Source organism: Homo sapiens, chromosome 4, assembly GCF_000001405.40.
Source record: "Homo sapiens chromosome 4, GRCh38.p14 Primary Assembly".
Classification (NCBI taxonomy): Eukaryota; Metazoa; Chordata; class Mammalia; order Primates; family Hominidae; genus Homo; species Homo sapiens.
The window spans coordinates 46,665,472-47,480,129 of record NC_000004.12 but is presented as its reverse complement, the minus strand read 5'-3'; the positions used below and the strand labels follow the sequence as shown (position 1 = coordinate 47,480,129).

At 36.6% G+C, this 814,658-nt stretch overlaps 4 protein-coding genes, 1 long non-coding RNA gene, 1 other non-coding gene and 1 pseudogene across 27 annotated transcripts, besides 13 other annotated features; 5 read left to right on the top strand and 2 right to left on the bottom strand.

The window, feature by feature from the left end:
* Window positions 1-9,650: 9,650 nt before the first annotated feature.
* LOC107986277 (uncharacterized) lies at window positions 9,651-16,247 on the bottom strand. Of its 5 annotated transcripts, XR_001741681.3 has the most exons (4): window positions 16,179-16,247; window positions 12,507-12,641; window positions 10,802-10,960; window positions 9,651-10,057 (listed from the first exon to the last, which is right to left on the bottom strand). It is a non-coding gene; the product is annotated as an uncharacterized LOC107986277 (long non-coding RNA). The 5 variants fall into 5 exon arrangements; XR_001741680.3 differs by lacking the exon at window positions 10,802-10,960 and having other exon boundaries at window positions 16,095-16,247; XR_001741682.3 differs by lacking the exon at window positions 10,802-10,960 and having other exon boundaries at window positions 12,507-12,614; window positions 16,095-16,247.
* Window positions 14,740-14,789: an enhancer, noted in NCBI's record as "active region_21530". NCBI's record gives its function as "activates an Ori minimal core promoter by ATAC-STARR-seq in GM12878 lymphoblastoid cells {active_cell/tissue: GM12878}" and the evidence as "EXISTENCE:reporter gene assay evidence [ECO:0000049][PMID:35858748]".
* On the top strand, window positions 16,428-29,343 carry COMMD8 (COMM domain containing 8). Of its 2 annotated transcripts, none has more exons than NM_001329668.2 (5): window positions 16,428-16,544; window positions 19,831-19,986; window positions 23,401-23,547; window positions 26,916-27,071; window positions 28,465-29,343. In NM_001329668.2, the coding sequence occupies exons 1-5, from the start codon at window positions 16,479-16,481 to the stop codon at window positions 28,483-28,485; spliced, it is 546 nt and encodes a 181-aa protein (NP_001316597.1). In that variant the 5' UTR covers window positions 16,428-16,478; the 3' UTR covers window positions 28,486-29,343. The 2 variants fall into 2 exon arrangements, with proteins under 2 accessions (NP_001316597.1, NP_060315.1); NM_017845.5 differs by having other exon boundaries at window positions 23,401-23,553.
* Window positions 16,438-16,697: a silencer, noted in NCBI's record as "silent region_15399". NCBI's record gives its function as "represses an Ori minimal core promoter by ATAC-STARR-seq in GM12878 lymphoblastoid cells {active_cell/tissue: GM12878}" and the evidence as "EXISTENCE:reporter gene assay evidence [ECO:0000049][PMID:35858748]".
* Window positions 49,814-50,023: a silencer, noted in NCBI's record as "fragment chr4:47432124-47432333 (GRCh37/hg19 assembly coordinates)". NCBI's record gives its function as "represses an EF-1alpha promoter that drives an FKBP-Casp9 reporter gene in an ReSE screen in K562 erythroleukemia cells {active_cell/tissue: K562}" and the evidence as "EXISTENCE:reporter gene assay evidence [ECO:0000049][PMID:32094911]".
* GABRB1 (gamma-aminobutyric acid type A receptor subunit beta1) lies at window positions 53,683-486,483 on the bottom strand. 5 transcript variants are annotated; one of them, XM_024453977.2, is made up of 10 exons: window positions 486,170-486,483; window positions 485,716-485,753; window positions 448,125-448,216; window positions 447,646-447,713; window positions 318,661-318,881; window positions 159,921-160,003; window positions 76,675-76,812; window positions 76,419-76,571; window positions 73,204-73,448; window positions 53,683-54,456 (listed from the first exon to the last, which is right to left on the bottom strand). In XM_024453977.2, the coding sequence occupies exons 3-10, from the start codon at window positions 448,195-448,197 to the stop codon at window positions 54,112-54,114; spliced, it is 1,326 nt and encodes a 441-aa protein (XP_024309745.1). In that variant the 5' UTR covers window positions 448,198-448,216; window positions 485,716-485,753; window positions 486,170-486,483; the 3' UTR covers window positions 53,683-54,111. The 5 variants fall into 5 exon arrangements, with proteins under 5 accessions (XP_024309745.1, XP_024309744.1, NP_000803.2 ...); XM_024453976.2 differs by lacking the exon at window positions 485,716-485,753; NM_000812.4 differs by lacking the exons at window positions 485,716-485,753; window positions 486,170-486,483 and adding an exon at window positions 448,399-448,563.
* Window positions 65,402-65,982: an enhancer, noted in NCBI's record as "OCT4-NANOG hESC enhancer chr4:47416165-47416745 (GRCh37/hg19 assembly coordinates)". NCBI's record gives its function as "activates a minimal SCP1, AML or CMV promoter by ChIP-STARR-seq in primed H9 embryonic stem cells {active_cell/tissue: H9 hESC(primed)}" and the evidence as "EXISTENCE:reporter gene assay evidence [ECO:0000049][PMID:30033119]".
* Window positions 88,580-88,639: a silencer, noted in NCBI's record as "silent region_15398". NCBI's record gives its function as "represses an Ori minimal core promoter by ATAC-STARR-seq in GM12878 lymphoblastoid cells {active_cell/tissue: GM12878}" and the evidence as "EXISTENCE:reporter gene assay evidence [ECO:0000049][PMID:35858748]".
* Window positions 101,703-102,210: an enhancer, noted in NCBI's record as "H3K27ac-H3K4me1 hESC enhancer chr4:47379937-47380444 (GRCh37/hg19 assembly coordinates)". NCBI's record gives its function as "activates a minimal SCP1, AML or CMV promoter by ChIP-STARR-seq in primed H9 embryonic stem cells {active_cell/tissue: H9 hESC(primed)}" and the evidence as "EXISTENCE:reporter gene assay evidence [ECO:0000049][PMID:30033119]".
* On the top strand, window positions 174,093-174,196 carry LOC124900908 (small nucleolar RNA U13). The gene has a single exon (XR_007058550.1). It is a non-coding gene; the product is annotated as a small nucleolar RNA U13 (small nucleolar RNA).
* Window positions 486,093-486,162: an enhancer, noted in NCBI's record as "active region_21529". NCBI's record gives its function as "activates an Ori minimal core promoter by ATAC-STARR-seq in GM12878 lymphoblastoid cells {active_cell/tissue: GM12878}" and the evidence as "EXISTENCE:reporter gene assay evidence [ECO:0000049][PMID:35858748]".
* Window positions 486,324-486,618: a silencer, noted in NCBI's record as "tiled region #8016; K562 Repressive non-DNase unmatched - State 24:Quies". NCBI's record gives its function as "represses a minimal TATA promoter and a strong SV40 promoter by Sharpr-MPRA in K562 cells {active_cell/tissue: K562}" and the evidence as "EXISTENCE:reporter gene assay evidence [ECO:0000049][PMID:27701403]".
* GABRA4 (gamma-aminobutyric acid type A receptor subunit alpha4) lies at window positions 486,549-561,230 on the top strand. Of its 3 annotated transcripts, none has more exons than NM_001204266.2 (9): window positions 486,549-486,723; window positions 487,184-487,302; window positions 501,032-501,099; window positions 502,500-502,720; window positions 502,987-503,069; window positions 505,755-505,898; window positions 508,895-509,047; window positions 514,901-515,160; window positions 551,375-561,230. In NM_001204266.2, the coding sequence occupies exons 1-9, from the start codon at window positions 486,695-486,697 to the stop codon at window positions 551,903-551,905; spliced, it is 1,608 nt and encodes a 535-aa protein (NP_001191195.1). In that variant the 5' UTR covers window positions 486,549-486,694; the 3' UTR covers window positions 551,906-561,230. The 3 variants fall into 3 exon arrangements, with proteins under 3 accessions (NP_001191195.1, NP_000800.2, NP_001191196.1); NM_000809.4 differs by having other exon boundaries at window positions 486,549-486,791; NM_001204267.2 differs by lacking the exon at window positions 508,895-509,047.
* COX7B2 (cytochrome c oxidase subunit 7B2) lies at window positions 570,885-745,303 on the top strand. Of its 11 annotated transcripts, none has more exons than XM_047449720.1 (6): window positions 570,885-570,970; window positions 575,759-575,834; window positions 576,147-576,254; window positions 587,905-588,023; window positions 635,116-635,170; window positions 744,889-745,303. In XM_047449720.1, exon 6 carries the CDS (start codon window positions 744,938-744,940, stop codon window positions 745,181-745,183), a length of 246 nt encoding a protein of 81 aa, XP_047305676.1. In that variant the 5' UTR covers window positions 570,885-570,970; window positions 575,759-575,834; window positions 576,147-576,254; window positions 587,905-588,023; window positions 635,116-635,170; window positions 744,889-744,937; the 3' UTR covers window positions 745,184-745,303. The 11 variants fall into 11 exon arrangements, with proteins under 11 accessions (XP_047305676.1, XP_011511932.1, XP_011511933.1 ...); XM_011513630.3 differs by having other exon boundaries at window positions 576,116-576,254; XM_011513631.3 differs by having other exon boundaries at window positions 576,116-576,254; window positions 587,905-588,047.
* Window positions 590,344-590,638: a silencer, noted in NCBI's record as "tiled region #10756; K562 Repressive non-DNase unmatched - State 24:Quies". NCBI's record gives its function as "represses a minimal TATA promoter and a strong SV40 promoter by Sharpr-MPRA in K562 cells {active_cell/tissue: K562}" and the evidence as "EXISTENCE:reporter gene assay evidence [ECO:0000049][PMID:27701403]".
* Window positions 592,539-592,726: a silencer, noted in NCBI's record as "fragment chr4:46889421-46889608 (GRCh37/hg19 assembly coordinates)". NCBI's record gives its function as "represses an EF-1alpha promoter that drives an FKBP-Casp9 reporter gene in an ReSE screen in K562 erythroleukemia cells {active_cell/tissue: K562}" and the evidence as "EXISTENCE:reporter gene assay evidence [ECO:0000049][PMID:32094911]".
* Window positions 755,157-755,656: an enhancer, noted in NCBI's record as "H3K27ac hESC enhancer chr4:46726491-46726990 (GRCh37/hg19 assembly coordinates)". NCBI's record gives its function as "activates a minimal SCP1, AML or CMV promoter by ChIP-STARR-seq in naive H9 embryonic stem cells {active_cell/tissue: H9 hESC(naive)}" and the evidence as "EXISTENCE:reporter gene assay evidence [ECO:0000049][PMID:30033119]".
* On the top strand, window positions 755,523-756,460 carry RAC1P2 (Rac family small GTPase 1 pseudogene 2; annotated as a pseudogene).
* Window positions 755,657-756,158: an enhancer, noted in NCBI's record as "H3K27ac hESC enhancer chr4:46725989-46726490 (GRCh37/hg19 assembly coordinates)". NCBI's record gives its function as "activates a minimal SCP1, AML or CMV promoter by ChIP-STARR-seq in naive H9 embryonic stem cells {active_cell/tissue: H9 hESC(naive)}" and the evidence as "EXISTENCE:reporter gene assay evidence [ECO:0000049][PMID:30033119]".
* Window positions 794,332-794,546: a silencer, noted in NCBI's record as "fragment chr4:46687601-46687815 (GRCh37/hg19 assembly coordinates)". NCBI's record gives its function as "represses an EF-1alpha promoter that drives an FKBP-Casp9 reporter gene in an ReSE screen in K562 erythroleukemia cells {active_cell/tissue: K562}" and the evidence as "EXISTENCE:reporter gene assay evidence [ECO:0000049][PMID:32094911]".

The window sequence follows — 814,658 nt, the reverse complement described above, 5'->3', positions numbered from 1 at the left end:
AAGTACTAAAATCTCTCTGCTGTATTATCCTCCAACCTGTAACGAAGTCTGCTCTGACCACTGCCCCTATCAATTGGGTCGGGAAAGTTGGGAAGGAATGTCTGCCTGAGAGGAAGAGGCCAGAGAAAAGATGGCAAACTTGGAGGCTATATGACCAGTTAGGATTAAAAATTCATGGGAAGGTCGGGCGCAGTAGTTCACACCTGTAATCCTAGCACTTTGAGAGGCTGAGGCGAGCAGATCACTTGAGGTCAGGAGTTCGAAACCAGCCTGGCCAACATGGCGAAACCCTGTCTCTACTAAAAATACAAAAAAATTAGCCATATATGGTGGTGGGCACCTGTAATCCCAGCTACTTGGGAGGCTGAGGCAGGATAATTGCTTGAATCCGGGAGGCGGAGGTTGCGATGAGCCGAGATTGCGACACTCCAGCCTGGGCGACAGAGCAAGACTCCGTCTCAAAAAACAAAACAAAACAACAACAACAACAACAACAACAAAAATTCACAGGAAGCACAAATTCTGGCTAGGAAATGATTAACCCCTCCTTTCTCTGTGAATCTTGTAATCAGGAGGAAGTTCTAGCTATTTTATTTGAATTTTGAGGGATAAAGCAACCTTAGAAGGCAGAAAGAATTTGAAATATGTGGATTAAAAATCAATTCTACAATCACTAGAAAAAGTTGGACCAAAGTGAATTAAGTCTTCAGTTTCAACCCCTCTGTACCCAGAACTTTGTATATTTTGTTCATTCACTTATTCATTGAACAAATATTAATAGAGCACTGAATATGTGGCAGGCACCATTTCGGGCGCAGGGAATATACAAAACAAACAAAAAGCCTTGCTCCTTATTGGATGGATGTAAAATATTTAATATAACAAATGGCAATGTGTGCTATGAAGAGCACTGCAAGGTGAGGAGGAGAGAGAGTGCCAGAGTAGGGGAGAGGGATAGCTTTTGATTTGGGGAAGGTCTTACCAAGAATGTGACATTTAAGCAAAGATCTGAAGTAGGTGAGCGAGAGAGCCATAAGGGTGTCTGGGGATGGAGCATTTCAGGGAAAGAGAACATGCAGTGCCTCGAGGCAAGGGTGTGCCAGCTATGCTGGAGAGGCAGTAAAGCACTGGCGTGCCCAGGGCACTGTGATGGGGGAACAATGTGGAGGTGTCAGTGGGAAGTAGTAAAAGTGACATCAGAGCCATAAAGTCATGGAAGACTTTGGATGTTACCCTGTGTATACTGCAAATATGTAGATAGGTTTTGAGTAGAGGACTGATACCGTCTGGCCTGTGTTCCAACAGGATCCCTCTAGCTTTTTTTGTTGCCAATAAACTGTAGGGAGCATGGTTGATGCTGGGAGACTAGTCAAGAGGTGATTTTAACAATCCTGGGGAGAGGTGATTTTGGCCTAGGTTAGAATTGTAACTGTGAGGGTGGTGGTCAGCTTCTGGATATATTTTGAAGGTAGAGCTAATAGGATTGTTTGTAAATTGTGTGTGAGTTACAAGAGAAAGAAAGGAATCAGGGATAATTCCAAGGTTTGGGGTGGAACAACTGGAAGACAGAAGTTTTTAAATTGTCCTGATTATTGCTTACCTGCAGAATAATTTATTGCTAACAGTCCCTGGATCTGACCCTGATGGGGATGGTAAAGAGTATGTGTGTGTCGGGGTGGTAAGGTTTTTATTTTGTTTTCATAAGTGCCTCAGTATCTGATAATTGGCCACTTGGAATCAACAGTTATGAAGCATGTATTCCTTTAAGGATAAGTCTAGCCGGGCACTTTGATCCCCTGATAGTATTACTGCTAAAAGCCAATTATATAGCAATACATTTTTTCTTTACTTATTTGTTTCCCATTTAGATACATTTTTTGAAATATTTCACTCTTCAGTTCAGTATCTTTAACAGAATCTTGCAAAAATTTCAAAAGAGAAACTAATGATTTCAAAGTTCAAAGTGAAGTTTCAGAGGGGCTAGCAGAAGTTTTATATAGGATTTGTCATTTCAATGGGCCTTAAAATGTGAGCAAGAATATCCTGATGGAGAAAACGAGGAAAAGCTTCTGGCTAAAAACAAGAAACAAGAAGAAAAACACAAAGATGTTAGAGTATATGGCATATCTGGGAATTTTAAAAATATTTATGTGGTCAGAATATTGTAGAGAAGGAAAGAACAAAAATTAAGGCTCCACTGTGAAGGTTTTCAAGAAGGAGAGTTGTGGTCCGACCAGGGCTGTAATAAAGTAACCTAAAATAATGGGTAGTGTGGCACTGCAGTGTGAGTGAAATGAAACGAAGGCCTGAAACAAGAAACTGGCAGTGAGTGTGGAAAGGATGGTATATATTCAAGAGTTTGTGCAAGGCCAAGTCTTCCCTGTTATGACAAGAAAAATGAGAAGGAACAGAGCTCCATCCAACAATTTAGGTTGTATGCTGGCAGGAATGTTACTGCTCTGCAGGAATGGGGTCAGTCAGCGGGTCCTGAGCTCTTCAGAAGATCCCTGACCTGGATAGGCTATACTACCTGATGTATTTTTGGTCTGACAGATGAAACAGCACTTAAATTGCAATAGGAAGTGATATTACTCCGTTCATTTAGTTGCCTTATAAAAAGTCTAGTGCAAGTTTCCATGCTGAATGTAGTGATATCCCTGCCATCTACTAGGTGAAGTGTCAAATCTCCTTTTTGAGTGATTTTGCTGATCAAGTTCCATTATCAGGATGTTCATTCATGGAAATATAACAATAGAAAGTCACTAGGGCCATGGAATTCATACTGATCTCCTGTGTGCCATGGAGGGGCACACAGTGAACTTCAAAGGTGCTGGTCATGTTCTACCATTTCTTTTTTTTTTTCTTTTTTTTTTATTATACTTTATGTTTTAGGGTACATGTGCACATTGTGCAGGTTAGTTACATATGTATACATGTGCCATGCTGGTGCGCTGCACCCACTAACTCGTCATCTTTTTTTTTTCTTTTGAGACGGAGTCTTGCTCTGTTGCCAGGCTGGAGTGCAGTGGTGTGATCTTGGCTCATTGCAACCTCCGCCTCCTGTGTTCAAGTGGTTCTCCTGCCTTAGCCTCCTGAGTAGCTGGGACTACAGGTACGCGCCACCACACCCAGCTAATTTTTGTATTTTTCACAGAGACGGGGTTTCACCATATTGGCCAGGATTGTCTCTATCTCTTGACCTTGTGATCCGCCTGCCTCGGTCTCCCAAAGTGCTGGGATTACAGGCATAAGCCACCATGCCTGGCCAATGTTCTACCATTTCTTAAACTCAGTGGTGGTGTATTAGGGTTCTCCAGAGAAACAGAAGGAACAGGATGTGTGTGAATGTGTGCGTGTGTGTATGTGTCAGTATAGGAAAAGAAAGAGAGAAATATTTATTTTTAGGTTAGCTCACAACACTGTGGGGCTATTAAATCTAAAGTCTGCAGAGCAGGCCAGCAGGCTGGAGACCCAGGGAAGAGTTGATGTGGCAGTTCCAATTAGAAGGCAGTCAGCCAGCAGGATTCTCCCTTTTGCGGGTGGGGCCGGGGGGCGGATAGGAGGAGGGGAAGATCAGCCTTTGCTTATTAAGGTCTTTAGCTGGTTGGATGAGGCCCACCCACATTATAGAGGATAATCTACTTTCTAAAAGTCTTCTGATGTAAATGTTAATCTCATCTAAAAAATACCTTCACAGACATATCTAGAATAATGTTTGACCAAATATCTGGTACTGTGGCCCAGCCAAGTTGATACATAAAATTAACCATGACAAGCGTGTACATGAGTCTTCCTTTAAACTATAACTACACATTAAAAATAAAAACAGGCCAGGTGTGGTGGCTCATGCCTATAATCTTAGTACTTTGGGAAGCTGAGGCAGGAGGATTGCTTGAGCCTAGGAGTCTGAGACCAGCCTGAGCAACATTGTGAGACTCCGTCTGTACAAAAAAATTAAAAATTAGCAAGGTGTGGTGGCACTTGCCTATAGTCTCAGCTACTGGGAAGGCTGAGGCTGGAGGATCACTTGAGCCCAGGGAGTTTGAGGCTGAAGTGAGCAGTGATCACAACACTGCATTCCAGCCTGGCTGACAGAGCTAGACCCTGGGTCAAAAAAACAAAACCAAACCAAAAACAAAGTAAAGGGAAGAATCTAGAAAACATCCTAACTATTGCCTTTGTCGGCCAGGCAGGCAGAGTTGAGAGGCAGAAAGGAGGGCTGCCCAGACCCCCACAAGAGGCTGACTCCCTTGCTGTATCTGAAACTGCTTCTGCTGGCACCTGCTGGCATTGACTATTGCTATTATTTAAATCCACCCAGGCTATCATGTTTCATGTTCAGACTAATTTGAATCATTTGTCATGTAGAAGACACAATTCCTGAACTCACAGTAAGCGCAGAGCAAGGCAAATATGTATTATTCTGTTCACCAAAATGATGTTTCTTAAAAATGATGTGTTTATTGAAGTTCCATAAATCAAAGTTTATTTCAAATGCCTTAGAGAAGCTTATTGTTAAAGAAGGCTGGTGATGAATTCCTTTACAATTTCAAATTTTGCTATGTTCCTTTTCTTATAAAAGGGCAATTATTATGTGCAGTGTACTCTACTAGCCTGCTAGATTCTGAGTGGTTCTTTACATTGTCCCTTGATAGGCTATTATTTTGTACAAAATCCATTTGCCATCATTAGCATATGCCCTTTGTAAGAATTCTTGACAATGTTTTCATGTGTGTGTACCTTTTATTAAACCAGCTTTTACAAATGCTAACAGAGACAGCTTATATTATCCTTTTAAATGCTCTTGATTTACATAGTTTAATCTGTGCTAAAATTCATTTGATATTTTGGAAAATATTTCTCTGCATAAAAACAGGTTAAAATAAAATGAGTTTAACAAAAATGAATTTACACAAGTGTCTGTGTTCTTTTTGTGTTAATTTTTAAGATGTACTATCTCCAGCATATACTTTTTACTCCCCATTCTCCCTACGTTCCAGCATGTCAAGTGGACACTCTGTTTTACTATCAAAGAAAGTCAACACTTGATTAGCTCTATTGAATTGTGTTCTGATGATGTCGATGCGGTAGCCAGTGCTTGAGTCTGGATTGGACTTGACCACTGGTGACTTCAAATTCTGAGGACCTCTGTTTCCTCTTCTGTAATAGGAAGTCTGATTAGATGCCTTTTGAGGTTAGGTTGGCTTCTAAGATGGTAATTATCTGTCCAAGTTTTTGTTTCCTATAATTTAGCAACAATATCAACAGAAAGGCTATATTAGAAAATTCTACCTGCATCCCCCTGGATCTGAACGTTCTTCATGATACTATAAATAGAAATCTCTTTATTCTTGGCATCAAATTTTGATTTACAAATTTACTCATTTTTGGATACATACTGACATTGGGTTTTATTATCTGTCTTTTTGATTTGGGTGATTCCTTCCAACTAAATTGCCGTGCTTATCCATTTCTGCCTATGGATATTGAACCCATCTCCCAAATCCTGCTTCTTCCTTTACCTGAAGGTCTTTGATCACCCTGACAGTGAGTTCTCCTTCTTTTAAACTCCTGGCTTAGACCCACCATGTGACATTTGTCTTTATTTTTATTTTGTTTTTGGAATTTAACTAATCTAGAAAAATACAAAGTCCATAAAACAAATTCATATTATCTTACCGTTCAGAAATTCAGAATGAATTACAGTTACCATTTTGGATTTTATGCCTCTAATCTCTTGTTTCTTGTTTTTTTTTTGTTTTGTTTTGTTTTGAGACTGGGTCTCGCTCTGTCACCCAGGCTGGAGTGCAGTGGCGAGATTTTGGCTCACTGCAACTTCCTCCTCCTGGGCTCAAGCTGCCCTCCCACCTCAGCCTCCCCAGTAGTTGGGACTACAGGTGCACACCACCATGCCCGGCTAATTTTTTTTTTTTTTTTTTTTTGGTATTTTTTGTACAGATAGGTTTTGCCATGTTGCCCAGACTGGGCCTTAACTCCTGAACTCAAGCAATCTGCCCACCTCAGCCTCCCAAAGTGCTGGGATTACAGGTGTGAGCCACCATTCCCGGCCTCTCTTGTTTCTTTGATGAAATACTATAGATATCACTAAAGTCCTCTTCAACACCAGTCCAAGTCTCATTGCCAGAAGCTACATGTACATATGTAAACTTCCAGATTATTTAAAAAATACACATATATATGCTTGTAATTTTTTTGCATTTTAACTTATGTGCATGGTTGTTATATGGTATGACAATATATAGTTCCACATCTTACGTAGGAATGTGGATCTGAGAGTTCCTTTAGGAGGAAGAAAGTACAGAAAGAAATGTTTCCTTTTTAATTTCCTGATATAAACCAGACTATGCAAGGAAAATCTGCAAAATACTTTAATTATCTCCAGGCCTTTTCTAACTTTCCTCTTCGGTTCTCTCAAGGATTGAATACGCTCATGCTAAGCTTTGCTGCTCCAAGCTCATTGTTGAGGAATTTCTCTGATAGCCCTTCTGGCCCATCTACATTCTTCAAAATTACCTATTTATTTGACTTTGACCAAGGCTGCCTTAACATTCCCCAGCTTGACTAAACTTTAGATCAGCTTCTTCCCTGACACTAGACCCCTGACCTCCATTTTTGTACAGCATATTTAGAAAACCTGTAACATATTTTCCTGCCCCTTTGAAATATAAATCTTTCAATCAGTCTCTTGTCAGTTTTAAAACTTACGAATGTATTTCTCAAGAACCTTTGAGCCATGTCTTTGAAATGTAATCAGCAAATCAGATAGTCACTCTATCTTTCATAACTTTGGTGGGTACCTTCCTCCAAGTTGTGAAACTGCATCCTGTCACAAAGATATGGGAAAATTTACTTTTCTTTTGAGTAAAACCAATTAGTAAACACATATAACTTATACACTCCCTCTCACTTCCAACACTTAGAAATCCTACTGTCCTTTGTTTCAGTGGTGTTGAGTTTGGATTGAGTTCTGGCCCCTCTCCGCTATTGGAATAATGTTGAATAGAGTCTTCCTTGCCTGTTTAACATTGTCCAATACAATTTCTGTTTTGACACTTTCAATGTTCTACCCAAATCAAGATTCCTATTTCATAATGGTTCTTCAAACAAAATGTCAAAAGGAAAGTAATCATAATCAAAACTTCAGTGACTTACATGAATGGCCAGTTCTTTCTTGAGTATCATAGGGGCTTTCATATATTTTAAAAACAGCTATCTGTTAATTCACATATATTTCTGAGCTCCTTCCAAGCAATGTAACAGCAAATAATTTAAATATTTTAGGCAATAGAGCCAGGATATTTTGGTCAAGGATAAAATTTTGGACCATCCTTTGTGGCTTTATGCCCTTGATTTTCAATTTCAGCTGCACATTAGAATTAGATGTAAAGAACATATGCTGCTGGGTCCAACCCCTGGAGATTCTGATTTCATTGGTTGTAGGTGTGAGCTGGTCATAGGGATTTTGAAAAGCTCCTCAGTGGATTCTAATTTCCAGTCAAGGTTGGAAATCACTGCCTACCCTTTACATCGTTGTTTTTTTGTATTTTCCCAAGTCGGAGTCTTGCTCTGTTCACCCAGGCTGGAATGCCGTCGTGCAATCTCAGCTCATTGCGACCTCCACCTCCTGGTTTCAAGTGATTCTACTGTCTCAGCCTCCCGAGTAGCTGGGATTATACGAGCTTGCCACCACGCCCAACTAAATTTTGTATTTTTAGAAGAGATGGGATTTCACCATGTTGGCCAGGCTGGTCTTGAACTCTTGACCTTGTGATCTGCCTGCCTCGGCCTCCCAAAGTTCTGGAATTACAGGCGTGAGTCACTGAGCCCGGCCTTCATAGTTTATTAAAGCACCTCTTCTATTTCCGAATTCAACAAACACTTTTTGGGAGTCAGCTTTGTGCCAGACACTGTCTAGATACTCAAATGAATGTGGCATGGCCTCTGCATTTCAAGGAGCTCTCAGAAAAATGGGAAAGTCAGAATATGAAGAAACAGCACAATGCAATAAGGACTATAATAGATGTTTATTCAAAGAGTTATGAAAACACAGGTGAGACAGCAATTAAAGTTCTCTGGGGGTTGTGTCTGAATTCATTAGGCGAACTAGGTGTGCATGGAGAGAGTGGCAGGAAGAAGGAGGGGAGATTCTAGGCAAAGGAAACAGTAGGAACAAAAGTCCAGGATCAGAAAACCACCATTCTCTAAATGTTCTAAAGGCCTCCTTTGTTATTGCTGCTGCTGCTGTTGTGACAACATTTGGTCTAAGCCAGGTGATCTCTTGGTTAGTAAAAGGTTACATTTGCATTTTCCAGATCTTCATCTTTTCTATGAAGTTTTGTCCACATCACTGTATCTCAACACTGACCTATGTCAAAATTATCTGGGGAGTTTTGTAACAGCAATGACGGAAGATTGGTGTTAGTAGTCAAAGAGACTCCGACAATATTTGTCTGCAGGGTATGACCTTTTCTTTCTTTCTTTTTTTTTTAAAGCTCCCCATGTGTCCACTACAAACAGGCATTAAGGATCATTTTGGGAGACATAGTGATAATTGCATTCCTATACAAATTTAGAAAACCTCGCTTGAGTAAACTTAGCCAACCTGTATTTTAAATGGGTAGACTTTATGGTATGTGAATTATAAAGCTATTTTAAAAGTACAAAACAAAAGTGTGACACATTTAAAGTTAAAAATCAATACTCAAAAATTCCCTGGGTTGACGAATGTGCTTCTTTGATTAAGAACCACTGGCTGAAATCCTAACAGCTTACGGATGTGGTGGTTGTAAATACAGGGCTTAAAAGGGGTAGCAATTGGGAGGCAGGAGGTTTTACACGCACAGAACCTTCACCAGAAAGATTAATTGAAAACCTGGTGTGCCATTAAAGAATGCCAGCCCCTGAGGATATAGCATGTATTACATCTTAGGTCCAAAATTGCAGCTTATTAAGTATTTCACTTTAACAGAGCGATTTCAGCTTTTAATGTATTGTTTTCTTTAGTGCTACACTGAAATAAATGTTATGGGCTCCCTCTATTGCTCTTCTTAAATCAAAGTATCTGTTTATTTTAAAGATCTCTTTAATGGAGATCTTAAGTGGCTCAAGCTACAAGATTATTTTTATCTACAAAAATATAATGAAATAAAGAGGTGTTAACATTTCTGAGTTACATATGATGCCCTAAAAGAAAGACAAAGGCCTTCAGTTTATTAAGTTCATTGACCAGAATGAAATGAGACACTTATCAAACTGATTTCTAAGAACCAGTTTTTATAGGCAAACAAATCTGTCTAGGTTTATACAGACAAGATTAAACTCATCACCTTGCAAATCTTTGCCAATTCGTCATTCATAACTTCTTTTAATGCAATAGAGCCAATGCCAATGTAACATTCAAATATTTTCTATATGGTTACAAGACCATAATTAAACTCCTTTGAACTTTAAGCCCCTTTCCTCTCAGTAGTTTATGAACAGGAATAATTTTGTGCAGGTTGCAATGCAAATAGCTAATTACATATATATTGCAACACAACTAATTAAGGTGAACAAATTAGTCAACTTCAAGTCATAGGATAACCTGAAAAGCAGGTTTGAACTGAGGAAATAAATGTGAAAAGAAGAAATACAGACCATTTCTTTTTATTAAAGGAATAAACATAAACTCTGAATAATGAACTAACATCTTTTCTTTATTCCTATAACATTTTGTTGGAAATTGTAATTACTGAAGATACAGTTGTCAGTTCATAGGTAGTAAAAGTACGTAACCCCAGAATTTGGGGAAAAACAAATATTTTTCGTCTGAAATTAACTAGTAAAACTCAACTCATAATGATGGGGACTAGTAATGCCCAGAGTAACCTTCTGGGACTGAAAGTTCTAGTATTTCCTGAATCTTGGTCAAGACTCCACATGAAGTAATTGCAAAGGTATGGCATCTAGTAAAATGGAGAATCAAAGAAACATAGTTTTTTTTTCTGCACAGTCAAGAGAAAAGCATGCTTTCTTCTTTCTTTCACTGGAAATATCCCTGGAATGAAAGAGGGTCATTAGGTCATGACAATTTAAAGAAAAAAATTAATTTAGGTCTATTCCATTTTCTTTCATTCAGTCTTACATTCACGGAGCCTCCTTATGATCTATAATTTGGTTGACTAAAAGAACTTGTGGATCAAAATACAGCATCCTACAGAAAAACAATTTCTACTCTGTGACATTCTGGTTTATCAATCAGTCTCTTGAGAGTTTGGTTACAATGAGTCAGTCTCTTTTGGATGAAATGATAAGCTCAAGTTTGGGGACCTAAAAAGCTGAAAAACAGACTCTTAATTCTGAATTAGTATATTCCAGAGGCTTACCTAAACAGCCAGCCAAGTTCACCTCCTTGACTTCTCTCAGATATAACTGGTATAATTACAAATTTTAATCTAAGCTGATTGTGGCAATAAAATGAAAAGGGATTGATTGGATTACTAGGCTCTCAGATTTTCCTCTTAATATAAATCTGAATCGATACATTTTTGAGGCAGATGCAAGACATTAGTTGGAGCCCAGTTTTATATTTTGCTAGTGGTAAGTGCAAGCCATGAAGGATTATGGCTCCTCATGAAAATGTGAAAGACAATTGTTTACAGTGTTTATATGAGGATTTCTTCTATGAGAAATTCTCTTTTATTTTTTAAAAGGCATGATTGTGGTAGAAACAACTATACATTTATTAAATTTCATTTCTTTCTCCACACACAGCTAAGTTATATTTCCAAAATTTCCTTACAATTGCATGCTGCCATGAAATTGGTTTCCAGGTGATGAAATGCAGGTAGGAATGATACACATTATATCTAGGTCTGGCACGTAAAAACTCCCTCCGTGATCCTTCATATTCTTCCTCTTTCATATGCAACCAATTCCAGAATAAAGAGAATTCTGAGGTCTTAGAGAATAGAAGAGCCACCTAAATGCCTGCACCGATATGCATCAGACTGTTAGGTAAGCGCACACACACACACACACACACTCACACACACACAAAGACGAAGAAGATTATGTTAAACTTCTAAAATTCTGCAGTTTTATTTAACTAATTAACCATTAAACTAATTAACCAGCTGCCTAATACAGACATTGGAATAAGGAGTGAGAGGCTGCTGTAATATAACTAAAATATGTGGTTGCTTAGCGATTATCAGTAGGCTAGAATTCTAGGGATTCATATTATGCAGTGCCTAAGACAACTCAACAATTAGGAAAGCAAATCCCATTCCAATGGAGGCTGCAGCTGTAGAGAATGGGGTAAAAAACAGATTATCATCAGTGTAATTTGATGTTGTTGGTGATGTTTAGCAAGATACTGGAGGAAGGGGCTGAGTTCAGGTAAGACCTGGGTTTGAAAGCAAAATGAAAGTGAATCATTAGAGTCAAAATTTATTATAGCTATCTTAAAATATTTAAGATTTTTAAATAAAAATTTGACTTAAAAATGCAGAAAAACTAAAAGAAGAAAATCAAAATCATCTATAATCTCCCAAATTAAAGAAAACCATTGCTAAAATTTTGTATATTCCTGTGTCTAGGAAATTGCACACTACACATGCACACACCTACACACACAGACACCCAGCACACCATGGATCACACAGAACAAATAGATTTGAAACATAACTCTTTTCCCAATAGTTATTGTGAGCAAGTTTATATTCTATTAAATATTCTTATATAAAATCACTTTTTTGTGGCTTCATTTTATGTTATAATATCATTTATTAAGCCAATAACTTATTCCTAGTTATTTGCTATTGTAAACAATGTATAAATGAATATTCTTGGAGCCAAATTTTTTTTTTCCTATATATTTCTGGAACTGGAATTTCTTTTTTTTTTTTTGAGATGAAGTTTCGCTCTTGTTGCCCAGGCTGGAGTGCAATGGTGCAATCTTGGCTCACCGCAACCACTGCCCCCCGGGTTCAAGGGATTCTCCTGCCTCAGCCTCCCAAGTAGCTGGGATTACACACATGTGCCACCACGCCCAGCTAATTTTGTATTTTTAGTAGAGACGGGGTTTCTCCATGTTGGTCAGGCTGGTCTCGAACTCCTGACCTCAGGTGATCCGCCCACCTCAGCCTCCCAAAGTGCTGGGATTACAGGCGTGAGCCACCGCACCCGGCCTGGAACTGGAATTTCTAAGTCAAAGAGTAGGTACATGTAGAAAATTTTATAAATGCAATCAAAACCCTCTAGAAAAATTGCCAATGGCAATGTATAGGAATGCCTATTTTTAAAATGTATATTATTATTTTATAATTTTGTCTTTTAATTTTTACCATTGAGATCATAACCCAAGACTACAGGCCCGTGGATGCAAATTAGGAGTCATTTACTATAATGCTTATATTAGTTGGGATCAGACTGAGGGATATTGACATGAAGCCCGCCATAAAAAAGGCTTAAATAAGGGGGAAGTAGGGTAGTATTTCACGTACATGTCCATGTAGGTAGTCCTGAGCTAATGTGGCATCAGGCATGGGTTCAACAATGTCAGGTACCTTAATTCCATCCTTTTGCCGCTTTGTACTTGGTCCATGACCTCCCTGTCCAAAAACAGCATCATTTGAGTTCTAGAAAGCAAGATGGAAGCAGAAACAAAGAAGAAAAAGGCAAATGGTACATTTGGGTTCTCCTTAAATAAAAGGTACCGAGAAGTGCTATATAATACTTCCATTTTCGTCCTATTGGCCAGCACTTGGACACCACCCACCCCAGATGAAAGGGAGGCTGGGATATGTACATTATTTTATTTGAGCTTCAGGACAACTTTATTAAATATGTGGTAGTTTTATCCCTATATTCAGTAGAGGGAACTTAGGTATGAGAGTTTATCCAACTTGTCCAAGGTTATATGGTTAGTAAGTGGTGGAGACATAACTGGAATCCAGGTCTGTCTGACTCTAGACCCTGTACACTTAATCACCACACCATTGCACCTCAAAAAGACTTTCACCAACAAAGAAGCTATAGTCTATGGCTCTGTCTCTTGTTCAGGGCATAAAACTTCATGCTGGCTTGGATGACAGATGCTTTACTATCTCTTTTAGTCTGCATTTCACTTCCACAAGCATCTCTTTCTCTTCCACAAGCATCCAATCCACCATCAACTTCTATAGGTCTTAGTTCCAAAATATATTTTGATTCTTTCCATTTGTATCTAGTTCCTGCTACCACCATCTATCACTAAGCCCCTGGAATTCTACAGTCTGGGGGTGGAAACTAGGCCATATTAACTCTAATCTCTATATTAGTTAGAATAAGTCTGGAGTAGCCTCCAAATTGGTTCCCCTTCTTTTGCTCTTGCACTCTAAGATCTGTTTTGCATAGCATAACTATTTTCCAGTTTCCATGGTATAAGCATTTAAAAATGTAAACCACATTATGTCAATTCACTGGTCCAAATCCATGCCCACATCTCTGGTATCTTCTTTACCAAATCCATGCCCACATCTCTGGCATCTTCAAGGCCTGTCCAGCCACACAGGCCTTGGGTAATTATGCTGAATAAGGCAGGCTTTCTCTTGCCTCAGAGCCTCTGCATTCTGCTCACAACTATTTTTCCCCAGATGTTGCCTTCATGTCTTTTCAGCCTTTATGCCTTAGTATAAATGCCATTTGTTAGCTAGGTGCTTTTTGACCAATCTAAGGTATATTTCTACCATCCCTTTCTATTACATGACTGTTTTATTTTCCTGAAGATACTTCTCAGTATATTTCATCATCTTAATTGTCTATTTGTTCATTATCTAAGCACTCCTTCTCCTCTGAAACCAGAAGGTAAATTATTGTCCACTGCTTGCATTCCCAGAGTCATTAGAGCATCTAATCAATGGTAGATGTTTAATCAACAATTGTTAAAGAATGAGTGAATGAGTGAATTTCCCAAAGCATGGCGCGCAAAACTCTTTCCTCCTTCCACCTCAAAACAAAAAATCTCAAGGAAACTAACTTCAGAAAAAGAGCACCAAATTATTTCACAAATAGCAAGCTTGAATTCCAGTTTAAGCTCAGCAAGGGCACACACTGTGGTTTACCTAAGATCTTTGTACACCTCTCCCAGCTGTTAGCAATGACCTACATCACCTATACAGCACTATATAGCTGGCTAGTTGGGTTTCAGATGCAGATCACATCTCTAAGGCAGTGACAGTTCACTAGGAGGGTAACTTTCTGGAACCCACTAGACTTTGGCTAGATAACAGTAGAGCAAAGAAGTCCACATAGAAGGGAATATAATACAATTTTCTATGTGCCAGGCCAGACTTCATTGCAAGAACTTCACATATATCAACTTACAACCACCCTGTAAATCCTAGGCTGTCATTATAACCAATTATACAATTTACAGGGTTGTTGTAAGGAATGAGAAACACAGAGAAGTGAAAATAGCTTGCCCAGAGTACATAGTCATTTGCAGAGCCAGGGTTTGAACTTATGAAGTTTAGCTCCAGAGTTCATGCATTTAAAGATTGCTATAGTACAAATAAGATTTGGGAGATGGAGACCAGAATATACCTCATAGAGATGGAACTACAAGAGACAGACATATGTTTTGAAAACCTCTTGGATTACACACATAAGAACATCCTCTTACTAATCAAAGGGCAAATATTAAGCGCTGTCTCTCTTGCAAGTTGTTAACTATTTTGGAAACCATATTTGTTGCAGGCTAAATTTTGTCCCATCCAAATTCAAGAGTAAAGATCAAATTCTTCTTAGTACTCAGTGTTGCTTGAAAGATGAGTTAGGACCTAATTCTCTGTCCTCTGACTAAACCTTGGGCCCTGTTAGGTGTGTCATTTTACCTTATTTAGTCATGTTACGTGGCCTTAGGTAAGCCATATCATTTCAGTTCCTCAGCAGGGGTAGTCAAGCATGCAAACTGAGATCACCGTTTCTGGCCTCAGACCAGTGATTTTGTAACTACTATCTATGTGACCTTACAAAATATATTACTTCAAGTTCATTTCCTCATCTGTAATACCCACTGTACAAGGCTGTAGCAGGAATTAGTAAGATAAAAATATATGAAGGGTTTGACATATAGTAGATGCTTGAAAGTACTTTTCTCCCAATTATTATAATACATAAAATTTAAGTTTTTTTCTCAAAATAGACCTTACCCATCATTAGATTTACAGAAAGACTCAGGTGAAGTAGTTTTCCAGACTTCTCATTTTAACTATTACTAGGGGAGCTCCTATTCACAAAGTATCTTAAGACAATTACATTTAAGATAGGGCAATGAGTGTTGTGCATCTATCTGCATTAAGAACTAGAAAGTGGTAAATAAGTGAGGGACAGCTAAAATATCATGAAAACTCACGGGAGAAAGAAATTGACTTCACCTTTTAGAGTTGAGGCACACAGAGAAAGGACGTAGGAGGTAAACCTAGAATGCTGCTAATGAGTAGTTTTTCTCTGCGTAGCCCATAGATTGAATACTTTCTCTTCTGCTTCACCATTTTGCACCACTTTTATTATTAAATTTATAAATTAGATTGTAATTCCTGTTTCTGGTCTACTAGTTATTATTATCCGCTTTTGCAGGACATGCTCATTTTACCACCACTGAATTCTTCAGCACCTGATTAAAGTAACAGCTGTAATAAGAAATAACAGAAAGGATATTTGGACTTTGAGCTTAGTCCAACATTAATAGCATGGCTCTTGAGTCTGATTGATTTTGTTTAACTTCAGACTGGGCCTCTTACTTAGGTCAGTGATTTTTAGCGTTGCCAGATAAAATACAGGACACCAGTTAAATTTGAATTTCAGATGGACAAATAATTTTCAGTATAAATATATCCCATACAATATTTAGGGGATACTTACAACAAAATATTATTGTTTATCTGAAATTTCACATTTAACTGGACGCTTGGTATTTTCATTTGCTAAATCTGACAACCTTAGTGACTTCTCTAATCATGTTTGCTTTCTGCAAATAGGGCTGAAAATAGTACCTTCTCCCTAGGATGATCTATATACAGAACGTTGCTCATGGCAAAACCTTAATTTACCTTGCAAATCAGGATACTTTAGTAGAGACTTCTGTTAAAACTCTGGGACAATGACCATGCCCAGGCACCCAAAAAGATGGTTACCTTTATTCGACGGTTTTCTAAAGAGCACAGAGAAAGTTCAATAGAACCCTAAACAAAGGTACAAACTGCGTTGAAAGATACGTAAATGTGCCTTTAATAGCACAAGGGTATCTTAGCCACATCACTGCAAACTGCAGTCTCCCTGGTTACGGGGAAAGCGGTAGTTCGGTCTCTGCGCAAGCGCACAGGGACTTCTTGGGTCCACGCCCCTCCCCGCCGGCGAGAGTCACGTGGGCGAGTCGTAGCTTTAGACAAGCGGCCAGCCTTGACACGTGACCCAAGCCCCAGCTTCGCGCAGGGATGGAGCCGGAAGAGGGGACGCCCTTGTGGCGGCTGCAGAAGCTGCCGGCCGAGCTGGGCCCGCAGGTGAGGGCGGGTACCGGGGGAAGCGGCGCGGGGCCTGGGATTCGCGACAGCCCGGCGTGCGGATCAGGCCGGGTGCGACCCGGACGCCTTCGCAAGCTCCCTAGGGAAGGGAGGAGGAAGGGGCGTGATTTCGGGTGGTTGGTCCCCGCCTTCCCTGGGGAGCCTAGGAGGACAGCTTGGGGCGCCACCCCCAGCCTAGAGGTGCAGCTCCAGGGGCTTTGCGCGCAGAAGCGCCCACACCAGACTGGGCTTTGAAAGCTTAAGTCGGTGTTTGCTGCCTCTTAGTATACGTTTTCTTAATTCATTCAACACATAACCTCCCAAAGGCTCCCTACCTACCGGACAGCAGGTACAGAGCTAGGTGCTGGAATACAATGTGACAAAGACCGAAGCGGACCCTGCCTCCCCCCTTGAGGGTGGTTGGTAGGAAGAGAAATAACTGGGCGAGTTACTTTAGTTAGGATCGTCCCAAGAGGTGATGTACCCATTGACTTCCAGTCTGTAAAAGAACCTGGCTTGTAAGAATCTGGAAAAAGCAACCACATTCATTTGTTCAGCCAGTTTTTCATTGAAGTCTACCATAGATTGAGCGCCCCGATGGGATGAGGTAAATGGTGAGTGAGACACAGCCTGTGCCCTGGTGGAGCATCTTTTTTATAAGTCTCAATTTTGGCTTCCTGTTTCCTCTATTCCATTTATACTGGAGAAAGTGTGGAGGAGACAGAAAGGAATGAACTTACCTCCTGCCAGGGTCAAGAAAAAAAAACACCTAATTCTTTTCTTTGTTTTTGCAAGTGAGGAACCTGAAATGTCAGCAGAAATTTTGGCTAACTTGCCCAGGATTGCCCATCCAGTTAGTGGCAGAGCTGGAACTTATGCTCAGATCTGTTGATTCTGAGTGTTTTATTGGCTTTTGGCTCTCCTTGTCTTCACTCTACCCATTTAGATAAGGCCCATAACCTTTATTACCATATATGTCGATGACTTCTAAATCTTTAGGTCCAGCCAAAAATTTCTTCCTCTATGGTTCAAGAATGCCAGGTAAAAAACAAAACAAAACCCCAAAAACCCCAAACCAAAATCTCTTCCCTGAGTGTCAGGCTTCTGCCACAGGTACCTCAAATTCAGTATGCCCTTGCCTCAGCTCTTCTTTCCCCCTGGACCTACTCCTCCCGTAGCCTCATTTTCGGTTTGTGGCACCACCACTTTCACCCAGCCCCTCTCAACCTGACGTTCTAGGTTTCATCCATGGCCCCCCCTTTTCACATCTCTTCTACCTCTTTACTGCCTCCATTTTGAGTGTCCTCAACAATTTAAGCCCCTTAATCTTTAACTCCTTAACTGAAAATTGAGGCATCTGGGCTCACCCTCTCTCTTACATCTTCCAACCTGTTAGCAAATATATGGAAAAATAATGCAAATGTGTGAATAGGTTGCTTCCCGGTTGAGCACAGATTGAAGTCTAGGCTCTTTTACTTTGTACACAAGGCCCTTTTTGATTTGGCTCCACCCACCTCTCCAGCCTTGTCTCCTGTCACCCCCTAGGCACCCCCCAAAATAACTTGCTTGTGTCTAGAAATGCACTTCTTCTCTCCTGTTTTGCTTGGCCAACTACTCATCCTTTTAAGATGGACTTTTCCTTGCTTCCTCTCTGTGCTCCTTCGTACCTTGTATATATTTTTATTATGGCCCCATCATTCTAAATTACATGTATTTGTATGTTTGCCTTTTTCGAATGGACTAAAGCTCTGTTATGGTAGGGCCTTATTTATTCTCAGTTTCCTCATTTGTAAAATAGAAATAATAACAATGGTTACTTCAGAGTTGTAGTGAGGATCAGTCCAGAGTGTGGTACCTAGTTAGGGATCCATAACGGTAGCTATTATAGTTTCTTTGCCATTAAATAAAGTCATTTCCATGACCTTTGTCATTAAATAAGGTCATTTCCATGACTTTATTTAATAACTGGGATGAAGTGTTCATTACATATTTGTGAATGAATAACAAACATATTCCAAAAAAGATAATGCTTTTATTTTTCAGTTTGAGTTCTGGGTTTTTTTTTTAGCATGGGGACAGTATAGGATAAGGTGTAGAGAATTTTGAATGGATTCAAAATTGAGTATGTTGATTTATGGTAAATAAAAATTCAGTTTGTATAGTATATTAGCCACCATTTGGAAGCAGTTGCTTGTGTTCTGGCATGTGTGGTGTTAGAGGGAAGGAGTTATTAGTTAAAATGGGGTGGAATATGATTATTTCCAAGTTATTTGGTTCAAATACTCCTCTTGTAAGATACAAATAACTTCAAGAAAGATAACCTTATTAAATGTTAAGTGCTTAGAATAGTACTGGCATTGTGTTATCTCAGTTAATAGATGCTGAAGGCATGAATTGGAGGAGGAGGACTAGTGATAATAATTAGAATGGTAACGAGGGCTAGCAATGTCTACATGTCTTTGTACATGCCAGGAAGATGCCAAGTGATTTGCACGTATTCTTATTCCATCCTTACAGCAAGATTAAGAGAATAGATGATATCCTCATTTAACACTTGAGGAAGCAGACTCAGAACATTTAAATAAAACTTGAAAATACTGAAACTGGGATTGGAACTGGATAGTTTTATTCCAAAATCCGTAGTCTTAATCACTATGCTCAGTTATACATGTGTTAGGCTTTCTGTTGCTGATATTAAGATACTAATAGGATAGAAAGGAAAGTAAAAAAAGGAAAAAAGTACTGGAGACTTTCTGGGAATACAGCAAAAGTAACTGCTGAGCTGGGTGCGGTGGTGCTCGTCTGCAGTCCTAACTACTTGGGAGGCTGAGATGGGAAAATTGCTTGAGTTCAGGAGTTCAAGGCCAGCCTGGGCAACATAGTGAGACCCTCAAAAGAAAAAAAAGTATGTTGTGAAAATGGAGGCAAAGCAAAATGAAGCTTATAGGCCTACAGTAAGAGACTTTGATATAAGTCCTATCCTTTTGTTTGGTCGTTGCTATAAATATGGAATCTTTTATATGTATCTTCCTTTTAGTTTTTTCATTATGTAATTTTTATAACAAAATTATTTTAGCTTCTGAAGGTCAACATAATAATAGAAAGTCTAGGATTTTTATGAGTTCTAATTTTTAATTAGAATAATCTTAAAAGTGGTTTATACATTTTAACTTAAGCTGGTCTTGCAGATAACATGAACATCTCCCAACATTTGTTTGTTAAGAGGAAGATAAATTTGTTTCATCATTTTACTTATAAGTACATTTATTTCCTTTTTTCTTGCTAGCTTCTTCACAAAATAATTGATGGCATTTGTGGTCGAGCTTATCCTGTGTACCAAGATTATCACACTGTTTGGGAATCAGAAGAATGGATGCACGTTTTAGAAGATATTGCCAAATTTTTCAAAGCCATAGTTGGTAAAAACTTACCTGATGAAGAGGTAACTTCTCTGCACATTTCTATAACTTACAATAAATAATGCTCAGGTTTCTCTCTGAGTTTTTTAGAGCAATGTATAATACAAGGGCTATCATCAGTAACAACAAATACCTTATAATTGTGAATGGAAAAATCTGTGGAAGTCCTAGGTTTTTGCAGTTTTGTTTTTGGTTGTTTTTACTCTTTTGTGAAACATTTAAAACATACAGAAGAAAACAAGAAATTATATAACTGACACCTACATTCACATTACCAGTTAAACAGGTGTTAACATTTTGCAATGTGTGTGTTTGTTTCAGAAATAAAGCATTACAAAGATAACCTAAATTCCCTTATCCCCCTCCTGGATATCCCACTCTTACCTAGAGATCACCACTCTTGAAGGTGGTGTTCATGTTTTGTATTATATATTGTGTGTATGTTTGAATCTTTTAGTGTATTGAAATTATTTGGGGTGTGTCAGTGTATAACTTGTAATAAAATGTAACATTTGTCTGCACTTGTAAATTGTTTTAAATGCAGCATTGTGTTTTACATTGATAAACATGGATCTAGTTAGTGTATTTTAACTCCTTGTAGTATTTGATGATAGGAATTAAATAGGATTTATTTATCTCCCTACTGACTAATGAATAGTCATTGCTTCTTTCATTATTACAAGTAGTGCTGCTATAAATGTTCTTTACATGTCTCCTTGTTCACACTCACACCAGCTTTTCTGGGGTAGATATCTTGAAGTGAAATTGCATGGTCATAGGATATCCTTCTTCCACTGAATTGCTTTTGCATCTTTGTCAAAAATCATTTGAGCTTGTGTAGGTTGCTCACTTTTCTAAAAATCAAGTTATGTATGTTTGTCATTGATTTGGTTGATATTCTGGATATAAGCTCATTGTTAGAAATATGTATTTTAAATATCTTCTATTATGTGCTTGCCTTTTTACTCTCTTAATGGTATCTTTTGGTGAAACAAGTTATGAAATTTAACAGATCTACTTTGTCAATATTTCTTTTGCTGGCTAATACTATTAATGTTTTGTTTCAGAAATATTTGTGCTGAAGACATGAAGATTCTTGGATGTATTCTTGTAGAAGCTTGATTGTTTTAGCTTTCACATTATGTTACTGATGCATTTTGAATTAATATTTGTGTATGGAGTGGAGGTCAAGTTCACAATTTTCTACATTAATATCTAGTTGACCATTTATTGAAATGACCATCCTTGCCCCACAATATTGCTGTGCTGCCTTTATTGTAAATCAAGTGGCCCTATATTTGTGCCTCTGTATCTCAACTCTTCAATGTATTCCATTAGTCTACTTTTGTATATTTGCCAATGCTATACTGCTTTAATTACTGTAGAATTAAAGCTAAATTAAATTATGTCTTCATATCTGGTAATAGAAGACCTTCATTCTCATGCTTCTTCAGGAGTGCCTTGGCTATTATATTTTCGGATAACCCTCTAGAATCAACTTTTCAGTTTTAACCTACAAACCTGCTGGAATTTTGATAGAGATCATTTATGGGGAGAATTGACATCTTAACAACATTTAGCTTTCCAAAGTTAAGAACATGGGATAGCCCTCTATTTATTTAGATTAGCTTTAGTTTGTCTCTCTCGTATTTTGTAGTTTTCAGTGTTGAGCTCTTGCAAATATTTTTATTTCTGAGTAAATGATGTTTTTGATCTTTAATTTTTCAGTAGTTTTTTGCTAGTATGTACAGTTGATTTTTATATACCTTGTGTCCCACAGCCTTTCTAAATTTGTTTACTGTGTCTAATTGTATACAGATTTTTTGGGGGGAGATTGTATATAATAATTTTCTTTTTCAACTTTAACATCTTTCATTTATTTTTCTTACCTTAGCGCATTGGCTAACACCAGTAGTCAGTGTTTCTTTTAAAAAAGCAGTCATAGTAGATATATATCTATTCCTAACCTTAGGGAGAAAGTGTTTACTATTTCACCATTTAGTATGTTAGCTCTGTAATTTTATAGATATCCATTATCAGACTAAAGAAGCATCCTACAATTCTAACTTTGCTGAGAATTTTTACCATGAATGGATATTGAATTTTATGAAATGCTTTTCCCTGAATTTATTATTGTTTCTTCTCTATTTTGTTCATGTGATTTTTGAATGTTAAACTAAGGCTGCACTGCCAAAATAAACCCCACTTGATCGTGATGTATTATCTTTTTTTTTATATATCTCTTGATTTGGATTGCCAATATTTTGTTTAGGATTTTTACATCTATATTTGAGTGATCTTGGCCTAGGTGTTTTTTTTTTTTCTTTTCCTCCCTATAATACTATTGTCAAGGTGTTAAGTTTTATTCTGGCCTCATGGAATGAATTGGGAAGGATTTTTTTCCTGTTCTCAGGAAGAATAAGTGAGATTGACTTTATTTATTTAGTGTTGTGCTACTTAATTTTCACACATTCAGAAATTTTTTGGTTACCTTTTCTCATTAGTCATAACTTCATTACCCAGTAATAAAAATATAAACAGTATTATTTAGTTCTTTGAGATCTGTCGTGGTTTGCCAAATGGCTCAGAATATGGTACGTTATGGTGAATGTTCCATATACATTTGAAAATAATGTGTACAGTTGTCAGGTGTAGTATTCTATATATTGCTAAGGTTAGGTAGAATGCATTTTTTCAATTCTTCTATATCCTCATTGATTTTTTTTCGTTTCTTTGTGTCAGCTATTGAGAGTTGTATTAATACCTCTAACTGTGAATGTGGATTTATTCATTTCTTTTAGTATTGCCAAATTTTGCTGCTTTATATATTTTGAAGCTATGGTGTTAGGTGCAGAGGGATTTATGATTGTTGTGTCTTTCTGTTGAATTGCCCTTTTACTGTCGTTCTCTATTTCTTGTAATGCTTCTTGCCTAAGGGCTACATTGTCTGATATATTAATACAAGTTGAGTATCCCTTATTTGAAATGCATGGAACCAGAAGTGTTTTGGATTTCGGATTTTTTTGACTTTGCAATGTTTGCATTATACTCACCAGTGCAGCATCCCTACTCAAAAAATCTGAAATCTCAACTATTCAAATGAGCACTTCCTTTGAGCATCCTATCAGTGAGCAGAACTTTTCCTGTTTTGGGATTTGAGATACTCACCCTGCGTGGTGGTATCAGCTTTGGTGTTTTCCAGGTGTATTCATTTCCATGCTGCTGCTTCCATCAGTCCTTTTTCTTTACTGTATATTTTGCAGAAATTTGTTAAAACCTATTTTCTGGTTATTCATTCTCATCTTACTCTTTTTTATAGTTACAGAAGTATTTCTCTTTTTCTTTTACTGTTGCTTTAAAAGTGTGCAAAAGGAGAGTGGAATTGTGTTTTTACATTTTAAACAGAAAGCCCCTTTTGCCTGTTTTTATTTTTATAGATATTTCAGCAGTTGAATCAGTTGAATTCACTTCATCAAGAAACTATCATGAAATGCGTGAAAAGTAGGAAAGATGAAATCAAACAGGCTCTGTCAAGAGAAATAGTTGCTATTTCCTCTGCACAGCTACAGGATTTTGATTGGCAGGTAAAGGTAAGAGTCTATGAGTATGTGTATTTTTTATTTCATTTTTTGGATATAGAGAAATATCTTTATAATATCATATATATAAAATTTGTTATTTTGGGAATGTATTATCCCAAAGAAATATCAAAGATAGTTTAAATTACATCTTGAATTAACTTGGGCATAAGTACACTACAAACATCTAAGCCATGTATAATAACATTACATTGATAATAAATATAATTAGATCTGTAAATTATTAAATGACATAAGTGATGGGGCAGCATATAGTCAACATATACATATATATATATATATATATATATATATATATATGTATAATTTATTTATTTTTTGAGACAAGAGTCGTGCTCTGTCATCTAGGCTGGAGTGCAATGGTGCGATCTCAGCTTACTGCAACTTCTGCCTCCCGGGTTCAAGCAATTCTTCTGCCTCAGCCCCCTGAGTAGCTGGGACTACAGGCATGTGCCCCCATGCCCGGCTAATTTTTGTATCTTTGGTGGAGATTTGGGGTTTTGCCATTTTGGCTAGGCTGGTCTCAAATCCTGGCCTCAAGTGATCTGCCTGCCTCCACCCACCAGAGTGCTGGGATTACAGGCGTGAGCCATCCCACTTGGTCAATATATATTTTTGACCACAACTTTCTAGACTTTATAGCTTTCTTAAGACTGGTAAATGTGATTCTACCTCTAGGAGGAAAATCTATAAGATATTATTAAAACATTAGTTTTTAATACATTTTGAGAGTCACTATCAGTAGAGTTCATAAAGAAGAATTTCAGACCAACTTTTTGTCCTTATAAGATACCTAGACCAGTAGATGAAGAGGAAATAAATACATTGTGTTTCTTGATGTTAGCATGACCCTGGATAAAGTGCCTTACATTGTGTATGTGGATTAAGTAGAGAAAAATGTGGGAAGATAACAGGTGGGTTCATAATTGGATAAATAACCAAGCAAAGACAGATGAATTTATATTAGTTAAAAAGTCTCTGTGGCTCTGGTCTTGGCCCAGTCATTTTCAACATTTTTATGAATATTATGCTTATCAGATCTGAAGGTGATACAAAACTAGAGCTATAACAAGTGTATAATGTGACACAAAGTTCAAAATTATGTCACAGCCAATTACAATCAGTGACCAAATGAAGCAAAATAAATTAATCAGGCAACCTAAACAGAGGATTTTTAATTTAAATATTTAAATTTTATAAATTTAATTTCAATTTCAGAGTTTATATTTTTATAAATATAAAAGATAAAGGAGACCAGGCACGGTGGCTCACACCTGTAATCCCAGCACTTTGGGAAGCCAAGGCGGGTGGATCACTTGAGGCCAGGAGTTTGAGACTGGCCTGGCCAACATGGCAAAACTGCAACTCTACTGAAAAAATATGAATATTAGCTGGGTGTTGTGGTGTGTGCCTGTAGTCCCAGCTACTTGGGAGGCTGAGGCACGAGAATTGCTTGAACCCAGGAGGTGGAGCTTGCAGTGAACCAAGATCATCGTGCCACTTCACTCCAGCCTGGGCACCAGAGCACAACTCTGTCTCAGAAAAAAATAAATAAATAAAGGATAAGAGAGATGTTAATAGTAGCATATATGAGAAATGTTTAGTTATTTTGGTTTATCAAAGTATAGCTTCATTCGTGTTGATTCAGGCCCGTATTTTGTTGGTAGAAACGTAGTTCTGTTTTTTTTTTTTTTTTTTTTTTTGAGATGGAGTTTCGCTCTTGGTGCCCAGGCTGGAGTGCAATGGCACGATCTCTGCTCACCGCAACCCCACCTCCCGGGTTCAAGTGATTCTCCTGCCTCAGCCTCCTGAGTAGCTGGGATTACAGGCATGTGCCACCACGCCTGGCTAATTTTGTATTTTTAATAGAGATGGGGTTTTGCCATGTCGGTCATGCTGGTCTAGAACTCCCGACCTCAGGTGATCTGCCCACCTCAGCCTCCCAAAGTGCTGGGATTACAGGCGTGAGCCACTGTGCCTGACAGAATTGCAGTTCTTCAAGCAAGAGATGGTGCTAGTACATTCTGTTTCCAGTGATAATATCTTCTTAGTGTATTATCTGTTTAGTTTTGGCTGCCAAACTTAAGAGATATTTAAGCAAATTGGACTCCAACTAGAAAAGAATGACCAGGAACTTAAAATCGTGGTGTGTGAAATTGCTTTGAAACACTGAGACCATGTACCTGGAAAAGATTAAACCTAGTAGAAACATGACACTTACCTTTAAAAGGCTAAAATTCATAGATGGGGAAATATATAAATGCTTTGTGGCTCCAGAGACTAGGTGAAGGACTAACGTATATTATTTGCAATAAGATACGTTTCAATTCAACCTGGGGAAGAACTTTTTAACAAGTATGAGTATCTGGAAATGATTGTAACCGCTTCTCAAGGTAGCACATGCATCATCATTGGTGGTATTCAAGCATAGGGTGAAAAACTATTTATTGGAAATATTGAGGAGGAGAATTATGCATAAGATAGTTAACCTGAAGCTGATACTTCCAGATCTGAGATATTATGGGTCCTGTTTTTGGGTGAGAGAATAGAGGAGCTATGTCAAGATTTGATTCTATAGTGTATGTACCACAAGGGAGATCCTTTGAGGTCATTAGGGAAGATGTCCCTTATCATTGCATAAGTAATTTTTTTGCAAGTGGCAGCATTCTAAACAAAGATTCAGTTTTTGTGGATTTTTCTGGCTCAGATTCTAGAAAAATTGAGTTTCCCTATGCTGTCTGCCAAGGAAGCTACAGTGCTCATTTCAAGAAGTATTAGTATTATAAATATTTGGTTCTTCCAATTCCCCTAGGATATATTCCAGAGAAAGAAATTAAGAAGTGAGGTAAATGTACAGAGTGTTTCTGTTGAGTGGCTCTAATTGAAGATGGTATCTTGATAACATATTTATCAATATTGTGATAGATAGCTGACCATGAATTAAGCATCTTAATTTCTGAGAGTTTACCACTATTTTTGGTCTCACTTATCTTTGTACATGAACTTTCATCTTCTTGGTGCCTTCAGTCTTCTTTAAGAATTCTCTGTTTCTTGTACATTAGACCCATTCAGTACTTCCCAGGCATGACTCTGATCTAGACACCTGCTTCTGCCACAAGATTGCTGACTGGTTGTCTTACTTTCCTACCGATTTCCTCTCCTTTATTCACTCTCCTTTCTCTTTCTGTTCTTCAAATATGCTTTAGCATGGACTTAATTTATTTCTTTCACCTTTCTCTATACTCAACAGCAAACAGTACTTTTAAAAAATGTACTGCTAACTAACCTCTGATGTATACTCAATATAGTTCTTTTTACTATTTATTAATTGCTATTTTTCTGATTTTAAACAGCTTGCACTTTCCAGTGACAAGATTGCTGCATTACGAATGCCACTTTTAAGCCTGCATCTAGATGTAAAAGAAAATGGTGAAGTAAAACCTTATTCTATTGAAATGAGTAGAGAGGAGCTGCAGAATCTAATACAGTCCTTGGAAGCAGCGAATAAGGTATTTGCTATAATTTTGTCATATGATTTGAATGTTTAAGGTTTTGGGGTTTTTTTTTGTTTGCGTTGGAGTCTCACTCTGTCACCCAGGCTGGAGGGGCAACGGCGCGAACTCGGCTCACTGCAACCTCCGCCTCCCGAGTTCAAGCGATTCTCGTGCCTGAGCCTCCAGACTAGCTGAGATTACAGATGCCTGCCACCAGGCCTGGCTAATTTTTGTATTTTTAGTAGAGATGGGGTTTTACCATGTTGGCCAGGCTGGTCTCAAACTCTTGACCTCAAGTGATCTACTCGCCTTGGCCTCCCAAAGTGCTGGGATTACAGGCATGGGCCACTGCACCCAGCCAAATGTTTTAAGTTTTGATTGATACTCCTAGACTCATAGTTCACTTTTAGTGTTTTTTCTCCAGATGTTTTATGTTAATTAAGCACAGAAAATACTTTGTTAATATGTTCTGAGCTCTAGTTTTAGATATTAATTATAACTTGTAATGTTCAATTAGTTTTGAACATAATGTACTAAGTAATTTTTGAAAGAATAATAGTGCTATTCTAACAGCTGAATTTCTTTTGCTGCAATGCTCGTTAATGATAAAAATAACATTTTTACCTTAGAATAATAAAATTGATTCTGAAGAGTTTTTATGATTAAAAAAATTACGATCCTAAAAAAAGTGGCTTTATTAACTGGACTAATAATAGAAAATTGCTTTTATGATCCTCTAACTATGGAAGACAGAATCTGACTTGTAGTTATTATGACAAAATCAGGTTGAGGCAAGACAGAACTAATGAATGTCCAAAAACTTCACATTTACAATGGAGTGGCTAAATAACAATAACTGCTCCTAATGTTTAATAAATGAGAAAAATAATACTTAAACAGTGGAAACTGTTGTGAGGAGGAATAAAAATAATTGTCTTTGTATATGTATGTTTCTTCGTTATTGCTCAGCATTTTCTCTAGTGATCTCATCTCAGTGATTAAGTCTCAGTGATTCTTACAACCTCTATTGCCCTACTATTTAATCTTCTTGATCCTCCTTTTTAAAAACTCTGATAAACTTCAGCTTCTCTCCACACTCTGCATTTGCTCAAACATTGTAGTGCTTTGATTACCGGTCCACATGCCTATTAACCAAACGAGCAGCTCAGGCTTGGCTGGATGGCTGGGGCTACATGTGTGAAGGGTGCATGTGATAGAGCCCGATATAAATGGTAACAGATTCTGAACCGTAGATTCCAGCAGGCATATGTCATCAGTTACTGTGCATTGTACTTGCTTGTTATGAGTTCTCCATGCCCTTTTTCAGAGACTTCAAAGCATTTAATATGGAATATATCAGCATCAGTCTTGTATAACCTGATATTTTCTCTTCAATTTGTGTTTTAAGGTGGTCCTGCAGTTGAAATAACTGGAAATGATGAATACCAGTCCTATCAGATTTTATTGCTCCAACTTATATGGCAGAGTGAATACTGCGTGTTCAGAAACCTTGTGATGTCTTGACTGTTGCACCAGGCTGAGAAAGCAGCAATATTGATATTATAAAGATAAAAATTTATCAACATTCCTTAACAGGAAATTACATGGTTGAGAGGAAATGCATAAAATGAAAGATGAAAAATCTATAGTAGCAGTTTATATTTTCATGATTGTTTTGCCTCATTTATTAAATATTTGAGAAATCTTTGGAGATACATAGTTTTATTGAAAGCTAAAAATAGGTTCTAAAGTAATGTAAAAATATAAAGCACAAATATACTTGAATATTGCTTAAAGAATTGTGTGAATAGCAACATATATTATGGATATATACTTTGTGATATTTTTAAAAAATAATTTTTTCAAAGAATGTATAAGCTGCATATATAACTCAGGAGATTCCATGTCTTTCTCATATTTCAGAGGAAAGATTATAAAATATAAAATTTCTTAGAGAACACCTCTTTGTCAGAGATAAACAAGAACAAATACTCTAAACTTATGTGAACAGTTTTGAGTTTATGAATTCTAGAAACTAAAATCAAGAATACAGAAAAATGAAAATAACATTTTACTTCTGCGCTTCTATGTTTGGGAAACATTGCTCTGATAAAAAATAGCTGTCATTATGCAGTGTGTATATTCAAATATGAGATAAGACTATGTACACATCCACTTTTGTTAATAAACTCAATATTGAATACTTTGGGATGTTAAATTCATTGGAAAAACAAACCATTTGTAACCTCAGTTAACTTTAACAACAAGCATTCTGAGCAAATGAAAAGTGTCTTGTTTTATTTTTATATATTGCTTTATTTTAAATGACTCCAAATAACTCAGTAGTTATACGTAATTATACGTAACTCAATAATACATAATTAATAGGTGCTTGCTATTTGCAAGCCATATGGCTTATTAGAGCATCAGACTATTCTTTGAGGCATCCGGAGCAATTATTACTATTCTCATCATACAGATGAGGATAGGCTTAGAGTGTTTTCTGAGTGTGATCTAAACAGTGCTACTCAAAATGTGTCTGCAGAGAAGTGCTTGTCTGTGAACTGTTTGTTACAGGTCAGTGATTCAATAAGGAGCTTGGGCCAGAAAGTGTATCAGTATACTGCTGTCTTCATCGAGAAATTTTGGTTTTAAAAAAATTATCAGCTGAAGGAAATAGTGTGCTTAGTGTGGTAGTTAATTTATCTTCTTGTGCAAGTTATTTGTTATGATGGGCCAGTGATGGTTTGTAGAACAGCACTTCGAGTAGCACTCATTGTGAAGTCTCTTCTAAATTTCAGCTTTCCATGCAGTATCTCCTTTACAAGAAAAACGTCTTGCTATAGTTAGTCTCTCTCTCACCACTTGGTAACACTCCATTAGCACATTCAGCAGCTTTATCGAAATTGAATCAGTATACTAAATACTGTGCATACTAAAGTGTGCAATGTGATATTTTGACATATACATATTTACATCCATGAAAGCATCACCACAAATTAGGATAATGAACATTTGATCACTCCTGAAGCTTTCCTCTTGGTCCTCTATAGTCCCTGTCCCTTCCATTTCCCACAAGTAACCACTGATCTGCTTCCTGTCACTATAGATGGTTGCATTTTTGGAAGTTTAGTATAAAGGAATCATATAGTGTGTAATTTTTTTTTAATCTGGCTTCTTTCAGCATTATTTTGCGTTTCATCCATGTTGCATGTATCCGTAGTTCATTTCTTTTTATTGTTCAGAAGTATTATGTTGTAGAGTTCTGCCACAATTTATTCACCTATTGATGGATATTTTGGTTGGTTCAAGTTTTAGGCATTAGAATACACAGAATGCTGCGAACTTTCTTGCATACATCTTTGAACGAACATATGCTTTTTTTTGAGCAAGTACTTTAGAATGAAATGGCTGGATGATATGGTAGGTTTATTTTTTCAAGATACTACCGAAATTAAAAAAAAATTTTATTTGAATAATTTTTGAGGGTACAGGTGGTTTTTGGTTGCACGGAGAAGTTATTTAGCGGTGATTTCTGAGATTTTAGTGCACCCATCACCCGAGCAGTATACTGTACCCTAAATGTAATCTTTTATCCTTCATGCCCCTCCCAGCCTTCCTCCCCAAGTCCACCATGTCCATTATATTACTCTTACGCCTTTGTATCCTCATAGCTTAGGTTTTCCATTCCCGAGTTACTTCGCTTAGAATAATGACTGTCAAGCTTTTTCAAAGTGATTTTAACATTTTGCATTTCCATTGCAGTCTATGAGAGTTCCAGCTCCATCTTGCCAACACTTGGCATTGCCAGTCTTTTTAATTTCAGTTATTTTAATATGTATTGTCTCACAGTGGTTTTAGCAATATTTAACAAATTTCCCTAATGACCAATGATGTTAAGCATCTTTTCATGTGCATATTTGCCATGTATACATCTTCAGTGAAGTGTCTGCTCAGATCTGTTGCCCATTTTTCAATTGGATTTTTTGTTTTCCTAGTATTGAGGTTTGAGAGCTCTTTTGACTTATTCTGAATACAAATCCTTTATTAGATAGATACTTTGCAGATACTTTCTTCTAATCTGTGGCTTATCTTTTTTCCCCCATGTAAATTGACCCTATATTGTTTTAGAACAGTTTTAGATAAACCAAACTTTAAGAGATAGTACAGAGTTTCTATATTATTAACATTTTACATTAGTACAGTGCATTTGTTATAATTAGTGAACTAATATTGACACAATGTTAAGTAAATTCTAGAGTCTATTCAAACAGAAAATTTCTAAGTTTTTCCCTAGTGTCCTTTTCCTGCCCCAGGATTCTATCCTAGATGCCGTATTACATTTAGTTGGCATGTTTTTGATGACCTTGACAGTGTTGAAGAGTGTGGGCGAAATACTTTGTGGGATGTCTCTCTCTGTTGGAATTTGTCTGATGTTTTCTTCATGATTAGACTTGGGTTATGGGTGTTGGGAAGGAAGATCACAGAGATAAAATGCCATTTTCATCACATCAAATCAAGGGTACATACTACTAACGTGATTTATGGCTTGATATTAATCTTGATACCTGGCTGAGGTACAGGTTTCTTCACTGTGAACTGACTCTTCATTTTCTCCTTTTCTTACTGTACTTAAGGAAATCACCATAGTTCAGCCCATACTTAAGGAGTGGGAAGGTGTGCTCTCCTTTTTGAGGCTGGAATATCTACATAAGTCGTGGAATTTTGTACCCATTTGTTTCTTTTCCACTATTGAGATTTCTACTTATTATCAGTATGGACTCATTTTATACTTTGGGTTATAATTCAGTACTGCTTTGTTACTCAAACTGTTCTAATGGCTTGGCCATTAGGAGCTCTTTCACTTGGCTCCTGTGTCCCTTTGACATATCCCCATCAATGAGGTTGGACTTTTTATTTTTTTCAGGGCGGGGGGTGCATCTTCTTTTTCTTTTTCATCTTGGAAAGTATTTTCTTACTCTCTGGCAGTGCAAAATGCCCCAGGCTCATCTTGTGTATTTCCTGTCCAATCCTAGAATCAGTTATTTCTCCAAGGAACTCTTGGTTCCTTTTATTGAAGAATGGTGTTAGAAACAGAGCTAGGTATACTCATTGCTACTGAGGTGTTATTTCTTTTAGGCCCTTTTGGTGCTGACAGAACTAAGAAATATGTATGTGTATACCAACCTGGGTATATACTCATATCTATATTTATATTATCATACATATCTATATTAAGCTAAACAAGCTCATATTGATGTCTCCAACTCTAATCCATTACATGGATTATTCTAGCCTCCTATCCTTCCCTATCTACAAATTTCAGTTCCAACAATGAGAAAGGAGTTAATCCATTTTGAGCAGGTTTCTGTGTGTGATGTCAGATAAGGGTTAGGTTCATTATTTTATGTGTGGACACTCAGTTTTCACAACCCTGCCTGTTGAAACTATCCTTTCCCCAGTGTGTATTCTTGGCACCCTTGTTGAAGATCAGTTGACTATATTCATGTGGATGTACTTCTGGGTGCTCTATTGTATTTCATTAGTCTACATGCCTGTTTTTATGTTACTGCTTTGCTGTTTTTGATTTTTGTAGCTTTTTTCATACATTTGTAGGCCCCTGTCAGAAAGTACGAGGCCTCCAGCTTTGTTCATTCTCAGGATTTTGTGTGTGTGTGTGTGTGTGTGTGTGTGTGTGTGTCTACTAGGGGTCTTTGTGGTTCCTTTGAATTTTGGGGTTTGGGGATTGCTTTTTCCTATTTCTGTAAAAAATGCCATTGGGATTTTATAGGGATTGCATTGAATCTGTAGATTGCTTTGAGTCATGTGGATATTTCAAAAATATTGAATCTTTAATTCATGACCAGTGCTGTCTTTTATTTGTGTCTTCTTTAATTTCTTTTAGCAATGTTTTGTAGTTTTCAGTGTACAAGTTTTCTGCCTCCTTGGTTAAGTTTATTTCTAAATATTTCATTCTTTTTGATGCTATTGTAAATGGGATTTTCTTAATTTCTTTTTTGCCTTGTTCATTTTTAGTATATAGAAATGCAACTGATTTATGTATGCTGAATCTGTATTCTGCATCTTTACTGAATTCTTTTATTGGTTCTGACAGCTTTTTTAAATAAGGTTTTCTACACATAAGATTGCATCGTTAATGAACAAAGATAATTTTAGTTCTTTCTTTCTGATTTGGATGCCTTTGACTTCTTTTTATTGCCTAATTGCTCTAGCTAGGTCTTTCAGTACTGTATCGCATAGAAGTGGCAAGGGTAGACATCTTTGTCTTCCTGGTGTTAGAGAAAAAGCTTTCAGTTTTTCACTAAGTATGATGTTAGCTGTGGGCTTTCATATGTGGCCTTTATTATATTTATATAATTTTCTCTATTTCTAATGGTTGAAAGTGTTTTTTATCATGAAAAGGTGTTAATTTTTGTCAAATGCTTTTTCTGCATCTATTGAATTCATTATGTGATTTTTATCCTTTCTGTTTATGTGATTGATTGATTTTCATATGTTGAACCATCTTTGCATCCCAGGGATAAATTTCACTTGATCATCGCGTATGATTTTTTTTAATGTGTTGTTGAATTTGGCTTGCTATTGTTTTGTTGAGGATATTTGTACCTATGTTTGTTAGAGATATCGGCGTGTGGTCTTTTTTGTTAATATCTTTGTCTGGATTTAGCATCAGGATCATGGTGACCTCATACAATGAATTTGAAAGTGTTCCCTCTTCAGTTTTTTGGAAGAGTTTGAGGAGGATTGATTTTAATTCTTCTTTAAATGTTTGGTAGAATTTTTCAGTGGAACCCTCTGGTCCTTGACTTTTCTGTGTTGGGAGATTTTTGATTACTGATTCAATCTCCTTGCTAGTTGTAAGTCTTCATATATTCTATTTTCTCATGATTCAGTCATCGTAGGTTGTGTGTTTCTAGGAATTTATCTATTTCTCTTAGGTTATCTAAGTTGTTAGCCTATAATGGTTCATAGCAGTCTCTTGTAATCCTTCTTATTTCTGTGGCATCAGAAGTAGTATCCTCTGTTTCATTTCTGATTTTTTAATTGTGAATTTTCTTTTGTTCTTAGTCTAGCTAAAGATTTGTCAATTTTTCTATTTTCAAATAACCAACTCAGTTTCATTGGTTTTTATTTTGTTTTTATATTCTATATTTCATTTATTTATGCTTCAATCTTTATTATTTCCTTCCCGCTGCTAAGTTTGGGTATAATTTTTTCTCATTTTTCTAGTGGTTGAAGAGTATCTTGTTTAATTTTCACATATTTGTCAATTTTCTAGTTTTCTTATTGCACTGATTTCTAGTTTTATTCCACCGTGGTCTGAAGAGATACTAGGTCTGATTTCAATCATCTTAAATTTGTTAAGACTTGTTTTGTAACCTAACATGGGCAATTCTGGATAATGTTTCATGTGCTTTTGGGAAGAATGTGCATGCTGTTGCTGTTGGATGGAATGTTCTGTATATGTCTGTTAGGTCTATGTGATCTATAGTGTTGTTCAAGCCCTTTCGTCCACTATTGATATGTCTGGATGCCCTATTATTGAAAGTGGGGATACTGAAACCTACTATTATTGTGTTGCTGTTTGTTTCTCCTTTCATTTCCCTCAATGTTTGATTCATATATTTGGATGCTTTAATGTTGGGTACTATGTATTTATCGTTGTTAGATCTTCCTGGTGATTGACCATTTTATCATTATATAATATCCTTTATCTATTTCTGTGTCTGTGTTGTCCCGCGCAGATTCCCAATTAATGATTTGTGGGTTCCTCAGATGTCCATAATCTCTCCTTCCTTCTGGTGTCAGTCTGTGGTACTGCAGGTTTTCTGGACTGTCACAAACAGCCCCACTCTTTTGTTCTCAGATGCCCAAGGCTTCTAGAGTTTTCTAGGTCCTGTTAGTACTCCGAGTCAGGCAAGAGAGAAATCAGTCCCTTGGGAAGCCCTAAAACATCAGAACATTGGATACATGCTCCGCAATTCTCTCCTCCACCCCCAGTTCCCAGGGAAAGGCTACCAAGTTGTATCAGCCTCCACTGTACTGCAGGTCTTCTGGAATGACAGGAAGCAGCCAAGCCCTCTTCTGTCCTCAGCGGCCTCTAGGCATCTAGGGTATTCCAAGTCCTGTCCATAATCCCAGACAGAAAACAGTCACTTGGGCAGCCCCCTGTAAAGACAGAACGCTGAAGTCATGCTCCAACTCCTTTCCCTGGGAGAAACCAGGAGTTGGGAGTTTTCTGCTGGTTCCATGCTGAGCTTTGGAGGTGGACTGTGGTGAATGAATGCCACAAATGTTCTTATTGGAGATGCAGCTGGTTTTGTGTTCTCTTAAGTTACAGATGCATTTTAACTAGTCTCTGGATTACTCACAAAAGAAATTGGTCTGTATGTTGTTGACTTCAGATCTCAGGTAGTCAGGGGCTTTCTATTCTGCTGTCTTGCTGATGTTACTCCACTTTGCAGTTCTACGAACAATGAGAGTTGTTGCTTTGAATTCTCAGCAGCATTAGGTATTATCGGTATTTTGAGTTGTAGCTATTCTAATAGAGATGTAGTGGTATCTCATTGTTATTTTAATTTGCAGTTCCCTAGTGACCAAGGGTGTTGAGAATCTGTTCTTATGCATGTTTTCTATCTGTACATATTCTTCGGCGAGGTGTCTGTTCAGATGTCTTTGCTTATTTTTAATTAGGTTGTCTTAATGTTGATTTTTAAAAGTTCTTTGTATATTTTGGATAGATGTTCTTTATTAGACATGTGTTTTGCAAACATCTTCTTCCAGTCTGTGGCTTGTTGTTTCATTCTCCCAACTGTCTTCAAGGGCTGTGGTTTTAAATTTTGAAGAAGTTCAGTTGACCAGTTCTTTTTTGGATCATGCTTTTGGCATCATATCTAAGAAATCATTGTCTAACCCAGATTAACAAATATGATCTCCTAAATTGTCTTTTAGAAATGTGATAGTTTCAGTTTTACCTTTAGGTCTATGTTCTATTTTGTGTTAATTTTTGAATATGGCACACGGTGTGGCTCAAAGTTCACTTTTTGCATGTGAATATTCAATTATTTCAGCACCATTTGCTGAAAAGGCTATGCTTTCTCTACTGAACTGCCTCTGTGCCTTTGTCAAAAATTAATTGTTCAGGCCTGGCGTGGTGGCTCACGCCTGTAATCCCAGCACTTTGGGAGGCCAAGATGGGTGGATCACTTGATGTCAGGAGTTCGAGACCAGTCTTAATTTTAACACCAGTGTTAGTGTTGATTGACTAGTCTTCTCATTATGGATCTCGTTTTCCTTTTTCTTTGAATGCCTGGTAATTTCTGATTGGGTGCCAGACGTGATGAATTTAACCTTATTGGCTGTTGGCAATTTTTATATTTCTGTAAATAATCCTTGAGCTTTGTTTTGAATTGAATGCAATTAAGTTACTCGGAAACAGTGATCTATTAAGATCTTGCTTTTCTGATTTGTGAGGCAGATCCAGAGCAGTGCTCAGTAATGGGCTAATTATTCCCTATCACTGAGACAAGACTGTCTTGAGTACTTTACCTACTGCCTTGTGAATTAAGAGATTTTCCAATTTAGTTGTTGGGAACAGGCACTATTCCTGGCAATGCGTGAGTACCAGACCTGTTCCCTCTAATTTCTTCAAGTAGCTCTTTTTCCAGCCTTGGGTTGTTTCTTCACATGTACGTACTGATCGATACTCTCCTGAATACTCAAAGGGCAATCTGCTCTAGATTTCTGGGGTTGTTTTTTTCTGCAACTTCCTCCTCTTTGGTTTTCTCTCTTGTGAATTCTAGCTGCCTTGGTCTTCCCGGATTCTCAGTTGTACTTCCTCAATTCAGGGAGCCCTCCAGGCTCCCCACGGGTTCCTGTCTCTGAACTGTGGTCTGATAACTCTGTCAAGTAAGCTGGAGCAGTCGTAGGCTGCACCTGCTTTGTTTCCTGTCACTCAGGTATCATTATCCTGTGTTCCCTGATACTTGGTGTCTTGAATACCAGTGGTTTGTGTGTGTCAAGGAGTCAGGAGTGGGGGTGGGTGGCTGTTTTTGTTTTTGATTGTTTCAAGTCATAGTGTAAATCCTGTACCTGTTTTTAAAAGTAATTTTTATTTCAATAGCTTTTGGAGTACAAGTGTTTTTGCTTTTGGAGTCTTAGTCATGAATTCTTTGCCTAGGCTCGTGTCTAGAAGAGTTTTTCTAATGTTGTCTTCTAGAATTTTTATAGTTTTAGGTCTTAGATTTAAGTCCAACTCAAGATGCATCTTGAGTTAATTTTTGTATAGGTGAGCGATAATGATTTGTTTCATTCTTCTACATGTGGCTTGCCAGTTTTCCCAGCACCATTTATTAAATAGGGTATCTCTTCCTCAATTTATGTTTTGGTGTGCTTTGTTCAAGATCAGTTGACTGTACATATTTGGCTTTACTTCTAGGTTCTCTATTCTGTTCAATTGGTCTATGTGCCTACTTTTATACCAGCACCATGCTGTTTTGGTAGCTATCACCTTGTAGTATAATTTGTTCTTTTTGCTTAGGATTGCTTTGGCTATTCAGGCTCTTTTTGGGTTCCATGTGAATTTTAGGATTGTTTTTTCTAATTCTATGAAAAATGATGTTGGTATTTTGATGGGAATTACATTGAATCTGTAGATTGCTTTGGGCACCATGGTCATTTGCACAATATTGATTCTTCTAATCCATGAGCATGGGGTATGTTTTCATTTGTTTATATCGTCTATGATTTTTTTCAGCAGTGTTTTTGTAGTTCTCCTTGTAGAAATCTTTCACCTCATTGGTTAAATATACTCCTAGGTATTTTATTTTATTTTTGGCAGCTGTTGTAAAGGGGAAAATTCTGTACCTGTTAATCCATCTTGATTGGAAGTGTAAGCCCATGTCATTAAAATTTTAGGTTAAGAAAAAAATTATTTTTTGTTCTTAGTCTAATGTGAACTGAATGCCTGAGAGATGTTGTGGGCAGTTAATTATAAAGTAGTGTAGTTATGTTAATTCTGAAGTCATTAGAGAAGATGAGAAGATAGGATGCAATGTTTATTTTATCCCTGTAACTATAGCTTGATAAGATTGAATCTTAGAATTAGGGTCAAAAGCTGAGCTATATCATGTAGCGTTTTATTTTCTGCTTAGGGTTATTTAAGAAAAAGCATCCTGGAAATAGTTAAGACCCTTTTAAAGGAGAGCAGATTCAAATAAACTCCTTTGAGAGGATTATCTCTCCTTGCACATACAGAGTACGTAACTGGTAGGCTGTACCGCACAGACAGACTGATCTACAGCTTGTCTAGCAAAAGTGATTCAATCTTGTGATGACCTGCCTTGCAAACCCAAACATAATTCATTGATAATAATGTCACATATTCCTGTGATAATTGAAATAGTTAAGGTTATATTTGTTTAACATTGGGACATAATTATCTTCTAATAAAGCTAAAGTTTCTGTTAAGAATGCTATTTTCTTTGAAAAGGGAGTTACTTCTGTAGCTAATACCTATGTTGAGAATGTGATATGATGATATTCATAGACTCAACGTCCAGCCAAGATTGACATCTCCTGCTACTGATATTTTCTGTTTAGGATATATGATGAATATTTTATTTTTCTTTTAAGAAAACCCCGAGTTTAGGTGAAATATTGTCTTTTATTTATATGCTACCAGACGCCAAAGTTAACGGATTTAAAAGTTGATTTACTTTTTATTAATTTCTCCAGAGCGGAACATTAGTTGTATGTGGATTTTTTTTTTTTTTTTTTTTTTTTTTTTTTTTTTTTTTTTTTTTTTTTTTTTTTAGTTTAGGGTCTCTTTGTTTTTTCCAACATAATGTTTCTGCATTCATCTATTCTTAAAATGAAAACCACATAATTTACTTCTTATAAAGTCTTAAATGGGAAACCAAGAAATTTAATCGAGCAGTAAAAACATTCTCAAAATGTAGACCATGATCTCAGTTTCTTCCATTTTTCTCCCGAGTAGAAAATAGACTTCTGCATAAGAAAGCTAAAATGTGTTAATATTTTTAAGTTAAAGGTTTAATATTATCAGAATACAATCCAAAGAGTAAATCAAATTACATAATTACATTTTTATTTATTAAATATGGAATCATCTACTGAATTGCAATACATTAAATATACTGTTTCCTCTTAAATAAAACTGCTTGACAGTTAAAAAATTATGGGCTTGCCATACTTGCAGGTCTCTTATGTTTTTAGATCTTATTTACTTATTTATATTTTTACAGTGAAATAGTAATTTAAAAAGAGGATGGGAAAATTCTGTAGTCACTTGAGTTTCCTCTAGCCACATTTTATTGCAAACCAGTTCCTCCTTTGAACATCTTTATAATTTAAGTCTTTAAAAATGCTTTCATTTCAAACACTAAATATTTCTATATTAGAAAAGTTTTTACAGTATATTAAATTATTTTTTCCACATGCCCCACCCCTTTACAGTATATTTTAAATACTATCTTTGGATTTCATTTCTTTCTGTTTTGTAAGATGGATACTATAATTCACCCTGGTAAACTCAGTTTTTCTTTCAGTATTATGTGTACAATATACATTGTACTGTACAATGTACATTAATGAAAAACACATAATACACATTCAGTGTACATTTTCTTTCAGTACTATGTGTTTTTCATTAATGTACACTTCATAATGTATATTGAAACTGAACATGTTGAAGCTCAACAAGAGTTTTCGATTAATTCTGTTTATATTCTGAACGATTAGAATGTCTAAGTGTAAGGCAGAGTACGAGCTTTGGAGTTGGGCATCTGGCTTGGTCACTTACTTGGCAAACTCTTTTTGTCTTGATGAACTTCCATATCTCTGTGCACAAAATGGGAAAAACAAAAATCTCATAAATTTTGGATTAATTTAATTCTCACAAAATGTCTATGAAGCAAATTCTAATGTTATCTTCAGAGAAAAAAATGGCCAAGCTGAATAGCACCATGTGTAAGCACGTTCTGCAGAACTGGCAGAGCTTCCAGCATAAAAGAAAGGGAGAGAGGAAATGTTCTAGAGTCAAAGAGACTTAAGAGACCTCACTTGGATCCTCACTTGAAAAAACAACTGTAAAAAGGTATTTTGGAGACAATTGGGGAAATGTGAATAAAATTCATTAAATGTCAAGGAGCTATTATTTTTGTTTGGTATGATAATGGTTATTATGGTTAGATTTTCTTAATCCCCATAATTTACAGATATATGTATAAGTGAAATCACATAAGGGATAAGATTTACCTTGACATACTTTAGAAGAAAACCCCACAACTGATTAAATGAAGCAAGTGCAGCTTAATTGTTGCAGACTTTTGGATAGTTGTGGAATCTGGGTGATGGTTATGTTTGAAATGTTTCAGAATTAAAAAAAGAGAAAAATTATGCAGTGGACTCAGATATGAAATAACTGGGATACTAGTGACACAGATACAGAGACTATGCAAACATATGTTCCCAGGTGCCTGGAGAACTCTCTTGCATGCCAGTGTATGACAAAAATACTTTCATCCAAGCACTTTCATATTCACTTTGTAATTATTGTGAATGTGTAGATATGCTAGTTTGCCCTAATATGGTTTATTAAGTTGGCCTCCCCATCTAAACTGTAATTTTCTCTGAGACTGAGAAGATCGGTTTGATATCTTTATCCTTTTCCCATTGCCCTTGCATGATTACTATTCAATCATTGCTGAATTAAACAACACTTTCCTTTGTTTAGGAAGATGCTGGATGCTAAACACCTGTCTTACTCAGGCTTCTTATTGACATAGCAAATTCTAAACGTGTTACATATACATGTGTTCCTTTTCTGCTTTAAATAAAACTGATGGGTATTTATTTCTCCCATTGTGTAATGTAGTCTGTGGAAATAGTAGCCAGTGTAGGATGCCTCAGATATATCCAGCTCTGCAGGCCAAAGCTCAGCTTTTAAAGTGGCGATTCCCAGTTATTTTGTTAAATGGATGTTAAAGTCATCCCTGGGTTGGAGTTTAGACTTTTATTGAAAAGCTTTTCTACTAATCACCAGTTAATGGATGAATAAAATTCACACTTTTGGTCTCTTCATTGTTTTATTGTCAACACATTCTTTCTCAAGGGAGAGAATTAATTTGGAAGTTGGAGGTCTTCAAATTAGGAAAGTCTGACAAATAGGCCAACTCTAATATTCATATTTACAGTGGAGATTTTCAAAGAAGTTTGACATAATACACCTCACAAAGGGATGCCAATAAGTCAGTTTTAGGCATTATTTTTGAATACAAGGAGACTGTTCATTTCTTCTTTTCTAGTATAAACACACCATATGTTTAAGTGTTTGTAAGGCATGTTGTCATCTTAAATAATATTTAAAAAAATCAAAGTGGTACAGACACAAGCTCCTGGAAATGTGCTGGTATCTTTTTTTTTTTTTTTGATTGTTGAGTAATCCTGAAATGAATTTCTTCCAAATAAAGGGATGTAGCTTTGTATTAAATTTTGTAATAAAAGTTCTCAAATGATAGATTCAAAATTCTAAACATTTTTAAGGATTATAAAAAGATATGCCTGAAATCTTGCATGTTTTAAAACGTAGTACAAAGTAAGCTTTTTATATGTAGGCATTTGTAATTTAAAAAAAAGTTTTATTTGTGTTTTCAGAATAAACGAGCTAACATAAATTGTACATATTTACAGCAATAAACTACATTTCAGAAGCTGCACAACAACTTTTATAAGTACAGCTGATGATTTTTGACACCAGCTTTCAAATGTGTTTTCATTCTTTCATTTGCTGCAACATTTAAAATCTTGTAGTACCAAAGCAAAGGAAACACCAAGTTATTTTATAGCAAAGCCACATTATTAACAAAAAATACTGAGTGAACTACAGTCCCGTGACTGTTATGGTATCTGTGAGTCCTGAAATCGAGAGCACAAGCATTTCTTGTGTCCATACCTGATTGCATGTAAATTGATTTTGCATTTTACAAGAACACACAATTACTCAAGGAATAATTAAGAATAGAAAAAAGGCCATGAAGGGTAAAAGGGTCAGGAATCAGAGGCCACTGAACAGTTTCTTATTCACTGATTCACTGCTTAGGAGGAAATTGGTTTTTTTCTTTCACGTGTATAAATCACAGTCAACAGGCTTCATGGATTTTGTCCACAGATAGCTTTTGAGATAACAAAGCCATAAATGTCACATACATTAAGCACATAAAAAGGAATTAATGAAACGGTTAGAGTATTTTAATCAAATCCCTAACAGAAGGGGTACAGTTAAGCACACACAGTATGAAAGTTTGCTTTCAAATGTAAAAAGCAACTACAGAAAATCACAAGTTTCATTAGACAGAACAGCAATTTCAATCAGAAAATGCAGCATATATTGATACAAAATAGAAAACTTGAAATATAAAAGTAAGGAGTCCACCTTTTCCTTTCTTGGCATTTTTTTAAACCTGTCCCATTTCATTAAAATTTCTACAGGTTTTACTGAAATACTCACTCTTGACATTTAGCTTCTTTAGTGTCTGGTAGGTATACAAAAGTATTACCTGCTTAGGTAAGAAAGCAAATGCTTATGTCAAAGAGCCTTAAAATATTGTAATTTATGTTTATTTGCAATGAAAGAAGTCTACTTGGTAAAAATAAAGAGGGAGAAAAGGATTCTTTTATTTACAAGAATTGTAATACCAATCAGGATATGAGTTGGTTAAATAATGTTTGGTAGGAGGATAGATAGCAAATTGGTAACTGGAGATCTAAAAACACAAGGAATGAAACATTTAACATGTAACGTATTTGGTGAGTTTAGCATAACGGATTTTGAGAGGCAACAGAAGGTATGTATTTCTTTCTGTATATACGTAGCACCTGCTTTTGAAAGCCCCAGCTATTTAGTACAGGATGCTATGAATTAAAATTGCAGGAGACTGGTGTGGAAAGTTCAGCTAATTTTCTGATTCAATGAAGTTTTAGGTGAGGTGGTAGCCAAAGAGGTGTCCCATTGCTGGCAGGATAGTAGTTTCCTAATTTTTAGTCTCATGAGTCCTGCTTTCTCAAACCTCCTGAATCACTGTAGGATTAGGCCCCTTGAGTAAAGTCAAGAGGAGCAAAATAATGTTCAGAGATGATAGACAGGAGAAGTTTTCAAGCAAGCCACGCTCAACACAGATGCCTTTCTTTCAAAAACAATTTTATTTGTATTAAACAATATTAAACTTCCCAATTTTCATGTCTGTTAACCTTTTAAATGACATGCCAACATTATTTCACATTAGCCATCAGGCTTCCATCATGATGGCACAGCATGCTGCATGGTGGTTAAAAAGGATAAAGCTTATTTTAAAATATCAAAAAGTTTTTGGTCCTTGTAAACATGTAAGTCATTTGGAATTTTCAAAAATGTTGTGAAATCTTGGCTTTGTATAATGCCACGTGGTAGTTTTTTTTTTTTTTTTTTTTTTCCTTTATTTAGGCAGTGTCTCACTCTGTCACCCAGGCTGGAGTACAGTGGCACGATCTCAGCTCACTGCAGCCTCAGCCACCCGGGCTCAAGTGATCCTCCCACCTCAGCCCTCCGAGTAGCTGAGACTACAGGCACGCGCCACCATGCCTGGCTAATTTTTGTATTTTAAGTAGAAACGGGGCTTCACCACGTTGTCCTGGCTGGTCTTGAGCTCATGGGCTCAAGAAATCAGCCCACCTCAGCCTCCCAAAGTGCTGGGATTACAGGTGTGAACCACCGTGCTTGGCTGACATGGTAGTTTTTATCAAGAAAAAGAGTTACTGACTCTCCTTGAGATAAGAAGCTGAGCAACACAGTCAATAAATATATGTGTATATAATCATGAACATTCCCTTCTTGGAAGAGTACTGGATGTTCTGAATATGAAAGAACACTTGGATATATAATTCTGTTTTCCATGACACTGAAGTTAAGTTAGAATAATCAAAGGACTTCCCTAAAATTGTCTCAGGGGCATTGTTGTAAAATTTCAAGCTTTATCCAGTGAGTATTTTAAAAAGATCTAACAAACAGATCAACAATGAATTAATTAGCTTAAAAAAAGAAAAAGCAGATACACTGCAATTCAATTTATTTGAGGAGTATCAGGTAGAAAAATACGTTATCTAGTAAACTGGGATGGCTGGTTGCCACTCTGAGGTAAGGCTTGCAAATTATATATTTCTTTTATGCAAATTAGTAAATTATTTAACAGGACAACTGGAAAGTTAATAATTGAAAAAAGGGGGTGGAGGCAGAAAATGCATTTCCTTGTACATCTATTATATTTTATGCACTCTTGAGAAGCAGTGGTGAATGTCAAGAACTGTCCATCCCTCTTATATAGTTCTAAATCTTCTATTTATATCTTGGCAGAAATAGGATTTGTTGTGCAGTACCTTCTGGGAGTATTAGAATTCACATGGGAATGTTCCATCAATAATACAGTGTAGCCCCAGCTTCAAGAATAAATACCCTGTAGAACCTAGATTTAAAAGGCCATTAATAAGGCAAACAATGATAAACAGGGGAAAAAACTATAAAAGAAAACTTTCCTTTTTCCATAAAGGAAAAGCAGCGGTAATTAGCAAGGAATATTCAATTCTTCTAGAACTGGTAGAATCTAGATTGGTGGTATTATCAGGATTCAGTCTGCTTGGAAAATCCCAGTAGAAAAAAATCTTAATGACCACTTTGCAAGACACAAACCTGGATTCAACTGTACCTTTGACTGCATTTTTTATTCTTTGAGAGGTTGTAGATAGAGGCTCTATGGGACTAAAATAATTTGAGAGAGGAGGTCATCTGTCCCACAAGGTATTATCTATAATCCTGAAATATTGCCTGTTATGAAAAAGTGTTTGTCTTTTGCTGCCTTTCCCACTGTAGGTGATCTAATCAGCATTTATAGACCCTGCCATGGGCAGAACAATAGTTGCTTTGGACAATACAAAAGAATTAGAAAATGGGGTGTTTGCTTTTAAGGACCTCACAAAGGGAGGCAGAATATCTCTTTGCAAAACTAGAAATGTGCAAATAAACTGTCTATTATTATTGAATAAAGTGACCACAAGAATTGAGGGAGTGTTAACAGGAGAGTGAACAGAATGAGGCAGGGTGCTCATGGACAGCATTTTTGAGGATGTTGGCCTGATTCATAAACCACGATTGAGATGGGGCTAGGAAGAAAAATATCTAATCAGTGGAAATAAAATGTAAAACTTCAAGCACAGCAGTGAGGACATTTTGGGATGATGTGTGGATGTTGGAGTGGAAGGATAAGGAAGACCTGAGGATGAGCTTGCTTGCAGCTAATTAAGGAACTCATGGAGAAATAAGGTGAGTATGAACGAGTGGTGGAGAAGACTGGGCCAGACTTAAATGATTTGTAGGGAGCCAAGACATGTTTTCTGTAGTGTGTTAATGTTACATTTATTAATATTTCCCCACCCTTCAGGTGGCTGAGATCCCATAATTATGGTGGTCGTATCATTTATTATTCACATGGACAATTTTGAGAGTGAAAAGGAGTTTTATTAATAATTACACACTGAGACTGTCTGAGGCAAATTGGGTCATATGGTCTAAACAATAATGTTAACCAAAAAGAACTGGAGCACATTTCAGGCTATTTTGCTGCTGTGCAAACTTTCCTTCTATATATTTTCTCAAGAGACTAAGGAAAGGCTTTTATGTATGGGTAAGCAAGTGGGTGGAACAGATGGAAAAAGCAGAAAACAAAACTGGACACAGAGTGTCTACTGAGCATGATATTTATCTGTTGGGAGTGGGAATAGTTCTCTTCCCCCTTACTCTCTACTCATTTTTGAACTGCCCAAAATCTGGATCATCAAGGTAAAATGGATAAAATCTAGACAGCTTAGTAGAGTGGAAAAAGCTTGAATGGCCAGGAAATACTCAGGAAAATCATGAAAGTTTAGAGTTGGAAGGTATCTTTCAACAAAGAAGAAAAAGTTAAGAACATCTGTTTACAGAAGTTGTATTGAGGACAATGTTCAGAGACCGGAATTCTTCATGCATGCTTGAAGAACATGAATAGCTAGAATGCTAATCACAAATTAATAAACTGTCAGTTTTGTCATGGCTGTGCCTAACACCAGTGGATTTAACTAGGTAAGTAGTTAACTAGGTAAGTAGTTAACTAGGTAAGCCGGGGTGGAAGGACTTGAGCAAGGAGAGTGGATAACAGATGTTCTAAAGACCTTGGATCTTTCCAACTATTATAGATGGAAAGCTGCTTCTTGCCTGAGAGCTCAAAAATATCTGCTACTCTACTTTCAGGAAACAAGACAGTGTGGGGTCCAAGACTGAGGAGGGCACTGCAACAACATTTGGGCTTAGATGCTGCCTAGAGATTGGCTTTTCTACCCATGATGGGGTGTTGCATGGCTGTTCCTTAATTGAATTACAGAGAATGGTTTAAGAACATCTTTATCTTCCAGGGATCTAAAAATAAAGGATTTGTATTATCTGAGACTCTCTCTTAAAGGGAAATATTGTAGTTATAGAAAATTACAAAAATAGTAACATTTTTCCACTTGGCTTGCAAATGTAACTGTATGTCCTATATATTTTTAAAGGAACATGAATAGGTATTGAATTCAATTCACTTGATACCAGATGGCTTACTCTCAAAGACATGATATCAAGAATTATTACCAAATTAGTTGGGTTATGTTAGCAGAGGCCATGGTCCTCCTGTATCTTTCTGCTAACCTCCCATACAAATGAACTTCTCTAAAATTACCTTTGAAATTTAGTTTTGGAAGAGAACTTGGAGGTCATCTGGTGGCATGTTCAAAGTCATGCTCCTAGGCAGTGGCAGAGACAGCACCAAGACCAGGTCCCCAATCATATTAATAATTCCAAGGTGTCTTCCATCCACTGTGAATTCCCTCTCTCCATCATGATGCTCACTTATTGTTAACTTTTCGAGGTTAGGCTGCATACTCTTTGGTATATGTTTAGAGAACTCTCTTCCAAATCTATATAAATGCTGTCTAGAGGAAACAGATGTTCTACATATTTTTATGGGAGAAATTTAGACAGTTTGCAGGCTGTCTGCAAGGCTGAGGGGAAGTGGGTAGGGTGTTATATAGAAGTAGAAATTTGTAATGGGGGTAATATACAAAAAAGATGAAATGGATCAAGGATAGTCTGTAACTAGTGGTGTGCTATTTGAATGATAAGCCCTTCTAGGAGGAATAATAATAAATTGTAAAATGGGCCTACTGGAGACTGAAAAAGCTAATGAATAAACAAGTTTGATAAAGGATTGATACACTTTAAGTTCACTATATTACAATTATAGTGTAAGGAGATGGCCTTATCTTCAAACTCTGGGGTAGATAATATAAATTTCTGTAAGATTGAGCTAAAGATTTTTATTTCCACTTTATTTTGAAATAGGCCGGGACAGAGAAGGTTTATGTAAATACATGTACTCTTTACATAAGTGACAGAAAAGCAGAAAAGAAAAACAACTCAAGGCAGTTCAGAGGAGGCTATTATGATTATACAACCTGCCTCTAAAGGACTTTTAAAGGCAATGGGAATAAGAATTTGGAAAAAAATTATTAAAATTCATTGTTTTAGTGAATTCAATTGAGTCCAAAGAAGTCAAAACTTTCAACTGTTCATAGGCAAGATAGCCTATGAGGTTTGGAAATAAGAAAGAGGAAAAATAATGGAATCAATTTCATTGGGTTGACATGAGGCAGGATGGTATACAGTGTGGGAAGGAAAGAAGACAGGAGAGGTAATCTATTTTACACAAGTCAAACTTGCAAAATGCACACACATCATATTTTAACAATTTGTCCCTATAAACAATTATATTAGAAAATGTCCTCCCTTCCCTGTTTCTCTGAAAAACAAAACAAACCCAGGAAGAAGAAGCAAGAGCCAGGTAGCAATACTGATTGCTCTTGCTCATTCTTTGGCATCCAAATGAGGTTGTAATTAAGCTAATGAATCTGTGACCCTGTAAACCTAAGGCAAATGAATAATGCTATTTGGCCTTTCTTTCACTTACTTATTTTTATTGGTTTGTTTTTTGATTGTCTGCAGAAACAGAAATGCAGGTAGTGTTGTTCAGAAAAATGATTTTCCTTCCCAAATGGTTCAGAAATACACCTACTTTTCCCACCTTGAATTCTGACTGGACTGAATGCTTTCTGATCAGTGCTGGTTGTTTCAGGATATGCAAAGTATCCAGGGGCCAATAGGGAATGGTTATGAGTCCCTTGATGTAACAAGGACTTTTTAATTAGAAAAAAACAAAACAAAACCAACTAACCAAACAAAACACCCAAACAAACAACTGTTAGACCGTTTCAATTTGAATAAGAATTTCTTGCTATAGGAGAAGTAATAACAAACACAAAACTCTTTACCCTTATCCTTCCAGGAGCTTATTATTCTCTGGTTTGCAATTCCTCTATTAAAAATGATTTCCTTTCAAATGCTTTTAAATTGCAGTCTCCAAAAATTATGTTTTCTATTTAGTTGATTTCAGTTATCTTAAAAAAAGAAAGCGTGGTTACAGTAAAAGCACAGTGTGTTCTGGAACTAGTAACTGACTGACCTGATCAGTTCAAACAAAACATTTTTCTTTCTCAATTGATGGTGGACCCTAGTTGGCAAATTTTAGAACCAATATATCTCAAAGTCATGGCTTACTGAACTCTCCTGGCACTTAAAATGTTGGCATAAAAAGTCCTATCTTGCAAAGTTCTTACCTCCAAGAAAGATGTTGTCCATTCTAAAACATTACTAAGAAACAAGCTGGTTTAGATATTCTGAATTTCTATAGACACCATTGCTCTCCCTGGGACTGCCAGTTTGCATGGAAACACATCTTGTGGCATAATATTCCACCATTCTGAAGACTTTTTCAGGAATACCAATACTTGGGAGAAATGTATTTGAGAACATTTAATTACCAGACTCTTTTAAGCTTAATTAGCACATATCACACATATCCCAAATACTTGTGTGTTTTTTTTCTTTCTCTCTCTCTCTCTCTCTTTTTTTTTTTTTTTAAAGAGACAGAGTCTCATTCTGTTGCCCAGGTTAGAGTGCAGTGGCACGATCATAGCTCACTTGAACTCCTGGGCTCAAGTGATCCTCCCACCTCAGCCTCCCAAGTAGCTAGGATTACAGGTGCATGCCAACACGCCCAGCTATTTTTTTTTTTTTTTTTTTTTTTAACAGAGACAGGCTTTGCTATGTTGTCCAGGCTGGTCTCAAACTCCTGGCCTCAAGTGATTCTCCCACCTTGGCCTTCCAAAGTACTGGAAATACAGGCATGAATTACCATGTCTGGCCAAAAATACTAGTTTCAAGTCCCAGTGTATAACAATATTTCTCTTTGCCTTTAAAAAATAATGACATGGTTACCTCTGGATCTTTCAGGAATGAATCAGCCTGTTGGTGTTACCAATCATTTACTGTCCTTCCTTTGTTCCTTCCCATCATTTGGACATTTGACTCTTTACCCTGATCAAACCCATCCATTCACTTCTATTCTTAATAGAAGTTCCGGGAAACTGGAAGAGAACAAGTTAGAAGCTAAAGCTGTTGGTGCAAATAAAGCTTTGGATTGCCTGTGGATTTTGAATATCTTTTCCATTCCTGACCCCCTCAACGGCATGGATAATTCAGTATCTGAATATATGAATAGCCACGAATGACTGATAAAGACAAATCTCTTTATGACGCAGTTCAAGGAGCAGCTTGCTACAGTTTCCGTTTCTGCTGGTGCGCTGTTCCTGAGCCCCACAGGCTTGCCGCCTTCTCATCAGCTGCTGTTCCTTTCAGTGGGGTAGGGGGATGAGGCAGTGATCACAGACACCTGGCTATGGCTTGCAGCAGAGTTACACAACTGCACACACAAAATGGCAGAGAAAGAGCAAGAGCTAAAAAGATTCTGGTTTGGGCCCAAATCACTAGTCATTTCACTTCATGAAGAAAAGCAAATACCTTATAAGCTTACATTATTTACAATGCTCAGATTTTTTGAACATCCACCCAAAGCTGAGGACCACCACACAACAGGGTCAATGAACTATGTACAGAATTTACAAGGAAGTTTATGTAATAGTCTACATTCCATTAACAAATTTACCTTTATGTTCACTGCTTGCTTTCAGGAAACAGACATATTTGTTTGTTTTTCTGTCCCCCTCATCCCAGTAATGCTGATTGAACCACCATGAACAAATGCTTGTACATTCCTTTTTTCTCCCTCCTGGGATATATGATTTACTTTGTTTAGGAAAGAAAATGGTGACACATCACCCTTTGGTAATATACTATTCAAAATTGTCCATATAAGAAATCTTGGAGATTATTTCCTTCTAGAAGTATTATAAATATATCTTTTTTTGTTTAACTTGGCAAATTATAATTGAATTCTTTCTTAATATTTATAAAATAGTCATTGATTTTAGAAAGATGGAATTTAGTCAACATTTTTATGTATTGTACATAATGCTTTTTAAGGAATGCCTATCCTTGGACCCTTAAACCAAAGTTTATTCTCTGCACCACATTTTTTTCTCTTTGCATTTTCAAGATCCTTTGTTGATTGTAATGTACAATAAAGATGGCATGTATGAAAACACATATCATTCAGTTGGCAGAATTACCAACCAATCTGCTGTTTCTATTTGGCAATGTAGAAAACAGAGGCAATAATCCTGGATAATTCAAGCCGAAAATATATCTTGACCTGGATCTTTGCCTCACAAAGCTGGTAATTGTAATGCACATGTCATCCCTAATATTTTAAGCCAAGGAACATGATTGGAAGGAATGAGTATGCAGTCATCACTGTCCAGTGAAAGCTGGAATTTCCAATGGGCTTACACAGGTGAAGTCTATGACACAGTTTATGTCACAGTTTCTGAACTGTAGATATGGGGTTACTTGGACATGACTTGGACATCAGAGAGTGAGTCTGTGTAACTTTCAGCCTCTTCCTCAACTTAACTAATGCAGGGGATTATGGCTATTTTCATGGCAAAAAGAAAACAACCCAATAATGATTGAATAATAATCCCTCTATCATGTAATAATCTGAATCTTCCAAGAATGGGGCCAGTTTTGAGGGCACTTAAGAATGTCCAACAACATTTATATTTTATGTACATGATTTTGGGCAAGACAAGGGAGACAGCCAGAGAAGGAAGTTTTTTTTTTTTTCTATTCACTGTTCAGCCTGAAAGGGGAGGACTTGGCTAGGAGTGGGGCCAAGGAGGGAAGAATTTGGCCCACAGGTGTCCAGAAAGAAGTGGGGATAGAGGTCTTTAACCATAAATATTGCAGCTTCTCCATTCTTCTGGCTGCCACTGCCTCTAAAATCAGCTATTTACCAGGATTTTTATAATGCTGGCTGTGGCCCCTCTACTGCCCAGGAGGGCATATGGTGACACCATTTTGTGCCTGATGGGTAGATTCAGGCTTAATAAGTTTACATTTTACAAAGGTTAAGATATGAATTCAAAATGTTCTCTTTTTTTCTCAGAAGATGCTTTACATCTAAAACTACAGCATCAAAATCGTTAGATTTTTTAAAGACAAGATAAAAATATAATAATAAAAATACAAATATTCTCAATCTTTCCCAAGAATAATAATCTAAATAGATAAATAAAAATAAATTGTTTGTTAAGGAACATAGATTACAGATACTTCCTTTCTGATTTAGCATTTCATTCTTAAAAGCTTTTAAAAGAGCTTTGACACCCAGAATGATTCATTTTTATTAGGCATCAGCCAACAATTTTCCTTCCTGTGTTTAAGATAAATGGCTGCACAGTGGTTCCTTTGCGGTCATTACGGAATATTAACCTTACAATCACTGACATGGCCACATGCCACTCTATATGGCCATTTTATGATGGCAAAGCATCTCACCCTGCCAAGGGACTGAAGAGTTTCAAAATGGATGACTTCATACCCTAAGGCTGGAGATTTCCTTGACCAGGAAAGTGTGATAATACAACTAAAAATCTAAATAAAAATGTGGTCCCTATCATGAAACCACTGAGATCATTTTTTCCAGTTAAAGCAGAGTTTTTGTATATATATTATCTTCAGCCTTAACTATTCATTTATTTTAAGGTTCCCTTTTCCTCTTGCTTTCTAAAAGAATATCTTGTACCTTTCTCCCCTTCAGCTCATCAGTAAAAATTCAGCATCATCTGTCCGGTGAAGACTGTAATTTCCAGAAGCTGATGCTATTGTAAACATGGACCCCATCACAGTCTTAGGGAAAAAGCTAGATCATTAAGCCAGGCAATCGTCCCTATTATTACCTCAACCCTTATTTCACATTCATGGGTCAGGTCCCAAACCTCCTGCATCAGTGTTTGGTTAGCTTACAGTTTCATTCAGTCTTGCAAATGAACATACAGAATTCTTAGATACTGAGGTTGAAAAATAAAATGACAAGGTTTCAGTGATATAACATGGGAAGAATCTCAACTGTAGCTGGTTGGACATGTTTAGAATTGTGTTGGGCTACTGAAGGATGCCCCTTCTATGAGAACCATGACCAAGAGTAATCCACAAGCGGAGATAAAGCAGAGGAGCAATGACAGTGATTAATGAGTGTAGACAGGGTCTATTCTTTAGGGACTGGTGCATGTGTTGGAAGCTCCACTGCTTTTCTCATCGCTCTTGTTTTTATCTGTAGTTCTGCAATTTTCAAGATTTTCTTTAAAATGGAATTCTGGTCCTGAAGGGGAATGACATCAACATGGGTATTTGTGCATTTTCCAAAGCATTCATTCCAGTCTGGAATGCAGAGCTCAGAGAGCAGAGCCATGAAGTGCCAGTTGAGGCCTGTGTGACTAGCCTGTCACCATTAGATACTGCTCTCTAGAAGGCAAAGAAATATATACTATTTGATTTAAGATTTGGCAGTTCAGATAACTGCCCAGGCACCCTTTTCACAGCACATAAATCTTGCCTTCCTAATGGCAAGGGCAATATTTTTCTCAAGCAAAAATTGCTCACCATCCCCTTCCTCCCACACTCTCTGGAGCAGGAACTATGGAACTGGGGTGGCATGGCTTCCTGGCACAGCATCAGGGGGTTCCAGGCTGATGAGATGAATTCAGGGCTGCATGTTTGAAATGGCCAGTTAGAAAAATGGTCATTGCCTTCCAAGCTCCTTATTCTCAAGAAAAAAAGAAAAATGTTCTCAATGGCTACCAGGTCGACCAGGTTGGATTCTAATGTTAATTTAAAATTTGCCGGAAAGTCGAGAAAGAAGCATATTTCAGAATATCCAGCTTAATGGTGCAGTGAAGATGGCAGGTTGGGATTGCATAACCTTGACCAGCGCTTGTCCTTCCTTCCCTCTTCTTCTGTGGAGCTGTGGAGCCCTTTTACAACGGACATGGGAGAACTTAAGGATAGAGGGGACTCTTCCTTCCCTGTCTAAGCTCCTTTTTCTTTTGCCTTCTTCCTGGAAATCTGTAACTTGTCAATGGCTTTGTTTTTTTCTTCTGAGATCCTGGAAATTGTGTGTTTTTTTTTATGTTTTTTTTTTTTTTTTTTTGGCAGCATAAGTTTGTTATAGTTTACCAGGAAGCAGTGCAGGCGGACAGCAAGGTCCTCTTTTCATTTTCCCTAAAAAATAAATCAGTGAAATCCAGGGAAACTAGAAAAGACTGCTAAAGATCTACCTGTCTAACTTCTCTCTTTGTGTTTGTTTGTAAACATGGCAATTAATAGAGCTCTTAAAGAGCTGATAACCTGGACCACGGTAGACTGGAAAAATAATTTTTTTTTTGTTTTGTCTTTTTGAAGTAAACATGGTGCAGTAATAAAACTGATATGCAAGACCTAAAACCAATTGGATGGCTGAATCTCTTACCTCGAGAAACAGCAGTATCGCTGTTGGGGACCTGTAAGGTTAAAAAACAATAGAAGAGGAAAGTAGTCTAAATGGAACCATTAGAACAGACCTCAGTGTACATAGTAAAGCCAATAGACGACATTAAAAAGAGAAAAGGTGATGGGGAAAAACATTCGGGACCACTTGTCTATGGAATTCACATCAGTCAAGTCGGGGATCTTGACTTTGAGCTGGGAGGCACGCCTGCGGATGCGCCCCTTGCTGGGTACCCCGTGCCGGTCCAGGGCGCGCCCGTAGGCCTCGCGGCTGCTCAGGGGCTTGCGGTACTGGATGCTGGCGCTGTCATAGGAGTACATGGTGGCCTTGGGGTCGCTCACGCTCGTGAGCACTTCCGAGCCACTCGTCTCATTCCGGATTTCCAGGGTGCTGAGGAGAATGTTACCGTGGGCGTCGACCTGATGGCAAAAAGAACAGGCTCGGACACAAGTTGCAGGACCTTTGCCTGTTTTCATTAACCTGTTACTAATGATACCCCATAAGGCTCATTAAACACTGTGTTCCTAAACATCTGGCTTGATGTGCCTCCCTGATGTGGAGATAGATCGATCGATCTATCTATCTATCTATCTATCTATCTATCTATCTATCATCATCATCCATCCACCTTGCTAGCTTTCTAGCTATCATCTGTCTCCACTCACAGAACACTTGTGTGTGTGTGTGTGTGTGTGTGTGTGTGTGTGTGTGTGTGGTATTTCTTCTTGTTATAAAAGTGGTACATGGAAACAAAGCTAGAAACACAAAATAAAAAGTAAAAATTCATAATCTCACCTTCAGAGTCAATCATTAACATCTCGCTTGGCTTCCAGTCTTTTCTCTATTCATATATACTTGCAAACACAGGTTCATTCATATATTTTGCCTTGCAACCTGCTTTTCTCAGTTAATAATACAGCCTGGGCATCTTTCCTTGTTAATAAATATTCCTCTGTGACACGCTTTATTAATAGCTTACATGAATAAAACATAATTGAATTAATCTGTTGTTAGATGTTAAGGTTTGTTTTACTTTGTAGTATTATAGACAAGTCTGGAAGGAATATTTTGTAGTTAAATCTTTGTGCATATCCATAATTATTTCCTTAGGCAAAATTGACAGATATGATTAATGGGTCAAAGGATTCGCCTGGCTATCCTTTGACTTTTGTTCCTCTACTGTTGTTCACTGATGCTTCCTGTAGTTCCAGTGATACCTATCCCAGGTTTCCTGGTTCTTCTCTATGCTATGCCCACACAGTCTTTTGGAACTACAGAAAATGTGAGCACAGTTTGGCTCAGAATGTGGCCTTGTTTAACTTCAAGCTGATATACTTTGCAAACTGATTTACCTGGAAGGGACATGGCTCATATGTGAAAATGAGCTTGAAGTACTTCCAGGGCCAGTACAGGGAGAGGGAGCTGTGCTAACATGTGTATTAGCATAATGCCTGACTTACAGTAAGGAGTCTATAAATGCTTTTGAATGAGATTAATCTTAGTAAACACTTAACACACTAGGTATAGATAAGGAGGCAAAAGAGCCTAGTGAAGAAGAGATAGAGAAAAACATAGGCGGCAAATACAAACAAGAGAGAAAGAAAAGAAAGGGACAGAGGATAGATAGCACATGATGGTGCAACCGTGGTACAGTTTAAAGAACTAAGATTTATTGTGTTCCCATCATGAGTAGCATTTATATTACTGTTTAATACAGCAACCCTATTTTAAAAGGCCATCCCATCCCCATTTTATAGATAAGGCAAATGAGATTTAGAACGGTTAACAATCTGGCTCGTTTACACAGCTAGTAAGTGCCAGCCCTGATATTAGAACCCATGTGTATCTGATTCAAAGCTCAAGCTCTTTCTACTTGGAGGACCACATCACAGTCCCTGGCCTTTGTTACACTTTGTTTCCACAGGAAACTCAGTAATGCATTTGTTAGCTTTAGGATTTGAGTTGGTTGGAGAGAGAAATGGCGACTGACTCTGGTTTCTGTCATCTCTCTCTCCTTTTTTACCTATCATTGTTTCCCTCTGTGAAGCATTTTGCTTCAGTCTAATTGGGCTACCCACATGCCCTGACTGTATACATCTATTGGTGACTTTATTCAGGGAGTTATTATTATTATCTTGTTGTTGTTGTTAATAACTACAATTTATTGAATTCTACTATGTAATTTATCTCAGTAATTTCAGTATTTCAGTAATTGAATCTTACTAATTTACCTTAGTTATAATAACACTAAGACATATATGTTATCCTAATTCAGCAGACAGGAAAACCAAGGCTCAAAGAAGTTAAGTAAATTAAACAATAAGATTAAACAACAAGTACCAAATTTGGGATTAAAACAGAATATTCTTTGTCTCAAATATTATTTTCTCTCCTCTTTGTATGTTAATCAAATCCACCTGTTTTGGCCAAGGCTCAATTTAAATCCTGCTTTCTTTGTGTACCTTTGTACTTTGCCTGCCCATAGGCACCTCCAAAACTTTCTCCCAACATTTATTGAGTGCTTACTGTGTGAGAGATGAAGTGTTAGGTGTCAAGGATATATGCAGCACAACTAGCATCCTTACCAACAAAAACCCTTAGCACTGACTTTTACAACAGAATTTACAAACTCAGCCACCTACGGGGACCAAGAAGCATGGCTGAGTAGAGCCAGGTGAAAGTAAGTAATTGAGTGAAGCTAGGGAATGGTGATGCCTATGGGGCCTCAGAGAGCAGATGTCTAAGGAGGGGACTGCAGCTCAGCTCCAGTTGACAACTACACTGAATGGACTAGACTCTAGTGTTGCCAGATCACCCCCTTTACCAGAAAACCTGAACATATAGATTTTTATTTTGTCTTTCCTTAAAGTTGACTCAATAGTGTAAAAATGATCTTCAGGTCAGATGAAACATATCTGTGTCCAGATCTGACTTTTGCATAGCCAGTTAGGGACCTCTTTTTTTTTTTCCATTCACATATCCTTTAGCATATATTACTTTGTGTTGATGTTGATTTTTAGGTTTCAGTCCTATTTTCCCAACCAGAGCTATTGGGGTGCTCAGGGGATAGATAATGAGGGCCTGGACTAGGACAATGTAGCAGAAAGAAAAGGAAAACTACACTAAAGAGGAACTTTTGAAAAATGTTTAAAATAGAAATGAAATTGATTTGGCAACTGATTAGATTTGTAGCACAAGGAAGTGAAGGTGACCTGGAAACTGTCAGCCTGTTAGGCTGAAAGATTATATTGTCATCGGCGAAATGGGGTGTCTGGTGTGTGTTGCATGTATAGGGTGGAAAAAAAGAGTTTGTTATTTTGGTTGAATTTGTGATATACATTAGGCATCCTTGTGGTGGTGTCCAGCAAATAATGTATATGTGGTGATGACTGGGATAATGTTGGGGCTGAGATTATTTTAGGAGTGGGAGGCAGCTATGGAGTCAGTGAAAGAGACACAGAGAAACTATAGAGGTAGAGAACAAATAACATCTTGCTATGAAGAGAAACTCAAGGAGGGAGAAGGGTGTCCAGAAGGACAGAATGGTCAATAGTGTTTCAGAGAGAACAGGGGGAATGAAGAAGGCTCATAGATTTATCAATAAGGCCATTTGCGGTCTTAGAATAAGAGCTGAAGCAGAACCTGGATTGCAAGGGGTTAAAGACTGAATTGGTAGCAAGGAGGAGAAGGGAGTTTGTATGGACTCCCCTTTTCAAAAGTTTGCAGGTCAAAGGAAGAAAAGAAATAAAAGCATTAGCTCACACATATCGGGATAGGGTGTCAAGTGAAGCTGGAAGAGACACAGTAGACAGGAAAAGAAGGATTGAGAAAGGCAAATTCTAAGGGAGTGAGTGAGGAAGTCAAAGATATGGAAGGATAACAGGCTACCTTCAGAAATGGGAATTTTACACATGGAGATATGGGAGGTAGAATGTTTCTGAGCAATGGGAACATGTGCTAATGTTTGCTGGGGATTTGAGATCAGGTGATGGTGAAGGTCATTGAGAATAATGAGCCAGATGCAGTCTCTGTCCTCTACTGTATGTCTATAATTGAAAAAGTCATGTGCATGAAATTTGACATTACTAAGGATGGTAGGGTTGAAGTGATGAGGACCAAAATGCTTGAATTCCTTAAAGGAGGGAGAATTACATTAGAAGATAAGGACTGGAACACATGATTTTGTTAGGTACTTTGGAATAGCCAAGATAATCACAAAATATGAATTTTGTCCATAAGAGATCATTACCTCCTTAGAGATATAGAGTGAAGCATAATATTGGGAGGGACAAGTTTTCAATCAAACTGTACATGGCATAATATAGATCACGATTAGGGATTCATCAAAGTGAGAAATCATTGGGGGTCACAGAAGCCTTCTTGTAACAGTGGGCCTTGCATTGAGTTTTAAAGGATGGGTAGAGGACAGAACAAAAATTGAGAGTTGAAAGCTATGTTATTATTCTAGTTTTATTATCTACTCAGAAATGGACTTGGATAAGTCTGGGTCTCAGATCCCTTATCTATAAATGGAAGGTTTTCATTAGGTAATCTCAAGAGTTGGCTTCCAATCTTTGACAGTTTTTGATTATGAAGAACATTCCAGGTGGAGGACATAGCATTCTGAAAAAATGCTTGTAAAATGGAATCACCTGATCTGCACTCTATGCATCATTAAGTTACATTATTATGAATCTCTCTAAGTAAAAAAAAGTTGCTAGAGTTTAGAATCGGCTAGTGAAGCATACAGATGCTCCTAATTAAACAGAAGTCAGGGTTAACAAGGTACATTTTATTAAGCTATTTTGGTTAACCTTGGTGCAGATTTAAATGTGCCTAAAACTTGCATGAGATTTACCAGTTTGTGCAAATCCCTCAGTATTCTCCGTCACTGAGCTAGAAATCATAGCATTAAGTGGTTTGACATTTAAGATAATGGATCTAGTTCTGCAACTATCCATGAAAGCTGATTTCATTACTATAGAGTTATGTCAACATTACCATGTTCTTTTTCAGGGAAATTTTTAAAGTAGCTATATAACAATTCTTGCCCACTTCCATTTTCTTTCTTACCCAGTGTAGGACTTGTCCTAAAGGCTGATGTTAACAGACTCTGTGTGTGTGTGTGTGTGTGTGTGTGTGTGTGTGTTTGTGTGTGTATGTACATGCTCATGCATTTCTTCTACAGTGTGATATTTCACCCTCACCCTCCAGCTTTCTGCTGTCAGGTAAGGTATACATGTGGTAGCCATACCACTGCTGACATCCACAAGTTTCTTGTTGGCTCTGCTGTAACCCATTCCCCTTGGAGAAGAGTGGCTTTCCCTTTGCCTCAACCATATCAGGGCATCTAAGGTATTCTTATATCTGAAGCTGACACAGCTTTCCAAAAATAATATCCATGGAGAAAGGGCTATTATTTTTTCATATCATCAGAGGGAGCAAGAAGTCATGTTGTACATTGCCTCAACATCTGCAGTGGCCAAATGCTGCCTAATTAATAAAGAAATATCAAAATATCAATATTTGAGTTGAGCACAATCCAGATTGAAGATTTTTAAACCTTGAGGCAGAAGGAAGTGAGGCAAATTAAAATTGTTAACATACTGGATTTCTAAGGCAGGTATAGACCAGCAGATTTTTTTTCAAAAGTTGCTGATGTTGAAAGAACTCTTCTGTGGGATAATTATTCCCCACTCCTCACAGTGCCCTCAAGTATGAGAATTCCCACTCCAAGTCCCAGAAGACAATCTAAGGGAGGAACATGTACAACTTCTTTTCTCCTTCTCCCCTCTCACTGCTCCCCACTGACCTATGTGGTAGGTATATTTAGAAGAAGGAAGCAGGCATTCTAGGCTCCGTGCCTTCTGGAGTTTTCTGTCTCTGATCTGCTTCCTAAGAGGGTGCAGTGCAGATAGGAATCTGCATGTTGAACCCTCCTGTGCTTTTGGGTAAAGTCTGCAGTTGTTCATCAGTTCCAGTGACCGGGGAGGTAAGTCTGTTTCTGATTAGAAGGAATGACTGCAGTATATTAATCATATATTCCTCAAACCAACATAATGGATTCTCTTTTTTAAAGTTTAGAGTGTCATTGAACCTAAATTGAGAGAAAATGAATGTAATTATTAATAAGGCTTCAGGAGGGCCAATCGAGAAACGCTTCCTCTTCCACTTCAGATAGATGACCAGTAAAGGGGAGTGGAGAATACAGCTTAGTTCTGCAGCCCCAAGGGCTTGGCAATATTTCACTCTCACCCCACTCCTTATTAGACAGGCATATTTCCTGGCTGCAAAAGGTAATTTTAGGTGGATCATGGATAATCATTTAAAATGTTAATAGTAGTTCATGCATTCACTCACTCATTTATTCAATGTTTACTGAGTGCCTACTATGCCTCAGGCACTGTTCCAGACACTGATGAAGACATCAGCCCCTCCATAAGCAATAGAACATCATGGCCCTCATTTTATAAATTCAGAGATCTCAACAAATAAAGCCTCTTGATGTTACAGTCTCCTGTACAAACACTGGAACCCTGACCCCCTATTGATTCTAAATGTTTTACTGGACAAATACTTTGACCTCTTTCAAATGCAGGTTATCAGTGCCCTTTCCAACAGCTTCTTTGAAGTTTGCTCTCTTGCAACCACGATGTCCACCTTCTTCTTGCCTGCCGAGTCTTTCTTTCATCTCCTTCCTGAAGGTCATGACACCCAGCCTTAAGGCCTGCTGATCACAGACAAGTCTTAGAGGGGCTCACATATAAAGAAAGGTCCTGGAATTCTACTTCATAAAGACCTGAGATGGAAGGGACAATCCAGCTTCTGGCTGGCGCACACTTTCCTTCCTTCCTCCAGTGCACTGCTTATAAACCATGTTATCTTGTTTTTAAATTCTAATTCTGATGACACAACAGTCCTGGGAAGATGGTGGTGAGCAAAACAGACAAAGTTCTTGAAATACTGGTGTTTACGTTGTTATGGAGGAAAATGGTCAATACCATCCCTCCTTCTAAAATTAGTTTTTAAAAAAATCAGGTAACATTATGAAGAAAAAAGAGAGCTGTATATATCTTTTAATGTATTTAGGAAAATATGACCAGTTTGTGATTTTGTGCATATTTTTCTTAACATTATATTCATGCTCACATTTCATTATGACAAGGGAAAAATCTAAAGTAATTCACGTTTCCTTATTTTCTTCTGGACCTTACTACAGAAGAACCTAAAGGATAGTGCTGCATGGATGTTTAGAGGCATCTACATCTCAAAATTGCCAGAGCAGAACTCTTGATCCTCTCTCTTCCCATCCAACTTGTTCCTTCCACTGAGTGTCCCATCTAGAATGTTACTCCAAGGGGGCAGGGATTTTGTATTATTCACAACCGTTTCCCCGAAGCCAAGAAAAGTACTTGGCATATAGAAGCATTCAATAAATATCTTTGAAATGAATGAATGGGGATAAATACATTGGGTATAGTGGTTAATTTTGTTTGTCAACTTGGTCGGCTGTGGTTTCCAGTTGCTAGGTCAAACACTAGTTTAGATGTTGCTGAGAAGGTATTTTGTAGATGTGATTGGCATTTACAGTTACTGTAAGTAAAGGAGATTACCCTCGATAATGTGGGTGGGCCTCATGCTATTGATTGAAAGCATTGAGAGCAAAAACTGAGGTTTCCAGGAAAAGAAATTCTGTCTCCACACTGCACTGTAGAAACGTTGGCCAAGTTTCCAGCAAGCCCTGCAGATTTCAGGCTAAAGATTGCAAAATCAACTCTCATCTGAGTTTCCAGCTTCAACCTGCCTGACAGATTTTGGACTTGCCAGCTTCCACAATTGCAAGAAATGATTCCTTAAAATAAATCTCTTATTATATGTATGTTGGTTCTGTTTCTATTGGTTCTGTTTCTCTGAAGAGCCCTGACTGATACAAAAGCCATGCCAAAAATCACAGGGTGATTCTCAAATGACTAAAGTCCAGAGAACATAATGTGATGGCTGTACTGTTTCTTTCCTTAACAGAAATCTGAAGTGAATTTACAGATTTATTTTCTGGATTGGGTTTAGCCTTTCTTCCACCCCTTCCATCTCACTCACTATCTCCTCTCTGCCCCAACATTCTCAATGAGTGCCTTAGGCTGTGAAAAATGTTGCCACTCACTGAATTGAACTGCTCTGGATATTTTCAATATATAAGTATAGCTGAACTCATTTTAGTGTAATTGGAATAAAATATAATCTTGTTTTCAGTGGCGGTTTTAAAGCCCTGTCGAGGAACACCTCTGGGCTCAATCTACTTTGCAAACAGTGAGTTATTTCCTTCTTGCTAGCCAATTCAATTAGATTCATATTTACTGAGTGGTTCTGAAGCACAGAGCAGGAAACCAAGTGAAGTGGAGCTGGCTACAGAATGAGCTAATTCACTGTCCTCAAGAAGCCTACACTCTACTTAATGAAGCCAACTAGTGCGAATGGCTGCCTTCCCTTGTAGAGAACACACAGTTGCAACAGCCCAGCCTTCATCTTCCCATTTCTCTCATAGAATGTACTGTATTTGCTGTTGCTGTCAGTCATTTGCGCTCACCAGGGCTGCCAAACCCTGATCTCTTAGGCTGGAATTCCTGAAACCTTTTCTCGGGGGGAGGAGATGGGAGGTTCTGCTGATGCTTTGCATGTCTCTTTGCATGTCCTGAAAGCTTGCGGCAGAAGTGGAAACTTTATTATCATTTTGAGAAGGAACAGAAGATTAAGTGCAAATGTACATAAATCTAAGACAAATAAATTATATTATTCAGGAAATAGAAAAGGAAAAAAACAAAAAACAAAAATAAGGCTGTGGCTTCCAGTTGCTAGGTCAAACACTAGTTTAGATGTTGCTGAGAAGGTATTTTGTAGATGTGATTGGCATTTACAGTTACTGTAAGTAAAGGAGATTACACTCGATAATGTAGGTGGGCCTCATGCTACTGATTGAAAGCATTGAGAGCAAAAACTGGCAATTTTCCAGAACAGTACTCAGGTAGATACATTTATCCTGGATTCGTTTCTTTTCCTTATTTCTCCCATTCTATGTTTTAGTAGGTCCAAATTGCTCTACTTTTAAATAGATCCTGATTCTATTGACTTTTTTCTTTTTTAAAAAATTTTTATGAGCACATAGCAGGTATATTCCATGCCTTGTTCTTTCCACCATCACCTCTTGCATCTTAAGTGATCTTCCTCTTTCCAGAAATGTTGCCCTGTGGTCCTTTCTCTACATAGAAGCTGGAATGATCCTTTAACAATGTAAAACAGGGTGACAGAGTGAGACTCCATCTCAAAGAAAAAAAAAGTGCAAAACAGGCTGGGTGCAGTGGCTCATGCACGTAATCCCAGCAATTTGGGAGGCTGAGGTGGCCTGATCACCTGTGGTCAGGAGTTCTAAACCAGCCTGGCCAACATGGCGAAACCCCATCTCTACTAAAAATACAAAAATTAGCCGGGTGTGGTGGCGGGCGCCTGTAGTCCCAGCTACTCAGGGAGGCTGAGGCATGAGAATTGTTTGAACCCGGGAGGCAGAGGTTGCAGTGAGCCACGATTGCGCCACTGCACTCCAACCTAGGCGACAGAGGGAGACTCTGTCTCAAAAAAAAAAAAAAAGTAAAACAAATGATGTCTATTTATATCTTCTGTTTACTCTGTTTATATCTTCTAGTTACTTTTCAAGACATAGAATGAATTCCAAATTTCTTATTCTAGTCCAAAAAGCACCATGTGGTTTGCTTCCTGTGGGTACCTCAGCCCTCATTTCCTACCAGGCTGCTCTTCAAGCACTGCTCCAGCCACACAGGCCTTATTTTGGCTGTCTCTTGATGCTCCTAAGTCTGCAGGGCATTTTCACCTGCTATGTTTCTCTTGCACAATGCTGTTTCTTGCCCACATTGTTACCTGGCTAGCTTCTCATCATTTTCTTTACTATAATTATCGTCATCTGCCATTATATCATGTGTTTATTCACATATTTGTCAATTACCTCAACTGGAATATAAGCTCCAGGAGGGCAGGTGCTTTTTTTGTTGTTCATCACTACTCAGTATGTCCTCCTTGCTTTTCCAGAACTGAGCCTAAGATAGATTTTGCTGAGTAAATGTCTGCAGAATGGGGAAATCTGAAACTTATACTTTGAGTCATCTCTCTGAGCTCTGAGTTTCAATGGCCAAGGACACCTGCAGAGGTGGCTAGAATGTCTAGGATCTCCAGGGTTGTGGTTCTCAGACATTGAGGTGTATCTGAATGAATTGGGAAGCTTGCTAAAAACACCAGTTTGAGTTCATCTCATTTTAGGTTAAGATCCTCTTAGTCTGTATTCCACCCAAACATCCCAAGGGTCATAGTAGGTTGTGGTGGATGCCTATTCGTTTGACCTGTCTGATTCCATTCTACCTTCCTCTGATGATAATGCCCTGATATTCTTTTGGTGCACGTGGTTGAAGTATGCCTAATTGCATCTTCTAGGTTCCAGGGACATGCATGTGATCCAGACCTAGGCATTTAGCATTTTCCATCTTCCTGGTGAGAAGAATTGACTTCTGCGTGAAAATATGACAAGTTTATCCAAAAAGACTCAATCCTAGGCCTTTTTTAAATTATAACTATGGGGTATAAGAAATAATTTTGTGCTAGGGTCAAAGAGCTTTGACACTATAAACTTGGAACTTTGGGACCACCATGAGGGAAGGGTCAAAACAAAGTCAATATAAAAGAAAGCAGAATTAAGAGATGAAGAGAGATACTTCTGACAAATTGTTTGGACACCTGGAACAGCACATGTGAAACTAGGACTGTGCTTCCACCTTTCAGTTGTGTGGGCCAATAAATCCCTCTCCCTCCTCTTTTATTCTTAAACCAGTTAAGTAAAGTAGACTTCTTTCTTGTTCACCAAAGGAGTTCTAGATATCTGGGTAGTGAAAAAAATAGAAAATAAGAGACAGAGATTCCTGAAAAGGAAAATTAGACTTCTGAAGACTGGAGATAGGATAGGATTAAATCAAGGCTAGAGAACAAAAAGCGAACGAAGCCAGATTAGGACAGGGGTTTGAGGAATAAAGAAATTCATGAACTATCAACACAGGCTGTCAGTAGAAATTCTGGATGCTAGGTATAGATGGTGAAAGTTTCATCAAAGGCAGGGTGAGTTTTCCAGTTGGTCTGAAGGCCCAGGCTCAAAGGCTGACAGATAGGGAGCTGTTTCAAGCTGGACCTAAAGACAGAGCTGTATACCTTTACAATGCCCACCTCCACCTGCACATTGCATCCTGGAATTAACCACAATACAGAGCTGATTTACATTTAGAAAGTTGTCTGAAAGTGTTTGGGTGACTTACCATGGAGAACAGGAATGGGAGAGAAGAGGCCAGATCACAATACTAATATCTGATTTTAAGAGGGAAAAAAATCTATTTCTTGACTATTGGGGATACAACTGCATATTTGGTATTGTGAAAGGAAAATAAATCTTGGGGCCCCCAAATCACTAAGCTAAAGGGAAAAGTCAAACTGGGAACTGTTAGGGTACACCTGCCTCCCATTCTATTCAAAGTCACCCCTCTGCTTACTGAGATAAATGCATATCTGATTGCCTCCTTTGGAGATGCTAATCAGAAACTCAAAAGAATGCAACCATTTGTCTTTTATCTACCTATGACCTGGAAGACCTTTCCCTGCTTCAAGTTGTCCCTCCTTTCCAGACCGAACCAATGTTCATCTTACATATGTTGATTGATGTCTCATGTCTCCCTAAAATGTATAAAGCAAAACTGTGCTCTGACCACCTTGGGCACATGTCGACGGGACCTCCTGAGGCTGTGTCATAGGCACTCATCCTCAACCTTGGCAAAATAAACTTTCTAGATTAACTAAGACATGTCTCAGATTCTCAGAGTTCACAGAATGAATCTTTGGCAGATTCCTCTGGTGTCCCCTGTGACACGGAATGACTGAATCAGTCTCTGCTCACAGACCACCCAAGCTACCATTTCAGCCATTTCATTTATTTGCAAATGGAAAGGGATTGTGGCCAGAATATATAACTGAAAAAGTTCCAGATGCGTATAAAAGTGGCCCAGAGGTAGCTTACTTAAAGCCTCGTTGTACTGTGAAATCTATCTTTCAAAACTCTAAATACCATCTCTATTTTCAAATGATGCCTGAGGGGCTTATGAATCTACAGTCTTTATCACCTTAGAGGTTGAAACTCTCCGAATGTCTGGATCTAGCATCTGCACTGAAATAAAAAGATGCTTCAGAGCAGCTGGAGGAAATATAAATCAAGACAAAGCAAGCACTCCTGAAGCTTCAGTACAAATACCCCTTGACCTGACTGCCCAGCCAGAGCGATCAAAAGTAATGTGTAACAACTGAACAAGGCCACTCTATGCTCCAGTGAACCAAGGCAAATACTGAGGAAATCCCTCAAATGAAAATTGTCTGGGACCAGGGCACAGATGTCATTTAAATTTAACTGTTTACAAGCATCTAAAAGTAGAGGATCATCCAACCATTATATTTAAAAAAATTAATAGTCTTTTTTATATTTTTGAGTTTAACTAGCAGGTAGCAATTTAAAATACCACACAGTTTGCATTATTAATGTAACTGCTGAAATGACACACTGAATAGATGAAGTAAATACTTGCTTTGTTATTGACATATTATCTGTCTGGACTTTTGGTTTTAGAAGAGGATAAGAAAGTTAGGAACTACCAAACCTAAGCAGGTGCAGGGATGATTATAACTTGCATGAGATGGTAATGCTGTATTATTATCCCACCTAAATATGAAGAAGTTTATAAAATTGATACAGGAGATAGAAATAAATTATTTAGACAGATAGTAAGGGCAACAGAGACCTCGGCGGAATTTCTGTTTTAACAAAAAGCAGCCCCCAAATCATTTCTTTTCTAACAAAGAGCAGTCTGAAAAATCAAGCTGTAGACATAGATAAGCAAGTTGGAAGCTTTCACGGTGAATGCTGGCAGCTGTGCCAGTAGAAAAGGGCTACCTGGAAGCCAGGTATGTTCAACATGAAGGCTCCATCTTCCCTTTCCTTTTTCACCCGAGTACAGTACAGAGAAGCAGGCAACATGGCGCCAGCCAGGTAGAGAACCAACTTGCATAATAAAAAATTAGAGTGGGGTGGCCAGCTTTTTCACATGCTATGCAAATGGCACATCTAGCCTTAACCAGTTTTTTGAGCCTTATGCAAATGGAAGACCTGGTCTGACCAATCTTTCATGCCCTATGTAAATTAGACACTACCTCCTCTTATTCAGCTGTAAAACCCATTGCATTTCACCACAGACCAGAAGACCTGCTTGGGACCCCTCTCTCTGCAGGAGAGAGCATTTCTCTTTCTTTCTCCTATTAAACCTCTGCTCTTAACCTCACTCCTTATGTGACCGCATCCTTGATTTCCTTGGCGTTGAGACAATGAACCTTGGGCGTTACTCCCAGACGAACAGTGCCATTTCAAAATCTTAGCCATAATGCTCCTTTAAAGATTACATGTAATGCTATATGGCACAGTGATTCAAAAAGAATACCAGAGGTTGATATAAAGCATGTTTAAATTTTTTTTTGAAAATAAAAATGATAGGAACAGTAAGACAGTCTGGAGCAGAAGCTGAAGTGGAGTATAGTCTCTTTTTCTTACTTATTATGAATATGTACGAGTTTTATAAAACATAGTGTAACACTGAATGCGTGATTTCTAAAAACATCTAAAATGGAGAACAACTCTCCAGTATTAATTAATTAATTCATTCATTCAACAAGTACTTATTTGTTATCTACATTTTAGCTACTGAGGAAAGAACAATGAATGTAAAAGACAAGGGCTCTGGGGTGTATAATTGGGAAGCTGTAGCTTAAAAGGAGAAACAGATGTTAAAAGATAATTATACAAATAAACATATACTCACTATCATGGAAGTCTTATTGTGGAAAAGCACAGGATCCCATAAGAACAATTAACAGCGATACCAAATAATAAATCAAGAGTGAGAGTGTCTATTAAGGCAACCCCAAAGTAGTAGCATTTATGGTAAGAACTGCTACAATTGAGAAATTGAGAGAAGCCCAATATGACCTTCAATTTCGCTAATCATTTTTTTCTGTTGTATACAATGTGATGTTAATTCATCTAATAAAAATTTTAATTCTATGATTTCCATTGTTCCACTTTTATAGTTTCAACTATCTTCTGAAACTCCCCATTTCTTTATACACTATATCAATTTTTCCTACTGACTTTCTCTTAAACTTTTTATTTGGAAACTATTACAGATTCCCAGAAAGTTGTGAAGATAGCACAGAGGGGCCCCATGTACCCCTCACCCAGGTTCTCCAACTGATTACATCTTACATAACTATGATATAATATCAAAGTCAGGAAAGTGACATTGACATAAAGTGTGTATAGTTCTGTGTAATTTTATTGCATATGTAGATTCATGTAACAAGCATTCCAATTAAGTTACAGAACTATTCCATTACTGCAATGATCTCCCTCACACTAGTTCTTTATAATCAGTCATACCCATCCCACATCCTTCCTCACTATCACTGACTCCCGGCAACCACTAATCTGTTCTCCATCTCTATAATTTTGTTATTTCAAGAGTATTATATCAATGGAATAATACAGTATTATAACCTTTTAATACTGTTTTTTTTCACTCAACCTAATGCCCTTGAGAGACATCCAAGTTTTTGCATGTATCAACAGTTCATTTCTTTTTTACTGGAATAGTACTCCATAGTGTGTATATACCACAGTTTGTTTAACCATTCATCTATTGTAGGATATTTTGGCTGTTTCCAGTTTTGGGCTATTTCTTATGAACTTTAAAATACACTAATTATAGTTATTTATACTAATTATCTTTTAGGCCAATATTTGAGACTTTTACTGCTCTGTTTCTGTTGACAAATGTTTTTCTCTTGATGATGGTCACATCTTCCTGTTTCTTCTTATGTCTAGTAATTTTTTACTATATATTGGATATTTTGAATGATGCACCATAGAGACTCTAAATTCTGCTATCTTCCCCAAAGAATGTTGAGTTTGGTTTGGTAGGCAGTTATATGACTAACATATCATCCAGAATATGTGGAGACTTGGTTTTATGTGTCATTAGGGTGAGCCTATTTTAGATTTTCCCTTAACCCAAGGGGAATCCCTTATTCTTGTGACTTATCTTTACCCTTAAGGTATAAGCCTCTTGAGATTTTTATGGAAAACCTAATGTGCTTACCACCCCCACACTCCCCAACAGGCTGGATTCAAACTCCAAACTCTGACTTTTATATAGTGGACAGTAACTAAAATCTCTGTTCATTTTTCTTTCCCCCAGCTTCTAGCTATTTTTTCTTTCTGTGCTCCTTGGTATTTGTACATTTGTACATTTGTAGCTCAGGGATCAAGCTGGGGAAGTTTACACTCAGGTGTCGAGTTTCTGTTGTGGCTCACTTCTAAAATTTCCAGGAACTCTGGAACAATCAAACTCCATGATCTGACTCTTCAGGTCAATACAACTTCAGTTTCTGCTGAAGTTTTGCTGCCCCACATCCCTCAGTCTGGGACATGGCTTCAGGGGAAAAGCTGCATAAACATGGATTTCACACAGTGTGGTTCCTTCCTTTTGAAAGTTGATTCTCTTTTAGTTTTTGCTTGTTTTGTTACTCTCCCATGTCTTAAAGCAGATTTCTAAAAATGTGCTCACAGTTTATTATTTCTATCAATAGGAGGATTACTCTGATACAAAGTACTCTGCCCTGTTTTAATATGATTTGTTTTTGAATTTTGTCAGAATTATGTCTATTTTTCTGTGGAAATCATTTGTGGAGTTCGTAGTCTAACTTTCCATGGATAAAAACATATTTTAAAAAAATCTCCTTTAAGCATTGTCTTCTGACAGTTGAGGAATTTCTTTATTCGTTCTCCTTTAATTCAAAATTTAAAAAGTCAATTTACCAGGAATAAAAGTTTACTGATTCGAGAGACAATGAATTCTTACCACATTTAAGCCCAATGTTACTCAAACAGCCTGTTTATGAAATAAAGGTCAGTCAAATGGGAACATTTTACTTATTTATTAGCCAGTCATGAAGTCCTCTGCAGGACTTATACATCTAGATCTGACATGACATAGGCTTTCCTCCTGCCTTTATTCAATCTTTATCATCTTAAAAAATTTCTCTGATATCCTAGTGTGGAATCAAAAGCTGAAAGTGTTTGCTTAAAGTTTGTTTTGTAGTCTTTTTATTTTATCTGAATAAATTGATTCCAGTTTGCCTGATGTTTCATTTTGATATGGACAGGAGACAGGAAAATACTGGAAAGAAGGGGGTAGTTCCCCGGCAAAGGCCCCACCCTCAAGCATGGAACCCCACAGCTCTAAATGGGAACAGGCATTTCTGTTTTAGTGTCAAATATTGCCTTTTGGCCCACCATGCCCCCCATACTGTACCCATATAAACCCCGAATCCTGGGCTCCATGAGCAGAAGAGCAGAGGAGCAGAGGAGCAGAAGAGTGGCATAATAGAGAAGGAGAGAAGAGAAGGAGTGTCTGAATGTCGAGAGAAGTTTGGCTGGAGATGGTCGGAGAGATGGCCGCGGGATGGCCAAACTCCTGGGGAAGATTATCTTCCCACTCCAGCCTCTTTCCAGCTCCCCATTCATCTCACTGAGAGCCACCTCCATCCAGCAATAAGATCCTCCACATTTACCATCCTTCAACTTGTCCATGTGACCTGATTCTTCCTGGACTCCAGACAAGAACCTGGGTACCAAAAAGGCACTGAGCTGGTTAACACTTAAGCTGTCTGCAGATGGCAGAGCTAAAGGAGCACTGTAACACACCTACTGGGGCTTCGGGAGTCGCAGGCACCCAACTCTAGATGCTACCATGGGGCCAGAGCCCAAAAGTGCTTGCCCCGGCTCCCACACCTGCCCGTCTGCATGCTCCCCCTCCCATAAGGTTTGAGTGCATGGCAGCCCAACAGATGAGCGTATCAGGGAACTCTCCTGTTTCAATTTAATTACTCTCCCTAGAGAACATTGTTTTTTAGCAACTGAAGGGCCCTGCTTTCTTCATTATTCTTTCCTAAATTGTACTTATCTTTGAGTATCCATCCAGTTCATGTCTTCTGCATTTTCCCACCACTGAACCTATTCCACCTTTTTTGGGTAGGGTTTTCCCTCGTGACTTATCAATTAACAAACATTCCAAGCTGTGCAGAGGATGAATTAGTATGTTTGAAGGCAACTGAGATGAGGATGGGAATAGAAAAGAGGTGGCCTCCCAAAGTACTTTTAAAGCTGGTATGGTTACAATCAGACATTGGGAAGTTGCTTCTTTTCAGGTATACACCTCAAACTAACTGTGTCCTGTCTCATTTTATAATCACCTCATATGAGTATAATATTCTTTCACAATAAGATCAGAAGATTCTTGAGGGCAAATATCTTGTCTACTTCTCTCCCCATAGCGCTGAACATAGTGCCTCACACAAAGGTAGAAGTTTATTTGATGTGTTCCTTTGAATTTTAACCACTTGGCTGAATCCCTAAGTTTTCTTTGCTAATTTTTCAAACAGTGTTTATCCAAACTTTCGTCCTACTAAAGAGCATGAAGATACACCCTGAAAATTTATAATTTGGCCTAAGTATCCAGCCACATTTCACACTACTCTGCTTTCTTCCTCACTAACTATGCTCTTGCTCTACCGGTCTTCTCTCAGTATTTAAACACACAGGAATTCCTGCCTCAGAGCCTATGCACTTGCTATTTCCTTTGCCTAGAATGGACATGGCATGGTTAGCTCTTTCTCATTACATAGGTATCAGATCAAATGGTCATTCCACAGAGAGGTCTTACCAAAGTGTCCTGCTCCCTTAAATCTGACCCAAATACTCTTTTGTTCAGTACTCTGTTTTCCTTTTTAAAATTATTATTATTTTAAGACAGGGTCTCACTCTGTCACCCAGACTGGGGTGCAGTGGCGCAATCTCTGCTCACTGCAACCTTTGCCTTCTGGGTTTAAGCCATCCTCCCATCTCAGCCTCCCAAGTAGCTGGGACTACAGGCAAACACCACAATGCCCGGCTAATTTTTATATTTTTTGTAGAGATGAGGTTTTGCCATGTTGCCCAGGCTGGTCTCAAACTCCTAGGCTCCAGTGAGCCTCAGCCTCCCAAAGTGCTGGGATTACGGACATGAGTCACTGTTTTACTTTCTTTTTAGCACTTACTAGTAACTAAAATTATCCTTTTGATATTTGTTTGTGTTTATTGCTTATCTTCTCATGTTAGAACCTAAGCTCCATGAGGGTGAGGAATTTTGTCTCATTCACATCAGTATCCCAAATGCCTAGAACAGTGCCTAAATGAACAGTTGTCACCCTCTGTGCTATCTTGAAAACAATTTGTGGTAGATACACATTTGAATGTACTTAATAATGGTAAATTGATTTCAGTGAAAAATGGCTCAGAGGTAGAGGCTACAGAGATGTTTTTAAAGAATAAACAGATCATTCATTTAAATTTAATTCCATCCAATGAGACCACAGGTTATAAGATGTACCAATGAGAAAAACAGAGTTCTTAAAACAACTCTGTGAGATAGACATACTATAATAATCTCCATTTTATGGATGAGGACACTGAGAGAAAAGGTTAGATAAAGACTGAAATAGGTTGATTTGGCTGAAGTTGTAAAGCCATTAGGTGACTAAACTGGGAATGAAAACCAGGCAGTTTGATTTCAGTCTATGGTTATAACCACTGTGCCTCATCTCCATTTAGGAATGCAATGTATATTCACTTTAGTTCTCTCATTTATTTACCATGCAAATCTAGCATTATTACTTTACATATGCTTTTACAAATAGTTTAGAATAAATAATAATGGACTTGGGGTTGAGTTCCAGGGTATATTACTAATCAGTATAACCCTCAATCTAACTTCTTCATTCCTCAGTCCCTGAATATGTAAAATGAAGGCTTGGTTGAGTCTTATTAAATATCAACTATTTTTTTATTAATCGTTTTTAAGTTATGAGAGCCCGAGGCATCATGATGCTGATAAATTTAACAAGAATATTGTTAGGAATATTTAATATCTTACCTGGACTTTATTCATCTCCAGTTTATTCTTCTCATTGGCACTCTGGTCTTGTTTGCTAGCTCCCTTTTTCTGAGGGCCTTTCCCAAAGAAGATGTAATTTACAAAGGCATACTCCAGCAGAGCCAGGAACACAAACACAAAGCAACCCATCAGATAAATATCAATCGCTTTGACATAAGGGATCTTTGGCAGGGTCTCCCTGAGGTGGGTGCTGATGGTTGTCATTGTAAGCACTGTCGTGATTCCTGTGAAAGAGAAAGACAACACTTAGCTGAAGGTGCCACTATTAAGTTCCTTTTTCAAGATTGAGAGGACAGATGCCATTTGCCACTTCCTTATTGGTGCCCCTGAGTGATCACAGTAGCATGATAAACCATTGGGCAAAAAGGGCAGATATTTTGAAAGACAAGGCATTAGCCTCCCTACATAGTCCATTAATGAATCATAAAATAGAATGTGTAGTTAATGAAGGGTTGAAACCATTTTTTTAATTGCACAAAATAAAAACAAAAGCAGATGGAAAAGCAGATCAAAATCCCATTGAAATCCTGCTATTGAATGTCGCTCACTTTGTTACATGACCACATCTTTCTTCCTTTTCTCAGCATCTCATTCACTGTGCTCCTAAATCTGTCTTTGTGATACTAATCCCTATAGCAGCCTCTACCAAACTGAAAGCTGGTGACTAGTTTGAGATCTACTTCATCCCATGAATCTACAGGACACCCAAGTTACAAGGTCAGTATTGCATTTTAAAATGATTGTGTGTCATTCTTAGCAAAACATCACCAAAAGAGGAAACATGAGAAATGTCATAATTTGTATCAAGTGCTTGATTTATGTATATTTTACATTTACTATAATCTTGTTGCTTTGATATTTCAAATATTCTCTATTTTCTTGGTTCCAGAACCTAGAATGAATTAGTTCCCTGATGTCAGAAAACAACTTCTTAAAAATTTGAACTTGGATTTGTTGAAGAAGTTTAAGTCTGTAAACTCATAAAAGACAGATTTTGTTTTATTTACTTTGTTATATATAGCATTCTTAATAGTATAATGTTTGTTTAGCTGTATAACAAATATTTTGTGTTGATGATGGTGGTGATGAAGTGATAATTGTGAAAAGCAAGAAGTGAAAAAGAAGTTGGAATCTAGTGTAGATATTTGTTCTGCAATACTAATATTATACATTTGTATAGTGTTGTACAGTTTTAAACACTTACAGTTATAAATTATCTTACATGGCTGTCATAACAGCCTGAAAATGATAGGGAGTGTATATTATTCTCATTTTATAACTGATAGGGACTGTATGTTATTCTCATTTTATAACTGGGTAAACAGAAAATCTGAGATTAATTATTTTGTTTTAGGCCACCCAGCTAGGGTCAAAAGAGCATAGAAATGTTACACAATAGCATTTAAAATAAGCAATGAGATGAAAAGGTAAAATCTAAAATTTGATAGAGGCTCTTAAAAATAAAGTCAGAAAGTATAAAATAGATAGTAAAGACAAAGGAGAACTTCCAAAGGGAATGGAAGGTAGCAAAATGAAATGAAGGGAAAAATAGTTTCGCATTCATTTTCCAATCAGATTATTCTAGATGTATATTCCCGGATTTGACTATTCAACTTTTAGAAGAACAGATAAAGTAGGAGGTCAGGGCTACCATACAAAAAATTAAAGTGGTTCAGATCAGTAATAAATTCTAATGTGCTGGACTGATACAAAATGTCATAATGAGTGGTCTTTCTTATTTCTTTGAAAAAACCTTTAAATTTCACCTGATACAATTCTAGCTAATGTGCTTCACAGAAATGAATGAGTCACTTATAAATTCACCAATTGCATTTCTGCTTCTACTCTTTGTTTTACATTTTTAAGCAAAAGTGTTAGTAAATGAATGCCATTTTAAATTACATATGTTTTAAAATATCTCAAGTTTTACCATCCAAAGAATAGCTTAAACAAGCACCTTTATATACTGACATCTCTAATATCTCCAATTAAAATAGTATTAGCTTTGAGGATAGAAGAGTAAGGAAAACCACAATTCATAAACTTACTAGTTATTATTCTCTGCTGTGGACATCATCCACTGTTTTTTTCTTAAGTGTAGCATATAGACCTAACAATACTCATGTTCAAGTAATATGTGCAGATGCATATGTGTGATAGATACTATTATTTGTTTGCTTTCTTTAATCTTAGGCTGTTCAAAGATTGATAAGGGGCTGCAAACACTTGACTTTGTGAGCTTTATGTATTCAGCCATTACAAATAAGCTGTAGTGATGACAATTAGTATAGCTGTGAACGGGTATGCTGATCATCTAGTCCAGCTTAACAGTCTCCGAAGTGAAGAGATGAAATATGTTAGTTTAGCCAGAAATGATGTGTGTGTGTGTGTGTGTGTGTGTGTGTGTGTGTGTGTGCATGCGTGTGTGAGAATTAGCCCCAGAAAGAGATAACTGAAATGGCTGTAGGATCAAATAATGACACAGACTTGCACATCCCCAGATTCACCAGACAGACCTTACACATTCTAACCTTCCAAGGAATCCTTTAAAGTCTCAAATATAGCCTGTCAGCTTTCAGCAATTAATTAACCATGACAGGATTAGTTCTAAATTTTGTTCCCCCAAGAAGGAAATCATTTTTATTCTGTCTTGACCACAGATTATTAATATAGCTGATGAATTGTCTGTGCCTTATTCAAGTGTAATAAACTCCATTTAAAGGAGACGTGGCTTGATACGATTTAATTTTAGTTAGTATTCAAAGGATAGTATTTCTCAGCAATTGACAGCTTGTTATTAGTCACAAGGTTTAGCTTTCTCCAAATTCATTTGAAAATAGTGCATTGTATATGTTCTTCACTGTTAAAAGCAGGCATTAAAGGGGAAGTCATCCCAAAGTTAGTAAAAACTAGTGTAATGAGAATTTAAAAATATATTCCATGAGACACTTAAGTAGTGCTAGATATATTCCAAGATTTTTGTTTGTTTGTTTTGGTAAAATGCTAAAAAGACAGTACATTGTAGAATATTCGTTGTGGACATTCTTACATTTAGATGTTTTATATTCAGGGACTTGTAAGATGATCTAATTCTTTGGCTTGCTATAAGAGAGCCCTTGCCTATAATTCCTGATATTGGTTATTTGTTTGAAAGTAAAATCTGTTAGCTCTCTGCAGTGCTGAGAATGTATTACCTAGTGCGACTCTGGCTGCAGATGCATCATAGTTGATCCAAAAAGACACCCAGGACAGAATTGTAATCAGTGTAGAAGGCATGTAGGTTTGCAAAATGAAGTAACCAATGTTTCTCTTTAGACGAAAACTTAGTGACAGTCGTGGATACGCTCCTGAGTTGAGAAACAAAAGACAAGTAATCAGACCATTATTTGGTTGGAACCATCTTCTTCCTTTCACAGCACCCCTAGTACATTTTGGGGGAAACAACCTCACCTGTTGTGAACTCCACCTTCTTAGACACCATCTTGTAGTCAACAATTGAAAATTGAGGAAGTTCGATTTTATTAACACCAGTGACTGCCCCTTCTCCTCCATTCCAGTAAAATTCAATGTCATCAGTGGTATAGCCATCTGAAACCAATAAAAACAGCACGGTTAAACAAAGTTTAGGAAATCATTTTGAATACCATCTGGGAGCTAGAGGAAAAATTCCCAGCACAAAAGTGGTAAGGTGGCATTGCTTTAAACTAGGGTGGTATGCAGGTCTCATGTGGAGTGCTATTTCTGATGGTTTGTTAGTAGCTTCATTGAAAGAATGGGTGCATCTGGCTTTACTGGACTTAAGCTCTGGATCGTTTAGTGATATCTGATGTCATTGCTGCAAATTTATTCTTATTGTATCTACTAATTTGCATTCCTTGATTAAATTGGGGGATGGCTGAATTCTAGGTACCTGGACATGGCTTTGGCTATGTGCTACTTAACAACAACAATAGCACAACAAGTAATAATAATTGAGCACATATTTGTTAAATGGATAACAGATAGTGTAAAGAGATGAAGTGTAATGAAAGACCAAGTTTATATATAGCCATTACATGATTAAGACATTAAAAACTACATATTTCTTTTAGAAAATTTGGCAAGCTTTTATTAATATCCTTTGATTATAGCTAATATTATTATAGCTAATATGTGGGTGAAAGTCTTAGGACTACATAAATTTTTGATAATGCTTTTATATCTTTATACTTATGAGAGTGAACTTTAGTTAATTTAAGGGGAATGTGTAGGGAACTGTAGATTGTAATAGAAGGGCTTGTCCTCAGGTCTTCAGCATGAAGGCCCTTTGCTGATGGCCTAATCTCTTCCTCTTCTCACTCTACTCCCACCTGGCAGTGGTCTAGCTGGGTTATCATTATGTATAAGAGTAACTTGCATAAGAAGAATGTACAGATACATTTTAAAAATCTAAAAATAATTTTAGGAATATTTTAAGACTATATTTTTCTCTACCAGCTAGAGACAAAGAAGCTCTTTCTAAATTCATTTTCTATTTAGGTTCACCTCAAATAAAAAAGCAAAAAATCTTTTTTTCCATTAGAATTGCAGGGGCTAGTGTTTCAAAGGTAACCACATAAGCTTTTTGTAGTGGACACCATGCTGATCTACTTTTGATTAAAGCCAGTAATACCTTTTCAAGAGATAAAAAATGATGTATTTGATATTTAGAAGTTGAATGCCAGGTGCCAAAGGGTCACCATCAACTTGTCCTTGCAGAATGTAAGAAATTTTAAGCTATTTTTCCCCACTCCCTTCCCCGCTTTTAAAAAGGAAAACAAAACTGTCTTAACTTTACTGCTTTAAACTGGCTTCCAGATATAATCACCAGTGTCTGAAAGACTAAGACCCTCTTTACTATTGGACTTAGAATAATCTACATGGGACTAATTGGCATATTGGGGACTTTACCAAGTTTGGGTATGATTCTGTAAGACTGATTCTAAATGTCTCCTTGAGAATTTGATAAAAACCTGCCAATAAAATCCATAGAAAAATATACACAGATAGATAGATAGATGATAGATAGATAGATAGATAGATAGATGATAGATAGATAGATAGCTAGATAGATAGATAGATAGATGGAATTTGATGGCAATTTCAGGAGATCATGGATCCCATTCATGGATTTTAGAATACAAAACTCCTTTCTTAGTTGAAATGGTTAGTGGCAATATGACAGCTTATATTCAACCCAGATTCCTTCCTTTCCAATTCCAATTCAACCATGAGTTACCTCTCCTAAGCCCAGCAGGAAGTAGTATCTGGGGAATGTGAGTTCTCAGCCCTGTCTGGATCCAGTGGACAATGGCATCATGGGATTTTCTTTCCCCCCTCAGCCACTAGAGAGAACCTAGGGACTGGTGGCATGGAGTCCTTGGGTGGGGATTAGAACAGTGAGATCAAAGAAGATAGCTGGGTGAAGGGGCTGTTGGGCCTACTAAAGAAGGAAGGGTATTACCACCTGTATGACTGTCTGGAGGAACTTCTGTCATCTCAGTCCTTTAAGGGGATGTGGGAAAGTTAAAAAAGTGGGCTGAGAAATCGCCATACTGTTTTCCATAGATATTGTGCCAATTTACATTCCTACCAACAGAGCATAAACGTTTCCATTTCACAACATCTATTGTTTTTTGACTTTTTAAAAATACAATTCGATTTAGCAATCCCACTACTGGGTATCTACTCAAAGGAAAAGAAGTCATTATATATAAAAGACTGCATTCGTACATTTATCACAACACAGTTTACAATTGCAAAGATATGGAGTCAACCTAAGTGCCCACCAACTGATGAAGGCAAAAGAAAAACGTGGCATATATATACACCATGGAGTACTACTCAACCATAATGGCCTGAACCCCGGAGGCGGAGCTTGCAGTGAGCGGAGATCGTGCCATTGCACTCCAGCCTGGGTGACACAGCGAGACTCCGTCTCAAAAAAAAAAAAAAAAAAAAAAAAAGAGAAGAACAAAAGAACAAAATAATGTATCTTGCAGCAACTTGGATGGAGTTGGAGGCCATTATCCTATATGAAGTAACTCAGGAACAGAAAATCAAATATTGCATGTTCTTATTTATAAGTGAGAGCTAAGCTATGGGTAGGCAAAGGCATACACAGTGGTATAAGGAATGTTGGAGACTCAGAAGTGGGGAGGCTGGGAGGAGGGTAAGGGATAAAAAAATCACATATTAGGTACAATGTACACTATTTGGGTAATGGATACATCAATAACCCAGACTTCACCACTATATAATTCATCCATGTAAGTAAAAACCCCTAAAGCTATTGAAAAAAAAGAGAGAGAAGAAAAGGCAGGTTGGGTCACTGAGAGAGAGAGAGAGAGAGAGAGAGAGACTACCTCCTGGTGCATCAACAGGCTGGAGCTCACTATGCTTTCCATCTACAACTTTGTTCCTTTTAAGGTGACCTGGCAGCTGGGCCCAAACCCCAAAGAATATGCAAGAAAAAATAACAATGCATATAAGGAACCCAGTAGCCCTAGAGAAGGAAAACAAGTGGAACAACTAGATTTAGGTATCATCTAGTGAAAAGAACTGAGGAGGAAGCAAATAATAGCTTGAACTCTTCATTCCTCACTCTTGGTAAAAATATAGGAACACTTACAGATATCTGATTACAGCACAGGCAACTTTTTATTCTAAAACTCAATGGTTTTTTTTTAAATATATGAAATGTCTTAGATAAATTGAAGAGAAGATGGCCACTGATGAGGCCACAATCTGTGGCTTGGAAGACAATTTTATAGATATTTGGAAAGCATGAAGAAACTATAAAAGCTTTGAAGGACTCATCTAGGAGATCTAATATATGAATAGTGGGCATTCCTGAAAGAAGGGAGTTATATAGACGAGGAGCCATAATAAACAAAAAGAAAATACAAATTCCCCAGAGCTTACTAAATAAATTATTTTGCAGATTGGCAAGCTGAATATACCAGGTCATGCCAGTATCATTCCTAAACTCCAAGGGTGTAATAATAGTCTTACAATCTTCCAGACAGAAAGTGCAAGGTGTTTTCAACGGAAAAAGTATTGAACTTCTTATACACAATGCTGGAAAGAAAAGATTATGGAATGACACCCACAGAACATCTAGAATATAGGCATAAAGGACAGCAACTATGAGACCCAAAAGTACTACTCCCTGCCAAAATACCACTTCTTTCCAGAGAAGATATATAAAGATTCAGAGGACATATCATCTAGGTACCTGCATGAGGAAACTCTTCTACAGAAGACTCTAATCAAACAGATCAATCAGGACAGATAAGGGACTCCACCTTAGAAAGAGAGGAACGGTAAAGAATCATGACTAATCAATTTCATACAAATTAATTTGAAAATGTGGATGAAATGGGTAATTTTCTCAGAAGAAAGCATTTTTTAAAGCTCAAATAAGGAGGCACAGAAAATCAAAACAGCTTGATTTCATCCCTACAAACAGACATTTAAGAACTGATAATTCTATTGCTACTTAAACAGTTCCAAAACATAGGCTAAGAATGAAAATTTCTAAATTATTTTCATAAAGTAAGCAGAACATATTAGCAAACAAAATCCAGCAGTATTTTAAATAATAAAGCATAATCAATATGGTTTATTCTAAGTTTAACATTAGAAAATCTAGTAATATACTTCATTATAATAACAAATCTAAGGAGAATAAAACCCATATGATTATTTATACAGACACTAAAATGGCATTTGATAACTTTCAACACTAGTTCTCTTTTAACAAAGCAAAAAACATTATTCAATAAATATGAGAAAGGGCCAGGTGCCGTGGCTCACGCCTGTAATCCCAGCACTTCGAGAGGCCAAGGTGGGCGGATCACGAGGTCAGGAGATTGAGACCATCCTGGCTAACATGGTGAAACCCCGTCTCCACTAAAAATACAGAAAATTAGCCGGACGTGGTGGCGGGCCCCTATAGTCCCAGCTACTCAGGAGGCTGAGGCGGGAGAATGGCGTGAACCCGGGAGGCGGAGCTTGCAGTGAGCCGAGATAGCGCCACTGCACTCCAGCTGCGGTGACAGAGCGAGACTCCGTCTCAAAAACAAAACAAAACAAAACAAACAAACAAAAAACAAAAAAACCTCACACAAAAATTTAGCCGGGCGTGGTGGCGGGCGCTTGCAGTCCCAGCTACTCGCGAGGCTGAGGCAGGAGAATGGCGTGAACCTGGGAGGCGGAGATTGCGGTGAGCAGAGATGGCGCCACTGCACTCCATCCTGGGCGACAGTGCGAGACACCGTCTCTCTCTGTCTCTGTCTCTCTCTCTGTCTCTCTCTCTCTCTCTCTCTATATATATGAGAAGATATTTCCTTAACATGGGAAGATATATCTTTCCTGGTCCCAAACCAGCATCATGTTTAGTGTGGAAACAGAAAACATTCCCATGAAAGTTAAGGAGAAGATGAGAGTGTCTACTACCATTGTTCATATTTAACATTGTTCTGGAAATACTAACCAAGACATTGGACAACAGAAAGAAAGTTGAGGTACAGAGTTGGAAAGCTGCTGGTTAAACTATCAGGATTTGCAAAGTATGCAATTGTATATTCAGTAAACTCCAAAGAATTAACTGAAGAGCTATTACAAACAATAAGAATTTGGTAGGGTAATGGGGTATAAAATTACTATACAGAAATTGATAACTTTAATATATAAAACAATAACTTATAACATATAATAGATGAAAAGGACCAGTTAAAAATAGAGACAAAATTATCCAGTAATAAATTTGGCCAGAAATATGCAAAACACATATGAAGCAACATTTAAAATAAATTTGAAGGGCACAAAAGAAGCCTTGAACAAATAAAAGGCATAGCATATTTTTGAAAGGAAAACTCAACATCGTAAGTTTCACAATTTAATATGATTGCCTCATAATGCCAACAGGATTTTTGTTCTGGGAACTAGACTAGATGAATTGAAAGTTAAAATAAAGAAACCCAAGAAAACTCTGAAAAAATAGTAGAAATAGGCTGGGTGTGGTGGCTCACACCTGTAATCCTAGCACTTTGGGAGGCCGAGATGGGTAGATCACTTGGGATCAGGAGTTCGAAACCAGCCTGGCCAACATGGTGAAACCCTGTCTCTACTAAAAATACAAAAAAAAAAATTAGCTGAGCATGGTGGCAGGCACCTGTAATCTCAGTTACTCAGGAGGCTGAAGGAGGAGAATTGCTTGAACCTGGGAGGTGGAGGTTGCAGTGAGTCGAGATTTCACCACTGCACTCCAGCCTGGGCAACAGAGCAAGACTCCATCTCAAAAAAGAAAAAAAAAAGTAGAAATAAGAAGCAACTAGCCCTACCAGGTAGTAAAACATTATACAATCTCAATACTTACAACAGTGTGATCCCAGTGCTGGAACTGAAAGAAAGATCAATGGGTAACAATAAAAAATTCAGAACTAGTGCCAAATACATAGGAAAATTTAGAATATGATAAAAGTGGTGCCTCAAATTATTGGGGAAAAGATAGCTTAAGAAATCATGCTGGCTGAGAAATTACTTGAAACAGCAGTTTGGACCCCTATTTCATGTCATAAACTATTGTAAATCTCAAATAAATTGTAGATCTATCTAGAAAATATGACCATGCTTATACTGCAAGAAAACATGGGAGAATTATTTTATACTACTGGCATGGATGAGGCCTTTCTAACTCTAACAAATAATTCATAAGTCATAAAAAATTAACACATTCAGCTACATTAAAAAAGTGTGGCAACAAAAATCTATAAACAGAATCAAAAGTAAATAAGAGACAAAAAATAATTGCAGTTCATATTTAAGACAAGGGTTAATGTTCTTAATATATAAAAAACTTCTACAAACAACAAAAAAGACAAAGACAAAAACCTTAATGAGAATATAGTAAAAGGATATGAACAGAGAGTTCATTGAAAAATAAAAATGCCTAAACTCAATTATAATCAGAGAAACTCAAATTAAAATTAAAACTGTATCAAGATACTCCTTTTTGCCTTATAACTTGGAAAAAATCCACAAAGTGATAACATATTTTGCTGAGCACGTGGGGATGCAGCTACTCTCATGTTGCTGATGAGGATATAATTTGTTATAACCCAAATGGAATGCAGTTTGCTTCAGCTATCGAAAGTATTAATGTATATACCCTTTCACCAAGCAACTCCTATTTTAAGAAATCATTGCTTAGGAATTACTGGAAAAAGTAGTTTGGACCACTCTTTCATGCCATGAACTATTGTAAATCTTAAATAAACTGTAGATCTGTCTAGAGAATATAACTATAAAAATTTCTAGAAATTAATCATTAAAGAAATTTCTAGAAATTTCCTTCTAGAAATTTGTGTGAATTGCACAATTGTGAAGAATGTGCATACAGGATTATTCATTAAAATACTGTTGTAATAGCAAAATATTTGAAACAAATAAATGTCCCCTGATATGGTTTGGCTCTGTGTTCCCACCCAAATCTCATCTTGATTTGTACTCCCATAATTGCTTCATGTTGTGGGAGGGACCTGGTGGGAGATAATTGAATAATGGGGGTAGTTTCCCCCATACTGTTCTCCTGATAGTGAGTAAGTCTCACGAGATCTGATGGTTTGATAAGGGGAAACTCATTTCCCTTGGCTCTCATTCTCTCTCTCTTCACCTGCTGCCATCCATGTAAGATATGACTTGCTCCTCCTTGCCTTCTGCCATGGTTGTGAGGCTTTCCTGGCCAGGTGGAACTGTAAGTCCAGTTAAACATCTTTCTTTTGTAAATTGCCCAGTCTCGGGTGTGTATCAGCAGCGTGAAAACAGACTAATACATCCTCCGACAGAAGAGTGGTTAACTAAATTATAAATTATAGCACATTAATGCACTATTATAAAGCCATAAAGAAGAACAAGGAATTTCTTATATATAATATTAAAAATCTCAAAAATCCACTTTCAATTAAAAAAATCAAAGTTCAGAACAATAATGTTGCAACATGCTAATATATGAGGGAAAAATCTGGGAAAAACAGAAACATATTTGCATATACTTGTAGGTGTATGAAAAAACTCTGGAGGGACAGATAACAAGGTAATAACAATTTCTTTTGGGGGGACTAGGAAGATGGATGATAAGGATGAAAGGGAAATTTTCACTCTAAACTTTTAATGTATTTTGAGTTTTGAATCATGTGAGTAAATTAACAGTCAAAAAATTAAATTACAAAGAAGGAAATCTTGGCATCCTATGTATTTTCTACATGTGGGCAATGAGATTTCAAATACACACCTCCAGAAGATCTAGAATGGGGTTTATTAAGAAAGAATTTTATGAGCAGGGAGTGATATGGTTTGGCTCTGTGTCTCCACCCAAATCTCATCTCGAATTGTAATCACCACGTGTGGGAGGAGGGGCCTGGTGAGAGGTGATTGGATTATGGGTGTGGATTTTCCCCTTGCTGTTCTCGTGTTAGCGAATGAGTTCGAATGTGATCTGATGGTTTAAAAATGTGTGTGTGGCACTTCCCCCTTTGCTCTCTCTCGCTTTCTTCTGCTGCACCATGGTAAGACATGCTTGCTACCCCTTCACCTTCTGCCATGATTGTAAGTTTCCTGAGGCCTCCAAGCCTTTGTATAGCCTGTGGAACTGTGAGTCAATTAAACCTCTTTTCTTCATAAATTACCTACTCTCAGGTAGTTCTTTATAGCAGTGTGAGAACAAACTAATACAGGGAGGTAGTGGATCACCAGTTGTTTCCCAAATTCTCATTATCCCATGGTTTAGGCTCATCAGGTAGCCTGGGTGCACTGAACCTTGCCTTGCAATGCTGTACATTTCACATTTTTATAGGATTGCAGGGGGTAGCCTTAGGAACTCAGCAGCTGAGACCAGCTTCTATGTCTGTCTACTTAACTCAGATCTGCTGAGTCTGCTCACTTCCAGGGAGGAGGAAATGAACTGCCAGCACCACCCGGACCTGCCTCTTCTCAGAGACAAAAAAATTGCTTTTCTATCAAGTAACACAAAAATCAGATAAGTTAAAGAATTCACCATGCCCATGAGATAAAAACAAACCAATTGGCTTGGAAGAAGGGGAAGTGCTGATGCCAAGCCTGAGAGAAATTTCTCCCATGGACTTTTTTTTTTTAATGTGATGAAAAATGCCTCAGCAAAATCCATTCAGGAAGATGGTGTGAAAGGCGAACTTTTTCATAAAGATAGATGGAATCAAAATAAGTACAATTTAGTTTTTAAAAATCCTTTAAGGAGACAAGGCAATACAGTCCAAATTTAAAGCTGTCTTCTTGTCTGACTTATCTAGGCATGGATTTTAGTAGCATATCTAAATATCCTTTGCTAACCTTTATATGGGGCTGGGGTGGCCTTTCATTCAGTCAGGTTCTCGTGCCTCACACTTCACAAATGAATGACTATCCTCTTCTGAGCTAGACTGCACATGGTTTTGCTTTTAGTTAGAAACATAGAATAATTACAATGGGTATTTGTTAAGGAGGGAGTTGTAAACCAGTATCTAGAGACTCTGTGGAGAGAAATACTATTTATAGATCAAAGCCTGAATAGGAACCTTTGCTCTTGTCCCAATTGAAGTCTGGATTTGCCTATAGCTTTTGACTTCATTATGCCTGTCATTAGTTTGTGATCCTGGGTGGCCCATTTTCAAGTAGGCAGTAAAAACAGGGCTGACAGAACACAGCTTCCATGTTAGCTTTAGAGTCACCCATCAGTGATGCTGGCGTGCTTACTTTCCCCTCCTGAGCACTCTAACATGAGGTCTTTGCTGACTCTTCTCTGCCACAGACAACTTCTCTGGATTCAGTCTCTTATCTTTCTAGATATCCATCAGGATCCCTGATGAAGCACAGAACAATACCTAGTTCTTAGGGATGGCATCAAACATACCTAATTCTCTAAACTGGCAAGCAAATCAATGGAAAATATACTTGACGTTGCAATACACCTACTTGTAGTGCCTGCTATGCATCAAACACTATCCTAGGCATGAAGGATATGCAGTGGGTTAGGTGTGGCCTTACTTTTCAGGATCTCATGGTCTAATAGCAGTCTAAGCAAACTATTGACCCAAGGGAGTTAAACTTCTTAGAGGATTTGGCCAGATGGGTAGAGCAGGCCTGCCTGGCAGAAGAAGTAACATATAGGATGAATACTGTATACAGGGAATAATATAAAGGTTGGATGATGTCAATGGAATATTGTGATTTACTTCATGAAATTTACTCAATAAGCAACTCAATTTTAGCAAGAAAACTGAACTTTGGCAAAGTTGAATCCATATGAACACCACAAAATCCTCAACAATTTCAGTATGCAAAGAAAAAACTGGGCCAAGAAGAGTAAGGTAATTAGGTAGCCAGGATTGAGTGTAGGGAGAGCTGTAGGTAGACTCCTATGGCCACTGGTCACAGTCCTTTCTGCTCCTAATTGACTTTTATAAACTCCACTATACACACGCCTCGAAAAAAGCACAGAACCATGTTGAATTTTACCTGGCTTATCTGTCTTTCCCCCACTAGGCTCTGAGCTTCTTGAGGTCAAGGACTGATTCTCATCATTTTTGCTTGCAGTCAAAACACTGAAGTAGTAGATTCCAGGCTGAGCCACTAGCAATGACTCCCAGAACCACAGTGCAGATTGGCCTTTCAAAGGGACCGATTGCCACAATCAGAAAGCTGTTAATCAAGTAGCTACAGCAACCACATTGATTCCAGGATCACAGAAAGCTAAAACCAGAATTCTTGGTTCCAGAGCCATCCATGAGTTATGATCTGCACCAGCAAAACGGATGCTTCAAACACTACCTCTGACATGACTTGACTCCATCTAATCCAGAAAACTAAATTATAGCCACAACCTCAGTTTCAAGAGAATCTGGGAGATGTAGTTAGCTTTCTCAAAGGAGGTTAGCATACATACTAAACTAGCTAGATGGACTTCTGCTGTCTGCAACAGACACTGGATTGACATACCTTCTTTCTCTTCTAGGGAAGAACTATTTGCTCCAGCATTGTGATTACCAGAGCTTTTCATTAAAACCTCTGTTGTAACCCATGCCAGTCATTCACTTGATATTTCTATGCTGCATACTCCACTTTCTGTGCTCTACTCTGTACTGCTGGGGCTGGGCTTCCTGCCTCTCTGGCTTCATGTTAGATACTTCCCCTAGGAAGAGCTAGCTGAAGATTAGAAGGTGGAAGGGAGAGGCTGGGCACGGTGGCTCACGCCTGTAATCCCAACACTTTGGGAGGCCAAGGCGGGCAGATCTATGAGGTCAACAGATGAAGACCATCCTGGCCAACATGGTGAAACCCTGTCTCTACTAAAAATACAAAAATTAGCTGGGCGTGGTGGTGCACACCTGTAGTCCCAGCTACTCAGGAGGCTGAGGCAGGAGAATTGCTTAAACCTGGGAGGCAGAGGTTGCAGTGAGCCGAGATTGTGTCATTGCACTTCATTCAGCCTGGTGACTGAGCGAGACTCCATCTCAAAAAAAAAAAAAAAAAAAGGTGGAAGGGAGAAAGAAGCTTCCTGTTCCTGGCTCTTGCAGCATGGTAGTGCCTCAGTTTCTGGCGACTGCTGCCAGGGCAATTGAAGAAGTCACCTCTCTTTTGGCAATTCCATAAACAACTAGGACAGTGCCTCTCACAGGATCACATCAGATTCAAACTTGTGCTCTACTGCAAGCATGTTAGCAGCCTCTGACATCTGCCCGTTTAGCACTCTTCTCCTTCTCCTTTCTGCGTTTTTTTTTTTTAGCCCTTCCAATCTTTGTAACAAAGTCTCTATTAAATATTAAATTCCCTTTTTGAAAAATCTTGAGTGGTTTCTGCCTCCCAGATAGGATCCTGTCAGTTACGTAGTACTGAACATACCATGCAGAATATTTCAACTGTTTCTATAGCTTTGTGTTTATCTCTACCCTTTGTCTTCTCTATTCCTCATTATATTATAAGCTCTTTGAAGAAAAGGGCCTTCTTTCATTCATTTAAAAAATTCCCGATGCCTAGAACAGATTCTGTCTATAGTAAAGTTTCAATACATATTTTTGAATAAATAAGTTAATATTGTTTGCTGCTTAGAGTTTTGAGTTTATGGTCCCAAACTGGTAATCTGATAGAGGGACCTATTTGGTATATTCTTGAGCCTAATTTACTCCCTGATGAAGGACACCTTCACAGAGGCCTTACAGGTAAGTCTGGGCACCAAGGAAATGCAAAAATCTGTGTATTAATTTTAGGCTTACTGAGTTAACTAAGTGACAGAAGTGATGGACTACAACCTCAAGCTGGTCTTTGAATTATAAGATCCTAGGTGAGAAACATATAAGCACCAGTTAGCTGAGAGTCAGTGATGGTTTGCCGCTTGCAGTTGAGGTGGGGAGAAGGGTGAGTCAAAACAGCACCTCACATTATCTCCCGCTTCTGAAGAGCAGCAGAGCATGTCAATACTACACAAAATAAAAAAGCTGGACTATGACTACTGATCAATAGAGATTTTAATAATATTCAACAATTTATCCAGTCAGTGGTCTGGGTCTTTATTTCCAAGCTCACACGCACTTTGTTTAACTAAAACCCATTAGGCTTAGTGTTCAAGGCAGAGGTAATTACAGATGATTTGGGGAAAAAAAGAAGGCTTACTCCTTTTCTTTCTTTTGTTTTTTTCTTTGAGACGGAGTCTTGCTCTTTTGCCCAGGCTGGAGTGCAGTGGGGTGATCCTGGCTCACTGCAATCTCCACCTCCCATGTTCAAGCAATTCTCCTGCCTCAGCCTCCTGAGTAGCTGGGATTACAGGCACGTGCCACCACACCCTGCTAATTTTTGTATTCTTAGTGGAGACAGGGTTTCACCATGTTGGCCAGGCTGGTCTCTAACTCTTGACCTCATGACCCGTCCCCCTCGGCCTCCCAAAGTGCTGTCATTAGAGGCATGACCCACCGTGCCCGGCCAGCTTACTCCTCTCCAAGTAGAAGCTTGAGTTTTCATGGGAGCAATAATGGCAGTTAGATCCAAAGGAAAGAATACTGGCTTTGAAATACACTATTATTTCAAAGGTTACACAAGAACATTTTGCCACAGAGTGAGAACATCAATTTACTCACACCTAAACAACCTATTTTACCAAAGGTTTTCTTTTATGAACCAGTGACTTCACACAGTATCTCAGAGCTGAACACTTGGATACCAAGGATGTTGTTTCCTAGCAACAATAACTATACAGGAACTCTTGAAATTTCCTTTCAGCCCCTGGGGATTTCTTAGTGGTGAAGAAAGTACAGATAAAATTAAGTTGATGTCAATGGATAAAGATGCATGGAGTTAGTACAATTGTAGAAGTATCTGGGATGTTAGTATTCTTTTGGTACTTGAAACACTCTATTTTGGATGCATTTTCTAATTTGAAAATAAAAATTACTCCCCACTGTGCTTAATAGAGCTAGGGGGATGGTCTAGTCTTGTACGTAAATGTGTTTCAGATAATGCAGACATTTAAGCTTCTAATCCATGGGTGGGCAGAAATAAGTTTATGTCCTGTTGTGGAGCAGTTGTAACCCAATCTCAAATTTCATGGTGTGGATCTTGATTGGCTTAGGCCAATCATTAAAATATGGTGAATGGCTCAGGGTTAGGCAACAATCCAGGTCTAAAACAATTATCTCATAGCAGTCCCCTGGCCAAATTAGTTGCTTGGCAATAGGCATGTGATCCAAGTTGATCCAGTCCCAAAGAAACCTAGAACTTTTCTTCAATAGTCGGAGGAAAGGTAAATTTCTTTTTCTCTTTTAGCTGTTTGCAAACATGAATGTTGAGTGGAGAGTACCTGGTCCTTACAGGAGCCAGTATGTTTCCTTCCTGTTTACATCAGTTGCACCTAATTAAAGTATCCTAAATGACACTCAAAATCAGCATTTCAACTATTGTTAGAAAATAACCTACTGAAATAAGCATAGTGGTCTACCACTCCCTAATTCCTCTTACTCTTCCCACATGAGAGGAGACATATTAGGAATTTATCAAGAGCTCTGCTGTTGTAGCAATGTAGATTGCTTTACACTACAGAGTTATTGGATATTTGGAATTGTGCATCTTAGCTTCAGATAAGAGAGTCAACTGGGTTTAATTTTTCCAGTGGCTCCAGATGTGCATAACAATTATTCAAAAGGCTACTTTGGGTTCCTTTCTCATGGAACTTTGTATCTCCATGACACCCCAAGAAGCAGCAAATAAACTATGGAAGCCAGATTTTTAAAACATTCTCACAGTTAAAGGCAAAATGCAACAACCCATTTAATGTTTGATTCCTGATAACCCACTGTTTGAATGGTCATCCACTGCTTACAGATAGCCATATTACTACTTTCTGAGTCTGCTCGGTAGTTAATTAGGTTTTTAGATAATTGTGAGAGAACATTTTCAACGGTCCATTTTCAAGGCATGATAAATCTAAGCACTGGCAGCCCGCTTGCAAATGAAACAAACCTTACAGCTCATGCACCTAGAAGGTCACAATAAGAGAACAGAATGCAGAGGAAGGGTCAGCCCATAAAAGGGAAGACAGTTTTGTTATTGAGAAATCAAATCTTAAGCAGGGAAGGGGATGGGGATAACCTTATAAGGGGATAATGAAACTTAGGTGATGTCCAGGAAAATTGTAACCCCACAGTACTCAACCAATGAGGAACTGGGGGAGGAACTTTGTGTAAGAGATAAATTACTTGATGTGACTTCCCCAAGTGTGCCTGCCCACCAAACACCCAATCTTGCAAAGCCATTATTAAAAAGTCTCACTTTCACTGTTCTTCATACCTCTAAGTCCATTCTTTGGGTTTGGATGGGTGAGTGTGTTTCTGATAATAATCATTAGAAAACATGTTCTATCATAAGTAAAAATTCATCTTCTTGGAGAGTATCCACCATGACATCCTTGCCCACCTCTGTGTTAACAGAAAACAAACCCAATCCTTTTTTTCTTTTTTTAACATAATAACACCTCCCATCTTTGAGAACACTTTTCATGCTCCCTTTCTTTTATTCTCCAGGCTCTGGTCCTTCCCAGGGTATGCTCAGTCTTAGGAACTTTTTTCTGCTCACAGTTTCCAGTTTGCTTACATGTCCCATGAAGTATGCAGCCCTAAACTTAGGGGTAGTCATGTCTACCTTGTTTCTTTTACCACTTTTTGGGTTATCTGTCTTCTTTCTCTATTGCACAGACCTGTCCCCAAGGTTAATTCTGCCCTTGTTATGGAGCCACTCTTGATTGACATAAGAATTAAGCAGCAGCAGATTTGGACGTATCCCCAGATTTGCGATCATAGAATCCAACCATGTTTTCTGATTTCTTTAGCATCCTCTGGAAAGCCCCATTACTTCCAACCAGATCTAGGACCTAACACACCTAAAGCAAGGTCAGGATACTCAGGCTTCTCCCTACTCCATTTCGACCCTGGCATTTTCTATGTTTGGACAATATGTAAATTCCCAGAGTGACTTTTCTAGAGCCCGGTTTCTTCATATCTGACTGTTTACACTGCCTAGTCTATTAATCCTTGTCTACACTAGACCATACCCATTTAAAGGCATTTAGACTCCAGGCATTATATCAAATACATTAAAATGTATTCACATTCCATGTTAAACATAATTTACATATCACTATAAAACATTTAATTGCAGCTTATTTGTTAACATGTTATACTAATTTTAATATTGTAATATTCTTTATGTATTTTGGAGCCAATAATCCGTTTAAGACCCTTGATTAATTTGTAGATGTAGACACTTTGCCTATAATGCGTGTTGGCTATATGGCTGAACCTTTGACACCAATGGGACTCTAGTGCAACGGCCAAGATCTCCTTCCGAGCTTTATTTATTTGGAATATGTCCAACTCCTCTTAAATTTCCCACTGATAGAAATTCTGCTGCCACCATTAGATCTCCTGACCCTGATTGTGGCCCTTCCTGACTTTTAAATTGGCTGTCTACCTGTAATTTCTCAAGATGAAATTGCCTGCCAGGTTGAACTGCATGTGATAGGCATCCATCTGGGCTATTCAGCTGGGGTTAAGCCTCTATACAACCCTGTTCTGACCTCCTCTACCATTTTTCTGGTCCCATGTGGATGAGATCCCCCCATGCCTGCCCAAGTCATGACATTCTTGGAGTGACTGGCTAGCAAAGTCTAGTCACTGGTCTTCCATTAAAGCAGCACAAGTTCAAATTCGCTTTTTCCACAATCAAATGGTTTTTACTTTCTTTTGGACTCACACATAAGAACTAATATTGTTCCCATTTAATTGTATCGAGCCAGTTTGATAATTTTATCTAATTCAATTTGACTTACTATTTTAGCCTATTGAGTTTTTGCTTTTTGAGATGGAGTCTCACTCTGTGGCCCAGGCTGGAGTGCAGTGGCACAATCTTGGCTTATTGCAACCTCTACCTCCCAGGTTCAAGTGATTCTCCTGCCTCAGCCTCCAGAGTAGCTGGGATTACAAGTGCATAACACCATAAAAAAAATTAGGCCATCTAATTTTTATATTTTTAGCAGAGATGGGGTTTCTTCATGTTGACCAGGCTGGTCTTGAATTCTGACCTCAGGTGATCCACCCGTCTTGGCCTCCCAAAGTGGGATTACAGTCATGAGTCACTGTGCCTGGGCTATTTTTGTTTCTGGATGCTGATTTGCTCAACCTCTTAGTTTCATGTTATCTGCAAATTTGAAAAACATGCCTTTTATCATTATTCCCTTGATTGAGACAAATGTGGACTGGCAGAGACAAAGACAGAGCCCTGTAAGATTTCCCTGGTAATATTCCTGTAGGATGAATCAGGTCTTTAATCAGCACTTTGTGGGGTGACACCATCATTTATCCATTTAATATTTTCCTAATTGTTTAGCCTTTCGTCTATATCTCTATGTTTCTCATATTTTTCTTGATTGATTTTGCAGCCTATCAGATAAGAAAGTAAGGTCTGTTAGACTTATTTTTAGAAACATCAAGCTGCTTCCATAGATTACTGATTCTCCTTTTACAGAATGTGGGGTTACTATATTGCCCAGAATGCTTCAATTTCATCAGCTTAAGTGTCTGTTGAATTTTTTTTTCCTTCCTTCTTGGACAATGGAATGATGTATTTCATTCTATAAACACAAATAGCCATGTGGTGTACTAATGTCTGTAGGCTCATGATAATATCCTCCCACTCACAAGGTCTGCTTTCCTTTATACATGCTAATGGAGCTATATTGCATTAATTTATGTAGGTACATATGTTTTAGGTACATTGCTAGCCAAAGATCACAGTGACGGTTACTCAATGGCCCCAATACACAGTGAAGTAAAGGATAATCACACCTGCAAATGCTAAAAATCTTATTGTCTGTATTGATGTGCTTGTTATCAATAAAATCTCAAAACAAACAGCTTGTAGCCTCTACATTTTATTTGTCTTCATAGTCAAAGGGGAGAATATTTTATGTCTCAGAAAAAAATCCTTAGTCATCTATTTCTGTGGCATAATAAATATATATGTGATTTTGTCCCTCATTCCTGACACAGAGCTCTTAAATATCTTGGAATTTCTTGGGTGACAGCAGCATCTCTCATTTTAATGCAGTGATTCTGGTGAGCATCTAGATGGCTTCAGGATGGGGGCTGGTTGTCAAAAAGACCATACCCAGATTAGAAGCCTGAAACTTTCACAGTCCCCACCTCAACCTCCAGAGAGCAGAGAAAAGCTGTAGATTGAGTTAATAATCCATCATGCCTATGTGATGAAACTTCCATAAAACCCACTAATGTTCAAAGACCTTCCAGGCTGGTGAACACATCAAGGTGCTGGGAGGGTGGCATGCCTGGAGAGGGCATGAAAGCTTTGCACCCCCACAACTCCCTGCCATTCTTTGCCCTATGTGTCTCTTTCATCTGGCTGCTCCTGAGTTGTATAAACCAGTAGTAGTAAGTAGACTGTTTTCCTGAGTTCTGTGAGACATTCCGGCAAATTGTCAAACCTAGAGGGAGGTTTGTGGGAGCCCCTGATTTGAAGCTAAGTAGGACAGAGTTGTGGGTAACCCGGGAACCCAATGCTTGTGAATGGCATCAGAAGTGAATGCAGTCTTCTGGGACCGAGGCATTAAACCTGTGGAGTCTGACTCTGGAGTCTAACTCTTGAGTGTTAGAATCAGAATTGAATTGTAAGAGATCCACTTGGTGTCCAGAGAGTAGGAGAATTGGTTGGTGTGAGGCAAACCCAAACATTTGGTGTCAGAAATGTTGTGAGTAAAAGCAGTTCAGAGTTTTCAATTTATTTTAATAATCACAGAGTAGATTTCTCTTAGATACCTGTGGTCAAATCTTTTACAGTCTTGAAATCCTGTTGCATCGTCTATACATGTAATAAACATCTCAATTCTCGGCACCTCCCTTCTTAAAATAATCTCAGGTGAGAAATGAAAATAAATTGTGACTGTTTACTCTTGTTCTTAATTTCCACTGAGATCTGGGTACAACCTTCTCAAAAAGATGAGTTTCACAGTACTGTAACCAAATAAAACATGTACTCCTTGCAAAGTTTGTGAGAAATCTCTTTCAAAATTCAGACAACCTTGACTTATTATTGTTATCATGGAATAGAGAGGATCTTGCTGTTCAACTAGTCTCAGATGAGGTCATGGCATTATTATGATAGGATGTTGCCTCTGCCAGTAATTTCTGCTCTGGTTAAAAAGGAAGATTGAAACCTCTTTCCACTTTGAAACATTTGTTTGGTTGTAGGCAAAGTCTTTCGTGTTAATATTCTCCGGAAAGTGTAATGACAGCGTTCACTAGGACAAATGAAAAGGAATTAACCCCATGTGCAAAGAAGCTAAACTAGTGTGTCAGTATCATAATGTTTTTAAAGATTGTTTTCAAATTGAGTGTTAAGAATGCCTAATCTATTTGGCATCCTTAAAGATGTGCATCATTGCTTTATTTTAAAAAATAAAAAACAAAATCAGGCCTAGTGTAGAAAAGGGAGTCACCTCTGATTTTGACAGGCACTTAGTGTGTCAAATATGCCTTTATTTTCTGAAGTGTAAACTACCTTTAAGGATAATAAGATCATGGACAAGTAAAATAGAAACAGAGGCACTTATCTAGCTAACTTAAATGTACTACTACTTTAACCTTACTGCACTAACAGTGTTATTCTTGGCCTGAAACCCCAGATTTGATAGTTTGGATAACAGTCTTATTTACCTAATTTAATTTCTAAGACCACCTTATATCCTCAATGTGGGAAACTATTCAGAATATCTCTATGGTATTTTTGGTTTGAAGAGTCATGTGTATCCTGATTTTATTGGTTATGAACCCACCCTTGAGTGGTTACTGAGTTTTGTTTTGTTTTATTTAAATTCACCTTCTTTCCTTTTTTTTTTTTTATTTTGGTGTGGGGGTCACTTTTCACTGAGAAATTCTGATGAGAAATAGTGATTTGTCAATAAAGCACATTTTTGGAAAATCCATTAAAATCTAAAAAAAATCCTCAACCTGCCAAAATCAGTGATGGCAAAATGTTTATGGTATGTTGTTAAGAGAAAAATATAATAAAAATGTATGTGTGTGTGTACATATAACAAAGATTATATATGGAAAGAGTTAATAGTGGTTATCTATGAATGATAATATTATGGATGATTTTTTCTTTCAAAAATTTTACGTGGTGAATATGTAATCATTTAAAAAATAAAACCTGATACGTTATTTTTACGTTCTAGAAATTGCCTGTTTGGGAAAAATAAACATCAAAGTTATTTAAATATCCTGTAGAGGGCACTCAAGATCTTCCAGATTCATAGGCAGCGACATGATACTGTGAAGATTTTATTCCTTTAGTTACAGGAGTTTTAGGTTTTCATGATGATTTTAGTTTTGGATCACTGATTCTCACAAGGTTTTATTTTAAAATTCATTTATGTTAAGTGACACTAGAACAATTATGATTAATAGACCTTGTCACATATTCAGATCTTTAGCTAGAAATATATCTGAATATATGCAACTCTAGTTGATTACTAAAGTAACTATAAAAAATGACCTGTTTGGTATATTTAATGCTTAAGTTATAATACTTTCACTAACATTTTGAGGAGTATGGTAGCTCATATGCCCGCTATTTTAGCTATGCATATTAATGAACAAAAATCTATGTGCCATAAATGATATGAACCCATTCTTCACATCTCTCAGTTATGATTTTACAACTGGAAGCAATAAGATGCATTGAATTAAAAATTACTAATATATCAGATCAGAATTTAATTTTCATTTTTATTAACTTATTTGCCTAGTCCCTGATTTTTTTTTTAGGTATAATCTATCATTTTAGTCTCATATCCCTTATTCACTCACTCTCAGATGATACTTATTGAGAGCTGCTACCCAATTCAATTTTTAAATTGGATGCCTTTCTCATCTGTGGATGCAAAGTTGTGGTCCCTGACCTGAGTTTTCACAGAGGTATTGCACACAACCTCCAATAATCATATTCTACCAAGCTCTTGTGTCTATAGAAAATAGTGGATTTTCTTTCCTAGAAAAATAGCTTTTCTCTGGCAATTCTCAGCTGTCTTCAAATATGGCATGGTTTTTGGATCCTCTCTAGAATCAGGTTGGATAGCCTTAGCAACTAGGAGGCTATGTGCTTTTGAGATTCACAAACTGTCATGCTTTCTTGTATAATTTCTTGGCTTTTGAAATCCATGTGAATAGAATGTTGTAAAGCTGACAGTTCACAGTTGTTTGTATCTATAGCTTATCTGCACTCATTCCCAAGTGCTAGATTGGTGTCACAGAGGTTATTGTAGTAGGCATGTTGGGCACATTAATGTCTGTGTTTTAAAAATTGCATTGTGTCTGGGCATGAAGGAAAAGAACTGATTCGATTATTATTGGTTTTGCTAGAATTGATTTTTTACTCCATGTAATTTGGCAGTTACATTGATGAAATACGTGGCTAGCTGCCAATTTTGTTTATGTTGAAGGCTTTATTTCTGATGTCCATGAAATAGGAAGTCCTGCAAATATGAATTGGTCTTTAGAGCTGCCTGGGATGGAACAGTTTGGGAATAGCAGTTAGGAAAGGGCAATGCTCTGTACTTATTGCTCAATCTCAGGCTTGGGAAGAAAAGCAGTGATGATACTTTTCACTTTTTCAGATGGAGAAAATGGAAGTACAGAGTTCCATGACCTGATTGGGAAGGCTGAATGCTTCCAAGTTTCTCTCTGTGGAAATGGGGCCAATAATCTGTGCTACCTGACTTACAGGAAAGATAAAAGAGGTTATTTTGCAAAGTGATAGCTACAGAGTGCTTCTTAGAAGCAATCCATCATCAAAACGCTTAGAAGAATGCTTCCAAGTACATAGGCATCACATGTTGTGTCAGGGTGGGTCTACAACAGTGATTCTCAACCTCAGGTGATTTCCCCTGCCAGAGACATTTGGCAATGTCTATTTTTGGTTGTGAAAGGAGTGCTACTGGTACTTAGTAGGTAGAGGCCTGGGATGCTGCTAAACTTCCCACAAAGAACAGTACAGTGGCCTAGAAAAAAGAATTATTCCACCCAACATGTCAATATTGCTGATGTTGAAAAACCCTGGCCTATAGCTATGAGATGCTGTGTTTGGTAGAATGGCTCATGTTAAAACCATTTGTTTTGGTGATGTAACATGTGGTGCATAATTATACCTAGATTCTATTCTATTAGGATAGAAGATTTAAGAAGGGAAGATGCAAAATCGTTTTGTAATTCAGTCACAATAGAATTTCTTCACTATAATCCAAGCACCTTATCCCTACCCCCAGCCTAGACAATAAAAATGTGGTCACACACTACTTGGAGGGGGGAGGATACAGGGGAAATTCGCATCTGACAATCTTTGTAATTTTTTGCAAATTCTTTGCTCTTTGGTTTAGAAACTGTTGGCGAGAAAGTAAGATAGAAGCATGTTTACACATACAAACTTCCTAAATAATTCTCTTCACCCATAAGTTCCCCAGCACATACACTAGTTAAAGGCACTTCAGGGCAGGGAAGGGGGGAAAGAGAAATAGACAGGAAAGAAAAAGTCAGATGTGAATTTAGGAAGGCCTGTGTCTGTCTCTGACCCTTCAAGCTGGGTTCTAGGGTAGGAATATGAGGTTAGACAGCCTCTTCCAAGTTCTGAGACATGAGTAGAAGCAAGCCTTGTAGGGAAGGCTGTTCATTCCACTGTTTGGGAGAATGGACAGGATGCTCTGTTAAGCCTGTGGAGTGTAAGAGATAATTTTGTCTGAGTTTATTAAACTAAGGGAGGCTTTCCGAGGAATCCTGATTATGAACACGCACGGGGAGAGAACCAGTGTTCCTGAAAGAGATCTCAGAGTCATCCCATTGGAAGATGCAGCATGGATGGTTCCTGCCAGGGATCAGACAAAGACCAGTTAAGTCTTGAGCACATCACTGGTGCAGAGAGTTGAGTGGGAGCTGAGTTGACACCCACAAAATGCCCAGTCACCAGTGGAGTGAGGACCTGATCCTGCTTGTGGTGAGCCCCAGACAGAAGTTACAGCTGAAGTTAGAGGCTGGCCCAGGACTCAGGAGACTCAGCATGATAGGTAGAAACTCTCTTCCTTAGCTCCCAAGGGTGAGGCTTCTGTAGTCACCTCCAGAGCTTACAATAGACTTCAGGGGTAGGTGTGGCACAACGGGGAGACAGTGCACAAGGACTAGGGCACATTTCCCTGCTCTCCTGGTGGCAATTACCCCTGTGCTATCTGAGCCCTCTATCAATGCCATGGGAAAGAACAGGAGGAAACATAAACCATCCTGGTGTTACTGTATTTACAATCTGAAGTGTCTGAAAAATTGCTGAATCGAGGAAGTATATGGCCATTATCAGACTGAACCATAGAGTCTAAAATAAAATCATAAAAACCAAAGAATGAATTTTCATATATCTTAGTTTGTAGACTTTGAAATTCTTACCCATTTTATCTTTATCTATAGAAAAAAGTACAGAGATTATGAAGTCCAGTGCCTCATTCCCAATCTTCATTGAATAACTAGTGTGCCTATATAAGCAAAAACCATAATAGAATTCTATCAAGGAGATGTACAGTTAAATTCCCATGAAACAATATATCTAGGGTTTTAAGAGGATGCTGAAGTACTCTTTTTCTTCAAAGAATTTCCATTTTTATCTTTTCAGTTGAATAGACGGATGATCAATTTCCAGAAGTTCATGTTAGTAAAACATGGATTTTTTAATAAAATTGTACTAGAAAAATTCTTTATCACCCACATCCCATAGTGCTAATTAAAGGACTCTGAGCATGAAGATGGGGCTTATCCCTTATCTAGATTGCTTTTGGACTAGCCACTTCTGGCTACTGATTTTCATTTCAAAAGGAAGACGTTGGCTAAGTTTCTTTTCTACAGCTTAGAGCAGTCAGTGCTCCTGGGAATTCTTTGATAAATTTCATATAAATATTTATCACTGAAAGTCCGCTGTGTGTCTACTTCTTCCCTGTCGAAGATTATCTTTTACTAAAGTTATTACTTGGCAGGCAACTGTTTGTTGATACTTGGTTATATGCTCCATAAAATAAACCTTTAATTCTGAGGCAAGTAATATGCATTATAACAAGCAATTCCAGAGAAATTATTATATTAAGAATATATACAACAAATTATAATTCTGCTCCGGAATAAAACCTGGAAATAAATACTAGTGATTAAATAACACCCTATATCAAAAGCATCCATGTTCCCTTGTGATCATAATTATAGTTGCCATTGATTTAGTGTCTTTAATGGGTCAGGTATAGAACTGGGCCTTTTACGTACATGACCATATCATTCAAACCTTACAGCAAACATTAGGGAAGAAATTATTATCTCCATTCTAGTGATTAGGGAACTGAGGCTTAGGAATTTTAAATGACATGGTCACAAGCCTTGTTAGGGCAGTATTAGTCTGTTTCCAAAATCTTTCTTCTTCACTCCACTGCCTAGTTTCATACTAATTATTTCATATTACTAATTCATACTTTTAGTTTCAGACTATAGAAAAAAATTACCCTATACCATATTAGGTTGAATCATATGAAAGTGCTGATATATTTGACCCTTCCTGGATGTAAAAGAACAACCTCATATGGTTAAACATACTACAGTACAGCATGTTTAGCTATAGTATAGTACACAGATGGTTTTCAATTTATAATGAGTTTGTGTCCCAATAAACCAATCATAAATTGAAAATATCATAGTAAAAAATGCACTTAATACACCTAACCTACCAAACAGCATAGCTTAGTTTAGCCTACTTTAAATGTGTTCAAAAACCTTACATTAGTTCACAGTTAGGCCAACTCATTTAACAAAAAGCCTATTTTATAATGAAGTGTTGAATATCCTAGGTAATTTACTGAATACTGAACTGAAAATGAAAAACTGAATGGCTGTATTGGTACTCAAAGTATGGTTTCTACTAGATGAGTATCCCTTTTGCACTACTGTAAAGTTGAAAAATTGTATACGTCAAACTATCACCAATCAGGGACCATCTGTGGTATAGTATGTTCAGCTATAGTATAGCATAGTTGTATAGTAGAGTATAGTACAGTATAGTATAGTATACTTAGTAATATACTATGTACTATAGTATGTTCAGTATTAGGCTCAGCTCAGTCAAGATTATGAATTCAGGCACTATGGGAATTGGCAGAATAGTTTTGATCTATTGACCTATCCACATCTCACATTGCATTGTTAATCTGTTATCTTGAATATAATGAGGGATTTGAAAAGCAACACATAAGTCATTTTGAATCTATCACGCCAGAAAAAGCAGTTCTGGTGTGACGGAGAGAAAAAGACGTTGAATCAGAAATTGGATTCTGGTCTCAGCTCTACCACTTGCCATTTCTAACCCCTGAGCCTCAGCTACCTCCTCTGTGAAATTAAATCAATTATATTTCCTTCACAGAGCTGTGAAGATTAAATAATTTAATTAAAAAAAAAACTCCGGCCGGGAGCAGTGGCTCACGCCTGTAATCCTAGCACTTTGGGGAGCTGAGGTGGGTGGATCACCTGAGGTCAGGAGTTTGAGACCAGCCTGGCCAACATGGTGAAACCCCGTCTCTACTGAAAATACAAAAAATTAGCTGGGCGTGGTGGTGCATGCCTGTAGTCCTGAGAGGTGACAGCATGCCGGCAGTCCTCACAGCCCTCGCTGGCTCTCGGCGCCTCCTCTGCCTGGGCTCCCACTTTGGCAGCACTTGAGGAGCCCTTCAGCCCACCGCTGCACTGTGGGAGCCCCTTCCTGGGCTGGCTGAGGCTGGAGCCGGCTCTCTCAGCTTGCAGGGAGGTGTGGAGGGAGAGGTGTGGGCGGGAACCCGGGCTGCGCGCGGTGCTTGCGGGCCAGCACGAGTTCCGGGTGGGTGTGGGCTTGGCAAGCCCCGCACTTGGAGCGGCCGGCCGGCCCTGCCGGCGCGCCAGGCAATGAGGGGCTTAGCACCTAGGCCAGCGGCTGCGGAGGGTGTGCTGGGTCCCCCCATCAGTGCTGGCCCACTGGCGCTGCGCTCGATTTCTCGCCAGGCCTTAGCTGCCTTCCCGCGGGGCAGGGTTCGGGACCTGCAGCCCGCCATGCCTGAGCCTCCCCACGACTCCCCGCCTCTGTGGGCTCCTGTGCAGCCCAAGCCTCCCTGACAAGCGCCACCCCCTGCTCTACGGCGCCCAGTCCCATCGACCACCCAAGGGCTGAGGAGCGTGGGCGCACGGTGCCGGACTGGCAGGCAGCTCCACCTGCAGCCCCAGTGCGAGATCCACTGGATGAAGCCAGCTGGGCTCCTGAGTCTGGTGGGGACGTGGAGAACCTTTATGTCTAGCTCAGGGATTGTAAATACACCAATCGGCACTCTGTATCTAGCTCAAGGTTTGTAAACATACCAATCAGCACCCTGTGTCTACCTCAGGGTTTGTGAATGCACCAATGGACACTCTGTATCTAGCTACTCTGGTGGGGACTTGGAGAACCTTTGTGTAGACACTCTGTATCTAGCTAATCTGGTGGGGACTTGGAGAACTTTGTGTCTAGCTCAGGGATTGTAAAGGCACCAATCAGCGCCCTGTCAAAACAGACCACTAGGCTCTACCAATCAGCAGGATGTGGGTGGGGCCAGATAAGAGAATAAAAGCAGGCTGCCTGAGCCAACAGTGGCAACCCGCTTGGGTCCCCTTCCAGACTATGGAAGCTTTGTTCTTTTGCTCTTTGCAATAAATCTTGCTGCTGCTCATTCTTTGGGTCCACATTGGATTTATGAGCTGTAACACTCACATCCAAGGTCTGCAGCTTCACTCCTGAGCCACCGAGACCACGAACCCCACCAGAAGGAAGAAACTTCGAACACTTCCGAACATAAGGAACAAACTCCGGACACGACGCCTTTAAGAACTGTAACACTCACGGCGAGGGTCCACGGCTTCATTCTTGAAGTCAGTGAGACCAAGAACCCACCAATTCCGGACACAATCCCAGCTACTCAGGAGGCTGAGGCAGGAGAATCACTTGAACCCAGGAGGTGGAGGTTGCAGTGAGCGGATATTGTGCCACTGCACTCCAGCCTGGGCAACAAGAGCAAAACTCCGTCTCAAAACAAAACAAAAAAACGCACAACTCCAAACACATTCACTGCGTATCTACTATGTTCAAGCACTGTAATGAACTTTTGTTATAAACAAATCAATGAACTCTCTACCCTTTTTTTTTATCCTGAAAGAATTCATTGCTAGAGGGAGATGGATAAATAAATACAATGTGATGTGAAAAGTATTAAAATAAAGGGCTATACAAAATGTTATAGGAAGACTGAGGAGAAAAGAAACATTCATCTACTTAAGAGCAAAATCTCAAGATTGCAAAGCTCATCTGTCTTGTTTGTATTCTAATAAATCCTTACTATTAATAAATATTGGTTGAATAAATACATGACTCACTGGGGTTGAGGAAGAAGGCTGGAAGTAGAACATTACTGTCACTGCCTCTTCCATTTCCTTCCATTTCCTTTCACTGCTCAAATCCTGTCAGCCTAGCTTGTGCCTCTACTCCTCCCAAGAACTTCTTCCTGCTGAGATCATCTATGGCTTCTTTTTTGTTTTTTGTTTTTAAGACGGAGTCTCGCTCAGTCGCCCAGGCTGGAGTGCAGTGGTGCGGTCTCGGCTCACTGCAAGCTCCGCCTCCCGGGTTCACGCCATTCTCCTGCCTCAGCCCCCCAAGTAGCTGGGACTACAGGCGGCCGCCACTAGGCCCGGCTAATTTTTTTGTATTTTTAGTAGAGACGGGGTTTCACCGTGTTAGCCAGGATGGTCTCGATCTCCTGATCTCGTGATCCGCCCGTCTCGACCTCCCAAAGTGCTGGGATTACAGGCGTGAGCCACTGCGCCCGGCCCATCTATGGCTTCTTAACCGCCAGATCCTCTGGGCCCTTTTTGGCCTTTATCTCACAGGATCTCTTATTTGTGTTTGTTGTTGCTGATCATATTCTCTCAGAAAGGCTCACCTCCTTTCACTGTTTTTGAAATAAAATTTCTGGGTTCTATCCTTATCTTTCTCTGACAGTCTCCTGTCCTCTTCTTGGGGTTTTCAATCAAACCCAAAACTCCAATGTTCCTTTGGGAACATTTTAGTCTTCTTGGATAGTATTTCCACTCTTGGTTTAATGACTGAGGATGATTCCTAAGTTTTGGTTCCAGGACAGAATTTCTGCTTTGAGATTCAAACTTAACATGTTCAACAATCTACCTGTTATCTTCAAATGAAAATTCCTTTGGCACATAAAAAATACAAATGTTCAGAATGGAAGTCATCATCTTCTCCTCCAAACATTCTGTGCCTCTTCTGGTACCCTCCTGCTCCCAGCTCATGGATCTATCATCCGCCCAGTCACCTTTGGGAGTTATCCTTGATTCTTTCTTCTGCACATACTGCCGAAATATTATCAATATTTGCTTTTCCTCCCCTTCCTAGACACATAGAGGATAATGGGAGACCCTTTGCAATTAGGCAGGTTATGTGACTCATTCTGGTCAGTAGGCTGTAACCAAAAGTAACAAGTGTTATTTCAGACCAAAGCCAGGATCTGAATCTCCATGCTCTTTTCCCTTGTAATGACTCAAGAAGCTCAATTTGCCAGATGGTGCTGCTATAAGATGATAGAATCTCCATCATCTGGATCGTTGAGTGATTCTGTGGAGCAGAACGCATCTCCCCACCAACAAATGATAGACATTTAGTGTAAACAGGACTGGAGCTTTTATTGGGGTAAGTCATTAAAGTTAGGGTATGTGTTTGTGACTGCAGCATGACCTAGCTCTCCCACTGATAACACTGACCTCATCTAACACATAAAAACATCTTTCAAATTTCCCTGTTTTCTGTCTCTATTACTTCATTTTTATTCATGATTGTTTTCCTGGATTGCTTCCACAACTTCGTAACTGGATTCGCTAACTACTCAAATTTTGGTTCTTTCAAATCTGTCTTCTTCACATCTATTAGAGTGTTTAATTTAAAATACAAATATGACAATGTCACTCCCAGCTTGAAATCTTTTAATGATCCTTCTTTACCTATAACAGTAATTTTTAAACTTTGTTCTCTGGAACAGTTCATTGATATTCTGGAAAAAGAAATCCCTAAAAGACTAATAATGCCCCTAGGTTCAAGAGGATTATGCAATAATGCACACCATTGTGGAGGTCTATAAATGCACATCGCTAAAATATTAAAATATCCATGTGGTAAAAATTAGTATGACTTGCTTTAAATTTTTCTTTCCCCAATTTTTTGGATCCTTAACCATTTTTGGAAGAATGCTTCTTAGTATTGGATATCAGAATAGTGTCTAAGCTCTTTTCCTGGACTGCAAGGCCCTTTATGATCACCCTCTGTCTATCCATCCCTTTGGCTTCTTTTCCTACCATGGTTTACTTAACAATTTATGTTTCAACACATTAAATGTGTACAGATCTTGCATACACTCTGTGGGGAAAAAAAAACTTGCCTTCAGCAGTGCTATTTACTCCAACTGGAATGCCATGACACCAATCCTGTGCCAATCACTTTTATTACTCTTAGTCAGTGTTATTTAGGAGTTCAGATGATGTTTGCTGCAGGAGGCTATGACTCAAGGGCTAAAATTCAGGCTCAATACTATGTGCTGTCTTGACATATGGTGAAATCAGGAGGGCTTCAAATGGTCCAACTGCAAGTTCCCCTCGCTACTCTACTCCTTTGGATAAGGTCTCCTAAACAAATAATTCTGTTCATCATGGGCCCAAGAACAGTTTTCCCTTATCCCTGAGTAGTGGGTTTCAGTTTCCTGTCAGCTTGCAGAATTATTTATTTGTTATTTTTTAGTTTTCTGAGGCAGGGTCTCTCTCTGTTGCCCAGGCTGGAGTGCAGTGTTACGATCACGACTCACTGCAGCCTCAACTACCTGTGCTTAAGTGATTGTTGCACCCCAGCGTCCTGAGTAGGTGGGACCACAGGTGCACACCACCATGCCCAGCTAATTTTCTTTTATTATTTGTAGAGACCAGGTTTCACCATGTTGCCCAGGCTGGCCTGCAGAATTATGTAAACAATTCAATCACATATACCTTGCGGGAACCAGAGAGTCTTACATCCTCTTGATATTACAAAGCTTCTGATTGTTCACTCATTTTCTGGGTGCAATTCTCAAGGGCTTTGCATGGTGTATGGTGTCTTTCCCTCACTCCCGACACTGAGCTGTGAGTATTTGTGATTAATAAACTGCTGATTTCTCTGTCCACTGTCAGGTTGTTCAACCATCCCAATACCTTAGGGCAGAAATACTCTTCTCACATGCAGAATGACTCAGAGGCAATAAAAACAGAGACCTTCCTTGACACCTTACCTCACAGCTCCCCTTGTTCATCCTGAGCTGATACGCACTCTATATGTATCTTTCTTTGCACTTACCAAATTTTATGTATCTGTGTCTATATTAGATTGTGAAATTCTTGACGTCAGAGCCCAGGCCTTACCTTCCCACATAGTTGCCACAATGCTGTTTGTGAGTCTGATGATAACATTAAATTTACAAATTTAATGTGCATTTACAAATCACAGCTCAAGACTCCACAAAGTTGGTATTGTCCTTATTCTAGAGATGACAAATGGAACCCTAATCAAGGGTTTTCTTTAAGACCACACAACACATTAAGAAGCAGAGCTGGATCTTGAACCCCAGTCTGGGTCTCACATATAAAGATGACATATTATAGGTATACAGATGTATTGCTCTTCTGAGTCCTTGAGGCTAGGATATGCCAAATTACTTGGTGATGTGACAGTGAAACTCATGTTTTGTCCCCAAAACTGGAACAAAAGAGGAACTAAGTATTTTACATTCTGGAGAGAACTACAAACATGTGTGATGACACATCTTTTCCTGAGTGTACTTAGGGGTAGCAGACACTGTCATTTCAACCACCATTCTCACCCCAACTCAAATAAAAAGAATGGAAGAAGCAGAAAGAAAAAGGGTTATGGATAGAGGAGGTATAAAGACAATAGAGAAAATAGTCAGGGTATAGGTTGTCAAAATGGAAAATGTTGTGGTTTTCCCTTCACCTCCTTGAGGAGAGATAAGGACACACTACTTCACTGGGAACAGCTGCAAGGAAGGGACACTTAGCACCTCATTCCCACAGGGATGATTTACTCAGGCAAAGACTTACTGACAAGTCTCTGTGTCTGTAGGGAGAAGGACATGTGGACCCTCTAAGAGGGCTGGCTACCTGCAGGGCATGTGGGTCCAGCAGAAAGAGGTTTGGTGACTCCCAAGGTCAGGGCATGTAGTGTGTGAGTATGGGGAGGGAGTGAGGAGGGAGAAGAGGAAGGTAGTAGTTGGTGATGATAGCTGTTTGTCTTCACATCAGGGAACTGTGTAGTGAGGAAGCCCCACACCTCCCCAGAACTCACTCATATACCCAAAGAGAGGCAGTCTTTGGATGCCTGCCATACAGAGAACATCTTTGGCCAGACTGTTAGCTGGGGAAGCATCGACATCTGGCACTGGATTATAATCACTCATCCACTAAGCAAAGACATTTCTCCTCTCAATGTCTAGTCCAGAAAGAAAAGCAGGGTGACAGAGCCGACTTGACTCTTTTCCTCCTGTTGCAATTCTTTCAGCTATAAGGTGAGGAGGAGTGGTGGATGGGAAGAGATTGAAATTTTAAATTGGACCAAGATTTCTATTTTTGTAAATAACCGAAAATGGCCAAAAAGTTATGGAGCTGGTTTGAGGGGTTCTCTAAGATCAGAAAGGGAGATTTAACAGCACAGTGGGGGCCAAAATTGGAGAAAAAACAAAGCTCTCTGCATCTGATGAGTTCTGACTGTTCAGTAAACCACTCATCTAAGTTGCTTGTGAAAATGGTAGCCTATACAATAATCAAAACAGTGTGGTACTGGTACAAGAACTGACACATAGACCAATGGAACAGAATAGAGAATTCAGAAATAAGACTGCACACTACAACTATCGGATCTTCGACAAACCTGACAAAAACAAGCAATGGGGAAAGGATTCCATATTTAATAAATGGTGCTGGGAGAACTGGCTAGCCATATGCAGAAAATTCAAACTGGATCCCTTTGTTACACCTTATGCAAAAATGAACTCAAGATGGATTAAAGACTTGAAGTAAAACCCAAAACTATAAAAACCCTAGAAGAAGATCTTGGCAATACCATTCAGGACATAAGCACAGGCAAAGATTTCACAATAAAAACACCAAAAGCAATTGCAACGAAAACAAAAATTGACAAATGGATCTAATTAAACTAAGGAGCTTCTGTATAGCAAAATAAATAATCAACAGAATAAACAGACAACCTACAGAATGGGAGAAAATTTTTGCCATCTATCCGTCTGACAAAGGTCTAATATCCAGAGTCTACAAGGAACTTAAACAAATTTACAAGAAAAAACCAAACAACTCCATTAAAAAGTGGGCAAAGGACATGAACAGGCATTTCTCAAAACAAGGCATTCATGCAGCCAACAAACAAATGAAAAAAAGCTCAACATCACGGATCATTAGAGAAACGCCCATCAAAACCACAACGAGATACCATCTTACACTAGTCAGAATGGCAATTATTAAAAAGTCAAGAAACAACAGATGCTCGTGAGGTTGTGGAGAAAAAGGAACACTTTTACACTGTTGGTGGGAATGTAAATTAATTCAACCATTGTGGAAGACAGCGTGATGATTTCTGCAAGATCTAGAGGCAGAAATACCACTTGAACCAGCAATCCCATTACTGGGTATATACTCAAAAGAATGTAAGTCATTCCATTATAAATGTACATGCACGTGTATGTTGATTGCAGCACTATTCATAATGGCAAAGACATGGAATCAATGCAAATGTTCATCAGTGATAGACTGGGTAAAGAAAATGTGGTACATATACACCATGGAATACTATGCAGCCATAAAAAGGAATGATATCATGTTCTTTCCAGGGCCATGGATGAGACTGGAAGCCGTTATCCTCAGCTAACTAACACAGGAACAGAAAACCAAACACCACATATTCTCACTTATAAGTGGGAGCTGAACGATGAGAACACATGGACATATGGTGGGGAACAATACACACTGGAGCCTGTCAGGGTGGGGGTGGGGGAGGGAGAGCATTAGGAAGAACAGCTAACGGAAGCTGGGCTTACTACCTGGGTCATGGGTTGATCTGTTCAGCAAACCACCCTGGCATATATTTACCTATGTAACAAACCTGCACATCCTGAACATGTACCCCAGAACTTAAAATAAAAGTTGAAGAAAAAAAAAATAAAGTGGTAGCCTGAATTGCTTCACACAGAGTGGCAATTGGAAGAAATTTTGTCTACTCATTAGGTGAATACCTGAGACCTCATTCCCGCCCACTAATGATCCACTTGTAAGCAGCATGGCAGTGTCCTTGGGATGTCAAGTCCAAGAATTTAGAGGCAACTACTTACTGTAAACCCTGAAAAGACAAGCACCTGGTTGGTCAATATTGTCTGTCTCTAGTGTTCAGATGGTTACTCACATTGAGCACAGAATATACCTGCATATCATTTGGTGCTCATAGCAATTACACAGAAACCCTAAGGCCAGAAGTATTGTAAAGTTTTTTCATCATAAACCCTAACTTCAGCTAATTTAAACTTAATTGATCATTATTCTGCGTGTTGCCTAAAGCCTCCCACGACTTTTCTTTTTCTTTCTTTCTTTTTTTTTTTTGAGATGGAGTCTCGTCCTGTCGCCCAGGCTGGAATGCAGTGGCGCGATCTCAGCTTACTATGACTTCCGCTTTCCAGGCTCAAGCGATTCTCCTGCTTCAGCCTCCCGAGTAGCTGGGACTACAGGTGCCTGGCACCATGCCCAGCTAATTTTTGTATTTTTAGTAGAGATGGGGTTTCACCATGTTGTCCAGGCTGGTCTCGAACTCCTGACTTTGTGATCCACTCGCCTCGGCCACCCAACGTGCTGAGATTACAGGCATAAGCCAGACTTTTCTTAAACTAAAAATGCCTTACTAAGATGCAGAAAGATTTTTTTAAACCAAATTATAAACAGCCGTTTTTGTAAACCTTGATGAGAAAAATAAAATTATTTTTGAGTGTGTGTGTGTTTGTGTGTGTCTCTTTCTGTTTCTTATAGTATAGGAAATCAGGTTTGGGACAGTTCTTTAGGAAATTGAAGAGAAGCATCTTTATATGTTTATATAAAATTTAATTTATCACTCTTTGTTTCTTTGAGTTTGACTACAAAATACAGTAAAAAGGAAGACAAATATTACAAAGATAAAAATAATAAAATAGCTACCCTTTTTTGCATGTTCATTGTCAGTAACTATTCTTGAAATTATGAAAAGTATGCATTTTTTTCTACTGCCATTTTATGAATGGTGATGTCTTGTGTGTTCATTATATTTTCATGGTACCAATTATTACTAGCTTAGAAGGGGACAAGATTAGGCCTGAAGAGGTTCTGAGTAAGAAAAGTATATCAGAATTGCAAGGAAATTTGGAAATTGGCTTCCTTAGTTTGCCAAGTGAAAACTAAGGCCCAAAGAGATTAAAAAACTTGGCTGAGTTCATACAATTAAGTTGAGCAATAACAAGTTTGGAATTAGAAAAAAGGATTAGATGAGGATATGGATAGATTTGCCCGTTGGCTTAATAACTGTTGTCACAAACTGCTACTGGTTTAATTCTAAGGAATATAAATTTGACGGAGGAAATTACCTATTTTGTAGAAATGAGTGTGTGTGTGTGTGTGTGTGTGTGTGTAAATAGAAAGAAAAGAAAAGTGAAGAGGTAATTATTGCAACAGGAGATTAGACACAAGAATAATAATTTCATGACTAAATAAGTCCAACTCTTCATTTTACTGAAAGGGAAGCCTGAAGCTCGGGACTGTGATTTGCTCAAGATCACACAACTAGTCAGTGGCAGAACAGGATTAAAAACCTCATCCCCAGTCCTATCCTCTGTCCACTAAGCTAAGTTCCTATATTTGTTGTTTGTTAGTATTGGGAACAAATTTAATATTTCTTAAGAGTTAGTCAATTTTGTTTTAATACAAAGAGCAACTTTAAAAAAAAATTTTTTTAAATTGAGACGGAGTCTCTCTCTGTTACCCAGGCTGGAGTGCAGTGATGTGATCTCGGCTCACTGCAACTTCTGCCTCCTGGGTTCACGCAATTCTCCTGCCTCAGCATGCCAAGTAGCTGGGATTACAGATGCCTGCCACCATGCTCAGCTAATTTTTGTATGTTTAGTAGAGACGGTGTTTCACCATGTTGGCCAGTCTGGTCTCAAACTCCTGACCTCAAGAGATCCACCTGCCTTGGTCTCCCAAAGTGTTGCGATTACAGGCATGAGCCACCATGCCTGGCCAAGAGCAACTTTTTATGAAAGTTTCAGTAGTGTATGACCACTAACATTATTTAAGTTTAAATAATGTTAGTGGTCATACACTGCTGAGACTATTAACATTCATAAAAACCTAGACTAAGGGTCTTAAGCAATGTGTGGTGAGAAAATCAGGTTAAAGTATGAGGGAAAAAACAACACTGGCTATCAGAATCCACGGTGCTGGGAGCTTGGGCCTGGCTCCCTGTAAGATTTCTGGGAATAATTAGAATTGTCCTAGAGCAAGATTTCTTAGTGTTATCACCATTAGATTTTGTACTAGATAATTATTTGCCCTGAGGAGCTATCCTGTGCATGGTATGATGTTGAGCAGTATCCCTGGCCTTTACCCACTCAATGCCAGTAGCACCTCCCCTCCCCTGTTATGACAACCACAAGTGCCTCCAGACATTGCCAAATGTCACCAGGTGGTGATGGGGAGGGATTGCTGCAGTTGAAAAACCACAGGCTTAAACTGATAGGCCTGAGCCCATGGGTGTTGGGGAGTAGATAATACCAACTAGGGACGTGGCCAGGAGACTGGAGGAAGTAGGCATGGTAGTTCTTGACACCCTTCAATTTGAGGATATTTATATGTTGACTCCTAGTTAGGCTGCATATACACATAAGCAGGGGTGGAGATTCCAATTATGGGAAATGCCTTTGGACATCTTCAAACAAGGGCTTCATGTCTCTGGATGGTAGTAGAGATATAATATTGGGCTTGGAGTTCCCACTCCCAGAGCTTTCTGCTGCCTATAACCATGGGTAGCAACATGATTCATCTTTAGGGTTCTAGTTATGGAAAGTCCGTTACTGTTGCGATAGATACTTAGGCAGATATTGGCTGCCCTCCACTTCCTTTTCCTTTGTTTCATGTGAGCTAGAATGTGGTTATAATCAGTCAGCCTTTACTGCAAGGACAAGGGCAACTTGTGGGGCATGGCACAGCCAAAACTGGCTGGGGTTTCTGTACATCCTTTTGGAGCAGAGCCATTTACTTACCTTGGCTCTGTTCTACAAGAGAAGAACAAGTGCTTCATTCCTGCTAGTGAATTGTGGGGTTTATTTGTTCTAGCAATCTGGTCTGTGTCCCACCTAATATACAGGGCAATGTGATAAGATGAACATTGAGGAGATAAAGGTTGGAGACTGGCAAGAAACTACAAAGAGCTGCCACACGGGACAGCAAAGGAGTTCTAGGGAAAGCAAAACATTTACTTGATTAGACTTTTCTGCATCTGTCATTTGTTGGTTCCTTTTGGGTAGAAGATCAATTACCAGCATTTTTCTTTTTGGGGTAGTCGAAGATCTCTACAAGCAGATAAGAGAAGTGCAGTGAAGTCATCTCTTTTCTGTCAGGTTGACTCCGTAGAGCCGCCTTTGGAGGATAGAATAAGCTTTGACTTTAGCCATAAATTACTTATTGAATTTCTATTTTCTGCCAATGGAGATGTGAGACTGACAGAGATACTAGACATGGTAGCTTTCTAAAGTTGCTTACAGTCTAAGCAGGGACTTCTAAGCTATTGGGAGACACATACCTTAAAATAGTATATGATAAATTAATCAGTAAGCAGTAAGATCTCTAGAGATAGTAGTGCTTGGAATGAGCTGTGAGTGGTGGATATAATAATGGTAATGCCTACTAATTATTTAGCACATGACATGTGCCAGCAGTGCTCAGATAAGCAGAGAGGAGGATAAAGGCCATTTCAGGCAGGTAATAGTGAGGTGTGGAAGGAGGGAAGTCAGAATGCATATGGTGGTAGCTATGTCCAGGTATGGCAGAAGCAACACCTTGTGTAGCTTTGGAATTGGGAGATGTCACACTACTTTGGTACCCTAGGTTATAATCCACTTACACAACCTAATATGCCACACATAATGTCACAAAATCTCAGAAAAAAATTTAATAGTCTAAAAAGTAGTATAAATTAAAATTTAATAGCACATGAAATCAGGTAAGTTGTGAAGCTTAAGTCACAGTTTTAATTCTTCCATGACAGTGAAAACCTTGCAACTTTTCATCATAATGGAAACTAAACTTGGAGGAAAATTACGAATGTCATCTCATGAAAAAGTCTACCTCTGCCACATGACATTATTCTTCAGTTACTGAAGAAGGCAAGAAGAAAATATGTTTCAAAAGGGGGGATAATGTTGAGATTTTTTTTTTTATTTTCCCATCTTATGCTATGCTCCTAATACAAGGTCTGTCTGTAGCAGTGGATAAAATAGGAGACTCAGTTTGGAGCCAGATTGTGGATCTCAAATGGTTGAATTTATCCTATGGACAATGAGTAGCAACTGAGGCTTTTAAAAACCAGTGGGTAGCATAATGAGAATGTCTTTACAGAGAAATGTATCTGGCTGCAGTGCTTAGAATAGGTAGGTGGAGAACAAAACTGGAGGAAGAGATGCTAGCTAAGAATTGTGTTTGGAATAATTCATGCTTATGTTGTAATTTGAGGGCCATTAGGAGACACTCTGCTACCTGAGTGAGAGACAATACATTTTCCGGCAGAGATTAGCTTATGGAGACTCACCTGCATGCACACTGAAGAGATCTGTGTCTTGGGAAAATGGTTCAATATACAGATAAATTTGGACAAGAAAGGAAGTCAGACACATTCCAGATGGCACAATAGCTTTATGAGACCTGGAATTGTTCAAAATGGGAACCTATGTTGAGTCTATGGGTAGTATGAGGGCACTGAATGTTGGGGTGAAGAATGCTAAAATTAAATTTGCCTATGACATACTTTTACCTACTGTGTCAATCAGGGTCCCAGCAGGAAACAGATGGCACACTCAATGTGAATAAATTGAGGAATTAATCAAAGGGCTATTTACAACTCTCAGGACTGGGCTAAGAGAAAGCAACAAGGTAAGAACTGGACAACAAAGCATCCTGAGGCAGGCAACAGCTAGGGAGCCAGTCACCACCACCTCTGGGCCTGAAGAGTCAAGGGAGAGAGCAGGTTAGCTGTGCTCAGAATCCAGAGGGTGTAGCTCAGGAGAAGGCCCTCAGGTAGGAGCCGTGGTCTTGGCAGAGGGATGGAGTCAATCCATGGCGATGAGCGAAATACAGGAATAAATACCTTGATCTCACTTTCCTCTTATCCTTTAATCTCCTGCCCATGCCTTTCATTGGTAAAATCAACCAGAAGACACGGAGTAAACAAGCCCATGACTGCAATCCAGATAGGTCACCCTCCCAGGACACAAAGCAGGCAGAGAAGGGAGGCAAGAGAAGGGGTATAGCGGGGGTGGAGCAAGGAAGACATCTGACATCAATCTTCCTGGTGTTGCTAATCGCTGGGTGGGAAGAAACAATCCTTACCCCAAATCCCTCTCCAATGGGCCTTCTTGTAAAATGAAAATTATCCTGAAAAAGGGTGAATTAAACTAACTCAAACTAAGTGGTAATTAACTAATAAATGAATGAGTGATAGATTAAAGGGCAGGAGGATATTGAAAGGACAAACAAACAAAAAAGTGAAACAGACTATCATTTGGAATTTTGCCTAGGGTTCACTGTATCTAAACTGCTGAAGCTTCTGTCTGTGTCTCTTAATTGTAGCAGTCATGCAAGCTGAGCTGAGGATTAGAGAGAAATTGTATTTTGTTTTCTATTCTTGGTCAGAGGGACCTCCATACAGGGACCGGAGAGGTGGAAGGATGTACAGGAACTGAGGATAGGTTTTCAGAGTGCAGTCAGCTAGGTGCTCACTGCTTTCCTCTCTTTGTCCTATTCCTTTTGTTTCCCTGTTATACCAAGAACATATTCTGTGGTGCAAATCAGCATCCTGATATTATTTTAGAATTTCTTGTTGCCATGGTGTATGTTGATTATTTAATTTTTTCCTTATTTCTATTTTAGTTTGTTCTGCTTCATTCTTTAGGGTTCTTATTTTTCCTTGTCTGTACTTTCTATCTCAAATTCTTTTTTTTCTATTCCATTTTAAGAAGGAAACAAATTTTAAGCAGTCTTTAAAAGAATTTTATGCGCATCTTCTAAGTATTGCTTTTAACTTGAATTTTCTTGTTTTAGCTTTTATCTTTCATTCCTTTAACTTTCATGTTTCCAGCTTTTTATCTCTCTGGTTCTAGCCCTTTATGTTTTTTATTTATGCTGGTTTTATCTTTAATCTTTCATCCTTCTTTCATGTTTAAATTTTTTTTAGTCTCACTGGTTTTAGTTTTTCTTTTCTTTTTTTTATTCTTTAAGTTTTATCTTTGTTGAACCTTCCATTTTCAGCCTGAAATTTTGCTTTATTTTCTTATCTTTTCCTTTTCTTTTTATTCTCAACTTTATTCTTTCATTTGCCTCAACTCCCTTCTCTGTCTTTATCATTTTAATAGCTTTTTTGCTCTTCCTCTTCTTGTTCTCCATCCCTTTCTTTTACTCCAACTTCTACTTTGTCTGATCTTTTTTTCTTTATTTTGTAATTTGCTTTTGTGCTACAAAAAGGCAAGAAGCTTGGCAACATGAAGAATACTCATAAAGTAAATTGGACAGTTTGGAGGCCTTTGTCCTTCCACTTTTTAATTATTCCCCTAATGGCCTCTCAGTTAACTGAGAGAGAATCTCCCCAAAATCCTCACTCTGGAAATCTCAAAAAATCCAAGGCAATGCCAGCCTCTTCTAGTGTCTTCTCTGTTGGTCTAAGTCCTAAATGTAAGGCTGCTGTTATATTGTGTCTCTGATGCATGCAGTTTTTATTGTGTGAATTTAGACCATTTCTATCTCCAGCGATCAGATAAATGTGTTATTGCATGAGAAGTAGATTAGTTTCTTTCCTCCCTTGATCTTAGAACTGTTGTTGAGATCTCCAGCTCATAAAAGAATATTCTCTGTCCTGATTAAGTGTTCTGGGAAGCTAGGGATGATTAACCTTAATATCTTCCTGACCCTGTCCAGGTGAACACTGTTTCTCTTTTATGATCTTCTGTTTATTCAGTACATCCCAGGGTGGTATTAATCACCTCTTATGCTCTAAGTACCATGACTGCCAGATGGTCTGATGGAGCTTAACTTGGAAACATTAAGAAAGGAGCAGGATTCCTTCCTTATTAGCCCTTTTGTTCCCAAGAGGAACTTATTAACCTAAATACAAAAGTATCCTCTAGTCTATTCATAGCAAACTTTACTTTAAAATGGACGAAACCTGTAATCCATTCTGTTTCTATTCTCTAATGGTAACCAGGGGACCAGATCATAGATTATTTTATAATAAGCCTCTTTCTGCTTACTGGTATTATAAATATGACCTGGGAGAGTGGTCATGTCTCCCTCTTTTTAACCCTGGGATAGCTGTTTCAGGATCCTGCAATCAGAGTGGGATGAGAAAACCCAAAAGTAAGAGAGACTGATTTTCGGGCCTGAGATGTGCCTTTTCCTCCCCCATAACCGACACATACAAAATTTGGCTAATCTCTAATTTTAAGTCATGGTCCATGGTATATGGTATGTAGCATGGTAGTCTAGAAGATGGGCTCTGAAGGAAGACTGGGTTAAAATTCCAACTCTGACACTCAGTAGTTTGTGTCACTATGGACAAGTTACTTCAACTCTATTTGCCTCAATTTCTTTATCTCTAAAGTGAGTATAATAAATTTGTTAAGGTGTAAAGTGCTTACCACTCTACCTGGCACATTGTAATCTCTCAATAAATGTAAACTAATAGTTTTTAAGACTCAATTCGGAAGTCTTCATCTCCATAAAATATTCCACAACTGAGCCCCTTGGACACACACACAAACACACACACACACACACACACACGCTTAGACACTCATTCTCATTTATCAGTCTGGTGCTTCAGGTACCTTTCTTCGTGTAGCATCTTGCACATATCTCTTCATGGCATGTTCACAGTGTACTAGCAGTATCTGTTTACACATATTCATTTCTTGTTATTTGATGAGCATCTTGAGGTTAGGAATTGTGTCTTATTCACCTTTGTATTCTCAAAATCTAACACAATAGCTGATATGCAGTGTGTGCTTAATAAATATTTAATTAAAAACAGTGATGAACAGTTGACGCCTGAGGACTTTTTAAGTATCTATGTCTTAGGTAACTTAAAAGATTGTTCCTTTTACTTCCTCAGCAACAGAAGGACAATAATTTAAACCTCTATAGGCACCCTAGTCTGTCCTCTGAGTGCATACATGAATTGGGCTTCTATGTGCCACAATCATAACCAGGTTAATGGATCACTATATGAAAGAAAAAAGAAGTCTCCTAGAACCACGTAAAATTTATGATGGATTACAAACTACTCAAACCTTCGAAAATGCTCGAATTTTATAACTTGATGTGAGAATCACATCAATAGCCTAGAAATGTGGGCGAATTCTGAGATACTCTCATTACAGATATAAATTTTATGGCTGAGGTCACTCCACCTATCCCATTTTTCTCTCTTGCTGCCACTCTACTCACTCTCCCTCATCCATAGCCAAATTTCTAGAGTTATCCATAATTCCTGTGTCCATTTACCTTACTCCACTCTGACTTCTAGTTCCATCAATCCCAAACAGTTTGTACTACTACGGCTCTGACCCTCATTTTGCTATATTCAGTTTTTGGTTCTCATTTTCTTTGACCAGTCAGCAGCATTTGACCTGATTATCCTTGCCATCCTTCTTGTAACTTTCCTCCAGTGGCTTCTCTGATATTGTTTTCTCCTAGTCATCCTGCTATTTATACGGAAGCTCCTTGTCACAATTCTTTGCAGACTTATGCTCTTCTCTCAAGGTTGGGTTCTAGGTCTTCCTCTCTTCTCATTCATTTTCCATTTTCTCACTAGGCAAATTATCCATGTCATTGGCTTTAACAACTCTCTCTGCCTTGATAACTTCCAAATGTACATGTCCAGCCTAGATTTCTCCTCTGAGATCCAGGTCCATAGCCTCACTGCCCACTTGACAACCCCAGTTGATGACTTAAAGCCACCTCAAGTTCAATATCTTCAGCATGACTTTTTGATTTCCCCATCAAAACCTATCATCAACAAAGTTGCACCATTCAGAAACTTGGAAGTAATCTTTGATGTCTTCCTCCTTTTCTCCAGTATCTAATTTGTAATTTCCTATTTTAACACTGGAATTTCTCTTAAATCAGTCCAGTTTTTTTCCATCACCACTGCCATAACCATTTTTGTCATATTTGGCAGATGCTACTGAACTGGTCTAGTCACTTCCACTCTGTACTTCTCCAAACTGTTCACTATTGTGGCAGCCAGGTGACAGATTTCAAAGTACACATCTGTTCACTTTACCTCTTGCCTAAGTTCCTTCAGTGGTTTCTCATTTTGCTCCGTCTCTTCTACAACCTCAACTCCTGCAGGCTCCCCTCACTCTGACTTTAGCTACCCTGGCTTCAGCTTTAGTTTCTCAAATACCCATGTTCCTCTTGCCACAAAGCTTTTGCATATGTTGCCATTTCTGACTAAATCCAGAATATGTTTTACCCTTTGCCTTTTGGCTTGTTTACTATTAGTCCATGAGATATTTTGTTGGCACGCTTTCCTTAAGTCCCCAGAAGAAATTTTTTGTTGTTACGGCCAGGAACATCATTGCGGTTTCCTTGACCTCCTTTTTTAGTTGTTTTGTTTTAATCTTATAGACACAAAGAACCATGCGATGCACCACTATTTTTTTCTTGTCACTAGCTTCTGAAGAGTCTTCATTATATGGTGGTTACCTGGAGCCAAATTAACTAGGTTTAAATTCTGGCCGCAGTATCCAGTAGCAGTTTGATCTTTATCAAGTTATGCAAAATTTCTGTGATTTCAATTTCTCATTTATGTAATGGAAATATTAATAGTATTTATTCTCATTGGGTTGTTGTGAGAGGTAAATAAATTAACATGCATAAGGCATTTAGAATGTGTTTGATGTATAGTAAGTGTTCAACAAAAATTGGGATTATTATTATTTCTGACCACAACTTGAATTACCAGAGTAAGTCATGTGAAAGTGACTTATGGGTCTTAATTATGTGGATTCTTGACCCAATGCTCCACTTTACTCTCTATATAATAACACATATGGTAATCGAAGAGTAGTTTTGAGTATCCAAATTCAGATTCTAAAGAAATACAGTAGACTCCTCATTGTAATAATAGAGATTTTACATTAAAATAGTAGTCATGCTATTTGTAGGACTAACTGTAAAGGCATTATGATTTGCTCCATAGAACTGTATAATCAAATCCATAGCAGAAAATACCTTTGAAACAAGGTTTTATCTGCACTTTTACTCCAACAGATACATTACTGCACACCATAATTAGAACTCAGGATTAGAGCCATGTTATATTATTAACACAGGCAGCTATTCAAACTTGTTGTAGGAAATTGGCTATTTCCCTACATATGAAAAGAGGCTGGATTCCATTTTTATTTTCTAACACCAAAAAATGAGAGAAAAAAAAAACTCTGAGTTGCAGCACTCTTGTCATCAATTGTTTAAAAAAATAGGCAAAAATACAGTTATTTCTTAGGTTTTCAATCCTAAAAATGATGTTTCCTACTCTCTGTATTCTTCAAATTTTCTGGAAAAAAAAATCTTCCTTATCCCATATCACAGATGTCTCCGTAGCTACAGACTCCACCAGCAGAATAATAAACGGATTCTCGAGATTATGCTGGGTCTGTTTATCTTTTTTTTTTTTAAAGCTTTCCTGCAGAGAGTAGAAACAGCCAGTGCCTTTGTTGTACATCTTGTAATTATATTTGGCCATATTAGGTGATCCTCCCCGCTCTCATGTTGGTTAATGTAACAGGCTCCCAGAGTGAAACAAAATAGAAATTCATTTTTACTTCAAGTCTGATGCAGAAAGCACACAGGCAGAAACACAGATCATTTTTTGCTTAAAAAAGAAATCACCATCTGCTTTGTATAGGGATTAATATTCAGGCACCATCTCATTGAGGTGTTTCATGTTAGAGTCTTTTGACCACAAATTACCCTCAGTTTTTCTTTAAATGGAATGTGTAGGTTTGGCTATTAACAGAAAGGCAGAATGAAAATAAAGGCAGGGTTTTGTCTGAAATTTTTAATACAGTGAAATTGGACTTGAGAGCTAGGCTTACAGAAAATAGTGTTAAAAACAAAGTAAACAGTAAAGGATTGAAAATCTTCATATAATCCCCAGAATTGTCTTATGGGTTTAACTCAGCTTCACTATTTATGAATTTGTGTAATAATGGTGCTGTGATTTTACAGAATGCTTTCAGAGCAATTTCCTCACTTTGGGTCATTTTTTTCTTCAGCTCCAAAAGTACTCTCTATGATTATTAGGCACGTTGGGAAGCTGATTTAACTTTTAGGTCAATCAAGGGCCATTTAGATTAAATGAACTGATGTATGTATAAGCACTTTGAAAAGTACAAAGTTCTCTACAAATTCAAGATGATTTCACTGCTATTAAATAAATGATACAAGAGTTAAGGCAGCTTTTCTAAACACTGAATAACAAATCTTCAGATGAAAAAATGATAAATGTTTCCATCATGATGTTCACTGCTAAGGGGTATACTTCAGATCTCATAATACTGTCTGGCCCCCTTGAGATTTGAAATCTTTGCAAGAGCTGTGAGATTACAGCCAAAAGCCATCAGTACTTGCACATGAAGAATATTTTGAGAAGCCATTTCACTTTCTGTGCCATAATGCAGTTTATTTTATTTGATTCTCCCAAAGGGTTTAAGTACCGAGAAATTGTAGTCCAACTTGTTCTTGTCCTATTGCTTGTGGGACAAAACCTAAAATTTCTATGTAGTTGGGCATCATCATCCCTAAGCTATTTTAATCAGGATACAGGAGACCTTGGCTTCCAATAGTGTTATGGTTACCATTTTAATGGTGGTTATGAACAGGGCTGGTATTTGAAAAACACCGGGGGTCCCCACACAAACTATAGATATATCACCCAAACTCAGAAAAATTCCTAAGATTACTTTAGAATTCTATCAAGTTACATTTACATTACAGTTACATTCGGGTTCATTGAAATTACTACTGTTATGGGCTGAATTGTGTTTTCTCTACCGCTAAATTCATATGTTGGAGTTCTAACTTCAGATTCTGACTGTGTTTGGAGATAGGGTCTTTGCAGAGGTAATTAAGTTAAAATGAGGTCACTTAGTGTGGATCCTAATCAAATATGACTGGTATCCCTAAAAGAAGAGGAAATTTGGGCACAGACATGTACAGAAGTAATTTGGCATTCAGACTGCCTTTGAACTTGAGCTGTAACAGCAACTCTTCCCTGGGTCTCTGGCCTGGTAGCCTACGCTATTGATATTAGACTTACCAGCCCCTACAGTTACATGAGTGATTTCCTTAAAATAAATCTCTCTCTCTCTCTCTCACTCTCTCTCTCTCTATATATATATATATACATATATACACACACACATATATATACACACACACATATATAATATGCATATATATAGCATGTATATATATACACACACATATATTTATATACATATACACACATACATCCTACTGGTTCTGTTCCTATGGAGAACTCTACAACTAATATAACTACCTATAGACATTTACATCCTAAAACGTGAATGCAAGCTACCAATACATTATATATTCTAGTTTACTGGCTAAGTGAACGGCCTTTAGAGTCACACTGCTGAGTTCAATGTTAGCTCTGCCATTTTCTAGGAATGTGTCTTTAAGCAAGCCATTTAACCTGTCTGTACTTTAGTGTCCATATCTGCAAAATGGAAATAAGGGGGTGTGATGAGGTTTTAAGGAGAAAAGTGTTTCTGAAGCATTTAGCATAGCACCTTGTCACATCATAAGCTCTCAACATATGCTAGTTATTAGTATCATATTGTGATTATTTACATATTGTTTTAGTTAAGACTTTTATTTGGGTTAGTGAGAAGTGAATAAGGCTAGTTTGAGTAGAAAGGAGTTGATTAAAAGATGTTGTGCAGCCCACAGAATCACTGAGAACATCAGAGAACCAGGCTCTGAGGCCACAAAGCCAAGAACCATTGCCAAAATAAATGCTGTAGAACTGGTCTCAGGAATACCTCACTGCAGCTCTCTGAACATTACTTGTACCATCAACACTGTTGAGTCTGGGTACCAGAGGAGGACCCCAGAACCACTTTAGAAGCTGCTGTTATGGGGCTTCTCTTGTACCAGCACATTCTCTGTACTCCCTTCCTCTTTACATCACTAACTTCCAATTTGACATTTGCAATGAGTGTGAGTGATTCGTGGAACCTGGCTTCATGCTCAGCTGCAAGGGGTGCTGGAAAAGCAAGGCATTTTCAGTTTTGATGATGGGAGATGGGCTCTGCCTTACAAGGTGGGAGACAGATAAGACACAGGAATGCTGGGAGTTCCAAAAATGACCAACATTCACCACATATGTAGATGGATGTTGACATCAGCTGACTACTGGCCATAGAAACTCTTCTCTTCACTTCTGGTTTTTACAATCTTTTTCCAGTCTTCTCTCTGTGTCACTTTTAACCACTGCTGCCTATAACAACTCCCCAGATCTTACTCCTAATCGCCCTAACTTTTTTGTATGTGTTGAATTGGTTTAAGTGCTTTGGTGTGATAGTGTCAGGTGAAGGATACAACATTATTTTACTGCCTATGAAAATATTTAATTATGACTGCTAGGGAAAACATCTTATTACAAGAAAGAAAGGTATTGAAAAACATGAACTTTGAAATTAGAAAAAATGAGGTTTGTATCTTGGCTTTCTGCTTAGCATCAAAGTGACCACTGGCACATTTCTTACATTAGGTCTCAGCCTCTCCATTTGAAAAGCAAATAGCATTAAATGACTGACCCTGAAAGATGTTTGTGAGAATTGGACAAAACATATGTCTTGTAATATGAGACTGACATATAGGACCTACTGTAATCATTTCTTAGCCTTCAGGGGCATCAAAAATATCAATCAAATAATATTTTTAAAATCTGATTTTATCAGATTTTTATACACAGAGCAACAACAAATAAATGTCAATTCTGGGTGGCATTATCAATGAACATTACGGGATGGAAGCTTTCTGAATAAAAGGACCGTTTGAAAATAACCAAAACTAGATCAACATCTTCCAAGCCATTTCTATTAAGGTTTATGACCCACTTTTCTCTGCCATGTCAAACTAGCATCTCCATCACACAGGCAGCAGAAGGGCCATTTTACCTACGGTACATACTTTCCAAACCCTAAACTCAGGATTTCCCTGTTTCTTATTTTGTCCTTAGTATAAATGTAGCTAGAGATGGCACAGCAGACAAGATTGACTGAGTACTTCATTGGACATGATCAGAAAATAAATCTTTGCCTAAAATTTGCTCTCTGGAAGTGTTTGGAAATCAAATTTTGAGGAACAGAGAATGCTTTTGTAATAGCAAACTGACATCCCTAAATACATGTACTTGAAAGTTTTCGGGAAGAAAAATTTTGTATCATGAAAATTAATGAACAATATATGTCTATTTGCTCAACGCTTTATGGTAAACTTATTTAAGGAGTAGCTGTCAGTTTCTGCTTTGTATGAAGCACTGTGCTTGGCTCCAAGGATATAACGATGAGAAATACAAACACGATGTCTTTAGTCTTAGGGTTTACAAACCCTTTGGGGAGCCAGATCTTAATCAAACTCTTTGTTCATTCATCCATCCAATTAATTCATTCAACAATAATCTATTGAATGCCTACTAGGTGTCAAGCAGTGTGCTATGTGCTGTTAATGATTGCCATATTCATTGCATGCTTATTATGCATTAAGCCTGGTTGCTTTACATACCTTTAATCCTTGCAACAAACCTGTAAGGTACACATTATTTTATAGAGCAAACACAGACTTAGAAGGGTTAAATAATTGGCTTAAGATGATATATCTAGAAAGTTGTAGAGCTGTGGGGCCCAAACTCACCCCTGTTCTACAGCCTCTCAGGAAAAGTCCATCTTGTGACTCACACAGTTGATGAACCAAATGACTAGATCAATTTAAGTGTATAGCAGAATTATTGTTCCCTCAGGGCCCTTGATATATCTGCGCTAATGGTGCTAACAATTTCTATAAATTAGGAAAACAGTAATTAGGCCTACCAAATTGAAACCCAGGGAAGAAATGTTACTGTAATAGTTATAGCCAAAGACAGGGAGGCAAAAGCCATAAAAAGCAATGTATTGCCTTGTTGAATGACCTCAGAAACCCTTTAGACCACAGTGTTTCTCTGTTTTTTGTCACTGCAAAATCAAACAATTCTCTACCCCCACCTTCACATTCTTTCTAAGGTTATTTTCATTTGTGAAAACTGAGTCCCTTCATTCTGAAAGGATATGATCAAGGTCTGGAAAGGCACAGTGGAAGCATAGAAGATGAGAGCGAATGAATTCACGGACATCTAGACACTACCTGCACATTGTGCACATGTACCCTAGAACTTAAAGTATAATTAAAAAAAAAAGAAGTTTTCCTTGAGTTTCAAGATGATATGACTAGGCCATGTGTGGTGGCTCACGCCAGTAATCCCAAACTTTGAGAAGCCAAGGCAGGCAAATCACCTGAGATCATAAGTTTGAGACCAGCCTGGTCAACATGGTGAAACCCCATCTCTACTAAAAAATACAAAAATTAGCTGGGCGTGTGGTCCCTGTAGCCCCAGCTACTTGGGAGGCTGAGGCAGGAGGATCACTTGAACCCGGGAGGCGGAGGTTGCAGTGAGCCAAGATCGCGCCACTGCACTCCATCCTGGGTGACAGAGAGAGATTCTGTCAAAAAAAAAAAAAAAAAAAAAAAAACAAAGGAAGAAAGAAAGAAAGGAAGGAGAGAGAAAGGAAGGCAGGCAGGCAGGCAGGCAGGCAGGCAGGCAGGCAGGTAGGAAGGCCTTCAAAAGCAGGGGGTCAGGGTATAAAAAAAAAAGCCTGCCACAGAAAAGCTTTATAAGAGGCTAATATCTTTTGATGAAGGAACTATACATCTAGAAATTAGGCCCCAAATTTGCAGTTTAAAAAAAAAGTGAGGTAAATTGCTTTCTAACACAAAATCATTGCCAGATATACAAAACCTTAAAGAGTTTATCTTCTCTGCAGCCACTTTCAGGAAGCTACGGGGGAAGGATCCACCTTAATAACAAATATCAAGAAAGATGACATGGAATTCAGGACACAGAGACTGCAATACAAAACACAGACAAAAATTCCTAAGATGAAAGGAAAAGAGAACCTAACATAATGATGGTACAGGAAGGCCTGGAGAGCACCCGGTTTAGATTACAGCATGAGAACACAGAGTTCTGGGAAAGATGTCCCTAAGAAGATGAATTTGACAGAGTGTGTGTTTAAGAAGAGATGTGCATCAAGAAGAAAGAGTTTGTGAATAATTTAATAATGGGAAACAAGCCAAGTTGTGCAGGAAAGGGAATTTACACAGCACACTAGCTCAGTTGTGAACAATGTTCATACAGTTATAAAAACGTGAACAGTAAATATAAGTATAATAAAAAATTGTGATCTATTACACATTAATATTAAGCATATTAAATACTCACCAACTGGTCATGAATGGACCATTAAACCAGTCAATGCTGGACAATAGGTCATGTTGAGGGCTGCCCCCTGTGCTACGTATTTCTCCCCTAATTGCTGGATTATGAGAGAAGACCTGAGGGTTCTAGGGGTGGGACTAGGCTAAAAGAGAGAAGATGGGTTGCTTGGGAACTTCAGAGCAGTAACTATTTCCCAACCTATAAAGGAGTACTTCAATATTTTAATACTGGTGGATGCTGATTGATCATTAGTCATCAATATTTGGGAGATAAATGTGTGTGTGTGTGTTTGTGTGTGTGTGTATGTTGGCAGGGAAATGTGGGAGAGTATAAAAAAATAGTATAATGCATAAACCTGAAAAACCAAGAAGTAACAGTACAATGGTGATGTCACTTGGAAATGTGAAGGTAAATAATAAACTAAAAGAGTTGTGAACTCGGTTACTACTGGTTATGGGAATGGAAGGAGATGGGAATGTCGAAGGTGATAAGGGACTGCTGTTTTTATAATAGGCTTTGGAAAATATTGAATTCTTAAACCATGTATGTGTATGCCTGATGAAAAATAAAATTGGAAATGAATGTCTACTGTGTACTAGAGTCAATGATATTTCAAGATAGGTATTCATTCCCATTTTACTATTAAGAAAGGAAGAGTAATTGGTGGAGCTGGTGTCCTTTCTATTATATCACTTCGCCTATAAAGGTGGGAAGAGGCAGTATTTCTTTATAGGTTAGAAGACCAACTCAAGGCATTTATACCAAGATTTGCAAAAGCATTTATTAAAGATTGATCCTTGATTTACCTTAACAATAAGTTAGCAATAATCAAGTTATGAACTTATTTGTAAGGGAAACATCAAGGGAGTCACTTATCATGAGCTTCCCTAAAATGTATCTTGACTTCACTGATGGAGAAAACACTGAAATGGAAGGAACTTTGATGAAATTCATTACACTTTGTAGCAGTTTGATATGGTTTGGCTGTGTCTCCACCCAAATCTCATCTTGAATTTTACTTCCATAATTCCCATGTGTTGTGGGAGGGATCCAGTGGGAGATAATTTGAATCATGGGGGTGGTTTCCCCCATACTGTTCTCATAGTAGTGAATAAGTCTCATGAGATCTGATGGTTTTATCAGAGGTTTCTGCTTTTGCATCTTCCTTATTTTCTCTTGCTGCCATCATGTAAGAAGTGCCTTTTGCCTCCTGCCACGATTCTGAGGTCTCCCCAACCATGTGGAACTGTAAGTTCAATTAAACCTCTTTGTCTTCCCAGTCTTGGGTATGTCTTTATCAGCAGCATGAAAACAGACTAATACATAGTTTTTGCTTAACTAAAAAACACTGGAAAGAAAATGGATCTAGAAACATGCTGGGAAAGATCTCTGAACATCCTATACTCTCTTCTCACCAAACCCTCACTACTATGAAGAAATAAACAAAGTATCTCAAATAAGCAAACCCAAATGTGCAAACCAAAATAATGTGAGTGTTGAAATGCCAATCAGGCAATAGGTAAATTAGAATGTAACAATGTACTGAGAATCTAGAATAAAACAGTATCCTAAAGAAACCAAAATTCTGTTTATATGCTGGATTACATTTATTGATTTGCGTATATTGAACCAGCCTTGCATCCCAGGGATGAAGCCCACTTGATCATGGTGGATAAGCTTTTTGATGTGCTGCTGGATTCGGTTTGCCAGTATTTTATTGAGGATTTTTGCATCAATGATCATCAAGGATATTGGTCTAAAATTCTCTTTTTTGGTTGTGTCTCTGCCCGGCTTTGGTATCAGGATGATGCTGGCCTCATAAAATGAGTTCGGGAGGATTCTCTCTTTTTCTATTGATTGGAATAGTTTCAGAAGGAATGGTACCAGTTCCTCCTTGTACCTCTGGTAGAATTCGGCTGTGAATCCATCTGGTCCTGGACTCTTTTTAGTTGGTAAGCTATTGATTATTGCCACAATTTCAGATCCTGTTATTGGTTTATTCAGAGATTCAACTTCTTCCTGGAAAGAAGACATTTATGCAGCCAACAGACACATGAAAAAATGCTCGTCATCACTGGCCATCAGAGAAATGCAAATCAAAACCACGATGAGATACCATCTCACACCAGTTAGAATGGCAATCATTAAAAAGTCAGGAAACAACAGGTGCTGGAGAGGATGTGGAGAAATAGGAACACTTTTACACTGTTGGTGGGACTGTAAACTAGTTCAACCATTGTGGAAGTTAGTGTGGCGATTCCTCAGGGATCTAGAACTAGAAATACCATTTGACCCAGCCATCCCATTACTGGGTATATACCCAAAGGACTATAAATCATGCTGTTATAAAGACACATGCACACGTATGTTTATTGCGGCACTATTCACAATAGCAAAGACTTGGAACCAACCCAAATGTCCAACAATGATAGAGTGGATTAAGAAAATGTGGCACATATACACCATGGAATACTATGCAGCCATAAAAAATGATGAGTTCATGTCCTTTGTAGGGACATGGATGAAATTGGAAATCATCATTCTCAGTAAACTATCGCAAGGACAAAAAACCAAACACCACATGTTCTCACTCATAGATGGGAATTGAACAATGAGAACACATGGACACAGGAAGGGGAACATCACACTCCGGGGACTGTTGTGGGGTGGGGGGAGGGGGGAGGGATAGCATTAGGAGATATACCTAATGCTAAATGACAAGTTAATGGGTGCAGCACACTAGCATGGCACATGTACACATATGTAACTAACTTGCACATCGTGCACATGTACCCTAAAACTTAAAGTATAATAATAATAAAAAGAAACCAAAATTCTATGGTGAAATTAAAAACAATGGAATGAACAATTTGTCTTGGCTTTTAATTTGGTTGGATTGGATATTTTTTGGGGGGAATTATTATAGACACACTTGGCCTAATGTGGATGGATTATATGAGGATTAGATGAAGGAGGCTACATTTTTTTGGCTAGCTTTTGAAATAATCTTGTGATTATGTCACAGTTTTCCAATATGGTGCCATGGCAGAGACCTATAGATGTGATTCTTTTTCACCCTAATCGTGTCTAATCTGGTAGCCTTGTGGTAGGACACAGTATTTGTTGATTGAATAAATGGCTGCAGAGCCCAGTGTAAGTTTGCTTTCCCACAGAGCTGTGAAGCTTGCAAAATCAGCACAATCTTTAATTTTTATACATTTTCTAAAATGTGGAAGAAACTTTTATCTCATCCAACATCACTTTGTTCATCCACTCAACAAACCATTATTGAGGAAATTATCTGTGAAAGCCTCTCAGTTGGGCATCCTTCACTGAAATCTAGTGTAGGAGAAATCATCATTTTCTTCTTTCAAATCATGTGAAAGTTAAGTGTTCACGTTGATCAGGGTCATGAAATATTTCAGTTCACAGGTTATGAGATGACCATAAATCCAGAGTTGATTTGTTTGCATCGTGTCATCAGGGTTTATAGCACTCTACATATATTTTAAAAAGGGATTATTTTTCTGGGTGGTATATGTGCTAATTCAATAGCTTGCAATACAGTCACATTCTGTTACCATTTCAAGTGTCAATTTTTGTTTTTTTTCTATCTTGATATAATATTATATAATTATGTAAGTAAGGCATTAATATTCATTGAGTGTTTTGATGTGATACACATTTTTTAAAAGAAACTCCATGAAGTAAACATTATTGTCCCTATTTTATAGATGAAGCAATTGAGGCATAGGGTAATGTAATGACCCGCATAAGTGGCAAAGCTAGGATCAAGCTCAGAAATGTTTGATTTCTACTGCATTATAGGGGAGTTTGTTAGTAGTGCTTGCTAGCTTTATGATAAATTAATATATATTAAAATTGTACACATAAATTTAAGTTACTTGCAGAAACATATATTGAAAAGCCAGCTCTCTCTCTCTCTCTATATATATATATATATACACACATTAATGAATGCCTTAAAACCTCTCTCTCTCTCTCTCTCTCTCTCTATATATATATATATATATATATATATATATATATAATCTGAGCCCAAGAGGAAATATTTTAAATAATCAGAAAATAAGAACTAATGTAAAGTAATAAATACAATATATTTTTTCAAATATTAATTTATCTGAGACCAATAAAGCATATTGCAGTCACTTTGCTAAAGGTTTTTTATATTGTGAAAGTATAGATTATTGTATTCTCTCTCCTTAGCATTTTCATGGAAATAAAGTCAGAAAATGTTTCTACAATCTGTAAATAACAACAGAAGCAAAGACCACTATATGTAAGAGGGCTATAAAGTGTGTGTATATTCTGACATAGTTTTCATAATTTCAATGAGGGAAATAAATCAGACTGCCTAGGGTCTAAGAATTAATATCAGAGCTGGGAATCAAAATCTATGCTCTTTCCTCTATTCCATTTTGAACTTGACTAGAAGGCCATGTAAATCTTATTAATGAGACAAATCCGCATGGGCGTACATGTGTATTTTTTTCAGATCAGAGCTTGTTGAACCTAACCTTATACATACTATGTTTTGTTTATCTGATAACTGAGATGACTACTAAGTAACTAGTGGATGGGTGGCAGTGTATACGGCGTGGATCCACCGGACAAAGGGATGATTCACGTCTCAGGCTGATGGAGCAGGATGGCATGATACTTCATCAGGCTACTCAGAATGCTGGGACATTAAAAACTGATGAATTGTTTACTTTTGGAATTTTTCATTTATGATTTTCAGACCACAGTTGACCCTGGGTAACTGAAATTGCAGAAAGAGAAACCATGGGTAAGGGAGGTACTACTGTCCTTTCTTTCCTTGGCCTCTGTGACTCAACACTCCATGGTTTTCCTCCCATTTCTCTGGCTGTTCCTTCTTTCTTTCCTTTCCAGTCTTGCTTTATTCTATCCAGTTATTAAATACTGAAATTCCCCAGACCTCCCAAGCCATCTTCCTTACCCTGTGTCACCTCCTTAGTAGAACTCACCCATGCTGATAGCTATAATTATCATCAAAATATGCAAATAATTCACAAATTTATATCTTCAAGGCAGACCTCCCTCCCTCTGTGCTCCAGACCTGTATCATACATCAAAATGTCCAAAATTGAACTTATGACCTCTTCTTCACCTTCCACTCAGAATCTAAAACATTCCCGGTATTCTCCTTTTTGGTAGATGGCATCCGTGTTTATCCATTAATTCAAGCAAAAACCCAGGAAATCAAGTGAGCAATTCTTTATTTCTCTCTTGCTTATTCATATTGTATACTTTACCAAGTCTCATCTAGTTCACCTTTTACCTCTCCCTGGAATTCATCTACTTCTTTCCATTTCCACCTGGTCCAAGCTAGCATTATTTCTTCCTGGTCCATTCTGACAGTCTTCACAATGGTTTTCTTTAATTTATCGGAGTCAATCCATTTTCCATACCACAGCTAGAGTGATTTCTGAAAACACAAATCTTATCATATTAACTATCCTTCCCCTAGTTCAAAATCTTCAATGCTCCACTATTCTAGGATAAAGACAAAACTTCTACAAAATCTGGAGGGTCAGTCCTCTACAAGTTGAGTATCCCTTATTTGAATTGTTTGGAACCAGAAGTGTTTCAGATTTTGGAATTTTTCAGATTTTGGAATATTTTCATACATAATGAAATATCTAGGGGAGGGAACCCAAGCCTAAACACAAAATCCATTTGTGTTTCATATATACCATATACATACATGCTGGAGGTAATTTTATGCAATATTTTAAATCATTTTGTGCATAAAACAAAGTTGATATACATTGAACCATCAGAAAGCAAAGGTGTCACTATCTTAGCCACCAATGTGGGCAATTCGTGGTTTTTTGGCATCACCATCATTCCTGACTCTGAGTTTATATGCTGCAACAAGCAATCATTTTCTTATATTTATTCACACCTAAGTACTTAGTAGAAAATGGTGTACCATTAATACAATTAAAAATAATGTGTTCAGGGTAACTGAACAGCATGATAACATCACCAGAATACCTGCATCAGTTGATGAACAACAGCAACAAACAGGACAGCCTCCACCTACAATACCGTGTTTTGATTAAAAGGTTACTGTGTTTTTCTGTCAGGTGAGGAGAAATACAAGAAGAAAGCTAGGGACCAGGAAGTAGGTCTTTTAAGAAGGAGGAGGCATTCTGTTGGATGGCTTTTTAAAACGTTTTCTCCAGAGTCATTTGCCTCATTAACAATGATTTTTATGTTAGAAGTCTTTCTTTGATTTTTATAACTGATATGATTTCTTGTTCTATTATGAATGCATGCTAATCTAGTCCTTCAATAAGCCCATCACACATTTTTACCCTGTTGTCTGTAACACTTTTTCTGTAGTGTTAACATCATCTTCATTGTCATTATTATCACAGTCACCTTGATTTAGAACCATTTTGGCTATTTCACCATTGGTCAATGAATGAACAACTGAAGCCTCATAATTACGTTAAAAACTTCAATATCCACATTTTTCAGCTTATAATGGACTCTAAAAATATATATATTTGCAAATGTAAGCAAGTCAGACATCATTTTTTTTTCACTTGACATATGGGATCTTTCAAACTTAACACTTTGTTCATCAGCATTACTTAACATAATCATAGGCCAGAGATTGTGCCACGAAGGCAGAACTGTGTCTTTAGTTACTATGTTCCAAGGGTTGGCAACAGCATATACGGCATTCTTCATGCTACGTTGCTTTGAAAACCTTCTATACTCACACTTCTGTTCACTGCTGCAAGCATGCTGTTCAAGAAAGTGTTTTTATATTTGCTCTTCAATATAAAATAAGGATACCCTGGTCATGTGGCTGAATTAATGAAGTCACATTTGGGGGAAATACATGGCATAAACATTATTATTATTATTAATTATTATTATTATTATTATCTGTGAGATGGAGTTTTGCTGTCACCCAGGCAGCAGTGCAGTGGCGTGATCTCGACTCATTGCAATCTCTACCTCCTGGGTTGGAGCAAGTCTCATGCCTCAGGTTCCCAAGTAGCTGGGATTACAGTCGAGCTCCACCACACCTGGCTAATTTTTTTATGTTTAGTAGAGACAGGATTTTGCCATGTTGGCCAGGCTGGTCACGAACTCCTGACCTCGAGTGATCCACCCGCCTCAGCCTCCCAGAGTACTGGGATTACAGGAGTGAGTCACCGGCGCCCTGCCATAAACGTTATTTTTGATGAGAATTTCAGCTGGAGGTTGAGCAGAACAGTTGTCAAAGAATAACAAGATGTTACACTCATCCTCCAGTCCAGCTTCCCTGCAGTGAGCATGAGGCTGCTGGTACAAAATGTTTACAAAACCAATCAGAGAAGATGCCCCTGGTCATCCATGCCTTTTTGTAAAATAATGGACTAGTAAGAAATTCACTGTTTGAAAACAGCAAGGATGCAAACTTTCCAATCACAGCAAGTTTACACTTATACCTGCCTATAGCATTGGCACGGGCCAGCACAGTTATTTTGTCTTTGATTCTAAATTCCTGTAGGGACTTTCTTATCAGCTGAAGTCAGTGTCTTTCTGGGGCAATAATGCTGAAATAGTAATGTTTCATCAGCATTATAGACTTGTTCTGGCATCAGATTTTCATCAGCAATGATGTTGGCACATTCATCAATGAATTTCTCCACTGCTTCATGATTACCAGATGCCTTATTACCACAAATCTTGAAAATTAATGCCATGTCTTTTCTTAAATTTCTGCAATCAGCCTGTTGAATAGTCACAGTTTCTTTCAATCCAGGTTCATCATAATAGATACTTGATTGTTTCATGATCAGTATCCCATTAATTGGCATATGTTCACCTTCCATGCTGACAAATCGACTTTTTCAATACACAGTCAAGATCTTCATTTTTAGTTTTATGTAGAGTTTTCTATTTTTCATTAACTCCTATTCATCTCTTTTATCATAGAACTTCAACAGTTTCTTCTGTGTCTTCAGGTCATATGTGGTGGTCCTTCCAATGCCTTACTCTCCTGAAGGATGTTTCACACTTACAGTGCTGCCCAGTTTCTCCAACAGCTTGGCTTTCTGTGCTATAAACAAACAAATTCTTTCTCTTTTTCTTCTCACTGTTATTGATAGGGGTATCTGCAGGCCTTTTTTTTTTGCCATTTTCAACAATATCTTTATACCACAGAACAAAGAATAAGCAAAAAATACACAGTGAGTAATACATGTAGGTTTGTGGCCTCATGTGGGGCATTGTGGGAAAACTGCTGTTGGCATGTCTGGTCTGCACACATGCCATTTTATTATGCATTGTGGGTGTGCTTGTTTGGGGGAATCTGGGCATGTGCAGAAAAAATAAATCACAGCAGAAGGAGCTGGAAGGGTCTTTTTTTCCCTTTGGGATGCTGAATAAACTATTGTGTTCCTGTATTTCGACTATAACCAGTGACATGAGGTCCGGAGTAACATTTTCTACTTGTGGCATCATGTTGGTGCTTAAAAAGTTTCAGATTTTAGAGCATTTTGGATTTTGAATTTTTGGATTAGGAATGCTCAACTTATACCTACATTTCCAATTTCAACTCACACCATGGTCTTTTGTATCTTATTACTACAACCACATTAGATTTATTTTCATCCCTTATGCTTACCAAGATCCTTCCTACCACAGGGTCTTCAACTTGATGTTTTCCTTACCTGGAAGGCACTTTCAACTCCTCTTTGCCTAGTTAACTCTGTACTCATCCTTTAGATTTCTAAGCAATAGACACAATCTCAAAAAAACTCTCTTTACCTCCTTAGTCCAATTCTGCCAATTCACTATTTCATAGCAATTTTACCTTTATTGGTGTAAGTCTTTGACAAGTGCCTATCTCCTTTACTGCTTGAAAACTCCATTAGGGAGGATAGGGGCCCTCTTAACTTTTGCTCTCTGTTGTCATCTTAGCATAGTGCCAAGGGCCCACCCAGCCTATAAGTACTTGTTGAATGGATTAATGAAATAATTAACCTAACATTTCTGATTATTTGATGCCAATTCTAAAAACTATGTCTTCAAGAGAGAATATTCAATTGTTCAGGAAAGAGGGAAGACACATTAGACATAGATTTTAATAGTGTAGATAAATGCTTCGCCAGGCACTGAAAAACATTTTACAGACTGAGAGTTACGTAAAAGAATGCTGCCAGGCATAGTGGCTCACGGCTGTAATCCCAGCACTTTGGGAGGCTGAGGCAGGCGGATCACCTGAAGTCAGGAGTTTGAGACCAGCCTAGCCAACATGGTGAAACTCCGTCTCTACTAAAAATACAAAAATTAGCTGGGCGTGGTGGTGCACACCTGTAGTCCCAGCTACTTGGGAGGCTGAGGCATGAGAATCGCTTGAACCTGGGAGGCAGGGGTTAGAGTGAGCTGAGACTGTGCCACAGCACTCCAGCCTGGGGGATAGAGCAAGACTCTGTCAAAAACAAAAAACAAAAAACAAAAAAACACACACACAAAACAAAACAAAAAAATGTGCCAGTAACAGATTGGTTGGAGACACCCCACTGACACTTAAGATTTTTTTTAAAAAAATGTAAATCCAAGCATGAGTTATAGCGCTTGTGTTGATATTCATTGCTGAATGCAATAGGTGGTCATGTAAAAAAGATTCAGTAAGTTTGATTTTGTAACCTAGTTATACATGACTTTCTATATGTTTTGGTATTGTTTCCTCCAAACTAAAAACAATAACCTTTGAATATTCAGGTCATCAGGACATTTTCATTACAAAAGCAGAAACCCAGCTTCCAGTACTCTAACCATATAATATCATGATGGCACATGACAATATATGGTAAACCTGTTTAGGAATCTTTTTATACCCGAACACAGTTCCTTTCTCATATTCTACAACTAATTGTTGACTTGCCCCAGAGAAGACAGCAGGGAAGAATTTTGAAGTACACAGTATTGTGAACCCAACCATCAATTTCTCCATTAGCCAGGTCTAGCAGTATTCTGAGTTGCTCACCTTTGCTACCACTCTTTGACATATCATATCCAGAATTAGAAGACAGGGTTAATGATCCCTCAGTGAGCCTTCAAATTTCAGGTTCTCAGCCTTCAAATTCCATGATTATTCTCTGAGAAATTGCTTTCCTTTATTATGCTCTATACTATCAACCAAAGCACTTTAGTAATATAATCTAAAGCAACAGCCCCTAAGAAGCTGACAGTCTATGTTGTACAGAGATTAAAAAGCTAGCTTTTAAGTCAGAAAGGCATGAGTTCAAGGTCTTTGACATTAACTAGATGTGTAACTCTGAGCAAGTTACTAAAAGTTTCTGAGTTTCTGCTACCACTTGTAGAAGCCAGTGATACTTCTTACTTCATAGAGAGGTTGTGAGGATAATATGAATACGTGGTACAGGTTTAGATTTCAATTAAGTATAAATGTAACTACAATTCTTTTGGTCCTCTGACCCTACACATGCTCTCTAGTGAGCACAGGCCTAATTTTCTGGTATATACATGCCAGGCTGCAAATTTCTAAGTCTCATTTTGCAACCAGGGTCCATCAGTCATTCTCAGCCATTCTCTCAATCAGGACAGCTGACAGAATCCTCAGTGAGGTCATTATTTTTAGCTTTGGAACTGTTAGAAAGTCTGCAGGGGATTTTCACAGCATTCAACAAATTTGGAAAGGTCATCAAAACAAATTCACTTACTGAATTCATTGGCTTGAAACCCTATCAAACCAGTGCAGTCATATTAAATTAAAGAAATTTCTACTGGCAATATTTCCATAAAAAGGGTCAAGCTGAATTGTGTTTAGAGTTGGTCCATTGTTGCTGCATTTTGAAGTCACAAACATTGATCCCAAACTGACTTGTCTCCTACCTGTACCTCCCCCAACCAAAGTGGTGTGTGATTTTATCCTCGTTTAAAAATTCCTCACTTCTCCTTGTCTGTCCAAGTTCAAGTCCCATTTCCTCCAAATAGCCATTCCTAAATTCTCTAACCCTGTCTCGGGTCTGTTTTCTGCTTGACCCAGAACAGACATTTTTTTTTTTTTAAGTTGAGTGAGGGTGACTTTAACCATACTATTTAGCCGTGCACAAGCATATTAAACAGGATTCAGTTAGGTCCTGGCATTTTCTCAGATGCCCTTAATGACACTCGCCTCTACTTGGCTGATTATCCAAGCTTGTGGAGCATCCATCAGCCAGCGTGATGGAATCTTCACACCACACATCTTGCCAAATATGACAGCATTGAGGTCTGTTTCCTTGCTTTCCATAGTGCCATAAATAATGTTTTGGAAGAAATACTTAAGGGTCAGGTAATTGATCCATTTCTCTACATACCCTGAATGGTGCCTTTCAAACAAGCCAGACCACAAGGTTGTTGGACCCCTTAGTGACATCATTTTGGATCTAATATGCTGCTTTATGAATTGTACTTTGGTGTCATGCTAATGGACCACATTGATGGATTCTGTAAGAAAGAACTGGATGAAATTCAGGGCCCTCTTTCTGAATACCTACAGGAGAACTATTCCTCACACCTCATTAGGAAAAGCTGTACATCTTCTGAAAAGTAAACTAGGTTTTTATTTTATGGAAAATTTGAATCATAAGTTGTATTTTATTTACTTCAGCCATTAGAAAACTAAGTGATAAAGCTGAGGTCTGTTTCTTTCAACTGTATGGTCTTTCAACTGTAATGACAGGTCTGGCTTTATTATTTTTCTATCCATAGTTTTCCTTTGTTTTTGTCACCATAATTGCTAATTTTAATCCTTTTGCATTGAAAGTATTTTTTTGTGGGGTGCCTCATGTCTTTTGTAGAATAAGACAAGTATTAAAAATAAATCCCTGATCTATTCCTTCAGTGAATTACAGAAATTCCAGTTTATGGACCATTATTTAGCAATTATTTATTTCTTGCCTTTTGTTTTTTAAGTAGTTTTAAGTTTCCAAAACTAGATTTTAAGCAAAAAGATGTGTTTAAAACTTTCCTTTCTAAAGACTGATTCAGATAGAGAAAAAAAGAAAAAGTAAATGAAAAAATAACAAAAAAACTTTTCTGCACCCCTCACATACTGACAGCATAGGATATGCTCACTGAATCTTTAAATCAGACTTCTGCACACTAGTCCACTTCTAAGTAACTAACTGTGTGAGTTTGACCTCAATGCTATTGAGCTTCACAGGATTTCACTCTCTTCATCTATATATAAGGGAGTTGACCTAAATAATCTTCAGTGTCCTCTCTGGTTCTAAAATTCTGTTATAAGTGCTTGTGTTCCCTAAAAGGATTTTTGCCAGGCATAGATCTTTTAGGGCAGATGTGACTTAATAAACTACTCATAGATATGAATGTGACCAGGTGACCTATTTATTGCAGGGGATGTTCACGAAAGGAAGGGCTCTGTCCAAAGAAGATTTGTTCATTTGTTCATTAAACAAAGAAAGGAATATTTCCAGACACTTTGGTTCAGAATTTAAGCCAGAAAAACAATTACAAGTGCGAAAAAAAATGATTAGAAGGTCAGAGTTTTAAAAATTCTATAATTTCTCATATATCAAGTGCTAATTCTAGTTCTTTTAGTACGAAACAGGCAGTGTGATACTGTAGAAGAACACTAATTTGAGTGAAGACCTAGCTTGCAGACCACCATTGTTCATTAACTAACTAGACAATTTATTGCTCTTTGTTGTGTCCCAGATTTTTCAGTAATGAAAAGAGAAAAATTACCCACCTTTACTTGCTAGATGTTTATGAGGGTCAGACAAGACAATGCTAGAAAATACATTTCCATAAGTGCAAAAGGTTATATAAACGTTGTGGATTATTGTGATTAATTTCCAGAGAGCATGGCCACTGGTGTTGTGGGATCGAAACAATGAATCAAGAAATGACATCTTATGACTTGGTGGGTATTTCGGATTGCTTTTATAACTGAACTGAATGATTTTGCAGTTGGTTATTAAAATGGCTGAAGTAATCTTAAACTCTTGATGCTCCCCAAGTCCGTGAATGACTCAACAGCTTGTAAATTCCCCAAAATGCAAATTTCATGGAGTTGAGAATAAAGCCCTATCAATATGCAGGTGCCACAAGGGCTGGGTCCTTCTCTGTTTTGTTCACTGCACATAAAAAGATCTTATCAAATATTTACTGACTACATGGTTTGAAAGTTGAGTGATTGATTTAAGTTATCCTCCCTGGCTGTGTGGCTTGCTCCTGTGCTATGCCAGTCAGAGCATAAGATCCCAGGTTATGCTTCAGCAAACTTACAAATAATGTAACATGAAATTCTGAGGTAACTCTGACATGCTTGTCTTAGATTGCTTATGTCAACTTGGCATCGCTACCACAGCTATCATAGAAAAGATGGTGAAAATTTTTTTTCAGAATCTCCTTTCCCAGGTTTGAGTTTGCCAAAGAGATGTATTGTTACCTGCTATGGCCTGAGTGTTTGTGTTTACAGAACATTTTTATGTTGAAATCCTATGCCCTGAGGTGATGACATTAAGAGGTTGGGCCTTTGGGAGGTGATTAAATCATGAGGGCTCTTCCCTAGTGAATAGAATAATGCCCTATAGAAGAGACCCCAGAGATCCAGCTAATCCCTTCTGCCATGTGAGAGAGTACAGTGAAAAGATGCCTGTCTGTGCAGGAAGTGGGCCCTCACCAGGAGCTGAATCTACTGGTGCTTTGATCTTGGACTGTAGAACTGTAAGAAATAAATTTCTGCTGTGTATAACCTACCCCCTCGAAGGTATCATATTATACCAGCGCAAATGGACTAAGACAGCACCAGATTTGGAACATGGTGGAGGAAAGGCCATTATTTTGGAGGCAACTGCTGCCAGATGAATGGGCTGATGTGAGATTCACAAAGACTTACTGGGGAGCATTTGAGTACCTCCAACTTGTTATAGAGACTAAGATAGTTGGTAGGAGCTTCCCCGAGATCCTTGAGTATTACAACACCTTCCTTGCTTGGGTGCTGCAGGCTGAAATTACCAAGGCTGGTTTCTCTGACCTCTCCTCACCAGATTTTCCAAGCTTTGTGTAAGCTCTTAGTTCCCTATATTAAAACTTGTAACACCTTGAATATATTGAGTGACTCTTCTGTTTTCTTGACAAGACCTTAACTGGCAACAGAATGTCAAATGTTAAATTTTGGAATGTTAAGTTTCAACTAAATGCATTTATATGCACAAAGTTATAGTTAGCACTTTGGAGGAAACTAGAATTCTTCTTAGTCACTTATTACTTAGTGGACTATGGCTTTTCAGCATTCAGAAATACCCTTGAGACCTAAGAAAGTTAATTAAGTTTCCCAAAGTGGGGTGTGTGTGTGTGTGTGTGTGTGTGTGTGTGTGCATTTATTTATTTTTGCTCTATGAAAACAACCTGTTCAACAGGGTAAAGTTTCCTACAGTGGAAAGAACAGATTTTTAACTCATATAGCCCATAATGTAGTCTGGGCTTCGCCACTTTCTAACTGTATGTATTTGGTGAATTCATTTAACTTCTCCTGGGCTTGGTGACTCCATCAGCATGATAGAACTAATGACAACTCTCTTACTTTTCCTATAGGTTGTTGTGGGACTAAAAAATATGTATAAAAGCATTACACACACACACACACACACACACACACATATGCACACATACACACATAAATATGTCATTACTTTCTAGGTACTTGTTCATAATTGGTTGAATGCAATAATTAGTGGAGATTGATAAAGATTCAATAAAAGTAACTTCCAGGGCACTGAAGCATGTTCTGCTCTCCCTAAGCCACAGTTCAGAATTGTTGAGTTTCTTGCTGGCACTGAACAGAGCTTTCAACAGCTCAATGCCTGGTTTTCATGTCTATGAAATGTACACAGATGCTGTGGCTTACTTTCCTCGAGTAGTGTTATTGGCTTTTCATAACTTCCCTATCCAAAACAGAATGTCTGTGTACAGCACATACTCACAGACCACATACCTCTCAATTCTTCCACCTGGATTTTCTTTTCTTTATCACTCCTGCATTACATTTCCTACTGTTTTGATTATTTTATACTTCCCTATAATAGATAATAAGGTACATTAGAGCTGGGGCTTGTTTTGCCTAGAATAGTTCATGACACATGGTAAGGAGTCTAGAAACTTTGTGGGTGAATAAATAGATTTATGGGTATCTGAATTATTAACCAAGTTTTTTTAGCATTCTGTTTGATTCCCCAAAGTATTAGTTAGGAACTGAACTGCTAAATCTACAAATGGATATTTTTGGAAAATGTACCAGCACATCTGCCCCCAACTCCCATTTTTCTTCCTTAAAAAAATGGAAGATTTATCTAGAATTGTGTATGAGGTAGAGTTGTTCAGTGCAACAAATAGTGGATATTTCTTTCCTGGGAATTAGGAAGAGGAACTGTGAGCTAAATTCCTTATCACATCACCTCCTTTTCTACCAAGCGGGCTGAGCAATCATCTGCATGGTGCTTCGTAGAACACACAAAAGAATGCTGAAAAGTTGTCTGCTTAGCAATGAGGTACACAGGGATAAGCTGAAACTAGTAGCTGTATTAATATTTGACCTGCCAATAATAGGGAGAAATACGTGTCTTCAGAGTCTTTTCAAGTGATCACAAGCCTAAAAGGAATTGAGTCGCTAGCCTGTGGACTTGACAAAAAAAGCACATTGGAATTTAATGCTTAGTTAAAATATCAACGAAAGGTTTCTCTAGTTACTGGTCAATGATCTAATTTCTAATAGTCTAAAACGCTTGAGAATGGCGTGGTGCATCTGTAAAAATGCTACTTTGGGAATGTAAGCTTTTGACGGACTAGGATGTAGTCATCTTGTCATCCTAAAAGTACTGATGGTGTCAGAAAAGGCATGTGCACAATGAACACTTGCAAGATGAAAGAATCAGAAACATCTGGGAACTTAGATAAATACAGCCAGGAAGAGTGAGACAAATAGCACTTTGTCATCAGTCAGCTCCAGAGCAAAGGAGAAGAGAGCTTTGATTTGATTGGTGATGTATAGAAAGATCAGCTTTTTAGGTGGAAGCCAAGAGATATGGAAGAAAATGGCTAGAATTGAAGAGGGGAAAGTGATGACGACATTGACAGCAGCAGTGACAATAATCACAGTGATGACAAATGTGAGAAAACTGAAGAGCAGGAGCATTCACAACTGTTACAGAAAGAAGTTGAAGCCGCTCAGAATTCTGGGGGAAGCAAATAGCTGATTGCCCTGTACTTTCATGACAGTTGTTACCCCCATTTATTGAGTAGTTAAAATGCAGTAAGGACTGTACTGGGCACTTTACATGATATTTTAATGACATCCCACAAGGATCTATCTTTTTTTTTTTTTTTTTTTTTTTTTAGACAGAGTCTGGCTCTGTCGCCCAGGCTGGAGTGCAGTGGCATGATGTCGGCTCACTGAAACCTTTGCTGCCCAGATTCAAGCAATTCTCCTGCTTCAGCCTCCCAAGTAGCTGGGATTACAGGTGTGTGCCACCAAACCTAGCTGATTTTTGTATTTTTAGTAGAGGCGGGGTTTCTACTAAACCTGCTTGCCAGGTTGGTCTCGAACTCCTGACCTCAAGTGATCCACCTGCCTCGGCCTCCCAAAGCGCAGGAATTATAGGTGTGAGCCACTGTGTCCGGCCAGATCTATGCATTCCTTATTCTGTCTTCAGTTCTTAGCCCTCCATGATTCCAAAACCCTCCTTTATGCCCACTGAGGCACACAGTCCATCAAAAGTAAAATCCCCATATCCTCAATGCTCTCATCCTCACCACCTCCTCTTATCAAAACCTTGCTCTCCCTTACAAACATAGCTTATCCACCAGCTCTCTGAAGTCCTAGCTGCTTTTTCTCCTACATCCCTGGTATTAGGCCTTGGAGTTATATGAAGTGACTCTTTGTCACTTCTTTCGGGGGATGGGGGGATGGAGTCTTGTTCTGCCACCTAGGCTGGAGTGCAGTGGAGCTATTTCAGCTCATGGCAACCTCTGCCTCCCAGGTTCAAGTGACTCTGTTTCTTATTGTCCCTTCCAGACTATTCTCCCTTACTCCTTCCTAAATTTGAATCTTATGTCATCTTACTGCTGTTGTCATCTGCCAATCCAAGGTTAATTATTCTCCTTTTTCTATGTTTGGCTTCTATTTCAACTTCAAACTCCTGTCTTAGTTCTTTGTGAATCCAATATACATGCGGATTATTTTTCTATACACCAGACTTTAAATTCCTTGGTCTCTGCAATGATCATTTCCTGCATTTCACCTCACCACTCACTCCCATCTCTAGACCTTGTTATGACCAATAACTGCATCACATCCAACTGGCTTATTAATTGGCCACTTTTTGACTGTGTCTTATCCCCCTCATAACTGTAATTATCTCCTGGTCTAGCTTCCATCCACTCCATTTAGACTTTCACTCCAGCACTCTGTGTTGCTAAATCCAATTGTCAGTTATCAGTTGTCATCCAACTTGCACTATCAGGGACATTTGTCCTAGGTGATCACTTCTTTTTCTAGAACATTTTTTTTTTACCTTGATTTCAAGCATACCCTTCTCTCCTAGGTTTTCTCCTATCTCACTGTCATCTCTTTTAGTTTGCAGATTTGGCTCTGCCACTTACTAGGTATGAACAAAGGCAAGTTAGCTATTGCCACTGTGTCTTGGCTTCTTCATTGGTAAATGGTAACAACACTTCCTCCTTGGAAAAATGGGAACGGTGGCACCTACTGATAGAGTTATGGTTGAGATTAAATGGGATATTATTTACAATGTGCTTGCACATAATCATTGCCATGCTTGTGTTTTCTATTATCTCCCCAACCTCTAGCACCGATTTGACCAAGACTAAGCACTTGGACCTCTTCTTGAGGTATACTAATTACCTTGGAAATGCCGTTCAGATTCATGGGTTTAAATATATCTACAAGATCATGACTTGTAAATTTATATTTCCAGATAGAATCTCTCCTCTGAACTCTAAACTTAGACTTTCACTTGATATCTCCACTTAAATGTCTAATTGATGATATAAATTTAAAATGTTAAACACTGATCTGGGCTCTACTTGCAGCTTTCTTCCACTTGGTCGATGGCATTTTCTCAGGGCTTTGATTTAGAAAGACCAGTTTACTTCTAAGTGTAGATCTTGAATGTCTAAAACAGAACTTATGACAAAAAGATGCTTCCCATGTGAATTCAGTCAGAGTAATGCATAAGTCTCAGAGCTGGTGTCCAGTGTCATCTTTGCCAGGTTTAAATCTTCTGTATTCATGCCTCCAAATACATTCAACATACATCTCACCTTGACCTACTCTTGGATTGCCCTTCTCATGGTCTTCGTGGCATGTGAACATGGTATCTGAGATTCAATCTAAGCATGCTTTTGCTTTAGTTTTTGCTACTTCTAGTCATGCTATCATCATAGCATTATTATTCATCTTCAAATGGAAAAAAAGAGAATTTTCAATGTTTGTTATGCATGAAATTCTCTGCAAAGTAAAACTTTAAGAAGAGTAACATTATAACCTGGTATCAACGTAGCAGAAGAATACTTCTTAAACTTCATTAAACTAGGAAGAAAATTTAGTTTTATTGTAACTGTACATACTGGTCAAGAAGCTGTGAAAATGTAGCAGAATCAGGCTTGTTCCTTTTATTATGCAACTAGATGAACAGTTGGAAGGAAATAATCAGATGGACAACAGGGAGAGTATCATCTTGCATTTGTTGGGGCAAATGGGAGGACACTTCCGAATATTTCCAATCTAAAATCAGATGACAATTATGTAACATACCTTCCCTCTACATATAACATGTACAAATTCAAAGAGGAAGATATAAAATAATGGCAACAACAACAAGAATAGGGGAGTTCATGTAGAAAACACTTATATATATATATAACTGGATACTGAGTGAATGCAGGTGACCCGTGAGAACCTATCGTTACTGCAGACAGGATGGAGGAAGGTAAAGAGGAGGTAGACATTCAGGATCTGGACCATGGCTGAGACCCTGAAGCTCACAATTCATGCTAAAACGATTACTGATTCCTAGTAAAGGGACTAGGTTACTTAAAATGAGAACTATGCCAGAAAAACACCTATGTCCTAAGTTGTAAAAATATGCCTAATGACTAAGATGGACTTTTCTACTGTTGACACATTAATTACATAGAGAGGTGATTCATCACTCTGCCCAGGAAGATATTACAAAAAGATAGGTTTTCAGGTCACTAAGAAGATCAGAGAACAAGTCCTTTACATCTGCCTTTAATTCATGTGAAGCTAGAGCTTTAACACATCATGAGAAACGCCCACAATTATGACCTTGAATCATCAAAAAAGGATAAATGCTTTTCAGAATTCTGTGTTGAGAAAGATTTACATCAAGAATAGTTTAAATAAAGTCGGGAAAACTTGTGCTCTCCAGAATGACTCATTAAATTGCAGACCTCTAGATAGCGGAGGTGTAAACTATGTGCTCCTTCTACTAAAAAATCTCTAGTTTCTGGACACAGAGTCAAATAAAATCAAATAGAGTGTTTAAAATTTTTTCTTTGTTAAAATAAGTCCTTTCTACATAGAAAATATTTGCCCAAATATTATTTTTAATGCGGGTTTAGGAGTATTAATGATACTATATTTCTGGAAGTCCTCCACACATAAGAAATGCCAGGAATGTTACTTAACAAAATTTGCTGTTCAGGTGTATGTATTTCAGGTAATTTGAAAAAGACTTTTCTGCCTCAGTTTATTTAAAACTCAAACTCTCTGATTCAAGGGCTGAGCAAACAGTGTGAAAAAAGCCTTTTAGCTAACCATTTAAATCACATTAGGAAGCAAACAGGCTGGGAAAATAGATTGAGGAGGACAGGTGAGACAGGCTTTTTAAAAAATTTTCTTAAAATTATTATTTATTTATTTACTTATTTATTTATGCTGACTCCAGATTTTGACTACTCAAAGTTGAGTCCATCAACCAACAGCATTAGTATCATCTGGGAAATGTTTGAAATACAGACTCTCAGGCCCCAGCTCAGGCTCACTAACTCAGAATCTGATTTTAGCAAGACCCTGAATGTTCGACAAGCACTGCAAGGTGCATCTCACACATGTTGTGTGATTCTGCTCTGATAGTGTCTAAGATGAGGGCAGGCAAGCCCTTGGCTCTATTCAGTGAAATTTTTTTGTCTACATTGTAGGTACACATAATCTAAATCCTGGGAATACAATTGATTTGGAATCAATGCAATAACGTACTAGGAGTTTTCTGAGAAATCTACCTTTTTACACAATCAAATGAGTACAGCCAGTACCTATAGGGCACAGTGTGGTGGGATGAAGATTAACACACAGAAATTATTCTTATATAATTTTTTATGTTTGAAAGAAATAGACTGTGCTTCATTTCTGTTTGACAAGCTATTCTTTTTTTTGGGGGGGTGGGGTGATGATGTTTCACACTGGTTGCCCAGGCTAGAGTGCAATGGCACGATTTTGGCTCACTGCAACCTCCATTTCCTGGGTTCAAGTGATTCTCCTGCCTCAGCCTTCTGAGTGGCTGGGATTACAGGTGTATGCCACCATGCCCAGCTAATTTTTGTATTTTTAGTAGAAATGGGGTTTCGCCAGGTTGGCCAGGCTGGTTTTGAACTTCTGACCTCAGGTGATCCACCTGCCTCAGCCTCCCAAAATGCTGGGATTACAGGCATGAGCCACTGTGCCCGGCCTGAGAAGCTATTGTAAAAACCGTTGTCTATTCATTCAAACATACATTTTAACTTGCTTTATTTCTTTTACATGGCAGAGAATGTTGCTAAAGTGGCTGATGACCATGTCTCTCCCAAGTATAGATAACTCCCCTTTCCATAGCATCATTATTCAAATTAATGTTTATTGGTCACATTCATATTAATACGTGGTGTGTATATATATATATATATATATATATATATATATATATATATAAATAAAATGGGTTTTAAATATATATGTATATATTTTTAAATATATAAATATAATATATATTATATAAATATATTTATAAATATATGAATATAAAAATATGTATATATTTTATATATATGAATTTTAAAAATAGATTAACATCTTGTAACAACTTGACTTCTTATTACATAGATTTGAATATTAAGCTGGAGCACTTAATTCTAATGTAAGGCAGGGTCCATTGGTCCACCTATTTCAAGGCATGCACTTTAGAGAGAAAAAATGGAGCCTTCTGCCAGAGGAAATAAAAGAAAGAATAGTTTACAATTTTTCCTTTGATCATTTCAGTGATTTCTTCCTTTGAAAATCATGTCATTTTCTGTTCTTTGCTGTACTTTATTTCATTTCTATGTTTCTATTCTGCTTTTTATTTAGAGAACTGGGTCTATTAAAAGAGGAGGTTAAAGTAAAAGAGAAGAGGAAAAAAAAACAATGCATGGCAACCTTAGAGCAGTGGCTGTCAAATGTGGCTGCATATTGGAATCAACTTGGAAGCTTAAAAAATTCTTGTGCTAGGACCCACCTTCCACAAATTCTGATGCTATTGGCCTGGGGTGGGGCATAGTATCAATAGTTTTTAAAAGCTCCCTTTAAAAGTCTTTCATCTTAAAGATAAGAATAATGTAACTTAAATGTGGAAATTGACACCTATATGGGAACTAAATTATATACTTGTTTCATTATTCGTATGTGGATGTTGTTCATAGAAAATCCAAGACCCCTCATAAGAATATGTCCATTTCCAAGGTTGTAGATGTTAATGCATATATATGAATAATAAATTGACTTTGAATATAGTGCCTGTTGCACTATAATTATGGATAATAAATGGACTTTGAAACTGTAGCACCATTGTTGTCAGGCCCAGCACCACACTGATGTGATTTGGGGGAATAGTATTGGTAGCCATTTAGAAGAGAAAGGGTTTCTGACCATTGTGTGATCTATTGCATTTATAGAAGTGATTTGGCAAAATAATTGTTATTCTAAAAGTATATGAATATTTGGTTTAACTGGCAAGAATGTCAAAAATAAAGCCTACTTAAGAACTGAATTGGGACAGATTCGGTGAGAGAGAAGGACCAATTAAAATGTGCTTTCTTCTCAGGTGTTTGCTTCCTGTCCAGATAGAGTACACCTAAAACCACCCAACTCACACCTAGTGGGGAAGCCAGAGAAAAAGGTTTTGTGAAGACAGTATTAAGAAGCAAGTTTTCTCAAGAGACTATAAGGGCTAAATCGTAGACTTGCCAGTCAGATTGACTGAGTTCAAATCTCATTCAAACCTCTACAGATTTTTGTCTTGAAGCTAGTTACTACCTTGATGGTTCGATTTTCTTCTTGTGAGAGAAATCAGTGGGGAATCTTTATAAAGTGCCTGGCCCATTAATAAATATTAGATATTGTTATTATCAAGTTTGGATCTCAAGTGAATCAAAAAGTTCCTTAGTTCAGCAAGGGTGTCCAGTATTAGAAGATCAAAGTTCCTGTATAAAATGTGTCTTTAAGTGTTTGGTTGTTTCCTAAAAGCTTTAGATTTTAAAAAATGAGCTTTATTTTACACTTCCTCTTTGGAATCTAGTTGCAAAATGGTCATCCATCATGACACCAATGGAAGAACAAACTTCCAGAATCTAAATCTGTAAATCTGAGATATTCTCATCAATCTACACAGCCGCTTGCCCATGGATGGAAAATAAACTGTCTGTAGTATAGAAGTGAACAACTATGAGGCTAACTTTATAGTCAAGTTGATTGCAAAACTAATTTTCATAAAAGGAACTCCATTCCCCCACTGGCTTTTATTTTATAACTTTGAAAGATCAGATACTTTTCAGAGAGAGTACTTTTTCACAGTTTCAAAGAAGCAGGCTGGAAAAAGGAATAAATTAATTCTGAAAAAATATTCCCTTCCTCTCTCCACCCACCCCTCTTCTCATCAAAAAAGCTACAGGCACTAAAATTCATTAACATTTCTATGAACATAAATGTGAAATATTCATTTTCATTAAGTAGTCTACTGAATATGGCAAAATCAGATTTATCTAAGGAGATATCCAATGCTGCTAATTTCCTTGACAATGGGGACATAAAGCAAAGGAAGTCATGAATCATTCATGAAGTTCAATTTACTTCTGTTATTTTTGGTGTTTTGCATCCATGAATAGAAAGTGTGCAGCATGTTGTAGATGCTGGTTTTACATTATTTCAGATCAGAACTAATGATTTGGCAGGCAGCAATAAAAGTAAGAATGGTTTAAAGGCTTTTGCTTGTAATTGTCCTATATTTCATGTTTTCCTTGTGAGTATTTACATGTTTATATATTCATATTTTTTTCTATATTCTAATTTCCTTTATAAATCAGGATCACTTTAGAATTAATATTTGAGATAGGCACAGAAAGCAATGTATTAGTGATGTAACTAAATTTAATAAACTCCCAGCAGTCTAGATTTTGAGGCTAAAAGAGACCTTGAAGTTTATAAAATTAAACTGGCCTCTCAATGAGGAATGTCTTCTATATTATTTCTGGTATGTGGCCATTTCTTATTAGTTGAAGTGTCTCTGTGGTAGGGGAAGTTCCTTCTTAAGCAGGGATCTATTTCATGAATGAACACTGCTGCTCATTGGAGAGTCTCTTAACTTCTAAATCTACCTTCTTGCAGCTTCTGACTATTGTCTACTTGTTGCTGCTATATCACCAGCACTTAGTAGTACAAAGAGCCACATATCGCTACTTAAGAAGTGCTAGTTGAATTAAATGGAATTGAATGGGTTCAAATCTAGCATTTCTAGATGTGCTGGTTAACTTTATGTGTCAACTTGGCTGGATCACGAGGTGTCCAGTAGTCAAATATTATTCTGGGTGTTCCTGTGAGGGTGTTTTTGGAGGAGATTAACATTTAAATCAGTAGACTGAATAAAGCAGCTTGCCCCCCACAACGTGGGTGAGCGTCATCCAACCAGTTGAAGGCCTGAGTTGAACAAATAAACTGACTCTCCCCTGAGTAAGAGACAATTCCTCCTGTCTGACTACCCTGAAACTGACACATCAGGTTTTTTCCTGCTTTTGAACTCAAATGGAAACATCAGTACTTCCTAGGTCTTGAGTCTGTTAGGTCTTCAGACTAGAGTTACGCTATCAATTCTGGTTCTCAAGCCTTTGGACTGGGACTGGAATTACACCATTGGCTCTCTAGTTGGCTGACTCACTCTGTAGATCTTGAGATCGTCAGCCTCCATAATTGCGTGAGCCAATTCCTTATAATAAATCTGTCTTTCTCTCTCTTTCTTATTTCTCACTCGCTCTCTATATATAGATATATATCTTATCTGTACTTTACCTATCTTTCTCTCTCTCTCTGTATATATATCTATATACATGTATTGGTATATAATATATACTATTATATATGTAGTGGTATTGATAGCTATGTATCATATATATGATATCTATATATAGAGATAAGATACATATATATTTTATATATATCATATACCAATATTTATATGTATATATGTGGGATATATAGACAGACAGAGAGCAAGAGAGAGAGAGGGAATAGTATTGGTAACCATTTAGAATGGAAAGGCTTCTATTCTAAATATATATATATTTCTAAATGTATACATTTCTAAAAATATGTAAATATATATTCTCTATATTCTTTATATATGCTATATATTCCATATATATGTATGTGCTATATATGTCCTATTGGCTTGATTGGCTGTATTTTACATTAAATTATATATTTTATATTATACATTATATATTTTATTCTGTATAAAATACAGCCAATAGGATATGTTTAGCCTACTGGCTCTATTTCTCTGAAGAACTATGAATAACACACTGGGCAACTCTGATCATAGTTTCATCTGCTATATGATAGCACGTTAAAACATTCAGAATGTCTGCTATGCCTTCTTATATTTTTCTTACAGATATCTTGGTCTCCTCTTTCTGAATGAAATTACCTTAAAATGGCATTAAAAACTGGACTTAATTCTCCAGATGTGACCATTCAAGGGCAGACTTTTATAGAACTACTCATGTCTTATGTCTGAAAACTATACTTTAAAAATTTTATTTCCAGTTGTTAATGTAGTGCTTTACTTGAATAAAACTTAATATTTCAATTCTGCAAACCTCCCATTTTCTCAGAACAATTTCCATATCTAAGCTAGGCCATTTTATAACACTAGGTGGACAGATATTTCTTTTTTTTTTTTTATTATACTTTAAGTTTTAGGGTACGTGTGCAAAACGTGCAGTTTAGTTACATATGTATACATGTGCCATGTTGGTGTGCTGCACCTGGTAACTCGTCATTTAACATTAGGTATATCTCCAAAGGCTATCCCTCCCCGCTCCCCCCTCCCCACAACAGGCCCCAGTGTATGATGTTCCCCTTCCTGTGTCCATGTGTTCTCATTGTTCCATTCCCACCTATGAGTGAGAACATGCGGTGTTTGGTTTTTCGTCCTTGTGATAGTTTGCTGAGAATGATGGTTTCCAGCTTCATCCATGTCCCTACAAAGGATATGAACTCATCATTTTTTATGGCTGCATAGTATTCCATTGTGAATACGTGCCACATTTTCTTAATGCAGTCTATCATTGTTGGACATTTGGGTTGGTTCCAAGTCTTTGCTATTATGAATAGTGCCGCAATAAACATGCGTGTGCATGTGTCTTTATAGCAGCATGATTTATAAAACCCTAGAAGAAAACCTAGGCAAGACCATTCAGGACATAGGCATGGGCAAGGACTTCATGTCTAAAACACCAAAAGCAATGGCAACAAAAGACAAAATTGACAAATGGGATCTCATTAAACTAAAGAGCTTCTGCACAGCAAAAGAAACTACCATCAGAGTGAACAGGCAACCTACAGAATGGGAGAAAATTTTTGAAATCTACTCATCTGACAAAGGGCTAATATCCAGAATCTACAATGAACTCAAACAAATTTACAAGAAAAAAAACAAACAACCCCATCAAAAAGTGGGCAAAGGATATGAACAGACACTTCGCAAAAGAAGACATTTATGCAGCCAAAAGACACATGAAAAAATGCTCATCATCACTGGCCATCAGAAGAATGCAAATCAAAACCACAATGAGACACCATCTCACACCAGTTAGAATGGCGATCATTAAAAAGGCAGGAAACAACAGGTGCTGGAGAGGAAGTGGAGAAATAGGAACACTTTGACACTGTTGGTGGGACTGTAAACTAGTTCAACCATTGTGGAAGTCAGTGTGGCGATTCCTCAGGGATCTAGAACTAGAAATACCATTTGACCCAGATATTTCTTATCACATGCTATTTTTGTAGACAAGAAAATAATTTTATTTTGGAAATAATTAAATATGACTATTGCTTTACATTCTGTGTACATGTTGTTACTATCAAGATATTTATATAAAGACAATGACAATCTTCTGAGAGTTAAACAGATGGATTAAGTGGATAGTTCATTAAATTAAATACATACGACAAGGACTAGGTTAAAAGTTATCAAACCATTTTTTAAAACAAGAAACCAGTGTAAAAGTAACCAGGTGTCACTAAGTGTTACCTTTGTCTGAAAACTTGGTCATAGTGTAAGTAGGAAGAACATAGTTAATGCCTTATGATAAAACAACAACAAAAAAATTCATAGTTTCATTACACTTACCACCCTTCAAAATTCCTAAAGTAATATAAATGTTAGATCTTTCCTTACCTGGCTGTTGGTTAACACTTTTATAATTTTTGAAATAGTTTTTTTTTTCTTTTTTTCTTTTAAGAGATCCTACTCTTTTTTTTTTTTCTTTTAAGCGATACGGTTTCACTATGTTGCCCAGGCTGGACTCAAACTCCTGGAGTCAAGTGATCCTCCCAGCTCAACCTCCCAGATAGTTGGGACTACAGGCCCATGCCATCGTGCCCAGCTGAGATGGTCTTAAAACATGAATATAAAATTATACAAATGAAAGACTGTATAAAGTATATAAATGAATGTATAAATGAAATGATATTTTATTGCAAGTAAAAATATCCTTCTTAAATCTCATCTGAAAAAATTAAACTAGACTTATATTCTAAAAGTCAAATGACTTGAAAAGTTTGAAGCCAAGAAATTTAGCATACATTCACTACACAAATATTTATTTTCAGGTACTAGACTAGGTTTAGTGATTGAATGGTGAGCAAAACAATGATCCCTTCCCTCACAGGAAGTTTATAATCTATGGGGGAAAGAAACAACAAGCATGGAAACAAATACTACTATGATATAGATGTCTCAGTTCATTTGGATTGCTATGACAAAATGCCGTAAACTGGGTAATTTATGAATAACAGCCATTTATTTCTCATAGTTATATAGGCTGGGAAGTCTAAGATCAATGTACTGGCAGATTTTAGTGTCTGGTGAGGGCTCACTTTCTGGTTCATAAAAGGTAACTTCTAGCTGTGTCCTTATATGGTGGAAGGGGCAAGGTAGATCTCAGGGCTTCTTTTATAAGAGCACTGTAGTAGTTTTTCCTTACGTTCAGGAGATATATTCCAAGACCCTCAGTAGATATATGAAATTGCAAATAGTACCAAACCCTACATATACTATGTTTTTTCTATATGTACATATTTATGATAAAGTTTAATTTGTAAATTAGGCACAGTATGAGATTAACAATAATTAATAATGAAATAGAATAGTTATAAAAATATAATGTAATAAAAGTTACATGAATGTGATCTCTCTCACTCAAAATATCTTATTGTACTGTCCTCACCCTTCTTCTTGTAATGTGAGATGATACAATGCCTGCATGATGAGATAAAATGAGGTGAATGACGTAGGCACTGTGACATAGCTTTTGGTTACTATTGATCTTCTGAAGATATATCAAAGGGAGCATCATCTGCTTTGGGTGATCCTGGATCATCAAGCCATGATGATGTCAGGAGCAGATGGTGTCAATGATTAATAGGTAGGAAGTATAGACAGCATATACATGTGGATACACTGGATAAAGGGATGATTTATGCCCCAGTCAGGACAGAGCAGGATCGTAGGCGATTTCATCATGCTCCAATCAAGGGTATAATTTAAAACTGATGAAAGTTTATTTCTGGAATTTTCCATTTAATATTTTCAGACAAAAAGCAAAACTGTAAATAAGTGGGGACTACTGTTTTCCCATTCATGAGGACTCTGCCCTTGTGATCTAATCACCTCCAAAAGCTACATTTCTTAATATCATTATATTGGGGGCTAGGTTTCAACATATGAATTTTTGAGGGATACAAACTTTCAGACAATAGCAATGGGAAACTAAAAAAGAATTTTGAAAGAGAATAACTACTGGTTCCTAACTTAGATTGGAGGAGTCTCAAGAAAGCCTCCTATCGAAGGTGGCATGTGAGGTGAGGACTGAAGGATGAGAAGAGGAAGCCAAAAGAACTATGGTGGGGAAAAGCATTTCAGCCAGAAGAAACGAGAAAGTTATGATGATGGGATATGAGAAAATATGGTCTGCCAGAAACAAAGTCTATTGTGCTGGAGTAATGTATACAGTAAGCAAGAGGAAAATGATGACAGATGGGATTCAAGATAATGAGGAAGATAATGAGGAAGGTCAAGTCACACAAGAGCTTGAAGATCAAGTTAAGAAGTGGACAGTTTTACCAGTGTAGTGGGAAGTCTTTGATTTTTTTTTTTTTTTGAGATGGAGTCTGAGGCTATCCCTCAGGCTGGAGTGCAATGGTGCCATCTCAGCTCACTGCAACCTCTGCCTCCCAAGTTCAAATGATTCCCCTGCCTCAGCCTCCCAAGTAGCTGGGATTACAGGCATGTGCCACCATGCCCTGCTAATTTTTGTATCTTTAGTAGAAACGGGGTTTCACCATGTTGGCCAGGCTGGTCTTGAACTCCTGACCTTGTGATCTGCCTGCCTCGGCCTCCCAAAGTGTTGGGGTTACAGGCGTGAGCCACTGCAACTGGCCTGAATATTTTAAAGCAGAGAAATAATATGACCCAATTTACATCTTGCAAAGATCACTGTGGCTGCTGGGCAGAAATTGGGTTAGAGGGAGTCAAAAGTGAAAGCAAGAAGACTGTAAAAGGCAGCTACAATGGTCCAGGTAAAAAGTAATGATAGTTTGGAAAAGACTGGTGGCAATAGAGCGGGGGAGAAATGGACGGGCCTGATAAATATTTTGCAAGTAGAATAGATGATACTTGCAATAGAACGGATCAGCGGAGTTTGAGAGAAATGGAGCTGTTAACAATTAATCCCAGGATTATGGTCGGATAGTGAGATTAAAGTGACTGAGGAAGAAATTCATTTGAAAGGGAAAAATCAAGAATAAAGTTTTGAGCAAATTAAACTCAAGATGCCTTTGAAACATCAAAACAGACATGCCAAGAAGAGTGCTAGTACATCAATCTGGGGCTCAGAAGAGATCTCAGTTGGAGATATAAATCTGAGAGCCACAGCATAAGATTGAATGTAAAGAGGTCCTTTGTGACCTTTCTGAGAACAGTTTTAGCAGAGGCGGGAGGTGGGTAGGCAGGTGCCAGATTGCAGTGGGTTGAAAGGAAGTTGAGGCAATAGACAACAGATATAGATTATCCTTTCAAGTACTTTGGAGAAAAAGAAAGAGAGATTAGGAAAAAACCTTCAGGGAAATGTGGGGATAGAGTGGAGGTGTTTTAAGATGAGAAGAGTTTTCAGCTTGTTTACAGGCTGTGAGAAAAGAGGTAGACAGGGCAGGATTGAGGATCTGAGAGCTCAGGGGTGAGGTATGTGTGTGGACTAGAGATAATCAATTTCCAGAGGAGGAAGAAAGAGATGGAATTCTAAGCACAGCGGGCAGGGCCAGCCTAAGAAAGGAATAGAAACACATCTTCCTGTGAAATACAGAGAACTAACTCGGAATGGTGGTGAAGAATAAGAAAGTTTAAAGAAGATAAGTGAAAATGAGAGATTTCAGGCCTGAAATGGCTTTTTCTTTTATTATTATTATTTTGGTGTGGTGAGGTGACAACATCTACTGTAAATGAGTGGATGAGATTAAGGTCCGGATCTTTTTTAATCTGCACTACCTGATTCCTTCATCATTATTACTCCAAGCTCTTTCCACATCCATGATGCTTGTGGCTATCAAACCCTCACATGATACTGCTATTGATTTCAAATTCCAAATACGCTTTAGACTAAATTCCTTGATTGATTTTTGTATATGCCATTAACTCCTTTTATAGCATCCCAGGGCTACAGAGCTATTAATCTGCTCCAAGTTCAAGCAAACTTTCAATTTAACAAGCCTTTATGGCTTTTTCAATTTTACTTGATTAGATGACATCAAGTTAAACAAAACATCTTTAATTTGTCTCAAAGGACCCAACCAAGGAAAACATTTTGCCAGCCTTGAGATTGTGATGGGAGAGCATACGAACTAGTGGATTTTGTGATGCAGGCAAAGTTTCCACTCTGTTGGTCACAAACGTACGATTGGTTCAATCTTACATCAGTGGGATGTCTACCTTATCATTCTTATTTCCCGACTGACACTAGAGCCTCTCATTTGTAATCACTTTAAGGCTCAGTATAGTCTTGATACACTGTCAAGTCAGAAAGAGCTGTTTCAGAAAATAACACGTTTCTTTGTGAAAAGTTAAAAAAATACATGAATAATCTATTCAGTATTTATTAAAACCTAGCAACATATTGATTATGTACTTAGGTAGAAACAAGCAAAGCTCATTGAAACTCCACATTGGCATATGCTAATTCACTTTTTAAAATTATTATTCTTAACATTTAGGAACTCTACATTGGTTTATCTATTGTTAATAAGGGATTCATTTTAAGTAAAATGTTGAAGTTAAATTATGCTGTCATCAGAAGCTTCTCTTTTTAAGGGTAACATCAATAGAATCAAGGCCTGCCTGGTTTTCTGCATCCACAAGCTACCTTCTCTCTGTAGCTGCAATTGTTTGACCCTTGATCTAAAAGCAACATTCAGCTTCTGGGATCTATACTGAACTTTATCAGGGATAGTTTAGGAAATACAGACCAGTCTTTGGTTGAGTCAGCATTTCCAACCTAGCCAAGAGTGTTTCCAGTTAACACTATACTTCTAATTATTATTATTATTGTTGTTGTTGTTGTTGTTGTTGTTGTTTTGAAATGGAGTCTCACTCTGTCACACAGGCTGGAGTGCGGTGGCGTGATCTCAGCTCACTGCAACCTCTGCCTCCCAGGTTCAAGCAATTCTCCTGTCTCAGCCTCCTGAGTAGCTGGTACTACAGGTGCATGCCAGCACCCAGCTAATTTTTGTATTTTTAGTAGAGATGGGGTTTCACCATATTTGTCAGGCTGGTCTCGAACTCCTGACCTCAGGCGATCCACCCTTCTTGGCCTTCCAAAGTGCTGGAATTACAGGTGTGAGCCGCCGTGACAAACCTATACTTCTAATTATTGATGCCATGGTCCCTTACGCACCTGTTGATTCAGGATTCCATGATGAAGAGAAGAACACTTGGGCTTGAATTCTTACTCCATTACTTTTTTTGCCCTGTGACTCTGGGTAAGTCATTTTACTTCTTTGAGCCTCAAGTATATCATCTCTCAAGTGTTGTTACAAATACTTATGTCACAAAGGTGTTATATAATACCCAGCTTTAGTCATGCAAATCTTTCTCCTAAGTTCCTGCCTCTGTAGACTCCTCATTATCCAAATTCTTACAGTCAAGAGTTTTTGCTTTGTTTTAGGTAAGTATCTAGGAATTGTAGTTCTGTGACCAGCTGCTGGATCACTTTGATGATAATTACCATCTTTTCAAATTTGTACATATTAGCTTATTTTAGTGTCTCAGTTACTGTGTTCATCTATATGTCTAGACAACTAGTTGCATCTTGCTAAACTGCCTCAATGATTGTCATATGCCTGGGTCACCACCTATTATCTGACATCATATTTGATGATTACTTTGGGCTATCTGGGTGCCTGGGCTTCCCTCATCCCTTCCCCACAAAAGTTACATTTAATTTCTGCTTCATTTATAGTTTTGATCATTATATGTTATATTAAATGGACTTAAAGTCATCTTTTAAAAATATGATTAAAGAAATCTTCAAACTTAAAGAAAAATATCAACCTATAATAGAAAAACTCAGTATCCATCATAAATAAAATATGCATTTTGGGAGAAAGTGTTGATAATTTTAGAACTTACAATTTACAACACAGAATCAATTTCAAGTATTTGTCAAAATTCACTGCTCCTTTAAGCAAATGATACAATTCATAAGGTCTTGGAATTTCAAGAGGTTGCTGTATGTCAATATTCTCCAGCAGAAGCCAAGGTAAAAAAATCACAAAGTCAATGGAAGAGTGCTCAAGGGTAACAAACAACTAATATGTATGGGAAATCCATGAGTTATCCTTCTCTTTCTATATCAGTTCCAAAAGTAATGATTTACTTGTCGAACTAATGTTCTGCCTTATTTATAAAATGTTATTAGCTACTAGTATATGATTGGGTTTACATAGTTCATTCCTATGATTTGAATGTGGTCATTTTTGATATCTGAACCAAAAGTTACCATCAATACTTTATATATAAACACCTTTCAATACTTAATAACTTCTTTATATGATGAGATTTAAAATTAGAATATTGATTAGAGAATATTTCATGAATTTTCTTGTTCATTCTAGGTTTTAGTGGTAGTAGGTCAATGTCTATGTGTAAACTTGTAATTATATCTACATTAACACCTTCATCTATTTCCATATATACAGTGGAACTAGAAAGTTAATGTAATTGCTCAGTAATGAGACACTACTCTTCAACAATACTATAGAATCACCTGGAATTTTTCCATTTTCCTTTACTTTCTTAATGTTTAGATCTAGAAAGTATTTTAGACTATCTAAATAAACATCTGTCAATTTCTAACATTACATTAAGTGGTACTATAGTAATGTTCTGATTAGCTACTGCATTTTTTTGCACCTCTGAAAACCAAGAAATGGCTTAGCTTTGGTATTCACAATTAATGGTCTCAAATACCTATAGGCTGATGGCTGAGAAATAATCACAAAAAGATAGTCAATCAGACTAAATCTTCATGACTAAAATATTTGAATTGTTAAGAAAGCGCCATCCTGGCTAACAAGATGAAACCTCGTCTCTACTAAAAATACAAAAAATTAGCTGGGCGTGGTGGCGGGCGCCTATAGTCCCAGCCAGTCTGGAGGCTGAGGCAGGAGAATGGCGTGAACCCGGGAGGCGGAGATTGCGGTGAGCGGAGATGGCGCCACTACACTCCAGCCTGGGCGACAGAGTGGGACTCCGTCTCAAAAAAAAAAAAAAAAAGAAAAAAGAAAAGAAAACAATCAGTGAAAAAGCAGCCCAAGAGGACAAACGAAAATTAGTCACTAGACTTAAAAACCATTAAGTCTTTGGCACAAAGCATAAGCCCCATGAGTGCAATTTATCATCTTTTTCTTTTCATGAGGAAAGACACATTATTCACACAAGACACCAACATAATGTTTTTCTAAAAGACAATTTACAATAGTTTAGGTCAACAGATGATAGAACCCAAAACAATCTCACAAACTCTTTTCATATTAAAATGTCTTTCCTTTCTTTTTAATGCAGCTTGGATATTGGAAGGCTTTGGGAGAAACTACGTTCTGAGAAGGAGAAAGTATGAGTTTATAAATTGTTGAGCTAAAATAAGTGAACTTTCCCTAATTGTTCAAAATGATAACTTCATTGAAATGACCCTTGAGCTACCAATATAAACCCTTTGAAAACTTATCAGGCAAGCGCAGCTAGAAAATCCTGGTGCTAATTAACTCAGTGAGAAGTTGAATTCAACTGGGTCAAGGAAGAATCCCTCTTTTTCATTCCCCTGTCCAAGTAACTCACAACTTTCGATCTCCAGGGTGCAGTTCTGCTCATCCAATGGATATCTTCGAAGATCCATCATACATGCAGCTGTGGTTGTGATTCTGATAGAGAGGAGAGAGAAAAAAGAAAACATTACAAAAGTGATGACATTTCATTTCCAGGCTTCCTAGCCCCAAATCATGTTTACCAGTTGGCAGAAACAAGGCATCAAAATTTTGTGAGATTTTAAGAAACTATTATGAATAATTATACGTCAACAAATTGGATAATCTAGATGGACAGGTGGAAATGGATAAATTTCTAAAAACATACAACCTACCCAAACTGTGTCAATAATAAATAGAAATCTGAACAAACCAATAACGAACAAGGAGAGTGAATCAGTGATTAAAAACTTTCCAACAAAGAAAAGCCCAGGGCCAGATGGTTTCATGGATGAGGTCTACCAAACATTCAGAGAAGAACTAATATTAACCTTTCTTAAACTGTACCACAAAATAGAATAGGGAAAACTGCCAAATTCATTTCATGAGGCCAGCTTCACTCTAATTCCAAAGCCAGACACACAATACAAGAAATGAATAGTACAGGCCAATATCCCTGATGGAATTAGATGCAAACATTCTCAATAAAATACTAGCAAATGAAATTCAACAGCATGTCAAAACAATATACACCATGACCCAGTGGGATTTATTACTGGGATGCTAGGATGGATATGCAACAATCAACAACACATACAAATCAATCAATGTGATACAACATATTAATAAAATAAAGACCACACTATCATCTCAATAAATACAGAAAAATTAAAGCTTTTCCTCTAAGATCTGGAAGAAGGCAAGAGTGCTCACTCTTGGCCCTGCTAGTCAACATGGTACTGAACTCCCAGAGAGAGGGAGAGAGATTATGCATATATATACAAGTAAATGTATATGTAAATATATCAGTGTGTGTATGTATATACACACTTATACAGTATACTGTAGTACAGTACATATGCTGTGTACATAAAGTACTACAGTATATTCAGAGCCCTTTCATTTGAAAAAATAAAATGGAAAACAACACAAATGCCCACAAAAGGATGATTAGAAAATGAATTATGGCATTTCCACACAATTGTAGTACATTTTTAAGGATAGCTTATTATTTATTAATACAGAAGCAAATTCATGATGCATCGTTAAATAAAATAAGCAAGGTGCAGAGTAGTGTGTGTGGTAGGCTACTATCTTGAGAGGTTTTCTCCCTAAGAAGACACAGCTGTGCTTCTATTTGCATAGAGTATTTTTAGAAAATTTCAAATTGTAGCTCCTGGAGATTAAGATAAAAAAGAAACCATTTAATTTGAATTTTTGTGTTGTTTAACTTATGATTACACTTTATGGGGAGGACCGTTACATTTTTAAAAGTTCTTTGTCAATTCAAAAGTGAATCAAAAACTTGTAAATGTGGACTCACCATCTGAATTTTAGTTACTCTCACACTTCACTGACCAGAAAAACATCCCAGGCAAGAGAAAATGGAGAGATAATGAAGTCCAGATAGGATATGTAGAGTTAGGGTCCTTGAGTTTGAATAAACACAAAAGCTCAACTGGGAGTGGTGAATATGGTATGAACTCTCATCCTAGGATAGTGTTTCTTCCCTGCTTATATGCTACCTGCTGAATGTAAGTGGACCAGAGTTTCAGAGATAAATCTTACAAATCTCTCTAATAGTGGGAAGTGTGAGGCACCATCAGTCACAGAAGGCTGGTTTTGTTGTTGTTGTTGATGATGATGATGATGATGTTGTATTTTGCTGCAGCAAGAGAGGAAGATATGCTTTTATGTATAACGTAGATTCCTCCCATTCACAAATTCTGCAGATAGTAGCACAGACATTGCTAAGGTGATAATAAAAATGGAAAGGGTCATGAGATAATAACAGCTATAATAGTGATCATCATTTGGGGAGCACTTCTTAAGTATGGGGCACTGGGCTAAAAGCTTTGCATACATTATCTCTTTTAATTCTCACAGCAATGCTGTGTAGTAGGTGCTTTGATTAATGAGAGGACTGAGCTGCAAAAAGATAATTTAATTAATGCAAACTCACACCACTTATGGGCAACAAAGTTAAGACTCAAACTCAATCTGCCTATCTTTAAAATTTTTAGTCACAAAATATTTTAATAGCTTTACTGGGATATCATTAAAATATGGCTATTGCAAATGATAAATTTGTTACGTAAGTTATGAAAGTAATGTAATCCTCAACAAATATTAGCAAACTAAATTCAATAGCACATTAAAAGGATTATGTACAATGACCAAGAGGGATTTGTTACTGGGATACAAGGATGATTCACCGTATGTGAATATATATATATATCAGAGTATTTTTGAGGCTTCCAAGGTGAGTTATTGCTTTGGTCATTTGCGCTAAACTATCAGCAATAAAGGCTTCTTTTTCCTAAAGGAAAAAGAAAAACCCTACCTCTTTCCAATTTTCCTTTGGCTTTCATTATGAAAGATGAAAGCTCACAGATATGAACATTTTCACATACCTTTTGAAGCCTTTCTTAGGACATTGGTTAATTTACTTGAATTTATTTAAGCATTACATCAGAGCAAAAGGAATTTTCAAGTTTAATTAAATTTTTTTTCAAAATGTTTTACAAAACACTATGCTTTCTGTTCCTATGATCATATGGGTTAATTTATTCACTTTATTAAGTGTATCTTTTGTTGTCTAAAAATACAGTTCTGCAACATTCTTTTTTTTAGTCTCATAGTGATTCAAACACCCTAAATAAAACACCCACAATAAATATTAAAAATTCATTTGTCTGCTATACTCTTTTACCATATTCTTTGTTTAACAGCTTCTTATGAATTAAAAAATTGTCAAGAGGGGAATATTCTCTGGGAATTACTAAAATGTGGCAAGTCCTGTGATTCTACAATTTAGCTGATGCTTTTCAGTCAGAGATGATTTTGCCTCACTGGGGACATTTGGAAATATATCTGGACCTAAAAGTTTGAAACTGGAATCTAGTAGATGGAGCCCAGAGATGCTGTTAAACATCCTACCATGCACAGGACAGTCCCCAACAACAAAGACTTAGCTTTTCCAAAATGTCAATGGTGCCAAGGTTAAGACATCCTGCTACAATGATGGTTTACAAATTTGATAAGGGACCTCAGTATGTAAAGTACAAATGAAATAAATAAAAGCCATATTTTGTTAATATAAAATCACCTTGTAAGTTCTAATGTTGATCCATTTTAATGGGCACATACATATAAAAGCAGGGATTATGATGAGAATTATGGTTTTAAGCCTCTGTCATTACCAATTTATTTTTTATTGCATTTTATTTATACAGCATTGAGAAAATCCTTATAAATAGTGAAGTACTTGCTTCTAAATTCTTAAATAACCAAGCAAAGGCTACCCTGAATTGGGAAAACAGGAACAACAACAGCCCCAACCCCTGTGCCAAGAAATCACCTTTATAGTCAATGATACCACTGCAAATGGTTTAGGAACACCCATAAATTGTTGGTCTCTAGAAGTACTTAATGATGGATTAAAGGCAAGCTTTACTTGGTGCTCAATGCTCTGCATAATTTAACCTGGCAGCACAAGTTAATATAGTGATCTTGAATGTGTTAACATGGGGCATAGGACATTCTCATATTTATTGCAACATATTCACAATAGCCAAATATGGAATCAACCTAAGTGCCTATTAACAGATGAATGGAGAAAGAAAATGTGGTAGATATGGACAATGGGATATTAGTCAGCCATAAAAATGAAATCCCGTCATATGCTGCAACATGGATGGAACTGGAGGCCATTATGTTAATTGAAATAAGCCAAGCACAGAAATACTAATATTGCATGTTCTAATGCACATGTGAGAGCTAAAAAAATGGATCTCAAGATAGAGTGTAAAGTGGTAGTTACCAAAGACCTAAAAAAGGGAGTGATGAAAGGAAAAATAAGCATATAGTATATTAATTACCACCAAACTATACATTTAAATGTAGTAAAGATGGTAAATTATATATGTATATTTTACCTCAATAGAAAAAGCACCTAAGACATTTAAGAAAGTAACATAGGACAGGTGATAGTGTAATGCTTCTTATTATAGTTTAAAATATTTATTATATAATTTTTAAGTTTTATTTTAGGTTCTTGGGTACATATGCAGGTTTGTTATACAGGTAAATTGCATGTTACAGGGATTTGGTGTACAGACTATTTCACCACCCAGGTAATAGTCATAGTATCCAATAGGTAGTTTTTCGATCCTCACCTTCCTCCTTCCCTCCACCTTCAAGTATGCCTCAGTGACTGTTTTTCCTTCTTTGTGTCCATATATATTAATATTTAATGTTTAGCTCCCACTTATAAGTGAGAACATGTGGTGTTTGGTTTTCTGTTCCTGTGTTAGTTCACTTAGGCTAACGGCTGCCACCTCCATCCATGTTGCTGCAAAGGACATGATCTCATTCTTTTTTAAGGTTGTGTAGTATTCCATGGTGTATATGTATCACATTTTCTTTATCCAGTCTACTGTTAATGGGCACTTAGGTTGACTCCATGCCCTTGCTATTGTGAATAATACTAAGATGAACATATGTGTGTATGTATCTTTAAGGTACAATGACTCATATTCCTTTTGGCATATACTCAACAAGGGAATTGCTGAGTCAAATGGTAATTTTGCTTTGAGTTCTTTGAGAAATCACCAAACTGCTTTCCACAATGGCTGAACTAATTTACATTTCCACCAGCAGTGTATAAATTTTCCTTTTTCTCTGCAACCTTACCAGCATCTCATATTTTTTTACTTTCTAATAATAGCCATTCTGACTGGTGTGAGATGGTATCACATTGTGGTTTTATATGCATTTTTAATGATTAGTGAAGTTGAGCATTTTTTATATGCTTGTTGGATGCGTGTATGTCTTCTTTTGAAAGGTGTTCATGTTCTTTGCCTACTTTTAATGGGTTTGTTCATTTTTTGCTTGTTGATTTCTTTAAGTTCTTTATATATTCTGGATATTAAACCTTTGTCAGATGTGTAGTTTGCAAAATTTTTCTCCCATTCTATAGGTTGTCTGTTTGTTCTGTTGATGAACAACATTCTAATGATGTTTTGCTGTGCAGAAGCTCTTTAGTTTAATTAGGTCCCATTTGTCAATTTTTGTTTTTATTGCAATTGCTTTTGCTGTCTTCATCACGAAATCTTTGCCAGATCCTCTGTCCAGAATGGTATTTCTGAGGTTGTCTTCCAAAGTTTTTCTTTTACATTTAAGTCTTTAATCCATCTTGAGTTGGATGGCCCCACACATGATTTTCTAAAGCATGATTCTAGAAAAGATGTGATTATAAGGGCATCCTGATTTTCTGTTTAAATGTGGATGAAAAATAGGAACTATGGTGTAAGAAAGGAGTGTAATTTCAATCTTCTGGATATGGCTAGCCAGTCATCTCAGAATCATTTATTGTATAGAGAGTCCTTTCCCCATTGCTTGTTTTTGTCAACTTTGTCAAGCATCAGATGGTTGTAGGTGTGCAGCAAAAAGTAACAATAGTTTTAAATAAAATTAGAATCCAATATTTGTGGCACCATTAAAGAAAAAGCCTTAGGGATACTTGAGAGTGTTATTTGAGCACCACTGGTCAGCACATCTCACTTTATTTAGTCCATTTTCAGAAAAAATGTCATCTGGTTAGTTAACCACTCCATTATTAAATCAGGACATGCATTGAAATATAATATTGAACCATTGATTCAGAATTGTGAATTACAATAGCTTTTACAAAGTAGTTTACATAGCCAATTTAGCATTGTCTACAAAATAACTAGTTAATGTCTCATGTGTATGGGTACTTAGAGTTGTGAGTAATTTTTAAAAAACCCAACTTTTAGGAAGCATAACTGAATTTACTGTTGCTAGCCATTATGACCAATCTATTCAACAATCAATAGTTATAAGGAATATAAATGATATCACCTAGGGAAACTATATGTCACACCAAGACTTTACCATAACTCATTGTTTTTTAAACTACGATCACCTCGGCCAATTTACTTTTATTCCTCCCAAATCCCAATATAATATTAAAGAGAATTGAGTAATCATCACAACTTAGCAAGAGAAGAAATCAATAGCTCTAAGAACTTACTCTTAAAAAGTCATCTGATTTCCTTTGGAAAGTACTGAAACAACTTCCGTCTTGGAATATATATGTTCCACATTTCAGACTCACAGGAGGATTTCACTGGTCTAACTTGAATTAGGTACCAACTCTCCCACAACTATTTAGTAAGGGTTGGAGGACAGCACTAATACACAAATACAAATATGGTCACCAAAGACCCACAGGACTCTCTGAGAAGGGAGGAATTATTGAGACTCAGACAGGGCCTCCCACACAAGCACATATTCATGAATCTATGTTAGGCTATAGAAATCTGTGTAATACAGTGTTGAACTCTGCTGATTTAGGAGTTTGGCATTTCTAGATTCTGTAATGCTTATGGTTAAGTGAGCTGAGTGTATGAGCTCTTTGTGAGAAAAAATTGTTCAGCAAGAATTCCCCAGATCATCAACAAAAAGAGAGATGTCCCTGGGCAGAGTTCTGTTCAGCTCTCTTGTCTTCTGGGTGAGAAGCAACAATGAGTATCTCTAAGAATGATTGCTCTTGTATTTCCATTTGTTCTCCTTGCCTAATATGACTGCTTCACAGTTGTTAGTCACTTCTACCATTAATTAACACATCCACATGGAAATGTACTCACACTGTGGCTGAAACTGGCTGATTATAAATTGAAAAGATTGAATTGTTAATTCTGTCTTTAGTTTTTTAAACTCAAGATTTTCATTCTGGTGTGTGAAAATATTTTTGTTGGTGGATAGCAAATGAAAGTATAGGATGGTAAAACCAGCTAAAGGCAAAAGCATTAACTGACTGTTCTTCTGCAGAGAGATTTCCCAGAGGTAGACTCATGACAGCATAACATTCATCTGTCTTCTTTCAAAGACATTTAGAATGGATTACATTATAATCCCAATTTATTGACATTTTGAAAGTTAGGTCAGAACACTATAATGGGCTATTAGTTAGAAACTATGGTCTCATGATACTTTGGAATGAACAGAAATCATGTCACTGTAGTATTCATTTATTAAGGTTAATGATGCATGGTCATTGGCCTTAGGAGTCATTGTAATAGCAAATCATGTATATTTAATGTCTGAAGGTGGCATGATTCTAATTGCTGACAAAACATAATCCAAAAGCCCTGGCCCATAAGTATCTTGAAACCTAGGTTTTTACACACACACACAAATACACACGTGTGCACACATATACACATGGAGAGGGTACATTTGCAAATAGCAATGTGAACTTAAATTAACAAATTATGTATGCTCAGTTGAGGTTTTCCTATAATCATGAATTTTATCAGGAAGAACTCCCAAGTTTTAAACCCCATCTCTGTATAACATAATTGTACAGTTTAATAGAATCTGTATGAAAGAAAAATGTGAAAGAAAATCCCCTAAAAATGCTGAACCCTATTTATACTCCTAATATTGGTGAAATTGAGAGTGAGTAGCTGTTACAAGATTGATATCAGTATCACTCAATAGAGTGTTTGAAGAATGGCTTGTTTAGCCTCTTGGATACACCTTTAATTCATGTTAGTTACATTACACAAAGAAACTGATGAGAGAAGATGGATGGGTTAGTCTAAGTTATGACTAAAGAGTACATAGATTTTTTGCAGCTAATACTCATTAACTGCTCAGTGCAATAGGGTGAAAAGAATTTGCATTATCTTCATAGTTGTGACAGGATTTTGGCTAGTCTGTTTAGAAAAATACATTGGTATTTGAAGGTGAAATCCTGGGAGCGTGAGACATAAATGATAAGGAAACCAAAGGAGATAAACTGTTTTGTGAGATTTAAGAGGAATTTAGGTGTGAGGAAGCAAAATGTTGGAGTAGTAAAAAACTTTAAAGAACGGTCATATTGATATTTAATTTTAAAATTTTTGCGGTGCAATCATAATACATTTTCTGTATTTACTCAAACAAAGCCTGATACACACCAAGCATGCCTGTATGCACGCGCACACACACACACACACACACACACACACACACAAGCCTTGGGTAAATGTTTTATTTTTATACTTGGAATACTGGGAAGGGGCTGAACTTCTTATCCTGACAGCATTATTGGAACAGTAGTCTATAAACTGAAGCAATTCAAAGCCAGAGATTACATAAGCCCTTTGGAAAGCCTCAGCAATCTCGGGGAGGGCATTGGACTCCCACAAATAATGGATTGCGGGTTCAAGCTACTCTTACCTAGATCTAAAGAGGCAGAGTTACTTTGGCTAGTAGTATGTTAGAATCCTAGATGACAGGCACTGTACTAAGCACCTCACATACAGTATTAGTTTCCTCTTGCTACTGTAACAAGGTACCACAAGCTTAGTGGCTTAAAACAACACAAATTTATTCGCTTACAGTTCTGTAGATCAGAAGTCCTAAAATCAAGGTGTTAGCAGGGCTGTGTTCCTCCTGGAGGCTCTAAGGGAGAACTTATTTATCTGCCTTTTTCAGCTTCTAGGGGGCATTTGCATTCCTTGGCTTATGGACCCTTCCTCCATCTTCAAAGCACATCTCACTCTCCTGCTTTCCTTTCATAAGAACCCTTGTGATTACATTGGGCCCACTAAGATATTCCAAGATAATCGACTATCTTTTTTTTTTTTTTTTTTTTTTGAGACAGAGTCTCGCTCCGTTATCCAGGCTGGAGTGCAGTGGCACGATCTCAGCTCACTGCATCCTCCATCTCCCAGCTTCAAGAGATTCTCCTGCCTCAGCCTCCCCAGTAGCTGGGATTACAAGCATGAAACACCACGCTTGGTATTTTGTTGTTGTTGTTGTTGTTGTTGTATTTTTAGTAGAGACGGGTTTTTACCATGTTGGCCAGGCTGGTCTCGAACTCCTGACCTCAAATGATCCACCCGCCTTGGCCTCCCAGAGTGCTGGGATTACAGGCGTGAGCCACCGCGTCCTCCAGCGGACTTCATCTTTTTTTCTTTTCATGTTTTTTTTTTTTTTTTTTTTTTTGAGACAGAGTTGCTCTCTGTTACCCAGGTTGGAGTGCAGTGGTGCGATCTTGGCTCACTGCAACCTCTGCCTCCCAGGTTCAAGCTATTCTCCTGCCTCAGCCTCCTGGTCTCAAGTGATCCGCCCACCTCAGCCTCCCAAAGTGTTGGGATTACAGGCGTGAGCCACTGTGCTTGGCCACAGACCTTATCTTAGTTACATCTGCAAAGCCCCTTTTGCCATGAGAAGTAGAATATTTACAGGTCCAGAGAATTTAGGACATGGACATCTTTGGAGGAGAAAGCATTATTTTACCACACGTGCATTATTTATTATTTATAATAGCCTTATTATGTTGAAGCCTTTTCCACTCCAATATCAAAGATAAGAAAATTAACATCTCACTGTATTAATAAATTTTTCCAAGTTTACATAGTCTATGGTAATGCTGAGATTCAAACCCAGATAGACTAGATTCAAGGGTTAAGTTCTCCCCAGTTATTGTAGTTAGGCCAGATGAATCTAAGCAGAGAAGATTTGCTTCAGTAACATTTCTTCCATGAGCAGTTAAACAAAGCACAAATATTAAAAGTTTACCTTACCATATTTTTAGTATTAATTTAGTTATCAGTAATTTATGACATTCATTACCAAATACATAGTGAGTATAAAATGATATATGACTAACCAGGAATCAGGCAATTCTGTAAGCATTGGCTACAGCAATTAAAAACATCCAGCTACATATTCATGCTGTCATATATATGTATATATTTTAATACTGTAAGGTCTCAAGAGAGAAGATGGAGCCACTGTCTACTTGTTTTATAAAATAGGTAAGGTGTGCTTATTTCTCATTTAGAACTATTACCTTTGCCATTTTTTTAGAAATCCAGAGCTCTTACATCAGATAAATATTTACATTATTAAGAAAGCCTAAATATCACTCAGGATTGCAATGCAAGACAGTTTAGTTCTATACTTATTTGGGTGGTGGCAACTTGGACAAAATGTGCCTCAACCTAGGTTTATGATAATTCATGAATGCAGGTATGATGCAGGTGGAATGTGGTATGGAACAGGAAAGAAAAGAGAGTTATTATATGCATGTACAAGTTCAATGCTTGATACACAGTAGGCACTCAATTAACAGTAGCTGCTATCACTTTCAGTCAATATGCTTCCAAAGAAATAAAAAATGCATATAACACTACTATTACAAATACATTATCAGAGTAACATGTGGCCATATTAAAACATCTGGAAAATACAGAAAATTATAGATGAGAGAAAAAATGACCCATAATGACATTATCACAGTTTTATTATTAATTTCTTTTCTTCTTAAAATTGAGATTATATTGTATGTAGCAATTTCATTTGCTACTTTGGTCAACCTATAGGTAAGAACTTTCTTAAGTCTTAGGTATGCTCCATGGACATAATTTTAATGGATACTATACCCTGTGACTTACTTAACAATTCAGCTATTGGGAGATATCATTAAATGTTCTTTAGGATGCTTTAAAAAAATCACACTGAGTAAATAGCATTCTCACTGCTATTCTTATTTTTTGATTCCATATTTCTGCTTTCTTTCCCTCCTCTCTTTTGTAGACTTAGTGCTGAATGCTAATGACACTCTTCTCAGTGCAATCCCAGGCAGTCATTTTCAGCTAATTAGCTACACAGCAAAGGTTGCATAAATGGGCCCATTATTATTCACTTCTGTTGGGGCAGGGTGATTCATGAACCACTTTATAAATATGAAAAGCAGTCCATAAATCAGAGTAGGGGATTGAGGGTGGGCAAAAAAAAACTTTAAAGGATTAATAGGGAATAGAACAATAGTAATTAACAGGCTCATGTCAAAGTTCCAGTGTCAGGGTGAGTCATATTTTACCATGAATGTCTGGCTGAGTTCAAGACATACTATTTTTCCTAAATTGTATCATTATACACATATGTCTATGAAGTGTAAGAGTATGCATTTAATTTATACCATATTTAATACTTCCTATTAACCAATAAGCTGAAATATGTATTAGACTGCAGAAATAAAATGAGGTTGCCCTCTCAAATTAAAGCATCTTTATTCTTATCGTCTTGATTATTAGGAATTTCTGTAGTGGACAAATTGCCAGGACTTGAAACGATAGCAATAGTTTCTTGGTCTTTTGGCTAAGAACAAGTGTGGTATCTTTTCTTAACAATTTAAAACAATAGCAAGCCCTAAGCATTCAGAAACGACCTAGATATTGAAATAAACATAGAAGCCAAAGAAAATGTTTACCTGGAATGGAATGCTCTGACTTGGAATCAGTAAGTACAGGATAACTAAACAAGACTCAGACAGAAGGAAGAGCTAGAGCAAATACATGAATCTCCTTCACAGTTACTACCTTTTTGGTTTATTTGCAAACCAATTCTATTGCTTTGCCACATGATTCTCTTTCCTAGAACAAAGAGCAGACACATTTACTGAAAGGTAATCAGTCATCTTGAAGTGGTATTCCTCAAGGAGTAAAGTAAAATTCAAGAGTGATGGAGTATTAAGATACTGTGTTGTTTGAGAACAATAGCTTTATGCTGAGAAAAAACAAACAAAACCAAAACCAAATAGGACAGAAGAATAAATTGTGCAAAATTCCCAGCTCCCTAAGGGGATAAAAGCAGGCCCAAGACATTTACTTTCTATTCAAATAAGCAATAAAGAAAACAAATATCCTGAAATTAGTGGAGAAATGCTACTTCTAGAGCAATGATTAGCATTGTAGTATGTCTTTTCATTTTTCCCCTATGTGGACTTTTTGCATATTTGTAATCATACTTAGGATTCTGTTTCCTTCGCATTGAATCTTAATATCAGATGCCTTTTCCTCATCGGCATCAGGATTGTAATTTTTTCAATGGGAAACAGTATACTTTAAATTGAACATTTAGGTGGCTTTCAATTTTGTCAGTTTAAAACGAAGCTAAAACATTTTCATGAATATATTATTTTTCCACATTTTGTATTATTTCTCTAGCTAGAATCTAATAAATAAGATTATTATATCCAAAGATACAAAAATGTGTATGTCAAAAATGCTTTCTTCAAGGATTGTGCTAAATTATAATGCAAAATATTATTAATTTTCTTCACTGGTTCTCAGTTGGATATTGTAATATTTTTGTTCATTAAATAGATGAAAAATGGTACTTTTGTGATTTAAATTTTTTAATTACTAACAGAATGAAGTGTTTCTCATGTAATTGTTTACAAGCTGAATTTGAAACTATTCGTTCTCTAGATACCAAAATTATTAGTGATATATCAATATATCAACTTATGACTAAAAGAATATATCAATAATAATATTTTATTAAATATCAGGCAGGAATGAAAAGTATCGCAGTATAGATTAACTTTGCTGTTGTCTTATTCAGTTACTTAGATGAATAAATTTGTGTTGTTGAATTTAATATCTTTGTTGACATATATTTTTATGGTTTATTGTTAAACTTTTTTGGAAGGAGGTATAAGTTATAGAAATAAAAAATTAAAATAAGGCCTGTGTTGCTTTTCAGAGTTCACAATGAACACCATCAAAATCAAGTGAATTGAGAGGTGATCACATATTCTAAAAGACAAAAATAGGAAGGGGATTTTGTATATTTTCAAGTTAATAATTGAGCACTCCAGATATCATACTAACAATAAAACATGATTTCTGTCTCTGCTTTTGTGAGCATAAATCCCTAAAAATGACCACATTTAAAAGCTACAAAACAAAATTAGTTTTATTTTCTATTCATTTTTATAGGTCCAGTGTTAAATAGGTAAATTCTGGAGGGGTCAATATATCAACAAAACACTAGTTTTTTAAAAATAAGAAATACTATTTATTTCTATAACAAAGAAATTATAAACTAATATAATAAGAGATCATTTTCTAGCTGTCTGAGATTGGCCAAGATTGTCTGGTGACATTGGATTTTTTTGTCCCTTTGGGAAAATTAGGAGTCATACTTCTGGTGAGAAAATAAATGGATACATCCACCATGGTAAACATTTTGACAACATATTGATTCAGTGATTACCTCTTGACTCAGCCACTATACTTCTAGTTCCCTACTTGCTACACACAAGGAAACGTAAGTAGAGATGTTCCTCAAGCACTCCTTGTAAAAGCAAAATGAGTAAACACCAAAATGGTCCAGCAAAGCTAAATGGATACACACCTCTAGTGCATATACACTGGATTACTTTACAGCATTTAAAATGAATGAAATAGGTCTACATGTATGAACATGGGTATGTCTTACATAGTGTTGTGTGGAAAACAAACAAACAAAAAAAAGAAGAGATGCTTACAAAAACTACATTTATTTAAAATTTTATAAGAATGAAACATTAGCATATATGTCTTAGGGAATCACATATGTGTAGCAAATTTTTAAAAATGTACACATTGAAAGGATACACAGTAATTTTAGAATAGTGGTTATCTCTGGGGAGGGAGAGGTAGGGGAAGGAAAAAAGAGGATGGGATGAAGGTGGTATTGGATTAATCTATAATTCCTCCTCCCATCCTTGGTTCCTTTCTTCCTTTTTCTCTCCCTCCTTTCCTTCCTCTTTTCCTCCCTCCCTTCTCCTCTCCCTTCCTCCTATCTCTACCCTGCACCTCCCATCTCTACTTCGCACCTTCTATCTCTACCCCGCACCTTCTTCTCACTGTTCCCCTCCCTCCCACCTTAAATCCTCCCCTTCCTCCTACCCCACCCCTCCTCTTCCCATCCCTCTTTTCTTTTTCCTCCCCTTCCCTTCTTTTTTTTTTTTTCTTGTCAATTGTGTTATTTATTTTATTTTATTTTACTTTAAGTTCTGGGATACATGTGCAGAATGTGCAGGTTTGTTACATTCCATCTTTTGTCTATCTTTCCATTGTTCTTTCTTTAAAGGAAGCTGAAGCAAATAGGGCAACATGTTGTTATATTTTTAACCTCTCTGTTACTTTCCAGTTTGATATCCTTAGACAAACAGATAAATTCTCAAATGAAGTTCCTTTTGTAGTACATGAGCATGATGATTTAATTTTCACACACATGTGTAAGACATGCCTCTCTCAAACTTTGTTATGAGGTCAGCACATTACCTTTCTGATATTTAAAAAAAGAAAAATATCCCAAAATATCCCAAAATATCTCCACTTACACTCTTATTTTAAATGTTGCTTTGAACTGGGCATAGCCACCTTCCTGTCCCCAGTTTGAGTTACAACAGGAAAGGTAAAGGAACACAAAGATTATCTCTCCATCACATTGACTCTATACCTAATTGGTATTTAATACTGGGTGATAATTATGATCTTTCAAAATGAGTTCCTTCAATGAAGAAATTCATCAACTTACACGGATCTTGGTGTTTGAAACTGACACATATTTCTCCACATTTCTCATTATTGCAATTACACATTCATTTATTTGATTACTTGCTTCTTGTGTGACTTCCACCTGAACAGATGGTAAGTACCCCATAGGAAATGATCTCATAATGAACCATTTACTAGGGCCCAGCTCAGTGTCTGACACAGAATTGATGTGTAAGGTAATGAAATTAATATGGAAACTAAGGAAACACTGAAATCATTACTTTTCTAAAGAAGAAAGAAGACAACCAGTGTGATATCTTCATTAAAAAATTATGCCACTGTTGCTTGAAAAATATATTCATGGTAAAGATCCATTTTCTTTCTCCTGACTAAATTCTCATTAAAAATCATTTTTAGTCCATTGGTTAAATAAACAACTACAGATCATTGTCAGTTGGACAATTTCCAGGGCCATGAAACTACTAAAAGTATGCTCAAATTAAGCTAGATATTTTAGGAACTCTCAATTGTTAAATTTTAGACACCCTGTGGCTTGAGAGAGAGGCGGCTAAAACACTGGTATACACATCGAATAGTCTAAGCATAAACATGGGTTAAGGTCCTACTTCTCTTGCTATTAAGAATACAAACAGATTAGGGCCTCGAAGTACAAAATGTTGGTTTCTTTTCAAGAAACAAAATGACTGTCCTTGCCAAAAGAATAAATGAATGAGGCCTTCAGTGATTAATCTATGTCTGAGTTTCCTCCCATGTTAAGTGAGTGGACCAGTGGCTGGACTTTTCTATGAGAAAAGGAAGTATTCACATGGTACAAGAGGATTTCTGTTTTTAACCATTAAAACATCATTTTGATTAGTGTCATTAGAATGCTAACTTCATGAACAATTAAAAATTAATATTTTCTGGCAGATTTTAGTAGCTCCATACATAAAATCCAGGGGAAGATAAATGAAGTCATATGGTTCTGATTCACTGCTAGTGTTACAACCCATTGTGAATTTGATCACAATCCAATTTGTACTTCAAATATCATCTAAATTTGCTTAATTTCCATTTGTAACATTGTAAACTGGAAAAATTATGTCAAAAGCAATTTGTTTAGAAAACAATCAACAGAGATAATAGACAGCCTATGAAATGAAAGAATTTGCAAACCAAACATCTGACAAGGGGTTAATATCCAAAATATCTAAGAAACTCATACAAATCAATAGCAAGAAAACAAGTAACCCAATTAAAAGATGGGCAAAGGATTTGAATGGATACTTCTCAAAAGCAGACATACAAATAACCAACATGTATATGAAAAAATTGTTCAATATCACTAATCATTAGAGGTGCAAATTAAAATCAAAATATTACCTCATATCCATTAGAATGGTTATTATCAAAAAGATGAAAGATAAATGTTGGTGAGTTGTGGGGAAAAGAGAAGCCTAGCACACTGTTGGTGAGAATGTAAATTAGTACAACCATTATGGAACCAGGATGGAAGTTCCTCAAAACATTAAAAATAGAACTACCATATGATCCTGCAATCCGTCTACTGGGTAAATAGTCAAAGGAAACAAAATCAGTCTGTTGAAGAGATATCTGCATTCCCATGTTCATTGCAAGGATATGGAATCAACTAAGTGTCCATTAACAGTTGAATGGATAAAGAAAGCATGGTGTACAGATACACAGTGAAATACTATTCAGTCTTAAAGAAGGAAGTCTTGTCATTTACAATAGCATGGATAAACCTAGAGGACATCATGTTAAGTGAAATAAGCCCAGCACAGAACGACAAATGCCACATGATTTCACTCATATGTGGAATCTAACAAGTTAAAGTCATAGAAGTAGAGAATAGAATGCTGGTTACCAGGGACTGGGTGGGGAAAGGGTATTAGAGAGATAATCAGTCACTCTAGTTAATAATAATGTATTCTTGAAAATTGCTAAAAGAGTAGATTTTTAAAAAACGATATGTGGGGTAATGCATATGTGAATTAGAACAATTTAGCCATTCTACAATGTATAGATATTTCAAAATAGCATGTTGTACATAATAAATATAAACAATTTTTGTCAGTTAAAAATAAATGATAAAAAGGTAACTTTAAATAAATCTGATCTTATATTTGTACTTTCAAGACAGAGTAAAAAAATGAAGAAAATAAAGCAATGTTTAGAGAAGCATTAAAACTGAAACATACATGGACATATAGAAAGATATTTCAAAAATAGTTTGTCACAAGAAGTAACTTGATATTATTTCCTATGTAAGTTTTATATATTTTTGATTGGCATTATTAGAATGATATATATATATATAGAGAGAGAGAGAGAGAGAGCACACCTTCAACATTCACCTTAAACATTTAAAGTGTAATTTAAACTATCAACATTGTTCTTTATTAAAGATTAATAATGCAAATTTATTCATGTTTATTTCCATTTGTGTAGAAATACATCATTTACACTGCAAGAAGGCTGTGATTTCTAGAAATCAATTTCAAATAAATTACAAAATGCACAGAGGTTCTGTGCTTTCTTTATAGTAGTCAAACTTTTTAAAATAAAGTTTTAGTAACTAGAAATTCAGAGTAAATAAATGTGCATTTCTTCTCATCTTCCCTTTCCTACCACCACCTCTCAAACTAAAAACAACAAAACAAACCCCTAAATACACTGTATTCATAAAGAACATGTGAGCACATAGCACATACATTGTTAAAGTTAAAAAATGTACTTCTTAACAAGGGAAATGATACATAGAACTTTGCCTAGGTTACATTAAACATAGTTAATTTCTGTGACCATTACACTTCAGAATAATAAAAGTCATGATAAACATTTTCAGGTTTATGGTAACCTGAAATTGGAACCTGAATGTTCCAATTAACTCCAGTAATTAATTAATCTGAATGAAAGGCTCTTTTGGTACCTTGCCTATTTAAATGAATAAACAAATTGTGAAGTCCTATTACACAAGAACTGCGTAAATTAGAGCTACATTTTAGTAGAGATCATTATTATACTGAGTACATTCAAGATCTTGTACCCTGAAAATCTTATTTTTAGACCTAATTGTTAATTAAGAAAATATTGTACAATAAACACATAAAGCCTAATTTTGAATATTCCTTATGCATCATAATTTGGGTTTAAAAACATGAGTCACAGCAAAGGATTCTTGAATTTTGTATATTTTAAAATATTTAAATGCAGTTTATTAAGTTAATATTTGTGAATCTTATATAAATTATTAGTAGTCTTACAGTAAATGATATATTCAGAAATATGCCGAACTTATAATATCACTTATGAAAATAGAAGGTTTTTCTAATAAAAATAAGTAAAAATAACATTCCTCTCTTGAGTCATTTCCTAAAATTTTACATTCAAATTTTCTATAAATAAGTTGCTCCATTTTATAGATAAATGCTACATTTAATACAGCAACTAGAAATAGGAAAATGGAAGAAACGGTACTAAGCACTTTACATATATTATCTTTTTAAATCCTCACAGTATCTCCCCTGTACATTGGGAATTGTTGGATCAAAAGAGAAATCTTAGTATATCAGAGGAGGGAAACATATGACCATGAATCTTGTGCTATGTTTAATCTTGATCTGTGGCAAAGTACATATCCGAATTTATAAACACTCTACATTTCTTTATATTTGTAACTTAGAAAGGGCTTTACCTTTCATTCTGTAGGAAAAAAAATTGTGAAAGATTTTGAAATGAACCAAAAAGATGACCAGATGTCTAGTAGTCAAAATTATCTCACCTTCACTGTCTATGAATTATTTTGGAACTCTCTACATTATTTAAAAATGATAGAAAAGCAACAAATTTCTACCTGTAGAATTGCAGTTGTAATTGATTATTGCCCTGTGGATACTGGCCAATTTTGCCAATTTGCATATATTTGTAAGTGCTTTTCAGTATGCTATGTTTTTTCAGTATACTATGTCTTTTCAGCATGCTTAGTCCTTGGATTCTCCTTTGAATGAGCTGTAGCATCTTAATAAATCTCTCATTAATTAATGGGTTAATTGAAATGTTTTTTTTTTTTTGAGACAGAGTCTAGCTCAGTTGCCCAGGCTGGAGTGCAATGGTGTGATCATGACTCACTGTAGCCTCAACTTCCTGGGCTCAAGCGATCCCCTGACCTTAGTCTCCCAAGTAGCTGGGACTACAGGCACGCACCACCATGCCTGGCTAAATTTTTTATTGTAGAGATGGGGATCTCACTATGTTGTCCAGGCTGGTCTTGAACTCCTGGGTTCAAGCAATCTTCCTGCCTTGAACTACCAAAGTGTTGGAATTACAGGTGTGAGCCACCATGTCCAGTCTTATTAAAATCTTTAATCCATTTTGTTTTATACTTTTACATGAATTTATCTTTTTAAACTGATTGCCCATGAACCATTTTGGAGGTAATCTACTATAATATCCAATGGATTTATTTAACAGAGCCAGGTAAAATATGTTGCCAGAGTAGTGTATCTCATTAGGATACTTAAGGTTGGTGTGTCTTTTTGGTTCCTAGAAATGAAACCTAAGAGTCAACATAACCTAAGTTTGCTGACTGAATTTCTCTATTTTCCTTCCCTCTACTGATTTTTGTTTCTTTTTTTGTTTCTGGTTTGCTTATAGCCACTAATTTATTCTACATTGGTGACAGCAATGACTGGGAATTTGGTTTCATGATCTGATCATCTGGTGATTTATACAAATGGCTAACAGGTTATAGAGATAAGATTTCCATACTCTTTGGGTGACAGATAACAGAGAGACTGGTTTGTTTACATATACATATATACATATGTATGTATCTGTATAGCCTCTTTGTCCATTTTGAGCTTAAATCAATTAAGAATCTTGTATTCAGTGGAATGGAAAGCTGTTTGATATTTGGACTATGAGTTTTTGGGTTTCAATGTTTACTATTAACCTGTGGCAAAAGTGTTGATCTGGATTTATAAGCACACTAAGTGTCTTTGTGCCTGTATCAAAATATCTCATGTACCCCATAAATATATACACCTACAATGTACCCACAAATATTAAAAATAAAAAATTTAAAAAGGTCTTTACCTCTCATTGTATGAGAGCATTGACAAATTACATTATAAAGACTCAATATAAAGGGGCTGTGTCTTGATTGATTTAGATAAATAAGTGCTAATATAAATAAAATATGCTAACATTAATACTACATAATATTTAAGATTATGAAAAATATAAATTTGTGTTTAAATAAACTGGATCATTATTCTGACAAACTTTATGTCAATAGTAATTACGTTTTGTGATATGTCAGCTTGAAGATAATTTTTACAATGTCCCTCTTAAAGCCTAGGACTGATATTGAACTTAATTAATGAATAATCACTGGCTATTTAGATAATTTCTTTGTTTTTTTACTATTAACACTTTTTTAATTTTAATTTTAATTTCATTATTATTATACTTTAGGTCTTAGGATACATGTGCACAATGTGCAGGTTAGTTACATATGTATACATGTGCTGTGCTAGTGTGCCGCACCCATTAACTTGTCATTTAGCCTTAGGTATATCTCCTAATGCTATCCCTCCCCCCTCCCCCCACCCCACAACAGTCCCCAGAATGTGATGTTCCCCTTCCTGTGTCCATGTGTTCTCATTGTTCAATTCCCACCTATGAGTGAGAACATGTGGTGTTTGGATTTTTGTCCTTGCGATAGTTTACTGAGAATGATGAGTTCCAGTTTCATCCATGTCCCTACAAAGGACATGAACTCATCATTTTTTATGGCTGCATAGTATTCCGTGGTGTATATGTGCCACATTTTCTTAATCCAGTCTATCATTGTTGGACATTTGGGTTGGTTCCAAGTCTTTGCTATTGTGAATAGTGCTGCAATAAACATACGTGTGCATGTGTCTTTATAACAGCATGATTTATAGTCCTTTGGGTATATACCCAGTAATGGGATGGCTGGGTCAAATGGTATTTCTAGTTCTAGATTCCTGAGGAATCGCCACACTGACTTCCACAATGGTTGAACTAGTTTACAGTCCCACCAACAGTGTAAAAGTGTTCCTATTTCTCCACATCCTCTCCAGCACCTGTTGTTTCCTGACTTTTGAATGATGGTCATTCTAACTGGTGTGAGATGGTATCTCATTGTGGTTTTGATTTGCATTTCTCTGATGGCCAGTGATGATGAGCATTTTTTCATGTGTTTTTTGGCTGCATAAATGTCTTCTTTTGAGAAGTGTCTGTTCATGTCCTTCGCCCACTTTTTGATGGGGTTATTTGTTTTTTTCTTGTAAATTTGTTTGAGTTCATCGTAGATTCTGGAGATTAGCCCTTTGTCAGATGAGTAGGTTGCGAAAATTTTCTCCCATTTTGTAGGTTGCCTGTTCACTCTGATGGTAGTTTCTTTTGCTGTGCAGAAGCTCTTTAGTTTAATGAGATCCCATTTGTCAATTTTGTCTTTTGCTGCCATTGCTTTTGGTGTTTTAGACATGAAGTCCTTGCCCATGTCTATGTCCTGAATGGTAATACCTAGGTTTTCTTCTAGGGTTTTTATGGTTTTAGGTCTAACATTTAAATCTTTAATCCATCTTGAATTAATTTTTGTATAAGGTGTAAGGAAGGGATCCAGTTTCAGCTTTCTACATATGGCTAGCCAGTTTTCCCAGCACCATTTATTAAATAGGGAATCCTTTCCCCATTGCTTGTTTTTCTCAGCTTTGTCAAAGATCAGATAGTTGTAGATATGCGGCGTTATTTCTGAGGGCTCTGTTCTGTTCCATTGGTCTATATCTCTGTTTTGGTACCAGTACCATGCTGTTTTGGTTACTGTAGCCTTGTAGTATAGTTTGAAGTCAGGTAGCGTGATGCCTCCAGCTTTGTTCTTTTGGCTTAGGATTGACTTGGCAATGCAGGTTCTTTTTTGTTTCCATATGAACTTTAAAGTAGTTTTTTCCAATTCTGTGAAGAAAGTCATTGGTAGCTTAATGGGGATGGCATTGAACCTATAAATTACCTTGGGCAGCATGGCCATTTTTACGATATTGATTCTTCCTACCCATGAGCATGGAATGTTCTTCCATTTCTTTGTATCCTCTTTTATTTCATTGAGCAGTGGTTTGTAGTTCTCCTTGAAGAGGTGCTTCACATCCCTTGTAAGTTGGATTCCTAGGTATTTTATTCTCTTTGAAGCAATTGTGAATGGGAGTTCACTTATGATTTGGCTCTCTGTTTGTCTGTTATTGGTGTATAAGAATGCTTGTGATTTTTGCACATTGATTTTGTATCCTGAGACTTTGCTGAAGTTGCTTATCAGCTTAAGGAGATTTTGGGCTGAGATGATGGGGTTTTCTAGATACACAATCATGTCATCTGCAAACAGGGACAATTTGACTTCCTCTTTTCCTAATTGAATACCCTTTATTTCCTTCTGCCTAATTGCCCTGGCCAGAACTTCCAACTCTATGTTGAATAGGAGTGGTGAGAGAGGGCATCCCTGTCTTGTGCCAGTTTTCAAAGGGAATGCTTCCAGTTTTTGCCCATTCAGTATGATATTGGCTGTGGGTTTGTCATAGATAGCTCTTATTATTTTGAGATACGTCCCATCAATACCTAATTTCTTGAGAGTTTTTAGCATGAAGCGTTGTTGAATTTTGTCAAAGGCCTTTTCTGCATCTATTGAGATAATCATGTAGTTTTTGTCTTTGATTCTGTTTATATGCTGCATTACATTAATTGATTTGCGTATATTGAACCAGCCTTGCATCCCAGGGATGAAGCCCACTTGATCATGGTGGATAAGCTTTTTGATGTGCTGCTGGATTTGGTTAATTTTTGCATCAATATTCATCAAGGATATTGGTCTAAAATTCTCTTTTTTGGTTGTGTCTCTGCCCGGCTTTGATATCAGGATGATGCTGGCCTCATAAAATGAGTTAGGGAGGATTCCCTCTTTTTCTATTGATTGGAATAGTTTCAGAAGGAATGGTACCAGTTCCTCCTTGTACCTTTGGCAGAATTTGGCTGTGAATCCATCTGGTCCTGGACTCTTTTTGGTTGGTAAGCTATTGATTATTACCACAATTTCAGAGCCTGTTATTGGTCTATTCAGAGATTCAACCTCTTCCTGGTTTAGTCTTGGGAGGGTGTATGTGTCGAGGAATTTATCTATTTCTTCTAGATTCTCTAGTTTATTTGTGTAGAGGTGTTTGTAGTATTCTCTGATGGTAGTTTGTATTTCTGTGGGATTGGTGGTGATATCCCCTTTATCATTTTTTTTGTGTCTATTTGATTCTTCTCTCTTTTCTTCTTTATTAGTCTTGCTAGCGGTCTATCAATTTTGTTGATCCTTTCAAAAAACCAGCTCCTGGATTCATTAATTTTTTGAAGGGTTTTTGTGTCTCTATTTCCTTCAGTTCTGCTCTGATTTTAGTTATTTCTTGCCTTCTGCTAGCTTTTGAATGTGTTTGCTCTTGCTTTTCTAGTTCTTTTAATTGTGATGTTAGGGTGTCAATTTTGGATCTTTCCTGCTTTCTCTTATGTGCATTTAGTGCTATAAATTTCCCTCTACACACTGCTTTGAATGTGTCCCAGAGATTCTGGTATGTTGTGTCTTTGTTCTTGTTGGTTTCAAAGAACATCTTTATTTCTGCCTTCATTTCATTATGTACCCAGTAGTCATTCAGGAGCAGGTTGTTCAGTTTCCATGTAGCTGAGTGGTTTTGAGTGAGTTTCTTAATTCTGAGTTCTAGTTTGATTGCACTGTGCTCTGAGAGACAGTTTGTTATAATTTCCGTTCTTTTACGTTTGCTGAGGAGAGCTTTACTTCCAACTGTGTGGTCAGTTTTGGAATAGGTGTGGTGTGGTGCTGAAAAAAATGTATATTCTGTTGATTTGGGGTGGAGAATTTTGTAGATGTCTATTAGGTCCACTTAGTGCAGAGCTGAGTTCAATTCCTGGGTATCCTTGTTAACTTTCTGTCTCGTTGATCTGTCTAATGTTGACAGTGGGGTGTTAAAGTCTCCCATTATTATTGTGTGGGAGTCTAAGTCTCTTTGTACATCTCTAAGGACTTGCTTTATGAATCTGGGTGCTCCTGAATTGGGTGCATATATATTTAGGATAGTTAGCTCTTCTTGTTGAATTGATCCCTTTACCATTATGTAATGGCCTTCTTTGTCTCTTTTGATCTTTGTTGGTTTAAAGTCTGTTTTATCAGAGACTAGGATTGCAACCCCTGCCTTTTTTCGTTTTCCATTTGCTTGGTAGATCTTCCTCCATCCTTGTATTTTGAGCCTATGTGTGTCTCTGCATGTGAGATGGGTTTCCTGAATACAGCACACTGATGGGTCTTGACTCTTTATCCAATTTGCCAGTCTGTGTCTTCTAATTGGAGCATTTAGCTCATTTACATTTAAGGTTAATATTGTTATGTGTGAATTTGATCCTGTCATTATGATGTTAGCTGGTTATTTTGCTCATTAGTTTATGCAGTTTCTTCCTAGCCTCGATGGTCTTTACAATTTGGCATGATTTTGCAGTGGCCGGTACTGGTTTTTCCTTTCCATGTTTAGTGCTTCCTTCAGGAGCTCTTTTAGGGCAGGCCTGGTGGTGACAAAATCTCTCAGCATTTGCTTGTCTGTAAAGTATTTTATTTCTCCTTCACTTATGAAGCTTAGTTTGGCTGGATATGAAATTCTGGGTTGAAAATTCTTTTCTTTAAGAATGTTGAATATTGGCCCCCACTCTCTTCTGGCTTGTAGAGTTTCTGCCAAGAGATCCGCTGTTAGTCTGCTGGGCTTCCCATTGTGGTTAACCCGACCTTTCTCTCTGGCTACCCTTAACATTTTTTCCTTCATTTCAACTTTGGTGAATCTGACAATTATGTGTCTTGGAGTTGCTCTTCTCGAGGAGTATCTTTGTGGCATTCTCTGTATGTCCTGAATCTGAATGTTGGCCTGCCTTGCTAGATTGAGGACTTTCTCCTGGATAATATCCTGCAAAGTGTTTTCTAACTTGGTTCCATTCTCCCCGTCACTTTCAGGTACACCAGTCAGACGTAGATTTGGTCTTTTCTCATAGTCCCATATTTCTTGGAGGCTTTGTTCGTTTCTTTTTATTCTTTTTTCTCTAAACTTCCCTTCTCGCTTCATTTCATTCATTTCATCTTCCATCACTGATACCCTTTCTTCCAGTTGATCACATCGGCTCCTGAGGCTTCTGCATTCTTCATGTAGTTCTCGAGCCTTGGCTTTCAGCTCCATCAGCTCCTTTAAGCACTTCTCTGTATTGGTTATTCTAGTTATTCATTCGTCTAAATTTTTTTCAAAGTTTTTAACTTCTTTGCCTTTTGTTTGAATTTCCTCCTGTAGCTCGGAGTAGTTTGATCGTCTGAAGCCTTCTCCTCTCAACTCGTCAAAGTCATTCTCCATCCAGCTTTGTTCCGTTGCTGGTGAGGAACTGCATTCCTTTGGAGGAGGAGAGGCACTCTGCTTTTTAGAGTTTCCAGTTTTTCTGCTCCGTTTTTTCCCCATCTTTGTGGTTTTATCTACTTTTGGTCTTTGACGATGGTGATGTACAGATGGGTTTTTGTTGTGTATGTCCTTTCTGTTTGTTAGTTTTCCTTCTAACAGACAAGACCCTCAGCTGCAGGTCTGTTGGAGTTTGCTAGAGGTCCACTCCAGACCCTGTTTGCCTGGGTATCAGCAGTGGTGGCTGCAGAACAGCGGATTTTCGTGAACCACGAATGCTGCTGTCTGATCATTCCTCTGGAAGTTTTGTCTCAGAGGAGTACCCGGCCGTGTGAGGTGTCAGTCTGCCCCTACTGTGGGGTGCCTCCCAGTTAGGCTGCTCGGGGGTCAGGGGTCAGGGACCCACTTGAGGAGGCAGTCTGCCCGTTCTCAGATCTGCAGCTGCGTGCTGGGAGAACCACTGCTCCCTTCAAAGCTGTCAGACAGGGACATTTAAGTCTGCAGAGGTTACTGCTGTCTTTTTGTTTGTCTGTTTCCTGCCCCCAGAGGTGGAGCCTACAAAGGCAGACAGGCCTCCTTGAGCTGTGGTGGGCTCCACCCAATTCGAGCTTCCCGGCTGCTTTGTTTACCTAAGCAAGCCTGGGCAATGGCGGGCGCCCCTCCCCCAGCCTCGCTGCCACCTTGCAGTTTGATCTCAGACTGCTGTGCTAGCAATGAGCGAGACTGTGGGCGTAGGACCCTCCGAGCCACGTGCGGGTTATAATCTTCTGGTGCGCCGTTTTTTAAGCCTGTCGGCAAAAGCACAGTATTAGGGTGGGAGTGACCCGATTTTCCAGGTGCCATCTGTCACCCCTTTCTTTGACTAGGAAAGGGAACTCCCTGACCCCTTGTGCTTTCCGAGTGAGGCAATGCCTCGCCCTGCTTCAGCTCGGGCACAGTGCACTGCACCCACTGTCCTGCACCCATTGTCTGGCACTCCCTAGTGAGATGAACCCAGTACCTCAGATGGAAATGCAGAAATCATCTGTCTTCTGCGTTGCTCATGCTGGGAGCTGTAGAACGGAGCTGTTCCTATTTGGCCATCTTGGCTGCCCCCCACCTAGATAATTTCTAAGTAAGGTAGAATACTTAAACATTGATTACTAAGCATGCTTTTATATTTATGTACATTTGCTTCCTTTTTATGCTGTGGAGGGGTTGTAGCTTTGGGGCATGTTAATGAATGTGTTTATTTTAGTCACTTTAAAAAGATGTTAAAAGAATATATAAGGTCATATAAATTTGTGTTATATGTTTTCATAAGTTCTGCTAGTCAGCTGAAATGCTTATGTATAATGGACAATTTTCAATATTACACTCCCTAGTTTTCTTTGTGAAATACAAGTTCATTACTTTGCTTACAAGCTATAATTAATAGGACTGAGACTATTTTAGGAGCAATAGAAACAAAGAAATATAACTGTATGTGTGTGTCTTTATTATTCAAGAAATAAAAAAGGTTTATCCTAAAGCCATAGTTCTTAAAATTTTGATCTTGGATTCATTTACACTGTTACATGACTATGAAACTGGCATCCATGACCTTATCTTAATTAAATGTTCAAATCTTTCATAATTTTTTGATTTTTCCATTTCTAAATCAGTTTATATCTATATCTATAGATATCTTTTGCATTTAAAACTATTTTTTATTTTCCCAGAGTGCTCCTGAAAATCCTCAAGTACTTTTGTAAGGATTGCACATGAGAAGTTGTTAAGTAAGAAAATGTGCTTAGGGCCAGGCACGGTGGCTCATGCCTGTAATCCCAGCACTTTGGGAGGCCGAGGTGGGTGGATCACCAGTGGTCAGGAGTTTGAGACCAGCCTGACAACATGGAGAAACCCCATCTCTACAAAAGTACAAAATTAGCCAAGCATTATGGCACATGCCTGTAATCCCAGCTACTTGGGAGGCTGAGGCAGGAGAATCACTTGAACCCGGGAGGCGGAGGTTGTGGTGAGATGAGATTGCACCACTGCACTCCAGCATGGGCGACAAGAGCAAAACTCCATCTCAAAAACAAACAAACCAAGAAAAACAACAACAACAACAACAACAAAACTATGTGCTTACTCTGCCCCCAAATTTGTATAGGTAAAATGTTATTGATATAAATTGTTATTGATATAAATTGTTATTGATAAAATGTTATTGATATAAATATTGCAGAGTGTTTGTGCTATGATTTAAATGTTGAAATTTAATTGCCATTGTAACAATATTAAAAGGTTGGACTATTAAGAGGTGACTTGGCCATGAGTGCTCCACCCTCATGAATTGATGAACAACATTATCATGAGAGTGGGCTCATTATAAAAGAGGGATTTCAGCCCCCTCCCTCCCTCTCTCACTTCCTCTGTCTCTTACCCTTTCTTGTCCTTTCACCTTTACCTGTGGGATGACACAGCAAGAAGGCCCTTGCCAGATGCCAGGCCCTCCTCAATCTTGGATTTCGCAGCCTCCAGTGCCATCAGTCAATAAATTTCTGTTCACAATAAATTACCCAGTCTGCAATAGTCTCTTACCACAGCCCCAAAGCAAACTCAGAGAGTAGGCTTTATGGGAAGTCCCTGGAAATTTCTCAATGCCTTTGCTTTCCATAAATTGTTTTAAGCTCAGGGGATGTACTGTTTAAAACTCTTTTCAAAATAGCTTTTCTAGGTTTTCCATTTATTAGAGCCCTCAAGGGGCTTGCCTAAAGATATTAAGTAACAACAGTAAAGTATTTTCAATTATAATTTGTTATTATTTTTAGAAGTAAATTTTTTAAAGTAAACTTTTTAAAGGGTATACTTGTCCATGTATTATTTCATTTTCACACTGCTGATAAAGACATACCCAAGACTGGGCAATTTACAAAAGAAAGAGGTTTATTGGACTTACAGTTCCACATGCTGGGGATGCCTCACAATCATGGTGGAAGGTGAAAGGCAAGTCTCATATGGTGGCAGACAAGAGAAGATAGCTTGTGCAGGAAAACTCCCTCTTGTAATGACCATCAGATCTCATAAGGCTTACTCACTACCACAAGAACAGCATGGAAAAGACCTGCCCCCATGATTCAATTACCTCCCACTGGGTCCCACCCATAACACTTGGGAATTCAAGATGAGATTTGGCTGGGGACAAAACCAAACCTTATCATTCCACCCCTGGCCTCTCCCAAATCTCATGTCCTCACAATTCAAAACCAATCATGCCTTCCCAACAGTCCCTCAAAGTCTTAACTCATTTCAGCATTAACTCAAAAGTCCACAGTCTAAAGTCTCATCTGAGACAAGGCAAGTCCCTTCCACCTATGAGCCTGTAAAATCAAAAGCAGGTTAGTTATTTCCTAGATACAGTGGGGGGTACAGGCATTGGATAAATACACCCATTCCAAATGGGAGATACTGGCCAAAACAAAGGGGTTACAGGGTCCATGCAAGTCTGAAATCCAGCAAGGCACTCAAGTCTTACAGCTCCAAAAAGATCTCCTTTGACTTCATGTCTCACTCACATCCAGGTCACGCTGATGAAAGAGGTAGCTTCCCATAGTCTTCGGTGGCTCTTCCTCTGTGGCTTTGCTGGGTATAGCCCCCCTCCTAGTTGCTTTCATGGGCTGGCATTGAGTGTCTTCAGCTTTTCCAGGCACATGGTGCAAGCTGTTGGTGAATCTACTTTTCTGGGACCTGGAGGACAGTGGCCCTCTTCTCACAGCTTCACTAGGCAGTGCCCCATATGGACTCTGTGTGGGTCGGGGGGCTCCGACACCACATTTCCCTTCTGCACTGCCCTAGCAGAGGTTCTCCATGAAGGCCTCAACCCTGCAGCAAACTTCTGCCTGGGCATCCAGGCATTTCCATACATCTTCTGAAATCTAGGCAGAGGTTCCCATACCTCAATTCTTGACCTCTGTGCACCCGCCGGCTCAACACCACATGGAAGCTGCCAAGGCCTGGGGCTTCCGTCCTCTGGAGCAACAGCCTGAGCTGTACCTTGCCCCATTTTAGTCATGGCTGGAGTGGCTGGGACACAGGGCACCAAGTCCCTAGACTACACACAGTGGGGGACCCTGGGCCCGTCCCAGGAAACCATTTTCTCCTAGGCCTCCTAGCCCTTGATGGGAGGGGCTGCCATGAAGACCTCTGAAATGCCCTGGAGACATTTTCCCCATTGTCTTGGGAATTAACATTGGGCTCCTCCTTACTTATGCAAATTTCTGCAGCCAGCTTGAATTTCTCCTCAGAAAATGGGTTTTTCTTTTCCATCACATTGTCAGGCTGCAAATTTTCTAAACTTTTATGCTCTGCTTCCCTTATGAAACTGAATGCCTTTACCAGAACCCAAGTCACCTTTTGAATGCTTTGCTGCTTGGAGATTTCTTCCACCAGATACCCTAAATCATTTTGCTGGAGTTCACAGTTCCACCGATCTCTAGGGCAGGGGCAAAATGCCGCCAGTATCTTTGCTAAAACATAACAAGAGTCACCTTTTATCCAGTTCCCAAAAAGTACCTCATCTCCTTCTGACATCACCTCAGTCTGCACCTTATTGTCCATATCGCTATCAGGCTTTTGGTCAAAGCTATTCAACAAGTCTCTAGGAAATTCCAAACTTTCCCACATTTTTCTGTCTTCTTCTGAGCCCTCCAAACTGTCCCAATCCCTGCCTGTTACCCAGTTCCAAAGTCAGTTCCACATTTTCGAGTGTATTTTCTAGGAATGCCCCACTCTACTGGTACCAATTACTGTATTAGTCTGTTTTTATGCTGCTGATAAAGGCATACTAATGTTGGACTTACATTTCCATGTGGTGGAGGAGGCCTCACAATCATGGTGGAAAGTGAAAGTCATGCCTCATGTGGTGGCACACAAGAGAAGAGAGCTTGTGCAGGAAAACTCCCTCTTACAATAACCATCAGATCTCAGGAGACTTACTATCATGAGAACAGCAATGGAAAGACCTGCCCCCATGATTCAATTACCTCCCACTGGGTGCCTTCCACAACACTTGGGAATTCAAGTTGAGATCTGGGTGGAGACATAGCCAAACTGTATCAGTCCACAACTGCATTTCATTAATTTGAATCTAACTAATCTAGACAGTAAGTTTCCATCCTATCCCCACATATGCTATAGAAATCTACTTCTAGGCAAAATTGTGAAGTAGCATTTGTTGTGAATTGTGAAGAGTCAGCATTTCTCACTGCTTTTGCAGATCCTGTACCTCATTTATTAGCTTTTCTTACTCTTGGCACAACTTAGAAGTGTCCTGAATCACATTCTCCAAAAGTTCCCAATATTCTTTGCCATGTTATTTCTACTTATGGGTAATGAAATGCCATAACATAGTTTAATGTAATGGTTATAAAAGTCCAAGGCTAAAAATGGTTAAGACATTAATGAAGTTAGGTTTTCAGGTAGTTTATATCTTGTTATGATTTAATTTATCATCCCAGGCTATACATACAGGGAGGTAAGGCCAATAAAGCATCTTATGTCATGCATGGGTTTCCATCACTCATCCAGTACACCAGTATAATTTTGGCAGTTAAATCAGCTAATTGGAAGACCATGCTCCTTCCAATACTATTTTAGTGTGTGACCAATTTGCCATGGTGAGCAGAAATCAAATCAAATACCAAATAGAAAAAGAAATTCTGTTTGGTGGAGTTAGACTAATTTTCCCAGAATCCAGGCTGAAGGTTGAGGACAAATGGGTGTAGGTTCACATCATTTGGTTTGTTATAATCTATGAAAAATCTTCCCCACCCCTAATAACAATTTCAATTTGTAATTACTACTATTTCAGGTTTGACTACAACTATGATGTAATGAGATTACTGTGTCAGTTGGATCTGATTTCAAAGAGATAATGCACTTTTTCCTTTCTGAGTGAGTTCATTTAAAATAATAGGTTCAAAACGGAAACAAAAACTGGCACAAATAAAGGCTTTTGAAAATGTGGCATTCCTTTAGTTTTCACTCAGACAGCATGGGGAATTGAAAGGGTCTCTGTGGACTGATGGTCTCTGTTTCACATCATCACAGATAATAATGGATCCTCAGGGAAGAGTCAAAAAATTCCTCTGTTGCTGATACGCATGTCTCCCTGGCTCAGAAGCAAAAAACAAACTCAGGCCAAAAAAAAAAGAGGCTTGTGCTGATTTCTTCACTTGTTCACTCATCTATATTGATCATCTTTACAATAAGGTGCCATGCTAGTAAATATATTTTAAAAATATAAGATGTACATAAGATGTATATACTATTAGAAGTATAGGATATGGATGTAATCTTTGTGGTTAAGAATGTGAACTCTGGGTAGACCGCTTGTCTCCATAGCCAGGCTCCATCAGCTGTTGACGTTGGGCAAGTTACCTGACTTCTCTGGACTCAGTTTCCTCTTTTCTCAGTTGTGATAATTTTAGTAATTAAGTAAAATAACACCTATAAAGCATTTGAAAATTGCCTTGAAAGACTAGGATTCAATAAACATTTGCTATGATGATGATGATGATTAAATGACTTACCACAAGGTGCCTCCAAATCACTAAACATCCCAGTCATAGACTTAATTCATTACAGGAGCTGCTAGACCTTAGGAAAACATTATTAAGATAGAAGCCCTGGCTGGGCATGGTGGCTCACACCTGTAATCCCAGCATTTTGGGAGGCTGAGGCGGGCGGATCATGAGGTCAGGAAATCAAGACCATCCTGGCTAATGTGGTGAAACCCAGTCTCTACTAAAAATACAAAAAATTAGCTAGGTGTGGTGGCAGGTACCTGTAGTCCCAGCTACTTGGGAGGCTGAGGCAGGAGAATCACTTGAACCCAGGAGGCAGAGGTTGCAGTGAGCCGAGATCGCGCCACTGCACTCCAGCCTGGGCGACAGAGTGAGACTCCATCTTAATAATAACAATAATAATAATAATAATAATAATAATAGTAATAAGCCCTGTTCTCAAGGTTCAAGGTGCTAACAATCTTGTGGGTGGTGCAGACATACTACACCAGTGTTCTGTGATTAGTGCGACACTAGATGAGTATATGCTGATTTATTGCCTATCTACTGCTGCATAACAAATTACTCCAAAAATTAGTGCTTAAAACAACAAATGCGTTATTTCACAGATTTTGCGAGCCAACAAACTGGGCTTGATGTAGTTTAGTGCCTCTGCCTCAAGCCCTTTCACAAGGTTGCAATCAAGTTGCTGGCTGGGACTGTGGTCATATCTGAAAGCTCCACTGAGTGATGAGTCATACTCAAGCTCATTTACAAGGTTGTTGGTAGGGTTAAGTTCCTCACATGCTGTTGAGCTGAGAATCTCAGTATCTTGCTGGCAGTTGGAGACCTCTCTCAGTTTCTTGTCATATAGGCATGTCCATAGGGAAACTCTCAACTGGCTTCCATCAGAGCAAGTGAAAAATAGCAAGAAAGGGCCAGCTGGCTAGAAGTCAGGCTTTTTAAAACCTGATCGAGACATGACATTGTATCACTTGTGCTATATGCTATCCATATGAAGTAAGTCCAAACAAACTCAAAGGAAGGGAATTACACATTGATGTGAATATCAGAAAGTGAGGATCATTGAAATCCATTTTAGATGCTGTCTAACACAAAGTACAGTGGTGAAACAAACAGCAGAGATAAAGACTTTAAAAGTAGACCAGCATGATCTGGGTTTTAAAGGATAAATAATTATTCACTGGAAAGGTATGGGGGAATGGCATTCTAGGTAGAGAGAAGAAAACATTTGCAGAAATATGTGAAAAAAACCCTGATAGGATCAGGTGTCATAGAAGAAGTTATATTGATGCCTTAATAGCTTCTAGGCGTACTAACATGCAAACTTCCCATAGCACCATAGAACAGAAAGGCTCATGGACAAAATTAAAATACTTGAATCATGTGATATAGTAAATCAAATTAAAACACAGAACCAAAGGGAAAGATACGGGGAAAGCTACATTTATGATAGGGTGCAACCTGGTATAAGAACCTCAGCACCTGAATTCTGGGGTATGCAATGTTCATACATCTCTCTCTCTCTCTCTTTCTCTCACCTCAGACTTTCCCAATGATAGTGTGATTATGAGGACCAGAGTTGAGGTTCAAGAAACATAGCTCACAGAACATACTCTGGGCCAATGCGGTGTAGGGAAAGATGTAGTTTAAACCCAGCTGTGTCTTGGCAACAAATCCCCCAGCCATGAGTTTTACTTGTATTTATTGGGAAGAGCACATGCGGGGTCAGAATTGGTCCTTTAGGGTGTTGCTAATGGGTGGCCATGTTTGGGGGCATCATAGTTATCAATTGATGATTAAGACTTTGATCTTTCTATCTGTAAGTAACATTCTTGTTTGTGCAATCATATTTTTCTATTTAATTTTTTCTTTGGCATGTCACATGTTATTAATTTATTGTCTACATTGAACACATCATATGAATTCTGCCTTTGTTTCACAAGGTACTTGCTTACTCATTATCCATGCTTAATTATCCTATGAATTTTACCTATACCTCATAAGCTACAGGTTTACTTACTATCTAAGCTCAATATTTCTTATAGGTTTTATACAGTTTTTTATTTTTTTCTTGTCTTTTTAGCACAGTTGAATACAACATACACACATTACATTAGGGGACTTGAAGTGTTCTGGCGTAGCAGGAGCACAGGGGGCTTGTCAAGGAAGGGCAGGAAATAAATGTAGAAAGGTAGAGAAGGCTTTATATGGAAACATGGACTCTATCCTGCAGACAATGGAGAGTCACTGAAGGGTGCAAGCAGAAATAGAACTGTATTAGAAATATCACAATATACTTATATAAAATATTAAAATAAAAATCATGTATGATAAACTCCCAATGAATCATTCAAATAAGACAATGCATGCACTTCAACCTACTCAAAGTGATGTCCCTGGTGTCATTTATATAGGCTTCAGGGAAGTTGTAACATGTTTATTAGTCTGTGGAGGAAGGAAATGTCTTTGGCTGAGAGTAGAAACCATTAAAGCAGAAAGACATTAATACATGAATCTCTTACTCAGCTCCTACTGGTATATCCAGTAAGTCAAAGAACAAGATTACCCATTTGCATACCATAGAAAAAGTTTTCATGGATTTAGTAATTTGGATTTTTGTCTCTCTTCCAGTAATGAGAAAAGTTTAATGTTAGTTTTTAATTTGCAATTTAGCTCAGGCACATATTTAAATCATATGTATTGCAAATTAATTAGTGATTAAAACTAGTTAACTTACTTCCTCCCTTTTCCCTAGCAGTTGAACCTCATTGCAAAGTGCTGTTTCATTCATACATAAAAAACAATTTGGGTGGTGCATGGGTGAAAAATGGGTCTTCAAAAAGTCAAACAATTATTAACTATGTACCAGGCCTTTTATGATGTCATTCATCTCATTTAATACTTACAATCAAGCTAAAATGTAGATGCTATTTCAGAGAGGAAGAAACTGAGGATGAAAATGATCTATCAAACTGGCCAATGTCACATAGTTAGGAAATGCTAGAGTAGGGATTTGAATGTATGCCATTTAATACTAGAGCCTGGCTCTTAACCACTCTAGGAACCAACTCCTGCTGTTGGTGCTGGCCCTGGAAGTAAAGAACAAGTGGGGAAGTCTAAAAAAGTAGTGGCTCATAGTTAGGAATGCTTTGGATAAACTAAAAGAGAAAAGTAGAATTTACCGGATACTATAAATAAGTTGTGAAACAATTCATTGTACGTTCTATATAAAAATGTAACAATTGACTTTAAAACCATTTAGTGAATGTCAGGTCAGTAAAAAAGTGCTGTTTAAAAAGAAATAAAACTTTAGTTATAATTACATTGGGAAGCTATGCATAGTAAACATGAGGCTTTCATGAGAGCATGATCTAGAGGAAAACAAGCTTGTTTCCTATCCAAGAACTAACTGGGTACCATATGTCCTTTGTGAAAATCAAGGGTCTCCTACAGTAGTGAGCACAACACACCAGTCAGCTACAACTCTTGTGCTGTACACATTTTCAATTTGTGCTCTACGTCATTCATTTCTGCAATTTCAATTTTTTATCACTAGGCTTCCTTTATTTCAGAATCTAGGCTGAAATCTTCTCTGCAAATACTCTCATTGTATTGCAAACTATAAGAAGACATTCTTAGAAGAGCATACCTACTCAAACACGATGACGTTAGAAATCCTTATTTCATGGGGTACGATCCTCCAAACTCTGTTGTTCACTCTAATGTGTTACTATCTGAGACGTCTTATGAAATGCTATTGTTTTTTATTTTTTAGTTATGCATTTTTAAAACTATCTCTTTTCTTCATTATAGGATTTAAGTTTTATTTTGCTTCTGAGAGCTGTCTGGTTTGAGAATACCTTTGTTTAATTATGAAACTGTTTGTTTTGTGCTTGCACAGTCCACTCTTTAGGGCTTTTATATTCAAAGAACTAATAAGAATCAAGAGAACATACCAATCATGGTTGCCCTTTAGCTTTGGTTGTAGGATCCTGTCAAGAGAACACAGCTAAAAAGCCACTTTAGGATTACTTACGAAAAGCGATATAACACTACTTGAAAAATTAACATAAATAACTCAGAATTATATGTTGTGAACCCTCTTGAGAGAAAAGAAAAAGTTTTCCTCTTGGAAGTAGGGAAATAAAATGGACATATTCTTGTCTACATAGTAGAGTGTTGAGAATAAGTATGAATTTCGGGGTTGAGTATTGTTGGAAATGACTAAGTGTGCAGACGAAAACATCACTAAATTGAAGTTTATAAAGAGATGCATTGAGAATAGCAGAGCTTTTCTTGGTTTATTCCTGCTTGGTGGAACTCAATGTTTCTCTCATGATGGGCAATAGGGCCATCTTTACATGCTTGTCTTACTTGTAATAGAAGTGTGGCTGGCAGAGCATTGCTGGTGAGGGTTCATGAGCTGTAAGTCTAACATGCAGACCTCAGCCAAAAGCCTGTCAATCTCGAGGGACAGAAAAAAGACAACCCCAGTCTCCTTGCTCTGAGCTGCCCTGATGGAAAATGGAAAATGGGACTTCCTTTTTTTTTTTTTTTTTTTTTTTGAGACTGAGTCTCGCTCTGTCGCTCAGGCTGGAGTGCAGTGGCGCTGACCCGGCTCACTGCAAGCTCCGCCTCCCGGGTTCACGCCATTCTCCTGCCTCAGCCTCCAGAGTAGCTGGGACTACAGACACCTGCCACCGCGTCCGGCCCCCGGGACTTGCCTTTGATTGGCTCAGTACTGTGAGAAGCTTGACAATCCGTCTTTTGCATTTTGATCAAATACTGAAGGACAGTATGGTACAACAGTCTAAGAGAGTTTCACCACAAATTCATGGTCATCGACCTTATTCAGGTTCTGAACCCAATTCTACATTTGTTTCAATTATCTTTGGTGAATTCTTTCTCCATCTGAACTCAAGCAGCTATTCCAAATCTTTATTTTTCTTAAGTCCCCTAAAAAGTAGCCCCCAGAGGCCGGGTGCGGTGGCTCAAGCCTGTAATCCCAGCACTTTGGGAGGCCTAGGCAGGTGGATCACGAGGTCAGGAGATGGAGACCATCCTGGCTAACACAGTGAAACCCCGTCTCTACCAAAAATACAAAAATTTAGCCGGGCGTGGTGGCGGCAGGCTCCTGTAGTCCCAGCTACTCGGGAGGCTGAGGCAGGAGAATGGGGTGAACCTGGGAGGCGGAGCTTGCAGTGAGCCGAGATCGTGTGGCTGCATTCCAGCTTCGGTGACAGACTGAGACTCTGTCTCAAAAAAAAAAAAAAAAAAAAAAAAAAAAAAAAAAAAAAAAAAAAAAAGGGGCCACCAGGTATGGAACATTGCCTAGAAGGTAACCTCAAGAAGAACGAATCCTCTTTCCCTCATCTACAAATGCTTTTATACCCAAACTTAGTGTCTTGTTTGAAACAGAATCCTCAATTGTTTTAATAATCCTATCCAGCTCACCAATGCCAAGACCTTATCAACCAATTATCTATGCCATCTCTCACATCTACCTGTCCTTTTCTCATAGTTTCTCCACTTTTGCCTCTAAACATGTTCAGGGTGTTACAATACAGACAGACATGTAAACAAATGAAAAACTCAAACCAAACAGTGATTACAAAACTCTTTCCTTAACCATACCTCCTGTTCTAGCTACTGCCTTCCCTCTCTCTCTTCCCTTCTTGAAAGAGTGATATGGTCCTCCCACAGCACATAGTTCAGCCCAATTACTGCACACAGCCTTCTATAATCAGAGGTCTCCACTGAGTGTCATATTGTCAAGTACCATGGCCACCTTTCTATTCTTATCTTACTGAACATCTCTGAACCTTCCTTTGTTCTGTTTGCAACACCTTACTAGTTCCAACATTAATTAATGAATTAAGTAAAATCTTTCTTATGTGCTTATTTTATACTGGCATAAGAGTTATGATTTTAATTTTAGAAATTTGATTCAATACACTGAAAAGATTTTTCTTTCTTTTGTAATCAGAAGTATGGTTAAGATTTGTAAAGAAAATAATTTCCTCACCATGTAATTTAATACCAGCATTAATAAGTATCTCACCATTTGACAATACTGAACTAGATTACTGTTTTTTTTTTATGCTTAGTTGCTATTCCCAGTTACTTGTGGAAGTTAAGAGCTGGGGCTACTACAACTAGTTATGTGCTACTACAACTAGTTATGTATGGTTGTGATCTTCAAGAGCAGATATCTGAAAAAAATGAAAAACAGGAAAACATCAGTTAAAAAGTATATATGTGCTAGCATGCATGTGGGGCTTATAAGCCCACCCAGGTTGGTAGGGGTGGGAGAGGATTCTCAGAGAAGACTACAGGTATAACAGAGAGAGCTGTGTTTCAGGCATTGGTAGATGGGCTGTGAGAGAATTTATAAATGTGTTGTGCAAGGCTCTAAGAGCCACAAAAGAACATGTGTTTTAGAGAACTGGAATAGTGAAGTATGATTAAATATAGTTTTTAAAAATTTTTAACTGACAAATAATTGTGTATATTTGTAGGGTACAAGGCGATGTTTTGATTTATGCTTCTATTATAGAAAGAGTCAATCAATTAATTAGCATATCAATCATTTTAACAATTCATCTTTTTTTAATGATGAGAACATTAAATATTCTAGCAATAGCACATATTAAGTACTAATACATAATACATCATACTAACCGTGATCACTATGCATTACAATCACTGAAACTTATTCTCCCAGTTTAACTGAAACTTTGTATCCTTTGATCAACATTTTGTCTTTCTCCATCCCTTTGTCTTTCTCCCCACTCAGCCACCTTTTTACTCTCTTTCTCTATGAGATTGATTTTTTAAAATCCACATATAAATGACATCACATAGTATTTGTCTTTCTGTGTTTGGATTATTTCACTTAACATAGACTTCTAGTTCCATCCATTTGTTACAAATAACAGAATTTTTTAAAAGCTAAATAATATTCCATTGTGTATATATACCACCTTTTGTTTATCCATTCATACATTGATAAACACTTAGATTGCTTCCATATCTTGGCTATTGTGAATAATGTTAAAATAAACATAGAAGTGCAGATATCTCTTCAACATACTGATTTAAAGTCCTTTGGATATATATCCAGAAATGAGGTTACTAGATTATATGATAATTTTATTTATAATTTTTTAAGGAGCCCCCATACATTTTCCAAAATGATTGTACTAATTTACATTCATACCAACAGTGTACAAAGGTTTCCTTTTCTCCACATCCTTGCCAAAACATATTATCATTTGTCTTTTTTATAACAGCCATTCTAATAAGCATGAGGTCATATCTCATCGAAGTTTTAATTTGTATTTCCCTTATGACTAGGAATGTTGAGCATTTTTTAACATTTCTCTTGGCCAGTTGAATCTCTTCTTTTGAGAAATGTCTGTTCCCATCTTTTGTTCATTTTTTAATCAGATTATTTGTTTCCTCGCTACTGTGCTATTTGAGTTCTTTATATATTTTGGACATTAGCCCTTTGTCAGATAAATGGTTTGTAAATATTGTTTTCCCAGTCAATAGGTTGTCTCTTCACTCTGTTAATTGTTTACTTTGCTGTGCAGAAGCTGTTCAGCCCAGAAAGAAATGGAATGAAAATTCAAAAAGCTGAAAGAAAAAAGAATACCTGTCAACCAAAATACAATAACCAGTAATTCTGTTCTTCAAAAATAAAGGGAAGGCTGGGCACAGTGGCTCATGCCTGTAATCCAGCACTTCGGGAGGCTAAGGCAGAAGAATTTCTTGATCCCAGAAGTGTGAGACCAGCCTGGCAATTTAGCAAGACTCATTTCTAAAAAAAAAAAAAAAAAAAAAAAATTAGCCAGACATGGTGGCACACACCTGTAGTTTTAGCTTCTTTGGAGGCAGAGGTGGGAGGATCTCTTAAGCCCAAATGTTAGAGGTAACAGTGAACTGTGATTTTGGCACTGCACTCTAGCCTCAGTGACAGGGCAAGGCCCCGTCTCAAAAAATTAAAATAAAAAAAAATAAAATAGTGTTGGGGGATGGTGAGATAAAAACTTTCTCAGACAAAAATAGCTGAAATAATGTGTCAAAATTGCACCTACCTTATAAGAAATGCAGAAAGGAACCCTTGAAGGTGAAAGAAAAGATTGCTAAGTAACAACATGAATATATATATATAAATATATATATAAAATCACTGGTAATAGTAAGTATATAGAGCATTCTTATAATGTAATAGTGGTGTGAAAATCAATTATATCTCTAGTATAAAGGGCAAAAGACAAAAATATTACAAATAACTATAGCTGCAGTAATGTGTTTAAGGGACACAAATTATAAAAATTATGAAATGTGTCAATAAAACAAAAGTGGGGGGGAAGAGAGTAAAAGTGTAGAGTTTGTGCAAGTGACCAAAGTTAAGCTGTTATCAGCTTAAAATAGCCTGCTATTAGTATAAGATGTTTTATGTAATTTTTATAATAACCACAAAAGAAAAATCCTCTGTAGCTACACAAAAGATAAAGATTTCAAAGCATACCTCTACAGAAGGTCATACACCACAAAGGAAGACATCAAGAAAGAAAGAAAAAAAAGCAACAATAAAGAATCTACAAATTAACCAGAAACAATTAACAAAATGCCAATAGTAAGTCCTAAAATGTTAATTGTTACTTTCAATGTAAATAGATGGAATTCTCCAACCCAAAGACATCAAGTGACTGAATGGCTAAAAAAAAAACCAAGACCCAAATATACGCTGCCTACAGAAACTCATTTCACCTCTAAGGAGTGACTGAATGAATTTAAAAAAAAAAAAAGACCAAACTATATTCAGCATTCAGGAAACTCACTTCATCTCTAAGGACACACAGAAATTGAAAATTAAGGGATAGAAAAAGATATTCAAAGCCAATGAGAACCAAAATTGGGGGAGGAGGGAAACTATAATTATATAAGCAAAATAGATTTATTTAAGACAAAAAACTGTAAAAAAAATACAAAGAAGGCCATTATATAATCAGGGGTTACTTCATCAAGAAGATATAGCAATTATAAATATATATGCACCCCCATTACAGCACCTAAATATATAAAGCAAACATTAATAGATGTAAGAAATGGGGATGGAAGGTGGATCAAAGGGCCTTCCCTATTAATGGTTTTCAAACTTTTCCTTACTTTCCAACAAGAAATGCATTTACCTTGTAACTCAGTACAACACACTAAAAATTTAAGCAAAATTTTCATGAAGCAATATTTATCCTGAATACTTACAATGCACTTTGCTCTATTCAGTCTTATTTTATTCTATTCGCTTGTAAAAATGCTTGTCACCACCTGCTAAATTGATTTCACTCACTAATGAATGGCTGCAGTTTGAAAATCATTCAGATTTTGTTTGTTTGTTTATTTGCTAAACTATGGAACTTGGACCATATCCCAAAAAGTGAAAGGTTTAAGAGAAGTGACTTGATGTTGAAATATTCCATCTATGTTTGTTGACTGACTGGATGAATTCATCCATCCATCTATCCATCCATCCATCCATCCATCCATCCATCCATCCATCCATCCATCCATTCCTAAGAAAGAGTGGGAAACAAGGGCTTATCTATGCTTAGATCACACTTCTATTTAGTTCCCCAAGTGCCTCACAAGGGAAGATGCAAATAAGAGTAACAAAAATGAGCAATATAGCACCTAGCACTCTGGCTACAAGAAAACAAGTACAGCTTGTGCACTGACCCTCAGAAGCCATCTTTAATGAGCAGTGAGACAGTTCATCTAAGTCACGAATTGTCACCCTAGCTTCTGTTTCCATAGAAACAGGGCAACTGGTGAAGCACTTGGCTCTAAAAACTATGATGAAATATCCAGTAGCCAGATGGTCTGGCAACTGAAATTGTCATGCTTTTGTGAGCATTTATCATGAATTGGCATCACATGAGAAAAGAAATATTTTCCAGTGAGAATGGAGCAGAAATGGAAACGTATGATCAGCAGGTGTCTGTTGGTAATTGACATTGAGGGCCAGGCAAAAGGCAAAAACCTAGGGCTTGGAGCTCCACCCAGTTCAACAATTCCCAGTTTACTTCTGCTGTCATTGTTCCTATTGGCTTTGCATGCACTATGAAATAAATATTGCTTCCATCCTCACAGTGTCTAGGAACAAGTGGAGTTCTGAACATTTTCAAATCCCTCTTGAAGAAGATGAATTTCTTATACACCTCCTGCAAATTAAAAATGCCAACCAGCACTAGGCAGGAGAGAGACTAATGTAAGCATTTTATGTTCTTTGGCATGCATTTCAAAGATTTCTGTGTTTGGTCAATACCATTGTAACGTAATTGGCAAAATAGTTACTTGACAATTATATATAAACAATAAGACATTAAAGGAGTAATAAAAATAACTTGTAGTAATTATGTGCTCACTACGTGCCAGTCATTGTGCTAAACACTTAACATTATGAGAGCTAGTAAAAGATATGTGCTACTATTATTCTCATTTTATAGACAAAGAACAGCTAGTAATTTGATTACAGGTGCAATACAGTGTGCACTCTTAGCCCATAAAAAAGTTTGTCTCTCCAAATATAAAACTTGTCTCTCCAAATATAAGGTGGTAAAAGCAGGGGCTTCAGGGCAGGGCTATGAAAACTTTCTGTGTCATAGATCCCTTTTGCAGTCAAGTAAAACCTATGGACACCCTCTTAGAAAATGTGTTGGTACAAAAAAATCAAAGAAAGGATTACAAAGGAAAACAATTGTATTAAAATATAGTTAACAAAATTTTAAACATATAATGTAGTTATATATACTTTTAAAGTAATGTATCAAATAAGATTAGACAGTAGGCCTAATATCTATCATAATTTTGAAGTAGGAAATACAAAATAAAATTTTGAAATACCTGCAATAAATTGTAATTAGATGTGAAGTTTGGTTTATTCATGTTTTTTCTTCTCCTTTTTGTCAACTTTTTATATTTAAAATTTTTATTAAAAAATTTTTTTTGTGGGCACATAGTAGGCATATACATTTATGGGATACATGAGATGTTTTGATATAGGCATGCAATGTGAAATAAACACATCATGGAGACTGGGGTATTCAACCCCTCAACCATTTATCCTTTGAATTACAAATTCAATTACACCTTTTATTTTAAAAGGTACAATTAAGTTATTATTGACTATAGTCACCCTATTGTGCTATCAAATAGTAGGTCTTATTCATTCTTTCTATTTTGTTGGTACCCATTAAGCATACCCGCCTCCCCCAGCCCCTCACTATCCTTCCGAGCCTCTGCTAACCATCCTTTCACTCTCTATGTCCATGAGTTCAAATGTTTTGATTTATGATTCCACAAATAAGTGAGAACATGTGATGTTTGTCTTCCTTATGCCTGGCTTATTTAACTTAACATAATAATCTCCAGTTCCATCCACATTGTTGCAAATGGTTGGATCTCACTCTTTTTTATGGCTGAATAGTACTCCATTGATGTTTTATTGGTTACAAGTCTCAAGTGTAATTCGTGGTAATAATACCACTAAGTCCTGTTGCCTACATTAATTATGGAAAGAAATGTTAAATTTCTATTAAATATTAGTGTAAAGATGTAAAATTTTCCCATCTAAGTTCAAGGACCCCTAGAATCCTACCTATGTTTTATTTTGGGGATCCTAGATACCAGGTTAGGAGCCCTGGCTTTAGAGGCATGGTTCTCAGTCTGGGGCCATTTTATTTCCCTTACCTCCACCCCACTCCACAGGACCCTTGGTAATATCTGTAGACACTTTTGATTGTCATGACTAGGGTGGTACGCTACTGGCTTCGAGTGGGTAGAGGTTAAGGAGGCTGTTACACATCCTATGATGTACAGGTAGTCGTATAGAACAAATAATTATCTGGCTGAAAATATCAATAGTGCCAAAGTTAAGAAATTCTGCATTAGCGTAATAAGATTTAGGTTTGAGTCCAAAAGCTGGTACTTAAAAATGGAGTACTTGGAAAATATTTCCATTCTGAATTTTGGTTTTTTGATCTGTAAAATGAGGGCAAGATCTATATCATTAGGCTTTTGTGAGGATAAAATAAAGTGAAAGTGTATAAAAAGGAATAATGCATTATACAAATTATTTTCTTTTGAGTCCTTGGAGTATACAGGGTCATTTCAGGAACTATTTCTCGGGACAGATGGAGAGGCTTCAAGGTTAGAATATTCAGGTATCTAAGCCACTCTTTAACCAGGTATTTTCTGCTTTTTATCTATTTTATATATTGAGCTTCCCTGAAAGATTATTGAAAAACATAAAATTCTTTGCAGCTCAATATAATGCTAGACATAATTATTGTAAATATATTATGACAACCAAATATAAGCAAAAATTCTGAGCTCTTTATTCCTTAACATTTAATGACTTGCATGTTCATATTATTGCAGAGGTTACGTTAGCTAGCATTACTTTGGGACAAAGTTTGAACACAGCAACTTGAGAAGAAAAACATACATTTAATATGCTTCCATGTGATACATTTTGATGAATATTTTCTCTGTACGAGTATTGAAAACTCATCAAATAAAGGGACTGAGATAACTCATATTTCAAAACCACCTTTTCTTCTACTGCTGAAACAGAATGGAACTTTCTGTTTTTCAGTTTCATGCATATGGTAATCAGTTTGCTTTGCTTTGAACTACATAATTGTAAGAATCACAGGATATCCAAAGCCTGTCCATGTATATTTATGTTCACTAACACAGTTACATGAGGGATCAGCAGAAATACTACTGGTTCTGTTGGTTTAAATTAAATTCCTTAATCAATCCCTTGAGAAGTGTTATCCAGGAGGTAACTGCCAAATGTGCATGAATCTTTTATGCGCTTCATTCTATAGCAGATTCTGGGAGGCTGGCAAATGTGAATTTTGCACAACAAAAATGAATGGCTGACATCAGACAAGGCGTCTGGTGGTTTCCTGATCTTGGAAACCTAATAACACAGGCTTGGCAAAGCAGAACACAAATATGATAAAGTTTTCTTGTCTTAGACCTCCCCCCATCCACCTCCCTTAAAATAGCAGAAGATAAGATATACTCTTTGATTCCTTATGCTGAGACTTTATCATTATTTAGTCCCTCAAAAGACTATGTAAACACAGAACCATCCTTATCATCCACTTTATCAATCGAGAAAGCCATGGCTCAGAGAGGTTGTGTAATTTGCCCAAAGTCACTCAGCTTGTAAGTAGCTGAATGAGGACAGGAACGCAGGGCTTTTTATTTCAAGAGCACATGGTCTTAGCCTCTACTAGAGACTGCCTCTCCTAATTTAACCCTTCCTCTCCTCCCTGCCCCCAGAATGAAGTGATTATTTAAGCCCCACATTTGCCCTAGCGGTAGGATGAGTTACAAAGTGATAAGCCACTCTGGACTTGCTTCTTTGTCATTTTCTTATCAAGGCTAACTTGAAGTAAACATACAGAGTAAATACATTTTGGTTGTGGCCTTTGTGGTTTTCCTCTTTCCATGCTTCACTGAATTGTACCCTGTTCCAGGAAGCTGACTGGGAACTACCCATTGGCTTAATTGGAAGTTGCCAAAATCCAGAGAAAAAAGCTGTCAAAGTTTTGGCTCTTGAACTTTGCAAAGGCTTTATTTCAAGGAAAACACGAATACAATTTGAAAACAGATTTAATCTACTTGTTGACCTCCTTTCCTAGACTGAAAAAATAATTTCTTCTAGCTGAATAGGAATGGCCATTTGGACAGGAGCTAAGTCCACAAGGAAAGACCCCTAAGCTCCACACAGCAAGTACAGTTGGCCAGCAGCACTGGGGCTGAGACACCAGGGCCCTTGAGAGTTAGCCTGAATGAAGCTCATCCTTCCAGTTCTATGGGTCAGAACTCCCCATCAAAAGTAACCAGTGGAGTGCAGCTTTTGAGATGTCCTTCAGAAGTGACACTTGCCTGTATGCCTGACATTGTTCAGTCTTCCATTTGGCTTACTTTTGGGGGTAACAACCTTCTCTAAATATTGAAATTGAGTACTGGGGTCATGTGACACTTATGGGTTGGTGTGCAAGTGGGGAGAGAAGAGACCCCTATCTAGGCAACATGGAATATCTGGAACAGTCTTCTATGTCCAATAGCTCATAGATAGTCATAGAAAAGAACCCTTTCTACATATAGATAATTTTATCTTTCCTATGTGCTCAGTAAAAGGTCTAAAATAATTGTGAGATTCCAGAGGGAGGATAATAATAACGGGCCTCAAGTCTATGGATAATTCTTATATTGACTGAAGTAATTTAATTACTAATTGTAAATGCAGCTAACATTCATTGTCTTTTTAAATGTGTGCCAGGCACTATGTCAAACATTTTATGTACATTATTGCTTATAATCTGCATAAAATCCCTATTAGATGATATTGTTTTTATTATTACAGATATAGAAACTGAGTCTTAATAAGGTTAAGTGTATGTAGCAAGAAGTAAAATTTGGATTTGAGCCAGGAATTTGGGTTTTTCTTGCTTTAAGAGTTGAGAAAAAATGAAGAAGAGGGCCAAATAGTAAAAGAGGATGGAAGCATTATCCAATCATTTTGCCTGGAAGAAAAATACGTATTCATGTATGTATATAAATACTTGCATGAGTGTAAATGTATACATGTATGTGTATGCATGCATAATCTTTCAATGTATGTGTGTGTACATATACACACATAGGAAGAGAGAAAAAAATCTACCTTCAATGTGTGTGTGTGTGTGTGTGTGTGTGTGTGTGTGTGTATGTATATATGGTTTACTTTCAAACAGATTGTGTCTTCTATAGAACAAAACCTCAATCTCAATAATAAAATAATAACTGACAGATATCCTGAGTCTGGGTGGGATGCCCTCATCTGTGTTCTCCTGTGTAATAATTTTTTCAATTGTGTGACTCTCTTTTCTTTCTCTGTCAACTAAGTTTCCAGCAGGGCAGGGACTACAACTTGTTTATTGTTATTATTATTTAATCCCACAGCCTAGTACAGCCCATGACCAGCCTAAGTTTGCCTAGCTAGCAAGTGGGATTCGAACTCAGGTAGTCTGGCACTAGAGCCAAACTTTTAGCCACCAATTTGTCCTACTGTGCCCAGAACAATCCTCTCCCAGAAGCACCGCCTTGTGACTTTGGGGCATGGCTTCTTCCTTGGTGTGGGGGTAAATCAGATTTTCCTTGTATTTACTTTCCTTATGTGTTGCACACAAGATTGGCAGGAAATAAACTACCCAGAGAAATGTCTGACTCCAAGCTTAAGAACAAATCTGAGTATCCATAGTCCCTTCCATCATATCACCAATTTCTTATTTAGCATGTGCATTGAAATGTGAATAAATATAGCATATTAGGATGCTCCAGATGACTGGTAGCTGCCTGGGAGGATTTTATTCTGCAAAGCTCCTGTATAACATGATAGATGGAAATGTTCAAGAATACAGCACAGAAATTATAGAGGCATATATTAAACAGGGAGGTTCTTAAGGCTTTTTAAAGCCAACGCACCATAAGGATTTTTTGTCTTTTGGCTTTTTTCCTTAGGATGCTGTAGGTAGGTAATCTAAATTATGGATACTTGGTTTATGGATAATTAACTACTGAATAAACGAGAGTTCACTACAGTGAACTCATCATTACAGTAACGGTTCACATCATCTAGTCTGTGAATAATTGATTATGGTACTCCTGCCCTGCTTCTTGGCCCTGTTTATTGCTTATAAGCAGTCCCATAAAGTTAAACTCAGGTTTCGTCAGAAAGCAGGAATAAAATGTATACAGAGATATTCATTATAGCACTATTTATAACAGCAAAATCTGGAAACAACCTACTTGTTCAATAATAGATTAGTAGTTAAATAAATTTTGGCTTCTCTGGGTAAAGGAATATTTTGGATGTAGTGGGATAGTGTTTGTAAGGAAAACTTCATTATAATTACATGCTTAAAACATAAGAGACAGAGGAATACCTAAAGTATTTGACATCTAGGGTGAATTATTTTTAATTTTTTCCCTCCTTTCTATAGATCAAAATTATTTTCACTGATTAATTTCTGTAATTACCAGTTATAATTTTTAAAATTTATTTAGTTAATATAGAACCATAAAGTATAACAAATAATAATGTTAAAAAAGAAGCATGAATTATAGAATTCTTATCTTGAACTTTTTCATATGTAATCATGCCAGTAAAGAAAACGGAATAAAATAAAATGTAAAAATGAATAACACAGTACTAAGAATGAAAATAAACAAATTAGTATTTTTAGACTACATTTTTTTAAAGAAGGGGAGGGGAAGCCACAATACTTCCAAACATTGGATTCCCAGTGTTTCAGAGAATGATCTGCACATACAAAGACATAGTTGAAGTAACTCAACTTCTGTTTATCTTTACAACCATTATGTTGCCACTTTTTATTAAAATCTACTAGTTAAGTGCAGGAATATACAGCACAGGAGTTGAATACATGAACTGCATCCAAAGTGAGCTTGAATGATTCTAAATCCTATAGAACTAACTTTCCAAAAGAGAGGAACACGGGTAGTTAATTATGTGTGTCATGGACCATACATGGAGTCGTTTGGATTAATTCTCATGTACATAACAAAGTTATTAATGTGTAACTAATGAAAATGTGCTCATTTGAAGCTTAAATATATACTAGTAAAACTCACCCATGTCTTCATTAATTGTTTAGAACCTAGATCAACAAAAAGGATTTGAAGAAAAAGAATATTTTCTCCCTGATATTTAGGATCACTGGAACATTGTGAGACTATGAGGCAGGCTGAATTTTACTTGATTTTATTTATTAATCGTTGCTTTTAATTTCTCTATATGTTCCTTCCCCCTTATTGCTTGCATCTGAGGTGAACCACTTCCACTGTCCCACTCCTGAAACGTTACTGATGATATATCTCTGAAAGAAAGAAAATAATATAAAATTGTGTATAGGGTAAACTGGAAAGGAGCCTCTGAAGCTGCCTTCTGCACAAAGAAGGCTGAAATGGCCCAGTGAGATTTCTGGGGTTTATAGCATTTGTGATACCTGAAATAAGTGTGCCACCTGGGCCAGGACTGATTAAGCCAGGGAAAGAGATGCCCCATATTGGATGGTGGCCAACAGACAAATCAGTGCCTCTTTCTGGAGAAGTAGGAATGCCAAATGCGCAGATGAGGTAGGTTAATTACATTTGAGTATTCATTAAACTGTTGTTTTGGTTCTCATGATGTCAGTCTTGGAAACACTGCCACCCACATGATTATCTACTATATTTTGAGGTTTTATTTTAGGCAATAAACCTTTTATTATCCAAGCTTATCTCTGTGGCCAAACTTAAATAATGGTTTAGTTTATAAATATGAACAAATAAAATAGGGCTATACTATAAATACTAGCAGGGAATATATAAACATGTTAATAATGGGTAGGCTCTCAGGGCTGTGAGATAATAAATGCACTTTTCCCCTAACATTTTCCTGCATTTTCTATATTATTTATCATGAACGTGTGTTGATGACATGTCAGAAAAATATTATCAGAGATAACTTTATTTTATATTTTCAACTTGATTGCCTTTAAAAGGAGAGAAGAAACAACCTTTATAAATTCTTTGCATAGAAGTAAGTTCTTTGCTTTGGTAAAACTAGTACATTTTATACTAATAGCACAAACTAAAAGTGCTATAACCTGCTGAGACTAAATACAGTTTAACCTGGGCTGGTTATCTTAATTTGTGTTCGTATGCTATAGGATAAACAAACCATTTGAAGTTCTTCCAGGGAAGTAAGAGACCAAGATAATGGTCAGGTAGTTACCTTGGACAGCAAAGGTGAAGTTGGGTTAGTGCTTTTGACAATCTCTTGCCTATACTGAAAGGTTATTTTTGAAGACAAGAGTACCGAATGTTCCAAGCTCCCACTGTTGTCATGGAAACATTTCAGCTAGCTGAATAGGTTAGGAGGATTTTATGTTCCCCACTCTGACAAATACAAGAAGGCATGATCCTAGCTTTGCATTTCTAATCAGAAAACTTCAGTTTTCAATTCTTCTAGCACTTGATTAGTCAAATTTTCTTAATGTTTCCCTCCCCACTCCACAACAGAAAGCAACAGGCAATTCTCTTTTAAAAATTATTCCCACTTTAGAAGCAGAGCCAAAATTGTGACTGGGCTGACCTTGCTGTGCTTGGGAGTAATATTGCTTGCAGCTCTGAAAGGCTCCTGCAGGTTAATTTAGGCTCCTGCAGAAACTCTTCTGATTTGTACTCACTTTCAGTGGTTTCCTGGAGGTAAACTCACTTACTAATAGGCAGGAATTATTCCTCATTTTAGCAGCAACAGACTGCCAACAGTAGCTTATAATGCACAGGTAAGCTTTTGGAAAATGGCATCCTAAGGCTAAAACCAAAACAGCCATGTCATGTGCATACATTCAGAGCCAGCCAATCAGACTTTTTCCTATTATTTATCTGTAACAGCCCTCAACACTGTTTTGGAAGATAGAAATAGTCTAAGAATCCAAAGGCGAACTGGACAACTAACAACTGCATTGCAGGCAAAAGACTGACCAATTAGGTTGAGCTAGTTGAAGCTGGAATTTGTTGGACTTCTTTAAGAGTCATCAGACTCAGCCTGTGTGTGTGTGTGTGTGTGTGTGTGTGTGTGTGTGTGTGTAGGGAGAGTTGACAAGGACACCTTAGAGCATCAGGTTTGTTAAGTAGTGAATAATGTAAAAATTAAGTTTGATGTAACAATTAAGAATGTGGGCTCTTCTAGCTATGTGAATTTGAGGAGTTCCTCTTGCATCTCAGCTTCTTTATCAGTATAACGGAAATGCTTGTGGTGAGAATTAAAGAGTTAATACATGTACATAGTGTATCATCCCCGACACATAATACATGTTAAGTAGCTATATTTGGCATGACAAAGACACGGGGAAGAAAGAAAACAAAAGAGCATAAAAACATAGAATAGAGAAAAAGAATATAAGAGAAAAGGACCAGGAAAGAATGAGGTGCATCTGGCTATAAGGTAATCTCTTTTCTAGTTGCCTCAATTGTTGGATGTTGACAAAAACCTACCCCCTCCCCCACACCTCACACTAAACCCCACTGGAGCCATCTATCACTGGATGCAACTAAGTGAAATGATTTTACAGAATTAATTTGACTAATATAATGGTTCTCATTATTTAATTAGCTCCAATGAAATTCTGTTTTCTGTTTTGTTAAACGTCCCAATGTCTGTTCTGCACTAATGCAATGATGCTTGCCTAAGAAACCTTAAGTTAATAAAGAAGTGCATAATGAAAAGTGCTGTTTCAATGGGGCAGAAAGGGTTTGTGATTAGAGGGTTTCAGCCTTGCCATAGCAGAATTATATTTCTTCTGAGAATTAAATAGTGTATTTAAAATACATCTGTATATTCTTCTTGCAAGCTAAAAGTAACAAATTGACTGATGCAAATGAATAAAAAAGAAATCAACCTGAACATCATTAAGTAAATCTCAAACAGTGCTTAAATTCAGACCAAAATAAATGATTTTGGAGACCATCAAAATAAGTTGTAGCACATGTTTCAACTCCAACATTAAACTAAAACATGGTTGCCAAATGAGAAACCAAAAATGAAAATAAAACAGCTTGGGTTTTCATTTTGCATGAAACACAGTTTTCCTATACTCACAAAATGGATTTTTGTATAAATGCTTTGTTTTTGAAGAGTTTTGTATAATAATAAATGATAACATGTACAGTGCAAAGTGTATCCTCCCTTTAGTCAATCACATTATGTCCAATATGTTATAAAATTTGCCCAGTAGAAAAAAGTTCTACTTCAGCTAGCTGATAGTAATAAGCATTTTAATGCTATCAGTACATATTGCTTTGTATTTATTCTCTTGCTTTTTCCATGTGGCTTTTCTCATTGAAATTACACATTTCAAAAATCTTTTTATTCAAACTAAGCACTTTTAGTGGATACTTACAAATGAATGGATGCATTAATGACTAAGTAATGGGGATTATGATTTGGGGAGCTTAGCGAATAGTAAAATTAAATGATACTCTTACCTTCTACAAATGAATTATTATTTAAATCAAATTTCATTTTAATGATGTAATACATGCACATAGGAAAAAAACTAAAAGATTTTAAGGAAATAAAGCATCCCCTACCCTTCTCTTTTCCACTCCTTAGGCTTTCTGAAGGAAATCATTTGAACCATTTTAGCTTTTTCTTCTGACGTTTTATATTTTGAAACATTCTTCTTTTGCAATGTATCCTAACAGCCAATTTTCTGACATCAACAGGGTGTCTAACAATTCAATTAAATCCAGAGTGAGTTTACTATTTCATTTTGTTGTAGCACATTTTACAGCAACTTTGTAAGAAAGTATATAAATGGAGGTAAATTTTTTTTAGTTTTGAAGTATCAGGTCATATTTTTACTCTTATATTAATAGATGATTTATTACACATGGAATTTTTGGGTTGAGTCATTTTATCTCAGGATTTTGAAAGTGCTTCTTCACTTTCTGTAGATTCCAGTTCTGCTGATGACAAGTCAAGTGCCATTCTTTTCCCTCCTCTTTGAATATGATTTAAGTTTTCTTCCTGGAACCTCTCTGAAATTTTTTTATCTTCAGGAGGTGCTAATTTCATAGTGATGGGCCTTCAAGTGCATCTTTTTAATTTATTGATCTGGGAATTTTGGCGAGTCTTTCAACATGACAACTTACTTTTTTTTTCCAATCTATTAAAGTCATCTCCATTTATTTAACAATTTTCCTTTCTCTCTCTTTTTATTTTTTTTGAGATGGAATTTCACTCTTGTCACCCAGGCTGGAGTGCAATGGTGCAATCTCAGCTCACTGCAACCTCCGCCTCCCGGGTTCAAGCAATTCTCCTGCCTCAGCCTTCTGAGTAGCTGAGATTACAGCCGCCTGCCACCATGCCTGGCTAATTTTTATATTTTCAGTAGAGATGGGGTTTTGCATTGTTGGCCAGGCTTGTCTCGAACTCCTGACCGCAGGTGATCCGCCTGCCTCGGCCTCACAAGGTGCTGAGATTACAGGCGTGAGCCACCGCAACTGGCCTTCATTTTTTTTTTTCTTATTCTCTATGAAACTGTCATTTCGATGACTGAATCTTTAGTTGATATTTAAATTTTTTAGTTTTTTATCTTTCATTATTCATCTCTTTTCTTTTTTTCTACTTTCTATGAGGCTTGCTTGGTTTTTATTCCTACTCTTTCACTGATATTTTTTCCTTAAGAGCTATAATATTTTTAATTTCCAAGAACTCTTTTTTGTTGTTCTTTTAAAAACAACATACCATTTGTGTTTTATGTATAAAGTCTCATCTCTCTTTCTATGAAGGCACTTTTTAAAAATGCCTTTATTCTTGAAATAATTTTGTCTTGTTTGCTGTCTCTGTTTCTTTTAAATTCTATTTACCCCCTCTGTCTCTTAAGGAGAAAGATTTTTTTTCAAATTGCTAACACTCACTGTTTGCTGTTTGTTCATTTTAATAGTAAGGCATTTAAAAAGCAGGACAGGTATATTTAGAATTGTCGTATCTTCTTGTTGAATTGATCACTTTACCATTATATATTAATCTTCTTTGTTCTTTTTTACTGTTATCCACCAGAGCAACTAGATTCATAAAATAAACACTACTAGACCTGTGAAAAGAGATATACAGCAATACAGTAAGAGTGGGGGACTTCAACACTCCACAGAAAGCATTAAGCAGATCATCAAGACAGAAAATCAGCAAAGAAACACTGAACATAAACTGGACCCTCAACCAAATGGACCCAACAGACATTCACAGAATATTCTGTCCAGCAGTTGAAGAATATATATATTCTTCTTCTCTGTGCATGGAACATTCTCTAAATTAGATCATATATTAAGCCACAAAACAAGTTTCAATAAATTTCAACAAATTGAAATCATATTGAATATCTTTTCAGACCACAGTGAAATAAAGTAGAAATTAATTCCACGAGGAACTCTCAAAACTATACCAATATATGAAATTAAACAACCTGCTCCTGACCGATCTTTGGGTCAATGATGAAATTAAGACAGAAACTAAATTGTAATTAATTAATTGCAATTCCTTTCAAAATACCGATGCCATTTCTCACAGAATTAGAAAAAACAATCCTAAAATGTATATGGAACCAAAAAAAGAGCCCAAATGGCCAAAACAATCCTAAGCAAAAAGAACAAAGCTGGAGGCATCACATTACTTGACTTCAAAATATATTACTAGGCAACAGTAACCAAAACAACATGGTACTGCTATAAAATTATAGAACAGAATAGAGAACCCAGAAGTAATGCTACAGAGCTACAACCAACCAGTCTTTGATAAAGTGGACAAAAACAAACTGGGGAAAGGATACCCTATTTAATAAATGGTGCTAGGAAATTAGATAGTCATATGCAGAGAAATGAAACTGCTCTCATATCTCTCAGTATATACAAAAATAATTCAAGATAAATTCAAGGTTAAATGTAAGACCTGAAACTATAAAAATTGTAGAAGAAAATCTTGGAAATACACTTCTGGACATTGGCCTAAGTAAAGAATTCATAACTAAGACCTCAAAAGCAAATGCAACAAAAACAAAGTAGACAAATGTGACTTAAACTAAAAAGCTTCTGCACAGCAAAAGAAACAATCAACAGAGTGAACAGACAACATGTAAATTAGAGAGAATGTTTTGCAAACTATACATCTGGCAAAGAACTAATATCTAGAACTAGAAGAAATTCAAACAAGTCAACAACAACAACAAAAAACAAATGACCCCCGTAGGCAGTGAGCAAAGGACATGAGCAGACATTTCTCAAAAGAAGGCATATAAATGGCCAACAAGCATATGAAAAAATGCTCAACATCACTAATCCTCAGAGAAATGCAAATTAATTCCACAATGAGATACCATCTTACACCAGTCAGAACACCTATTATTAAAAAGTCAAAAATCATAGATGTTGGCAAGAATGTGGAGAAATGAGAGCACTTATATACTGTTGGTGGGCATATAAACTAGTACAACCTCTATGGAAAACAGCATGGAGATTTCTCAAAGAAATAAAAATAGAACTACTATTTGATCCAGCAATCCCACACCCAAAGGAAAATAAATTATTATGTCAAAAGATATCTGCGCTCATATGTTTATTGCAGCACTATTCACAATGGCAAATATATTGAATCAACCTAAGTGTACATCAATGAATGACTGGATGAATAAAATGTGGTATGTATATATATATATCATGGAATACTTTTCAGCCATAAAAAACAATGAAATATGTCTTTCAGCAATATGGCTGGAACTGGAGGCTATAATCTTTAGGGAAATAACTCAGACACAGAAAGTCAAATATTGCACATTCTCACCTATAAGTGGGAGCTAAATAATGTGTACACATGTACACAGAGTGGAATAATAGATATTGGTTACTCAGAAAATTGAGAGGGGAGTGATGGTTACACTAAAAGGCCAGACTTTACCACTATGAAATATATCCATGTAACAAAACTGTGCTAAATCTATTAAAAAAAGATGACCTGACTAAGTAGGACTTATTTTAGGCATTTTAGAATTAGCAAAATTTATCAGCATCATTCTTTACGTTATTGTGTCTAAGGAGAAACAATCACAGAAAGCACATAGTGCATGATTCCCTGTATATAAAATTCTAGAAAATGCAAACTCATTTATAGTGACAAAAAGCAGATCAGTGGTTGCTTGAAGGTCCTGGGCAAAGAGAAAGATTGATTGCAGAAGCGTAAAAGGAAACTTTGGGGGTGATGGAAAAGTTCTGTATCTTGATTGTGTTGGTAATTCCCCCAGGTGTATACAGTGTATTTGTGAAAATTCATGTAATTCTACACTTTAAATGTATCACTTATTAAATGGAAATTATACCTCAATAACAAATTATTTTTCTAAAAGAGAAAAAAGCAAGGCAGAGGTTTTCATCTCATGGTTTGCATTTGAGACTTGACCTTTGAGTTATATGCTATTAACTGTGAAGCGTTTCAGTTTCTTTAAAGACAAATCCCCAAAGAGTAGGCATACCCTGGGGTGCCCCTGGGATGCCAGTGGTCTGTGAACAGAGGGATGTTAATGGATACTGGATGTTCCAGTATGAGACTATGTAGGCTTACATTTAATTCCTTGCTTTCTCTTTGGTGCTTCACCATTGCCCCATAACATAGGGCCATGAGTCCAAATTCTCTGGTTTATTTTTTCAGCATATAAAACTCTTCTAGCCTTTGAATGCTTGGCGGGGTGGGGGAAGGATAGTTGCTGGGTTGCAAACATTGTAGGAAAAAATACGGGTTTAAGTCTTTCCTATGAAGTCTTTCTATCTACTCTGTTTTCAGCTCCAAGCTCTACCTTGATTTGCTTGTTTTTTTGTTTGTTTCTTTTGTTTTTGAGATAGAGTCTTGCACTTTTGCCCAGGCTGGAGCGAAGTGGGGTGAACTCGGCTCACTACAGCCTCCCTCTTCTGGGCTCAAGTGATCCTCCCAGCTCTGCCTCCTGAGTAGCTGGGACTACAGGTGTGTATCACTACACCTGGCTGATTTTTTTTTTTTTATTTTTTTTGTAGAAGTGAACTTTCGTCATGTTTTGAATTCCTGGGCTCAAATAATCCACTGGCCTTGGCCTCCCAAAGTGCTGGGATTACAAGTGTGAACACTGATGTTTAATAGAACATTTTGTTTCCATTCTCAAGCTTATCTTCAGTTCTAAGGAATGTTATCATTTGCTTTACCACTATCTATTTGTATAGATACATAAGAATTTAGCTTTTCCTTCTCAGCAAACTCAGTGTCCTTTCATTTATAGACTTCTAACCTACAAAGTATTTATTGATATTCCCTCCCTGCTGTTGTTTCCCTCTAGTTCTTTTTGTTTGTTTTGTCATTGAGGGTTTACTTTGTTTTTATTTCTCCTCTATCATTTTGGTGTTTAAAGAGTGGGCAGAGATTGACTCATGTATTCACTCCTCTGTGTTTAACCAGCATTCTCTAAAAATCCCAGTATTTTAGAAATGATTTAGTGGTTTGATATTTAGGAAGCCTTCACAGTGAAGTCCTGGAGTCAAACATGCATCACTTGGTCTCTGCACTTTCCATGAGACTGTTGTTTTTCTCTTCTTCCCGGTGACTTCTTACTTCTCCCCTAGTCATATTTACTGCTTGTGTGTTACAGAAAAGGTGGCTATCCGATGGGTTATTTTAAGAGTTCAAGGTAATCCTCCTTGCATCCACTAAATCTATCTATATTTCATGCAATATTTAATTTTGCCTTAAAATTTTAATTCTTGTTAATGTTAAGCTCTTTTCCATTATTTATTTATTTATTTATTTATTTATTATTATTATACTTTAAGTTTTAGGGTACATGTGCACAATGTGCAGGTTAGTTACATATGTATACATGTGCCCTGCTAGTGTGCTGCACCCATTAACTCATCATTTAGCATTAGGTATTTCTCCTAAAGCTATCCCTCCCCCCTCCCCCCACCCCACAACAGTCCCCAGTGTGTGATGTTCCCCTTCCTGTGTCTATGTGTTCTCACTGTTCAATTCCCACCTATGAGTGAGAACATGCGGTGTTTGGTTTTTTGTCCTTGCAATAGTTTGCTGAGAATGATGGTTTCCAGCTTCATCCATGTCCCTACAAAGGACATGAACTCATCATTTTTTATGGCTGCATAGTATTCCATGGTGCATATGTGCCACATTTTCTTAATCCAGTCTATCATTGTTGGAATTTGGGTTGGTTCCAAGTCTTTGCTATTGTGAATAGTGCTGCAATAAACATATGTGTGCATGTGTCTTTATAGCAGCATGATTTATAGTCCCTTGGGTATATACCCAGTAATGGGAAGGCTGTGTCAAATGGTATTTTTAGTTCCAGATCCCTGAAGAATCGCCACACTGACTTCCACAAGGGTTGAACTAGTTTACACTCCCACCAACAGTGTAAAAGTGTTCCTATTTCTCCACATCCTCTCCAGCACCTGTTGTTTCCTGACTTTTTAATGATCGCCATTCTAACTGGTGTGAGATGGTGTCTCATTGTGGTTTTGATTTGCATTTCTCTGATGGCCAGTGATGATGAGCATTTTTTCATGTGTCTGTTGGCTGCATAAATGTCTTCTTTTGAGAAGTGTCTGTTCATATCCTTTGCCCACTTTTTGATGGGGTTGTTTGTTTTTTTCTTGTAAATTTGTTTGAGTTCATCGTAGATTCTGGATATTAGCCCTTTGCCAGATGTGTAGTTTGCGAAAATTTTCTCCCATTTTATAGGTTGCCTGTTCACTCTGAAGGTAGTTTCTTTTGCTGTGCGGAAGCTCTTTAGTTTAATGAGATCCCATTTGTCAATTTTGGCTTTTGTTGCCATTGCTTTTGGTGTTTTAGACATGAAGTCCTTGCCCATGCCTATGTCCTGAATGGTAATGCCTAGGTTTTCTTCTAGGGTTTTTATGGTTTTAGGTCTAACATTTAAGTCTTTAATCCATCTTGAATTGATTTTTGTATAAGGTGTAAGGAAGGGATCCAGTTTCAGCTTTCTACATATGGCTAGCCAGTTTTCCCAGCACCATTTATTAAATAGGGAATCCTTTCCCCATTGCTTGTTTTTCTCAGCTTTGTCAAAGATCAGATAGTTGTAGATATGCGGCGTTATTTCTGAGGGCTCTGTTCTCTTCCATTGATCTATATCTCTGTTTTGGTAAAAGTACCATGCTGTTTTGGTTACTGTAGGCTTGTAGTATAGTTTGAAGTCAGGTAGCGTGATGCCTCCAGCTTTGTTCTTTTGTCTTAGGATTGACTTGGTGATGCGGGCTCTTTTTTGGTTCCATATGAACTTTAAAGTAGTTTTTTCCAATTCTGTGAAGAAAGTCATTGGTAGCTTGATGGGGATGGCATTGAATCTATAAATTACCTTGGGCAGTATGGCCATTTTCACGATATTGATTCTTCCTACCCATGAGCATGGAATGTTCTTCCATTTCTTTGTATCCTCTTTTATTTCATTGAGCAGTGGTTTGTAGTTCTCCTTGAAGAGGTCCTTCCTGTCCCTTGTAAGTTGGATTCCTAGGTATTTTATTCTCTTTGAAGCAATTGTGAATGGGAGTTCACTCATGATTTGGCTCTCTGTTTGTCTGTTATTGGTGTATAAGAATGCTTGTGATTTTTGTACATTGATATCCTGAGACTTTGCTGGAGTTGCTTATCAGGTTAAGGAGATTTTGGGCTGAGACAGTGGGGTTTTCTAGATATACAATCATGTCATCTGCAAACAGGGACAATTTGACTTCCTCTTTTCCTAATTGAATACCCTTTATTTCCTTCTGCCTAATTGCCCTGGCCAGAACTTCCAACTCTATGTGGAATAGGAGTGGTGAGAGAGGGCATCCCTGTCTTGTGCCAGTTTTCAAAGGGAATGCGTCCAGTTTTTGCCCATTCAGTATGATATTGGCTGTGGGTTCGTCATAGATAGGTCTTATTATTTTGAGATTTGTCCCATCAATACCTAATTTCTTGAGAGTTTTTAGCATGAAGTGTTGTTGAATTTTGTCAAAGGCCTGTTCTGCCTCTATTGAGATAATCATGTGGTTTTTGTCTTTGGTTCTGTTTATATGCTGGATTACATTTATTGATTTGCATATATTGAACCAGTCTTGCATCCCAGGGATGAAGCCCACTTGATCATGGTGGATAAGCTTTTTGATGTGCTGCTGGATTCGGTTTGCCAGTATTTCATTGAGGATTTTTGCATCAATGTTCATCAAGGATATTGGTCTAAAATTCTCTTTTTTGGTTGTGTCTCTGCCCGGCTTTGGTATCGAAGCCCATCAGACTAACAGCGGATCTCTTGGCAGAAACTCTACAAGCCAGAAGAGAGTGGGGGCCAATATTCAACATTTTTAAAGAAAAGAATTTTCAACCCAGAATTTCATATCCAGCCAAACTAAGCTTCACAAGTGAAGGAGAAATAAAATACTTTACAGACAATCAAATGCTGAGAGATTTTGTCACCACCAGGCCTGCCCTAAAAGAGCTCCTGAAGGAAGCACTAAACATGGAAAGGAACAACTGGTACCAGCCACTGCAAAATCATGCCAAAATGTAAAGACCATCGAGGCTAGGAAGAAACTGCATAAACTAATGAGCAAAATAACCAGCTAACATCATAATGACAGGATCAAATTCACACACAACAATATTAACTTTAAATGTAAATGGACTAAATGCTCCAATTAAAAGACACAGACTGGCAAATTGGATAAAGAGTCAAGACCCATCAGTGTGCTGTATTCAGGAAACCCATCTCACATGCAGAGACACACATAGGCTCAAAATAAAAGGATGGAGGAAGATCTACCAAGGAAATGGAAAACAAAAAAAAGGTAGGGGTTGCAATCCTAGCCTCTGATAAAACAGACTTTAAACCAACAAAGATCAAAAGAGACAAAGAAGGCCATTGCATAATGGTAAAGGGATCAATTCAACAAGAAGAGCTAACTATCCTAAATATGTATGCACCCAATACAGGAGCATCAGATTCATAAAGCAAGTCCTTAGTGACCTACAAAGAGACTTAGACTCCCATATAATAATAATGGGAGACTTTAACACCCCACTGTCAACATCAGACAGATCAACGAGACAGAAAGCTCTTTTCCATTATTTATAATTTGGAATACATTTTAGCTTCTTCATGAGGTTTGGTAAAAGCTAGGGTTGAGAATACTAGAGAAATGAGCCACAAAATGTGATGTATATATCACCACCAAAGAAAGTACTCATGTCCTTGGCTCAGATATGAAGTTTATAGTATTAAAACCCAAGGTTATTCTGGAACCTATAAAATCTGGGTCTGATTCCTGCCTCAGCCGCTTGTCATATAACCTTGAGCTAATGATTTAATCTTCCTCATTAACCTTACTCATTCCTCATTACAAATTGTTGTTAATAATGCCTATTTTGTATGATGTTGAGCAGACTGAATGAGATAATTAACAAAAAAACTAAGGTGATTGAGAGACGTGAATGAGATAATAAATGAAGAAATTTAGAACACTGAACACTGTCTTGCCTGCAAAAGTATACTATAAACATTATTGACTTTTAACATACAAACAGAGCTTATAGATACTACAGAAAACACTTACTTGATTTAGAGACAAGGTTTGGTTTTGCTCAGTATTTTTATTATTTTTTATTTTCTTTTCTCCCTCATTTGCCAAGTTTATGATTACAAACATGGTGGATCACCCAAATCATTAAACTTAGAATTTTGGGGTAGCTGTGCGTTATTCTCACTAGTGTGGGAAAACCTTCTGCACAATGTGAAGGCTGGATTTGTTTGTGGCTGAAAGTGAATTCATAGAGGCATGCTGGGATTGTTAAATGGGGCTCTCTCAAAGATGGATGTCAGTTGCTGCATGATCAATTTGGCTGTGGGGACTAGAATTGATCACATCAATGGTGGCAATGAAAGTTCCATTCAAGGCTGCAGTTTACTTAAGACAACTGCATATGGATGGACATGACCTGGAATAGATTCACTTGATTAAAGCTCCAAGGCAGCAAGCAGAAATTTGGGTAGGGATATGAGAACTAGGAAATTTTATCAATAGTTTCTGTGTAATTTGTTAGAATAGAAATTTACTAGAGTGAAAATAACCCTAGGCTTAAAGATAAGAGTTCTAAATTTTACACTATGCTATTGCATCATTCATTTCCAACTTAATGAGACACTTTTTAGGAAAATAAATTTAACAGCTTTTGGCCATGTATATATTGATTGCAATTATCACAGTGATTTCATAGAAAATTTTGTTATTTTGTGCCCATAAACAAAATATACTGAATATTGTAATTCGGTAGGAAATTGAGTCTTGACTAATACATTGTCATTCTTTTGAATTCTGAATTTGAATATTTCCCTTTTCTTTTGCATATATTTGTGGTCACTTTACAATTTTCCTACAAAAACTGTTTTCTACATCTATTAACTTATGTTTGTTCTCATATCCTCAAGTCTTTATTATTAGGAATTGATGGTGGCCACATTGCCAGATTTATTTTTAATGTCTGATAATTTATAGCAACAACTCCATAGAATTTGATGGGAACTAATATATTTAAATGTTAAATGGTAGGAACATAATCTAAACTTATCTCTGATAAGCTCAGGGATTTGTGGTTTGTTATATTGTTGGGAAAACTCCTAAGAGTATATGTAACCATTATCTTGGCTATGATAGTACCCTTTTCTGAACTCTGATTAAAAATTCTAATCAGTTCTGGAAAGTTGAACATCCATCTGTTTTCTGATGATTTTATGTACTTTAACTTTAGTTACATATAACTGTATATGTCACTATATATGACACTCTATAATAAAAATATGATACACTGCAAGAAAATGAGTTATTTTAACTGAAGAGGAGGTGAACATGACAGAATTAATAGATACACTCTAGAATGCTGCTTCTCAACCTGAACTCTATTTTTACACATTAAAAATATTACTCTACATCATGTACAAGTTTGTTAGTTTAAACAGCCTCAAGAATCTCACAGAAACTTTGCTCCATTTGGTCTCATTTTTTCCCCATACTCTTTTAATTGGTTGTCTTGCTGATGAAAGGGGGAGGCAGTGGAGTGAAGTGTAAGACTGAGAAAATCAAGGGTTGCCATCTAGTATCTTTATAATGGTAGGACTGTAGACTGTTTTTATACAGACTCTCAGTGTCATATATGGTCACTTAGAACAAAGTAAAGTCTTTTTTTCTTTCCTAATTAGGGTGAACTGGTAAAGAGGCCAAAGAATGGATTTTTCACTAGTTTTTTTTTTTTCCTGACTCTTAGCTTTCCTTGATTTGTAAAAATTTATTTAGCTAGATAGTCACTTTGCCCTTCTCTAAACTCAGTTCCAAAATAAAGTAGAGAAGACACTTCTCACCAATCAACTTCTCACCAATCCACCCTCCCTCCCTACACCCACCCCACACACAGCAGGCTCTAGGAGCTTGTGCCTTGTGTCAAACTGTGAGATTTCAAGATCCTGCCTCCCCTAACTTTTAGCTGTAATCTTTGAGTAATTATATCAGTTAGGATTCCAGTGGAAAAGAGATGGTACACTCAAAGCTCAAAGTAGAATAATCTGATGAGAGTTTCACAAAGCAACTAATTTTCAAGTGTAAGCAATTTTGTAAGGAGCCTATGAGGGAGAGTGCAGCACTCCAGTTCTAGGAACAGAAGGGCTGTTACTATCACTAAACCTGAAGGGAAAAGGAAAAATATGGTCCCTGGAACCAGGAAGGAAAACGTTGTATAGATAGGTCCTATTCTACTTTGTTGAGTGACATAAACAGTGTAAGACAACAAACAGGGAGGGGGCTGAGGGAATAAAACATGGCCTCACTCTCTTTCCTATGTCTGATCTTCTACCAGGTTCTTCCATTGACTAAACCCAGATGGAAGCCTTCCACACAGCTCAGCTTGCTTGGGTAGAAAGCAGGTGGAAAAAAATGGAGAGTGGATATGAAGTGGCAAGTGGAAGATAACTGAAACAGTAAATGATATAACCTGTGAGCCATAGTTTCCTCATCTGTAAAGTAGGGCCAACATAGTACCTACTTTATAGAATGTGGTGAGAATTAAGTAAAATACCTGATATGGTTTGGATTTGTGTCCACGTCCAAATCTAATGTTGAATTGTAATCCTCAGTGTTGGAGGAGGGGTCTGGTGGGAGGTGATAAGATCATGGGTATGGACTTCCCTCTTGCTGTTCTTCTGACAGTGAGTGAGTTGTCACAAGATCTCATTGTTTATAGTGTGTAGCACCTCACTCTTCTCCCTCTCTCTCCTGCTCCACCATGTGAAAATATGCCTGCTTCTCCTTTGCCTTCTACCATGATTGAAAGTTTCCTGAGGCCTCCCTAGCCATGCTACCTGTACAGCCTACAGAACCAGGAACCAATTAAACCTTTTTTCTTTATAGATTATCCAGTCTCAGGTAGTTCTTCATAGCAATGCGAGAACAGACTAATACAATATTAGATGCAGAGCGTGTAGTGCAGTTCCTTGTACAAAACAGGGATTAAATGCAAAATAGCAAACATTAATTATTCTTACACACATGGGGGATTTTTTATCAAATGGAAAAAGAGTACCAAAATGGTCAGTAGCTGGGTGAAACCCATTAAATTCTTTCAAACCTTTTCTATTTTAGCATGTATGTAAACATATGAAATAATTCAAAACTATTTTTAACACAAAATTAGAACCATTCTAGTTCATATAGTTTATTACAGACCATGAGTCCTTAAAGAACATCTTCAAACTGGGCTTTTTCTATCCCTTCACTAAATACATCAGCAAGTCCTGTGTATTTGTCTTCATCCCCACACTTACTTAGCTCAAGCCCCTATCATCTCTGCTCTGAATTATTATACCAGCCTCTCAGATGGTCAACCAGGCTTCAGATTTCCCACTCCCTAATTCATTAGTGTGGCACTGATCCTTCTAAACTGGGCCTCGGACTAAATTTGTACTCTTCTTGAAGAAGACTTTTATCAGTAGATATCCAGGTTATTCCATGATCTGTGTCCTTTCTTCCTTTTCTGGCCCATCTCTGGCCATTTCCTTATTGCCTGCTTCATCAGTAACAAGCCACAGTCCCTGTAGTCCCCCAGTGCATCACCCCTATTCCAATGGTTCTCAAAGTGTGGTCCCAGGCCAGAAGCACCCAAATCAACTATGAAATGTTTGTTGGAAAGGTAAATCCTCAGGCTTTATATGAAACATTGTTAATCAGAATCTCCCTGAAAGAGGCCCAGCAATCTGTGTTTTAACAAGCCTTCCAGGCAAGTCTGGTGCACACTCAAGTTTAGAAGCCCTTGGCATGCCTCTTTGTCTTAGGTCACGATCATCACCCTTCTGGCATGTCAATTCTACTTATTTAATCTTCAAGACTCATTTCAGGCATCAAAGACTCCAGTATTGACTTCCTTACTTATTCTTCTTCTAGGAAGAGGACAATAAATGCTTGTAGATTTATTGATAACAAATTAACTTTAGTTTCCCTGAATCTCATTATTTGTTCAGATAACTCACTTATTTGAAAAGAATCAACCTAACTCTTGTGATAACTTTATGGGGGAAATTGTATTGTACAAGTATTTATTCAGAAAGGCTAATGTATTTGTTTGGAGAAAAGAGGGAGCTTTTATGTAATCAGATTTCTCGTGAAAATTTGCCAGACAATGATGAATAACTACATCTACTAGTAATAACAGTTAATGATGTGAACTCTATTTAAATGGGCTCACTTTATAGGTGAAGAAGAGGGATTATGTAACTCATTCAGGATTACGAATCTAGCAAATAGCAGAGTCAGGACTGGAACTCAGGTCTGGCTCACCTCAAAGATCAGGTACTCAAACATGATATTATCTTTGAAATACAGAGAAAGCAATTACCTGAATTCTTTTTCTCAAGGATTCTTCTTTCAATTCAATCAAAGGAAAGAGAGAAAAGAACTTTTATAGGCAATGTAGTATGGTTCTAGTTGGTTACTGAGCAAATAGGCAGAATTGTATGAGATGGTCTAGCCTCAGTTCTCTCCTGCAGTGTCATGACCAACTAGTTCATTAAAACTGACTACATGTGAAGTTTGCTACAAATAATTTTTAAAGTAACATATTTTATTTATAATTTATTTTTGCATGCATGATAAAGATTCAAGGTTAACTATATAATAATGTCTCTCCCAAATACTTGTATTGCCAGAAAAGAGGCTGACAATATAGCTATTGGTAAAGTAATTGCACAAAGAATACAGCCTATTTTATGGGAGTTGAAACATCATCCACCTTGGCTGGGCATGGTGGCTCACCCTGGTAATCCCAGCACTTTGAGAGGCCAAGGCAAACGGATCACAAAGTCAGGAGATCGAGACCATCCTGGCTAACACGGTGAAACCCCGTCTCTACTAAAAACACACACACACACAAATCAGCCGGGCATGGTGGCGGGCACCTGTAGTCCCAGCTACTCCGGAGGCTGAGGCAGGAGAACTGCGTGAACTCGGGAGGCGGAGCTTGCAGTGAGCGCCACTGCACTCGAGCCTGGGCAACAGAGTGAGACTCTGCCTCAAAAAAAAAAAAAAAAAAAAAAAAAAAAAAACAAAGAAAAGAAACATCATCCACCATGTATATTCCAGGAAGAGAAAAATACCATGTTCTAAGACTTTATAGAACCGTTGAGTATTTAATGGGGTGGGGACAGGGGTATCAGGGTTACTGGAAAACCTCTTTCAACTTATTTTCTCAATAAATTTAGGGAGATTTTCTGATAGCATATTCTTTGGTGCAGAAACGGTAGGACTCAACCTTCTTGATTGTGTGTAGTGGGCATAATTAGACAAGAAAGTGAACTATCACATTTCCAAAACAACACTTTAAAGTTTCAATATTTCTTTTGTTTTAAAATAAGATGCCCCTATTGTCAGTACAATGCCCATATTGTCAGTACAATCTTTTTATTTTTAAGCATTGTTAGCTCATTTTCTACTCCAATCTCAATAAAGAGATGTTATCCATTTTATGGAATCACGTTAATGATAAGTACCAGCACATTCAATAAAGTATACAATTACCATTCCATTAACTATTTTACTAAAGCAATTTCATTATGAAACATTTCTTTGGAAAACATGACTATTATGGCCTTTTCTTTATGTTCTGGAAAATTGTGCCCTAAAAAGTGAGCTTCAAAAGTCCCTTTATTAGTTTTTCTGCATGTACTTCACATAGGTAACTTTAATGAATCATTTGTATATGTTTTATTTAATTATCTTAATTTCATTCGTGGACAAAAAGCAAGAGTAATGGAGCCAATCAAATGAAATTGTTACTGTAATAAAAGAAAGTGGGTGGTGTTTGGGGTATAATTCAAAAAATTTGAATATATTAGACCATTGGAAAGGAACAATTTGTAAATAAAACTAAGGAGATGGAATCAGAGGAAGAGAGAAATTGCATTACAAAGAAGACATCATGGCAAACATAAAGATGGAAAGTTTAATTACCATAGTTACTCTGCAGTGATATTTTTAATAAAAAAGGACTATGTTTTCCAAGTTGCCGTCCTAGTTTGTCATTTCAGGGTTTCTTCAACTGACAAAGTCTTCCTTACATAAAACTATATTTCTTTCTGTTTTAATTAGAGCTCACGGACTCACACAAATGGGATTCCCCTTTGACATAAACAACTAACAACCTCTCTTCCTTTTTAAATTCTTCAAATGCCTAACGGTAAAAAATCACATTATCTTTCAGTCTTCTTGCATTATCTCAATTCCTTTATAGTATATCTGTTCAAGAGCCAAAAGGCCAGGCACACTGCCTTGCTTCAAATCATGGGTTTCTACTTCCCAGAGGTGTGACATTGGGCAGGCTATTTAGCCTCTTTGTACCTCACTTTGCTCTTTGTAAAATGGGGTTAATGATCATTTCTTCTTCCTAAGGTTGTTATGAGGATTCAATAGTCAATGTATATAAAGTGCTTAGAACAGTGTCTTGTATGTGGTAAGTACTATAAAAAGTTTTCTATTATTGTTATCACATAGATTTTGTGTTTTGGTAAGTAATTTTTCAAAAAGTCTCATTTTTATCTTAATAGAATATTTAGGTATGATAAGGGATTTTAACAATAAAGAAATGTGTACAGGCTGGACATGGTGGCTCATGCCTGTAATCCCAGCACTTTAGGAGGCTGAGATCCTCCACTTTGGGTGGATCACTTGAGATCTGGAGTTTGAGACCAGCCTGGCCAATATGGTGAAAGCCCGTCTCTACTAAAAATACAAAAATTAGCCAGGCATGGTGGTGGGTGCCTGTAACCCCAGCTACTTGGGAGGCTGAGGCAGAAGAATCACTTGAACCAGGCAAGCAGAGGTTGCAGTGAGCCAAGATCACATCACTACACTCCAGCCTGGGTGACAGAGTGAGACTCCATCTCAAAAAAAAAAAAAAAAAAGGCAATTGCTATTAATGGTTTCTTAGATAGTCAATTGTGAACTTTAGCTCCAGATTGACTGCAAGAACAATCCAGCAATCCTGAGGACCCACAGACCCTCTGAAGGAAGCAGACTGGTTCTGCAGGACCCTGGAGACACCCCAAATACTGTGAGTGCCCCAACTGTGGAAGTGGGTAAGGGAAAGCCTCCTCTCCTGAACAAACACCCCCCACTGGAGAAACTGAAAGTCTGTTTGTGGGAGAAGTTTCTGACCTTACTTGGAGTTGAGTCAATTTAGAGACCCAAGAGAAATACAGGGGTAGAGGAAGCAGCAGAAAGGCCTTGGGAGCTCACTGGGTCTCCAGGCAGGCCATTCCTGCCTGGCACCACAGGGATCCATCTGGAGGGCATCCAGAGGAGTAGGAGGGGGGGCAGCGGGGTGGGGGGCGGTGGCGGGAACACCACAGCCAGAAGGATATCTCCAGCTGAACTTTGTAACAATTTGAAAGGGGCAAGAAGCCTCCCAGCCAGAACTCAAGGGAGGGCGTGAATCCAGCATGCAGACTCCACAGGCAGGGGAAGAAACAAGCCCTTTTTCCCTCTGCAGTTGGGAGGCGGATAGCCTGGGGCAAGTTCTCAAGTCTGGCTCGCCCACTGCCTGAAAATAGACTCAGGGCTGTTAGGTGGGGCACAGCAGGAGTGAGACATGCCCTTCAGTTTGCATGGGAGCTGGATGTCTGTGATTGCCAGCTTTCCCCCACTTCCCCGACAACCTGCAAGACTCAGCAGAGGCAGCCATAATCCTCGTAGGTACACAACTCCATTGACCTGGCCTTTCTGTTGCTTCCTGTACCCCTGTATTTCTCTTGGCTCTCTAAATTGACACCCACATCCTCCGCAGCAGCCACAGCAAGACCCACCCAAGGAGAGCCTGAGCTCAGACATGCCTAGCTCTGACCACACCTGATGGTCCTTCCCTACCCACCCTGTTAGGTGAAGACAAAGGGCATATAATCTTGGCAGTTCTAGGGCCCCACCCACCTCCAGTTCCTCTCCATAATACCCCAGCTGATGCTTTTGGGAAAGCACCACCTCCTGGCAGGAGGCCAACCAGCACAAAAATAGAGCATTAAACCACCAAAGCTAAGAACCCTCACAGAATCCAATGCATCCCCCTGCCACCTCCACTGGAACAGTTGCTGGTATCTATGACTGAAAGACCCATAGACGGTTCACATCATAAGACTCTGTGCAGATAACTCCAGTACCAGCCCGGAGCCTGGTAGACTTGCTGTGTGGCTAGACCCAGAAGAGCACAATAATCACTGCAGTTGAGCCCACAAGAAACCACATCCATAGGAAAAGGGGGAGAGTGCTGCATCAAGGGAACACCCTATGGGACAAAGGAATCTGAATAACGGCCTTCAGCCCTAGACCTTCCCTCTCACACAGCCTACCCAAATGAGAAGGAACCAGAAAACCAGCTCTGGTAATATGACAAAACAAAACTCTTTAACACCCCCCCAAGAAATAATACTAGTTCACCAGCAATGGATCCAAACCAAGAAATACCTGATTTACCTGAAAAAGAATGAGGAGGTTAGTTACTAAGCTAATTAGGGAGGCACCAGAGAAATGTGAAGCGCAATGCAAGGGGAAATACACAAAATGATACAAGAAGTGAAGGGAGAACCATTCAAGGAAATAGATAGCTTAAAAAAGATTCAAAAATTCAGGAAACATTGGACACACAGAAATGCAAAATGCTCTGGAAATTCTCAGCAATAGATTTAAACAAGTAGAATGAAGAAATTCAGAGCTCTAAGACGAGGTTTTAAAGTTAATCCAATCCAACAAAGATAAAGAGAAAAGAATAAGAAAATATGAACAAAGCCTCCAAGAAGTCTGGGATTATGTTAAATGACCAAACCTAACACTAACCAGTGTTCCAGAGGAAGAAGAGAATTCTAAAATCTTGGAAAATATTTTTGGGAGAATAATTGAGGAAAACTTCCCTGGCCTTGCTAGAGACCTAGACATTTAAATACAAGAAGCACAAAGAACACCTGGGAAATTCATCACAAAAAGATCTTTGCCTAGGCACATTGTCATCAGGTTATCCAAAGTTAAGATGAAGGAAAGACTCTTAAGAGCTGTGAGACAGAAGCTCCAGGTAACCTATAAAGGAAAATCTATCAGATTAACAGCAGATTTCTCAGCAGAAACCCTACAAGCTAAAAGGGATTGGGGGTCTATCTTCAGCCTCCTCAAACAAAACAATTATCAGCCAAAAATTTTGTATCCAGCAAAACTAAGCATCATATATGAAGGAAAGATACAATCTTTTTCAGACAAACAAATGCTGAGAGAATTCACCACAAACAAGCCACCACTATAAGAACTGTTAAAAGGAGCTCTAAATCTTGAAACAAATCCTGGAAACACATCAAAACAGAACCTCTTTAAAGCATAAATCACACAAGACCTATAAAACAAAAATACAAGTTAAAAATCAAAAACAAAAAACAAAAATACCAAAGTACACAGGCAAGAAATAACACGATGAATGCAACCGTACCTCACATCTCAATACTAACATTGAATGTAAATGGCCTAAATGCTCCACATAAAAAATACAGAACCACAGAATGGATAAGAACTCACCAATCTACTATCTGCTGCCTTCAGGAGACTCACCTAACACATAAGGGATCACATAAACTTAAAGTAAAAGGGTGGAAAAAGGCATTTCATGCAAATGGACACCGAAAGCAAGCAGGGGTAGCTATTCTTGTATCAGACAAAACAAACTTTTAAGCAACAGTAGTTAGAAGAGACAAAGAGGGACATTTTATAATGGTAAAATTCCTTGTCCAACAGGAAAATATCACAATCCTAAACATATATGCACCTAACACTGGAGCTCCCAAACTTATAAAACAATTACTAATAGACCTAAGAAATGAGATAGACAGCAACACAATAATAGTGATTTAAACAAATGTAATTAACAGGCATATACAGAACATTTCACCCAACAACTGCAGAATACACATTCTGTTCAACAGTGCATGGAACTTTTTCCAAGATAGACCACATGATAGGTCATAAAATGAGCCTCGATAAATTTAAGAAAATTGAAATTATATCAAGCACTCTCTCAGGTCACAGTGGAATAAAACTGGAAATCAACTCCAAAAGGAACCTTCAAAACCATGCAAATACATGGAAATTAAATAACCTGCTTCTGAATGATCACTGGATCAAAAATGAAATCAAGATGGAAATTTAAAAATTCTTTGAATTGAACGACAATAATGACACAATCTATCAAACCTCTAGAATACAGCAAAGGTGGTACTAAGAGGAAAGTTCATATCCCTAAATGCCTACATCAAAAAGACTGAAAGAGTACAAATGGACATTCTAAATTCACACCTCAAGGAATGAGAGAGACAAGAGCAAACCAAACCCAAACCCAGCAGAAGAAAGGAAATAACCAAGAATAAAGCAGAATTAAATGAAATTGAAACAAACAAACAAAATACAAAAGATGAATGAAACGAAAAGCTGGTTCTTTCAAAATAGAAATAAAATTGATAGACCATTAGCAATATTAACCAAGAAAGGAAGAGAGAAAATCCAAATAACCTCATTAAGAAAAGTAACAGGAGATATTACAACTGACACCACTGCAATACGAAAGACCAATCAAGGCTACTATGAACACCTTTGTGTACATAAACTAGAAAACTTAGAAGAGATGGATAACTTCCTGGAAAAATAGAACCATCCTAGCTCAAATCAGGGAAAATTAGACACCCTGAACAGACCAATAACAAGCAGTGAGATTCAAATAGTAATTTAAAAATAGCCAACAAAAAAAAAGTCTAGGACCAGATGGATTCACAGCAGAATTCTACTAGACATTCAAAGAAGAATTGGTACCAATCCTTTTGACACTATTCCACAAGATAGAGAAAGAAAGAACCCTCTCTAATTCATTCTATGAAGCCAGCATCACCCTAATACCAAAACCAGGAAAGGACATAACCAAAAATAATATCCTTGATGAACATAGATGCTAAAATCCTTAACAAAATACTATCTAACTGAATCCAATAACATATCAAAAAGATAATCCACCATGATCAAGTGAGTTTCATACCAGGGATCCAGGAATGGTTTAACAAATGCAAGTCAATAAATGTGATACACCACATTGACAGAATTAAAAACAAAAATCACATGATCATCTCAATAGATGCAGCAGAAAAAGCATTCTACAAAATCCAGCATCCCTTTATGATTAAAACTATCAGCAAAATTGGCATACAAGGGACATATCTCAATACAATAAAAGCCATCCCTGACAAACCCACAGACCCACAACATAATACTGATTGGGGAAAAATTGAAAGTATTCCCTCTAAGAACTGGAATAAGACAAGGATGTTCACTCTCACCACTCCTCTTTAACACAGCACTGGAAGTCCTAGCCAGAGCAATCAGAGAAGAGAAAGAAACAAAGGGCATCCAAATCAGTAAAGAGGAATTTAAACTGTCACTGTTTGATGCTGATATGATTGCTTACCTTGAAAACCCTAAAGACTCCTCCAGAAAGCTCCAAGAACTGATAAAAGAATTCAGCAAAGATAAAAGATTAATGTACACAAATCAGTAGCTCTTCTATACACCAACAACGACCAAGCAGAGAATCAAATCAAGATCTCAACTCCTTTTCCAACAGCTGCAAAAAAATATATAATACTTAGGAATATACCTAACCAAGGAGTCAAAAGTCGTCTACAAGGAAAACTACAAAACACTGCTGAAGGAAATCATAGATGACACGAACGGAAACACATCCCATGCTCATGGTTGGGTAGAATCAATATTGTGAAAATGACCATACTGCCAAAAAAAAATCTACAAATTCAATGCAATCCCCATCAAAATACCACCATCATTCTTCATAGAATTAGAAAAAACAATTCTAAAACTCATATGGAACCAAAAAAGAGCTTGCATAGCCAAAGCAAGACTAAGCAAAAATAACAAATCTGGAGGCATCACACTACCTGATTTCAAACTATACTGTAAGGCTATAGTCACCAAAACAGCATGGTACTGGTATAAAAATAGGCACACAGACCAATGGAACAGAATAGAGAACCCAGAAATAAACCCAAATACTTACAGCCAACTGATCTTTGACAAAGCAAACCAAAACATAAAGTGGGGAAAAAGACACCCTTTTCAACAAATGGTGCTGGGATGATTGGCTAGTCACATGTAGGAGAATGTAACTGGATCCTCGTCTCTCAAGTTAAAAACCAACTCAAGATGGATTAAGGACTTAAATCTAAGATCTGAAACTATAAAAATTCTAGAAGATAACATGGAAAAACCATTCCAGATGCTGGCTCAGGCAAGGATTTCATGACCAAGAACCCAAAAGTAAATGCAATAAAAACTAAGATAAATGGTTGGGACTTAATTAAACTAAAGAGCTTTTGCTCAGCAAATAGAATAGTCAGCAGAGTAAACAGACAGCCTACAGAGTGGGAGAAAATCTTCACAATCTGTACATCTGATAAAGGACTAATATCCAGAATCTACAACAAACTCAAACAAATCAGCAAGAAAAAAAAATCCCATCAAAAAGTGGGCTAAGGACATGAATAGACAATTCCCAAAGATGATATACTAATGGCCAACAAACATATGAAAAAATGCTCAATGTCACTAATGATCAGAGAAATGCAAATCAAAACCACAACGTGATACCACCTTACTCCTTTGAGAATGATCATAATCAAACAATCAAAAAACAGTACATGTTGGTGTGGATGCAGTGATCAGGGAACACTTCTACATTGCTGGTGGGAATGTAAACTAGTACAACCACTGTGGAAAACAGTGTGAAGATTCCTCAAAGAACTAAAAGTAGAACTACCATTTGACCCAGTAGTTCTACTACTGGGTATTTACCCAGAGACAAAGAAGTCAATATATGAAAAAGATACTTGTATATGCATGTTTATAGTAGCACAATTCACAATTGCAAAATAGTGGAACCAACCCAAATTCCCATCAATCAACAAGTGGATAAAGAAACTGTGGTATTTTATATATATATATATATATATATATATATATATATATATATATATATATATATATATATGTACATATGTGTGTGTGTGTGTGTGTGTGTGTGTGTGTATATATATATATATATATATATGATGGAATACTACTCAGCCCTGAGAAGGAATGAATTAAAGCCATTCACAGCAACCTGGATGAGATTGGAGAGTATTATTCTAACTGAAGTAACTCAGGAATGGAAAACTAAACATTGTGTGTTCTCACTGATATGTAGGAGCTAAGTTATGAGGATGCAAAGGCATAAGAATGATACAATGGACTGTGGGGACTTGGGGGGGGAGAATGAGAGAGGGTAAGGGATAAAAGACTACAAATATGGTGCAGTGTATACTGCTTGGATGATGGGTGCACCGAAATCTCACAAATCACCACTAAAGAACTTACTTATGTAATCAGATACCACCTGTTCCCCAATAAGTTATGGAAAACAAGAAAAAAGAAAAAAAGACAGAAAAGGGAAAAAATAGTTTCCCAGGTAGACCTCTACAATGTTTCTATGCAGCTTTTTATTAAAAAAAAAAAAAAAGAAAGAAAGAAAAGAAAAACGAAAAGACCACAGTATGCACAATGCTCCTCATTCTCTCAAATGTAAAAATATGGTGGTTTAAACTGAACACAGTACTCTGGTAAGATGGTCTAACTCTTTAGGAATAATGGAATAATGTATCATCAATTTTAGACTTTACAGACCCTATGGTTTACTTTTCTTCAAGCACACTGTAGCTTCCTATTGGGTTTCATGGAGCAGTGCCATATTGTTGACTACTGTGTTTGTGGATTGTCCCCTGGAGAAGCAGGCACTCACCTTCTCCACTTTTGTGGAGATGCACACATCTGGCTCCCTTCTTCTCCCCAATCCCTTACTAACATCAAGAGTCCCTAAAATCTTTTCCAGGGAGCAAGGAAAACTCAGTTCCTTGTGTGACTATTTTACGTGATGAATAATTGAACATTGGTATCCCCTACTCTTTCTCTGAGGGAATAACTGAGAACTTAGAATTTACAAAGCAAAACTGTTAGGCTATCTGAACAAAATTAATATTGGTCACTTGATATTTTTTATTGCAAGTTATATTAGGAAATAGTGTGTTTTACATTTTAGCTTATTGGATGCAGGAAAAAAACCTTAAGTGAATCTGTTTATAGTATTCTCTGATGGTAGTTTGTATTTCTGTGGAATCAGTGGTGATATCCCCTTTATCATTTTTTATTGCATCTGTTTGATTCTTCTCTCTTTTCTTCTTTATTAGTCTTGCTAGCGGTCTATCAATTTTGTTGATCTTTTCAAAAAACCAGCTCCTGGATTCACGGATTTTTTGAATGGTTTTTTTGTATCTCTACCTCCTTCAGTTCTGCTCTGATCTTAGTTATTTCTTGCCTTCTGCTAGCTTTTGAATGCGTTTGCTCTTGCTTCTCTAGTTGTTTTAATTGTAATGTTAGGGTGTCAATTTTAGATCTTTCGTGCTTTCTCTTGTGGGCATTTAGTGCTATATATTTCCCTGTACACACTGCTTTAAATGTGTCCCAGAGATTCTGGTATGTTGTGTCCTTGTTCTCATTGGTTTCAAAGAACATCTTTATTTCTGCCTTCATTTCGTCATTTACCCAGTAGTCATTCAGGAGCAAGTTGTTCAGTTTCCATGTAGTTGAGTGGTTTTGAGTGAGTTTCTTAATTCTGAGTCCTAGTTTGATTGCACTGTGGTCTAGAAGAAATGGATAAATTTCTGGACACATACACCCTCCCAAGACTAAACCAGGAAGAAGTTGAATCCCTGAATACACCAATAGCAGGCTCTGAAATTGAGGCAATAATTAATAGCCTACCAACCAAAAAAAGTCCAGGACCAGATGGATTCACAGCTGAATTCTACCAGAGGTACAAAGAGGAGCTGGTACCATTCTGTCTGAAACTCTTCCTATCAATAGAAAAAGAGGGAATCCTCTCTAACTCATTGTATGAGGCCAGCATCATCCTGATACCAAAGCCTGGCAGAGGCACGACAAAAAAAGAGAATTTTAGACCAATATCCCTGATGAACATCGATGCAAAAATCCTCAGTAAAATACTGGCAAACCGAATACAGCAGCACGTCAAAAAGCTTATGCACCACGATCAAGTTGGCTTCATCCTGGGATGCAAGGCTGGTTCAACATATGCAAATCAATAAAAGTAATCCATCATATAAACAGAACCAAAGACAAAAACCACATAATTATCTCAATAGATGCAGAAAAGGCCTTCGACAAAATTCAACAGCCCTTCATGCTAAAAACTCTCAATAAACTAGGTATTGATGGGACATATCTCAAAATAATAAGAGCTATTTATGACAAACCCACAGCCAATATCATAGTGAATGGGCAAAAACTGGAAGCATTCCCTTTGAAAACTGGCACAAGACAGGGATGCCCTCTCTCACTAATCCTATTCAACATAGAGTTGGAAGTTCTGGCCAGGGCAATCAGGCAGGAGAAGGAAATAAAGGGCATTCAATTAGGAAAAGAGGAAGTCAAATTGTCCCTGTTTGCAGATGACATGATTATAGATTTAGAAAACCCCATTGTCTCAGCCCAAAATCTCCTTAAGCTGATAAGCAACTTCAGCAAAGTCTCAGGATACAAAATCAATGTGCAAAAATCACAAGCATTCATCTACACCAATAACAGATAGAGAGCCAAATCATGAGTGAACTCCCATTCACAACTGCTTCAAAGAGAATAAAATACCTAGGAATCCAACTTACAAGGGATGTGAAGGACCTCTCCAAGGAGAACTACCAACCATGGCTCAACGAAATAAAAGAGGACACAAACAAATGGAAGAACATTCCATGCTCATGGGTAGGAAGAATCAATATTGTGAAAATGGCCATACTGCCCAAGGTAATTTATAGATTCAATGCCATTCCCATCAAGCTACCAATGACTTTCTTCACAGAATTGGAAAAAACTACTTTAAAGTTCATATGGAACCAAAAAAGAGCCCGCATCACCAAGTCAATCCTAAGACAAAAGAACAAAGCTGGAGGCATCACGCTACCTGACTTCAAACTATACTACAAGCCTACAGTAACCAAAACAGCATGGTACTTTTTACCAAAACAGAGATATAGACCAATGGAACAGAGCAGAGCCCTCAGAAATAATACCACACATCTACAACCATCTGATCTTTGACAAACCTGGCAAAAACAAGCAATGGGGAAAGGATTCCCTATTTAATAAATGGTGCTGGGAAAACTGGCTAGCCATATGTAGAAAGCTGAAACTGGATCCCTTCCTTACACCTGATACAAAAATTAATTCAAGATGGATTAAAGACTTAAATGTCAGACCTAAAACCATAAAAACCCTACAAGAAAACTAGGCAATACCATTCAGGACATAGGCAAGGGCAAAGACTTCATGTCTAAAACACGAAAAGCAATGGCAACGAAAGCCGAAATTGACAAATGGGATCTAATTAAACTAAAGAGCTTCTGCACAGCAAAAGAAACTACCTTCAGAGTGAACAGACAACCTACAGAATGGGAGAAAAGTTTTACAATCTACCCATCTGACAATGGGCTAATATCCAGAATCTACAAAGAACTTAAACAAATTTACAAGAAAAAATCAAACAACCCCATCAAAAAGTGGGCAAAGGATATGAACAGACACTTCTCAAAAGAAGACATTATTCAGCCAACAGACATATGAGAAAATGCTCATCATCACTGGCCATCAGAGAAATGTAAATCAAAACCACAATGAGATACCATCTCATACCAGTTAGAATAGCGATTATTAAAAAGTCAGGAAACAACAGGTGCTGGAGAGGATGCGGAGAAATAGGAACACTTTTACACTGTTGCTGGGACTGTAAGCTAGTTCAACCATTGTGGAAGACAGTGTGGTGATTCCTCAAGGATCTGGAACTAGAAATACCATTTGACCCAGCCATCCCATTACTGGGTATATACTCAAAGGATTATAAATCATGCTGCTATAAAGACACATGCACACGTATGTTTATTGCGGCACTATACACAATAGCAAAGACTTGGAACCAACCCAAATGTCCAACAATGATAGACTGGATTAAGAAAATGTGGCACATATACACCATGGAATACTATGCAGCCATAAGAAAGGATGAGTTCATGTCCTTTGTAGGGACATGGATGAAGCTGGAAACCATCATTCTCAGCAAACTATTGCAAGGACAGATAACCAAACACCGCATGTTCTCACTCATAGGTGGGAACGGAACAATGAGAACACATGGACACAGGGTGGGGAACATCACACACCGGGGCCTGTCGTGGGGTGGGTGGAGGGGGAAGGGATAGCATCAGGAGATATACCTAATGTAAATGACCAGTTAACGGGTACAGCACACCAACATGGCACATGTATACATATGTAACAAACCTGCATATTGTGCACATGTATCCTAGAACTTAAAGTATAATAAAAAATAAAAATAAAAAATAAAAAGAAATGATAAAAAAAACCTTTAATGAATTTGCCTATGAAATTTCTCAAGTAGAATATTAGATTTAAAATTCTTAAGGAACCAGACCTATAATTTATGTCCCCTGCATAATCAAAGAAAACAAGACCTTTGTTAAACATTAACAAATGTCTTCATGATTCACATTCCATAGGCTGAAAAGGTGAGAGTTGGAGGTAAGGTTCAGGAATCCCTGAGCATTACCTCTGCTTTCCCTATGGGGATGGTTATATGCCCTTTATGAAGGAGAAGTTTGTTCCAGCATGTATCAGAAGATAAGCCAACCCTTGTCAGCATTTTAGTAAGGAGACAAAGATTGTTGGTGAAATTCTTCTGAAAAAAAAATGATGTCGCCTGAAGCATACAGAGGATCAAGGTGAGAACATGTCTATGGTGTGCCAGGCTGCTAATCTCACAGTGGGAAAAGCACATTTGTGGTCTTCCTCAGTCATATGACAAGGGCCTCTTGTTAGTCAGTGCTAACACACAATAATGACTTAAATTGGGTAACATACTGTAAGGGGGTAGGGGGAAAAGAAGGAATGAAATTACCAGTCTCATCCTACAACATTTTAGCACCTTTCCTCCAAGCCCAAATTACTTTCGGAAAAAAAAGAAAATTGTAATTTTCAGCATGAAAGCTCTATTGTTGCCACCTACCACAAGAAATCATTGTAGACAGATTTTCAGGTTTTATTTTTTTTACTGGAAAAATAACCTGTAAAACTATAAATGATGCTGTAGAATTAAAACACAGAAAGAAAAGTACCAGATTTCTGAATTGGAAACTTCTGAAACTGATCTGGAAAGGAAATGAGGAATGCTGATTCATTATTTTTTTAAAAAAGATTCTATATTTTGGATTTTCTGTGGCTTTTTCTGGTCACATAGGCCATTTTAATGAGTATGTACAATTTTCATTTCCATTATATAGGGATTGGAGGCTGAAAGAGGAAAAATGGGGAAGAAGGTGAAGGAGAAAGAGAATGGGATGAGAAAAATAACAGTTAAAATAATAAAGGCAGGTAATATTGAATGCCTCTAACTACCGGGTGCTGTGCTATGTCCTTGAAGGGCCAGATCCTATCAATCCTCACCAAAGTTCTGTTAGGTTGATAGCATTTTTATTCACACTTTACATATCAGAGTACTGAGGTACTGAAAATTTAAATTACTTGCCTAGACTTTCCGTATATTCTTATGCCATGAAAGGAAAGGCAATTAGTTCTTTGTGGTTCTGGATTCAGCTCCTTTCACTGCTGAGCTATAGAAATATCTTCGTGTATTAAAAGGAAGAGGGTAATTATGTACCATCACCTTTTCCTTTCTGTCTAGCTCTCACTTGGTATAGACCTCCAGAGAAACTGCCCCTTTTCTGGCATTGGATCAATGCAATTTTCACATTCTCCACTCTTGAAAAATGGAATTTCCCATTTATTCATTATGCATGCACAGTGTATAGATACAGCCTATTTGGAAACACAGCTCTTGTTTCTCAGAGAAGTATGCTGATAATAACTTTGGCAAAAATAGGGACTTTGATCGGCATTTTGTGATCAGCCAAGATTTTGACGTATTAGCTCACTTTTACAAAGTTGTACCTTTTATTCCCTTGCTCCTTCTTCCTCTCAAAAAACTAGCTCAGAAAAATTTAGCATCTGAAAATGGTCTACAAGTAGCTGTCTGCAAAAATGGGAAAAGTCATCCCAAATAATAAATAATCATAAGCATGCTATTCAGACTGAGCTGCAGGGTCAGATGGTAACTCCTAACAAGGCCAGCAACTGAGTAAATTGCCTCTTGATCTCCCCACTGAGAATAAATTCATGTAAATCCAAGGAAACTGAGCTGCTGCTGCTAATCCACCATGTGTGGTGACTAATTTTACTAAGTGAAACACAAGAAAAAGAAGGGTCCTTGGAGTAGAAATGTACATGAAGTTGATTGCCTTGGTCCAGCACTGAGCCCCGTGGCAGCAGTGAGAAAGGCCGGATAGGGTGATTGTCAGCCATGCCAGAACACAGCCAGCCAGGACTGGAACCAAGCTGCCAGCCCACGACTGCATCCATCCACTCTGCAGATCGCTAGGAAAGTGAAAAACAGCTACAGTATTGCTCTTGACTTTGAGGTAACCTTGCTTCTGAGGAGAGGGTTGACTGTACTTGGAAAAGTTTACTTTTGTTTAATCTAAATACTTAAAAGCCATTAACACTGAAAATTTGAAGTTACAATTTCAGATGAATCAGTTTACTAAGTTCTGTTTCTCGTAGCAGTTGCAAACTTGCCATTTCTAGACCAAGCCAGTTAAATGAGGCTATATAGAAATGATGGGGCCCGTTGCCAACTGGACAAGCCCATTGCTAATACATTTTTTTCTCTAAAAACAACATGCCAGTATCCACTAAAGCTAAATATACACCTACCAGAAGACATTCACAAGCAAATTTATTTATAATTACCAAAACCTGGAAATAACCCAAAGAAGTTCACTAATAGGAAAATAGATAATTAAAATGTGATATATTCACACAATGGATAGAATATTACACAGAAATTATAAATGAACAACTGATTCAGTCAACAATATGAATGACTCTCACAGATGTTGGGGTAAAGCATTGTCTGGGAAGAGTTTACAAGGAATCTTCTGCTTACTAAAAATATTCAGTATCTTGATTGAGATAGTTACATGGGTGTACACATTTGTAAAACTGCATCAAGCTGAACATTTAATATCAGTTTTACTGTATATAAGCATTTCATTGTAAGTATAACTCAATTAAAAAGTTAAAAAAATACATCATAAAAGAACAAAACAAAAAACACAAAATAAAATAAAGCCTGTACCAGGCAAATGAAAATTTTGTGAGCCATAAATTTAGTCATTGACCATGAATGTCTGTCCTCAACTAACATTTTCAAAGCTCCTCCTACAATAGCTGAAGCATTAATGTTTCATCCTTTAGCTCATGTTTCTAGCTTTGGGAAAAGAATTATGACAGCAAGACTTAGTATTTATTTAATATGTATATTCAGCCTTTTGTACTTCATATAAATGTTGCATAAGAATTTCTAGCATGGTCATAATTCACATAGTTGTTTTATACTTTGGAATTCTATTAATTTTTTTTACTTAAGTATTCCAAAACTTTTCGACACTTAGGATATTTCAAATTTTTCATACAGAATAAATATGTCCTTTTGGTTTTCCACTTGAAGTTAGCTTATTTCTTGAAGTATGCTCCCTGCAGTGGAGCTATTCACATGAAGAGCAGAACTGGATTTTCCGAGCATGTTTGAATGCCAATTACTTGTAGAAAGCTGGCATTATTTGTGGTGTCATACACAATTTGTAAGATTACCTATTTGTTGCATAGTTTCCAACACAAGTTACTTAAAAAGCATCTTTAAAAATACCAAAGTATAATGATTCTCTGAAGTGATTTAAAAGAGCTTTACTTTTGACTAGATTGAAGGTTGATTTTCTAAAAAATAGTTAATTTTGTGTTCCTCCATTTGTGTACTATTTTTGATAATTTAAAAAAAGGATATTAAGCAGAATCGGTATAATGATCATACATGTTAATCACAGTTTTCTCTGTATTTTGAATACTGACAGCTTATTAATTATGTTTATATGTTATGTTTTCCTCATTCTTTTATTTTTATTTTACTGCAATGTGCCTTACAAAAAGTTTCTTTACATGTTCAGGCATATCCATTTGCCTGTAATATCCTTCATTTCTTGAATGGTCTTGATTTCCTTCTCTTCTGCATCATTTAAATATGCTATTGTATATTCTTCTATATTAAAAACATAAATTACATGTTTTTTGATTGAGTTATTTATTGCAATGCAAAATATGAAATATAAATTCAAATTAATTACTGTTTATATAAATATTTAATTACAACAAAAATTATGAAATTTTACCCACTGTATGCTATTTTTGCTGAAATGCTCATAAAAAGAATCAATGTATTTTTAAAATCTCAATTATTACTTCATTAATCTTCTTCTCCTGTTTTTTTGAGGTCAAACACCAAGTAGAGTTCTATTATGATAGTAAAGCATTTTGTAAAATTAATAAGCAAGTCCTTCATCAATCATTTATGTGTGGCTGTGCCTATCTCTATCATCTATCTATCTTCTTTGTTCTTCATACCTGCTCATGCATTCATATACTAATATATTGGAGGTAAAGGTAAAGGTGTTTAGATTTTAAATTTCTTAGAACATTCAGTGGAATCTGGAATTGGTATTTTTTTGCAATTATTAACTAATTTAAAGTACAGCAGCTTAATTATATTAAATCTTCACAATTAGAATGTGCTCATCTTTCCATTTTCCTCAGTCAGAATGAATTATTCCTTTTCTCTGTTTTCAAAGACCTTATCCATAGTTCTGTCATGGCATTTATTTCATTTTTCATTGTGGTAGTCAATACTTTGCATGTTTCTCTCCTTCAGTGAAGGGTTATTTCCTAGAGAATATGAAACATAGTTTATTTCTCTGGTTTTTCTCAATCTCTTGTATAGTCCCTGGTGCAAAGTATGTGAACAATAAATGTTAAGTCATATTTACTGAAATTAATGATTTCTTCCATTATCCCTTCCACCAAGGTTTTATTTGTTTCAAAAACTAGATCTGATGTACTCCAAGTTAAACTCATAGCAAATATATAATATACATTTTTGATGTTTAAAAATTATAACCTTTTTCATTTTATTTTCTTGTTATGGCTATGTATTGCTATTATATAAAAATTCAAATATTTTTATGCTATTTATTATTGTTGAAATTATAATTTTGAGAAATTTTTGGTTGATTTCTTAAATTTTTAGTATGCTATTACCCAATTTGCCAAATACGTTCATTTCAATACTTGTACCTTTTATATGTTTTGTTTTCTGAAATTTCTTACGTCCGCTTTTATAGTGATGCATTAAAATCCAGTGTTTACAAAGAACAACTTTACCTTTTTCTTTTTCAGTTACTGAAATAAGTTATTTCAGTGTAGCTTTGGATATCGTGGTAGAGAAACAATATAAAATTAAATGGAGAGCTTAAGAACATTCAAGAAAGCAAACAGTGATCACTTGGAGCCAGCATGGGCTCACCAGGATTGAACATTGCCCAAATAAACTTACTCCCTTTCTGCCTTTGTTTTACCTGGTTGGCTTGTAAGAACAAATACAGAGACAAAATCTCTCACAATAAACGTATAGATAAATGGATCAAAAAGAACTATGTTCAAATTCTGGCTTAGTACTCTAAAAATTTGGGCAAATTTACTAAAATTCTTTAAGTGCCAGCTTTTGCATTAGTAAAGCAGGGATAATACTTTCTTCACCAGTATTATCTGAGCACTAGTAGTTACTAAATAAATGTTAACTTTGTTTCCTTTATTAATACACTGAGATACATAAGAAGCATGTTGGCTCTACTTTTCAATATAGAATTAATTAAATGAGTTAATTACATAAATTATAGATGTATGTAATTCATTGCTAAAATGACTTTTTTTTTTACAAGACTGTAAACTTTTTGTTGGCAGGGCAAGTGTCCACTCTGTTTACTGCTGTGTCTTTAATGTATAGCAAAGTGTCTTAGAATAAATGATGTTAAAGCTTGAATTAACAAAGCTTTCGGATTTCAAAAGGATAAACTGAAATGAATAATATAAAATTTAATTGAATAAAATTTATGTTTTAATACAGTATGGTGTTCAGAAGAAGGAAGCTAAAAGATATACTGTCATCTGTGCTTGTCAGACTACATCTGAAACATATTGTCCAATTTCTGGCACCATATTTTAAGAAGGCCATGAAGTTTAAAAAAAGCATTATAAGAAAAAAAACCTAGGATGGTTCACTTCAATCCATTTTAAATGAGAAATTTTGGAGGAATGGGGACGTTTGTGCTATAAAGATAAGACATTGTGAAACAGCTCAAGGGAACTCTCATTATATCTGGAGATTTGTGAGTCATGAGATGAATTTAATAAATTGCAATTGTGTTGAGACTATTGTAAACCAATTTAACATCTTAATCGTTTAAAAATTTTTAAATAAAATTAAAGAAAATTTAAAAAGCTAGACTAGAATATTCAAATATTTTAGGGTGATATGTGGTATACTAAGGAGTTTGAATTTTATTTGGGGGAACTAAAAAAATTATAAAAGGAGAAAGTTCTCTTATCTTCAGGTTTCTGATATATAAATTTAGGGAGTTAGTCTTCTATCTTCCCAAAGAGTTTTTCTAGATATAAAATGCTATGAACCTAGTTTTTTTTTTTTGGTTTTTTTTTTAGATGCAGTCTCACTCTGTCACCAGGCTGGAGTGCAATGGCAGGATCTCGGCTCACTGCAACGTCTGACTCCCTGGTTCAAGCGATTCTTCTGCCTCACCCTCCTGAGTAGCTGGAATTACAGGCATGTGCCACCACGCCCAGCTAATTTTTGTATTTTTAGTAGAGACGGGTTTCACCGTGTTAGCCCGGATGGTCTTCAACTTCTGACCTCGTGATCTGCCCGCCTTAGTCTCCCAAAGTGCTGGGATTATAGGCGTGATCCACCGCGCCTGGGAACCTAGATTTTTATAGTCACTAAGGCACAATGGAGGGTTTTGCACATGGAAATTTTAACTGCTAAATTTCTTCCTTATGAAGATTAATGACTCTGAAGGGTGGATGAGATGGAAATGAACCAGAAACAAAGGACTGGTTAGTATGTTATGGAAAAAGCTGGATATGATCTAGATAAAGTTGTGGTAGGAGAAATAAGGAAGGGTATAAGTGGGGAGCATTTTAAAGGCCGAAATATTGAGTATTCCACTGATTGAATACAAAGGATACAAGATAGAACAATGTAAAAGATGATCTCAAACCTCGTTAGGAACCTGTAAGTCCCTGAAGGATAAAGGCTATGTCTTGTCTCCATCTTATTTTTGGCAGCAAATAGAACAGTGTGAGGCACATTTGCAGGTGCTCAATGATTGTTTTCTGCTAAAGGGTGAATTGAGAAGAAGAGATGTGGCAATGTCCAAATGGATGGCCAGATCTAGGAATGTTCATAAAGAAAAAGGAGAATTTACATTTTGCATATCAAAACATACACTCAGATCTAAGTCATTGATAGAGTGAAGGGAGAATTTTTTCTTCCTTTTCAAACGCCCTAAATTAGGGTAACTTAAATTTAAGATGGCAGTTTTACCATCAATAAAATCTTACAAAGCAGGAAAAGTGATGGAAAATTTTCTAAACGAAGTAGAAAATGGGGTATTTTTTAAAAATGAAGCGATGGTAAAGGAATACAGCATTTATTTTAACTTGGGGAAGCTGAGGGAAGTGTAGCAATTTTTTTTTTTTTGAGACGGAGTTTTGCTCTTGTTGCCCAGGCTGGAGAGCAATGGTGCAATCTCCACTCACTGCAACATCAGCCTCCCGGGTTCAAGCGATTCTCCTGCCTCAGCCTCCTGAGTAGCTGGGATTACAGGCATGCACCACCATGCCCGGCTAATTTTGTATTTTTAGTAGAGATGGTGTTTCTTCATGTTAGTCAGACTGGTCTCGAACTCCTGACCTCAGGTGATCCACCCGCCTTGGCCTTCCAAAGTGCTGGGATTACAGGTGTGAGCCACTGCACCCAGCCTGCAATCTTTAAATGATGGGGTTGCTGTCATATTTTAGAGTGAGGAAACATTACCTTATGCTTTGGAAACTAAGTCTTATTAAGTTCTTATAAACAACTTCATGGTTTTCATTTAAAATAATTCATCACCCTCAAGGAAATATTCTGGTAAAAACAGTGAAGAAGAAATTCTGTGGTTAAATTTTTCTTATGATTCTGTCACACATCAAGCAATATTTCATGGCAATCATTAGGTTTCATGAAGTGACTGTTTCAGGGAAAAACAAGATAGAAGAGTTTATTTTTCATAAGTAGGTTAATGATGTTTATTGTAATTTCCTTGATTTGCTAGCAAATACTTTTATCTAAAGTCTATATGCTATCAATATGTAATAAAATACACTATTTGTGTAATTTAAAATCATAGCTTTTAATCACCACAAAATATAACTAATATGTAATTTCTAAAATGTACTACATTTCAAATTGAATTTTTTAGATTTTGCAACAATTTTGTATGTAGAAATTGATAAATTATACAGTCTAGTGATATGAACTGACATAAATGGAGAAATTGCAGTACAGTTTGGTCAGTTGACACTTACATATATAAGGACAAAAAGCTCCAAAAGCTTGAATTAGGAGCAACTAACCATTCTTCAAATAATAACAAAATACTTTATTGAGAATCATATATGTAATGAGAAAAAACTTTGTTAAAAATGTAGAATCCCAAAAAGGCTTGGATATGAGAGAAGTTATAAAAGTTCAATATTAATAATATTAAATGCGTGGCAAGCAGTGGCAAAGGATAAACCTAGAAAGAGCTTGGACCCTCATTAACCTCTTTATATGTTAAATGCAGAAGTTAGAATTTTATTCCAAAATTAATGAAAGTGTATGAGGTTCAGGGAGGTTTTTGAGTAAGCGAGTGATGCAATTAGCTTCATTTTATAGAAAAGTAACTCTTTTAGCAGTGTAGAGAATTGTCTAGATAAGAGAAAGACAATAAGAAGACCAAGGTTATGAAAACATAGACAAAAGATTATCAGGTGGGATGTGGTGGATCACGCCTGTAATCCCAGCACTTTGGAAGGCCAAGGCAGGCGGACTGCCTGAGCTCAGGAGTTTAAGACCAGCCTGGGCAACATGGTGAAATCCTGTCTCTACCAAAATACAAAAAAATTAGCTGGGCATGGCAGTGTGCACCTGTAGTCCCAGCTACTCCGGAGGCTGAGGCAGAAGAATTGCTTGAACCCAGGAGGCGGAGGTTGCAGTGAGCTGAGATCAAACCACTGCACTCCAGCCTGGGTGACAGAGTGAGACTACGCCTCAAAAAAAAAAAAAAAATGATGATCATAATCTGGGTGTGGCAGAGGGAGTAGGAATGGAGACAAAAAAAAATAAGAAATTTGAGAATCATTTTTGAAGTAGACTCTGAAGAATTTGATGACCTTTTGGATAAACTATGTGAGGCAGAATAAGGATTTGAGTTTGCCTGATGAAGAGATCTGAAAGGCAGAATTGATGTGGATACTAACAGCATGCACAGAAATGGATAAGCAGGCAAGGAGAAGGAGATGATGTTTCATATTAGAACTTAGAATGTGTGTTATATGCTGAGTCTGAAATGCATGCAGGACATCCAGATGGAGATACTGTAATCAAGTTTGAGATTCAGATGATAGATTAGAGTTCTCATCAAAAGATACTTTTAAAAGTCACAAAAGTGCGTGATCATGGATGAACCAAATAAGAAGAAGGTTGTATGGAAAACAGGAAAAGATTAACATTTGAAGGATTGTCAGAGGATGAGGAACAGGCAAATAAAATTAAAAGAAGAAATAGGAATGTTCTACCTCAAAAGCCAAAAAATGGTAAAAAATACATAAATATGTAAGTATCTTAAATATGTTTAGTAGGGTAAGAATTAAAATTAGTTTTCTGGATTTGGCAATTAGGAATCACTGATGATCTCAGTGAAAGAAAGATCAGAAGGCAGTTTTATTACCCTTGAGGATCAACCAGAAGGATAGGGAAAAGCGGCTCTGGTTTTGGGGATTTTAGAATTGGAAACTTATTAAAAGCACCAGGCAAGTGCTTGACCCTGATGCTATTTTGACAGGTGGGAGAGGAGTTAACTTTAATATATTGGATACATCACAAATTTGAAGTCATATTTACAGCTTGCTCCCTTCATTTGTAGACTACAAAAATAATACCTACTACTTCATGGGCAATTTTGGAAAGAATAAGATGCTCTACAAAAGGGCTTAACGCTACTTGGATACAATATTTTAAAAATACAACAAGCTAATGATAATGATCAGCATCACCAATTTGTTGCCATGGACAATTTTTATTGGAACTCCAACAGAGTTGAACATGGATAAAATACCAAAATATTTTAAGTAATTGTAATTTTCCTCACCACGCCTGTGTCGGGAAATAAATTCTAACAATAGGCTTTCACAGTGGGCATGAGTACCCACTATAGTGTTCCAGGCATGGTGTAAGCACAGTTCATGTACTCAAAGAGCTTGCAATGATTTTTTGGTCAATATGAAAAGGTAATCTAGTTCCCCAAATCATTGTCTGTCTCCAGGGTTTACATTATCCAGAAAAAATGTTATGTTACTTTTTATTGTCCAATAATAAAAAGCACCATATAATAATTCCTACTGTGATCCAGTAAATTTTTATTTCCTTCTAAGTACATTTACAGCCACAAGGAAGTGATTTATCTCTATAGAACCAGAACATTTCCAGCTTTTAGTGATTGAGCCATGGATTTCAGGATCATTGGAAACTATAACATGGTTGATAATTATTTTTTCACCCTCCTCATTTTACAGATGAAAGAATAAAGGCTCAAAGAAATCAATTGACTAACACAGAATATTACTGTGATTTGAGTTAAGCACAACATTTCTATTTGCTGACAACCATGATTCTCTTGAAATAGCTAATTTATTTTAAACTTCTTTTATGGAAAAATCAATTTTACTAAACATCATACATTGTCTTAATATGAAAGTGCTTGATTATTAGTAAGTTGATATGAATCTTCCAATAGCTTCTGAAGCCTCAGCTGTGCCAATGTGGCTTTAGGAGGGACAAAGGTTGGGACTCAGGAATTTTTGCTTCAGAATCAGCATTTTGACTCTTATCCCTAGCCCCAGGATTTCTGTTTTCTTACTGAACTAGTAGGTGTAGAAGACCTTAAAACCTTTTTACCTTATAAATCCAGCCCATATTGAGTACTGAACTGCAAGACCCTCAAATGAGGGCCTGTTACATGGAATTAGGCAGTCATTTGACTACCTTTCTCTGGGTGTGCAGAAGGTGTTTCTAAGCCAATGAAGGCCAAATTCCACAAAATGGACACCTATTTGAGGGTCTTATCAAATCCTCATAACCCAAATCCTCAAGATGGGTTCCATGGGAAGTTTATTCTTTTAACAAGCAATTGGTGATAACTGAAAGTGTTTGAGCCACTGTTTTTAGACACTAGTACTCCCAATCAGTTGAACAGAACACTATTCTCACATGGTTATGGGAAGATAGAGATCCATAAGAGAAAATACTTAGCAAGCTCAATGTTAGGCATTGGTATTCATATCTTAATTGACTTGTCCCACAGCACTGCACAGCTTTTTCCAAATGAGATACTCTGCTTAGATCAGAACTGAAACTGTGTTATCAAAGTTACTGAATTTTTAGCCCTTCCAAGGGGGCCACTGGGTGTCCTCTCTCTTCCTGCTGCTCTAGCTCCCCAAATCTCTCTCTGACTGACATGCTTGGAGGTTTTTCTTACTACTGTGCATGAATTTGGATGGTCTTTTTCAAATCACTTTCCAGAAATACGTGGGACCTTGTAATCTCAGCTCTGGTTTATGGGAAGAATCAGTGAGCATCCCTCCTAGATGCCTTTGGCTCCTTACTGAGTGCTTCTTATGTCAAGACTCAGCTTTCTTCCTTCCTGTCATGCAACATTCTCCCACACCACATGCTCATATAATTCCTTAGCAATACTCTTCCTTTTACCTAGCCTCAAAGCTTTGGGAAAATGGAAAATATTTTTTCTTCACCAAAATGTTAAAGTTTATTTTTATAGCAATCAGAAGTATATTTTCTATAGAATTCAGTCTTTATTATATTGACTATTTTGTAAAGTGTTATCTTTAATAGCTAGCACAACCCAATAAAGTACCCCTTATTAAGATATTTTGCAAATTTCCTATTTGCTATTGCAACAAATTACCACAAATCTGGTGGCTTAAAACAACATTTTCTTATCATTTGGGAGGCTAGAATCCTGAAATCAAGATTTTGAAAAGCATGCAGTCCCTCAGTAGAGCTAGGGCTCTAGTGAAAAAATCCATTTCTTGTCTCTTATAGCTCTGGTAGCCCCCAAAGTTAAACATCCCTTAACTTGTGCCTTCATCACCCTAAAATGTGCCCCTTTCTTTATATTGCCATCTTCTCTGTGTGTCTCTTTCTCCAGCCCCTTCTTGTAAAGATACATATGGTTGCATTTTGGACCCATCTTGAAAATCCAGGATAAACTCGAAGAATCATTAATTTAGTCACAGTATCTGCAATACATGGTAATATTCACCCTTTTGGTGTATAAAGTAATATAATAAGTTAATATTCACAGATTCTGGAGATTAAGAAGTGACTATATCTTAAAGGGAACATTATATTCAGGTGACCATAGACGCCATGGTTACCAAATTCAATTTTTGTTTGGATACACTCGTTTTCTTACTAGGAATAATTACAGAATTATCCTACACTTGAGTGTCACACAAACCATTCAATAAACTGTGTGTGGTAATGCATGTGTGCCAAATAAATATCACTTATCTCTATATTATCTTTCGTTGTCATACATTTGGCCCCTCTTATTTTTAAATAAACCATAAAAATACTGAACTGAAGTTTAACAATACTGAATGGAAGTTCAACATTCATTCAGTTTCTTTCAGCAAACATGTATTGAACATCATAAGTATGCAAGGTTTCAATCAGTCACTTCAAATAATTTAGCTCACTTAAGTCTCCAAAAAGCCATTTGAATTAGAGCTCAGCATAGTGATTAGGATCCTGGGTTTTGAAGTCAGGCAGACCATTTACTAGCCATGGGAAAATTATTTCACATAAGTGTTAGTTTCCATGTCTATAGAATGGACATACAGAATACCCAATGCCCCAGCACAGTGCCTGGCAATAGTAGACACTCTCTACATGGTGGCTGTTTGTATTATACCCATGAAGGAATTAATATATGCTGTAGTAGTTACTGTGGTATATTGCACAAATCATCCTTTAGGACCAAAATACTCATCTGCAAAGTCCCTTTCCATTAATTGCTCTTCAGTTAAGTGAAGCCAGGCCCAAGGTTTTGCTCCATCACAAGGGAATCTAATTATGGCTCCACACCACGGGAGGATACAAACAACTCTGAGAGCTCGAGATCATCCTGCAGAATTAGCTGAGGCCCCTGTTGCCACTGTCTCACAGTTCAACTTCTCCCTGTGCCCAGTCCTACTTTCGGTGTCATGTTAATTAGTAACAAGTAGCAACTATGTTGGAGACTTTGGTAAGACACATATCCTCCAGAAGATGAGTGATAGACATACAAAGATCCAGAGTGCTACCATATCAACCATATGTTAAGTATCTATTAATCTAGAATGCAAAGACATAATGTCCAAAATTAAAGAGATTATTACATCTTGCATTTCTCACCAACGAGAAACAGAAGAAAGTACCTGGTAAGCATTTTTTTTTCTTTCAATTCTGGAGGTAGCATATTTGACACACTTGGGACCCAAGACCTCTTTCTTCTTTCTGATTTCTCCATTTGGAATAAGAATGTCTATCTTATGCCTGACCCACCCTGATGTTATTTTAGAATGTCATAATTCATCTGGTTTCACAGATTCATAGCTGGAGAAGAATTTTGCCTCAGGATAAATCATATCATTTCTCACTCATACTATGATATTGAGATGAGATTCTGGACTTAGAATTGATGCTGGAATGGGTTGATTCCAACGGCTGCTGAGATGGAGGTTGATGTAATTTGCACATTAGAAGGACATGAATTTTGAGAGTTCACAGGGTAGAGTGTTATGGACTAAACTGTGTTCCTTCCAAATTCACGTGTTGTACACCTAACCCTCAGTACTTCAGTATGTGACTGTATTTGAAGCTAGGGCCTTTAAAGAGATAATTACGTTAAAATGAGGCTATTAGATGGGTGCTAATCCAATCAGGTATCCTTAGAAGAGAAGGAGATTAGGACATAGGGAAAGATTCCAGGGATGCATGTGAACAGAAGGATGACTACGTGAAGAAACAACAAGAAGGCAGCCATCTGCAAGGCAAAGAGAGTGTCCTCAGGAGAAACCAAACCTGCTGACACCTTAATGTTGAGATTCTAGCCTCCAGAACTGTGTGAAGCTACACTGTGGTTATTTAAGACACCTAGTCTATCGCTTTGTTATGGCAGCCCTACCAAACTAAGACAGCCCCTCATGTAACTATTGGTCTCCATGGGTGTACCATTGGTCTACATGGGTGTACAAAAGTCCTACTCTGTTGGTTTGACTTAAGATGAATCTAAACTCAGGGCCATCTCAGCTCTAGTGCTCTATGTAGGATCAGCTAATTCCTTGGTTATAACTTCACCGCAGTTCAGATTCTCTATCTAATTCTTCCTCCTTCACTCTGTCACAGGTGTTTCTGATAGCACCTCAATAAACTTCCTGCATGCAAATCTCCATCTTAGAGTCTGTTTCTTGAAGCCCACACTTAAGAGACATGTAAACTGTATAGAACATGGTTAACTATATGAAACAGAATAAACATTTAATAAATGTAAGCAATTGCTTTCAATGTTATTGGTATCCTTACCAGCTTAGGATTTTACACATATGAGTTATTTATTATCTATTTGTTTGGGGAAGCAATACAATTTTGCACGAAAAAATGAATGAATATTGCAGCAACTTTGCCTTCCCTAAATGACACATAATGAGTGAAGCTGCAGAGCCAGATTTAACTGGATCGAGAAATTACAGAGAGGAGCAGAGAAGGGAAAAGGCACCTGCGGCATTCCTCTCAGGCACTTGATGTTGAATAATAAACACTGCAATGCTGCATTCACTTGCATAGTCTCTCCTTTCTCTCATATTTATTTCAATTTCAAAATAAAGTGAACTGAAATAAATATGGGAGCAATGCCTCAATATTTTTATGACAACAGTGGTTATTATTCACTCCATATCACTTTATTGTTTCCATTGTCTCTGCTCCTTTCCCTCCTAGTTACATGTTTTAGCTATTAGTATTGAACAGAACCACTGAAATAATATTAAGGACATTTGAAGAGGTATAAACATTGCTTACAGCTACAATTTTCACCAAATTTTATTTAGCTCACATCTATGTAGTACAACTGCTGGCACTCAGAAAAAAATGTGGTGAGCTTATTTATTGAGATATTTATAGGTTTTCTTTTGCCCTATCTCTGTTCTAAGAAGAAAGGTAGTCCTCAAGGGATACTTGGATGAAGATTTCTTGGTGATAATCCCTCTTTCTGTGTTTTATATAAAAAAAGGATTTTATTGAAGAGATTTGGCTAGGTATAAACTAGGTGGAAAGAAAAGGGAGCAGGACTCTGAAGTAAGAATAAAACAGGGATGATTTCTTGAGAGGAGAGGATGCTCTTTTCACAATCCTTTTAGTAGTAGGGAGCTGTGTTCTGCTTCTTGGCGATGTTCCTAGTGCCCACCCCAGAACTTTGCATTTGCTCCTCCTTTACCTGTAATATTCTTTCGTCTGGTATTGTCATGGGTAGCTAAAACTAGGTTTTCAAATGTTTCATTCATAGGCATTCCTTGATACCTTATTTTAAATTATAGCCCTCACCATCTTGCACTTCATATTTACTAATCCAGCACTTCATATTTACTAATTAATTTGTCTCCACAGTGTTCATTTCAATTTGACAGTATCACATCTATTTCACTTATTGTTGATGACCTATTTCCCCACTCAGAAATATAAGTTCTTGAGAACAGAGATTTTTCTGGCTTTGCTACTCACTGTATTCACAATACCTAGAACTATGTTTAATAGCAAGGGTTTAATAAATAGTTGATGAATGAATGGATATAATCCTTGCATTGTTGTACATCCCTGGATAGTGGGAGTAGATCTGGTCATGATAAAGTGGAATTCACAGCCAGTACACTGGTGGGGGGTTGAAGTTAGATTTAACCCTATTTAAAGAAAATAAAATGCTTGATATTTTTGGATGATCAATATTCATGGTTGCATATTCCTCATCCACTACGCATGCATTTACTGGAAGAAATTTCTGTGGAAGGGTAAAACAAAGTTGGCATGAACTATTAATTTGTGCTGAAATATTTCATGGTGATTAACAGATCTAATCAGAATTTAAAAAGGCAATGATAGCCATATAAATGGAGTTATATTCTATTTTCTACCATCTCAAAGAGAGGCACTTTTGCCTTCACTTCACTTATACTGTGTTTTATTGAGATTATTCAACCTCCTAGAATAAGCATAGAATGATCAGTTCTGTGATTGAGATAGCTAGCTGGAATTTCCACAATTTACTTACCTTCCTAGCCATTCTGCAATCTCGTCTCAATAAAAAAAGAGATATCTGTGAATTTGAACCTTGCCAAGAAAAATAGGAGAAAACAGCTCTTCCATTCTTAGTTAATAAATCACACAAAATTAATTCCACCCCACCCTCAAAACATGAAAAACATCTAACAGTGCTTCTTAAATTTTTATAGGTGCACAAATTTATGGGAAAATCTGATGAATGTTATAAATGAAATCTTTACACTCCCTGCCCCCTCCACCAAATGCATATCCTCACAAAGTTCTGTCTATAATTCCGCGGCATGGACTCCTGAAACCTCTCTATGGTTCCATCTGAGCACCTCTGCTCCAGGACAACACTAATACCTCAACACTCCAACATTATGCAGTGGCTCATGCCTGTAATCCCAGCACTTTGGGAGGCCAAAGTGTGCGGATCACCTGAGGTCAGGAATTCGAGACCAGCCTGACCAACATGGAGAAATCCCATCTCTACTAAAAATTCCAAAATTAGCCCGGTATGGTGGTGCATGCCTGTAATCCCAGCTACTCGGGAGGCTGAGGCAGGAGAATTGCTTGAATCCGAGAGGTGGAGGTTGCTGTGAGCTGAGATTGCACCATTGCACTCCAGCCTGAGCAACAAGAATGAAACTCTGTCTCAAAAACAAAAAACAAAAACAACAGCAACAGCAACAAAAGACAAAATGCATGAGAAAGCCAAGAAGATTATTTTAGTTAGGTCATTACAAGAGGAAGAACATTTATTAAAGAGAAATGTCTCAAAGAAAAGGAAGGGGACATGGGGGCTTATATATTGGCAAAGACTCTCTTTTTAACCAAACTTTAGTTAGCCTCCTCTGAGCTGTCTTTTAAATGGCTTTGGCTTTGGCCTTCCATGTCTGTCCTGGCAGATTCCACTTTAACAAGAACCCCACTAAGTCAGTTTAGCAAGAGTACCCTCCACCCTTGCTATCTGATCAAATTCTTCATCCTTACCTTTGATGTATAAGTTCTTGACCTGTTTTAAAGGGAGAATCATGTTAGGCCAGTTTAGCAAGAATCCTTCTACCTGTGATTTCTCCTTTTAAATATTTTACATTCATTAACCTCCTCACTCTGCTCTTTGGTTGCAAATCCTCACTTTTTCTTGTATTTGGGCTTGAGCCTCATCTCTCTCCTCTATTGCAGTGAAGTTAACCCCTACTGCAATAGTCGTGAATAAAGTCTTCTTTACTGTTTTAAAAAATGCCAGATTTTATATATATATATATTTTAATAAGCAGGTAAACATAGGAGTCACCTGTAGCCTTTTGAGAGTCATGAGGAAGAATGGACATTTGAGTCTTATTTGAGTCAAATGTGGAAGGGTTCTTTGCAGTTGGAACACACAGCTTGAGAGGGAGCTTGAGAAACAAAATAGTGGTGAGAGGGCTTTTCATTCTTTTCTATTTTCTGGGAGCACAGAGCTCAGGTAAAGTTCAATGTTTTCAGTTCATAAAGTCTTTAAACTCTTGCCACAATAATTCAGCTGTCAGTAGTACTGAGTTTCAGAGATTTATACAATAATAACTTATTTGTGGAGCAATTGTATGGAAAATAAAAAATAAGTCATATTTTCCACTCAAAAGTAGAGGGTAGTGATTGGAAAGGAGAGATTTATGAGAAACTTCTCATGGTTGAGATGTTACTTCTAGCTTTAGTGGAAGAGAGAGTCTTCAACTGAAGACAGATTTCTCAATTTTTTCTTGTCTAGAATTTTTATCTTCTTCATTTCTCTGCAAGGACTTATTTTCTAATGTCATAGTCTAAACATATGGAACATATATTTTTAAACAGGAAAATCATCATCTTGTGGGTCTAGAACCCCAGCATCTCAGACCATGGGAATATTCTCATAAACAGCCCTGATTTCCAAAGCCTACATGCCTCTTCTTGAATGTTCCAAAAGCCATATCCTTAACATTTTCTTAATTATCTTAATAACACTTTCTTTATACAAAATAAGCACAAAAGTACAACAATCTTGTAATGATTTATAATTGTCAGGCTTACTATAAAAGAATTTAAAAAGCCCAAATAAAGAAAAATTTACTAAATATTGCATTAAGACCTTAAAATGTCAGTTCATTTCTATAGCTGCATTACATTTATGTATATATTTTATTTTACTATATCTCTTACCTACCTAGGTTCTATTTTCCATTTCTGAGAAAGAAATATTAGGTCTTTTACTGCCACATCTTTCATCGCACATACACACTCCCATAACAAATGAAAAATACTAGCGTAGATGCCACTGGATATCTTTTAGTAAAATAATATACTTTCGATTCTAATGACTCACATCTAAGTAGATTGGTAAAAAATACATTAAAAAACTTTTTTACAAGTCAGAGAGGTTTGGGGCACTGTTTCTCATGAAAAAAGAAGAAAAAACATTCAAGATAATAGAAAAAATGTGTTATCTTTGCTACAGAAATGTTCCCGGTAGGTGGTATTATTGCCTTAGGGATATTGCTCCTCCTTTGCTGGACTATGAAGAACCTGGGGTACTACAATGCTTAAAAGGAGCTTAGATGGCAAGGTGTCATTTAATATTTTTCTTAAGTACTCATGCTACTAAAAATCTAGAAGAAACAATTATAATACAAAACCTAAGAGAGAAATGAATTTTTTAGATAAGAAGAATGTTTGCTTGCAAAGAAACTGCAGAGTTCTTTGAAGTACAGATTTTTTTTAAAGAGATAAAATTATAGATGAGGAATATGGAGGTTGTATATAAAGTATTTATTACTTTGTAACAAATTACTCCAATGTGTAGTGGCTTAAGACAACTGTTTTGTTTGTTCACAATCTGTGGCTCAGCAATTTGGGATGCTCTGAGCTCAGTAGTTTTCTAGTTGAGTGGCTTAGAATCACTTATGTGGATGCAGTCAACTTGTGCCTTGGCTATGGCTAGGTGGTCTAAGATGGCTTCACTCACATGTCTTGTGAATGCTAGCTGTCTGCTGGACTGTGCCTCTTTAACCCTATATTCCTGGCTTCTTCACATGGTGGCAGCATTCCAAGACTTCAAGGCCTAATGCAGAGATGCATTTCAAACCCCTGATTGCTTCATATTTACTAAAGGCTTATTGACCAAAGCAAGTCACATGGCCAAAGTCAGTATCTATGTGGGAGGGGATTACACAAGGATAGGAATACAGGCAAGCAGGACATTTTGGGGAACCATTACTGTAGCAACGTGCCACAGAGGCACATACAGTTGATACTCATTATTTGTTGATTCCATATTTACTAATTTGCCTACTTGCTAAAGTCTATTTGTAACCCCAAAATAAAAATTCACAGTGCTTTTGTGGTCAGTCACTGACATGTGCAGAGCAGAGAGAAATGTGAGTAGCCTGGCACACACATTTCCAGCTGAAGTTGATGGAGATGATGCTTTGCTTTCTTGTTTCAGCTCATACCGTAAACAGATGTACATTTGCAGTAATGTATATTTAGTGCTATGTTTTTCACATTTTTGCATTATCATTCGTAATTTTGATTTTTAAAATGTCTCCCTAGCATAGTGCTAAAGTGGTTTCTGGTGTTCTTAAGCACCAGAAAGCTGTGGTGTGCCTCATGGAGAAAATATGTGTTCTAGATAAGCTTCCTTCAGGCATGAGTTATAGTGCTGTTGGCCAGGAGTTCTATGTTAATGAATCAACAATAGATATTAAGTCAGGCATCTTTAAGTAGAACCACATATAAAACAAGAAAATGTATTGGTCTGTTGATGAAAATGTTGTGACCAGATACTCACAGGAAGAGAGATACTCACAAGAAGAGAGATGGAGATATTCACCCTGCAGATTCTCACAAGAGGAGAGAGGCAGATACTCACCCTGCATTTTTTCTAAGAGCAATAGTTCAGTATTTGCTAATTCAGTGGTTGTGGCACCTTTATACGGCATAACTACCATGAATAATGAGAATTAGTTATATATCAATTCCCATCTAGTATAGTTTTAGAGCAGTATGCCTATATTATTTCAATGAGAAGTTAGAGAAAATCATAAGCCACTTCTGATAAATGAAGCAATAAAGGAAAGGATCATGTGGCAAGCCCCAGGTGAACTGAATTAGTTCAGTAACAATTCCATTTGATAAATATTGATTAAGTTTCTATATAATTGGGCAAAGCAATGTCACTTGTAGGTGCTTAGAATGGGGATAAAAATTTGAACACTTAACTTGGTTGTATCCTAAAAGTGCTCAGAATCTAGTCAAGGAAACAAAGCAATGGAAGATGTGATTTGTGCTAGAGGAGAGATGTTCCTAAAGTATTAAGGAAGCCCAGCAGTAAGAAATACATTTGGCTGGTGAAATCAGTGCAGTCTTCATGGAAAAGATGACTTTGAAATGTAGATGGTATTTATTTACATTTAGAAATGTAAATAGCTATGAGGTAAAATAAAATTTCTTTTGTAAGAATCATGAGCAAAAGTTGGGTTGGAGAAAGGATGGAGGAAGTTTGGGACATTTAGGAGGGGAATTTATTGTGAACGCCTAGTGCAATTGTTACATCAAAGGTGGTAACGTCTGGCATTTACAGAGCACTTAATACTATTTTTTAAAGTGTGATACGTAGACAACTGATGATTTGAGATCTAAGCTAATTAGAGCGATGCTTTGATCAAAAGTTCTCTTTGACAACAGTCTGTTAGATTCAATTGGAGAGAAGCCACAAGAGGGGCTGGGAGAGGAGTTAACACATTATGAGAGCAAGATAATAGATGAAAGGGGGGGCACTGAAACCCAAAAGGAGGGTGATGATCACACAGATACTGGAGAGTTCTAATTCACAGAACTGTGGAGTGAGAGATAGAAGTGTGCAGAAATCAAAGATCAGCATGAGGTTCTGAGCTTTTCTGGATAGCAGGCTGGTGATGCCACTAACTGAAAATAGAAAGAAGGTTTTCGGAGGGATTCAGGATCTGAGTTTATGTATGCTCATTTTCATTACCGGTAAAGCCCCTAGAAAAGATAGGCATTAGAAATTGGGAAATTCAAGAGAGGCTAAGCCAGGGATATATATTTGGGAACCATTTGTAGAGAGACAGTTATGAAGCTATGATTATAGATGAGATTAACAAACCGGAGTGATTGCAGAAGAGGATAAGGAATATAGGTACAAAAACTGCCTTCATGGAACAGGGAGAAGGAAGCAGGAGAATGCAGAATAGAGACATCAAAGTAGAAGAGAGCAAAGAATTATTCAGAAAGTGCCAACTTATGATAATATACAAAGGAAAGGCAGTTTGGGTGATAAGAAGGTCCTTAAACACCTTAAAGGAGCTGGTTTAAGAATGTTGAAATAAGAAGTCAGTCTGGAAGCGGTTGGGAAATATTTATTATCTAAAGAAAAAAGATGGGATGATGCAGCTGAAGAAGGTAACCAGTTGAAGTTTCTTTAGAATAGGGACTCTTTTAAAGCATGGTTTAAATATATATTGTGGTTTGAGGATAGAGGTGGTTAAATAACATAATGGGTTTAATCAGTGTTGGGTAGTGTAAAGTTGAAATGGCAGAAATTTAAGAATATAAAACATTCTAAACTTCTGATGAGTTCAATACTAAAATGGCTGAATGTGAGATCTAGGTTTAGGAAGGAAGACAAGTAATTCTTGGGTAGATGTGGTAATCTGAAAGAACTGAAAAAAATCCAGTCTCATTGTTGATGAGAAGTAGATTCAGTAGGATCAGGAAGTAAAGAAATAAACAACGTAGTCTGTGAGTTGAATCAGAGAGGAGGAGATTTAGATAGCTTTTGAATTTGGAAATAAGGTAATTCCACATATGTTGGTGTGTGTTTAGAATAAAATGGAGATGACACACGGGATTGAAGAGTTTGAGGAATAGGATTGTGGGAAGTTTACAACATGAATGTTGACATTTTTAAAAGGACTATTACCAAAGAACAGTGACTGAAAAGGGATTGAAGGGAATAACACAAGCCAAATGTGAACAACACTGAGTCCAAAAGATTCTACAATGGCCCAAATGTAATAAATAAGTTTAGCTGTGGTTGCTTAAGAGAATTACAAGACAACAAATAGAAGCAGGTTAGAAGAATACAAAATAATAACACAATTATTTTATTTTAGTGCTTTATATTTAACATACACTTGTGGAGTACCTAGATCAGGCTAGTTACTTTAGTATCTAATTTCTGCAAGCAGTGTCAGACTCTCACATCTGATGTAGCAAAACTCTGAAAGGCTTATGCGACTATCTCATATTAACTCAGCCAATTCCTTATAGAATTACGTTTAGTAATTGAACTTTAATATATCATCAGATTTGAACATGATCATTACAGTTACATAATATGACATACAACATTTTAATGTACATTTTATTAACATTTCCATATTTGATTTCACTTGATTCTCATAAGAATCCCACAAATACTACTCTTCTTTTCAAAATGAAGAAGTGAGGAATAGGAGGGAGGTTGTTAAAAGCTTTCCAGAGACCATACATCTCATTAATAATAACATCAAGTTTTAAAACAAGGTCAGTTGACCATAGACCACACTTTCTACATTAAATTTTAGAATGAAGAGAATGCACACTACTAGAGGTTTCTCTATGAACAAATATTTTGGGTCTATTTGCCTATGTATTCTTAGATGTAGAAACCACATATTATTTCAGGAATACTTGGCTCTAGACTAGTAGGCTTTTGGCATCTGCATTAGATGGTGGAGCACTGTTTCATTGTTTATCACTCATGAACTTTGAAATAAAAAGCACACTTAACACAATAAGCCTTGGAATGCGGAGAAAAGAGAGATTCAAAAATGAATAAGGAATAGCCACTCCTTCCTTTCAAAGCACTGGAAGCAGACATGAAAACAAGTGAGCCATCTGAATAGACATTTCTCAAATAATACATACGAATGGCCAACAGGTATATTAAAAAATGCTCAGCATTAATAATCATCAGAGAAATGTAAATTAAATCCACAATGAGATATCATCTCACCCCAGTGAGAATGGCTATAATCAAAAAGACAAAAAAGTAACAAATGTTGGCAAGGGGGCAGGGAAAAGGGAACTCATGTACCAGGTGAAAATGTAAGTTAGTGTAGCCATTATGCAAAAAACTATGGAGGTTTCTCAAAAAACTAAAAATAGAACAACTATACAATGCAGCAATCCCATTATTGGGTGTTTTTTCAAAGGAAATAAAATCAATATATCAAAGGGATAGCTGCACCCTCATGTTCATTGCAGTTCTGTTCACAATAACCAAGTTATGGAATCAACTTAAATGTTCAGTGATAGATGAATGGATAAAGAACACATGGTATATATACACAATGGAGTACTATTTGGTTATAAAAATAAATGAAATCCTGTCATTTGCAGCAACATGGATGGAACTGGAGATCATTACATTAAGTGAAATAAACCAGGCACAGAAAGACAAATACCATATGTTCTCACTCATATGTGAGAGCTAAAAAAGTTGCTGTCATGGAAGTAGAGAGTAGAATGATGGTTACCAGGGGCTGGGAAGGGATGAGCGGGGAGGGAGGATGAAGAAAGATTGGTTAATGGGTAGAAACATACAGTTAGATAGAAGGAATAAGTTCTAGTGTTCAATAGCACAGTGGAGTGACTACAGTTAAGAATAATTTGTTGTGCATTTCAAAATAGCTAGAAGAGAAGATTGTGTTTCCAGCAAAAAGAAATGATAAATGTTTGAAGTGTTGGATATCCTTAATACTAAAATGTGATCATTTCACATTGTGTGCTTGTATCTAAATGTCACATGGAACCCCATAAATATGTACAATTATGTATTAATAAAAAAGAGAGAAAGAAAAAATAAAAAACATTTAAAAAATCTAAAAAGGAAATAAATAAGCTGGGGAGGGAAATAAAGAGAGTATGAGAGAATCTATTTCTATAATCCTATGATTTGATGACAGGAGCAATGCTGAACTTCAGGGAATTTGTGGTGTTCATGAGTTGCTCTAAATTGTGTTTCTGGGTGTATACTAGAGACAAGCATGAACAGGTAGATACGTTCATGGGTGAATCTTTTTCTTTCCTCTTGAGAGTTTTTAATCTCTCAGGTGATGTCATCACTTAAAAGCTCAGGTATAAATAGAGTACAGGGTTCTGTTGTGAATACTATTTATTGCTATGTTGGGATATGAAAAATAATATGGATTATTATTGTTACATGTATCAGACATGAAAAAGTACAGAGAATAATATAACAAGCATGTAGTCATTTTCTACTTAGGTATTTAATACTATAGATACAGTTGAAAGTCCCTGCCTACCTAGATCACATTGCTATTCTTCCATTTCTGGAACTGGTGGCTTTCATTTTCAAAAATGTCTTAATTCTTTAAGTATACAATAAACAAGGGTGTTATTATCCAATGTTTTAAAGTTTATATGAATTGTACTATGTCTTGCCTATTTATTATAATGAGTTTAAAAATATTTTTCCATGTTGATGCACATAGATCTAGCTTATTTAATCAGTAGTATAGTGTATTGTTGTATGAGTATATCACATCTTATTTTTCCATTCTCTTGCTGATAAATATTTAGGTTATTTGCAAATTTTCTTCACTGTTAAAACAATGTGGCAATAAGCATTTATTTATAATTCTTTTCAAACACATGTGTGAGAGTGCAAACTTAGGGCTGGACTTCCTGGATTGAAGCATGCATAAATTCAAGTTTATTAGCTATAACTTAGCTTTTTATCAAAATGGCTGTACCACTTCGCTATGCATGCAAGATCTTATTGCAAACATATTATTGTCAAACTTTATTCTTAAGTTTGTCAATCAGATGGATATGAAATAGAGCTCCCCCATTACTAGCAAAGTTGTTGACCTTATCATACGACTATTTGCCATTGGATTATTCCAATTCCCATCAGAAATCTCTGGGTGATTTTTGACTCTTGACCTATATACTAATCTGAACCATAGTTTTTATTATAAGAAATATTTATATGAATTAAAATAACAACAGATGATATCACATTACAAAGAGCCCTGATGCTAAATGGGGTTCAAAGTGGTTCCCTTGCAGCTCAGAAATATCGCTAAGGTTAATTCTGAGACAACTGCTTAATATCAGTGATAACTATTTTCTCATCACATGTTTTCTACAATCACCATGACTATTTTCCTAATGGGGTAGAAAACTGTATGTCACTTTATGATTGGTCTCAGACACAGGGTAAAGGATACCCTCCCTCTTCTCTACAACATCTATCAAATATAGAAAAAATATACAGTATTATCAGTATTTTGATATAATAAACTGAATGCACTGAAGGGGAAAATGAATCACTTACTCTAAAAAGGCTAGCTCTGAACTGCTAAAGTTTCTCATGAAATCTGACACGTTGTAAGTTCTCTTCTTAAAACTTAATATCTATTTATAATCTGTTTTTCCTATTTATTACTCATTTTTAAACTTGGAGATCCTATTATTCTTTGTAATTAATGTATTCCAATCCCATCTGTCACTAACAGGCCCACTAGCCATTCATTTAAGGTAAAAGGTAACATAAAATGTGATATCATCCACTTAAAATAATTTATGCTATTTTGAAGCTCCTGTGTGAATAATTTCAGAGGAGCTGTGTCATCCAATATGAATGAAGAATTTGACTGAGCTGGCTTCTAAAGAGGCAGTATTCATTCCTATTCCAAGACCATTCTAGGGTGTTTGAGCATCTATACATTGTGAATAAATTTTCTAAAATGGGTTTATTTCTTGTAAATAAGTTACTACATTGACCTAAATGAATTCCAACAATTAAGTTTGTCAGTTTATTAAAAGCCCTGGGGAATAAAAATAAAATTTAACAATTATTCTAAAATATGATTGATCCTTCTTATTCTTATCCTCATTCATAAAAAACAGAGAAACTCAATATCTTATAGTACATTGAAGTACATTAATTTTTTTTTACTGACTGAGGGTATACCTTATTTATTTATCCATCTTTTGATTTTTCCCCCTTCTCTACCTAGCATAGTCTTTTGGTCTGGTTGTTGCTCAGTAAATAACATAACTTAGTTATGTTTCCTGAACGCTTTAAACACAGAATTGAATTATCTACATATAAACTTTGAGAATTACTGTTTTATAAGGTTGCTGGATACAGAATCAACTTATACAAAGCAACAGCAATACTGAATACAACTCATTGTAATATAGTAGAGGGAAGAAGAAGACTTCATTTTCAATAGCAATATAAACCATAAAACATCTAGGACTCAAGCTTATAAAACATGCACTTCACCTTCATCAGAGACTGGACTATTTTTATTTTGTAATAAATAGCACCCATTATTGTGGGTGTCCCATCCAGCAGCCATGAAGAAGAGTCAATAACAGTGTCCCCCTTCCTTTTAGGGATCCTTATACAAGTCCCACCATGACACTTTTGGTTAAATACCATTGAGCAGTACATATCCCATGGCCATACCGACACTACTGGACTGAAGGTGGGGTTACATCCCAACAAACCTATTATAAAATTGAAAAATATAAGTTGAACCATCAGGGACCAAAAGCACTTTACTCTAAGGGAAGCTGAGAAATATGGTCTTTACTTAGGGCTGTCATATACCTAGCTAGAACTTTGGATTCTATTCCTGAAGAAGAAGAAATGAAGACAGATATTTGGAGATTTCTACCAATATCTGCCACAACATTCGTTAGCCTTGTACTCTCATGGAGAAATTCTGTTGGCTTATGGCTTTAGAAACAAAAGTGGGAGATGGGAGGATACTATGGTTGATGTGGCTGAACTTGAAGTTGATATCAATTTGGGGAGAAGCATTTTTCGATTGATAATAAAAAGATGAGTTTATTTAATATAATATACTTGAACACTTTTATAACCATATTTTGCATATGAGAAATTATTGGTATTTATTTGTTGAAAATACAATTGAAGTTCACATTTCCCATAGGGTATTTTTCTAAATCTGAGTTTCTCCACACATTCTCTCATAAGCCCTACAAAGTCACAAGGAGAGTGGAGAAGACCACTCAATACCCATGCCTATATCATGACTAGGATACAGAGAACACCACAACTGTAATTTGCATGTAAGTAGGGAAATATTTCCAAACCAGCAGATCCAGCTACAAAGCCCACTCTGGAGCTGAGAGGTAGAGACTGCAAGGAAATGAGAAGAGGGTTCAGAGGGCTGAGGAATGATTGAGCACAAATCATGTTCACTGTAAACAAAGGGAGTCCCACCACCCGTGGTAAACATTGAGGACTGGCCCAAGACCTGATGAATCAGAGCTTTGAAAAGACATTGAAAGTTCACAGGACCAGAGGCTGGAGTCCTGTTAAGACACTATTCCCACAGATGGAGAACAACCATCTATTATTCTTTATGACTAATGCATTCTACTCTCATCTGTCAGTAACAGGCACACTAGCGTTTCATCCATTTAAAGTGAAAGAGATTATAGAATGTGACATCATCCACCAGGAGTAATTTATGCTGTTTGGGGTGCGGGGATGAACAGAGAGAAGGAAAAAAGCAGAGAAAATTAAGAGTCTTACTTAATGAAAAGAATCACAAAATAATAAGATATGCCAACATCTACCCTAAAGCGCATAATATAGAACTATTGATTTTAGGAGCTGTACTTCCTGAACAGAAAAAAAAAAAAACTGTTTCAGAAAAGAAATTTTGTTAAACCACACAAATCACTACATACATCTGTTATTACTGGCCCCCCAAAACAGAAGACATTTTACAATGAACAGAAGATGGCAATCAAAGCTAATATAAGAAAACAGAAATGAGAATCAGGATGTCAGCTGATAAATGTTCTCCTCCAAAACCTACCATGAAGCAAAAGAAAAAAGAAAGAAAACCCCCCAGCTGGAGTTAAATACTACTAAAGATTTCCAGGCATCAAAACACAGTTAGAATTACAAATTAAAAGTTGAGAACATAAATTGAGAGAGAGAAAAAAATGAGAGGGAAACGAGGAGGGGGAGATGAAGAGAAAGCGAGAGTGTGAGAGGCATACAGAGAGAGAGAGAGAGTGAGAGAGAGAGAGAGTGAGAGAGAGAGAGAGCGAATGTGAAAATATTAATTAATTTTCTCACACTGAACTTTGAACTTTTTCTGTGGATTTGAAATTTGTCAGAAAAGTTACAGTACACAGACACATAAAGCATTTAACTCATGCTTTGTGTCAACTACTGTCCACTGGGCTGGAGCAATAGCAGCTTGTCTGGCTTCCTAGAGCTAAATAAACCAATGAGGAGATAAGCATATAAACAATCAATTAAGCATACAAAATTATCTTTACTGATTATGGAGAGGCTATGCAGGAAAATGTAAGATTTGAAGAAAGAGTATAAGGACCATGGGGGTGGGTTTCTAATTTATATTGGGAAGTGATATATTCCAGAAGTAATATTTGAGATAAGACCTGTAAGGTGAGTGAAAGCAGCAAATAATGAAGAGAAAACAATTCCAGGCAGAAGGAATGGCATCCATGTATGTCGTGCATTAGCAAAATGGCTGAAGCAGAGTTTATCCATGTCATCAGGTTTTGTTTTGTTTTGTTTTATCCTTGACCTCTGCTACTTCCACCTATGCTTACACTTAAGTCTTTTGCCACTGCAGGTTCAGACTAGGGAGGGATTGTTGGGGGATATTGGGGACAGGATTGGGGATAGACTTTCAGTTATATTTTTATACTTCCTTATTCTTAGATTTTAAAGAATTTATTTTTTATAGGAATAATTAAAAGTTAAATGTAGTCTTATGAAAAGAAGGGGGTTGGCTGTCTTCTTTTTTGTTTTTGTTTTTGAGACAGTGTCTCACTCTGTCACTCAGGCTGGAGTGCAGCAACACGATCTCGGCTCACTGCAACCTCCACCTACCAGGCCCAAGCAATTCCCAAGCCTTAGCCTTCCTAGTAGCTGGGACTACAGGCACATGCCACCATGCCTGCAAACTTTTAATTTGTATTTTTAGTAGATACAGGTTTTCACCATGTTGGCCAGGCTGGTATCACTCCTGACCGCAGGTGATCCAAAGGCCTCAGCCTCCCAAAGTGCTGGGATTACAGGCGTGAGCCACCACACCCAGCCCTGGGGCTGGCTGTCTTCTGTGCCTCACAGACTGTCTCTTACCATTCTCCTCCCTTGCTCGGCACCTGGAAGACTGAAGTGCATGGATGTTGTTAGTGGCCTCCCGCTGTGGCTACTGGTTGGGTTTGGCCAATGGGAGACCCAGGCAGGAGATCAGAGGTGGAAGAGCATGAGGACAGAGTACTTATTTTTCCAGATCTCTCCTTGGAGGATCTGCGTAGCTGGCTGTGTTGCTTTATATTAAAAGTCCACATTTCACGCCAGGTACCTTTTCTATACAGCTCTTTTCGGGTTCTGATAACTGTTCCATTCCCTTTGCCACTCAGGCTGTGGTAGGCTGAATAGTAGTCCCTAAAGATATCCTTGTCCTAATCCTCAGAACCTGTGAATGTTACCTTATATGAAAAAAGGAACTTTGTAGATGAGTTTAAGTTAAAGATGTTGGGATGAGATTATCCTGGATTATTTGCCTGGGTGCTAAATATAATCACAAGAGTCTTTCTAAGAGGGAGAAAAGACAGTCAAAAACAGACTGGAATCAGGTGAGAAAAAGTGATATGATGTGAAGACATGAAGTGAGGAATGAGGACAGCCTCCGGAAGCCAGAAAAGGAAAGGGCACAGCTTCTCCCACTAGAGCTTCCAGAAGGAACTCCATCCTGTGGATACCTTGACTTTAGCACAGTGAAACTGGTTTCAGACTTCTGACTTCCAGAGCTGTTTGATGAGAAATGTGTGTTATTTAAGCCACAAAGTTTGGGGTAATTTGTTACAGAGGCAATAGGACACTAATATACAAGCCTAGAGCGGTAACGGTTCTCTGCTCAAGGTAGCACACCATCCCCTTTCAGTCATTCTAAACCTTGTCCACACTGTATAAGTAGTTGTTATATTAAACTGTCCTCAATTACCTAGTTTGAGTATGTCATCTGTCTCCTGACAGAAACATCTATGAGTTTCTGTTTGATCATTTTTAAAGTGAGTATTATAACTAATAATACCTAATACACAAGATACCTAATAATACCTAATACAAAGCAAATGAATTATTGGAGTAAGCACACTTTTCTTAAGTTGTAAAGATCTCTTAGTTGAAAATGTTTTTCTTGCTTCAAACTATTGGGCTCCACTCACTAGGAGACCCTCCTGGAATGAACAGCTAAGCTACAGTGAGTAGATAAGGATGTCATAAACTCATATTAGGCTCAGATTCATGTCACCAAAACCGATTATGATTAAGAATCTCATAAAAAATATAAAAAGGCAAGTGGGTTCTGGTAACGTGGGAAAGAAGTAGTGCCCAAGCACAGACATGTCAGCTGGTTAATCAATGCTTTAAAGATAAGGGCCTCTTATGTGTCAAAGAAGCTAAGCACTCTGCCTCTAGGGAATAGAACTCTTAGCTCTTTGCTGCATGTCTCTGGGCTTTTCTCAGAATGTCTTTGTTTTCTTCTCTGTTACTAATTTCTACTTGTCACCTCCTCCCAGAAGTCATCTATGATCTACAGGCTGAGTTAGGTATATCCCTAAGAGTTACTATAGCCCCCGTGGCTGTCTCTTTGCTAATCAAATATATTTACTTGTCTGTCTCCCACCAGAGTTCTCTTAGGACAAAACTATGTTCATTTTCTCTATGTCTTTAACAACTGACACAGTGTCTGGTTCATAGGAAAGTCTCCACAAATATTTAATAAAGGCATTTTGATTGAATGAATGAATACTATACAGCCATCTAAAGTTAAATCTACACAATTATTATATGAAGATATCAATATTCCAAGTATTATATTTTATTTATTCAGAAATTGTTAAAATTAATAGTCTCTAATAGTGCTTAGTATCCCTATTCAAGATTTTAGAACAAAAATAATGCAGGGGAAATGCCACGATGTAAAAATAGTTACCTTAAATGGAACAGCCAGACTTCAGAATCAAACACAAATGCTTATATGAAATTGAAAATCTGTAGATCCCTGAGAGACTTCCCTTCCGCTGCCTAAATTTAATGTGGATAATTTATCATTCTATAAATACATTTCAGCTACAGTTCATTCATATGCTTTGCAGTCTCTGTGTGCATTTCAGCTCTTGGCATTAGTGAGTGTATAAGCTATAAGATTAAAAAACTTATACATATTTTCTATTGGAATTGAGTGGGTCAAAAACCTGGAGCACATAATGTTTAATATATATTATTTCTCAGAAAAGAGTTGCTGTGTCCTACCATTAATAGGTATTCTTTTATAAGCTCTGCATTCCTCTCTTCCTGATGGTTTCTTAATGACACATCATTTGAGTCATGGTTCAAGTGGGTAAGGAAAACAGAGAGCACTTTGGAACTGGAATAAGCAGTGAACCAGGCCTTCAATATATTTCTGTCATCCTGACGGCAGGAAATTATGCTTATTTTGAAATACAATGCCTATCTCATCTTTAATAAGGCTAAAACTTTTGGAGAGTGATTACACAACCAGGAGGGAAGGGGCACAACAGAAGCTACAAAGGGTATAGGGAAAACATATATACCCATCTCTACACAGGCAGACTGACCCACTGAATATCTTACTAGTCACAAACTGTACATTTTTTTTTTTTTACTAAAGTACCCTGTTATAATCAGTAAATAATTTATTTATTTACTGGTTTCTTTCTATGCCATTCATACATTGATGTATTTTTTTGATTCACTGATTCAATTAGCAAGCTTTTTTTGTACATCTATGATAGAACAGGCACTCTGGTCGAAGTGAGAAGGTAAATGGCACATGGTCTCTGCCACTTTGAAGTTCATAGCTTATTAGGGGAGACTGATAAATACACTAAAAATTGCACAATGCAATGAACACCAAGAGAGTGTTATTGTAGTTACATGGTATAGAAGTAGTATAACAAAAGGGAATGTCAGAGGATATGATTTACTTAGAAACAACAATGGATTACTGAATAATTTGGAATATAGAATCAAATTTGAGTCTAAACTTATAAAATATGAAATTAGATTTAATAGATCTGGAATTTTTCTTTGTTTAGTGAAAAGAAAATAGCTGAAGCTATGAGATTCTAAGGTATCCAGGAACATTTCAGTTAAGGGGGAAATGGAAAGGCTTGAAAACAATCTAATAATGAATGCTGTCAAGGCTCAGTGACGGTGGTCAGCCCTGTCTGTGATCTGAAGTGACGTTTGAGTAGCTAAAGGGAAAGGCAGGCAAATTTGAGCATTGCTATCTTTAGGTGAGTGCAGTCACATCCACAGAGAAATTAGGTTTTAATACCCAGTCAATTCCTAAGCTTTTGGTACTATGTGGATAATTTATTATTCTATAAATACATTTCAGCTACAGTTCATCATGTTATACTTTATAACACTGATAGTACCAAAAGCTTAGGAATATATAGCTTTTAACACTGATAGTACCAAGTCCATTTTAATATCAAGTCAATTCCTGTTATAAAGTATAACACGGATAGTACCAAAAGCTAAGGAATATTTAGCTTTTAACACTGATAGTACCAAAAGCTGAGCAATGTAGTTGGTCTTAGGCCCTTAGGTCATGTCTGTCTTCTCAGATGGACCCAACTATAGGGTAGAAATGAAAATACCATAAGAATATAAATCATGCCCAGCAGGAAAAGAGTCAGTCAGAAGCAAACCAAAGTAATCCTAGGACTACGATAGTGTCAGCAATCACTTGGATATCACATCAACCTCTCCATGAAGAGCCTTTCACAACTATTGATGTCCAACTGAACCTAAGAAAAATCCATTGTTTTGGTTTGTTTTTGACAGCTTTTATAAAATATAATTCACATACCATGCAACTCACCCATTTAAAGTATACAATTCAATGTTTTTTGGTATATTATATTACTTTTTTAAAAATTGTGGTTAAATATGTGTAACTTTAAATTTGACATTTGAGGCATTTTAAAGAATAAAATTCAGTGACATTATTTACATCCACAATGTTATACAACTATCACTATTATCTATTTCCAAAAGTTTTTAACCATCCCAAACAAAATCTTTGTACCTATTAAGCATTAATTCCCCATTCCCCATCTCTTCAGCCTCTGGTAACCTCAAATCTACTTCCTGTCTCAATGAATTTGCTTAATCCAAATATATAATATAATTGGAATTATACATTACTTATCCTTTTGTATCTGGTTTATTTTTCTTAGCATTATGTTTTCAAGGTTCATCCATGCTGTTGCATATATAAGAACTTCATTCCTTCTTATGGATGAATAATATGTCATTGTACACACACAAACACCCTTATTGTGTATCCACTTATCTGTCAATAGATACTTGGGTTGTTTCCACCTTTTGGCTGTTGAATAATGCTGCTATGAGCACTGATGTATAGTCAGAAAAATCATTTTTTTTTGTCATTAGTCAATTACTTTAAGTGTATCCGTGGATTTACATGCCAGGAGTTAGGTAATTTTTCCCAAGGCCACTGAAGAAGTTATAGGCAGTAATAACATCTAAAGACTACATCCCACCTGCACTCTATTTTCTAAAACTTACTGGCTTTTCTAGATCAAATATATGCTATGCCTTTACATAGGTTACCTTTGTACTGAAATTAGTTCCAAGCCATGCTACAGAAGTGGAAAAGAATGGAAATCTGCATAAATGCAATTGAATAGCTAGCTCTGTAGGTGAAGAGAAGGCACTTCTAAACAAGGGTGAATATGGCTCCTGTGACTCCTTTCATAATAATCTGTAAAAACACTGCACATTTGACATCACAAGATCAAAACATCAGCATAATACTTTTAATACCTGCAATATCTAGATTTTATAAAACAAAGGGTTACCGTTGGTCAATATCTAGTTAGTTGCATACAGAGCCTAAAAGGGTTAAGAGTACGAGAACTGTGGAAGTTAAATCTCATTGTATAATACGTTCCTGAAAACTAATTTTAATGGAGAAGTCAGTTCTGATTCACTCACTTTTTCTGACTGGTGTAAAATGCAGAACATTATGACAAAAGTAAACAACAGGGACCAGCTTTGGAAACACCATTATCTCTGTGTAGTTTTCTGATCACCTAAGCAGAGTTCACATACTAGTAGGTAAACAAGGACAGAAGTTGGCATTTTAGAGAAAAGAGAAACAGAGAGTAGCTCAAGTTAAATGTAATGTTACATTAACATCAAGTTAATGGATTGACTATGGAGATAAATGAGCTAACCTTATATGAGATTTGTGCAAATTGTGCTGTGATACTACAAGTTAAATGTCCTGTTAAATAATTGAACACACTAATAAATTCTAATAGTCTCTTCATAAAAACCTTATTCTTTCCTTCCCTGTCAAGAAAGACTTAGGTTCGAAGCCATCTCCAAGTACTACAGATTGCTAGAAAGATGAAAAGTCAATTAACAGAAGATAAAATGTCATGATCACTTAAGTCTTTCAGGTTTCTGAATAGAATTTTAAATTCAGAAAACTCTTTTTCTGGTGTAGCCTGATAAACACACACACATATACATATATATATACATACACACACACATATATATACATATATATTATAATTCAATAAACTTTTAATATATTGTATTTATTAGAGAACAAATTATATTCTCTAGCTGTACAAAAATGTGGACCATTTGATTCTGTGTTTATATGTTTGGCTATGCTTTTGATTTGGAGTTAGACTGTGTGGATCATATCCTTGACTTCTCCTAAGTTCTGTGACATTGGATAAGTTATCTCCATCCTTTGAGTTACTTAGAAAGATGAGAAAAATAATAAAATCTAGATCTTTAGTGTTCTGAAGATTAAATGAAATAATGAAATACATGCTTCACACATAGTAAGCAACAAAACAATGTTGGCTATTTTATTTATTTTTCAATGATAATATTCATTATGCTTCAAAATAAGAATTAAATGAATGCATCTCTAGATATTTTACTGGCCATTTTCCGGAGACACAGTTACAAAAGATGTACAGAATTAGATATACCTTTGAAAGAGGTGTGAGATCATTGTATATTTAAAGAGATCAAATGCCATCCAGCTTCCATGTAGAGAAATCCATTTCTACCCTTGGCATTCCTTCCTAGGATTATTTATAGACTGTGAGAGGATTTAGAGCTTCCATGAATTTTAAAACAAACAAAGAATAAAAACGTAGCAACAAGCATTTTAACCTCCATTCTCTTGCCCCCAACTGGTAAACTAATCATTCTTTCATAACTATGTTTTTCCACCAGAGTGTCTGAATAAAAAAGATTAAAAAGTCCCATCATGGAAAATGGAAGCTCAAAGCCTTAAGGTCAATTCATGGTTTTAAGATATTCAGTGCTATTTTTTTTTTAATCCTGTGAACCTATGGCTCAAACGGGAAGTGTTTTATTAAGAAAATCTCCATGGTTCTTTTGTAGTTAAACCTGTAAGGTCTTAGCTAACTGTGGAACTATATTTTGTACTAGTCTTTTTAAGCATTCACGGGTAAGGAGAACAAAAATATTTGAGAATGGGAAAGGTAGCTCTGAACAAATAGTAAAACCACTCATCTCCCCAAAATACCGTATTTAGCAAAATTTTCTTAAAATGGGTTCTGTTCAGTGCTACACAAAGATATTTCCTTCCCTTCCTTACTCTTTCCTGACTCAGTAAGTGCAGAAGCTCTTTCTTGACTCAGTAAGTGCAGAAGCTCAAAAAGAAATGAAGAGATTGGTGATAATTAACAAAGCAAAATATTACCCTTTGTAACAGATTATAGCTGTTGAACTAAACTTCAACACGGCAATGCAATACCAAAATCTGAGAGCATGACCTACAGAACTATCCCTACAAGGCATTTTATAGAATTTCAGAACATACAGTCACATAAACCTTAAACTGAATTGCTTTTACAATGTTAGTAAAATCAAAATATATTCAAGTGTTTGCTTTGGACAAAATTAATTTGAAGGACATAAAGTCAATAAAGAATGAATACTTAGACATCAAAGATGTCCCATAATCCTCACAAGCAGCATATTTTATTAATTGACATAAACCAAATCTAAATATGTGACTTAATCATAATTCCTTTGAGCTGAATATATCCTACAAAACTAAGAAAGAGGCAACTTTTGTCTTCTCTGTTACATTTTCTCTTTATTCCATAATTATATTAGTGCCTTCTTTCTATAAAAACCATTCTTGTGAAAGAGTCTTGAATCAGTCCATGTAAATTTGCCTTTCTCAGGAGTATTTGGAGGTTAAGCCTTAGAATTAGAAGTAGAGTCTATTACTGTTGCCACATGGATTTCATATGCCAACAACCTAGTAAAACTGCCTCTGTGTGACTCTATACATGTACACATGTGTATCTGTGTGTATGTGAAATGGTGATTGGAGGGAATGCACAGAAGCTGCCTCTGAAGCCCCAACAGGTAGTCATTTACTTATGTTTCATTTATCAACAAATCAAAGCCCAAGATAGGCCAAGAGAGTTGTGTTTGATTAGATGAATAGTTTTCTTGATGGGTATTTTATTAGTTTGTTTTCACACTGCTGATAAAGATAAACCTGAGACTGGGCAATTTACAAAGGAAAAAGGTTTAATGGAGAACTCACAGTTCCACGTGGCTGGGGAAGCCTCACAATCATGGCAGAAGGCAAGGAGGAACAAGTCACATCTTACTTGGATGGTGGCAGGCAAAGAGAGAGCTTGTGCAGGCAAACTCCCATTTTGTAAGACCATCAGATCACATGATACCCATTCACTATGAGAATAGGACGGGAAAGACCCACCCCCATAATTCAATCACCTCCCACTGGGTTCCTCCAAGACACGTGGGGATTGTGGGAATTACAATTCAAGATGAGATTTGGGTGGGGACACAGAGCCAAATCATATCAAGTATGTTTGGGTTAGGGTTAGTGTTAGGGTTAGGGGGAGCAGAGTGAGAAGAAGAATTAGGTGGCCTCTCAAGATCCCTTCTAATCAGGGTAAAACTACCCAAACCTACTTTTGGGATATTTGACCAATAGTCTAAAGTGCAAGCACCATTGTGACTTTGTGGCCCTGCATATGTTAAAACATTTGTCCAATTAGTGCTGTTTGTCACCATATTCCCTGACTGTGCTTCTGATTTCGATCTTCAAATACAGACAGAGAAATTGCAGTTTGTGGCCAGCTGTGAACAGAAATGCCAGAGCACACATGCACCATGCATGTAACCAGAGAACCCAGACTCGATGTGATAGAACACGAATCATGTAAGCAGTTCCAGATAATTTAATCACCTCATCAAAAATATAGTGATTTACTACTTAAATTCAGATACATCCACCTCCTTTAAACATCAAGGCCAAATTCAGTTTTTTATTTCTCAGCCTTTATCTTCTGCAACTGTAATTTCAGAGGGAGAGAGTGCAAAGCACGGAGAAATTATTGAGCTGGTTTTAGCCCAGCTGTTTTATTTTTTATTCTTCAGACCTATCTAAGGTCCTCTGAGGATTTTGCTTTCATTTTCTCAACCCCAGAATGAGCAAATGGAAAAGGCTCAGAGCAGCATGGGAGTTGTTCCAAGAGTAGGGCTGTGAACATACATTTGTCCTGCCCAGGAGTGAGGTTTTGCCTCCACCTACGCTCTGAGGGGGCAGCTGTGATGTCTCGATGGGATGAGAGAAAAATCAATATGCATGGCAATCTGGTGTTGTGCCCATGGGACCATTGAGGGAAGATATGCTGTGTGCCATCCCTGTGTCACAAATGAGGGTTGCCACCAGCAAGCAGGACACCTCTGTGTTAAAACAATTACTGAAAGGAAGGAGTGGAGTGATGGTTGTAACAGCAGAAAGAGGTATTTCTATCCTCTTTATGTCTCCCTCTCTTCACTTGCCTCGGAAATTCCTACTCATCCTACTACCCCTACTCTATCATTCTTTGTATGATATATCCGGGTATTCAGCAAAGAAGTGAATTTTGGGGTGGAGAAGCTCATTTTCTGCCTGACATAAGGGAAATAATGGACTCTCCTCTGATAAGTCATATTTAGGTAGCAGCAGTTAATGGCATTTGACCGATGAATGTGAAACATCACAATGGCTTTACACGTTGAACGACTCCTTACAAGATGGAATCACAGAAATTGTTTATTGAAGTGAAAGGGCAACAGATGGACATTTATAGTCATTGAATGCCCTAAAGTGGAAGAGCAGGGAAATAATTTCTCCCTATGTAGAAGTGCCTGGTGTTGTTTATCCCAAGCAAAGTGGCTGACTTGTCTTTGACACTTTCTTAAGTTACATCAACCACAGAGGAGTGACTGTGTGCTGACATACTTAAATGCCTACAGGGCCAGCACTTTTCCTCAGAAAAGCCTACTTGGAAGGTATCTGTATGGGAGGTGGAGGCAGTAGAGTCTTCATTTCTTTTCCGTTCCAAGCCTTGCTGTTCCAACCCTTGCCAACTTCATAGACTAATGGCTTTGTGTCCTTGTTAGGGCATGAATGAGCACAACAGCTGTCCTCTGGGGCCTTTATTTTATATTAGGGGCTGACTGTGACACCTGAACAGGAAGCCACTGTCTGTTTCTTGGGTGGTCAACTCAAAAGAAGTGGCATTGATAGAGTACTGAGGCCTTCTGAGAGATGTGGATTTTTCCATTACTGGGAAAGAATTATTATTTACATTGATCAAGAAGAATGTGCAATGTGTAGACCATTCTTTAGAAATTAAGTGTTTGCCCCACAAAGGAAATGACTTATTTGAGACAGTCTTGTCAACTCTGTTCTTGTTTCTTTTCATTAGCTATTCTCAGGATGTATTTCAATTGTTCTCTTGCTCTGTGGGAACCAGTTGACTACTAAAAGAGATTATATACTGTAAAACTCAAAGTGGATTATTTACATACAAGTGATCTCAAAACTTATAGTTTCCTACCAATAGAAGGTATTCAACAAATGCTTATTATATGAATGAAGGCTGTGTCAAATTCTTCACTACTGTATTAGTCCATTTTCACACTGCTGTAAAGAACTACCTGAGACTGGGTAATTTATAAAGGAAAGAGGTCGGTCTGAAGAAAACAGATCAGCATGGCTGGGGAGGCCTCAGGAAACTTACAATCATGGCAGAAGGTGAAGGGGAAGCAAGGCACCTTCTTCACAAGGTGGCAGGATGGAGAAGCGCTGAGCAGAGGGCGAAGAGCTCCTTATAATACCATCAGATCTTGTGAGAGCTCACTCACTATCATGAGAACAGCCTGGGGGAAACTGCCCCCGATGATTCAATTACTTCCACCTGGTCTCTTTCTTAACAAATGGGGATTATGGAAATTATAGGGATTATGGATGAGATTTGGGTGGGGACACAAGGCCTAACCACATCAACAACCTAGTTTTAAGTTAGGGTGATGAGGATGGAGAGACTAGACAGAGCATTTCGTGTGGAAGGAGGACAGTTTATACTTGGCTGGGGTTGGGGGATCCACGTCCATTCCTGAAGGCTACAAGAGTACTTTTTTATATCAATTAATTTAAAAGCAAAGCAGCATGTGCTTATATTTGTCTGAAATATTGGAACAGACGGGACAGACATCTTATTACATGCTAGTAAAAATAAGCACTTGTGCTATTTTGGTTGACATTTTTCCTCTTCGATCTATGATAAATAGGGTTATATCTAGACTATCTTCGCTTTTCACAACTTTTTATTATTAAACATTTCATATATTTAAAAATATTGGTAATGAATAATACATTTTTAGGCATAATAATAAAACATATATATACCCACCACCCAGATTAAGAAATAGCACCTTTCCAATACTGCTGTATCTAGCTGTGTGAAAACACTGGCATTTCCACTGTCTTTTCATAAAAGGTAACCACAAGCATGGGTATGTTCTATATAATTTTCCTTATTATTCCATTATCTAGCAAAGAATGAGAAAGAATAAATAGCCTTTCACTGGTTATAGAATAAAAAGTGGTAATTTTTTCAATTTGGAAAGACAGTTGGTCAAGGTGGACATGCCATGAAATATAGACATGTAATAGAAGTGAGTGCCTGCCCCAAAACAGTCTTAGCTTTAATTCTTTTTTTAGATAAAGTATAGCTGTAACTTTTTTCTTTTGTAGATAGTTTCTCTTTGAACTTTGGTTTCTTATTCAAAATTTTTGGAAATGCTGTTGGGTATATTCCATTCGAAAATATAGAATGATATGATATAAAAGATGGTCTCCCTTGTTCCTCAATATTTTTTTTGTATCCTTACACAAGTTTGGATATTTTCATTTTCACAAGATTTAACATATTTTTAAAATATTGCACAGTTCAGGGAGGTTACATTCAGATATATTTTATGAAGCATGGATGTATAGTCATCAAATTTATTTAAGGTAAGAAAAATATTTCTCCAATTAAATATTAGTGAACTATGTTTGTTAAAATATGGCATGTCTAAATTTGTGATCTTTTACCTCATAAGACTGGCTAATGGCTACTCTAGCTGGATAATATATTATTAACCACTATGGCTGCTTGAAATACAAGTAACAGGGAGGTATTAAATATGTACACTATATTATGCAAATGAGTGATGTTAAATCAAGGTCCTAGAGCTGACTTTCTTAGGATGTAGTTAACATTAGACAACATGAGCTAAAGTTGTGGCTTTCAATGTCATATACAGCTATTTTAAGGCAGCACATATTCGAACAACTATTTGTTTCCTGGCCTTGTGCGCAAAGCTCTGGGGATTTAAGTATCTAGAAAGAGGTTATAAATTCAAGGGTGGTGCCTTTATTATTAATGGTATCATCCAGCAGTCACTTCCACAATATAAGGTACATAAATTCAAAACTGTCTTTTGGTTTTGGGGCTTTAGTAGTTATAAATGGAAAGTGTGAAAGATAAGTCAGTCACACTTTGCCATACAGTGTTCGATGCCTTTATTAAAAAACAAAAACTATATATTTATTGATAAACCCTTCCTTAATCAGACTCCAAACTCTTCTTTAAATCCATGTAGATGATCCTTCCAATGTCCTGGTGTCTCAGCAGCTGGACTTCTGCAATGACCTTGTCAACTGCCCTACCTCAGCCACTCACAGCTAGGGTCATGCTCTTGACTTTGTGATTATCAACAAGTGCATTTCAAATGCAAGCATACCACTCCCCATGTACCTTATCCTGTTTCAGTTTGTTCCTTCTGGTACTTCAATTCCAACAACGTTTTGACCCCTGCAGGACCAACAATCGATTGGTCCTACCAGCTTCTCATTGTGTCTTATCTCATACATGTTCTCACTTCCCTCTATGCCCAGCTTCAATTCTATGCTCAGACATTATGATCACTCCTTTATATACATTGACAGCTCTCTTACCAGTCTCTCTCTTTTTTGAATTACTTCGGCTAGAGTATAACCCTGGTTAATCAATATATCTGCCTATCCCATATGTACATCCAGGTGGCCAAAAGTAGCTGGAGAAAAACAATAACAATGTGGATTGATTCACTTGAAATTCATGACTACAAAATGGGCTTGATTATATTGACTGACAACATTTTTTTTCTCTGTCTAGACTAAGCACCGTCCCTGTCTTCTGGATGACTCTTTTGTATCATTCTTCCAACATTGAACATTTCCTTCCAATTTTAACTCTCAGCTGATGATTTAGCAAACTGTTCACCTAGGAAATAGAATACATTAAAAGAGAACTTGCACATGCTCGCAGACCACATACACCTACCCATCTGCTTCTGTCCCATGTCCTTCACCTTGTGTCCTAACTCCATCCTCTATGCCCAAGGCTCCCCGCTCAGAGTCACCCTTCCCTTCTTTCATTTTGTCCTCTGTCTGTCTCTTCCAGTGCAAGCCAACAACGTTGCTGCTGGTATAAAATTCTTAAAAACTATGTAGGTCTCTTGCATATTTTGTGAGAGTTACTCTGTTAGACAAGAGGCTCCTACACAGGGATTTTTCCTGAAAAATCCCATCTTTATTCCTGACTTCTGCTAAGATAGCTAAGGGGATCCATGAGTCGTACATTTCATATATTCAAAAAGGCCTCTGTGTGAATAAATAATCTGACCTTTTGGTTGTCAGAGGCACTAGCAAAAGGTTGTCCAGCCACACCCTTGTCTGTCCCACTTTTCTGAGAGTTAATCTCCTAATTTAACTTATTTTGCAATTTGAGTAAGTTAAGAATTTTTCAACTCATCAAGTCCTGTTTCCTTTTTGCTGAACAGTTTCTCCTCCAATTATCTCTATCTTCTCACATTTTACTATAAACAGCAAGGAGAAACCAGGCCCCGCCTCCAACACGTTGCTTCGAAATTGATATGGTTTGGCTCTGTGCCCCCACCTAAATCTCATCTTGAATTGTAATCCCCACAAGTCCAGGAAAGGGCCTGGTGGGAGGTAATTGGATCATGGGGGTGGTTTCCTCCATGCTGTTCTCATGATAGTGCGTGAATTCTCACAAGATCTGATGGTTTTACAAGTGTTTAGCAGTTCCTCCTTCTCTTTCTCTGCTCACCTGCCACCATGTAAGATCTGCCTTTCTTTCCCTTTGCCTCCTGCCATGATCATAAGTTTCCTGAGGCCTCCCCAGCCATGCTGAACCGTGAGTCAATCAAGCCTCTTTCTTTTATAAACTACCAAGTCTCAGGCAGTTCTTTGTAGCAGCAGGAGAATGTACTAAAACAGAAATCTTCTCAGCTAAATATCCAAGTTCATTGCTTGCATATTTTACTTTCCTCCTAACTGTAGAATACAATTCAGGTAAGTTTTCTGCCACTATATAACAACAATTGCCTTTCATGATCCTCATGTCCTTCTGGGCCCTCACACTAGCACTTTTAACATCCATATTTCTACCAACAGTTTGTTTGTGATCATTTAGGTATTCTACAAGATGATACAGGTTTTCACTACCATGCCCCTAGCATCCTTCTGAGCCCTCATCAGCAGTCTGTAACATCTGTATTTCTCCCAACAGTTCCTTCAAGACAATCTACGCCTTTTCTGTCATGTTTCTCAAAATTATTCTACCCTTTATTCATTATCCATTTACAAAGCCACATTTCCTCCCCCATCTTTGGGTGTTAGCACAGTATCCCACTAAGAGGTACTGAAACATGTACCATACTACCTTCTGTCTCCAGATCCTCAGTCCCTCTGAGTTTATCCCATGTTTCACAAAATTCTTCTTCAGCTCACCAAAACATTGTCCCCAATATAGAGATTCACATCCTGCCACTATGCCTTAGTGGAGTTTTCCTATGCTCTGAAACCTGCAGTTTATTAGTAGAGATATCGGTTTATGGAGCACTTCCTTGAACATGCTGCTGCCAGGCAATATACCTGACCCCAAGGCAATCTCTTTCCGCTGCCCTCTCGTGATATTCAGATTCATCCTTGATGGGGAGGTTGGCAGGGGAAAAAAGGGAGACTTGAGATGTGCTGTAATTAAGAAGTATTTATAGTGGCATTTTATACTGGGAAGAATATGCTTTAATAAATTAAAAGGCTTGAAGTTATAGACAGGCACATTGTCACACTCAGCATAGAAAATGTCACAGGTGTTCTTACAAAATTATTCATAAGATTATGAGAGGCTTAAATATTGAATGACAGAGTATGAATGAACAAAAGAGTAACATTCATTTTCTCAACAAACATGTATGGCATATATAGTATAGGTATGGCACTAAGCTAGCGCTTAGAAACAATGAAGTAAATAGGATATGACTCCTTACTTCAAGATGCCTATGTTCCAGTGGGAGAATCATAACTTTTATATTAACGTATGTTATAATATGACTTGGAAAGCACTATGATAGAATTATGAATCCAGAAGCTGCTTATATTGTAGCAGCACTATTGTTTCAGCCCGAGGAAATGAACAATTTTGTATTATTTTCCTCCATCAGATTCAGTTGTGAATAGTAAGGAAACACCAACACTTCTAATGAGCCACTCCATCAGGTCAACAAAAATGGGCCATCACATGGGGCTTATGTGTTGTACCACATTGCCATTAATAACTGGGGGCAGAGTGGGAGGGATCAGAGACTAGAATACATAGTTAATAAAAAGGGGTAATCCAGAAAAATAAAATCCCATGAACAAATAGACTTAAATGGCACAAAACCAACTGTAGATCAAACATATATCCAGGAAGTTCTAGGCTTTGCAATCAGACCAAGCTATGTAGAAGATAGGACACAATCTTCTCACATTTGGTAATGCTAGATGCCCGAGGGAACTCTAGCCATTCTCAGTGGTGTCTAACCATTGCCAGAGGAAATCTGGTTGTTACTGCAGGTTCTAAGAGGAATCCTGGCCAGGAGGCCATGGGCCTGGCTCTAATTCTGCTTCTGCTACTGATTTACTACCCAACACAAGTTACTTACTCCTCTTGTGTGTAACTCAACAAGTATACACTAAGTGAATCTTGTGCATAGAGGGGCTGTAAGTAAGAAGGAATTTTGAGCACTGCCTTCAAGGAGCTGACATTCTAGTGAATGCGACAGACAAGAAAGTAAAGGACTGCTCTACAGAGTGCTCAATGTAAAATGTGTTCATGAGGCACAGAAATACTACTGAAAGCATATTTCTTCTAACTATACCATAATCTGATAGAAAACACTTGAATTTTTATTTTAATAAAACATTGTGCTGATGAATGTTTTAAAAATACCAATACCCAGACTTTGATTTGTTTGGGCATGCATTTTCTTAGAACTCTAACAACATGTCTAAACGTATTCTAGTCCTTATACACCATCACACCTTTTCTTCCCAGGGCACTTCTGTCCTTTGGTGAGCCATAACTCCAGAAGGTCTTCGAAGAGTTCCTATGCTTGTTCAGGGAGGGAAAAATCTTTTCCACTCTTCTTTTCTTGGCCATCTGCTCCCTTGCTTGCATATGCTCCATGTTCTACAAGGGCCGTCCATGCTGTACCTGATCTGCCCTGTGGCAGCATTGAAGATTCCAGATTGGATCTATCCAGTGCTGGATCTCCCTGGTGCCCCTAGTAACAGCAAGACAACTAGAGTCTGAACCCTGTGAAGACCTATACCCAAGTGCTTGGGCCTAGATGGATTCTGAACACTTCTGAAAATGCTTGAAAATGGATTTCTAGAGAAGCTGACCGTATATCCCAGCCTACAAGAATTCTCTTACATTCATGTTCAGTTTGACAGATAATCTACTTTCTTCCCAAGGATTAGCTCTCAAGGGTATATTTGAGGATTCACCATCTCACTTATCTAGATGCATATTCCTTGCTTTTCACAGTGAATTCTCAGTTGGTGGAGTTCCTTTTAGGATACACTATTTGGTGAATGTATAGGCATTAATGCCATGGATTTTGTTCTAAAAGTCTTAAGATGTTCAGTACTACTACATATGGTTTGAGCTACCACACAAGCAGGAATGTCTAGCAAGTTCTGCTCTGACTTTTCTTATTCACTCTATATCACAGAAACAGTGTTGCATTTTGAGCCAGAGAAGGGATGACATCAGACTGGCAGAATTTGGCACTGAATCACTGGTGACCTTAGACAAAGTATCTAAAGTGTTTAAGACTCAATTTCTCAACAATAAAGTAGAAAAATCAAGAGAATTACATGGAATAATTCAGTGGAGTCTTCAAGACAGTGTCTGGAACCTAATAAGTGTTTAATATTACCATTTGGGTATAAATAAATAAATATACAAATAAATAGAGAATAAATCAATACATTATTGTTCTGCATCTGGAGGTTGGAGTCCTTATGGACATACAGTTCTATGAAAATATTATAGTCTGAAATTTTAATGCTTACCAACATTTATACAGTTTTAATTTTGGAGTATGAGGTGGTAGAAATATTTGAAAACCAGAAATCAGAATTTGGGATATTTATTTTATTCTATCTATCTATCTATCTATCTATCTATCTATCTATCTATCTATCATCTAATCTATCTATCATCTATCTATCTATCTATCTATCTATCTATCTATCTATCTATCTATCTATCATCTATCTATCTATCTATTTATTTATTTTGAGACGGAGTCTCCCTCTGTGCCCAGGCTGGAGTGCAGTGGCATGATCTTGGCTCACTGCAAGCTCCACCTCCCGGGTTCACGCCATTCTCCTGCCTCACTCTCCCAAGTAGCTGGGACTACAGGCGCCCGCCACAATGCCCGGCTAATTTTTTCGTATTTTTAGTAGAGACGGGGTTTCACTGTGTTAGCCAGGATGGTCTCGATTTCATGACCTCGTGATCCGCCTGCCTCGGCCTCCCAAAGTGCTGGGGTTACAGGCATGAGCCACCGGGCCCGGCCCAGGATATTGATTTATATAGCAGAACACCTTACCCACCTCTGCTTACCCATGGTGAGGAAGTAGAATCACTGTGAAACTAATGAATCCTCCACTTCAGGACCTGTAACTTTTATTGGACTGTTTCAAGACCTTAGGAGGAGCCTAGCAATTATGTATTAAATTGTAAAACCTTTGGACTCCTAAAGCCTAGATAAGCCTCTGCCTGGGTCTCATGACACTTCTCCGTAGTCTCTGACTGTGGCTATTTAAGGAACTTAATATCCTTTAGACGCTAAGTACACTATGTTTTTTTAAGAAACATGGCTCAAGTTTTAACTGACAACAAATCTTCTCCCACTGGAGTATATCCATTGAGTTCTGCAGTGACATTTGGAAATTTCCTCATTGAAGAGATCTTCAATAAAATACTTCATCAAATGTTTAAGAATATGCATCTCTTTGGTAACTTTTGTGCAGCACTGATGTGCTAGTTTGAATGACACCCACCTGATGATTCATCATGGGAAAAATAGTATTTGCCATAACAACAGAGAGCATTCATGGTTTTATTAGAATTCAGTGAGCAAAAAGAAGACTAAAAATTTAATAACTTTTTTTTCTGGAATGAGAAAAGATAATATAACCCCCAAAGACAGCTGTATGTGTCTTCCCTCATTTTCATAAGAGAAATGGCAGTTGGGAAAGGCAAAACAAGAGGATTGGCAGAAACAACTATTCATTCTAAATAGAGTGTAGCCAATGAAAAAATGTAAGCTTGTTAAAAAGAGTATGTATATTATTGTGTAGTTCTTAAGCTCACTAAAGAAACACGTTCCAAATTTGGAATATGTGTCTCAGGCTGTTTTCTGATTCCAGGCAATGAGACCATCTGACAAAATGACGTCAATTCTATTCCATACCGTTGAACTTATGTCCTACTTTAATCAGCTTGATATGAGTTTTGCAGGAAATAAAAGCAGTATGTTAATGAACTCGAGATGAGAGTGCTACAGTCAAAACATAAACCATTTTACAGTTAATGAAACTGGAGAAAATTTAAAGAGAAGCAGGGTATAGTTTAATACTGTCATTTTCAAAGTAAACATGTACTGTATCTTATTTTTGAGAATTGTGTCTGAAATAATGCATTTTGCATGGAACTTAAGAGGTAAAAAGAAGCTGCTGCCCTTTTCTCGGTCATAAAAATTGCATTTAGATAACAAACACATTTTGCATAATCTTATCTATCATTGTCAGATGATGAAGATTCTAACTATCCAGTGAAGAATCATGGAATGGAGGGTTAATTTACCTTTAAATCCATTACACAAATATTTGTATACATTTTCTCCATTTTTAGCATCCTCTTTGCACAAAGTTATTATATTGATAAAGTAGGTTTAGACTAAATGCTTTCAGTGTAGACTCTTAGGGTAAACACTTGGATTTAGATAATACCTTCAGCAAAAGGCCATTTATGGAGGACCTATTACTTGCCAAACACTTTAGGTATACATTTTCTTTTAATTCTCCCCAAAACTCTGTGAGATATTTGGTGTTATTCCATTTTACAAATGAGGAAATTGAGACTTAGATTAAATAAATTATCAATGCTTACAGACTGCATGAAGACTGGCTATAAATTCCAGTTTCTTCCATTGTAAAATGGGATAATACCACATATGGGCCGGGTGCAGTGGCTCACGCCTGTAATTCCACTTTAGGAGGCCCAGGCAGGCGGATTCACCTGAGTTCGGGAGTTCCAGATCAGCCTGACCAATGTGGAGAAATCCTGTCTCTACTAAAAATGCAAAATTAGCTGGGTGTGGTGGCGCATGCCTGTAATCCCAGCTACTCAGGAGGCTGAGGCAGGAGAATTTCTTGAACCCGGGAGGCAGAGGTTCACAGCCTGAGCAACAAGAGTGAAACTCCGTCTTAATAACAGAACAAAATAGAAACAACAACAACAACAACAACAAAAAACACATATCTCATAAAACTGTGGGGATAATTACAAGCTCATATTTATTTCTATAGTGCTAGCTTCATGTGGATTAAAAGCTTCCTCAATACATGGTTAGGCATGCAGGCTCTGAAGCCTGAGTACCTCAGTTTGAATTCTTAGCTTTATTTCTTAACCAAGTGAACTTGAGGTTATTCAGGTCTTTATATGTCAGTTTTCTCATCTGTAAAATGGGGATAAAATAGTACTCACAAACATATTATTGTTATGAAGATTAAATGAGTTATAACATGTAAATAATTTTAAAAAGTGCCTTAGAACTTCATTCTTAATGTTTAGCTATAATTAATATTCACACAGTCACTTGATTATTGGATCTATCATTAATTTTGTGTTCCTCAATTTTTATTTTTAAGAAAATTTACAATAAAGTAAATGGATTACAGATCTATTCTGTTTGTGGGACTGCAATGCATAGTTGGAGAGCAAAATCTCACATTCCAAAGTATCTACCATTTATGTGGAGGTAGAGACTTAACACATTTATTTATAAATGAATAATTTAAAACTACTATATATTTTTTGATAGTATGGACATCTTAAACAATTAATGATATAACAATTAATGATATAACAGCAAAAATGTTATGATGGCTAGAAATTAAATGACAGACCCAAATGTATTTTTTACTTTTTTCATTCTGTTCAAATTTGAATGGGATTAAATTACATTTTCCTTTTTTCACAAAAATATATATTCACCATGCTTTAAAATCAGGTGATTCAAAAGCCTTTAGGAATGATTGCAGTGGATTTCAATGAGGGAAAACACATAAAGCTATCATTTGGGATAATCATCAGCATTGGTGCTGACACTGGTTAGGTAGTGCCAACATATTTGGGTTTCCACACCATTTCCCACTAGGCTGATAGTAAAGTAAGCGTTAAAGACATAGGGATCTAGTATCTCTCTTTTGAAAACTTTCCCCAAATGTACGATTCCATCTTATGTGGATTCTAGCATGGTAAGGCTTGAGGGTTTTTTGTTTTGTTTTGTTTTGTTTTGTTTTTCCAAGGATGGTAAAAAAAGAAAATGTGAATTATAGCTTGGTAATTGTACGAGTCTATTTAATTATGTTTTAAAATGCTTTAAAGTCTTTAAATGGCCAGTCAAAATTTGTGATTTTCCCATTTGTGAATCAGTATTCTATGTGTCTGCAGAGGGCGGGAGATAATTTTGCATTGTTTGTTTGGGTTTTCCAATTACAAGAGTTTAGTTTTTCTACTAATTTGATTTAATTTTTTTTCATCTGTTGTATTTTCAGTTTAGCTAATGTTGCTGGTCCCTTCCTCTCTTCTACACAGAAATGCTAAAATATATAAGACCCTGAAACTAAGCCAGTCACTTCCTGCTTCCTAGTTCTTTCCTAATTTTTTTTTCCTGTGCTGATGAATATTCTGGAAAGGTAGACTAAATTAATTTCTTTCAAAGTTTTCTTTCATTTCCATCATCTGAGTGAAAACACTGTTATCTAAGGGCACTAACAATTTATTAATGAACAAACCCACAGACATTTTCTTAGTCTCATTCTACTCAGCTTTCATGTATACCTTTAATAAATATTTGTAATCTCTGTACCATAATCCATGTATTTCACTAGTCACTGGAAGTGACTGAAATTGGTGAATAAGGTAGAATTGAGTCTGTTCATTTATGGAGTTTTGGAACAGTTAGGGGGTGAAGTAAATGTTGGAGATCTATCTTAGGTAAGATGGTCATTTCTGAGGGGATTGTATTTGAGCTGAAAACTGAAAAATAAGAAATAAACTGCCATGTGATTTTTGAAAACTGCATCCCTGAAAAGGAACAGAAAAAAAGGATCTTGAGGCACAAAGGAGTTACACATGTTGCAATAACTGCAAGAAGAAAACTTAGGGAGACATTTGTCTTCCTTGGCCTTGTTAAAACTTAACATTGGTTTAGTGACTCAATACTCTGCTGATTCTCTGATCTGCTGATCATCTTTTCTTTAGTTATTGTCTTCTGTGTAGGTATATTCTTTCCAGGCAAGAGAAAGAATAAATAGACCATAAATGCTTTGCTGGGAGCTTAATGACCCGAAAAGACCTGATTTTTAAAAATTTGACAATTCAAGAAATAAAATGTGCAATGTGAGTATGAGGAAAAATTACATGTACAAGTTAGATCTGGCTCCAGCAGTTGCAGACCTAACAGTAAAACATCTGCCACAGTCATTGGCATAGACTAAGTTTTCCATGCTCACAGTTCAGTGTGCTGGTTGAAAGCCTGAATACTCAACTGTGCTCCCTACGATCTCAGGCCCCACCCAAATCTACTGAATCAAAATATATGTTTTCACAAGATCACCAGGTGATTCAAATATACATTAAAATTTTAGAACCAGGAGGGCTTGGAGTCAAATTGGCTGAGGTTTAAAGCCTGGTCCTCCTTCTTATTACCTATGTGGCCTTGCCCAACTCAACCTCTTAGAATTTTAATCTATATCCCTTTGCTTTTGTTACCAAAAGCATATATTTACTATGCTTTGAAGTCAGGGATTTAAAAGCCTTTGAAAATGATTGTGATGGCTTTCAAAAGCACAGATAAAGGATATGTGTAGGTGCTGACAATGATCAGGTTTGTTGGAAGGATCAATAAAATAATGTGCATAAAGCCGTTAGCACATAGTTTACAGTGGTTTCCAGTATGTGCACAATACATGATAGTGAAGCTTCTCTTGTTCACCAAACCAATTACAAATTAACCAACAATTTAATGACTTTAGATAGAGTTGGGTATGGTTAGCAGAGAACAGGTGGCAGTACTTATTATCTCCACTGTTGAGTAACCTGCTGGGATACACATCTTATGACACATAACAATTATTTTCTTAATTCATTTTCCTAATGATGGCTTTAGCTGCATTTTCAGGGAAACCTTGTCAGGTATGTTCACATTGTTCTATTCACCAAACCTGGTAAAGCTAGAAGATTAAGGGAGTCAGATAAAATAGGAATTCAAAGTTCCTTCTAATTAAATTATTCTGGTTTTTAACCTGCTAGAGAATGAGAACAAGACCAAGATTGCTTGAAATTGTTTCTCTGCAGTTTCCAAATCTTTCTGGAATCATGAATGCCAGCAGAGCCACATCATAAAAAGATGGGCCACTGGACACTAGTGAGAGCCTTCAAAGATGTCTCCATCTTTGCATAATAGTATGTTGTACAACAGAGCCTGGGAGCTCACTGCATTAAAACACAAACAAAAAAACATAATAGTCTGATTCAATCCACAAAGTATTGAATACCCACAGTTTTAGGAACTCTGTTAGTTTCTGGGGAAAGAAAGGTGAATAAAAACAGGTACTCTACCTTGAAGAATTAATATTCCAATGTGGCAGTAAAGGCAGACTCTGAACATGTCGATAAAAATGTTTAGCTCTTCAACAAAACCTCTGTTTAGGAATGCGAATCAACTATTAAAAATACAGCATGGCAGATCCATAAATGCAGGGACTCAATCCTGCCCTCAATAAGGATAGAATATAAGAAACTATCCGATACCCTCCATAAATGCAGAGACACAATTCTACTTAGAATTCTACTTAGAATTGAGTCTCTTCATTTATAGAGGTTATTGGATAGTTTCTTATATTCTATCATCTCATATTCTATATATCATCTTATATCCTATCATGTTTCTTACATTCTTATATTCTATCCTCCATATCAATCCCAGAAAGAGGTTTGTTATACAGTTCTGAAACAGTTATTCACCTGCTTCCTTGGACTGTTCATCACTGCCATAATATTATGTATAAGGAACCCACTTATCTTGGCTTGACTCCAGTGCTTAACCCATGCATGGTACTCTCCATTCACTCCAAAACTTTCCAAGTATGTCCATTGCCCTGGTAGCTGTTTCCTTACCCTGACCTCTTCTATTTTTGGTAACTTTTTAGACGTCACTCATAACTCAGCTCAAATGTCACCTTCTTCAAAAATCTCTATTTCTTAATCTTCCTTGGAAGACCTAGGCTCCTATTGCTTTGTGGCCCTTTCCACGCTCAGGACTCATTATCCATTAAACTGCAGTTATTTCTTTCCCAGACTCTATCTCCTTCTAAAAATATAATATTTCTTGCTCAACTTTGTATCTCCAGCAGCTGGTAATGCATCTACTGTTTCATAAAAGTTTGTTTAATGGATAAGCAGAGATTAACTACATGAGTTATTTGTCAGATATTGATGCACATTTATTGTAATGCCCAAACCAAAAGCAGATTGAACTTACATAAGCCAGGAAGTCACATACTGACTTCAGCACAAAGGAAGTTTGAATATTTTCTTTGGATACTATCAGTGATCTTTAAACATGTTAGTTGATTAAATGTTATTATTTAATGAAGTCAATCTTGATTCCATAATATACTTATTTTATGCCCTTCATAGCCTCTTTTAGACTCATCATCAATGTCACTTATCATAGAAGGAATAGAAAGAATGTTTTTTTTTAAATTTTTATTCTAAAGTACATCGGATTTCTGACAAACCAATGAACTTGAAGAGTAACAATGTGTTTTTATATATAAGAATTTCCAGAGGGGACTATTGATTGCAGTCTAACAAACACAACATTATTTACCTTGGCATCCAAAATACAATATTCCCTTTTGAAGGTCAATTAGATTTGGGAAGAAAAATCAACCCAAAACATATATGGGTGAATAAAATGGTTATCAATCTAGACAGTCACATCTTGCATTAAAAAACGTCCAAAGTGACTATAAAATAATGAAGCTAACTTCACTGAGTAGCTTGTGAACTAATTCTGAAACAGCTTTGAAGACAAATAAATATAACTGGCTTTTTAAAAAGATGTTAATTTGACTGTGAAGGTACTCAGTTTTATATTTTGTACCATACGTATTTATTAAGTCCTTTATCTAATTCATTCTTTCATCCAAACCCACTGTGTGGCAATCATGATCTAGTCTTTGGGATTACAGCAGCACACACAACAAATTTTATGTACTCATAAAACTGAGCACATCTGGTGTTTGGAGATAGGTATCCAACAAATACGTGATTTGAAAAATGGTTATAATTGCTAAGATGAAAAACAAATCAGGGTAAGAGGACAGAGGGTGATGCAGGACCTCTGTGATTAGATGGCATGGTGGAAGTGAATGAAGTAAAGTAGCTGGCTTTGTGGATATCTGGAGAAAGAGCCTTCCGGGTAAAGGGGATGGTAAGAACAAGGACCCTAGGCAGAAGTCCACTTGGCATGTATGAACAACAAAGTCTTTATGACTGGATTGAAGTGATAAAAGGGAAGTTATAAAGCTATAAGGAAATGAGGTTTGGGAGCTACCCTGGGGTTAGACAATGTGGTGTCTCATTTTGGATTCTTTTCTGAGTGAAGTGAGAAATTACTGGAGGGATTTTAGAAGAGGAGTGACACGGTTTAACTTCTCTATATCTAACAGACTGTGGAGCAGTTATTCAAAACTCGGAGGGAGTCGGCATGGGAGGATCCATATAATTTCACGCTAAATTGTGCACGTCTGTTTGTGAAATGTGAAGGTGCACATTTGTTTTCCTGGAAGGCAAATTTCATTTCTTATACCACCTTGTCAGAAAGATCTGTGATCCCAAGGAACTGCTGTTGTAAAGAAACAAGGACAAGCAATTTGAGGCAAGAAATGATGGTTCCAACGAGGGAGGGAGTAACCATGGATATGCTGAAATGCAGTTGGTTCCAGGATTTATTAGGACATGATTAGTTTGTAATCATCCCTAAGGTATGTATGCATCTATTTCCAATGTGGGTTTAAGTCCTTAATAATATTGAGTGACTTGAAGCAAAAGTTGGACTCATGTCCCATCTTTGTAAGCTGTGTGATCTTAGCATCTCTCAGTATAAACTTGCTTAGGTACAAACTGTATTTTTAAGGGGATCATAGGTAAGCTGTAGCTAAGTATGCTTCGTTGATAAAAGAAGTTTTGAGTACAGTGCCTAAATGTAAAAGCACTGGAATCACAATCCTGAGAGCTTCATCATACTGCTTCCAATATTTACTAGGCGTGCAACATTTAGCAAGTCACTTAACCACTCTCTGGCCTTTATTTCTTCATTTAAAATAGGAACACTAGTTTACCTCATAGGGATTTCTGGAGGAATGTAACAAAATAATTAATGCAAACTGTTTTTCACAGTGTGTGCCATATAGTAAGCACTGAATAAAGTCTAGCACTTTATTCAATTGTTACCTATTATGATTTCATAATTTGGATAAAGCACCTCTAAGAGCTAACCAACAACAATGCCAAAGGAGTCTCTCTAATAAGAGGAGCCTACTATCATGAAATTAATACTGCCCTCTTTAGTTGAAGATGCTATTGCTTTTAGTAGAATATTCCTTTTGAGTTATTTGTTCAAGACAGAGAATTTCTGAGTTCCATTGTCATTGTCTGTGCAAAATCATCAGCTTAGGATAGGTGGGGACACTTAAAGGTATAGAAAAATAAATTGGTTAGAAACATGAACAATTTCATTATACCTGGAAAGTGCATGGGCCATTTTCATGTATGTCTCTTGTTACTAGACATTAGATACCCTGAATTACTAGAGATATTTTTCAAGGACATTTGAGACTACCCTAATGTTTTCAGACAAATTTCTTCCATAAATCAATGTTTACACCAATCTTCCTAATTTTAGCCAAACTAAAAATTACAAATAGGGATGTTATTGTGATTTTAGGTCCATGTTCTGATACTTAATATGCATGATAGTGTTCTCTGTATATACTTACTGATTTTCTGACAGACAACTGAATCTTTTGTTAATAAAAGCACAATGATTACAAGAGAGAGATCAGGACTTACCCCCCGCCCCCCCACCAATTCATGCCTTGACTTTATGAAACTGAAGGTATATTTAGGAAATGTTCATCGAAATTCTATTTGTTAAAACACTTTGAGAGACATGCTCAGTGTCAGCGCAATATTATGGATGTATGCAGTATTTGAGAAGACGTTCAATTAAGAACTTTGGGGACCTTCTGGCAAAAGCTATATATAGGCCAGTTATGACCAGTTTTGAACATCACTTTATGTTTTCACTTGGTTAAGTATAGCATAGCCACGCATGGTACTCCTCCATGAGACAGATGAACAGAAGGACCATGTTCCAAAGAGAGCAGCAATCTGTTGCTGTTAGCTTTAAAGGATTCTTCCCCAGCACTTGAGAGCTGGGATTTGCAGGCCAACTTTTGATTACTTTTTCCATCCCTTGAAGTTAAATTTTTTTAAAAAAGGTTGATTACTGCCATTTATTGAACTCTTACTATTTTCTAGATGCTTTACATACAATTACATATAATATGAAAATCTTGTGAGGTAGTTTGTGTTATTAGCATCTTCAGATGAGGAAACTGAAGCACTAGGAGATTGAATATTTAAAGTTTCACAGGTAATAGGAAAAACTAGAGTTCAAGTATAGTTTTGAATGATTCCATCGCTCTGCTTGATAATACACCATACCATTTTTTTTACAACAAGGTGGGTGAGCAGTGGATGGCTCTATATATCATATGTCAGGAAGTTTGGATGTTGACCTTTGGATTTGAGACTAAAACTAAATTCATTACTGCATGTGACTGATTTCATGTTAGCTGTGATCTTTAACTCCATGGTAGGGTTGTGGTGCAAACAATCTTACAAGAAGCAGTAGTCTTGGGTCCTATCAGAAATTTACTTGGAAGGAAGGAAAAGGACTAAGAGAAGGAAGGTCACCTTTTTCTGGGAGAGCCAGAAGAATTTTCCAGTGGCCTTTTTGCCTGTGAATAATATTGTGAGGTGTATCCAGCAGCAACATTGAAGGATTTCAGTTAACTTTTGTGTTTGAAAGACTGTCCATTTTCATAAAAATACAGAGAAGAGCATTGAGAAAATAACTACTTGGCAAAGGAAAACCAAAATAATATTTTTCTGAATGTCAGATGCAAGCAGAACATTCTTTGAGGCACAATAGAAGTAAATAAAATTAAAGATACATTTATTGCCTATTTTAGAGGAGTGAAATCCGATATATGTGGCTGTGGGAAGGCCTGTTGCACTTAGGAGGTAATAAAAAGTGAAACACATAACCATGGTATAGCAAAGTAATCGTTTTGTAGATAAAAAAGGGGACCCCTGAGTCCTGACCTGTTTTGCAGCTACTCTGCCTAAAAGATATAATATTCAAAAACCTTATGTATGTGGCAGTCTCTGATCTCATTAACCCCTCCTTGAATGTGGACTCCTGAGGCTATAAAATTCAGGCGTATTTCCGTGAAGGTTGAGGTGGACAGCCTGGGAGCCATGCCATCTGTATCACCAAGTTTTTCAGGTTGAGAAGCAAAGCTAAGGTAATGTAATCTCAGCTCAATACGATGTATCATTTTTCTCTGACTCTTGATCCTGGATTGGCTTCTGTAGTCTAACCCAGCTCATGGGGGTACAACCACAGGTGTTAACAGGAAATCAATTAACTTGCAAAAAGGACTGAGCTGAGCAGGGCTTGACATTAGTTCAGTGTAGTGCTAAAAGAAGTGCTATCACTTGAGTGCATCTTTTAGAGTGAGGCAAAACAAGGTGAGATGGAGCAGCAAAGTTTTATTGTTTTTTGGGAGAATCCAATCATTTCCCCGTCCTTCCATTTATTCATTCGTTCATTTCAACACAATATTACATGTTAGAAACATACCAGTTCTTAAGGGAATGGAGAAATGTATCAAATAGAGCCTTTGTCCTCGGTAATCTGGTAATATAGTTGAGACATAACACATACAAGAAAGTTCAAAGGTCATTGGGTGTTACGGTTATGAGATAACTAATGAATAAAACGTTGGCTGTTTTGGCAGACTGGCAGAGTTATAGACAGAAAGAATGATTTCCTTCAATGTTGTTCTGATGTCCAGAAATGGAAACAAAAGAAGCAGATTATTAGAGTGACCAGGTGTGGTCACTAGCCTTTAGAGGTGGTAAAAGATTTTAATTTACAGTGGGAATCACTTTATAATAGCCAATCATGACATTCTGAGTGAACAGGACTCAAATGTAGATGAATTAGGAAGAGATCAAGAACTGGAGTAACAAAGTGAAGAACTTCCAGTTGAGGGCTTATGGGAGACTAACTGAGTGAAGAGATTAAAGTAATAAAGCAAGTAGTCCAAGTATGGACTTTCCAGCATGTTTTTGACATGAAAGAAGCTGGAGGTCAATGAAATTAAGTGGTCTATGGTATTATCTATTTGAATGTAGAAGCCACTGACCTCAAAGTGGAATAGAACCGAAAAGCAAAACTGAGTTATGTGAGTTGTATAGGAAGGTAGCCATGAGTTCATGTGGATGTAAGGCAACACTAGCAGGGATTGAGAGGTGATATTGACAGATGTAGAAAGAGGGGAGTAATTTAATATCTTGGAATTAACAATTGGGAAGGAAAAGAAGGTATTTATATGACATTCCATGTCAAGAGTTTGGTAGAATGTGGAAAGGTGGGAACTCCATGGAAGAAATGAATAAATAGGTCATGCTTTTAAAGGAGTAGCAGGTCACAGGTCCAGAAGACAGAAGGGTGCTGGCTATCTTAAATTAAGTGTGGAAGTACCAAATATGAATCAAGAAAGGAGAACTAAGTTTAAAAATAAATGTGCTAAACCAGTAAATATGTATTTATATGAGTGGTGGAATATATATATATATATATATATATATATATATATATGCACACACACATACAGATAAGATGTTATATAATCAGTTCATATATATGTGGTGGAAGAGCTGATAATATATCATCTTATCTATCTATACCACTCTCTTAAATATTAGCAGTTCTCTCACCACCTCAGATACCCCTGAAATGCTTGTGGGTCACAGAGATGTCAGTGAAACATGACATTGCTATTACCTCACTCTTTAATATCTCATCATGTGTTTTTCTCCTTAAACGAAACACCCTACTGAATGAACTACAATCATCAATGTAACCTGAACTTTGACAAATAAGTTAATATACCTACCAGTAACAGTAACATTGGTCTACTTGCAAGAATAATAAATACACAAGAAATCTGTAATTTTTATAGCTGAAGAAAGAGCCTGAATAAATGAATAAATAAACAATTGGCATATGGGAATCTTCAAATGTGGCTAAAAATTCTAGTTTCTTTGGAATTTATGTGTCTGGCTTGCTTTGTGTGTTGAGGTTTAGCTTGTAAAAGCACTATATAAAAATCTCTGAACTGTTAGAGTTTTCTCTGTTATAACACTGACAAAAAGGCTCATTCTTAGGTATGTAATTAAATTTTTTTAACTATTAAAGCAACTTATTACCTTGCTTTAATTGCCATTATTTAGTCACCCTTTTTTTGTCTGATTTGAACTTTGTCAGCAGAGAGATTTTGGATGAGAAGAAGTAAGTTAACATTTTGCATCAACCTTGGTATTATGTGCAAAGGGTAACAGAAAAACTCTGAGAGAAGGACCAGAATAATTATAACAAAATTCCACAATAAATCTATTCACTATGCTGTGGAATAAGATTTTATCTTCTGAGTCAAATAATATTCCCTATGCACATAAAAAGCAAAATCTCTTCTGTTCTAAATATCAAGGAAGATCTACCACTTGGTAAACATGAGATTCTCATGGATCATTTGCTCATCAATTAAAAAATAAAATATTTTTTACTCTTTGGTTGAAAATCTGAATGTCATACCTTTTTTCTGCAGTGTGAAACCATGAATCTCTACTGCATCATATTATCCTGAATTTAAAAGGCATCACATTAGTAGTAATCAATAGTATACCAGGTTTTCACTTCCCCCAAAATACCCAGAAATTTCTCTCATGCTTTTCTGAGCGATCCCAGGAAATGGCTCTCATGCTGTCAAGAACAAATCCTTTTAACCTCAACAAGACAAGGTCACCCACTTTTGGGTACAAAGTTATCAGTGCCTCTAGTCATAGAATCTAAGCAAAAACAGGGGATCAGATTATGCCTTCTGCATTTCCAAGATCTGTGTCTGTGTTAAGTTGCTGCTCTGGCTGGGGCCACAACACTACACCATACTGCAGGAAAAGACTAGAACATTGGCCATCCAAACACAGTTGGATCCCTTAACTAAGTATCTTTGAGCAAGACATGAATATAGCCACTCCCCGCTAGAAGTTTGGGGCTGAATCTTCCAAACACCTGCTGCATTATGAGGTGATTACAACCCATGATGCTTGCAGGAAAATTCTCCCGGGGAAGATGATTTAATGAGCAAAATTTAGCAAACACACAGATAAAACAAATGTCATTAAATCTTGCCTTTGAGGAAATAGTAATCAGAATGCTAATCATTACAACAATAGCAGCTATTTATGAGCACAAATTATGCACCAGGTATGGTACTAAATGCTTTGCAATTATTTCTCATTATTGCCCTTACAACCCTATGCGATAGGCACTACTATTTTTGCCCTCTTATGGATGAGAAAAGTGAAAGAAGATTAAATAATTACATGAGCAAAGAGGTACTAAATGATGGAACGAGAATTAGAACTCAGGCATCCAACTCCAGTGTCTACATTCTTTGTCACTTCGCTCTATTGCCATCTGAAAGGACTTTGGTTTACATATAATTAACATTTCCAAACAGATTAAAGAGTAAAAAGCATAAATAGAGTAATTAAAACTATTTAGGTGGTTGTAAAAACCCATTAAAGCATGTAAATTAAAAATATGGCAATTAAAATAAAAGTTCAAATGATGAGCCAACTGGAATAACGGATATAACTGAAGCCTGAACTAAAACAAACATTAAGTTGAAGAAATGCCTAGGATTCCGTTCAAAAAAGGAAAAGATATTATTAGAAATATTAAGAAACATAAATGAACTCATCCAGAAGCTCCAACATAAGACTAGTAGGAGCTATAAAAGGAAAGTATAGAGAAAATGGTGATAAGCCAATCTTTGGAGATATGATAGCTGAGATCTTACCAGAATTAATAAAGTATCTGAGTCTTTAATTTGAATACAGTATCCCAGAGTGCTGACCAGGCTTTTAAAAAAATCACCCAAAGCCCCATACCAAGGCACATTATAATGAAATCAAGTACAGGATCAATAATAGAGAGAACATTCTAAAATACAATAGAAAGAATGCATTTTTTATTAGTGTTAATCTTAATTCAAAAGATAGTGAAAATGAACTGCCAAAGTTATCTGTAAAAATATCTTAGAAAGTAGAATTCTACCACCTGTCAAAGCTTCATTCATTAATCCAAATCAAGTAAAGACATTTTCTGATGTATTAAATGAAATTATAACTGTGCTTGGCAATAAATATCTTTGAAAACTCTTGGCTATTATTGCAACAGCTATTAACTCCCGTTCAAAACTGTACAGGACTTAGTACTACATTTAGAAAGACCTTAGACAGTACAAAATGAGATAAATATTTTAAAATGTAAAGAAATTTGGTAACAAATTTATAAATGTTAAGTTGATCCAAAGTTAATTTAAAAAGCATCCAAATAACTAAGTCTTTGGAGGTTTTCCTTCTCTTCAGCAGGAACAGTATCAGCAAATTATTACTTTCCGTTTCACAGGAAACTCAGTATTATTTTTGTCTTGTGATGTGAATGCCTTGTGATATTTTTATTTTTAACATTAATGTTTTTTATCAGAAATATTTTTCTCATTGAAGCATATAACATTTTAATGTGTTGCCTCTGTCTTAATATGACTCATTACATTGAAGAATAAATATTTCCACCAAAGTAAGTCAATGGGAAACAGAGTGTGCACTGTAGAAATTTACTTTGGAATAGATTTTTCTGGAATGATTCTCTTCCACTATGTGAATGGGATCTGTGATTATAAAAATATTTGAGCATCCTCTGTATCAGGGTGTTTCTTGTTGCAAAAGAAGTTTTAGATAGAAAAAAAAAAGATTGTGACTAGTGCCTGTGCTGCTGTGCTACTATTTTGTGTATCTGTTCAAAGAGATTGACATCCTCTTAATTTTTTTCTTTTTTGAGACTGGGTTTGGCTATGCTGCCCAGGCTAGTCTGGAACTCATGTGCTCAAGCAATTCTACTGCCTCAGCCTCCTAAATAGCATAATCTTATCTTAATGGATGAATATTAAAGTTCTAGCAATAGTAATTTGGAGTCAAGGCTTACTTGATTTCAATGCTAATTTTAATTTCACTAATAGAGTTAAGAAAGGGAAGAAAACCAGAAAATAGAGTCAAGGCACAGGTTAGTGAGCATTTGAGCATCTCTTCCCAAATTTGTTCTTACAGATGCTGAAGGTCAGGAGAGGAAGGTTTCTCCAGCACTATTTCAGATCCTGAAGTAATTGAGATATGGTCCTATTTACCACCATGCCTATCTAACTGAGCACTGTTGTCTACTTTCCTTAAAACATACTATATAGGAAAGTTATTTTGCTATTTTTTTATTTTGTGTCTTCAAAGACATTGAAAGCAAGTAAAACATATATGTTGGTAAAAGTAAATGACTTAAAAGTATGGCCCATTTGGGTTGGTTCCAAGTCTTTGCTATTGTGAAAAGTGCTGCAATAAACATACGTGTGCACGTGTCTTCACAGTAGAATGATTTATAATCCTTTGGGTATATAACCAGTAATGGGATTGCTGGTTCAAATGGTTATTTCTGGTTCTAGATCCTTGAGGAATCGCCACACTGTCTTCCACAATGTTTGAACTATGCCCTTCAATGATAGACTGGATAAAGAAAATGTGATATAAAAAGGATAGTTCATGTCCTTTGCAGGGACATGGATGAAGCTGGAAATCATCATTCTCAGCAAACTAACACAAGAACAGAAAACCAAGCATCACATATTATCACTCATAAGTGGGAGGTGAACAATGAGAGCACATGGGCACAGGGTGGGGAACATCACACACTGGGGCCTGTCAGGGGGTGAGGGGCTAGGGGAGAGATAACATTAGGAGAAATACCTAATACAGATGATGGGTTGATGGGTGCAGCAAACCACCATGGCACATGTATACCTATGTAACAAACCTGCATGTTCTGCACATGTATCCCAGAACTTAAAGTATGTATAAAAAAAGTATGGCCCATTATTTTTATAGCCATGCTGTACTAACATGTTACATTTCTTGCCAATAAGGATGGAGATAAAAACAGAACATGAAATTGGAACCTGGAACAAAGCGACTCATTATACTGTATTTTCTCTACATTCAACCATAAATGCTACATTCAACCATCGTTCCTAATTTTCTTAAGCTTCTTAGCAGGAAATAAAGTTCTTGGCATCTCATTTGGCATGTGTATTTCTAGATAAAAGAAAGAAAGAAGGCTGATCTTCAAAGACTCTTTATCTTTTCTAAAAATGGCATTCATCGTTGCCCTTTTTATATGGGGTGAATAAAAATGACTCTTTATATTTTCAGCACATACAGCTTCTTTGGTACAGAATTATCCTGTGACACAAAAGACCAAAGTACATAATACTTGAAAATAATGAGCAATAACAGTTTCCTCCACCAAGATAATGGCTTTATTCTTCTTTAGCTCCACTAATCCAATGACAAAAGTCTCAGCACGTACAAAAGAATGAAATTCCTCTTCATTGTCCCATTTGAACAAACCTGGAGAGATTCTAAAGGACAGGAGCGGATATCATCAAAGGTAATGCAAAGGATTCTATAAGGACCATGAGAGAGCCTTCCATTTAATCTTGAAAGTAGCAGAACCTCCTCAGGAAGTGGAACAACACATTAAAGAGATAGACTCTTAACCCAGAGAGCAATTTCTAAGAATAGACATAGTTCCCATTCATTGAGTGTTTATTAGATGACAGGCACTTTGCTACTCATTCCGAATGCATTTTCTCATTTAATGATCTCAATGAGTATGCCCCTTTGGTACTATGATGATCATATTGAAGAAACTGTGGCATACACAGGTGATTGTGCCCAAGGTCATATAACTGACATATTGGAAACTTAGGTAATCATATCCAAAGACTGGCTTCCACCAACATCCATCCTTTTAATCTTAGTTCTATAGCAACATGGAGTTATAATATACATCCTAATCCATTTAATCAGCCTCACACTCGGAACCCAAATCCCTTTTTGCAGCATTCCAGACATGTGCCTGTACTAGCCTAAACAGAGTTTAACAAACATTCCTAGTGATGGAGAGGTTGGAATGAGAGAAAAAACAAACAGAAACATGAAAAAAAAAAAAAAAAAACCACTGTTCTTATTTCACACATAATAGTTCTCATAGGAATTTGAAAGATGGATATCATTACAGCCACTTTATAAGTGAGGAAACTGAGGCTCAGAGAAGTTGAGGAGTCAGTTTTAGGTCATTCTACCAAAAATAATGGAACTGGTTCTCATTTGATTCCAAATCTGAAGTTCTTTCTTTTTTACCAGGTTACCTACCTCTGAAGAGACACTAGTAACAAGTCATTGGTTCCATTTTTGAATAGTTATGCAGCAAAATTTCTTTAGAGTGAACATTTTTCACATTAGGGTCACTAAGGTAAGCAAGTAGAACTAACATATTCTTTGAAGCTTCCACAAGTTCGTCATTGATCTTCTGCTGGAAGCAACACAGTGTAAGTCTAAGCTTTCTTTGAAATGATAGACTTTCAAATCTTTCAGGTGAGTTATATTTCTGTAGTAGCTAGGCTCTTTTTCAGGCCCCTCTTCTCTAGTTCTGCCCACATTTACCCCCAGGTTTCTCAAATATTACTTAAAACTATAGTTATTTTATTCTTACATTATTTAACACAAGCAACTATATTCCATCTGATCTGTGGCTTTGAAGATAAAAAGGTCTAAGAGAGACAATCTTCAGTGCTTCGTTATCTATGCTGCATATGGACAGAGTTCCAAGTCCTTTGCCATTTCAGTTGTGTTCTCAGTGGCCTCTGGATTGTCAATGATGTTCTTAAAATGTGTTATCCAGGACTGAGAAAACAGTACATGAGACCTGACCTTGTGCTCAACTTATATTTCTATTAAAATAGTGGTTGAGCCTGTAGGCCATGAAATCAGATGACTGGTTTCAAATTCAGGCTCAGTTATTTTCCAGCTATCTGATCTTAAGCAAGTTACTTGTTACTGCCTCAGTTTCTTCATTTTAGAAGGAATGAAATGTGACTGTCTATCTTAAGAAATCATTGTGATGATTATATGTTACCACCACATGGACCCATCTGTTCCAGTTTGTACTTGGAGCCTTTCCTTCTCTGCCATTATGAAGAATGAATGGTCCAAGGCTAAGCTTCCATTTTTGGCTCCTTTTGTTAATTCTGCCTTTTCTTCCTAACTCTAAATGTTGAAATACTTCTCCTTTTTCTTGACATTGGACCTCATCTCCATTTTATCTATGCTCTCTTCCTTGGTGAAATAATACAGTCACCAAGGCCATTATATACTAATTACTCCAAATCTAGGTCTCCCTCTTAGACCTCAAACTTCTGCAACTGCCAATCAACCTCTCCACTTACACGTCTACAGGCATTTCAAAAATAACATTTCCAAAACAGAGATCTTTAGTTTATCTCCAGAAGTATTTTGTCTACAGTTTTCCTCAAGTCTGTTCTTTCAGTTCCTTGGGTCAAAAACCTTATAAACATACTGACTACTCTATTTTTTTCACAACCCACATCTAAACTATGAGCAAATCAATCAGTGCACTAATTTCTACCTCTCTCAATAACTGTGTCCTTCTATAATGTGTTAATTATCTTTGTTTTAATAAATTCTAAATCATGCTTGCCTTAACCATTCTAGATGAAATGCAATTTTCATTACCTATCATATAGAAGTTGAATAGTTCTGTTTTCTGACTCTGCTCGTTCATAATACACCACCTGAACTAAGTAATGGGTATAATATACCCAAATACATTTGGACTCTTCAATATGGTCCTATTGAAGAGGCACAAAAGAATTCATTTGTGTGCTCCCTTTGCTAATGGTATTTTCAACGTTCATTTAGAAATGCATTTATAGTTATTTTATGAACAATATAAGAAAAATTAGTTGTGTACAAGTTATGCACCTAATTTTTGACTAAAAATGTTATCCATTAATTTATTTTTCTACTCTTACTTATTTCCAATAATCACCTTCAGTGTAACAATTTGCTACCACCTTGAATATTTAAACAAGTGGCCAAGAGTTCAAAGGGAATTTCTACAGCAGGGTTGTGAACATATTTTAAGTGCAGCAGTACTGACAGACTAAGCATATAGCTTTCTGAGGGAAATATTGTGAAGAGACAACATTCATGTGTGTATCTGTAGGTTGGCCCACAGTGAAAAAGTATTATCCATAATACTGCACACATATTTCTCATATCTCAATGCACTTTATACTCTTAGGAGGAAATCCCCTACTCATGGGCTGTTGAAGAACCTTAATCATTAGAATTAATAATTTTCGTGCAAGTAGTTTTATTTTCATATAAGGTTCCAGTTTCATATAAGGGGTTAACTTTCTCCTTAAAATCTAGTAAACCTGACTACATAAAAGCCAAAGCCATCAGGGAGATAGTGTTAAGAGTAGACACTTTCTAAGTTGAGATTTAAAAATAAGTAAATAACCACTTACCATTTGCTTAATATGTGCTAACTATAGTGTGCATTGTAGGAAAAAGAAATACAAGGAACAGACTCTTTTAAAAAAGATTACAGGGCTGGGGGTGATGATTCATGCTTGTAATCCCAGCATCTGGGGAGGCCAAGGCAGAGGATTGCTTGAGGCCAGGAGTTTGAGACAAGCCTGAGCAACATAGGAAGACCTCATTTCTATTAGAAAGAAGAAAGAGAAGAAAGAGAGAAAGAAAGAAAGAAAGAGAGAGAGAGAAAGAAAAGAAAGAAAGATAAAGAAAGAAGAAAAGAGAGAGGAAAGAAGAAAGGAAGGAAAGAAGGGGAAGGAAGAGGAAGGAAGGAAGGAAACAAACAAGGGAGGGAGGAAAGGAGGAAGGAAAGAAGGGAGGGAGGGAAGGAGGGAGGGAGGAAGGAAGGAAGAAAGAAGGAAGAGAGAGGAAGGAAGGGAGGAAGGAAGGAATGATGAAAGGAAGGAAGAAAAGAAGGAAGGAAGGAGGAGGGAAGGAAGGAAAGAAGGAAGGAAGGAAGGAAAGAAGGAAGGAAGGAAGGAAAGAAGGAAGGGAGGGAGGGAAGGGAGGGAAGGAGGGAGGGAGGAAGCCTATAGTGCAGGGCACTGACAACTGACAACTGAATATGTCAAACAGGAGCCTTTGAAATACCCTACCCAGCAAAAATCCTAAGAATGACACAAGAAGATTACAGATGCTCTGCAACTTGTGATGGCAATATGTCTCAATAAACCCATAGTAAGCGAAAAATACCTTGAGTTAAAAATGCATTTAGAATCCCCAATAAACCTATCATCAAGTAAAAAAAAAATCATCTAAGTCAAATGATTATAAGTTGGGGACCATCTTTAAACTATTTTTGAAGAGATCAGACTAATACCTGTGAAACAATATCTAATTAAACATTTTATAATTATATGCTATATGGTAAGATTTCCAATTTCTATAGAACTGTGAGGAGGGGTATCTACAAGAGTTGAAGTAGTTATAGAAGTTGGAAGATGAGCAGTGTACAGTTAAAAGGAAAATGAAAAATATTTATTGTTGAGTTAAAAAGAAACAAAGCAAAGCTGGGTGTGGTGGGTCACACCTGTAATCCCAACACTGCAAGGCCCAGGAGGGAGGGTTGCTTGAGGCCAGGCATTTAAGCCACCTTGGGCAATATAGGAAGAACACATATCAACAAAAAATAAATGATGACACAAAAAATTAGCTGGGCGTGTGCCTGTGGTGCCAGCTACTTGGAAGGCTGAGGCAGGCATATTGCTTAAGCCTGGGAGGTTGAGGTTGCAGTGAGCCATGATTGCACCACTGAACTCCAGCTGGGCAACAGAGTGAAATACTGTTTCACTCTTTCAAGAAGCCAGAAAAGGGAACAAAAAAAACAAAAAAGGGAACAATTGAACAGAGACTTGGAATTAAAATTCTGATTAGTAATTAAGGAAAATGAAGGAAAAACAATAGTTGTGATATAAAGTTTCATGGTTAGGCAAAATCAGAGACTATGTTTGAGACTATGTAACAAGGGTAGATTTAATTGAGAAGTGTCAAGTCTGGAGAGGAATTTCAACTTGATGTGGTGGATAATGGAGAATCAATCTGTTTCTGAGCAGGGCAGCAGTGTGATGAAATTGCACTTTAGAAAAGCAAATCAGCTAACGATATGTAGGATACAACAGGAAGAAGAGAGAACAGGGGCACAAGAACAGGTAGAAAACTCAAATAAACGAAGCATGAGTGAGGTCTTTGGGAACAATTTTTGGGCCTGAGGCACTTCTGAACAAATGCAGCAGACATCACTTTTAAAATAACTTAGAATTTTGAGTTTTGTGATTTTTTAAAATCTGGAAGTGACTTGTAGATATCATGTCACATTTGGAGGCATTTAATGAATAATTTTAATTTTGATATCAGTTTTCCATTTTTGTGCCATTAAGCCTTGTGTTTCATGTCTTAAATATTTTCAGAAAATGTTGAATAGTTGTCAGGCCCTATGTCTGTTGTGCTGGAAAATAAGATATTCTTGAACCAAAAGAGATGAAATTCCTTTGTCCTAGTGTTGTCCATACTTTAGTTGAAAAGGCAGAGACATGTAAATAACATATATACGGTGATAACACCTTAAGGGGCTCATTAATCCTCAGATTCCACTTAGTTACTGAAGTTTAATCATCTAAATATTCAAAGCAGATGTTTGTATTGTAGAACAAAAAATTTCTCTCTTCAATAATCCTTTGGTGTTTAAAACGAACAAACAACTAACTCAGCTTTAAGCAACTTTATACAACTTTATTTAAAAAGGGGTAAGAATTTGGGAATTTAATTAAAAAATAGAATTTACATGAATTTTTGTTATTGTTACTATCTTGAAATGGTTACCACTACTTTGCAAATAGAAGAAAATGGACCAGGCAGCTCTCTCAGCTCCAGTTCTTTGTGGTTTTGTTACAGGTGGGCTCTACCCTAATAGCTCTATCCCTGTCTTTATTAAAAAGAAGAAAAAAGATTTAGAAAAGATAAACCTGCACTTTGGGTGGCCGAGGCAGGTGGATCATCTGAGGTCAGGAGCTCAAGGCCAGCCTGGCCAACATGGTGAAACTCCGTCTCTACTAAAAACACAAAAATTAGCTGAGCATGGTGGCGCATGCCTGTAATCCCAGCTACATGGGAGGCTGAGGTAGGATACTCGTTTGAACCTGGGAGGTGGAGGTTGCTTCGAGTTGAGACCGTGCCACTGCACTTCAGCCTGGGCGACATAGGAAGACTCCATCTCAAAAAAAAAAAAAAAAAAAAAAAAAAAAGTTAAATCTAAACTTGTCCTAGAAGATATAGAAATGCAAGGCCTACTTCATTAAACATAAAGCTGCTTATTTAGTAGAACTGCATGTGCTGGAAAGGCCAAAGCATGCTCTACTTAGTGAGCAACACTCACAGTTTACAAGCAGGGGTAAGGAAAACAAGAGTTATTTAGGCAAAGCCTATTTTCTTCTCAAAATGTGTTTTGTGAGTTGAACCACTCAGGAGGATGAGGCACTACTTCCTGTAAATATGGTACTTGTTGTTCGATTACTTTTTTAGGTGTAACAAAGCAATATTAAGCTTACTGCAAATATATCCTATTAACTTCAATCAGATTACTTAGATTGATATACAAAAATAAGCCAATATTTTTCTAAATGCTCTAGCCTTAAAAATATGTTTATTGTATTTTAATGGTACTTATCATTCCAGAAATCCTCTGTGACATTCTGTTTTAGTGTAAAGTAAAGTACTGTTTCCAAAATGATGATGGGATGCTGCGTAATCCATAAACAGCATGTTACATGGATACAAAATAGGACACCTCTATATCTAGAGTGTTATAGTGCCATAACACTTGAAAATAAGAAATGACATACCAGGCTTATTATTATATTTGATATACAAACGACAGTGGAATTTTAGGCTTAAGAAACACTCTTTGATACATAAAATATACATAAAATAGAAGTTGAATTGCAACCCAGCCAAATGGTGGCTTCTGGATGACTATTTCACAATCTGGGATACATACTATTGATTGAAGCAAACCTAGCTTTAATATCGTGCTCAAAAAGTTTATAAGGAAAACTTAGGCTTTTATTTTGATAATGATGATGTAAGCAACATGTGTTACATAGGCGATAGTATTATCTCAATTCTATAAATGAGGAACTATCATTGTAAATGGAACATGAATACAAATTTTTTAATTTTAATAAAATGCGTTGCTTAGATGTATATTTAAACATAATGATTTCCCATATAAAGAGCTAATGAAAGTTTTCTTTAAAAATATGTATGAATTTATACATGTATACACATCAATACATACATAAATAATAAACAAGTCAATATTTTTTAATGATGTGCAGTTGTGGCAAAAATCATGGAAGTGGTACTAAAATACTAAATTTGAAATGACGGTTTAATGAAATAAGATGAGAGTCCTGCAGAAGACTACTTGAAAAATTTCATAAATGGTTTTCAGAATCTGATACATCTTCTCAAGAAGTGGTGTCATTTCTAATAATATAACTAAGATGTAAAATTCATAACATTTCTGAGATATTTGTTTTTTCTTTTCTTTTCCTTCCTTCCTTTTTTTCTTACATTCTTTATCTAAGTCTTTTCTTTTTTTTTTGAGAACTGACATTTGATATTCTTCCACGAGACATACAATCAAGGTCAGGAATTTGGGGAGATGTAGCTCTTATTTTTTTGGTTACTGTTTGTATTTAATCTTCTGCATTAATTTAATTAGGAAGGTTTAATCACAATGATACATCCACAAATAACATACTCACACAATAGCTGTAATAACTGCATAATTATTTCAGTTGCTCATTTAATGTTTTACTTGGTTACAATGCCATATATACCAAAAAAGATATCGTAATATCATTTAATTATAAAGTTTTCCATATACATAAATGAATAAAGAACATCAAAATAAAAACTTTGAGAGGCAAAAATTGCAGTTCTTTCACTGGAGAACATTTTGAATAGCTTTCTCTCTACTCCAGTGATGAAACTCTAAAATACAAGCCAACTAAACTGTGAGGGGAATATCAACACTGTGTCCTTTAGTGGGAATTGTAAAGTCTCCAGGCATTCTTTCTAATAAACTGAGTTACCTATTCTTTATGTACGGTCTGCTGTTTCTCTCTTCCATTTGAAATAGCAGGTTTCTTTCTCTTAACAAGATGCATTTGTCAATAACAGCCAAGCTTCCTCTGCAAATACTACATCAACTCTCATATTTATTTCCTGCAATCAACCGCACAGTATTTTTACCTAGCATATCTCACAGTAAGCCTTGTGAGATCTGCCCAGGACTTTTGAATGTAATCATAATTTCTTCTCTACAGGGAAAGTCTGTAGAAGAGAGAAACAATTTCTTTCACTGTGGATAATCAATACAGAGAGCTAATGTTAGACATTTAGGACCCCAAACTGCTTTAAAAATCAATAATGTGTGTGTGTGCGTGTGTGCGTGTGTGTGTGTGTGCGTGTGTGTGTGTGTGTGTGTGTAGTGGATCTGTATTATCAAGATAATTGCCCATATTTTTTACTTTGCTTTATCATGAAGACTAAGGCAAGATGAGATGATTCTCCAAGGAATAGTGAAAAACTCGTCTTTCTTTTACATTCAGTAAGTGTAGCCATTGATTTTATTCTCACACACAATCCGTGGTCAGACACTGCCAAGAATATAAAAAAATTGATTCGAAATAGAGCCAGGTAAACAAATATGGTAGAGGAGTTATCAAAATCCTCATCAGGTCACAGGTTTTTAGTTAACATTAGACTCATTTCCAAAATCTGAAGCAGAATGGCTTCTCTTTGTAATTTAGAATCATTAGTATGAATTAGAAAAGCCAAAAAAATTGTATACATTTTTTTAAAAGCTCACACACTTGGCAGAGCTACTCCCATTTAGGCTGTCTACCTTCTGCAGTTAGTTTCATTTCTATAATGGTGAGCAGTGAAATCACCATACATAGACAACTGTCTTCCTAGAAATGATGTGCAGGGACAGTAAGATGCCTTATGCCAGGGCTGAGAGTGTAGACTCTGGAGTGAGAAGACTTGGGCTAAAAATGCTTTCAAGGCCGGGCACGGTGGCTCATGCCTGTAATCCCAGCACTTTGGGAGGTCAAGGCGGGGGGATCACCTGAGATTAAGAGTTCGAGACCAGCCTGGCTAACATGATGAAACCCCGTTTCTACAAAAATACAAAAAATTAGCTGGGTGCGGTGGCACGTGCCTGTAATCCCAGCTACTCGGGAGGCTGAGGCAGGAGAATCGCTTGAACCTGGGAGGCAGAGGTTTCAGTGAGCCAAGATTGTGCCATTGCACTCCAGCTTGGGCAACAAGAGCAAAACTCAGTCTCAAAAAAAAAAAAAAGTGCCTTCCACATTTATGGTGGCTTTGCAAAATCACTTTGTAAGGTACAGAGTGGTTGGCATAGTGTGCTACCTTTTAAACAAAGGAAGGTATAAGAATATGAGACAACAAAATACTAACCCTTGGTGGTCACATTTGGAAGATTTTATGGAAAATAACTTGTTTAGAAAACTGCTAAATAAGAGGAAGCAGTCAAGCATTTATCCTGCTTTCACTGTACAAACTCTACCTCAAGATAATCAAATAGTCAGTGAGTTCAGTCCTTTTTTAGAGAGTAGTATAGTTCATAAATAAAGAAGAGATGATAGAATATCTCCATTTTGCAAATGCTAAATAGGTTTAGAAAATTATTATCAGTTGCTATTATGGGTTGAATTGTGTCTCGTCAAATTCATATGTGGAAGTCCTAAACCTCCGTGACTTAGAATATGACCTTATTTGAAAATAGAGTCTTTAGAGGGGTAATCAAGTTGAAGTGAGATCATTAGGGTGGGTCCTAATCCAATATGACTGGTGATGGCTGGTGTCCTTACAAAAGGGGGACATTTAAGTACAAATACACATAGAGGGAAGATTATGTGGAGACACAGGGGGAAGATGGCTATTTATGCACCAAAAAGAGAGGTCTGAAACAGACCTTCTCCTCAGAGCCCTCAAAATGAACCAATTCTGCCAACACCTTGATTTTTTATTTCTAGCTTCCAGAACTGTGAGACTATAAATTTCTACTGTTTAAGTTATCCAGTTTGTGGTACTTTGCTACAGCAGCCCCAGCGAAGTAATACAATTACATTAAAATTAATATAAGTGGATAGATCACGCTGTCAATATATCTGAATCTGCTCATCAATCTTCGTATCATCAAAGAAGACAGTCAGGCATTTTGGGTCCCTTCATAGAAGTATACTATACTGCCTATGAAGCAGTCTTGCCAAAACACAACCCTAAAAGCAGGTAATCTAAATCTGATCAAGTCTTAATATAGGAGATGGAGATAGAGAAAGACATTTACAATAAGGGAATATAATCACAAACATGACATCATTTCTTCAAAAAATAATTTACAAGGGGGGCTAAAAAGGGAAGAGAAGAAACTGTAGAGTAAAAGAGATGTGAATGTTAACGATTTAGCAGCCAAATGCAATGTGTGTACTCTTTGGGACCTACTTTTAAAAAGTAAAGAAGTAACAAATTATGAGACAGTAAAATTTACTTTTGATCTCCCAGTGTTGGAATCTTTAGTATTAGCTTAATAGTAGTACATAGCTCATAGTGTTGCAGTAAAGATGACATACGACAATATAGGTGAGCATTAAGCATTGTGTCTGTTATATAATATATTTTCAATTACTTATTTACATGGGTTTTGGTTAAATTTCATGATACAATTGCCACTAATATTAGTTAAAATGATACTGTATGTACATCTCACTCTGTATATACTTACAATGTATGCATAACAGACCTACATACACACTCAACAACACAAGTACAGAGACCTGATGTGGAGCAGTATTGGAATGGAAGGCTTTTCACTTCCCATCTTAGTCCATTTTGTGTTGCTATAACAGAATACCATGAACTGGGTAATTTATAATAAACAGAAATTTACTGGCTCCCAGTTCTGGAGGCTGAGCAATCCAAGATTCCCTAGGGAGCTGCATCTGGTAGGGCCTTCTTGCTGAATCATAGGATGGCAGAAGGGGAAATTGAGAGAGCAAGAAAGAGAGAAAGTGGGCACGGGAGACAAAACACATATGCTAGAGGGGGCACACCAACTCCCATGAAAAGCTTTAGTCCATTTGCAAGGATGGAGCCCTTATGACCTAGTCACCCCTTAAATATCTCTGCTCTCCAAACTGTCACAATGGCAATTACATTTCCATATGAGTTTTGGAGGAAACAAACATTCAAACCACAGCATTCCTCATTCCACTAGCTGTTTGCACACATTCATTTTTAATTCCTCAAAACCACCTGGCCCTGGGCTCACGTCTGGTAAAAGAAGAAGGAAGGATCACTGTGGAACTTTGAAAGAAAAGCAATTGTAGGGGCTAGGAGGAGAAGGCAAAAAATTTAAAAAGGCATTTTTTTTTTCAAGGAGGTTAAATGCTCCACTAAATGTCTTCTCAGAATTAAATTCCTCCGTGCCTGCCATTTTCAGGGAAAGATAAACACAGTGTTTCAGCGCGCACATGGCTGGGGCTTGGAGAGAATAAGTGTATGCAACCATCTGGACCATGTTTGGAGAAGAGGCAGAATACATCTGGTCATTAATAGTGATAATTGCTCTTTGGTTACAAGCCATCATGTAGATATAGAAAATGTTGCAGCTGACAACTATTGTGAATCAGGTGACTGCATCCTACAATTTTTAATTTCATTTCTACAAACATTTATTGGGCATCTATTTGGTTTGAGAGAGAGGATACAAAGTTTAAGGAAATACAATTCACATTTTCAACAAATACACAATCCTGTACATCAGTGGAAAATGACTACAGAAAGATAAAACATTGTAAGAGAGTTATGAATTTCAATTTGTAAGATTAAATTGCAGTAGGGCATCAAATGAGAGAGAGTTTTCATCTGGTTAGGAAAACTGTGAAAGTTCTCATGGAGAAAGTGGAATTTGAGGGAGACTTTGAAGCAACAGTAAGATGGGAAAAGGTGGTGGAGTGGGGGCAGAGAAGGGAGGGCATCGGTAGGGCTGTAGGGTTACCAGGTAAAATACTGGTTTCCCAGTTATATTTGAATTTTAGAGAAATGACAAATAATTTTTGTAGTATAATTACCATTGAACAATGTAGGGATTAAGGGCTCTTACACCCCTCATGCAATCAAAAATCCATGTATAACTATGGACTCTCTCACAATGTAACTATTAATAACATACTGATAACACCTTACTAATAAAAAGACTTACTAATAATGTAAACAGCAACAAACACATAATTTACATTATAGGTCTTTATTTTTACAATAAAGTAATCTAGAGAAAATAAAATGTCATTAAGAAAATCATAAGGAAGGGAAAATATATTTGCTATTTATTGAGTGAAAATGGATCATCATTAAGGTCTTCATCCTCATAGTCTTCACACTGAGTAGGCTGAGGAAGAGGAGGAAGAAGAAGGGTCCTTCTTGCTGTCTCAGGGGTGGCAGAAGTGGATGACAGGGAAGAGGTGGAAAGGGAGGCGGGAGAGGCAGGCACATTCAGTGTAACTTTTATTGAAAAAAAATCCTCCAATAAATGGACTTACGCAGTTCATCCCATGTTATTCCTGAGTCAACTGTATATTCCATGAAATGTTTATGGGATAAAATATTTAAAACATACTTAAGCTTGAAATGCCTCAGATATGTTTACAGAAATAAGCAGAGGGTCTTAGATTTCTGAAAGAGGAACCATTTTTTTTTCTAGGCGAAATAAGATGGCAATAATGAGAAAAATTGAGATAGGAAATGGGCCAGGAAGTGACAGATAGTGAGGATGTTAATTTAGATGGTAGAAGTGATTTGGAAATAGAGAAGATTGAGATAGAGTGGAATTGAAGCAACAGATTAAGTCTCAGTGACAAAAGAGACGTGGAATTACAGTTGCCTTCAAGTTTATGTCTATTGAATGGGATAATGGTAATTTCATTAGCACTTGGGAAAGGAGGACGGCCCAGTTTTGAGAAAATCAAATGATATGAACTAGAGGTCATGTGAGGAGGAGCTGGCAGGCAATCCAAATACAGGTGCTCAGTGAGCAATTGGAAATTTTGGAAACTCAGTGGTTTGGGAGGTTAGATATTTAAAGCTGTTAAACTCAATAAACTGATCAAATCGTGAAGAATCCTTACAGTTCCCAATTAGTGGCAAAAGAGGAGTCAATAATGAAATAACAAAAAGACAGAAGAACAAGAATAATTTAAAAATTGGGCTGGGTCTTGGAAGTCCTGAAGTCAGAGTCAGTCATTACTCTTAAAGCATTCGGAGAAGTCAAGAGTAGAGATTGAGAACCAGTGATTGTTTTGGTAATTTTTGGCAGAGTTGTTATAGGAAAGTAGCATGGATGGGAACCATGTTGTTGGAGATAGAGGAGTAATGTGTAGTGAGGCAGTAGAAGAAACCAAAGCTGTGAGAAAACTGGTGCTCAAAGCAGAAACTGAAGAGAGGGAGTCAACAGAGAGGAAGGGCTGGAGAGGTAGATAAAATGGGGGAGCAAAGTCTGTAAAGAGTGTGTACCAAGAAGATTACATGCAGACATGGAGAGATTAGCCTTAGAAAAAAGAGAAAAATCCTCCTCCAAGTTAAGTGGAAGTAAGGGAGGAAAAACAGAAGAATTTTAAGTGACATAGACGGAGGTGATATTGTATAGTCTCCGCTTTTAAGTAAGAAAGGAAATGACATCATGTGTTCTGAAAAGACCAAGGTAAATGGCTCATGGCACATGGACTAAAGTTCTGGTCTCCTAACACAACTTACGGCACATCATGGACGTTCTTTATTTAGATTCCCCACCTAAATGGAGGAGGAATTACTAGAGGTTACTGGGTTACTCTTTTGTGTAATACGTTTTGTCACAGGAGGGTGACCTAAGGGCAAGAGGCACAAGGAATGAAGTCTCTCCCAAGGGCCGAATATCTGTTGCATAGTAGCCTGGTTCCTCTAGAAGTGCCAGTCCCTTACCAGACACCATTCTGTTATGTCAGAGTGTTTACAGGACTATGTGCCATCCCTTTGGTGAAAAATATGAATTGACATAGTTCACAAAAATAGACAACTGACTCTATTCTTCTGGCTTCATGTAAGTTAAGTTATAGTATCTCATATTGAGCTTACCGAGTTTGAATATAGCAACAAATTGATTTTGTTTAATGACATGCTGTTACGATTATGGAATACCTAGCCAAAGGCTTTCCAGTGCATTCAGAACATCTCATTGATCCCATGATTGCTAAAACCTGCTCATTAATATATGGACCCGTTCATGATGACTATGAGCTGGACTGATGGAAAGGAATAAGACAAGAAGTTTGATTCTCTTAATTACTCATGCCTAAAATAAATACAGCTATAAATATGCCAATATGTTATATGATAAGGATATTCTTATATGTGTGCTTAGGAGGTGACAACAGATATTCTTTAAAAGACTCTTACCTAGGAAAAATGCAGACTGTCATTTCTTAGACTAGGAAATGTTACATCAGGGGAATTAAAATGAACATGCCCTAATACATAGGATCACAGAAGCAATGGAATTTGCGTTTAGTAGGTGATATAGTTTGGTTCTGTGTCCTGCACCCAAATCTCATCTTGAATTGTAATCCAAATTGTAATCCCCAGGTGTCAAGGGAGGGCCCGGTGGGAGGTAATCGGATCATAGGGGTGATTTCCCCATGATGTTCTTGTGATAGTGAGTGAATTCTCATGAGACCTGTTTTTTTTGGTAAGTATGGGGTTCCTCCCCCTTGGTATTCTCTCTCCCACCTGCCACCATGTAAGACATGCCTGCTTCCTCTTCTGCTATGATTGTTAAGTTTCCTGACACCTCCCCAGCCATGCAGAACTGCGAGTCCATTAAACCTCTCTTGTTTGTAAATTACCTAGTCTTGGGTAGCATCTTTATAGCAATATGAAAACAGACTAATACAGTAGGAAATTTAGGAACAGTTTCATCCAATCACTTTTTTTTAAGGTTGGTGGATCTGAAGCCCAGGGAGGTGAAATGGCTTACTGAAGGGCATCAACTGGTTAGGCCACAAGTCTCTTGACTCAAAGTCCCAAGTGTATTCCACTGAAAAGTTTCTTTTTTCTTTAAAATTTTAGATTTAGGAGGTACATGTGCAGGTTTGTAACATGACTATATTGTATGATGCTGAGGTTTGGGCTTCTGTTAAACCCATCACCCAAATCATGAATATAGCACTCAATAGGTAGTTTTTCAACACTTGCCACACTCCCCTTCTCCCCACTCTTGGAGTACCCAGTATCTATTGTCTTCAGCTCTATGTCCACTGGCAAATTTCTACTCAGCTTCTGGAATATTATTCTCAGGGCCAAAATAGTGAGTGTGTGGCAGATAATAGGCACTCAATTAGTGTATTTTTAATTGAGCAACTTTATCTCTATTTTAATCACCGATACCCCTGGGAGTTAGAAAACTATCCTGAGTATGCAGTTTGCCCAGTACCTAATAAGGCTATATAAGGCACAACTACTTTAGAGAAATATAATTTAGGACTTACTATGTATTGTCATATTGATTAGTTCATAAGATTGTTCCAATAATGAGTAAGGGGGTATTAGCCCATTACTATACAACTGATATACTATACAACTGATAAAACTAAGTCTTAACAAATTTACATAATTTGTTCAAGGTCAAGAAGTCAGAAAATTGTGGAGTTTATGCCCAACCTTGGTCCTCTGACACTAGATGTCATACTTTCTCTGCTATACCTTATGGCCTTTCCAGGATATTGATAACATTTAGGGAAAGGAAAACCAAATCTGTGAGGGAAGAGGAAGTGGGAAAGACAGAGGAAGAGAAAGGGAAGCTATGAGAACTAGTGTGAGGCTCTTACAGAGAAAATTGGTGCCAGAAAAAAGAGTAGGGCATAGATGATAGATGAATGGTTTGTGTTTCTCTTTGGAAAGGTCATTGTCTGTTCGCTAGACAACAAGCTACAAAGAACTGGGTTGGCTCCGAAGGGATTAAAGCAGTGGTGCACAACCTGAAAATAGGAGTTGACTTCTAAGTGCACTTGAATGGCAGTGGAGTGGGAAAAGCACAGGCATGGGAATCAGGATACACGGATTTTAGTCCCAGTTCTGCCATTACCTTATTATTCCCTTATATAAGGTACTTCTCCCTTTTCTGTCTCAGTTTTCCCAGTTGTAAAATGAAATGTATTCAACTTCATGATTCTCAAATATTTTCCTTCCTTTGTATTATTCCCACTGGTAGATGCTGGTAATAATTTGGGAAATGCCTGAAGTGAGACTCTGTAATCTGACAATGTAAACCATATTCTTTCTTGCAAAAAAAATCTAGTTGCTCTTTTTTTTTAAACCAATCAACTTTTTATATATTCTTGACTAATCCATATACTTACACATGTCATGGTTGATTAGCCTATTAAATTGAGTCATGGAATTACTCTCCCAGGATACTTCAGAAGGGTAATTCATCCCTTTACACATTGGGCATGTCTGACGGAAGTTACATTGGTAACAGAAAAATTACAATTGATTTATAGTATATGAACCATAACTAATGATTAACCACCAATCTTGGATTAGTAGGCTTTTTGTTGTGGCTATCAATAGACTCAAGGGAACTGTTAGTTTATTTTACCATTTCTCCCAAAGACTTTTAACTCAGAGATTTTTAACTGAAGTTGAAAGTCCTTGGGGTACAGAAAGAGTGAAAAAATTTCAAAGATCATTTTGCCAAGAACAATTGATGTTATTTTACTGTGCAAATGAAGACCAAAGCTATCAACTAAATAACCAACCACTAGAAATTTCATCACAGATATATATTTTTTTCACTTGTATATTGTTTTGGGGCATTGGTGAATTTAGACATTAATTGTTATATTTTGACCCGTAATTGGATTTTCAGCTTAGTGTTCATGGTACATGGAAGGATTTCAAGGGGCTTATGAACACTCTGAAACAACAGGAAAATTTGAGGCATATATGAGTTTATGAATATATAGGTTTCATCTGTTTCTCAAAAGAATGACTAAAGGTGACACCAAAGAATAAAGAGCCACCACTTTACATATCCTATAATAACAGGTTACAGTTCAGATATTTCCTTGTTAAAACTGGTAGTTAATTTTGATGTGTTGCCTATAATTTGTAAAAAGCCCTTAACTACATGAGGGTTTGTAATAGACCTTCATAAGTATATGACACCCCATTTATATATTCATCTATATATTCTTGCTTCTCTCCCCTTTGCCCACTTCCAAAAGTTTAAAATGAAACAAAACAACAACAACATTAAAACATGCAACATAAAGCCATTTACCGGAGTCCATAGAGAACTGTTCCATCAGGATGCAGTCGAATCATTCGATTTTTCACTGTGACCCCATGCACAAATGATTTCTTGTCATTCAGAAAGTAGGTGTCTGGTACCCAGAGTTGGTCAGCTACCCTATTGTCTAGGGTGAGGTTCAGTGGGATTCCAGAATAAGAAAGCCTTTTGTCTTTCCAAGACTGCTGGAAATACATGGTGAGTGTATAATCCTGTGAAATAAAGAAAGCAAAAAAAAAAAAAGAATTTTACTATCATTATCATCTAAGGTTTAATAACATGTAGGATGTCCTGTAAGAGATTACATTTGAATATATTAAAATTTGCACCTAGAGGTATAAGGTAACCAATAGGTTAAAAGTACTAGGGGCCTGGCACTGTGGATCATGTCTGTAATTCCAGCAATTTGGGAGGCCAAGGCAGGAGAATCCCTTGAGCCCAGGAGTTCAAGACCAGCCTACGGAACGTTATGAGACCTCATCTCTACAAAAAATAATTTTTTTAAAGTTAGTTTGGTGTGGTGGTACATGCTTATAATACCAGCTACTTGGGAGGCTGATGTAGCAGGATCTCTTGTGCCCAGGAGACTGAGGCTGCAGTAAGCCAGGATTATGTCACTGTACTCCAGCCTGGGTGATGGAGCAATACCTTGTCTCTAAAAAAATATATAATTAGTTAAATAAATAAATAAATAAATAAATAAATAATAAAAGTACTAGAACTATACTTGAAAGTATATATAAACATTTCCACCAATATAGAGCAAATAGATGTAATTGAATTTTAAAGTTTGAAGTTAAGGTAATGATGTCATGGGGAAGGCCATAAAGAGAAATTGTACAGAGGAATCTATGTTCACAAACATTGACCTCTGGACATTATATTACAGTTCTGTTTTGGAGAGGAATGCCTGATAAATAATAACTAAAACTGAATGCACTGAAAAGGAAAGGGTGTTTTTCACACCCCAAATTCTTTTGAATGAACACTGCTCGTTTAACACATAAAGGTTATCAATTTGCCCTTATCTGGATTTTTCTTTGAATTACAACTTATCGATGGATGAGTCCTGAAAAGTAGTTATGAGGCACATACAAATGGAGATGTTTATTTGGTCTGAAGACTAACCTCAGTGGTGGCACTATTCAACATTTCTCTCTTACCACATTCCTGTTTCATTTCAGGAAGTGGTTTGAATTCAGAGTTGAAATTGATCTTGAAAGTTTGTTTCTTCACCTTCGCAAAATATTACAGAGGATATCCCCCTGAACTTTTTCTTTCTACTTAGGTTTCCCCTGGCAGTTAGAGACAGGAATATTGGGCTCACTATAAATGGCTCAAGTTGCTGGAAGGGATGGTTTTCCAAATAATAATCTTAGCACTTTAGTTATTTTCTGTTTTTAACAACTCTATTAATACAAGGTAAAATTGCCCATTAAAGGAAAATAAATTGGCAGCAGTAAAATCCTAAAGTCTTTGATATGAATCTCAACATAATAAAAACAGAAAGTTCACTTTTTCTAAGACATTCATATGGCAATAGTGACTTTGTGAATGCCTTAGTGACTATTAAGAACACACTATGTACCTCCTGCACAGTGTTCCTGTACTGCCACTGTTATATATACCAGTGGGGAAAAAGAATGATTAGAATCATGTCTAACATCTGGGCAAACTGCACTTCATATAGACTTCCAAATGGATATTTATGCATTTCTGAAAAATCTTAAAATATAAAACAATATTCATTCCTCACAATGAATTCCAGGGTCTTTTAACCATATTGAAGAACATTTATACTATTTACTCAGAAACCACCTTGCAATAATTTAAAGACATTCTTTCTTGTTTAATAGCAAAAGGATATTCACGTTTGACTGTTAGTCACACAATATCCTTTCTAAAGATATGAAACCTCCTTCCACCTTACCTTCATGTAAAAAAAAAAAAATAACCCTCAGGCTACTTACAGTCCTCAGTTACTACCATTCTCATTTGCATCCTCTACAAGTTCTTAACATTGTGACTTTTTGGAGGAAAATGAATTGGGCAGATTATGGGTTTATATTACAAAACTGCTTGATTTTAAGCTCTACCACATGTAAGCCTAATTATGCGTGAATGACATAATCTCTTGCACCTAAGATGCCTCTTTTTTTTCTTTTCTCTTCTTTTCTTTTAGAGACAGTCTCACTTGGCCATCCTGGCTGGAGTGCAGTGGTGCCATCCTAGCTCACAGCAGCCTCAGATTCCTGGGCTTAAAGAATCCTATCTTTCAGCCTTTCAAGTACTTGGGACTACAGGCATGCACCATCACACCTGGCTATTTTTTTTTTCTTTTTCTTTTTTTGAGACCGGGTCTTTCTCTGTTGCTCAGGCTGGTCTCAAATTCCTGGCCTCAACTGCTCCTCTGGCCTCAGCCTCCCAAAGTACTGGGATTACAAGTGTGAGCCACTGTTCCTGACTTGCCTTATTTCTAAAATGAAAAAGTAGCATTTTACTGGTTTTTTGTGAGCATCAATTGAGAAAATTAAGGTTAAGGTACTTTAGAAACCATAACATGCTAAACAAATAAATTATCTTCAAAATTTTTAATTGCTATGTACACATTAGTATTACACTTCCAAATAGAGTGTGTATGCTCATTTTCATAAGCATTTCTATTTTTAAAGAGATGTTTATATAAGAATTTGTAGGCAGATGGACTCAGTTGGCCATGAAAATAAACAATTGTCTGTAATGAATTCTAAGTCTTGGTGTTGGGTTCTTGTTTATAATTCAGCCAGTATAGGAAAATTAAGTATCAACCACAGTCATAGTGTAAATTTTGCTATGGCAGTCAGCATTGTCAACAATGGAATACATGTGTCAGCTTATACCGATTCCTCATTAGCATACAGATTCTTACGAGTGCCACACAGGATTCCTCACAATGAAACCTGCGGCAAAATCCTTGCTCCACAATTCTTTTCTATAAAGCTTTAATGTGTAATGGTGAAAATATATGATTATAAACTATAAGGGACTATCTTGAAAATTGGTAAGAGTAAATTTTACCACAAAAGAGAAGTATATGAAGTAACACATTGGTTAATTAGCTTTATTTAGCCATTCCACAATGTACAGATATTTGAAAACACCATGTTGTACACAATAAATATACACAATTTTAATTTGTCAACTTTAAAAATGGCAAAATAACACTGAATGATAAATGCTATATTAATACATAGCATTTATTATCATTTACTTACTCTGTGTGGTAAGTGGAGAACAGAAAGGAAAAAACATGGGTAATCCCTGCTTAGACCTCTGTGTGTGTGTGCGTGTATGGGTATAGACTTTTCCCCTTTCCTCTTTGGAAACTATTTTTGTTTCCTGTAGAGAAAGAGCTACATGCCATGTGGTGAAACCTTTGTTATACAACTCATTCTGTTTTCAATACATATTGAGTAAAAATTATATCGTGGTTATAAATTCAAGCAATAATGTACCCAATTTGCTATAGAAGTTATCCAGTGAAAATGAACATATGCTAGCATATTACACCTGTGAGTAGGTAAGGGGGAGCAAGTGCCCTTCACACCTGGTCTTTTAATGCATTTCTGGAGTTAGTAGCCTAATCTAGGACCTGATTCTATGATAAATAAAAATACAGACATATGATATTGATAACCTTAATAAAACCTTTTTGAAGATAATAATAATTGTGATGATAATAATGAACATTATGGAAGGACTAAAATACACCAATTTCTCCTTTTTCTACAATCTATATAAAGCCACATGTATGACAATAATTCCCTTCTCCTGTGGCGTGCTCTGTGCTCGTGGTTCTCATAACCCTTTCATATCTATTATAACATTTGTTCTCACACAAACCTTGTGAGATGGGCAAATTTTCCATGAAAGTGTTTATTATTTGCAAGTCAGAGAAACTACTTATTATATTTTAAACAATTTTTTTATCCGTCCCTTAATATAAAGGTTAACAGTGACATCTGAATATAATAAAGCCTATGACTTCGTTTTGGTGGATTCTATTTTTAGGTAGAAAAGAAAGCCTCTAAATTGCTGTATTTTTGTTCTCTTACACAACAAGTTTTCTATTAATTCTTCATTAGTCCAAAGTGCAAGCACTCCAGAGAAGATGGGACATTTTTCAGAAAGAAATTAATGCTCTTTGGCCAACAGCATTAAAATTACTTTCCTTCTAGGTGAGTTTACAAGTGTTCCACCATCTTTCTCAAGTGTGCAAGCTATTTCTTGAGAGAAAGTGTGACATATTTAGAAACTGTGGGCCATAGGGAATTCTTTGACACCGAGGTAAGTTAATGTGATTAATGGATATGAGCTTGCTAATAAAATTAGTTGGGCTAATTCAGGCATGACAGAATTTGACTCATTGAGGAAAGGCAAGATAGACAATACCAAACCAGTAGCACTCAATGAAACTCCAAAACGACATTTTAAAAAATTTATTTTTATTTTTTGAGATGGAGTCTTGCTCTGTCACCCAGGCTGGAGTGCAGTGGCATGACCTCGGCTCACTGCAACCTCTACCTCCCAGGTTCAAGAGATTCTCCTGCCTCAGCCTCCTGAATAGCTGAGATTACAGGTGTTCACCACCATGTCTGCCTAATTTTTGTATTTTTAGTAGATGGGGTTTCTCCATGTTGGTCAGTCTGGTTTAGAACTCCTGACCTCAGGTGATCTGCCCCCCCTCGGTCCCCCAAAGTGCTGAGATTACAAGTGTGAGCCACTGCGCCTGTCCCCAAAACAACATATATATGTTTTTTTTAAAATCTAGAGATGATTAAAGGTATAGTATAAGAAAATTATGTTAAACAAAAGTCACTCTTTTGGAGAATAAAGGTAACATTCTTCCTAGATTTATAGTTTTAAGGACAGGCTGATTTTTCCCTCATGTTAGGTACATTTAGCAGTGACTGAAAACAGTTTTGGTTGTCACCAGTGAGATTAGTGGTGTGCTACTAGCATCTGTGAGTAGAGGCCAGAGATGCTCCTTCACTTACTACAATGCACAGCACAGGCCCCCATAATAAAGAATTGTCTGGTTCAAAATGTCAATAGTGGTAAGGTTGAGAAACACTGCATTACATGAAAATATCTCTTTTTATCACTAATCATCAGAGAAAAGCAAATCAAAACCACAATGAGATATCATCTGACCCCAGTTACAGTGGCTTTTATTAAAAAAACAGGCAGTAATGGATACTGGAAAGGATGTGGAGAAAAGGGAACCCTTGTATACGGGGAGGAATGCAAAGTACAGCGACTACAGAAAACAGTATGGAAGTTCCTCAAAAAATTGAAAACAGAACTATCACGTGATCTAGCAATTCCACTGCTGGGTACATGCCAAAAGAAATGAAACAATATATCAATGAGATATCTGCACTCCCATTTTTATTGTAGCATTAATCCATAATAGGCAAAATATGGAATCAACCTAAGTACCTATCAATGGATGAATAAAGAAAAAGTGGTTTCATATATATATATATATATATATATATATATGAAAATACCTCTTTTTAGTATGAGTAAAAGATTTAAAAATGTTTTACCATTGTTTATCATGAAAAATATGTGTATGAACATGCTTATCTGGAGATTTTAATGTATCCTTCAAAACTTTATGCTAGGGAAGTCTGACATAAGATGGTTTCTAATTTGCTATTTTACCATAAGAAATCATTTTATTAAAATCCATTAATTATCTAGCATTTGGAATAGGAAAAACAGCTATGCACTGTAGGCAAATATGTTCAAATATGTTGAGGTATGTGTTTTACCAGAATGAGATCTAAGAAGACATCACAGTGAGCTGCAAAAGTGAGGGTCCCTTGTTCACTGCCCCCATAGTCTGCACGTCTCAGACTATGTTAGGAAAGAGACAGGATATTTCTTTAACATCTAGTAATAGAGCATCCACTCAAAAGGATCATTCAAGCAATTCCTCCTTTTCTAACTATTCTCAAGAAAGGCATTACATGTATTTTTGTAATATGTGTGTATATCTTTTGGGGAAAGAACCAAAGCCCTTGTTCATATTTATGTTTTATCTTTCATTGATTTTAATATATATTAAAAGCAGTCCCAAGTACAGGCCTCTGTTCCCCGTAAAATATTCATGCCAGTTTAGCTGAGCTCTGAGATCTGCCCTTCGTAAAACTTGGGCTGCTTCCCCGGAAAGCCTATTAGAGTAGAGCTGTGCATCACTGCCTATGATTTCCGCAGTTCTTCTGTGATGGAGACTGCCTGCCTGTAATTCCTGCTGCTTGAACAGAGTCACATTCTATCTCACATGAGGCCGCTCTCCTCCCATCTTTGGAATAGGAGTAGATACCTGATTCAAGAGCAGTTGCTTCACAGGCAGTCAATAAACATAAGCCTGGCTCGAAAAAGTTGAGATGGACCAATCAGAGTCCTTTCTCAGGAATTTGCTTGTTAGACAAAGGATCTGAGGCAGGAGTTGTGGGACCAAGTGCAAAGATACAACTAAGAATTAGGGCTGCACTGCTATTATGAGGTTACAAGAGAGGAGAGACTGTGAATCAAAAGAGGAAGCTAGCCTGTAGAGAAAGAAAGAAAATGGAGAAAAATGCAGAAAGTAGCCATAAGGGCAGAGTTTATTGTTAGAGAGTGAATGAACAGGTTCACGAAGACTGTCTACTTCTGTTTCTAGTTCTCCTGAGGTCTGAACACGTTCAGTGCTTTAGCTCCTTGTGATCTCTCTTTGGTATCCTGACACCAAATTCCACTTTCCTTGTGCTAATTTGCTCCCATCTTTATTGCCTCCAACCAGAAAAAGCTGTAGTAGTGATGCTCATCAACACACATATCAGAATCTCATTACCAATAATTGCATACATTAAAGGCCAAGGAAACCTCAAACAATCATCTAGCCCACCTCCCTGAACTGAAAAAAGGGAGGTATGCTGAGAAATCTTAGACCTAGAGATGTTAAACGACTTTTAAAAAGGGAGAAATATTTGATTTGGGTTTTGTTTATTAACCAAGACAGCAAGGAAGAGAAGAAATACATATTTACTTGCCAGCAAAAGAATTCCCTATCAAACACAATAAAAATAAATTACCAGGACAAGTCACCTGTATATACTAGTATACATGCCAGTAAAAAGAAACGCCCCTTAGGATAAGAAAAAAAAAAAAAAACAACCATAATTTGTATGTGACAAAGACATTCAGTGAAAAATGGCCTGATAAATAAACCAATCTAAACCATAATTGTAATCAACCACAAAACACCTGTTTCTAATAGAACCTTCTGTCTAAATGAATGTTTTTCTTTTCACTGTCACCATTAAGTACATTCTAAAGCAGAAATTCATCACTGTATCCTTCAGGTTTGCTGTTAATTTCTAATCTTTTATCTTTACATCATCTAGTGTTATGTTAACTATTAATATGTGTTTGTTGTGCTTATTCCTTAGTCTTGTTTTGTTATAATACCTTTAAAATACATGCATTCTTTATTACCATTGTTGCTAAAGTCCATGTTCTTATTTATTATTGATTTTTCCCAGCTGTAGCCTAGTGTGTGCTTCAGGGAACATAATCTTCTTTTACCTTTGTCGCATCCTAAATAGCCCCATTTGGTCTACCCAACTGTGTAGTCAGACTTTTTGTTAGTCTTGTGTTCTGAAAAATTTTGAAATTAATCAACCCAATGACTGAACAGAGTCATGTAGTTGTGATGCTACACTGAATGATAATCATCTAAGAAAATCACATGGAACACATTTTAATACATGGGGCACATATGACACTGATATGCCAACTGGAGTATGGATTCCAATAAAATGAACCGCATGGCATGAGACTCAGTATATGAAACTCTGAGCCTGTACTAATATAGCACAGAGTTTTAGCATTCTTAATCTAATATCTACTCTTAAAACTATAAAGATCCATTTTTTAAAAAAATGTAAAAATCTTTTTTGATGATGAATCCAATTTCTTTAAATAGATATGATAAAATTTACATTTCACACAGTGACAGCCTAAATGGCTTACATTCAAGAATCTAAATAATCAGAAGCTCAAATAGTTTTTGTTGTTTCCATGGTAAGATATAGTTAAATGTTGAGCCTGAAGTAGGGAAAGTTTTCTAGAAACTTCCAAGTCAAAATATTTTAGCTTGTTAGAATGGCTAATTCATTCTTTCAACTTTTAATGGTTGTTTACTATATTTAAACGATTGTATTATGCCAGATGCTGAGACATAAAGGCTGACTGGTATATGTTCTCTGCCTCAAGGAACTCATAGGCTAGTGGGGGAGACTTAGCACTGCTTATTTCCAGGCTTTTCCACTGTTCTCTGCAGGCTTCTCAGTTCTTCCATCACCTGTGTAACCAGCTCCGTGCGTGAAATTCCCGTCACTTCAAACTCTCAGAGAACTCAGAGTGGTTCCACTTTTCTTTACTGGCATCTGCCCAGTAAAGGATACAAAATGATCGAGTAGGAGGATATCAGTTTAATAAGTGCTTGCATTAGCCTAGAGAATAGATAAATCAGAGTTGACTTAATACTCCACTAAAGGAAGGTGAAAGAGAGGAAAACTGTGAGTTATTTAAGGCAGCACTTGGTGACCTTTTAATATGGGAGGTTAGGGAGAAGGAGGCACCAAAGGATGGCCACCAGGTTTCTGACCTGAGTAGGTAGGTAGACTACGATAAGAAGAGTTGAAGATTGGGGGCTGAAGATGGCTAATTCATCTAAGATGGGTTTGTGTTGTGGGTGTCAGTGGCGCATGCACATAGAGGTGCCAAATAAGTAGTTATGGGTCAGAATATAGGAAGACAGGGCTCAAGGAAAAACACAGCTATGTGACTCATGAGTGACAGATGAAGTTGTGGGAATGGATTAGCTCACCATGGAGAGAGCATAAGGTGAGAAGAGGATAGAGCCCCTGGGAAATTGGATTCTAGGATCAGTCACTCACTCTTTTGAGCTCCCACAACTCTCTTCTACTTTGATTGCAGCACTTACCCTATTGTTTTAAAATTATTTCTCAGTCCCACTAGATTCTGAGTTCCTGAAAGGCAAAGTTTATCTTTCAGGGCCCTGGCATAGTGTACAGTGGATAGCAAATGATCAAATGCATCAGTTGAATGTGAATTAAGTGGTGTCATGTGTTTGGGGCACTCAAGATCAGCAATAAGTGTGTTAGTGCTGTCATCTTATTACATTCCAAATTTCTGAAAAATTGTTCATCCTTATAAAACATAAATGGAGACTTTCACATAACTAAAATAATTAATAATCCAGAATTTCCATTCTCTAACAACTCAAAAATGAATGAGTCTATAATTCCTGAAAACATAGAGAATTGACAGATTTCCAGGAGATGACAAAAGCATATGGCAAAAGTAAAATTAAGTTAAAAAATTTACTCTTTAGAAATGAATTAGTAGTGACTTTATACAAAATATTAATAAATATATTTTGAGATATGTCAAAGTGATATTTTATTGATTGTTCCAGCAATTACTGTCATCAGTTTGATAGTATAAGGCTACTTGTACTAAAGTTTTAAGAACTGATCTCTATTCAGTGAAATTTTGGGGCTTGTTTACAAGTTAGTCAATAATCAAAACAAAAAAATTAAATTGATTAATTCATCAAGATAATGATTCATAAACTTCACTCACATTTTTAAAACCACATAATGGAATATGACACAATAGATTTTCTGTAAGTTCCTTAGTTCCAGAGGTTCATAGGATATTAGTGTTTCCATTTTTCTCAATATCTAAATAAGAGCAGAAATAAAATCAGATGCATGGAAGATCTAATCGGATATTCAGAATATGGTGGTTTTGGCTGACTATCCTTAGGTGGACTATGACTACATGACCAGAATGGTAACCAATATGTGGTATGCATGGTAACCCAAGAAAGCAAAGCTAGTTATGAAGCAAGCTAAATTGAGAAAGGATATATGAATCTGAATTAAATCAAGTTTATATCAAAACCCACATTACTTTGAAGAAATGAAGAAATTAATCTATCATTTTCTATCCTTGGAAGGCAGTCTTATGATTTGTGATTTTGTAATAAGTACAGAGCTTAAAAGGGAGAAATCTATAGGAATAATTCTAGGTCTGTACTGTTTTGTTGGAGGAGAAAGAGGTTTTAGGAACTCTTGACTGAAAATAGAGTGGAAAAGGATTCAGTAATATTCCTTCCAAAAATAAAGCAGTTCTGATATCCCTTAGAACTTTTAGTTACCTTTCCAGTAAGGACTCTATTGGGCCCATTTGGAAACCTTAATATCAGATGTTCTAACAGAAAGAATGATTTTTATCAAATTATCCATCAAATTCTCATTCTAAAAAGACTAATGGTAATAGTCTCTTGATAGTCCCTGGGGAAGTCTTAAAATAGAATGAATAGCCTGATTATAATGCCCAAATGCCAACTTTACCACATTATCTCTCTTGCCACCTTCTCTGTCTTCTGTATACCACCTTGTATTTTAAAAATTTACTATTCAGAGACAATCACTATCAACATTCTGGTGGTTTTCTCTCTCCTTCTACTTAAAAAACAATAAGATCATTTTATATATAATACTTTTTAATCATATGCATTGTTACTTTTTTCACAGCTATTTGTTTAGTCATTTATTTATTTTTGTCTGTTTATTGCTTATCACCTCTCCTCCTCTATCCTACTTCCTTTCTCTAACCAATTAATAATGTGGTAGGCAATTTTGTGTATTTTTGCTCATGCTTATAACATTATGTGTGTGTGTGTGTATATATATGTGGCTTTTGTCATGTATTGAAAAGATAGTATATATTTATTTCTGTAATCTTTCCTTTCTTAATGACACAGCACAGAAATTCTCCAATTAAATGAGTAGAAATATAACTCATTTTACTTAATAGCTACATACTATAGTATGATATGAATATACTGTTAATTATTTAATCATTATTCTATTAATGCTCATTGCAGTTGTTTTAGGTTTTTTACAACTAAAACAATTCTGCAACGAATCTCTTCTACATCTCTCTCTCTCTCTGTGTGTGTGTATGTGCGTGTGTGTGTGTGTATGTGCGTGTGTGTGTGTGTGTGTGTGTGTGTGTGTGTGATGGATTCTCATATCCTATCTCAGTTAGCTCACTTCATAGATAGCTTGGCTTTTGTCATGCTCACCAAACATGCAAAATGAAATAACTGTGTGCGTGTGTGTGTGTGTGTGTGTGTGTGTGTGTGTGTTGTGTGTGTGTGTGTATAAGCATAGGTACTGGTACTAAATTACATTTTTTTTCTTTGTACGATGCCATGTTCTGGAGCTCAATATTATAATTTGCTAAAGTAAATAAAATAAGACCATAGCCTGCTCCTTTGGAACCATCATTTTCTAAATATTTAGCTAAACCCAAATGTGTGAAAAGTCTCAAGTAAGGCCTTAAAGTCAGGTTTACAGAGCCACATAATATCCATATTGACCATCTCCAGTGGCTCGAACTCATTGAGCATCTGTTCTAACTTCTGTTGGTCTTTGACTGAGTCTGGATAGAAGTGTCTTGGCAGACATTACTTGAGAAAAGGATTTTTGGCTACTTTATACTTCATAATGAGAAAAAAAGAAAAAGAAAACTCTAGAAATGTCTTTGTGAGTGAAGAAAAAATGATTTGAGAATATTAAAGCAAAAATTTGGATAACCTTAGTTTTCCTCTGATGTAGCTTTATAATCATCCTTGGGCCTGTATCAAACATACACATCTAAATGAATTAAGGATATAGACTGGACCTAACTAGGAAAGAAACCTCCATACTAATGGCATGGGAAAACAAACTGAGCTATCAACTAAGTCTTTGGCTAAAATAGACATTCAGTATAATAATGACATGTGGCATTAGGAATTGGCAGACTTGGAATCTAATTTAAAGACTCATTGCTTATTAGTCCTATGATTGTAGAGAAAATTTATCAACTACTCTGAAACTCAGTTTCCTTATTTGTGTGATCAGCAGGAACACTATATAATGAGACTGTTGGGATGATCAATTGAAATACTGTATGTAATAGTCCTAACAAACTTTAAAAACTATAATTTAATAAATAAGAAAAATCAAGTAGCCTAAAATATGTTACAGAACAATGCAGTTAATAATACACATTTTCATTCTTTTTGAGTAAATGATCAATTTTGGACCCCTAAATACTTAATAATAATTTCTGTCTGTTTCTGAACATTTAACTGTATGATCAGCATTTTACCGGGTGCTTTCCCTATGTTATATTGTTTATAACAATATAAAACCACCATATAGAGTTGGAGTTAATATCTTCCTTTGATAGGTGAGACTGAGTTTAAGGATGCCCTAAGTGCCTCTTCTCAAAAATATCACAGCTGTGATTTGAACCCTGATCTGTCTGACTCTATGGGCAAAGTTCTTTCCACTGTATCATATAACAAGCATGGTTTAAGCATGTGCCGCAAGCACAAAAGGTTTTCCTCCTAGGACATAGCTTTTATCTGTTGCCCAAGGCTGACTTCTGCCTTGCTTTCTTATGGATGGCAATTAATCATTAACATTCAGTTCGTGGGTAGATTTTCCAGTTTTCTCTGATGTTTTATCCATGAATTCTCCTTCATCAGCCAGTGATGCTGATGAACTCTGCTGCCATGATGTCCTCTGTGTGTGGTTGATACTAGATACAAATCAATTGTTCATCACTGCCCTGGACAACTTTTCAAATGTTAGCCAAGGGAAGGCCAGCATTTTTCTTCCACAGTGATCCTTAAGGAATATGGGGAGTGGAATAATTTTCTTTTGGTAAGATGGCTTCCCCTTTAAAAAGTCTGCCAAAGTATTTTACCGCTTCTCAGTAAAAACCTCATTAATCATTAGTTATAGTAGCAACTATATTTCCCTTGCTAGAAATTATTTGTAAGTGACAGTAAGTTAAAAGGCAAATATTGTTATGTGCTTAGAGGCTAAATGTCTCTTAATTTACATTGTGAGTCCATGACGACTCTAGGATAAAGGATGAGCGTAAACTTATTAAGAGAAGGGGCTGGTGCACTTTACTTCTATGACCCAGCACCACCAAGCTGACAGAATGCCAAATAAAGGAACTATCTCTGGCCCAAAATAGAATTATGCCCACCCACCTTTAAATCGGGTCCTCCATCTCCACCCTCATTCTCATTGACTGGTACAATCAAACACTCCATTGACCAAACCAGAACCTAAGAGTATTTCTTGACTCTTTTTCTCTTCTGGCATTTCTGTTTCATTAAAATGTTTCTTTATTCTGTCTATACTTGCTACTATCTAGTTTGGTCTTTATCACTTCTCACCTGATTTACTATAATAAGCTCCTAAGTAGACTTCTCTAGTCTTGTTCTTCCCTAATCCATTTGTTATATGGCAGGTAAAATGAGATTTCAATTTTTAAAAAATTGCAAATATGATCATGTTGCTCCCAAGGTTAAATTTGCTGTAGCTCCTCAATGTTATGAGAATAAAAATACAAATTTCTTAAGGGCAGACAATACCTTCCTCTGTCTCTATCTTATCTCTGCAGTCACACTTCTTGCTTGTTTCTTTTACTCTATTATCCAGCCACCTTGGTCTTGGTTCCTCCAACATACCTCTTGTCTTGCTATAAAATCTTCTTGGTCTGGAACACCCATTCCTCCTGTCTTTCCCCTTTGCCTTTGCCTAGCTAAATCGTATTGAACAGGCCTTAGATTGGAAATGGAGCTACACCCTCTTCTCCCATGTCAGGAGCCAGGAAGTCTGGGTTTGGCCCTTCCGACGTGCTCCCACAGTAGGCTGTCATCATGGCCTGCATTGCTCTGTGTGGAAATTAGCTGGGTGCTCTTTTATTTCCTCCACTAGAACCTGGGCTTCCCAAAGGCGTAATTCTCTTGCTACATCCTCAGTGTTGAGGGCAGGGCCTGCCGTCTAGTGGATGCCCAAACTACTATTTGCTGAATAAGTCAATAAATGGATTGGAGTCAGGAAAATCCAAAGATAGACATCCCAGTTAAGAAAAAATTAAAAATAGCAGTGGAGGTGAAACACTCTATTAGTCTGAATGAAGGCAGAGGAATATGAGGTTGTATAAAATAAGGAGGAAAGGAAAAAAAGAAAGGAAATAGAATGGACTTAAATTGGTTGCTGTGGATATGGGAGATGAAGAAAAGAATGTAAATACTTGAGGAGGACCAGAATTTAAAGGAATGAAATATTGGATGTTAATTTAAAGTGCTTGAAGTAGAGACATAAATGGTAAAGGATAAGATGTAAATGATGAGTAAGACTTACTTTTAGACTATATTATCTTATGTATTTAAAATTTATTTTTAAATACATTTTAAATGTGCCTTATCCACTCTCTAGGGTAGGTATATGTTTCAAAGATAGGCATCAGCAATAAAAGTGGCCCAGAAAAAGAAACTGCCCTAAATAATTTATCATTCAACCAATCAAATTCCTAATTAAACTGAATAGTCACACTAACACATTTCTCTTTATGACATTAAAAGTTATCAATTTTGTCACATTCTAAGTTTTACATTATTTAACAATTTTTCTAAAAATATTGCCTTTAAGAAAAGTCACGCAGAAAACTCGGTTTGCTGAGAATGCACCTGAGGATCTAGAAAAGTGGGTTTTATATCTTTGGCAAGACAAAAATCCCAGAAAGTGAGCTCTTCTGTCTAGCAAAATGAGTAGATTGACCTGTATCAACAATTCTTACACTCAGTGTGCATAATTATCACCAGGACAACTTGGACAGTCCTGAAATTTACATTTTTGGATAGATGCCTCCACGGAGATTATTACGCTATTAATTCTCATGTCATTATTGGGGAATTAATTTGAGAGTGGCCTGGAATTCCCTAAGGGTTCTTCAGAATCCTAAATGAGCAATGTCTATGCTTTCATTAAGCCTAGAAAATCTGTTCCTGTCTCCATTTATAATGTCATTTCATATTTTATCAATTTCCTCGTATACTTTCTTTCTACTGCAACAAAGGGAACTTAAGCCTGAAATTTTCTCTTACTGTTGCTCTACAAAGACGCATTATCATGACTACCAAAAAGAGGAAAAGGGGGAGAGAGAGGGGGAAAAAAAGAAAGGAAGAGAGAAAGACAGAGGCATTTATTATCTTTACTTTCTGGTACTTTATGTTCCCCTGTCTTTTTGACTTGCTTACTTCTGGCTCAGCAAATTTTTTTTAAAAAATGTAAATTCTGGAAGATACAGAAAATTGAATCCCAGCTCAGACATGAGTGGAAATCAAGGTTCAGCAACGGTGTGACCGCTAAAGTGATACCTGCAAACATAATGCAGAATTTTATTTTTGAAAAGCAGCTTGAGTTGCCCCAATCTTCCACACTATGTCTGTGCCCATTTCCCTATCCTGAAGGTGGGAGAGACTGAAGGACAAGAGACACCTTGTATAGAAATAAAACGGAGAGTTTTAAGAAGAAAAAAAAGGCTGTGCTGATGCATTTTTTTCATCTGCATGGAGCAATGTGTATTTTGGTACAGTGTTAAGAATCCTCGAGCAATTTCTCTCATGTCACAAGTTTAAAGAGTTATCTATGAATGAGTCAGCCTGGGAGTTGCTATGGTAACGATTCTCATCCTGTCGGAGCCAGTCCCCTTCTGATGTTACCACTGAAAAATACCTTGGTTTCAGAAGTATGTGAAGTTCCCCTTGCATTTAAATATTCATTATGTTATATATGCATTCCCTGATTTTGCAAGATTACCTGACTAGAAATCATTTTTAGTGCCCTATAAATAGACATGCTATGTCGTGTTCCTTTCTTCCACAAGATAAAAGATAAATTCCTGTACTCACAGAACAATCTCTCTCTCTCTCTCCATTTTCTTTCTGGGGCGATAAGTTTATGCATGTGCGTGTAATCAGTGTCCTTCACATTTTAGTATTTGAAGAAGACACTCTGGACAGCAATCATAAGCCCCAATTTTCAAAAGAGTAGTTGAAAGTACTTGTGGGCTTGCCACACTGCAAGTGCACATGAATGTAAATGATCCTATAGTTTAGTGTGGAGTCACTATGGGCAGCATTTGTGTGGTTTACCAATTTATATCCCAGGAAAGAGCTGCCTGGCAGAATGAAATTGCGTGTAGCTGCCATAAGTCCAAAAAAGGAAGTCCAGACTCTTCTTTGACAAGAAAGGTTTTCAATAATCTAGCTCAACCTACTTTTCCAACATCTTTTCCCCCTTGGCTACCTGCTCACTAAGGCATACCTGCTGCAGATACAAAGAGATACTCAATATTTCCTTAACATTCTTGCCTTTCCCATATCTTTTAGGTTGTATTTTTTTTTCTGTTCTTGAAGGTCAAAATTCTACTTATCTACAAGTCCCAAGGGGAGTCAAGTTTATTCAAAGCCTTTCCCAATCCCCACTCCAAATCAAATTAATCTCCCATTATTTTACAGTTTGTTACTTTGTTAATGTCTCTCTCCTGTAGCATCATACATTCGGCTTGGCATGCGTGGTCATGATCTAACTATTCATCTGTTTCCCAACTCTATACTCTCAAAGGTGTAGCCTATGTCTCCATTTTTTTTTTTCTGTGTATATGAGGCAAGCATGACACACTGTTAGTTGTGATGGTTTCCCTAAAATCCATTGCTGTGCTGTGCTGTTAGAAACTGTAACAATATAGTATCATGATGAGAGTATAAGATTTGGTGTCAAATCAATCTAAATTCGATTCCAGTTTTGTCTATAATGAGTTCTGTCACCGAGTCACTTAACCCCTTTGAGGTTCAGTTACCTTATCCATTAAATAGAAATTTAAATAATGTAATAAAGAGCTTAACACAGCACTTGGTGTACAATTATGTGTTCAACAAGTAGTAGTTGTTACCACGGCAAATATAACTCAGGGACACTGAAAGATGTTGCTTTTTCTCAATTGTTCTCACATTACCACTTTTGTGATTGGTATATGAAAGACCCCTCTGAAGTTATGACATGTCTGCAGCTACATTTTTTTGTACATATTTGACCATACTTTGGTGCCTTCAGAGGGAGCACAGCTTTGCTGACAACTTAATTTTTAACTTCTGACCTCCAAAACTCAGAGGGAATAAATTTCTCTTGTTTTAAGACACTTTGTGGTAATTTATTAGGGCAACCATAGGAAAATAGCTACCTCCTAAAGTTGTTCTTTTGAATTTAATCTATAGTTTTGGATATTCACAAACATTATCAGTCACTCAGTCAACCTTATCATTTGGCACTTCTTCTTATCTGTAGCATTTTGGTACTTAGCATTTAGATTCTTGAATTTTTGGTCCTGTGCACAATACAGAATTTATCATGCCCCTTCCTTTAGTGTGGTTAAGGAGAAACAACAAATACATATCAAATACCATCAATGAAAAGTATTTATACATATATTTAGAAATACTTTTTCAGCACATATTTTGGAGTAGAGATAGTTTTAGGTGCTGAGGATGCAACAATAAACAAGACAGAAAACTTCTCTATTCTCAGTGAGATTCCAGAAAAAGACAATAGCTAGTTCCAGGCCATACAAAAGGAGCAATCATGGTGGGTTAAAGGAGCAAAAAGGAGGCCTGACATGTATTAAGCATTTCAACAGGTGTGAGCTGCTCTACTATTATTATTATTAATCACCCAATCAGTGTTTAAGCAGAATATTTAGAATGTGGTGACCAAAAGAGAATGTTAGATTATTTTTGAATATGCAAATACAAATAACCAAGGTACAGGATCAATCTGATCCAGCTATAGAGAGTTGAATGACAAAGCACCTCCAAAACACTTCTCCATCTAAGCACCATGCAGTACTCACACGATTTCTAGAATTCTAGGGAAACCACAATAATAAATGAATATGTTCAGTCTTTTATCTCTGTGGTTTACTTTAAAATCTTTCTCTAGCAGTGTTTGTGTGTATGTGTGTGTGCCTGTTCCTCCTGTCAAGATAGAGCAATCCTCAGAAACACTTGACATTTTGGGACGGAATGTCCTAAAAGGGAAGGAAAATAATACCGGGAAAGAAAAAAATGAAGGCCACCACTAAAGACACATTTTATACAATCTACAAACTGCCTGAAGTCAGCACTGCTGGCAGGACATTGCTCTCTCAGTGGCATGTTAAAATAGAGAAAATGTGGAATTCTTTTTGATGATACCCTCAGCTTCCTGTTCTGACCTGGCAGTCACCAGGTGGAGGAAGCATTTTAGCTTCCTGTTCTTATTCCGTAGTATCATAGAAAAGTCATACCAGAATACTGCTGCTAAAAGTACTGGTACAAACTTTCTGAGTGTAGTTCACAGCATATTTTAAGTTTCGTTATTAGTTTCATATTTCATTATAATGAAAAATATATCCACAATTCTGGCTCCAAGCAGGATGGTCAAAGAAATCATCCTTTTCATGAGGACTAGGTGAATATGATTGCAGAAATAATTTCAGTGGAAGGAAATTAATAAAGAAGAAACATATTTGTTTCGTAATATACATACAGTGCTAAAAAGGATACTGAAAATCACTGATTCAAGTGGCAATTATTTACTTTTCACATCCCAGGCACATCTTGGTCATGCATTCACTTGGGTATCTTCCTTGATCTTGTCTGTTTTTCCTTTGTCTATGCTTCCCACATCCTATCAATTACCAATTTCCTTCATTTATTACTTCTAAATTCAATTCAGATGTATCCCCCTCACTCTTACTGATCTTAGTTAAGGCCACGATGTACTCTCTTCTGAATAACTATATAATTCTAACTAATTTGTCTGCCTTCAATTCACTTACCCCTCCAAACTCATTTTTCACATCGGGTTGGAGTAATCATGTTATAAAACAAGAATCTGATAATGTCGCTTCTTTGCTTAAATGGCTCCTCATGGATCTCAGGATTAAATTCAAATTTGTCAACATGCTTTTTCAGACCATTTATGATCTATTTATATGCCTAGCCACATCCCTTATTTCTGTCCCTATCTTGAACTCTCTTTTATAGCCATAAAATCTTATTTGTCTTTTATTCAAAGGATGCTGTTCTTCATAAGCATTCTCTTAGATGCTCATATAATGACTTTCAAAATACATATTTTGGCATTTATACTTGTCTTTCTCTTTGCCCCAAACCTTCTTGAACTGTCTACCTATGCCTCCTCTCCAACTCTCATTTAGTCCTAAATCAATGATATGAATTTGGATGTCCTTTCATCTGGATTAATTCCTTCATCCCACAATGCAAGAGACACTTTTAGAGCACCCTCGGCTTACCTTTATTTTAGCATTTATCACATTTATTGAAATTACTTATTTCTTTAATATCTTCCCTCTGTAGTGTAGGCTCCCTTAGGGATGGAATTATATTTTATTCACTGATGCTTCCTAGCATGTAACTGATGGTTGGCTCATAGTTACTGCTCTCAAGAAATATCTTCTGAATTAGTACATAATCCAGGCAAACAAAACAGCCATTTCAAGGAGGGGGTATGGTGATAGAGTCTGCTTCTGTGATAGCTAAGTTTTTGGCCCAGAGCTATCTTTACAGGGCTAGGCACTTGTTAACACAAATTCTTGAAATGATTTTTTGTGCAATAGATACTTATATTTACTTGGATTTACCTTTAAGTTAGTGAGTGGCATGAATCTCTAGAGAAGAAGCTGAGTATCAAAGAAACTAAGCACTCTCGTGCTAGCTTAAATGTAATTAATAAAGATATCAAGTGTTTCTGAGAAATGTTTGCCAGCTTCAGAAAAATTAAAAAAGACATACAACTTCATAAAATAATACAGGTATGTGAATGAGTCAAGATGAAAGGGGCAAATAAGAATAAGGCAAGAAATGAATTTCATAGTCCATAAAATATAACGTGCATAATGACTACTTATTTCCCCAGCTGCCAAATTTACAAAATGTGAATGATCCCACCCCTAGCCATGGTTGATAAGACTAGGAGAAAATATCTGATCTAAGTGGAGACAACTAGCTACCTTCTCAAATTCTAAATTTCAATAAAGAAATTATAATTATGTGGGAAATTTTAACTTGAGAGCTTGGGCATGTGCATAAGCTACTTGTCATGTAGACCAAGAAGCTGACCTTTATAAAGAGAAGAATGAAGCAGGCTGATGGACGGGAACAACGATGAGAAATGGAGAAGTTCTGGTGGATTTCTAGTTCCAGATTTTACCTCTTTCCTGAAGCACAATACAGGCCTAGCCTCTCTTATTATCTGACATCTCTACATAGGAGAAGAATTCAGATGAATATGCTAGTATAGCGATATTAGTTGTTTTTTTTTAAAAAAAACTGTTGTACACTCTAACTGATGGGTACCCATCCTGTATTAGTTTTGTACTGAAATGTTTTCTACCTTCTGAATTTAGGGCCATTGGTAGTAAATTTTGATATTTTAAATATCTTTCTCACAAACACTCTGAGGGATTGTAGACAAAATATTTTCTATTCAATCATTGAAGAAATATATAGACAACTGCTAAGAAGGTTGTAATTTGAGAGTTGTTAAGTATTTTAAACATCACATATACCTTTATATTCATATAGGAAATATCTATTTTTTTTGATAAGCTAGCTTAAGTTGGTTCTGGTCTTTTAGGAAAAAAAAAAAACAAAAAACAACTCTTAACCACACAGGAAAGAGCAAATAAATAATGGTTAAGGTATACATGTTCCAAAGTACAGGAAGGGGAAAGGGCACTTTCTCATGGTGGGAGTTAGGAAAAAAAGTAGTAGGAAATATGGAATGTTGGAGCTAAGTAGCTCACGGTTTGTGTGATGTGATTACCCACCATGTTTTGCATGTCACTGCCAAGATACTGTTTTTACTTCATACCTGGCAAATGTGATCATTGCCAAGACAATTCTATCCTTTTTTCAGATACAAAAAAAGTGTTTAGGAGCTCTTTTGGGATTTTCTAGATTTCCCTACCATCTAACCTACTTGGATGCCATTCATATTCTTTTCTCTAGCTATTATAAATTTCATATCTGTACCATGCAAAGTCATCAGAGAATTGTATATTTTGATCAGAAATGTTTGGCTTCAATGAACTAGGCTTTCTCTGTTATATTTCCTTATTATACTCTCAAACCTGATATGAGAAATTATGTATGAAAAAGTCAGACAAAATGTTTTATATTGTAAAATTACAACATACATTATATCTCACAGTGTTCACAGGATTTGTGCTTCCCCTTAAGTTTTGCTTTGCCTTCAGGCTTTGGAATCTTGTGTGTGTGTGTGTGTGTGTGTGTGTGTGTGTGTGTGTGTGTGTGTGTTAATTTAATTTAGTTACCAGGAATATTAACCTGCTGTCTTCTTCCACAATTCTATAGTGTCACACAACCTGTGTTTCCATCTGATATTCTTACCGCTGCTGTCCTATCTTCATTTTTCCATAGATTAGATTTACTATTTACTTAAACTTTTAAATTATATGTACTTTTGTTGCTACTTTCATATTCTTTGTGAAATGCTGTAGAACATTTCTATTAAAAGTGTGGCCCATGGACCTACAACATCAACGTAACGTCGGAGCTTGTTGGAAATGCAGAAGCTCAGGTCCCACCCTAGGCCTACTGAATTTTCATTTTAATAAGACCCAGTTGATTCATATTTACATTAAAGTTTGAGAGCACTACAGTAGAGAATTTAGAATCAGCTAACACAAATTTATCTCCGTTAGTGGTTAAAATTACATACTCATTTCAATCCTGTCAATGTCAAACTGGCTTAAGCCACTTGGGGAGTTGGTTAAAAATGGAAATTTCTAGACCTAGTCGTGATTCTATGATTTGGTAGAGACAGAAGGACACCATGGAGTCTGCATTTTGTCAGGTTCTCCAGGGATTCAAATGGCAGGCTTGAGTCCTAGAGATCTTCACTTTCTCCAGGATATGATTTCAAAATGTCAGTACCAAATGTGAATCAATATACAGCTTCCTTGTTTGTCCTGAGATGGAGAAATAGAGGTGAATAAATATTTTAACTTTACAAGTTGCTGGTGAGTTAAAAGCAAAAGGACTGAGATGATATGGACCCTAAAACCAATTCAAACTGTTGTCTGGAGGCCTTTGTTATGTGTATGCTTTGCTGAGGTCTGAGCAATATGAGAGATGGTGTGTTTATTTACTCTTGGGAACTGTTTTAGAGGCATCCCAGTCTTAGAGGCTGTCCTTTCCAATTATACACACCTAGGTCTGCATGAAGGATTCGAAGTCTGTTGGGAGAGTGACAGAAAGATTCACAGTCCTGATAAATTTATTTAAAGTTATTCTATACTTGGTAGAGAAACAAGGTCCAGAAGGAGATGAAGAAGGTGCAGAAATGGTTGGAATGTGTAGGAAGTAGAGTAGAAGGAGGCTGTTTTTTCAATTATTACAGTTACACTTTCATCCCAAATGTTTGGAAGCCACTTATTTAAGCAAATAGCTTAAATAAGGGTGAATTAGTCAGGCTTTAAACATTTTAATGGCAAAAATCCAAGTTAAACTAATTTAAATTAATTTAAATGTATTAGAAAATTTACCCACTCTAATAACTGGGAGGGCCAAGAGAAGTCTCGCATTTCAGGATTATCTAAATCCAGGTATCAAATGGCATCAGAATTCTGCCTCGCTCTAGCTCACAGTTTTGAACATCTGTCTTCATTCTCTGGGTCTATGGTTATGCATATGGTTACAATGTGGGCATGCTTCACATGCTTGAAAGGTATCGAGCAGCACCAAAATTATGATGTCTTTATAGTTTCTTGCAAAGAAGAGCACATTTTTTTCCTTGACCATTGTGGCAACAATCCGCAGAAGACTCTCACTGGTCTAGCTTTGATGACATGTTTATGTCTCAAATAGTCACTCTGGCCAGGCTAATAAAAAATTCAGATTGGTCAGACTCAGGACATGCCCAGCCTTCGTACTGAGGGGTAGTGTCAGCCCCCATCAGAACTGCATAGACTGAACAAGATTACTGAAGGAAAGGGTTTGGGTGATTATCTTAAAACAAGGGGTTCTGGACAAATACCTGTACATCAACTACATTGATCGAGCTGAATTGGCTCAATATCTTATGATACAAATCGATAAAAGCCACCTTCAGAACATTGGTCCCAAATTGATTTCAGGTTAATAAACATACTCTCCTCTCTTTCACTATTGAGACATCTACAATGAGCCTAAATGGGCAAATTTGCTACTTCCCTAAATGCCCAGCAGGGATTGTCTTAAGAACTGAAGACCATAGAGTCCCATCAATTTTTTGTTTCATGGAGAATCAGTGGTGGTTTGTAACTTGCCATCCACACAATCTTGAATACATATCAACAAAACACTGCTATGTTACAGGAGGCTTTCAATACTTTTTCTGGACAACTTAACCTCACTGCAATGGAAATAGTCCACTTAATCACAATTACATGGGTATACATTAATATTTCTATTTCTGTGGAATATTTCTACTTCTATTTGTATCAAATTAGTTTTTGCATTCCTTTGTTTATATATACATATATTGGATGGGAACAAATTGAATTAAACTTGCTTAAAAAGTTCCCTAAAGTTCAATGTGATTTAACTGATTTGTATTACTATGTGGTCCAAATTTTAGTAGAATTTACAAGAAAATAGTTCACATAACCAAATATCTTAAATTCTTGTCATTAAGTAAGAAGAGTTGATAAGCATTTGGTAGATACTCTGATTCATATTAGCCTATGTTTTTGGAATTGGAATATAAATGTTGTGGTTGCTCATTATCAGCAATGAATTTTGTGTAATTGTAGATGAGAAATAAATATTTTGAACTAAAGAGAAAATTATCTTCTTGGTTACTTCCAGCTGATTGTACTCTCTTTATGTATCTAAACAGGACATGAACATCTGTATTAGGTGGACAGATTGGTTACAAATGATAAATATAGCATTCTCTTCCATTTGGCAAAAACTAATATTTCTAAAATTTTACTTGGGGTATTTTATCACCTGTCTGTTCTGTCCTCAATCCTCTAAGTGGTCTGGTTAACTCACACACCAACATGCCAGAAACAGCAAAGGACTGACATGCGATATCATGCCAATCTCTGGTGTTCCTCGCTCATCAGACCACCTCCAGATCCCTCTTTCCTACTGTTCCTTCTTCTACTGCAGCTCTGATCCTTGGTTAGCCCACACTTTCAACTGCATTTCCTGATACCTATCCCAAGCCTCTCCTTCCCTCAACTTCCTAGAGGCCAGTTAGGGATGATTTATCAATATTTGAGTCTTTAAGCCATTTTTTAGCGCAGGACTTGTTTATAAATCAATGTTCAGGGTAGGTTACCCTTCTGTGGCGCCCTTTCCGCATTTTCATATCGGCAAAGTCAGTCCTAGTCTCCTTGTCTCTCTTTGTACAATTATTTTATGTTACTTCTTTGCAGGTGCTTGATTTTTGGAAAAATATAAGTTGAAAACTTTGCCTTCTACACTGTTTGCTATAATGATATTGTTCTTAGTAAGCTTATATAGACATTAAATGTTTTTGTTAGTTTCTAATTATATAATAAAATTAAAGTATAGATATACAATAAATGTAGTGTTTTAGTTTGGAGAGATAAAGTATGCATATATGGATCTGTGGCTATCCAATTGACTGCTATGTGGAAACCCAGAGACCACAATTTATTGAAAGTATAGTATCATCTATGGATTAAACAGGAAGGTTTTCTGAAAAGACCATATCATTAGAGTGAATTCTATTCACTTTTTTATTTCCCTAGAGTTTGTAAACCTATAGTTTCAGCTAAACTACTATGGTCCTCCTTGATCTTCTAGACAAATTTAGCAGTATTTTGATTCATTCTTTGTTTTTATATATTTTTTTTTAATTTGGTCTTTGTAAGAGAGACATCCCCCTGTTTCTTAAGCCAGAATTGTTTTCATCCATGCTTTTCTCTTTAATTGAATTAGCAGTTACCATTTTTTTTAGGCTGTACAAGTCAATCAAGGTAATCTTCATGTGACAGAGAAGGTGTGACAGAGCAAATCCCCTAACGTTACATAAGCATGAAAGAAGGACACCTGTTCCAGGGAAAGGAAAATCTTCTTAGAAGTGGTATTCAAGGCCGCTATGCCTGTAATCCCAGCACTCTCGAAGACAGAGGTCAGAAGATCACTTGAAGCCAGGAGTTCAAGATCAACCTGAGCAACACATGGAGACCTCAACTCTACAAAAAACAAACAAAATTAGCTGAGAGTGGTGGCACATGCCTGTGGTCCCAGCTACTCTGGAGGTTGAGGTGGGAGGATCACTTGAGTTCAGGAGTTCAAAGCTTCAGTGAGCTATGATTGTGTTACTGCACTCCAGCCTGGGTGACTGAGTGAGACCCTGCCTCAAAAACAAACAAACAAACCCCACAAAAACCAGTATTCAACCTAAGTCTTTAAGGATGAGTAGGAATTATCTAGATGAGGAAGAGAGAAGAAGCTATTACAGACAAAGCATCTAGTATTTTTAGAAGGGTGAAATGTGTTCAATATCATAGGGAATTTGGGAATTTCAAATAGTAAATATGTCTGTATTATTACTTAGTTTTTTTTTAAGTCAGGAAAGAGCCACTAAAGCTTTTTAATTAGGAAAATGCTTTGAACAGATGAACACTTTATAAAGATCACTCTGACAGCAGTGCTGAAAGTGGATTGGGAGAGGAAGGTGAAAGAACGTAGAGACAGGGAGACCTCTGGTTGACTGATGCAGAAAATAATGAAGGCTTGCACTAGAGAATAGGGAGTGATGATGGATAGAAGAGACAGATTGAAGAGAAAATAAGAAGGGAGAGTCATTAAGACTTTGATAACATAAGATTTCAGAATGGTATCTTTACTTCTTTCTCTTTCAACCACTAAAATGTCTCAGTGGCGTCTCTTCTTTTGGCACACTTTGACTAAGCTGTGCCAAAAGTGGAATCCCTGGTGCTGTGCCTTCTTTTTGTCTCTGCTTTCCGTGGAAGTAATGTGGGCTGCCATAGCTTCATCTGCATGAAGGATGACTCAGTGTCAATAGCACTGATCTTTATATCCTCTTATCAAACTGCTAGTAGGCTATCTCCGCATACATGTGCTGCCGATTCCTAAAGCTTACCAAAATAAAATGAAACTCAACACCTTCTCCCCAAAACTGGCATCTCACCATTATCATTAAAAAATATCCAAGTCATGCTCCAGTTTTTCCAGGAAGAAAATATTTTACTACTTTATCCTCTACTCCTTACATGTTTTTTTTCTGAGACAGAATCTTGCTCTGTTGCCCACACTGGAGTTCAGTGGTGTGATCATAGCTCACTGCAGCCTTGAACTCCTGAACTCCTGGGATCAAGTGAGACTTCTGAGTATCTGAGACACGGGCACATGCCACTACACCTGGCTAATTTTATTTTATTTTATTTTTTAAGTAGCGATGAAGTCTCACTATGTTGCCCAGGCTGATCTCAAACTTCTGGCTCTAAGTGATCCTCCCACCTCAGCCTCCCAAAGTGCTGGGATTAGAGGCCTGAGCCATTGTGCCCAACCTACTCATTACATTGGTAAGTGTTAAAGTCTTACTTGTCCTTCCTTGTATATCCAGCCAAAACTTTTTGCTCATGTCCCTTTGTGTCCTTTTCCACCTACTGTACTATACATTTAGAAAACGGAATTATTTCATCTTTATCTCTACTTCAAGACTAAAATCAAATTTCTAGGAATGTCAATCACACATCTAGAAATTTGACAGATGATTCCTTATTATTGGTAACAGTTTCAAGTTTATAGAGTATTTACCTATGAAAATAATCTAATACAATTGTTTAGCAAAGTAAATCAATTTTTAAATTTTTATTGACTTTATTTTCTTAAGGGCATCCATCATTTTCCTCTCATTAATATTTGAAATTTTTATTTCATTTATAATTGTTATTGATTTTCTAAACTCATGGTAAGTGACATCAATCTATTATTTGTTTTTCTTGTGTTTTCTCTAATAAGCTAGTTATGGGTGGATTATTTACCTTTTATGTGATATACTTCTCTCCCCAATTATTAGTAAATAGAGGGTGCAATTATCTAGCATTTGTACTGATGGGATAAACAGCACTAATTCTTTTCAAAGTACCAATAAAAACTGTAGCATAACCTTTATTTTCAGCTTTGTAATGATTCAGTGGAGTACAACTAGAGACAACTAATTGCCAACCTTTTGGTAGCAATATCCTAAATTACTAAATGGAAACCTAGAAGAAAAGACTTTTTAAAACTTATAAATAGCAATGCATATACAAAACCAACAACAGTAGTTTCCAGTCTCCCTCTAATCATTTTGAAGTGGTAAGATACTGACTGAAAGTTCTTAAACACTGAGATAAAAATGAAAGATTAGTATTTTCCCAAACTTTCTTTCTACTTCTTAACATGTAAAATACCAGATTTCCAAACTAAAGCTAGTGAATGAAAATTTGATGAGGAATAGGATATTTAAATAGTGTCAAGGATTCTTTAGTAATCGCAGAAAGAAAAATTATAATTTATAACAGAGAAACCTGGAAGCCTCCACATTACCCAAATGATCAAAGAGCACATCATCAGTAATGGGACATCTGACATCATGTACCTTCAAATGGGATGCAGTGAGAACACAGCATTATTTCTGTGATAGTCCTGCTAAAAACACGTAACCTGAATCTAATCATGAGGAAATGTCAAACTAACTCAGATGGGAAGATGGTCTATAAAATAGCTTGCCTGTCTCTTAAAAATGTTAAGGTCATGAAAGACAAAGAAAGACTGATGAACTGCTCTATGTTAAAGAGACAAGATCACTGCTGCCATGTGTCCTCCTGGATTAGATACTGAATTAAATAATAAATAAGCTGACTGGAACTTTGCACACATAGGGGAATTAATGAGAATGAAGCCACTATATTGAAGAAACTTCACATGCCCAAGGCATCAATATCTACATTCATTGCTACAGTTTGCTTTGACCCTTTATTAATTATTTAGAGTGCTCTGTTTCCCCACACTGACAAATTGGGAGTGAATATCTGACTAGATATTTTAAATATTGTAATAGGGAATTATGCAGATGCAGTGAAGGTCACATACAGAAGTTTCTATCACATTTCAATCATCCATTCACTGAGTCAATCTACAAATTTATGTAGTTTGAATGTTCCAGGCTGTGCTCAAGGTGCTAGAGAATATACATTTTAACAAAACAGATACATTTAATGCTTTTGTAAAGGTTACTTTCTTTTGCAAGAGATATTGAACAAATTAAAACATAAAAACATAATATGCTGTATATCCTGAAGAAAATTAAGACATAGTAGAATAGATACAGAGTGATGGGTTTCAAAAAAAGAAAAGAGACAGTTTTGTTTAGCTAAAGTGTTTCAGGGATACCTCTTTGGTAGAGTAGCATTTGAGCAGGGATTTAAACAAAATGAGGAAAGACATGAAGATATTAAAGGGAAGTATGCTGTAAGCAGAGGAAGCAGAAATGCAAGGCAAGATGGGATGTGTTCTGAAGGATTTCTAGATATGTCTCATGATTGCACTGGAGACTCTCTGGGTCTGGCAGGCACACTGTTTTACTATTTAGCAGTAGGGCTCTCTGAACACGTTCTAGATTGTGGCTATTCACTTCCAGCTTCATCAAATACCCATCTATTTTCCTTCGTTCAAGAAATTCGTTGAGCGTTTCCAGTATTTGTTGAGTATTTCCAGTTGAGTATTCCACACTTGGTCCTTTTTTTCATTGCAATACAATTGTACCTTATAAAAAGTTCATTTTAACTGACTGTTCAGGAGTAGAGAACATAAATGAGTGGACTCAGGTGCCATCTTGAACTAAAAACAAAAGGAAAAACAAATCCTATCCTCTAAAAATATCTCTTAAAGCTTTTTTAAAGTGATGCAATCCAAACCAAACCAAACCAAACCAAACCAAACCAAACCAAACCAAACCAAACCAAAACAAACCAAAACAAACAAACGAAAAAACGTCTTCACAGAGATGGTAAACAAGCCCAAGGGCATTGGAGAGTTTTAACAGTAATTCTAAGATGAGAATATTTGTTATTATGGTATCTCTCACATCAATAGAAAAATAATAAGAAAGTTAGCATACAACATAAACAGTGATTGATATTTTCAACAAGAAAATGAAAACAAAACTGTAAAAAAAGAGAGAGAAATTCAATCTGAATGACGCTTTCTAGTGAAATGAGCCCAATGCAGTGTGTTAGGAATAGATTTTTATTCTTCTTCAATACCCCTGCATTTAAATATCCAATAAATAAATGATTTCATAAATCACAGCAAATAAAACTGTTTAAAAAAACATGAAAATTCATTAAACTACCTTTCTTTCTGAGGCAGTAGTCAACAGATTGTCAAATTAAATTTCAAATTGAAATTATAAAGGAAAAAATACATTAATATCAAATTCTGATTCTAGGAGCTATGAAAAAAAAATTATATTGCTCTACTGGATAAATTAGTAATGGTTCTCAGATATTTTACTTGTCAATTAGAAAGAAACAAAGTTCTTAAATCATTTCTGATCATCATCCTAATCTAAATGTTCAGTAATTTGCACAAATTCATGCAGAATTGGTAGCAGAATAGAAATATAAACTGGGCCCTAATACCCCAGGTATTGGTTCTTTTACCATATCGTAACATTGCATCATTCAATTTGAAATCATTGAATATTTTCTGCATTCAAAGTCTGGCCAATATGCCCACTGCCTCCCTAGCATTGCAGAAAGAGACAATGATATTAAGTAGGTGCAAAAAAAAATTGCAGTTTTGGCCATTATTTTAAACAGCAAAAACAACAATTACTTTTGCACCAACCTAATACAATCTACAGCAATGGCTACATTGCACTCAGAAAAACAAGACTCGGCCTGGTGCGGTGGCTCACACCGGTAATCCCAGCACTTTGGGAGGCCGAGGCGGGCAGATCATCTGAGGTCAGGAGTTCGAGACCAGCCTGCCAACATGGCGAAACCCCATCTCCACTAAAAATACAAAAATTAGCCAGGTATGGTGGCACGTGCCTGTAATCCCAGATACTCGAGAGGCTGAAGCAGGAGAATCGCTTGAATTTGGAGGCAGAGGTTGCAGTGAACCGAGATTGCGCCACTGCACTCCAGCCTGGACTACAGAGCAAGCTTCTGTTAAAAAAAAAAAAAATTCTCCAGAAGAAGAAAGTTTGGACTTAAGCATTCATAGAATGGCCTCTTCAGTTTTCTTCCAGGGCTGGGTAGGAACAATATAATCTTTTTGTGAATGTAAGCACACAGAGGCTTTAAATCAAGGCAGTGTGTTATATTTAGAGATGGTTTTGCAAACCCATAAACAAAACTTCAGCTTTAGTTTTATGCCACTTGTCAGTTTGATGACTGGTTGAACTTCAGTAGACTTGTGCTTTTTAAGCTCACCTAATGGACATTAATAACTTTCTTTGTAACCAGCTTTCTTGATATAGCACTTAATCCCTTGAAGGACAAATGTTTATTGAGCTATTACTATATGTGAAGCACTGTACTGAGAGCTGGAAATATAATAATAAATAAAACATCATACAGTCCCTATCCTTTTGGTGCTTGGAGGTTATGAGATCCCTGCTCTCATGATCCCTGCGACCTACTGCAGGAACAGACATGACTAATCTAATAATTACACAATTAAATATAAAATTACAAATGTAATAAGGGTCATGAAAGAGAGGTACTATTCCTCTGTAAAAGTGTATAAGAAGAGCATTTGACCATTCCTAATCTGGGGGGAGGCAAATGGTCAGGAGGTTCTCAAAAATAAGGGATATTTGAGAAGAGCCAGAATAAATACAGCAAAAGAGGGAAGTGGGCTCCAGACTGAAAGGACAACTTGTGCAAAGGCTGGGTTGGAGAAGGAACTGTATTTTCCAGGAGCTGAATTTTCCAGGAACATTGTATTTTCTTAAACTGGAAAAGAAAGCACACACACACACACACACACACACACACACACACACACACACACACACACACAGTATCTGGAGCCCAGACATTATGGGGGAATGTGCAGTGGTATGGGGCTGTGGAGGTGGGCAGGGGCCAGCCCAATCAAGACTGCTTAAATCTTGTGGTCTTTATCCTGAAGGAAGTGGGAAGACAGTGAAAGATTTAAGCAGGAGAGTGACATGATCAAGCTTACATTTTGGAAATAAAACACTTGGTATCAGAGAGAAAATGTGGGGGAGCAAATGCTATGGAGACAGTTAGTACATTATTGCCAGAAATAATCATCCACGCAATGGAGGAGAGGGCATGTGATTCCCTGGGAAATTTGTTAGCAGACTTTTCAACATATACTTTGCGAAAATTGAATGTTTTAAAAATAAAACACAATGTTTTACACTTGAAAAGTAAAGGCAGATTATATCTATTTATTCATCTACATAGTCACACATGTGCTTATCCACCTTTTTGTTCTGTTTTGCTTTTCTTCTCTACTGACATACTTTCCATTCCTGAAAGGGTGATTCTCTCTTTTTTCTTCCCTGGGTTCTTTGAACACTTGATGCATCCTCTCATGAGAAACGCTCTTCCTAGTCTTCTTTCCACTCGGCCCAACCAATGTCTAATCTACTTTGTTCTTGGTTTAAGTATTTCTTTTTCCAGGAAGCCTTCACTGATTTCTAAAATCCATGATAGCTATCATGATGGTGACTCCCATTGCAACACATAGTTTATGGCCATTAATTAACTATTTACAATTGCTCATATAATTATTTGTTTATGTTAGTCAACTGTAAGTGCTTTGAAGGCAGGAACTGTGTCTATCACATCACCATTTCTTATTAGGTAACTACAGTGCCTGGCACATCATAGGAACTGAAAATATATTTGCCAATGATGAATACATTAAAATATAATGTATTTGACAAGACTAAATTCACGTTTCTTTAAAATATCTTTGTTTTTTAAGGTGACAGTGCATGTTTGATATTTGGTTTATATTATTTGTAGGCGGGGACATTTACATTATTTCAGTTTGGGGTCTGCTTTGCTAGTGATTTTCTATCATGCCTCTGTTTTGATCAGTGCTTTAAAAGAAGGCTCTGTTTTGAACATACATTTAATTGAACAGGATATTTAATTTTAACACTCAAAGATTGTGCAATATATTAGCTCACATGGAGATATTCCACCTTTAATTGTCTCACACTAGGGTTGTTGCTATGTTGTGGCTACTTTGCCCCAATCTTAATCTCTTAAATGCCTGGAAAAATTCCCAGCAGCACTTTTGTGTTGGATTTGTACAATCATGTATGTATATGTGATATAAACATGTATATATTGCTGATACTATTTTATTCTTCCTTAGCTATTTTTATTTCCTTAGCTTTTACCACAAAGAGTAGGTCACAAGTAGGTCACTACTTGTTCAACAATGTACGGTTTTGTACCTAAGGGATTTACCTATTTAAGTCAATATAATCAAGCTCAGGGTGGTGTGATACAGACTGAAAGCAATAAAGGAGAAGTTGAGAGAATGGCAAAATCCGAAGGTAAAGAAAGTTAGGAATCCTACATAGTGATATAAAAACCTACTCATTTACTCCCTCTGAAAATAAAGGTCTTTGTCCCACCTTTAGTTATGTTTAAACATTTCAAAAGGGGCAAAACTCTGAAATATTATAACTCTCTGAAATATGAAGAAATAAAAAAATCTTAAATGCATGGAATTGGCTACATGATATGATTTCTATACTCTAAGTTATATTTGCCTTTTCTTGAGTCTCATATAAATGGAATTATACATATAGAGTCTTTGTGTCTAGCTTCTTCTGTTCAGCATAATGTTTTTAACATGAAGTAATATCTTTCCTTTTATCTGTGATATTAATAATTTGTATCTTATCCTCTTATTTGATTAGTCTAATAGATGAATCTAGGTAGAGGTTTTTCTAATTCATGGATTTTTTATTCTACCTTTATTATTTCCTCTCTCATACTTAATTTGGTTTAATTCTCTCTTCCAAGCTTAAGATGGACTCGCAGATAGTTGATGAGAACTTTTTTTCTTTTTTAGTACAAGCAGTTAAAGCCTTAACGTTCTTTCTTCACTACTTTAATGACTTTCCATAATTTTGATTTGTAGGATGTTTATTTTAATTTAGTCCAAGATATAACTACCTCAACTTTCTTATTATTTGTGTTTGAAGATTACATCTTTTTAGATTATTCTATTTTAACATCTTTATATCCAAAATGGATTTCTTATGGGCATTATTCAGACACCCTCTGCCTTTTCACTGGAATATTCATATATAGTTTATATTTAATATAATTAATGACTTTCTTAGTTGTAAATTTGTCTTAGTGCTAATTGTTTTCTATTTATTCTCTTTTTTTGTTTATTTTTCTCCTTTTCCTGCTTTAATTTAGTTAAATTAAACTTTTAGCGTTATATTTTATGTCCACTATTGGATTACTAACCACTCATCTTCAATTAACTTTTTAAGTGGTTGCTTTATAGTTCACAATATGAATCTTTAATTTATCACAGTAGGAGGCATTACTTTAAGTCTTATTTTATAGGTTAAGTAACTGGAGACACAAAAAGCTCTATATACTTCCCTAAGATTATACAGCTTGTAAGAGGTGAAGATGATGTTGAAAGGGAAACAAAAGAGTTTAGTCTAGGTAAGGTAGTTCACATGCAGAAGAATACTGTATGAGCAAAAGAATAACGAGAAAACATTCATTAAAGACACTAGGAGAGAGAAACTACATGCCAAATCACTTTAATGGCTAATGAATTAAATCACAAAAAAAAAAGTGAGAGTCCTAGATATGGTGGTGGCGGTGAATAAAACAAGAAATAATTTCATTAAACATTTTTAAGTTCATTCCCATAGGCATTGTTTGTTATAGAAATTAGTTAAGGCAAATTGTTTAACATCAGAATATTTTTATATCCAAATATTCCAATACTAAACAATTTCAGATATGTATGCATACGTACATATATGTGTGTATCTACACACACATATATCTATATATTTTTAGCATGTGTTATAATCTGTTTTACAATTCCAGTTCTTTATAAATTATAAGCATGTTGATATTATTCCTATGTATTTTACCTTAATAAAGTTCTTCAGTCTACTATTCTCATTATTAATATTATAAAGATTTAATCCAAAAAAGATACTATAATTAGGAAATTAGACTTAATATAAGGAGGGATTTAAATAGGTTTTTTTCTATTCAAACTGTATCTGACTTTGGCATACATATTTTATAATTCTTAAAAATAACATGGAAAAGGACAGCTGTATTATGAACATGAAAGCAGAGGCTAACCACCTACATAGAAAACATTTTTAGTACCTCATCTATCTTATGTAGAAATGGGAGGCTCTCTGTATATAAAAAAGATAGAAATAGATATGCATATATCATTCAGGTATTTTATTACCTCCTCTTTCTACTGGTTTGGCTTCATTACTAATCTTCCTGCAATATTTTCCAGTATGTCCTCTCTTCTATGATTCAATATCTGCATAGTCATTAGTTCAACCTTGTGAAGATTTTCTTACCTATTTGTGTACCCATTAAACAAATGACAAGCTTCCTAGCATAGCATTAAAACATTCCATAGTCTGATTCTTAATCTCCTCTACAGACTTCTCTCTCATCATTCTCTTATATCGACATCATAGTCAATGTAAATCTGATGATTTTTGCCACTTTACGTGTATATTTGTTTTTCTGCAAGTCCAGATATTTTCTAGCTTTGTTGAGGTGTACTTGATAAATAAAAATTGTAATATATTTAAGATGTACAAAATGGTGTCTTAAAATACACATACATTGTGAAATAATTACCACAATCAAGCTAACATTTCTATAACCTCACATAATTATGATATTTTTGGCATGTGGTGAGAATACTTATAATCAACTTTCTTATCAAATTGCAATTAAACAATACTGTATTATTAACTATAGTCACCATGTTATACATTAGGTCTTTAGAACGCATTTATCTTTCATAACTGAGCCTTTATAACCTGACCAACATCTTTGCCCCCAACTTGGCCCAAACCTATTCTATTATTGAGTTCACCTTTTTTACATTCTACATATATGTGAGATTATGCAGTATTTGTCTTTCTGTGCCCAGCTTATTTCACTTAGTATAATTTCCTCTAGGTTCATCCATGCTATTGCAAATGTCAGGATATATTTTTTAAAGGCTGGATAATATTGCATTGTGTGTGTATGTATGTGTGTATTCACACATACAATGCAATACACATACATATATATGTGTGTATATATGTATGTATACATATATAGACACAATGCAATATTAGGCAATATATGCACAATCCAGCCTTAATATATATTTATATATATATTATATATTTTCTTTATTCATCAGTTGATGAGCACTCAAGATTTCTTCATGTCTTTGTGTTGTTTATTCATTAAGAAATTATACTTTGGGCCGGGCGCGGTGGCTCACGCCTGTAATCCCAGCACTTTGGGAGGCCGAGGCGGGCGGATCACGAGGTCAGGAGATTGAGACCATCCCGGCTAAAACGGTGAAACCCCGTCTCTACTAAAAATACAAAAAATTAGCCGGGCGTAGTGGCAGGCGCCTGTAGTCCCAGCTACTTGGGAGGCTGAGGCAGGAGAATGGCGTGAACCCAGGAGGCGGAGCTTGCAGTGAGCCGAGATCCCGCCACTGCACTCCAGCCTGGGCGACAGAGCGAGACTCCGTCTCAAAAAAAAAAAAAAGAAATTATACTTTGTTGTGTCTAGAGATACCTATGTATCTATAGCTATCTTGAAATAATTTTATCTTTTAATTTTTATACTAAAGTTTAAATAATATATGCCCCATTATTACTGTATTAGAGTATTTTTAATTTGACTATATGTTTACCTGTATCAATGAGTTTTATATTTTCGTATGTTTTCATGTTACCAATTAATAGCATAAAATAATTAGCATCATTTCATTTCAATATGAAGAACATCTTTTAACATTTTGTGTAAGGCAGGGCTAATGGTGACAATCTCTTTCAGCTTTTATTTGTCTGAGAAGATCCATATCTCTCCCAGAGCTTTGCTGGGAGTAGTACTCTTGTTTGGAAGCTGTTTTTCTTTTAAAACTTTGTATATATCATTCCATTCTCTCTTAGCCTGTAAGGTCTCTGCTGAGAGAAATCTGCGATAGACTCATGAAAATGCCCTTTTATGTGGTGTTTTACTTGCTTGTTTCAAAATTATCTGTCTTTAATTCTTGATAAGTTAATTAGAATGTGTCTATATATAATCTTCTTCAGGTTAATCCTGTTTTGGAATCTCTAAGCTTCATGGCTTTAGATGTCCATACCCCTCCCATTATTTTTTTGAATAAATTTTCTGCAACTTTCTCTCTTTATTTTCCTCTAGAAATCTCATAATGCATATTTGTTTGCTTGATGGTATCTAATAAATCCTGTGGTCTTTCCTTCCTCCTTTTCATTTTCTTTCCTTTCTTCCTTGACTGGATGATTTCACATGACCTGTCTTTTAGTTCACTGATTCTTCTGCTTAATCAAGTCTGCTGTTGAAGTTCTGTATTGCAATTTTATTTCATTTATCATATTTTTCAGCTCCAGAATTTGTTAGGTTCTTTTCTGCAATTTCTATTTCTTTGTTGAACTTCCAATTTTGTCATGTATTATTTTCCTGATTTCACTGAGTTTTCTGTCTGTTTTCGTGTAGTGCACTGAGAATCCTTGAAGCAATTATTTAGAATTTTTTTGTCAGGCAATTTATAGATTTCCGTTTCTTTAGGATTAGTTACAGAGCTTTATTAGTTTCCTTTGTGGTTTTATATTTGCCTGATTCTTCTTAAATTGTGTAGTCTTGTGTTGATGTTTGTGTATTTGAAAGACCAAACACCTCTTCCTGTCTTTACAGATTAGTTTTGGCAGGTACAGACCTTCTCATGCTGGGGCTAATGGTACTGCCTCCAGGATTGCAGTTGAGCAGGTCTGAAATCAGGTCACGCAGTTGTTGCCAGTTATCCATAAACCCAGAATGAACATGCATTCTGTTTGCAAAACTCTTCTAATGCCAATATCCAATTTTAAAATTCTACTCATCCTTTAAGACCATGAGGTTTCTCTCATAAATTTTTAACTTTTTTTCTCAAATGATCTATAAGCCCTCATGAGCTCCTCTAACAATTGGTTTAAACAACTGAAAGACTTATCTGAGGCCTTTATGACTGCAGATGTATAGTTAGATGTGTATATATATATTTTTTTCAGGTATATATATGCCAGAAAAGCAAGATTATATATATATGCATGTGTGTGTGTGTGTGCATGTGTGCATTTATACATATATATGATATATATAATATATATAATATATTATATATCATATATTAATATATAATATATTATATATTATATATATTATATATAAGATATATATCATATATATGATATAATATATATAATATAATATATAATATAATATAATATATAATATATGATATATAATATATTATATATAATAATATATGATATATAATATATTATAATATATTATATATATAATAATATATGATATATCATATATCATATATCATATTATATATATAATATATCATATATATGATATATCATATCATATATATTTATATATATAAAATAATGTAATATATTATAATATATAATATATTATAATATATGAAATAATGTAATATATTATAATATATGAAATAATGTAATATATTATAATATATAATATATTATAATATATGAAATAATGTAATATATTATAATATATAATATATTATAATATATGAAATAATGTAATATATTATAATATATAATATATTATAATATATAAAATAATATATTATAATATATAATATATATGTGTATATATGTATATATGTAATATATATATAAAATATAATATCTAAAGTATAATATATTATCTAATATATATTATATAATATTATCTAATATATATAATATTATATAATACATATTATATATAATCATATATATGTATAAATACACACACACACATACACATATGTATGTATAAGAACTGGATTTATTTCGTCTCTAGCCCAGAATAGTACCTTTTGTAAAGTAGGTAGTGAATAAATTGTATTTAAAAGAGTGAAAAAATAAATACTGAATCATTGAATTTCAAGTTATGTTTGTGATGTCAAAAAGGCAGAGCACTGGAATAATTCAAGAGAAAATGAGTTGTACATCTACTCGCTTTCATTGCATTGTATAATTGCAGCTTCCTATTTTGTAGGTTAATAAGACAGTATAACAGCTATTAAATTTCTGTTTCACAGCTTCAATCCCAAGCTTTTACACTATATACGTGCTGAGTTAGGGCTAGTATTCTACCAGTCATTTCAGCTGGTCAGCTCGTTTTTCTCAGGATCTGCCAGTAGAGGGAGCTAGAGGAAGGCTTCAAGGCTAGGGGAAGAAGAAAGTACTTGCTCCTTTCTACTTGTTTCCAGTGAGCTTCTTGCCCACTGTGGTTCCTGTGAGCCTCACTTCAGCAAGGCTTCATCAACTCAGCAGTGACAGTTTTGTCCTGTGACAGCAGCTGTTGCAGTTTTTACAACACTTGCAGAACCAAGTCTATCATACTTCCCCTCAGAGACATTAGCTCCTGCTTAGAAGCACCCAGTGTCCTTTGAGACTGGAGTTTCAGTTCCATGGGGTTCTTCCTCTCAGTGTCTTAAGTTTTCTAACATCTTTCCTTATTTTACCATGAGAGTAGTACCTGCTTTCTGAAGTTGGTGCTTCCATGATATGTTAGAATTACCTTTTACTCTTTCAGTTGCTCAGTTGACAACTTTACGGCTAGTTAACAATTCTTTATATTTCTCTGGTCAAAAAGAAATCTGTTCTGGTTCCTGTCTTCTTATTGGACCTTAACTGATAATCATGGGAAACGTATCAAATGTGAAAAAAAGGAAGACTTTTTCTACAAAAAATGATGAACTAAACAGTCTGAAAATTATTTCACCCAGAACAAATTCAGCAAATTGAGATTCAACACTGTCAACTAAAAATTTAAACCTCTCTGCAGAAAAGTATTTCCTTGGCCACTGATGATTCAAAGTTTTCAAGCATAAATCCAGTTATGTGATTTTGGAGGTATAAGCTCAGGGCAGTGTTACAGAACTAGGATGATCACATATTAAGTACTGACAGGACTTTCCCAGAAGCTCTGCTCTAGGCTGTTTTTGGAGTCTGAGAGTCTAGAGAGGAGTTAAGGATATAGATATCATGGAAATGGATTAGAATACTAGGAAATAGACATGCCTTTTTTCTGGGTATGTTCACAAGAAGATCATGCCTAACAAATTAATATTATTTAACTATTAAGTAGTAAAAACAGAAGCTTTAAGAAATTAAATGCATTGAAGTATGTTCAAATCAAATGGGATTGCTTGATAAAACATATTTTGTTTCCATTTAGAATAATCGTTTATAAGTCCCTAGTATAAGAAAACCATCTCAAAATTCCAAACGACTGTTGTCTTTAATTTGCATAAAATAATTTAACTATGACTCAGCTTAACAAAAATTAGTTTGCATATTCATTCTTTGAGGTGGATTCCTTTCCCATATTGAAAATATATTATGATAGAGAAATACCTTAGATACATCTCAATTTAGTGGCATTTTTGTGTCCTCATATGTTATAAAATATAATTTTGTGCACAATTTTTGAAAATCACATTCTATTTAGGAGTGGGAGGTGAAGCAAGATGGCCAAATGGAAGCCTTCATCAATCATCCTCCCTTCAGGAACACCAAATTTAACAACTATTGACACAAAAAAGCACCTTCTAAAAACCAAAACTCAGGTGAGTGATCACAGTACTTGGTTTTTTAACTTCATATCGCTGAAAGAGACACTGAAGAGAGTAGTAAAGACAGTCTTGATTTTCCGATGCCACCCATCTCCTATTCCCTGGCAGTGGCCTCAGGGGTGGGGAGAGAGAATCTATGTGCTTGGAAGAAGAAAAGCACAGCAATTGTGGGGCTTTGCATTAAAACTCACTCCTGTCAACACTGGGCAGAACTCAGCCAACACACATGGACATGGAGGGAGCATTTAGATGAGCCCTAGCCAGAGGAGTGGTCAGAGCCTGAGTTTACCCAACCCAGTGGTCAGAGCCTGAGTTTTACTAAGCTTTGCCACCAAGGACTAAAGTGCTCTGGGGTCCTAAATAAACTTGAATGGTAGTCTAAGTTACAATGACTGCAACTCCCAGGCAAGTCTTAGTGCTGTCCTGGGCTCAGAGCCAGTGGAGTTGGAGGGCATGCAGCCTAGTGAGACACCAGCCAGGGCAGCTTGTGCCCCTTCTTCAACACCAGGCAGCACAGCTCATAGATCCGAAAAGTCTCCTTTCTTCTGCTTCAGAAGAGGAGAGGGGAGAGTAAAAAGGACTCTTGCAACCTGGATATCAACTCAGCCACAGTAGAATAGGGCACTGGGCAGAGTCATGAGGACCCCACTGCAGACCCTAGCTCCTGGATGACATCTCTAGACACAATTGGTCAGAAGGGAACCTGCTGCCTTGAGAGGAAGGACCTAGCCCTGGCATGATTTATCAACTGTTGATTAAAGAGCTGTTGGATCCTGAATAATCAGTACCTGTAACTAGGAGTACATGCCGTGGACTTTCAGTGAGACTCTTGAGACATGCTGGGTTCAGGTGTGACCCAGAATATTCACAGCTGTGGTGATTATGAGGAGAGACTCCATCTGCTTGAGAAAAGCAGAGGAAAGAGTAAAGGGGATTTTGCCTTGCAGCTTAGGTACCAGTTCAGCTGCAGCGAGGTAAAGCACCAGGCAGGCTCTCAGAGTCCCCAGTTCCAGACCTTGGCTCATGGATGGCATTTCTAGACCAGCCCTGGGCCACAGGGGAGTGGAGATTAAGTCCAATGTTTCCTTGTTGATTTTCTGTCTGGAAAATCTATCAAACGCTGAAAGTGGGTGTTGAATTCTCCAGCTAATATTGTATCAGAGTCAATCTCTCTTTAGCTCTAATAATATTTGCTTTATATATTTGGGTGCTCTAGTGTTGGGTGCATATGTGTATATATATGGATATATACACACATACACACATTGTTGTATCCTATTGCTGAATTGACTGCTTTATAATTATATAATTAACTTTTTTGTCTCTTTTTATAGTTTTTGACTTAAAATTTATTTTTTCCTGCAGATCATGAATATTTTTGTTTATCCAGTTTTTCAGCAACATCAAATTGACTTTTTAATTTGTGCCTACATGGGTGTTTAATAATGTTGCATTGTTTTGATTTCGCATGTCCTTAATTACTAGTTACATTAAACCTCTTTTCAGAAGCTTATTGGCCACATGCCCTTTTTTTTTTGAAACAGCCTTTTAAAATCTGTTACTATTTTTCTACTGAGTAGTTTTATGTTACAGATTGTAATACTGTGTGTTTATACACCCTTTAAAAATGTTCTGCCCAGTGGCTCACCCTGGTAATCCTAGCACTTTGGGAGGCCGAGGTGGGCAGATCACCTGAGGTTGGGAGTTCAAGACCAGCCTGACCAACATGGAGAAACCTTGTCTCTGCTAAAAAATACAAAATTAGCTGGGTGTGGTGGTGCATGCATGTAATCCCAGCTACTCAGGAGGCTGAGGCAGCAGAATCGCTTGAACCCTGGAGGCAGAGGTTGCAGTGAGCTGAGATTGTGCCATTGCACTCCAGCCTGGGCAACAAGAGCGAAACTCAGTCTCAAAAAAAAAAAAAAAGAAAGAAAAAGAAAATGTTTTGTCAATCTGAGTTTTGTGATTTAACTTTATTCATGATGTCTGAGGTTGAAGGAGGTTTTATTTTAATGTGGTCAAATTTAATAAACTTTTATTATATGTCTTTATTTTTGTATCTTGTTTAAAAACTCCACTGTTTCCTAAAGTCATAAATTTGCCCCTATTTTCTTCTAAATTTGAATATTTTACTTTGGGTTTTATGTATATCTGAAATTTATTTGGGGTATAATATGAATAAAAATATAATTTTATTTTATTGTATATTTGCCATTGATTCCCAGCACATTTTATTAAACAGTCAATCTTCCCCTTCTGATTTGTAATTCTCTCTCCATTCTATGCCAAATTTCCATGTGGTTATAGATAGATAGATATGTTTATATACACATATATTTTGTTCCTATGTATATCTCTTCCTGTATCAATATCACAGTGTTTTAAATAAGTTTCAAAATCTGGTAGAGTACATTTTCATATGCATGTACAGCTTGCAAGTGTTACTAGAAAAATGAAGGATTACTTTTTATCAGTTCATTTCTACCCATTTTAATATTTATTTTAATTAACCCTCTCTTTTCCAAATATTTCAGTGTATATGACACCTGCCTGCATTAGCAGTTTTGGTTGTTAATATTAGAAGCAGATGTTTCATTTAGAAATGCATCATCCAGCTGGCATATCTCTATTTAGCTAGTCAGTTTCTTGGCACAGACTCTGATGTTTATTTCTGGAGGTATTGAGAGATATATATGTATGCATGCTTGAATGTATGTATATATTAGGATGTTTGTGTGTGTACTCACATGCATTTTTGAGGCTACTAGTTCAATAATCATCCCATATGATTAATAAGAAAGATTCAGGAAGTATTTCATCCGCGGTCACACGTACATAACCAAGAGTCAATTATGGAATTCTGAATATTGCTTTTATCCTGGAAAGGCATTTTCTCTTACATTTCAGTGAACAAGATAGTAACTGGCAAATCAACAGAACTTTTGAAAGGGTTTCAATTCATTTTTTTAAAACTGTAAAGTGATAAAAATAACATTAAATATTTTATCACATGAAAAGGTGTGAAGTCACTTAGACAGCTGCAAGACACCTGGCTTTTTATGACTCTAGATAGAATCATTCTAGTCAGAGAATTTCTCATTGAGTCCTGTGAATGAGTCTCTTTAGTTATACTCACTGAAATTACATGGCAAATGCAAAAGCAAACTAGTATTTTAAAGGGCAAAATATTCTTCAAACTCATTGGTATTTGAACTTTATGACTCTATGATTGAAGATGAGCTCATCTTGATTCTTATTAACATAGTTTTTAACATCTACACTAAATTCCAGTCATCTCTTTGGACTCAAACCATCAGTCAGCAATAAAAAAGTCAACTACTTACATCTTAATGTTTTATATCCTATATATTTTATTTTAACAGATGCCCATTAAGTATTGCCTAGATGCCAGGTTCTATTTTGGGTGCTGAATATACAGAAGTGGACAAGTCACAGAACCTTCTTCAAGAATTTAGCAAGAAAGGGAAATAAATACTTAGAAAGCCTATGTAACAAATGACTTTATAATAGTGACCATTCACTGATTGTCCCTTGTGTACCAGACACTTTATTTAAAATGTCTTTAATTATCGCAACAATCCTATGTACATTTTTCCTTATCACACAAATGAGGAAACTGGAGATAATGCAGTCTAAACAAATTTCCCAGCGTATTTCATAACCAACCTTTATTATATAAAAAGATATTTTGAAATTCAACAGTATTTTATAACCAAACCTTATTACATAAAAATACATTTTAGTTGATTATTTAACAAGAATGTTTCCTAGACCCTAACACCAAAAAGTAGTCTTATTGCTACCCAAGTGTTAGTTCTATTAAGTGGTAGAACCAAATATATTGCAAAACTATTGTTTTCCCTGAGCTCCTGAACGGCATATTGGGTAGGAGTTTGAGAGTTGAAATGGGAGGATCATGAAGAGATATTGATATTGGAGGAATGTTTCACAGAGGAAGATGTAGCTGAACTGAATCTAAACAAATGGTTCACCCAGTGGGACTCAGCACCCTTGCCAGCAATTAGAAAGGCTGAAGAAGGCATCCAGATTAGAGAGACTTACTCATGCAAAGACCTGGAGGCTTGATGTTATATAGGGATGCATATTATATAGGGATTTTAAATATTTTTATATGAGCGAACTCCATAGCTAACATGCATGCCTTGATCCCTATAATTCAACTATTTTTCTAAAAATTCAGAGGACCTGCTCCTCTCGTAACATAAAAAGATAAAAATCTTTAATGGCTCTTATTATACATAAAAGTGGTAGTTTCTGAGCTTTCTAAGGGCTTGTGTTTTATTATGCTTGCTGATATGGTTTGGCTGTATGTCCCCACCAAATCTCATACCTAATTGTAATCTTCAGTGTTGGAGGAATGGCCTGGCAGGTGGTGACTGGATCATGGGGGTGGACTTCCCCGCTTGCTGCTCTCCTGATGGTGTGTGAGTTCTCATGAGATCTGGTTATTTAAAAGTGTGTAGCACTTCCCCCTTCTTTCTCTCTCTCCTGCTCCACCATGTGAAGAGGTGCCTGCTTCCCCTTGCCCTTCTGCCATGATTGTAAGTTTCCCTGAAGCCTCCCCAATCATACTTCCTGTACAGCCTGTGGAACTGTGAGTCAATTAAACCTCTTTTCTTTACAAATGGCTCAGTCGCAGGTAGTTCTTTATAAAGATGCAAGAATGGACTAATACACTTGCCCAAAGAAAAGTACTAGATATTGTAATTACAACAATAATAATACAGGACCAGTAAGCCATAGTATCTAATCAGAAATCCCAAGGAAAAAATTAGTAAATGTATACCTTTTATTTTCCCACCTAACTTAACAGCCAAACTAATTTACCACTATATGTTCCAAAAGATTTAGCAGTGACAATGCTGCTGACATAGGAGACTAGATAAGTAGAGACAGTGAATGAAGAAAAATTGTAGTACTAAACATTATGTTATAGTGATATTCTCTGCATGTCTAAAGACATCATTTGAAATGGTTTTTACACATCTTTGCCACCAGGTTGAGCACTGGCAGATATCTGTGGCAACTACTTTGTAAGTGAATGATATCACATATTAAGGGCTATCTGCAGGGAGCCAATTAAAATAATTGAGATGAATGTCTTAGGCTAGGAATGAACCTCCAAATACTTCACTAGCAGAACAGAAAAATAATTCCTAGGAAAAAAAAACACAAATCAAACCTTATTTATGGATCCCATGAATACTGCATTAAGTAACTAGTTGTAGAGTGTACCAAACTTGACAATTTATTTTTCTGTAAAAGACTTAAATACAACTAGCAAGTAAAAACCACAGGCTACTTGCATATTTTCAAAATTTGAAGCTTGCTTCTCAAATTAACAAAACAAAACACCAATACTGTGAATGGCTTATATTGGTTAAATGTAGAAAATATTCTGAGGTTGTCCTTGGCGAAGATGATATAGCCTGACTAACATGGTCAATCAGAATAAAAGTAAAATAAAATTTAAAAAATGGAATGCTATAGAGTACAGTACAAATAAAAGCACAGTACCATGTGGTTTGCTTCAGCATTAATGTAAAATTGGATTGAATATATGAGAAATGGAAAAGATTTTCCTATTTTTAAATAATCACAGAAATTCCTAATTACTGTTAACTGTTTTTTTAACATGCTGTTAACATAATACATATGTTTTATTTAAAAATCTTATTGTGTTAGAAAAAGCCTTTACCAGTTTACTAATTTGCTATAAAATATGCACTTTTTTTCAATGTATTAAAAAAGCAGAAGAGCTTTCAGTTGACTCTTTACTAAGGATATTTCCTAGAACATAACACCAGAAATGAAAATCAAGTTAATTCCCCATGATTTAAAGATAAGTTGAATATATCATTAAACAACAGTAATTTTTATGATTTTATATTTAAAAAATCATAAAAAGTCAATTGTTCCAATTCACATTTCTCAAGATATTATTACTTATACTAGATCTTTTTCCAAAAAAGAAGAAAAAATTTTGAAAGTACTTAAAGCATTCAGACAGTGGTACAAGATAGAATAAGTGAAAATATCAGACAAATATTATCAAAGTTAGTAACCAAATTTTTTTAAGTAGAGGTTAATTTTTATTTATATTTGTGAAGCTAAAGAGAGCAAATGTTCAAAATATTTAAAGAGAATTCCTAGGAAAAAGCCTGGGGATAAGAAGGATTCCATTTTAGATGTATTAGCTATCAGCATAAATGTCTGCTTGCAATTAGAAATTTGTTCCTCAATTCATGAGAACCATGAAGGCTTGAGATATTAAGTTTAGAGTCACCTTCAGAAAGGAGTAATCATTAAACTACTTGTGATTTCTTAGAGTTACATAGTAGAAAAACAGTATCAGAGAACGGGAACTATAATCTTGGATTCACTCATATTTAAAGAGCTTAAAGAAGAGAAGTCAGTCAAGGAATTGAGAAGTTCTAGTAGGGAAAGAAGGAACATTGAGATGGCAGGGACCTCAAACCTGAAGCTGGAGACAGTTTTAAGTGGACCAGCTTAGCGTGCAGTCACACAGGACACAGCGCTTAGATAGTAGCCATGTTTGGTTTATATTCTGTCTTCCTGTGCTCTTGACTTAAGAATTTCTGAACAAGGGGCTCTGCATTTTCATTTTGCACTGGGCCTTGTAAATTATGTAGCTAGTACAAGTTTCAAAAATGAAAGTTGGAGTCAGCTTGGAAGTAGACTAATAAAGGTCTCCCAGGATTCTCATTAAAATGCCTGTGACTATATGAAAACAGACCCCCAAAATGGTCATAATGCTACAAACTAACAAAGAAGAAAAGTCACATGCCAAATATCTGGGCAGAAATTCAATTATGTGCTTCCTTGAAGAAGATGAATGCAAAAGTACATTATTGGACAACATACCTAATATTGCATGCCCAGAATCATAGTTTGGCAGATGGCCACAAAATATAAAGGTGGAGATGAGGATGAACACACTGGTTTATTGATACTTTTAGTGCCCAACCTTGATATGTAGGGACACCAAGACCAGAGAGAAAAAAGCCTTCTTCCCCTAAATACAGTTGCTGTCTTTGAAATGAATCAAAACCAGAATCCAGAACCTTCTGAGCCAATCAGTTCTCAAACCCTGCGTGCATTCAGAGAGTACTCTGAGGATGACCTGTGCAGGAAGTAGATGGCAGCAAGAGAGGTTTAGACAGTTCTCTTCATACGCCTTGGAATGATTAGCTGCCTAAAAACATCACTATACATAGGATTGAGAAAAAGTAGATGGTCGGGAATAACGCATGATTCTGGTGGGATGTGGTAGAGTATTTCAGAACCAAATAAGAACTGTAAACTGCATATGCATCTCTAGCTTGGTCAGACAACCCTAACCACGGAAGCAGAAGGAACTGAGGCCTGTCAGACTTAAATTGCCGTAAGGCTGTGGCCACATACCTTATTTTCTGGCTGAGAAAGTAGAAAAGGCTAGATCCTACTCAACTATAGGTGGTATCTGGACACTCTATGTATGGATCCTGTCTGTTATTTAACAACAGAACTGCAGGGAGAATAAATTGAAAACAGAACTGCGGGGCTGAATAAATTGAAAAATAGAAAATATTTGGTAAATTTGGATTTATTGGTGAAACCAACAAAAAACATTGGTTGCCAGGTTGTGTTCTGCTAATTAGATAAGGTATTTTATTTATCTGAAATCTGGCACAACTAGAGTAATGATACTAATTAAGGATCTGAGCATTAGGAGCTGGGAGAAAAAAAATGTTACCCTCTCATGATTGTTCTTCTCTTCTCCATGTGTTGAAAATGTATCCATCCTTCAAAGTTGGCTTGAAAGCCACCACTTTTGTGAAGGTTTCTTTTGATTAATTTTATATTGACTTATTTTTTCCTTATCTGAATTCTCATTTTGTATATTTCTATTTATTGTTTAACATATGGTTCTGTATTCATAATTATATTTTTATTTCACTTAACACATTATGTACTCAACGTTAAATGATTTTTTTTTTTTTTTTTTGGAGACGAAGTCTCACTCTGTCACCCAGGCTGGAGTGCAGTGGCACGATCCCAGCTCACTGCAACCTCCGCCTCCCAGGTTCAAGCAATTCTCCTTCCTCAGCCTCTGGAGTAGCTGGGATTACAGGTGCACGACACCACACCCAGCTAATTTTGTATATTTTAGTAGAGACGGGGTTTCACTATGTTAGCCAGGCTGATCTCGAACTCTCGACTTCTGGTGATCTGCCCACCTTGGCTTCCCAAAGTGCTGGGATTACAGGCGCGAACCACTGCACCCGGCCCTGATTTTTTTATTTTCTGTGACATTCAGCATTTTTGGGGTAGGGAATAACATTCCTGTATACCTTTCCCATCCAACCTTCTAACTCCATTTCAAGCCTAATACAGAAGTAGACACATAAAAATTATCATAATTGCCAAGGGAAACAGGAATGGCTAAAGAAAGGCAATAAAGAGATAAAGGAAATATAGATTTAGAGATAGGGTTTCTTTTTAGCTTAGAGAAGATAATTTTATAATTATACATATTTATAATTTCACAGGCAAGTATGTGATTAACTTTCTTAATAAGAATTTAGTCACATCTCACAAATAAGAATATAAGCTCCACAAGGCAGGATTTTTTTTTTTTATTTCACTGTGCTTAATACAGTGCTTGACACAAGGTAGGCACTTAATAAAGATTCATTGAATGAGTAAATGAATGGATGAATTATGGATATTGGGTACATAACTCAGAAAATGAAATAAACTGACAGGCTCTATGCACTTTCTATATATGTTTTCCTTTTCATCTTCAGGTGTATAAGTTGTTTCTTTAACAAATAGAGAAACTGAGGCTTCAAATTTTAAATAGTTGGATCAAGATTACATAAAGTATTCAGTGGTGAACCTGACAATCAAACCAAGAACTGCCTTATTCCCTCCAAAGCCATTCACTTTCTGCTATATAGTAACACAATTGTAGAATACTACTTTTTAGGCTGGGTGTGGCGGCTCACGCCTGTAATCCCAGCACTTGGGAGGCTGAGGCAGTCGGATTACGAGGTCAGGAGGTCGAGATCAGCCTGGCAAACATGCCTGTAGTCCCAGCTACTGTGTAAATATTTCTCACTATCAGATTTGGCCCAATATCTTTAAGTAGGGATTCAGGACAATCTTGCTGTGATTTTAGAAATAGCCCAGAACTGCTAACTTCAATGTCTACTAAAAATACAAAAACAAACAAACAAGAAAAAACAAAAAAAATTAGCCAGGCATGGTGGCACACGCCTGTAGTCCCAGCTACTCGGGAGGCTGAGGCAGGAGAATCGCTTGAACCCGGGAGGTGGAGGTTGCAGTGAGCCGAGATCGTGCCACTGCACTCCAGCCTGGGTGACAGAACGAGATTCCGTCTCATAAAAAAAAAAAAAAAAGAATACTACTTTGTATTCATGAAGGAAAGCAAGAGAAAATAGGACCTTTAATGTGTCAAATGATATTTAAAATTAAACATAAGAAAATTATACATTACGATTGTTGCATTGCAGGGTCTCACTCTCGCCCAGGTTGGAGTGCAGTGGTATGATCTCAGCTCACTTCAGCCTCGATCTCCTGGGCTCAAGTAATCCTCCCACCTCAGCCTCCCAAGTAGTTGGGTCTACAGGTATGTGCCACCCTGCCCAGCTAATTGTTGTATTTTATTGTAGAGATGAGGTTTTGCCATGTTTCCCAGGCTGGTCTCAAACTTCTGAGCTCAAGTGATCTGCCTGCCTCAGCCTCCCAAAGTTCTGGGATTAGAGGTGTGAGCCACCATGCTTGGCCTGCAATGGATTTCTAATAAGGATGTATTTTTGACACGCAACTGAATGGCAGATTAGGCACCGATTTCAAGTTTAAAATTCTACTGTCCTCTGTCCCTTAAAGTGCCATTAGGAAAGATTAATCTTAATTTTAAATCCATATATATAATATAAATTCATATATATAGATATAGATATGGATTTATAGATATATCTATATTCTGCAGTAAAAGTATGTGCTTGTGTTACTTGCAAATTTACATTTCTGTTTTATTCCTCATAGCTGTTACATTCCTTAGTTGGACACAAACCCCAGTTTGGACTCTCCCACCCAGAAGCTTAATAATGCCAGATATTTGTGAGACGTTGAAAAATTATCTTCAACTGTCAACTGTACCCCAACATTTTAAGTATAGGACTATAAAATGACTTGTCAAAACAGAAACTAATTTTACCTCAAAAGGCTTCCAGTTCTGCACACAGAGATAAAATCTTTTGAAGAACTACTGAAAATTAATGCAATATTTTTTCCATATCGCACTGAGAGATGCTGTAACTAGATCCAATTCATTTTGTTATTATGGGCATATAAAATCCCTGCCTTATGTTATAATATCCTTTTTTGTAAACCTTATTTGCAATTATAATCTAAATTCACTTGCCTCATAGTGAAACTTACCCAGCTTCTTCAGAGAAATATAGGTTAAAAAGTCCCTGGCATATGGTGAGATCTCAATAAATATTTGTTGAATGAATTGAAACTCACATACTTTCACATTTTGGTAATCACTTCTCTAAATAAGGAATTAATGTTGCTTCATCTTTTAGATTCCACTGACAGAACTGATGGTGCTAATGAACCATCAGCCTATCAATATCAAAGAAGATAAGATTTCTAAAACTTGGCTTTCATCAATATACTAAAATATTTTAATTGAGTGAAAATTAAATCCTATCTCATTTACCATGAATAAAAATGTTTCTCATTTACAAAACAGATTCCCTTAGATGCCTTTTGGAACAAAGTATCTACATAGCTATTGCAACTGGCTAAAAGAAACTTGTTTAATTAAAATAGCTTTTTGATTAAGCAAAGATTTGACAAACATATTTTTTGGATAAACATTCAAATATAACTTTATTCAAAAGATATATTCTGATGGCTTGTGCATCTTTTCCACTAAGTTATAATTCAATTAACAAAAAGAAAAGATAGCATAGACTATGTTCAGAAAAATGAAGTTAGCACCACTTATGGAAGAAAGCTTCATTTAGTGCTGAATAGGTAAGAATAACAGTGCCTCTTGAGATTTGTATTTTTTTTTAATCTTCTTAAGGGAGACATTGAAGAAAAACATAGTGAAGATGGAAGATGGGATGATGGTCTGTGTAAATATTTCTTACTATCAGATTTGGCCCAATATCTTTAAGTAGAGATTCACAACAATCTTGCTGTGATTTTAGAAAAAGCCCAGAACTGCTAACTTCAAGCTAGACACATTAGGTTCCTTGCTGTTCCTGAACAAATTCATCTCTTTTTTAGGTCTTGACTAATTTCCTGGTTACAGCCCCCTTCTTGACCCAAACTCAATGCTTAATATCACCCCATTGGCTTTAAACCTCTGATTTCTGGCTTCTTTCTTCCACTACAATGTTGAACTTTTCATGATCTTGCTTCTGATTGTTCCATTTTAACTCACAAGGCCTTACACAATGACACTAGCTCTGGGGACCAGCTAGTGTCTAAAGTTCTGGTTTAATTCTTGAGATTGAAAGAAATAGACTTCTCAAAAGATCAGAAAAGAACTACTCCAGGAAATTTCAAATCTTGCCATTCATTTTCTATATGCAGATAACACCTAAATTGCATCTTTAAATCTACCTTTCTCATGAGCTTCAGCATCCCAGGTGAGACACCTGAGAAATATCTCCCCTTAGACATCCCTGTAGCCTCTAAAATTCAAAATGTCCAAAACCTTATTTACCACATTTTCCCATCTGATACCTCAGGCCTTACACATGGCCGCCACCTATAGGTCTCCCTTGCAGTCTCTATTTGTATAGAGACATTATCATTCTTTCAAGTCTACCTGCAACCAAACTCATGGTCCATCTCCAATCCCTACCATTCTGCATGAAGTTTAGGCATTTGTGGATTTCGTATAAAATCACATAAAATTGTGAGTATATGAATGGCAAGGGCATTGTTTTTTTTCAGATTCTCATATTCTAATCAATTACCAAATCCTATTTAAGTATTTACCAACTCAGAGTGTCAATGTTAAAAGGGACTTTAATGATCACCTAAGTTACCCACCTCTATGTTATTTGTTCTATTCCATTATTTATTCATAAGCCACCAATGATGTCTATTACAAATACTCTTCTATCTGGTTCCCCAGCCTGTAGTCTCTCCCCACTCTAAGCTATCCTTCAAACCACATTCACGTTAAGCATCCTAAAATAAATATCACTAGTCTGCTAAAAATATTAGTAATATCCCATATCCTACCCAAAACATATCAGACTTGTAGAGTGTTTTAATGTTGTCAAATAACTTTCACATGTTATTGCATTGTAATCCTCCCAACAATCTTGATACCCAAAGCAGCTCAAAGTAATAAGTAATTCTCTCACTCACTTCACCTCGGGAAGCAAACTTTCTATAAAAAGCACATCAAAGTTTACTCTAGTAGCTTAATGTCTCCAGATAATAGGTAAGGTAGATAATTTGAGCTCTGTGGGAAATGATGTTTATTTTCTCCATGATCTGTTTTGGTGTCCTGACAATTAGGAATTCATCATTTCTTTCAGAACTGTATTTGTCAAAAAGGAACAGTGTAAGGTAACACCTAGGATGCAGTTATTGCTTTATTACTTTTTACAGTAAAAACTAATATTCACTAAAGATGCTCCTCATAAAAGCCTAAAGCAATAATCGCAATTATTATAACATGTAATTATAAACTAATTAATATGATAGTATGGCTGAAGAGCAATACATTATTTGTTAAAACTTGATTAGGTGGAAGATTCCCTTAGCTTTCTCTTTGTGCTGAGAAATAATTAATATAGGTGAAACTTTGGTATTTGTATTCAGAAATTTATGCTTTTTTATTAAAGAAGAAATAAAAAGTCAAAATCCACAATGTGCTATAAACATCAAGGTGACTCTTAAAAGATTTGGGTTTACCAAGTTACCTTCAAACTATTTCAGCACAAAACACAGAATACTCCGGAAGGTTTGTCAAAGTTTTCTCTCTTTTACTCCTTTCCCATTTATTTCATGGATTCATTTATTATTCACAAAGTGGAAAATAATCCTGGAGATATTAATTTAGACGACTACTGAGATCTAAGCTAAAAGTATTCTTTTAAAAATTCCATGGCCTCTGAAACCTTTTGCAGAATTAATTTTCAAGTGTCTATAAATTTCATCTGAGGGATTCCGATTGTGGGTGGTAGCAAGGAAAGTTCAGAGATGAATAACATGTTGTGAATATAAAATTACCAAACTATGCATGTGAAGTGGATTCAAGGTTGGTTCATTTAAATTGGAAATGAGAGGAGATATGGTTTATTATGAACACAATTACTGGTTCCCTAATAATGGGAAATAACAACAAAAACAAAATATTGTTGATCAAACGAAGTATTGATAAAAAGAATTCAAATGTTAGCAGCTTTTATTTTTTCTGGGTTTCTCTGTCATTCTCAAGATTAAGTGATACTATCTAAAAGTTACTCTCCTAAAATATGAGCTCTTTTAAGTTTTGGGAAAATCCTGTTTTAAGAAAAATCCGTGGATATTTGGAATTGCTGATAAAGAGCAACTTTTGTTTTGTTTTTTCTCCAGATTGATTTTCCTCCCAACCTACAAATATTAGTTAATTCTTACAGATCATTATGGGCCAAACACTGTTCTAAGGGCTTAACATACGTTCATATATGTCAACTAACTTTATTCCTACAACAACCTTTAAGGAGTTGATATTATTGGCTCCATTTTACAGATGAATAAACAGAGGCACAGAGAGGTTATTTTCCCAGTGTCACACATATAGAAAGTAGCAGAATTGAGATGTCATTATTGTTGTACTGAAAACAATGATACCCAATGCAAATATTATCTTGTATTAATTTTCCAAATTCTGATGAGTGAAATCAATATTGAAAAAAAATCACAGTGGGACAAACTGGAATTTGTCCAGAGGAAAGTAATTAGGTTGGTGAGCAGTTGAGAGAAGTGTCAAGTAGAGGTTGTATATCCACCCATCAGAAAAGTTTTAGCAAGGATCCCAGAGGCTCGATCCCTTTTTTTAGAATCTAGAATTCCAAGTACATCACTTAATATTGATGGTAGTGCAATTACATGAAGAGATCATCATAAACAAAAAGAATAGGGAATATTCTATTTTTCTTTTGAGCTGATGTCCTTGATCCAAATTTTGTGGGGTTCATTCAATGGCTGCCTTGAAAAGTTTCAAATCTTTCTGATGCTCTTTAGCTGTTAAAGTGTTTTAGCTAGTAAATAGTGTTTCAGAGAGGATGTGACAGAGTTTATTTTCCTGCCATAAAGGAGGTTCTTTTCTAATAATACTCCAGCTGGAAGATCTTCTGCCTACTAAAAAGCCACCCAATCACCATGGTGAGATGGAGAAGAGGACAGAATGAGAAGCAGTTACCCATAGAACAAAGGCTGTTCAGAACAGGGCTAGGCCATGAAGGGAGAATCACACAGATAAAGTGATCCCATATTTGGGAAACAAACAAAACTGTTATGGTCATTTTTGCAGAATTTATTGTAGGACAGGTCTGCTTGTCATCAATCATTGATGACTAAACATTAAGCAACCTCGGAAAGAGATGGGAGGCTTCTGAGTAATATGAGTCCTCATGCAAGAAAGATAGAGAGAAGAGGATGAGGGGAGAGAGGGAAATGCAGAGTTAATGTAGACCAAGGCTAATGTAGACCAAACCCAACAAGAGTTGGTTGGGTTTGCAGAATCTGAGAGAAAATAAGTCTGAACCCAAAATAAAACAGTACCTTAAAAAACTTTAGTCTTAATGGAAAGTATTTGAAATTTATTACAACTCTCCTGTAAGTCATCTGTAATTGTATATAATGAAGCTTAAGTTAACTATATAGTAAACTTAATATAGATTTTTTTTCTATAACATAGATTTGAATTTCCAATAACATTAGTTCCATAAGCCTTCAGACTGTTGTTAAAGATGGGCATGAAATAAATGCCTCTAGAAATTCCTACCCTGCTTCTAGAATTAGACACATAGACCAAGCCTGGAGTCTTCACTGTGTTGTTCAATTTTGGTTTTTTAAAATATTGAGGAAATTAATTACCTCTTTGAACTTCAGTTTCTTCTCCTGTAAACTGGACATAAAAACAGAAGTATTTTAAAATGTTGCTGTATGGATCAAATAAAAACCTATTTTTACGTAAAAAGATAAAAAGATCATCACTCTTAAATGAATAGCAACAAAAAATCAGATAATTTGTAAAATTACAGCTTTTCTTGAATTAATGAGTGCTGAGGTCACAGGGCAAGCAAGCAATTTAAAATTTAAGGAAAAGTAGGCACCTCTAATGAGAGGCAGATGTGAATACTTGCTTACCTATGGTCAATGTCAGATCTTATACAAGCCAGTTAAAATTTTTTTTCAAAACTCAACTAAAATTTTCAATGAACTGCTGAAGGCTGAGTGTGTATTAGTGTAAGCATCTAGAAATACAGCTCAAGAGAAATTTACACTAACTCACTGGATCCTCTCCACAGTTCTTATGAGGAATATTGGGGGCAGAGAACTGGGAAAGCCTCCCTAATGGCATAAGCCTGGAGGAGGGAACAGCATCTGCTGCACGAAGGACAAGAAGGCTCACTCGGATGTTTCTTCCTTATTTCCCGTCCTGAACAAAAGCCATAAAATTCTAGAGGAAGAGACATGAAGCCTGTTGCACTCACTGCACAGATGAAGATCTACTGAGGCAGGAGAAAGGGAAAAGAAAATAACATCTCCACTGGTTGTCAAGGAACAGGAATATAACATGAGTGAAACCATTTGAGATCTCTTTCAGGTGAAGGAAGGGTAAAATCACTGAGGAAGCCTCATCCACAAGAACCAAAGCAAGCACCTGCCTAAGACAGAGCCTGAACCAGAACAACAGAGAGGACCACCTTGTTCCTACACCACTGGTCTAATAAGCTTTGAGGGACATGTGATGGCAATCTCTTGCTGGGAGAGGGTCAAGAGCAGAGAAAGAGAGAGAGAGATAAAAGAGAGATTGATTCTCTGAAGTTTAGGCAAGGGACAGAGGAAAGATCTAAAGCCGATGATGGAGTAATCATTGAGAAAAACCCTCTGGTAAACTGGCACCCAGCCTAAATGTGAGGTAAGACTAGACAAAAATAAAGACAATGATGCACTGAGGCTACTCATAGCAACAGCAAAATCTAAACTCAGATTGACTCAATTGTCCATGTGGAAGGCCAGCAAGAGATAAGGAGTGTTTATTTCCTGGAACAAATAATATTTAACTCAGTCTCTACTATACTACCTAAGATGTCTCCATTTCAACCAAAAAACATGAGATGCACAAAGAAGCAAAAAATAAAACAAAATAAATGTGCTGTTAAGAGACAAAAAAATGTATAGGACCAGATATAGATAGGATATAGATGTTGAAACAATCAGAGAATTTTTTAAAAGATGATTAATATGTGGGAGGCCCAAACAGAAAACTTGGGCAGCATTCATACTCAGCTAAGTCATTTCAGCAGAGAGATGGAAGTTTTAAGAAAAAATGAAACACAAATGTTAGATATGGAAAGCATAGTAAGACAGATAAAGAATGTCTTTTCTGAAACAATTAGTAAATGTGATACAGCCAAAAACAGAATCAGTAAACTTGAAGACAGGTCAACAGAATTTACCCAAACTGAAAAGGAAATAGAAAAAAGAGTAAGACAGCAAAAAAGAACAGAATACCCAACAGCTATGTGACTACATAAAATGATCTAATGTATGTGTAATTGGAATCCTGGATAAAAGAAAAGAGAGAGAGAGAGAGAGAGAGAGAAGACAGCAGGAAAAAGTATTTATGAGATAATGGTCAGTCATGAGAATTTTCCAAAATTAAAAATTAATTACAGTCATAGATCACAGATGCATTAAGCTTAAAGAAGAAATAAGTAATAAATACAAAAACAAACAAATAAAATATAGACATAAATTGATTCACACAGCTAAAAACTAAATATAAATACAAAATCCTTAAGGCAGACAAATAAAAAATTACATTCAGAAGAATAGAGATGAGGACTATATTATACTTTTTATTAGAAACCATGCAACAGAAGAAAATGAAGAGAAAGCTTTAAAGTGATAAGAAGAAAAAAACCTGTCATCCTATACTTCTATATTCAGTGAAAATATATCTCAAAAATCTTGAGAAAACCCTTTTTCTTCATAGAAACCTAAGTGCAGAGAATTTATTACCACTACTCTTGCACTAAAGGAAACTCTTAAAAAATTTCTTCATGCAGAATCTGATACCAGACAGGAACTTGGAATTACATCAAGACATAAGGAATGCTAGAAAGGGCATAAATAAAAGAAAATATGAAATTTATTTTTTCTTATTTTTATTTTTTTATCTTATTTTTAACTAAGAGAAATGTGCTGATATCAAGTGTTAGAAAATGTTATTTGTTAGTTTCTTTACACTGCAGACAAAATGCTGGTCTTTGGAGGAGGATGACCACTAATCAGAATTTTGCCTGGCTTATTTTTCTGTAACGTGTTATATGCTATGGTTGAAAAGGTAATTTTGTATAATTTATTCAAACTTTCTATTATAGACCCCAAAATTATATTTTAAAATATGTTTATTATTGTTCTAACTTCGTATAATTCATTTTATCTTAGGCATTGATTAGTTTCCATAGAGAAATACATAATGTAATTTGAATTTCGCTGGAACTAACTTGATCTAATCTAAACGTTCATTGAATAAAATACAATACTGCAGAAAGACAATTTCTTCAATCACACATACCTTGATATAGTTAAATAGAATAGCATAATGATCTAACAATAATATCATTTCTAAGTATGAAACTCACTATACCAGTTTTTACACAAAAAGTGTTAGTTCAATAAAATAACATGGGTTATAATAGGATTTACTTTATAGTTTATCAATATATCTATAGAAAGCTACCATTGGGAAAAGATTTTCAGCCACAGACTATAAAATATCACTTTTGTATTTCTGAAAGCCATAGGTTTGTTTTTCACAATTGCCATTGATAGATAGCTAATCACAAGGACTTCAGAATATAAAGAACAGAAAGACTTTTTCCTACTTTGTTTCTATATATTCATAATTTTTATATAAAATATTTGCTTTAAACTCAATGTCTTGAATGTCTTCACTGATTATCCCACAGATTCCTCAAAGTCAACTTACTTTCTCCCTCCTCATCTCTATTCACTGCCACACATCTGTCTCAGTCAAATATGCTCATCCTCTGCATTCCATATGTCATAGAATGCACAACAACTCATCCAGCTGTCCACATAGGAAACTAGAAATTATCCTTATCTTCTCCTATTCCTGCCTCTAGGTAATCACAAGTCATATTAATTCTACCCCCATTTTATATTTTTGGATCTCTCCACCATTTATGTGATTGTGGCTGGTCGTTCTTCACCTAGACTGTTACAATAACCTCATTGCTCTCCTAGTTCTAGTTTTAACTTTTTTCAACCTAGTCTTATGAATGTAGCTCAAGTACCAATTTGACTATCCTACTCTGATGCTTTAAGTTCTTTGTTTTCCATGTGCTGGCACCTCCTCTTCCTTCCATCCTCATCTCTCAACACTTTCAGGCCCTTTATGTTCCAGCCACATTGTGTTCTCAGAACCTGACATTGACTTGCTCATCCCTGGATTTTTGCCCTGGTTGCTCTTTTCCTTCAACTGAGTAACTCCCACCTGTGCTTCAGGACTCAACTTAGGCTTCATTTCTCTGGAATCTAACCCTGACTCCTTAACCCCAAATTAGCGGAGGTTACTCAACTCTTCATATCTACTCCCATTGCTCTTTGCACTCTTCCCTTTCATATATACTCACATTGCATTCTATTTGCCTATTTACTTGTTCAACTCCACAACAATCTTTTAAACTTCCTGGAAGTAGGGACAAGATCATTTCCATTCTTAGATCCTCAGATACATGCCTCTTGAAAGAGTGTACTTGTGGGTAGGCATCCTGTGGCTATTTGTTGCTAATGGCTTGTGCTTGAATAACACCTAATGAAAGCAAAATATTATTCTTCATTTTAAATCACAACTTAAATCCAAGCTTCCCATCCTACTAGGATTCCTAATCTGTCAACTCTGTTTGTAAATGCAGATTAGTAAGGCTTGTGAAACTGAGGAGCTCCTTTATCCTGTACCTTCACAGCCAAGTTCTTATGATGACTTGCCAAGTGTTTGACTCTTGATCATTTCATTTTTCAGTTTCTAAAGTCAAAACCAGGTTCTCTTCTAATTAAAAACAGAGAGTGGAGTTTATTTGAGCTCTGACAAAGAACAGTGGTCTCCCTCTTCCTTTCTAGAAATATACTTCAGACATGAAGGAGGCGCTTTTGTAAAAAGGCATTCCTGACTTCAAAGAAAAAATGGGCACCCATCTGCCCTTTCATTCTCTTTCTGAAATAAGCATGCCATATCTAAGGACCAAGTTTTCAAAATCAGAATATAAAACCCTCTACACCTGTACATCTCTCTATCATTTGATTGATTGCTTTGGTTCTCAAAATAGAAATGTATTTTCATCTTGCTGTGATGTTTATTGCCATGGCATCTGCATGGCTTTTCACATACAAGCACTTACAGAAAGCAGAACATAAACAATAGTTAGTAAGCATCACAGGATGGGAGTCAGCAGGGATGATCTCAGACAGAAGGGATTTTTTTCTTCCATTCTCTTTATTTCTAATCTTAAAACGGTTGGTTGCAGTGGCAGAGAGGGGTTGGCCAAAACAAAAAAAAGAGGTTAAAATAAAATTCTGTGTATCTGAATTAAATGTAGCATAAATAAATTGGATGTTGTACATATTCTGCCAAAATGGAATAAATTAATGTCAACTTCTAAATAAAATTTCTCTCTAATGGTCCTTTTTTCATATTTAAAATCAATTACAAGACAAAACTGGCATTTGGTCTGCATTTTTGTTCCCCTTGTTTTGAGGTTAATGTCTGACACATTCAATTCTTGCATACCAACTTTTGATTTTATTGTAATAATTTGGTTTCATGCATGATTCATGTACTTATTCATTCATCCAAAAAATATTTACAGGGCATTAAACATGTGCTATGCATTGAGGTATACACTGGGCATGGAGTCTAGTTCGAAAACATGTGAGTGCAGACAGACCCTGTCCTAAGGGAGTCTACCAGGTGAAGATGAGCCCACGTAAAACTTCCATTGTGTGCAGGACTAAGACCAACCTTATTTTCATGGCACATGGAATTGTTCATAATTTTTCTGCAACCTAACCTTCGAGCCTCACTTTTGTCCATCCACTCCATGTACCGTATTTTATAGACAACATACTGTCCTATTTGCCTATCTCCTTGACATGTTATGTTCTTCTAAACTTTCTTGACTTTAAGAAAGCTGGTTTCTCTTGCAGGATATTTGCATACCCCCTCTATTATACATTAAGACCTAGTTCTTAACATAAACTCTTGTATGGTTCCTTCTTTGATACTCATATTTGGGTAGAGTTGACCTCTCACGGGTGAGTATTTCCATAGCTAAGAGTAGGGGCTTTCTACTTTTTGCTTTTACTGCATGTACTGTATTATAATTATTTTTAAATTTATTCCCCTTCTTTACCTTTTCCATCACAACATTTGGTAGCAAAAGTACAGTGCAAAGCTGATTTAAAATTTTATTTGAATCAATGAATTCTGTGGTAGGAGAGAACGGACTGATTCTAGATGAGGAAAAAGGAGAGATTTCTAGGAGTAAGGGTCCCACTTTACTTAAAATTGCACCACAACTTAAATATAAGTCCAAAATTAGTTGTATATACAGTAATCAAAACATTTGACTCATTTATACTACTACTAAAGGCCAAGAAAATGACACCACATTGTTCCTTTTCCTCAAGAGGTTTAACCAGCTTTCTTGACTTCTTTCTCCCCAGACCCTATATCCTAAAGAACAGGGATCCTCCTGAAGTAAAAGCAGTTTTGAAATCTGTCAGTCGTTTTAGGCTATTAGGTATAATTTTACAAATAACCAGTATACAATCAACATAATCCCATGTGAGTTATTATCCTCAAAATGTGATTAAACATTTCCTTAAGATTTCTTCTAGAAATATTTTTCTAGTTATTTGATTTTTATTGCACTTTAATTAGAAATAGGTCCCCATTCCTTGAAAATATAAAGCAAAATAGCATTCTTTTTAAACACCCCCTTAAGTCTTTTAAACCCCGAACATAATTTCAATATAAAAAATTAAGTAAATACACAATCTTTTTTTCTTTATTATATTCCTCCTTTGATAATCTCTGAATGTAGTTTCCAGAGTAAAATAGAATATAAATATTCTTAAACCAAATCATGTAGGCGAAATTACAACTAAATGCTTTTTCTGTAATCACTAAATAAGGCATTTAACTAAGAAGCTTGTTTACTGAAAAGGAGTGTTTGGTTGTTTTTTTTTAAGTGATTTTAATGCTCATTAAAGCAGAGCATTGACAACATTGTACGTCTCAGTTTTGAATACACTTGCAGAAGCATACACAATTCTGCTTTCATACTACAGTGCCTCTCTCTAAGTTTCCTGCTCTACAACTCACCAGCTCTACAGAGACTTTTCCCCAGGTGTGATGACTGAGAAGCATCATTTGCTTCTCTAGCATTTAAAGGATGAGCCTGGGCTTCTGAGAGCACCAGAAAATGAGCAATCCACTCACTCAAAAATGGTTATTAACATGTTTTAGCATAAGCTTTATTACTTGTATTTAGAAAGAGAATTATAATTTTAATGGTCATTATGAACTTCCTCCATTAGGCAGATATATTTATCTAGCTCAAGGAAAGAGACAGGAACAGAGTGATACCTTGCCTTTGGGGCATTCATAAGTTATGTGTGCCAGAGCTCAAAAATGGAGTAATGAAAAGTCCAACATAGTTCATATTTTGTCTTTGGAACAATGGAAATCATTCTATTCTCTACAGCAGTGATTCTCAGCTTTTCTTCTGTTTAATACATCTGAAGAATATAGTCAAACTCCTATTTCTCAGCTGATACAGTGACTCTTTGCCGTCTTGATGTGGGTATGTATGCCCTTGTTATTTGAGAAGCACTGCTCTGTAACTTATGTAAATGCTTGCTTTGTTTGTTCTTTGATAGAATTTTCAAACCCAAGAAAGAGATTCCTTACCATGGATGTATCTTCACAATCTTGCTACCTATATTGCCAAACGTGGAGGGGAGTACTGTATACTTTGTATTACCCTAGAAGTCAGAACAACTTGCGCTAATGAAGGGAAAATCATTGGAAATCAGATTTTTTGCCTTTAGTTAAGAGCTGTCTAAGAATAACATCTTTTCAATAATGGAATAAGATCTTCTAAAGTGTTCCTAAAGTGTTGAATTTTCTTTCAATGAAAATATACGAACAGCCACTAGGTGATATCTACTCGAGGTTATTATGGAATAAAAACATGGCTCATTAGCAAAACTCTGGATTGACATCACAATACTGGGCATCACAATATGGTACAATATCACAGTGTATCATCTTCCCCACCAACACTTCAGATTCTCAGACAATCATTTAACCTTAGGCAATTTATACTAGCCTGAGTCATAGTGAATATCAATTTTTACTCTTTACACACCTCTATGCTGTTGTCAGATCTATATGAGATAATGGATATTAATTAAAAATCTAGTCACACTGGATACTGTGAAATTTAAAACAACTACAGCTTTTTATTATAAATCAGTTTCAATACACTACCCTATCAGGACACTGATTTCCAAAAGTAATAATAATAACAAATAACATTTTGTAGAAACCCTAATTGGGGGGAAAAAAAACAGTTCCAAATGGCAGGTACCCCAAAGGTTTGGGGTTATTCCTCTGTGAGAATGACAAAGTTTCATGATAAAATGCCAACACAGTTATGAGCTCTTTAAACTAGGTACACTGAATCAATAACCCCCCAGAGTAAATGATACCCATATTGATTTGGGGTGGGGAAGGAAGACCTAACTCCAGGGAAGACTTGGAAAATTTTAATGAAGTTGAAATGAAAATAAAGAGAGAAGGAAGAAAGAAATTTGACTGAAAAACATGTGTGTGTGTGTGTGTGTGTGTGTGTGTGTGTGTGTGTTTGTACTAAAAACTACTTTCCAGGGAACCTTGATAGTTGTCAGTGATAGAGAAATTACTTATGGCCCTTGTGTTCAATGCACTTCAATTTAAGAAGAGGCTGTGGAAAGGCGGCATATATGCTGCTAAGTATATCCCAACTTGGCAAGGCCAAATGAGTGATTCAAAACAAGGTGCCAGTGGAAATTTTACAATCACAGATACTTGTAAACTGATGCTAAGTTTCTGAGAAATAAGCTTGAATACTCAGAGATCTTGAGTTAGAGAAAGGCTAATTGTGAGCCTAAGTAATCCAGGATAATCTATAAAATTACTGGCTTGTGTTGGGAGCTATATGCTGTTTTTAAGTGACTTATACCTAGGTCAGGTTGAATATAAATGTTATTATGACATCAATAAAAGAATAAACATCCAAGGTTAGTCTCCATTTTAATTCTCTTATCATATTCATTCATTTATTCACTTAATATGTATTAAGCACCTACTATGTGCCAAGCAATGTTCTAGGCACCAGAGAATCAGAAATAAATAAAACAGACAAAATTCTATGTGCTGGTTGGACTTACATTCTCATGGAGAGAGAAAGATAATGAACCATATAAATATGTAAAATAGATGTAAAATGGAAGAAGTGTTGTGACAGAAAAATGAGCAAGAAAATTGGATAGGAAGTACTGAGGACGGGAATGGGGGGTTTCAATTCCAATTCATTTGCAGTCACGGAAGATTCACTTGATTAGGTGTTATTGGAGCAAGGACCTAAAAGGCACAGAAGTGAATCCTGCAGCTCTCTGGAGAAAGTGATTTTTCCGTGTAGAGACACCAAGCACAGAGTCCTACAGCAGAAGCATGCCTGATGAGTTCTAGGAAGAGCAAGGTGGTCCCTGTGGCTGGAGCAGAGTGAGAAAGGAGCAGGAGATAATGTCTGAAAAAAATTAAGGGATAGGCCATGTTGGACCTTGGAGGCTATTAGGAAGATTTTCGGTTTTACTCTGAGAGAGGTAGGAAGGCACTTGAGTAGCTTCTTGCTTTTGAGTAGAAGAGAGACAGCATCTGATTTTTGTTTTAGGATCACTCTGGATGCTATTTTGAGACTGGAACGTAGGCAATCAAGGGCGGAAGAAAGTAGACCCAACTGTGGTAGTTTTCTACTGCTGCTATAACAAACCACCACACACTTAGTGGCTTAAAATGATACAATTTGGCTACCTTACAGTTGTGTGTGCGTTAGATGTCTCACTGGAGTAAAATCAAGGCCCGTGCAGGGCTGTGCTCCTTTCTGGATGGAGGCTCTAGGGGAGAATCTGTCTCTTGCCTTTTGTAGTCTCTAGTGACTGCCCACATTCCTCTGCTCATAGACCTTTCCTCCATCTTCACCATCTTCAAAGTTTGCAACATCACATCTCTGACTCTTCTTCCATTGTCACATATTCCCTGACTTCCTCTGACTCTGATCATTATTCCTTCTTACCACATCTGGGAAAAAGTCTTCATTTTTAACAACCCACTTGATTAGACTGTGCCTACCTGGATAATTCAGGATACTCTCCCCATCTCAAGGTCCTTAAATTAATCACACCTGCAAATTTCCTTTTGCCACATAAGGTAACATACTCACAGGTTCCGAGGATTAGGGCATGAACATCTCTGCAGGATGGGAGGCATTATTCTGCCTACCGAACCAGTTTACTGCAATCTACCGTCTATTTATATTACTGTTATTGGTACATTTGCCTCATTCTCTTTTTAAAACCACAAACACTTTGCAGGGATCGGCTTAGTTGGTGTATCTCACTTCAGTAGTCATGTCTTATTTCCAGGACTTTGTACTTCCTACTTTGGCCTGCCTCACTACCTACTTGGCTTGGCGTTTCCAATATAATCAGTGGGAAGGAAAAACAGTAATAATGGAATAGCAAAATACTTCTAGGACCTAAAAGCAATATAGGGTTTGGAAAGCTATATGTTCTCTCTGCATAGGAATTTTTATATTCACAGTGGTATGAGCACAAAAGGAGGAGATCACTGGAGATATATTAAAGTATGGAGACCACCATCTGTGTGAAGACAGAAGGACAAACCATATGGCATATGGAGGTACGTCTCCAACTCCACAACTCCATGACAAAAGTCCTTAAAATAGAAGGAAGATGGGATCAATAAAGAAGTGAGATACTTGTCATTATCCTACTCTGAGCACTTTATATTTGGAAAGATTTTGCATTGTTCCTCAAACATATGTTTAGTCTATTGGATGTTTTTAATGCCCAAGATAAAAGTTTAAATTAATATACAGTAATGATTCTCATTTAAATTCCAGGTAAAGACTACCGATGGCTTATGGATTATGCAAGTGATTGATATTTGAAATAAAAATCTACATTGAGTTATCAAAGATAATAGTCACTTCCATTGAAGAATAAGCAAAACTTCCAAAGACTTCATTAATATCCACATCAGTGATATTTCAAGAGAGACTAACTCAGCAGTGTCAGCTAATGAAAGTGAATGAAGAATGTGAAGATTAAAAGATCGTATGAATCAAGAATTAATTTGTGAATTTCATGAGTCATAAGTGCCCCTAGTGTTTTCCCAGGCCTCACCAAGGCTGTAGGTACAAATGGTAGAGTTGCCATCATGTTCCAGCCACTCTTGGTCCCCATCTGCATGTGCCGGGTAAGTTCCTACACATACACATGAACCAGGCTTCGCAGACGTAGCCATTATTTGCCAGGGACAGTACTTTTCCTCTCTTCTTGTTCTGGGCCTTTCTCCTTGGCACTGCAGTATCATTCACGTATTGCTGCACCCACAGACTACTGTTGCTCTTGCCAGGTTTTGCCATCTCTGAAAGGTGCCCCCAGTGCTTCTGCTTGGTCTGTCATGTTCCCTGGCAACTCTATTGCATTTGGGAAACTGGTGTTATGAGAGTTGCTTGGGGTTCTAGTAAAATGAGTAATTGCATTAATTCCTCATTTTTATGTAAAATCTGTTAAAGGGATTCAAAAGCATTGTGTCCTATGTCTTACTACATTTTAGTGAAATGACTTTTTAAAGTTTGCATGTAACAGTCCTATTCCTTACCAAATCTTCATTCAAATACTGTTCTGTCTCAGGAATATTTTTTTCTCTTTTCTGAGCCAGATTTTTCTGCCTGACATTTTGTTTTCTTTCTTCAGGTGTCTCCTCAAATTCTCTTTCAAGTTGAGTCCTAGCAGGTATACTTTACCAGTTCAACAGGCCCACTCAAGAAGATTCAATCCTAATAACAGATACAGCTTAAGCTAAAGCTTGGACACCTCAACTCTTGTATAAGACCTCAGTCTTTGTACCTGTTTTGTACTATTAATTAAACAGTAAAGTTTCTTTTTCTTTCTTTTTTTTTTTTTTACCTTTAAGTTCATGGGTACATGTGCAGGTTTGTTACATAGGTAAACGTGTGTCATGGGGGTTTATTGTACAGATTATTTCACCACCCAAGTATTAAGCCTAGCACACATCAGCTGTTTTTCCTGATCCTCTCTCACTTCCCACCCTCCACCCTCTGATAGGCCCCAGTGCATGTTGTTCCCCTCTATGTGTCCAGGTGTTCTCAACAGTAAATCTTAACACGTAAGAATTAACTTTTTGGGCTGGGTGCGGTGGCTTATGCCTGTAATCCCAGTACTTTGGGAGGCCGAGGCGGGTGGATCACAAGGTGAAGAGATCAAAACCATCCTGGCCAGCATGGTGAAACCCCATCTCTAGTGAAAATATAAAAATTAGCTGGGCTGGTGGTGGGCACCTGTAGTCCCAGCTACTTGGGAGGCTGAGGCAGAAGAATCGCTTGAACCTGGGAGGCAGAGGTTGCAGTGAGCTGACATCACGCCACTGCACTCCAGCCTGGGCGACAGAGCAAGACTCTGTCAAAAAAAAAAAAAAAAGAGAAAAAAGAAAAAGAAAAAATTAACTTTTTCCATCCTTACTTTCTTTCAAAACTATAGTTTAAAAACTTTTGTTCCCTACCGTTTTTTCCAATCATAGCCAAAGGAGCTTCCTTGGTTGAGGTAAGGCTAGAAGAGAAATATTTCCTGCTTGCCTGTTAGAACATCACTCCCTCCTTGCCATCCTCTTGCCCACACCGAGAGCCACTGGGAGAATGTTATGGAATACTAGGGGCTAATGAAAGGCAGTAGTGATCACTTTTCAATAGCTTCCTACTAAGGTAGAAATGGTGACAAATGTATAAAGCTGCTCCATTCATTGGGATAAGTCTATACAAAGAAAATTTTATATTAAAATCTTATTTATTACCAATAGGGAATTTTCGGATAATAAATGGCCTTTACATGTTACTCAACTTGTATCTTAAGAGAGATTTTGCCATAATAATTTGTGCACATTTGTGACGTTGCAGGTGCCTTATCAACTCTTAAATTTTCAATGCAAATATTAATAGGTACAAATTACTTTTCTCCCAAACTTCCTACTTAACACTTTTGATTAAGAACTTATTTTTGAGTCTTAGATTCCCTTGCTATTTCGATTAAGTAGTAACTGCAGACTGTGATAAGTAATATGAGATTTTTTTTGTTGTACGCAGAAAAATATGGTGGTACAAATAATTACTGACTACAACTTTGCAATATGCCACATTCTGGCAAATGGAAGTATCAAGGAGTCAAAACTAATGGACAAGCTTATGGTTTTGTTTTGGGGAGGAGGAGAATGAGCAGTATTTATTATAGAGAACATTGCTCATTGATTACCCAATAGATTAAGATATAATCTGAAAATAATATTAGAATAATGGACAGCCATAGCAAAATATAATAAATAAAAACGACAACTTTATCTTATGGAAGAAGCATTCCAAGAATATTCATATTTAATGGGGATTTTGGTTGAGGAACTGGTAAATCATAGAATTCGTTTCAGTGGTGGTTAGTCACACGCATCTAAAAATAATACAGGTCAATTAGAACACATTTCCTTCACACTAGGAAAAAGAAAGTATTCTTCAGTCTAATGGTATCCAAACATGAATCTTTTAGGGAAATTTTCTCCAGAAATTTCTGTATGTGAATTATCAATTAACTTAATAAAAGAGAACAATTTCCTGTAAAACCAAGTTGTGTGAGAAGTTATATGACAATGATAAGTATGTTACTCATCTCTTTTTGTATTTCTTAATCATTATTTGAAATAACACAGCAATGACTATAGTTATATTTTGCAGTAATGTCAGAAACTGGTATGCCGGCGGGACGCAGTGGCTCACACCTGTAATCCCAACACTCTGGGAGGCCGAAGCGGGTGAATCACGAGGTCAGGAGTTCAAGAGCAGCCTGGCCAAGATGGCGAAACCACATCTCTACTAAAAAACACAAAAAAATTAGCCAGGTGTGGTGGCGGGCACCTGTAATCCCAGCCACTCGGGAGGCTGAGGCAGAGAATTGCTTGAACCTGGGAGGTGGGGGTTGCAGTGAGCCAGTGAGCCAAGAGAGCGCCACTGCACTCCAACCTGGGCGACAGAGTGAGACTCTGTTTCAAAAAAAAAAAAAGAAAGAAACTGGATGCCAACTGATATCTGCAAAAGTGACCTCAGATTCACAAATTCCTTCTTTCCTTTATTTATTCATACAAAAAGTGTTTATTAAATTCCTAAGAGGTGCCAAGCCCTTTAGAATTCCTGGGAATTGGCGGGGTGCAGTGGCTGATGCCTGTAATCCCAGCACTTTGGGAGTCTGAGGTGGGCGGATCACCTTAAGTCAGGGGTTCGAGACGAGCCTGGCCAATGTGGTGAAACCCCACCTCTACTAAAAATATAAAAATTGTCCAGGCGTGGTGGTGTGTGCCTGTAATCCCAGCTATTTAGGAGGCTGAGACAGGAGAATCATTTGAACCAGGGAGGCCAAGGTTGCAGTGAGCCGAGATCATGCCATTGCACTCCAGCCTGGGCAGCAAGAGCAAAACTCGGTCTCAAAAAAAAAAAAAAAAAAAAAAAAGAAAGAAAGAAAGAAAGAAAGAAAAAGAAAAGAAATGAATTCTTGGGAATTATTGGTGAGCAAATGTAAATATAATGTAACCACACAAATTAATACATAATCACAGTAAGAAATGCTATAAAGAAAGGGGTTGTGAAAGATTAGGGGGAGATACTGACCCAGTCTGTGATCATGGGAAGTATCTTTGAAGAAGAAATATTTGAACAGAGATAGATGGAGTGTGATTTAACCAGGAAAAAGGAGAAAGGAAACACTGTGCAGAGAGAAGCAATTGTGTGTACGAAGACACTAACAGCGGGAGGTAGCTGGTGGAGGCCGGTGTGGTGGAGGGCAGAAAGCCAGGGCAGAGGCGTGGAGTGCCAGGAGGCTGTTGCAGGAGCCAGGGAAGAAGTTGAAATGCCTAGAAAGAATTCAGACTTTATCTTAAAATCCACTACAAGGCAGGGAAAATTGCAATCAGTGTATGCAGGTGGGTCCAGGATTGGGGGAGTGCAGATGAAATTTGCAGATTTGGTAATAAACTAGAAATGGGGAGGTGAGAGGAGAGCGCTTCTAAGCTGGAGCAACTTCTGGGGTGGCTTCTAGCTGGAGGAACAGAATGAATGGACAATTGTGACATTCACTGAGCCAAGGGGTTGCTTGCAGGGAAGAGTCACAAAAATGGTTCTTACTTTGGTCCTAAAATTTAGTGAGCGTTTTTAAATGGGCTGCTTTTCTGAGGAATTATTTCTGTTTTCTAACTCCTCAGTATATTTTACATATTTATAATTATGCTGTATACCATTATGTTTTGTTTTTTCATTTTGGAAAAATAAATCCTCTTAAAGCCAATATATCAGAAAATTTAAGAGAAGTTAAAAGTTAACATCTTGAATAAAAAATACAATATAATGGTAAATAAATATATATATTTTTCAGAAATAGTGATTTTACTGTTTCTCAACGGACTTTTTTGAGCAGGATAATTACTTGTTGTGGAGGGCTGTCCTGTGTACGATGTTTAGCAGTATCCTTGCCTCTACTCATTAGATGCTGGTAGCAAACAGCCCTCTTCTTAGATGCGACAACCAAAACTATCCCCAGACACTGGCCAGTGTTTGCTGGGGGTGGGGGAAGGGGTGGGATGGGGGAAGTTGCCCTGTGGAATAACATGAGCTGATGATATTATAATGTGAGTAGTACTATTGAATTACACAGAACAACACCAGAGTATAAGAAGTGTATATTCTTCGAGGAGATGATGGACATTGTATGGAAATGTCTCATAGAAGAAATGATATTTGAGGTGGCTCATGAAAGAAGAGTAGGGAAGTGCTAGGTAGAAAAAAGCTATCCCTGGCCAGGCATGTAGGCCTCAAATTGCATAGCATTTTAAGGACTGACAGGTCATTCTATGCTGCACTGGTCCATACTCTCTAGTCCATCGACACTCGCCTTTCTGATGTCCACACCTTTAATGTAGTAGGTTCTCTAACGTTTAGCTATTAAAGAGGTAAAGCTGTTTTTTATTTCCCTACTTCCCTAAGATCAATAGAAAGGATCAGATTAAGCCAAGATCCCTGGCTTTAATTCTTGAGAGAAAGAAAGATAATCACGGTGAGGGCATAATTGTTCTAAAAGATTCTAATACACTATTTCCAGTGCCCCAATGATTTATCCAATGTTGTGTCTGCCCAAGTCATCTGCTGAGGAGATCTCATTGCAGTGTTTAAATTTGAGTGATTTTCACTCAATTTCCTCACTTTCCCCTTTTATCCTACTATCAGATTCCAGTTTTACACAATTTTTGGTTTTGAACACTTCACAACCCTATAAAATGTCTTCGTATAACAATTTTTGAGTAATTTTGTAATCTGAAATAGATGGAATAGAATCCTATTGTAAGAAAAGCTGCTTACAATTGATTGCATTAGACATTTTCTATTTCATACAATTAATAGCATGTCATTCAAACCCCTTTGATAACAGGATATAAAAGTAAACAACTTATTTTCAATTTTCTAGCCCTTAGGCAGGTAATATAAGGCATTAATAACTTTCCTAATCATAACAGTAGTTGTTTTATATTCAACAAAAACGTCTGATAAGATTAGCAAGTTTCATCATGAGAAAATTTACTGAAGGAAGAACAGTCCCAAATGTGATAGAACTAAAATTACGTTAGCCAGAAATCACTTTCTAGTATTATAAAAGGAAAAGTATAATTTCTGCCCTAAATTTGTTACTTGCAGATAATGTGATGAGAACTGAGATCTTTTCAATGATTTTTATTATGGTTTAAAAGGCCTAGATTTATTTTTTAAATGTAATTACTAGTGAAGCTTTATTTTCTTAATAATATTCTATTTTCATTATAAGTCCTGTTATCCTCCCAAATTTTAATAGCATAAAAGATAACCATGGCATATATATTAATTATTTTATATCCACCAGACAAAACTAATCATAAATCTGATCATTTATTATCTGAATATTTTGATTATACTATTCGATTATAATATTTGAATCTGAATATTTGAATTCTTAAATTTATTTTTGTTTCTTCTTCATTTGGAAAATATGATGTGCTTCAGAACTCCTATTTAAATCCTCCTAATGTGGTTTTAAAACATGAATAGATAGAAAAATGCTAGAGAGAGGAGAGAGAGAGAGATGTGCTCTCGTTTATTCTCTACCTAAATTCTGTGATGCATATAAAGTAGAGATTTCAATGCTAATTTCCAAATGAGGAAATAGTCTCAAAATGTTGACACATAGACCACTTTAAACTGGCACTTTGAGGCAGAGCTGGACTAGAATACATTGCCTTTCGTTCCCTAGTCAAGGCCTCAATAGGTCCCGGTACTATTGCAAAACAGCAGATTATGGGGATTTACTGGGGCAAGAAGGGAGAATGGTGAACTCACCCTCGGTAGTAAAATCTAAGGACACAGTTCACTGAACCACCTCAGCACCTCAGTCAAAACAGACTGCAAACTAGAGATCCCCAAAACGAAAAACATTTAAGGTTTTGGAGGTTTTTCCCCTATCTCCTCTTCATCTTCATTGTAATGACAAGCAAACACATAAAAATTTATTTGTGCTTCAAATGGAAAAGCTGGAGTGATCAGATCATAGCCATTATGTAGGTTTGACAATAAACATTTTAAAAATCCTGGGAATTGGCAGCTAGAAGAAGAAAAGTCCAGCAGATGGAGTCCCTGATTTGCACACAAGACAAAGAAGTCAAAATAGGTCCAGGAAAGGTTAGCAATGATAATCATATGGCCTCTTCTTTCTCAAAATATAGTATTTATTGTTTTTCCAAGCAAAGGTGCGCCTTGTAAAGGTTGACTATAGCTAGAATAAACTACGGCTGACTGGTATTTTGGAAAATCAAGCAGTCTGATGGAGTGATGGACACAGCATGGTCTTTGGAAGAGAATATCAGCTGGTAGTAACGGGGATGATATATGATTTGTTAAATAGTGAATACAAGAAGAATTCCCTGCTTCGGAGCCCTTGTTATGTAAGCTGGCCTTCTCAATGACACGATTGTAAAGAAAAGAAACAACTTTTTCTCCTGGTACTAAGTACAGGCCTGGATAGGTCAGCCTGCTTCATGCTTCTCCAGACTCATTTGTAGCACTTTCTTCTTGTACTCTAAGCCTGACTGTGCAAACATGCCAAGCTGTCCTCCTGGTATTTTGCATTGGCTCTTCCCCCAGCCTAGCACCCACAGTCTTTATCTTGCTAGCTTTCTCATTCTTCAGGTCTCAGTGTAAATGTCACTTCCTTAGAGAGGCCTCCTGTATCTCCTGAATTAAAATTATTTTCTTTGACCCAGATGCTTGTATCTCAGTCTCCTATGTGCATTATTGCATTTGTTATTGTTTGCCTCCCTTCCACAAGGGCAGGGATTATGTGTGATTCCTCATCTCTGTCCCCAGCACCCAGCACTGTGAATCTTCCCTAATTAGTGTTCAATAAATGTTTGTCAAATGAATTCTAATGCCTCGTGTTTTTCTAAATGTAGGAAAGTACAGCGTTTTCTACTTTTGAAGTGTTTCCATGGAAGAGACATCTTAAACTAGTTCATATTTCTTGTCTTCCATGATTTCCTCTAAAAGCAATAATAAATAAGAATTAAAATAATACCAACTTAACATTTCCACATAATATCATGAAACGTAGAAATTGCCATTTTGCATAATCAAGAAAGGAACTATGTCTCTCAGGCCCCTAAGTAGGTTCCCAGGTTGCAAAACAACATGAGCTTCTTTGTATCAAAAGCCTGTTACTTCCTATCTAATGTGCTGGATGCTTTACACACATATACTCATTATTTCCTCAAATAATCCAACAGTTAGATTATATTATCCTCATTTTCCAGATAAGGAAAACAAGTCTTAAAACAGGATGCTAATTTCAGACAGTGCTAGGATTTGAATTCTGATTCATCTACATGCTATGCTGTTTCTCCAAAACACTTCTAAAATGTTTTTTCAAAGGAAAACTCCATAATATTAGGGGATGATGTGGGATTATTATTCACATTGTTTTAAACTAGATATTCTAGAATTTGACCTTCCTGTCTTGGAAACCCTGAAAAATAAAACTTAAAGTATAATAAAAAAAAAAAAAAGAAAGTGCTAACGGGGGATGCAGCGCCTCAGAGTTAGATACTGCCAAATAAGGCACCCTCCTCACTGTGTGAAGCCCTCTGGGTTAGTGGCTCTGCAGGCAAGGCGGCAGCAAGCGCCCAGGGCTGGGCTGTGACTGTCTCCCAGCCTGCCTATATAATGGAAAACTGTATCAATAATAATAGGTAATATTATATACAATGTTATATGTAATCATAATGGCACCAAATATAATTCACGGTTAACATTTCACAAAAAAAAAAATTAATGCTACCGTATTTTATTGTATCATACGCCTGGAGTCCTAGCTGAGCCTAATCTGAAGTTCAGGTATGTCTGGGCATGTCTCATTAGCTGGTGATGGAGTAACAGCCTGATTTAATTATTCTATGCCATCCTCATGGATTAAGTATAAACTCTCTGAGGAGAATTATGCAGGCAGAGATTGAAGGGACTTTGGAAATCCACGAAGCATTTTGTGAGACGTTGGTTATACCCAGGTGGAGCCCAAGTGGAAAAATGTGGCATGAAATGGGAAAAAGCAGTGTTTCCCCACTTCACCATGGAACACAGCATGGTTCTCCACACTGTGAGGATAAAAGGGAATACAGTAACATTGTGACACTTTGCAGCAGAATTAGGAGAATGAGTGTGACCACTCCCATGGAGGTATCAGAAGCAGTACTGAGGTACCACGCTCCAGCAGCCCTTAGCCACTGCACAGCAAGCAGTAAGAGGGCTGTCTTGGAAGAAATGAGAGCTCTATGTGAGAAATCAAGTGAGACATGCTTTTGGGCTCCAAGCCATTCTCTGACACAGGTGGAGAGGGTGAGCCAATGAAATAAGAGTGATATAATCTGACAGGCACAGGAGCATTTTTATTCCTTCCATAAACCTGCACTATGAGTTTTTGTTTAAGTTTCGACTTGACTTAGCATGCCTACTATTGATACTTTAATGCCTGCCAACCTCTTTGTTAATAAAGTTCTAAGTTCAGATTAATTGAAGTACTCATAATTTCCATTTGTACATCAATAATTTGCAATAATACTGCCCTTTCTCTAGTGTTCACGTTTTTCAGTTAATTTATTTTTAAAAAGTCTAATATAAAAGAATATGTAAAAGATTTGGTCTTTTTTAAAGGGGGGTTGATTTTGATAAGGTATCTTAAGAATTTTATAATCAATTATTATCTTGAAGGAAAATAAAAAACTCTTAAATAAGAAATTTCCATTGTAAATACAAGAGAACCGTTAACTAATTCCTGTTGACCATGTATTTATCTTTGAAGAGCTGAATATTTAACGAAGAACCCGCAAACATGTGTAAAGCAGTTACCTTTCAAAAACTCTCCATACTATTTTCTGAATATTTTGAATTAGCTAATTAAAAGAACTCTCCCTCTTTTAACATGGTATTTAAAATCAGGGATGTTAAACCCATGAGGATAAAAGAGTTTTCCCTAAATTGTCTTTATGGAAACAATATATTGACATGGCAGCTTGTTATAATAAATCACTCTGTGCCTTTTTGCAATGTGAATTTGCTTCTTCTGCCATTAAGAGGTGGGAGTCTATTTCTTCACCTTCGCAAGTCTGGGATGGTCTTCTGACTGTAAATTCCACCTAGGCCTTCAGAGGCCTGGCAGCTTCTGGTCTTGCCCTCTTGGGACCTTGGATTACCTTACAGTGGAGGGGAAAGAGCATCTGGAGGTGACAGGGCACAGCCGGCACAAATTGTCAAATGTGAACAAAGCTTTTCCCAGTTGAGTTGTCACATGAATGCAGCCATATGAGTGACTTCAGATGAGACCAGCAAAAGCATTGTCAATCCAGAGAATGTTAAAAATCATCATTGTTTTAAGACACTTAGGTTTTAGGCTGTTTTATCATGAAGCAATAATAAATTCAATATGTTCTTTCCTTTCCTTGAAAAACAAGCTCTGTTGAGAAGTGAGATTTTTTTTTTAGAACTTGCTGTTCTAAATTTGTTGTTTACACTAGTTCCGTATACTGTTTCAATCCGTGTCAAATGCCAATATGGAAAGTATTTCTATTGTCATAGGCAATTTGTAAGTTGATGAGCGCAGAAATTAAGTGTTGCTTCAATACAAAGTGAATGTTGTTTACTTACAAATCTTGTTTCCACTTGTTTTGGAAGCAAATAAAATGTCTTGAAAATTAAATATAGATAAAAGCCACAAAATCTAAAGTAGAATAACACATGTACTATAGATTCTTTTTACTAAACTTCTGATGTCATAAGGGGAAAAATATTGTATATTTGGTGACAAACTTTTCTCAAAGGTGTGCTCTTTTTCTTTTAAATAAACATCTGGCAATAAACAAAAAGTTTAGTTCTAGAGGAATTTTGAATATTATCTATCAATGTCAAGTCCATCAACTTCATTTTGGATATGAGGAAACAGGGTGAGTTAAGTGTTTTACTCATAATCATATAATGAGTTAGTGATAGACTTCTAAGATGATGAGAGTCAGAGATGGGTTAAATAACTTGCTCATGGTCCCACAGCTGGTGAGTGGCAGTTCCAGCTGCACCTTTTTTGGCTTTAGCTTAATAACTCCCAAGGGTTGAACAAAACTAAAGTAAAAAGAAAAAAAAGTGAGTCATATAGATGCTGGTAAAGAGAGAACCAAGAAATTGGTTTTGCTGATGTAAACCCAGTGCATGGGCCAACTCAAAGTGGGTAACAGAGGGTTTCTATCCTTGCCTCATCTTTAAGGGTCCTGTTCCTGGCTCTGATGAGGAACACTATGGGTACCTGGGCTACCCTGTTTATGACTTACAAATAACTTGTAAGTCTTACAAAGACTTTGTTTATGACTTACAAATACAACCTGAGAGATGGGAAGCTCAGAATCAGGTAGGTAAGGGAAACCCCAAAGTAATTATATCTGCCATTACAAAAACTATTTTGTGCCAAGTGCTATGTTAAGTGCTTCTAGGTATTATAGAAACTGAAGAGGAAAGAACTATTGATGTCTGAGCTGATTATTCAGAGCTTCCAGACTTCTAGATACACAAAGTTTGAGAGAGAGGGCAGAGATATCCTGCACCAAAGATGCTTTGGCACCTTGCATTCACTTTTATTTGGTATATATTTTTGAAATGCATGTATGAGCAATCCTGGTTTGAGGGTATTTGTGAGGGTAGACAATAACCAGGCTTAACCCATTCTGTGGTGATAAGTTATACTGATTACCAGTTGATGGCTTAGAAGACAATAAATGGCTTAGCCTATGTTTGCCTTGCAAAGCTCAAACCACATATTGGCAGAAGCTCTCCCACAGAAGGCTGAAATAGAAATGGAGTGACATTTCAGCCCAACACATTCTGTTTATTTAAGCTGTTATTGATGTTTGACCTTGAGACTTTCAATTTAATTTATCCTCCATGAAAGAAACCATAGCTGGTTTACATTCATATTGATGACTTACTCTAATAACTCCCTTTGATTAAAAATATGATCAGTTTTAATTTCAGGGAAGCAAGCTATATTTCTTTTCTTATTTTTGTTTTCTTTTACAGATATTTTTTCCTTTGGGGTAATATATAGTTACAGACTATCCCAGGGGATAGAAGACTGGAGTTAGGAGACAGAATGAGCAGCTGGGAGCCTAAAGCAGGTGGCCAATTATTCTGACCCCTTAGACATAGGGGTGTGTCTTTGATCTGAAAATGATAATAGATGAGTAGAGATCTGGGGGAAAATCCAGAACAATTATTGAGTTGGACTAGTAAATGTAAATAGGGGTAACATTCATTAACATATCCAAGGTTCCAAAGATAGGAGCCATAATTCCAAAGGAGAGGCAAGCTAGGTATTAGTAGGCATTGGTGTGGGAGGAGATAAAGAGTCTTGGAATGGGGATGGATGCTTAGCAATGTGACAGACCCAGGAAATAGCTCAGGGAATATTACCCCAGTTTAGTTACTGATCAGTTTCCCTAAGCAAGTCTCTAACCCCTGGTCTTAAATGCAAAGGTTTTGATGCACATTCACTAGCTTTTATGATAAGCAATGAAAAAATTGGAAGAATATATACTCTTGGGCTTTATAAGAACATATATTTCATAAAATTGGACATGAAAATCTGTAAGTCGCCATAAATGAAAAGAATTTCAGATAAGCTTTGCCTACCTTGTGCTAATATAAAATATGTGTGTGTGCATGCACATGTGTAATGGTTGTCTCAAGAAAGGTAAAGTCTAAAATATGTAATAAGAAGCATAGGTCAGTATAACCCACAAACTTAAATGACCTGCTTGACAGAGTGGAGGACATTATCAAGGCTTGAGTTTCAAGTCATCATTAAATCACTGAGAACCCATCAATTACAAGACTAAAGGTCTCCTAAATTTATCCAATGTTGTGTTTATTCTGGTGTGCTTGCAAAAAGCTTGTTAGAAGTAGAGTACAGTAATCTATCCTTTTCTTCTTTTCCTTTGTAAAAACATACAATCAATCAAGACATTTCTGTAGCACTTTAGCAGAGGAGGTCAGGGTAGCCTATTACTCATGAATGGCTGATAATTTCACATACTCTATTGCATATAATCTCCTATTACAGATACTATTAAGGTAAATTCCTGATTTCCCCATAAGCCTGGATGTCTCCTGAATTGGCGACTTCAATAGAAGTTCAGAATGACTTTATTTATAAGACAGAACATTGTGATAAGGAAGACAGTTTCTCCAGACATGCGAATCTAGATATTCTCAGTTATTTACTAAATTAGATGCATCTATTCTGCATATATAAATGAAATATATTGCAGAGCATTTCAGGGAGGAGGGACTTTAGAAACAGTATACCCCAGTATCCCTACTTTAAAGTAAGAAACTAAGGTTCTTAGACTTTAGTGACATTCCAAGGTTTGGGAGATTTGTGAGACCATAGATTTCCAGCCCATTACACTTCCTGCTGTACCAATTTTCCTCTAAATGGCAGACATGTCTAACAGATGGTAGGCAAGATAATTTTAAGTAATTAAAGAAATAGCAGAGAATGACATAGTGAGAAAGTTGTTCTCTTTTAAAATATACTTCAATACTTCTGATTTACATCTAGTACAAAGCTTTAGTGTGAAGCTAGTACAATTTTTAGGGCCTTTATAACATCTATTCATTTCTGATTTTCTCAAAGAGAGCAGGTCAGAGGCATCATAGGCAGCAGTATTTAGCTAGAATTTAATGGCATCTTTTTTATGGAATTCATTTTTAAAATTATCTTTTATTTTTCAAAGTTATATTTGTTTTCCATTTATAACAGTGATATAAAGTTTCTTTTAAAAATAAGTTAATTTTGGTTGTAAAATAGAGCTGATATAAAAGTATCATGTAAATAATAGCTCAGGGGACCCTCAACTCTTACAGAAATCATAGAGTTGGTATTATATGACAAAAGTTTAATGAAGCCAAACATAGCAATATTATCTATATCACTACCTTTCAGTTTATAAATTTTTATATTTGTATAACTTTATACATTAGCTAAAGTTATTTACAGCTACTTAATAATTTTGTGAAATAAGCAACTATTTAATGATTTTGTGAAAGAAGCAAGAAAACATTCCATCTCTGTTTTATGAAAGAAAATGGAGCCCAGAGAAATAAAACCACTTACATGATCACAGTACAAATGATAGAATACCAAGAAAAGCTTAATTCATTTTTCCCCAAAGGGTATTCTGCCTTGTTACACAGCCCCTTATTTTAACCAGATATATATTGCCCTACTAATGAAAATGGGAAGTTTGCTATGCAAAAAAGCCAGTAGACGTTAATTATATTTTCATGGGTTCTAATATCCGGTACTAAAGAAAGGCCATTATAGTATGTCCTCTCTAAAACATAAAAACATATTAAACTTGGGCACATTAAGATGAACCAACCATTGAATATGAGGGAGATAAAGAAGGAGGTATATTTAAAAAGTATAAGACCATGATCCTTGAATGCAAAAATTGTACACCATATCTGAATATTTGAAAGATAGCAGAGAAAGGATATATTGCACAAAATTCAGAGAACAAAAAGAAGTTGTAATACTAAATGTATGCATTTGATATTTGGTGCCTTGGCAATTCAGAGACTATTGTCTGCATTTGTGTCAAGTTTATGTAAGCTACTTTAATATAAATTTTCTTATTCAAGCTTTGAAACAACCAAGTGGTTGAGGTTACCATAATTCTGCAAATAAAGAAACTGAGGCTCTGGGATGTTAAATATCAAACATGAAGACTCTTGAATAATGCCTCAATATTTGCATAAACGTGCTTCCACTGCTATACCCCATAATTATTTGGGAATGGGAAAATCAGATTTTGTGGCTATGGTTGATCCATTAGGTTCTTTGTGTCTTAGTTTTTCAGAGTTATCAAAGGCTTCGTTATGTCATCTTAAGGAGGTATTATTTTTAATTCACAACATGCCATTCCTCAGAATCGTTATTCATTGTTAAACATAATCATATAGGATTAAAGCTAAACCCTCTTCTTTTTTATCCCAGATTCTGGATTCAAAATATAAAGATCTCTCCACCTGATTCACTGGCCTTGCATATTGAGTAGTTTTCACAATATTGTTAAGTATAGCTAGACCAGTTTTATCCAAAAAGACATAAATCCAAGCAAAGCCCATTTGTGTTTACCCAAAAATCTGTGCATTTAAATACAACTAGAGATGGGCCATAAAGCTCCTCTCTTAGCCTAAACATCTTCCCCACAGAACTGGCAGACCTAAAGGATCATTGTTTTTGATTAATCAATTTGTCTATTGACGACCTTATTAAAAAGAACATGAAGCCAGGCACACTGGGCATGGCTGTAGTGCCAGCTACTCAGCAGGTTTGTAAAGCATGAGGATCCCTTGAGCCCAAGAATTTGAATCCAGCCTAGGCAAAATAGCAAGACCTTGTCTCCAAAACAAAATAGACATAATAAAGTAATTTTTTTTAAAAAAAAAGAACTTGAGTTACTTAGGACAGATTACATGGACGACCATGCTAATGTGTTCATTTGTCAAAATATACTGCATTTTCATGACACTTAATACTTCATAATTACTCTTTGCTCTCACTGTCCTAACACCTACATTAAAAACTGACAATAGTATTATTAATTCCATTTCATGCACAAGGAAAAGGAAATGTACACCACGTGCCATGTTTGCAAAGCTAATTAATGACATTCAAGACAGGACCCTACTTCTTTTTTTTTTTTTCTTCATTCTTTGGGATCTGCCACAGAAAGGATGGAGTTTTATTCTAAACAAGGCATGCGTCACAGTTTTTCTCACTGCCTTGACAAAGCCTTATCCCAGAATGCTTTGCCTTTGAGCTCTCCACTGCCCTGGCCTTGATGGTATGAGGATTTCTGGATTGATATTAGAGATATTTACATCAATATCTAGGTTAATGTCTAGTTGAAGCCAGTTGGGTTTCATTCTGTATTGCTTGAAATAAGCTCTTTCTGACAACACTCTTTGGCAGTTTGGCAGTTTTTTTTATATTTCTTTTTTTTTATTATTCTTTAAGTTTTAGGGTACATGTGCACAACGTGCAGGTTAATTACATATGTATACATGTGCCATGTTGGTGTGCTGCACCCATTAACTCGTCATTTAAAATTAGATATATCTCCTAATGCTATCCCTCCCCCCTCCCCCCACCCCACAACAGGCCCCAGTGTGTGATGTTCCCCTTCCTGTGTCCATGTGTTCTCATTGTTCAGTTCCCACCTATGAGTGAGAACATGTGGTGTTTGGTTTTTTGTCCTTGCGATAGTTTGCTGAGAATGATGGTTTCCAACTTCATCCATGTCCCTACAAAGGACATGAACTCATCATTTTTCATGGCTGCATAGTATTCCATGGTGTATATGTGCCACATTTTCTTAATCCAGCCTATTGTTGTTGGACATTTGGCTTGATTCCAAGTCTTTGCTATTGTGAACAGTGCCGCAATAAACATATGTGTGCATGTGTCTTTATAGCAGCATGTTTTATAATCCTTTGGGTATATACCCAGTAATGAGATGGGTCAAAAAAAAATGATAAAGGGGATATCACCACCAATCCCACAGAAATACAAACTACCATCAGAGAATACTATAAACACCTCTATGCAAATAAACTAGAAAATCTAGTAGAAATGGAGAAATTCCTTGACACATACACCCTCCCAAGATTAAACCAGGAAGAAATTGAATCTCTGAATAGACCAATAACAGGCTCTGAAATTGAGGCAATAATTAATAGCTTACCAACCAAAAAAAGTCCAGGACCAGATGGATTCACATCCGAATTCTACCAGAGGTACAAGAAGGAGCTGGTACCATTCCTTCTGAAACTATTCCAATCAATAGAAAAAGAGGGAATCCTCCCTAACTCATTTTATGAGGCCAGCATCATCCTGATACCAAAGCCTGGCAGAAACACAACAAAAAAAGAGAATTTTAGACCAATATCCCTGATGAACATCGACACAAGAATCCTCAAGAAAATACTGGCAAACCGAATCCAGCAGCACATCAAAAAGCTTATCCACCATGATCAAGTGGGCTTCATCCCTGGGATGCAATGACCCTACTTCTTTATTGAATGGCCAAGCCTCTTTCTAAGCTGATTTTTCTTAGCAGAGAGCAGAACCCTGAAAGAAATGGACTCTGGAGACTTAGGATGGAAAAGAGGAATTGGAGGATAAAAAAAATCGAGGGAGTAGATCTTTAACCAGGGGCAGTGCCCAATAGTAAGTAATTGCTATAAGAAAAGTTGGAATTAAATGGCAAGAACCAGGACCCAGAGATGAAATTGTAGCATTATAGGATGTTAGAGCTGAAAAAGGTATCCTCAGGCTCACTGTTCTCACATTCTCATTTTACAGATGATCAAAGTAATCTCGTAAGAAAGACTAAGAAGCAGACTAAATGACACATAGGAAGGAAAAGACAAAGCTGACATAAAAGTCAGGTCTCTAAATTTTATATGCTGTGCTGTGCCACTCACCTTACAACCTTGCTTAGGGATGATGTTTTAGAAATAATTTAAATTAAGCTAAGATTACTTTGAATAAAAATGGTGAAAAGTTATGGTGTGGAGGTGACATTTTGGATGGAAAGGACGTGGGGTTAAGTGAAACATATAAAGGAGAAAAGAAGAGGTTAAGAACAGCCTATAACTGTGCTTAGTCAGGCATCTGTTAAATTTTTCCAATGACTGATAAATATTTCTAATTATAGGCCGGGCGCGATGGCTCATGCCTGTAGTCCCAGCACTTTGGGAGGCTGAGGCAGATCATCTGAGGTTGGGAGTTCGAGACCAGCCTGACCAACAGGGAGAAACCCCATCTCTACTAAAAATATAAAATTAGCCAGGCATGGTGGTGCATGCCTGTAATCCCAACTTCTCAGGAGGCTGAGGCAGGAGAATTGCTTGAACCCGGAAGGTAGAGGTTGCGGTGAGCCAAGGTCATGCCATTGCACTCCAGCCTGGCCAATAAGAGCAAAACTCCTTCCCAATATATATATATTATATATTATATATTATATATAAAATATATATATAAAATATATAATATATATAAAATATATAATATATATAAAATATATAATATATATAAAATACATATAATATATATAAAAATACATATAATATATATAAAATATATAAAAATATATATAAAATATATAATATATATTATATTTTTTTATATGTTTCTAATTATTAATCAAAACACAAGCTAATGAGGCTTTTAAAAGACTACTCTGCAGGTCTCTGATAAGCTAATTTTTAGCAAACAGGAAAAGTGGAACAAAGTATCTCATATGGTTTCCCTAAAACTTTATTTAGAAGGGTGTGATATTCCGTAGGCAAACTCTTCATTGAGTGATTGTGTTTTTCTTAGCATGATTGAGAGAATGTGCAGTATTTTTAGTGAGTGTTTTGACAGGATATACTTAGCAATTTGTAAATAATGGAAAACTTGCTGATTGTACATTCTACTCAAAATATATTTGTCTCAAAGGCATATTTAAGGAGCATAAGACAGATTACATGAAATAAGAAAAAAACCCAACTATTTCGTTTTTATTTTTCTACTATGCTGCAGGTAGATGATAAGGCCATCCTTGCTATCTAGGTGGCTTAATGACTATTTTGTACAAAACTCCTTTGAATATTTTGTGACCTAAAGTCTTTAAAGAACTGCTCTATTCAAAAAGAAATCTAGCTCCCAACAAGCTAAGGAATAAGGGTGTGTAAATACTCACCTTTTCTGGGAACTCAGCTCCTTAAATCAGATCTGGTAATACCCATGGTAACATATACTGAGTTTTGGGACTCCGGTACATTTCGATAGAGCCCTATTTCACTTTCAGATGTGTGGAACAAATCTTTTGTCATGTAAAGTTTGCTGGGGGCATGCAGTAAAGAAGAGGTGGCACTTAGTGACTGGCTGTGGGGATTAGAAAGAAGAGAGGATGAAAACAGGTTTTGTTGACTTGGCAGATGGTATTGCCACTGATGTGATTTTATAGCCTAGCCTATGACATGAGAGGTTGTTAACCCATGATTTGGTTTCAAGTCTACAATCTCAGCAGTGGGCCAAGGAGAAAAGAAAGTTTTCTTCAATGAGCTTCTTTAGAAGCAAAGCCTAAAATGGGGCCCCTCGTGGAAGTGATTTATTATGGGAGTGTGCTCGGAAGGGAAGCAAGAGACACAGAGATCTGTTGGGGAAAATGGCTAATCAAGTATGTTGTCTCTGGGAGAGAAGAGATTTAGTCTGTCCTACAGGGTAACCCTGAAATACAAATTGCACCACAGAGTTAGGCCTATCAGGTTGCTGTTTTTTTGTTTTGTTTTGTTTTGTTTTGTTTTTCCATGTAATCGGCTGCTGGCTGTCAGAGGGGCGGTGGGTAACCTCTCAGGCAAGACTTTCATTAAACCGAAGACAATAGAGAAAGAAGCTTCTGGGAGCCTCCACAGCAACAACTCAGAGCCGCTTTGGGATGAGTTTTCCTGTGCTCTGAAGGAGATCTGGTCTGGCCACCAAGAGCCTGGACTGGGGCTGGTTAACAAATCCAACTGCAGGGATCACTCACAAAGGGAGCAGTCAGCATTCTGTATTTGAAAGAACATAGAGAATTCTTGCTTAGTCTGAGCTGCTGTATATCCAAAGGACATCTGGCTGGTCTAGTTATGAGACAAAGCAGTGGGAACCCCCATGCAAGTCAGTTATTGGATCAAGAGCTTTTTGAGAGCAAGATTTCCACCAGGGGCTGAAGGAACAAGCACAGAGACCAGCCTCTTAGGAGAAAAGGGCTGACCAGGCCTAGCAGGTGGTCAGGGTCCTAGCCAATGCTGCTGGAATTGAACAAAGAAATCAGTCAGTCTCACCTGGGAAACTGGAATGTAAACCAGGAAACAAGACAAAAGCTGCATCTCATTGGGAAAACAGAGTGCAGATTAGGGCAAGTTTATGGCTTGGTGAATACTCAGGGACATGAGGTAACCTCATCTGCACAAGGATTACAGAAATCATACTAATTATAGGCCCCACCAGCTGGTGGATTCTCATCTACAGCTATACTTGATACCTATTTCTGGATTGACCCAGGCAGGCTCCAAAGGGGTCTAGGTAGCCAGGCTTTCATGACTCCTGCATTTTTTGAAAAAGGAGATAGCAATTAAACCCTTAGAACTCCTAATCTCGATATCCTTAAATATCCACTGCCAGCCTCCATAAATGTGCCGAATCTCTTATTTTCCCTCTGTTTTTACTTATACTATTTTCACATTTTTTCTAATATTTTGTATGATTCCATACTGGTGTGGCAAGTAGTAATTTCTGTGAAGAACAAAAACCTTAAAGATTTCTGAACAAGGATGAGCTCCCTTGTTACTGCAATAGGCATTAAAAACCTAACACCTAATTCAAAGTTTTATTAATTATTGATACACCATAAGCAGACTGGCTGGAGGCTTGGTTGCAACTGTTATTCCTTCCTGTATTATTTTTGGAAAGTCAGTTTAACATTTGATTCACTTGTTTGAGTCACCCATTGTGACAGACAGAAAGACCCAGCATAGATTGCCTATTAATCATAGCCTTTATGAAAACAGCCCTGCTTGCACTGCAGGTTTAATTTCTATATGAACAACTGAATTAATTACTGTAACGGCATCCGGTATGTCTCCTGATTTGTATATATAATATTTCAAAGTTGGTTTACATTTATACAATATTTGCAAAAGCTGGTTCAGCTGGTACCTATGGCATTGTCCATGTGCTACTTTTGTTGGGTCAGAGACTGCAGGCAAAAATAAAAAAAAAAATCACACAATGCTTCTGATTTGCTGCTGCAACAGGAACATTTCCAGCAGCTTTTCTGCTCTCTCTGATTTCAACTGAATTAATTCTGAGTGCTAGTAGCTCTTCAGTGAAACAGAAATGACTTATACAGCCTCACATTGGCAGTGAAAATCCTCATGGGAGCCATTTTTAATTTTGGAAGAAACTTGCTCTAAAAGCAGCTCTTCCTCATCATACCTTGGCAAGAGAGGAAGGAAATTCCTCCATTTCAGTAACAGATATTTTAAGTGATTTGCCCTTAAATACTGAGATAATCTTGAGATTTGCCTAGTACCCCATCTGCCACTTAGTTACTTTTGGTACTGTGCAGAGAAAAGATAAGTGGTTTCAAATTCAATGAACAATTGCAACCTTATCGGTAATTGTAATTCTTTTAGCTTTAGCTCCTTTCCATCTTTTTATGACAACTATATATTCGCATGCTAGGTAAGGCTCAAAAGTCATCTCTTCTGAAGTCTTCTCTGTGTTTGTCACTCCTGCCTCTGAACCCTTTTAGCATGTTGTGCATGTCCTAGTCATAATAGCAATAATATTATAACGGAGCTAATGATCATTGAGCACATCCCATATACCAAGCAACATGCTAAGCACTTTATATCCATGATGTATTTTCCTTTTTGTAAGAATTATGTAAGAAATGTGATATTGGTATTTTATACCCATTTTATAGATTAAAATGTCCTGCCTCCCACTTCTGTGCCAGGCAATTCCATGCCTTTGTATGCAAGGCATTTCAGAAAATATTTTGTAAAGTTTAATGCAAGGAAATCAAACATTAGCCTTACATGTTACCAGGAAGGATCTATTTTCAAAAAGCTACAAAATACTTTAAGCTCTTAAACTGTACGTCACTCTTAGATACGAGCTTCAATGATACGTTTGAGCATATTACATATGTTCTTTAATTTGGTTCCTTTTTGTACAGGCATTTTTAATATACTATCTTTTAGTGTATTTGCTTGTAGGGATGTTTTTTCTATATGAAAAGCATTCACTGTTCCGTTTGTGAGAAAAACATTGGTTAAGATACCATTTAAAATATTTGGAAATAGCAATGTTTTTAATACAATCATATTTGAGAAAAATTGTATTTATCTTACACATATTTAAATTACATATTGTAACTTATAAATAATCCAATGATGGCTTGATATTAATATTTCCAAAGAGAAAATACAGGTGTCAGAGATGCCTATTAGTCAGTGTCTTTTCTATTAATCCAGAACAAGCTCTTATCGCATGACATTCTGTGACATCTCTGTTTGTATTTTGGCTGCTTGCTCACCTCATATCAGATAAATAGCCTGCTTATGTCATGTCTTTTCAAGTAATGAAAAGAGGTTTCCCATCTCTGTGGCATAGGGCCTCCAGGTCACTACAAAGGCACTCTAGGTGGTGCATGAGTGCCAGAAGAGATTAATGCATTCTTCCTCTGAGCAGCAAACTTTCAGATTTATAATTATTAGCAGCTTAAAGGCAGGAGATTACGGCTCAAGAGAAAGGCAAAAGTAACTTCTAGAAACAAAGAGGTTCTTCAAAGTATAGACAAAAGGCCAATATTTCCAACTTTTCCATTGGTTTGAGTCATCCTGAAGTGTTCCTTTTACTTGTGTGACTTTCTCTTACTGGGCTTACATCTACCACTCTACTCACTTTTCCATGTATACCTGAGTTTTATGCCTCTTAGAACACTGGACAATCTATATGTTTGAATATTTATTATAGCATTAGGAAGTGGCTAAGGATGCTTATTAAAGATGATTAACTGAGAGTATTTTCTCAAGTAAATAGAATAAGCAAGAAAGAACTGTTTCTAATTAAGGAAAACAAACAGTTTGTCTTAATATGCCTGTTACAAGAATATATCCAACTTTTATTAGGAGAGCTCTAAATATGTCCAGACATTCGGATGGTAACAAAGGGGCTATGCTGTTTTCCTTCTTTCCAGCAACGTCATTGATGAGCTTACTTCCTTATGCCTCCACAATTTTCAAAGAAGATAAGAGGAAGAGAAGCACCCTAGACAGTGGAAAACAGCTATTGCCATCAAGGAGTCTGTATTTAATCCAATTGTAGACACACTTTGAGGTTAACTGTAAGTATTTGTGTTTTAATAGGTTTTCTGATAGGTGATAGTCTATAGGTCTATAATAAGAATTGTCTAAATTAAAGAAATGAACTATTCTAAGTGTGCTGCACAACAGAAATATTAAGTAAATACTAAATAATGGTGACATTGTCAATGCTTAAAGTCACATTAACAATGCTGATTAAATAGCAGCATTAATTTAAGTGTTGCCAAATTGGCTGTGTAATTTCTGAATGTTAATTTAATTAAATTAGTACCAACATAAATAACATAGTTTTCAAGAAAACCATCGCAACTCAAAACAGAATTTAGCTTACTAAATTCATCTATATTTTGTCACATGATACAATACATAATCACTGCTGCAGAAATATCATTCTTAGGAACCAAGAATATATATGTAGATTAAAATTCACAGCATTGCCTTATGCAAACTTAAATTTCCAGATAGATATTAGAGAGGCATTATCAAACATGATACCACATAGTAAAAGTAGTAGTTAGCCAAATATTATAGGAAAAAAATAGCAGATTCCTTTATAATGCTTCTTATATGATACAGACTCTGCTGGGAACCACAGTAGCAAACTAACCTTTCCTTTTTCTCTGGTAGCAACAGCCTTTGGTAGCTTGAAGAATTACTACTAAAACATGTTTGGCTTGAATATATAACCTGCTGCGAGTTATAAAATATTAAACTCTAACTCCTTCCCTTAGACTGTGATATCAAAAGAAACCCTCAACAATGTACATTCCAGAATTGTAATCCATGTGTAATCTCTATGGTAAATGTCATCAGTTGCTTAAAATGGTAAAGCCACAGGAAGCCACTACACCTAAGCACTGCAGTGTAATAATAATCTTGATTGAATAAATATACTTGAGAGTCAAAGTTTACTTTAGAGGGCACAACTTAAAAAGAAATTTGAAACTTTTTCAAGCCAGGAAAATATGTTCTTTTTCTATCCAGTCAAGATGACTTTTTGCATTGTATCACTTCTACTTGTTTTTTTTTTTTTTCCCTTAACTGATGACTAAGAGATTACAATGACTTCATTTCCTCTGTAAATCATAGAGTTGTTTAAGGAAATTTACAATCACATAATGGTTCTCAAAATATTCTAACCTCAGTTTCATCACCCCTGTCGCCCTCATCACTCAATTAAAATAGAACATGCTTTCTATGCTTTGCTAAAAAATAGGTTACATATGTATTATATTTTCATTAGCTGGCTTGAGAGTTAAGAATTATAAACAATGGAAAAGAGTTCATTTAACAGATACCTTTTGAATGCCCTTCATATGCACGGTGCTGTTCTAGACACTGGGAATAAATTAGAGAACCAAATAGATAAATGTCCCAGCCTTATGCAAGCTAGTATTTCCTATTGAGGAGAGACGGAAAAAAAAAAAAAAGAAAAAAAAATAAGTACATGTGGATATATGTAGTATTTCAGGTATTGGTAAGTTCTATTGAGAAAATTAAAATAAAGTAATGAAGATAGGAACTGCTGGCTTGAGAGGGGAGCAGGGGTTGGTTGGAGGTGTGTGCCATTTTATACCTTGTGAAGGGAATGCTGGGAACAGAAAGGAGGCAGGCATGGCTGGGGAGAGTGAGGAATCAGGAAAGTAGGGAGGACTAGAAAGATTGTGTAGGCCAAACTAATGCTTGTAATTTTCTTTTGAGTAAGAAAGGAAGTCATTGACATGTGGGAGCAAAGGAGGAACATGATCTGACTTGGTGCTTAAGAGGATCACTCTGGCTGCTCTGTTGTGCATAGATGGTGAAGGTTTGGTACTGAAACACAGAAATTAGTTCAGAAGCTTTTGCTATCATTCAGAATTTAGACAATAGCAATAGCAATGTGGGGAGAAGTAATTAGACTCTGAATATAGTAAGAAGGCAAAGCGTTTAGAAGTTCCTGATGGGTCTGGCACAGGATATGGAAGAAAGAGAGACATCAAAGTTGACCCCATTAAATGGACGATCTGAGCAATTAGAAGAATGGTGTTGCTTCTTGCTGAGATAAGAAAAATTGTAGGACGAGAAGTCTAGGTCACAGTAGCGGCTGGGAATAAGGATTTTGTTTGGATATGTTAAATTTGAGATGCGTATTAGACAAATAAATGGAGATGGCAAGTAGATAGTTATATGAAGAGTCTGGAATTCATGCTGGAGATCTCAGATTTAGAAAGTCCTTAGAGTGAAGTTGGTATTTAAAGCCATTAGACTGGATGAACTCATTCATGGAGTAGGTGGAAAACAGAAAAGGTCTAAAGAATGAAACCTGGGATAGCTCAAAGTTTAGACATTAGGAGATAATCAGTAAGCAGCAAAGGAAGCTGAGAAGGAGTGGCTGACAAGGGAGAAACCTAGATGTAGTAGTATTTTGGATAACAAATAGACAAAAGTTTCAAGAAGGGCAAGTGCAGGCCGGGCGCGGTGGCTCATGGCTGTAATCCCAGCACTTTGGGAGGTCGAGGCAGTTGGATCACCTGAGGTCAGGAGTTCGAGAACAGCCTAGCCAACATGGTGAAACCCTGTCTGTACTAAAAATACAAAAACTAGCCGGGCATGGTAGCTGGCGCCTGTAATCCCAGCTACTTGGGAGACTGAGGCAGGAGAATCGCTTGAACTCGGCAGGTGGAGGTTGCAGTCAGGTGAGACCACACCATTGCACTCTAGCCTGGGCAAAAAGAGTGAAAACTCTGTCTCAAAAAAAAAGAAGGCTGGGCACGGTGGCTTACGCCTGTAATCCCAGCACTTTGGGAGGCCAAGGCAGGTGGATCTCACGAGGTCAGGAGTTTGAGACCAGGCTAACCAATATGGTGAAACCACATCTCTACTAAAAATACAAAAATTAGCTGGGCATGGTGGTGCTTGCCTGTAGTCCCAGCTACTTGGGAGGCTGAGGCAGGAGAATGGCTTGAGCTCAGAAGGCGGAGGTTGCAGTGAGCCGAGATCATGCCACTGCACTCTAGCCTGGGTGACAGAGCGATACTTGGTCTCAAAAAGAAAAGAAAAGAAAAAAAAAAACAGCAACAACGAAAAAGAAGGGCAAGTGCAATATTTTCACTGAATAAGATGACTGAGAATGACCATTAGGGGTAGCAACATGGGGGTCTTTATTGATCCTGACATGAGGTGTTCTGGTGGAGTACCGGAAACGGAGGCTAATTTCAGTGGGCTTGAAAGGAAATGCATGGAAAGAAATTGGAGATTGTGAGTATAGTCAACACTTTAAAAAATGTTTGTTATAAAGAAATAAAGAGAAATAGGACTATATTTGAGATAAAAATGCACCATGGCAAATGAGAAAAGAAAAGGAGAGATTTCCACTTAACCTATCAGAAAAGTTGTTAATGTAGAGGATTTTGATGGACAGGAATGAGAGGAAGGCCTTTCTAATCAGGAGAACATATTTAAAGTACAAAAGTGTTTTAGGAGTAGCACTGAGAGGTGTGGCTGGAGAGAGTGTGGTTCCTGAGGGTATAAGCTGGAATGAAGAAAAAAATGCAATCAGAAAATTAGGTGAGAGTCAAACTGTAGAAACTACAGAATATTGGCTGAGCAGCTTAGACTTTAAGTGATGTAACAGAAAATTAGCAGTCATTTTTCAACATAAATATTTTTAATGAAACTCTGGCAAAATATTTGGATTACAGGGTTCATTGGAGGACTGAACAGAATGGCAAAAGGAGATAATCAGAAAATAATTTCATTTTTGAAGGGGGAGGAATAAAAGTCTCAACTAGAAAGTAGAATAGGACAGATTTGAGGAATATTTCAAAATATATAATCAGTTATCTGTAGTGACTCAGGGAAGAAAGAGTTTATGACAACACGGGTTTAGGCAGACTGGTGATATATTTAACATGGTAACAGAAGAGGAAAACATTGGTTTGTGGGTAGTGGTTTTCTATCTCATGCCAAGCATCCTGGTTCAGTGCTGATCTAACTTAATCTCACATGGGGAGGTTCTATGGGTGCTCCAAAAATGGAAATGGAGGAAAGAAGGCAAAATTTAGAGATGAGATGAGATTAGTTTGGAATAAATGCCCAGAGTGATAAAAAGGCAAACTTGGAGAAGTCATCAGTCTTTGGAGAAAGCCAGGGGTTGGCATCTCTCCCTGTTTTTACAGCCATACCTCATTTTATTGTGCTCCACAGATATTGCATATTTTACAAATTGAAGGTTTGTAGCAAGCCTGCATCGAGCAAGTTATTGGTGCCATTTTTTTTAAACAGCATGTGCTCACTTCATGCCTCTGTATTACATTCTGGCAATTCTCATAATATTTTAAATGTTTTCATGATTATTATATCTGTTATGTGATCTGTGATCAGTGATCTTTGATGTTACTATTGTAATTGTTTGAGGGTGCCATGAATCATGCCCATATAAGAGAGCAAACAATTGATAAATGTTTTGTGTGTTCTGATTGCTCCACCAACAAGCTGTTTCCTCATCTTGCCCTCACTCTTTGAGCCTTCCTATTCTTTGAGACACAAAAATACTGAAATTAGGCCAGTTAATAACCCTACAATGACTTCTAAGTATTCAAGTAAAAGAAAGAGTTGAATGTCTCTCACTTTCAATCAAAAGTTAGAAATGATTAAGCTTAGCCAGGAAGGCATGTTGAAAGCCCAGATAGGCTGAAAATTGGTCTCTTGCACCAAAGAGTTAGCCAAGATGTGAATGCACAAGAAAAGTTCTTGAAGCAAATTTAAATGCTACTCCAGTGAACACACAAATGATAAGAAAGTGAAATAGCTTTATTACAGACGTGGAGAAAGTTTTAGTGATCTGGATAAATGATCAAATCAGCCACAACATTACTTTAAGCCAAAACCTAATCCAGAGCAAGACCCTAACTATCTTCAATTCTTTCAAAGTTAAAAGAGGTGAGGAAGTTGCAGAAGAAAAGTTTGAAGCTAGCAAAGGTTGGTTCATGAGGTTCAAGAAAGGAAGCTGTCAGAATACTATACAGCCATAAAAAGGAATGACATTTCCTTTTCAGAGACACGGATGAAGCTAGAAGCCATTATCCTCAGCAAACTAATGCAGGAACAGAAAACAAAACACCACATGTTCTCACTTAGGAGTGGGAGCTGAACAATGAGAATACATGGACACATAGGGGTAAACAACACACACTGGGGCCTGTTGGGAGTGGGGTTAAGGGGAGGGAGAGCATCAGGAAGAAGAGCTAATGGATGCTGGGCTTAGTACCTAGGTGATGGGTTGATCTGCGCAGCAAACCATTTACCTATGTAACAAACCTGCATATCCTGCACATGTACCCCAGAACTTAAATAAAAGTTGAAAGGAAAAAATAAATAAATAAAAATAAAATAAAACGTACTCGTGTTCCACTCCAGCCTGGGCGACAGAGCGAGACTCAAATAATAACAATAACAATAATAGTAATAATAATAATAATAAAATATACTCATGCTCAGAAAAAAAGGAAGGAAGCCACCACTATAACATAAAAGTCCAAAGTAAAGCAGCAAGCATTAATGTAGAAGCTGCTACAAGTCATCCAGAAGATTCAGCTAAGATAATTGATGAAGTTGGCTACACTAAACAATAAATTCTAAATGTAGATGAAACAGCCTTCTATTGGAAGAAGATGACATCTAGAACTCTCATAGCTAGAGAGGATATGTCAATATCTGCCTTCCCTTCACAGCTTCAAAGGACAGGCTGACCCTCTTGTTAGGGGCAAATGCAGCTGGTGACTTTAAGTTGAAGCCAATGCTTATTTACCATTCTGAAAATCCTAGGACTCTTAAGAGTTACGGTAAATCTACTCTTCCTGTGCTCTATAAATGAAATAACAAAGCCAAGATGACAACATGTCTGTTTGCAGCACAGTTTACTGAATATAGTAAGCACATTGTTAAGATCTACTTCTCAGAAAAAAAAGAATCCTTTCAAGATAGCACTGTTCATTAACAATGTACCTGGTCACCCAAGAGTTCTGATGGAGATGTAAGAGGAAACTGATGCTGTTTTCCAGCCCTCTAACACAACATTCATTCTGCATTCATTCGTTCATTCGAGGAGTAATTCCAGGTTTCAAGTCCTATTATCTAAGAAAACATTTTGTAATATTATAGCTACCAGAGATAATGATTCTTCTGATTTATCTGGGAAAAGTAAATTGAAAACCTTCTGGAAAGGATTCACCATTCTAGATGTCATTAAGAACATTTGTGATTCATGAGAGGAGGTGAAAATATCAACAGTAACAGGAGTTTAGAAGAAGTTGATTCCAACCCTCATGGATGATTTTGAGGGGTTCAAGACTTCAGTGGAGGAATTGACTACAGATGTATAGAAATAGCAGGAGAACTAGAATTGGAAGTGCAGCCTGAAAATGTGACTGAATTGTTGCAATCTCATGATAAAACTTGGATGGATGAGGAGTTATTTCCTATAGATGAACAAATAAAGTGTTTTGTTTTAGATGGAATTTATGCCAAATGAAAACGCTGTGACCATTGTGGAAATCACAACAAAGGATTTAGAATATTCCATAAACTTAGTTGATAAAGAAGCAGTAGGGTTTGAAAATATTAACTCCAATTTTGAAAGAAGTTCTACTATGAATAAAATGCTATAGAACAACATCACATGCTATAGAGAAGTCTTTCATGAAAGAAAGTGTCAATCTCTGCAGCAAACACCATTGTCTTATTTTAAGAAACTGTCACATCAACTTCAGCCTCAGCAACCACCACCCTGATCAGTCAGCAGACATCAACATCAAGGCAAGATGATCATTAGCATATTTTAGTAATAAAGTATTTTAAATTAAGGTACATGCATTGTTTTATAGACATAATGCTATTGCACACTTAATAGACTGTAATATAGTGTAAACATAATTTTATATACACTGGGAAACCAAAAATTGTGTGTGACTCACTTTATTGCAGTATTTGCTTTATCATGGTATTTCTGGGCACCTAAGCAATTGTTCGTATGGCTTTGACAGCCCTGGCCCATACATCTTATAGTTGATTAATTAAGTTGGTTTTTTCAAAGGAAAGGACATTTTTCTGAGATACAAGTCTCAGTGGCTTACCATAATTAGCCTGACACACAGTACAGACACCTAACTAATCATATAATTTTGAACAAACTATGCTAATAAATATAAATAAATAAATTCTGCTTTTTCAAAATCAATTTTTATTAAAGTTAACCTAATTTTTCCAGGCCTAGGAAACTGTCATCCTATGTTTATCAATGGCTTCATTCCTTTATGGATTTAGGATAGCGCCTTTCCTTTCATCCCTATTTTTTTAGCCTTAAGGACATGAAAACATAACAGCCATCAGTTGTTCAATTTGCAGGAGTTATTTACAGTGTTTGGCTAATTTGAAGACTGGCAAGTTTATATTACACCCAGTGATTTGGAGTTCTCATATTAAGAAGAATTTAAAACAGAGAAATTTCAAGACATTGCCATTCATGGCATATTGGAATTCAATTCTGAAGTATCTAAAGGGTTTATTTTTCTCTTGGCTTAAAGTTCTTTGCACAATACTTTCTTTATCTTCCTTCATGTTTTTATGATGTCAGTTTGTGAATGGAGCTATCATTGTGAGTGATGAGCTGCCTAGCTATCCTGAGAGAACTGAGAAATTGCACAGCCTCAACAAGGAGGCAGTTTTCCAACTTTTGCTAAAGGGGAAAAATATCACATGTCTGCATGAAATAGACAATGCCCATTTGGGTTCAAGGGAAGAAATCTTTATTATGCAAGAGATGAAACATTGTTTTTATTAAGAAGGGTTGTTATTGGTTTGAGGCAGCATTGCACACTGGTGTGTGGGTTTTAATATGCCATTTGTCTTTCCAACATCTACTGCCATTTAAAATGTCGCCAGTTTTTCCCAATGGTGAGGTAAAACCATGGGAACGGCATTCAAACCACTTCACAGAGTACAAGCCAATTTTAACAAATTCATAATTAAAACCCAGCCAAATCTCTCCTTGTACTGCCAAAGTCCTTCCTGTGTATTTTCCAATTAAATATCCTTTCTCTGAGGAAGCAGGCTTCTAGAGAGGCCAAAACTGAATCACTAATGCCTTTATAACAATGAGACCTCTCTGTTCTCATATCACTTTTAAGTACCTTAATCCTATTGGCTTTCACAAACATTTGTAGAAATAATGCATCCATTCGTTCATTTGATGGATATTTATTGAACACCCTCTACACACTAAAAACTGTTCTAGACTTTGAGGATGCATCAATGAACAAAACAATGTCTTTTCAGTCATGGTGCTGTCATCCTAGCAGTTAAAGCAAATAAGCAAATACAAAAGTACACAGCTAATATAAATATTAGGTTGATAACTGCTTTTCTTTTCTTTTCTCTTTTTTTTTTTTTTTTTTTTTTGAGATGGAGTCTCCTCGCTCTTATTTCCCAGGCTGGAGTGCAATGGCGCGATCTTGACTCACTGCAACCTCCTCCTCCCTGGTTCAAGCGATTCTGCAGCCTCAGCCTCCCGAGTAGCTGGGATTACAGGCATGTGCCACCACTCCTGGCTAATTTTTTTTGTATTTGTAGTAGAGACGGAGTTTCACCATGTTGGCCAGGCTGGTCTCGAACTCCTGACCTCAGGTGATCCATCGGCCTCAGCATCCCAAAGTACTGGGATTACAGGCGTGAGCCACCGCACCTGGCCTGATAACTTCTTTGAAGAAAAATAAGGTAAAGAAGAGAAGAATGACAAAGTATCCTACTTTAGTTAAAATAGGCAAGAAAGACCTCACTGGAGAAGGACTTTTTAGAGATCTGAGTCAGAGCAGGACATTCCAGGAAGGGACAAAGCAAGTGCACAGGGCAGAGGCAAACTCACCTTGAAACTAAAGAAGCTCAAGCTTCAAGGCTGCTCACTTGATCAAACTCTTGCAAAGGCCCTGGGAAGGGTTCTAGGCTTGAATTCACATGCTCATGTATTATTTTTTTAATTTAATTTAATTTTAGTTTTAAGTTCTGGGATACATGGGTATGTGTGCAGGATGCGCAGTTTTGTTACATAGGCAAACGTGTGCCATGGTGGTTTGCTGCACCTCACAACCCAGTACCTAGGTATTAAGCCCAGCATGCATTAGCTCTTTTCTCTAATGCTCTCCCCCAGCCCTGCCCTCCCCTGACAGGCCCCAGTGTGTGTTGTTCCCCCGCCATGTCCATGTGTTCTCATTGTTCGGCTCCCACTTATAAGTGAGGGCACGTGGTGTTTGGTTTTCTGTTCCCGTGTTAGTTTGCTGAGGATAATGGCTTCCAGCTTCATATCCCTGCAAAGAACATGATCTCGTTCCTTTTTATGGCTGCATAGTATGCAGCTCATGTATTTCTTGTAAAATTTGCAAAATCATGAATTTTAACCACAATTGGTTATTTTCTGCTGTTTTTCACTCCTCTTTCTACCTTCATCATGCTCTCCTCACTCCTGTCAGATAGAGTTGGAGTGGTCAGTGTCCTTGTTGGCATCATGTGGAGACTCGTTTTGTTTGTGTAGTGGGATATATTTATGTGGTTTGCAATTACTTTTTACTTAAGCTTTGTTGGCTTCCCAGTGTAGGAATCCAAGGACACAGCTACCATCCATTGTGCCGACATGTAGCAGACAGTTATTTAATGTAAAAATATTATGTTATGGTGATTTTCAGCTTATTTAAATTTATAAATTTGCTGTGTTTTTTTATCTTAAATAAATATTCACTTTCATATCCAATGTTTGTATTCACTTACCTAAAAAAGGTTCCTCAAATGGCATAAGCTTCAAGTTCATGGCCCTTGTTAGGTTCTGACCTGGGAGCCTGCTTGGCACGTTCAAGGCCTGCATCGGTCGTGGTTAATCTCATTCCAGCCAAGTGAACACCGGAAAGAAAGGTGAGAGACGAGCTTGGGGAGTGGCCACAGAGGGATTGCTTAGGGCCTTAGAGCTATATAAAATCTTTGGATTTTATTTTAAGAGAGAAAGCCATAAACGGTTTTGAGTAAGAAGTGATATAATCCAAAAGGCATTTAGAAACATCCCTATGGCTTCCATATGGAGAATGGATTTGAGTGTAGCAGAACTGGAAACTCAGAGGCTAGTTAGATGTTATGATTCAGGGAAGGGATAGTATGGCTTGGTTTTGGGTGGTGGTTTTGAATGTAATCGAATTTGGGATATATTTGAAGGTATGTCTGACACAATTTGTTGATGAATTGGAAGTGAGAGGTGAGAGAGTTGGGACTTGATAAGGTAACCAGCAGGTAAAAGAATCAAAACAGAGAGTTTAAGAGACATGCTTAAGGACGCCTTGTTTATTACAAGAGCACCAAATTTCCTGACTTTGAGAACAGTTTTCTTTCCACTATTAAGATTTTGATGAGAATTAGAAGGCTATAGAAAAATCTTTTGAATGTATTGGAAAGAGTTAAATAAATATTGCTTTTGAAGAAGAAGAGCAAAATATTATATTCTCCTAGGATATACGACAATATTTACATCAAATCATGTTACATAACTACTTTAAAATAAATTGCCTAATCTGTTTTACTGAATTGTTACAAGTTAACATTTAAATATATATATATATATGAAAATATATAACCAAAGAACATTGTAGATAAGCCAAATTATCTAGAGAAAGGCATAACATTTTCTGATGTAAACAGGTTTCCATTATATCAGCAAAACAACCAAGCAACAACAAATCTCTTGCTTGTCAAAAAAAAAAAAAAAGACATTGCTTCCGACTTGACCTGAAGGAGTCACTGGAAATCTGATGGGAATAGCTTGGGACTAAAAAAATCCTTTTGAGAAAATGACCCTGTCTGATTTCAGCTCTGTTCTTCGTGGAATTTGGTATAAATGGCTTACAAGTGCCTCTTAAGGTGATGCAGTTCAAATCCTATCAGCTGTGTCACATCAGATTGTAAGTGGGCTCGCCAGGACTTCAGGACCCAGTAAGGTGCAAAGCAGCATAAATGAAAAGGCCTCATAATACTAAATAATGCAATAAGCTTTGCAAGGTGAAGATAAATATGACACTGATCTATCTTGGCAGCATCATGTCAGTCATTATTATAGAATGCAGAATTCAACGTGGGAATGAAAAATAAGAATGAATATTACCATTTAAGAGGCGCTAAACTGAAACAAGTCTCATATAAAAAATTCACCTGAGGAAAAACAGCTCACATCACAAGATGACCAAAAGAAAGTATTTACAAGACAGTCACACAGTGATGAGCATTTTGAGGAGAAATCATAGGTTGATAAAATTAGATTCTAAGAAGACCACCCCCCACAGAGGAATTACTTTGAAGACGAGACGTTTGCTTGCACTGTCTTAGATGCTTTCAATATAGCTTCTGCATGAAGCAAAGGCTTTTTGAACTTTGCGTTGCTCACTGACATGACTCATTTCTTTTAGTTTAGTTTATTCCTTAAAACATTGTTAACCACAGAGAATCTGCTAAGTTAATAGCAGAAAAGCAAAGTTATTTTCCTAGTAGGATTTACTAGGGAAGCCAAAATACTTCAGAATCTCTGAATTTAAATTTAAATTTATAAATTTGCTGTGATTTGTTTTCTTGTCTTAAATAAATATTCTCAACCAGCCCTCTTTTCCCTCACTGTCCGAATCTACCAAACCAAAAGTAACCATTTAATCAAATCTTCACTTTGCCAACATCACTTCTCAAAGCTTTTAATTCTTTCCATGAAAAGACCAATGATCCAATTTTTTTAAAAAGCACAATAGCTGTAGTTCACCTTTGTTAGTTTCCATAGAATGGATGGGGGAAAAAAAAGAAAAAAGTCACTTTTTACAGAATCAAATTTTACCTGGGAAACCTGACAGTTCAATTACAGATGTCCAGATTTCCAAACCAAAGAGAAATTTAAATCACATGTCAAAGCCTTTAGAAAAATAGAATTATGTGAAGCATTATTATTTTCCTAGCAAAATATTTTTAAATAAATGGATCTGATAGTTATTTTTTAGTAACTTTGTGTTTCATAATGATAGAATAGAAGATTAAATATGTTTATTGTAGAGTAACCATGGGATATTAATTCTTCGATTTGAAACCATAAAATCCTGGAATTGGACACTTAACATTTAGCAGAAAAATGCTTAAAATGAATAATAGTATAATTTATCCAACCAATTATGAATAATGTAATGAAGAAATGAAGAAATGGTGAAGGTCAACACCGTACATTCATCTTAAAGTGCCATCTTTCTTGTGTGGCTTTCATGACTCATTTTAAGGCTATTTTCATACTGGAAATTAATCGAGGCTGCTGAATTCATTAATATTAGCCTGCCAACACTCATCCCCTAACAGGAACGAGTATTGAAGTGGAATATTCACAAGGAGACAAAGCATGCCACTGACTGCAGGAGAGACCCTGTTGGATTTTTAAACTAAGTATAAAGTCATAAGAGTTGATTTCCTAGTATGCTTTCTATCATACTGCAAACTATCTTTATAATTATTTGCTTGTATTTACTATGACTGAAAACAACATGTGGAAGTTAATCCCACCAAGAGAAACAAATAGTCTTACCAATGCAAGTACAGAAATGTTTACAGGGTTGTTTTATTCTGCGGTTATGGGGCAATACCCTGGAAAGCTGAGATATTTCTGTGGGTTTTATTTATCCCACTTGCATATGACACCTCTTTACTTACTATGTCATTCAGGATATGATGGTAAACTTAAGAGTAGTCTGGTATTCAGGTATGACAGGACTGTCATTCCAGTTCCCTTACTTTCTGTGTGATTCTGTATAAGGTTTATAGATTGTCACCTATATAAAGCACATGTCAGAAAGTTCACTATTGGAGATCATCTTTATTCCTTGATGTTTTTTCTGGCAAATAAAATTCATGAATTATAAAGCATGGGAACACTTTGTCATCCATTTCCTAAGGTGTGTGCCCCAGAGAATTGTCATTCAAGTGTATTTATTTGGTGACACCATAAAATAATAGAAATGACATGAGTGATTGATGAGTCAAAAATGATTCCATATCTTGGTACTTGCATAGTACCACTGACAGAAATTAGAAATAATGGCAATGATGATTTGGACTGTAAGGTTCTAAGTCCAGTTTTGGAATACTGTGTTTGACAGCGGGTAGATTTTACAATTGGAAATGACCAGCAAGCGGTTGAATAAGAGGCTTACTATCTGGAGGATGTGTCAGGGCTAGAGGTAGGTATTTGGAAGTTACCAGCAGAGAAGTTATAGTTAAAGTCATAAAATTGGATAAGCTCTATAAAATTCATGTTTTAGAGGGGAGGCATGGCCTTCCACAACCCATCTTTGACCACCAGAGGCAGAACACCTGCTTCGCATACTGCAGATTTTACTTAGCATAGAATTTCTTACATTTTTTTCTTTAGGCTTTAATGTTGCAGCAAGAAAATATCTTTACAACTACATAAAAATATTAAAAAGTCTTTAGGTACAAGATATTCATTAATCCTCAGACACCATAAAATGACATTAATAGAAGCTACATCTATGAATTTGTCACATAAAATAGAGAAATCAGCCAGGTGCCGTGTTGCATGCCTGTAGTCCCAGTTACTCAGTAGGGTGAAATGGAAGGACTGCTTGAGCCCAGGAATTTAAGACTAGCCTAGGCAATGTAACAAGACTCCTTCTCAAAAAAATTACATTAAAATTAAAACTAGACAAGTTAAAGGGCTTAGTTATACCATAAGAAATCAGATACCACAAAACAAACCTAGGGGTAAACAGCATGCTCCCTCATCCCAGCAACACATAGGTAAGTAAAACTGGGCTGTGGAATGATCAGAAAGTTATTCTTATTTGTAGTAGTCTTGAAGAATCCATAGTATAGAGAAGTTTCTCTAAGACTGAATTAGCTCATAGCACTCCTCCTCAATTTTGCCTCACATGAAGATTAAAGTGGTATTTGTACCAACCGAATTGAAGTTTTCTCCATGATAAATTAGATGCAAAATTTGACATTGAAATCTTCTCATTGACTATCAGTTAATTAGTTAATCAACTAATAAGATGGACTTCAGCATTGATTATTAGTATAAACCACCATTTTACTTATTTACTAACTAGAAAATGTGCCATTTAGCCTATGCTTTGTTTCTTACTTTGAATCCAGTTTTTTGTTTCAAAAGATTATTCCAATTTCTTAGTGATTAAAACTTTATATCTACTGGGGTGGACAAGAATGTCAATGACAGACTCTTCATAAAAATAAAAGGCATTACAAAGGCAATCTATTAGAGTTGTCTCCAAACCTTCCAATGAAACCTTACTGGGAACTGCAATATGTAAAACATATTGCAGATAAAATATCCCCTATGGAAGCAAGGTCCACCAACAGCTCCCTCAGCCTGCATTACCCCCAGGGCACCTCTGCGGAAATCCAAGGGGGCACGGTTTAAACATTCCTGGGTAATCTAATATCCCACCTGCCATGTGAATCATATCCCCAAAAGCCCGGATGCATGGATATCCAGTGTTTTGAGAGTCCCTCTAGTGACATACCTCATGAGGCCCTACCTTGTTCAAGGCTTTCTGCATGTCTAATTAAATTACTTCCACTGGTAGTTCCTTGTCTATAAGGCATTTGTTTATTCTTTTAAAAGATCTGTTTATGCCTGAGAGAATTCAGGTTGTTTAATCAGGCATGATTTCCATTTATAGAAACCATATAGACTTTTTCCCAATCTATTTGCTATTTGTTCAATGAACCTGCCTCTTTCTACAGGTCAGTGATTACTAAGAGCTTTTTGAATGATGATGGACCGACCCTTCTGCACAGAAATGAATGCTTTGTTCTCTAAATAGAAACTCTAGGTATTATCAGCATCTCGTGAATCCTTGACCTTCTTTAACCTCACAGGCTATATAAAATTATGTTTTGAATGAATCACCTGCCTCTCACAACTCTGTGCAGCCTCTTCAGGTGGTAGATTTTACTATTGCTTATTCTCATGAAAAATCTGTGCTATGCATTTTGTGGTCTCCAGACTTCAGTCTCTTGCTCAGAGTTTGGCTGTTTACTGCTATGTTGTCACTTTCCTACCATAGCTAAAGTCATTCCCTATCAGGAACATACTTTACCACACTTCTGTCCATTCTATCCTGTATAATATCTTTGTGAGGTGGTATACTTGTGTAAAAATTCATGCATGCTTCAACACTAGTGACTATTCCATGTCGGTGATTGGATTTTGCTGGGTTAGGCCATTACCAGATTGCAGTCCGTATTTTCACAAAGTTTACACTCTCCTCTTACATCCAGGTTTAGACACACTTGCAGCTAATCCTAAGAGATGAGGAGAAAATGTGAATCTATTCTGGAAAGTTCACTGCTATGTAGTTAGCCAGGGTGGGAGTAGGAGATACTGACAGATCTCAATAACTAAGCTTACTGTTCATTGGGCTTCAGTGGTACTGCATGTGCACAGGATACGCTACTTAAAATATCCAATTTGTTCCTGTGTAAAGGAACTCATCTTTAGCCTAAGCACTAAATGTGCTAGAATTGTCCTATTCAGGTTCTCTTCTGATGGTTTCTAATTTTGTGTGACATTTTTATATTTAATTCTTTGTTTTGCATCTAACTTCAATTCCCTAGGGAAATTCTTTTTAAATAATAATATTAATCAAAATTCAATGAATCACATTGTATAAAAACTCACAAATGTCTGCTATTTAATAGAACACTTTGTGTGCCAAGATTATTAAAGGTACCATGTCCTTTTTTACAAGATTGAAGGCTCAGCAGAGACACAATGAGAGAGGTCTAGATTCCTCAGATCATTTACTCTCTTCCTTATTGTGAGTGGTAAATGTAAATGTAGACCAGAGAACTGCATTTGAGACCATGCCTTATGGTTTGTTTGTTTGTTTGTTTGTTTTTTGAGACAGAGTCTTGCTCTGTCGCCCAGGCTGGAGTGCAGCGGCGTGATCTCGGCTCACTGCAACCTCGTCTCCCAGGGTCAGGCGATTCTCCTGCCTCAGCCTCCTGAGTAGCTGGGATTACAGGGGCATGCCACCATGCCCAGCAAATTTTTGTTTTTTCAGTAGAGACAGGGTTTCACCATGTTGGGCAGGCTGGTCTCAAACTCCTGACCTCATGATCTGCCTGCCTTGGCCTCCCAAAGTGCTGGGAGTACAGGCGTGAGCCACTGCTGCCAGCCACCTTATGATCTTATAGATGATTTCTCAATAACGATCTCTTTCTGTCTCTTTCGCTCATTTCTCCTTTCCCTGTTTGTTTCATCCAGTGAAGATTTGGTAAAGATCATATCATCATGTCAGCTCACATCCTTTCCTTTTTTTTGTAGCCCTTCTGTGAGTTAATTTTTGACCAGCAACGTTCCCAGCAATTTAGGCCCAGGCTTGAGTCTTTCAGGGCATGGATTCCCAACCAGTTTGTCCATTTGTATGTGTATTTCTCTGGTTTTGCTTCTCACTCATGTTTGACTTTTGATGATTAAGGTAGAGAAAAAAACGATTGCCTAGCATGCTACCTTTATATGTGACCTGAGCCACCACCCTATCTCATTTAATCCTTGACATGTTAAGACCTGAGAAGTCCTACCACAAACCTTGGTATGAAAGGTTGGGAAATACAGTATCTATTAGTCCAGGCAAACTCAAGAGTGAAACAAAAGCAGTGATATTGAACAAATGCCTTCTAAGCTGGGTCGGAGAGGGTGGCTTCCTAAAAGAAGAAAGAAGGTGAAAATATTGATTTTAAATTTTCTCTACCAGAAAAAAATGAGACATATTAAAAGACCTCTGAAAGGACAGTTTTTGCTCTTATTCTGTAACATTCCTATTCGGCTTAAGGTCTATTTTTCAATGAGGGCAGGACGTACATGGAATAGAAAGGATGCTGCAATTTTTTCCCAGCCTGAGTCATTAATAGAACAAGAGTTGAAATTTGGATGTATCAGCAAGGTGTAATAGAAACCATTTCCATAGAAGATACTTAAGATGTGTTCATGGATGATTTAACCTTGGTTTAGGACTTACTAATGCTAAAAGTTCACTATTAAAAACACATTATTGTACATAAGCCTTTGCATTTTGTAAGAGCCAACATTCCCTAAGAAGAGTCACAGAATAAGCCTTATCAGTGGACTAAATATGATTAAAAAATAGGTTTCATGTCCAGTCTTGAAAGCAGGCTTTTAATTTTTCTTTAATTAGGAAGTAGCTATAAAGACCATGAACACGCAAGGTGCCCAAAGGATGGGAAGGGCGAAGTCTAAACATGAGAGAGTAGAAGTGGAAGGACAACTTTGCTCAAGGTTTCCTGATCTCTAGCTGAGAATTTTCCTAACTCATGGCAAATGGGTCCATTTGGGCCCTAGAAATAAAGCCCAGGTGTCAAGTGAGACATCTTCCCTCTCACCTGGTGGCTCCATCTCTGCTATGGTGGGATCTGTTTAACTTCAGACTAGCAGAAAATAAGTCATTCTGTTCGGGGAATGTAATTAACATTCTGAACAATATTTCGACAAAGTGCATGCTCGTGTAAATGGTGTCCGCTCGGTTACCACTTGAGTGCCTTCTACACTAAAACAGGTAATTAAAAAGCCCACTACTGAGCTCCTTCAATCTCAACTCAACAAATAACTGCATTAATGGAGAACATTTAATTCCAACCCATAATTAAGTTTGGCAGTCTAAAATTATTCATTTTTTGTTTGAGGTTAACCTTTCTTCCCTGAACATTTTGAAATTCTTCCAAACCATCTCTATTCAAGATTCTATGCTACACATGCATCTAGAATACCTTTCTTTCGACAAACAATTAAATTACTTTGTTAAAGAGACATAAGAAGTAGCAATGTCTTATTTTCCCTGGTTGATAGGAATGTTGGTTTGAAAGATAAATGTTTATGAGTTTTAGAAACTGAATATATATGAGATCATCTTACTTACCCTACCTCCAACTGTAAGAATAAATAATCTAGAAGCCAATGTAACAGTTCAGGTTCTGCCATGATGGAAGAAGTCTATGTCTTCTATTGTGGTTAGGAGTTTTAAAAATAACTAAGTCACCTTTATATTACCAAATCCAATAGGACTTATGAAATGACAACTTTAAAAAATGTTGTCCATAAAGTGTCCGGGTGCAGTGGCTCACGCCTGTAATCCCAGCACTTTGGGAGGCTGAGGTGGATGGATTACCTGAGGTCAGGAGTTGGAGACCAGCCTGGCCAACTTGGTGAAATCCCATCTCTACTAAAAATACAAAAAAATTAGCTGGGCATGGTGGCAGGCACCTGTAATTCTAGCTACTCAGGAGGCTGAGGCAGGAGAATTGCTTGAATGTGGGGAGGTGGAGATTGCAGTGAGCCGAGACCATGCCACTGCACTCCAGCCTGGGCAACAAAGCAAGACTCCATCTCAAAAAAAAAAATGTTGCCCATAAAGTAATAATAATAGTAACAATGCAACTACTCTTTTGAATATTTCTGTAGACCTCAAAAATATCAGGCAGGCATTACCCATTGATCTTCATCGCAGTCCTTCAGTCCAACACCTGCTGCTATTCATGAAGGTAAAGCAGACATCATTATCCCTAATTACATGAAAAAAAGAAGTGAGTCTAAGAGAGTTCAAGTGACTTTTAGAAGATCACGTGGCAAGCACCAGTATAGCAAGAAACAGAAGCCGACCTTCAGACTGTGGTTGAGGGCTCTTTCCACTGAAGTACCTAGACTCTCACTTTCACACATTCTCCTGGTCTCCCTTCTCTCTTTTTGAGTGTTCAAGGTTCTGCCTGTAACTGTTCAAGGTCATCAGTATCAGACCACTCAGGAGCCTTTTATATGCAGATATGACAGAAAAAAAAAACTTGGTAAATGAGTGGTTACTTACATCTTCTTAAAATATGGAAAAAAGACTCTTTTTATAGTATCATATTACACAGGTAATGAGCTTTTTTTTTTTAAAAAAGTCAATTTTACATTTAGGCAGCTACTCATCTAAAGAAATTATTAAAGGATAGGAAAAGTATATAAAATGTGATCCTGGTATTTAAAGAGTTTAGACTTTAGGTAAAGGACAAAAGCAATGCACGTGCAACAATCAGTGAATAGTATGAGACAAAACTACCCAGAGCTCTGAGGGAGAGTCTCTTCAGGCCAGTCATTTTAGCTGTGTTTCTTACCCTGTGGGTAATAGGCGGATACTGTGATTCTCAGCCTAGATCTCACACCCCTTTCAGAACCCACTCATTTTTCCAGTTGCTGGGAGTGGTGGCTGAAATCTCTCAGCTCGGTCACTCTCTAGATATGCCATAGTTGAAAAGGACTTTGTCACCCATGGTCACACCTTCTTTCCAGTGACAGCCCACATCACATGGTTGGCTAATGTTAGGTGGTAGAATCCAGTTGGGATACAAAGACTGCTATAGCTGAATGTTTATGTTCTCTCAAAATTCATATGTTGGAATCCTAACCCTCAATGTGATGGCATTAGAAGGTGGGGATTTGGGGAGATTATAAGCTAATGAAGACAGAGTATTCACGAATGAGATTAAAAGTCATATATATGCATACAGATACATCTAAGGTACCTCTCTTGGGTCCCTGAATCTTTTTGCCTTGAGAGAACACAGTGAGAAGAAGGTTGTCTATGAACTAAGAAGACCTCACCAGACACCAGACCTGCTGGTGCCTTCATCTTGGCGTTCCCAGTTTCCAGAATTGTGAAAAAAATAAATTTTTGTTGTTTATAGCCACAGAGCCTATGATAATTTTGGTATAGCAGCCTGAACAGACTAAGACAAAGACATATGTTTGAATTTCAGATAATTCTGAAGGGTCATTCTTGCTCCAGAGCTCTTCTTGGGGTTAGTAACACATTTGTAGCAATGACATCTTGATTCAGCTTCACCATGTCACCTCTCCCTTTACCTAATGCTCTTGCCCTCACTGCCCCACAGGAGTTGTTCCCAACAGCGTTTTTCAATAAACATCCCAAGAATCACAAATATTCATCTCAGTGTCTCAGGAGAACCCAGCCTGCAACAGCGCCTCATTCTACTCTTCCCTTTTTTCTCACATTTTAATTTCTTCTCTGATTTCCACCAGAATTAACTGCAAGCACTAAACTTGTACTCATCTCAGCTTGCTTGCTCGCTCTCTATTTTTTCTTTCTGTTGCCTTCTTTCAGTTTTTAGATCCATTGGATGCTTCAGAAGCTGATCCGCAAAGCGATGGATACATTGACAGGAAGATGCATAATGCTACAGTCGGGGAGGAAAATGAGAGAACTGAATAGGAAGTCAGAGAGCACTAGATATAAACAGACAGATCAGCAGAGCCAGCAAGAAGACAACAGGGTTTGTGCCTCTGAGAAATTTACAGCATTGATCTTGAATTCTTGGACTCCACCATCTACCATATTTTAAAGGCCACAGTACAAATGGGTCTTAAGGCACACTGTGGCTATACTAGCTCCGTACTTCGGAGTTTGTATGCCAAACCACTTTAAATTGATAGCCATATGCTTGTAAGTAATTGCGCATGTGGTATGTATGGGAACTGAATTACCTCTCCCCCTTGCCTGAATGTGTGTTTGTTTGTGTGGGTATCACACTGATAATATTCACCCTTGAGTTTGCAGCCTCAGAAGGAGATCCTACAGGAAATCAGGAGAGAAAACAATGATTATGCCTTGCTGTCATGCTCTCTTTCCTCAGTAGCCTCAACTCACATCTTTCTCATGTTCCTTTTCAGTAGTGACATGGGGCCTCCATATTGCTTCAGTGTAAAAAGGGGAACTCAAGTTTCTTCAGCAATTACAAGGCACAGGTCTTCTGCTTCCTGTATGCTGGTTATAATCATACTTTATCTTATTTATTTATTTTTTGAGACAGGGTCTCACTCTGTCACCCAGGCTGGAGTGCAGTGGCACAATCTCGGCTCACTGCAACCTCTACCTCCTGGGTTCAAGCAGATTCTACTGCCTCAGCCTCCCGTGTAGCTGAAATTACAGGTGTGTGACACCACACCCGGCTGACTTTTGTATTTTTAGTAGAGACGGGCTCTCACCATATTGGTCAGGCTCATCTTGAACTCCTGGCCTCAAGTGATCTGCCCACCTCGGCCTCCCAAAGTGCTGGGATTACGGGCGTGAGTCATGTCACCCAGCCTTAATCATGCTTTATATGTAACTACTAGTCGGCTGACTTTCTTTGAGACTGAAATAAATTAACCTGAAGCCTTTACCGTCTACTATTAAAAGTCCAGTGCTTTCCCTGGGATTTTTGTGAATATCCAAATATGTTTTCCTGGTTGCCTTTGGCTCTTATTGTTTCTTCTGAACTCTTATTATCATTCTGGTCTCAAATACATGGCTCTTCTCTTCCCTGTACTCAATGCTGACCCAGATGTGGAACTCAGAATTCCCAAAAACTATACCAACAAAGCACTACAAATAAAAGCCTTTATGAGGAAGTGGAGAAGCAATGATGTTTTACAACACTGCAATGAAAACTAACATATAATCAAATGAAAACATCCCTGTTTTTAAGTTCTTCTGTTACTCAACACTGAGAAATAAATACTTGCTGAGAACTTCAACCTCTTGTCTAGTTTCTCAGTTTTATTTGTCTCCAATCTGCCTCTTCTCTCTGGTTCTCTATTTTCTATTCTGCTTTCAACTTTTCTTATACTCTTAAGCAGAAAATTTTAGCCCTTCTTCCCTTCTTAGCTCTAAACATAATTTTGCATTCCCAAAGGCTCATTAACATTTCCCTGAAACAAAGGGCCAGTTATTCCGGATATTGCCCATTAGCACTGTGAAACTGGCAGAGCCTCTGAAATCCCCGTCTTTTTTTTCCCTCCTTCCTGCCAGTCTCAGGGAGTTAGAAGGAGTAGCCCAAAGATTTATTTTCCTACTGACATAAACTCTGCCCTCTTCCTGAGGAAGAAGGAGCAGTTTTGATGAGTTTTAATGGCATTTTTCTTGACCCAACACACAGAGACAAGAAAATTAACAGAGAGGGCACACACAAAACCCGAGCCAGAACCCAGGGTGGGCCCAGTAATAACCCATTCATTTCCCATCATGCTGCTTTTCTAGAACAGATGGTAGCCAGATGAGCCTCCATTACTAGTCAATTAAGGAACCATATGGAAAAAGAGAGTGGAAGGAATGGAAAAATGGAAGACAAGAGAGGAAACATCAGTAATATTGAAATTGAATTTATGATTGAAGTTTTTCTCTTATTTATGTGGAGTTGGGAGAAGAGACTGTGAGGAATCAGGAGATGGAGTTGAACATTTGTTGTCAATTCACTCCTGAATGCAACAGGGAAAATCCAGGAAAAAATAGGCTATCTCACAGTGTTGAATGTCTACTTATAGCAAGCCATTTGCAAAGCAGGTATCCAACAAAAATGATAAGCTGGTATTTATAAATTCTTATTCATCAAAATTATTCTTTGCTTCCTTCAACTCTTTGCATTGGCATTTACTTCCCCCTTTGCATCTGAAATTTCCAAAATGCTTCTTGGGAACTTCTAACAAGCAGCTCTTAAAAAAAATATATGTATGTATATATATATACGTATATACATATATTTGTTGCCTGACAGTATTTCCTTTCTACTAACTCTCCAATAAAATTAGAATTAAATGGATTTTGAACTTACAAAATGATGTACTGGTCTGATGATTTCAATTACAAAGTCACTCTGAAATTATATATTTTCATACCTCAGTGAAATCCACAATGCATTATGCCTAACTGGTAACTTTCTTGAAGTTCACTTTGTGCTGCACCCACCTCCCACCCCAATAACTTAGTAACACCTTTGAAGCAAAGGCAATAAAATTCTGAATTGACCTGACCTGTGTGTGCCCGAATGTGAATGGGACAATGTGAATATCCAAATATGTTTTCCTGGTTATAGTGATAGCACATAGATAGTTAAGCATTTGCTTGCTAAACTCCCAAACTACACCTAAGAGAACATATTCTTTAGCTGAGAAAGATGAACAAATACAGCAAGATCTATATGAGTGAGTAGTAATACCATGCCTTATTTATGTACTACCAAAAAGAGTAAATGTGAAAGTCTGTAATGGCAGCAGCAGAATTTAGTGATCTCTCAAACAGCCTACCTCTGCGTTTTTGAAGTACAGAAACAACAGTTTATTTATTTCAAGTTAGCTGTTTTTCCCTAAACTATGTTCTATGACTGTCTTCTACTTTATAAATATACTGTTCATCTGCAGTAAACCCTTTTGTTTTTTTGTTTCTGTAGAATCAAGCTAAATATTTCCATTGCCTTCATTTAGATCAAGCCAAAAGAAACCAAGATTTTTTAAAAATAAAGACGATATTCCTACATGAGGCAGAAAAGTGAAAAATACCTCCTGTAAGCTATGTGGTAATAATAACTTGCTATTTTAACCTCGGATGCCATTTGCATTTCATAATGTAATTTCCCTGTTCTGAAAGGACAGTGATGAAATGATCTGACCTTTACATATTACTATTTGATTTCTCTCTCAGTGTTCACTGGAAGAATTCAGAAGAGCTAAATATACCTGGGTCTTTCTGTCTTTCTCTACCCAAAAATTGGTCGTCTGATTAGCCTCTGTATTCTCCCCTCAAGAAACAGTTGGCATGCTTCTCCCCTTCTGTTGTTGACGTACGGCCCCATTAGAGAATCCTGGAATGGAGAGCAGTTCTGTCTTTCCACCGGCAGGAATCTTGTGAATTAAAAAGTAACAAATGATTTTGGATTATTCGGGTCTTCATCTTGAACTCAAACAAACAAATCGCCTTTGCTAGCAAACCTGACTGGAAAACTATTGTGTTTCCTCCTTTATGAACCATGACATGGATGCCAAAGGAGGGAGCAACGAAAACTTGGATTTGCACCGAAAAACTCCCTCCTCTGGCAACAGTTTTTTTTTTTTTTTTCTCTTCTCATCATGAAAAGATTAAGAGGAAAGGCTCTGTCTATGACAGTAACCCTAGGTAAGAACTAGAGCAAGAACAGCAACCACTTTCCTTCCTTATGGCTTGTTTTGAGGCCTGAAATTCAGAACTCAATTGTTTGGGTAGGATTCTGCCTATCCATTCATTTAGAGAAATAATAAAAGATCTGTTTTTAATGGCAGAATTCAGACTAGAGGAAACTCTAAAGGGAAAGAAATTATTGTTGGATAAAATGAGAAAGGGGGTTAGAAGTCTGACTCTGAAGTCAGACAGCCCTGAGCTTTAAACCCAGCTCTGTTATAAATAAACCTTTCTGGACTCAGTTCTTTATCTGTGAAATAAGGATATTAAATATTCCTATCTCAGGTGACTCTTGTAAAAACTGATATAAAGTATTTATCCTGGTACCTGAGACATGGCATGCATTCATTACATTTTAACCACTATTTCTATTCTTAGCCTTATGGGTTATCTTTTTTCCTGGTCTAAATACAAAAGTACAGATAGACTTGAATTGAATGCATCACGCTTAAATTGAACACAATTTTATTCATCCTGCTCTATGTGTAAGGCTCTTATCCAGCACAGTATGAGGTGTGGTCATTGTCTTCAAGAAGTCCTCATTGCAAAAGACTCCTGGCATTTGGGAATTTAACATCTGCTGTGTCTCCTCTTCATTAATTACTCTGAAGCTCAGTGACATGGCAGCTTTTTCTGAGATATAAGTTTGAGTATTGTGCACCGTAAGGTCACAAGTTAGTCGTTCCAAGAAGAGAGACTTAATTCATAATGGCCTAGCCCAGGGCCTTGTCATTGTCTCTGAATGTGTGGTTATGACTGAATAAATCAATCCTCAAGTATATATACTAAAAAGGTGATTACAATGTGGGGATTTTTGAAGCTATGATGGATCATTTGTAATTTATAAAGTAAAAATTTTTGAACCTCAAAATTTTCCATCAGGAAAGATGTTAAGAGAAATTTACTTTCTGGTCTCACCCTCTTGCCTTTGGACAGCACAGCCATCTAAGCCAAGTAGGACAGATATAATTATCTTTTTTTGTTCTGAAGCTTTCTAAGGATGTACACTTCCCAACTACTGTTAGTAGTTCCTTCCAGCATCTTCTCACTCCTTACAGTCAAGATGCTCTTCCTTATGTCCAATTTAAACTTCATTTCCTTCTCAAGTTAAGATTGTCTCAGAGGGAGGACAAATCCATTATCTCTTCCTGTTTCTGATTAATAACACTTTGTACCTTACATACAGTAGATCCAATATGAATTAAATCAGCAAATGGATCAAACATTTCATAAATCTGAAGACATTAATCAAACTGCTCCTTACTTTTATAAAGTTTAACTCAGGAATAAATAATATTAATTGCTAATGCATTTCTTCCTAGGACCCAATTTCTAGTATTAACCATATTCCCTAAATCTCTGAAACTTTTCTATGTTTAAATGTTACTAGAAATAATGATGTTTTATGATCTAACTGATGTAGTGACCTAATTACCACACATAGACTCTGAAGCTAATTATCTAGGTTCAAATCACAGCTCTATCACTTACTTGTTATATAACTTTGGGCAAGTTACTTAATTTTTTTATATCTCAGTTTACATATCTGTAAAATAGGGATAATAATGATATATACTTCATATGGTTGCTTTATAGATTAAGTAGGTTAATATTCATAAAGTGGTTAGAATAGTACCTGCTTTGTAGATGTGTTTAATTTCTGTTATCATTATCAAGACTCCAGGATTATATTTCCAGCCTGAAGAGTCATGTGAATCTCTCTGTAATTTTGAATACCCTTGGTAATCTTACTGCTACAGATTATTTATTTATTTATTATTTTTGGAAGACTGTTTTGTTTAATTTTTTTTAACTTTTATTTTAAGTTCAGAGGAGTACATGTGAAAGTTTCTTACACAGCTAAACTTGTGTCCAGGGGGTTTGTTGTACAGATTATTTTCATCACCCAGGTGTTAAGCCTAGTACCCATTAGTTGTTTTTTCTGATCCTCTCCCTCCTGCCACCCTCCAGCCTCTGATAGGCTCCAGTGCACGTTGTTCTGCTCTATGTGTCCATGTATTTCATCGTTTAGCTGGCACTTATGACTGAAAACATGCCGTATTTGGTTTTCTGTTCCTGTGTTAGTTTGTTAAGGATAATGGCCTCTAGCTCAATCCATATCCTTGAAAGGACATGATCTCATTATTTTTTAAGGCTGCATAGTATTCCATGGTGTATATGTACCACATTTTCTTTATCCAGTCTATCAATCATTGATGGGCATTTAGGTTGATTCCATGTCTTTGCTATTGTTACAGATTTCCTAATACTATTTTCCCTACTTGGAATATCAATTACCTTCCTACCTAGATTATTCTTCTCCTGCATATCTCAGCTTGATTGCACTTTCTCTGCTATGTCATGAGATCTCATCTTCAGGGTCACTGTGATCTCATATTCAGGACCTTTTTTGGTGCCATTAGTGGTCAATTATGACTTCAGGTAGATAGTTATCTTTTTGTAACTTACCTTCTCAGTGAGATTTTTGGATGTTTCTTAAAAAATAAAGTAAATCCTATAATTTTTAATAACCTTTCACAGTTCCTACCAAGTACCTTTGCTTTTACAAAGTGCTTGATAAGCAGAAGTGAACAGATAAATAATATTTTTGTTTGTTTGATTATCTACAAACTTTGGTGTAAAAACTCTTCTTATCTCATCTACTATAATTTTATTGTTGATATTTACATATGAAGCACTGTATTAGTCCGTCCTCACCCTGCTATGAAGAAATATCTGACATTGGGTAATTTATAAGGAAAGGAATTTAATTGACTCACAGTTCCACATGGCTGGGGAGGCCTCAGGAAACATACAATCATGGCAGAGGGCACCTCTTCACAGAGTGGCCGGAGAGAGAAGGGTAAGCAGGGGAAATGCCAGATGCTTATAAAACCATCAGATCTCATGAGAACTCACTCACTATCATGCAAACAGCATGGAGGAAACTGCCCCTATGTTTCAGTCACTTCCCACTGGCTCCCTCCCACAACACATAGGGTTTATGGGAACTAAAATTCAAGGTAAGATTTGAGTGGGGACACAGAGCCAAACCATATTAAGCTCTCATAACAGTGCCTGGTTACAGTGTAAATGTTGAATAAATAGGATGATGATGATGATAATGATTGCTATAGACTGAATGTGTGTTCCCCACAAAAGTCACATGCCAAAACTTGAGCTCCGATATAACAACATTTGGAGGTGAGGTCTTTGGGAGGTTATTAGGTTGTGGGGGCAAAACCCTCATAAATGAGCCCTTAGGAAAGAGGCTCCAGTAAACTCCCTCACCACTTTCCACCATGTAAGCACACCATGTGAAGGCTGTCTTTGAACCAAGCAGTAGCCCCTCAACAGACACAGAATCTGTCAGTGCCTTGATCTTGGATTTCCCATCCTCCAGAACTGAGAGATAAATGTCTCTTGTTTATAAGCTTTCCAGTCTGTGATACTCTGTTATATCAGCTGAAATGGACTGATGATGATGATGATGATGATGATGATGATGATGATGATGATGATAAAGGAGAATACTATGCTTTAAAATGACCAGTTTTTTCCCCAAGTACCTACTCAGGGTCAGGGAACTATGCTAAAATATTTGTACACATTATCTCATTTAGCCTTCGATAACCTAAGAAGAAAATATCATTTATTTCCATTTTAAAGAGAAATTCAGGCTTTGAGTGGCATACTGTAATCATAAATCCTGGGTTTCCTAGGAAAGTGTTGTTTTACACTTGTTGTCCATGGGTAATTATTAATAGTGCCCATTTTCATTCTCAAAGGTGTATGTTTTGTCAAGGACTTGCATAGTCACTCTAGAGTTAATTAATGCCAACAGAACAGATCTTGTAAGTGGAGGAGCTGTAACTTAAAAAGAAGTGAGAAGTCAATCTGAGAACCCTAACCCTTAGGCTAAGCCCTTGTAAAGCAACACATTTTATTTCCTCCTCATATAAAGGGAGTATCACAAAATATGACATTTAGAGAGGTATGGAAGGACCATATACCAATTGAAATTTTGTTTAAGTTTGAGTGGTAACGTGGTTCTGCTCCTTCTCAGAGTAAGAAACAAGATAAAATTATCAGGAGGGAAGAGGGGGAAATTATTTTGATTTTTATTGTCAGTTCTCACAAAGAAATTTCACAATTAAAAATAATATGAATTTCAACTGCATGATGAAAACCCCAATAGCAAGCAAAAATATTATATTTATTATATCTGAATATGCATAATGTGAGTTAATGTTACCCCTGGTGTCTTGGCATTAAAGAGGGAGAAATTCATTATAAGCCTGAGAGATAAATATGAAATAAAAAATACCAGCACTTAACAATTACACTATTGTACATTTTACACATAACTTACACCAGAGCATATAATCATATATATCTCGTGACACTCATAGCTCTCTGAAACAGGTAAAGCAGAAATTCTTGTTATCATTTTACATGAAACTGAGAATCAAAGAGATTAAGTAAATCACAAGATTTATACTTGAGAGTATAAATTAGGATACAACATCATCCTGACATCTTAAAGTGATTTAAAATTGTTCAAATATAGCCTAACAGAAACATGTTCAAGGGAAAGGTACTTCAAGAGTAAAACCAAAACTATACACTCCAGATCAAGAGTGTCTGGACTTAAAAGATTGTTGGTGTATACTGCCCACTGGACACTGATTTTAACTATGAGATTAATTATTAAAACTACAAAATATTAACGTCATCTTGCCTCGTTAACACAGATGTTACACAAGCAGAGAATGGAGTTAGAGTTGTTGATTTCACATCTTGGGCTACAAATTATTAGGCGTCACTGTCAGATCAAGCAAAATGCTTTTCAAATGCAGAAGATCAGTGTAGGCAACACAAACGCTGTCTCAGCACACCTTGGCCACTTTTTCTACCTAGTTCATATCAACTCCCAAATTCAGGAAATTGCTGATTCTGGGAAAACGTATGAAATAACTCCAGCTTCTTCTTTCTCCTTATTCTGTTTTCTAATCTCTGTCCATAAGCAAACCTGTTCTCTCATGCAACCATTCATTCACATTCTGATATAAAAAGAGTACCTGAAGACTAGCATTATGTTTTCCTCTCTCAAGGTTAGCTACATTTCTGCAGGAATCAAAGCTGAATACATCAAGTTCTAATAATGACATTTCAAGGAGATAGCTTTCCAGTTATTCTGAAACCCCCTTCTGCAGGTGCTCACTAGTTATTGTACAGATAGGGTCCCATATTTTGTTTCACCAACTAAGCTCCACTCAGTGAAATTGAACAGGTTAAGTTTATTGAAAAAGAATAAAGGCAATTGCTTTATTTGAGTTTTGGCTCATATCTCTGTCCATTTTGCAGAACTAAAGGTGATGTATAACTCCTTTAAAATGTGGAACAGCAGAACAGTGACTATGCAAACACATAATTCATCAAGTTAAATTTATGTCTGGTAACAGTGATTTTGAACACAATAGAACAGATGCCATCCTGTAAAATCCTGAAAGTCATTCGTTTCCACAGTTTCAGAGAACCACGTTATGAAATTCCTTCCAAACTTTATGCAACATAGCTTGTGGGGTATGTTGTTTACGTAGCAATGTTTACGTAGGTATAAGAGGCAGACACAAATAACCCACCAAGGACTGAATCCATTTTTCCAGTTTTGTGAATATATCCTACTCTCCAAATTTTTTATCCAGTCTTCCTCTCATTCCCAACTTCGACACTTCTAAAGATCAGTTCTCCCCACATGAAGACAGAAGTTTTCAGTTGGCCAATATTAACCTCTGTCGTGAATCTTCTTTCTCTCTTCTCATTGGCCTCTCAATAGTTGGCTTGGGATTTTTATTTCCCCAATTTTTTCTTTAGGACATGCTAAATGGGGGCAGGGGAGGAGGGCAGGGAAGAGACAGAGAGGTGGTGATGTCAGTGGTAAGAAAATTTCACCACCATTTAATGTGGTAGTTGATTTACCACATTTACTGGTTATAACAAATTACTGTGAGAATGTGGAGATTTCAGACAAAAGTTGACATTTTAAAACAGATCATGTAGCAGCAAGGATAAAATTATGTATACATGAGGTATATGTATAATTTTGTATACATACAAAATGACTAGGCAGATAATGGATGTGGATAGATATATATTACATGCATATATATTTGTGGATTAGACATAATTTTAACTTTTTACTTTTATGTTTAGGTCTTTGGTTACCTTTTAAAATATAACTATTCTTATTTAAAAATCCCTACAGATTTGCTAAAAGGCCCCTTTTCATATGCTACCTTTTATTTTTGATTTTTCTTCTTTTTAAATGTCATTCACTTTGTAATACTCAATCAAATTATTCTTTAACAATTTATTACCTGTATCTAGAAATATTGACAGTCCATGTGCCAGTAAGATGATATTTGGAAAATGAAAAGTAGTGATTATTTTTTAAAGCAGACTATATATACATATATATATATTTGTATATATATACTGTGCACATACTCACACACGTATTTTATATATATATATATATATATATATACTGTACACATACACATACATGTACACATACACATACACATGCATTGATATTTGTCATGAAGTGATTCTGTGTCTGTGAAACTGGCTATGCCATGTGATGAAGCTGTTTCTATGGAAACAGCTCATGATTCATGGTCAACATAAAAAAATTACAGATTAAAGTATAAGGTAGACTTGATAAAGAAACTATTAATTTCTGAATTTAAAAATGTAAATGCTATATTTACTAACAATTTTTATGACTCAAAAATTTCTAGTGAATGTTATTATTCAGTCCCTAAAATATGCTGGGAGTGATAATAGAGAATATGAAGAATATAATTCTAAGCTTCCTAAAGCTTACATAGTAGGGGGATAAAGGCAAGGTTAGGAAGACCTTTATATGTATAATTCCTAAATTATATTGGGTCTTTTGTCTTTTATGAGTCTTGATTTCCTAATATGCCCCAGATATTCTTTCTCCAGTATAATTCTCTCTGGTAAGACTGCAGAAAAGACTCCATAGAAAAAATACGATTTGAAGTAGACCTAGAGGCATTTGGGTGGGAGAGGGTTTGCAGGTGGCAGGAGGTAGAAATAATGGCCACTGACATGAGAAAATGTTCTAGACACAGGTGGGATTCCAAATGAATGTCATTGAACTGTCTCCATGGAGACAACAAAGCTATTTCCCTTGACTAGAAAATTGTGTATCATTCCCTTGAAAATAATAAATCTTAAGAAAAAATATCTCCGTGAGTCATGGAGGGCTAGAGTAGGCAGAGATCCTGAGCTTTCGACAAATCTGTTTCTCTGTTTTCAGGGAAGATACCAAATAAACCCTATCATTCAAATGGGATTCACTCTTAGCAACTTCTCTGATTAATCCATTTAGCAACAAGAGTCAAGGCATCTAACCTCTAATTTTTCCTGATATATCTGAAGACCTTTCATCCATACTCTTTTCAGTAGAGGTAGGGAAAGAACAGCTGATTGCTAACAGCTACCTAAGGGCCCTCTTCTATTTGAATCTATTTCTCTAGCTGTTTCTCTGTCTTTCTCTAAACAAAATAGTATAATCTATGAATAAGACTGCTTAAATAGATTTCCTCTTTCCAGGAGACCAACTTGTAGAGGACAGGGCTCTCTTGAATTCTTGTTTAGAATCATACCCAACAGTCCATTCAAATGTTTTCATTCTTGTGCAAAGGTCCTGAGAGTCACTTTTTAATTTCCTGGCAGGTAAGCTTCATTTCTCAAGGCATGCTGTCAGCCTCATTTGCCCTGCCTGTTATATCCGGTCTCATTTCATCACCAAATACACTTTCTACAAGAACTCACACTGCTTTACACTGCTTTCATGCAATCTCACATGGAAACACAATGTTCCAGAAGGACTCTGAATCACTTTAGCGATACAGTGGAGAAGAGACCAGATGCTGTGTAAGTAAGTTTCCCACACATCTATTTCCCCTACCTATAAGGTTTTATAAAGGCATCTAAAACAGAACACAAAGATCACGCCTCTGGAAGGATTGAAAAGTATGCTCTAAATACTGTCAGAGTCTAGGTCCTCCTAGATAAAAAGCTATATTACTAGGGATAATTAAAGTTGACTCTATTCCATTCTGTCTTTGCCCAGCACCCTTTCTCCCTATCTCTAACCAACGCATTTCACTCACTACATTTATGGGCTTCAGGATCTATCTCTGTAGAGCTCACCTTATTTGTGAACAGACTTGGAAGAAATAGTTCATTGATGTCAATATTCAATATTCTAACTCAATTCTTCCCCAAGTGCCTTATAACATATACTTATAATATACTCTAATTTTTTTTCCTGAAAATGTGTCCACTTCAGCAGTGAAAGAGATGGTGTGGTGCTCCTGGCCCTGGGTTCCCTCCCTAGGCACATGCAGCCCCGATGTCAATCACTTAATATGGAACCATAGATGGGGATGCAGGGCTCATTTCTTCTCTAACCCCTGTCATCCAAAGAGTCACTAAATTCCTCTGATTTGCTTCTGAATATCATTTTTCTGTCTATTCCTATGGAAAGTACTAGTTTAGGCATCTATCACCTCTCATCTGGACCTTGAAACACTCTTAGCTTCCTAACACTGTCCTCAGTTTTAGCCTTCTCTACTTCATCCTCCACATAGCTGCAAGAACCTAAAATACAAAACACAGTTGCCTTTAAACACTTTGTCAGATGTTCTGCATTTCAGGATTAGGGTCCATTTCCTCAGCATAGATATTCCAGCATCACTTCTTTATCTGTTTGCATGTGAGTGTGTAGTACAAATTCTCTTTTTAAAATGAAAGTGGAGGACACATACATGTAAGATTTTTTTAAAGCCAAGAGTTCAAAGGGGTATATAAAAGACAGTAAATATTCCTCTGCAGTGCACTTCTGGTCCTTGTTCCACTTCCAAGATGAATAACTATTACTCATTTTCTTTTGTGTATCCTTTCAGAAATTGTCAGTGCATATACAAACAAATATATGTTTATAGAAAGGCTCCTTTTTACACAATGAGAGCATTCAATGACATTGTCCTACAACTTGCTTTTAGCATGCAGTCTGATCTCTTGACAATCCTCCCTGTGCCTTTTAAGTTTTCGCAATAGGAATTATCTGTAGTTCCCAGAACACTTCATGCTGTTTTCAGGCACACCTCCCAGTGCATATGCCCTTTCTTCTGTGTGGAAATGTATATAGGCTGCAAATGAGAAGAACTTCTACACAATTGCTAACTACTATTCTTTTCTAAGATTCATTTCAGGCATTAACCCTTCATCATGTCTTAGAAACTACCAACTGGTGCTCCCATAGGATCCTATACATACATGTCTCTATCATAGCACCTACCACATAGACCAAGATAACTATGGATGTTTCAAATCCACAGTTCTTCTTCCAAAAATATGCTTTTCAAAAAAGACATTCCTCTAAAAAGAAAAATCTTCACTTCATGATTGGAAACTTTAAATTGTTTTGTCTGTTTTTTGAAAAAGACTATAAGCTCTACAAGAACAGAGACCATATCTAGTTGCCTGGTTTTTTTTTTTTTTTTGTATTTTCTTTTCTGCTTGAGTAGTTGGATCAATGCTACTGGAAAATTATCCTTTATTCTCAAATTCACAATGCAACAACAGATTTTATCGGGGATGTGAGAGACAGGGAAAGATACATTGGTTCACTTAGCAGAAGAGTAGCAATGAAGACTCTGAGGACTCTAAAAGGGGTAACTGGGCTCACTAAAGATAAAAAATGCATCTTTCAGTTTTTTCTTGTGGCCAGCCTTTTTTATAAGATTTCACCACTGATATGAATTAATCGTAAACATTTTCTTAAGCATATCTGTCAAGTAGTGAATAATAGATTGTTAAATGCTACTATTAACGTCTTTCCCTTTCAATAGATAGAAGTCAAGGAACTTCATGAAATGCTTGATCTACTGAAAACAGAAGTATTTTGGGAAAAGGAATTTCAGTGCTCATATGGTTTATGGATGAACTATGTACTAATATTTAGTCAACTATAAACATCTACTAATTCTTCCTCCTATGATTTTCAAGTGTGATTATGTCATTTGAGCCCCCTCACTGAAACCTAAGCCAACTGGAAACATTTAAACCATTCATTTCTCTTTTGAAATGTTTTACTTTCCTTGATAATGCAAGATTTCATTTGTGTATGAGTGTTTTGAAGGTGCTATGAAGTATTTGGGGGCTTGCCAAGGCAAAAATCATCAGAAACTTAAAGAATGGATATTAAGTGGTATTCAGCTAAGACAAACACCCTGGTTTTATCCCTCATTTCTCAGTCACCTCATGGAAGGATTTTAGGCCGGTTGGGTAAATCCTTTGGGATACTCAGATCTTCAAAAATAATACTTTCCTTCTGTTTCACAACAAGTGTTAAAAAAATTATTACTTCAGTTGTGGTGGAGCAGTGTTCCCAGTTTAAATACAATGGACAGCTCCACATAGAAATAATTCCAATTTAGTCTTGGCTCTAATGTTCAATACAATATAAACCAGGCATTAGGCCAGTTTCATTTTGAAGATCATTGCTTCTTGTTGCTGTCTTTGTGAATGTGTTTAAGGAAGAAAAAGTTGGATGAGGATGCCATGACTAATTAAAATAATGATTCAAGAGGCCCTAGATTGCACACAATCAGTACTTCAATGTTCCCAGGAGGCTACATCATTTGCACTCAGTGGGAACTCAATAAATTCTTGTGATTGACTCACCTACCAGGAGAATATGGTATTTAAGACAATCTAGCAAGGGAGTAAGATGGAGACAAAGATTTTTTTATTTTGAGGGAGTCTAAAATCTTTAATATCTAAGTTTTTATTATAGGATATTTGAACTGGAAAAGGGTTTAGCAATTATGTAATTTAGCTTCATTTTACAAAGGAGAAACCTACAGAAGCCAAATTACTCACTCAAAGTCCTAGGCTATTTTTTACTAGTCTAGTAGTTAGGAGCCAGACCCTGGAGACAGGCTGCCTGGTTTCAAATTTTGACTCTGCCATTCACTAGCTGTGTAACTTCTGAGTAAGGTATTTAACCTAACAACATTTCCCGCTCTCTCAGCCTCAGTTTTTCAATCTGTAATGGTGGGGAGGGGTAAGAATTGTATAGCATTAAGTAAAGGATTAAATCGCTATTAATGTAAAGCACTGATAACCATACCTCACATATGGAAAATGTTCAGTAAGTTACTATTTATTTTCATTGTATTTCACACTATAATACCCAGTCTGATTCTGCAATCCTAAAATCCCAGGCTTTCAAATGTAAACTCAAACTTTAAAACAATCTAGATAGGCTTGCTTTAATGTGGCTTAGAGTAAAAAAAAAAAACAAAAAACAACAACAACAACAAAAAAAAACGAATATATATATGCTATCTCCAAACAGACAGGCAAAGGGAAGATTTTCCTTCCCCAGCCTCTCCAGACGTTATAAAATTGTAACCCAGAACCTAAGAGAAAAACTTGTGTGATTACTCATATAAGAATAAAATGTATTTACATGCTAGCTAATACCTGTTTCTGCTTTTAAGTGGTACTCACCTATTTGTTCTGTTTGCAAAGGAAATTCTATTATAACCTCAGAGAACTTACTGACAGCATCAAGAGTATGTTTAGGCTATTTTACAAAGTTATTGCTAGCTCCTCAGTGGTGCAAAAACAGTTTGCAATGTTCTTTATTCTGAAGAAAAAAGGCATAGGTGTCCCTGTAAAGCAACAGGATAGTACTGTGGAGTTACTGTACTTGGAAATGTTTTCATTGCCATCATTTGAGATTGGTTGATTCACAGGTATTAATACAGAAAAGAAGACTATTTATTAGTTTAGGTCAAGCCCCATCTCCAGGCTCCTGCCTTTATCCTGTTGCTTATCATCATCATCATCAATTATGGCATTAACTTTCCCTTTAGAGAACAGCTACCTGCAACTTAAATAATAACATTCCTAAAGAAATTTTAATGGAAAAAAAAAGTTCATTTCTTTTTTTCTTTACTTTTCTTTCTTTTTTTCTTTTTTTCTTTTTTTTTAAGACTGTTTTGCTCTATCACATAGGCTGGAGCACAGTGGCACGATCTTGGCTCACCGCAACCTCCAGCCTCCTGGGTTCAAGTGATTCTCATGCCTCAGCTTCCAGAGTAGCTGGAACTATAGGCACGCACCATCACACCCAGCTAATTTGTATACTTTTGGTAGACATGGGGTTTCACCATGTTGGCCAGGCTAGTCTTAAACTCCTGGCCTCAAGTGATACACTCGCCTTGGCCTCCCAAAATGCTGGGATTACTGGTTGGGGCCACTGTACCCAGCCAATTTCTTAATTAAGCTAGAACTTAGGATAATGTACTACCTTGATATTCAAAGTGCAATCTATATACCAGCAATCAGCATTGCCCAGGAAAAATGCAGAATGTCAGGCCCCATCCCACACCTCTGATTTGGAATTTGCATTTTAATAAGATCCCAGAGTGATTCACCTATATGTTAAAGATTGAGAAGCACTGACCTAGAGAAATTCATGTGGGGACTGGGAATCTGACAAGCAGTTACTGTTTTGAGTCACCACAGTGATAGTAATGAGATATAATTGAAGTATGTACCAGAAACTTCCAGAGTCTAATATTAAAATAACCACAACAACAGAAACAGTGAATTTTAAGTGGATATTTGGTAAATTAAATTTGTCTTTCATTAAGCATTATTTATAAAATTGGCTCATTTTCGTTTTTGTCATCGTTGTTCACTGTAATGTCTGTAAGAACATTCACTGTTATACTCATTCATGCATGAAGGAAGGAAAGACAATGAATCCATGATAGCTATCTCATATTGGGAACAGCTTGAATTGAGTCCTGCATTGAGTCAGGACTCATTCGATGTAAGGTCTTCTAGGGGTGGCCATTTGGACCATCGTGTCTTCAGATTAGGTACAGAGAGCTGCCTGGTTGGAACTCCTACTTGGTAATCAGGATCCACCTCTTGAATAAAAAGGAACAGCTAGTCACTGGAATTTGAAATACAAGAGTTCAACTACTTGTTAGAAGGTAGTTAATATCATGTTTCCCCAAACTACTGTTCGAAGAGAAAATTTGCCTACTACTGTCTGTGTTTTACTGGCTTTATAGTAGCAGATGTTAGTGGTTATGTTAAGGACAATTTCTGGGAGCTCTTGTCTCCATTTACTCCAACTGCCTCCTGTTCATCTTTAGTCAGTCCTCTTTGTGCGTGTGTGTGTATGTGTGTGTGTGTCTGTGGCTTGGCAGAAACAGTTAAAAGACAAGGTTTGAAGGTTATAATATATAAATGGAAATCATGGTGGTTTTTTAAGATGACAGTTTAGAAAATGGTAACAGTATGTAGTTGCTATCACACAAACAGTATATCCCATGATGCCAAAAGAACAATCCTTTCTAATTTAATCAATAATATTATTGCCTGAAAAGTCTTGTTCTCAAGTAGATATGTTTATCTACATCGGCATTATTCTTCACAAGTTTTGCATTCACTGCTTAGAACCAATGATTCTTGATTGTAGAGATTCTTTACTATGTAAAGATTGCTTTTGTTTCTTAATTTGTGAAAAATTAAGAAAACACTTAATTTTTCACAAATTAAGAAATCAGATAATACTCTTGATACGATGTTAGTCTGTAAAGCAGACAATGTGTAAACCAATCAGGGATTATATTTTACTTGGGGAAGCAATGGTAAAGAACAAAAATGAATGGAACCTAGTTCTCAAATCTACTAATTTAATGCACAATTATGTCATTTTCCCAGCCATGGAATGGGTAATAATGGTAATAAATAAAAACATAAATATAAGCAATGTTTTGGAAATTGATTCAACTTGCATTTTCTTAAAAACTATTTTTATGATATTATTGTCCATTCTCTTTGTTATATTCTTGTCATTTAATGTAGATGAAAATTTTCTATTAAATTACTCAAGTTACTGCCTATCAGGGCACCGAAACATGCTTAATACAAAAAGCAATAAGCAATAAGTCTTATTTTCCATGGACTTCCTACCCTATTTATATTAGCTAAATATCACAACATATAATAAACAATTCTCTTTTGGGGGTGCGGGCTAACCATCTGAGTTGTGTTTATACAGAACCCTCAATTTTAAAAACATTACTCTTTATTTCCATTTTTCTTGGAGTTATTTCCAATCTATTTATTTCAATGTTTTGTCATAGATGACAGAAGATAAAATAAACTTTGGGTTCTGTTGATAGTGCTCATTAAAAGGAGAAACAAGAAAGAACAAGTAAATCAAGGTTTATTATTTTTCAACTTTGAGTGGTTTCTATTTTCTAATCATGTCTGTAACATTGTTGTGGAAAGGTAATGGGGATTGTAGTAGAACAGGTATTTTCAAAGGCTTATCAGCTGGGTGAATACTTTTGAAAAATCAAGTGCATACACACGTGTTGCTGTGAGTAAACAGACTGTATTATTTAATCATTAGGAAGAAATGTCCAGTGGTATTTCAATTAAAGTCAATCCTTGTTCTGAGCTTATGTATGAATTCAGTTGAACAACTAATTATACAGAACTTTTTGTTACGGTGGTTGTTGATTGCAGCAACTTCCCTATTTAATTGAGTTTTAAAAAAAACTGAAAAGGGGTATGTCAATATAGCCAACAGAATTATATATTTTTTAAAATTCTGAAAAGCATGACACTCTACACGGCAAGGTAGAACAAAGGCTGCATTTGCTTTTTGAGCTTTTTAAATCTTCTATTTTATCAATTATCTGTGGATGCTTACAAGATACCAAAGGAAATGATTGAAAAGGAAAAATATTAACATTATTAATCTACATGATACAACTTGTTAAACTAATTCATTGTCTAATTTGTCCAGTTGCATTCGTGTAGATTAGGCACATATTATTACATTCCTCAGAGTGTTTCTAAATAATATGTTTTGGGTTACTTTGTGGTGTTAACATGTATGTAAACAGAATATAATAAGTCAGTTTGCCAAATGAGAAATATTCATTGTGTATTACGTTTTTAAAATTGAGTTTCTTTTTCCAGCACGACAATCAGAGACATTTACAAATAGTATTTTAAATACGTTATTTGAAGCAGGAGCCGCTACAACTACAAAATACAGAAATTAAATAGTCACACTTTTTATTCTATTCCTATTCAATAAGCTATAGACATATTTATTTCGACCCTAACATAACCTAAAAAGGAAAAGAAAAGAATTCTTAAACCATAGTATATTAAAATAAAACGACACAGTAGGAATGAAATGAAAGACAATTCAATAGCCTTTATAGCCATAGAGTGATACAATCTCAAATGGTTTTACTCTTTAAATTATTCAGGATTTATAAATTTCTGCCGCCATAACATTTTTTCACAAGTGGAATAAAAATGGCATTTTGCTCACGTAGATCTAGCTGTTCCCTGGGTGGTTGATTCTAGAAAAGCAACAGGCTTTTCCGTCTTACGAGAAGCAACAGTTAGAAACTCTAAGTAGAAAACTCCTACACACAGTGGACGGAACCAGCCAACAGAGAAAGTGGCAGCTATTTCAGTTCATTTTGCAATAGCTTCCAAAAAGAGAGGGAAGAAATATATAAAAGAATGTTGACCCCTTTGAAATGAAAGGACTGTGCTGTGTTACTGTCGCCCCCTCTCCCTTCCAACGTCCCTTAAATTATCAGGATTTTTAGGCATGCTTAGGTTTCTAGAGTAAGGTGAAGCAATATGACTTGATTTATTCTGTTTCAACTTAAATTTGCAAGATGCAGTAAGACAAATTCATAACCTCCCGCAAGAGAACAATACAAGCCTACCCAGGCTCGGGCACTTTTCCTACTAGCAAACATGGACTGTTGTCTTAGCCTGTTGCTCCTGCCACCAGGTGTGCCTGAACCTGGAGAGAGAGGACACTTTGAAACCCAGACTGTGCTCTCGGTGGCAGGGCCTTGGTGCATCCGGGCTCGCGGACTGCGAGGGCCATGGGGATTGCCAGCACCGCGCCTGGGGAGGTGATGGCTGCCGACCACCGGTCCGGGGACCCTAGTGCAGGCCGCCCGGCTGCCAGCAGATGGTGCCCTCCTCATCCAAACACGCAGGGAAACCCAGCTAAAGTAACGCTCAGACTCCGCCCCAGCAGATCCACGGCGCAACAGTCACTCGTCCTTCCCAAAATAGTGCCGAGCACGTTTCCCCTGGAACACCGCAGTAGCCCGTGTGTGTCGAAATTACAAACCAGGGGCGACCGGGTGTGTGTGCCGGAGCGGGGAGCGGGTGCGGAGTGGGACCTCAGGGGCCAGGGGCGAGGTGACCGCCAATGAAACGCAGAGGGCAAAGGGACCTGTCCATTTCCCATCTGCGTAAGCCGAACCGCCGGGCCCCTCGGGAGGCCACTCACCATATTCACTTCGGAGACCATGTCTATGCTGGCGACATCGATCCGCATCCCAACGTCGACGGGGGGCCCTGCCGGGGAGGTGGGCCACATTAGGAACAGATTCTCTCAGTGACAGCAGGCTGGGGAGGGTCTGGGGGCTTCCCAGCCCTTACTCCATTCTTAACGGGCTCCCTCCCTGCTCCCCCCACCACCCCTTTCAGGGGACTGCCTGGGAAAACAGGTGTGGGCACACGCGTGATGCAGTGACTATGCAGAGGGTGTGTCGGCCCGGGAGAAGGTCGCCTCCGCCTGAGGATTCATCCACCTGAGACTGGGGACCCGGGGTGTGTGTGTGTGTGTGTGTGTGTGTGTGTGTGCCCAGGGTATAGTGCACGCTTACGAAAATGACATGCCTTTTCTTTTTTTTTTTTTGACATTTATCTTTGACAGAAAAGGAGAACTAAGGATGGGTTACAGGTTGAAAAAAGATGAAGCGTTACCTCCGAAGTCCGGCCGCAAGCGAATGTCATATCCTTTGAGCAATCTGTCCACTGTCTCTTTCACGTATGACATGTTGCTGGGTTCATTGGTGCTAAGGGGAAGAAGTAGGGACCGTATTCAAAATGAGCACAAACTGTGAGCACATATAAAAAGATACAGGCACACCTACCCCCAAACAACAAGATACATGATCCAGCAGACACGTAAAAAGAAACATACCAAGAAAAAAAGAGAGAGAGAGAGAGAGAGCGAGATTCAACAACAGCAGCTCACCTGTGTGCACAACAGACCATGGTAATCATCACAGGGAAAGAGAGAAGCCCCAGACTCTCTCGATTTTGTACTGTCCACATTACTAACTCTGATTAAAAGAATTGTCTTTTCTGCGAAGATTCAAGGAATGCAACTTAGTCGGCTGCTGGGCAGTAATTCCCGAATGGACCTGCGCATGCGCAGAGCGCGCTCACTACCAAAAGACACCTTGTGCCTTGCAAACAATATTCCTAGTGGAACAGGCAACAGATTTCAATCCCTCTAAAGTTCCTATTTGGGGTGCTCCATGTCCTCCGGGTAGTCAGAGACAAGCTGCTGTTTCCACGCAGGGGATCCTACGAGCATGTGTAAACGGAGTTTCCTTCATGCATTGGAGGTTGCTATGTTGATTTCATTTCTGCCCTCAACCTGATTTTGTTTTTTTTACTGGGCGCTCAGTGATCTGGCTAAGGCTGCCTGTGATTGGCATCTTTCGTTGACAGTCAGGGAGGTCCTAGAACGGGGACTCTGGAGGAGGGTCTGTTGTTCTCTGGTTGCCTGTGGCGGGCACCGGGAGGATGTGATCAGCGGGGGTTGTGGGTGGGGGTGACTGGGAGCAGGGAAGAGTGGAGAGAGAGGGAACGGGAGAGTTACTAAAGGTACAGAGGAAACTCAGGACGTATTTGAGAACTCCAAAAATTAGGTGCCCTTGGGAGGCATCCTAGGACATCTGGCTTGGTGTAGACTTCTGTAGGAGGCAGAGTAGGAGGGGCAAGCCAACTTTTCTTCCACCCCACTTTTCTTCCCTCCCCTTGTCGTTTTTCATCCAGGTTGGGAAATGAGGGAAACAAAGGATCCAGCAGCAGTTCTGGGCAGGCAATCTTTTTTTCTAGGGCCATCCACTGCAAGCCCCACTTATCCTCCAGGTTGTGATAAGAAAAATCTCCTTCTTAAATTGACAGCATTTAAGGTGGTATTTGTGACCCCTAGCAGAACTCTGAAACATCCAGACAGTTTAACCTCTGTTCGCCAGTAGGTTGGGATTCTGCAGGAGCAAGTATTGTTTGAATTAAATCAAATTCAGTAACTTCGATTCTACAAATGTCATTGAGCACATGTTAGGCAGAAGGCCCTGGACTAGGTGTTTGTTCTTTTGTTAAATAGTATATATTAAATTTTGTTGTGGGCATTCTGGGACTTATAACTGATTCAAAAAGGGTTCTTGTCCTAGAGAAATTCACATCTAATGGGAGAGGGACACACACAAGTGTAAGTAAAGCGAATTGTAATCCCTACTCCTATTATAGTCTGCTGCTTACTTTTATGAGGGAAAGAGGAGACAGCTTAAAAATTAGCTTCTAACTAGGATGGAAGTGTCTCAAGGTCAAGAAACTTATGCATATTCTTAGTATTTCCCTACACAGGAGTTACCAAACAAAAAAACGTAATAGAAAAATTTATTCCATTACAATAATAACAAAAAATTCTAATGTACCTAGGAATAACTGGGGGAAAAATATGCACAAGAAGTTTAGAGTGAAGGTACATAACATTATTTAAATACACAAAATATGACCTAGATAAATGGAAAATGTACCATATGGGTAATTGGGAAGACTCAACATTGTAAGGATGTCAATTCTATCCAATGTAAGAAATATAACCAATTTGAATCAAAATTCCTACATTCTAAATGGAAATGAATAAACTAATTCCAAAATTCAAATAGAAGAATGAGGGGGTAAATAAAAGCCAAGAAAACCTGGAAGAAGAAGAAGAAAAAAAGAGAAGGAATATGGGGGCATTTGCCTTTGAGATATCAAGACATTATTGTGCTATATAGAAACTGAATCAGTTTGTCTTTGGCATGGAATTCATGTAGGGATAAAAAGCAAAATAGTACGAGCAAATAGAGAGCACAGAAATACTCCTCTATTTTAAGAGAAGTAGGAAAAGATGAGCTACTCAATAAATGTTGCAAGACAATTTATTATCCATAAGGGAAAAAAGTAGATCTTTACATCATTACATACATGAAAATATATTACAGGTAGATACGTAACTTTAATACAAAAAACAAAACTTTCAAAACTTTAAACTATATAGGAGAATATCTTTATGACTGTGATAAAAGGAAAGATCTAAAGATGAACAAAGTTATAAATGATAAAAAAGATTATTGCGATAACTATGTTAAAATGTAACCTTCTTTAAATCCAAAGCTTCTTCTGAAAAGTCAAGTTATACATAGAAAGAACATGTTTTCAGCAAATTTAACCATCAGAAGGTTTGTATAAAGAAATTACCAGAAAAAAAAACTTCCAGAAGTAAATAAGAAAAGATCAAAAGCCACTCTAAATAAGGAATTGCAAATTAAAGGAATTGTACACTATTTTAAACTCATGAGATATGCAAAACTTAAGAATATTAAAAATTGGCTTTTAAAACTCCATATATTTTCAGTAGACATATAAATTGATCTAAACACTTTGTACCACTCTTTGGACATACTAGTAAAGTCAAAGATGCCCATGCTCTTTGGCCCAGAATTGCTACCACTCAGAATATACCCTAGTGATAAACTCATGCAGTCTAAGAATATTTATGGCAGTGTTGTTTTTAGTAGTGCAAAACTGGCAACAATTTTTATTAATTGGAAATAAATAGGAATATAATCACACAATGTAATACAACAGTCAAAATAGTTGAATGTCTACATGCTTCTACACTGACAAATCCCAGAAGTAAAACACTGAGCAAAAACGAAACAAGAGCAAGGTGCAGAATGATATAATGAGCCATGATAACATAAATTTTAAAATATTTAAGTGTAAAACCCAAAAGATATATTATGTACATATACACCATATATATATATATGGTATATATACCATATATACACATATACACCATATATATGTATATATACCATATATACATATATATACACATATATACACATATACATATATATGGTGTATATGTATGTGTCGGGGTGTGTGTTTGTGTGTGTATGTATATATATACACATACACAGAATAGAGAACAAAAATAAGAAGGATACCACACTTTAAGGTTCAAATGAATCTACAATATTTTATCAAAAAAATTTCATTCCAATTAGCCACAACATGATATGTGGGTGTTCATCATTCTACTCTCCATATATTTCTAGATATTTGAAATATTTTACAAAAAGCTGATCAAAACTGATAACGAAGTGACCAATTAGGAGATACATTTGCAATTTATATTTTAAAATGTTTATGCCAATCAATGAGAGAAATAAATGTCTAATAAATAATGAGCAAACAATTGTAACAAGCATTTCACCAAAGAATCTCTAATATTTGATAGCAGAGTAGGGTGACTGTAGTCAGTAACTTAATTGTACATTTTAAAATAACATAAACAGTGTATTTGGATTGTTTGTAATTTCAAGGATAAGTGCTTAAGGGGATGGATACCTCATTCTTTATGATGTGCTTATTTCACGTAACATATCTATATCAAAACATCTCATGTACCCCATAAACATACACACCTAGTATGTACCTGCAAAACTTTTTAAAAAATAGAAAATATTTAAAAAAATAATTAAGTGACCAATAAATATATTGTAAAGTTTCAAGCTCAGTAGTAATCAAATGAATACAATTTTTAAAATAGATATGAAGTACCATTTTCACTTGTTGGTTTGCTAGTTTAAAATGGTTTAACCTTAAGTATCATGGAAGCTGTGGAAAAATACAATTTCATATACTTTGGGGACAGTATAAATTGCCACAATTTATTTTAAGGATGATTTGTAATACTAATAGTAATATAATATGTTATTGGATGCATGTATTGGTGGCATTTGCCTTCTGTTCAATTGATCAGTTTTTCTGATTTAACCTAATATGATATAATTTTATTATAATCACTCATTGTTAGAAAAGTATGAATTTTGATAAGGCAGCAACACCATTATTGCTTTTCAAGATATTTACATATCCTTTGTTATGTTTACATACTTTATTTTCTAGCTTAAGTATAGCATTAATTTAATACAATCTAAAAATCTCATGTTATTTTTATATTGCATTAAATATTCTAATTAACTTAAGAAGTCATTTTAACCTGTGTTAATAGGAATGGCACCACTTCACTTTTTGCATATCAATTTATCCTCTAGTGATATATTATTTTCTTTAAAAAAAAATTCTTGTGTTTCAGGTTATATTAATAGCCAGCTATTTAATATACTTTAGCTATATGAAAATGCATTTTTCACTTTGCATTTTTCAGCTCTTCTTATTTATATATTATAGCATGGACCTTTGAGGATAAAACTTGTATCATGTAATAAGCCAAGTATATTTTTACCTCTTTTTATTTTTACTTCCTGTTATGTAACAATTTTCATATTATATTTAAAAATTCATATTGCAATTTTTTCTGGGTTTATTCTTTTTGGAATGTCTTCTCAAATTATTATTTATGATATTTTTACTGTTTGATAAATTGTGGTGATAATAAGGATATTCATTGCTCCTTTCAGGTATAATTCTAGCCAAATAAATATGATATTTTGTTTCAAAATGTACGCTCTATCTTACTAATAAAGAGATGTTCTAAGCCATTACTTTTATTAAAATGTTACCATTGCATTAATAAGTATAGTTAACATTTTAATAGGCTTATTATTTATCAGCACTATTTTAAACACTTGACATATCTAGTGTTCATAATATCTTAAGAGGTAGGGATATATAATTAGTTCTGTTTTAAAGATGAAGACACTTAAACACAGAAAGTAACTTATCCAAGGTCAAACAAAAAATGAGAGACAAAATTCAAATTCAAATAGTCTAATGACAGTTTACATTCTTTTCTAGTACGTTATTAATTATGAAAAATGTTGCCAGCATAAAATATATTTTAACCTCTACTGAGATAATTAAATGCTTTTGCAACTTCTCCTGTATAATTAAATGCATTTAGGGTTTAACATATGTTATTAGTGATTTATATTTTAGAAGAAGCCCAAATTACGTAAAGAATTTGTATTTGAGTACAGAAGACCATGCTATCCAAGTAGAATCTTATGAAGGATACTCTGCAAATCCTGATTTGCAGTGTTGTGCCCTCTAGTTGGTCCCTGTAATGCTGTGGGTCAGGAAAAGTCACAGAGAATGAGGACTATTAAGCCTGTTACCGGTAATATATTGTTTGTAGAGCATCATTTAAAAAGTGTTGCCATTTATATCTGTGTTAATGTGTTTTTACATATTTTATAGTAAAATAGATTTTACTGTTTACTGTTGTTGTTTAGTAGAAACTATAATTTTTATCTTCTTTTATAAAATAAATATTTAGTGCCTGATATTAACTGGAGAACAAAACAAACAACCCGGTGATTATCTGGTGAACACTTTCCAGCTGAACATATAAACTTTGCGCTAATTCATTTATTCGTGAGTGTATTTAAAAACATTTTTAGAACTATGCAACAATAAGTGATACAAACTGTTGGGGCAAGGGCACCCAAATCACCAATATATAATAAAAAATGCTAGAAACGTGAAAAGGACTTTTTATTTATTTATTTATTTATTTTTACACTAAGGTCTCACTATGTTGCCTAAGCTGATCTCAAACTTCCTGAATTCAAGAGATCCTCCCACCTCGGCCTTCAGAGTAGCTGCCATTGCGGCCAGCAAAAACATTTTTTCTTGCCTTGGAATATCAGGGAAGACACCTCAATAGAGTTGAAACTTTCTGCTAGATCTTGAAATTCACCAAGTTGAGAATTTGGGAGGAGTTAGAACAGGTGGAAAGCACAAGTAAAGGCTTTGAGTTTTAAAGTTGATGGCATTACAAAAAAAACGGAAGTAGTAAAGGCAGAATTGAACAAAATTATGTTTGCAGTGGTGAGAGGAGAGGGGATAATGAGAAGAGGATAGGAATGGAGTAAGATGGTGAGAGGTATGTTTCCAATTTATAGCTAAGCAAGACAAGATTAGCAAAAGAAATCTGGGGATTTGTTTGGGAAAAAAACTTCTTTTACTCTGCCTCATGTTAAATACATATTCTTCATTAATTAACTGAGATAAGAACATTGCTAATCTGTCATTTTTATTTTGTTGTCATTAAAATTATTTTAAGATAGATTTAAAGAAAAATTTAGAAAAACCTGGACTGAGAATATGACATAGTGACAGTAATTAATTAAGAAATAATCTAATTACTTTCTGTGGAAAAAAAATTCAAGTTTATAAAACTATCCTCTCCCTGAAATGCAAATCGAAATCACAATACAATACCGCCTTACTCCTGCAAGAATGGCCATAATCAAAAAATAATAGATATTGGCATGGATGCAGAAAAGGGAACACTTCTACACTGCTGGTGGGAATGTAAACTAGTACAACCACTATGGAAAACAGTGTGGCGATTCCTAAAAGAACTAAAATAGAACTACCATTTGATCAAGTAATCCCACTACTGGGTATTTACCCAGAGGAAAATAAATCAGTATATGAAAAAGATACTTGCACACGCATGTTTATAGAAGCACAATTTGCAATTCCAAAAATGTGGAGCCAACCCAAATACGCATCAATCAATGAGTGGATAAAAAAATTGTGAGATACATATATATATGATATATATATGTGATATATGTGATATATATGCTATATATATGGATTTATGAAATTGAAATGTAATTGTAAATTTTAAAATGAAATTCCACAAATGGGTTGAATGGCACAGTAGAAGATTTTATTAGTTAGCTAGATAATAAAAACAAATAACATATATATATATATATATGATGGAATACTACCCAGCCATAAAAAGGAATGAATTAATGGCATTCACAGCAACATGGCTGGAATTGGAGACTATTATTCTAAGTGAAGTAACTCAGGAATGGAAAACCAAACATTATATGTTTTCACTCATAAGTGGGAGCTAAGCTATGAGGATGCAAGGGCATAAGAATGACACAGTGAACTTTGGGGATTCAGAAGGAAAGGGTCAGAAGGTGGTATGGGATAAAAGACTACAAATGGGTTCAGTGTATACTGCTCGGGTGATGGGTGCACCAAAATCTCACAAATCATCACTAAGGAACTTATCCATATAACCAAATGCCACTTCTTCCCCAAAAATGTATGGAAATAAAAAATTTTAAAAATAAAACTATCCTCTCTGTGAGAGATAAAACTTAAATCATCCAGCATTTTAAACAACAAATATTTTCTTCGGTCGCATGTCACTGCTACTACATACTAAAGCTGAATAAATATCGAATGGAGGATTTGGGGGATTGCAAATTTCTTTCCCTTCCTGTCATTAGAAATGTATTAGCCATAGTCATGGAATGGTTTTAATTTGTGCTTAAGAAATAAAATACTTCTCAATATGAACCCTCACATAAAAATATGGGCATATAATAAAAAGTCAGCAAGCCTTTAAGAAAAATCAATATCATGAAGTATAGGAAGTAAATTCCAGAAGCAGAAAATTAAATCCCATGGAAAGTAAAACTACTTTAAAACAAGTATAAAAGCATCCAAGAGTACACAACAAGAAGAACAAACTACTAGGAAAGAACAAACTACTAGGAGAAAACAAAAAACAACAACAAAAACTAAGATTTATGAAATTGAAATGTAATTGTAAATTTTAAAATGAAATTCCATAAATGGGTTGAATGGCACAGTAGAAGATTTTATTAGTTAGCTAGATAATAGAAACAAATAACAATCTAGATGGCATTGCAAAAGGTAAAGACACATTGAAAACGATCCAAAAAATCTAACAAGAGTTACATAAGAAAAGAACAGAGAAAAAGAAGGGGAGGAAATAATTTTTAAAAGTAATGTTCCCGGAATAACAACAGTTATTAGTTTACACCCTTACTCAATTTTTTTCATTTTTCTGTTTTTAATTTGTGTTGGTACACAGCAAGTGTATATACCTGCGGGGTACATGAGATGTTTGATATGGTCATGCAATGTGAAATCATCACATTTATTGTGATTATTTACACATGTGAAATCCCACATTTATAATTATATGAAATGACTAGAAAGAAATTAACCATTTTCATCTATTATTTCTGAATGCTAATGGCTGCAGTTATTTTTTCTTCTTTTATACTTTTACATATTTCTTTCCAAATTTTACAGGAATGTGTTATTTTTAAACCAAAAGATATACCTATAAACAAACTGCATACTCCAGTTCTTTTGTCAATAATCATGAAATGACAAAACTTTAATAAGACTTGAAAATGGCAATTTTAATAAAAACACACATAACCAAAAAACAAAAAATAGAAAGATAAAACTTTATAAAGAAAATAAGAATGATGCAGAAAGGGATATTCATCCCCTCAAGCGTTAATCCTTTGAGTTACAAACAGCCCAATAACACTCTTTAAGTTATTTTAAAATGTACATTTAAATTATTATTGCCTACAGTCTCCTTATTCTGCTATCAAATAGTAAGTCTCATCATTTTTTCTGTTTTTGTATCCGTTAACGAATCCCAGCTTCCCCTCAGGCCCCCCACTACTCTTCCCAGTCTCTGGTAACCATCCTTCTACTCTCTATGTCCATGAGTTCAATTGCTTTGATTTTCGGATCCCACAAATAAGTGAGAACATGTGATGTTTGTCTTTCTGTCCCTGGATTATTTCACTTAACATAATGATCTCCAGTGCCATCCATGTCGTTGCAAATGATTGGCTCTCATTCTTTTTTATGGCTGAATAGTACTCTGTTGCGTATATGTACCACATTTTCTTTATTCATTCATCTGTTCATGGACTCTTAGGTTGCTTCCAAACCTTAGCTATTGTAAACAGTGCTGCAGCAAACATAGCAGTGGAGATATCTCTTTGATATACTGATTTTCTTTCTTTTGGATAAATACCTAGCAATGGGATTGCTGGATCATATGGTAGCTCAATTTTTAGTTTGAGGAATTGAGCTCAATTTCAATTTGAGGAACCTCCAAACTGTTCTCCGTAGTAATTGTACTAATTTACATTCTCACCAACAGTGTACAAGTGTTCTCTTTTCTCCACATCCTTATCAGCGTTTGTTATTGCCTGTCTTTTGGATCTAAGCTATTTTAACTGGGGCGAGATGACATCTCATTGTCATTTTGATTTGCATTTCTCTGACGTGATTGAATGTTAAACAGCATTAATTAGTCATATTCTGATGAAATTTTGGAACATCATGGATAAAGAAAAACATCTAAAACACTCTTGAGAAAAATAAATCATATTATCTACATAGAAAAAAGAATAATTTGTCATTCTTTTGGCCAGTAAAATTAGTACCAGAAACAATGAAGCAATGTTTTTAAAATTCTGAGGAAAAATGACTTTGAAGTGCTAATTTCATACTCTAAAAAACTAACATTCAATTGTGTTGGCACTATAAAATCATTTTTAGACATAAAAGGACTAAGAACATTTTGCCCCATTAGATCCTTTTAGCAAGAAATACATAAGGATTACTATAGGAAAACAAAGCATTAATACAGGAAAGAAGTAATTAACACACAAAATAAAGTGAGAAGCAAATAAACCAGTAAAATAAAATATTCTCCAATTTTTAAGTACAGTGCTGTGAAATTTAAAGCAATTGTTAAAATAAATTATTCTGAAGCTGCAGACAAGGGATACAGAAACTAATTATGAGTTAGAGGAGGAGCCATGAGTTTATCAATTTTGATGAAACAGAAAGAAGATATTTTAAATAAGCCATAATTCTTTACTAGGAATTAGGAATTAAAAATAAAATCTCTAATTTATTGAGTGCTTACTCTGTTCCAGGCCCTGTTTTAAGTCTTTTTTGTATAGTAAGTCATTCATACCTAACATATCTAAGCTCTGGTAATATTATTATTTTTTTGATTTCTTAAAAGGAGGAGCAGATGGGAAAAGTAACTTGTAGTGGGTCACATAGCTTAGACATAACAAGACCAGAGTTCAAGCCCACAAAGTCAAAATCAAAACTCAATATTATCAACTGTTTTGCTATACTTTTTCTGATAAAGAAAAGACACAGGATAGAGAAAGAAATATTTAAATATTGATGAACAGATAATTCTCCCAGAAAGAAGAAGGAACTGAGATAGTAGATGAGTAAAAAAAAGTTGGAATATTCAAGAGAAGACCGCACATTATTGAAGATAAACATACCTGCAGAGGATCCGAAAGCACAGCCATTTCTGTGGGTTGCCTTGATTACCTCTTATTTTTTCCCAGCTTCATCATGATTCCTCTATTCCTAGTAGTTTAGCATTTCCTGTGTCCACACATGGCAGAGTATCACAGCTGTTTATTATCAGCACATACATTCTTATAATAAAACCACTAAATCAAAGTGCTCTGAGGAAAATAACCTTTTTTAAAACTTACTAATGTCTCTTACTTATCTGGAATTCTGTCTGGCACAAAACAGATATGCAATAAATGCTTGTTGAATAGATGAATAAATAAATAAATTTAGCAATATTTAGTAAAGAGGATGGATCATAAGAAAGGCAGATATGTTAAGTATATGATACGTTTAGATAGTGATAGGAGAGAAAAATTAAATCAGGTCATGGCAGATAGGAATCTGTGGAGGGTTTTGTTTGTTGAAAAGTAGAAAGAGTGGTTAAGGAAGACCTGTATAAAAAGGTGACATTTGAGTAAAGAACTGCAGTTAGCAATGGATTGAGCCTTGTAAATATGTTGACAAAGAGCACTACCAACAGAAAACTGCAAGTGCAAAGATACTGAAGTAGGAATGTGTCTGGTAGGTTTAAGGAGGCCAGTGTGACTAGAGCAGAGTGAGTGGCAGAAAAAGTAACAGGAGGTGAGTCAGAGAGTTGAAGCATTCACTCTAAGATGGAAAACCAGTGGAAGGATTTGATATAAAATAACATGATCTGATTTGCCTTTTAACAGAAGCACTCTAGCTACTCTAGAATATAGACTATTAGAGGGCAAGGGTGGAAGAAGTTAAGTCAGTAATCCAAGTGGGAAAATTATAGTGGTAGTAGAGGTGATGAAAAGTGGTCATATTGCAGATATATTGTGAAGCTACAGTTAACAGGACTTCCTGAGAGAGGATATAGATGTGAGGAAAAGAAGTGAGTAAAAGATGACTCCGATATCTTCGAGCTGAGTAAATGGAAGGGTTGCCATTCTCTGAGATGGTGAGGATGTTGATAAACAGTTTTGGGAAGGTTTGCATTGTAAATCAATTTCAAACATGTTGAGTTTAACATGTTTATTAGAAATCCAAGTGGGAATTCTGAGTAGGCAGCAGGGTAACTCCATGTCAAGGAAGAGGCCTTGGTTGGAAGTATACATTTGAAAGCTAGCAGCACATAGATACTATTCGTATGAATTGAATTGTTCCCCCCAAATTCATAAGTTGAAGACCTATCCTTGAATGTGACTATATTTGAAGAAGTACTCTTCAAAGAGATAATCAGTGTTAAATGAGGTCAGAAAGGTTGGGGTCCTAATAAAATATGATTGATGTCTTTATAAAAAGAGGAGACACCATACATGCTCATGCACAGTGGAAAGGCCATGTGAGGACAAAAGGAGAAGGCAGTCATCTGCAAATCAAGGAGAGAGACCTCAAGAGGAACCAAATTGGCTGGGCACAGTGGCTCATGCCTGTAATCCCAGCACTTTGGGAGGCTGAGGCGGGTAGATTGCTTGAGTCCAAGAGTTCGAGACCAGCCTAGGCAACATGGTGAAACCCTGTCTCTACAAAATATATATACATATACATATACATATACGTATACATATACGTATACATATACATATACATATACATATACATATATTATATATATATATAAATTAGCCAGGGTGGTGGCATGTGCCTGTTTTCCTATCTACTAGAGAGGTTGAGGTGGGAGGATTGCTTGAGCCTGGGAGGCAGAGGTTACAGTGAGCTGAGATCTGCACTACAGCCTGGGCAACAAAGTGAGAGCCCGTGAAAGAAGGAAAGAAGAAGGAAAGAAGGAAAGAAGGAAAGAAGAAGGAAAGAAGGAAAGAAAGAAAGAAAGAAAGAAAGAAAGAAAGAAAGAAAGAAAGAAAGAAAGAGAGAGAAAGAAAGAAAGAAGGGAGGAAGGGAGGGAGGGAGGAAGGAGGGAGAGAGAGAGAGAGAGAGAGAGAGAGAAACTAAACCTGCTGACACCTTTATCTTGGACTTTCAGCCTCCAGAACTATGAGAAAATTAAATTTCCATTGTTCAAGCCACAATTAGTATTTTGTTATGGCAGTCCTAGCAAACTAATACAGTGTTTAATGAAACACACTGCATAATTTCAATAATATTGTGAGCGTAGGTAGAAAAGGAAGGAAATTCCAGGTATGCTGGGGTTTTCAAACTTTTGAGGTTAGGGTAGACAAAAAGAAACTAGAAAGAGCGACAAAGAAGAAACAGGTAGAAAGAAAACCAGAAGAATGAAGTGTGCTGAGAGCCAAGTGAAGAGCCAAGCATCTAGGAAAAGGGCCGAGCATCTAGGAAAAATTGTTGATAGATTAACCAATATGAGGCCATAAGGAAGTTACCATTAGTCAGATGAGAAATTCATATTTTTCAATGCGGTTGCTTAGTGGATTTTGAGGTCTTGAGTTTTGAGGTCTGGAGTGTCAAATTATTTTCATTTGATCTCATTAAATGTCTTAAATGAAAAGTTTAATATATTTTCAGAGAAAATACATTTCTTAAAAGCTAGTGATGCATGTGCAGTTTACAAATTGTCAGTAAAGATAAGAGCAAAAATGATGAAGAAAAAATACAACTGAATCTTGAAAAACATGGGTGTGTATTGCATGGGTCCACTTATACGCGGATTTTCTTCCACCTCTGCCATTCCTGAGATGACAAAATCAAACCCTCTTCTTCCTCCTCCTCAGCCTACTCACATGTAAAGACAATGAAGATGAAGATCTTTAGGATGATCCACTTCCACTTAGTGAATAATAAATATATTTTCTCTTCCTTATGATTTTCTTAGTCACATTTTCTTTCTCTAGCTTATTTTAGTGTAAGAATGCAGTACCCAATGCATGTCATATATAAAATATGTGTCAATCAACTGCTTGTGTTATCAGTAAGGTTTCTGGCCAAGAGTAGGCTATTAGTAACGTTCTTGAGTAGCCAAAAATTACACATGGATTTTCAACTGCCTGGGGGGTGAGGGCCCCTAACTTCTATATTGTAAAAAGGTCAACTACATATTTTAAAATTGTAGATTTCTGACATTATCATACTGTTTTTGTGGCATTAGTCTTACTACTAAGAAGCAGAGACATTAGCAATTTAACAATTGACTAGATGTAAGGTGATTATTTGTTAAAGAAGAAAAGAAGGCCAGGCATGGTGGCTCCTGTCTGTAATCTCAGAACTTTGGGAGGCTGACGTGGGAGGCTGATGTGGGTGGATGACTTGAGGCCAGACAGAGGCCAGGAGTTCAAGACCAACCTGGGCAACATATGGAGAGCCTGTCTCTCCAAAACCAAAAAAAAAAGAAAGAAGAAGAAGAGAAGAAGAAAAAGGAGGAGGAGGAGGAAAAAGGAAGAAGAAAGAGGAGGAGGATGAGGAGGAGAAGAAGAGGAGGCAGAGGAGGAAGAGGGAGAAGAAGAAGGAGGAGGAGGAAGAAGAGGAGGAGGAGGAAGATGACGACAAAGAAGAAGAAAGAAGAAGAAAAGAAAACTTATTTTAAAGCAGGAAAAACTAAATGAAAACATGAATAACAACAGAAAAGATAAGAGATTTTATTTTGAAAGAGAAAAGTCAATAATTCAAATCTGAAAATCTGAATTTAACAACAATTTAATGATTTGAGTTCTAAAAGAGGATAACAAGTTTTCTAACCATATTCTGAACTTCTCCTTAACAATCTGTGGATGAATATCTCCACAGCTTCAAAGCAGTGAGCAAAATTTTGATTGAGAGATGAGTCAGATGCTGTTCATAAAATAGTCACAGTGAGGGTGTTAGGTCATCAAAAATTTAAGTATCTTGACAATATTTCAGAGATTCAGTGGTAAAACTAGAAGCCAGCATGCTTGTGTGTGTGTGTGTGTGAGTGTGAAAAAATAAATCATTCGATTTCATAACTTTCCTGGTTACAGCTACTCTTTCCTGTTTTATAGGCTTTTATTTGTTTCCAATGTGTTTCTTATTTCTTTATTTGGATTTAGCCTTTGGTGGCTTCTTACAGTGGTTGTCATAGTACAATTCTCAAAGAAGTCTATCTCATATTTCCCAGTGTTTCCTTTAAGTTAAATGATATATACTGCTCAGTTAAGAAAATGTTTATTTTCAGTTGTCCAAGGAGTTTGAGTAAATAATGTGAGTAATGCGACCATCAGCTACAATTTAAGTTAGTGTAATTTCACATAGCTGCCAGAGTCATAATACTTTTCCCTGACAGTTGTGTCATATCAAAATCATGATCCCAAGCAATCCTTTAGACTTGAATGTTAACACAAGCAGGGAATTAAAAAATGTGACTCAACACTTTCATAAACGCATAAACTATAAAACATGGAGAAGGCCGCACATGTAGTAAATTGCAGATCTGGAATTACTTTTCAGGTCATTTAACTCCACAGCGTCTCTTTCTAAATACCTTATTAGCACTTCCTACAATCTAAGAAGAGTATTAATTTTTGCATTCTCAAGTTCTGCTTTTAAAAGTTTGTTATGTATTAAAAGTTAAAATTTCTAATTATAACAGGTTGGATATTTTAGCACCTAGTTCAAAAACTGATTCTACCCTCATTTAAACCGAAAAACATCATTTTGCTCACTAAATTGTCTGCACAGGCCAGGCACAGTGGCTCAGTCCTGTAATCCCAGCACTTTGGGAGACTGAGGTCAGTGGATCACCTGAAGTCAGGAGTTGGAGACCAGCCTGGCCCATAAGGTGAAACCCTGTCTCTACTAAAAATACAAAAATTAGCCTGGGCATGGTGGTCGGCGCCTGTAATCCCAGATGCTCAGGAGGCTGAGGCAAGAGAATCGCTTGAACCCAGGAGATGGAAGTTGCAGTGAGCCAAGACTGTGCCACTGCACTCCAGCCTGGGTGACAGAGTGAGACTCCATCTCAGATAGATAGATAGATAGATAAATAAATAAATAAATAAATAAATAATCTGCACAGATAGAAATTTTGTCACCTAGAGGACGGTAAAGAACATTTCTGGATTTCGTTTTCCTTTTATCCATAAAATTATTAAGCAATTCTATGATTCACTAAAGTGTCACTATGTCACTTTAGTGATCAAGTCAAATAGGGATTTTCAAAAATTTTTATTACACATTATTAAAAGAGACGGAAAAATCTTAATGACAGGAAAGAAAAAGATAATAGAATTGGCTTTTTTATTCAGTAGTTGAGAATATGACTTTTTATAGGGCAAAGCCTGAAAGCAGCATTTTCTAAAGAATTTTTGGCTTTTGCAGCCTGGTTCATGTTTTGTTTAAAGCAACATGTTATACCTGGGTAAGAAGGGAACCATCTCCCTCTCTCTAACCTACATTATTTCTATTGTTTTTTCTTCATTGAACCTCTCCCCTATTACCACATACCCAGTGTTTAATTAGCACTGATATACTCCTATTTTCTGTATAAGCCAGAAGCAAGCCTTTCACCTGCTGCATCCTCTACCTGCAGTGCTTTTCTGCCCATCTCATCCTTGTGAACTTTCAAGGTCTAGTCCTCGCTAATACTCCAGCTGCTGTGGCATTTGGCCAAAACCTCTATTTGTACACTTTTTACCATAGTTCTACCGTTAGCTGAATATATTTTTTTCTACTAGATTATGACCTCTAGGACAGAATATAGCAAAAATCCTGGTATGCTGTAGGATCTCAAAAATATGTTTGAATAAATTAAGAACAAAATGAATAAATATTTGCAGGGACTGTATGGATAAATAGTAAAGCTCCAATATTGTTGATCACAGATAGTAAACATGTAAAACAGGCTCATGCTTGCCCGTTGCTTGTATAACATATTAATAATCTTTACAAATTATGGTAAGCAATTGTTGGCAATACTTTCCAATTATTGCTTTGAAACCATTTGGTGTCATTTTTGCATCTCAGTAAAGGAAGCCTTTATGCTGAGCTCTCACTTTAGTGTAGTTAAAAGCCAGAGGCCACAACATCCCAGAGTCTCATAATTTTGCTTTCCAATGTGGAAGAGTCACTGTTGAAAAAAAGGAAAAGGAGTCTTGTTTGGACTAATTCATTGTTATTTAGGCTAATATAATCTATTAAGGATATTACAGTATTGACATATATAATAGTTACTCTCTCAAATATAATGAATATTTTCTATTTCTGTTTATCCTTAAATTCTCAGTAATACTCAACACTATTAATTTTATCAACCTAACCCTCTTTGAAACATATTGTTATTCTATATTATTATACGTCCTCTTAAATCTCTGCCTTTTCTTTCCTGTCTCATTTATAGACCCATCATAATAAATATGGCTACTAGGCCAGATACAGAGGCTCACGCCTGTAATCCCAGCACTTTGGGAGGCTGAGGTGGGCGGATCACAAGGTCAGGAGTTCGAGACCAGCCTGGCCAACATGGTGAAACCCTGTCTCTACTAAAAATACAAAAAATTAGCCGGGTGTGGTGGCGTGTGCCTGTAATACCAGCTACTTGAGAGGCTGAGGTAGGAGAATCACTTGAACCTGGGAGGCAGAGGTTGCAGTGAGCCAAAATCGTGCCATTGCACTCCAGTCTGCAAGGCAGGGCGAGACTCCGTCTCAATAAATAAATAAATAAATAAATAAATAAATACAGCTACTAAATACTATAGTTTCCCAAACTTCATCTTATGTCTTTCTATAGCCTTATTCTATACTTTTTCATAGAGTATCCTATCTATATCCTGGATTTAATTACCAATTATATGGCAATTTTTCTCAAATTTAAACCTGTGGTTTTAACTCTTGCTTCAGAATCATATACTTAACTTCTGAATTAATATATCATATTTATTTTCAGTTTGGACATTAATAAAGGAGGAAAATCTAAGTCCTTAACCTGTGGGATCTGATGCTATTTCGAGGTAAATAGTGTCAGAGTTAAATTAAATTGTAGGACACCCAGTTGATGTCCAACCCAGAAGTGGACAATTGCTAGGTATGGGAGGCTGGTGGGGAGAGAGGGGGAAATGCTACACATTTTGGTGATCAGAAATATTGTAAAAGTGTAGGAGAGGAAAAAAAATTTGCTTTATAAAACATAAAAGAAGATGTCAATAGTGCTTATCCTATAATACAAACATGACAATAGTGTTAGATTTAGATATTGACAGGTTCTTTATAAAGATGACATTTTGAAAATTTATATTGACAAACCCAGGGCAAAGAATAGCTAGCTGCAAGTGTTTGTAGAAAGCAAAGTGGAAGATTTTACCTTAGTAGCTCTCAAAATCTATCATGAAACTATGGAAATTGTAAAAGTGCAGAATAGGACATTCACAACCAGTTCCAATAATATATGGATACATGATACATTATAGAGGTAACACTGCAAATGAGAGATTATAAGATCTCTAGTGTTTTTAGAGTTGATTATCTATAGGAAAAGACAATAAACCTGGATACCTACTTCGTAGCATATACAAAAATGTACTCAAGGTGAGATAAATGAAAATCCTATAAAATTTTATAATTAAAATAAATGGGACAAAATTTTGTGACATTATTTTAGAGAAAAATTTCTTGGACAAGACAGAAAAAACACAAACCATAGTGAAAAGATTCATAAACTTGACTATTTTCAAATTTAAATCTTCTACATAATGCAAAATTCTATTTTGGTGCAACTCCACATAAAAGTAATAAATTTGTTCTCTTCCTTCTATCATAGTTTCACTCCAAGACACTATTGGAAGTTTAAAAACTTGGTATAAAATATTTTTGCAAAAGATAATAGCCTATAACAAAAAATAGAATCTAGGATTAACAAAGTGCCCCCTAAATAACTAAGGAAAAGACAGCCAAGTCAATAAAAGAATGAACAATGGATATGAATAGAATTCAAAGAAGATAAATCCAAATGACAACTGCACACACGAAAATATCTTAAACCTAAATAATGTAAATAAACTGATGAAACAGCATTTTTAGCATTATCAGGTTGGACATTTTAGCACCTAGTTCAAAAACTGATTCTACTCTCCTTTAAACCAAGAAACATCATTTTGTTCATTAAATTGTCTGCACAGACCGGGCACAGTGGATCAGTCCTGTAATCCCAGCACTCGGGAGGCTAGGGTGGGTGGATCACCTGAGGTCAGGAGTTGGAAACCAGCCTGGCCAACATGGTGAAACCCTGCCTCTAATAAAAATACAAAAATTATCCGGGCATGGTGGTGGGCACCCAGCTTATTTCTAAAAGTAATTTTAAAACAATAATACAAGTGTTCTTAAGTATGTAGAGAGATGGGAACACAAATTATTTAGTTACCTTGAAAAACCATCAGGTGTAATTGGTAATGCTAAAGATAAGAATAGCCTTACACACACACACACACACACACACAGAATGCAATTTGTTGGTCTAATGCACAAAGTGACATGTCCAAGAATGTTCATTGCACTCTAATTTATAGTAGTGAAAAATTAAAAGCAAGGTATATGCCCATCAACAGGAGAATGAATAAATTGTGGTGTACTCATACAATGGAAAACTTTGCAGTGGTTACACAAATGAACTACAACTATATTTTTGTGGCAGAATCTGTTGTGGAATACCAACATCCACAGGCTTCTTGACATACTTCCCTTGAGGTTCCAATTACCATGTGACATGTTCTGATCAAAAGAATGTGAAAAGAAATGTCATAGGTTACTTCTTAGCTAAGATGGTTAAATATCTCATGTGTTTTCTCTCCTTTTCCTTTCTCTCCCATGTATACAGAAAATGGCTAGAAAAAGGGAATCTAAGATAGTGGAGCCATGTAATGAGAGGAGCCAGATACCTGTGTCAACACTTGGAGACAAGCTACTGAGGAATGCATACGAATAAACAACATTGGACTTTACATGAAGAAGAAATAAACTTTTCATTATTTTGTATTGTTTTTGTTATAGAGGCTAGGGTTGATTACCATGACAATGTTTAAACATAGGTAATCTCAAAAATACAAATTAATATAAAAAGCCTTTGTAGGGAAATGGATGGAGCTGGAGACCATTATCCTTAGCAAACTGAGGCAGGAAGAGAAAACCAAATACCACATGTTCTCACTTATAAGTGAGAGCTAAATGATGAGAACACCTGGACACATAGAGGGAAACAACACACACTGTGGCCTATCAGAGGGTGGAGGGTGGGAGGAGGGAGAGGGTCAAGAAAAATAACTAATGTATACTAGGCTTAATACCTGGGTGATGAAATAATCTGTACAACAAACCCCCATGATGCATGTTTACCTGTGTAACAAACCTGCACATGTACTTCTGAATTTAAAAACATCAATTTGCATGATGATATTATATATAAAATATTTAAAACAAAAAATAATGTTACATGGTATTTATTTTGTATACACATGTAAAAATATATAAGTGTGCATGAAATGAACTACCAAATTCAATATGGTGTTTACTTTCAAATGAAGGACAGTGTGGTGGATACTCAGGAAGCTTTAATTGTATCTGTAATGTTTTATTAATTTATTTTTAAATTCTGAATCAATTTTGACAAATGTTAGAATTTAATAGCACTCAGTGTGGAGTACCTAGATGTTTATTATATCATATTCTACTGTGGGATTTTTTTTCCTGTATTTGGAAATATTTTTTAAAATGGGCTTTTAATGATTGGGAAGAATTTTTATAGAAGCCTATACAGCATATATAGTTGGTGGGAAGATTTATACTCATTCATCAAACATAAAATTAGATTTAGGTACAAATCTTAAAGCTTGAAAAGGGGAAGTTTTTCCCCTTTATTAAGAAGTGCATTTTACTCAGAGAATATGAATAAATGAGCTACCCTAAGATTGAAACTATATGAAAAATACAAAGTGAAGCAAGGCTTAATCAAACTCATGTACCCCACCACCATGACTGGAACATACCAGAACAGATGTGCATGCCCACAAATGATCTCTTTGGGAGCAGCTTGGCCTCAGAGTCTGAGTCTGATATGTTTCTGTTTCCCAAATGGTCAAACAAAACCATTTGACCCTACTTGGGACCTTACCCTTATTCATTCTTGCACCTAGTTTTTGGCCCCAAGCAAGCAGTACCCAAGGTAGAAGTCCTCAGTTCAGCTCACATCCTTCTTGCTGTCCATTTTTCTCTGTAGTTGCCGCCCAGACAGTTCACAGCTGGGTTTAATACCTACTGCAGCTCCCTCAGTCCTGAGTGGGATCACAGGTCTGGGTCCAGCTCATACCTGTGGCCTTATTTTTGCAGCAACAATGATAAGGTGAGGTCTTGGGCAAAACAGGAAAGTCTTTGAAGTTTGTCCCTGGGCCCTCCCACCTTTTTCTGCTAATGTTTCCCACACAGCTGCATTTCCTCTCAATTTTTAGGTACTTTGACCTTTGAATTTCATCTACCATTGAAACTGCAACTAGTCTAATGCTTTCACTTTCACTTTGACTAAAACTTATTCACACCAACGTGTTAACTCTCTAATGTTTTAACACTTTTAAGATTTTTACCTCTAGCTGAAGAAGGACTCTCTGTCAGTGGCAATGAGTTTAAAAAAAAAAAGTGTCAGGTTCAAAAATCCACTGTGTGAGTTATTAATAGAACTAACACTTTGTTAGTGCTAACTATGTTCCAGGAGCTCTTCAAATAGTTTTAACATGTATTAACACATTTCATCTTTGATAAAAATCCTATGAAATAGGCACTATCATTGTCCTCATTTTGCAAATGACACTGAAACCCAGAGTGGAGAAGCAATGTTCCAAAAGTGAAACAGCTAAGAAGTTCAGGAGTCAGGATGACACTAGGTCAGAGCCAACAACATTCCAGCTTTGGGGAGGAAGATTCAGGAACTTTGCTACATAATAAGAATATATGGTGATGGCATGATAATTTCACAATAATAAAAGTTACTGGGAAATGTGGCAACATTTGAGTTGATCATATTTATTTGCATTGACAAAATAAAGTAAGCTCTGCATTGCTTACAATATTTCCTTCATTAGTGTGCAACACAATCATTGTTATGCAATCATTCACAGACTATTAGAGTAGGAGGCAGGAGACCTAACTACCATTAACTGACTAGATGTGATCTTTATTTTGTTACTTAACCCCTCAGGTTCTCATCTCTTAAGCAAGGATGAGGCAGAGATCTGAACTAAATAATGTAAAAAGTTATTACTGCTCTAATAGTCAGCAAATGGGTCTGGTTAGCTTTACTGGCTATATTTTATTATAGTTTGTTGCTCAGATAACATGATCATCTGATTACATCTTAAACATTTTTTTAAAAAGAAATACTTTGGTGATTGCAATTCCTCCTGCATTGTTTCATTACTTATTAAAGGAAGGACAAGACAGTGTGTGCCACTCATTGAGAAAGCTTCCTTGAGTATGCACCAAAGCAAAGGCTGGCTGAGAATCTGCAGCAAAACAGCCAAATTTATCCAGAGGTGAGCAGAAGCCTGGTTAAAATGTCAGCTGTGGTAGGTAAAGTTTATCTGCACAGAGTTGCACAGCTCATCCGAATGTCTTGTTTTGTGAACTGTTTAGTAGAGCCTTTAAAAAGGAAGCTTTCAAAGTATACACATCCATTAAAAAATACTGAATTTGGATGAAACTTTCAGTTGCTTATCAAATGGTGACCACCATCACATTCTTGGTTTTATTTATTTCCGTTCCAGGCTGAAGACCACCTGTTGAGTACTACCTCAATCACTCAGTGGTCAATACATAATGTTTTTGGCACACTTCTCCTTATCCAGTGGACAGGCCCTAAAACCCCCCAACTTAAATCACCTCAACCAATTAACTTCTCCACTCCTACAATCAAATTCCAGAGTACCTTTGGAGATAATCCACAATGGTATGGATTTTATGCTATCATACGACTTTGACATCATCTGGCTAACCAGAGGCCTCTTGTCAATGGTCATAAACTTGGTTTCTACAACTGGACTTATTAGCTCTCAAGTTCTATTTTTTTCTTCTTAAAAAAACTAAAATTGATGTTGTTCTTAATGTAAGCACATTAAACACATTAAACTTGGTAGATAGTGTTGATTACCTGTGTTAATGCATTAATTTTAGGTGTTATTCTTTAAAATTATATAGGTAAGCCTGTAAGGCAAATACATTATAATGGTAGTGTTTTTAAAACTTTTAATTATTATGGGTACATAATGGTATATATTTTGTGTGGTAAATGTGATGTTTTGATACAAAAACATATATTTAACTTTTTATAGATACATAATTTATATAAAATTTAATTAATAAATATTTTGAATATATTTATATTTTGTTTTATATTTATATACAAAAATATTGAGTGAACAAAATGTAGTATCTGGCCGGGCGCGGTGGCTCATGCCTGTAATCCCAGCACTTTGGGAGGCCGAGGTGGGTGGATCATGAGGTCAGGAGATGGAGACCATCCTGGTTAACACAGTGAAACCCCGTCTCTACTAAAAAATACAAAAAATTAGCCGGGCGTGGTGGTGGGCGCCTGTAGTCCCAGCTACTCGGGAGGCTGAGGCAGGAGAATGGCATGAACCCGGGAGGAGGAGCTTGCAGTGAGCTGAGATCACGCCACTGCACTCCAGCCTGGGAAACAGAGCGAGACTCGTCTCAAAAAAAAAAAAAAAAAAAAAAAAAAAAAGGTAGTATCTGATAGCGTGACAGGGTGAACTACAGTTAATACTGCTGGTATTTTTAAAAGTCCAGTTAAAATATTGGCTAGGTGCAGTGGCTCACGCCTGTAATCCCAGCACTTTCAGAGGCCAAGGCCGGTGGATCACTTGAGGTCAGGAGTTCAAGACCAGCCTGGCCAACATGGTGAAACCTCGTCTCTACTAAAAATACAAAAAAAAAAAAAAAAAAAAATTAGCTGGGTGTGGTGGCGGGAGCCTGTAATCCCAGCTACCCGGGAGGCTGAGGCAGGAGAATCACTTGAACCTGGAAAGCAGAGGTTGCAGTGAGCCAAGATCACACCACTACACTCCAGCTGGGGCAAAAGAGTGAGACTCCATCTCAAGAAAAAAAAAAAAAGTAAAATATTTTATTTTTTCCTGAAATGATAGTCCATATTAGAAGTTTTACAGTTGGCATTCCTTATATTCTAACACAAACTTTCTACTCTCTTCTATTATTTCTTTGTAGAATCTCATCTAGCCCACGTCTTATTTACCATTTATCATTTCAAATGTATATTTTAGGTACAGAGCACTGTTCTAAGTGACTATAGGGCACTTTTGGTTGTCCCACAATGATCATCTCTAGTTTTCTGCCCTCCAACTTCCTGTATTCTGTATTTAATGAATGACAACACTCAAGCATGTAACCAAGACAAAAATCTGGGAGTCATTTCTTGCTAACAAATACCAACAATGTCCATCTTGCCACCTAAATATTTCTCTAATCTTTCCTCTTATTTCTATCTCCACTGCCACTATTCCAGTTCAAGCAACCACACTCACCAATAATGCGTAAGGGCAAATTGTCGTGCCTGTCTCTATACTTCTCTTCACTCCAAAACATTATTTACCTAATCTCACAATCATTCCTCCCTGGCATCTCAGCTGTAACCAGAATGACTATTTAAAAATACAAACTTGATTTTATATATATATATATATATATATATATACCAGTTCCAAGGTATACGTCCTTTAATGGTACTTAATGCTGTTAGAATACAAATGTCCTAAGTAAGGCTTACATCTCCTTGGTATCTGTCTCCCCTATCCGGCCTCTTGCCCCAGCTTTTCTTCATTCTCTGGAAAGATTCTCTGGTTATCTATTGCTATTGACTTCAAGATTAATTTCACAATGGTCAGAGAACATTCTTGGTACAATTTCTATTCGTTGACATTCTTCATTCTTTATTTGGCATGCTTTAAAACCCAGCATGTGGTCAACTTGAGATAAGGTTACATGTCATTTGAAAAGAATATATATACTCTGCAGTTATTAGGTGCAGCATTCTCTCTATGTCAGTGAAGTCCAGTTTGTTAACAGTGCTGTTAAAATCATTTATGCCTTTATTACATTTTTCACCTGTTTGTTCCTTTAGTTACTGAGAAGCGTATGTTAAAACATCCCACTATAATTAGAGATCTTAGTTTTGTCAATGTGTTCTTTAGTTTTTTAAGCTATTAATTGAGGTTCAGATAAATTGAGAATTATTAGATCATTCTGACAGGTTTACCTCTTTATCACTTTGAAATATCTCTCTTTAATAATACATTTTACAGATAAAGCATCCTTTGCTGGATATTAATATAATGACAAATGATGTGTACTTCACCTTAAAATTTTCTGTCTTTACATTTAAAGTTTATGTACTTTCTTTTCTTTTTCTTTTTTTTTTTATCCAAACAGGGTCTCGCTCTGTCACTCAGACTGGAGTGCAGTGGCACGATCATGGCTCCCTACAGCCTCGGCCTCCTAGGCTCAAGCAATCCTCGGACCCCAGCCTCCTAAGTAGGTGGGACAACAAGTACATGCTACCATGCCTGGCTAATTTTTTGTAGGCTTTGCCATGTTGCCCAGGCTGGTCTCAAACTCCTGAGCTCTAGCGATCCACCTGCCTCAGCCTCCCAAAGTGCTGGAATCCCAGGCTTGAGCCACCATCCCCAGCCTAAAGTTTATCTCTTTTAAGTAAACTTGAGATTGGTTTTGTTATTCAGTGTGGCAATCTTTATCTTTAATTGCAGCATTTACTTTTATATATAATGCAATTATTTAAATATTTGTCTATTTGTCTCACTTAATCTCACTTGTTCCTGTTAGAGTTCACATATAGCAAAACTTTGTGTTACAAGAAAAGCCAAATATGTTGAAAATAACATGTTAGTTACAGAACCTTATGCTAAACCTAGATATAATGATTTTTTATTCTTGGACTCTATAATTCCCCACTTGATAAACAGTATTTTTATAGCTACACATCTTATCAAAATTCAAGTCACTATAATAAAATGCAAGTGAAGCAATTTGATTTTGGAATAATTTTGTATTCATGTTATAAGACATATTATAGATGCAATAGATGTACCTGACCTATAAAAGAAAATAGTTCCATCTTATGATCATTATAGGAAAGTTTTGAAAACATTTTTAATTTTTTGGTACTGCAAATTCTGTGGGAATATGCACTCTGTATTATATGTATTATATATGTATAGTATTATTTTATTACAATAAATATCTTTCCCAAGAGCCCAACTGTTTCAGCATAACATAATGAAGGGTCTGTCTGTGAAAGATTGGTAGACTTATGAAATTTTTGAAAGATGAACCCAATCTAAAATCAAAATCTGTGGTCATAATTCAATATATCAGGGACAGAGAAAAACACATTTTTCGTTATAATTCTGTCGGAAATGATCTAATGGAAGGGATTCCATTGTCAAAGAATGTCAAAATGAGTCAGAAAAATAGTGTCTGATTTTTACCAAGCAAAATAAAACAAAAGAAATTATTGCTTCTTTATTAGAAGATGTGAAAAAAAAAAGAATAACAAAAGCCTCCTCAAATCAGATACTTCCAAGTTTTTAAGTAAATAAAAAAATAAGTACAGGAAGAAATGAAAGAAGGGAGGAAAGAAGACATTTGTATTCATAAGACAAAGATTAAAATCCTGAAAGTTTGGCTGCAAATAAGCCAGAGTAGAGGACAAATTAAATGAAGGCACAGTTTTGCTAAGCCCCATATGTTACAAGTTGACTCTTTCAGAGTTAGGTAAAGAAATTGGGTAGCCATTGCAGAAGCACTGGTTCCTAATTTTAGAGAAGTTGCAGAGGGAGACGTAAAGTTCTCTGTGATTGACAAAAGGACATTTTTAGTCCTTGGATCTTCAGGAGGCTTAAAAAAAGCTGACTATAAGTTAAGAGAGACTGCCGATGGTTTTTACCTTATGACTGAAATGTTTGCATTGCTTTACTACTTTCTCTTTTAGCATCAAATGGATCCTTATCAGATACTGTGCTCAAACCACAGGTTTGCTGCATTTTCAGCATACACTGACATTTAAAATCTCACTGGATGGTCACTTCCTCACCAAGAACAGTTTTTGTTTGTTTGTTTGTTTGTTTGAGACGGAGTCCCACTCTGTCGCCCATGCTGGAGTGCGATGGCTGGATCTCAGCTCACTGCAAGCTCCGCCTCTCGGGTTCACGCCATTCTCCTGCCTCAGCCTCCCGAGTAGCTGGGACTACAGGCGCCCGCCACCATGCCTGGCTAATTTTTTGTATTTTTAGTAGAGACGGGGTTTCACCGTGTTAGCCAGGATGGTCTCGATTTCCTGACCTCGTGATCCACCCGCCTCGGCCTCCCAAAGTGCTGGGATTATAGGCGTGAGCCACTGCGCCTGGCCCTACGGAGAACCATTTTTAAAAATCACTTCAGGAAAGTTTCTGCATCTGGGACATTAACCCTAGGAGTCACAAAGCCAGGTGTGTCTGGCCTCCCCCTAGGCCCACTCTTGGCTTTGGCTCTCTCTCCATCTAGGTGATTGCATCTGCCTGCTCCTTAGCCTCTCAGAATTCACTGTTTCTATATATGCCTTAGCAACAGTTACAAATCACTGCATGCCATTGACCTTCGAGGAAACACAAAACTATTGAAACTATAAGTATTAAACTTCAAATAGCAAACATATTGTTTTTCCTAGAAGTATAATTTTTAAAGGTGGAAAAACTAGATGATACGAAATCAAATACACATTGACAGAATAAAACCAATTCTGGATTATAAACTACGTATCTTAACAGATTCGAAGAGACTGTGTCATCTGTTTTTTGTTTGTTTGCTTGTCTGTTTGTTTTTTAAATCAAGTGTCTGGCCGCACCAATAGTTGGAATAGGCAGTCAAAAAGCAAGGTGTGTTTTGAGCATCTCAAACTCTTCCCATTCAACCCTAAAGTATATCCTTTAATAGTCAAAGACATTGGAAATTAAACCAGGGAACCTATTCTTTTTTTTTAAAGTATTAATATTATGCATTGCATGCCTGTATTAAAATATCTCATGTCTCCCATAAACAAATACACCTACCATGTACCCATAAAAACTAAAAATAAAAGGTATTAATAATGATGCTCTATTGCTCATCATGCCTATAATCTTGACATAAGTGTCTCGTCATTTTCTTAGAATCAATGCCTAGAATTGTAACCACTGGGAAAAATTAAAGAACTTTAAGAAAGTTTTAAATATATTATTGTAGGTCAGGCACGGTGGCTCACACCTGTAATCTCAGCACTTTGAAAGGCCGAGGCAGGCAGATCACAAGGTAAGGAGATCGAGACCAACCTGGCCAACATGGTGAAACCCCGTCTCTACTAAAACACAAAAAGTTAGACAGGCTTGGTGGGACGCGCCTGTAGTCCCAGCTACTCGGGAGGCTGAGGCAGGGGAACCGCTTGAACCCAGGAGGTGGCGGTTGCATGAGCCGAGATGGCACCACTGCACTCCAGCCTGGGGACAGAGCAATACTCCATCTAAAACAAAAACAAAACAAACAAAAAAAACAAAAGAACGTTTTAAATATATTATTGTAATGCCGCATAACATAATTAATGATTTCCTAACTTGCCTGTAAATATGTGTGGGCTGACATTGATCAATAGGATTGAATTCCTGAAAGGACATTGCATTTTAGGTTCAAAGCCCAATTTCCTAGACCTAAGGTTCCTCTTAAGGGAAGTCAGAGATTAAATCAGCAGAATAAACGCCTCACTGGAGGAAGAGTCAGAAGACTGGGATTCCAATCCTGATTCTGGTAGTTAGCAATTACAGAAACTTAGGAAAATCATGTCGTCTCTCTGAGCCTCATTCCCATACTTAAAAGAATGTAGCAGAACTAGATGATTTCTCTGGTTCTGTTTTAGCTCTGCAATTCTGTCATGGAAGTGGGAAACTTGAATGTCAATATGGACATTTACTTTCTCCAAAACCTAAATTTGTCCCTTGTCTCAGTGTCTGTCAAGTCTGAAATGTGAGAGGTTTCTTTTGGTTTAAAATATTGTTATTTATTTCCTAAATAACAATGAACTTCCTCCTGGATTCATTCCTTACATAAGCATATTAAATGCTTAGGACTTGGGTCTTACAAAAATAAATAAAACATCATCCCCATCCTCGAGAAACTCAGTCAGTCATGAAAAGAAACCATTAGGCAAACGGTCCACAGAATTACAACAGTCTGTAGAGACAGATAACAAAACCCTTACCTGGGAGGAGGTGGATTTCACAAGTGAGCTGCACTTAATCTAAATTTTAAAGATATGTAAGTGTTTTCCAGGTAGATAAAATAGAAAAGGGTACTTCTGAGGCAAGTGACATGTGAAGATACATGGAGGACTGAAAGCTTTAGTAGATTCAGACAATTTGCTACATAGAATTTATCACTAAAAGAACAAAGTTTTTTTTTATTATAAAGCAAATAGGAGTGATTTGGGAGTCTTATGCTATCCATAAATCAAACATTCAACTTTTGCTCACTCTAAACTGTTTCCAATAAATAACTTTTTGTGGTATACTTTTCTATGGCAAAGTCCCAAATCCTTCTCTGATATTTATCTTCATGCATTTTCAATATTAATCAATACCATTGAGGTTCTCCTTCTATTCTTATGACATTCACTCCCTTTAACTCTCTCTTAAAATTATGGTTAATGCCACTCCATGCAGTAGCCACCAGATGGTAATGAAGAGCAGTCTGGCTTCATAGTCTTTTGAGGACCAAATATTTCACCACTGTATCATGTTCAGGATTCACAGATTTGTTTGGAAAGTGAAAGTTTAATTCCAAACACTGTGTTGGTTTGATGGCAGGCTAGTATATATCTATGATACTTTAATCATTTAGTTTGCGTGTGTCTGATTTGTGTTATAGGTTCTGTATTGGGGACTTAAAGATACAGAAAAAAAAACACATACATTTCTGCTATTGTGCTTTACTTTAAAGGTGGTTCTTATTTAAACATTTGAAAGACTAAAATATTTGTGTCTAGAATGATTAGTGAAAATACCTGCATTCTTTAGGTTTAATTTGTGTTTTCTTCTGGTTATAAATATATTTAAAAGAGGAATTCCTTCATATCACCAGTAAAAAAAATGATTAAAATATCCAATGCAAATATATATAATAAAATTGCATAAAATACACAACACATTCTGCATCTTTGTTTCTTTGGCTTATTAACTTGCCAAATATGCTCACTCACTACTTTTTTACCCAAAGCTTGTAAAGTAAATGTTGATATTTTCGCAAAGGCTTAGGCCTATGTTTTTAAAAAGAGTTTTAAAATGTGTTTTACATTGTATGGTATATAATGTTTTCTTTCTAGTATTTTGTTGTCTCCAAAATCTCTATAGTGAGAATGCATTGTTTGACTGAAAAGTCAAAAGAACAAAATTCAAATATAATGATTAATTTAGAATCTAAGTAATAGTTCATGAAAGTTTAACATTTATAATGGTTCACATATCATGAGTTACTGTGTCGTAAAAAACTGCCTATCCTAAGACTAATAAAAACAATAAGTTGTTGTAAGATAAAGTTCAGAGTTCTGTAACAATTTCATATCACTTTTTGGAACAATTTAATGGCATTTGAAAGGTGAGAAAAATTTTAACATTGAATTGACACACAAAATTTTACTAGAACCCAAAACATTTAATAAACATTTAATTTTATATCCCCGTACAACTGTATTAGTTAGGATTTTCTAGAGAAATTGAACCGATAGAGTATAGATTATTCTATCTGTAGAAATTTTAAGGAATTGACTCACACAATTACAGGGGTTGGTAAACCCAAAATCTGCAGGGAAGTCTGGCAGACTGGAGACCCAGGGAATATCTAATGTTGCAGATCAAATCTGAAGTCCATCTGCTGGCAGAATTCCCTCTTCTGGGAGGTCAGTCTTTGCCTATTAAGGCCTTCAACAGATTGGATGAGGCTCGCCCAAATTATGGAGGGTAATCTGTTTTACTCAAAGTCTATTGATTAAAATCTTTATTTCATCCAAGAAATACATTCACAGAAATATTGAAAATAATATCTGGCCGGGCATGGTGGCTCACACCTGTAATTCCAGCACTTTGGGAGGCCAAGGCGGGAGAATCACGAGGTCAGGAGATTCAGACCATCCTGGCTAACACGGTGAAACCACATCTCTACTAAAAATACAAAAAATTAGCTGGGCGTGGTGGGGGGCGCCTGTAGTCCCAGCTACTCGGGAGGCTGAGGCAGGAGAATGGCGTGAACCCGGGAGGCGGAGCTTGCAGTGAGCCCAGATCGCGCCACTGTACTCCAGCCTGGGCGACAGAGCGAGACTCCATCTCAAAAAATAAAAAATAAACATAAAAAACTAAAATTAAATTAAAATAATATCTTACCAAACATCTGGGTACTGTGATCCAGGCAAATTAACACAAAGTTAACCATCACACCATTCTTATAAAATGCTATTCAATTTGTTCTATGAAATATTTCAGGCATATGAAAAATATATATAACAGCTAGTCTTCAAAGATGGCCATCAAATGAATCATATCTCTCAGTATTTACATCTTTGTTATCCCCTCTGCATGAATCTGGTTTGACCCTGTTACCTGCTCTGACCAATAGGATAATGCTCTGTGACTTTCAAGGTTTGGTCATAAGAAGTCTTCAGCTTCAGTCTAACTTGAAATGCTTACTTTGGGAAAACCAGCCGGCATATAAAAAGTCTTACTACCCCAAGATCATCATGTTATGTGGAAATCCAAGCTGGCTAAGTAAGTAAGATGGGGGAGGTGGGGGAAGAGAGATCTCCAGCCAATTCCCCCTGTCTATCTGAAGCACCAGTCATGTGAAGCAATAAGCTATCTTCAATGCCCAGCTCAGTCAAACCTTCAAATTATGCCAGCCCCAGCCACTATCTAACTGCAATGGGATGAAGGACCTCCAGGGAAAACCACCATATGAGCCTAGTCAAACTATGTGCACTGTGAAAGAGTATCATAAATTGTTTTAAGCTAGAAAGTTTTATAGTGCTTTGCTCCACAAAAGAAGATGAATATAAAAAAAGTAACATAGTGAACACCTAAGTCCTGACCACCAGATTTAGCAAAACTTAACATTTTGCAATATTTGCTTGAGGTATTTTTAATGAGATAAAGCTTACATAAACAGTTGAAATAGTCAATGTTTCCCTTATTTCATTCCTCTTTCTGCCACAGATACCCATTATCTTGAATTTGTTATTAATTTTTTCATGCAAATTTGTTCATATGGCTACATACATACCTACAACATGCATAATGGTTTTTTTAAGTTTTAAATTTTATATGAGTATTTGGCTGAAGGTATTATCATTATTGAGAGAAAGTGGTTTGCTCCCTGATGCACTAGAAGCCAATAGTATGTCACTGAGTTTTTGATAAAAGAGAAGTTTTTATTGCAATTTGACTAACAAGGTGACATGAGTCCAGCTCAAATCTGTCTCCCTGTACTGGCTTTAAGGTAGTAATTTTATTAGAAAAAGTTTAGGGGGTGGATTCTGGAATTAGCAGGAGATTGGTGGAAGGAAAGAGGAGGTCTGGAAAGTCCTTGGGCATGCACAGTTATCTCTTCATGCCTCCTCATGGGTCCCATGTGCAAATTTGGGAGGAGTTAGTATGAAACATGCAGTGAATATTCAGGCTGTGATGTCAGCATGTCTGTTCTCTGCAAAGTCTATTTCAACAGTCATATTGGCATTAATCCATTTTAGCTAGTTTTGTTATCTTATAAGCAGAAGGAGTTTTAGCACTGTTTCTTTTTTTATTTGTTATCTTGTAAACTAAACAATTTCTGTCAGTCACTGGTCTCTTCAGCTCTTTGGAGAATGATTTCTTTGTTTTGCCTCTTGCTTCTTTTGTATACATTTACTCCTGATATATTTATATTGAAACATATATCTTATTTCCTTATTTTAATTGTTGTCTAGTTCTCTCTTTACACCACAATGTAATGTATCCACTTCCCTGTTAAATGACATTTAATTTGTTTCTAAGTTTCCACTATTACAAACAACGTAACATATTTTAGATGTCTCCTCATGAACATGTTTGAGAGTTTCTTGGAGCTATAAAATTTAAATTAGATGGTTTGGTCATATGGTATGAATATGTTAAACTTAAATATATTGGCAAACTGCTTTCCAAAGTGGTTCTATTAGTCCCTTATCAGTCTTGAAACAAGACATGACATTATATTCATCATAAAATAGGCACTTGGCAACAAATTTAACAATGTTTAAATGGCCATCAAATGAATCATACCTCCAGTATTTACATCTTTGTGTATCCCCTCTAAATAAACTATATGGGTTAATTTGGGGCACTATCGGTAATGCATAAATTATCCTTGCAAACCATTACTATTAGGTGCTGAAAATAAATGTGTTTCTTAACAATAGTATCATCTTTTTCAGAAACTAAAAATTCGCACATACCATACATATACACTAACATAATTAAAGGAATGTTTCTTGTAGTAATTAGTACAGAGTACTAATTACACACGATCACACACACCATCTCACACACACAATCACTGCTCTTTGGAGTAGCACTTCTAAACTTATTCTGAGAGCTTATTTCAGAATTCAAGTCTGATGAATAAAATAATGCTTCACACATTATTAGGCATTTTCAATTGAGCCTAAAAGTAGTTATTAAATGTATTACTTGGATTGTATCCCCTTAAATTGTATTCTTTCCACTTTTTTTTTTTTTTTTTTTTTTTAGACAGAGTCTTGCTCAGTGGCCCAGGCTGCAGTGCAGTGGCACAATCTCAGCTCACTGCAAGCTCCGCCTCCCGGGTTCACTCCATTCTCCTGCCTCAGCCTCCCGAGTAGCTGGGACTACAGGCTCCTGCCACCACGCCTGGCTAATTTTTTTGTATTTTTAGTAGAGACGGGGTTTCGGCATGTTAGCCAGGGTGGTCTCCATCTCCTGACCTTCGTGATCCACCCACCTCGGCCTCCCAAAGTGCTGGGATTACACACGTGAGCTACCATGCCTGGCTGGCCTCCACCTATTTTAAAACTTCAGACTTTCAAACAAAACAAAAGCTAATATTGAATAACTAATATTTCTGAATGTAATTCAAATTAATGTGAGATCTTGGAGACTATTAAATATTGATACATTGTCTTAATGTCCAACTTGATCTCAGAAAATTATAAAAAAATAATTAATAATCTAAAATACATACTATAATAGGTGACTTTCCAAATTTCATGTGTAAAGTTTATTCAGATAATAGTATTGTCACAATTTTGTTTTTTTCAAATAATTGCACTGAAATATCTAAATCTGCATTAACTATATGGCAAAAAATTCTTATTTTGACAGCAGTATTAACTGGTATTATGAAATGTTTACTCAAATACAATATGTTAAATTCCCCCAGATTAGGAAACCCTTGTACACTGTTGGTGGGAATGTAAGCTGGTACAGCTATTGTGGAAACGATATGGAGGTTCCTCAAAAAACTAAACATAGCACCATCAGATGACCTAGCAATCCCTCTTCTGAACATACACCCAAAGGAAATAAAATCAGCATCTTGTAGAGATATCTGAGCTCTAATGTTTATTGCAGCATTATTCATAATAGTCAAGATATGGATACAACCTATGTGTGTCCATCAGTGGATGAATGAATAAAGAAACTGTTATATGTATATGTGTATATGTGTATGTGTGCATATATATGTGTGTGTATATATATACGTGTGTGCATACATATATATACACACACATCTATATGTACAGCTTTGTAAAAGAAGGGATACTGCCATTTGCAACAACATGGATGAACCTGGAGGACATATAGTAAGTGAAATAGACCAGACACAGATAGCACAGAAAAATAAATATGAAATGATCTCACTTATTTGTGGAATCTATAAATAGTCAAGTACATAGAAACTGAGAGTAGAATGGTAGTTACCAAAGGAGGGATGGTAGGGGGGAATTTAGGAGATACAGCTTGAAGCGTACGAAGTTATAGTTATGTATAAGAAAGTTATTATTATTATATATTATATAATAATATGTTATGTATAATAAGATCTAATGTACAACATGAGGCCACAGTTAATAATATTTCATTGCACACTGAACAGTAATTTGCTAAGAGAGTAGATTTTAGGTACTCGATCCTCACACACAAAAAGGTAACTATGTAAGGTGGTGGATATGTTAATTTGACTGTAAAAGTCATTTTGCTATATATTTATATCAAAACATCTTGTTGTATACCTCAAATACATACAATAAGAAATGAGTGAAGATAAAAAGTCTATAACTAGACAATGATAGTAGGCTGGTATACAGGTAATATTTCAGTGGAAACACTGTTTTAATACAAATGAGAAAAGGCATTAACTAAGAGACTATTAAATCAATTCTTCCCACCTATGCAAAATACGAGGGACAGAGAAATACATTAACATAAAATTGTCAATAGCTTCTAAATTCTTGGAACAGGAGCATTTCAAACTGGGCCTATATCTACAAGCCTTCAGAATTTAAAGCAGTAATTCACATCAGTACCCTCCTCAAATGGTTACAATTGGTTCAATTTTTACCAGAAAGAATTAATGAAAGAAAAGAGGAACAGGTTGAATCCTTTCAGATTATTTAATTTATTACCACTCAAATATTTTGCATACCAAGCTCTTTGGACATATGATAAATTGACAATAGATGGGACCAAGTACCTGCAAGAGACTTACAATCTACATGACAGTCTATAGAAACTGGCAATGGGGAAGCTTATAAAATGGGATAGAGATTTTTATCACACATTAACTACAAATATTCATTCGCCTGTTTGGTCAAATGTTCTAATATTTGAGTTATCTTTTATATTAAAATGTTGGTCCATACTACAGTTGTCCATGGCCTATAAGAACTTGATGAGAGATAAAGTCTCACAGGAAAATGCACATACTTACATAAACACAAGATTTTGTGTTCATTTCCAGGGCATTTCATAGGCACTGTGGGCTTTAAAGTGTCCATCCTAAGACGTTAGCAGTTGGGTTATCTGTATTATTTGCATCTTATTATATCCAAAGTAAACTCATTTGTTAAATTTATAAAATGTGACTGGCTTAATATAATGATATTTGGGGATAGTGTACTTGGGCCCAATTCAAATTCTGCTAAACCTAGTAATCAGAGGCTTATATCAACTTAAAGAAAAAAAGAGGTATAGGTATGATTTTAACACCTTCCTATTTCTGCACAGCTACACAGACAATAATAATAATTCACTGACAATCCTGGGCTATCACAAATAGGAGTTTACATGGGAAACAATAGCATATTTATATTCATAAGTTAAAGTAAATTATAACTTTTCAGAATGTTAGATTTCTAAAAAAAAAAAAAAAACCTCAAGTTAGCAGGCAATATTTTTTTAAAGATTTCAGGCAGTGAAATTCAACATATATCTTCTTGAAGTAATACAAAAGTGGCATAAATAAAAGACTGTGAAATAAAATGAGAAGAGATATAAATGCCTTTAGTATTATCTTCAGCTGAACTTAAATACTATAACCCAATTAACAAAAATATAACTGGAAGTAGCTACTCTGAAAGAATGTTCTTTTAATTTGAATATAATAGTTTCACAGATTTTAAGTTTGAATTTTAAAGATACGATATGTAACTGTTTCCCCAAAGCCATTATTTTGGTTTCTTAATTTTTTGATATGTGTATTTTTAAAATGAAAATTGCAAGGGAAAGTGGTTTAGAAAATACAAATTTAGGTTTTAGAAAGTATAGGAAAAGGCTTACAAATGTAAGGCGGTGGCTTACATCTGTCATACCAGCACTTTGGGAGACAGAGGCAGGAGGATCACTTGAGACCAGGAGTTTGAGGGTAGCCTGGTGACATCGCAGAGCCCCCACATCTCTACAAAAATATAAAAATATATTAACAGAGCATGGTGACACATACCTGTACTTCCAACTACTTAGAAGGCTGAGGTAGAAGGATTGCTTGAGCCCAAAAGGTAGAGGCTGCAGTCACTATGATGGTACCACTGCTCTCCAGCCTGGGCAACAGAGCTAAATTCTCTTTTTAAAAAGGTAGGAAAGTATTAAGATTAGAGAAATAATATAATATGTGGAGAATCTGTGGTGACTAATGCTTTCATGGCATATTTGGAGGATACACTAGTTCTTCCGCTATTTTTCCCAAACGAGAGAGCTTGATAGTCATCCACATTTATAAGATGGATCTGAGAACAAGCAATTCATTGCTTTGTTTAATTGTTCATTCAATAAATATTTATTGACATTCTATGTGCCATGCACTGTAACAGCAGATAAAATAAACACAGATGAGCAAAAATTACCTAGCCCAGGCCCTCAGAGAGACCACAGTCTATGAGAAAAGAATGATAGAGATGGGATTAGGATGAAGTTAACAAATTCCATGAAGAAAGCAGTACAGAATACAGAGCACGGAGCTCTAGCTACTGCCCACGATGAGCACTTTGGGCTTTCCCTTAGAAAGAAAACTTGAATCCAGACGTTTAAAACACACAAAAAAACCAAAACCCCTGTCTAATACAATGCGTTCCCTCTTCATACCCGTCCACTAGTCATCTCAATTTGAACAAATCATCAGAGTTCCGACTAGAACCTAATTGGTGTTTGGTTCCAAGGTATGGGAATTACTTAGCTCATTGATCCATCATATGAAAATTTCCACATGCATCATTACTAATTTGAAAGACGCTTTTCCCCCTTGGAGCCAATAATTAATGTTTCCAAAGATCTATTGGGAATGCTTATCTTTGCTCAGTAAAACAGTAAAGATATGGAGCTTAGTGTTCCCTTTCATGTCACAAGGGAACTAATATTTGTCCCCCTCCATTTTAATTTATGTATCCTTTCTCTCCATACCCCACCTTCTGCCTCTCTCTCTCTCTCTCTCTCTGTCTCTCTCTGTCTCTCTCTCTCTCTCTCTCACACACACACACACACACACATTTTCTCTTTCCCCCCCCACTCTCTCTCCAGCCGTCCTTTCCCCCTACCTAAAGCAGTCAACCTCTGGAAGTAAGTCAACTCCATTCTGAAAAAGAAGAGTGTCGCAAGAAGTGAAAGTGATTTTGACCAGAGGTCGCTTGTCTCCACCTCTCCCCTCCTCTCCAGAAAAGGATGGAGCAGCAAAGCGGAGGGTGTGCGCGTGTCTGGTGGAGGCGGGTAAAGAAATGGGGTGTCTTTAAAGCAATAGCTTAGCAAATACTGGGACTAGAGTGCGGCTCGAGTCCACTTCCCAATAGTTTGGCGAGAGTCCGCCGGGTGAGCTGCAACCCCTGTTACCAGGAAGAATCTTTCTGCTTTCATTGCTCTCCCTACCGCCCCCCATAACACCTGAATGGGAGGGTCTCAAAGGTGGTTTGAGCCCGGACTTGATCCCCTCTCCTCACCACCGCTACCACCCGACGCCCAGCAGTCCCCGTCACCCGCCCTTTCTCCACCTCCAACCTTGACTCTGGGTACAAACAGGTCCTCGCACAACCTGATGACAGAGGAGCTTCATTGGTTAGATCCAAATCCCAGCGGAAGGGAGGGGGCCAGGAGGTAGGAGGACGAACACTGCTGTGGGCGGGGAGCCCACTTGGGGTCGGGGGCTGCGAAGCCGGAGGAGGGGCGAGAGACCCCGTTCCTCATCCCCGGAGTTACAGTCGGAACAAACTTGCCGAGTCTTGCAGCGCAAGCGCGCGGATACGAACCCCAGAACCTTCAGCGCGCGGGCACGAAAGGGTGTGGAGCGGTATACATAGCTCTACATACACATTGAGCGCTGAGCGAGAAAGGAGGGGGCGAGGAAGGCAGGTTCCGCCTCCCCTGGCCCCGTGCACACACACGCCCACCGCGGCTCGGGCTGGCTGAGCGCGGGCGAGTGTGAGCGCGAGTGTGCGCACGCCGCGGGAGCCTCTCTGCCCTCTCCTCGCACCCTGCTCAGGGCATCTGAAGAGCCTGGAAACGTGAACAGGCTTGAAGTATGGCATGTTGCAAAGATGGTTTCTGCCAAGAAGGTACCCGCGATCGCTCTGTCCGCCGGGGTCAGTTTCGCCCTCCTGCGCTTCCTGTGCCTGGCGGTTTGGTGAGTTCTCTGGGGTGCGAGGAGGTGGGCAACGGAAAGTGGAGAAATGGCTAGCTCCGGGACCCCTTTGGCCACTCGCTCCTCCCTGGGTGGACTAGGTCTTCTTATCTCAGCTGTAAGAGCAGGGGCCGAAGCCAGGCTTTTCTGTGACCGCATAGATGCGGAGAGCACCAAGGGCGCAGGATCCAAGAGGCGTGTGGGCACTGGGGGTCTTGCGGCGGGGCGCGCTTTTCCTGACCATTTCTGTCTTCTGCATCCCAACCCCCAACCTCCTCTCCTTTAGCTTGGGGCAAGCGACTCTTTCCCTAGAAAACAAACCTGTTTGCACCTGTTCTCTGATGGATTCTTAAAATAATCTCCTCCGCCCCCGGTTTTTTTTTTTTCGCTTGCAGTTTAAACGAATCCCCAGGACAGAACCAAAAGGAGGAGAAATTGTGCACAGAAAATTTCACCCGCATCCTGGACAGTTTGCTCGATGGTTATGACAACAGGCTGCGTCCTGGATTTGGGGGTATGAACGATTTCAAACGCGCAAGTGTGTCCTGTCTGTCCCTCTCTTGGTCTTCCTGTCTGTCTGTCTGTGGGAATATCATTAGGTATGCCTCACGTGCAAAAATAAATCTCTCTCTCTTTCTATCTCTCCTCTCTTGGTGAGACCTATGACAAGAAGACCGCCTCCACCCGTACTTTCCCATCTCCCTGCCCCCTCAGAAGCTTTGCCTCTCCCCCACACTAATTACCTCCCGGGACCTGACTGCTGGGTGGGGGAGGTTGGAGAGGAAGAGTCAAAAATGGGAACTCTGGGCTCAGCTGCCTGGACGCTCTTCGCTGAGAATAGTTTCCCTGAACCTGGCCACTTCGCTCAGAGCAGGTTGCATTGGAGGCAGCTGAACCGAAGTCCCTCATCCTCCCACGTGTCCATGCCTATGCCAAAACCTTGGCCAATGTTCTACCTGGGACATAAATCTGGGGCATGAAGCTGCCTGCTCTGCTAGAGAACCCAGTCCTTTCCTTTTCTCTTCTACAGCAGGATGCTTTTCTTTTTTCCCTTTCTTTTTTGGTGATGTGTCATTTGCTTTCCTCCTAAGACTTTAAAGTTAGAGATGTTCCAGCTTGCTTTCTTCAACAAAATAAGTATAAAGGACTTAATAGAGGTACATCCATTAACAGCACTGTTGCTGTTTTTCATATTCATATTTCCTTTGCATATATAATGGAAATCTATGTGGCAAGCTTTGCGCTAGGTACTAGGTCCACAGAAATATTAAGATACAATTCTTAACCTCAAACAGCTTCTCAGTCCAGTTCAACGAGGACAAATGACTTGCTAGGGTCCCATTCATAGGTTTGGCCCAGGTCCTTTGATCTCAAAGTCCCTGTTTTTTACAGTACACTGCACTAATTACCCTTCAGCAACTGAGTTGAACAGGATAGAGATTCTGCCTTAAAGGAGCTTACATTCAAGTGGTAACAATAATAACAGCCAGTAATATTGTATTTATTTAATTAAATGTTCACATATACCAGGCATTTTGTAGGCATCACCACTCTGTTTAACCCTCACAACAAAGCTTTGAAAGCCATTACCATCCCCACTTTACAGATAAGGAAATTGAGTCCAAGTTCCAAGTTAGTAAGTAGGAGGAGAAGGATGTAAACCCAGAGCAGGCTGTGTATTTAAAAGACAAAGCCGTGCAGATGGGGATGGTATCAGATGCTGTGTGATGAGTATCATCTAATATTAGAAGCATGGAGCAACTTTATACCTCCTATTGAGGGTGTGTAGGAGATGACATGTTGGGAGAATGGAGAAAGTAAGAATGGGGAGCAGGACTGCCTGTGATGTGAAGTAGGAGTATGGCCTGGGGCTAGAAACTCTTTCTAGCCTTCACTTGAAATGTCAAGTTTAAAACCTTTATGGGCAGATAAAGTAGAGTTGGGTGTTTCTTTGGCATCTGGTCTCATTTAACAGATGGGGACACTGAGGTTTAGAAAGGGAAAGTGATGTATATAAGGGCACATAGTACATCAATGATAGGATGAGATCAGGTCTTCTGAATTCCAAACCATTATTTTCTTGGATTTTATGAGAAGGTTATGGGAAGTCATTGAGGGTATTGATTCAGCATTTGTATATTTCTTTTTTTTTCTTTGAGATGGAGTCTCGCTCTGTCACTCAGGCTGGAGTGCAATGGCGTGATCTCGGCTCACTGCAACCCCTGGCTCCCAGGTTCAAGTGATTCTCCTGCCTCAGCCCCCAGAGTAGCTGGGATTACAGGTGCAAGCCACCACACCTGGCTAATTTTTTTAAATATATTTTTTGGTAGAGATGGGGTTTCACCATGTTGGCCAGGCTGGTCTCGAACTCCTGACCTCAAGTGATCCACCCTTCTTGGCCTCCCAAAGTGCTGGGATTATAGGCGTGAGCCGCGCCGGGCCAGCATTTGTATATTGACTGATAAGGATAGATGAGAAGGATGAAACTTTCTCCTGCTTCTTTTCATGTTGCCTCTCCAGGGATAGGTTGCCTACACTGCATTTGCCTTCATGCAAATCTGAAAAGGGGTGAATCATTTGTCAATGCATGATCTTCCATTTTAGATCAAAAATAGTGTTGTGGAGAATCGTTCAGATGATGTGATACCATTTAAGGCAATATTATATCAATAAAAGAGGATTTATCTGCCCATAAATGTTTTAAACTTGACATTTCAAGTGAAGAAAAAAAATAAGAAAAGTATCCAGTCCTATGTAGTTTAAATATTCATCAGAAAATTGATATACCAAAACATAAATCAAAGTGAAAAGTTAGAACTGAAACTATATTGTTTGATTATAAATGTTGAAAGTTAAAATAAGATGTGCCCAGCTGGCTATAATGCAAGCTGTAATTCAAAAGGAAGAAGGGATCCATTGTATATGGATCCTTTTTACCATCTACTCTCTCCCATTGCATAATATTGACAATAACATAAGTGAAAACAATATATGTGAGCCATTACTGGGTTTTGGTTAATCGTAATTCTATTAAACGTCTCAAGGACATTATTAGTCATCTAATTTGTCACTGCCAAATGATCTGCATTACCCACCTGAAAACATTTTTATAGTTTTATGGGAAAGGGTCGAATTAACATTACTCCCAGCATTACCAATTGATTAACCATTTAAACATTTACTAAATAGCATAATATGGGTTTTGTTTGTTTGTTTGTTTGTTTCTTGGCTTTGCTGATAAATGTTTGTGGTAAATGTGATTCACTTTTTAGAAGTGGGTCATTCTCTGTAAATGTGTAGTATTCCAAATGTGACAGAGAAATAGTGATTCTCACCTGCAGAAAATGTGTTTTCTGTTTATATGAAGTTGTAAATGTGTACCACTGAAAACAATGAGAAACTTCATCATTAGCACAGACTCTTAGATACCACAAATCAGATGCCTTCTATAGTATTGGATACTCTGTGGAAAGTTTGGTATTTTAAAAATAAAATGAAAACAATCCAGATTTTGACTAGTAGGCTATAAATATGGATTTACTTCCTGGTTCCTATAATCCTGCTTCTGCTCTTCGTGGGGCATTTACTTTATATCTGTTTATACAACTTTGCTGTGTTCCATTTCAAACAAAGCTAAAAGCAAAGATTTGAATTGAAATTGGATGGTTTGTGATTGCTCAGTAGGCCAGGCAGGGGTTGAAATAGATTTGGAAACTAAATTACATATTTTTAACTCAGCAGCACAGCTTGCGATAGGGAAATAAAAGGAACTGAAATGGTTTCCTTTTTTTACATCCCTCCAGGATCTCCTCTCCCTTGTCTCCTACATTCTCCCATTGGAGAAGAAAAGGGGAAAAGGCGAGAAGAGAGGGAAGGAGTCATGGTGACAGAAGCTGGTTTCCGACTTCTGAGAGGATGTAGTCCTCTCAACCTCTAATAAATCAGTTGCTATCATCCTGAAGTAGCTTGCACCTGTCTAGACATAGCACACAAGTGAAGCCTTCCACAAAGGAGCCAGAAAATAATCCCCTAGCTCTCGTTCACTTTCAACACTGTAACACTGTTACATAATTTCTCAAAAATGCATTGCTAAGGTATTTACTAACTACCAGGAAATGGTTTAGGAAACCTGCCGTCACTCATTTTCCGTTTATTGAAGGGTTGCACAGCCTTTCACGCATCTCAATCTTTTGAGGCATATGATCTAGAATAATAAACGTTCCAAATACAGATCACTGCCTTTGAATCATCTTCCACAACCTCTCTGAAATGGGAATGAAGCATTTGAGTCAATTTTGTAAGGTTATTCACTAACATAGTAGGACTTCACATTAGTGGACTTCGCATTATTTACTAAGATTATTACGACAACACAAAGAGATAAGGCAGACATCATCATTCTGTTAGAAAAGAGGCTGAGAAAATTTCCAATGAATTGACCATCAATTTTATAGCTACTCCTTGGTGAAGTCACAACACACACCCTCATCTTTAAAACCTTAGTCAGGCAGCTGGTTTATTGCTATATCCACTTCCGAGGCACTCTTTCATTGCCCTGTTTATCAAGAGTCAAATTTCCTCAACATACCTTCTTGCTACTAAGTTAAGTAGGACCTTAAAATAAGCAAAACTACATTTCCTCTAAAGAAGTGAGATAAGAACTTTTGTTCTAAAGCTTTAACAACTTTCAAATAGTAAAGAAAACACAGAAAATTGTATGCATTTGGGTTAAGTTGGAATATTTTCCCCACAAAAATCAAATTGTGTTTGCAGTGTTTTCAAATGATCTATGTTTCTCCACTTAAAAGTTAATGTGTCATGTGCTAGCCTTATTAATTAAATGTCAATAGAGAAATACCTTTAAAAATACATAGACAAAAAGAGCACTTCTCAGCAACATAAAGCTTCATTCTCTTCCAATTTGTCCCATTCTTTCATTCATTCATTTGTGAAACCTATCTGTATTGAGAGACCACTGTATGTCAGGAAAAATGTAAGGTTGTGAAGATATCATTCTGATCTGATACGAGCCCTCACAGACTTTATAGCTAAGCATTATAGAGAGATGAATATAACAAAGAAATAATAAAATAATTACATGAAAATGCTATGAGATAATCTAATATCATGCTAAAAGGGAAAAAAAATGGGTGAGGGATCTATTTCAGATTTGGTGTTCCTGGAAGTCTTTTAAGCTAAGACTTAAAGGTGTCAGACATGAAAAGAGTAAGAGAAAAGTAATTCTCAGAGAGAACAAAGCAATTAAGTGCAAAGGTCTGAAGGTAGATAATAGGTTAGTGTGATGTAGATGGTGAGAGGAGTCCAGTGTGCCTGTAGCCAGAATGCAAGAAGAAGAATCTCATGGGATTTGGTTGGGATATTAAATAGAGGCCAGGTCTCATAGGGTCTCTGGGGACCCTGTAAAAGAGCATAACTTATTCTCTTAGTGAACCTGGAAGCAATTGGAGTTTTCTAAATGGAGGGAATGACATGGTTTGAGTTAGAGTGAAAAATGCTCCATCTTGTCTGCATAAAGGAAGACTTAGAAAAGGAAGTAGGGCAATTTGGAAGCAGGGAGACCAATGAAGCTTTTGTTACTTCAGCTTTAGTTCTCTTAAGTTGATGGTTGCTTGGAATAAGGTGGCAGATATAGTAAAGATGGATATATGTAAGTTGATTAAAGTGAGTTTTTGGAGGTTTAATTCAACAAAGAATTGGCGATTGACTTGATATGGATGTTAAAAAAAAAGAGAGAGAAGTAAAAAATGACTTTTCAATTTCTATTTTGAGAAATTGGGCAAGGTTGGTGTTATTTAAAGCTGGGGAGGACTGCACGATTTCCTGCCCTCATAAGTTCACACTGTGGAAGAGATAGAAAATAAGTAACAGAAATAAGTAAAATATAGTGTGTGTGCCAGATGTTGGTTAACAGCTATAGAGTAATGTAAAGCAGGGGAGAGGGTTGCAATTTTAAGTAGAATAATTAGTGGAGACTTCACTAAGAAGGTGCTGTTTGAATACTGGTCGTAATTCAGTAAAAGCATAAACCACATTTGGGATGGAGTCTTCTAATGAATGAGAAGGAATTCTAAGTGCAAACATGTAAAGTGGGGAAGTCAGGGTCCCTGTAGTGAAGTTTAGCAGGGCTGAGGCATAAAAGGGGATCAGTGTGGTAAGAGGACAAGGTTGTGTACAGCTTTGCAGGCTGATTAGGACTGTGCTTTTACTCTGAGTCAGATCAAAAGTGACTGGAAAGATTTTAGCAGGGACAAGTCCTGAACTAATTTTAAAAGGCTCTCCTTGTGTTCAGAACAGGCAGTCAGAGGCAAGGGCAGATGCAGCAAGGTTTTCCATAATAAACCAGGCAAGAAATGATGGATACTTTGACCAAGCTGGTAGCAGAGAAGTTTGTAAATTTATAAGAAATGGTTGGCTTCTGGATATTTTGAAATTAAAGTCAACTGACGACAGCTAGAACGTGGGATGTGAGAGAAAGGGAGGTGTCAAAGCTGATTCCAAAGTTTTTGATTTGAACACCTAGAAAAATGGAGTTGTCAAGACTGTGCCAGAAGTAGACCAGGGGCATAGATGAGCAATTTGTATGCAGGTATGGTACCTTTGGGATGTCTATTGCATATCAGGTGGAGATGAACCTGAAATTCAGGGATCATGAGTATGTCAATATACATGATATTTAAAGCTAGAAATCTAAAAAGATTACAGGGGATTAAGTTTGATAGGGAAGAGGTACAAATATTGAGTTTTGATGTCTCCAATGTTAGGAGGTGGCTCCAGAGAGGAGAGGAGGAATCTTTGTCCCAAGAAGACTTAAAAGGAGTGGTTTGTGAAGTAGCAGGAAAACCAAGGGAGTGTGTATAAAACTAAAGTAAAATATAAGGGGAAAAATAAAGAAAGAAAAAATAAAGAAAGGAGGAGGGGTTGATTTAGTCAAATGCTCCTGACAGATGAAGTAAGATAAGAACTTAAAATTGACCACTGTTTTGACTGTTTTGATGGAGCAGTTTTGGTGGTGTGATGGGTGTGAAAGTCTGATTGAGTGCATTCGAGAGAGAATGGAATAAGATTTTTCTGGGCATTTGTACATGGAAGCAGAGAAATTGCGATGGTAGAAGGAAGGAGGTAGAAAAATGCTAGGAAAAAAATACTTTTAAAGTTGGTGGGAACAATGCTGTATATAAGGAAAAACTCATGGTACTGACAAAAGGAAGTGGACCCTAGGCATGAAAAACAAGTTATTGAGATAGATGATGGAGTGAATAAGAAGAATCAGAGGTACCGTTGATAGATTTTTTTCAGAAGTTCAAATATAATATAGAAGAGAAAGAGAAAAGTTTGCCTTTCTTTTTTCAAGATTAGACCATAACATGTTTTTCTTTCTTTCTTTCTTTTTTCTTCTACTGGGATAATCTAGTACAGGATATTTAACATTAGATTGGTGGGAAGGCATAGCTGAAAGAAATACGTCTTTTAGAAAACAAGAGAAGTTTGAATTCAGAGTGCAACTTTACTATCTTATGTTCTTGGTTTAAAAAAAAAGATATACAATATACTGGTGCTATAATATATTTACATTTTCATTAGGGTTAGGATGTATCCATTGCATTTGGTGTTTCCTGAAATAGACATTGTAAAATCTAGATTATGGGATATTAGAAAATTGGTGGATATTTGGGTAATACTTCACTGAGTTGTTAGATTTCTTTTAGATGAGAAAATACATCTGATTGCATTTGTATATATCATTAAACATCACCGCCTTATACTCTAAGCCTTTCTTATATATTTATTCTATAAGCCACAGTTACACAGAATTGAAACCTGAATTAATAATTCCTGGTATATGACACATTTTCATTATTGGCCCATATGTAGCCTTCTTTTTATACGTCTTTTCATCTATTCAATCATTTATTAAAATATAATAAACATACCAGTTAAACCACCAACCAGCACAAAGTGTAGGACTTGGACAACTCTTATTCTGCTATGTGGTCTCCTCCATCCTATCTTCCTGTCTTCTCCGTCCAAAATAACCATGATTTTAAGTCCTTTTAAAATTATTTCTTAGTTTTCCTTTGAATGTCATTTTAGGTTGACTGTCTTTATTTTAAAAGTTTATTTTAAATATTTAATTGTTTTGAACTTGCTATATATAATCTTTCGATGCTTTTAACTTAATTATATATTGCTAAAAATCATTCTTATTGTTGCATATTGCAATAGATCATTCATTTTGACTGCTGTGTGATATTCCCATTGCATAGAAACCAGCTTATTCATCTGCTCTGTTGGCAGTAGGCTTTTTGCTTGTTTCCAAGATTGTGGTGCTGTGAATATCCTGGCCCAAATTTCCTGCTGTAAATGTGCAAGAGTTTCTTTTGCATATATATCAAGAAATGGATTTTCTGGATCTTAGTGTAAGTGGGAGTTGACAAGATAATGCCAAACTATTTTTCATGATGAGTTTACAAAATCAACTTCCATTTACAGTTTACAATGAACATGACATTCAGGATCCAGATACCCTCTTTAACACAAGATATATATATCTTGAAATGGTATTTCTTAAAATGGCATTTTATTGTGAAATGATTTGAATTTTTCTGATTCTCACTATGTTTTAACGTGGTTGAATATCTTTTCCAATCTTTATTGGCTACGATAATTTTCTTTCCGTGAATTACTTGTTTTTATTGTTTGCCCATATTTTATTTTTATTTTTGTTGTTGTTCATGCTTTTCTTATTTATTTGATGGCTGTAATTATTTACAAAGTAGACCAGGATTGATGGATTATATGACATGGGAGGCACTAATCTTTAATGACTTCTAAATGAAAGAAACTTCCAGAACTTTATAGTGTTTTCTGCTTTCTCAGTGATATCAATGGGTATCTCTTGTCTGTGTTTAGTATTCAGGAAGGCTTGTATTTGTATATTTTGTAAATGACAAGCAAAGAGATTTATTAATGTATTTCAGTTAGGATTCCTTGTTGTATCCCTTCAAGTGTCTTCATTTTTGGAGATATGTAACTAGTATTTTGTAAGATGATGGTGGATGCATGGATAAGGTGGCTGGAAAATTAGAAATGTTTCCTCAAGTGCATGGCTGGGGAGGCAATATGGAAAATGAGGATGGACTAGTTTCAAGATCAGCAAAACACCCTAGGTTTTCTCATGATGTGGCAGCAAATTAGACATCATTATTGGAGATGAAATTTCAAAAATGATTCCACCCTTTAACCATATCTGTACTGCTAAAGTTAAGTAAACTGGGAAATTATCTGATTCATCGTTAATTGCCTTCCCTCTTTCCCAGCAAGTTAGACTCATTAATTAGATGGGAATATTTCCCTGAATTTGATCTTGCTGGTCTTGGCTCTTTCTTTCCCAAAAACTGTTGAATCATCTTGTTTACCTTACAGACTGTCAACCATTAGGTATTAAAAAATATATTCCTACTACCAACAAAGTAGAATTTTAAAATAAAAGATGTCTTTAATGTTGCACAAATGCATATCAAATTATGGGAAGAAATCCTTCCAAGCTCAAAATTATCTGGTTTCCATGTAATTATACTCTGAGTAAGTTTGATTTGAACATCCTAAACTGTCGTATTAGAGGAAGTGTCTCTAAGAATTATTCTTAATTACATAGTGACCATTATTCATTGACAACTGATTTATCAGAAGCCTATTACATTTAAAACCTGTGATTGGTCCTGCCAGAGGATACAAATACAAATAAGACAGTTTCTTAAAATGGGGAATATTTTTAGTTTAACTGCTGTGGAAAGTAATTCTGTTAATTTTTCCTTTTGATGGGTTTTTAAATCACTACTGGGATGATATTAGGAACATGATGAAACACAGTTATTCAACGCCTAATATGTGCAAGGCATTGTGCTAGTTTGGGACTTCAAAAAGGATTAAGATTTTGCCTTTGCTGTTACAGATAGAAAGACCCAAGCAGTATGCTGTAATAAGAATAATAGTAAAGGCATGAAAAGCGCTTTGAGAAAATACTTCAGAAACTAATGAACAAAGCAGGGAATGTAGGTATAGCATGTTATATTCTAGATATGAAATTCCACATTTGCTTAAGTAATTAATAATTTATTATTGGTGATATAATGTAGTATAGTAAAGCTAGCACATGCTTTGGAGATCAATACAAGGGGGTTAGAATTCTGGCTCTGTCATACATTATTTAATCTCTGTGAACTCAGTTTCCAGATCCATAACATTCTCATGAGGATAGCGCCTTTGGAGGGTGTCGTGAGGATTACATGAAATAGTATATGGGAAGAACCTAATAGCCTACCTGGCACATAATTCATCTTCAATAAATAGTAATTATTGTATCTTCGCTTATTGTTCTTTGGAAAATACCGACACCCTGTGAGCATACCAGCCCCTCAATCTGTCCAGTCTTCATCCCCACTGCCACATCCCTAGTCCAAGCTGTTATCACCAACTCTCGACTTGAACAACATGGCAGTCTCTTAGAAGAGCCCTTCTTCTACTTTTGCTTCCCTGTAATGTATTGTCAATACCATTGTCAGAATAATTTTGTAAAAAATATAATCTAATCATATAAACTCCCTTACTTCAAACCCTCAGTGGCCTCCCAATGACTATGGGATACAAATCAAACTTCTTACCACGACCTATAAGTAAAGACAGAGAAAGACTGAATATCAGAAGAAGAAAGCTCCAGGAAAGAACATAGGAAAAACGATAAATTTTGGGTTCTCTAAGGCTGCTATAAACAAAGTACCACAGACTGTGTGGCTTAAACAATAGGAAATTAATTTTTCACAGTTCTGGGGATACCAAAGTGTAGGCAAAATTGGTTTCTTCTAAGTCCTCTCTCCTTGGCTTATAGATGGCCATCTTCTCTCCATGTTCACATTGTCTCTGCTATGTGTGTGTGTGTGTGTCTGTGTCCTAATCTACACTTCTGATATGGTCACAGTGATATTAGATTAGGGCCCGCCCTAGTGAACTCATTTTAACTTAAGTATCTCTTTAAAAATTCTATCTCCAAATATGGTCACATTCTGAAGTACCAAGAATTAGGACTTCATCATAGGAATTTGGAGGGAATACAGTTTAGCTCATAACAATACTCTATGTAGCTCTCCATCTTTTACTGATATATCTACAACTTATTTTCCTTGTAGTTTTAACTACAGTCACCATAGCATATATTATAAGTATGTTGCTTAAAAGATGCCACTTTTTAGAATACGAGTTCAGGGGTAGGTGTTCTATCCACTGTACTCTGGTTTTTATTCTATCATTGTGGCTTTTATTTCTCAGCATTCTGTCCCTCCCTTGCTTTGCTTCAGCCCCACTGGCCTCCTTTCTAGTCCCTGAATACACTCAGCCCTTTTCCGGTCTTTGATCTTGTCCTCTTGGAGTTCTTTCTGCCTGGAATCCAATTTCCTGATCTCTTGCAATGGCTCATGCTCATTCTCCAAGTTTGAGTTTAAAAGTCACTGCTTTGAAGAAGCAGCTATGACTGCAAATCAGGAATGACCCTCCCAGTCTCTCACTCTTACCATCCTGTATTTTTCCTCTTAGAAATGATAGCATTCTGTCATTTAGTTTATCTTTTTACTACTGTATTTATACTCTGACTGCCCTAATGGCACCTTAGCTCTTTGAGTCAGGGAATTCCTGAGTCTTGTTTACCAATGTAGCATCAGAGCCTAGCAGGGAACCCAACACACAACTGGCACTCATTCAGTAAACACTAATTGAATGAATGTCTGAAGGAAATCCCTTTACAATCAAATGTTTTTTAGGATCTTACTCAGTCTCAAAGATCCATAGGACCATATAAGGCAAATACTGAATAATGAATGTCACAAATGCTAAGGTTATAATTTTGAACACAAAACATTATTCAAGAATCATTGAGAAAGTAGCATGTTATGCAAGAATTGGAAAATGTTCATTATTATCATGGAATCATTGTAACTATAGAACTATAAGAATTAGCATACGCCCACACACTTTAAAATAAATGTATAAAGAAAAATATCATTGGCCTAATTCTTTTCTCTTCTAGACTCCTCACTCCCCTGAAATACGTATGATATTAATATTTTATAGCACATGGTGTTGTAAATACTATCCTAGAAAACAGATGAACACTGTAAAATAGAGTAAAGTGAACAGCCTCAGCTAGGAACTTGTTAGAAATGCAAATTGTGAGGCCGCACCTTATGCCTAGTACTAAATCAGCGTATCAGGGTGTGGAGTTCAACAATCTGTTTTAACAGACATATCAGAACCACTTCCCTAAACCAATCATCAAAGTAACTTTTGATTTCTCAAGAATCTTGCCAAATAGTCTAGTTGTCAGGACATAACCAACCTTAATTATTCGAGTAACTTATCACCACTTGCCCTGACTTGCAATGGCATAGTGTTTCTGCTTTTTAATACTCTGGCAATTGTCCTTAAGAAACTAACACAGTGATTTGTTTCACTGTTGAACCTACTTGAGTGAAATTGCTATCTTCTAGGGTTCAGCACACATTACCTGCTTCCTGGATTACCTAGCTATTCCTGGAACAATTTGACATTAATGAGCTTATTACTATCATGTTTTGCTGTTGTTGTCTCCAATTTTTCATTCAAATAAAAATTTAATTAACTTTTCTGCTTTCCATAGATGTAGTCTTGAAAACATTAAATCTCATGTTAGCTAAGCCTGATTCAGACTTTTTCTCTTACTATACTGCCTAAGGCTCTATTTTTCTTAGGATACTTATTCAGTAAAGAATTTTCTCATTCTCCCTCGAGCTATCTTTCTTTGTGTGGATCAATCTTCATTCTTTAGAAGAAGAAATATTCAGATTCATTTTTATGAAGATAACTTTGGAGCTAAGGAATTAAGTGATACCAATTTCTCTCTGCCTTTTTTTTTTTTTTTTGGCATAAATCGCATTTCCCAAGCAAGAATCCAAGTGAGAGATTATTTCATCTTCATAGCAGATGTCATTCTTCCCAGTTACGGAATATCTAGCCTCTGGCTATACAGTACTATAAACCATTGTTTAAGGAAGTTATGTTCAAGGGCAACAATTTTTATATTTTTGTTGTATTAGAATGCTGTATTATGCATAGTAATGACTACTGTCATTATTGAGCACATTATGTTCTAGAGACTGGGACAAATGACTTACAAGTATTATCTCAATTAATACTCATTAATATCTTTACCTATGAGGATATGTGACTTGAAGATGATATTACTAGAAGATGTTAGAACCAAATTTGAACTCCAAACTTTCTGATTTTAAGCTTCATGCTAAACTCAGATTGTGTTAAACCCAGATTGTGTTCCCTTGTCTAAAATCTGTGTCAGCCATATTGTCATTATGCTCCCACATTTCTCTTCTGCCAAAACACCAGTGTGCTTCTTTACGAACTAGTCTTATTTAGATACGGGAAACAGTCTCAGTAGTGGCCACTGTCAGAAGCAAAGGGAACCTCACATGGAATGAGTACTTTCATGAGAGAGTCGTTTTGCTGAGCATCTTATTTCAGCAATTTCATTTGATCGCTATCAAAATCTTGCCTGATGGTTGTGGTGGCTACTATTGAGGAGTTAAATAACTTGCACAAGATTGTACAGCTAGTAGGTGGCAGAGTGTAAGTATCTGTCACTTGTAAGAAAGTTTGTCTTTGATCCCAATCAGCAGTGGATGGTGTGCTTGTTGATAAAGGTGACATGAATCATTTTTAAAATTATTTACTAGTATCCTCAGCTCTCCAAGGATACATTCCTTACAGCTGTTATGGTTTTTCTCTTCTTTGTTGCTGTGGCCACACTTCCCCTTTTTAACAGCTCACTTCTTTATTAGAGGCCAATCAGATGATGGACTATAAAATATCGCAAAGGTTAAAAGCTTTTGTGTCTCTGCATTGCCTGTTGTAACAGTACCCAGGGGTGACGTATCTTTGAAGAAACAAGGTTCCTGGTAAGTAATTGGGGTTTCTTTTTGCCTGTAAGTAAACACTGCTTTCTGGTCTTGTTGCGCTTTGGTCTACATTTGTTTTGTAGAGATTCATTATCTCACTGAAAATGTAAGATGCTTGTAAAAACATGATATATCATATCTGTATTTACTCTGTAATTATCTAACCTTCCCAGCCTGTAAAATTGGTAATTATTTTTTCACACTTATTTACTTCATACCCGTTAGGTCCTGTTACAGAAGTGAAAACTGACATATATGTCACCAGCTTTGGACCTGTTTCTGATGTTGAAATGGTAGGTATTTTCGAAGTTTAATGTACCTTTTGAGACTTGAAGAAAACATGTAGAAAAGAGGGCAATTAATATTTATTTTGTTGTCAATCACACAAAGCCAGAAACCTAAAGAATCCCTAATTAAACTTAAGAATGTATGAAGAGTAAGACATTGAATCTCATTCAATTTGCATTTCAGTTGTAACATTTGAGTACTTGTTGATTTAGGGTCATTCTAAACAAAGAGAAGAACTTTCCTATTACTGGTTCCTATAGCACAACCTAGGGTGCAGCTTTTTTGCTTTCCTTTTTACTTTTCTTTTCTTTCTTTCTTTTTCTTTTTTTTTTTTTTTTTTTTTTTTTTGAGATGAAGTTTTGCTCTTGTTGCCCAGGCTGGAGTACAATGGCGGGATCTTTGCTCACTGCAACCTCCATCTCCCAGGTTCAAGTGATTCTCTTGCCTCAACCTCCCAAGTAGCTGGGAATGCAGGCATGCCCCACCGTGCCTGGCTAATTTTGTGTTTCTAGTAGAGATAGGGTGTCTCCATGTTGGTCAGGCTGGTCTCGAACTCCTGACCTCAGGTGATCCTCTCACCTTAGTCTCCCAAATTGCTGGGATTACAGGCATGAGCCACCGTGCCCGGCTGTTTTTTCTTTAGGAAACTATTGAGGAGGAGAAAATTAGAGGTGATAATTAGTTTCAGTATGAACTAGTCGTGTACACTATTTTATAGTTTTCATTATATTTAGTATTTCATGTTGATCTAATTGCTTGCTGCCCATCCCAGCCCTTCTGCCTCCTTCTCACTCATGTTTAAGAGCTTAGAATACGAAGCACTGGTCAGGAAGAATTCATCCATACAGTTGTGCTCTCTTATATTAAATATATTTAGTTTGCAAGACAAAAAACTTACTTTAGTTTATTCATTGATTTAAAGCTCCTAGTAATTTGAAACCCTTGAGTTATTTGACTCATTTTAATAAACTTTGTGAAAATAAAATATCTCTTACACATATTATTTTGTCTTTAAAATGCCTACAATTACACGATTAATTGTGCATGATATTTTTTACACTTTAACTGATTTTTGCTATCTAGTCTAAAGTAAAACACAATTGTAACTACCTGGTACTGGCAGTTTTCTTAAATTATAGCAAATTTATTATTAAATTATTAGTATGTGTGGTAATTTATTTATCTTATGAATGTAGAAGATGAAGGTATCAAGATGGATAAAAGTTATTCTAATTGCTGAGAATCTTTTTGCTCCATTGATTCAAGATCATTCCTGCTCCTATTAATTTTATTTGGAGTGGTATTTTTTTATGAGCATGAAGGAAGACAGAATTTAATGCATTATTTTCACATACTTATGTGTAGTCATTTGCAACTTAAATATGTTCCAAAATAATTGTCCTAGGAATACACAATGGATGTGTTCTTCAGGCAGACATGGATTGACAAAAGATTAAAATATGACGGCCCCATTGAAATTTTGAGATTGAACAATATGATGGTAACGAAAGTGTGGACCCCTGATACTTTCTTCAGGAATGGAAAGAAATCTGTCTCACATAATATGACAGCTCCAAATAAGCTTTTTAGAATTATGAGAAATGGTACTATTTTATACACAATGAGGTAATATTTTTTTTTACTTCTTCCCTTCCTTTTTTATTCTTTTCTTTCTTTCCTTTCCTTTCTTCCTTCCTTCCTTCCTTCCTCCCTCCCTTCCTCCCTCCCTTCCTCCCTCCCTTCCTCCCTCCCTTCCTCCTTCCCTTCCTTCCTTCCTTTTCTTCCCTCCCTTCTTCCTTCCTCCTTCCCTCCCTTCCTTCCTATTTTAGAATCTAAAGTCACAATTATTCTTTAAAAGGGTTGATTTTATTTAATTGCATTTTTCATCATAGACTCACCATAAGTGCGGAGTGTCCCATGAGATTGGTGGATTTTCCCATGGATGGTCATGCATGCCCTTTGAAATTCGGGAGTTGTAAGTTATAATAAAAATTTTGCTAGAATTTATGATTACCTCATGCAAGCTAATATTTACACATGTATTTTATTTTTCATAATCCAACATTTAAGTCATGGTCCATAACAAAAACTGTCCGGTTTTATTTCTGGAGATTTCATTAACTAATATTTTATAATAAAGAAATAAAAACAACCTCCTTTCCCCACAACAAACAAAAACCTATTTATACAGATAATCTAAGTAGTCTTAGTCACAATTGGCTGGTGATCAGTGGTGAAATTTAGGGACCTCTGAACTCTACATGTTGGTAGTGTTACACAGAAAGTACAAATTATATAGATAAATATATATATAATTGATATAATTATAACACATATCACTTCAGATAGATAGATAGATACATAGATAGATATATAGATATTCTATTGTAAGCAGTCCTTCATAGCTAACTTGGAAGAAGTCCATAAAAGGTTCAGAGCTTCCTGACACAGTATAGGTTAAAATGACAGAAGCAGCACTGTTAGCATAACAGTGACTGAAGCATGGCAAAAGCATGGTAGGGGTGTGGTCTGAGTTAATATAATGCCTTATACAGCACATTAAGGAGTTTGGATTCTATCTAAAAGCTATGGGAAGCCTTTGGAAGGTTTGACAAAACAGTGTAGCTTTCTTTGACATTTTACAGTTCCACTTCCGCTTTTTTTTTTTTTTTTTTTTTTTTGAGAATGGGTGGTAGAGAGGCTGGAGTGGAAGCAGCAGAGAAGAAATGGAGGCTGTTGTTTTAGTACAAGCAAAGATGGCAGTGGCTTAGACTAGGATGGTACTAGAGAGGAAAGTGTGAAATAGATATGTTTGGGAAATTTTGTAGAAATGAAGGCAACAGGATGAGATGAATGGATAGAAAACAATATGAGATTCCTTCCCTTAAGCTCCCTTCTCTGAGATGGCAGCAAAATGTGATTGCCTTTTCTAAGGTCTGCCTCACATTTTCAATTCAATCAGAATCTACTAAAAATAGATGCTGGCTTTTACTATTGCTTCAGATTCTTAGTCGCACTGATTGTGAAACTGTTGCCTGCTGTTATCATCGCTCATTGCTTAACTTAATGAGAATCGGCAGTCACTATTCTTTTTATAACCCCTAGTAATCACAATATTCAGTGGGCTAACTTGAAGCCAGAGAGTATTATGTTCTCTTACCAATAATTTAATGAGAGAAGATAAAGGCAGAAAAATACATAGACAGGGTGATCTCATTGGGGCCAGAATTAAAATCCATTTGTGCTGTAATCATTCAAATTTTACCCAAATTAGTTCTCATGTAGAGGAAGTCCTTTTCACTCCCCGCATCCCAACCTCTAGTTCTCAGAAAAAGCTCTCTTCAGAAGGACTTGAACATAGTTCGTGTTCAATCAGGGTTTGTATAAAATAAAGAAATTGCACATTGGAAGCTGATGTTTTTGGATTGGGAATTAAAAAGAGAGGCACACCATACTCAGCAGGTAAGGATTTTTAATTAATCTGGAAAGAGGAAGAAAACACAAAACACTATTTAAAACCCCCATGCTTACAATTCAGAGGAATTAGAAAAACCAGGAAAGAAAAAGGTTATTCTAGCAAGGTAGGGTAGCCAAAGGAAGGATACTTAATTTGCAATATCATAGACAAGAACATAGTATACAGAGGCTGTAACAGTTTACTGAAGTGTGAATATATTTCTGGAAATAAATGCTGACACATAATATAACTGAATGGTGCTAAAATGACAACACAAGCCTCATAGTTTGTTTCATAAGGTGCTCTTAGGTGTCAACTCCTTTTGAAGAATTAAATGATTCCATTGAGGACCTACTATGCTATAGCCATTTTAGGATGGTTTGGAGGGAGGTTGGCACACAATTCATTTTGGTTCTTTTGAACTTACTTGTGTGTGAGCCAAGCTGTCTGTTATGGGTAGACTGGTAAGCAAGCAGCTGTTCTCCATTTGCACAGAGTGCCAAATAATAGAAAATGGGCTTAAATTGCCACCGGGAGAGATTTGTTGAAGATGTAAGGGGAAATGTCCTGATTGTAAGAAATTAAAGGTAGTGGAATTGGTTGTGTAATTATATTCCCTGGACAGCTTTACAAACAACATAGCCAGTTGTCACTGTACAATGGTCCCCAAACACAGTGGATATTGCCCAGAGGCAGAGTTTGGAACAGGTGACCCCAGGGGAGCTCTCCTAACAGTAGGATTTGTTTGGTTTTGTTATTGTATTATTACAGGCAGCATTTCTAAATAGCAGAACTGTGTTAGGATGGTATTGGTCAAGCATTGGAAGTGAGTTAGAAGTACGGCTTTGGGAGTTCAATATATCTGCTTTTGAACTGTTTATCCTACTGGCATGGACACACATCCAAGTGTATTCATGCATATGTAGCATTTTAGATGCTTCAGTTTTAATATCTCCTCCTCCTTTATTTGGCATAAAAAATAAATACTGTTGAGTTGCAGGGGTATTTACTTAGTCTCTAGTTTTCTAAATCTTAAAGATGTTTGACTAAATTATAGTGAACTAAATTATAGTGACTAAATTATAGTGAACATTGTTTTCATTTATTCCATCTTTCTTGAACAAGTACTGTTTTTAAGTGTTGACCACTGATGTGGATGAAAAAGGAGCATTGACTCTAACCACATTCTGTGCTCTCTTTTAGATGCCTATCCAAAGAGTGAGATGATCTATACCTGGACAAAAGGTCCTGAGAAATCAGTTGAAGTTCCGAAGGAGTCTTCCAGCTTAGTTCAATATGATTTGATTGGGCAAACCGTATCAAGTGAAACCATCAAATCAATTACGGGTGAGATGTGTAATGATTAAAGCCGACATGCTACTTGGTGTTAGCAATAAAGTTTTCTCCTGACTTTTTCATTGAAATAGTTAATTTTTTCAGGAGAACAACAAACATTTTCCAGAAATAGAGTTGATGCATGAGTTATAGCTCATAATTTCTTTATATTTATAATCTTACTTTAGTTTAAAATAAATTCTGATTTAGTAAGATGCTAAAAGTGAGTTGGTTTTCTTATTCAGAAATGAAAGCCAGTAATCAAATATGTTAAAATTATTTTCACAAAATTATGTGGTAGGAAGTCTGATCTTGTTTTTTGTCTTTGCTTTGTTTCTGCTTTCGGTTTTTGATGATTTTTGTGGGGCTTTCCAAAAATTTTCCTTTATCTTGCCCAATTTTGTGGTGCCACTTTCTCTCATTTTCTGAAAGTAAACAAAAATCTAAAACTTAATTACAAAGTATATTATGGGTATACATTAAGGTTATCACATGAGTAGGGGGGATGTTTATTATTTATGATTCTTGGTCTCTCTTTTCTTTTGGAATGTGAATAGGAAGAATTATAGAATTTAGTTTTTAATCATATTTAGTGGAAAAATTAGCTGATTATTGCTTGTTCTAAGACTGTTCCTTACATACACATATCACCAGAAAAAATATTTTTTATGATAGTTAACTTAGTTTGTTTGGGCCATTGTAACAAAACAACACAAATAGGGCGGCTCATAAACAACAGAAATTTACTTCTCACAGTTCAGGAGGCTGACAAGTCTAAGATGAGGTGCAGTCAGATTCAGTGTTCAATGAGGACCCATTTCTTCGTTCACAGAATAGTACCTTCTATGAATAAGTCCTCACATGGGGACCCCAAAGGTGTAGGGAGTGGGTGCTCACACTGGGGCCTCTTTTATAAAGGCACTAATTCTATTCATAAAGGCTCCACCATCATGGTTTAAACACCCCAAAGCCAACCTCCTATTATTACATTGGCTATTATGTTTCAACATCTGAACTTTGAGGACCACAAACATTTAGACCATAGCAATAGTTAAACTTTATTCAGCAATCACCATCTGATGGGCACCCTTCTAAATTATTTCCATGTATTTTTTTCTCATAACCATCCCATGAAGTGGATACTACTATAACATTTATTTTATACACGAGAAAGGTTTAAGTACAATGTATTTGCCTAAGTCATACAGCTAATAACTGGCAAAACCCAAATTCACATCTAAGTGTTATGACTTCTGAGTTTGTGTTCTTAAAAGGTGTTGACTGCGAGATAAAATGCTAAGACTGCATTAGTAGAAAATGAGTAGTTTTAAGATCTGGAGCAAAGATGTGAGGTAACAAAGTTTTTTTTTGTTTTTGTTTTAAGAAAAAATGGATAAAGCAGTGTTGTGAAGGGATGATGAATCTAAAATAGTCAAACTGAAAGGCAGTGAGAGGAATGGTGGTAGTCAGGGGCCTCCGGGAGGAGGAAACAGCGAGGTATTAGTCAAAGGGCATAGTATTTCTGTTCTGTAAGGTGAATAAATCCTAGATATCCACCGCATAGCAGAGTGCATATAGTGAACAGTACTGTATTGTCTACTTAAAAATTTGCTGAGAGAATAGGTCTCAAATGTTCTTATCACAGAAGATAATAAATAAGAAGGAGGGAACTTTTGGGGGTGATGTATATATTTGTGGCATAGATTGTGGTGATAGATTAATGAGTGTATACTTATCTCCAAACTCATCAAGCTGTATATATTAAATATGTACAGCTTTTTGTATGTCAATCATACCTCAAAAAATTGGTTAAAAATTAAACATAAATAAGATAAAATAGAAATTTATTATGGATAAATAAAATTAATACATAAGTCTTTGTTTTTAAAAAGGAATTTAGCCCACTGTCTCTTCTATTAAAACTGCTTTGTATAAGTCACACACTGTCTTTGTCATAAAATCAATGGCACTGCTCCTCTCTCCTAAATTTCCATTACTTTTATCTTTATGACACCTGTCATGACTATTATCATTTTGAGGAAACCTTCTTCACATCAATTATGAAACAATACAGTAGCTTTCTAAAGGGCACCTTGCCTCTCATCTGTCCAGGAAAATTTATTTTTGGAAGGGCATTTATTTTCCAGTCTGCAAATGGGATTTAGAACACATCTGGTAGGATGTGAGGTTTCTGAATGCTGGCCTCATGGTTTGTGAATAAGGCCACTGCTTCCTAGATAACTTTCTTCACATATTCTTTTCAGAGGTAACAGTAAAAACACTTATCAACAGCTACCAGAAATCTTATGGTTTATTGTACTTATTAGTTTTTCAGGTTTTTGTCTAAATGCCAGTAAAACATGCTTGAACTCAGGGGTGTTATATATGCCTGTATGTTATACACGTCTATATTTTTCTTCATATAAAGAACATTTAGAAATTCACCTCTTTCCTAAAACTATGGTAGCCTCTCTCTAAGCTTGTGACTGTGTATGAAATCTATATATGAATGAAATTTAAATATATTTATATATAAATATGTATATTTATTACTTTCTAAAATTAAACTTTATATTTTCATAAATGTGTGTGTATGTGTCAGTGTCTGTGTATGTGTAACTGTGTGCATTTCTATTTTTTTCTAGTGGTTTTTCATAGAAGATAGGTCTAAATGCTGTTTCTAAAAAACGCTGAAAATGAAAGCTAATTGCCTTAGCAATATTAGACCATCAAAATAGAAAGCACTACAGAACATTTTTAAAAGTTTTAGCCCAATTTGTTAAATTGCTTAATCATTACACGGAACAAAGAGTTTTTCTGTATAATAACGTTCAATATCATTTTCTCCCTCGTTAGGAAACTACATACTTATTGATGTTTGTGTAGCTATGCACAAAAGAGAATTTCTTTCCTTAGAATCCTGTTTGTTAGTCTGAAATATGTTTATGAAGCCATTGACTAATTGCCTGCAGAACCGATAACACATTTTCCTCCTGTTTTCTTGGCAGGTGAATATATTGTTATGACGGTTTACTTCCACCTCAGACGGAAGATGGGTTATTTTATGATTCAGACCTATATTCCGTGCATTATGACAGTGATTCTTTCTCAAGTTTCATTTTGGATAAATAAAGAATCAGTTCCCGCTAGGACTGTATTTGGTAATTGCAATTCATTTCTTGGGCGTTTTTGTTCACATTACATTTTATTCATGATTCATGGGATATTTCTAAGAAAATCTTAAACCCTAATACATCAGGCTATCCTGAATAAGGAATCACATGGCTTTCATTTTTATCTAGCCAGTACAAAGTAATAAAGCTTGGGGAGATTTGGGCATCCTTCCTTTCCTCTGGGGCCAGGCATCAGATTTCCCTTGTTGAGAACCAGACAGGCATAGACCAAATGTGAATCTGGACATAATCTCACTTTCAGTGATATTCTTGGGCTCCTAGTATAATGCTGTGTAATTGAATTAAAATTATATCTCCATGTTAAAAAGAAATGCACTGGCAGCTTAAAATAAAACAAATAAAAGTCATGGCTGAATGAATATGAAAGCCTTAGAATAATTTAGCTTTTAATGAAGAGGAACAAAATGCAAACGGTTTAAATGCATTGAATTGGAAGGTATTATATGCTTAGTTTATAAGCTCATATATTTACTTACTTCTTTTTTTTCTAAACATTGGTTTTTCTTTTTGTTTTTATAGTGGCTTCATATATACTGTATAGTATTCTGAACAATATAAAGTTCAGAGCATATGAGTTTACAATTTTTATAAGTTAATGTGTTCTACATGTCAGTCATGCTTTTAAATAGTATAATTTGTTATAATTATATTTATTTTAGTTAATGTCTTTCTCTATTCTTTTTCTGTTCATTGTGAGTAACAAAAGCATTCAGTAGTAGAATAAGAAGGAAAATGATCAGAATTGCTCTGGAATGGTGGTGTATTCCTCACAAGAGTGCCAATTCCTCTTTGATTTTCTACCTAGTAGGATCACAGCCATGGTATAATATCCTTTATCACACAATAGCTGAAGAGATGCTGGTGCGAAGGAACTAAATAGAACGGGAACTTTTCATCCTACCTCCCCATCCTTTTCAAGAACTATTGATTAGGGTGTCTTAGTGTCCTCAATGGATCTGAAATACTCTAAAGACAACTATCCTCCCTTTAATCTTAGGTTTCTCTAAGAAGGTGTTGGAGTATGAGGATGCATTAAAAAAATAGAAAGAAAAAGTACTGGAAGTATACTGGAGAAACTCATATGGGGGGGCAATGGTGGAGGGAGGGTGTGATCTTAGGAAAGCAGTGAGGAGGTATAATGGTACCTTAAAGAGTTATAAGGGTTCAATTAAAGAATAACTGCACAACTCAAAGTGTTGAATAAATTTTAGCTCTTAAATATAAGTTTGAAAGCAGAAGAGAGAAAAAAACAAATCTAAGCTGTAGGTGTCAGCAAGTCTAGGTTTAAACCCAAATCTGCCACTTATTTTCTCCATTCATAAAATTATGATAATACATCTCACCCTCATAGACTAGTGAGGATTTAAAAAGTTATGTATCGTTCTCAATATAGGGTATCTGGACCACTTAGTTCGTATTAATTACTTTCTCCAATACTTCTCTTATCTAAGGAAGATAGATTTTGTTCAGACTTAGTTTCCTTGACTTTTAAGTGTTTTAAAGAAAGCATAACTTTCTAGTGTTGTACTATTGGATGCTCTGCTAACTTCTTGATGTTCATTATCTCATTTAACACTCAAGCTAATTTTGTGTCTTTACACATCATCTTTTGAAGCACTCTGACTAGGCAAGAAGTATCTACTGAAACTGAGCATCCAAAGTCTCTTAACTTTTTTCTTGTACAAAAAAATACAAATATTTCTGGAGCTACCCTCATTAAAAATTTAAAGGAAAACCCAGAAGTTTCTATTATATTTTACGCATAAAAAAACTCATGTATACATTTTTTTAAATGATCCTAAAGAGTGTGTAGAACAGCAATTAACGATCCATCATAGGTGCCTGTAATCAAGAGGTGATAGTGTCATAAGTGCAGAATGTGGAGGCAGAAAGCCTACCTTCTAACCAAGGGACTATCACTTATTAGCTGTGGACCTTCAATAAGTTACATTTGCCAGCTTCCTCATGTGTTAAAACAGGATGAATGATTGCACTTACCTCACAGGACTGCTGTAAGGATTAAATGAGTTGATTTAGAAAAGCACTTGAAATAATGCCTCACACATAGTAAATATGATTTAAGTGTTATTTATTAGTATGGCATTCCATGCTGCTGTCTACTTCATTTGAGAATTATTACTTGATAGGTTAATGTGACTGTCTGCCATATATTATTATTATTGTGATGACTTGATAACCTTTTATTTATTTCTTGATTGATTACAACATGACAGGTACTGTTCATCTCACTTGTCCCAAAATAATAGAAATTTCCAGTGGTGTGGGGAAGGCTAGTATTGATTACAGCTGTACTCACCCAACATTTCCTATCCAAACAAGATATTTTAAGAAAACGAAGTAGCAGGAAGTAAGGATATTAGTATTACTAGTACCAATGATAAACAGATTTGCCAAATATTGTTAACCTTAATAATTACTCAGCAAGGTAGTCATTATTTTTATAGTTAAGGGAAATGACTCAAACATATTAAGAAACTTGTATAAAATCAAATTGTAATTGGTGGACCCAAGACAATTTCTGTCTAACTTTGACAACTCAGTCAGTCTGTCTTCACAGGAGGTGTGGGGATGTGGGGGCTTGTGGAGAGTTCCAGAACTGCTGAGTGAGATTACATGGATATGTGCTAAAGATGCTTTGTGGGTGTTTTTTTTTTCATTAGAAATTTACCCATCTTTTGTGCCCATGTGCCAAGATATTGTTTTCAGTTGAGCAGACAAATTATGTCTGTAATTAAGTCTTCAAAGACCTAAGATGTGTCAGATTGATAATTATTAGACTATCATTGAGGGCCTATGAAGGTACTTTCTTAGAAAAGTTAAGTTTTAAGTATTTAGGAGGAAATTAGCAAGCTATTTTCATATGAGATTTAGGTAAATATTAATTCTGGGCAAATTTTTTTCTTTCCTAACTCTTATTTCCCTTTCCACTCATAAGAAGATAATTTGTTGGGTCAGAGACATCATTAGAGACTGTGTAAAAACAAAGCAAAAAAAATCAGTGTAATAAAAGGAGCAGAGTGTCCTAAAAATCTCTCCAAAGGCCTTCTATCTCCAAAGCTGTATGCCTCTAAGTTTTCTAATTATTCCAGTATAGTAAAACATTAAACACAAGTAAATGCCAGCTGGCATATCTTAATCATTGCTATTTCATTTTCTAGGAGTGGCCAGCCAAAAATTCACTCTTGTGTACAGTCTTTGCCTACTCTTACACATCCTCACTCAGCTTCTGGGCCAGCCAATATGGTGCATATTCAGCATGCTAAATGCAGGGAATGGCATCAATAATTGGATATATTTTTTAAAATATGGCTTTTAAATGTGTTCAGGGTAGATGCCGGCTAAGCCATACACGACAGATGAATTGTCTTCCTGGATGCAGAGGAAGCATGGATTCTTATTCTGAAGAGTTGGTTTCTGTTTGCTATTCCACTGGTTTTCATAATCCACCAGTATAATAAACCAGTATAATCCACATCACCACTTAACTCATGAACCTGGTGATCTATCCTCCTAAACAATTGGAAAGTAATTACTGAATTTATGGGTCAATAACTGCATTAGTATTCTGTTTGCTTGACATTGGTAAGGACATTTATTCACATGATAAGAGGAGAAGATGAAGAACACTACTTCTGATCACCAAGAAAAATAGTCCTATTACAAAAAAAAAAAAAGTTCAAAGTAACATAGGGAATCTTAAGTTGCTTGTATTTGAATTTGGGTATCCTTTTTGGTTATCACACTATGGTGTGTGTAGAATTTTCTGAGTACTGAGTAGTATTATTATTTATACTGCACTGTTCATATTTTATTCTAACTGCTTTTAGCATTGTTTCTATGACATTAGAGGAAAAATATTGCTTATATATCTGAGAAAGTTATAGAACATTTTTGAATTCTTAATACCCCATTAAATTTAAATTGTTATGAACAAGAAAAACATTTTCATCTATTGTCAAACGTAGCTAAAAATTTTCAGTTATTTTATTGTTTATTCATATATCTCACAGCCAACATGGGAGTGGTGCCACTTTTCTGAGATTCAAAATGAAGGCCTAAATGTTCCAAGGTCCCTTTCTGAAATAAAACCCAATAAATTCACAATATAGCATTTTCATAGATATGCAGATATTTATATATTGAATAAACTCATTTTATAATCTATTTTAGACTAATAAGAATGCTAACAATGTCACAAAATATTTTTAAAAGGGAGTACAACCAAATTCTCAAGTTTCTTTCTCTGTATGGATTCTCAGATCTTTATAAATGATGTGTAGCTCATGTGTTGCACAGTTGCTCCAATTTTTCATGTTCTAAGCATTGAAGATTTAGAAGAGACCGAATTTCAGAGAAAATGGATTGGTGAGGAACTGGAAAAATGAGTTTTTATTTCCATGCATTTATCTTGTGCCTAGCACCATGTGACATATTATAAACCTGAAGCAATCTTAGGCTTGTCTACCCTCAAGAAGACTATGGTTAATAAAGCTGTGGAAATGAGGATTACACACCTGTATCAGTTAAGGAACAGTAGTAGGCAGAATACAACAAAATTCTGAATTGAGGAGACAATATTATTTTCTCCAAATCAAAATACCTTATTCCTTTAATATTGCATCGGACTCATTATTTCTTTGGTTGAACATGCATTATTTGCCTTTCAGCTGGGGATTGGCATGGATTACAATATGCAGTTTAAATGCCTTCAACATCATTGTTCTATTATTATCATCATCACCATCCCCAAATGTGTTGTGTGTCAACTTCAGGAGCTATCCTAGTCATTATATAGAATCAGTTTAAATGGATGTAGCAAATCCTCACAAAAATTTCCAGACTTAACTGCATAACATGGATTAGACAGACATATATAGATGCAGAAATAGACAAGAGTTCAAATATTAACATTCTTAAATAATGTGTTACTCTATAGTACCAGTGGCAAGGAGAATTTTTCTGCTAAGAGTGGGAACTGACATTTTTTCCAAGCTAAGGAGAAAGCGTTCCTGGATGTGGTGCTTCAGAAGCCTATTGATGGAGGAGAAGTACTTCTGTTCCTTTTGCAAATATTTTCCAGCCAGTTGTAAACTGATGGGTGGTAAAGGTCCAATATTTATAATGCCAAATTGCTCTGGAAATCTATTCGTCCAGTAATATAACTTTATTGTTTTATAAAAATGAGGCTTCTGCACAACTAGTAAATTTAGTATTTTAATTCAATAGATAATATTTAAAGATAAGAAAGACCTATGTATAATTCATGCCTTTTCTGGCAGTGGTTCTCAATAGCAGTGGGCCATGCTTAACTCCAGAAATTCTGATGCTCAAATTTAGGAGGCCAGTGTTGCTCACTTTCCATTCCTGGATGAGAGTCAGTGCTTCAGTGAGTTACTCTTCCTGAGAGGTGTGTGTCTGTTGAGTCCGTTGGGTGTGTTGGCTCAGTTTCCAGGATCATCCCACTGTGTGCTACGTGCGTTACATGCTTTTAACCTTTATAGAAAACCCAATCAGTGGGTATCAAATAAAGCCCAAAGAATTTTCCAAACTCAAGGCAGGACATATTAAGCCAATTATGAGAAAAACTAGGATTAGAACCATATCTTTCACTCCAAAGCCTGTGCTAATTTTATTGAACCACTAAGATTCCAATTCTCCATCAAAGATGGTTTTCTTTGAGTTATTGTAGTTTTGTTAACCCTATTCCACATGATTTTCTAGGTTTTTGTTGGTGGTGGCGGTGCTTTTTAATACAAATGATGGTAAGGTGTTTTGTCTCTCTGCTCTTTTGCTTTGAAGGAATAACAACTGTCCTCACCATGACCACACTAAGCATCAGTGCACGACATTCTTTGCCCAAAGTGTCCTATGCTACCGCCATGGACTGGTTCATAGCTGTCTGCTTTGCTTTTGTATTTTCGGCCCTTATCGAGTTTGCTGCTGTCAACTATTTCACCAATATTCAAATGGAAAAAGCCAAAAGGAAGACATCAAAGCCCCCTCAGGAAGTTCCCGCTGCTCCAGTGCAGAGAGAGAAGCATCCTGAAGCCCCTCTGCAGGTATTTGACTTAATCCACCTTCAGTTTAAGATTTTAGCTTCTTGGTCAAATTTATTTTGTCAGGGAAACAAACTGAGAACTTAAAAATCCTGATATCAACTTGTAAGTCATTTAAAAATACAGAAAAACATAAAAGTAACTGTATGAGCTTAAACTTTATGTTGGTGATTAACAGCTTAAAAATTAAACAGCTGTGACAGAGCTAGATGTAGGCGAAGCTAATTGTTTGAAAGTTTCTTTCGGAGTTACAGGTTTTTTTTACAGAAAGGGGCAAAATCCCATGTATACTATTAGGAGGAACCTGTGGACATCTTTAAGTGAGTTGAAAAAACATTTTAATAGAGTTCATTGTGCAAAGCAAAGCAGCAGTTAGTTTTTGTTTGTGTCTTTAAAAATTGCTTATGTTTAATTTTTGTGACTACATAATAGATGCATATATTTATGAAGTACATGAGATGCTTTGATACAGGCATGCAATGTGAAATAAGCACATCATGGAAAATGGGGTAGCCATTTCTTCAAGTATTTATTATTTGAGTTACAAACAGTCCAAGTACATTCTTTAAGTTATTTCAAAATGTAAAATTAAGTTATTATTGGCTATAGTTGCTCTGTTGTGCTATCAAATAGTAGGTCTTATTCATTCTATTACTTTGTACCCATTAATCATCCCCATCTTCCCTCCACCAAACTCCCGCTACCCTTCCCAGTCTCTGGTAACCATCATTTTACCCTCTATGTTCATGAGTTCAATTGTTTTGATTTTTAGATCCCACAAATAAGTGAGAACATGCAAGGTTTATCTTTCTGTGCCTGGATTATGTCACTTAACTTGATGATCTCCATTTCCATCCATGTTGTAGCAAATGACTGGATCTCATTCTTTTTTATGGCTGAATAGTCATTCACTGTATATATGTACCACATTTTCTCTAATCATTTATCAGTTTATAGACACTTAGGTTGCTTCCAAATCTTAGCTATTGTAGACAGATCTGAAACAAACATAGGAGTGCAGATATCTCTCTGATATACTGATTTCCTTTCTTTTGGGTATACACCCAGTAGTGGAATTGCTGAATCATATGGTAGCTTTATTTTTAGTTTTTTGAGGACTCTCCAACTGTTCTCCATAGTGGTTGTACTAATTTATCTCCAGTGTTTGCTATTGCCTGCCTTTTGGATATAAGCTATTTTACCTGGGGTGAGATGATGCGTCATTGTAGTTTTGATTTGCATTTCTCTGATGATCAGTGATGTTGAGCACCTTTACCTATATCTGTTTACAATTTCCATGTCTTCTTTTGAGAAATGTCTGCTGTATTAGTCCATTTTCACACTGCTGATCATGACATACCTGAAACTGGGAACAAAAAGAGGTTTACTTGGACTTACAGTCTCATATGGCTGGGGAGGCCTCAGAATCATGGTGGGAGGTGGAAGGCACTTCTTACATGGTGATGGTAAGAGAAAAATGAGGAAGAAGCAAAAGCAGAAACCCCTGATAAGCCCATCAGATCTGGTGAGACTTATGCACTATCACAAGAATAGCACAGGAAAGACTGTCCCCCATGATTCAATTACTTCCCCCTGGGTCCCTCCTACAACAAGTGGGAATTCTGGGGGATAAAATTCAAGTTGAGATTTGGCTGAGAACACAGCCAGATCTTATTATCTATTCAAATTTTTGCCCATTTTTGATTGGATTATCAGATTTTTTCCTATTCAGTTGTTTGACCTCTTTATATATTCTGATTCTTAATCCTTTGTCAGATGAATAGTTTGCAGATATTTTCTCCCAATCTATGAGTTGTCACTTCACTTTGTTGATTGTATACTTGGCTGTGCAGAAGCTTTTTAACTTGATGTGATCCCTTCTGTCCATTGTGGTTTTGGTTGCCATGCTTCTAAGGTATTACTCAAGAAATTTTTGCCCAGACCAATGTCCAAGAGATTTCCCTCAATGTTTTCTTGTAATAGCTCAATGGTTTGAGGTGGTCTTAATTCATTTTGATTTGATTCTTGTATATGGCAGAGATAGGGGTCTATTTTCATTCTTCTGCGTATGAATAATACAGTTTTCCCAGCACCATTTATTGAAGGGACCGTCTTTTTCCAGCTGTATATTCTTGGCACCTGTGTTGAAAATGGGTTTGCTTAGGTGTGTGGATTTGTTTCTGGGTTCTCTATTCTGTTTCATTGATCTATGTGTCTGTTTTTATGCCAGTACCATGTTGTTTTGATTATTACAGATTTGTAGTATAATTTGAAATGAGGTAATGTGATTCCTCCAGTTTCATTCTTTGTGCTTAGGATATCTTTGGCTATTCTGGGTCTTTTGTGGTTCCATATACATTTTAGGATTGTTTTTGCTATTTCTGTGAAGAATATCTTTGGTATTTTGATAGTGATTGCACTGAACCTGTAGATTGCTTTTGGTGGTATGGAAATTTTATTAATATTGATTCTTCCAATCCATGAACATAAAATCTTTTTCCATTTTTTGGTGTCCTGTTCAATTTATTTCATCAGTGTTTTCTAATTTTCATTATAGATATCTTTCATTTCTTTGGTAAAGTTAATTCCTAGGTATTTAATTTTATATGTGGCTATTGTAAATAGGATTACTTTTTTGTTCCTTTTTCAGATTGTTAACTATTGACATACAAAAATGCTACTGATTTTTGTATATTAATTTTGTATCCTGCAACTTTACTGAATTTGCTTATCCGTTCTAATAGTTTTCTTGTGGAGTCTTTAAAGCAGCAGCTCTTAACATGGCCACACATTAGAACTACCCCATGGGGCAGGGTGGGGCCTGTGCCTGTGTATTAAAGAAGAAAACAAAACCAATAAGCAAGAAGTTAGATAGTTGTAGTAAATGTACAGTCAAAATTAGGAATTCTCGACCTGAAGGGATAGATCTAAGACAATGTGGAAAGCCCAATAAAAGCTATTGTATTTTACATTTGACACATCAGTGAGTCTGTGATTTAAAACAAACAAACAATTAAAAAGTATCTTTTTCTTCATGGAGTCCAACTGTACAAAAATAGTCAGATCCTCATAAAAACATAGAAGCAAACAAGCAGCGCCCCTCTCACTCTCTTTCCTCTTCTTCCTCTTCTTCTTCCTCCACTACTCACCTATCTCCTTCTCTCTCTTTCTCTCTCACTATCACTCTACTCAGCTTCTTTTTTGAACCAGCAGACAAATGCCTGTGGTCACTTAAATACAGTCTATGGTATTTGCCACATATGGTAGTCTAAGACTCCCTTTGTTTGCATATACCCAAATCAACACGTATATAAATCATCAACTTTATTTCTCTATAGATAACAGATCGGTCCCTTATTCATTCATTAATTGATTTATTCACTCATTCAACAAATATACATTTGTGCCAACTTTGTGCCCGATTTCCTGTTTAGAATCTGTGAGCCGATAGTGTACCAAAAAACAAATATCCTGCCAGGTGGAGCTTACATTTACTTGTGTGGGGCAAGGGAGAGGAGGCAGACAATACTGAAAAACATAAATAACAAAACAGGTGATGTGTTAGATAGTGATAGGGCTATGATAATAGTAAAGCACTAAAGGGGACAGGAAGTGCGGGAGGAGGATGAGGAGGATGGGATTCTGTTCTCAGAGAGATGCCAGCTGAAGAAATTAGGTTAGGCATTCACCCTGGCAGGGATTAACTGGTCAGGGTCCTGCAATTTATAGCTCTGCTCCTACAGGGCACTGGGCCCTTTAAGAATGGCGTGTGTGCAGGTGAAAAATTAATATCTTTCCACTAAGTAAGTTTAGATAGTTTATATTTTCCTTTAAATGAATCAATTTCATCACGATTTTGAAAATCATCAGAATGAATTTTACATACTATTTATTAGTTTAGAAAGTAGTGATTGAGTATGCAGTTTTATTTTCTTTCCCATTCCCCATAGGTAAATTTATACCCTCTGTGCTTGTTGTTTTATTTTGCTTTGCCTTGTTGTATTGAAGCCATGATAGAAGATTCTTGTCATGGAAACTTTCAAAAACTTGAGTCTTGAATTTATTTATTTATTTCATTGTTTCTATTTTCTAATTATTGAGTCATGATTGTATTTGAATTCCATCTTTCTGCAAGTTAGTTTTGTTACTCCTTTTCTAGCTCCTTGAGTTTGCCTCTTATTAGTTTATTTTCACTATGTTTTATTTAAATAATAAATTTTTCTTATTGCAATAAGATTTCCTTTGCAAACAACTTTGGCCATAATTCATACCTTTAGATATGTAATATTATTATAATTATTTGCTAAATATTCTATAATTATGTTGCTACTTTTATCTGTGAACTAAGAATTATTTGGAGATAATATTTTCAAATGGGATTTTTGAAAACTTCATTGTTAATTTTTATTAGTATTGCATATGTTCAGAAGTATTACCTATACAGATTTGAATGTTACAGATATTTTAACTGTGCCCTGAGCTATGCTAAAAACTTATAAATGTTTGAAGCCAAATTGAAAAAAGTTAATTTTTGATTATTAAAACAATTTTACTTAAAATATGATTTCAGCTGTTTAACATATAACCTTTTATTATCTTGATTTTTCAAATACCAAGAAATATTTGAAAAATTCTCCCACTGATTTTATGAGATCATGTTAATTTTTTTGCATTTTATTTTTATTTTATACATTTTAATGCTATGATATTCAACATGTAAAGACACATAACTGCTTTATTTCTATATCATTCCAGGCCTCTAGTAATAAAATAAAGTTATTGTTTATTCCCATATAATGTTTTTTCCTCAAATTCTATTTGATCTGATTTTAGTACTTTTGATTTTTATATTTCTTAATATTAATTTTGCTATTATATTTTTATCACTAAAATTTTCCTTATTCTTTCTTTCTTCATGTATTTTGGAAGTTATTTCATATTTGTATATCACTAGTAGTTAACTTTAAGTTTTAAAACAATGTATTTCAATTTGTGATTTTCTAATAATGTTGAAATTATAAAATATACTGACTGTCTCATGTAGCTACTAACACTCCTCAATGCCAGGATTGCTGTAGGTCCACGTATTCCAGTTTTGGAGACACACTCACACACACACATACACACACACACACACATATATATATATATATACATAATTTTTGTGTTATAGTGAGTTGATAGAGTTTTCTTTTCTTTTTTTTTTTTTTTTTTGCAAAGTGATGAGACTCATTATACTAGTGCTATCATGGAATATTCTAAACACTTCAAAGTACTACTTAATCAGAATAAAACCATTCTGCTGAATTTCCAAAGATGGGAAGAGAATTGATAATCTTCCATGGGCTCCCTGAAACATACTTCCTGACTACAGCAATTGCCATTACAGTAAATGGTTGGTTGAGCTCATTCCATTGGCTAAGTTCATTCTGATTTAGTAACTCCTTTTTCAGCATGATCCACATGCTGTGTGCAAATGGCACATCCAAGGTCAAGAAGATCAAATTTGGTTGTGAAGGACATAGGATTATACCATTTAATCATTGGGAAAGACTTTAAAATAAATATAGTCAAAATTTGCATTATATGCTTCATATCCTCTACAATGTGTGACTATGTATGTGTAATGACTTAGATCTCCACAGTGGCTTACTTGAAGACTATCTGTGGTCTAAAGACAGTGATTAATGGGTTGGCCCACCCATCCTCCTGATTCTAGATCCCTGCCAGAGTGCAGCTGGTTTTACAGTATCACTTGTCATCAAATGCCTTCAGTATCAAGTACAACTTTAAAGATTAAGAACACATCAAAATTAAAGGACAGAGAGAGAAAGAGAAATAAGAAGAAAGAAATCAAGAAGGAAAAAGTATGTTAAGAGCAAAATGTTACAACGTATAACTAGAAAGAAATATTTATTCTAAGAATTATAAGTTTTGAATTTCAGTAGAGATTTCAATCAGGAAGCTGAAATTTGCTTATTCAAATATGTGTTCCAACTTGTAAAGCTATTTACTTATTCAAATGATACTGCCTTTGCTTAAAATGTGTTTGAACTCCTCACTTTGAATTGTCTTTAGAGTCTACATGACATTTGGTATTTCAGTAGACCTTTGGGTAACTCACTGGTAGTTTGATTCATCATCACTATATGTGACCTATGGACTGTTGTTGATAACCTGGCACAGGCTTATGGTGATCATTTCGGTTCTTTGGGAATTGGAATAGTTCATGGAATATTCATGAAGCAAGGAGAAAAGTCCAATTGGTGGAATCTAAAAGCATCTATGGGTAGCTTGAGTATGTCTTTGGGCGTCTCAGAAGGCAAACCAGCTGTTCTGTTTCTGCTGATTATTACCTTGATGCTGCATTTGTCCCTGTTCTTATTTGAGTTGAGTCTCATTCTTGTGGTTCTTTCCTTTCACATTCTCATTTCTTAGAGTACCTACTCTCTCATGGATGCAGGTGATTTGGATTAATAGAATAATTAGAAAAATAAACAACTATAGAACAAAAAATAAAGCTTTCTTAATGAAATGATATTTTTAAAAATCACTTCAATCGTATATTCTTTAGTTCTTATCCAGCCACAAATTATGCATTAATATATGCACACTGTATCTTATGAAAAAAATCAGTGATATAATGAGATGGCTAACATTAGTTATGTCAGGTACTATATAATGTGCTTTATGTGTATTACTCAATTTCAAGCTCACAATAACTATTTTACAGATGAAGAAGCTGAGGTTTGCAGTTGTTAGGTGATATATTCAATATAACACAGACAGAAAATGGTAAACCTAATATCGAAATTAATTTGGCTCTGTCTGAATGCAGAGCTCTTTTTCTTAAACACAATTCTATGGCATTTAATATTTAATATCTCTATTAAGAATAGACATTAAACTGTATGTATTTTATATACATATAAATGCACACATATACATATGATGCATGTATATATGAATACAGAAGATAATAAGCCCAATATAGAATATTTTTGTTCATATTTCTATGAATAATTAATAGCTTAATATTCTGAATGCTTTCTATGTACCAGTAATAAAAACTTTTACATTTAGTCTATACTTGAATTCTAACAACTTATAAAATATGTTCTATTTTTATCCATGTTTTTACCATTGAGTAAATTATTAGTTAATGATCAAATAATCTTCCCAAGGTCACCTATCTAGTAAGTGGCAGGGCTGAGACAGGAAGCCTCATGCTTTTAAGCTTCAAGACTTAATGACTGATTGGATATATTGGGTGAGGGAAATGGAGGCTGAGATAGATGGTGGTGGCATCAATCACTAGGATAGGGAAGAGAGATGAAGCACATTTAATGAAGAAGCAAATTAATTCAAGTTTAGATAAGTGGAGATTTCCATAGCAGGACAACTTGTCCTTTCCCATAATAACGACTTTCTTTTTTCAAAGTTCAAGTGCAAAATTCTCTACTGTATGCATCTCCTTTTTGATCTACCTAATTGCTATTTCTCTTTATTTCCATTTTACCCTAACCATAACTAGTCTTCCCAGACTTTTCAATTTTAAAGTCCATAGATTCTTACAATTCTATTTGCAAAAGTAAAGAGCTATTTTCTCTGCTTAGACTCCTTAAGAAAAGATTATGTTAAAAAAAGAATGTATAAATAATAATTCAAGTACTCTTATGATAATTTTTTTTGTATTTATCCTTCAAAGTCAAACTGTAGCCTTATTTTCTTTTGGGGGCTCATTCTGACCGAGCTCTAGGATCTTGAGGATATGGCCTTAAGTATTCGGATCCTTAAAGTGGGGGTAATAATATAATCTACTGGAAAGGCTTATAATAAGGATTAAGTTATGTCATTCCATAAAGTACCCAGTACAGTGCTTAGTGACCAGTAAATAGTATCTGTGATTATTACTTTTTATTTCTTTAGGCATCTTAAATAAAGTATGCATGAACTCATTTATCACTTTATAATATTCTGTGGCATTTTGCTTAATTGTTTCCTATGTGATTGCTGTACTTATTTAGCGCTATGGCAAGCTCATTAATAAAATGAATTATAGCTTCATACAGCACACTTATTTTCCCATACAGCACATAGCATAATGCTTAACAATTACAGTTGTTTATTGGTTGGTTATGAACCAACTATAGGAATCTGACAATAGGAAATGTGGTACTTTTAAAAAGTAATATATTTTTCCCCAGTTTTCAAAAAGTGAGTCTTTGATGGCAATTTTTTTTACCTGAAATAAATGTGAGCATAAGGCACATGTTAAGTGGTGAGCCGCAGCAGGATTTCTGTGACCATTTAGGACAGCAAATACTCATTCTTAGCGTTCTGAGTCACATTTTCAGCAGTTGGACTTGGCTGATGGGCAGAAATAGAGAACTGAGGACACTTTGGGGGAAAAAAAAGCAAAACAAAGAGGCTCGGCAAATCTACGCAAACAGCTGTGCATTATAAGGAAAGAGTAGTTGGCTATCATAATATACAAGCTTCATTCCATTCCTAAAGGGTATATAAACTAGGTCAGTTTCAGATTTTCACTTCAATCATTCTCAAAATTCCTCTTAAAAATGCTGTTCTTTAAATAGTTTAAGCTAACATGCAACAAATCTTATTTTATTCATTTGTCCTTATTTCTTTCATTTTTAAACTTGGTTTTGGGCAGTTTGAAAAGGGACATGAGGCAGTACCGACAATTCATCTGACATTTAGGTGTGTTTATGACAGGAGTTTAGTGACATTCTTTAAATTTTATATAAATAAGTACCTCCCCAAACTCATACCTGTTTTAAGTACAGAATGTTCTGTAATTAGTAATGCTCTTTAGGCAATGAGTGATTGTTTAATGCACAATTACTAAATTGTATGTTTTAAGTGCCCAATATATTAGAACTAACTATGTTTCATCTCCAGCCATTTTTTATGTTAGTTTGGTTATTTTTCATATGTAGAGAAATGATATGCTAAGCATTAGAACAGATCTCAGCTACTCAGATAGCAAGTGTTTACCAGGCAACTATTGTGAAGTCACCTGCAAAGCACTGAGGATTCAAAGACAAAATCTAGGAACTTAGCCTTATAAGAGAGACAGGCTATTAATCTTGTTAGTGGCTGTATTTACTATATAAAAGTATGGTCTGAGTATTAGTTTTAGAATTCAAGTATGTTTGTTCAAGTATTCAAGTATACTTACTGCCAGATTTTTACTGCCACCTTAAACCTGTCTCCTGAAATACAAACCTTTATATTCAGTTACATACTGGGAACCTGTTATATTTATGAAATACCTATCAACTGTCAGTATGTTGGGAATACTGTGCTCCTTCCTTCATAGATATGAGGGTGGTAGGAATGATAGTCATTCAACAATTAATTTAAAATAAATAGTGACAAAAATGCTGTGAAGGAGAGGTAGAAGGGGTAATAATACATTGTAGCAGAGTTGAGCTTCAAATTACTCTTTGAAATGCGAAAAAGTAATAAATTAAGTATTACCATTCAAAATGGCAAAGAGAAGAAGAAATCAATTTTAGCAGTTTATTGAACCAATATTTTGCATATTTTGGTAATCATTGGCAATAATGTCACATGGAAATAAAAATGCCAACATTCGCATCAAAATTGAAGATTTAGGTTCTTTCCTTTTCCATAAAAGGAAATGCCATAAGTTTAGTGTTGCATTAAGAAGGCTATGTATATTAACTGGTGATCAAGGAGGGAGTAAGGCAACATAGTATAATATGGTAGGGTGTGTATGTGTGTTATGTGGTATAAACATAGATGATATAGATGAATAGTATATTTGTTCATTTATTTTCATGTGTTCTGTGTTTATAAATAGCATGGCAAATGAAGAAGCTGTGAAATGTATTTAGCATAGAATTTAGAGAGCAGCATGTCATCAACATCATCATCATTTATTGAGTACCTACTATGTGCTACATACTGTGCTAGTTGCTTTACATGAATTATCTCTAATCTTTATAACAAACTCTGCCATCTGTTGTTATGTTGTTATACACATAATTTTATGGTTGAGCAAACTGAGCCTTGGTATTTTGGTAAGTTGCCTAGATCATATGTGTAGTAAATGGTAGACTTGGATTTGAGCCCTGCCTGTTTGGCATCAGAAAGCTGGATGGTTTCAGATTCATGGTGCTGCCTCTCACCTAGAAATAACTGCAGGCAGGCATTAAGGGATTTTGTCTCTCTCAGTTCTCCAGTGTAGTGTAGCTTTAATCACACAACCTAATACTTAGGTTTCCATTTCTCCATCTGTTAAATGATGAAGTGAGGCAAGATTATGTCTAAATTCACATCTAATTAAAAATGTCTGTATTAGTACAAACTCATCCATTCTTTGTAACTAATGCAAGTTTGCTCTGCACTCTTTTTTTTTTTTTTTTTGGATGGCGTTTCACTATTGTTGCCCAGGCTGGAGTGCAATGGCACGATTTTGGCTCATTGCAACCTCCACCTCCCGGATTCAAGTGATTCTTCTGCCTCAGCCTCCTGAGTAGCTGGGATTACAGGCGCCTGCCACAATGCCCAACTAATTTTTTGTATTTTTAGTAGAGACAGGGTTTCACCATTTGGCCAGGCTGGTCTCGAACTCCTGACCTCAGGTGATCCACCAGCCTCCGCCTCCCAAAGTGCTGGGATTACAGGAATGAGCCACTGTGCCCGGCTCTTTAACAAGTGCTTACTTTAGTACAAATGATGTATGAAGAGCTGATTAGAGGAAGGATGGCTCTTTGTGGGGTCACTGAGTCAGATCAAATTAAATATTCAGGTTATTTTATACTCACCTCTACAGCAGAAATCTACACTGCTCCAACAGCAATAAAAACATCAATTATACTGTGCTTATTACTTGCTGGAGAATATTTTAAGCACTTCATGTATATTCATATAGCCTTCACAGCAATACTTTTTACAGATGAGAAAATTGAGGCACAGAAAGGTCTAAGTGATTTGCCCAGAATTACATAGCTGTTAAGTAACAGAGACCAGATTTAAACTTGGGGGTCTAGATCCAAAGTGTAGGTTCACAACCACTACAGACTGTTGTCCCTCAGTTATAACCCATCACAACCACTGCTGAACTCTGCTGTGTCCCTGGCCCCATACTTACTCCCCAACTATCCACAATTTTTCTGAAGATTGTCTTAATGTTTACATTGTTAGAAGTGTAAGCCATACTTTGAAACTCTATCCCATTTATATACAAGCCATACCCTTAGTCAGTGGTTTGGTTTACGTAGAAAGCGGTCAGAGAAAATTAATCACATTTTTTAGATCATCTACTTTTCATAAAATACATGTGGATTTTGTCAACTCTAAAAATCACCAATTAATTTTGCACAGTTATTTTAACAAATTGTAGACTAACTAATCCACAGTTTTCCCAAAATGTTGTGACATTTTAAACATTTAGAAAACTTTAGAATATATTACCATTATTTTGATTTGAAATAATCTATTTTATGTGCATCAACATATTCAATTAACAATACTTATTTACAACATCTGTTGTTTTAAAAGTGGGAAAAATTTCCAAGAAGTTTAGGAGGTAGTTTTTGCCCTGAAATACTACATCAGGAGACAGAGTATAGTGATATAAATAATCCAGAGGAACAGACACTGTATTTGGACCAAGGGACACTACAAAGAAGCATGCTGAGCTTTAGGGGGTGAGGGATGCTGGCAGAACTCAGATTGGTGGTGAGGTGTATTTTATTGATCGTCAGCAGATAAAGGAGAGTAGAAAGGATAAGCCAGCTCATTATTATGAATATCATGAGTTGGTTTGTAATGTTTATGGTCTAGCTTAAGAATCATTCTAGAATTGCTATCTAATTTATAAACAATTACCATATTATTGGAATTGTTATTACTTCTCCATTTACTCCGTCACTTCCCCAGCACATCTGGCACATATTTCCTAACACATAGCCAGGTGCTCAAGAAATGCCTGCTGATTGATTTCATTCCTCATATAACTGAGATATAGACATGGTTGCTGGTGATAGCAATATATGAAAAAACTACACATTTCCATTGGTGAAATTTTGTTATTAAAAGGTTTTTTTCTGGTACTTCAATATTTTATTTATTTTATAATCTTTTTTTTCCATTTATATCGCAATGTGAGTGGGCCAGCACTTCTTTTTAGAATGGAAAAAATCAGCTTCAAAAATAAACAACTGCTTTAAACAACTTTCCTCAACATTTAGTTATATTTTCCACCAAGTTCTCATCCCTAAGCTACTGAGTAAGATTATTCATTCCTTCTGGTGTATTTGACTAAGCTGCCAATTTTCCCTTTTGCTATTTTGAGGAGCTAATTTTCCCACAACATAATATACATCGCTAAATCTCCAGCTTTTTGCTCAGCCTCAGATGATTTAGAAGTTTCAAGAAACATCAGTTTGGGTATGACTTATTTTATTTCACTTAAATGAATTAGAGGATATTATGTATGAAAAATGTCTTTGGAAAAAGAAAATTTTTATGTATTTTGATCAATTTTGCAACAGTTTTAGAAAGAGGACACTTTTCACTCAGATTGTATGGCATGGCATGCTTTTCTTAATATTTTCTAGTATTTCAGATGTTACAGGATTTTTTTAGCTTCCTAGATTCTTTACTTGACTAATACATCATGTACTTTCCCAAACTGTCTTTTGCTGCCACGATGAATAATCCTGAATTTTTAACTTCTTAGTTGTTCTGTAAGACTATATTCCTTCTCCCTCAGTCTATAGCTCTTGAATTTGAGTTCAATTTTTATAACTCTGATATCTTCATATCGATGACCAGTATGGAGATTTCTTTATACTCTCTAGTCTCACCAATCCCAAACAATGTAGGCCACTAAATTTTTCTTCTCTCTCAGACTCTCTGTCTCTCTTTTGAGGGTGGGTTGGCTAAAACAAGCTTTTAAAAAATAAATACTTTTAATTGCTTTTTGTTGTCTAATTGCAAACAGTTTTAGGCTTCCTAGTGAGAGAGAAGGCCATTCTTAGGGGATTCACAGAAGCAGTAGTCATGTGGGCACTCTATTTTTGCCTCCCTGAAAAGTTTTTCTAAGTACAGTCAGTTTAATGTGGATATCAAGATACCGCTTGAAAATTATATATATATGTACACACACACACACACACACGTACACACATATATATACACACATATATATACACATACATATACACACACACACATATATATATATAACAAATTTCCTAGTATTTTATTATACATATTAATATTAGGAAAACGGAAGAGCTATAGAGGAAGAAGAAGCCCCACCGTTTAGCACATCTGCACTTTCTCTTTGTCTAGGTCCCTGGCACTTGGAGATTGGGATTGACATCTCCAAAGAGAATTTGGCAAAGAGTGGCAAGGACTCTGTATTCAAAAAGCAGAAAGTCAACTCTTTAATTACAAAGTGGGAATATTACTATCTCCAGCGTAACAAGCTATGAGGACATATGGGTTTAGTTTATTGGGCAGATTTATTTGAAAAGTGTTTTGAAGAGTATGAACTTGAAGACCAATATTTAGTGGCCTGGCACCCAATATTTGTTGATTGAGTCAATGAATGAAAGACTGTATGAATACAATGTAGTCTTTGTAAAATATTAATTATAAATACATAGTATATATTTAATAATATATAAAATATTATTAATATTAACTGGTTAGATAACATAATAACAGTAAAAAGTCCCACAAACCCATTCAACATTGTTAATTAGCTTTTTGAGGGTCACATATAGGTTTTGGATAACTGAAGGAAATCTGTGTAACTCTTCTCTTAACCACAAACGACCTAATTTCTTTGGAACTCACCCATATGAAGCAAGTGCTATTCCTGTATTCCACTGGCTTTTCCTCTGAGCCTTAGTTTTATTATGCCGGTTGTCTCTGTCTCCCAGTGCAGATAGGTATGAGATAGAAAGTAAGAGTCATGCTCAACTCTGCTGGTCAGGGATACCTGGGGCCCCAGTATAGGTTTTCTGGCTATGAGTGAAGGAAGGAATCTAATACTCGCCTGCTCTAATAATAATCAGATACTCTTCTGAGGGCTAGCTTGGCTGGAAGAGCTCTGATAAGGATATCTTGCTTTGAAGGAGTAAAAACGAGATTTTCTTGGAGCTTGAAGCTTCTTGCTTCCCTGGAGAGTAAGCAAGAGCTGGACAAGCATATAGTAATTTATTTATTTATTTATTTATTTATTTATTTTCTTAGAGAATATCATTAGCTTAAAAAAACGTGGGAGGGCAATGATAAGTGGAAGCCTGGGTTAGGCACTTAACTTTCACATGCTGCTTCTTCCATGAAGAAATGAGCCTGAGATTTGTTTTGAGAAAAGCTAAATTTTATTAGGTTGAGCCATTAGAAAATGCCATTTTGCTAGAGAAAAATGGCTTTTAAAGAGGTGGAAAATGGTCTTTTGAAGTAAAGGTGAGGCCCAGCTCTGACATAAAATTGCCTTATTAGTCGCTTCTTTTTAACAGCAAAAGAGATAATTAATAAGAATTTGTCATGAATGATGATAGTGATTTGCATTTTTAAATTCGTTAGGTTATTTGTTTTGAAGACAGAGATTTAGGCTGAGCTGAGAGTATCAAAACCTTGGAGCCGTACTTTGTGTGCCTGGGCCTAATGGGGGCACATCCTCTCTGGGCATCCTAATGGTCTCAGTAGGATCGTTTTGTTAGCTTGTTTGCTTTGCTTTATTTTGACTTGAAGCAGTTTATGCTTGTATAGATTCTGAGCTTCAACAGGCACTCTCTCTTGTGCTTAGCTCACCATCACTGCTTCTGCAAGCAAGAAACCCACTGTGCTAAAGCCTTAGCTGATCCTGAAAAATGTTAACATGCTTTCTGCCTAATGTTTGCCAACGGGCTGATCTAAAAATGGCACCAAGGAGGTTACCTGTTATACATAGAACAAGAATACATTTTGGGACTGAAATAGATCATGGTCAATGGGGACCTGATCTGCTGACAGAAAGTTATTTTAGCATCCCCAACAATTCATAAAAGTAGAGTGAGATTTTTATATGGTGAATCCTATTTGTTATTGGTTAATTAAAAAAAATGAATCTCTCCTTGATTAGCTTTCAATATCTAATTTCTTTTTCTTTATACTTATTTTCCCACAGTGTTTCTTATGAATTGCATTCATATTTCAAAATTCAATAAATCATTCATTTTTGCACATTTGCAATAGGTAATATCCCTTGCATCACAGTCAAATCTATTTTATCAAATTCATTACTACAAATGTTTCAAAGAAGTGTACCAATATATTATTGAGATAAAATATGGAAAAGTTTAAAACATTTTTTCAATGAAATATACAGATTTTTTTCCAATGTGATCTTCAAATTCCTAGCAAATGATTTTTTTCCAATTAATCTACAATGGATAGTTTGATTTTGTCCCTATTTGCCTGCAATTGCTGGAGTTTATGACTATTGTCCTTGTGGCCTACCCAGGTTAGCATTTGTTCTGAACAAAAAATGTCCTTGCTTGACCAATAGATTAGGTAATCACCCTAACAAGGGAACAAATGTAAAAGATGGTCTTCTAGCAGTGAACATTTGCTAAAGTATTTAATTTAAATGTTTCCAAATAGTAATCTAGATATATGTGACTGTAATAGACATACTATAATGGGCTTAAAGGTTAGTAGTACAATCAAAAAAGGATTTTAGAATCCCGTAAGAATGTGTGATAATGTTTGATTGCAGTTAACTTACTGTCCAGTCACTTTGTAGCCAGTAAGTGCACCTAGCTACTCACAGTTTTAGAAATCATAGCACTATGAAGTTTCTAAGCTTCAGAGAACATAAAATTGAGGGGTAAGAAGGATCTCAAGTCTTTATTACACTACAACATCTGTGCAAGGTTTAGGCCAATTGTTCTATAATGTAAGACGGTTAAATACTGTCTTTAAATACTGCTGCTTTGTTCTCAGAGATTTTGTTACCAGACTATAGTCCTCATTTAGGAAAAGAAAATATATGGAAAGGAGTAAAATTTGGGGCTGAAGCAAGTAGGATAAAATCACAAATATGAAGGTGAGAGGTGAAATCCTGAATAAGATGTCCTTTATTCCACCTGCTGGGATCTAGCATGTGCATTACCTAAGTGCTTCCATTTTTAGGTCTATTTTGTAAAGCAGTCATCAAAGATACCTTAACGTTTCATCATATTTGTTGGCCTGAATGAAAATACATGCTGGACTTTTACTGGGGAGAGACAGTATGAATCCAAGTGTTACATTTGGGGTAGAACCCTGCTGTTGTTTGAGGTAATGGTAATCTGCTTGATAGACCGAATTCAGTACTGTGTAGTGCAGCCTAATTCATTACAGAGTTGTTCATCTCAGAAATAGCTACATGAAATAAAATATTATATATGTTTATTTCAGGCCAATCTGGCAGCACAGTAGAGTGAGCACAATCATCTACTCTCAGCAATGCAAGCAATGAGATGTAATTTGCTTCTGTTTTACTAGCTCACCATAATATTCTTCCCTAGTTTGAATGCTCCCCACAATCAGATTACTGTGTTTCCTCCATGATATTTCTTTGTCATTAATATCCTCTTTTCTGGCAGAGGATCTCTTTATTTATGATAAAGTTTAATAGGTTTCCAAAGGATAAACAAATCTGATTATTTTCAGGGTAACACACAGATTGGATGTTCAGTGGAGGACTTAAGATTTTTTCAGATCACCTGGATGGGGTTCAAAGTCTAGGTCTACCAGGTTCACTATTAGAATAATTTTAGGGTGCTGTGAAAATAGAGACATTAGCCAAAAGCCTCTTGATATATTGAGAGTAGTTGATAAAGTAAAATAAAAAGAATGCAGCCCAGTGTGGGGTAAGTAAAAGGATGCAGTAATTTATTTGGTGCTGCTATTTCCAATATACTGTAAGGCATTCTGGCTGACAGCCCCAGCCTCAACTGCCAGGCCTGGGAGTGAGGACATCTTCTGGGTGATTCCAACCCAGCCCTTCTGATTGAAACCACATGAGAGACTCTGAGTGAATGCTGCTTACCTGAGTCCAGCCAGCCTCCAAACCCTTGAGAGATAAAATTAAAATGATTGCTGTTGCTTTAAGCCACTATGTTTAGGGGAGATTTATTATGCAGCACAAGATTAACTGGGAAACACATGCTTTTAAGTCACATACAACCAAGTTCAAATAATGACTCTGCCTCTTGCTAGTGGGATGATGTCAGCCAAGATCTTGACTTTTTCTTATTCTGTTTGTTCATCTTACAGATGTCTAATCTCGAATGCTGCAGGTGCTCAATAAATATGTTTCTCTTCTTTCCTTCCTGTTTTACTTCCTTCCTTCCTTTTTTGCGCCTTTTCTTCTTTCTATCCTTCTTTCTCCCCTTTGCTTCCTTCCTGCTTTCCTCCTCTTCCTTCCCCTATAAATTTAACTAAGTGCAGCTGCTTTTGTGGTAGGCCATTTTAAACTGGAATATGTTAGTGCCAGGTGTGGATTTAATTGGACCTTTACTTAGAACGCAGGCAGACAGAATTCAGGATGCATTTATTTTTTCAGTGAAAACTGCTGAATCACTGGTTCCAAAATCGGCATAAAATATGCCCAGACCTTCCACAGACGGCGTGTGTGATGTGATCAAGTGCCTTAGGGGAATGGGGTAAACAAATTTTTAAAAAAGGAATGTTTCCATCAGTTCACAGCGAACATTATCAGAATTCAGTTCAGGCAAAGAATATCTTAAAAAGCTAGATAAAGGAAATGAAGGCATGAGCAACATGTTATTTGTAGGAATGACATACATTATCTCCTTGGCAACTGCAGGGTGGCATGCAATTTGGCAATCTATGTTGTGTCATCTTGGATGCCTGGAAGTCACTGTTTCCTATGGAAACAAAGGAAAGAACAACATGAGAAAAAGAGTTCTGATTTTAGTATTCTGGAAAAGTATTTTAAAACCAAGAGACCAGCAGGCTTCCACGGCATAACTAGAACTCAAAATGGCATTAAATTTTTATTTATTAATTCCACAATGCTTTAGAACATGAATTAGATCCAATTATTTTTGAATCTGCTGCACTTTTATTATTGCTTTGTGTTCAAAAGATGACTTAAGAAATTTGTGTGGAACTTTCAATGCACCAGTGCTTAGTCTTTCATAAACATCAGATTCTCAACTTACGCACATTTATTTATCTATTCATTCAACAGATATTTGTTAAAAGACTAATTTGTGCCAGGCGTTGTACTAGGTATCAAGGCTGTATAGACTCCTTATGTCTTATAATCATCCTTTCCTATTCGCAGAATGTTGTGGCATTTCTTTATTTGAAGTGAATCAATAATTTAGCAAGCACTGACTTAGCCCCACAGTGGAGTCCCTATTATATTGGGAACTAAGAGTTAGCAGAAATGAAACATAAGGCTACACAATACTTGATGGGACACAAAACAATTCTCATAATGCTGTTTCTTTGGTTAGTCATTTGGGAAACCTTTCTTGGGTGTAGAAAAGTGCTGTTTTTATCAACAGCCTCCAAGTAAATGGCTCCAAAATATTTATAATAGTGACTCACGCTCTATATAATTTCATTTGATAGTTCATTTGACAGAAATTGAATGTCTTAAATGAAGGAAATGAAGGTTGCAATATAGCTGGCTAGAATCTATCAGTTTCCACTTTGATGAAATTCAAAGAAGTATCAACATTATAAAATGCTACAAATGCAGCTTAAAGGGTTTCAGTGAGACTGCCTGGTCACAGCAGGAGAATGATATAGCCAGTTACATGAGATTAAAGCATCACATCAGTCTTGCCAGGATCACCAGTGGCCTATAGAAATTTTTTGTTGTTGTTTTCAAAATAGTGCTGGAGATAAGAACTTGAGGTTTTATTGTGGAGCAGAAATTTGGGTTCAACAGTCAGCTCTTCCCAAGGACAATGTTACCTCTCATTGATTTGTTTACTGTCTTTAAAGCATTGCTTTGACTGCTTATTCTTCATCTCCTTTCAGTCTCTTCCTAGAAAAAGGTGAGGCATTTATTTACATTCCTGGAGACTATTAAGGAATGATTTTGAGGGAGATTGCTAGTATCTACCAAAGTCTCCACAAAAAGCCTGTAGGCTACTTTTTCAAATGGTGTTTTAAGGTGTTCTTTTAGCTCAGAAGAGTGGAAGCTATATGCCTGATTTTATAATTCCAGTATTAAAATTAACAACCAGATTTCACTTCCTGAATTTTCCTCCTATAGGGTCTTATTTTACTATGTCCTCTCTAAGAGCAGTATTTCAGTTTAGAATTTTCTTGGGTTTGTGGAGATATTCATGGAAGATTTAAATAGCATTGCAGCTGTACAGAAAAGCTGTTCTAGTGTGTGCTTTAAAAATCAGCTTTTCAATAAACGATAGCTTTAGAACTATGATTGAGAGGAAAAAACCAGTCCTTGTTAAACAAGCTATCACAGCTACAGGCTACATGTCCCAAGCAGTTTGAAGAACAGGCTCATATTTCTCATCCCTTTGCTCCAGGAGAGGCAGGTTGGTGTCCATGGGCCTCATGCCTTTCCTGTGTAGCCTCAAAGGGCAAGAGGAAGGTGCAGGTTGATGTAGGAGTTGACCCTTTCCAACTCAGTAGCAGTCACTCAGGCATACTTTTCAACAGGCAGATGTATGAGACAGGAGAGGAAAAGCATTTCATTCTGGTTATCAGTTAATATTCCAGGACTGACTCATTAAACAGTCCATTAACTACTATCATGGCCCAGGAAGTATAATCTGGGTAGAATGAAAGACTGTCATCTGGTTTTCAAGTGGATTTAAATGTGCTACTTTTGACTTTATAGCTCTGCCAACTACTTACTTCCTAAACACATTGTGTGGAACATTTTGAGTATACAAGAGAGAATGATTTTGTTGTTGATTTATTTTAATACTGTTTACTCATCATTTATTTTTCATCGAATTCATTTGACTTACTTTCATTGAATACTTTCCAGTGTTTGGTACTGTGCTAGTTGGTAGGGAAAGGAAAACAGTTAGACACTGTTGAGGCCCTTAAAGAAACTCACAGTCTGGAGGGGCACTCACACAAGCGTGCTGAATGCTAGGCTAGGAAAAAGCATTAGGATGCGGTGTGAAGATGCAATGGTCCTGATTTGAGTTTATATGGTGTAAGATTTGATGAGGGTGGTGGGGTGTCAGAATAAACCTTTCAAAGGAAGAAATATTTAGATACTATCTTGGAAATTATAAAAGGGAGGTAAAGAAGATGAAGGAGAGAAGACAGTGAGAAGAGAATGTGCAAAGAACCAGAAGGAAGGGAAAATGGCTCACATTTCTAGAACTAAACTAAGACATCCTGGCTAGAGTCCAGGTGTTTTAATTTGGGTTTCTCTCAGAGCAGACTCTGTTGCAAGGATGTGTGCAAGCAATTTATTTTTAAGGTGTTCTCAAGAAGCACTGTGAGGGAAGTGAGAAGGAAAAGAAGAAAAGCCAATCAAGTGTCATTAATGAGCGGGTTTACCACTGTGTGCTCATTATGCTTGGGACCTTCCCAAAGTATGTGGGGGACAAGCCTTAGAACTGCCCCCTGGCTGACAAAGAAGTTGGAGTACTTAACAATTCCTGTCTTTTGTTGATTAGGTTCACTTAGCAGTGTTATTTACATTGAAAATGTATATATTTAAGGTGTGCAGCATCATGTTTTGACATACATGTACATGGTGAACTGATTACTACAATCAAGCTAATCAACATGTCTATCTCTTAACATAGATACTTTTTTGTGTGTGGTGAGAATATTTAACGTTTACTTTCGTGCAAATTTATAGTATACAATACAGTATGATTAACCGTAGTCCCGATGCTGTGCACTTGATCTCTAGAATTTACTCATGTTACATAACTGAAATATTGTACCCTTTAAACAACATCTCCTCATTCCCCCCTGGCCCACACCACCACTGGTATCCACCATTCTACTGAGAAATTAGTTAATGGGTACAATGTATGCTATTTGGGAGATGGATACCCTAAAAGCCCTGACTTGACTACTACACAATCTATGCATATAACAAAACAGCACATGTATCCCATAACTGTATTACACATTAAAAATATATAAATAAATAAATAATGTTTATAAAGATTCTGTAGGCAGTATGTCCCTCAGGCAGAGAAAGGCAGTAAGTTACCAGCCTATGTGGAGTAACCTCCTGGGTAAGCCAAGTGAATATGGACCAGATGCTGATAGCCTTTGCTAATACCAGGGTATCTGAGGTGGCTGAGAGGGTGGTTTGGGGAAAGGAAGGGGATGATGAGGCTGGACTGGGAGGCAGGGCCCAAATCATGTAGAATGCTATGCCATATAATTGTTTCCCCTGAAAACAATCAGGTGCCGCTGAAAAAGTTTTAATAAGAAATTGACATGATCACATTTATAGTGTGTAAATATTATTTTAATGAAGAGTAGAGAGATAAAAGGTGCATAAGGATGTTAAGTCTCAAAATGTTAATAGGTTGTGCAATAGCCAGGTGAAAAATGTTGAATGTCTTTGCAAGGGCTGTGGAGAAGAAGAGACAGATTAGAAAAATACTGAGAAAAACTGAAAGGAAAAGAGAATAAGGCAGAAGGAAGCAGAAACAGCTGAAGTTTTGTGGCTTGAAAGCTAGGTGGATAGTGTGCTAATCTCTGAGATCTAAATTACAGCAGGAGATATATTTGTTTGGACAAATATATCAAGTTTATTAGATAGCAATAAATTCGTACCTCTATTAGACTTTGAATATGGGCAAGAATGTAAGTTCCATAAGGGTAAGAACTTTGGGCTGGTCTCTACTCTCCTATTACCAGAGCCAAGAACAGTGCCTGGCACTCAATAAATATCTGAAGAATTGAATGAATAAATGGGTAGATAGATGAATAAATAAATTAAAAGTTTGGTATGACTCTAGGATATCTAAATGATGTCTTGCTGGCTATATGCGTCTAGATGTTAGAAAAAATTGGGGGGAGAAGACATTGATTTTATGATATTGATATAAATATTGTATTCAAAGCAACTGAACAGGCCCATTCACCTGAAGATTAAGAAAACTGTGATAACTGACAGCTAAACCCTATGGAAAAATAACACATTAGAGTTAGGTAGAGAACAAGCATCCCACACTGGAGACTCATAAAGGCAAATGGAACATTGCTAGAATATAGAATAATGGGAAGAATTGAAAGAAACAAAGAATTCATTAACAGTGTTACATACTGAGACAGTATGTAAGACATAATTTTTTTTTTTTTTTTTTCTGAGACAGAGTCTCACTCTGTCGCCCAGGCTGGAGTGCAATAGTGCAATCTCAGCTCACAGCAAACTCCACCTTCCGCGTTCAAGCAATTCTCATGCCTCAGCCTCCCAAGTAGCTGGGATTACAGGTGTGCACCACCACGTCTGGCTAATTTTTGTATATATTTTTTAGTAGAGATGGGGTTTCACTGTGTTGGCTAGACTGGTAAGACATAGATTTTTAAGTGCTAATTATAGTGATCCACAAATAATTTCAAAGGAAAGATGGGAGAATAATCAAGTAACAATGAGTTAAAAAGTGAGTGACAGACGAAGAAGTGGAAACCATAATTGTAGACTATTTTTCCCCAGACTGGTAGTGGTAGATAATAGCTGCTGGAAGAGCTCACAGATTTGAGGAGTCTCATGAGTGGATGTTCCATAAAGAAAAGAATTTTGTACTGTTTTTCTATACTTGTATCACCAGAACCAAGAAGAATGCCTGGAACATAAATAGGTACTCAATAAATATTTGTTGAATAATGGGATGAGTAACTAGATGGCTGGATGAATCAACAAATTAAAAGTATGTTATGCCTTTAAGACATCTGATTGGTGTCCTACTGGATATATGTTTGCTTATTTATAACCCAAAATAAATTTTAGCATGCTATATTTTGAGTAAGTGCAAATATTTTTAAGTTGTTAATATTAAGTAGAATAATATCCACAGGATTCTTGATTTGATGCCTCTCTTGAAGCAGTCACCACCCCCAGAGGAAACCTTTTAAGCCTTTTAAACCTTGGAGCTCTTAATCATCTCTTTACAATTGGCAGATCTGGGCAAGATGGTAAGAGTTTTAGTTAGTTCTTAGTGTTGCTCCAAGAATGCTGATTATGTCCACCTAGGAAAACTAAATAAAATGAATTTTGAACATGGCACAAAATACAGGCTCTCATACATTTCCAACATTTACCGAAGTGGAAAGTTACACTATTATCATTTAGTTCGGTTGAAAAATACAAATATCTGAGTATAGAAATAATGGACAATTCTATAGTAATATTTTACCTGACAGGGGCCATCTACAGATCTGAGTTAGAATATTAAATGATAACAATAGAATAAAAACATTTAACAAATATTGATCATTTACTATATGCTAGAGCAATGTGTTAAGCACTTTATGGAAATTACCACACCACTAACTCTAAGTAGTAGTTATTGTTATTATTCTCACTGTACTCAGGAGAAACCTTAAGCACAGGAAGGCTAAATAAGTTACCCAAGGTTATCAAGCTAGTATCTAGCAAAGAAGTCCAAAACTTGAATCTATCTGATTTCAGAACCTATGGTTCTGACTTTGTTTTTTTAAGTACTAACATAAGAATGATAATGAATGATAATGATAGTTCATAGTTTTGGTTTTAAGATTTGTTTTATACAAGTTGATAGAGAGCACATTTCCTTTACTGCCTACTAGATATTTGGGTCTTCTAGTTTCTGGCCTGCCTGGCTGAAGTGGTTATATTGGCAGTATACATTAATGTGCTGATGAGCCATTTGCCATAAATTGCAACTCAGCTACTGGTTCAATTCATGCTAAATTTGCAATCTGCCTTTACTGAAGTGCAAAATTGGCTTTCTTGTCATAAAGTGGTAGAACATGCAAAATAGTCTAATACCTTATTTTCTAGCTCAAGTAAGATTAGCTAGACTCAGAGAAAGTTAAAAAAAGTTTCACTTTGGATGAACAGCTGTTTCAGCTTGAGAGCCTTGTTAAACGTTGAATGTTTTTTGATAATGCCCATTGGAAACCATAAGCTGATAGCTTAGAGCTTACTCTTCAGGACAAGTTAAATTATTTTCTGGAAAACAGCCAAATGGCTTCAGCAATTTTTTGGGGGGTGTTGAGAGTGGGGGGTGTCTGTTTAACAATGTAAGTGCTACCAATCGGTGTCACAGTAGAACTTGAGTTTGTTCTGCTGACTTAATGTGCTGTTTTACTATAGATGGAGTAGATTTGTAATGAATCGTGTTAATAGGCTAATTCAACATATGCTTTATGACCAATTGACTACTTCCATTGGTAAAGACTAGGGGGGAGAGGACTGATTTTAAAAATATAAAAACTGACACAATAGGTGACTTAATGAATCCTCTTCTGCTACATATACATGTGTACACACAGTTTCTTTATACATAATTTGGCAAATGTGTAAATGAACTTTATTAATTTTAATTATTTGTAGAAAATTTTGAGAGTGATTGAAGAATCATTCTCAAATCAGAAACAAGAGATAGAGCTCATGTTGATACCTTCTCTGGGCTACAGATGGAGCTGAAATTTCAGTATCCTATGTACCAAAGGAAAAATGTTTCAATCAGTTTTACCATATATCTTGAATAGTAAATTTTTAAATAGCTTTTTAAAGTGCTATATCCAAATTTCAGGGATAGTTTGTGGAAGAAAGATAGGGAATAGATTTCCTCTTGTAGAAGAACATCATAAAAATATTTTTATCACATAGAAGATGCAGATTTTGAGTAGCGTTGATGCATTTTTAAAATAACTCACAGGGAAAGTGTCTTCAATTAAAAATACAACTTTGCTCAGCTAGATTGCACTTGTTAAGATACAGTTTTCTGTAGAATAAATCAACTAAATGTAAGCCTATTTATAAATATTTATTTATGCCTGAATGTAGAGGATATTTGTGATACAAAGTATTATCTATAAGCACTTCATGACAGTCAAGCATCAAAGTAGAAAGAATATTATGAATGGGAGTAAGAACGATCAGTAAGAACCTAGAACAATTTTCACATGCAATGGGAAGAAAGGATTTTCTAATCATGAGAAAATTTTTTGTGAGATACAAAAAAAGTTAGTACAGTATTTAGCTTATAATGGAAACTATGTAAATGTAAGTCAAATCCAAACTGTTTACAAAGATCACTTAGGGGTTATTGTGGACAAATTTCAGATAAACTTTTTTCTGTTTTTAAAAAAATCTCATAAGCATGTATTTTTAATTCCATGAGTATATATATTTTCTATTCCAGGTGGCCTCTTGAAGTGGTTAAGAGTATGTATTTGGGATTCAAATAATGAATAACACATTTTAATTGTATCATGCTGGGAGAGAGAGGTGCTCAACGTTTTAGGTTTCAGTGCCCTCATTGGGAAAATGAAAACATTAGTACTATCTCATGGGTTGTTGTAGGAACTATGTGAGGTTATTTGTGAAAACCCTTTGGGTAGTGCCTGGCCCATATTAAGGGCTCAATACATTGTAGAAATATTGATGATGATTCAGGATTTCTGCCTGGAAATTGATATTATCAGATATTAATTATGTTAGAATAGAATGCATTATAAAATTGTTCACTTTAAAAGAAAAAGTAAGAAGAGAAGGGAAATTTAGAATATCTTCAAGAAACCTCAAATTTCTGTTGACGAGGAAGAGTATCGGTCTGCCTTATCCTTATACCACTGAGAAAAATCTTTGAAAAATTGTTTCTAATATCAACAGCATCTTCTTCCCTCACCCCATAAGGGAATGAGGAGCTCTTTTGCCTATTTAAAACTTACTTGTTGCTAATATCTCAGCTTAAGTATTACTTCCACAAAGAGGTTTTCCCATCTCCCAGGCTGGGTAATGTATTCTCTAGTACCTCTAATTTTTCTTTATACCATTTTGTGTTTATTTTTTTGTGATTCTTGAGAGAAATTGCAAGGAGTGTATTATTTTTCACCCCTGTGCTCCCAATGCCCAGCAAAATAACTTGAAACAGTTGAATGAATGAATGAATGAATGAGTTGAATCAGTGTCTTTAATAAGACCTTATTACTTGTGTCTTTAATTGTGGATCTTCTAGTACCCACTTGACCTGGATAATAAACTCCAACAAGAGATGAAACATGGAACTTGAACTATTTTTCACTAAAAATAGATCTATTACAGTTATTATAAATGTGTATGTTCAGTAGGCAAACATTGTCTGGAATTCCAAAGAAATTGAAATTGGAATTGGAATTGGAAATTGGAATTCCAAATTCAGCAAGGTTCTTGGCTCATCAAAGACTTCCTCACCTTGCATAGCTATGATTTTACAGAGGTACATGGCTTATAATTCCTGAGCTATGGAATATTTTCTCCCCAACAAAAATATACTGAAAATCCCACCTTGATAAATGATTGTTTTTAAGACAGTGCCCCTGTTGCCTTTGCTGATGTAGATGAAATTGTAACTCAGACTACTTGCTATGCGAGCCTCCTATAGGATTGGCATGGACTTGAATCTTTCTGGATGGCTATTCATCATAGCACAATTTCATTGTGATCAACTCATATCAAGTCTATATTAAGAATAAAGCATTGTGCAAATATTGTCTGAGTTTGAATGTAATTTTTGAATATATTGAAGCTGAATAAAATAATTCCCATAGGATAATGTGGATGCTGTAAAGGTGAATTTACTTGGCCATCTAATTTAGCATTCTTTTGCAATGTTTTATGAGATCTCTCTCTATATATATTAACTCCACTTTCAAGGATTAAAAATATTCTTAATATAAAGTGTGAAAAAGAAAAGTTATAAATTATATTGTTAATTACATTTTTCAATATTTAAACAAATGCATGCTTTGAAATCCAAAACACATGTACACTTGCACACATACACACAGAAACATACTTATTCACATTATGAGTGAGTCATAATCACTCACTGTCTGAGTGAAAATATTCAGGGAGGTGAAGATATTCAGGGAAAAATATTTGGTGGTTGAAGAAGCAGCTCAAATTATGTCTAAACTCTGAGGTTAAATAAAAGCTCCAGTTAACCGAATTCCCCTGATTTGGGTTAAGAGGTGCTGAAAATAACTCAAGAGTTACCTGGAGGAATCTTATCTAGGCAATTTTGACCAAATTAGGAAGAGGATGTAGATGCCACCTAGTGGGTGTGAAAGTATTTTCTCTCATCAACCACAAGTAAAAATATTAAAAAGAAATTAATGCTTAATTCTTGTCAAAAGTATTTTAGCTTTTCTGCATGTATTTTTTAATCTTGGCTCTATCTAGAATTTTGGGGTTACCAGAAAAGTATACCCACTCAGTAAAGAAGGCACAACAGAAGAGACTAGAAACAAAGAAAATACCTGAAAGAAGAAAGAGTGATACGTTGAGGTGGTTTTTTTCCTATAAAAAAGATTAGAAATTTTGGAAGACTGTGTGTCTTGAATTTAATTTTATTGACGTTAGATTATTCTTTTAGTTTCCTCAGGTTGCCATAACAAAATAGCACAGACAGGCTAGCTTAAACAATAGAAATTTATTTCTCACAGTTCTGGAGGCTAGAAAGTCTAAGATAAAGGTTCCAACAGGGTTTGGTTTCTTGTGAGGATTCCTGTCTTGATGTGAAGATAGCTGTTTTCTTACTGCGTCCGCACATGATGGAGAAAGGTGGAGGTGGTGAGAAGACAGAGAGAAACCTGGTATTTCTTTTTCTTTTATGAGGGCACCAGTTCCATGGGACAGGGCTCCACCTTTGTGACTTCACTGAACCTTAACCACCTCCTTAAAGGTCTTGTCTCCAATATAGTCATGTGGAGAGTTCAGTTTTCAACATATGAATTTGGGAAAACACATTCCAGTCCACAGTAATGATTAAAACCTCTTAATATTTGCATTTTTGACCTTTGACATTTGTTGCATTCTGCCATCCCTAGTCTGGTGGGCTACACTGCCCCATTTCCCACTTGCAATTTATATGTTGAAGAAAGTCCTTTTGACTACTATAATTGACATAAGAGATAAAGGGAAAAAAGTGACACTATCGTGCCAGACCAATAGATTCACAGATACAATTCTTTTAAATATTCCAATATATTTAGAAAGAGGCCCAGCCAAACTGGGTTGCCAGTGTTGTAATTGTGAGCCAATGCTATGGGTATGTCTTTTCATACATAATGACATATGAATATTCTTGTAGGTTGGGATTGCAATGCTTTCTCCAATCTGTGCTGTTTCCCTGATGACCACTTTCTGGATTTTACTGATAGTTGGTAAAGTCCCAGAAAGAAACAGTGATCTGGCCAGGTGCTGTGGCTCATGCCTGTAATCCCAGCACTTTGGGAGGCCGAGGTGGGCGGATCACCTGAGGTCAGGAGTTCGAGACCAGCCTGACAAACATGGAGAAACTCTGTCTCTACTAAAAAATACAAAATTAGCCGGGTGTGGTGGCACATGCCCGTAGTCCCAGGTACTCAGCAGGCTGAGGCAGGAGAATTGCTTGAACCTGGGAGGCAGAGGTTGCGGTGAGCCAAGATTACGCCATTGCACTCCAGCCTGGGCAACAAGAGCGAAACTCTGTCTCAAAAAAAGGAAAAGGAATAAAAGAAACAGTGATCTGATAGAATAGTACACAAGATCCCCTTCTTATATAACCCACATCTTTTTTTAGACATTGAAACACTTGTGGCTGTAGTCTTTCCTACATGGCACATGACATTAGGTGTAGTAGATAGTTCAGTTAAAAGCATGTTAGCTGAGTGCCAGGTGCAAAAGAATCACTCAAGAAAAGTTAACCATTGTTTTGGCTGTTGTTGTTATTGCTACTTTTTCCTGAAGAGCTTTTTGACATACGTCTTATGCATAAGTTATAAGGTTTACTCTAGTGTTAATTCGCACCCATACTACCTATATGAATTTTGATTTTTCTATTGCATTTTGTATTTATTTGTATTTATTTCTCATTGTCACCAGCAACATCCTTTCCCTGACTGACTTCACCATAGAATATTCTTTTTTTAAAAACTTTTTAAAATTATACTTTAAGTTCTGGGATGCATGTGCAGAACGTGCAGGTTTGTTACATAGGTATACACGTGCCATGGTGGCGTGCTGCACCCATCAACCCGTCATCTACATTAGACATTTCTCCCAATGCTATCCCTCCCCTAGCCCCCCACCCCAAACAGGCCCTAGTGTATGATGTTCCCCTCCCTGTGTCCGTGTGTTCTCATTGTTCAACTCCCACTCCATAGACTATTCTTTCCTTCAGTGATCATTTGCTTTGGTAATTATTAGACATGATGGCCATATTTTCATAGACGTATAATATTGTCTTCTAAAATTTTGTTTCCCGTAATTATTTATTTCTGTGACATATCATTTTCTTTTGGAGGCAGAATCTTATTATGTGACTTCAGCTGGGTTCTTTCTATGTAATATTCGTTTGAATCCTACTATGTGCTAGACATTAAGCTAAGTGCCTTACATGCATTATCTTATATATTTATTAGGAGGAAGGCAGCATTATTACTCCTATAGCAAGGACTTTGAGGTTTTGAGAGGCTAAATAACTTGCTGAATATCTCATAGCTAGTAAATGACAAATTCGGTATTTGCAACCAGGTCTGTCTTATTTGGGAGCCCACAATTTTAACTGTTTAGCAAGTGTTTTTCAATTTCTGATCCCTGGATCACTGGCAATGGCATAGCTAATGAAAAACACTTCCTGCAAATAGGGCTTGTTTGAGACTTTGAGTTTTTAACCAGTCTCAGATTATTTTTATAAACACTTTGTATGACCACAATACTGCTTTTCTACATTGAATAAGAAAAGATTCATCTAGCATAGTATCTGTATTTAGAGGAAGTGAGTGGAGTGTCCTTTGCACTCTTTTCTCTCCAGGGTTATGTTGGCGGCATTGATGAAAGCAGTTCCTGGCATGATTTCAGGTAGCATTTGAACAAGTTTGCTTAATCAAGCTAAGAACCTCTGCTCTGACCAAAGAAGTCTCTAACAAAGCGGTTTCCTCCATTGGAGCCATGTGTCTACCATACAAAACATTTACAAATAAAAAGGAAACACTAGGAATCAGTATGAAACAAAAGTAATCACAAAGTCACCTATCTTAAAGAAATTCTAATGTTTTAAACCCTCAACTCTAAATATATAAAGGGAAAATGAATGGATTCTTTAAGATTTCTTTTTCTGGTAATCCCAAATGGAAAACAAAAGTTTATCCCAGTGCCTGATATTGAAAGTAGTATTTCTGTAACTTATGGAAATACAAACATTGAATTAAATGCCAACATTGGGAGGAAATTAAATACAATAAATAGGGAACTCAGCATTTTGGTTTCTACATTTTGGAGCTCAATATATGATAGAGTGCCTTGGTATATAAAATATTTAGCATGTTTATTTGGAGGGGATGTGTTAAAAATTTCTACGTGTAGCACGTTCTAAAAATGCTGTTGATATTTCTCAGTAAATCATTACCTTGGAGTTTAGTTCTAGCTGCTCTACCACATTTGTTTATTTCCCTATTAAATAAGATGTGTGGCTTACCCATGAAGTCCTGTCCAAATGATCTTGAATAAATGTCTTTATATTACTAGATTCTTTTTTTTTAGTATGTGACTCATTGATATTCTAGAAGATAAACCTATTCGTTATCAGTCTTGTTAGTTTTTAATTTACAAGGATTAAGTTACATTTTATTAAACTTCATTAGCTTCTCAAGCAAGTAATATGAATGTAGCTGTGTGCATTCTGCAGACCTAATCTTAGTCACTTTATCTCATTGCTGCTAGAGTCATAAGTTGAGATGAGTTTTTTTTGCAGTTGATAAAAATTATTTAGAAATTGTGTCAGATCACAGTCATGACTGACGAATTGCCTGGATCTGCTCCTGTTTGCCTGTTGCTGCTTTAATTTGTTGGTAATGTTTAAATCTACCACCTTGCATCTCTTTTCTTGCTTCAGGCTATTGTGACTAATGACAAAGTAATTTCAAACTAAATCATTTTTTAAAATTCAAATGAAGCTTAGGTGCTTTTTCTTGTTCGAAACCACTGTGCATCAGCTAAATCATGATAGAACCACTGAAGTCTCTACACTCTGTACGAAACACAACATCACTCTGACACATTAGTTGCACCAAAATGTGAAAGCTGGGTGAATATTCTTCCCAGTGAGTCGTGTGCCAGATAGATCAGCAGATACCTTATTCCTTTTGTGGTCTGTCATCATGGAAAATGACTACTTTTAACAGAGTAAAACTTGAGACATAACTGCAAAAATAACTTGAGTGTCATTTAACTGCTTGGCAGAGAGCAATGATTTAAGCCTCAAATCAGTCTAATTCCACTTTCCTTTATGTAGGATATGATATACAGAATAGTGAAACTTCTAAGGCATTCTCAGCCAGACTTGGGATTGAGTCAAGATAACTTAAATGCCTTAGGCACTACCTGCAATATTCTAAAGATGTGTCCCATAGAAAAAGAAATAATAAATTGGAGATCAGATAAAAATTTTTGACACTTTCTAATTTGAAAAAGGATCTTGATTCTATAGGATATCCATTTTAATGCAATTTATCAAATATGAAATAGGTGCCTACTGTGTGCATTAATCTACAATGATTGATAAGACAGTCTTTATACTCTAGCTCATTACTTCTTTTAAACTGGAATAAAAACACTTGATCTTTGTTTTCAGACAGTAATCTTTTTGGTACTGTTCATGTTGCACACCCCACTCTCAAAAAGTCTCTTACTTCATTGTTCTTTTTTCTAACCACCTTAGACTGATTCTTTTTATTTTTGCTTAGACTCTCCTCTTTCTCTAGGCATATTCTTCAAATGTAAGATTTTATTTCTTCGATATTTATAACTTATCCAATAGTAGATATCATCAGAATATAGTTTTCCAACTGTCAAAAGCATGACATACAAATAATGAATGGACAGGTCTCCAAGATTGGTTCAATTGTTAATTAATGAGAGACCCACTTAGATGGTAAAATGGATTCAAAATCTTTTTGAGGAATGGCTACGTATAGGCAATTTTTTAAAAGGAAAAGTAAAATAAGACTGGTAGGTTAAATACAGAAGTGCTTAATGTCTGACAAGGCAATAAAACCATAACCTTTCATGATCTTTTGTACTAGACAGGAATCCATAATTGAATATGTTAACTTGACAGTGTTTGGGTTCTAATAAAATATTAAATGGCAAAATCAAACTCAAGTAAATTATTCTAAAGACTTAATAATCCTTGAGTGGGCTTGTTAAACAATACTCTATTATGACATTGAAAGGACATGCTGTATTTTTTTCTGATGTCCAAGTCTTGTATAATTTTTCTTAACATTATACTACTATGAGTACTTGACTGACTCAAATATGTGCAGCTTGTTAAGTTCTTTAAAGCCTCCTCCACATTTGTGAGTAGAGAACCTCTACAGTGAGGCAGAACAGACACCAAGTAAGTAACTTGCTGTATGACTTCCAGTGACCTGTAACCTTTCTGTTCTTACTTTTCTCTACTGGAAAATGAGGTAATGGAATAAGTTGATCACTGAAATCCCTTTCTGTTTTAAAATATTGTAATTCTTATAGAGTGGGATTATGAAGGGCAAAATATGTTGGTCCTTCAGCTAGCGTGTGGATTAGGCAACAGTGCCCCCTAAAGGTCCTCTATGAGTTCTGGGCAGGCCAATCTTCTAAGTATCCCAGAATGTCTGAGGAACTTCCGCCCTCACGAGCCCTTGGCAGCACCTCCCATCAGGACCTTTGATCTAACTCATCTATCTATTATCTATTGCCACAATAATATTGCATAACAAAAAAAATGATACTTCAGGTACACACAATTAATATTTATTTTTGCTCCCAAATCTGTGGATCAACTGTGGATTCTGTTGATGTTGATTACGCTTGCTCGGGCAGCTCATTTTCTCTTAACGGAACACTCATGAATCTAGTGTCAGCTAGTTGTTGGATGTTCTAGGCTTGTCTCATTGTGATAACTGGCTATTCTCCAAATGAGCTCTCAATCTCTAGCAGGCTAGCCCAGGCTGACCTGTTCTTATGGTGGTGGTGTCAGTGTTTCCAGAAAGAGTGTAAGCAAGTAAGAACTGTTGAGGTTAAGAATTGGAAATGACAAACTATCATTTCCGCCACATACTATTGAACAAAGAAAGTCATTAGCCAGCTTAGGAAAAATAGACTCCAACTCTGGATGGGTCAGGAGTGGGTAAGCTCCTGGACATGAATGTGGAGCATGAATATGGAGGCAGGAATATAAAGAGAAATGATGAATTGGTGTCACTTTTGAAGCCAGTCTATTATATAGAACACAATTCACAAGATTTCAGGACATTCCAGAAGCATACTGGTCTAGAACGAAAGAACTTAAATGTTTTAATACTTTGTTTTGGGGGGCAGTAAAGTTACTTAGAGTCAGTTTGATCCTTCCTACTCTTGCTCTTAAAATTCATTAGACAATACCAGAGCAGTGTTTGAGGCTATTTATACTATACTATTAAGACAGGAACTTCTACGTACTCTACCAAATGCTACATGAATGTTGACATTTTCTAGTGCAGCAGGTGGAAACATGCACTATTCCTGGCTTTGGGTGAATGTCAGGTATTGTTTCTTCTAATCATTTTGGACGGTTCCTTTCAGCCTTGGGTAGTTACCTCACACCCATAAACTGATCTTTGCTTAGTAAAATACTCAATGGGGACTCTCTTTAGATCTTTGGAGTTCTCTCTTTGTTTAGCATTCTTATCTCTGGTACTTTGTCCTGTGAACTCTAGCCATCTTGGTCTCCCAAGACTCTCAACTTCATCTCTTCAGTTCAGGAAGCCTGCCAGTTTTTTTCTGTTTTTTCCTTTCCTAAACCACAGCATGGCAACTCTCTCAAGTTTGTTTCTTCCCTCTCGGTGATTATGGTTCTGTGTTGTCTAATGGCCAGTTTCTTCAAACAACAGGTTTTTTTTTTGCATTTGTTTTAAGTTTTGGGGGTCATTTTAGGCAGGAAAGTAGACTTAGTTCCTGTTACTTCATTTTGGCTGGAAGGGAAAGTCTCCAGTCCTTAGAATTTGGTATTAGGAAACATACAGATTTCTAAAGGTCATGGACAACCTAACTGACTGAAAGAAGAAGATGGTATGCAACTATCATATTATATTTGAAAAAAAAATGTATTTCTTTCCTGTTTGTCCAATTTATCATTTTACTCTCTTTTCTTCTCTTCTTGGGATATTCAGCATTTGGTCATAGTTTGGTTCTTGAATATATTTTACCTTTCATTATATTTTTTATTGTATCATGTGTGTATGTATGTTTCCTTGCCAATGATTATATATGCTCTTTAAATTTTGAGGATATACCTTGTTCTTTTTTTATGTTATTCACCATGTATATAATATTTTAGGATCAATGATAATCAGTTAATTACTATCCTTTTCTGTAACAAGAGATTCAAAATCTGAGGATTAATTAGGTGACATTTACAATGTTCTGTATAGAGGAAAACTGCAGGATAAGTAATGGTTCTTCAGCTTTCAGGTTGATGTCAATTTTGATTTCAATTTTCTCCACCCAAATTCAGTGCCATATGTTAGGCTACAATTTCTCATTAGTTCAACTGCACCCTGCTTAGAAGAATACTACAAGCTGACATGACGAATGCTTTCTACACCTGTCAGAGTCTACACTGGCTCTGTTTTGTGAGGCTGTTTTTCCTTCTCTACTCAGCGACCTTGAAGTCATGATTTATGAGATATGAATTGAACTTTAAACATGCTAGATGAGTATACTAAAAAAGAATACATTTGTAGAATAAACCTTTATGTCTAAAGTGAGATTTCAATTAATTGTATATAATCTACCCACTTCATATATTATTAGTATCTGTGAATTGCCCTTTGAGGCTGGCTTCTTCCAATCACCCTTTTATTAGCTGCTCTTCTTTCTCTTTCCTCTATTTCTCCATTTTTTCACTCACCATCTACTTCATGAAATGGTAAGGGGAGAAGTTATGGAAAGTAATGATCATCTAACATTACTATAGCTAAGAATAAGCATAGTTAGGGAGGACAAATTCCTGCAAAAATATAATAGTATATTCTAAAAACTCAGACGTGGGTATTTCAGGGAACATCTGAGAAATTACTGTCCTTCATTAGCATGGAGAATCTATAATTAATTATGTATATAGTTATTTATTGTGGCTGTCAATATTATAAGAATTTTAGTGGTTTACTGCACAACTTTCTTCAAATATAATCTTGTTCTACAAACAAAATAATTTGCTGAAAAGCAGTGAAATATTTCAATTTAATCACTCTTTATTGGTTAATGGTTTGAATTCAGATATTTATGCAACTGTTGGTTGATGCTGTTTATAAGTCTAATACAACCTTTTTCTAATTAAATTTTATTTGTATTTTCATCATTAATTGAAGTGAAAAATAAAATATGTCAGTATTATTAGATTTCATAATAATGTGTACTATTATCTATGCTTTTCATGAAAGTAAATTGAAAGGACTTAGAAATCAAAGTTTTTGGACTTTTTTAAATAAAGGAATGTTAGGTACGTATGGATAGTTGTTATTGTTGATATTCTGTGTACATGACTAGGTATAGTTCTCCCTGTTTATAAAACAAACACATAGAAAACTTTGAAATGTATATGACATATACAGAATATTATTTGCAATAAAGCTAAACAAATAACTTTTACAGCAGTATTCATTAACTCTTAAAATGCAATTAAGCATGACCTCAGCTTGTAGTTCTAACAACTTGATCTTTTTTCTATAGATTTAAGGTTTAATTATTTATAAGAATGTACCATATTTTGAAATAGAAGATTTTTGATTCAAAGTTTCAAATGTATGCACATTATATTTTAGTTATGTATTTTAAAGGTTTTTAAAATCAAGATGACTACAGCTTATTAATAAAGTTTTATTTTATGGAAATGACTAATTTTAAGAATTTTGATCCCTTTAAATTTTGTACAAATCTGCATAAAGTTACATAACCAATATATTTTTTCATATACCTTTTCAGAATACAAATGCCAATTTGAACATGAGAAAAAGAACAAATGCTTTGGTTCACTCTGAATCTGATGTTGGCAACAGAACTGAGGTGGGAAACCATTCAAGCAAATCTTCCACAGTTGTTCAAGAATCTTCTAAAGGCACACCTCGGTCTTACTTAGCTTCCAGTCCAAACCCATTCAGCCGTGCAAATGCAGCTGAAACCATATCTGCAGCAAGAGCACTTCCATCTGCTTCTCCTACTTCTATCCGAACTGGATATATGCCTCGAAAGGCTTCAGTTGGATCTGCTTCTACTCGTCACGTGTTTGGATCAAGACTGCAGAGGATAAAGACCACAGTTAATACCATAGGGGCTACTGGGAAGTTGTCAGCTACTCCTCCTCCATCGGCTCCACCACCTTCTGGATCTGGCACAAGTAAAATAGACAAATATGCCCGTATTCTCTTTCCAGTCACATTTGGGGCATTTAACATGGTTTATTGGGTTGTTTATTTATCTAAGGACACTATGGAGAAATCAGAAAGTCTAATGTAATTTCGTTGCTATAGTAGTTTGCTAAAAGATGATGAAAATGCAGAATGTCTTTTTAAATGTTTTTAAATATAAACAAATATTCTTTACTAAAATAAAAACTCTGTGTAATTTTTCCATTTAAAGATATAAGCCAGTTATTGGGAGAGTTAATTAATTCCTGAGTGAAAAAGTGAACTATGTTTTTTTTCAGAAAAATTATTTTAAAAGAACTCAGCATTCAGTTAGATAGAATACACACCATCCTGGAAAGTTGGGATAAGAGAAATAGAGCTATTAGAGACAAGTGGCGCATATTTTTTCATTGATATTTGAAAACAGACTATGACATTTTAAAAATCTGCCCTATGAGTATCAACCTGCCACCCTAAATTTCCCAGTGGCACTACCCTTAACCAGAATTGTTTATTAGATGTCATATGCAGTGACCTTTGGTGATCTTCTTAGGAACTTCAAGAAAAGGAATTTTCCTGTTAAATTAAACATTGGCAAAAGGAAATGGAATAGTATAAACACTGATCAATAGAGTAAAATATCTGCTGCATAAAAAACTAAGACAAAGACCAGAGGAAATATCTTCCCTTTCTTATGTTGGCTAAACAGTACTTAACAGTTGACTTGAAATTTTGTTCTCTGAGCCAAAGTTTAACTCATTGTATGAATTCTTTTTCATGGTAGTTCATTCAGTTATGTGTTTATTTACTACATAGTTATTCAGAGCCTACTGTGTTCCAGGAACTATGCTAGAAACTGTCTCTCTAGGAAAGCTCTTGCACCTTTATCTACAATATTACTTAAAAAGTAGAACAGTCAATGCATGCCAAAGAACCATAAACTAGCAGAGGACATTGCATTCTTTAGTGAAGGACATTTATTTAGAGTCTGACAACATATTCAAAATATTTTTCAGCCTCTACTGATAGTGGATAACAAATATATTTGTTCACATAACCACTTTGATGTCAGTACAACTTCAGCAATTGGTTTTCAAAATAGATGAGAATATGGTACAGATTGTTCTATAAGTGAAAAGCATTATGTACTTGAAAGTAAAAATCAGGGCAATATAAGACTTAATAGATTAACTGTCGCAAATTTGATCAGAGTCACAGAGTAGAATTTGATCAGAATCACAGAATCATCAGACATAGGAACTGAGCACAGGCTTTTTCAGGTGCTTTCCCCAAGATAGATCTAGATATTAGCTAGTGAAATGCTAAATTTTGAAGAGTTTTGTGTCCGTAGTTCTGTAATTCTGGGCAGTCATCATGTTGGTTTTTTTGGGAGTTTTTTTAAGGTTTAATAACTAAGGGGAATATTTTAAAATTAAGAGAGCAGCAAATGAAAGGAGTAAAGAAAAAAATAGCTGTCGGGTAGGATGCCACTGACTCTGCTATGTGATTTATCAGGGTTTTCATCTACTGACTTCTTTCTCATTAGGTAGGCTTAACAACTTACTTGAGAATTTTGCAACTGTCTATGCAGCTGAATCTAAGTATGGTTTTTTGTCATATTGCCTCTAGATTTTCTTCTGTGCTTCTCTCTATCTGCTCTGGAATGGATGAGTGAATGTGTTCTGGGTGTTTTAGGGAACATATTGATAGAAATGACCACCTTGCAGACAAAATCTCTCTCTCTCTTTTTGTTTTTATAGAAAAGAAGTGATAGTAGTTAATTGGCATCGATTTTTCAGATATTGCACTACCTTATAATGGTTGTTTTTGATACCTGAAAATTGTGCAAATGCCAAATATTAATTGTAAGTCATATCTGAGAAATCATTCTTGGCTGTCTTTCTAGGTATTCCATAGAATCAACACATTTTAAGGCTGAAAGATACTGTCGAAATCACCCAGTCCCAACCCCCCAATTTAAAATTGATTCTAGTAAAATTAGGTCCAGTAACACCTGTATATATGTATATATTTAATAAAGAGTACTTGTACAAAAAAGCTTATCATAAATTATTTCATGAATGTGAATAGATTTCTGGCCTTGAGGACGATGTTTGGAAATATGGTTGGAAGCACAATTCATTCGCTACTAGTTATTCAGAGCGTACTTTGTTCCAGGAACTATGCTGGAAACTGATAGTTCACTATTCTGATGAAAAGGCTGGTTTTGTTGTTGTTGTTGTTGTTGTTGTTGTTGTTTTTGGTGAGGAACTCTTACTCTTTGCTAATCTATTGGCCTATCTTAAGAAATAATTATTTGGTTATTCATTGGCTTCCTTTAAAAAAAAGTGTTCTTCTACAAATCTTACAGAGTGTAAAGAGATAAAAAGAAATGATTTTTTTTCTTACCTTTACATATGAAGGTTTAAAAATACATCATGTGGCCAAAGAATGAGAAAGGACAGAATTAACCAAGGATTCTTAATTGTTAATTTGAAGAACACATTAACCAGAAAGCTTAAACATTATTATTAAAATAAATTATTTCATTTGCACACAATGATAATAATGATGATAATAATAATAATAATAATAATAATAATAATAATAATAATAATATGTTGTTTGCTTTCCTTAACTGAATTTCATCAAATTCATTCAGTGATTTTTATTTTGGTCATTATTTCTATCTTCCCAATAACCCAGAGGTACATCAAGTAAAAACACTTTTGCAAAGAGCCAGTCACTTTTCCCTCTTAGAAAATCTCAGAAGAATGATTAGGGGCACCCAAAGTTCTGGTTATCTATGAATAATAATGAATAATTTTGGCTGAGAATGGTACCTTTATATAACTCTTTTAAAGATGAAATTCAGAATAATTTTATTCAGGACCTAGTATCTGCAGTCCATGTTGGCCACTAACTGCTACATAATTACTTTCAATTTCCTCCAGGCATGACTAGGTATAAACATATATTTACATGATTAATCCACATTTTAAAATGACTTGCACTTGTGCATATACATAGTACTTTGAATAATGTATATTTTAAATTGGACCTCACAAATCTTGTATTAAAGTAGGTAGAGAGTAGAGTCACACTTTTTTTGATGAAATGAGTCACAGAGAAGTTACATGACAAAGATAAAATCACAGGGTTGGAAAGAACTTTGAAAGGTCATTTTTCAATAATCTCACCTTAAAAGTGACCCCTTTTCAAACAAAGCATAAACAATTTATTTGTGGCTTATTTTACCCATGAGCTGGCCAATACTTCCTGGCCTAGAAAAATATCTCCACTCTCCCCATTCCTGTTCTTAATGGTCTTCTCTTCTCAATTTGTAAATATTCTCCAGTAAAAGACACCAGGTGTGGAGATGGGTCACTTAATTTCAAGTTCTGAGTGTCTTGTGGTTTTAAACAAGTCTCTTAACCTCTCTAAGACTGATTCCTCATTTATAACAGGGAGGAGGTGGATTATGTAATATCTAAGAGCTTTTCAGTTTTAATACTCTCTGATTCTCATAGTAAATACAAGCATACTCTTGTAAGAAAAACACTGAATACTTTGAACCACAAATAAGTGTTTATGGACAAAAATTTAGTTCTACTGCTTGATTACTTTAAGTTCATTGCTTGCTTCAAACTAAGGTTTCCCTACCTTCAAAAATATATATAACATCTCTCCATTTAGATAAAGTATATTCTTCCCCAGGGAAGACTGTATTCTTTAAAGACAGTAGAATATTGGCTATTTCTCTTTTCTGGGATTTCCTGGGCTTTTATTCACTAAATGGGCTCCTGCCCAGTTTGGGTACTGTGCTGATTTTTAGATATACAGAGATAAAAATAGCCCCTTTCCTTGCAGGTAGTCACAGTCCGGAAGAGATGATAGATGCATAGACAAAAAATTATGGGATGTAACTAATGCTTCAGTAGAATACAGCAGGGCCAAAACTAGAGTGATACTCATCTCAGGCACAAATATATATGGGGACATCAAAACTTCAATAATCAAGATACCTAATATTTAAGTGAATATTTTTAAAACTCAAAATTAATGCAAAAGATTTATGATGAACAGAATATACAAATTTTAAATAAATTAATAGAATCAGTAGTAATAATATTTTCTTCTGCCTCAGGCTCCAAAATTGCTCAGCATAGCACTGATCTAGATAGAGGTGGATAAAAGATCCACATAACTTAATTACATTGTTGAAGGAGAGGAACAAGAGTGATAGCAGAGAAGGTTTCACAGATATAATCTTAAGCTAAATTTTATAGAATGATTTGGAGTTCTTATAGCCTCCATTCCCACTTCCACAAACAAACAAAAAAATGAAAGCGCAATTTTATCAGCACCTGAGGCAGGAGAAGAGATGAGGATGTGGAAAGTCAAGGGGAACTCTTACTACAAATTCTTAGTTCTGTGTTTGGAGGTAAGGGTGAATGCAGGGAAGTGAGAGTTGTTGATGTTGGAAAGACCTAAAGAGCCTGGATTAGGAAGAGTTTTGTGTAAATTACTGAAGGAATGGAATTTGATCAGGATTAGTGGCAATTTATTAAAAATCTTGAAGAATAATACGATGAAAACTAACATCCTTATTTTTCTGTTTTAGAGAAAGCACCTGATTATTGTGTGAACTATGGTTTGGAGGGCCACAAATCTAGAGGTAGTGGAACAGTTGAGATCTCTTATTTTTTCTTTCCTGTCTTAAACTTTGCCTTCTATTCCTTTTTTCTTTTTTTGACCGCAATGACTTCATTGTCATTTGTAAAAGTGATACATGACTGTTAAAGATAGACATTGTAGAAACTTAAAAACAATCTCAAAATTCTACCACCCAGAAATCAGAAATATTTTGTATTTGGATATGTTTGTCTAGAAGAGTAGATTGCTTGATTAAAAGACAGAGTTTTATAAATGTAGAAGCCAATATGACATACATGCTGCCATTAAATAATAAAAAATTAAATTGACTTTTATCTCAAGATAAGATTAAAATTGGAGGGTAAAACTGAAGAAATTGTTGAAATTTGGATGGTGCTTCTTTAAAGCAAGAGATTTAGAGAGTCAGAGCTTTTTATCCCAGGTTTCAATCTTTATTTCAGGAAAATTTTCTGCAATTTTGTCTAAGTTAATTTTTTTTTTTTAAGAAATGCCAATTATGTCAAATCCCTTTTGTCTCTATACAATAGTCCCCAACTGTTTTGGCAACAGGCACGGGTGAGGGTGGGGGAATGGTTTTCAGATGAAATTGTTCCATCTCAGATCATCAGGCATTAGTCGATTCTCATAAGGAGCGGACAACCTTGCATGCCCTCCTATGAGAATCTAATGCCGCCGCTAATCTGACAGGAGGCAGAGCTCAGGCGATAATGCTCAATGGGTGCCACTCACCTCCTGTTGTGCTGCCCAATTCCTAACAGGTCATGGATAAGTACTGGTCAGTGGCCCAGGGGTTGGGGACCACTGCTCTGTAACTATTTACAGTATTCTTTGTAACTACTTTGGTATCTTTAAAATTTTCTTTAACTTTTGTCAACCATAACCCTAGTGAGTTTTCAGTTGTGATTATTCTATTTTGTAACTTCCAATGTACTTTTCAACTTCATAATGGTTAATTTTGTTTTCCATTGCTTTCTTGGTCACTGTCATTTCATTTTTCTTCTCTTTCTCTATTTTTACCATTGCTTTATTGAAATATCTTCTTTGAGCTTCTCATGTTTCTCTATTAATGAGATCATGTCTATAATATTTTTTGAGACTACAGAGACCTATTTATATAAACTCTTCCTCTATTTCTTGAAAAAGTTTTTATCTGGCGTGAGCTTCATCTGCTTTTTCATTGAGGTTTTATCTCCCTTGCCTATTTTTGGGGCTGGTTTCTTTCTATTAATCACTGAGCAGAGCCAGCTATTTACTGAACTACAGTGTGGGAAGTGGTGGGAGGGTGAGTCAGATCAGCCCACAGAAGCTATTTAAATTTCAGGTTTCAAGCCCACCTCCCCAAAACCGTTTTATGTGTTTTTTCTTCTGCCCAGGCACCATATTTTTATATCTATTTTTGACATTTGGGCGGCCTATGTAGTTCACAGTGTAAAACTCTCTGTTTTACTTTCTTTATGTTATTGCTAGTGATTATTGCTTGTAGTCCCACCCCCTTCCCCACATTAGCCTTAGTATTCTATATTATTCAGCAAGCTTGTTCACAACTCTCAAATATAGTCTATCAGAATTTTTATCTTTACCTCTACATTCCACTATTCGGAAGTATATAGTAAAATCGTATGAAGACAGATTTTGTCTTTTTCTTGCCTGTTTACACTCTATCTTACAGAGGTTTCAAACAAACCATCTTTGTTTGAAACATCGCAGGATAATGATACTTATTGAAATCTACATCCTGCCCAAGATATATGCCAGTCAATTTCCTTTCTCCTATTAGTGCAAATGGCTACCTACTTAAAAGCTGCTGACTATAGTTTGTCATCAATTACTTGTTAATTACAGATATGGTTTTCATTTTTTTTTCTCAATTTTTCATTATGTTATTTTTGGAGACTGTCTTAGGTGGGGAGTGAATTATAAATATTTTTATTTCACCACCTTTAACTGAGTCACCATATGTTATTTGCACTTCCAATAGACCAGGGATTGACCAGAGTATCTTTTACTGATATGACCACCAGAGCTACATGGCTTTTACCTTCTGTATATCAGATGTCACTGGAATCAAGCATTAAACCTAGATTAAATCTGGATTAAACCAGCTGTATGGCACCTTAGAAAATTGAGAAGGACTAGGAAGCTGATAGAAAGAACTCCTGTATAAAAAATAAATTCTTTTTACATTTTCCTTGGTAGTATTTCTGCAAGCTTCTTTAGTTTCTATAGGGGAATCCCAGAGTTTTCCTCTGAGATTGCTTCCCTTTCCTTTGTATTTTCATTTTTCCCTCTTGGGCTTTACTTTTCAGTCGTGTATTTCTATCCCAATGTTAATTTATTACACTGTTTATATTTTCCTGTCCTTCAATTCATCAGTAGATTAGTGAAGTACTTATTCCTTTAATTATAAGTATAAACGTTTTTAATTTCTTTTTGGATAACGATACATTTAATGGAAAATTTTTAAATGCTATGGTTTCTTAATAGCTTTTCTCTACCACTAATTACTTCCGTTAAAAAAAAAAAGAAATACCCATGCGTAATATAAAAGAAATTTTGAATAAAATGTTATCCTTTCCTTTTACTAGAGACAAACATCTCCACTTCAAAATGGAAAAATGGAACTATGCAAAGGAAATTTACGATATTCAAGAGTATGATATTATCACTGAACCGATTAATTTAATTGAAAATACTAACCTGCAAAAAAGAATTACACAAATGTATTTGAAATGTCATCAGATACCTCAAGCTATGACAGAGTTGATTATGTTACACAAGTAGTAAAGGATAAATTAAATATATTCTATATTAACACTAAGATTTAAAACTAATTATAGTCTTCTTTAATTTTTCTACTGTATACATTTCATCTAGTTTTCAGTAAAACAAACTTTTCATTACTTTTACTTATCCCATGCAAATCTAGTTGCTATAAGATATAACCTAATTTGGAAATACCTCCCTGTAATACATTGGAATTTTGGTGTGAGTGTGTGTGATCAGAGAGGATAAACAAATGGTGTCAGCAAAATAGAATGTAAAATATGGAGATAATGTGGATTTACACAATTTGATAAAAATTCTCCCTTGAATTTTGCAGATCATATATGAATATCATCATGTGAAGTGCAATTAGGATTTTTTCATATATTAATACATATACATCATCTCTTTAATAAAATATTTTGCTGAACTCGTTTAATATTTCTCATGTCTCATATTTCATATTTTCTCATATGTCTCATATTTTATATTTTCTCATATGTGTCTCATTTTTATTATTACTATAGTATCCATTAAAGGAGACTGGCAAATACCTGAACAAAGTTATGTTGTTGGCAATATAAGATATTACCAATTGCATAATATTATTTCCAAAGGCAAATTAATATGCAAACTATAGATTTCCATGGGTATCTATACAAATTATTACTTGAAGTCCATAGAAAACAGCTTCCTTAGAGGGAAGTAAAAGAAGCTCTGATAACAGACAATGTATAGCATTTCAGTTAAAGTTTGATTGACATATTTTTTTCTCAGTCTTTTATACTTGTGAATTATAGTCTACATTTTGTCTTTACAGATGTTGCTAACACAGTGCAGCATGTTGGCTTGTCATTTTACTGATTATGTATATTGTCTCCTAGTTCAAGTATACAGTAAATCAGAGCTTTCATTTTTCAAGGGGCAGAAAAATAATTGTTGGTTGATAAGGTAAGGTTATATGATTTTGAGGGAGCTTCATTGTAAATTGAATGAGAATCCGGTTTTCATGCAAAGGTGTATCTATGCGATAATACTTTGAATGTCTGTAGTTTGAAATAGAAGGTTAATTTTTTCCACTGGCTTATCCTTAATGAAGGAAATCCCCTGATAATTACTTTGATTCTGAAAATGTTGAAAACTCCAGAAGAAATAAAGCTTTTCTTTGATTTCTCAGCTGAAGTGTTGTACAAACTGAGGAATATGAAGTCCATTCCCTTCTTTCTTCTCTTGAATAATTTTAAAATTGTTTGTTTAGTTGTACAATTGAAAATATTCCTTATTATAGAAGTAAAAAAACAATAATGCATATTTCCTCATATCATAAAAACTAAATTTGTTATCATCTGAGCTTCAATATTCTTGCTCAATTAGAATAGTAAATATAAAGTGTGATATTTATAACAGTTCAAGGTTTGATAGGAGATAGAGGTGTTTTGATTTTATGGGAAAATTACTTCCTCAAGAACACATTTCTTGAGGTTTTAGTAATCACATTTGACTCCCTGAAATTGGCAATTTTATTCAATGTAGGAATATTATCATGGTATATTATAGTGAGGAGCACATAGTCATTATTATTTTGTTTTTGCAAATTTATTTTGAAAAAAAGGAGCATTATCAAATATTGGTTTACTATTTTAAAGTAATTCATCAGGAAATGATTTTTTAAACACTGTCCCTTTAAGTAAATGTCCCTTGCTTTTCAAAGCTCAACTTATTACTTATGGTAATAGAGTTACTTTGCTTCTTAAAACAAAGTTTATACTAGAGCATAGCATTGTAGAATTATTCAGGTCTCAATTTCTCACTGGAAAATGAGTCTTTAAAATAGTAAGGATTTAAATTTCTATAAAATTTAATCACAGATACTTATATTTTAAGATAAATGTGTTGGAGCTAAACTCTGGAATTATTAAAATATAAAACATTATATCCCTCTAATGTATTTTTTCTATTTAAATTTAAAACAATAAACATAAATATCTTTGGAATATTTTTTGGTTTGTGTATTGTTTTTTCTGTCTATAAATATCCTTCCTTGAAACTGGTCACAGCATTGTGTCTTACTTGATAGTTCTTTGGAATCCCCACTGCTATCATGAATGTTCCTGGTTTTTACTTAACATCTAATTCTCTGTATGACCAATACCACCATCAAGATTGGAATTTTGCCAAGTTTTAATAGTTTGAAAAATTCTTTGTAGGTTACATGGATGAAGAAAAGTTACAGGACCTGTAATATCTGATGTGGCATAATAGAAACTTTTCACTATGTGGTTTTGGTTCACTAATGGGGTTCAAATGTGTGTATTTCTGTGTATTTTTTAAAGATTCAACCCAAGGAAGAGAGCTAAAATTAATAAAATACAGCAATCAATCTATGACTTAATCCTAACTTGGAAGACCAAAGTAAATGTCTGAGAAACTGAATAGGATTAACATTTAATAAAAACATGTGAGTTTATAAATTTTAATATTTAGCTTAGATTATTAACTGTAATTAGTTTGATGAAATAAAACACTTTGAATACTGTGACTGTCTTTTATAAAGTTTTTTTACATCATATAATGTACTATGAAACATTCTAAATGTAGTATTCCAAATCACCTCTTTCTTGAAGAAAAAAATGTAGGTTTTTGATTATAGCTTTTAAAGAAGAGAATGTTCCTGAGAGGAAAAAGTTGACCACAGATGTTCACAACACACACACAACATATTCCTATATGAACACAGACTAACAAAACACATAATACACACAGAATTCTTCTTTTGTTCACTTGTTGTATGACATATTATTTGGGCTAAGTCCACTTCAAATTTATGGTACTTGGTCACTTAAATATGATTTTATACTCTAGTAAGAAAAATTATATTTAAAATGTAATATTTAAAATGTACAGCTCTTTTTATTTATTGTGTAGTGATTTGTGTTATATAAATTTGTGTGTGTTTTTATATACACAATATTTATACACACATATATATGTATGACTGTACATACACACACACACAGACACACACGTTTCTGAAACTCTCATTGATTGCCAGATTCTGTTTCCAGTTGAGTTGAATACTATTTAGAACGTGCTTGCCTCTTATATTCAATGTTGATAAGACAGAATTATAGTCAATTTAGAAGAAGGTGGAAGTCAAAATCAAAGAAACAAAATTTTCCACAAACACAAGCATAAATAGAGATGTAGGGGAAATAAATTAATGGAATACTTGGAGGTATGATAACTTTTAAAACTGGATTAAATCAATGGCATACATTATACTAGTTTCATTTGTTTTAATCTTTGATGAAGAATTTCTATATAGCTCATTTTCTGGAGAAGTGTAGTTGTCCAAGGTCAATTTTCTTTCTGATTAATTGGAAGCCGAAGCTCAATGCTGGTCTCTTGGTTATGAAAATAAACTCTCGGGTGGTTCAGTAATTGTCTACTTGTTTACAATGTTACCTAATCTGCATTATTATCCTCTGTGCATTTTGAGAATTACTCTCTTTTACAAGAAAAATTATATGAATTCCTGCTATGTTATTCCAGCATGTTTTGCTGATGTCAACTATGCATTCATCATGTGAATTGTTAAATGCTATCCCTCTCATTTTGTTCTGAAAAACGTAAAATAACGTCATCTATTTAAGATTAGTTTGGATTATGCTCACCTTTGAAAACTCTTCAGGGTAACATTCATCAACCGAGCATTCTAGGCAAATGGATTCATGAATCTGTATCATTAGCATTAAGATAAATGCTAATCAGTGGCGTCATTTTTTAAGTAAGGCCCATATTTCTGCTTGTGTAATAATATTATTGTCAAGATGCCCCATGTACATTTATCAGTTGAAAACTGAACATACTGATACATGTGTATGCTGAGCAGAGGGATATACCTCAATTGATATGTTACTCTGACATACTGATAGCATTTCCATTTTTTCCATGACTTTAGTTTCCTGCATTTTGCCTACTCTTAACTTGGTGTAAATGTAATACTGTTTGGTACCAAAACTCCTTCCCTCATAGTTTGTAGTGTTTCTAGCAGGGCCACAGAGAGAAGAGAACAAAAATCCCCCTCTCTTCTGCATGGAAAATGGAAAATGGAAAAGATGAGGGCATATTTCTATTTTTGAGTATTTTCAAGTGCATAGTTCTCTAAACACTACATCATATAATAAATAATACTCCTCTATAAATGAGAACAATCTATTTTTCACTCATAAGTAAGACTAGGTCTAATGCTTATTTTAGCACAAAAAAGCAAATGTCAGGGGTTGGGGGAAGCTATTGCTGTTTATTTTGGAAAAGATTACATTGTAAATAGAATTATACCTTCTGGCCATGCGAAGAATAAACCATACATAGAATTGAAAATGCCCTTTAGAGACTGTGCTAACTGAATTATTCAAATATCTCTCCAAGAGCAGATCTAAAATGCTGGCATTCATCATAAAGGTTGAGTGATATGTAATTTATTTTCCATTAGACAATTACTCTTTGCATTTCTGCTCAAGTGATGGCCTTATTGCAGGCTTCTTGATCTTGTCTTTCCAGATTCACCCATTCTACACTCTGATGCCAAATATTTTTAAAGTTCATTTCTGTTCATTTCACATTTGCCGCAGTCTGTATTTGTTTCGGGGGATAAAATATAAATTCTTTACCATGACATGACATTTAGGGCCCAACACAATCACCTTTATCCTTTGCCTCCACCTATTCTATGACCTAGTCACCCAGGACTGCATGAAATTCTCTAAACATATCCTGTATGGACATACCTTGATGTTTTCTCAAGCTAAATCCTTCGCCTGGACTGCCTCTTTCCTGCTCTTGTCTTGCTGGCAACCTGTAAATCACAGCACTGGCCATCTTGCCTGCTGAGGCCACCTCTAAATTCTCCTTAGTGTAATTAATTCCTGGCATTTTCCTATGTTCTCCGTATCTACTTTGTGATTATTTGGTACAATTTTTTAATCTGTAAAGCAATTATATTTTGATAAATGATGAATACCCTCTGATCACAAGTTCACAGTTTTATCCTGTAAGTCTAACAAGATAAAAATCAATATACTCATTGGTCTGATGACAGAATGAGGGTCCTAGCATAGCACTTTGCAATTTGTAGGTTTAGTTTATTGGCTAATTTGAATTGTAAGTTTAGTTGACTAGTTAAAATCTAATCGCCTCACTAATGTCACCTTGCATATTTTATCAATAAAATGTTGATATTTTAATGTCAGAACTGACCTATTACAGCATGCCAACAATAATTTTCACTTTATTTATGTGTTTTTGATAATATAAAAATAGTTTTGATAACTATTTTTAAGAAATGGGCTAGACAAATTACTTCACACAGTTTCAGTTTAAGATTGTGTACTATGACTAAAACAACCATTTGTAATGCTCTGAACTAAAGATACTACAATGGATCTATAATCATAATTCTGATGTTTAGAGCAACTGAAGAGGGAGTCAGATGTAATTAGTCAAGAATGTTTTTGATGTTTAAATAAGTTGAACATGTCTCGAAAGTGTCTTACAGAAAGTTAAATGCTTAATATATTTTTTTTTTTTGAGATGGATTCTTGCTCTGTCGCCCAGGGTGGAGTACAGTGGTGTAATCTTGGCTCATTACAACCTCCACATTCTGGGTTTAAGCGAGTCTCCTGCCTCAGCCTCCTGAGTAGCTGGGGCTACAGGCATGCAGCATCACGTCTGGCTAATTTTTGTATTTTTAGTAGAGATGGGGTTTCACAATGTTGGCCAGGCTAAGTCTCAAACTCCCGACCTCAGGTAATCTGCCTGCCTTGGCCTCCTAATGTGCTGGGATTATAGGTGTGAGCCACTGTGCCTGGCCCTTAGTAAATATTGAGTGTTATTCCAGTTGTCCATTGCTTCTTAACAAAGTTCCTTGAAATTTGGTTAAAAAAAAAAGCATTGTTTTGGATTTTCTTATTCATTTTTCTGTGGGCTTACCTGGGTGATTCTCACTTGGGATTTCTTATGAAGTTGTAGTGAAATATTGCCAAAAATGGAGTCACAGTGCTTTTCTCACTCACAGGCCTGATGCCTGGGCTGAGAGAAGTACAACAGTAGTGGTTGTTTGAGGATCTTTCTCTGCAAATGGCTACATTGAGCTTTCTCATAGCATGGCAGTGTCAGAAGTCACACTTCTTATGTGGCAACTGGTTTCCCCCAGAGTAGGCATTCTAAGTGACAGGAAGTGGAAAGAGCAAATCCACTGCTGCCCAGCATACAAAGTAGCATACTGTTACTTCCGCCATATTCTATTAGTCAAAGTAGATACAGCATCCACTTCAATTCAGGACAAGGGGACATAGGCCTTGCCTCTCTATGGAAGAGAGTCAAAGTATTGGGGCCATCTTTAATTGTCATATATATTGACACTATCCAGTAGTCTATTTAGTGAATGTCATCATTTCACACCTGCTTGGCAGTTGAAAAACTGTGAAATTTAGATGCCTTGGCCCTAGATCCTCTACATTGAAGTGTCAAAAATATGATTGAGAATGGGCGTGGTGGCTCACGCCTGTAATTCCAGCACTTTGGGAGGCTGAGGCGGGTGGATCACAAGGTCAGGAGTTCGAGACCAGCCTGACCAACATGGTGAAACCTCATCTCTACTAAAAATACAAAAATTAGTTGGGCGTGGTGGCACGCACCTGTAATCTCAGCTACTCAGGAGGCTGAGGCAGGAGAATCACTTGAACTTGGGAGGCAGAGGTTGCAGTGAGCCAGGATGGTGCCACTAGACTCCAGCCTGGGTGACAGAGCAAGACTCCATCTCAAAACAAACAAAAACATGTGATCGAATAATTTGCCTTATAGTTAGTACATAATTGTGGCCTATGAAAAATAACCCAAGCTATCATTTCCCTTCGACCTGTATTATTTGGTATATTTTTGTGTATGCTGCCACTAACTAATAGTCAAACACTAATCCAGATAAGATAATTTAGAGGAAGAACTATTTATTTTTCGATGAAATCCATAGAGGATACATATCTCTACATTTATAACACATGAAACAAGACTGTGAGAGAACTGGGTCATAGATGTTTTTCTAGGCAGGGTGTTAAAATTAGAGGTCATTCAGGTTCTAGTAAAAAGAATTACCAGAGTAGAGGGGCTTCTTTCTAAACCTTCACTAAAAATCACCGTACAATTTAATAAATCAAAGAGACTCTGACCTTTGGGACTGTACCACTGAAGCTGTATCCTTCCTGCTCATATTATGCCATTCCCTTAACTGTCCCTTTAATTAGTTGATTAACTCCAGATCTGAGAGTGGGCAGTAACTAAGCCATTAAGTGGCATTTTGAAACTAGGCAAATTTGAAATTAGTTTTTGAGGTTCAAATTTCACAAAGTTGGATGGTCTATGCAAATAAGCAGCTCATATAATCTAAATAGAGATGTCACTTCTGTCAAATAACTTGCAAACCATTAGTTTAAAAAACAAAAACTTTCCAGAAAGCTTGAAATAGAGCCTTTCATAAAGTCATGTGGTCAGGCTGCAGGGCTGTGCAGTCTGGTGTCACAGATAAAATACATTTTACAAGTGCTAGTATAGCTAAATTATTAGTTTAGATTTGAATTTTCTTGATCAAGACATTATTTTATGAATTTTTTTTCTAAATTCCATTGGTTGTTCTCTTTTTTATCTTATTGAAATCATAGAATTACAGTATGGTAGTCAAAGAATAACAGCACGATGATAAAAATTAAAAGGAAATTTATTTCCTTGGATTCCTTAAACATCATGAAGTGTACATATAACACAAATGAACACTTTTGAAAAACTCCTTTTATCTCTCATCTTTTTTCCCCAGATTCCACATTTACTTCCATATCCTTGCCCCCAAATGTCTCTATGCACGTTTTCCTGAGACCTATGCCGTACACCACTCATCTCCTTATCCTTCCTGTTTTCCTCCTGGCCCTCTAATTTCTCCTCATATTCCATTACAAAAAAAAAAAAAAAAAGCTAACCTGACAGTTGGCCAAATCTGCTTTAGAGAGTTCCAATCACTCCTCTCCCTCAAATTGGATTTATGAGGGGATCTAGACTGAGAACAAAGGTGGGATGGTTGGTGTTTTGGAGATAGATGAGACTTATGTGAAAAGAAGAGGTGAGCACATTGTGCCTCTTCTCACTTCTAAGATTAAGACCTGGGAAGGGGCAGGAGATGGGAAAGTAAACAAACTTTGTGTTTTGAGAGAAGTTAGGGAGAGAAGATCTTGCCATAGGAGACTTATATGTGTTCTTCATCTGGCAAGTTCTGAAGGCATCAGGCTCACAGAAACATACTTCTTTTACATCTTGACATCTTGTTCAACACGGTATTTATCCCAGATGTTTTACTTTTGTTGAAAAATTACTATTTATGTTTGCATTAAAATAAGTCAGTGTGGATTTGTTAGATCTTGACTTTTTACTTCTAGTTTCTGCAATCATCTCATTTTAAAAATGTGAAATGTGTGCAGTAAACAATATTATGCCTTTAACACATGGACAAACCTGACAGACAACTAGCAATAGCCTGTTTCTGTTTATCTGACCTTTCCAGACCAAACCTTACTCACCACTGATATAGTTTGGCTGTGTCCCCACCCAAATCTCATCTTTAATAATAGCTCCCATAATTCCCACGTGTTGTGGGAGGGACCCAGTGAGAGACGATTTAATCATGGGGGCAGTTTCCCCCATATTGTTCTTGTGGTAGTGAATAAGTCTCACGAAATCTGATGTTTTTATAAGGGCAACCCCTTTCACTTGGCTCTCATTCTCTTTTTGCTGGCTGCCATGTAAGACATCCCTTTGCTCTTCCTTCATCTTCTACCATGATTGTGACGCCTCCACAGCCATGTGGAACTGTGAGTCAATTAAACCTCTTTCCTTTATAAATCATCCTGTCTGGGGTATGTCTTTATCAGCAGCATGAAAATGGACTAATACAACCACCATTCTATTAAATACATCATTAAGGATACTTACTAATAAAGGATGGTGGTCTGGGACACTAGCAGCACAGGAAAGTTAGAAAAACTATATTGTAAATATATATTTTATTATTTCCTAAAACTTACTTTAATTTATGCAGTCAAATTAAAAATTGGAAAATTCATTCTTCAAAAGAGGAAAACATCAGCTGTTATTGGGAATGTGATTTTATATGCAGTTCAAGCAATTTTAAAAATAAATTATTACTGTAGAATATGAACTTGAATTGGGAAGAACACAAGGTCCTAGGAGAAAATAAATATTCATAGTAAATTGAGAAACCTATGGGATAATTATATTCTTGGAATGGGCTGTGTTATGCACACAATTAATTAATGCATCTAAACTGCAATTGAAATATAAGCTGTAATTGTTAAAATTCACAAATAGAGTTATATGTAATAATTAGATGATCAATTTTTTTTGTGATAAAACTGGAATTGAGTAAAACAAACAAAAAAGTAGACTTAAACATAATAGCACGTTTCGTTTCTTTGTTGCTTCCAAACAGGACTTTAAAAATATTTGATCCTTAAAAAAAAATCTTTGTAAATAAACTTAAATTATCTACAAAAATAGTAAACTTTTAATGACAGAAAAAATTTGTTGAATTGTGTTAAAATCATTTGAAAATTTTCAAAGAATTCAATTGTTTTGCCAATAAAATACGGGTTTTGAAAATGTAGCAGACTGTAGTTATTAAAAACAAAGCCCATGACACAGGAAAATATTTAAAATACTCATTCAAAACCAAGGGATAATATGAACAAATTTAATTGGATCTTAAATCTTATATAATATTTAACTTTCACATTCTATAATTGTGCTTTGGAATATTTTAAATTTATATAATTTTTTTCATGGGATTTCTACTATAAGTAGTATAAATTCACATTTTTAGAGACATAAAATTTAAAAGGCTTTCCAATTTGCAGGATCTAAATTTGTTAAACCTTCAAAAGAGGCCGGGCGCCGTGGCTCATGCCTGTAATCCCAGCACTTTGGGAGGCCGAGGTGGGCGGATCACGAGGTCAGGAGTTCGAGACCAGTCTGGCCAACATAGTGAAACCCTGTCTTTATTAAAAATACACAAAAAATTAGCTGGGTGTGGTGGTGTGCACCTGTAATCCCATCTACTCAGGAGGCTGAGGCAGGAGAATCGCGTGAACCCGGGAAGGCAGAGGTTGCAGTGAGCCAAGAGGGTGCCACTGCACTCCAGCCTGGGAGACAGAACAAGACTCCATCAAAAACAAAAAAACAAAAAAACCTCAAAAGAATATAAATAACAACAAAATTAATGAAATTTGTCTCATACAAATATGTGCTGAAGATAGGTTACCTTACAGGCCAGAAGAAGGTACTTGCGAAAATATTTGGACTGAAAAAATTACATATTTCAAAATGAAAAAAATAGAAAGGGTATTTTCTGTTTAGCAGAATTTCTATGAGCTTATTTTCTCAATTTAAAATACTATAATACATGGTGAACAGTTAAGTGAAGATGTCAACAATTTGACATATATCACCCATAAAGTACATGTTTTAGAAGAGTATAGGCGATTTAAAAAGTTGACAAGTAATAATACCATATTAAAATATATTCTTTAGAAAATATCAGTGACCCAGTCTTATAGACCAAAACACTAATTAAAATACATCAGCATACAGCAAGAATGATCATTTTATTATACATATATATATTTTGAGATGGAGTTTCACTCTTGTTGCCCAGCTGGAGTGCAACGGCTCGATCTCGGCTCACTGCAACCTCCGCCACTGTGATTCAAGCCATTGTCCTGCCTCAGCCTCCAGAAGTAGTTGGGATTACAGGCATCCGACCCCACGCCCAGCTAATTTTTGTATTTTTAGTAGAGACAGGGTTTCACCACGTTGGCCAGGCTGATCTCAAACTGCTGACCTCAGGTGATCCACCTGCCTTGGCCTCCCAAAGTGCCATTTTATTATGTTCATATTATCAATACAGACTTTACAAAAAGTTTTAGCTTTAATATGTAATTATATCATTTTAATTTTTAGAACTAATTTCCTTTCCAAAATGAATTTTGAATTGCACTTTATTGGCCCACCAATATAAAGTCTCAAAATCTCAAAAAATAAGAAAACGTATAATTTTAATTAATTACATTGCCCTCTTTCACTCTCAAGGGTCTCAGTTTGGGCAAAATATTATGTGGTCATCATAATTAGCATCCTAGTATGCTTAGGAGAGATCAGATGGGCTACACGGGATTTATGACTTGCTTTGGGTTACAGGCAATCTCAAACTTTCCTAATCACCAAGTGGGATAAAGAAGTAACACGGAGCCAGGGGGCTTGCCAAGAGATAGCTGCGACATGGAAGGAAAAGATCCCAACAGGTGTCACTAGGAATTATGTTGGTAGGTAGGAACACCCATCTCAATTCTTTTGTTTGATTCATTACAGAGGGACTTATATTAGAAGAACTCTCCTAATGGCTGTCTTTTTAGTTCCTCCCGTGGAGATAGCAATCATCTATCTGATTGGTCAGTTTGGAACGCGCAGTCCTTCATGTGACCGCCTCTTCCTTTCACCTAAGGCGGAAACTGCTCACAGGAAGTACCTGTTTTACCCGACCCCTCCAGGCTGTAAAACGGAAAGGTTCGGAATTTGCCTCTGCGCCGTCTTTTTTTGCCTGTTACCTGTGACGTCCTTGGTAAGTTTGTCTCATTCTGGGGTTCGTTGTCAGTAAGCTGACAGTTATAAGACATGGTCTTCATTCATTGCTCTAACAGTTATCAGGAAATATTTTGAAATTTTTTTTTTTTTTTGAGACGGAGTCTCACTCTGTCACCCCAGGCTGGAGTGCAGTGACGCCATCTCGGCTCACTGCAAGCTCCGCCTCCCGGGTTCACGCCATTCTCCTGCCTCAGCCTCCCGAGTAGCTGGGACTACAGGGGCCCGCCACCACGCCTGGCTAATTTTTTTTTGTATTTTTAGTAGAGACGGGGTTTCACCATGTTAGCCAGGATGGTCTCGATCTCCTGACCTCGTGATCCACCCGCCTCGGCCTCCCAAAGTGTTGGGATTACAGGCGTGAGCCACTGCGCCCGGCCAGATTTTTTTTTTTTTTTTTTGCCACTTTCCTTTTTTGTTTCATTTCTCCCAGAGGGAATGGAAAGACGTTATATTTTGGACCTTCCTCTCACTCTGACATCTAGGACATAGGATGGGAGTAAAAGGAAAATTAAAAGGAAAGGAATTGCATGTTGCAGAGCGATTTGTGTAGTTGTATCTTCTGGCATGGCTAAAGTGGGAAGTGTTGCACTCTGGCAGAACTGGTCTAGGTACCGATCATATATGTTCAGCTGTAGTGGCAATTTTGCCCACAGGAGAGTAGCTGTTTGTATATAAGCAGGTTTGCATACCTTGGGCTGTGAGCAAAAGCCAATAAGCTTTGAGGGACTCAGCAAACAAAATCTGACCAGGAGTGTTGAGGCATCCCTATTAAACGGGTGTTGGTCACGTGATTATTGCTGCTTGGCTTTGAAATCTGTAGAGGCAGTTTTTTCTAAGTAGCCTTGACTGAGAGAAGGGTATGATTATAGTCTTTTTGTGTACGAGCCTTACAGATCTCAAAGTGGTTCTAGGATGGCCAGTGGTATTTGCAGGAAATGTTTAGTGCCAGGCCTACATAGGGGGCATAGATAGTCTGCTCAAATTCTGGCTGGGTGCAGTGGCTGACACCTGTAATCCCAGCAGTTTGGGAGGCCGAGGCGGGAGGATCACGAGATCAAGAGATCGAGACCATCCTGGCCAACAGGGTGAAACGCATCTCTACTAAAAATACAAAAATTAGCCAGGCGTGGTCGCACGCGCCTGTAGTCCCAGCTACTAGGGAGGCTGAGCCGGGAGAATCGCTTGAACCCGGGAGGCGGAGGTTGCAGTGAGCTGAGATCGTCTCATTTCACTCCAGCCTGGAAACAGAGAGAGACTCCGTCTCAAAAAAAAAAAAAAAAAAAAAAAAGTCTGCTCAAATTCTGATCTTTTATATTGTTTTGACTCCTCTTCAGAGACAAGAGATGGAAGTTTGGTGTGACAAGTCTTGGAGTTATCTGACTTGGCCATCGATTTAATAGTTGTTCCTATTTTTTTTTTTATCTCACAGTGGCTTTGAATTTAACAATTCTGTGTACTCTGGTCATAACTTTTGATCTTTGAGATTCACACTGTGACTCCACCCATAGGAGGTGCATATGGATATCAAATTACGGAGTTGGATATTAAATTAAAAAGCAATGGGAACCCTTCTTGTAAAGACCATATAGATTTTCATAAATCTTCATAAATTGAGGATGAGAAACCATTCAATACAATTATTGCAAAAACAGTGACTGAGAAAGCAATTAAAAAGTCTCATGATTGGAATATCTGGTTCTAAAAATCATTTTTGCTTAGGATTTTAGGTGCTAGCGTAGTTTAAAATTTATGCTTCATTGTTAATAGAGAGCAATGGAAAAATGGAAGCAAGAATAAAATAAGTTAGAGCTGGAGAAAAAGAAAAGTTTTTAGGAGCAAATTTGGGAAATTAGGACACCAGCTTAAGAGAAATGACATAGAAAATGAGATTTGAAGTTCAAGTAGAGGGAAATAGAGATTCAAGAGGATCTAAATGTTGTATGTCATAGGATTGGTAAAAGAAGAGTTTAAGAGTTTAGTTGTTACTTGATTGAGATAAGGACCTGAGTCAAATTAATCAAAAAGAGAAAGAGGCAAGATCTCAAATGGAATGGCTCCTTGAAAGAGAGTCAGGAAATAGGAAACTGTTAAGAAGTCACTGTTAAGGGATGACGTTAAAGGCAGAACTAAGACTAGGGAAATCTGTTGAACTTACAAAGTGTCATTAGGTGGTTTTCAAGGTAACATAGCCATTATAGATTTTGAACATAGTTACATTTTGTGCCTTGAAGGATTGTGCCCAAAAATTAGGATGCAAGACAAGGCTCAAGCAAGAGGGGCATATTGGAATGAGCCAGGCAAGAAGATAAATTCAGGCTTAAATAGACTAGATGTTGGTCTAATGAGAGAAAAGTTCCTGCATGGAACTATTTGTCTCAGGGAGGAAGAGGGGAAAATATGTGTTTGAATGGTAGATACTTTTAGTAAATTCAGAATTGAGTGATTTCATTGTTATTGATAGAGAAGAAGATTCTGGAACTTAAGAACTAGAGGAGTATGTTAGAAAAAAACTAATGCTTAGAAAAAAAATAAGGTAGTCAAGTATTCATTTCCAGCAAACAGCATTAATGCTATGTGTGTTGGAGAAGAGACCAAATTAATAAAAAGGTTAACCAGTTAGAAATTCAACTTCCTAAGTTGATTACATAGCTAAGAACAGTTAAAACTTTCTGAAAGATAGAAGGATAGAAGAAAATAAAAAGTAGAGGTGTGTTTCATTGTTGCAGAAAAATATGTAGCAGAAAAAAATGCTATTCAAGGTCTGTACAATTTTATGATGAAAGACAGGAGCACATGGAAAAGGAATTAGTTCTCTTTGGGCCCCTGGAGGCTCAGGCTTCAGGATCATCAGTTGCAGCTTCAATTCAGGAATCTGCTGAGAGTGATTTTCCAGCTGAAATAAATAGATGAGAGAGGAGACCCTCCCTGAGGGGCAGGTCACCAGCTTATCAATTCCATAACAAGAAACAGTGGAAAGAACTACTGTAATATAGGATTGAAATATATGGGGCCGGGTGCGGTGGCTCACGCCTGTAACCCCAGCACTTTGGGAGGCCGAGGCGGGTGGATCATGAGGTCAGGAGATCGAGACCATCCTGGCTAACAAGGTGAAACCCCGTCTCTACTAAAAATACAAAAAATTAGCCGGGCGCGGTGGCGGGCGCCTGTAGTCCCAGCTACTCGGGAGGCTGAGGAAGGAGAATGGCGTGAACCCGGGAAGCGGAGCTTGCAGTGAGCTGAGATTGCGCCACTGCAGTCCGCAGTCCGGCCTGGGCGACAGAGCGAGACTCCGTCTCAAAAAAAAAAAAAAAAAAAAAAAAAAGAAATATATGCTTATCAGAGATGGTAGGCTCTGTTTTGTAAGATAGAGTCCACCTTTAGCTGCACCAAAGTGGCAGAAACTGAGGGCTCAGAGAGGGAATGAAAATGAAAGTTTTAAAAACATATTGTAGAGGGAAAATTTTATACTTAATTAAAACCTGGTGAACTTGATTAGAAATTTTTAAACTTTTCTGTAAGGCAGGAATGTCTCAAATGTCATTCTCTGAGAGAGGCAACAGTATACTGAGTGCATTTTACTCCCAGGTAGGATGAATCGTTAATGTCAAAATTATCGTATTGATAGGAGTTTTCAGGATTTTGTGTTACTCACATAAATGACAAGCATCCTGATGAGGCTGCAACCAAGAATATTTTCATGTCCCCTTCTTCCTCTAGATGACATTCAGTTCCGGTTTCTAAGAACACAGTGTGCTTTGGGATAACTCTTTTAGGGTTTGGGAAAGTGGCTGTGTTGAAATTACATAGGTGTGGGGACAGTTGTGTTGAGTACATGTATTCTTTTAGTATTGTTTTTGAACCATACATTTGCGAAGTTAAAACAGATGGAAAAATGTAAATTTGACAAACCTTACTTCTATTCATATATTTACCCATGCCTACAGGTTCTATTTATTTAGTTGTTTGTTGCTTAAAAAAAAAAAACTTGTATAATACTTAAGTGTCCAAATACAGTCCTATGTACTTTGCAAATATTAACTCATTTATATCTTGTATCAACTCTCTGAGGTAAGAATTTCTATACTCCCCATTTTAAAAATAGGCTCGAAAAGGTTTTAATTTGAAAGTGGCAGAAGTAGACTTAGGCAATCTGGCTTCAGAGTCATAAGTAAGTAAGTAATCCATTTAGTAGGTTCTACCATACTATGCATACCTAATGTGTTGTCTTTTAACATGCAGACACATACAAATAGGAATCCATGTTCTTAATTTTTCCTTTTCTCTACAAAAGATAGCAAACTTCACACACTCTGCTCTGTACCTCATTTTTTTTCAGTCAACTGCATGTTTTCAATATGTGGAAAACTTTTCCTCGTTGCATGGAATTAATATTTTGTGATGTGAATGTATCATAAACAGTTTCCTGCTAGTGGATGCTTGCATGTATAAATTCCTAAAAGTAGAATTGCTGTATCAAAAGATAAATGCCTGTGTAATGTTTGTGTATTACCAAATTTCTCCCTGTATATGTTGTACTATTTTGCATTCTTCTTATGGTGTGAGATCTGTTTCGTTAACAGAGTATTATGAAAATTTGGATTCTTGACAATCTGATAAGTGAAAAATATTATCTCAGTGTTGTTTTAATTTGTATTTATTATTTAATAAGAATATGTGAATGAGTTGTATATCTTTGCATTTCTTTAAGGGCCATTTTAATTTCTTCTTCTGTGAAGTGATTTTCATTTTTTTTGACCATTTTTAGGAATTTATTACTGTTATCTCCATTTGAGTTCTAGCTGCTCTTTTTATATGATGGAGTTGAATCTTTTGCCTATCATGTGAGTTTGAAATATTTTTTCTCTAGTGTGTCATTTGTCTTTTGACCCTGATTTTTCTTTTAATATAGTACAATTTATCAGTATTTCCTTCTTTATGTAATGGGTTTTAGTCATTTAGAAATGTCTTTTTCACCCCAGATTTTAAAGGAATTTGTGTGTTTTCATTTAGTACTTCATGGTTTCATATTTCTTTCCCTTTGTACATTTAAATCTTTGATTCAGTTTTAGTTTATCAAAGGTCATAAAAATATGATAGAGATACAGCTCACCTTTTTTTGCAGATGATTATTCTTTTGGCTCTTTACAATGTAGCTAGGAAAAATTTGTCTTTGATGTGATATAATATCTGAATCCCTGGAGGAACTACAGTCATGCATCGCTGAACAGCAAGGATATATGTTCTGAAAAATGCATCATTAGGTGAGTTCATCATTCTACAAACATCATACAGTGTACTTACACAAACCTAGATGGTATAGCTTACTACACACATAGGCTATATAGTATAGCTAATCGCTCCTAGGCTACCGACCTGTACAGGATGTTACTTTACTGAATATTGAAGGTCCTTGTAACACAATGGTCAGTATTTGTGTAGTTAAACATATATAAACATAGCAAAGGAATAGTAAAAATACTGTATGAGATAAAAAATGATACACCTGTTTTGGGCACTTAGCATGAATGAGCAGCCTACAGGACTAAAAGTTGTTCTGGGTGAGGCAGTGAGTGAGTAGTGAGTAAATGTGAAGGCCTAGGACATTACTGTGTACTCCTGTTGACTTTATAAACCCTGTACACTTAGGCTACACTGAATTTATTTAAAAAAAAAAAAACTAAGTAATTGCGCTACAATGTTACAAGGACTACTATGTCACTAGTTGACGTGAATTTTTGAGCTCCATTTTAATATTATAGGACAGTCCATCATTGACCGAAATGTTGTTATGTGGCACATGACTGTATGCCCATTCCAAGTATTAAGAATGCCTCTGAGGTGGCAGAAGAATAAATTCATCATGATGTTTTATTGACTTTTACCTAAGCATTCTGATTTGAACATTTTCAAGGTGTAGCTCATAAGGGCATGAAAATTTGATAATGGACTTTAATTTCTTTGAGTGTTAATGGTTTTTTATTTGAATTTCCAAGGTGATTTAGTTTTTGGACTTAAATTTATTCTTGGGAATTTAATAATTGAAAGGGCTTATTTTCAAATTTGGCCTATCTCTATAATGTTAGAATTATATTCTTGGAATTTCTTAAGTTGTTTGATCTCATTGCAGGACCCTGATGTATTATGCTAGATATATACTTATCATAATTTTTGATAAGACACAGAATTAGAAATCAGTTTTCAGCCTTAGTTATAGAATGACTACAAATTTTTTATTTTTATTTTTATTTATTTATTATTTTGAGACAGGGTCTCCCTCTGTTACCCAGACTGGAGTACAGTGGTTTGATCTGGGCTCACTGCAACCTCTGCCTCCCAGGTTCAAGTGATTCTTGTGCCTCAGCCTCCCGAGTAGCTGGGATTACAGGTGTGTGCCACCATGCCTGGCTAATTTTTGTATTTTTAGTAGAGACGAGGTTTTGCCATGCTGGCCAGGCTGTAGAATGACTACAGATTTGATTTAATTTAATTAATGTAGTTTTGACCTACTTTGGAGAATTCGGGGTTCAAAAATCTTAACTGCTAACAGTGGTCTCAGAAGACAATACCTAAAGTCATAGATGGTGTAGGTGACTCATGAAATGGAAGAAGCAAAGAAGCAATGTCTTGATAGATTGCTGATTCCCTTCTCTGAAGGACAGCCATGCCGACTGACCATAAGCTTAATTATTAAGTCCAGTGGTTTAGTAGAACAAAAATGCTGCAGATTATTGGTATATGGAAGGGATTATAGAATGCTTTCTTTCTTTTTGTGATGTTTCCTTTTATGTGGAAGGTCCACTGTTATAACATGTTTGATCTCTTGACCTAACCTTTATGTGAGTAGTTAAGGGAGTTATATGATCGTCGACTTTAGAAGAAGAAACTAGAACATTGTCCTCCTTTTTTTCTTGGGATTCAGCTGTCCTCAGGAAGTTGCTCTGCTCTTCCATTTTACAGGGGTAAGAGAAGGACTTTCCTCATACTGTGTGCTGAGACTGAGTGGGAAGATCTGTATAATATTGGAAAACCCATTGCTCATAGATGTATTAGGCAGGGTTCTCCAGAGAAACAAAGCTAATAGGATATATAGAGATAGATATAGGAATAAGAAGAGATTTGTTAGGGGAATTGTCTAATGCAATTGTGGAGGCTGAGAAGTCCCATAATATGTTGTCCCAAGATGGGGAACCAAGAAAGCTGATAGTGTTATTCAGACGGACTCCTTAAATGTAAGAACCAGAGGAACAGATTGTGTAACTTCCACTCTAATACCCAAGGCCTGAGGACTCATGGGAGACCACTGATATAAGTCTTTGAATGTGAAATCTGGTGAACCAGAAGCTGCAGTGTTTGAGGGCAGGAGAAGATGGATGTTCCAGCTTAAAGAGAGAGAGAGTTGGCTCACCCTTCTCTGCCATTTTGTTCTGTTGGACCCCCAATAGATTGGCTGACGTAAGTCCGCATTAGTGAGGGTGCAGCTTTACTCAGTTTACTGATTCAAATGCTAATGTCTTCTGGAAACACCCTCACAGACACAACTAGAAATAATGTTTTACTAGCTATTTGGGCATCTTTAAGCCCAGTCAAGTTGACACATAAAATTAATCATACAATAGATTAAACTGTACTATCTAAATTTGTTTTATTAGATGCAGAGGTAATATATTGATCTCATCTTAGGACAACTCCTTTGTATCGCTAAATTGTTTAGAACTTGTGTAGGACTGCCAGTTACTGATTTTTTCTACCCCCAACTCGATCAGAGTGGGAAGCCTATGATAAGGACAATAGGATGATTTATGGGAAATATCTGTTGATTGAGAATGTCTCATAGCTGAGGTGGGAATCAAGTCCATCGGTGAGACCATAACTTTCAATACCTGCTCTAGTAGCAGTCCATGTTTAATATTCATGTTGAGGCAGTGTATGACAGGTTATATCACCCCAAGATATCACAAATAAAATGAACGAGGATCATCTGAATGCCACCCTTCATACCTCAATGTTACATATGCTTTTTCTGAAACCAGAATAAGAAATCACAGGAAAATCTGAATTTATAAGCAGATTGAAGCTTTATGCTAGGCTAGGTAATCAAAGGCAGAAATTATAATAAGATGTAATAATAAAGTTACATATTATACACCTGAAGTTCTAGAACTGCTAAAAATATAAAGTTCACATTATGTTGAGTTTTTAATATTTGTCTTTGTCTTTTTGGGGCTGTTATAACAAAATACCATAATCTGGGTAGCTTATAAGCAACAGTAATTTATGTCGCATAGTTCTGGGGACTGGGAAGTCCAAGACTTAGGTGCCAGCAGATTTGGTGTCTGGTGAGGGCACCATTTGCTTATAAATGACATCTTCTTGCTGTATTCTCACATGGTGGTAGGGACAAACAAGCTTCATTGGGCCTCTTTTATAAGAGCACTAATTTGATTAATGAGGGTGACCTATCAAAGGCCCCCACCTCTTAATATCATCACTGTGGGGGTTAGAATGTCAACAAATGAATTTTGGGGGGAACACAAACATTCAAATCATAGCAGTATTTGTTTTTATTAATTTTATTCTGAATTTGAGGTGCCCCATATCAGTAACAGATTTCTTAATGAGAAATAAGACCCCCCTCCTCCCCTGCCACCAGTTCTTACATTTCTGGTGAGACAGTGAGAGCCAGGTCAGTTGTTCTACTCAAGAAGCCAAACTACCCATGTGAGAACAAGAAAAAACAGATTTTCTCTGCTTATTTAAGGGCAAGGAGGCAGCTGTCCACCTCTCTTTCTGCAAGGGTATCCTTGGAAACATAATGGGCATGATTCCTAACTCCAGCACTTTGGTATGTAAATAAAAATCTCCAGAGGAGCCACATAGCCCTTTGTGTCACAGACCTAGAGATGTCTCCAAGCCCTGGCTCTTATTCTTCCTTAAAATATAAATATCTAGGAATTTTCTGCTCTATGCTTTCACCGAGTAACTAGGTAAACTATCCCAGTATGTAACCTTTTGATTTTGGGAGAGCTAAGTTTAATTTTGGATCAGAACAGTTAGCTCCATCATTAGGGAAACAAATTGCTACAGATTTAATCCTTGTGGTATGTGAAAATGTTTTTATGAGAAATGAAATTAAAGATTTTCTGACTATATAGTGAATATATTTCCATGTTGAAGGAGGCTTGGGCTTTTTATAGGAACACTGAGAAATCTAGGGTTGTTTTATTTCTCCACATATCCAGTACATGACTTTTTGTCATTTGTGCTTCATAAACCTGTTAACACTATACCTGGAGCATAGCAAGTACTCTACAAATGATAGCTATTATAATAATTACTATACTTATTATTTTAAGATGTCAAAAATGCCTGTGTAATTGTTGCAGAAATAATCATTCAAATGGAAAATACTTTTACATTTATTTATTTTATTTATGAAATGAATTTGTGGATGAAATTTAAGTTGGATAAAGTCTATCATGAGCCTGGAGACCTACAGAGAAGAATCTGTACTTTCTCATGAAAGGCCAACTATTTAGCTCATGACTTACAATCTCTCTCTCATTGGCGAAAAAGCACCCACCACATACATAAAGGCACAGATCACACACACACACGCACCCTCCAATTGTTAAGCCTGTCTTCTTGAAGTGCATTTAGATTTTCTCTTAGGGTTTTATCAAAATGGATTTTATGCCTATCTAGGAATTGAGACTGAATCTATTCTCTTACTAGTAGCTAAACTCACTAGTTAGGAGATGATTTCTTGCTTGCCTTACTTAACTCATCTTTTAGATTCTAGTTACAAGGTTTCACATTCTTTTTATTTTCTAATACTGTGACACTTTTTCAAATAAATGGGTACTGAAATCTAGCTTGAAAGACACAATTGCTACAGATGGAATTATTAGCATACAGTATAATATAGTATATTTTAAAGCTATAGTAGTTGAAAAAGGAGAGGGATCAATACAGGTAGGTTGGAGTAATTGTTAATTTTTAGTAGAGGAGAAGGATAATGAGTTGGGCCTTATTTTGTATAAGAGGTAAATAAAGAAGATAGCATATCAACAATGGGAATTGATAAAAACTAAGATCATTTCTTGAACATAATTTGTTAATTTTTTTCTCCACCATAGTAAAATACAGCAATGAACAAATAAGAGGTGATGAACAGTCCCTTCCTTCATGAGGTTACACTATAGTAGGTTTATGGTACACTGTGTTCATTGATTAATTCTATCAGTGAATTTGATAATCTAATTTTATGATCAGGGAGCAGAAAGATATATGCAAAAGGATATAGGGCTAGACCAAAGAGTGCAAATCAGATGCTACAGGCAATGTTTTTAAATAGGGAAGTGAAATAATAGGAAACAGTATTTTATGAATATTTATCAATGGTAAATTGAGTGGACTGGGCACGGTGGCTCACGCTTGTAATCCCAGCATTTTGGGAGGGTGAGGCCAGTGGATCTCTTGGGCCCAGGAGTTTGAGAACAGCCTGGTTAACACAGCAAGACCCCGCCTCTACAAAAAATAAAAAAATAAAAAATTAGCCAGGCATGGTGGTGTATGTTTGTAGTCCCAGCTTCTTGGGAGGCTGAGGGGGAAGGATTGCTTGAGCCCAAGAGAATGAGGTTGCGGTGAGCCATGATCACACCACTGCACTCCAGACTGGGTGACAGAGCAAGACCCTGTCTCAAAAAAAATAATGAATGATGAGATGGAGAGACATTTGAATCAGGATGGCCAATTAGGGAAATACTGGAATAATTTAAGAGTAAATGATAAGAGCATCTAATATAGATTTGGCTTTTGGAGAAGAGAATTCAGAAGAGGAGTCCAAAGTTCTTGTAGACCTAAGTTATGAATGGAATAAAAGAATTAATTCCGAGATAGCTTGAGGATTTGGAGAAAATAATGTAAATTTGGAAGGGAAGGTGGCAAGTTAATCTTTATGCATATTTAGATATGGCCAATGACTATATCCAGGAGAAAAATCCCTTTAGACATTGAATATGTAGTACTGGGATTCTAGGGAGGAGATACAGGTTCAGACTTCTCCAACCTAAAGGTGACAGCAGTCATGAGAATGAGTAAGCCCTTTGTGCTATAAGGCCAAAAATTAGGCTTAGAGGCAGCCCATAGAGAGTTAGAAGGAGAAATGGAGAGGTGGAGGTCAGAGAACATAGCCAGCATAGTTAGGGAAGCTGAGGAAATTATAATGTCAAGTTAATGTGGTTAACAATACCAGATTTAATGTGAGGTAAGAGAAAATGAAGTCTGATAAATTCTCATTAACTTTCTGGTTTAAAATATTACCCAGGGTAGGGGTGAGGTGTTTAGTGGGGGACCTGATCTCTTGTGTCCATGTAAATTTACACTTTAAGCCACTGTCATCTGTTATTGCAGACTGATTTGTCTGATGAATTGGGAATGGGCTATTTAATTTGAGCAGTGGAGAGGAAGGAGGGATAGAAGTATGGAAGGGGATAGGACAGCAGTGCTGAGTTGACAGCCGTAGGGATTACCAAGGGGTGCATGAGACAGAATACTTGAGAGAGAACAATAACAGACTAGTTACTAATTTTGTGTTTTCTGATCATATTGGGGACAATGAAGTACTCTTTATTAGCCACAATTAAAATGCTGTCCGTTGAATGGAAGTAAAGGAAAGGTGACTCAGAGAGACACAACTTTTCTTAATACTCAAGAGGGGACACACTTAGCATTCTCCTGAGACAGAGAGAAAGAATCCAGCTGAGCTGGTGTTGGATTGATTTTTTTGATGTGGATATAGATGAGAAGAAATCTGGAGAGATATCGATTCATTTTCTTTCTTAAGACCTGAAACATTGGTGGTGGGGAGAAAGGAGTTGGAACCTTTATTTTACAAGAGCTGGCAGTTCATGACAGAGCCTGTGGCCTGAGTGACCTGTATTCCCAGACAGTTGCACCTGTCTTGACCCTGTTTGTTCCTGGTTCTGTTGTCTGTGCCCCTGGGGTGAGGCTAACATAGGACATTTGGGAAGCCAGCCATAGTCTACAAAACAAGCCTTCAATTGTCATTTTAATGGGTATACTATTTCACCTTAATTTAATTTCCCTACCTCCAAGAATATATCTTGTTTTGTAAGTTCAAAAGCTGACACATCTTCCAGAGAGACTATTTATTTTCCCTATCTTCTTCACACAAAGGCTGAGATTATTCTTGCAACAGTAATCAAGATCTTCTGTCTTTGGGTTGCAAAGAAAATGCATTCAACTGTACTTGAAAGAGAAAATTGAAATTCAGCTACAGATGATAAAGCACATTCTCCTTCTCTTTCAGTTTTGTCTGTCATATCAGCTGAACTGCATTAACAAAAGCAGAGGGTGCCTGTTGCTTGCTATTGGCAAAAAATACAATATTCATTGTCCAAAACTGTGTATGAGGTGTGTTGTGGTTTACTTCTATTAAGGATTCTTGTTCTTCTAGTCCTTTTTTTTTTCTTTTTTGTTAATTCTAGCATGGTATAAAATGAACCAGGAAAATAGTCCCCAGAGGAAGGTTTTTCCACTAGCTTTAATGGCTGAGCAACTGTGAGTCTTTTAAAAAATGATCAAATCTTGAGTGTGATTGGCTTGCCTATATTCCTATTTTAACAGTTTTACAATGCTGGTGTAATTGTTTTAGGAAACATGTAGACTTATTAGCATATTTAATGCTGGCTTTAATTATTTATTGCATTTATTGGGTATGTAAGTCCTAAAATTGTCACTGGGTACATCTACCAATAGCATAACTGCTACAGTGATAAAAAGCATCTAGAAATAAAAGTAGGTTGGTACTACTGAGATAGAGATTTCCATAAACAAAAGGTGCATTGCAGAATTTTCTTTTTCCCCATTAGACAGTCTCATGGGCATGCCAGTTGTGAAACCATAGTCAAATTTATAGATATGCAAAGGTAAGAATAAAATATGAGTTTATACTCAGGTATACGCAGTAAGTAATTATTTTTAGTCAGCTATATAACAAGAGGCCAGTGACACAAGTCTAGGCAAAATTGTAAAGTAGGAATAGCTTATGTTCGGATACTTGTAGCCTGTGTTTTGTGTGTTTAATAATAACTTCTCCAGAAGCTTCCTTGGTTTTCCTCTCCCCTCCAAATTTACTTATTCTCAAGAAGAGATGAAATGTATTCACACTGAGGTTTAACTGATAATAAAGGTGGTGAAAGTGCAATAGAAAGAACTCTTTGAGACCAACCAGTCCTGGCTTCAAGTCTAATTGTAATTATTTTCTAGCGAAGTTATTTTGCTGAATTTCTCCCTTAGGGAGATCAGGATTTGGTGCAAATGGAAGATTATACAATTTGGGGGGGGCCTTAAAAATACAAAACAATGTGTATAAATTAAGAAAGTGATTATGTGTAATTACACATGAAAATAACAAACTCCAGAAAAACAAATAATTTCTAATTAACTTCCTAATACTTAAAAAAACTTTTATTTTAGGTTTAGGGGTATATGTGCAGGTTTATTATATAGGTAAACTAGCGTCATGCGGATTTGTTGTACAGATTATTTTGTCACTCGGGTACTAAGCCTAGTACCCAATAGTTATTTTTTTTCTGTTCTTCTTCTTCCTCTTACTCTCCACCCTCAAGTAGGTCCCAGTGTCTGTTGTTCTCCTCTTTGTGCCCATGAGTTCTCATCATTTAGCTCCCACTTATGAGTGAGAACATGTGGTATTTGGTTTTCTGTTCCTGCTTTAGCTTGCTAAGGATAATAGCCTCCAGCCCCAAACATGTTCCCACAAAAGACAGGGTCTCATTCTTTTTTTATGGCTCCGTAGTATTCTGTGGTGTATATGTACCACATTTTCTTTATTCAATCTGTTATTGATGGGCGTTCAGGTTAGTTCTATGTTTTTGCTATTGCAAATAGTGTTGCAGTGAACATTGGTGTACATGTGTCTTTATAATAGAATGATTTATAAACCTTTGGGTATATACCCAATAACGGGAGTGCTGGGTCAAATGTTAGTTCTGTTTTTAGCTCTTTGAGGAATCGCAACGCTGCTTTCCACAATGGTTGAACTAATTTACACCACCACCAACGGTTGCTTGGCACAGCTCCAACAATTGCTCAATAACCTCACCAGCATCTGTTATTTTTCAACTTTAAAAAAATAGCCATTCCGACTGGTGTGAGATGCTATCTTATTGTAGTTTTGATTTGCATTTCTCTAATGATCACTGATATGCACCTTTCTTTCACATACTTCTTGGATGCATGTATGTCTTCTTTTGAAAAGTGATTATGTCTTTTACCCACTTTTTAATGGGGTTGTTTTTTGCTTGTACATTTGTTTAAGTTCCTTATAGATGCTGGGTATTAGACCTTTGTCAGATGCGTAGTTTGCAAATATTTTCTCCCATTCTGTAGGTTGTCTGTGTACTTTGTTGATGGTTTCTTTTGCTGGGCAGAAGCTCTTAAGTTTAGTTAGATCCCACTTGTCAATTTTTGCTTTGGTTGCAATAGTTTTTGGTATCTTTTTCATGAAATCTTTGCCCATTCCTAAGTCCAGGATGGTATTGCCTAGGTTGTCTTCCAGAGCTTTTAGAGTTTTGGGTTTACATTTAATCTTTAATTCATCTTGAGTTGATTTTTGTATATGATACAAGGAAGGGGTCCAGCTTCAATCTTCTGCATATAGGTAACCTGTTATTCCAGCACCGTTTATTGAATAGGGGGTCTTTTCCTCATTGTTTGCTTTTGTCAGGTTTGTTAAAGATCAAATGATTGTAGGTGGGCAGCCTTATTTCTGGGCTGTCTATTCTGTTCTGGTACCATGCTGTTTTGATTACTGTAGCCCTGTAATATGGGTATTGAAGTCGGGTAACATGAATATTTTCAGCTTTGTTCCTTTCACGTAGGATTACTTTGGCTATTCAGGCCGTCTTTTGGTTCCATATAAATTTTTAAATGGTTTTTTCTAGTTCTGTGAAGAACATTGTTGGTAGTTTGATGGGAATAGCATTGACTCTGTACATTTCTTTGGGCCGTATGGTCATTGTAATGATATGGGTTCTTCATATTCATGAGTATGAGATGCTTTTCCATTTGTTTGTCTTCACTGATTTCTTTGAGCAGTGTTTTTAGAATTCTCATTGTAGAGATCATTCACCTTCCTGGTTAGTTGTATTCCTAGGTATTTTATTCTTTTTGTGTCAGTTCTGAATGGGATTGACTTCCTGATTTGGCTCTTGGCTTGGCTGTTGTTGGTATATAAGATAATTCTTTTTCTCACATTTTTTAAAACTATATACTCTTTGATTATTTTATGTGACAACATTTTATATCATTGTCTGTAGAGAGAAGAGAAAGATATTTTGACTTTTTTAAAGAAGAAAGATTGGTGCTTTTTGTTAGACTGGAGAAGTTTCTTCTACTTTGCTGCATGTTTTTGGAAATGCCACATTTTTTGACTTTATCCATGGATTCTCACTTAGATTGCTTCTTGTCCATGAATAAGCCTCTAGCATTTTGAAATTTCCTTGTATTCCCTCATTGATGCAATAGCTGCCACAGCTATTGCCACAGAACTCATTCAGGCCTGAATGTATTTCTTAAACATTTATTCAGTGTTTTCTTTCTGCCATTGTGCCGAGTCTAGAGAATAAACAAATGAAGGAGGCATTTCTGCCCTTAGAGAACTCACAGGCTAGTGCAAATGGATATTTTATAATGCAATGTGAACAGTTCAACAGCGAAGTATGTACAAAGGGTATAACTTATCCGTGGAGGGAATTTCAACTGGCTGGTATAAAGCAGACCACTTGTGTAAAATGCTATAAAGGAACAAATTTTTATAGCCAAGTAAGTTGGAAAGACATATAATATTACATATTCCTCTCAGACATTCACAATGCCCTCACCATCATTAAGGCTCTAAGAAGTCCTACACCTAAGAAACCTGTTTAATGGTTTAACTAGGCATTCCTTAACTCTACTTATCCATGTGTTAGTCTGTTCTCATGCTACTACAAAGAAATACCTGAGACTGGGTAATTTATAAAGGAAAGAGGTTTAATTGACTCACAGTTCCTTATGGCTGGGGAGGTCTCAGGAAACTTACAATCATGGCAGAAGGCACCTCTTCACAGGGCAGCAGGAGAGGGAAGAATGAAAGCCATGCAAAGGGGGAAGCCCCTTTTAAAACCATCAGATATCCTGAGAACTTACTATCATGAGAATAGCATGGGGGAAATCCCCCCATTATTCAGTTATGTCCCACTGGGTCCCTCTTGCGACACTTATGGGAACTACAACTCAAGATGAGATTTGGGTGGGGACACAGCGAAACCGTATCGGTCCATGAAAATAATTACTTCCACAACAACGAAAGTCAAAACAGCTAGTGGTCTGGACATAAAATGACCTATTTCACTCCTTATTTTCTGAAGATGTTGAGGCTACTTTGATTTTCTCTGTTGATAAGGAGTCATTTTTTTCTGATTATGGAAGTTTATGTGGGGATGAAGCTCAAGGTTTTGGGTGAAAGAGTCAAGTGTTATTGCATAAATCACCTTGTCAAGTACCCCAAGGTGCAAGGCTCTATCTTCCATATAAGCTGATGGGGAAGTCATTAAAGTAACTCATATGCAAAGAATACATGTCACTACATGTTTCAGTTTCTGTATCATGGCCAAGCCAGTACACACCTCATGTAAAATGTGTCATGAATTTCCTCATGGATAATAGAAGTAAAGATACATGACAGTGATTCAAAACATGTCTGTCTATACTGTCTACATATAATAACTCATGTGACATGTCTGATGTACTTACTCCACTAACCTTTTAAAAATCAATAAAGTTGAATAAACAATTAGTGTAATATTGCTTTTCTTTTCTTTTTAGTCTATACCATAATCTATAACAGTGGTACCAGTGGCCCCGGTAGTTAATATCACAGTCATGAAGACTCACAGCCTATTGTAGCTAGCAAGAGGGAATCCATGACTCCTCTGGGAAGAAAGGTGATCATCTTTTCTTTGACATTGGTATGTTGATCAATTCATTCTGTGGAACCTGTGGGTTGTACTCCAGTAGAGTCCTTAGGATGGTCTCTCCTGAAGGATGCCCAACAGTAGCTAAAAGTAAATTTACCAGAATAGAGTGAAAAGGTAAGGAAATAAATGAATACATAAGATATGTGTTTCGCAGAGCTGGACCAAAAGAAACCTACTTAGATCTGAGGCTCATTTTCTCTTCATTGTGTCAGAATAGTGTGCCTGCAATTTAATTTTGTTTTACAATGCTCACAACCAAGCTTGGCTTGCAGGATGTATTGCCCTGAAACATCTGTGGTCTCTTCAGCTTTTCCTGAATCTTCCGTTATTGCCTAGTGACACAGGTTTGAAGAGAAGGGCAAGAAGCTAGAGTGGATGAAGGGCTAAACAAACTTACCAATAATGGGATGACACTGAATTCACTGGTCTACTACATGTATTTCAAAGGGATGTGGAAACTTCATTTTTATCTAAGGTAGTGTGTTTCCACCAGGGCTCTGAGATCAGAAACAAGACATGGAAACTTTAAGAAGTATTATTCAAAGTTCATTCTCTTAGATAGTTTTTTCAGTTGACTTTTGGGACATCGTTCTCTTACTACTTTCCCTCCTTGCCTCATTGCTGCTCCCTGTCAATATTTTCTGCTAGATCATCTTCTTCATTATGACCTCTAAATGTTGAAGTCCCGAGGCTCTGTCCCTGGACCCTTTCTCTTGTTTAAATGTGTTCACTTCCTACATTATGTTTTAATTACCATCTGTATATGGAAGATTCCCCAGGTTCTATTTATTCCTTGAATCTTTCCCTTGGACATCAGACTCATATTCAAATGTCTACTTAAATATGATATATCCAAACTTGATTTCTTGATCTGCCAAATCTGTTTCTACCATGATGTTCTCTTTCAAGTAAACAGTAACGTCTAGTTACTTAGGTGAGAAATTTTGGGATAATCTCTGTTGTCACTCTTTGGTTCACATCCCACATCGGCAAAACTGTTGGTTCAACAACTTTTGAAGTTTACTCTGAATGTAACCATTCCTCTTCATTTCCACTGTCACCACTTTCATCAAGACAGCATCATCTCTAGCCTAGATTCTTACTTTATCCTTCAACCCCTTGCATTTCGTCTTGCCTCCATTTAGTTATGTTTTACACATGACCAGAAAGATCCATTTAAAATGTAACTATGCTATTATCCTCTGTGCAAAATTCTCTAGTGACTTATTATACTGAATAAAATCCAAAATCCTTACTATTTCCCAAAGCACTCCATTAGCTGTCCCCAGACTACTGTATCTTTCCTCACTGTTCTCCAAGCATTGTTACTCAATACTTTAAGAACACTCCTTCAGAGTTTTTGCACTTTCTAGTCCCTCTGTCCAGAATGCTCTTTATCCAAATGTTCATATGGTTTGTCCTTTCACTTCTTTAATTCTGTGTTTAAGTGTCAGCTTGTCAGATAAGACTTCACTAAATATCTTGCTGAAAGTAGCATCCTTTCTCAATTTTTCTTAATATTTTTGTTGCCTACATCCTGATAAAATGTAAGATCTGTGAGAGAAGAGACATTGTCTAAATGTTTCATTTGTCCTCTTTTGAATACCCAGAGTATAAAATGTTTTGGCATAGGAACTGAGTAGTCCCTCAGTAAATATTTAGGTAATGAATTAATAAAGCATCAATTGTGTTCTAGGGGTTCCATCTGCTTTACAACAATGCCCTTTCTATTGGCATAGGCAAAAAGAATATGGCCACAGTCAAATCTGTTATAGTTCGCAGCTAGTTGCCAGATCTAGCTTTTAGCAGCTAATCTCTACTAGAACGGAAGCCAAATCCTTGTGATTATGCAAACATAGCATGTACTAAGGAAGGCCTAGACTTACTTTTCTCTTTAAAGACACTAGAGTAACATAAAGCTTTAGGACTCATTCCAGATTCTGCTCAGTGGGAGCTTAAGCCTGCTGTCTGCTTTCTTCATTATTATTAGATCCATTATTTCTGGACCTGAGCTCAGTTGGCCACGTAGGTTAGAGGTGTCAATGCTCAGATGAGTTTCTTACCATTCAGGATGCTGGCATATATTTCTTTTTTGGATAAGTCATTTTTTTTCCCTCATAATAAAAGTAACCCAGACTAGATTCATTAGGAAACATTAGGAAAAAAAAAAAAAACCATACTGAAATGCAGAAAAGTACTCAAAAATTCAACTCCTTGGAAACAACTATTATTAACATTTAGATGAATTTCATATCAGTTTCAGAGTGTGTGTGTGTGTCTGTCATTGTAGTGAACCAAGAATATTTACTGAGCACCTTTGTTCCTGTACTAAGTAAACTTAATTAAAAAGCTGAGAGAATTTGACTTTTTGCCCTCATTATCAGCTACTCCTCAAGAGGCATTCCTTTTGTTTGAAAATTATAGACTTTGTTCTGTCCACATTGCCATTACCCATTGATTGAATGTGTACTTGTCCTCTTTTCATACCTTTCTCACCTCTCTGTGGCTAATATTTGACATACAGTGCTCATGGCAGCCTTGCCTATCTTGCTTCCCCGTTTGTCAATTATTTCTGCTTAGACAAGCCAGAGAAGCATCGGAAAACAGAATTAATCAATGAAAGCTTGAGTTAAAATGTGTGAGAGCATCCCTGACTTGAAGAAGAATGTAGTATTGTGGTGTTAGGTCTGGTTGACATGGAGAAGAGTTGAATGTTAAGACTACTTTGTGACAGTTCCTACATCCAGGGAATAGGTGACAGGCTTATTGTAGGACTACAGTTTGAAATCCAGGCCAGTTGTTAGAAGTCCTAGCCAGAGAAAATGTAGATAATAAGCATAATGGGAGGAGGAAATATGAGAACCATCTATAAAGGTGGTTTAACTAGTTCTATCAAATGGATTTTTCTCCTTAGATTTTTTTAAATTTATCATTATATTTTTAAAATTTAAATTTGCGGACACATAATAGGTGTATATATTTATGGGGTACATGAGATGTTTTGATACAGGCATGCAATGCATAATACTCACATCATGGAAAATGGGGTATCCATCCCCTCAAGCATTTAACTTTTGTGTTACAAACAATCCAGTTACACTCTTAGTTACTTTAAAATGTACAACTAATACATAATCATTGCAGCAACACTGGAAGGTACAGATAAGTAACTGCTCACTTAAAGATATCTGTTGGTGCGTGTTTTGTGGTGTTGGTGGCATACAGAATGAGGGATTACAGGAAGATACAGAATTGGGATTGTAGTAATTATTATAAAAACACAGTAGGGAAGTAATATCAATACAATATAAAATGTTTAAGAAACATAGGCTGGGCGCGGTGGCTCATGCCTGTAATCCCAGCACCTTGGGAGGCCGAGGCGGGAGGATCACGAGGTCAGGAGATCGAGACCATCCTGACTAACATGGTGAAACCCCATCTCTAGTAAAAAAATACAAAAAAATTAGCCAGGCATGGTGGTGGGCGCCTGTAGTCCCAGCTACTCAGGAGGCTGAGGCAGGAGAATGGCGTGAACCTGGGAGGTGGAGCTTGCAGTGAGCCTAGATCGCGCCACTGCACTCCAGCCTGGGCAACAGATCAAGACTCCGTCTCAAAAAAAAGAAAAAAAAAAAGGAAGAAACATAATCTGCCCCTGTCCAGCACCGTTACTTAAATTGTATGTATTACTTTTGTGATTATAAAACAAATCTAATATTTAAAAAAATTAAATTCTTAAATGGGCATGAACAAGCTAGAAATAGGAAACTGGATGGGCCAAGATTTAAATGTGGCTTATTTCCCATAATCGTAAAGGACTGAAGTCTCGGTTGAATGCACCATCTATTACCTGAAGGCACCACTGTGAGATGCAAAAGCCTTTCTCTCAAAGGAGAGCACTGAGTTCTTGTGGCACCTTGAAAGCGACACCGCTTTGCTTCTCCTGTTGAGCTCCTAATGCACAGTACACACCATGCGAGTTATTGCTTATCAGTGAAGTTGTGATCATCACTGTGAAATGTTGTTTTCCAGATGTTTGAGTCATTAAGAGTGGTGTCAGCACAGCAAGCAGGTCTTTCATTTGGGTATCTATACCTTCAGTAGGGGTTGGCAGCCTACTGGTTCTGGCTTGATTAATGGCTCCAAATAGGAGTGAACCATGTCTAGGAGACGACAACAGAATCCATGGCCAACTCCCAACCTTTTTTTCATTTTAGAGGCTGCTTGCAGGGTGCAGAGCAGAATGAGGGAGTTTGGGGGAATAGTCAGGTAGTGACTGCTTGCCTAGTTGGGATGCATTGCCAAATATGACTTGATTGTCTTGTCTCTGTATAGGATACTTCCTTTTTTTTTTTTTTTTTTTTTTGAGAAGGAGTCTTGCTCTGTCACCCAGGCTGGAGTGCAGTTGCACAATCTCAGCTCACTGCAAGCTCCGCCTTCCGGGTTCATGCCATTCTTCTGCCTCAGCCTCCCGAGTAGCTGGGACTACAGGCGCCTGCCACCACGCCCGGCTAATTTTTTGTATTTGTGGTAGAGATGGGGCTTCACCGTGTTAGCCAGGATGGTCTCGATCTCCTGACCTCGTGATCAACCTGCCTTGGCCTCCCAAAGTGCTGGGATTACAGGTGTGAGCCACTGTGCCCGGCCAGGATATTTACTTTTTAAAGTAGTTTTATGTACATGATCTTAGATGAATCCTCCAGGACTGAGCCCTGGGTAGTAGGATGCATTCAGATGAAGGTCATGTGGTAATATTTTTCTGTTTTCTCACAGTTGTCAAACCAGCTAGGACAAAATAAAGTTCTGCTTCTTAAAAGAATGTGTTTGCTTTTTTGCCCATACCCTTTAGGGTGGGATACTAGTATCTTTCAATGGAAAATGTACATGAAAATGTATTCCTTAAAATGCTTCTCAGAAAACAGATGGGAAGATTAGGAAGGAGAAATGGGATTCGTTCCCTCTCTTCTTTCTTTTTTTCCTTTCTTCCTATTTGATTTTTATTAAGCCTTCCTTAATGTGAGGCACACATAATAGTTAGAATTGTAATACAAATTGTTTTTAAAAGGCCTTTATATTTCACTTTGCTGAGAAGCTTCCTGTGTCGAGTTTAAAATATGTCTGCGATTTTTTTTCCACACCAATTAACAGTCTGTCCAGTAGGTGGACTCCTTCATGTACACATAAGGGTTTTCTCTTTCCTTTATCAAGTGTTCCTTAAATCTGTGAAAAGGCATTTTTGCATATTGAACTAATGGTTTCACCAATTTATTATCTGAAAGGCTGAAAATAGATTCTGAGATTCTGCTTACTTCTGTTTGAGAAAAAAATTCATGTTTAGTTACTTTTATCTTTCCCTTTGTTTTTGTTCTAACATATATTCTGACATTTTTATTTTTTAATCAGGGATATTTTAAAGAAACTAGTTGCTTTTCTTAGGTCAAACTTTAAGATTTATATCAAATTCTTCTGAACAAATTACATTTCTGAGCTTATATTCAACACAATATACACAAAGGACTAAATTAATTATACTTGTGAGAATAAGAGTTGTTTAATGAGTATGAAAATACGCTGGATAGAAGGAATAAGTTCTTGTATTCGATAGTACAATAGGGAAATTATAGTTAACGATAACTTATTGTATACTTCAAATCAGGTAGAAGAAAAGAATTGCAAAGTTCTCCACACAAAGATAAGATGAATGTTTGAGGTGGTGGATATCTTAATTACCCTGATTTAATCATTACACATTGTATATATGTATGAAAATATCACATGTACTCAAAAGTTTATACAACTATGAAATATCAATTAAAATACATTTTTATGGTCTCCATAGTTTTCTACATTTTGTTTTTGAGTGCTTTTAAGAATGCATTTTATACAGAAGAATCTGAATGAGTCATTTTTAACCTGATCCCTGTAACTACCTAAAGTCAAGTGGCTTTGGCAGTTTCTTTGCCTGCCTTCAAGGGCATTGGGGCAAGTACAGATTAATATTATTAATTAGCCTTCTTTTCTTCCCAAATCTTTACTTTTCACCCTTCTCTTTTGAAAATCTACGTTATCATTGGCTTGTAGGCAGTAAAATGTCTGCATGGTGAAATTTTCAATAGTTGATTCAATACATTTATTCTAACATGAAAAATAAACTCTTGACCTGGAAACTCAGTTTTGGAAAAGCCTCATTTAGGTAACCTTGTATACTGTTTCTCTGTGACTAGGCCAGCAATGATAGACTGTTACTCAAAACTAACCTTTGCTAAAAATTCATTGCCTTCTTATATATTACAGTTTCTACATCCACCGGAAGAATTATATGTTAAGATAACTGAAAGAATTAAATGCTTAGATAAATGAGAAAAAAACCCACCTGGTTTCTGAATAATCAAGCGCAGTTTTGATGCTTTTAATCTAGATTTTTAAATTGTTGAAGAGAAAGGTTGTATCTTGTTCATATTTATGTCTCTCCTGGCATCTGATATCAAACATGGAGGTATAATATCCTGCCTATAATCACTGGTCAGCTGATGTTTCTTGAATAGAATGGGGTATGTTTATTCATTTCATAAACAAAATCAGTAAGGTGCTGCGCAAATACAAATCTACAAAATCATTTGGAACTTGTTTATATGTTTACTTATCCAACTGCACTATTACATATATATGTATATGCTATTTCTCCTTGAGAAGAAGAGGAATGTTTCAAAATTTTTTATATTTCTATTACCTACTACACAGCTTTATACACAGCAGCATTTATTAGGTGTGTGATTATATGCGTGTTTTATTTTCCCTGCTAAAATATAATTTTCTAATAAGTATAATGAGTTTTAAATTCACATTTATATCCAGTAGTGCCTTATATATTATAATTTTCAATAAATGTTGTGAAAGGAGTGGGAAACGGCCACAAGTCAAAACAAGACTTGGATGTAATAATAATGAAAATAATATAAACACCAATATTAGTGGCAATATATCCTAAATTAGCAAATAAAGGAAAATTATGTTTGATGTATTTTTATCTCTGTGATTTATATGTATTGGCATTTCTTTTTTACAATACATGTTTTCTGAAAAATTACAAACAAGTTTATAAAAAAACAGATGGGGCAGACAATTGAAAATCAGGGCATTAACAAAAATATTACAGTCCCCAATAAAAATGCTAGCATAATAAAAAAAAAAAAGCAAACAGATCAAATAGATTGTTTGAAGCCAATATTCAATACATTTAGAACTTCATCACAAAAGAAAGTTGAAAGTAATTTGACAGAAGGAGATGTGAAGAAGGGTTGAGGCTGCTAAGCCAAGGAGACAAGGACAACATTCAAAAAGATTAAGAAAACTGCTCAAAAAACACTTCCAAAACAGAGCAATAAAAGGAGCCAAAGAAAATAAAAAGGGATGAATGGGCAATGTGAATATGACAGTATTCCTCCCTGGCTTGCTGGGTTCATCTGCTGGTACTTGATAGCATAAAACATTAATGTGTTGGGGAAACAATCATGGATAAACTAATCTGATTTCTGTGTTATACTAACAGTACTCCACTATTTACTGATCACATATGAGCTAATTTTTGTGATAAAACTCAGTGAGTAGAATATTTTCTGTTGCTTCAAAAACTGAGATAATACAAATTGGAACCTTCTATTAATCAGAATAATTAAGGACATCATTAGAGAACAGAAACTTTTCTTAAAAAGGAAATGCAGTCTGGCCATGGTGGCTCATGCATGTAATCTCAGCACTGTGGAAGGTTGAGGCAGGAAGATTGCTATGAGCCTAGGAGTTCCAGGCTGCAGGGAGCTATGGTGGTGCCACTGCACTCCAGCCTGTGCTACAAAGTGAAACATTGCTTCTAAAACAAACAAACACCACCACCACCCCCCAACTGGCCCCCTCACACATAATTAGATATGCTTGGGAATTTTGACTCTTGGGCTAGTTATTGAAGTTCTTGGAGGTTTAGATTTCTCATTTCTAAAATGGGAACAGCAATACTTAGAAATAATTGAAGACAGGATATTATATAATTTATCCATTCATTTGTTATGAAAAATGAAGATTCAAATTCAGCTCTTCTGATTTTTACTGCATAACACTGAAATTGTCATTCTATACTTTAAGTACCTACAAAGGATTCTCCAGACTAGTTGTAACATCATGTTTCCAGGATGATTTATAAGGAGAAGAGACAAGATAATGTTTGAAACTTCATTCTGAAAGCAGGTTATTTAAGTTTTGAGACCTTGACAAGAATTTAAAATTAATGTTCAGGTTTTTTTTTTTTTAAAGGTTTATTCTGATTAATAGAAGATCTCACTCTGTCGCCCAGGCTGGAGTGCAGTAACACAATCTTGGCTCACTGCAAGTGCAATCTTGGCTCACTGTAACATTGACATCCCAGGTTCAAGCAATCCTCCCACTTCAGCCTCCCGAGTAGCTGGGACAACAGGCACGTGCCACCATGCCTGGCTAATTTTTTTGTATTTTTGGTAGGGTCGGGGTTTTACCGTGTTGCCCAGGCTGGTCTCAAACTCCTGAGCTTGGGCGATCCACTCGCCTTGGACTCCCAAAGTGCTGAAATTACAAGCGTGAGCCACCATGCCCAGCCAATTAAATATTTAATACTGAGTTGATAAATAAGAATTTTTCAGAAAATACTAGTGCAAAAATTAAAAAAAAATACAGAAAGGGAATTCTGAAAAGGCCAAATTAGTGAGGTTATTTATGTAAATTAAGCCAGACAATCATGACTTCTACCAAAATACCAGATCTACAAAGTATTTAGGTAAATAAATGATTGGGATTGTCAAAGCAATTGAAAGCAAATGATAATGTCCTTCTCATGGTTAAACATTTCCTTCCAGAATTAAAACATTTAATCTACATATGATGCCAAAATAATTATACTCAGTAGTATTGCTACCGGCTTTACCTATGATTCAGTCTTACATATTAAATTGGTTTTGATTATTTTCATTAAATGTTTAATATGGAGATTTTATTTCTCATTGCCTATCAATATAAGAAAAAATTAATCTTAACTTATAAAATCATAGCCTTCAAATTGTTACCTAGCTGAAACATATTTATTAAACATATGTGTGAAATTAAGTCTCTTTCCCATTGCAAAATTTATCACAAGTAATATGGAATAGTGTAGATATATAGTGATAATGATTTGTGGCTTAAATTCACGTATGGTGGACTCATTTTGTCTTACAAATCAGAAGACTCATGAAAAAAATTTAATAAATAAAACATCACAGTGGAAACACACATTCTTTATGTAATAAGTAACTTTAGAAATATGTAGTTGTTAAAAAATTTGGGTCAACCAGTAGTATGCTGTCCTCAAGAGACCCATCTCATGTATAATAACACTCATAGGCTCAAAATAAAGGGATGAAGGAAAATCTACCCAGCGATCAGAAAACAGAAAAAATCAGGGGTTGCAATCCTAACTTTGGACAAACCAGATTTCAAACCAACCAAAATAAAAAAGACAAAGAAAGGCATTACATAATGATAAAGGGTTCAGTTTAACCAGAAGACCTAACTATGCTAAATATGTATGCATGCGATGCAAGAGCACCCAGATTCATAAAGCAAGTTGTTAGAGACCTACAAAGAGACGTAGATTCCCACACAATAATAGTAGAAGACTTCAACACCCCACTGACAGTATTAGTACAGATCATCAAGGCAGAAAATTAACAAAGATTCAGGACCTGAACTCAACATTGGACCAGATGGATCTGATAGACCTTTACAGAACTCTCTACCAAAAAACAACAGAATACACATTCTTCTCGTCGCCAAATGGTACATACTCTAAAATTGACCACATAATTGGACCTAAAACAATCCTCAGCAAATGTAAAAGAACCAAACCATACCAAACACACTCTCAGATCACAGTACAATAAAAATAGAAATCAAGACTATGAAAATCTCTCAAAATCATGCAGTTACATGGAAATTAAACAATATGCTCCTGTATGACTTTTGGGTAAATAATGAAATTAAGGCAGAAATCAAGAAGTTCTTTAAAACTAATGAGAACAAAGATACAACGTAGCAGAATCTCTGGGACACAGAAGTCAGTGTTAAGAGGGAAATTCATAGCACTAAAGGCCCACATCAAAAAGTTAGAAAGACCTCAGGTTAACAGTGTAACATCACAACTGAAAGAATTAGAGGAGAGTCAAGAAAAAAACCTCAAAGCTAGCAGAAGACAACTGTGAAAGGAAAATATCTTGGGCCCCCAAAATCACTAAAGAAAACTCAAGCTGGAAACTGCTTAGGGCAAACATGCCTCCCATTCTGTTATTATTATTATTATTATTTGAGATGGATCTATCGCCCAGGCTGGAGTGCAGTGGTGTGATCCTCAGTCTCCTTAGTAGCTGGAATTACAGGTGCACTCCACCACGTCTGGCTAATTTTGGTATTTTTTTTTTTATTAGAGATGAGGTTTCACCATGTTGGCCAGGCTGGTCTTGAACTCCTGACCCCAAGTGATCCACCCACGTCGGCCTCCCACAGTGCTGGGATTACAGGCGTAAGCCACCATGTTCAGCCGCCTTCCATTTTATTCAAAGTCACCCCTCTGCTCACTGAGATAGGTGCATATCTGATTTGTATCCTTTGGAAAGGCTAATCAGAAACTCAAAAGAATGTAACCATTTGTGTATCACCTGTTTGTGACCTGGAAGCTCCCTCCCTGGTTTGAGTCTTCCTGCCTTTGCTTCCAGTTGTCCTGCCTTTCCAGACTGAACCAGTGTACTTCTTACATGTATTGATTGGTGTCTCATGTCTCCCTAAAATGTATAAAACTAAGCTGTGCCCTGACCACCTTGGGCACATGTCGTCAGGTCTTCCTGAGGCTCTGTCATGGGTGCATCCTCAACCTTGGCAAAATAAACTTTCTAAATTAATTGAGACCTGTCTCAGATTTCCTGGGTTCAAACAAGAAATAACAAAAATTAGAGCTGAATTGAAGAAAATTGAGACATGAAAAAACCATTCAAAAGATCAATGAATCCAAGAGTTTTTTTTTTTTTTTTTTATTATACTCTAAGTTTTAGGGTACATGTGCACATTGTGCAGGTTAGTTACATATGTATACATGTGCCATGCTGGTGCGCTGCACCCACTAATGTGTCATCTAGCATTAGGTATATCTCCCAATGCTATCCCTCCCCCCTCCCCCAACCCCACCACAGTCCCCAGAGTGTGATATTCCCCTTCCTGTGTCCATGTGATCTCATTGTTCAATTCCCACCTATGAGTGAGAATATGCGGTGTTTGGTTTTTTGTTCTTGCGATAGTTTTTTTTTTAAAGGAATAAAATAGATTAGCTAGGCTAATAAAGAACAAAAGAGAGAAGATCCAAATAAACACAACTAGAAATGATGAAGAGAATGTTACCACTGACCCCACTTAAATAAAAATTGCCATCAGAAACTACTACGAACACCTTATGTACACAAACTAGAAAACCTAGAAGAGATGGATACATTCTTGGACACATGCACCCTCCCAAGACTGAGCCATGAATAAATTGTCTTCCTGCATAGGCCAATAATGAGCTCTGAAATTGAGTAAGTAATAAATAGCCTACCCAGAAAAAAAAAAAAAAAAAAAAAAGCCCAGGACCTGATAGATTTATGCTGAATTCTACCGGATGTATTATAGAAAGAAGAGTTGGTACCATTCCTACAAAAACTATTCCAAAAAACTGAGAAGGAGGGACTCTTCCTCAGCTCTTTCTATGAGGTCAGCATCATCTTGGTATCAAAACCTGGCAGAGACACAACAAATAAAGGAAACTTCAGACCAGTATTTTTTATGTACATTGATGCAAAAATCCTCAACAAAATAACTTGTAAACCGAATCCAGCAGCACATCAAAAAGTTAAGCCACCATATTGAAGGAACCTGCCTCAAAACAGCAAGAGCCACCTACGACAAACCCACAGCAAACATTACACTGAATGGGCAAAGTTGGAAGCATTCCCATGAAAACCGGCACGAGGCAAGGATGCCCTCTCTCACCACTTCTATTCAAGACAGTATTGGAAGTCCTAGCTCAAGCAGTCAGGCAAAAGAAAGAATATACTCATGTAATTGTATCTCTCTACAGAGGAAAAAAACTGTGAGTTCTCATTAATACAGAGAACACCAGTCCAAAACCACAGCATTTATTTTGTGTTAATTAGTGGCACTTTCTGGGTACAATAAAGAGTTGTCATTACAAGGATCCTGAAGGATTGGAACGGCACTCCTTCAAATGAACTATAAAAACAAAATATGTCTCAATTGGCTTTTTTTTTTTTGAGGTCTTCGTTTTCTTTGATAAATCCATCAAGGATTCATCAAAGCGGTACAATAAATGTATTGAAGAGGTACAATAAAAGAAAAACTTGCAATTATAAAACAGATAAAGATTATGCAACATACTCTAATGGATCATCATTTAGAAAAGATCAAGGAGAGGTCTCGGTGTGGTGGCTCCAGCCTATAATTTACATTTCATTGGCCTATAATCTCAGCACTTTAGGAGGCTGAGGTGGGAGGAACGCTTGAGGCCAGCAGTTCAAGACCAGCCTGGGCAACATGGTGAGACCCCATCCCTATGAAAAACTTTTTAAAAAATCAGCAGGGCAGCGAGCCGTGATCACACTGCTGCACTCCAACCTGAGTGACAGTGTGAGACCGTGTCTCAAAAAGAAAAAAAAATTAGACACAGTGGTACATGGCTATAAGTAGGACTTACTGGTTAGTCTTTGGAAGACTAGAGGCTACTTGGAAGGCTGAGTTAGGAGATCACTTGAGCCCAGGAGTTCAAGGTCAAGGCATCAGTGAGCTATGATCATGCCATTGTACTTCGTCTGGGCAAAAGAGTAAGATCCTGTCTCAAAAAAACAAACAAAAAAAATCAAGAAAAGGAGAAAAAAATCACGGCCTTAGTTCATTATGTCCAGATATACTAAATATACTTGCACCTTAATAGTAAGTTGAGAGTCAGTCAGAAAAGTGTCAAGTGACCTATATGTTGTTTACCTACAATCATCTTTGAGCATGAACTGGTTTAGTAATATAATCTTGAGTCTTAGCTGAGCACATGTCTGATTGGCTAAGACTGTAAGTCCTTGCCTTCTTTGTTAGGCGTGTCTGTGTGGTTAAGTTCTGGCCAATGAAATGTAAGTAGAACTAGTGATGTAGGAAGCCTCTGAGTCATGCCCTCAGAGAGAAGGGGTAGACTTTTACTTCACCAGCTTCCCAGGTTTCTGGAATGTGGATTTGATAAGGAAAGCTAGAGGAATCATAGTTGCCCATGAGGTAGAAACCAAATATTGAGGAAGACGGAGCGTTAAGATAATAGGAAACTGAGTGGTTCCTGACACTTTACAGCCAACATATTTTCCCTGGACTCTTTATGTTAAGATTATGATGTGGGAAATAAATTTGTTTCTCTCTTGGCACTAAATTTTTGGGTCTTTAAAACATGTTATTGTATGTATTTAAGATCTAAAATGTAATGTGTATATATGTGTCTATATATATATATATATAATAGTGCTAACTTATGTATATGTAGTAAAATGATTACTACAGTCATGCAAATTATCCTATCCATCACCTTTTTTTTTATGGTAAGAGCACCTAAATCTACTCTTTTAGAAAACTTTTAGTATACATTAGAATATTATGAACTATAGTCATTATGCTATACATTAGATCTCTAGATTTAGTCATCCTATATAACTGAAAGTTCATACCCTTTGACTTTTTTCTCCCCTTTTCCTTACCTCCTCACCCCTGGTAACCACTGTTCTACTGTTTCTATGACTTTGATCAATTTTTTTTTAAAAAAACTTCCGCATATAAGTGAAATCACACAGTCTTTCTTTCTGTGTCTGGCTTATTTTACTTAGCATAACGTCCTCCAGGAACGTTCATGTCATAGAAAATGGCAGTTATTACCTTTTTTTTTAAGGGTGAGTAATATTCTTTGTGTGTGTGTGTGTGTGTGTGTATGCACTACAATTTCTTTATTCATTCATCCATTGGTGGACATGTAAGTTGTTTCCATATCTTGGCTATTGTGAACTGCTGCAGTGAACATGAGAGTACAGATATCTCTAAAGGGTGCTAACTTCATTTCCTTTAGGTATATACCCAGCAGAGATATTGCAGGGTTATGTGGTTGTTATGGTTTTTGTTTTTTAGGAACCTTCAAACAGTTTTCTGTAATGTCTGTATCAATTTACATTCCCACAAACAGTGTACCAGGGCTCCCTTTTCTCCATACCCTCACTCATATTTATTATTTTTTGACATTTGGTATTTGGTATACCTATTCTAACAGGTATGGGGTGGTATATCACAGTGGTTTTGATTTGTACTTCCTTGATTATTATTGATGTTGATGCTTTTCAAACACCTGTTGGCCTTTTTGTGTCTTCTTTGGAAAAATGTCTATTCATGTTCTTTGCCCATTTTTAAATTGGGTTTCTTTGTTAGTAGAACAGCTTAATTCCTAAGATACATGTAATAACTATACCAGGATCTATATCTGTGTAAAGACAACTAGATGTGAGTAGAAAAGTTTGCGGTCACAATGTCCTCCTATACCAAAGAAGAAAAGATTAACCAGCAGTGAAAGACAAATATGTTAGGCATTTTAAGGAGAGTGAAAGATGTTTTATCCAGAGACATGTCTTAGTAAATAAGAAAGCCTTGGTTTTGGACGCAGATGTCCTTGAATTTGGCTATGAAACCTCAGCTCAGTCACATAACAAGCTAGCACTATGTTTCCTCATGTGTAATATGGTAATACTTATTACTTATTCCATATACTCATCTCCCACCTCTTGTCCTCTACTTACCACTCCCTGATACACCAAGTTCAGAGTAATGTGCACTTTAATTCATGTCTATTTTGTATTTAGGAATTTTAGATCATTTTGCCATCTGTCATACTAGAACTGAAACTGGGTTTTGAGAGTCGTTCGATTCTTACTGCTAATGGTTTTAGTTCAAAAACTTAACATTGTGAACTCAAAGTGATAATATGATTTCTTTCCAGACTCATCACAGATTTGTTTATGTAAAGTTTGGTAAATTTTTATATACAAAAGTAGCTGTTGCCAGAAAAATATCAAGTAGCTTTAGCCTTTAGCGAAACTCATACTTGACAAAGTCTCACAAAGATTTGTAATGTAATGACAAAGGAGAATATTGACAGTTGGACTTATCTTTTAATTCTCTCATCTTAACACAGCTGAGATTTCTCCTTTTTTTCTATTCTTGTTTTAGAAAATGAAAAGCTTTCTTAAGACAATAGGACGGGCCGGGCGCGGTGGCTCATGCCTGTAATCCTAACACTCTGGGAGGCCGAGGTTGGCGGATCACGAGGTCAGGAGATCGAGACTATCCTGGCTAACACGGTGAAACCCTGTCTCTACTAAAAAAATACAAAAAATTAGCCAAGCGTGGTCGTGGGCTCCTGTAGTCCCTGCTATGTGGGAGGCTGAGGCAGGAGAATGGCGTGAACCCAGAAGGTGGAGCTTGCAGTGAGCGGAGATGCGCCACTGCACTCCAGCCTGGGCGACATAGCGAGACTCCTTCTCAAAAAAAAAAAAAAAAAAAGACAATAGGACGGACTCTGTGTTTGAAACTGAAAATCAGAGGATCATTCTTCCCTTTATAAAGAGATACAATGAAATATTATTTAAATATCACCATCTGGTATATTTAACCTACAGTTTTATTTATAAAAATGTTACCTCTAACTTTTTCAGAGCACATAGATTTGCCCCATGCATGTCTCTTAGGCAGTCAATAATCTATCCCTGGTAATTGTACAGCTAGTACAGTTGTATTTTTAAAACCTTTTGTTCTTTTTAAAGCATATCATGTTGAGTTTACTTTGCATCCATAAGATGTAGTGTGTTTCCAGCACTGACAAAGCACTGTGGTTAATATGAAAAAAATTGCATAATGAATATTCATGTCTTCAATTGTTTTATAATCTATTTGGACTAACAGTAGTTCCATAGGAGAAACAATGCAGAGCAGCATATAAACTTCACTGAATTACTCTATGTAGTATAAACTCAGAGAAAAGTAAGACCGGTGGGCTATAGTAGTTGAAATTTTAATAGAATTTATAACACTTCAGTTGTTCAGAATTAATAGAATTTATAACACTTCAGTTGGCCTTGGAAGACAGGTAGAATGTGGACAGGTGAAGAGATGGAAAAAGTAGAAGAGAACATTAGGAAAGTCACCAAGCAGAGTGACATGGGCTACGGGGGATGAAAAGGAATGTGTCCTGATGGAAGCAGAATTTAGTTGGGAAGTCATAGGACGTTAGATTGATAACTAAAATGGGATGCTGTTTCCCAAGCCTTGGAAACCTGTCAGTGTAGGGAGTATGGGCCTTTTCCCATAATCACTAGAACCACGGTATGAACTTGCACAAGATTGTGACATGATGAAAGTGGTATTTTAGGAAATTTAATCTAGAGGATGTTTATAGTGTGCATTGGATGTGGCAAAAACTGTCATTAGGCAGTAAAAATTAGCTGAAATTGTTCAGAATTGAGCTATGATGTTAAGGATTGAAAAGATGGAACAATTTTGAGCTCTTTTCAGGGACAACTGAGAATACAGTATGAAGAAAAAATGCAAAGGGTTAAAACTGGCTCCAGAAGCTACTGGGCAAAATTAGTGCACAATACTTTTTCTATTTGAAAGAAACATGTTAAAATCCAATGTTTTACCTGCCATTGAGTTTAAAATGCCTTTAATTTCCTTGTTTAGTAATTATTGTTCCATAACATTTCCAAAAAATCTACAAAATTCCTATTTAAAAAGCAAAACAGAAAAATTACAAAGAACTGGTAGTGAAAGGTTAGAAACACATACTTGTGCAGAAGGTATCTTTATATGTAGGGTAGCAGTTACCAACAGGCAGATGTTTGTTCTAGATAAGTTATGCAGCCTTATTACCCAGCCACAGTCCTGGAAACAAAGGGGGAGGTGTGAAGCATTTTTAATAAGCAGTACTAGGTGGCAGGAATGAGCCTGTAATTTTCAGAGAATTACCTCAGAGACCAGCCTAGTAACAGCAGACCTCTCAGGTAGAAAGCAGATTGGTTAAATACAACTATGATTATACGTCTATGTACAAACAAAAACAACAAAAGGAAAACAATAAGGGTAGATTTGCATGTGTCAGTCTTACAAAAATATCAATGTTGAGAAAAATTTCCAGAAAACATCTACCCAGTTTGCAGGAATTTGGCCAAGTATACATTTTTTTTTCCTGACATTTTAAAGTAGTTTATCTAGTCTACATAGATAAATATTGTGTGCTTTCAAAATGCATCAGGGACTATATAAAACCTATGTATCAAAACATAAACTTGATTTCGAAATATGATTAATGTAACTGAGAATATACTCTGCTCTTGGAACAAAAAAAACCACACAAGAGAATTGATATGATGGTCCATATGTTCTTTGGTAGTTACAGAAATGGAATAGAAAATGAAGAGCAGATAAGTTTCAGCTTGTTGTTTGTTTTTTGTTTTGCACATTAGATGTAGCAATTGAAAAAGCATATTCCCAGTGAAGATTTCAGAGGTGAAATTCTACTCACCACTTCATTCCTTTGGGAACCTCTTGTATCTTCACTGCGACTAAAAACACTTCAGCTTTGCCTGAAGCATATTTTGTGGTTCTTAAAAATAACATGAATTTAAGCAAATTCTAAATTTTTTCTTCTTCCCAACCATGTTGCTCGTACTTAAATAAAACATACATTTTTGATTTTGGTCTTATGTTTTAAATTATGCATGTATTTTGGTCTTCAAGGAAATCTGAGCTGAATGCCCATGCTTTCTTTTTTTAAAAAAAAGACAACGAAATGTATGGATATGCCAAGTTCCCAAACTCAAGATACAAAGAGAATTATAATCTGCAAGCCAATAGATTTTTCTGCATAGGGTCCATGATCTTTTAATCCCATTTACCCATTGGACATCAATTTCAGTCTCCTGATAATTTAACTAGTAGAATGGCACTGTGGCTTAAATAACAAAGAAAATAATACCTCTACTTAAAAAACACTGCATGTTCTCACTCATAGGTGGGAATTGAACAATGAAAACACTTGGACACAGGGTGGGGAACATCACACACCGGGTCCTGTCATGGGGTGAGGGGAAGGGGGAGGGATAGCATTAGGAGATATACCTAATGTAAATGTTGAGTTAACAGGTGCAGCACACCAACATGGCACATGTATACATATGTAACAAACCTGCACGTTGTGCACATATACCCTAGATCTTAAAGTATAATAATTAAAAAAAATAGTAATAGCAAAATTTATTAAGCTCCTACCATATTCTAGGTGATTTATGTATTAATTAAATTAATGCATCCAACAGATATATGAAAAAATGCTCATCTTCACTGGTCGTTAGACAAATGCAAATCAAAACCACAATGAGATACCATCTCATGCCAGTTAGAATGGTGATCATTAAAAAGTCAGGAAACAACAGATGCTGGAGAGGATGTGGAGAAATAGCTTTTACAGTGTTGGTGGGAGTGTAAATTAGTTCAACCATTGTGGAAGACAGTGTGGCGATTCCTCAAGGACCTAGAACTAGAAATACCATTTGACTCAGCAATCCCATTACTGGGTATATACCCACAGGATTATAAATCATTCTACTATAAAGACACATGCATACGTATGTTTATTGCGGCACTATTCACAATAGCAAAGACTTGGAACCAACCCAAATGTTCAGCAATGATAGACTGGATAAAGAAAATATGGGCACATATACACCATAGAATACTATGCAGCTGTAAAAAAGGATGAGTTCATGTCCTTTGCAGGGACATGGATGAAGCTGGAAACCATCATTCTCAGGAAACTAACTCAAGAACAGAAAACCAAACACTGCATGTTCTCACTCATAAGTGGGAGTTGAACAATGAGAACACATGGACACAGGGAGGGAAACATCACACACTGGGGCCTGTTGGGGGGTGGGGGGCTAGGGGAGGGATACCATTAGGAGAAATACCTAATGTAGGTGACAGGTTGATGAGTGCAGCTAACCACCATGGCGCATGTATACCTATGTAGCAAAACTGCATGTTCTGCACATGTACCCCAGAACTTAAAGTATAATAAAAAAAAATTAACACCAAAACCCTATGAAGAAGTTAGCATAATTATCCCCATTTTGTGGATGAGGGAAGTTAGGCACAAAATGAATCAGTAATTTGTCCACGTCACACACCTAGGAAGGGGCAAAGACATGCACTCAGATTCTGACATTCTGACCTCTGAGATCATTTCCTTAATGCTATGCAATAGAACTGCTCTATTGACATAATTTGTGAGGAATTGCCTTCCTGAGATAGAATTAAGAAGCAATGATGATGAAGGACAGGTAAGCCCCCAAATTGTAGTTTAGCTTGGGATAGTTCTTGGCTTTGCTTGGGAAAGAATTCAAGAGCCAGTTGTATTTATCTATTTATTTATAACTTTTATTTTAGGTTCAGGGGTACATGTGAAGGTTTATTACACAGGTAAACACGTGTAATGGGTTTGCTGTACAGATTACTTCATCACCCAGGAATTAAGCCTAGTACTCAATAGTTACGTTTTCTGCTCCTTTCCTTCCTCCCACCCTCCACCCTCAAGTAGGCACCAGTGTCTGTTGTTTCCTTCATTGTATTCATAAATTATTATTATTTGGATCCAGTTTATAAGTGATAACATGTAGTATTTGGTTTTCTGTTCCTGCATTAATTTTATGAGGATAATAGCCTCCAGCTCCATCCTTGTTCCCACAAAAGACATGATCTCATTAATTTTTATGGCTGCATAGTATTCCATGGTGTATATATACCACAGTTTCTTTATTCAGTCTGACACTGATGGCCATTTAGATTGATTCCATGACTTTGCTATTGTGAATAGTGCTGTAATGAACTTTCACATGCATGTGTCTTTATGGTAGACTGTTTTATAGTCCTCTAGGTATATACCCAATAATAGGATTGCTGGGTTGAATGGTAGTTCTTCTTTTAGCTCTCTGAGGAATCACCATACTGCTTTCTACAATAGTTGGAATAATTTACACTCCCACCAACAGTGTATAAGTGTTCCCTTTTCTCCTCAACTTTGCCAGTATCTGGTATTTTTTTTAATAGCCATTTTGACTGGTGGAAGGAAGTATCTCATTGTTTTTGATTGGCATTTTTCTAATGATAAGTTACATGGAGCTTTTTTTCATATGGTTGTTTGGCCACATGTATGTCTTCTTTTGAAAAGTGTCTGTTCATGTCTTTTGCCCACTTTTCAATGTTTTTTTTTTTTCTTGTAAATATGTTTAAACTCCTTATAGATGCTGGGTATTAGACCTTTGTCAGATGCATAGTTTGCAAATATTTTCTCCCATTCTGTAGGCTGTTTACTCTGTTGATAGTTTGCTTTGCTGTGCAGAAGGTTTTAAATTTAATTAGATCCCACTTGTGAATTTTTGCTTTTGTGGCAATAGCTTTTGGTGTCTTTGTAATGAAATCATTGCAAGTTCCTATGTGCAGGATGATATTGTCTAGGTTATCTTCCAAGGTTTTTATAGTTTTGGGTTTTACGTTTAATTTAATCCATATTTAGTTGATTTTTGTATATGGTGTAAGAAAGGGGTGCAGCTTCAATCTTCTGCAGATGGCTAGCCAGTTACCCCAGTACCATTTACTGAATAGAGAGCATTTCCCTGTTGCTTGTTTTTGTCAGGTTTGTCAAAGATCATATGGTTATTGGTGCACAACCTTATATCTGGGCTCTTTATTCTTTTCCATTGGTCTATGTGTCTGTTTTTGTACCATTACCATGCTTTTTTGGTTACTATAGCCTTGTCATATAGTTGGAAGTCTAGCAACATAATGTCTCCAGCTTTGTTCTTTTTGCTTAGGATTGCCTTGGCTATTTAGGCTCTTTTTTTGGTTCCATAGGAATTTTAAAATAGTTTTTTTTTTTCTAGTTCTGTGAAGAATGTCATTGATAGTTTGATAGGAATAGCATTAAATCTGTAAATTTCTTTGGGCAGTATGGTCATTTTAATGATATGATTCTTCCTCTCCATGAGCATAGAGTGTTTTTCCGTTTGTCTGTGTCTTCTATGATTCAATTACAAGTGCTTTGGAATTCTCATTGTAGAGATCTTTCACTTTCTTGGTTAGCTGTATTTCTAGATATTTTATTCTTTTTGTGGCAGTTGTGAGTGGTATTGAGTTCCTTATTTGGTTGTTGGCTTGGTTGTTGGTGGTGTACTGGAATGCTAGTGCTAGTGATTTTTGTAGGTTGATTTTGTATCCTGAAGCTTGGTGATGTTGTTTATCAGCTGGCAGAGCTTTTGGGCTGAGACTATGAGGTTTTCTAGATACTGAATCATGTCATCTGCAAACGGAGATAGTTTGACTTCCTCTCTTCGTATTTGGATGCACTTTCTTTCTTTTCCCTAATTGCTCTGGCTAGGATTTCCAGTACTATGTTGAAAAGCAGTGGTGAGAGAGAGGGCATCCTTGTCTTGTGCTGGCTTTCAAAAGGAATGTTTCCAACTTTTGCTCATTCAGTATAATGTTGGCTGTGGGCTTGTCATAGATGCCTCCTTATTTTGAGTTATTTTTTTTTTCAATATCTAGTTTGTTGAGAGTTTTGAACAGGAAGGGTTATTGAATTTTATCAAAAGCCTTTTCTGTGCCTATTGAGGTAATCATGTGGTTTTTGTCCTTAGTTTTTTTATGTGATTAATCACATTTATTGATTTTACAATGTACTTACGAGTAGTAACAGTAAAATAAACCAAGCTGAGGAAAGAATCTCAGAACTTAAAGACTGGATGTCTGAAGTAAAACAGTGAGACAAAAATAAATAAGAATAAAAAGGTATGAATAAAACCTCCAAGTATGGGATTATGTAAAGAGGCCAAATCTACAAATCACTGGCATCTCTGAAAGGGAGGAGGAGAAAGCAAACAACCTGGAAAACATATTTCAGTATATGGTTCATGAAAACTTCCCCAACCTTGCTAGAGAGGCCAACAGTCAAATTCAGGAAATACAGAGAACTCCCTCAAGACTCTATGCAAGAAGATCATCCCCAAGACACATAATCATCAGATTTTCCACGGCCAAAATTAAAGAAATAATTTAAAGGCAGCTAAAGAGAGAAATGGCAGGTCACCTACAAAGAAAACACCATCAGGCTAACAGCAGACCTCTCAGCTGAAATCCTACAAGCCAGAAGAGTTTGGGGGCCTATATTCAACATTATTAAAGAAAAAAAAATCTTCAACTAGGAATTTCATATTCAGCAAAATTAAGCTTGCTAAGCAAAGGAGAAATAAGATCCTTTTTAGAAAAGTGAATGTTGAGGGAGTTTGTTACCCACCAGACCTGTCTTACAAGAGAACTTGAAAGGATTACTAAATATAGAAAGGAAAGTTCACATGAGCTATTACAAAAAGACACTTAAACACACAAACCAGTGTCACTATAAAGCAACCACCCAAATAAGCCAACATAATAACTAGCTAACAACACAATGATAAGATCAAACCCACACATATCAATACTAACCTTGAATGTAAATGAACTAAATGCACCACTTAAAAGACACAGAGTGACAAGCTGGATAAAAAAGAAAGACTCAGTGGTATGCTGTTATCATGACACCGATCTCACATGTAGTGACACTCATAGGCTCAAAATAAAGGGATGAAGGAAAATCTACCAAGCAAACAGAAAACAGAAAAAATCAGGGGTTGCAATCCTAACTTCAGATAAAACAATTTCAAACCAACAAAGATCAAAAAAGACAAAGAAAGGCATTACATAATAGTAAAGGGTTCAATTCAACAAGAAGACCTAACTATCCTAAATATGTATGCACCCAACACAGGAGCACCCAGATTCATAAAACAAGTTGTTAGAGACCTACAAAGAGACATAGACTCCCACATAGTAATAATGGGAGACTGTAACACTCGACTGACAGTATTAGATAGATCATCAAGGCAGAAAATTAACAAAGATATTCAGGACCTGAACTCAACATTGGACCAAATGGATCTGATAGACCTTTACAAAGCTCTCCACCAAAAACCAACAGAATACACATTCTTCTCATTGCCACATGCCACTTACTCTAAAACCGACCACATAATTGGACATAAAACAATCCTCAGCAAATGCGAAAGAACCACAATCATACCAAACACACTTTTGGACCACATTCAATTAACAAATAGAAGTCAGGACTAAGAAGATTGCTTAAAACCATGCAATTATGTGGACATTAAACAACATGCCCCTGAGTGATTTTTAGATAAATATTGAAATCAAGGCAGAAATCAAGAGGCTTTTTGAAACTAATGAGAACAAAGATGCAACATACCAGAATCTCTGGGACACAGCTAAGTCAGTGTTAAGGGGGAAATTTATAGGACTAATGCCCACATCAAAAAGTTAGATAGTCCTCAGATTAACAATATTAACTTCACAACTGAAAGAATTAGAGAAGCAAGAACAAATCAACCTCAAAGCTAGCAGAAGATAAGAAATAATAATTGGAGCTGAACTGAAGGAAATCGAGAGGCAGAAAAAACATTCAAAAGTTCAATGTATCCAGGAGTTGGTTTTTTGAAAGAAATAATAGGATAGGCCACTAGCTAGAATAATGAAGAAAAGAGAGAAGATCCACATAAACACAATTAGAAATGGTAAAGAGAATGTTACCACTGACCCCACAGAAATAAAATTAGCCATCAGAAACTACTGTGAACACCTCTATGCACACAGACTAGAAAACCTAGAATATGTGGATAAATTATAGGATATATACACCCTCCCAAGACTCAACCAGGAAGAAATTGATTTCCTGAATAGACCAATAATGAGTTCTGAAATTGAATAAGTAATAAATAGACTACCAACCAATAAAAAAGCCCAGGACCTGATGAATTCACAGCCAGATTCTACCAGATGTACAAAGAAGATCTTATACCATTTCTACATAAACTATTCCAGAAAACTGAGGAGGAGGGACTCCTCCCCAACTCTTTCTGTGAAGCCAGTGTAATCCTGATACCAAAACCTGGCAGAGACACAACAACAAAAAAAGAAAAACTTCAGGCCAATATTCTTGATGAACATCAATGTGAAAACCAAAAAAAATTAGCATACCAAATCCAGCAGCCTATCGAAAAGCTAAAATCCATCATGATGAAGTAGGCTTCCCTGGGATGCAATGTTGGTTCAGCATAAGCAGGTTTATTGAGGTGGCCATGTATGGCAGAGTGGCTGCTCCTTGTGGAGGAATGCCAACCCATAGGCAGTGCACTCAGAGCAGCAGGGTATGGGCTGTTCATTAGCTGCATTTAGATCCACTATTAATTACACGCAAATTAAGGGTTGGGCTATTCAGAAATATCTAGAGAAAGGAGTGGTTATTTATGGATGTTGCCATGACACTTGTAAACTGTCGTGATGCTGGTAGGGGTGTCCTATGCTGATAAGCATCAAAGGCAGCTAGAGACAGCCTTTGACACCATTGGCTGGTTCCAGCCAGTTTCTTGATTTCATCTGGTCAGGATCAGAACATAAATCCTGCTGGTCTCCTACCTTATTTTTTCCCATTAGAGATTATATACTACTCCTTAATGTTAAAGGGATTGTAGAAGAGTGGAGGTCCATCTTCTGTAACTGCTTCCTGCTGATCTTATGAGTGTAGGCACTTGCTAACATTGGAGGAGTAGAAACTCTGGTTATCTGATGTAAGGAGGCCAAAGGCAGTATATCTGTTTCCTGGGTCAGAAAGCAGGATGAATTGGAAGCCTTGTGACAACATTGTCTTTAAATGGAATTGTTGTAATCTGGAAGACACAAACTTTACTAAGAGGTAATAAGCAAGGGCCAAAAATTAGTAGTAACAAGATAGCTATTAAAGGTTGTATGAAAGGTAAAAACCAGGTGAGATTTGATAGGGCACTTTTGATAGTCGACTGGATATAGGTGGAGTCAGTACCCTGGTTGTATCTATATAGCCATGTAACTTGTTCATATAATTTTTGAATGTTAAACTCAACTTGTCCAGAGTTATTAATATATCCACAGCAGGTAATAATGACATAGACTATTGTTCAACTAGTAAATAATGCAACACTATTACATTTGTAATAGTGTTGTAATCCTTTGGCAAAGGATTACATTTGCCAAAGGTCTAGGGACTCTTGAATTCTCTTCAGTGCCCGACCTGTGTTGGTGGCCAATGATTCTGGGGTTTGAGTCTAATTCCTTAGGGTTGTCTCAGGTAGGCAAAGCCACTAGTCCTATTGCTGCCCTGCTTCCCATTAGAAATAATGCTATTGTTTGTTTATTTTTGGTATTATTGGGCCTTATGGGGTTATAGACAGTGACCCTCAGAGGAGCAATGGTGACCAACATACATTTTTGTTTTGATATACAAAACATTTTGTTTTTATGTACAAGTTTTTGATATACAAAAGAAAACTACTCCTAAAAGAATAGGTAGCTCTCCAGGGAGTCAGGAGTAGTTAGTTGCAGGGTCGGATTTCTTTCCAATCAACCACAGACAAAAGTGAGCCCAGTTAGGGCACAAATAGAGGCCATATGTGGTGTAACATCTGTTCTCTGCTGCCAAGGTGGATCTATAGAGGTATTTTCCCCAAATTCCAATGGCAGTGGTCAGACAGCTCCTATTTTCCAGAAGGGGGGATACTTCCGTCTTCCTAAATCAGGCAGTTGCTTTTTCTTTGCATGTATTGGCCTTGGACATGGCATCATGTACGGCTTCCTTACTTAGAAGTTGGATCCCATTTATTTTAGTGCAGCCTTGGGACTTGGAAACTAGGGTTGGAACAGAGCATTGTGGGGAAACTTCCACTCTTGTGTCATTAACACAGCAATGGATGCAAAAGATAGTGTCATTAGATCACTGGAGGTACTAGTACCCAATCTCCCAGGTCCAGATAACAGTGGTGGAGGAAGTTAGGTAGAATCTGTTAAGTGGGGGAGAATTCCACCTAACAAGTAGGGTTCTGTGTACTAAGGGATCATGGTGGTTAATTACGAGGTCCAGAGACATGGTCGTGAGATTTTCCAGATGTGCCAGGACGTGGAACTCTCTATCCTGGGGATGTTGATGACAGAGTCGGCAACCAAGAAGATGATTCCTTGATGCTATACTTTTTTGAAATATTTACTATAGAGTTTTCTCCCACCCACACTGAATTAGGTTAACTGGGGGAGCAAACAGGATTATCAGAGGCAGCATGATGTCTGGGTGGACCTTAGAGTGGCCTCTACACCCAACAAGGACAAAAGATGTGTTTCCTAGGAGGAAGCAGTTGTTCAAAGCGGTAGAGAAAGAGTATTATGATCAAGAAGAAGAGAAAAATTGATACTCCTATTCTTACCACAGCACCACATCTCTGTACCAAATTGAGCGTTGGTCCTTTTACAAAGGTAATGGACCAAAGGAGAAGAGGTTGTTATATGAAAAAGATACTTGCACATATATGCTTATCACAACACAATACACAGTTACAAAGATGTGGAACCAACCTAAGTGCCACCAACTAATGAGTGGCTAAAGAAAATATGGTACATACACAACCATGGACTACTTACTACTCAGCCATTAAAAGGAACAAAATAATGTCTTCTACAGCATGTTGGATGGAGCTGAAGGCCATTATTCTAAGTGAAGTAACACAGGAGTGGAAAACCAAAAAATATATGTTCTCACTGATAAGTGAGAGCTAAACTATGAGTACCCAAAGACATACAGAGTGGTATTAATATAATACTCAGAAGGGGGAGAGTAGAAGAGGTGCTAGAGATTAAAAAACTACACAGGCATACTGTATACTACTCAGGTGATGGGTGCCCTAAAATCTCAGAATTCACTGCTATTTAATTCATCCATGTAACAAAAAACACATGTATCCCCAAAGCTATTGAAATAATCATAATAATAATCATAATAAAAGCCCAGGTGCGGTGCCTTACGCCTGTAACCCCAGCACTTTGGGAGGCTGAGGCGGGCTGATCACGAGGTCAGGAGATGGAGACCATCCTGGCTAACACGGTGAAAAACCGTCTCTATTAAAAATACAAAAAATTAGCCGGGCGTGGTGGCCGGCGCCTGTAGTCCCAGCTACTCAGGAGGCTGAGGCAGGAGAATGGCGTGAACCCGGGAGGTGGAGCTTGCAGTGAGCCTAGATCGCGCCACTGCACTCCAGCCTGGGCGAGACTCCGTCTAAACAAACAAACAAACAAACAAACAAAAAACAACTCTGACCAACAACTCTAGGAATGGGCTGACTGGCCTGATAAGAATAGGCTGATGGTGCCTGCAGAAGACCACAAAACATTGACCAAGAACGCAATGATTAACTGCCCACCTGAGACAGCACACGATCATTTCACAAAAAAATATTTTGATGATTTCTCTTAACTTCTCTTAAAAACTCCTGATCCAGAGGCACAACTTGGAGAGGTGGTTTTTGAATGCTACTTCACTGCCTCCCTTCAGTTGTTGGCTTCTCCAATAAAGCTAACTTCCCTTTAGTTAAAAAAAAAAATGTCGTGGGTGGCCTTCAGAGACTCACAAGTGTAGGTAACATTGTTTGTATCTGAAACCTGGGGGGCTCATAAGAAACAGGTTTAATCCTGGATAGGTGTACTCAGCTGGTGATCCCCTGAAGCTTAATGGCAGTGGGGATACTTAACAACACCTGATAGGGGCCCTTCCATTTTGGTTGAAATTCATCCTTGGGGGATCCTTCTTTCCAAATTTTCAGTAAGACTAAGTCTCTTGGTTGAATGGGGGAGTTAATTATTTCCCTTGTTGGAAAGGGCAGTGCTTTATTTCCATATTCTTGAAGGGCCTTTTGAACGTGACCTAAATTCCAAATAGCGGGCATAGTGAGGCATGTCCGGCCCCTGTTTCCCATCATGACCTGAATTAGTTTTTCAGATTTCGATAGCCAATTAAACATTTTAGTCCAGGTGAGAATGGAGGTTGCTCAACACTCATTAGCCCTTAAAACTTTTTTTAAGCAATCTAAGAATTAAAAAACAAAGGTCAAATATAAAGTTTCAAGAACAGCAAAGAGTATAAAATCAAGTTATCCTGGAGGAAAACATTGCTTTTATAGACCTCTAAGATAAAATATTTCAGCATCAGTCAATATGAAGAGTTAAAACCAGAGGAGAAAAGGTCACAGGAGCTATGAAAAAGCTGGAGCATTATCGTATTAGGCCTTCTCAAAGGGAGAAAGAATTGAAAGCAGCAAGGCACAACAATAGTTGAATATGAGATATGAATCTGAGAAGTTTTAAAAGGAACAGGTTATGGAATTAAAATAAAAATTTCTTGTAATTTTATTAAGAGCAAATCAATATCTTAAGAAGATCTTGCTTTAACATGGGCGACTATTCTCTAGAAAGACAATTATAAACAATTCCCTTCTAATGACAGCCACTTAATTACACACAAAATTCCTTCATGAATTTTCTTTTACAAACTTTATCATGACTTACACAGACTATCACATGCTTGTACTTTCCGACTTGTCCTGTACTATCTCTTTCTTAAATAACCAGTTGTTCTCTAGGACAAGAATTCAGCATACAAGACCCTGTCTTGTATAAAATTAGTCTTTTTGTTAATATCCTTCCTTACCAAAAATACATATGTATATCTATAACTTTATTTACATTTCTCCCTCCTTATCAGTTCCTTTCTATCTCATTTCATAAATAACCTTTTCAAGTTGATAATTTGAATTAACCTTTACATAGCTTTTGAATTAGACAAAGTTATTCTTTTTCTCGATAAAAAGGCATATTCTTTGGCACATATTATATAAACCTACGAAGCAAGAAATCCTGAACTCTTTACCAGATGTTAGCATTTTAAAGATGAGAACAATTTCATAATTTTTAGAAACTTATCTTCCCATATATTATAATAACTCTTTCTTAATTGGAAATGACCCATACGTCCAGTAAACATCCAAAATAATTTTAAGATTTTAAGCTATACAAAAAGTTCACTTACAAGCATTTATCTCATTACACTTACCTAATTTATTTCTTTTTAATAGTTTAGCAAGATTACTTATAAAAGTTGTGCTACTAGGCAAATCTAGTCATCATTCAAAGTTACTTCCTGATTAAACATTTTTAAAGTCTGAACATTAGGTGAACACCTAATAAGAATCTTACAGTTGAATACATGAACATTTTGCTGATAACCCCAAAGATTCAGGTGTTTTTATTGAACCAACAATCTTAAATTAGTCTTATTTATCAAAATTTGAAAATTCGGAAGACATTTCTATTTTTATCCATAATTTTAAACCCAGTTTTATTTACCAAAGATTCACATGACTTTGAAAAGCATTTGGACTTAATTTATGAATATTCATTTGCGCTAATTTGATAGCATGCTAGACACAACACATAACACATGTACATACATAAACATATCTAAATATGTGTATACACACAGAAAGACGGAACACTTACCCATTTGCTTTTACCTCAGAATTCTAGTCATAAGATAGCAATATAAAATTCACCACTTTATAAAATATAGCTGGATTCAATTATTTCTTCAAAGATTGAGACCTGTCCATGTGGCTAAACTTCGTTTTCCCTGATAGGTAAGCCAAGGAAAGCTATAGAATAGAACTTGGGTAAAGTAGTTTTTATTACAGTTTTGATTTTAAAAACCTCTTTTCTCCTTTTTAATAAGGGGAGAGAGGGAAGGGGTTGATAGGATTGTTCTAGGGGTGCCCTTGGAGTCCTTGAGCTGCTGGAGAACTTAACCAGCAGTGGAGAAACTGAAGAAAGTGTTCAGGTGGCTACTTTCTGATGCTGAGTGTCTGCTGCTTCAGGGAGTTGTCCATCAAGTCAGGGGTCTGGGACCTCCAGACAGATGGACTTGAGCAAGGCAATAGTAGGGAGTGTAGGCTGGGGCTAATTGGATAACAGGGAGGGGTGTCTCATGACCTTGGGGTGGAACCCTGAGCTGGAGAACTGGCAGGATCTCTCTTCAGAATCATGGGACGGAGGACACTCTGTGGGAAGGGGAATGGCCTTTCTAGGAGGAACAGCTAAGAGGGGGTTATCCAGCAAAACTGGCACAGCTGCTTCGTGCCTGGAAGTAACATGAGCCAGAAACATTCTACAACCACCGCTTAAGTCAGGATCCTGGTAAAGGACCATAAAGGCCTTTACTTAAGCAACCTCTCCCTATTTTGTTTCTTTTCTACAGAATAAATCTAATTGTAAAAATAGTTTTATAACAAAGAACCATTTCTAGGCCAAATATTTTGTTTTCCAATTTGTACTAGACCTGAGCAATGTTGCAGTAGAAATGAGTTTCTTTTTTTTAAGCCTTCTAATTTGAATTTGATTTAATTGCCAAAAAGGCACCCCAGCAGTGAGTCCTTCTGGATGCTTACCATTGTCCACATGTCTAACAAGGTTCTCTACCAGACACAGAGGTTTATCTAAGTCTAGCGAAATCTCCGTTATTTTCTCTTTTGCATTCCCACCTACTTTTTCTCAAGAATAGTCAGTACACAGTTGCTGCCAATTCCTGCAAAGAGGGCATAGGTACAGGGTACAACAAAAGTAAATGATGAGATATGAGTGGGCAGTGGAGTGATAACTGCATTCACCAGCAAACAGAATATGACAAAAGAGGTGGCTTTTCTTTTACTAAGCCAAGTATAAAAGGAAAGGTAAAAATAGAGTGACAGGATTAAGAACCCCCTAGAGAGGGACTCTAACCCACCACACTCGTAGAAGGGAAACTAAGGAATAAATGAACCCCCTCGGGTAGGACTCTAATCTGCAATCTTAGAAGGATATGCCAATGCTGAAAACGCCAGAGCATCTGAGGGTAGCCAACAGGACCAAATGCTGAAAAACCTGCAGCACCTGGGTATTGGCCAGTGAGGGTCCCCTCACCATAGGCCAAAATCCCCAGAGCATCTAAGGGGTGCTCAAGAGTGAACCCCAAAGACCACGTTGGGGCCAAAGAACAATGTGACTCTGATGTCTCAGGGTCCCCTCACAACAGGGGACCTCTCACAACCGAGTATCCTGCCTTACACAATTGCTCAAATAAAGTTGGCAGGGAGTAAAAGCAAAAACTGTAAATGAAACGTACATTGCAGGGAGGAAAATAAAAAGGACCCATGGAAAAATAAAATGGCATTAGAGTAAAAAGGACCTAGAGAAGGGGCAATGATGATATAGTTGGTCAGATGTACTTCTGTCTAGGGCACCCAAACTATGGGGGATTTTGAATTGACCATCTAACCAGAGACTTCATTTCCTGATTCACCAGATGTCAAAGAAGGGGCAGAGGGAACATTTACCCATCTGCAGAAGCCAAAATGATGCTGACTGGTCTCTAACTTGGGCCCCTGGTGAAGGTCTCCCCTAGGTTCCCAAGCTTGGGAGGGTTTGACTGCTGCAAGGAGACCAATGTGCAGACCATCAACTTGCTGACCACAGTTGATCCCAGTGAGGTGTCAGCCCCTTGCCCATCAGCTCAATCTGCTGCTGTCACCTGACAAGAAAGATGATGGCTCTGAAAACAGCCTTTGACTGGTTTTACAGCTCTTCAGTGTTAGTAGGTATTTGGTGTTACAGTCTCTGTGCTACAGCTCTGCACCTTGGATTGTCACCTCACTGTCTCTCTCGACTGTATCATCAGTCACCATCTCACTGCCTTGCCACCTCGCTTTACCATCTTCTAACCTTCTATTTGCCATCTCACCATCTTACCAACTCTTGCCATCTTCTCGAGCCACATGCTGGGCACCAGAAGATACAGGGCAGGTGAGCTTCAAAATTTGGGCTCATCCAGGGAGTATTCATGGCTTCACTCAGGAAATAATTCAAGAGCAAGCTGATGGTGGGAAAAAGCAGGTTTATTAAAGCGGCAGTGTACAGAAGAGTAGCTGCTCTTTGTAGAGCATGGATAACTCATAGGCAGTGCACCCAGAGTAGGAAGTTACAGGCTGTTGACTAGCTGTATTTGTACCCACTTTTAATTACATGCAAATTAAGGGGTGGGTTATTCAGAAATCTCTAGAAAAGACATGGCAACTTCTGGGTGTTGCTATGGCATTTGTAAACTATCATGGCACTGGTGGGACTGTCTTATGCTGATTAGCAGCAAGGGCAACCAGAGGTTGCATTTGGTGCCATTTGCTGGTTCTGGATGGTTTCTTTATTTCATCCTATTCGAACCAGAAAATAAGTTCTGCCAGTCTCTGATCTCAAGGTTATGTATTGTTGAAATTCAGATAAAGATATAGAGGAATCAAAATTACCATTAATCTCATAAATATGACAGTAATAGTTACCAGACAGACCTCTCGGGCTTTCATAATTAAAAGTCCTTCAGTTATTCCACTTCCCCAGCACCATTTTCCAGATGAGAAAGGTAGAGCTCAGAGATGTGAAAGCTCCTTCATCAAGATCACAGACTTGTAAATGTCAGATTCAGAATTTGAAAATAGGTATCTGACCCCTAAAATCTGTGCTCCTTTCAATAGGACCTAGTAGTTAAAAAAGAGGGAGTGTAGAGAGCAGTTGAGTCAACATTGTGAGAAATGTTTGGAAGAAGCTGTACCTGTGGCTATGGCAGTAAAGGGAAAAGAGGTAGCTTGATAGGGCTGGGGTCTGGGTGGAAAGGTGGAAATGACTTCAATAGGAGGAGGACACTACATTCCTTGTGAGACACGACATTTTCAGCCATCTCAGCCCATTTATGGAGCCCAAGGGTAAGGACTATTTCATCTAATCATGCATTCTTCCTCATACTCATCCACATATTTTAAGAACAACACATTATCTCTGAAAGAGTATTTTTTACATCGTAAGTTGACAGATCTAGTTTGAGGTTCTGACTTTGCCAGATATAAGATGAACAGTGAGAGGAAAATCATCCTTTATGAGCAATAAGAAGCATTAATCTCATAAATTTGTAAGTAGCATTTGATGATGTTTGTGAAATGACTTTTAAAAGTGGTTAATCCCTTCCTACATGTTAGGCTGTTATAACTGGTTACCTTTTATTTCCTTATATGTCTGAAGAGTAAGTCACTTCCACATCAGTTACTGAAGTCTAAGGCTGTGACTGAGAATCTTGACAACTCCTATGACTCAGGCAAATGCCACATCTGTACACACACACACACGCAGCATTCATCAGGAATTGGAGTAAGCAGAGCTGTAGTGTTTCCAAAAGTCTCCTACTCCCCCCAAATTATTAAGTGCTCCTTCTACGGGGTCTCAACCTTCACCAAACCAAATAATTAGGTCAGGTATAACTTTGAGATGCAGCATTTTAAAGCTCTAGAATTATATCTTTCCTCCTCTTTTTTTTTCCTAATGTTTAAAATGTATTAAATATAAAACTAATATTTTCATGAATGAAAAACGGCCTGAAACCAACATGCTACTTGCATTAGTGTACCAATATGTCTTAAAATATAAGCGATGTGGCCAAGCGTGGTGGCTCATGCCTGTAATCCCATAGTGTGGGAGGCCGAGGCAGGAGGATCACTTGAGGGAAGGAGTTTGAGACCAGCATGGCCAATATGGCGAACCCCCCCATCTCTACTAAAAATATAAAAATTAGCTGGGCATGGTGGTGTGCACTTGCAGTCCTAGCTACTCAGGAGGCTGAGGTGGGAGAATCTCTTGAACCTGGGAGGTGGAGATTGCAGTAAGCCGAGATCATGCCACTGCACTCCAGCCTGGGTTAGAGTGAGATTCCATCTGAATGTGATGCTACAATAATTGTTTACTTTTTTTCAGTATATATTGGGGTGGAATGGGATTGGGATGTCAACCAGTGGCAGGATGTAATAAAGTTATTCAAAAACCCCACCAGCTTCGAGTAGTTAAACAAAATGATAAGTTAAAACATGCTAGTTAAATTAGATTATGAGGTAAAAGGATGTAACTATTTCAGTAGAATACATTTTAGACTATAAAGAAGAGAAACACAGAGAAACAAAACAAAACAACACAAAAAAGCTCTTATTCCTTTTACTCTTCCCAACACCAGGGTTAGTTTTTCAGGTCTTTTCTCCCATTCATTGACTGGTTCACTGAAACTTTAGTATTGCATACATTCTGAAAACTCTGTGTTTTGATCTGTTTTTACTTCTGTAGCTCTTCCACTGGGGAATTCTACTTGCCTTTTGTTTAATTTGGCTGTTACATAAATATGTTGAAATGTTCCACTATTTTAGTTCCTACTGTGAAAATATTTTGTAAGCAGCAGTATTAAAATTCTTTTTCTCCCAGCTCTATAGATCATAGGAATTTGAAAGCAGCAAAGGAGTATGAGGCTTTATTTAATACACTCCCTCATGACACCACTGAAGCCTAGAAAAGAAAATGGTTTGCCCATATGGTTCACCTGGAGGTAGAAGACCCTCAACTAGGATTCAGCATTCATGACTCCAGTGCAAACTGATGTTTAAATTATAAAAATAAATTTTGCTTTTTATGATATTTGTAAAACAAATTAAATGGATTTCACTGAAAAATGTTTTCCATCTCACAGTCCAAATCAACTAGTACTTGTTAACTATGTGGTGTAATTCTATTCTCACAAGAGCCAGATAGGGTAAGTGTTGTTATTATCTTCATTTACCATGGGAACTTTGAGGTATAGAAAGGTTAAGTAACTTGTCGAGTTACAAAGCTAGTGAGAGGTGGATGGGAGATGTGTACTGTTACCACCAGGCTCCAGTTCTGTGCCCTTAACCACTAGGCTTGTCACCATGTGCTTGTTTTCTTCACTATGTAATACAGTTATGATGTGCATGTAAGAACTGGTATAATGGCAAAGTTTTTAGTTTTTTACATCTGATTACTTGAAGTTTAACTTTTAAAGTTAAAAGTTTCTGCCTTCATTACACGGGTCTATCAAACTCTATCTCTATTGCCCAATTATTTTATTCCTAGTCACCATTTCACCTATCTGTGAAATTCTGAAATTACTATAGTTGTGATGTTTTCTGGTGCAAATATATCTTACCATTCTTTGCCTCTACAAAGAAACCTTCAGGTATTGGATGAGTAAAAAAATAAAATTTATCTTAATAGCTTTGCCTTAAGCCCTTTCTCAATTATTCAAAACAAACCAAAAATACCTCTTTGCCTCTAGGGGTAGTTTTGGCTTTCAACTATTAATTTCACCCTTTTCTGAGAGAAAGGTGCTTTCTAGGATGAAAAACTGTAGTTTCTATTTGGGGTTGGGGCAGGGGCAGTGTCCCCTGTCCAAAGTTTTGATGTCATTTTTGGCTCAAGTTATATCCTGTACTGAATGAGTCACTATGGGAGGAAACCAAAGAATAGAAACTGGACTTTGCAGTTGAGAAGGAGAACTTATGAATTCCATGACAAATTACCTTAGTCCATGTAAAATAATCTGAATAGTGAAAGTTAATGCCCCAGTCCTCTAGTGCTGAGCTGAGGTGAATTTGTGGAGTGAAGCAGGACTGAATTTGCTGATGTTAGCTAAGGGCTTTGAAAAGAAATACTGGTCCCATAGTCACACCCTCTGCCTGGTTCTCAATCTTCACTGGTCTTTAGGAATTGGAGAAAGCAGATAATTTAGGGATTTATTTTATTTTATTTTTTGAGACTGAGTCTTGCTCTGTTGCCCAGGCTGGAGTGCATTGATCTTGGCTTACTGCAACCTCCACTTCCCAGGTTCAAGTGATCCTCCTGCCTCAGCCACCCAAGTAGCTGGGATTACATGGGTGCACCACCATGACCGGCTAATTTTTGTATTTCTAGTAGAGACGGGGTTTCTTTATGTTGGCAAAGCTGATCTCGAACTCCTGACCTCAAGTGATAAACCCGCCTTGGCCTCCCAAAGTGCTGGGATTACAGGAGTGAGCCACCGCGCCCAGCCAGGGATTTTTTAAATAAATATTAATTTGTCTTATTATTAAAGAAAACCAGACTTATTTCAGTGTTTTAAAACTATGAAAGTGTTTTAAAACTATGAAAATTACTTGTCACCCCAAGACCCAGAGAAGCTCATTGTAAACAGTTTTCTGTTTCTCTCGTTTCATGTATTTAAATACTTAAACACCTGTCTGAATGAAAAATGATCTGAAACCCACATGCTACTTGAGTTAATATGTTAAAGTATCTTAATATCATGTAAAAAATATTACATATCTCTTCATTATATGAGTTCAACAAATTTGGGTCTTGTTATTTACATGCTTTTTTTTAGTTTTTTTTGTCAATCTGTAAATCAGAGTATCACAATATACATGGATAGTTTACCATAGATTAATATTATTCAAAAACATATTTTTAATGCCTTCATCATATTTTCTTCTATGAAAATTAGTATCTATTTTGTCATTCTCCCTGTATACTTTTCTCTCTTTATTTTAAATCAGGAATAAGTATTGAAAATCTTTACTGAAAATCATTATTTTCGATACTTACTCCTAATATAAAATAAAGAGAGAAAAGTACACAGGCACATAAATCATTGATTTTTTCCTTTTTTAATCAAATAAATAATATATAAATATTTTTGCTAATAATATTTTGTTAATTTCTTGTGCAGTGGTGCTATCTCAGCTCACTGCAAAATCTGCCTCCTGGGTTCAAGCGATTTCCTGCTTCAGCCTCCTGAGTAGCTGGGATTACAGGTGTGTGCCACCATGCCTGGCTAATTTTGTATTTTTAGTAGAGATAGGTTTTCACCATGTTGGCCAGGCTGGTTTCGAACTCCTGACCTCAGGTGATCCACCTGCCTCAGCCTCCCAAAGTGCTGGGATTACAGACGTGAGGCACCGCACCTGGCCTAATAAACTTTTGTTAATTTCTTTAAAATTAATTTAAAATTCTATGACAAAGTACAACATTATTACAGAAACTTCATAAAATACATAATGACAAAAGAAAAAATATAATCTGATAACTTGATATCACTCTTAGCTTTTGATGTTTATATTTTCATTATTATTTCCCATTAAAATGTTACAATAGCATATTTCACTTAACTATAGAATATAACTCTTTTCAAGTCATTAATTTTTTGTAAGCGGCCTTTTTAATGGTTTTATAATATTCCATTTTAAGAATATATTACTTTAATGACTGCATCTTATTGGATATATAGGTTTTTCTCACTGTCTTAAATTATAAATATTCTGTAATAAACATCTTTTGATACATGCTGCCAGATTTTGTTCCTGATACTATTGCCATTTATTCACTTCTTTCCCAAATCTGTCCTTAGTGTCTACTGTGTGTTAAGGCACTGTGCTGAAACAAGAAAAATAGGCACTAGCCTTATGGATTTACAGTGTAGAACAGTGCTGCCCAATAGAACTTTCAGCAGTGATGGAAGTGTCTGCATTGTGCAATGCAGTTATTTTATCTTTCTAATTTAAATTTGAATTGAAATAGCCACATATGGCTAGTGTGGCTACTGTCTTGAATATCATCGTGAAGAATTTTCCTATTCATACCGTCAAATCTGTCAGCTTTCTTGATTACTGTATACTGTTAGCACTCTAATGGGATCTATATTAAGATGTCCTTTCATATATTATGTAAAGAGGAATACTTATTCTATTGCATGTTTTATAAATTCAGTACTACTTTTTAAAAACTCAACATATTAGCTAGCCAGTTACCCAGAGTAAATATGAGAACCCTAATATCTTGTATGTTGATACATATTGATGCATATGTTAATATAGATTATAATATATTTGTTCCAAGTGACTAATTAAGAGGCACTGGAAAATCAACAAGTAGTCTAATTTTAAAATAATCACTCTATATTCTACTCAACATATCTTTCTGCTTTGATTTATATGGCTAAAAAATAGTTCTAAAGAAACAGAGTTAACCTTCACTTGAATTATCCACAAGTAAGACATTTAATTATTTTGCTTTAAAATTTTCTCATTCCACCTGTGTGAAAACATGTACTTAAATATACAGCTACATGTGGTAAACTTAAGTTCCACAATTGAAATGGAAACAGTTTAAATTCATAATTTGTAGATAATGCAGAATCAGTTGAGTGAAAAGATAGCACTAATCACAATTCTATGGATATATCTCTTTCTATAACTAACTTTATAATTATAGTACTATTTTATATATTCACTTAATAAACAAACAGTTAAAACAAATACTGATGTTAGGGAAGCTAAAATAAAATACAAACAATAGAAGACAAGCCTAATTGTATTACAAATGAATAAGATAACCACACTAAAGAGAATAGAGAACAACTAACTAAAATTACTATGGTAAAACATTATCTTGACTGGATACTGTATGGTTAAAGTAAAAAAAAATGTACATAACTGCTGTAATCATATTATAAATGTTTTTACAGGAGTGTTGACTAGCAAAATGTGTATTTTATACACACATATTTTCTAAAATGTTTATGTATATGCCACAATTGAGCAAATAAGTAGACAAATTTTAGATGATGAGAGTCAGATTTCTGACTGTTGGAGAAAGAAGTATGTAAATAAGAAAAAGAGGAAGGGTTAAATGAATCCTGTGTTGTTATGTGGATTAGAATGAGAGGTATCCATATAAGTTCTTTGTTTTTAGCGTATATACTGATAAACAGATAAAGAAATACAGCTAATCCCTGTTACTCACAATAGTGATGGTCCATAAAATCACTGAGCTAGCAAATACAGCACCATTGCTCCTAAGGAAATACAGAGTTAGGTTCCCATGAGCCTCTGGTCACGTTTTCATCAATCAATCAATCAATCAATGCATAACCTTGTTTTATGTGTGTTTCTAGTTAAAGACATTTAATACATATTGCTGACTCATTACTATTGAATTCACAGCCAACAGCACTATAATGTATGCCTAAAGGAAGCTTATCTAACATACATATGTTCTCTGTAAGGCACACCACAACCGCCTTGTGCCTAAGAACACTAGCCAGTGCTTCGGCACTACACTCGGGATCTATTTTAAACAGCAAAGTCAGCAACACAAAGCACAGAAAAGCAAAAAATGTGACACTAGATAGATCTCCAGTGGGACATGTATCTACAGTATGAGAACTGAAACAAGATGGCAAAGCATTGCTTTGTTCACCTTGAGCTGTGATAATGTGCATTGGGTGACTCAGATTTTTCATATTCTGCCCAGGTCTGAGAATGACTTTGAAAATATCTTGAGAATTGATTTGATTTTGGGGTTACAAACAAATTTTAATGAATAGGTCAATTTGTGAATAAAATTGCAAATAATGAAAATCAGCTCTGTGTGTGTGTGTGTGTGTGTGTGTGTATTTGTGTATTCATATTTATATAACCTAGCTATGACTGGTAAGAGGGTCAAAAGCAATGGCACCCCTTTAAAAATGATGATTCCTAGCACCTAGACTTTGGTCCTTAAACACCACTACCCAGAAAAGGAAATTAGAACTCCTTAGAGAAGTAGTTGATTTCAGGGTTAGGGCAAGAAAAGTGCTAATTAAGTATTTAACATGTTGAGTTATTAGAAAGTAAGAAAGTGCGAAATGAGAAAAGAAAAAAGTGGTTTGTCACAAGAGCATAGGAGACAATCTGAAGGAGCTCCTAATGAACAAATTGAGCAATAAATAATAATAGTACTGGATTTTAACGTCCAGAATAAAACAAAATGCTCTTGAGTCTTTGCTGACATCAATAAATAATTCAGTAAATAAATAAATACATGAGGGAAAAGAGACAACCCCTTTTCACAGTAGAATTTTAATTAATAAATGCAGAAGGAAATAAGGAAATAGAGAACCACCATTAGGCAAACACCATAGTAATATATGTCATAAAGTCTCCTATGGATACAAAAATTAATTGGGAGAAACAGGATTTTGCATAGTTTCAAAGTATATTCCCAAGATACTTACCAACTACAAAAAGAAATCTGTGGGAGAACCTGGTTAACACCAGCTTTATCAAATCATCAAGGTAAACATCATTTGGAATAAGACACATTGATAAATATGTGAACCCCTTGGTCTTGATGCGCTAAGAAAGTCACAAAACCATTTTTGTAGTATTCTTATCAAAAAATACATAACGTCATTGTAATTTGATAGATCATTAGACAAACATAAATGGAAGGACATTTTACAAAACAATATTCTTCAGAAGTATCTAGGTCATTAAAGAAAAGGGAAGACTGAGGAACTATTACATTTTGGAGGAGACTAAGTAGAAAAACCAGCTAAATGCAGTGTTAGATCCTGAATAGGATCTTTTGGAACAGAAAAGGGCCATTAGTGGAAAAATGGGTGACTATCAAGTAAAGTCTAGAGTTTAGTTAATAATATTGTATCACTGTTAATTTCCTGTACTTTTGTTATGTAAGTTGTTAATATTAGGGAAATGAGTGGAGGATATAACAGAATGCTTACTAATTTTGCAGCTTTTATCTATGTCTAAATTACTTCAAAATAAAATGTTTAAAATGCTATTAAAATTCATTGAGTTCATTTTCCTTCTTTCATGTCTGATTTGAAATTAGTTTTATGTTAAATCTGGAGTAAGAGAAACTGAAATTCATAAATATCTAAGAATACTTTAAAACTAGTTTTGCTTATCTTAGATATGCAATTTCTTTATCTTTTCTGGTTCCTCTCAAATAATACTTGCTCAAGTTATCTCAAGACAAAGGTGTTTTCTTGTTACAAGTGGATTAATATCTAACTGCAAAACCAGTCCTCTCGGGAGTCACCTACCTTCTTGGATCCTGTCATGGGCCAAAAGATCTCTAATAGCAGCTCTACTGCTCTCTAAGCCTTTGTTCCCCGGTAACTTGCATTACCTCTTTCTTTATGCCTCTGTCACAGTCTGTCACTGCTTCATGTTCTTGGTATTTCTTAGTTCACATCCGAAGAGAAGGAAATAAATTGGCAACATCATTTTTTTAAGTTGAACCGGTCCTCATTGAATGTCACAAGCAAACTTAATGGATTCCTTGTCCTTAGATTACAATGGTAATCTTGTCAATTCTGGCCCTTTTGGTACTTGGACACATAATACAAAGCCTGACCACCTAATGATTGCACTAAACAGGGGCAGTGGGTTAAGTAGCTGAGCATAGTATTGGCAGGCAATATGTTCGACCTATGTACAGTAGTGAAGAATAACAGTTTGCTGTCGCTTATATAATACTGTGGTAAATAATTTTACTTCTTTACAGTGTTAGTAATTTATATATTTTTTCAGTGCTTTACAGGCTAACAATGTGTTCACTCATGTAACTTCATGTGGCACTTTATATTAAAATGAAGTGAAGTCTTACACTTTTAGGAAGTGGAAAATAGATATTAATACTGAGGTATATTGAGATTTTTTATGTGAGATATCTATATTATTTGAATACATTGTGCACTTTGAAAGTACAAGAAATTTTTGTTCATTTAGCAGTCTGCTTTTCCCGCTCCGTCTTGAAAATGCTCACCAGCTTGTCCTAATGATTAATTACTGAGGTGTCAATAACACAAAGAGTAATAGTTAACAGAATCAAAGTGTAAATCCTAGGAGGAGGCTTGTATCTTATTCAATCCAGTATCTCATTTTTAAATCATTATTTTTAAATCATTTTAAATCATTTAAATTATTTTAAATCATTTTAAATTATTTAAAATTAAATCATTTAAATTATTTAAAATTAAATCATTTTAAATTATTTTAAATCATTATTTTTAAATCATTTTTAAATCAGTATCTCATTTTTAAATCAATTTATCTATCTTCCCTAAGACCATTAAGGAAGACACATGCTTTAGTATAATCATCCTTGTAATAAATTCTTACTAGAATTTACCACTCAGGAAAATTTTTGTTGTTGATAAAAAAAACATCTTTTAGTTGGAAATACAATTACACAATCTATGTTTCTCTTTTTATGATAGCTGTGAGGAAGCACAGGGCTAGACTTAATTTTCAAGTATGGTAGTTATATGAACATATTCTTAAAATAGAAGGGGAACATCACACACCAGGGCCTGTTGTGGGGTGAGGGGAGCGGGGAGGGATAGCATTTGGAGATATACCTAATGTTAAATGACGAGTTACTGGGTGCTGCACACCAACATGGCACATGTATACATGTGTAACTAACCTGCACGTTGTGCACATGTACCCTAAAACTTAAAGTATAATAAAAAAAAATTCATTGTCTCCAATTCATTAAATTGTTAAGTAAAAGCTGTATTAAACATTATGTAATACCTTATTTAGCTGTAATTTATACATGCTTATCTAACAGCATATGTTCTTCTCTAAGTCTCTATTTCCATTTTCATGCAAGCCACCTCAAATCATTTTGGAAAGCTGCTAATCAGTCAATGCTTATTGAGCATATACTATCCATTAAAAGCTACATCAGTGAAAAGTTCACAGGAGCCTCTGCTGTGGAGGAGTCTACATTCAAATGGGGAGGGCATTTAAAAAATAGAAAATAGTTAGTAATAAAATAAGTTAAAAACTCCTCCATGCCATGATCTAATCTTATATTTCTCTGTGTTTCACAATGTCAGAGATATTACTGAGAGAAGTGAACACTGCTAAACTAAACAAAGCAAAACATAGGAGAAATTGATTTAATCTTTTAGCCTTGATGATGGAGCAAAACCTGGGGAGAAACTGATGGCGCAAGGGGCAGAGTTGTATTACTAGCACTTGCAGAGCCATATAAAGTGTGTATGTGTGTCTGTGTGTGTATAGTTAGCCCTCCATATCCATGGATTTTATAGTCATGTATTCAAATAACTATGGATTTAAAATATTTGGGGAAAGAATTGCAACTGTACTGACATGTACAGACTTTTTTTCTTGTCATTATTCCCTTAACAATGGTGTCACAGTAATTACATAGCATTTACATTGTAGTAGCTATTACAGGTAATCTAAAGATGATTTAAAGTATACAGGAGCATGTGAATAGGTTATATGCAAATATGACACCATTTTATATAAGGGAATTGAGCATCTGAAGATTTTGGTATCCAAGGGAGGTCCTGGAACCAATGCTCCATGGAATCCAAGGGACGATTGAGCATATATAAATATATATACACATAAACACACAAACACACACCATATATATTATGTATGTAAACATATACATAGATAAAGTGTATTGAATACATAAAAGGGACACATTTTGGATGTGTCTTACAGAACTTTAAATACGCTATTTTTTAAATCCTACTTTTCCACTTTGTGTAACTAAGTAAGTGCTCAATAAATCTTCATTGAGTGAATGAATAGAGGAATAATTGCTTTCAAAGAGTTATGGGAAAATAGTATGCTCCCTATAGATAAATATAGATTAAAGCTGAATACTAATCACATTAGGGCATAAAACAGTTTTTGTACAACAGTAAAAATAGCATAAGTTTGCATCCAAATTATAGGTATACAAAAAGCAACAGGGCCAGCTTTTTTCACTGAGCTATACCTAGTTAATTCAGGGCCTTTCGCATAATAAATGCTCATTAGATTTGATTGTATTGATTTTTTTGAAAAATAAATTAAAAGCCAATCCAAGCATGTCTTATAACAATGAAAAGTTTAAAAATAGGTATGTTAGTGATTTAGTAATTAAAATGAGCCGACTTTAATTAGCATTAGTTAGTGAGTTTTGAAATACCAACCTTCAAAGCCTCATAAACAGTGAACTAGCACAGCTCTGACACTAATTGGGTCTTAGGAGCCTAGTAAGGCTGAATGTCATTTACTTAGCAGTGAACAGCTTGGCTAGGTTACAAGGACTCCCACTCCCCAAAAAATTCATCTGTGATAAATCAGCTGTAAATCTTTATATGTAAAATCTAGTGTGGTTAGTGAATGAGCACCTAGAACAAAAAGAACAGAAACACTTTCTGGCTTCTACCAATTTCCATGCAACATCGCTGCCTCTTACCACCTTCTGCTAAGAGGGGGTAAAATAGAGGACCTTGAGGCTGGAGTGGAAGTGGCTGAACCCGGCTTCTCCTGTCATTTTCAATGCTGATTACCTGTCAGCTTCTAGAAGATTCAATTTTCCCTTGCATTTTTGTCTATTCCTCTCTGAGAAAGCTGGCAAGAAACTGCTTGCTGAAATGCTTTTCTCTTGGTTTTCCTCTTACCTCACTGGCCTTTCTCTTCCTTGGTCTTTTTATTGGCGCTTTCTTAGCTCCCTTGCCTGCAAATGCTGGAGTAACCCAGGAATTACATTACTTTTCCATTGGTGCATAACAAATTACTACAAATTGTAGTGCTTTAAAATAACAGACTTTTTTTTAATCTCATAGTTTCTGTGTGTCAGAAGTCTGCTCACAGCTTACCTGGGTCTTCTGCAAGGCTGCAGTCAGAGTATCATTTGGGCCTGGGATATCATCCGAATGCTTGACTTCAGAAGGATTTCTTTCTAAATTTACTCAAGTTTTCTGCAGAGCTTATTTTCTTCGAGCTATAGGAGGGAGGGCCTTATGTTTTGTTGGCTGGAGGCTGAAGGCCTTGCAAGCTGGCAGCTGGAGGCTGCCCTAAGTTTCTAGAGGCTTCCCTCAGTTCCTTGCCAGATTGTTTCCCCCACATGATGCTTGCTTCACATACATCTCACCGTCACATATTCTATTGGTTAGAAACAAGTTACAGATCCTGCCTACATTCTGGGAGATGGGAATCATACAGGGATGTGAACACGAGAAGGTGAGGATAATGGAGCACCTGAGTCTGTCCACTTGAGGGCTAGTTCTCTGTCCTCTCCCCTCTATCTGCACTCATTTCTTCTTACATCTCAACGGCTATATCTATGGTGTTAAATTTGATCGTCCTCAAACTTCACACCAGTATAGCCAACTGCATAGTTTATATATAGTTCCTCTTGGATAGATCTAGTGGACATCTCAAATTTCATATATCTAAACCCAGAATAATTATTTCCCACCAATCACCTGTTTTTTCCCACACTCTTCTAGCCTCACTAAATGCCAGCTCAGTTACTCAGATAAAAACCTTTGTATCATCCTTGACTCTACATTCTTCATACCCACATCTAGCTTATCAGAAAATCCTGTCCCGTCTATTTTCAAAATATATTCAGTCTCTGACCATTTCTCTCCACTTTGTAAAAATGCTTCCTGTTTTATTCCCAGTAAAAGCTACACCATCTGGCTTTTTTGTTACTTCTCTAGCCTCTTCTACTACTGTTCCCTTTTTCATTCCATTCCAGAATAGTGGCTAACTTGCTGTTTTCTGAGCAGCTCAGGTACCCTCTCACTTTAGAGCCGTTCAACTCACTGTTCCCTTTTACTGGAACACTCTTCCCCCAGAAGACTGCATGTCTGACTCCCTCACCTCCCTCATGGCCTTTGATATGTGAAACATTACAGATGAGTCCTACCCTATTCACCTTTTTGCTGTTGCAATCTATTTTTTTTCCTTCCTGTGTTCCAAGTGTCCTTTATACTGCTCTCCCTTCTCCTTTTTTTCCTGTACTTATAATCTTACAACATTCTATATAGGTTATTCATTATATTTATTGTTTATGGTCCCTGTTTCCTACTAGAATGTGAGTTTCATGAGGACACAGATCGCTGTCTCTTCTGTTCATTGCTTTATCTGAAGCCGTTAAATGTTCTTGGTATATAAATAGATGCTCATTAAGTATTTGTTGAATGAATGAACAAATAACGCAGTTAGTCTTGTTCTCACCTTGGTATCTGCAGCATCTTCAATTAATCCTGGATTCATAAGCACTTACAAAACTATTTTACCTTCAAAACGTTTGAAACTTGCCATTTCTTGTTTAGCATCTTCAGTTGGCACTAGGGTCTGATTTAAAATTTAGGTTACTTGGTAGCCCTCTGGTTACCATTCCAGCCCTAATGGGGGTAAAGTCTATCTCCATTTCCTAGCAACTGGCTCAGAACCTACTTCTAGTCAGATTGACCACAAAGAACCTCAACACCACTGCCTCTGACTTTGCTGTTGATGGATACTCATGCAGTTTAACCATATGCCAGATTATTTTACATCAAATGTTGCCTCTCACCAAACATGTACATGTACCTTGGTGAATATCTCAGTTCTTGTTTCACTCCAGGCATTAAGAAGGAGGTAAAACAGGCAGTGGTAGTCACCTGACTCCTCTCCCAGCATACCCCTCCAGGGTTTTTTCTTCTGTGGACTGTTTTTCTTTTATCCTATGCTCTTTTTTTCTGTGTCCCTACATCCTTGAGAACTATTAATATCTGCTTTTTGGGTGGGACTTTCTGTTATGCACATATACTCTAAAGTAGTAAATAAATGTATCATTTTCTCTAGATTTTTTAACTTTAAATCCTCACTATTGTTATAGAATGAAAAATATATTCCTTTCAACCACATTTGAGGCATTAGTCTGCTGGTTAATTTGATTTAGGGCTCAAACATTAGAGAAGTCCATTTCTGTTTCCTTGAACTTGCATGAAGGAAGTTGCTGAGAAGTCTCCAAGCATATTAGGCAAACCTTGGCCAGAACCTTCCATTTGAGGTTGGGTACAGGTGAGTGGTGACTCATGAAGGTAGCTGGTATAAAAAAGAGAGTTATCTCAACCACATGGGTTGAGAAAAGTTTAAAGACTCATTCTCTACCACTATTGGAAAACAGGTAGCTAGGCCCTTGTCATGTGCTTTACGATGCTTCCTTTTCAACTTTGTTTCTTAAAAATTATTTTAATCAGATATCATTTGTATGACAATATTTACTGTTAATGAAGTAGTATATGGTGATTTTCTCTGAGTAACATAGCCTGTACTTACCTCTGGCTTTTTCATTGTCTTTGAAATCTGACACTAATTTTCTAATTGCATTTTTTTAGGAAGCAGAATCTGAAACTTTCTGAGGAGAGCATTTGAGCTTCAGATTTCTAACAGGTAACGAGAAAATATGGAAAAGACCCACACTACCTACATTACACTTTCACAAAGTAAAAGTTAAAGTTCTGGTAGGAAATTTTGTAAAAAATAAAATTCACACTGAATTCATTTTTAAAAAATTGTATGTACTTTTAAGCACGATGTTTATTACTGAGAATCAGCCCAACTACACAAAGAGACAGATGTCAGTTTAAGTAGACAAATGTTTCAAAAATAAAATATTTTTTATCAGCAGTAAATGTTTTACTTGATAGACTAACTTGATAGTCTTAACTACACGAACAGTTGGATACAAAAGAAAATGTGTGTATTGCCAGCAAACATTTTCAAAAGATAAGCACTTGTGCCAAGTACTACATGCTTAGAAAATCTTTCATTTGGACAGCTGAGACCACCACGTGTCTTAAAATATGCCATCCATCATTTCAGTGTTAAGAGCGCCCCCTGGTGTGGTTGTATATTTATATGCTTCCGTGACTTTTAGACGTTTTAAAAATTTCATTTTGCTATTAGATGGTGATGGGCCTTTTTTGCCGGGTTGACTTGGTCAGTATGGTGTGTAACCATCTAGACATTTGTATTTAATATTTTTCTTGTCCTTATCCATGACCGTGTCTGGAGTCAGTGGTCAGCTTGAAAGCCGAATTTGGGAATATTTAATTCCTAAACTTCCTCAGTCAAGCTAATGGCCAATAATATGACATTTATTAAGTATGAAATTATATATTGCGATAAAATTTTACAGGATAATCAAGTTATTTGGTGGTAATAACTTTGTTAAGTGGCAAATTGCTGTGAACAATTTCTTTTTGGTAAGTTCATGGACATTATAATAATTTAACATGAGAATTCAGACAATATATTTTGCTTTTAAAATATCTATTGTGTAGAAACTAAATAACCCAAATGTTGATATTTCCTTACAAGCCAGAAACTCCTCTCTGGTGATATAACTTGCAAATATAAGCAAAATAATTCACCCATGTGTCATAAATAGGACTCTTATTTATTACCTGCCACCAGGGAATAACCCCATAGAATTGCAGCCAAAATTGGCAGCAAAGTACCTGTTTTGTAACTTTTTTTCTTGTATTTTATTTTTAATCCTTTAGGAATATAAACCACTCTTGCAAAGTGAAAGTACACATAATATTCTAAATCACATTTCTGTATATTTGATAATTGCAATTATTTTCCCTAATTGTCTCTTCTTCAGACTATATTATCTTCATTTAACCATTTCTCATATAAATTGTTTGAAATTTAATAATTTGCAGAACTACAATTGTGAACTGTTTGCAGTAGACTGCTTTTGCTTTTATTTTTTTCTCTATGTTCCTCTCTCCTTTGATTCTGAAACCATAAGCTCAGTACAATATTTACATTAATTCCTGGCTGGCTTGTTGAAAGAATGTTTTTAAAAACATAGATTAAAAAAATCAGAGCAATGAATCTGCCTTAGTAGACCTGTGTTTGAATCCCAGCTTTCATATTTACTTGTAAAAATCATGACTGTGGACAAGTTGATGACTCTCTCGGAGTCTCAGTCTTTTCTGTAAAAGAGGAATGCAAATCACTACTTCAGAGGATGTCCTTAATACATTCTTTACATTAATATGTGCTTAAAACTTATTATATGCCAGATATGGGTACCTTATGACACCCCTTATTTTTCACAAGTGTGTGAATGTGGTATTATTATTTCTCTATTATTGATGAGGCTTAGTGATGCTAAGAAGCCTCATAAATGGACAAGCCAAGATTCTAATTCAGGTCTTTCTGACTTAAAGTGAGCTCATCATCAGTGGCCATCAGAGAAATGCAAATCAAAACCATAATGAGATACTATCTCACACCAGTTAGAATGGTGATCATTAAAAAGTCAGGAAACAACAGGTGCTGGAGAGGATGTGGAGAAATAGGAACACTTTTACACTGTTGGTGGGACTGTAAGCTAGTTCAACCATTGTGGAAATCAGTGTGGCGATTCCTCAGGGATCTAGAACTGGAAATACCATTTGACCCAGCCATCCCATTACTGGGTATATACCCAAAGGATTATAAATCATGCTGCTGTAAAGACACATGCACACGTATGTTTATAGCAGCACTATTCACAATAGCAAAGACTTCGAACCAACCTAAATGTCCAACAATGATAGACTGGATTAAGAAAATGTGGCACATATACACCATGGAATACTATGCAGCCATAAAAAATGATGAGTTCGTGTCCTTTGTAGGGACATGGATGAAACTGGAAACCATCATTCTCAGCAAACTATCGCAAGGACAAAAAACCAAACACCGCATGTTCTCACTCATAGGTGGGAATTGAATAATGAGAACACATGGACACAGGAAGGGGAACATCACACACCGGGGACTGTTGTGGGGTGGGGGGAGTGGGGAGGGATAGCATTAGGAGATATACCTAATGTTAAATGATGAGTTAATGGGTGCAGCACATCAGCATGGCACATGTATACATATGTAACAAACCTGCAAGTTGTGCACATGTACCCTAAAACTTAAAGTATAATAATAATAAAATAAAAAAAGTGAGCTCACAACCACTGTGCTATGCATTTAATTTAATCATGCTTATTCATGTCTACTGATTTGTTAATTCATTTGTCATTACTGTCAAATAATCCCCCACTGCACATAGAGGAAAGCAACCTTCAGGGAAAGCATAGAGGAATCATTTTGTATGGATGCTCTTGTCTGAAAGCCAGAATTGCTTTGGGCATTTATTCTTCTATGAAGTTTTGTCAAACCAGGTGGTGCATTAAGACATTGCTTGTTATTACCATGATTGAGCTGATAATAGCAGTGACAACAAATAGGGGTATTAGGTTAGTGAACTTGAAGGCTTCTTTATGAATAATATAAAATCGGGGTAAAGGAATGTTAATTTTAGAAACTGTTGCATCCTTCTAATCCACCATTTATTTTGTGTTTTTTGTTTCCTGGACCTGGGAGCATAGTATAAGTTTGATGTGCATTGCCATTCAATTTAAGTGTCTAATTACTTGCATTGGCTTTGTGAAGCTTGTATCATTTTCTTTATGGGTTAAGAATTATTTTTTGATTTTTATATACCAGATTTCCTGTAATTGCTACAGAGGCCAATGTAATAAGTTTCTCATTTCATTAGTAAGTAGTTTTGAAGGCTACTAAGTAGCTCATCACAGAAATGCAGCGTGAACAGGCCTGTTGTTTGCTTAATAAAATCTAGTGCTGCATATTATTTCCTTGGTCCTTGAGATTTGCTCTAAGAATTAGGCTGTTCAGTCACAATTCAGAGCACATTGTTAGGCTCCTCAATGGCTGAGTGACTGTTTTCTTGTTTAGGTTGTGTCATGACCTGCTTGGGTCAGATGTATAGGCATTATTATGAGTATGTATTCATATTATTATGTCTTACTAAGATAGCACATTATCCCAAACACGAATTAACCTTATGAAAATCAGTTTAACCTTTAACAGAACCAATGAATGAGTGAAGAAATGGGAGTTTTCTTAGTATTTTACCCTCATTTCTGCCCTACAGTGGCATCTCCTGCCAGCCCATCTTAAACACACACACACACACACACACACACACACACACACACAGAGCACATTTGGTAAGTGGGCTCTTTGACTTGTTTACTGTCTGTGGAACCTCTGATATTGTTTTAGTTTAGGCCCTGATACTTTGAACAATTGGAATAGTTTCCTAACTGGATTCCACCTCTCCATTTTTACTCCTCTCTAATCAATTAAGAGCAGGCTAATTTTTCTGAGGCATAGAACTAATATCAGGTTAAAATAATTCAGTGTCTCATTGCTCAAAACCATCTTCTGGTTCTTGCTTACCTCTCTTCTAGTTTTCTCACTGCCTGCCATTGTCCTCACTCCTTGAATGTTGTGCTTTGCTCTGCTGACAAAATTACAGATCCTAGAATGCTTTTTGCTTTCTTTGCCTCCCTTTGTCTTTATGCACCAACTCCGTATGTCAGTGACAGCCTTCTGTACTTCTTCATTTAATGAGTCCTTTTATTTTTGTTTCAAAACCCAGCTCTACTTTTATTTTTTACTGTAATCCTTCCCAGACTAACTTCCCACTGCACAAGCATACACCCAGCCTGAATTAGGTATCTCTTCAGTGGGCCACTAAAGGCCTTATGTCCACTTCTGTTACTGCAAAGTTCTATTTACAGTGGACAACTTGAAGCAGGTATTATTGTATCACAGTACGAGGTACATTGAAAGTGTTCAGGAAAAGCATTATTTATGAAGCTCATGAAGAGGCTGAATGAAAAATATAAAGACGTTGTATTAGAAGTCCCATGAAGCCCATGCCTTCAGTCAGGTTTTAAAGCTGATAGATCAAATGCCTACTATCAGCCATTAGTGGGCAGGATGGGGAAGCAGCTGTTAGTTGACTTCATGTATGCTCTTTCTTCTATTTACATTGACTCTCTCTCAGCACTCATGTACTCCTCAGTGCACCCAACTATCCCTCATGACAGAGAGTTCTTGTGGCTTATTTAATATAATATCCTCTCTTTCCTACCTGCTGAATCCTATTATTGTTGCAGACAAAAACAAATACAGAAGTCCCCTGTTTTCTAATTCTCCTTGTTGGTATGAAAGATAATCTGCCATAATTCTATCCAGTGACATATAAACAAAAATCCGATGGAATTTCTGGGAAAGTCCTGCCTTATTGATACAGATTTTTGCCTCATCTTCCTTCAGGCCCCTTCCTCCTTTCTCATTCCTGGAAGGTAGACATGATGACTGGAACTAGAGAGTCACCTTGCAACCTTGAGGGAAAGGCCAGAAATTACTGAGACTTTAGCCCTGACATCCTTAAACTTCTAAATCAATACCAGCAATTGCCTTCCTTTGGATTTTTCACTACTAAGAGAACGTCCTCAGGTTGTGTTGAAGCCTTTGTTATCTGGGTTTACTGTTGCATCAATTGTCTCAGTTCCCTAATGGATACTCATTAGTATTACAGTTAAAATAAATGCATTAAAAGTTAATGGTATAAGTTTCTCACCTCCCCACCTATATTTTGTATTTTTTAATTCAACAACCATATATTAAGACCCACCATTACCATGTACTACCTTAGACACTAAGATATAAGTATTGACACACCATTATTATGCAAATGGCTTTCAGTCTTATGAAGGCACAGAAACATAAAATTAATTGCAATAAGCAATACAGTGTACTATAGAATATATAATATGATAGGCACAACAGTAGTTACGTAGAAAAGCCTGAGAATTGACAGAAGATATCATTTGCATTTTGATCAGGATGCCCTAAAATATGAAAAATTTCGATAATCAGGAAATGAATCTCTCGTGTGGAATTTCTGGCAGCCTGGACAGGACTAATTCCTTGTGCCTTTTCAATAACACAGTGTAGGTGGTCACCTACTTGTGTCGGCCTTACTGCCTCTTAATAATAATGAAAATGAGCTCAATCTAGGGGACTTTGAGCTGCTGACAGGCTGTCTTTGGAAAGCCAAATTGGTGAAAAGCAATCTGTGGAGAAGGAGGGGCTGGGGATGACACAGGAAGTTACCAAGGATGCTATTGACAAGAGGACTGAAGCACTAAGCAGAGAGCTGTAACAATGAGGGCAGTAAACAGGAAACTGAAGCTCTGTGGTTGAAAGGCAAGAATTAGTTAATGGACAGAGACATCAAAACATCAGGCAGCCCACAGCCCAGAACAAATTCACAATGAGGGAGGGCTAGGGAACAAGTCTCCTCAAGAGAGCACAAAAATAGGCTGCTCTACTCTGGGAGTCTCAGCAAAGTCTCTGTGAGAAAAGCCAGAAGCAGACCATAATAAGGATACTATTTATAAAATCACAGAGGCTCAAAGGAGTTAAAATGAGAAAATATTCCTAAAATAAAACATAAAAATTATAATGAGTTGATGTTTTGAAAAGGCGCTAAATGCATGAAGAACCTGATTCAAAAACAGGGCCTGGGGACTTTGATTTCATGGCATGATCTTGAGATGTATTTGGTGCAGATTTTGAAATTAAAAAAAAAAAAGTTCCAGGAAAGGTAAAATTAATCTGGAATAAAATTTCTATGGTTGGGCCAAATGCCATTCGGAATTATCAGGTCTTGGGATAAGCTACAGAAGGAAATTTAAGCACATTACCACTTCTTCCAACTGTGACACACAGAGTTTTCCCAGAAGACAAGTGAAATGAAAGCTGCCAATGATCTAGGTTTTGAATAGTAAGGACTGACCATCTTCAGTGTGCCTTAACACCACCCACTTGAGAGAAACTGTGAATACCAATAAGGCATCAAGGTATGTTTATGCTATCACAAAATACTCCATACTGTTACTCTACCCAGGGTTAATGGACCAAGTTATGCTTTGATGCATGACCACCACTTCTGATAGTGAATTATAGATACTTTTCTTTGGCACAAGTCCAACCTTCCTTAAAAATAAGTAAACTGGCTTCTGTGACTATAGTCGGCCTGCACACTTCATCTAATACAGAATGCCAATTATGTCATCTAATTTTACTGAGAGTGATTTTCTGAAATATATATATTATACATGTTTGCATGTTGTATAGAAATATATATTAGATCACTTATAATATTACAGATGATTTAAATTATTCCCAGTGCAAGACATAATGCTAGTACATGCATGATTTTTTTTTCTTTTAAAGTGCTACCTATGAGGCAGCATAATTATTTCACAGGATGTCAAATTCCATAGAATAGAGATGTAACCTATATACCTTTTAACTTTCCTTGATAATTTGATGCTGATAAAGAATGTACAAATTAACCCACAAATTTTTTGAAACTATTTTGCTTGTAGTTGGCAGACTGCTTTGATCTATGAAACACAGTAATGAAACTCTAGAGTATACTGTTTTCTAGATTTAAGTTCTAGGCATCTAGGATTCCATAAATATCTATGTTGACTTCCATGTCTTCAATGTTTACAATAATTTCGGTTATTTCGACCTTAGTTTTTAGATTGAGAAGTTCTGACCTTTTGTATCTTTCTTCATTTGTAAATTTGTTCTATGGTTAATTATTATTATTCCCCATACCTTATCCTGAGCTTTGATATTTCTAAAATGTGGCAACAAACAGCATAAGGCAGTATAGGAACACACAAAGCAGAATGTTACCAAAAAACCTCTCAGGGATATTTAATTGCTATTAGTTTTCTAAAAGTGTTATCTTATCCTTATTTTTATTTTTTATGTAGAAAAATATATAATGTAAAATTTTTAATTCTAGCCATTTTTAAGTGTACAATTCAGTGGCATTAGTTACATACACAGTGTTGTTGAACCATCACCACTACCCATTTCCAACATTTTTTAATACCCTAAAGAGAAACTGTAAACCCCTTAAGCAGTATCTCCCCATTCCTACCTTCCCAACAGATTCTGGCAATGTAATGTGCTTTTAGTCACTATGAATTTGCCTATTCTAGATGTTTCATATAAGTAGAATCATACACTATTTGTCCATTTGCATCTGGCTTATTTCACTTAGCATACAGTTTTCAGGGTTTATCCATGTTGTAGTGTGTATATCACTTCATACCTTCTTATGGCTGAACCATATTCCTCTGTGTGTGTGTGTGTGTGTGTGTGTGTGTGTGTGTGTGTGTATGTCTTTGTGTGTTCATACTACATTTTATCCATTCATCTGTTGATGTACACTTGGGTGTTTCCACCTTTTGTGATTTTTAAAGCAGCTGTATTTCTTAAACTACTACATTTTTATTGAGCTAAGTCTCAGAGTCTCTTAAAGATCTTTAGGCACACTTTCTTTTGGAAACTGAATCCTGCACTGAAGTTAACATGTTAAGATGAACATATCTCAATTAAATGCTGCTGTATTTAAATATGAAGTGGATTAAACTATTGACTAATCTATATGTAAAACTGTACACATATTTACTTGTAATTCATAATTTTAGTGTCAATATATATTCATGTGCCGCATAACGATGTTTCAATTAAGGGTAGGCTGCATATGTGACAGTGATCGCATGAGTTTATAGTGGATCTGAAAAATACCTATTGCCTAGTGACGTTGCAGCTGTGGTGAAGTTAGAGCTGTTGTGACATTGTAACAGTCATAATGTCATAGTGCAATGCATTACTTACCTTTTTCTGGTGATGCTGCTGTAAATAACCCACTGTACTGTCAGTCATAACAAATCTATCACATACCATTATATACAGTTCATTATACTTAATACCAAATAACTATATTACTGGTTTATATGTTCACTCTACTATGTTTTTTATTCATTATTTTAGCTTGTGCTCCTTCTTTTTTTTTTTAAAATTTAACTGTAGAACAGCCTCAGGCAGGTCATTCCATAGGATATTCCAGAAGAAAGCATTGTTCTCACAAGAGATGACAGCTCTATGTGTGTTACTGCTTCTGAAGATCTTCCAGTGGGACAAGATGTGGAGATGGAAGATAGTAATATTGATGATCCTAACTCTTTCTAGGTCTAGGCCAATGTGTGTTTTTGCATTTTAGATTTTAACTACTTTAAAAAAATATAAAAAAAAAATTTTTTAAATAGAGAAAAAAACGTATAGAATAAGGATATAAAAATATTTTTGGACAGTTGTACAGTGTTTGTGTTTTGAGCTAAATATTATCACAAAGGAGTCAATAAAGTGAAAAAAGTAAACACACAGTAAAATGTTGCAATAAGCTAAGGTTTATTATTGAAGAAAGAAATTTTTAATAAGTTTAGCATAGCCTAAGTGTACAGTGTTTATAAAGTCTACAGTAGTGTACAGTAATGTTCTAGGTCTTCACACTCACTCAGCACTCACTCACTGCCTCACCCAGAGCAATTTCCAGTCTTGCAAGCTCCATTCATAAGTGCCCTATAAAGGTGTACCATTTTTATCTTTTATACCATATTTTTACTGTACCTTTTCTATGTTTGGACATGTTTAGGTACATAAATCATTACCCTCGAGTTATAGTTGCCCACAGTATTCTGCAAAGTAACTTGCTGTGCAGCTTTGTAGCAGACGAGCAGTAGCGTGTATCATATAGCCTAGATGTGTAGTAGGCTGTATGATTGAGGCTGTGTAAATACACTTTATGATTTTTGTACGTTGATGAAATTGCCTAATGATGCATTTCTCAGAACATGTCCCCATCATTAAATGGCACATCACTTATTTATATTTTTTCAGACAGTACACATTTTCAAAGGCTATTGAAAAAGCTTGTGGCTCTAAGAAATAAATGGACCTATGTTACTTTATGCATTGAATGTCTAGGTTGATAGTTGGCTGTTCTGTAACATGCTATATCTTACGCAGTTTTTTCCATTGAAAACCATTTTCACTTCTGTTTCACCAGGAGGACTAGGCCTGCTTACTGTCCCAAAATGTAGCCGTCAGACTCTTCTTCCACCATGATTCTCGAACAGTCTGCCTTATTAACATGTGTGTGTGTGTTTTTGAGGGGGGACTTGTTTGCGTATCTCGTAACAGTTACTGCATTTTTTTTTTCTGATTTTAAAAGCAACGCATTTTCATTTTAGGATGTTTACGCACTAGAGAAACATTCAATTTGCTAACTTTGCTATTATAAACAATGTTGCAACATATAGCCTTGTGCCTACCTTTCATGTCTGTGTGCAAGTATTCCTGAAGTTAAAACTAGGTGCATTTGTAATTTTGATAGATGCTTTCAAATTGTCCTTTATGTCATGCTGTCATACACATTACATTCTCATCAGCAGTGTGTAATAATCCCCCTTTTCTTACATCATCCCCATCAATATCATAAGTATTACCAGGTTTTTGAGTCTTTATCAAACTACTAGGGAAAAAAGGTCTTAACTTTTATTTCTCTTATTATGATTGAAAGTTTTTCTTGTTTAAGAATTACTCATATTTCCATTTTTATGAATTATCAGTTTATATAATTTGCTTCTTTTGCTTTCAAGGGATTTTTTTGTTTTGAAGTTTGGAGACTTGCACATTGCCTAGCATATTAGTTGTCAATATTTTTCCAAGTTTGTGTTTTGATATTTTTCCTCTGGAGTTTTGTCATTCATTATTTTTTAATGTGGTTTTGTTTTTGTCTTTCTGTTTATGATAAACAATAGCTTCTATGTGAGATTATTTTAAAATATTTCCATGATTTCTTTTAGTAATATTATGCACACTCTTCATATTCTATATTTAAATATTTGATTTATTGATAATGTATTATATTGGACTGATAAGGCAAGATAACAATCAAGTGAAGAAGAAAGTGTCGGGGAATAATTATAGTAAAATGCTTCCAAAGAAAGTTGGATAAAAGCATTTAAATGTTTTTATTTGTTTTCTGAATGGTAACTTAGTTGCCCTAATGTCTTTTATTGAAATATTCATTTTTTTACGTGAATTTGCTATGCCATGTTTATCCTATACACAATTTCCAAATGTGCTAGGGTTTATTCGCAGAGTTTTTAATGCTATTGACATTATATCTTCATGCTTAGCACTATACTAGTTTAGTTATTCTAGCTGTAAAATGTATTTCAACATTCGAGATAGATACTGTTTTTGTGTTTCTTTTCTTGTCTTTTTTCATCAATTTCACAGATCTTCATTCCTGTTTGTATTACCATCTGAACTCCAGAATCAATGTATGTACTTCTCCAGAAGAAGACAAAACTTGTTGGTATTTTAAAATTGGGATCATACTATATTTATAGTTTGACTTAAAAATAATTGTCATCTTTATGCTTAGTGTTTCTATCCAAGAATATGTATCTCTGGTCACAATTTTTATCTTTCAATCATTGTGATGTTTCTTCATAAATAACTTACATAAATCTTTTCAGATTTTGTTGTTGTTGATTTAATTGCTTTTGTTAGCTTCTCATTTACTCCCATTATTCTCCCAACTCTTCTTTACACTCTCTGTGACCTTGTTTTCTCAGTACTACAGTTTATAGCTACATCTTTACATTCTTGTTTTGAACTGGATCTTTACCTTCAAACTTAAATGTTTTTCATAGAATTCCAATTTGCCAACCCAACAACATTTCTGTCAACCCACCATATCTTCATTCCATATTTTTTTTGCACACTTCTTTTTTTTGCCTTATCTGTAAAGATTAATATTTACAAAAGCTGAAGTTTCTCACAATTCACTTATTCTGTCATCCTTTTTCATATGGTTTCTGCTCCCACAACTGTTAAAGTCACAGTATTATGAAGTGACATAATGGTCTCATAGTCATCAATTCCCATCAATGTTTCTCTCTATTCATCTTCCTTTCCCCAATACTTCTTATTGCCTCTGCTCTCTTAAAACACTCCTATAGATTTTTCATTGAGTTTCTCTGAGTTTTACTTTCCCTTTTGAATCTTACATCAAAAAGTATATGAATGCTAGTAACCTGCATTTGGGCTATACTTTTTCCATGCTTTCTCCATTGGAATGTCATATTTCCTATGAGTTCTGCATAGGAATTAAGCATACACCTCCCAAATTTATATCTCTATTTCTAACCTCTTTTCTCATTCTAGTTACATCCTCTTGTTTACATTTTCTTTGGTGAGCCATTTGTGAAAGATATATGCTCACTTTTTAATTGTAAAGTTGATGCCAGGACATACTGTGTTAGTTCTCACATTGCTACAAATAAATATCTGAGGTTGGGTAATTTATAATGAAAAGAGGTTTAAATGGCTTGGTGGGGCGCGGTGGCTCACACCTGTAATCCCAGCACTCTGGGAGGCCGAGGTGGGTGGATCACCTGAGGTTGGGAGTTGAAGACCAGCCTGACCAACATGGAGAAATCCCGTCTCTACTAAAAATACAAAATTAGCCGGGCACCGTGGTACATGCTTGTAATCCCAGCTACTCGGGAGGCTGAAGCAGGAGAATCACTTGAACCCGGGAGGCGGAGGTTGTGGTAAGCCAAGATCACGCCTTTGCACTCCAGCCTGGGCAACAAGAGCGAGACTCCATCTCAAAAAAGAAAAAAAAAAAGGCTCACAGTTCAGCAGGCTGTACATGAAGCGTAGTTTTGGCATCTGCTTCTGGTGAGGGCCTCAGGGAGCTTACAATTATGGCAGAAGGCGAAGGGGAGCTAGTGGGTCACACGGTGAGAGCAGGAGTGAGAGAGAGTGGGGAGGTCCCAGATTCTTTTGAACAACCATATCTTAAGTGAACTAACTGAACAAGAATCCTCTCATCATCAAGAGGATGGTACTAAACAGTTTATTAGGAATCTGCCTCCATGCGCCAATCACCTCCCTCTAGATACCACCTCCAACATTGGGAATCACATTTCACCATGAGATTTGGAGGGGTCAGACCTCCAAACCATATCAGTTAGCTAGCCAGTTACCTCAGTTTTAACTTTTACCTTGTCTTTAAATATGCCTATGGAACTGGTTTTTGCCAGTGTATTGGGAACAGAAATAATATGTGACACTTTTAACTTGATGTTGCTTGAAATTATGTGTGCTTTTGTGTCTGGAATTGGTGGGTTCTTGGTCTCACTGACTTTAAGAATGAAGCTGTGTACCCTCGGGGTGGGTGTTACAGTTCTTAAAGGCGGCGTGTCTGGAGTTTGTTCCTTCTGATGTTCAGATGTGTTCGGAGTTTCTTCCTTCTGGTGGGTTCGTGGTCTCACTGGCTCAGGAGTGAAGCTGCAGACCTTCGCAGTGAGTGTTGCAGCTCATAAAGGCAGTGTGGACCCAAAGAGTTAGCAGTAGCAAAATTTATAGCAAAGAGCGAAAGAACAAACCTTCCACGGTGTGGAAGGGGACCCGAGCAGGTTGCCACTGCTGGCTGGGGCAGCTTGCTTTTATTCTCTTATCTGGCCCCACCCACATCCTGCTGATTGGTCCATTTTACAGAGAGCTGATTGGTCTGTTTTAACAGGGTGCTGATTGGTGCATTTACCATTCCTGAGCTAGACACAAAAGTTCTCCACCTCACCACTAGATTAGCTGTGCTGATTGGTGTATTTACAAACCTTGAGCTAGATACAGAGTGCCCATTGGTGTATTCACAATCCCTTAGCTGGACATAAAGGTTCTCCAAGTCCTCACCAGATCAGCTAGACACAGAGCGCAGATTGGTGCATTTACAAACCTTGAGCTAGACACAGAGTGCTGATTGGTGCATTTACAAACCTTGAGATAGATGCAGAGTGCTGATTGGTGTATCACAATCCCTTAGCTAGACATAAAGATTCTCCAAGTCCCCTCCAGATTAGCTAGATAGAGTGCCAACTGGTGCATCCACAAACCCTGAAATAGACAGGATGCTGATTGGTGTGTTTACAAACCTTGAGCTAGGTACAGAGTGCTGATTCATGTATTTACAATCCCTTAGCTAGACATAAAGGTTCTCCAAGTCCCCACTAGACTCAGGAGCCCAGCTGGCTTCACCCAGTGGATCCCGCACTGGGGCCACAGGTGGAGCTGCCTGCCAGTCCCGTGCCATGCGCCCGCACTCCTCAGCCCCTGGGTGGTCGATGGGACAGGGTGCCGTGGAGCCGGGGGTGGCACTCGTTGAGGAGGCTCGGGCCGCACAGGAGCCCATGGCGGGGTGGGAGGTTGGGGGGGCACTCAGGCATGGCAGGCTGCAGGTCCTGAGCGCTGCTGTGTGGGGAGGCAGCTAAGGCCTGGTGAGAAATCAAGCGCTGCGTTGGTGGGCCGGCACTGCTGGGGGACCCGGCCCACCCTCCGCAGCTGCTGGCCTGGGGGCTAAGCCTTTCACTGCCCGGGGCTGGCAGGCCGGCCGGCCACTCCCAATGCGGGGCCCACCAAGCCCATGCCCACCCGGAACTCTAGCTGGCCTGCAAGCCTTGTGCAGCCCGGGTTCCCGCCCATGCCTTTCCCTCCACACCTCCCCACAGGCTGAGGGAGCCGGCTCTGGCCTCAGCCATCCCAGGAAGGGGCTCCCACAGTGCAGTGTCGGGCTGAAGGGCTCCTCAAGTGCGGCCAGAGTGGGCGCCGACGCCTAGGAGGCGCCAAGAGCGAGCAAAGGCTGCGAGGGCTGCCAGCATGCTGTCACCTCTCACTTTCTCCATACTTTGCCTCTTGTGAGATGACTGTACATTAATGCCCAGTAAAACTTTGAAAGCCATTTGCAGAGACTTTCAGCCAAGGTTCCTAAACTACTGTGGAGCAGACTCCCTTCCTCCTGTCATGCTCTTACTAGGCTTATATGAGCAAGAAATAAGCATCTATTGTGTTAAGCCACTTAGATTTCAAGGTTTTTCTATTATATCAGTTAGCATTGCCTCAACCAATACAATTGCTCTGTGAACACTTCCTGTTAAAGGTATTTTAGATGCTTCAAACTATGTCTAGAATACATTTTCATATGTTTTTTTAGACCTAATCTTTCTCCTTTTCCTTCTATTAATGAACACAATATACCATTATATTATTATATGCCAAATACCCAGACTAAAATAGTCATTTTAACTTTTTATTTCATATTTTCCTCAATGGAGTATAATACTTTCCATTGCCTAGAAAAGTTTTCCTACATACATTGTTTCTTTTCTCTCCGTTTTCTCTTTCTTTTTCTTTTTTTTTTTTTTTTTTTGGAGACAGAGTCTTGCTCTGTAGCCCAGGCTGGAGTGCAGTGGCATGATCTCAGCTCATTGCAACCTCCACATACTGGGTTCAAGCAATTCTCCTGCCTCAGCCTCTCCAGTAGCTGGGATTACAGGCACACACCACCACCCCCGGCTAATTTTTGTATTTTTAGTACAGACGGGGTTTCACCATGTTGGCCAGGCTGGTCTCGAACTCCTGACTTCATGATCTGCACGCCTTGGCCTCCCAAAGTGCTAGGATTACATGCGTGAGCCACCGCGCCCGGCCTCTATCCATTTTTATAGTATCTATTCTATTTCAGGTTCTTGTTATCTCTAATTTGAGAGTTGCCATAACTTACAACCAATTTCTCCGTTTAATTATTTCTTCACATTCTCCATACAACTGATTAATATTCCAAACTTGGTGTGATATGTCATTAGTTTTTACTCAAAACTATATGTAATAAAGTTCAAAATCTTTATCTGTATTCTGCCCTTCAGTTTAATTTTGCTGTTATTTTATGTCACTTCCTATATGGTATAATATATTGTGTAAACAAAAATACCTAACACATCTTTTACACCCTGCTCATTTTCCTACTTCCCTTTGTTCTGTTTACATGGAAATTGTAAACCTTCTTAAGATCCAGTTCAAATGTTGCTTCTTTCACAAAGCTTCTCTGATCCCCTTCTTTAATAATAAGTAATTTCTTCATCCCATGATGAAGTGCCATCAGATGGAGTGTCATTTATGACACATTGCTTTAATTATAGCTACATGTGTGTCTTATCTCACCTACTAGAGGAGATTCATGATGACATGCTTTAAGAAAACTATTACTAATTGAATGTTTTACCTGGAAAAAAAATTGCATGTTAAAATAAACTTATTTTCAAGAGTTGTATCAACAATTTTCTTATCAGCAATTTTTCCAAAAGATAAAAGTGGGTGCAAACTGAATTAGAAAATAGATCCTCAATGTGTTTCTAAATAGATTATTACTAGATAACATAAAACATATTCCATGGTCATTAAATGATTGTTATGAAATGAGAGACTATTACTTTATAATATTCAACTAAACTGACTCATGATTCTTTACATATTTTTCAATTTAAAACAAGATGAGTATGGGCAGTATCACATACACCATGAAAAATAAGTATATTCTCTTTGGAGGTAAAAAATTTGTGATGAAATGAGACTTTGATGTTTCCCAAGGAATGCTGTATCCATTTTAATATGCAGAAAGACGGTAATCTCAATCACGTGCTTAGAATACTGCTGTTGTCTTCATAGTTTTCTTCATTTGAGAAAGGAGTAATAATAGTTCACATATAAGGCTGAGCATTACAAAAGTATTAAGATTCATGAATGTAGAGAAATACATTTTTTTATTTTATATGCAGAGAGTTAATTATACTTCGCTGTTATCAATCTGCACAAGGGCTCTCTTATATTTTTCTGCAATTACCTTTTTTACATGATTTCTCATATTCACTGACATTTCTCTCTGCCCATATCCATAGACAAGACTTCATGTGTATCCCTGAAAACTATATAATATTACTCCATATATTGATGTGTTCATGTTTTCATTTGTATAAATGATGTTGAATTATTCTATTTAATAGTTTTATCGCTCATAATTTTCTTATGATTTACTGATTGTACTCTATGTGCACTTTTCTTCTTTTCGTTATTGCCTGGAATTCCATCTTGTGAATATTATCACATTTTATTCCATTTATCTCTTATGATTGGCACCTAGTATTACCAGTGGAAGGTTTTGTAATTTACTTGCACATATAATTTTTACTATTTCCTGAATGCTTTACAGAATGGCTGACTCAATTTCTAAGTCCGTCAGCAAAACCCAGCAGCTTAATTTCCCTATTATACTTTCTAACATTTGGTGTTATCCAACTTTCTGAATTTTGTTAATTTGAAAACTCATAATTTGAACTTTGTGCTTCTTTAGTAGGGAATATGAGCCTTATTTTCATATGTGAAGCTTTTGTCAACTCCTTCTATTGGGTTTTCTGTTTTTCTTTTTTGTTTTTCAGAAGTTCCTTGTATAATCTAGATTAATACTTTGTTAGTTTTAAACATTGCAAATATTCCTCCCTGTCTTTAATCTTTCTTTGAACTTTACATTGAGCAGAAGTTTTCTTTGTATTATGTCAAATTTGTTACATTTTGCATTATGTTTTCCTAAATCAAATTTATTAAGGTATAATTCATATACAGTAAAATGCAGCCACATTAAGGGTACAGTTTGATGAGCTTTGACAAGTGCATACATCTGTGTGCCCTCCACCGCAAACAACATATAGAAAATTTCCATCCCCTCCAAAAGTTTTCTTGTGACCTTTTGCAGTCAATTTCTGCCTTTGATCCCAGTCCCAGGCAACCAGTGATCTGTTTTCTGTCACTAAATATTACTTTTTCTTCTTCTAGAATGTCATATAAATGGAACCATGTAATTTGTACATTTTGCGTTTGGCTTCATTCACTAAGCAAAATGTTTTGAAAGAAAAGGAAAACAGGTATATATAGACACACACACATTCACACATACACTATATATATTGTTTGCCATTTCTGGTGCTCTTCATTCCTTCCTGTATATCCAGCTTGTTATTTGGAATCACTTTTTTTCAGTCCTTTCAACTTCGTTTAGCATTTCCTTTTAGTGCAGATATGCTACGAGTAGCTCATATTTTAAAGACACAAAAGGTTTTTATTTCAACTTTTAAAATTTGTTTGTTTTGCTAAGCAATTCTACGGACATAATTACTTTATTTTTGTAGGGTACTTTCAGTAGATACAGAATTTGGCTGAAAAACTTTTCCTTCTCTACTTTGGACATGCCATTCTGACGTCTTCTGGCCTCCGCTGTTTGTGATACAAAAACCTACAGTTGGTTGCATGATTGTTACCATCTACATAGTTTCATTTGTTTTTAGGTGCTTCCAAGATTCTCTATCTGTAGCTTTCATAAGTCGACTATGAGTTTCTCGGTTGTGATTTTCTTTGTATTTATCCTATTTGGAGTTTGTAAATTTCTTGGACCTGTAAATTTATAGCTTTTTCCTTTCTTTCTTTTTACCAAATTTGGGAAGATTATAGCCTTTTATTTCTGCAAATATTTTTTTCTTTCACTTTTTGTCTCTATTCTCCTGGAACTCCAGTGACATAAATGTTGAATCATTTGATATTATCCCTCAAGTCTCTGAACCTTTATTGTTTTTCAATCTTTTCTTCACTGTACTCCAAATTTTATTCAATCCATTAATCTATTTTGAATTTTATGGATTTATTTTCTTTTTCCATTTTAAAACCATTTGGTCATATTCAGTGAATTACATTTCAGTTATTGTACTTTTTGGCTGTAGAATTTCCATCTCATTCTTTTTTTATTGTTGCCATTTTTCTGCTCCTCTCCCTCCTCCATCCCTCCACATGCTAGTAGATCCCAGTGCCTGTTGTTTCCTTCATTGTGTTCATAAGTTCTTGTCATTTAACTTCCACTTATACGTGAGAACATGCAGTATTTGGTTTTCTGTTCCTACTTTAGATTGCTAAGGTTAAGAGCCTGTAGCTCGATCCATGTTCCCACAAAAAACATGATCTCATTCTTTTTTATAGCTACATAGTATTCCATGATGTATATGTACCACATTTTCTTTATCCAATCTGTCATTGATGGGCATATAGATTGATTCCATGTCTTTGCTGTTGTGCATAGTGCTACAATGAACATTCGCGTGCATGTGTTTTTTTATGGTAGAATAATTTATATTTTGGGGAATAATGGAATTGTTGGGTCGAATGGTATTTCCGCTTGTGGCTGTTTGAGGAATTGCCATACTACTTTCCATAACAGTTGAACTAATTTACACTCCCACCAACAGCGTATAAGCATTTCCTTATCTCCACAACCTTGCCAAAATGTGTTATTTTCTGAACTTTTATTAATAGCCACTTTAACTGGTGTAAGATGGTATCTCATTGTGCTTTTGATTTGCATTTCTCTAATGATGAATAACACTGAGATTTTTTCATATGTTTTTTGACTGCATATATGTCTTCTTTAAAAAAGTGTCTGTTCATGTTCTTTGCTCACTTTTTAATGGGGTTGTTTTTCTCTTGTAAATTTTTAAGTTTTTTATAGATGCTGCGTGTTAGACTGTCAGATGCATAGTTTGCAATATATTTTCTCTCATTCTGTAGTTTGTCTGTTTACTGTCAATATTTTCTTTTGCTGTGCAGAAGCTCTTAAGTTTAATTAGATCCCACTTGTTAGTTTTTGCTTTTGTTGCAATAGCTTTTGGCATCTTTGTCATGAAATCTTTGCCCATTCTTATGTCCAGGATGGTACTACCTAGGTTGATTTCCAGGGATTTTATAGTTTTGGGTTTTACATTTAAACCTTTAATCTATCTTGTGTTGGTTTTTGTGCATGTTATAGGAAGGGGTCCAGCTTCAATCTTCTGCATATGGCTAGTCAGTTATCCCAGCGCCATTTATTGAATAGGGAGTCTTTCCCCATTGCTTGTTTTTGTTAGGTTTGTAGAAGATCAGATAGTTGTGGGTGTGGCCTTATTTCTGGGCTCTCTATTCTGTTCCATTGGTCGATGTTCCTGTTTTTGTACAATTACCATGCTGTTTTGGTTACTGTAGCCTTGAAGTATAGTTTGAAGTCAGGTAACCTCATGCCTCCAGCTTTGTTCCTTTTGCTTAGGATTGTCTTGGCTATGGGAGCTCTTTTTTGGTTCCATGTGAATTATAATATAGTTTTTTTCTAGTTCTGTGAAGAATGTCTTTGGTAGCCTGATAAGGATAGCATTAAATCTGTAAATTGCTTTGGGCAGTATGGCCATTTTAATAACATGGATTCTTCCTTCTATGAGCATGGGATGTTTTTCTATTTGTTTGAGTCTTTTATGATTTAGTTGAGCAGTGTTTTGTAAATTTCATTGTAGAGGTCTTTCACCTACCTAGTTAGCTGTATTCCTAGGTATTTTATGCTTTTTTATGGCAATTGTGAATGGGATTGCCTTTCTGATGTGGCTCTCGGTTTGGCTGTCATTGGTGTATAGGAATGCTAATGATTTTTGAACATTGATTTTGTATTCTGCAACTTTGCTGAAGTTGGTTATCAGCTGGAGGAGCTTTTGGGCCAAGACTGGGGGGTTTTTAGATCTAGAATCATGTCATCTGCAGAGATAGTTTGACTTCCTTTCTTCATATTTGGATTCGTTTTATTTTTTTTCTCTTGCCTGATTACTCTTGTTAGGACTTCCAATATTGTGTTGAAGATGAGTGATGAGAGGGCATCACATCTTTGTCTTTTGCCTGTTTTCAAGGGGAATGCTTCCAGCGTTTGCCTATTCAATATAACGTTGGTTGTGGGTTTGTCATAGACGGCTTCTATTATTTTTAGGTATGTTCCTTCTATACCTAGGTTATTGAGAGTTTTTTAACATGAAGTTTTGTTCAATTTTATCAAAAGCCTTTTCTGTATCTATTGAGATAATCATGTGTTTTTTGTCTTTAGTTCTTTTTATGCAATGAATTACATTTATTGATTTGCATATGTTAAGCCAACCTTGCATTTGGTGATGAAGCCTACTTGATAATGGTGAATTTGCTTTTTTTTTTTTTTTTTACACAAACAGTAATACTCACATAATAAGCAGGCTCAGAAATACATCAGAAAGTTGAACTTCATTTTTGAGTAGGCTAACCAACAGTAAATGATTAAGTGTTTTTTTGTTTGTTTGTTTGTCTGTTTTTCTATCTCTTAACTGTAATCACATACGGCAGCATGACAGGTTAGTGAATAACGAAAAAGCTGATTGACTTTGGTACAAGTGAGGCTGATTCAACGGGCTCAATTTCATTCTCTCATGAGGGCCAGCGATGTATACCTCACTATCTTGCAAGGATTTCTTCCAAAAGATGTGTATGTTGCCAGATTTTGGTATGAAGATGATGCTTGCCTCATAGTATGAGTTGAGCAAGAGTCCCTCCTCCTCAGTTTTTTGGAATATTTCTGTAGGAATGGTATCAACTTTTCTTTGTACAGCTGTAGAATTTGACCGTGAATCCATCAGGTCCTGGGCTTTTTTTGGTAATGGTAGGCTATTTATTACTAATTCCATTTTGGAGCTCATTATTGGTCTGTTCAGGGATTCAGTTTCTTACTAGCTCCGTCTTGGGAGGTTAATTTCATTAATAGATATAAGGTTATTCAGGTATTTATTTTTCCTTCAGTGAATTTTGCTAGTTTGTGTATTTTTAAGGATGTGGTAAATTTCACTGAAGCTATTAAATTTGGGGGAATAGAGTTTTATAGTATTTTAAAATTGTCTTTTGGGTATTTGTGGTATCCAGAATGATGTCTTCTTTTTTTTTTCATTCCTGATATTAATAATTTGTGCTTTCTCTCTCTTTTTGATCAGTCTTGCTATAGGTTTGTCAATTTTATTAATTTTGAATTTAACTTTGTTTGCTTCTTTGATTTTTGTCTGTTGTTTTCTGCTTTAGTTTCATGATTTCCACTCTAATCTTTACATATTTTTTCCTTATTTTGGCTTTGTATTTAGTTTGCTACCATTTTTTTCAATTTTTGTAAGGTAATTTGTGTTGCTGACCTTACAACTTTATTTTTAATGTAAGCAATTAATGATATAAATTTCTTTCTAATACCACCTTAGCTGAATTCCACAATTTTTATATATTGTATTTTATATTAAAATTTTTCATTTTATAATTGATCCTTGAGAGTTCCTTTTCAATTGATAAGTTATTTAGAAGTGTGTTGTTTAATTTCCAAATATTTGGAGCTTTTTCAGATGTCTTTCTGTTATTGATTCATAGTTTAATTCCCTTATGGGCTAGAAATGTACTTTGTTCATTTCTATCATTTTAAATTTCTTAAAGTTTAGTATATGGTCAAGGAGATATACATACACACATTATATATGATATGTGTATGTGTGCACATACATAGAAATACATATACTAATATAATATATAATATATAAAATTCTACCTACAGATCAAGGCTTTTATTGTATAAGATAAATAGTGGTGATGTATCCGGATGGAATTTTGGAAATAGTGGCTATTTCCCACCCAGCAGAACCTTGGAGGCCACTGTTTCAGGATTTTCACTGATTTTCCTAGTTATCTTGTGGTGGGTTTCCTGGAACAAAAGGCTATAAAACAGAACACACCTATATCTGTAGGCCCTTGGGGGATTCACACTGTAACACTGGCACATTTCCATGTTAAGGAAATGCTGGTCCTGCTTCTCCATGCAGGCATCTCTTTCTCTCTGGATTTAGAGTAATTGTTTATATTGAGACCTCAGTTCTCCAATGGGCTTAAGAAAATTGTTAATTTGCTATTTGTATAGTTTTGTTTTTGTTTTTTGTTATCTAAAGATAAAACTGAAGTTCTTTCTAGCTATTTTTATTTCTGACCTATTATTTTTTATGTATTGGAATATTCAATTATCTAATAATTTATGTCTACATTCATGAACCCTTTTCTTATCTAGTTTTAGAATCTGGGATTTAATAGGCCCATGAAATACATTGGGTAATCATTTAAAAAGTTTATGTGAGATGGGTATCTGTTCTTTGAAATCTTGATAGAATTGTGAAAACATCTAGGCCATAAAGGCCATTTTAAAATAGAATTTAAGTTTATTTAATGGTTTTTTAATGTAGTTATTTTTTCTGTTTCTTTGCCAGTTTTTCTGTTTCTGTGTCAAGTTGGCATGGTGTTGTATTCCTTCCTGTGACAAAGGGTGGGCAAACATTCATCCAGGTCATGTGAGGAAGAAAAAAATCAACAAATAGATACTTCTCTCTTCCTCTGTGCCCCAGAGCCCTCTCCTCACCTGGATCCTCTCTATATTATTTTTTTTTTTATCTCCTCAAGTTTTTCTCCTAGTTTATTTTGTATTCTGGAGTCTTACGGCTATAATCTCTCACTTTTGAGGCTTACGCCATGTTAGTTTTGTGGAAGTGATTTAGTTCATGTTTGTGGTCCTCTCCTCAAGAAACAAAAACTCCCATATTTTCTATTGGAAACAATTGAGGCTGGGCTTGGTAGCTCACGTCTGTAATCCCAACACTTCAGGAGGGTGGGGCAGACGGATCACGAGGTCAGGAGATGGAGACTATCCTGGCCAACATGGTGAAACCTCGTGTCTACTAAAAAATACAAAAATTAGCCCAGTGTGGTGGCATGCGCCTATAGTCCCAGCTACTCAGGAGGCTGAGGCAGGAGAATCGCTTGAACCCAGGAAGTAGAGCTTGCAGTGAGCTGAGATTGCGCCACTGCACTCTAGCCTGGCGACAGAGTGAGACTCCGTCTCAAAACAAACAAACAAACAAACAAAACAAACAAAAAAAAATGAATAACCTCTGTACCTCTACTGTATTAAACACCTGGCAACAATTTTGGCAATGTGAGAGACATATGCCATGATTTTAGTTTCCTAGGCTTAGTTTATAATATAGGTAATCAGCAGAGACTCCATAACATTTCATTATAATCTTCAGTGTTCTATATTGATAATAAATATGTGTGACAATGATGATTATTTAACTTATACATTTGAATAACACTTCAGATTTTATACTGTTTACACTCTTTATTCTATTTTATTCTCCTTCCTACATGTGTAGTATAGGTATTAATAGCCACATTACTGAAGATTAGGGAACTTGTTGCACAGAAGAATTAAATGATCAGCTTAATATAAAAAAGTAAATGGTAGAGTTCTGTCACATTCTGTATCTAGTTCTTATATCACTGAACACACTGCTGCATAGGATTAAACATTCTTTGCTTATTGTGTTGTGTACTAATTTATGTCAGTTCAAGCATAGATTGTTAACACATAGAGTCAAATATATTTAAGGTTTATTTGGGATTTGCCGCAAACTTCAAAGAAGGTTGCTGCCAAATAGAGTCCATATTTTCTTCTGGAAAAGTAATTTCTCTCAGAAGAAATTATCTATGCTATCTAACAATATTTTCTTTGATGAGAGTGACTGAATTCTCTCTGGTGCGTCTTTCAAGTGTCTCTCATGGCTTTTACCTCATGATTCCTTATTGAATTTATTTGACACCTTGTTAAAAATAATTAATTGAAAATGCATATTTGAGACTGAATTCGGAGCAGAAGAGCTTTAACTAAAACAACCAGATACGAAACGCAGAAGTGGTTTTTAAAGAAGCAAGGGCAGCATAAGGCAGTGGATCTTACTTTAGCATGCATACAACTCATTTAAAAAAATTGTTAAAATTCAGATTCTCAGGTTTCGACTGTAGTAATTCTGACTGACTTTCTGTCATGGGCTATTAAATCTAAATTTTCAACTCTTACGTGAGATTGGATTACTTTTTGAGGTATACTGCCTGCCTACTGCTGTAATATCTATCTATCTATATATATATATATATATTTTTTTTTTTTTTGAGATGGAGTTTTGCTTTTTTTGTCCAGGCTCGAGTGCAATGGCATGATCTCAGCTCACTGCAACCTCTGCCTCCCAGGTTCCAGTGATTCTTCTGCCTCAGCTTCCTGAGTAGCTGAGGTTACAGGCATGTGCTACCATGCCCAGCTAATTTTGTATTTTTAGTAGAGACGGGGTTTGTTGGTCAGGCTGGTCTCGAACTCCTGACCTCAGGTGATCTGCCCACCTTGGCCTCCCAAAGCGCTGGGATTACAGGCGTTAGCCACTGTGCCCAGCCTCCTGTAATATCTTAACCAAAAGCAAGATATCAGATTAGATAGAGCTGGGATCCCCAACCCGCAGGCCATGGACCGGTACCAGCCCATGGCCTGTTAGGAACTAGGCTGCACTGCAGGAGGTGAGAGGCAGGCAAGTGAGTGAGGCTTCATCTATATTTACAGCTGCTTTCCATTGCTCACGTCATTGCCTGAGTTCCACCTCCCGTCAGATCAGCAGAGGCATTAGATTCTCATGGGACCGGAAACCCTGTTGTGAGCTGTGCATGCTGAATTGTGTGCTCCTTAGGAGAATCTAATGCCTGATAATAGGTCACTGTTTCCGATCTCCCCCAGATGGGACCATCTAGTTGAGGGAAAGAAGCTCAGGGCTTCCACTGATTCCATATTATGGTAAGTTGTATAATTATTTCATTATATATTACAGTGTAATAATAATAGAAAGAAAGTGCACAATAAATGTAACGTGCTTGAATCATCCTGAAACCATCCCGACTGGTCTGTGAAAAAATTGTTTTCCACGAAACCGGTTCCTGGTACCAAAAATGTTGGGGGTCATATGTCAGCTTTGAAGAAGAGATGCAATGCTTGGTGGAATGAAGACATCTGATTGAAATATCTGGCATATTGCCTTGCTTATCCTAATCCATATCTAAGTAGATCAGGATTCCCTGTCTAGTCCCAAGTAAGGATTAGGATGATCAAGGTAATTGTGACCATGCCACAATGACACTGAAAAAATTTTATTTATTTATTCAGTCACACATTCAAAAATAATTGTTGAGCACCCTAATATATAAAACAGCTGATACATTGTAATAAGTAGAATTATATACTGTTTTACTTTAACACAAATAATATACTGCTTTAACACAAGCTTGTCTAACCCTTGGCCTGTAGGCCACATGTGGCCCAAGACAGCTTTGAATGTGGCCCACCACAAATTCATAAACTTTCTTAAAACATAATGAGAGTTATTTGTCTGAATTTTTTTTTTTTTTTTTTTTTAGCTCATCAGCTATCGTTAGTTTTAGTGTATTTTATGTGTGGCCCAAGACAATTCTTCTTCTTGCAGTGTGGCCTGGAGAAGCCAAAAGATTGGACACCCCTGATTTAACTTTTAACCATGGTTTGTAATTGTTGTCTCTTTTAGTGACTTTCCTACCTCTGAACTGAAAGCTTCCTAAGAGTGGCATGTTAGTTTGCCGCTCTGCCTCCAGCCCTTAGCATGAGGAGTCGATATACCTCTGTAGAGGGAATGAATGAGGTGTGACCTTGAGGTGGTTCCGCTAAAGGGTTTTTGATAAATGAGAGTGGGTTGGGAAGTCCTCCAGATCAAATTTACCCTCATTTTATAGATTTTTTTGCATGAGAAGTGGTCATTTAATAATCTCTATTATGCAAGAAAATCTATCACCTATCAGCCAAGAGAAGGCTACATGGTTTTTTAAAAAGGCTTTGTTTTAAAAACGGCAAAATTCGAGGTGATTGTGAACATACCAAAGTGAAACTGAAAACATTTTATTCATTTATTCAATCATGCATTTAAAAATAGTTATCGAGCACCCTACTGTATAAAGCACCTGATACACTGTAATAAGTAGAAAGAATTTTTTATGCTTAAAACTTACAGTGTTGGGGGGAAAACAGCCAAATAAGTAATTCATGCAACACTGGCATATCTAAAGTCGTTAGCACAGAACAGAGGCCCTGTGTTTGTGGAACAGTTAAGACTAATATGCCATCTGTGGTTCATTTTATAGAGATGATTGATTACTCATGTGTGTGCCATGCCAAAGGGCACTGACCATAATAATGACAAAATTTTTGTGTACTTACTTGTTTTTCCATTACAATGAAAGATGCTTGAGATCTAGTAGTCTGTTTTCTTTCTTTCTTTTTTTTTTTTTTGAGACAGAGTCTCGCTCAGTCGCCCAGGCTGGAGTGCAGTGGCTTGATCTTCACTCACTGCAAACTCCGCCTCCTGGGTTCACGCCATTCTCCTGCCTCAGCCTACTGAGTAGCTGGGACTACAGGCGCTCGCCACCACACCCAGCTAATTTTTTTGTATTTTTTTTAGTAGAGACGGGGTTTCACTGTGTTAGCCAGGATGGTCGCGATCTCCTGACCTCATGATCCACCCGCCTCGGCCTCCCAAAGTGCTGGGTTTACAGGCGTGAGCCACGGCGCCCGGCTTCCAGTAGTCTGTTTTCTATGTTCATGTATTCTTTATCAAGTTCACTGCAATTCTCTGAACAATGGACCTTCAGTAAAAGACACTGACAAACTGACCCTTCCCACCTTCTGCTGGATGTGCAAAAGATTAGTAAGACAGGAGATTCAATAAAGGTCACTGACTGCATAGAGGGGCATTGATTAATTGAGAATTGACATATTATCTTTTCCTTTACCTATTCTAATTTTTCCAACCATCCTGTGTGTTTTCAAATAGTCCATCCAAGTGTGGATGCCAGTGTACTTACCTTTTGTAATGAGCATAATAAGACTCACTGGAAGCCTCTGCATAGTATTTTGGGAAGAAATCTCTATTTTGCAATTTTGATGTTTCTGAAATTTAAATTTCTAATCAGTTCCTTTTCTGTGTTCTGCTGAGAAATGCGTAGGTTCAAAGATTTATTCAAACATCTCATATACAAAGTAAGTTCTGAAGCTGAGGGAAAAACATGCTTGAAGGGGGTCTCAGTAGGGTGACCCTCCAGCTCTTCTCAGTAACAAAACTGTAATCTACTGAGATGCTTAGGGAACCTGCCCTTCTTTCAGCTGTCCCGGTTTTATCCTCACCTCCTGGCTTTCTTTAAATTTCATTGAGTCTGACTCTGCAACTAGACTATTAGCCTCTTCAGGCTATATTCACTTTATCATGTTTCCTTAAGAGGGAAGAGTATTTGAGAAAGTTTGATTTACTTTGTGACCTAGGATTATGACTTGATTATGTAATTATTCAGAATGTTTAGAGCCTAAAGTTAGATAACAAATTAAAGTTGCCCAATTAAAGGGTGTCAGAAAAGTTAGAGAAAAGAGTACAGTAAAAATGTGAATATTCAGCTTATATTTGAGTTTATTCAGCATGTTATAATGGAGAGCCTATAGACCTGGGGGACTGAGAGACTGAAATGTGTACCCCGGCTTTTCTATTGACCTTGTAGCTACATTTATATCCTGAAAACCTCAATGTCTTCATCAATAGAAAGGGGATATTGAATCTACCTATATCCCAAATTGTTATTATAATGGAAAAAATAATTTATGCAAATAACTTAGCAGAGGGCCTGACTCTTGGCAAACATTAAATAACTTTTACTTTCCTTCTAATTCTTCCTATTGTCCATGCATACACAGTTCAACCAAGATAAACTCTAGCAAAGAACAGTAACTGGTTGTCAGTTAACCATTTAGCTTGAATAACAGAGGCTTAAAATTAACTTGCTTCCCCTCAGTTATGACTCTATCCTCTTTTTTCTTGTATGTCTTTTTAAAAAATATTTCCCACTCTGTAGCATGAGCAGCTGCTGAAAGCACTGAGCTAAGATAGAATCACTCTTTCTCTTCATACACTAAATCTAAAAGACAAAGTGAAGCAAAATACTGAATCTAACTTCCCACTTAAAAAAATTCTCTGAGGCTTACCCTCACAAACAAGCTACAAGGACTTCAAAGTAGGACTCAATCAGTAAGCGGTGATACCTCAGCAATTACTTATTACATGAATGTCTGTAACACAGATTTATTTCTAGTCTACATACAACCTCAGCTATAGTGAAAACCTATCAATGAGAAGTTATATTCTGCTTCAAGTGAATCCCTCATAGACTATAATTCCTTTATTATTTGCAGCAGATTGTTTTTCTGCCTGTGGAAAAGCATCCTAATGCAAAAAAAATGACATTAAATAATATTTTCAGCATTCATTTGAGGTCCTATGATGTACAAGATGCTTTGCTCATAACTGCAGGGGATAACAAGTTTCAGACAAATTATAATTTTATGATGATTACATCATAATAGATATAATAACTATAAATAACTATAATACAGAATAGACCTTTTTAAAGAGTTATGAGTAAAGTACCATGAGAATTTAAAGAAGAACTTCAGTTCAGGTTTAAGGATGGTTGGAATTTCAAATGTGGTCGCATTTTAGTGGCCATTAGAGATAGAAGATAGAGAAAGAATTAAGAGGGGTCATTCAAGGCCGAGAGAACAGCCCAATAACATAACTAGAGGCCAGAAAGGACAAAGCATATGTTAACGATGGCAAAGAAATTCAGTATTCATGAGGTTTAAAGGAAGAATATGAGTTAAGATTTGACCATATCAAGGTCATTGAATACCAAACAACAATTTGTTTCATTCACAAATATTCAGAAACACAATAATTTTACAGGCTGTAATAGTTGTAGGGTATAATGTCAGTCTTGTACTCAGTATATATTTATATGTATACTTTATCACCCAGAGGACTGACCGAGAGTGGCCACCATTGGTGAGGATATAAGGAGGGCCTACATATCCATAATAGTCACGGGTCTCGTTTCCTGCCTGAGAGTGAGAGAGAAGAGGAGTGTTTGTGGTCCTCTTGTGGTTTGATAAATCTTATAAGCATTGGTATTTTTTCAAAACAGAAAGGTAAATATAAATATTATTACCAGGGAAACAAAGTGTTATCTGCTAAGACAATTAATCTGTATTAGAGACATTTTAGAGGTTAAAGCTTATTTTCACAGAACACTGCAACATTTCTCTGAAGCCCTGATATCATAAGAATCCTTTGTTCAAATAACACTTCCAGGGACAGTTTTAATAATAGAAAATAAAAGGATTACATATTCCCCTCATCTTGGACGAGAAATAAGAGTGATACTCTTTTTTTTTTAAGTTCTTAATTCACCATTTGTGCAAAATTGAATCTGCATTTCTGCAGCTGTAGGAGAATACAGATTATTTTTAATTTGTTGAAACTTCTTTTATTTACAGTTAACCTGTAATTTCCAAGGTTAAAGTCTGGAATTTTGTTGATTAGTACTGAGGAGAGGCAAGGAAGATTCAAGATGCACAAAACATACAATATAAAAAGAAAAAGGTTTTATTAGAATTAACAAGTAGGATAGATAATTATTACACTGCAGGCCATAATAATAAATGTGACTGTCATGAGTTCTGAGTAGAATCAACTCTGTGTCAATTTATTGAACCTATAGTTTTGTTCATACTTATTTCACAAAATTAATAGATACCACAAAATGTAAGAGAAGAGTCTAACTTTAAACCCCAGTTGGAGATGATTATTACTTGCTGTCTGAGTACTTTCATGCTTCTCAAGTGACATTTTCTTTTTCTTTTTTTTTTTTTTTGAGACAGAGTCTCGATCTGTCGCCTAGGCTGGTGCAATCTCGGCTCACTGCAACCTCCACCTCCCGGGCTCAAGCAATTCTCCTGTCTCAGCTTCCTGAGTAGCTGGGACTACAGGCATGCACCACCACGCCTGGCTAATTTTTGTATCTTCAGTAGAGACGGGGTTTCGCCGTGTTGGCCTGGCCGGTCTCAAACTCCTGGCCTGAAGTGATTCGCCCACTTCGGCCACCCAAAGTGCTGGGATTACAGGCATGAGCCAACGTGCCTGGCCCTCAAGTGACATTTTCTTAAACCACATCTAATTTATTGGAATATACTAAGGATATAGAAGAATGATAGAATTGTTATAATTTTTTAATCAACAGATACAATTCCCTATATTAAAAATGACTACTGTAAATGATCATAAATAATGCTGAAATATCTTCAACAGGAGCAGTCAACTCATCAGTGATACATTGACGTAAAAAGTGATCAATCCTGCAGTATAATTAATTAAAATCATTCATTGCCAAGGAGCTTATCATCACTTACTGTCGTTCATTAGTATGAGGTATATAACTCTTACTTTACATATATGTTTTTAAAGGAAACTTTTCTAAGCTGGCTTTATTAAAAAGTAACTATAGACTTAGTTTATATCCTAAATAACTAAGTAAACTTTTCTTTTGGCTATAAATGTTGTATAGTTTGCACTCAGGTTGACTATACAGTTAGTAATTTTTGTGGGAAAATGAACACATCTAAAAAGGATCCACTTAAAGAGACACATTATGGATCACTTTTTCCTGGTTTGCACAGGACTGGGGATTAAAGATTCACACTGGAAAGCCGAATTTTGTATCACCTTGCAGAAAGCACTTCTCCAGTGAATAAGGAAACAAAATGGAAGTCTATTTCTGAAATCTGAAACTGCTGCAAGTTTGGTGTTCAATGACAAACCAAGATTAGGCAAATAAGTCTTTAAAAACCGTCCCTTTAATATACCGATTTCCTTTCCTTTGGATAAATACCCAGTAATATGATTGCTGAATCACCTGGTTTTCTATTTTTAGGTTTTGAAGAACCTCCATGCTATTTTCCATAATGGTTACCAACAGTGTATAAGAGTTCCCTTTTCTCCACATCCCCACCAGCATTTGCTACTTTTGTCTTTTTGATAATTGCCTTTTTAATGGGGATGAGATAATATCTCATTACAGTTTTGATTTTCATTTCTCTGAGGATTAGCGATATTGAACTTTTTTTCATATATTTCTTGGCCACTTGTATGTCTCCTTTTGAGAAATGTCTATTCAGAATTTTAAAATCAGATTATTAGTTTTTTTTCTGTTAAGTTGTTTGTGTTTCTTTTATATTCTGGGTATTAACTGCTGGTCAGATGAATAGTTTTCATGTCTTTTCTTCAGCCTTACAAGTTGTCTCTTTACTCTGTTGATTGTTTCTTTTTTATTTTTATTTTAAGTTCTGGGATACACATGCAGAATGTGCAGATTTGTTACATAGGTATACATGTGCCATGGTGGTTTGCTGCACCTATCAACCCGTTATCTAGGTTTTAAGCCCAGCATGAATTAGGTATTTGTCCTAATACTCTCCCTTTCCTTGCCCTCCACCCCACGACAGGCCCCAGTGTGCGATGTTCCCCTCCCTGTGTCCATGTGTTTTCATCGTTCAGCTCCCACTTACGAGTTTCTTTTGCTGTGCAGAAACTTTTTCATTTGATATAATCTGAGTGATCTATGTTTGCTTTCATTATCTGTGCTTTTGAAGTGTTCCATATAACATCTTTGTCCAGTCCAATGTCCTGAAGTGTTTCAAGGAAAAGAAATTCATATATTGAAGAGATAATTTGCACTCCCATGTTTACTGCAGCAGTATTTACAATAGCCAAGATATGGAATCTTCTGAATGCCCATGAACAGATGAATGGATAAAGAAAATTTGGTAAATAGATGTACATACACAATTGAATATTATTTAATCATATAAAGGAATGAAATCTTGTCTTATGGCCTACTCCCTAGAGTCAAGCTACCACAAAGCTATTCTTTTATCCCCATCCCAGTTGGTGGTGCATTCTTCCCTCAGGGTCAAGCTGAAGTGGTGCCCTGCCCTGAGGGACCTGGAGCCTTTTAACTGTGGGGACAGTCATGATCTGGTGCCACAGCTGAGGCATCAACCCATTTCCCAGGGACCTCAAGCCACTGGCATACTGGAGCAGTAACCCCCTGCCCTGTGCAATAGGTGAGGCAGCAGCCTGCACCCTGGAAATATGAGCCCCTGGCCCAATGAAGCAGCTGTACCTCTAAGCATCATAGTTGATGCCACACCCTGAACCCAGTGATCCAGAGGCTCTGCTGACCCATGTAGCTGCACTTTCTGGGGCTAAACAGACACAGTGCCTTTAGTCCCAGGGAATCAGAGCATTGGCTGAGCTGTGGTTATGCACCTTCAGGTCGAAAAGCCCACAGTGTCCTCCCTACCTGGAACTGGACTAGACTCCTACAGTCTGAGCTGCCAAGACATCCCCCCTCTTCTGGAAGTGAAAGCATCACTGTACTGCTCCCTGTCCCCTGGGGCCTAAATCATATCAGGAACTTACATCCTTGCTGCTATACCTGGCCTTATAAAGTCTGGGATACTCCTATGTCCTATCATTTCCAGTTCCAGAGTCACCACCTCATGGTACCTTATTCCCTGGAGCCCACCTGCCAGTGTGCCCTGTTTGTTCTGGGTCCTGAATTGCAGCTGTGCCCAAGTTTCTGGGGCCTGAGCCTCTGTAGGACTTCTTTTTTTTTTTTAATTTTTATTCAGATCCATGCTGGTGCCTCCCAGGGTCAGAACCATAGCTACATCCAAGCTCCTGGGACAAAGCTACTGGGATGTGCCTCAGAGAGATAGGCCTCAGCTTAGTGGGAGAATTGCATTCTCTTGTGCTTTGGAGAGTGAGCCTATGGCCTCAAGTTCTGGGAACTACGGTATTTTGACAAAACCCTTAGCCCAGGAACCCAGTTCCACAGCTGTTCCAAGCATATGTGTCCTATATTCCAGTGCTACTGTATTATATACTGTATTATATTATAGTGCTGCACTATATTTCAGTGCTGCTTGAAAGCCATATCAGACCCAATTTCAAGAAAAATCCCCAGCTAAGACTCCCCACTGTGAGAAAAACAAGAATAAGAGGATCCCTAAAGCCTTTGCCCTAATAACCTATGCAGCCACCATTACTGAAACAAATTCCTACAGTCTAGGCCATGTAAGCACCTCCAGTCATCACTAACATTGATCACAGTGGAAGAAGCTGAATGTAGATTACACCTCTGGGTCCACATGGAGAGTTGCTTGCACCGTGTTCAACCTGTATGTGAAAGTCTCCCCCTATGAAAGCTGCTCTGTAAAGTTTAGAAGAAGTGACTGCACTGTCTGATGCACAGACATCAATTCAGAGACACAAGAAACATGAAAAGGCAAGGAAATATGACTCCACCAAAGGAACACAATAATTCTCCAGTAACTGACCCCACAGAAACAACAATTTACAAATTGCCTAAAAAGGAAATCAAAATAATGATCTTAAGGAAATTTAGTGAGATACAAGATAATAGAAATAAATGATTCAGTGTAATTAGGAAAACAATGATCCAAATGAGAAATTCAAATAGGAGCTGTATTAAAGAACCAGACAGAATTCTTGGAGCTAAATAATTCAATCAATGAAATAAAAAAAATATATATGGTTGAGGTTTAACAGCAGACAAGATCAAAAAGAAAGAATTTTTGAACTGCAGTATAGGTCTTTTGACATGACTCAAAGGAAAATTAAAATAGTTAAAAAAAAAAAGCCTATAGGCCTGATGGCACACCATTAAGTGAATAAATATTTGATTATTGGAGTCCCCAAAAACATAAGAGAAAGACAAAGGAACAGAAAGTCTATTTAATGAAATAATTGCTGAAAATATTCCAGGTCTGGGAAGAGATATGGACATCCAGATCCATGAAGCTCAGAGATTTCCAAATATATTCAACCCAAAGAGATTCCTTCTGAGGCACATTAAAACCAAACTGTTGAAAGTCAAAGATAAAGAGAGAATTTTAAAAGCAGTAAGAGAAAAACCATCAAGCCACATATAGGAGAATCTCTATTAGACTATCAGCAGATTTCTAAGGACAAATCTTGCAGTTTAGGAGAGAATGGAATTATATTGTCAAAGTGCTGAAAGGAAAAAAATAAATCTATCAGCCAAGAGTAGTATACCTAGCAAAGCTGTCTTTCAGAAATAAAGGAGAAATACTTCTTTGACAGACAAGCATAAGCCAAGAGAATTTATTACAACTGGAGCTGCCTTACTAGAAATGCTTAAGGAAGTTCTTCAAGTAGAAACCAAAGGATGATCATTACTATCATTAATACATATGAAAATATAAAACTCACTGCTAGAGGCAAATACATAGTCAAATCCTGAGTGTTCCAATACTTTAATGGTGTTGTGTAAGTCATACATATCTCTAGTATGAAGGTTAAAAGTCAAAATCATCAAAAATAACTAAAGCTGTAATAAATGTTACAAAGTACACAATAGAAAAAGATGTAAATTGTGACATCAAAAATTTAAATGGGATTAAAGTCTCGAGTTTTTGTATATAACAGAAATTATTAGCTTAAAATAGTAGACTATAAGATACTTTTGTCAGCCTCATGGTGACCACATACACAAAAAACCTACATCAGCTACACTAATGATAAAGATAAAAGAAACAAAAGTTAGCACTACAGAAAATTATCAAATTATAAAGGTAGATGACAAGAGAGAAATAAAGGAACAAAGAAACTACAAAAGAAGCAGAGAACAAATAGCAAAATGGCAGTAGCAAGTCCCTATGTATCAGTAACAACCTTGAATGTAAATTGATCACATTCAACCAATCTGTGTAATTTGATTGGATAATTTGATCCATTTACATTCAACACAGAGTGGCTGAATGGATAAAAATCAATATCCAACTATATGCTGCCTGAAAGAGACCCACTCAAGCTTTAAGGATATACAGAGGCTGAAAGTGAAGGGATGGAAGAAGATATTAGATGCAAATTGTAATCAAAGAAAGCAGCAGTGGCTATACTTATCTGATAGAATAGACTTGAAGTCAAAAAGTAACATGGGACAAAGAAGATTGTGACTGAATGTCATGAATAAGTTTATCAAGGTGACCTAATCATTGAAAATATATATTTACACAACATTGGACCACCTAAATATGTAAACTATTAATGAACATAAAGAGAAATAGATAGTAGTACAATAATAGGATGAGGCTTCAGTACCCCACTTTCAACAATGGATATATTAACCAGAGAATTAATTAGTAAATGCTGGACTTAAATTGCACTTTTGACCAAATGGACTTAGCAGACATATACAGAACTTTCCATCCAGCAGCAGCAGAAAAATAGACATTTTTTCCAGAATACATGAAACAATGTTAGGTGATAAAACATTTCTTTAAAAATGTATGAATATTTAAGTCCTATTGAGTATCATTTCTGACACTAATTGTATGAAACTAGTATTTAGATAAATCATGAAAAATTCATAAATTTGTGGAAATTAAATGACATGTTCCTGAACAACCAATGGATTGAAGAAGAAATCAAAAGATAAATTTAAAAAAATATCTTGAGACAAACAACAATGGGAACACAACATACCAAAACTTATGGAAGACAGCAAAAGCAGTTTTAGAGGAAAGTTTATAGAAATAAACGCCTACATTAAAAAGAAGAAATATCTCAGAAAAATAGTCTAACATTAAGCCTCAAGGAACTAGAAAAAGAACAAACTAGAAGAAGGAAATCAATAATAAACATCAGAATAGAAATAAATCACATAAAGAATAGAAAGCCATATGAAGAGTAAATAAAACTAAGAGCTTTTCTGAAGAAAAAAGAGTTGTCTAATCATAAAAAAGACTTAAATGAATGAAACCAAAGATGAATGAGAACAAATTACTGCAGACACTTTACAAATAAAAAGGATATCAAGGAACTATTACGAACAATTAAATGCCAAAAAATTGGATAATCTAGGTGAAATGAAAAAATTCCTAGAAAAATACAACCTACCAAGATTGTAGGTATCACCTTGATACCTAAGTCAGACAAAGACATGACAAGAAGAGAAAACTACAGACCAATTTCTCTGATGAACAGTGATGCAAAAATCCTTAGTAAAATATTAGCAAATCAAATCCAGCAACACATCAAAAAGATCGTGACAGAATGAGATTTATCCCTGGCATGCAAGGCTGGTTGAACATATGCAAATCAATCAATGTGATACATCACATTAACAGAATAAAAGATATAAACCACGTGATCATCTCAATTGATGCAGAAAAAGCACTGGTGTACTCCAACGTCCTTTCTTGATAAATATGCTCAACAGTTTAGGTATAGAAAGAAAGTTCCTCAACATAAGGGTGTTTTATAAAAAACCCACAGCTAATATTATAATCAATGGGGAGAAACTGAAAGTTTTTCCATTGAGATTTGGTACAAGGCAAGTGATGTCCACTGTCACTACATCTATTAAATATAGTACTGAAAGTACTAGCAAGAACAATCAGACAACAAAACAATAAGAAACAAAGGACATGAAAAGTCATCTAAGTTAAAAGGAAGAAGTAAAATTATCTCTATTTGCCCATGATATAATTCTATATGTAAAAAAACCAGAATTCCACAAAAAAACTCATAGAACTAATAAATGAATATGGCAAAGTTGAAGGATACAATATTGACATACAAAAATCAGCAGCATTTATATACACAACTGAAAACCCAGCCTAACTAAAAAAGACCCTAAGAAAACAATTCCATTTACAATAGCATCAAGAAAAAAATATACAAGAACAAATTTAACTGGGGAGGTGAAAGATCACTACACTGAAAATTATAAAACATTTAATGAAAGAGATTGAAAAGACACAAATAAATAGAAATGTACCTTGTTATCATGGATAAGAAGAGTTAATATTGTTGAAATATTCATAGTACAGAAAGTCATATGCAAATTTAACACAATCCATATCAAAATTCCAATAATGTTCTTCACAAAAAATAGAAACAACAACTTTAAAACCAATATGAAACTTAAAAAATCCTGAATTGCCAAAGCAATTCTGAGAAAGAAAAACAAAGTTGGTAGCATCATATTTCCTGATTTAAAATTATATTACAAATCTATAACAATCAAAACAGCATGGTACTGGCATGAAAACAGATACATGGACCAGTGGAACAGAATAGAGACCCCAGAAATAAACCTAAATATATACTATCAACTAATTTTAGACAAGGACATGAAGACAACATAATGGAGATAGGATACTTCCTTTAAAAGATGGTGCTGGGAAAACTAGATTTCCATATGCAATAGATTTCCATATGCAAAAGAATGAAGTAGGCCCTTATACCATACACAAAAAGTCAACCCAAAATGGATAAAAGCAGCTTAAATATAAGACCAAAACCATAAAGCTCCTGGAAGAGTATGTAGGGGAACTACTTCTGGACATTGACCTTTGTAATGATTGTTTTGGACAGCACCAAAAGCTCAGGCCACAAAAAACAAAAATAAAATAAATGAGACTACATCAAACTAAAAAAACTCCTGTATAGCAAAGAAAATAGCAAAGCAAAATGACAGCCTATGGATTGGAAAAAGATACTTGCAAACTATATATCTGATAAGCGTTTAATGTTTAAAATTTAGATAAAACTGATATCACTCAGTAGTGGAATAACTAATAACCCAATTAAATCATGGTCAGAAGACATGAATAGACACTTCTCCAAAGAAGACATAAATGGCCAACAGGTATGAAAAGTGCTCAACATAATTAACCATTAGGAAAATGAAAATTGACACCACTATGAGATACCATCTCACACCTGTTAGGATGGCTATTATAAAAAAAACAAAAGATAACAAATATTGACAAGGGTGTGGAGAAGAGGGATCTCTTGTACACTGTGGGACTGTCGATTAGTATGGCCATTATAAAAAAAAAGTATGAGGTTTCTAAAAAAATTTAAAATAGAAGTACAGTATCATCAAGTAATTCCTCTTCTGGCCGTATATACAAAGGGAATGAAATCACCACCTCAAAAAGACATCTGCACTCCCATGTTCACTCCAGCATTATTTACAGCAGCCAAGATATGGAAATAATCTAGAGTGTCCATAGCTGGATGAATGGATAAATAAATAGTAGTGTGTAAATACAATGGGATATTATTTAGCCCTAAAAAGCAAGATCTTGCCCTTTGTTATAACATGGATTAGCCTGGAGACATTATGCCAAGTGAATTAAGTGAGACATAGAAAGACAAATATTGCATGATCTAACTTACATGTGAACTCAATTCACAGAGATAAAAAAACAGAGTAGTGGTTATCAGAGGTGGAAGCAAATGTGGGAACTGGGAGATGTAAGTTAGGGGATACAAAGTGGTAGATATGTATGATGAATAAGTAGATATCTAATGTGCAGCATAATGACTATAGGCAGTAAAATTGTATTGTATACAGGATTCATGCTAAATGTGTAGCTGTTCTTGCCTCAAAAACAAAATAATTGAGTAACTATATGAAATGGTGGATATGTTAATTTGCTTCACTATAGTAACCTTTTTAGCCTCATAATATCATATTATATCCCTTAAATATACAAAGCAAAATCTATTTAAAATAAAAATAAAACAAAAAACTTATGAATATTACATGAAGACATGGAAAAGTTTTTTTTTTACTTTATTTTTTATTTTTTCATCATATGGAAGGTCTGTCATTAGTATTGTTTTTTCTGCTTTAAGTTATGCCTATTGTCATTTTACTTTGTTGGTTATATAATATGAAATATTAAAATAAGATACAAAAATACATACACCTGTTACCATCAACATTAATAAAAGGAAGAAGATTGCAGGGGCATATTTAGGGCCAGTACATTAAAAGGAAATGTGAATCCATGCAACATACAATAACAGCAAAGAGAAGATGAATATGCAATAACAAAAGACTGAATTTTAAACATGCATTTCATATGAGGCAATTACAAGGACACAAATAATGCCTCTGAGACTGTATATGTCCTTATTAATTAAGCTTACATTCTGTGCCAAGAATTAGGAAGATAAAGGAAGAAGAAAAAATCCTGGATCCCAGGTGATTTTAAGGATAATTTCTAAGGACATTCAAGATATTTTCTAGTAAAGGGTTTGTTATCTTCCCCATGTCTTTAAATATATAGAGGTTACATAGAGATGTCTATGGATGTTCCTTTTATTTTGTTTTATATATATTTAAAGCAACATCTAATAGAAGCAGGAGGGAGTAACAGTATATCAAAAATTACATTGATCTACGAAAATCCATAAACTGGATGAAAATAAAAAGGGGCATTGTGTGAAGATGAATGAAGAACCAAACAGGGCAAAAAGGAGAGGGAAATACAAATTACATCATTAAAACATTTGATTTAAATTTTTTTAAAAACCTGAATTCAACCCATATTTACTATTTGTTATCCATATAAATTTGCATTTCAGTAGTCTTATCTTTAGCATTACCATCTGTGAAAAGGGAATGAGAATTATTGATGTATTTACCTTGCAGGATTGTAACACAGATAAAACAAGATAATGGATGTAAGAGAACTCTCCCATCTATAACATAGTCTCACACACACATAAGTAGTTTTGTGGTATATTACTTACTTAACATGTAGCATATTTTACATAATGTGATATTGAGAGGTGACAGCGTGCTGGCAGCCCTCACAGCCCTGGCTGGCTCTCGGCACCTCCTCGGCCTTGATGCCCACTCTGGCCCCACTTGAGGAGTCCTTCAGCCTGCAGCTGCACTGTAGGAGCCCCTTTCTGGGCTGGCCAAGGCCAGAGCCGGCTCCCTCAGCCTGCGAGGAGGTGTGGAGGGAGAGGCATGGGTGGGAACTGGGGCTGCCCGGTGCTTGGAGGCCAGCGCGAGTTCTGGGTGGGTGTGGGCTTGGCGGGTCCTGCACTCGGAGTGGCTGGCCAGCCCCGCCAGCCCCAGGCAGTGAGAGGTTAGCACCTGGGCCAGCAGCTGCTGTGCTCGACTTCTTGCCGGGCCTTAGCTGCCTCCCATGCGGCAGGGCTCGGGACCCGCAGCCCACCATGCCTGAGCACCGCCCCCCCTACCCTGGCTGTGGGCTCCCACGCAGCCTGAGCCTCCCCGACGTGCACAGCCCCCTGCTCCACGGTGCCCAGTCCCATCAACCACCCAAAGGCTGAGGAGTGCAGGCACACGGCACAGGACTGGCAGGCAGCTCCACCTGCGGCCCCGGTAGGGGATACACTGGGTGAAGCCAACTGGGCTCCTGAGTCTGGTGGGGACTTGGAGAACCTTTATGTCTAGCTAAGGGATTGTAAATACACCAATCAGCACTCTGTATCTAGCTCAAGGTTTGTAAACACACCAAGCAGCACCCTGTGTCTAGCTCAGGGTTTGTGAATGCACCAATTGACACTCTGTATCTAGCTACTCTAGCTACTCTAGCTACTCTGGTGGGGAGTTGGAGAACCTTTGTGTCCACACTCTGTATCTAGCTAATCTAGTGGGGATGTGGAGAACTTTTTTGTCTAGCTTAGGGATTGTAAACACACCAATCAGCACCCTGTCACAACGGACCAATCAGCTCTCTCTAAAACAGACCAATCGGCTCTTTGTAAAATGGACCAATCAGCAGGATGTGGGTGGAGCCAGATAAGAGAATAAAAGCAGGCTGCCAGAGCCAGCAGTGGCAACCTGGTAGGGTCCCTTTCCGTACCGTGGAAGCTTCGTTCTTTCGCTCTTTGCGGTAAGTCTTGCTACTGCTCACTCTTTGGGTCCGCACTACCTTTATGAGCTGTAACACTCACCGTGAAGGTCTGCGGCTTCACTCTTGAAGCTAGTGAGACCACGAACCCACCGCGAGGAACAACAACTCCAGACGCGCCGCCTTAAGAGCTGTGACACTCACTGTGAAGGTCTGCAGCTTCACTCCTGAGCCAGCGAGACCACGAACCCACCAGAAAAAAGAAACTCCAAACACATCCGAACATCAGAAGGAACAAACTCCAGACATGCTGCCTTTGAGAACTGTAACACTGCAAGGGTCCGCAGCTTCATTCTTGAAGTCAGTGAGACCAACAACCCACCAATTCCGGACACAGTGTTTTCCTAAGAGACCTCGAAAGTAGCACAAAGGCAAGATTTAGTAGAGAAGATTGCTCTAGAAAGCTTCATTTTGATTTTTAAAATATTAGGTTGGGGACGGATAAACTGCATTAAATACTTGTCTGTCTTTGTGGACAACTTTAATCTCATGGAATGTTAAAAAAAAAAAAAAAAAAAAGAAAGTAAACCAGGCTTAATTTAAGCCAATGAGCAACAACAATTGTGATATGAAAGCACTGGAAACATGAAGAGAAAATGTCCACCTGATCTGAGAAGGAAGACATGTGCCATGTTTATAAATATATGCTAAACACTTTTGGAGGGAAACTGGGAGAAAGTGTAAGCATATAATTACATAGTTTGAGACTCTTAAAGGAACATTACCTTAAGATATTTTCATAGTCTTTAAAAAATATGACTAATGAAATATTTGATGAAGTGGGAAGCATGCCAACTAGATCATTGTAACTGGACAGGGAGCAGTAACTGAACTCAAAATTTTGAATATACAACAAATAATTATTTTAGTATAATTATATCCCAAATTTTTTATCTGGCAACCCTGTTTCTAGAGGGCAACATAACTTTGTTTTCTAATGCTTTTCTGGCTTACATTGTATCTTTTTCTGGGAGGATAAGGAATAAAGAATGAAGAAATTACGCGCAAAGCCTCAAACTACTGAGATCTGATTTCAGGCACTTTGCCAAAGGTTGTTAAATGCTACAACCCATAGAATCACAAAACTGAAAAGAACCTTTATACAACTCCTGGGCAATTCCCTGATTTTAAGAGGAAAATGGAAGACTTAACTTCTCTGAGACAGAACATAATGAAATATAAAAATATTTATCACAGATACTGGTTGCTAAGGAGGTTTATGGAATCTACTTCCTTATAGTCATTCAGGATCCCCTAATGGTAATTCTTACCGTGTATTTGGGAGTGGAACGTAGGACTTCTTCAGGTACCTATTAGCTCAGGAAGCCTATTTTTAAGCATTACTGGAATCCCCCTTTAGTACAATCTCTTCACAGTTTTATAGCACTATGTTTTTCACCTCATGAATCCCTAAAGTTCCAGTAACTTCATTACAGATAGTTGTGGGGATAATTTAAGCAAGTTCCACATTCCTCTAATTTCCTTTTGCACAACTTCTCTTACAAAATAACCAATGCATGAGACACTTTGCCAATGTGACAGCTGAGTTTTAAAGCCTCAGCTGTAGTTAGAAATTCCTGTGACTAACCTTTGGAGAGCTGATTCAAACTAGGTACCCCTCAAGTAGATTGCAGTACTGTCATTGATTCTTTGTTGCTTGAATAACATATGAAATGAGAGCAATGTTTCTGGAAGGTGATTTTCTGACTTATAATTAGAGCTTTATGCCCCAAAAGCAGCATATTTTAAAAAAACAACTGGAAAATTCTCTATGATCAACATATCTCCAACGTTAGCATTTCTATAAAATCAACATTGATTGGACATTTCATGAAGGAAGTCATAGAAACTAGCTAAATAAGCAAGTTCTTGCCATATCAAAAGAGACCTTCCAGGATGTTTAACATGATTCCCTTGTTTAGTTCCGTATATTTCCTTTAAACGATTAGCCTTTCCAGTGAAACATGCAGACAAAACCACAATATAGGTCCTACAATCTTCTGGGCTTCTACCTACCTAAAAGGGCCAGGTCTTAGGTAGGAAGCAAAGTCTCTTTTTTGCTTCTTGCCTAAGCACTGGTCCCTTAGACACTACTTTTTGAATTATTTTGATCACATGAATGGAAATCACTTCAAACTGAAATCCCATTGCAGAGATTTCACCTCAAACTGAAATCTCATTGCCTTCTAAGCTGGTTGTCATTTACCAAGGGAAGGGTTATCTCTACTCTGTTGACATATAGTCTACTCTGTCTAGAGGCTATTGTGTCTAGGCCTCACTTTCCTGAGAGTGAGTTTATCTGTTCTAAAATCTGAAGAGCTATACAAATAAGGGATACATTCAGAACTTCTTTTTTCCCCCCACTATTACCATTTTAATTCAGTATTTTCTTGGAGATTTAGAGATTCAAAGAAATGTAATAATGTAAGAAAATGAAATGATTAGGACAAATATTAAAAAGAAGTGATAAAGTATTGGAATATTTCTTTTTGCTCCTGTTTCTGTCTTCATTTATTTCCCCTTCCAACTTTTATTTTAGGTTCAGGGGATACATGTGCAAGTTTGTTACATGGGTAAATTGTATGTTGCTGGGATCTGGTTTAAAAATTATTTTTTCACCCAGGTAGTGGGCATAACACCCTATAGGTAATTTTTCAATCCTCACCCTACTCTCACTCTCTCCCTTCAAGTAGGTCCTGGTGTCTGTCGTTCCCTTCTTTGTGTCCATGAGTGTTCTCACTTATAAGTAGGAACATGCGATATTTGTTTTTCTGTTCCTGTGTTAATTGCTAGGATAATGGCCTTTAGCTACATCTGTGTTGCTGCAAAGGACATGATGTTGTTCTTTTTCTTAGCTGCAATGTATTTGTGTATATGTACCACATTTTCTTTATGTAGTCCACCGTTGATGGGCATCTATGTCGATTCCCTGTCTTTGCTATTGTAAGTAGGGCCGTGATAAACATATGTGTGCATATGTCTTTATGGCAGAACAATTTATATTCCTTTTAATATATACCCAGTATTAGGATCACTGGGTTAAATGGTAGTTCTAAGTTCTTTGGGAAATCTTGAAACTGCTTTCCATAGTGGCTGAACTAATTTACATTCCCACCAGGAATATATAAACATTTTCTTTTCTCCCTAGGTTTGCCAGAGTCTGTTATTTTTTGACTTTTTAATAATAGTCATTCTGACTAGTGTGAGATGGTATCTTATTGGAGTTTTGATTTTATTTCTTTGATGATTAGTTGAGAATTTTTCATATGCCTGTTGGCTGCATGTGTGTCTTCTCTTCATGCCTTTGCCCATTTTTTAAATGGGGTTGGTTTTTGCTTGTTGAGTTGTTTAAGTCCCTCACAGATTCTGGGCTTAGACCTTTGTTGAATGCATAGTTTGCAAATGTTTTTGCCCATTCTGTGAGTTGTCTGTTTATTCTGTTGATTTATTCTGTTTATTCTGTTTCTTTTGCTGTGCAAAACTCTTTAATTAAGTCCCACTTGTCCATTTTAATTTTTGTTGCAATTGCTTTTTAAGTCTTCATCATGAAATCTTTACCAGGTCCTATATTCAGAATGATATTTCTCAGGTTTTCTTCAAGGGATTTTATAGTTTTAGGTTTTACTTTTAAGTTTTTAATTCATCTTGAATTGATTTTTCTGTATGGTGTAAACAAGGAGTCCAGTTTCAATCTTCTGCATATGGCTAGCCAGTAATCCCAGCACCATGTATCGAATAGGGTGCCCTTTCTGCATTGTTTTTTATTGATGATTTGTTGATGATCAGATGGTGTGTTCTTTTTGTGTGGTCGTCTAATCTTTCCCATTGGTCTGTGTGTCTGTTTTTGTGCCAGTACCATACTGTTTTGGTGACTGTAGCCTTGTAGTATAAAGTTTAGTACTGTGATGCCTCCAGCTTTGTTCTTTTTGCTTAGGATTGCTTTGGCTGTTCTGACTCATTTTTGGTTCCATATGAGTTTTAGAGTAGTTTTTTTCTAATTCTGTGAACAATGTCCTTGGTAGTTTGATATGAATAGCATCGAATCTGTAAATTGCTTTGAGCAGTATGGTCACTTTAATGATATTGATTCTATTTATGAGCATGTAAACACCATCTGTTTGTGTTATCCCTGATTTTTTTCCACAGTATTTTATAATTTTCACTGTAGAGATTTTTCAGCTCCCTGGTTAGCTATATTCCTAAACTCTTAAGAGACTAATAACGAGTTCTGAAATTTAATCAGTAATAAAAAACTTACCAGCCAAAAAAAGCCCTGAACCTGACAGATTCACAGCCAAATTCCACCAGATGTATAAAGAAGAGCTACTACAAATCCTCCTGAAATTATTCCAAAAATTGAGGATAAGGGACTCCTCCCTAACTTATTTTATGAAGCATTATTTTGATACCAAAGCCTGGCCAGAGACACAATGAAAAAATAAAACTTCAGGACAATTTTTCTGATGAACATAAACAAAAAGATCCTCAACAAAATACTGGCAAATTTAATCCAGCAGCATATCAAAAAGCTGATCAACCAAAATCAAGTAGGCTTTATTCCTGTGATGCAAGGTTCAACTGCATAAGTGAATAAATATGATTCATTACATAAACAGAACTAAAAACAAAAACCATCTAATTATCTCCATAGACACAGAAGAGGCTTTTGATAAAGTACAACATTCCTTTATATTATAAACTCTCAACAAACTAGTTATTGAAGAAACTTACCTTGAAATAATAAGAGCTATCTGTGACAAACTCACAGCCAGCATCATACAGGTAAAAGCTGTAATCATTCCTGTTGAGAATTGGAATAAGACAAGGATGCCCACCCTCGCTGCTTGAATTCAATATAGTTTTGGAAGTCATAGCCAGAGAAATAAGGGGAGAGAAAGAGATAAAAGGCATCCAAATAGGAAGAGAAAAGTCAAACTATCTCTCTTCACAGATGATATGATTTTATCATTAGAAAACCTCATCGTTTCTGCCCAAAGCCTCCTAGATCGGATAAACAACTTTAGTAAAGTTTCAGGATAAAAAACCAATGTACAAAAGTCAGTAGTGTTTCTATACACCAATAACGTTCAAGCTGACAGCCAAATGAAGAATGCAATCTCATTCACAATAGCCACACACAAGAAAGAGAAAACCTTCAGAATACAGCTAACCAGAGCTTCTGAAGGTGAAGTTTGTATGACTTCCTTGATCTTTCTAGCAAAGGCCCCAATACTTCTGTGTTAATAAATGGGGAGCCAGATATATCAAGAGTAGAAGACATTTAATTGGGGGTCTCTTAGAGCTGAAAGAGCTTGTGAGTGCAAGTTATCTGACGATGTAATTTCCTCCGTCATGAGGCCACTGGTGTAGACTAAGAGAGAAAAGGCATTGCAGCAGGCGTGGGCATTTGGCTACTACTTTATGTAACTTACTTATGCCTTCAGAGCCTACTCAGGACCCATCATGTATATATCACTTCTGTTGGATGATAGAGTGTTGCTATACATGCCAACTTTATGGCTTGGTATGTCAGAAAACACCCAGTTTATGAAGGGCAACTCAGGTCGCATGGGAACTTGGTGACCCATGGTTAAACATTCAGACTCTACTAAAGCCCAGTAGCAGGCCAAGAGCTATTTTTCAAAAGGATAGTAGCTTTCTGCAGATCATGGCAGGGCCTTGTTCCAAAATATGAAAGGCCTGCACTGCGATTCACCCACATGGGTTTGCCAAAGACTCCAAATGGCATTTCTATCTCTGAGTGACACTTTAAGTACCACAGGGTATGCTGGGTTATATGGCCGAAGTGAAATAGCAGCTTGCACAGCCACCTGAACCTGTTGTAGAGCCTTCCTTTGATGGCCTCACTCAATGCTACAAGCTTTTTGGGTCACTAGGTAAATGAGATAGAACAATATCTCCAAACAAAGAAAATATTGCCTCCCAAATCCAGAGAGGCCTACCAGGCATTGTGCTTCTTCATTGGTTCTAGGAGAGGCCAGTTGCAATGACTTTTCCTTCACCTTTGAAGAGATATTTCAACATGCCCCATACCACTAGACTCCTAGAAATTTCACTGAGGTAGAAGGCCTGTGCATTTTTTTGTATTTATTTCTCAACGTGTGATATGTAAATCTTTTACTAATGATAGAATAGTTGCTATTTCTTGCTCACTAGTTCCAATTAACATAATGTCATCAATGTAATAGACAAGCATGAAAGCTTGTGAAAGGGATAGGTGATCAGGATCCCTTTGAATTTAAGACCTGGGGCTGGCCAGTTTATATAATCCTGTGGTAGAACAGTGAAGTTATATTGTTGCCTTGCCAGCTGAAAACAGACCACTGCTGGTGTCTTTACTAATGGATATTGAGAAAAATGCATTTATCAGATCAACGGCTTCATACCAGCTACCAGAGGATGTGTTATTTGCCCAAGCAATGCAACCTCATCTGGCACAGCAGCTGCAATTAGAGTCACCACCTTATTAAGCTTATGATAATCCACAGTCATTCTTCAAGATCCATCTGTCTTCTTTACAGGCCATATAGCCAAGTTGAATGGAGATGTGGTGGGAATCATTGCCCCTGTATCCTTCAAGTCCTTGAAGGTGACACTAATCTCTGCAGCCCTTCCGGGAAAGTGGTGTCGCTTTTGGTTTACTATTTTCCTAGGCAGAGGGAATTCTAGTGGCTTCCGCTTGGCTTCTCCCACTATAATAGCACTCACTGTATAGTCAGGGAACCAATAAAGGAATTCGGCCTGCTGCTGAGCATATCCGTTCCAATTGTACATTCCAGAACTTGAGAAATAACTATAGGATGGATTAAGGACTTACTGAGCCCACAGTGGGACAGACCTAAGCTAAAATTTCATTAATCACATGGCCTTCATAAATCCCTCCTTTGACTGGTAGAACACCGTGATGTTTGGGTTTCCTAGAATTTGCGTCAGTTCAGAGCCAGGGTCCAGTAGTTCCCAAAAGGTCTTACTTTTACCTTTTCCCCAGTGTACAGTTATTCTGGCAAAGGGCTATAGATCCCTTTGGGAAAGACTGGGAGAAAGATGAACAAAATAAGTTTTTGGTAGTGTACCAGAATCCTTCCTTGAGATAACCCTGACTCTCCTTTTTTTTTTTTTTTTTTTTTTTTTTTTTTTTATTATACTCTAAGTTTTAGGGTACATGTGCACATTGTGCAGGTTAGTTACATATGTATACATGTGCCATGCTTGTGCGCTGCACCCACTAATGTGTCATCTAGCATTAGGTATATCTCCCAATGCTATCCCTCCCCGCTCCCCCGACCCCACCACAGTCCCCAGAGTGTGATATTCCCCTTCCTGTGTCCATGTGATCTCATTGTTCAATTCCCACCTATGAGTGAGAATATGCGGTGTTTGGTTTTTTGTTCTTGCGATAGTTTACTGAGAATGATGGTTTCCAATTTCATCCATGTCCCTACAAAGGATATGAACTCATCATTTTTTATGGCTGCATAGTATTCCATGGTGTATATGTGCCACATTTTCTTAATCCAGTCTATCATTGTTGGACATTTGGGTTGGTTCCAAGTCTTTGCTATTGTGAATAGTGCCGCAATAAACATACGTGTGCATGTGTCTTTATAGCAGCATGATTTATACTCATTTGGGTATATACCCAGTAATGGGATGGCTGGGTCAAATGGTATTTCTAGTTCTAGATCCCTGAGGAATCGCCACACTGACTTCCACAATGGTTGAACTAGTTTACAGTCCCACCAACAGTGTAAAAGTGTTCCTATTTCTCCGCATCCTCTCCAGCACCTGTTGTTTCCTGACTTTTTAATGATTGCCATTCTAACCGGTGTGAGATGATATCTCATAGTGGTTTTGATTTGCATTTCTCTGATGGCCAGTGATGATGAGCATTTCTTCATGTGTTTTTTGGCTGCATAAATGGGCAAAAACTGGAAGCATTCCCTTTGAAAACCGGCACAAGACAGGGATGCCCTCTCTCACCGCTCCTATTCAACATAGTGTTGGAAGTTCTGGCCAGGGCAATCAGGCAGGAGAAGGAAATAAAGGGTATTCAATTAGGAAAAGAGGAAGTCAAATTGTCCCTGTTTGCAGACGACATGATTGTTTATCTAGAAAACCCCATCGTCTCAGCCCAAAATCTCCTTAAGCTGATAAGCAACTTCAGCAAAGTCTCAGGATACAAAATCAATGTACAAAAATCACAAGCATTCTTATACACCAACAACAGACAAACAGAGAGCCAAATCATGGGTGAACTCCCATTCACAATTGCTTCAAAGAGAATAAAATACCTAGGAATCCAACTTACAAGGGATGTGAAGGACCTCTTCAAGGAGAACTACAAACCACTGCTCAAGGAAATAAAAGAGGAGACAAATAAATGGAAGAACATTCCATGCTCATGGGTAGGAAGAATCAATATCGTGAAAATGGCCATACTGCCCAAGGTAATTTACAGATTCAATGCCATCCCCATCAAGCTACCAATGACTTTCTTCACAGAATTGGAAAAAACTACTTTAAAGTTCATATGGAACCAAAAAAGAGCCCGCATCGCCAAGTCAATCCTAAGCCAAAAGAACAAAGCTGGAGGCATCACACTACCTGACTTCAAACTATACTACAAGGCTACAGTAACCAAAACAGCATGGTACTGGTACAAAAACAGAGATATAGATCAATGGAACAGAACAGAGCCCTCAGAAATAATGCCAAATATCTACAACTATCTGATCTTTGACAAACCTGAGAAAAACAAGCAATGGGGAAAGGATTCCCTATTTAATAAATGGTGCTGGGAAAACTGGCTAGCCATATGTAGAAAGCTGAAACTGGATCCCTTCCTTACACCTTATACAAAAATCAATTCAAGATGGATTAAAGATTTAAACGTTAAACCTAAAACCATAAAAACCCTAGAAGAAAACCTAGGCATTACCATTCAGGACATAGGCGTGGGCAAGGACTTCATGTCCAAAACACCAAAAGCAATGGCAACAAAAGACAAAATTGACAAATGGGATCTAATTAAACTAAAGAGCTTCTGCACAGCAAAAGAAACTACCATCAGAGTGAACAGGCAACCTACAACATGGGAGAAAATTTTTGCAACCTACTCATCTGACAAAGGGCTAATATCCAGAATCTACAATGAACTCAAACAAATTTACAAGAAAAAAACAAACAACCCCATCAAAAAGTGGGCGAAGGACATGAACAGACACTTCTCAAAAGAAGACTCTCCTTTATTCTAGGGGTTCTGAATCTGTAAATTGGCTGTAATCTGGGAATTCACTGAGGGGCTGTTACTTTCTGTTTTTATGCTTCAGGTTAAAGTTTTGTTCACTTGACCTTGAACTTTTCTGCTTCTGCAGATCAAGAAAGAATTTAGTAGGCTCCTACTATTTTCTATTCTATGTTTTTTACTTCTAGGAGCACCGTAGTCATTTAGCCAACACCATAAGTCTGTGTGAGTCAGATTATTATTATTGCTGTTTTGACTCTGCTCTCCATCATAGTAATCATGCCCACCTTGTCTTTGGCAGTTGAGTGCTACCACTTGGCCCCTGTCACCCTAGGATCTAATTATCTCCTTTACATTTAGATTTCCTAGTTCAGTTTCTGTAGTTCCCACTACAGACGAGAGAAGAGCAATTACAGAGCTCTTTAAGGATGCTGGGGCTCCCCTCAAAAATTTATTTCTCATAGTATTGGTGAAAGTCATGTCTCTTGGGCCCTCTCAGTATGGGTGAGTAGGTCTTAAATGACTGTACTCTAACAGTTCCGTCTTCCTAAGCCTTTGAATACCTTCCTATATATTAAACCAAAGCATTTCTAGAATATCTAATTTACTCACTGTGTACCATCTTTTGGTCCGTGTTTTAGCCAACCAACCAACCAATTATAATCCTTCCTAACTCCCTGAACTGCAACATTAAATGCAGAATCTCTGTTTTGTGAGTCCATGTCAATATATTCATCCTAATCCAACTTGTTTCTTCCACCGTTATCCCACAGCCACAGCTTTAGCATCCATTTAAACACGTTTTCCCATTTTCTCTGTGTATAAATTAGAAAACTCAAGTAGTTGTTTCAGAGTGTAACATACTTTATGTGTTATACTTTGTACCTCACCTTTGGAGGCTTGCTGATACTTGAGCCTTGTCATAGATGTAGAAACAAAGAGAGGCTGTGGGATGGGTACTGAAGAGAATTGGTATTGTCTTTCATGGCAGTTGCTTCAGGGGAGGCCATTATACTTTCCTTAGGAGGTGGAAAAACCAATACCACTATGAATGTAGATGCCACAGCCAAAGGGGGGAGACCAATTTCACTAGAAAAGAAAACTAATCAGAATTTAGGGGTTCAATGTAACCAGCTTCATCAGGGTCTTCCCACACATCTCAATCCCAATTTATAGGATCCCATTATTTTCCAATCAATACCTTCACTTCAGCAGCATCTGGCCTATGAGGCTGGGGGTTCAACTTGCATTGTAATCAGTCAGTCACAGGATGAGATTCTCTGTTTGATCTTCAGCAGTCTCAGCCCTGTGGCTATAGGAGCTAAGGGTCTCCTTCAATGTACACATAGATACCTCTGGTCATTTATGTGGTGTTTGAGCTGCACATCTGAATCCGTGAGCTCATCCTTTTCTTCCAACACTTTGGCAGCATTAGGAGCAACCAGCCAAACTTACTATATTTGTTAGTTTTACAAAAGTCACCCAGTTCCTTGTGACAGAGCAGGAGCATCGCCATCTTGGACAAGCCTCTCATTCTAAAGTTCACCTTAATAAAAAACCGCCTAAATCCAAAGGGCATCAGCCTAATGGCTAAGGTCAGCATGACCATAAATCATAAATAACATCTCCAGCCAGAAACATTCCAAACTCCTCCCCAACCAGAGACATGCTAGCCCCGAGATAACCCCCATCCAGCCGGGAAGATACCAGTCTGGAGATAACCCCCCTCTGGCTGGAAAGATGCCTGCCCCAAGGTGAACTCCCTTCCACCCAGAGACATTCCAACCCCACCATAAAACTTCTCCCGTAAACAGGAACATTCCAAACTTCTGATAAGCCCCCTCACCCTTAAACAAATATATACTCTTAGTCTACAAGAGAAATCTCTCCTGACCACAGTCGGCCAGGAGCGCCTCTTAGGTTTTAACTAAAGAAAACCTGTCTTTGACTGCCAAGCCGTGTTTTGTGTTTCTTTCTTCTTTAATTCTTACATCTTGCTTGTGGTTGGAACTGTTGGTTGATTTGTGGTTGATTAGGTGTATCCAATGCAGATATTTTGTGTATCTCTATTGCCAGATTATGCCATGGACTGTCAGTGCTCTATTACTGGAAATAGAGCCATTAGCATCTTAAAGCTAATCAAATTAAAGACACAATTCTAGAAACCCCAGAGTCAATTTAGAAAACTTGTCCTTAAAATTCTTTTACTCTACAGTCACTCTAGGTATCAAAATCTGTCCTAGAGTTCTCCAGAGAATCAGAAGAATTAGGATGGATGTGTTATAAGGAATTGTCTCACATGACTTTGGAGGCTGAGAAGTCCCACAGTCTGCTCTGAGAAGTCCCACAAACTGGAGACCTAGGAAAGCTTGTGGTGTAAAGTCCAGGCTGATTCTGAATGTCTGAGAACTAGGAGCACCGATAGTGTAAGCCTCAGTCCCGGGGCAGGAGAAGACTGATATCTCAGTCTGAGTGTCAGGGGGAGAGAGAGAAAGAGAGAATTCAAACTTATTTTACCTTTTTCTTCTGTTTGAGGCCTCAGTGGGTGGGTTGGTCGATGGTCACCCTCATTGGGGAGGACAACGTGCTTTACTCAATCCACCCATTCTAGTGTAATCCCTTCCAGAAATGCCCTCATAAACAAACCCAGAAGTAAAATTTAGCCAGATATCTGGGCATCCCATTGCCGAGTCACACTGATACATGAAATTAGCTATAACATTGCCTGTGAGAATGCCTTACAAGAATTCCAGGTTCAATATATGTAGAAGTACTTTCAATAACATCTCTTAGTCAGTATAGAATTGCTTGATTAATCATCTGAAGGTGAAGGTCTTAGGCAATCCAATAGGTTTTGCCACCATAAATGATCCCTGATCTGTCAAGGGCACAATAGGGATTCTTACCACAAATGCTGACACCTACTTCTGGGAGTTAATCAGCTATGTTTCATAGGATCTTGTGATAGCTGAAATATTTAGAGGCTTTAAGATCCTCTTTGGCTCTGCACTGATTTTACCTATGTTATCTCATTTTACTGGTATAAACCCCAGAATCAAAAATAAAAAAGAAGCCATCTTTCTTGTAGTGTATAGTGCAGACTTGGGTGAACACCAGTAAGCATCATTGGGTGCAAACTGGAACTCACAGGCAAGAGAATCAACAGATACAGGGATCCTGTTTTTTCAGTGTCCTATGGAAAGGACTGCTTGGATTTGAGTGCTGCTATATGCTGCATGGGAATGGGTTCCAGGAGAGGAACTTCAAAACTTGTTGTTCTTTTTACACTGGGCTAGTGTTTAGAGTGCAGACTTTGTTGCATGGAAGGAAATGGACAATTTGGATTTAGGTGCCAGCCGTTTAGTTGAGTGTTAGAAAAATAGCTGCCCAACACTTTAGAATTTTGGAGGTTCCTGGTCACTTTTGAGTTTAGAAGGATGGGAGCATTTAGTTCTAGCTAGCTAACTATAAGCAGCCCAGAAGAAGCTCTCAACGTTATTTACCAGTTTGTCCAGTGTGAAGTTAAAGAGACAAGGAAAAATACCAAGGCGAGTTAAGATTCACCTATAAACTTAAAACCAATCACTTTTGTTCAAAATAATATTTGTTTACATTAGAATTATAAAATGTCATGTTTATTCCCTCATGTTATTTCTACTTAAAAATGTGGGTTACTGTTGCTGGGCACGGTGGCTCACGCCTGTAATCCCAGCACTTTGGGAGGCCAAGGCGGGAGGATCACGAGGTCAGGAGATGGAGACCATCCTGGCTAACACGGTAAAACTCCCTCTCTACTAAAAAAAAAAAAAAAATACAAAAAATTAGCCAGATGTGGTGGCGGGCGCCTGTAGTCCCAGCTACTCAGGAGGCTGAGGCACCAGAATGCGTGAACCCCAGAGGCGGAGCTTGCAGTGAGCCGAGATCGCGCCACTGCACTCCAGCCTGGGTGGCAGAGCAAGATTGTGTCTCAAACAGACAGACAAACAAAAATCTGGGTTACTGTTACATAATATTAGGACTTCAGGCATTAGCTGAGGCTAAAACAAACTTCTCTCATGAAATGGACCGAAGTTTACAGTAAAATTTCACTCTCACTGGAATTTCAGCCTCAGTAAAGTGGTAATAAACCTAGGGTTTGATTCTTAAGCAGCAAGTATCAGGTATTATCAAAATTAGGAGGTTAATAGTTCCAAAATGATGGTTGGCCATGTGAATCGGGTTTATCCAGTAGTATTTTACCTCATCAGACTCCAGTGAGACTGTTAGTATACTGCCTTCTTTGACCAGATTTGCCGCAGGAATACTAAAGTCCAGGTGGATATGGGGACCCAGAACAGATACAGGCTAAAAATAATTAGAATTAATTGGAAGGTGAAATACTAAAAGTAAAAAATACAGTTTGGGATGACTCTAATTGTCTTTATCTTAGGTGAAAGAGTACTAAATTGGGATAGTGGCAGTGACAATGGAAAAGGAGCAACAATAAGATAAGCCCAGCAATAATAAGTAATAAATTACCTGTATAAATATATTTGAGTTTTGAAAATGAAGTGACCAGACTTATTGCTCAAAAACATATAATTCAAAATGAAGCACTGATGTATGTATGAGTGAATAAAAGATTCAGGAGTCTGGGTCTTCAGGAGCTATTTACCTGCCTCTTTCTTCTCAAATGAAATGAAACCAAATACATTTAGCATACAAACTGTTAATCATCTGCAGAACCAACCTTAGGTTAGAATTTAATAAATATTTGTGGAGTAAGTTAACAGAATCACAAGGAATACACCTAAGACAGATAAATTGCTCGTTCTGTTCCTGCTTCAGATTTTTCTGTTTCTTGAGTCTAAGCAGACATCATGGTATAAAGATATGCTTAGATAGCAGATAGAAAATTATAGAGTAGTACCTTTTCACATAAAGTATATTTGATTTCAAGATGTGTGGATGTCTAAAACCAAGTTTTTGCTGTTTTTTTTTTTAACAAACCTACACAATTTTTTGACAGAAAAAAATTATTTCCTTCAGTTACTAAGTCACAATTCCAGAGAGAGTCTCACTTTTATTATGTTTTTAAAATCCTAAGAAGTGTCACCTACATTGGAAATATTTGCTAAACCTGAACTTTCAAAATGCTAGTAGGATACACTTTAATTGAATCTATAAAAGTAATTCCCCAAAGAGTATACCTTTGACTAGTTTACAGAAACCAATTCAGGATTTACAGAGGAAAATAAATAAATAAACTGAAAAAACGACTAGTCTTCCTTTGTTCAGCTTAATGTTTAAAATTTGAAAGACTTAGGAATTAAGTTTTAGTGATTCATGTGGATGGCAATTCGCTTTTTTTGTTTTTCACTTGGAACAGTTGAAGTGTATATCTCTATTCCATTTTATATGGTTCACTCCAATGGTCCAGTACATTGTTAATGTCATGAACAGTAATATGCCAACTAGAAGTTCTTGGATTTCCACGGTAATCGTGAGCAGTGGTAGATCAATGAAATTAACAGACAACTCAAAAATATATTTTTATTAAATAAACAGTGTTAATATTCCTAGACAAGATTTAAAAATTTTTTTGAGATTATTTTTGTGATGGTTGTTTTTGACCAGAACTAACATAACAAGTTGGAGAAGCATAATATTGGTCTTCTATATTCTATGATTCCATAGACTTGTTTTACTTGTTTTGAACTTTCCTATACTTGAGTCTTATCTGATAACAATTCAGGTAGACAATTAAATAGTCAAAGGAGAAGCAACTGGAGAACACGAGTAAAATAGCCTTGATAATCTATACACTAGCTAATCAACTTCCTAATCTTTGAATGTTGATTGGATTCATAGACTGTGAAATGGAGTTCTGTAAAGTTTTCGTAACTAAACCTCAACTTAATTTTGCTCTTCTGTAAAAAAATTGCCCATGTTTGTGAAGTTCAGAAACAAAATACTAAGTTTAAATACACCAGGGTTGACTTAGGTCCCAAAGCAGAAAATGGAACAAGCAGATATTTTAGGAAACAGGCCGAGTGAGCATGGTGCTTATTAGAACTGGTTATCCGCACACCTAAATCTCTCTACCACCCTGAGGATAAATAATTTTGTTCTATGAATCATTTCATTCACTGACTTAGATCAATATAAGTTTATGGGTTCCATCAAAAGATAGATGAAATCATGTTTTCCAAGCACTTCTCTGTTTGTTTTTTTCCTATAGCATTTCATTAATCTGGAACAATGTGAGTTTACTATTAGTTTTGCTTTGATCATTATCCTCATTTTGTGTCTTCTAAAAATAAGTTATATATACAAATACATAAATTGATTTCTATATGTGGAGATATACATCTGTAAATATGTATGTAGATAAAAATATTTTATCAATTGTAGTGAAACCAAGGATTCTAAACATTACCATTTGGGTCAAAGCATGTTGGCTAGGAATTCTTTTTACATTTATAACTTCTTATTTTAAATTTCTGACTCCTTACAAACAGCCATTTTACTTGAAATAGATTTTTTTAACTGAGAAATGACCCCTAGCTGTTAAAAAATATCATATGTTTAACAAGATAAGGCTTTTCAAGAACACATTGTCATCAAAACTCACTAAAACTTTTCCTTGGATAATCTTAGTTATGTATGATTTTTTATTGTCTATCAGAGAAATAACATTGTTTTTTTCAGTTCAGATTTTAAGGTGTTTTGCCATATTGAGTATTGTTTGGTTCTATTTATCTTTGATTTAAATATAATGGGACTGAATATAAATGACCAATCATATTAAATGTGATATACCATGCAATATGGAGCTTCTTTCTTATCTCATACTTTGTTTTACTCTACTACTACTCTACTACGTTTTCCTTTACTTTTTTTCTCTTGTTTTGCTTTTGTTATTTTCTCAATCTGTAAACAAGTCTGTGTGCCCAGCTGAGTTTGTTGAAAGCCTTCGTCCCTGAAGTCCTAAACTACATACAAGAAAGCTATAGAGGAAGGAGTTGGGGATCAGAGGCCATACATGTTAAGACTGCAAGCTATCCTAGATAAATTGAGTAAGTGAGAAGACATAATTCATATGGTGAGATGACATGGGTGGTCAACAATTAGATAAATAAAAGCCTCTAAAACTCGGGTTGACTAAAATCCCAGGAAAGGAAAAAGGCAGAACACACAAAGTAAGTAGAGCCAAGGCAAGCTGTGAACCATTACAGAATTCATCTCCAGCCTCCCTAGGCAGCTCAATAAGTCTTGCTGAGCAGGTGCCTAGGTCTTTGTGTATCAAGGCTCTGCTAGACACTGTTTCCTTAGCCCTTGCATCTCAAATGTTATCTCTTCAATAGAGTCTCTTCAGTATCCCCAAAGCTACAGTTAATATGTTCCTCAATACTTTATCAGTTCCCATTTTATTTTTTCTTTCTAATGTTATTTAGTCAACATTGAGCACCTACAGTGTGCCAGCCGTTCTGGTGAAAGTACCAAATGAGGTATGAAAGAGCTGTCACATGTATCTTTTTTTTTTATTTTTTTTTATTTGAGACAGAGTCTCACTCTTGTTGTCCAGGCTGGAGTGCAATGGCACGATCTCGGCTCATTGCAACTTCTGCCTCCCGGGTTCAAGCGTTTCTCCTGCCTCAGCCTCCCAAGTAGCTGGGATTACAGGTATGCACCACCACGCCTGGCTAACTTTGTATTTTTAGTAGAGACGGGGTTTCTCCATATTGGTCGGGCTGGTCTCAAACTCCCGACCTTAGGTGATCTGCCCGCCTCGACTTCCCAAAGTGCTGGGATTACAGGCGTGAGCCACCGCACCTGCCTATCATATTCTTTAAATCCACTCAATTAGGCTTTAAACCGCTATTCCAAAAGGATGCTAGGAAATTCCTTATCAGTTCTTCTTACTCTTCCATTCCTTCCTAAGATCACACAAGGAGAATTTGCAGTGCTCAGAAGATGGAAGAAAGCTACTGACTGTTCTCTCTGTCATGGTTGTCAGTATCATCATCTTTTCCAAGTTCACAGCAGACCCTGGAAGTCCAGGAACTCTCTCTTTTATGCCACGTGTGGAGGGTGGGTTCTTTGCCCAGATTCAAACTTCTTAGATATACTATCCTCCTATCATACTCTCTTAGGTCTGGCTACCTCTTTAGGGACCAACTATGGTCTGTACTACTGAAGAAACCTACAGGCATCTTTTTCTCTAGCCGGGCATCCCTACCTTGCTACTTTCCTCCCTAAGATATCTGACATAATCTCGTCAGTGATTTTAGGCTTTTTATAAAAGGCAGGCTTCTTCAGGCTACTTTCACATCCTACCAGGCTGTAAACCCTAAGGTGAAGAATTGCAAAGCTAGATTATCTCAGTAAAATGAGAAAAGAAAAAATATATGTGAACCTCTCAAAAATGTATTTGTCAGTCTAAAATGGAAGATAGATATTGTACAAGTGACTATTATACATGAGAAAAATAATTGTAATGCACCCAGAGAATTTATTCCTAGAAGCAAAATAAGTAAGCATGCCAATATTTAGCTACATTTGTGCCCATCATGGCATTACTTACTTACTAAAGCCAAAAACAAAAACAACAACAACAGCAAAAACCAGGAATCAACATTAGTGTTCAACAATGGAAGAGTGGTCAGATAAAGTATGTTTCACATGTACAAGTCTGTACTACATAGGTACATGAGTATCATCAGAATTTTGATATTAACATGAGAAGATGTTCATAATATATTTTAGGTGCAAAAGTAAATTATAAAGAGCAGGAATGGCAAGATACTTTCCAATATTTTACCAGTGGTTATGACTAAGTAGCTTGGTTGGTGGGAATTCAGGAGTTTTCAGTTTTACTGTTTTTGTTCACTTGCATGTTTTCATTTTTTTTTTAATCAAAGAATGTGTATTTTCTTTTAACCATGAAAATAAAAGCAAAAAGAACTATTTTGAATTTCAAAAAAAGAACTAGCAGCTTCTATCTATTGCATTTAACTGTATCAGTCACTTTGAATAAGCATTTTTCATGCATTATTTATATTCTTCTTACCAATCCTGAGAATAGGTATAGAAAGATGGATTTTTTTTCTGTTTATTTCCCCTTTTTTTCCCCATAAGAGAGAGTATTGGATTGGTGGATGGAGAGGCCATGTTTCCTCCTAGGCAGGGTTGCTGTATAGTAACAGATTGCTCACCCATGGGTTGCTCCCCTTCTCTATTCATGTGGTTAGGTGAAGATCTCCTGTCCCCTGTCCACCCAGGCTTTCTTTTATCCTTGTCCTTTTATTAATATCTTAACATGCTTGTCATTGCTTTTAATTTGGGTAGAATAAGGCAATGAAGTGAGCATAAAAAGGCTTTACACGTATGAATGATATGAAGAAATCTAATCTTTTAAAAGATGTATGTTGAGTGATTTCCACACAAACATCAAATTGCTGTATCATAGCCGGGTGTGGTGGCGGGTGCCTGTAGTCCCAGCTACTCGGGAGGCTGAGGCAGGAGAATGGCGTAACCCAGGAGGTGGAGCTTGCAGTGAGCTGAGATTGTGCCACTGCACTCCAGTCTGGGTGACAGAGCAAGACTCCGTCTCAAAAAAAAAAAAAAAATTGCTCTATCAGATTTTGTGGAATTCTTTCACATCCATTTTTTCAACAACAATAGAGTTTTTTTTAATGAAAGCAGTATTGTATTAGTTTTAAATATTTGGTAGTTGTTTCTACATCATTGATGGCATACCTTTCTTCAACAGGTTCTCATCTGCTCAATATTCATGTGAGAGTAGTTCTACTGATTTGTCAGTACACGAGACAATAGCTGCACAAGCAATGAGACATAAAGTGCTAACATCTGTGCCTTATCTGAGAATTTTTAATGCTATTTAAATATATTTTTAAAACTCTTTGGAGTAATGAAATAGATTCTAAAAATTTGTTTTCATATCTTTATATATTTTCTTTGTAATTTCATGCCAGATTTGTGCATGTGCCTTAAACTTATTATGATTTAATTATTTCCCTTAGTAAACACTTTTAGCTAAAAGAAATTTTGAAAAGAAAAATAATTTGTTGTGAAGTGAAATATGATAACCTATCAGGATCAAGGAGCTAATATGTGATGATATTTAGTATTTTACAAATACAAAACTGTGTAAGCAGTACTTCTGGATGGCATTAAATATAAAGCTAAGCAATCAACACTTATTCATAAGACAACAATTAAGTCATGAGTATTAGGACATGTCTTTGCAAAAGTGATCCTTCTGTGGATCTTGGGGTTGAGAATTTTACTTCAGGTGGTTATCAGTAATATAGAAATAGATCATTTACTTGATTAAAGCTTCTTTTCTAAGTCTTTTTTTTGAGACAGTCTTGCCCTGTCGCCCAGACTAGAGTGCAATGGTGCTATCTTGGCTCACTGCAACCTCCGCCTCCCGGGTTCAAACAATTCTCCTGCCTCAGCCTCCTGAGTAGCTGGAATTACAGGCATGCGCCACCATGTCTAGCTAATTTTTGTATTTTTAATAGAGACGGAATTTCACCATGTTGGCCAGGCTGGTCTCGAACTCCTGACCTCATGATCTGTCTGCCTCGGCCTCTCAAAGTGCTGGGATTACAGGCATAAGCCACCGCACCCGGCCCTTTTCTAAGTCTTTTTAATCTTTAATGTCTAAGGCTAAATTATATATTAAATTAGTATTACTTTTTATTAAATTTGTATATTATTTTACAAAATAGTATTTTTTGTAATGCACAGCCTGATTTTGTCTACTCATTGTATGTTTTTCTGATACAAATACCCTCTCCTTTTTAATTTTGCCCCTCTCTTATTCCATGAGGTTCTGATGAGACTGCTATTCACAAAAGGAACTGGGTTATATAGCAGAGTTGTGACGTAACTGATGTCTGGCTATGATTTGGAAGTACATGTAACCTAAAACAAGTGAGTTAGAGCTTTTGATGAGATATACACAGACAATGGGAAACAGAAAATAAGTTCATGATACTGTCCCAATCATGTCATCTGCCAAAAGACAGGACTCGCCTTAGTAGAAGAGGAGGAAACCATAAAGAGAAGTAAAACTGCCAAATTCAGAGTGCTGATAATCTGATTGTTTGATGTGTGATGCAGGTACCACCCCCAACTTTCCCAGTTGTGTGAGTCAGTTACTTTCTCTCTTTTCTTCTTCTTTCTTTTCTTCCTTGTTTCTTCTTTCTTCCCTTTCCTTTCCTGCCCTGCCCTTCCCTTTTTGTTTAAGCTAGTTTGACTTTTGTTCATATCATTTGCAAACAAAATGTTATTTGGCCTCAGGGAATGGGCCTAGCATGTGTGAGTTTTCCTTAGGAACAGCTGGCTTGAAAGAAAGCTTTAAGTAAACAGAAAAATAGGATGATCCCCTCTGTAGATGTAGTCATTCCCCTTCCTTAGTAAAGCCAGGGTTTATTCAGTGAGCTTATTTTCAAAATGTCAGAATAGGGCAAGTATGGAAGTGTAATACATGTATTAATAATGTGGATTTCTCACTTACCACCAGTGACCTAGCTACTAGTAATGTGACTGTCTAGTTTTCTGAAATCACTGATAGGCAAAGGACCCCTGTTATGAAATGATAGTTCTAAGAGATCAGCCAGCTACCTGGTTACAGGTCAATTACACTGGCCTTTTTCCATTTTACAAAAGTGAGCAATCTGTAGTCTCTAAAGTACTTCTTTTGGATTTGGTTGTGTTTTCCAGCCTGTAAGGTTTCTGTCAAAGCCTTTACTCATGGGTTTACTGAATGTTCTAAACAGTGTTGCAATATTCCACTCAAATCACTCTCATCTTCTAATTTACTTTACAGTGGAAAAAAAGCTGTACAAGGGACTAATACTTGTTTGTTCTTTTCATGTACCCCATTTTTAGTGGAGTTTCATTTAGAATATGTGGTTATCATTTAGCATTATCAGGTTATCACTTAGAATTATTTTATTGGTGAATAAAGAATTAAGCCAAATATAGTATTATGTCCGGAATTGGTGGGTTCTTGGTTTTGCTGACTTCAAGAATGAAGCCGCGGACCCTCACGGTGAGTGTTACAGTTCTTAAAGATGGTGTGTCCAGAGTTGGTTCCCTCAGATGTTCAGATGTGTCCGGAGTTTCTTCCTTCTGGTGGGTTCGTGGTCTCGCTGACTTCAGTAGTGAAGCTGCAGACCTTCGCGGTGAGCCTTACAGCTCTTAAAGGCAGCGCATCTTGAGTTGTTTGTTCATTCTGGTGGGTTCTTGGTCTTGCTGGCTTCAGGAGTGAAGCTGAAGACCTTCATGGTGAGTGTTACAGCTCTTAAAAGTGGCGCAGACCCAAAGAGTGAGCAGCAGCAAGATTTATTGTGAAGAGCAAAAGAACAAAGCTTCCACAGCCTGGAAGGAGACCCAAGTGGGTTGCTGCTGCTCGCTTGGGCAGCCTGCTTTTATTCTCTTATGGGACCCCCGCCCCCAACATCCTGCTGATTGGCCCATTTTACAGAGAGCTGATTGGTGCATTTACAAACCTTGAGCTAGACACAGAGTGCTGATTGGTGCATTTACAATCCTTTAGCTAGGCACAAAAGTTCTCCAAGTCCCCACTAGATTAGCTAGACACAAGCACTGATTGGTGCATTTACAAACCTTGAGCTAGACACAGAGTGCTGATTGGTGCGTTTACAATCCTTTAGCATTTACAATCCTCTGGCTAGACATAAAAGTTCTCCAAGTCCCCACCAGATTAGCTACATACAGAGTGCTGATTGGTGCATCCACAAACCCTGACCTAGACACAGAGTGCTGATTGATGCATATACAATCCTCCAGCTAGACATAAAAGTTCTCTAAGTCCCCACTCAATTCAGGAGCCCAGCTGGCTTTGCCTAGTGGATCCTGCGCAGGGGCCATGGGCAGAGCTGCCCACCAGTCCGCGCCACGTGCCCGTACTCCTCAGCCCTTGGGAGGTCAGTGCGACCAGGTGCCACAAGCAGGGGGCGGCGCCCATCAGGGAGGCTCGGGCTGCACAGGAGCCCTCCGGGCGGGATGGGGGGTGCTTGAGCATGGAGGGCTGCAGGTCCTGAGCCCTGCCACACGGGGAGGCGGCTGAGGCCCGCGTGGGCAGGTAATGCTGAGGGACCCCGCACATCCTCTGCAGCTGCTGGCTTGGGTGCTAAGCCTCTCACTGCTTGGGGCCGGCAGCACCAGCTGGTCACTCCAAGGGTGGGGCCTGCTGAGCCTGCGCCCACCCGGAACTCATGCTGGCTGGTGAGCGCCAGGCGCAGCCCAGGTTCCCACCATTCCCTCTCCTTCCACACCTCCTGGCAAGCAGAGGGAGCCAGCTCCGGCCTCAGCCAGCCCAGAGAGGGGCTCCCACAGTGCAGGGCTCCACACTGAAGGGCTCCTCAAGCGTGGCCAGAGTGGACACTGAGGCCAAGGAGGCGCTGAGAGCAAGCGAGGGCTGCTAGCACATTGTCACCTCTCAGTATGTGTAGGAAAGGATTGAAAAGAAGATTTGAAAACCAAATCTTGAGAAGGGCAGAAACCAGGGAGGCTTTGCTTATGTCTGAGGAAGGTGTATCAGATGACTCAATTCTAACTAATCTTGGTTTCTGAATGTGTGTGTTTGTGTTAACCATGACTGGAATTTATGGAGGAGAGAATCTGTTTGACTTAGTTTGGGTAGTGTGCTCACGTTTGTGATCAGAGTGGGAAGGGGTCTATTATCCGAATAGCAGTATATAAGTATATTAAATGGTATAAAGTCCAGAGCAGAACTGTAGTAGCTACATTTTTGCTTTCTCAGTGTGTTGCTTTTGTGCCCCCTCTCTCCTCTACTGCCCACCTTCTAATAGTAAGTCTACTAGCTATATGTTGGTACATATGATCAAAGCTGTTGGTAATCATATCTGCCTGCTTTTAGGGTTACTTTTCTAATGTAAAAATAACAGATACCCTATATCTGCCATATTGAAATCCATTACCAGCTGTAGACACCTCTGCAGAGATAATTATAATGAAACATATTTTCATATTTTTGATAAATGTTAATGATTTGTGAAGTGCAGTAAAGTAAGACATTGACTTATGAAAATGACTTCGTTTTGTGAAGTAATGCAGTGTTGTAATATTCATTAATTTTATGGAGATGATGAGTATGGAGCAAGGCCAAATGTTACTGATGGTATAATCTATAAACAAAGGTTTAACAGTTGTTCAAATAGATTAAAAATAGGAGCCAAAGTTAGTCTTTTTATGGAGCACAGAAGGAGGCATGCTGAAGACAAGTAAAAAAGCCATAGCAATTAGTGTTGTATTTATGTTTCAAGTATATGTAATCACATATCCAATCATTTAAGTCCTTAGGGAACCAAATGTCTGCAAGGCAGCAATCTTATACCTTTATCATTCTATCTGTCCTCTAGTTAGGGATCTGATAGCAGTGGTTTAGACTTTTTTGTTTTTTCTTTTTGAGACGTAGTCTCTCTCTGTCACCCAGGCTGGAGTGCAGTGGCACGATCTTGGCTCACTGCAAGCTCTGCCTCCTGGGTTCATGCCATTCTCCTGCCTCAGCCTCCCAAGTAGCTGGGACAATAGGCACCCATCATCACGCCCTGCTAATTTTTTGTATTTTTAGTAGAGACGGGTTTTTACCATGTTAGCCAGGATGGTCTCGATCTCCTGACCTTCTGATCCACCTGCTTCGGCCTCCCAAAGTGCTGGGGATTACAGGTGTGAGCCACCGTGCCCGGCCAGCAGGGGTTTAGACTTTGAGCAAGAGCTTTACCTTTAGTCATAGCTGAGTTTGATTACTGGATCTACCATATTCCAACCATGTAACCCTGGATTAGTCATTGAATCTAATCAAGCTTATTAAATTCTTTTTAAAAAAATACTTGTAATACACTTTATTTTTATTATATGTTTAAGTTATACAACAAAGTTTGATATGCATATCCATAGTGAGATTATTACCACAGTCACACAAATTAACATGTTGATGGTCTCACATAGTTATCTAAAATCTACTCTTAACACATTTTTACTATACCATATAATATTATTCACTATAGTGAATTATTTATTAGAATAATGTATTTCACATAATTATTAATACAACTTTGTACCATTTGACCTCCATTTTCCCATTTGCTTCCCCCCACTCCATCCCTGGCAACCACCACTCTACTTACTGCTTCCTTGTATTCAAGTTTTTTTTTTTTAATTTTTTTATTTGGTTTAGTTTGATTTTTTAGATTTCACTGTTAGAATGACAGCTATCAAAAAGACAAGAGATAGCGAGTGTTGGTGAGGGTGTGGAGAAAAGGAAGTCCTTGTGCACTGTTGGTGGGAATGTAGATTGGTGCAGCCATTGTAGAAAACAATATGGAGGTTCTGAACGAATTCAAAAATAGAACTACCATATAACCCAGCAATCTCTCTTCTGGGTCTATACCCAAAGGAAATGAAACCACCATTTTGAAAAGATATTAAATATCTGCACCTCCATGTTCATCACAGCATTATTCACAGTAGCCAAGGTATGGAAACAATCTGTTTCCATCAATGGATGACTGGATAAAATGTAGACATATATATATACACAACGGAATATTATTCAACCTTAGAAAAAGGAAATCCTCCTATTTGTGACAATATGAATGAACCTAAAGAACAGTTTGCTAAGTGAAATAAGCCAGACACAGAAAGAAAAATACTGTGTGATCTCACTTATATGTGAAAGCCTATTAGATTCTCAATGTGTGATTTGGAAATAGCATTGCCTCTTTGGGTTGCCTGAGAATTAAATGTAATAATATAAGTAAATTTTGAATCACAGTCTTCAGCATGTAATATTTAAATGAATTGTAGCTATAACATTGGTTATTCATTAAACACTTGTTGGATTGTCAGGTCAATGACTTCTGAGGACTTCTTAGTTAAAGCCACACTCTTTGTCAAAAGAATTGTATCAATGAATGTAAAAATTTTCAGTATCTAAATTGCAAGAATAACAACTAACATTTGTTTTATATTGTATTTTTAGATGCATACACTTATGAAAACTCAGTGTATTATTGAATCGGAGCACATATTTGCCACATAAAATATTATTGTTTTAAAGGAGTCCAACAATTTAATAAACTAGGCAGATGAACTATTGAATTACTACAGTGAAAATTTAGTTTCACTGATTATTCTACTCACTGAAGTAACAGATGCTAAAAATACTAGCAAATACTTTAATACTGATGGAACTAATTGATATATCAAATTATTCAGTGGATCATCAGCTGATGTGATTATACATGCAAGACATAAGCTATATTTAAAAATGTCTACTGATTCTATATGCTTCATCTCACACATTAGCATCAAATGCACATTTTTTAATTTGAATGTAACAGTGGGAAGCTGTTTAAGTAGGTCACTCATAATTGAATTTGATATACGGTGTTTATTTTTCTTGTTCTACTAGTCAGTGAACATCTTGGTTGACTGGTCATAAAAAATAATGAAACTGAAACCCTGCATGCATTTACCTAGAAATGCAGTGTTACCATAAGAAAATACCAATAACAGAGAGAGTTCAGATGATAACCTGGTTTGCTGACTACATGTTATTGTCATTGTTACTGTATATTGAAAAAGGAAAATTAATGAGTATAGGAGACACTTGTGTAATATGAACTAGGTTAACTACCTTTGGGAGAATTATCAACAGAAATTATAGTGATAGGAAAAGTTTTAGCCTTGTTCATGGATACTTCTGAGAAAGAATCTTGAAATTTTCAAAGTTCTTATCACAGAATTTGATTTTCAAATCACACATTCCACACTCTTCCCTCCCCACCTTCAGACTCATGCCAGTTAAGAAAAATGCTCTTTGTCTTTGTGAAGGTAAGGATCACTTCATTTTGAACCAATGATGGTGTCAAAATGAGCTGGTAGTGATAATAATAGATCACATTTATTAAATATTTACTATATGCCAGACACCATGTCAGTACAATTAAAAGAGAGAGAAAAAAAGATGGAAATCCATGCCTTCATGGAGCTTATATTTTCCTGGGAGAAGATAGATATATCATGTTATTTGGTCCATCTGTTTAACTTTATGAAGTAAGCACCAGTGTTATCTCCATCTATTTTTGAGGAAATTGAAGCATGAAGAAGTTTAGTATTTGCCTTATGTCACATGGCTAGTTAAGGACTGAACCAGCTGCAATGTCCAGCTATTCCATGATAACTCTGTTTTTCCTAGTCTTTTGGTTCTTATTTTGACAATCCTATGCATTTCTTAAACTGAAGCTATCTACTTGCTGCCAGCCTTCATAACTACATACCTTCCCTTCTTTCTTATAATACAGATGAACTGAGTACCTTTCTGAGGCAAGTTCCCCCATTTATACCCAAGATTCCCTTGTCCTTGTTTAGTCAAAGGACTTATCCTAACAGTTCCTCCTTTTCTTTTTCTACATTGGTGTTTCCTCTCTCTCCACTGGATAATTCTACATCAGAGGGCATACATGCTATTATTTTTCCATTATTTAACACTCACTCTCTCCTCACCACCACCGCCTTCATCTCCCTGTCTCTCTCTCTCTCTCTGGCACTCCACTTTCCCCTATAGCTACTGGCTCACTTATCTGCTCTTTGATAAAAGCAAAATTCTTCATGAGTTATCCATATTAACTGTATTCAATCACTCTTCCATTTATTTTTTAAAAGCATTTCATTCAGGCCTTTACTCCCCTTTTATCTCATGGAATTTTTTTGGTCTGGTTTCAAGGTCCAGATTCTGTTTTCAGTATTAGAAAATACATTTTAAAGACCATTGAGTATCCTTACTTTCATATATGGTAAGCCTTAATGACCATGGCATGAGCTTACTAACACACATATATATTACATTTACTCTGGATGATGCAGCAGTTTAATCTGCATCTTTAGCATATTTATATTCAGTATGCATCCAATGGAAGGGCATAAATGGTAAGAAGAAATTGAGATGTTGACAGAACCATCTTACTGCCAGCTGCGGCAAATTAGATGTTTTGCCACATAGGTAAAAAGGAGGAGGACAGCCTGTACCATTTAACTTTAAACTAGCTGGTGTATGGTGATCAAGAAAAGCCCTGAATCTCTGGGATAGAACTGTTGGAGATCCTATGTTGCTTTTGTAAGTTGTAAGTAAGGGGTGAGGTTCATGATCTTTACTAATCTCTTCCTGGGTATGTGGAGAAGCCCAAGGGTTTATCTTATTGTTCCATCTGTAGCTGCTGAAATAAAATGGCTGAAGAAAGGAGACAGAAAGCCAAGAGGGATTATTAATTACTCTTTTGTCTTTCTCCTTTGCAACCAACCAGTCACCAAACCCAGGAGAGACTGATATTTTTTGATCTTCTCCCCTTCTCTGAATTCCCATTGCCAGTACTTTACACGCTTAATCATATCCCACTGAGTTTATTACAACAGTGCGTATCTTGCTTCCCAGTCTGACACTCTTCACATGGCTCAGAGTTTTCTTTCTAATGCACACACACAGACACACAGACACACAGACACACACACACACACACACACACACACACTCTGAAACTACTCTGCAGCTTAAAAGTTTGTAGTGACCTCTTATGGCCATTAGGATATAGTCCAGATATTTTAACAGGAAATGGTTAAAAACAAAGTTCAAAAAGTTATATTTTTGCCATCATTATTATTTTGCTGTTTGGGAATACTGTATGCATATTCCTTTAAAAGGAATTTTTTTAGGGCAGACCCCCACTTTCCCCATATCTCAGGCATGGACTTTGTCTGTCTACTAGATAATCCTCCACTGCCCCATACTCATAGGAGCAATGGTATATGCATTTCAACCTGCCTGTAATTGTCTGTTGTCAGGAAGTATGTCTTATTTACTGGTTTATCTTCAGGGCACAGGAGCATTCCTAATACACAATAAATATATCTTTAGATAAATATTCTTCAGTTTAAATAAACATTCCATCTTTTCTCAAATTGCCAAGTATTGGCATCTCACATTTTTATAGAAACTTGGGAATAACGTTGGGGACTGTCTTACCAGTATTTGCATTTCTCTTCTGACATCAGGCCTCTTTGAACACCTCAGATAACAGCGATCTCACTACCTCATAAGAAAGTCTCTTTCTTTATACGATACGATAAGCTTTATTATTTATAATCCTCTTTTTGTGTTTAACCAAAATTTACTTATAAATTCCTATTCTAATTTGTAATACTTTAGCCCCATTGAACCCCATCTACTCTTCTTGTAGACATCATACGTAATGGAAGATTTTGACTCTCCGTGTATCTTGCTGCTGTAATAGGTTTTATATTGTGGAGAAAAAGACATTATTCAGACGCTTCTTTTTATAATATCCATACATAATGGAGGGGGATATTCATTGCGGTATGACCCAATTAGACAAAAGCATTTAAACAGCTTATTCATCACTAAATAGTAAAAGATTTTGCTAATGGAAGTAGTGCACAGTAATGTGTCATATACTTCAGGAAAATGTAAAAGTCTAAAAACTGAGCATTCTGTTTTCCATGATGAAAGATTTAGTCATCCTAAAATACAGTGACTTTTTGCAATTTTGTTACAACACCAAACTGAATAGAGATTATTCTTTTAACAACATATGACCGTAACACTAAAATTTGGCTCCAGAAAACCTGATACTCTGGTTTGCAAAATACTGCCTTATAATATATGCTTTTCATAACATACTGGAAGTCATATTTCTTATGTTTCATAAAGAATATAAATAACTTCTGTTTTCTTAGTCATTATCTTAAAGAATCTGACTGGCAAATGATATATACTTGTAATTTATGTTTAAGTATCAAGCAGTATCACTTACAATGTCTAGAATTGAGGTAATTATGTAGTTAAGGTCTCATATATGTGACCACAGAAAATCCACAGAAACCTAATTTTATTTCATAGATATGGAAACATCAACTATTTGAAAATTAAATAACATATCTTTGTTTATATATTAAAGTAAGTATAAGCTGTGTTCTTATTCAGTGCCTTATTTTTTGAGTGAATAACTTGCTTTAAAATTGTATAGTGAAAATGTAAATCACATTTAGTCAAATCTCTGATACATTTACATTGTTTGCCTTTTGGATTCCAGATCAGCCCTAGGATCAGTTATTCCTTCATTCCAAGAGTGCTTATTATCAGCTACCATATTGACCCATCAGTGATAAGACTTGAGGATATAAGAGGTCCAGATAAAAATGGATAGGGATATGAGAGAAGAGTAAAGTAGGTATCAGAGAAAGAGAAAAAAATAAATAATTTTATTTATTATTAAAACTCTGTATTAGTAAATTCTGTATAGCCATCAGTACCAACAAATGGCACTTTAGACATGGAAAATAGGGGGAATACACAACAGTCCACCAATGATATATAGATAAGATAGATATCACTTTCCCTTTAAAGTCACGTCCCCTACATTGATGCCAATATAATAGGACTATCCACAAAATATTTAGAATGGAAATCTTCTGACATGCATGAAAAAATTAATAAAACTAAAGCACTGTAGCAAAATGTAATCAGACAGAGAGTATAATTTCTCTGAACTTGAAGACAAGGTCAGGTAAATTTTAAATTCAACACAATGATTGAAAGTAGCCGTTGATAGACGAACCAGACCCTAAGGTAACGGGTTATAAATGTGTTGCTAACCAAGCCAAGAAGGGAATTTAGTTTTTTGTTTGTTTGTTTGTTTGTTTTAAGATAAACACTTGCAAACTTGGGGGCACTTTCCAGAAAGGGAATAACAGAATAACAGCTATTTGAGTTATTGAAAATATCAAAAGCGTGAACATCTTGACTGAAACAGAATCACGGAAAGCATAACTTAACTAATTCTGTTGGATCTGACTGTCTAGCAGGAGATTGTTAATGAGCTGTCCATGGATTCTGGAAAATCAGAGTCAGAGAGGAAATATTCAGGTCAGCCTAAAGAGAATGATGGAACAAGGGAATTAGGAGGGCACATATTTCCAGTTATTGTGGAAGTACAGCTTTCTCTGAATCATGAAATTCAGTTTAGTCATTGTTTGGCTAAAACATACCTCTAGATAAAAGCCTCAAAGTGGCAGTCTATAGACTAAAGATAGCCCCCAGGTCTTGTTTGCCCTACACTGTATTTTAGAAATTAAGTCTATTAAAAATGAACATATTTTAAATTAGAAATCTAGATGCTCAGCTTCTTTCTAAAAAATTAGATCCAGAAGCCCAGCTCAAATTCCAGCAAGGCAACAGTCAAGTTGAACATGATTTTGCTACTTCACCATGGTTTTTAATATAGCTTATTTTTCCCCAACATTGAAGCTTTAGTGTCAGTTCTTATTTTTTATCATGCTTATACTATGCATTTTCCTTATGTATTAGTCCATTCTCCCACTGCTATAAAGAACTGCCTGAGACTGGGTAATTTACAAAGGAAAGATGTTTAATTGACTCACAGTTCAGCATGACTGGGGGGGCCTCAGAAAGTTTACAGTCATGCAGAAGGGGAAGCAAACACGTCTTCTTCACATGACAGCAGAAAGCAGAAGTGCTGTGCAAAGGGGGAAAAGCCCCTTATAGAACCATCAGATCTTGTGAGAACTCACTCACTAACAGCAGCATGGGGGTAACTGCCCCCATGATTCAGTTACCTCCCATCAGGTCCTTCCCATGACATGTGGGGATTATGGGAACTACAATTCAAGATGAGATTTAGGTGGGGACACAGTCAAACGATACTACCTTATAACAGTAGAAAACTATTTTTCTATTTTCTTGTTTCTATCTGGAGTAGAACATAAAATCAGTTAAAAAATAGACATCGTATTTCATGTGTTGCAAAAGAACAGAGAATATGTATATTTTCATTGAAGTGTAAAAATTTTCTACCTAATTTTATGAAAATCCTCAGCCAATTTACTACTTTTCCATTATTTTTCTGGTTTCCATGGACATTTAATTATGTGTCTTATGTTCTAGAGTCAACAATCAAAAAAATATTTTTAAGTCTTATTTAAAGCCCACCAAACTAACGCCATTGGCAATTTGGTGTCCTACTGTCTACTTAACGGAAATAGGTAGCTTTACTACTGGAGTAAGTAAGCACTAGCAGTAAATCATCCTGTTGTTTAAAACTGTAAGTTTGCACATTATGATTTGATCATCTGAAACCAAAACAATCCTGCATAAGTTGAAAGAAAATAAATTTCTGTGAAGATGAGAATCAGGTACTAGATTGCAACCACTCTACTTAAACTCTACAGTAGCTAACTTTTCTGTTCCTTGGCATTTCTTTCTCTCCCTTTCTTTCTTTTTTCCTCCTTCCCAGCTTTAATGAGGTATACATAAGAAATAAAAATTATATATATTTAAGATATACAATGTCATGTTTTGATTTATGTGTACATTGTGAAATAATTACTACCATCAAACTAATTAACATATTCATGACCTCAGATACTTACCATTTTCTTTGTGTGGTGAGAACATTTAAGATCTACTCTCAGCAAATTTCGAGCATACTATACAGTATCATTAACTATATTGCCCATGCTGCACATTTGATTTCTAGAACTTATTCAATCTACTGATACTTTGTGCCCTTTGACTTGCAACTCCCCATTTCCCCCACACCCCAGTGCGTGACAACACCATTATTCTCTGTTTCTACGAGTTTGATTTTTTTAGGTTCCATATATAAGTGAGATTAACCAGTATTGTATTTGTCTTTCTGTGCCTGGTTTATTGCACTTAGCATAATGTACTCCAGGTTCATCCATATTGCCATGAATGGAAGGATCTCCCTTTTTTGGCTCAATAATATTCCACTGTATGCGTGTGTCTAATCACATTTTTTAATATATTTATCTGATGATCTACACTTAGGTTGATCCCACATCTTGCATGTTGTGAATAGTGCCACAGTGAAAGAGATACAGGTTGTGCATGCCAAGTCCAAAAGTCCAAAGTTAAAAATACTCCAAAATTTGAAACTTTTTGAGCACCAACATGATACTCAAAGGAAATGCTCATTGGAGAATTTTGGATTTCAGATTTTCAGATTTGGAATGTTCAACCCGTAAGTATGTACGGCTTTAGTATTCCTTATCTGAAATACTTGGGATCAGAGGTTTGTCAAATAGAAATTTGATTTGTTGTTGTTATTGTTGTGGGGGGGTTGGATTTTGAAATATTTGCATTATATTTACCAGTTGAGTATCTCTAATCTGAGAATCTGAAATGCTCCAGTGAGTATTTCCTTTGAGTATGATGTTGGCACTCAAAAAGTTTTGGATTTTGGAGAATTTTGAGTTTCAGATTTTCAGATTAGGGATACTCAAAACTGTAAAGCAACTATTCCAAATAAAAAAAAAAATCTGAAATCTGTAACACCTCTGGTCCCAAGCATTTCAAATCTGATATAGTCAACCTGTACCGATTTCATTTGCTTTAAATGTGTACCCAGAAGTGAGATTGTTGGATCATGTGGTGGTTATATTTTTATTTTTATGTAGAGTCTCCATAGTGTTTTCCATAATGGCTATACCAACTTACATGTCCACCAACCATGCCCAAGGGGACCCCTTCTCTCCACACTCTCACCAACAAATATTATCTCTTGTCCTTTTGATAATAGCCATCCTAATGGGTCTGAGGTAATGTCTCATTATAGTTTTGATGTGCATTTCTCTGATAGTTAGTGATGTTGAGAATTTTTCCATACACGCGTTAGCAGTTTGCATGTCTTCTATGGATAAATGTCTTTTCAGATCCTTTTCTTGTTTTTAAATTGGGTTACTTATTTATTGCTGTTGTATTATTTGAGTTCCTTATATATTTTGGATATTAGCACCTTATCATGTATGGTTTGGAAATATTTTCTCTCATTTCTTAAATTGTCTGTTTATACAGTTGATTTGCTTTGCAAAGCTTTTTAGTTTGATGCAATCCCATTTGTATGTTTCTGCTTTTATTGCCTGTGCTTTTGGGGTCATATAAAAAAATTACTGTCTCAACCAGTGTCAAGAAGCTTTGTCTTTATGTTTCCTTTAGTAGTTTTACAGTTTCCGGTCTTATTTTTAAGTCTTTAATCCCTTTTGAGTTGATTCTGCATATAGGGTAAGATAAAGAGCCAATTTTATATTCTTGGATATGGAAAACAATTTTCCCAACACCAGTAAATGAAGATACAGTCATTTCATCATTTTATGTGATTGATACTTTTGTTGGAGATCAATTGACCATAAACGTGTGTTTTTTTTTCTGGTCTCTCTATTCTGTTCCAGTGGGTGGTCTATATATCTGTTTTTATACCAGGGCCATACTATTTTGATTAGTAGACCTTTATGGTATATTAGAAATCAGGTAGTGTGATGCGTCCAGTCAAAATTGATTTAGGAATTCTTTTATCTTATGGTTCCATATGAATTTTAGGATTTATTTTTATTTTTATGAAAAATGCCATTGGAATTTTGGTAGAGATTGCATTGAATCTAAGATTTATTTGGGTAGTATGGACATTTTAACAATTTTAGTTTCAACTCATGAACATAAGGTATTATTATTTTCATTTATTTGTGTCTTCAGTAGTTTTATCAATATTTCATAGTTTACAATGTACAGATTTTTAACATCCTTGGTTAAATTTATTTCTAAGTATTTATTTATTTTTGATGCTATTGTTATTGGGGTTGTAGTTCTGGATTCTTTTTCAAGCAGTTCCTTGTTAGTGTATAGAAACACAACTGATTTTTGCAGGTTGATTTTTTTATCCTGAAACTGAATTTATTTATTATTTCTAGCAGTATTTTGGTAGAATCTTCAAGGACTTCTTTGTGTAAGATCATGTCATCTGCAAACAGAAAATTTTAATTTTTTCCTTCTGATTTGGATGCATTTTATCACTTCCTCTTGCTCAGTTGCTCTGGCAAGGCCTTCCTGTACTGTGTAGGATAGAAATGGCAAGAGTGGGCATCCTGATCTTGTTCCTCATCTTAAAGGAAAGGCTTCAGCTTCTCATCACTGCATCACTGAGTATGATATTAGCTGTGGGCTTATTGTATATGGTCTTTATTTTTTCGAGGAACATTCTTTCTATACCTAATTTGTTTTTTTTATCATGACAAGATGGTGAAATTTGTCAAAATTTTTTTCTGCATTTAAGATCATTGTATACTTTCAAAATCATCAGTTTTTGTTTTTCTTTTCTTAAGACAGAGTCTCACTCTGTCACCCATGATGGAGTGTAGTGTGTGATCTTGACTCACTGCAATCGCTGCCTCCCAGGCTCAGGTGATTCTCCTGCCAGTCTTCTGAGTAGCTGGCATTACATGCACATGCCAACACACCTGGCTAATTTTTTTTGTACTTTTAGTAGAGACGGGGTTTCACCATATTGGCCAGGCTGGTCCCAAACTCCTGACCTCAAGTGATCCACCTGCCTGTGATCACAGGCGTGAGCCACCGTGCCCGGCCAAAATCACCACTCTTAATGTGATATATCATATTATTGCTTTGCAGACATTGAACCATTGTTGCATTTCAGGGATAAGTCCTTATTAACCTTTTATTGTTCTTTTTAACTTGTTTTGCTAGTATTCTGATGAAGATATTTGCATCTATGTTCATCAAGAATATTGTCCTGTAATTATTTTTCTTGTAGTGTCCTTGTCTGGCTTTGGTATCAGGGTAATATTACATCATAAAATGAGTTTGGAAGTGTTCCTTCCTCTTTGGCTTTTGGGAAGAGTTTGAGAAGGATTGACATACATTCTTTTTTAAAAAAATTTTATTATTATTATACTTTAAGTTATTCTTATTTAAATGTTTGTTAGAATTTACCAGTAAAGTGATCAGATCCTAGGATTTTCTTTATTGGGAGGGTTATTGGGAGGGTCCATTCAGATTTTCTGTTTCTTCATAATTCAGTATTGATATCATGTATATTTCTAGGAATTTTTTTCATTTTTTCTATGTTATCCAAATTGTTGTGTAGTTATTTATAGTTGTCTCTTATGATCCTTTGTATTTTTGTGGTATTAGTTGCAATGTCTCTTCTCTCATTTATAATTTTGAGTCTCTTTTTAGTGGGTATAGCTAAAAGTTTGACCATTTAGTTTATCTTTGCAGAAAACTAATTTTAGTTTCATTGATCTTTACTATTGTCTAGTGTATTTTTTTGATTCTTTCATCTTTATTATTTCATTCATTCTGTTAACTAGCAGCTTAGTTTATTCTTGTTCTGGTTCCTTGATCATTAAAGTTAGATTGTTTATTTGAGATGTTTCTTTTTCTTAATGTAGGCACTTATTGATACAGACAGGAAGCAGAGAAACACTAGATAGAAAAGAGTGGGGTCCCTGGCAAGGGTTCCACCCTCAAGCATAGACCTATGGCCCTAAATTAGAACTTCACATCTCCATTTTCCCACCAGAATTTTGCCTTTTGGCCTGCCATGCCCCTGTCCTGTTCCCATAAAAACCCCAAACTCCAGTGGCAGAGGAGCAGAGTAGCACGGCAGAGGAGGGAAGAGAGAAGCATCTAAATGTCGAGAGGAGAAGAAGCAGCTAGATATTGGAGACTATGGTTGGAGTGGAATTTGCGTGGGGACGGCTGAACTCCAGGGGAAGACTGCTTTCCCATTCCATTTCCTTTCCAGCTCCCCATCCTGCTGAGAGCCACTTCCATCGCTCAGTAAAATCTCTGCATTCACCATCCTTCAAGTCCATGTGACCTCATTCCTCTTGGGTACCAGACAAGGACCCAGGTATGGGTGCATGAGGCTGTCACACTGACTCTCCAGTGAGCTGTTTAACACTTACGCAATCCGTGGACAGCAATGTTAAAGAGCATGCTGTAGCACACGCCATTTGGGGTTCCAGAGGTTGCGGGCAACCGCTGACGCTGCTGGGGCCTGTACAGGGTTCGTTCCTGCCAGTGCCCAAAGGCACTCGCCCCAGCCCTTGCACATGCTCACCTGCATGCTCCCCCTCCCATAAGGGATTTGAGCACTGCAGACTAAGGGAGCCACACCTTCAAGGGTCAAGGGAACTATCCCACCTCATTATCACTATAAACTCTTAGTTTAGAACTGATTTTATTGAATATCAGAAGTTTTGGTATGTTGTTTTTTTTAGTCTCCATTGTTAAAAGATATTTTGTGATTTCCTTTTTGATTATTCTTTGAGGAGTATGTTTTATTTTCACATACTTGTGAAATTTCCAGTTTTTCTCCTGTTAGTGATTTCTAATTTTATACCATTGTGATAGGAAAATATATTTTATATGATTTTAGTCTTCTTAAATTTGTTGAGACTTTTTTTGTAGCCTAATAATATCTAACCTGGAGAATGTTTTGTGTGCTTTGGAAAGAATGTATATTCTGCTCTTGGATAGAATGTTCTGTATATGTCTGTTAAGTTTATATGGTCTATAATATTGTTCAAATACCATATTTCTTTATTGATGTTTTATGTTTGGATGATCCATTGTTGAAAGTGGGGTACTAAAGTTCCTTACTGTTATTGTATTGTCTATTTCCCTTCAGTTGTGTAAATTTTTGCTTTATATACTTAGGTAATCTGACTTAGAGTGCATAAATATTTACAATTGTTAATTCTCCTGATGAATTGACCACTTTTTCATTATATAGTAACATTGTTTGTCTTTCTATGACAATTTTTGACTCAAATTGTCTATTGTCTGATACAGCTGTATATATCCTACTTTCTTTTGTTTGCCACTTGCGTGGAATATCTTTTTGCATCTCTCCACTTTCAGCCTTCATGTGCCTTGAAAGCTAAACTCAGTCTCTGTAGGCAGCACAGAGTTGGATCTGTTTTTTAAATCCATTCAGTTACTCCATACCTTTTGATTGGAGTATTTAATCTATTTACAGTTAAAGCAGTTATTAATGGGTAAGGACATTTGTTGTCATTTTGTTAATTTTTTTCTGATGGTTTTGTGGTTCCTTTGTGTTTTTCTTCCTCTCTTGCTTTATTCCCGTATGATGTGATAATTTTTTCGTGGTAGTAGGCTTTGATTCTTTTCTCTTTATGTTTGGTGTATCTATTACAGAGATTGACTTTGTGGTTACTATGGAGCTTACATAAAATATTTTATAATTGTAATGGTCAGTTTAATGCAGATAACATTTAATTTCAACCATATGCAAAAATTCTACACTTCCCTTCCCCTGACTCTTTTTTTTTTTTTTTTTCTTTTCGAGACGGAGTCTCTCTTTGTCACCCATGCTGGAGTGCAGTGGCATAATCTCAACTCACTACAACCTCTGCCTCCTGGGTCAAGAGATTCTCCTGCCTCAGCCTCCCAAGTAGCCGGGATTACAGGCATGTGCCACCACGTCTGGCTAATTTTTTTTTATTTTTAGTAGAGATGGAATTTCACCATGTTAGCCAGGCTGGTCTCAAACTCCTGAGCTCAAGTGATCCACCCGCCTTGGCTTCCCAAAGTGCTGGGACTACAGGCATGAGCCACCATGCCCGGCTGCTTCCCCTGACATTTGATGATGAAGTGTGACAAAAAAGGTGTCACACTGTACACCTTTTGATATTGTGGATTTGTTAACAAATTATTGTAGGTATAGATATTTTTAGTACTTTTGTTTTTTAACTTTTATATAGATTTAAATGTTTTACACACCACCATTACAATAAAAGAATATTCTGAATTTTACTATATTCCTACACCTTATGGGGTGTTTTATGTTTCTTTGTATGTTTTCATACTATTAATTAACATCCTTTTGTTTCCATTTTAAGCACTTCCTTTAGCATTTCTAGTAAAGCAGGTCTAATGTTGATGAACTCTGTCATCCTTTGTGTTGGAAACAGGGTCTGGCTGAGTGCTTGTGTCTTTAGGTTTATGCCTGGAGCCTGTGTCCACTGAGTGGACCTGGACTGGAGTTTGCATCCACATGGGCAGGCTTGGCACCTGGATCCACGGAGACCATCCTAGTGCTGGAGTAGGCCTGAAGACTAGATCCCTGGAGGCTAGCCTGGAACCTATGGCTGTGAGAGTCAGCCTGGAACTGGGATAGGCCTGGAGCCTTGATCTGCAGGGACACACCTGGGGCCATATGGGCTGGCCTGATGCTAATATGGGCCTGGATCCTGGGTTCATGATCCTGGAGCCTGGGGACTCAGTTGTGGTCCTTGAGCTTAGTGCCCCAGGGTCCAGCCTGGAGCCTTGGTGTGCAGTGATGTGCCTGGGGCCACATCGGCTGGGCTGATGTTGGTGTGGGCCTGGAGTTATGGGGCCTAGCCTGGAGCCTGAGACCACAGGAGCCAGTCTGGAACCTGGGGTCATGGGGGATTGTCTGCTGTTGGGCCAGGCCTGGAGCTTCAGTTTGCAGTGACTTGCCTAGAGCTGGAGAAAGCCTGGAACTTGAGTCTGGAGGACAGGCCCACGTCATCAGTCTGTGGAGACTGGCTTGGATCTTCGGGCTACAGAGGCTAGCCTAGAGTCAGAGTTCACCAGTGTTGACCTGGTGCCTGCGGCTGGTCTAGTACTAGGATTCACTGGCGTACACATGCTGCTAGCGTCCATGGCAAAACTGAGTACTCACTTCACTCTCCTTACGCCTGCAATGGCTATCTCTCTCCATGCTGTACAGGCTTGAGGGAGGGTTGACACAAGTTTTGTGAAACTGTTTTTCCTACTCTCTTCAGTGCGTCTTTTCTTATTCTGTGTGTCACCCAGGTGCTCTGATATCTCACTTGAATTTCTTAGCTCTTGAGAATGTTTTTTTTCATGCATGGATGATTGTTCAAATTGATTTCTGTGAGTGGACAAGTGCTGGCAGCTTCCATTCTGCCATCTTGTTGACATCACTTCTGCACTTCTGCTTGGCATTTCTTTAAATGAAAAAAATGCATTTTATTTGTTTTGAATTTTGTGCATGTTAACACTTCAGAATAAGTTCAGAATAAGGATTTATCTTTTTTTCTTGTCCTGTTGTCATTTTGTTAATTCTTTTCTGACTGTTTTGTAGTTCATTTGTGTTTTTTTTCCTCTCTTGCTATATTCCTGTATGATGTGATAATTTTTTTGTGGTAGTGTGCTTTGATTCTTTTCTCTTTATGTTTGGTGTATCTATTACAGAGATTTACTTTGTGGTTACTATGGAGCTTACATAAAATATTTTATAATTGTAACGGTCAGTTTAATGTAGATAACACTTAACTTCAACCACATGCAAATATTCTACTTTTTTTTTTTTTTTTTGAGGCGGAGTCTCACTTTGTTGCCCAGGCTGGAGTTCAGTGAGCCACTGTGCCTGGCCAATGATTTATCTTTCAATAAATGTGTACATTTCAATGTGGCAGTATTTTCTTTTCTTTTCTTTTCTTTTTTTCATTTTTGAGACTGAGTCTCACTCTGTTGCCCAGACTGGAGTGCAGTGGCCTGATCTCGGCTCACTGCAACCTCCGCCTCCCAGGCTAAAGCAGTTCTCCTGCCTCAGCCCCGAGTAGCTGGGATTACAGGCACCCACCACCACACCCAGCTAATTTTTGTATTTTTAGTGGAGACGAGGTTTCGCCATGTTGGTCAGGCTGGTCTTGAACTCCTGACCTCAGGTGATCCACCCGCCTCAGCCTCCCAAAGTGCTGAGATTACAGGCGTGAGCCACTGTGCCTGGCTCCAGTATTTTCTTCTTATATCTCTAAATAAATGTTATTAAATGGATAGCATCTTCAAAAAGAGGAACTTAAGTAGTGCTCACTGCCTTAATATGTACACTCAAAGTTTGTACATAATAAGCAACTATGCTAAAGAATCTTCTAGTAGCAGTTCTAGAAGAGAAATCATTTTGGAAAGGTAATCTTTCAGATCAATTTCAACCAGCCATGTAGGTGGTAATCTGCTCCCTTACCTGAGTATATTGTTCATAGCCATATTTTTAATTCCAAACTCTTCCTGACTGCCCTAACATTCTGCAAGAGTTTTAATTGTTTTCTTCATGTAGCTAAATTATATTCAGGCTACATGAACAAGTTCAAGTATTAGCTTAAGTAAAATCTGGACTGGGGAATCAATTTTTTCTAAAGTCATTAATCATTTGTCCGTTTCAAAGTATGTGTGTATGTGCATGCACATGTATATTTATATATACATCTGTGTTTATGCAGCTTCAAGTGTGATTCTCAAATTCTCTGTTGTTTAGTCTTTAGTCCATTAATCAAAACCTTGTTTTTTCCATTTAAGAAATCATATATAATATATAATCTATCCTTGCCTCTTGCTGGATCTCTTCATTTGTAAGTTCATAAAGTGTATAATCCATTTGGCAAGAGTAGGGAGATAGTTATAAATAAGCGTGATGAAAAAAGGGCTAAATTTGGCTGAATTATAAACATGTGCATGAACTTAATAGAAATGGTCAGAAGCAGAATGGGAGGCCATGTTTTGTGCATGAAAATTTAAATGTAGTCCTCTGGAAAATGTTTCAAAGAAATGTTTAAAGACAACTCAAACAGCTGGATCACCACTGGTAGGAACAGGATTCAACACTTGGGCCTGCTGTAAGACCATGTAACATAAAGAACACACATACACAAACATGAGAAAAGAAGCAATAGCTATCCCTCTAAGAACATGAAATTATATGCTTTATAGAAGGGGAAATTGAAACAAACAATTGTGTGTGTGTGTATATATATGTATATATATAATATATATGAATATATATTATAAATATAATATCATATATTATATATTTACAGTATATAAATATATATTGTAAATATATATTATAATATATAATTATACAATTATAATTATAATGTAATATATTATATAATTTATTATATATTATAATATGTAATATATATTATATAATATATATTACATATTATAATATATAATATATATTATATTATATTATATATTATAATTATGTATATTTAATATACATATTACATATATGTGGTATATATATTTAACATATATATGACATATATATGTGGTATATATATGTGGTATAGACTATCACAAATAACCATATGAACAGTGTGATTGTGCATACAGGATCCCAAAAATGCTAGTGTCAGCTTTGCAACTTTATTAATTATGTGACCTTGAGCAGGGTGCAAACTTTCCTTGTTCCCTTTTTTTCATATGTATATGAAGATAATAACATCTATTGTAGTCTAAACAGAAATGGCTCATAATAGATTTAACAAGAGTAGTACCAGGTGACAATGGAATACGCCAAGCAGAGAGAAGAAAATAATAATATACATTGGTCATGGACAATACGCTCAAATATCCACTTCTGCAGATTTTCTATGCTCTCTACCTCACAGTTTAGAACATTAGAAAGCAGCATATCTAAAATTTTCATTGCATATACTAAACTATATTAATAATGGCTGCCCTCAGTTTTTCTACTTAATCATAATATACTATATATTTACAATATATAGTATATATAGTACATATACTATATATAGTATATATATACAGTATATATAGTAAATATATATATTATATAATATTATATATTGTAAATATATATTATATATTGTATTGTGTATATATACATGTATAGTATATATAAATATATATTAATATATAGTAAATATATATTATATTATATAACACTATATATATTTTATATATGTTACATATATATTAAATATATTATATATTAAATATATAATATATTTAATATATAAATAATATACATATTAAATGTATATTATAATTATACACAATATATGTTTTGTTTTCTGTTTAGACTACAATAGGTGTTATTATCTTCATATACATATGAAACATTTCTGTTTAGACTACAATAGGTGTTATTATCTTCATATACATATGAAAAAAAGGGAACAAGGAAAGTTTGCACCCTGCTCAAGGTCACATAATTAATAAAGTTGCAGAGCTGACACTAGCATTTATGAGATCCTGTACACACAATCACACTGTTCATATGTTTATTTGCAGTCTCACTCAATGGTTTTAAAAAAAAAAAGACAGTAGGTGAGTAGGCAGCAGTTGTGATTAAGGAGTTCAGTAAGATGCCTTAATGGACGGTGGAATTTTGGGGTCTTTTATAATTCACTCATCTCGGCACCTTCTGACCTATAGTTAGAATTTCTGATTTCTCCTGGTCTCTCTTGATTTTTAATCCCTAGTACTTTCAAAGGTCTGAGAAGGGCAGAATAAAAACCAATTCATCATGTGGGCAAGCAGAGATCTATATTTCCCTGGAGCAAAGCAATGAACCTTTGAGTTTCAACCAGCTTAGGATATTGAGTCCAAACATTCGGATTTCAGACATAAAATAGTAAAAGAATTTGTAACCTCTGGAAAATGCATTCTCAGCCTGAAATCTTATCTTATACTTCCTCAGAAAGAAAGAATGTTACCGTAACAGAAACAGGAACAGTTCAGCTCTTTCACCTGCCCTCGGACCAGGAGAAAACAGTGGGAATGACTGACAAATTAAAGCGATATAATCTATATGTGGAAGGAAAAGGAGACTGTGTGTTTAGTGAAGGCCATTTGTAATGTGCCTCTCTAAGCTGTGCCAGCTCTTTAATGGATACCTTGGCTGCATGAAAAAAGCAGGAAACCACATTGCACTCCAGATGCTACCATTTAGGTGGCCCCCTGCTACTGGTTCTGCTGACAAGTAGGTTGTACAGATAGAACAGGGGCTATTTTTCAAGAAGCTCTGGTTTCTGATGTCATAGCATCCTTTTAAAAGCTTGTTCTACCCACTTAAAAATGCTCTAATTGAGATAGAGCTCAGGTCCTACCAAGAGAATGCTTAAACTTGCTATGTAAGTAGCTCATCTGCCTTATAAGAAGTTGTCCTGTGTTTGATTTGCAGCCAGCTCAGGTGACAAAGTAATGAAAGGCCAGAAGGACTTTAAAGGCTCAAAAAAGGAGGAAATCCCCAGGAAGTCCAGTAGGAAGGCATAGTTTTCTATAATTTGTTGCCATATACAATCACCAATGTAATAATGAGTTCACTTCAAACACATCAAAAACTTTTTTCATATTCTTTCTTCATTTCTTTGTTGAATTTTGAACACTTAACTAAGATTTATCTTCTTGTTCATTAATTGTTTCTTTAGCTATGACTAATTTGCCATTAAATGTATTCACTGAATTTTTAATGTTAATTATTTATATTTCAGAAATTTTATTTGGTTTTGCTTTTAGTCTTTTTAGGCATTCCTTTTTTAACTATAAGTTCTGGGGTACATGTGCAGAACGTGCAGGTTTGTTACGTAGGTATACACATGCCATGGTGGATTGCTGCACCCATCAACCCATCATCTACTTTAGGTATTTCTCCTAATGCTATCCCTCCCCCAGACCCCCATTTCATGACCAGCCCCAGTGTGTGATACCCTGCCCCTCCGTGTCCATGTGTTCTCATTGTTCAACTCCCACTTATGAGTGAGAACATGCAATATTTGGTTTTCTGTTCTTGTGTTAGTTTGCTGAGAATGATGGTTTCCAGCTTCATCCATCTCCCTCCAAAGGACATGAACTCATCCTTTTTTATGACTGCATAGTATTCCATGGTGTATATGTGCCACATTTTCTTTATCCAGTCTATCATTGATGGGCATTTGGGTTGGTTCCAAGTCTTTGCTATTGTGAAAAGGGCTGCAATAAACATATGTATTCATGTGTCTTTATAGTAGAATGATTTATAATCCTTTGGGTATATATCCACTAATGGAATTGCTGGGTCAAAGGGTATTTCTAGTTCTAGTTCCTTGAGGAATCGCCACACTGTCTTCCACAATGGTTGAACTAATCTCCTTTTCCTTCCACATATAGATTATATTGCTTTTATTTGTCAGTCATTCCCACTGTGTTCTCCTGGTCCCAGGGCTGGTGAAAGAGCTGAACTGTTCTTGTTTCTGTTACGGTAATATTCTTTCTTTCTGAGGAAGTGTAAGATAAGGCGTATATAACTTATATAAGACTTATATAACATATAAGATAAGACTTATATAACTTATATAAGATAAGACTTATATAACTTATATAAGATATGACTTATATAACTTATATAAGATATGACTTATATAACTTATATAAGATATGACTTATATAACTTATATAAGATATGACTTATATAACTTATATAAGATAAGACATATAACTTATATAACACTTTTCCTAACAAGCGTTCCTGAGAGTATTCCTATTTCCCCACATCCTCTCCAGCATATGTTGTTTCCTGACTTTTTAATGATCAACATTCTAACTGGCATGAGATGGTATCTCATTGTGGTTTTGATTTGCATTTCTCTGATGACCAGCGATGATGAGCTTTTTTTCATATGTTTGTTGGCCGCATAAATGTCTTCTTTTGAGAAGCGTCTGTTCATATCCTTTGCCCACTTTTTGATGGGGTTGTTTTTTTCTTGTAAATTTATTTAAGTTCTTTGTAGATTCTTGATATTAGCCCTTTGTCTGATGGATAGATTGCAAAAATTTTCTTCCATTCTGTAGGTTGCCTATTCACTCTGATGATAGTTTCTTTTAGGCATTCTTCATAGTTTCTTGTTCATATAAATATTTTAAGATTAGAAAAAAATCTCTGAGTATATTGAATATATTTTCCTCATAGTTGATCTCTAACAATTACATTATCTGAAGGACTTCTTAGTTTATTTCTTCCGGTTTTTGCTTCTGGTGCCTCGTTTCTCTATGTATTTAGTACTTTTGTCCATGAGCTCCTCATTTTCCGTAGATTTTAATTTTGGAATTTCTCTGAGATCTGGGATAGAAGTATATCTTTCCAGAGAGGATTTACATTTAATTCTATGGGTCTAGAATCTCTGCAAACTATATTCTCAGTTTAAAGGCTATCAGACTAAGACAGTGTGAGATTGTGCATAAACCTGCAGGAGGGCCAGTTTGTGGTTCCACAATCTTATTCACTATTTTTCACCAGTGCCCCTTTAGGCAGTTTTGAGATTTGAGAGAGTTAATTTTTCTTGTGGTTTTCTGCAAAGTGGGTTATTTATGGTCTACCCTTTGCCTGAAGATATAGCTGTTTGCTATCACAGTTTTAAGAAGATAAATTTTCTATCTTAGGCCTAGGCTTTGATTTTTATTTTCCATGTATTGTGAGTCCATGAAAACTGAAATTCACATTCACATTTTTGGGCAAATACTCTTTGAGTAAATGCTGGCTACGCTCCTATGCTTATTTCTTTGGGTTCACTAAATTTCTACTTTGAGAATATATATCCTGCCACATTGTTGCAAATAGAAATCTTAATCAAAAACATTCTGGCTAAAAAGAGTTGGACTTATTCACAGCTATTCATATACAGCTTTCTTATAAGTTATTTTCTTGCTGAGATAGTGGATACCTCTTTGTTATTTTTCCCTTGTAATATCAGCTTCGTCACCTGAACTTTTGGTGATGGAAATATATGAAATTTTCATCAATAAAAAGCACACAGAGACTGTCTGTACTTTAGGTACTTGCCAGCATGCAGAAACATGAATTGACTATCATCTAACTCCTGCCAGATATATGGCTGAAATAATGGTTAGTTGAGATAACTGACTCTCTTTTGAAGAGCCATGTCAACCACCCACTTTGATACATTTTCTATGCTCTATACCTCTCAGTTTAGCTCTATACCTCATTAGAAAGTAGCATATCTAAAATTATATTAATTGCTATACACAAAGTTTCACAGAATTCTGATTGAATAAATGTTGCCTCAGTGTTTATAGAACAATGTTATAATTCTTATACTAGTTATGAAATTACCATAAAGTATTGTAGAATACTTATAGAATGAAATTACCATAAAGTATTGTAGAATACTTATAGAATGAAATTACCATAAAGTATTGTAGAATACTTATAGAATGAAATTACCATAAAGTATTGTAGCTGCAAATAAAATCCAAAATTGCTTGGAGGCCTGCAAGCTTCTGCATTATGCTCTCCTGCTGACCTGATGCCAGCTTCCCTCCACCACATGATGCCCCAGTCACATTGGGCTTTTTTCACTTTCTGCCTCAGGGCCTTGTGTGTTAAGCCTTCTGGTTATAATTGCCTTTCTTCTTTGCTACAGAACATTTCTCTTTTTATTTTTATTTTTTCAGTCTACAAATATTTATTGCACACCTGAGCTATGCCTGTCTCTGAACAGCAGTGGATAAGACAGACTTACACAACAGTGAACAAGATAACATAAACTCCGTAAGAATAGGAGTTTATATTCTAGGGGCAGAGTGACAAACAAACGAACAACTCCCAAAATGCACAGGCTGTATGGGGAACAGTTTGGCTCGAGAGAATATGTGTAAGGACTGGGGAAGATAAGATTTTGTAGAAGTAAGACAAATTGGTAAAGATCTTTGGCTTGCAAAAGGGCAGTGTTTTGGGCGTTAGCAGAGCAGAGAAGTGACAAGTGAGTTTTTAAAAAAATAACTTATTGTAGTAAATTTAAGGGGTACAAGTGCAGGTTTCTTACATGCATATGTTGCATAATGATAGTCTGGGCTTTTAGTGCATCCATCACCAGAATAGTGAACATTGTAACCAGTAGGTAGTTTTTCAGCCATAACCCCCCTCCCACCCTCCCACCTTTCATAGTCTCTGGTGTCTACTATTCCACTCTGTATATGCATGTGTACATATTGTTGAGCTCCCACTTATAAGTGAGAACATATAATATTTGATTTTCTGTTTCTAAGTTATTTCACTGAGGATAATGGTCTCCAGTTCCATCCATGTTGCTGCAAAAGACATTCTTTCATTCTTTTTTATGACTAAGTATTATTCATAGATAGATAGATTGATATCACACATGATATAGATAGCACTTTTTAATCCAGTCCTCTATTGATGGACACTTAGGTTGATTCCATCCATATTTTTGCTATTGTGAATAATGCTGTGATAAATGTACAGATGTAGGTATCTTTTTAATATAATGATTTCTTTTCCTTTGGGTATATACCCAGTAGTTGGATTGCTGGATTGAATGGTAGTTCTATTTTTAGTTCATTGAGAAATACCTAGTTTGTTTTACATTAAGTTTGTACTAATTTACACTCCCACCAACAGTGTGTAGGTGTTCCCCTTTCTCCACATTCTTGCAAACATCTGCTATTTTTAGACTTTCCCATTCTGACTGCTATACGATAGTATCTCATTATGGTTTTTCTTTGCATTTCTCTGATGACTAGTGATGTTGAATATTTTTTCATATGTTTGTTGACTGCTTGTATGTCTTTTAGAAATGTATGCCCTTTGCCAACTTTGTAATAGGGCTATTTCTTTTTCCTTGTTGTTGTTGAGTTGCTTGAGTTCTTTGTAGATTCTAGATATTAGTCGTTTGTCAGGTGCATAGTTTGCAAATATTTTTCCCATTCTGTAGGATGTCTGTTTACTCTGTTATTTGTTTCTTTTGCTGTACAGAAGCTTTTTAGTTTAATTAAATTCAATTTGTCTATTTTTGTTTTGGTTGCATTTGCTTTTGAGGACTTGGTCATAAATTCTTTGCCTAGCCCAATGTCCAGAAGAGGATTTTCCTAGGATTTTTATACTTTTAGGTCTTATGTTTAGGTCTTCAACCCATCTTGAGTTAATTTTTATGTATGGTGAGAAATATGGTTACAGTTTCATTCTTCTGCATATGGCTATCTGATCTCCCAGCAACATTATTGAATAGGATGTCCTTTATCCACTGCATATTTTTGTTGATTTTGTTGAAGATCAGTTGGTTGTAGACAAGTGGCTTTATTTCTGGGTCCTCTTCTCTGTTCCATTGACTGATGTGTCTATTTTTATACCAGTACCATGGTGTTTTGGTTACCATAGCTTTGTAGTATAATTTGAAGTCAGAGAATGTGATGCCTCCAGCTTTGTTCTTTTTGGTTAGGATTTCTTTGGCTATTTGGGCCATTTTTTGGTTCCATATAAAATTTAAGATTATTTTAAATAATTTTGTGAAAACTGATACTGGTCATTTGATAAGGATTGCATTGACTCTTTATATTATTTTGGGCTGTGTGATAATTTTAACAATTTTGATTCTTCCAGTCCATGAGCATGGGATGCTTTCCATTTGTTTGTGTCATCTACAGTTTATTTCATCAATGTTTTGTAGTTCTCCTTATAGAGATCTTTCACCTCCTTGGTTAAATACATTCCTAGGTATTTTATTTTTGTATCATGTTAAATGGGATTGCCTTCTTGATTTGGTCCTTAGCTAGATTATTATTCGTGTATAGAAATACTACCAATTTCTGTAACTTTATTTTTTATCTTGAAATTTTATTGAATTCATTTGTCAAATCTGAGAATTTTTTGGTGGAGTCATTAGGATTTTCTAGATATATTATCATGTGATCAATAAACAGGGATACGTTGACTTCCTATTTTCTAATTTGAATGCCTATTATTTTTTTCTCTTGCCCGATTACTCTGTTGAGGGTTTCTAGTGCCATGTTGAATAACAATGGTGAAAGTGGGCATCATTTTCTTGTTCTAGAACTTAGATTAGAGGGAATTAGAAATCATCAGAGGGAATGATTTCAACTTTTCCCCATTAAGCATGATGTTGGCTGTGAGTTTGTCATATATGGCCTTTATTATGTTGAGATATATTGCTTTTATGCCTAGTTTGTTGAGGAGGATTTTTATCATGAAGCGATGCTGAATTTCATCAAAGACTTTTTATTCATCTACTGAGATGATCATGTGGTTTTTGTCCTTAATTCTGTTTATGTGATGTACAGCATTTATTGATATGAGTATATTGAACCATCCTTTACTCCCTGGGGTAAAGCTCACCTTAATATTGTGTATCATTTTTTGATGTGCTGTTGGATTTGATTTGCTAGTATTGTGTTGAGGATTTTTGCATCTGTGTTCATCACTGCATGTTTTCTTTTGTTGTTGTTGTTGTGCCCTTGTATGATTTTGCTGTCAGGGTGATACTGGCCTCATAGAATGAGTTAGGGAGAATTCACTCCTGCACAATTAAAAAAAATAGCTTCAGTAGGATTGGTATTAGTTCTTTGTATGTTTGATAGTATTTGGCTGTGAATCTAGCTGGTCCTGGCTTTCTTGTTGGTGAGAAATTTTTTATTAATTATTTAATCTTGTCACCCATTACTGGCCTATTCTGGATTTCTTTCATATATATATATATATATATACACACACACACACACACACACACACACACACGTATTTTATTGTACTTTAAGTTCTAGGGTACATGTGCACAAATTGTAGGTTTGTTACATATGCATACATGCCCCGTGATGATGTGCTGCACACATTAACTGGTCATTTGCATTAGGTATATCTCCTAATGCTATCCCTCCCCCCTCCCCCCACCCCCCACCCCTTCCTGTGTCCAAGTGTTCTCATTGTTCAGTTCCCAACTATGAGTGAGAACATGCAGTGTTTGGTTTTTTGTCCTTGCGATAGTTTGCTGACAATGATGGTTTCCAGCTTCATCCAAGTCCCTACAAAGGACATGAACTCATCATTTTTTATGGCTGCATAGTATTCCATGGTGTATATGTGCCACATTTTCTTAATCCAGTCTATCATTGTTGGACATTTGGGTTGGTTCCAAGTCTTTGCTATTGTGAATAGTGCTGCAATAAACATACGTGTGCATGTGTCTTTATAGCAGCATGATTTATAATCCTTTGGGTATATACCTAGTAATGGGATGGCTGGGTCAAATGGTATTTCTAGTTCTAGATCCCTGAAAAATCGCCACACTGACTTCCACAATGGTTGAACTAGTTTACAGTCCCACCAATAGTGTAAAAGTGTTCCTATTTCTCCACATCCTCTCCAGCACCTGTTGTTTCCTGACTTTGTAATGATTGCCATTCTAACTGGTGTGAAATGGTGTCTGATTGTGGTTTTGATTTGCCTTTCTCTGATGGCCAGTGATCATGAGCATTTTTTCATGTGTCTGTTGGCTGCATAAATGTCTTCTTTTGAGAAGTGTCTGTTCATATCCTCTGCCTACTTGTTGATGGGGTTGTTTGTTTATTTCTTGTAAATTTGTTGAGTTCATTGTAGATTCTGGATATTAGCCCTTTGTCAGATGGGTAGATTGCAAAAATTTTCTCCCATTCTGTAGGTTGCCTGTTCACTCTGATGGTAGTTTCTTTTGCTCTGCAGAAGCTCTTTAGTTTAATTAGATCCCATTTGTCAATTTTGGTTTTTGTTGCCATTGCTTTTGGTGTTTTAGACATGAAGTCCTTGCCCATGCCCATGTCCTGAATGGTATTGCCTAGGTTTTCTTCTAGGGTTTTTATGGTTTTAGGTCTAACATTTAAGTCTTTAATCCATCTTGAATTAATTTTTGTATAAGGTGTAAGGAAGGGATCCAGTTTCAGCTTTCTACATATGGCTAGCCAGTTTTCCCAGCACCATTTATTAAACAGGGAATCCTTTCCCCATTTCTTGTTTTTGTCAGGTTTGTCAAAGATCAGATGGTTGTAGATGTGTGGTATTATTTCTGAGGGCTCTGTTCTGTTCCATTGGGTGCTGGTTTTTTGAAAAGATCAACAAAATTGATAGACCACTAGCAAGACTAATAAAGAAGAAAAGAAAGAAAAATCAAATAGATGCAATAAAAAATGATAAAGGGGATATCACCACCGATCCCACAGAAATACAAACTACCATCAGAGAATACTATAAACACCTCTACACAAATAAACTAGAAAATCTAGAAGAAATGGATAAATTCCTCGACACATACATCCTCCCCAGACTAAACCAGGAAGAAGTTGAATCTCTGAATAGACCGATAACAGGCTCTGAAATTGAGGCAATAATTAATAGCTTACCAACCAAAAAAAGTCCAGGACCAGATGGATTCACAGCTGAATTCTACCAGAGGTACAAGGAGGAGCTGGTACCATTCCTTCTGAAACTATCCCAATCAATAGAAAAAGAGGGACTCCTCCCTGACTCATTTTATGAGGGCAGCATCATCCTGATACCAAAGCCTGGCAGAGACAACACAAAAAGAGAATTTTAGACCAATATCGCTGATGAACATCGATGCAAAAATCCTCAATAAAATACTGACAAACCAAATCCAGCAGCACATCAAAAAGCTTATTGACCACGATCAAGTGGGCTTCATCCATGGGATGCAAGGCTGGTTCAACATATGCAAATCAATAATTGTAATCCAGCATATAAACAGAACCAACGACAAAAACCACATGATTATCTCAATAGATGGAGAAAAGGCTTTTGACAAAATTCAACAGCCCTTTATGCTAAAAACTCTCAATAAATTAGGTATTGATAGGATGTATCTCAAAATAATAAGAGCTATTTATGATAAACCCAAAGCCAATTACATACTGAATTGGCAAAAACTGGAAGCACTCTGCTTGAAAATTGGCACAAGACAGGGATGCCCTCTCTCACCACTCGTATTCAACATAGTGTTGGAAGTTCTGGCCAGGGTAATCAGGCAGGAGAAAGAAATAAAGAGTATTCAATTAGGAAAAGAGGAAGTCAAATTGTCCCTGTTTGCAGATGACATGATTGTATATCTAGAAAACCCCATCCTCTCAGCCCAAAATCTCCTTAAGCTGATAAGCAACTTCAGCAAAGTCTCAGGATACAAAATCAATGTGCAAAAATCACAAGCATTCTTATACACCAATAACAGACAAACAAAGTGTGAAATCATGAGTGAACTCCCATTCACAATTGCTTCAAAGAGAATAAAATACCTAGGAATCCAACTTACAAGGGATATGAAGGACCTCTTCAAGGAGAACTACAAACCACTGCACAAGGAAATAAAAGAGGACACAAAAAAATGGAAGAATATTCCATGCTCATGGATAGGAAGAATCAATATCATGAAAATAGCCATACTGCCCAAGGTAACTTATAGATTCAATGCCATCCCCATCAAGCTACGAATTACTTTTTTCACAGAGTTGGAAAAAACTACTTTAAAGTTCATATGGAAGCAAAAAAGAGCCCGTATTGCCAAGTCAATCCTAAGCCAAAAGAACAAAGCTGGAGGCATCACGCTACCTGGCTTCAAACTATACTACTACAAGGCTACAGTAACAACAACAGCATGGTATTGGCTCCTGATTTCTTTTTCTTTCTGCTAGAGAAAATTTCTAATCTTTGCCTGGTCTCACCGTAATTGTCTTTTCCTCAATGAAGTATTTTCTGCCCACCTAATATAAAATCACTTTCCTAGTATTCTCATTTTTATATCACTGTATATTTTATACAGTTTATCTCATACTACAAGTATATAGGCTTGTGGTTGCTAAATAGCTTGCTCTCACACTAAACTGATTTCCACAAGGGCAAAAAATGCATCTGTTTTATTTATCTCCACTATTTCAATATGTACTTGAGTTGACAGTAGCATAATGTAAAAATATTGTTTCATTTGCTCTAAACTGAACATGATAACTAATATGTACATGTTTTGCTAGAAGTGAAAGGAGAATTAAATGTTAATGTGAGAAGTGGATATAAAAGTAGACATATAAACATTCAACAAATAACATGTATACACTCTACCACCAAGAATCAACAAGTTCATATGTATGCTTTTGCAAAATTTTAAATGATGTATGACATATACCTAGTTTGTCACTTTGAAGTAATTGAAACAGTAGATGAGAGAGTGTAAATATCTCCCCACGAACAATTTGAGCTGATGACAGGAGGATGAGTTGGAATTGACTATGTGAAGTGAGAAGCAACAAAACTAAAAAAAAAATCTTTGGGAAGAAGGAATGTCTATTCCAGAAAACTGAAAGAAGGTCACTGGGATGTAGAAAGTGAATAGGAGATTTGTGTGAAATGTTGCTGATTAAGTTGTCAAGGACCATGAAAGCTTTATAGTTCATTGTTATGGACTGTTTGTGTCCTCCCCAAAATTCATAATTTGAAGCCCTAACCCTCAGTGTGTCTGTATTTGGAGATAGGGTCTGTGAAGAGGTGATAAAGATTAAATGAGGTTATAAGGGTGCATCCCTAATCTGAAAGGGCTGGTGACTTTATAAGGAAAGAGACATCAAAATGAGCTTTCTTTCCACTATTTGAGGACATGACGAGAAGCTGGCCATCTGGAAGTCTGCAAAAGAGCCCTCACTAGAAACAACCCTGCTGGACCTTGATATTGGAATTTCTAGCCTTCAGGACTTTGAGAAAATGTATTTTTGTTGTTTAAGCCATGCAGGCTCTAGTATTTTGTTTGGGCAGCCTAGGCAGACTGAAGAAGTGGTATCAAAGAAGTTAGCCTTTACCTTAAAAGAAGTTAGAAACCATTGAGTGGTATTCTGTCCTGACTTAAAACAATTGACCTTTCCACCATTTTCAAGTTATTTTGGTAAATATCTGGACTCTTTAATAGTTATATTTAGGAACATAAAGAGTCTTGATACTAGATGTCATTATAATCATATATACATGTCCTTATAATAAAAGAAATTCTCATTTATTTGTTTTTGTTTTTGTTTTGAGACAAAGTCTCTTTTGCCCAGGCTGATGGAGTGCAGTGGCATGATCATAGCTCGCTGTAGCCTCCAATTTCTGGGCTCAAGCAATCCTTCCACCTCAGCCTCCTGAGTAGCTAGGACTACAGGCATGTGCCACCACACCTGGATAATGTGTGTGTGTGTGTGTGTGTGTGTGTGTGTGTGTGTGTGTGTGTGTGTAGAGATGGGATCTCATTGTGTTGTCCAGGCTGGTCTTTAACTCCTGGCCTCAAGCGATCCTTCCACTTTGGCCTTCTGAAATGCTGGATTATAGGTGTAAGCCACTGCACCTGGCCAATAAAAGAAATTCTTAAACTTATTCTGTGGAATTGGATAGAACATAAGAATAGGAATGTACACCCAGTGAAGTCCTTACTCTGTGTCCTTTGGCATACTCCTTACATTAAAATAAAGCCAATGGTATTCCTTTAATGGTAGGAGCATCCGGTTTGGTAGTTGAATCAGATAATAGAATTCTCTGTGCAGAGGAGAAACTTGTGACCAATAGAACTCTAGATCTGAATTATTATTCCCAGTGTGTTAGAGTGCTATACTTGGCAGATTCTCATACTTTGTCCCTATGAAAGCATTAGGCCTGACACAACCTTTCTAATCAACCACATATCTTGAATATCATTCATCTCATCAGTGAAAAAGTATTTCTAACATCCATTAGATGAATTAACACACCCTCTGGTTTATACTTCTATAATTATGTGACAGGTACATCTTGTAGCCATTCCTAGAGTATGGATTTCTGATTAGTGTACTTCAGATGCAAACTAACAATCCTTACACTGTAAATTGAAGTTAATTTATGTACATGTACATAACACTATTTATACTACAATATTTTTAATGTAAATTATCACATAGTGAGTATAACAAAGAGTTTTCATTGTGGATGTGATATAGTCATGTTTCTTCTCTTAGGCTACCTTGTTAGCAGTTGGGAAAATAGATGGAGGATGGGGAATGGCAGAGGTATTGTGGAAAGACCATTTAAAGAAAGCATATGAAATGAAGTTAAGTTAGGATGGAGACATTTTGGATAGAGAAAAGTTAGCAGATTTGAGATATTTTAAAATATTTTAAAATTTAATTTAAATGTCAAAATTAAAGAATTAAATATTATATATTGCGAGGGAGCTGAAGGCATCAAGAATTATTTCTACATTTAACTTGCTCAGCTAAATGATGGAGATGCTGTTCACTGGGATGAGCATCAGTCCCAGGCAGTGTAACACACTTACTTGAAACTTTAGATATAGAAACAAAATCATAAAGGATGAAACATTGATAAGGATCAAACTTGGGAGTAGAAGAGCATGATTGTACACTTATTCTATTGATTTTGCAGACACTTTGAGCTATTTTAGGAGAAATGTTGGGAAGGAAGTTTGATGTACTGTATTTCTCTGGAAGTAACAAGAGAGTTCATATATGCAGATATAACGTGGGAGTCATCTAATTGCCCATGACAATTAAGTTTATTAGTGTGGTTGAACTACCTAGTGAGAGAGAGAACATAAAAAGCAAAAATAGATGAGAACCTATGAGTGAACCCTGAAGAACTCCTACTTCTAAGAATTTGTTAGAAGATGAGTTTGTAAAGAAGAAATAGCCATATAGACATGAAGAGTAATAAGGGAATATCATGGAAGCTAATAGAAGAAGAGTTTCCAGGAAAGAAATAATTGGTATTATTGCAGTGAAAAGTCAAGAAAAGTGATCTAAAATGTTCATTTTGCGGGATAGAGAGTCCATTGACCTTTGGACTACCTATTGATATAGAATTAGGGAATGAAAACTGCATGGAGTGAAAGAAGAGTGACTGGAAGTTCAGGAAATGGCCAAGGTTTTTTGAATAGTTGTCTGAACCTGGATTCCTTTTCCTGTGGGCAGCCCCCTCTGCTCTTGCCCACCACAATTATATAATATTCTCATGCTGTGTACAGTTCACACAGTATAAATTGCTGTTTTAGCCTAAAGTATTTTTTTGTTTTGAGACTATTTTCTTCAGTTAAATAAAATAATGTTTTATGTAGGGTACTTTCATGGTGGGTATATGCTTTATCAATATTTTTGGTCATTGCCAGTATTTGAGCAGTAATAATTTGTAGGCTTTTAAGATAATTTGTGACAATTGTTGTAAGACATACTTAAGGGAATACCTTCATAAATCTACCTTAAGTCTGGTCCTGGATGAAGCATGTGCTTATGAAGCATGGCTACTATTGAATTGGCCAGTATTGGTTCCAAGATTTTTAAATTTATTCTTTCTGGTTCTTTAATGTAAATCAGAAAGTTATAGGTGTTGATGCAACATCATGAACTTTGAAGTAAATATAAATGGCTCCACTTTAGATACTGTTAATTCTAAGCACAATTAGATTTTAACTATCTTGGTTCTGGTTATTTTGTATATATTCAGTATTATAAATTACGTTTGTTCTTAAAGATGTCTGTGAGGCATATCGGCTATTATTTCATAGTAACGTTAAAGACAAATTTTATGGTGATTACAACATGATGTTCAATCAAGATTAAAATGTGTTACATCATTGGCAAAAAGCCAGAAGGAGCTTTATTCCAATGTGATGCTTAAGTATAATATCAATATTATATATGCTGTCATTAGGAATTTGACATTAAAGGAGATTCTCTTGATTATATATGGTTGCACTTGAAGGTCACCTTTAAAGGAGAAGTGTTTGAAAACTATATTTTATCCTTGATAGGTGAAGAAAAGTCCACTTATAAGTGGGAGCTAAGGCCAGCCACAGTGGCTCATGCTTGTAATCCCAGCACTTTGGGACACTGAGGCGGGTGGATCACGAGGTCAAGAGTTCAAGACCAGCCTGACCAAAATGGTGAAACCCCGTCTCTATTAAAAATACAAAAATTAGCCAGGCGTGGTGGCACACACCTGTAATCCCAGCTACTCAGGAGGCTGAGACAGGAGAATCGCTTGAACGTGAGAGGCAGAGGTTGCAGTGAGCCGAGATTGCACCATTGCCCTCCAGCCTGGGCGACAGAGCGAGACTCTGACTCAGAAAATAATAAAATAAAATAAAATAAAATAAAATAAAATAGGAGCTTAATGATGAGAATATATGGACACATAGAGGGGAATAACACACACTAGGGTCTTTTGGAGGGTGGAGGGCGGGAGAAAGGAGAGGATTAGGAAAAATAACTAATGGATACTAGGCTTGATACCTGGGTGATGAAATAATCTGTACAACAAACCCCCATGACACGAGTTTACTTGTATAACAAATGTTATATAGGTAAACTTACTCCAGAAGGCTTTTCCTGGTCTGTTTGTTTGGGAAAGATGTCTCATATTTTTGGTGACATAGCAGCCTGATCATATTTTTTATTACTTTTTGCACATTGAAACCTTATCATTATCTGCCTCTTCTGCTGAGCATTCCTGAAAAGATAAATCATTCTTATCCATTATTTTTATGGTAATTCCTGTGTTTAGTAGGCTGTAGTCACATAATAGGAGCTCAGTTTAATCAAGTTTAAGTAAACAAAATAAGTTTAAGTAACAAAGTAGTGCTATTTAGGGTTTTCTAAGGGATCTTGTCATGCACTAAAAACCTTGGAAAGGGCAACTTTTATTTGTGGAAACAAGTTGCTTAAAAAGACTGCATGTTCCCATCCTCACACATTGTAGATTTGCCCCAGCCTTAGACTCCTCTGGGGCAGTGTATCACACTTATATGAAACTTTAGATATAGAAACAAAATCATAGAGGAGGAAGAAACTTTAGAAAATCTAGTCCACTGGTCTCTCTCAATGAATAAACCTCTGTTTCCACTGTACTTTCAATGTATACTGGACATCTTTTGTTTCCGCCCCATTCAATATCCATTCTGCCTACCTCTGGTGACAGCGTACTCCATGCTCCACTTTTGGTCAATGCCCTGATTCTAGAGGAGGGCAAAAGATTTAGGTCCCTTACCTGTTCTACACTTAGATCTTTGTGCCACTTTTATAATTTCTTTTCATTAGAAAACACATATATGAGTTTGGCTCTCTGCCTCTTCCTCAAATAGAGTATAAAGCCAGGAAAGGAGTATTGGGTTCTGTGTATTTACTATTTGCCATTCACACTCTAATTTCTACCCACATTGTTCTTCAACATGCATCAAGTCATGAATGGCCAGTGACCAAAAGATTATTAAAATATTAAAGGGCAATATAAAGTGATCTCTAGGTCTTTCAGATCTGATGGTTTTTTATTTGATGAATATGATAAAATATATTATCTGTATAAGAAAACCTACCATTCCATTATCAACAGTGGCTCTAAACTATATAAACTGTATCTAGTGTTTGAAAATTCTGGCCTATTTGCATAGAAATTTTACTTTTCTAATTAACAAATATTCAGATGATTATGTTAATTTAGTTTAGGGGTGCCCTTTTAGACTTAAGAAATTTTAGACTCCGTTAGATTAATGAAATAGAGGTTGAAACCTTGTAACCTCTCTGAAACAAGAATGTAATTGGAAATTGTAGGATTTCAAAACAAAAATCTGTATTCTGATTTTTTGTTGCATGTTTTTAGATGGGTAACCTCTTTCAGGCTTGCTTTCTTCCTTAAGATCCTTCCCTCAGGAACTTAAAAGAAAAACTAAAATGAAATATCAGTTCACTAAAATAAGCACCCTGCCCCAAAGTTTAGCAAAGTGCATCCTGTCTCACTGTTTCTGCTGAGGCATCTACAAGAAGGAAAAAAAAATCAGTGTACCAAAGTTTGCCCCTCTGGCCAGTTTTTCTCACTTACAAATAATGAATCCAAGGGGGAAAAAAGGATAGGTAAAATATCTTGTTAAAAGTTATTTTTACCAATATCTTGTTAAAAGTTTTTTTAAAGTCTCCAAAATGTTATGAAAGTGAAAAAAAGAAAATTATACTGAAAGCACTGGCCTAGTAAAACAGCTTTCAATGATTAGAGTTACTACTTCAATGCTGTTATGTGTTCTTCTCATCAGATGAAATTTCTCTGCGAATGCACCATAAGTTATCTAGGTGATAGCAATAACAAGAGCCTTATTCATAAAAAGATTAATTAACAGGTATATTTTGAGCAGAATTTAGGAGCACAGAGATAGTCCAAGTTGGAAATAAATAATCTGGAGTTTGCAGAAGCAAGGTGGAAAAGATTACTTTGCAGTGCTAAATATTCCAATCTAAATGGGTAGTTTTATCAAAATTAACTTCTGGACTGGACCCTTACTGGCTTGAGTTCTGGTTGGCAACTGCAAACAATTTTAATGCAAAATGGAAACAATTGGTAAATGTGTCTTTAAAAATTAAAATATCTGGCTGGGCACAGTGGCTCACACCTGTAATCCTAGCACTTTGGGAGGCTGAGGCAGGCAGATTGCCTGAGCTCAGGAATTCAAAACCAGCCTGGACAACACAGTGAAACCCCGTCTCTACTAAAAACACAACAAAATTAGCCGGGCGTGCCAGCGTGCGCCTGTAGTCCAGCTGAGGCGGGAGAATTGCTTGAACCTGGGAGGTGGAGGGTGCAGTGAGCCGAGATTACGCCACTGCACTACAGCCTAGGTGACAGAGAGAGACTCCGTCTCCCAAAAAAAAAAAAAAAAAAAATTAAAATATCTTTGATATCTAAAAGTTAAACAGGCCAATGTTTCCTGTATACTTTTACCTAAATATATCAGTGATAGATTGAAGGCAGAAATGACTTTGACAAGCCCATTTCAAAGTTTTAATGAAAGTTTCAAATTATGCAATGAGGGGTCATTGATTCACCTTTAATGGCCACGTAGAATCATGAAATATTTTTATTCAGAGTCTATATAATTAATAAAGATGGATGTGTTACCGTAACACCGCGGGTTTGGTCTAGGTTCTGCTGCTCACCACAGAGAAAGCCAATGACTGAGACAACGATTATAGCAGAGGTTGGCTGCTATAGCCAAGGAGATGGGAGGGAGATCAATCTCAAATTCGTCTCTCCGACCGACTGAAATTAAGGGTTTATAGCAGGGAAGAAATGTAGCAATGCATAGGAAAATAGGAGCTCAGGAGGCCTAAGGAGGTAATCATGATGAATGAGGGGACTGGTGTCCCATTGTCTGGATGCGGGGATCTGGTACTTTGATGCTTTTTGAGACGCCTGGGGATCCTTCTCGGAGGAAGGAACTCAGATGAAACAAATGTAACTTTCAAGCTTTAAAACAAGAAGGGTCAATTTTCTATGTTTATACAAAAAAAAAACTATGGGACCATTGGGTCAATTTCAGATGTTGAAACCAGAGAAACATCTGCACAAATATTAAAACTGCCAAAGTTAGAATCATATAATGAAGGCTAGAGTTCATTGCTCTTATGAGTGTTGTTAAGACAAACTGGGATTACCACACACCCTGTACTCCTTGAATCTTATGTTAAAAGTTCCCACAAGGAAATGATTTAGTTTTTGAGATGCCTCCTGGATCCATTAAGCCTTTGGAAATGAGTACAGTGATGTAACAATATTGAGAACACAGAGGCATCCTTTGGTTTTCCCCTAATTGTGTTCTGCAAAACACTAATCTGGAGATAATGCTTCAGGGGGAAAAAAAGCATGGCATGTTTAGCTACATTTGGAATACACCACATGCCATCCCTCTCAAAGAATCACTGTTTAGCACAATAGAGGTTGGAAAAATACTTCAATAAAGAAAATTTGACTTTGTTAGCTGCATACTTCTCAAAACTTAGATAACATCGAAACCCCGTTTTCAAGTAACTTCTATTAATATAACATCAAAGAGAACTAGTGAAATAGGCATATTTTGGGAAATACTGACATAAGATCCCTTTTCAATTGGAATCACTGTCAAACTATTAAAGCTAAGAGACTATGTATTTCAGCCACTGGGATGGAATATACTTTTTTTAAGTTAATGAAATACATTCCTACATTCCAGTTTATACATCAGTTTCTGAGAGTTCCATTAGCATGAGACAGATTCTCAGAGGTTTGTCCTTTTTAGATACCTGTGCAAAGTAATTGTGATCTTGCCCTGCAAAGCTGAAGATTTGAATGCAGAAATGTGATTACACTAAGGGACTAGCACATTTTGGGACCTTAGCTGGTGAACTGTACATATTTGAAAGGTACTGTAATGTCAAAATAACATAGACATCCACTTTGAGGAAATGTGTTGGGCCTACTTGAAGTTTAATAATGAACAAAATAAGAATTGTTGCACAGTTGGGACACTGACTCACAGTGTGACACACAGAAAAGCCTTCAACCTGTATGCCACTGTTTTGTTATCTCTTACTCATAGCTATCAGAAAGGAAAAAGAGTGAGTATAGTTGGAAGGACCTTATGATTAAAGAAAATATTATGGGTACTTAATGAGTGAACCACCTTAATGTGATCTGCTCCATAAAAGAAACTGCCTAAATGAACACTGTGATTATTCTCAGACTGGGCATTACTGAATACTTTCAACACTCCATATGGGATAGAAATGATCTGTTCATTTAGACTGTGACTGGGAAGAATCTGAGCGAGAGTGCCTACCTCAATATCCCTTTACTCTTCAGGCAACATATGGCATTTGAGGACACCAGCTCACAGGTTCTTTGTCCACTCTCTTATTTTTCCTCCAGGCATAACAATTCACTGCTATAATCTGCCTTTCTGTTTGTTTAGGTAGCATCCATTTCTGTAACTTTTTAGGCTTAATGAAGTGACATAAAACACAGCCTTAAGCAAATGGTTGTACTATCCATCAATTCAGTGACTTAGGAGATGATGCCATTACATATAAAATAGAACCATTGTTCAGCATTTTTACCAGCGGCATTGCTTCTTTCAGAGTTCCCATATTTCCTGTTATGAAATGGCTGAAAACTTGAATATATTGTGAAAGGGGACACTTTGCACCGTGTACACTTAATCCCTACTTGAGCATCATCATCTGCTGACAAATACATAAATGAATTGAAGACACTGCAGGTTATGTGCATTTCCATTTCAAGAAGATTGCTTTTTTTTATTGTTTCTTATTTTGCATTGATATCATGAAGCTGTAAAAAGAAGAGTGGAAATAAAAGCAAGTGGAAATCAAGGTATTTCAGTTGAGTAATGTCCAGGAGTCCTAGCTCCAAAAGTGTATCATTCATTTATACAGCAGAACACCTGTATTACTAATGCTTTTAATGTTTTTAAATGCTACCAAATGTTTCTTTTGACTAACTTATTCCCAGGGGGTCCCTATAACTCTTTCAGGTCACTCAGGTACTGCTTTCTAAATTACCATGGTAGTAGATTCAATTACTATTGTACTCTTTCAGTGGCCTAAAAGAATAAATGGTCTTCCTAAAATGCTTCTTTTTATTTTTCCGCCAAGGAAAAGCCCAGAGTGTTAGAGCTGGATAGTACCTTGGAGATTATCTGACTCAATGTTCCATAAATATTTCTGATGATAAAACTCTCCTGAGAATTTGTTTTAAAAAATACAGATTCTCAGGCTACTCCCCTTGGAGACTCTGTTACAGTACATTTGAAATTGAGCCCAGGAATCTACATTTTGTCATAAAGATTCCAGATGACTTTTAGGATCAGATAGGTTTGGAAAAACTAAATTAGTTCAACTTTTTTATTTTATAGGGGGTAAGCAGCTGTCCAGGTAGATTAAGTGATTCATCTGAGTTGTATCATAAACCATTTAAAATATTGGGATTAGTTCAGGAAAAATGTTGATGGGCAACATTTTTGCATCCCATGGTAGGGACCAGGATAATTTATTTTCTTAGATTTTAAGTTGCCTTCTCTATTGTATAGAATGGTGTCATTCATGGCGGAGAAGTGATAGGGGAGGATACACCTTTCTGTATATACAGCAGTGGTTCTGAACTGGGAATGATTTTGCACCCTAGGTAACATTTAGCAAGGTCTGGAGACATTTATGGTGTCAAAACTGGGGGATACTACTGCTGTTATTTAGTGGGTAGAGGTAGGGATGCTACTAAACATCTTACAATGCACAGGATTACTTTTCCCCTCTCCAACAAAGAATTATTCATACCAAAATATCAGTTGTATCCAGATTGGGAAACCCTGATATACCCCTTAATGCCTTCTTGAGCTTCATCTTCCTCTGAACTATTTAAGAGTAATATCTGGGCAATGTGAGAAATAGGACTCTGTTTTGTTTTCTTCTTGAAATTACATAAAAAGCCTATATCGAAGCTAAGTGGGTCATTTGTTGGTCCATGTTGGGCTATACTTACTTAGACTGGATACAGTTATTATTTTGTTTTTGGATCATACAGCAAATCCTTTTGAAGATGCCTCCCCCTTCTACTCAGGCATCTAAACCTGCCTTTCTGTGGCACACCTTAATTATGTATGCTTTGACCTTTCAGTATTCGGTGCCTAGATCACCCAAACTCTGATTCCCAAGGTCAGCAACAAGCTACAGTGTCAATATCTGCTGATTTTGAACAGAAATCAGCACAGAGGTTTTGGGTGAAATCAACCCAGAGGTTAAGTGAATGGAATACTCAATTTAGTTAGAGTAACTTACTTACTAAATTGATCTGATTTTTATTTTATTTATATTTCTCGATTCTATCTTCTTTCTATTTCTGGTATGAGTACTTAATTTAGATCATTATTTTCTTTTTCATTAAGCATTGCCATCAATAGTTAACTAACATCTTAAATTTTTGGCATTTTTGTCATCTCTCCATCCATTTTACACCTAACAATTACGTTTGTAAAATGTGTTTTCTGATTACACCAATCAATAGTTTCTCCTCACCTACAGGAATGTTTCTCAAACTTGAGTTACGTTTGGAATCTTCTTAAAGTTATTTCATCACTTGTACCATCTTAAATTATTTTATTACAAAATAACTTACATATGGGTAAACTTGAAACTGAATTGATCTTCATTATATTGGGAGCTTAATACAACGATAAAACCAAAACATGTTTTCAAATAAAAAATGAAACAAACTATACAACAAATAAAGATCAAATTTGTCATGTTAACAGTATGACAGTTAACATTGTCCTGAAACTCTAACACTGTTTGTAGTGATCATAGTTCTTTTATTTTCACATGTCTGTGGTTAGTAAGCTTTGGTATGACTCAATTCTTCTAATTCTTTATTTTGTCCCTTGCAAACGAACACTTTAACATAAAAGCTGCATCCATTCTTTTTGCATTAACCCAGGGCAAATAATTGCTATATACCTTTGCAGCTAAAATGCAGAACAAAGATAAACAGAGACACTAGAAATTGATAAGCTGCATCATCCAGGTCTCATATTATTTTTATATTATCATGAAAATAAAAAATTAAAAATGAATTTTGATTTAATTTATTAATAAATTAAAAATTCTCATTGTTAACTCAACAGCAAAGTTTGTGAGTATTAAAACAGCAAAGGTTTTAAATAATGGGAAACACTGACCTGTAGAATTGAGTCAAATGCCATAGCAAAGCATTTAAAGTCCCCAGTGTGCCATTCTTTTCTCATGTCTCCAGGCTCATCTGTTGGGCATTTGTTGCTTCAATGCTTATTACGTAGTGTTACCGAGCTCACCAGATTGCCTTGTCTCTGTATTAATTCCAGCCTGTGTGCTTACGTTTTGCTTCTCCATCTCTGTATTCCTCCCCACCAACAATTTTTGTTTCTGTCTATTTCAAAATAATATTTCAAGATCTAGCTTAGGTATCATCTCTTCTAAAACCATTCCTAGGATCTCAGGATAAAACGCCCCCTCCTCTGTGAACTAAATACACCCTGTGCTAGTTTCTAGCCTACTTCCTTATGTAGAGCAATAATTATTTATTTCTCCACTATACCATAAGCTTCTTTAGAGTAGACATTGTGCTGATGACATCTATCCCAGGCTGTAACGTACAGTAGTTAATAGGTAAATAAATAGCAAAGTACTGTGAACCATTTCCAATTAAAGAGCCATCTCTGGTAACCAGCTTGGTTTTGTTTTGTTTTGTTTTGTTTTGGTTTGGTTTGGTTTGTTTGATCATTTTCCAATACTCAGAGTTGAATACACTTTAAGAAAACATGGTATGGTTGAAGAATTAGTTGGATTTAGAATCAGAGGACTTACATTCACATCCTTTCCTGTCATTTGTTCTTAGGTGTAAAACAAGGTTAAACAGTCATCCTTCCACACCATTTTTTCAGATGTGCAAAATCTTGGCACAATGTCTTAACACACAGGTATATACTCAATAAATGTTAGTTTCCTTACTACACTGTTGTTTTACTTCTTTTGATAGCCTTCAGCGATTTGAAATTATTATCGTTACCAGTGAAGCTTCAGATTTATATACTTCCTTATTGTAGTTAGACTGAGATCAAGTATTAGTTATTTTTTGCAGAAAGAACTTTAAGATGACTACATATAATAGATGACACAATCAGTCTTTCAACTTCAATGAATACTTCACTCCCTTTAACCATTTATATTTATTCAGAACATATTTCTTTTACTGCCATGGGCATGAGGGAACTTTTACTTTGTTTTTACTACCTAGAGAAATCTGTCTTCCTCTATCTTTTTGTAGTCTATTTTTGTCAGAAAGATCTACTTTCAGAAACATTTCCTTTACCTACTATATTATTGAATTTCTTTTTTATGCTTTCATATGGATATTAGAACCTGTAGCTTTAGTTCTTTAGATAATAGGAGTAGGACTTACTGATAACACAAAATTTATTGTAGAGGTATGTAATATGGGTTTAAACAATATGGAAAATTCCTTGAATTTTCTTAGCTTTTACATGTATTTTATAAAGATAAAGATAAGATAGATCTGAAGGCAGTTGAGACGGATGTAGCTGATGCCGACAAGGAAAAGAAAAAGAGCAAAGAGACTGCAGTTTGTTTATTATAGGATGAAATGCCAACTGCAAACTATGGAAGGATTTCCTAAAGGAGAATTCTTAGTAATAGACTTACTGGTTCAAGAAAATTCAGGCTAGATGGAAAAGAAAAGCTTTATAGATATGGGAATAGCCAAAGGATGAACTAAGCTTCTAAGAAATGTGATCAATGTCACTAGAGACAAAGGATCTGAATTTAAATGTAACATCATGAGTATAAGAAAAATGAAATCAATTTGTCATAAAGCAGCAAGCATGAGCCGACCCACTAGAAATCCCTGTTATCACAAATCATTCTTTGGTTATGTGTCTTCCTAAAGAATGAAAGCAATGTGTGGCACAGGTCCTTTTGTACTGGATTAAGGCTGCACCTGTCATACCCTGACCGATGTCACCTTCTGCCTACTCTCTGAATTCAATTCAAATGAAAACCTTGGTGTCTTTGGGTGGGAAGATTCATGACTAACAGGAAACATTTTTTAATATCTTGAACCTCGGAAGAAATTAATTTGGCTCTGGTTGCCCTGTTTGTCACAATCATGATGAGTACCACTTACCATATGGTAGGAAATAAAAGAGAACCTTGGGGTCTTGTTTTCAAAGTTGGAATAAAGTCTTCTGAGCTGGAAAATCTCAGTGAATAGTTATGTTTACAAGTATTGACCTCAGGGCCTTTTATATCTGTGTTGCCTATGTTTGGGCCACAGTTAAGATATGTCATTGCTGAAGACAGAGTGTTGTTTGACAACTTGCACACAGGAAGATAAATTTAAAGAATTATTTTATGTTTCTACTTCCAGATTTCTTGTAACTATCTAAGAAATAAAATAATTTTGGCTATTATGAAATGCACATCTAATTTCATTGTATTTTGGCTTGTTCTTAGCATTCATTTTAGCTTCTTATGAGGATACCAATATTCACTTATATTTCAGATTGGTTTTAAAAAGATCTTTTTATGCTTTTGTGTCAGCTACTTTATATGCAGTTACCTCCCTTGCTCTTGGAGAACTTGCAGTTTATCAGAAGAGAATAAAAAGATAATTCCTTAGGAGAATGACAAGGCAAACCACAGGCTTGAAGAAAGTATTTACAAAATCCATATCGAATTGAGGACTGTTATCCAGAATATACAAAGAACTCTTAAAATTCAACAATAAGAAAATGAACAACCTGAATTTTTAAAATAAGCGAAAGGCCTGAAATAGATACTTCCCAAAGGGGAGATGAAGATGGCAAACAAGCATATAAAAAGATGCTGGACATTATATGTCATCAGGGAACTGCAAATGAAACACCTATTTACCGATTAGAATGGCCCAAATCCAGAACACTAACAACATCAAATGCTGGCCAGGATGTGGAACAAAAGAAACTCTCATTCAGTGCTGGTGGGAACTCAAAATGGTACAGCCACTTTGGAAGGCAGTTAGGCAGTTTCTTATAAAACTAAACAAATTATGTGATTCAGCAATCACGCTCCTTGATTTACCTAAATTAGTTAAAAATATATTCAGACAAAACCCTACCCACAGATGTTTATAGCAACAGCAGTTGTATTCGTACTAATTGAATCTTAGAAGCAATCAAGATGTCCTTCAGTAAAATAATAGATAAATTGTGGTGCATCCAGACAGTGGAATATTAATTAGCACTAAAAAGAAATGCACTCTCGAGCCACAAAAAGATATGAATGAACTTTAAAAGTATATTTTGAAGTGAAAGAAGCCAGTCTGAACAGGTATACTGTATGATTACAACTATATGACATTCTGAAAAAGGCAAAACTGTGGAGACAGTAAAAAGATCAGTGGTTGCCAGGAGTAAGTCAAAACAGAAAGATGAATAGGTGAAACCGAACCATTGCCCTGTAGACTGTTCTTTTTGATAAACATAGAAATTGACCCTTCTAGTGTTAAGAAGCTTGAAACTTTTATTTGTTTTATCTGAGTTCCTTCCTCAGGAAATGACCTTTAGGCCTCTCACAAAAAGTAAAAAAAAAAATGAAACCAGATCACCACACCAGATGCTGGACCCATCATTCACCATGATTGCTTCCTTTCTCTTCCCAAATGCCTGTTTTCTTACACATTTTTACATTTCTTGCCTGCTATATAAAGCCCTGGTTTAAGTCAGGGAGATGGATTTGAAACTGAGCTCCCATCTCCTCTGCTGCAGTACCTGATTAAACCCTTCTTCCTTGGCAATACTTGGTGTCTCAGTGATTGGCTTTCTGTGTGGTGAGCAGCAGGACAGAGACCAAACCTTTGGTGTTTCGGTAACATAAGCAGAGCACAGAGGGCTTTTTAGGGCACTGAAACTATTCTGTATGATACTAAAATGATGGATACATGTCATTATACATTTGTTAAAACCTATAGAATGTACAATATCAGGAGTGAACCTTCATGTAAACTATGGACTTTGGGTAATCATGAAATGTCAATGTAGGTTTATTGATTCCAACAAATGTACAACCCTGGTGGAAGATGTTGATAGCTAGGGAGGCTGTGGGTGTATAGGGTCAGGGTACATGGGAACTCTCAATGTCTTCTGCTCAATTTCGCTGTGAACCAAAACTGCTTCCCCAAAATATTTCTATTTAAAAAGATAATTCCTCAATGTTAAGTGTTATGAAAAAAAGTTTGTAAATTGTGTGATAACCCAGAGACAAAGGGGTGTATTCAACTTAGTGAGATATGGAAAAGACTTCACAGAAGTGGTAACTCTTAGAGCGGAATTTCAAAGGCAAGCAGAATTTTGCCTGTAGGAGGGGGAAGGTAAGTATTACAGTTAAAGAAGGAGAAGGAAAGGGGTTAAGCAGGAGGGAGAAAACGAGGAGGAGGAGAGTGAGGAGGCATGGCGTGTTCTGTGACTTTCTGTCTATTGTAGCCATGTTAATAAGTTTGTAGTCTGTAGAGTCAATGCATTGGATATTTGTGATGAGTAGAAAAGCTAACATTTATTACATGCTTACCTTGTTGTTGTTTTCTTTTGGATTATCACATGTAATAATGTTGAGGCAAAAAGAAGTTAAATAATTGCCCCAAGTTCATATAGCTAATCGGTGGCAAAGCTGGGATTCAAATTCAGATATTGTTATATCAAAACTCACATTCCTGAACACCACTCCAAGGGGTGATGTAGCCAGACATTCAAAGCGGAAGGAATTGAATAAAGATTGGACATCAATGCATATCTTTTCTCTCTTTCCAGCCTCTTTGCAACAAAATAGACCAGTAGCTGAAGGCAACTGCAATCCTTCATGATGTTTCCCTTGGCCAGAAATGCACTAAGCAGTCTCAAGATTCAAAGCATTCTGCAAAGCATGGCAAGACATAGCCATGTAAAACACTCACCAGATTTTCATGATAAATATGGTAATGCTGTGCTAGCCAGTGGAACTGCTTTCTGTGTTGCTACATGGGTGTTTACAGCCACTCAGATTGGAATAGAATGGAACCTATCCCCTGTTGGCAGAGTTACCCCAAAAGAGTGGAAACATCAGTAACCATCACAGTTGCTGTAATGACAGAATTGTTTAAAAAACCAACTTGTCATGTAAGCACTCTACTGCTTATTAAAATATAGCACAATTGAAAAAATAAAATGTGTTTTAAATCTTTAAAAAGTCATTGCAAATGGTCATTATATTGCCTGGGAGCCATACAATAGCAGTGGGTATAGATTACAGGGGATTATGAATAGGAAATATTTGAATGTAGGATTAGTAAAACGTGTATTCCTCTGGTTTAATGACTTACACCAGGTATCTTTCAGTGAATAAATACACATATGTAATTTACAAATTAATTTATTTGGCTGGAAAATCCTGTTGAATCTTCCTTGAAACTCTATAGATGTTTCTTGACTTGGGATTACATCCCAGTAAACCCATTGCAAATTGAAAATGTTGTAAATTGAAAATACAATTAATACCCTACATACGCATTGTAAAGTCAAAAAGTTGAACCATTGTGTGTTCAGATGCTCCTCATTTTATGATGGGGTTACATCTAGATAAACCCCTCAAAGTCAAAAAATCATAGGTTGAGCTATCCTAAGTAGGGGACTATCTGTGTTCAGAAACTGACCATTTTTCACGACCTTCATCATTCCCACCCTGGTCTGAACCATTATATTCATGGAGACTATTATAAAAAACTTTCTAACCAGCCTTCTTGTCTCCACAGTTTCTGTCCTCCAAACCTGCCTCCCACCACCGCACACAATCTTTTTTCAGCTCATCAGCCAGAGTTCATTTTAAAACATAGTCTAGTTCTGTGACTCTTCATTCAAAACCTAATTCTCATTTCATTCCAGAGTTAATGCTAAAGTCCTTAGAAAGGTACACAGGTCCCCTAAATGCTGCACTGGCCAGTTTACCTCCTGCATCAACAGGTTTCTACTGGCTCCTCCCTCTGGGTGGCATGCACTTCTGGGTTCTGTATGACTCCCTCACACCTTTTTGGGTTTTGTTCATGTCATCTTTTCAGAAGAGGGCTTTATCCTTTCTAAAACTGCAGACTTTATTTTGGCCTGGCTTTCTCTCTCTTGCTTCTTTACTTTTTTCTATATCACTTATCATAATCTCACTTAATATATATATTTATTTATTTGAGATGCAGTCTCACTCTGTCGCCCAGGCTGGAGTGCAGTGGCACAATCTCAGCTCACTGCAACCTCTGCCTCCTGGGTTCAGGTGATTCTCCTGCCTCAGGCTCCCGAGTAGCTGGAATTACAGGCACCCACCACCACGCCCAGATAATTTTTGTATTTTTAGTAGAGATGGGTTTTCACCATGTTGGCCAGGCTGGTCTCGAGCTCCTGGCCTCAAGTGATCCACCCGCCTCTGCCTCCCAAAGTGCTGGGATTACAGGCGTGAGCCACCACATGCAGCCCACTCTTAAGATATATTTAACTTATTTATTTGTTTATTGCCTGCATACAAAACTCCATAAAAACATAGGCTTTGCAAATTTTTTTATAAGTTTATCACAGGACTTGGTGGCTTTGAACTAGTTTGAATTAATGCATTAATGAGTGGCTTTAGGTAATTCAGAGTCCCCATCAGTCTGAAATTAAGAATTTGCTTATCATTGTGGGTTGCAATGATTATTGGAAGGCATATTAGTTCTATATTGCTGTTTTGCAAATTATTCCAAAACTCGGTGGCTTAAAACAACACTTATTATCTCATAGTTTCTGCGGGTCAGATCTGAGCATGACTTAGTTGGGTGCTCCTGGCTCAAGATCTGACATTTCTACAACCAAACTGCCAGACAGGGCTGCGATCCTCTCAAGGCACAACTTGGGGAAGAAGCACATCTAAACTCACTCATAAGAATGTTGGCTGGCCTAATGATCTTGCTGAATGTTGACTGGAACATCATTCCTTTCTCATGTGAGTCTCTCCATAGAGCAGCTGATGATATAGTAGCTGGCATCACTTAAGAGTGCGAGAGGGTGCCCCAGACAGGAGCTTTTTGTAACCCAATCTTACACATGACATATCACCTCTACCACATTCTATTCACAAGAAACGAGCCATCAAATCAAGCTGACACACAAGGGGAGGAGATCATACAAGGGCATGATTATCTGATGGCAGGAACCACTTGGCACTATTCTAGGGGATATCTACCACAGTTGGCAGTACAGACCTTCTCCTGCTACTGGATAACCAACTTCAATCAGTCTGTTTCTCAAGCTCTGTTATATATTAGTATCGTTATTCTCTAGATAGAGATGACTAAATGTGCCCAACCCCATTTTTACTATTTGAAAGTTTCTCTATGGTCCCTCCTTGATGTGAAATTGGTAGGTCTTAGGGAGTGCCCATTTACAGTATTTCTAAATCATTCTACAAACTCGTTAAATGGTTTACAGTTTCACCAGCAACGTAAACAACTTCCTCTTGTTCCACCTCCAGACTTACTCTTAGAGTTGTCAAACATTTTAATATTTTTGTTCCTTTGATGAGTGTGAAATAGTAGCTCATGGCTGGGAGCACTGGCTCACACCTGTAATCCCAGCACTTTGGGAGGCTGAGTTGGGCGGATCACGAGGTCAGGAGTTTGAGACTGGCCTGGCCAATATGGTGAAACCCCATCTCTACTAACAATACAAAAAATTAGCTGGGCGTGGTGGTGGGTGACTGTAGTCCCAGCTACTCGGGAGGCTGAGGCAGGAGAATGGCGTGAACCAGGGAGGTGGAGGTTGGAGTGAGTTGAGATCGCGCCACTGCACTCCAGCATGGGCAACAGAGCGAGACTCAGTCTCAAAAAAAAAAAAAAAAAAAAAATACAAAAATGACCCGGGCATGGTGGCGTGTGCCTGTAGTCTAGTCCCAGCTACTTGGGAGGCTGAGGGAGGAGAGTCGTTTGAACCCAGGAGGCGGAGGTTGCAGTGAGCCAAGATTGCACTACTGCACTTCAGCCTGGGCGACAAAGCGAGACTCAGTCTCAGAAAAAAAAAAAAAAAAAAAAAAGAGTAGCTCATGTTTTAATTTGTATTTCTCTGATTACTAATGAGGCTGGATATCCTGTATTAGCTCTTTGCTTTCTTCTATTTTGTGATTTTTGTTTGTTCATGTTGCTGCTTTTCTATTTGGTTATTTGTCTTATTCATAGATTTTTTTGGTATATTTTGCATACTAATTGTATCAGGATTTAATGAGTGAGGCAGAACCAGTATGAGTAGTATGCAATACAGGATTAATTATGGGCATTAAAATGAATGCAAATATGGGAGCTGGGGGAGAACTCTTTAAAATGTTATTGCCTCCATGTCTGGTGTTGAATGGTTCTCAGTAAAGGAAGAAAGCTGCATGTGAAGTAGAGAAGAGCTAGGACCAACTGGAATTGGGAACACTGAAATCAGGAATACAAATTGGAAGGTGTGCCTTTTTCTCACTTTGTCTATCTAAGATGACATGGATGACCTGCAGGAGAAATTGATGCCCTTCACTATAGAGCTGCACATTCAACTGGCCCAGAATTCAAAAAGCTGAAGGAGAACAATTGATGGGATTTTGAATAGCTGTCAGTGTGGCAGGCCAGATCAGCAACAAATTGCATAAGCTGCCACAGTGTTGGTGCTCTATGCCCACTTTCTAAATATAAAATGATTGGTGTTTCATGTTCATCTTTCCTATCTCATACATTGTTTGTTATTCTTGTGGCCAACTCTAATCTGAAAATATAAGGGGAAGGGTGTAAGTAGTTCAAACTTAGCAAAGTTGACACTCAAAGAGCCACAGTAATCTACCCTGTGTCAACTTCACATCAGCGTACATCTTCTCTAAACATACCTATATTTCAAACAGAGTAGCAACACATGCTTCTACTAGCATGATGGCAACCTTTCCTCATAAGACTAAAAACATACTGTTTCCTCTTACTCTCAGGGTGGCACTCTGAATTTCCAGTTTAATGGCACCATTGCTATGATCCGTAGTTGACACCTAAGACTTCTAGAACAGCAAAGCCTAAAGTAATGGAAACAAGAAACAAACATTTCTCTAGTGGATCACTAGGGATAATAGTGAAAGGAACCACTCCCATATTCACCTCTTGATTCCCAGATCTATAAATCCTGGCTCTGGGAAAATAGCACCATGTATTTTTGCTTATTTAGAGCATATTTAGCATTCTGGGAGGCATTACCTCAGCCTTGCAAGGTGGTATTATCCAGCTGTTACTGTAACTAACATTCAAAAAGTTATTACTCCATTCTATCAGTAATGGGAAACATGGCAATACCAGTGACTCCCATAAACATGAGCCCATTGCTGCACTCATTTGCTGTAAAATGAGTTTCTTCACCAAAATCAGTGATGCATGCTATACAGTGATGCTGAATAAGGCATTTTTGCAAGTCCATGGATGACAGTATTTAGGAAGAGTTTTAGGGAGAGTAGATAAATCTACACACTTAGTAAATGTACATTCACGCAAAAACAAAGTGCTGCCTTTTCAACAATGGAAATGGTCCAATGGAATCAACCTGACACTGATGGCTGCGTGATCCTCTCCCTTCCCCCAAGAAATGGTGCCAAATGGAGATGCAGTGTTGGTCTATTTGGTAGGTTGGGAACTTAGCAGTGACTATAGCCAGACTAGCCTTGATAAGTGGAACTCCCATGTTGTTGAGCCCGTGCCCAACCTCCATTTCTGCTGACATGGTCATTTTGTCTCTGAGGCATTGTGAAAACACAGGATTGCTAGGAAAGGCTGATGGACGTAAGAATGGGTCATCTTGTCCACCTGATTTTTGAGATACTCCTCTGCTGATTATCCTTTTGGTGAGCATTGATATGGAACATGAATATCTTCCACTCTGTGCCCATTTGGAGAAGTCTGCACACAAAATCCATTCCCAGACTTCTTTTCACACATTTTGTAATAGTGTCTCTTCTAATTTCCCAACTATCCTGTCAAGCCCTTTGCTGGAACCCATGACTCAGTGTAGAATTGTATCTTTGGCCATCTCTCCCTCCAGGCAAAATGAACAACTATGTACATTATTTAATGCACTGCCCACCAGGAAAATTTCCCTTTTCCTTTAGGGCCAACATGGAGTTAAATTACATGGCTGAAGCTGTCTACATTCAGGTATGGTCGGTCAGCATATCTTGCAGAACCAGACTTGAATTTTTTCTTCTTTGGACAGCTCATGATAGGAAGTCCTACTTGTAAACTTTAGGTTCAAAGTGACATGAAACTTTCTTAAACACACAGCTTACAAAGAATGGAGCCAGGACTCAAGCCCATATCTCCCTGGCTTTAGAATCTGTTCTTTTACTTGCATGTTACACTGTTTACCAGTCTTTCTTCATATATGTAAGTGGCAAGTTCTGTAGAAGGATTCAACTCGAGCTAGAAAAGACAGGAAGTCATTGTAGATTGTTGTAAAAATTATGGGAAGTAAGATCAAGAGAGTGCATCAGACTGCAAATGGGGATATAAAATACATATGGAATATAATGAGGGGTTTTTTTGTTGTTTTTTGTTGTGGTTTTTTTGTTTGTTTGTTTTTTGAGATGGAATCTCAGCTCACTGCAACATTTGCCTCCCAGGTTCAAGTGATTCTCCAGCCTCAGCCTCCCAAGTAGCTGGGATTACAGGCACGTGCCACCACGCCCAACTAATTTTTGTATTTTTAGTAGAGACAGGGTTTTGCCATGTTGACCAGGCTGGTCTCGAACTCCTGAACTCAGGTGATCCACCCACCTCGGCCTCCCAAAGTGTTGGGATTACAGGTGTGAGCCACCACACCCAGCCTGGTTTTTGTTTTTAAACAGAGTCTCGCTGTGAGGCCCAGGCTAGAGTGCAGTGGTGTGATCTTGTCTCATTTGGTTCAAGTGTTTCTCATGCCTTAGCCTCCCTAGTTGCTGGGACTGCAAGCATGCACCACCATGCCTGACTAATTTTTTGTATTTTTAGTAGAGACAGCGTTTCACCCTGTTGCCCAGGGTGGTCCCAAACTCCTGAGCTCAGGCAGTCTGCCCGCCTCGGCCTCCCAAACTGCTAGGATTACAGGCATGAGCCACCACGCCTGGCCATAGTGAGCATTTTTAAATGATAGTTTTCTTAACTTTATCTTGAATATTTTCTGATTTGAAATTAGGATTAAAGTCTACCTCTTTGGGTTTATATATCTATATATGTAAGTTCATGTCTGAGGGAGAGAGAGTGTGCATGTGTATGTATCTATATATCTGTCTTTATAGATAGGTATAGATATATATGTATACATACGCATAAGTATTTTTTTTTTTTTTTGAGACAGAGTTTCACTCTATTGCCCAGGCTGGAGTACAGTGTCACGATCTTGGATCACTGCAACTTCTGCCTCCCGGGTTCAAGGGATTCTCATGCCTCAGCCTCCCAAGTAGCTGGCATTACAGGCGTGCACCACCATGGCTGGCTAATTTTTGAAATTTTAGTAGAGATGGGGTTTCACCATTTTGGCCAGACTGGTCTCAAACTCCTGACCTCAAGTGATCCACCCGCCTCAGCCTCCCAAAGTACTGGGATTACAGGTGTGAGCCACCACACCTGGCCTACACATCTGTATTTTTAAGATCAAAATTATTTTAGGAGCATATATATGCCTAAAATTATTATTACATCTAAATTTTTGGCCACAGATTTCTTATAATCAAACTTAGATGTTGATTTTAGTTACTGTTTCTTTTCTTTCTTTCTTTTTTTTTTTTTTTGAGAAAGGGTCTCACTCTGTCACCCAGGCTGGAGTGCAATGGCACAATCGCTGCTCACTGCAACCTCCACCTCCTGGGTTCAAGCAATTCTCCTGCCTCAGCCTCCTGAGTAGCTGGGATTACAGGCACATGGCACCACACCCAGCTAATTTTTGTATTTTTAGTTGAGATGGGTTTCACCATGTTAGTTAGGATGGTCTCCATCTCCTGACCTCAAGTGATCTGCCCTCCTCAGCCTCCCGAAGTGCTGGGATTATAGGCATGAGCCACCATGCCCAGATGATTTTTTTTTTACTGTTTCTAACCTTTCTCACTGGAATTATATTCAGGCCATATGTAAACCATAAAAATTATAAAAAATGCGAGGTCTGTTCCAAGATGGCTGAATAGGAACAGCTCCAGTCTGCAGCTCCCAACATGATTGATGCAGAAGCCAGCTGATTTCTACATTTCCAACTGAGGTACCTGGTTCATCTCAATGGGACTGGTTGGACAGTGGGTGCAGCCCTCAGAGGGCGAGCCAAAGCAGGGTGGGGCATCGCCTTACCTGGGAAGCTCCTTGCCAGCAACAGAACAAAGCTGGATGGAGAATGACTTTGATGAGTTGACAGAAGTATGCCTTAGAAGGTCGGTAACAACAAACTTCTCTGAGCTAAAGGAGGATGTTAGAACCCATCACGAGGAAGCTGTGAAAAAAGCTGTGAAAAACCTTGAAAAAAGATTAGATGAATGGCTAACTAGAATAAACAGTGTGGAGAAGACCTTAAATGACCTGATGGAGCTGAAAACAATGGCACAAGAGCTATGTGACACATGCACAAGCTTCAGTAGTCGATTTGATCAAGTGGAAGAAAGGATATCAGTGACTGAAAATCAAATTAATTAAATGAAGTGAGAAGATTAGAGAAAAATGAGTAAAAAGAAACAAATGAAGCCTCCAAGAAATATGGGACTATGTGAAAAGACCAAATCTACGTTTGATTGGTGTACCTGAAAGTGATGAGGAGAATGGAATCAAGCTGGAAAACACTCTTCAGGATTATCCAGAACTTCCCCAACCTAGCAAGGCAGGCCAACATTCAAATTCAGGAAATACAGAGAACACCACAAAGATACTCCTCAAGAAGAGCAACTCCAATACACATAATTGTCAGATTCACCAAGGTTGAAATGAAGGAAAAAATGTTAAGAGCAGCCAGAGAGAAAGATCAGGTTACCCACAAAGGGAAGCCCATCAGACTAACAGCGGATATCTCGGCAGAAACTCTACAAGCCAGAATAGAGTGGGGGCCAATATTCAACATTCGTAAAGAAAAGAATTTTCAACCCAGAATTTCATATCCAGCCAAACTAAGTTTCGTAAGTGAAGGAGAAATAAAATCCTTTACAGACAAGCAAATGCTGAGAGTTTTGTCACCACCAGGCCTGCCTTACAAGTGCTCCTGAAGGAATCAATAAACATGAAAAAGAATAATAAGAGCTATTTATAACAAACCCACAGCCAATGTCATACTGAATAGGCAACCAGCCACTGCAAAAACATGCCAAATTGTAAAGACCATTGATACTAGGAGGAAACTGCATCAACTAATGGGCAAAATAACCAGCTAACATCATAATGACAGGATCAAATTCACACATAACAATATTAACCTTAATGTAAATGGGCTAAATGCCCCCAATTAAAAGACACAAATTGGCAAACTGGATAAAGAGTCAAGACCCATCAGTGTGCTGTATTCAGGAGACCCATCTCACGTGCAGAGACACACATAGGTTCAAAATAAAGGGATGGAGGAAGATCTACCAAGCAAATGGAAAGCAAAAAAAAGCAGGGGTTGCAATCCTAGTCTGCAATCCTAGTCTCTGATAAAACAGACTTTAAACCAACAAAGTTCAAAAGAGACAAGGCCATTACAGAATGGTAAAGGGATCAATTCAACAAGAAGAGCTAACTGTCCTAAACATATATGCACCAAATACAGGAGCACCCAGGTTCATAAAGCAAGTTCTTAGAGAACTATAAGAGACTTAGACTCCCACACAATAATAATGGGAGACTTTGGCCAGGCATGGTGGCTCACACCTGTAATCCCAGCACTTTGGAAGGCCGAGGTGGGCGGATCTTGAGTTCAGGAGATTGAGACCATCCTGGCTAACATGGTGAAACCCTGTCTCTAATAAAAATACAAAAAAAAATTTAGCCGGGTGTGGTGGTGGGCGCATATAGTCCCAGCTACTTGGGGGGCTGAAGCAGGAGAATGGCATGAACCCAGTAGGCAGAGCTTGCAGTGAGCCAAGATCATGCCACTGCACTCCAGCCTGGACGATGGAGCAAGACACTGTCTTAAAAAAAAAAAAGGGAGACTTTAACACCTCACTGTCAGTATTAGATCAACGAGACAGAAGGTTAACAAGGATATCCAGGAATTGAACTCAGCTCTGCACCAAGCAGACCTAATAGACATCTACAGAACTCTCCACCCCAAATCAACAGAATATACATTCTTCTCAGCACCACATCACACTTATTCCAAAATTGACCACATAGTTGGAAGTAAAGCACTCCTCATCAAATGTAAAAGAACAGAAATCACAACAAACTGCCTCTCAGACCACAGTGCAATCAAATTAGAACTCAGGATTAAGAAACTCACTCAAAACTGCACAGCTACATGGAAACTGAATAACCTGTTCCTGAATGACTACTGGGTAGATAACAAAATGAAGGCAGAAATAAAGATGTTCTTTGAAACCAGTGAGAACAAAGACACAACATACTAGAATCTCTGGGACACATTTAAAGCAGTGTGTAGAGCTGGTTTTTTGAAAAGATCAGCAAAATTGATAGACCACTAGCAAGACTAATGAAGAAAAGAGGGAAGAATCAAATAGACAAAATAAAAAATGATAAAGGGGATATCACCATCAATCTCACAGAAATACCAATTACCATCAGAGAATACTATAAACACCTCTATGCAAATAAACTAGAATATCTAGAAGTAATGAATAAATTCCTGGAAACATATGCCCTCCCAAGACTAAACCAGGAAGAAGTTGAATCACTGAATAGACTAATAACAGGCTCTGAAATTGAGGCAATAATTAATAGCCTACCAAACAAAAAAAAGTCCAGGGCCAGACGGATTCACAGCCAAATTCTACCAGAGGTACAAGGAGGAGCTGATACCATTCCTTCTGAAAATATTCCAATCAATAGAAAAAGAGGGAATCCTCCCTGACTCATTTTACGAGGCCAGCATCATCCTAATACCAAAGCCTGGCAGAGACACAACAAAAAAAGCATTTTAGACCAAAATCCCTGATGAACGTCAATGTGAAAATCGTCAATAAAATACTGGCAAACCAAATCCAGCAGCACATCAAAAAGCTTATCCACCAAGATCAAGTTGGCTTCATCCCTGGGATGCAAGGCTGGTTCAACATACACAAATCAATAAATGGAATCCATCACATAAACAGAACCAAAGAAAAAACCACACAATTATCTCAATAGATGCAGAAAAGGCTTTTAATGAAATTCAACAGCTCTTCATGCTAAAAACCCTCAATAAACTAGGTATTGATGGAACGTATCTCAAAATAATAAGAGCTATTTATGGCAGTTTTCCTCAGCTTTGGGTGGTGGCCGCTGCCGGGCATCGGCTTCCAGTCCGCGGAGGGCGAGGCGGCGTGGACAGCGGCCCCGGCACCCAGCGCCCCGCCGCCCGGAAGCCGCGCGCCCGTCCGCCGCGCCCCGAGCCCGCCGCTTCCTATCTCAGCGCCCTGCCGCCGCCGCCGCGGCCCAGCGAGCGGCCCTGATGCAGGCCATCAAGTTTGTGGTGGTGGGAGACGGAGCTGTAGGTAAAACTTGCCTACTGATCAGTTACACAACCAATGCATTTCCTGGAGAATATATCCCTACTGTCTTTGACAATTATTCTGCCAATGTTATGGTAGATGGAAAACCGGTGAATCTGGGCTTATGGGATACAGCTGGACAAGAAGATTATGACAGATTACGCCCCCTATCCTATCCGCAAACAGATGTGTTCTTAATTTGCTTTTCCCTTGTGAGTCCTGCATCATTTGAAAATGTCCGTGCAAAGTGGTATCCTGAGGTGCGGCACCACTGTCCCAACACTCCCATCATCCTAGTGGGAACTAAACTTGATCTTAGGGATGATAAAGACCCGATCGAGAAACTGAAGGAGAAGAAGCTGACTCCCATCACCTATCCGCAGGGTCTAGCCATGGCTAAGGAGATTGGTGCTGTAAAATACCTGGAGCGCTCGGCGCTCACACAGCGAGGCATCAAGACAGTGTTTGACGAAGCGATCCGAGCAGTCCTCTGCCCGCCTCCCGTGAAGAAGAGGAAGAGAAAATGCCTGCTGTTGTAAATGTCTCAGCCCCTCGTTCTTGGTCCTGTCCCTTGGAACCTTTGTACGCTTTGCTCAAAAAAAAAAAAAAAAACCAAGAAAAAAAACGGTGGAGCCTTCGCACTCAATGCCAACTTTTTGTTACAGATTAATTTTTCCATAAAACCATTTTTTGAACCAAAAAAAAAAAAAGAGCTATTTATGATAAACCCAAAGCCAATTACATACTGGATGGGCAAAAACTGGAAGCATTCCCTTTGAAAACTGGCACAAGACAGGGATGCCCTCTTTCACCACTTCTATTCAACATACTGTTGAAGTTCTGGCCAGGGCAATCAGGCAGGAGAAAGAAATAAAGGGTATTCAATTAGGAAAAGGGGAAGTCAAATTGTCCCTGTTTGCAGATGACATGGTTGTATGTTTAGAAAACCCCATCGTCTCAGCCCCAAATCCCCTTAAGCTGATAAGCAACTTGAGCAAAGTCTCAGGATACAAAATCAATGTGCAAAAATCACAAGCATACTTATACACCAATAACAGACAAACAGAGAGCCAAATCATGAGTGAACTCCCATTCACAATTGCTAAAAAGAGAATAAAATACCTAGGAATCCATCTTCCAAGGGATGTGAAGGACCTCTTCAAGGAGAACTACAAACCACTGCTCAAAGAAATAAAAGGGGACACAAACAAATGGAAGAACATTCCATGCTCATGGAGAAGAAGAATCAATATCATGAAAACGGCCATACTGCCCAAGGTAATTTATAGATTCAATGCCATCCCCATGAAACTACCAATGACTTTCTTCACAGAATTGGAAAAAACTACTTTAAAGTTCACATGGAACCAAAAAAGAGCCTGCATTGCCAAGACAATCCTAAGCAAAAAGAACAAAGCTGGAGGCATCACACTACCTGACTTCAAACTATACTACAAGGCTATAGAAACAAAAACAGCATGGTACTGGTACCAAAACAGAGATATAGGCCAATGGAACAGAACAGAGCCCTCAGAAATAACACCACACATGTACAACCATTTGATCTTTGACAAACCTGACAAAAACAAGAAATGGGGAAAGGAGTCCCTATGTAATAAATGGTGCTGGGAAAATTGGCTAGCCATATGTAGAAAGCTGAAACTGGATCCTTTCCTTACACCTTATACAAAAATTAATTCAAGGTGGATTAAAGACTTAAATGTTAGACCTAAAACCATAAAAACCCTAGAAGTAAACCTAGGCAATACCATTCAGGACATAGGTATGGGCAAGGACTTCATGACTAAACACCTAAAGCAATGGCAACAAAAGCCAAAATTGACAAATGGGATCTAATGAAACTAAAGAGTTTCTGCACAGCAAAAGAAACTACCATCAGAGTGAACAGGCAACCTACAGAATGGGAGAAAATTTTTGCAATCTACCCATCTGACAAAGGGCTAATATCCAGAATCTACAAAGAACTTAAACAAATTTACATGAAAAAATCAAACAACCCCATCAAAAAGTGGGCAAAGGATATGAACAGACACTTCTCATAAGACGACATTTATGCAGCCAACAGATACATGAAAAAATGCTCCTCATCACTGGCCATCAGAGAAATGCAAATCAAAACCACAATGAGATACCATCTCACACCAGTTAGAATGGCGATCATTAAAAAGTCAGGAAACAGCAGGTGCTGGAGAGGATGTGGAGAAATAGGAACACTTTTACACTGTTGGTGGGAGTGTAAACTAGTTCAACCATTGTGGAAAACAGTGTGGTGATTCCTCAAGGATCTAGAACTAGAAATACCATTTGACCCAGCAATCCCATTACTGGGTATATACTCAAAGGATTATGAATCGTGCACACAAAGGATTATAAAGACACATGCACATGCATGTTTATTGTGGCACTATTTACAATAGCAAAGACTTGGAACCAACCCAAATGTACATCAATGATAGACTGGATTAAGAAAATATGGCACATATACACCATGGAATACTATGCAGTCATAAAAAAGGATGAGTTCATGTCCTTTGTAGGGACATGAATGAAGCTGGAAACCATCATTCTCAGCAAACTATCACAAGGACAGGAAACCAAACACCGCATGTTCTCACTCATAAGTGGGAATTGAACAATTTGGACACAGGGCAGGGAAGATCACACACCGGGGCCTGTTGTGGGTTGGGGGGTGGGGGAGGGATAGCATTAGGATAAATACCTAATGTAAATGATGAGTTAATGGGTGTAGCAAACCAACATGGTACACATATACATATGTAACAAACCTTCACGTTGTGCATATGTACCCTAGAACTTATGTATAATAAAAAAAGTTTTAAAAAATGCAAGCCATATTGCTGTTCTCTGTGTATTTGAAAACTAACTTTTGAATAAGTTTTTCAAATTACCAGCCACAACATCAATGTTATATTGCCTCACACTCTTCTTGGAAATTACATTAGTATATATTATTATTATGAGAAAAATGTTACTTGACGGTTACTCAAAGCTTCGTTTTGACATGTGTTCTTCCTTTATTTGGAAAAACTGTGCTACTAGGGCTATGTTTTGCCATTACAGTGTGGATAAGTGTGAATAATAAGTGTACAGAGAAAAGTTAGAATTTGCCATATCAATGTGCCATGACAGTTGTTAAAGGATTAATTTTTTTTTCCCATTTGAAATACATGGTAATCCTGTAAAGTCCATAAGCTGGTCATTTACCCTATTGAATAGATGTTTACCTATTATTAGCCATGGGTTGGTTAAGTGACAAGGAAGTCACTTAAAAATAGAGATAGAAATAGAATCCACCTCTCTTGCCTTGTAGTCTACTGCTCCTTTGGGAATTTCACATACTTCCTCCAACCAGACAACCTTGATCTCATCCTAAGTGATGATGGTAAGTGGATAGATAAATAGTGTATCTGCATGCCAACTACTGGGATCATTGGTAAGTACAAGAATTAGGCTGGTGAATAAGGCCAATATGAGGCTGTGTGTTTGATCAGTACAATTTATGTGCAGCCGCTTTAATGGGATTTGAATGTTAGGTCCAGTATTTACTGGTTCACAGCTTCATCACTAATAGTAAAATCTATCCAAAAAACTGTATGGGTATGGATGTTGGTCTCAGGTGTTGAACAATGGATAAAGTGATATATCTCTGCCATGGAATTTTACTCATGTACTGACTTAACAAATGTACTGTGTGACATCTTTAAAGATTTGATGTAAGGAAAAGGAAGTGGAGATTGCAAGCCAGTTATCAGTAATCATTGCTAAAACATGTTTCATTAAAACCCCTTTTAAACGAGTGTCTGCTAATTTGGGAAATTATTCACGTATCATGATAGTTCCTCATTTATTACAAATGCAGCAAAGTGCATACATGTATAACATACATCATAAAATCTTTCATGTTTTGCAGTAACAGCAGTTGTTTTCCTTAGGTGATGACATTAATTTGAGCATTATTTCTTATTTTTTAATAACCTTTTACATTACAAAAAAATCTGCAACTTCATTTTCTTCCCCTATCTGGAAACCATAGAAACCAATGTGAAATTATAGCTAAGAAGCTCGTCACTGGGCTATCTCAAGCTGATCTCCATGGAAACATTTCACATTCTTGAAAGGAAAGATCTTCCAATCAGACACACAACCATAACTGATGGGTGTCTGACAAATATAACAAGAAGAAGAAAGAAGTATATAGATATTTTATTGGATAATATATGCAGGAGAGTTTTTAAACTACTTCAAAAATAACATTTAAATGGTAAATATGATGCCAACTACAGAAATAAAGTAGAATACAGTTTTGAAAAAAAATTCTGTCTGTCTGTTACTCTTCTTACATATTGTTCTTTCTAGATTTTTGCATTAAAGACAACTTCCTAAAATAGTATGGACTTTGGATTCAGAAAAATCTGTATTCAGAGGCTAAATCAGCCCTTTAGCTAACTGGCTTATCACTCCCATTTTCTTATTATAAAGTTGAGGGGAATACCTGATTTACAGAATTTGAGGATTCCATTAGTTAAAATAAATGCTTAATAAGTAATCATAAAGTTTTATCTGGTGAAATGAATAATTGAGTAAAGGAAGTATTGACAATAAGGATGATGATAATGTTGATCATGGTTTCAACTTTGTAAAGAATGGTTATTAAGGGGTAGTACTTAAATATGAATGCCACATTCTCTAATGTAAAGAGCTCTATTATTTAACTTTGATAGTATAAAGACTGTTCCTAGTTCAAAATTTGGATAATCTCCAAAAATTCACTTTTATGATTGTTTGGAGGTTGGATCACATGAATGGGGTAGAGGAAACAGCTTCTTCATATTGTAGGATTGGACTCTAAAAATAAACCTGTTAAGGTAAAAGTTATATTTTCAAAATTATCTTAAATTACACATATAACTTATACATATAATTTTAATATAGCTTTCTCTTACGCATGTATAAAATGTATATAGTAATATACATTTGCCAAGGCATATACATGATGAATAGAGTTGGACAGTAGACTCAGAGTGTCAGGATGTGCCCTTTTGTGACAGCGAAGTGCAACCAAGGAGCATGTAGACTTATTGAGCAGAAAAATAGATGGAATTTTCAGCCCTATATACATTTTTTCTGTCCTTTTTTGTCTTTGTGATTCTATATCTATATTCCAGTCTCTTTAGTTTCTCCCTGCCTTTCTCTCTGTTTGCCTTTCCACTGTCTCTGTTCCTATCTTTGTCACAAAGCCTCTATAGTTGAATCTAATTAAGTTAAATACATATATGATGTGATTCCACTATATTACCATAGAAACAATATTAAAATTAAGCAGTTTTTAAACTATCTTTGCTGCAACACATGCTGAATAGTGGATGTACGACAAATTTCTATGCATATATTCAGAATTTGATTTTTCAAAAATAGGCAGGGAAATAAATTGATAGAAACAAATGTGGGTTAAGAAGTCATAGGTATTTATTAAATTATTTTAGGCATACATAATTAAATTGACTATATAATTTCTCAAATGACTGTTAATTTTAAGGAAATAACTAGAGATTCGTAGGCCATGTGTAAATTTTGATTAACCCAGGTAAGCAAATGAAGTTTGCAGTTACCACAAATTTCAAATACGTTATATTTGGCCCCACACCAATGAAACATTGAGACAGAAATACTGGTATGTAAGACAAGCATATACTAGGAATAACCTTAACCTTAAATTCTCTCCCAACTTCTTTCTTTTCCTTTGTTTATAGAGATGAGGTCTCACTCTGTCATGTAGGCTGGAGGGCAGTGTTGCGATTATATCTCACTGCAGCCTTGAACTCCTGGGCTCAAGTGATATTTCTGCCTCAGCCTCCCAAGTAGCTGGGATTGTGAGTCACCATCCCTGGCTTAACTTGAGTATTTAACTCTTACAATTATAATAATAGGGTACTCACAACAGTCTATTATTATTGCATCAACTGATGTAATGAGAATGGTGATTAAGTTCACAGATCACCCTAACAAAGTTTGTGTATCTCATAAGTTCCCTAACTTGTCTACAATTTAACAGTTCCAGTAACTCCATAAATTACTACCCAAGAATACAAAAGCAATAGAGGTTATCATCCCCCATTGAATGGGATAGGACTTCTGACCTTACACCATTTCAGAAAAGTTATTCATATGTTAATTACTTGTAAGTAACTGCTCAGTTCTCTCGTATATGTGAATATTCAACTTGTCAACATATTTACAAAGTACTAAATCTGAAATGCAAATACATTTGAATTATGCTTTTATTATGTTCCTACTGTGACAACATGAAATGTATTTGTTGAACATGATAATTATTTTGTAAAATTAAAAAAATAGTATTCATTTTACTTTACCTTGATGGAACAATATTGAAATTTAGTCATTTTCAAATTTTTGATTTTTTGGTAAAAAAAAAAGTAGAGTTATCTTTTTTTCTTTTTTTATTTGATATGGAGCCTCTCTCTGTCACTCAGACTGGAATGCAGTGGCATGATCTTGGCTCACTGCAACCTTAGCCTCCTGGGTTCAAGCGAGTCTCATACCTCAGCCTCCTGAATAGCTGAGATCACAGGTGTGTGCCACCACACGTGGCTAATTTTTTTTTTTTTTTTTGTATTTTTAGTAGAGACAGGACTTTGCCATGTTGGCCAGGCTGGTCTCGAACTCCTGACCCCAAATGAACTGCCTGCCTCAGCCTCCCAAAGTTCTGGGATTACAGACATGAGCCCACTGCACCCAGCTCGTGTTTTCTTTATTTGCTAAATGTTACACAGCTGAAAAGTGACCAATTCTTGAGCTATTTCCTAATATGTGAGGAAATTTAGAATGGTGGGTTTTGTGAAATACAATTGTAAGAAGAGAAATATATTGTTTGGAGATACTTAATCTGATATATGAAAATTTTAAGCAATATTATTCACTTGGTCTTAAGTATAACTCATTTATATAGTCATTCAGCTAATAGTTTGCATTTCTTACCCTTTAGAAATTAGTAACATACTGGATTGTGTTACAAGTACCCTATGGAATTGAATTACTAAAATTTGAAGTGATTGTGGGGAAGAAAGTGGCAAAATAACAGAAAGCATCTTCCTTTATGAATTAGTCCCAAATGCAAGCCACATTTCATTTTCATTAGGTGGAACTGATCATTTGATGAAGGTATCTTGTCACGAGCCAATCTCTCTTTGGAGCTACAAATTTGTTAGGTTTGTCTATGGTTAGTTACATACAGTAAAGTGAAGCTGAATAGAGAGACCAGAAATGCAGCCTCAAAAAATAGAAGTTTATTTCTCTCCGATTTACCATTCCAGTTTAAGCAAACACTTCAGAGCAGTAGGTTGAATACACCATAGAAATGACTTTCATAAAACAGAAGCCACAGAAGACTCAAGGACAAATAAAAAACATCAATGACTGAAAGGAGAGTTAAACATTTCTAAAGCCAAAACAGATCATGTTCTAACATTGCCCCACAACAATATAGTTATAAAATTCTAAACAACAAAATTATGTATGTGTAGTTGAAATAATATAAATACCATTATTTGAACATACTGCAATTAAAACAAAAAAAAATCCCAAATTATAAAACAGAAAGCTCCTTCCACTTGTAATTTAAAAACAACAACAAAAACTCTGTTAAACAACTTGTGTTAGGGTTCTCCAGAGAATCAAAACCACTTGTGTGTGTGTGTGAGTGTGCATGTATGTACATATTATATTGATATGTTTTGGCTCTGTGTCCTCACCTAAATCTCGTCTTGAATTGTAATCCCTATAATCTCCACGTGTCAAGGGAGGGAACTGGTAGGAGGTGATTGAATCATGGGGGCAGTTTCCCCCATACTATTATTGTGATAGTGAATTCTCGTGAAATCTGATAGTTTTATAATGGGCTCTTACCTCTTCACACACTCTCTCTCTCCTGCCATCATGTTCCTGCTTCCCCTTCCTCCATGATTGCAACTGTCCTGAGGCCTCCCCAGCCATGTGGAACTGAGTCAATTAAACCTCTTCTTTTAATAAATTACCCAGTCTCAGGTATTTCTTTACAGCAGTGTGAAAATGGACTAATATATGTATGTATTAGAATACATATGTATTCTATATATAGATGTATTATATATACATATATGATGCACATATATGTATACATTATATATACACATATATATGTGTGTACATAGTATATCTATAGAAGGACATTTGTTGTAATAAACTGGCACAGTTTTGGGGCCTAAAACATCCTTAGATCTGCAGGTGGCAAGTTAGAGACCTAGGAGGGCCATTGTGTAGTTATATTATGTATATGTACATATATATGTAATACACATATACATACACATATGCATATGGTATATGTATATACACACACACATATAGAAAGATATATATTTACCAAACTGACTGACATGATTATGGAGGCTAAGAAGTCTTGAGACCTGCAGTTGGCAAGCTGGAAACCCAGGAGAGCCCACATTTAGTTCCAATTCAAGTCCAAAGTCCTAAAAACCAAGATAGCCTACGGTATAAGTTCCAATTCAAAATCCAGAAGGCCCAAGACCCAAGAAAAGCTGATGCTTCAGGATGAGCCCAAAGATCAGAAAGGACTATGTCCGAGTTCAACAGACAGTAGGGGGAGTTCTTTCTCATTCATGGGACTATTGGGTTTTTTGTTCTATTAAGGCTTCAACAGATTGGATGAAACCCACCCACACTGGGGAGGGCAATTTGCTTTACTCCGTTTACTGATTTAAACATTAATGTCATTGAAATAGTCCCTCACAGACACACTCAGAATAAAGTCTGACCAAATATCTGTGTACCCTGTGACTCCATCAAGTTGACACATAAAATTAACCATCACATGACTGTTGTGCTGGAGAGAATATACTAAAATTTCAGACCCAAGAAATAAAGGATCACGAGAATGCAGTATTCAGAATTGGTGGGATATAGCAAAGTTTAGGTATTAGAGAAAAATTACAGATTATATAAATACCTATAACAATAAAAATGAAAAGTGTATTAAATACTCAACTGCAAGGAACAAGAAAATTTTAGAAAGGACTATACAAACAAAAATCAAGCAGAACTGACTCCAAAACTGAAATATATAGCAAACAGAACACCATTAAGAACTAACAATAAATCCAGAAGTAAACCCTATTATTTGAAATTATCAACTAGACTAAATGAACAACTAGACGAATGTTTTTAAAAAGTGAAGGGCAGGAACATAAATACAGAAAATTGGAAATGGCAATGTTTCCTTCTCAACTGAAGGAAGAATACCACAGATTATTCTGCATACCTCTATGCAAATATATTTGAAAATCTAGATAAAATGAATAATATTTAATTATAAGACAGCTATCAAAGAAATGTACAAGATACAAATAAATGGAAGTATCCTTCCATTTATTATTCTATGTTTATAGATTAGAAAAATTTATTACTTTATTTTTCATTATCTTATGTTTATGGATTAGAAGAATTGATATTGTTAAATCTGCATAATACCCAAAGCAATCTACAGATTCAGTGTTATTCTTATCAAAATTCCAATGGCTTTTCAGAGAAATGGAAAAAAAAATCCTAAGATTCACATGAAACCACAAAAGACCTTCAATAGCTAAAGCAATTTTGAGAAAGGACAAAGCTGGATAACCATCACACTTCTTGATTTCAAACTATATTACACAGCTATAATCATCAAAATATTATGCTGCTAGCATAAAAACAGGCACACAGGCCAATGGATTAGAGAGCCCAGAAATAAACCCACACATATATGGTTAACTAATTTTTGATTAGAGTTCCAAGAATATACAATGAGTAAAGGATAGTCTCTTTAACAGTCTAGGGAAAACTGGACATCTACATGCAAAAGCAGAAACTGTGCCCTCATTTTACACTGTATACAAAATTAACTTCAAATAGATTAAAAGCTTAAATAGCAAATTTGCCATTTAAGATCTAGAACTATAAAACTTCTAGAAGAAAACATGAAAAAAGCACTTTGACATAGGTCTTGGCAATGGTGTTTTAGATATGGCACCATAGGCACAGACCACAAAAGCAAAAATAAACAACTTGGACTATATCAAACTTAAAAGCAAAATCAACAATCAACAAAATGAAAAGGGAAACCACAAATTGGAAGAAAATATTTGCAAATCATGCCTCTGGCAAGGAGTTAATATCCAAAATAAAGGAAGTCACAAAACTTGGTAGAAAAGAACCAAATAACCCAATTTTAAAATGCTCAAAGGACTTGAATAGACATACAAAAGGCCAACAGGTATATGAAAAGGTGCTCAACAGAACAAATCATCATTCAAATGCAAATCAAAACCACAAATATCACCTCACACATTAGAATGTCATTATCAAAAAGACAAGAGACAAGAAGTGTTGGTGAGGGTGTGGAAAAAAGGGAACCCTGGTACCCTGTTGGTGGGACTGTAAATTGGTGCAGCCATTGTCAAAAACAGTACAAAGTTACCTAAAAAAAAATAAAAACTACAACTATCATATAACTACCATCCCAGTTATTCTTCTTGTATATCCAAAGGAAATGAAATTAGTGTCTCAAAGAGATATCTGCACCAGCATTATTCACAATTGTTAAGATATGGAAACAATTCATGTCTATTAAAGGATGAATGGATAAAGAAAATGTGATATATATATGTGTGTGTGTGTGTTGTGCACACACACAATGGAATGTTACTTATTCATAATATAGGAGATCCTGCCATTTGGACAATATGGGTAAGCCTAAAAAACACTATGCTAAGTGAAATAAGTCATGTGTAAAAGGACAAATACTGCATGATCTCACTTATATGTGAAATCTAAAAAAGTTGCCTTGAAGCAGAGATTAGAATGGTGGTTACCAGGGGCTGGGGGTGAGGGAAATGTGGAGATTTTTGGTGGAGGGGAAGAGTAATTTCCTAGCAAAATACAATTTGTCAAAATGAAATGATCCTAAAACATACAAAGTTTAAACATATTTACCTTAGGATAAATAGAGGAAACTGAAATTACTCAACAAAACCAAACCAAAATCAAGAATAAACCTGAACGGGTCCAGAGGAGAATTTTGCCAAAATTTGAAAATAAGAAAATCATAAGGCTGTCTAAACTCTTCTAGAACAGAGGTAATAAAGAAAAACCCAAATTCATATCAGGAAGCAATTATATTATTGATTCCAAACATTATATAGATTGTTCCAAAAATAAAATTACAATCAAATCTAATTTCTTAATATTGGAATAATAAATAATGGCCATGTTGAAATCAAACTATTCTTGTATCCCAGGAAATTAACAAACAAATTCCAGGAATGCAAGGATAGTTAAATGTTAACAAAAAAACTCTAGGAATGTAAGGATAGTTAAATAGTAACAAACATTAATATAATCCATTTTATTAATATGGAGATAAATCATAAATGCATAGATGCATAAAGATATTTGACAATATTTAAAATCTATTATGCTTTAAAAATAAAAATGTATGACTTTTATTTGAGTGAGCATGTATACACATTCAGACACATACACATCTTGCCTGAAATTCAGTCTCTCACCTAGTGGGAAAACATTGGAGACTTTCCCTTTCATGTCAGGTACAAGGCAAATGTATTCTCTACTTCTATTACTATTCATCATTTTATTGCAGATATTAGCTTACAAAATTAGTTAACAAAAAACATAGAGGCATAAGAATTAGAAAGCAAGAATCTCAATTTCAGATATGATTATATGTATAGAAAAACAAAAGAATTGGTAGAGAAGCTATATAAGAATTTAAGGGTGGTATCAGCTTACAAAATCATAAAATGAATCTTCAAAAAGAGGATAAGGATGAAACAATATCATTTACAAAAGTGAAAATAAATAAACAAATAGAATACCTACATGCGAACTTATGTCCAACAAATGTGTATTTGTGTGTGTTTGTGTGTATAAACAAAAACACATACCATGTTCTTGGACAGAGAGACTTAATATCACATAGACTTTAATCTCCCATGAGTTGATTGACAGCATTAAAGCTTCTCTAAGAAAAAAATTAATTTTTTTCCTTGGAGTATGGGAATTTAATTATAAACTTTATTTAAAAGAACAAATAAATAAAAGTCAGAAAAAGCTAATTTTATTAATTATTAAAACATTGTCTTGAGTCTCTAAATTTAAATTACTTTATCATTGTACAAATAGAAGCCAGACCAATAGAATAAGCAATGCATAAATAGACTTACTGCATATGTAAATGTAGTTAGTATATGCTAAAGGCAACATTAACAGTGGGAAGGAGATGGACTTTTAGTAAGTGATGATAAGACAACTGATAAACCACAGGGAAAATAGATGAAGTTGTATTTATTTCTGACACTGTTGACAGGATAAATTCCAACTGGTTTAGAGTTCTAAATGAAAAAATAAGTTATACAATATCAAGAAAATATGAGAAAACATGAGAGTGAGAAAATGCCCTAATTATGAGTCAAAATTCAGATGCAATAGAAAAACATTGATTAACCGTATTAAGAAATGACTTTCGCGTTGCAAAAAATAAGCAAAGTAAAAAACACAAATGAGTAATTGGAAAAAGTGTTTAAAAAGTATATCAATTAAACTAGCTACTATCCCTAATATTTATAAACCTTCTGAAAATAGAGAAGTAAATGACCAATGAGCAAGAGATAAAAACAGATAGTTCACAGAAAAAGAAATGCAAATAGCTCATATATATATATATGAAAATACAACTCTCTCATAACAAGAGGATATGCTAATTGAAACTAAACTGAAATACTCTTTCTCACCCATCAGACTGGTAAAAATCCCAAAGTTTGACAGTACATGTTGATGAGGTTGAGAGAACACAGGCACTGTCATAATTAACGTTGGAAATGCAAAATGATAACTATCCTAGGAGGAGAGTTTCTCAATATTCTGCATTTATCCTTTGACCCAGCAATCTCATTTCTAGGAATCTGTCTAAAAATCTGGTAAATAGATGAAAAATTATATGGATAATGCTACTCATATAGCAATTTTTTTTTGTAATTGCAGGAGACTGTAAATAAGCCAGTTATTAAGCTTTTGTGTCTCAGCTTCAAAACTCGCCCTTCTATAACTGACTTGGTATGCGTGCTGGGACTCATCCCACCGCATTTGTTTGCTTGCTGTTTTTCTTAGTCTCTGTCTGCAGGAGGCACTGCAAAATTGGAGCCTCTAGGAAAAATAAAATGATGATAGCCTTCCTGTCTTGCCTCCGGTTCCTGTGAGTGTCAACAACAGCAGCACTTCTTCATACCAACTACAAGAATTTGTCCCCCCACTGATTTAAATACTACCTTTATCATGTACTAAATGGTTGTGTCTGGAGCTTGACATGTTGATTATAAAAACCCATTTAAAAGAAAAAACAATATCCAGGAAAACCTTGACTTTTTAATAAGTAATTTTGAGCTAACTGATTAATCATAGGAAAAATAAATAAACTGTTTCAATTTCTGGTACCATTGACAGGATTAGTTCAAAATTATTCAGGGGTTTAAATGTTTTAAAAATGAAATTATTTAACTAGAAAAAAATAGGAATACCAAGATTTTATACAAGTAGTAATGACAAAACACAACTGCTACCTATGACCAGGAAAATAAAGGAGGAAAGTTGCAATTAGAAATTGGAAGCATAAAGAGGGGCTCAACAGAACTGGGACTCAGAACTCTGAAGAAGGGTTCTTCAGAGATGGTGCTGGCATCTTTGAACTTGGAAGTCCTGTAGAGTAGGCATTCAGACCTCCAAGAGCAGGCCTGTGCTGATTGGTATCTGCAATCAAATGCTAAAGACCCTTCCACTAGAATTAGAAAAACTCTAAACTAGACTCAACAGCTCCCCTTGAAGAATATTAGGAAACCACCTCATTTAAAAAATGTATATGTGTGTACATATACACATTTAAATTACATATATATGTTCATATATTTAAACATGTATATATACATTATATATAATAAACTATTATTTATAATAATTTTACATATTTTTATATATACACTGTATATACACGTATACATATATAATTTACGTATACATATTTTATATATAATTTATACATATATTTTAAGTCAAGTATTCATTCTGCCTCTTTTATGACTTTAATAAAAAGTAAGCAAATACATGGATGATGAAGGGAAGTTTCTTTTCATATTATTCCAACCAATAAATGGAGGGAAAAAAAATAAGAGTTAGAATATTGCCATGAAATGAAAGAATGTATTGAGGCAATGATAGTTAGTGACTATTAACATAAGAAAGAAAACAACCAGACTTACACCAACTGGTTGTAGAAATGCCATCTATTAGCTACTCTTGCCAAGAAACACAAAGCTGAATTTCAATCGAACTGCCAACTTACAGGAACTAAGGAGATGGAGGAAATTGTTGGACAACACCATGGGTCTGGAGTAAGTCAAGACTGTGGGAAACTCTTCTGTACAAATAACCAGTTTCATCCACAAATAAATGGCAGAGAAAGAAATAGAGGGATTGGAAACCTATTTATTAAATGACCCTGATGTGGTTATTAAACATTGTATACCTATATCAAAATATCTCATATACCCAATAAATTCCTACAACTACTATGTACTCACAAAAATAAAAAATATGAAAACTAAAGAAACAAATGAGACTAATGAGACATAATAAAATCACAATTTATGGTCATTTTTTATCTTAATTCAAAGAAACAAAAGGTATGGGGAATTTGAACAGTGTATATATGGCAATTTCAAAAGATGTTTAGATATAATGATAATATATCAGTTATGTTGAAAATATAAGTGCTCATCTTTTAGAGCTATAAAATTATGAAGCAAGATTTTTCTTTTCAGTCACTCTGCAAACTGTGGACCTCTGGCCGGCAACACCCCACCTGTGCCTTGCTCAGCCATGCTGGCATGCCCCAGCTTGCCTGTGTTATAGCTTGTACCCATGTTCAATAGCTCCCAAGCTCTTGTACTCCACCCAAAAAGAAAGAGGATATTCTGGACATTGAAGGGTGAGAAGGGTGGAGAAGAATTTGAGTGATGAAAATGGCTCTCAGTGGGGAGGTGAGCTGGAGAGGGGACAGGAAGAACAGGTTGTCTTCCCCAAAGTCAGGCTGTTTCTTCCCTGAAATTAGGCCGTCTCTCCCTATATTAGTCTACTTTCATGCTGCTGATGAAGACTTACCTGAGACTGGGCAATTTATAAAAGAAAGAGGTTTATTGGACTCACAGTTCTACATGGCTGGGGAGGCCTCACAATCATGGTAGGAGGTGAAAGGCTCATCTCACATGGCAGCAGACAAGAGAAGAGAACTTGTACAGGGGAACTCCCCTTTATAAAACCATAAGATCTCGTGAGATTTATTCACTATCATGAGAATAGCATGAGAAACACTCATCCCCCAGATTCAATTACCTCCTACTGGGTCCCTTCCACAACACTTGGGAATTGTGGGAGCTACAATTCAAGATGAGGTTTGGGTGGGGACCCAGCCAAACCATATCACTCCCTCTACTGACCGAGTTTGGGGCCTTTATAGGCACAGGATGGGGAGTGCGAGCTGATTGGTTTAGGACTATGTAAAAAAAGGTTAAAGCAAAGGCACCACTGGAAGGTGGGCACAACAGTGTAGAAAACCAATTAGGAAAAGGTAAGTATATGTAAAATAGGTGAAGGGTGGGGACCAATCAGAAAAAAGCACGCCAAACAGGAAGACAAATTCTCAATCCAGTACTAGGATTTAACATGTAGCTTGGATTTTGGGCTTTAAACTATCTTTGGCTTGGAGGTGGGGCTGCACCAAATACCATGCCTATCTGCTTAGGCATTTGGCTGCCTCCTGTCACTATCAATGAGATGTTGTCTGGAACTTGCTTCAAAATAATCCACTGTTGAGAGGGTGGCAGAAGGAGTATGCAAAAATGAAACAAGATTGGCCATTTATTGAAAAGTATTAAAATGCTTAGAATTGTATCTATGGGAGGATTTTCTAATTGCTTTTTTTGTATTTCTATCTTGTATTTGAAATTTTCCACATTAAAAAAGAAATATATTTAGTATTCTCATTTGTAGTATATGTTTTTGATATTCATAATGATGACAATGTGCATTTGAGTATTATTGAGAGGTGAAGCTGGTGGGGTTTCTGGTTCCAGTGGGGACTTAGAGAACTTTTCTGTCTAGCTAAAGGATTGTAAACACACCAATCAGTGCTCTGTGTCTAGCTAAAGGTTTGTAAATGCACCAACCAGCACTCTGTAAAAATGGACCAATCAGTGCTCTGTAAAATGGACCAATCAGCACTCTGTAAAATGGACCAATCAGCAGGACTTGGGCAGAGCCAAATAAGGGAATAAAAGCTGGCTACAGGCCAGCAGCAACAATCCCTTGAGTCACCTTACACGCTGTGAAAGCGTTGTACTTTTGCTCTTCACAATAAATCTTGCTGCTGCTCACTCTTTGGGTCCGCACTACCTTTATGAGCTGTTAACACTCACTGTGGAGGTCTGCGGCTTCACTCCTGAAGTCAGCGAGACCAGGAAGAAACTTTGCACACATCTGAACATCTGAAGGAACAAACTCTGGACACATCATCTTTAAGAACTGTAACACTCATCGCGAGGGTCTGCTGGCTTCATTCTTGAAGTCAGCAAGACCAATAACCCACTGAAAGGAACCAATTCCAGACAATTATCACGTTTTGGTCACTATAAATGCATGTCAAGTGTATTATTTCTTCACATCCTCCCAACAAATATTTTATCTGTGCATATTTATCCTCATTTGTTTGATTTCAAAACCTTTACTCTTTCAACTAACTGCCCCTCTGCTGTTATAATTAATAATACAAGGTGATAATAATTTTAGTTGTAAGTCGGTCAGTTAATATTAAGCCCTTTTATTATTAATTTTTTTTTTTTTGAGATGGAGTTTTGCTCTGTGGCCAGGCTGGAGTGCAGTAGCGTGATTTTGGCTCACTGCAACCTCCACCTCCTGGGTTCAAGTGATTCTCCTGCTTCAGCCTCCCGAGTAGCTGGGTCTACAGGCATGTGCCACCAAGCCCAGCTAATTTTTGTATTTTTAGTAGAGACAGACGGGGTTTCACCATGTGGTCCAGGCTGGTCTTGATCTCTTGACTTCATGATCTTCCCACCTCAGCCTCCCAAAGTGCTGGGATTACAGGTGTGACCCACCGCACGCCCCAGGCCTATTATTAATATTTAATCATTAAGAAATAATAATGGTTAATGTTTATTAGTGTTATATGCCCGGCACTATTCTAAGGGTTTATATGTATTTATTTAAAAATTTCAACTACTCTACGAAGTAGAACTATTAGCATTGTTTTATAGATAAGGAAATTGAATTTGCTGAAGGTCATGCAACATGTGAATTGCTTATAAATTTTAGAATTAGGATTTGAACCTAGGTAGTCTTGTACAAGCTCATGATATGTGCTCCTTTGTACTTCCCTCCCCAAAAGAAGGGCTGAATGAAAAAGATTTAGCAATTTATTGTGCTTGGAAAGCTTGCGTGATTTGAGTCACCTATCCAGAATTATTTAAGTAATTTCTCTTCTGTTAGAGATGTAGATTTCTCCTTCATTACTATTAGAAATGATACTATATTGAGCAGCTGTATACACAAATCTTGAACCTTCATTTTGGCATTTTTAGGTAGAATCTTATGACTCTACTAGGTATAATCATTTTTAAACTTTTGTTATATATTTTCAAAATGCTTCGGGGAAAAGTTTTGCTAGCTGTCCCCAGTTTCAACATTAGTTTCAACATTCTGTAATACTTTAGCCCCACTTAGTAATCTTATTTTTAAAAATGAAAAACTGAGAGGTGAAAAATACCATGTCATTTGTTTGTTAATTTTCATTTCTTTGATGATTAATCGTATCACGTATTTTAAAATATGATTGTTGTGTGTATGAATATGTGCATGTGTGTGTATGTACTATCCATTATTTTTCTTCACCTGTTTTTTGACTGACATTCTTGTCATTAAATTGTAAGACCTCTTCATATAGTAAAGTGCCCGTTCTTTTCTGTCATGTATAGTAAGTAATTTATTACTTTATTGTTTGCTTTTTACTTGTGTTCCTGATATTTTTGACAGGTGAGTTTTCAATTTTGATGTAGTTGTTTAATCAATTATATCCTTTGACCTTTTCCAATGGGCTTTTTACTTATGTAGTCTTTTGGGATTACATCAGAGAAGCATTCACAGGCTCTTGCCTTAATTGATTAGATCTTGAAACATTGTTCTTCCCTTTTTTCATAATGTTCTAGACAACTGATTTCCTTTCAGATCCTTCAGTCTACCAGGCTCTTTGGCAATTTGGACTGGAAGGGACATGTAATGCCTTCTCTTTTGGAACGTCAAAGCTGGACAAGCCCAAGTTGTTCAAAGCTGTTTTGTAGTCTGTATTAGTTGAAGAATCCTGGCTGTCAAAGAGCCTGATCTCAGCAGGGACTTCCTGGCATTGAGCTGAGGAGCATTATGAGTCTAAAGGCTGCAAGACTCAATTGTGACTGGAGAATTACCAATGCCTTGCAATATGAACATGTGATTATGATGAAAATAGGTCAGGAATAGAAAAGACAGAAGAGAAGTAATGAAAAGGCCTCAACATTTTTAAAGCAGGACTTAATTTTTGTTGGCATTGACTCTTTAGCAATGACATACATAGTCAATATTTTGTAAAATTATTGGACAATTTTATTCGTGTACATGGCTTATCTAAACTTGAATTTCCAAAGTTTCCTTTCAGTCTTTAACTCACATATAGTACATATTTGACTACAGAAATTCAATGACAACAACAAATAAATCTTTCCATTTAATACTTCAGAGATGAATTTCCGTGTCTATTTTCACTACTCAGAATTTGAGTCAGAAGTTAAAGCAGTTGTGAATTTCAAAATATGATTTTTGTTTAAAAATCTTATTATTTTGAGAAGGAACATTTTGAAACACTTTTTTTCTTCTATTTTTAACACATTAATTTGTAACAAAGTAATACAACTGCATGGTTTAAAAACTCAAGGATTGAGGAAAACCTTAACCTAAAAACAAGCCTGCTATTCTACCTCCTTCTGTCTTCAGTCTCTTTCACTAGGACCATTTTACAATCTTCTAATTGGTTTTCTGTTTTTAGTTCATCTTGTAGCTCTACTTTATAAAATTAAATTGATATTTCTCGATTAATCTATTGTAGCCATTGTCTATTGATGTCTTATGATAGATGAATTTTTAGTACTTTGTTTCAAATAATGTCCTGTCATTATTTGGGGATTGCAATACTTTTTTTAAACATCTGTGAGATTGTGGGTCAACTTTTTAAAGTTCTGTTTAATTCCAAGATAATCAATATTTCCACTGAAGAAGGTTTTGAAATTTATTCATCCTGATCTTTCTCTTGCCGTAAGTTTTTTTCTTCAATTACTAGTAATTATTGATTATCCTGTCACATTGACGATAACTGGTAATGTCAGGTTTACAAATGGGGCATTTCAATTGGCAGACTTCACTTTAGAATAAGTGAGCAGAGAACTGGAGTTTCCCTAATTGCAAAAGTGGAATAGTTTTTCTTTGGGGGCAAATGCCAATCATCCCAGTTTACCCACATTGAGCCATTTCAGTTTCATTAGAAACAAACCACCCCACCCAACCCCACCACTATGTAGGTTTGCATTTTATAGGGGTAGGTAGGTATAGATGGAAATTATTTCAGCCCCTTTATAAATTAACCCAGAGGTGTTATAACTGGAAGACTGTCTCCCTCTATTTTTGTATCCCTTCTCCATCTGCAATGAATTCTGTGGGCCAAAAGTTTTCATCCCTCTTTATTAAATTTATTTATACATTTTATTCTTTATTGTCCTTTTATAAGGATTTAAAGGAAGAAAAATTTGTATTTAGTCTGCTACTCTGAGCCAGAAGCCACAAGTTACTTTTTAAAATAAATTGTACTGTATTTTAAAAACAAATATATACTAATTGAAGAAAATGTGTAATACTTAGAAATATGTAAATAAGGAAATAACCATCAACAATGATGGTTTTACTTTAAGATAAATCCCAAGGAAATAATTACAGATGCAAGTAAAGATTTTTGTGCATAATTATCATTATAGCTTTATTTATTTTATTTATTTATTTATTTATTTATTTATTTACTGAGATGGAGTCTGGTTCTGTTTCCCAGGCTAGAATGCAGTGGCATGATCGATCTTGGCTCACTGCAACCTCTGCCTCCTGGGTTCAAGCTATTCTTCTGCCTCAGCAGAAAATATGATGAGATCATCATTGATAATAATGACATTTGGGGTTTCTCCCCCAAAGCTATATCTCTTTTTACTTCTATACATTTATCTCTAGTATATTTTTGTGTCCTACTTTTAATACAGCATTGAATAGTAATGTAATTTCATGTAAATAATAATCACTCATAAGTAAATTTTAAAGAACACATATTTCTCCATTTTCTGCATGTATGTACTATTCCCTCATGGTGGCAATTGAAAATGTTGTCTTCCTCATCACTATTATAAATAATACTATAGGCCAGGTGTGGTGGTTCATGCCTGCCTGTAATCCCAGCACTTTGGGAGGTCGAGGTAGGCGGATCATGAGGTCAGGAGTTCAAAACCAGCCTGGCCAATATGGTGAAACCCCGTCTCTACTAAAAATACAAAAATTAGCCTGGCGTGGTGGTGCGCACCTGTGGCCCCAGCTACTCAGGAAGCTGAGGCAGAAGAATAGCTTGAACCCGGGAGGCAGAGGTTGCAGTGAGCCAAGATCGATCATGCCACTGCATTCCAGCCTGGGAAACAGAGCCAGACTCCGTCTCAGTAAATAAATAAATAAATAAATAAATAAATAAATAAAATAAAACTATAATGATAATTATGCACAAAAATCTTTACTTGAATCTGTAATTATTTCCTTGGGATTTTATCTTAAAGTAAAACTTATGAATTAAAGGCTGTAAAATATAAAAAATATAAAAATGGTAAAAGTTCACAGTTTGCGTGCCAAATTGCTTTCCAAAAATGTTTCCATCACTGGTATAGAAGAGGGCCTCTCTCACCAATTATTTTATATAATATAATATTACAGTTTTAAAGTTTTGCCAACTTAATAGAAATTGCATCTGGTTTTACTTGTTTTTTTTTCTTTGATTATTAATGAGGCTTAAGCTTTTTATTTTTAATTGGATATTTTTGTTTTTTCTTTCATGAATTACCTGCTTGGATCTTTTGCTAATTTTTTGCATTCGTGACATTTAATGGTTGCATTTTGAATTTTGTAGCCAACAAAATAAAAATTTGTTCTTTATTGAAAATAGGTACATATTAATAGTTCATTTTAGAAATGTTGTAGTGTATAGCCTGACTAAAATGTTCAATTTTTAAGTTTTCTGTGGATATTTTTATCATCTCCATATGGTTATATGTGTTGCCAAAATTTTAAAAGTAAATAATAAATGACAGAAGCATAAACAAATAGCAAGAATTGTACTAGATTTTTGGTCAAGGAAAATAATTGGAAGACAACTAGAAAGAATGTAAAGAAATATGGTATCTAGCACAGAGTCGGCCTTGGAGGCTGTCACTCCATAAATATTTAGAATGAATGAATCAGGAAATTACGACCAAGCAGAGTACTACAGAGTCAGCTGGTGGTAACATCAACTCCCTCTTTCAGTCTTTTCTGCAAGTTGATAAGTAAATAAAGCAAATCAGAAATTCTTCCGTTGTTTTAGTTTTTCTATGTGGCTGAAAATAATCACATCTTCAATACAAAGAATTTATTAGCTGGTATTGTCAAAAGTGTTTTAAACTCTTCAAAATAGAGTTGGACAAATATAAGTGGTTCTTATCAAGTTATAATAATGGAGAGATCATTAAATTCACATTCAAGGCAGATACAATTGCAAAATTGGTGTTTCTTTAAATAGCAGGTGGTCTGGTTGTTTCTATAGCAATAGAAACAATTTTCAAAATGTTTTAAAATATTTCTCTTTTTGGCAAGAATTCTCTTTTTTTCCAAAAACTTATAATTGTAAAAACAATATAAGAATTGCGTTAAAGATAATTTTGGGAAAAAGAAACAAGATTTTTTAAAGGCACAGCTGTTGTTAATTTACACTGTATTTTTCTTAACTGTTAATGGATATATATTTGTTAGAGGCTATTGCAAAGCTAAAATTGGGTGAGATTTAATAAATTTTCAGTGAATTTCAGCTTTATGTGCAAAAAGTAAATAAAAATGTGGTTATGTATAATGAATTTCAATTGTCCATTCAGATGTCTAAATTCATTATCCGAACCTTTTTTGAGACCCTGCTAGGTTAAGAAACACAGAAATCATGTGTGACCTTTATATCTTGTCTGTATTCTTTCCTTGGGGTAAATTCCTCTCCTCCATGTGGAAGATTCCTGGCTACTGCACAATTAACATAATCCGTGTTGGCTTGTAAGAATAACTTATTTTGAGAACAATAACAGCACCAGGACTTTTCAGGTGATTAATATAGATATTGGGGCTGGGTACTGTGGCTCACATCTGTAATCCCAGCACTTTGGGAGGCCAAGGCAGGTGGATCACCTGAGGTCAGGAGTTAGAGACCAGCCTTGCCAACATGGCGAAACCCCGTCTCTACTAAAGATACAAAAATTAGCCAAGCATGGTGGCATGCACCTGTAATCCCAGCTACTCAGGAGGCTGAGGCTGGAGAATCGCTTGAACCCAGAAGGCAGAGTTTGCAGTGAGCCAAGATCGTGCCACTGCACTCCAGCTTAGGTGACAGAGCAAGACACACTCTCTCTCTCTCTATATATATATATACACACACACACACGCATGTGTGTATATATATATGTATATATATGTTGGTAGGAAAGGGACTATGATACTTCTGTTACAGGAATATTAGCTATAAGGAAACAGCAAACCTAGAGCTCCCATCTTTGTTGAGATGAAGACATCATCTATTTGAAAATGAGGAGATGGGATTTTATTGATAACATTGGAACCTCTGAATGGAGTCATGCATGAAGCAAGAACCACTACGTGTACTTTCTTATTAAATGAGCCAACAGATTTCCTTTTTCAACCTAAGCTAATTTGGGTTGCTTTTCTGTTCCTTTTTAAATAATAATGTCCTGATGACTTGTATAGACACTGCCTTAGTATACAGCTTCCATCTTCAAGGAAAAATAACAAAAATCAATCTAAATCCTTGTAACCTAGTGTAGATTTCTGTAGAATGCTGCAGCAAGTGCAGAGAAGCTCAGCTATGTAGAGTAACTTGTGTTAAGGCTTCGAGGTAAGAGACATACCAGCACATATTAAGAAAATGAACAGTTAACAACATTTGCAGTTTTCTGCTTCATCATGAGGGAGGCTGGAAGATATCACTTTCTCTTAACAGTAAAATGCTGCACAAACTGAAAATATACAACTCTTCTTAAATCCACCAGATAATTCAGATCACAAGACAAACTGCTGTCTTTCAAACTGGAGAGGCAGACAAGCAGATACAGAATTGACAAATTACTGGCCAATCAAGTCTAAGATTTAAAACGCCAGGGGGTCCAGGCTTGGGTTGGTGTCAGGGCCACACTTTTGAGTTTTACCTCCAGAAGCCCTATCAGGTTCTTACAGAGGATATTGGTGAAAAATCCCCTCATGCCTTCAGTTGAGGGAGGAAAAAAATTAACTATTATGTAATAGGCCCAAAGCATTCTGTTCTTCTTAATCCCTGACGTCAAGAGGAAATAATTTACTAGAATTTAAACTATTGAGGTTTTGCCAGAGCCCAACTCTATCCCAATCTAAACATCGTGTCCCACCTAAGGGTGAGGGGAACTGAGAAGCAGCTGTGAAGGTCATGGCCCCTATCCACACAGGCTTACTACAAGACATACCTAATCATAATGTGTCCAGAATTGGTGTGTTCTTGGTCTCACTAACCCAGGATGAAGCTGCAGACCCTCGCGGTGAGTGTTACAGTTCTTAAAGATGGTGTGTCTGGAGTTTGTTCCTTCTGATGTTTGGACGTGTTCAGAGTTTCTTTCTTCTGGTGGGTTCGTGGTCTTATTGGCTTCAGGAGTGAAGCTGCAGACCTCACGGTGAGTGTTAAAGCTCTTAAGGTGGCACGTCTGGAGTTGTTCATTCCTCCCAGTGAGTTCATGGTCTTGCTGGTCTCGCTGGCCTCAGGAGTGAAGCTGCAAACCTTTGCGGTGAGTGTTACAGCTCATAAATGCGGTGCGGACCCAAAGAGTGAGCAGCAGCAAGATTTATTGCAAAGAGTGAAAGGACAAAACTTACATACTGTGGACAGGACCCAAGTGGGTTGCCACTGCTGGCTTGGGCAGCCTGCTTTTATTCCCTTATCTGGCCCCACGCACGTCCTGCTGATTGGTCCATTTTACAGAGATCTGATTGGTCCATTTTACAGGGAGCTAATTGGTCTGTTTTACAGAGAGCTGATTGGTCCGTTTTGACAGGGTGCTGATTGGTGCATTTACAATCCCTGAGCTAGACACAAAGTGCTGATTGGTGCATTTACAATCCTTTAGCTAGACACAAAAGTCCTCCAAGGCCCCACTGATTAGCTAGTCACAGAGCACTGACTGGTGTGTTCACAAACTTTGAGCTAGACACAGAGTGCTGATTAGTGCGTTTACAATCTTTTAGCTAGACACAGAGTTCTGATTGGTGCATTTACAATCCTTTAGCTAGATGTAAAAGTTCTCCAAGTCACCACCAGATTAGCTAGATACAGAGTGCTGATTGGTGCATCCACGAACCCTGAGCTAGACACAGAGTGCTGATTGGTGCATATACAATCCTCTGGCTAGACATAAAAGTTCTCCAAGTCTCCACCCGACTCAGGAACCCAGCTGGCTTTGCCTAGTGGATCTCGCACCAGGGCCATGGGTGGAGCTGCCTGCCAGTCCCACGCCACACGGCTGCACTCCTCAGCCCTTGGGCGGTCGATGGGACCGGGCTCCATGGAGCAGGGGGTAGTGCCCATCAGGGAGGCTCAGGCCACACAGGAGCCCACCGTGGGGGGACTTGGGCATGGAGGGCTGCAGGTCCTGAGCCCTGCCCTGTGGGGAGGTGGCTGAGACACGGCAAGAATTTGAGCATGGCACGTGTGGGCCAGCCATGCTGGGGGACCTGGCGCACCCTCCACAGCTGCTGGCCTGGGTGCTGAGCCCCTCACTGTCTGGGGCCGGCTGGCCACTCCAAGTGTAGGGCCCGCCGAGCCTGCACCCACCTGGAACTCATGCTGGCCTGCGAGTGCCACGCGCAGCCCTATTTCCCACCCGTGCCTCTCCCTCCACACCTCCCTGCAAGCAGAAGGAGCTGGTTCTGGCCTCACCCAGCCCAGAGAGGGGCTCCCACAGTGCAGCCGTGGGCTGAAGGGCTCCTCAAGCGAGGCCAGAGTGGATGCTGTGGCCTGAGGAGGTGCCGAGAGCAAGCGAGGGCTGCTAGCACATTGTCACCTCTCAATAGGACTATAGACTACTTTCTCTCTCCCCACTTCTTACCACCACTTCGCTAAGAGCACTAAGAGCATATTCACTAGTTTATTTTATGCAATACATTATGTCCAGCTTTCAATAATTTGTACAAGGCATAATAAAAACAGAAAACAAAGTTTGAAGGGATAGAGGGAGCATTAGAATCAGACTCGTTTGGCAGGAATGTTGGAATAATCATACAAGGAATTTTTTAAAACTATGATAAATTTGCTAAGGACTCTAATGGAAAAAGTCGACAATATGCAACAACAGGCAGGTAATTTAAGTAGAGGGGTGGAAATTCTAAAATATATATATATAAATGCTAAAAGTCAAAACTGTAACAGAAATGAAGAATGCGTTTCATGGGCTCATTGGTGGACTAATCAAGGTGGAGAAAAAAAATCAGTGATCTTGAGGATATCTCAATCAAAACTTCTGAAGTTGACAAACAAAGAGAAACAAACAAACAAAAATCCTCCGAACAGAATATAAGAACTACGAGACAACAACAGAAGGTGTAAAATATACATAATAGGAATACCAGGAGAAAAAAAAAGTGAAAGAAACCATAGAAATATAGAAGAAATAATGACTAAGAATTTCCCCAAAATTGATATCAGGTACCAAACCACAGATCCAGGAAGCTCAGAGAACATCAAGAATGATAAATGCCAAAACAAAAACAAAAATACCTTATACTTAGGTGTAGTATATTCAAAGCATAAATTCAAAGACAAAATCTGGAAAGAAAATAATCTTGAGAGAAGCAGGGGTGAGGGATTTCTATGTATAGAAGAGCAAGGATAAGAATTCTATGAGTCTTTTCCTCAGAAACCATGCAAGCAAGAGAAGAGTGGGGTGAAATAAAGTGCTGAGAGTAAAAACCCACCAACATGGAATTCTGTATCCTGTGAAATTATCCTTCAAAAGCAAAGGAGAAATAAAGACTTCCTCAGAACAAAAATGAGGGAATTTGTTGCCAGTAGACCTGCCTTGTAAGAAAAGTTAAAAGAAGTTCTTCAGAGATTAGGGAAACGACAGAGGTCAGAAACGTATCTACATAAAGAAAGAAAAAGCATTTGAGAATGAATAAGAGAAGGTAAAATAAAAACCCTTTTCTTATTCTTAATTGATCTAAGATAATATTTTGTTAACATAATGATAGCAACAATGTAGTCAATAATTATAGCTATGAGTAAGTAAAATGAATGACAACAATGATACAATAGATGAGAGGGAAGAATTAAAAATTCGCTATTATAAGGTACTTGTACTATCTGGGAAGCAGTATAGTGTTATTTGAAAGTGAACTTGGTATAACAATAATAGTCGTAAATGTACATTGCAAATTCTAGGGGAACCAATAAGAAAAGGTTTTGAAAAATATAATTTATGTGCTAAAAAGACAGAAAAAGAGTCACATGAAAGAAATCAAAGAAGAAGTAAATACATGAAAATATATTCCATTTTATTCCAATTTTGTGGATAGGAAGACTTAATATTATCAAGATTTCAGAGTTTCCCAGCTTGTTATATAGATCCAACACAATACCACATAAAATCCTAGCAAGTTATAATGTGGGTATCAACAAACTGATTCTGAAGTTTCTATGGTGAGGTGAAAGACTGGGAATACTTAAGACAATATTGAAGGAAAAAAAGTCGTAGACCTGAGTAGTCTTTTGCATTTTTCTTTCTTTCTTTCTTTCTTTCTTTTTTTTTGAGATGGAGTCTCACTGTGTCACCAGGCTGGAGTGCAGTGGTGCATCTCCGCTCACTGCAAGCTCCACCTCCCGGGTTCATGCCATTCTCCTGCATCAGCCTCCCACGTAGCTGGGACTACAGGTGCCCGCCACACGCCCGCCTAATTTTTTGTATTTTATTTTTAGTAGAGATGGGGTTTTACCATGTTAGCCAGGATGGTCTCAATCTCCTGATCCACCCACCTCAGCCTCCCAAAGTGCTGGGATTACAGGAGTGAGCCACGGTGCCCGGCCTGTGTTTTTTTTTCCTTCAATATTGAAGGGAACTGACTGACACTTCTGCTCTGCAAAAGACACTGACAAGATAATGAAAAGACAGGACACAGACTGGGAGGAAATATTTGTAAAAGACGTATCTGATGGAAGACTGTTATCCAAAATATACAAAGAACAGTTAAAAATAAAACATAAGAAAATAAACAACCACATTAAAGAATGGGAAAAACATCTGAACAGACACTTCACCAAAGAGGATATACAGATGGCAAATAAGCGTATGAAAAGCTCAACATCCATGTCATTAGGGAATTACAAATTAAAACAATGGCAAGATACTACTACTCACCTGCTAGAATGGTCAAAATCCAAAATGCTAACACCAAATGCTAACAAGGATGTGGAGCAACAGGAACTCTATTCATTCTACTGACAATGCAAAATGGTACCGGCCTCTTTAGAAGGCAGTTTGGTGGTTTCTTATGAAACTGAGCATATTTTTATCTTTCTAATTATTGCACTCCTTGTTATTTAGACAAATTAATTGAAAACTGATGTCTGAAAACCTATATACAAATGTTTATAGCAGCTATATTCATAATTGTCAGAACTTGGAAGCAACCAAGATACCCTTCAATAGATGGTTTATCCAGACAATGGAATGTAATTCAGCATTAAAAAGAAATGAGCTAGCAAGACAGAAGAGACACGTAGGAATCTTACATGTATATTATAAATGAATTAAGCCAATCTTATAAGATTACTTGCTATATGATTCCAACTATATAACATTCTGGAAAAGGCAAAACTGTGGAGACAGTAAAAAGATCATTGGTTTCCAGGGGTTAGAGAAAAGGATGGGATGAATAGGAGGAGCATAGAGATTTTTAGGGCAGTGAAACTACTCTGTATGACAGAGGTCCTCAACCCCTGGGCCACAGAATAGTACATGTAGTCCCTGGCTTTTTGGAACTGTGCCAGGGCCACACAGCAGGAGGTGAGTGGCAGGTGAGCAAGTGAAGATTCATCTGTATTTACAGCTGATCCCCATCACTCACATTACTGCCTGAGCTCTGCCTCCTGTGATATTAGCGGTGGTATTAGATTCTCATAGGAACATGAACCCTACTGTGAACTGTGCATGCAAGGGACCTAGGTTTCGAGCTCCTTATTGAGAATCTAATGTCTGATGATCTGTCACTGTCTCCCATCACCCCCAGATGGGACTGTCCAGTTGCAGGAAAACAAGCTCAGGCCTCCCACGGATTCTACATTATAGTGAGTTGTATAATTATTTTATTATATATTACAATGTAATAATAATAGAAATAAAGTGTACAATAAATGTAATGTGCTTGAATCATCCCCATGCCACCCCACTGCAACCTGGTCGGCGGAAAAATTGTCTTCTACAAAATCCGTCCCTGGTGCCAAAAAGTTTGTGGAACACTGCTGTATGATACTATAAGGTGAATATATTGACATTACACATGTATACATCATTATGAACGTGTCAAAACATACAGAATGCACACCACCAGAGTTGAACCCTAATATAAACCAAATATTTTGGGAGATAACGTTTCAATGTAGGTTCCTTGATTAAAACAAATATACCACTCTGCTGCAGGATGTTGATATCTGGGGAGGCTGTTTATGTGTGGAGGCAGGGAATAATAGGAATTCTGTGCACTTCCCATTAAATTTGGCTGTGAACCTAAAACTGCTTTAAAAAATAGTCTATTAAAAATGACCTAGAATATAAGACCAGGAATAAGGCATATGAGAAAATTACAAGGGGCCAAGCATAACAATCATGCAGCGTTCTTGAATGTTGTGATAACATGTACAGGTTTTATTCATAATTGGGGGCTGTTTATGTACTTAAAGCAAGATGATTATATCAACTTGTTTATTTTATAGAAAAAATTGCTTTTCTGAATTGTGATAAATTGATTTGATGAGAGTTAGAATGGAGAAAATGAGACCAGTTCAGGGGAGACTATTGTAATCATTTGGGTTAAATCCATGAGAATATAAATGAAGAAATGGCAGATAAAGGGGAAGATTCAAGAAGCACTTAGGAGCTGGAGTAGTAGGACTTGGGTTAGTAACAGGACAAGGATTGGATGTGGATATGAAGACCAGGCTGGTCCCACATATTTCAAGGTGCCAGTATCTGAGTCAAAGACATTCTTTAAACGTTATAAATAGAATGATTAGCCTTTCAACTAAAATATGCTCTATTCTCCTATCTTGAAAAATATAGCTTCATAACAATAAATTAACCACAGTGTTAATCTGTGATTATTATATGATGTTGGTAAAATATCAAAGACAATTCAATTTAATAATTATTGTGCATGTCTGAGTGTTTTGGTCAGCATTTGTTTCATAATAGCAATCATTTAAGGAATTAAAAACTAAAATGTAATTTTACTTAAAATATATAAATTTAGTATCTTTTCAACAAAATTGTAAATATAATAAGTAAAAGTTGTTTTATATTTTTATGAAGAGTTTTTCCTCCAAAATAATTTAAATTATATATTATAATTAAAATGTAATATGCGAACTGTAATAAAAATAATCATTTTAAGTACAATTTTGGCATTCACTCTCTATCTGGTTGCTAACGTGAATAATTGGTATCATGCTTCATATATCTTTCCTCTACACCTCTATATATGGACATATATATGTACTATTACATATACAATATATTATTGCTAAGTGTTCTGCAGTCTCCATCGAGCAGTTTTGGAAATACAATACTAATTATTGAGGACCTCTGGAACTACAAATTGGGATATGAAGAGAACAAGAAAATGGATGCTTGGTGTTAATGGGAAATGATATTTCATTATTGCAAACATTTATTATAGTCATGCTCCCTGAAGAAGGATTTGACAAGTTCATTAATTTATCTTTTCATTTAACTAAGCACATCCACAGCCTGAATCTTCATACCTCTCCACAGCAAGTTCTCTCTGTGAAGTTAGTAGTGACACAATCCCCACGTCTTCTCAGCGTTAAGAAATGTTCCCTTTTGTTTCAAGATTATTGGACAAGAGATGTGAGAAGCATTCTCATGGATTCTAAAGGGTGCTAGTTAGTCAAGAGAAAAACAAAAATGGTTATACAGTTCACCTTGTGCCACTGCTGAGTGCAAGATCCAGAGTGACAGAGGTGCCCACACCTTCCTTTATAATTGTGTGTGTGCATCTGTGTGTGTGTATGTGTGCGTGTGTGTGATGCTCAGTCTCCTCTAAAATGTGTGACTCGGTGCAAGGGTCCCTCTTGCCTCAGTACAAGGCCACTTGGAGGAAGACTATGGCAATTTTACATTGTGCCTGGATCACTGGTAGGCTTTCAGAAGGGACAGGGATAATCATTGTAAGAAGAACAGGTTTAAAAGAAAATTATAGGTTCAACTTAGACAAGTTAATTTTGATATAATGGTGGGATAGCCAAACTGAGAGAGTTAGTTCAGTTAGAATACAGCTCTAGGCTACTGAATAGAGGACTGAGTTTGCAGTATAGACTTGAGAATTGTCAGCTTTGTAGATTCTAGAGAAAAAGAAGATTTCAAGACTTTAGCCTAACATTTTCCTCCTTATTTCTCCCAAAGGAGAAATCTGTTTATTAGATCCTACACTGAACAGGCTAGATCAGCCAATCAATGAAGTTAATTTGTGTTAAATGGCTAGCACCATTTGAATTTATCTCTCATTTCTCCTCTACTCTTGCAATTAACCTGTCCTTCTCAACAGTCCTAGGGCCCACTTTCTTTGTCTTTCTTTGCATATCTCTGCATCTTCCTGCCATGATGTTGTAGTGTAATAATATTGAAAACCTGCCTTAGATTGAATTGGTGTGTGTCTGAGAGTTTAAGTGAAATAGAGAAGGTAACAGATCACGCTCCAAAAATCCCAGTTTTTAAGGGTCATAAGGTTTGAGAGTTATGGTCAAAGACACCCCTTGCTAAAAGCTTCTGTCTGCCATTTGTCATTGTTCTTTGCATGTCAATCTCTGAAATACAGTGTAGTGTAGGTTAAGAGTTCAGTATTACTAGGTATCTAGTTCACCTGGAGTTGTGAAATGTTACTATGATGTTAAGTGCTAGGATATTAGATAGTAATACTTTTATTAGTTGCATCAATAGGAATAAAAGAACAAATTCAAATGGTAACAATTGAACATTAGGTATCTAGTTCATCTGGAGTTGTGAAATGTTACTATGATGTTAAGTGCCAGAATATTAGATAGTAATACTTTTATTAGTTGCATCAATAGTAATAAAAGAACAAATTCAAATGGTAACAATTGAACATATACACAATAAAAAGAGTTTTTATCCCAGTCTAGGTCCTGGGTCCCAATTGTCAACACAAACAGGAGCATTCCCTACAAATTCCTCAGTGCTGTACTTTCTTGATTTTAACAATATACTGATGGACAAAAGCACTGTTAATAAATGCCAGTACTTATATTTTGTATATATGTACATACAAGAATATATTCCCAGAAGTAAAATTTCTAAATCAAAGAATTTGTGCCTTTGAAATTTTATTTTTGTCAAATTGTTCTCTAAAGAGGTTGAGCCAATTTTTTTTCCTTCACCAGTGTATAAAAATGTCAGATTAATATTACTAAATACTTTTGGTTTTGGTAATGTTTATGGTAAAGGTGATATTAATTTTTTATTTTAAATTGCATGTTGTTGATTATGATGTTTGTAAATTTGTAATATTGTTTATATAATCTATCCATTTTTAGTGGGTTGTTGTGTTGTTAATGTGTTATCTTTAATGCCTTTATATCTTCAAAAAACATATTCTTAGTTTATTATTTGCCATTTGTACTTCTTTATAAGATTTTCTCCTGTATTTACATTTAATAATTTTGGTATAGGCAATTTTAACAATAGTTTTCTCTATAGTTTCTGGGGTGTGTGTCCCATGAGAAAAGTTATTTCCTACACTAAAATAATAAATAAATGCACTCATTTATTTATTCCTTATGACATTAATTTTTACATTTCCCACTTTGATCTGTCTAAAAATTATTGTCGTGAAAGGGTGATGTTGAGATACAGATTTATTTATTCCAGATTGCTAGCAGTTATTCCAAACCACTTTAATAAAACAATCCATCTTTTCTCTTATTGGTGTAAAATGTCACATCTCTAAATCTCCATATATGCATTTGCTTCATTTATGGTTTGTATTATATTCCTTGGATATGTCTACTTTTCTCACCCCAAGAAAGATTAAGTGAACAAAAATTATGAAATTTAAATAGCTATATAAAATCAATAGATTTTATATAAATACATATATCTGTACACATATATATAACCAGCAAATATTATGTATAGACAATTTATAGAAGAAATGCAAATGCCCTGTAGAATTCAAAATATAACCAGCTTCACTCAGAATCAAAGACACTCAAATTAATATGACAATGACATTCCATTTTTTGTCTCTCACGTTGGCAAAAGTTAAAATGTTTGATTAACACAAGTTCTCGCTCACCATTAATGGAATTAAATTGGCACTTTTTCTTTTGATTAACCACTTGATAGTAACTGTCGAGATTGAAATTGCTCATAATCTTCAACCCAATGATTTCCTACAGATATACTGGTATATATTTAAAAAGATATATATACAATATGTAGCATTACTTGTAGTATCAAGTACCAGAAACGACCAATCAGAAGTATGAAACATTTTTCAGTGAAATAGTACATACAGGTCATGCGTGGTAGCTTACACCTCTAATCCCAGCACTTTGGGAGGCCAAGGAAGGAGGATTGCTTAGGGCCAAAAGTTTGAGTCTGTAGTGATCTATGATAACACCACTGCACACCCTCTGGGTGACAGAGTGAGACCCTTTCTGGAAAAAAAAAATTACATACATTGCAGTATTTTTGGTCTTTAAAATGAATGTGTTAATATATATTATGATTAAAAAATAACCTCTGCAAATATACTATAAATGAAAAAAGATTTAAAAGCTTATTAAGCAAATACTGAATAGCTTGTAAGTTAAGATGTATGATAAAGCGTATACATCCCTTACATAGAAAAGGTATACACATATATAGCTGCATATGGATAGAAAAATTCTGAAATATACAAAACTACTGAAGGTTGATCACTCTAATCAGTGATGGGATGGAGTTTTTGCAACATAATTGACATATGGTTCATTTGTTTAGTTATAAGATGTTTTTATACATAAGAAAGTCAACAGTTCTTTAAAAAAGTGGACAAAATAAACCAGTAAGCACTTTACATAGAAGAAATTAAATACAATTGGCCAACCATACTACAAAATGATTCTTAAAATGAAATTTCATTCTTTACCTATTAGATTAGGAAAGTTTGGCAATACAAAGTGTTAGTAGTTTTTCTTCATAGTTTGTAATTTAGTGTTATTTTATTTCTAAGGATAACTAATAGTCTACTTTGTGTGTGTGGCGGGGGGGGTGTGTGTTTTCTGGCTTTTGAAAATAAAAAGATACTATAGATGCCTTTTTTTCACTATACATTCTTGATTTTCTGTTTGCCTCCACTCCCACCTCAGACACCTTCTCTGACATCTTTGATCAGCTCTAGTCCCTAGGGAGCTGACCTGTAGAGACTGTATTTATCCAAGTTCTTTTCTGGCTGGCTTCCTTTTAGGTTTTACAAAGAAGAGGCATTGAGATCATCACAAAGAAATCAGAGAGAGATTGGGAAATTTCCTTCTCCATGATCGCTCCTACTATGGTACTGTTGAAACAGGAAAAGTTCCCTTATTCCCCTCGAAGGACTTGTGACTAGGGGTGTGACCGGTTTCTTTTGTACCCTGTTGCTCACATCCCTAGGGGAAGCATGCAGACGGGCAGGTCTTGGTCATGGGCTCCAACCCCAAGGCAGTGTCCAGAGGTGAATGTTTACAGCTCCTGAAGCCCCACGGGGCATGCGTTACAGTGTGCTCTTTTAGTGTTGCCATCTGTAAGTGGCTTGTGTTAATCAGCTCATTTAGACCCTCTCTCTTACCGTAAGGACAGAGGGCTTTCTGTATCCTGGGGTTGTTGCCCTAGTGTACTTAAAAAATCGGATCACACGTGGGCTTGGAGAATGAGTGCCAGGCTTTATTGAATGATGCAGATAGCTTTCAGCAGATGGATGCGAGCCAGAAGGGGGATGGTCGTCCCCTGAAGTCAGGCCGCTCAGCAGTGGGGCTCCTCTCTGACCGCCCTCAACTGAACTTCGCGTAGTCCTGCTGTAGATGGCCTACTGACATCTGCTGGTTTTTTTTCGTGTGTTCCTCTCGACATCCAGCTGCTTGTGTGTGCTCGCTAGGGTCTCAGGGTTTTTATAGTCACAGGATGGGGACGTGGTGGGTCAGGATGGTCTTGGAAAATGCAACATTTAGACATGAAAACTGGAATGCGTCTCCTTACCTAGGTCCATTGGCACAAGCCCGAGGGCAGAACCCTTGCCAAGGACCCTGCCTTTCTCTACCCAGCACTTCCTTGCCCCCCTACCATATCACTCTTTCTCTATAAGTTGCTGAATCCTTCTTCAAATAAAACACGCGCCAGTTCGGCCCTCTTTCCTGGATCCAGTTCTCAATGTGTTTCAGGAGCACCCTCTTCCCTTCAAGCCTAGGAGTGGTAATGGCTTCTTTCTTTTGTGAGTTGCTGCATGCTATTTCCCTAGTTTTTTATCTTAACCCTTCCAACACCTCGGCAAATAATCTCTTCAATAAAATCCCTTTATCTAAACATTAAGACAGAAACCACATAAGGAAATCTGAGTGAAGAGCCTCAGAGTACAAGCAAAACCAAGAAAAAACATTTACACAAAGGACAATGCAAGGTGAGAGTTTAAATTACTAAATATTACATGAGATCATATATGGCAATGGCATTGAATCAATGAAGCAATGAAATTTGGCATTCAACATAAGGAGGGCATTGGTGACTTGATGGTCTTATTGCAAATAATTTCAGCAGAGGACTGGAGCAGAAGAAATAGATTGAGTTGGTGATTATTGGCATACCATATTTAGAAGCCTTAATTAAAAACTCTATTGTATTTATTTCATATAAAACTGGACAATTAAACCAACCCAGTGAATTACAACACCGGTTAATTTTTTTTGGACAAAACGTGTGTATTTTCTCATCTTTCTGAAATTAAAAATTCAATTATGGTATGTGAAGGCAATAGAAGACAGATTTAAACTATTTTTCATTAAGATTTTTCACCAACCACCCAGTCACCAACGTGGTTCTTAATTTATTTTCAGAACCCCATTCTCTAATACAGCTCAATAGCGAAATAGTGCCTTTAAAATTCTATTACCACATACTGGAATTGAAGATCACTCCTCTACCACTTCTCTCAATATGAAATATTAATAACCACCTACCTTAATATTTTCATAGATGTCAATATCTAAAAAAACTCTAACATCATTAGAATAATATCTACTTTAGAGTTGATAAATAAAACATAAACAAGCTAATGGGACTATCCAGTGTAAATGCTTGCCAGAAAAAGTTGTCTAATGGAAACTCATATATCTTTTGTAATGTTCCTGAGAAGGAATTTTTTTGGATAGTGTCTTACTTTGCTTAATTGTAGCAGAATCATGTCAATTTTAGTATGGTTTTGAATATATCAGTTTAGAAATGTAATGTGTTTTCTGGAAAATCAAGCATTAAAAAGATAGCAAAATCAAGACCTTTACCCACATCTTATGAAATGCAGATAGGATACTAGATTTTGGCACAGTTTTCAGGCATGAGTTAGAAGACTATAGACATCAATTAATATAAGACTTTCCAAGCATTTTAAATTTCAATGAAAAGCCATTTCTATTGTTTTCTCTAAAACAAGTGTTCACTTTATATTAGTAGCAATTAAAATTGTCATCAAATTTAGTTCTGAAGAAAAGCATCCACCTTCAAGAAAGAGTAATTTTCTATATTACTTAACTTGGGCACTGGATCAGAACACTGTGTTTTTTACCACAAGTCACAAAAGCCATGCCTTTTTATGAAACCCAAGAGGGCACTGAAATATACAGGTAGAGCCAGAGATGTGTAAATCACTTGATTGAAATGATACTAAGAGAGTCAGATATACAGCAGAGCCATGTTCTATGAGAAGGAGAATAAAAATGTAAGTGAAACTGCAGGAAACATTTACTGAATGAGGAAAATAATTTGATGGTCTGATAATTCTGCTTTGCAATAATCTGTCTACACAATATATCTACATGTGGCATGGCCAACTGCGTCAGGATAGAAAATTAAATTTTCTACAAGGATAGAGGGTTAAAACTTTTGGTGGAACCTGATTTTCTCTGCCACAGTCTGATCATTTTTCTTTGTAAAGACATGGAAAACAAGGTGATGATTTGCATGGTAGATGAGGTCTAGATGGAAGGAGATTAAGTGGCCGGCTCTATGCTTGAGACATGGAAACAGAAACCCAAAGTAACCAGAAACAGTATGCCACATAATTTATTGTAACATAAGGGAAGTTAGCTTTTCTTACCTTGTGTCCATGTTTTAATCTCACAGTAGTGATGATAGTTCTGAGATATTTCTAACTAAGAAATTAACTGTGTATTTTTCTCACTAGATGTTTTGGAAGAAAAACAAAGAGAAATGTTTTTCTCTTTGCCTTTTCCAAGACAGCCATAAGTTTTATCTCTCTAAGCTCTCTTGAGAACAAGCGAATATATAATAATTGAATCTCTTTGTTTGGGGGGAACACCTTAAAATAGGTAACAATCCAGGTATTATTTATGAAGACAGGCTCATCAAAAAGTTTATCTGAAATTGTCTGCGAGAAGCACTGTCCAATAAAATACAATGTGAGCCACACTTACAATTTTAATTATTTTATAGCTGTATTTTTTAAAGTAAAAAGAGTGAAAATAATCTTAATAATAGATTTTAGTTAATATATCTAAAATATTGTTTCAATACGTAGTCAGTGTAAAAATTATTAATGCAAGTACTTTAAGTTCTTCCTTTCATATGAAATGTTTGACACACAGTATGATTTTTATACCTACAGAATACCTAATTCAGACTGGCTACATTTTCATGGTGCTCAATAGCTATATGGAGCTAATGGCCACTGGATTGGATAGCACTGCTCTTTAGAGTTAGAGGCAGAGAGAACAGGTTGGAGGTAGCCTGATCTGGGAAACGGTGAGGTTCTCATACTGTGAGAATTGAGAGATGGTAGAAATCTGTTCTCCATCTCCTGCAGTGTGACAAGAGTTCAATGGGGGAAGGCTACAAAATACCTATGGAAGTTGGTCCATGGACACTGTGGCTGTGAGAGCAGTGATGAAGGTTTCTTTATGAACGACACTGGGTTAAAGCTTTAGAGGCATCTCTGTGGTTCACCAGAAAGAACACGGCTCATCCAGGATTTATGAATCAACATTAGGCAGCTACATACTCTATGCTGTCTCCCATGTTCCTGAAACAAACTAGGCCTCAATATTCTTATAAAATCTTAAGGAGAAATGATGGAGCTCCCCAAATGCTTAGACATTCTGCCATCTTAGTGGCTGAACACTCCAAGCTAGGATAATTTCATTTAAAATATGGCATTTCTTGCATTTGATTACTTTTTAATGAATTCACACCCTTTTTCATGGGCCTTTACCTCCAAATAAACAGTTTTATTTTATTTATTTATTTTTTTCCCCAAATGGAGTCTCGCTGTGTCCCCCAGGCTGGAGTGCAATGGCATGATCTTGGCTCACTGAAACTTCTGCCTCCTGGGTTCAAGCAATTGTCCTTGCCTCAGCCTCGTGAGTAGCTGGGATTGCAGGCATCCATCACCATGCCCAGCTAATTTTTATATTTTTTAGTAGAGACGGGGTTTCACCATGTTGGCCAGCCTGGTCTTGAACTCCAGACCTCAAGTGATCCACCCACTTCGGCCTCCCAAATTGTTGGGATTACAGGCATGAGCCACCGTGCCTGGCCCAAATAAGCAGTTTTAGACTAAAGCTTCTAAATTGAGTAAGGTATACACAACACCTCTTCTTCAAAACCTTCCACTTGTGACTCAATCTGATGTGGCCTAACTTCTGGTTTAATCCCCTGTTAAAATTAATTACACTAGTACAAAAAAGAAGAGAGTTATTAAAATCAGAAAAAAAACTCATAATTAGAAATTTATATGAATAATACATTTTGTGAAACTATTATCATTTTCTTCTACAACAAAATAAAGCTGGTTAATTGAGAATAAATTCTAGATGCCATGTAACTTGATATTTTTATAGTACCAAATGTTTCATTAAGGATTTATAGTATACTCAGTATTACTCTACTCCTGGGGAAATAAGGTTTACAATAGAGGAAACATAACAAGCAGTTTTCATTTGATACGTTAACTCTAAAGATTTGGTAATGGCCACTGTCAGCTCTTTGTGAAGAAAGTACCTAGGGCTACATTCAGATGTTCTGGGGTTGATTAGCAATGTCTGCATTGAGTTCAGGAGGTAGATTGGATTAGATCATGCTTTAGATGGGTTAGATTATGCTTTTACTGGACTAGATTATAAAACTGCGTACATTTTCTGCAAATGTGTTAGACTGTTTTCCTCCAGAAGTCATCTTTGGAGAGGAAGACACACCTTATAGTTGTTTCTGTCTCATTTTAGTGTGCAGTCCCAAATCACTGCTCAAAGACCCTCTGTGACTATCAGGAACAGACATGGCATCAGTTAAATGGAAACATGGTGCCGTGGAATGAGAATGGGCTTTAGAATTACTTTGATGTTAATCTTAACTCTGCACACTTAGTTATGTGTCTTTGGAAAAATTGACTTCCTCTTCTGTAAATGAGGATAATACAATAACTGTCTCACAGGAACGTTGTGAAGTACTCTTTAATGAGTAAAGCATTTGACATTTGTTGTTTTTAACTAAGTATGCTTTGGGGCCACTATGAAAATTTTAAGGGCAGGGACCATGACATTTTTTTTTTGTATGTATGTATTTGGCATAGGTAATCAATAGGTGTTAAATCAAATTAAAGACTTTTAAACTGGAATGTTTTAAAGTTTTACTTTTTGTGCACTTCAAAGCAAAAGGATAAATTTACATTCTTTTTCAGTGGATCAAAATCTAGGCTTCATTAGAGACAGGATAATACACTGAATGACTTCTGAGATGCTTCCAGCCCTTTCTTTCTTTGCCACCTAGATATAAAGGCAAAAAACACAAACAAACAAACAAAAAAACAAACCTGCCCATGAGAGTTTTCAGTAGGCATTCATTGGTAGTCATCATGCAGTTGTTGTAAAATACAGTTTAGTATTTTATGGCAGCTTAATCTACTTTGCCTTTCATCTGTGCATCTGTGAAAAAATAGTGACAACATGGAAAATATTCGAAATCAAACATATGGAGTGCTGGATACTGCAGCCAAATCCCGTCCCTACCAAACTGTTATTGAGAGAAAGTAGAAATTTCAAGGCTGGTTTGTATACTAGATGTTTGTAATGTACTCAAATAACCACTCCCTCAAGTTAAGATTATTTTTTAAAAATACCCCCTGGAAAAGAATAAAGAGTCACTAGAAAATTTTTTTACTGATCTTATCAAGTGTTTATAAAAGAAAGAAAAGAACTTTCAGTAAATCCATATATTAGGACCACACACACAGCATGCATCCTTAAGAGAAGATCTGAACACAAATTAATATGTGCGTATTCAAAATTAAAGATTTTGAAATAAGAATAAACTGATAACACACATTTTCTGTTTATCACAGTGTTGTTGCTGTTTTTAGTGCTGTGCCCTGCCTCATGCATATGCATATTGGAGAAAAATGGAGCTCACAAAGTGCTCCTAGCAGAAGATGCACAGTGTTTTTTCATCCTGACTCTACTATCCACATCTACAGAGGAAGTCAATCACATAGATATGGTGTGTAAAGCAACCTTCTGAATTATGCATTTAAGAAGCACCCAATCTAGAAAGATGTTCACATCATATGGACTTCAAATAAATAACTTTTGGGGTGATGGGATGGTGATGCCATTGTTTAGTACGGCTGTGTGTTACATTGTAAGTTACTGGATTTTTCTACCTCTTGGCACAATGTGAGTTACTTTGCAATCTTTCTCTTAGAGCAATATTCCTCAAAGGTTAGCTGCATTATAATCTCTGGAAGGTTTGTTAAAAATTCCTGAACTCGGCTGGGAGCTGTGGCTCACGCCTGTAATCCCAGCACTTTGGGAGGCCGAGGCAGGCTGATCACGACGTCAGGAGATGGAGACCATCCTGGTTAACACAGTGAAACCCCATCTCTACTAAAACTACAAAAAACTAGCCGGGTGTGGTGGCGGGTGCCTGTCGTCCCAGCTACTCGGGAGGCTGAGGCGGGAGAATGGCGTGAACCCGGGAGGCGGAGCTTGCAGTGAGCCGAGATCGCACCACTGTACTCCAGCCTGGGCGACAGAGCGAGACTCCCGTCTCAAAAAAAAATTAAAAAAAAAAAAAATTTCTGAACTCCACCCATAGTTCCTACATTTGGTATAGATTTAGTAAGTTTGGGGTAGAGACCAAGAATTTTAATTCCTACCTAGTACCTGGGTGATAATAATTCAGCTGGTCCAGGGACTACATGTTGAGAACAACTTGCTTTGAGTGATAGTTGAAACAATATACATAAGAGTAAATGAGCAAAACAGCAGAGCTGTCTAGATATTTTTAGTAATTATTTTCTAAAATTTGTGCACGAGGAAATTTATTTTATATAACACTCTGAATAGAAAATGCCATTGTTGATTATTTAATTAGATGCTTTTTTTTTCTGAGACAGAGTCTCACTCTGTTGCCCAGGCTGCATTGCAGTGGCACGATTTCGGCTCATTGCAACTTCCATCTCCCAGGTTCAATCAACTTTTCTGCCTCAGCCTCCAGAGTAGCTGGAATTAGAGGCACGCACCACCACACCCGGCTAATTTTTGTATTTTTTTTAGTAGAGACGGGGTTTTGCTGTGTTGCCAGGCTGGTCTCAAACTCCTGGCCTCAAGTGATCTGCCTGCCTCAGCCTCCCAAAATGCTGGAATTACAGGCATAAGCCACTGCGCCCGGCCTAATTAGATGCTTTTTTGCTTAACTTTAAATATCCAGATATTTAGCACCATGTAGACATTTGCTTTGATTACCCTATATTTTACCTTCTGCTTCTTTATATGAATTTGCTGGGTGTGAGATTGTATTTCCAGTCAAGTTGTTAATAATTTTAAAACAAATCAGACTACTTTGCAATATTCTTGCTTCAAGAGGGGCTGCTCAAGCATTCAAGATGTCAAGAAAAGTTTCACTTCAGGGTTTGATTATTAAGTAAGATTTATTCTTTTTCTGAGTACAGTCATCCCTCAGTATCGATAGGAATCAGTTCTAGAACTCCTGCGAATACCAAAATTCGTGCATACTCAAGTTCACAGTTGGCCCTACGGAACCCACATATATGAAAAGATGACCCTCTGTTATACACAGGTTTTACATACATGTGTATTATATTTACAATCTTTGTTTGGTTGAAAAAAATCTGGGTGTAAGTGGACCTGTGCAGTTCAAACCTATTTTGTTCAAGGGTCAACTGTCCTGTGTTTTCAATGATCATGGCTATCACTTGGTGCTTGTTAATTGTGATGTAGGCTTTGCAATTATGCTACTTCCAGCCATTGATTAATTAAAAGATACATAAACCATAGAGAATTTGGCATATGAACCAAACCCTTTACTTCCAAGTCAGGGAGAAATTCTGACTTTCTTTAAAAAGAAATTAACATTTAATGCACCAAATAATACCATAAGATGCTCTTTTAAGGAAAAGCAATAAAAAATAACTAAAAATAAAACCAAAATAAAAAATAAACAAAAATGAAAAATAGCAAAATTACTGCTTACATTCATTGTGTTGTTTAATATTTCTCTTCAGCTTAATTAAATATAATGAATTCTATTTTTGAAAAATAAAATTACAAAATATGCAAAAACATAAATCAGGAAAATTAACACAAATTTTACATACAAACACAACAGAATAATTGAATACATGATTTTTAGACTCTGACATCCTTTCTTTGGTTGATCAGGAACAGAAATCCAATCAAGCTTAACCAAACACAGAGAAAAGATACAAAAATCCCATAGAAATCCACAAAAACTGAAATACTTGGCCTTAGAAAATCAAGAACTGGAGTAGCTTCTGGTGATCAACAACTGGTTCTTCAGGGCTTCTCTCTAATTTCTCTGACTTCATTTTCACTTACATGTTCCTGCTTTGTCTGCTTTTCTTCCCGTTTTGCTAAACTATATCTCAGTCTGTCAGTATCTGTACTTAAATTCCAAATTCCTAGGAAAGAAATTTAATGGGTGGCTTAGCCTGTGGGTAGAATTGTCTCAGGCCAATGGTTTGTGCGTTTCTTAATCATCTTTGGTCAGATATCACAGAGGCACATGTTATATGGAATAGTCTTTTTTCCAGGGATTCTGACTTAGTAGAGTTAAAATATGAAGGCTAGGTGTATATCATAGGCAAATAATTTTTTTAAAGCATTCTTAGAGGAAGCCGGACTGGTTGGGTCATCATATTATAAGTAAAACCAGTGATTCATGTGCTGAGGGAGTACTCATGTTACAGAGAGAATACTAAAGGGGAAATAAATAGCCTTTTAGGAATGGGATTAAAATTTAAATATATAAAATAATGAAATCACACACAATAGGAACAGAGCACAGGCCCACTGAGGAAGCAAAACATTTCTTGTAGTAAAATAGTATTTGATATAGAGGGAAGTAAACAGGATTTTCTAGGAGAAATCAAATATATTCAGTCCATTAGAAGTGCCTTGAGATTTATGATGAATAGCTTACCTTTATACTTCATAACAATAATATGTTATAACTGTAATAATTCTATCTATAAAATGAAAAATTTAAACCTTTATGTTTACAACTACTAATGTCATCTAGTATTATTTGGTTATGGATCCCTTATTAAATGTTTTTCTATTTATTATAGAATGTTTCAAATTTAGAAATATGTAGATTTTCCCATCTTGAAATTAAGCTTTACATTTATGTTAACAACCAATTTTCAATAATGGAAGAAATGGATGAAAACTGATAATATACTTTGTCACTTGAACTTTTCACAATTTACAATTCAATTATATAGTGATTGATGATCAAGTGTAATGTATTATACCAAATAAGAAAAGTCTCTCATTAAAGAAACTTTTTAAGATAGTTTTAAATTAAGTTGGTTTAAATCTTCGATATTGACCATAACCAAAATTTGTAATGAGAACATGCTTTTTCACCAAATGGAATATTTTTCACCTAGCTATTCATTTAGAGTTAGCCATTTAGTTAAACAGATTAAATTTTAAAAATCGTAGATGACTTGTCATCCCCAGAATAACAAACTCTTTCTTGTAGTTTCTCTTAACCAGGTCACATACTTTCCCATATGTAACAATTTATTTCTGTAATCTAAGGCCACACATTAGTTAGCTGTCTACACTGTCTTACGCATTGAGTGGATAAAATGAAAGAGACAGAGTGAAGACTGGAAAGGTAAGTTAAGGCCAGATTTCTAAATTAACTGGGAGGCTTTCCTAAGACTTCTGGGTTTGTGATCCTTGAAATGACTAGTGCCTTTAATCATGTTTTATTTTATTTTAAAACATTTTAGGTACAATGGCCTCGTTTTTTAGATTTGTATTAACAAAGTTTTGGATAGGACCTTGGAAACTGTAGGGTGAAGAATCAAGTGTGATGTTGTAACACTCCAATATTTAGAAAAAACTATCTTCGATATTTGATAGTGGGAGACAATGAATTTTTTTTTTCTTGATGTGGAGTCTCCTTCTGTCACTCAGGCTGGAGCGCAGTGACACAATCTTGCCTCACTGCAACCTCTACCTCCTGGGTTCAAGCAATTCTCCTGCCTTAGCCTCCTGAGTAGCTGGGATTACAAGTGTACGCCACCACACACAGCTAATTTTTGTATTTTTGGTAGAGACGGGGTTCTGCCAATGTTGGCCAGGCTGGTCTTGAACTACTGGCCTTTAGTGATCTGCCTGCCTCAGCCTCTCAAAGTGCTGGCACTACAGGCGTAAGCCACCGTGCCTGGCCTCAGTGAAGATTTTTGAGCACAGAAGTATGAGCAAAGATATGCTTTAGAAAGATCACTTTAGAAAATGATGAGTTTTAGGAGTTTGAAACTTAACACAGGGAAACAAGTTAGAAGATAGTTACAAGAAACTGAGAAAGAGGTGATGAAGGCTTAAGTCAAAAAATACTAGCAATGAGAATTGGAAGAAAGAAGAAGATTCAGAGATGGAACAAAAATTTACTGAGTGCTTGCTACAAATCAGGTATTATTCTAGGTATTGTGGATATGGCAGAAAACAAAACAGAAAAATAAAACATTTTTATTCTTGGAAATGATGTATTCTATTAGTGTGAGACAAAAAGCAAACACTTTAATTAAATATTAATATATGTATGTTAGAGAGTCTCAAGTACTTTGTCGAAAAAAACAAACAAACAGAGAACAGGACGTATCTAGTAGAAGAAGAGGTTAAATAAGGTGATTTGTGAGAACTTTACTGAGAAAGCAATGGTTTAGACACTTTAAAGGAAACGAGGATTCCTAGCTTTTCTTCTAGGGTTTTTATGGTTTTAGGTCTAACGTTTAAGTCTTTAATCCATCTTGAATTAATTTTTGTATAAAGTATAAGGAAGGGATCCAGTTTCAGCTTTCTACATATGGCTAGCCAGTTTTCCCAGCACCATTTATTAAATAGGGAATCCTTTCCCCATTGCTTGTTTTTCTCAGGTTTGTCTACCATTCAGGACATAGGCATGGGCAAGGACTTCATGTCTAAAACACCAAAAGCAATGGCAACAAAAGCCAAAATTGACAAATGGGATCTAATTAAACTAAAGAGCTGCACAGCAAAAAAAACTACCATCAGAGTGAACAGGCAACCTACAAAATGGGAGAAAATTTTCACAACCTACTCATCTGACAAAGGGCTAATTTCCAGAATCTACAATGAACTCAAACAAATTTACAAGAAAAAAAAAAAAAACCCCATCAAAAAGTGGGCGAAGGACATGAACAGACACTTCTCAAAAGAAGACATTTATGCAGCCAAAAAACACATGAAAAAATGCTCACCATCACTGGCCATCAGAGAAATGCAAATCAAAACCACAATGAGATACCATCTCACACCAGTTAGAATGGCAATCATTAAAAAGTCAGGAAACAACAGGTGCTGGAGAGGATGTGGAGAAATAGGAACACTTTTACACTGTTGGTGGGACTGTAAACTAGTTCAACCCTTGTGGAAGTCAATGTGGTGATTCCTCAGGGATCTAGAACTAGAAATACCATTTGACCCAGCCATCCCATTACTGAGTATATACCCAAAGGACTATAAATCATGCTGCTATAAAGACACATGCACACGTATGTTTATTGCGGCACTGTTCACAATAGCAAAGACTTGGAACCAACCCAAATGTCCATCAATGATAGACTGGATTAAGAAAATGTGGCACATATACACCATGGAATACTATGCAGCCATAAAAAATGATGAGTTCATGTCCTTTGTAGGGACATGGATGAAATTGGAAACCATCATTCTCAGTAAACTATCGCAAGAACAAAAAACCAAACACCTCCTATTCTCACTCATAGGTGGGAAGTGAACAATGAGAACACATGGACACAGGAAGGGGAACATCACACTCTGGGGACTGTTGTGGGGTGGGGGGAAGGGGGAGAGATAGCTTTAGGAGATATACCTAATGCTAAATGACGAGTTGATGGGTGCAGCACACCAGCATGGCACATGTATACATATGTAACTAACCTGCACATTGTGCACATGTACCCTAAAACTTAAAGTAAAATAATAATAATAAAATAAAAAAAAAGGAAATGAGGATTCAAGACATGGAGTTGTCTGACAGAATGTTATTCCTGGCAGAGGATAATGCCAGTGGAAATACTGAAGCCTGGAAGTGTGTCTTGCATGTCCCAGGAAAGGCAAGGAGGTCAGTGCAGCTGGACTGGGGGGAGAAATGGGAGGAATATTAGAGAATTTGGTCATATTGACCGTGGGATGCCAGATTATTGAGAACTTTGTAGGTTCTTTTGAGAACTTTGTAGGTTCTTTTGAGAACTTTGTAGGTTCTTTTAAGAACTTTGGCTTTTGCTCTAATTGCAATAGAAAACCAATGGAAAGTTTTGAGCAGTGGAGACACAACATGCTTTATGTTGTAATAGAATCACACTGACTACTATGTTGATAGACTATGGGTGTCGGGGGTAGAAGAGAGAGAGCAGTCAGGAAAGTATTGTAATAATCCAGTTGTCGTATCATAATGCTTTGGTTCAGTGTGGTAGCAGTGGATGTATTGAGAAGTATTAGTGTCTGGAAACATTCTGAAAATAGAGACAACAGAATCTTCCAATAATTTGGTGTGACATATGAGAAATAAAGAGGATGAAGTGGCTATTAAGTGAGAAGGACAGGATGCAGGTAGAGAAAATGGGGGAGAAGAATATCAGGAGTTCAGTTTTGAACAGTTAAATTTGAAAAGGATATTAGGGCCTCTAAGTAGGGATGGTGAGTAGGAATTTGAATCCTACAACTGGAGTTTAGGAGAGAGGTCACTCTTGAGACAGAAATTTGGCTGTTCTCAGTTCATAGATGATATCACCAAGGGATTGATGTTGACAGAAAAGAGGAGATATCTAAGGACTAAAACATAGGGCATTCCAACATTAAGAAGTTAGGAAGATGCAGAGGAACAATTAAAAGAGACTGAGAAGAAGCACCAGTGAGGTAGGGGACACTAATAAATTAGGCTGTCTTAGAAGCCAGCAGGAAAAAAAAAATTTCAAAGTGGGGAGAGTAATTAACTGAATCAAATGCTGCTGATAATTCAAACAGGAATTCCAAAAATTGACCTTGGAATCCCAAAGAATCTGAAGAATTTTGCTGACATTGGCAAGAAGAGATTCTGTGGGGAGGTGGGATGAAAGTCTCATTGAATTGTGTTAAAGGGACAATGGGAACAGAGGAATCGGAGCATTAAAGAGTTTTGCCTTCAAGGACCCAAGAGGAGATATCAGATGGGAGAAAGATTTGAAAAGATAAAAAGGAAAGGTATTTGGTGGTTGCTCACTCCCCTCACAACAAAATTGGTTCATATGCCTAGACTGATGACAGCATGCATATATCAAGAGGGTATGAAAAGCTCACATAATGGTACTACCAGTGACAGCAGGACAGGCACAAAAGCTTGAGCAAAATGAAGGGCTTTGTTTTTATTGTCATTAAAGGCAGCCTATAAGAGTTTCCATGTGCATGGTTTAAACAACTTCCTGCCAGTGGCAAGGGAGGAAGAGTGAGGGCTTCCTTATTGGCTTTCCCAGCTGTGGGACAAGAGGAGAAATGGGATTTGGAAACACAGTGGTCAAACATCAAAAATGGAGTCAAATTATAACAAAGGAACTTGGCGGAAAATTTTGAGTGAGGTTATAAACAAGAGATGAAGATGGTTCTCTAATTTGAAGCCTAAGAATTGAAGATATTGATGCTGTTCAACTAAGATAGGAAACATAATACAATCAAGTCACATCTAGAAATGCCAGTCCATTCTGGCCATAAGAAAGAAGCAAGAGGAACAAGGGAAGGAAGGTGAGCAGAAAGTTAAAGTAAAGCAATAAATGTTGACAGTGTGAATTTTGGCATTTGGATCTTGAAACAATCTTCTCCTGCATCTCAATTTCTCTGCTTAAAAAAAATGATTCTGGTTTAGCTAGGATTTTTGAAATGTGAGAGGCAGCGCCAAAAGGTTCACTTTCTCTGGAGTCTGCCCTGTTTCTCATTTTTAATTACACTGAATCTTTTGTTGTCAATGTAATCTTTAATAGGATTCAGTAAGTCTCTGTTATGAATCTTCTTGACTTCTAATTTTAAAGTGTAAATAGTTTGGAAGTCATCTCTGTTGCCCTTACAATAAGAAAAAGAGCTGAAGAAATGGAAAACCAATGACTTTTCTTGACCCCATCAGAGAACTGAAATTGCAGGGCAAATCATCACCTCCAAATCTGGGGGAACATGTGAATCGAGAGAATCACAGTCAAAATCCTGCTTACATGGAACAGAAGACTCTGGGGCCATAAATTGACAGAAACACGAAATGATAATTTTGATGAGTTGCTGGAGGCTGAGTGTAGACTAGCATGAATGTGAGAAACTCATAGGAACTACAGTCTGATGAGGTCCCCACACTCTCTTGGGTTTTACCTCTAGGAACCCCATTCACCTCTTAGGTTGAAGAACTAAGAAAGATTCCCTGCTGGCTATGGTAAGGGTAAGAGAAGACTAATCACTATGAAATATACCCAGATCATTCTTCATAATAAAGACCTACTCTTCAGTAGAAAGGGCCTTATCAGAGAATTATCTCCCTGGAGAGGGGGCATTCTTCATACTCTAGCCCCCTCTAGACTTCCTGCATCAACTGAGGAGAAAAAAAGGTAAGAAACACTTGTGAAGGTCACAGTCCAGTATACAGGCCTTCTAAAAGCCTGATATTTAATCATAAGGTTATGGAATATTTCCTCTTCCCCAAGTATTACCCCTAGAGAAACACAGCTTCCCTATAATAACAGTGCAATATAGCTAAAAAGCTCCAAATTATAGGCTCCCTTTGAGAAGGAGTAGGTAGGAAACCTGAAAGACAACAGGAGAGGTAAAAACAAGGATACTGTAAGAATTTGAAGTCTCTGGCACCTACAACTACTGCAAACATTAAGCATAACCAAACTCTTAGCCGTATTCAGATAAATGTCTATTTATTTCAGATCCTATTATCTGATCATACATGTCTGGCTTTCAACAAAAAAGCCACAAGGCCTGAGAAAGGCAAGAAAAAAAAATACACAGTATGACAAGACAAAGCAGTAATCAGAACCAGACTCAGATATGGCACAGATGTTTGAATTATCAGACTGCACATTTAAAATATCTATGGTTAATGTGTTAAGGGTTCCCATGGAAAAAGTAGACAGCAGGCAAGAACAGATGGATATTATAATCAGAAAGATGGAAACTCTAAGAATAAAAAGGAAATGTTATACATGAAAACCACAATAAAAGAAATGAATTATGCCTTCTGCTGGAATCATCAGTAGAATGAACATAGTTCAGGAAAGATTTAGTGAGCTTGAAAGGTCATAAGAAACTTCCCAAACTGAAATTCAAAAACAAAAGGATGAAACACACACTCATACATGACACCACACACACACACACACATACACACACACTAGGAGAGAGCACCCAAGAACTGTGGGGCAGTTCCAAAAGGTAAAATATATGTGTAATTGGAATTCCAAAAGTAGAAGAAAAACAACACAGAGAAGACAAAATATTTAAAGTATAATGGTGAAAAACTTCCCCCAAATTAATGTCTGACACGAAACCAGAGATCCAAGAAGTGCAAAGAACACCAAACAGAATTAATTCCAAAATATCTATACCTAGGCCTATCGTATTCAAATTGAATAAAAGGAAAAGCAAAGAGAAAAATTTTGAAAGAAGCTGAAGAAAACGAGGTAGGCAGGGATCTTACTTATAAAGGAACTAGAATAAGAATTAAATGATATAGGTTAGAACATGGGTCTACATAAAGAAAGAGCAACAGAGAAAGAATAAATTAATATAAAATAAAATGACATGATGCTTAGAATAAAAGTTAAGCAAGGGGACTGGATTCAATGTCACAAAAAAGTTTGGACAGTGAATTTTAGGAAGAAAGATGTAATTGGCACTTGTTAATGTGCAGCAAGTAACAGACATACTAATTCCAAGTGTAATTAATTGAAGAAATATTGTTCTAAAGATAATCATGAAAACTAGAGCAATAAAATGGTTTTTATGCTGCTCAATGTCTTCTATATAATTCCTTCTTCCTCAGGGTGAATATTCAAATATATGCTCTGTAGAGATGAGATTTGTTCCTTTTTACTGACTGCAGTACTTCCCAGTACTAAAACTGCTTGGGATATAGCAGGCAGTCAGCACATTTTCTTAAATAAAGATAGCTAATGAAGAATAAGCAGATGAGACGGAGAAGAAGTGAGGGTTTCTAAAGCTATTTAGAAGTTTAAATGAACTAATTCAGTTTTGGATTCTTTGGTGCCTTGATAGATAACGGGGGCATTAGATGAAAATGGCAAGCAGGAGGAGAAGCAGCACGTGAAGGACAATTTAATTTTGGATACCTTGAGTTTCAGGTTTCTCAGGGACACACATGCAGTGATATTTAGTAGCTGGAAGAGATAGAATTGGTAAATGTTAGCATAATGATCAAAGTTGAAGCCCTAGGAATACAGAAAATTAAGTATTATGTAGACCAGGGGTCCCCAACCTTCGGGCAGGTTAGGACCAGTACTGGTCCGAGGCCTGTTAGGAACTGGGCGGCACAGCAGGAAGTGAGTGGCGGGCAAGCAAGTATTACTGCCTGAGCTCCACTACCTGTCAGATCACCAGCGGCATTAGAGTCTCAGAAAAGCCAAACCCTATTGTGAACTGTGCATACAAGGGCTCTAGGTTGCATGCTCCTTATAAGAATCTAATGCCTGATGATTGGAGGTGGAAGAGTTTCTTCCTGAAGCCATGCCCACCACTGTTTCCTGTGGAAAAATTGTCTTCCATGAAACCAGTCCCTGGTGCCAAAAAGGTTGGGAACTGCTGATATACATTCAGAAACATCTACCTTCTTCCAAATTCACTTATTTATGTTCAATCTCAGCAAACAGTAGCAACCTCAACATATTTACTCAAGTCAGAAAGACAGATGTTAGATTTTATTATCTTTACTCAACAAATCCAATTCATTAACAAGTCTGGGCTCTAATAACAAGGCATATAGTAAATCTGTTCACTTCTCTCCATCCTATTTTTCTCCCCTTCTCCAAGGCCCTTCCACTCTCATCTGGACATCTGTATTAGTTCCCAACTGACCTTGTTGCTTTCAGGCTTGACTTATTCCTACCCTTATCTATACCCTCCATGCTCTCCAATGGCTGCACATCATACTTAAAATCCAAACTCCCTACTTGGTCTTGTTCTCCTCCTTCTCAGACTTCATCACATACATCTTCCCCCAGGCAATGAAACCCTAGCCTTATTGACTTAAAAAAGCCAAAAAAACAAAGCTGGAGGCATCACACTACCTGACTTCAAACTATACTACAAGGCTACAGTAACCAAAACAGCATGGTACTGGTACCAAAACAGAGATATAGACCAATGGAACAGAACAGAGCCCTCAGAAATGACACCACACATCTACAACCATCTGATCTTTGACAAACCTGACAAAAACAAGAAATGGGGAAAGGATTCCCTATTTAATAAATGGTGCTGGGAAAACTGGCTAGCCATATGTAGAAAGCTATAACTGGATCCCTTCCTTACACCTTACAAAAATCAATTCAAGATAGATTAAAGACTTAAGTGTTAGACCTAAAACCATAAAAACCCTAGAAGAAAACCTAGACAATACCATTCAGGACATAGGCATGGGCAAGGACTTCAGTCTAAAACACCAAAAGCAATGGCAACAAAAGCCAAAATTGACAAGTGGGATCTAATTAAACTAAAGAGCTTCTGCACAGCAAAAGAAACTACCATCAGAGTGAACAGGCAAGCTACAGAATGGGAGAAAATTTTTGCAATCTACTCATCTGACAAAGGGCTAATATCCAGAATCTACAAAGAACTTAAACAAATTTACAAGAAAAAATCAAACAACCCCATCAAAAAGTGGATTAAGGGTATGAACAGACACTTTTCAAAAGAAGACATTTATGCAGCCAACAGACACATGAAAAAATGCTCATCATCACTGGCCATCAGAAAAATGCAAATCAAAACCACAATGAGATACCATCTCACACCAGTTAGAATGGCGATCATTAAAAAGTCAGGAAACAACAGGTATTGGAGAGGATGTGGAGAAATAGGAACACTTTTACATTGTTGATGGGAGTGTAAACTAGTTCATCCACTGTGGAAGACAGTGTGGCAATTCCTCGGGGATCTAGAACTAGAAATACCATTTGACCCAGCCATCCCATTACTGGTTATATACCCAAAGGATTATAAATCACACTACTATAAAGACATATGCACACGTATGTTTATTGCAGCACTATTAACAATAGCAAAGACTTGGAACCAACCCAAATGTCCATCAATGATAGACTGGATTAAGAAAATGTGGCACATATACACCATGGAATACTATGCAGTCATAAAAGAGGATGAGTTCTTGTCCTTTGTAGGGACATGGATGAAGCTGGAAACCATCATTCTGAGCAAATTATTGCAAGGACAGAAAACCAAACACGGCATGTTCTCACTCATAGGTGGGAATTGAACAATTGAGAACACATGGACACAGGAAGGGGAACATCACACACTGGGGCCTGTCGTGGGGTGGGGGTATGGGGGAGGGATAGCATTAGGATAAATACCTAATGCAAATGACAAGTTAATGGGTGCGGCAAACCAACATGGCACATTTATACATATGTAACAAACCTGCATGCTGTGCACATGTACCCTAGGACTTAAAATATAATTAAAAAAAATCAAACATGTTAAGTTTGTTCCTACCCTATGACTTTTGCACTAGTTCCCTATTCTGCCTGAAATGCTCCACCCAGTCCTTCATCTTGCTGTAGGTCCTTATCATTCAGAACTTAATGTAAATGTCATACTCATAGAGGCCTTATCTCACTATCCAATTTAGAGTAGCTAGGCTGTCTATCACTTTCTTATTCCTCTGTTTATTTTAAAAACATTTTTATTCACAGCATTAACTAAGATAAAATATTCTTCTTGTTTATTCATCTATATTTCATCAGTCTTCCTCAATAAAATATAACGTCCATGAGTATAAAGATTATAACTGTCTTATTCCCTATCTGCAGTGCTAAAACAAGGCCAAGCACATAGTAGTTAGTCAAAAAATGTTATTGAATGAATACATTTCTTTGAAGAAAATATATTTGATATTAGGTTTGATTTGCTTTTCAGAGTAAGGTATTGCATCTTACACATCTTCAAAACCCTCAGATGCCCAACGAATTGCCTTTCACAGAGCACTCAAAGCATGAGGTAATTTATGTATTATTGTAAAGTTTGTATTTTCATGAAAGTACTAGATTATATTCTATACTCTGAATATTCAAGTCTCTCTGTCTCTCTCTTTCTCTTTCGCTTCATCTCTCTCACTCCCTTATCCAAGTGTTAACAGTATTTTTCCCTAGGTATTGAAATTATAGTGCATTTTTCTTTATTTTGGGGAAAGGGCTGAATTTCTGTGGAGCAGAACATTTCTTCTTTGACATGACAGGATCAGAGAGAGTCCATCAATTGAAACAGCAATTTAAGCTAGAATCATAAATAATAGAATCAAAAATAATTCTGGGGCCAGGCGCGGTGGCTCACGCCTGTAATCCCAGCACTTTGGGGGGCTGAGGCGGGCGGATCACGAGGTCAGGAGATCCAGACCTTCCTGGCTAACACGGGGAAACCTCGTCTCTACTAAAAATACAAAAAAATTAGCAGGGCATGGTGGCGGGCAACTGTAGTCCCAGCTACTCAGGAGGCTGAGGCAGGAGAATGGCGTGAACCTGGGAGGCGGAGCTTGCAGTGAGCCCAGATCGCACCACTGCCCTCCAGCCTGGGTGACAGAGCGACACTCCATCTCAAAAATAAATAAATAAATAAATAAATAAATAAATAAATAAATAAATAAATAAATAAGTCTGGATTTCTTGACTTAAAAACATACAATTAAATACAATTATTAAAATACTTAAAAGGTAATTTTTTAAAGTTTGATATTGTTTGAATGTTTGTGTCTCCATAAAATTCATATGTTGAAGTCTTAATCTCCAAGATGATAATATTAGGAGGTGGAACTCTTGATACATCATTAAATTATAAAGATGGAGCCCTCATGAATGGAATTAGTACCCTTATAGAAGAGACCCAAGGAAGCTCATTGTTCCCTTTTACCATGTGAGGACAAAGCTGGAAGGCACCTTCCATGACCCAGAAAGTGTGCCCTCAGCAGACACTAAATCTGCCAGCACCTTGATGTTGGGAACTATGGTAAATTTCTGTTGTTTATAAGCTGCCCAGTTTGTGGTATATGTTTTAGTAGCCCAAATGGACTAAGATGAATAAGTATTAGTAAACAGGATTAAACATTCATGATTTTACCTGAAAAGAGTTTATTTTTAATTATATTACAAAGTATCTTTTAAAAATCATTATTTATTGTTCTCTTACCTTCCAAATATCAAAATGTATACTTTTGGAGGTGGAAAGATCTTCAGAGTTCCTAGTTCAGGCCTTCACTTTTTATATGAGGAAACTGTAAGATGTAAAATAACTTGTTCAATGTCAAACAATTTCTGGCAAAGCTGTCACTGCATTCACGGTTCCTGAGTTCAGTCCAGAGCTCTTTATTTAGAACTGAAAAGGCAAAATGTATGACAATTGCTTATGTTCTAATTGAGAGAAAGCATGACACAGGAGCAAGAGCTTCATTTTGGAATCTGGTCTACAATTATATATATCTTTTAATTATTAAACATTAAGTACTTTCAGACTTTCCAGATTTCTGTTTGAACTGGAATATGAGTAAGGTATTATACATCACTTCAAATCTGAGCCCTTCTGATTTCTAAATCCAACCATCTAAGTTCATGCTTTGCAGTTCATTTCTTCTTTAACTCTCCCATGGAGACCGTTATTGCATCATTCAAAGGGCTGAAATGAAAGATTTCTGTTTTCCTGGAGTGTTTTAAAAGTCACTGAGAAAATTCATTGAGGCTTAAAACTTTTCAAGCATGCTCAAATACCAAGGCAGGTTTCTTGTATGAAACATACAATATATTGAAGGAAAAATATGGACAAGAGGCTAAAAAGGAAGATAACATGATTGTAACAACTTCTTAAATAGGAGTAATGTGAAATAATTATGTTTTAGTTTGCAAAAAGCACTTTAAAATTTTGGCTGAATACTAAGCTCTCAGTTGAATGTATTTTTTTAAGTCATTTACTAGTAATTTCATTATTTTAAGATCTCACTTGTGGCACACTTCTTTATTTGCCAAGTTAGGAACTATGTAGCAAAACATCTACTACGTATTTCTCTCTTTCCGTTCCTATCTTATTTGTACAATGGATTTATAATGTTAAAAGGCAACTGGAAATTATGTGCAGTAACTGTAGCACAAAATTCTAAAGATGTTATCTGCAAAAAAATTTATATCATGTGAATTATGAAATCATTTAATTTAAAGACATAAGAAGGGTTGACCTGAATGCACAAATATTTGTTTTTTTGTGTGTGTGCTGGGCACTCTGCTACGAACTAATATAGAAGTTAATAAGACATAGCTGCTCTGACTCTTCAAATTTCTCAAACTAGTGCTGGAAAATTCTATCTGTCCATTGGCTATGGGCAGTTTCTTCACTTTTACCTAGATACACATGATGATTAGGGAACTTCCAATCCTAACTGGTGCAAACAATTAAGATTGGAAGGGAGAAGGAAAAGCAAAGGTACTTTTTCAATTTATCTAATACGTGTGGTTGAGAGTTACTCAAAGCCAATACTGCTGTGTATCATGCAATGCTTTCTCTTCGAAGGGGAAACTAGTTGACATAATAACATACTACCAAAGTATGGTATTTTGAGGCTCAAATTAACATTGCTTTAAGTTGCCCAGGAAGATGTTTTGGGAGTTAGGCAGACCCCTGAGTAGTGCTCCTAAGGACACATACTACTCAGATCACGGAACTAAAATTTAAGAGAAGGTTTAAACCATACTCTTTTCCTGATAGAATTTTATTGAAACCAGATACATGAAAAGATGTTACCTCTTTTGTTATTTGAAAAAAAACTAATCAATAAGGATGGAAAAAGACATAAGTCAGGTACTCTACACTTTGATCAAAAGGCCACAGACAGTCTGAGATGTGCAATATAACTTTATACCACAAAGATAGAGGCATAATTGGAGTGGCTAAGCTTCTCAAAGGGCATGATCAAAGGAGAGCTAGAGCACATGAAAAGAAGAGTGCCAGGTCGATCACTACTAGATTTCCAGAAGACTAAATTATGCCACTGGAACACAGAATTGCCAGGCTTAGGACAAGGGTTCTTGGGTTACATATAAAGAGAAAAAAATAGCAATAATTATAACTTAACATGAAAGAAAGGCAAAAGAAAAACAAAGTCATTTTAGCAGTTAAAATAATGGGACAGAATTTGAGGCAGTGACTACATCCTCTGGGACAAAGGTTATGAAGTCATATAAATGTGTTGCAATTGGATAACGACAGCAGGAAAGTGGAATTAAATTTATAATTACAAAAATTATGTTTTATATACAAGTCTAGTCACTCTAATTCACTCAAGACAATAATACATAGTCAATTTTAAAATACATTTGGGAGATAAAAAGCAATTCTTTGGAGTTTGAAATTATAAAGGAGGTAATTGTGAACAATTTTCAAGTGTTTAGCAATTAGAAAAGCTACATTTGAGATAAACAATTGAGCACAAAAGTTAGGTTAGATTATAAAGCTTGTGAATTTCATATTGTTTAAAACATACATGAGAGACAAGGGTTCTATGAGGAATGTTAAACATATTGTTAAGATCCTGGTATAATTGAGTAAAAAGAAAGTTCATCAGTTATTGTTTAAGAACTATTAAAAAGAGAAAGATGAGAGATTCTATTTTTAATTTTTAAAATACTAGAAACTGGGATGCTTCTTTAAAGGCAACTTTGAAAATAATTTCAATCTAATGCTTGGCTACAAGACATGTGGTTACAATGAACATTCTCTATGCTAAGAATGTATACTTTTTTTCTCTACTGTATTTAACACTGCTCTGTTGGAACTATACAACAGTACATGCATGATTGAGATAAGAAAGATGGTCTATTTTTTAGGGCAGGCCTGGTGGCGACAAAATCTCTCAGCATTTGCTTGTCTGTAAAGTATTTTATTTCTCCTTCACTTATGAAGCTTAGTTTGGCTGGATATGAAATTCTGGGTTGAAAATTCTTTACTTTAAGAAAGTTGAATATTGGCCCCCACTCTCTTCTGGCTTGTAGAGTTTCTGCCAAGAGATCAGCTGTCAGTCTGATGGGGAGCTCCTGAAGGAAGCACTAAACATGGAAAGGAACAACCGGTACCAGCCACTGCAAAAACATGCCAAATTGTAAAGAACATCAAGGTTAGGAAGAAACTGCATCAACTAACGAGCAAAATAACCAGCTAACATCATAATGACAGGATCAAATTCACACATAACAATATTAACGTTAAATGTAAATGGGCTAAATGCTCCAATTAAAAGACACAGACTGGCAAATCGGATAAAGAGTCAAGACCTATCAGTGTGCTGTATTCAGGAAACCCATCTCACGTACAGAGACACACATAAGCTCAAAATAAAGGGATGGAGGAAGATCTATCTACCAAGCAAATGGAAAACAAAAAAAGGCAAGGGTCGCAATCCTAGTTTCTGATAAAACAGACTTTAAATCAACAAAGATCAAAAGAGACAAAGAAGGCCATTACATAATGGTAAAGGGATCAATTCAACAAGAAGAGCTAATTATCCTAAAAATATATCCACCCAATACAGGAGCACCCAGATTCATAAAGCAAGTCCTTAGAGACCTACAAAGAGACTTAGACTCCCACACAATAATAATGGGAGACTTTAACACCCCACTGTCAACATTAGACAGACCAATGAGACAGAAAGTTAACAAGGATATCCAGGAATTGAACTCAGCTCTGCACCAAGAAGACCTAATAGACATCTACAGAACTCTCCACCCCAAATCAACAGAATATACATTCTTTTCAGCACCACACAACACCTATTCCAAAATTGACCACATAGTTGGAAGTAAAGCACTCCTCAGCAAATGTAAAAGAACAGAAATTATAACAAACTGTCTCTCAGACCACAGTGCAATCAAACTAGAACTCAGGATTAAGAAA

Bases quoted from the DNA above. Each gene is read 5' to 3' on its own strand.
- COMMD8 (NM_017845.5), top strand. From the start codon at position 16,479: ATGGAGCCGGAAGAGGGGACGCCCTTGTGGCGGCTGCAGAAGCTGCCG. The intron at 23,554-26,915 runs GTAAGAGTCTAT...GATTTTAAACAG, and splicing joins ATTTTGATTGGCAGGTAAAG to CTTGCACTTTCCAGTGACAA. The intron at 27,072-28,464 runs GTATTTGCTATA...TTGTGTTTTAAG, and splicing joins CCTTGGAAGCAGCGAATAAG to GTGGTCCTGCAGTTGAAATA.
- COX7B2 (NM_130902.3), top strand. From the start codon at position 744,938: ATGATGTTTCCCTTGGCCAGAAATGCACTAAGCAGTCTCAAGATTCAA.
- GABRA4 (NM_000809.4), top strand. From the start codon at position 486,706: ATGGTTTCTGCCAAGAAGGTACCCGCGATCGCTCTGTCCGCCGGGGTC. The intron at 487,303-501,031 runs GTATGAACGATT...CATACCCGTTAG, and splicing joins GCTGCGTCCTGGATTTGGGG to GTCCTGTTACAGAAGTGAAA. The intron at 509,048-514,900 runs GTAATTGCAATT...TTTGCTTTGAAG, and splicing joins TCCCGCTAGGACTGTATTTG to GAATAACAACTGTCCTCACC.
- GABRB1 (NM_000812.4), bottom strand. From the start codon at position 448,478: ATGTGGACAGTACAAAATCGAGAGAGTCTGGGGCTTCTCTCTTTCCCT. The intron at 448,217-448,398 runs GTGAGCTGCTGT...TCTTCCCCTTAG, and splicing joins ATGGTCTGTTGTGCACACAG to CACCAATGAACCCAGCAACA. The intron at 76,813-159,920 runs GTGAGTTACTTG...TATTGGTTTCAG, and splicing joins CACCCTGGAGATCGAAAGTT to ATGGCTATACCACTGATGAC.